This window comes from Mustela nivalis, assembly GCF_964662115.1.
Source record: "Mustela nivalis genome assembly, chromosome: 1".
NCBI classification, from domain to species: Eukaryota; Metazoa; Chordata; class Mammalia; order Carnivora; family Mustelidae; genus Mustela; species Mustela nivalis.
In genome coordinates this window covers 186,306,226-187,179,581 of record NC_139020.1, presented here as the reverse complement: position 1 = coordinate 187,179,581, position 873,356 = coordinate 186,306,226, and the positions used below count along the sequence as shown (strand labels likewise).

Below are 873,356 nucleotides of genomic sequence, written 5' to 3'. Positions count from 1 at the left end.
TTTAGTATTTTATTCTCTCCTTCATATATTCTTACCTGGATAAAACGACAAGGTGGAAAAACTCACTATAAAAAAAAAAAAAAAAAGAACAAGAGGCAGTACTGAAGGCTAAGGACCTAATCAATAAGGACATTGGTAATATGTTAGATCTATAGTTCAGAATGGTGATTCTCAAGTGCTAGCTGGGCTCAAAAAAGAAATGGAAGATATTAGAGAATCCCTTTCTGGAGAAATAAAAGCACTTTCCAGAGAAATAAAAGAATTAAGATCTAACCAAGCTGAAACTAAAAAATCTATGGAGGCTCTTACTGCTAGGATAAATGAGGCAGAAGAGAGAATTAGTGATATAGAAGACTAAATGAGAGAGAATAAAGAAGCTGAGCAAAAGAGAGACAAACAAGTACTGGACCACGAGGGGAGAATTTGAGAGATAAGTGATACCATAAGATGAAAACAATATTAGAATAATTAGGATTCCAGAAGAAGAAGAAAGAGAGAGGGGGGCAGAAGGTATATTGGAGTGAGTTAGATTGGAGTAGAGATTTTCTCTAATATGGCAAAGGGAACCCCCCTCAAAGTCAATAAAAATAGGTCCACACCGCATCATCTAAGAGTAAAACTTACAAGTCTTAGTGACAAAGAGAAAATCCTGAAAGCAGCTTGGGACAAGAGGTCTATAACATACTATGGTAAAAATATTAGATTGGCAGTAGACTTATCCACAGAGACCTGGCAGGACATAAAGAACTGGCATGATATATTCAGAGCACTAAATGACAAACACACAGCCAAAAATACTATATCCAGGTAAGCTGTCTCTGAAAATAGAAGTAGAGATAAAAAGCTTCCAGCAAAAACAAAAACTAAAATAATTTATAAACACCAAACCGGCCCTACAGGAAATGTTGAAAGGGGTCCTCTAAGCAAAGAGAGAGCTTAAAAGTAGAAGACCAGAAAAGAAAAGAGAAACTAAACGGCAACAGTCCCCTTACAGGCAATGCAATGGCACCAAATTCACAATGTTCAATAGTTACTCTAAATGTAAATGCGCTAAATGCCCCAATCAAAAGACATAGAGTATCTGAATGGACAAAAAAAAAACAAAACCCATCAAGATCCTCTCTACAAGGAACTCATTTTAGATCCAAAGACACCTCCTGATTTAAAGTGAGGGGGTGGAAAATAATTTACCATGCTAATGAACATCAAAAGAAAGCTGGCATGGCAATCCTTCTATCAGATAAATTCGATTTTAAGCCAAAGTCTATAAGAAGAGATGAGGAAGGACACTATATCATACTCAAAGGAGCTGTCCAACAAGAAGATCTAACAATTTTAAATATCTATGCCCCTAACATGGGAGCAGCCAACTATAAAACCAATTAATAACAAAATCAAAGAAACACATCAACAATAATACAATAATAGTAGGGGACTTTAACACTCCCCTCACTGAAATGGACAGATCTTCCAAGCTAAACATTAATAACGAAATAAAGGTTTGAAATGACACACTGGACGAGACTGACTTCACAGATACATTCAGAACATTCCATCCCAAAACAACAGAATACACATTCTTCTCTAGTGCACATGGAACATTCTCCAGAATAAATCACATCCTGGGTCACAAAGCAGGTCTCAACCAGTATCAAAAGACCAGGATCATTCCCTGCATATTTTCAGACCACAAGGCTCTGAAGCTAGAACTCAATCACAAGAGGAAAGTTGGAAAGAACTCAAATACATGGAGGCTAAAGAGCATCCTACTACAGAATGAATGGGTCAACACAAAATTAAAGAAGAATTGAAAAAAATTCATGAAAACACAACAGGCCAAAGTCTGTGGGACACTGCAAAGGCGGTCCTGAGAGGAAAATATAGCGATACAAGCCTTTCTCAACAAACAAGAGAGGTCTCAGTACACAACCTAACCCTACACCTGAAGGAGCTGGAGAAAGAACACCAAAGAAAGCCTAACGCTGGCAGGAGAAGAGAAATAATAAAGATCAGAGCAGAAATCAATGAAATAGAAGCCAAAAGAACAGTTCAGCACATCAATGAAACTAGGAGCTGGTTCTTTGAAAGAATTAATAAGATTGATAAACCCCAGGCCAGACTATCAAAAAGAAAAGAGAAATGACCCAAATAAATAAAATCATGAATGAAAGAGGAGAGACCAAAACCAACACCAAAGAAATGCAAACAATTATAAGAACATATTACGAGCAACCATATGCCAGCAAATTGGACAATCTGGAAGCAATGGGTGCATTCCTAGAGACATATAAACTATCCAAACTGAACCATAAGAAACAGGAAACCTTGGGGCACCTGGGTGGCTCAGTGGGTTAAGCCGCTGCCTTCGGCTCAGGTCATGATCTCAGGGTCCTGGGATCGAGTCCCGCATCGAGCTCCCTGCTCAGCAGGGAGCCTGCTTCCCTCTCTCTCTCTCTCTGCCTGCCTCTCTGTCTACTGTGATCTCTCTGTCACATAAATAAATAAAATCTTTAAAAAAAAAAAAAAAGAAAGAAAGAAACAGGAAACCTTAATAGACCCATATCCAGTAAGGAGATTGAAGCAGTCATCAAAAATCTCCCAACAAACAAGAGTCCAGGGACAGACGGCTTCCCAGGGGAATTCTACCAAACATTTAAAGAGACATTAATACCTACACTCCTGAAACTGTTCCAAAAAATAGAAATGGAAGGAAAACTTCCAAAGTCATTTTATGAGGCCAGCATTACCTTGATCCCAAAACCACACAAAGACACCATCAAAAAGGAGAATTACAGATCAATATCCTTGCTGAACACAGATGTGAAAATTCTCACCAAAATACTTGCCAGTAGGATCCAACAGTACATTAAAAGGATTATTCACCACAACCAAGTGGGATTTATTCCAGGCCTGCAAGGTTGGTTCAACATCTGCAGGTCAATCAACATGATACAATACATTAATAAAAGAAAGAACAAGAACAATATGATAATCTCAATAGATGCAGAAAAAGCATTTGACATAGTACAGCATCCTTGCTTGATCAAAACTCTTCAAAGTGTAGAGATAGAGGGATATTGATACCTCAATATCATCAAAGCCATCTATGAAAACCCACAGTGAATATCATTCTCACTGGGGAAAAACTGAGATCTTTTCCCCTAAGGTCAGGAACATGGCAGGGATGTCCATTATCACCGTTGCTATTCAACATAGTACTAGAAGGCCTAGTCTCGGCAATCAGACAACAAAAGAAATTAAAGGCATCTGAATCAGCAAAGAAGAAGTCAAACTCTCACTTTTTGCAAACGATACAATACTTTATGTCGAAAACCCAAAAGACTCCTCTCCAAAACTGATAGAAATAATACAGGAATTCAGTAAAGTGACAGGATATAAAATCCATGCACAGAAATCAGTTGCATTTCTATACACAAATAGTAAGACAGAAGAAAGAGAAATGAAGGAGTCATTGTAAAATAGCACCCAAAACCATAAGATACCTAGGAATAAACCTAACCAAAGAGGTAAAGAATCTGTACTCAGAAAACTATAAAGTACTGATGAAAGAAATTGAGGAAGACACAAAGAAATGAAAAAACATCCATGCTCATGAATTGAGAGAACAAATATTGTTTAAATGTATATGATGCCTACAGCAATCTACATGTTGAATACAATCCCTATCAAAATACCATCAGATTTTTTCTAAGAAGTGGAACAAACAATCCTAAAATGTATATGGAACCAGAATAGCCAGAGGAATGTAGAAAAAGAAAGCCATAGTTGGTGGCATCACAATTCCAGACTTCAAGCTCTATTACAAAGCTGTCATCATCAAGACAGTATGGTACTGGCACAAAAACCGACACATAGATCAATGGAACAGAATAGAAAGCCCAGAAATAGACCCTCAACTCTATGGTTAACTAATCTTTGACAAAGCAGGAAAGAATGTCCAATGGAAAAAAGACAGCCTCTTCAACAAACAGTGTTGGGAAAGTTGGACAGCCACATGCAGAAAAATGAAACTGGACCATTTCCTACACCACACACAAAAACAGACTCAAAATGGATGAAAGACTTCAACGTGAGACAGGACTCCACAAAATCCTTGAGGAGAACACAGGCGGCAAACTCTTCGACTTCAGCCACAGCAACTTCTTCCAAGACACATTGCCAAAGGCAAGGGAAGGAAGGGCAAAAATGAACTATTGGGACGTCATTAAGATCAAAACCTGCACAGCAAAGGAAATAGTCAACAAAACCAAAAGACAACTGAGGGAATGGGAGAAGATATTTGCAAATGACCTATCAGATAAAGGGCTAGTAGCCAAAATCTAGAAAGAACTTATCAAACTCAACACCCAAAGAACACATAATCCAATTAAGAAATGGCCAGAAGACATGAAAAGACATTTCTGCAAAGAAGACATACAGATGGCCAACAGACACATGAAAAAGTGCTCCACATCAATCGGCATCAGGGAAATACAAATCAAAACCACAATGTGATACCACGTCACACCAGTCAGAATGGCTAAAATTAACAAGTCAGTAAATGGCAGATGCTGTCGAGGATGCGGAGAAAGGGGAACCCTCCTACACTGTTGATGGGAATACAGCTGGTGCAACCACTCTGGAAAATAGTATGGAGGTTCCTCAAAAGGTTGAAAATAGAGCTACCCTATGACCCTCAATCATACTACTGGGTATTTACCATAAAGATCCAAATGTAGTGATCTGAAGCGGCACATGCACCTGAATGTTTATAGCAACAATGTACCCAGTAGCCAAACTATGGAAAGAAACAAGATGTCCATCAACAGATGAATGGATAAAGAAGATGTAATACACACAGACACACACACACACACACGCACGCACGCACACACAAAATGGAATACTATGCAACCATCAAAAGAAAATCTTGCCATTTGCAACGACATGGATCAAACTAGAGGGCATTATATTGAATGAAATAAGTCAAAGAAAGACAATTATCATATGATCTCCCTGATATGAGGAATTTGAGAGGCAGAGTGGAGGGCTTGGAGGGTAGGGAAGGAAAAAATGAAACAAGATGGGATTGGGAAGGAGACAAACCATAAGAGACTCTTAATCTCACAAAACAAACTGAGGGTTGCTGCGGGGAGGGGGTTTGGGAGAAGGGGGTGGGATTATGGACATTGGGGAGGGTATGTGCTTTGGTGAGTGCTGTGAAGTGTTTAAACCTGGTGATTCACAAACCTGTACCCCTGGGGATAAAAATATATGTTTATAAAAAATTAAAAATTAAAAAAAAATTTTTTTTAATCCTGATGATTTCAGGATGATATGAGCAAAACTACTAAAATATTAAGTAAGGTCTAAACAATAAAGTAACACTTTAAGCATTGAAAGAGGAGACCTTCACATCTAAATATCAGATAGACAAAAGCATTCACAGAAAGCTCTCCTATTATCCTAGTGTTACTAATGAACTTGAATACTAACAGATTCCATATTTTAGATTGATGTTAGTAATTTTTAAAGGCTTAAAACAAAGATCTTTGAGAAATAGGGGGAAAAAAACGTATAGTGGAGGAAATACGAACTGTCTGCATTTAAATGATACGGACTTACAATCAACTATGAAATATCCTGGATAACTTTTTCCCCTTTCCTCTTACTGAAAATAAAGCAATTCTTGTGTTTTTTTTTAAAAAAAATAGACAAAAATAAAAATAAAGTTGTTGAGATACAGACATGCCCTAAACTCAGTTTGCTGCTTTTGGTGATTTAAAAGTAAGTGCTATCATGGGACACGCGGGTGGCTCAGTCAGTTAAGCCTCCAACTCTGTGTTTCAGCTCAGGTTCTTATCTCAGTGTTGTGAGATCTTCTACCACATCCTCAGGCTCCATGGTGGGAAGTCTGCTTCTCTCCCTCCCCCTCCCTCTGCCCCTCCCCCGTTCACTCTCTCTCTGTCTCAAATAAATCAATAAGTAAATCTCAAAATAAATAAATTTTTTAAAAAAAGAAAAAGAAGTGCTATCAGGGTGCTTGACTGACTCAGCCATAGAGCATGCAAGTCTTGATTTTGGGGTTGTGAGTTTGAGTCCCACATTGGGTATACTTAAAAATAAATGAATAAATAAAAATAAGAGCTATCTGTACTCTTAATTGATCAAGGCCCTTGTCATTCATTTTGTCCCCAGATTATTTATTCTGGTTGGGGTGTTCGGGGGGTTTTTTGTCTGTTTGTTTTGGTTTTGTTTGTCAGAGAGAGAGATAGAGAAAGAGCACAAGCAGGGGAATAATCAGGCAGAGGGAGAAGCAGGTTCCTTGCTGAGCAAAGAGAGGGATAGAGAACTCTACCCTATGACTCTGGGATCATGACCTGAGTTGAAGAAGGACTCTTAACGACTGAGCCAACCAGTCATCCATATTTATTCTGTTCTAAGATGCAGATTACAATTGAGAAATAGAAATAATGATGTACCATGTGTTGCTTTAATAATATGAACTTTAAAGTCGGTAAAATATAATCTACTAGGCTTTCAAATTTAAATAAGAAATCATGACTAACATTCTGGAAATGAAGCAGAGTGGGTGTGGATATTTGGTTTGAGAAGGTGAATGACTTCTATAGGGATAAGCACAGGAGGGTATTGGTTAGAACTTGAGTTTTTAGCTTCAGATTCTTGGTTCAAATTTTAGCCTTTGATTTTAGACAAGTTATTAGATCTCTCTAAGGTTTTTATTTTTTAATTTGTAAAAGGGAGATAATAAAGTACACACTTCAACATGTTAGATAATGAGATCATATAAGTAAAGTCCTAGGCCTGTTGTCAGACTCGGGAAATGTCAGCCACTTGCCTTCCATACAGCCGCCTCCTGTTAGAGAAGTCAACCCACCTCATACGGATCTTCCTCACTCTTGAAATCCACAGGTTCCTTGTAGACCTCGATCCAGGCCAAAAGCTCCTTTCTTCAAAGGTAGTTTAACATCACCACGTGAGTATTTGTTAAATCCTTGAATAATTGCCATAATGGTCTTTGTACAGGTTTAAATCCTAGAATTCTGGCCATGACCTCCTCTTAGAAAGGGTAAATCACTTAAACTCTCAGCTTGTTTGCCTGGAGAAAAGAATAAAAAGTCACTTTCCCAACTGTGATATTAATTAGTAGAAGTAAAGTGTTTTGGAAGTGCAGAATACGATTAATTTTTAAAGGGTAAAATATAAATGTTAAGTGCAAGGAATTTTATCACACTGTAGAAGAAATGTAACTCCTTCAATGCTTTTTTTTTTTTTTTTTTTTTTTTTTGCAGAAAAACATTACATGGTGGTGATAATGCTTAGCTTTCAGAGGCGGAAGTTCATTTTGAGCAGAGCTAAGAAGAGCCGAGGGAGATGAGGGAAGTTTTTGAAACTGGAGGAAAAACAAAAAGCACTAGGAATTTTATAGGACTGCTTTCTCCATGAGATCCCTTTAGCGAAAATGAATTTGTTTCCAGTTTCCAAAGATTTCCACTACTGACTATCTCTAGCTTTAATGCGGGTATAATAGCACTAAAATTTTCTCTTTGCCACGAAAAGGTTCTCCGTTGAGTATTAAATTGCTCATTTCACTTGTGGAAGTGAGGGTCCTTGAGTCACTAAATCAACGTAATGGATTTTACGAGCTGGTTTAGATCAGTAAGGTGTTCTAGAATAACGACTTGCTTAAAGAACTATTTAGCTTTTCAAAATGGAGGTATTAGCCATTTGACCAATAAACTGCACATAGAAATCCCAAACGGGGGAATAGTTGTCATGGCCCACGTTGAATATAGTGTTGTTCATGAGCAAGGAAACTGGTGGGGTTTTTTTTTGTTTGTTTGTTTGTTTTGATGTTTTAAGGGTGCTGATTTTGTTTTTATCCCAGTCTTTAAAAATCCTCTGGCGGAGGTGGGGGGGGGGGTGCGGGTGGTGTCTGGCTGACTCAGTCCTTGGAGCATGTGATTCTTGGTCTTAGGGTTGAAAGTTTAAGCCCCACATTGCAGGTAGAGATTACTTAAAAAGAAAATGTTTAGATAAATAAAATAAAAATCCTCTGTAGGGGTAGAAGAGTAATATTATCTCCCATTGCCTGGAAGAAATTGGGGTGGTTGGACTTGGTGACTTTTTCTAAGTTTGTGACTTAAACTAATGAAAGCCAAAGTTAGAATCACTAACTTCCTGCACCCTCTCCTTGGTGAGGACACACTCCATCCCAGGTAAAAACTCTTCACTTCACTGTTTGCTGTTTGGTCTCCGAGGAGTTCAGCTCCTCCCTATTCTTTTTTCCTTTGTCTGATCTTCCAAAGACAGGAACATTAATATAGTCCTCTCTCAAAATGACCTGCCTGGCACCTGCCATTTTCAGACTTACCATAAAGAACAGGCTGGCGACACCCTAACACTTAGTGGATTCCTTTGAAGGGGACAGCATGCCTCCGGAAAGAGGGCTGATGGTAATGGGAAGAGCCCGGAAATGGGTCCTAGGAGACATGGTTGGAATTAGATGAGAATTGGGAAACAATCTCAAAAAGGCCTGGAAGGGAAAGTATTAAGGGAAGAAGACCAATAGTAATTGGTGTTCTGCGGTGATTGAGAAAAGAACCAGAAATCAAAGGATATAAACTGCAAGAAGGTTGTTAAACGAAAAATTTTCTGTCTCCTGGTTCTGCACAGAAAGGTGGGTAACTTGAAGATGGTGGTGATGTACTTAGAGAATCTGAGTGCAGTGTCATCTGGAGCAAGGGAATGAACTCATGAGTTTGTTGGGTCTCTTTGAGCCATAGGTTTGCAGACAGTGGGAAAAACTCAAGAACTGACAGCCTGGGGGCTCCTGGGTGGCACAGTCCTTAAGTGTCTGCCTTCGGCTCATGTCATGATCCCAGCATCTTGGGATTGAGCCACACATTGGACTCCCTGCTCAGGGGAGAGCCTGCTTCTCCCTCTCCCTCTGCCTGCTGCTCCCCCTGCATGTGCTCTCTCCGTCAAATAAATAAAACCCTTAAAAGAAAAAGAAATGAAATGACAGCCTGATGGACAGGCAGGGACTGAAGGATCTTGGTCAATTACAGCTTCCAACTGATCCTAGATGGGGCTCAAGTCTACATTTCTTTTTTTTTTTCCTTCTTTTTAAGATTTTTTTATTGATTCATTTTATAGAGAGAGTGCATATGAGCAGGTAAGGACAGAAGGTGAGAGAGAGAGAATCTCAAGCGGACGGCACTGAGTGCAGAGCCTGACTCAGGGCTCAATCCCACCACCTTGAGATCCTGACCTGAGCCAAAACCAAGAGTTAGATGCTCAAATGACTTAGTCACCCACACAGCCATCAAGTCTACATTTCTAACAAGCTCCCAGAGGACACTGTTGTTGCTGGTTGGTCAGTGGACCACATTTTAAGTACCAAAGCCCTAGGGATAGGCTGTTAAATAGAAATATTAGAAATATAATATGAGCCACAAATGTAATTTAACACTGTCTTGGAACCATCTTACAAAAAAAGAAACAGAAATTAATTCTAATAGATATTCTTAAACACTATATATCTAAAATATTTTACCATATAATCAATACAAAAAGCATTCATGAGCTATTTTACTTTTTTTCCCCTATATATAAGTCTTTGAAATCTGCTACGTATTTTACATTCCACAGAAGAAGTGCTTTCTATACTGGGCTGTGCAGGTGTGAACAACCTCAACAAAAACTTACAAAGACCTAAATGCTCTCAGCAACCTGAGAAGATTTAGTACCAGAACCCACATGCGTGGGAACCAACAGAGCCTTGGGACATGATGAATTTCCTGCTACAGAGCAGGAGACCTCAAGGTTTAGTTATTCACCAGGATCCCTTGTGGACTGGGTTAAATGCAGATTTTTGGGATTAACCACCCAAGATTACAAAACAAAAACAAAAACAAAAGTCCACCTTATTATTATTTAAGAAATGTGAACTTCTGTTCCACAAAATAGAGAAAGCCAAATAGTGGATGTCTTCTCCATTTTTAAGGCCTTTGTTGTATTTGTTAGAGAAACTGGGTTGTCACTTCTTGATTTGGCTTATTGCTTCCCCATGGTGTTATTTCCCTTGTTCTTCTGTTCCTTATAGTTCTTGAGAACTGGCATTTAGTCCTCTGGAATGGATGAGATTCAGGTCTCAGAGATTCTAATGGGACCAGGAAGTTTCCACACTAGTCCCAAGGCAGAAACCCCTGAAAGCTTTAACAATTACAAAAGCCAAGTCCCCTCCCTCCCCCACAGCCCCAGCACAGTTTCTGGTTTGACAGGTATGGCAGATGGCCTGCACACCAGGAGTTTTAAAAGCTTCTGGTGTGTGTGGGGGGGGGAACTATCAGATTAGACAAACTCGGGTTTGTAAAAAGGCAAGTGAAGGCACTTCAGCCAATAGCACCAGGGTAAGAATTAGGGTCTCCCAAGGAGCTGAAAATATCAGTATCCAACTCTGCCCTCCAGAGAATCTGATGTAATCATCCTGGGTAGGCCTAGGTATCTTTGGGTTTAAAGTTTCTTCTCCTAGTGCTTGAGGTGTGTGGCAAGGACTGAGAAGGCAAGGACTAATGGTGCTTCTCAGATTTTCAAGAGCCTATAAATCCTCTGAAGATTTTGTTAAGATGCAGGTTCTGATTCTGGAGGTCCACATGGAGTCTCAGGTCTTTCATTCGTATGGAACCCCCAACTGATGCTGCTGCTGGATTCACCATCTGAGCAGCAAGTGCATAGATAAACAATATGCCTGTGGAGCCAGAAAGAACTGCCTTTGAATTATCTTTTTTGCAACGTACTAGCTGTGTGACTTTCAGCAAGTTGCTTCACCTCTCTGAGCCTTCCTCCTCACCCACACCTTGTCTGATCAACAAAGTGGGGTCGATAAAGCCTATCTTTACCCTATCCTGTGCCAGCGCTCCATAAATGGGGCCTCATTATTGACTGATGTGAATGGCCCAGGGGATCTAGGTGGATGTTGAGTCTCTTCAGAGAACTTAGGTTCTTTTCCCCTTGGATACCGGATCATTTCTGGGGATATTTGGCCATCAGGCCCATCCTTTGTTAAAAACTGACAAATCAGGGCACTTAAATAAGTATTCTGAGGTCAGCATCCATATTCCCCTGCTTGATGCCAGACTTTCTGCTTGGCAAAGCAGAATTTGAGGTTATCCATGACCTGTCTCCTCACTTCTAGCCCTCATTACCCCTGATCATTTCCCTCCCACTTTGCCTCCCCCAGTGCTCTGGATTAATTGTCTTTATGTCGTCGTAAATCACAGCCAGCACCACGTGTTTCTGTGACTATGTTGAAAAGAAATCACTCTTTTCTCACCATCTGCCTGGCTTGCCCCTACGTCTGAACCTCAGCGGGTTCTCCCTGCCGACTTTCAGCACTCAGAACACACGCCAAGAAGAACTGCATCCATCCTGAGTTTGAGAAAGAAACTCTCTTGTTAACATAACTTATGAACTACAAGTTCAGACCCTCTATTTTTAGCCATATGGAACAATTTGGAAGTCTATAAATCACATGATTCTGTAAACTAAACCAAAAGCACCTCTTTTTTGCATTTTTTAGAAAAGCTTATATTTATTCTGTTTTCCAAAGTTGACAGACAAAAACCAAAAAACAACAACAAAAATACTCAAAAACCAAAAAACCACCTGTTTGTTATGGCTTCCTGACTTCACAAATGTGCTTCCAGGTGCTTTCAGCATTGTTCTGAGTCTTAACAGTACACAGTGGAAACTGATTAACAGCATTAATACTTTTCCAGTTCAACAGCCCTCTCCTATCTGAATTATTTTCAATATTTGTCTGTTTCTTTCTCTGTACTCCATTCAAGCACCTAACTTCCTCTCAATTTCAAGTTCCCCTTATGTCTTTTGAGGGATCAAATAAATTAGAAGACTTTTTATTTGTTTCCCAATAGAGATGTTCTTGTGCTTTTTTTCAGTAAAGTAACTGAAAATGCATTTTCTATTCAAATTAAAGGGGGAAAAAGATATTCTCCATATCAGTATTTTAAAAGCAACTATTCACTGAATCAGTAAGCAATTATTGGGTGTTTGCTGTATTAAAAACACCATGCTGAGTGCTAGGGAGGGCCCCTACAGAGATGAAAATAATGAAAACATAAAGTCTCTGTCTTGAAGGACCTGAAAAATCTAGAAAGGGAGAGAAATTCACCTCTATGAGAATCTATCATATGAGTACAATGTGAAAGATGTTTTTCAAAGCCTTACCAGTTCCTTGTACCCTGGGCTCACAATGTAAATATTATCCATTGTCATATCATTTTAATTAGTAACCTACTGTCTGTCTCCTTGGCAAGGGCTATAAAGACTCTGGGTCTAAGCAAGGGGCTTGATGAATGAATGAAAGAGAAGAGGAGGGATACAGAGAGACAGAGACAGAATCGGGGAGCACTAACTTGGGAGTGACCTCAAGAGTCAGAAATGGTGCCTGTGTCACTGATATTCAAAGCCTGTAGAGGGAGGTGACATATAAGTCAGATCTTCAAGCCTGGTAAGAATAACTTTGGGTAAAAATGAGGCAGAAGAATGGATCTTAAAAAAAAAAAGAAGAAGAAGAAGAATGGATCTAGAGCGTGTGATGCTAAGTAGAATAAATCAGCCAGACAAAGACAAATACCATATTATTTCACTCATATGTGACATTTAAGAAACAAAACAAATGAACAAAGAAAAGAAGAGACAAATTTAAAACAACAACAACAACAAAACGGAATCTTAACTACAGAGAACAAATTGCTGGCTCCAGGGGCGGGGGTGAGATAAGGAGGGCTGGGGGTAAAGAATTCACTTACTGTGATGAGCACTGGAGTAATGATTCAGTAGAATCGCTGAAGCACTATAGTGTTCCCCTGAAATTAATATAAAACTGTATCTTCATTATACTGGAATCCAAATAATGAGGCAGAAGACGTTTAGACTTCAGAAATGCTATGAGGAGAGGGGCTGAGGTAGGAAAGGTAGGGCCAAGCTGAAGACTAGTTCTAGATTTTCCTGGTCCTACTAAGTCCAAGATAGAGACTCTGAGAAATTTTAAGAGGGAGAGTGAGAAGTAGAAACCCTCAGTAGTGGAAGTGCCAATGACATCTGGTAAAAGGCCTAGTGTCAAAGCCATCCCTCTTTTGTACATGAAGCCAACGTGTTTGATTATATGTATTGAGCCCTAGTTATATGCCCATTCCAGTCCACGTTCTGGGGACCCAGCTGTGAGAAATGCAGATAGGTGAGCTTGCTGTCTGTATGAGACTCACACGCCAATGGAGGGGAAGGCAACGAGGACTAAAACAACAGGACCATGCACACATGGGATGTGATCATTTTCCATGAAGGGGATAGTGTGTCGTGATAGGAAGTGACCAGTTGGATAGGGTGGTCAAGGAAAGCCTCTCTGAAGCTGAGTTCAGAGGGATGAAAACAGTTTGGCCACACCAAGAATTGAAAGAAGTAACTCCAGCAGAGGAGTGAGCTCAACTTGAGAAGTTTTTGTGCCCCACCTCCCCCAGGGGTTAATGGCAAGGTCTGGAGACAATTTTGGTGTTGCCATCTAGCGGGGTGGAGGAGAGCTACCAGCATCCGCTGGGTAGAGGCCAGCAATGCTGCTAACCATCCTACAACACACAGGACAGCTCCCACAGCAAGGAATTATCAGGACCTAAATGCCAATAGTGCCTAGGTTAGGAAACCTAAGCTACAAAGATGGGCAACTACAAAGACCCTGAAATGGGAATTCACTGCGTGAAGACAGCGTGGATGAGGGGCATCTGGGTGGCACAGTTGGCTAATCTTCCAGCTCTTGATTTCAGCTCAGGTCGTGATCTCAGGGTCATGGGATCGAGCCCTGAAATCAGGCTCCAGACCTTGGCAGGAAGTCAGCTTGAGAGTTTCTCTCCCTCTCTCAGCCCCTCCCTGAGGTGTTCTCTCTTTCTCAAATAAATAAATAAATCTATCTTAAAAAAAAAAAAAAAAAGACGGTGTGGATAGGACATTCTGAGGCCTGGGAGACTAGAAGGTGTCGAGGGAGATATGTGGGGTTGGGTTAGCTTTGGCAATGAGCACACCTAAGCGGTGATGCTTCAGAGCAATTAACTGGGACCCCACAGCTGCTACAAACCATGACTTTCGGTAAACAAAGTATCTCCTTTAGTAAGTTCAAAATAAACCAGTCATTGTTTTGGGTTGCTTTCTCTGGTTCACTGTTATTCCAATAACAGCAAAAAATGATTTCGGTACAATTTTCTTCTGAGAGTGGTAAAGAAAAAACTTCCAAACAATTGGCCCCTTCATTCTGTGGACCAACAAAATTCCTGAAGCAAAAAGGGACCCAGAAGATGGAATCTTGTTTAACCTTGTTTAATCCAATTCACCAGTCTTCTGTCATACATCTTTATGGCTCTTTCGCCCACCCAAATTGCTAATGTGGAAAGAAAGACACCTTCATTACTGAGAACTCAGACATGATGGATGATGATGTAATGATTGATTTGCCATTGCTGGAAAACTGAGCTGCACATGTTAAAACCTCTGCAGAGAGAAGTGAGATTGAACGGAAACACGGCTATTAATGTGGTTGCAGAAAAACATGAAATAATATAACTTTATAGGCTTTTGATGTATACATGAAGCATATAGCATACTCATATACACTTAGTTATCCCTTATTCTATCATTCATATGTGCTGTTAATACTATCGATCACCTATGATGGGGGAATAAATGTGAATGATGTTGGAAACTAAAAAAACTAAAAAAAAAAAAAGCCATCATTGTTTGCAAAGAATGTATGGTTTAGAGGTAAAATATCACATAGTCAACAGAGTATAACATAATTCAGAATTAAAGAAATACCAGGTAGGAGCCAGAGACATCCTTTGTTTCTGCCTGTCTGGCCTATATTTTTATTCTCGTAATAGCCACTTGATTTTTCTTAGAGCAACAACATCTACCATATTCTGTCCCTGTGGATTGGATCAGTTTGATCCGCAGGGAGGGTGGGCATATGACCCAGACAATCAGCATATTCTATTTCTCTGCTGTGATGGATGGCAGCCACCATGCCAGGATGGACATGTGACCCAAGTTGGTGCAAGGAGTCAGTCCCGTCAAAGTAAAGGCCAGGCTTGAAATAAATCTAGCTTACTGTACGAGACACAGAATTGGAGAGAGGCGAATATTTGCTGGTATTGATTAAGCACCTGATATCAGCTATTACTGAAGTCAGTGTCACCTGAACCAGCATTTTAAAACATTGTTTTTAAAATTTATGTACAATAAGGGTGCCTGGGTGGCTCAGCTGGTTGAGTGTCTGACTCCGGGTTTCGGTTCAAGATCTTGAGGCCATGAGATCGAGCCCCACACCAGGCTCTGCAGTCAGGAATCTGCTTCAAATTCCTTCTCCCACTCTCTCCTATTCTCTCGCTCTCTCTCTCAAATAAATAACTGAAATGTTTTTTAAAAAAAATGAAATAAAATAAAATTTACATACAATATGATTGACTTTACTTTTTGGTGCATAGTTCTGTGAGTTTTAACACATGCACATGAATATGTATAAGTAGCATCGCAATCAGGATACAAACAATTTCATGACCTCAAGCACTCACTCCCTCATGCTGCCCCTTTATAGTCAAACCTCTACGTTCCTCACCCCTGGCAATGACTATCTGTTCTCTATCCTTATAGTTTTATCTTTTCCAGAATGTTACATAAATGGAACCATACAAATGTAAATTTTGAGATGGGCTGCTTATACTTGGGATAATGCCTTTGAAATTCATCCAAGGTGGAGCATGTATTAATAGTTTATACCTTTATGTTGATGAGTTGTATTCTATTGTTTAGATGCCTCACAATTTTGCTCATTCATTCTCCCATTGAAGGCACTTGCGTTGTTTCCATGTTATGGTGATTATGAATGCAGCCTCTGAAAGCATTCATTCATAGCGTTTTGTACAAACATAAGTTGCATTTGACTTGGGTAAATACCTAAAGTGGAATCGCTAAGTACTATGGTAAGCATATGTTAAACTTTATAATATTTTCCATTTTATATCTCCACCAGCAATGGATGAGAGTTCTATATGCCTTGTATCCTATCTAGCACTTGGTATTTTTAGACTTCCTTAAAAAGCTATTCTAATGGGTATGCAGTGATAGCCTGTTAAAACTTAATTTTAATTTTCATAATAGGTTATGATGTTGAACAACTTTTCATGTTTTGTCATCCATTGAGCTTCATTGGTGCAGGGTCTGTTTATATCTTTTACCCGTTTTTGCTTGTTTTCTTTTTGCTGAATTTTGAGAGCTCTTTAAATATTTTAGATACAAGTCATTTGTTGGCTATGTGATTTGCAAATATTTTCTCTGAATCCGTAGTTTGTCTTTTCAGTCTCTTAACAGTATCTTTTTTAGAGCAAAATTATTTACTTTGCTGAAACCATATTTATTGATTCTTTTTTCTTTTACGGATTGTGCTTTTGGTATATCATTGGACACTTTGCCTAACCAAAGATCACAAAGATTTTCTCCTATGACTTCTACATTGTTAAATTGTTTTAAGTTTTAAATTTCGATATATGATCCATTTTGGGTTAATTTTTGGGTAAGATGTTAGGTGTAGACTCAGGATTATTGTTTTGCAATGAACGTCCAGCTGTTCCAATACCATTTGTTGGTATTAGATTAAATTGCCTTTGCACTTTTGTAAAAATCAATTGGCCATATTTGTGTGGGTCTATTTCTGAGTTCTCTTTTCTATTTTATTGTTTTGGGTCTGTACCTCCACCAATACCATATTGACTTAATGTAGCTTTATAGTATGTCTTACAATCATGTAATATGTAAGGTTTCCAAATTTATTCTTCTTTTTCATAACTGCTTGGTTGCCTTTTCTTTTCCACACATTTACAATCAGCTTGTCTGTATCTAGAAAAAGTCCTCCTAGGATTTTGACTAGAAATGCATTAAATCTATAGATTTATTGAAAGTTGACTTTGTAACTGTAATGAATGTCCCAATCCATGGACATGGTGTATTCCTCTTATATTGAGCTTTACTTTGATTTCTTTCAACAGCATTTTGGAGTTTTCAGTATAATGCTCCTACACGTGTTTTGTTAGATTTATACCTAAGTATTTCACTTTTGGGGATATACTATAAAAGAATTTTTTGATTTTCAGTTTCCCATTAATTACTGCCTGTATGTAGACATACAAGTTACTTTTGTAGGCCAAACTTGTATCCTAGAACCTTGCTAAACTCACTAATTAGTATTTAGAATTTGATAGGAATTACTTTGAATCTATAGCTTGTTTTAGATAGCTTGTATAGACATTTTAATAATATTATTAAATATTATATATTAAATACTATCTATTAAATATTATTAATATCTATTAAATATTATCTATTAAATAATACCTATAGCTTGTATAGACATTTTAATAATATTAATTCTTCTGATCTGTGAATATGGGCTATCTTTCCATTTATTTGTATCTTCTTCAATTTCTTTCAACAAAGTCTTGTAGTTTTCAGCGTACAGACCTTTCATCTCCTTGGTTAAATTCATTCCTAAGTACCTTATTGTTTTTTTATGCTATTGTGAGTGAGATTATTTTATTTCTCTTTCAGATATTTCATATTTAGTATATGAAATATACACTTGGCAATTAATTTCTGTATGTTGATTTTGAATTCTGCAACTTTACTGAACTTAGTTCCAATACTTTTTGGGTATAGTGCTTAGAATTTTCTATATATAAGATGTTATCTAAAAACACAATTTCTTTCTTTCATTTCTTTTCTTTTATTTTTATTTTTATTTTATTTTATTTTGCCTTTTATTTTTCTTTTTTCTTTTTTTTTTTTTTAAGATTTTACTTATTTATTTGACAGACAGAGATCACAAGTAGGCAAAGAGACAGGCAGAGAGAGAGGAGGAAGCAGGCTCCCTGCCGAGCAGAGAGCCCGATGTGGGGCTCGATCCCAGGACCCCGAGATTATGACCTGAGCCGAAGGCAGATGCTTAACCCACTGAGCCACCCAGGTGCCCTTGGATGCCTTTTATTTCTTTTTCTTTTTTCTTTTAAATTCCAGTATTTTTAACATACAGTGATATATTAGTTTCAGGTGTACAATATAATGATTCAACAATTCCATACATCGTCCAGTTCTCATCACCGTAAGTGCACTCCTTAATTCCCATCCCCTATTTCACTCCACTCCCTTACTCCCTTCCTCTCTGGTAACCATCAGTTTGTTCTCTATAGTTGAGTCTATTTCTTGGTCTCTCTCTTTTTTTCTTTGCTGATTTGTTTTGTTTCTGAAATGCCACATATGAGTAAATTCATATGGTACATGTCTTTTTTTAATTTCTTTCTCATGATTGCTCTGGCCAGGACTTCCAGATGTCCTATGTTGAATGGGAGGTGAGAATGGGAACACTTGTCTTATTCCTGATCTTAGAAGAAAAGCTTTCAGTCTTTCACTGTTGAATATGATGTTAACTATGGGCTTATCATACATGGCCTTTATCTCGAGGTTTATTCTTTCTATGCCCAATTTGTTGAGTGTTTCCATGTAAAGGGATGTTATATTTTTTTCAATGCTTTTTCTCCATCTATGGAGATGATCATATGATTTTATCTTTCAAGCTATTAATGTGGTTTATCACGCATATTGATTTGTATATATTGCCTATCATCATATTCCAGGGATAAACCTCATTTGATCTTGCAGTATAATAATCCTTTTTATGTATTCATTATTATTTTTTTGAATGTTTATGAATTTACATTCATCAGGGATATTGGCCTGTCCTCTTCTTTTCTTGTGGTGTCCTGATGTGACTTTGGTATCAGGGTAATGTTGGCTTTGTAAAATAAGTTTGGGAGTGTTCCCTCCTCTTCATTTTTTGGGAACTGTTTGAGAATTATTGGTGTTATTGCCTTTTTAAATGCTTCATAGAAATCGTCAGGAAAAATGTCTGGTCCTGGACTTTATTTTGTTGGGAGGTTTTTGGTTACTGATTGAATCTCCTTACTTATTATTGGTCTGTTCATATTTTCTATTTTTTTCATGATTCAATCTTGGTAGGTTGTATGCATCTAAGAACTTATCCATTTCTTCCACATTATTCAATTTGTTGTTGTACTACTCTTCATGGTGGCCTCTTATGATCCTCTGTATATCTGTAGTGTCAGTTGTATGTCTCTTTCTTTCTTTTTTTTTTTTTTAAAGATTTATTTCTTTATTTATTTGACAGAGAGAAATCACAAGTAGACAGAGAGGCAGCCAGAGAGAGAGAGAGGGAAGCAGGATCCCTGCTGAGCAGAGAGCCCGATGCGGGACTCGATCCCAGAACCCTGAGATCATGACCTGAGCCGAAGGCAGCGGCTTAATCCACTGAGCCACCCAGGCGCCCTGTATGTCTCTTTCATGTCTGATTTTACTTAAGTCTTCCCTCTTTTTCTTAGTTTAACTAAAGGTTTGTCAGTTTTGTTCACTTCTTCAAAAAAACCCAGCTCTTTCACTGATTGTTTCTTTTGTTTTTCTGGTTTCTATTTCATTTATTTCATCTATTTCTTTGCCATGAGTTATAAAGTTATATTGTTTATTTGAGATATTTCTTTTTAAAAAAAAGTTTTTACAGTTTATTACTGTAAATTTCCCTTTTGGTACTGTTTTTGTAACATCCTATAGGTTTTGGCATGTTTGTTTTTTCCTTCTTTTCCCCTCAAGATATTTTAAGCTTTCCCTTTTTCTTTCTTCTTGAACCCAATGGTTGTTCAGAAGTGTGCTGTTTAATTTCCATATATTTGTGGACTTCCTAGGTCTCCTCCTATTACTGATTTCTAGTTTCATACCATTGTAGTCATAAAATATATTTGGTATAATTTTAATCTTAAATTTGATAAGACTCATTTTGTGACCTATCATATGATCTATCTTGGGGGATGATCAAAGGCACACTTGAAAAGAATATGTATTCTTCTGCTGTTTAATGGAATATTCTATATATGTTTGCTGGCCCATTTGGTCTAAAGTATCATTGAAGTCCATTTTTTCCTTGATTTTCTGTGTAGGTGATCGCTCCATTGTGAAAAGCGGGATATTGAAGTCTCCTCCTATTCTTCATGTTCGTGTGATTACTGGAAGGTTATTGTGATCCTCAAGTTACCTTGATTTTTCATATTCCTTGAAGTTTTGCATTGGTGTATTTGCATTTTAAAGTAGCAGTTACCTCCTCTGGTCTTTACTTAATACCCTTTCTAATGCGTCTAAAACGCATCCCCCACCCCACCCCGAACTCTGGTGTAGTGTACTGGAACTTCTTTGGAAACCTGAACTTCCACAAAGGCCCTCTGGTTCACAAGTGATTGTTCAAGTCAATATTTTCCATGGGCTCTCAGACTGTGGACAAGAGAGGCTGGAGTCATTTTGCAGGCCACTGCCAGTATACAGCTGAGACTGAGGTCTGTCTGCCTATTGCCTGATGCATGGGTGGGCAACTTCTTCTGGGCCACTTCGTGAATGGTGCTGGATCCCCAACTCCCTCAAACACTTTTTTACATGGATGAATGTCAAGGTTTTGTTGTCGGGGAGGGCAGTAAAAACAAGGGATATCTATATCACCATGATGTTGATATCACCATAAATGATTTATTGTTGTTATTCTTTAAGAGAGGGAGCAGAGGAGGAGCAGAGGGAGAGGGAGAGAGAATCTTAAGCAGGCTCCATGCCCAGCATGGAGCCCAATGTGGAGCTTGATTTCACAACCCTGAAATCCTGACCTAAGCCAAGATCAAGAGTTGTATGCTCAACTGAATGAGCCCCGTCTCTTTTTAAAAAAAAGTTTATTATAGAAAAGTTTAAGTGTATGAGAAATATAAGGAAGAAAATAAAAATCACTAGTAATTTTATCATCCTAAGATAGTCATTTAAAATATTTTAGCATATTTTCTTCCAATATCATATATACTTATTTTTAATTTTTTTTTATTTTTTAAGAACGTATTTATTTATTTTAGAGAGACAGAGAGAGGGTGAGACAGAGATTGCAAGGATGAGTGGGGTGGGGGGAGGGGGTTGTCAGAGGGAGAAGCAGACTCCCTGCTGAGCAGAGAGCCCAATGCAAGGGTTCAGTTCCAGGACTCTGGGATCATGATCTGAGCCAAAGGCATAAAAAAAAAAAAAAAACAAGAAAAAGACATAAACTTAACCAACTAAGTCACACAGGGCACCTCTATATATTTATTTTCTATAAATTTAAGCTAAGATTACATATTTGTGTTCCCATTTTTACTTTACAAAGCAAGGTAAACATTTTCCCCATGTCCTCATAAACATCATTTAAATCCCTATGCAATAATATATTATATTGAGGATAGGTATTTCAATTGTTTTATGTATAATTTCCTGTTATAAATATTATCATAAGAACACCTTTACAAACATTTTTGAGAGATTTCCATTTCTGATTATTTCTTTTTCTCTTTTTATTTTATGTTATTTTAAAAAATTTATTTATTTTTGTTAACATATACTGTATTATTTGTTCCAGGGGTACGGGTCTGTGATTCATCAGTCTTACACAATTCACAGCACTCACCAAAGCATATATCTTCCCCAATGTCCATCACACAGTCGGACCATCCCTCCCACCTCCACTACAGCAAACCCCAGTTTGTTTCCTGAGATTAAGAGTCTGTTATGGTTTGTCTCCCTCCCTGTCTCCTCTCTCTGGTTTCATCCTGTTTTGTTTTTTCCTCTTGTCCCCTATGATATTCTGCTGCCTACTTCCTCAAATTCCACATATCAGTGAGATCAGATGATAATCATCTTTCTCTGACTGACTTATTTCACTTAGCATAATACCTTCTAGAACCACCCATGTCATTGCAAATGGCAAGATTTTGTTTTTTGATTGCTGCATAATATTCCATTGCATATACATACCCTATCTTTTTTATCCATTCATCTGTTGATGGACATCTAGGCTCTTTCCATAATTTGGCTATTGTGGACATTGCTGCTATAAACATTGGGGTGTGTGTGCCCCATTGGATCACTACATTTCTAATTTTGGGGTAAATACCCAGTAGTGCAATTGCTGGGTCATAGGGTAGCTCTATTTTCAACTTTTTGAAGAACTCCCATACTGTTTCCCAGAGTGGCTGCACCAGCTTGCATTCCCACCAAAAGTGTAGGAGGGTTCCCCTTTCTATCATCCTCACCAACATCTGACATTTCTTGACTTGTTAATTTTAGCCATTCTGACTGGTGTGAGGTGGTATCACATTGTGGTCTTAATTTGTATTTCCCTGATGCCGAGTGATGTGGAGCACTTTTTCATGTGTCTGTTGGCCATCTGGATGTCTTCTTTGCAGAAATGTCTTTTCATGTCTTCTGTCCATTTCTTGATTGTTAACATATACTGTATTATTTGATTATTTGTTCTTTGGTTGTTGAGTTTGATAAGTTCTGTCTAGATTTTTGATACTAGCCCTTTATCTGATAGGTCATTTGTGAATATTTTCTCCCATTCCCTCAGTTGTCTATTGGTTTTGTTGACTGTTTCCTTTGCTGTGCAGAAGGTTTTGATCTTGATGAAGTCCCAATAGTTCATTTTTGCCCTTGCTTCCCTTGTTTTTGGCAATGTTTCTAGGAAGAAGTTGCTGCGGCTGAGGTCAAAGAGGTTGCTGCCTATGTTCTTCTCAAGGATTTTGATGGATTCCTGTCTCACATTGAGGTCTTTCATCCATTTTGAGTCTATTTTTGTGTGTGGTTTAAGGAAACAGTCCAGTTTCTTTCCTCTGCATGTGGCTGTCCAATTTTCCCAACACCATTTGCTGAAGAAACTGTCTTTTTTCCATTAGATATTCTTTCCTGCTTTGTCACAGATTAGTTGACCATAGAGTTGAGAGTGTATTTCTGGGCTCTCTATTCTGTTCCATTGATCTATGTGTCTGTTTCTGTGCCAGTAGCATACTGTCTTGATAATGACAGCTTTGTAATAGAGCTTGAAGTCTGGAATTGTGATGCCACCAATTTTGGTTTTCTTTTTCAACATTTCTCTGGCTATCTGGGGTATTTTCTGGTTCCATATAAATTTTGGGGTTATTTGTTCTATTTCTTTGAAAAAAAGTTGATGGTATTTTGTAGAGTCTCAGTTTTTTAATTTCATCTCATTAACAGCCTTTTTTATTTCAACTTAGTGAGATTTTATTTCTCCAGAAAGGGATTCTCTAGTATCTTCTATGCTTTTTTCAAGCCCAGCTAGTATCTTTATAATCATCATTCTGAACTCTAGTCCCAACATCTTACTAATGTCCATGTTGATTAGGTCCTGGGCCATTGGTACTGCTCTTGTTTTTTTTTGTTTGTTTGTTTGTTTGTTTTGTTTTTTTGTTTGTTTTGTTTGTTTGAAATGAGTTTTTCCATTCTGTCATTTTGTCCAGAGAAGAATAGATGAATGAGAGAATAAAATGCTAAAAGGGTAACAATGACCCCAGAAAAACATACCCTAAACAAATCAGAAGAGACCCAAAACTGGCGGGTTGGGGAGGGGCTAGAATATGATCAGGCTGGTGAATTAAACAGAGCCCCACCCTAGATTTTGGATGTATTTTGTTCTGTTAGAAGAAACTGCCTCCCAAAATTTTAATGAAAGAAAAACTTACATATATATAAAAATAAGGGTAAATATAATGATGGGATGGACTATGACTATAAAAATGAAAATTGAAAAAATAATTATAAAAGGAATTGATAACAAGGTTGAAAAAGAAAAGAAGAAAAATTCAAAAGGAAGAAAAACAAATAGAAAAAGAAAAACTAAAGAAAACTTAAAACATTACCTTTTTCAGATTAAAAAATGGTGGGAAAAAAGCCATGAATTCTAGGTTGTGTATTCCCATAGCACTGGAGTACTGCAGTTCTCATTGATGGGTAAACTGGGTCTTGGCTGGATGTTCTTGCTTGTCTTCTAGGGGAGGGGCCTGTGGCAGTGATTCTCCAATGTCTTTGCCTGAGGTGGAATTGTGCTGCCCTTGCCAGGAGCCAGGCTAGGTAATCTGCTCGGGTTTGCTCTTGGGAGCTTTTTTCCCTGAACACTTTCAGGAGGAGGAGGATGAAGATGGCAACCTCCCAATCTCCTGCTCCAGAGGAGCTGAGAGCTCAGGTCCTCACTTCTGAGTGTGCCCTCAGAAAAAGGCAGTCAATCCCTCCTGTGTCTCTGGTCTCTGGCTGTGCTCTGCTCACCTGGCCTGTGACTGAGCATTTCTATCTCTGGTGCATGGCCCCGTTTGGAGTCTCCAAACCCCGCAGATTCCTGCATCACCCTTCGTGCTGCTCCTCCTAAAGGAGGAAGGAGGGATCTCCCCAGATCTGCCGCTTATAGGGTCCTTGCTCAAAGAGCAGTGGCCCCCACTGTGCCTCGGATCACGGTTTAAGGTAACCTGAGCTGAGAGCCCCCACCTCGGTCTGTCTCTGTAGTCAGTTTCCCCGCTCCAATACCTGGGAATTCTGCCACACTCAGACACCCCAAGTCTTTTTGTGTCCCTGCGGGTCCTGAGACCACAGTGTCCCTGCGAGGGTTCTACCCCCCTCTTCTTCCACCCCCGACCCCCGCTCAGCCACTGGAGAGATGTCCCTCAGCAGAGCAGACTTCTAAGAATTCTGATTTTGTGCTCTGTTGCTCTACCTCTCCCTTGGGCGCTGGCTGACCCAGGCTCCCCCGCACCCCCCCTCCCAACCACTCTCTATCTTCCTTAATACCGCCTCAGATTCACTTCACATGTCCTACCTTCAAGGAAGTGGTCACTTTTCAGTTCACAGAGTTGCTAGTATTCTTTTCTTTGCTCTTCTCTTGAGGTCATATGTGTTCAGAATAGTTTGATAACTACCTAGCTGAATTCCTGGGACCAGACAAAATTTAGATCTCATACTCCTCTGCCATCTTGCTAACCCGCTTCTGTCTCTCTTTTTAAATAACCTATTTTTCTCTAGCGATGGACAACACTTTCCCATAATTCTTCATGAATATGTCTCTATTATTTTATTATTTATTCATTAATTAGGTATTATATTTTATTTATTCTATTTTTTAATTCAAGTACAGTTGATACTGATTATCTCTGTTTTAAAAGTTTATTTGTTTATTTTCTAGGACTCTCTACACCCACTGTGGGGCACGAACTCACCACCCCCCAGATCAAGAGTCACACGCTCTTTCAGTGGAGCCAGCCAGGTGCTCCTGTTATCTATGTTTTAAGAGAGTACTGAAAGCTAAATTTCTGGGGCCAAGAGATGTAAATATTTTTGAAGTTCATGATACATATTGACTAATATTTTTTCAGGACATTTATAGCAAATTGAATTTCACTGTCGGCCTATCAGTACCCACTTCACTGCATTTTTGCCAGCATTTAGTATTATCAAGGATTATTTTGCAGGTAAATTTTCTTTCCTTCTTTCTTTTCTTCCTTCCTTCCTTCCTTTCTTTCTCCTTTTCTTCCTTTCTCTTTCTTTCCCTTCTCCTTCTTTTTTTCCTTTCTTCCTTCCTTCATTTTTTGTTGTTTGCATTTTTAGGGGGTTAGGTTGCCGAAACATTGTAGATGTGGAAAAAACAGCCCCTTCAGAAAAATGGAAGATCCTCCTTCACTAACAAAATCATAAACAGAAAACTTAAATCCATTGGTTTCATATATTTCATACTTATTTGAAGTTCCCTTATTTTCTGCAATTGTGGAAAATACTTTGTCTGTGAAAACAATTTTGTTTTTGTTTTTTTTTTAAAGCCATTTGTTTATTTATTTATTTTTTATAAACATATATTTTTATCCCCAGGGGTACAGGTCTGTGAATCACCAGGTTTACACACTTCACAGCACTCACCAAAGCACATACCCTCCCCAATGTCCATAATCCCACCCTCTTCTCCCAACCCCCCCCCCCCAGCAACCCTCAGTTTTTTTTGTGAGATTAAGAGTCACTTATGGTTTGTCTCCCTCCCAATTGCATCTTGTTTCATTGATTCTTCTTCTACCCACTTAAGCCCCCATGTTGCATCACCACTTCCTCATATTAGGGAGATCATATGATAGTTGTCTTTCTCTGCTTGACTTATTTCGCTAAGCATGATACGCTCTAGTTCCATCCATGTTGTCGCAAATGGCAAGATTTCATTTCTTTTGATGGCTGCATAGTATTCCATTGTGTATATATACCACATCTTCTTGATCCATTCATCTGTTGATGGACATCTAGGTTCTTTCCATAGTTTGGCTACACGTTCACTTTCAAAAGCATCATTTTATTTATTTATTTATTTAAAGATTTTATTTTATTTATTTGACACAGAGAGAGAGATCACAAGTAGTCAGAGAGGCAGGCGGGGGTGGGGTAGGGAGGGGAAGCAGGCTCCCTCCTGAGCAGAGAGCCCGACATGGGGCTTTTTCCCAGGACCCCAAGATCATGACCTGAGCCAAAGGCAGAGGCTTAATCCACTGAGCCACCCAGGTGCTCCCAAAAGCATCATTTTAAATAGAGTATAATATTCTACTAGATAGGTATATAATTATTTAATTGATCTCCTATAGTTGAAAATTCATGTTTTTTCTAATTTTTATCAGGAAATACTGTGATGAAGATTCTTGTTCATGAATTGTTATCACCATCTCTGATTACTCTGGGCCTACAATGTTTGTGAATCATGTTACTTTGGCTTTGAGTTTAGCATTTAGGTCCGGTAATTAGCCTTTAAGACTCACTTTCTGAGCCTAGGGTCCTCCAGTGACTGAACCCTGCCTTACTTTGCAGTCCTTGGTAGCCTCAGTTCAAATTATCCAATCTTTTGATGTCTTGGTTTTTACTTCTTTAAAATAGGAATTATAATAGTTCCCGCTTTAGAAGACTGTTACCATGGCTTAAATGAGATTATAGCTACTTTTTTGCTATCTATTCTTCTCCTATTCCTTATTCTTCTAATGTGTGAAAAATCAAAAGTAAGCCTTGCCTCTACCATCAGGTTTGTCAAGTCTATAACCCCAGTTTAGGCAGAGTATATATAGGGCCTAAGCAAGGGCAATCAAAATATATTTTGGGGAGTCAATCTGAGCATTGGGAAACATCTCTCTTTGAAACCAGGTATCACCGGGAGCCAGACAAGAAAGTCAAAGGAAAGGTGAATAGAGTCATCAGAGCTCTGGAGGGAATTTGGAGCCATCATTGGAGAACCTGGATACAGATTTACCCAAAGCCTTAAACTTCCCACCAGTGAAATAAAACAATAACTTCCTTTTTTTGGTTCCAGTTGGTTTGTTTGGTGCTTCTCTTACTTGTTACCAAAACACCTTTATCAGTCATTTTTGCCAGTAGTATTTAATCCTACTTTTATTTTTATTATTTTATAAGATTTTATTTAATTGTGAAAAAGAAACAGAGAAAGAATGAAGGGGCTTGGCAGAGGCTGAGGGAGAACAGACTCCCCACTGAGCAGAGAGCCTGATGTGGGGCTCAATTCCAGGACCCCGGGATCATGACCTGAGCCAAAGGCAGACACTTAACCCACTGAGCCACCCAGGCTTCACTTAATCCTACTTTTAAAGATTTTATTTATTTGACAGACAGAGATCACAAGCAGGCAGAGAAGCAGGCCCAGAGAGAGGAGGAAGCAGGCTCCCCGCTCAGCAGAAAGCCCGATTCGGGGCTCAATCCCAGGACCCTGGGGATCATGACCTGAGCCGAAGGCAAACACTTAACCCACTGAGTCACCCAGGCACCACTTAATCCTACTTTTAAATAGTCTGTTAAAATTGTGTCACTACTTGTTTATTCTCTTTGGTCTGCTAAATATAGGGCATTGTGTAATGACAAGTATCATTATTAGAGGTCTTTGAGATTTTTTTTTTACATTTTTTCCCGAATAAACATATTTTGCCGTCTTTATTTCTTTTACCCTAAAATAAACATTGCCCCCAAAGTTGAGGTCAGAATGACTAGAAGAGGTTTTCTGTTGTTATCGTTTTGCAAGGCTTCACTTGTGAGGTTGAACACATAGTCACAAGTATGGTTTGTCTACTCATGAAAACGATTGAAGGGGAAAAGGTTAATGGCCTCTGTGCAGTGTCCTAGAGCTGCTTTAACAAAGTACTATAAACTGGGGAGGTTAAAACGGCAGGTAATTATTGCTGCATGGTTCTGGATGCTAGAAGTCCAAAATCAAAGTATTGCCTGAGCCATGTTCCCCCTGAAACATGTAGGGAAAGTCATCCCTGCTTTTTCCCAGCTTCTGGTGTTTGTCATCAATCCTTGGCATTTCTTGGCTTATAAATGTGTCACTTTAGTCACATGCCCATCTAGTTCCCATATGTTTGCACATTGTGTTCTCTCTGTACTTGTCTCTGTGTCCGCATTTCTGCTTTTCATAAAGACACCGGTTTATTGGATTAGGGCCAACTCTAATGACCTCAGTTTCACTTACCTCTGTAGAGACCCTGTTTCCAAGTCCCGTCATACTCTGAGGTTCTATGAATTAGGTACTAAGGGTTAGGACTTCAACATTTCTTTTTGCAGGGCGGGGGGCAAGGGGGACACAATTCCACCTATATACATCATCTAGTTTTAAGAGTAGATAGATTGTTTGCAAAGACCACCATTCCTCTAATCCTTGTTTTCATACCCCATTTGCAAGGAGAGTTTGGTGCTCCTACCCGTAAGAACCAGAGTCTGTTTCTCCCTCTCCCTGAACTGGGACTTTTAGACTTGCTTTGACCAATAAAATGCAATGGAAATGATGTGATGCCACTGATGAGGGTAGATATCAAGACATTTTATAGCCTCCACTTTCATTCCTACTAGCCTGAGACCATTTTGTGAATAAGTCTGAGAACTGGCTGCTGGAATTGTCAGTGGATGAGTACCGAGGTGCCCCAGCCAACAGCACTAATTGCCCGGCAAGTGACTGAGGCCATCTTGGAGCAGGCAGGACCAGGCAGACCCAGTCGAGGTTCCTGCAGCTGGTGCTAGAGCTGCATGAAAGACCTCAGACATGACTAGAACAATATTGCCTGGCAGAGCACAGATTGTTGGCCTACAAAATCAAGAGTGGAAAAAAAAAAAATAAGGTGGTTGTTTCAAGTTACTACGTTTTCCAGTGATTTGTTACAGTGATTTGTAAATGATTGATACAATCTGAGCTGAGTCTTTTACTATTTCAATCACCTTGACTAAAAATATCACTTACTTCTAAGAGCTCCTGCTTCTTCTTCTTCTTCTTTTTTTTTTTTTTTAAAGTGTGGGTATTTTACTGATCTTTTGCGATCAGTTTCGGGTTTCAAGTTTTTAGTTTCATTTTAATAAAAATCCAACTCAAAGAGGCACAAGGAATAAAAGGAATTTACCAGCCCAAGTAACTGAAAAGTTTGGGGCTTTGGTCAGGCTTCCAGTAGGACTTAATTCAAGGACTCAAGTGGTTAAATCAGAGGTCTGTTGGACTCCCTCTCTCCACTCTGCTTTCCTCCGGGTATCAGGTTCATTCTCAAACAGACTTTTCCCAAGTAGAGCCCTGCTTTCTTGTTGAGGCTTAAGGTCATCCAACTTGGCAAACCCAGGAGGAAGTCTGACGTTCACTGGACCAAGCGGAAACATGTGGCTGTTACTAACCCAATCAGGCCAGGAGGCTGAGATGCTCCAAACGGTCAAGGCTGGGACATGTGTCAATGCTGAACCAGTGAGGTAGAAAGGTACAGGGTATCACTGGAGGAAGAAGGACCAAGACCATCCATAGAGATTAGTACAAAGGAAAACTGGAAGAAAAGACATGGAAGTTGAGCAGGCAGAAAGTAATATATTCACTGTCTCTTGCATCAGCTTCTTGAGCAGAGAACAGTAATAGCTTACATTTATTAAATGCTTATTAGGTGCTCTACACTGCTCCAAGTACTTCACTTTTTTTTTTTTTAAACTCCTTTTAATTTCCTCAGTTTAGAAGTAGGTGCAGTTATTACTCTCTCTTTATGAATGAGGAAACTGAGGCACGAAGTGGTTAAGTTGCCTGTGGTCAAAAAGATGTTAATCCCATCAGACTAGACTGGCTTGAGACGGATCACCTGTAACTATCAGTCTATTCTCAAAATAGACCACCGGCACTATGGTAGGCAGAGCCCTAAGATGGTCCCCAAGATTCCTACCTCCTGGTGTATAATCCCCACTTCTGAGAGTGGGTTAGACCACATGTGTGATGGGATAGTTACTCCCTTCATTAGGTTATATTTTATGCCCAAAGTGTTGGGTGGTCACTCCCAAAACTCTCACACAGCTCCCTCTAGGGAGATTCTCTGTTGGCAGAAGTGTGCAGCCATTTTGTGAGAGGGCTGCGTGGCCTGGACCTGAAGACCAGCTCTAGCTGAGATCTACCTCTGGACAACAACCAGAAAGACAATAAGGATCTCTGTCCTCCAAATACAAAGAACTGAGTTCTGTCAATAATCTGAAAGAGCTGTGAGAAGGACCCTGAGCTGCAGATGAAAATGACTTGACAGACACCTCGATTTCAATCTAGGAAGACCCTCAGCAGAAGACATGGTTACACCACACCCGGGCTTGGGACCTACAGAGCTGTGAGATAATAATCGTGTACTGTTTGAAGCTGCCACGTTTGGGGGGTAATTTATTACCCATACTGGCCCCTCTCTCTTTGCAGCCTTATCTTCTCATCAGGGTATCTCTTCCCTCCTTTGGCACTCCAGGATCCCTCACACCAACTCTCTTGGGGTGCTCACTATATTGTGCATCCCCTGCCATGTCTCCTGGCAGGGTGGTGGGTTGTAATCTTCCCGTGGGTACATTGTCAGGTTCACTGCCTGGTCGTTCTGTGCTGCCAACTCTTGATACAGTGTCTGGTATGTATGAGCTGTTCTGTAATTGATCGTAGAATGAATGAAAATGTATCCAGTTTGGTATTCATTTAAACTTCCTTTTATTAAGAGGCCTGGTAAGGCCTGGGTTGTGGGAGGTGCCTTCAAAAGCAGTTTGCAGAACTCCACCCTAGGGCCCCAGGACAGTCACCAGCCTAGATCTAATTCAATATTAATTTTTAGCATGGGGCATCCTATTAAGTAGTGGTAATTTACTCTCCAAACCCAGGTGAACCTTCCCCCACTCCTAAGCCACTTCTCACTCTCACATTTCAGTGTCTCCTCATTTCTTTGCCTTTGCAAAGCTGTGGAGGCAGACAGGTCTCAGAATCCCAGCTCTACTACTCGCAAGCTGGGGATCCATTATTTTACTCCTCAGAGCCTGTTTCTTTGTCGATAAAAGAGGAAAAATAATCCCGACCGCTGGCAGAACTCTTGTAAGGATTCTGTGAGAGACTGTATCCTCCACTACGGAAGGTAAGCTTCACAAAGGTCACAGGCCTTGCCTTTTTTCTTCATGGGTGTGTTCCTACTATGCCCTGCACAGTTCAGCGCTCAATGAATTTGCTGAATGAACACTTTGTGGAAATAATTCAGCACAGTGCCGGGTCAGTAGCAGGCGTTCCACAAATGGCAGTTTTTATTATGTACATTTTGCAAAGGAGGAAACTCACCTGGGGAGGTGTGCCCAGGTGTGTTCTGTTCTGATTCAAATTACACGGATTTTATCATTCACTCTTCAGGACGGTAGCCAGAGCCGCAGGGGTCATTTTAACCTCTCTCAGAGCGCCCACTGACAAAGGGATATCCCTTAAATACAACACTCCCAAGAAAACTGACTCTCAAACATTTATGGGGGAGTCAGGATTCCAACAAAACCAGGAAGGACCAAATTCCAAAGCAAACAAACTCATTACCCACACTGAGGGTGGGTGTTCACCCCTGTTCAGCTAAAGATAGAGCGCGGGCCCTCCCCAGGAACTTCCTGGCTTTTATTAGTTTGTAATCCCAAACTTAACTTTTCAAAGGCTTTTCTTTTGGAAGTGTGGGTGTGAAACTGCTTCCCTAATCACATCTTGCAGGAGGATCTCGGAACATCTGTACGTTATTTGAAAACCTAGCATCCGGTTGGGATGTTTGGGTGGGTGGGGGACCCTGCGTGGTGGGATGAAACAGCAGGGGCACGTTAAAAACATTTGTCAAAATGGCTTTTCAACAGAGGCAGAAAAATTAGGCAAAAATTACAAATGGCAAATTACCTTGGCTCAATTACATGTTTAATCAAAAGCCCGCCTCCCCGACTTTTAGCACCCGCGGAAGAAGAGAAAATAGGGCGCTTAGAAGTCTAAACGATAAAGATCTTCTCACCGAGAGCCAAGGGACAAAACTCATTACAGATAAGCCCAGTCCTCCCATTTCCCCCGGACGCCTCTCCCGGATTGCTAAAGAGGCAGCCGCTCCCCGGGTAACTGCCAGGAAATCGGTCCTGCCCCGCGGCGCTGCTTTCACCCAGCCAAGGGTGAGAGGCACACTTCCTGCGCTCTCCCCACCACCCAGCCGGAGCGCGGGAACCTTCCCCCCTCCCGCAGAGCAGCGAGTTGGGAAAACTCCGCCACCGATCCGTCTTAGCGAGGGGGAAAAAGGGTGTGGGGATCGGAAGGGCTGGATTTTGCAAGCCTAGGATCGATATCCCTCCCCACACGCCCCGTCCCCAGCCGCCGACTCGGCCAATGGAAGCCTCAAAGAAAAATAAATAAATAAATAAATAAAATCCCAACGCAGCCCGAGTGCACAGGCCTCTCGGCTTTGTTTCCTGGCGGGGGAATGTGCCGGATTGGGGGCGCGAGCGGGGACTGAGCAGGGCGCGCCCCGCTGCGGCTCTGCTGGAGCGCTGGAAACGAACAGGAAACCCCCTCATCCAAAAAAGGAAAGGAGCCGGCCGTTCCCCTCCTCTCCTTAGACCCGAAGCAAGCCCCCCTCCCCACACGCCCGGGATCTGCGAGCAACGCGGACGGAGGGGAGACCTCTTGTCAAGCCCGCGCAAAGCTCGGCGTCTTTAAGAGCTCGAAGATCTGGAATCTGGCAAACACTCGCCAGCTCAAAAAGGCAACCACCTTCCTTCCTCTCCCCGAGACCCGGCCGGAGCTGTCTCCATTCCCCAAACTGCCTCAGCCGAGCCCGCAGTGTCGCGGGCGGTGCGCGGGGAGAACCTGGCTTTGAGACCCCTCCGAGGCGAGAGGCGAGCACGGCTGCTTTAAGAGCGCGGTGGGCGCGCTCTCGTGGCCCGCAGCCCCGGCTGCGCGCCCCCGTACTCGCCGCGCGCCCCTGCTCGCGCGCCGCCTCGCGCGCCGCCGCGCGCCCCCTGCTCGCTCGCTCTCCGGCTTTAAAGTCTCTGCCAGGATCCATGCTCACATGTTACTTCCTGTATGGAGGCATGGCCAGTTTCCAGCCCCGCGCTCCTCGTTCCTCCCCAGCCTGCGCTGGAGCCACAACTTTCAGGAGCATGGACTGAAGGCGCCCTCGCCCCAGCGCCACTGTGAGATCCTTTGTGTTTTCCTGCGTTTCCTCTGGCCGTTTCTATTTTGGGGGGCTTTTCGCTCCCCCCGCCTCTCCCCTCCCCTTCCCCGCTCGCAAACATGCCTCCTTCCTTCCCCGGGCCCTGGAAGGAGCTGCCTGCCTGAAGCTCGGAGACGCCGCGCCGCGCTCAGCCCCGCCGCCGCCCGCCGGCTCTCGGGCTGCGCTGCGCCGCCGACTCAAGTTGGGGATCTTCGGCTGCTCGCCGCTGCCGCCTGCGGTCCCTGCCTGCCCCGGGCCCCGGGCATCGTCGCCGCCCGCCGATTACTCGCCCTGCTCGCTCGGCTTGCTCTTTTTTTGAACGGAAAGCAGCCCATCTCCACCGAGGATCGTCCCCAGCGTGGCTCCGCGTTCCCGGTCACTTTTTTGAGATTTTTCCGGGGGGCGCTCGGCGGCTTCCCGGATTCCAGGGGGACTCGGGCCGCGGAGCGCGGGGGGCCCGTAGAGCGGGCGAACAGGGAAAGAGCCAGGGCTTAGCGGAGGCTCACACGGAGACAAGAACTTATTCAACAAGTTTACCCCCCTGCCTTCCTCTTTTCGATGTGCGTTTTCGGACATGCGGAGGTTACTGGAACCGTGTTGGTGGATTTTGTTCCTGAAAATCACCAGTTCCGTGCTCCATTATGTCGTGTGCTTCCCCGGTGAGTGCCGGCCGCTGAGGGGACCCGGCCCTGGCCGGCGCGCGCGGGGGATGCGGAGTTGTCGCCGCGGCACGGAGCTCGGGCGCCCGTCCCGGGGACCCCAGAGAGGGTGAAGGGGGGCCGGGCACACGGGGAGGAGAGAGGGATCCGCTCCGCTGGTTCTGGCAGCGTTTAGGGAGGCTGATGGTTGGTGATGGTGGAAGGAGCTGGCGGGGAAAAGGGGACGGGGGCCGTAAGGGGTCTGCTCTCGCTCAGGTTTGGGGGGGGTCTGGGGGAGCCCGAGTAAGAAGAAAAGCTCGCTTTGCAGATCCGTCACTGTTGGAGAGAGCTAGACCTCTGGGGCCGTTGAGGGGACTGGGGCCTGGGGAGAATGCCTCTGTGGGTTTGGGGGGCCCAGGGTGCGCCCCACACCCCCGAGAAGATTTAAGGAGCTCCGAAGGAGAGGGACTTGCTTTGCTGCTTCCCGACCCTTTGGAGGGTGTTAGGAGGATGGAAGCTGGAGGCTAACCGTGGAGGACTGGGAATGTTGAGAGCAGCCTGCGTTCTTGTGTCCGGGGCGAGGGGCGACCCCAGCTCGGGGCTGGGACGTGGGCTGCCCTTCAGTGCTGGAGCGAGCCAGCCTTCACCCGCGCCGGGGCCCGGGAGCGGTGGGAGGGCTGGGAACAGGCGGTTTAGGGAGATCGTGGCTTCCCCAGCCCCGGCCCGCGGCCCCTTTACCCTGCAACTCTGCTCCGCGGGGTTGCTCCTGTAGGGGCGCGGGGGGGGGGGTGGTGGGGGTGGTCGGCTGTTGGGTTGCTGTTCGCGCCGGGGCGAATTTTTTCCTGTCTCGCGCGCCCTGCCTACCTTCATCTTTGCCTCTTTGCAGGCTGTTCGCGGCTGGCGGACCTAGACCCGCTCCTTTCTGGCCGGGTTAAGACGGGAACTGTATTGGCCATTGGTGACGATAATAAATCACCGCACGTAGCGGTGTGCGGCTCTGCGACCCTCCACTTCCAGCCCTCCACTGGCCGACCCTCTTTCCTCTCCCCTCCCGCAGGGCAGAGGCCAGCCACCTCCCTCGCCTCTCATGCAGGCGTCCCCCCCAGCCCCCCCCCCCCCCCGCTACAGCTGCACCCCGGAGCTCCTTTGAGTCTGTCCGGCCCCATCCTCGGGGGGTTGAGGCCACGTCCTCTGCCTTAGCCGGGGAACGGGTGGGAAGAAGGGGGGCGATTCGCTTTTTAATTTTTTAAAATCTCGTTGTCCTAAGGATAGAGACCTCCCATCCCTGTTTTCTCTGCCCTTTCATCCATTAGCTCTTGGTTACCTAGAGGTGGGTGTTATCTGAAGGAAGGGAAAAAGAAACGTGCCCCGATGTTTCTGGTCTCTCTGGTCACAGCCGCTTGTCCCCGAGCGGCCTGAGCGCAAGGTTTTGGTGCAGCGGGTCCTCCAGCTACATCGTGCGCCCTGCAACAGGGCTGCCCTGGGGGACTTGCTTGGGGAGTGGCAGCGAGTGTCCCTTTTGCAGGCAGGCACAGGGGTGGCCTCGAGGAGCAGAGAGGCAAAGCACAGTCTTTTCTACGGCACCCCCTTTCCTCTCTGCGCATCCTCCTGCCCCCGGAACCGCAGGGAGCTCCTGCCACTGCCCAGAAACCCAGCTCGGATGGCTAGCGAGGACGTGTGTCCACCCTAACCCCGAGGCCTGCGGTTTGCCTACTAGGGTCCTGCCTCCACGGGGCTGGGCGCGGTGCGGACATTTCCCCTTAAGAAATGCCCTCTCTCCCTTAAAAGACTGTTGCTCAGTATTTGTATTCTCCATCTGCTCCTTCTGGACTTTCTTTGCCGTGAGCTTGCCGGCTGAGTGGGCTCAGGTGCACAGTGGGGTCGAGCTTTGTAAGGGTCATGCTTTTTAATGGGGGCAGTGGGAGTCAGCAGGAGAGCAGCCTTGCGAAATAAGAGGAATTTCTAATTTCACGTCTGGCGTTCTCCTTAGCTCGGGTATGCAGCCAGTGGGTTGGCCGTGGTTTTCTTTTTCCTGATGTCTCAGGAAGCTTGAAATCCAAAATGGGACCTCCAGTGATGCCGCCTTCGTGGGTCTTGGACAGTTTTCATCTTCCACATTTTCTTTTCGTGCCCACGCTGCGAGGTAAATAGCACATACCCTCGCCTTGGAGCCTGAGGGTGTCGGAAAGGGAAGGGGCAATGGTGTGAGGCGCGGGGAAGAGGGGCTGTGGTTTGGAAAAGTGCCTCTGGAGAGAGTACAGCGAGCAGCCTTTGGAACCAGGCAAAGTTAAAATGTCAGAGCCGTGGGAGAGGGCGGCTTTCCGTTTTTTGAGGGTGCCGCGACGCCGATGGACCTCAGGGGGCGCCCCTGAGCCACCGGTGGGGCTCTTACCACCTCCACTGGTCCGGCTCTGCCTTCTGGGTGCGGTGGGGCCGCGGTGGGAGCGGGGGTGGGGGCGCACGCGGCCAGGTTCCGAGGCTCCGGGGCTGCGGGTGCGCCCTGGAGCGAGGAGGCGGCCTCCGCTGGGCGCTGCTGCTCCTGGCGGGTTCCGAACCCGGTGGGGGCCCGCGTTCGCTTTGGGGACCCCCCCCCTTCTTGCTCTCCGTAACCTTGGGAGCTTTTATCTGGTTGCCACAATGGACAAAGATGCCTGTGGTGTTGGATTAGGGTCCTCCTTGTGAGGCCTTATCCCAAATCCCTTGTTATTTTGTTTCCTCTCAGAATGACTAACTTTCCAGTTAGATTTGTTCTCTGCTCGTATTCAGGATACAGGGTAGCTGTAATTTGGAAGGGTTTGGGAAACAGCCCTGCCATGGATCTTTCCCCAGCTGGTCAGAAACAGTGGCTTTTGGTCTCCCAACAACAGTACAGTATATGGCAGGTGTGGGACCAGCATCTCCGTTAGTGTTTAAAGTGGTATTTCCACTTTTCAGAGCAGAAGTGCTATCAAATATATTTTAGTGCATAGTACATTCTTTTTCTACATCTTTTTAAAAAATACTGCTATAGAAAGATTTATGAAAATAGGAAAATATAATGGATCCCTACCCAGTTACCCCAATTAGGAACTCAGTCTTTTCTGTACCCACCACCCTCCCTAACACCTCATTATTTTAAAGCAAATCTTATGCATACTTCATTTAAGCATTTGGCATATATATGTATCTAATCATAGAGAGTCTAAGTGCCTTCACCAGGATACAAAATATGCTACTTGAGAGGGTTAACATTTTATGATTTTACATTTGTAAGCTATTCAGCAGAAACAGAAAAAAAATTTTTTTTATTGATTTCTTCTCTCTTTCCGCCCTCAGAGTGAAACCGTTCTCTTTGATTCTGATATGTTTGTACCATAATTACATTACATCTAGGAGGCTGACGTTGGAAACACTTCAGATGGATAAGCTCTGCTCTGTACTTTGGATGTGTCAGAATCGGAGGATCCGTGATTGATGTCTGGTGAATCTCTCTCCACTGTCTCTTGGCGCATTTGCATGTACATGCTTATTCCTGATGGACATCCTTTATGGCCTTCTTAGAAAAATGTGGAAGTAATGTTTGAAAGTCAGCAGCAGTCTTAGTCTTTAGGGATGTAGTGAGAAATCATGCATGGCCCCCGACTCCCTAATCCCGACTTGAGATGTCCTGTTCCAACATGAAGAATCTTTGTTTGTCGGGTCTTGAAACACAGGCCCTCTGACACAGTTGTGGAATAAATATAGTCTTTCATGTTTCTGTGTAAACAGCGTCCCTCTTACAGAGTTGATGGAGTTAGAACTGCAATACCAAATGGGCATATAGAGCTCTTTAGAAATGAGAAGTTGCTGTTGCTGGAGGGAGAAAGGTTAAGGAAATGTTGGCTGAAAGGAGAAAAAGAAGTCTCCAAAAGTGAGGCTTCTCTCCGTAAGTAAGGACTTGTTTTCACCAAGTAAAAATTATATCGTTTTCGTGAGGCAGTGCAGGGATAGCGAAACCAAACCAAACCCCTTTTACGTTCATTTTTGTGTTCTGAAAAACTCCCAAGTTAATGTAGTATAATCAGTAAAATACTGATGCACCAGTTGGAACGGACTTTCTTGCCATTCCTGTAAGATCATTATAAATGCCCCATAGCCGTTGTTACTGAGGACCCCCCTCCTACCACCGTACTCCCTTCCTTGTTTTTCTGGAAACTTCTTAACCAAAAGGACAGTCTGGACACTTAACATTAGCTTAACTTAGGTCAAGACAGCAAGTGTTGCTAATGCTTTGTTGCTTTACCTCTTTTCTTTTGTGGTAAAAATAATAAATAAATATATGTGTGTGTGTATATATATATATATATATATAAAATTTTTTTTCTTTTTTAAAGATTTTATTTTCTAAATAAATATATGTGTGTGTGTGTATATATATATATATATATATAATTTTTTTTCTTTTTTAAAGATTTTATTTATTTGACAGACGGAGATTACAAGGCAGAGAGGCAGGCGGGGGGATTGGGGGAGAGGGGTAAGCAGGCTCCCTGCTGAGCAGAGAGCTAGGATTCAGGACTCCATCCGGGATCATGACCTGAGCTGAAGGCAGAGGCTTTAACCCACTGAGCCACCCAGGCGCCCCTATATTGTTTTAATCTGAAATTCCATTCAACATTTTACTTGCATAGGACTCAGGACTATGCAGTGGTATTTCTAAGCAAGTAAAGATTTTAAGATGGGTGTGCATTCTGAATTGCAAGATTAAGAAAAATGATGATTGACATTTTCATCCTGGGGGACATCTTCCATGAAATTACCTTTCATAAAGCACAACTTCTGAAGTTATCTGAAGTTATCTCAGAAATTCTTGATTCTCTACCCACTTCCCTCCCCAATAAGCCCTTGATGTGCTCTGGTACAGGTTTGACCACACTCAGGCAATAAGTGGTAATCACTGAAACTACATTTTTGGCTGTATGTGTGGAGAATGAAAGGCCTGTGTATCTAATAATATGAAGGAGGCCAAGGAAGTGTGCCCAGCTCCCACCAGAGCTTATTGTAGGCAAAGCTAGTGAGTACTGTGTAGAGCTTCGTGGAAAGAAATAATTGCTTGAGAAGAGCCTGCCCCCCACAGGCAGTGGGAGTTGCTTGTGGAGTTTGTCCCAGAATGACGTTGCTTGGGCACCCATTAATTAGGGCCTCACTAAATATTTGCACATGATTAAAAGATCAGGTACTTTGGGCTCTCTGCCTGAGAAATGGGAGTGACCATCTTCCCTGTAAAGAACTAAACACAGGACTATGACAATGTTTTGTGCACTTAAAAGATCAGAGGCACATTTGTAAGGTAAACGGTTATCTGTATCTTTGTTTTGACTCTTGGGGGCCTGTGGGGCGAGGTTGTGTTTATAAGGAATCCTAACCAAACACAAACAAACAAACAAAAAAAAAAACAACCCCCCACAACAACAACACTCCAAAAAGGAAATGTGTTCTAAAAGTCCTTGTTTACCTCTTCCTGTTTTTCTTACAATTCCTCTGTCTCCAAGTTCCAATACCTCCGAGTTGTTAATGTCTCTTTAAAAAAAGCAAATCTGGAAGTAATGCAGGTGAATTTCATTTTGAGGAAAGTCTGGTGATTGAAATCTACAATAGATACTTTTGTGGCTTGCTCCCATTCTGAAGGGGTTGGGGAGGTTTATAAGAGATAGCTGTGTAAGATTGCCTGAAGTAGCTAGAGGGCTCCCTGTGCCATTGTCTGCTTCTGTAGAGACACCTGGGATTGGAGGGGCCCTTTTACCTGGTATTGTTTCTAGCAGAATCTCTGGTGTTTGACAGAAAAAAAAAAAATAGATAACCTATGTGAGATGGTTTGCCAGGACTCTGCGGGTTCAAAGATTTTATGAGTATAGTGCTTGATAGGCTTCTTTGCAAAAACAGTGTCAAAAGTGCTTTTAGGGCTCCATGGAGGAATGACAGCTGACCAGGCTGGGGATGTGCCTGGCTTCTTTTTTCGAAGGCCCTCTAGCTAAATTGGGTGATGGTCCTGCTGTACTGGGGGTGGGAGGCAGCTTTCACATTGAGGGAGAACTTTGGTTTTCTTAAGGGTCCATGTACTGGTGTGTGAGCATATAGCAGGGAGAAGTCTTGTTGGAGCCTGGAACTTAATATTTTCTGTTTCTGTTTTTAAACCGGGTGGCTGTGGAGAGTTGTACTGGGTATATTGAAGTATGTAAGAATGTGGTCTCGCAGCCAGCTTGCCTATTCCATTACTAGCTGTGCTGCCTTAGACAAGTTACTTAACCTCTCTGTGCCTGTCTTTTTTCTCTCTCTCTCTGTGAAATGGCACAGCAATAGGACCCTGACTCCTGAGGTCTTTGTGTGGCTTGAGCGAGAATGCGTGTGCTAAAGGACTGAGAACTTTGCATGGTAAACAGTAAGCGCTCAGTATATGAGCCATTTTTATTTTATGTGTACTAAAGAGATTGGAAGAGGAGTGTATGGGAAGAGGAGACTAGAACCGAAAATGACAACCGTATGTAAAAACAAAAACATTTAAAAAGTATTTACATAAATTTGACCATGGGTTTGGAACTGGCTTAGCTTTTTTTAGGACAAGAAGTTAGACTAGCAAGAGGATATCCCATGTAAAAATAGTGAAATGGTTAGATTTTGAGGTTTAAAAAAGTGAGAAAGCCTCAGTGAAGTCCGAGAGACCTTCTCACTCACATTCCAAAGGAGGGTCACCACGTCCCCAACTTTAAATGGGAAAAATGTTTTCCACAGGTTTAAAAGGTGCTGCGTGAATCTCCAGGAGCTGTGCGTGGTGCTATCCATTGTAGAAAGAGCTGCTTGGTCGTGCACCCTGGGATGCTGATTCTTCTCAGGCCTTCCTGACTGTGTTGTAACCCAGGAGGGTGCATCTGCCTGTTACTGTCATTTCTGGCTTTTAATTTCATGCTGCTGATGGGAAGCAAACCGTACCACTTGGGTATTATTTTGTACTTGTATGGCCCTTGGACACAGCCATGTCCCTGTCTCCAGCTCTCCGTGGCTTCAGACCTGCAGAGAGCTTGCAGGAGAGAGCCCCAACTGCGCCTCGCTTCTGCCCTCGAATCAATTTTTTGCAAACTGAAATCAGCATGATGGTTTCCTGGCCAGACAACAAAATGCGATTTTCAACCACTCGACTTAGCTATTTTGGGGCTGTGGCAAAGTGACACAGTTGGCTGCTAAAATCTAGCAACTAAAAAAGAAGAAATGAAAGCATAGTTCATGGAATATGTAACACTTCCATGTAAGAAAATAGGACGACTGGTCTTATTTTTGGGTCTACGATAGTATTTTTCTAACCAGGAGAGCAAAACAGGTTTGTCGATTGATATTGCATTGGGTGTACTTTTGAGGAATCCACACTGGTTGCATGAATCCAAGAGGTAGTTGAATTCTCACTCCACTGCAGCCTTGTAAACTCCACAGTACACTTCAATCAGATAAATGCATCAATTTGGAATAGTTTGGATAGAGGACACAGCCATAAACAATTTACCAAATACGAAAACATAGGCCACACTAGTGAGGAAATGTCATTTGACTTTTCCAAGAGTGAAGTTAGTTACGCATTTGTCAAAAGGATTTATTTACAAAGCAATTGTTATTTATAAATGATTTCTCTTCTTCTTCTTTTTTTTTTTTTAAATCACTTTTCCTGAAGTGTTTCCATTCCATGAGTGTAGAGGCTGAGAGCTAGCAGTGCTCTTCTTGGCTGTGGCACTGGGTAGTTGGGCTGCCTTGGGTGAATTACCCAACAACTTGTGGAAAGGGGGTTGAGTGGTATTGGTGGTCCCTGAGGCTGACATATATATACCTCTTCTTCAGGAACCGTTGTAGGACCCTAGAGGCCCAGGTTGAAATTCTTTGTTCTATTACAGCAGTGTTACCTTGGGCAAATGGGCCTCAGTGTTTTAATCTATATAATGGGAACAGTGGTTGTACTAGCTCACCTCACCAAGTGCTTGCCATTATCTAGGCACTGTGCCTAAGTGCGTGCGTGTGTGTGTGTGTGTGTGTGTTTTAAGATTGTATTTATTTCTTTATTTGGGAGAAAGAGGGAGAGGGAGAGAGCACGAGCAGGGGGATAGGCATAGGGAGAAGCAGACTCCCTACTGAGGGAGCCTGATGTGGGACTAGATCCTAGAACCCTGAAATCTTAACCTGAGCTGAAGGCAGACACTTAACGGACCTAGCAGTCCAGGTGTCCCTGTGCCTAAGCTTTTTATGTACGTTTGATCTACCTGGAAGTAGAAACTGAATATCTCTGCTTGTAGGATAGAGCTGAGTGAAGCTGTCGCTGGTCCAAGGTGTCACCCTGTAGTAAGTGGGGGATGGGTAATATAAATCTCACTAATCGTCTTTCAGGGTAATTTTGAATTTCAGACTGGTTGTTGTTTGTTTGAAAACTGTTTTTCCAAATTCCAGGGGAAGGCCAATGAGGAGCCAGACCCAGCCTGGTGTATTTCGCCCTCCTCCTTTCCTCATATAAGCGAGGACCATCTACACTGCAGTGAAGGTGTCTTCCTGTATTTGCCACACATAAATAAGGAAATGATGCAATTAGTATCGGACTTTATTTGGTTTCATTGAAGAGATGACCTTTCAGCAAATTACTTTAGCTTCTCAATAGGGTGATAATAGCTGTGGACAGAGTGAGTTTGTTGGCGGTAAGTTTTTTTTTTTGATTCCTCTTCGAGTGATCCAGTGTAGTCTGTCATTTGAGATCTTCTGTTTGGGGCATCAAAGAGGGTGATCTGCTAACATGGTGGTATTATTATTCACCCATATATCATTTAAGTGTGGGCTGCAGGCCCTGGAGCTCAGCTGACTGGCTGTGTCATTTTTTGACTGCCGGAAAAGGTCCGAGGGACTTGTACCTGGGGACAGGAGATGGTTTGGGTTCTGGATTTTTCTTCTGCAGTTTAGAACCAGCCTTGGCAGCCAGCCAGGCCAGCTGTGGGATCTAGGCAACACCCTCTGTTCCTTTGTTATTTTTTTTTTCTCCCTCACACGCTTAACTAAATGGTTTTTGAGATTCTTCTAGAATTTTAGGGATCGTCGATGCCGGGCTGCACAGTTTGGGAGGTTGAAACTTTTCCACAGTATGCGAGTCGGGTGCTCACTGCATATTACGTTATGGTGTCTGAGGTGTACTTCTCGTTAACTTTCCTCTGAGAGCTTGCTTCCTAAGGCTCTGTCCATGAACCCTTTGATTATGTTTCTGACCTTGCGACAGATTATCCCGAGGGAGTAGCAAACAAGGTGGTGAGTAGATCTTGGTTAATGGAATGCCTGTAAGCTATTTTTTGTTTTTAAACATTAAATCTCCAGGAGTCCAGGTTAAAAAAAAAAAATGGAGGCTTGTTCATGCCATTCAAGTTATGTAGGGCCTTTAAAATGAATGTGATTTGTGATTGGGGTGAGGGGTAGGGTTCTTTGTCTAAAAAGAGAATGGAAAGCTAGTTCTGGATCTTGCTCTGGAAAAGAGAAATGGAGACAGGACAGTCATTTGTGTTATCTGGAGTTCTGCAGGGGGCATCTGGCCATACCGGTTTGGCTGTGGTGTGTTGAAAATTTAAAAAATGAAATAGAAACTTGGGGCATTTTGCATTCCTGCCTTCAACAAGTGTATCCTGAAAACTTAAGTGTGCCAGGCACTGTTCTGGGCACTGGGGGGCGGGGACAGTGGTGACCACAGCTCCTCTCCTCATAGTGGCTTCCCATAGAAGTCTGGGTTACTCCTGAAGAATGGGAAGGTATTGCAGCCTAGGGCCTGTGCCCTTGCTTGGCAACAACAGTAAGCTTGCATTCAGTAGTGCCTGCCCCTTGAGATGGGACGCTCACCTGGCCTGTAGAGATTATTTACAATACTCGGCTGGTCCCTGGAGATGTTTGCCATGTGCATGTAGGAGACCTCTAAGTCTCTGCTCGAGGGAAGGTTTTTTTTTTGTTGCTGCTTGTTTGAGGTTTTGTATTCTCTGGATTGGTTGTATGTAAGTGTGGATGGGTTGTGTATGTGGTACTGCAAGGAAGACCATCCCTGGCTGATGGAGTGACTTTGTTCCTATCAGTCTGGCCCATGAAAGCTGGAGTGCAGCTCTGCTGGTTGTGTCCTTTTTATTTTTGCTCTATAAATGGCCTGCTACTTGGGTATTTTACAGCAATATGGTGACTTTTCTTGCTGATCGAAATTGCTGTTGGCTTAGTCAACTTAAAAAAAAGTTGTTTTGAAAAATGTATCATTTGATTTAAGAACTAACTCTCTTGGTCACTCTTGTTACCCAGCTGTACAGGAAGAGGATGATGGGGGTGGAAGGTAGAGGTGGTAAAAGAGGGTAGGGGCCAATGTAGAAAGATCTGAGTCCATTAATAGTGCAGTCAGTTTAGTGAGTTCCTTGTCAAATATCTTATTTTTTTCACATAACATCCCTGAGCCATAATTTTTTTTGCACATGATATGCATGCATAGATTAATATATGATAGAAATAGCCCATCTTCATTTTTTACAACCGTAGCATAGGAAAACCTGAACTTTGAATGAAGTAAAGTGGCCAGCTTTTGGCATAGACAGATGGAGGATTTAATTCCTTTGCTCTCCTTCTAGCACATTTCCTTAAGTGGCCATTCTGATATATGGTATATTCACATGTATTCCCCATGTAGGATTCAGAGCCTAAGTAGACTGTTCTGTCTTTGAGACCAGGATGTCATTCCTCCTTCCATCTGCTCTGCCTTCAGTATCTAGGTGGTGGTAGTCGTATTTGAACACTGGTAGAATGAATGCTCCCTAAAACACTTCAGAGCACGTTTTACAAGACGTTGATAGCATTGTGTGTGGTTTCTAGAAATGTCACATTGGTAGCTGGCATCCTCATTAGACATAGGCTATCTCTTCCTTAAGAGAATTCAGGGTGTATATACTGTCATGGTCTTTGAAGTCCCATCTTTTAAAGAGAGAGAAGCTGAATTTTCACTTTCTATTGCTGGCCACTGAGGTATCCTTTGCTGGAAACAATATATTCTAATTAGACTCAAATGTCTTAAGGGGCAGTAGGGTTATGTTTTGATGATTACAAACTTTTAAAAATTTTTTTCCTTCTCTGTGGAGTAACTTAGGCTGCATTCCATGAACTGGTGTTCATTTCCATCCGTAATACCCTGGGCTTAAAGGTTTGATTCCAGAGCAGTGGGCTTTCTCATTCCTGCTTTGGTTGTTCTAGTTATAGTGACATGAGGTATCTAGAGGGCAGCAGAGCTTGCTGGAACTGACCATAGCGCCTGAAGATGAATGTTGATCTGTTGCCTGGTAATGGCTTTGGGCAGGTTGGTCTAGGAAAAGGGCTTGCCTGAACCGACCATTTTTGCTCGCTTTACAAGCATGGGGTTGACCACCTTGCTGACTGGCCATGATGAGACACGTACTCACTGGTGCGTACTTGCTGGTATGGCATGGTGATTCCAAATGTGCTTAGACAGAACCTCAGCTTTCTAGAACACATTGCTGGTCGATGTCCACCTGTTTTTTTTCTTCTTCCCGCCATTCTAGCACATTCTTCTAAAACTAGTCATTTTCTCTGCTAACATGTGTGGAGAGGACTGGTGGAGGGTAAGGACGATCACCTGACAGTGTGAGGGATCAGCCCTTTGTTTTCTTGACTGGACAGCTGGTGCAGAAGCTGCTGTAATTATTTCGTGTGATAGAGGGTGGGTAACCTCTGGCATTAGAGTTCTTTCGGAACCCTGTTTTAGGATGTGCTTTTTAAAGGAGAAGCTTCCCAGTAACTGAAGGAAAGGGGGCTGCTGGTTCTTGAGTTTTCTGCCTTCACTCCAATGCCAAGTGGAGGTTTAACTTGATTTCTGGAGAATGTCGGGGGGAATGGTAAGCACTCTGACCACAGAAACAAAGGAGTCTGCAGAAATAGGTTTTTTTTTTTTTTTTTTTTTTTAAATTGATTTGAGAGAGAAAGAAAGCACAAGGAGGGGAGAGGCAGAGGGAGAAGCAGACTTCCCATCGGCCAGAAGCCTGACATGGGGCTCGATTCCAAAACCTGGAGATCATGACCCGAGCTGAAGGCAGATGCCTAACTATCTGAGCCACCAGGGTGCCCCTGCAGAGATAATGCTTAACGTGCCTCAGGATCTTTAACAATTTTGAGGAAATGAGTCTTGAGACAGGTGGATTCTGGTAAAATAGGCCACTGGCAAGCTCATGGTTTTCAAATTGCTCAGGTCTGTTCATCAACTTAAGTAACTGGCCCAACTTAGCAACTCCTAGCTTTACTTACCTGGGCCAGTGACTTCAATGAGTTTTCTTATCTGTAAAATAAGAGTTTCAACCTTCTAGAGTCCTTTTGATGATGCAGTGAGACTGTGAGTGTGAAGCACCAGGAAAGCATTAGGAACACAAGGCATTATACATGGTGCCCGGATGTTTTTATTTTATTTTTTATTTTTTTAAAGATTTTATTTTATTTTTTATTTATTTACTTTTTATTTATTTGACAGAGAGAGAGAGAGATCACAAGTAGGCAGAGAAGCAGGCAGAGAGAGAGGGGGAAGCAGGCTCCCCGCTGAGCAGAGCAGAGAGCCCGATGCGGAGCTTGATCCCAGGACCCTGAGATCACGACCTGAGGCGCCCCTGCCTAGCTGTTTTTAATAAAATGTATAAGAAACGCTTGCAGAGATAGGTTGTCAGTTAATGCCCTGCAGCCCCATGAAGAGGTGGGAGCGCTGGCACTCAGCGAGAGGGGAGATCCTACAGTTAATGAAACGGCCGAGTCCGATTGTGAACTTGGCTTTCTACACGGTGTCATGTTCCTTCGCTGCTAACAGAGTAGGTAGTGGATAAATTAAGGTGCCTGTGCTACTCAGGAACATTTTCTATTGACAGAGATTTACCAAAGATGGTTATTAGGTTTCCATTTGCCCTGTACCCCCCCCCCCCCACACACACACACTGCCGCCGACCCACAGCTTGAAGGAACAGGTTTACAGTTACCCTTGGTATCTCATTACTGAAATTATCTGTGTGGGTACGATGTACATGTATCCGTTACTGGGCCCGTCCTACCCCTTGGGTACACACAGAAGGAAATAGTCCATGAACGTTTGTAGCATGTGGATGTTCCTATGTGTTTTTCTCCCCACTTGCCCCAGTGTTATTTTGCAGTTTTCCTACACAGGGATTGGAGATTGGCATTTGAAGTGAATGCCCTAGCCTCATTGTCCTAGCCTTGACAGACACTGCTTATTGATCACAGAGCTCTTTCCTGCTAACACCAGAACTGGGTCTTGAAATTCTTTGTCAGGAGTTGGCCCGGGACAGGACTTTGGTGCCATCACTCTGCTATTCTGAGACATTTAGCCTGCCTTAGAAAATAGCACGAGGTGGGGCGCCTGGGTGGCTCAGTGGGTTAAGCCGCTGCCTTCGGCTCAGGTCATGATCTCAGGGTGCTGGGATCGAGTCCCGCATCGGGCTCTCTGCTCAGCAGGGAGGCTGCTTCCCTCTCTCTCTCTGCCTGCCTCTCCGTCTACTTGTGATTTCTCTCTGTCAAATAAATAAATAAATAAAATCTAAAAAAAAAAAAAAAAAAAAAGAAAATAGCACGAGGAAAAGCATTTACAAGGGGCATTTATATTCTTGCTGCTATAGGGGCAGTTTTTAAGCCATGGAGCTGTTTTGAAATTGACCTGAAAGAGCAGATATCAATATCAGGTATCATGTGCAAAGATTTCCTGATCCATGACATTGATTTTGGCTCATATTTGACTCACATTCATTTATTCAGGGGGAAAAAAATCCAGTCTCTTGATGGTGGTTAGTTACATCATATTCTAATTGGTAAGCTTTACTAATGCAGGTTTAGGAACTTGAAATTAGTTGCTTATTTTTCCTTTCTTCAAAGCCCAGAGGTTTTGCATCAGATTAAGGCTCCTGTAGGACTGTTTGTATTCTAAAGTGACACCTTTCTGAATTCTTAGCTATTTAAGTAAGTGTTAAGTATGGGCTTGGTGACAGCAGTCTTTAAAAGTGTGACTGACTAAATGGATTCTTTCCCCCTGTTGTTTATATCTGGTATAAAGTGTCTTGTGTTTACTCTGAATAAATTCATTGTTACCTTTAGGTAGCTTGTTTCTCAAAATTTGAGTGGTCCCCTGATCAGTGTTATTTTTGCTACCGAAATTGGAGAACCGGGATAAAAGGCGAAAGGAATTCTTCTGTGAAGCTGAAATCAGATAACTTTTTGGTATTTGGTAATACACCAAGTACTTGGATGACGTCAAGTAACCCCGTATTTGTTCCTTAAATGTGAATTTTTCCTCCTAAAGGCCCCTCTGTGTAGTGTAGTAGCCACTGGGCACATACAACTATTAAACACCCAAAATGGGGCTTATCTGAATTAAGATGTGCTTTTTTTTTTTTTTTTAAGATTTTATTTATTTGAGAGAGAGAGAGAGAGAGTGTGTGAGTGGACTAGTAAGGGGAGGGCCAGGAGAGGGAGAAGGAGAAGCAGACTCCTTGCTGAGCAGGGAGCCCGATGTGGGGCTCCATCTCAGGACTCTGCGATCATGACCTGAACTGAAGGCAGACGTTTAACCGACTGAGCCACCCAGTGCCCCTGAGATGTGCTTTAAGTATAAAATGCACACTGGGTTTCAGACAGATGGAAAGAGAATGTAAAATAGCTCATTAAAATTTTACATCGATTGTCTATTGAAATGATAATATTTTCAATATATTGGGTTAAGTGGAATATATTATTAAAATTTATATCGCCTGTTTCTTTTTACTGTTTCCTGCGATGTGACTACCATAAAACTTAAAATTACGTATGTGCCTCCCGTTCCTGGCTTGTATTTTCGTTTTATCTGGTAGCACGGGTCTAGAGTGCTCTTTCCAGCCTTATCTCACCTTCCGGAAGAGTATTTCCCAGCTGGCGCCCCATGCCACAATCACCTCTCTTCCTCTTCCGCATCTCTTGAACACACAGGGCCAGCAGACTTCTGTCACTGGGGAAAGGGCTTGCCTCCTGGAGGGCGCTGTCCCTAGCAGGCACTGGTCTGGGTATCAGGGTAGAGAGTTGAAGTCACTTAGCTGTGTGGGCTTGTCTGTCCATCTGTAAAATGGGCTAACAGTCCCTGCTCTGTGAGGTTGTTGGAGGACTAAATGAGGAAAGCCGTGCAGGGCAATTGACACAGGCCCCAGCAAATAGTAAGCATTTGAAAATCATGGCATTTATTGTTATTTTACTAGCTCCAGAGGGGACATTTGGCTGAGCTCCTGGCTTTGATTTCTCCCTCTTCTGGTTCCAATTGGTGATGTATTGTGGGATCTGTGGAGGGTTGCAAAGCCGACTTGCATGCTTTTAAAATGCCAGCCTCTGCTGCCTTGGACATCCGGGACAGTGTGGAAGACCATGAGCATTGTGAAGGAGCTCACGCTCAGCCATTTGAAAGGCAGAACGGGCCTCGGAGATCTTCTGACTTGCAAGCAGCTTGTGAATCTCATGGTCAAGAGTGCTCTAATTCTGGGTGCCTGGGTGGCTCAGTGGGTTAAAGCCTCTGCCTTCAGCTCAGGTCATGATCTCAGGGTCCTGGGACCAAGCCCTGTCACGGGCTCTCTGCTCAGTGGGGAACCTGCTTCCTCCTCTCTCTGCCTGCCTGGCTGCTTGCTTGTGATTGTCTGTCAAATAAATAAATAAAATCTTAAAGAGTGCTAATCCATGCCAGTACCTGTCCCCTCCTCTCTGGTGGGAGGAGGTGCTGTCACGCAGCACCGTGGGCCCTTGCTTTTTTTCTCCTTAGTATCTGGTTTTATTGAGGCCCAAGTTCCCCTCTCTAGTTAGTAGCCAAGATAATACTGATCCCAGGCGCTGGACTCCCAATTATCAGCATTGGTCCAGGCGTTAACACAGCTGTGGATTCGGTGAGATGGTGCGGGGCCATCTGTGGAGTGTCGAGTTGTCCATCCGTCTCTTAAGATGTTTGGTTTCTTCCTCCAACAGAATATGAAAATAGGAGGCCCTTCCAAGCAGAATAAATATTCTGAACTTGCCAACCTGCTGCTTGATTATGAAGTGGGAGATGGAGAAAATGGGAGACATGAACACGCTTTTGTTGGACAGCTCAGGTCCACCTAGAAGGGTTTCTAGGGTTTCTAGAAGGGTTTCTAGCGTTGACCCTGTGTGTTAGTGTGTTAGCGTGTGTAGGTTGAGAACTTGGGCAGGGGTGGCCGATGCTGGAAGGAAGTGGCTAGTTGGCTAGGACGACTCACCCTTATTTAATTGTTTTTCGGGTTCTGGTAGGGAATGCTGCCTTCTCAGGCAAGGCCTGACAGGGCGGGCACATGCCCTTTGTTTGGTGCAGGTGAGAAGAATCTGGCTTTTCCTTGTTTAAGTGCTTTTCTGAGGGAGACACAAGGATGTTGAGGACTTCCAAGTTAGGGTGTTGAAGGAACCCTGGTGGGTCGTCAGGCCCGGAACCTCAGGGGAGGGGTGGTGAGAGCAGCCGTGCGTGGCCACATGGGAAATGGAAGAAAAGGAGTTCTCCGAGGACTTTCTTGTTCTCTTCGGCAGAGCCAGATTTCAGAGTGACTCGTAAGGGAAAGTGCTCCTCTTGGCCTTTCTGGCCACACAGAAAGTTCAGTGTTTCTGTTGCCAAGTTAATCAGGCCACTTCCCTTTTTAGGTTTCCTGTGATCTCTTGTATGTGCTGCTAGTCCCTCTCCTCCCTCCTGGCCTTTGACTAGGTCTGGGGGTTTTATACTCCTGAGTAGTGTTTTCTGCTCTAAGCCCTGATTTCTAGGAAGAACACCTACCTCCCAAGCCTTTCCTGCAGGGGAGAGTGAGGGTATCCAGAAAGGTGGCTATTCCTCCTTGTCCAGGTGTTTTTATAGTGTGTCACGGCTAACATTAACCTTTCCGGCTTGAGCACCTGCTATGAGCAAATGGGCCATCCTTGCTGGGGGCCAGATACACTCTATTCGAAATCCTTGTATTTCCCAGGTATGCAAATAGAAATTTTGCTTTGTTAAGAAACTTGCCCAGCATCAGATACCTTCGAAGGTGGGGGTCCAAGTCTCTGACTCCACAGCCAGAAATCTTTTTCCTAACAACACAGGCTTCTATTAATAGATAATTGGCTTTGTACTTCTTGTGAATTGCACTCACAGGGTTGAACTCTGGGTTCATTCTGTAAAGGCAGAAGGCCAGGTGAGCGAGGATGGAAGGCTAACTTGGACAGATGTCTTCATTCTTCCGTACTTGGCCAATGTAGGAGCACATAATATAGGGTCAAGTCTTTGTGTTTTCTGACTTATGACTAACATTGATGGAATGCTAGAATGCATTTTAAGCTCAGTAAATGATACGTATGTTAATAAAAATAAGGAAGAAAGCCTTACTGGGTAAGTGTGTTTTATTCCTGTGGCCCCAAATAAAGTCAAAGAACTTAAAGATTATTATTTTCTTTTGGCTATAGAAACCTTTCAGGAGCTCTTGGTAAATTACCTTGGATAACAGGATATAATTATGCCTTTCATCAGCAGAAGGCATGTTTGCAAGGTACTGTGTGATTTGTACAGGTTTCTGGAGGTTTCTGAGTTGTTCAGAGAAGTAATGTCTTTGATGGAGGAAAAATATTTGTGTTTCCTTTCTTGCTATCTAGTCTCAGAGCATAACCAGCAGACGTTCTCCTTCTGACTTTTCTGAGGTTTTGGAGCTCAGTCCACTCAGGTATTTTTGTTAATAATTTTGGCATCATCTGTCACCAGAAAAGCATCCAGGTCATTGAGGATGCATTTTTAACTTTACTGACTTGGTGGTGGATACTTCTAAAGGCAGAATAGGTAGGTGGACACTCTCTGAATAATGAACCCAACTCATTCAGTTCTCTGTGTTCCTTCTTTCCTGGAGGAGCTGTTGCAAATCTAAAGCCATCAATTCCCTGGGAGAAAGTTGCCAAGGTTTGTTTTCTTCTTTCTTTCTTGCCACACCTGTTAATTAGTTCCAGGCACTAGCTAATCAGATGGCAAGCCTGAAAGCTCAAGGGTGAGAAGCAAGGTCAAATCCGATGTCTTTCTCCCTGTAACTGAAGCCTTTGTTTTAACAGGAAGGGTTTGTAGTATTGTTTTCCCTCTGTTCCCAAACTCTGTGTTTGAGCCATTGGGAGTGCAGCCTGCACATACATGGCTATGGGGCTTTTTTGTCGGCTCTGATGTTAGATTTGTGCTCACCAATTTGAGGGTGTGTGGCTGTGAGAACGTGAGAGGGGAGAGCAGTAGCCAAGAGGGGCAAGGAGTAAATGGAAGAACCTAGAGCGGCTGCTTCATCTTGGCAGTTGCTAGATCCTTAGTTTTTTTTTTTTTTTTTTGGCCAGGAATGCTAAATATATAAATAAATAGAGATGTGTTTATATAGTATATAAATGATACAGATTACAAGGATAGCAACACGAGTGGCCAAAGTGAAAAGTTGTTTTCAATACATTATTTCTTATCTTGGCATGGCTCTGCTTCCCGGAGCGGGGGGTGGGGGAGAACTTGGAGAGGACAAGAACTGGAACGGGTTAGCCAGGGTAGTTAACACAGCTAGAAGGCAGTGGAATTTGAACCCAGGGAGCCTTTGTCTACGTTCGACCAGAGTGGAAACAGTGCTGAATTTAACCATACTCTCTTGTGTCTCTTGAGATGCCTGGAAATGAAGGATGACCAGGTTCCCTGCTGGGTGAGGCTGTTGACTTCTGGACTTGACTATTTCCGATCTAGAGACCGAAATGAATGTCTGAGCTGTGCGGTGGGATGTCGTGGTTTTACCTACAAAGGGAGGGTATCCTCTTGTGCACTATGGCAAGGAAGGGGATGATTCCAATCAAATAGTAGTGGAAATGCCTGTGTGTGTAGCACTTTGCTTCATGTTTTGGGGGTTCTAAAAATGTGTGTGAATTGGGGAACTATGGTAAAGGCCCATAAAACAGTTTGCCTAGCTGTTTGGGGCTGAAGACGTGATAAAATGGTGAAATAGTGATTCAGTCTCTAAGTGTTCAGGAGCAATAGATAGATGAGAAGGATACCTTCCTGGGAAGAGGTTCTCTCTAAATCTGAGAAAGGCTGGCTGATATTTATATGTGCATGTGAAGGAGGGGGAGCTAGTGAGCAGGGACAGGAATGAATCCTGTTCAGGTGGGTTGACTCTGGGGTGAATGGGTGTATTCCAAGAGCAGAGTCATGCCATCCTGGGACATCCTGGGATCCTGCTTCCTCATGGCATAAAGCCACGAGTGACTGTCTGCTTGCAGATGGACCCTGCAGTGATTTGACAGGCCTGGGAGCCAACGTCGGACACATTGGCTGTCCCCTGACTGCCCGGCTGGGGCATTCGGTCTGTAAAAATTGTGCAGGGAGAGATTTTCTCACAGTGGCCTTGTACAGAGACTGTTGTGTTTTCTCAGTTTGTCATGGGCTATCTTGGTGTCCTTACTCCCCAGTTTCCTTATTCATAAGATGGGATAACGGACACCGTCACACAAAGTTGATGTTAGAGTTAAGTGAGAACGTAAGTAAGGCCCTTTCCCCTGCACGCACATGGCTGTGGTCATTATTATTAGAGCACTCTTGATTTTGCCTGCCCAGCGTCTCTTCACCCTTTTCTGCTCTTAGCATCCTTGCTACTCCTGGGGTATCGATCCCTCGGTACCTTAGGCTGCTCAGGGGGCTCTATCCATCCCTGTTTTAGGGTGGCACAAAACCCAGGTGAGGCTGGTCATGGTCATAAGTTTTCTTCCTGGAGTTGGAGGATTAAGTCAAGTGACACAAGAAGACTGACATCTCTCTTCCTTCCTGCTGTCTGAATTCCCAGAGCTACTCTGATCCTTGCCCTTTGAGAAGCTGGGCTGTTTGGCTGTTGATTGGATTCTTTGAGATGTCTCAAATGCTTTCAGTACATTCTTTTTTTTTGCCTATGTTAACCAAGGGTTGATTTTGGTCCTTTTCAATCAAAGGGCACCGGTATCAGCAGGAAATACATAAAGGGGTTGGTAACCAGGTGTATTGAGAAGGACAGGAATGCTCTCCCCTGCCTGCCTGCAATAGTCCTTTAATAATGGTTTCATTCCTCTGCTTGGTTTTTTGAGCTCATTCATTTTGAGCTTTTTATCTCCAAGAATTCGAGGTGTTTTATTTTGGTGCTAGGGACAGCTTCTCTTAAGGAGACATGCTGATAACACTGAGCCTTAACTGCTTCCCTTGATTTTATTTGTAAATGAGAATCCGAAGGATCTGTAAGGAAACGAGTAAAACTTAATTGAACAACATTTAGAGGCAGAATTAAAAAAAAAATAATAAAAAGAGTCCTTAATGGTAATAGGCCCTGGAGGCTGAGATGAGTGCGGAGCTGTGAGTCTGGATGTGTACTTGGCCCCACACCTCGCCCTGTCTGTCATGCTGTAACTACCGTGTAGACCAGAGGTCAGCAGAGTGGCTGATGGCCCCCAGAGCCCTCTCTTATCATATCTTGTCCCTGCTCACCGTCTTCTCTGCTGGCATTATTGGACAGCAAATGTCCCAACCTAAATTAAAATCAATAAGAAGCAATTTCATTTTATTTTTAACTATGAAGACACACGCTTCCAACAGAGCACCGTACCTTCAAGTAGAGTTCAGTTTTGTTTTGTTTTGTGTCACTTTCCTCTCCTGGCTGTGGCCCCAAATTGATTAATTTTTCACTGTAAGATGTTGCTGATGCTGCCCTGCTTTGATAGAGGTCTGCCTTGTTGTCATCCTCCTCTTTCTACAACTGGGATCGTTGGCATCTGAGTTGCCTTTTTGTTTCGTATATCCTTGGCCATCAAAGCACCACTGGGTTTGTCTAGCGATCCCAGGAGAGCTTGTTGGAAATGCAGGACCTCAGCCCTCTCCCAGACTGAGGGAGCAGGGATTTGCTCTGCAGCAAGACCCCCAGCTGATTTCCTGCACCACTGGAGTTTGGAGACTGCTCTTTGTGTTTGAAGGGGGGTGTTACTTTAATCTCCCTAATGTTTTCTATTGAAGTGTGACAAATGTTCATTGTAGAAAATAGGGGAATTCACAAAAGCACATAGAGGAGAATATCATCTGTAACCCCAACACCCAGTCATAACTAATGACTGATCATTAAGTTGTTGGTCTGTGGCCTTTTGGTGGGTTGTTGGAACTTTTTTTTTTAAAAGCAGTATTAGAATCATATCGTGAAAGATTAAAACTTTTTTTTTTTTTCATCGTAAAGGTTAATTCTCAGGAGAGGAAAGGTGATCCAAGATTTCCTTTGGTCAGTGATAGAAAACTCTTGGGAGGGACGCCTGGGTGGCTCAGTTGGTTAAGCAGCTGCCTTTGGCTCAGGTCATGATCCCGGCGTCCTGGGATTGAGTCCCACATCAGGCTCCTTGCTCAGCAGGGAGCCTGCTTCTCCCTCTGCCTCTGCCTGCCTCTCTGTCTGCCTATGCTCACTCTCTCTCCCTCTCTCTCTCTGATAAATAAATAAAATCTTGCGGCGCCTGGGTGGCTCAGTGGGTTGAGCCGCTGCTACGGCTCAGGTCATGATCTCAGGGTGCTGGGATCGAGTCCCGCATCGGGCTCTCTGCTCAGCAGGGAGCCTGCTTCCTCCTCTCTCTCTCTGCCTGCCTCTCTGCCTACTTGTGATCTCTCTCTGTCAAATAAATAAATAAAATCTTTAAAAAAAAAAAAAAAAAGAAAACTCTTGGGAGACCTTTTTTTCTCCCAAACCTGTGTCATTTGCTAGGGACCTACCAAGTGCCAGATACTGCTACCTGCTTGTAGGACCCTTAAATCCGTAATCACAGATAATGAGAATTGAGACCCTTCCTGGGCTTTTGATTCCTAGCATGCATTTTCTGGGTAGTTGAGACAAAGGAAAAATTATTAATATGGCTTGCTTTTTGCAGAATTTACTTCCTTTTTATTTATTTATTTATTTATTTATGTTATGCTTTGCTAATACGGATTTGGAATTAACTGCTTCTTTAATTACTTTCACTAGGTGCTAGATTCCTCTGAGTGAGCAGACCTCTCCATCTGAAAATACTTAGGATTTGAAACTTAAGGTCGGGGAGGACAGCTTCTTCATTGGTGGGGGAAGGAGGGTGGTTGTCTTGGCAGCAGAAGCTTGCTAATTACCCTGCCAGTTGTAATATCTATTTATGATGGGTGCACGGGGGACCCAATTAGCAGGTCATTTTCATGTCAGGGTTTTGGGATCGGACCGTGGTGTATAAAGATGGTATGGCAACCAGGGAGCACCTTCTCAGTGCTGGGGCATTGGGGATGGTTTTAGATCTTGTCACCTGCTATTGCCGCAGCTCATGGATAGGAAACTAATACTGCGCTGTTCTGTCTGTTCATATGATTCAACAGTTTTTTTTTTTTTAAGATTTTATTCATTTATTTGACAGACAGAGATCACAAGTAGGCAGAGAGAGAGAGGAGAAAGCAGGCTCCCTGCTGAGCAGAGAGCCCAATGCGGGGCTGGATCCCAGAACCCTGGGATCATGACCTGAGCTGAAGGCAGAGGCCTTAACCCACTGAGCCACCCAGGCGCCCCTGATTCAACAATTTTTAACATCATCTTGTCTGCAGGGCCAACAGCATTAAAAAGTGGCTACTTCTCAGAGAGGCTGGCTTCCCAGGAAGGAACTGGCCATGGTGATGAGGCCAGAATCAGCAAGCAGAGAACACTAGGATGGGAGAGGTTGTGAGATCATCTCGCTATCTCCATTTGACATTTGTCTTGGTGGAAGGTGGGGGACAGGGGTGGGGTATCTTCTTTTCCTGGATAAGATCTACTTGGATTCTTTCTCTAGTGTTGATATGAGAAGACAGGGCATCAAGGGAAGAATGGGCAACCTTTTTCTACTCCTGTTTAATCCTTATTTGTAGGGTTGAGTATCACTTTTGCAGGGTTGAGTATCAACCTTGCTAGGTCTCTGTCCAGGTATATGTGTACCCAGGTATGCCCTCCTGCTTCCAGTCCTGTGACCCTTGGTGTGTGCCAAGGGTAGAGGTTGCTTGTGACTAGGCCACTGAAAGGGTCGCTGCTAGGGGGAATGGGGAGTGTTTTGCTTCTTTTTTTCTTAACCCAGAGCAGAAATTCAGGTCCTGTGGTGACATCAGACACCATCTTGATTTTATATAGGCATGACACAACCATCAACAACAAAAAATTAACACAGAGACTGTTCTGTTATCTAATCTATTGACCTCACTCAAATTTAGTCCATTATCCCACTAATGTCCTTTATAGGCAAACAACATATTTTAAGGTTTTGGTGCCCCCTTCCCCCAAACTTTTTCCTGATTTTTCCTGATTCAGGATCCAGACACTTTATTTCCCATTGCTTGGGGTTATAGTCTTCTCAAATTTCAGACTTCCTTTGTGTTTCATGAGCTTGCCCTTTGAAGAGTATAGGCCACTTATTTTGTGAAATCTCCCTGAATTTGTGTGATGTTTACTCATGATTAGATTCTTTTTATGATTTGGTCTTTATTGCAGCTGGTACCCTGTTTCTGAGAAGAAAAATGTAGAACTTGCCTCAGCTCTTCTCTCCCCAACCCCCACTTCACGCCTCAGCATTTTTTGATCTGATACCCCTTACTGAGGGTAGAAAGTTTTGAACATTTACTCCTCATATACATATTTCTCTAAATTATAGATTATATTAGTCAGCTTGGGCTGCCTTAACAAAATGTCACAGACCATGGGGCTTAAACAACAGAAATTCATCCTCATAGTTCTAGAAGCTACGAAGTCCAAGATCAAGGTGTGCTTGGTGTTTTGGTTCTTGATGAGGATTCTCTTCCTGGCTGGCAGATGGCCATCTTCTTGCTCTGTGAACATGGCAGAGAAAGAGAGACAGCACACATGTGAGAGAGCTGTCTTTTGTTTCTTCTCATGAGGGCACTCATCCCATCATAGAGATTCACGTCCTAATTACGTCACCAAACGCTCCACCACCAAGTACTATCACATTGTGGCTCAGGCCTTTAATATATGAATTTTGGGGAACAGAATTCATTCCATAGCAAACAGGTACTATTATACTGATGTTATGTATCATAAAACATTCCCAAATACAAATTATGAGGGATAAATGGATATTTATGTACATATTCATATATATACACACACACGTTGTCATAAATGTACATGTATATGAATGCATAGATACTCTGTTGTTTTTCTTCAGATAGCCCAATGCTGGAAGCTCTTGCAAACAGCAGCTGCAGTGGGCTCTCCATAGGGCGAAAAATTTGTTGCATGTTAAGTTGGGATTCATTGGTTTCTGTAGGTTATAGGATTTCCTCTTGACACAGGGGTCTGCAAACCATAGCCTGGGACCAAATGTGACCCTACTGCCTGTTTCTGTATGGTCCGTGAGCTTACGAATGTTTGACATTGTGGGGCACCTGCGTGGCTCAGTCTATGAGGAGTTTTACTCTTGATTTCGGCTCAGGTCATGAGGTCGGGTTGTGAGATTGAGCCCTGTGTCGGGCTCTGTGCTGGGAGTGGAGCCTGTTGGACATGCTCTCTCTTTCCCTCTGCCCCTCCCCCGTTTGTGCGAGCGCACTCTCTTTCTCTCTCTAATAAATAAAATCATTTAAAAAAAAAAGAATGTTTTACCTTATGAAATTGTTAAAAAGCTTAAAGATTACCACTCACCACAGGTGAGAATCATGTCATTTGTATTTGAGGTCCACAAATAAAGTTTTATTGGAACACAGCTACACTCAGTTTTTTACCAACAGCAAAGCACTGTATGATCTCCGTGCCCATACTACATGGTCGCTTAAAGAAAAAGGTTGCCAACTTTCCCACTCTGACACCATGTTATTAATGAAACTACCACTTGCCAAGTGATACGTTCTGGGTCTTGAGCTTAGAGCTATGCGTGTATTAATCTATATCACAGCCCGATGAAGTAGGGGTCTGCTAACATAACTCTTTCTAAAATACTGTGTCCATCCTCAAATAAGAAACTGTAAAGCTCCCAGGGAGAAAAATTTGCCCCCAATTATAAAGCTGATAAGAGAAGGCGGTGGAGTTTGACAGCAGCTCTTCTGCATCTTGGCTTTTGCTAGTTCAAGGTCATTCTGGACTTGAGAAGTCAAGTGATTGCTGGGATGATTGGGGGAAGTGTGGGTCACCCAGGCCAGTAGAGAGGTCTGTGCGATTAGGTAGGCCTTGCCCATGGCCATGTGTTTAGCATGCTGGGAACTGCTGGCTGCTTAGTAAAGGGTTGAAGGATGGATAGATAGGTGGAGAGACAATGCCTAAACCCAGCCTAGAAAATGAAAGAAGAATATGGGAGGTGTGGTCAGGTTCAGTTATTGGATCAAAGTTATTGAAAATGGCCACTTCAGGCTGGGCTAGAGCAAGAGTCCTATGGCCTTAGGAATCTAGGCAAGACGTTGAGGAGTTAGGAATACGAGATGAGGCTAGAAGCCACAAATGTGTCAGACCAAAGGTGTCCCAGGGATCCTGGTGAGCGGGCCCTGTGGCTGGCACTGTGCTTTGGGAATGCCTAAACCTCGTCTTTGTGTTCCCTGGGCATGTGCCTTCTTAGAAGGATATCCTCTGTTTCTAATAGAGATGATGGGCCAGAAGCAAGGGGTCATTTACTACTGGGGTAGACTCCCCTAGCATTTTTTTTTTTTTCAGTGAAAAAAAACTGCATTTCATATATGAGTATATTTTTTTCTTAGAACATTGCAGCTAAAGCTTAAATCTGTTGACTGCTTCTCCTCATTCTGCCTCCCCAGAGTGTGAAGCTATTTTCATAGATTTACATATATATTTATACAAATACATACATTATTTTAACACAAACAATATACTGTATAATCTACTGCCTTTTTTCATTGCCATAGTCCTTTTGCCTGCAGTGTAGTATTCCTCTGCTCAGCCGCCCCGGCAGAGGGTGGGAGCTTCCCCAGGGGATGGTCATTAAGGTTACTTGGCAGAGAAAAACCTTTATATGCTCCTCCTGGTGCACGTTTGCTCATATTTATTTAGGATCAGTACAGACAATTAGAATCACAGAAACAGGAGTCTTAGCTAGCCTTGTGTCCCCTTCATGCCCTGGACACCTGAGGCTCTGATTCAGTTTTCCCTAGCTGGGTCACTGACCTTTGGTTTTTGTGTAAATTGCTTTTTCTTTTCTTCCTTTTTTTTTTTTCTTTTTCTTTTTTGGAGTTGAGAGGGCAGGAGGATGATGAGCTTGCCATGACCTTTGCAGGCCAGGCGTACACGAACTCTAGGATGTCCCACATACTGTGTCACAGGCTCCACAATGGGTTTTTCTTCCCTCGGTTTGTTGTGGAGTGACAGAAAGGTCAGTGTAGGCTAACTTAGCTGGGTAAGCCTAGAAACAAGATTCAAACCAAATCTGCCTACCCAGTTTCAAAGGCTATGCCCCCCACCAACTATATCATGGTCTTCTGCAAATATTTCAAAAATAGGAGCACATCACGTGATCACAGCCAAGTTCAGTGCCATTCTCCCAGGTTCTCCCTAGTTCCTCCTACTCTCCTGACTGCCCTCCTGTCTTGTCTCCTGGTAATTTTCACATACTACTGGCTCCTTCTGCTAAGACAGTTCAGCATTAAGGCAAGCATGCCGTGGAAAACGGAGTTAGCCTGCTCTGAACTGGGGTTTCGTGAGGATCCTTGAGAATCATTCCCCAAAGAGGAGATTCCCGAAGACAGTGGATATGAAGGGCCACCTGCAGTGCCTGACCCTTACTAGGTGCCAGTTAACTCTCTGCTTTATCCCAATTAACTGAGTTTGGTGCCAGGACTAGAAAGGAAAACTAAGATGTGGTCTCGCCTTGGGAGCCCTCACAGGCTAGAGACTGACATATAAATAAATGAGCATAAGGAAAATGTTGGATGAGCACGAAAGAGATAGGATAAACTGCTTGGAGTTTCCTCAGTAAGAGGCATTAAAAAAAACATAAATGAGGGGAAAAAAAAACCCTGTTGACTGAATCTGAAACTGTGCTAAAGCAAGTAGATATTGCAGCAGACCATTTTTTGCTTTGATAAAAGCTTATACCTGGGGTGCCCGGGTGGCTCAATTGGTTAAGCGCCCGTCTCTTGGTTTGGGCTCAGGTTGTGATCTCGAGGTCATGAGATCGAGCCCCAAGTCAGGCTCCATGCTCAATGCAGAGTCTGCTTGAGACACTCCCTCTGCCCCTTTGCCCCCAACTCACTCAGATAAATAAAATAAATCTTAGAAAAAATAAAAATAAGCTTATACCTAACTAAAATGATTTTAAATCAGGTTTTCGTTTTGTGGTAATTGTAAGAAATACCCATTTTGGGGGAGGGGCAGGGGCCAGAGGGTGGCTCTGCCTATCTGTGAACTTGATAAACTTCTTTGAAAATGACTTTCTCTTTGTCAGCTGTACCCTAAGAAAGCTGGGGAGGAAAGAAAGGGAAATCATCCTCCACCTCCCTGAAGTCTGGTTGGTTCTCTTCAGTCCCACAATGGGTAGATGGGCGTGCAAACACAACTCAGGTTCTGAATGGACCTGGAGCATTTGTTCTAGAATATTCTAGATCTTAGTATTCAAGGTGTCATCTGCTGACCAGCAACATCAGTATCACTTGGGAACTTGTTAGAAACGTGGGATTTTTAGAATCTCACCCCACGCTGGATCTATTCTTAATTAGATTCCCCAAGTGACTCCTATGTACATGAATATATGAGAAGCTACGGGCTGGGACAAATCAGGGCAACTTGGCCACATCCATACCTCCCCTCTTGGCCAGCTTTTTGCTCACATACACACCAGGCACCTCTGTTCCCCATCAGGACAGACACCTTTGGAAACCTAAAACGGTAAGGGCCCCCGCTGTGCTGAATTGCTTTTTGGGAGCCCTCTACATTCCCTTCTGCCCAGGAATCAGCATTTCCTTTGTTAACTAGGTAAAAATAATGGGATTAAGAAAGGAAGATGGTGATCCAAATTTTGCCCATAGTCAAAACAGCTGTGGTAGCACGGGTGGGAATTACTGCTTAAGATTTAAAGTCTGTTCCTTAAAAGTAAGCTGTTGTGTACAGTTCTCCTTTTCTTAGCGAAACAAAATGAACTGGGCTTTAAAAATTGGAGATGGATGAATGAGGTTTTTATAATAATCACTTGCATTTAGTCATCAGCTCTTGTTCTCTTCATTTCCTTTCAGATCGAGGCATTTTTAATGAGGGAAGGAATTAGAAAAGGGGCCAGGGAAACCAAAACACAGAAAGAAAAAATTCTGCTGAGCTCTGTAGCCCTTCTCAGTTCTTTAAAGTGCTTGAAAAGTAATATTTTGTTGCTACTAAATCTAATTAATAGCTAGCTGGTACTCATCAAGACCTCATTTCTTTCAACCTTGAAGGCAATTGGAAAGATACACAGATCTGTGTATTATCACAGCAAACAAATTCTTTATTTTCCCCCTTAATCATTTAGAGCTTTATCAGCAATGTAGGCAGCGGATGGACAGCTGTGTTTAAAAAAAATGAAATGCATCTCAGGGTGTTCACTGTGGCATGTAATGAATGTGTATTGATTGATAAAAATTACTTTTTAAAAAATACAATTTTGAAACCAGAGTCTGTAAACTATGTAGTAGGCATGGTTCTTTACTGAGTAGCCAGCCTGTTTCTGAGGACTGGGATCGAATCAACAAGTCTCTGGAAGCCTGTTTTCTCCCAGCATGGGCTCATCAGAATGCCCTGGACCAAAATGGATTTAAACACAAAGAGAGGATGAAAAATGCTCATCCGGGAGGAGGGGGAGGAGGGGACGGGGGATTACAGCGCGGAGCCCTGCATCTCTGCGCATGCAGAGCGTAGCTGTGGGCTGTGAGTGACATGGGCATTTCTTCCATTCGGAGAGGACCAAGTATGAATTGACTTGGTGGCTGACGTGCTGATAGGCTCAAGTAAAGTAGGTCAAGCCTTAATTGTAGCTCTCAGACATCGAGAGTCCAAGCAGAAAAGGGGCAGCAATTGCCAATGCAGCTTATTTGGAGGGTCTCTGCGCCCCTTCTGCGCGCTCCCCCCCCAACCGCGCCCCCTCCGCCGCAGTCCAAATCAATTATTTCTGTTGAAGCACACCCAAGACTTGATGATGTGTGTGTGTGTTAGGGACAGTGTTGCTCTGTTTGGCAAATATTTATTAAGTATCAACTTTGTACAGCGGTTGAAGCCTCCCGTCTACCATTTGGTTGGTGGTGCCCGTGGAGCCAGCCTCCAGAAGCCCTCGGTGCGTCCGTAACTTAGGCTCTGCTAACAATCTGGCAGCCCTGCTCTCAAGCCTGACTCTTATCAATAAACCATGACAGAAAAATCTGCACAGTGTGTTTGGGGAAATAGCTTACAGGAAGAAACACGATGTTACAACAAAATTGGCCTGATCTAAGCATAGCTAAGGTCTGAATCGACAGGGAATTGTTACAATTAGTGCATTTTTTTTTTCTTTTAACCATTCTTAATCTGTTGTGGGAAAATGAAGGAGTTTTTTCCTTAATCCAGATGAAAAGCGAGAAAGCCTGTCTGTTTGTTTACAGATGTTTGTCGTTTAGTGAAAACACAGATGACCGTGTGCGGTGTTTGGTTTCCATCTGGTCATGAGGCATGTGCCTGTGTACACAGAGCAGTGATAATCTCCTACCTCCCTGGACAGAACCGAGCAAGATGTGGGGTGTTTCCTTTGCACCCCGGGTGGAGGAGCTTTGCCATCTGTGTTTGCTGAGGAACCATTCATTTCCACCATAGCTGGATGGTCCCGTCCACACAGTCATATGCACATTACAATAAGTTTGTTAATTGTCCTTACAGCATTTACAGACAGGGAGGAAAGTCTGATTGTAGAAGGTGTCGGAAGTAGAACTACAGAAGTTCCTGGGGGTCTTTTCTGGAACAGCTGGGAGGGTGTCTGCCCAGTTGGCGTGCTCTGCGCCTTGTATGGACAACATTGCGGTTCTAGCAAAAGGATTAGATGTCAGAACTTGGGTAAAGGGGTATTTCTTTTTATAGATTTTTAAACATTAGTTAATTTATTCATAAGAGAGATGCAGAGGCAGAGGGAGAAGAGCCCAACTCGGGATCCGATCCCAGGACCCAGGATCACGACCCCAATGGAAGGCAGATGCTTAACTGACTAAGCCACCCAGGCACCCTAAAAGGGTATTTTTTATGCCCGCGTGAGGGAAGGTGTCAGGGAATTTCATTTAGGCCTGGACTCATCTACTAAATGAAATAATGTCATGTTCTTGAGGGAGTAGGTGGAGTACCATCTGTATACACGCAGCAGCTGGGAAGCTCTTGGTGGAACCGTGTCTCAAATGTCAGTTCCTGACTGGATCTGGGTCTTATACATTATCAGTTTTAGAGGTTTGGGTATAACTGGTTTACATAAAGGGCAAGTAATCTTGCTCATGTTCATATGAAGGTAAAGTGTTTGAAACTCATTTGTTGTATTTCCTTTTCTACTTCTGTTTCTTTAAATAAAAAAAGTTTGAGGCAGCTACAGCCTGAAGTGTTAGCACCGTTGTATTCTGTAGCAAAACTTGAAAAATTGAAAATAGTTTTGAAAAGAAACCTTCTTTCCCCATTTAATGTATACATAGGTCACTTAAAAAAAAAAAAAAGATTTTATTTGTTTGAGAGAGAGTATGAGCAGGGGAAGGAGCAGAGGGAGAGGGACAGGAGACCCCGTGCTGCGCATGGAGCCCCGTGGGGCCCTATCCCACGAGCCCGTGATCCCAAGAATGGGACTCTTAACTGACTGAGCCATCCACGTGCCCACGTTGTTCACTTTTAAGGTAAAGCCTGTTTAAGCAGGAGGAGAATTTGTTTTGGAAAAAAAAAAAATGTGAACATCTCGAATTTATTCGGTTTGTTTTCAGCAGGTGTAGAAGATGTATGCTTTTTAGATCACTTTTTTGCCAACTCTGGCCAAAAATCTATCATCAGACAGGGGCGCCTGGGTCGCTCAGTCAGTTGAGCATCAGACACTTGATTTCGGCTTAGGTCATGATCTCAGGGTTATGAGATCAAGCCCCTTGTCAGGTCCTCCTGAGTGTGGAGCCTGCTTAAGATTCTCTCCCTCTCCCTCTCCTTCTGTCCCCTTCTCACTCGCTCATACACTTTTACCCAAAAAAAGATATCTTCAGACAGAATTATTCTTCAGAAGTTGCTTATTTTGAAATGGTTAGGTTAAAGCCAAAATTTACCTGTGATTATCTTCTTAATCTTTTTTTTTTTTAATTTATTTGACAGAGAGAGATTACAAGTAGGCAGAGAGGCAGGCAGAGAGAGAGAGGAGGAAGCAGGCTCCCTGCTGAGCAGAGAGCCCGATGCGGGACTCGATCCCAGGACCCTGAGATCATGACCTGAGCCGAAGGCAGCGGCTTAACCCACTGAGCCACCCAGGCGCCCTTATCTTCTTAATCTTGAACCTCCTAAAATTGGTCTCAGTGCTGTTTTTCCTTTATATATGAAACCACTGGATATCTACACTTAGCTTAGAAATAAGTGGAATTTTACTTGAAGTTCATATTACTTGTGTGAGTGGGAAACAATATGCATAATTAGTTACAGGATTATTTTGGGAAAAATAAACCCAAACAAAACCCAAAAAACCCAAGTTTCAGATTTTGTTTTTTAAGCATAGAATCTGTTCTTCAAGTCTGATTTTTCTCATTGAAGCACAGAATGCCAAACACATAGAATGCCTTATGTATTTGACAAATAACTGTGGGGGGAGTGGTACACAACACTCTTCTTGCCACCTTAAGTTTTAGAATGAGGTATTTGTTTTTGATGGAGTCTAGCCCCCTGTCATTCCTGATAAGGATACTGAGGTCTGGGGGGTTCAGACCCATTCAGGGTCACAGGGATTTAGTAATGGAATGGGTTTGAAGTTGATGTCTCTGATGCTAGTTCCTGATTGTTCTCTTCTTTGAAAGAGAATGATGAGCAGACATGATAATTGTACACATGTGAATTTAGAGTCTGAACTGCTTTTCAGGATCAAATAATTTACTCAGGGTTTTCATTATTTTTAACCAAACCATTAGTAACTCTATATGGGATTGAAGAAAATGGTATGGGACATAACAGTATCAAATTTCACTTTCCTGATCTGTTAGGTATATAATACCGCCAACTGACCAAATTGTCTAAGGCCGCCAGGTCATTCAAGGGTTTGATTTAATCTTCTTACCATGTTGAGTTTGGTGTTAAGTCATTGTCCTAAATTTAACAAATTTGTTTTAATAGCCTGTGTATTATTTGCATCTAGCAAGTTTAACTTAATCAGTTATCATGGATACATATGCAAGGACATCGAAGATCCTGTATTTCTTTGACAGATTTCATGAGTCGTTGAATCATTTTATTTTGCCACATATTGATATTTATGTGAAAATGGAGAGACAGAGTAGTTTGTGTTCGTTGTAATTAGAGTCATTTTACTAATATGAAATTTATCCTCTTAAAGCATTTGGAACCATTATCTTGGAGTATAAAACAAAACAAAACATTATCCTAGCATGAAAAATCCACTTAAAGGGCACAGTTGTTGCTACAGTTCGCTTTTCTTTACCAACTAAGATGGGGCTTTGAAACCCAGGGGCATTGGCCATGGGAAGGAGCTATTGGCATGGCATGAATAGAAATTTTGCACATGCTTGTTTTGAAACTCGGCTACTTCTGTTCAGGGTTGACTGGTCTCAGTGGTAACAAGCTTAAAATGGAATAATGCCTTTTTGCCAGCACCATCTTGATTCTTCTTGTACGGACTGCTTGAGCCAATGTAACACATAATGTAGAGCAAAACAAGGAATCGATAAAGCCATTAAGTAGCTCACTGTCTGGCTAGGAATGTTGATGAATGGGTCCGCATTTCCCCTTGGGTGTTTTTATTCACCATGGGAAGAAAAGGAGTGGGCCAACAAAGTAGAGCAATTGAGAAGAACGGTTTTTCATGCCTGAGTGAGCCAGTTCAGCCGGTGTCTCTTTTTTTACCTTGAAGACTTCTTTTCTTATCTGTGAACCAGGACCTGCAGTTGGTCATCCAATGCTTTCCCCTCCCTGTCTCTTATTTTTGGGGTTTATTATTAGTTGATGATAGAAGCAAGAGATATCAGACATATTCATAAAACTCAGGCATCAGTGAAATTGTAACATCACTTAGAGTCATGAGACCAGTGCCCAAGAACATGGTGCAGGGGTGTATACTGGGGCCACAGGAGAACATGTGAGCTTGCATGTTGTATTAGTTCGCTAGGGCTGCCGGAACAAGCTACCACGGACTGGGTAGCTTAAACAGCAGAAATGCACTGTGTCATCATTCTGAGGCTACAAGTCCAAGATCAAGGTGGACAGGTTGGGTTCCTTCTGAGGGTTGTGAGGGAGAATCTCCCCCATGCCCCTCTCCCAGCATCGTGTGGTTTGCTGACAGTCTTTGGCGTTCATTGGCTCATAGAAACGTCACTTTATCTCTGCTTTTATGTTCACGTGGTGTTTTCCCTGGGTGTATGTCTGGGTGCAAATTTCCCCTTTATTATAAGAACACTAGTTGTATTGGATTAAGGTTCACCCTGATGACTGCATCTTAACTCATTACTTCTGTGACCCTGTTTCTAACTAAGGTCATGTTCCAAGGTACTGGAGGGTAGGTACTAGGGTTAGGATATATATGTGATTTGGGGGAACAGAATTCAATTTGTAACAGATGGATTTGATGGCTGATTTTGTGTGTTTCTAAAATTTCAGGAGTGGGGCGCCTGGATGGCTCAGTGGGTTAAGCCGCTGCCTTCGGCTCAGGTCATGATCTCAGGGTCCTGGGATCGAGTCCCGCATCGGGCTCTCTGCTCAGCAGGGGGCCTGCTTCCCTCTCTCTCTCTCTGCCTGCCTCTCCACCTACTTGTGATTTCTCTCTGTCAAATAAATAAAATCTTTAAAAAAATAAAATAAAATAAAATTTCAGGAGTGGTTTCAAGTCAGCAACCTATAGGTTCAAAATTAGTAAACACCTACTGCACTTTACAGTTTTTTTCTAGGTACTTTCACATACCTTGTATTCCTTCCCACAGCAAACAAATATATTTGTGTTTGTGCAGGTTGTTGAGATTCTGTAATAGAATAAAATAGAGCAGACTCTGTAGATGAGCAGGAACACCTTAGAATCTTCTGTTTTCATCTGGGTATGAAAAAGCATAATAAATCCCAGTCACCTGCATGAAGAGTTTAATTTACTTTAATCAAGCTCAGTGGGTAGCAACTGTTGGCATTACACAATACGTGTATTGTCTCATGACTTGAAACATACCCTGTACTTTTGGATTGATGCAAGGGATTTGTCAAGGGTAATTTGACTCCTGTTAAATAAAATCTTGTACACTGACTTTTTTTTTTAGGTTTTATTTATTTATTTGACAGACAAAGATCACAAGTAGGCCTGAGTGAGAGAGAGGAGGGAGCAGGCTCCTTGCTGAGCAGAGAGCCTGACGCGGGGCTCGATCCCAGGACCCTGGGATCATGACTTGAGCCGAAGGCAGAGGCTTTAACCCACTGAGCCACCCAGGTGCCCCTATACACTGACTTTTGAACTTAGCCTCTTCCCTACCTCAGAGGATAGTCTCTCAGATGAAAGTTAGGTCAGACGGGTTCCTGTTTGTTTGGCAAAAGAAAAAAATCTTGACACGAAGGTATTCTTTGTTTTTAAGGTTTTATTTATTTATCTGAGAGAGAAAGAGCAGGTGAGCTTGAGCTGTGGGAAGAGCAGAGGGAGAGAGAGAACCTCAAGATGACTCCACGCCAAGTGTGGAGCCTGAGTTAGGGCTCGATTCCAGACCCTGAAATCATGATCCTGAGATCATGACCCCAGAGATATCAAGAGTATGAGCTTTTTGGGGATTGTCGTTGTTACTGTTGTTTTTAAAAAAAATTTTTTAGAAGATTTATATTTTTAAGTCATCTCTGTACCCACTGTGAGGTTTGAACTTAGAACCCTAAGATCAAGAGTTGCCTGCTGTACCCACGGAGCCAGCCAGGCACCTCTGTTATTGTGGGTTTCTAGATTCTGCATTTGAGTATGTCAGTTATACGTCAAATCGGTGTTCACAATATGTTCTTTCATTCCTTTATTCAGCAAAAATGGAGAGTAATCTGGAGGATGTTGGAGATTCAACAATCTGTGAGATATAATCTCCTCTGTGTAAGAATTTTTAGTCTTTGTTCATTTACGCATCCAACCTTTCTTCATGCTTATTGAGTGGCTCCTGTGTGCTTGTGTCCCTTTTTCTGTGTTTGAAAAAGTGATGCGACAAATAATACCTGCCTTTGTGGGCTTGTGTTTCAGTGGGGGGAAAGAGATGAACATAGAAGAAGGGGATGAGCGTCAGGACAAAGGCAAAAAGATTAAGGGGAATTGGGCATTGTTGGAGGTGGGGAGTTAGGTAGGCACCACCTATTTTATTTATTGTGTTTTTTATTGTTTTTAAAGATATTTATTTATTTATTTAAGGTTTTTTTTCCCTTAAACTTAAGTTTTTTAGTTTTTTTTTAATTTTTAAATAATCTCTACACCCGACTTGGTCCTCCAGCCTCCAGCCCTGGGATCAAGAGTTGCACATTCCACCAACTGAGCCAGCCAGACCCCCATCGTGCCACCTCTTTTAAATAGGCCGATTGTAAAAAAAACTGACATTGAGTAAAGTTAAGCATATGGTGTCTGGGACGGAGGGGACAGACAACCTACTCTCTTGCAAAATCTCATTTGGACCCAACAGTCATTCTGTAAGAGCACGTGTTAGGATCCACATTAAGCTAAGGCTGAAGTTATTCAGGATCAAGTCCCTGGGAAATAGTTCTAGAATTCCAGCCTTTTGATGCAGCATGCAGCTGCCTAATTGGACAGACGTCTCTCTGTGACTTTGTTCATAGGAACCTTCTTGGGCTTCTTTCTCAGAGCCCTCCCCCCCGCCCCCAGCTTTTTTGCCAGCCTGTGTGTACTAGAAGGGCTATGGCTGTATCTGGCTTGCTCCCTTGGGTCTCCAGCTCCTAGCTGTTCTTTGAATAAGAAGGATAAAATACGGTTCCTGCTTCCTGTAGAGAGAGGATCAGACATCCAAGCCTGCAGATGGGAACACCGTTCCAAGGGGACTAAGACCAGCTTCTTCAGGGTGGACCAGCTCAGCATCTGGCTCTGGGTTGGAATTTGTGGAGTGCTCTGCAGCTGGGGCTCACGTGCATGGGCTTCTCATTTTTTCTGTGGCCTACACTAAATAGTCCATTGTTCATCAAGGAGAGGGGAAATTGATTTCAAATTACTCCTGTATTGGTTAAAAACCAAACTGCCACAAATGCTTTATGGGAGCAGGGAGAAGATAGGGCCAGGGTTTTAGCTGCACTAAAACCTGCTTAATTAACCGAACACTGTCTCTTACGATGTGACAGCAGGCGTGACCCCGCTTCTGCAGAGGGGCTTGGTTTTCATGGCCATACTCCCAGGGCCAGGGGTAGCTTAGTCCTGGGAGGATGGAGGATTTATGTGTCGTGTGCTTCTCTTCTATGGCGTGCAAGCTTTCTTGGGGTCAGGTGCTGTTTGTGCAGGCTCATGAGAATGGATTGTTACATTCCCAGGGATTTTGTGAGCTGCTTATGAAATTAAACATAATCTTTTTTAAGCATAAAATTATGTAAACTTACAATTAAATTTTATAAAGAGGTAATAAATACCCTGAGCTCCTCACTTCCTAATTATATTAATTCCTTTTACTGTTATCCATGGTCTTGAGCTTATGTCTGTTGTATCCGTGTGGTAGGAATGCTGGACGACGGTGTGCTTCGGTCACCCCTTTTCTGCTGCACATTTAGTGATGTCACAGTGCTAATTTGAAATGAGCTTAAACCACAGAAATCAGCAAATGGTGCATCCAACCCCCACCCCCAGACCAGGATGGCAGAATATTTACAAATACACCTCGGACTGGGGCCATCCTTCATATTACTTTGTCAGGGCTACCATAACAAAGTACTGCAAACTAGATGGTTTAAAACAGAAAATTATTGCCTCATCGTTCTGGAGACTAGGAAGTTCAAGGTCATGGTGTCAGCTGGGCTGGTGCCTTTTTGGCACTTCGCAGAGAGACTGTCCCTTGCCACATCCTGGTTTCCAGTCCTTGCCGACAGTCCTTGGCGTTCCTTGACTTGTGGGTTCATCACTCTGCTCTCTGCCTTCATCTTCATTCGCGTGGCCTTCTCCTCACATCTGGGTGTGTCCTCCCACAGTCATCTTCCTTCTGTGCCTCTTGTTCCTTATTATAAGGGCACCAGTCATATTGGATTAAGGAAGGGCCCATCCTATTCCAGTATGACCTCATCTCTGTTTACACCGGCAATGGCCCTATTTCCAAATAAGGTCACATTTTGAAGTGCTGGGATTGGGACTTTAACATCATGTTTTCCTGGGGACACAATTCAACCCCTAACAGCCTCCAGTGGTCTTCTAATTCTTATTGGGACACCTTGCATTTGCCAGCTTAGATAACAAAAATAAACATAAGCGCCCCACATATGTAATACCTTAGCGACATACTACATACCAAGTCCCCCCGACCCCCACCCCTCCGTGTGTTCTCAGTGAGTCCTCTCAGCCAGCCTGTCATGTAAGTAGCATTATTCCCATAGAACAGGTTAGGAATTTGGTTGTGGGCAAATTGGAACAGTTGTCCCAGATGGCATATTAGGTATCTGAATCCAAATACCACTGCCTTTAGTCAACTTACCTGTCATGAGTCTTGTTCCCCAGAGCTCTAGTAGCTGTGCCAAATCCACATGGAGGGTTAATTGCAGCAGAGTAGGCGAGAAGAAGGAAGAGCTCATGTTTTATAAACTCTTGGCAGAATCAGGGACTAAGCCTGGTGCCTTCATCTATGAATTACCTAATTTAATCCTGATGCCAAATTTCTGAGTTGTTATAGTCTATGTAGATGAGAAAATGAACTATAGGGCGATAAAGTGAATTTTGTTCACTGGCCGGGGGCACAGAGCTGCTAAAAGGGGATGGTTGAGATAGGAGCCCGGGTCTCTCTGGACCAGAGATCCTTCTTGTTCGTGTTGCCTTTCAGCAAAGCCCACATCCAACAGTTGCTATTCCTGATCCTTCTCGTGGGCTGAGGTATTAGACATGTGTGTATCTATTTTCTCATTCAGTCAGTAAGTACTGAGAGAGCCCTAATGATGTGCCAAGACTGTGCTAAGGGGTGGGTTATGACGTGTAAAGAGGGACTCACAGCTCAGCTCTCAGAACTAGAAGGTTTTAGATTCCTCCACGGCCAAGCTTCCTTAAAAGCTCACGAGGTCTTCTGTCTCTGCCATTTTCCGAGTTGCAGACAATTCTCAGCCTGTCTGGCATATTTTGTTTTCTGTTGTGGTGTAATAAATCCCCATAAACTCTGTGACTTCAAACAACACAAACTTCCTATCTCAAAGTAACCATGGAACATGAATTAGTTGGGTCCTTTGCTCAGGCTGAAATCAAGGACATGGGCCAGGGCTCTAGTCTCATCTGAGGCTCAGGGTCTTCTAACTTCCAAGCTTGCAGACGGTTGGTACAATTCAGTTCTTTGTACTTGTAGGGCTGAGGCCTTAGCTTCTAAAAGCTGCCTGCTGTGTCTATCTCCATGACAGAGAGTCTCCTATTGGCTTCCTCGAGGCCAATAGGAGAGTGACTCTGCTGCTTCTAGGCTCTCAAAATCTCACCTGATTAGGTCAGGCCCACACAGGATAAATTCCCCGTTCTTTTTTTTTTTTTTTTTTTTTTTAAGATTTATTTATTTATTTATTTGACAGAGAGAAATCACAAGTAGTCGGAGAGGCAGGCAGAGAGAGAGAGAGAGGGAAGCAGGCTCCCTGCTGAGCAGAGAGCCCGATGCGGGACTCGATCCCAGGACCCCGAGATCATGACCTGAGCCGAAGGCAGTGGCTTAACCCACTGAGCCACCCAGGCACCCAAATTCCCCGTTTTTTAAACTGAAGTCAACTGATAAGGGACATTAACCTACAAAGGCCCTTTTTCTTTATCATTTGTGATGGCTAGAAGAAAACCATAGTTTTCACTCCTACTCAAAGGAAGAGGATTACATAGGATGCAATACAAGGGTGTTGGTCACAGGCCGTCTTGGAATTCTTTTACCAGATACTGTGAAGGACATTTTTATCCTTTTGGAGCTGGACCCATGTTATTTGCATATATCCCGTCCCTTACCTGAGCTCAGTATGTCCACATAGTTCATGAGCAAGTCAGAGTTGAAGCTTACTGAGTATTTAGACTGTGACTGGCTTAGTATGATTAGCATCTGCTCCACCAATCTGTGATTAGTATAAAGCATGCAGATTCTTTGTATAGAGTCCTGGTTCTCTGGCTTCATCTCCAAACCTCTGTTTTCGATTATTAAAATATTCTTCTTCTTCTTTTTTTTTTGAAAGATTTATTTATTTGACAGAGAGAGATCACAAGTAGGCAGAGAGGCGGGCAGAGAGAGAGAGGAGGAAGCAGGCTCCCTGCCAAGCAGAGAGCCAGATGTGGGACTCGATCCCAGGACCCTGAGATCATGACAGGAGCCAAAGGCAGAGGCTTAACCCACTGAGCCACCCAGGCGCCCCTAAGATAGTCTTAATTTAAAAAAATTGCATTTTCACTTGGGAGGAAGAGAAAGCAATACAAAGTAGGTCAAGCATATAGAAATTGCCAGTGCTACAGTACAAGGGTGTAGCAATGATGGGTTCAGGCATGGCTGGATCCAGATTTTCAAACCATGTTATCAGGCCTCTCCCCTTTTTTAATAGCCTCATCTGCTAGCTCTTGTGATGTTGATAGATAGCCACCCTCACTCCCCTAACACCTATAGGTTTATATGATATAATCTTATTTCGGAGGAAAGAAACTTTTCCTAAGTCTAGGCATCTTCTTACTCTTTATTATCAAGACCTGGGTCACACTGGGTTAGACCAGTAACCAGACAAAGCTCAGATCATGTCCCTGCACCACTATGACTGAGGTAGGAGTAGAAGCCCCACATTAGGCTCTTGCAATAGCTTTCTTTTAGGAAAGAGGGGGCTTTGCCAAGGGAAGAGAGAGGGAGTGTTGTCAGGTGAGAATTACAAAGACCCAGTTTGAGGCCTGGAGTGATAGATACAACCTAATGAATCATCTTTGGTAGAATCGGTATTCCTTAATTCTCCTTCCTCAACACCATAGCTGGTGAAACAGAAGTGGTGTGGACAGCCATCTGTGAAGTAATTAAAGCTTTGGGGAAATGGCGGTCCCCGGTAGCTTTTCATTTTAGTGTAAATCCTCTGTCTTCTTGACATGGGTCTCCTTTAAAGACTTAGGGATGTTGTCCCGAGAAAATGACACATGAATTCAAGAAGTCAGATCAAACTGTGTTCTTTGGGATTCATTAAAGCCGAAATGCCTGGAGCCCAATGCTAGCCGATGATGCATCAAACGCACTAAAACTCAGACGTCTCTCATTTTATAGGGTATTTCTTTACCACTAAAAGGCAGCTTCGCAAACTCTTTCAATCTTTTTTTTTTTTTTTTTAAAAGATTTTATTTATTTATTTGACAGACAGAGATCACAAGTAGGCAGAGAGGCAGGCAGAGAGAGAGGAGGAAGCAGGCTCCCTGCCAAGCAGAGAGCCTGATGCGGGGCTCGATCCCAGGACCTTGGGATCATACCTGAGCAGAAGGCAGAGGCTTTAACCCCCTGAGCCACTCAGGCGCCCCAAACTCTTTCAATCTTATATGACCTTTTTTGGGGGGTGGGAGGGGGATCTAAGGATGTGGCTAGAAATTTTTTTTTTTTTAAAGATTTTATTTATTTATTTGAGAGAGAGAGACAGGGAGAGAGAGCATGAGTGAGGAGAAGGGCAGAGAGAGAAGCAGACTCCCTGTGGAGCTGGGAGCCCGATGCAGGACTCGATCCCGGGACTCCGAGATCATGACCTGAGCCAAAGGCAGTTGTCCAACCAACTGAGCCACCCAGGCGTCCCTAGAAATTTTTTATTACTAACCAGCCTTAACCCCCGGCTTCTCTTTGGAATTGAATTCTCTGTGAAGAGGCCTAGACGTGGACCTTCCTCTTGGTGGGTTTTATCAGTTTGAGGGCTTACTGTTTGGTTTCTGGGATGGCTGATGTTGAGGTTGCAAACTAAAATAAATACCCTCTGGGCTCTGGAAGCCCATAGAGGAGCGAGGAGAGCCAGAGGGCATGGCAGAACTCCGGAGAAGTAGACAACCTCGCTCTACTCAGTTTGATTGTTACCCCGAGGGGATTTGAGCCAGTGTTGGAACATTCCACTATTTCAAGAGAAACCAGAGATTTTAAATTTCACTGAATTACTTCTGATTTAAAATTTTTCTAATGACTTTAGTTTTTATTACACCATGAAGGCTGAAGTAATGATCTTTTGGCGAGGCTCATCCTCTGGGTGGTCAGTTTGGGGCCTCTGGTGTGCATCTCGCCCGGCTCACAGGGCCTACTGTGGATGCTGTTTGATGCCTTGCAGGTTCCATTTCCTTCTTCCTCACAGAGCCTCAGTTTTGAACAGGGCTCACCCTGCCCTGTGGACCCTTGTAGCTGGGGAAACCTAGGTCCAGGGTTGGGTTTCTTGGGTTTCTATCCCTTACTAGTGATTGGTTTGGCATTTTGGCGGTGTGACCTGACTCTGTCCAGTGGAAGGCAAAGATGTGCGTGCTGGGCCCTCCCATGGAAAGCTGCATTTTCCCTTGAAGCCAGGGGAGCTGTGGTCCCTACTTGCCCTCAGTGCTATCAGGTGGGCCACCCACAACTATTGCAGCGTCTTGCTGTTAGGCTGAGGATCAAGTCAAAGTTGAGGACCAACCTGGATGGGAAGAGGAGAACCCGGATTGTTGTTGACATCCTTGAGGGGCCGAATCAACCAGCCCTTCATGAAGACTGCCCTTCCACTGGACTTCTTTTGTCTGTGATAAAATAAAGTCTTAGTGAAGGTAGCCTGAGTGCCTGAGAAGCAGACTAGGGGAGACGCCAGTCCATTTGTGGACCCCATGAACCATTGATGGTAAAGGATGCCTTTCCCGATGCCAGGCTAGGCTGTTACTGCTTCAGGGCCAGATGATAGAAGGATTTCTTCTTAGGTCTTTACTCTGATCCCTTGCTGTTGCCCCCTTGGAATATTGTCTAGTATAATACTGCATCTTTCTGTTGAGAAGGACGGTCTCCACGGGGAAGAGAGACCTCATCAATTATATGTGTCACGGGTGCCCAGAGTGGTGAGCGGACCACGTGTTTGCCGTCAATGGTTTGTGGTCAGATTAACCTGAACATGAAACTGAGGCCTTTGATTTCTTTAAAGGGTTAGAGAAGGATTAATGATAACTAAACTATGACCTTTACCATTTAGGAAAATTGTTCTTCAGGTTGATAAAATTGTTCTTCAGGTTGATAGACTTCATTACCTTTAAGAAAAGGAAACGTGCTCAGCGGTGTTTTGTATAATCCACAGTGTTTCAGGCTTTTAGAACAGTACAGAACAGAAAGGGGTCCCTGCTTGACCTTTATTCTGAATGTAAATCAACTGGAAGCACCCTACTATCTCTAAATGTTTCAGATGTTATTTTTTCTTCTTCTCCTCCTCTTCCTTCTTCATTTAACAAGGAATAACATTAAGAGGTTTTCTTATTTCTGTTGGTTTATGCAGATTATTCTTCCCAACCTTTTTCCAGCTGTTAAAAATTAAAGACTACCTTTCTGCTATTAAAAGTACAGATAAACTTGCCCATGCACAGTTGATACATTTATTATGATGATGATGATTATTTGATCTAGCTTGGAGAGGCAGTGAGCAATGTGCTTGGTAAGCAGTGTGAACGCTGATGCCACACTGGGTTTGAATCCCAGCTCTGCCACCTACTGGCCTTGGGTCCTTGGCAAATGGCTGGATTTTTCTGTGCCTCAATTTCCTGATCTATAAAATAAAAATAATTGTAGTGCCAACCTTGTAAGGATGTTTGCATTAACAATTTAATGCATGGGCCATTTTTAAGAGCTTGGAACAGTGCCTGATACACTCTAAGTGCTCTGTGTGTGTTTGCTACTAGACAGCGTCACAATAATGGTAATAAGATCTCTGATACTACGACTGGCTGTAGCATCAGGCTTTGTTAAGAGATTTTGGAACACCCGAAACGTTTGATAGATGTAGTGCCAGTGTTTCTGAGATTACAAGTGATTTATTGCTGGATATAAAAAAAATTGCCCTATGGAGGTAAGCTTGGGGGAAGGAGACTCTGTGGGGCAAGGATGCTGGGCTGTAGCCAGCGGTCTTCATAGCAGATGGATAAAGAGATTATATAGCGTGTTTGCGTAGATGGATTTGGCTGTGCTCAGGGTGATGGTAAGTACAGGAACCGATTGTTACTTAAGAGCCCCACACTAAAGCACGCGGCATTTAATAAGACAAATATTTCTCTGTTAAATGACCATTCCTTTCAAAGATGGGTTGTTCTCTCCTTCCCTTAAATGTTATTTATCCTCTTACTATCTCGTTCTCTTTCCATATTGCAAAGGCAGTAAGAGTATTTGATCAGAAATCCTAATCATTTTGAAATCTTTAAAAGTATGGGGTTAAGAGCCAGTGAAACCTGGACCAGAGCTCTAAAGGCACCATGTACTACTGTGACCTTGTGAGGACCTCATGAGGGTGTTGGACAAGCTCTGTGGGGCTCAGTCTCTTCATCTGTGAAATGGGTGTAACTGTTCCTCGGAACGTGGGTCTGCGGATCAAAGGAATCATGTATGTAAAGTGGCTGACGGACCTCACGGTACGTTCATCTTTTTTTTTTTTTTTTTTTTTCCTTTTTCATCTTTTCCCTGCTTTGTTTCTAACTCCATCATCAAACTTTAAAGCCTTTTGGGGCACTTTTTGTACATATGTTGTGTTGTTTCTGCTGAGTTTTCTGAGAAGGGAGCCTATTTAGAAGGTAAAGAACCATTTTTCATTTATTAGTAACTATATGTGTTTTTCGTGGGCCTTCAGTTTATTTGGAATTGTTTTCCTAAAATTTGTGGCTGAATGACGGCAGGGATTGCCAGACTTTTTCAACAAAGAGCCAGACGGTAGACGTCTTTGACCTTGCACGCCATATATCTAGGTTGTTTTATAGCTCAGAAATAGATAGGCATGGCTGTGTTCCAATGAGACTTTATTTATGGACACTGAAATTTGAATTTCATATATTTTTCATGTGTCACAAAATATTCTTCTTTTGACTCACCCTAACCATTAAAAAGTATAAAAGCCATTTCTTTCTTTTGTTTTTTTTAATATAAAAACCATTCTTGGTTCGCAGACCATACAGAAAGAGGCCATGGACTGGAGTTTACCAACCCCGCCATGAAGGTTTTGCTAAAAGTATTTTATAATCCAAGCAGCAGAGGAGGGTGTCATTTACAAAACTTGTCTGGCCAGAGTCTTGGAATGGGAAGCATCTTCTGTAACATTGGTGGTGACTTTGCAATTTGATCGGATTCCTGTGCTGTGTTCTTGGATGGCCTTTGCCCAAAGTGAGGTATATCCGGTTCAGTGTAGCCCAGGGCCTGTTTCCAATTAGAAATGTTAATGCCTGGAGCCTTAGTAGCTGCTAGGCCTGAATGGCTTGATTGCCTCCCTGAAAAGCTGTTAACTTCTCCACTGCTTTTGAAAGGGACTTGAATTTTATACATTCTCTGGCCTATTTTGTTCCTTAGGTGTTTTTTTCCCCCCTCTGTCTTCTCTGCATTAAAGGTGCATTAGTGTATTCTCAGTGCAACACTTCAGAGTTCTTGGAATGGGCAGAGAGCAGTTATAACCCATAATAGCAGGATAATCAATGGAAAGAGACAGATTGCCAGGTTGTAAATCATGTGAGAGAATTTGATGATATCAGCTTGGGGGGGGGGAATGGATCCTATTACTCCTTCTGAATTCTCTGGTTCCTGGAATTAATTTTTTTTTTCTTTCTTTCTTTCTTTTTTTTTTTTTTTTTTGTACTTGTAATCGTTTGATGGAACAGACTTTGGCATGAACGAGAGGATGACAAAGAACAGGTCAGCTGTGTCCCCTCCATTCCTAGGATCCTGCTCACCCCTGTATAATTTCCGACCTGTGGCGTGCAATGCTGTTTCTATAGCCATAGTCCGCACTGCAGAGTGGGATACACTTAGACTGTCAAAGACTTGAAAGAGCATTTATTCCTCCATATTCAAAAGTGAAGAAAATCACAACCTTTAGACCAGGACACTCAAAAACCTAGCAGCATTCTATCAGATGCAATTACTGGCAGTAGAAAGCAAAGAGCTTGCTTTTTTTTTTTTTTCCTCATTTTTAAGAGACATAAACTGTACCTTTTACTTTCTGACTTAATGCAGAGAGATGAAAATATGCTAAAGACATGGATTTTCTTTCTTTCTTTCTTTCTTTTCTTTTTTTTTTTTTTTTTAAAGGCATAGACCAGAGGCATTTTGGAACCTTTCATCTAGCAAACCCAGCTTCCCTTTAAGCAGAGCATCAGGATCGCTTCAATATTTAGGTATTAATATTCCCTTGTGGCTCAATTAGCTCCTTGAGATGAATTTCTCGGCACTGCTGTCACAATGAAAGAAAGACATGCTGAAGTGTAAGAGAATTTGTGTGTTTCTTAGATTGGAAGGATGTGTTGAGTCAAATGAACATCCTCTCAAGGTTAAATTATCTATTTAAAACCTCCCAATTACAGTGCCAGGTACAATCTTTGATGAGATTCGGGGAGAACAAATGACTTAATCGGTGGGAGAGAAAGTCTCTTTGTATAGAGGAAAGCGATGAAATCAGAATGAACTGGACGTTGTTTATTTTCTGGGGAAACAGTTGCTTCAATTGAACATGATTTCATATCACTAAAACATGAAATGTTATTGGGTGACTAAAGGCCCTGGAATAGAAGAGGGTGAGGGTCAGTTCTTGCTCTCTGTGCTTTAAAAAAAAAAAAAAAAGAAAGGAAGAAAGGAAGGGGGGGATGGGGAGGGAAGGAAGGAAGGAAGGAAGAATTGTGAGTTGACTGGAACAGAAAACTACCAGCAATATACTGTGACCTCTCTGTGTGCCATCTCATCCATCCAAGGAACTTGGATGGTGAATATAGTTTTTTTTTTTTTTTTTAAGATTTTATTTATTTATTTGACAGATAGAGATCACAAGTAGGGAGAGAGGCAGGCAGAGAGAGAGACGGAGAAGCAGGCTCCCTGCCGAGCAGAGAGCCTGATGTGGGGCTCGATCCCAGGACCTTGGGATCATGACCCGGGCCAAAGGCAGAGGCTTTAACCCACTGAGCCACCCAGGTGCCCCTGAATATAGTTTTATTTAAAAGGTAGTCTCCTGGCCTTCTGGAACAATCACCCAGGTCCTGTTGCTTTTACTCCACATTTTACTTTTTTTTTTTTAAGAATTTATTTATTATTTGATAGAGACACAGCGAGAGAGGAAGCACAAGCAGGGGGAGTGAGAGAGGGAGAAGCAGACAGGGAGCCAGATGCGGGGCTCAGTCCCAGGACCCCGGAATCATGACCTGAGCCGAAGGCAGATGCTTAACGACAGAGCCATCAAGCTGCCCCTTTTACTCCACATTTTAAATGTTGACTCCCTCTAGCCAGTGTTCTCCGTCTCTTCTTTTCCTGACTTTGTCAAGGCCACTGTCCTGCCGGAGTTAAAACAATGACCAGCCCTTTTGAAGTGTCTCTCTGCTTTCAGCAATATCTTCCTGCTCATTACACATGGCAAAATCCAGACTCTCACCTACCGGTCCTGCCCTATGCAGTTACTCACTTGGGGTAATCCTGATGGTGTAGTAGCTGAGTCTAGACCCTGGAGCCAGACGGGTAGGTTCAAATCCTGGCTGTGTTACTAAGCAGCCTTGTGACCCAGATAAGTTACTGAAGCCTTTCTGTGCCTCAGTTTGCTCACCTTTAATGTGGGTGTAATAATAATTCTAGTTGATAATACTTAGTAATAATCCTAGGTAAAGTTGTGAGGAATAAGTGAGTGAAAATATGGAAAGAATTTAGACCATTGCTTTGCACTCAGTAAGCACTGTGTCAGAGTCCGATGATGGTACTGTTTTGTTCTAAAATTAGCATAGTGATTATTATCTCTTCCTATTGGAGTTTTGTGTTCTGGCTTCTTCTCTTGTATATCCCAACTTAAATGCCCTTTCTGAGTGACTGTCATCATCCAGCTTCTGAAAGGTCCCACCCTTTCCATCCATCACCACCTTGCACTCTACCCATTACAGGTTGGAAAAGCTTTTTTTAAATCATAGAAAAAAAAAAAAGCAACAACAAATATGACACCCCCCCCCCCCCCCCCACGAAACAGGTTGAATTCCTTGCCAGGCTGATGCCCTGTCTTCTCTGAACACTTTTATGTGTGTTTTCTGCATGCGTATCTCCTAAACAAGGACATTCTCCTATCATGTCACCATCCACCCATCAAAATCAGGAAATTACCTTTGATACCATACTCTCATCTAATCCTCAGGCCTCATTCGAATTTGCTGAGATTGTCCCAATGGAAAAAGGAGCCATTTGGAATCAAGGGCTAGTTGTTAGTCTCCTTGGTTTCTTTTTTCTTTTCTTTCTTTCTTTCTTTTTTTTTTTTAAGATTTTATTTATTTATTTGTCAGAGAGAGTGAACACAGGCAGACAGAGTGGCAGGCAGAGACAGAGGGAGAAGCAGGCTCCCTGCTGAGCAAGGTGCCTGATGTGGGACTTGATCCCGGGACACTGGGATCATGACCTGAGCCGAAAGCAGCCGCTTAACCAACTGAGCCACCCAGGCGTCCCCTCCTTGGTTTCTGGAACAGTTTCTCAGGCTTTCCTGGACTTTTATGACCTTGATAATTTTGGAGATAACAGGCCAGTTATTTTATATATTGTCTATCAATTTGGGTTTGTCTGACGCTTCCTTACAATTAGATTCAGGTTATGTGTCAGGGCGGGAATACCAACAGAAGTGAACCCTTCCATTGCATCCTGTCAGGTGGCCCATGATTTCCATAGGTCCGTTGCTGGAGATGTTCCCTTTGATCATTTATAAAGGCAGCATGTGCCAGACTTTATTGTAGAGTTACGCTTTTCTCTTTTGTAGTATTTTGTGGAATGATACTTTTAGACCCTTCCTAAACTTTCAACTTGTTTGTTTTATCATGCCAGTTTTGGACTCATGGATTTCTATTTATTTAGCAGGTTATCATCTTTTACCATTATTTTGATGCTCAGATTCTCCCCTTGTTTAGATAGCGGGAGTTCCTTCCAGCTGATTCCCCTGTCCTTTGACGTGTGTTGCCATCATTGTTCGTCCTTACTTTTTGGAACAAGAAGTTCCAGGTTCATCTTGTGCTTTTGCTGGTCCCAGGCCTGGATTTGGCTACGTTGCTGAGGAGTCAGGGAGCTGAGATTCCTTTTAGGGGAGAATGGTATTTAGAAACCAAGATCTGGGCATTAGGTGTGTTCATTGCTTGTGAGATGTTATGGCTTCCAGACCTGTTCAGTGGACACATCAAAGGATTATTTTATACACACACACACACACACACACATATGTATATATATGTGTACATTTGTATTTATTTCTCTATTTTTATGTATTAAAAATTGTAAATTCATTACCTCCAATTCCATTTCAACAACACATGGTTCAACTTTGTTTTCTCATTTCTGTATTCATAACTACTTTCTCTTGACAGTGAGTAAGCTGGTTTCCATTATCTTAAATATATTTCCTTATTCAATCATCCCACCCCATGCCAGGCCACTCTTTCATAAAGACACTCTGCTCAACTCGGAGATACCAACACTCCATGCCAAGCCCTTCTCCTCCTCAGGTATAGATGTCCTCTTCACCACACTTCTGGACAGATGGTACCTTTGTGCAAAGAAAATGGTACCTTCTCTCCCTGGCAGAGAACAGCCCCATGCCAGGGCATCTTGTGTGGCAAGTGGTGTATGTAGGCTACTTTTCACTTCTCTTCATTGACTTATGCTGTACATCAGGTACCCACATTTTATATGGCGGTGCTGATGACTTTATCCCTGACTATGCCGGATTGGTTGATGGTGGGCTCCTAACCTACCTGGGGACTTAAGGTGCTGTTGCTGCTCTCTCAGGGATGCTGCTGTGTTGAACCAAGGAGGTTTGAGAAAGGGTGCTACCGGTAGTTGACTTCCTGCCATTGGCACGGGAAGGCAGAGAAAGCTTGGTTCAGTAAGAGGGAATAAAGTAGATGGACAGAGGGGCTGGAGGCAGAGGACTGGTGGAGGCTTCATAGAGGGCTTGAGAGCCTGTTCCTAGTTTGTATCTGAGGCTAGATGTATCCCTGCTCTTGGAATTTGAGTGACAGTCTCATATTTTTGTAATAAATTTGCTCTTTAAAAAAAAAAAGATTATTTATTTATTTATTTGAGAGACAAGAGATCACAAGTAGGCAGAGAGGCAGGCAGAGAGAGAGAGAGAGGAAGGGAAGCAGGCTCTCTGCCTAACTGGTCGGTCCAGTTAGGGCGCCACCATGTAATCACTCTTCTGTTGCTTCTGGATAAAACTGGGGCTTGATCTGTGTGTGATTCTATCAGAGTATTAGAGACCACCTAAAAGGGCATTTCTCTCTCCTTGCTTTCTCTTGGCCTCTTGTACATAGGAAGTTTATTTTCAAGAAGATAGTGTTAATCAGATACAGAACTTCTTCCAGGAACCAGATGGCCTTCATTTCTTTCTTCCTGATTAGCTACATAAAGCTAATTGTCCAACTGAGAGAGGCTTAATTTTACAGGCTTTCATGGGAGGCACACTTACTGTTTACAGCTTTCCACCCCCTCTTGCCTTCTTCGCCAGAGGCTCTGCTCCAGCAGGGAAGCCGGAATCCAATGCTAACAAATTTTGGAAGAGGTTAGATTTTTACAAGGAGTCACCGTGTCGCGTGAGAACAACTTCTCTTTCATCCTGCAGGTTAAAGGTGTGCCTGTGTTGTTCTTAGGCCCTCCGTCCTCCGTCTTCTCTGTATTTATCTTATTTTAGAGGGTTTTGACTGACACTGGGAGTTTGTATGGCAGTGTTCAGATAATGTCGGCATTAATGTTCTGTAGGCAGGGAGAGGGCTGATTGTGCTGGAGACCATATTAAGGAATTGTAATCTAAAAATTACACTGAATTATAAATGTGTGGGGACACATTATTATAACTAATTATGAAACGTACAAAAAGGCCAAGTGGTACTTGGTAAATCTTGTTATTTCTTGTGGTGGAAAACTATTTTGCATCAGTGGAAGTATTACACGGAAGCGTGGTGCCTTTTATGCAGAGGAAAGATAATAGTGGCTGGGATACACCATCAGCCGTGTGCTGGGTGAAAGATGGCAGGCTTAAAAAATCCATTTGTCTTTCTGGCAAATTGTCTTAACATAATCCACATGCCTTTCTAATTTAAAATAGGAGAGTTAAACAAAGTTTATGCTGAAGTTACATCCATTAGGAAACTGGTGCAACTCACCAGTTTACAGTCTCCCAAGCCGAGACTCCCGCGTTAGAAACGTGCGTGCGTCTCCTTCTTGTATTGAATTGTGAATTCACATTGCATTCCCTTGCAAGGATGTGCCATTTTTAATTAAGACTAAAACATGGTGGGGTATTCTAAATTAGGCCTGATTATAATTGCAGATGGCAATTGAGCTTTTGGAAGCTGGTTTCTTTAACTGTTAAATAAAAATTGTCTTTTTTAGTGTTGGTTTGCAGAAGTTCCACGGTGGTTGTTTAGGGGGAAAAAAACCCCTCAAAGCCTTTTCATCTCTTTGTTGACGTTCAACTAAATATCAGAGCGTATTCATCCATCTTCTATTGGGGGGCTTGACTCTGAAGAAATTTTTCTTAAGGGTTTATTAACAATTGAGTAAATGAAAAATTTTGGCCCACAAAGCCGAACTTTCTGGAAGCTTTCTGCTGATGAATATGGAAAACCCATGACAAATATTTTTCAGGTGGTGTTCTCTGAATAGTTTTTGAGCCAATGCAATAATAGAGTGACAGGTTTGGTGTCTTTTTTTTTTTTTTTTTTTAAATAAAAAGGGTACTTTTGACTGATAGAAGACTTTTACTGGTCAAAATTAGTACCGTAGCATCCCTTCTGTTTGGTAGGCTAACTTGATTTTGTTCAGTGTCCCAGAAAGGTTTATGGACATGATAAGACCATTGCCTGGGTGTTCAGTGGATTTTTAGCATGCTGTTCCCAGCTTAGAGGAACCATGTATACACAATTTCTGCCTGTTGATGGCACATAGACCCAGTAGGCCAGTGGTTGGCAACCAGGGGTTCCTAATTTTGCCCCCTGTCTCCCTTCAGGGGATATTTTGGCAATGTCTGGAAGCATTTCTGATTGTCAGGACTGGGAGGTGGTGCCACTTGGTAGGAGAGGTCAGAGATGGTGCTAAACATCCTACTGGGCACAGGACAGTCTCCCACAGGAAAGAATTATCTGGTGCAAAATGTCAATAGTGAGGCTGTGGAGAGACCCAGCAACAAACAGTGAACTCATCACGCTTCTCTTTGTCTTCCACAGTAAAGATGGGCCCAGATTTGCCACGGATCTCCTTGTATTTCATCCTCCCATTATAGCACTGGTGGGTAGTATATGATATTAAACACGAGTTGATAAAAACAGTCGTGTTTTCTGGAAGAATTCAGTTGGGAAGTCAAAGGTGAGCGGTGTGTTAGGGAAGAGCAAGAACTCTGCGACAGGACCTGTAGGGGGTTTGCTTCCCGGGGTTGGGTGACAGTGCATTACTCTGTTCCATCCCGGAAGTCGGCCTCAGAGTGGATGGCACACTTTCCTGTTAGCTCTTGTAAGCAATGACTTCCTAACAAGCTGGTGATGAAAGTCACATCGTAAGCAACGTCCCGCCGTAACGTTCCGCCTCCACCCTGGTTTCTGCCTAATGAAGACTGGCTGTGTACAGACCCCACTGCTTAATTTTGTTGCATTTTGTGTACACACCTCAGAAAATAAAGAGACCAGGCAACTAGGATTGAGTAGAATAATAAAAAGGACTTTCTTGAATGGTGGCACTTCTGATGTTATTTTCCTGCCTTACGTGACTGGAGGAATAAGGGGAGAAGGACGTCATGGGGCTTATAAACAGCTGATAACAACAGGCTTCATTTACATTTTGTAGCTTGTATCCCTCCCCCCCTTTGAGCACATGTGTAGGGAATTGAAATTGCAGTTTGCCTATTATGTGTTGGCAGTAATCTTTCAAAAAAAATTTTATGTTTCAAAATCAGGCAGCCAACAGCAGTAGCCAGTGATATATAGGGCTATTGATGTGAATTGAATTTGCAGAGGGAAAATGGGATTTGGTTGCAGTATGAACTCATAATGAGGTGGCCCCATAGATTTGTAATGGTCAGCCATTGTTTGTGCCCAGAATCAGCTAGGCATCAAATACCTTTCAAAGAGAGACTAAAATGCAACTTGAGCTTTTGTTGCTGCTGCTTTTTTCCCCCCTCTAGTTAATGGAGTGGTTCCAGAGTTGTGTCATTTCCTTGGGCTCTTGTGAGGGTACTGGAAGGTATTGGGTTCTCCTTTTGGGATCAGTGATCTTCACTGATCATTTTAAAAAAAAAATTTTTTTTTTAAGATTTTACTTACTTATTTGACAGAGAGAGGAAGAGAGGGAATACAAGCAGGGGGAGTGGGAGAAGGAGAAGCAGGCTTCCCACAGAGCAAGGAGCCCTATGCGGGGCCCGATCCTAGGACTCTGGGATCATGACCTGAGCTGAAGGCAGACGCTTAACCAACTAAGCCACCCAGGCACCCCGATCTTCACTGATCTTATTCACTGTCTTATCAGGAAAAAAATTGGACCCATGGCCCCAGCGTACGTCTGTTTGTTGATATTGGATATGTGGTCTTATACCAAAATGTTATGTGAACTATAAAACATAAAGAAATGGGACCCATGAAGTAAAAAGTGTTATGATAGAAGATTAATTTTTTTTTTCCTCCCGTCCCTAAGGAACCTGGGTGTGTAGCCCTTGGGTTCTCACTGCTGGAAGTGACAGGTGCTAGCTAATGTTGCCTTAGGTGACATTTTCAGATCATGGAGAACTTTGGGCTGCCCTTCTTTCCATGGAAGTGTCTTAATCTTGAACCTTGACTATGATTGTGTGGTGAGAGATGCTGATGGGATTGGATTGATACTAGACATTCAGAAGTGGTTTTCCTCCCTGGATACAGAGTGTAGGCTGGACTAGAATTAAGTCTACGGAAGTGGACAGCTCAGGTTCTATCTGGATGTTCTGTCTTAGAAGTTTACTTTCTGATTTATCTCAGTTATTTTTTTTTTCTTGTTCTTTTTTTTTCTCCCCTCCCTCCCTCCACCCCTTCTTTTCTTTTTTTGTGCCAGGGGAAACTGGGACACATTCTTTTCCATATATAGATGTTTTCTTCTAAGGTCTTCTCTCTGTATGGGGGGTTGAAGTTAGAATAATTATAGTATTTGAATGAGTGAATGAAAGCATCAATAGATGTATCTTAGTCTGAGCTGTCCTGGTTAGGTGATCTTGGTGTGTTCCTCTGATTCTCTGTTTTCCTACGTGTGCAGTAAGGATCATAGCTGACCCATGTGGTTGTCTGTCGGGTTAAGGAGGGTGCATTTGAGCCTTCACAGAGCTTGACATCAGGTAAATGCCCATTTCATTATGATGTGATTATTCTCTCTCTCTACAGTCCCTGTCCTTGGAATTCTTTTCTTTTCTTTTTTTTTAGGATTTTATTTTATTTTTTTAGTTTTTTTAAAAAAAGATTTTAGTTCTTTATTTGGCAAAGAGAGAGAGTCAGAGAGCCTGAGCTGGAGGAGGGGGACAGGGAGAGGGAGAAGCAGATTCTCTGCTGAGCAGGGGGAGCTGGACAAGGAGCTCAATCCCAGGACCCTGAGAACATGACTTGAGCTGAAGGCAGATGCGTAGCCAGCTGAGCCACCTAGGCACCCCTTAAGATTTTATTTCTAAATAATCTCTACACACAGTGTGGGGCTTGAATTTACAACCCAAGATCAAGAGTCCCCAAGCATGGTCCACCAACTGAGCCAGACAAGTGCCCCCTTCTTCTAATTCTTGAAAGTACTTCTTTTTTTTATTAGTTTTAATCTTTCTTTATTTATTTAGAGAGGGGGAGGAGGAGAATGAGGGAGGAAAGGGAGAGAGAAAAAGAGGGAAGGAGAGAATCTTTTTTTAAAAAAAAGATTCTATTTATTTATTTGACAGATAGAGATCACAACCAGGCACGGGGGTGGGGGGCGTGCGGGCAGGCTCCCTGCTGAGCAGAGAGCCCGAGGCGGGGCTAGATCCCAGGACCCCGAGATCATGACCTGAGCCAAAGGCAGAGGCTTAACCCACTGAGCCACCCAGGTGCCCAGAAGGAGAGAAAATTAAGCAGGTTCCATTTCTGGCATGGAGCCTGACACAGGGCTCGATGTTAGGACCCTGAGATTATGACCTGGGCCAAAATCAAGAGTCAGATGCTTAACCAACTCAGCCACCCAGGTGCCTCAGTTCTTGAAAGTATTTCTTGGAAGTCTCCACTTAATCTGGCCAAGACTGATTTCCCTAACCTCGGGGCTCTTAGACACCACAATGATAATATTTGCCGGGCCCAGTTATGCGATCATTTACTTAGGTGTTCTTTTACTTAGGTTTTTTTTTTTTTTTTCTAAGCACATTTGGTTTCTGGAGGATGGAAACGAAGCCTTCAGTTTCTTTTGTGGTTGGTTGCCTTCTCTTGCCTCGCTGTCCTGCAACCATGCTGAGTGAGTAATCAAAGAACTAATTCTTAGTTGTCAGGTGAAAAGGCATTTTTGTGCTGAATCGAAAGACTTAGGTTTGGGTAGACTCTGAAGACTTTGGAATTAGAGAAGGTGGAGGAGGAAGGGGGAGTGGGAAGGATTTCAGAAATGAGATTTTGCTAATTGTAATTAGTGCCAAACAGAAGTTGGTACACTTCTGTAGTTTTGTGTTGTCAGTCACTTTGGATGATAATTTTTTTTTTTTTTTTTGCTATTATTTTTAAGTGACAGATTGCAGTACATATTTTAGGACCTGCCACCCATTTTGATTTGAAAGATTATGTTGTTGGAATTTCAGACACTGCAGGTAAAGATCTAATTTTACTAAACAACAGGGATTTAGGAATCTTGTAAATTACTTTGCTCCTGCAACTGAAAGTGGTTTTCTCCGATTTCTTATGCAAATAATTGTAAATCCTGTAACCAAGGAGAGTAAAACTTTTCATGTCTTTTAGAATCTGTTTTCTGGTTTTGCTCATTCTGTAACAGTCTTAACCTTAATAGGCAAGAAGTATAAATTGTGTGGATTACCGAGCAAAGATGAAAGGTAATATATTTTGGTTATTTTTTCAGTTAGCAGACTGCCTCTTAATGAATCCGATTAAGTGCCTCAGTCACTTCCTTTCCTACAAGTTGTCTTTAGGAAGGCACATTTGCATCCCAAATGCAATACAGGGAGATGGTTCTTTTGCTCCTTTTACTGAAAGTAATAATATCCTTATCTTCCTGTTCTAGAATTGCAGGCATGACTGCCTGAAGCTGAACGAAAGACTGATTTCCAGCTGTGTGTCTTAATATCAGGGAAATACCTCACACCCATATCACACTGATGCGAGAGGGGTTCTTTAAGTGCTAGCAGTGTGATGGATTCTCACTGACTTAAGATTTGGCTTTGGAGAGGTCCTCTAGGTTTATTGTCAGGATCAAGGCAAAAATGGGATAGCCAACTTGCAACAGGCAGTAATGAGAGCCAGCAGCCAACTGGTGTTCAAATGAGTTGGCCCCTACCGTGTCTTGTTTTTAGGGACGACACTTCATTCAATAACCAGATCCTTCCCTGGTGACATTCTGCTTTTCTTGGCTGGGGAGGACAGGGAACCTGCATGGAGAATTCGGGGGAAAATGTGGGAATCATAACCTAGAGGCGGTGGTAGAGGACATTGAGGGGCTCCGGATTTCTCCTGGAAGCCCTGATGGGTGTGCGATGTGGTTAGGGGCGCTATTCTGCGGTTGTTCAGGCTGGTTTTTGTCGCCTTTGCATCAGGCTGGAGAATTTGAGTCCCTAGTGATGCTATCCAACATTGAGAAAGAAAATCTCTTTCAATTAGCAGAGACAAAGTATTGACAATGAAGTGGAGCTGATGCCTATAAATATAGACGTTCTATAATTGGAAAGGAGCAATTAAAGATGACTTGAAGAAAACTTCCAGTTGCTGTTTGTAGAAGCCAACTAAATGACTACCTGTGAAAGCCTTCACCTGTTTGAGAATTATAAATATCACTTGCACAAACAAATACCCAAGGGGATGGTAGCTGGCCTTGTAAGTCTATTCTTAAATCTTACTGCCAAGCCCCAGATGCATCCTCTAGAATTTCCTCAGAAAATACTCTTTTGTAATACATCAGAGGCTCCGTTGGGCTGACTGCTTCCTTGGGTGCTCAGAGGTGCTCAGTTTACCTGTGGAAACCCAAGAGGAGAAGCCACTGAGCTCAGGATAAAGCAAACTAAAAAAAAACCATTTCCTATCTTCTGATGGTGCAAATAGGGATGGTTGATGAGTTACAAGTAGAAGTTGTTGTCTAAGGGCTTCCAGGAAGGGTTCTCTGAAGGGATTTAGTCCAGTGGAAAGTATGCTTTTCTTTAAAAAAATTTTTTTTGTTTTATTTTCACATTTTTGCATTTCAGATGTGGTATACAGATGCAATGGCTAGGAACTACAGCAGCCATTTTGAGGCCATGAGGAAATGGTCAGGGGACTTGCAGAGATGGGCCGTCTTTGAGTTGCTGAGTGTCTACCTGCCGCCACTTATCTCCAGATATCTTGTTAGATGAAAGAAATCAACCCGTATGTGTTTAAGCTCCTGTAATGGGTCTCTGATAGCAGCATCAGAATGCAATTCCTGATTCCAAACTTCAGATTCCCCATCTACAAAATGAGGATGCTAGTACTATGTGTTGTGGGGTCATTGTAAGGACTTAATTTCAACATGTGCAACAAAGTACTTACCATCATGATTGACGGCTGCTACTTTTCTTTTGAAGTGATTGTTAGCATTTTCGCTTAATACATACCACAATAGGTCCATACATTCCTTTCCTAGGATTCCTAGGTAACAAACTACCACCAACTGGGTGGTTCAAACAGCAGAAATTGATTGTTTTATAGCATTAGAGATCAGAAGTCCCAGTTCAAGGTGCCTGGCACAGTTGGTTCTTTCTGAGGGCCGTGAGGGGTGAGTCTGTTCCAGGCCTTTCTTCTTGCCTGTAGGTGGTTAACTTCTCTCTGTGTCTTCATATCATCTTCTCTTTATATGTGTTTGTCTATAGAAATGTTCCCTTTTCATATTCCCATTCATATTGGATTAGGGCCCACCTTAATGGCCTCTTTGTAACTTGATCACCTTTGTAAAGACCCTATTTCCAAAACAGATCGCATTCTGAGGTACTGGAGATTAGGACTGCAACATACCCTTTTTGGTTTAACCAGTCATGGTACATACATATGTAACCTACTGAATTTTTAGTCTTTCATTCTTTTTCTCATTATGGAAGTTCTTTACAAAAATATCAAATACTTCTCAATGAAAAATTGCACCCCCCCCCAAATGTCCTGTTTTGTAAATTTTAATTTATACTTCTAGATTCTAGAATTAGTAAGGGCTCGTGAAAGGGCCCTTTGTTATAATTTTAGGGCAGGGACTGTCAGCTCTTATGTCCCTCTTGGATGTGAGTATTCACTTAGGTAGCTTTCAAATCCATGCCTAAGACATCTAAGTCTGCTATTAGTTATTCCATATTCTATAGAATTATTTTTTAAGAACACTTATTTATTTTTATTTGACAGAGAGAGAGAGTGCACAAGTAGGCAGAACAGCAGGCAGTGGGAGACGGAGAAGTAGGCTCCCCACTGAGCAGAGAGCCTGATGTGTGGCTCGATCCTAGGACCCTGTGCTCATGCGAACCCAGATGCTTAACTGACTGACCCACCCAGGTGCCCCTTCACAATTCTTTAGAATGAAGTCTCAGTGTGGTCACAGTCATACATGTTATGGGTCACTGGGTGCTCTTGGTGATTGATGCAATGGTAAGGGCCTTGAGCGTCCTCCCACAGTGTCCCCAGGACATACCACGTCAGGCTATTGAAAATATCTGTACCGATGCTTCTAAACATCTCAGCCTCCAGTGCAAGTTCCGTGGGGTGGGACTTGTTTAAATCAAATTCTGGTTATAAACATTAAAAAAAAAAAAGTGCTAAAGTTTATACCATTGGAGACTTTTTTCAGCTGTTTAAATCTGGAAGAGAAAATGTTAATGCAGTGTTCTTGCAACCCCTTTCTCTTTCCAAGTATGTCAGGCATGGAGACTGTTACCTCCTGAGTGAAGCAGAGTGGCTTATGTATGAAATAAATAACTTTCCTGTCCCGGTAGGGTTTTGTTTTGTTTTGTTTTGTTTTGTTTTTTGAAGATCACTTTTAAGCAACATTATGTATTTGTAGGGGCTTGTCTTCAAATAAAAGGCATAATTGAAATACAGGAATCAAGAGTGTGATTCAAGTGTAAGGTAAAATTGATGACATCCCTTACTGCTTTATAGATGAATTACTTTATGGTGGCCTGTTTCCCGATAAAGCTTTTTTAAAAACTAAAAATGCATTTTTCTAGCCTCTAATCGTCCATACTGACAGCAGCAAAAAAGAAAGGCTGTTCCCCCCCCCTTCCCTTAGCAGTGATAGTAGAAATTGCTTATTGCTTGAAAATCTATATTTGCCTGCTGGTGTGCCATTAAAAAGGGATTTTGTAGCCTGAATTCCATTTTTTTTATGTAACACAAGACATAAGGGGTTGCATTTTCCATATTGGCAGATTGTGGAATAGGTGGGTGACTCGAAAGTGGTCTTTTTCGTTTGGAGTGTTCAAAACCTGCGTGTGCCAAAGAATGGGGAATGTTCCCATGTGAGATTGAACAAAGATGATATTGGAGTTAGTTTTCTCTGCATCCACCAAGTTATTCACCTTCTCGGAGTTAGGAGCTCAGCCCAGTCAGGAAGATGACTGCTCTTTTTTTTTTTTTTTAAAGATTTTATTTTTTTGGTAGATACATACCACAAGTAGGCAGAGAGGCAGGTGGGGAGAAAGGGGGTTGCAGGGGCGGGGGTGGGGAAGCAGGCTTCCTGCTGAGCAGAGAGCCTGATGGGGGGGGCTTAATCCCAGGACTCTCAGATCATGACTCAACCCAGTGAAACACCTGGGTGCCCCTCTTTTTTTTTTTTTTAAAACATTTTATTTATTTATTTGAGAGAGGGAGTGAGTGAGAGCACAAGAAGGAGGAAAGCGGAGGCAGAGGCGAGTGGAGAAGCAGACTCCCTGCTGAGCAGGGAGCCCAATTTGGGGGGCGGGGCTCCATCTCAGAGTTCTGGAATCCTGACCTAAACTGAAGGCAGATGCTTAATAACCCACTGAGCCACCCAGGCACCCCTGAAGATGATGAGCACTGTAACCGCTCCTGCTTGTATCCTGTCCTGGATGCCTACCTCCCAACGTGGTCAGCAGTAAATGCCTAGAGGAGAGGAAGTCTAGCTGGCAAATCATTAAATTATCCTCTGGTTTAATTTATGGGGCCTCTCTCACCACCTATGATGTTTTCTTGGAAGAAAGAGGAATAATTTGAATCAGATCAAGCCTCTTGATGGGATGCTGGGCATAGAGCACAATAGAAATGGACACACTTGGAATGCAATCAGCAGAACCCAGAACGAGAGGAAGTCTTTACGTCACATGACTCCATTTATTCAACAAATGGACTGGATGGTTTAAAGAGTCAGAAAAGAACCTTTAGATTAAAAAGGATTAGAGAGGCAAATGCACGGTGTGGACTTGGGATACTGATTTGATGAAATCAATGTTAATTTACTTATTTATTTTTTTGAGATGGGGAGATTTGAGGACTGATTATCTGACTCGTGACATTACTGTTACTTTTTGGGCATAGACAAGATGGCAGTTATGGAATTATATTTTAAAAAAGAGTCCTTATCTTTTAGTGATGGATACTGAGTTCGTTATGGAAAATCATGATGCTGGGACTTGCTTTAAAGTTAATCCAGCTTGAGTAGGGAGTCGGGGTGAAAATAAATAAGATTTTTCCTATCTGATGATTGTTGAAGGCCGGAGAGATAGTTTTGTGGGGATTCTAATGTTTATTTTTGGATGTCTGAAATTTTCAGTAGAAAATTAAAAGGTAATAATGACCTACCTGTTTTCTACTCTCCATGATGACTGCTGACTTTACCAGACCTACTTCTTTTTAAGTATTCTTAGGGCAATAAATAGTTTAGTATATAACCTTTCACCTCAGAGTAATCTAAATACAAATATAGTCACTGACTTGCAGGAACCAAGCCTTAAAGAATTGACAGCTTTTATTTAATGACCCATTTTCCTTTATTTGAACTTAGCCCTGTGGAATAAAGGGGATGTTTTATTCATCAGACTTCACTTTTTTTTATTTTAGAATGCCTTTGTAGGAATTAGCAGGTGTTTAATTATCAATGGGAGGATTCTGTATTTGCTGAACACAGTGGAAAGTCATTAAAAGAAGTTTAAAATATGAAAGCATCCAATGGGAGAACTTGGAAGAAATGAATAAATCTGTTCTCCTGTGTCCTGGGTTTATTAAGGTCAAATGAGGTGCGGTTTAATATTTTCCAGCTTCATTGTAAACTAAGCCAAAGGAAAATCTTTCTGCCCTTTGGTCAAACATTCCTGTGTGAAGAGAACACCAGCTACAGTGGAACACTGCCAAGGTGTTTTGGGGTCATACCTTAGCCCTCCAGTGTAGATAGTTGAGATAAGCCAGGATTTATGGATGGATTTATCACCCATCTCAGTGGTGGGGTGTGACTTCCACTTTTGCATTTTATTTTCGTGCTATGAATATTTTTCTGGAGTGCCTACTGAGGAACAGAGCTAACCAGAGTTTACATTTCTTGCTCTTTTGTCTCACTGGAGTGTAAACTGTCCCCTGCTCCTTTTCATCTGCTCCTCAACTTTCTCTTTTTCTAGCAACATTGCCCTATCAACTTCCAATGAGGCAAGGCCTATGGTTGGTGGTAAATTATCTGGATCTGGGGAAAAGGATGTGATTAAGTTGAACCAGTTTGGAGATTGGGGTGGGAGAGGGTCGGGGAATGGCTACCATCGATTCAGTACTGACCCTGTGCCAGGTACTGCGTGAGGAAATGTCTACTTTTTTTCATCCAAAATTTCTGCAAGGTAGGCATCACTCCTATTTTATTAGGAAGGAAGGAAGCTCAGGGAGCTTGGATAAATTGATCAAGGTCTCATGGTGCCCGAGCATCTTTGTTGGTTAACGCACTCAGGTCTGTGCAAAGTTGTGTTGGTAACCAACACACCATATGCATTCTCCAGGTTGTAGGTTGAGACAATGACGATCTAGTTTCACCATGATGCTGCTTCTTATGGACTCCATATGGCAAGTTGAGGGTCAGGAGGAGGGACACTGGGAGATGGGCATTTGTGCCCCTATGTAGTTCACCTTGGGCGCATGGATGGACTTAAGATTGTCTAAATTAGATCCGTAACTCACTTATTTTCTGGATAAAAAAGGGGCACAGTAAGGACAGACAGACACTGGTAATTTGGTTACTGTGAAATGGCTTCATTAGTTCTTTGTCTGTATTGCTATTTTGTTTTAACCTCAAAGATGGAAAGGTCTCCGTGATGGAATACAGAGAGATCTTTGTGAACAAAGCTGCTTATAAGCCTGCATCGACAGGAAAGCAGTATCTTAAGGCTTGCAACTGACATTACTTTTGTGGTCTCCAGTAAGAAGGAGCTAAAAGCGTAATGGTTTACTGTAGATTCTTTTGAAGGCACATGGAGTTTGTGAAGTAATGATAAACAGACCGCTTTTGATCTGGAGGCTCTCCAGGTTCCCAAGCGTCACGCGTGTCTTTGGCTCTGGGCTCCTCTTCCCTTCAGGAGCTGTTCCGTCAGGCTGCTGAGGGGCATTGGAAAACAGATAGACGGTGGATGGAGAACAGCAATTTCAAGCAATGGACAGTAAATCATAGGATTGGAGAAGTTACTCAGGCTGCGGTAATGTGCCCAAAGATGCTGAGTAGGGACTGGTGACTGAGACGTGCATTTAAGTGGTATTTCTTGGCCACAGGGCAGTGGGAATTGGTCAGCTAGATGTGTGCTTTAAATGGATGATCTTATTGGTGGGAAATAAAATGATGGGGAGAGAACTGTAGGCTTGCCTCCTGGACCTTATTCGGAACCTTTTTTTATGGAGCTGTTGGCTAGAGCAGATTTGGAGATGAGGAGGTTGGCATGATCTTCGTTCTGAAATAGTTTACTTGAACTAACTCATTTAATCTGAGCAAACTCTACGATTCTGGTTTTCTACCTTTCTATACATGAAGAGGAGAGCCTCATGGGAATAAAACACTTTTCTTAAATGTTTTAGGTACTAAACTATGAAATACCTGGTGAATAATACTTCAGCATTCCATGCTTTATTATGAATAGGGAGTTTTTTTCTTTTTCTTTTTTCTTTTTTTGCTCCCCGGGGAGCAGAGAGCCCCATGCGGGGCTCGATCCCAGGACCCTGGGACCATGACCTGAGCCGAAGGCAGAGCTTTAACCCACTGAGCCACCCAGGTGCCCCGGGAGTTTTTTCTAAGTCAGAGGTATTTTGTCGTGTTGTCTACCCCCAATCATAAAATAAAAATTAACTGTCTTTCTTTGGAGAGCTCTTTGGGGGATCTTTTTAAAGACTGGTTCAGCCAAAGGAATTTTCCAGTTCAGTTGACACGCTTTGCAGTGTTTGTGGTTTCACATGGTTCAAAATACTTATTATCTCAAGTTTCTTTGACAACAAGGGTAGAAAGAAGAATTCGTGTACTTTCCCCAAAGTAGTATGATAATTGTCAAATCCTTAGGAAATGTGTCTCAGTGAGAAAGGAGGACATCTTGCCATTTGCAACAACATGGAGGGAATTTGAGCACGTTGTGCTCAATGAGATACATCAGGGAAGAAACAAGAACTATATGATATCACTTATGTATGTATTTATTTAATAGAGTGAGAGGTTGAGTGGAGGGTGGGGAGTGACAGAGGGAGAGAAACAATGTTAGGCCCAGCACAGAACCCGGTGTCAGGGTTTGATCACACAACCCTGATCATGACCTGAGTGGAAATCAAGAATCCGATCCCTAACCAACTGAGCTACACAGGTGTCCCTAGAATATCACTTATGTGTGGAATCTAAAAATTCCCAAATTCTTTATCTCAGTTACTCATCCTGACAAATAATAGCCTTTATAGCGTGGGTACTATTAACCTCCCCTTATATACAGGAAAATTAAATCAGTATCTTGTCTGTGATTACAGAAATATTTATACATAAGTATTAAGAACAGAGTACCCCAAAATTAACATTTGTGCCAGTTCTTTCTCTGATTGAGACCTTTAATTACTATATTATACTGCTGTCTTATAGATTCTGGCTTTGCTGCCTTGTTTTTCTAAATATTTCCATTTATACTTGAGAGCCGGAGGGACTTAACCATGAAACTTTGCAAACCAGATCAAGAGCAAAGGGTTCTATAGAAGATGTAAAGTGTCAACCACCACAGAATCTGCCTGATTATGGTCTAATTCAAATCTTTCAATTCTAGTTCTTTCTATCTAGAATGCTCGTTGCACTTTTTTTTTTAATTCCTACTTCCTGATGTTTTAATTGAAGTGTAGCCTCCTCTGTGAAGCCTTTCCTGATCTCAAAAAAACATGTTTTTTCCCCTTTATGTGGCTCTTGTATCTTACATATGACTTCACTGAAACATAAATGTTTTCACTTATTTTCCTTAAAGTGTGTAAGTTCTGTGGAGAGGCTATTTTTAAATCTGCATAGCACAGTAGTTCTCAAACTTTGCACATCAGAATCATCCAGGACTCTTTATTTTTATTTAAGATTTTATTTATTTATTTAAGAGAGAGAGAGAGAGACAGAGGGGGCACAAGCAGGGGGAGGGGCTCTGTCCCAGGATCCTGAGATGGTGACCCGAGACAAGGGGGATGCTTAACTGACTGAGCCACCCAGGCACCCCCTTCCAGGACTCTTTAAAACACAGTCTGCTGAGCCCTATGCACCAGAGGTTCTGATTCAGTAGGTCTGAAAAAAGTCTGAAAAAATTCAAGGGTGGTGCCCTTGAATTTGCATTTCTAACAAGGTCACTGTTGATGATGCTGCTGGCCTGGACCACACTTTTGAGAACCGCTCATCTGTCAGAGGACATAAATACATGTTAAATGAGCAACTTCTTCTAGACTGTTGTTGATCCCTCTGAACAAGTTGCTGATAACGTTTTCAGCAAAAAGAGTGATAAACTAGTAATCGCAGGTATAAAACTCATTCCCACACAGCACAGAGGATCAGAAGAGCTTACAGAAACATACTGCAGGTTTTTGTCTTCCCCTTCATTCTCCCTAACCAGTTCTTTTGAATGGACAGGAGGAAATAGGCAGACTTTGAACTTTGAATGAGAAAAGGAACTCTGCTTTGAGTTTTTAGGTACTTTTATATGTTTATCACAAATAGAACACTAATTTTAATTTGCATTATTTTGGGAAAGAGGATAACACATGATAGGAATTAGACTTGGATTTTAGGCGTTTTAGGGGAACCATTCAATTTAAAATAATTGGGCTCCCATGTAATCAAATTAATTCACTGATGTACTTTGGTAAGATAATTTTGCATTTTGTAGTATAGAAAATTTTAAATAAGTAAGTCAAACTCATGAAAACAGAGTGAAATGGTGGCTACTAGAGCATGGGGCCAGGGTTGAGGGATAAGGCAGGTGAGTAGGTACAAACATCCACTGTGTAGTAAATAAGCCCTAGAGACCTAATGCACACTATTGTGAATATAGACGATGTATTGTAATTAACAAACTTGTTAAGAGACTGGAACTTAATTATTCCAATCACTGAAAGAAGAATAATTAAGTAATGTGGTAGAGGTGTTAATTATCTCTACAATGGCAATCATATTACAATCTATAAATGTAAAAAATTAACCAGTTTTACACCTTAAATTTATATGTTATTTGTCAATAAAAAAGGAAATGTATCTTGGAAGATTAATTTAAGTCAAACCTTGAGACTCTTTGGGGGCAAGAACTGTTATTGGGGTACAGAATCCAAACTAAGAGTTCTGATTTTACTGCCTTGAAATTGCTGTTAAAAAACCAAACAAACAAACAAAGTAAAAACGATTAACAACTTTTTGCTAGACATGAAGATCCTCCCAGGTTTGTTATGTGAGTGTATTATTTTCCAAAAATTACAGTTGTAATCTGCAAATACATGTTGCCAGTGTTTTGAAGCCCTTTGTTTTTGTAAATAGTTTGAATTCTGTAGGGGTGTTTATTTTACTCACATGAGGAGCCTTTTGAGCAGAGGGAAAAGGGAAATTGCAAACACATGAGAAGCTTCCCCATTTTCAGTGATGTAGGCACTGGAAACCTAACTATGAATAAGATATAGAACCTCTTTTCAGTAAAATGATGTAGATACTCTGATCATGGTCTGTAGTGGGGCAGTGGAAGCCAGTGTATAATAGGGAATGATCAGTACTTTAGAGGTGAGATTTGCCTCTCGTGTCTAGAAGAAGTGATAAGATACACCGCTAATGCATATGATACTGAATAGAAAGTGGTAAGTATTAAAGGAGGTAGACTGATAAAGTGCTCTTTGTTTCTAGAGAAAGAAATTACTTCTGTTTTAGGAGGTTAGGGAAGGGCTCAGGAAGGATGATGATCATTTTGCTGTACATTCAGCAGCAAGTTTCAATTTGCAAAGATCTTTCAAATTCATCCTCTGGGAGGCAGCTGAGCTATAATAGATACTGGGTCAGAGAGGTTGGGTGGCATACCCAGGGTCACACAGCTAGTGATTATGCAACTATGTGTTTGAGTTCAACGTTCTGACCGTTTATTCCACAGAGAAGCAGAGTGATCACCTCATATCACTTCCCTTCATTCCTCTTCCCTTCTCTGCCTAGTGGATTCCCAGCACAAATCAGGGAAAAGCTTTGCCTCTGGACCATCGCCTGCAAGGTCCCTGTCTTCCCCCGCAGGGAATGGCCTTGGACAGGCGCCCTTGCTTGCCCTGCACATGGGTTGGTTCAAGAACTTACCAAGCTTGTTTTCATCCTAGAGTTCTTACACATGCCTCTGCAGTTGTGTGGAGTCCACACAGAAACCGGGGCACTTGGCTGGCTCAGTCAGTAGAGCATACAATTCCTGATCTCAGGATTGTGAGTTCGAGTCCCACATTGGGTGTGGAGATCCTTTAATAAATAATTTGTTTGGGGGGAAAAAAAAACTACACAGAAACCAACACCCCACCCCACACCCCTTCTTGATTTGGTTCATTGTTAGAGAGACTTCCTTGACCTCTGCATCTGAAGCACATCCTGCCTTCCCTTCAGCCTCCATCTCTCTTCTCCGAGTTATGTCTGTTGCGATGGTTAGCACTATGGGAAGTTACAACTTTTTTTGTTTATCTGTTGTTTTGTATTCTCACTACAATGTGAGTTTCATGGAGAGAGGTGATAGGGAATTTTTGGTCACTGTTATTTTCCTAGTGCCTGGTATTGATACAGGAAGCACTTGATAAGAATATATTAAATGAACAAATGAGTCTTTAAGTGCTTAAGGTGTGATCAAGATAGTCTTCCAAGAGCCAAAAATGAACATCATTGGAGTGACTGTCATTTCCCACATGTGGATTGGAAATCTGGAATTTTGGGGGGATAAGGCTGATGAAACACAAATGTAAGTTGCATTTTTGGATTGTTTATTGCTAATGTATAGAAATATGATTGATTTTTTTATTTGATTTTTGTATATCTTGCAACTGTGTTGAATGATAAGCGCTGATAGGTTTGTTTGTTTGTTTGTTTGTTTTTTATTCCTTAGAGTTTTCTATCTACAAGATCAGGACATCTGCAAATAGAGATAGTTTTGCTTTTTCTTTTAAAAACTGCATGTGTTTTTGCTTTTTTTAAAAAAAGATTTTATTTATTTATTCGACAGAGAGAGGGGTCACAAGTTGGCAGAGAGGCAGACAGAAAGAAGGGGAAGCAGGCTCCCTGCTGAGCAGAGAGCCCAATGTGGGGCTCGTTCCCAGGACCCTGAGATCATGACCTGAGCTGAAGGCAGAGGCTTTAACCCACTGAGCCACTCAGGCACCCCAATCTGCATGTCTTTTATTTCTTTTTCTTGCTTAATTACCCTGGTTAGAACCACTAGAGTAAAAGTGAACAGGAGTGGTCCCCAGAAAAGAAGTGGTGAGAGCAGACACACTCATGCTTTTCTTGATTGTAGTGGGAAGCCATAGTCTTTAGCACTGATTGATAGCTTTGGGGTTTTTGTAGATGCCCTTAATCAGGTTGAGGAATTTCCTTTTTCTTCCTCGTTTGTTGAGTGTTTTAACTATGAAAGGATGTTGGGTTTTGTCAAATGATTTTTCTGCAGAAAACTGAACTTTTAGACTAGCATTTTCTTTTCTCTCTCTCTTTTGTAAAAGATTTTATTTATTTATTTGACAGAGATCACAAATAGGCAGAAAGACAGGCGGAGAGAGGGGAGGAAGCAGACTCCCCGCTGAGCAGAGAGTCCGACGCGGACCTCGATCCCAGGACCCTGAGACCATGACCTGAGCCAAAGGCAGAGTCTTTAACCCACTGAGCCACATAGGAGTCCCACATTTTCTTTTTCCTTTTCCTTTTTTTTTTTTTTTTAAATTTTATTTATTTATTTGAGAGGGTGTGAGCATGAGCAGGGGGGAGGGGCAAAGGGAAAGGAAGAAAGAGATTTTTCACTGAGCAGGTAGGCTGATGTGGGGCTGGATCCCAGGACCCTGGGATCATGACCTGGAAAGGCAGACAGATGCTTAACTGACTGAGCCACCGAGGCACCCTAGCGTCTTTGTTTTTAAAGCACTGATTGCGAGACAAAAGTCTTCTTCTTGACCCCCCGCGCAGCAGAGGTTTGGGAGTGTCCCCCTTTCCTCCCATGAGCTCCTGAACTGCTTGGGCAGTGCTGGTTGCAGGGTGAGCTATCTGAGAAGGATGCCTGTGGTGGTTCTCTGGGAACAGCTCTGCTGACAGGATGTCTCCCCGAAAGTCACAGGCGCAGAGTGCTGGCCGTGACATCATACCTGTCATGCACACTGTTGCCATGTTTGTTTTGCGGGTATAATACTGTCAAAGCAGTGTGGAATGAGCTGATTTCGAGCTGTTGATATAGTTCAGACCTTGGCAGTTCTCTAATCTCCTCGAAGCTTTAGTGTTTGATTGCATTCGTTTGCCCTGCAAATAGTCAACGGTGTAAGTGATCTTAAAGTGAGAATATATCTAAAGCCTGTATTTATAATAGACAAGGTTCGAAGGAGAGCTGAGACCTTGTAAAATACACATATGGACTTCCTGAGCGTGTAATAAAGACTTAACTTCTACTCGTTGGCGCCTGTCAAACAGCCATATTACAAGCGTGATTTGGTGGCATGGGACTTCTATTCTTGATGTTAAAATCACATCCAGCAAAGTGAGTTGGTGCAAAAACAAGCTGTCAGCTATGAGAATGAAGGGTGAGGTAGGATATCCATAAAATCATACTGTGTTCATTTGGCAAGTACAGTAGTTTGAACACATTAGTTCTTTGTTGGGAGAGTCTTACTGTCCAGTATTACCCTGTACCTTCAGTAAGTTATTAAAATAGCACTAATGTTTCTTAGAACTTCTGTATATTTATTGGAAAACAACTTATATGCTGGGATCTCTGTTTAGCAGAGAATCCTGACCCCCCTCCTGCCTTAAAGATTTTATTTGTTCATTTGACAGAGACACAGTGAGAAAGGGAACACAAGCAGGGGAGTGGAAGAGGGAGCAACAGGCTTCCTGCTGAGCAGGGATCCTGACGTGGGGCTTGATCCCAGGATCCTGGGATCATGACCTGAGCTGAAGGCAGATGCTTAACTGACGGAGCCACCCAGGTGCCCATGTGTGCCCTTTTTAATCAGTGAATGCTGTGGGATGGTATTTTAGTTTCAGTTGGAAGTTTTTGTATTATCATCTATTAGTGATACTAAAAATGCTGAGATGCTATGGCTTTGACTCATGTGGCTAAAAATTCAGTGAGATCCTATGCGAAGGGCCCCATCATTTTGCTGTTGAATTCTTACCAATTAGTATAAAGTATTAATTTATGTTATTATTATTAACTCTATTATAGAAAATAAAAGGCTGAATCTTGGTTGGGCTGATTGCTTCTCTCAGGCCATATTATGAAATGGTGGAGAATGGATTTGATTGCAGGCATTATACTGCCCCATTTTGTGTTCTCAAACATAATCCGAATTCAGTGATTAAGTTTTCAGTTACTTTGTGTCATCCATGACAAATATTAGAATTTTAGTATCTTAGAGATAGCTCCTTGGAGCTCTTGGCCTATAAATGAAATAAATCCCTTTGGTTTTATTCTTGACCAGAAAGTCTGGCGGTTTGTGCTTGAATGCTTCTAGCACTGAAGAGCTTACTACTTCATGTTGGCCAACGTTTTCATTATGCTTCCTTATTTTGAGCCAACCAATGGGTCATATTCTTTTCCTAGAATTATAGCATATACAGGGTTCTCCCACTAACCAAAAGTGTAGAGTGTTTCTTTTTTCTTTTTTTTTTTTTTTAAAAGATTTTATTTATTTATTTGAGGGAGAAGGAATGAGAGAGAGCATGAGAGAGGAGAAGGTCAGAGGGAGAAGCAGACTCTCCAGGGAGCTGGGAGCCCGATGCGGGACTCGATCCTGGAAGTCCGGGATCATGACCTGAGCTGAAGGCAGCCGCCCAACCAACTGAGCCACCCAGGCGCCCCTAGAGTGTTTCTTTCATAGGAACGTTTTGTAAGCCGAGATGGCATAAAGCCAGGAAGCAATTACCATTAATTTATGTGAAGAAAATTTTGAGCATTCCCAGACCCCCAAAATAACCTCTTTTAGGCTTTTCTGATATCTTAGGACAAACTTGCTAACGGATGCATGGAATAAATCAAGATAAAGCACAGATGCTCATAGACACCAGTTGCAAGCTCTGGTGGTGTGAGACTGAGATGCTGAATGTAGTTCAGGGAGGAGTTTGGTGGGGCCTCTCTAGCTGCTTGGGGCACATACTGCCTCTGGAAAGCTTGCTGCAAAACAGACAACGAACACAATTTTTGCTTTTCACCTTTTTCTGTAAAAGGAAAAATCCCCTTCAGATTTCTTTCAGTTAGTGAAAATAGGTAGGAATGTAGGTCTTTCTTGAAAGCAAAGTGGTGTAGGATTTCTGAAAAGCAGGTGCTATCTCTGTTAATTTTTTTGAAGTATTTATTTCTTTATTATTATTATTATTTTAAAGATTTTATTTATTTATTTGAGAGAGAGAGTGAGGGAGAGCATGAGAAGGGAAAAGGTAAGAGGGAGAAGCAGACTCTCCATGGAGCTGAGAGCCCGGTGCGGGACTTGATCCCAGGATTCCAGGACCATGACCATGCTGAAGGCAGAGGCTTTAACCCTCTGAGCCACTCAGGTTCCCCTATTTCTTTATTATTTTAAAGAGAGAGAGTGAGCCCGTGAGAATGTGCATTGGTTGGGGTAGAGAGCGAGAGAGAGAGAGAGAGCGAGAGAGAATGAATCTCAAGTAGACTCCCTGCTGAACACGGAGCCTGAATCAGGACTCGATCTCACCACCCTGAGATCATGATCTGAGCTGAAATCAGGAGTCAGATGCTCAACCAACTGAGTCACCCAGGCACCCCTCTATTCTCTTTTTTTAAACATACAGACAACTAAATGCTCCAGATGTTTTTTGTTGTTGCTTTGGGGAACAGCTTTATTGAGGTAAATTCATATACCATACAGTTCACCCATCTAATACTCACAGAGTTGTGCAGCCATTACAACAATCAGTTTTAGAACCTTTTTAACACCCTCCAAAGAAACCCCCATACTATTAACAGAAACCTCCCAATTTTCCCTCAACACCCCCTAGCCCTAGGCATTACTAATCTGCTTACTCTTTGTATCAATTTGCCCATTCTGGGCACTTCCTAGAAATGAAATCATACAACATGTGGCCTTTTGTGACTGGCTTCTTTCACTTAGCGTAATATTTCAAGGTTCATTCATCTTAAATGTATCAGAACTGCATTCCTTTTTATGGACAAATAGTAGCCCACTTATGAATATACCACATTATGTTTATTCATTCATCACTTGACGGACATTTGAGTAGTTTCCATTTTTTGGCTCTCATGAGTAATACTGGTATGAACGTTTGTTCCAAATTCTTTTTGACGGAACAGTCTGGTCTCTCCCTAATCCTGCATTGTATTTATTTGTTGGTTCATCTGAGTCTAATATTTTACCTGGTAAAATCTCACATTGTGGGTTTTAGTCCGGTTCCACCTTGTTGGATGTTTGAAATTTGGGTTCTTTGATCTGTTGTGTGATCTGTTCATTCTAACTTTGTGCACTGTGCCAGTTGATTAAATCTCCACTGTCTGTCTTCCCTGCAATCAGAGATCAAAATGCTGTTCAGTACAGAGTGGCTTCTTAGCCACATGACTTGTGACTGTGGAGGAGGCGGGTCGACCTCCTTCCAGCCTCTGGTCTGTTTACAGGTTGGGGACTAACATACTTTTATGTCAGTATGAAGTATGTTAAGTTACAAAAACATTTTTTTTTTTTTTTTTAATTTTCTGCCAGCACTAAAGCATTCTGATATTATAGGATTATCTTTGCCATTTTCTTATCTCTAGTTCGGTCAGTGAATTGTTTCATGTTCCAGCTCAGACTAGAATTTGAATTCTGGCCCTTGCAACCCTCCGTACCAGAATGATCTTGGGCAAGTTACGTGACGCTTGGTTAATGTTCTGTTCTGGAAAATGAGGAGCAGAGGAACGTGTGCTTCCTGAGGTTGTGGAGAGGGCCGAGTGAAGGAATCCATGCAGAGTACTGATTGTGTGCCAGGCACCCTGTTGAGGGCTGTATTTCAAGGAAGAAAATGGAAGCCAAAGAATTTTCTGTGACTTTCTCAATGCCAGAGCTAGAGCTACCACACATCATGTAGAAGGGCCTCCTGTTCCATCGGAGTCTTGTTCCCCTTTCAGTTTCTGAAGGAAATGAAGCTGTTGATCATACCGGAACACACACCTGTAGAACTTTAGATTCCTGAGGAGGTGACCAGGTTCTGCGCTGTCTCCTCCTCAGCATTTTCACATGCGAGTTTATCCTTGTTGGCCCCGTGCCACAAAGATGGCAGTCACATCTCCAAACGCCGCAGGTCACCATCCAGAGAAAACTGCCCGGGAACAGATCCCTGCCCTTGGAGGATCTGCCTACCTTATGATACGTGAGGGTGATAAGTGAGGGTAGACATCTTCTCATTCAAGGCTGTGAATTATCATTCGCTCAGACTGGAATAATCTTGTGAAGAGAACTGTGTGTGATTGCTGCGTGGTGATCGGATTTCACTTTATCACTTGGAGCTGTGACTCAGTCTTGTGGAATTCTAAGGACATCCATTAAAGAAAACATGTCTGCTTGCTTTTTAAAAAGGGTGTTCATTGGCCTTACAATTTGTCAGACCTTCCGCTGTTATTTTCTTTTTTCTTTCTTTCTTTCTTTCTTTCTTTATTTATTTTTAAGATTTATTTATTTATTTGACAGAGAGATCACAAGGAGACAGAGAGGCAGGCAGAGAGAGAGAGAAGCAGGCTCTCTGCTGAGCAGAGAGCCCGACATGGGACTCGATCCCAGGACCCCGAGATCATGACGACCTGAGCCGAAGGCAGCAGCCCAACCCACTGAGCCACCCACGCGCCCCTGTTATTTTCTTTTTTAAAAGGTTTTATTTGTGAGTAAGCTTTATGCTCAACATGGGGCTCGAACTTAAAAATTGAACTCAAACTCGCTCCACCTGCTGAGCCAGCCAGGTGCCCCCAGACACTGTTTTCAAGGTGTGCTACCAAGTTGTCATTGGCAGAATTCACATAGTCTCGCCCTTTGAGGTCTTAAAAATTGAACTCAAACTCGCTCCACCTGCTGAGCCAGCCAGGTGCCCCCAGACACTGTTTTCAAGGTGTGCTACCAAGTTGTCATTGGCAGAATTCACATAGTCTCGCCCTTTGAGGTCTTAGAAAAATGGGAAAGGCAGAGGGAAAAGGAGGGATCTTTATTGCTAATTCTCTTCAGATGCTGTTGTGAAACTGATAACTGATGTTTTTTTGTATTCAAGATGAAGGATATTTAAGTCAATATTTGTGTGTAGGTTTTTCTTTGTTATGTTGAGGAAAATATCAAGATTGTTCTATAGAGCAGTGGTTCTCGAATTTCTGTATAGACCTTATCAAAGGGAGAAACATCTTGCCAGAACTTTGTGAATTTGAGCCCCACAGATACAAAACAGTTAAGTTTTGTTGCATGAACGTGCCTTTTGACTTACCAGTTATTAGAGTTCTGGCCGTGTTTCGTGTTCATAAATGGGAATATGTTATTTTAGTTTATCCTAGAAATAAAGAAGAAGTCTTGAGATTGTGGACTTTCGAGAAGACTATAGTGTTCTTCCAGCTGTGTTTTGAGAAACGTGCTCCAATGTTGAGCCCACTGGGAGGAAGTGAGGGGCTCAGATGGTCTCCAGGAGGCTGTAGCTTGCAGATTCATGAAGTTCTCGATCAGACCGTATGATGCCATCTTCTGAGATTTTGTTTGCTTGCAGGTTTGCAGATAATTTTTAAAAAATTGCATATGTGTATGTGTATGTATATATAACTTAAATATATATTTGATTTATTAGTTTCAAATATTAGGCAGTTTTATTTCGAGCTGACATTCATGTTTTTCTTAAATACCTGATATTTGTGCTCTGCTGTCCTTGCATTCTTTTTTAAAAAATTTAATTAATTAATTTATTTGACAGACAGAGATCACAAGTGGGCAGAGAGGCAGGCAGAGAAAGAGGAGGAAGCAGGCTTCCTGCTGAGCAGAGAGCCTGGGATCATGACCTGAGCCAAAGGTAGAGGCTTACCCCACTGAGCCACCCAGGCACCCCTGTCCTTGCATTTTTGCCTTGCCCCAACTGCCTTGCACTGCACTCACTGTTGCCATGCCATTTTCTCACGTCTTCTTACCTGCCTGCTTCCATTTGTGGCTTTTGGACCCCTTCAGAAGGAGGAGATGATAACTCGAGTGTGTTACCTGGACGTGTGAGTGAGGAAATTATATTTGTTTTCTAGGGCTGCTGCAAGCAAAACTTAAAACCTAAAAGGAGAATCTATTTTTTACCTCCTCTTTTTTTTTTTTTTTAAAGATTTTATTTATTTATTTATTTGATAGGTAGAGATCACAAGTAGGCAGAGAGGCAGGCGCAGAGAGAGAGAGAGAGAGAGAGAGAGAGAGAAGCAGGCTCCCTGCTGAGCAGAGAACCCGATGCGGGACTCGATCCCAGGACCCCGAGATCATGACCTGAGCCGAAGGTAGAGGCTTAACCCACTGAGCCACCCAGGCGCCCCTATTTTTTTTACCTCCTCTTCCTTCCCGTGGCTGTCAGTATCCCTGGACTTGTGACTCCAGCTCTGTCTCTGTGGTCCAACTGTCTCCATCTCTTCCGCCTGTCAAGTCTCCCCTTGGGCTCTCTCTCCTGAAGACACTTCTCATTGGATTTAGGACTCACGTGGATCATCTGGGATCAGTATCTCCTGCTTAACTTAATCACACTCTTCGACTGTAGGAGGTAATATTCACAAGTTCTGGGCATGAAGACATAGACTTCTCTCTGTTGTGGGGTCAGGGGTCACTACTGCTGCAACCTAAAGTTCTAGATTTCCAGCTGACAAAAATGTAAATGCAGAATGTTGGATGTTCAGCGGTCTCAAGGGCTGTTTTCCAGGAATGAGGTGATGTCTTGGTCTTCTGTTGCATGCTTCTGTTTTTTGTTCAGTGAAAACTTGGCACGTACTAGGCACCGGGTAGGCGTGTTGGGGTATACCCATCGAAGCATTACAGCTGCTAGGTCTGTCTTTAATTGGGTTTGCATTCCCCTGGAGACTCTCAGTGTGTTCTGCTTTGAACTCTTAACCACCCGCTAGGCATACAGACGTTTCCCTCACTCTGTCCACTCTCTTCAGAGAGGCCTGCCCATCGTCCACGATTGACAGCCTCCTTTCTGGCTGAGTGCTCTATATGAACATGAAAATTCATAGCAGCCTTAGGGGAGGACGCGAAGCTGATGTGGTTGGTGGGCAAGGGCTAGCCATCACTGTCTTGTCATTTCCCCAAGATGAAAGCTCCCCTCTGGAGAACGCAGGGTAGACCCGTGGTAAATGGCATGCCTATGTCCAACACTACAATGGGCTCTCTCTCTGTTGTGGGCTATATGTTGATCAAAGTCAATGCCATTGTCACCATCGTCCTCATCGTCATAATTATCCTCCTCCTCATCTACGTCCTCATGAATACTTGTAGGACATACATGGAAGCTCAGACCCGTGCCGAGTACTTTCTGTACATTACCGTATTTAATTCCCATATGATTCCCCAAGGGAGCTACTATTATCATCCCATTTAACAGATGAGACAGATGAGTCTCCAAGGAGACCTTACCTGTTCATAATCCTCTGGCTAGCACATGTCTGAGTTAGTCGATCTAGAGCCTGGGTTTTACCCGTAACAGCCTGCCTCTCCATTCATCCTGTACTGTACAATGGGCTTTCAGGTTTTAAGGAAATGAAGTCTAACACAGACTATAGTTACTTTAAAAGCATTGCAGTGATTTATTCAGGGTTCACTTGCTTTTGGATATTGCGTGTCATCTGGTTTCTTTTTAGTTTTCAGAATATAATGGATGTGGAATAAACAGGGCCCCAGCCTTTGGAGTTTTTTTCCTTTACTGCTTTATTATTTATTTATTTATTTATTTATTTATTTATTTATTTATATTTGACAGATGGAGATCACAGAGAAGCAGGCAGAGAGAGAGGAGGGAGCAGGCTCCCCGCTGAGCAGAGAGCCCGATGTGGGGGATGATCCCAGGACCCTGGGATCATGACCTGAGTTGAAGGCAGAGTCTTTAACCCACTGAGCCACCCAGGAGCCCCTCCTTTACTGCTTTAAATGGGAAGGTCTTTGCAGATCAGAGGAGAGGTTGATGGATTGTGTGGTGCCCGTCAATGTTTGGGGGTTTCTCAAGAGATTAGCATGGAGAAGTGGGGCACTCAGGGGAGAGCTTTGCCAGCTTTGGCTGGAAGGGGTCCAAATGGGTTACTTCCTGAGTATATGCAATTAGAGGGATAGTCCCAGAGAAGAATCTGAAGCTTAGCTATTTGGTCATCTGCTTGTAGTATCCTGTTAGCTCTGACTTAACCTGTTCCTACTGAAGTGAATGGGATTCCTTTCTTCTTTTCTTTCTCCCTTTCCTCCTTCTTTCAATATGTATAGGACACCTATCATGAAGCATTGTTCTTGGTTTTGGGAGGATGTAGCAGTAAACAGAAACAGCTGAAAACCCTTGCCTCAATGGGTGCTTATTTAACTGGGACAGATTGGAAATCACCAGAGCCAGAAGCCACAGCACATGGTTATCCTGTGGACTACGGCTATACTATGAATAGTTTCTTAGGCAGTGATTGTTTTTATTAATCTGGGGGAGAGAAATTTTACGAATGCTTATTTCTCCTTGCTTTCTCTGTCAATGGATTTTTAAAGGAAAAACCACTTAGGTAGTTCTGACTCTCATTTAGGTAAGTGTTTCCAATTCATTTAAGGCTTATCAGCGTCTGTGTTTTGTCCCACTGCAGATGGGCTTGTGGTTCTGTGTAAAAGATGGGCCGTTAGAACGTATATAGAAACTTAATCCAGGTTTAGGAGTGTCCACAGATGCCTCATGAAATCTGACAGGGATTAAGAAACAAAAAGTAATTTTCTTTGTTTGGTTTGGAGAGGGGCGGGGCCCAAATCTAGAGGCATGGTCATGACTTGAAATTTTGATGCTTTGACTTTTAGAAAAATTAAAAGCTGGAAGTAAACCTTTCCTGCTGTAAAGATCTGAGATTTAGGATGGATGGGTCTAATTTTGTTTTGCATTTATATTTAATGGCCCAGGTCTCTTTCCTGTGGGCTGGTGCACATTTAGCTAATGAATGCCTTCCGAGGAGACCTTGCTGGCAGGAAGGAGGTCACGCCCAGCCTCCCCATCTGGAAACCCGGGAGGGAAATGTGGCGCGGTGACCAGCTGGGCCTTTGAAAGTTTTACCTGGGAACTTGTTTTCGTGTTCCCCGCTCACCTGGATTGTTAGTTTATAAAAATCAAAGGCCCGGGCAGAAGCCCAAGTGCCGACCGTGAGTTATTAAATCGGCTCTCCTGGCCGTTTTTCAGAGCCGCAGAGCTTCCCACCAGCCACAGACCCTGACCCCGTGCTGTGTTGTGTGCCTTTCTCCGCCTCGGGCCGTCAGCCTTCCAATTTGTAAGTCGTCGTTAAATTGAGTTCAGACTGTTGATTCCATTTTTCTCGTGCAGTTTGTCAGTTAGTTCTCTCTGCTTTAATGCTTCTTGTGACGACTCTCCTTGGCCAGCCTAGGGGGGATCTTTGGTTTGGTTCACTGATGCGTGCTTCCGGGCTGATGGTGCTGAGAATGCAACTGATGTTGCATTGTTGTTCCGATTCCGAAGTCTTGACCACCTGGGTGCGCGCAGAGAGGTGGCCCATCACCCCAGGACAGGCACACCTGTGCCAAGGGCACTACTGAGTTAAGGGAGGCCTGAGGTCTCTGCAGACCCCAGTGCAATGGCTTTGTTGCCCTTTGTACCAAGTGTGCCTCTCCTGACCTTGGGGGTACTCCTTGAGCTCTGGATCTGGCTGGACAATAAGGAGGCTTTTGCCGTGGCTTCTGGTTATTCTATATGTAGTGGAAGCTTAGGTCTGTAAGTATGTATGTATTTAAAAATTTTAAGAATAGCTTTTGATACTGAGTAACCAGGTAGTAGGAGGTTTTTCCTTGATGAAATATCTGCAGCTAACAATGAAGGCAGAGCGGTGGACAACTTTGGAGGATTGCCGTTTTGCAAGGAATTGCCAGATCTATACATGGGCATCAACATTTAGTCATCTCATAAAAAGTACAGCCAGATTTTATGAGCTTCTGGTAGTAGAACACATTACATCTTAAGAGGCTCTATCTTCCACTTCTGCCCTCCAAAAAAATCCCAACCCCCAGGTGAGTCTTTTCAAGTGTCCAAGTACCAGTTTAGAGGAATTGTGGAGGACTGAAAAACAAGGTAAATGACACCATAAGAATACAGAAGGCAGATTCCAGACTGACCAAAGATCTGCATTTAAAAAAAATAAGTAAAATCATTTAGTTAGTTTGGGGGATGGGATAGAGGGAGAGAGTCAAAGAATCTCAAGCAGATTCCTCCCAGAGCACAGAGCCCTATTTGGGGCTCAGTCTCAGGACCCTGAGATCACAACCTGAGCTGAAGCCAAGAATCAGGTGCTGAACTGACTGTGCCAAATAGGCAGCTCAGATCTAGATTTTTTTAATGAATGAATTGCAAGGGGGAAGTAAAGAGAGATGAAGAGGAAAACTTATAGATTCAAGATTTACTTTTTTCTTTTCTTTTTTTTTTTTTTTTTAATTTTAAGGTTTTATTTGTTTGAGGGGCACCTGGGTGGTTCATTGGGTAAAAGCCTCTGCCTTTGGCTCGGGTTGTGCTCTTGGGGTCCTGGGATGGAGCCCTGCATTGGGCACTCTGCTCAGCGGGGAGCCTGCTTCCTCCTCTCTCTCTGCCTGCCTCTCTGCCTACTTGTGATCTCTGTCTGTCAAATAAATAAATAAATAAGTTTTAAAAAAGGATTTTACTGAGAGAGAGACGATGAGAATTGGGGAGGGGCAGAGGGAGAAAGAGAAGGGGGGTTGGGAAGCAGATTCCCTGCAGAGCAGGAAGCCCAATGTGGGGCTTGATCCCAGGACCTGGAAATCATGATCTGAGCAGAAGGCCGATGCTTAACCAACTGTCACCCAGGCACCCCTAGATTAAAGATTTTAAAAGACATACTCGTCAAGTTCTGTATGAACCTTGTCTGGATCCTGATTCAAGTAAATTAACTAGTAAAAACAAGGCATTTGGGAATTATAACCCAGATGGGAAATGGTAGAGTATTAGGGAAGTATTTTTAAATTGTTTAAGCGTAATGATAATTTTATGGATTTTTTAAAAACTAGGCTCTATGCCTAGTGAAGAGCCCAAGTGAGACTTGAACTCAGAGCCCTAAGATCAAGGCCTGAGCTGAGGTCAAGAATTGGAGGCTTAACAGACTACCCAGGCATCCCAGTCTTATGGATTTTTTTAAAAAAAGCTTCTATTTTAAAAATATTTATGGGTTTGGGTCACATGCAAGGGGGGGAATGCAGGTGGGCATCATGGAACAATACTAGCCATGGTTCACAATCCCTTAAGGCTGGGCTCTGAATATGGGAGTGAGGCTTCTATTTATATTTGTGTTTGTTGGAAATTTTCCAGGGTTAGAAACAAAAAAAATGGAGATATGGTAAAGCTTTTTCCAAAAAAGCTTTTCCCTAATGTAAAAGCCACATGTGTTCCTTGTAATAAACACAGATAAAATAAATATGCCTTTGTGTTAGTTACTTTGAATGCCTTGGTGTATTTATGCATATACTTGTCTTAGATTTTTTTTTTTTTGATGAAAATTGTATTCTGTTGTGATCTGCCCTTTTCGTTGAACTGTTTATTTTGCATGTTCTAGGCCATTACTCTTCCAAAACCTTTAGAACTGACCATCGAGAAATATTTTGTTTAATTATACCATGATTTTATTTAACTATTTCCTTATTGTTAAATAAATGGTGCTTATAATTTTGGATATTATAATGAGCACTGTGATGAATATCCTTCTAATTAAATCCCAACACTTGGCCTATTTTCCTAAAATAAATTCCTCGGAAATCTAAAGCAGTATTTGTCCCTAGTGTTTTGGATAGCTTTTGCTTGCACACTTGCTTATGAAATGTTCTTAGCTTTCTCTTGGAATAGTAAGCCTAATATATTCAATATCCTTCCTGTTTCATAAACTTGTCAAGATGTCCATGAATGTTCACACAACTGCCTGTTGTTTCCCAGATCTTTGGAAGGCGCCATATTCTCATTGGAGCTTGGAAAGAAGATACCATCTTTATTACTTAGGTGGGGCCTTGTAACAACGGGTCAAATAAAATAAATATTCAGCAGTTCCTCAAGCTAAAAACAATGAGGCCCGCCCTATGCTTTGACATTTATTAGTCTGAAGGGGAAATTTCCTTGGTAAGCGGGGAGTACTGGAAATGAGGGAGCTCCCAGTTGGACTTTGCAGCGTTGGCAGTTGGGACAGATTTGGGAGAAGAACATAATACTGGCCTAACTTGTGTTTGGAAATGCTTTGGGTTGGGTAGCTTGGGTGTGGCCAGCCACTGGGGCTGTTCAGAGACCTCACAGAAGCATATTTTGTGATCAGAGGTCTGCTGTCATTTTTCTGTCCTATTTTTCTGTTTTACTCACCCTGGCAGTGGAAGACTGGACAATCCTTGAAATTCATTGTGTTTCCAAATTCCACACAGGAACTTATATGTTTCTTTTCTCTAGATGAGGGGACTTTGGTTAACTAAAGAGTGAGATGTTTGATTTTCGAGGTGGAGATATGGGGAGTGGTAGGAAAAGTCTTTTAGTGCCTTGAAAGAACAGAAATAAGAGTCTGATTTTAAAAACTAGAAGTGAAGTTACTCATCCAAGTTGACAGTGCTGGGCATGAAAACAAGAGTCCCACCTAGGCCTTCTGTGAAGGCAACTGAGTGAATGGAAGTGTTCAGGCCTCCCCTGCTTAGCCTTGGGTCGTCCCACGGATGGGGAGGTTTTCTCACACAGACCTTAGAGAAAAGTGATTAACTCTAGCTTTGTGGTTAAGAGCAAAGGCTCTGTAATCCAGACAGGACCAAGGTTGGGTCCTAGCCGGGCCACATGTGGTTTTGTGATCTTTTGCAGATGACGTGAACTTGGGCTTCCTGTTTCCGCATTTGTAAAATGGCGGATAGTCATTAAACTTAACTCGCAAGGGGGCTGTGAGGAATCAGTGAAATAAAAAATGAAGTAGTCTGTATGTTTACAGTGATTAGATCAGTGCCTGGTGTGTAATAATGGCTTTATAAATAGTAATACTGATATGCTAGCTTTTTCAGAAGTGTTTTGAGGTATCCGATCCAATACAGTGATTGCCTATAGTAAGCAGTCTGCTAATGCTTGTTACGTGGTCAGTTTGAGCATATACAGGGTTCATTTAACTCTTCCAGATCAACTGGGCTATTCTTTGGTTTGAGTTGACCATTTATACCCCACAGAAAAGAATAGGTGAGGCTTCCAGTTTTTTCCCCTCATTGGGCTCTGTGGAATTCAATCCATTATGTATTAACGGCACCTACCCTAACGGGCGATCATGATCACACTTAAATTATACTGCGCACCTACGGAGTTTCAGCAGATGTGTGAGTATTAAGTTATTAATAACTAATTGGGTGCTAATTACATGCCCTGGAGTTCTTGGAGCTGATAAAGAGGTGTCACCTACTATGTCAGACCACGCAGCCCTGGAAAATCATTTTTGGCAGATGTGCCGAAGTTAACTTTTGAGCTCTAGGTTTCAAACATCATCTCCCACAGGCCTTGGTTTTACTTTTGTCCCTCATGAAACCTTCCCGCGAAATTGATGTGAATTCCCATCAGTAGAAATTCTGTTTGCAAAGAGGGGAGAACCAATATCTAGCCATAGTTCCTCATCTTTGAATTGCTAGAACTAAGAGTCATCTCAGGGAAGAACTTAAAGGTGTGGAAGAGAATTCAGGGGTGATTCTAAAGCCCAGTGGGTTTTAGGTATATTTGGGGAGATGACTCTATTTTTGAAGGAACCTTCAACTTGGATCTTGCAAGATTTAACTTAAGCTCTAAGAGTGTGCATCTCCTATTGGCCTCCTCATAGCCCATCAGTATTTGATCAGTTGTTCCAACTCCATCCCAGTTGGTCATAGTTTGGCTTTTGTTAACTGGAAAAGAGCATTGAGTTAGAAATCCTGGCTGTGAGTCAGCGTGCTAGGAATATGTCTCATGATCTCACATTTATGGAACTATATAAAGTCAAGGAAGCTATTTTTAATGAGATAATCATTGAAAATATTACTCGATCTTCCTTTAATCTCTCATTACCTGTAAGTTTTAGATTGCCGGAACAGGCAAAATACTCATTTGTCTTAAAGTCAATATGATGAGAGAGGAAGGTGTTGCTTTATGATTGACAGAACCCATTTGCTGCTAGGGACTTGTTAGAATATTAGGGCTGCCTGGTTTGCTTTGTCTTTTAAAATTAGCTTCATCAATGCACACAATTGAAGAGACGCTGGAGCTTGGGTATTACCTTTCTTCCTACCCGACTGAGAACATTAAAAAAAAAAAAGTCATTTCTAGGCCAGGGATAAAAATACACTTTAAGTGATATAAGGGAAAACTGAAGATGGAAGTAAACAAATGAGAGCCTAGGTTTAGCAAATATTGACAAGGATTAACACCTCTTATTGGTCAAGTTGGCAGAAAACCCAGTGTTTGGGTTGAACCACAGGAAATAAAAACTACCCAGTTGGGTTGTGGTTGATGGCTTTGTCCACATTACACATAACCAGTTCCCTCCTGTGTGTTTGGCTGTCCGCTGTCACAAACCCCTTTCTGGGTTTGGGCCTCGTCTGCTCTGGGTCGTGGAGAAGGCTGTCTGATGGCCAGGTTTCCCGCTTCCCTTGCAGCTAATACGGGGAAGTGTGTCCTGGACGCCGCCAATTACATACGTCTGCCTGGGACTCTGGATCTCTTGCTGGCATTGCCAAGACACAGGGACAGAGGAAAAGGCATTTTGGCAGTGGCTACAACATCCCACTGACAGGCAGCGGTGGTCGTTGGGGGGGGGGGGCATCTTTGTCTTAACTGGCTTGGCTCCTGAGCTTGGCATGTGTTTTCTGATAGTAAATATTTCAGGCTCTGTGGGGGCATACAGGCTTTTTAAAACAATTCAACTCTGCTGTTGTAGTATGGAGGCAGCCATGGACAGTATATATGGATTTGGATATAGTTTGCCAAACCCTGATGGAGCCTACCCAGTGACCTTGGGAGCTAAGCTACCTCATATGTGCACAAATTCTTTTTCTTAGATTGGGGAGAATTGGTTTAATTTTCTTGTCTCCAGGGGATTATTCCTCCTTACAGACTCCTTAGTCCTAATTTACTGTGTGGAGAGGCTATGAAACCACACCTGCTTTATATATACAATTAGGGGCCATGCCTACCTCCACAGAGATGACAGCTCTTTTCCGGGTAAGATATGGCGCCCTCCTAATTCTCTGGAGTATTAATTCTTCACTGAACCTGTGTTCTTCATCTAAAACTCTTCCTGGAGTTGGACATCCAGAAATCCTTCCAGTTGAAATTCTGCCCCTCCCCAGTAGGGTTCCTGTTTAACCTCTACCCAGTCTCCCCTAATGGTACATTCTTTATGATTGTAGTGTGAAATTAAAACTAGGAGACTGACGTTGTCACATTTGCAGACTTTTGTTCCTATCTCACCAGTTTTGCACATACTCAGCTGTGTACGTGGTATGTCTGTGTGTGTATTTCTGTGCATTTTGATCACATGTGTAGATTCGTGTAACCACCACCATAGTCAAGATACAGGACGGTTCCATCACCACAGAGGTCCCACGTGCTACGCCTTATAGCCACGCTGAGCCCATCCCTAACTCTTGGCTATCATTAATTTGTTGTCATTTAACCTTATAACCTTTTGGGGTTGGCTTTCTTCACTCAGCATAATTCCCCGGACCTGTCCAAGCTATTGGTCCCTTTTTACTGTTAAGTAGTACTCCATGGGATGGATGTAATTTGGTTTGTTCAACAGCTTATCTGTTTAAGGACGTCTGGATTTTTACAGTTTGGGGATGTTATAAATAGAGTGCTACAAACACTCACACTCAGGTGTTTGACTGAACCTAAGTTGTCATTTCTCTGAGATAAATACCCAAGAGTGCAATTGTGGGGTTATGTGGTAAGCGCACATTTCGTTTTATAGGAAGCTGCCAAACTATTTTCTTTAGCTGGAGGCATGATAGCTTGTATTAGCGGTGTTGGAAGAGCTCTTCCTATCTTCTGTTTTATCCTCCTTCAAACCATTATCTGGGTTAATTTTAATGAAACAATAATTGCAACTCTCTTACCTGCCAAATATTTTACTAAGCACCATACACACAGTATGTAATTTCATCCTCATAACAACTCCTCAAGGAAGGCCAATACCATGGTTTTCTCTTGAGGGAAACTGAGTCACAGAGAGTGTAATTAACTTATTCAAGTTCTCCCATGACATGAAGAAGCAGATCCCGTGGTTCAAACTCTATCTTCGGAGCTACTACTGTTAACCACTTCTCTAGACTGCCTTTCTAAAGCACCACTGGATGTTGGATTTGCTCAACACCTTCCCATGTTTCCTTATAGTTCAATTCTGATAATGGCATTTTTTTTTTAAAGATTTATTTATTTATTTGAGAGAGAGAGAGATCACAAGCAGGCAGAGAGGCAGGCAGAGAGAGAGGAAGGGAAACAGGCTCCCTGCTGAGCGGAGAGCCCAATGCGGGGCTCGATCCCAGGACCCTGGGATCATGACCTGAGCTGAAGGCAGAGGTGCCTAACCCACTGAGCCACCCAGGCGCCCCTGATAATGGCATTTTTAAAGGCCATGACAGCCCCCCGCACCTACTGACACTTTCTTGCTTTGGATTGTATTTGCCCTCTTGGCTTTTGACATAAGCAGAAGTCCAAGGCTTTCCACAACTTCATATAAGTGGGGCTTAATGTTAGACTACATGGGATCCTGTGGCATGGTCACCTAAGAATATTCTAACAGTGCAAGTAGTAAAGGAAACTATCTTTGGATCTCGTGAACCACACTGGAGATGAAGACTTTTTGAGATTAAAATAACCCAACACATTCATGTAGCTGTAGATTTGTTACCCATGCAAATCTGTTTTGTGTCCAAGCCCCCATAACTGAATCTTAGCTGCACTAAACAGAACATAACCACTAAGGATTCCATGGCATTCCCAAGGAACCCTTCCTTTTCTTCCTTAAATGCCTTCATGTGTTTCAGGCACAGTCCCCGGCTCCAAGGATCCAGAGAGACACTTAGCCTGCCCCTGCATCAGGGTATACACATTCACTAAGAGGAATGGCAAAAAAGAGTATCCAAGGAAAGAATGAAGTACTCTTATATGTTCCCGTGGTAGAAATACCTAAATCCGTCTGTTTTGACACAAAATGCCTTTCATTTTGTGCCAGTGGCTAACTGCAGGATGTTTGATTGGGGTGGCATCAGGCAAACGTACTGAGGGAATGCCTGTACCCCTAGGCTTTCTGGTGCAGATCACACACTACTGTCGCACTCATTTGGCTGCCATCTGGAATACATGTCTTCCAAAGAGAGGGGGTAGAAGATATTCTATTTGGTTCTATTACCCTGTATTGGAAGAATAATGGTATATAGCTTGAATGTTTCCCAAGAGAATGTTTTCATGCGCTCCTTGTATATTTCAAACTTGATATAGGAGCAAGAGTAATGGTGGCAGTGGGTGGGTAGAGTAAGCATATCTCCACTTTAAAGACTCTGATCTTTGTTGAAACAATTCTTTAGTTCCATGAGAAAATAAAGGATGTCTTTTCCTTGAACTGTCTCCACAAGCCCACACGCTAAGAAATGCATACAGGTTCAACAGAGGATAGTGATGTCTAGGAGCAGTCACGTGTGAGTTTACTACCAAGGTGGAAAAAAGCTGAGTTGGAAACTTTGGGTTCGATCAGAATAATAAGTAGGTTATTGTGTTAAGTGTAGTGCGAGGTTCTGTGTTATCTTGACTGCTCTCAGATGTACGTGTTGTCCTGTTTCACACATATTGTAAGCAAACTGACAGTTTTTTACTCAAGACCACATGGCTGGGGACAGGGCTGGCAGAATCTGGTTTTGGGGTTTGGGCTCTGCTTTATTATTTCCCCGAGCCCATTATTTCAGCCAGCATGCTGTGTTCTTTCTTGCCAAGAGCAGACTGTAAAGAACACCCTTTACGAAGAGTAGCCAGGAGGTCCTAATAAACACAGCCCTGGGGTTTACTACTGACCCTAATAAGGGACATCTCTCTCGCGGTTTGTCTCTCTCTTTTTCAATTTTGCTTTGTCCTCTATTTTCTCTTCTTTTCTTCTAAAAAAGAAAAATGAAACTTATAAGCACCAGGGGTTATGATGCCTGGTAATTTTGGTTTTCCCTGTAGACGTGCAATGATAACACATTGAAAATATGAACAGCACCGCTCTATCCTGCTGTCGAGAGATGATCTTTTGATGCAAAGGAGTTACAAAACGGAATCAAGGAAGCCAAGGGTGGAGGCTACATATACCGTAATCCTGAAAACGTTGAATGCCAGCGAAGTATTACGGAATTGGCCACTGCCACGTTCCCGGGAACATTAGCGGGAATGTGTAATACAAGATTTTTGTGGAATGAGACTCATGTTCGAAGAGCAGAGTGGAGAGCTCTGCACAAAACTGCTGAGAAGCAGCCAGAAAAGAGCTCATGAATGATTGAGCCCTGGCCAGGAGAAAGGATATTTGGCACCTGACTTAATAGGAGGCACTGTTATCCAACCATTGGAGGCATCCACTGTTTTCACGAGGAGGACTGTGGGACCTCGCTCGGGGTGATGACTGAGGAAGGAAGTGTTGTGTTTGAGCCCATGTGTTTCTCACCAGCAGTGTTCTTTTCTGTGGAATGAATGTTTCTGAGCACTAGTGTGAACATTTAATCGGATTAAATAAACATTTCATCATCAGATGCAGTCAGGTTTTATTTTAAAATTTATTAATGCGATCATTCTCCGCAGCTTTGTGTTCTTTTACTCCTTGAATTGCGAATGAGCTCCTTTGTTAGATGTTTGCGTTTGCAGGGGGGCTTCCACCACTGTTTGGCTTTATGGCTTGCTTTTCTTGTTTACTTTATGTTATAAACGAGTTTTAACTACCAATAAAAGTTTTAAGAATCCTATTTACATCTGAACAATGATTCAGCAACTTGAACCTATATTTTTTGCTGTGCAGTTGTCTAGTAAAAAGTTTATATGATTCTACTGACTCTAATGGCTCAGATAAATTATACATTTATCTGTGTGTGTGTTTATATTTCTTTCTTCACTGCCTACACTTTTAGAAGCCTATTTATCAACCTCAATTACACCGGTGTATTTGGACACCTTCAGGTTTTTTTTTTTTTTTGTTAAAGGAAAAACGTAATTTCTGTATGCTACCAGATGGGTGTGTTGGCTATAAGATAAAAATCCCCAAATACTTAACAAACCATCTGTTGTCTTGGTAGGGTTGAGTTGATGAAGTTCTTGTGAATTGATTTCCAGTCTCATCAGAGGCAATCTTACCCCCATTGGATTTTTATTTGTAAAAAGTTGTCTCTATTTTGTCCTGTTGTTAATCTTTCTTTAGAACTTTCACAGAAGCTATTGGTGGTTGATGGTACCTGCCCTTTATGTGTGTGTATGTGCTCACGCAGTTACTGACTGACCAGCGATAGGGCGTCCTGATCCAACACGATGAAGTTGGAGGATTAGGCATAGTTCATGGCACACATTTTTCTCCAGGAGATAGTAACTGGTCCGTAGGAGAAATGCCCTTCCTTGGATTCACTGGCAATGAGCATGAGGCTTAGCAATTTCCATGCGTGTTTGTTGGAAGCTTCTTGGATATGTGCATTGTACTTAGCAGGTCACCTCATAATGCTGTGGCTCTTGTGTATCTTGGGCAGTGTTAAGAGCGACAGACACATTGTCCCGTGCAAGTCATACGAGTTAAATACATGGCACTATAACCCTCACTTTGCGGGTACACGATCTGTTAGCCATTGGCAGAGGCAATCTTGAAGTCTGTCTGCCTCTGCCTTTGCAGTTGGAATTTCCACGACGGTGCAGCTCTGTGTTCCCAAAAGATGGCACACTTGCTAAGCCCCCTTTCTGTGCCATGGACACTGCTAGGGTGAGGGGATCCTCAGAGGAACGAGTGTTCACCTATCTCTGTCTTTTTGGAAATTTGCTCCTCTGGTACAAAACTTTTTAAGTACTATTAATTTTTTTTCTCTTATTTGTGTTTTGGATAGGCATATGACTTTTATCCTAATACTTTATTTTTAAAGATTTAAAAAAAAATTTAATTGACAGAGAGACAGCTGGAGAGGGAACACAAGCAGGGGGAGTGGGAGAGGGAGAAGCAGGCTTCCCGCTGAGCCTGGAACCCGATGCAGGGCTCGATCCCAGAGCCCTGCGATCGTGACCTGAGCTGAACGCAGACAATTAACGACTGAGCCACTCAGGTGCCCTATCCTAATACTTTAAAGGAGGGCTTCTCAACCTCAGAACTGTTGATATTTGGAGGACGAATAATTCTGTGTTGTGGGGTTTGTCCTGTGCATTGTAGGATGTTTAGCAGTGTCCTTGGTCTCTGCCAAATGGTTGCTACTAGCCCTCCCGCGCCCAACCAAAAGTATCTTCAGACATCGCCGGAAGTCCTCTGGGCGAAAATTCCCCTTATTTGAGAACCACTCTTCTAAAGTAACTGCCAGCTATTTGTCATGGGTAAAAGGTCAGAAGCTATGCTGGCAGCTGCAGAATCTTCCTGTCAGAGGAGAGGAGATCTACAGCACAACCACCCATGTCATGAAGGTGGGAATTATGTCAAGCAACAAATTTGTATTTATTATAGAACATTTTATAAATACATGTAAGATGGGGAAAGGCAATTTTTTTTTTTTTAAGATTTTATTTATTTGACAGCAAACACAAGCGGGGGGAGCCGCAGGCAGAAGAAGAGGGAGATGCAGGCTTTCTGCTGAGCAGAGAGCCTGATGTGGGGCTCGATCCTAGGACCCTGAGATCGTGACCTGAGCTGAGGGCAGATGCTTAAATGACCCAGGTGTCCCCAGAAGGGCAATTTTTAAAAAGTACTTAAAAGCAAAAAAGGGAAGATTATTAAAAAAATTGTCTTGTAATCTAGAGATAATGCCAATTTGGTATTTTGTTCTTCATTCTTGTAGTTTTCGACATATATATCTTATGTGTAGGAAAGACATAGTATACATAGAGGGAGAGAGAGGTCTACTGCCCATGATGTTTTGCTTTTCCCCTTTATATTGTGAACGTTTCCCATTTTTTTCATTCCCCTTCTCCAGCATGATTCACAAGGGACAAAACCCCTCGTCTGCTATTCTCATCCTTTTTAGCAAGCTGCAGAGTAATCTTTAATTTGTGGAACAATATCCATTTTTCTGTAATTTTGATGTTAGACATTTAATTTTTTTCCTCCTGTTCCAAATAGTACTCTGATTTATTCCCCAAACACTTATTTATAATGTGCTATGTGCCAAGACTTCTTGTCTCAGGTACCCAGGGTAGAACAGAGGAGCCTCACAGAGCCCTACCCTAATGGTTCCTCCAGTTTCATGGCAATCTTACAGCGAAGTCATTGTAAATCTCTCTGCTTTGTCCCATCGAGATTCCCTGTGCCCTGCTGTTTTCTCTTATGTGTTGACTCCCCTGGTAGCTTCCTTTGCTCACCTGGACCACCTCTTCCCAGCGTTAAAGACTTAGTGTCTATGAACAGAAAACTCTAGAATCTGCTTGCCTGTGAGATTAGAATTAACCTTGGCTCAGGCTGCTTCCAGTTTTCTAGCAAAATCAGCATGAGCCAGAATATACTAGAAACAGCATGTGTGTGCTTTGTTAACTGGGGGAACTGTCAAGGAACATGTAACGCTAATTACGGAATTTAACATTACACAGAATGTTGACTGAATGGTGTCTTTCGTGTGCTGGTTTTCATGGCTGGCCTCGTGCGAAACCCAGTGTGGCACAGGAGAGGCATTAGGAGTGTGTGAGATTTCGTGCCTTTTCTGAGTATTTGACCTTGGTGAATTACTTAATCTCTTTGGGCCTCAGTTCACTCTGTGCCTCATAGAGTTGCTGACAGAAATGGATCTGCTGGGAGAGTGAGGAGAATGGAGGCTGCTCTCCTTCCTTCCCTGCCTTTAGACTGTCTTTTGAGTTACTTTCTAAGTACCTATCGTCTGGGTACCCTATAACCAGACGCTTGACATGCGTTCTCAAGTCTTAGTGGTCTGCTCAGGAGACAGCGGTAGGTGGAATTCTGTCAGACTTTCCTTCATGTGAGGCTCAAGTTTTAGGTGAATGTGCATTTCTAATGTCTTTCTGGCCTGTTGAACATTCTGTCCTGGGCACTTGCCCCTGGCCCAGGGTTTGAATGGTTTGAGCTTCCTACAGAGGAGGGTGTGTCCATGCTTTCTTACCAGCTTGCTGAGATGTGGGCCGGAAGGGACCCTAAGCGCCTGGTGCGGCATCCTACAGGCAGGGCGGGGGAGTCTCAGAGTCCCCTGCTGTGTCTGTCTAGAGTCCAGGGCTGCCTCTCAGGGACAGAAAATAGGTGTTCTCTCCTTCCCCTGCTTCTCCTTCTGTCACCGCTGATTGCTGTCTTTCCGGCAGTCAGACACATTGGCAAGTTGCACCTTTTCATTTGTTTGTTGGTCTGTATGTGACCTTCCTTTGCTCCGTAGATTAAGGTAAGACTGACCAGGGCTGTATCACTCTCATCCATTCTCTCACACGCGCACCTCAGTTTTATTGCTTGTTGCCTTCTTGCACTTTGCGGACACTGTGTTGTTCTACAAACTGATGGTTCATGGCCACCCTGCGTCCAGCACGTCTATGGTGGGTGCCGTGTTTCCAACAGCATCTGTTCACTTTGTGTCTCGGTCGCATTTTGGTAGTGTACAGTCTGGGTATCCGACAGGTCTGTATGTTATGCTCTGCTCACCACAAGCACAGCTCGTATGTGTAATCCGTGATCTTTGCTGTTAACTCTTATTTGGGGGGGGGGGGATCATGAACCCCGCCCATATAAGATGACGAATGTTTCAGGCTGTTCCCTGCTGTCTCTTTCCCTCTCTTCGGGCCTCCCTATTCCCAGTGCCACAGCAATATCGATATTGGGCCCTTAGCCCTACAGTTAATAACCAGATAATGGCCTCTAAGTGTTCGAGGGAAAGGAACATTTGCGTGTCTCTCCTTGTCTTAAAAAGATTTATTTATTTATTTATTTTGGGGGCGGAGGGGCAGGGGAGAGGGTGAGAGAGCCTTAAGCAGGCTCCACGGTGAGCGTGGTACCCAATGTGAGGAGTCAGAGGTTTAACTGATTGTGCCACCCAGGTGCCCCTGAATGTCTCATATTTTAAATCAAAAGCTAGAAATGGTTAAGCTTTGGAGGGCGGCATGTCAAAAGCCAAGAGAGGTCAAAAGCTAGGCTTCTTGTACCAAACAGCCAACTTGTGAATGCAAAGGGCAAGTTCTTGAAGGTAATTAAAGGTGCTGCTCCAGTGAACACGCAAATAATAACAGCCTTGCTGATACGGGGAAGGTTTTAGTGGTCTGCATAGAAGATCAAACCAGCCACAACATTCCCTTTAGCCAAAGCCTCATCCAGAGCAAGGCCCTAACTCTCCCTTCAGTTCTCTGAAGGCTGAGACAGGTGGGGAAGCTGCAGAGGAGAAGTTTGAAGCTCGCAGAGGTTGGTTCGTTTGGTTTAAGGAAAGAAGCTGTCTCTGTCTTGACAAAGTGCAAGGTGAAGCAGCAGGTGCTGATGGAGAAGAGGCAGCAAGTGACCCAGAAGATCGAGCTCAGATCATGAATACAGGTGTGGCCGCAACTGAGCCATCTTCTGTTGGAGGAAGATGCCATTTAGGAGTTTCATAGTGGGAGAGGAGAAGTCAGTGTCTGGCTTCAAAGCTTCAAAGAGCAGGCTGACTTCTTGTCGGGGTAATGCAGCTGCTGACTTGAAGTCGAAGTCAGTGCTCATTTACCATCCCAAAAGCCCTAGGGCCTTTAAGAATTAGGCTAAATCTACTCTGTCTGTGCTCTGTACATGAAACAACAAAGCCTGAATGACAGCACATTGGTTTATGACATACTTTATTAAATATTTTAAGCTCACTGTTGAGACCTGCTTAGAAAAAAAGATTCCTTTCAAAATATTACTGCTTATTGACAATACATGGGATCATCCAAGAGCTCTGATAGAGATGTATGGGAGATTAATGTGGTTTTCATACCTGTGAACACAGCATTCATTCCGCAGCCCATGGATCAGGGTGTAATTTTGGCTGAAAGTCTTAAACTTAAGAGATAGGGGGCACCTGGCTGGCTCCCAAGTGACTCAGTAGAGCAGGGCATTCTCGATCTTGAGGTCATGAGTTCAAGCCATATGTTGGGCATGGAGCCTACTTTATTTATTTATTTAAAAAAAAAAGATTTATTTATTTATTTGACAGACAGAGATCACACGTAGGCAGAGAGGCAGGTAGAGAGAGAGAGAGAGAGAGATAGGAAGAAGCAGGCTCCCCGCCGAGCAGAGAGCTCGATGCGGGACTGGATCTCAGGACCCTGAAATCATAATCTGAGCCGAAGGCAGAGGCTTAACCCACTGCACCACCCAGGCACCCCTAGAGCCTACTTTAGAAAGAAGGAAAGAAACAAACAAAGAAAGAAAAAAAATAGATTTCTAAGGCTCTAGGTGCCATAGACAGTGATTCCTCTGATCTCTCTGGGTGAAGTAAATTGAAAACCTTCTGGAAAAGAGTCACCATCTAGAGGCCATTAAGAACATTTGTGATTTAATGGAAAGAGGTCAAAATATCAACATGAACAGGAGTTTGAAAGACATTGATTCCAGCCCTCCTGGAGGACGTTGAGGGGTTCAAGACTTCAGTGACGGAAATAACTGCCGGTGGGGTGGAAACAGTAAGAGAGCCAGAGTGAGAAGTGTGGCCTGAAGATGGAAGTGAATTGCTGCGATCAGGTGATAAAACTTTAACAGATGAGAAGGTACTTCTTATGGATGAATGAATAAAGTGGTTTCTTGAGATGGAGTCTTCTACTGTTGAAGATGCTGTGATGATTGTTGAAATGACACAAAGGATTTAGAAGATTACATAAATTCAGTTGCTAAAGCAGTGGCAGGTTTGAGAGGATTGACTCTAATTTTGAAAGAAGTCCTACTGTGGATAAAATGTTTATCAAACAGCATCACGTGCTACAGAGAAATCTTTGGTGAAAGGAAGAGTCAATCTGTGCAGCCGTCTTTTTATTTTAAGCTTATTTTATCTTGTTATTTTAAGAAATTGGCCACAGTCACTCCAGCATTCAGCAGCTACCCCCTGATCAGTCAGCAGGCATCAAGGATGAGGCAAGCCCCTGCAGCAGCCAAAATATTAAAACTTGCTGCAAGTTCAGATTTTTTAGCAATAAAATATTTTCTAGCTAAGGTGTATATACATTGTTCCCTTAGACATATTGGTGTTGCCCACTTACAGCACTACAGTGTGAGTGTAAACATTATATATGTGCTGGGTAATCAAATAATTAATTTGGCTCACTTTGTTGGAGTTATGGGTTTATTGCGGTGGTCTGGAATGGAACCTACCATATGTCTGAGGCATGCCAGTATTACATGTTCCTAGAGCATGTGCTCAGCATATAGTAGGTCTTTAAAAATACAGAATGAATGGATATTATTACTGAAACATCTTAGTTTTAAGGGGCCTCTGGGTGGCTCAGTCAGTTAAGCATCTGCTTCTGCTCAGGTCATGATCTTCGGTTCCTGGGATTGAGCCCTGCCTCAGGCTCCCTGATGAGAGGGAATCTGCTTGTCTCTCTCCCTTTGCCCCTCCCCCCCACTCATAAGGATTCTCTCTCTCAAATAAATAAATAAAAATTCTTAAAAAAAAAAAAAAGGAAACCCCTTAGTCAAGAGGGAATGTCAGTTATAGTCAGTTTTTTTTTTTTTAAAGATTTATTTATTTATTTGTTTGACAGAGAGAGATCACAAGTAGACAGAGAGGCAGGCAGAGAGAGAGGGAGGGAAGCAGGCTCCCTGCTGAGCAGAGAGCCCGATGCGGGGCTCGATCCCAGGACCCTGAGATCATGACCTGAGCCGAAGGCAGCGGCTTAACCCACTGAGCCACCCAGGCGCCCCTATAGTCAGTTTTTCTTAAGGGTGTATTCAGGTTGATCTGTGGTTACACAGCTTGGCTATTTCACTCTTGAGTGTTGATGTCCTCTTTTTCATGAAAGGGTTTCCTTTCTTTTGAGTTTGTGTTATCTTGAACTTCCCTCACCGGATGCAAAAGACAAGGTGACACAGAATTGTCTAGTCTCAGTGATTAGCAAAGGTAGAATTGAAATGCTTCTACAGTGCCCAGGTTACGTGTGAATCAGTAACAGCTAACTGTTCCACAAGGTCAAGGATGGCTTAGCTGGGTCATGTTCAGAATTCTTAAATATGAAGACATTTTCTTTTATTTCTTGTTCTTTTCTTTCTGGTTTCATAGACTTTATTTTGTTTCTGCTTTTTTTTTGCTATTGTAAACAATGTTTTCCCCAGATATTATTTACAACCCACTGTATGCTTAGGTACCCACCCAGGACAGAACAAAGGGGCACCTGGGTGGCTCAGTTGGTTGGGCGTCTGCCTTTGGCTCAGGTCATCATCTCGGGCGGCCAGGGATCAAGTTCTGTGTTCGGCTCCCTGGGGGAGTCTGCTTCTCCCTCTGCCCCTCTCCTTGGCCGTGCTCTCATTCTCGTCTCTCTTTCTCCCTCTCTCAAATAGATAAATAAAATCTTAAAAAAAAAAAAAAAAAGCCTCCATCATGTCAATAAAGGAGGATTTATTATTTTTTTAAAAGATTTTATTTATTTATTTGACAGAGAGAGAGAGAGACAGTGAGAGAGGGAAGGCAAGCAGGGGGAATGAGAGAGGGAGAAGCAGGCTTCCCGCCGAGCAGGAAGTCTGACGCAGGGTTCCATCTCAGGAATCATGACCCAAGCCAAAGGCAGGTGCTTAAGGACTGAGCCACCCAGACATCCCAGAAGCATTTATTCTTAAAACAAACAAACAAACAAACAAAAAACAAACAGTGAATAAGATATCCCTGTCTTCAGGAAGCTTATTACATGCTTGCAGCTAAATCATTGCATGTATCTTTTTTTGTTTTTTGGAGGGGATTCCTTATGCCCTAGTGTTTTGTTTGTTTGTTTATTTGTTTTCAATTTGTTTGAGAGAGGAAGTACAAGTCACCCTGGGGGGAGGGGCAAAGGGAGAGGAAAGAGAGAATCCCAAGCAAACTCCCTTCCCTGCTGGGTGCAGAGGCCATTGCACATGACCCCTGAGAGCATGCCCTGAGCTGAAATCAAGAGACATTGGCTCAACCCCACTGAGCCACCGAGGCACCCCTGCCCTAGGGTTTTTTGAATGTTCTATTCTCTAGCCTTCCAACTCTTTTATTTTTATTTATTTTTTTAAAAGATTTTATTTATTAGAGAGAGAGAACACGCGTGGGAACACAGGCAGACAGAGTGGCAGGCAGAGGCAGGGGGAGAAGCAGTCTCCCTGCCAAGGAAGGAGGGAAGGACCCCAAGTCCCTCGATGTGGGACTTGATCCCAGAACCCTGGGATCATGGCCTGAGCGGAAGGCAGAGGCTTTAACCAACTGAGCCACCCAGGTGTCCCACCTTCCAACTCTTTTAGCTCAAAATGGAATCAATTGATTAAAAATGAAATGAATACAGGAGGCTTTAAAGTGGTTATTCACAGTGAGCAGTTGGATTTTCTGTGCTGTCCACGTGGCTGCTGAGCACTGTGCTGTCCTCCCTGTCCTTAGGTGGATCGATCGCAGGCATCAGCAGGGAGGAGGCCTGAGTTGTGTTTGTGGAGATGTGGGCGGCCAAGCAGCTGAGGTCCCCTCGGCCTGGCCTTGCTGCTGTTGGCGATGTAAGGGTGCACTTGAACTTGGTTACTGTGCTTTCTTGGGCACACATACTGGATATGCACCCTGTGGGCAGACAGCTCTGTGAAGATGACGTGTGGGAAGTGCAAGAGCTCCAGGCCCCAGGATGGGGGGTAAAGAGGACCTAATATCCAGGGATTGCAAATGCTGCCAGAATAGGAATGTTCTAGCCTTGACCAGGCAGGTACCAATGGCTGTAGGTTTCGGATGGGTCACACTGCACATGGACTTTGTGAATCCAGATATCCTGACAAGATGGTGTCCTAAGAGAGTGACTAGGTGAGGTCCTAGAAGTAGGCATAGGGGTACGGGAGGCAGTGTACTGTCATGACTAAGAGCTTAGATTGGCCCTGCAGCAAGGAAGCTAGCATTGCCATTAATTATTTTGTGTGCCCTCGGCAAAATTGGATGACAATATGAGCTCATTTCTCCATCTTCCGAATACAAGTCACATGCCGACCTTAGCCTGCTCCCCCACCCCCATTACACATGTGCTTTCACGTTTTTTCTTTTTTATCACTTATCACTTATCACTGAGGTAAGGTTTTCTGTTTTTAAAAGATTTTATTTATTTATTTGACAGAGAGAGAGATCACAAGTAGGCAGAAAGGCAGGCAGAGAGAGGGAAGCAGGCTCCCTGCTGAGCAGAGAGCCCAATGCGGGGCTCCGTCCCAGGACCCTGAGATCACGACCTGAGCCGAAAGCAGAAGCTTAACCCACTGAGCCACCCAGGCTCCCCAAGGGTTTGTTTTATTGTCTATTTCCCCAACTAAGTTGCTGATTCTTTGAGAGTCAGGGGTTTGATTCTTTCTTTTTTTTTCCACTGCTCTATTCCAGCAGCCAACACCTAAGCAATGAAATATCTTAAGAATGAAAAAGTGAGTTTCCTAGAGCCTCTGTACTAGAGTCTCATGGTCGTTATCTTGTGCTCTCTGGCCCGTATTTCTTTGCTGCAGCCTGGAAATGATCATCTCCAATTAAGAACTCAGTGTATGTTTTAGACATCATGAGGTCTGCCATCATGCCCTTGGCACCTGACTTTTGAGTCTGTTTTCAGACCAGGAATGAGACACTTGTTCCCATGGCTCGCTTTGGAGGATGTCTTTGGGAATTGCTGCTGACAGCCTTCTACTAGGGAGCCTGAGCTCTACTGTGCTTTCTCCTGCCCCTGCCCCTGTTCCTTGTTTCCCTTTCTTTGATGGTGCTCGAGACCTGGCAGGGGCATCCGGGGGGCTCCTGCAGCCATAAAGACTTGCTGATCCCTGCTTTTAAGGGTCCTGAGCCATGGCCTGATGAACATCAAAGAAAGGAGGCTGGTTGCTTTTATTTTTTTAGTTCACAGCCGTCAGTTTGATTAGATGTTCTCAGGGCTTCATAGAGGCATATAGAATGTACGTTTGCTTTCCTCAACAAAGGCTATGATTGTGCAAGTCCAAACAGCGCCGCTCAGTTCAGTATTTTCTAGTTCAATTTTTGGTAGCTCTTGACGGACTCTATTCTGCTTCATTGGAGAAGAAGATGGTTTGATGGTGCCGTGTATGTTCTTTAAGTGAAAAAGCCTTTGCAGATGGTTTCTCCAGGCAGTAGGATATAGCAGGAAAGATAGCTAAAAAATGGGAGTCTGAATTCTGATTTTGAGCATTCACTACCCAGTATAGCTTAGGCAGACTTTTTTTTTTTTTTTTAAAACCTTGAGTGTCAAGTTCTTCCTCTATCCACAGTAGATTATGGACAGTAGATGTGGTATGGACAGTAGATTTAATTTTGAGTGTCATGGGTGATGAGATTTCTTGGGCACACATAGATTGAGACTCTTTGGATCACTGTGTTGAGAAGGATTTGGAGTTCTGTAGGCTCATTGGTGAAGTGTCAGGATTGACTTAGGATTTCTGGTAGCCTATTGACCTAAACGGGGTGATACTGGTTTTCATTCCCGGATGGAATATCAAGTTTCCTTTAAAAGTAAGTTAGTTTAATTGAAAGAATTGAGTTGGTTTTTTAAAAAAGAGTAAATTTGTATATAGAAGGCATGGCTTGGATATGGCAGAAACCATGAAGGTACAATGAGAAAGAACGAAATTCTGGAAACATGAAGTAGATGAATATTAAGCTGTCTGACAGGATCGCTGTGGGGATTTTCATGGTGGTGGAAGTTCATTGCAGTGTAGAGGTACTGAGTTGTGTTTAGCTTCTTTTTTGACTGGGAGGTAGATCTGGACCCAAAGCCTGCCCACGCTGTCTTGGAAAGAGGCTTTTTGTGTAGGACGTGAGCGGCACTATAGAATTTAAAAGAGAGTAGAGATTGCCTAATGTTTACATAACCAGTGGGAGGAGCTTCAGTTCCTTGTCCTTAAAATTGGGGCAGTAACCTTACCTGCTTCCTGGGATTGGTAGCAGGATTTTAAATGGGTCCATTCAGGAGACCCTCTAGAGCAGCAAACGGTTTAGTAATGTTGATGGAAATCATAATTGTTGGACACCTGGAACCTTAAACACGTCATTAAACCTACTTGAATATTTTCCTCCTCATTTAAAAAAAATGTGGTAGCTGGCCTTGCTGATTGCTGAGACCACTCAAGTCTGAAGTCTTATTATTTTTATGAAGGCTTGCCCCACCCTCCTTAAAAAAAAAAAAAAAGGAAGGAAGTTATTTCTGGATGGAAGAGTAGCAAATCTTGACTTTGATGAATATCTTATTTCCCCCCTAGTTTCTATATGCTCTTTCTTGTGCTTGTGTATATCTTATTTATCTGGGTGCCCGAGGCAGCTTAGAATATGTAAGCATTTATGCAACTGAATATTTCTTAGAATTATGGCATCTTTGGTGAATGACTCTTTTCTAGGCTGAGACACTGTATCAGGCTATAAATATCAGAAACACTAGAAATTAAAGAATGAGTTTATTTCATTTTTGTTTATAAATCCAACCCCTTTTATTTTCAGTGGGTGAATACTTTGTTTTAAAACTACCTTTTCTTTCTTTCTTTTTTTTTTTTTTAACCCTGCAGCGTGAATAGGCATAGATACTCATTTGTGAATAGATATTAACATTTTTATGTAAAGACTGCAGCCCTAGACGCATAAAATCCCAGTACCTATGAGCTAGTTTTGAAATGGGATTGTGGAAAAGAGAATATTGATTTAAGAACACTGATCTATCAAAACAAAACAAAACAAAATACCAGTCCCTTACAGTTTCTTTCCAAATATTGATCATTTAAATGATCTATCAAAACAAAACAAAACAAAACAATACCAGTCCCTTACAGTTTCTTTCCAAATATTGATCATTTAAATTTTAATAAGCACCAGGCCCAACACCTCATCAAGTATGGTTTTCTTTTCTTGTTATTGTACACACATTGGTGTAGCTCACTTAGATCTGGTGAGCAGACCCATCGCTGTCCTCCGGTGAGGGGGGACCCTGAAGCGATCCCCTGGGGAAGGACCCTCCAGAAGAAGGGCAAGAGTTGCCCCAGGGGAAAGCTAGGCTCTCCTGGTACTGGCCCCTCCCTCACCAAATTCCCAAGGATTCAGCTACACTGCGGTGACAGGACCAATCCTGAGTGACTGTGAGGGGCTCACACAGGTTGGCCAAGTACCTGTGTCTGCCAAGTACCTGTTCTCTACCAAGTGGGTAGAGCTGTTCCAAGCCCAGGTGGGGCTTGTACCTTGTCCTTGGGGAGCTGGAGCACCAGAAGGATGAGGCCTTCGTGGGCGTGACTGAGTTGTGTGGAAGGAATGAATCCACCCTGGTTCAGACAAGCCCCTTGTGAACAAAGGATGTACGGGTGAGAGGGGATAGAGTTGCGTAGGAAATGGCCGTTCCTGGCGATGATCCCCTGAACCCTGCAACCTGCCTGTGGCCAAGCCCACTGGAGAGGCAGGAGCCTCTGCAGAGGAGGGTAGGACCTTCCCTGGAGTCATAGCCTTTGTCTGGAGCCTAGAAAAGAGGGGAGAAGTTGTTTACTTGGATTGTCCTAGTGAGACACCCTCCCACCAGGAGACTGTGGGAAGCCTGGGGCTCTGGGGGCTGTGCCTGATTGCCAGTATGGAGGGCTCTGGAAGGTCCTTGTGAATAAAGGCCCCAGTGGGTGAAACCTTGGGGGGAAAGAAAAAAAAAACCATCTAAACTTCCCTTCTATGTCTAGATTTGCGGTTAATAAACCTGAGCTCTCTTTTCCTCCTATCTTGAATGGGATTATAAGGTAACAGTCCTCTTAAAGTCTGCCCACAGATTCTTTGATTCTTCTTTCAGGAGCTGGAGCTGCTGATAGAATTCTTTTATGGAGCCTGGGCTGGACTCAGTGACTCATTTCTAATGGACAGTATAAGATCAAAGTGTGATAACAACTTAAGCAAGTAGATGTCTGAAGAGACTTCCTCCTTTGGTTCACTCATTCTGGCAGAAGCTACCTGCAATGGTGTAAGGATACTCAAGCAGCCCCCTGGGGAGGCACACATGGTGAGGAATGGGGGTGGGGGCATCTGCCGGAAGCCATGTGAGTGACCTAGGAATTGTATCTTCCATCCATCAGACCCTCAGATAACATCATCAGATAAACCATCAGATAACCCATCTGATAACATTAAGGGAAGCTTCATTCAGGAGGAAGGCTGTGCCTGAATTCTTGACTCAACTGCTCAGGGATTCCTGACCCACAGAAGCTATGAGATAATCAGTGTTTGTTTTTAGAAGCACCTATGTTATGGGATAATTTGTTACACAGTTGTAGGTAGCTAATAAATAGGAAGAGTTCATCAGTCACTGAATCCTGAAGCAAATTCCTCTGTTGGCATACCCTTTGAATCAGGACCAACAATGTGGACACCCTTGGAAAGGTCTTTCTAGGAGCTGAAAGGAGAATGTTGTGGGGTTAAAATTGGTACTTGCTTGTGTAAGGAAGATCTGTTGCAGTAGCAATTTTTCAAGACCTCCCAACTAACACGTCTTTTTTTTTTTTTTAATTTTTAAAATTTTTTAATAAACATAAAATGTATTATTAGCCCCAGGGGTGCAAGTCTGTGAATCACCAGGTTTACACACTTAACAGCACTCAACATAGCACATACCCTCCCCAATGTCCATAACCCCACCACCCTTTCCTACCCGCCTCCCCCTGGCAACCCTCAGTTTGTTTTGTGACATTAAGAGTCTCTTATGGTTTGTTTCCCTCCTGATCCCATCTTGTTTCATTTATTCTTTTCCTACCCGCCCTCCCCCCCACCCCCTGCCTTGCATCTCCACTTCCTCTTATCAGGGAGATCATATGATCCAACTAACACTTCTTTTATTTTATTTATTTATTTGACAGAGATCACAAGTAGGCAGAGAGGCAGGCAGAGAGAGAGGAGGAAGCAGGCTCCCCAGGGAGCAGAGAGCCTGATGCCGGGCTCGATCCCAGGACCCTGGGATCATGACCTGAGCCGAAGCAGAGGCTTAACCCACTGAGCCACCCAGGTGCCCCTTCTTCTTCTTTTTTTTTTTTTTTTTAAGATTTTTATTTATTTATTTGATAGAGAGAGATCACAGGTAGACAGAGAGGCAGGCAGAGAGAGAGGGGGAAGCAGGCTCCCCACTGAGCAGAGAGCCCGATGTGGGGCTCGATCCCAGGACCCTGAGATCATGACCTGAGCTGAAGGCAGAGGCTTAAACCACTGAGCCACAGGCTTCCCTCAACTAACACTTCTTGATGGTGACTTGGTTCCCATGACTGTTAATCTGCAGGAGTGCAGGTGGAAAAGGGAGGGCAAAGCAGGTGCTGCAGGTGCAGGATACAGAAATCGGCTTCTGATTGATCTCCAAGTCCGTTGGGATCATTTAATTAGTTTTCAAAACCATGGGAAAGAGCCAGGACGTGAAATCTGGCTTTGCCACTTAGAGGATTGTCATTTCCACTAAGGCCAGGATTGTCATTCCCTTCTGAAGGCGTTGTAGAACGTGGACGATGTTTCTTGAGTGAATGAATGAACATGATCATGTGATTTGTGAGCAGAGGAGAATCTTTTTTGAGTCTCAGTATCCTGTTCTGTATAATGGGGATGACTAATTCCTATCTTACAAGCTTACTATTGTAAGGGCTGAAGATTGTAAATGTCCTACATTGCCTGGCCTACAGGAGGTGGACATGTATTTTGTGAAATCCTTGAAGAGCAAATGTGAAGTCTGGTCATGCTCTTTCTGTTTTGGTGGAATTAGTCTGGGTAGTTCAATTTTCTCCGTTGTTGGTGATAAATTCAGAAAGTGAACTGTTGGAGTTTGCTTCAGATCTGGATCATAGTTAAGTGGAAAGCACCACGTGCTCTTTGTAATCTAGCTGATGTCACTCCCCTCTCCTTTCCAAGAATTTAATGTTGCAGCCATGAGTTGGAGTTATCCAGCAGGAAGCTCCATTCCTTGGACTCCCTGGGGTGGCCTTGAGTAGAGCTCTGGATACTGCTGGACCGTCATCACTCTCCTCATCTGTCTTCTTCTGTCTGAGAGCACCGCCACAGTATTTGTGTCAGTAAGACTGTTTCCTTTGTGTGGTTAAGAATACTTAGCAGTGATAGTTTGGGGGCTAAAAAAGGCATAATGGGGGGCACCTGGGTGGCTCAGTGGGTTAAGCCTCTACCTTCGGCTCAGGTCATGATCTCAGAGTCCTGGGATGGAGCCCCACATCGGGCTCCCCGCTCAGTGGAGAGCCTGCTTTCCCCCTCTCTCTGCCTGCCTCTTTGCCTACTTGTGATCCCTCTCTCTGTCAAATTTAAAAAAGAAAAGAAAAGGCATAATGGGAAGATAGTGAGTAGGGATTTTCTGTTTGAAGGGTTTATGAAGTTTAACCAATTGGGTGTACCCTATTTGTGTGTGTGTGTGTGTGTGTGTGTGTGTGTTTGGTACTTTTTTCAAATGGAGTTTTGTGAGAAATCCTAGTGCTACTATCAATATCACTCCTGTTTGAGTGGGTACTCTATGGGGGAAATTCGGATTTAACGTCCGTTTTTGTTCTGTTCCATATTGTTGCGCTGTGGTGGGTGAAATTGTGAAGAAAGGAAATCCTGTGTAGTCAGTGGGGGTCATAATCTTGATCGTGTGAGTTCCTACCTTTCTACCATTTGGGACTTGAGACCTAGAAGAGGTACAAAATGAGGATCCAAAAAACACATTGTCTGGCCTTCTGCAATACTTGCCTCTCTGTGTTTATGTATGTCAATGAAATATTTTATTTTTTAAAAAACACAGTGTGTGGGGTGCCAGGGTGGCTCAGTGGGTTAAACCTCTGCCAGGGTCCTGGGATCAAGCCCCACATCAGGCTGTGTGCTCAGCAGGGAGCCTGCTTCCCCTGCTCTGCCTGCCTCTCTGCCTACTTCTGCCTAACTTGTGATTTCTCTTTCTGTCAAATAAATAAATAATCTTAAAAACAAAACAAAACAAAACACGGTGTGCCAATGAAGCTCTTTCCGTGGAAAATTGATAGGTGAATTTGAGAAGTCCTGCAATTGGAAAGGACTAGGAGTCCGGCTCTTAGAGACTTACCTATCTTTTTGCCGTATGAAATGGCTAATTACACTGGGAACCAGAGACAGGTGGCTGTAGCATCTTACTTGGTAAATAAAGAATGATGTTAACCTCTCCAGAATGCTGGTGGCTATTGAATTTGGGCAGAAAATCCTATAAAGGAGAAAGAGCTGTAGAGTGTAATAAACTCCCAGGTGCTCAATAAAACCCCTGTTCCTCTTAATGTTGGCTGGTCAAGATCAAGGGCGCCGCTGCCAGAGCTGTGGAAAGCTTCTTACCAGTGGGAAGGTGATGAGATTTCTCCTCTCCTGCTATCCGTCTGAATTACTTCTGCGCCTGACGGAGACAGGGACTCGCTTTTGATAACAGTTCCAGACTTTGGATATCTTATATCCCTTAAGTTAAACCCACCAGTCTTTATTTGGCAAATAATTTCCACTTCTGGGGAGGGCATGTGGTCACTGTGACAAGCCTGTGTTCAGTTCTCTGCTGATACTTTGAGGCCATGGGAAGCCGGCCGCTCAGCGTTGGCGCTGTCTTTTCCTGGGTGAGCCAGTGGGCACAAGGAGGACCAGCTTTGCAGAGGTTGGGGAGCTGGAATCAAATGACACCCACAGTGTACCTGGCTGGTGGTTTTCCAGTTACTGGGTTTCTCTAGGTTTAAGGCGGTCAGTGCTCTCTCTTGTACACTGTGGGATGTTTAGCAGGATCTCTGATGCCACTAGCCTCCCCTGTACCCCCCGATTTGTGATTCCAAGGATGCCTCCAGACACATTTGCTCCCTGACCACTGATTAAAAAGGTACTTGAAGCCTAATGTTAAATTTTTCCTTTGATGAAAATGGTGTTGAATCGTACGTGGAATGGAGGAATGACTTCAATTTAATATTATCCCTGATACTTAATTAAAAAATTATATCATGATTTTGTCCCGCTCTACCTTTTTTTTTTTTTTTTAACTCATTCATTGATTGAGTGATTTAAAAGGTGAAGCCGTGGAGTGCCTGGGTGGCTCAGTCAGTTGAGTGGCCGACTCTTGATTTCAACTCAGGTGATGATTTTGGGATTGTGAGATCAAGCCCTATGTTGGGAAGATTCTTTCCCCCTGCTGTGTCTCTCTCAAAAAAATAGATCTTTAAAGAAAAATGTTAAGCCTAGCCCTTGGCTTAAACCAGCATTAATTGCTTTAGGATAGACATGAAAACAATAGAATGGTCTCCTGAGACCAACAATTGTAATAGAAGAACTCAGATCCTAAGAGAGTAACAAATGAGCTCAAAACTTAAATGTGTCCCCAGCAAGCTAAATTTGGATTGCACAAGTTACGTATTTGATTTATACTTTTAACCTCTGCAGACCTCTAAAAATGTCTATTTCTAAGGTGCATAAGCACTGACATAAGGTTGGGGAGGAAATATCTTTCTAACTTTTCCTGTAAAGTCTGGTATCTTTGACATAAGCATACTAGAAATGAAAATATAAATATTTGGGGCCTGGTTGTTGGATAATGATATTAGTCATATTAAAAATCATGCTCAAATCCAACTTATGGTACCTAGTATGTGCCAGCTACTGTTCTAAGTACGTTCCCTAGATTAATGTCACTTGCTTCACAGAACAATCCTATGAGCTCGGTAGGTCCTGTCATTACTATAGCGCTCTTTGCATTTTAGAAACAAGGAAACTGAAATAAAGAAGTTAACTAATAACTTGCCCAAAATTATCCAGCTAATAAGTGGCAACCTGGCTACTAGTTTTTAACCTCATTTTTGCTGATTCTAAGACTTGATCCATAAGACCAGGGAACATAGTCCAATAACAAAGCATCCAGCTCACTGTGTGTTTTTATAAATAAAGTTTTATTGGAATACAGCCATGTCTGCTACTATTTATGGCTGTTTTCTTGCTAAGATGGTAGAGTTTGGTGGTTGCCACCAATGTATGGTTGGCCAGCCCTAAAATGTTTACCGTCTGGCCCACCCCTTCTAAGACCATTTTCATCCACATGTGTAATACAGAAAGCTTGCGTAGGAAAATAAAAATAATCATAAATCCTGTAGAATTTCAAGTATGATTTAGTTAACATTCATCTCCTATGTTGAGAGCCCAAGTCCTTGGTGGTGTTCGTTCTCAGTCTAATAATGGATGTTAAGACATTTCTAGGACATTCCCTTCCTCAGGGTATTCTCAGATATTCTTTTGGAGAGGGGGAGAGGACCAGATAAAGCTAAACACATGAAAAATTGGAGATCGCATGGCAAAGTAGAGGGATATTTGTCAATGAGTATGCAGTTAAGGTGTGCAAAGATGGAAAAGGAATGTGGACAGTAATGCACTGCAAAGTGGGCTTTAACACCTTGCAAAATCTGAAAATAGCACTCTGAAAGTTTCCATTCTTCTTCCTGCTTTTCTGTTAACAGCTTCAGAATAGAAACTGACAGCACCCCCCTCCCCCTTTTTTTTAAATGGAGAAAGAGCATGCAAGTGAGCTGTGAGGGGTGGATTGGTGGGGAGGGACAGTGGGAGAGGCAGAGAGAGAATCCCAAGTAGGCTCCACGCCCAGCACAGAGCCTGATGGGGGTCTTGATCCCACGTTTCAAAGATTGTGACCTGAGCTGAAGTCAAGAATCAGACATTTGACCAACTGAGCCACCCAGGTGCCCCTGACAGGCCCATTTTTGGAGAAAGCAAATGGCACCATGTTGGGGAGTGGGGAGGGGATAGAAAACAAGAAATGAATTCTTTGTGTCAATTCAGAAATTTTACAGATTTTACAAAAAGTGTTAGAGGGAATGTATAGGACTTTAATGGGTTTTGTGGTTTTATCACTTTTTTCTTTTTGTGTTTTAAGGTTACTTTGTGAACATTACCCTCTGCTGAAAATTGTAGACCCTTCCTGAAGTTTAATGAGCTCTTGGAGTAAAATCATAACATATGTGACTTTCCAGCACTTTCAAGAGATGATATTATTTTAGATTGAAAGTATGTTACACTAGGCTGTCATTTCCTAGGAGGATTCACTCCATCACATAGACTCCTCTTTGTCTGAAATTACTCTGAGCCTCAACATAAAGCTTTTCGGGCACACCTAATTCACAGAGTACTGAGTGTATAGTAGATCAATGGTAGCCTAGTTTTTTAGACACACGTGAGTTTTTGAGGCCTGTGTTCTCCCCTGCCACACAAATCAGCCTTGCTGGAGACAGACAGACACAGATCGAGAAGGGATCGCGGCATGCCCTGGCATCTCTGACGGCTGGCTGGACGATATGAGGAGATGGCAGGTGGGACCCGGAGGGAGCTCTCCGTCAATGAAGGTAGACTTCAGTGTATGCAGTGTGGTGGGGCTGCTCCTTTTGGGGAAGAAGATGCTTGTAGAGAGGTTACAGCCTCAGTTCTGGAGTTCAGCCAACCTAGATTTCTGTCTAAACCCTGCCTCACTGGCCGTTTGATGTTGGACAACTTGATTCAACCTCTTTGAATATCAGTTTGTATTTTAATCCCCTGAGGCTGCTCTAACAAAAACCCCAGAACCTGGGTGGCCCATAAACAAATTAATTTCTCCTAGTTGCAGGGACCAGGCAGTGTCTGAGGAGGTCTCTGGACCACTTTCTGGTTCATAGTGTCTCACCGAGTTCTCACAGAGTGGAAGGGACAGGCCAGCGCTCTGGGGTCCCTTTTTAAGGGCAATAATCTCAGTCATGAGGGTTCTGCCCCCCCAGACCTCTACCTCCCTGCTGCCCCACCTCTTAATACATTGTCTCACCTTGGGGGTTAGGATTTCAGTCCAAAAATTTGGGAGAGGGGGATACACATATTCAGACCATTGCTGTCTCGCGTGTCTCTTTGATGGGACTAAATACCTATACATAAGGTCTTGGGAAGGTGGTGGAAAGCTCACCACTGGGCTTGGTATGCAGTAAATGCTCTGTAAGGGTTCGTGTTTCTTTGGTTGAATCTCAGTGGATTGAGTTGCTTTGGGACTCAGCATGTAGGTTAGTGGCTACTGTTGAGCACCTTGCCTGGTTTTGTGTTATGTTTGTTTAAACTATGTTCCAAAGCACTGTGGCCTTGTAATCAGTGTTCAAAATGGCATTATCTGCCGCCATATTGATCAGCTCCACATCTCTTACTTGCTTATCTCTGCTTTGCATATGGTGAAATTCCAAAGCTGGACCTAGAGGAGAGCCACTGAACTCATTAACCTCTCTGACATGAAATGCAAACCTTCCAGAAGGGAACTAGCTCTGGGAGGCAGAGTGTTTAAAGTCTCTTTCAGCAGAGTGTTTAAAGTCTCTTTCAGCCCCCACTGATTTTTTTCTGAGGCCTGGTCAGAGGTATTTGTATTAGTGCAAGTTTTCACAACATGGAGGGATTTGGCTTTTTTGCGCGTGTTTGTGTTGTGGTCATTGAAATCCCAGCCCTCTGCGAGCTTGTTCTAACTTGGGGGAAGATATGAAGTAGAAACTTCATAAAACTGGAAGAATCAGCCGGGTAAGGCGATGCTTACATTGGCATCGGTTTGATAACATGATTCAATTGAAAACATGATGGATTGTGGTTTAATTATTCTGCTTCAGGTCTTAGGAGTTCCCCCGACATAGGGTAAGGTGAATGCTTTGCAGAGAAACTGTTTCTTGCAGTTCCTCATATTTTGGAGGCTGAAAAGTTATGTTATTGCTATAAGTAAAACAAAGATTGTCCCTGCAGGTAAAGCCAGTGTTTTGTGCTTTCTGAAAGTAATTGAAATTTCTGTGGATTAACAGGTCGCCTAAGGTTTTTGCCAGACCTCTGGCTTACGGGTTTTTTTGTTTTGTTTTGTTTTGTTTTTTGTTTTTTTTTAGGTTAAATAACCAAGAACTTGAGTGGTCTCATGGGATAAAATACCAGATTGAGTCTTTACCAAGTTGGCCTCCCATTGTGATCTGTCAGTCTGCAGAGTGAGGGTACTTCATTATAGATGTTACTGTAATTCAGTGCTATGACTGAGTGCGAACTCAGCGTTAGGCATCAGACTAACTAAAAGAATATATCCCTGTGTGTTCTTCTATTTAAATATGTACTGTGAGCAACTCTTGATTGGATGGGAGAGTTGGAATAAGTAGTATGTAAATTTCCTAGGTAGGATGTAGTAGGAGTGGCACCTGGGTGGCTCAGTCCCTGAAGCTTTTGACTCTTGATTTCAGCTCAGGTCATGATCTCAGACTCCTGGGATCAAGCCCGGAGTCTGGATTCTGCTTGTCTCCCTCTCTTTCTGTTCTTCTCCCTCACTTGTGTACGTTCTCACAAATAAATAAATCTTTAAAAAAGGAAAAAAAAAGTAGTAGGAAAAAGAAACATGATTCTGTGCATGAGATAAATCCTGTTAAGCATCTCCGAGATAGACATGCAAATGTTGACTTCAGTAGAAAGAACTGGATACTGATCTTCTTTCCTTTCTCTCATTTTTGGGTTTTATTATTACCTAATGTATTTAAAGCCATATTGGAATCCCATACTGTATTTTTATTTTAAATATTGGGCATGGGGGTAGGAGGAGAAGATCTCATAATTCTCCAGAAAGTGTTATGTGCTTCTGGATTCTGCTTATTTAGCAAATGTTATCGAGCACCTGCTTGTGGTTAAAAATGAATTCAAAATAACTTTATCTTGACCTTTCGTTTTTGCAATTGTTATGGCACCTTATGAGGTAGCTGGAGAAGTCCTGGAATGTCTTTCAAACTCTGAATGGGAATTATGTTTAGAAGTCGTGAGCTAGTGTCACTAGGTGATAATTCCCCTCTGTGTGAATGTCATGGTTACAGTCTGCTTTTTTGCCTCTAAAAGAACAATTATATTCAAGAAATTTCCTAGTGCATTTAAAAACAGCTGGGTGAAAGTCATTTTAAATCCCCAAATCCAACACATTAGTTCTTTTATGCATTTAATTAAGCAGAAGTTAAAATAAATTAGAACAGAAGACATTCAGTGCTGATTGTTGAATCAACAAAGCAAGAAACAGCCTAGCATTACCCAACCACAGATGTCTGTCACTCAGCACTGTTGCCCTATAAATTTGCATCAACTCTTAACATTTTTTGAATAATGATTTCTTTTCTAGTAAAAATGGGCACGTGATGTATAGCAAGCAATGTTCTTTGTACAGACTTCTGCATGCGCGTGTGCATGTGTGTGTGTGTAAATTTTTCTTCTCATATTAACTTTACATAGCTGGCTTGGATCATATTTTGGGAGGGAGGAGACTAGCTTAGATTGGTAAAGTTTAGGAAAATATAGAAAACAGAAAAAAAATTGGCAGTAAATGTGGATATTAATGGAAGTGAATCTGGAGATTGTTTCATTTTTAGGACTAACATATTCTTTTTTTTTTTTATTAAGATTTTATTTATTTGACAGAGAGAGATCACAAGTAGGCAGAGAGGCAGGCAGAGAGAGAGAGAGAGAGAGGAGGAAGCAGGCTCCCCGCTGAGCAGAGAGCCCAATGCGGGACTCGATCCCAGGACCCTGAGATCATGACCTGAGCCGAAGGCAGCGGCTTAACCCACTGAGCCACCCAGGCGCCCAGGACTAACATATTCTTAAGGACAGAATGAATATGAGTTTAATTTGTCTTTATAATGTGAGTAATATGTGTCTGGTTCATTGCAGAAATAATTAATTAAAAGCACATCAGCCAGAAACTTAGCTATATATAGTCTGATCATCCATAGGTATTTCTATTATCATTGAAGTTTATGGATTTTTTCATGGTGTGTATATATTTTTGCTTTTTTAAAATAACAGTATTTTTAAAAAAGAGATATTATTTACTTTAGAGGGAGAGAGAGAGAGCACAAGCAGGAAGGAGGGGCAAGAGAGAAGCAGACTCCCTGCTGAGCAGGGAGCTGGACGTGGGGTTGGATCCCAGGACCCTGACATCATAACCTGAGCCGAAGGCAGGTGCTGAACCAACTGAGCCACCCAGGCGCCCCTATAGCAGTATGTTTTATAGGCAGTCTTACGTTGTCTTTTTCTTGTTTGATAGAATATCATGATTGATGTGGTGTCCAGGGTTGGCATCCAAATAATCCTGAGGACAAGTGAGGGTATGGCTGGAATTTCAACTGAAACAAAATTTCATCACACATTGTGGATACTTTTTATAGCTGGGTAACAGGTATATGAGGGTTGACTGTATTCTGGCTTTTGCATACTTTTTGAATTTCCCTTAATAAAAAATTTATGTCCGTATTTGTCATTTAGTCCTAAACATCTCCCCAGGTCTACAGATGAACATTGCTTTCATCATTTTTATGAGCCCCGTGTCATGCAATTGTAGCATGGACTGCTAACTGGGAGCATAGTCGTGATTTAACCATTACCTTCATGTTAGAGCTCAGTTTCTTAGACCATTCTTGCAAGTGGATTCAAACTTGTTTGATTATTTTTTTAAGGATTTCTTGGTTACGTTTTATTTGTTTTTCATTACTCAATAAAGAATCTTGAATTACTGAGGAGAGGAGAACCAGAAATCTGTATTTAGCAGTTAGTAAAGTTTGTGAAATCAGTACATTCTCTGAAAGCGTAGTTGTAAACAAACAGATGAATCTTATAATTTCTCTCTCCCCCCTCCCCCCCCCACACAGTAGTCCACAAAATAATTTTTAATGCCTGATGTATTGGTGCCTTGATACATTATAAGACACGATGCAATTTCCCTTGAATTTTTTTTTTAAGATTTTATTTATTTATTTATTTAAAGATTTTATTATTTGACAAACAGAGATCACAAGTAGGCAGAGAGCAGGCAGAGAGAGAGGGGGAAAGCAGGCTCCCCACTGAGCAGAGAGCCCGATGCGGGGCTCGATCATAACCTGAGCCAAAGGCAGAGGCTTTAACCCACTGAGCCACCCAGGCGCCCCTCCCTTGACGTTTTTGAAGACGTCTTTTGGATACATGGGAATTGCCTAATTCACATGTGGTCCATTCCCATTTCTCAGATGAGGGCTATTCTAGGTCTTCCCCTGGCCAGGGTGCTGAGGGGCCAGACAGAATAGAGATGGGGAAATATGGGATCATGGACCAGCAGTTTCTTTCTTACCTGATTCTCTAGTTAGTTAGATTGAGAGTCCTGAGTGAAGAGTATTAGCCTGTTCTGTGAGCCTCAAGTCAATTTGGGTAAGTTAATTTTGGGTTAATTTAATATCAATTGCTATCTCTCTTTTTTCTTTTTAAGATTTTATTTGACAAGGAGAGAGACAATGAGAGAGGGAAAACAAGGAGGGGGAGTGGAAGAGGGAGAAGCAGGCTTCCCGCGGAGCAGAGAGTGGGACGTGGGGCTCCATCTGAGGACCCTGGGACCATGACTTGAGCCAAGGGCAGTTGCTTAACAACTGAGCTCTCAAATCACTATCTCTTGTTTGAGCTTAAGTGTAGGGCAGGTTCTGTGTAATACTTGGTACTCAGTTTATGCAACTCTATCTTGAGAGCAGCAGGTGGAGGCAGTTTCTTTTATTCTCCCCCATTTTGCATGTGCGGAAAGGAGACCTTCAGAGAAGCGTGCTCAGAGAAGATCATACTTCTAGATAGTTTTGGACACTAGTCAACTGATTTAGGAGCTTGGCCCAAGATCCAAATGGATGTGGTGAATTTTTGGTAGATGTGTATTTACTTAATAATTATAACGTATGGCGATGGAAAGCCTTAGAATATAGGCCAGGAATTAAAATCTGCCCATTGGTTATGTGTCTTAAAGATTCTTTTCTAGGTGTGCCTCAGTGGCTTAATTTTACCGACTTTCCATTTTCAGCTCTCTTGCTTTGATTTGGAATAAAACAAATTGCTAACGTGTGGGGTCCCATAGTGGTAAAGTGGCTTGTTTATTTGATATATAGGCTTTTAAAGTTGGCAGTTCCTGAAAATTGGAAGCCCCCTTTGATGTGGAATACCTAGAGCATGAGTCACTTAGAAAGAGTGTCTTGATTTGTGGGCTGTGGCATGGGGGTGGGACAGGGAAGTGATTGGTAAGTGTTTTTGAAAGGTAGCTTCTGTACAGTGCTTTCTTGTGGATTACAATTTATGAAATCCTTTCGGGAAGTGCAGTACCCAGAGGTACAGGCATCTGGTTTGGAAACACAGCAGGTTGTGTGCAACCTGAGCAGAGTCTCGATGTGGAGTAGAGATTAGGATGCTTGATCATCATTAGTCCAAGGGTGCAGGCCAGCCAGTAAGGAGGGGGCTGTGGGAGCGGTGAGCACGCCCCACTCAGCAGTTTCCCATTGCAGCCTCATGAGCAAGCCAGAGGCATGGGTGCAGATGCCCTCCCCATGCCAAGGAAATGGATGATGAAGGTGAAATAGATTGTCTCTTTGAAAGACAATGGAAAACCAGCAGCTGCAGAAATGATTCAGAATACCTGAAGGGGTAGCCTGGTGAATTTTAAGAACTGAAGGAAAGGGATAGATAGTCATGTTTGGGCCAGGGAAGAAAGCCTTCCAACGTGTGTTTTAAAATGTCTGCATAGTGGTCTAGTCATTATAGATTAAGTTACCTGAATACATGAAGTGCGAGTTCAAGAATAGGGAGGACTCAGGTGGGATTGGAATTGGGATTGGAATTATCAGATATAACCTGATAGTTTTTTTTCTCATCTTGCCCCCCCCCCACCTTTTTAAAAAAGATTTTATTTATTTATTTGAGAAAGACGGAGATAGAGAAAGTATGAGAGGGAAGGAGAAGCAGGCTCTCTGTTGAGCAAGGACCCTCATTTGGGACTTGATCACAGGATCCTGGGATCATGACCTAAGCCAAGGGCAGATGCTTAATCAAGTGAGCTACCCAGGTGCCCCTCATATCCTTTAATGGGGGAGAAATTATTTATTTATATATTTGAGAGAGAGAGAGAGAGAGCGAGCGAGCGAGCTTGAGCCGGGGGTGGGGCCGAGGAAGAGAGAGAAAATCTCAAGTAGACTCCCCACTGAGTGTGGAGACCAACTGAGCGCTCTCCCAGGACCCCCAGATCATGACCTCAGCCGAAATTAAGAATTGGGTGGCTTAGCCACCCAGGCACCCGTTTATCTCCCTTTTTAATTGGAAAAAAGTGAATTCCATTGTAGCTTTTCCCTCTGTCTTCAAATCTTTGATCTCTCCATCTTGGAGCATCCCGGACAAGATGGCCGCCTCCATGATAAAATGTTGAGTGGTTGAGAGCCTAAAGTGAATTTCCATCCTGGCTTCCAGGTTTCTCAGCTTGGCATTCCACGTTTTTAGAACAGCATTATCTGAGTTATTTCACAATCCTGTTGTAACCATGTCCCATTTTGATAAGTATTAAAAACAACCCCCAAACTCGTCCACTTTCTGTTGGACTGAAAGCTTCTTTTTGTTCTCTAGAAGTAAATGCCCACTGTAACACCCAATATGTTCTTTTAGATTGGATTCCCACCCCTGAAATTTGGGATGCCTCTGAATGCCCACCGTTATGAAAGATCTCTGTGTTAGGTAATTTTTTTTTCTTCCTCATAAACTTCTCAGGGAGAATGTTATTTGTTTTTGTTTCCTTAAGTGAGACCGTTCATCCCTAAGTTAAGTTTGTATGCGTAGGAGAAGGAGGGAATATTCATGAAGACACCAGCTTGATGTGATAGGAAAGACAGATAGAAACACTGGAAGACCGTGCCACAGTCAAACCGGATAGTTTGGAAAACCTTGCAACCTCAGGGATGAATGTATATACATAGCCCCAAATGGTACATTAATTGATTTTGATTATATGACTCCAAAGCTTGAGGATTTCAAACTGTTTTCAAACTAATGGCCGTCACATTTGGCAAGGAGCCCAACTGTGTCTTGGGTTCATTATAAAAGGAGATCTTGACAGCTCATCAGGAGGACAGAATGCCTGCTAGGTTTTTGAGTAGTTGCTCAGTTTCAGAGGAACTTGTAGTTTTTCCTTAAATGGTGCTAGAAATTTAGGGCCCTTACCACCTGCCAGGCCAGAGTGACTCTGGTGAGCTCTCTCAGAACCTTAACAGTGTGATCTCAAAGTCTCATTAGATTCCAGCTACTAAAACCTCTGATGGTCAGAGGTTTGCACAGTTTAATGGAATTCGATGAGAAGTTAAGGATTTTCCCAGGAGAAGTAAAATCCGTGACATTTTGCCCCCTTCAACTTGTCCCACTTTTTCTCAACTGTCCCGCTCCTGGAATTTTTTCCCTTTCTCAATTTCAGTTGTCCCCTTAAGCAAATTACTAATTAGACATTAAAATTGTGCAGCCTCTCACTCCCAAAGCAAAACTGATGAACACAGCAAACCAAAGCATTTGGGGCAGAAAAGAACAAAGACAAACGTGCCGCAGAGATTTGAAGCTGGAGCCAACATCAGTAACCTGAACAGGGTGGCTGTATGTCCTGTTAACCCCAGCTTGTCCTAGTGTCATTGTTAGTAGTGCCCTCTTCATGCTCAGAAGTGTCCCATGTTAGACAGTTAATTCTGAGGTCACCTTGCCACATGGTGGTGAGTGGGGGTGAGTGAAGTGTAGTGGTGGGGGAGTTGTAGTGAGTGACAGGCCCTCATCTTGGGGGTGACTGGTACTCTGATCCACCAGCGGTACTTTGGGTGGATGTGTCCCCACTGTTGTCCCAACTGAGTCTCAGATCTCAAGCTGGAAATCTCCCCCCCCCCATTTTTTTTTTTTAAGATTTTATTTATTTTATTTGACAGAGATTACAAGTAGGCAGAGAGGCAGGCAGAGAGAGAGAGAGGAGGAAGCAGGCTCCCTGCTGAGCAGAGAGCCCGATGCGGGGCTCGATCCCAGAACCCTGGGATCATACCTGAGCAGAAGGCAGAGGCTTTAACCCACTGAGCTACCCAGGCACCCCTCAAGCTGGAAATCTTGACTGTTAGGTGACTGTCCCAGTTTTTAAACATTGGCAGTTATTCAGCTTTATAATAAACACTGTGGGACAAGCAAAATATGTGGTGAGTAATCCATTGGCCACTTTTCTTTCTTTCTTTCTTTCTTTCTTTCTTTTTTAAAGATTTTATTTATTTTTGAGCAAGAGAGGGAGGAGAGCATGAGCAGGGAGGAGGGGCAGAGAGAGGAGAGCTGAGCAGGGAACCCGACGTGGGGCTTGATCCCAGACCCTGAGATCATGACCTGAGCTGAAGACAGACACTTAACCGACTGAGCCACCCGGTGCCCCATGGGCCACCTTGAAGAAAGTTCTTCATTCTTTCCAAATAGGCAATTAAGGGGGAAAAAAGGGAAGATGTGGCAAGATACCAGACCCTTGTATGGGATATGTGGCTGAACAAACTTTTCCAGGGCTACTTCTCATCATAAAGTTCCAATGGAGGGTGCTGGGTGGGATGGCTGGGGACACAGAGTGCAGGATGGTGATTATGGGCACCCTGCTGGGGTTTGGTGTTTTCAGCATGATCTGTATCATGCTGGGTGATGGAAATCTGTACATGGCACATATCAAGTTGGGATGTATTTAATGAGAAACAAGAGTGGTATAGAAATCATGATTTTCAAACGTGGTCATGGCTGATAGGTCATGAATTTCTGTTCCTTTCCACAGCCAGTTTAGGTGAACGGCTTTGGGTTTGATTCAGGATGAGTTAATCTTCTATCTTTATGTCTTCTAGAGAAAAAAAATGTAATAATGTCCACGCTTCCCTGGAGCCATTTCTGTCTTTGTGAAATAGGCGATTTAAGGTCCATCCCATCCTAAAAGCTTTTAGCTTGTGAAAAGCTTCGTTTCTGGCATTTAAAACCTTCACTCTGTGTTTAGAATAAATGGCATTCCTGGATCTGTTAAATAGGCAGTTAATAATGCCATAGAAACTGCCCACTGCACAGCCAACCATAAAACTTGCTGAGGGGCAACACATGAATTGGAATATTCTCCAATGATCGGATGCTGAAACATTATAATCAGCTGTAACCCTGCAATGTGCATTCTTAATTACAGTCTTCATTTACAGTGGAGTATTGATCTTAGTTTGCTCTTAGTTTGTCCTGAAGGTTGACTGGATCCGAGTAATCTATTCATGTCAGAAGGCTTGTGGGACCAGCTTGAATTCAGCTCTTTGGAGGAACATTGTCTTAGGAAGCAGTTGGGTGGGTTTTGTTTCACCTTGACTTATTTTTCAGTGTGTGCTTTATTCTCGGGAGATGGTTTTTCCTTCCTCTTATAAGAAATGTGGATTATAAGGACTCATACGCCCCATGGAGTTTCTCTGAGGTTTAATTGAGACAATTCCTGGAAAATGCTTGCTAGGAGAACATAGGGAAGCACCAAATAAAGGATAGCCGTTATCATTTTTCTTACTCCAGATTTAAAATCTTTTCAATCTTGAATTTTGGGTTACTAATCTTTGTTATTGAGAAGAGTTGAAAAACGATGTTTGGCTTCATTTTCTTGATGATTGAAAAGCGGCCTATTAATGAAAACAAATGACATAAAAGAAATTAGTGGCGTAATTGGTGAAATTCGAATATGGACTGTAAATTAGATCATATTACAGCAGTGCTAAATTCTTTGAATTTGATTATTGTACTGTAGTTAGGTAAGAGAATGTCCTTTTTTTTAAGAAATTTGCTGAAGGGGGCGCCTGGGTGGCTCAGTGGGTTAAAGCCTCTGCCTTCAGCTCAGGTCATGATCCCAGGGTCCTGGGATCAAGCCCCACATTGAGCTCTCTGCTCTGCGGGGAGCCTGCTTCCTCCTCTCTCTCTGCCTGCCTCTCTGCCTACTTGTGATCTCTGTCTATCAAATAAATAAAATAAAATCTTAAAAAAAAAAAAGAAAGAAAGAAATTTGCTGAAGGAGGGGCAGGGGGCACCTGGCTGGCTCAGTCAGTGGAGGGTGGGACTTTGATTTTGGGGTTGTAAGTCGAGCCCCATCTTGGGTATAGAGATTACTTAAAAATAAAATCTTTCAAAAAGTTCACAGAAAAACATGGGAATGGATGGGGCATCGTGCTTGCTACTTGCTCACAAATAGCTGAGGAAAAAATTCTGTGAAAGAATTAGAAAGCAGATGTGCTAACTGTTGACATAGATGGGTATGGGTGAAGGATCTACAGGGCCTCATAGTCTTATTTAATCGCTTTGTTTGTTTGTTTGTTTGTTTGTTTTTAATGTGGGCTGGGGAGGAAACATGTAGCTGGTAAATGCGGCATATTTATCACCAGGCAAAACTACTGGTCAGTTTTCCTAGAGCTTCCTGTCAAATAAGTGATGGGTTTCTCCCACTTAGAGAGTTCCCCATCCAAGCGTCCTTTCCCACCCTCTAATTCTTGATTCCTGGGTATGGTTCTTTGAAAAGAGGAACTGCTTTGCCCGCCGTCAGTGCTCCTGCTGTTTCGTTTCTAACTCCAAGTCATAATCCTTTGTTCATGACATTATAATCATCACCACAAGTGGCTAATTGTGATGTCATGAACGGAGGATTATGACTCAAATGAGGAATAAACAGCAGGGGCGGATTAATTCCTAAGCAACGAATACATTCTGTTTGGTGCAAATGCCCCAGGGTAATAAAATTTTAAAACCACAAATAGGCAAGAGGAAGACAAAGCTGAACATATGTGACCTATTAGCCAAATTGTCTTTAAGTGGAAAGCCCCCCCCCCCCTTGCTCCCCTCCTTCCTTAATTTTCCATGTGGTATGAATAGCTCCTCTCTGGCAGATAAATGGATTTGTTTTTAAGGTCTAACAAAGCTCAAGGTGTCTTGCTGATTAATTACAGGGATGTCACACCTGGGCTGAAAAGGGAGTCATAGCAGAGCTGCCGAGGTGTTTTTATTTTCTGTCCCGTCAAATTGCTCCGTGCACTTAGCATTGCAAAAGTCAGGCCAGAAAGATCAGCACCGTGGCGGCAGACAGCTGGGCTGGTCATTGACCGCAACCCTGACCTGGAGACCCTGGGTCAGGCTACAGCGGAATGAGACCTGCATCAGTGGTGCAGGCTCGGGCCAGTTTTCTGAATGGGTTACATGTCAGTGAAGCGGTGGTAACAGCTGTTGCTATGGGTTGGGCTAGAATTAGTAGTCAATTCTCTGCGGAACTATAATTTTCAATTCCAAGTCAAGGATATATTTTTTTCCCTTTTAGGAAATGTGTGGTTCCCATACTATTTGGTTAACCAAATACCCAAATTCTCCTCTGCAAATGACACTTAACAGCTTCTTTATCCCTGGGGTTATTTGGCTGTCTCCCGGAGCTCTTTTGAATTTGTGGCCTTTTCTAAAAACCATGGTTTCTGTAGCCAAACTAAACTGGAAATCCCTTTGAATTGTTTTCCTCTTCACAGGACACAGTGTTCCTTTCTGCTGTCTGTTAAATTTAGTTCGTTCGCTTCATGCTGTTGGAGCCCTGTCTCGACTTACAACTTAACCCTCGCTTGAATTTTGGAAACCTTTTTGAAAAACATGGGCTACAGTTTGCCATTAGGCGTAGAGCGAATAAACTGACATTTAAAAGCATGGTAAATTTAGTTATAAAGGAGACTTCCCGTTGGAGTCTAGGCATTTAATAATAGCCTTTGTGCCCAAGTAGAAATTATGTGATTATTATCTCGAGGCTGTGATTAGAATGTGTTGTTCTATTGGTACCATTGAGAAATGTGTAACTTCATGCCTGGTTTAGATGGAGACGCGCCTTGGTACCAGCAAGCATGGTATGACGTGGTCTTGTAGATGTGCCCTGGTTTGAGGTTTCCTGGAGACGAAACAACTATGAGAAGGTCATGCCTCCATTTGTCACTGTTTTCTCCTTTGTTCCCTGAAATGACTGGAGATGTTTTCTGTGTTTTTTAAGAGTAGCTCAAACAGAAATGCTTTGGTAGTGGTGAGGCAATCACGTGTGTGTGTGTGGGGGGGGTGGTGGTGGTGGTGGTGGTGGTGGTAAGGGAAGGTATTTTTCCTTCTGTTTCCCCGCTGGGCCACTGTGACTAGCTCTCCTCCACAATCTGCTGTCTGGACGCAGGTATGTGACTGTGTGTGTCCTTTTGGGACTTTTCAAGGTGAACGTACGTTCAGTTTTTCCTCTGAGAATCTTGTTTGGAGCCTTTACAGCCCTTCAGAAATGCAGTCATTTTAGTGTGGGTTTTCTCTGAGCCAGTAATTGCCACAGTCCAGCGGTACTGGGAGAAACAAAAGGAACATGTCCAAGCCCAGAGGGGCTCTGTCAACGTGTGATGGGAGCTCCCAAACCTGGTGTGGTTGTTACTGTGGGAAGTCTCACACTGAGTGTTGTGAGAGACCCAGAAGTCGTAATACTGGGGGCTTCTGATCCGGGTGGTGTTTACAGCTTAGTTTGGGAGCCAAAACCAGACCATGTGAAACCGATTAGAGTGGTTTCAAAACCAAGAATCAACAAGTGTGGATTAATATAGATTAAAATTTGCCTGTATGATTCCAGGGGACTTGTGGATTTAAGTTTTATAGTTCACTGAAGAAGGCTTCCTGGAATAGTTGCATCTGGGAACCAGATTTTAAAAGAACCAATATGATGTGTGGTGAACATGATGGTGATCAGTGCCAACCGGGGCACCTGGGTGCGAGTTACTTTCCTGCCGTTGACTGACCTTGGGCCAAACTGTTTAACCTTAGTCTAGTCTCCTGGAAATGGATCTTCTCTCTGGCCTGCCCTTTGTCATTCTCTCTTAAATACAAGAGTACCTGCCTACCCCATCAGGATTAATTGGGACAGGGCCTGTGAGGAGTTGGGCAAAGTGCCTGGTGTTATTAAATTGAGAATTTGAAGTTATTGATGCAGGCAGAAAGTATGCAAGATGGGGGAAACTGCCAGGTGCAAATGAGCATTGATGGACACGGGTTCAGCCGAGAGCTTTATGGAGTACAGGGATGGCTTGGTTAGAAAGGAAGGTCTGATGACGGACATGAGGAAGGTTTGGTTAAGATCTGGACGCCTCGGGACGCCTGGGTGGCTCAGTGGGTTGGGCAGCTGCCTTCGGCTCAGGTCATGATCCCAGCGTCCTGGGATCAAGTCCCACATCGGGCTCCTTGCTCCGTGGGGAGCCTGCTTCTCTCTCTGACTCTGCCTTCCACTCTGTCTGCCTGTGCTCGCTCTCGCTCGCTCTCTCTCTGACAAATAAATAAATAAAATCTTAAAAAAAAAAAAAAAAAGATCTGGACGCCTCAACATGATCCCTACACGGGGGTCTATCTGCATGAGTTTAAGAGGGATGCAGACACGGAGTTAGGAATACAAGGGGCTTAGTGGGGCTTAATTCCTGTGATAGATAAAGAGTAGGGGGAGGCAGGATTGGATGGGGAGAACCTCCGATCGTGCTGCAGATCTGTCACGGTCTCAGCCAACCCCCTCGGAAGCTCTGAAGCAAAGGTTGCCCATTACAGGAGTTGGGCTTTGGGCAGAAATATCCAGCCCCCAGTATCTCTGAACCCTTTATAGCCTTTGCCTGGGAGATGCTTGGGAAGAGCATCGTCTTGGCCCCAGGCTGCTTGGGTTTTGAAGTTTCCTTGCAGCTGAGCAGCAAGTTCTTTCCTGAAAGGAGATCTGAGTTGTTCCCCCTGCCCCGCGTGTGGCCCTTCCCGGTATCACTGACTGCCAGCCGACCAGCCCGTATGGAAGAGGGGTTTTCCTGGCAGCCTGGCGCATGACAGGGTGAGGTCTCACATACCACGATCCCTCATTTGGCCTTGGAAAGCATGCTTACCTCTCCATGGATTATGAATTAGAATGTGGTCGTTGTGAAGCTGTGCTAAACAGTCCGGGGGTTATGTATTGTAGTTATCTCACTTAATCCTGCCTACGTTCTGGCACAGGGAGGAACTAGCTTCTCTTTGTCCACTTTATGGATGAGGAAACTCAGCTTTCGAGAACTTAGATATTCAGACTCCTCGGCTGGGGAGTTGGCGGAGATGGAACTTCAGCTCTTTCTGTCCAGCAAGCTCTGATCCCGACTGCTCTGCTACCACGGGACAAGGCAGAGTTGGGAGCTAGGGGAATGAATGCAAGGAGGATTTGGCCCACACCAGTGCCCTGAGACCTCTCATTGTTTGCTAATGGGCTTTATAATTGGCCTGAGCTGTAAATAGTTGGTAAGGCTGGGGAAACTTAGCTGCCACTTCTGGGGGCTTAAATTTGTCCCAGCTTCTATGAATGTATTAAGCTCTGTCCACCATAATTACATATGCATATAAACTGTGATCCAGTCACTCTGCCCCCAGGTGAGTATTCTGCAGATGTACTTCCACAAATGCCAAATGACTTATGTCAAGGTTATTCATTGCAGCAGCTTTTGGATTTGGAAGCAATTGGGAACAACCTGACAGCCCATTAATAGGGTCTGTTTTAATAAATTATGGCATGGTAGATCATGGTATATGTGCAGCTGTTACAATCAGTGAAACAACTCTATCTGAACTGATGCATATGTGTATCTATATATCTGTATTTCCCCAGTTATCTGGTTAATTGGGGGGAAGAGGCAAGGTGCCCGCCTACTTTGTTCTGGGGCATGTACAGGAGTTTCACTAGTTTCATGGTAAGGGGTGTTGCCTTGGGAAGTATGCGGAGGAGGTGAGGGAATAAGGTGTCGTTTCTTTCTTTCTTTCTTTCTTTCTTTTTTTTAAAAAGATTTTATTTATTTGACAGAGATCACAAGTAGGCAGAGAGTCAAGCAGAGAGTCAGGCAGAGAGAGAGGAGGAAGCAGGCTTCCTGCTGAGCAGAGTGCCTGATGTGGGGTTTGATCCCAGGACCCTGGGATCATGACCTGAGCCAAAGGCAGAGGCTTTAACCCACTGAGCCACCCAGGCGCCCCTAAGGTGTTGTTTCTAACGTGCATCTTTTTGTACCTTTGACTTGAACTCTTACAATATATGCATGTGTTATCAATTCAGAAAATTCAATAAGAAAATTGCCCCAAACCTATGAGCTAAAAATGAATTAGGCACTGGCCATTCAGACCAGGGGGAAGAGATCATAAAAAGTTTACCAGCTAGATAATATCTACATTGAAAAAAAAAAAAAAGAGAAATATCTGTTTATTTTCTGTTGAGAGGTAAAACCCCAAGGAGATTTTCACCAAGTTTGGAGAAGATGTTGGGAATAGTTCCACCTTGAAAATCTTATTTTCTGGCTTCTCTGGAGTTTGTTTCCGGGGTCCTTCAGTGGCACCTCGAGTTGGTACTTAGCCATTTGCCAGGTCACCCACGGACCCAGATTTGTGGCAGAGGACACATCTGCAGCTGCGTGAGCTGTGTTCAGAGTGACAGACAACATTCATTCATGTAACAACCATTACTAATTCTTATGGGCCAGCGAGGAGGAGTCCCCCATCCACGTGGATTTCTCAAGGCTGAGCATGGGGGGACCTGCTGGGGCTGGACATGAGGGGACCTGGTCTGACCTGACTAAAATCTGGCTCTGGGATCCTTTTGGAAGTTACTGGTTGACGTTCTTTTATCCCCTCCCAAACAAAATGATTTGCAATGAAAAGAAAATGTAGCTATTAACTTTCATATTGATACAAAAGTATGAAAAAGAATGCGAAGTTAGGAAAGCGTGAATTATTTCTTAAGTAGGACTCTGTAGCTTAATTGGTCATAGAAATCTTTTTATTAGTACCCTAGACAAATGCTTTAGAGGCCAATTTACGTTCACTTAAAGAAACATTTGTGGGGGTGGCGTACAATGTGCCGCAATATCTGCTCCTTTTTGGGGAATCAATTTGTTAAATAGCCCTCAAAATACGACAGCCTTATGGTAGGATTATGACTTTTTTTGTTTTCATGCCTGCTAAAGGGCTAACAGAATAAGACAGTTTAATCACATGCCATTATGTTGATAGGGGTGTGGGAAGCTCCAACGAGCTTCCCGAAGTGCATTTGGGTACCTGATTTTTGCAAGCTGCTTCTTGGCAGAAATCATGTAAGTACAATTCAGCGATAATCACACGGTTTTTGAGACATGCTTCCCGAGCCTCTTCTTCCAAGGGCGTCTGCCCTTCCCGACCCGCGGTTGACATCATCTTTTCCACCTTGGGCCCCATTGAGGTGGTTGTCAGGGAAGATGTGTTGCTAGGTAGGGATGTTGTCTCCAGAGAAAGAGAGGGAGGCCTCCCCTGGAATAATCCATGTTCCCAGCCAGATTTAGATTATTTACAGAGGATGTAGACCAGTGTTGCCCTGGAGAATGTTTGCTGACCTCAAGCCTAAAAAGGGCTGTGTGCTGACCAGCCGAGGGAGCAGCTCTCCAAGGGGCAGCCTATATTCAGTTTCTAGGCATTTGTTACCAGAGTGGGAGGAGGCAGAGCTAGATGAAGCCTGGGCTCCCCAGGAGCCCCCTGTCCTGGTCTGCCTCCATCTTTCAAGAGTGTCAGGGGCCACCAGCTGTGAAAGCAGGTCTTGAGCTTTGTTGGTGATGAGCTGTGCAGCTGGAAGGCTCTTTGCGCTTCCCTTGGTCCTAGAGCTCTTTGGTGGATTAGAGCAGTCTAATCTGGTTCGTCACTGAGTGGGATGCACTACAACTCAGTAAAAGAAAGTAGACAATGTCCCGTCGTCCTCCCCCTCCCCCAGCCCGGCCCCCCAACCTTGTGTTTTCCTTGCCAAAGGACTTAACACTTACGCTTGCAAAATTCAACTTCAATGCTCTTGTCAGCTGTTACTTTAAATTCTGTGTCCTTTTCTGTTTCTGGGTCACTGCCTAGTAAATGGCAAACACTGTCCTATCCCTGCTTTCCTTTTCTAGGTTATCTTGTGGCGTGAGGCTTGTCAGTGGCAGAACCTTAGATAGGGTGGCTTGACCTTGAGTGGCCTGCCAAGCTCGTGGACCATCCTACCTCATGGCTTAGTGCATCAAGGAAAGTATCCTGTCCTATCCTGTCTGCTAGAACCTTTCCCTGCAAGAGAGGGCAGCGATTAAGGTTTGGCCATGGATCTGTAGTTGCTGAAGGAGTTCAGTCAGGCTGGTGAACCAGACATGAACTCAGGCATCCTGGCTTCTGTTTGAGGACTCTGTTCACCAAAATAATCCAGCCCTCTGGGTTTTATGTACTAGGAATGGAAATTATATTTTACTCTTAGTTCAAGGAGAGCATTTTGCAGTTCACACTTGGAGCTGCTGTAACAAAGGTTCCTAATGCCAGCCGGAAGTGATTTGGTGATTGGAATGATCTGTGTGGGGAGAGAGGGGATGATTCATGCAACTGCTTCTCTATCATCATATGTAGTAAAGAGTTTAAACCCCTGATGGTTTAACTTAAGCTATTTCAGCTTTGCAGTGGTGCGAAGGCAAGACACATGCAGTAGAAACCAAGTTTGAATTTTGAGTTCGGATCTTTCCTTGGCTGGCGATACATGTAAGATCGTTTCTCTGATGCTGGGCAGCAGCAGCCCGGCTCCCAGGCAAACCCCCGTGATCACGAGGGTCAACAGCAGACACACAACCGTTCAGTACCTACACAACTACGCCATTTGTACACCTGCCCCATACAGTATTTGGTACATTACACAAGATGTTCATCACTTTGTTTATAAACTAGGCTTTGTGTTAGGTGACTAGACCTAAGGTAGGCTAGGCTGAGTTAGGACGTTTGGTAGGTTAGGGGTGTTCAGTACATTTTGACAAAAATATTTCAGCGTATGGTGGGTTTTTCAGGACGTAGCCCCATTGTAAGCCCAGGAGGACCTATAGGTACATTTACCCGTGTATGCACACACACACACACACGCACAACCGTTTGTTTACTTGGTCTTAACTCTAGAAGGATTTTCGAAAGACTTGATACATATTTTTGATGATTTGACTTAAAATGTGGCCCATGTAAAATTCATTCTGAAGTGGCCTAGGGAGACCACCGTAAAGACAGATTAAGTTCTGCCTGTCTTCTAGAGGAGCTGGAACTGAGTGAGGCACAGCGAGAGGTTGATGATGAGGCTACCTGGTTTGGAAGGCCTAATCTCCCTTATAGGATGGTAAGCATCCTGGGGTCCGTGGAAACTGAGGAGCCAGATCTGAAGTGGCAAGGGCAAAGTCAAATTGCAAGCATTCATTGGCATCAGATCTGCTTCTCTCAGAAGCAGTGTAGTGTAGAAATCAGAAATTCTAGCCTTTCTATTTATTGATGGTGAGTAAATTTTCTCAAGAAGTGGAGAACCTTCTAGCATGTAGTCATAATGATGATAGGAAGAAGTCTGTCTCACCATTTTTTAAAAAAAGATTTATTTATTTATTTATTTATTTATTTATTTGACAGACCGAGATCACAAGAAGGCAGAGAGGCAGGCAGAGAGAGAGAGAGAGAGAGAGAGGAAGGGAAGCAGGCTCCCTGCTGAGCAGAGAGCCCGATACAGGGCTTGATCCCAGGACCCTGGGACCAAGATCCGAGCCAAAAGCAGAGGTCTTAACCTACTGAGCCACCCAGGTGCCCCAGAAATCTGTCTTATTTTAGAATGTGCTTATCCCATCGTTGAAATTAGTTGATCAGAGAAATCAAGGATTTAGCCAGCTTCCTCCACTGGAAGGGTTTTGGGAATCTCAGTTTATGTTTTGAAAATTCTCCAGTTAGTAAGCTTTAGCACTTAGAAACCGTGCTCCTCTAAAGTGCTCTGTAAGGAAAGCACATCTGTGGAAAGACAGCCAGTGGGGCAAGAAGCATACCTTCTAGCAAGTCTCATTGTTCTTCCCACACAATTGTTTCCAATACTATTGTTCTTCTGTTCCTACCCAACCCCCTTCCTCTGTGCACAGGCCAAGCTGTTCCCTGGGTTTGGTGAGGGGGGAGCTTTGCCAGGCTTTGTTCTGGCATTAGCCCCGACCAGGCAGTGGACCCGACTTGTTGTGACAACTTCTCCAGCCCTCATTGTTTTTAGCAGATGGCTTGGGACACAAATGCTGTGGCTGGGGTGATTGCTTTCACTTCTTGGAGGATAGAGGCATCCTGGTTCTTTAAGGATCCCAACCCTGAGAATGGAGTGAGTGTGAAAGCACAGAGACTTACTAAGGGTCATGGTCGGATCCCTTTTTGAGTGTTTGTTCCTGATTCTCTCCAGGACAAAAGGTGAACGCTGAACTGTGCCTGTGCTTGACTGGGACATGTGTCATACACAGCAGGTGTTTCAGGATCCTGCCTGACTTGCTTTCCATCTCTTGGACATCTGATACACGCAAAGTGTACACATGAAGGAGGGACAGGTTGAACCAACATGCACACAAGCAGGGAGAGTCTGGGACCCTAGACACTTGGTGTGTTTTTGCCCTGCAGATCCAGGAAGGGACAAATTCATCCTCCCTCCCCATTAGCATACACGAAGGCCAGCATTGTGCCATTTATAGATTCCACGTCCTAAGAAAACGGTTCACTCAGGGATGCCTGAGTGGCTCAGTTGGTTGGACGACTGCCTTCGGCTCAGGTCATGATCCCGGAGTCCCAGGATCGAATCCCACATCGGGCTCCCAGCTCCATGGGGAGTCTGCTTCTCCCTCTGACCTTCTCTGCGCTCATGCTATCTCTCACTGTCTCTCTCTCTCAAATAAATAAATAAAATCTTTAAAAAAAAAAAAAACGGTTCACTCAAATGGTTCCTGGTAGTTGACTCCCGTTCTCTTTGAAATGCCCTTCTAAGTATTTGACCAGAAACAAAGCTCTTTGAATAACAGCTACTCTCTGTTGGCTTTGGAGCTTGTGTCAGGCTTTTGCTAGAGAGTGGTTTTGTTTTTGCTTTTTTTTTTCCCCCCAAGGAATTAATAGATGATACACTTAAAGCCTGGCAGTTTTAGATCTCAGCACTGTCTTCCTTGAAAGGCACATTAGTATTTCTTCACATCTCTCAGATGAAACTGCTTAGCAGTGATTGATTTTTGGAGGGAATTGCTATGTTTTTACATGGACAGAAGAAAATCGCATTATCTTTTGACAGAGGAATGGTTAAATAAATTTTAGCACAGTAGAAATATGGAATATTAGGCTCCCTCAAATGATGTAAGCCTGTGTATACAGACATGGATAAATGTTTAAGATGTTGTTGTGTGATAAAATCAGGTTGCGGGATAATATGTGGTAGAAGTATATTTCTGTTTTTTAAAGAAGTGGAAGAACCAGCCTAATATGTATGTGTATCTCTGTGTATGTATGTATAATGACTAAAAAGCTATAGACCAAACCGTGTGCCTTCAGGGTGTGTGGGGCAGCACTGGGTAGGACAAGACAAAGGGTGACCATTGTGCTTTGTTTGGGCCTATGTGTGTCCTAATGTCATAATGAGTATGTTTTTATACAATATGGGCATACAAATTTTGGAAAATATCCTAACGAGATTAATGCAGACAGTGCTTTGCCTGAGGTCACTATTTGGGTTTCCACCAAGAACAGATATAAGATCAAATATTTCAGTTAAATTTTAATACTCTGAAGGGCAAATGGGGCTTTCTTAAAGGCTGGTGGGTACAGTGGGGTTACAGTAAATAAAGAGGACTCACATTTGAACACTGACTCATAAGGAACTTAGTGAGGGGGGGCAGGAAAAGGGGTGTTACATCACATACAGGTTGAAGATAGTACACTTTAGGATGTGGAGAGTAACTAGGTAATTAGGATGAAGGATGAGCATTCTATGCTGTCTTTACTTAGATCCCTTGTGTATATTCCCCTGCTAAACTGTCATGTAGGATAAGTGATGAGTTTTTGGGTACCTCCGTGGTTCAGTTGGTTATGTCTGACTCTCGATTTTGACTTGGGTCATGATCTCAGGGTTGTGCATCCGAGCCCCACGTCAGCCTCTGCACTGAGCATGGAGCCTGCCTCGGATTCTCTCTCACTTTACCCTCCCCCCCACCGTGTGTATGTGCTCCCATGCTTTCTCTCTCTCTCTTTCTCTCTCAAAAATAAAAAGAGTTTTCTTATACTACCATATGATGTCCCCTCTTTAAGGATTCAGGTGTCCTTCAGTGTATGTGCTGCCAGTTAATAGTTTGCTGAAGAATTTTGTATTGCACATAAATTGGAAATAATTAAAATTTACAATAGTTGTTAGCAACTTTCACTTATTTATTTACTTTGGAGAGAGAGATCCAACAGACTGAGCCTCCGAGACACCCTGGATGTTGGCAACTTTCATGACACACGGAGTTGAGGTTTGGGTAGCGATAAAGAGCATGCTTCGAGAAATTGGACAAACCAGTATTCAGTCTCCATTGCACAACTTGGTGGGGGCACGTCCTGTGTTAAGCTTTCATATCATGGCATGCAGCTACAAAATATGAACAACAAAATTCTTGACTCCGCACAGTTGATGTATGAAGCGTGTGAAATAGTGTAGAGAACTGACCTCACTACAGTGTGTGGCATGTGTTGTTCGATGGCTGTTAACCTGCTATTACTCTGTATTATACTGTAGAAATGATCAGAACTGAAAAATTCATGGCAAAAGTTAGCCATTTATAGGTAAGTACATATAAAACATTTTAGTATGTTGTACATTTTATTCAACATCTTCCCAGTTCTTCTATGAGCGGTTGTTTTTATAGCAATTGGTTATGATATAAGAGTAAGAATTTTTATTAATTGGTTGCTATTCCTTGGAATAAAAATGAAAAAAAGATTAACAATGGAAGAATATTAAAAACGCAATTTGCCCATTCATTATCTCAGACAATTCAGTTTTATGGAGAGGTAGGCATCATATTAACATCCAACTATTTAGCAAGATGTATAAATGATTAATATGTGAGAAATTCTGAATTTAATACCTGTCCCAAATTTGTTAGAATAAATGATTTTTATGTTTCCATTAGGTTTTGTGATGGGAAATAATATATTTTATGTAAGGGAATATTCAAATGCTTCTACTTATTACCCATGAGATGTTCTTAAACTTGGCAGTGTATTCCTTTTTGCTAATGTATTCTGAACTCTTATGGTTGAATGCACTGGTAATGTGTTACAACTGAATGCACGTCCATATCAGTGTTGTCTGTCAGCCAGGATCCAGTAGATTCAGCAGACATTTGCTGCTCATTAGGTGGCTGGACTTAGTGCTAACGAGGACCCAAAGATGGTTGAGTCCTAGCCCTAGAAAGGTATGCTCAAACACTGTAAGAATAAAGGGACAAAAGATACAATCTGGCACAGAACAGAGATACTGAAAAGTGTGTGTGTTGGGGGATAGAGAGGGAGAAGACACAATGAAATCTGACTCTGGCCTCCTGTGTGGAGAAGAGATGAGAGAGCCAAGACTTTGAAAAGTAAGTGGTGTTTGAGTTGAGTAGGGGATGACCCACTTGGGCTTGAAGGTCAGCACAGACATTTTAGAGAGAAGGGAAGGAGCAACATTTTAGGGAGAGGGAAGAGTGTATGTTAAGACATGTGGGCATAAAAATGCCAACTCTTTAGGGAGTGGCTGAGGATATAACAGAGACAAAACTGGAATAAGAAGATAGGCAAGAGGCCAATTCTTGAGGGGCCTTGTGCATCTTTTAAAGGCATTAGGATTATAGCTAATAAGTGAGGAGATGTTGGTAAAAGGGTACACACTTTCAGCAGTAGTATGAATAAGGTGTGGGGATCTAATGTAAAGCATGGTGACCACAGTTAATAGCACTGTATTATATCATTGAAATTTGCTAAGAGAGTAGAACTTAAAGAGTAGAACTTAAATGTTTTCATACTCTCCCCAAAAAGGGAGAAAAATGTGAGGTGATGGCTGTGTCAGTCAACTAGATATGGGATATTTTTTTTTTTTTTTGCAATGTAAATGTCTATCAAATCACACTTTAAATTTCTTAGGTTTTTTTTTTTTTCTTCAAAAAGATTATTATTTATTTATTTGACAGAGATCCCAAGTAGGCAGAGAGGCAGGCAGAGAGAATGGGGAAGCAGGCTCCCCGCTGAGCAGAGAGCCAATGCAGGGCTCGATCCCAGGACCCTGAGATCACAACCCGAGCCAAAGGCAGAGGCTTAACCCACTGAGCCACTCAGGTACCCTTAAATATATGTCAGTTATACCTTAAGAAAACTTCAATGACCAATTAAAAAATAAAAAAAGAACTGCTTTGTATAGATAGCATTTTCCATGGCCCTTGCTCCAGCCCTCACTTTGCAGTTCCTTACTCCTACCAATATGGTAGGCTGGGTTTTCTTGCAGTTCCTCCTTCTCGAAACTAGTATTTAAAAGTAACAAGAAATTTTTTTGCCTTTCTATTAAAGTTGAATCCTAATGTACTGTCTAACTATTACCTTCTAACTTTGTATCAGCCCTGTCACATAAATAATGAGGTTAGTAATTACTATGAATACTCTTTAGAACATGGAAGAAGCTGGAGAGAATGGAATTAAGCAGTAAGAAGATGTGAAGCATTTATACTTTATCTCAAGCTAACAGCCAGTAAATACAGCATTTTATACACACACATACTAACACCCTCTGTACACACCTTACCTCCCTGTTTCTGATGACTGTTTACACTCATTTATTCCAACTCTTTTTCCCTCTGATTTCACTTTTTCTCCTCTTTCCTGATCCAGAATTAACCGATGGGTTAAGGACTCCAAGATATCATATGCACCAAGGATTTCTTTTCAAAGCAGTAAATATTACACTTTAATCAAAAGGGCCAAGACTGATTAACGTGATCTTTTTTACTCTCTAGGCCTTTCATAATAATAATTTAGAAAGGATTATAGCTAATAAGGAGCCATTATGGGAATAGGTTTCATAAAGCCCCTTACATATTAAAAACATAGTCAGATAACATTATTTATTTTATATTGATTGGCAGAGATTCATATGTTTGATAACGCATCAAATTAGTAAGGGTATGGATAAAAGTACTATCTACTACTGGCCTCTAGTTAGTGGGAATGAATGCTTGGTTCAGAAATCTTTGGAAGATAATCTTTACGTTTCCAAGGAAAAAATGCATACCTTTTCACTCCCATTCCTACTTATGGGAGTTTATACTGTGGAGAAACTTGCACATCTGTTCTAAGATTTAGGTATAGGGATAGTAAATGCAACAGTTAACGGTATAGCCAGAATCTTGAAACGATCTAAATATGCATGATTAGAATTCCTATTTGTGACATATTTGCATAGTGGTGCACTATGTAGGCTTTTGTAAGAAGAGAGTTTAAAAAAAAAAAAAGGAGCGGGGAGAAGCACCTGGATGGCTCATTCAACTGGATGATTGACTCTTGATTTGGATCAGGTGGTGAAATCGGGCTCACGTCGCGCTGCACTGGGAATGGCAGCTGCTTGAGACTCTCTCTCCCTCTCCCTCTGCATCTCCCCACACCCCTACCCATCTTGGGCCCCCATGCACACACACAGTTGCACTATATATATTAAGAATAATTTCTGATTTAGATACTGAGTGAAAAAAGGCTAAATGCAGAATTTGTGTGGTACTCTATGTGAGTATTTTCTCCAATGACAGGCGGTGAAAGGAACATTCTTGTTCTCTATTTGTCTATGGCTTAATCATTTGCACATGTGCACACAATTACCCCAATCAAAGGATGTGGAAGAGCTATTTCGAAGGTAACTTCTGAGAACTGGGGAGGGACCTCAACTTTTCACTTGTATACTCTTTTGAACTATTTGAAGTTTTGTTGTAGAGTACTCCCATGTCATCAACATTTAAAAATAAAAATTCCTATATTGGTCTGAGGCTCCCTGATGTCCTGAGAGCATTGGACTGGGTAGACCCAGTTCTATCAAAGGCTCCGCTACTTAATTTAGTTTCTAGATCTGTTTTCTTGTTTCGAATATAAGTTCTGACTAGAGGGTCTCTCTGTTCCCTTGCCATCTCTGACACTTAGTGCCTTGTAGGGGCCCTACGTACCCCTTTCATGTTAAGCATGACTTTCAGTTTTTGGAATTTGATTTGGTTTTGTCTTGTTTTGTTTTTTGACTTCTGAATATTGAGAGATTCTTTTAAAGTCTGACATTTTGGGGTGCCTGGGTGACTCAGTCAGTTGAGCATCTGCCTTTGGCTCCGGTTATGGTCTTAGGGTACTTGGATAGAGCCCCACACTGGACTTCCTGTTCAGAGGGGAGCCTGCTTCTCCTTCTGCCCCTCCCCTTCACACCATTCACGCTATCTCTTATGCTCCCTCTCTCTCTGTCTCTCAAGATGAGTAAATAAAATCTTTTAAAAAACTGAAGTCCAACATTTCTCTTAAAAGTATAATGAGTTCTATGGCCAGTATGACTTCTTCCAGGTAGCACTAGTATAATTCAGAAAGTACTTTTCTATTTGTTTTGTTTTAATAATAGTATTGTTTCTTTCAACTTAACATTAATCGTACTAATCAAAGATGTTATTGATTATATGATAGAGTCAATTTAGAGATTAATAAAATACTACTACATTGAATATACATTAATTTTTATTTTTAAAAAAATGTTTAATATTATAAGAAGATTTTATTTATTTATTTGACAGAGATCACAAGTAGGCAGAGAGGCAGGTAGAGAGAGAGCAGAGCAGAGGGCCTGATGCAGGGCTCCATCCCAGGATCATGACCCGAGCTGAAGGCAGAGGCTTAACCCACTGAGCCACCCAGGTGCCCCTATACATTAATTTTTAAACAAATACATGACTAATTCAAGAATATTAGAATGAGTGAATGAGTGTATTTCAGCAAGGGAGAGAGAGGTTGGTGTGATAGGGAGACTTAAGGAAAGGTTTTGAGAACTTTCTATGGCACCATCAATAGGAGATTGAACTGATTGAAATGTAAATACAGGTTCTTAAAACTAAGACTTTAAGGGAGTTGCCATGAGAACAAACCTCATCAGTGCTTCTTTCCACAGTGTAGTACCCACGAATTGCCTCTACTGCTTATGTGGTCATGTTAAGTATTTCTTGTTGTTGTTATTGTAAAGGGCCACAAGTTGACATCTTGAGTGCACAGCCATTTAAGAAACTCTAACCACAGGCTCATTTCTTCTTTCTTTTTCTTTTTTTCTTTTTGGCGGTAGATGGAACTTTTATTAACCTGATAAATAGTACCTACCAAAAACCTACCATCACCTTCATACTCAGTGGCTAATGTTGAAGCTTCTTCTGTGAGATCAGCGAGGATAAAAGGATTCCAATTATTATTACTACTTGTTCTTCTCTTCCTCCTTTTCCCCCTCCCGCCTACCCATCTTCCTCCTCCCCTTCTCCCATTATTCCCTTCACCTCCTCCTCCTTCCAGCTTTATTGAGATGCACTTGATATACAAAAAAACCCCACACCTTAATTTCTAATGTAACCCCATCTTTTGTTTTAGAAGACTTTTTACAGATGGGTTGCATGAAGACACCTCCTTGTATGTCTACACTAGCTAAGCACTTCAGTGTGAGTGTACAGGTGAGCAGGGAATTAACCTGGGGACCAGCTATTCATGGGAACAGCTGGAGTCCTGTGTTTTCAACTGAAAAATGCCTTTTCTGAGTTTGGCTAGAAGGTTTTTTGTTTTGTTTTGTTTTTCCTGGAGGTCTTTTGAAGAGTTAGTTACCATGTTTCTTTTTTTTTTTTTTTTTTTTTTTAATATTTTACTTATTTATCAGAGAGAGGGGGGGGGGGGAGAGCGAGCACAGGCAGACAGAATGGCAGGCAGAGGCAGAGGGAGAAGCGGGCTCCCTGCTCAGCAAGGAGCCCGATGTGGGACTCGATCCCAGGACGCTGGGATCATCACCTGAGCCGAAGGCAGCTGCTTAACCAACTGAGCCACCCAGGCGTCCCGTTACCATGTTTATTTTTCTTGCTTCTATCAGGTCATGGTTGATCCTTGAGTCATACCTGGGTTTGCATATTGCCTTCTCTGCTGAGAAAGCCTTGTGTTCAGAAAGTCCCTGAAACTTTGAGTTTTAAACTTTTCTTATGTACAATGGGGTCTGGTGGAGCTGCCCTCCTGGAGTTAACTGGGAAGACTGAATTGAGCCCCGTAAAGTGCTCCTAGGACATGTGTGAGATGGCCCGTTAAGACTGATCATTGTCGCCCTTGCTATCATCACCATCATCATCATCGTCATCATCATCATCTTTTTTGGGTAAAAGGCCAGATGGTGAATATTTGAGGCTTTGAGGGTCATACTGTCTCTGTGACAACGATTCAGCTCTGCCCTTATAGCAGGAAAGCAGCCATGGATGATATGGAAACAAGGGGGATATAACTGTGTTTCAGGACAATTTTAGTAAATAAAACCGTTTATTAAAAATAGGCTGGGGGCGCTTGGGTGGCTCAGTTGTTAAGCGTCTGCCTTCGGCTTGGGTCTTGATCCCAGGGTCCTGGGATCGAGCCCCACACCGGGCTCCCTGCTTTGTAGGGTTCCTGCTTCTCCCTGTCCCACTCCCCCTGCTAGTGTTCCCTCTCTTGCTGTCTTTCTCTGTCAAATAAACAACTAAAATCTTAAAAAAATACAAAAATGAAACCAGGCTGGATTTAGCACACATACATAGTCTATAAACAACATAGCTGTGTGCCAGTGAAACCTTACAAAACCAGGCAGGTTGGATTCGGCCCATGGGCTACAGTCCGATGATCCCATTTCTATACTAGTGGTTCTCAAACCTTCAAAAATCATAAACATTAGGGAGCACCCCTAATAGCTTTTGTTTATGTGGGTTTACTTCAATGGATATTTGCCCTATTAAAGTCTTAAACAGATACTAAAACATTATTAAATCGCTAAAAATAAAACTAATAAAACCATAGCACAGTAACATAAATAATATTTTTATGAAAAGTAACTGTTTTCCAAAACAGGAAATGTTAGTGGGAAGAATGGCACTGCTTTATCTCCTTTCCCCAAATCTCTTTAATGTCTGACTCAACAGAAAACAGCTAGATTTCCTAACTACATTTGCATTCAATCTGTTGAGGTGTTCCAAGTCATGGGGTCTCTGGGAGACTCCTACTTTATCCCCTGAAAGCATCTTGGGAGGGCCCCCAGGGGTCTCTGGACCACACTTTGAGAATCCCCTTTTGTAGACATCATCAAGGGAGACTGAATTAGGTGCTACCCTGTAAGTACTCACTGCTTCCACCTTCCATTTCCAAGTTCCTTTGTCATCTTATTCTGTGCTAAAAGTGAAGGTTGTGCTGTTCTTCCCTTCCCCCCACTGCAGGAGGCATATTTAGTCATGTGGTAAGAGTTTATGAAAGCAGATTGCTTTATTTTCTGAAATGATTGTCACCTTAGCTTAAATTGTCTGTGGCTGCATTGCAATAGAGTTTTACTACTGTAGAGAAACAAAAGCCAGGAGAGAGTGAATTCATTGGAGTAAAGGAGAACAAAAGAAGGGAGCTTCAGAACAGGAAAATGCTCCTGATGACAAAGAAGCCTAAAAGACTGATTTGCATAAAATTGAAACACTTGAAAAAGTCCTAGAAAATAAGGTTAAATGCAAAAAGAGATTCAACCCTAGAGTGGCTGCTTTTGAAATAACTGTAGGATTTTGAAGAACAAATGTCTTCTACTTTAGTATTGAGGACTCTTAAACTCTAGGGCAAAGGTACTTGGAGGTTTGGATTTTTTTGGGGGTAGAATGTGTCCCCGTGGTCCTCTTGGAATTGATCATTATTTAGTGAACAGGTGGCTCTGAATACCTTTGGATTTTTCATACCCAAGTGCCCTTATTCCTTTGTATGTAGTCCCTCCCCCCAAGGATTGCCATTGGCTGACAGAACTTGACTTTTCAACCAAGAAATAAGTTGACTCACGCATTCCTAAAACTGTACTGTGTGATCCCAATATAAACCCATCTATGTGTGATTTTCCTCTTAAAGAAAGGCAGAATTACTTTATCTAGATCTGTTTTGTTCATAGATACTGGCGAGCAAATATATCGGGGGATAAAACTGCAAATAAGCTGAGAATGTGCAATGTCAAGATTTTGTGTAGCCCCGACTAGATAGAAATGGATATTAAAGTAACTCAGCACAGTGCTAAAAGCTTGTACCTAATTGCCTTTTCTGTATATTTAGATTAACTTTAAGGGAAATTTATAACTAAATTGGGCTCAATGAATTCCCTGGTTGCCTACTTTTATTACACATGATAACATATTTTGGTTTAATTTACCTCTTAGCACAGTGATACTTGGCTGAGGAGATGAGTATGTATCTGAAGGTGGTGAAGTGAACTTGACTGCCTTTGGCAGGTGAACGAATGCTAGGGCTTCTCAAAAAAAAAAAAAAAAAAAAGGAAAGAAAGGAATGACAATGAAACAATCCTACTTTGTTCAAAGACACTCACATTTGCGTTTTCTGCATGGAAAAGGATAAATACCCCTAATTTGTCAGACTTCTGTGGGGCTCTGTTTCTTTCATTCTGTATCCACATTCTGTATCCCCCCCCCCCCCCCGCCCCATTTATGACATCTGTTACTTGGATCCCCCTGTGCCCCTTTGAATCTTAAATTGCACGCTTTTCTACTCTGCAGGATATACAAGTAAAACATTCACACAAGTCTGATGGACACAAATCTGCATCCCTATCTGGAATGCCATCCCTGTAGGCTTCGCCTCCATCCAAGGGCCAAAGGCCCTTCTCCCCTAGAGGGAACCCAGCCACTAGGAAAGGAGTGCACTCCGTGCAGGAGGGTAAGGTTCCTGGTTTTCTGGAAACATGTCCTGTGGGAGATTGAGTAGTTGCTCCTCTTCCCCTCCCCCACTACCCCCTTGTCTGGCCCTTTTGTCTGTTTACTGCTGGCTCCGTGTTTCTTCCTGTGTGTTCACCGAGCACTCCCCCATCGCGCCATATGGGCTTTTTCCTCTGGTGATTAATCAGGCTGCATGCTGGGCGCTCTGATTCTTTGGGGACCGTGCTTCCTCATCGTCTTGTCAGAACATGCAGAATAGCGGTGGGAGCCGTCTCACACTCGCACCCACTGCTAACAAGGTATGTGACAGGACGGCGGCAGGACGCGCAGGCAGGAGGCCAGGGATGCACCGTTTCATTTTCAGACTTCCGGTGGGGCTGAGGCTGAGGAGGCCCCAGGTCGCATTTTCTTTCCTCAGCTGCCTCTCTCGTTGCGCGCCATGTTGGGAAGAACGCGTATGTTCTCTTGGCGTGTGGTTTTGTGGGCCGAAAGGTGGGGTTAGAACCGGGCAGAGCCCACCCCGAGGGGCTGGTCCCCCCTTCTGTAACGTGCTGCTGAAGAGAAGCAAGCCCAGAAGCTGCTTGAAGAGTTAACCCTCCTGTGGGGGTGACGGAAATCCTAGCAGCCTGTGCGTTGTGAGGCATCCTGGGAAGATGGAGCCCGTCCTCACCCTGCTTACTACAGTTTTTACCCCAACTTGGTGAGAAGATGGGTTCTTCCTCTCATTTCTTTTCCAGGAGAGAAAATTGAGGCCCGGGAAGTTGAGTGTCTGACCTTTAGGACCTCAGCCAGGACATGGCTGAGTGGAAGTTCCGTCTTTTTACCTTTTCTGTAAATGATTTAAAGTGTTTTGGTAGTTTGAGTTAGAATCCAAGTTAATATAAGATAAGTTTACATATTAAGATGTAATTTAATTGGTCCTTTGTCCTCGGGGTATTGGTACTTTGCCCCTACCTTCAGGTGATGACGTTGTAGGTTTTTTTGGTGAAAGTTCACTGGAGTGGTACTTAGAGATGTGACAAGAAAAATCCGTTTCCTCCTCTACTCGGTGTGACTGCCACGCTCTCCCTCACAAATCTCAGACACCAGATGTGTGTTATTTTTTTCCACGGTGAGCGATTCTCAGTTCTTTGCAGACAGTAAGTGGGTGTGTTACAGTTTAATGCAGTGTACTTGGAGGTGGCCTCAGATCCCAGAGGTTAAAGGCTTGATACCACAGGATGGTGTGTTCTCGCCATTCCCCTCCTACACACAGGCACCTACACAGACACACACACACACTCTCTCTCTCTCTCTCTTCAGATGACAGTTGCATGATGGGTCCCCAGGTTACCCAGAACTTCTGTCCAACTTGGTTGCAAATCAGAGGTACCCACAATTCTTTCCTCAGATCCAGTCATTCGCTGAAATGACTCAGAGCTTGGGAAAGCTGTTTACTTACTAGATTACTGGTTTATTACAAAAGGTACCTGAAAGGATGTAAATGAACAGCCAGATGAAGAGATAAATAGGGCAAAGTCTGGAAGGGTCCCAAGCACAGAAGTGTCTGTCCCCATGAAGCTGGGGTGTGTCACCCTCCTGGCACGGGGATGTGCTTTGGTTCAAGCCTGAAAGCTCTCCCCACCCTATGCTTTGGGGATTTTTATTGTGGCCTTCTAAAAGTCACCTCATTAACATCAACTCACCTGTGGTTGAAAGGGACTTGTTCATCTTTATAGCTAGTAACACTTAGGAAATCCCAAGGGTTTCAGGAGCTCAGTCAGAAACTGGGGCAAAGACTGAGCATGCATTTCTTATTGTAGGTCACTGTATCACAAGATTTTCTTAGCAAACGTGTGTTTGCCTCATTTATACAGGCGCCAGGCCATGAAACTGTCCACCTTTTCAGTTTGTTTTCAGACATGCCTTTTTGTAAAAATGGATAGAGGATGCCAGAAGAATGCATCTTCTCTGGATTGATGGCCTGAAAGGTTATGAAGAAATTTTGGTTACAGTAATGTTAGATTCCCTAAGACTGGGATTGAGAGGAGCTATATTTAATGAGGCTGATATTTTTTTCTATTTTGGCTTTGTTTTTTTTAATACCAAGTCTGGGTAACAAAGGTTGAGAGATCCAAATTCAGAAATCAGAAATAGTGTTTCTGAAACATTCCACAGCTTGGGGAGAGTTGATATCACCATCATCATCATCATCATCATTATTATTATTTTCCCCTGGGCTCCCCTTGTGTTAATTGATTGTGTGACCTTAGGAAAGCCACTTAATCTCATACCTTCGTTTGTTCAGTTTTAAAATTTTAAAATGGGATATATAGGATTGCTTCAGCTTTTCTGAACCTTTTTTTGGCCTGCCTGATCCCTGTGATAACCTAAAGGGTGATTCTCTCCTTTAAGAAACAAATACAAATTTGTTTCAGATTTGATATGGGCTTCTTCATGCATATTTCCTCAGGATTCCTTGGTTATACCGGATAGTTCCAATTCTAATATTGGATGGAAGTTTACCTCTGCATTTTGGAAGAGAAATCTTTTATTGCATTAGGTTATTGTTTGGTTGCTGGTAGATAATGTCATATTCAAAATGAAAATGATCCTCCATGGTGACCCCATAACAAAAGTGAGCTGGATGCATAGTTGGTCATGTCTTTGTGGACTGCTTCTCTGGGGCAGTCTTGTGATCTGAGGATGGAAAAGTGAGTCAAACTCCAGCCCTGTCCTCCTAGGATTTGCCATCAGGAGGGACAGGAGGAGTAGGATGTGACATGGTAAAGAGGTGCTGGAGGGGAGAGGCAAAAATTGGTTGCCTATGAAGGCAGGTAGTATAATGGTGAGTAGTGTAGTTTCTGGAGGTAGGTTGACCAGATGGGAGTCTCTGATTTATTTATATGGGCTAGTTATTTAACTCTCTGTGTGTCTTGTTTGTCCTTCTGAGTAAAGAGTATACATAATTACTGTACCCATCTTTGAGGATTTTACAGGTTTTTTTTTTTTTTTTAAGATTGTATGTATTTAATTGACAGAGAGAGATACAGCGAGAGAGGGAACCCAAGCAGGGGATTGAGAGAGAGAAGCAGGCTTCCCACTGAGCAAGGAGCCCGATGGAAGACTTGATCCTAGGACCCTGGGATCATGACTTGAGCTGAAGGCAGACGCTTAACTGACTGAGCCACCCAGGTGTCCCTGGACCTCAAGCTTTCAACCTTCAGATCAACTTTGTCTTCAAGCAGTCAGCACTCTTCATGTGACAAAGATCTGTTCTTTTAGCGTTCCGACTGCCTTCCACAAAGCCCCAGAGAATTTTGGAGTTGTAAATCAGTCAAGGCAGTCACTCAGCCTTGGCTCTGTTTGATGCTTTGAACCAAGTCATTCAGTGTTTTGGGGGTGACGGTCCTGTGCATTTTAGGATAGTTAGTAGCCTCCTTGGACTCTACCCATAACAGCCAAAAATGTCTCTAGGTGTTGCCAAATGTCTTAGAGGAGGTAATGTCCTCTGCTGCCCTCGACCCCTTGAGAACCACTGGCCTTATGTTAAATTTGATTTTCTAAATGCTATGGAGAAAATCCTGGTGACTACTGCCTTAAAGAAAATCTTTTTTAGGGGCGCCTGGGTGGCTGTAGGTTAAGCGTCTGTCTTCGGCTCAGGTCATGGTCCCAGGGTGCTGGGATTGAGCCCTGTGTTGGGCTTCCTGCTCAGTGAGAAGTCTACTTCTCCCTCTCCCTCTGATGCTCCCCCTGCTTGTGCTCTCTTGCTCTCATGCTCTCTCTCTCAAGTAAATAAAATCTTAAAAAGAAATACTTTTGAATAAAGCCATAATTCTCTACCTGATGCCCCACTGGTGGAAACAAAAACAAGATACTAACAAAACCCAGGTAACAAAAGTCTGTTTCGTTCCCTGCTTACTGAATTATTGATGTGCTCTCTGAGATGAACTGCATTCATTCAGGTAGGATTAATGCCCACCTGCTTCTTGAAAAATCGTCGCTATCACCTGCCTCCTGCCTCTGGCTGCTGTGATGTGACAATTTCTGTTACCTGCCCATTTGCAGCCCAGCTTCCTGTGAACAGACTCTGTTCTCCTGGTCCTTGCTCAGAGCAGATCTGTTAAATGATGATGAGGCCAGGTCGCTCTGCCGAGAGCGCTGGCCTGCTGCGGGTGTGGGCGCAGGTGCCAGGCCGTGGGGACGATAAAAGACCCATGCAGGAAGGGCTTTGGGTGGCCAAGAAACAAGCCCTGGCTGTTCTCTTCTCACTGGTTAATGACCACACACCCCAGACATATCAACCAAAAAGTGATGTGTGGGGTCCCTTGGGCTGGGTGTTGTGTTGGCAAGTATGCCTAGGATGGCCCGAAGAATGGGTCACTGTGGCCCTGCTGGGAAAGTCCTTGGCCACCCGGGAGTGTGGTATCTGTCTGGTTTGTTTGCTTGGTGGGGGAGGGAGTTGGAGGTTGGAAAAGAGAGGGTAGGTGTATTCTGTTTCTTTATTCTCCCTCTCTTTGTTCTAGGATGTTGTTTGGTTTCCGGCTTTGGATTTTGTGGACCAGTTTCAAATAAAATTTGAGGCAGATGACCTTTACATTTGTCCACTGAGCTTGTGTAAAGAAAAGTTTAAAAAAAAAGAAAAAAAGGAGAGACCATTTACTGTTAGTATCATTGCATAAAAGAAAAGATGTTTTGTCCCCAAAGAAGTAGGAAGAATATGACCGTGGAATAAAGAGGAGTCATTTATGTGGAATGAATTTGGGGTTCTAGAAGGTGTAGCCAGCGGTCCTTCTTTTCCCTTCTTTCCCCAGGGCCAGGGGAAGAGGTCACTGAAGGCTGCTCCATTGTTTGACTGCATGTCGGAGAGACTGGGTGTATTGTGTTGAAGGAAGGCTGAATTAGTGAGCGGTGCTCTCATGCCTTTGCCCACCCTGACAGGGACTGGTGGTTGCGCAGAGGCTGTAGTGCTCCTGATAGCTGAGGTGCCTTCCTGAGGGCTTTTCTCTCATTTTCTCCTGCCCTCCTCTCCCTCCTCTTTCCCTCTGACCTTCCTCTAAATGGCTGGGAAGAGTGTCGCACTACCTACATAGTCCCACTCCCAAGATGTGGTCCCTTTCTTCTGCTTTCTGTTCCCTGTTGTTTCTGTGTGCCCTTATGTTGTAAGACTGTGAGTTCTCAGTGTGTCCCCCAGGTCTGGAGAGGCGTGGCTACTGAAAATACGGAATGTGATCCCTGTTAATACAGGCAAGATGAAATGCTTGCAGTTCACTGACATGCTGAAATGCTATGGGTGCTAAGGGAGCATTTGGAATTGGGGGCTACCTGTCATTAAATAAAAGAACAGCTCCGTTTAAAAAAAAAAACAACAGGAAAAAAAAAAAAGCTTGGGAAAATGCACAGGATCCAACTGCGAGTTGTCACATGGGGTAGGTGCCCAGTGTGAGCTACACTTCGATTTAAATGAAGGCCCTGATTTGTTTCTTTTACTAATAATTAGGCAACACAGTATCTGTAAAGCTATCAGTGAAGGGAGCTCCTCATTTCTGGCTTTGGAGAATGTGTGTTGAAAGTACGTTTTCTTGATTTCTTTCTTTGATTTTTATCTTATTCTACCAGTGTGTTAATATTTTTAGGTATTTTTAGTTAGAAAACAATATATGAACACATTGCTGTTTAAAAAATTGTAACAATACGGTAACACACTTGATGAGCCCCTCTTAATTCCAGACCCCTTTGAAAGATAAATGCAATGAATTTTGTGCCTTTACTGTGCTTTCACGTACAGAAAATATCTCATTTTCATGTCATGTGAATGATACACAATTGACCTCCTGAACAACGTGAGTTTGAATTGCACGGGTCCACTTACACGTCGATCTTCTGCAATGAATATGCCACAGGACTGTGAATGTGTTTTTTCTTCCATATGATTTTCTTCTTTTATTTATTGAAAGGCTTTACTTATTTACTTGACAGAGAGAGAGAGAGAGTGAGCACAAGCAGGGGGGAGCAGCAGGTAGAGGGAGAAGCAGGTTCCCCATTGAGCTGAGTGTCCTACATGGGGATCGATCTCTAGACGCCAGGATCATGACCTGAGCCGAAGGCAAATACTTAACCAACTAAGTCCCCTAGGTACCCACTTTTATTAATAACATTTTCTTCTCCCTTGCTTACGTTATGAAAAGAGTATAGTATATAATACATATAACCTACAAAATACATGGTAAGTGACTAGTTATGGGTAAGGCTTTTGGTCAGTAGTAGGCTATTAACAGTAAAGGTTCTAGGGAGTAAAAAGCTACAGGTGGATTTTTGACTATTTAGTGGGGGCGGGGTCAGGGCCCCTTGCCCCTGTGTTCAAGAGTCACCGTATGTGTATTATTAGACAGACGACTTCTTCTTCTTCTTCTTCTTCCATTTAATATATCTTGGAGATCTGCACAGGTCATTCCATAAAGTGCTCATCCTTGTTCATGACTGCATAGTGTTCCACGACAGAGCTATGCTGTAGTTTATAGAACTGTTCATGGTTGTATGCTACTACAGATAATGCTGCAGTGAAAACCCAAGGCTTAGTACCTGCATCTTCTTGGATATAGGCCTTTGTACCTATGGTTAAATACAGAGAACTTTAATTGGTATTAAGGGTATTTTTATTTTTAATTTTAGTGTATAATTTTTCCTCCTAAAAATGCTGTCATTTTGTGTTGCTACAATCCACAAAGAACCCAAAGACTGTACTCATTCTGTATATCTCAGCCAATTGCTGATCTAAGTCCATTAAAAAAATACTGAGTCACTACAGTGGGGTGACCTGAATATCGTCTGTCTTCTGTACCAACGAGGAGTACATTGTGGTTTGAAGTCCTCACTGGGGCAGAGTGACCTTTCTCCAGCAGCAGCTGTAGAAGCTAAGGGACACTTTAACCCCCCCACGGGTGGTTTCTTTAACTCACCAAAACCTTTGCTCATTAGATCTTTCCTCATGAGCTGGCTGTTACTTAAGTTGAATAGTGTGTAAAAATTTAATTCTGAATGGAGAACACCGGTCTGGGTTTCCTAAAATATGGTTTGGGAATGTGTTATTTTTCATCTGGCTATTTCCAAACCGCCTTTGAGGGGACTAGCCCCGAGAACACAAACCAAACAGGATAATTTTAGAAATTGTCACAAGGTCTGGCAAGTTTGGACTCCTAGGTCTGTCAGAAGGAAGTAAACACTCAGATTAAGACCGTACTTAAAACAAAGCAACCAGCAGCAGGTGGGTTACTTGAGGGCTATGTGTGCGTAGGCCTGAGTCCAAACTCTTGACTTGGGGTCTGCAAATATGACCCATCACCTGCTTCTGTACAGCCACTGGGTACGAACTGTTTTGACATTTTTAAATGGTTGCCTTTTAAGGGATTACATAAATACCTACATCACCTTGATTTTTGCCTCTTGACCCACAAAGCTTAAGATGTGTTTTATTTAGCCCTTTGTGGAAAAATTTCACAACCTCTGCTCTTGACTATTATGTCAACTACCTAAGACCAAAAAGGAACTTTTGCATGTAAATGGGAAAGGCAGGTAGGCTGGTGGTTCTCAGACATTAGCATGGGTCAGAATCCTTTGGAAACTTGTTCCAACCCTATGTCTACAGTGGGACTGGAGGAGTGGTGTTTCAGTTTCTCAGGGGGTCTGATACTATTGTTCCTGGGAACACACTAGAAGCCTTGACCAAGTGAGGAAAATGAGGAGGAGAAATGAGACCTGCAAGAAGGTTCTTACTCCAGTTGCTGACAGAACAGCCTCTTGAAGCCTGAGCCATAGGTTTATAGAATGACAAAATTGTGCCTTAAGTTAAAAAAAGCCTCTGTGTGGAGAATGAAGAAATTTAAAATATGGTGGCAAAAGCTGGATGAGAATAGATAGCTAATACTTAAGAACTTCACTTTTTCCTCTTATTTTCATTCTTCATATGATTGAATGTATATTTAAACCTGTTTCTTATTTAAAGGATAATAATTGGTATCAGTTATTGATATCTTACTGTATTCCAGTCTTTGTGCTAAACTCTTAAAGGAATCCTGTGGGGTTCGATAATAGTATCTCCATTTCAAAAGCAAATAAATGGAGAGCCAAGATGTTAAGAACTGTGAGAAGTAATTTCCCACCCAAGTCATTTGGCTAGTGAGTGGCCCCTGATCATTTAGACCCTTATTCATGATACAGTATCTCCATTACTTTCTTATCATCCCATCTTCACCTTCCTCCATGGCAACCGCGTGTGAATCCTGTCTTTCTCTTCGAACTTACAAATGTGTTACCCTGGGAAAAAAAGGCTCGTTAGGTAAATTGTTATGAATGTTATTTTCTTAGAAAAAGCTTTTGATTCTACTTTAACTGTCATAATTATTTTTTACAATTTGAATTATGGAAAAATTTTACATACAGAAAAGACACCAGACACTCACATTGAACAGATGCTAATATTTTGATCACATTGACTGCAGAGATTTTTTTTTTTTAAGTTTTTATTTATTTATTTGACAGACAAGAGATCACAAGTAGGCAGAGAGGCAGGCAGAGAGAGAGGTGGGGGAAGCAGGCTCCCTTTTGAGCAGAGAGCCCGATGTGGGACTCCATCCTAGGACCCTGAGATCATGACCTGAGCCGAAGGCAGAGGCTTAACCCACTGAGCCACCCAGGTGCCCCGAAATTTTTTTTTTTTAAAGGAAAAAAACCACCAGAGAATTGCTAAGCTCCTAAATATAGTCCTTGCTTTCCTACTCAGAGGAATGCCTTGTTTTACTTATGCATACTTATATATGTACATAAAGTACTGAAACATGCAGGGAAAGTCACATATGTCAGCTTCAGCATGTGATATCATTGAGAATGTGTTGACCGATCATTTCGTGATGAGATTAGATGAGATAGTGGTGTTCCTTGATGTTTTGGGGGATTTGTAGGCAGTAGAGGAATACCATTTACTACCTTCAGAAATTCGTAACATTTACGACCTTCAGAAATTCCCCTGCTTTCATCATTCAGGTATTTTGTTGTTTGTTGGTTCCGTTTAGATTCTCCAGTGTCTTGAAAATTCCTAGGCTACGTCTCTGGGTTTGGGTCTTTAAGTGCCTATCAGAGTTTTGACAGTCTTTGAAGCCCGTTCTTTTTGTTTTTTTTTGTTTGTTTTAAAGATTTTATATATTTATTTGACAGACAGAGATCACAAGTAGGCAGAGAGGCAGACAGGGAGAGAGGAGGAAGCAGGCTCCCTGCTGAGCAGAGAGGAGGATGCGGACTGGATCCCAGGATCCTGGGATCATAACCTGAGCCAAAGGCAGAGGCTTTATCCCACTGAGCCACCCAGGCACCCCTTGTTTGTTTTTTTAAAGTCCCTGTAGCGACCAGGTGTTTTGCTAGGCAGGAGGGAATAATAGAGAATGAGACAGGTTAAGGAGCCCATCCCCATGGAGCTTCTATTCAGGTTATGCCTGTTCTCATCCACACCTCCCCCAATGCATGGTATGATTTGTCTCAAAGTTAGTGCTACTCCTCATTAAGTGGAGCCCCAGCTTCTACATGCCGATCTTAGCATTCAGTAGTGGTTACTCCCATCCTGTGCATGTGGCAGGCAGTGTGCCCCAACTTTTGGTTCGTAGAAGGTGGTCACCTTATCTATTATGTGGCAATGAGGCATCCACGCTCTTATTAAATGGCCTGCAAAAGTTAGGTGTCCATTTCCATTTGTTATAGCCAGTGTGCTAATTGCATGGGTGATTTAAATGTTAAAAAGGCTTTAAAGCATTTGTTGTAATAATTAACAAAGGATTGGTAGGTTACAAATGAATGATAATTCCATATTTTAAAAATACAACGTTATAGATCTGTGCAAAGTGGTATATGTCATGAAACATTAATATTCAAATGAGAGATTTGAACTGAATGATCTCTAAAATCCTTTCTAGTAAGTTCTTTCTGGTTTTCTAAAGTACAAGCATTATTACTGTTAATATATTTTGTGAGACATCAACTGTGTCCGTTCCAAAGAACCTCAAGGAGAGGCCACAGCCTACCTTTTTTGTCATTTATCAGTGTATTAACTGACACTTGGATAGTGGACTAGGGATTGCTGATTATCTTCTCTTCCTTTGCAGCAGTAGGAGCTCAGTTTTTCTAGGCAGGCACAAAGCTGCATGGAATAAAGTCCAGCTTTTAGCCTCCATGGTTATGTGTGATTTAAATTTTGGCTGATGGGATATAAATAGAAATGGCATGTGATGTCCAGAAAGTTTCCTTAAAGGGAAAGAGGCATTCCTTATTTCTTCCTTCTTCTTAGCTGGAATGTGGACATAATGGCTGAATCTCGAGCAGTTACCTAGGCCCATGAGGTTGGTATTATGGACAGAAGATGTCAGAGCTGCAGGGTAGAAGCAGTCTGGATAGCATTATAAATATATGTATATATTTGTGTGCATATTATTTCTTGCATAAGGACCTCTGGGTGAGAGGTTGATTAAGGGACTAACATTCAGTACAGGCTCTGCTTCCCAAGATGTGTATGTGAAGAAATGTTGGGCCTTTTGCTTTCTACAAAAGGATCACGGGCTTACTAAGCTTTGTACCCACAGGGCTGCTTTTACCCTGAGGGGTTCCTTTTCCTAATTTATTCACAGGTGCCACCTGAGCCTTGTTACTGTAGAATGTCTCAGCATCCCCAGACCTCCCTAACTTTGAACTTGATTAATAGTAGAGAGAAGTCACCCTTATCTTGTTTTATCCATTGTTGTTTTGACATTTTCTATGACTGGTACTTTCATAGGCACCCTTAAACCTGAGTATATCACCTCTTTGCAAGGTTAGGTTGGACCTTTTATTTCCTTGCAAACAACAGAAACCAGATCTGGGCAAGTTAAGTCAACTAAGTTCTGTGGAAGGTTATTAGGAGCTCACATAATAGGCAAGGTCATAGTCAAGGAACAAAGAGAAGCCAGTAGGCTGGGGAGCGGGATAGTCTGGTCAGAGGTGCATCTCCTGCCGCAAGGGAACAGTAAACCCCCAGCCTTGCTTTTTCTCCTTAAGGAGCTCATTTGTGATTCAGCGGTGGCATGAGAGCAGGGTATCCAGTTGGCGAGGCATAGAGGCCCACGTCCTGACCTCTTGGCTTCCAGTTCCTGTAATGGGAGCTTACGCATCTGTGCTGACTGATTAATGACCTGCAGTCAAGGAAGCATGTTTTTCCAAAAAGGCATGGATGCTGCTGGGAGCACGTGGGATGGATGCTGAGCACCGAAAAAGAACTAAAAGAGAATTAAATAGAAGAAGAGGACAGAGGAGGCCCCTGGCTGGCTCAGTTGGTAAAGCATGAGACTCTTGATCTCGGGGTCATGAGTTCCAGCCCCACATTGGGTGTAGAGATTACTTAAGAATAAAATCTCTTAAAAAAGAAGAAGAAGAAGAAGAAGGCGGTGACAACATGTGATCATACCACTGGGTACTCTCAAAGAGAACTAGAATAGAGTGAATGCTGGTTTCCCACCAAAGGGCCCCCCCCCCACACTTGGGGTCTAATTCTGCACTGCAGAAGGGAGTGCTGCTTCTGTGTCGATAAGTCCCAGAGTGATCACCAGATCCTTACTGCCTGCCTGCGGTGTAGCAGGCAGTGTGCTAGAGACGAGAGGGACATCATGATGTAGTAGCTGGAGAGGGTCCTTACTGTGGTAGGGGAGCCCAGAGGCCTGGAGAGGCTTCAGACATGGCTCCGTCCACCTGCCATTCCTCTCCCCCTTGTAATTCTTCAGGGAATGCTTCATTTGTTTTTTCCCCAGAATTGGGGCTGATGTCTCAAGGCTGAGGGTCTCACATCATCTCAAACCCTGCGGAGGTCTGTTTCTGCCTCTGAAGTGCTGTTTTGTGGTAATTTTATGGTTTTGCTTTATGAATAATTTACCCGTACAGTCTTAATGTCTTTGTACGACGGTGAGTTTTGGTGTTCATCAAGGTTATGTCTCAACTAGAGGAGAGAAATCAATTTCTTACTATAAAGCAAAGCAAAACCATGAGATCATGTGCCCTATGGGAAAGCAGTATATTTTATAAGCGTTTTGGGTTATTATTATTGAAGTCAGGAACCCTTGGATATATAAACAAATTATTATTCCTTCTCATAAAGAAAATAGTATGCTCATTACTGTCCTTAGGCATGTCCTTACCACCTACTATTCTTACTGGGCTATAGAATGTTGTGTAGTCACAGCATTTTTTTTTTTTTTAAAGATTTTATTTATTTATTCATGAGAGACAGAGAGAGGCATAGGGAGCAGGCAGCCCAATGTGGGACTCAGTCCCAGGACCCCAGGATCATGACCTGAGAGAAGGCAGACACTTAACCAACCATCTGGGCCACCCAGGCACCCTAGTCACAGCATTTTAGGGGCTAAAAGGCAAACCTGTGCTTAAACCCTCTTGTAAAAATATTTGCCTTATTTTTGGTAAGAATTCCCAGAGACATTGACTTCTAACCTATTTTGGTGACTTATTTCTTTGTTAAACCCTTCTAGCCCTTATTGCAAGAGATATATTGGTGTTCTTGCCTACTTTTCATAAATATTTCTTGAGAATCACATGCTGTAAAAAGTTCCTGTGCCTCTTAAATTCAACAGTTCATACTACCTGCTTTTTTCTGTGCATCTTCTGATTAATCTCTGAGTACCCAAAGGAAAGAATAGTAAAAGTAGTAATGGTTACAAGTAAGTGCTTCCTAAATGCAGTGCACAATCCTGACCATGACTCTGGGAGGTACATACAGTTATTATTCCCATTTTACAGATGAAGAAAGCAAGGTCCAAATTCTCAGGGCTAAAGGCAAGAGAATCAGAGTTTGCCCCTGGGAAATGAAAATCACTGTTCTGTTTTCCCACAAAGCATAAATTGATAGATACTTTGTATTTATAGTAGGTGTTACTGTAAGGAATGGTTTGTGTTTTTTTTTTTTTAAAGATTTTATTAATTTATTTGACAGAGAGAAAGATCACAAGTAGGCGGAGAGTCAGGCAGAGAGAGAGGAGGAAGCAGGCTCCCGCTGAGCTAAGAGCCCGATGCGGGGCTCGATCCCAGGACACTGAGATCATGACCTGAGCCGAAGGCAGCGGCTTAATCCACTGAGCCACCCAGGCGCCCCTGGTTTGTGTTTTCTTTTTCTTTTTCAAGATTTATTTATTTATCAGAGAAAGAGGGAGAGGGAAGGGGAGAGAGAAACGCAAGCAGACTTTGCACTGAATGTTGAGCCTGATGCAGGGCTCCATCTTACAACCCTGAGATCATAGCAGACACACTTATGGTTTGTGTTTTCTTGTAGGGATTAGAATATATTAGCTCCTGTTTGGCCCAAACACAATTTATAAAAAGTGAGACTCAGAAAACTATAACATATTTAGAAACTTCAAGTTCCTCTCTTACTGTTGACCTGTTATATTCAGGAAAGAATTTAATGACATTGCTTATTATCCTTAATTGCTTTTTGCTCTCACCAGCTGTAATGGCACATAGAAGTGAAGTGAAAAATGCCAGGTAGATTTGTACTGCACGCTGAGGAAGGCCTGAATTCATGTGACATACCCACTTTCATGCATTTTTGATTTTAGCAAGTTAAAAGGGTCTGATGTTTGATGCTGTCTTTTAGTTTTAAAATCCAGGACTGTTTTATATTCATTATTGGGGTTGAGGGGAAAGCAGGAAGGTGGAAATTTTTCCAGCGTCTCCGTTGCTTTGAAATAAATCAGGGAAATTCGATGTGCCCTGAATAGCAGCTTGGGACCAAGCTTAGTGCTCCCTTGACTAAGGAGTTTTTTTATGGCCTTCTGGAAGCATAGAGCACTGAAGTGGCCCCAAGACTCAATAGGATAGCTTGATGAGCTCACCAAGGGAAGCCAGATTTTGCAACAAGGTTGTGATAACCTTTTTGGCTTGGTGCCCTGTTCCCTCACGTCCTTTCCCGTTTATCATAAAGCATGGATTTCAATGCTATTGGCTTTGAGCAGTCATTAAATTGTGATGCACATGGTGAGTTGGAAGTGTGGGATTTGAGTCGAAAGGGAGTAAACAATCAACAGTAAATGCCTACCTCGTTATAGCTCTGTTGGCTTCATAAACTGTCCCTAATGCTCCCTCATGAATGGTACAGGTACTGGCCATCACTTTTTTTCTAAAAGCCACAAACATCTCCAAACCTCATTTCAGGCAAGGATTCCCACTTTGGCTCTGGCAAAAGCTTTCTCAAACAGCAAGGATCCCATGTATGAGACATTGTATTGCTTTTCCTGCTACTGAACCATAAAATCCTACCAGGGAGAGAGAAAAGGGGCAATAGCGTATGAATCACAGAAATCTTTGGGAAGGATTCTGTCTGTTGACCAGTGTGTGTGAAGATGTATTGGAGGAGTGGTGTTGGGGTCCATGTCTTTCCTTAGAACAGAAGACTCCAATCTTCTTAGGCATTTACCAAGCACTGGCACCCTTGGGCCTTGACTCAAGGGTATGGTCCTGGCTAAGGTGCGTAGCCTTTTCCTACCTAAGCATCTGAGGAGTGGCATCGTCAGAGTTCGGGCCCTGCTATCGTTTGTAGGCTCTTCTGGGCCTCCATGCCTCTTGTCCTCCACCATCCAGCCTGCGGTAGTGTCTTTGCTGGCTCTCTCGGTCGTGGAAGGGAAAGGGCAGTGGCAGGAGGCAGAACAAAGCCGTCGGGTGGTCCGCCTGTCCTGTTTTGAGGTCTTCCTCCTTTTCCTCTTCTCAGTCTCTTATCCTGTTTCCTTCTTGTGGCAGTGAAGTGTTCCTTACCTCAGACCTGAAGTCTATAGTCTCTGAGTTGAGTCTGGATGCTTATCAGGCTTAGGAAGAATGGGGCTAGCTGTTGGGTTGAGTTTCTCTGATCATCGCTTTTCTGGTTCTTTACAGAATGGTACAGTTGGTCATGGGTCAGGAGATAAGCACGTTCTCTCTTTCCTTGCTTCTCTCCTCCCTGGTATTCCTTCCAGCACTACTAAAGGTCTGTGGTTTCCTCACTACTGTGGTGTTTCTCAACTGGTTGTGGTGGGGGAGGGGAGGGTGTTTTGCTACTAAGAGGAGATTTGGCCCTGTATCATTGTTGTCACATCTCTGGGGTAGGAGCTTGCTAATGGCACCTAGTTGGTAGAGGCCAGCAGTGCTGCTCTATACATCCTGTAGTGTATGGGACAGCCCCCAACCCCCATACCACCCCCCGCCCCTGCCCACTGCAGGTTATTGTCCTGTCCCCAGTGTCAGAATCCTGCTCTACAGAGACATCTCCCTGGCCACCATTGAGCCCGTCTTGCCTGGCACATGCATCACTTGTTGGTTTATCTGTTGAAATATATCAAACTGGTTTCCCAAACCTGTTTAGCCTTTTCTGTTTAATTTATATTGCAAACTCTTTTTCTAGACCAGGCCAGACTGTTCACTGCCTTGAAGGATCACAGGTTCCAAAGTAAGGGAATCAGAATTAGAGATTCTGTTCCTTGGAAGTAATACCAGTTATCAACCCTTTAGAGGAAAATGCTTGAGTCATCCACGGGGTTGCTCACCAGCGTTATATGGTCTCGGAAGAGTAGGGATTTTGAGGTTATGTGGTGGTCCAGCTAGTAACTGTCATCAGTTGGGCTAATCACTTACTTTGTGCGAAGCCATGTGCTGTGTTATTTCTCTGGTCTCTCTTACACCAGGCCATTTGTCTTTTGGGGCTCACCTTGGCTACCAGTTCTTCCAGGAAACCTTCCTTTATGCCTCAAGCTCAGCATCATATACCCCTTCCATGTCCTTGTTCCTCTAGCGAGGACTCTCAACTCCTTGAGTCAAGTGGCTTGTTGACTTGGAGGGCCAGCCCCTTCTGCCTTATTATTTGTTTCTGCTGAACACATAGTAGGACTTCTCTAAATACTTGTAGAATAATGCTATAGGGAAAACTAAAAGCCAGCACTTTGCTTAATTACAGAAGAAATTATAGTGGGGAAAAAAATAGAAACTCGGAGTCAGAGAACATGTGTTTTGCTGTTGGTTCTTTGACTCTCATTTATCAACTAAGTGGATAAGTAAGGGGCTTAATGAACTGCTTCTAAATGGGGAGGCTCTGGGTTTCTGGTAAGCACGCTAATGTGTACGGTGCTCTCACTATGAAAGTTGATCTGTACTTTCATTTTATTTATCTTTTTTCAGACAAAAGTCCCCTTGTATTTAATTTATGGTAATTGTTATCAGCACAAAAGGAAAAATATCAAGGTGACACTATTATGTATTTAGCAAATTCAAACAAACTACCTACATTGTGTCAAGACTATTCCTGGTCTTGCAAGTCTCATTGTGGCTCTTTTTTTTTTTTTTTTAACTTTAAAATTTTTAATTCCAGTACAGTTAATATGCAGTCTTATATTAATTTCAAGTATATAATATAGTGATTCAACAAATCTATACAACATTACTCAATGCTCATAAGTGTGCTCTAAATCCCTTTCACCTGTTTCACTCATACCACCAGGTGCCCTCTTTAAAAAAAAAAAAATTATTTATTTTTTGTGTGTGTTCCAAAATTCATTGTTTATGCACCATACCCTATGCTCCATGCAATACATGCCCTCCATAATATCCACCAACAGGCTCACCTCACCCCCAAACCTCAGTTTGTTTCTCAGAGTCCAGTCTCTCATGGTTTGTCTCCCCCTCTGATTTCCCCCAACTCACTTCTCCTCTCCATCTCCCAGTGTCCATGTTATTCCTTATGTTCCACAAGTAAGTGAAACCATATGATAATTGATTCTCTGTTGACTTATTTCACTCCGCATAATCCACTCCTGTCCAGTCCACGTTGATACAAAAGTTGGGTATTCATCCTTTCTGATAGAGTTGTAATACTCCACTGTATAAATGGACCATATCTTTATCCATTTATCTGTCGAGGAACATCTTGGTTCTTTCCACAGTTTGGCAACTGTGGCCATTATGAACATTGGGGTACAGATAGATGGCCCTTCTCTTCACTACATCTATATCTTTGGGGTAAATACCCAGTATTTTTTAAAAACAAAAGGATTTGTGTGTATCTGGGATCGGCGCAAGCAGAGTATTGTGAAACTGTTACCACGGTTCTCGCCCCTCCTGACTGCCAGCCCTTTCCTCAAGTAAGATACCTTTCGGGAGCACCCACCATCATTCCCTCCTCTTTGACCTCTTCCCCTTACTCACTCTGCTCCAGCTATGACTGGCCTTCTGGTTGTTTCTCACACTTCCCAAACACACACCTGGCCCAGTGTTTTGTAATTGCTTTTCTCTTTGCCTGCCATGTTCTTTTCTCAGAGGTTGCTGTGGCTTGTTCTTGACTGCCTGTGGGTTTCTGCTCAGAGGTCATGTTTCTCTAAGGCTGTCTCTGGGTCATTCTGTCTCAAATGAAGGCCCATTTCTGACTTGTCCTAGCTGTGTTTCCTGATTCTTTCTTTCACCTGAGCACATACTGTATGTTTTGGCATACTATATGTCTTGCTTTATTTTTTTTTTTTTAGAGATTTTATTTATTTACCTGACAAGAGATCACAAGTAGGCAGAGAGATAGGCAGAGAGAGAGAGAGGAGGAAGCCGGCTGCCTGCTGAGCAGAGAGCCCAATTCGGGGCTCGATCCCAGGACACTGAGATCACCACCTGAGCCAAAGGCAGACGCTTTAACCCACTTTAACCCACTGAGCCACCTGGTATGTCTTACTTTAATTTAGCTCCTTCATTTTTTTTTTTTTCTTTGCATCCCTACACCCTTTGGAATGTAAGATACCATGATGGCAGAAGGAGTTCTTGTTCATTGTGATGGAGTGGAAACACGCCTATGGAAAAGTGCAGACATTATAATGACTGGCTCAGTGAATGATGACAGTCTGAACACACCTTTGTGACTGGTTTCCAGATTAAAGAGCAGGATGTCACCAGCATTTCAGAAGGACCCCTCACATTGCCTTGTAGTCACTGTTTTTCAGTTCAAGGGCTAACACCACCCCAAGATCTGACGTCATAGCTGAGGTCTGGATGGTAGGGATTTTGTCAGTTGCTATATTCACAGCTCATGCATGAAAGCAAAAATCGAGTGAGTTAAAATATTGTTGGAAATGAAGCTTGCACAGCTGATGTAGCTAGGTGTTGAAAGCCAACCTGCTTTTGTGGATTCATCCCAGTCATTGGGAAATGCAGTTAGAGGCTCTTCAAGTATTCAGTTGCAACATACTGACCGCTGTAACTTAGCCAATTAGATTTGTCACTTGTTTCTGCTGCGTTGGCCTTGATTATTTAAGTATTTTACCTGTGATCTCTTTAAGTCCACTCTTCTTGCTCGTAATTTTAATTGATTGTCTATTCTGTTTGCTAGGCACTTAATCAGACATCTCTCTGGTGATTGTCTTACAGAATTATTTAACTTCTTCTTGCCTTTCAACTACATTGTAAATTCAGCCAAGCATAATAAATTTGCACTGAATTTTACCCTTCAGTCCCAATCCTTCCCTAGCTGGAATTATTGTACATTTCTGTTCCTGGTCACTGGCCACTATCTGGGACTCGAGGAGAATTGGTTACTGTTCTAGTTGGATGCCTCCATTAGAACTGCAGCCTGAGTGGTTTCAGTGCTTTAAGTAATAGAGGGTCGTCAGATTTGATTGTACTGCTAACTGTTTGAAATTTGATAATGAATTAAGGATGCAGTGGCTTCCATTTAATCAACTGGCTTGGAACTGCCCCCAGTTGTAGAGGTGTCTACAAACTCAAGGATGTGCCGTTCACTACAGAGACACTATGTAATTGATGAGGAAAGTTACTGGGCCTTTCTTTGTCTTGGCAGATGGCCAGAGAAGTGTCCAGAAGAGGTACCACTTTTAGCTCACACATCTCACCATTATTAGCTGATGCTGGGCTTGATTGTCAATATGATGGGATATTATGCAGTCATTAAAAATTAAGAAGATGAGCATCATATTTGAGGACAAATTTTGTGTTCTGTTTCTCATAGTGAACATGCCCTGTATATTTTCCTAAGTAAGGAAGTGCCTGGAGGGCTTGATTTTCTTTAAACCCACAGAGACCACATACTGAGTAGGACTGCCTTGTAAAGCAAGACCCTTGTATTACTTCTGATGCTCTCAGCTGCCAGTGAGGAGAGACCCAACTTTGAGGGAGGAGGAAAAAGAATTGTTATTGTCTATACTAGAGATCCGGAGGTAGTGGATTTCCAGGTATCAGTACTTCATTAAGAACTCAGGTTGTTTCCAACTTTCTGCTCTGTCATCAGTGCACTGGATTTGTCCTCAGAGTGGCTTTGCTCAGGGTGGCAAGATGGAACACACAAGGTATGGCATCTGGACCAGCAGAAGGCATTTAGGTTAGACCCATTTGGCTACTTGCCTGGTGCCATGAATTGAAGCAACTTCCTTGAGGCTCACAGCTGAGCAGTAGAGAGGGAGTCGGGACTGAATGTGGGATCTTATCTGGAGGAGGAAGTAGGGTGGTAGGTAAGGCTGGGGAACAGATACGGACCGGGTATCCGACCCATTTGCTGGAATTAGAATTGTGCCTTTGGAGCCCTGTTTGCAGAAGTTTCCTCTAAACATTTCAAATTCTAAGCAACTATTTGAAATATGATCAAATTCAAGTCCTGTTTCAAATTTCAAATTTCAAATTCAAGATCAAATTCATAGTCCCGTTTTCTCTTAAGTTATAATGATAACAGCTTCAAAGGGGAGCTGTTAGTATCATTGGGTAATTAATAATGGTGAGTACTTTAGCATGAATTCTGTTTATTTTGATGAAACCTTAAACAGATTGCTTTTTCTTTTTAAGATTTAGTATCCTGTCTGGTACACAGATGTTTAATCCATAGTTATTGAATCATGAGGATATGAATAAATGTTTTATTTTCTGCTCTTTAGAACTGTATAAAAGGTGCCAGCTCGCGTTTTTGGAGTTATGACAGCAACGTTTTAATTGGAATGGGTTGAGGGAGCAAATTGGAACTTAAAGAACTGTTTGGGGAAGAAGTTTGTGGGAGTGGGCAGATGTGGATGGTTACTTTAAAGGAGCTGGTTTTGTAATCTGTCTCTGGGTTAGAACTGTTTGGTATTCAACCTAGGCCAAATATTTAGGAATATGTTTTTGCTCTCTTTCTTTTCTTTTCAGGAAATGTCTTTGTTTTAGAAATGATATAATCTGTTCCCTAATTGGTACATTGTTCAAAGGCCTGGTAATGTGTGTTAACATACTCTTGTTTTATTTCTCAAGTATTTTATCAGATGATCAACAGGAAATTACAAATTTAAAATAATGGTGGCTTTTCCACTTTTCTCTGTCACATCATTAGTTTTCATGATCAGACTATCTGTGGGGATACCGTTCTAAGAAGTTGCCAGGCTTCATCTGCTGTGTTCGTCCCCCCACTCATCCTTGCCATATGACTATAGTAAATGGGACATGTGTGTAAATTCAGGGGAAAGCAAGACAAGGGAAAACTCTCATGGTCTTATTGTCTGGAAACACACATTTCTTCTGATATGATTTCCTTATTTCCATGTGAAGTCACTAAAATGGGTTGGCTGGAAAGCAAAAATTATGGCCCTTATTAGACTGTCTATTCTCTTTTTTTTCACTTTTAATTTTGAAATAATTTAGGTTGACAGAATGGTGCAAGTGTAGTATAGAGAGGTCCCATGTACTTTTTACCTGATTTCCTCCACAGGTTCCATCTTATGTGATTGTAGCACAGCATGAAAACCAGGAGCTTGACATGGTACAATGTGTGTGTATAGTTCTATGACATTTTGTCACGTGTGTAGATTAGGGTACCCATTACCAAAATCAGGATACAGAATGGTTCTTTATCATGGTGAGCATTGCCTATAGAACTGTCAAATCACTGTGTTGTACACTTGCAACTAACACGTAGATTGGTATACCCGTCACTGAAATCAAGATACAGAATAATTCCTGATTTTGGTGAGCATTGTGTATAGAATTGTTGAATCACTATGTTTTTGTTTTGGTTTGCTTTCGTTTTTTTGAGAGAGAGGGAGAGCCGCAAGCAGTGGGTGGGAAGGTATAGGAGGAGCAGAGGGAGAGAGAGAATCTTAAGCAGGTGCCATGTTTAGTGTAGAGCCCCAGTTGGGAGATCATGTCCTGAGCCCAAATCAAGAATTGGAGGCTTTATCCAAGTGAGCCACCCAGAGGCCCGTCGAATCACTATTTTTACACCTGAAACTAATATAACACTTTCTGTCAACAATATTTCAATAAATGTAAAAAAAAATTGATAGAGAATAAGTCTATCACCACAAAGATTTCCCTCATTCTGTTGCTTTACATTCATATGTCCTTCCTTCCTCCACCATCCCCAGTTCTTGGCATCTACTAGTCTTTGCTTTGTCTGCACAATTTTGTCATTTTGAAAATGTATAGACATGGGATCATTTATAGTATGTGACCTTTGGCATTAGCTTCCCCCCTTCATTAAAAACATAATTGACATACAATAATATATTAGTTTCAGTATACAACATAATGATTCCATTTTATATACATTATGAAATGGTCAATATGATAAGTCTAGTTACCATCTCTCACCATACAAAGTTGACTATATCCTGTATGCTGTACATCTCCATGTCTTACTTATCTTCTATCTAGAAGATTATACCTCTTAATCCTCTTTACCTGTTCTCATCCATCCTCCTCCCCCACCCTGAGTCTGTGTTTTATTCTGTTTTTTTAGATTCCATAGGTGTGAATTCTTATGTTATTTGTGTTTCTCTGTGTGACTTATTTCACCTAGCATAATACCCTCTAGGTCCATCTGTATTGTCACAAATGGCAAGATTTCGTTCTTTTTTATGTCCAAGTAATTTTCCATGTATATATATCACACCTTCTTCTTCCATTCATCTATCTGGGCTGCTTCCATATCTTGGCTATTGTAAATAATGTTGCAGTGTACAAAGGAGTGCATCATTCTTTTCACATCAGTGTTTTCTTATTTTTCAGGTGAATACCTAGAAGTAGAATTGCTGGATCATATGATAGTTCTGTTTTTAATTTTGAGGAGCCTCTATCCTGTTTTCCATTCCTACCAACAGTACACAAGGGTTCCCTCTGTTCCACCTCCTCAGCAACACTTGTTATTTCTTCTGGTTTTTGTTTTTGGTTTTTTGTTTGTTTGTTTGTTTGATAATAACCATTCCAGCAGAAGTGAAGCAATTTTGATTTGCATTTCCCTAATGATTAGGAGGTTAGTGATGTTGGCCTTTCTTTTCTCTGCATAATGTCCCTGACCTCCATCCAGGTTGTTGTTTTCGTAGTTATTCAGCCTTATTTTGGAGGTGGACACATCGCAGTTTCTATGACTATTTACCTTCTGAGGGAGGTTTCATTTTCTTCCCCTTTCTTCAAAACCAAGTCAATTATTAATATCTATGTAGAGTATCTTGAATGGACATTAGTTTTCATTTTTCTGGGATAAATACTGGGCAGTACAATTGCTAGGTCATATAATAATGCCTTTTCTTCCTTCCTTCCTTCCTTCCTTCCTTCCTTTCTTCCTTCCTTCCTTCCTTCCTTCTTTCCTCCCTTCTTTCCTTCCTTCCTTCCTTCCTTTCTTAAGAAACAGCCAAACAATTTTCCAAAATACCTGTACCATTCTGCCGGCCCACTCTCAGTGTATGAAGTGTATGAGAGATCTAGCTTTTCTGCATTCCCTCCAGATTTTGGAGGGTGTCCCTGTTTTTTGATTTAAGTATTCTGCTAGGTGTGCAGTGAGAGCTCATTGAGGTTGCAGTTTGCATTTCCCTAGTGACTAGTGGTGCTGAATATCCTTCCGTGTGCTTATTTGCCATCCTCTCTGCTGAAATGCCTCCTCTTGTCCCTTGCTCACTTTCTCATTGGATTGTTTGTTTTTTTACCGTTGAGTTTGGAGAGTTCTCCATGTAGTGTAGATAGTAGTTTCCTGTCGGTTATGTGGTCTGCAAATATTTTTCTCAGTCTGTAGCCTTTCCCCTCGTCTTCTCAGTGAGATCCTTAAGAACAGAACTTCTTGTTTTTGATGAAATGTAATTTACTCATTTCTTCCCCTCTGGGTCATGCTTTTGGTGTTATTTCCAAGAACTCTTCACTGAGCCTCAGTCCAGAAGATTTCTTCCTGTTCAGTCTCTTGAAAGTTTTATAGTTTTACATTTTACATTAAAATTTATGATCCATTTTGAGTTAATATTTGTAATAAGGTATCAGGCTTAGGTCAAGATTCTTTCTATTTTGCCTAAGGATATTCAGGTGCTCTGTGGAGCACCATTTGATTTAAAAAAGACTATCCTTCCATTGAATTGCTTTTTGCACTTTTGTCAAAAATCAGTTGTCTGTGTTGTGCAGGTCTCTTTCTTAGCTCTCTGTTCTGTTCTATTGATCTATATGCATCTGAATGTCTGCTAGTACCACACAGTCCTGATTACTATAGCTGTATAACCAGTTTTAAGATTGGGTAGAGTAATTCTGCACTCTCTATTTTTCTCTTTTGATGATATTCTCTTTTGAAGACTTGATTCTCTGCCCATCCCTTGCTTTGTTGTTGCTTTGAATGATCACTGTGTTCAATGTAAATGACCTCAGTGCCCTTCAAGAAGTTTGCACTTTCGGGGTACCTGGCTGGTTCTCAGTCACAAGAATATGTGACTCTTGATCTCGGGGCTGAGAGTTCAAGCCCCATGTTGGGTGTAGAGATTACTAAAAAATATAAATAAACTTTAAAAAAGAAGTCTGTGCTTTAATGGCACATTTTATTCTTAGGATCAATTCTAATGGATTGGTGATGACTCTATTTTAATGTGTTTTATTTTATTCTTTTTCTGGAATCCAGTTTTGAGCAGGACTGAGAAGACAGGAGAGTCTTATGAAATTTGAGTGATAGCTACCTTGGGTTTAGGATAGTCATATAGAAGCAAGAATGCTGGGTTTCTGCTTACTGGTACCAAATAAGGCACTGTTGAATTATTTTGGAGAAGAGCCAGAAGTTTATGACTCTAGCTGGGATAGCTGGGAGAGGATAAGCTTTGCCCACATACTTAACCTAACCTCTCCAGTTTAAATATTTTCAGTGAATCATGACCTTGTATGATAAATCTGAAGAGAGCTGCATTTCTGATTTGGTGGTTTCTCTCCCCCTCCCACCCCCATGGGTAGAGATATGCATGGATTAATGGTTGAAAGATAAAGGATTTGCTTGTTAGAATATATCCAGAAAAATTGGTTGAGTAATTTTTGGGGAACATATTATTAAAAGCTCAATTTTTGTAATGGAAATGTACTACCATTAAATGGAAAACACCAACATAGTGCTAAATATAACTGTAAGTAGACCTTTTCCTACTTAGGATATTGATGATGTCTACAAGACCATTTTTTAATCCATTAAAGACTGGTGGTCGAATTATATCTTCTTCAGTACCTGTCCTCTGAATCATCTGTTTTGATGCCTCAAGTTTCAGCATCTGGGTCATTATTATTGAATATTTGCATCTCCAGAAATCTTCTCAAATAGATTGTCTGTTCCCCTGAGTTTGTTGTAGGTTAAGCTATAGAATTTAATTTGATGTTTCGTGGCACATCTGAGTGTACTACTTTGGAAATGGAAGAGATGAGTGGGATAGGCTTGGGACCCAGATTGTTCAGGAAAGTGGTTTATATTACTGCATTGTCAAATCGTCATTTTCAGAAGTTAGAAACATGACAGTTACACAAATAGAATTAATACATATCAAATTCAAATCATTAATGAGACCAACAATAACATGGTAAAGCCAGTTGGAAGGGCAGTTGGAGGACCTGGGTATTTTTAGTTAGTGAAGAACGTCAGACTATGGTTGCTAGGTTAGCTCCAACAGTGGTTAATTTCCCACGGTGTTATGAAACCATAAAGTAATGCTTTTTCTTTTTTCTTTTTTTGAACTGCCTAGAAATCTCCAGGTTAATGTGTAACTTTACCAAGTCTGGTGTATACAGATAGTGAATAGCAAGTTAAAGAAGGGTATATTTCCCTAGTTAATTAAATTATTTTAGGTGGGTTTGTTCAATTCAGCTACAATGTGACATCGAAAGGGACTTTCTGCATTCTCTTTATTCAATGTTTTGGGTAATTTTTCTCATCAGCAGTTTGTGAAGCTTCAAAAGACTGACAATCCTTGGGTTTTATCTATTTTACAGTTTTGCTTTTGGCTAGTGTTGATGCCTGGTCTGCCTGGTAAATCACTTTCCAAGCTTGCCCTTCAACTCTGTGATATTTTCATGCTTTCCTCCTCCCTGTTAGCATTTCGCACTTCGTTCTCACCTCCATCCTCACTTCTTTCTTTCATCCTGGTAGAATGCATTTGTGTTTCTTCTATCTTCTGAGAGTGCTGGCAACAGAATGGGAGGATTCCGGAACAATTTAAATTACTTTGCTGTCCTCACCTTGGACAGAGCTCTGCCATGTCTTGCCTACGTGACCTTGAGCATGTTCCTTAGCCTCTAAGCCTTTCTTTTGGTCACCTAAAATGGGGTGAATGATGGTGCTTATTACTTCATAGCAATGCTGCGAAGATTATAGGATTAAAGGGGAAAAAATGATGGCTACAAACATAGATACGGGCATCTTTTTATTTTGCATACTAGATGTTCTCTAAAGGATTGCAAACTGACTTGCTTAAAAGGACCAGAGAGGTGCACCATAAATAACTGAAGAGTCTTACAAGATCAAGCGTAGGAGCAGGGACAACTGGCTAGTAATAACCAGCATCCCAGCTGGGGAGAGATTTGTGATTGGCAGGTACAGAGGCAAAGTTCACAGTAAGTGAAGATAGCAGCAACTATGCATCTCAAGCCAACTGTTGCCATATGGTTCAGTACAGCTTTCTATTCAAATCGTTTAAAGAGAAGGCTGAAGTCTGGATTGTCATATGTCATTTCCCTTTGTAAATGTTGGCAACTGATTGGCATAACGTACCATGTGTATGGGTTCTAAATAGCGGGACACCAGTTTGCCATGTTTGATTGATTTAGATTGTCCAATAAGAAAGGTAAAATTGTTTGCACGGGACCATGTTAGAACTCGAAGTTAGTCTCTACCCCAGTCTCCTGCTTTTATAGACAAAATAGTTGGTTAGGGCAAATTGGCAAGACCCATTTGTGGTTGTACTTACAATTTTTATGTACGTGGACTTGTCCATATTCTTCCCCTTTGGGAGTTATAATGCTTAACACTATTTTTTTTCTTTTCGTCGTTAAAGTATAATTGACATATAGTGTTATTAGCTTCAGGGGTACAACGTATTGATTTGACAATTCTGTACATTACTCAGTGATCATCATGATAAGTGCGGTCAACTTAAAACTTTATTATAATATTATTGACTGTATTTTTTTATCTTCCTGATGCATTTATTTTATAACTCGAAGTTTGTTCTTCTTAATCCCCTTCCTCTATTTCATCCATCCCCCCATATATACCTCCCCTCTGACAACCACCAGTTTGTTCTCTGTATTTATGAGTCTTTATTTTTTTGTGTGTGTTTATTTTGTTTTTTTGTATTCCACATATAGGTGCAATCATATGGTATTTGTCTTTGTCTGTCTGATTTATTTCACTTAGCATTATACTCTCAAGGTCCATCTATGCTGCCCTTAACATAGACTCATTTTTTTCTTTTTAACTGTCCTTAATAGTGACTCTTTCTTGAGGTTAGAAAATGATTGTATTGATTACTTAAATAGAAGATAGAAACAACCAAAATTTTTCTTTTAAAAGATTTTATTTATTTAATAGAGAGAGGCACAGCAAGAGAGGGAACACTAGCATGGGGAGTGGGAGAGGGAGAAGCAGGCTTCCTGCTGAGCAGGGAGCCCGATGTGGGGCTCGATCCCAAGATCATGACCTCAGCCGAAGGCAGACACTTAACGACTGAGCCACCCAGGCTCCCCACATACCAAAATTTTAATAGTGATTGTGGTCATTTTTATTCTCTTGTTTATGCATTTTATGTGCTGTCTTGTCTTTTTAATGTACTCTGCTCATTAATGTACTTCGCCTAGTGTGCTTATACAACGAATATTTATTGCTTTTCTAATCAGGAAAAGCGATAAATGCTATTAAAAACAGACTTAATTGTGCAAATGCCTAGATATGTGATAATCTGATTATTGATCAGTTTCATGGTTCCAAGATTTTTGCCAACAAAGTAATGGTTCATTATTTCATTTGCTTCAGGAAAATGATGGGGTGGTATGTCTTAGTGTGCTATTTAGATATGTTTAGATGGGTCTTCTTTAGGGCTGCAGTAATTGTTTTGATGAAATGGGTTTTCAACCACCATGGGGCAAATAAGTTGCTGGTTCTACTCTTGGGCAGCTTGCCTGCAAGGGATGCCGTCTGTTTTGGCAGAGCCGGGGGCTTGCCCTGCTGGGCTTGAGCCCACCGACTGTTGCTGCCACAGTGGCTCAGCTGTTGTGCTTTTATACTGACTGTTATTAGCCATGCAGACCTTTACGGTTCAAACCAGGCCACATCTGTTGTGAGTCTCATGACCTTCAAAACCCGGAGCAGAAAGAAATGCAAAACTCCAGGCTTTCTGTAGACAGCTCTGTTTAGAGGACTTCATTAAAAATAGTTTTCTCAAGTCATTTTGTAGAAAAGATTCTCATTTTCCTTGTTCTACATTAGCAGTGGGTTTACAGTGTTGAAAATCTGAGCAAATTAGTGTTGCTCAGAATGTGGTTTGTTGACAACCTGCATCTGATCCCAAAAGGAATTTGGTTAAAGATTTATTCTAGAGCCTTACTGTAGACCAAGAGGATCAGGTTCTTAAGGGTATATTCTTGCTGCAGTATTTAAACCAGTGATTTGGGCTTCAAGGGCAGAGTGCCCAAAGGGGCATCTGTTCTCTTTTAAAGGCGTGGCCACCGGGCGCCTGGGTGGCTCAGTCGGTTGAGCTGCTGCCTTCGGCTCAGGTCATGATCCCAGGGTCTTGGGAATTGAGCTCCTTGCTCAGTAGGGAGTCTGCTTCTCCTTCTGCCGCTGCTCCCCCTGCTTGTGCGTGCTCGCTCTCTCTCTCTCTCTCTCGGACAAATAAATGAATAAAATCATAAGGAAAAATAAAAGCAGTGGGTGCAGAGTTAGTTGACCCAAAGATCAGTGGTTATGTAAGGAATTGGGCGCTCCTAGGAATGCCTCGGAGTTTTAGGAAGTTTGCTTTTGGGAGTAAGATATTGGGAAAGGTCCTAAAATCGTGGTACCTGGAAAAGGTTCATGGTTGTTGTAAGAACGGAAACTGTATTTCCAGGTTGAATGTGGTGTGGTGATTCGTTTGGTTGTGTTTTCCAGAAAGAGTAGCATTTTAAATGAAATTGTTCTCTTTGTAGATGCTGTATGTCCTCAAAACTTAGTTCCTTCTGTGAACTAGAATGGCTGGCATGGCAGATACTGTGATGTTCCTGCAGTGTTCGGTGCCAAGCCGTTAGACCTCCTGATGCATTTATGACCTTATATCTTCATTGCAGAAGCAACGAAGAGACCATTGGATCATGTGTCTCTATGAAATACCTTTCCCTCACCCCTCCCCCAACAGAATTATTAGTCACTTCAATAGAAGAATGGAAAAAGAAGTTGAATTTTTCTATTTTGGGGGAATGAATTGAATAGAAGGAAGAAGGAGGGTTTTGCTACAGTATTCTAGGTCACATTTTGTCCTTGGTGCAGGAGCAAAAGGGACTAAAGCTGACTGTTACTGGGCTATTGAACTCTTTAAAGCAATCCATTTTAGACTTTTTAGATAGAGCAGGTTTATTTTATCCAAAATATCCAAAATGTCATTTGAACTTGTAATTAAAGTGAAAAATAATAACGAGATATTTTGCAATCATTTCTTCTTCCACAGTGTTGACAAGCTCCTGTATTTTATCCTTACGGCTCAGTTCATGGTAGCTCCGTCTGGTGGATACGGAATCGGAAATGCCTCTTCTCATCCCCTCCATCTCCATTAAAATGTGAACATATGCCTGCATGGAACATTCCTTTTTTTTTCTGTTTTAGAGAAAGTGAATTGTTTTCTCAGCAGTTCGTTGGTGTTAGCGTAATGCCTTCCTGTGTAGGCTGTAGTGTTAGAATTCTCTTTGCAAGCCTCATAATAATTTTGAGGAAATATCACTTTTATTATAGTATTTTTAGTTGTAACTAGAAAGTTTTTACAGTGGGAATTCTTTCCGTGTGAAATCTCTTAAAAGGCCAATTAAAAAAAAAGAGGCACATTGTTCCTTTTGAGATGCAGGGTTGGGGCATTGAACTAATGAAGCGGGGTCCTGGAGATGAGAGTATGTAAAATTAGATTTTAAGATTTGTCCAGGAGAGTACAGGGTTCAGAGGTCACTTTGTGTCAGTGCAAAAGGTTCTTTGTTAATGTTTTATGTTTGGGTCTTTGTTTTGTTTTCTTTAGAGAACGCATAACAGGGTGCCTGAGTGGCTCAGTGGGGTAAGCGTAGGGCCCTTGATTTCCTTGATTTCGGCTTGAGTCTTAGTCTCAGGGTTGTGACCTTGAGCCCCATGTGAGGCTGCACACTTAGTGCCAAATCTGCTTGAGATATACCCTCTCCCTTTGCCCTCTCCCCTGCTGGTGAGCACACTTGTACTCTCTCATTCTCTCCCTCCTTCCATCCATGGCCTTCCCTGAATAAATAAATAAATAAATACGACCTTAAAAGGAACCTAAATACGCACTATCCATTTCCATGTTGCAGGCCCCCAGACTTTATAGGGGCATCTCAGTTATTTTTCCTGTCCTGTGCATTCAGAAAGTCTGGGCTTGAATTCCTTTTGCATGGATGACGTAACGTGACTTGGGTGAAGTATGTTGCCATTCTGTGCCTCTGGAAAGGGGAATGCTGGGAGGATTGAACCTTCAAAGTTCTGGTGAAGATTAAATGAGATAATCCCGCTGAAGAGCTTGGCACAGTGCCTCGCTGTATATAGTAGGTGCTACAGAAATAATAGCTGTCTTTAGCATCCTCACTAATTATCTTAATTTTAGAAACGAAAGCAATACAAGGGAAATTTTAGGAATGAACGGCTTTGACACTGAGATGAGGTTTTAAAAAAAAAAAAAATCCTTCCTTCTTCCTGAAACATATGTTAAAAATCTTTGTTTCTGCCTTGATACCTTTAGCCTCATTTCCCCCATTCCATCCACTCTTCTGTCCTGGGATTGAGCATCTCTTCACTTTGGGGAGAAATATTTTAATAAGAACTGTGGTCAGAGCATCAGAAATATTTTAATAAGAACTGTGGTCAGAGCATCCCTCCACCCCCTGCCTCACAGTGTGAAAGGAAAAGTCCTGAATTCATTTCACAGAGTACCTTCTCTGTTTCTGAAACATTGATTCCCGAATAACCTCAGATATCATGTCTGATTTCTGAAACACCTAAAATCTGCAGCTTTTTTGGTTCCATTGTGTTAAATAACAAAGAATGGATTAACCTAAAGGTGGACCTGGCACAAAAGAGAAAACCTGATGTTTTTAGCAGCTTCTAACACCATCCTTTTCTCTCAGGACTCACTCCCTCACTGGTTATGCAGAGGTGATATTTAAGAGCAAATGTGTTTAATAAACCTTTGTAAGTGATATTGAAAGGAGTATTCGTTTTCCAGAATTCACTCAGGATCTGCAGTTCTGTGGTTTGGGTACATGTGTCATACCCATTTGTTCCAGAGTTTTCTATTGCTTATGCTACATCCTTCATATTTGTTGTCTGAAAAATCAGAGGAACAGTTTTGTTTCCTTCAGTTTTGTCTAATAGGAAAGTCTCCAAAGATACAAAATTTCCTTTTGACATCATTATATTTATTTATTTATTTAATATTAAAAAGGGAAACTGCCCTTCTCTTCTCCTTCCCAGCACCAGTTTGATTGGCTGTATTGCCGAATCATAAAATGATTTAAATTCAGAGTTGAAAAGTTTCCTTGCAATTGATTTCATTCAGCTCCTTGTATACGAATAGATATTGAGAGGGGGAAAAAAGCAATATTGAACTGAAACTTTCAATTTGAGAGTTGAGCTTTGTGAAGTCATAAAACTGGTTTTCCACTTGACTCTGCAAATGGATCTTGTGGTATAATTGGTCAGAGTCATAGAAGGCTTTAGGAAAAGCACAACCAAAAAAGAAAAAAGAAAACAAAGTGTACTTATTTAATAGTGGCCATTTCTTCAACAGAAAAGAGCTTTTGATAAATAGCTCCTTTTCCAAAAAAGGGAAAAAATTTCCCCCCATATAATTAGTTTAAGCAACTGCTTTTAAAGCTAGTTAAAGCAGACTTAGAAATGCTTTAGCCGTCTTGATGTGATCTGGTGACAATTTTTATGTGGTTAGAATTTTTAATTAAATCATTTTATTTAAGATTGTAATAGCCCTTTCAAATTATTTTCGTTGAGACTTGCATTGTGTTATTTCAAGTTAATAACTCTTCTTCAAGCAAGCAGAATGCAGGATATTTCTTCTGATGATTTCTTTGTGCAATTGAAGAGAACAAAGCAAACCTCATTCTTGCTGGAAAGGAAGCAAAACTAACACCTAATAAAAAGAGATAACAAAAATGAACTTGTAGCCCTGGGATATTCTGACCAGAAACATTAAATTCCTTGGATTATTTTTCACCTTAAATTTTTTTTTTCCTTTTTTTATTTCAGAGAGAGAATGAGAGAGACAGAATGAAGCAGGGAGGAGCAGAGGGAAGGGGAGAATCCTGAAGCAGACTCCTCTCTCATTGAGGAGCCTGATGTGGGGGCTCCATCCCAGGACCCTGAGATCATGACCTGAGTGAAATTAACAGTTGACCTCGTAACCAACTGAGCCACTCAAATGCCCTGTATTTTTTACTTTTAAAATTCAGGGTCCAGCCTAATTGATTAAATCAAATAATGCTGATGAGAGGCCTAATTCTCAGTGTTTTAGGAGGGAGAAGTCTTTCTATGGACTTTGAATAACAGAGGGCTATATATTTGGTAATCTATCTCCTGACCAGCCACAAAGCATACTTGTCCCTGAATACATTTTCATGATTTTAGACAATCCTGAACAGTTGCTGAGACAAAAATCTTTGCCATTGTGCTGAGGTGAATTACCACAGATTCAATTTATTAATTATCCTTTACTTGGGTCACTTTTCCAACTCTCACCCCTAGTTGGTGGGAGAGAGAGGTTTCTTTTAAGAATTGTTTGGGGAGGGTTGCCTGAGTGGCTCAGTGGGTTAAGTCTCTGCCTTTGGTTCAGGTCATGATCCCAGGGTCCTGGGATCAAGCCCCACATCAGGCTCTCTGCTCAGTGGGGAGTCTGCTTCCTCCTCTCTCTCTCTGTCTCCCTCTCCGCCTTGTGATCTTTCTGCCAGATAAATAAATAAAATCTTAAAAAAAAAAAAAGAATTGTTTGGGGAGACAGAGGAAAGTCAAATTGGGTTTAAAGCCGTGCATGGGTCCATGTTTAAGCAATAATAAAATTGTCCCTAAAAACAAACAAACAAACAAACAAACCCACCTTAGTTCCTTCTGAAATGTATATTAATAAGCAATGTACTTCTCTAAGTATCACATAGAGAGGTCGTTATTTTTCTTGTGTGAAATTGAGGGTATAATTTTAGGCAGTATATAGCTCCAAAAGAAAATAAAGTGGTAATGAGTATCTTGCTTTCTTTTCCTCATTTTGTTTGTAAATAGTTGTATCTGGCTTGCTTCTCATTAACTGTTACCTATTTTTATTGACATGTACTGCATAAGCAATTAATTGCTTGATCACTTTAGTGCAGATCCTAATTTAGATGAAAAAGGCAGAAGGAAGGTGTAGAAAATACTAGCAAGATAAAACTAAAAATGAGTTGAGTAGGTTTGGGGCCATGTTGCTGTAAATCTTAGGCCATGGTCTGCTCTTCAAAAATGTTACCTCCAGGAGCACAGCTTCCCTGCCTGAAGGTACAGCTACACAATTAACAAATGATTTGTATCTCTTCACCCTGGGGGTCTGGATGTTGAGGCACAGGTTTTTGTTCTTGCCTCCCTCCCTCCAATCTGTTCCCTGCATGTCGCAGTCACCTTTTCCAAGCGTACATTGATAAAACTGCCCTAAAATTAGAGTATGATAATAATTGCTCAACTCTGTAAATATACTAAAAACTACTACATTTTAATAAAAGTGCTTAAAAGAAAGCATATATCAGACCTAATTGGCTGAGCCTTTGGAGTCTTTGGTGCCTTCCCAAGCTCATTTCAAAGTCCATTTATGATCTTGTAGGATCCTGTCCTCCTTTATCCTCAGCCTCCTTTTTCTCCCCCAGCCAGCTCACCAGACTTTGGGCAGGTTGGACTTTTAGCCCCATACTCTTTTCTGCCTCAACTTCCTCATACTTGCTCTTCCTCTACCTTGGACTCTATCCTCCTGCCTTGCCAGTGCCTTCAGATAAATCTTCTTCCTTGACTACTTTCTCTAAGTACATTCCTTCTCTACTTGTATTTTCTGTGATTGTACCATGTATGTTTCATTTAATTTTCATATTTGTTTCACCATGTATATTAATTATAATTTATGTATTTGTTGGTTGCCACCCTCCCCAGTAGACTGGAAGCTCTAAGTGGGCAGGGACAATGTAGGGTACATACTGTTGAATGTCTTGATGTAGTAGCACCCTGCTGGAGGTAGGGACAGTACATGGAGGGAATACCAATACTTGGCTACATCTTTCCAGACTTCTGGGAAATTATCTTCTCAGCCAGAGGAGTGAAGAGCAGCTTAAGCAGATAGTAAGTGTGAAGATGGAGTAGGTACTTTGCTTACCAGAAGCACAAAGCTCTGGGCAATAGATAGCTACCAGCCACTGAGTATCCAGGCTGGCCATAATTCAAGCGGTATCTTTAACATGGCTCTAGAAGACACAGTTTTCTGGGTTTACTGAGCCAGTCAGATCTGTCTCCACCATGATTGGTATCTTAAGCAGAGGAGTGTCATGGTTGGAGTACCCTCTGTATTTCATCCTCAAGCCCAGGATTTAGGGCTTCTGCCTACTATGTGTTTTCTACAATCTCCCATGGTTGTGTATTATCTTGGGGAGTATTTTCATCATTGTGCGCATTTTGCTAGGGTTGGTAGATGTGGCATGGTTTGGAAATAGGCACCTAGTAATACTTGTCAGTTTTTTGTTTGTTTGTTTTTCCATTTCTTTTTGTTCTGTTAAAAAAACACCCATTTCCTTCAATGTTTTTCATTTTATATTTCAGAGGGACTGGGTGTGATTAATGATTCAACTATATCAAAGACTTAAGTTATGAAGCTTATCCTTTATTTCTCCAGTATAAACATTTATTAGACAGTCACAGTGACAGATTTTAGACAAAAGAAAATATGAGTGAAGAGAATTTAGTAATCTGTATCACTTTGTTTCCCTAACTCAAGTTGTAACTTAATATTTATTTCTGCTTTACTAGAAGTGACTTTTTTTTTATAGACAATGACCAATGTTTATATAATTGTAATTGAATATTCTCCACATCATGTTAGAGAAAAATCACTCTAGTTTTCTGTTTGTATTATTGGAACATGATTTTATCTTAGACATTCACCAGTAGTGGTGGTAAAAGTAGCCTAGACAACTTCCTTCTTTCGAAATTATTGTGTTTTTAGAGGCATCTAGTGGGCTCAGTCAGAAGAGCATGTTAGGTCTTGATCCTGAGGTTTTGAGTTCAGGCCCCACAGTGGGTGTAGAACTAACATTTAAAAAAATAATAAAAATTACTATGTTCTTAGGGATGCCTGGGTGGCTCAGTGGGTTAAGCTTCTGCCTTCGACTCAGGTCATGATCTTGGGGTCCTGGGATGGAGTCCCATGTCAGGCTCCTAGCTCTGTGGGGAGTCTGCTTCGCCCTCTGCCTGCCACTCCCCCTGCTTTTGGATGCTCCCTCTTTCTCTCTTTTTCAAATAAATAAATAAAATCTTTTAAAAAGACTTTATTATTATTTTTTAAAATATTTATTTATTTGACAGAGACACAGCGAGAGAGGGAACGCAAGCATGGGGAGTGGGAGAGGGAGAAGCAGTCTCCTTGCTGAGCAGGGAACCTGATATGGGGCTCTATCCCAGGACTCTGGGATAATGACCTGAGCCAAAGACAGATGCTTGATGACTGAGCTACCCTGGCATCCCCAAATAACTTTGCCTTTAAAAAATAATACTATAATTTTGGTTTTCTGAGGCCCATGTAGAAGAAGATTGGTTTTTTACTTTTGAATAGAGCTCAAAAGTAGGAGCTCTTAGTTCACAGATGTTTTTATGAGTCCTAAACTTGAATTTTGTGAAGAATAGTTGTAGTACTGTGTTAATTTTGTAGGTTTGAGAGTAATATCTGATTCAGGGCTTTGTGTTCTTGGGCAAGTTATATGCCTTTTCTGAGTGTAAGCCACAAGATTATTATTGGAGGAATTACGCAAGCCATTATATTGATGGTACTTTTAGTAGTGTCTGCCTCATAGGCAATAAGGGAGTTAGTGAAGAATTTCTCATTGGGTAAGGCCATGGGTGGCAAATTCAGAGGGCTCTAGGGACTCGATAGGAAGTATAAATGATAGAGTAGGACTGGGTGGGGTTATGAGTCTTCTTGAAAGAGCTACTTGCTATTCATCTAGTATTTTGGTACAATCAAAGTCCAGATCTCATTAAAAAAAAATACAGATATTGCGGTTCGCTCTACATTTTCTCATGCTGGCAACCACTTACACACAGACATGCGCACACACACAGACACATAGACACTCACCACACACACACCCATCCCATGCCATCCCATGCCATGCAATGTCATACTATATCATAGATTGAACAACGTATTTGGAGGGATCGAGAGATGGCTGTATTCAGCGTGGTGGCCACCAGGGTGAAATCTCCTATCTATATTTGCCAGTTTCGTTGGTCATTAAGGATTCAAAGTGATGGTGCAGCTATAAAATTGACATACAGATTTGTGGCTGTTGACATCTCCACAGCCCTATCTGTGACTAACCCTTGTTTTCTTGATAATCAAAGAATCCAAGGACTTGATTCTCGGAGAACCAAACAGAGTTGATTGATTTCTTTTAGTCCAGTGTTGTAGAATATTGTAGAAAACAATTCTGTTTTGGAAGGGTGGCTCTTTGGAAGAGTGAACTGTGGTATTTTTCAAATTTTTATGACAAATGTCTCATTAGCCCCTGTCTAAATCAGTTTTCTAAGTGTACCTCTTCTTGGACTTGTTGGGAAGCATCTATTTTTATTTCTGAAATTTTTAAGCTTGGATATAGTTAATAGCAGAAGGATTTCTTTAATTTTTTTGACTCTTTTAGTCTTGTCTGATTAGAAAAAAATAGATTTGGTCTTTTGTAATCAGTGTGATTTTAGAGTTAAATCACAAGGAGAAGTTCAGTCTTTTGCTTCTCTACCTGACTCAAGCAGTCATTTCTACCACCTTTTTTGTGTTCTTTTTTCCCCTAGGATACTACATTGCTATGTGATTTCTCTGCCTTGAATTACAATCTGTTTCACTTAAAAAAAAAAAAAAAAGTCATGGCTCTGTACTAGGTCTCTTTATCACTTTAGATGATGCAACCCCCCCAAAAACCCATATATATATATATATATATATATATATATATATATATATATATATATTCTTTTTTTTTTTTTGTAGTGGTACAATAGGTACATTTGAATATGATGAAATAGGTAATCTATTGTAATATACTCTATTGTGTTTGAGGTTAGCTCAGTATCACAAACAACTGGAGGGACCATTTGTAATGCAGTAGTTACAAAGGAATGTACTTCTTGATTCTACTTTTTTAGGACACTCACTAAGTACATTTTACTACGATTAATTGGAATACAGGCACAAAGGAGATGAGAGGCTGATCAGAATATTTAATTACCTTAACTATGATTTGATACTTTTGCCCATTGTAGGCACAAAAAAGATAAAGATTTATTCATTTTAGACTATTGTGTGGGATTTAATGTTCTTAAGTGCTCTTTAAAATTCAGAGAAAATTATGCTTGTTAGAGATTTTGCCATCCTTGAGGGATCTTTAATTTGTTTGTTGTATGAGCAGTTAAATAGATATAAACAGCCCGCTTAACTGCTTGCCTGCCATTCTGGAAATATGCATTCTGAATGTGAGTGCCTCTACTTATTTTTAGTGGGCTTATTTTTGGCAGTAACTCTGGCAGAGAACTAGGACTCTTAATATGAGAGCCAGTTCATCCATCATCTTAATTTGCATTCTGGCACTAGGAAACCGGAATGTCTTTGTTCTGATGTTTTCAGTTTTGGATGGAAGCTGACCAGTTCTTCTAGGCTTCTAAGTCCTTTCGAATGACCTAGAACTGGACATACAGTTGAGTGGAAATACCCTCAAGTGTTACTCTACTATTTTGCTTTGGGTACAGGATGTATGAGATCATGTTACAGATGGAACTCTGGGCTGTTCTCATCATATACTTACTCTGGTGTCACCTCTGCCATACAGCTACTTTCCCCCTATAGGGGATCCTTACATAGCTGGTATGAAATAGACATGGTTGGTTCCATGTGGTAAGGTAAAAACAGTAATGTGAGGGAGTGCTGTGGGTGTGTTGAAATGCGTAGTGACCGTGTGGTCTTTCTTTCTTGGTGGGCATCTTAGACTTCCACTCTTTTCCAGATATACAGATGCATATGTGAATATACCACTTTTGTCAAAAAAAAAAAAAAAAAAAAAAACAAGCCATTAGTTGTATTCTGTAGTTTTATTTCACACATTTGCAATTTTGGAAGAAGACTATTTTCCATTGTTACATAACTTAGTTTAGAGTTATCCCAGGTAGATTTATTTACCTTCCTCTCAGAGGAGCCTAAGAAAAGATGCTCTTTCGAGAATGTTATATAGTGTAGTGTTTAGAGGGGCTGGTCTCTCTGTAGGAAAAATGTTGAGCCTGCAGATTAACACAGTAGAGTTCAGACAGCTTGTCTGTCTTTATTTGCCCCAAGTCAAAATTTCTGTGAAACACTGAGAGTCAAGATTACACAGAATCTCCTGAAGATACAGTTAAGGCAGATGGGATACACATCTGCTTTTATATTCCCAGAATACAAACATTTATTGTTATAAACTATGTCCGGTGGCTCTGGGAAATTAAATCATGCACATAGGAAACAGTTTCGTTGATATCTTGTGGTAGGTAACTCTTAGGATATTTTTATAGCAATGGATTAGGCCTTTGGGTCTGGAAACATTTTTATCTTTTTTGCTTCAGGCTGGAAATGAGGTAGGCTCCAGAGAAGTTCTGAGACGTGGTAGACTTTATGAAATCTCCCTGATGAAAATACCTGTCACTCATTTCACTCTCTGCATAGCAACCAATGTGACTTAAGCTTCCTCCTGCTGAACGAGGCCTAAGCATCATTGGCTAGTTAATGCTATTGGTTTTGAAATCTTCACTTTCATCCTGTCAAAATTGAGAGGCTCCAATTCTCCTGGATGATGGGAGTAGCTGGGTGTTAACTTTCTAAACTCATTTTATTATTATACCCTTCAGAACAGGCTGCCCTGGTTTGATATTCCTCATGCCCAGGTGTGTTAGGGCTGTGTGTGTGTGTGTGTGTGTGTGTGTGTGTGTGTTGGCGTGTTGGTTAAAACCACACTGACTGGAGACTACCTCTTTTTGTGGGGGAATCTACAGCCCTGTGCACTCTTGGACGTCCTTTGTGTCTTCTACACTTGTTCCATCACTATGATCCTAGTTCCTTAAAGCATTATCACAACACTAAAAGCCCTCCTGAGCTTTCTGCTGACAGATGACTTCAGCTCCATTAACCATACTAGTCTTGGTGCTGTAGAACCTGATAGAATATATGTTTGCATAACACCAGCTCCTCCCTCTTGTTAGTCACACGATAACCATAGGCAGATTTATACTTACTGTCTATTCTGAAGAATGAAAATACATATTTTCATAAGCATGCTCCAATTTTAATTGTGTAATTAAGTTGCTGACATAAGCAAGTATGCAATTTCACATTAAGGTAAGGATCCGTAAAGGCATGCATTTGCATAATTTAATTTTCTGCACAGAAGATATTGAAAATCAATAGCATGATTCATAGCCTTACCATATCATTGCCATGCTGCTGTTGGTTGGCTGTTAAGAGTTTAGAAGAGAACAGAGAGTATTAAAATTGATTGAATTTGGTGTGCTGAGTCTGTATCTTTACGTGGGAACCACAGATTGTTTCATTTTGCAAATCTGTGCTCCTTGCCAATAAAATATTATGTTGCTTAATATACTCAATATACATTTTTTTGACTGCAGTTCAAATAATTTCTGAAAGTTGTTCTTAAAAAAATACCTTATTATATGCTTAAAATACATTTGATGAGGGGACTAAAAATTTTGTTTTGTTTCAAATGATGCAGGTTTCGTTTGTACATGATTATGTTCGTAGGGAAAAAGAAATCACACATTATTGCTCTGGATGGCGTAAAAGGGAAAACTAGATATAGTTATCTTTAACGAATAGTTTTGTGTCTCAAAGAAATCTGGTGCCAGGATGATAAAGTCCTTTGCTTCCCTGTTCATTTCTAAGTTGCCTCTCTAAACAGTGGTATATGAGGTGCTTGGGGATCATTCCTTCCAGCTTCATGTTTCAGATGTTTGCCGTTATGATGTGTGGCCGTGACTAGAAAGTGAGACAGTGGGGAGGAGGTTGTGGTTTTGCTTGTGGTTTATATATACAGACATGTATATGCGCACACTCTTAGACCAACACAGATACCGTCAGCCTTTATGTTGTTCATGTGTACGTGTGTTCATTCACTCATTCATCCATTCATTCACTGGTTACCTCCAAGGAGCTTAGAGCCTTTCATCGCTGTGCAGCATGTCCTTCAGAAGCAGAGTTTTTTGTCCATTTCTCACCTGCTGTGTGCAACCCACATCGTACCTCAGTACTTTGTTGGGGGGGCTGTGATGAAGAAAGGGATAGCCCACCTTCCTTGGGATGGCCCTGCTCTCTGTGTTACCTCTTGTCCATTGTTCTATGTCCACCCAAACTGCACTCTTCCTCTTGCCTAAATGAGCTTCTTTAGACAGTTCTGCCACTCCCTTGAGACCCTTTGTGTCCCAGTATGCTGCATATGGGATGGCTGGGAAGGTAACTGCTCTATGGGGTATGGATCCCATTACGTTGCTGTGTCAGAGGAGCTCTGATGTTTACCTCCCTTGTTTCTTGAATTGGATATATCTTTGTAGGTTTACTTTTTGTACTGAGTATTTAGGGAGCTTGGGAAGCTGGCAAGTGTGAGACCCCAAAACCATGGACTCTGTCAAGTCTAGTTAAAGACTGATGCAGTTCAGTTGTAATCTAAGGACTTAGAGGTTTTCACAGTTCCCTAATGTAGCCCTGGACTCTGTTGCTTTGCTTTTCCAGTGGGATGGGTAACACAGCTGCCCACAGGAAAGCCACTCCAGTGAGAGATGGTGCTGGCAGCCTTTGTCTTCTTTTGTTCCCTAGCCTGGTGTTCTCAAAGGTTCCAGAAAATGAAAAGCACCACCCTTTCAGGAAAGAAAGGGGGACTCATTGTGGAGATCTTGACTCTGGATAAAATCTTTTGTAAAAGGTATAAATGAATATCCTTGAGGATAACTCCATTCCTCCTTTATTTGGTTTTTGCGCTTTTTGGTTCAGCTCAGGACAGTCTGAGGTTGACGCCATATTGGTGTGATTTCTGCAGCAGCCAGTTCATCTCTGCCTGGCCAGACTTTTCCCAAGGTTCACTTAGCCTGTCAGGTTCCAGTCTGTGAGGGTGAATTGAGAATGTCAAAGTTGAATGGGACTGTGGGTTGAGCTCAGCAAGGAAGTTTGTGTTTTTTGTTTTTTTAAAGATTTTATTTATTTATTTGACAGGATCACAAGTAGGCAGAGAGGGAGGAAGGGAAGCAGGCTCCCTGCTGAGCAGGGAACCTGATGTGGGGCTCGATCACAGGACCCTGGAACCATGACCTGAGCTGAAGGCAGATGTTTTAACCCACTGAGCCACCCAGGCACCCCAAGTTTGTGGTTTTTTAAAAGTCTCTGGCTTCAAAATAGAATCACCCAGACAACCTTTTTTAAAAGTCCTGTATCCTATATCGTGGTCCCATCCCAGGTCATCCAATCTGAGTCTCTGATGGTAAGGTCCAGGGCATAGATTTTGTTTCTGTTTTTGTGTTTGTTCATTTTGCTTTTGTTTTGTTTTATTTTTAAAGCTTCCAGGTTTGAGTCAGAGCTCTAGTCTGATGATGGCCTTTTATGAAGAAATTGACAATCAGGTATAGCATAGACTCATTTGAAGGTCACCAGGGTCACCTTTAGGGGATCTTTTGCATACAAGGGACAAAAAGAGAGTTTTGGCAATCATTGGTTCATGTAAATATAAAGCGTCCCACAGGATCACTTTCAGATTACGTCTGTCATGGGCTTAAATTTTGCCAACAGAATTGATCTATAGATTTTGCTTCCCATGGTGTGGTTACATTTTTGAACTCCTCTGCCGATCTTCTACTTGACCCCCAGCCAGGCTCCTGAGGCTTCAGAATCCTGTCTTAACACTAGCAGAAAGAAAGAAGAATCTCTCTGATTGGCTGACGTCCCCATTGCCAATAAGGTCACTGGCCCCAGGGGTATGGTTTACAAGGATTGGCTGGCTTAAGCCAAACAAGGCCTACCGCTGGAGCTGGCAGGGATGGTGCTGACCTGACATGGCCATGCACTGCATGACTTGTAGGTAGGTGGGTTACTAAAACAGAGTCTCTGCAACAATTTTCTACTATGTTATTAGGCATTAAAAAAACAGTCCATGCCCACTACTGAGTTAGTTGCTTGGCTCACAATGTCTTGTTTTTATAACAATGCTGTGAGGTTGCTGCTACTTGTAGATCCATTTAAGAGGCAAGGAAACTGAGGCTCAGCCACGTACCATAATGGAAGTTACATTTCCTTGTTCAAGACAGTGCTTTACTCATGACTTTAGTAGAGGATGGATTATTTGGGGATAATTATTTAGAGTGAACTAGCTCTAAGAAAAGTATTAAACAGATACATAAAAAAGTTTAATGCACGCCCAGACAATAAATAAGCTGAACAATTACTTATGTAGCATGCTTTGGTGGAGGAAAAAATAGATTAGGAGTATAGGAGATGGAAAGTTTTATTTTTGATCCCTAGAAGCTTAGAATGGTCAGTTTCTTGGAACTCTGCCTGCTCATCTGAAGATCATACGATGGTCTGGATGGTGGGTACGTAAACCTTCATTGTAGTTAACAATGACCATGAGCAAACATAAAGATATTTGAATTTTACAAGATTCCTGTTTCCCTCTAAGGGGCTCATGTCTATGGAATATCTTTGTTCTTAGTTCAAGCATTTTTTTCCTTTTAAATCCAATCTTCGGAGTTGACATGCAAGTATAAAACACAGATCTTCTGCCACTTATGATTGGGTTATGTCCTGAGAAACTCATTATTAAGTTGAAAATATCTTATGGTGAAAATATATTTAATGCACCCAACCTCCTGAATGTCTTAGATTGGCCTAACCTGCCTTAACAGGCTCAAAATGTTTACATAAGCTTACGGTTAGGAAAGTCCTCTAACACAAAGCCTAGTTTATAATACAGTGTTGAGTATCTCATGTAATTCATGGAGTTTGTATGGAATGTGAAAAACACAATGGCTGTATGGGTGCTGATAGTTCTAAGTTGTGTTGGTGGTTGGCCCTCTTGATCTGGCGGTGGGGGGTTGGCGCTGACTGGGAGCTGTGGAGCCTCTGCTGCCTCGCGTCAGGAGAGAGGATCTTAGTCTACATATTGTCAGCTTAGGGAAAAGATCCAAATTCAAAGTTCAGTTTCCTCTGAATGTGTATCATTTTTTAAAAAAGATTTTATTTATTTATTTAGACAAGCATGCATGAGCAGTGGGGAGGAGCAAGGGAGGGAGGGAGAAGCAGACTCCCTGCTGAGTGGGGAGCCTGCTGCAGCAGTGCTGGATCCCAAGAGCCTGGAATCATCACCTGAGCAGAAGTGAGGTGCTTAACCGCTTGAACCACTCAGGCGCCCAGAATGCATATCATTTTTGTGCCACTGTAAAGTTGAAAAATTGCTAGGTTGTCCATCATAAGTTGAAGACTGTGTACTTGACACGTTTCTTAATTTCACATCAGGTGACATCATTATCGTTACTTGGACTAATTCAGAGTGGTGAATGTACTGTTTTCCTGGTGCCATCTTAATCTTAAATTGAATGTACAGTTCCCCTAACCATTTTCTCCTGCTTTTTAAAAGCACATTTGATTTTGTTTGGGTGCATTTAAATATTAACGTAGACAGCTGGGATGTATTGTGTAATTCCATTTCATTTTGGATTCTGGGCACCTGCAGTATTTGTCTTCTTACAAGTCAGTGCATTTGGGTGTGGGCTCATAAGAAATGAAATTTACATTCATGAATTTGATGGGAGGGGAGGACTTTGAACACTGTAGCAAACAGATGGAAGGTCTCTATAATGGTGGAGAAAATTGGATTCATTATGAGTTTTCAAAAAATACATCATTAGAGTTTCTTTTCTGAGCATCATTGGCCTTGTGGGTTTCAAGTCTTTAGGTGTAACCTTTAGGCCTAACAGGTGACTCTTTGGGCTTCAAAAGATGTGGAGGACTGGTACTCACCATGGGAAGTCTCCCAGGCCTTAGCCTGTGATGTGTTTGGATGGCAGCGGCCCTGGCTCTGATGTAGGCATGCTTATGTTTGGTTCCCTGATGTGCTTGCTGCATGCTTACCTGTGTTACCTGGGACCAGTTACTTAGTGTCTCTGAGGCCTAATTCCTCCATCTATAAAAGAAATAGAATGACCCCTTTCTCTCTGAGGATCAAGTAAGTCTCAGAGGCCTTTTGCAGATAAGACATAGTCTTATACATGTAGTTGGAACAAAGACCTCCGGTTCTATGTCTTCTACTACTTAGTTGTATGACCTTGCGCAAGTTAAAGTTACTTAAGTTCTTTAAGGTTCAGTGTGCTTATCAATAGAATGGTCTTGTTATTGGGACCACTGGGTCTATTGCTCGGTTGTGTTCTGTAGATTATGTAAGATACAATATATAAAGTTATTAATGCATCATGCTTGGTGGTCCAAAGGCTTGTTGTAAGCTCCTGTTAGTATTAATGTTAATCCTGGTTGTCTTGTTAGGTTATCTTAGAGCTGTTTTTCTGCAGGATCTCTTCTGTTAGCCCTGAGGTCTCTGCTGCTGGGAAGTCATCGGTGGTACGTTAGACACCCTTCCCCTGTCCAGTGGAGTGAAGACTTTGACTCATTGTGCTCTCCCTCTCTTCCAGCCTTGACGGAAGGCTACGTCGGGGCCCTGCACGAGAACAGACACGGCAGCTCAGCGCAGATCCGCCGGCGTAAGGCCTCAGGTGACCCATACTGGGCCTACTCAGGTGAGTGGATGGGGTCTGGCCAGGCTCACACTGGCCATTGACCACCCCATTGAGCTCCCTGGAAAGTACTCTTTAAATCGCGTTCACACCCAACCTGTTTGTTCAGACCTTTTGTAGTTCACTAAAAGTTGAAACACTCTACCATGATTTTCCTCAAGGTTATAAGTACCTTAATTTCTCTCTCCCACCTGTTTTCTCAACCTGCTTTCCCCCCTCAATTTGCATTTATTTCTGAACTTTACTTGTTAATGAGTGATTGTACCAAACTTGTAATTTCCCCCAAAGACACAGCCTTTTCTTTTCCGTCTTTTCAGTGGCTGTGATTTCAGAAAGCAGAAAATAGAGGGCTAGTCTTGAGCTGCTTAATGTCTGCTAAATATTACAAAGCGTCACATATCAAAATGATCTGTTATGCTTTAATCTAAAAAAATGCAACTTTATTTTCAAATCAGATCTTGTTAGTTGAATATATTTCAGCCCTCTCTGGTATTCTGCAGTTCTTTTCATTTTTTCTTTTAAACTTAAGCCTTCCAGGCACTGAAGACCGAGAGCATTGTAAAAGCTATGTTGAATATTACATTGCAAATAATTTTCTTACATTCCGAGGGGCGAGAAATGAACGCCTATAAGAATATATAGACGGTTCTGGATTATGTTCCCAACAACTACCAAAAATATGATAGGTGGCTTATTATTTCTAGAAGAGATTTTGATGCCCCAATATATATGGAAAATGTAGCTAGTTACAGAGGAATGGTTGAGGAAGATAGACTACTTTGGAAATTACTTTGGCACTAAATAATTCAAATAATTTGTATGAAAAGGCTTGAAGGCATGGGTATTAGTATTAATAATAAATCTGTGTTTATGCAGTGTCATTGCATATAGAATTGAGAGGCATTATTTTCATAATGATGCTCTGGTTTTAAATCTTGAATTTCCACCTGCAAATCTTGTTAAATTTATGTCAGTGTAAAATTTATAGGCTTGATCTTTAATTACACCTTATCTATTGGCTTTTTGCATCCTTTTGTCTATTGATAAATCTCCTGCCCCTATAGGGAGAATAGCCTATCTGTTTTGTTTTGCAAGGAACAGATAGTGATTCTGAAGTCTTCCATCACACCCAACTCCTTGTGATTAGAATTATCTAATTAGAGCCTTTTTGTCACTATTTCTGATAAATGAAGGGAACCGTGAGATGAAGGCCAAAATTACATATATATATAGCTTCTTGCCAAGAAAACTGAAGAAAATTTATCATTTTGTTCTCAGTGGCTCCGATATCAGTTAGGAAGAGGCGTAAAGTGGCCTGTTATTTATAGTTCATCAATTTAGAATAACAATGCTGTTAGTGAGGAAATTGGAAGTTATATCCCATCAGCATCTCCAGTTGCAAATGGCAGTGAAGAAATGAAAGTCCTAAAACTTTTCCCATTACTCAGTTAAGAATGGACATAAGTAGTAAGGTCTTTGGTATAGAGCAACTGTTGATATCCTTAACTCTGGTGGACATAATGAGTGTCTATTTCACATTTCTGGAATGGATTTGGGTACTGTCCCTACAGGTTTAAGGGCTAATAGTTCAGCCACAGGCTTTGGCACCCTTTTCTCTAAAAAGCCAGACAGTAAATATCTTAGTCTTCTCTGGGTGTGTGGTTTCTCTTACAACTACTCAACTTTGCCAGTATGTGCAAAGGCAGCCATGGATGATGCTAGATGAACTGCTGGGTTTCCATGAAAATGTATTTATGAACACTGAAATTGGAATTGTGTATAGTTTTCATGTGTCAGAAATATACTTCTTTTTGACTTCTTTTTCCTCAGTCATTTAAAAATACAAAAACCATTCTTCTTAGGCTATATTAAAACAGGTGACCTGTTAGATAGGGTCCACAGGCTATAGTTTGTCAACCTCTCTCCTAGTTGAATTTTTTTTTTTCTGGATGGGATGGAATAGTCACATGAGGAATCCCCCAGAAGGATATAGTCTGGTTTGGAAGAACCAGTGAAGTCCCTTGCTTGAGGGTGAAATGGAGAAAATGAAGCATAAAAGGAGAAGAAAAGAATGAGACAGGTATCAATTGATGCTACATGGTCCTAAAAATTCCACAGTATCAGTGGTTGCTTCACTCCAACATGGTGGAATAGTGATTCTCATGTCAACAAGACTTAGAGTCCGTCAAAGACCCTCCTGAAGACCAGGAAGGAAGGAGTTGTTATCTGTCACTTTTGACACTAAAGACCAAGGTCTTGAAATCACAACAGACCAGATTTGGCTCTTAGCTACAGGCACATATACCTCTAGGCCTAAATGGTGCCTGAAAAGTGGGGCTGCCAAAAGAAGGGCCCTTTGTTTGTAGAGGAAATTTTTTCTGAATTTTGCAGAAGTGAACCAGCCCATTTCTGAAAGATGGGTTTGATGGTCCACATTTTAATTTCATACCTCTAGTTCCCAGATTTACCTTAGTTCCTCCTAAGATAATACTGGTGTTTTGGGGGTATGGTATGTGAGAGTACAAATTTTGAAGTCATATGGGCTGTAGCTCAAACATAAGCTTTATCTCATAACATCTTTTGGACGTTGGGAGAACATTTAATTCCGTGGAGATTCAGTGTCTCCATCTTTGAGACGGGGTTGATTAACAGCACTTCCCTCATAGAGCTGTTTTGGGAATGAAATTAGATGATTTGTGTGAAAAAGGTAACAGAGTCTCTTGCATCAGGTATTTAATATTCCCGCTGTTTTAGATACTGTTATTACTTTTGCTGCTGTTTGTTGATGTTGTTATGAGGATTCTCGGTGGGTAACTGATGTACAATGGGTGGGCACTAGGTTATCCTATATTAAACAAACTATATTAAACCTAATTTTAAGCAACTTTATTAAACAAACTATCCTCAAGTTCAGAGCTTGGCAGGTGATACACACCAGTGCTGTTTTTGTGAATAAAGTTTTACTGAAACACAACCAGGCCCATTCCTTTGGGCATTGTCTATGGCTGCTTTTGTGCTGGGGTTGAGCAGTTGCTGCAGACATTGACCAAAAAAGCCTAGAATATTTTTATCTGGCTCTTAGGAGAAGAGGTTTACTAATTCTTGCTTACATTGAGATCACTTGGGTTTTCGAGCAGATGTTAGCCTGACTCATAAACCGAACTGTTCAGAGATTTGGAAAATGTCGTTTTTGTTTTTTGTTTGTTTGCTTGTTTTATCCCCCCCCCCCCCATCCTGCATTTTCTCTTGAGCTGGAAGAGGAGCACATCTCCTAGTTAGCATTCAGAGTGAGTTGGGTGATCCTGCTTTTGGAAAGGACTTGGGAAGAACAAAGATTGGAGTGGAGTGGGGTGTGCTTCAGGAGATGGAGCTGGGAGATGGGTGGGTGTTGGTGGTTCTGGGGCCCCCTGCCCCTCAGTGACTGTGTATTCTACTCATTAGGTTGCCTTTGTGTGGATGGGGTTTGGTGCCTGATGCTGACCTAGTTATCCCACTGGCCTCCCCCTCACCCCCCAGTCACTTGAGGAGAGTTGCAGAAGTTTTCAAGGTGTGGATAGCTTATATTTAGGATATTGTCACGACAGTAGTTCATCAGTATTAGTGTAACTTTTACATTAGGACTAACCATGTTATTTCAGTTTGTCTGTATCACTTCAGATAACGCAAACCCCCTCATTATATCTGAGATGGTAAAATCTTTACTTCTGTAGGCTTATTAGGCAATGCTGTCGTGAACACCTACAGCTCTGTCATAGAGGGCTGTTTGTTGAGGAGTGGAAATATGTGCTCTGGTTCCATTGGGATCACCTGAAGATTGGTATCTCTCTGGTTCTTCATTTTGTCTACTGTAAAAAAGGAGGTCGTGATATCTGAGTTCAATGTGAAAGTATCATGCATAAGACATTGAAGTGGAAATAAATGTAAGATATTATTATTGTTAACTGTTAATGATGGCTTTGTAATTTCGAGATTACTTTATGTCTTTGGGTTTATTTTCCTTATTCCAAGACAGGAAAGAGAGGGTAAAGACCTCTTTATATATTTCATACAGAATTATGCTGAAAAAAAGAAAAGCAATAGATGCAGAAGAGTTTCTCACTGGAAATATTAAAACAATTTTTCTATTACTTTTACTTGACTAAGACATAGGTATTTTTCTGTGTTATTTGAAGTGATGACAGCTCATGAATTTTGGAATTTGCCCAGAACTTCTGTAATTATTACACAAAAAGTAACAAATGCTAGGTAGGTCATTGTTGCCTGAAAGGGAAATGAGAAACAAATCTGGAGCAAGTTCAGGGGGATATTGGAGGCATTTCTATAAAGCTATCTGTTTCTTCTCCTCTCCCTCAGAGACTTGGAGAAAAAGCAGGTTGTGGTTTCTCCTCTCAATCTTTTTTTTTTTTTTTTTAAACTCCTCCGTTTGGTTTTCTGCATTTGAAATAATCACTATCTCATGTTCTTTCCTTATAGAAAGATTCTAGGAATTGGTACAAGGGGGGCTAGTTCTCCAACACTGAGACATGTAACGACCAGAATTCCCTGTAGGAAGTGTCTGGTGGTGTGCTGAGTAGAAGCCAAACAGGATTAATCTAAGAGGCGTTCCAGCTGTGGTCAGGACATTGTAGGAGGAGACCTCCAAGGTCCCTTTTAATTGTCCCGGGCTTGATGACTTGCTCAGCTGTAAAATGGCGATAAAAAGGCCATACCTTGCTGGATGGCTTTGAGGATTAGAGGAAACCTATGAAAGCACCTGGTGGAATTCTTGGCTTCCACTCTGGAGTGGGATACGTATTACCCATTTGGCTCTTAATTATATGCCAGCCCACTACATTATTCATATAAACATCTTATTTTATAATGTGTGTGCGTGTGTGTATGTGGTGCATGTAGGTGTATGTTTCATTTTCCCAGCTACATGTCCAATACTTGAAGACAAGGATTATAGTTTATAATTCGTTGGTTTTTTTTTTTCCTGCTCTGGGTCAGAGTGTCTTATTTTGTACATATTTAGTACATATTTTTTCAAATGGGTGAATGGATGTACGGATAAATGAACTCATGTTAGAGTCTTGGCTTGAGAACTCACTCAGGATCCTGCCATGAAATTCAGATAAAGCAGTGGGCGATTTACAAAAGGTTTCACCACTGGATCCTTTTAAGTAATCAGTCCCCCTTGTGAACTTAAGATATAATTAAATTCCTAAAATATCATTTCCATGCTTATTTTTAATTGTGTCTATAAAGGGTAAAGCAAAATACACATGCCTGCAGAAGTCTGCCTTTGTCCCAAGAACAATGGAAGCCATTGTAGAACCTCAGAGTTTGATATTAATATTGTATTATTTGCTCTTCTAATACCTTCTGTGAAGTTTCTTAAGGGAATCATTTCCCTAGAGACACTGCATTTGCAATAGCGAGCTTCTGCTCTGATGGAACCATACCACTGAGGAGGAATCAGTCTTGAGACTCATCTTCCCAAGTCCCAGCTCGAAGTTACCTCCACTTCGAGCCTAGTCTAATCCCTCCCTCCCTTTTCAGTCTCCCTTTTTTTAAGAAACAGTTAATTTCTCTTTTCTCTATAATTCCGTATTATTCTATTTACTGCTATAAGTTGAAGATACTAACTTATTCACTGAACACACTTATTGATTGCTTACTGCATGCAAGGTGTTGTACTATAATGGGAGGGATCAGAGAAGCTCCCAGAATTGCTGCTGCTAGATCCTAGACATTAAAGATGGGCAGGTGTTTGCCAGGATGTGCGGAGGCCTTGAGACCTTAAAATGATCTGGCAGTGACTGGGGAACTCAAAGGAGCTCAGTAAGTATAGAGCATATGGTAGGGCAAAGAAAGTTGAGGGAATAATGCAGCTTGTTGGACCATGAAGGGTCTTCACAGTATTCTGCTATTGACCTAGAACATCTACCTGAGGGTGATAGGGAGGCATTTCAGGGTTTCATGGTGGAAATTAACTAAGTGATTTTATATTTGAGTAAGACCTCTGATTGTAGGGTTAAGGATTGGTCAGCAGGGGAAGAAGGCAGGATGAAAAATGATGAAGTTGTGTCATCAGAAATTGGAGAGATTGAAGGAGAGAGTTCATGGGAATCATTACCGTTAGTATGTGGAAGGGAACACAAAATCATCTAGGATGATCCTGGGTTGATTGTAGATGGCCTTGCATTTAATTTAAATGAGTAAAGAGGATTGGTGGGTTGGTTGTGAAGGTAAACATTTTGGACTTGAACCTGTTAAGATGTGGTATAGTGTTTTTTCCATATTTCTTACACTTTTAAACTTTTTCCTTGAACAGAACCTTTGTCTGTAATTACTCTTGGTATTTCCCCGTTCTTTCTTAAATGTTTTGGAATAAGGAGGGCCTCAAGGTAGGAAACACATTGTAGCACAAACTGTTTCTTCCTATAGGTACTCTTTTTTTCTTTTACACATGATCTGTGATTACAGGGATAGATAGGGTGAGAAAAAAAACACATATGGTCACACACTAATCAGGACTTTATGTATAAAAGAGAAAAATGTGTTGCCATATGCTTAAGATACCTTGAGCATTTTTCAGTACTTGGCCAAGTTTGGCTTCCTCCGCCCCTACCCGTTGGAAAGAAACAGTTCTCATATCTTAGAGAGGCTGCCTTTTTCATTTTTCTTTTTCTTTTTAAAACTTTCTTCTAATCTTTGCCACCTTAGTTCTGAAGTTTTTCTGGCATCTTCTCTCTGGAGATGGTTTCACAAGTGTTTGTAAAAGTTAATGGATGCTATTGTATGCTATAAGAGGATATCAATAAATTCCTTAGGGTCTTCATGACCCTTGGAAAAGCATCTTAGGAAGATGAAGTACGTTCAGTGCAGTTGGCAACAAGTAATAGATATCAGTGATAACCATTTCAGTTGTTAACTATGATGGGACATTTCATATGCGGCTAACAGGAAGCCCGAGAGTTTGGGTTTTAAATGAACTCTGAAGATAGCAGGTTGGTGGGGTCTTTTTGGAGGGCTCTTTGGCAATATCTGTGAAATATTAAATATTGATAGTCTTTGATTCCAGCACTTCTGTTTCTGGGAATTTTTCTTTCTTTTTAAAGCTTTTTTTTTTTTTTTTAAAGATTTTATTTATTTATTTTATTTATTTATTTGACAGACAGAGATCACAAGTTGGCAGAGAGACAGGTGGGTTGGGGGGAGCAGGCTCCCCGCCGAGCAGAGAGCCCGATGCGGGGCTCGATCCCAGGACTCTGGGATCATGACCTGAGCCGAAGGCAGAGGCTTTAACCCGCTGAGCCACCCAGGTGTCTCTGGGAATTTGTCTTTAAGAAGCACTTGTACACTTCCCCAGTTACCGTAAGTAAGGACTTGGAATAATGGTAATTTAGTATATCCTTAAAATGAAATTCATACTAAACATCCACCAAAATGAGATAGGCTTAAGGTCTATTAAAATAATGTGGTTAATAGGGTCCTGTTAATGAATAGAGCTGAGAGGTCTGGAAACTCTACAAAGACGTTAATTGTGATTATTATTGAGAAATGAGGGATTCTGCTGCTTTTACATTTATATCTATAATATTTTACTATCTTACAGAATTGTAAGTAGAATATTTACATTACTAATACCAGTACATTCATAATATTTTCCTAAAGTAACTTTCTATTTTAGAATAGATGGCTGGATTGTATTAAATGTAGGCAGTTTTCTTTGAAACAGTTTTGAGGAGAGAGGAAGAAAGGAAAAACTAAGAAGGAAAGCCAGAAGGGAGGCAAAAGCCCTTTTGTCTTTTTATTTGGCTGTATCTGAATTTTTTAGGCGAAACATTTCACTGGCATTTCAAATTTTATAAAGTGCTGATATGAACCATACAGAAATTAATGAACTGATATTGACTCAATTTGAAAATGAACATCAAGATTTATTGAGCAAAGCAGTAAATATTGACCCAGGCAGAGAAAAGGTCAATATTTGCTTTGATACAACATAAATCTCAATATTCAATAATCTATAAATTTAGTGTCTAGAGAAGGCATACAGTGTTATCTCTAAGTACATATTTTTTATATCTGTGATGGATCAAAGTCAAGTGTCTTTTTTCCTGGTTTCAAATTTGAAAGGATGGTGTTCCCTCCTTTGAAATTAGCTTGTTGGGGGCAGGGGTGGGGGGAGTGTGGGTTAGTGGAAGGACATTATTATTTTAAAATTTCGAAGGGAAGATATACCTAGCCTCATCCATGCCTTAAAAAAATTGGAAAGCGATTATCTGAATGTGCTGTGTGATTTACTTAAAGGCTACTCATCTTTTTTCTACCCTGACACTAGGTACTCATTTATTATATCTGATTTGGTTCATAAAACCCACTACCCTGACTCTATAAAACAGGGAGATATTCTGTCTTTCCCTGTGGATATTGTTAAGCAATGTTACATAGAATTTTTTTGGCAAATAAAATGTCATTGATATATATCATGATGAGTAACACTTTACTGGCCTTCCCCGGGTTGAAATTATTAAGTTGAACTGCACTCCTATTCTTTATCCTGTTGTCTCTTCTCTTCCTGGGGTGGGCCTGGTGGCAATATAAAAGGGAGAGCTGTCTTATGGATTGTGAACTTTTATTACTGTCCATATATAGCTGGTTTGAGTGTCTAATATGTGCTTAAAGATTGGATTTTCTCCCTGTTTATTTAAATGCAGAAGGGAACTCTGCCCACAAGGTCAAGTATAATTACTCTTGTACCTATGCAGAAGTCTCACACCATCCAGTTGTGGTCAGTCCACCTGGAGTGTTCTTCCAGTCTGATGACAGTGTGAAGTGGTGATGTTAGCCCTCAGGGGTTTGTTAAGGGATCCTGAAACTAATCTCACCTCTACCTTTCAGCTGGTAATCTCTTGTGGCCCTACTTAAAATCATTAGCATTAAGGGTAGTGAATCTTCTTGGTTGTCTTTCTTGCTATTAAAATTTAGCCTATCTTCTTTTTCCTTTAGGGTAACCCCATTTTCTGTCATGTGACTAAGACTTTGTTTAGTGGTGATGTGTATAACATAGAACCTTGCCTTCTTGATAAATACTTTGTTAACATTAGGAATCCTTACTTTTCATTAAGAATACTGTGGTATATAATAAATAATCTTTTCTGTGAGTGGAGTATTGAATGTGATTTTATGTCCTATGAGAAATGACTTTACCTGCTATCTAAGAACCTGACTTTTAACATAATAAAGTCATTTCTTCTTGAGTTGTTTATCAGGGAGAAACTCACAGCCTGTAGCTAATAGGTCTTTAATACCTAAGTTACTTGTCAGTATCTCTTTTTAACAGAGACAGGTCTTGCCTAGAGCCTTTAGCTGGGAGAGTATTGTGGAATTTGATCTTATGGCTTTTATTATATTTTGGTACCCTTCTATCTGGAGGGCTATGCTAGTTTTCCATTCTGGATGGTTAAATTCCTAGTTAATTAGATATTTAAGATTTTATAAAAAGTGAGCCAGTTTTAAGAAAAATTTAAACATGGCATTTGTACTATTAGTTTTCCAATATGGCAAAATAAATCTTCTCTACGAGATAGTGTTACTATAATGGAAGAATCAAAAGCCTCTTATTACATGCTATACAATTAAACTATATCAGTGATGTGAAAAAAAATCACAGAGGGTCAAGAGTTTTCATGAAGTGGCTTAAAAATTAAGGACAGTATTTAGTGACCTAATTTATAAAGTATGGCTCACTCTATGTCCTGGTTCTGGTACCTCCATATAGATTATTAAAAATCTTAAAATACACAGTGGGTTAAACCCCCTGAATTTCCCCTCCCTCACTTCTTGGCCACTCGTCCCATTTTGAGACGGTCCCAGGATCGAACAGTGGACCGACCCAACCTCCACCATTGATTGTTACTGGTTATTGCCTTTGGTTTGTTAAATATTTTAAACAGATGGGATTTCAGAGTGAAAGGGTGGGGTGTAGCGGGGTATGTTTTATGCTCTTCAGCCCACTTAGGGAATTCACTTAACCTTGACATCTTCCCTGGGCTTGGGAAGCCATTTGATCCAGATATCCTGTTTATGTAGATCCACATTCCCCCAGTTGGAAGGCCTATTTTCTGGGAGGAAAACAAGCTCCTTCTAGAAGCTGCATGAAAATTTCCTACTCCCAAAGGTAACATTTAGTTGCTCTGCCCCAATTATTATTGTCCTCTTTCCCCCCTGGAACCCATTTTTCTCTGTCCCACCCTTACCCTGGTTCCAAGTGTTAGGACAATGTTCTCCCTTCTAGCAGGCGTGCATGCCATTAGTACATTTGGTATTGATTTATTGTTGAGAAATTTTAGCAGGAAAGTAAAATATGAGCTTCTTCCAGGCTGTTTGAGTAGTATCTGCAAAGATGAGAGGAGCCATTTATAGTGTGTTTCTGCTCCTGGGACTCACTGTGATAATGGAGGTATTTTCTCCTCACTGTTGTGAAGTATGCGGTCTACACTCTCCTCTTGGGGAATGATTTTGACACTTTTTGAAGGTCCTGTGGCTTTTACATTCTTACACCACCTCTTAATGAGCTATCTTGTAACATCCTTTTCATGTAAAGATTGCCCTTTCTCTCACCATCCACTAGAGTGGGAAAAGGAAGTTTCAACACTCATGGCCAATTGGACACATACCTGCTGTGCCAAAAAGAACTCGTCAGGATTTGCTTTCCTTTGTCTTATGAGTACTCCTGGCTGCTAGTAGTGTGACCAGGATTTTTCTCCCATATTCACACAGAATTCACTTCCAGGAGCATGTCTACATAAAAGGATTTGTTTTTGTATCCTCTACTGTGTTTTAGCCAATGGAAAAGTCCTCCGGCCTCTCTAGGCTTAATAATAAGAACAGTTTGTGATCTAACATAGCCCTCTAGAGGCAGGGTACCTCCAAAGAGTATCTTTGTACTCTGACATCTTTAATCCACTGAGCCACCCAGGCGTCCCTGTACTCTGCCATCTTTAAAGTATACTCCATGTTGGTTTACATTCCTGGGCTTGTTCCTTAGAGTCCCTTTACCTCGTATTTTTAATACAGCTTCAGCAGCCCCAGAAGTCACAAGCTGAAGTACTAAGTCTCAAGAAAGAAGAGAAAGTACCCCTGTCTTTTCTCTCTGTTTAGGGGCAAGTCAGATATTCCTCTAAGCACCCTACCCTTGGCCAGTCAACCCTTTTTTCTCATTGGTCAGAACTGGATCACATGTTCACGCTTAATCCAGTCACTGGCAAGAGACAAGGAATGAACAAAACTGACTGAGACCCATCAAGATTTACCCAAGGATAGTAGGGGAAATGGTTGTTGGATGAGTAGCCCGTGAAGCCTGCTACCTTTGTTATCTTTTCCAGATATCAATCAGAAGCTAAGCAACTATGTGGCGCCAAATAAGGGACGAAATTAAAGGAAAGAAGTGTCTTTACTTTTGAAGTGAAAATGTGATTGTAGAAGCCTGTCATGGTTGCATATAAGATAATAGAAGTTTCCTGAATTTCGGGTGCTTTACCAAATTGTGGGTTACATGCTACAGTTCTGTCACCATTGGCCGTGCGTGGCCATTTACACTTAAATTAATTTAAGTTAGATTAAAAATGACACTAGCCAGATTTCAGGTTCTTAGTAGACAAAAGTGGCTAATGACTACCCATTCATACAGCATAGATATAGAACTTTTCTGTTCTTGCAGAATGCTCTGTTGGAGAGTGCTGTTCAGAGGATTTAGCCACTATAGAGAAGCCAGCAGGTACATTTATTGAGTACAGGCTGTCTCAGGCACTGGGCATATTGCTCTGTCTTAATTGATGTTGAAACCAGCTCTCTGAGATGATGTCATTTTTCGAAGAAAGGCAAAACTTGGTTAGGAAGTAGCTTCTTAGGGAGAAAGCTGGAGACCTCTCCTGAGCAGTGACACCTGTCTGTCTATGCACCCTCTCCCTCTCACCTCCCCCTCCTAGCCACTGAGAGTAAGTTTAGAAGTGGGACAACCTGATATTTGTAAATATTCTCTTAAATGCAAAGCGTTAGGTGCAGATGTTGACTTCATTTTCCTGAAAAACTTGCAGGTACTCCAAGTGTCTAAGCGTCTCAAATCCAGAGAGGCCCCGGTAGGCCTCCCAGCTTTTTGGTGGTCTTGGGGGAACTGTCCTGTTTAGGACCTAAGCATTATTTTGCTGAGGCTCTATATATTTGGCTAAAGAAATCAGGGACTTTTCGGGAGTGAGGTATTTGTGTTTCTTCCTTCCTCTAGTCTTCAGTTCATTGAGTCATTCACTGAAAGAGTATTTCTCATGCACTGGCAAGCTGAGTTCTAGGCACTTGGGCTACAGCAAAGAACAAAATAAATGAAATGCCATTCCTACTTGGTGGATGTAGGCAGGAAAGCTTGTACAAAGTAGTATGTAATCTCATCAAATGATGCAATAAAAAAACAAAGCAAGGCCATTGAGAGTGATGAAGGGTGGAGAGATAGTATTTCAAAATGAGAGGCCTTGAGGGGATATTGGAGGAGAGACCTGCCTATAATGAGGGAATGACCACCTTGGATCTGTGGGGCAGGCATTCCAGGCGAGATAAGGAAAAGAGACAGTAGAACTCAAATAGGTTCAATTTTGGACCGAAAAGCACTCTGCTAATTTCAGCTGGACCTTGTTCTTGAATCTTGATCAGCCCACATTGCTCTAGAGTGTCTTACACTGCCCAGGACAAGCCTTCACAACAAAGAATGATCTGGCCCAAAATGTCAATAGTGTCAAGGTTGAGAAACCCTTCGCAAGGGGCTCGCCAGAGCTCATGGTTTTTACACAGTCTGCTGCTGTGATGTAATGCGAATTCCACCTTTGTAGTTAGTTATTGATCCACAGGCTCAAGTGTGGACAATTGTGCCAGGTTTCTATGGCGGGAATGCAACAGTTGAATCACAATGGCTGGCAAAGGCACTATAGAATATAGTGAGCAGACTGGTGTCCGATCCTCTGTGGCGACTGGAGAGGAGAAATGGAAAGCTTGGCAGGTTGACCATTCTGGGAGTCTATGTATGAAACCGTCAAGGGATGAATCACAACACTGGTCATGGTGAAAAGCTCACCGCTCATGTCACGTGAAGGCCATGAATGATGGCCATGCAGTAGTTCAGAGATGATGAGGTTGCTTTTATTATTATTTTGTTATTTTTGAGGTCCCTGGTGACTACTCCATGTGTCAACCCTTTGATCTAAGAGGCTGGTGTGAAATATATCTGTTTGAGGATTGCTAACCATGAACGATCCTCGAAAATTGCTGATCAAGCCATGGCAGCGCCTTGAGAAAATTTATCATTACCTCATGGGAAGCTTGACACGTCACTTCATAGCTGGGCACAGCATAGTGCTTGTTCTTAAGAGATCACTTTTAACAAAAGGAATGGAAAGGAAAATAGAGCTCTGAATGATGACTGGCAGGTCATCAAGATCTGGCATTTTGTCAAGTGTCAGCAGTTAAATATGAGATACGGGTTATAATAATGTTATAATGATGGCCATGGATTCCTCATCCTCTATGGGTGGATTAAACAGGAATCATATCATGTGGGGTCATGTCAATGTGGGTATATTTACCTAGACAATTTATGGTGCCCTAGACTTCCTACAGAGCAGATGGCTATTGTGTGCTTGCTTTGTCCCATGCCCTCTTGTACATGTTTAGATATAAAGACAGATTTATATGGCTGCTGACCCCGGGAGCTCAAAGTTTTTTCTCCTTTCCCTTTCAAAAATGAATGATTAATGTTAGTGACACTGAAGGTTAAGTATACAAAGATCTAATACATTTATCCTGATACTGCTATGGTAGATCTATGGAGAGTTTGAAAAGCTGTGGGATCACTCTGATGTCAGGCTCAGCCAGAAATATTTTTTCTTTATACATACATTTTTTTTTTTTTAAGATTTATTTATTTTAGAGAGAGCAAGCAATTGCCCATGTGCTTGGAGGGGAGGGAGGCAGAAAGGGAGACAAAATCTCAAGCAGATTGCCTACTGAGTTCAGAGCCCAATGCGAGGCCCATCTCATAGCCCTGAGATCATGACCTGAGCTGAAATCAGAAGTTCCATGCTTAACCGACTAAGCCACCCATGCACCCATAAATATTCTTTCTTTAAATTAGAATGATAACACCTTATTAAAGTATTGACACATCCACTCAGATTATGTTCAGACGTGTTATTCTACTTCACTTAGTCCCTACATCTGAAGCTCAAGTCCAGAAGCCTACTGATAATGAAGGTAATGTGAGATGCACTCTCTGCCCTAAGAAATGTTGGAATTATTTTAATTTCTTTCTCCCACCTTGGATTCTTTCTCACATCTCTAATTCCAAAGGATTATCCTCAGTCATTGATGTTGAGAAGAGACTTTATTTTTGGAGTATTTTTTTCTTTTAATTTTTATTCTCTTAGATTTTGAATCTGACATTTCTGATTTATGCTCCATTTTCTGGGTCTCCATCTGCATCTGAAAAGGAATGAATTTGGGATTTTAAATCTGGTGAAAATACCAACTGTGTTATGAAAAAAGTATGTTCCTATCACAGATTTATTATTTAACACCATTATTATATTAAAATGTAGTTTCCTAACTAAAAATTCTGGGTATAAAACAGTTACCCATTTTTAAAATATGTGACTTAGAGTAATTGCCTTGTTTTTTTCCACCCCACGCTCCATTTTTTTAATAAGTGTATTTTAGTGGTAAGAAAGCTAAAGTGTTCTTTTACTCTGTTTTCTCAGGGCTTATTCAAATACAGAATAATTTCACTGTAGTAAATAATTTCTCCTAATTTTCCTCAGGTAGACAACCCAAAATGTATAGATTCTCATTTAAGTAATTTGTCTAAAGGTTGCTTCACTGAGTGCTGCCCTTTGCAGAATGTATTTTAAAGGATATTAGGAGCCTTTAAAGTATTCTTTCATATTAATTGCTTGGCATTTAGGTGGTTTCAGTTACTTTAATAAATTAGGTTCAGCTATAATATAAAAAGTGGAAAATACAGACTCCCAGGGTTCAAAGACACTTCAGTGGGTTGTTGAATGCTTAAAATACAAGTTCAGATGAATATTTGATATTTGATTTTGAACTCCCATTACAGAACAGAACAGATTTATGCATTGGGAGGACAGGAAATATAATAATTAGACATATATTAATTGATTTCAGATTTTTGTCTATAAAATACTAGTCATAAATACGGTTATTAGAATCCATGTTTATGGTCTTGGAATTTGATTCAGAGAGTGGGTTATTCATCAAAAAAGACACTAGTCCTACCATTTATCACAACGAATCGTGAATTTATATCTCTGTAACTCACAGGTGTGATGTATGCCCTTTTTTGGTAGGGACGTTTACTACAGGAATTAATTTTAGTCATTGGGAGACTTTTATGGCCATTTTAACTGTTACTTAAAGATTTAAACAATTTTACTGATTTCTTGGCATAAGCCTCTGGGAGTAGAATTTCTGTGAGCAAAAAGAAGATTATCATTAAAACAGAGTTGTTGGAGCATCTCTGTGTTTACCTCAGTCCTGAGTCTCAGGGTAAGGAGTCCTCATCAAGGGGCTAATAAGTCAAGGTGGTTGCTCAGCATTGTTCCAAAGTCTGTGTCTGGAACATGAAATCAGTGTGCTGTTAGAGGACTTTTTACGGAAGGAAGGTCCTGTGGCCAAGGAAGATGAGGGAAACACCACAGTGTTGATTTCTTTATTGCAGGACTTACCAGAAACTTTAATATCCTAGTCTTAGGCACTTCACCTTCACTGTGCACTCAGAGGTCTGAGAGGGAAAGGGTGTGTGGGCACAGAGTGTTGGAAGGTAAGGTAGGAGATTGGTTCTTGGGAGCTGGATCCCTGTCTTCTGCCATCATTATTCCCTCAGATCTTTGAAAGGGCCATGCTGGTACTCTAGAGTATGGTTACAGGAAAATTCAGTTGAAAAGGATGAGTTTCACATGATTCCACTATGAAGTGCAGAGATCTATATGCTCAATTAGAAGAAAAAGCCATGCCCATGCACATCAGAAAGATTTTCCACTTTTCTCCTTACTTAGTGGAAATGGAACATTTGGGAAGAAGAGAATCCCTTGGAGCATAGAACGCCATTTAGTTGGGTGTGACAAAAATATGTATTCAAGTCAACATAAATGAAAATATTTACAAGAAATGACTTCATTTAAGTTTAAGGACAATGTGTTTTATATCATACCTTCTTTAAGAGGGTGATGATATATGGGATTGTGGGATGGTTTTATTTCATACTGAATTTGGGGATAATAGAATTGTCCCCAACAAATGGGTAGATGGAAGGAATAAAACCTATAAGAAGGGAATTTGCAATAAATGGAATTCAAGATTACCGTCAAACCAGACCACACGTGATTGGGTCTTACCAGTGAAGATGCTTGGGAAGATTAAGTTTGGATATGAAATTTTAAGAAGGAAGAAGGGAGGGGTAGAATGGAGAGAGGGAGAGAAAAGAAGTGGGAATGGAGAGTATGACGAGAAAGAAGGGTGCCATGATTCCCTCATTGTCCTTTTGTTTTTTACTGAGTGAAAACTAGCACTTGCCCCAATCAGGAACTTGAAACATGTTTCCAGACATTGCCACATGTCCCTGGGGCGGGGGCAGGGGGCGCTGGGACAGAGCAAAATTGCTCTTGGTTGCTATGGAGCATGGTAGACATGATAATAATGGGTAGTAATAGTGTGCAATAGTGTAGATTATTAGATGGTAAAGTTGGCCATGATGCTTGACCTGACAAATTTATTTAGGTAACTATTTAAGGTTCCTGATTGCAAGTGGGTGATTTTAAAAGCGTTTTTTTCCCATTTGTTATAATCAATGTGGTGGCATGGATTTTATTTCCTGTTGATTTGTGCTTTGTCAACCCTGGAGAGCATGGATGAACTTGATTGTAACTCAGATTAAAGATGAAGAACAGTAAGGAGTTGCTTTGTTAATGGAATATATGTTTGCCTCTGATTTGTACGATTTACTGTTTAAGATTAATATTTAGGGATGAATGATTGGGTGTGTTTTTAGACATTTCATCCTTAGCGGGATTATAGCTCCAGCACTTAATCCCACATTTGCTTGTCTGAGGAATTAAAGATGCTGCCTGAATTAAGTCAAAACAGTAGACAAGGTTGTAATGTTAATTAGGTGAATGATTCAGCCTGCAGAATATATATATATATACACATATAGACATACCATATTACCATATATGTCATGTCTGGGGGTGGGTACGACTAATTCTTTGAATGATTTTCTTAACTTTGCATACACTTCCCCCTACCCCAACATCTAATCTGGATTCATTCAGATCATCTCTAATTTCTGTGGAAATGGCTTCGTAAAGCATTTAAAATGAGCTGTGATTTGAGATCTTCTTTTAAAAAATGAAAATTGCATTTATCCAGGTTAGAATTTTATCTAGAATTATAGCTTAATAACTTGTAATATTATTTTCAAATTCATATTTTAATGCAATTAAAAGTTGACTTTTTAAATTTCAGAGCAGAAATCAGGCTTTTTAAACTTTCCTTTTTCCTGCCAAGGAATGTGTTTTCCTCCCTTGGCATGGATGGTGGTACCCTTTGTCACACCTTCTTTTACCTTCTACCCTGGTGTCCTGGGCTTTTAAATTCTGTTTGTTAGACTTTTCCCCCTCCCTCTTTACCTCCCCCTGGATCTAGAGAAATTACCCTGACCTCTCTCTCTAGTTTCTGTCTGGGACAGCTGCATCTCACATTGGCTGTGGCCTCTTTTATTTCTCCAACTTTTTGTGTTTCTTGTTTGGGGAGGCTGGTAAGGTCAAGGGAGTCAAGTTCAGTGAAAGAACTCTTATCTCTTTAACACTGTACAATGTCTTTTAAAAAATCAGAACAAAAAGAAAGTAGGATGCATTATGATGAAGCTTTGACACTTGATCATAATGAAGCTTTTAGTTCTCATGATGTTGAGTGGAGGGAGGCTGGACAATCTGCCAAGCTCTATGTTCAAGCTCAAGTTTGCTCTCACATCTGAGAGGGGAGAAAAAAGGGGTTATGGAAACTCAAGCACTTTATCCCTGCCCCCCTTTTTTAACTTTCTGCTTAAGTTCAAAGGCATATTAATTCCATATTCTGGCAGTTGTCTGAGTTTCCCTAGGACTGTACAAGCTGTCCTTTATGTGTGACTTCTGTGTGTTAACTCACATTTAAAGATCATTAGGATGCTGAGGGTTATTACTCTAATCCCTTGGCTTCTCGTGTAACTTATTTTGTTTAGCCATTTAATTACCATGAAGATGAGATATAAATCCAATACCAAATATAATTATTGGACCAACTCATTTTTCATACTTTGGCTTAATGTGCTCCTATTCCAGTGAACTTTGGGAATCAATGTTAAAATGATATTCCTTCTTCCTCCCTTTCCCTCTTTTTTTTTTTTTTTTTTTTTTTTAATTAAAAGAGAGAGCATGCATGCATGTCTGTGTTTGCTCAGGAGCAGGGAAGGGAGAGGGAGAGGGAATCTTAAGCAAACTCCACACTCAGAGGGAAGCCCACCTTGGGGCTCAGTCTCATGACCCTGAGTTCATGACCTGAGCCTAAATCAACAGTTGGTTGCTTACCTGACCGAGCCACCCAGGCACCCTTCTCCTGCTTTTTCCTTAGCTGAACCATAGTAGGGCTGGGCAGATATGAAAACCGTGGTAACTACTCTAATCCTTGTTCACACACACCCCACATTTTTCTTTTTTTAAACCATTTGCTTTTTTTTGCTAACATTATTCTCTTAACAATGTAGAGTGGATTTTCATCTGAGTCAATAGGTAAAGGTCCATGTTTTTTTTAATAACCACATTTCATTCCACAATATAGATACAGATGTACCATAAGTCACTCAAACATTTCCTTAATAATGGGCATTTGCATTGTGACCAGCTTTTTTGGACACTACTGAGGGGTTTCAGAGTTCATCCTTACATGCTTGTGCTTTTCTTTTTGTTAACGAGACCATCAAAAATAAGGGTGCAAGATCAAGGAATATGGCGTCACTTTTCCCCATGTTCTGCAGCACAGGGCTTTTCAGATCATTATTTCTCTATGACAAAGAATGGGAGAAACGCATGGAACAACTCCCATTATATACAGACTGAGAATAAGTGAATTAGTCAACCTTGAAGGAATTGCTTTTCTAGCCAAAGGCAACTTTTAAAACACCGGGTCTTGGTTTACTGAGCTTATACTTAAATACACAGTGCATGGCTTAATAAATATGTATATTGAGGGCTGGGGTAAGATAGGATATAATAGAGCTGTGTTTGGGTAAATTGAATCTATTCTGTAAAATCTTTGGAAGGATTTCTGGACAAATGTTATCCTGTGGAAAGTATTCTGAAAAAAAGTGACAAATACCATACTCTAACAATTACGTAAAATTAGAGACTTAGGAGCTTTACCAGAATTTACCATATCCGGTGGATTGCTTGCCCTGTTTTGTATTGTTTATAGCTTTGAGAACTATTGTTTGCTTGAGTTGAAGAAAAGGAGGGAGGAAGAGGACACACTGATACACACTGATGTTGACCAGAGGTTGCAAAGTAGTAAAGGTCTGCTGGGTGGTAGAAAGTTATAGGGACATTGTAGCTTGGGAGTTTGATACATATGGTCCAATTCAAACATTTTTGGGATGGATGATGGCTAGTGGATAAGTAATATTTTATTGAACATTTCCTTTGTAAAAAGGTATTTTCAAATGAATAATGTCTTTTAATTTCCCCCATCAATCCTAAGATGAGGGTGTGGTTATTAGTGTTATTTATAGGTGTACAAATCAAGGAACTTAGGCTCAAGTAACTTGCTTTCTGGTCACTTCTGTATCCTGAGATCCTCGAAAAAGCTTCTGCCTGCCTACTTGTCCATTCATTGAAGGCCTTAAGAGTATCTAAGAGATAGCAGTCCTCCCCAAATTTGACCCCACAGAACATAGCAAAGCATGACACTGAAGGAAGATTAAAAAAAAAACAAAACACAAAAAACTATAAAACACAACCTCATTAATTCTCTAGGGCAATGTCTACATGAGTGTGGTGACTGAGGGGTCTCCATGGTGAGAGGTCTTCATGTCTGGCTGGTAGCCTGGGAACGTGTGCCTGGCAGCAGACTATACATGGCTATTCATTTGTAGGCTTCAGCTAATCATTTTTGCAGAAGATAGTACAGATATAAATACCCCATTTGGAATTTATTTCCTGGCCCTTGAAGTTTGGCTTTTTATATAAGTAATGTGACAGTTGGTACCGGGGCTGTTGCATAAGGAGTCCTCAGCAGAGCAGTGCCAGCGGACATCAGGGCACGCGGATTCTGGCAGTCTCAGTTTGATGCAAATATCAAATCTGTTCCACTCTGGGGTTTTTTGCGTGTGTGTGTGTGTGTGTGTGTGTGTGACTAGATAGATATGTCTTGACCACCCTCTTTGGAGATTTTGGAGTTAAAACGGTTGTTTCATAATTAGCACCAATATCATCGGCTCAAGAACAATGTGGCAGGATTTGTGCACCAGGCAGTGGAGATGGAAGGGCACGTGTCCTCTGGGACCTGAGCCCTACTTTCTGGCCACATGTGGCTATTGATCAGCTTCAAGGATTACCATGAAAACACAACCCTAGAAAAGGTTAACGGTTAAAACGAGATTTAAATGGATGTATAAGTGACCCTGGGATTACTGGGTCTGTCCCCTTCCCTAAAACAGTAAATTTTTTCTTTCAGTATCTGCTCCATTCAGTTCCAGGTTGGCCCCCTCTCCTGTACTTTCTGTAGTTCTTAATTCCCCAGTAGGTGCCCTCTCCCGTCACTCCATAGCCCCAGGAATAATTTTAACCAGCTTGCAATTGAGTGTGACATTTTATCTTTTTTAAAAAAATGTTGAAAGATTTTACTTCTTTATCTGATAGAGAGAGAGTACACACAAGCAGGGGGAGCAGCAGAGAGAGAGAGAGAGAGAAGCAGGCTCTCCATTGAGCAGGGAGCCCAATGTGGGACTTAATCTCAGGAGTCTAAGATCATGACCCAAGCTGAAGGCAGATGCTTAACCAACTGAGCCACCCAGGCATCCTGACATTTTATCTTTTAAAAGAAAATTATTTCAGCATTTGAAACTTGCAAGGCTATAGCGATACTCACATAGTAGAAATCCCACTTAACACTTGATGGTTATGGAACATACCGGTACATGGCTGTTAATTATTTTCTCTTGATTGGACTAGTTCCTCAGCCTCAGAAAACTGGGGGAAACTCCCATCGGTAGTGAGCCTTCTACCCTTGGGCCTTGCTAGGGCGGCTCCACGTTTTCTACACAGGAACATCTTTCCTTTTAACTGGATGCTCCATTTTCTCCATGTTCTCTGGTTGCAATCATCCATAGCCTTCTACTTGCCACATTCTCTGTCTTAGACTTTCTACTGCAGTGCCAAGGACATTTGTCATTCTGGAACATTCTCTGAGTTTTCCTGCAGCTGAATCCTAGTTTACACAGATTTTCAATCTTGGGTGGCCTCTTGTTTTCTGTGAAAATCCTTCCCGTCCTTAAGACATATTTCAGAACTCACTTCTTTGCCTAAATGTTGCCAAATTTTTCACATTGCTCTATCCTCCAATTTGAATTAATTATTGTATGCTTCTGTGACTTCCTGATTTGTTATTTTTGCGCTGAATTTTAGCTAACCACTTACGGATGCTCTTTTGCCTTTTGAGATTCTTTTTTTTTTTTTTTTAAAGATTTTATTTCTTTATTTGACAGATAGAGATCACAAGTAGATAGAGAGGCAGGCAGAGAGAGAGGAGGAAGCAGGCTCCCCGCTGAGCAAGGGCCCGATGGGGCTCCATCCCAGGACCCTGAGATCATAACCCGAGCCGAAGGCAGAGGTTCTAACACACTGAGCCACCCAGGTGCCCCGCCTTTTGAGATTCTTGAGGGGCAAACTTGGTTTCATTCCTCTCTGAATCTCTGTTGGGCCTAACCTGGTATTGCACACAGAGACGTTCCTAAATAAATACTTGAAGTATTTTATTGAATTACTTGTCTCTGGAGAACACAGAAATAACATTTCTTCTAGTCAATAAATAATAGTGTTTACTTGATAGCTTTATTTTGTAAAGATCCATACCAGTGCCATCCAAGAAAGTTCTTTACGATGATGGAGTTGTTCTGTTCTATGCTTCCTAACTCGGTGACCAAAAACCAAATGTGGCCATTGAACATTTGAAATATGGCTAGTATGGCTGAGGGACAGAATTTAAATTTTATGTAATAGCCAGGTGTGGCCAGTGGCCACTGTATTGTGCACTGTAAGCAGAGAAAGTACTGTTGTAATCAGGATCTTTTCTTCTTTCATTTCAGCAATCTTTTTTTCTTTTTCTTTTTTTCTATTAACATACACTGTATTATTTGTTTCAGGGGTACATGTCTATGATTCATCAGTCTTACCCAATTCACAGTGCTCAACATAGCATATACCCACCCTGGTGTCCGTCACCCATCCCTCTCACGCCCCTCCACTCCTGCAACCTTCAGTTTGTTTCCTGAGACAAAAAGTCTTTTGTCTCCACAATCTTTTTAAGGCACCTGTTAGGTGACGAGACAATTTTTAGGCCCTGGTGATGCCAAGAGAGTTTGTTAATTCCAGGATTCAGGAATCTCTCAAGAGACCAGCAAGATGCCAGCACTCATTCAAGCAGGACAGTAAGTGTGCTAGTGTCAGGAGAAATAGAGAGTCGGGGACACATAGATGATGGTGGTCTAAGCCAAGGGTTGTTTGCAGCTGTGAGTGTGGAATTGGGGGCAGGACTAGGGGGCTTGAGTCCTTCATTCATTCTTTGACTCTAAGCCCTGACATTTACATTTCCAAGGTTTTCAGGTATCATTGAATCACCAGTGCCTACCACAATACCTTCCATGTGGAAGCCACCCAGGAAACTTACATTCATTTATTTGTTTGTATAGCAAATCCTCGATGCTTTGATGGAGACCAGGTACCATGGCTCCACTGGAGAGCGTGACCCTTTTGCCCCCTGGTTTCATGACACCCATCTTAGTGGGTCAGGTAGGGGAGAAATTGGTCAATATCAATCGATAAAGTGAGCCATTACAGCGGTGAAAGATATTAATGGGTCTGGGTTAGATAAAAGCCTTTGAGGTCTGTTTTAAGAACTTAGAACATGTGGTGGGAAAAAGTACTTGGCTTGTTCTAACATCTCATGAGAGATCATGGAGCTTGGAGGAGGGCAAGAAAGAGATGGAAGTCCTGTGAGATGAGGTCCCAGAGGGAGGGAGGAAGGGAATAAGGCAGGAGTCAGAGGCTACAGAATATTATGGGATGTAGAAAGAGCACGGAATCCTGGGGATCATGAGAAATCATTAAAGGTGAGCAACATTTACATTTATTTCAAGAAGAGTTACTAAGAGGCACGTACACTTGACACATTTTGAGGAACGGAAAGTTGTGGAATTTTAGCCCCTCCAAGAAGTTACTGAACACTTAGGCTCAGTTACAGTGCTATTTTGAGATACCCTCCTTTTGGTCATACATTAAAATCCATTAAGAAACTGCACAGGGTTCTGTATTCTCTTGGGAGTGCTTGAAGCAAATAAACTGGGGGAACATCTGATGAATCCTTGGAGAGACAAACATAGAGGACTTAATGCTGCACATGTAGGTTTCGACTGCAGGTCTCATTTTAAGAGTGAACCCCCCTCCGAGAGGCGGTAATTGGCCAGAAGAGTGTGATTGCTCCTAATTGTCTTCCTAATCGCACATACGGGTGTTGGGGACTGAAGGCCTGGTGCTTGGCACTCTACATCACAGACGACTTGTCCCCGAAGACACAAGACTGAAATATCTCTTAAGATGAACCTTTTTTTCGTAGCCCCCGTGGGCAGTGGAGATGGAGACAGGAGAGGTTAGGGATGTAGGTTAGTGAAGGGGCTTTTGTGGGCAAGTAAGGTGTGAGCCAGCTCAGAGAGCACACCTCCCACCAAACCTTTCAGCCCGAGGAACATTGATTTCTTAACTTCTTGTTTAAGCCCTTGCTCATTCTCCATAGTGTATGCCAAGAAGCTCAGATAGCATATAAACTGTTCATGTCCTGCCCCTCTTCCCTGTTTCCTTTTCTCCTACGTGCTGGCACCTGTAAGTTTTTTCTAGAGGACTCTCTGGAGCCGCAGGAACCTACTCAGGGCAGTTGGGAAGAGGCAGGGGAAATCCACACCCTTTGCCAACAGTATGCAGCCATTGGTTGGTGGGAGTTGGTTACTGCTTCCCTGTGTTCTTCCCCCTCCGCTGTTGTTCCTTGGGTCACCTTTCAAATGTAGTACTCGTACTCGAATCCTTGTCTCTGGATCTCATCCTGGGGAACCCCAAACTAAGATACTCTACACTAAGAAAAGTTGATTTAACAACTCCATGTCCACAAAGCTTCATTACCAGACAGGAAAGTCACAGAGGAAACCTAACTAAGTATGTCTCTGGGAATAAGACAAATTCAGAGTTATTATATAAAATGTAATCACGTGATGACAGTTTCCTTGGGATCAGTCAGATGACAATTGGATGTTGCTTTTGCTTTTTTTTTTTTTTTAAAGTTGGAAAGTCCGTGTTGTGAAGCTGAAAAATGTCAGAACATTGAGTTGGGGGGGGGGGGCAGACAAGACACTAAGGCCCTCAGTGAAAATTTTGGGAATGCTTGAGGAAATTATTGCAAATTTCCTTCGTGAGACTAAATCAGAGGGAAATTAGATTTGTCTCTGATTTGGTCAGCAAATATTTTATTTGTATGTCTTTGAATTAATGTCCAACTTTTAAACATAGGGGATTTTAATTAAAAAAGCCACTATTAATAGCTTCCTTAGATTAAACGCATAGTGCACATATTCTAAATGAAAGTGTAAAATCAGGCGGTCTGGCGATGCTGAGCCTGCATTCCTGTGTGACAGCCATGCTTCCTTCCAGTCAGTTTCTGCTGCTCTGTAATTTCTTGTGCTCTGCCATCTATATTATCTGCCTGGCCCCATGAGACAGTTGAATTTGCATCCATGATCTAAGAATTTGTTTTCCATTCATTAACTATTTGAAAACCTAATTCTTAGGCACTTTTGCCAATTAGCTTTAAATACGGAGGTGAAAGATCATGAAATTAAAACGTGTGCCTGTGTCCATCCTCTTTGTTTTAGAGGGTGATCTACTCGATAGTATGATATTATAAGTTAATGGGATTTGGTTAACAAAAAGATCGATTAGCTCAGAGTTCTCCCAGAACGTGCCTCAAGAGGGAAAGGGGAAGTATTTTTGTAATTATGTAGCTCGCAGAGTATCTGACTTGGGTCTCTTTAGTTATGTTAGCTAATTTCAGATGACTTCTGAGTGTCTGCCGAAAGGTTGAGGGGCGATAGAGATATTTAACAGGTTTGGGGAGGAATTTCTGCTCAATGATGTCCTCTGTAGGAGGAAGGATTCCCTGTCTTTGTATCTGTTGGGAAATTCATGATTGATTCCTTCCTCCCATCTACTATAAAAAGTTCATAAACCTTTAGGAGTAGAAGAGTCAGTGAAATGAAATTGCCAGTGTTTCATATAAAATAGGTTTATTTGTGTGTGCCTTTCAGTTAAAACACTGAAGGATGACTGGGTATATGCACATATAGGATCTGTTTTCCTAGGAATTAAATGGTAGAAGAAAACTGTGTGTCTTCAGTTTGATGATTGTCCTTTGATCACTAATTCAAATCAATTCTTTTTTTTTTTTTTTTTTTGAAACTCATGAGAAATACTTTGTGTTGTGTAGAACAGGGAATTTGGTTCATGTTATCTCTTCCCACATTCTGACCACTCTATGCAGAAAATCTTGTCTATGACCATGGTAGACTTTTTTCAGCATGCTACCACCATCCACTTCTAGATAGAGGCAAACAGTTGATTTTCAATTGGATTATTATGAAGATATCAATTATTTAAATTAGTGCCTTTATTAATTCATTAATAATTTGCCTCATTTTTCTTAATAAATGGGATTTAAATTGGTCAGAATTTGTGCTACTTCATTGAGTGAATATAATTCTGTCTGCGAGCAAAGACAACCGTAGGAAGTTATTTCGTGTTGGCTCTTTATAATGTTGGGAAACAATACCCAATAATATTGGGTACTTCGTGGTTCCATCTTCCTTTTGGCATTCATTAAAACTTAATTTAAATGAAAGAAATGTGCCTGTCTCATTTACCATCTCTTCAATGTCAGATGTTTATTTTCCAGGTATCATTAGGCTAATTTGATCAACCAATCTGTGCTAATTTAGTAATAGACGAGGACAGTGCTTTATTCATCAGTTGAGTCATATGTTAAATCCGTCAATAAATTGAGTGTGAACCATCAGCCTGGCTGATGAACCCTGCCTGTAGTTGGTATGAATAACAGACAGGAGACAAATAATTTTACCCATCATTGATTTAAAAGCATGATGTGTGCAAAGAAGTTTGGCGTGTGGCTGAAAGAGAGCATTGGGAGAGCCAGAAACCGAAGTTCTAAGGAGGGGAGTGGTGTTAACTGAGACAGGGCAGTCTAGAGAGACAAGGGCCCCAGAGATTGTTTAAGAGGAATGTGTAATCTAGTTGAACTGGGGCATCTTGGAGCCCTCTCTTGCCAATTGATATTAGAGCTGAAGGTTATATCTAGGATCTGCTCTTTCTTGCAATGTAATAATTACATGAGTGTGGTTGTTTATTTCATTTTGTAATTTACATTTTAAGGATTATTTATTGATTATCCACTTCATGTTCAGCATTGCCCTGGGAACTTAAGCATTTAAAGGGTGTTAATTGTAGTTAGAGTAGGGGAGCTACAGGTGACAATTCACTTAATACAACTGTGTGTTGACTGCAAAAATAGGCAGGCATATATATAGTTGTGGGATCTAGCTGTAATCTATCCTGAGGTGTGGTAAGGTGGACAGGGAAGGTTTTTTGGGAGTGGGGCCGCACTTGTGCTGAATCATAATCATTCAGTGGAGGCCATCTGGGTGAGGCTATCTGGGTGAGGTTGGTGTGTGGAGGATAGAGATTGAGATTGTTCGGGTTGGGGTAGGCCTGGTGGCAGCTGGTTGGATGCCATGTACAGGGTGTGAGCAAGATGTGTTGAGGAGACCACTCTTGCTGGTTGTTGGGTAGCCCTAGGCAGATCCTGAGCCCTGAAGGAACTTGAGGGCAGGGAGTGGGGGTCCATCAGCCTGGATGGCCGAACAAACACTTCATCATGGAGAGCCTTCATGCCACGTTTTAGAATTTGAAACGGAGAGCCATGAGAGGGATCCGTGCCAATGACTGAGTTGACCCGAGGATAACCAGAGGCTATCTTGCTGGAAAAGTCCCACAAGTCCCTGGCTGTTTGAGTCTGAAGATTAGGGTGGCATGAAGATTTGGAATATGCTGAGATTGGCTGAAAAAGAGTTTATAGACCAAAGCCCCCTGAAAAATGCCAATTTTTAAGGAACTGATAAGGGAAGAGGAACACCCATAAAGGAGGCTAGGGGTGGCATGCAATGTGAAATTAGAGTTTTGGGTTGAGCCAGAAACTGCTTGGGAAGTTATAAGGGTGCCTCACTCACAGGAGACTGTCCCCCTATTCTCAGAGGCCAACTTGAGCTGCACAGCTCCATGCTGTCCAGGATGGGCTGGTGCCGACTGGCCAAGAAGTGGCTGAAGAAGGATGTATGTATGTATGTATGTATGTATTTGAGAGCAAGAGAGAGCATGAGAGGGGAGAAGGTCAGAGGGAGAAGCAGACTTTCTATGGAGCTGGGAGCCCGATGCGGGACTCGATCCCGGGACTCCAGGATCATGTCCTGAGCCAAAGGCAGTTGCTTAACCAACTGAGCCACCTAGGCATCTAAAGATGTATTTTTAAACTCAGCAGTGTGTGTGTGTGTGTGTGTGTGTGTGTGTGAGAGAGAGAGAGAGAGAGAGCGCGAGTGTGTGTGTGTGTGTGTGTGTGTGTGTGTGAAAGGAATCCTCGAGTTCATTCCTGGGTGGGGTGCAGTGGATGGGGAAATTGAAGCTGTATTTGAAGTTAGACAACTGTCAGCTTCTGTGAGGCACCAGTTAGTAGAGCTAGTTGATCTTCGAGGTAATCTTTCTAAATTTCTTGTGCATGGGACTGGAAAACTAGGAGCTTGATAATTTCATTTAGTGATCACGATCTGTTTCTTGTGCCTTTCCCTTTTTACATGTAGAAGCAAATATCATTAACAACCAAAATGACCCGTATGCTCTCATTATGAGATACAATTCTTTTAAAGAATTTAGTATGCATATCCTTGACCTTTTTTGGAATTAAAAATTATCTTGAAAATTTACCTCTCCATCTGTAATTTCTGTGGTGTGCTCAAGAACAGCTTAATAGTCTGAAAACGGATGAATTTAAAATTAGAGAGTTGAAGGTCGTAACCCAGTAGTGATAACTCAGCTAATGAAATATTCATTTCCAACTACGAAGTGGCACTGTATATCAATATGTTGTCACTGTCTGTCATCGTTACGTAGAGCGCAGGTATATTTATGCATTTATAAATAGCTGAGGGAAAAAAAGAAGGCTAATTACATGCAGAAGCTCGACAGAAATTTTCATGGCTGTGCTTCTAACAGGCACCGGCTAACCATTTTTCCAAGCCATGTTTGTGAATTAAGTATAGGTTCTGCACATTAACCTCTGCCGTATTTGGTTTTCAGAACGTTGTAATTAGAGGGAGGACAATGCAGGAGATATACGTGCTTTTTTAGGTCATGTCCACAGCAGGGGTTTGTTTATACAAATGTAAAACGAAGTGCAGAATTTAGCACTTACCTAGAAAAATCAAACAAGAAGCCCTTTGGATTGAATAATCTAGAAAATTGTAGAAGAGATATATATTTATATAATTAGCTTTACCAATTAAGAATGAATTTACTTTAGCAAAAATCAATGTCATTATCCTGATAATTCAAGCTAATTAAAGTCCTTCCTAAATTCTTAGATTTTCATTAGCTGAATGTTTCTGGTTAAAGCAGTATTTTGGGTGTTAAATTAGCTTTATAATTTGTGTCGGTCTTGTTCTATTGTGTTGGTGGAGACCTGGCTTCAACTGATAGTGCACATTTGATAAACAGACGTCCTTCAGGGAGAAAATAAAATGGGGAATATAAAGTGTTACACATCAAGTTGAAAGCGTGCTGGCAACCCCTTGACAAATCTGCTTGGAATTCAGCATCTATATCCAGATATACATAGACAATAATAGAGATTTCATTAGAAGTCATGTGAACAGGTTGGAATGTATAAGTAGGGTTATGGTGATAATATCCTTGTGCACAGTCCATTGTGTACACACACGCATGTGTGCACGCATGTGCACATGCACACACACATGCACACACATACACCAGGGTTCAGTTTTCTGCAGCCCCTCTCCTTTCTTTGATTTCTGTACTTCCCCTTCTCCTGTAAAGAAACCTTCCTCCTGATTCTGGCCACCCATTAGCCTTTTCCTTTAGCCCTTCCCTACACTGAAAGAGACAACCGCTAATTAGATTTATAAATAAATGCCACCTTAAATGAACATTATCTGTAGGTTCCCCAAATCCCACGTGTATCTTGCTTCCCCCCACATTCACTGTGGAATTTTAAAAAAAAGCATATTTTCACTTGTTTTCTGAAGGAGGTGGTAGGTGGTATCAGATGGACCCGTCAGAGTAGTTGCTCAGAAATTAAAAGAGGAAGATTTGCCTCAGGCCAGTGGCACTTTATTTTAGCTTCTAAAAAATTCATTTTGTTCCTTTTCTCCTTCCTTGTTTGTTCCTAGCTTTTAATTTGAGAAAAGAGGACAGACTGTAGCTCATGCTAACCTCATGACCAGAAAGGCCCATGATACAACAATGCTTAGTTCACCCAGTATTTAGCTCTGGGTTGACCTGATGGCTGAGTCGTGGATGGCGTTATTTCATTATCATTTGGTCACTAGATGTAGTCCTTCATCTTTGGAAAGCTTTAAGACACATTTTGAAACAACTGGACTGGTTGTCCTCACTGTTGAAGGAATTCAAGAGCATTTGGGAGTTAAGGTAGGGAAAATCCAGAAAAGACGAAAGAAATCCATTTTAAAGATGGGTTTATATTGTTTGGTAGGGTCAGGAATAGGCCGAAATGGTATTTTTGGAGGAAATTCCTGCTTTTACCTTTGTGGTCCAATTATTATTATATTTTAAATATTTTAAACACTAGAAATGAGGTATATCTATCATGTTTTGAAACGAATATGTTTTAAAATGATGATTCTCGGGGCACCTGGATGGCTGTCGTTAAGCATCTGCCTTCACCTCTGGTCATGATGCCAGAGTCCTGGGATCAAGCCCTGCATCGGGCTCCCTGCTTGGCAGGAAGCCTGCTTCTCCCTCTCCCACTCCCTTTGCTTGTGTTCGCTCTCTTGCTGTGTCTCTCTCTGTCAAATAAATAAAAATCTTAAAAAAAATAAAAATTAAATGATGATTCTCTGTCTGATTGGATCATGTAGCTTTAGAATATCCTAAATCCGAGTAAAATTAGCGTGGTGTCTTTGAAATGTCTCCGAGGCACTAGAAGACGTACACACGGCAACTGTGCTTAAGTGACAGGGGGAAATTACAGATGTGTTCTGTACTCTTTCTGAACTACCACTCTCGTTTTCCATGTCTCGCTGCTGGTTTTCCTAAGCAAAGTACAGTTTCAGTTTTTAACATCTATCTCAAAAGGGAAAATAGTAGGTGATCTAATGTGCTTCTTCAAATGTGTTTTATAACATAGACTGAAAGAATTTCTGATTTTTTCCCAAGAGCTGGATGGTTTGTGTGGAAAAGGCGGAGAAAAAAAGAAAAAACTTCTTTAACCTAAGAATCAAGTAGCTTGTTGAGTTTGTGTTTGCTGAGGAGTAAATCCCAGTGATGGGTAATTCGTAGTGGCTTTTCAGTGTTCATTTGTATTTCCTATTGATGATTAAAGTCCAGGAAATTATTTAGGAAAGGACCCAGAAACACGAAAAACTCTCCACAAGGAATTATTTAAATTGGACGGTTAGTCTCTCTTCTGCCCTGTTATTGAGTGGATCTAAGGCAGCTTTGGTAGAAAAAACTCCTCTATGTTTGGTTTTGGTGGGTGGATTACCTCACTGGTGTTTGAAACCATGAAGGTTGGATTGGTTTGTTCTTTTTTCGATTCTCAGTAGTCTGTAAAGTAGAAGGCCCCTCCTCAACACAGGACTTTTTATTCACACAGTCAGTAACCAAATCGCCATGGTCTGCTTTATTAGGTCCTTCTGAAGAGCTCATAATTGCTTGATCACTGACCCAATGGACCATAAATGACTCCTTTTGCCTCTTCAGGACCTTAATGTTCATTCCTTATTAAAAGTCTTTAATTTTGGTGTGATGGACACAATTATATCACAATGGTTCCTATGGAGTTGTTAAAATCAATTTGTTCTTAGAAACTTCTTAAAAGGCCGATTTATTGACTTGATGGGCTGTAAAGCTATTTCCGTTTATTAGGAGAATTGCCTTTTTAGGTAGGCACTCGTGCCCACCATGGCTGTTGTAATACTGCTCGTTACCCAGTGGAGTCCTGTTCAAAGTACTAAAATTCGGCCATTGATTCCCCAAGGACACCATCTCCACTCTTGTACTTTCTTCTTGAAGATAGCGCCTGATGTGGGGGAAACTGCCAACACGTAGGTTTGAATGGAAAAAAAAAAAAAAAAGAAAAAAAGAAAGGTTCTGTAGCAATAGCCAGAATATCTAAAGATAGTAGCTCCGAGTTTGAGAGCCTCCTGCTGCTTACTTCTTCTGTCCTCAAAATTGGCCATGTTGGCCAACTTTTCTTTCCCAGTTTAATAGCAATGTATTCCCATGGTTCCGAGCACTATTTTCAGCATCTGGCTGTAGTGCATGGGATAGTCTAAGTAATAAGACAAAGACTCACCATTATTCCTGGGGCTTAGAAAGAAGTTCAGGTGCCTAGAATGACTGCATTTATAACCACTGTCTTAACTGCATGTATCCAAGTCCATGGGATCACAGAAGTAATTGTTGAGATAGTCACAAAAATATGAACATTTGTGACTTGGTCTTACATAACCGTTTTATTAGCACATTATATAACAAGATTCTAGTAGCGGTCTAACAACTCTCATCGTACTGAAGTTGTCATGAATGCCTGTGTTTTGAGATAACTGGCAGCAATTGTAAGGCGAGTGATTTCTGATGATGATAAATTCTCAACTACTACTCATTGTGGCTGTGGTTTTGCCGGAATACATAACTGGAAGGAAATACTACGAGCTAAATTCAGCAACCAGTTTGAGGTGGGTAAGAATAAAACTAGTTTATTTTTTTTCTTTCAAGTCTACAGATGACTGGAGTTCTAGCTCTAGGTTGGCTTGTGCTAGACCAGGGGTCACCCCCTTGATCTGTTAAGAGCCACATAAATACTTTTGGCTTCGGAGGCATGGAAGCCATGTTGTGTCTGTTCGGCTCTGCCTCCTGCAGGTACTTGTAAACAATACCTCAGTGAATGGTCAGGGCTGTGTTCCAGGAAGGCTTTATTTAGAAAAAGAGAGACCTGGTTTACTGATCCCTCATCTAGACGAAGGCTCTTGCTGAGATTCAACGCTCTGCCTTGGCTGACAGATTATCTCGCTTTGGGACGTAATGATCGATAACCATTCTTTGCTCATGATTAGGTGTTGTGTCTTATACTCCTTGCGTTATGTACAATTTAACAGGCATATGTCCTGAGCCCTGGTATGTCTGTCTTTTTACAGTGCAGAGATGATCAAGACATACTCCTTGTCCTGACTGAACCTCCTCCTGGTTAGGGAGACCGCAAATGGGTCACTCTAAGTACAGTGTTACCAGTGTTGCAATAGTTAAGCGTGAAATGGTACTGGAACCATGAGGAAGACAAAAATAATACCACCCTCCTCCCTCACAAGACCTCTTCATGCTTTTCATTTAAAATTTTATATGGATAATTTTCCTTCTTTTCATGACCCCACATATCTGGAAATCACCATGCCTTCATTTACATAAGTATTTTATTTGAAAAGGGCAGAGAGCTCTGAAATCCTAAATGTTTAGATTATGGTAATGTCAATTTGTTCACAGATGGAGATAACATATTACATTGGATATATTGTGTTCCATATGAGTTGGTTATTATTTTAGGCTTCTATTTTAAGTAAGGTGAGGTAAAGATAATGCTAGAAAAGTAGTTCTTTCATCTGGGGGAGTGAGTTTTGTGCATAAAGTGAGTTTTTTTGCAACTGGCATGTGCTGTCCTAGTTGGGATTTTATACAGCAGGTTATGTAAGTCTTCATTTTCCTGGTACCATCAAGGTCAGCATGGCTAGTGGGTTTTTCATTTGCTGCATTTACTCAGATGGATGGTGTCTACCCTGAGATTGTAGAGTTCACGGGCTGCACCTGTGTGTGTGTGTGTGTGTGTGTGTGTGTGTGTGTGTGTAGTGATCGGTGTGAGCACGTAGCCTTGGCCGTCACGGCCAGTGGAGGACGGGGGTTGCTGTCCTCTCCCCATCTCACCCCTGCACTGGGGGAACCTTAGGGATGATTGCTTTTCTACTAATTTAGAAAGTCCTCTTCTCCTATAGTGGCTTGTCCCCTCCCCACCTACCACCTTGTCTTCAGAGCTATCCTAAGAGCCTAATACGAACTTGGCATTTGAGCGAAAAAGTTTTTAGTCCAGTGGTTTAGATTAAAATCAAACTTTATGACAAATCGCAGACCAGAGGCTGTTTTACTGCAAACATCAATAGTGACTTGATTTGAACTTTGAGAGCTAGATAAGAATTATCTTATTGTGCTAAGATGAGGCGTGGATCATCAGTTTAAAACAACAGCAGTCCAATCAGTTATTGCCAGGTTGGTAAATTATTCATGAAAGAGGGAAGAAGTATGATGTAACTTTTATTATTTGACTTTATTTCTCTACATATATTTATATATAATTAATTCAGAGCTATTAGCCCTCAGGCCTTGAGGATAGTTTTGGGAAGCTATTTCTCAGTGGTCAGGACAAATAAGAACATTTACCAAGAATACTCACCTACTTAGAACGTCTTGTTTCTTAGGTTTGCAGTTCTGACTTGCTCCCACAGAGGCTGGGAAATTATTTCTTATTGTAAAGATCAGTTCCTTGAGACATAGCTTTGCAGACTTTGACTCAACATCATTAAGTGTCTTGAGGAACTGAAATGATCCTATTTTGTAGGTAATCTGCTTGTGACACAGATTGGGTAGTCCTAGATGCCCAGGAATGCTATATTTCTAATAAATTTATTTGTAATCTTCTTGGTGATTATTCCACACACTGCAAGTCTCTGTCCTAGTTGGCACATTGTTTAAGGTACTCTTTTGGGTTGGGAGAAATGATTTATTAATGAATTAATTTTTTAAAAGAATTTTTATTTATTTATTTGGGAGAGTGAGAGAACATGAGTAGAGAAAGGTCAGCAGGAGAAGCAGACTCCCTGGGACTCCAGGATCACGACCCAAGCAGAAGGCAGTTGCTTAACCAACTGAGCGCCCCAGGCACACTTAATGAATTAATTTTAATCTCCTCTCACTTTTTTGGTTTTGTGTTAATGGTTTGCATTGCTTTAAGAGAAGAAGGTAGAAAAGCACATATTGAATGCATCTTCATGAATAAGAAGCAGGATCTTGAGTTCTTTTTTTTTTTTTTTAAAGATTTTATTTATTTATTTGACAGAGAGAGATCACAGTAGGAGAGAGGAAGGGAAGAGATCACAGAGAGAGAGGAAGGAAAGCAGGCCCCCTGCTGAGCAGAGAGCCCAATGTGGGACTCGATCCCAGGACCCTGAGATCATGACCCGAGCCGAAGGCAGCAGCTTAACCCACTGAGCCACCCAGGCGCCCCAGGATCTTGAGTTCTAAAGGCTGGAGAACTTCACTTATTAAAGCTCATCTTTCTGGTTGGGTTTTTGTGAGCTCAGAGCGCAGACTGTTTCAGAGGGACAGGAGAGGTGGGAAGGTCTGTGGTCTTCCCATTAGTGCAGTGGAACCAAAGGAGGCTCGGCGAGTGTAGGAATGCCAGGCCCCTCCTCTTCCCCAGCACATGAGAGTTTACGGCTTTTTTTTTTTTTAAATAAGACTTTTTATTTATTTATTTGACAGAGAGAGAGAAAGAGAGATCACAAGTAGAGAGGAGCAGAGGGAGAGGGGGAGGCAGTCTCCCTGCTGAGCAGAGAGCCTGATGCAGGGCTCGATCCCAGGACCCTGAGATGATGACCTGAGCCGAAAGCAGAGACTTAACCCACTGGGCCACCCAGGTGCCCCGAGTTTACGGCTTTCGTTCACCCATGATGCTATCTTTAGAGGCCTCATGTTGGCACACATCGAATTTCTCTGTTCTGGGCCTCCTACCCCCGAAGAATTCAAGAATTTGTTTTCAAACCTCAGGTGTGCTTTTCACATGTTCCTTAATTCTTTTCCCCCATGGAACATTTTTCTCTCTCTTTTTTTTTTTCTCCCAGCCCACAGCTTACCATTCACTGGCTGAATGGAGGTGGTGAGAGCAACACAAGAAATATGGCACGTGGAGGAAACAGTCTCCAAGATAGGGCGGGTGTGAGAGTACTGATAGCCTCTCAAGAATAGTCCCTCTTGGTCCTCTCTGCACCCCCAGTCTACACAGTGCTTGGAGCATTGTCCATCCCAGGGATCAGAGCCGGAATAGTTACCTGCATTGGTGCCTTTCACATGGATGGGGATGTCACCCAGGCTTGTCAGTGTACTGAGCCATGGTGGTGATTTGAAGACTGGTTGTACGTCCCAGTCAAGCCTCATGAATTAGCCTTCCTTTAGTTTGCTAGGTAAGCCTCTTCTTGATTAAATAATTAATTAATTAATTAAAGTAGACTCTGTGCCCAACATGGTGCTTAAACTACCCATCCTCAGGTCAAGAGTCACATGCTCTACCAACTTACCAGTCAGGTCACCCAGAGAATTTATTTTCTTTTGGATGTGTCTCTCATCCAAAGGAGAGGGTGTTGCAGGTTTTGGCTTGTGATGACAACGTTTTGGTCTGACAGAGTGAGAATCAGAGCCATGAGGACACCTTTTGTCATCCCTGGAGCCAGCCATAACTGAAGCCTCATGCCTTCAGCTTTCCAATGATTTAGTCCCAAGTCATTTAATCTCATTTTTCTTTTCTTAAAAAAGGTCTAGATTTATGACTCTTTCAAGGTACAAGTTACCCAAGTAATACGCTGGGGAAGAGGGGCGCAAAAAGTCACTGATTCAATAACAACCAGAAGCTACTGTTCTTAGCATAGGGCCTGAACCTACAGATCAATAGAAGTTTCAGTACTGCTTTCTGATGCTGTCTCCTTGTCTCCTCTGTGGTCACAGTCCCCCACCCCCGACCCGCTTGCCGATTTTCTTTCAGCTGAAAGGACCAAAATTAATTCCTGATTTGGCTAGGTTGTAAAGAAGAAATTGTGCGAATCATCTGCTCTCTGTTTCTTCCTGCCATACAGAAATAAATAGCTTTTTGATCATTGAGTTAGAGCAAAACTGGTTTTTCTGTGGCATGTTGAAGATGTTCCCACCAGATAGCTTGTTGGACTCAACCGATCACTGTGGAGGAGGTGACATCCCCCAACGTGGATAATGACGTGGATTTTGGTGTATTTGCTTAATGCTGGAGGCTCTCTTTGCTTTTCATTTGTTTAAGTGCCTCCACACTGTATGAGCACAGAAGGTGATTTGGGTTAAATGCTTTTTATCTGCATCCTTTTAATTTTTTTTCTTCACTACTTTCCCCTTATACACCCCCACCCCCATTTTACTTTTAAAAAATCAGAATAAAATGTATTTTGCTTAATGATGATGGGCTTGTGTTTGGAATATCTTTCTTTTTTTTTTTAAGGATGTTAGATTTACTGTTTTTTAAAAATTCTCCTTGTCTTTATTTTCCTGTTGCCATCTGTTCGTTTAAATTTTCTCAGATTGTTTATGGTTTCAGTTTTTCCCTCCATACATTTTCTGGCATTTGGCTCCCCTTTTCTGACACAATAGGTCAGGCCTTCAAAAATCTGGCCCCTGTGTAATTTGACTTTTCCTACAGTCAACACACTGCCTATGCCTTCTGAAGTCTTTCGTCTCCTAGGTCTTTGAGCAGATGTTAACTGTTTAAATATTTTGTTGTTTGGGTGTAAAGAAAATTGAAATGTAAGACGTCAGTGATAGCATGCTTTGTTATACCAGAGCAGATTGCTGCCTGCAAGTTGAATATGAAAACGCCTTTCAGACATGGAGCCTGGTTCCCCTTATGCATTTTAACCATCATCTACAGGTTGTATACTTGGAGAAAGGAGTTTAAAGTCATCGGGTTATAAGAAAGGTTTTTGTTGTGTAGGGAGCATGTCTAAACACTGGTGTTTTTATTCTTTGGATTGGTTTACAACAGGTTTTCCCCTGGGGAGAAGGGCTCACCCTTCTCTTTGGGAATGAAAAAGCAATCAGGTGTGTTTTATACTCTGTAATTTCTTTTTCGTTTTGTATTAATGATGGTGTGTGGACTCATTGGGTTAGCCTATGAATGGCTAAAACAAATTAATAGTCAGTTAATGATATTGTAAAATCAAGAAGGAAAGCTGTGGGTTTGAGTAGCATCAGTGACCAACCTTCCTTATGTGCCTCATATATTCCTGACACCCTGCCAGAGGTCTCATTTAATCCTTCAACCAACTGTATACATCAGTCCCTATGATGGTCCCATTTTACAGACAAGGGAACTGAGGCTGAGAATAGTTTAACTGGCCTTTTTAGGTCATACAACTCATAAGTAGTGAACTGGGATTTTCAGTCTTGGTGGTCTGAGTCCAGTTGCTCATGGACTGAGCCTCTAAACTGCATTTCCTTGTGGTGTAGGCTTTAAGAGTACAGGCTGTGAAGGTTGTGAGTACTTGACATCCGTAAATCTTACCAGTTTTTCCATCTGGAAAAATGAGATGGAAACAGCATTACCTTCAAAGTGTTGAGAGGTAATTGGTAAGTATAGACGCATAGCTGATCAGTACTCAATAGCTACCAGCTATTACCATCATTATTATTAAGGCTATTGATTCCTGTTCTCTTGCAGAACTCTAACTTAGTGTCCTCCCCCATCCCAGAGGCCTCTGAATAGTAAATGTTCATTGTGGCTTTGTGTGTAATCATATTAGTAAAAAACAAAATTCAGCAGAGTAAATTGGAAGATCTAATTGGCTTTATTAAATGATTCATGAATTGGGCAGCATCCCCATATAGCAGGAGCTCCCTGGAGCTGTACAAAATGAAGGTTTTTATAGGCATGTGGAGGGTGGGACAAGGAGGTTATGAGACTGGATTATTTTAGGCTTGAAGTTACCTTTCTTTAGGGGAAGGCAGGGCATCTTATCAGACTGATTACCTCACAAGTGCTGACCAGGAAATTCCAGACTGATTGGTTTAAAGTTCCACCCCTTGGGAGAAGCTGAAACTGAATTAGCTTTGATATTAAGGCTTGATTTGCTGGTATGGGGTTTAGCACAGGTGGTTTCATTTTGGCTCTATTGTCTTTTTTTTTTTTTTTTTTAAACCGTACCTTTGGGTAGATAATGAGTCTCTATCTCTGTCTTAGGTGACATATTAAATAATTGAACAGCTGCAGATTTCTCCTTTACTTTATTCAGATTTTGTCCTTGGCCTATTCCCCACCAGTCAGATATGCAGAGAAATTTGTAGCTCAGGCCCTCAAGTTGAAAGTGGGCATTAATATTAGCAAATTCTCTTTAATAATCATCACATTAAATTTGATAACCAGAGGGGATGTCCTCATAGCTTATAACTGAAAGTAATGTCTCTGGGAGACAAGGGAGCGTTTCCCAAATGTTAACCATTGAGCAAGATTAAAGAGCGTGATGACCCGGGAGTCCCTTGGTCAGTATTATTAATCCTGTAGTCCACACCCAGGTAACTTGAATTTGGTTTCCAGAGCATCCCTGGCTCTTTAATCTTAGCTGCAGAAACAGAAAAAGAAGATTGTAGAAAACAGTCCCAAAGCAAAGATTGTTGATAGTTTTTCCTCCTAAATGACTCAAAACAAGAGGACTATAATAAATAATGGCTCTGGCCCTTGAGGTAATTGAGGATGAGTCATTCAGTCCAGCAGTGAGGAGAACCAAGAGCTTCGGGTCCTAGAGCCAGAAGAGGGAGAACTGGGTTCAGCAGGGAGAATGAAGCAGTGTAGTTGCTTGGAAAGAACTATACCTTTGGATCGTCTTGTACATTGTTCCCTCTGCTCTTTTTTTTTTTTTTTTTTTTCCTTCTTCTTGGCTGAATTCCCTCTTCTCCTAATCACAAGTTAAATGTCAGTTTTTAGTAGTCTTACCTTATTTGTGTTGTTGCTATTAACTTGTTGATTGTTTCTGTCTCTTGATACTAGAGCCCATCGGGAGGACTTTGTTCTCCCGCCCACCCCTGCTTGGGCTTCCCATCCGGCTAGGTGGCATGTAATGAACACGCTTACTCTGTCTCCATGTTGGTTTTTTTTTTTTTTTTAAATTTTAAAAATTTATTTGACAGAGATCACAAGTAGGCAGAGAGTCAGCCAGGTGGGCGGAGAGGTGAAGCAGGTACCCTTCTGAGCAGAGAGCCTGGCTTGGGGCTGGATCCCAGCACCCTGGGATCATGACCAGAGCTGAAGGCAGAGGCTCTAACCCACTGAGGCACCCAGGTGCCCCTCTGTCTCCATGTTTTAAGTGTTGTTCTCTCGCAGGTGAAGGGCTAATTTTCAGACCCATATTTGTATGCCTGGAAATAAGAAACCAAGTGAAGGACTGCAGGGGTGGAGAGAACAGGAGGGTGCTTTTCTATCAGGTTATTGAAGAACGGTGGATATCCTGTGAGTGTTCCTGTGGCTCCCAGCAGCTTTGACGTCCATCAGCAGCAGCTCTTTGCATCTAGTTTCCATTTCATCTAAAGACGGGGAGGATGCTTACCCTGTTAGGGGCTTCCCCTGAGCATTACAGGTTGTAGTAGATCTCACTGATGCAGAGATTTTCTTTTTCTTCTTCTTCTTCTTCTTCACATTTTAACATCTCTGAAATCAGAATGTAATTTTCATTTAGTGGTGTTTGAAAATGGTTATTGGATGTTGTTGTTGTTGTTGTTTTTTTTCTGCATTTGAACATCCCCTAAATTGGGATGAGTCTTATAATCAGTGGTGTCTTCACCTTCATGAAATAAGGTAATTAGGAGAGGTGTGTCTGTGTTAGGAGTATACTAAATGTTTAAGTCCTTATCTTTTCTCATCTATCACAGAGCGGAAGAAAACGTTGGCACCAATATCACTGTTGGAAAGAAAGGTAGCTTCTTATGGAAACAGAAACATAGGCCTGAGAACTGAGAGAGGCTGGATTCCTCCGGTTCTAGCCTTATCCTGAAATATAGTAGTCATCTTACCTCTCTCCGTCCTCCTTTGTAAATCGAGGTTTTGGTTTTCTGGATTGTCATATAGGTTTCCTGTCTGGTGCCATCGATGGCCAGTGCCTCCATGGAGCTCTGCACTCAGAGCTGGGAAGCCAGGCCTTGGGTGTGCGGGCAGATGTCACAATTGTTGCATGTTGTCCACCCTGGAGCAAGGCGTGGAGGAGGCATCTTACCAGTGCCCTGTATTACCAACCCTAGAGTCCCCAGGCTTCAGCTCCAGTTGTCAGTATCAGAAAGCAGGAGAGAGGGTGAGTGAGGGAAGGAAGGAAAGGAGGAAGATAAGAAGAGGGGAGGGGGGAAGAAGAAAGGGAAAACAGGAGAAGTGGAATTTCCTTCCTTGTATAAAATGAGTTGGACTTTGAGACTGTTTATTGAATTCAAACATAGAGTATTTCCTTTGGGACAGTCTGGCCATGTACTTTTTTCTTTCTTCTTAAAATACTTGTCTACATTTATAATCAGATAATTGCATGAATTACTTCTCAAAAGAATAAACTTTTCCACAAAGGCTCACCCTGCCCAGCATTGTCCAGGGCTTGCTCTTGAAAATTAATTAATTAATTAATTAATTGATAGAACATGAGTGGAGGGAGGGGCAGAGGGAGAGGGACAAGCAGATTCCCTGCTGAGCAGGGAGCCCAGTGCCAGGCTAGATCCCAGGACTCTGAGATAATGACCTGAGCAATGTCAGATGCTTAACTGTCTGAGCCACCCAGGTGCCCCTGTCCAGAATTTTTTTTTTAAAGAGTTTAGTAGCTGGGATCTAGGAAAGATGACTGTGGAAAGTAATGGATACAGCCGTAACTGTAAATTACAACTCAACAGTTTCAACTGCTACCCCAAACCCCATAAGTTCCCACCAAAATATGATAGGTAACCATAAAGGACCAAGAGCTCTTGATAGGTTAAGAAGGATTCTTTGGGTGTTGAAAATAGTACCAACGTAATAATCAGTGTAGTGCTGGTCAAAATCCTTTGTTACTTACTGTTATTCCTCTGAGGCTTCTGTACAAAACATTTCCCAGAAAAGAATAAACATTTTTTTCAGTCACATTGCTTTTTAAAAAGCCTGTTCTTCACCACCATCTGAAGGCATTCCAAGTGCTCTGGTAGTTGCCTTTTATTTATTTATTTTTTAATCTTTTTATGATTTTGAATCTTTTCCTTTTTACCTTTGCATTGGAATGGGCCCTTAATGAAGGTTTTTTTTGGTTTTGTTTTCTTGTTTTGTTTTGTTTGTTTGTAAATGTTTTCAGGTCTTTTTGATAACTGTTTTCAGTTAGTAGTTGGCTAAAAAATAGCCAACCTGATAGCTCAGATAGCTCAAGAGTGGGAATTAAATAATCTGCTTTTATGGTTGAGAAGCAACTAGAGAATGAAGCCATCCATGGAACAGACTAGAAGCATGACGACTTCTGGAGTGCCTGTTGATGAGGCAGAACTTTATAGGACTGGGGCCAGCCTTCTGTTCCTGAGCACAGTTCCCTTCGTTGCTAGAGCTGGAAACTGAGGGCTTCTTGTTCTTTCTCACATTTCCTCCAACTTGTTAGGGACAAAAACATTTTTTACAATAAACCATTGATATTACATAGTTGTAGATTTATGGAACAATTGCAGAGATAGTACAGAAAGTTCCTGTATTCCTTGTTAAAAAAGTTCCAATCTCCCTTGTTAATAGACCTCTTCCATTAGTTTGGTACGTTTGTCACAACCAATGAGCCAGAGTTGATTCATTGTTAGTAAAGTTCACATTTACTCAGATTTCCTTAGTTTTTGCCTAATGTTTTGTTCTGTTCCAGGATCTCATCCAGAATGCCATGTTAAATGTAGTTTTCACATCTCCTTCAGTTCATCTGGATTGTTCTGGTATCTCAGACATTGCTTGTTTTTTTCACAGTCTTAGGATAGTGACAATTAGGAGGAGTATTCCTTAGATACTTTGTAGCATAGCCTTCAGTTTGGCTTTGTCTGATTGTTTTTCTCATGAGGAGACCGGGGTTGTAGGTTTCTGGGTAGAAGGAAATAGAAGTAAAGTGGCATTTTCCCTGTACCCTATCCATATGTACATGCTGTTGACACAATTTATGCCTGTTGATGTTGACCGTGATCACCTAGCTTGCTGAGGTGGTTTTTTTAGGTTTCTTCCCTGGGAAGTAACAACGCCCTCACCCCCTACTCTTCCACATTGTACTCTTTGTAGGAAATTCACTATGGGCAGCCATATCTAAGGAGTAGGGAGTTACTCTCTCTCTTGCCTTGAGAGCGTGACATAACATTTCCTCTCCAGAACAATATGTGTTAGCAAGGAATTGAATTCCTAATTTGAGATAGTATGCTTCTCGACTTGGAAGATGGTTATGTACACTACCACTACACACATTTGAGTGTGGACACTGAAGTCAGAGCAGCCTGGATTGAATTCCAACCGTACTCCTTCCTAGCTGTGTGGCCTAGAGAAGTTACTTAAACCTGCTGTGCCTCAGTTTCCTCCTCCGTAGTAGGGGGCTCACTATGGGAATATAGTGAACATGAAATGAAGGAATCAATGCAACACTTAGCCCAATGCCGGGCAAACTGTAACCACTTAATAAATACTATTGAGATTGTATAGTAAACAAACGTGTGTGTGTGTGTGAGCCCCCGCAGAGGATAAAGATTTGTTATTAGAGAAGTTGTAGGTGTAGAGACTTGTGGACATCCTCAGGGTGGCATCTTGGCATCTTGGCCACTCTAGAGGTTGCTCCTTCTAGAGAGGAGGTCCCTGTTGCCTCTGAAGCTGGAGTTCCCAGTGAGGGTGTTGTGGTGCTTCCTCCTGCCTCTCAGGATCAGTGTTTCAAGCCAAATGAAGAACGTTAGTTTTCCTGAGGTGATGGGAGTGGGGAAAGGAAAGCGACCTGGGGTGTGGACATAACTCTGAACAGTTCGGCTGAGGAAGGAGCAAGGTGGGAAGCAGACATCTGTTAAAAGCTTTGTTTGCAGTATTTCTCAGGTGGAGACCTCCCCACCCATCCCCCACCCAGCCCCACCAGTTTCAGCGTCCCTGTGGGAAGTGACTTCCTGGTGAGGTAAAAACTGTGTAACCAGCTGCTTCCACAAAACAGATGCTCTGGCAGCTCAGGGGAGTGCTTGCGAGGTGGAAAATGGCTTCTGACTGCTTAATTTCGCTTCAAAAGCACACATATTTTCATGATTACTCCCCAGTGGTGTGTACCTGGAGGGTATCTGTGTGTTTGTGTGAGTGTGTGTATTTTTACCCTCATTCAGAAGAGAAGAGGGATGGGAGAGGGAAGGAAGAGGCGGGCACTCTGGGCAAAAGAAGGTGATGGTCATATGAATAACCTGCATCACATGCGGACAACAGAAACTCAACTCCAGTTGGTTTCAACAGTAAAGGATAGAGAATAAAGAAAAAAGTTTGTGTTGTACTCAGTTTTGGTTGGCTCGGGCAGCCTCAGACTGGGATCAGGGATGGGTTTATTTCAGTCTCTGGGCTCTGCCGGCCATAGCAGCAGCATTATCTGGATGCTGTCCACAGCCCAGGAGGTGGGAAGGGTGATGTGGGAGCAAGAACTTTCAGAGAACACCCGGTGGCTCAGTGTTCCAGACTGTGTCAGGTGCATCCTAGCTCCGTTATTTGTGCAGCTGGTCATTTTAAATGAATTGAGGTTCATGCTACAACTCTGAAGTCTGAGTGGAACCTTAAAAAATATTTTTAAACTATGGAAATTATCAATAATACACAAAGTAGAAGGAGTAGTGTAACATGCCCCCATGGATTCATTACCCAGCTTGGGTGGAACTTCTTATTAAAAATTTTTTTTTGCTTTTATTTGTTTCTAAAGATTTTTTTAGAGATATTTTTAGAGAGAGGGGGAGAGACAGACAGATAATGTGTGTGTGTGCTCATGCACATGAGTTGGGGAGGGCCAGAGGCGGGGGGAGAGAGAGAGAGAGAGAGAGAATGAATCTCAAGCAGACTCCCTGCTGACTGCAGAGCCTGCCTTGGGGCTCGATCTCACGACCCTGAGATCATGACCTGAGCTGAACCCAAGAGCTGGATGCTTAACTGAGCCACCCAGACACTCCTGGGTGGAACTTCTAAAAAATCATTGGTTCTTGATTTGGATAGGGAAGGCATGACTTCCTAGACTGAATCCAGGTTTGTTACCCAGAGGTGGTGAAATAAGAGCTTGAGAAGCTGACGAAACAGGTGAAGCCTGCTGCAGTGTCCATTGTACAGACAGTGAGGGAGGCCAGACCTATTAGATAGGTTCCGTGAGTGTGTTTAACAGTAACAAGGTGTGCTACAGAGGAAATGCACTGAGCATTCCCTTCTTGGTCTGTGTCTGCATTTTGCAGAAAGTTGACCAGTATTTTAGTTATAGGCGTAGCATCTTTGATCCATAATGTAACTGTATACAATCTGATGGATGCCTGTTATCCAGATATAATTACCAATTATGCCCATGTTCATTCTCAAAATTGATTTTGTTGGATGATAAGTTATATAGTCAACTGACCGATTGCTCCTGATAGAAGAGAGCCTCTTATCTGATTGGGTGAGTGTCCAGCTCTTTGTTATAACCCCAGCTTTACCTGGGGATTGCTGAACGCACCTGACTGCTGTGTGAAGGCCGGACTTGGGGAGAGTGATGGACGGGGGAAGGGAGCGTGGGAGCTGGAAACCTGTTGGGCCAGTTTAAAGGCATTCAAGTTCATATATGCTCAAAAACCATCCTGGTTGCACAAACATATTTGCAGGCTGACTTGGTACCACGGGACCCTGGTATATTCATCTTCCTCGTCATGGGGAATGGTTAATGATCGAGACCCCAGGTAGGCAAGCTGGAGCTCACAGGCCAAATTCTCATTTTTCTGCCTGTTCTGTAAAGAAAATGTTATTGGGACACATCCACACATATTTGTTTACATATTTTCCATGGCTTCTTTACGCTGAGACAGAGCCTGGAAATATTTTCTATCAGGTCGTTTAGAATGTTTACAGACTCCTATTCTAGAACAGAGCTCTCTGTTGGAAATGTAGGGGCTTGGTGGGTTAAGCCTGTGCCTTTGGCTTGGCTCAGGTCATGATCTCAGGGTCCAGGGCTCTCTGCTCAGCAGGGAGCCAATGTGGGGCTTGATCCCAGGATCGTGAGATCATAACCTGAGCCGAAGGCAGAGGCTTAACCCACTGAGCCACCCAGGTGCCCCTCACAATACCTTTTCAATTTACGTTCATGTATTATAGTATGCTCGATGAGACTTTGCTGAGAATTTTTCTTGTTGCTTCTCGAACGTTGCTGTTTTAGAAGAACTCAGTGCTGGAGTGTGAGTGGTGGTCCACCAGGCCCTCTCCCTGGATGATAAGCCACCATGCACCAGCTCTCAAGTTGTTCCTCCCTCAAGAGATTCAACAATGTCTACTTGCTATGGTTCTTCTGGGTCTGTCAGAATAATTGCCAGGTATTTGGAAAGTTAAAAGTTGCAGTTCTGGGTCTTTTGTACTACTCCTTCTAAGACATAACTGTCAGGTATGAAAAATCTGCAGTGGCTAGATCCATTTGTTGTATTAATCACTACCTTTCCCTGGGAGTTGATTTACGGTTCAGTGAGAAATTCTGAAAAATGCTTAGTGCAAACAAGACCATGTTCGTTCACGGAGAAAGATTGGAAGGTGGGTTTGAAGTAAAGAAAAATAATAGTTTCCAAGGCCTTTGGGCAAAAGTGTTTGGTCACTTCTCCTCCCATGAGTTTTCTGTGAGGAACATCAACCTGCTATTCGGTATATGGGTCTTAGAGCGTCTTACATAGGAGAGCAGGGGAGTGGTGTTAATTAACCCGGGGCAACTGACTATTAAAAGTATTTTTGGGTTAGTTTCAGATTCCCATTGTAGTTTGATGTTAGATGCATAAAGAATTAATGGCCCAGACTGCCTTTCTTTTTTTGTTAGGAAGATATGGACTTTGGGGGAGTGATCTGGGGTTAGTGGTTAGAACTAAGTTGGCACTCTCTCCACTGGGGCGTGAGCTCTGTCACCTTGAGTAACCCAATTTTGGGGGCAAGGAAGGTCATCTCAGGTTTTAGCTTTTAAGCTGCCAGACTTGGTTTGCTTTTAATTTTTCCTAAATGGTACTGGAATCTTCTTTATCCCAGTGGTACCTTGTGGTAGACCGAATTTGGCAACCTCTCTTACCAAGGGGTTAAAATAAATCTGTCTCATCAGTGTCTTTTTGTTTAAGAAGAGCTTAAAAGTGCTGATGGTTAGCTTTACTTCTTCATATGCTCATTTTTTATTTTTACTGTGGGAGTTACTTTTTCCCCCCTGTCTCTCCGCACCCCCCCCAAAAAATCCATTGATATGTCAAAAAGATGAAAAGATGTTATAAACATACTTTGACTTTTCTGTTTCTTTGCTTCCTTGCCCACTCCCCCCACCGCCCCGACTTTTAAAAATAGGTCTCATAGAATCAGGCATTTGCCAAAGCAGCAGTTTTGAAGCAGAAGGTTTTCCCCTTTCCTGATGTATCAGTGCTAACTCTTTTTCCTCCTTTGCAGACACAGACATTTTCCCTTTTGGGGTTGTAGTTTTATGATAGCACATTATGAAAGGTTTGAGGGGCTCTTTAGAATAAAGTTCTGTTGATAAATTTGCTGGTGATCTTGGCTCCCAGCTCCATTGGTGATGGGGAAACAGGTATTGGGAACTCACGGAGGCTGGACAGACCTGCATCATTCCTTGGCCAGCAATGCCAGGACTGATTGTCTTCATTGTAAAGGGACCATCTCTTGCTCTAAAGCGATGGTTTTCTACTGGGGGCAGTTTTATCTTCAGCCGGCCATTTGGCAATGTCCGGAGACTCTTTTGGTTGTTGCAAGAGGACTGGAGTGACCAGCATCTAATTAATAGAAGCCAGAAATGCTACTAAAACATCTTCTAATGCACAGGGCCGCCTCCTACCAACAACAAATTCTCGGCTCAAAATGCCAGTGGTGATGAAGTTGAGAAACCCAGGTATAAGGGATGCTTTCTAGGATGGAGCCGTGGCCTGTGTGTGCCTTTCTCTCTTGTTTTTGAAAACATGCCAACCAATGAAAAGCCACCAAATATATTCATAATAAATTGTCTCAAAGAAAATCCCAGGTCTATTTCTTCTGCAAAAAAGAAAGGGAAAAAAAACATCAAAGTGGCCCCATGGTATGAGTTGCCCACTGATGATATTCCCTCAGAGGACTGTTTTCTGGGTTAGGGTAATTAACAGAGCCCAGAAGGTTGTGAAGTCTAAGCTAAAGGGTGTCAGAGATTCATTCCCCAGATGGGCCACCCCGCTGGGAAGTATGACGGTATAAACTGCAATTAAATTTCATGTTGTATTTACTTTTTGATGAGAGGAAAAGAAAGGAATGCTCTTTAGTCATTCTTACCAGAGAGAAACTCATATTTTTCACTTTAATGTGATTTTTTATGAAGGGTAGATGCCGGATAGTGAAAAGAGGGGGAAGTGATTTTACAAATCTTGTGCTTTGCAAACTATGACGTGACCTTTTATATTTATATTGTGGATTGTGTTTTCTATTAAGCCGTCGATCATATTTTCTCTTTGCCATTTAAAAATGAAAATGCGGACCCTTTTGCCGATTTTAGGACATGGTGACAAAATTTGGTATGATGATGGCCAAGGTGCTGGGCCAGGCCTTTGGAGCTAATTTCTTTTGAATTGACAGGTATCAAGGGCACTACATACAGTTCTGTGTGCCCAGGTCTCTGCTGGAGATTGTGCACCGTTTTTAGCCTGAGCTTAATGGGATGGGGTCACTGAGATGATCCTCGAGCGTTAGCATTTTGGTCTTTCAGAGTGGAGGGTGGGAGCTAGAGAGGATCCAGTTCTATCAAGCATGCCGGGTTCAATACTCTTAGAATAGGCTTCATGGGCCCTACTGGTGTTGACAAGAAACAGAGTTGGGTTTCTGAATTCAGTGACACCACTCCTCTGTGGGTGTGAGTGCATCCAGGCAGTTTCTCTCTGGAATAATCTAAGGGTATTTGCAGTGGACGGGTTAAAAACCTTGCTTCACCCACCCACCTCATCGAAGTCCTAAATACATCTGCCCCATTCTCTCTGTGACTCATTTTAGATGCAACTAGTGGAAAATTGAATTTAATGATTAAGTCCTCTTGATTTCTGAGTCGTGGAAATTCTTGTGATTTTTGCACTTCTGGATTTGCAGTGCATCTTAATGAAAATCCTTCTTTCTTCCTAAATTAGAAATGTGATAGAGTTGTTGGCGGGGTTGTGCTGGTTAGGTCTGTGGGCAAACGAAGGAAAAGGAAGTGACAAAATAGGTTCTGAGAGGCTGAATCTCACAGAGTAGTAATTATTCTTTAAATACTAGAATAGAGTTTTACCTCTTAGAAGCCTCATAAAACCAGCGTCCACCATCTATCTGATTTCGCTGTTGATGTAATTTTAGGAAATCAAATGAACCGCGATGGAAATTAGGTTTCATCCTCAGTGGCTTGTGTACCCCTCTAAGTTCTATTAGATTTAATAGGAGTTTTGCAGGTGGAAACACAGCAGGACTAAAGCTTTTATCACTCCAGAGAGCAGGCCTTTCATAAACAGAGAATATAAAATCATGCCTTTTATCTTGCCGTTTAAAAATTCTTCATTTTCTGCACCCACGTTATTTATCACATGCATGGAGAGGACAATCCAGGATATTGTATTTTGAAAAAGGGAAAGAGAAGCCATTCAGATTCCTATTAAAATGAATCGCACGAGCTGTACATCACTTTCTAATTTCTGAGACTACTTGTAAATCATAGGGAGAGAGGGCATTGTACCATTGGTCAGGGGAAAAATGGGAAATTTAATAGTTTGTCAAAGATTAATAAGAAAGGATTACCACTTGGAGAGACCCTGATTTGTTGAGCAAGTAGGTTTTGAAGTTCATCAAGCTTGTAAGCAGATGGGGAGACTCTAATTAAAGTTACTTGTCATTGCTCAGGTTTGCTTCTGCTCTGTCCCTGGGACAGAAGAGTATGCAATGCCAGCGACATTGTCAAAAGTTAGATTTGACCTTGAGAGCTGTGTGTTGTTCTTTCATGCTCTCTCTATCCCCCTTTCATCATCTGGGTGCTGATGAATATCTTTTCATGTGGTCTGTTCTATGTCTCGATCAGTATAAATTCCAGGAGTCAATTTTATTTGATTCAGTTATGGTGCACTATTTTATGTTTTAATTAATTTTTTAGCTGACACAGAGTGAAGTTGAAATAGTCGAAGACTGACAGGAAAGAAAGAAGGGGCGTGTGTGTGCATACACATGCATGTGTGTGTAAATACCATATTGATAACAGAATTATGTGTGTTTGTGTATGTGTGCATTTATTTTTGAATGTTATCAGGATGATATTTACCCTTTCACACTCTGAGCTGCATAGGGAGACTATTTATGCATTCCTTCTGAGCAAAGCCCTTTCTTTCCTTTTTGTTCCGGCCAGAATCCCGGAGAATGACTTTATCTGGGAGGCCACATTTTTGATCTCATGTAGAGCTAGGAGCACTCTGACATATGGTTCAACAAAGGCACCGAGGCTCAGGCATCCAGCACGTGTGGTGCTCCTGTTAACACCTGTTTATCAGATTATTGGAAGGCAAGCTGCTTTCCTCTGAAGGTGCCTCCAACTTCCGGAGTATATGTAATCCTGCTTGGGTACAGTCCTGATAGCATCATATAAACCGAACTCTCAATAGACACTGCTCAATGGGTTCTTTTGGATCAGGGCTTTTGTGTGGATGTAACCAAATATGGAGGAGACTTAACATCCACAGTCTGGAGCTTTTCAAAATTGTAGTTGTTGGAGACGAAAGCCAGAAATGATGACAAAAATCCTTCTTTCTTTTATTTTTTTTGCATGGTTATATTTTAAACGGGTGAGTTACTGAAGTGTTAACAGTTGAGGTATGGAAAAGACTGGAATCCAAGGGTTCTCAAATCTTGCAGTTCATTGGAAACCCCAGGGACCTTAGTAAATGGCTCCCATCCCTATTCCATAACTGTGAAATCTGTTTATTTCAAGCACCCCAGGTAATTCTTATGCAAATGGTCCCTTAGTCCAGTTTGAGAATCCCTAAAATAGATTATCAACCTCATCATAACCTTCCCAGGCAGGAATTGATTTCTTTGGACATAAGTCATTTAAATTCTGTAAGGTGATTTTGGATCTTAAAGCAGATCTAATTATGTAAGATAGACCATCCTTTTTGTAAAGCACATACAGATTTTTAGTTAAGACCTAAAATCTTTGGGATGTATAGTCCACTGGGCACAGATCTGCTGCCCTAGATAATACTGAATTAAACTCCTCCCTCTCCTGCCCTCCCCCACAAAAATTGGCCAGGGTATCCCAGTGAAGGTTATTCTCAAAACCAAGCCTGTTGTTCAAATCTGGCAGTAAATAAGGCTTTTAAACTTGGGTCCACTTCTAATGGAGCCTTTTGATCCATATGCTTTAGAGTTAGACCTTTTGTATTTTAGCTGATGAAAACTGAGGTATAATATAACATTAAACATTTTTTTATTATTTCTTTCTGGACCTCTTGGATTTGAATCTCGTTTTGCTACCTATGAGGCATGTGACCTTATACAGGCGACTCCTTGTTGCTATACTTTGGTGTGTAACCTCTAAAGCGAGGGTACTAGAATTCATAAAGTTATCACAAGACAAACTGAAGGAGTGTGCAAAGTGTTGGCTCGCCATCTTCCACGTAGCAGAGGCTCAGTAACAGTTGTGTCTTATCGTTGTCATAGGGGTCGGGAACTTACAAAATGACTGAGTGGCAGCTCTTACCTTGGTCAAGCGCCTGCAGCCTCAAATTTGGTTTAAGGTGTAATTAAATTACCGTAGTACAAGCAGGGAAGGACTGAAGGCTATGAGGGAAGAAGGGAAAATGATTTGCAAGTTTTTCAGAGGAGAAGGTGATAGCTTAAGACTTTCTGCTGCATCTTGATAGGAAACATTGCATCCCTTGTGAAGTGGCTTTTTGAGCTGAGCCTGGGGGGGAGCTTAAAGGAATGGGGCCTAAAGAAGAGCCCACTGGAAGAGGAAGTGTTGTGGAGTAAAATAGTGCCTGACACACAAAGGGCACTCAAGAAATAATGGTTGAAAAGCCTGGGGTTTCATGGAGAGCAACTGACATGCGAATTCTGGTTCTGTTATCTTTTATAAAGTGGGCACATTGACATCGAGCACTCGAGGCTGCATGAAGTGGGTGGATGCTCTATGTAGTTTGCCTAACAGGATATTTGGCATGTTGCGAGCACCCAAATACCAGGGGCTAGTGTGTCATTCTTCCCTCCTGGTATGAAGAGGAATAGAAAGACATCAGCTGGCAATATAAATGTGCACCCGATGATGAAGACATTTCAGCACTGAGCTAAGGAGTTGGGATTTTATTCGCTTGACAGGTGGGAGCCATCGAAGCTTTTTGATCCAGGTGTGCAGACATTGAAGGTGTCTCCTCTCCTGATTTCAAAACAATGCCTCAGAAAATAGCAGAGAAAGAAGTTTCTCTCCATACTTCTCTGTGTCAGGGAGTTAGACCTTTTCCAGAAGCTCCATTACACACTTAACCTTGAGTCCCTTTGCTTGGCATTGGATCCCAGGCCCCTTCCATAGCGGTGTGTGTCTGGAAACGTGGTCAGCCTGTTGTGTCTCTGTAGCTGGAAGACTGCTGTCTGTGTGCATGGGAATGGCCCCTGGAGGGTAGGGCCAGGCAACCAGCAATGTCTGTCACTGGGAGTTTAATGGCATGTTGGAGCCCAGAGTGTACTCACTAGGGGGCACAGGAAATAATAAGAAAAATACCCCGCCACAGAAAGCGGAGGAAGAGGTAAAGGTGTGTGTAAAAAGCTGTTAAATTCAGTTGTAGACCTAACATGAGTTCCGGGTGCAAGTGATCACTTCCAAGAAGATGTGTGATCCACAGGCAAGAGAAATTTAGGATTAGACTCCAAGGATGGAAGTACTGACCTGGGAATCATTTGCTTGAAAGGTTGCAAAGGACCCCTGCGATTCCCTGTGAGCCAGTGCCAAGGGAGGCCTCATTTAACATGGTTACAACCTCCCCTCCAGCCTCCATCTCCTCTAAGGCATGTGACCTCCATAAAAACAGCCATGTGCTTGTTACACATGCCCAGCTGGAAGACCAGTTCCTGTGTGGCTGCCCACCCCCACCCCCACTCCCACCTGTTCTGGGCAAATTTCTCCTCTCAACTCTATCAGTATAGAAATTCCATCTCCACTGTGGCCACTCCACTGGCCAGTGACAGTCCTCGTTGGCCTGTTGCTTCCCTGTGATGGCGATTGGGAGACTCAGCAGCAGGGCAGGTGTGATATACGCTCCCCGGAATTGCCCTCAAGCCCCTTGGCTGTGAATCTCTGCTTTGCCTCCAGGTGGTGGACACCTTTCTGCCCCATTGACTTTGGGCTGGGCTCCGTGATTCTCTTTGGTTGGTAGAACGTGGTAGAAGTTCGTGAGGGGAGGGCTTGAACGTGCTCGCCTGGTTTTTACTTAGCCTTTCTGCTCCGCCACCTGCCTTGAGAACAGCATGTCCCAGGTTCCCTGGCAGCTTCTGGTCGCAGAATGAGGGCTGTGTGGGCAGCATCCTGGCCCCAGTCTGCAATTTCTGCTCAGTCATCCCGCACACCTGAGCCCTTATTGTTACCCACCACCAGAATGCTTTTACTCTTTTTTTTCCCCTTGGTCACAGAGTTTTTAGCAGAATCTGACCTATTCAGCTGCCACATGGACTTACATATCTGTTCTTTGTCCAGAAAAGTGAGGAGCTAGAGTGGTCAGCAGCGTGGGAAACAAATCCATGCCTCTCGGGGGCACGTCATCTCCATTTGACCAACGCTGAATTCCAGTGAAGTGCCCTGTTCCATCATGTCTGCTTTAGTGTTATAAAATGATACGCTTTTTCACAAAACACAACCTGGGCTTGCATATTCTGATTAATAAAGTCAGTAGGCATTATTAGACTTAATTTAAAGGTGTAATCAGCTGTGTCAGTCACATAAGGAAAAAACTGTACCATGGACCTTTTCCAAATTCCCGGAGGCTTAAAAAATAAAAACTCCCCGAAGAGTGCTGACAGCACACCTTGCCTACTATTAGAGCTCAGGCTTTGTTTTGTTCCCCTGTCGGTGCCAGAATATCATTAGGTTACAAATCAGATCTAACGGTTCAGATTATTGTTCATCTTGAGCTCTGTGCTTTTTCTCCATTAGTTGTGACATAACAGAAATAATTTAATTTATTTGTGGCCCCGTCTTCAAAAAAAGCTTTTATTTGTGCTTGGGATGTATTGGGGTAAAACTATGAGTTTATCCTCAGTGTTTCAGGAGGTAAAATTTTTGGATATAACAGGTTTTGAAATATATGTGCTTTTGCAGGGTAAAGAGTAGCTTGTACCATGATGCAGCACATCCTTGCTGCAAAGAACGGATTTTTCTGGCAGCTTCTTTTTGGTAGCTTTAGTTTTGTTTTTGTTTTTGTTTTTTTTTAAAGTGTGTCCTAACTGTAATTTTAGGTTTACCATCTCAAAGGTAAGTGAGCTGCAGTCCTGACATGTATTCATTCGTTCAACTTTGTCAATGCATCTGTCAGCCATTCAACAAATATTTGTTCTCCTCCTTCATTTGAGGGCATGATCAGTTTTCCTTTCATACGTGATCATCTTTCATACAAGGTTGGGGATTATTCAACATGGGTATGTACATTTGACAATACGGTGTAAACCCACCAGTATAAAGTCAGATTTATTTCAGATTTGTCAGGTTAAATATTCTAAGTTCCCACACAATGCCTTGGTTAGCTGCTTTTTCTACAGGAGGAACGGAGGATTATTCTAACCAAATGTGTATGCCTTTGTAAGTGCTATACTCTTAGGACCCCTTTGATACCCACCCACGGTAGACCTCAGTTGTCCTCTGCTTTGGGCCAGCCCTGAATTAAATCTGGTGTTGTGAATGGGAGTGTAGGAAGTATTTGAGGGCGTTTTGGCAGATTAAAAGAAACGCTGTGAACAACTGTTTTGCTGGTTTGATGAATATTTAATGTGCACCTACTGGTGGAGGCTGCTGTATTCATTTAAATGTGCATACCTGTCTTAGGGTCTTAAATGCCCCTTGCTTCATGGGAACATTTAAATTTTAAATCCTATAAGCAGTTCTCTTACTTGCAATGAATAATAGCCTAGATTACCTTAAATAGATTTCTATCCATTATTGTTTAGCAAAGACCAGGGTCCTGAGAAACTAGGACAGGTCAGTGAGATAGAACATAGTAAAAATCCAGCATGAGGAGGTATTGGGTGGGGGTTAGTGGCAGAGTATGGTGTCCAAGGCATTAAGCAGGGTGAGGAAAATAAGAACTCAAGTCTCTGTGTGTAATTGTAGTGGTTTGTTTATCAGCCATCAGGGTTTGAAGAGTTCTGGATGCCTTTAATGTAATAGTAATAGTTGAGTTGTAGTTGCAATATTAATCGTCATTTATTGAATGCAAAACGGATTCCTGGCCTAGAGCTGTCCTCTTTACATGGACACGGTCTTCCAGTGAAGGGGCTGTTAAATTCTCTTCTAACAAAAGAAGGAGAGTGGTTTCTTTATGTCCCAAGCATTTATGTAGTGTTTTAATATATGCCAAGCATTCTTCTAAGTGCCTTTCAGTTGTCACTTGAATCCTTACATAAATCTTATGAGAGATTATTTTTATAGATGAAGAAATTGAGGTTGAGAAAGTTAAGGGACTTGTCTGAAGTCCCAGTTAGTAAGTAGTGGAGTGGGATTTGAATTTGGGCCCCCTGGTTTTAGAGTGGGCTCCTTCACTGTTCCCAGTAATCACTGGCCCATCATAGTCACGGCCCTGGGATACACTCTGGAACCATTTTGCTTAGGAGCTTGTGTTTAGTAGCCATTACATTATTCTACTTCTTGTGTGAAAGAACAGATTCAAGGACAGGCTTTGTTTCTTGTTAACAGAGAGCAAATCTGAAATTGGCCAGGTAACTGTTTGGTGGTAACTTGCTTTTCTGCGGGTTGACTTGCTGTTTTTTGGCCTCAGTCTAATAGTCCCATATATGTTTTCCACTTGTTTATTTGTTTTATAATTTAAGATCTGCTTTTAAGGTCTTCTCATACCTCAGGGAACTACATGGAAGGCTGCTTAAAATTCCTTAACTTAGCATATAGCTACCTATGTCTAGTCTTTATGGATAAGCAAAAGGAGAAGGAACATATGTAAAAACTTAGGTGTCATTACAGGGTATCTCTTTTGTGTTCTACCTCCATCTCTGTCTCTCTCTCTCTCTCTCCTTTTTTTTTTTTTTTTTTCTTTTTAAAGTAGGCTTCAAGCCCAGCATGGAACCCAACACAGGGCTTGAACTCATGACCCCAAGATTAAGACCTGAGCTGAGATCAAGAGTTGGCCATTCAACCGACTGAGCCACCCAGGCACCCCTTCTCTTTTGTTTTTATTTTATGTAGGATGACTGTGAGGGGCTTGGGAAAATAGATTTCATTACATGACTGCTTTGTGCGGAGTATGTTGTTGCTAAGTGCTTTGCATATCTTATCTCATTTACTCTGGGCAGCAACTCTGTCAAGGAACTATAGCTTTTAGTTCTACTATATATATGAAAATGCCAAGCCTTAGGGTGGACAAAGGAGAAATGGAATTCAAACTCTTACCCTCCTAAATCCAATTCTGGTACTCTTTTTCCTCGGGAGGTTTGCCTCAGTTTCGGTTCTGTGTGACCTGCCTGCTAGTTTGGTCCTTAATGGCTGCTGGTTTCTCAGATTTAGTTTTGTTTATTATTAAAAGAAATCCCATTGTTTCATTTGGCTGGCTGTAATCTTGTTTCCAAAGCAGCCTAGAGGTAGCATACATTACAATGGGGATCACCATTTCCCAGTGTCATCTCTCATTTGAGCTAATAGAAGAACACGAGCTTATATTGGCAAGATTGTAGGGACCCAGATGATGGGGTTTCATTGTTTTACTGAGCAAAAATAGTTTATCCGTTCTCTATTGCCAGTGCTTATTGAGAACCATATTGCTCTATGGTGTCAGTCATTACCAGGCAAGATGAAAGATACCGTGACTGTTTATTAGGTTAAGGGAGATCCATGCATCCATCCAACAAATATTTATAAAGCTCGTATTACATGCTGGCACTCTTATAGGCACTGGGATACAACCGTGTGCAAAGCAGATCAGGTTCCTATTTTGGCTTAGAAAAGTAACTAGAGTTGGGGAATTCGAGAATGGACCTCTCATTATTTTAGTTTTATTTACTCAAAGGCTATTTTATTTCATAAAAGCACTGGTTATTAACTGTTTGAACCCCTGAAAACATCACTGCCACGGGAGATTTTTTAGTAGCAGAACTGAGGCCTTTGGTTTGCTGAGTGTTCCTTGCCCATTGAATAAGCTCTTTGAAGTTGGCTGTGAAATCTGAAGGATAACTTCAAGATCATCTAGTCAAGCTCCAGATATGGAAATTCAAATAGCAAAGCAACTTGGTTCTGAGTAGGAATTTTGCCTTGTTGTTCTTTGGTGTCTTGGCACTCCCGAACAGAATTCAGTGACCCACAACAAGTGGTAGACTGTTAATGCGTCCTATCTAACTACAAGACAGTTCCAGCTTTACTGGTGGTGACTGCATCCCACGTTACTGCTACACAGGTTAAAGTTCTACTGGTTCTTAAGGTTTTGGGGGCAAAAGGATCCCTTGGACACCCTCTTCCCAGAAAGCTACCCATGGCTACAGATAACCAAATTGCTCATACATTATTTAAAAATGGTTTGAGGAGGGGCATAGAAGACTGTTTTTGAGGTGGCCATTGGGAGACATGATGAAGATTGGCTGGGGATGATCTTGGGGGAGGTAGTAGTGAAGGAATTTGAAGGCTTTGGTGAGACACAGTTGACACTTTGCTGGGCTAATCAGTACCTTTCACTTGAAAATCCAAAGGAAAATAGAACCATTTGGGGGAGATAATTTTATTGATAAAATTCATTTAAGTGTAGTGCTAGGAAGCTTGTTAGTAAGTACATGAGGGTTTCATTAATCAGTTGTTTTTTTTTTTTATATATCTCTTGTGATATATTTACAAAGAACTAATGATAATTGAAGAAAAAAGTGTTGCTAAACCTTTTTCATTTAGATCTTTTAAATGATTTCATGAAAAACAAAAACAGCGCTTGTAAAATTTCACAGAAAATGTTGGTAGGTGGGACTATTTGATTTGAGGGGAGTTTGAAATATTTTTATGTACCTATTAATATTTATAAGTAATACAAGAAGTTTAACTGATGGTTTTGGTTTAGACTCATTATAACTTGGGTTTGCAGTGAATTCTGGGAGGAGGCCACCAGTGGTGATAGTTTTGAAATCTCAAATTTCTCCAAGGAAAAATAGAGCAATGGGAAAGCTGAATTACAAAAACCACAAATAGTATCTTCCATAAAACCAGGTTACAAGGTATCTCTCTCATTCTCAGAATATGTATGGATGAGACAAACCACTGGACAGCTCAAGACCTGGTTAGAAGTGACTTTAAAAGGAAGTGAGGGAAGACAAGAGCTCCTCAGATCAGCCACAGATTCCCATTGGAACGTAAAGTGGGCCTAGAGAGAATGGAACGTAAAGTGGGCCTAGATACCTGGTTCTTGGGTGAGGCCAAGCAGCCTACAATGTAGCAAGGTCCAGGCATTGAATGTCCCTTCAAAAGTAAAACTCAGCATCCGGAAGCAGATAATGGGAGTAAAACCCAAACTGAGCAAGACGGGGCAGGGAGGGTCAAGAGAAGAGAGACTCAGATAAATGTTGAAAAAAGACCTGTGAAGATAGGTCAGTTTTTGGAATTGCTTGATGGGAACAGTAAAAGCAGCAGAGCCAGACCTTTGAACAAGAGAATCTCAATTACCAACTCCCCTCCTCACAAAATTGGGTAATATGTATTTTATTTTATTTTAAGATTTTTATTTATTTATTTGACAGAAGCACAGTGAAAGAGGGAACATAAGCAGGGAGTGGGAGAGGGAGAAGCATGCTTCCTGCTGAGCAGGGAGCCCAGTACAGGGCTCAATCCCAGGGATTATGAACATAGCCAAAGGCAGAGGCTTAAACCTGAGTCACCCAGGCACCCCTGGAATAATTATTTTAAATAAGAAAGAGGCAGTAGGATCACTGTTAAACTCCATACACCTTTACTATCATTGAAGCAAAAATAAGGAAGAGTGCTCACAAGAGTAGACTACTATATACCTGACATTTTAAAATGAGACAAAAATATTAAGAACATGATGGGGGTATGAAAGAGCCTTCCTAATACCTCAGTATTAGAGAAAGTTAGAAATGAAAACTTGAAAGGGGTGATGGCAGAATTCAGGAAAGGAAATAAAACAATAATTTTGGAAATTAAGAGTAACAAGAAAAAATGAATAGTAAATGCTATTGCTAATGCTTAGACACAAGCAGAGAGGTGGGAGGTGGGACATTTTAATGAGCAAAAAGTATGGGAATGAAAAAGATTTCCAGGGAAGCTGTATAGAAGCTATCTGAAAATGACTAGATATGTATACGAGGAGTCCCATGCAAGGAAATTTAAGTTAAACAGCAAAAAAGAAAAAGAAGACTTTATTGAAAGAAGACTCTTTTTAGCTGACTGTTGAAAAGGCTACTTTGTTCCCCATAAAATCATCTTAGATCATTACTGAGATATATAGTTCAGAGAAAGTATGGTCCTTAATGAAAGAAAAAAATAAAAACCTTTGAACATCCTGTACAAACAGAACAAAAAACGTTGTTACTGTAAGGGAAAGAAAATTAGATTCTCATGAGACTCTTTTTGACAGCAATATTTTATGCCCTGAAAAGCCAGTGGAGTATCATATTTAAGATAATCATGTAAAAAAAAGGTGAGCCATGAAATTTATAACCAGTCAAACTGATCTTCAGATATTAACCAGGAGACAAATTACTGTGACTGTGCTAGAAATCAGGGACTGTTATTTCTGTGAGTTCTTCCTGGAGAATTTAGTAGAGAATAAGCTTCAGAGAAACTTAAAACATGAAGCATTGATTATATAAATCCAAGTGAGTAACTAAATGGTTGATGTAGGATCTCTTTCTTTATAGAAGTATTTCAGGTAATAAAGCCACAGTTCTCCTTTGAGATCATGATGATTTTAGTGTTCAGTGAGTTCAGAGAAGATTGCACCAGTGGTGATCTCGTTTGACCACCCTGAATCCATTTATGGATCCAGGCAATAATATATTGAGCACATTACAAATACGGAGACTCGAAGACACGACATACTTTCTTTATAGGTGTATGCAGCACTACCTATGAAGTTGTTTTGCAAAAGAGACATGGAGCTTTTGTTTGATCAAGCTTCTAGGTCTGTCTCTAAATTTACAGAAAATAAATAGGGTAACGTTAAATCACGCCACGGGGATGTAAAGAGCAAAACTGGCAAAATCCAGACTTTGGGAAACTTTGCAGTACAAAAAAGAGGAACTGATAGATTTGGGACTGCAATGATTTTTCTTAACATATGGACACTTTTTGGAGCCTGAATCAATCCAACACATTGTAAAATAGAAAAAATGGTAATATAATTGGGAAGATGTGAATATTGGATTCTTAGGAATTGGCAATTCATATTTTTTATTTTATGTTATTTTTATTTTTTACTTTAAAAAAGATTTATTTATTAAGGAGAGAGAGCATGAGCAGGGGGGAGGGGACAGTGGGAGGGGGAGGAGCAGACTCCCTGCCGAGTAGGGAGCTGGACTCTGGACTCTATCCAGGACCTTGGGATCATGACCTGAACTGAAGCAGACTCTTAACTGACTGAAGCCACCCCAGCACCCCTGATTTTTATTACTAATAAAGAAAATGGATAAATAAAAGGTTTGAGTGACCAGTTACTGAACATGGGATGCTGAAAACTCGAGATTTTAGTAGATGTTTTAGAGTTCTCCAGAGAACAGAACTGGTTGGATATAAATAAATCAAAATGGAACAAGCCAAGCAAATTGAAATAGAGATTTGCTCTATCGAATGGGCTCATGTGGTTATGGAGGCTGAAAAGTCCCATGAGACCCAGGAGAGCCAGTGGTCTAAGTTCCGTCTGAGTTAGAAGGCCTGAGACGACCAGTGTCAGGTTCATTAGTGAGGCCAAGCTGGAATGTTTATTTGTCAGCCTTGTTTTTCTAGTCAGACCCTCAACAGATCAACTGATGCTCACGTTGGGGAGGGCCCTCTGCTTTACTCAGTCCACTGATTTGTAATCTCACTTAGAAACACCCGTGTAGACACACCCAGAAATAATGTCCCACCAAATATGTGGACAGTCAGGTTGACACATAAAGTTAACCATCATCATAGTAAGCACCATTTTTATTTCTCAGTCTTGTGTCCCTTTTGTCCTCTGGGTGGTAGGTGATCAAACAGTAGTTACCTGTGTGGAATCATTGTGGTCATCAGAATGGAAGGAGTGTGTTTTGGGGTTGAGTAAATCAAGGCTCCCGGTCTCGGGGCATCATCTGAGCATACAGTATTCATCTTCAGGGGTTCCTTTTTCGCACCTCCTCTGTTAGGGTAGTGGGAAATCACACGCAAGTGAGATTTCCTAGTGTTCCTGGCCCCGTGAAGAACTTGACTTGTTACCTCTAACACCTTTATAAGTCATGGGGTGTTGTTGGTGTTTTGCTTTTTTTTTTTTTTTTTGATTCACTTTGAACTTTTATGGACTTATTTCTTTTATGTACGCCAAGCATTTCAAATGCTGCTTTCCTTAGAACTTTTAAAGGCTGTGTTTCTTACAGATTTTGTATTTTCTGTTACATTATTCATGTCAATACAGGTTTACTCCTGCCATTGACAGCTACTTCTCAGCCTTAAGAATCCTAACTTTTTCACTAATAGAAACAACAATAATAATAGTAACAAAATCATATTTGTTCTCATTCCATTCTCATTTTATATGCTCTCCTCTCCTCAGGTTGACAGAAAACCTGAGAAGTTTTGCACTGTTTCACATTACTGAATCCATGGTGCATTGAATTTCTTTCAATTTTGAATGCGAACCTTCAGTTTTGAAGGCTTACATGATAAGTGACTTGTTAAGGGTCAAAAGCCAAAGAGGGGAAGTTAGGAGGACCCTAAGTGTCCAAAAAACAGAGATGAGAAGAGGGAAGAGACAGAAAGGTTAAAGAGGTGTGGACAGTAGGGTATGGTGAGTGGTCAGCTATGTATATGAATCACAAGTAAGTGATGATGGTACTCCTGATGGTAAAGGTAGAGATTATTCTCCCCAGAAGCAGGGTAAGTGTCTTTGTAGTGTTATACCACAGGGTATCAGGGAACCTTTCTAAGGTAGCTACCACTATTTCCATTTTTTTTTTTTTAAGATTTTATTTGTTTATTTGAGAGAGAGGGAGAGAATGAGAGAGGGTGTGAGCATGAGAGGGGAGAGGGTCCGAGGGAGAAGCAGACTCCCTGCCTGATGCAGGACTTCAGGATCATGACCTGAGCCAAACACAGTCGCTTAACCAACTGAGCCACCCAGGCACCCCCACTATTTCCATTTTATAGATGAGTAGAAGGAAGCGTTGCACTGGGCTGGCCCAGTCTGTCAGTGTGGGACCGTGACCCCAGGATTTAACTGTGTCTCCACACATCATAGCAATGTGTGTCACTCCTTCTTCTTGGGATTAGGAAACTGTACCCCAGACAGGTTAAGTAACTTCCCTCAGCACTTACCGTTTCAATCAACAGCAGAGCCAAGAAAATAATCTGTTTACTGACTGGGAAACATTATGACTCTGCTCAGTGGGTTTGTTTTTGGAATAGCTTCTCTAAGGCAACATTCTTGTCTTTTCAGTACTGTTTCTATGACGTCCTTGCTGTTTCTTACTGCTCACCTCTTCGCTTTCCATGCACATTCTCAAGTACGAAGGAAGTAATGGCTGAGTTTCATGTGATAATCAGAAAAGATAAAAGGCAGCTTGAAAATAATCCTGGTCTGTTGGGTTTTTTGTCCCTGACTTTAGACTTAACTTTTTCGTAATGAGGTATAACGTGTTAATGTTGTCCCTGAACTTTATTTGCAGTAATTCACCAATGGAAGCACTCACAGCCAGCTCTGCTAATGAATGTAGAACAGTGACCTTCTGTAGAAGAGGAAAGAAAAAAATCTTTTCTGTTCTCCCAGGGTTCCTGCCTGTTTGGAAAAGCCAAATAGACAAGAAAAATAAATCAGGCACTTGAAGGAAAGGAGCTACATCCTTGAGAGTGCTATATTTATAAAAATTCTAATAGCCCAGAGATTTTCTTTCCAGTTTAAGCAGTGAGGAATTTTCCAATGTGAAAATGGCCATTAATAGGGTATTTTTGGTCCTAAAATAGTTGCTGGTCTGTGGTGTAGCAATCTTGACTCTTCCAGCCAGAGGAGAATTTCCTCTGACGGTGTTCTCAGACCTTCTTCCAAAAGGGACATGGGGAAAGCAGTATTGTTTTAGTTCCTTTACATGGTTGAGAGTGTTTGAGAACACCTTCCATGTGTTTCTCTTCACGGGAGAAAGAAGAACAAGGGAGTGTCTGTTCTCAAGGGTCAACATTCACGTGATATTCTTTGTGTTAAATTTCCCAGTCAGGAGTTCTTGAGGCATTTGATTCCCTCAGGTCAAATATCTTCCACCATCTACCTCATCCCATTTTTTGCTTTTTGCTCCTGAGAGTTTGGTTGCCTTAAGTGATTGATGGAGCTGGGGTTAATGAACCAGCTGCACAAGGGTTATTAATTAGCAAAATCATTATTTAATGCAAAGGAGTAAGTAGAACTTAACTGCTGTACATTTTTGATATATGAAATATGTGCAGTAAAAATGGGGTAGATTTTAACTTGCCGATTGATTTTATCTTGCAGAGTAGATGTTAAGGTGCTACAAAATAGAACCACTTCCCCCAAAACCCTTTTTTTCATGGAGATAAAAGTCACATGGATTCACAATGCAATTAGAAATTAATAAAGTAGGATAATAGAAAAATATCTTTAATTTTTGAATTTGTCTGATTTACTGATGATCTTTTTCAATGTTTTAAAAATTTTTATTTAAAATTTTATTTTAAAAATTGCTGCTTTATTGAAGTAGAATTAACATAAAATTGTAAGATGCTGAAAGTATACATTGTGGTGATTTGATATAAACATACACTTTTTTAATGGTTTTGAAAAATTAGTTGACATTGTGAGATTTGGGTCAAAGATCTGAAATAGTCTTAGAAACCAGACCAAAATCTTCCTGTTCAGTTATTTTGAAGTATTTAAAAGTCATATTTAGGTATTTTTAAGTATTTCTGGAATTTTCTGAAATTTCTGAAAGTACTTGTCATATGTATAGGTGAATGTGTGTGTTCATTCTGCCTGGAAAGCCAGGCTGAATTTTCATTTGTTTGCTTCCTTGGCTGGAAAGATTATACTTCCAAAGACAGCAAGCAGCTTTCACCCACAAAGCCCATAGAGCCTTCTATGACCAAGCTACTCAGGTTAGGGTAGTTATATAGAAGCAAACCAAAATTTCCATTGATGATGTCTTGCCTTGAAGCTGGGAAAATGTAGCTGCGGGTTCATTCCACTGTGAGAATTTTTAGCCTCACCAAGAAGCTTAAGTAAAATTGTGATTTCTCCACAGTCAAGAAAATTTTGCTCAAGATAAGCCAAAACACCTTAACTGTGCACAACTCATGTTCATAACCCATGCGAGATCCAATTGGCTTCCTTAGGTTTAACAGCCCACTTAAGATAGAGCCTTGGATGGTGGAGGAAATGGACTTGACATCTAGTTGCTTTCATGAGGTGTGGCCCAGAGAGGTAAAATGGCAAGGCTAAGGAAGACATTCTGGAGTAGAGAGAAGGAATTGCCTTCCAACCCTCTTCCTCCATCTGCTTGGAGCATGATTTGTGAGAAGGTTCAGAACACTGAAGATTGGTATTTACATGGTCTGTAGAGACTTTCTGGGTTATTTGGTAGAACTCGAATATATTACACACCAATGTGTCTCAACACTTTTTTAAGGGATTACCAGTTAGGAAAAACCCAGTGAGTGAGCATACTGTCTCCCAGGTTTTATTTTGAAGCCCAGTAAATTAAATATTTCGTGTAGAAGACCAGTCATATTGAACATGGAATCAGTAGAACAACTATGCAAAAATGTTAGCGAGTGCTGGAAGTAATTTAAGAGATGAGTTTGCTTCTGATTACGATCTATAGATATAGTGAAGACCAAAATATACCAAGGGGAAATGTGGATATTTTAATATTCCATATGTATTGATGGTGACATTTTAACATACATTACAGTTAAAAATGCTTTTTAAATAAAAGATATTATTTGGTAGCTAAATTTCACAAACCTGGGAGTGAGACCAGATTTGATGCTAGTGCTATTATTGCTAATTCCGTATCTTGTTAATAAAATGAAGGTAATAGTCACAGTTTTGTAAGATTCATGGAAGTAATTCATGTAAATTATTTAGCGATGTGCATGGTACAGAGAGTGCTCAAAATTTCTTGGCCATTATTCTCATTAAGAACTAGCTCTATCGTTTTGAGAGGACAAAACTCTTTTCTGGAAATGTTGTCTTTTTTTTTTTTTTTTTTTTAATTCGGTGAGTGTGGTTTTTGGATGGCGTGGCCTGCAGAAACCTCTTTGTTTCTCTCCTGGAGAGTTAGAGTCTGTAGGACTAAAAGCATTCATCCCTTTTCTGTCAGAGGGACCCCTCTCCCCTTTGGTGTGTTGCATGTGGCGAGTATCAACATTCAAATCAGGGAGGCGCCAGGAGACTGATGGGCAGTGATGCTAAGTAGATCTGACATGATAATGATGTGGAGGTTATTGGTGATTAATGCAGGTCACTGGGGATCATGGGAAATGCATGTGTCCTTTCACCTGACCCTCCCACCTGCACAAGTTTTTGACAGTCATCTTGGGGTCACTCAGTCCATTTCTCCACGTCTTTCAGAACTTATAAATCTGATGTCTATAGTTTTCCCCCTTTCTGCTTTTGGTGGCCACTAACTTATTAAAAATGTAAGAATGGGTGGATGTTAAAATGTTTGTTTTAATAGCAGCCTGGAGTTGAGTATGTTTTTTTATGGTGGTAAAAATACTTGCTTCTAACGTACCACTTGCTTATTCCATCACTCTGTATCTTTTTTTTGGAAGCAAAGATGAGCGACTCCTCTGTGCTCCATCTCTTAAGTACTCTTGGTCTAAAGTCCTTTAGACAAAAATGCTCAAATATAAAATTTTCTGAAAAGGCAGAGTTTCATTTTATTGTTTTTAATTGGTCCTAGGATGGCCAAACCTGTCCTGTCCTAAAATCATTTGGTGACAAGTAGTCATGATTATGCTTCAAAGAGTATTTTTTAACTCTATGCCTCTAGGTAGACGGTAGCATTACACCGCCTGCCAAGTTGAGGGTGGCCCTTAGACTTGGACCAGGCATCTGGGATGTGAGCGGGTGGAAGTAGTGTTTTTTTTTTAGGTGGAAGCCTGAAAAGTGAGCGCACGCTTCCCTGTGTGCCTTTTCTGGCTTCTGCAGTCCGGGAAATGTGAGGGTGGTGCTTCTCAGCCTGGCTGCCTGAGGGAGGAGGACGGACCTCATCTCCTAGACAGTACATTTGCACCATGAGCGAGAACACGTCTTGTTTGAAATTTCTGTTTTGGAGGGCTGTTTCTGGAGTATAACCTAGTTTACCCTGAGGAATGTGGGGTGAAAATACGACTTCTGTTTTTAGCCCCTCATGTAATTTAATGCTGTGATCCCACTGTGATCTTTTTATACTTGGTTCTTACTTGGGCTCCACTTTCTCCCTCCTCTCCCCAGCATTAACAGCCCACGTCTTAGGGGAGGAGGACAGAATCTGGAGGAATAAGGTGCTCTCATAGATGGAAGGGCAGACATCTTTTGTGTGCTGTCTAGCCACTGTAAACAGTCTTCCTATGGCTTCTTGGCACCCTGTGACATCCTCGATTTGCCCTTCAGTACATGGAAATGTCCCTGGCTGTAGGGGTAGTTTCTTGACAGATTTATGTGTAGATGTATGTGCTTATATATGTATGTACGTATGTGTGTATATATATATTTATATATATGCATATATCTATCTAGAAGGATTGATCTTCCTCTATCAATCATCTGTCTGTTCCCTAAAATTAGATTATGTAATCATCAAAGTGATATAAATATTAACATCAAATAGATAAAAAACAAGGTCTTATATTCCAGAATACAGGTTGTCACTAGTAGTCCTATCTTTATGTAGCTAGTTTTTAAAAAAAAGATTTTATTTATTTATTTGAGAGAGAGACAGCATAAGTTTGGGGAGAGGCAGAGGGAGAGGAAGAAGCAGGCTCCAGGGAGGCTGATGCAGGGCTCAATCCAAGGACCCTGGGATCATGACCTGAGCTGAAGGCAGATGCTTAACCCACTGAGCCACCCAGGTGCCCCTAGATAGCTAGTTTAGAGGCCTAAGGAGAGATATCTACTCTGTAGAATTATTTCAAGAGAGAATACATGCTGTGCTCATTATATAGTAACTTAAAAATATCTATATTGAGATAATGAGATGGCACATTACCTCATCTGTATTGCTTAAAAGAGAGATACTTAGTCTCCATATATTTGGAAATATTAGGTATTGTTTTTACCATTAGCATATATTTTTCCCTAAGTGTTTTCCTTAAATCAACTCATGACCCTTGCATCAAGTCAGTTATGCATTCTCTGCTTCTTTTCCCATGTGTAATAATTAGTTTTTGTTTTGTTATTTAGTACCGAGTCATTGCTACCTTTTTGTTGAGTGTGTGATTTTATTCTTCTACATGCCCTTTCTTCTTAGTATATCAAGCATGTCACGTGGATTTTATATTCCAAGCACTACTATGAAATAAAATAGTCGTCATTCACATTTTAAAAGTTTAAAATCCTGGGCTTGCGAAGAGATAAGTCATTTTGCTATATGCAGTAATCAAATCTGGGTGACACATCTGGAAAGATATTTAATCTCTGTCTATCCATCCGTCCTTCCTATGAGATAGCAACACATGTGTTGTACTGCTCCAATGTATTACACATAGCTAACAGCATCTGGAAATGTGCAAATGAAGAAGTCCTAAGTCCTTGCTACTCCATGAGGAGTTGCAACTGGACTAGAACAAGGCAGAGAAAGTCTGGTTTGTACGTGGCCTGACCCCTGCATGTGTGCAGTGCTGGCACGTGCTCAGTACCCATAGTGAGCGAGTGAAAGCAGAGACCTCTGGCTGATAATTGCCGTGCCTTCCACCAGGTGCTTCATCTAGTTTCTCAAGAGGCTACTGTGTGAACCCCGAGGAGGGAGTGACTAAGTGTGCATGGTTGAGTGGGATGTGTTGGAAAGGCTTCAGATAGCGTGGTATTGGACTTGAGCCAGAGGGAGTTGGCTTGGTGAAGACTTCCGGGTGTGTGTGGGCGAGAGTGACAAGTCTTGCCTACAGTGACAGCAGCTTGTGTGAAGGCACAGTGGTGAAGATGGTGTGAGAAGAGGTGAGCTGTGGTTTTCATTTCCCTGAGGACTCTCTTTATTTGGGCCAATATCTTTTATATTTCCTTCTTTTCCCCCCTTCTTGGTCATAGGTATAGTATAGTTACCTATGTGTCTGAGCCTCTACTCAGAAGAGGTCAAAGCCCAGATCATTTCTGCAATATTTACAGGATTCAATTTGGTTAGTATCTGCTTTCTTTGTTACAGGTACACAATCTTTGCACGTGGGGAGTCTGTGTGTGAGTGTGTGTGAGAGAGAGAGAAAGAGTGTCTATTTGCACGCATACATGTTTGAGAGAGGAGGAACAGACCTGGTATACTGCAGGAGAATAAAAGATATTTGGTATTTGTTCAGATACATGTATCCAACAAAGGAGAAGTAAATGTCTCTGTGGTATCCCACGTAAACATGAAGCACTAAATAATATTGAGAGCACCTCGCTGAGCCCTCCATGAATAGTACATTAATGTCAAGGAAGTGTTGAGGAATTCCCAGAGAGCATTGTAGTTCAATAATGACCATTATTTATCACAAACGTACACTCTGTTTGTTCACATTGGGTAATGAATGACCTTTCTGTTGCCGTGGCCAGGGCCAAACGGGCCTGTGTCGCCGCAGGTGCGGGCTGGGGGCTATTCGTCATGTTTCACTTAGCCGATCACTGCCTTAAACGACACCACCAGGGAAATACTCCGGCTTAAAGGATCATTCCAAAGGAAAGCCTTTGTGGGTTAACTACTTCAAAAGCAAATATTGTCTGACCCTCCGTGCTGCCTCTGTGTCTTTCTTCCTCCCCTACTCTCTCCATCTCTCTCTCAGATTTGACTCTACTAGACCTTGAATCAAGTCACTTGACATTGTTGTCAGGGAGAGGGTACTAATCCCAAAGAAAAGTGTATTTCCAAGACCGATGCCTCTGGCAAGGTTTTGCTGTTCTATTTCTGTATGGCAGACCTTCCTCTTTTTCTCCCATTGAAAGTTTCTACCATCCTTCAAGTGAGAGGCCTGTGGTTCAGAAAATCACTTAGTCAGTCAGCCTATCGTGCTTCTGACTGTGGACTAAAAGGTTGTCTTGCTCGTGTTGTGTTTGATTCTGTTGGTTTAGCATGTAGCTAGGGGAGCCCCTGTCATTTGATTTATTTTGGTTAATGCCTCAAGGTTCTCATAGCCTCCCTGTGGTACCTATCTTCCAGAAAAGCAGACAAAACCCTTTGCACAGGACAGTGGTAAGACGGCAGCGTGAAGCTGGTACTTGGCTGCACACGATGTTTGTCCTTAAAAGTTAGATTTGCACCAAAAGCTGGTTAGATTTGTTCACTTAAAAATATATTTAAAAGCCGGCTATGAGATATGCTGTGATGTCATCTGGCCTAACCCTGGGAATGCTGCCTGTTCTGGAAACCTGTGCAGCCAAGCAGAATTGCCATATTTTTGGAAACGTCACTGTGTGAATTTTGAGACTGCTATGCTTTGGAATTGTACGTTGTGAGCTGTTACTCTCTCATAATGCTATTGCCTTCCAGGTTGGTAATGTTTAATTTAGTTGCATGATTTTATTCCAACCATAAACTAGAAAAGAAAACATATGTTAATATTAAATGTGTGTGTGTGTGTTTCAAATGATGGAAAGTTGACTTAAGGGTCTCTAGGTTTGCTGATATAGGTTTGCACAATGACCGAACAGCACATCATGATCTGTGGAAGCCAAAGTGAAATTTGTTCTTCATTTTATATAGTGGCTTTCTTTCCATTTTAGGTCCTAAAGAGAATGAGTAGCAATCATTCTGGTTCAAGCCTTACCTCACATAGTCTAGTATTTTCAAGTTTTTGAGGCAAATCAGCAGCGTGATGGTGCTGAAATATAACTACAAATTATATTTCTTGTATTTCCTGTACTAAATTATATTTCATATACTAAAAGCTGAGGTAACACCACATGTATATCTATGATATTTCTGTGGAGGGTTCAATCTGCACATGGCTCACAATATTCCTAGCTAATAGTTGCCAACCTTTCCGTTGAAACACATTAATAATGAGTATAAACTTCTGTCTCACACACTTCATGAGAGAACAAATACCACTGATGCTGAAGAGAAAAAATAAGCTGCTAAAAAACAAAGCAGTTAAGTGAGCAATTGTAACTCCTATAGCTTGCTTTGGGACTGTTGGGATAATTCTTACCTATTATAAATATAGCGTGAACAGAAGGAGCCTTTTTAAATTTTATTTTAGGTGACTCTGGTTTTCTCCCCATATTACTCTCCTTGCTTGATGCTCAACTCCAGTGAGAGTGGAATTGGACCCAAACCATAGTTCTCTCCCATGGCTCCATCCATCTGTTATCTTTTACTATGCTAATCCGATTGCTCCCTGTGTAAGTGTTTCCCCCATTAATGACTTGGGAATTTCAGGAATGGATGAATTGGCATAATGCCTATGGTCATGGAAGCCAAAACAAAGGGCTACAAAATTTGGGGTATTTTTGACTTAACCTCTTTTATGGGAGATGATATTTTTGAGACCTTTTATTCCCTCATTGAGAAAAGGAGATTAATTTTCATAGGAATTGTTGGTTCCAGTATGTATATGTATATATACATACACCTGTGCATATGTATACATACATCTCCATGTCCAGTATTGATGGGGTGAAAGTCTTCTAAATGCTTAAGTTTTCTAAATGCTTCAGAAGAGCAAACCAAATGAATTACTTATTGAGAGAGAAAAGAGGCTACACTTCCATCTTAATTGTTTACAACTATTCTAGGTGGTGTATTTGTTTCCTAAAAAAAAAACATTCAGTATTTTTTTTTTTTACAAAGCATTTCCAGATGAAGAATTTCATTTATACCTTGACTTACGTATTTGTATCTTATCAGATATCCCAGAAAGAGTCAATCAAGAAATTATTTCTGGCAGAATTAAGTATAATCATGTTGTTTAGCCTAACAAGAAGGCGGTGTTTTGCATGCACAACTCCATGCAGATGCATTCACATTTCCACGTAGCTGTAGCAGGCATATTCTCTCCACAGCTGTGCTTTTAGTTTTGACATGGTGATAGAAACTCCACTTTCAAAATTATTGGACTTAGAAATAGGATTTGGAATATTGAATTTGCTGCTAAAGATAATGACTGTCTTTTTTTCCCCCCAAATGTTTTATGTGCCAGGCAGGCCCTGCTCAAAATCCTTTGCCTGTACTAACTCATTTGATTCTCCTAACAATCCTCTGAGGTAGGGTATTAGGATAATCTCATTTTTGGCAGGAGTCTTGAGGCATAGAGAGGTGAAGTGCTTGGCACAGTCTCATACAGCTGGTTGGAGACTGGCTGAACTTGAATCCAGGCTTCCTGGCACTCTTAACCACATGGTGTGCTGTCTTCAGGGTATCAGACCTTCCCTTCATCTTAGGTTGCCCCGTGCTCTTATAGCGGGGACAGAAGAGTATATTGTTACCTTCATTTCACAGCTAACAAAACACACTCAGATTAACTTCCTGAGACAAGAGCACTGGTATTCTTTTTTTTTTTTTTTTTTTTTTAATTTATTTATTTGACAGACAAGAGATCCCAAGTAGGCAGAGAGGCAGGCAGAGAGAGAGAGAGGAGGAAGCAGGCTCCCCACCCAGCAGAGAGCCCAACGCGGGGCTCAATCCCAGGACTCTGGGATCATGACCTGAGCCGAAGGCAGAGGCTTTAACCCACTGAGCCACCCAGGCGCCCCGGAGAACTGGTATTCTTATCTTTATTTTTATGCTTCTTTTTATTGGACCGATGGAGTGGAATTGGCTGAGATGTAGGTGGAATCATTTGATTGAAAGTTTTAAATAAATTCCACACAGGTCCCTAAATATTCTACAGGGCATATACTTTAATACCCATCATTTTCCGGGGCAGTTTGCCCCATCTATCAAAATTAAGTCTACATACTTTTAATAGATCAATTCTACTTAAAAACTTGCAAAAGAAACCACAAGAGATTGTTAGCAGCTTTTCCTGGTTTAGTCTAGTTTATTTCAGAAATTTAGATTTTACACTTGAGATGATATTGGCGGATATCCTGTACCTCATAGAGAAAGACCTTGCAAACTTGCACCGAACCTGTGTAACCAGTGTGTCCCTTTAACCCCTGCCTCTTTTCCCCAATTCCTCATTTTTTCAGTGTTGAGGTGTTTTCCATGGAAGCATATCTATAAAAGAAGAGCTCTGAGTGTTGTTATTATCCACAAGGTTATGGGTTTTATTTCTCATCTATATTACTACTTTAGTTAGATGCTGTGTAGTGGCTTCATATGCTAATGAAGGTCAGCTTTAGGACTTCTGAAAGCATTCTTTATTTTTTTGGTAAATAAACATTACAGATAGTTTATTCTTGTATTCTTTCTTTTAGCTTGTTTGTCAAAAAAAGACATTTGCCTTGAAAGGAAATTATTTGTTATAGACTCTGCTTTTGACATGTTTCTTCTCTCAAGTCATTTCTTAACCACCCCCCCCCCCAAATCTCCTGCAGTTATAATAGTTGGAATGAGCTTTGATAAAAATTGGTCTTGGAATCATCTGGAATATTTTTATTGTGAAGTTTGTTTATAAAGATTTCTTTTTAGCTTTACCATTTCTTTCTCACAAATAATTCTCCCTGGTAAGGGGGACAGTTTATAGTACAGAGCTTGCTTTACTATCGAGCTTAAATTATTTAAAAATCTAGTTCTGATGTGTGAAGCTGACTTTTGGTTTCTTATCCTGAAAGGTCTGCAGAATGGACTTCTCGGGAATCCAGGGCTCAGTGCTTAAACACTTGGATTTTATTTCAGATTGTAATTCCAGGCCAATGTTAAGGCTTAACTTTTAGGCTTATTATTTTTTTGTATTTTGGGCTTTGTTTTACATCAACATTCCTTTTGACTGTACTTTTCCGTCTTTAATCCAGTTAAATACAGAAATACATCTGAGGTCCAGTATCATAAATGTCAGATTACGACTGAAGGTGTAAAGTTTGTTTTTATTTTTTATTTATTTATTTTTAAAGATTTACTTATTTATTTGTCAGAGAGAGAGAGAGAAGGCACAATCAGGGGGAACAGCAAGCAGAGGGAGAGGGAGCAGCAGGCTCCCTGTGGAGGGAGCCCAATGCGGGGCTTGTTCCCAGGATCCCAGAATCGTGATCTGAGCTGAGGGTAGATGCTTAACCGACTGAGCCCCAGGAGCCCCTATTTTTTTTTTATTTTTAAAGATTTTATTTATTTATTTATTTGACAGTGAGAGAGACAGAGAGGGAACACAAACAGGGGAAGCAGCAGAAAGAGAGTCAGAAAAGCAGATTTCCCTGCTGATTGGGGCTTCTATGTGGGGCTTAATCCCAGGACCCTGGTATCATGACCTGAGCATAAAGCAGATGCCTAAAAGCAGATGCCTAACTGACTGAACTACCCAGGCATTCCAAGATTATTTACAGCTGTATTCAGAATTATGTTGTCAAGGCTGGTAGTTTTCAGGTTTCTCTTGATTTGGCAGAGAGAGGCAGCTGTTGTGCTAATGGGTGTTATATTCCTCTGACTCTACCTCAGGGTTCTCTTGGAAGAAAGGTTTTAAGTTAAAATATCAGATGCTGGTCAGGCCTTCCTGCCTCTAGTGTTCCACCATGGAGTCAATTGTCTTTCTCCGTTAGATCATGTCATTGCCACCATTCAAGTCTTTGGTAGTCTGACCTTTTGGCATCTTGAGGTCTCTAACAGTGGTTCGCAAACCTGGCCGTCTATCAGGATTCCTGTGGAGCATTTGATGAAAATACAGATACCCAGGCCCCACTGCCAGTTCATGGTTCTTTGGGTGTTTTCAGGCATTGTCCTTAGAGCTATGGCTGGGAACAATTTGTGAGTGAAATCTTCCCGGTCTCTTTACTTCTTTTCAAACTGTTTTTGTATATGCCTTTATTAAAGTATGTGCCTCTTGTCTGTTTCACCCTCTCTGGCATGGGCACCCCTCACTTTCTACCATGTTTTCTGAGTATCTAGCACATAGTAAGTGCTAGGATATAAACGGCTGAAGTGAATGTGGTTTGCGATTATAGTATTCTGGGGCCTGATGTTGGTATGCAAGGGTGGTAGGCTCAATTCTAGAACAGGCCACTATGTTTTCATCTCTCCTGCCTGCCAGCTTCATTTTGGGATAATGATACTAAGTATAGCAGCTGCTATTTACTATGCTCTTAATATCTTCCACACGCCTTACTTAATGTCTTTCCAGTTTTCAATGAGGAGATGCTTTCAGGGTTTGATTTTGAGGGATTATCAAAAATAGGTGAAGAAACTGCAGCCAGGTACATTAGCATGCTAGAGCTGTGAAATCCAGCTGGTTGGCTTTAACATCAGGTTTTATTTTCTCAGAGTTAAGGGGGCTGGATGTCTGAGATCAAGGGGAAGGCAGGTTTGGTTTCTCCTGAAGCTTCTCTCCTTGGCTTGCTGACTGCCATCAACTCTCTGTGTCCTCCTGTGTTCTTGCTTCTGTGTGTCAGTCTTCTTCTAGGGACATTAGTACTGCTGGATTAGGGCTCCACCCATATGACCTAATTCATTCTTAATTTCCTCTTTAAATCACGTGTCTCCAGATACCATCACTTCAGGAGTTAGGCCTTCAACATTAAAATTTTGGAGGGGGTACAGTTCAGTTCGCATCACCAGGGAAGGTTAAATGACTGGCCTGAAATTGCAGTTTTGGTAAACTGGGCCAAGAGGCCAGAAAGCCACACAACGGATGGTAAAGGTACTAAAACGGTTGTCTTCAACTTAGTATGTGAGAAGCAGTTATCTTGGAAAGCTTGTGCTGTTGGGTGGCCTACCTCAGATCAATTGAAGAAGACTTGTTCTTTGTATTAAATGATTAATTCTAGAGGCTCGGTCTGACTGTAAGCTGAGGCCACCAAGGTATATTTACTTTTTTTTCTTTCTTTGTTAGATCCCTTTTAGACCTAATGAGAAAATAACATTGCTAAATTTAACCTCTTAGTAAGTTTTAGCACACCCTTGAGTTTTCAATGTTCTTGATTCATTCAGTTCAACTGCTTTGTAGGCTTGGTCTACCATGAGACGGCGGAGTCTCTGGGATGTGTTATTCTGGCTCTCATGGCGATTGAAACCAGGCTTTTCCTTTAAAACTCTTCATAGCTGTTAAGGGACACACATATCCCTTAAGTAAAAATGATCCCTTAAGTAAGTGATGTACTTCACTTTACTGCTGTGGACTGAACCTTTTAGACCAAATACCAAGTTAGAAAAACTTTTTAAAAAATCATCAACTGGGTTTTATTTCAGTAACACCATAATCTTCATTATCAAATGACTGGTCAAAAGTGAGAAAAGGAGTTTATCCTAACCGTTCTCCCTGAGCTCCCTGCGTTCCCCCACCCCCACTTGCTTCCTCCTGGTAAAACTGTCATTTGGAATTAGTTCTTGTCTCATGTTTCTGTAAATAAAATTGATAGCATGTTATTAGTGTCTTTGTTTCCAGAATTCTGAGAGATTGCATTTAAAAAGGAGCTATGTAAAAATCTTAAGCTTTTCGTGCGTAATGGGCTGGTCTTGAAATGAACAATAGTGTGAAGTTAGAACATATTAATTAAAATGTCTGGGAACCCAGTGCTTTAGGAATTCTGCAAGGAATGAGAGAAGTATGTAGGTTTCTGATGTCTATGTCACTACCAGAGAATTTATAATGTTGTAAGCAAATCTAAACCTAACAAGGCAAATCTCCTCTAAGATAGTAAGTAACTTTCTTTGATGGGTTTAAAAAAGCTGAATTGTAGTAAGAAACATCACTGAGGAAAGGAATAAGGATGTTTGTTTCACAGGAAATTATCATTTTTATCGGTGGCAGAAAAAACTTATTTAATTCGTTAACACCTTCAAATATCTCTTGAGTTGATGACATCTGAAATGACTTCACTGTTGTATAGATCTGGAGTTTGGCCTCTGGAGAATGGAAATTATTTCAGGTGCACAGACAACAGTGGACATGAGAATGTTCTGTGTCTTTAAAAATATGTCTTCCAGCTCCTGGAAGACCCAGGTCAGCCAGGAAGATAAATGTAGAAATAAACTAACATATAACAGTAAATATTCTCCTGCTGCCAGAAGAGGGGAAGGTCGGGGATATACCAGCTCCAGGAGCTTCCGCCAGAGATGTTTGAAACCGAGCTTGAGAGACTTGAGGCTTAAAGGAAAAGATAGGAATTTGCCCAAAACAATTTTACCTAGCAACATGACTTTCTGGATTGAAAAAAGTGCTGTAAAAATATCTTTTGATGAAATTTATTTTTAAAATTATAGAGGCAGTTGTGTGCTCAATATAGAGAAGCTGGAAAATAAAGAAAAACTTAGAAGTAAAAACAATTAATTGCATTTAGGAAAAAGAATCGCTTTTGACATTTTGTGGGTTTTATTCCAATGCTGTTCTCTGGCTGGGTACTCTCTCAGCTCTCACCCTCATACCCCTACCTATACACAGCATTTTCTTCATAATAAAACTCACCCTTCTCACACATTTGGTTTATTTTGAAATCCTAATGCATCTTAGAGCTATGTGTATTTTATGTGGTGCTATTTCTTTTTCTTCCAAAAAAGCTGCTATTAAAATGACTGTGTATTTCAGAATTCATGGAGTCTTAGAATTTGGGGAATATAGTGCACATATATTTATATATACACTTAACAATTTATATGCATATATATATATATATATATATATATATAAGATGTGTGCCTCCATTTTTCCCTTGATATCATAAGCCTTCCACAGTAGTAGGAAGATCTTGATACTTATGATGGCTAACCCATGTGAATTTGTGAGATTGTGTCTTAATTGTTACGATTTTGTTGTAGTCATTTAGTTGCTTTTAATTTTTGACTAAATATAATTAACTTTCTTCAGAGCATTCTTTGTGGGGGCGCCTGGGTGGCTCAGTGGGTTAAAGCTTCTGCCTTCGGCTCAAGTCATGATCCCAGGGTCCTGGGATCGAGCCCCATATCTGGCTCTCTGCTCCTCAGGGAGCCTGCTTCCTCCTCTGTCTCTGCCTGCCTCTCTGTCTACTTGTGATCTCTGTCAAAAAAATAAAAAAGAACATTCTTTGTGAATTCTCCATCTAAATATCCAGAAACCATGTTGATCTGTATTCTTCTAGTTACTGAATCTTTGAATTTTGAGTGTTGACGGTTCTACACTCAAATTATCTAAAAATTGAACATCTTACATATTGAATTACAATTTGGGAGTATGTGTTATATTGTTCTAAGGCAACAAAAAATAGACTTTCATCTCTTAAAGTAAGTGATTTAATAAGTGGTTAAGTGTGTAATGAGCAATTTGGGGTTTATTATAAATGATGTCAAAGTGTGACTTGTGTTAACTATTTTTTTGCTTTGGTCATGTTGATTTAAGCATGGGATGCATATTCTTTTATTCATCAAAGAATCCTTGAGTGGCTAATCCTGGGGACCCACTTTTTGGGTATTGGTGAATGGGACAGAGAATGTGTTTTGTTTCATTGGAGGAGGAAGGATTAGTGTTGAGACAGACAATAATGTGACTTAACTAATATATAAGATACAGTTACTTTCAGATAGGTATCTCTGTTTTCGCATAATAACTTTTATCCATCCATTAGTTATTTTGCCAAGTACAATACAAATGGAAAAAATAAAAAGTACCAGTTATACATTGTGACTGTTATAGAAGTTAAACCAAAAAAATGTTAAATGTTTTATATGTAGTTAAGGTATTTACAGTGAGGGGGGAAATACTGCTTACTTGGCTTTCCAATTCAGATGGTTGTTGAAAAGACATGAATTAAAGTGAGGACTTTCATTGTACACTCAACTCCAGATGGAGGAATTGAGAACCTATTGCTTTCTTTATACTGATTTTAGTTTTGTGAGGGTTTTTTTTTTTTCCTTTTAAAAGAAGGAAAAAAAATCTTTGTCTTGTAGTTATAAAGTCATTACTCGGACTAATGGGGCATTGAACTAACCAGAGGTACAAGGTGGACTCTTTTTCATCCTTTTTATTGCATCCTTGGCTGTCAAGTCAAAGAAAGTGTGATTAAACTTAGTCTTCCTTCCCCACCCTGTTTCCCCTGAGAAATGTTTTTATGCTTAGGAAATGGCACCAAAAAAGAAGAATTAGGTACTGGCATATTATTAAGTGAAATTAACTAAAGGTAAAAGACAAAGAAAATACTGTGGATTGGTGAATTTGCTTGTTACGGGTAATTGGGTGAACAAAGGACCCTAAGTGGGTGTGCCACGTTGTCAATGCGGCTCACTGTGGTAGGACCTTGTAGTCCTGTTCAGTGCCTTAGCGGAAGACTTAGGTAGGTGGCATGATCTCCCTGGGAGGATACTCACAGGTGCATGAGGCAGAGAACCCAGAGCCTAAGGGAACTTCCTGAGGTGCAGTTGCGGGATGAATCAAGTGTTTTTGCTGGAACCAAGGACGGAGTGTGTGCTGCCACCTAAGTTAAAGGCAATGGCTGTGTAGATGGGGAGATGCAGGAGTTCTGTGGAAGGCTTGGACCCACAGTGAAAACTGAAAAGGAAGGGTCCAGCCTTCTGGAATGCCCAGAACTACACTTACTCTGTGCCAGCCTGGTGGTTTGTGAGCCCTGTCTAAATGCACACTATTGGGGGACGTGGGTGGCTCAGTCAGTTAAGTGACTGCCTTCAGCTCCGGTCATGATCCCAGGGTCCTAGGATTGAGCCCCATGTCGGGCTCCCTGCTCAGCAGAGCTCCTGCTTCTCCCTCTCCCTCTGCCCGCCTCTCTACCTACCTGTGCTCTCTCTCTATATATATATCTCTGTCGAATAAATCAATAGAATCTTTAAAAAAAGTAAATGCACACTATTAGGGTGAACAAGAGATATGAGATAGATGACAGGCTAGCTGGGAAACTACGCATTGGAATCTCTTATGATTATGGTAAGAAATTGATGTACAGATTCTAGGTAGGCTCAATCAAAATAACTACCATGTCTTTAGAGATTGGCAACCTGATTCTAAAATTTGTTGGCAGTACACAGGACATAGTTTAACATTATCTGAAAAAGAAGAGTTAGAGGACTGATACTAGCTGATTTCAAGATTTACTGTAAAGCTACAGAAATCAAAACAGTTGATGTCCACCAAAACCTTATACAATGAAAGAGAGACTACTCAAATGTCCATCAGCTGGTGAGTAGATCAATAATATGTGGAAATTCAACAATATATAGGAAATTCAACTCGGGAAAAAATACAGAGAGAAATGTATCATGAATACATGCAACAACATGGATGAAATCTCAGAGAAGCCAGATATAAAAGATGATGGCATGTATGATTCCAGCTCTACAAAATTCTAGAAGACAAGAAATTCTAATGATGAAAATCAGGTGTGCTGTCTACAGGTACCAGGGAGAAAAGTGACTACAAGGGCATGAGGATTCATGCTGGGGTTGTGGAAGTGTTCCGTAAATTGATTGTGGTGCTGGTTATATAATTATATTATTTTGTTAAATAGTCAAATTGTACACTTAGCAATGAGTGGATCTTATTTTATGTAAATTGTACATTATATAGGTTGATTTAGAATGAAAATGAGAGGTAGTTAGACCTCCTCCCTTCCTCTTTGAAGTTATGCCTGAAGGAAGGTTTGGAAAGATATTCCTTAGTAATTATAAATATAAATTCCTTAACTGATCTATGACATGAACATAAACCACAGTGTTATTTTACTTTGCCTGAGTTTTGCAGCATTCTAAGTGAATGGAAATGATAACTTGAGGAACTTAATTTTTTTAAAGAAACATTCAATTTTTTAAAGAGATTTTCTGCTGGAGTACCTTGGGTATCAGGTGTTGGCATCAGCTAATAACGTATTTCACTTTAGCAGTGTTAGGGAAGGATTTGAGCTAAGATTTTGAATTTTAAAGGAAAAATCTTTACTAGTCAATGGAATCCTGCCAATAAAGTAAATATTTTTGGTATGGGAATAAAAATGGGAGGAAGGTTGCCTCAGGGATGTGCCTCTTGGATTTGGGAAGGACTGAAGAATTTGGGAACTGGTAAAATTATTAAGATGCCTTACATATCAGTCCAGTCAGCATTTTAGCTTCTTCACCTAAACATTTTAGTTAATTTCCCCTGTGAGTTGTCTCCAGATTCTCTCTCTATATTCTGTATATCTCTCTTAATTTCCATTTGTACATGAGTCTGTTTTTAGGCCATTCATACATATTTTATTTAGCTTCATCTATTGTTTGGCAGTACCACAATGTGGAGTGTGCTTTTTCTCATCATGCAAATCCTTGATATTTATTTTCCTTCTCGCAAATTTTTTCTGGTGAGCCTTATTCCAGATGAACTGTAGATTTAACTTCTAAATAGTGGTGGTAGCATGAGTGATGAAAATTTAAATCTGACTTGTGTAGCAAAACTGGATTTTTTTTTTTTTTTTCAGAATGAGTCAATTTGAAACTGAAATAAAAGAGATTTTTTTCCTCCTCTAAAGTAGAGAAGTGTTATAATTCAGGCCGGAGTGACAGAATTATGGAGAGATTTCATGAAATATAGTTTGGATTTCTGTTTGCATTGCAAATATATTAATATTGCTGATGGTTATTTAATACGTTCTCAAATCTCCATGTTTCAATGGAATAAGAAAGTTTGCTTTTAACTCAGGTACAGTTAGGAATGCAGGTCCAGGTTGTCATTCACAGACCCAGGCTCCTTCTGTCTTGTAGCTCTGCATCCCCATCAAGCTTGAGGACATATTACAGGTTAGTCCTGGGAGTGATGCACTTGACTTCTGCCCACATTCCATTGAGTTACATGATTTCTTTTGTCCACTCCTATACTGCAGTGAGAGAGTTTCGGAAATTTACTGTATGTCTCATTAGGAAGAAAAGGAAACAATTGTCACTGTAGCAGAAGATGACTCTGCTGCAACGTATTAGGGCTCTGAACATGGTAAATATACATTGGGTCACTTAAGCGGGGGCCTCAGAATTTTCCTTTCAGGCTATGGAATACAAAGGCCTCATGTAGTAAAGGTAGTTGTGGATCATCCTGCCTTGGAGATATTTCTGGTGCAAAGGTCGAGATTGAAGATCTGAGCCCAGGAGTCCTGCTCACTAGGCTGGTGAGAGAATGTATGAGTGTGTTTATGTCTAGGTATGCACGTGCATGTTGGAGTTAATCCACTGCTTTTTAAGAGTATGGATTCTCTCCAGAAACAGTAAGAAATTGTACTGCTACTGAGTGATGGATGTACACAGTACTGATAGATGTTTGGAGGGACAGATTTCTAACCTTGACTTTTTTGGATTAAATATGGAGCAGGGTGTGATAGCGTACTCAAAGACAGACTTACTTATCTCTCCCCCAACTTCAACACTGCATTGTTTACTGTAACTGCACTTATCAAATAAAACCAGAAACTACAACCTCATAAACAAAATTTTAGTTAGGTCTTTCATTTTTTTTGCTTAGCCACAGGGTGCCATTCACAATTGTCATGTAATGTTTCACATGTCCGCACTCAAAGATGAGAAGTGCTACATGGTCATTTGCCTGAAGTTATTAACTATGAGAGCTCTGATGCAGAAATCTGTATTTCATATTTATTTTGTAACCTCATATTACTGGCCAAACAATATGTTAGGTTTGCCAGATGAAATATAGGACGTATTTTACACTAGAAATTATTTGTCCCTTATCTGAGGTTCAGATTTTAACTGGTCATCTTTATTTTATTTGCGAAATCTGGCAACCCTGGTTTCTGGAGCTATATTATTTGTGTAACTTAAAAAGGATATTAAATGGCTTGATAGTTTGGAGATAAAACTACAATAAATATGGTGATGTTGAAAGGTTTTTAAGTCTCTATAAACTAGGGTAAGGCTGTGTCTGACTTATTTGTTGCTCTGTTCCTAATCTTGTTATAGTGCTTGTCACATAGTAAGTGCTCAATATCCATTTCTTACATGATTGTTTAGGAATAAAGGGGAAATTGATCCATTCATTTTGGCATTCTGTTTCTTTTCTGTTTGTCACACATTCCCTGGCAACCCATTTTAAGCATCTTGTGGGTGGAGATCGTTTCATATTCTTTTTTTGTGTTTTCAAAGCAATAAAGATTTGAAAGGCACCTTGGAGGTAACTGGTAGGAGCTTCATGAATGAACAGTTACTGATCAAGGGGTTTTGGTGGGTGCAGAACGCGGAGAGAGGTCCATTATTTGGGAGCACAGCTTGTGGTTACCATGTTGAAATTTAACAGAAAGAATTTTAAGCTATAGATGAGGACAAAAAAACCTAACAGTGAGGACGATTAAACTGTGGGGTGGCCTCTTGAGGCAAACTGCAGAGACTGTTGCTTTAGTTAGTCAAAGGCAAATGCCTCCGCTGGGAAGTTGTCTATTGATCTTATTATCTGGGGACTTGAAATAACGTTTTCAATTTTCCCCTTGAAAAGCCATGATGTCGTTTTTTAAAATCGCATACTTCATCCTTAAACTCTCATGCAAAGCCATTACTTGAGCTAAACCTTCCTCACCAGAAATATCTTCAAGGAACAAACTCCCTATAAAGGGTGTGTAGTGTGTGTAGAAAAGAAAGTGTTTTGGTTCTCCGTGGCACGTGGCATGGGCTTTTTCCAAGGTGAACCCCTGTGGAGGTTGTGAAAAACTTACTATCCTATAGCATGGTATTTTCCATTGTATTATTGGCACATAAGCATATATGTTAATAAGTTATATAAAATCAAATGACGGAGTGGCTTAGGGAGGAAGAGTTTTAGAATCCTGAAAGATGTCAGTTGAGAACCATTCATTTGCTCTGTAACCTGAAGCCAGTCGCTGAACCTTTGAAAGCCTCAGTTTGCTCATCTATGAAATAGGGATAATAAGATTAATTAATGCCAGGATTAGGGGATATCTGTATAAAGCCCTCATTTCAGTGTGTAATATCTGATAAATGCTATAAAAATTTGAATTGCTATATTCTATTATTTACACATGTACTATTTAAGAGGTAATTATTGTTACATTGTTAAGACCTAAAGCTACAACAGCAAGTAATTAATCCCTATAATAGCAATTAATATCTGAGTGATGAATTGTCTTCCCAGAAGAGGCAGCTAGTGGAGTAGTCATCCATGTGACTGTTGAAAGTCCCAGGAGAGTTACAGAAGTTCAGTTGTAATGGAAACAGCTGTTGGATCAGCTCAAGGCATAGGGTTTGGAGTAAAAATATTCCACATCCTGATTCACCCTGACTTAGAGGCTTTTTGACCTTGAAAAAAGTACAAGTAATTAGCTTTTCTGAATTTAGAAAAAATATTTTGGGGCTATGTCATCCACTTGTGGCCATTTAAATTCAAATTAATTAGGATGAAATACGATTAAAAATAAGTTCCTCAGTTCTTTGGTTTAAACCACATTCTCTCAGAATTTTTATATTGAAGTCCTAAACCCCACTACCTGCGAATCCAAATTGGAAATAAGGTCATTGGAGGTATGATTAGTTAAGGTGAGAATGTGCTATAGCCAGATGAACCCCTAACCCAGGGTGACTAGGGTCCTTATGAAAAGGGCAAATTGGGACATAGATACACACACGGGGGAAATGCCGTGTGGGTGCGGATACAGAGACCCGGGTAATGCTTTTACAAGCCAAGGAAAGCCAGAGATGCCTGGCAAGCTACCAGACACTGGGAGAGAGAGGCATGGGACAGGTTCTTTTCACAGCCCTTAGAAGGAACCTGCCCTCCCCCACACCTTGATCTCTGGACTTGTAGTCTCCAGAATCCCGAGTCAGTACATTTCAGTTTCTTAGGTGGCCTCGTTTGTGACACTTTGTTACACAGTCCTAGCAGAGGACTGTACCAAGTCTCCCTAGCCATGTTTCAAAGGCAGAAATAGCCCCACATAGGGTGTGGCTCCTGTATTGGATGGTGAAGATAGGGAACATCACTGTGGTTGCAGAAAGTTCGGTTGGACAGTACTCCTCAGGAGATTCTAGACTGCTCACAGCCCTTTGAGTTTAAGCTTAAAACAAAGTACAAAAGGTTGAATGAGTTTTATGAAGTATGTTCTTTGTCCTGAAATCCGAGGCAAAACAATAAAGGATTTAAAAGGGGAGGGGAGGGGAAAGCTCTGCTTAAACTGTGCTGGTCCCACAGCCAAATATTCAGGAGGACTTCCTGTTCTGGCGCAGATGGAGAAAGAAGCCAAGACACCCTTGTCTCATGTGCAGGATGAATCTCTGCCTCTGCTTCCACCGTTACACTCTTACATAATTACATTCTATATATAGAGCTTCCCTTTGTATCCAGCCCCGTCTTTTCCCCTTGTTTTCTTCAACAGGCTCCATGAAAGTGTTTGCAAGGATTCCTTGCCCCCCCCCCCCCCAACACACACACACATCAAGCTGTAAATACACAGGCTGCTGAGGGCTTGCCGTTCTGGTTTTATAATTGCTTTGTGATGTGCAAGGGTCGCAGAGCCTTTCCGTTCCTGGTGGTGGCCGAGGACATGTGATGAAACTCTTGTGTACCCTTTCCTTTGGCTGGAGTGCGGAAGGGGAGAACCTGTCTAGGGAGCAGAAAGTTCGGTTGGACTTAGGTGACCCGGCTGGCAAGGGGAAGCCTCTCAGCCCTGGACTAGACCTTAAAACCTCCCTGGTGCGGAGGCCCCTCCTCCTGGACGGGGACAGCAGTTTGCTGACCCCAGGAGAGACCCCTGATGGGGCAAAGTCACCGTCCTCTCTGCACTCTTTGTTCTCTTTTCAAGAGGTTATACCTTGGATACTAGTCAGGCTCTTAGGGTCCTCGGTCAAGTGAAAACAGTTTGTTCACCTGATCTTGGAGTGGCCACTTTGGCAAAGGTGGCCTTGCATAAGTCAGCACTGAAAGGGAAATGCTGGAGGAATATTGGCTTTTTTTTTTTTTAACTTTTTTAAGTTAAGGGTGCTCTTTTAAGAGTGGGGTTGTACTTTAGAGTATCTTTAATATACCTTTTATAGCAACTAATATGATTTTGGAAAGCAGTCTTATCTTTTCATATTATAATTGTTATTTCAGACTATTTTTATTCATTTAGGGTTTTGTTAAGCTGAAGTCTTTGCAATAACGAGTATAGAACATAAAGAACTGTTCCTCCTTAAATAGCTCAGGGTAGTGTTTCTTGAGTTGTTTTATACTTAATCCTAATACTCTTTATGGAAAAACTATATTTACATGTATGTCATAAATATAAATATATTTACATGTATGTTATACATATATTTACATGCATGTAAATTACATGTATGTTATAAATCTAAAAACTATTACTGTGCCCCATTGTGTGCCAGGCATTCTACTAAGCACAGTGCATTCATTTTCATCCTTATGCTAAATCTTAGTAAAGAGCAGGTGTAATCCTCATTTTGTAACGAAGACAAGGAAACTGAGATTGAGGGAAATCTCCTAAGCAGATGACTGCTGGAGAGCAGTGGAAGCTTATCAGACATCACTGTACAGACCTTCTCCCAGAGAGGGTGTGGAAGAGTGATTTCATGAAACATTGTTAAAACCAAAATTGTGTTTGTTCTTGCAGTCTTGGGAGCACACGGGGCCTTTTGCAGTCAGGACAAGCCCATTTCCTTTCTCAGTGGGAAACACTCCAAGTATTCCTCTTGAAACAAAAACGCCAAGGATTATTTTTACAGACTTCTGTGGACTCGTTTTTGGACAACACCCTGGAACAGGAAACCACAGTTTCTCCTAAATTTGTACAGGATGGAAATAGATAACATTCTTTATAAAACCACTGCCACAATTAGTGCTTTCAAATCAGCATCACGGTGGATGGTTTCATTTACGCATTTTATACCTGAATAAATTACTGAAACCTGCTGCATGGGAAATTCATGAATAATTTTATAGGGCTTTATTTTATAAACTGGAAATGCATCAAAAAGATATGTGTCATTGAGGAAAAAGAGCACTATATGATTGAAGCTATTTGAAAGCTTTCTTGGAAAATGGATTTGAAGTCAAATAGGATACTGCACTGTTAAGTGATGAGGATAGGATTTCCTGTGGCTACCTGAAGCCTGCGTCCAGCTAATTGTGACAGGAACGAATGTAGCCAGCTTAATGAAATAGGGGATGATATGTGAGAAAAGTCTACCCAGTAATGAAAAAGGGATGTACTTAGACATTGTATTTTCCTTGTCAAAGAACAATAGTTGAAACTATTCATAGAACAAATCCAAGGTCTACCCATGGTGGATCCAAAAGGGTGAGGGTGTTCAACGAGTTTATTACCCCAGTCCTTGGGCACGGAGTCCTCCTTCTATAACCGTTGAAAGCCCTTTTATATTTTGGGTCTGTTTTTACTAAGTTCTGGTAGCTGAATTGACTCAAGCCAAATGGAGGTTTTTTAGGCCACTGTATTTTTATGGTGAATTTTAAATTATTATTAGCAACATGGTTACATTATCCGGGAAAAAAATGGAAATGTTTTGTGCGTCATTCTCTCATTTGTTCCCTAATACCAGATCCTTTTCTTTCTTCCTCTCAAATAAAAGATATTACTCGTTTTGTGAATATACTAACTTATTTAAAAAAAGATTTTATTTATTTATTTAACAGAGAGAGAAATCACAAGTAGGCAGAAAGGCAGGCAGAGAGAGCGGGAAGCAGACTTCCTGCTGAGCAGAGAGCCCAGTGTGGGGTTTGATCCCAGGACCCTGAGATCATGACCTGAGCTAAAGGTAGAGCCCTAACCCACTGAGCTACCCAGGTGCCCTATACTAACTACTTTTAATGTGTATATATATGGATCTTCATATCCCCTTTGGAAATATTTATGTCCTTGTTCTTTTTAAAATTTTAAGTATATTATGTAGTGTTTGTGTGTATATGTGTGTATAACTATATTGTTTTTAAGTATTTATTTGAGAGGGTGAGAAAGAGAGCATGAGCAGGGGGAGGGACAGAAGGAGAGAATCCTCAACCAGACTCCCCGCTAAGCATGGAGACCGATGAGGGACTCGATCCCAGGACCCCAAGATCATGACCTGAGGTGAAACCAAGATTTGGATACTCAACCAATGATCCATCCAGGTACCCCTAAATATTACACTTTTACACATCTCCTGCCCTGTTTTGCGGGAGTATCTTGCATATGTTGTACACAAAGTGTATATTTACTTGTGTTTCCATTACTAGATCTTTAGCTTGTTTATATTTTATTGACGTTGAAAATATGCTTGACTGAACATATGTCTACACACCTCTTTATACATTTGTGGTATTGTTTATGGTAGGCATATTAAAAATTTTAATAGTGCAAAAATGAAAACAGCATCGTAAAGCAAATTTTAGGGATGCTTTTTGCAAAGCAGAACATGCCTTTATGTGAAAAAGGATATATTTAAAGGTAGATCTCAGTTTTGCTTCCCTGTTTAATGTCTTACCTGCAGGGATCAGTTTTAAGACCCCCAGTAGATGCTTGAAACCATGGATAGTACTATCTTTTTTTTCCTATACTTACATACATACATACCTATGATAAAATGTTTCTATTTTAGGCATAGTAAGAGATTTAAAGAAACCACAATAATAAAATATAAAAGTTATAACAACGTCCTATAAAAAAAGTTACATGAATGTAGTCTCTCACAAAATATTGTAACATGCTCACCCTTCTTCTTGCATAGTAATAAGATGTTAAAATGCCTATGTGATGACATGAAGTGAAATGAATGATGTAAGCATTGTGACGTAGCTACTGTTGACCTTTTTTTTATTTTTAAAGATTTTATTTATTTATATGAGATAGTAAGAACAAGAGTGATGGGGGGTTGTGGCAGAGGGAGAGGGACGAGCAGATCCCCTGCTGAGCAGGGAGCCTGAGCAGGAATCGATCCTAGAACCCCAGGGTCATGACCTGAGGTGAAGGCAGACACCCAAATGACCGAGCCACTCAGGCACCCTGACCTTCTGATGTACATCAGAAGCAGGATCATATGCTTCTGACAGCACTTGACCTTGGGTAGCTAAAACTGTGGATAGGGGGGCAACTGTACTAAGTTTCTGAGAGCTTACTGCACCGACGAGCTTGTTGTCACGTTAGGTGGGCTTGCTTTGTCAAAATGCTAACAGTAACTGCCCCTCTTTCTGTCTGCTCACTGGTAGTAGAGCCGTGGTTGTATGATTCCAGCCCTGAATTCACAAATAATACAAAAAATAACTCGGGGTGTGTCAGTGTCACAAACAAGAAAAGGCTACTCTGGCTAAGCTCATGGAAAGATGGACTTCACTGCAGAAAGAGAGGGGTCCTGGGGAACACTCTGGGAAGACTGAAAATTCTGGGTCAGAAAGATTAGCTTTAGAGATGAAATTGCTCCATGGTTGCTTTCCCTATTGTGTCTAAAAGTCTCTTGGTTGTTTCATGGGGTACTCTAGGGTAAGGGGAATACCTTGCTTGAAAAGATCTAGTGGGGGAAAACACAGTAATGCGAAAGGAAATCCAGTTGCTTTTACCAGAAGGTGGAACACAGAGCTGGGCTATTAGAAGACACACAGTATCTGCTGCCATTGAGTAAATGTACCAATATATTTCATAGCCAATTTTACAAATACCCAGTATTTTCAAGGTTTGGGTTTCACATCTAGAACTTGTTTACTTCCATGGTGGGGGAACTGGTTTTTGAATTAAAGTATCCATTTTCAGGTGCCTGGGTGGCTTATTTGGTTAAGCCACTGCCTTTAGCTCAGTCATAATCCCAGGGTCCTGGGATCGATCCCAGTATTGGGCTCCCCCTGCTCTGTGGGGAGCCTGCTTCTCACTCTCCCTCTGCCTGCCTCTCTCCCTGCTGTGCTCGCTCACTCTCTGTCAAATAAATAAGTAAAATCTTTAAAAAAAAAAAAAGTATCCATTTTCAAAGAATAATTAGAAGAAGGTGAAGTATACATAAAACACATTTGAATTTTCAAATGCCTGAATTGGGAGGCTTGGGATTATTAGACTATTCTTGATGGGTTCATGGTTACTTATTTATAACAATAGAAAAATATCCTGATGGGGGTTCTCAAACGGCCAGCATAGTCAGTTCTTTTCTCTTTTACCTTCAATAGCATAATTTTGAATGTCAGAAAATGAGAAGGTATGGTGGAGAAGGAGTCATTTTAAATTGGAGCTACATCGTTTTCTAATGTTTTAGATTGTGATTTTTATAGATGGCTGACCTGTAGAAACTGGGATGTAATGAGTCAGTAGCTTCAAGTTACTAGATTTTGAGGTCATTTATTATGCAATAACTGATAACAAATGCAGTATCTATGAGTCACAGTTGGACCTGTAGTTTTGGTTGGTAGGGATATATTTCTGGTGATTTGGGGATTCGATTTTAGAGAATTGAACAGAACCACCTGTGCTTGCCCTCTTGCTAGGATGTTTAAGGACAATACTAGATCCTAGTTTTCTCTCTCCACCACCACCCTTCCCTAAACATTATCTTTGAAATGAAGGTACTTGGCTTGTTGTTCATTGTGCTTTTCCAAGAGGCCTGACTTTCTCTTTTTATGGTCAGTTCTGAATTTGTAGTGAGGATTCCACTCACCTTTCTTGAGAATCTATCATGGTGGGTTCTTTTTCCACATGTTGTATGGTGATTGTAAGATGGGCCTGGTGCCTAGGATAACAATTCAAAAACCAGAATCCAGTATTAAGTAGCAGGTCTTATACCTTATGTAAAGTTTCAGCTTTCTCTGACTTCTGCTTTAACTTTTTCTCCTTGGAATGCAATGCCTTTTAAAATATTGTGTTTGTTTACCTTACTCATGGCCCATATCCTACAGTAGAATGTAAGTCTAAAGAGGTTGGGAGTTTTAAAGGTTTGTTCACTGCTTTATCCCTTGTAAGACTGGGCCCCGAAAGGCTTTGTGGCTTCTGCCTTGGCCTCATGGTTTCCTTTGGAACAAGTTGACCATGATGTCATGAAGTGCTGGGAAGAAGTGGGTTTCCCGCTAACAACCAGCACCATTTTGCTGGCCATGTGACTTGGAAGAGGACTTCCAGTTGAAGTTAAGCATCAGGTGGACTGTAGGTCCAACTGACTTCTTGTCTGCTATCTCATTTAGAAATCCCAAGCCAGAAGCAGCCAGCTAAGCCCTTGCTAAATAGTGATGTGTAGAGACTGTGACAGGTCATGACCATTTATTGATGTTTCAAGCTACTGAATTTTGGGGGATTTTGCTATAGGGCACTTGGTAACAAATGTAGCATGTCAAGAGAGCCCATACCTAAAAGGGCTTTGGGGACAGGTGATGGGTTCTGGGGTGAGCTGTTTCCCTTCCCTGGGTTCTAGGCATGGCCATGGGACCCAGGCACGGGCATTCAGAATCTGATGATTGCTTTGACTGGATTAGAGATGGATGTGTGGCCAAAGCCCATCTAAGGAGACTCAGTTCTATACTTTTCTTCAAACTGCCATGACAAACAACCCTTTCTATGCTGATAGGAACATAAGCTTGGAGCTACAGGTGGCTTATCAGGAAAGGAAGGCCTGCTTAAGATCAAAACCAGTATTGGAAAGCAGAGCTAAAAGTGCAGGGAGAGGGGAAGGGAGTACTCTGTGATGAGGCACTTGGATACTGTGTTTAGTAGCACTATGTCTGTAGACGCAAGCTGTACCCCTAGACATTCCAGGTATGTGAACCAATTAACTCCTTTTCCCTTTGTTTTGTTTTCTTTAAGACACTTTGAGGTGGATTTGTTTCATCTTGGTTTTCCCATCTATAAAATGGATCTGATTTTTTGAAAAATAAATATGACTATTCATTTATTTATTTATTTATTAAAGATTTTATTTATTTATTTGACAGACAGAGATCACAAGCAGGCAGAGAGAAAGGGGGGAAGCAGGCTCCCTGCTGAGCAGAGAGCCTGACTTGGGACTCAATCCCAGGATCCTGGGATCATGACCCAAGCTGAAGGCAGAGGCTTTAACCCACTGAGCCACCCGGGCGCCCCAATATGAGCATTTATTTGGCACCTGAAGGCATTATACAATCCAGGCAGTGGGAGGGGAAAAGGTTTGATCACTCAAATACTTCCATAGGATTCTGACCCAAGAGCAGGACTCTGCCCTGGGTTACCAAACCCACCTTCTAGAGCAAGTATTTTTTGAGCACTGTGCGAGGCAGCAGGGGAGATGGTGGGAAGTTGTCTAACACAAGGCGTCTCACACATGAGCTAATAATACAGCAGGTAAAACAAAACACATGGAAAAATCTAGAGTGTAAATACTAAACTGTGTATATTGTTAAAGGGAAATTTTGTCCCAAAGTAAGATTCTAGCTAGGGTTGCTTCTTCCTTCCTTCCTTCCTTCACAAAAAATGGGTCTGATTTATCTTCTTCAGTCTGTCTGTCCTAAGACTTTAATAGAGGAAGGTAGGCAAAGACCTTCCTCTGTCTCTTCTGTTTAATTCCATTTCCCCTACCCCTATATACATTCCATTTCAAAACAAGGAGGGCTTTTTTTTTTTTTTTTCAATTAAGATCTGTGCCTCTGGAAAAACAAGAAAATGTGAACTATCTATCTTACCTGTACATATATATGTATATATGTGTATATGCACGCATACTTTTTTTTTCACCTTGCCTTATTGGGAAGACTCTGCTAGTGCACAATAATGTATGTATAGCTATAGGAATTTGCAGGCTTTTCGAGAGTTGTGCTAGTGGAGGGACATTGATAAGACTTGAACAGGTCTTTTTCTGACCTATGAGCCATCTGAGTGGGCAGTACTTAACTGAGGGTTAAACCAGTGTCAGCAATCTGTGACGTGAGGTGTGTAGAGAGAGTGTGTTGACTATGCTATACAGGGGGATACTTTATACTTCTGGTTTACCAGATAATGCTGCAGGTACATCTACATGTTTTACACTTCTAAACTTGAGATTCAAAACTCTTACCTGTTTTGGCTTCTCTCTCCTTTAACTCCCTGAGTCAAATATTTGCACTTTTTTCTAGGAAAGCTGGAAAACCGTTGGTTTATAGAGGTCGAAGCTGGCTGTGAATTAGATCTTTCTTATTGTCATTGCATTGGAAGAAGAGCACAATTATTGTACAATTTTCATGTTTGATGCCAAGCATTTCCTTGCCTGTTTTGTGCCCAGACTTGTGTTGAGGGCCCTTAAAAGATTACTAAGCTCTTAAACATGGCGGCTGTTGACCTGAAGGCATGATCAAGTAGGGGGTGACCGTCACAGTAGCATTTAAAGCTTCACAGCTGGGTGACTGTACTCTTCTTCTAGTTCATCTCTGCCCTTTTTAATTTCCTGTAGGAGTTTTTTCCCATGTGGTTCTCTGAAAACCATGGGTTTTATGATCTTCTCATTACAGTTTACAAGGTTAAGTCTTCCATAATTAATCCCCTCTATGCTTTCTTGGTCTAGATAGAGATGCTGTCATACCCCTTCTAAAAGAACAGGATCTTTGCCCAAGTCTGGTGGTTTTTCCAAGTATATTCTAGAATTCTCTGGCTTCTTGGAGTCTTAACAGAATTTTACTTACTATATTTTGGTCTTCTGGGTAAAACTTCAAAACTCAGTTTGAAAGAAGACTTGAAATAGCTTTAAAAAGTTTATGTTAAAGTAGACTTCATAATTCTGTAATGTTTTACTTAGGGATATAAAATACAATGGTAGGGTAGACCTTTTAAAGTAAAGCACATACATAATTATAATAATTCCTTTTATTACTCATGTTCTTAGCTTGAATAGTGCTTCAGGCTTCATAATAGGAAGCCTGCTGTGGTTGAGAGCCTTAGGTTGTATGAACAGATCTTGCTGGGGGTCCTGGAAAACCTTGGGGGGGGGGAGTTGATAGGCATTAAACCAAGAAAGCTTGGGGGAAACACCTGCTGGAGATCGGGGTGTTGTATAACCTGGGTTTGGGTATCCCATGAATTAGGGAGAAGCAAATTTCTAGAAACCCCTCTGGGCACACCTGGGTCTACCTCTTGCTACCCCTATAGGGACTTAAAAGTGTTCCTTTCCTTTCTTCCCACTGTTGCCTTTATTGCTCCAATCTACTGGTGGAGGTGTTAGTGATCGCCGTCAAGTGTGATGGTCTCAATATCTTCTACTCATATGGAACATTGAGACCAAGAATGATGTTGGGGTGCCTGGGTGGCTAAGTCAGGTGTCTGCCTTTGCTCAGATCATGATCCTGGGCTCCTGGGATGGAGTCCTATTGGACTCCCTGCTCAACAGGGAGACTGCTTCTCTTTTCCTTCTGCCCCCCAACTCCCACCCCACCCCCAATAAATAAATAAATAAATAAATAAATAAATAAATGGTTTTAAAGACCAAGAATGATGTTAATTGTAAAATATAGATAACATAAAATTCGCCGTTTTAACTGTCATAAATTGTACTGTGCAGTGACATTGAGTACATTCACAGTATAATGCAATCAGCACCATTACCAAGTTCCAGAACTTTTTCATCACCCCAAATGGAAACTCCATACCCATTAAGCAGTCATTCTCAACTTCCCACTTCCCAGTTTCTGGCAACCTCTAATCTACTTCCTCAGACCAAGGATTTTTGCAGGATATTAAAAATATGAGATTTAACTTTTCAAGCTATAGAAAGCATATGAACAAGCCAAAAGAATGAGTTCTGTTGAAGCACAGCCCACAGTCTAACCCACAATTTCATGCTTCTTTCTACCACTCCAGCCTCGGTGCTTAACATCTTTGGGTGTATCCTTCCCCATTATTTCTCATTGCATGCACACACATATTCACATATCTTTGATTCATTTTCTTATTCTTTATGAATATGAGGTTATACTGAACACATTCCTCTGCAACTGGCTGTTTTTGAACATACTTTATGGATATCTCCAGATTGGTGCAAACAGCTCTGACTGAGTTACTCTGTAGCTCGGTAGTATTTTGTAGTGTGGATAGTCCATAAATTACTCAGTCATGCTACTCTTGGGAGCCCTTTGAAGATGTAGTGATTAATCTAGAGGAAGTCCCGTGAGGAGGGCCAGGCAGGTAGAATGAGCCCCTTTTGTATATTAGGACACTGACCCTCAGAGAGAGGTTAGATCATTTATCTTAAGTCGGACACAGTATTGCTCTGCGATGCTCTTACTCACTTTGAGGTCTTAAGGATTTAATTCCAGTGGATTTTTTGTGCTATTGCATGCTGTTTCCTTATTTTTAAAGATAAAATGCCCTTTGTTTGTTGGCCCTTCCTTTTGTCTAGTCAATCCCTATTCTCCTATTCCCGTGTGTGCCTAGTAGCTCTACTTCATTCCCACCACAGAGCCTCAGACATTTAGCATTTGGCAGTTTCCAGTTGAGCTTTGAATACCTCGTTATCCCAAAATCTCCTATTGTGGCATGCTTAGAATTAGAATTAAAAGCGCCCTGTAAGATCCCCTAATGTGTGTCATATACCTGAAGGAAGCAGATAAACTCAGAGAGGTCAAGTGACTTGCTTAAGTTCATATAGCCCTCCAGTGGCCAAGGCAAGCCTTGAACCCACCCCTCCTGAAATCCTACTCTATCATGAATACCAGATAGACAACATCTCCGGGCCATTTCCATGCACTGAAACTTGGATTCATTCATGGGATCTGCCATGGGATCTGCCATGAATAGAGGAAGGCTGACTGGTGGCAGTCCCTTTGTCATGTCTTGCCTGTGTCCCAGAGTCCCATGCTGATGGTGTCAATTCTTGAGTTTAACTAGAGACTTAATACTTGAAGGGTTGTAAGAGTCAGCCTGGGGACCAGTCACAAACTCAGGTTCATTTCTTAATGTGTTACAAGCCTTTAAGATTAGTTAGCTAATATTTGCTTTAATTTTTTTTTAAATGGTTAAAGTATAAGTTGCTAATTGGTGCTGTCACTGGTGTCATTTTACTCATCTTGGCAAGACTGATGTCGTTCCTAACTTCATCCACTTTTAATTAGTATATTACTATTAAGTGATATGCTTGTGGAATTGGCTTATTTATTTTTTCCTGCAATCAAATAAGACTTTCTTTTTCCTTTAGAAGAAATGACACTGGTTGTAGTTAAACACAGCTGTCTCAACCTCAGTCTATGGACCCTGGGGCTGGATAAATCTTGGTCATGAGGGTTTGTCCTGTGCTTTGCAGGGTGTTTATTCCCGGTCTCTCTACTCTCTAGAAACCAGGGGTCTTCCCCCTCCCCCCACAACTACCCCTCCACACCTCAGTCTCTACCACTGAATTTCTCCAGGCATTGCCAGATACCTCAAGGGCAACATCACCGCTGTGGGAGATCCACTGGCTTAAACTCATGCATGCTTTAATTGGGTTGTAATAATTTTTTAAAAAGCTTATTTTCTCTGGTCCATTTGTATGTCAGGTGTTAGAAATGACAGGAAAACATGAAGAAAAATAAACTCATTATTTTGAGAAAGACAGTAGGACACTTGGCTTCACTGTAGAACTGGCTAGGAAAAAAACCACAAATAAAAAACTCATTTTGCAACAATAGGTGGCACACTACTACCAGAAGCTACGTCTGAATGTCGATGGAGGAAGCCCTTTCATGAATGAATGTATTTTAGTCCACTTTTATTAACAACATTGCCAACTTCTTTTATCTTACTTCTTTTGAAAGGATGTTCTACTGTCACAGTCCTTCTCCAGCCAATTTTATTCATAAAATCGAGGACAAATTTGCCACTTAGTATAAAAAAACAAACCTGTAATCGCTTTAGTGTTTATAATAGAAAGATCATATCATCATGGGAATAAATGAAATTAACTTTGATGTGTCAATTATTTTCTCAGTGCAGTACAGAAATAGTCATTTTTTATTTTTCCTAGGATATTAGTGTTCCATGTCTCTTTAATAGGTAAGTGAATTGTTAATGAATTTTTACTCTCTGTTAGTACATTAATGAAGATGCTTACTATTAGATATAGTTTCTGTTGAAAACAGATGCCAGCTGCAGGAAGCTGAAATTAAGGGAGCCCAATGCCTCCTTTACTAGTAAAATACCCTGAACTTTTCATGATGGTGTCTTTGTATATAATTGGAATAGACTATACATTGAATTTTAAAGATTATAACCATGGTTCTTATATTGAGCATGATAAACTAGTTCATTACAAGCTCTTTTTAATAAACTTGCACACTAATAAATTTAAAAATAAATACTGCTGCCCTTTTTCTGTTTTAGTAAACATTACTTCCAGTGTTTTGTGTCCAGGTTGTAATGAGGAAATTAGAATATGGAGATAAAATTCTCTGAATGAATATTTACATTTTTTTCAAGATTTTATTTATTTATTTGACAGATATCACAAGAAGGCAGAGAGGCAGACAGAGAGAGAGGAAGGGAAGTAGGCTTCCCACTGAGCAGAGAGTCTCATGTGGGGCTTGATCCCAGGACCCTGGGATCACAACCTGAGCTGAAGGCAGAGGCTTTAACCCACTGAGCCACCCAGGTGCCCTATTTACATTTTTTTAATGATTGTGTCCTTTGACTTGTTTTGTGGTTGGTTTTTAAAAACTTTAAATGGGATGAAGATGAATTTAGTGGAGACCTTCAAAAAGAGTGATACTCTTTTTTAAAATAATTCTATTTTGAATACATTTTACTATTAATGTTTTAAAATATTTAAAGATGCTTGGATCTTTTTTTTTTTAGTCATTAGAATACTTTTGATTATTTATTACATACCTGCTATGTGCTATGCATTGTCTAAGACCTCAGGGACATTTTCTTACTGTAGTCCATATAATAATTTTGTAGGAATGAGGAAGTTGACTCAGAGGGAGGATTATTAAGTAACTCATATCACAATGTTACTGAATCACAGAGCTGAGATTCAAACCCAGGTCTGATTTTAAATTACCCTTTATGTGAAAATCATAGAATGTCACAGCAAGGAAAAGAGAATCATCATGAAATTAAAAAATCACCATTTAAAAAAAAAATCACCATTTATTGACCCCGAAAGAAACAGTGGCTTTAAGTAGTTGTCAGTTTGTGTTTATAGCATTAGGTGAAAATTTTTTAGGGAACTTTTAAAATGAATGTGTGGATGATGGTAACACCAGTAAACCTATACATCAATCTTTAAAGACTCTTTTTTTATTATTTATTGAAGTATATTATATTGTAATATATATACTACAATATTACAATATATACTATAATATTATATTAGTTTCAGGTTATTACATAGTGATTTCACAATTAAATACATTATGATATGCTCACCATGGTAAGCGTAGTTATCACTTGTCACTATACTATGTTATTTTAATGTTATTGACTATATTCCTTATGCTATACTCTTCATCTTCATGTCTTATTTTATAACTGAAAGTTTGTACCTGTTTACACTCTCTGCCTGTTTAAGTCATCCTCCCGCCTACCTGCTCTATGACAACCTCATTTGGGGTTTTGTTTTTGTTCATCTGTTTTTTTGCCTTTTGGGGGGGGTGGGTGAGTATTTTTTTTTTTTTAATTTTTTGAATTTCATATGGTATTTGCCTTTCTCCACCTAACTTCTTTCACTTAGCAGAATATATTCTCTGTCCATCCATGCTTTTGCAAATGGTAAGAATAAAATCTTAATTCTTCCCACACCTCTGTCCCCAATTTCCTCCTTCCTTTAGGTGTGGAAACTCTGTTCAAGTAAAATCCTATGGAAGCGCTGTGTACAACAGACAAAAGGACAGCTTCTTGCTTGAGGCTGTGAAGGGTACTCCATATTTACAGTGGCCAGTCTCTGGGGAGCTTGATTTGTCACCCACAGAACTGGTCAAGACTTCTGTTTTGTGTTTTGTTTTGTTTTGTTTTTCATAAGCAAGAAGATTTTAAGACTGTTTAGACTGGTGAATGGCAAGTCTACTGAATAGAAGCAGAACTAATGACCTGAGCCAAATGATTTATCTTATCTTGTGTCTTCAATTCTGATGAATGGAACACATCATTTGTAATTAGCATTTCCCTTTAAGATTTAGTAAACTCTGGAAGGAACACTAAAGGATTTTGGTTTGTACATTGGCCTGTAAAATCGTGCATGATTGCTTTGTCATGTTACTAAAAATGTTGAAATACAGAGGAGAAAATACTCTGTGTACATTTCAGAATGAAACATTCTGCCTCAGAGCAGGAGGTGAAATTGAAACAGTTGCGTAGCTTGCTGCCTGAGAAGGAAATCCTTTCCCTAAATTTTATTTTTTTATTTTATTTTTTTAAAGATTTTATTTATTTATTTGATAGAGAGAGATCAGAAGTAGATGGAGAGGCAGGCAGAGAGAGAGAGAGAGAGAGGGAAGCAGGCTCCCTGCCGAACAGAGAGCCTGATGTGGGACTCGATCCCAGGACCCTGAGATCATGACCTGAGCCGAAGGCAGCGGCTTAACCCACTGAGCCACCCAGGCGCCCCTCCCTAAATTTTAATGTGTCCCCCAATTATCACAGCCTATCTTGTTGACAATTGGACTTATCCTTTCAGCTGTCACTGACTCTGATGATTCTTCTCTGAAATTAGTGGGAAAAATGGCTTTTCATCTTACGGCATTGAAGTATAGCTGATTTTTAAAAATAAAAATATTTCAAATAACTAATGCTTCACATGTAGTTGCAGCTGGGAAACTTTCCTCTAGTAGGTAACATTTTTGCACAACTGTAGGGTCCTGTCACAACCAGGCTATTTACATCAGTACAGTGTGCCTGTCTTACACAGGTTCAGATTTCTTGGAGTCATTTGTATGTGTTTGTGTGTGTCCATGTGCTTGTGTTCATGTTATGGATCTATACAGTGTTACCACCTGTGAAGGTTCATGTATCCATCTCCAAAGTGAGCAGGTCCCAAACCAGACGGATCACTTGTGTTGTCCTCATTTATCCATACCTACCCTCCCTCCATCTTACCACCCCTGCCCCTAACTAACCCCTGACCCCAGCAACCACTACATTTCTAGGATTCTTTCATTTCAAAATGCTGTATGAATTGGAATCATACAATCAGTGACATTTTGGGATTTGGCTTTTTTTCTACTGAGTCTGATGTTCTAGTGAATCCTCCAGATTGTTGAATGTATCAATAAGTGGCTTGTTTTTAATGCCAGTTTTAAAAAAAATATGGACTGTTTTAAGACAATCCGCTAGGAAGCAAGCTTTCATGATAGTAGCTTCAGTGACATAAGGTGTCAAAGGCAGGTTTTGTTTTTTTTTTTTTTTTTTTTTTTTTGCTATAAGTGTTGTTCTCCAGAGTGTCCACTGAGTGGCTTTTTTTTTTTTTTTTTTTTTTTTTTTTTAGTAGTTAAAAAAAAAAAAGGCACAGATGTCTCTTCTTGAAGCTTTTGTCAAACTGGGGGCCGAAAACAAAATCCCACAAAGACACCGATCAAAGATATCATTGTAGGAGAAAGTCCTTGAGGGCAGAAAATGCTGTCTTCCTTTTACTGGCTTGCCATTGTTGGCTGTTAGTAGAGTCCTGTCCTTTGTCTTCAAAGCTTTGGAGAAATGCTCCACATAAAAGAAAATGATGCAGGGGCCACCAAAGAGGCTTGTCTTTGTTGTTGTTTATGAGGGAAGGTATTGTTCTCTGCTATTGGCAAAGTAATTTTCAGCTCCAGGTGAGCTGAGATCAGTCACAGTGGTTTTCTGAAGCCTTATAGGAAGGCCTCATGTGGTGTTAATTAGCCCTGAATGGGAGAGGGAGGGCTTGTGTTGGCATATGGGATCAGGTTGGAGTTCTGGAGGCTGGGGCACGCCTCTGCTCTCATTGCCTCCAAGGGCAGTTAGTGCACATGGATGCCAGGGGCTTTTATTGTGTTATGTAACTTTTCTGCCATGTATCCTGATGGTAGGGTACACTGCTGTTGGAGACATGTGGTATGAGTTGCGAATTTAGATGGAAAGAATTTTATAGGGGCAGAATGAAGATAGGACACAAGCAGAGGCTGAAGGGGTAAATGTCCTTTAAAAGTGTATCATCGGGCGCCTGGGTGGCTCAGTGGGTTAAGCCGCTGCCTTCAGCTCAGGTCATGATCTCAGGGTCCTGGGATTGAGTCCCGCATCAGGCTCTCTGCTCGGCAGGGAGCTTGCTTCCTCCTCTCTCTCTGCCTGCCTCTCTGCCTACTTGTGATCTCTCTCTGTCAAATAAATAAATTAATTAATTAATTAAAAAAAAAAGTGTATCATCATGTAATAAATGCGCTGAAACATTTTAGTGTTGTCAAAAAAAAGGTAATGGTCTCCCTTGAACTTTTGCCAAGGAACCATAGCTTGTATTAGGGTCTAAGTAGAGTCTTACACTGATTACTGGAGTTATTGGGAATGTGGGTGTTTTCCAGGCTTTAAAGAGTGGCAGAATACAGTTATATTTTACTTATCTGGGCTGTATGTTCTGGGCCTGCTTGTACAAATCTATTTCCTCGGATTCCCTTCCTATTTCCTTAGTTTCTGCCTGTCCTCAACTCAGTTCGTATTTCTGCAAAGACTCAAGGTGGTTTACTGGAAAGTTCTAAGGTCTCTCCTAATATGTAACCACAAGCCTGGTATTGAACCTCTCAGGGTCTTAATTGTCTCCACTCTAAATTCAAAGGTTAGCTTTCACTTGATGACCCAAAAGTCCCCTCCAGTTTTAGCAGCCAACAAAATCTGTTGAGTATAAAGTACAAGACGTGCTGCCTTTATCTGATCCAAGATGGGTGAGTCAGTGGGTTACTTACAACTTCTTGCCTAGACGCAAGTGGTCTCATGGAATCACCTTCCTCCACCCTCTCCTTGAATGAGGACCGTTTCACCTGTCTCACCTGTAAGGCTTGCCTCGATGATGTCAATGCAAACATTTAGGTGGTGGGTGTGTGGGTGTTCACTAGAAAATTCTTCCGGTGTTGTTGAACCTTTTCATTGTAACATATAGGAAAAAGATCAAGGGGGAATTTCATTGCTTACACTTTGGTGGCAAATCAGAGTGTATGTTTAGCTGTTAGGTGCCTTCAGTATAGACTTAATTCCTGGTCTTTTCAGGTTCTGTTTCAGGGTATTCCTGTGGAGTGACAAGTGTTTACAGGGCAGGTATTTGTAATGGGTAAGGGATACCCCCCATCTTCATTTTACCTTCTCTGCTTGCTTGTTGAGTGAAGCATTTTATCCCAGTTTTTCATCTTGGAGGCTTGGACTCCCCGTGACATCTAGGGCAGCATGACGCCTGGTTCTGGGGACAGGGCTCTCCTCCCTCCTGCCCTCCTGTTCTCTGCAAGCCTTGCATGAATCTGTCATTCCCACCCCTCCCCACCCCCAGGTCATCATTCAGTTCTCAACATAACATTTAAATTAGTAAAAGGAAAGGCCAGGTTTGTGTGTTTAGTGAGTATACAATTCAGCTTTTCCCCACTTGCATTAAGAGAGAATTCAGAAGGTTAAGAGAATCAGTTAGAAGGAACCTCAGAGTTGCCTTGTGTACTTGGCAGAACTCATTTATCAGTGCCAACTCTGCACAAGCTGCCCAAGGTTGGGTTTATGCTGGTTAAGGAAGATAGCAGTGGAGCTGGAAAGCTCTGGGTTGGAATCTGAGATCTCACCCTCTCCTAAGTTAGGGAACTTTAGGGAAGTCATTTACTTTCTCTGAATCCCCAGTTCTTCTCGTTTGTAAAACGGGGGCTGTAAAATTACTTATCACATGGGATTTTTATGAAAACAAAATAATTAATCCCTATAATATCCATTTGAACCTACCCCTTGGGGTGGTAGAATTCTTGCCACCTAATTAAGGACCTATCCTGTCCTTTTACTCCTTTATTTTTTTATTTATCTAGAATTTCATTCAGTATCCCCAGGAGACAAAGGTGTTCTTCTCACAGACACATGGGGGCGTCGTCCTGCGACACTGATTTGTAAAGATGTCCATTTTGTCCGACATACTGGCAAGCGGATAGTGCTCCCCCGACCCCTGATTGCTGGGTATAGAGGGTCTCAGCCCAATTGTAAGCAGAAAGTGAAGCCGAGTACCTGAAGGATTCTGGCAGAATTAAGGCAAATCCCGAGAGCATTAGGAAACAAGAGTCATTTGCTTGTCACTTGATCTTTCTCTAATAAACTATCAAGCTCAGCTTTGCATGGTGAACAGAATTTGTTTCAGCTCTTAATTTTTCACCTTGTCGCCGTAATCCTCTGGCTGCCATTGACGTCTTTAAACTGGTTCACCAGCCACCCGGAGCATTTAATAACCTGGGCATTTTAAGGTTTCCTCTTCAACATCTGTGGTTTGGAAATTAAGAGGAGACTATCGTTTAGGAAATGACTCGGAAGGAAGCAGGGACAACCGCTGGATCCAGCTCCTTGTACTGTGTAGCGACTGCTTTCTTCTTTTTATCAGATCATTCCACTACTGTTCAGTGGTTCTGCGGAAGCTCTGTCCTGAGATTTCGATGTCTTTGAAGGGTCCTTCATGTCAGCATGCTGCTGTCAAAGTGGCGCATCCAGTTGTTCCCTTGTTCACCCATGCCGAGACCATTTTCTGTTCTGTTCCATGCTCTGCTTCATACTCAAAGCATTGGGTTCCATCAGGGTATCCAGAGACCAGGGGTCATTTTTGCTGATTGGGGGGATGATGGTGGAGGGAGATTGGAGAATTGCTTTATGTTTATGGTTGAAGTATTTGTGGGGGGTCAGATAGGATGCCAGTTTGAAAGTTGCCATTCAGTGTCTGTTCCCCACTCTATCCATGTCAACCATGTCCTTGCCCAACAGTAGTGATGATGACAATAAAAGTAACAGTAGCTACTAGTGAGAGAGCTCCGCTGTTGGATCATCTCATTTAATTCTCTAAAATTCCCATAGGAAAATACTATCCACACACCCCCCCCCTTTTCTAGCTGAGAAAATGGAGCGCTAGGGGTCTCCGTCCAAAGCACCTCTCTTGTAAGCGGTGAAGCCAGGATTCAAACCCAGGTTGTCTCTACCCTGTACTTGAGTTTGTAGTGACTGTGGGTCCTTCCTGACTCATTCTCAGTTGTGGAGCAGGCAGGGGTAGGAATGATGTCCTCATACAGATGGCCTCATACCTGAGCTAATAAAATCATCCTGTTTTGGACCTGGGCTCACCCCATGCTGACAGGGCAGGTGGCAGCAAGCTGCTCCCGCGACGTGAGCCTGATGAAGCCCGCCTGCCTTCTCAGTGATAGAGTCCTTTTTTCCTGCATGCACATGCCTCCGTCAGTGTAGCCAGATATCCAGGCCCACCACCCCAAGGATAAAATGCATTTCCTCTGAGGGCCGTATAACCACGGCAGCCACAGAAGGCCTGGGCTGTTGGAGCCGGGTTGTTTTCTGTGGCTTGATCTGGACTCTTCTGGGAAATGCCAAGATTCGGCAGTTGTTCAAAAGGCACTGATGTCTAATTATCATCCTGGAGGCTATTGCCATCACAAGGCTTCAGGGTTAGGTCAGCGCGGACACAGGCTTCCTTTGCCGGTCAGAGCCACTCTGGTTTGTTTATGGGCATAATCTTCTGCCTTTTTGAATGGGCCATCATAAGGTTAGTGCAGAGATTGGGTTGGTTATAGATGAAAGAGGAAAACTCCCCTCGTCCAGGTGATTCCTGCAAATGCCAGGTTCACTGCACCTGGAAATGGGCTGACTTTTATCTGTCCCCTCTTTAGGGACACTGCCTCTAATTGCGGAACACCTGTATTTCCCTTTCCCCAGCCTTTGATGCACCTGTAGAAATGCTCTTCCTTTTCCCCACGGTAACACACACTTCTGTTCACACTTCACTGTGATCATTACCCTTACCTCTGGCCTCACAGAGGAGCAGAAGATGACGTCGGTCAGGATCTGGAGGGCTTCCGACCCCCTGTCCAGGGTGGTGTGAGGTTGGGGTTATGACTGAGGACCTGATGGAGAAAGGGGGAGCATGTCCCCGTTTTAAACTGGGAGTTGGGGGAGAGAAGTGGGCATAGTTCCTTCTGTAAAAATGACATTTATTCAGAGTTTTCCCCTCTGGACAGGTTGCTCCTTTATCTTGGTGGACACCTGAGTTTATATGGAAGAGATACCACTGGCGAGCTAGCGCCGGCGACAGGAGAGTCAAGGTTTCTTACTGGCTGTGATGAGTATCAGCCTCTGAGCCAGCAGTAGTCCTTCCTCCAGTTGCCCAGGATTGGGAAGGAACCTCTACCAGATGGCCTCCTGGCCCCAGAAATTCCTTCTGGAGCTGAGCAGGGGTTTCTTGTCACTGTGATTCAGCAACAGCAGGCGTTGATGGCGCCCCCACCGGGCGCCTGGCATGGCCTCCTACCTCCTGCTTCCCACAGCCTGCAGCCTTCCTCCATGGCCAAAGACTGACTGCATGTGGAGGCAAAGCAGCGGCCCCTGTTGAGCTCTGTGGTTGCCTGAAGGGAGAATGGTTAAATGAGTAATTAATGGAAGCAAAAAGCCAAGGGAAGTGGGTCCCTGCTGGGTAGCTGGTTAGTTAAGGGGCCCTGTGTCTATAATGCTGCTGAATGAAGTTGGTAACCTTTCCAGACTTCTGGTCTTTCCCCTTCTCTTCTTTCTCCTCTTTGTGTTTTATAATAATAACTTTAGCAATTCATGGCTTTTGTATGAGCCATAACTGAGCTCTCTGCACCCGGTATTTGTTTGATCTTTTCATGACTCTTGAATTCATATTTTAAAATTGGGGACTTGAGGTCCAGTGAAGTAAAGTGACGTGTTCAAGTTCATGTGTCTTGGTAGGTGACAGAAGCTGGGCCTGTGAAGGCTCTCTGCAACTCCACACTGTGCTGCTTCTCTGTCTCTCTCTCTAGCTCTCTTTCCCTCCCTTTCTTGGGGATTCCTGAGTACCCATCTTGGGCCGGGTTGTAAGAGAGTTTCCGATGTCAAGGGCATAGGTCTTTCCTTGGGGAACTGAAAATGTAGTTGTTGGGGGACGAACAAACGCTTTTCACCTTTTGTAAGACGAGGGAAGCCCAGAGCTGTGCAGACCCTAGTGGTGAGCTCTCACCTTAGCCTGTGGCCTACAAAAATAGAAAGTTTGAGTACTGCAGAAAGTCTGAGGACTTGGGATGCCACTGGTCTGAGTACCTATCTCCAGGCAGCCCAGAACATGAGACAGTGGCGTGGTTCCCCTTCCTCTGTGGCTGTCCTGGAGATGTGGCTTAACAAGTAGGGTTAGTTAGGAATGCCCGTGTGCATCAGGTTTCCTGTTTCACTCCATTTTCCTCGCTCTGCCCTTCATGTCTACCTTCATGAAGTGAAGAAGTACAAAGAAGAGAAGAAAGGACATGTCTTGAGATCTGGGTTTGTGCCAGGCGCTGGACCGGGCATTTAAAGTGTTATGTCTTGGGGCACCTGGGTGGCTCAGTCAGATAAGCATCTACCTTTGGCTCAGGTCATGATTCTGGGGTCTGTTCTCTGCTTCCCTCTGTCCCCCCAACCCATACTCCTGCTTGTACACTCTCTCTTTCTCTCTCTCTCTCAGATAAATAAAGAATATCTTTAAATTTTTTTTTTTAAATGTTATGCCCTGTCATCCTCATAAAAACTCTGTGCACTGGATCCTGTTTTATCTTATCTTATGGTGAAAGAGTCCTGGGATCAGAGAGGGTGAGGCATCTTTTATGTCCCTTCTTTGTTCAAAATCCTCTTGTGGTTCCTTGCCTCTCAGAATAGGTTCCAGAATCCCTGAGTTTCAGAAGAAAGACCTTATGTAATCTTGCTTGTGGTTATTTGACTTCATTTCCTACCTCTCTTCCCCAGTGCTTTAGCCTCTCTGCTGTCCTTCGTGTGCTGTACCGTTACCCACCTGGCTTGGCTCTTGTGCCCTCTTTTGCCTCCCTCTGTCTTTCCTTGCTCATCTCCCCATTTCAGACTTCCCCCTCCTACTGTTAAATGTTTCTCGTGCGAGTTTGATGTTGAAGGTTCTGATGGGCAATGTGAACACATTTGGCTTATAGAATTGCCCTGAGGCTAATTTGTAACAGAACATTGTTTGTGAAAGGATGGATTTTTTGTTTGAGTAAGCACAAGTAAGGCAAACAACCCAGGGTCAATGTCAAATACTATTCCTTAAAGCTTTCGAACTTCTAGGGCCAGGCTGTCTAGTTTTCGAATGTGGTATTTTGGATTCCTTTGGGCATCACTCTTCGTACCTGAAATAGCCTCATAATTAATTCAACATACACATTTATAACAAGGTCTTATTTGATAACTCATTTAGGCTTTTTAATTTTTTTTTTTTTTTAATTTTTCAGCAGCGTCATGGGATCTCTGGGACTTTAGGTTGGTAACCAAGACCTGTCCAAGGTCTTTTCTTTGGTAGAACAAGTCTGGTCTCCTGTGTGGCCTCCTTGCTTTGCAGATAGATGGTGAAGAAGATGGGATTTCACTTGCTAGTTGCTATGGCCTCTCCTGCCCCAAATTTTAGTTTTGCTCTGAAGTATCTGTGCTTGGTCTGTTGTCCTAGCCTAACTGCCAGTTCCACATCCAGTGATGATGCTGTCCATGAGGGACTTGGTTTGGATGATGGATGGCACTCAGCTCCCTCTATGTACAGTTTTTGCACTGGGAAGCATCTGCATGGAATTCAGAGTTTATTTTCTATTTTGATGTAGGGGTGTCCTTGCACAAATCCCTGGGTGCAGTCTTACTGAGCAGACGGCACAGAACAAAATGAACATCTTGTGGTCAGTCTGTAGTAGGCAGATCTTGGTGAGAAATTAAATCATGTTTCAGTATTTCGGCTGCACTACTAAAAAAAAAAGTCAAAGCCGCGAACGAACATTTGCTTTTCAGTCAAGCGGCTGCGTGTTTTTCAGAGTGTGCCAGTAGATTCTTTAATGTGTTGACCTGCGAACGTTCCAGAGTTATCTGTGGTGTACTCCAGTGCTTGATTTTGTCACTTTAACGCCCTTGTGACACTCTTTTCCTTTTCTATCCCTCATGCCACCATGACCCTCATGGTCTTCCACCCCTCCTCCTTGTCATCACCCCTGCTTACTGAGCAGGGGTGAGTCAGCCTTCCCTGGAAAGGTCCAGATGGCAAATACAGGAGTCCCCCCTCCTCTCTGGTTTCAGATCATCTTATCCCGTAGGCATTTTGTCATCTCACATCCTCACAAGAAGGGTGAATACACTACACTAAGATCCTTTTTAGAGACAAAGAAAGAGACCACATTCACCTGTTATTATAGTGTATGATTATAATTGTTCTATTTTATCGTTATTGTTGTGAATCTCTTACTGTGCGTCATTTTAAAATTCAGCTATACCATAGGTTATGTATGTGTAGGATAAAGAAGTAGAGTACATACAGGGTTCGTATTGTCTGTGGTTTCAGGCGTTTGCGAGGTGATGGGAACATATCCCTGAGGGATAAGGCGGGGTGCATGGCCATATTTCAGGCTTCCTGGCCTCAGGAAGCTTCTCCACTGCTTCTATGGCACAAATGTAGCTATGGGACATACATAAGTGATGCCCTGTATTTGGCTTGCAGACTGTAGTTTGCTCACTTCTGGCTTGGAGGGATGAAGTCGTTTATCCAAGAATATATAGCTAGGAGTGCCGGGGGTAAGATTTGAACGCTGAGTATCCAAATTTTTTTTTTTTTTTTTGAGATTTCTTTTATTTATTTGACAGACAGAGATCACAAGTAGGCAGAGGAGCAGGCGGGTACGGGGTGGAGAAGCTGGCTTCCCACCGAGCAGAGAGCCCAATGCGAGGCTCCATCCCAGGACCCTGAGATCTTGAGCTGAGCCAAAGGCAGAGGCTTAACCCACTGAGCCACCTTGACTACCCAATTCTAAAGTCTCTTTGTTCAACCTCTGTGTACTTCACAAGAGATGTACCGGCCCGTTCATCAACTCATTTGAGCCTTCCTCTTTTCTCCTAAGAAGATGTGGCTGATAGCTTTTTTTTAAAGGGTTATTTCAAGAACCAAATAACAGTACAGTATAGGAAAGGCTCTATTATTCAAAAGAATAATGATATTACATAGGAACCAAAATAGGTCTTTGGTAGACGGATAGCTATCAAAAAAAATTTCAATCTGCCCTTTCTTTTGACTTGTAATTATTGAAATGCTGATTAGCAGATAGACTCTCACGTATTAATGTTAAGGAAGAAAACAGGGTTGTGCCTGTTTATTAGCCTTTGTATCCATCAAGGATGGATCCAAATAATTGTTTGATCCAATTTTGATCCAATAAATGTTTCCACCACTTAGAGATCTTTCTAGCTTTTCAGAGTGTGTTCTTTCACTGAGCTCAGACTTGTTACCCTGTCCTTTGTCCAAGGGATCCATCGGGTCATGTAAAAATAATACGCCACTTTCTGTGTGCTTCTGCCAATTACTTTTGTTACTTTTTTTTTTTAATAGCAGGGCAGCACATGTGTGGGTAGAGTGCACTCACCTTCACTGTTCAGCTCAATGAGACATATGCTGAAATGCATATAACCACTACCCACGTGGATGCCGAGAATATTTCTAGCACCTTATAACGATTCCCTTCCACATCTTCCTTATCTGTAAACTGCCCTCTCCAGAGGCATTTGCCGTTCTTACTTTCTGGGACCGCTGATGAATGCCGTCTATTCTCCCATCTTCCTATAAATGGAATTGTATGGTAGGTACTTCCACGCGCTTGAATTTTTCTGTCTGTCTGTGAGATTTGTCTGTGCTCTTACATGTGCTGGTGATTTGTTCCCTCATCTTGCCGTGTTCTGTGTCATGGTATGTTTGTATAACCATTTGTTTATCTCTTCTTCTGTGGATGGGCATTTGGATTGTTTCTGGTTTGAGGTTCTGGTGAATAAAACTGCTGTGAACTTAAGGGTCAATACTGTTTTTGTGGACATATATATTTTTATTTCTCTCCTATATGCAAGTGTTATTTATGAGGGGACATTGGAGGACACTGGAATGTTTACATTTGAGAGTGCCGAAGAGTCATCTCGAAGGACTTTTATTCCAGATATGTGTGTATTATGGCTTTAAAGATAAAAATACTTAAAGACATAATTCTGAAAATATTTTAAGTGTCTTTTTAAATGAGGGTGTAAACAGTGATGATGCATATTGTCTTAGTTAATTAAAATATAATGTAATGATTTAAAATCATCTGAGCAGAAATACATGTGAAACACAAAATGCCCTGTGTTACCGTTTCCATCATTTTAGAAAAGAGTTTATGCTATTGTATAAATATCATTGTTTTCTTGTCTTTTGATGGGAATACATATAAATAGTTTTTATCCACAATAGACTCTGCTAATGCTAAATTTTCCGTTGTAAAGTAAGAAAAAGGATTCTTACCTCCTTATTTTGAGTATCAGATGAATCATCTGATATCAAATCTGCAAAAGTGCTGTATAAATCACAATGTTCCATTGAAATGTTGGTTAGAATAGAGGCAGTCATAACAGTAATAACTAGGTTGTGTTAGGCTTCCATTTAGGAAGTAAATTAGAGCTCCACTAACGATTATGACTCTTAAATTTGTTTTTTTAAGAAAAAAGAAAAAACAAAACAAAAAACAAAACGGAGCATTGGAATATAGTTGCAAATGAAGTTGCAAATCAAGGTTTTTGGGGGAAAACTGAGGTTACTTCTTTTTTTCTTAGTTTGTTCAGATTGTGAGTCTCTCTGGGCTTCAGTTTCCTTGTTTCCAGAATGAAGGGGCAGTAAGTAGAGTATCTTGAAGGGTCCTTCCAACTCTCCACTTTACCCACATTCCCTTTTTTGTTGAAAAGCATCAAAATGCTGACTCTCCACTGGGTGATTCTAATAGAAAAAATTTCTCCTCTGGGGGCAGTTGGATCATGGGATGGATTGTTTGATGGAATCTGTAGTAACTTCCGTGAAAAGAAGAAAGATTTGTTGATGTGTTAAAAAATTTATTTTATCTCTTCTGCCAGGATCTGACTGTCATGTTCGGAGCCACTGGGTTTCAGGTTAGTTACCTTAAAAGTGACAAGTTGGCACAGGGGAACGGGAGAAAGACTTGTTTCTCACTGGCCTTCTATTTTAGAATTCATCTTGCGTCCCACTTTCCATTGATTCAGGGGGTAGTAGCTTTGGTAATCAGGGCAGCGGATTCTAGAAATCAGCCGAGGCCTTTTGGAATCCCAGCTCCCCAGCAACAGTGCCTGTTTGCCTTCTCTTTTGAAGGAGATAAATGGCTCTCTCTCTCTTTCTCTTTCTGTCCGCCTCTCAGCAAGGCTGTTTAACTTTAAAGGCCAGAGGCATTAAGGATCCAGGGATCTGTGTTTTAAAGCTGGGTGTTCTTGCCCAACATTTCAGAAGCCAAGCTCAAAGCTCTCAGCTGAAAATACCCGCTTCCTCGAGTCAGCCAACGTGGAGCTTTTCTCATAGACTCCCTTTACTGTATCAACTTCAGTAAAGGGAAACACTTTTAAAATGTCTTGTTATGGAGAGGATTGGGCCAAATAAATACATTTTCAGTGAAAGTAACATATACACTTAGAGTAAAGGGCAGTCTCTGTAGCATAGCTGCTATTCGAAATGCAAGAAGAATGTTGATCCTAGAGTTAGGGTGAGTTGCTTTTCCAGTATTGGGCTTCACAGCCAGGGAGCTTTGTGATCTTGGGTAAATTACTTACCTGAGCCTCCATCTGTAAAATGGGGATCACGCTTAGTTCTGGGGTGGCTTGATAATGCGGGCAGTGTTTGCTTTGTCTGGCCCTTAGTAAGGACTCACTGAGCATAAGCACAATTTCTTCCCCACCCTTGGCTCTCTGTGAAGTGTATCATCACACACAGAGAAAGCATCCCAGTAATTTCTCCTGGGGAGGCTTTCAAGTGGTTGCCTCAGTGAATGGTACCAGCGTGCTCTTGTGGAGAGGTTAGGTGAACAGTTTCTGGGCCAGTTTGTATGTGAGACCTCTATATGGCCAGGCTGTGTTTCCAGAAGAGGCCAGAAGTCACAGCAGGAGTATAATAACCCGGCAAAACAACGAGGTCCGGGATGCAAGACGCATTCCTTGAAACTCTCTTCCTTATTTGAGATCCATCTTTAGAAAATCTGGAGAGTTGGTATTGGTTCAGACTCTTATATTACTGGAATGATGAAGAGTCCAAAAATGAAATAATGGAGTTGCAAAATGTGATTGTCACCCCCTCTCCTTCCTTAGAAGACTCATTGGATGGGAGAAAATTGATGTGGCCATTTGGGGAGGCTGTTCAGTAAAGTGGAAGATGTATATGCTTTATGATCAGGTAATTCTGTTGGTCGTTTAAGAAAAAAACTCATGATACATGTAGCCCAGGCTACACGTACAAGAATCTTCATAACAGCGCAGTTTGTGATCGGGAAAAATGGGCTCAAACCTAACATGATTTTCACCAGGCAGTGAGTAAATATATGTGGTCTATTTATCCCTTGGGGGACCGTGTGGCTGCTAAAATGAATAAACAGGGACAGTTTATCAATGTGGACACATTTTAAGCCTTAGCCTGCAACATTTCCTATCTTTAATATTAAAGGAGATCTAAAGCAAGAAGGGCAAAGTGTTACATCTTGTTAAATAATGGTGCTGGCTCAGTGGCTGTCAGTCACATTGTTTCTGTATATTTGAAACATTTCTTAATTTTAGAAAGCTGGTAGAAAAAACCAGAATCGATGTCATAAGATGACTTATGGGTTGCTTTTGGCATTTATCTTTATGTTATAAAAGGAAGCCTGGTGGAAGATGACCTGAGGGGTTGAAAGCAGGGACATTCATGTTAGATAGACATGGATTTGAGTCCTGGCTCTGCTCTGACCCTTCATGGTAGGGGTCACTAGGCAAAGTTCTGGAAGGAAATGTGGTAATGTGTGGCACAAATTAAGCGTCTTGTGTGAATGTGGGTATTTTTCGTGTTGAGGGGTGTTGTTTTTTTTTTTTTATTTAAACCTCATTGTCTCCTCCCCATGAGGACATTTTTCCCCATGTTGACTCTTCAGTGTGAGAAAAAGTGAGTGGCCGTTGAGAAGGCAGCATCTATGAGGAGCTGAGTTAGCAGGTTGCTGAGTCAGCCCTCGGTGTCTGTCTTTGCTCCTGCTCCAAACAGTCATGGGGTATGAGGACACGGGCCAGCTTTCTGCCCGGCCGCCTCTCTATAAAACAAGGGTCGGAGGAGGTGTAGGTAGTGAATGGGGTTATTTCTGTTGATTCGAATGCTAGACAGTGTTTGAGAATGAATGTTCGCTGTTTTTATTATTACAGTTTGCTGTGGGAAAAGAACTCCACCATGTGGTGTCAGGGCCTTAGCAACAGAGGCTCTGCGTCAGGCTGTGTCACAGCCCTGTGAATCCAGAGCCCATAGCACCGATCTCACCACTTTGCCATGACTCGGCTTGTCTTTGCAGCCCCCGCTCACCAGGGGCACTCTAAGAAATGAGTGTCTGTCTGTTCCATGCCCTGGGATTTGGGGTTGGCCTGGCAGCCTTTGCCAGATTCCATCAGCTTTGATCATGGTTCATCAGATATGTTTCCTATCTAGCCTGTGCAGGTGTCTTTCAGTGTTGGTGACGCAACACATGTAGACATGCTCCCTGTAAGTTTGTAGGACTTGGTCTGCAGGAGTCCTTCACCAGGGGTGGTTGTGCCCCTAGTAGACATTTGGTAATGTCTGAAGACAATTTTTGAAAAAGATTTTATTTATTTTATTTTATTATTTTTATTTATTTTATTTATTTATAAATAAATAGAGTATGGGGGAGGGGAGGGACAGAGGGAGAAGGAGAAGCAAGTTCCCTGCTGAGCAGAAAGCCCAGTGTGGGTCTCCATTTCAGGATCCTGAGATCATGGCCTGAGCTGAAGGCAGACGCTTCACCCCCTGAGCCACCCAGGCGCCCCTTCTGAAGACAGTTCTGATTGTTATGACTTGAGGTGGGGGCAGGGGATGCTATTTGCATCTTGTGCACAGAGGCCACAGGTGCTGGCCCTGCTGTGTACCCTACATTGCACAGGACAGGCCCCACAACAAAGAATTCTCCAGCCCCAAATTCAGTTGTGCTGAGGTTGTAAAGCTCTGTCCTTGGCCCAGTGAGAGTTGTAAACTCTCCAAACTTTCCATAGTGGAAATTTTGGGCCTCATTGCATGAGTGTTGTTTCGGCATGGAATAAATGTGGCATCAAAGACTGATGGAGAGCCAAAGACAAAGCAGACCAAGGGAGGAGCAAACCTGTTAAGTACACCCCCTCATCAACAACTCCCCCCCAACCACCACCAGCTTTGGACTCCCAACAGGTGTCCAGGATAAGCCCGAATAGAGAATTGCTTCCTTTAGAAATCCTTCTCCCTCTTCTCTGGCAGCCATGTGCTCTTATCTGAAAAGGGAGATTCAGAGTGGATAATGATCTTGAGAAATCTGTTGCTCTGGCTTTTGATCCCTCTTCTCATTTTCTTCTCTTTTCAGAGGGTAGAAATCATATGTCAGGGCGCAGACCTGCTTAGAATATTGAGTGTTTACAGAGGCTGAAGCCTTCTTTGGGCTGCGTTCTGGCTTGACACTCGAAGAAGTACTTCCTATTGATACCATTTAGGAGCCTTTTCAGGAGGGCCCTGGAACTGTGGGGGGAGGTATCCACAGCACTTAAATCCCATCTGCAAGGCAGAAGGCTTTGGGGGGAAAGAGGATCCTCTTTTTAAAGGAATCATAATGTTTTTAATGTTAATTATACAGGCTACCTGATGAATCTGTAAACTCGTCTTTCTAGATAAGGGGAACTAGGAATTGTTCAAAGTGGAGGTTTCCTAGTAGCTTGAAAGACTTGTTTGCCCTTCTGTTTATATTTTGGGACTTGGATAGCGAGTGATTCAGACATCCATCAGATGGAGGGCTGTTGGCTTGGAGCCGTGCCTCCGCTGCGCACGCGCACATGGACACGGACACACACAGATGCAAGTTTATAGACTGGCTTCATGCCTTCGCTGAGGACCTTCTATTCTTACTTTGAAAAGTGCCATCGTTTCTCACAGCAATGTAACTGGAGGACAGACCTTGCTGAGATGGTTGAATTGGTTTTTACTTCTACCCTCTGCCTAGAATCAAGATGAAGGATAGGCCAGATTCTATTTCATTCTTGACCCACTTTGATAAGAACCTACAGTGAGAGACAAACTGGCAGTGGAGAAACCTTATAATTGAAATCCAATCCCTATTTTAAAAAGTCTTAATCGTGTTCAACTAAAAGCAGATTTTTTTAAATGAATAAAAAAGGGCATTTTAAGTAATGCTTGAATTTTTTCATTCTTTTTAAATTTATTTTATTTTATTTATTTATTTGAGAGAGAGTGAGAGAGTGCCTTTGGGTGCGGGGAGGAGCAGAGGGAGAAGGAGAAAGAGAATCTCTACCAGATTCCCTACTGAGCATAGAGCCTAGACATGGGACTTGATCTCACAACCCAGAGATCATGATCTGAGTCAAAACCGAGTCTGAATAACTCAGACTCAAGTGACTGAGCCACCCAGCCTCCCCCAAATTTTTCGTTTTTGTTAACCTTATGCCAATAAAAGATTTTTACAAATAAAATCAGTCATTTGGGGTGCCTGGGTGGCTCAGTGGGTTAAAGCCTCTGCCTTTGGCTCAGGTCATGATCCCAGGGTCCTGGGATCGAGTTCCGCATCTGGCTCTCTGCTCTGCGAGGAGCCTGCTTCCGCTCCCCCCCCCTTCCCCCCGCCTGACTCTGCCTACTTCTGATCTGTCAAAGAAATAAATAAATCTTAAAAAAAAAAAATCAGTCATTAAGAAGAACACGACATTACTTATTTGGTCTTCTTGCCAAAAGTGCATGATTTCATTCCAATCTTAGGATAACATCAGAAACCCCAAACCTTCTATAGTAACTAATGAAGGCATTTTTGTCAAGACCGGGAAGACTTACAAACTGTCACAGATGGGAGGAGGCTAAGGAGAAATTAGTTCAATATGGTATTGGGAACTAGAAGAAGATATTAAGGGAAAACCTGGTACAATTGAAATAATCTCTGTTATTGAGATAATAGTATTATAACAATATTAACTTCCTGGTTTTGATCATTGTATTATGGTTATGTAAGATGTTAGCATTTAGGGAAGCTGAGTGTGGGGTATATGGAAACTGTGCTATTTTTGGAACTTTTCTGTAATTCTGCAATTTTTTCAGTACAAATTTGTTTTTTAAAGAAGCAGTAATTAGTATGTGTGACCAAACTAAGTTAAACATTTTCTGTTGTTCCCTCATCGAGGTAGCAATTTAAATAGCACTTCCCATAAATAGTCCACAAGGGTATGTTATGAATCACAAAAACATGGAACTATCCATTGCAAATATTAAATGGAAAATTAATTAATTAATTAGTTTTTAAAAGATTTTATTTATTTATTTGACAGTGAGAGCGAAATCATAAGTAGGCAGAGAGGCAGGCAGAGAGAGAGGAAGAAGCAGTCTCCCCTCCAAGCAGAGAATCCGATGTGGGGCTTCATCCCAGGACTCTGAGATCATGACCTGAGCTGAAGGCAGAGGCCCAGCCCACTGAGCCACCCAGGCGCCCAGCAAATTTATTTTTTAAATTGAGAGGATACGTTAAACTTTTTCATGTTAATTCTTGGCATTATATAAAGCAGCGATGAGTATTCTTCTCCATTGCTTTCTCCACTTCCCCTGACATTATCTCTGTGCTACCTTCTATTTTTTTTTTTTAAAGATTTTATTTATTTATTTGACAGACAGAGATCACAAGTAGGCAGAGAGGCAGGCAGAGAGAGAAGAGGAAGCAGGCTCCCCGCTGAGCAGAGAGCCCGATGCGGGGCTCGATCCCAGGACCCTGGGATCATGACCCGAGCTGAAAGCAGAGGCTTTAACCCACTGAGCCACCCAGGCGCCCCTGTGCTACCTTCTATTGTGAAAAATTAGGTACAGACATTTCCAGGATTTCTAGTTCACCCAGTTCCTGAGATTGTGGAATATGTATTAAGCAGAATGGGATCCTGCTGTATGAGCCCTTTGATAATTGACACTTCCTCCCCCATCTAATAGTAACTCAGGCCTTTTTTCAGTACATGTATTCATGTATTTCTGCCTTATCTGCTATAAAATTTTATTATTTTGGATCCTCTATGATGTATTCATTCATCTACTTATTTATGGAAATTTCATCTGTTTTCCAGATTTCATTCATCAAGTGTTAACATCTCTCATTGCATTCCTTTTTTTTTTTTTTTAAAGTTATGTAGCTTTTAATTGAGGCCTATATTTTTGTACCAGAGAGAGGGTGTGGAGTCTTTTTGCCTTGTGCAATCGTTGCTTTCCTTTTTAATTATTTTGTATCTACAGTGTAACTTCCTAGACACCAAATGTCTGAGTCCAAATATAATAACGTTTTACATTTAATCTGCAAAGAAGCAAAGTCATGTTTAAATCTGTGGTTTCCAGCTTTTATTGAATTTTTAGACCAATGTGGACCTGCAGGGAACTTAGAAGTGTGACTTTGTGTTTGGATATTTATTTCTAAGTACTGAGAAGACCGAATGCTGTACAGCAGGAGAGAAGTGTATGCGAATGCTGGCCTGGCCTTCAGAAGTTAATTTTGTGTTTTTAAACTCTGCTATAATGCTTAGGCTCCCGGCAGGGGGTTAATAAGTAAACCACAGTGAAGCCACACAGGTGCCTAGATTTGGTTGTTCTGTAGTTTATCAGGAGACCAGAAAGGAGGAAACAGCTGAGTAAACAGTTCTCAAAAATTTTTCATATTTGAGTAGTTCATAAAAATACACTAAAGGAGGATAAACTTCAGGAGTTGTGTGCAGGCCTTGGTAGAAAAAGCAGTAGTGGTTTAGATTCACATCAGAAATGTGTGTGTGGGATGCTAATATGTTTACATATAGGCATTTCTGAGGCATTGGGACTGATATAATGAAAATGATGTCAAAAACAGGGAGAAGAGTTAAAGTGAATACCAGCTGGGTATGGAAAATATCTCTTTGATTCCCAAATATTTAAACTCCAAACAAGCTGTTGTGGAATTTATTGTGTTAGTGGTGACACCTTTCAGAATTAGGGAGAACAAGTTGTGTTCTCGAATATAGAAGGCTGGCATAATTACCGAGAGTACAGTAAATGTCCCTATCATTCTTTGGGTTTAATCTTAACATAATTAGCTCCTTGCACAATAGAGTATTTAATTTGAAATGCTGCCAAGGCTTATTAAGTGAGAGAAGTACTTCCTGAGATCTCTGTTGTTAAATTTGGGGCTTTGTGTAGGAGATAATTTTCACTAGAATTGTCAGGGTATCTGAATTGTTCCTCATATTTTGGCCTTTATCACCAAAACTCACTGAATCACTTAACATTTTCAGTTTTATTGATGGAGCCTTTTATGAATATTGGGGAATTTGCCCAATCACATGGAAAGAAATTAATTTCTGAAGGCCTGACAAGCCCATTTGCCCTGCAGAGCCTTCTTTGTTGAGTGAGTTGGGCATCAGTAGGATTTAATTTCTTCATCTTTGTTTTGGCTTTTTCTAATTGTTTATTGCTGAGTCATGGAAGGAAATATAAAATGTGAATACCAGTTTTCTTCCTTTGCATGCCCGTTTAATTTGTGACTTGACATTTCCCCATGTTTGTAAAACACAGTGGAGTTTTCGACAGCTTTGGGGTTGGAGAATGGGGTATCTTCGTGTGCTTATTCTTTTTGAAGTTGTTTTAACTGGAATCATTTCTTCAATTTTACCTTTGGATTGTTCATTGCTAGTATATAGAAAAACACGGAGTTCTATTTATTGATCTGTGTCTTGTAGTCCTGTAAGTTTGCTAAATTCTTTCATTAACTCTGTTTAGTTTTTGGTGGTTGTCGTTAGAATTTTTTATATATAAGATCATGTCATCTGGAATTGGAGATAGCTTTACTTATTCATTTCCAACCTGGGTGACTTTTCTTTTTCTTGCCTAATTGCTTTGGCTAGAACCTCCAGTACAGTGTTGAATGGAGCTAGTGAGAGTGGACATCCTTGGCCTCTTAATGTATTTTCAGGTGTATTTCTTCTTCTTGGACTGTGTATATAACCTTACTTGGTGCTTTGTAAGCCTTTATATTGTAATGAAACAAACTGAAATTCATTTTATAGTTGAGTATGGGGAAGACTAAACCAGTGATCATTTCTACTGCAACATACTACCCTTTTTCTTAATTTGGCTTGTTATGTGGTCACATGAAAACTCAGTGATGGTTCCAGTGGCAGATTGTTTTCTATGCCTCTTCCTTGCATCAGAGTGTAAAAAAGAACTCCACAGTCTTTGGCTCTATTAAATAGTCACATCAGGCAAGTGCGTAACTTAAATCACTTATTCACCAAGTATTTAATGAGTACTCACCGATACCAGGCATAATAGATGTTCTGGAGAAATAGCAGTTTGTAAGAAACTGAGAGTCTGGTTGCTTGCAGACAAATTAACAATCTAATTAACAAATTAGATGTAAAATTTGTTTAGACTGCTTATTTCCTCCCCACCACCTTTACTAGAATTCCTGTTTTCAGATGCATTCAGAGACTGGCATGTGGCATGGTGAGAAGGTCTGAAACCATGTAATGTGAGGAAGAGCTAGAAGAATCAGCTCTTAGCTGATGTCTTAGCCAAGAGTCTTGGTATATGAATGAAGAAAGAAGGAACATACATGTTAATGGTTGCTATTACTTGTCCTTTGGACACAGTGACGTGTTGGCTAGCATCCAGGCAGTGGCCAGAAGGTGAGAGTTGGAGTAAGAGTGATTTTCAGTCTCTTTATACCAAGAGATTTCCACTGGGTTGATGTTTCTTTCATGTTAACAGGTTAGACTGTGTAGCCATTGACTGCTTTTGACAAAGCATGCTATCTTTCTTTGCCACAGTCCCTACCACTCCCTCTTGTCTTCATTTGGCCTGTTTGATTCATTTGTTATCTTCTTGGCATCCTTATCGTATCATTTGTGTCCTTGTCATATCATTTTATAGTGGTATTTTTCTGGCTCTTTCGCAGAACAGGGAAGAAATCAATGATAGTAAAAGTGATAGCTCCTTTCTTCAAAGGAAAGTTCTAGTTATTTTTCTTAGAAATACAGAGTTGGCTGGATTTATTATTTTTCGGTACAGAACACTTCACTCAAATACTCTTTCATATCATGCCTCCTTATCCCCTACCTTCAGTATATAGACATGAAGTGATAATCTTAGTTTCACCCCTGTCCTTTTAGCTTGTTTTTCATTCCTTAAATAGGGCCACTTAAGGACCATGGGACACATGCAGAAAAACACTAGCTTTGATAGTCATTGGAAATCCACGTTCTTCTACAATAGTGTTTCTCAAATTTGGCACCATAACATTTTGGGCCACGTAATTCACTGATGTGTGTATGAAGCATCCTATATGGTTGTGGGATGTTGAGCAGCATTTCTGGTTTCTATCCAACAGATGCCATTGTCACTTCCCTCCTCATGTTGTGACAATCAAAAATGTTCCTAGACATTGCAGATGTCCAGGGGACTACGGGGGTGTCAAAATTGGCCATGGTCAAGAACCACTGACTCTACTTTAGTTTGGTTATATCTTTTTAGTATTCAGTACATATCTAGGAGTATTTACTAGGTTTTCATGATGATGCATCTACTTTAGGGAATTATGTATTTAACTCCTCCATGATTTATTTGTAAAATGGATTTTATTTATAACCTTTCTCACAGGAATCATGAGAGTAAATGCAGACCAAGTATGTAGCAGTATAGAGCTTAGAGACAGGGTATAACCATTACAATAGATTGGATTGTTTGTTAGTGTGTTTATTTCTGAAATTGTTTTGTACAGGCTATTTCTAAACATTCCTATAACTCCCTTGAAATACATGTTTATTTCAAAGTGTGAATCACCTTTCACGGTATGCTCTCTTGTGACCTCCTTCCTATGGCCTCCTGGCCCCACCCTCAATCACTGCACCTCTGAACACACACGTATACCAGACCTGTTGCTTTCCTCTTGAAGTCTCACGCAGAGGGTAAGAGGTTTTTGGTTTGGGCCTTTGTTACATCGCCTTAGGACTGGGAATGTCCTTCCTTCCTTCTCAGTAACGTACTTGCTAAATCTTCCATATCCTGAGGACATAAGGTGGGAACAGTTTTCCAAATGGAAAAATTATTTGGCATTTTGAAACGTAATTAAAGAGTATCTGAATAACTCAAGACATTGGGGTCAGTGAACTACATGGGCTGTGTACACAGTACTAGTGACTAGTTGGAAAGCTGTCTCCCCTGAACTGAATGGCTTGCTCAGATGGATTTACTTTCTGCATGACTGGGTTGTTAAAATAGGTTTATACCCTTTGGATAACTAGAATATCCTGGAAACTGTGCTGTTCTGATATGACATACTTTGAAGTTACATTAATGCACTTACTGGGGAGTTACTCCTAATTGCATTGGATAGATGGGTTGTTGCTCTTGGTCATGAGGATTTGGCTTGGTTCTATCTCGGTGACACAGTCAGTATGAGGTATTCTTAAGGAATTGTTCTTAAGGAGTGTGCAATTTCACTTACCTGTGAAGTTTGGAAGTTTGGAAGTCTCACATACTCCCATGAATGTCAAAATTCACAAGTCATAGATTTATGCTTCTAGGTATCTTCTGCCTCATGCTACTTGACGTCCTAATTTTTAGAGTGTTCCTCACTGGATTCAGAACGCTTGTTATACTGTGTTGCAATCACCTGTTCATTTCTCTGTCTTTTCTGCAGGATTGTGTACTCCTGAGCACCAGTTTTCGTACTTGCTTTTCTCCCCTCCCCATTTATTTATTTATTTATTTAAAGATTTCATTTATTTATTTTAGAGAGAGACAGAGAGAGATCATGAGCATGGGTAGGAGCGGAGGGAGAGGGAGAGATTCCCTGCTGAGTACATCTTTCGATCTCACAACCCTGAGATATGCCCTGAGCCAAAGATCAAGAGTTGTTTGATTAATTGACTGAGCCACCTCGGTGCTTTTTGTCTATTTTGTCTATTGCTTTTGTCTATTTCTGTGTCATGCATGTCCCTAAAGAAAGTAGACACACAGCAAATGTTTGCTGATTACATGAGTGGCCCGGTCTCCTGTGGTTCTTCCTCCATAGTCTCTCGGTATTTACCCTCCCTTTTGCATTTCCTCTGTTGCCCTCTTGAGGCTCTGCCATCTTGGCTGGGCGATTCTGGGACCTGCTTGATGGTCACCTTAATGCCAGTCTTCTTTTTAGAAGACAGAAATCACTTTATAACCTTCAACTCCAATGTTCTAAATTTCTCAAATTCAGTGTCTGTATGCTGGTGTCTGTAGGTGGTCACCTGTAGTTGAATGCTGTGGCAATTTATATGGATAGAGTTTGAGGCTGGGCCATGAAGTTATATATATCCTTCTTGGGGATTTAAAAATTTTTAAAAGATTCTCACTGTCAAGGTAATAAAACCTTGGGGAAGAAAAGGAAAATGTTATAAAATTGACACATTGAACTACATTCCTGTCTTCTAACCAAACAACCCTTCAGTTTCTGTGCTCATTCCTATATCAGGTTCTTTGTCTCTCTTATGTATTGGCAAGGGTCCTTTTGTTCCTGGTTCCTGTCGGCCCTTCCCTGTAGTTCTTCACCTGGGGCACTCCAGCCCATTCCACAAGGCATACAAAGTACAAAAGTCCAGTCATTTGGAAATCTTTTCCTGATTTCACTATGATGTCTCCTACTAGAGTGTCCTTTTACAATACTTCTAAAATGATATTTCTCAATTAGTAATTCAAAACTCCCAGTGTTCCAGAAAAAGAACCAAGGTAGCTCATGGGAAATGGAAGAGTTTCTAATATGTAATAAATCTATGGGGACAAAAACTAGTGTCTTCGAGGGTTAGGATCTAAAACATGGCCAGAGTGAGATTAATATAAAAATGAATGTCATAGAAAATGTCTATGCTACCTAAAGCAGTCTTCACATTTAATGCAATTCCTATCAAAGTACCATTCATCTTTTTCAAAGAAATGGAACAAATAATTCTAAAATTTATATGGAACCAGAAAAGACCTCGAATAGCCAAAGGGATATTGAAAAAGAAAGCCATCGTTGGTGGCATCAAAATTCCGGATTTCAAGCTCTATTACAAAGCTGTCATCATCAAGACAGCATGGTACTGGCACAAAAACAGACACATAGATCAATGGAACAGAATAGAGAGCCCAGAAATAGACGCTCAACTCTATGGTCAACTAATCTTCGACAAAGCAGGAAAGAATGTCCAATGGAAAAAAGACAGCCTCTTCAATAAATGGTGCTGGGAAAATTGGACAGCCACATGCAGAAAAATGAAATTGGACCATTTCCTTACACCACACACGAAAATAGACTCAAAATGGATGAAGGACCTCAATGTGCAAAAGGAATCCATCAAAATCCTTGAGGAGAACACAGGCAGCAACCTCTCTGACCTCAGCCGCAGCAACATCTTCCTAGGAACATCACCACAGGCAAGGGAAGCAAGGGCAAAAATGAACAATTGGGATTTCATCAAGATCAAAAGCTTTTGCACAGCAAAGGAAGCAGTTAACAAAATCAAAAGACAACTGACAGAATGGGAGAAGATATTTGCAAACGACATATCAGATAAAGGACTAGTGTCCAAAATCTATAAAGAACTTAGCAAACTCAACACCCAAAGAACAAATAATCCAATCAAGAAATGGGCAGAGGACATGAACAGACATTTCTGCAAAGAAGACATCCAGATGGCCAACAGACACATGAAAAAGTGCTCCATATCACTCGGCATCATGGAAATACAAATCAAAACCACAATGAGATATCACCTCACACCAGTCAGAATGGCTAAAATCAACAAGTCAGGAAATGACAGATGCTGGCAAGGATGCGGAGAAAGGGGAACCCTCCTACACTGTTGGTGGGAATGCAAGCTGGTGCAACCACTCTGGAAAACAGCATGGAGGATGCTCAAAATGTTGAAAATAGAACTGCCCTATGACCCAGCAATTGCACTACTGGATATTTACCCTAAAGATACAAACGTAGTGATCCAAAGGGGCACGTGCACCCAAATGTTTATAGGAGCAATGTCCACAATAGCCAAACTATGGAAAGAACCTAGATGTCCATCATCAGATGAATGGATCAAGAAGATGTGGTATATATACACAATGGAATACTATGCAGCCATCAAAAGAAATGAAATCTTGCCATTTGCGACAACATGGATGGAACTAGAGCGTATTATGCTTAGCGAAATAAGTCAAGCGGAGAAAGAACTATCATATGATCTCCCTGATATGAGGAAGTGGTGATGCAACATGGGGGCTTAAGTGGGTAGGAGAAGAATCAATGAAACAAGATGGGATTGGGAGGGAGACAAACCATAAGTGACTCTTAATCTCACAAAACAAACTGAGGGTTGCTGGGGGGAGGGGGGTTGGGAGAAGGAGGGTGGGGTTATGGACATTGGGGAGAGTATGTGCTTTGGTGAGTGCTGTGAAGTGTGCAAAAATGGCGATTCAGACCTGTATCCCTGGGGATAAAAATATATGTTTATAAAAAAAAAATTAAAAAAAAAGAATGTCATAAGTTTTAGAATAGTTTTTAATAGGTTGAAGTACTTCTCTTGTTATATTCTTTTCTTTTTTTTCTTTGTATTTTAGTATGCGTGTGTGTGTGTGTGTGTGTGTGTGTGTGTGTGTGTGTATAGTTTCCCAGTTTTATTGAGATAAAATTGACAAACAGCTCTAAGAGTAGGTTGTACAACATAATGATTTGTCTTACCCATACCATGCAGTGGTTACCACATAAGGTTTAGTTAATACCCATCATCTTATCCAGATCCCAAAACAACCATATAGAGATATATTATTTTCCTTGAACTTAGGATCTATTCTCTTAAGAGCTTCCCTGTATAGCACTCAGCAGTGTTGTACATGATGGCCCTAGGACTTATTTCTCCTATAACTGGAAATTTTTGCCTTTTGACCACGTTCTTCCACCTTAGTAATATTTCTTTTCTTTTCTTTTCTTTTCTTTTAAGATTTTATTTATTTATTTGACAGATAGAGCAAGTGAGAACGCACAAGCAGGGGGAGCAGCAGTGGGAGAGGAAGAAGCAGACGCCCTCTGAGCAGGGAGCCTGATGCAAGGCTCTGTCCCAGGACCCTGGGATCATGACCCGAGCCAAAGACAGACTCTTAACCAACTGATCTATCCAGGCGCCCCCTCCTTAGTTATATTCTTGTCTTCACTTATAAGTTTTTGGTGATTAAAATGGTGGAAGACAGAGATGCCTGAGTGGCTTAGTTGGTTAAGTGTCTGCCTTTGGCTCAGGTCATGATCCCAGGGGCCTGGGTTGGAGTCCAGCATCAGGCACCCTACTGAGTGGGGAGGCTACTTCTCCCTCTGCTCCTCCCCCTGCTAATGCTTCCTACCCCCAACCCCCGCTCAAATAAATAAATAAAGTCTTTTAAAAACTAAAGAATAAAAACAAAATGGTGGAAGACAACAAAAAAAGTGTGCTATCTTTGGGACATTTTAGCCTTTTCCATCCTGTCATCTCTAATACATTGTTTTGGAAGTTTCCCATTGTTTTTCCTCTTGACTTACCTTTAAAAGAAAAAATATATATATATATGTGTATATATATATATTAAAGATTTTATTTACTTATTTGACAGAGAGAGAGATCACAAGTAGGCAGAGAGGCAGGCAGAGGGAGAGGGAGAAGCAGGCTCCCCGATGAGCAGAGAGCCCGATGCGGGGCTCGATCCCAGGACCCTGGGATCATGACCTGAGCCAAAGGCAGAGGATTTAACCACTGAGCCAGCCAGGCGCCCCTTGACTTACCTTTTGAGACTTACCTGTATGGTCCTGAAACTGATATTTATGTTACTGCACTCGAATGCCATAGGAGACAGAATAGGGATTTATTAGTTGAGTTAAAGTAGGTTCTCATTCACTTTGTATGAAACACACAGTGTATCAGCGAGCTGTAATGAGTACTGAGTTTGTCCGAGATGTTGGGCTGCATTTCTGGAGCTTCGAGCCTAGTCTCGTGGGCAGTGTAGTCTGCAAAAGGTAAGAAACATATTCGTTCACTGGTTAGAAATTGTGTAAAGTTCTCTGGAGGAAAGAAAGTTGAGTCAGTTGCTCTGCTTGAGTTGAGGTTGCTGAAGTTCTTCTCAGGATTTCATTTAACCCGAACCACAAAAAGGTGTGAAGACTTGAGATTTTCTTGGTTGTTGAGATAGGGTGGTGTTGTTGGCAGAGAGAACAGTTTGCCCAAGCCTTTAGAACTAACAATACTTTGATAGGTTTGAAGAAGTGAGGAGTGCCCAATTATTATTAGAATAAAAATGAAAGAGTTTTTAATAGAAAATTGGAATTCTCTTTAAAGGCATAAACATTTTATCTTTGAAGATCCTCATCGCTTTTTGATTTAAAGAAGCAGGTCCCTATACAAGGCTACATGGGGCTTAAAGGTTTTCACATGCCACTTCTACTAAACTCTAGGGGAGTGATCTTCAAATTTGATTCTTGGCAGATTTAAAATGCCCCTAGCAAAAGAAAACCCCAGAGGAAGAATATGGTTAGAGTCAGGGAAAGTGGGATGCTTCAAGTTTAATCAGAATACCTGCTCCTATGCCCAGAACCGCATATAGATCTGTCCTGCATTTGTAGTCAGTAAATAATGTTGACATGTAGTGTTTGCTTTCATTGTTGGCTAGAGCAAAATGTCATTTATTTTACTCTGCCAATTTGAAAACCATGCTCTTTTATGAAAATACAAGTAGATGAGGTGTAGAGGTGGAGTTTTTGCTGTCTTTTCAACCAATTTGTGAATTTCATAGATCATCTAACAGGGTAAACTGTGACAGTTTTGCTTAGAATCAGACACTGGGCAAAATTTGTTCTGAGTTTTTCCTATAAATCTCAATTTTGCTGTACTGTTTCAAACCCTTCCACCCCCACCACCCAAAAAAACCCAAACCAAACCAAAACAAAAAACAACTCACAAAAACTCACCTGTGTGGATTTCTTTTGAATACTGTGGGATATTTGGAAAATATACTTAAGCCTACAGAAACAAAAATTATTACCCATTCTCCACCATCAAGAACTAGGTGTTATTGCTATGTTCTCTCCTAGTTTCTTTTTCTGTATGTGCATGTTCAAATTGTTTTATGCATAAGCTCTGGTGTATATGCGATTTTATTATCCTGCTTTGTTTGTCCCCCAGTGAATGTCCATTAATTGGGAGGGAAAAACCACGCGTCAGATCAAGCTATCCATTTCATCATTGGTAATGCTGAATTGTACAGCACTTATTAGATCTACAAGTGGACCATCTTTATTCTTTTTTTCTTGAGTCCAAGTCTTGGGACCTGTTCATGGGTAGATGGGGCATGCAAGGTAGATCAAAAGCAGTTAGATGGCTAGAAGACTACCCTGCAGGTGGAGCTTGCATACCAGTTAGAGAGAGAGAGAGAGGACTTGTTATAGACAAGCTATCACCAGAAAACCTGTTAAGATATATCACTCTACCTACTAGGTCCTCTTTTCAGTTGTTCGAAATCAGAAAGCCCATCTCCTTCCGTGGGAAAGAACTGGATGAATGAATTAAAATGGATTAATTATTACTCCCCTTTTATAAGGCATAGAGTATAGAACTATTTCCTTCCAGGCCATTTGAAGATACATATGATAGTAAGCATTACCGCTTTGAATTTCCAAATCTTAATGTTATGTTGAATGACTACCTAATAGTTCACTTATTTTTCTATATTCTTTATGCCTTGTTATGGGGAATGGTGTTTTTGCTTTGTTGAATATTTTTGATTTGAGATCACACAGAAACCATTGCAAAGATGGGAGAGTTGGAGTAATTAGGATAGTGTTCAAGGACATTGACAACTGGTGACATCTGGGGAAGGTAGAACACCTGAATCAGGTAATGGGGAAGTTGAAGGGAAGGGTTATTTAGCACAAGACATGTTCCTGGGGAAAATGCTTCCTAGTTAGTCATGACCCACAATCATTTGAGCTACCTTAAACTATCCTTCCATTTTACGTTTCTTTGCAGATTTGTGTTTTATAGATAATCTTCTTCCAAATAGACGGGTTTTATTTTCTGCTTAATTGAGTGTAAACAATTGATTACATGTTTGCTTCACAGACTCTGAGTGTTGTGGCATTTTTCTGCTTTTGGGGAATTGATTAGCAAGAGAACTGGACTTTTCTCTCTCTCTCTCTCTCTCTCTCTCTCTCTTTTTTTTTAAAGTGAAGTTTTGATTAGGAATGAAGTCAAACAGTGTTCAGTGTTCATGGACGATCAAGCAAAGCAATGAAGCATCTTGTGTGCTCTGCTAATAAGAGGAAAGACTCTCCAGTTCCAATTTTCTGATTGTCTTCCACTTAAACATTATCTGTAAATACTATTTTTAAGATATAAATAACCTTAGCATCATATTTTTAAGTGCCATCATTAAATACTCATTTCAGCCTGGTAAAACAAATTCAGTCCTTCCGAGAAGAGAAAGGAAAGTCGAAAACAAATCTATGGGATGAGCTTCTGCTGTGATTGCTAACCCCCCAGCAGTCATTTCTTCACCCTAAGCAACAGCCATTAAACCAATTTTAACAAGACCTCTAGACACAGTGAAAAAAACCATGCTAAGAAAAAAGAGTCCAGCAAAACTTTGAAGATTTTCTCACTTAGAGATTTCCCAGTGCACTAGTTACAATCATGTCCCCAGTGTTGAAGTGTTTTCAGATTTCTTAAGGCTAGGAAAAAATAAGCCCACACATGCCATAAGGGAAACTTATTTACCAAATTAATGAAATTCTTGGAACTTTGGATGTTAGTTGCTGTTTTAACAGTTTGTTTGCTGTGTGGTAGCTTTGGACAGTAATCACATTATATGGTTGGACTACTGTTGTGCAAATTCTAAACCATATATTACAAGCTTTAATCATGGATAATGACTTGCAGTAAGCTAAGAAAAAAAGTGGAGAAAAAAAGCTGACAGTTAAATCATCCATATTTATTTAGGGCCAAAAAGAGGACCTCAGAGTATCTTTGCATATATTCTTTACTCTTAACCAAGAATTAATAGAATACTTACCTGAATATTGCTGAAGTATCATTCCTGGAAATGCAAAGATATTAGAGGAACATTACTCAATCTAATTTGTCATAGAAACAATGTTATAGATTCACCCAGAGAGTTCTGGAGAATACCAAAGTGAATTAAGGTGATATCAAATAAGGGAGATACGTTTTAAAAAAACAAAAACAAAAGCAGAGCTTGAGATACAGATGATACTCAAATATGTGGTTTCATGACTGAGTTAAAGTATTCCTGTCTTTCTCTGTACCTTTGAGTTTTTTGGGTAACTCTCTATGTTCACTGTAACTAGTGCATTGGGAAATCTATTATATCATTTCAGACTTCAAAGATCAGATGGAAAAATAGTGCAAAACTGTGTCTTTAATCGAAACTCATCCATTTTTAAGTCATTTTTCTCTATATTTGCTTTATAAAGTTTCAAACATTATTCTCCATAACTTATAAATAAATATTTCACCATATCCTGAGAAAAAGGTTATTTTGGTATATAGCAGAAGTAAATTGTCTGAACCAGGAAATTCCATGTTGGTGTGATACTGTTGTCTAAATCCATACTCCATAGTCAGATTTCACCGTTTGTTTTTATTATGTCCTTTATGGCAGTTTTCTCTCCAATCCAGGATCATGCACTGAATTGGCTATAATGTTCTTTTAGTGTCCTTTAATCTGCAACAGTTCCTCAGTATGTCTTTGCATCTTGAGAACAGGCTGTTTTTTTTGCTTTTCTTTTGTTTTGTTTTGTTTTTTGCACACTGTTCTTCAAATTAGGTTTCTCTGATATTTCCTTATGGTTAGATTTAGGTCATGCATTTTCAGCTGGAAAAATCATAGGTGGTGTTGTGTTTTTTTCAGTGCATCAAAGTGGGAAACATTGGATGTCAAGGGATATATATATATATATATATATATATATATATTTTTTTTTTTTTTAAGATTTTATTTATTTGAGAGAGAGAGAGCGAGCATGAATGGGGTGGGGGTTGAGGAGCAGCGGGACAAGAAGACTCATGGTGAGCATAGAGCCAGACACAGGGCTTCATCCCAGGACCCTGAGACCATGACGAAGGGGGCCGAAGTCAGATGCATAACTGACTGAGCCACCCAGGCGTCCCCTCAAGTGAACTTTTTTTAAAACTGAAGATTAAATCTGGTATCCACCAGATTTCTCAACCATGAAACTCTTATATTCTCAGGTTATGGTTAATAAATGATTTGTTGGATGATACTGTGTATCTGGGTAAATTTGCTTTTTTTTTTCATCAGAACTTTACCCACTAGTTTTAACATGCATTGATGATTGTTGATGATACTGTGACAGTTAAGAAAAGGTGCTTTTCTAACTCTGTGATTCCTTTACAATGATTTCTCCACATTAGTTGGCATTCTATTGGAAGGAAGTACTTTCTTTCTTCCCCTGATTGTTTATTCACGTTTATCATGAGAACTCATCTGTCCTTGCTTTTGTTCAATGGCTAAGATCCTTATTTTGTTGTTAGATTGATTGTCCCAGATTTGGCTAGTGGGACCCCTTCAGGCTAATTCCTGTATCATTTGAACATGTCCCTATTATATCTACCTTGATTTGGAAAGTTAAATTTTAACACAACAGTGAAATATTTATATATCCCACTGTGTGTGAAAATTTTAACCATTGTAAGTTTTCTTGGTTCTACCAGTACTTTTACGTTGCTCACACAAAAGGCCATGGTTCTTATTTCTGGTGTGTATATTTGAATTGTTAGCTGATTTAGACATTACGGTCTACTTAAAGTTAATTAATATCATCTTAAAATGGAATTTTCCAATAAGTGGACGATTCTTAGGGGGATGGCATCACGCTCTGCCCCAGAAATCAGCCATGCCCAGCTAAACTATTTCCATAATGAACTGCAGATGTGATTTCATGTGTATTTCCTTCTTGTTATTTTAATATTTAGCTTATTTCCCTTGTCACTTCGGCAGCAGGCCCATATTCATAATCTAGATTTAATTAAAAATGGAGTCTTATAATACAGTGCCATACCTGCAAACAAAAATCCATGTCAGAGACACCGAGGATCAGGAGGCTTCTCTGTGAACCCCATGGAATTGATTTAGCAAGTGTTCTGCTAAGGGATGGCCAAATCTTGAGATTTTGCACATAAGTGTTCTCAAACTTATTGAGAAAAGATATTTTCAGTTTTTCCCACTTAAGCTTTTCTGCAGGGGATATGGGGACAGCTGTTGCATTCTTTTTAGTAGCAGAGTATGATTCATTTTGCAGTCTGAAGATCAAACTGAAAATCAGACTCCATTATTATTCTGAAGGTATTTATTTGGTGGAAGATAATCCATAGCTTGATATTTAAAGTGACCTGGATTGTCGGATTTAACTACAGGAACAATTTAGCAAACGATCTTGTCATTTCAGATTTTGGGTTCTCCTTATCTCCCATCTCAGTGAATACCTATGTTAGTCTTTTGTATTAACCAAGTCCTGCATTTTTGCACACAAGGTGATGGGTGATGAAAGTATTGGTAGGTATTTAAGTTTTTCTTTCTTCTTCCTTTCCTTCTCCTTCTCTCCTCCCCTCCCCCCTCCTTCTCTTTTTCTTCTTCTCCTTCTTCCCCCTCTTCTTGCCCTTTCATAGTCAGGTTTTGTCAATTTTCTTTCCAGGTCCTAACTCAATAACTCTAGTATTCGAGCTACGACATCTGGAAGCTTTAGCAGCAATGAAATTACAAGCGTTCCTTGAAGGCGATGTTACTACATTTCATCTCTCCTTGTTCTAAACATGCAGAGGGTTGAAACCAAGTCTCCTTCTCCAGCTTTCAAGTTTGAGAAGGGGTATTTGGTATACAAATTGGCTTTTGACAGAGTTTTTGACAGAAGACTTTGCTTATGTCAATATGAGAGAAAATGGGATCTGTCCCACAGTGTTTACCCTGTTACTTTTCACCAGTATCAAAAGATTGCTCTTTGTTTTAGAATTAGGAATGTACTTTTACAAACCCTGACCAGTTTAAAATCATTACACTGACTCTTGAAAATTCAGTGTTTTCATGGGTAGGAAGTGTTGGTTTCAGGTGTCTGCTTTATCTCTTTAAAAAATTTTTAACATCCTCCATCTCACCCTGTGTTTGTGGTTAGCAGGCTCAGATCTACTCTCTGAGAGACCTGTTTCTGAATCCTCTGAATGACAGGAGTCTCTATGGAGGTTATCAATGTGCAAACCATTTAATTGTTGTATACCAGTGGAAAAATACCTCGGCAGATTTTTAAAAATTCCTTCAATCAACCTTTTTTTTTTTTTGGTGAGTCAACCTGGTGTTCACCTAATAGTGGAAAAACAGATATATGATCCAGAGAATAAAATTCTCGGTCATAAAATACTCTTATGTAGACATTTGTTTTTTTTAAATATTTTATTTATTTATTTGACAGACAGATCACAAGTAGGCAGAGAGAGAGAGAGAAAGGAGGAAGCAGCCTCCCCATTCAGCCGAGAGCCCGATGTGGGGCTCGATCCCAGGATGCTGGGATCATGACCTGACCCAAAGACCCAGGCTTTAACCCACTGAGCCACCCAGGCGCCCCTCTTTTGTAGACATTTACCTTCTGGAAAGCACCTGGAGTCACTGAGAGCAGTAGAGATAACCTGAGGTTGTTTTTTTACTGTGGAAAAGGGTGTATCATATAAGTTCTTAAAGGGATGATTCTAGGAAGGTCAGTGTGATTTGTTATACATCAGGTACTTATTATAACTTACTTGACCTTTTAACTTATTATGGTCGTTATCTTGTTTTATAGACAATAGTTGATGTTAGATGTTCACCCCCACAAATGTCAGCCCTTCTGGAAGTTGGCACTTTTTGAAGAACAGTTGTATGCTTTTACTCAGTTGTTAACACAAACTGGTAATCCTTTTTCAGTGTGAATGGATTTAGCTGATTTTTAATATAATTTCATGGCTGTCCCTATGAAAGTAGTAATAGCTTCAGTTCTTCTGAGTGCCGACAATGTGCTAGGCATTGTGCTATTTTAAAAAATGATTTTCAGGGGCGCCTGGTGGCTCAGTGGTTTGAGCCTCTGACTTCAGCTCAGGTCACGACCTCAGGGTCCTGGGATTGAGCCCCGCATCGAGCTCTCTACTCGGTGGGTAGCCTGCTTCCCTCTCTCTCTCTGCCTGCCTACTTGTGATCTCTCTATCAGATAAATAAATAAAATCTTAAAAATAAAATGATTTTCAGTCAGTATTCTCCAGAGCTTTGTGATGTCATTAGTATTATTGTCAATCTCCATTTTATAGATGAGAAAGCATATCTCAGCTTGAGGGACACTCTCTAGTCCATCCAGCTGAAGTTCAAGTAGTAGAACCTAGGTTCCCAACCCAGGCGGTGTGACTATAACACTGAGGCAGGTATCTAGACTTCTCTAATGGGTTATCAATATCTACATGTATCAGTTACTGAAATAATGAACCAGACATTCTTTGTTCAGTTTTAAAAAGATGGCCTTAAGCTTCTAGGCTGGCTAACAAAGAAAGAGGAGGTGTAATACAAACTTGATGTAATACAAGTTTGTAATACAAACTTGATGTGCTCAAAGCCTCCATTCCCAGTTTCTCACAGGTTCTAACAGGGATGTAAGAGATGTGATTGCATTTGCACCGTTATCTTGATGGATGAAGGTCAGAGGACTGCTGCTGGGAGTCATGTACCATTGGGGAGGGAGCTCTAATTGGAGTGCTCTGAGTGTGGGAAATGTAAGACCTTGTCACAGTTTTTGGAGGTAGCATATTTGGAGAGAGTGAGTGAGTCTGCAGGCTTGATTCTTAAAGAATCAAGAACTATAAGACATGAGGTTGTAACCTTCAAATTCCTTTACTAGTGAGGATAATAATAGCACTATTAGCTGAGCACCAGGTCCTGTTGGACTGCATTGTATGTAATGACTAATTTAATCTTCGTGAGTACCCCACGAGGTAGATACTGTTTTATCTGTTATTAACGCTCTGAGCAGCTAAGACCCAAAGTGCTTCAGTTATATTGATGGTGAGTGTTTGGATTCTTGACTGCATTGTTCAGCTGCCTCTGTGATTTGATGCCCCCCTAGAAAGATTCATTTGCAGATTCAGTAATATTCCCTTAACAGAAAGCTTTTCCTTTATCTATTTATTTACCTATTGGAGTCTTTGGGTGCAAAAATTTTCTTCTAAACCTTAAAGGAGCCGTGTCCGTGAATTCACCATTATCTTTTTAGTACCCAACATAGCCAGGCTCTCAATGTGTGCAATAAATATTTGTTGCCTGGACTTAGGCTACTAAGCTGAGATATCTGGTTTGTGTGACTAGGGGCTCAGGGAAACATTTTGTTTATACAGACAACTCTTAACAGCATATATCTGCCATACATTTCTTTGGCGTCAGTCTTGTGAACTACTGCTTAGATCATGGGAAAGGTGGTTTCTGCATAGCTAAGTCTTACCTTTTTTGAGTATTTGTGGAATGAGAGAAGTGACCCATGACGATGCTGGGAGGTTATCCACAAAGAAAGCAACTGCCACCTAGTATACAGACTAATAAGAAATGCCCAGCTCTTATCTCATGCCACAGGGGAAGGGATCAGTTGCAAAATAGCCAAATTCATCCCCAGAAAGATGTAGAAGCAGAAGTGGTTCACTCCATTGGCAGTTGAGATATAATAGATGGGAGTGAGAGTGTGGGAGTGTGTGGGGTCTATGCTCAGACAGCTGCATTGTACAGATCTTCATTTTCCTAATAGCTTTTAGAGGGAAGGACAGTTAGGCACCCCCCCTTTACAGATAACAGACCGAGAATTGCCAAAGGTAACTACCTAGTTAAATGTCACCAAGATATTAAGTGGCAAAACTGGGATTCCAACCTCGACTGTGGCTCCTGGACTCTCTTAAAGCATAGTGACCACACACACACACAAAATCTTACTTGAGTTGAATCAGACTAAAGAGCACAAAGGGACTAAGATCATCCTTTGCCCTTGGAGAGATTCAGTTCCCCTTAAGAGTTCTAAGTTACTACTTTTATTCTCACATGTTTTTATAATATGTAGTATTCCTCTCACCCCACAACCCAAGTCTTCTCTATGTGAGTGACCTTCGACCTCAGCATGACTGATGTATTGGGCTGATTGGGCTGGATAATTCTGTGTTACAAGGCCTGTCCCGAGTATCGCAGGATTTTATCATGGTTTCTGAGTCTTTGGTGTATATAAGGTCACTTGATATTTTGTTTACAGTGGCTAGTTTTCTTTTCTTTTCTTTTCTTTTCTTTCTTTCTTTCTTTCTTTCTTTTTTTTTTTTTTAAGATTTTATTTATTTATTTGACAGAGAGAAATCACAAGTAGACTGAGAGGCAGGCAGAGAGAGAGAGAGAGGGAAGCAGACTCCCTGCTGAGCAGAGAGCCCAATCTGGGACTCAATCCCAGGACTCTGAGATCATGACCTGAACTGAAGGCAGTGGCTTAACCCACTGAGCCACCCAGGCGCCCCTTTTCTTTCTTTCTTTCTTTCTTTCTTTCTTTCTTTCTTTCTTTCTTTCTTATACTCTGTCTTAGTAGGTCTGGGTCTGAGCTGAGGAATCTGCAAAGCGATTGATGTGGGTTAGTTCTTGGAATATCCTTTAGAGGAAGTGGTAACAGAGAGAGGATACTAACATCCTTTTCTACAAGCCAGCCATGCTTCCTTCCTACTTAGCAACAGAGCTAAGGATATTTAAATGCTTTTCTCCCTGTCCTTTTAATCTTCCTTTGATCTGCTGGCCTATCTTGCCAGTGATTAAGTTTACAGTCCAGCTAATGATTTGCTTCAGGTTTTCCAGCTTGTAAAATCACATGCCGTGCATATAAATGTGTAGGATTTTGACCTTATAAACTGAGGAGCAGTTATCCACATATCTTAAGACAGGGTAGGCCACCTTTTGACTTTGAAAATATCACCAGCAAGTCATTTTATTTTAGGAAGTCAAGTTTTGTGTTCCCAAATACTGGTTTATTGGGCTTCATGGTAGCAATTTAAGGCAAAGTTTTATTATGAATAGGGGCTGAAACAATTGATAAAAATGAAGTTTGGGATTTAGTGATGTAATTTAGATTTTATGTGTTACTTATCTCTTGTTGCTGCAGATAAGCAGGAGTTGGTTTTCTAAGTGATTTCTATTGGTATTCTGTATTTATTCTGCATTTGGTGTATTCTATCAAACTCTCAGTTGGAAAGGCGATCCTTCACATAAAAAGCTGTCCTTCGCTTTTCAAAACTCTATTTTGGAAAAACAAAGCAGAATAAAAACCATCACTATTTTAGGCTTGCCTTTGATACATTTAAAAGTGATACCATTTACCTTTTAGGATCCCCACACTTAAGTAATATATCTGTCCTGGTCAGCAACCTATGTCTCCCCGCCCCCCCGTTAATTTAAATTTTGATTGAGATTTTAAATTCACATAACAGTTATACAAAATAATACAGAGAAATCTCTTATTCACTTTGCCCAGTTTGCAACATTTTATAAAACTCCAGTATTTTACAGTTCTATTAACATTGATACAATCCATTGATCTCATTCAGATGTTCAGAGGTTAATGTATACTTTCCTGTGTGTGTATTATGTATATGTGTGTATTATGTATATGATGAAATTGTATAAAACAATTTCATCAGCTGTGAGTATTCATGTATCCACCATCACAGTCCAGAGAACTGAGCAGCTCAGACACCAGAAAGATCTGTTAAGATTCCCTTTTATGACATACTCACCTCTTTCTGACTTCCATCCCTAACTCCTGGAAACGCCTAATCTGCCCTCTGTTTCTAAAAAAGATGGCCACTTCAAAAATGTTCTATAAATAGAATTTTATAGTATGTAATCTTTAGGGATTGGCTTTTTTCATTCAGTGTAAATTCAGGGGATTCATCTAAACTGTATGTGTCAGTGGGTTGTTTCTTCTTACTATAAAATAATATGTCCAAGTATGTATGTGCTAAAGTTTATCCTTTGACCTGTTGAAGGGTATCTGGGCTGATTCTGTTTAGGCTATTACAAATAAAACTGCTGTGAACATTCACATACAGCTTTTTTTGGGAACCTAATTTTCATTTCCCTGTCATAAATGTCCAAGAGTATAATTGCTGGGTTGTGTGTTGGTTACATATGTAGTTTTATAAGAAACTGGCAAATGGTTTTCCAGAGAGACCCCTATAGCATTTTTTATTGGCACTGCATTATATGAGTGATCTATTTTTTCTGTATTCTTGATAGTTTTTATATTGTCACTGTTTAAAAAATCTTTTTTATCTTACCCATTTTTGTAGGTATGTAGAGATAATTTCACTGTGGTTTTAATTTGCATTTTCCTGATGGTTAATGATGTCAATATCTTTTCATATGCTTATTTTCCATCTGTATACTCTCTTCAATACTGCATCTCTTCATGTCTGTTGGCCATTTTCTCTTCTAATTGGGCTTCTTTTCTTTTGACTTCTGAATTTTGAGAGTACTTTATGTATGCTAAATACTAGTCCTTTGTTGGATATTTGATTTGCAAATGTTATTCCTACTCTGTAACTTGTCTTTTTATCCTTTTCTTATGGGCTTTCACAGAGCAAAAGTTTTAAGTTTGGATTAGCTTCTATATATCAGCTTTCTCTATACAGATGATGATTTTTCATTTCGAGTCCAAAATCTCTATGCTTAGCCCTGGATCCCAAGGATTTTCTCCTGTGTTCCTCGCCACCCCCCCCCCCCCGAAAAGTCTTAAGTGTTTTGCATTTTACATTTAAGTCCATGATCCATTTTGAGTTAAGTTTGTATGAGGTTTAGGTCAAGGTTCATTTTTTTCCCCCTGTGGATATCTAGTCATTCTAGCACCGTCTGTTAAAAAGGCTACCCTATCTTTATTAATTTTAAACCTTCATTAAAAAGAGTTGAGCAGATTTCTGTGGGTCTACTTTTGGATTCTTCCCACTATTCCATTGATTTATGTGTTTATCCCTCCACACTGTCTTGATTTTTGTGACTAGTATAGTTAAGTCTTAATATCAAGCAGAGTGATTCTTCCCATTTATTCTTCTTTGTCAAGATTGTTTTAGCTATTGTAGGGCTTCTGCCTTTCCATATAAATTTTGTAATAAGGTATTTTATGTCTACAGAAAGTTTGCTGGGATTTTTATAGGAATTTCATTAACACTATAGATCAGTTTGTGGAGCACTGACATTTTTACTGTGTTGTGTCATACAGCCCATGAACAGTGTGTCTCTGTTTATTTAGGTCTTCTTTGATTTCTTTTAGCATCACAAAAGAAATTCCCTTGAAATTTTCAGCACACAGCTCATGTACGTGTTTTGTTTAGTATATTCCTAAGTATTTAATTTTCTTTGGAGAGATTTATAAATGGTATCATTTTCATTTATGTTTGTTCATTTTTATATATAGAAATGTGATCTTTTTTTTGTGCTCATCTTTTATTCTGTCACCTTGCTGAACTCACTTTTTAGTTCTAAGATCATTTCTTTGTAGATTCCTTGGGATTATCTCTGTAGACAATCATGACATCTGCAAAGACAAAAGTTCTATTTCTTTTTTATGTTTGTTTTCTGTATGCCTTTACTTCATTTTCATGCCTTATTTTAATGGCAAGAACTTCTAGTACTATGTTAAATAAGAATGATGAGATGCATTCTTAGTAGAATGCATTCAGACCTCAATCAATAAGTATGATGTAGGTTTTTGGTAGATGCTATTTCTTTTTTAAAAAATAAATTTTTTTTCTTTAATGGATTTTATTTATTTGAGAGAGAGAGAGAACATGCATGTGCATCACTGGAGAGGGTGGGTAGGAAGAGGGAGAAGCATACTCCCTGCTGAGCTGGGAGCCCAAGTATGGTCGAAATCCCAGGAGTTTGGGATCAGGATCTGAGCTGAAGGCAGAGACTTCACTGACTGAGCCACCTACATGCCCCAGTAGTTGCTTTTCTGTAGGTGCTTTTTTCACATTGGCTTAATTTTTTTCTATTTTGGAATTCCTGAGAATTTAGATCATGAATGAATATCGAATTTTGTCAAGTGCTTTTTCTATAGCAATTGATATGGTCATATGATTTTCCTTAAATAGCTTGTTCATATGGAGGATTATTTTCTTGTGTCTTTTTTTTTTTTTTTTTTAATTCTTCAGTTCCGCATTTTATTCTCATGACATTGGGTTTAGAAGGAGTCAGGAATCTTATATTTTTTTATGCATCACACAGGTACAGTTGCTTTATTGTGTGTTCTCACCTCCATTTTGTTTCTCTGTCTTCCTCTTGTTCTGACTTTATCTTTGTTTTTCTTGTTCTGTATAGGTCTACAAATTATGCTTCAGATAGTCTAGGCCAGAAAAGGTGGATTAGGGACTGTTCATACATTTGAATCATCTGAGTTCATATTTAAACATAGCTTTTCTGATTTGGCAATGGAAATAAATGTGACAAATCACATTGCATTGTTATTTGCAGGTATTGTCACTCCTCAGGATATGATTTTTTTAAAGGATTCTCTTTTGGATTGGCCAAAGCTTATGGGGAAGGACTTTATATGGTTTTGTGCTGCAAAATGATTAAATACAGGGAAATAGAGAGCCAAAAGAGGAACCTTGAAAAAAGATTGTGAAAATTAGAAAATGATTGTATTGATTCTGGGGTTAGATTAATCTAGCTTAAACCTAAGTTCTAGGAACTAGTAATGGTAGGTCCCTGGGTAATTTTTTAAGGTTTTTTTCAAATATTTTAAATGGGAACATCTCTCTCAGATGGATAAAATGAAATAATAATACAAGTCAACCACTGCTTAATCCCTAGGAAACTTTAAGTTCTTCATCAGTGGTGGCCCGTTCTGGTCATGGTGTTTTGGACATGGAATGTGTGGGTAATTCTAGCAGGGAAGAAAAATGAAAAGTAGAAGGTGGTTGTAGAATGAACGCTGAAATGGAATTGCTACTATTATCAGGTAAAAGGAACTGAAGGGGAGATTGTTTTTTGTTTTTTGGGTTTTTTCCAGGAAAGAGGCCAAAATGCCCGACACTGTTGCCTTTGAAAGTGAACATGATGAAAACCTGTGAATTGAAAGTGATCTCTAATGGGTTGTTAAACGCACCTCTCTGCAGGAGAGCTGGCATTTTCTGTTTTGGGGTGTACTAGTCCTACCTGCGGGGAGCTCTGGGGACAGGTCATGCTTCCAGAAGACCCACCAGTGGAAGATCCCAAACTGGATGGCCCTGCGGACTTATCTGGGGAGCACTGTCCCATGAACCTGTCCCAGGACCTGTTTTGTAGTTTCTGAGTCAGTAGCTTTGGAGGAGGGTGCAGGAATCTGTATGTATGTATTTGTATGTATCTAAACTTTTAGACAAAGTTCCCAGGAAATTCTGAAATGGAGCTGAAAGGGGAATGAGATCCGCCAGGATGGAGTCACCCCTTGAGGTGCAACAGCTGTAGTAGCTTTTCAGGTTCTGCTCTGAATTTTGTGGGCAACCCCCGGTAAAGCACTTAACCTTTTTGTACCTTCCTTGACTCAGCCGTTTGGAAGAGGGAGCATATGGGGCTCCATCAGCAAAGCAAGTGACTCTTGATCTCAGGGTCAGGAGGTTGAGCCCAGCTTTGGGCATAGAGCTTAATTTAAAAAAAAAAAAAAAAAAAAAAAGGAAAGAGGAGGCATAAGGGATAAAAAAAACTCTGACCCACTTTACATGGTTGTTGTTAAGAATGACTGGATAAAACATTGGGACGCCTGGGTGGCTCAGTTGGTTAAGCAGCTGCCTTAGGCTCAGGTCATGATCCCAGCGTCCTGGGATCGAGTCCCACATCAGGCTCCTTGCTGAGCAGGGAGCCTGCTTCTCCCTCTGCCTCTGTCTGCCATTCTGTCTGCCTGTGCTCGCTCTCTCCCTCTCTCTCTGATAAATAAATAAAATCTTTAAAAAAAAACAACAAACAACTGGAAAGCACTTAGCAAATAGGAATTGCTCTCTAAATGCTTTTTTAAAAGAAATATAATTTTCTAACACAGTTTTAAACACAAATCATCTTGTTGAGTGCATCAGCTCTGGTATCATGATGTTCAGAACCCAAAGATGGAGGCCATAAGGAAACAACACAAGGTTGTAATATCTTCTTTTTATCTGTGTCATCATTTAAAAATAATGCTGATGCTAACCTCTAAAATCCACATTTGTTTTGTGTTCTTAATAGGCTACTCCCACTACTTTGAGATTTTAATTAGGAAAATAAATGACTTTTACCATTGCTGCTGTGTTGTTCATCCTCCCTCCCCCAGTCTCTGGATTAGAGGCTTGCTCCTCCTGTCACAGACACATCTGTGGATCTGTTAGAAGTTCATGAATTGATGCACTCACCTGCAGAGTTGGCAAAGTCTCCTTAGTCCCGTCCCTGATACAAAGTGTGCTCTCTTGTTACTCAGGCATCCTTACAGGAGTTCTCGAGTCTGCTCTCATTCAGATCTGCCCCCATGGGATTGCCAAACCATCCTTTTTCCAGGGCTGAGACAAAAGTAGGACCCTTAATGCAGAGGCACATGATGTAGGTTTTGCATTTATGGATTATAAACTTGTTTTTCTTCCTCGGAAATCAGTGGCAGCATTGTTGAGATGGGAACAAAAATCAGGTTCAAGGGGAGAGTCCATGGGAATTCCGAGCATGTTAGTTTAGGCCATTGTTACCATATTCGTGTTTTGTAGTTTAAAAAAAAAAAAAATGTAGGTGGTCATATAGAATAATTGTTCTAGAGTTGGACTGGCCAAGTATAGGTCCTGGACCCACTATGGCCTTAGGCAAGGGACCTGGCCTCATTTAGCCTCTGTTACCTTGTCTTATTATTTAATTAATTTATTTATTTGAGAGAGAGAGAGCAGATAGGCATGAGTGTGGGGTGGATGGCGGGAGCAGAGGGAGGAAGAGAACCTCAAGCATTATCCATGTTGAGTGTGGAGCTCAAGGTGATGCTTGATCCCACAACCCTGAGATCCTGACCTGAGCTGAGATCATGAGTCAGCTGCTTTTCTGACTAAGGCACCCAGGCTCCCCTCCGTTACCTCTTCTTTAGTCTGAGGATGCTAATAGCAATTATCTCATAGGTTTGATGTAAAGTTCAGTGGAAGTCAGCATACTCTTAGTCTGGGTCCTGTCCCACGCAGTTGAGTTTCATATCTGCTGATAAAGGCAGTCGTGCCTTGTAGAAATAGAAGGCAAATGAGGTGATTGAATGTGGATCTCAGAGGTTAGAGTAGTCTGCATTTAAACATTGTTAAATCCGGAAACCAATAAATATATCTGTATGTATTGCTTACCTTTCCTGGGATTTTCTCTTAAATTTTATTTTGTGAGCATTCCAGTGAACATTTGTAGTTCTTGGTACCTAAAACCACACAGAATGATGATAGTATGTGTTCATTTACAATGTGTTTTTATAAGGTAATGGGAAACAAAGTTGAATTGGACTGCTGCCTCCATTTAAACTTTTTGTTTTGCAAAATGTTACTGGATGTCTGTATTGACTGCTGATGATAGGATCGTGTTGTCAGTTGCTCACTCTGGGTGATATACAATGAGATCAGGTCGAGTTGGGAATAAGATAAGAAAACCTTTGAATGTAGTGCTCTAGTCTCCGTGGATACTATAATTCACATCAGCACAATTTATATGCTCCCCAGTTTCAGCTGGAGTTCTTTCAACCTACAGAGAAGTGTTTTCCTTTTGCACTGTCCATTGAGACTAAAATAAGTGTTAATAGCATCCAGGAATCTGAGAGCCTTTTTATTTTTAGACTGTCTCAGAGATCAGCCAATTTTCCAGGTTCTCTCCTAGAGTGACCACCTCCTCCTGGGGAAAGAGCTATCCTATTCTAGACAAATTGAGGATTCAATTTTATTTTATTTTTTTAAAGAGAGGGAGGGGGAGAGACAAGCTTAAGCAGGCTCCACAGCTAGTGTGGAGCCTAAGATTATGACCTGAGCCAAAATCAAGAGTCAGATGCTTAACTGACTGAGCCACCCAGGTGTCCCCAAGGATTCCCTTTTTGTAGAATGCCTTTTTCTTTCAATTTTTGTAAACATTGATACCATTGCCAGATATTTGTGCTGTTAAAGAGCAAAAGGAATCTATTTAACAAAGCAGACATATTAAAATACTATTAACTCATAGTTATGATTGCCTGTTGCTACCCCCCTCCCTTTTTTTCTCGATGAAGATTTTTATTTTGTAAGGAAACATGGCAATAAAAAACAGATTGGTTGAGAAGGTATTTTCCTACCACTTCAGTATGAGGAGACTGAGAATGTTAAGTCTACACAGACTGATGGTTTATCACCCACTGTGTACTGACTTTATCTTACCTACCCTGTGATATACCCCATGTTGACTGGTTAGCTTGCTTTGTAGGCCTGCAGAGAGCAAGAGCCTTTGTCTTCTCTGTCTCCTACGTGGCTTGAGATGGAAGAGAGATGGCATGGCTGTCAGAGTGGCTTCAGGGAGTCTTTCTGCCAGTTTGTGGGGAAAAGATTTGTGGGGGAAGGATTAGGTAGGAGAACAGCCAGTGGGTGTGGTGTGGATGTTAGGACTGTCAAGCTGAGTGGGATCAGGCATAGGAGTGTGCTTAGACACAGGTACTTATAGGCCCAAGAGGACAAACTTAACTTCAAGGATCCCTAGGCTCCATTACCTATATCTTGAGATGACTAATACTTTTATTTTATCAAGCAGGTGATTAATGACACTTCTGTCTCACCATTGTATATGAAACTCACTACTCTTTTGGAATAAATCTCATTACTAATTTAACTGTGACATATTCCTAAAGAAGCCTTCAATTCTAGGATCTCTCCTGATTTTTGAGAGATGAAGATGTGAGCTGTAAAATTCGGAAGCAATCCAGCATACGTATGTGAGAACCATAGCAGTTAATACCTGTGATATGCGAATGGTGTCCGAACCCGTAGTGACCACTCAGGCAGTAATCATCAGCTCTCTTCCTTTTACTTTTAGTTTTTTACTTACTTTACTTTTACTTCCCTTCCTCTTACTCCTCCATTCCAGTGCTGTTTTCTTCCTTATCAATCGGCTAATCTCTTCTGAGCGCATGATCCATATTTGCCCTTGTGTTTTGGGTCTGGGACATATCTGTGAACAAGGAGACAGAAACCCTGGTGCTGGGAGGGCTTGTACTCTACCTTGTAGACATAATAAGGGACCTGCCACTTCAGTAACCAGCAGCATTGCCCCGAGCTCTCAGCTCTCTTTCCCACCAGCAAGACCCGCTTTTCTTGGCCATGTCGCTGGGTTGACTGGCTCAGCAGCACATACACATACACGGTCTGCCAGACTCCTTACTGTTTCATTACCCTCCAGCATTTGCTGTGTGCCTTGCGTGCTGGCTAAGCAGACAGCTTTTCTCCGATCTCTCAAACCTTACCATGCCTCACCTCCTGTGTCTCCCCATGCTGTTGGTTCTCTCCACCTGGTATCTCCCTCCCTCAGCCATGAACAGGCAGGTTGGAAGTTAACTCTTTCCCCATGCTTCTTCTAGTGCTTCTGTCTGAAAAAGAATTTATTTTCTTAGACCTTTCCCCGCAGTGCTCCTTGGTGTTCGCTTCCGTTGTGTTCTTTGGCCAAAGCGGCCATGTAGCCATGGGGATGGAGGCTCCTGAAGGAAGCCCAGTGAACAGGAACTGCAGGCCACAGACACATGCTTGTATGAATGCGTGTCAGCCTGCCAACTGAATTCCTCACGTGGGTATTCTCTATTTCAAATACATTAAGCCCAGGGCCTTCTAGCTGGGTCCCACAGCAGTCGTGTACTCACTCAATTATTTGTATATTTTTTGGTAACAGGAAGTGTGTCATGAAAATCGGAAGGCTCTCCCCACCTTTTTCCTTTGTATCTGTTCTACCTTCTCACGTTTCTGGACCCACTTAAACTTGTCAGCCAGAAAGATGGATGTCATTCAGGTATCGGCAGGAAGAGACACTTCTGTATAAATAGTTTTATTCACATCTGGGTGCTCGGTTTCTCCTGCTGGGGCTGAGAGAATCTGATGAGCTCTGGTTGCCGCCCCCCCCTCCCCCCCCCGGACAGATCCCGCCTGTGCTGCTCTGTGCCTCCGCTCTGGCAGAACGTCATTCTGTTCTCCCTCGTTCCAATACCCAAGTGCAGCTGTGGGGCCCTTCGTCTGCCTCAGACTTGCCGGTACCCACCACTTGAAACAGGGCCCTGCTGTGATGCTAAGTCTCCATCCAGAAGGAGCTGTTTTTTTTTTTTTTTTCCCTCCCTCCTTGGGACTCAAGAGACTGTGAAAGTCTCATGAAAAGGAAGAATTTGGTGCCAAGAGAAAGAAGTGCAAACACTCTCTGTTTCTCTGTCTCTAAAGCAAGGCCAGTGGTTTCTGCTGCTGGGATTTTTTTCCCCTTTTCTTTTCTTTTTTCTTTTTTTTTTTTTTTTTTTTAAATGTCATTTGACTAACCATCTCCCTACAGGCCCCACACAAATGTGGGTAGCGCTGACGCAGCCTCCCAGGATCCTTTGAGAGTTCCCGTGATACGGTATTTTACTGACTACCTCCTTTATAGGATGGAAAACTTTTCCTCTCTGATGCCCACAAGCTTCCGGCTCCTATCTACCTAGTTTTGTGGTCAGCTTTCTAACTCTTACATAATCCCTAAGCATACAGCTGGGTTTTTCCCTCCATTGAGAGTGTTACTCAGATTTTAATGTAGTCTTTTACAAAAGCTGCCTCCTAGGTGACTTACAAAAGGTATAAATCCAGTCTGTAAAAGCCATGAGATGCATCTATCTATGAGCAATTGTTGGCATTTAAATATGTGTATTGGCATTTCACACATACATTCTTTCTTCAGCTGACACAAATCAACCAAGTAATTTTATACTGGGTTTTCAAACCTGGAAAGTAAATTGTTAAATATGACTGAAATATAAAGTGATCTTTGATTTTAATCAGAAAGACTTTCTTTTTGATGCTCAAGAGCAAAGTTGAAAATGGATAGCAAATTGTACATTTGGCTCCTGCTGTCTGCCTTTTCCAGCACTTTGATGAAGGAAGGGCTTTTATCCGCACATAGAAGACCTCAAAGGAACTGCTTTTTTAAGGAACAGGCTCCTCCCTGCTCAAACGATTGCCACATTGTCGATAACTGAAAACCAGATGTAATAATTAGAAGGCTGTTCGGATCGTCCGGCTGTGCAGACCTGAGCAGTTGATATTACGCTCATGTATATGTTAGCGATTCCCATGAGAGCTAGGCAGGGCACCCAGGCTTCCATGTGAGTAAATGAGCTCTTGAGAGGTGTAGGAGGCCTGCTTCCGATCATAGAGCCAGGACGTGGTGAACCCAAGACTCCAAGCTTCATTTCCCCGTCCTTTTCCGTGGTCAGGCCACGCACTTCTCAGCAGTCACCTTAGAATCTGCGAAGACCATATGTGTGGCTGGTTAAGTCCTTGAGAATCACTTCCCTTACCATCTTTGACACTTTTCTTCAATCCAAAGAATTCTCCCCCCCCCCCTTTATTTGAGAGAGAGCAAGCACAAGCAGGGGAAGGCAGCAGGCAGAGGCAGAGAAAGAAGCAGGCTCCCCACCCAGCAGAGAGCCCGACATGGGTTTTGATCCCAGGATCCTGGGACCTCTGAACTAAAGGCAGCCGCTTCACCAACCAAGCCGTCAATCCTCAGAATTCTTTGCTCTCAGAACTTCATTTTCTTTCTTTCTTTTTTTTTTTTTTTAAAGATTTTATTTATGTATTTGACAGACAGAGATCACAAGCAGGCAGAGAGGCAGGCAGAGGGCAGGAGTGTGGGGAAGCAGGCTCCCTCCTGAGCACAGAGCTGGATGCAGGGCTCAGTCCCATTACCCTGAGATCATGACCTGAGCCGAAGGCAGAAGCTTAACCCACTGAGCCCCCCAGGCGCCCCAGAACTTCTTTTTCTGAATTGAACTTTCACCTCCTCAGGTGTAGCTGCTCTTTTAACCGTTAGCTGGTATAGTTTACTAGTCCATCCATTTCTTTGTTTGAACAGGAATCCCTGGGACTCGGAAAGTCTCTTAAATGCTTCTCTGAGAACATTTCACATTTGGGGCCTTGCATCTGAATGAAAGACCTACCTGTTCAAGACAGAGCTTCTGAAAGCAACCAGGCACATTCAGTTGCTTGTCCAGCTTTGTAGGACAAACAGAGGCCATGCTAGGAAACGTTCATCTGAAGTCATACAGGTTGAAATAAGAGCCCAAGTATTTCTTCACTCTTCATCTCTGTCCAGTTGACTTTCCAAATATTTCTCCTCTGGAAAAACATGAAGGGTATTTAATATTGTAGCGCTCACGTCAGATTCGTCGTGTCTTCAGGAGGAAGGTCCTTTGTATTTTGGCAAAAATAGGCTCTTCAGAAAGAATCATGTAAATACTAATTTTTTCATCAGCGTGTTTCATTTTAGAGAGCTGTGAACGTATTTAGCCTTATTTTTTATGCTTTCATTTAGTTCCACAATTGCATGTGTCCTCATTAAAGTTGGAAGGATTTTTCCTGCCGTGGAGAATGTGAAAACCTATTTGAGGAAAACATTTCAAGACCTGGTATTTAAAAATGATGGTTTTGTATTCCCGTTGTAGAACGCTAACATATTTGAATTAGGTTTTTAAAGTTCTGACTGCCATTGCTCCTGGCTAAAACATTAAGAAAAGCGTTCAGCTTTGTCTTTGGCAAAGAGCTCTATTTTTTTCTTCCTTAATAGAAAACAGAATTACTTGAACCAATAAATGAAATTATTGCAGTTTTGATTTGGACAACTTAAGCACATCAAGTTTGAAATTACAGAGCATTTCCTTGATCAGTTGTTTTTTGGGGCTAACATTGCTACCGTATGCTGGGGTCCTGCCTCCCTCTTGGTTTTCCCTCTCTTCTTTTTCACATTAATGATGTCTCCTAATAAATATTCATTATAGAGTATGCCTGGTTTGCACTATTACTACAGAAAGCTTAAGGGTGACTCTCAAACCTAAGACTAGTTTAAAACTCAGTGATTGGAAAACCTTCAGTCCGGGTCTCCAGGCACTTCATCTCTCACCGAGCTCGTGGAAGACATCGCCAACGGATCAGTCTTCCTCACAGAGCCCAATTACGTCCCCCTGGGTCTTTTTAGCACATCTCTGCAAGCCGCCTCTATCAGTCATGTCAACATGAAATCTGTTTGTCATTTTTGAATGAGAGTATCTATATTGAAGGTCTTTTTATGGGCAAACCACAGTGCTGAAGGGAGGTGCAGAATAATTCTTTAGTTCTAGGAGTATATATTTCTGATTGGGAGGTTTACTCCAACACCATAGCATCCTAGAACTGTAGCACCATAGTAGAGGATCTGCAAAATGCACATGGAAATTCCTGTAATTAAAAGTATACAAATGGTCACAGTCTGCTCAGGAAAATCCCGAGTTATTCTGGTTTTATCAGAGGTCAGACTGTCAGTGGAACCTGTTTCTCAATTGTGGTAAAGCTGAAGGACTTGTTTCCTTTGTAAATCTTGAAAAGAAACCCAGGTACGGTTTTGAACCAACTTTTTGAAATCAGTGTTGGAAGGGCTGCCTTGGACCCCCGTGACGCACGTAAACTTTGGAGGACATGGTTAGAGTTTTGAGTAATTTAGGATCCACAGTTCAATCCTGTATAATTTAGTGACTCAGCACAGTAATAAACCCTGGAACCTTCTGCTTCTGTTTCTTCTCTGCAGGAATTAAGGGCAGATAGGAAGAATGCAAACATGAATTAATTTGATTTTATGTGCTTAAGTAGACATAATGAGAATCTGTTGGTGTGGCAGAAGTTACCACCAATCTACATAAAAATGAATAATACTGACATTAAGAGAAAGAGCATTAATTATGTTGCTCTCAGTGCAGACTTAAATCATTTCAGGGGCTTCTCCTTACACATAAGGGTCTCAGGTCTCTGAATTTGTTGGGAGAAGCTGATGTAGGTCTGAAACATTGCCCTGCCTGTCCCAAGTACAGTTTCCTGGTGTTCCTTTCATTGACTTGCTCTTTCACTAAATAGTGCCACCTTTTCTCAGAAAGACTAAAAAGAATTTTGTGTTTTCTAAGAGTAGAAACAAAATGGGGTTTCCCTCCTCCTTTGATAACCAGGTGCTTTTAAATACCAAGGCTATTCTTGGCTTCGTTTCTTGGCCAATTTCATGATAATTTTTTGAGCACATGGGAGTCCACATTCTCCTCAGTAGAAAATTCAGAGATCAGTAACCCAGGATTCCAGATTTTCTGTTATCAGGGGTCAAGCAAATGATACAACCTGCTTCCAAGTATTTCTTGGAAGGTAGAGATGCTGGTCTCTTAGGCTAAGTGTGCCTTTTCCAGCCTGATAATATGAATCTCTGTTAATTCAGGTTTAAAAGGGAGGTAGCACAATCCTTAAAAGCAACAATAAATAACAACAGACAGTAACACAACTAGAATTGATAAGACGTATTAGAAAAATTAATTGCTAATATTGCTGTCGTGATATTCTTATATGATAAAATATCAAGTGAGGCTTTTATCACTGACAAAGATTACAGTTTATTTCAAAATCATTTAGAGGTTGGGGGGGCTGGGTAGCTGAGTGGGTTAAATCCTCTGCCTTCAGCTCAGGTCATGATCCTAGAGTCCTGGGATCGAGCCCCACATCAGGCTCTCTGCTCAGCAGGGAGCCTGCTTCCCTTCCTCTCCCTCTGCCTACCTCTCTGCCTACTTGTGATCTCTGTCAAATAAATAAAATCTTAAAAGAAAAAAATCATTTAGAGGGGCACCTTGGTGGCTCAGTGGGTTAAGCCTCTGCCTTCAGCTCAGGTCATGGTCCCCAGGCCCTGGGATTGAGCCCCACATCAGGCTCTCTGCTCAGTGGGGTCCTACTTCCCCCTCTCTCTGCTTGCCTCTCTGCCTACTTGTGATCTCTCTGTCAAATAAATAAGTAATATCTTTTTTTAAAAAAAGTAAAAAAATCAAAATCATTTAGAAATTTTATTTTTGAATAAAAAAATTAGAAATTTTAAAGTAAAATTTAGAAATTTTATTTTTTTATTTTTTATTTTTTATTATTATTTTTTTTAAGAATTTTTATTTATTTATTTGACAGACAGAGATCACAAGTAGGCAGAAAGGCAGGCAGAGAGAGGAAGGGAAGCAGGCTCCCCGCTGAGGAGAGAGCCCGATGCGGGGCTCAATCCCAGGACCCCAAGATCATGACCTGAGCTGAAGGCAGCGGCTTAACCCACTGAGCCACCCAGGTGCCCCTAGAAATTTTATTTTTATTTGGGCATAAAATTCAGAAGGTATCTAATTTACGGCATATTATCATCCTTGATGCTTTGTTTCATCTTCCTTATTATCCTCCTTCAGCCTGATTCCATTCTTTTTTTTCCCCACCCAAAGATTCTCACTAGTGGTGATTTTAACTCCTTTTGTGCTATGGAACTCATTCTATTATTGTAATTTTAATCAACACCATCTTTGAAAGTCCATCCACATTTTTTAATGTATATCTTGTTCATTAGTTTAGATTGCTGTGTAGTAATCCATGAAACCATCCATCCAGTTCAGCTTACCTATTCCCAGAAGGAAGGACACCTTGGTTGTCTATAACCTGTTGCTTTCACAACAGTGCTACTGTGAGCATATTCATGCCTGTTGCTTTGTGGATCTTGAAATATAAAGCTGTGTGTGTATGTGTGTATAAAGGTGATTCTGTATGTGTATATATGTATTCATCTCTCCATTCCTCCATCCAAAATGGGTTTCTTGAAGTTTACAAATATAGTGAGTTTGGTAATTACTGAATTTTCACCTAAGTCTGTTCCATCACCTCCTAGAATGACTGTTCCATTTTACATCACCAGAGTTTGCGTTTGGGTTTCACATGATCTTATCGATGACTCACATTGTCTGATATTCCAATCTTTGCCAATCCAGTGGGTATAAAATGGTAAATAACTCTTTTAATTTTTCTTTTGTTTCTTGCTTCTTAAGTTAAGCAGCATCTTATATATCTTACCATTTGATTTTTCCCCTCTGGAAATTGCCTATTCAAATCAATTTCCGGGTTTTTTGTTGTTGTTGTTGTTGTTGTTGTTGTTGTTTTATTTAATTGTATTTTTAAAATTTTGTTTTTAGGATTTTATTTATTTGAGAGAGAGAGAGAGTGAAAGAGCCTGAGCAGGGTGAGGGGTAGAAGGAGAAGCAGACTCTCTGGTAAGCAGGAAGCCCAGTGCATGGCTTGATCCCGGGACTCTGGGATCATGACTTGAGCCAAAGGCCGACACTTAACTGACTGAGCCACCCAGGTGCCCCTAGTTTCTGTTTTGAAAATTGCATTTCCCTTTCTTTTCTTGTGGTGGTCCCTGTGTTTTCTGAGCTATGTTGGGGAGTTTGCATGAAGTCATTCTGCTGTACTTGGAGCAGACTCCGAGATTATGAGATGCCATGTGAGGTTACTCCTTGCATTTCCTTTCACCTTTTAACAATCTCCAGACTTGCTTGTCCCTGTGCAATTGTTCCCTGCCTATTGTTTGCACTTGAGCTCCTACCTTCTTGTAATCTAATCCAGCAAACCTAGAGCAAACCGTTTCTGGTTATTGCTTTGCTTCAAATCTTCAGTGGCTTCCCTTGGCTTTAAGATCAAGGTTTGAATCTGCTGGGTGTCTAGGCCTGCCTTTGATTTCATCCTTCACTCTGGTCCTTCCTTGTGCTCTGTGTTCCAGCCACAGAAGACTTCTTCCTCACCTTTCCAGGGCCTGCTCTGCCTCAGCCCAGCTTGTTCCCCTCTGCTCCTGTGGCTGCCCTCTCTCTATCTGGAGCTTTCCATGACATCTTCAGGAAAGGCTCCCTGATCTTCCGTAAACTAGGTTAGGTCTCTTTATGGCCTCTATGGACACCTCTACTTTTTTCTTTGAAACTCTTGCTCTACTTACAGTATTTCATAATTTTTTTGTTTTAAAAGCGAAAGGGAGGGGCAGAAGCATTTCCCTTGGGAACTCCATGAAGTCAGTACCTACGTCTCTGTTTTTCTTTACTGTATTTCGAGCATCTAGGTTAGCACTGGAGATAGAGAAGCAGCATTAGTATTTATGGACAGAAGGGTAAAAGTGTATGTATGTTAAATGCTGATTCTATCCCTTTGGTTTTACGTCTCATTTTTGCTAAACATTTGGATTGATTAGTTGATCTGGACATACCTTTGATTCTACCTTTTACATTTAGTGCATAAATGGATTTAATTGCATGGTTCTTGGTGATTGAATAGATGTATTTAAATACACTTCTCTCTGTTAACATTGTCTACAGGTTTATTTTTAATAGAGTTGCGTGTGCATGTTATTAGCTTAAATATTATTATATACTGAGCTGCTATGTCATGGTTTGTATAATTGTTCCCTTATTTTGAAGCATTAGGTTGTTTTCAATTTCATTACTTTATAATGAAATATAATATTTCTTGGTATAAATTAATTTCTATTTTTCCCTGAGTAATTTCTTTGGAATTACTGGTTTTGAGCAGCTCTTATTAAAGGCTGCTAGATTGTTTAGAAGGATTGAAGTTGATTTCATTGCTAGGCAGTGTGTACCTGCTTATCTAGAGCTCCACCAAAATTGAATTTTACAATTTCATTGTATTTTAATAGCTCTGAAGTGTAACTTTAAAGTTGTTTCAATTTGCGTTTTTTTCTCTGTGAGTAAATATGTGCATTTTTCACCTTCCATTTTCTCTGCTTAAATTGTCAGAGTGCATCTTTCGATGTCCTCCTAGTGTCGTCACATCTTTTCTTTTTGTGAATGGCATACAGAGCAAGTAGTCAGGATCTTTCCTTCCTGCTTACTATTTTTGGGAGTAGTGTTTGAACCTTACAGGATTTGCTTCTAAGAAAATCCTGTTCTTTAATACTCTTAAGAAAATAAGTAACAAAATAGAGTCAGCTTTAGAATTACCCCTTCTTTATAAATAATTCCCATTTTAATGTTGTTTTGGCCCCTGAGCGCTACTAAAACCAAGGCAAAGCAGTAACACTTCTCTTCGCGTGGGTGGGAAATAGTCCACCAAAAAAAGAGGCGTGCATGGCATGGAGAGTGTGTTTTCTTGGTTCCCTTTTAAATTTAAAAGTTATTTATGGATTTATATTCCATGGTGACCCAGCATCATTTGGAATTAAGCTTTGCTTATTGAACTCAAACTACAAAACTTCACTTAAGCGTGACTCAATTACCCTTTAATGTACCCCCCCCCCAAAAGGCAAAGAAAAAAAATCCATCAGAATTTGTCATTATGATTGATTCTTGTGCACAGAAGACTGGCAAGCTTTTCCAAAACTTTCATGACTTCTTTTTTTTTTGATCCTTTGCCCTTTTGTTTGATATACTTGAATAATCTGCATAGTTTTGATATTTAATTCCCCTTATTCTTGTCAATTGGGAGCTCAGATTGGGAGGCTGGCATTTCTTTATTCTCTGTGCAGTTAGGGGTTTCTTCTAAAGCATTTAAATTATGCAGAGTCTAGAATTTCAAGAGTGGTTTGATAAGGGTAGTTTGGTTTATGGGGAGGAAAAAGACTGCATGGTCTCGAAGCAAGTCCTAGCTTGATGTTTAGATGGACTTTTTTTTCACTATTTAAAAATATTTCTTTTTGTTCCAATTTCTTTTCTCTTCACTGATTTTTTTCATGCTAAAAATAGCATGTATTTTTTCATGGGAAGGGCTGCAGTGGACAGCTGAGCAGGATGTTCACTGTGCCAGAGCGCTAGACAAGAGCACAGGGTGGCTGCATTCCAGAGCTAGGGTACCTTCTCCCGAATCGCAGCCACTCTCTATGAGCTGGTAGCCATCTCTGCTGGTACATTTGCATTTTTCACCATGATGGATGTGTGAGCTTGGTAGTTGCTAAGCGGTTTCTAGGTTTTGTATTTCTATGTGGGTTTCTTTTCTTTTGTTTCTTTATAATCTTGCTTTTTTTTATCTTTGTGAAGGGATATCCAGTATTGTGGGCATCTTCCCCCACCCCCACCCCGCATTTATAGCATGTTCCTCAATAAATCAGCACCCTTGGCTGGATCAGCGTTACTCTGTCCATTTAAGTTCAATGAGTATATGTCATTATGTTACTAACCTGAGGGAATACTCCCTAGTTTTTAGTTCTTTCTGGCGCTTTCTTCTCACCGGTGTGAATGTCTAGTTTTTCAAAGCCCTGTAAACTGAGAAGCATGCTCTTAGAGAAGAACTTGGCTCTCAGAGATTAGCAGAAGTTTACTAAAGAGTTTTCTTTTGTGTCTGTGCTATAACAGAAGAAGAACTTCCCCCTTTTTTCAGCCTAAATTGAGTTTATTTCTCCGTGAAATTACAAAGGATCCATTTTATTTCTCATCTGAATGGAAACTTTGGGTCATGGTGTGCTTTTCTTCTCCTTTAGAGCTCCCTTCTAGCACCTATCTTGAGTGGGAAAGGACTTTGGGCTGATGTTCCCATGATTGACTTCAGGATCACAAATAACATGAAGGTCATGATAAATATTCCATTGGCCTCTGGCTTTTTGAATTCTTTGACCCACTTTTCCTGTGTTGGAAAGGATTCATGTCATTTGACATACCATTTCTTCTTGTAATTTCATGTTGGTGTAAGATGTAAAGTTCATTGATGTTCTTGGAAGTGAGTCTTTATCTTTACGTTCCATTTTAAATCAGTGTCCTCTTGGGAGCTTTGAATTTCTGCTCTCTGCTCATTTTTAGAGAAAATTTTTAGAGACTCTCAGCCACAGGTGACAATTCCTTGGCATCTGGTAGTCATCACTGCCTATGTATCTTCCCCTGCTATGAAGACGGTGGTGTAGGAGGTTGGTATTTACCCATCCCCTTTTTTTCCTGTTCCACATTTAAGCATCTGAAAGTATTTTTCCTAAATAAGTCTGAACGGTCTTTGTCTTTGTGGATGAAGGTGGTGTTCTGAAATGACATTAGTTTTTCCTTTTTAGAGTGAAATCTCTGCCTGTTTCATTAGCTTAATCTGCTTCCTAACTTATTACCAAAGAAATAAAAGATCAATTCTACAGAGCAGGCCTGATTCCCTGGGTATATGCATTATAGAAAAAGAGCTGGCAAGGTATACATAAGCCTAAGACATCATTTCTGTGCACTCTGAAGAAGACGAGGACGTGGGTTGGGAAGGAGATAAGGGGTGCATTGTGCTTCACCAAACATGACTGTACTGTTTGAGTCTTTGACAATGAGAATCTGTTACTTACAAAATAATTTAAGTGGACAATGCTTTAAAAATTATTCAGTGTTTTTTGAATATTTCAAGACATCTCACTCTTCTCTGGTCTTGGCTTGAGTACGGCCATGGCGGGGATGTTGAGCTAAAATCCTGATTAATGTGGAAGTATCCGTGTTTCTTAACTGTTTTTAGCAAGAGGTGGCTTCCATTTGGAGGAAGGTGTTGTTGTTCTGTAAGTAGAGCTGTGAAATCTGTCTTACTTATCATCATCTTATTCTTCTTTGGCCTCTTGCTACACATCACTTAAAGTTTGTGGATCCTTCAGAAGTTATCTGTTGAGCCTTTGCTGAGTGAGGCTGTATAAGAACCTTTTTTGTTGTTTCTTAGTAGTTCAAGTAGTGGGGTGTTTTTTGTTTTTGTTTTTTTTCCAGATAGTCTATATAACTGGAAATTAATTTTTCAGCATAAGTGCTCCATTGGAAGGAGTATTACTGGAGTTTACAAAGCACCATGTTATCACTTGATTTAACATCAAATACCTGAACCTGAATCATAGAAGTAAGTCCAAATAGTGACACCGAATTTAAGACAGCTCAGGTAGCATTTATAACTCTTAGCTGAACAGAATGAATAATTCCAGCCAGATCTGGAATTAATATGTCCAGGCCTGTGTGACTTAGCACATAGGAGGGTAGAGTCAACAAGTAAACGGTTCAGCTCTTGTTAATTCTTATGAATAGGAAATATACTCAGCACCATTAACTCAGACATGAATATTACGACCCTTTAACCCTTCAGCCTAAATGGAGTCCATTGTATTTGACCTGGGACATGGAAGAAATTTTAATTTACCCTTTAGTCAGGAAGCTGAAGGAACATTCTCCTCTTGAGCCATTAAAAGTTGCTCTTTTTTTTCTTTGTTGGCATTTGTAAATTGAGTTTTCCACAGCATTCTAGACTTATTTTTGGCTGTATCTATAAAGCCATAGTATTTATTGAAAATATAGTTCAATTTAGAAATAGGGCACTATTAAAAATTATTTCAGTAACAAGATTATCATAGTCATAAATTAATTTTGAAAATCCTAATTTTAGTGCTAGATGGCACCCAAGAGACCAACTGTCTGACCTCCTGGGGTTTTTGTAAATGATTTCTAGAGGTGAAGCCATGGCAGAACAAATCTCACTTTCAAATAGGGCACTTTTTGTGTCTAATATGAGATAGTGACAATTAAGGTAAAAGATGGGGCTTCATAAATGCTTGTTTACTTGTTTCTCCTTAAATCTGTTCTGGGGGGGAAAAACGAATAAGTACACATTGTTTTTATTTTTAATCATTATATATTTTTAATTACTTAACTTGGGCTCCATACATGTTCAAAACTCCTATGTATATTTAATCCTCATACCAGTCATGTGACAATTAGGTTACTGTTATCATGCCCATTTTTATTTTATTTATTTTTTAAAAATTATTTTTATAAACATATAATGTATTATTTGCCCCAGGGGTACAGGTCTGTGCATCATCAGGCTTACACAGTTCACAGCACTCACCAAAGCACATACCCTCCCCAATGTCCATCACCCAGCCACCCTATCCCTACCCCCCACCTACCAGCAACTCTGTTTGTTTTGTGAGATTAAGAGTCTCTTATGGTTTGTCTCCCTCCAGATCCCATCTTGTTTCGTTTTATGCTTCCCTACCCCACACAACCCTGCCTCTCAAATTCCTCATATCAGAGAGATCATATACCATGCCCATTTTTAAAGTGAAGAAAGTAGGGTATAAGAACATTACATGACCTGCCTTGGAGTCATTTAACTGGTGGCATGTGGTAGGTCCATTTTCACTCCAGATCTCAAGCTTCTAATCATGTTTATAAAACTGTAGCCAGTGCCTTTATAAGTTTAAACATTACAACATTCTGAAAATGTGCAAATAATGGGACCACAGCAATGGTGTATTATACCCATTCTTGTGAATAATTTTTTCTTGTGTTCTGAGCTGTTCTATTACGCCTTCAACCTTTCTGCATCCCAGTGACGCCGGAGATGGGATCCTACAGAATCAGCTATACTGGCTGATGGCAGATGCATTTTGGGTCAAGGTGGCAGCCAATGCTTTTTGTGTCCCCCGCAGCTGTTGAGACAATATGAGTCTGTGCGGTGGAGGTCTGCCAAGTTCGACTCGCAGCTCCTTATTATGCTTAGGGAACTCACACTTTCCACAAACCTCCTGCCCTGCAGCGGCTCACATCAGTGCATTGCTATGTCAGGCTGAATAATTCGCAGCATTTAGCACTTAAATTGGCTCATTGCAGACAATCCAATTAGAATAAAGTCTATTATCGTTTTGGTACCTTGGAATGAAATGGAGTGTTTAAGCGATGAACATGCCACATTGCTGGCAGTTGCTCCGTGTCTAACTCATCGTCTTGCAGGTCCTTAACGTCTTGCTGACATGACGTCCTGCTTTGGTGTGAGCCATGGATGAAGTTCGGGAACACACCTGTCTCATGCAGGTTTTCCTTTGGGATGTCAGGATTTGGAGACTATGTAGAGCTCAATCCAGAGGTCTTTAAATCTTGGTTACGTGTCCTGCTAACAAGGGATGTGGAGTTAAGGTTGCTTTTCATATTGAAGCTAAGAACCAAACAGGCATTGAGGCAGGAGGTGGTAACATCCTGCAAGGAACAGACCACGCGCCGTTGAGATCAGTAAAATAGAACTTTGCAGTAGGAAGTGGTTTATGGAATTCTTGCAACCCCACCCCCCACCCCGCCACTCCCATAACTCAGCCAATGATAAGTGAGAAGAGGGGGGAAAAGGGGGCAAAGGCAACATGGTGGAGATATCCAAGAAAGATGCTGAACAAAATGTCCTTGCATTGAGTCCAGGATGAATGATGGTTTCTAGATGTGATGGGTTGGCTTTGTGAGCAGTAATTCTGATGTGAATATGAAAGTGGGACATTTTGGGGGGACTAACTTAGAAACAATGAGTTTCTTACTGATGTCATAAGGACACAGATACATATGGACAGGTCAGGTTTGTAAATTAGGGGGAAAAATCAATGATTGAATGCATATATATTTTTTGGAATTTATTTTTAATTACTCTGAGATGCCTCATGGTGCTCTGGAAATAGCACCGTGTTCCAGACTTGGATTTGACATTCAGCTGCATCATTTTCTAGTTGTGTGACACATCAACTAGAGATACACCAATTAATTTTTCCAAAGTTCATCTATAAATGAGTGTAATGTCATCCCCTATACAAATAGAGAGGATAGGAGGCGATAGTATGTAAATGCCCCTTGCATTTAGTATAATCCATAAATGTTGACTGTTTATTTCAGCTGTAAGTGCAGAAATGCGTGGACCAGCTTCCTCTGCCCCTTTAAGGTTTTGAAAGGACTGTATTTGAATTAGACACCCTGAATGGATTGAGGGCCTGGGGCAGGAAATGCCCTTGCTATGCATTGAATATGGTGGTGATTTAAACCCTCTCCCTCTACCTCTCCTTCCTTTTTGTCTAACATACGTTTTATATAGCTAGCCAACTGATCCTCATTGATTTCTTTTACACTGTGAGTCAAAAAGTCTACCTGATTTCCTGAGGAAAGCCTGGTTCTGTAAATATCCTTTTATCCATCTGTAAATGCTGTTAATGGCTTCTTGAGAATTCAGTGGTTGTAGGAATGGAACCAGGGAATCTCCGTAGTCTGCTCCCACAGGGTAGGAGGTGAGCTGGTGTTTAACTTGGTTCCCAGTGGTGAAAATGCTCCCAAAGGTCAGGGCATTGGTGCTTGTAAATTCTTGTGATTGCCTGCGTTTGAAGTCCTACATGTGATCTAGACTTAGCACTGTCCTCAGTCAGCACAGCTTTCCAGCTGCAAGGTGGGGGGGTGTTGCTTTTGCATGGAGCGTAGCCATCAGATAATTGCTTGTCTCCTGCACTGTTCCAAGTCCTATGTGGAGCGCTGGTGACGCAAATGCGGTTGATTGTGCTTGGTGGAACGGGGGAGTGTTTTGGGTCTCTCCAAAGTTAAGAGTGTGACAGAACATCTAGAGAATGGTCAAAGGGTTACTCTCTATTTATGTTGCAACAAATAGAAAGCAAATAAAAAGCCATTCATTTGTCGATGGACCTAGTTGTCCACTAACCTACTATTAAATTAATTAAACAAGGAGGCTGTTAGACTGAGGTGGCTTCTCTGTCATGGTGGCCTAAAGACCATATCTTTTTTTTTTTTTTTTAAGATTTTATTTATTTATTTGAGAGAGAGAGAGAGCATGAGAGGGGAGAGGTCAGAGGGAGAAGCAGACTCCCTGTCGAGCAGGGAGCCCGATGTGGGACTCAATCCCAGGACTCCAGGATCATGACTTAAGCTGAAGGTAGTTGATTAACCAGCTGAGCCACCCAGGTGCCCCTACAGACCATATCTTAAGCCTATAAATGCTTCAAGGTTATGAAATTGACGCCAAAGAACAACCAGTCACAAGCAGCCAATGAGGCTGTGAAGTATAGGCAATCAGTAATTTCCTTCCTTACTTCCTCCTCTTCTCTATAAAAGTCTCTCCCCAGGGGCACATGGGTGGCTCAGTGGATTAAGCCGTTGCCTTCAGCTCAGGTCATGATCTCAATATCCTGGGATCGAGCCCCGCATCGGGCTCTCTGCTCAGCAGGGAGCCTGCTTCCCTCTCTCTCTCTGCCTGCCTCTCTGGCTACTTGTGATCTCTCTCGCTGTCAAATAAAATAAATAAAATATTAAAAAAAAAAAAAAAGTCTCTCCCCAGCTCCTGTTAATGGATAGCTCATAACCACTTCTGGTTTGAATGGACTTCTGGCCAAATACACTTTTAACATTTGTAACATGCCTTAATTGGTATTTGCACACTAGCCATCCGCTTGGCATATAAAAGCCGCCTTTTTTAAACAAAAGTGCTTCAGACATTGGGTGAAGAGTTGTTAGCCCTTCTTCCCTTCACCCTTCCCTCTTCCCCTCTGCAGCCTGTCCTTAGCACAGAGGCACAGTTGTCTTCTCAGGCCTGCCTTAAGAGCAGTCTCCAGTAGTTGCTGTCTGTTAATCCCATAGTTACCCATGAGGAGTCACCTGGTGCTTCTGGCATCCCTGGCACCTGTTAGGAAATTCTCCTGATTCCCGCCTATAACAGGAGGCATGGTTAGTGTGCAACTCAGCTGTGTTCCAGCCGGAGTGTAGTCTCAGGAGGTGTGATGATCATTGTTATGAGAGAGGGAGATGTTCCCCTTGATGAAGAGTGGTTTCCCTCCATAAGGAGATGATGCATGTCTGGATATGCCCGTATACCTTAGTTCTAGAACAAACCACTTCTCTCATGTCAAATGTGCTTTCCAGAGTTTTTCCAACACTGTGCCTGTGGGAGGCATGTCTGGAAATGTTTACATCTTTCATCACATACTCCTGTTATGAGTGAGTGAGTGAGAGAGAGAGAGAGTGTGTGTGTGTGTGTGATTGTTGCAGGACCCAAGGATTGTCCTCCTTTGGAACAGACTCAGGGGCTTGCCCTTAAGTGTCTCATCTGGAACATGTTTCCCTCTCTTCCGTCCACCTCTGCTCCCACCACCAGTGCACATAACTTGATTCTTCACTCCATTCTGGTCTCTCTTCAAACTTCACCTTCCCAGGGAGACCTCGTACAAACCTCTGTAAAACACTTCTGTCACATTCTGTTCCTTTCTCCCACCTTCCTTTAATTTTCTTCAGAAAAATGATCCTGCCCGCCATTGTTGTCATATTCCTCCATAAGAACTTAACCCTTTGAACCCTGTTGTTTTGCTAGTGTGTAGAGCTTAGGAAGAACTAAATTTGTTAAGTTCATTAAAGCTTACATACCATGTCAGTGTTTTTCATGAATTTGACCCCTTTAAATTACTGTCTTTCTTCCCCAGTCATCACAAAACTAACCTCTGTTTTGTAGGTATATAGGTGGAGGCCCTCAGGCCCATAATGGCTTTGGAATAGTATTAAAAGTGGACTTTTGCTATTCTCCCCGATGAAAGAGTGAAGTCCTCACTGTTTTCCTGAAAGGGGAGGCCTCATATTGCAACTCTGTTTCTTACATTCATGTTTCCTTGAGGAATATTCAGACACAGCCTGCAATAGATTGGTAATGATCAGCTTGTATACTACTTGTAGTATCTTTTTCAGAAACAGGCAAATAATGCCAGATGGGGAAGTTCAAATATAGAGAACAAGGGGTGTGGTGTCCAAATAGTGTATAAGGAGCGGCGCCTCGCTGGCTCAGTAGGTAGAGCTTGTATGTGCCTCTCGATCTCTCGATCTCAGGGTCATGAGTTCAAACCCCATGGTGTGTGGGTACAGAGATTACTTTAAAAAAAAAAAAAAGTGTGTGGGGAAAGGCAGTTAAATTTTTAAAAGGGTGAAATTGTTAGGTGGTGTATTTGGATGATTATCTATATTTTTGCTTTTAAAAATGAAACTGCAATAAGAATATTTATCTATTTAAGTATTCACCTGACAAATGTGGAAGAGAGATATTAATATTATGCTAATTTTATGGATTAGAAGCTGAGGCTTAGAAAGGTAACATTAAGGGCATTCAGGTGGCTCAGCTGGTTGAGCATGCAATTCTTTTATATATATATTATATATATATATATATATACACATATTCATATATATATTTGTATATATATATATATGAAATCCTAAGAAAAACCATACATATGTATATGTATGTATGTATGTATATGTGTGGGTTTTTAAAGAAGATTTTATTTATTTATTTGCTGAAGAGAGAGAACATAATCAGGGGAAGTTGAAGATGGAGGCAGAGGGAGAAGCAGGCTCCCCAGTGATCAGGGAGCCTGATGTGGGGCTTGATCCTAGGACCCTGAGATCATGACCTGAGTGGAAGGAAGGCACTTAATTGATTGAGCCACCCAGGCGCCCTGAGTATCCAGTTCTTGATTTTGACTCAGGTCCTGAGTTCGAGCCCTGTGTCAGTCTCCATGCTTAAAGGGAAGTTTGCTTGAGATTCTTTTTTTTTGTTTCATCCTTGTGTTATGTTATGAAATAGCTTGGAGGGGATGTATGGACTACTAGTTTTATCAAGGAGACTCTTCGTCTTTGAAAATAACTAGTAAGCATTTATTTCCATCACACTATTTTGCTATGAAACCGTTCTATGAAATGTTTAGAGGTCTCTTTAAGATATCCTGTAGTAGGTCGTATGCAGTAGGAAGTTGGAGCTTTTATCATCTCCGGATTATCTTCTTTTTCCTTTACTTCCTTTATTCAAAATTTATGTTTCCTATTGGCTTTACAAAAGGCTGCCTGCCCCTGCATGTTCTCTCTGCTGTGAACTTAAGTTGTCTGGAAAATGGACTATCCACCACACATTTGCCCCGGGTCTGGGGGTCACACAGATTCTGACCTGGATTTCCAGGTCTTGGGGTCTCCTGCTTCTGGATAAGGCACATCCAGATTTGGAAACTCCATCCTGTCCTGCCTGTAACCAGTCTGAGAGGAAGGAAATGGAGCTTGTAAAGGACAAAGAACAGGTTATTGTTATTAATAGGAGGCTAAATGAAGAACTGTGATTTTTAGCATATCCTTAATGCCTTACATTGAAGAGTCAGAGAGGGGAAGGAAACTTGGAAACATCTTGATTAAAACTATGGGCTTAATTCCAATTTGCATCAGCTGTTGAGTGTCTTGTCTATGCTGGTACTGTGCTATGGAGTGGCATCTGCTAATAAGCAAGATGGCGAAGGAGTTGCCTTTCCGACAGGGAAGACAGCTATTGAAGCAGTAATTACTAGTTCTAGAAGTGCTGTCAAGGTGAAGTGAAGGATAAATAAAGCATAGGGATAGGTGCTTTGATGACCTAGGCTATGGGTCAGCAAAGTTCTGAGAAGGGCCAGAGAGTAAATAATTCAGGCTTTAGGAGTCAGGTATCTGCTTCAAATACTTACAAATACTCCTCCTTTTTTTTTTTTTTTTTTTTTTTAATTTTCAGTGTTCCAAAATATTCATCTTTGCCAAGGTAGCACAGAAGCAACCATAATCAGTCAGTGAACAAATGGATATGGTAGTGTCAGATATAACTCTATTTATGTAAACAGCAGTTTGGACTTGGCATATAGGTCATGGCTTCCTGACCACAGATCCTGGCTCTTTTTTTCTGCTTTCATTTTGTTGCTGTGTGTGGTCCTTCAGCCTTGTCTTTATTATTCTGTGATTTCAAGATGGCTTCCTCAGCCTCCTAGAGCCCAGCCCCCCATGGTAGCGGCCAAAGCAGGAATTCAGGGAGGACAGAAAACAACTTCTTCATCACAGGAAGTTTAACTGACATCCCATTGCAAATCATTGGCCTCTGTTGGATCATCTTCCCACCCCTATGCTGGGATCTAGCCGAGAGGGCTGGGATTCCCAGCACTGGCTGGCTTGAGCATGACCCGTCCCTGGGGTTGAGTGCATTGCTGTTCCAGTGAAATCAAGGTTCTTTAAGTGAGAAGAGAGGAGAAGGCTGATAGTGAGGTAGACCGCTGTGTTTCCATAGGAACCGAGATCCTGGCTACTCTCAGCTTGATCTCTGACCTGTGATACCGCATCACCTGGAAGCTTGTTAGAATTGCAGAACCTCACACCTTACGCAGAACCACTGAATCAGAACCAAATTGCATTTTAACAGGATCCTCCGATGATCTGTAGAGACATGAAAATTTGGGAGGTGCTGCTCTAAAAGGCCATTTGAAGAATGCTTAAACTGATACTGGAGAGTGTACTGAATGGTTGGTGGCACCACCTCGACTCCTTTTCATGCAATACCATTGTAACTCCAGTTTGTAATGATATTTCACATTTAAAATCTTAGTACATCTTGTGGCATTGAGTGTTCCAGGTAAACCGCAGTAATTTAGAGGTCCCATCTCATTCCTTTCTCCCCCAGCAAGTCCTAGCTGTGTTCATGGTGTTGGGAGATTGAAACAAAAGAAAACAAAACAGAACACAACAACGTCCTGGCAATAAAGCAGTCTATTAAACAGTGTTCTTTCAGGGCGCCTGAGTGGCTAGGTCAATTAGATGTCCAGCTCGTGATTTCAGCTCAGGTCATGATCACATGGGTCATGGGATTGAACCCCACCTCAGGCTCCCGCTCAACAGGGGCTTTGCTTGGGATTCTCTCCCTCTCCCTCCATAAGTCCCCCCCACTCACATGCACAAGCACTCTTTCTCTCAAATAAAGTAATAAATCTTTCAAAAACACAATATTCTTTCTTACCCATATTGGAGTGTATATAGGTGACTTCTTGTCTTTATTTGACCTATAATTCTCCATCATTCATTACGGGCCACTGCGGGAGCGCCCGTGACTGTCAAGTGTCTGGATTCTATTCTGGACTACATACAGGAAACTCCACAGTTAAGCAACCAAATTCCATTTCAGAATTCTGTTTCTATTTTTTGTTCTTGTTCATTTGATCTTTTCCATTGGTAGGCACATTAGCTTCCAAAGCATGAAGAATGTTTCTTCTTCCAGCTGTATTCTGCTCAGAGTACTGAGGGCTTCCCCAGGAAATAAAAGCCTGACTGACTGGAACTGTGGCTGGTCTCATGGTACATCTTTCGGCCCCCGCCAACAGGTCTTTGCCTGCGGTCATCTCTGTAAGACTTGAAGCACATTCTAAGGCAGGGCTCTTAACTGTCCCTTGGAATTTCATTAACTGGTGTGCTGTCGTGAGCTAAATATGGGGAGAGGCCTATTGAAGACTGTTCCTGCCAGCTGGGCAGGTCTCCCACTTGGCTGTTTGGAGGATAGTTATATCCTGTACTGTTGAAACAGGATGAACTTGTCCAGGAGTGTCGGCCAGAAGCCCTCTATCCCATTTATGCGGCCATGCTGGCTGGGTTCTGAGAAGTGCATGATTTCATTTGGGAACTCACTGTGGTTTGCTGCTAACCATCTGAGTCTGCAGAATGATGCCTTTTAAGCATGACCGGGACAAAATAACCCTGGGGCTCTATTTGGTGTGGTTTGTCTGAGCTTTAAAAGCTCACTATAGGATTTTCTTGCTTTATAAAATTGAGGCCTCCTTTAAAGTTGTGTCATTTCTGTGGTTTATAAATTGGATTATCTTTCTGTTGTAACGGTGGTAGCTTAATATTTAATAGAAACTAAAGATAAGATTCCTTTGTAAAGATTCCGTGTTTGTTAGGTAAAGTTGGACGTTTTCCCTCTCTCCAGGTGAAGTATACTTTTCTCAAAGAGGGAGAGGTGGGATGGGCCGGGGGTGTTGGGAAAGGGGTTGTCAGAAAGGCCTCTGTACCTGGGTGTTTTGTCAGTGTCGGCCACCCGTCTATCTGTGTGTGAAGGAGAGTTTTCCATGAAGTGTGGAGGAAGATAAATTAGCTGGATGGTAGATTACCCACCGTGTCATCCTTCTCCTGCTATAAGGAGTATGGAGTGAGAGGTTAAGTCACTGACACACAGTCACATCATTTGACAGTGGAGTTGGGGGGTGGTGGCGGGGACACAGCTTCCTGGCCTTTAGAGCGTGCTCTGATAGCTTACATCTAATTGTTTAAGTCATTCCCTGATGCTTCTTTTTTCCTCTACTCTGGACCTGGGAACACGCCCTGGACACCCTGAAAGTATGACAACACAGGAGACCCCTACTCTTGCCTCCTGAAGAACGCGGCCTCACCGCGAGATCTCACGAGACACTGAGACAACATGAATATGTTTGTCCGCCTTACACAGTGAAACCTTTTTCCATCTCAAGTGAATTAGGACCGAAACCCAATCACATTTTCCAAATCACACTTGTTGTTTTGCCTCCGTGTCCATTTTGTATCTTTTAATGTCTTTTGGGAAGATGAAATTACATGAATTTACCGAAAGAGACATAGGAATCATCCCGTAGAAGGAATTGACTTCTCTTTCGTGGATGGGATCAGTGTTTCCTAGAATAAGTTGAAGTTTATGAGACTTTACATGATAGAGTGTTTTTTGGGAGTCTCCATAAAAAGCTTTTCTACCCCTGTGACTATGTGACTTGGAGAAGACCAAGAGGTTTAGTGGTGGTTTAGTTTTTTTTTTCCTTCATTTTAGTTCTTCCTTCTATTTTGAAAGTTTTAGATTTATTTTTGAAATTGCAAAGATGTTGGTGATAAAGAGGTTGAAAATGTCTCTTTTCTGGCTTTGTTAGGTTTATGCAAAGGTATCAACTACACTGTGACAGTTTCTAGATAAAATAAAGTGGCATTTCTCTATCAAGCAGGGAGATTAGAGTTCAACAGTGGTGTCCAACTAAAGGTGATTTTTGTCCCACCTCCTGCCCCTCAATAGGGGGTGACATTTGGTGATGTGTGGAGACATTTGTGGTTGTCACAACAGGGAAGGATGTCGCTGCTGGCATCTAGTGGGTGAAGGCCAGAGATGCTGCCAACGATCCGACAATACATAGGACAGATCCCACATCAATGAATTATTTGGTGAAAAAAAATGTCAGTAGTGCTGCTGTTGAGAAACCTTAGAATAGCATAGCCAAAACCAAATGTTCTGCCCCCGAGCTTTTTGTTATTTAACGTGACATTTAAGACATCACCAAAAACATGTCAGAAATATATCAGCCATTTATCCCATGCAAAAAGCATTGTGTTTTAAAATAACAAGTGTGAGCCTTCCAAGCCAAATTGTTTCCTAGAGGTTTTTCTCTCTTTGGGAATGAAGACTGAAGTACTCGTTCACATTATAAAATTCTAGTTTTTTGAAGAATTACATTTATGTTTTTAAAAACTGTACTGCTTAACAAGACTGACTTTTTCTTTGGTGATTTTCTTTTTCAGTTCAGTGATTTTTGAATGATCCCATATTTAGTCCTGAGATTCCTTTCCTAGACTGGAACTCAACATTTAATTGTAAAATGAATGTGCCATTCTGGTTCCATATGCTTTTCATTGTGAACTTCCTTTGAGAAAAGCCCATTAATTGAGTCAAATGTCCTTGATGTAGGTTTTTCATTGTGGATCGGTGCCCAAAAGTTGATGAATGAAATTGTTAGATTCATTTAAGTTGTGACCTGAGATGAACAGAAATGCACTTGAAAAATGAAACACTGGGTTGTTTATTAGACACACTGAGCAGCACACCTCAGACCCAGGACAGACATTTAAGACCTGCTCTTCCCTTCAGCCTGCAGTGTTTGAGTAGAGAGAGTTCTGGGTGGATTCTTTGCAAAGTGACATCCTTTTGACCTTGAACTGCATTAAAAGTTTTTGTGTGTATAGTTTCCGCTTCTTGGTTTTTGTTTTCTTTGTGTGTATCCTATGAATACAGATTTGTGTATATTTGTGTATAATTTCTATTAAATAAAAGACACAGAATTGTCAGTAATGAAATATCAAGTTTTAATTAAAGTTATCACTAATGCCCTTTCGTGTGCTTGGAGCTTGGATATTGACATACTTAGTGATAGAATAACAGAGAATGTGATATTTCTTTGCTCCTGCAAGTTGCTTTTAATTCTTCATGATCAGGTCGACAATTGCCAGTGTAAGTATTTATAGAGAAAGATATGGAGCTACTACCTACACTGTATCTATAAATACAGCCATATATACAAAATGGGATTGTGACAGCCATCTTGACTGTAGCATATGTGTGTGTTTTTTGGGAAGATGTGAATATAAAAGACCTATATTTATAAAAATTGGTTTCTGTATCTTGTGCTGCTTTTTACTTTCAAGGGGCACCCAGAGACACCAGAGAGTCCCAACAAGTTTCATTTGGTGATTTTCTGAAGATTAGAGCTGTGCTCTCTCGCGTGGGCTTGCTCTCTCTCTCTTCAGGAATGTGCTAAAAAGTTCACAGCCCAAGGAGGATCATTGTATCAGTTCCCTTTGGGGTATGGGCCTGGAGTTTTCTTGGTACCTCTTTTTTTTTTTTTTTTTTTTACTATTAAGACCTGTTTTCCTCATGAGTTGGTTAGAGACAAAAGAGAAGCAGAAAAGGAGGGGGAATACTGAATATTATTTGACAAACAGAAGACCTCAACACTCTGAAAGTATAGTAGCCTGTGGGGTTTTGTTTTGTTTTGTTGTTCTGAGCCAGTTGTCTTCCTGAGCATCATCTCAGGGTGGCTCAGGATTAAATAATAAACAGTGCCAGTACACTGTTCAAGAGTAATGACCTTCTTGACATTTTTCAGAGTTCAATCCATGGGGGTTGTTGGATGGCATACTCTTATTTTTATGAACAAAATGGTGTCCCATTCTCCACTCCATAGTGAGCCTCTAGGGCCAAAAGTTTTTAAGATTACCCCTGAAACGCTGTTCTTCTTTTGCTGTCTTTTCTTTTCTTTTAAGATTTTATTTATTTGACAGACAGAGATCACAAGTAGGCAGAGAAGTAGGCAGAGAAGCAGGCAGAGGTTGGGGGCAGGGTAGAAGCAGGTTCCCCACTGAGCAGAGAGCCCAATGTGGGGCTTAATTCCAGGACCCTGAAATCATATGCCTGAGCCGAAGGCAGAGGCTTTAACCCACTGAGCCACCCAGGCACCCCTACTGTCTTCCTTTCTTATCACCCAACAAAACTATTTTGCCCCCAATTTATAATTATTCTTCATTTGTATATTTATTTTTTCACTTCCTTTTTATGATTTGAAACATATGGAAACATATGGAAAGTATTTCCCCCTCCAGAATGTATTTGCTTACTCTCCAGGTCAATTCAGTAGCTCCCACTGAAAGCATGTGATGTGAGGTCTACAGATGTGGGGTGGCTTGCCTCCTTCTTAAGCTGATAGTTTGCTAAAGATTTGTTGGCCTGGGAGCTGCATTCTTTGCATATCATTGGTTGGATATTGCATAAATTCTTGTTACACAGCACTGCATGGAATTATCCCAATGTGCACATTGGTGTTGAACACAGCAGACCATAAAATTCCATTTCATTTCTGTTGCATAAACATAGGATCACAAATAGTGTGATTATTTCTGGCAGCCTCAGGCATCTTAGCTAGGAGGAAGATGTGGGAAAATAAGAATCCTAAAATGTATTATGAGCTTCCCAGCATGAGCTGACCAAGTGCCTTTGGCATTAGACTTTAAAAGGGTCAAATACAAAAACATCTAATACCATCATTTGCTGAGTTCTTACCATGTGCAAGGTACTGTTTTCAATTGCCTCGTCACAGCCAGTCTTCAGCATTGGGTGTGTTACATTCTCATTCTACAGTTGAGGAGACCCAGAGAGGTCATGACACTTGGCAGAGTTGCACAGGAAGAGAAAGGGCTGGGTTTTGAACCCACATGCTTTGAACCCAAAACTTGAAACCACCACCACCGTGGAAATCTTGGTCATGTAGTTAAAAACAACTCACTTGTCTCACTTTTTCTTGGCTTTCCCTTGCAGATTTTTTGGGTATAACATGCCTCAATATCTCTTGAAATGCAGGCTGTCCCTGAGAGGCAAGCCATCCCTGAGAGCCACGAGTCACTCAGTTCAGAAGGGAGCTAGGGGAAAGCAATTACCTCCCCTCCACACACTTTGTACTTTACTTTTAGCTAAAGGAGTGAAAAGTCCAGAATGGTGATGCTGGCCGTCTGGAGAGGGGACTGCCAATTATGAAACCGATATGGCCAAGAATTTGTGGTCACAAAAGCAAAATTGTTTGAGCAGAGCCTCTGCTACTATTCTGTGCTTGGGGTCCCAAAAGCAAATATCTGCAGGAAGCCAGGCAGGGATTATTAATATGTAAAAGAAGGAAGGTATAAGAGAGTAGAGAATGATGGAGCCTGAATGGGTTTGGAAGGGTGCATTCTTTTTTCAAGTTAGAAGAGTAACAGTAATAAAATTTAAAAAACTTAATGGCTTTCTGAAATGTTGTTGGGATACAAGTTTGTGTTTTGTGAAGGCAGAGGCTTTTCCCCTCCCCCCTTTTATGTTCTTAGTAATTGTACAGGGAATCCTGTAGGCACTCATTGACTCTGTTGTGACTAATCTGTAGGCCTCAGTTCCCGCATTTGTAAAATGGCCATGATAACCAGTGGCTAGTTCACTGGGTTTTTGAGGAGCTCCAAAAGATTCTACACAAAGTGCACTTTGCATCATTATAAAATGATATAAGTGATAACTGAAATGTTGGTTGTTAACAATTGTTTCCATGTACTGATTTAGTTGATTCCTGCCACATCACTCCTTGCTTAACTTGGTAGCAATAGACTTTGGAAAAGATTTTCTGAGATTATCAAAGTATGATTCCCATTGACAGTAGTGACCTCTGCTGCTCTTTGAATCCTATTGTTTCTCTGCATTTCGTGGGTTTTTCAGACTCTGTATCTCTCCAGTAGCAAAAGGACATGATGAGATAATCCAGCAGATTTCCCCCTTGTCTCCTCAATGATGCCAGTCTTTTCTTTCTTGGGCATTCACATCAAACATGTAATCAGTAGATCAGCTAGTTTGAAAATAGTCTCCACTGCAGAAATTCACTCCATTAGATGTCTGTGCCATCAAGCCCAGGGAAAGCACATTTCCTCTCTGCAAGTGAACCACATGTGGCTTGGGCTGGGGCTTCATCTTTCATTCCTGCACCTGTGTTTTCATGCCTGAATATTTTATGGATGCAGTTATAATTACCTTGCTTTGTGAGAACATTTAGTTATTCTACTGGGTGTTTTGATTCTTAGTGGTGGGGGGGGGAAATATATCCAAGTTATGTATCTTAGTTAGAGTAAAAAGTAAGGTTTCAGTCTTAAACACAGCTCTCATCATACTAAGTTCTCTATAAGTATGTATGTAGATGTGTGGGTATGTACTTATGTATATTTATTTTTTAAAAGATTTTGTTTATTTCTTTGACAGAGATAGAGGTCACACAAACAGGGCAAGTGGGAGAGGGAGAAGTGGGCTTCCCGCTGAGCAGGGAGCCTCATGCATGGCTTGATTCCAGGATCCCAGGATCATGACCTAACGACTGAACCACCCAGGCGCCCCTATATTTAGGTATTTTTATGTGTGAATGAGAATTAGAATCACTGGCATTGCATATTCCGAAATATGTCAGAATGGCCCCTTGGAGGTGGATGCATAAGGGATCTAGAGTGGTTTATATTCTTGCATTTGCCCTACAATTGGAATTTTCCAATACAGTCTTCCTCTGCTTTCTGAAAGTAGGATGTTCCTATGAAAGCTTTCATAAGCCAAAATGGCACAAGATGAAGGAGTAATTGCCATTAATTGGAAAGATTGGGGGACATTCCCAGACCCCCAAAGTATCCTTTTAATCTTTTCTTTCTTTTTTACTTCTATGAACATATAATATATTATTTGTTTCAGGAGTGCAGGTCTGTGATTCATCAGTATTATACAATTCACAGTGCTCGCCATAGCAGGTACCTTCCCCAGCCACCCCAGTCCTCTTACCCCACTGCACTCCAGTGACCCTCAGTTTGTTTCCTGAGATTAAGAGTCTCTTATGGTTTGGTTCTCTCTATGGTTTCATCTTGTTTCATTTTTTTCTTCTCTTCCCCTATGATTCTCTGTCTTGTTTCTCAAATTCCTCATATCAGAGAGAGCGTATGATAATTGTCTTTCTCTGGTTGACTTATTTCACTCAGCATAGTACTCTCTAGTTCCATCCACATTGTTGCAAATGGCAAGGTTTCGGGGGTTTTTATGGCTGCGTAATATTCCATTTTATATATATGTATATATACCACATCTTTATCTGTTCATCTGTTGATGGACATTTAGGCTTTTCCCATAGTTTGGCTACTATGGACATTACTGCTATAAACATTCGGGTGCACATGCCTCTTCGGATCACTACTTTTGTATCTTTACAGTAAATACCCAGTAGTACGATTGCTGGGTCATAGGGTAGCTCTGTTTTCAACTTTTTGAGGAAACTCCATACTGTTTTCCAGAGTGACAGCACCAGCTTGCATTCCCACCAACAGTGTAGGAGGGTTCCCCTTTCTCCGCATCTTTGCCAACACCTGTCATTTCCTGACTTGTTAATTTTTGCTATTCTGACTGGTGTGATGTGATATCTTTGAGTCTTCTCAGATACCTTACGACACATCTTGTGAACAGATGCAAAGAATATATCAAATAAAGCACAAATGCACACTGACACAATTCAGAGCTGTGGCAGTTTGATGCTGAGAGTCTGGCTATATAGTTCAGGGAGAGCTTGGTGGGGCCACTCTGGCTGTGTGGGGTGTGTGCTGCCTTTATAATGGCTTGCTACAGCACAAACTTCAGATGCTATTTTCACTTTTCACCTTTTTTAGTAAAAAGGAAAATCTTCTAATGTTTATCATTTTGGAAAAGCAGGTACTAATGTAGATCTTTTGTAAATGTGACATGGTGGAACATGAACTTATGAAAAGCAGGAATACCTTTAGTAGTCTACCATTCACAAAGTCCAAGTATCTTTTCTGGGCATGTGTGTTTGTATTTTCTAGATATTGTATTGTCCTATTCGTCTGCTTTGACAGTGGCCCGTGTAACTGTGGCTTAACCAATACTATGAATCTGGTCCTCAGTGATAGTTTGCACTCGAGAAATTTAGTCCTGATATGATGACACTGTTAGGAACCCAGGCTGCTTCTTTCTTGTTACTCTGCTGTCCATAGTATGTCCGGTGATCTCAGGTGGGGACCCAGCTCTTGCCATCCTATCTGTCCTCTGGCCAGGAAGGTGTGAAAGGGAAGTGGAAGGTATGTCCTCTTCCTTTTAAGTACTTTGAACTGTCTGTTCTGCTCCTGTTCTATTCTTTTTGGTACAGTTTACTCCCATAGGCACATGTAGCTGCAAAGGAAAGCTGGGAAATGTAGTCTTCAGTGTGAGTGGCTACTTGTCTGCAAATACTTAGGGGTCCTATTACTAATTTCTTTCAATTGAGTTGACATGGCTATATATCTGTAATCTTCTCACTGTGAGGAACCTGTTTCTCCTGTTGAGTGCCATGTCCCTGGTGCTCAGATCAGTGGCTAACACGTCCCTGATGCATGACATGTGTTACTTGAATGAATGGACAGAGTAGAGCCCATTTCATCTTTGCAACCTGAGTGTGGAGTTCCCCATAAATCTTTTGTTGTTCTTTTTCCTATTCTAAGGGTTTACTGAACAACCCTATTCCTCATCCCATGTATGTGCCTTTAGTTGGTTTTAAGATAGCTGCCAAGTGTAGTTCTCCCTGTGTCCCCCCAACCTCTTTCCCACGCCCAGCACCCACATTTCTTTTTACTGTTGCACATTTTTGTAAGCTGAGGTCCTTCCCCCATACTTGTCTCTCACCTCCAAGCACATTCCAGTTTTGCTCATTTCTCATTTAAAAGTGTGATCTACAGAATGGAGCACAGCTTCTCAGTTTTGCAAGTAACAGATGGACAGAAAGCACTCTGCTTCATGTGCTTTTGATGGACACCGTCTCTTCTCCAAACTTTTGACTGCAGCTTCTTTCTTTGTGACATAGGAGTGCCCAAGACATGCGTGTGCATATATACCCTCCCACACATGCTGCCCCTCCAAAAATACACATTAAATACATTTCATAGCAAGTAGAAAGGATGAGCTTTTCTTATCCTTCTCTAGATGCTGGACTTCTGGGTAGCTGCTAATTTCATCCCCCCCCCCTTCTCAATGCCTTCACCTTTTGAAAAAATGTTACATCTTCTATATATTTGCAAGATGTCTCAAATCCAAGGAGGTGCTGTTTATATTAAATATGTATGTCTTAAAATCATATTAATATTTGCCACCCTCACCTAATCCTGGGTTGGACCGGAGCATTGTTCTAAGCACTTCATTTAAAATACTTAATAACCCTTTGGAGTAGGTACCCTTGCATCCTCCTCAAGACTGCTGAGACTGAGTGAGGCAAGTAACTTGCCCACTTTTCCTTTTCAGAGATGAGATTCAGCATTAGGAGGTCTGATTGCAGACCTCACGCTCTTGAGCGCAATCATTAAGCTCTACTGTATTCATTTGTGACCTTGATGGTTTCCCATGGCTGTCATCATAGTTTGGTATACATTAAGAAACTGATAAATGAAAGCCAGAAAACAGTCAAGAGACTTCCTTCACCCTCCCAATGTGCACACACGAGTGTGCACATACAAGCTTGCACACATATACACACCAGTCAAAACAGAACCGAGCCCCATCTGTTGGAGGTCCAGTGATGCCCGGAATGGAGAAGTGTGTGTTGGGAAGGACCGATTTCCATGGCAGCTCTGTGACTCAGAGCATGGTGTTCTGCTTTTCCTTTACATGTCTGCCGCAAAATGCGGGTAACCACATTTGAGTTCTTCGTAACACTGCGAGGGCTCAGAGTTATATCTCAGAGCCTTGAGTTCTGGACGTGGAGATAATGTGTTATTTATAGCTGACGTGTGAAGAGAATTTCCAGAAGTGATCATTGGGAGGGAATACCTTCCATGATTTTAATTCATAAAAAACCACAACCGTATAAGCACCCCCTGAAAAAAGCCACACTAAGGTATGTTTGATGTAGAAGCAAACCTTGATCCTTGAAGAAGTTCAGGAAAGTGAGGTATACCTAAGAAATCTGTGCTTTTAGCCTCACAGGTATCTTGTGAATCAAGTGGCCAGGCAGTCTAAGGCTTTCTTTTTAGATAATTCTCAGCGTGTTCTGAACTAAAATAGGAACCTTCTCTAAAGACAGTGCATTGTTGCCTCCTTTCGTTTAGATGAGATGTACAATTTTTTAAAAAAATGCACTCTGGATATTTTCAGTTGCAAAAGACTTTAATTGAAAGTCACAGGTTTTGGAGGACAACTGATCTGTGAAAGGAAGTGCATTCTTGGGAGTCAGCAAGTATGGGATTGACTGTGCCCACCAGATTTGCCTTCCCGCCAGTCCCTTTTGATGAAGAAGCCTGAGCCATTCCATTTTTAACCCTGGGCTCAGCATTGTTGCTTGCCGTCCTTTTGAATCCTGAGGGTGCAGACACAAGGCTTGCCTGCCACATTCTCACCTCACAGACATTCTATCTGTGAACCAAACCCAGAGTCCATGGCCGGATTCAGAGTCAGTAGAAGCCATTTGAAAAATACCCTTCTTGTCATGGAGGATTTTAAACGGGTTGTATTTCTATTATTCAGAGCAAATGCTTAAAAATGTAAAAGCAACTCTCAGCTGAAGAAATTTCCCTTTATGGGCTCTCTGTTCTCTTCTTTGAGGCCTGGAAACTTGGAAACATTTTCACAGCTTCCTGCTTATTTTAGGGCAAGAAACATGCAGTCAGAGTGATCACATTTTTAGATTTATACCAGGTGACGGTAAAAGGAGAACATTGTGCTCATCGAACTGCTGGTGCCACTTCCAAGTCCCAGCCTCTGTCTATTTATTAACATCTTCTTGAGTAAAGTCTTAAAATTATCTATTAAGCATAGTTTTTCACCCTTTCTGACAGATTACTGGTGCTGCCAAGAAGCTTTTAAGCTGTAAATGAAAAGGAAAAACAATCCTGCATTTGATCTTAGCCCTCCCCCCCTTCTGTGAATTTATCTTAGAAGATAATTTTGCCATGAGTACTTTTATTGGAATTTAAAACTATAGTACCACCTTTTCCTTCTGTCTGGACTTAAGGTTTCCCACTGTTCGAAGACTGCATTTGAAGTGATCTGTCTTATCCTAGGAAAGGTTTTAAAAATACTGTTCCTTTTAATCTAAATTTCTTTTCTCTGTAGTTAACCAAATCTGAATGATTCGTTTTAAAAAAGCTTTAATGTAGTGGGCTTTTTTTTTTTCTTTTTCCTTTTCTTTCCCCCGTCCTCCTGTGCAGCTTTTCCCTCCTCTCTTTTCCCTTTTCTCCTTTTTCTTTCTTTCTTTCTTAAGATTATTTATCTATTTGCTAGAGAGAGGAAGAGAGAGAGAGAGAGCACACAGTCGGGGTGAGGGGCAGCTCTCCAGTGAACAGGGAGCCTGATGTGGGGCTCAATCCCAGGATTCTGGGGTCATGACCTAAGCCAAAGGCAGAGGATCAACAGATGGAACAACCCAGGTGCGGTTCTTTCTTTTTTAAATTATTTTCCAGATTCACTTGAGTAACCATGTGATATGGGGTATAAACTTTTTTTGTGGTCATAAACTTTAAAATGTTTTAAGAGAGTATCTGCCTCATCTTATTCTGAAAATCAGAGACTTTCTAAAATGAAAAGGTATTTCAGAATGCCTCATACATTTCTCTGGACTTGTATGTAAATTGAAATTTATTATGAATTAAGTTCTATTTTTGGTGTTTTGGGGTTATCTGTAAATACCAGTAGAGAAGGAAAATCAATCCAGTCTTCGGCACTCTGTTATGAATATAATATGAAGTGTGTAAGCGTTCTACTTACATTAGTGACATGCCCCTTCAGAGGGGTCCCGAATGCTGTTACTAATTTGTCCTTTGGGGTGTGGTCAGATGAAATATGTGCTGTTCCTCTGTAATTTATACAAAATGGAGTTCCATATGTGGAATGACGATTTTTATTATCCTGGCCTATTTATCTTGAAGAAGAGAGCCAGGTAGATTTTCTGGAACGAAAAGAACTCTTAACATTGGTTCACATTTTGACCCAGCTGTTGGTGTCCAGATGATGGCTTTGGATGTGAAAACTTTTATAAGTGGCTTTTATTTCCCTGTTCTCTTTGTATGAATGAAAAGTAAACTCAGACATCAATGATGAGTACTTGAAAAGGCCCGCTGAAGTTGAGTGTAAATGTGTCCTTTTGGTTAGAACTTGGAGAGACTACTGACGCTGTTGGCACCCCAGAAGCTGGTACAGCTGCAGTGTTCACACCGGCCATTTTGGCCGGTGTTTGGATGCTGCGTAGGTTAGACCAAACTGGTCATCACACTTGCAGTGCATTTGGGAGTAATTTTTACACAAATTAAGGAAACTTTTAACAATAAAACACTGTTTTCTGATGCAAAGCAGCTCTATATTTACTCATGCTCCAATCACAAAGCTTAGTGGAATAACTTGCTATCAGGTGCTCTAAGCAGATGTCAAACAAGCTCCTTACCTCCAATCAGTTTACGAAGAGGTTGCTTACAGAGCAAAATTGAGTAAATATGTGCAGAGCTCATAAAAAGTCATAAGTGATTGAACCTAAAGAAAAAGCCAATGGTTAGTGAAATTGTAAGGTGAAGATATACTGCTTAATCTATCGTCATAGCAAAATGCCAAGCAGACACAGAGAAATGGCCTGAGAGTTTCTAGGAGTTTTTCTCTTGGAGGTGTAGGCATGTGAAAGGAGTAACGCACCACAAAATAATCCATATTCCCAGTTGTGAAGTCATGGACTTCTAGTTTTTATTAATAGACATGAAATCGTTTGAGAGGTATGTTTAAGTTTGTTTTCGTGGGGCTGGTAGCAGATCGCCTGGCCAGATGCTGAATGTTGACCTCGCTTTGCAACCTTGAGAGAGGTATGGTGAACTTCATTCAGGGGCCCAGATAACGCAGACTTTTTATTATTTAGGGAATAATAATTCTTGATTTTTGGAAAGCTAAGTACAAAACTCTAGCGCTTCTGCACCTGGATCCTGAGTGCAGTCTCTCTGAGCTGCTCCCTTGACCATAATGCATTTGCTGTGTGTCTACCCATGAGACATGGGGAGGTATAGCAAAAGAAAATGCTAGAGAGCTTTTGAATTAAATGAAAAGAAGTCTGGACTGGGTTCAAATCTTGTCTTCATCACCAAATTGTTTTTGAGGTGCTTATGTGACTTAATTCCTCTGTACCTCCTTTAAATTTTAAACAAGTCACTTGATAGGAAAATAGGGAGGAAATAATCATGCAGGCGATGGTTTATTAGAGCATGACTTGTAAATGACACGAATGCATGACTGAAATTTGATTAATGCTGGACTTCAGAACCCCTAATCTCAATACTCTGAGAGGAGTTTTGACACCTTTTCTAACTTGATCCGTTGCTGGTTTCAGTCCTGATTGTTTCTGCATCTGATTTGGCGTATGCTCATATGTATGTCGTGATTGTTTCCAGTTTTGTTATGTCAGTAGGATTTTGCATTCTCTTTTTGGGAAAAAAACAAATTTTATTTTGGTTTTACTGAGTCCTGTGGATTCCATAGATGCCCATGGTGTGGTGGTTAAACGATGTGGTGTGACGGACGCAGTTCTACTTGAGGTTGAACAGATTGACACTGGTGATCCTAACACCAGCTACTGGTACTTCTTCAGCAAGTTAATTGACAGCACTGTGCGTTCTAAAAATGGGAAAGAAAAGTTCTATCTCACAAACTTGGGCAGGTCGGAGATGACAATCAATGACGTCTCTATAGGAGCTGTTGTCCTGTGCTCTCCCACAGTGCTTCATTCTTATGTGACTCTCATCTTTAGGATTCTCTCGAGGGTTTTTCTCGGGGCAAAATGATCAAGATGCCCGTGACTTTGGGTACCATAGAATATGACTTAGTGGTGACTTGACCACTTAAATTTAGCCCGCAATATCTCCCCAGTTCTTGTTCTTTGTCCTTCTTTCTGTCTTTTTCAACAGTTTTTAAATTGCCCCATCTTGGGTGTATATGGTCCTTACTGTTAGCTTCTACTTTGTTGATTTACACTTTTGTTTTTAAAGAAATGTTTGATATGCTATCTAGCACATAAATCCATGAATTTTTTTTTTTCTGAAAAACTAAGAACATTTTGCATCATAGCAAAAATTAGCCATAACAAAGTTGGCATTGTTCTCTTTACCTGAATGTGTGCTCTGGAAATTATTCCTGGTCGCTGTCTACCCCTATTGCCATGTAATGCAGAGGCCAAATATTCATTGCTCTTTGTCGCCCCACCCATGTGCTATTGTTTTCCAGACAGAACTAAGAAGTGAAGTACCTGTTTCTTTCCTATACCTATTAAATAAGGGAAAACAAAAATTGGGCCAAGATCAGGCAGGATTTCCCTTGACCCTAGGGAATCAAATAAGTTTACTTGTTGCCCCCTTTGATCCTTTTCAGTTTATAGACTTTATCTATGGGCCAAAATTCAGCCTAACAAATATTTATTGCCTACTTTATGCTAAATACTGTGCTAGGTATATTCACATCTCATTATATCTTCCCAACCAATCTTTGAGATAGATAATGATTATTATCATTATTTCCCTTTTCTTTAATAGATGAAGAAATTGGGGCACCTGGATGGCTCAGTCATTGGGTGTCTGCCTTTGGCTCAGGTCATGATCCGAGGATCCTGGGACCGGCCCCATACTGGGCTCCCTGCTTGGCAGAAAGCCTGCTTCTCCCCCTGCTTGTGTTCCCTCTCTTACTGTCTCTCTGTCAAGTAAGTAAATAAAATCTTTAAAAAAGAGAGAGATGAAATTGAGACTCAGAGGGGTTTGTGAACTAGTCTCAACTAACACAGCTATTAATTAGAAGAGCTAGGCATCATACCCTCCTAGGCTGTTCTTGGTTATTTCTACCCATTTCACCAAATCTGCCCCAAATCTTGAAGCAAAGATATAGTCCATCTTTATTATCATTATGTTGAAAATAATCAAGAAAAAATTACTTCCGTTAAATATCCTTTTTAATACTGTCTCAGTGTATAGAAAAAGGTGACTTTTTTTTTTCAAAGATTTTGTTTATTTATTCAACAGAGAGATCACAAGTGGGCAGAGAGGCAGGCAGAGAGAGAAGGGGGAAGCAGGCTCCCCGCTGAGCAGAGAGCCCAGTGCAGGACTCCATCCCAGGACCCTGAGATCATGACCTGAGCTGAAGGCAGAGGCTTAACTCACTGAGTCACCTGGGTGCCCCGAAAAGGGTGACTTTTTTATAAGACTTGGAGTAAGCTTTCTTCCCAGGCATAAATGATCTAGGAAGTAACTGCAGTCTTTTTCAAGCAGACGCTTCAGACTTCCAGAATGTGTTTGCAGTAGTAAAAAGGGCAGTATCCACAATTGGGAATGTGAAAAGTGGTGTGCACAGACTTTTGTATGTGGCTGGTAGCGGATCTGTGGGCCAGTTGCAGAATGTTGACTTTGCTTTGCAATATTGAATATTCTAGCTACGCAGACATAACATTTCGAAGTTGCAGTGATTTGTGTGTAAGCAATTGTATTTTCATTTCAAGTTTTTTTCCTGATGTTGAGGCACCAGATGCTGAAAAATCTCCAGGTGAATGAAAGATATACTAAAAATGATTATTCATAGTGTGAAGAGCACTGAATTAGGGGACGGAGTTACAGGATTTTTGGCTTAACTCTGTCATAGTCTGGGACTTTGGCCATATCATCTTATTATTCTAAGTTTGCTTTTTAAAAATACAGAGATATAAATGCTAATAAAATACATATAATCGTTTTCCTTTCAGTTTACATTGCCTGTGCAATACTGAAGCACACAGAGCAATTAATAAATTTTTTTAATTTATTATTTTTAAGATTTTGTATTTATTTTGGGAGGGGAGGAAAAGAGGGAGAGGGAGACAAGCAGACTTCATGCTGAGTGGGGAGCCTGACACCGGCCTCATTCCAGGACCCCAAGATCATAACATGAGCTGAAATCAGGAGTTGTACACCTAACGGACTCACCCAGGTGCCCCAAGATTTTTTTGTAAGTAGGCTACACCCAACGTGGGCCTTGAGCTCACAACCCCAAGATCAAGCGTTGCATGTTGTACCAACAGAGCCAATCAAGTTTCCCACTAAATTTTTAACAAAGGGTAGTTTTTAATCATGTCTTTGACTTTCAATCATATTACCCTAAAACATTTCATTTCCTTACTGGGATACTTGGGAATTTTTCATACCAGTCGCTTGTAGTGAGTCCCTATAAACAAAGCATGAATGAAATGAGCAGACTTGTGCTCTCAGAAGATGGGATAGATGACAGTTAGCTGAAAGAGTAGAGATCATCACCAGTCCCAAGTGTGGACACAGAGAAAATCGAGAAGCAGGAATTTCAGGGGCAGTCTCAAATCTAGGGTTATTTCTTTATACTTCCTTGAGTTCCTTTATACTAAAAGTCATTTTATCTTTTAATTTAATGTATATTGAGCAAGTGCTATCTGCCAGGGAAACAGCAGCAAACCAAATAGCCATATTTCATCAGTAGTCTCAGGGTTTCTCAACCCAGTGCTAGTGACATTTGGTGGGTGCTGTCCTGTGTATTCTGTGAGGTTCAAAAGCATCCTTGACCTCTACCCTTGAGATGTCAGGAGCTTCGCCTCCCAGTAGTGACAATCAAATCTCTCTAGACGTGGTCCAGATGTCCTCTGGGAATCCAAACACCCTGGGTCAAGAGCCGCAGGGTTTATAATGCATGGTTTTTCTGTACTAGTGTCCCTGTCATGGGGATGCTTCTTACAACAGGTGACCTCCTGTAGTCGGGAGCTGCAGGAGTGAGTCTTCCTGGTGTGTGGGTGGCATTGGATTGTAGATGAACAGACGCTTCAGGCATAGTTCCCTCCAGCTCTCTTCTCAGCTCACAGCAGGCTGGCTGCAGTGCAAGTCTGGAGACCTGATTAAGGTAAATGTAAGTGCCTCCCAACTTGAAGAGCTCCGTGACATTAGGGAAGCCTCAGTCTTTTCGGAAGGACCAACTTCATTCTACACAATAATCAAATCATCTGATTTTGAGCCCTTTAAATTTATCAGGGAATGCTTGAGATAACTTGCCACAGTATAATCCTGGAAAAAATGTTTCAGTTTTAACCCACAGTCTTTTTCTCTGAGATGTACTGTTACCAACAATAGACTAGTTAATTGGTGTTTTTTTTTTAACTTACATGATTAATATTTGTCTCTATGATTTTACCTGCTGAATTTAAACCTTTTGGGACCAGACAAGATGGCATCAGTGGGAGTAGGAGTCCCCTTCACCCCATCCCTATGCCTTAATAGAAATTCCCTTTGGTGTTAAAGGTATTTTGTGAAGTGCTTCCTGAGATCTATCCTACTATAGACTGCACTAGTTGCTGAGAAAGAAAGGAATTATATTTAAGCTACAAGGTATGTCCTGAAGACTTCCACAAAGTGTATATGTTTCTCATCTTTTCTTCTCCTGGCTCTTCTGTGAAATGTGTCTTTAGTGGATAGCCGAGAGGCAAAGCTGAGTTTGAGTCCCAGCATAGAACAGAATATCCGTTCATATTTTAAGGTATACAGTCTTTGTCAACAATTGGGAATTTTTTTATACTTTGACAAATGTCTGTTGAAACATCGAATGCAGCTGACCCTGAAAACTCTAGAAAGCTCTAGAGAAAGCTCTAGAAGGAGTGACTACCTTCAGCTCAGGTCATGATCCTGGAGTCCTGGGATCAAGTTATGCATCAGGCTCCCTGCTCAGCAAGGGGTCTGCTTCTCACTCTGACCGACCCCCTCTCATCCCCCTCCCTTGCTCTCATATTCTCTTTCTCTCTCTCTCAAATGAATAAAATCTTTTTTAAAAAAGAGAGAGAGAGAAAGAAAATTCTAAAAGGAAAACTTTAAATTGAGGCAGATCTAGGAGATTCCATGAATTTACCTGAACCACTAAGGATTCATCTACAGATTTCTCAAGGAAGTGATTACCTCTTGCTGGAAACACATTTTTTGCTCTGTTCAAGTCATTTTGCTGAATTAATAAAGCTAACAGTGGCTACTATTCATCAAGCACTCAGTGCATACCTAGACACTGTCCAGAGAACCCTGAATGTAAAATCCGACAGTGACCATGAAGGAGGGCCCAGCAGTAGACGTGATTGCTATTCCTGTCTCATAGGCGGGAGAAATGAAGCATAGAGATGTGAAGTGGCTTGCCCAACCTGTGTGGTCATTAAATATAACTGCCAAAATAAGCTCTCCTCTGCCCCGCCAAGTTTTTTTGATTGATTGAATTCGTTCATTCATTGTATTTTCAGTATTGTCTTACCCCTTGTATCAAACTATAAACTATTACCTAGAATATAGGATGTGTGATTCAGTTTTGAATATTGAAACAGCACAACATTAAAAATCTGTTTTGCCGGAAGGTTCTTAAGGCAGGACTGGGGATGAGTATTATCTGTCTTCCTCATCCAAACTCAAATTCTGCTCCACCCTCATGAGCAGGAAATAAAAGCCTGACGGGATAAGAAGTTTCAAATTTGTCTATCAAACATGTGATCCAGGCTGTGCTCTGAGAATAACACCACAAGTAGCAGGAGCTAAAAACAAGATAAATTTTTTTTAAGATTTTATTTATTCATTTAAGAGTGAGAGGGGGGGAGAGAGAGAGAGAGCGCGCACAAGCAAGGGGAGAGGCAGTAGGAAGGGGGAGAAGCAGACTCCCTGCTGAGCATGGAGCCCCCACTCCCCAACTTGGGGCTCCATCCCTGGACCCCTGGGATCATGACCCAAGCCAAAGGCAGACACCCAAAGGACTGATCCACCCAGGCGCCCCAATGTACCTTTATTTTTAATGTTGATAAATAAAAATGTTAATTCCTGCCTTGCCTGAGAAGTTTGGAATGGGAACAGAGAAGGATTTTAATTTAGAGATGATTTCATGAAGACTTAGGTTATAATTAAGAAGAATGAAGTCCTACGCTTTTCTCTGGGACTGTTTGATAGTGGACCCCCTATCCCCTTCAGAACTGTTCTCTTTTCCCGCTTGAATTGTAGAGTGCATGTTTTATCTGGATGAATTGCTTATCCACAGGTAAGGCAAGTGCCGGTACATTTCACTGCCAGGGAATGGAATTAGCTCCATCTTGATTTTGTAAATGAGAGGCCAAAAATACCAGGGCTCAGTAATTAGTACCGCGTACTGCATCGATGTGCTATTTTGGCACTGTTCTTTTCTGTTGCAGAAATTTGAAGACATCTGTTTACTTTCAACTCTGAAAGACCTTTCCAAGCACGCTAAATTTGTAGGACATGAGCTTGTTCTTACAGTAGAGTTCCTTTCGGTATCTTATGTCTTCTAGAACATTTTTACTAAATTATTGAAAATTAGTGAAAACATTTGAACAAATTTAGACATGGTATGATGAGAAATGACAGCTCCTGATACAGGGAAAACGGTTCTGCTCAAATCCCTTCTTGGGGGATGTGTGCTCTGATTAAGTCAGGAAGGGTTTCAGAGGCTTCCCAAATAGATTTTAGCCCGTTGTAGAAAAGGCCCAGGTTTCTTTTAAAAATCACTAGTGTGGGGGCACCTGGGTGGCTCAGTGGGTTAAGCTGCTGCCTTCTGCTCAGGTCATGATCTCAGGGTCCCGGGATCGAGTCCCACATTGGGCTCTCTGCTCAGCAGGGAGCCTGCTTCCTCCTCTCTCTCTCTCTGCCTGCCTCTCTGCCTACTTGTGATCTCTCTCTGTCAAATAAATAAATAAAATCTTCAAAAAAAAAATCACTAGAGTGGACTTACCAGGCTGACATTGCTTTTATTAGTGATGATAATTAGTCCATCTTAATTATGTCAACATTTAGGCTTTTGATGCCATGCTAATTTGTGGGCCTGGAAAGGAGATAAACTTTTATGGACTAAGGTCAATTCTGTGCTTGGCCTGTGAAGTGAGCATCTCTTCAAAGTATGTAGAATGATTGTTTAAAAAATCCACTGCAATTAACAAAGCTACCTTACAATGGAACAGCCAGTCCTTGATTCATGCGTGAATATTACGTACGTGACACAGGGGTGGATTAACTTTTAGCAGCCGTGGTTTCAGACCCGTGGCTCAACAATGTGGGAAAGCCAGAAACAAACAGGGGAGGTATTCAAGGGATAAGTGCCAGTGATGTTTGGGGAATTTTCTTGCTGGGCCGGCTGCCTCGGTGAAGGTCAGGATGTGCACGGATCCATGAGGACTTGTTCAGGAACCTGTCGTAAACTCCAAGACAAATGGGACGGAAACCAAAGTGGGAATTTTTAGACAGAAGTATCTGAAGGGTCTGGTCCACATTCTGGGTTCCAGCTTGGCTGGGGGTCTATATGCCTCTGCCTGGGTTGGCTTCCTTTGCACGTGGATCCTTTCCTTGTAAAATGTCTCTAGCCTTCACAGGCTTAAAACATCGTATGGCTTGCAATACTGACGGAACAAGAATGCCTTTCCCTAACATTTCCTGCAAAGGTCTTATCCTGGGACCAGTCACTCTCTGCACCAGAGAGATAAATATTTCTAATGGCTAGTTCTGGATTTCTGCCAGCCTCTTTTTTCAAAGAAGGTCCTGACAGCTTGCTTGCCTTTTTCAGAAAGATGGAGTATAGATCAAGGAGCTAGTTCTCCCAAGGGAAATCTGAGTGTGTCATCAGGAGAGGAACTGATGCAGCCTATGCAGGAACAACACCTCTTCTACATGCAAACAGGAAGGACATTGTGGTCTGATTCTTCATTCATTCACTCATGTTTTCAACAAAGAGTTCTTGGGCACCCCTTATGGCCAGAGATGGTTCTAGGTGCTGAGAGTTCCAGCAGTGCACGAAACCTCCCCAAATCCCTTTCTTCTTGGAGCTTATTACATTTTCATGCTGTTTGTTGTTGGAGGGGTCAAGAATGGAGTATGTTCTCCAAATCTGGAGTGATGGTTGCTATAGATACACTGAAGAGCAGAAGGGTTGACTGGTTCTGGAATGGCACAAGTAATCAAGGGAACTGGAGATTGGGTGTATTAGAGAAAAGGAGAGAAAGGATGGAGAGAGGTTTGAATACCTCTTAAGAGGAGACTGAGGATACCTGGAGTATTTTATAAAGCACAGAGGGATTTAGCATATGTGTGTAAAGAGCCTTCTTGTTAATTGGAACTGAGAGTTAATGTATTTACCTTTGAGGATGCAGTCATGATACTGTGTTATTTTAGATGCTTTGCCTGCCCTCGAAGAAGCACTGAGTTGATGATCTAATAGCTCGTTACCACTGTTAATGTCTATGATTATCTTTGTCACAGTGGGAATATAGCTGTCACGGAACGAGAAAGGCATTTCTTCTTCACTTTCAGTAACAGAGCTCAACTTGCTAGCACTCCAAAGAAGAAGCAAAGGTACTTAATGAAAAATATAAGCAAAATAATGCCACAGGATTGTAACATGTGGTAGAGTTTTTGGGGTTTGGGATTTTTTTTTTTTAAGATTTTATTTATTGGAGTGGGAGAGAAAGACAGCATGCCTACACACACTAAAGGGGAGAGGTAGAGGAACTAGCAGACTCCCCTCTGAGAGGGGGAGCCCAGTGAGGGGCTCTAGCCCAGGACTCTGGGATCATGACCTGAGCTAAAGGCAGATCCTTAACCAACTGAGCCCCCCAGTTGTTCCTCATGTGAGCACTTGGCAATGCTCAGATAATCTCGCCAGTGCTTAATTTTTGTCCCCCAAAGATCTCTGTTGTTTAGAGCATGACCTGATAACTTTACAAACAATGACAATAGCAGGTGTGATACAGCTTTCTGTAATGGAGGGAAAAAATGGGATTAAGTGAACAAATGGAAAAATAAAAATAATATGGTTATTCTTATTGATGGAAACAGAATGAGGGTTCTAGCACTCTCTTTTTTGAGGGAGAATATAAAGGAGAGGATCTGGCACTGGCTGCCATGATTAAGGATAGTAGTGTCAGAAATCAGGTATGTGGAGGAGAACCAGGGTCTGAGTGTGATGGGGGAGAAACCCTGATTCAGGTGTGGCTTTGTGTAGCATTTACCATGCACCCCTCACCTCACACGGGCCTCGTATATCTTACCTTTTGCACAGATCACCCTTCCTGGGAAACAACTGTCCTAATTTTACACATGATGAATTTATGACAGAGAGAGTTTAAGGAGCCAAGTTTCCACAGCTGGTAAATGGCAGCTCAGGCAGTGAAACCAGGGACATTTCTAAGCCTTTGGTTTTTAACGACTGCCTTGAATATCTCAACTCATCTGGTTAAACTTTGCAAAGGTGGGCAGGACCCTGCCTCTAGGGATTCCCTGAATGGCCTTGCAAGGTCACTAAGATACAGTCTTCAGTTATATCTCATCGATTGCAAAGTTCTTTCTGGACCAGCTCCTGCAGATAGTTTCCATACCTACTCTGAATTGTTCTGTCCTTCCCAACATTTATTTTTCCCCACCTCTCTACCACCGCAGCTTCTGCCATCTTGTTACTTATTGTGCCCATGTGAGTTTGCTTATATCTCTATTATAGAAATCATGCCTCCCGTGGTGTTTTCCCATGCAGGAGCTTTGGGGAGTATCAGTCTTACAGAAATTGTATCTTGTTTCTTTTTGTCTTTGCATAGTAGATATTCAGTGAAGTTGATGCTCAAAAGAAGGGGGAATGGTCGGTTTGAGCGAATAAGTAATTCTTGGTGTTTCTTATCAGATTGAAGCCTCAAGAAGATCTTTAGGAGTAGCAATCATACCTTAAATGGTTTTTATTAATATTAAAGAAAAACCATTGAGGGGTGCCTGGGTGGCTCAGTTGGTTAAGTGATTTCGGCTCGGGTCATGAACTCAGGGTCCTGGGATCAGGCTCAGCCCGGAGTCTGCGTATCTCCTCCCTCTGCTCTTCCCTTACACTTCTTTCTCTCCTTTCCACCCACCCCCAAGAAATTAAAATCTTAAAAAAAAAAAAAATCATTGACTAAGTTTGTTTGCTATGGCTGTGTTTGGGAGAGGTTGAATTTGCTATCTTGTGCATCTGGTGGTTGGATGAGAAAGTCTTCATTTACCTAGGAAATCTTGTTGTACCCGAACTGGCTGATTCAGCCCTCATAATTTACCATTTTTGTGCTGCCCCATGAAATGTGAAATTGGGTATTTTTAGCACCGTAGGTTTAGATTATTAATATACGGACTCAAAATCAGAAAAAGAGCTCAGGTGCTAAATGGTATGCTACATTCAAAAACATTTTCAGGTTGAAAGGTAGAATGTCCTGGGATGAATCAGGTAGGTTTGCAATAATCCTTTGACCTGTGGTGTAAACAAATACACCTTGTGGAGATGAACCCAGGAGTCTCCCAGCCATGCCATCTTTCCCTTCTAGCTCACTGTCTGCGCAGAACTTGCATCACAGGAAGTTGGAACTGGGTAAAAAATCATTTTCTTTCGTAGCGCAAGAGACTGTGGATTGTTCCAGAGTTCTTGAAGGCAGTAATCGTTGTCAGATGTGATAATGCATACCACGTGGAATTTAGGAATGCTTCAGTCTTTTTCAGCCTGCTATGATCTTATCTTTTCTATTGGAAAAGAGTCTTCTCCCCTCCTCTTTAAGCTCTTTCCCCTGGTTACTAGAAACAGAAGTGACCATCGGTTCCAGTCTAGGCTGTCCAGTGTTTACTACAGGGCCTCGTCTCTAACAATTTAGGAAGTGTTCTTATTGGGGCAGGGGATCTCCTCCAGCTTTACCTTTACCTTGCTTCTTTACCTTTAGTGTTCTTGGTTTCCTAACAATTCTGTCTTTTCAAAATTTGCTTGCCATACGTGTTTCTTTAACCTATTTAGACTCCATCTCTGTGATATTTTGGAAATCTCTCTTCTCATTTAGTATTTTAGATATCACATCAAGATTCTGTGTTTTCTTCAGGCAGCCTTTTCAGAAACATTCTTCCATCTTTGTTTAGTGGTGGGAATTCTTCACATGCTTAGTCTGGATGATTCAGCGGAGGGATGCATCCCGATCGGCCCTCTTGGTCTTCCCAAGAGCAGAGAACTCACCAAATTTCCCTGTGCCTTTCGCATGCCCATTTCACTGACCAGCTCTGAGGCTGGCAACAGAAAGTGCTTGTGGAGGAATGAATGGGCAGGGTTATTTTCTAGCAACAGGTTACTAAGTCCTGGTTTTCACTCAGTGTGGAGAGCATGTGCTGTCCTGCTGAGAGAGTGGTGTTCATGAAGTCCTCCTTGTCTGATTGGTATTAAGGGATGAACTCAGACCAAAATAAAGTTGGTAGAATCAGAGTGCCATGGTTCCTTAGACCTCAGAAGGAGAGGCAGGTCAGTCTCAGCAGCCTTGGGAAGGACTGCAACCTCAGGGCCCCAGGAAACCACCATTGACCTCAGGGGGCCATCTTGGCATCTGGCTTGTCAGCCAAGATTGTCAAGTTTCTATGGGCAGTTTTGCTTTGAGCAATGAAGGGGAATTCTTCAGCAGTTTGTGATCTCAGAGTGACAAGCCATCATTTTAACCACATCAAGGCTCTAAATGATAAAAGGGTCGAATCATTGTCATTCATTAAATTCCTTTAACTGTTGGAATTTCTCTAAGGATCCAGATGGAGGCCCTTTCTCTTCTCACTCTGTGCTCTGTCTCCCCAGGCAAGCTTATAATGGCTTAAATTACCGTTTATTCCAAGAGCACTCTCAAATTGATATTTCTGGCTGAGATCTCCTCTTTGATCTTAAGGTCTGTATAGCCTACTTCTTCCTCAGGACACCTTAAAACCGAGCTTGGTATTTGCCCCTCTTTTGCTTCTTTACCTCCAGCCTGCTGCTTTCCAGTCCTTCCTGTCCTAAGGAATGGCGGAATCATAAATCCATTCGCATTAACCTCAAACCTGGGCTTCCTTTCTCCCTCTGTCTTCATTAAGCATTAGCTAATGTATGACAGTTTTAACCCCTGGATGTCTCTGGAATCGTTTTCCTCATTGATAGCACTCTATAATAGAATCTCTGGCCTGAATGACTGTAGAAGCCTTTGGACAACTCTCCAGGTTTGCTTTCTTGTAACCGCACTGTGTTTTGCACAGAAATCTGGAGCATCCTTTAAAATGGAAATGTGACCATATCACCTTCATGTTGACTGCCTTTTGATGGCTTTCCATTAGTCTGTGGATACCTTCTAGGATCCAGCAAGGCCTTTTCTTTCTGTTTTTGGTGTTTTTTTTTGTTTTTTCTTTTTTCTTTTTATGATTACTTATTTATGGGGGGTTGCTGTGTAGAGTCAGAGGAAGAGAGAGAATCCCAAGCAGACTCCCCACTGAGTGCAGAGCCTGACTCAGGGCTCAATTCAAGGATCCTAAGATTGTGACCTTAGCCAAAGAGTTAGATGCTCAACAAACTGAGCCACCCAGGCACCCCCAGCAAAGCTTTTCTTCATGATCTCTCCTTGCCTATGTCCTGTGGCCCACATCAAGTCCACAGTTAGCCTGCAGGCCTCACACCTACAGCTCAGTGTCCTTGAAACTCCTTCATCACTACCCCCATGTCCAGTTTTGCCTTTCACTGTCGCAGGTTAAACTCTAACTCCTGCATCAGGACTCAGCTAACATCACCACCCCCAGGTAGGTCAGAGCCTTACTCCTTCTTCCCACGCCCTGCACCACCTTCATTCTGACTGTTAAGGATTACTTGTGAGGGGTATGAGAGAGAGAAAAAAAAAGAGAGCGAGAAAGGAGGTGCTGGCATAGGCATGCCGGTGAAAGGAATGGTTAGAAAATGAATTGAGTGTACACCTTTCTGGTGTACCTTGTACAACTTGTGCTTTAGTATTTAAAACTCTGGCATGGTCTGAGAAGGGTACCTACTGTGTGATTCCATCTATGTGACATTCTGGAAAAGGCAAAATGATGGAGACAGTTAAAATTATAGTATAGCTCAGGGTGCCTGGGTGGATCAGTCTGTTAAGTGTCTAAATGTTGATTTTGGCTCAGGCCATGATCTCAGGGTCCTGGGATCAAGCCCCACATGGGGCTCCGTGCTGAGCGTAGAACCTGCTTAACATTCTTTGTATCCCTCTGCCCCTACCTGCTGTATGCTCTCTCTCTCTCTCTCTCTCTCAAGTAAATAAATAAATAAATCTTTACAAATATTATAGTATTGATCAGGGGTCGCCAGGGGCTGACAGGTGGAGGAAGGGGTGAATGACAGCGCACAGAGGATTTTTAGGGCAATGAAGATACTCTGTGTGATTCTACAGTGATGGGTACTTGCTATTATACCTCTGTCCAAACCCATTAACTCTTCGACACCAAGTGTGAACCCTCAGGTAAAGTATGGACTTCGGGGTGATAATGATGCGTCAGTGTAGGTTGGTGCATCACTTGTAACCAGTGTGCCCCTCTGGAACAGGATGTTGAGAAAGGGAGAGCCTGTACATGTGTGGGGACCAGGGATATATAGGAAATCTCTTTACCTTCCTCCTAGTTTTGCTGTGAACCTAAAATTGCTCTAAAACCCAAACCTACCGAAGAACCCATGTGTCCATTCTTCTGTAGGAAGGGGAACATTTCTGGATGCCAGGCAGCACTTTTGAAGGTTTACCTAAGGGCTCCCTAGTAAATTAATGTTGGACATTACAGTGGCAATTAAGCAGTGTAATAAATGTGATTGTTGTGGTGGTTCTGTCGGGGAGGGGAGATTCTGCTCACAGGCTGGGTGCCTTCCCTGCTGCTCTTCTAATTAACATAATTTTTAGCCCCAAGGCTCACTGCTGAACTTTCTCCTCCAATGTGGAAGGACTGTGGAGATGTACCTTATACTCTTCTAACTTAACAGTACTCAACCACACTGAGGGGGAGGGGAAAAGAAACAAAGACTCATGCATTTAAATACTTTGTGTAGTTCCTCTGGTCTCCTACATGCTGCAGCCTCTTCCTATGGTGACTTACTGCATATGATTCAGAAGTTTAAGATAGGTCTGCTTCCTGCCCAAGGTCAAGTTGTAAGCCAATTACTGTGTTGAGTGCTCCCCAGACAAAGAGAGATGGGTTGGAATGCTGGGTGGAGGACTGGCTGACTGGCCTTCCAGTTGTCTCCATAAAGGATTTTGGGGGGTAATTTTGATAGTATTCTACTTGGTTTCACTTTTTGTGCTGACTTTAGCACCTAAATCCCATCCATGCTAACTTCCCACCCCCCACCACATATTCTGGTCCACTGCCCAGATGTGAATGCATCTGTAGTTCCCTGATGAACTTCCCTTGTTTGAGGCTCATGGTATATGTTCTGTAATGATGATGTGTGGAGCAGAGCGTCAGTGGTCAGTGGTCACATGCTTGCTACAGTGTGGAGAGGCTGGTCAGGCAAGGGTGTTGAATTACAGGATCCCTGACTCTTAGGGCTGGTAAAAGCTATAAATACCATATGTTCCCATCACCTTGATGGACTGTATATGATAAAATGATAGATAAAGGCAAGGTTGGCTTGCAGAGCTTTTCTATTTAATGAAGTAAGCGATAGGGACCTTCAGAGATTCATGGGGGAGACGTTTCTTATAACCTGAAAAATGGCACATGTTGGGCAGGCAAGATTGGAGAGGAGAGACTGGACTCAAGAGAAGCAAGGGGGAGAATTTAAGATGATTTTTCAGATACTGACACTCATAAGATACTTGCCTTTATCCCTTACGAAATCCCAAACTACATCCATTATGTTTTCTTGAGCTAGGTGATAGCAGTGATTCACTGGAAATATTTTGCAGTGAAATTATGGGAATCTGCAGCATAAGGTAGAAAGATGAGGAGATGTACGGGGGACAACATCTTAATGAGATGTGGAGCAGAAGACTTAACAAATCAGGTAGGAGAGGGGATGCTCGAAGAGAAATCAATTCAGGTACAAGGGATGCAGGCAGCAGAGTTTGATTGAACAACACCAACATATCCTGAGAAACTTCCCTAATAATAGTCTAATCGAATCAGCTTGTGATACACTGTTAGAATTATAGTATTATTTCAGTCTAATGACCATGCATACTGCATCACTCAGCAATTAATCTAACATTAACCTCCATCTTAGTTCTTTGATATAAGCTGTGGTTTCGGCTGAAAACATGATGCATAAGAGTTACTGACTGTTCTGGGCCTGTCATATCGTTGAATTTTACTATTATTTTCCAACTTCAGTCTTTTTTCAGATCTTTCTCTGTGAGACCCAAGTCTTTATTGTTTGTGACCTGATAGATATTAGATGTTTTAAAACTGGGAGATATTAATGACCATTTTTTTTATGGGAAGTAAATGTTGTATAAATTGAATTTTAATGCTTTTATTGTCCCAGAGGAAGATAAAAACCATTAGCTAATGACGATGGTAATGTTCAGATTGTTTTTAATTTTAAAATAATATTTATAACCTGCAATACTAGGCTGTCTCACTTTGGACTTAGGAAAAATTTATGAACATCTACATAAATGTATGTGAATTAGGCAATAGGAATAAAATGGCTTAAAAGTACAACTATGGCTTAAGTCTATTTATATGTATTTTCAGAACTTGAGCGTATAGGTATCTGGCTAGAAATCTGCCTGCTGTGTTGTAACTGAATGTCGAATTCCACACAGTTAGTTACCCATTATTAAAAATATCCTTGTCTTAAATTTACTTTTGTAGGGAATGTACTTGGTGATTATCATATTGGGTTACTCTGGGAGTTAAAGATTTATATTATGTTTTAGTTCCGTTGAAATCCTAGCACTCGTAGGCCCATGCGTATCTATATGTATACACAAATGTACTTGAGAAGCTCTTTAACAATAGATGATTTTAATATTGTCTGAAATAAAATAAAAATGCTTGGTTTCATATCACTGTGGAGTGTCATGGGATCCTTATTTACTTCTTCAATCCCCAAATAGGTAACATAACATAATATGTTATGCTCATTAAAGAACAGAATTTCAATTTCAGAGATAGTTGCCATGTTCATTATTTCTGGAGAAAGAAATAGATAGTCACCCCTTTGTTTAACCTGGAGATGAAAGAACATGTGAACTAATGAAATGTATTTATTAAAAATGGAAGTTTCTGTCTTAGATCGTCTTGTATGTCTTTATTTTCAAATGACATGGGATTCGCATCCTCCAAACAGTGCCATGAGGAATTATTTTTAATTTTTGTCCCATAAATTATTTACATTGCATATATCACCATAACATTCAATGCGCGCGCGCACACACACACACACACACACAGACACACACACTTACTGCATACTCCCACATTTGTTCTATAGGGAAGGAGAGTAATAGAAGAAGGTACTGTTATTGATACTACTATTCCAGCTGTGTGCACAATCATCTCAGAGTCGTCTTACTGCGACTTTCTACGTATCATTGCCCCTCTGCCTTGCTCTTCATTGCAAAAATATTTAACGAGGATCGAGTAGGTCACAATCTGGTTAGTTTAGAGAAATCCGTAAAGACTCTTTACTTACCATTTCCTGTTTTAAAAATCATCTCAACATTCAACTCCATAGATGTACCAGACACTTGACTGTAGGGAACCTGAAAGCCAATAACCAAAGGGCAAAAAACCATTGTTACTGGTACATTCAAGTGAGAAATATACTAAAACTTCTATATCTGTATGGTGAGATTTTTACTGGTCAGCAGTGAGAGTATGGTGGCCTTTCTTTTCAGAACCATTGCAGTATGTAGAGACTTTTTAAAAAAGATTTTATCTATCTGTTGATCTATTGATCGATCTATTTATTTGAGAGAGAAGGAGAATGTGTGAGCTGGACGAGGGCAGAGGGAGACAGAGGATCTAAGGCAGACTCCCTTCTGAACTTGGAGCCCAACATGGGGCTCCATCCCACAACCCTGAGATCATGCCCTGAGCCAAAATCCTGAGTGGGACGTTTACCCAACAAGCACCTAGGCACGCCTCTTGTGACATTTCTGATTGGACTGGTTATGTGACACTCAGGAGGGATTTTTAGTCATTGATGATTTAACCATCTCTCTTTGTCCTGGAATCATACCTCAGTGTGCTTCTTACTCCGTTTAAAAATTAATGAAATTGCTCTGTATCCATACCCATCTCTCTGATTTGCTTCTTTTATTCTGTTGACTGGTTTAAGGTATATAGGAAGTTGGTTCAAAAACTTGTTAGCATTCCACATTAATATTAACTTGAACTCTCTCTCCCTCATGTCACTAAATCACTACAAATAAGAACTTGTACTCTGATGCATGTTGCTTGTCTATAAATATCACCTGAAACAGAACAAATAAAGCCGTGTATGTTTAACTGGGAAGAGTTGAGAATTAATGCTAAATTAAAATATTGTCACACAGATTAGTGTAGTCATACTCACAAACAGTCAGTCTCGGATGCCATCTCTTTACTGTGAACACTGAATAATAATTATTTTATGAAGGTAGTGCATTGTAAATATTTATAAACAGAAATGTAAAACAGTGAGACCACAGTGAATAAATTATTTTGAAATATTTTAAAATCCAGTTTTTATATGCTTTTTACTAAAAATTATTCATGGTGATCAATATTTCTTTCTCACTTGCCATCTGTTCTGCTTCTTTGGCTGTGCAGTTCTAGGTGAATGATGCGTTGTTCTGTATAATGCTCTCCACAGATTTATTGACTTGGATGCAGCATTTTTACCGAGAGTGTGCAAACATGTAATCACTGAACATAGGTCTTCTGGTATAGGTAATTGCTAATTCCTTCCTATCCCTGAGAACAGTTAGGTAATCTTTAGGCTTGCAACAGGATGCCTTGTGTTCTCTCTTCACATAGGTGTCAGTGGCTTCTCTGTGGGGAGATGGAAGAAGTTCACTCCATGGATTCCTGGAGTGACTGGTCAAAAGAATTTTATTTTGTCTTTTGAGAGCAGTTTTGTATTTTCTTTTTGCATCTGTGTGAATATCCCTATCTTCGTGCAGTTCCATTTTAATTGACTTCTCAGCAGTAAGTTTTGCACTATTGAGTCAGCCCACCTGCAAGCCTTAGATAGGGTCTTTGGGTTGAAACAATGGCACTTGGGTTGGTTTGGCCACCCCCCTCTCTTAATCTGAAAGCAGATGTCTGCAGCCAGTTAATAATCTGTGACTCTTGTACTTCCCTTTTTGCATCTGGCTTGGAGGATTTACCTTAATGAAGCTTATGGGTTTTGTTGGTTTGTTGGATACCCATTCCATTACCCCAAGCAAACCATTGTAGACCTAATTATTAATTAACTAGTTAATTAATTTCTGCATGTTGGTGGGCTGGTTTTAACTGTACAAGGAATTCTCTTGGTTCAGTTGAAATAATAGCAATTTAGTGATATTGCTTGCATTTGAGGACAGATGAGGGGCAAGGGTTGTTAATGCAGCCCCTCCTGTGAAGCCATCCTTGCTTCTCCTAGTTTAAATGGATCACCCTGTTTTGTATGCTTCTGTAATTACAGGTTTTTCCTTTGTTGTGTTCTTTATGAGTCTGCCTTGCTTAACTTCTTTATGATTGCCTCCATACTGGATGGCAAAGCCTTCTGAGACAGGAACAGAGTCTTACTCATTTTTGCTTCGCTTTGCGGAACACAGAATATGCACTTGATAATTACTTGTTAAACTGGAGATAGTCAGATTGTCTAGATTAACTAACTACCCTCTGAACCCTCCTTGTATTGGTCAAGGTTTATTGGGTGGGAAGAAGGGAAATCTGCATAAAGTTGCTTTAGGCAAAGGCAGGCATTTGTTAGAGACTGTAGTTGTGTTTCTTGGACCCAGGAGAAAGGTGTCCTTTTTCTCTTTCTGAGCCACTGGGGCCCAGAATGATCTTGCCTTTCATTATTGCTTTTAAAGAGTTATCCATTTTCTTCATTTCGCAGGTGCTTGGGCTGAGCCCTACCCTGCTCCCCAGCTTCCTGCATTCTCCTTGTCCTGGTCTTTTACACAGCAGGCTTCATTCCTACTGATCCCTGTGCCCAGACTGCCCTTCCCCCACCCTGTATGTATTCATCAGGGCTCAGCTAAAATGTCATCTGCTCCAGAGGACCTGTATTGCGAGGAGTCCCCTTAGAAGTTTTACTTCATGTTCACTTATTTCATAGTCTTTATCTTTGGTGCATTTGAGTATGTTAGTGCTTTTTTGCTTCTTTACTGCCCTTCTCACCCCCTGGAATGCTGCCTCTGCCTTGTGCACCCTGGATCCCAGTGCGTGGGGTATTCAGTAGGAGCCCCATAAATGCCTCTTTAACATGCAGTCATTGCACTGCCATAGATCTCCCTGAGACGCAACAGAGCCTCCTCTCCAACAACTAAAACCGAACCCCGCATGAGGCCATCTGTATCAGGGAGATAAATTTCCTGTTTGTTTAGTCAGCTGCCCTGCCATGAACAGAGCTCTCCATAATGTGCATAATATAATCATTTAGCTTTTGGGGTTGTTTTTCTGCATCATTTGATCAAGTCATAAACTTAAGTTATGAAGTCAACTCTCGAGACTGAGTCTAAGTAAGACAGATCAATGGGATCTGTCTCAGGAACCAGAAAGTTAATAGACTCTGCTTGACAGCCTTTGTTTTTGCTTCCCAGATACAGGACTAATTGTCCAGCTGTGACAGAGGTGTTTGCCTTTTGTTTCTGTTTCTTCTCCTCCCTTTTGGATTAGAGGGCAAGATGGGTTTTGACCTGCTAATTATGGTATTAAGAAATCACAGCTTCACCATGGAGCTTGGGAGGTATGGTCCATCCCTGTGTTGCAGCTAGTGTTTTCTCTGCTCAGGTACCCAGCTTCTAAAATTCCTGTGAGGAATTTAAAGGGCTGCCAGTGGTAGGGGTAAAACCTTGCACACCTGGAGGACTACACAGAAGCTCCTGCCCTTTTACTACTCAGCTGTGTGATCTTGGACAAGCTATGTGATCCATTAGCCTCTGTTTTTCATTTGTAAAATAGGGGTAATAGTATTATTGCTTGAGCAGGAATCCAAGAAGGATTCATTAAGGTGCTCTGTGTTCTCAGGGCGCCTGGCTGGTGCAGTAATCTCAAGGTTGTGAGTTCAAGCCCCACATTGTGTGTAGAGCCTACTTTAAAAAGAGGGGGGTGCCCCTAGGTGGCTCAGTCCTCAAGTGTCTGCCTTTGGCTCAGGTCATGATCCCAAGGTCCTGGGTCAAGCCCCACATCGGGCTCCTTGCTCAGCGGGGAGCCTGCCCCCCCCACTCCCCCTGCTTGTGTTCCCTCTCCCACTGTCTCTCTTTCTGTCAAATAAATATATAAAATCTAAAAAAAAAAAAAATGCTTTGTGTTCTCAACACAAAGACAGTAAAGTGTTTTATAAACGTTGTCATCACCATCCTCGTCTTCATGCCTCTGGGAGCCCTTTAAAATGGGGTGCCTGGGTGGCTCAGTGGGTTAATCTTCTGCCTTCAGCTCAGGTCATGATCTCAGGGTCCTGGGATCAAGCCCTGCATCAGAATCTCTGCTCAGCAGGGAGCCTGCTTCCCCCTCTCTCTCTGCCTGCCTCTGCCTACTTATGATCTCTCTCTCTCTCTCTCTCTCTCTGTCAAATAAATAAATAAAATCTTAAAATAAAATAAAGTAAAATGTGCTACAGATGTTACCTAGAGGGCGGCCAGGAAGGAGGAAATGTGGTACGTCTAGGCACAAACAGTATTTTGAGTGAGAGAAACATCCATAAACATGGATTCCTGTATTGTATGCTTTGTATTGAGCTTTCCTTATTGTTTCCAAATGACATCTTTAGGGGTCAAGTGTGGGGACAGGCATGTGTGTGGTTTTCCCCTCAGCAGTGGCAATACTTATGGCTAAGGTGCAAATGGCATGTTAAAATCCTGCAACTGGCCTGACAAGGCAAAGTACCAAAAGACCCCTTTACTTCACTTTGTTGCCCACCTCAGACTGTGTTCTGTTTTCTCAGGGAAAATACGGCTTAACACTTTGCTTCGGCCCCGAAATAATGAAGTTTAAGCACATTGTTCTTCAAGGGTTGGACATGCTCACCTTGAAGTCTTATTCTATTGTCTTGCTACTTTATTTATTTTTTTAAAGATCTTATTTATTTATTTGACAGAGATCACAAGTAAGCAGAGAGGCAGGCAGAGAGAGAGAGAGGAGGAAGCAAGCTCCCTGTCAAGTAGAGAGCCCGATGCGGGACTCGATCCCAGGACCCTGAGATCATGACCTGAGACGAAGGTAGAGGCTTAACCCACTGAGCCACCCAGGCGCCCTTGTCTTGCTACTTTAAAAATAAAAATGGAATGGGAAAAATCCAGCCTTGTTAAAAAATTCGTAAGGTTCCTCTGGATCTACATTCCTTAATTTCAACAATGGCGTCGAGAGTGAAGCTGCTCTCCTCAGACCAGTTGTTCTCACAAGGCTCTCAGCTCCTGGCCCTGCTGATGAGCTTCCCTCCGCCCTATAGACCAGCTGTTCAAAGAGTGGTCTCTGGACCAGCAGCATCAGCATCGCCTGGGATTGTCTAAGAAGCACGCACCCTACTCTGAAGTTTCCAAGTTAGAAACTGTAAGGTGGGTGCAGCGACATTTCTCAAGCCCTTTGGTGTTGCTTTCACCAAAAGGGTGAAACCCTTTTTCATGGAGTGTCTGAGAAGCTCTCTGTGAGCTTGTGCTTTGAAGTTCTCCACAATCCCCACCCTTCCTCATAAGCATGCACTGGGCTCGGCTCTCTGCATTAAACCACCTTCCCGGTACCTACAGGCATTTATGTCTGGGGATTGCTATGGATTTTAGAGTTGGTGTATATGTGTGTTGATTTAGGTTCTGACTCAAACAGATCTGACACCTTAAGCTTTTAAGTCCCCGAAGTGTCTCTAAATCTGAGGGAGAAATACACAGTGAGAGGGATATGTCTCGAAGAGTATGTTTACCATTGTGGAAGACTGTTGACAGCTGTGTTGACTCTCAAGACAAGATCAAGGATAACAGACTATCTGAAAGGAATGTATTAATTTTATTCTTTAGGACCTAAGGGAATCAACTCTTTCTATATACACCAGAAAACTGGAGTTTAGAATCCGGTTTACCTCGTTGTAGAATCTCAGCTTTGCTCCTGAAACTGTGTGGTTTTGAGTGAATATCTTCATCCTTTCTGAGCACAGCTTCCCTCATCTGTGAAATGGGTCTAATTCATCCCATCTCAGAGAGAAATGGTGAGGGTTAAGTGATATGTACACAGGAAATGTCTCCTTAGGTTTCAGGTACATTTGCAATCAAGTGCATCTGGCTTTTCTGAAGAATGAAAACACACTTTGAAAAGTATAGTCAAAACTGGTGAACTTATTTATTGATTAATCAATAAACCATATGTTTATTAATTCATACATTAATCTGTTATGTGCATAGCGTAAATCCAGTATGACTCACACTTTCAGTTTGTGGTTTTTGAGGGCTTAATATGTGTCAGGAACTCTTCTAGAGACTGGGACAACACAGAAGCATTCAGACTGTTCCTACTCTTATGGCACTCATCTTCTAATTTGGAGAGAAGAGAAGAGACAAGAAGCAAGCATATGAACAGATGGTTTTTGTGATTTTGCTTGTTCTTGCAAATGGCATCCTAGACAGTACTTTGGTCACAGTACAGTGGTTCCTTGAATGCATCTAGGGAATGCGTAAATAGCTGGAAAGCAAACTTTATTAGTATAAACGGAAATGCAACTATCACGTGGAATCTGCTTCAGGAGGTGTAGACCACAGCAGTTAACGTGTTATCTTTTCAGGAATATAAAACTAAGTTGATGGGACAGAGAGAACCATTTTATCCTATAATCGCTGAAGTGGTTTGGAGATTTTCCCAAAGATATTGGCAGGATGGCTTTATAACATGACTTCGAGACGATAAAATTAATCAGTAATCTTCACTGAGGTATAAAATGGTGAATGAGGTGGGAAGCATCATGGGGAAGATCCCTCTTGTACATTCCAGGAGTTTCTTGAGCTGTTCTCCCCACAGTGTCCATTCCTGGCCCGTATTATCATGTGTCTTTATTTATTTTGGGGTTACAAGTTGACCAGCCATCCGCACTGCCTCTGTCATACCAAAATGTTAGTTGGAGATCAAAACCCTGTATCCAGCGTTGTTCAGTTCCAAATTGCTAAACTGCCCTTCACTGCAAGGAAAGCAGTATGACCTGCTCTGTGTTTCTCCAGGCGCCTATAAAGCCAATAATTCTCCATTCATGTGAATCTCCTCTTGTCTTTATTGCCTCGGCCCCCATTCGCCAGTCTTTATTATAGTTCCTTTGTCCGTCCTTGTTGTGTCACAGCTTTACACACAAGACTCAGCCTGAGCCTGATGCTTTGTTCTCGCTGCTTTTTTAAAGCTTTTTGATGAGTCGCTGGGTAGTTCCAGCCCACGCTGTTGTCATCTGATCACCTACCATCTCACTGACCTAGAATTTTAGAAGAAAGTGTAGTCTGGATTAGGCATGTTTGAATTTTTCAGACTTAAAAAAAAAAAATCCAGCTAAAATTAAATAATGGCTTCTTTAATAAAGAATCCAGGATAACTAGGATGCTAAGTTAAAGCTTTTATGAGGGACCCATATTCCTGAATAAAAATGTACGAGTTGTTTGTAATTGGGTTCCCTGTAAGGAAAAAAAATAGAGATTTGAGTATGCTCAGTCATCTCATGGGCCTACCGTGTGTTCAGTGTGGTATAATAATAATGCCCATGGTATTAATAGCTGATAGTGAGTAGGTAGTATACTCGCTCTTTGCAAGACACCATTTTAAGCACTCTGCTTCCTTCTGGTGCTACGAGGTACATACTGTTATTATCCCATTTTACAAACAAGGAAAATGAAGTGCAGAGAGTTTAGGAGACTTGTCTAGGGTCACTTCTGCACCAAGTAGTAGTCTGGCTCTAAAATTCCTGGTCTTTATCACTAGCCTGTGCACATCTTCTTTCCTTATTGAACTTCTCATCTAGTGCAACTGGACCCATACAGTTGTATTTCAGGGCTCACAAAGCAAACCTTTCCCATAGCAAGAAGCTAGTCTTTATTCTAACTCTGTCTGCGTGACCATGGAATCTGAATTAATGGAGTTCAAAGGAATGAGATTTAACCCTAGGTACCGTGACTCCACACCTGTGGAGTGACTTGCGTGTCAACAAGGTCTTCTGTATTGACTGACACTTACATGTGATATTTGGTTATGGAGTTTAACTTGGGAAGCAGCTTGCATGCTTAACTACCTGCTGGTGAAATTTTCAATGCCATGGAATGTGTCAGAGCCAGTGGAGCATTGCAAGTTAATTACTTGTGTGCACAGCAGGCAGTGCTGCAAACAGGCGGCCCCCAGCAATAGGAGGATGAGGCATTACTTGAGACACCTGAAACTGGGCTGTTAATGAGTCATCTTGAGGAGTAGGGGATGGGGAATGTCAAGAGGGCGACGCATGGCCTTGTTCTGATGGCATGTCTATGCTGTGAGCCAAACCATTGTTTTAAGTAGGTGCACTGATGAGAGGTTGACTTCTCGTGGTACCAGTGGCGTTATAGGCCTGGGATTCAGCATTGATAAGTTCAATTTCATATGAACAATTTTTATGAAGGTGATTAGAGCCCCTGGGTTAATTCCCATTCGTTTGTTAGTTTGTTTTTCAGTTTTTCATTCAAGGAGGATTTCCTGGGTGCCTGTTGTGTGCCAGATACTTCTGCTGTTCTCAGTGGGAGCATCAGGGAGCAAAATGGACAGGTGGCTTTACAGTTTCTATATAAGATTCAGCCGCTACAGTGTGGGTGGAAGTTGGAACCAGCAGGATTTGCCTTGCAGCAACATTGGTATAGCAAGCACTTTGCCTTTCCTTAGCTTGTATGTTTATTTACATGATGATGGGGAGGTCCACAGCCAATGTTCTCTCCTAGCTATTTCTTGGCGATGCCATGAAACATTTTCTTGGCTCTGGTGGGAAATAGTCACAAATACCAGAGGCCCCAGATTTTCCCAAGTGAATGAGTGAAACTAAGATCAGTGGTACCAAAGGTAAACAATGTGGTTTCCCAAAGTTCTTACAAAGTCGACTGACCTAGAAGGGGGGACAAAGCAGGGATTCCTTGAATACGTAATTCAGACGTGATCCTAAGCCTAGGCCTGACCTGGGTCATTATTAAACTAGGCACAAGTCCTGTTGCAGGTATGACAGAGCTGACATGTATCCATATTCCTGGTAGGGAGATGGGCCTGTTATTGGGGGTGGGGTGAGGTTGATTGTCTCTCACATTGAACTCTAAAAGATCCTTTCTAACAAATGAGGCAGAATGGAGCGTTAAAAACCTCCATTAGAGGGGCGCCTGGGTGGCTCAGTGGGTTAAGCAGCTGCCTTCGGCTCAGGTCATGATCTCAGGGTCCTGGGATCGAGTCCCACATTGGGCTCTCTGCTTAGCAGGGAGCCTGCTTCCTCCTCTCTCTCTGCCTGCCTCTCTGCCTACTTGTGATCTCTCTCTGTCAAATAAATAAATAAAATCTTTAAAAAACAAAAAAAAAACAAAAAAAAAACCTCCATTAGAAAAATTGTATTATTTCTCATTTTATCACAAGACTTTTAATTCATCTCAGCTTTTCCAACTCCGTAATCTCTGCTCTACTTGTCAGAAGTAGTAAGAAATATTATTCCACCATAGGAATGGTCTCAAGCTTCATTTCAAATGTTAGTGATGCATCCAAACCCTCAGTGTTGTATTAGCTGCATTTTAGATTTCTAAATTCATTACCTTACTAAGAAGGAAAGGTATACAGTTAAAGGCACAAAAGAGCTAATGATGTAATATTTGATCATCATGGCCTGATTAGACCTGAGTGACATTCTTCCAGATTTCGTGCACATGACTGTCACCAAACACTGATTACAATTAGCTAATTTAAACAGATGCTTTCCATGTTATTTAAGACGCCTTGTGAAGGGGGTTGGTCAGTGGAGCATGGGACTCTTGCTGTTGGGGTCATGAGTTCAAGCTCCACACAGGGCGTAAAGCCTAATTACACACACACACATACACAAAAGGCTCCTGTATTCCTGGCTGTTGTTGTAGGAAAATATTCTTTGAAGTGGGATTTTTGAGTCAAAGTGAATAGGTGTTTTTAAAGATGTATGTATAAACTAAAGGTTGTATGCATTTTGTGAATACATATGTATTTGTGTATATACAAATGGCTTTTAGATGTTCTCTAGTAGACATGTAAATGAAGTAATTCCAGTAATAATACAAATGGTATGACTAACTTTAGATACAAGATCATGGTCTTCCATGGAGAACTAGGAGTGGGAAATACACATGTTAAAATATTTCAAGTCTGTTTTATTTTGTAAGTTGAGTTCAAACATGGAGAAATTCCCTTAACATCTTTTTCTTCCAGGAGGTAATTGCTTTTGACTTTGATCTAAGTGGCTGATACCATTTTGATCATAAGGAAGTACTATATTTTGCTATTAAATGATCTGAACCCTTAAAGGGAAGGAATTTTATTGTGTCAAACCTTTATGGTTGTAGCTGCTATTAGAATCCTAGTAGATATTTGACTTCATAACCTGCTCTTCCTCCTTGTCATAATGGTTTCCCTAGTCATCATCATTACCCCCGCTTCAGAGCTCTGTTATATTCAACCGGGTAAGGATGCTGGCTCATTTGGGGATAGGCAATTGGTTCTTCCTTTTTGTCATTACGAATAAGGATAGGAAGCATATGTACGCATCACTCTCTTTCTTTACTAAACTGGGTTTTCTTGAGTCCTTAGGTTCCCACATATAGACTCCGTGGGTTTCAGTTTGAAACTTGTTAAGACATTAATACATATTGTGAGAATTCTCCCCAAAATATTTGTGCTATACTGTAGTGCTGCCAGCATTGTCTGAGAGTACTTCTGCCCTTGTGGTGGTGGAAATCCCTAGTGGTTTCTTGTGTGGGAACATTTGTCTGATAGAAATTCTGAACATGGTGAAGTCAGGGTGCTGTTTTGCTGAGTTATCTTTGGGCTCTTCATGTAAACCCCCTTGACTTTACTTTTCTCACCTGTTAGGTAAAGGATGATGATTGTGGTGGGATGAATTGTGGTGGGATGGAGGATGCTCTTTCAGGGGAATTAGACAAAGAAAATAAATGGTAACACAGCTGGTCCACCTTGAAGAACGTTTGTAGGGTTGTTATGCTTACAGCTCACTTTGATGTAAGCTCTTACATTCTTCTGAGACACGGTGTCTGTTCTCTGCACATTTTATTCAAGGTTGATATCATGTATGATGACGATAAAAGAGTACAGATGCTTCTCAGATTCATCAGAATTTGTATTTCCATTCTGTGTGACTTAACTCCTTCATGCATCAGTTTTCACATCTGTGTAATGGGAATGTAATACCATATTGGACACAGGGAAGGATGAGGAGTGAGATGAAATATTACAGGCCCATTGCCTGGTTCAATGAGTGGTTCATGAATGGTAGGTAGCAACGACCTCAGCAAGACTGGTGGTTGTGTGTGCAGGAAATGTGTTCTCCGTTGTGGCACAGGATCTTACCCTCAACTGTGTTCCAAGTATACCCAGGACACAGAGCTTGGTTAACAGTGAGCCTCAGAGAAAACCCTGACTGAATATTTGCATCAGTGAGTGCAGAATAAGAGTAGAAATGGTTATTGATATGTGGTAAGTGAATTAATTCTTCTCCTTGGGGACTTTTAATTAAATACATGTAATAGAAAATAACAGTTGGGGACACAGTAGTCCAATACTGAATTGTGTAGGGCAAGTTCTCTTGCTCAGCAATAGTACTAAAGAAGATGAGGAAGGAGAGGGGTAGGACTTGGGCAAGGGGGTGAGTGGAATGTGATTAGTGCATAAAATGAGGAGGTAGAGTGGCTCTGGTCTCAGCACACCATGCTGTTTGGAATGATTTTTTTTTCCACAGATATCCTGCAGCCTGGGTGTCCTTCATTCCCTCCATCTTGCACGTGGTTTGTGGGGGAGGAAAGTTACACAATGTTTTTTCCCTTGGAAAGCTGCAATGGGGAGAAGTTTGGGATAATTTTGAGGTCAGCCTATCTTCGCCATATATTCCAATCATTTCTTTTCAGTGTGGATAATTGTTCATGGGACTCCAGTCATAAATATTTTTTTAAAAAAGATTTTGCTTATTTATTAGAGAGACAGAGAGAGAGCGCAGGAGCGGGGAGAGGGGGAGAGAGAGAAGCAGATGCCCCATTGAACATGGAGCCTATGCCAGCTTAGTCCCAGGACCCCAGGATCATGACCTGATCTAAAGGCAGACGCTTAACCTACTTAGCCACCCTGGGGCCCCTCCAGTCGTAAATATTCCTAAGCAAGTTAATGAAATGCCAGGTTTCTGAATCATGTGACCTGTATCTTCCAGTTGTTTGTGTTTATCATGTCAATTTAAGTTAATTTGATTCACCAGTTTGGGGGATCTGGGTGACTTTTGGGTGGTGCTAAGAAACTTCATTTCTTGTGAGGGAAAGGAAAGAATGATTTTAGGTCCTTTGTCATCTGCCAGCATTTTTGTATTAAGAAGACCATATTTAAGATGTTTTCTTCCGTATTTTTAAAAATTACCAACAAGGAAATGCAGAAAACAGAAATATATAGTGAGGTCAGTCTCCTTATTTTGAAATTTGTTGTCAAAGTTTGCTGCTTTTAATAGCTAACTTAACATCTGCTTTTGCAAATTAGGTAACACTTGAAAGGACAGACACACTGTTTTGCTTTGAAATTCTAGTTGTTAATATGTAACAAATGTTTTCATAAATATGCAAGGAGAAAAACACCTTCAGGATTGGAAGGGGTTGTTGGCTATAATCAATGGTAAGTATAGATTACTAGTGCTCTCTTAATAGTAATTTTTTTTAAAGATTTTATTTATTTATTTGTCAGAGAGTGAGCAAATGAGAGCGAGCACAGGCAGACAGAGTGGAAGGCAGAGGCAGAGGGAGAAGCAGGCTCCCCGCGGAGCAAGGAGCCCGATGTGGGACTCAATCCCAGGACGCTGGGATCATGACCTGAGCCGAAGGCAGCCGCTCAACCAACTGAGCCACCCAGGCGTCCCAATAATAATGTTTTAAGTTAGATATTCAGAAATTTATTTTGAACCCTCAACGAAAATCTTAGGATCTGAATCTGAATTTTAAAGTGATTTTTAAATCTTGGCTTTGAATTTGGTAGGTCTGCAATGGCAGGTTAGGGGGAGAAACCCCAATAAATGCATTTGACCCAAGTTAGCTCCTGTATGGGAAATTATACCTGCCACTTTCGCCAGAATTCCTAAAACCCTAGGGTAACTATATGTTGATTAACTTTTTATTTATTCTCTCTCCTGTGGTTAGTTTATTAATGTACTGGGATGGTTTGAATATTAGTGAGTGGTAGTTTCAAGGAACCCTTGGTTTCCAAAAGTGATGGTTGCTAATTGTCGGTTCACAATTTTGGAAGGACATACCAGGTTGTACTTGAATGAGAGCACATTGAGGAAGAACCTGGTCCCATTGGTACTGTATCAAGAGGAGAAAATCTTTTCCATATTTGGTAGAGACAATGCCAGGAACTCCATATTTGTAGATTGATTTCCTGCATATGTTACCCAGTATTTCTGGTAAAAGAACACAATTCAAATTCTACTCTTCTGTTATTTCCATTGATCTCACAGTGCTGGGTACTGTGTATAAACTTAAAAAAAAAAAAAAAAAAAAAAGCTTCCATCTTGAAACAAAAGGAAATCATAAAATAATGAGTAACAGCAGTCCATGACCAAATTACTTTTATTAAAAACTGTATTCCTACAAGTTTGATTGCCTTGTAACACAATGGAGGAGAGGTAATGTAGGTACTTTCCAGTTACAGATTTTTCTCTAAATCATTTGATGTAATGGAAGTGTTCTGAGATTGGAATGTGTTGATGGTTGTAAGACTCAATAAATTAACTAAAAATCTTTGAATTGTATGCTTGAAATGGTTGAATTTAAGCATACATCTTATAAGTCAGTAAAGTTGTGTAAGACCCTCTCTATTTTAAACTGAAGCCACATTATTGTTTACGTTTGCTAGACTATTTCCTGGTCTGTGTATATATACAGTGCAGGTAATAGGCAGACCCCTGTCCTTATAGAGTTTGCCTTCTGGTGGAGGGGCGGTGAGTCGACAGCAGGCAATGTACAATACAAGTATTTAAAATATTAGGAGCTGAAGGCTTTGGAGATAAAAATAAAAGGAAGAAAGCACCTTGAGCCGGGGTCATAATTTGAGTGGTGGAGCAGGTCTCCTTGAAACAGTGATAGGTGAGGAACAATCTCGGGAAGGAGAGGGGTTCCTTGTTACTCTGGATAGAGGACAGCAGGAAAATGCTGGACATGTTCAGGGATAGCAAGGAGACCCGTTTGGCTTCCATTGTGGGATCAATGCAGACAGAAGTAGGAACTGTGATCAGGGAGGTAATTGGGGTCAGGAAGCAGATGTGTCACACCTTGTACACAATTTTTCAGGTCTTTGGCTTTTTCCCTAAATGAAGAAGGATGCTATGGAGGTTTTTAAGTCGATGGATTTTTTTTAACAAGATCACTGGCTGCTGTTTTGATAACAGACTGTTTTGATAACAGGTGAGGATGGAGAGTCAGGGAGTTGGGTGGAGACAGGGGCAGTGATCCGTAGGAGAGATGATGGGAGCTTGGCCCAGAATGGGAGCAGGTGGAAGACTCCGGCTTCCAGATCTGCTGTGAAGGTACATCCTAGGATTTGCTCATGTATCTGAGGAATAACATAAAGAAGGTGTGAGGGTTGACACCAAGATTTTTGTCCTAAGTACTTGGAGGATGCCACTAAGATGGTGAAGGCCGCCCTGTATGAAGTTGAGGATGGAAGAAAGATCTGGAGCTTCAGGTTTGCATGTGAAATCTGAGATGCTCACTAATCACTAGTAAAGATGTGGAGTAGACAGATGAATTCAAGACTGGGGTTTTGGGATCTCATGTTCTTAGGGCTTATAGCTTCTGCCCAAGCCTGTCTTGTGGGGCCGGAATCAATACCTGCACTCACCACAGCTGCCTTCGAAGCTTGCAGAGAAGTGTGAGGCTGAAGGTATCGCTGATTCCTTTATCTACCCCTAGTCTCAGAAGGAGCATATGTGTCCTTGGGGGCTCGGGGTTTTGGGGGGAAATGAGGATTTCAGGCCAAAAACAATGTGGGTGTTAAGTTTTACTCACTCCTGATTTTGATGGAGTATGAGCCAGGGGAGTGGTTGGATTGATTTCTCTTGATATCCTACCAACTTGCTTCTCTTTAGAATCTTACCCAATGAGAGGGGGGCAGCCATCGTTTGACCTATTGTAAAGGAAATTCAGAGTTAAATATTAAGTATAGTACTTTTAAGTTTGCTCAGAATCACGGTGGTTTAGAGGTCCGTTTGTATGACCCAGTAAGCATGGTTAAGAATCTACTGCTTAAAGAAATGTCTGTTCCTAATCAAAACCTTTTCCCCTTTGTTTTTCTGAGTTAGGTGTTTCTGGAGCACTTTGGGGAGAATTTTTAATGCTAATAAATGAAAACAACCTCTCACCTCGACACCCAGAAGGTCTAAATTCCCCCGTAAAGAGTGGTCCTATGGTTGGACACTAAGGCTGCAAAGAGAAGGAAAGCTGATTAGAGTGTTTCCCCCTCTTGGCCCAGCATATTCTGAATATGATTATTTTATATTGAGGCTTTGTCTGCATTAGCAGTTTTATCTGCAAGGAAGGGACTTCTAATTTGCTAATTAGAGAGCTTGCTTTTCACAACTGGGATCCTACTGTTTTGGAAATCACTAAGCATTTTCTCTGGGATGTGAGTTCCTAAACTAAAACAATTCAGCTATGTTCATCGGCATGTACTTGCCTTGTGCAGGGCTATGGTTCTTGAACCCAGAGGGAAAATGTAGGGTCTGTCTCCTGCTAAGTCACAAGGGATGGGTGCTTCCTTCAGTTTCTTTTTATTCCTATTTCTGCACTTGCCAAATAAGATTTTTCATTGTATTTTCTAAACACTGCTTAGTTTCTTCTCTTTTCTTTGAAGAGTCCCAGATATAGGAGTCCCACCATGTAACTGTAAAATTGTGCTTTGTTCTCTTAATATCATACCTAGTCTATCTCATGGTATTGATACTTAATGAGCTAGTGGAATAATTACAGAACCAATACCACCTCAAGCCAAGCTTTTCTTTTCATCGAAATAAAGCTATTTACTGTGATACTTCACCACTGTTTTCTTTAAAGTGCGTTAATATTATTTTAAAATATAGTTAAATCTTTTGTTACCTTAAGTAGGGAAGACCTTCTCCATACGAAAGGATATATGATTTTAATTAGTTGTACATGTAATTTTTCCCATCAGTTTTGTCCTTCCATCTTAATTTTGCAATGTTTGTGGTATTCAGTATGGTAATTATGGGACCTTCTGTCCTGTGTGTGGCTGTCTGTAGATGACTAAAGCCCTTGCTTACTCACTTCATCTACCTTTATCTGCCTACTTTGTGCTCCAACTACAACCACATGGTGTTATTGAAAATGTTAATACTTTTAATGTTGACAAATATTTTATTTGCTGATTTTGAGGAACCAAGGTCAAAGCTACCAGTAGGCTATTCTTCCCAGTCAATGACCTTGACGGAGACATTCATTCCTTTTGTGGAGCAGCTTTCTGACTCTAGCCATACAACCCAAGCTGAAACTGACCTCCAGATTTGGTTTACAAAAGTCCCTACCCATTTAAATATTACTACAGCAGGATATTTAAAGGATGAGGGAAGCTTTGGGAGCCACAAGCCTGAGTTTGAATACAGGTTCTACTTTTTGCTTAGTGGTGTGATCTAAATACCAAACAAAGTAACCTCTCTAGGCATAGTATCTTTATCTGTAAGATGGGAATAGTATTGCCAGGAATGAATAAAATAATCCAGGGACTTTGGTCCTTTGTCAGTGACATGTAAATATTAAGCTCTATGTAAAGAATGGGCGTGAAGAGCTGCTTCCTAGGGAAGTGGTCTTGGACCACCGTGACCCTTGTGTGCATCACCTATATGATAAAGATAATAGTAAAGTTTACAGCTTGTGGTGGATTTGAGAATTAGGTGAGGTGATTCTTGTAAAGAACGTAGCACAATGTCTGGAAATAGTACTGAGTGTCATGTCTTAGGACTGCTCGGGGCTGTTTTCATTGTTCTCAAAACACATTTTCTTTGACCCCCACCTTGAAGGTGCTGCTATTGGAGCCTCAGGAGTGTGAATTCTATTTTTCTTGAACTTCTCTGGTTCATCAAACCCCACATTTGTCTTTGGTTCATCATTTGGGACCACTGTTTCCATCATCACCATGGCCATCAGTGGGCGGCCACATCTTGCCACTTAAATCCTGAGATGAAATTGTAGTTCACTTACAAATGAAATTGTTGGTATTTTTCTATAGGATTTTTTATTTTTTTATGGTGACCACAGTCTTTGCTGTCAGTATACTTAAGTCGCATCTATAACTCTCACAATTACATTTGTTCATTCTTCATCAACGATCAGTTTCATTCCTAAAATATAAGAGTGATTCTTAATGATTTATGAAATTCCCCATTAAACACTTTATTTTGATCACACATTTTTGACAGAATAAAAACAAGAGAGATGACCTTTTCTGTGTTTTTCCTGATTTGCTCTTTTTGATATTCCCCTTGTATACTCTTTTTATGTCACGCAATCCTTATTTATCCAGTGCCTGTCCTGCCAGATGTGGGTAACAAGGACAAGGAAATGCAAGTATGTCCTGCCCTCAGATGTTCTAATGTTCTGGAAGGGAGTTCCTTGTTACTCCCTGCTGTGTGTTGAAAATATTGCTAGATTTTTCAGGTACAACCAATAGGGGGGTTATCTGGATTTCAGAGAGAGTCTTGACAGAATATCTCTTGATATTCTCAGAGTTGAGATGGAGAAATAAGGATTCATAGTAGATTGAAAAACTCTTCCCAGGGAATTCTGGATAATGCACCACTGTAATGATGAAAAGTTCTATCTTTGGCTCTGGCCTTTTGAGTATTTTTATCAACAACTTGACAGAAGAAATGGATTTATTAAATTTGCGAGTGGAGAGAAGAGAAGCAACAGGTAGCGTGAAAATATGGAAAAATTGTAGACTATTGTTCAGATCACAACTTCAAGGCTTGCAATAGCCATTGCAAACAACAGTGAGGAACGAAATGACTTCTCAATAATATTGGCTCTTTTTATAGTTGCCTCGTTTTAAGGTTAAAATAGGATATCTGCTTTAATAAGGATCTGGCTTAACAATCATGTGAAAAAGGTGATGTGTATGTCCAAATTTTAAAAAATATATTTTTGTTGTTGTTGTCAATTACAGAAGTACTAAATGTATTCTCAAAATAAATATCTTCCTAGATCATGAAGGAGTAAGAAGTGAAAAATCTCCCATCCCTTTTTCTCTTCATTTACAAATGTTATTGTTTCTTAAATACGGTTCTGAAGGCATTTTATGTGCATACAATATGTATATGAACTTTTCATTTTTAAATAAATATCATAAAATGATTCTAATTTTTTTTTCCACTTAAAAAAAAGTCACTTGGAGGACACCTGGCTGGCCCAGTTGGTAAAACATGCAACTCCTGATCTCTGGGGTCCTGAGTTACTTGGGTATAGAGTTTATCTTAAAAAAAAAAAAAAAAAAAAAGTAACTTGGAAGTTTTACCATTTTAGCTTAAGGAGCTCTCTTTTTCTGCTTTGTTTTGTCCCATTGCACACTATTCATGACAGTCGATTTCCCTTAGTTTAGTTAACTAGCCCTTTGGTGATGGACGTTTAACTTGTTACCAGCAGTGCTGCCATGACTAACTTTAACCTTGTACCAATGCACATATATCTGTAGAAATAACACTAGGGTCAAAGGAGTGCACATTTGTTATTTTAATTGTTATTGCCAGATTTTCTTGGAGAAAAATTGTATCAATCTTTTAGTAGCCATAAATGAAAGTGCTTATTTGTATACATCCTTGCTAACAGTGTATAATCAAACATCTTGATGTTTACTAATTTAGTAGGTGAAAGAATGCATCTATAAAATTTTAATTTGTATTTCTCATTATTAATGAGGCACAGCAATTTTTCCTACATTAAGGATCCATTTACATTTCCCCTTTTTTGGTTCTATTGGTTCATAGCCTTTCCCATTTTTATATGGGTTTTGGGGCTATTGATTTTTAGAATCTCAGTATTCTAAAAAAGGATGTACTAAAGAATTTTCCCTTTTGTGGTATGAATTGCAGATGTTGATGATTATTCATCTTTTGATGTTTCATATGGTGCTTTCTGGAATGAGAAAATTAAATGTTTCTTTAACATATTTGACTTTATCAGTCTTTTCTGACTTTGGGTTTATACATGATATGTGGAAATGTTTTTGCTACTCCAGATTTCTCCACAACTAGTTCTTGTGCTTTTATGTCTTGAAGCATTTTAAACCTTGAATCCATTTGGAACTTATCCTAGAATAAGATTATCTGCTTTGCCTTATGTATTTATTGACCATCTTCTGTGTACCTTATGAACAAAGTAGACAAGTACCCGACATCATGGAGCTTATTTTCTCATGGGCTACATACAAGGAAGAGAAGTGACCAAAATTAGGGAAATAGGATGTGGATGGGAGTGCTATTTCAGGTGGCTCGGTTAGGGAAAGAGTCCTCAGATTAGGGGAAGTGGGGCTGTTGATATTCTTTTTGTCGCTGCCACTTCTTTTAAATCCCTCCAATTTTCCTTCTAGATCCCCTTCATTGGAAGTTACTTACACTATACATTTATTGAAATAGAGGAAAGTACAAGTTAAAGTGAACTGTTCATAGTGGGACAGAGACACATGATCTGTCGTGTTGTTTTGGCTTTACCTCATAAATGTGTCGCTTTGTCTAGACATTCTCCCAGATAGTGTTTAATAGTTAATACATTTAGAGCTTACATTCCTCCTTTTATAGTTGCCACAGGAAGCATGTTAATCATCCTGTCTGCACCCTCTGAAGTGCCTCCCGATCCCACACACCCCCTCCACACCAGGCCCCTCAGCTGTTGAGTGAGCACCTCACAAAACTGTTTTTAATTTCTTGTTCTTTTCCTCTCAGCCCTTATGTTGGTGGGTTGTTTCATAGACTGTTAGCCCGCCCAAACACCAAACTCTGGGAATTTTTCCCTCTTCCTACTCAAGACTGGGATTTTTCCTGAGCATGTGGAGCCGTGGTGCTGGCCTTAGACAGTTATGGTGAGAAAAAGGCCCTTTAGCCCAAGACAGGAAATCCCCACCTTGTCTGAGCCAGACTTCAGCTGTCAGTTTTGTCTCATTGGTGGGATGTGGCTGCGATCCTGGTGGGTCTTCCCTACCTAATGACGTGCACTTTGGTTTGTGTCTGAGGCAGAAGTCTTCGGTGAGAGGCAGCTATTCCAGTGAAGGCTTTCAGGGATTCTTACCCCTGACTCCTACCCTCTCCGTTACCAAGAGTAAGAATTTACAGCAAGGGACTTCGGAGCTTGTTCCCTTTCCTTTTGTCTAAATGAGATCTTTAAACCTTTACTCAAGTTTATCTTCTAGAGCATAGCTAGAGACACAGGAAGGAAGGGGAATCAGGAGATGTTATCCTCCTGTGTAGTCCATCCAGCATGTATTTCTGATTTTTATCTTGATAATTGGACATTTTCGTCTTAGTGATGAATGTAGAAAAAGCATTGAATAATTTAATTGTTGGTCTTTTTGAACAAATATTCTGATTATATCTAGTATTTTTTTGGTCCCAAATAGCAGAAAGCCTATTCAAGCTCTTGTAAACCCACAAAGATTTAAAAAGAAAAACCAAGAAGTCTAGAGGTGAAATCTAAATTTCAGGAATGGTTTGATCAGGCTTGTTTCCTTCCTCCTTCCCTTTTTTCCTCCCTTCCCTGCCTCCTTTCCCTTTGCCTCCCTTCCCCAACCCTCTCCTCACCTCCCTCTTGCTCCCTTTTTTGTTTTTCCTCTGGCGTTTTTACTTGTCAGCTTTGGCTTCTGGTTGATTCCTCTTTGGTTACAGTTCAATCCACTCCCTTCCTCTTGTTCATTCATATTCTGGGAGGAGGGTAGATTTTCCCCTCTGGCTCTGAGCAAAAATCTGGAGCCTTATTTTGAGTCACACTAACCTAAAACATTCTCTCCAGTTGGGGAAATCCCATATGCTAATTGGCTTAGTCCTGGGTTAACACCCTTTCCCAATCCAATTACTTGTTAAGGACGATGAAATTAGACCGATGGCCAGGTACCAACCAGACATTATTTCCAGAGCTTTAGAAATAGGGTCATGCTTTCCAGACTTTAGGGTTTGAATGTAATTTGCAGAAGAAAGTATACATAATCATGTTTATTGAACAGATACTATGTGCTAAGTCCTATGGGACATGCTCTATATGTAATGACTTATATAATACTCATCACATCCCTGTGATCACTTGTAGGAATGTAGTCAGTGAGAGTGAATTTTGGCTAGGCTATTAACAAGTACTTTACATGCCTAATTCATTCTTCTAGGTGTTACAAAAAGTGTTCTTGTGAATTTAGAACTCTTACATAAGTTTTAGCAATAATCCAATATAACCTTGTATTGTGTGTATAAAGAAACGGAATCATTATAAGACTTGATTGCAGCCACATCCAAGTCTACCTTACAGAGTTGAGACTAGAGTAATGAAAAGAACAATTTTGTGGCAGGGCTGTCACCACCTATCTCTCTCCTGGCAGGCATAGCTAACTGATTTGCTCTTCACTGATAGTCATTATACAATCATTTGGAGCTACGTGTGAATTAGAGCTTACTGCCCATCTTTGATCCAGAACTCAGATGGCTAGTCTCATTACCCAGCCCTCTTTCCACCGTGCCAGATGGTCATTTTTATTGTTGGATGGTTACATTAAGTTTTGTGGAAGGCAGTCAGAATTCTAAAAGAACAGGTCTTTGTCACTTCAAGAGTGTTGATTGCTTGAAAACCTACTTAATCTGAAGGTTGAAACCTTCAGCTCCAGGGACACCTGGGTGGCTCAGTCAGTTAAGCATCTGCCTTTGGCTCAGGTCATGATCCTGGGGTCCTAGGATTGAGCTCCACGTTGGTTTCCCTGCTCAGCCTGCTTCTCCCTCTTCTATTCCCCCTGCTTGTGTTCCCACTCTTGCTGTGTTTCTTTCTGTCAAATAAGTAAAGAAAAATCTTTAAGTAAAAAAACAAAAGAAAGAAAGAAAGCTTTAGGTCTGGAACAAACTTACTTATAGCTTGTAAACACTTGAGATGTTTGGACAGTAAGAATTATGACTTGTTGTTGTTGTTAATACCTCAGATGCTCTTTGTAACCCATTCCTTTTTGTATCTACAAGAAGTAAAAATTAAGTTGCCCCAACTTTAAAAAATATTTGTTTGATTTTGAGTGAATAAACTATCTCAATTATTATTAAGAATTTTGACTGCATGTTTAGATGAGGATAGATTCCATGTGAAAGATATAATTTTTTTATATCCCAGCTATGTCTAAACATTGTTACAGACTTTGTCTTCAAAGGATCAGAATCCTCTAGTCTGTGAATTGCATGCCTGCATAGTGCCTGCTTTACTGCTGCCATACCACATACTCATACAGACATCACTAATCAATCACCCAATCCTTCTGAGCCTCTACTCAGCAGGAGTTTTGTAGCTCAGAACTCCCGGGTTGTCATTACTGGCATCCTTACTCTATGCAATACCCTCTTTTTTTTTTTTTTTTTTTTAAAGATTTTATTTAGAGAGAGAGGGAGCACACAAGCAGAGGGAGCAGAAAAAGGAGAGAAGTTAACTACCAGCTGAGCAGGGATCCCAATGACAGCTCAATCCCAGGACCCTGGGATCTTACTTGAACTGAAGGCAGAGGCTTAACTGAGCCTCGCAGGGGCCCTGCAATACTCTCATTATTAAGGACAATATAATGGGCTTCAGAGAGATCTTAAGCATCAAGATTAGAATCAGGGATCTTCAGTTTATAGATTTGTGCTATTTTCTAGTTTTAACATCTAGTCCTAAGACAGAGATGCTGTGAAATAAAATGAGTAACAGTTGGTATTAAAAAAAGTATACAGGGGCGCCTGGGTGGCTCAGTGGATTAAAGCCTCTGCTTTAGGCTCAGGTCGTGATCCCAGGGTCCTAAGGTCGAGCCCTGCATCAGACTCTCTGCTCAGCAGGGAGCCTGCTTTCCCCCACCCCTTCCTGCCTCTCTGCCTACTTGTGATCTCTATCTGAAGAATAAATAAATAAAATCTTAAAAAAAAAAAAGTATACAGGCATTCCCATGTCTGGTGTTATTGTCTGATAGTATTTCTGGTGTTATGGTTAGCTGTCAATATTCCCTTAAAAACCCACCATTGATGTGAAATGGAGGAATGACATTTTTTTTTTTAAAGATTTTATTTATTTATTTGAGAGAGAAACAGTGAGAGAGAGCATGAGCAAGGAGAAGGTCAGAGAGCGAAGCAGACTCCCCATGGAGCTGGGAGCCTGATGCAGGACTCGATCCCGGGACTCCGGGATCATGACCTGAGCCGAAGGCAGTCGTCCAACCAACTGAGCCACCCAGGCGTCCCATGGAATGACATTTTTATACCTAAAATTTAAAAACAAAAATTTGCCGAACTATTCTATTACCTGGAAGGAAAATTTACATTTTCTTAACTGGTTTAAAAATTAGAATATTCCTATGAATAACATTGAACAATTTCATAATTATACATGCATAAAAGATGAAAACACTGGAGATTAGTAATATGAATGCTTTTTAGCACTTTTTCCTTTTTTCATATATATGGCAAGAAATGCACAAAAGGTAATTAAGTTCCCGATAGTGGAGAATGCAAAAGAATCACAAACTAAATCCCATAAAGCTTTTTAATTAAACAATGGAATAGTTTTAAGATGTGTTTTAGATTTGGGAGAAAAACCATTAATTATAATATTAGGTAAAAAAATGAATACTAATATTTTTGGATTGTTGCTGTTGGTTAAAAGTAGACAACAAGATGCAGGGTAATAAGCCTGGATTCAGGTAATACTTTTAATATAAGTTCCTTGAGGGAGGAATTAATAAGCATATTTGACTAGAAACAGCACATAACATGTATATTAGTTTTCTTTTTAATTAGATTTAGACAGAATTCATTATTTTTAATGGCTTTTCATTAGTGAACAGAAACCGTTATTTGGATATATTATGGTAAAATAAATTCAAGGTGTATGCTTATTTTCTGTGAAGAATCTCTTAGGTATTTAAAGAAATTATTGTTTGGGACGCAAATCCTAGATAGATATTTGAAATTCCTCACTTTTAGATAAAAGTATGATTTTATATGCTCTAAAACAGCAGTTTTATCTCTTTCTCAAGTCAGATCTTAATAATGAACTGTAATTAAATGAGATTGTTTACTTAAATTGCTGAAAAGTCTTACTGCTATATTTATATCTGTTCACATTGGACTTGTCAAATAATATTGCTGGAAGTAGAGGGTCAAAATTAGGTTTTTCTCTCAGATTTTATTTGAATTTTCTTTGAACACAATAACTTAGTTTTGGTACAAAATTTATGTATGTTGACCAAATTCTTGGATTAAATCTGCCTTAAAGAGATACTGAATTTAAAGTAGGTCTTACATGAGCCCAGAGTTACAGTATTTGCCATTATTTTCACGTGGGGAATTCTGTCTGTCTTAAACAGGCCAGTTGGTTAAACTCCAGTTGTGTGATTTATTCACATTACTGTAGAAATATGTCTTCCTGATGCTCGTCAGCTGAATTGTAGCATCTCAAAACAAGAAAAATACAGTGGCTTCTTAATGGTACACCAGGGAGGTAGAAGTGGTTATTTTAATGCACAAATGAGTCATAAATTAAGCTAATAATGTTCTTCCGTAACTACAGTTTTTAAAGGTGAGTTTCTCCAACTTTATAATGTTTTTATATAATGTTAAATAATGAAATATCATCCACATGCTTGCTTTGTTTTCTTCAAACAAATCTCTCTTACTTTGGTTTTGCTCAGTGGAAATTCATACAAAGAGCTGAGGACAGCAATCTCAGCATTATCTATAAACCAGTGCCCATCACCTTTATCTGTTAGGCCATAGACCTACTCCCAAATATATAACAGTAAATCCAATAAAATACGGATATTCACAAAACTTAGATTTTATTTGACTTCTGATCAGTTTCATAAATATTTCTTCTTCTCATCGGAGTAACCACAGGAAAATGACCCTATTGACAAAGAACAACCAGGAAACAGGCAAGGGTGTATTAACTGACTCAACTTCATTCAGAGCTAATGAATTTTCCCACTCATTTCCATGTTTGGTTTTGCTACTCAAGCTAGAATACCACCATGCAAATTTTTTGGGTGTGCGTGTGTGTTTTCTTTCCCTCTTTAGTCTTCTTTGTTCTGTGACAAATTTTCAGTCTTTCCTGGTTGTTCATGACCTTGACGTTTTTGAGGAGTATCAGCCAAGTGTTTCATAGAATGTTCTTCAGTTTGGGTTTGTTTGATGTGTTTTCCTCATGATTAGACAGAGGCTATAGATTTTTAGAAAGAACCTACAGAGGTGATATGCCCTTCTTACCACATCTGTCAAGATATGCATAATGGTGTGTAGCATCACAGGTGATGGTAACGTTCACTACCTGGTTAAGGTGGAATTACCAGGCTTCTCCACTGGGAAGCTTGCTTTTTCTGTTCTTTGAAAGCTAGGCACTAAGTCCAGCTGTCGATGGGCTTAAGCTCCACTTCCCAGAGCTTCAAGGGTACTTTTTGACTCGCATTCTCCAAAATGGGAAGCACCAGGGCCCAGTATACTTTTCAGCGTTTCAAGGAGTGACTCCCCTGAAATGTCACCTTTAAAGTCCTGCCCTTGGGGAGATGAGGGCCTCTCTTCTCTCTTTGTATATGGCAAGATGCTTGTATCGACCTGCCTTAGCCTTTGATTGGACTGCATGCTTGTTTTCTCCATTAGACAATCAAGTTCTTGAGGGCCTGGGACACATTTTTGTAATAATAGCAGTGGTAGTGTAGCCACTATTTACGGAGTTTTCGTTGTTGGGCTCTTCTTTCATTTGTGTATTTGAGAGAGAGAATAAAGGGAGAGGGAAAGGGAGAAGCAGACACCCCCCCCCCCCAACACACACACACACACACACTGAGCAGCAGCGAACCTGACATGGGCCTTGATCCCAGGACCCCAGGATCATGATCTGAGCTGAAGGCAGATGCTTAACCACTGGAACCACCCATATACCCCATTGTTGGGTACTTCGTAAAGTACTTTCCATTGCTTATCTCATTTAATCTTCAAAACTACCCTATGGCTTGGATACCATTAATTTTCCCCATTGTACAGATGAACAGACTGAGCCTCTGGCAGCTTCAGTTGTCCAGGGTAAGCCCAGGTGAACTGTGGCAGCTCCACCTGCTGGCATCCATTTTGTAGCACTGTGGCTGGTACAGAGCAGGTGTCAAGTCCATATTTAAATGTGTACAGTGATGAACTGATGAACAAAACTGGTTTTGGTCTTTAACTGACCTTCTTTCAATAGAGAACTCTGCTAAAGAACAGAAAAAATAAGAGAGCCTTAAAAATAATCATGCTTCAGTAAAGGCGTTGAAGGCAAAGTTCTGTCACATTCCTTTCTTTAAAAAAAGTGTAAGTGCCTTTAGTGGGCTAGTTAAATTTGCACATACCTTCCATCTTGGGCTTCATAAACTGCTTGTTGTACCTTCTCCCCATTCAGACTAATTTAACCTATTAGTGATGAAAGGAAGGAAGTTGACCTCCTGACTCTTGAAACCAAGGGAGTCAGGAAGAGTAGGAAGAAGTCAGCAGATAAAAGTATAAAATTAAAACTAAAATAGCACCATAGTGTCATTAGGAGACACAACTATGCAACTCTTTAATGTCATCTTCTAATTCATGTATTTGTGCGCAAAAATATGTATTAGCAACACTCTGTAGGTAGGGCTCTGCTTTACGTATGGCAATAATGGTAAACAACACAGAGAAGGAACCTCTTCTGAGAGTCACAAACTAATGAGGAAGACAGACATTAAATTAAGGAGTGGGCAACAAATTACATGAGTGATAGGCTGTCCCAAAGAACACAGGTGTCCATTGCCAAGTTGGTACATGGCCCTTGTGCATATGCCTCATGGAAACCACCAGCGTGTATTGACGATAACATTAAACCTTTGGGCAGGAGTTTTAAATGCATTCATGGAATTCACTAAAAAGAAAGTAGCTTTCATCACAGGTTGAGTGAGGTTTTACTGCCAATATAGATTCTCTGGCTGCAAATATGTTGGCAGTATGTCTTCATGAAGATTGCATTCCCACAAGACTCTCAACAGGCGAATGGCAAATTACTTTGGGCAGCCCAACCACCCTGTAGTTTCTATGCTTCCAGTCCAGCCCTTTTGGGAAGACAGCCTTGTCTAGTAGGTTGCTATGTCGGAGTTGGTGAGCAATTGAAAACGGGTCCAGTTGCCAACTGCACATGTCCTTCTCATTCTAAGAAAGAGTCAGTAAGGGGAAACTGAAGTGCAAATGACTTTTCCTTCTTATTTTAGATGGAAAATGTCATATCTGAGGGTGGAAGGCTTCTTGCTGATTGGTTTTCTCCCCAAAACTAGGTTTAAGTTAACCACGGTCTTTATTTAGTGTCATGTTTTTTACTTAAAAGCATTTATTCAAACTTCTGAAAAACAAAGCATTCAATACTCTGAGATTGTACAACTGCAAATGATTAATGATATAATTCTCAGCGCTTTATAAAGTGTCTTAACACTGGAGAGATTTATACAGTGTGGAATGGCGATGGTGCTTCGATGTGAGAATAGGTAATCAATACCCCCAAGCTTGGAAAAGCGTTCTATTTCCTCCACTAATGACATAGGGGTTTTTGCAAGGCAAGGGTGTCTGGAGCATGAAGCACTCCAAAGAAAAATTAATTTAAAATCTGAAGTGGAAGATCAGTTTCAATTAAAATTGCACTTGAATGTACATTGGGTAGAAGTGTGAAAGCAAGCATGTAGTCGGCTTAAATCTTGAGATTGTTACCAGTGAATAAATGAATCCCACTGGTACGAACCCTGATTATATTTTTACAGAGTGCTAAATTATATGTCACCCATGTCTAGAAGGTTTTGAGAAATAATATGAATGGAAAGTGTGCTTCTGAGAGTTTTTCTTTATTAGTAGGATAATTACGAGGTGTCTGTGTTTTTACTAAGGACAGCTTGCATTCTTATTTCTTTGGAGTCAAACATGTTTGGATTTGTTTTACTGTGCATTTTTTTCATTGAGTATAATTTTATCGTACTAGTGAGTTTCTAAATGTCATTACACACACACACACATACACGATATTAAAACTTTAGCTTCCAGGGATGCCGTGGTGGTGCAGTCAGTAAGCATCTGGCTTTGGCTCAGGTCGTGATCCCAGAATCCTGGGATCAAGCCCAGCCTTGGGTCTCTCTATTCAATGGGGAGCCTGCATCTCCTTTCCCCTCTGCCTGTAGCTCCCTCTGCTTGTGTGTGCCCTCCCTCCTTCCCCCCACTGTCAAATAAATAAAATCTTTTAAAAAAATAAAACATTAGTTTCCATCATTTGAACATATAGGCCCATGAGACACATCAACAATCACTTTATTCCTCTGGAAGAAAATTTAAAGAATGGACAGGAAATTGGAGCTATTCCTTATGTCCCTTTTCCCCTCCTTTTTTCCTTCAAATGTAATGATGCAGATGAAAATAAAGTTTGGCTAGAATATATGCAAATGCACACTCTGTTCCTTTATGACTCATCAGAGTCTTAGGGAATTTGTCCAAGAGGTGAAGAAACATGAGTGAAAAGCACTTGATGCTTCTTCTTTTAGTAAGGAGCCTTATAGTCAAGAACATGGTGATGTTAACTTTTTCTAGAAAGCCTTATAACACTTGTAAATGATTCTGAAAAGTGCCCTGAGTTGCTAAACCTTTGTGGAGCAGCTAGCATGTTCTTCCTGATAGTCTTTTCCATCTTCCTGTTTCGGATGAGAATTCGGGAAAATGACCCAGGTGTAGAAGGAAGCCAGGTTATTGGCCAGGTAGCAAGAATATGTATCATTTTTTTGGGGGGGGGGTCACATCGATTGCTCTTGCAGCCTTGACCATTACTGTGACTAAAAAGATGTTCTGTGGTTGTCTCTTTTTTCATGGGACCATTGTTTACATCAACTGTGAGCTGTATGGACTTAGGGGGTGGGGATATTGATGGCCTGTGTGAACATGGTAGTGGGTTGGGCACAAGTGTGTAGGCTTTTATTCAGCAGTAGGAAGACTTACAGTGTCTCTGTTTCTCCATTCCACGACGCTAGGTTTAGAGAGTAGTAGGAAAAGTACTGGTGGTTGGATGAGTTGGTCTCTTCAGATCACTTTGGCTATTCCATCCTCATCTGATATGTGAAGAAATTTAAAACTGAAACCTAGGTCTCTCTCTCTCTCTCTCTCTCATTCTCTCTCTCTCTCTATATATATATATGTATATATATACATATATATATATATATATATATGCACATTATCCTTTATTGTTTGGAAAACCTAAAAATTGTAACATTTAGATTTATTTCATATCCTATTCTTAAAAAGAGATGTAAATCTTTCTAGCAAAGGGTGTTTCCTTTCAAGGGGCCACTCCTGCTTTGTCATGTCAAAAAGGTTAAAGGCTGGGTGCAGAAAAAATCTCAGAGCCTGTTATCAACTTAATAGACATCACCCCCAGATTATTTCGTTTCCAAGTAGTGCAGACAGGTGGGTGCAGTATATTTTCTCTGCCCATGCCTTCTTGTTACCCACTAGGATTCTGCACTGTTGCATTTTCATTCCTGCTGCATGTATCCCCCCAAAAGCCTGCCTTTATGTAGTGCTGCATTCATTCTGAGTGCACCTTTATACCCCCATGTCCTGTGCCAGGGAGGGATTGAGGAGGAGAGGTGAGTGCCTGAATCCACTAATTTACAATTTCTGGCCAAACCGAAAAATCTTCCCCGATTAACCAAAAGATAATCCTGCCTCATTGCCCCACTCTTTGTCATCACTCTCATCCTGTGTTATGTGGCCTTTAATTTTTAATTTTTCCTTTTTCCAGTTCACAGACTCATAGGAGCTGTTGTGTTTGGTATACCGTTGATAATAGCAAAACATGCTGAACAGAAGAAGGTGGTTTCTTGTGAATAAATGCTTTGCTTATTTTAGAAGACTTACTTAGAATTTTTTAAAAATGGGAACAACTCTGACAGCCCTTCTGCTCAGCTCCCTTAATCTGATTACAGATAAAGTAGCAAATGTTTGATTACAAATCAAGAAGCAAAACCATCTTAAGGAACATGTCTTTTCTTTAATCTTATCGCCCTATCAAGCAAATGGCTTGGATCCATAGTTTTCAACAGACTGACATCTTTGGGTGGGAACATTGGCGGGGGTGGGGGGTGGGGGTGTGATGTACTTTCAGAGATACAGTGGTTGACTTTTTACATCCTGTTCATTTCACCCCTAACCCTTGAGTCATGAGGACTGAAGTGTGGTTCTCTTTTAACAGGTGCCTATGGTCCTGAGCACTGGGTCACATCTAGTGTCAGCTGCGGGGGCCGTCTCCAGTCTCCCATAGACATTGTAGACCAGCATGCACGGGTTGGCGAAGAGTACCAGGAGCTGCAGCTGGATGGCTTTGATAATGAGTCTTCTAACAAAACCTGGATGAAAAACACAGGGAAGACAGGTAGACTCCTGACTTTTTTACTAGTCAACAAATCAATGGGAAATGGTTTTCGATGGCTCTAATATTTACCTTATCCATGGTTTTTGCTCCTTCAGTAGTGCGTGTTGCTATAAGGAACATAGAGTGAGAGCTTTGGAATTAGCTCTTGGTTCGAGAACCAGCCACTTGCTCTACAAGCTGTGTTATTTGGGGCAAATTACTTAACCACTCTGTGCCTCGGGTTTTAGAAATACAATAAAGGTGCATAATAAAATATCAGCCTCATAAGGTTGTAAGGATTTAGTGAATCCATATAGGTAAAGTGTATATAAAATGGACTTTCAGAAATCTGCTTTAACCTTTATGGTGACCACCAGCCACATGTGGCTATTTAAATTTAACTATTAAGTCCATCAGTAAGTAAGGCTAAAGTTCACTCCCTCAGTGGTAATAGCCACATATTTTTTTTTTGTATATCCCCCCTGACTTTGTTAGGTTGTTTATGTGCAGTGTTTGAAAGCAGAGGATGCACATTAAAATCTTCATGGAGTTTTTTTTTGGGGGGGGGGGATCTGACTTTTATTTAACATGATATAACTTTAATATATATATAATGTGATGATTTGATACATGTTTATATTTTCAAGTAATTACCATACTTGGTTAGTTAATACTCTAATCACTTCACATCCTCCATTCCCTCCCCCCACCTTCCTTCCTCCCTTCCTTTGTTTCTTTTAGTGAGAACATTTAAGACATACTTTCTTAGCAGCTCTGAAGTATGCAGTAAGGCATTGTTGACTATAGTCCCCATGATTATACATCCCCAGAACTTACTTCTCTTAAAATGGATCTTTATAGCCTTTAATCACATCTTTCCATTTACTGCACATTCAGTCCCTGGCAACCACCATTCTACTCTCTGTTTCTATGATTTCAGCTTTTTTTTTTTAAAGGTTATTTATTTACTTATTTGACAGAGATCACAAGTAAGCAGAGAGGCAGGCAGAGAGAGAGGGAGAGGGAAACAGGCTCCCGGCTGAGCTGAGAGCCCAATGTGGGACTCAATCTCAGGACCCCGAGATCATGACCTGAGCCAAAGGCAGAGGTTTAACCCACTGAGCCACCCAGGTGCCCCGATTTCAGCTTTTTTAGATAACATATATAGGTGAGACCATAGTACATTTGTCTTTGTCTGACTTACTTCACTGAATATAATGCCCTTAAGGTCTACCCATGTTGTCACAAATGGCACGATTTCTTTCTTTTTTATGGAAGAGTAATACTCCAATGTATATTTTACTTGTCTGGTCATCAGTTGTGGATACTCATTGTTTCTATGTGTCGTCTCTTGTGAATAATGCTACAGCGAACATGGAGGGGGCAGATATCTCTTTGGGATAGTGATTTCATTTCCTGAAGTAGAATTTCCAGAAGTAGAATTGTTGGATCATATGGTAGTTGTATTTTTAGTGTTTTGAGGAACTGCCATATTCATTTCTGTAGCATCTGCACCAATTTCTGTTTCCACCAACAGTGTACAAGGGTTCTCTTTTCTCCACATCCTCACCAATACTTTCTATGTCTTGTCTTCTTGATAATAGCCATCCTTACAGGTGTGAGGAGCTATCTTATTGTGGGGTTTTTTGTTTTTTTTTTTTCTTTTTTGGAAGACTTTATTTATTTTTTACTAGAGAGAGAGAGAGAGAGAGAGAGAGAGAACAAATGAGATGGGAGAACGTCAGAGAGAGAAGCAGACTCCCTGAGGAGCTGGGAGCCTGATGTTGGACTTGATCCCCAGACTCCGGGATCATGACCTGAGCTGAGGGCAGTTGCTCAACCAACTGAGTCACCCAGGCGCCGTTATTGTGGTTTTGATTTACATTTTTCTGATGGTCATTGAGCACTTTTCGTGTACCTATTGGCCCTTGGTGTATCTTTGGGAACATGCCTAGGATCTTTTGCCAACTTTTAACCAGGGTTATTGAGTTGTTTTGGGTTTTTGTTTTTATTTTATAGTGGGTTTTTATTGGGGTTTTTTGCTACTAAGTTGCATGAGTTCTTTATGTATATTGGGTATTAAAATCTCTATCACATGTATAGTTTGCAAATTTTTTTTTCCTATTCAATAGATTGCCTTTTTATTTTTTTAAATTGTTTCTTTTGCTGTGGAGAAAGAAGCTTTTTAGTTCAATGTGGTCTCATTTGTTTGGTTTGTTTGTGTTGCTCGTGCTTTTTGTGGTATGTCCAGAAAATCATCACTAAAACCAATGTCTAGGCGCTTTTACCTGATGTTTTCTTCTAGGAGTTTTATGGCTTCAGGTCATACATTAGAGTCTTTAATTCATTTCAAGTTAATTATTGTAAATAATGTAAGGTAGGAGTCCAACTTCATTAACTTTTGCATGTGAATACTTAGTTTTTCCAACACCATTTATAGAAGAGACAGACTATCCTTTCCCCTGAGTGTTCTTGGCTCTCATGTCAAATATTAGTTGGTTATACATTGTATATGTGTGGGTTTGCTTCTGGACTCTAGATTCTGTTCATCAGTCTGTGTGTGTTGCTACACCAGTATCATACTCTTTTGGTTACTGTAGCTTTGTAGCATAGTTTGAAATGCCTCCAGCTTCATTTTTCTTTCTTAGAATTCCTTTGGCTCTCCAGGGTCTTTTATGGTTCTGTAGAAATTTTAGGTTTGTTTTTACTGTTTCTATGAAAAATACCCGTAGACTTTTGATAGCGATTGCACTGAATTTGTGGATCATGGGTAGTGTTAAACCAGCCTTATTTGAAATGCTTGGTAGCCATATATGGTCAGCAGTTACCGTAGGGAGGGAGGCAGCAAGATCAAGTCCATTCTGTCATTGCAAAAGGTCTGTTGGACAGCTCTGTGCCAAATGCACAAATGGAAGTAAAATTCTTACCTCTTTGGTTTTTTGCTTTTTTATTTTTTTAAAGATTTTTATTTATTTATTTATTTGACACAGAGAGAGAGGGAGGGAGAGAGCATACACAGGCACGGGAAATGGTAGGTAGGGGAGAAGCAGGCTTCCCGCTCAGCTTGGAGTCTGATGCCAGGGTCAATCCCAGGACCCTGAGATCATGACCTGAGCCAAAGGCAGCAGCTTAACTGACTGAGTCACCCAGGTACCCCAAGGTTTTGCTTTAATATTTCCTATTACATTAGAGGACAGAGGAACATGTTCTCCTGCGTTTATATATCAGGCCAGCAACTTGATGCTCCTGCCTTTAATTATCCCCATCGTCCTAATTTGTCTTTGGAAATTTATGAATACAGAACTTCATATTTTCACCATTGCTACTGCAAAGAGCTGCCTCCCTCTTAATCACTATTGTGCAATTATCAGTTTCAGATGGTCCATGGAATTAGAGAATGCCTTGCTGTGCTCCCACTGTGTGACCTGAAAATAAACACAGAGGTGTTATATTATGTCTCTGCTTAGTGCTACCTGGGTTTCTATTGGTACTAAGTATATTTTTTGTATCTTATTTTTTGACTCTTAAAACTCTAATCCATTAAAACAGGCTCACTGTCTTTCTCTCTTTTTTGAAATAATCCCTTTGTAACCAAGTGTGTCACTACAAACCATTCTTAGTAATCCCTTTCAACAGCCTTAGCTGGCCACAGCCCCCACACTGGGCTATAACAACTTCAGTGTCAGCCTTTTGGTTTCATTCTTACTGTGGGTCACAATCTTGCCTTTTTCTTTCTTTTTTTTTTCTTTCTTTCTTTCTCCTTCCTTCCATCCTTCCTTCTTTCCTTTCTGTTTAAAAATTTTATGTATTTCCTTTGGAATGTGATAGCCCCCAGAGTCCAGGGAGGAGAACACAGAGAGAGGAGAGAGAGAAACTCAAGGAGACTCCACTTGAGTGTGGAGCTGGACACGGGGCTCCATCTCACAACCCTGAGATTAGAACCAAGCTGACACCAAGGGTCGGTGTTCAACCAACTGTGCTCCCTCAGGTGCCCCAGAATTGCCTTTTCTTTTGACCTAAGTGGCTACATGGGCGACTTTGGGGGGATCCATTTTCCTTCTCCAAATCAACATTTGTCTGAGATTATTCATGGTTGATTGCTTTGGGTTGGCCTGGTGTGTTCATAGAATTGCTTCTCAAGTCAGCACCATGATTCCTGACTTCAGACTCTTCTTTGTAATGTTCTCATGATCCGTTCTCCTTGCCTTATCTCAGGCTACCCTCTCCTATACCTTAAGTCATCCATCTGGGTCTATCTGCTCAGGAAAAATGTGTGTGACTGATAAGGTTATCTGTACACACTTTTTCACCCCTCCCTCTCTTCCCAATGTAGATTGTATATTTATTGTTACAATTCAGAATTTCTCTACCAGTGGTCCTGCTTTATGTTTCCAATGTGAGCATCCTTTGGAGAACCAGGATGGGAATATTGACTCCCCCAACAATCTGAATGTGGTAGACTGTAGTGTTGCCCTACTGGGTATAATCAGACCTCAGAGCAGAGTGCCACCTCAGTGCCACATTCCAGAATCTGCCAAAGGCAATTTGCTGGGCTCTTTGATGTGGTTTTCTACTTGACTTTCAATGCTTGACAGCCTTCTGCAAAGATAACAGGTTTCAGTGACAGCTTTCAGCTTGGTATCTCCAATGACAGGTTTTAGATGAGTGGGGGGGTTCACTCAATGCAAGTTGATTCATGACCTTGGTCTTCCAGGAGCTGATTTTCAATCTCTGTCACCGTGCTGACTTCCTGGAGTGATCCACAACTTGTTGCATGTCTGTGTGTATGCCTGGTTTTCTAGCATAGCCATCCAAATATGAACACATCTATATCAGAATTTGAGAAGAAGCACACCTTTCTGAGAAGCAGAAATAAATCCCTTTACTTCTCAGACTGTACTTACTGTAAATTCATGACATCATCCTAGACAGACTATATCTCAAATAATCTATGATGATTCTCTAGGACTGTTTTATAAAACACGACAATCATGTATATGCAAGTTTGAACAAGAACCTGGAATTATTTTTCTGTTCTCTTAAGTTTCAACGTATGGTGGTGTAGAAACTTGAGTGCAAAAATCACACTGTGTTGTTCATTTTCTTTGTTTTTTTAAATCTTCTTCTTCTTCTTTTTTTTTTTTAATAAGCACAAACCTAGAAACTTCTTTCATCCTATAGTTCTTAAAATGCTAAAGGAGTTCGTGAATTTTCAAGTATTTTGGAGAAATGAAGATTCAGTTGCTTTGTCCATTATGCATGGATCATATAAATTCAACTGAAAAACAGTATACAGACAATGTAGGGTGCTGTGTCTAAATTAAGGGCGAGGATTGATAATATTCCCAGTGAGTAGTATTGATAGGTAACCTAGAAAGACACCCATTTATCTTCAGCCCTAACTGAAGTTGAGGTGGACCTACAGCTGGTGGTGTTCCAGAAAAGGAATCTGGACCTAGGAAGGAAGAGACCTCAGAATGTGAGGAGAAAGTAACCAGTAGAGGAAATGCACCAAGTGCTAGAGAAGTCCAAAGATGAATTCCCTCTGCTGCTACCAGTGGCATGCAAAAACGTGCCACAGGAAAGTCTCCAAAATTCAGCCCTGTCCTAATATAGCTCATGGGAAAAGAAAGGCCTTCCCGGGTTTGGGGACCCCAAATGCTGAAGAGCCCAAGACCCCAGGTAAAGGCCCAGGAAAGAAGTCAAGAATCAAAGAAGAAGCGGAGAAAGAATGAAATTCTTCATTGGGGAGAAAGACCCATGACAGACTCAGAGGATAAGTTCTTCACTATTTCTAGTAAATCTGCAAGGAAATCTTTCCATACCTCAGAAGCCTGGCCCAGAAATCTCAACATTCCCCAGTTGACCTAATCTTAGAGCGTCAAGCAGAAGGAAACCTCCAAACTCCCTAAAGAGCTTTTTAAAAATATCCAGGTCCTGCAGTGCCTGAGTGGCTCAGTGGGTTAAAGCCTCTGCCTTTGGCTCAGGTCATGATTTCAGGGTCCTGGGATCGAGCCCCGCATCGGGCTGTCTCCTTGGTGGGGAGCCTGCGTCCTCCTCCCTCTCTATCTGCCTACTTGTGATCTCTGTCTGTCAAATACATAATCAAAATCTTAAAAAAAAAAAAAAAAATCCAGGTCCTGACCACTGTTGTAGCCTTCCCCAAAAGTGAGCTCCGGACGTAAGTGCTTTTTGAAAAACCTTGGCAAGTATTACAGGTGTGTGTTTGTGGGTGTAAGAACCTGTCCTTTGAAGTAAATTCATTTTTAAAATTGCTCTTCTGTGTATTTGCTAACATAATAGAGGAAAAACACAATGCTTCAGTGTGGTTTGTTATTAAAGTGTAACATTTGCTTCTGAGTAAACTGTTGGCATTCCAAAAACATTTGCATTCCAAAAACATTTTTACAAAACGCGATATCATCGAACTAAGGTTTTGCAAGATGTTACCCTTTTGAGGAACTGGACAAAGGGGACATAAGACCACTGCATTATCTCTTACAACTGCAAGTGAATCTATAATTACCAGAAAAATTAAAAGGTTAATTAAAGAAGCCCCACAGAAGCCACATGGTCTTTCTTTGTTCTGGTTCTTCATTTTATATTTATCTTAGATACCTAGATGAAGAAAAAACTTCTTTTTCGTTCTCCATTAATTTTTAACCAACATGTGTTTTTTTTTTCTCCAAAAGTCCTTTTGTGAATTTTGTTCTTCCAGAAAATAAATTCAGTAGAGAGTATTTATTTTTTGTGATGGAAATTTACAGGTCACTTATCTGTAAAATAGACTGTCTTTTGGATATTAAAATATGAATATAGAAAGTTAATATTTAAAGCAGCCTATTACATACAGACAGTAACTTTCCCATAAAACAGTTTTAATGTTCATATCTGTCTTAACCCCCTGAGAGGGCTATATATCCAATCCAGGATAATCAATAGAGCAAGTTAGTTGTACGTAGCCCACTTCTCGAAAGTTGTCTAAAATATCTTTACAAGACTGATAGCATCTCTCTTTTTCTTCCTGAGAAGCCATAACTGTCTACTGTGCCACTTCTCATTTGATTTCATCTAAAGTTATTTCCCTTTTTTTCATTTTTGTAAAATGAAAAGATAATGCATTCATCAAGAACATTTCAAGATAATCTTGCTATTCCTAGCATTAGCTTCTAGCTAAATGATCAGAATTTAAGACTTAGACGGTGCTTCTGATGTATGTTAATAAGCCATGGGCTCCTGTGAATTTTAACTATTTGGAGAGCTTTTGGTGTTTGGTGTTCACTACTTTTTCTTTCCTCCCACACCAAGGACAGATAGTCAAGGCATTTGTCATCACGCATTCATTTACTTCCATTTTCCCATTTTATATTTGTCTACTCTGTGTTTTTTCCCTTGCCTACTTTCTTTCCTACTTATCTGCATTTGCCACAGTGCCTGACATCGATGGATTCAGGAAATCATTGTTAAATTAATTAAAGAAGATAGATTACAATAGAGAAAGTATGGAAGCAGCCCAAGTGTCCATCGATAGATGATCAGTTAAAGAAGAGATGCTATATAGATATACAATGGAATATTATTTAGCCGTAAAAAAGAATGAAATCTTACCATTTTAACCACGTGGATGGAGTTAGAGAGTATAATGCTAAATAAAATAAGTCAGAGAAAGACAGATACCATGTGGTCACTCATTTTTAGAATTTAAGAAACAAAAGAAATAAACAAGAAAGAGACAAATCAAGAAACGGACTCTCAACTATGGAGAACAAACTGCTGGTTACAGAGGGAGGGCGAGTGAAACAGATGATAGGCTTTAAGAACACACTTATGTTGAACAGTGAGTCCTGTATAGAATTGTTGAATCACATGAAATTAATAAACTGCTGTATGTTAACTAACTGAAATTAAGATAAAAACTTTAAAAAGTAAAACTTTTCCTGTTTCAGAGGTCTAAATTCTTGGGTTCTTTCCATTCGTCTTGTCTGAACTCTGGAATTCAAGTCAGAGCTGTTTCACTGGGTCTGTCTTTAGCTAGATATGCTACAAGCTCTGTTTCATGTCTGCTCAGCTCCATTTTTTTTCTCTGACTCCCACAGCCCCAGCCCTTGTGCCATGGTGGTAGAAAGAAGTTTTGGGGTAGATGGAAACGGATTACATGCCAATTACATAACCAGTAATAATGGGAAAACCAGTGCTGTTTTACACAGGGAGACTTAAGTAAATTTTGAATTTTGGGGGTCATGTCTGAGGCCTGTCTTTGTTTTTTAGAGCATAGTTCTCTCGGCTAGATTGATATCTGTCATACATTGTATGATTCAAGGGTCAACTTACCCACTTTATTCATCTTGCTCGGTTTAGCAGTGAGTTCACTGAGACTTGGGATAATCCCATGACTTGACAGCTCCTGGATGTCTGAGGCTGCTCCAACTTAACATGTCCAGTCTCTCCTTAGCAGATGACTACAGTGAAGTCTCAACTTTTGTTCCTACCAACTAGTGTTGCTTTCTTCCCATGCCTTCTTCATTTAGTAGCCAGAAAAATTTCATTTCCCAAATCTGATCATATCTGTCTTTCTGTCTCACCCTCTTTCATTCTTCTTCTTTCTTTCAGCCATATCAAGGTCTTTCCATTTCTCTTGGGGATGAAGATAGATTGATCTCTGTCCCTGCCTCATTCCCCAGCTTCTGTGTCACACCCTGCTGTCTGGGCACCAACCACCTGGCTTTGTCTTACTTGCTCTCACTACAGCAGGGCCTTTGCATCAGCTTCTTTTTTTCTGGGCAAGCTCCCCTCTTGTCAGTACTTCCCAAGGTTGCTCCTTTAACTATCAACTCATGTAATTTCATCAGTCCTTGAAGATACCCACTTCCCTTCCCCTGTCTGGGCTTGGACTCACCTCTTACCACTTGTCCCACTTGCTGAGCTGCTTCTGCTGTTGTTTAGTTGCTAGGACCTGTCTTTCCCCCAGCTGTACCCTCCCTGAAGCCAAGATCTATGCCTGATTCACTAACCTTTTCTTCTCTGGTCATAAGTTGGTAAATATTTGAAGAAATAAATGCCAATGTTAGATAAGCTCATGTTTCTTGACTGCCAGACCAGAATGTTACCCTTTTACCAAGAGCCCTAAGCATCCCCTAGTGGACATCTGCATTTTGGGTGGTCTGGGGGTGGGGGTAAAGGGTCCCACCATCAAGATCCAATCATAGTGGTCTTTTCTCATTTTGTAGTGTTAAAAATTGGTTGGGAATAGTGGAAGTAAATAGCAAGCAGCTAGTTTCCCTGCCATCCATTTTTATTTAACTTTTGGCACCTACTGCTGTTTACTCAGATTTTGGTATGAACATTTGCTTTAGCCCAGCATCATATAGACATGTTGAGTCTAATTTATAAACAGTGGGTGGATGTCCTGCAAACATTGCCATGAATGCCAGGTACTCAGTTATCCCTTCGAGCTCAGGAGAAAACCCAATTCCTTATCTGTCGTGTGACTCCCACCTTTTCCCTCCCGCTGCGCACAGCCTGGGGTATTATTACATTTGGGGGAGCCTCAGACACAGGAGAAGTCTGTAAAAGCTATGGCTTGTCTCCCTAGGATAATAACCTTTATAAACAACGCTTATGCAATTATACAGTGTCATCTTTATGCTGTAATGTCATACAGCAATGACTGTTGTAAGCATCCTCGTTTGTCAATCCTGTGATCTCCCAGCAGACCCGTGAAGCTACTGTTGTAACATTCCAGTTTTAAAGAATGGGAACTAGAGCACCAAGAAATGTAATGCCTTTCCTACAAGTGGAGTGTGACAGGTGGTAGTAGTCAAATTCAGACTCAACTGGCTCCAGAGTCTGTCTCTGTCTCTGTGCCTGTGCTCTGCATTTTACTTCCTGTCTCAGAAGGGTGTAGACCGAAAGCCCTTGGGTGGCTCCTGCTGTGGGCTATGAACTCTAGGTTCAGAAACTCCAGATTTGAAGCCTTCGCTCCTTCTGCTCCCTTTGTCGTTCTGCTGTGATTCCATCCCAGTCCACAGTAGTGGTTCAACAACCAGAGGGCCTGTTCTACACTCCCATGTACCTTTCCTGTTTACCCCTCCTTTCCTATCAGTCTCTGTCCGTTAGCTGTTATACCATCATGTCGCCTAATCCGATCCAACTTACTTCTGTTGTTTTAAAGTTGAAATTAAAATTCATTACTCCCAGCATGGAGCCCAACTCAGGGCTTGAATTCACAACCCTGAGACTAAGATGTGAGCTGAGATCAGAAGTCAGACACTCAACTGACTGAGCCACCCAGGTGCCCCTTTATTATTATCACAGTAGTATCTACTTACTGTTTTTCTTTCAACTGGCTGTCTTTATTTTAATTACAGAAATTGATTATAAAGGAAAACTTGGTACCAACACCTTAATGGGAAGACCTGTTCTATTTGACTTGGAGAGACTAATACAGGCATATATGCCTGTGACCTGTGATATAAATCAAATTACCAAAGTTACTAAATTGAGCATAATACTTACTTTTGGGTACAAGGGGGAAATGAGTGAGTATCAGGGAAGTGTGGAGAGCAGATCAGCACCACATTGATATTTTTTTCCCTTTGATGTAAACAAAGCATAGAAACAATCAAGAAGAGAAAATACGTTTTTTTACTCTGTGTTGTAATGAATTCAGAGCATCTATTCAGCACTTAAAATCTCTGTCAAGTCTTGCCGTGGTCCCTGTCCTAGGACACTTTATTTTGTGAGGAAGTCAGTATTGCTTTAAAATGGAACTTGAGGGGTGCCTGGGTGGCTCAGTCAGTTAAGCGTCTGCCTTCAGCTCGGATCATGATCTCAGGGTCCTGGGATAGAGCCCCAAGTCTGTTAGGTTTCCTACTTGGCGGGAATCTGCTCCTCCCTCTGTCCTCCCCCAACCCCTCCCCCTGCTTGTGCATGCTCTCTCTCTCTCAGATAAATAAATAAAACCCCCCCTTTTTTTTTTTTAATGGAACTTGATCTGAAAAAGGAGAGTCACACCTTTGTGGGCCCCTCTCTTTGTGGCACGTGAACTCTGTCCATACCTCCACAGAGGAGTCTGACAGGAATCTCTACTGAATGTGTACTTGTTGGCTTTCTGGCTGGTTGGTTAAGGCCTTTCCCTGTGTGATTTCCTTCAGGCATCAAAACAGCCTTGCCCCATTGACCCTTTTAGTGCCATGGGAACAGTGGTGGAGACTGAGGCACAAAGAAGCCAGGTAACTTGGCCCAAGGTCATCTGCTCTAAAGTAAACAGAACTGGATTCTGACCCAGGTCTGTCCATCTCCTGAGCTCTTAATATATTCTGTGTTCTGTAGGAAGTATCTTGATTTTGTTTTCAAACAGCTCTGTGTCCTCAGTGGTTATCAGAAAATGGTTACGTGATAGGGGAGAAAGTTCTCCCTTCGCAGTTTTATAGGTAAACAAAAATAGAAGTTGCATTGAGTGGGGGGAGTGGGAACATGGAGCGTGCTGTGTGCTCTAGTGAGGAAAACAGTAAAATGAAAAATGAGATTAATGTTTCAGATTGTACAGTTCCCTAATTATGCTTTTAATTATTCATATAAAACAAGTAAAATGACCCCTGACAGAGACATAAATGATTTAGGTAAAATCAAATATTTATAAGAGCTGCTGAGTCCCTGGGTATATTGTAACAGATGCACTCAAAATGCTTTGCCTTCATCCTTTGGATGCAAAATGTTACATATAGAATTTATAACAGGATGAGAGTAATCAAAAGTATCTAAGACACTACTGACCTAATTCATAGGTATTTTGGCTTTAGAACTAACGGCATGTGATTGGTTTACTGTGTTTTATCTTATAAAATAGCATACTGTGTTTTAGGGATCTCCAAATGACAACCCCTGCTTGTTTCTGCATTCTTAATGGTGGAAAAAAAAAAAAATCAAAGGAAGAATGAGATTCCATGACACATGAAAACTATATCCATATTTTAGTTTGGATAAAGTTTTATTGGAACAGTCATTTACATGTTGTGCTTGGCTGCCTCTGTGCTACAAGGACTAGGTTGGGTTGTTGCAACTGGGATCTCAGGGCCCTCAGAGACAATCTTGCCCTTGAGAACATTTGCCAACCCCTATTAAATGTGCCTAGCACACAGCACAGGTAAAACAGCCATCGCGTGTTTAATCTGCGCAAGAAACACTTGCTTTGACTTTATTTCATCTCTTAATTTGCTGTCCCACTAATTGAACATTCACTGTATATTTTTTCAGAAATTGGAGAAAAACTGTCTTTTGAATGCAATAAAAAGGGATTTATACGAGCAGGGTTCCTTTACTTGCTTTTAATGCTTCCTTTATATAGAGGAGTACTGAAACTAATTGCACTGTTTTAGAGATGGGTCATTAGCCTCGTCCCAATCTTTTACGGAGACCTAATTTTCATGCAGGATTTCTCGCTAAAGCTCGAACTGGGATCTCTTTAGGAAGAAGAAACAGTGATGATACAAAAGCTTTTCTGTGGTTTACAAATTTGGCTGTTGATCACAAACCATGAAGTATATTGGTTGACATCTTACCCATATTTAGCAGCCAGTGAGTGTTTGTTGAATGAATGCATGAATTCACTTTAGAAAACAAACAAACAAAGGGAGTGTCTCACTTCTAAAAGAAAATCTGTTTCTTAATGCATCTGGATACTACATTCCTTTTGGGAAAATAATTGTTATGCCAGTATAAATCCAAGATATTTATTCTCAATTTCTCTTTCCTGTGTTTTAGGAGGAGGATACTTTTGAGAGTTAGGGTTTAAATTGACGAAGGTTCCCTATGTTTTGGAATTCTCAGGTGTTCTTTTGGATGGGTTAAGTAAAATTTTCCTACATGTGAAATAATTTTTTTTTAAAAAAACATTACATTAAATCTAGTTATCTGCAGTTATTTGAATGATTTAATGTATAAAATTTTGCTAGCATTTTCCTGGGCACTGTTTTCAATACCATGTTTTCATGATATTCAATATTTCAAAATTTCAGGGTATTCAGTACCACTGTTTTCAAATACCATGAATGCAACCCCCACCTTTGCCATATGTCCACTGATACTGCCTTAAAATGGAAAGAACCTGCAAATTTTATTTCCTGATATCTTTGTCTAAGCTTTCTAATCAAAGAAACCTGCCTCTCACATCTGGCTTATCATATGTTTTTCCCACCTCATTCCAGAGAACCCAGGGGTAGCCCCAGGAGTCAGTGCTTACAAAAAGAAAAATTCTCCCTCTCCAGGGAGTTTTGGTCATTGAGCGGACTAAGGAGACCCTGATTCAGAGCATCTTACTCTGTGACTGTCTCCATTTTTTTTTTTCCTTCTTCTTCTTCCTTTTTTTCCCCCCATCTGTGAAATGGATAAGAAATTCTGAGATCATTCCCTGGGAGTTTTCATGATTTAGAGTGAACCAGAGCTTGAGAACATTCTACAGCTAGATTGTGCTAATTTATTCAAACTAGTGTTTTTGACTTGTTTTTCCAACAGGAACGTGAGGAAATAATTCACATCATATAATCTGAACTTTACTGGAAGCAGCGGAGGAAGTCATTCAAGTTTTTTTTTTTTGAGATTCACTTTGTTCCCCTTCCCTTCCATATTTTTGCAGTTGCCATCCTTCTGAAGGACGACTATTTTGTAAGTGGTGCTGGCCTGCCTGGCAGATTCAAAGCCGAGAAGGTGGAATTTCACTGGGGACACAGCAATGGCTCTGCGGGCTCAGAACACAGCATCAACGGGAGGCGCTTTCCTGTCGAGGTGAGAAGGCATCGAGATGTCAAGTGTAGCCTTACTTTGGGTCCTCATATTAGTCAGATGCTTTGTCTTTACCCCCAGTGACTTTGTGAATGAAACTTATAGTGTCCATACCTTTGTCTCTGGAAACTGTTTATATACAGTGTGACAGGTGTACATTCCTCCTCAAGCTTCTTACCTTTGTTTGACTGGAGAAGCGTGGGGAAGTCAGCAGCCTTGTGGTTTTGAGTGGACTCACCCCTGGCCAAGGATTTTCAGCCATTTGTTTCATCTGGCACAATTTCTTTACTCTGTTTTTCAGAAGTCCCACTTTTTAAAGGTGAAATTCTGAATGAAACTCAGGTTACTGTTTTCGCCCTTTAGAAAAGAGAAAAGTTAGTTGATACATGAAGAGGCATCTCAGAAGCTTCTCTCGGTGGGGAAGCTGTTGTAAGGTTTGTTTGCTCCCTGCAGCTGTCGAGAAAGAGGCTGTGGCCATTGGTGGTATGACTCTCAGTTAACATTGCTGGGATCAATGGTGACATTTTGCCTTTCCTGTGTCAGTTTTCTCAAATATCCTTGCTGCTAGACAGAAGAAAGGTGTGGGTACAAGAGACGGTTTGTATCTTTTTGGTGAGGTTGGGAGGGAGAGAGCAAGACTCCAGATTCCTTCATTAGTGTTGGTTGGGGCGGTGCACCTTTTCCATTGCTAACCTTTTTACCTTTTACCATCATCAGAATGGGGATATTCTTTGTTGGTGCACATGAATTTGTTAGGTTTGGTTCTTTTATGTGGTGAGCTTTACACATTTGAGGAAGAACTAAATGGATGTTCCTTCAAGTGTATGATTGGACTCAAATATGGAACAGCAACTCTTAGTGTGTTATAACTTCTAGTAAGTCATGACCTACTTTGATTATCTGAGGAATACTTGAGATCCCCTCCATATAGGGAAAATACACGGATGTACATACAGATTTGCACGTAGTTTATAGGGCTTCGTCATTCACCCTAGTTTCTCAAGCCTATTTTGGACCATTTAGGCATCCTTGAAGCATAAGTGAAAAATCCTCACAAGATGAGAAAATCAGTAGTATTTCTTTGTCTAGAGATGCCTTTACTCATGTATAAATTTGTTTCTTATTTGTGATTGATGGAGAAAGCTGAGATAACTATTCTGAGAAAATGCTTCACATTTTTTTCTCCTTCAACTGACATTTTCCCAGTATTAAGATTCTTCTGTCTGTGGGACTTCTTGTACTCGTTACACTAGTTAAAGGTCTCCTGAGAAGGGTTTTTGCTAATGGGCTCTCATCCTCCTTTTGTACTAAATGAATCACTTCTTAGAAATCTTAGCTTTATTGGTACTTAGAAAACTTGATTCCTAGAAGCAAAATTATATCATCTTTCTAAAAGTTTCAGGTTTCCCTCAGTTCTTTCTGACCAGTTCCCATTGGCAGTGCGAGTTGAAGGGACAGTTGGCGTCCAGCTAGTTTTTCTCAAAAGCCTCTTTATCTCAGAATCAGGCTGCTATTTGTTCATCTAGTGTTGTCCAAACAAAAGACCTGTGCTTTGAAAGATTGAAAACTTGTTTTGGCAGTTGCCTTGGTAAATACGAAGAGCTCTAGAGATGGGACCTGGGAACTTATGCATCATTCTTAATTATATCCCTTAATGTGGTGAAGGGCCTGTCTCCTTCTCTTATTCCATTCATATTTAGAAAAATGCATAGACTAGATGCATATTCTTTTAAAAAGTTACTACCTTAAGTGAATATTTCAGTTTTCTTTTACTCAAAGAGTGCCCTGAAATTCAGAAGCTATTTCAAAATGGCAGCTATAATGCACAGACTTATTGTTCTGCCAAGTTGTTTGAATTTATTTCTTTTAAGTAATGTCAGATGGTAAGGCTGCTTGTATTAATTGGATTCCTCATCGAGGCCCATCTGGTTTGTAACTTTTTTTTTTTTTTTTAATGTGATAAACATGTTAAATTACTTACTGGGTGTATTTGAGGAACTTGGAATTTCAGAGACCAAAGGTAACGGGATCAAATTTAACTTTAAAATATGCAAGGAAAAGTTGCTCACTTTTGCCCAAAACATGTCTGTAATATTTTGTGTTCACTTGCTTTATTGGAGCTCTTTATCAACAGGAACTCTCCCTGGTGGTCTTAGAGTTTGAACATCTCAGACTTGGTTTATTTCATTCTGTATAACTATGTTGCTTTCTAAGAAATTAAAATGAACGTAAAAAGGGTCGCCTGGGTGGTTCAGTCAATCGAACCTCTGACTCTTGATTTGGGCCCAGGTTATGATCTCAGGGTCATGGGATCGAGCCCTGAGTCAGGCTCCATGCTGAACACAGAGTCTGCTTGAGATTCTTTATCTGCCTTCTCCCACTACCCTCACGCTCACTATCTCTCAGTCTCTCTCTGTATAAAAAATAAAATAAACCTTTTTAAAGAATGAAAGTAAAAAAATTGTTATATATCATGGGGTCATTTATCAGCATTGGGGACACTTCTTTTCTGTCTTGTGTACAGAGTCAGAGAAGAGTCATGGTTGAAGATTGCACTGAGATTGGCAAAGCACAGCACTGGTTCTCAACTAGAGACCGTGTGCTCCACCCATAGGGACATGATTCATTTTCAGGGGCCATGTTTGGTTGTCACTCGTAGGGGGCAGTGGTATGCTCCTAGAATCTAGTGAGTAGAGATGCAGTTAAACCTCCAGGGATGTGAATAAACCTCCAGTTCATAAGGCAGCCCCCAGACAAAGAATTATCCTACCCAAAATGTCACTGCTGTGAGACTTTGGAGCAGAGAACATGTATGTTTCGTTGGAATCGAGCCTTCCTTTACCTGTGTGGCATGACTTTGAGGATGTTTGAATCCTTGGATCTCCCTGCTTGAGAGGTTGTCCCATCTTCTTATGGATTTCAGAGAGGAAATGTACCTGGCCTGATAGGTGAGAACATTGCTAGTCCTGGTTCCTTGAGCTTCCACTTGAGGTTAAGTCATGACCTTGGGTATGGTACGCCTCAGTGCTCCAGCTCTACAAGCTGAATTGTAAGCATAGCCCTGCAAGAATGTGGTCCTGCTCCCCAAGGGTCAGTGGCAACAAGCCCAACGTGGTCAGTTTTGCTGCTTCCTGGGAATTCCTCTGAGGTCACCTATAACAACTTCATACACATCCAGAGATTTGACCTCCCCACATTTTCCTGGCTGGGATCCTGGACTTGTTCTTAGAGTTTGTACACTTAAAAACATCCCATCTAATAGAAAAATAAGAGCCCTTCAAAAGTGGCTTTCTTTACAGCTCAATTTAAGTTAGGAAACACTCAGAATCGAATTGCAATGCCATGCCTAGGCATGTAGACCCAATTTGGATCCTCAGATGCCCTCCCGTCCTATCATGCGGCTTTAGTTCTAGCCGAGCAACAAATGTTTCTTAAATAACTACTGTCATGTAGGCTCTGGGTTATAAAAGTGAACCAGAAAGGCAGTACCTTTAAGGTATTTGCACTCTGGTAACGAAACAGAAATTGGGCAAGCAGTCACATACAGTTGTGTTATATCAGTTGTGATATGGTCTCTGAAGAAGGGTGTTTTGTCATGAGATGTGGAAGACTTATAAACAGGCATTTATTAAGCTGTATTTATTAAGTGATATTTATTAATATGGAAGACATGAGTTGGATCCTGCTCATAGAACAGGGGCATGCAAAGGCCCTGAGGCAGGAGATACTTGGTAAGTTGAAGGAGTGAAGGATCATTGGGGGTTTTGATAGGCAGGATAGTGGCCCTTCAAAATGTCCACTCACCCATCCCTGAATCCTGTGAATATATGTATTGCTTTACATGGCAAAAGGGGTTTTTTAGATATAATTAAGTAACCATAAAGTGAAAAGGTTCAGAACATGCCAGTGATTAAAACAGTGGTAGGTCCTGTTCCCGTTCTTCCATGGCCATTTGATTTTGTATTACCTCTATGACCACAGTTGTGTATGGCAGCTTCTACTGTATCCTAAGTTTTCTCTCTGCCCCTGCTCACTCCCTGTTCTGATTAGTAACCTAAACAAAGGTTTGTGTAACACTAATAGGATTGAATCATGCGGTGTTTTCACTACTAACTGAAGCTGGAGTTAATGCAAAGAGAAATCTCTGGATGAAACCTCTGATCGCTCCATTAAAGTGGAGGTTCATTGCATACTTGTTGTCTGAGGTAATTAAAATCCTGTTTATTACAATAAGAGATTGCAGGAGTTGTTGATTAGACTTATTGCTACTTTATGAGTTAAAGTCTTCAATAAGCTTAAATGATCCAAACTGATTGTGTGTGCCCTTTCCAGTGAAACTCACAGCTGGTTCATTTCAGCTCTGCTTAGAGCATCCTAGCAAGTGAAAAGGAGCAAAGGCATTTTTCCTAATAATACACCATGTACACATTACCATATGGTACAAGACTGCAGTACCTTAGCTGAAACTCATGAGGCCAGAAGTTTCAGAATTCAGTATTTTTTCTGGAAAGGTATTACAGTGCATATGCTGTACGTATTACTGCGGACACATAGTGGGGTCTGGCACTCTACTCCTTGGACGCATCAGTAATCCTGCAACACACAGATGAGTATTCATGCTAAGTGGGGAATCTTGGTATTCTAAATGGCTTCCCATCAGGTTTTGCCACCAAATTAGTTTTTGCCCTCAATTCATAAATAACAATAATAACAAATCACCTTTGGTCTTAGAAGCTTTTGAGATTTCATCATCACTGATGAAGAATTTATGGATCTGTGTTGTAAAAACTGGATCCGTAGCATGGCTCCCCTGATTTAGGTTCCTAAGAACATGGGATAGTTGCAACCGTGACACAAACACACTGGATTATTTGTCTCCCCAGTGGGTCCAGCAGGTGCAGGAACTATCCGGTGGTAAGTGTACGGCCTTCTTAGAGTTAATTTTTGTTCGGGGGAGGGTAAGCATATACTAGTTTTAGGCTGACCTTGGTCTGTGATTCTTCCTCATTTTAACATTCTGCTTAAGCCTGCAGTTGTCTTCAGTATTCACATCTTTGGGCCTGTTACTTTGACCGGCTCCTGTCCTCCCTCCTGTCCGCCTAGCTCCCATCTTTTTGCCTAGAGTCAGGCTAATGTTAACACCTTTCATTTTGTGAAATGGATCTTGGTTCTTTGAGTGTTTCTATTTATTACGCTCCGCTTAGACACGTATATTTCTACTGGGCCCCTAGATTATGTTCCCAGTGATTTGCATCTGCCTTGTCGCTCTCCACTCTTGTGCAAGCATGGAGGGCTATGACGCAACTCAGATGTGGGCCAGTCTACCAGAGGCTGAGCTCCCATAGCGACCCCTGACTTCCGTAGCCTGGTATTCTGGGGCACGGACTGAATGTTCAGGTTGGCTGGCACTCCTTTATGGAGTCATCCTTTTTTACTGGAAATAAATTTAGATACAAAACACCTTCCTGAAGGTGTATTTTATATAATGGCCAATTTTAAAGGCTTGTTTTCCATTAAGGAAATCTGTTTACCTTTATTTAACTCCGTTTTTTCCCAGACTGGTATAAGCCCAGTGTCCCACTCCCCTCTCAGTTTAAGTTGGCAGTATCGCTCTTTTGGAAAGGAGATTTATAACTTTCTGCTGTCCTCTATTCTGTCCATATTCCTTGTAAGAAATGGAGGGATGTCTGAGTGATGCAGTCAGTTAAGCTTTTGACTCTTGGTTCTGGCTCTGGTCATGATCTTGGGGTTGTGAGATCAAGCCCCACATGGGGCTCCATTCTTGGCACAAAGTCTGCTTAGCATTCTCTCTCCCTCTCCCTCTGCCCATCCTGTTCATTCTCTCTCTCTCTTTCTTTCTCTGTCTCTCTAAAATAATCTTAAAAAAAAAAAAAAAAAAGAATGATATCCCGTTCAAATAAATGTTTCCAGAAGACACCAGTGATGATTTTGATTTCACTTATCTTGAAAATTATAAAACTAACTCGCCTTGTTCACAAAGCAGTTGTCGTTATAAACTCAATAGTGTCTCGCTTTGTCTGTCATTAGAGAGAGCTGTCATTAAGGGAAGTTGAGGGGCACCTGGCTGGTTCAGTCAGCAGAACATCTGACTCTTGATCTCAGAGTTGTGAGTTTGAACCCCACATTGGGTGTAGAGATCATCTAAATAAATAAAACTACAAAAATAAAAAAAGGAAGATTGAGATGTTTTCTATTAAAAATAAGTTTTGCCACTCATGCTGTTTCTTTCACCCTGCCTTCTACTTGACTGAAATTCCTGGAATTATTGCAGTTTCTCTGAAAAATTGCTTTGTTCCTGGAGAGTCCTTTGTGGTTATGCTAAAGGTACTGCCTGTTTCCCTTGTCCTTGCTCCTAATGAACACAGGAAGTGTCAAGGACGCTGTCCCTGGTTATCTGGTGTTTGCTGCTTTGTGGTGGGGCCGGTCGTGTTTTTCTTTGTAGTGACTTCCATTAAATAGTGACGGAATTGTCTGAAATATAATCAATGACTTTACTGAAATAAAGATCCCATTTTAGAGCAGAATGTTTCATCCTTTGCTAGTGAAATACTTGTTTTCCATCTGGCTGATCTTTTATGTGTATGTCCTGGGTTAATTAAGGGGAACATATGAAGGGGCCCTAATACTTAGCGTAAGCTTAGTGGTGAAGTAATGCCTCATTGTACGAAGCCAGGGAACTGATTTGGCAAGGCAGAAACAGCCTTGGCCCCTGGCCGCCATAATGTCCCACAGCACCCATCACACAAAGTCTTCCTTAGATGTGAACTTGGCTCGGGGCTGTTTTGATGGTGTATTGCTGACATGTGGTGTGCTGATACTGGATTGGATTATACTGAGAATCACAGAAAAGCAGATGACGGTGTGAAAAGAAAACCCAGTTAAATTGGAGATTATTTTGGTCTAAAAACTTGATGACCCCAGGGGAACCCTCAGACAACCAAAAAGAAGGCAGAGAGGTGATGGTAACGGTGTTGAAGGTGGTGCTGGTGGTTGAGATTGTGATGATGATGCTGTAGACACCATTTAATAAGCATTGCCTGAGTCAGGAATGTTCTAGATGTTACCTCATTTAATTTTCTCACCTGCCTTATGAGAGTGGTACCCTAAGTATGGGACAGCTGAGCTTCTGGGAAGGTAAGTGGCTTGGCTGAGGTTCACGGTCAGGACTTCAGAATTTAGGCTTCAGTGTCTACCAGATCTTAACCAGCTTTCTTTTTAATTGGATAAGTCATTTCCTAGTTTTTCCTTGTCATTGCCTTAGGTTGTTTTTAGAATCACTGATGCAGTAGAAATAATTTTGCTGGAATTGTAACTGCTATTTATTGGATAACAGGGACGGTGGGAAAAGGATCAAAGGACTTCGTATGTTCAAAGTAGCTGAACCAGTAGTAAAACATACAGTGAGGAGAGGTGAGGGGAACTGGAAATGCTGTCAGCTCTTTGCCTAGAGATATGGTAGGAAACTCTACACATTTTGTCTGGATCTGCCACTTCTGTCTATTTTTAATCACGTAGAACAACACTGAGAGAAAATATAATCGAGCCATTCGTTGTACTTTTAAATTTTTGGCAGCCACATTAAAAGAGGTAAAAAGAGGGTGCGTGGGTGTCTCAGTTGGTTGGGTGTCCGCCTTTGGCTCAAGTCATGATCACAGGATCCTGGGATCGAGTCCCGTGTTGGGCTTCCTGCTCAGTGAGGAGTGGGCTTCTCCCTCTGTCCCCTGTCACACTCATGCACCTGTGTGTGCTCTCATTTTCTCTCTCTCTTGCTCTCTCATGCAGATATGTATGCAAAAATAAATAAATAATTAAAATCTTAAAAAAAAAAAGAGGTAAAAAGAAACAAGTGATTTTGCTTGAGTTGAATAATTCATTCTATTTTATACAATTTGTGGTATATAATTGTTACAAAATCAATTAAATTTCAGTTGATTTTAACAATCTATTTTTGTTGCCCTAATACATCAAAATATTACTGTTTCAACACATAATCAAATAAACAATTATTTCTGAGCTATTTTCATTCCTTTTTTTTTTTTTTTTTTAATTTTTTTGCACTCCTTCTTTTGTACTATCTTTGCAGTCTGGTGTGTGTTACACACTAACAGCACATCTTAATTTAGACTTGCCAATTTTCAAATGCTCAGTGCCACACACCATACCTGAAACATGCAGATGTGAGGGCTCCAGGCCACTCATGGACTTTAGATGATAAACTAGCCAAAGGACTGACAAAAATTCTCTAGGAGGACTTTTTATGCCGAATCTGTAGTAATTTTCACGTATGTTTTTCTTCCCCCAACCAAACAATAGATACTATTAGCTTTGCATTGTGATCTGACCTGGTTGGCGCAAGTCTTCACCTAGATGTGATGCCAGCATTTTTTTTCTGAGTAAGCTTTCAGTAGTTTCCCATTTATTTGCTTGTTTGTTTATTCATTCATTCATTCATTCATTCATTTATTTATTTAAAGACCATTTGTTCCCAGGACTTTGGACACTGTTTTTCTCAGAATCTATTTTCCAAGCTGAAGAACTCAAATAAAACCCACTCAGGGAGACCTTTGTGCACCAATGGTAGAGACCTCCGGCGGCTAGATCAGATAGATTGTAAATTCAGGGTCAGGAGGGTTTATGGACATAAGGCTCAGAGACACCCCTCCACACCCCCACCCCTGCACTTGTTTTGTTTTTCCCCTGTCCTATCAAAATTTGAGCAGGAAGGTTTCAAGCCATCTTAAATCTAAAGCCTTTATCAAGTTCTTTAATGCCACTGACACTCAGAAAGAACAGTGAGGAAGATTTATAAGGAACAGAAAGAAGACAGGATTGAAAGAAAGTCTATTTCCCCTTTGAATCCCCAGCATAGAATTTCATAGATTTCCCCGCCCAACCCCACCCTTTAATAGAAAGGAGAGGAAACTTCCTGAAGCTTCCCTTCCTGGTTGTAAGGCCTGGCACTGTGTTGAGCGGAGATATAGCTTTGGGTACATTTACTATGACATAGGGAGACCAGCTGGGCAAATTCACCAAAACCTTATTTTACTTAAAATTAAAAATTTCATCTCTTGAATGTTTGAGGATTTCTTAGAATACAGGGCTTTAAAACTCAGGCTTTAGAGATATTTGGGTTAATAGTGAAATGACTCCTAAATCCCACCTCTTACTAGGTAGAGCTTTGATTTCTGAATCTCCCTATTAAAACCTTTACTGCATTTATAAAGTTCAGTATTTCACGGAATCTTCTTACTGTATGCCTCGGTGTCCACTGGTCCCTGATCAAAGAAGGCCAGGGGTGAAAGAAAACTCATCCTGCTACTTCCTGCCACTTCTCAGCCTGTTTCTGCCTTTAAATTTGCTCAAGTCTCTGACTCTACCTCTGATCACTTTATTTATTCATATTTATTTATCAGCAGGGTAATTGTGGAGTAAACATCAGAACCATATAGCAGCCCTGGTACATTTTCAGGACTGCATTAGTTAGTCTAAATGCTCTGTACAAAAAGTATGTGTCAGATATATTTAGGAAATGCTGCCTACTATACCTTTCTCTTGGAGCTTGATCATGGGTTAGCATAGTAAAATTATTAACAAAAACTCCAGCAAGGGAACTTGTTCAATTTGCATGTAACAGGAATCTCCCAAACTCACTTGACCATGGAGTTTATTTTATTTTGTTTTATTTTAATTGTAATTTCCTGAGAGGCTATTGATAAGGAGAATTTCCTGCATCCACATAGTTCAGTGGGGAGCTCTTTTCCGTACCTTGATGTTATATATAATGTTTAAATTACATTCTTACACTCTTCATTCATTTCTAAATTATCAACAGCATTCATTCAGTTGATGAATAGAGCCTTCTCTGTGTAGGCCAAAGAATACCCTGGCCTCAGCAGCTTTTATTTCAGTAGGTGCTAAGGCCCTGAGGCAGAAGCATGCTCTGCAGGTTCAAACAACCAAAGGGTAGAGTGATAGTGCAGTCAGCAAAACAGTGGTCCGGATGATATGAGTCATGGGGGACCATGGACAGCTCTGTGACTTTTATTCCAAGTGAGGTGGAAAGCCCTTGGAATGTCCTTAGCAGATAGTGGACATTACCTGCCTTACGTTTTAGAAGGATCCTTCTGGCTGCACTTGACCATAGCAAACACCTGCAGACACTGAATTCAGAAGGTGATTATGATATTTCAAGAGGGGTGATGGTGGTCTGTGCTAGAGATGGATATATATGGAGAAGAGGTCAAATTCAGATTATTTTTAGGGAAGGACATGCTAAGCAAGAGAGATAAGACAGGGATGCTTTTCCCTAGTGATAAAGTTTGTATTTCCTGTTGAAAAAAAAAAAAAGGCAATTTTAGGATAAAAAAATCATGGAACGTTGACCAGTCTGTAATATTTTATAGCATTTCATTTCATTTTTAAAAAATTCTTTTAAATTGTTGGGACGCCTGGGTGGCTCAGTGGGTTAAGCCTCTGCCTTCGGCTCAAGTCATGATCTCAGGGTCATGGGATCGAGTCCTGCATCAGGCTCTGCTCAGCGGGGAGCCTGCTTCCCTTTCTCTCTGCCTGCTTCTCTGCCTACTTGAGATTTCTCTCTGTGTGTCAAATAAATAAATAATAAATAAATAAATAATAAAATAAAATCTTTTAAAAAATCTTTTTAAAAATTAAAAATAAAATAAAAACAGCTTTCTGCCTACTTGTGATCTCTCTCTCTCTCTCTCTGTCAAATAAATAAATAAAATCTTTAAAAAAAATCTTTTAAATTGTTGATTATGTAATAACCCAAATTTTTTAGTGTTGTGGATTATAGACCAGTTCTGATTACATGCTATCTCTTGTACACCAAAAAAGAATGTGAGGGCAGTTGGGTGACTCAGTGGGTTGAGAGTCTGATTCCTGGTTTTGGCTCAGGTCATGGTATCAGGGGTCCTGGGATGGAGCCCTGCATTGGGCTCCATGCTTAGGTGGGAGTATGCTTCAGGATTCTCTCCTTCTGCCCCTCCCCACCTCTAAAATAAATCAGTCTTTAAAAAAAAAGAAAAAAGAAGAAGAAGAAGAAGAATGTCCCATAGTGAACTGATGAAACACAAAGTAATAAAACAAAGCCCCTTTTTAAAGTCTTGCTTGGAGTTAATAGATGTAAGTGCTTCACGCAGGACTGGGCACAGGCTAAGAGCTCGCTCAGTCTTAACTGCTGGTATTGTGTCCACATCCTCTACTTAAATTGGGAAACACATCCTCAGTCCATCTATTTATTTTCTTTGCTACAGTTTTCACCCTGGTTCTTTGCTACAGTTTTCACCGTGTCCCCCTTTGACCATTGCTACAGATTCCAGAGAGCTCTCTCTTGGCCCCACCACCCAGTCCTTATCTAGTAACCAGCGTTCTTCAAAGCACTTGAATCGCATTATGTTTTTAAAAAATCTCCCAGTGGTTTCCAGTCACATGTTGAATAAATCCAAAGATCCCACTGTACCCTACAAGGCCTTACCAGATGTTGCTCCTACTCCTCCCACCCCTTTCTCCCGACCTCGTTTTCAGTGGGTCTAGAATGTTCTCTCCCCTATTATCTCTTCTTGTGGCTCATTCCTTTCTAAATCCTACCCATGGTGACATCCCATGCTCTCTCCTCTTAACTCAGTTGCTTTGTTTCCTATTACCCAGCTTCATTTTCTTCGTAGCACCCATCACTTTTTGAAATTACTTATTGATTTGTTTACTTGTTTATTAACTTGCCTCCCTCACCCCTACCCCCCCCCCCCGCATGGCATGTCAGCTCCTGGAGGGGAGGGGGCCCTGTCTGTCTTGTTCACTGCTGAGTCTTTGCTGTTGATGGATACAGTCTTATAAAAGAGTCAGCAGTGATACGTATTAAGGAACCAGCATTCTCGTAGTGTATCCTCATCTTGTCTCAGTGGCTTTAAAGGGTAAGGAGCTCTAAATCCCGTGAAGAAAAACCTGTAATTCATTCATGAAAAGGACATTTAAGGAAGCAAATCCTCCCCTAAAACTACCTCTCGTATTAAGGGCGTGAAAGACCCAAATAAATTAGTTACTCCCAAATAAACCCATTCATCCTGTTGCCTAATGCTGTGAGGCTGAGGGTTAGTCGTGCAGCTCACAAAAATGATCTTTTTAAGGTCTGTTCTTCCAGAGGGTAGCTCTTATATTAACAACCATTACATCTACATATCAAGACAGATTGTTCCAATTAGTCAATGAGGTCCAGGTTTTTGAGAGCTGTTAATATGTACATGAGCAATTACTGTAGCAGAGTTAAAAGGCGTGCCTTTGGGAATTTTAGATTGAGATTATCAGTTTCATTCATGAGCTAAGGCAGGAGCCCTGAGAGTTATGTGCTGCATTTCTCTGCAGATTCGTTCGCTAGAAGGTTCTCTAATGCCTATACATAAAATTTTATGAAGTTGCCAGTTTCCTGTCCTCTGCCCTGGTCTCACCCCATCCCAGACCAGTGCCTGCCTCTGTAATCCTTGAGAACCATGCATTTTGATAAGCACTCGGGAACTTCATAGTGAAGAAGACAAATAAGTCCTTGACTTCCTGACACCCAAGAGACCAGCAGAGTGGATCTTTTTTTTAAATGTATTATTTGCCCCAGGGGTACAGGCTTGTGAATCATCAGGCTTTCACAATTCACAGCACTCACCATAGTACATACCCTCCTCAATGTCCATCACCCAGCCACTCTATCCCTATCCCCCCACCCCCAGCAACCCTCAGTTTGTTTTGTGAGATTAAGAACCTCTTATGGTTTGTTTCCCTCCCAGTCCCATCTTGTTTCATTTTTTCCCTCTATACTTGCCACGACCCCCCACACTGCTTCTCAGATTCCTTCTATCGGAGAGATCATAGGATAGTTATCTTTCTCTGATTGACTTATTTCGCTCAGCATAGTACATTTTAGTTCCATCCAGGTCATTGCAAATGGCAAGATTTCATTTCTTTTGATGGCTGCATAGTATTCCATTGTCTATATACCCTGCATCTTCTTTGTCCATTCAACTGTTGGTGGACATCTAGGTTCTTTCCATAGTTTGGCTATTGTGGACATCACCAGGGTGGATCTTAACCAGAAGTTACTTCAAAATCGAGCAGGCATTTAAAGTTTTTTTCTAAAATCAAATTTATATAGTTCTCATTCATTCCTTATTACTGGTGGATGGAAACAAAACAAAACAAAAACACTCATTATCAGTCCACTTTTCCACATTCGGATAAAATGTTCTGTACTCCTCTCTTGAGCACCATACTCTCCACTGTGCTCAGAGTTGCAGCGTTTGCTAGAATCTGATGATTTATGCAAGAACTGGGTTTGGAGTCAAATAATAGATGATATGTAGTCTCTGGGAAGTGGCTCCCTCTTTCCTATAGACCAGTCTTTTTAAATGATTGAGGCTAAGTCAGTGTCAAATGTGCCTGAAGTTCCCACATTTGAATTAAGATATTGTTGCCTCTTCAAATGGTAACACAAGGGAAAGGACAAAATATGAGCATTTTATCTCTGTTGAACACATTAATAAAACTCATCAGATCCACTTCTCATTTGGGTGAGAAGTAGACTCTGAGGGGACACAGCAGGTTGGATGAGACACTAACCAGGGAAGAACGAGGCCCCAGATACCGTATAAATGAGGGTGTGGACTGTGGAGAGAAACCTTCAGATCTTGAAGACACATTGGATTGATCTATGCTCGTACTCGAGTCTGCCTCATCTGGAGAGTAGATGATTAACACCAATCGTGGTGTGTAGATAGAGTGTGATTGCGGGTCTCGAAATTTTGAAAGGGGTTCTTGTGGAAGAAGGAATCCCCTTAGTCTTTGGGGGTGCAAAGTGAAACCAGGACCTATAGAAACAGACTCTACTGAAGAAACTGGTTACAGCTGGGGGATAGCACTCTGGCCACATAATTCAGAAGAAATTTTCAAAATCATATTCCCCCAGTGCCTCGGGGAACCTCCTGCATTATGTGTGGAAAAGAAGATGTTCCCCCCTTTTTTTTTAATTAAAAAAAATTTTTTTTTGTTTTTAATTTATTTAACAGACAGAGATCACTAGTATGCAGAGAGGCAGGCCGAGAGAGGGGAGGAAGCAGGCTCCCTGCCAAGCAGAGAGCCTGATTCAGGGCTCAATCCCTGGACCCTGGGATCATGACCCGAGCCAAAGGCAGAGGCTTTAACCCACTGAGCCACCCAGGCGCCCCATGTTACCTCATTTTGATAGTTCTTCTATCAAAACGACTCCTGGGTAAATAAGGATAGGTAGCTCTTCAAAGGGTACCCACTGTGTCTACTTAGAGACTTCTGTAAACATGGCATCATTTAATCATCATATATTAGAAACATCTTTCCATAAAAACCGCAGTTAGGAATCAGAATCTCTTCTTCTCAGATAAGAAAATTGAGCTAAGAGAGTCATTGTGAATGAAATCTCAGAGCCTAACACTGCATTTTAAGGAGTTTTGTGGTCTGAGATTAGGTGCCATGTTCAAGTGACCACAGAATGATCCCTGTTAACCATGTTGAACTATTTTCTTTCAAGGTTTGGCAGAGGATGGAGGAGGTGGGAAATAAAGCTATAGTCACTATTGAAGTGAATCATAGCCTGTTCATCACTTCACATGTTATGAATGTTTTCCATATTTTGAAAGATTCTTCATTCCTTCAAAAACAGATTCTTCATTTGTTCAAAAACAAATTCTAATTTTCTTACTTGAACCTTGCTATAGTCTACAAATTTTTCAGAATTGACAGATTTTACTTGAAGATCAGGGAAGAAAATAACAAGACAGTGAGTAATTTAATGTCATTTCAGAGACCTCATTTTTTCTAAGCAGGAGCAGGTACAAAGGCAGAATATGAAAACATAAAAAATAATTTTTTCTCAAATTGCAAATAGTTTCATAGTCTTTTGATTATAGAAGTAATATATGCTCATTATAAAATAATTCAAACAACATAGGAGCTAAGAAGAAAGGACATGTTTCTCTCTCCCTTTTTTTTTTTTTAAAGATTTTATTTACTTATTTGACAGAGATCATAAGTAGGCAGAGAGGCAGGCAGAGAGAGAGGGGAAAGCAGGCTCCCTGCTGAGCAGAGATTTTTCCCCATGCTGGGGTTCAATCCCAGAACCCTGGGATCATGATCTGAGTAGAAGGCAGAGGCTTTAATCCACTGAGCCACCCAGGCGCCCCAGGGCATGTTTCTCTTGCAACTACATAATCCTCTTTAGAAATGCCAGTATGCAGGTAGTTTTGCAGGGTCATCCCCACTTACTAGATGATGGAGGTCTTCCACTGTCAATAAGTAGCTGTCTGCATCATGATATTTAAATGCTGCATCACTGAGGGTCTGAGCTGGTTGACCAGAGTTCGACTCTCATCACTGACACTTAAGAGCTGTGTGACTTTGGGCTTTAACCTGTTCCTTTATCTGTACACTGACATTTAATACTACCTTCTACTTCATGAGACTTTTTGGAGGACCTAAAAATATGATATTTATGAAGTGCGTAGTTGAGTATCACATAGTGGGTTGATAAATTTTTGCCTGTATGGTGTGGGTATCACATAATTTATTTTAGCAATGTCTCATTAGTGGACATTTGGGCTGCTTCCATTTTTCCCTATTTTAACTGTCACAGCTCTATAGACCATGCATTTGGGATAAACTGAGGTTCTCTGGGGATCAGTCATATGACATGAGGTGAAAGGTAGGAATTATCTAAAATGCTTTTTGGATTGTTGACCTTTGGGAATATAAACCAATATTAGTCAGAACTTCCAGCTTTTTTCCAAACAAGCTGGAAATCTCCATTTGTATTCATCTGTGTACTACATCCTTTATATAAAAAATAAATAAATCTTGGCTTTCACAATATACTGGTGGGCTAGAACTGGTGATCAATTAGAGTTTCATATCCAGGGCTAAAGTTTAATCTCAGAGCTAAAGTTTATTGTGTTACAGCTCACTGTGTCTGCCTTTTACCTTCATTATCATTCAGTAAGAATGTTAGAGATGCAAAGTGACTGGGTGGCTCAGTTGGTTATGCGTCTGACTCTTGATTTCAGCTCAGGTCCTGATCTCAGGGTCTTGAGATCCAACCCCACACTGGGTTCGCACTGAGCAGGAAGTCTGCTTAAGATTCTCTCTCCCTTCCCCTCTGCCCTTCCCCAACCCCTCCATCTAAAAAAAAAAAAAAAAAAAAAAAAAGTTCAACATGCTATACAAAGTCTGTATGGTATTATATGATAATATAATTTGTTGGCTTTCTATACTAATTTTGAAACTGTAATAATTACTTTCCCCACCAGGATGTAAGTTCCTAATATGGGCCTAATAAACTTCCTGAAGTTTAGGTGTCTTTTCCTTTCTTTCCTTTTCATTTTTCTTTTTTTTAGATCTAGGGCTTCATTTAGACTCTGGTATTGTATTCTGTGCTCCCCTGAATGCCTCTCCAAAATATTAAGAATCTGGAGAGAAAGGAACAGACTTTTAGTTCATATGGGACTAATTTGTCTTCTACTTTCTAATGTACAGAATATAAAAAGTTTACGTAAAATTTTATTCGTAACCTCATTACTAGTCTTATAAATTTTCTAGAGTCCTGAAGACTCACAGTGAAGGCTGTCGTGTCTATTCTACCAGCATCAATGGGCATCGACCATCACTGTCTTGTTAATTTCTATAACCTCACTGCCAGGCACAAAACCTTGTACTTTGCAGGTTACCTATTTTAGTTTCTTGTAAAATAAAGGAATGCATCCACAACTCTCTATCGTAGTTAACTGAGACACATAAGGAGCCTTCAGCTCAGGTTCCCAAGAACTAGCTCATAAAATGTTCTATCTTTTAGTGAGATCTGGTCCCAGGGCCAGCCCCTGGCATACCAGAATCAGTATTGATCGGCATTTTGTTTTGACATATTGACTAGCAGGCACAATGCTTGTCACCTTCTGTTGGCTCAGGAGAGGGTGGAAAGTTCAGAAGGTCTTACCCAACAGGCTTTGTTCAATTTAAGTAGCTTACAGTGTGAACGATGGAGGTGGAGATGAAAACTGGCAGGGAGCTGGGATTTGAATAGGACCTTCAATTTATTTGACGTGTCTAATGATCTTATGAATGGGGATGGAACCCTGGTTTTTGGTGATAGGTAGAAAGATTGGTTTGGGGAATGATAGAGTCTTGGGTGGATTAGTAAATCGATTTGCTAAGAGCTAAAATGATACACTTTTTGGGTCTGAAATTCACCCCAGCAACTGCTTAAGATAACAAACCTAGTGGCATTAGCGTTTCAAAGGCATTTCACACAGAAGCTGTAAGTGGCTTTTCTGTGGAACTAATATTTCTGCAGAAATAAAAGCTATTATTTTTGTTCATAAAAATAGGCAATTGATTGCTTGGTGATATATTGTTTATCTGAAGCCTCTTATTTTTCTTGGCTGTTCTTTTTTTTTTTTTTTAAAGACTGTTCTTCAGCCTTATTGTATGTTTATTAAAATAATATGATAAGTAAATTCAAAACAAAACAATCTCATTATTTGGGAAGATACTCCACTAATTAATTAAATTTGACCTCAAAAGACTGCAGCTTTACTTTGCTGCTACACATTTGTGGTTAAATTACCTTTTCTAAATAGTTTAATAGAACAGAAAATAACAATAACAATGCCTGTTTTCTATTTAGTAAATTATACCTCCATGTTATATTTACATACAACCCTGAGTCAGTCTCAGATAAGAATATATTAACAAGCAGGTGTTAAGGTTTTTGCCTTGATATTCCGTCTGGAAACCAGAACTTCCCTATACTAAAGATTGAATTGATCAGAGTCATTCACAATGACATTCACCTCAGCTGTCCATTAGTGCTACTAATATAAATGTACATTTTCCCAGTGTGCAGCCATTTGGAAATTTTAGCCAAAGACTCCCTCCTCCCCCACCCTGGTCTCTTCCAGTTCTCTTTATATCTTCTTGATGGAATTTCTCCAGCCATTTTTCTTTTTCTTCTTCTTTTTTTCTTTTAAACGTCATTTTTATTTTTTAGTAATCTCTACCTCCAATGTTGGGTTTGAATTCACTACTCCAAGATTAAGAGTCATATGCTTTTCCCACTGAGCCAGCCGGGTACCCCATATTCAGCCATTTTTCTTTAGTTATTAGTAAGGGCTCCATCTGGTTTGGAATGTTTCTGGTTGTGTTAATGCATTTCTGCAAGTATTGTTTTTGAATATATATTACTTTCTACTCTCTCCATCATCCTTGGATAAACACACAAAAAACACACAATCAATTAACAAAAAACAAATAATCATTTCTAGGCATGGTTACTAAAAAATAACTAAAATTTCTGAATTTTAGATGGCATGAAAATCTGCTCTTTTCAACTGATATGGAAACCCAGAGAGACTGACTGTTCTGAGATCCCAGGGCCAACTTTGGCAATACCAAGTCTTGCATATGAAGAAGTTAAAATCTTTTTTCTTGGTCTTTGGTAAACATTAAGGAAGGCACTGGTTAGTGTGTTTTAGAACATATTAGAACCTGAGTAAATGCAAGGTTTATTGGAAAATACAGACAAGTTTATAAGACAATGTGGGCTCCTGAGTGGCACAGTCAGTTAAGCATCTCACCCTTGGTTTTACCTTGGGTGGTGATCTCAGGGTTGTGAGACTGAGCACCATGTTGGGCTCCTCGCTTAGCTTGGAGTCTCCTTGAGAATTTTTTCTCCCTTTGCTCCTCCCCCATACAGACATGGGCTCTCTCTCTCTCTCAAATAAATAAATAAGTCTTTTTAAAAAGATTACAAACTGGGCAATGATTCTTTTTTTTTTTTTAAAGATTTTATTTATTTATTTGAGAGACAGAGATCACAAGTAGGCAGAGAGGCAGGCAGAGAGAGAGGAGGAAGCAGGCTCAGAGAGCCTGATGCGGGGCTCGATCCCAGGACCCCGGGATCATGACCTGAGCCGAAGGCAGAGGCTTTAACCCACTGAGCCACCCAGGCGCCCCTGGGCAATGATTCTTTAATGACAGTGTTATTAACTTCATTACTATTGGGGAATACTTGAATCCTCAATGTAAAACTTATCTTAGGACATATCATAATTGTCTTTTCAGACATGAAAAGGTTCAAAGAAGTCTAAGTGTGGTCATTATTGAAAAGACAAATGAAATAAGGTTCTTATAAGAGAGACTGATTAGTGGTACCCACCAACCCTTTCTAAGTATTAACTTTCACCATTTTCCAAATGCTTTGTACCTTAATTCAGTACTTTGGTTTAACAGAAACTAGTGGTAGTAATGAATGAATTTCTTTTTTTATCAAGACACTGTAACTGGGATGCCTGGGTGGCTCAGTTGGTTAAGCGTCTGCCTTCAGCTCAGGTCATGATCCCAGAGTTCTGGGATCAAGTCCTGCATGGAACTTCTTGCTCAACAGGGAGCCTGCTTCTCCTTCTGCTGCCCTTCCCCCTGCCTATACTCTCTTGTGCTCTCTCTGTAGCATATAAATAAAGTCTTTTAAAAAAAATGTTTTTAAGACACTGTTACCAATCCTCTGTGTCTCCATCTTTCCATGATGTAATTTGTTTTGGCAATAGCTATAATGTCCACTATTTTATCTTTATGGTGTGTTTGCTAGAAGAAAGTTATAGGACGTACACCTTTTGGAATGCCAGGAACTTCGAAAGAACATTCGGTTCTGTTACTGCCATAGTAACAGATTTCCCATTCCATCAGACTGAGGTAGCCTGCCCCACCTGCATTTCAGCAGATGGAATGGGACATGGACTCAAATCAGAGTTGAACTGACTTTCATTAGCTGTGTGTGAATTTTCCACTTTACCCTGTTCTCTGGAATCTTTAAACTCAGTGTGTCTGATAAATGATTTAGGCCTGAATTCTCATTACTGCACTTCGGATCGTGAGTTAGGCTTTGCTTTGTGGGTTTCTTTTTGTTTGTTTTTTTTGTTTGTTGTTTTTTGGATGGGTTGTTTTGGGTATTTTTCTGTTTTTTGTTTTTTGTTTTTGACAGGAGATTTTCCTATTTGCCAGTATCCATTACTTACCATGTTTTCAGTACTATCGGTCTTGAAGAGTGGATTCCTACCTTTGTCATGAAGACCTACTCTTAGAGCACTTTCTCGTTGTTTATTAGATCAAGTGTGATCTTCCTGGAGTGTGAAAGTCATGCTTGTGACCCCAGTTAGGAGGGAGATGTTTATGTAAGAAGCTGGGAGTTAGACCAGAAGGTTTTTGTATGTGGGCAGTGATGCCAGAGTTAGATGCTGTAACAGAGAGTGGGATGCAGCAGTAAAAATTTTTAATATGTGGTGTCTTAGCTGTCACTACCCACCTCTGCATTTAAGAGAAGAGTGTATTGTAAAAAAAAAAATAAAAAATTATAGGTCTGAATGCATATATATAGCAATACACATATACTGGATACAGATGCACTAACGTTATCATGGGGAACTCTGCTTCACGTTTTTGCTTAGGCCTTTGAGAGTTTAGTCGTGTGTCCCTGGCAGAGCATGGGGAAGTGGTCTCACTGTCGGGTGTGTATGTGTGCTCCTACCTGCAATTATTTTTTAGGACTTCTCAATTCAGTATGATGGAAAACCACTTTTTTCTAGTTCTTTTGAGGACATTTTTCCTATATTACAGTAACCAAATTTTCATCTATTATATTTGAATTGAGATGACCTGGTTTTAAATTACTAGGACTTCAAAAGGGAGCCCAGATTTTTGTTTTCCTGACAAATGTAAAATATAACCATTCAGGGGTAATTTCTTTCCCCTTTGAATTCTTTTCATAAGACCTCAATTATTCTAATGTTTTTTCCCTTTAGTATCTACCCATCCTTAAAAATGAAGTTTCAGAACAACCCTCTTTAGAACAATGTAAAAATTACCAGTGTTTTAGCATAGAGGCACAATAAAACCAATCTGATTGGAAAAAGAATAGTTGGATTAGGCTTTGTAGGATCTTTGGTGATAACCTAATTAATTTTTATCCGAGTTATAAGTGAAAACCTCAAGCATTCTCTTCCCTAAGTATTGGCTTTTAAAAGGCAAAACCGTTTTTATATTCGTTCTCATATTACTGATATATTTATAATCACAGGTTTTTCAGAAAGGTTAAAAGGAATTGCAATGCTGTATTGTCATGATCCTTAAATGATTTCTTTTTCAATAGGACATGTTATTAAAGAAAAAAATGATTTTGCAACCCATGCATTAAAGAATGCAATGCTATCTGTCTTAAGACTCAGTAATCAATGGTGTAAGTGAGGCCAGTTTATTTCTCATGGATTTACTAGCGTCGCTGCATAAATAGCCATAATGGAATTGATCCGTTAGGCTGAAGCAGCTTTTATCACATACAAGTGTTTGATGATGACTGTGTTAAACGTTGGCCTTTGATTAGCTGTAGTCCTTCTTGGATACGGAGGTTTTGGAAACCTCATACTTAAAAGATTGAAAACGTGTCATTTTTGACATACAATTTTTTTTTCACATTAACTGCTTACCCGTGCGTCTTACTTCCTAGGCAAGTCCTTATCTTGCAGGTATCTTTTCTGTCACTTGGTAGAGTTATGGTTTCCACTGGCACACCCTTTGCGCTCACCTCAGAGACACAAAGAACAATGTGAATAAACTCCAAAGATTTGAACTTGGACATGGACCTGGGTTGGAATGGCAGCCCCTAGGCTCCTGCCGGCATGATCTGGACACATAACTTGACTTCTGCAAGTCTCCTTTTTCTCATCTAAAAAATGGGAATGAAAGTACATAGAAGATTACTGTATAAAACAGAACAAGTATGTGGTGATGGTACTTGGCAGCATGCCCAACATACAGACAAATACATGATAATGACTGTTACTATTATCAGCTCTTCTTACTACTACCGAGTTGAAACAAGTCTTGTGCGCAGCCATCACTGAGAGTCAGCATGGGTATTGCATTCTCTTGGGGAAAATTTAAATTCTTTTTTTTTTTTTTCCCTATTATTGTAGTGTTTCCCCTCCCCCAGCCCAACAGCTATTTAATAGGGTAAATTGGGGGTGGTGCTCATTGTATTAATCCAAAGTGGGTTTTCTAAAAACAAAACAAAACAAAAACGAAAATGGTTTTTCTGCAAAAGATTTTAAACAATCACTAATTAATAGAGCAGAAAAGACCTGCCTTCTGGGCAGACCCAGCTCTGAAGAGCATTGTGAGGGTGAGGACATCTGTCTGTATCCCATCAGGGGCCCTGACTGTCCCCAGAGCCGTCTCTTAAGCTGGCTTTCACTGCCTATACTTTATTCTGATTCTGGTTGTAGAAGGTGGCTGACCTCACCTTAGAGCCACACTGTCCTGCAGCCAGCCACCTTCTTCCTCCCCTTTCCCCCCTCCTGACCCTAGCTCCTGGGAGAAGTGGTTTTCACCCAATGGGCTTGTGTCCGAGTAAATCAGCTCCCCAGACATCCATTCAACAGAGTCTTTAGATGTTCAGGATCCTTGCTGAAAGCAAATGCCTGCTTAAGACTAATTTGTTCCTTACCTTAAAAAGCCGCTCTACCGTGCTAAATCTAATGTCTCCAAATATTTTCAAGTGCCAATTCATATTTTAAGCCAAGCAACTGACAAAAATTTACCTGTAGGCTAGCTTAATCTGATTTTAACATAGTCAGAAACCTAGCCAAAGAAATAAAGTTTCTTCGTGAGCACAGATTGCCAAATCTGTCAAAAAAATGTGCCCCACAGCCAATGTCACATTTCTTTTATTTATTTATTTTTTAAAGATTTGCTAAATGAGTGCCCAGGGAATATGTGTGTGTGTGTCTATAGGACAAGACCAGGGGTTAGAAGAGAGGCACGTTTTTGTGTTTCAGTAAGTAATTTTCCTTGTTATAATAAAATATCACATCCCTTGTTGGAAATCTGGTTGGTGCCCAAATGCTCCGGGCAAGTGTTTGCAACTCGTGATTATTTATTCCCCAGATCTTTTTAGATGTGCTATGTGTGAATCAGCTCAGCCTGCATTTAAGACTTGAAAAATGTTCTTTAGGATTCCTTAGTATCAAAGCATCCATTAATTACTGAAAGGGTAAGTCAGTGGCTTACTGGAAGTCAGAATCTGCTTGGTTCTTTGTTCTAAAGGGGAGAAAAGGAGTCCTCCCTAGAAAGGAGAACTACTTTTAACGATACCCTTTTAATATCCTGTTGAAAGATAGGCTTTTTTTTTTGGATATAAGTTCTTTCAAAGTGGTCTTTTTCTGATGACATCCGCATTATACTGGAAAATATTCTTGTGTTTCTGGCAGTGATAACACTAATTACTGCCTATACATTTTTAATAGTTTAATCTGTCATATTCTGGGAGAGAAGTGATTCTGATTCCAAACAAAACTGAAATGCATGACCAACCACATTATGAAATATGTGGTTTCGTTAAATCCTGTTGTTAATTCAGTCAGAAGAAAATTATTTAGTTCAAACAGAGAACCAGGAGTGCTGAGGTATTATGATTGCATTTCCAAATATGCACAGACCTTACTGTTTGTAGTCAAACCTGCCGCCATATTATGTGATGTTGCCTGGTCACCGTCAAAAAAGAAAGTCATGTCCAAATTTGAAATCAGGACGTTGTCATATGCTGTGGCTTTGTTTGCATTCATGGGTCGCACAAAACAGAAATCCACTTGGGTCAGTGTAAACACAAAAGAACAGTTTATCATAAATTTATAGGCTGGTCTCATAGAATGCAAGAGTACCACTGTAGCATGAAAGAAGCTAGAAAGTAGACAGAATCCATTCATTCATTCATTTACTTATTTATTTTTCATACTCCGTTTCTGTTTGGCTTCCTGTTTTTTTCCTTTGTATCTTCTGATGTAAATAGATTCTCTCAATTATTGTGTTACATAATGGTTCCTGAGCCTTCTTGAGTCCGTGGATTATGGATTCATTCTGACAGTTCCTTGGGCCTAAGACCAAAGACCCAGGAAAGATAAACTGATTGGTCAAGTTGACTCCAGTGTACAGGATTGGTCCGGTTGGCTATGACCATGGAATAAGAACAAGATTGTAGGCCTGGACCTGTCCTGTCATTCTCCGTGTGGATGTTTCCAGAGAAAAGGGGCCTGCGGAGTCCCTAAAATGTCCCTTGTCTTGCACACTAAGGACTTTCTCATTTTTACCTCTGAAAGACTCTGTGCCTCCGGGCCAGCATCACATCTCAAGCAATGGTCTTGCAGGAACTGTCTGTGTATCATCTAGACACAGCCTAGCCAGTGTGACTGACACAGGTCTGAGTTAAAGTTTATCTGGGAACTCTACTTATTACTTCATTCCTCCATTTTCACTTGCTTCAAATTTGTCTCCTAGAACAGAAGAGAAAGGTGTCTATTGTTGAAAGTCTGGCTCATTATCAAAAGGTGACCAGGTGTGTCCTAGCTCCCATTCCCATTCCTAGCACACCCTTAAAAACTGCTAAAACACAGAGTATTATTTATGAACAAGCCAGAATAGCAGCATGTCCTCTGAAGGGAGGCCTGGGTTATTTATTTATTAATTTATCTATCTCCGTTGGAAAACTTACCATCTGGATGCTGTCCACATTTAAAAAACACATAAATTAAAATCCAAGGCAAGTTGACCATAATGTAGATGACCTTCAAACCGCCTCCTATCCCAGACAGCATTTCCTATTCTGATGGCACAGAAGGAGGGGAGAAAAAGGGAAAATGCATGCACACAGATATATCTGTTCTTGTTTGTTTGGTGAGATCAGGTCTTCCTTCATAAGACCTTGCATTTACTTTAAACTTTGTATTATAGGTGATGAGAAAATATGAGTTATGAATACCACGCAAGAGTCACGTTCCTAAAATAGCACGGTGCCTTTCCTCTTGCCGGGCCCCCTTCCACCTGTCACAAGGCATTGTCCAATCTGATCTTCCAACTTGCATTTTCTGGCTCTGCTTGAATGACTTCATAAATTGCTTTCAAGATTACCCTTACGTTCTCTTAGAGGATATGGGTTAGATGCGTAAATATATTGTTTACAATTTGCCCTTATCATTTGTGTATTCTGAGTTATTCAAGTTTTAAATTACTTGAGGCTTTTAGTGAAATCATGTGTGTCTGAACACAGGTTTAACTTGGGTGCAGAAACACGTGCTGTGTATGTATACACACAGTTCTAAAACAATGGAAACATTTTCCCTTCTTTAAAACTTAAGTCATCTTCTGCATTTCTTTTATCTAAATCTATTTTGGAACATTACCCCCTCCCCCCCAAAAAAGTTTAGTTTATTAAAAGTATGTTTTTGTTGATACTGACATTTATGTAGTGACCTGATATCAAACTGTCAAAATCCTCATAGATGAGTTGCTCATAAAAATAATCTAATTGAAAAAATAAAAAATAATAAAAAAATAATCTAATTGAAAGAGTGCTTTAGGGAATTCAAGGCAGGTAGGGAGACAAAATATACATAAGACTAATTAGTATTTTTTAATAGATGGGTACAACATTTCTATAAATTAAAACTTTCAGCCTAGGGATTTATTGTATGATTGTGGTAAGCAGGTATTAGTCAGCTTCAGCGTGTTTCGTACTTACGGGTAAAGGGAATCAGGCTTTTACTGGAATTGGCATCACTGATCCATCAGTGGACTTTCAAGTGAGTACTAAGGCATGAATCTGAGAGTGGTGGGGGTTTCATAAATCATAAAGTCCAGTTTGGGATGCAAGATGTGCTCGGGAGCAGCTAATGAACAGCAAACAGTATGAAATGAAACTGTTGAGTTGCAGACAAATCCAAGGATATGACGTGAGTGTCTCTAATGGGATTAGTGGTGCAACAACCTGAACGAGATAGAAACTTGTCATTAACTTCATTTGGGATGAAGGCTGACTCATCTCTGGACTAGGGTAGGAATTTAGTCTGACCCCCCCTGCCCCCCGCCACTGTAACAGTCAACAAAGGGTTATAGAGCGCTGATGATACCAGTCTCCGTGCTAGGTGAACAAAGTGGAACTAGTGCCCTAATTTCGGTCAAAGGACAACAGGTGACTTACAGGCTATGGGGAAAAAAGCAAGATGAGTGATTTATCTGGCTTCCTGAGAGGAGTTACAGACTCTCCGAAACCTGAAGAATGTGGAAGAATTGGATAGGGGAGCCTGGGGAACCGTGTGTTTCAGGCAAAGGGGACAACATGTCAGGACCCGGAGACTAGGGAGCAAATGGCACACTTGAGGAAAAAGGTCCAGGACAGCTAATAGACAGAGTGAAAGTGTAATAGAGGAGACTGGAGTTGGGGATAGTAGTGAGTTTGTATTCTATCCTAAGGGAAATGAGAATCCCTTGAAGTGGCCTGAAGAAGGAGAGCAAGGTGATCAGAGTTCTCTGTTAGATAGTGACTGGGACTGTGGTAAGGATGGGGATGGATTGAGGCAGCCTGCAGCCTGAGATCAACTTGGGAGGCTCCCTCACTAATACAGGCAAGTGATGATGGTTCCTTACCTAGATCTGACTGGAGGCAAGGGCCAGGGAAGGAATGAACCACTTTGAGGGATAGCTAGGAAATGAGACTAATAAGGCTTGGTGTGGGTTGTGGAGAGCAGACAGAGAGATGATGTGAAGGGTTTTGGTTTGCACAACTGGATCGAAGGTCGTGCTGCCCTGAGATAGTGTGCCCTGTGGAAGGCCCTAAGATTCATTCTGTTGTAGACAAACAAGGGCATATCCGGGCGGAGGTGGGGGGGTGGGGAGATGTCTCAGAAACCAATTGATGAGATGGATCTACCACTGGGGAGACAAGTCAGAACTGGAAATGAAGATTCAAGAAGTGTTCACTCACATGCCTGCACAAATTAATGCCTTAGTGTGAATGGAAGTGAGCAGGGCCAGTGCTGTTGAGTGAAAACGGGTGATCATGAACCGTGAGTGACATTGGCCTTTAGGAGACACCTGGGGGAAGAGGGTTCAAAGAGAAACCTGTGTTCCCAAGGGCAGGGACACACTTGTTTTGAGGAGGAGGAGATGAACCATGAGAGACTGTGGACTCTAAGAAATTCCGAGGGTTTTGGTGCGGGGGGTGAACCTGGTGGGGGGAATTAAGGAAGGCACATATTGCATGGAGCACTGGGTGTATATGTAAACAATGAATCTTGGATCACTACGTCAAAAACTAATGACGTACTGTATGGTGACTAACATAACACAATTAAAAACAAAAAAAAGAAGGAGGAGCCAAAGAGTGTCATGTGTTCCCTTCAGAGCCACATGGGGATAAGGGCTGCGATGGAATTCAACTACAAGAAAACTTCTTGGTGACCATTTCCGACGCGGTTGCCTTAGATTTAATCAAGATGGACTTAAGTAGAAATATTCAACACCCCATTTGCTGAACAAACCCGAATACTGAATACTCTGTTAGAGGAGATTCCGAAGTTTCCAGTGGCTAACCTAGCGGCGCCCATAGACCCTTTGTGGCCAGGAAGGAACGGAACAACTGAATTTTATTGAAAAGCATTCCAATTTTAGAGAAGTATTGAAGGAAGGAGGGAAGCAACAAATCTGATTTAGTGAAGACATTTTCCTTGACAGCAAGATTTACTCCCAGGTTATAAATTTGCCATGATCGAGACTAAAATGCAGTGAAAGTTAAATTTCACCTATATCTCATTCAACGCCTAACGTGATTTAAATGACAAGATTTCAGAAGTGACATGTAGCCTTGGATCTAAATATATTTTTTATGGCTGGAAATTTTAATTTCAGATCAGTGAAAAATCATGACGCCTCTTCATGTATAAGAGACTTAGAGTGGAGTGTGAGGCCGGTGCAGATGGTTTTGTCAGGCAGAACTATTAATGCTAAAGGGAATCAGATGGCAGAATTTGCACAGGCTTATCTATAAATTTGCTCCTGCAAGATAATATTGAAATGGTTGAATGACCGACCTAGTTCTAAGATAGAGATGCGATGAGTTCATCTTGTTTTAATCTCACATTGGATGTTCAATTTGCCTGTGACATGCTCACATAGACATCCTATAAAAGTATTACGTGTGCATGACCCCCACTCCTGCCTCCCACCCCCAGCCACCACTGGGAATACTCTTTCCCTTCCTTCTCCACTTGTTTCAGTGACCCTTTTCCTTTAAATGGCCTTGTCTTTCCTGCCCCAGGACTTTTGGACCTACTCTCTTGGCTTGTCCTACTTCTGAACAGACTTCTCTTTTTTTTTTTTTATTTTTTTTTTTTAAAGATTTTATTTATTTATTTGACAGAGAGAGATCACAAGTAGGCAGAGAGGCAGGCAGAGAGAGAGAGAGGAGGAAGCAGGCTCCCTGCTGAGCAGAGAGCCCGATGCGGGACTCGATCCCAGGACCCTGAGATCATGACCTGAGCCAAAGGCAGTGGCTTAACCCACTGAGCCACCCAGGCGCCCCAGACTTCTCTTTTTATATAGTTTCAGCGCACATGCTGAGGAAGGGAGGAAATCTTCCTTGCTGAGATCGAGGGTCCCTGCTCTGTAGTCTTATTGTCGTCTGTACTTTTTTGAGTGAATGCAAATTAGGGAGGGACAGAAGAAAGGAGAGAGTTTGGGAAAACCACCACTTTGACCACTCTTGAGATTTCCAGTGACCATTCTTGTTAATGGAGGATTCTCCGAGAGATAATGATGGCCCAAGCTAGTGTTTATTGAGGACTTGTTATGTGCCAGGCATGTGGATTGTTTGAATTCTCACAGGAACCTTCTGAGGTCAGCACTGTCTTCGTGCACATCACAAGAAGAAACTAAGATACAGAGAGGTTAAGTCACCAGCCCAGGTCCCCCAGCTAGTAAGTGCAGTGGGTGGTGTGGATGCAGTTCAGCCTCTGAACTGGCTGTCCAGTTGGACAACGTTCTCTGGGAGCTTCAGTGGTTGGATGTGGAGTCTTGAAAGGCAGCGGCTCAAAGCGGAGTGCTGAGTCTCCTGCTAGGATGTCTTTCAGACTTCTCTTGGCTGAACTTCCTAGTTTGTCAGTTACACATATTTTGTGTAGATATCCATTAAGCTTCTTAACAGCTTGTGTAGGTTTCTCTCTTCTGATAGTGACCAGGCTAGTCCAGGGATGCAGGGAAAGGCATTTTGGCAACAGCTAATCAGCACTCCCTCCCCACAAAGAAAGTTTAAAAGTATCTCCCCCAGCAGAAGAAAACAATGAATGATTTACAAATATGTAAAATCAACGCTGTGATTTTGCTGGGTTTTCCCAGTGATCTTCTGTGGTGGGCTTGGCCTCCACAGCATCCTATTGCTGGAAATGCTGTTTTGATAAATGTAATGGGAGCAATCTGACTCTATTACTTTTAAATTAACTTAGTCTGTGTGGCTGTCCTCATCCGTAGCTCCTTTTTGGGGACCAGGACTGCTTCGTGTTGATTCGGGTGATGGATGAGAATATTAAGCGTTCCAATACAGAGTGGAAACCCTATGTTGTGGGCTCCTCCCAGGCAGGCCCCCAGCCCCTGACTAAGTTAGTGCCACCAGATCAGAACAGCAAAAACCCAGGGGCAAATTGAAAGTTGAAATCTGAACATCAGAGTTCTGCTTAGAGCTTGAAAACGGCACTGCATTCAGACCTGCATTTTGTTTTTCTTTGTTTGTTTGTTTTTTGTTTTTGTTTTTTTTTTAAAGATTTTATTTATTTATTTGACAGACAGAGATCACAAGTAGGCAGAGAGGCAGGCAGAGAGAGAGAGAGAGAGGGAAGCAGGCTTCCTGCGGAGCAGAGAGCCCGATGCGGGGCTCCATCCCAGGACCCTGAGATCATGACCCGAGCCGAAGGCAGCAGCCCAAACCACTGAGCCACCCAGGCGCCCCCAGACCTGCATTTTAAAGACCGTTTTACTGACAAGTCAAAGCTAAAAGAGAGTGAAATGAATCCCTGGTCATCAGTCAAGATGATCTTTCCCCAAAAAGGAAAAAAAAAAAACAAAAAAACAAAAAACCTTTGCAGTACCTGGAAACAGGGAGGTAGTTCCCTGAAACATAAAAGCCAATCAAAAGGGTTGTAGTTTGACTTTCATGCCCTGACAGATAGACAGGGTGAGGTGAGAAGGTATATATTTCCTCCAGGACATTTCAGAGTAATTATAACAATAATGCATTAAAATGTCAGTCAGAGAATGATTAATTGAGTTTGTCCTCATTTTTCTCATATATTTGCTTTTGGTCCTGTCTTCACTATCCTCTGTTTAAAAAAAAAAAAAAAAAATGCAAGTATTTCTATGCTGCCTAGTCCCCGGCACTCTCTCTGAAGTCCTTTATTACTACAAAGTGACATATATGAAACCTTGCCACTGACATTCATAGACTTCTAATCCTACCCCTTCCATTGCTTTAATGCTCTGGCTTTCAGCATAAAAAGCCAGCATATTGAAAACCACAGAAAATTTCTGATTATGACAATGACATTTATCATTCTCTAATGGAGGAGCTATAAGCTTCTAGACAGAAAGTTGGCGGGCGCATCCCATGCAAATTCCTCATTCTAAATGCAGTGCTCACCAAGAGTAGCCGTTCTCTCCGGCACTGGAAACTGTGTCATCTCACATCATGATAGGTGCCTGTCTGACCATTGATGGGAACACCGTTAACTTTTAACTCTAGGTTTTAGGGATGAAGAATCGACGTTCGGTTAATTCAGTGCTATGTCCCACATGTTATGAAATGCTTTCTATGCGTCAGGTGCTCTCTATATACTTGGGATCTATCAGTGAGTAGACAAGAATTCTTATCATCAAGATACTTGCATTCTAACAAGGAGTAAGCAGACCAGAAAAACATGGTAAAGTATCATATGCTAGAAGGTTGAAAAGTGCTATGGGAAAAATAGTGTGCATTATCATTTGGGCCAGGGATTTATTGGGGATCAGGAGTGACAACTTCATAGGCCTCATGAAGAAAGTGACATTGAAGTAAAGCCTTTTTAAGGGGGTGAGCCTGACCTGGGGTATATCAGAGCTCTCCCAGGAAGGAGTTCCAGATTAGGTCAGGGGAAAAAAAATCCATGTTGGAGAATATTAAATCCTGGGTTGTTGGAACCTAAAAATCCTTCCCCTTTTGTCTAACCAATTTCTAAGTCCTGTTTCCTTCTATCTAAGCCCCCGGCAATATTTGAGGACAGTGGCCAACCCTCCTGTCACTTCTCACTTCAAGGGGAATTGGATGAAACTGGGAGACCTCAGAATGTGACATTTGTGTATGATGCTTCCATTGTGTCCTGAGATCCATTGTAGAGTTAAATAAATGGAGGGTGTTGGCTTCAGGCATGCTTTTGCCTCACTTTTATTGGCGTTCACTGTGATTCACTGACCTGATTCAGTTCTAATGGCTCACTTATATATGCAACTTCATAGGAAGGGAAAAGATAAAAATGTCCCCAGAGCAATTTTACTGAGATTTTAGTCCAAAAAGAAACAGTGTAAATAAACAGCAAGGAAAGCAGTAGCTAAGGCAGTGTGCTGCAGAGCAAGACAGAAGACAAATGCTGGGTAATTTGTACTATCCTCTGATTAAATGGCCATGAGCAAATCATCGGGGCCTCCGGGGCACTCTCCATTCCTCCTTGTTGTGGCCGTGGGACGGCGCGTGCATGGGCATAGCTGTGACCTCAGATAACTCAATGCTTAATTGCCACCCCTCCCTCCATAGAACCACACACGTAGCATTCCCTCATGTACAGACACCAGTAATGGTAATTATTTAATGATAATAATCTTTCTGGGCATTATCTAATCTCACAATAACCTTATTAGGGAAGTGCTTTTTTAGGTCCTCACTCTACAGATGTGGAAATGGAGGCCATGCGTCGCTAAATTAGCAATGCCTGTCAACCCACAGCCAGTTAAATGAAGGGTCAGGATGGGCACCCAGGCATTGTGTAGGTTTGGCTCTTGATATTGTAAAGGAGTATCTCGAAGACTCACGTCTTGACTTTAATATGCCTCTCCTTGCCCACATGCCCTCTGTACTTGGATTTCTTCTCACCTGGAGAGTTTATGCTTGTTGATAAAGTAGGTCACCCCTACCTCCCACTTCTTTGGTGCTTCTGGGAAATTCAGGAATATGAACACACCTGTAGAAGGACCAGTGTCTGGTTTTTATTACAGCCACTGGCCTGCTTGGCAGGGAAGGTGCTATGCTCTCTAAGTAATTTTGCCTTCATCCATATATTCAAGCAGCAGTATTTATTGAGGGCATAATATATCCCATAATACTCCAGAACAGGGATGCTCGAACTCAACACTACTCAAATTTTGGACCAAGTAACTCTGTGTTGTGGGGCTGTGCTGTGATTTGTAGGATGTTTAGGAGCATCTCTGACCTCTTTTCATTAGATGCCAGGAGTACCTCCTCCCACCTTTGGACAGATACTGCTAAATGTTTTTTGCGGGGCAAGATGGCCTCCATTTGAGAACCTCTGGTCTAGATGCTCAGATTACATAGACTTGTTCTCATGCGCTCAAATCAGACTCTTCATCTCTAGTCAAATTTCCAATCCATCTAGCATTTCCCAGCTGTGGCTGAATGATTTAGTTAGCCTGGGCTGCGTAACAGAATACCAGTGACTGAGTGGGTTCAACAACAGAAATTTATTTCTCAGCATTCCAGAGGCTGGAAGGCCAAGATTAAGGGGTGGGGAAGGTAGGTTCCATGTTGAGGCCTCTTCTCTTGCTCCCTTCTTTCTGCCCTAGGAGAGAGAGAGAGCTCTCTGCTGTTTTTGTGTAAGGGTGCTAATCCCATATGAGGGCCCCATACTCTTAATTATTTCCCAAAGGCTCCATCTCCAAAAACTGTCACAGCGGTAGTTATGGCTTCAACATAAGAATTTTTGAAGGGATACAGCCTTTCAGTCTATAACACTGAGCCTTGATGTGTTAGAACAATAGAGAGGGTTAAGTCAAAAGACAAAAGTTCCTCTCCTTCCAGCTTAACCTTTCTTAGCCTCTTTCTTGACTTGCTAAATAGAGATAAAACTCTGTGGGTTTGGTTTGGAGATTAAAAGAACCAATCTGTCCCCAGATGTGTAATTTTTAAAAGAAAAGAGATTTTTGTTCTTTCTTTTTCTCCACAAGTCTGTCTCACCACACATACCCTAGGTGGTGATACAGGACTGTCTTCAAAGGTGGAAAAACACACTGAAAGTGAAGTTTGTAGTAGGGTGGTGTAGTCTCTGTAGAGCAGTTGGTTAAATGTGTTATAATTTACCCAGCGAATAATTATGCTTTAATACTTTGTCACCGGAATTGTCACAGCTGAAATGAGGCAAAAGTACATGTATGGGGATACATTTATCTATAGGTAGATCTAGATCTAGATCTAGATCTAGATCTATATATATATATATATATATATATTTTTTTAAGAGTAGAGGTGTTTATGTGTACAACTTAAGTAAAACAAAATTTTATAAGCTAGTAAGAAACTTCTGGAAAGTTCCTTGCCATAAAGAATCAGTGTTTTTATGCAATAGAGGGGAAAAATTTCTTTTCCTTTAATGAAATCATGGAAACAAGATGAGTAATAGCCATGTGAAAGCATAGAAGTTTTTCCAAATACTTTGCTATTTGTCCCACGTTTTCCTTCTCTCAAGGCGAATCATAATCAGGTACACAGATTTGATCTTCAGATCAATTTTGGAGTAGATCTGAAGAGAGTCTATGCACGGAACTATTATTTACCATTCCAAGAAATTAATTTCAGGGATTCTAGAAACAAATGTGGCTATGTGTTAAATTGATGTCAGAATCTATTTGGGGTGATGGTCTTTGTGGGGACTTCTCCAGCTGGTGATCCTTAAATGCCCTTGATACAGAGTCCCCGTCTACTACCATCACAGCTGTAAACACTTGGTGCCTTTGCTTTGTAACAATTGTAGCACTTGCCTTTTCCCCCCAGTATTAGAGCAGTGCTAGTCATTAAGTATGTTTAATAAAAAATACCTTCTCAGACTCCGAGTGACTCTATGTGTTAAATATTTTAAAAAGTTATTCCACTCAGTGAGACACTCTTGACATTAAATAGATTTAATAAGAAATTGTTGGTTTCTGATGGTTTTCAGTGTTAAGTATTTTTTATAGGTAGTTACTTTTCCAGCTGACAACCAGCTCCAAGTGTTTAATATTTAAAAAGTTGCTTTTATAGCTGCTTGGTGCATCCGTGTATAAAACATAACATGAGGATTGCCTCTAAATTTTGAAAGACTCCTAATGAACATAAGAAGAAAGTGTTTTCATTTTCGAGCGTATTTATATTTCATACACCAAAGTGGATTCCAAGTTTCACAAATTAGAGACAATTTCCCCCCCAAATATCAGTTTTAATGGCTTGGAAGACACCAGACACAAAGGCACAATTGAAGAAATGTATTTATCTAGCATTGAGCACTGATGGGGAATGTGTTGTGGGTAATGATTAAGACATATAATTTTGTTTCCCATGGAAGCTCTCTGAGACGTTACAGATAAGTCAATTTGCCTTCTCTGAGTTTATGTGAAGTTGTACGTGGTTCCCATGAGTGGAGTTTTGAAGTGGAACACAGGGTAGCGAAGTTCAGGAATTCAGAGCTTGGGCAGCAACATTGGGTAGAAATGAGTCCACACCTCAATTTGTGTTGTGAAAGAGCTCCAGCTTGGGCCTCTGGAGTTTTTCTCTCCTAAAGCCACCGTGTGCCCTCAGCATGTGCAGTAGCTTTGATAATCTTGCCGACTCTGATCGTATGCCTTGCTCAGGCTAAGCTTTGGGGTTGACACGCTGCAGGGACAGATAGAGAGATTAGGCTGAGGTGATGATGATCAGCACCACTGTGATCTTTGAGGCCGGCCCTGCCCACTTGGCTTAGTCAGTCTGGGTCAAGATGCATAACCTTTCATTAGACCATTTTCTTCCTATATAAAACGTAGATAGTAATATCTGATTCTTGTGATTGTCTTGTGAATTAATGAGCTAATGTATATGGAAGTTTTCTGCTCAGCATCCACACTATATTTGGTATCCCTGAACTCTTTACTACTGCTCTGTGTGCACGCACACACACACACACACACACACACACACACACACATGCCAAGGAACAGCAGAGTTCCTTCTCTGCAGCATTGTTTCTCCAAGAATTGACTTGGAGACTTAGAAGCCTACTGGGATGCCAGATTTGATAAGTCCAGGACACAAAAGGTTGTTACTTCTCTTACAGTGTTTGACAAACACCAGCATATTTTCCCGGTGTGTGAGCTGTTGTGGTCAAAGTTGAGATGATACCATACATGAGTTCTAGAAACATAGGACTCTCAGTCTGATACTGACAAAGCGATAAGTTTGTCCTTGGATTCCTTCCCCTTTGTAATGCAAGGGGATTCTCCAAAATAAACCTTCAGATAAAACCTATGACCCCTTACTTGCAATATCCATATTTCTCCCACTGTGCTTAGAAATCACCTATTGGCCTTTCCTCCCAACATCTGCCATTCTAGGAGAATCTCCTGGATTAAAGTGGTGAACTAAAAAAAATTTCTCATTTCTGCCTGCAAATTCTTCCACTAGACCTTTTTGCCCAGATATGGTCATGGTGGTGATGGTGATGCTGCTGATTTTGGTGATAGAGATATTAGGTGTTCATAGTAGTGGTGGGAGTGGTGATGATGGAGGTGGTCCTAAGGATGACTTTGGTGATGATGGTAGCTCCCTTGTGTTTACTGTTAACCATGTGATAGCCTTCAGGGCTAAGTACTTTCCCTTCCTTACCTCATGTAACCCTCTTCTTAATTCCCTATTATCATCATCCCTCTTAAATGGGCAGATTTTAGTTGACCCAGGACTTTAGCCCAGGAAATGGCATGTGAATGCAGAGGTCAGAATTCAGACCTGCCTTAGCTGCTTTGAAGGTGGGATTCAAGTGACCTCATGCGTTCAGCACATGTCCCACGGTGGTTCACCGTCCATGCTTTAAAGACCTGTGATTTCTACAATACGGCCTTCTTGGGCTGAAACTCTTGCCGTATTTAAATGTTTTGATCATCTAACAGTTATTCCAGACCTCGTGCTCTCTTTCTAGATTCCTGGGCCCTAAGACTGATGTTTCTTTGCCTGAAATTTTCTTCCCCCTGCTCTCCCACCCCATGTGGCCAATCTTTGCTGTTAATTTTCCTCCACCTCTCAACTTAGTTGCTTTATTCTAGAAACCTTTAGACCTCCAGCTACCTTCTCAGGTGCCTCTTTGAGGTGTTCCGGGGTCACTCTCTTTCTTACATAGGCTCTGTCACAAGGTGCTTGTTTCCTCCTGGTCTTTCTCTTGAGACCCATGAGCTTCCTGGAGATGTTAACTCTTGTGGTCCCATTCATCCCTGTGTGTTCAGCATTTAGTGTTTGCCTTGGCACAAGGAAGGTGCTAGGTAAGTATTAGTCACCTTGAATGAATTCACGCCATGTTTGCATCTCTGAACCACATCAAGGAGCTTAGGATAAGGAGTTAACGTTGTGACATTTTATCATAGGCCCACAATGTAAAAGGGTCAAATTCTTTACTCAAGTACAGTTAACCAAGACGTAGTAAAAATAAATTTCCAGGATTCTTCAGGGTATACTTTTTTTGTCATTGAGTAACATGTGTCAAGGAGGTTATTAGGGTAATGGGGGTAATAAGTTCATCAGTTTGAAATTTTCATTTTTAGCAGACAGAAGGCATATGGAAAGGCAAAACTCATTTTCCTCCTCTGTTTAATTTGATCACATAAGATTATCTCGACAAATACAAGGAAGCCCACTATGTTTTTTCATTAGGCTTCTATATTTATTTTGTAGAATCAACGCTATAGGTACACCTTCAGCATTTTGCCTTCCAAAATGCAATATTGTTTATTTTCATATCCTATTTTCTCTCTCCAGCAGCACACATCAAGACTTTTTAAATCAACATTCAATTATCACCAAATGACTTTTCTGCCTATCCCAGAATGATTTTAATGTGGAGGTGTTTATTTTATTAAAGAATTTTCATATCTGCCTTGGGATAATGCAATTAGAATTCGTCCTCTTATGCAATCACTACAGAACCCTTTGCAGGAGAGAATAAAGAAACACAACAGGGAAGAAACATGGTTTTGTTTTACTTTCAAAGGACAGATAAGATTGTCCTGTGCTTTGAAAGGTCTTTTTCGGCCCTCTGTTGAAAATTCAGCAACTTGGGGAACTCTCATGTGTGTAGAATTTAGGGCATCTTGATTTCGGTGTAGAAAAACAAGCTTACGTCAGGGCTTAGTTTTATTTCTAAAGTTCTGCCAGTTTTATTATCAGAAACATGATAGCCTCTCGTAGTTTCCAAAAAAGTAAAAAAAAAAAAAAAAAAAGACCCAACTCCCATCCAAGGGGTGATATGATTTATTTAGAAAGTACATGAAAGAGAAAACAAAATTATCGGTGAAATGCAGTTTTGAAATCTCTGTCAGAGCCCATCAGAAAACAGGGCAGCCTTTCGAAAATCATAGTGGGCTAGTGTGCACATGGTTAATGTATACAAAGAGCTAAAAGCAACACTGAAGATTAAGGTGGGAAATTTTCACTTTTCTTGGGTAAGACATTTGCGGGGGCTAGTAATCCATTCCCAGGGGTAATGGGGCCAGCACCCTCTTACCCAAGCCATGAGTTCCTCTTTCTTTTCTTTGGTTCTCTCTTTGCAACCTGTGAGAGTGACTATCACATTTCAAATGCTGCTCCTTTTCAGAGGCGGGATGACCAGAATCTCATTATGAATGCAGATACTCACCTTTGCTGCTTAGTAGCTGTGCAGTTTAGGGAGCAAATCGCATAACCTCTGTGTGGTCAGTTTCTCCATCTTTAAAGTTAATAGTGATGCTGTCCTCTGGAGATGATTGTAGGATGAAGCGAGCTGTGACATTGCCAACAGTTAGTTCAGGGCCAGCCATACAGTAAATACTCCTGAAATCTTAACTGTGGCTATTCATAAAGAATAAAAATAATCAATAACATATATTATGCAGCCATATTGTTATTATTGTTAATATCCTTCTAATCTCAGATATGTGACTGTGCAGCCCAAATGCCAACTCTTCCATTAAGCTTTCCCTTGTCACTCATTGGAATTAATTACCCTTCTGTATTCTTATTTACTTTTTCCTGTATGTTTATTATAGCCCTTAATACTTAATGGATTTTATTATGTATGTCCTGGAAACTTGGGATCATTTCTTACCCATCCTTTTAATCAAGACTGAGCAAAGTAATTTATTTTAAATTAAACAGCATGGTGATAGAGGAGAGGATAAAAGAGTATGACCTGGATGAGTGTTTTAATTTGCTTTCATTGCAAGAATGGGGAGGGAGCGGTGTTGGGGGTGAGGGCAGCTGTTTCGTGAAACCCTCAAGAGTTGTCCCAGAACGCTACCTTGATTCTTAGCTGTGTGTTTGAATTTTAGCTTTCAAATGATGCAAACTCTGACTTAGGTTGAATATTCGTTATCCAATTCAGGAATGAGTTTCCCCAGATGGAAAGCCTTGAATTATTTATGCAGTGTTTATCTCTGAGTTTACTTCCCATCACAACCAATTAAGGCTATTTGGTTTCATTAAAAATAGCATTTTCTCATTTGGGAAAACATTTATCTGAAGGAAATTTAAATTTACCCACTTGGAGGCTCCAATGCTGGTGTCGGGTTAGCTGTACAGCCCTTAGCCAAGAAACAGAAAAGGAAACTGATACGTTTCTCTCCTCAGTGGAGTTTTTTATTCCTTTTAATTCTTCAAAAGACAAGAATTATGTAGTGTCCAACCTCGTTTTGTCCAGTTTTTAGATATGAATCTCTGCAAGTCAGAAAGCATATAAATGGCGCCTGAGGTAGATTGTGTGCCCCTGAAGGCTGCTGTTCTCTCTACCCTGTCAAGTGTCCTTAGTCATGAGTTGTAATACCTACATACATGGAGAGTGGGGGCAGTCACTCAAGCCTTAACCATTGTTCTCCAGTCCTTATCTTGAATAAAATATGTTAAGTCTTCTCTCAGTAGGTCATGACCTACATAACCCATGGTTCTGAGCTCCCTCCTACTCCCAAACCTGGTGGAATTCCACTGAAAATTGTACTTAAGCGTTACCTTTCACAGGGCAAGCTTTGCATTCATTCATAGATGCCAGTTTTAGAAGATTTACTTATTTATTTTAAAGAGAGAGGGAGCCAGGGGGCAGGGGTTGTGGGTAGAGGGACAGAAAGAGAGGCCAAATCTCAAGCAGATGCCCCCTGAGCACAGACATGGGGCTCAATCTCATGACCCTGGTATCATGACCTGAGCTGAATCAAGAGTCGGGCACTGACGAGCTACCCAGGTGCCCTGATGGATGTCATTTTTTTTTTAAGATTTTTATTTTTATTTATTCAAGAGAGAGCACAATTGAGAGAGAACGAGAGCACAGAGGTAGAGTGGGAGGGAGAAGCAGACTCCCCACCAAGTGGAGAGCCTGATGCAGGGCTTTAACCTAGGAGCTCAAGATCATGACCCAAGCCGAAGGCAGATGCCTAACTGACTGAGTCACCCAGGCACCCCTGATAGATACCATTTTTAAAAAAATTTTTATGTTACTTAAATTCAGTTAAGTAACAGAGTTAAATAACTCTATTATTAATTTCAGAGGTAGAGTTCAATAATTCATCAATTGCGTATTACACCCAGTGCTCATTACATCACATGCCCTCCCTAATGCCCATCACCCAGTTACCCCAGCCACCCACCTCCCTCCCCTCCAGAAATTCTCAGTTTGTTTGCTATAGTTCAGAGTCTCTTATGGCTTGTCTCCCTCTCAAATTTTGTCTCATTTTATTTTTTCCTCCCTTCCCATATGATCCTCTGTTTTGTTTCTTAGATTCTACATATGATGAAATCATATGATAACTGTCTTTCTCTGATTGACTTAGTTTCACTCAGCATAGTGCTCTCTAGCTCTGTCCACATCGTTGCCTATGATAAGATTTCAATTTTTTGTTGACTGAGTAATATTCCCTTGTATATATTTACCTCATCTTCTTTATCCGTTCATCTGTCAATAGATGTCTGGGCTCTTGCCATAATTTGGCTGTTGTGGGCATTATTGCTGTAAACACTAAGGTGCAGGTGCCCTTTCAGATCACTATGTTTGTATCCTTTGGGTAAGTACCTAGTCGTAGATATTATTTTTGAAATGAGACTTAGTTATATTTGGTTGGCTGAAGTGAGACAAAGGTATAGGGCCAAAGACTGAGTGACCGTTCAGTCAGAACATCTCAAGGACAGTGTTCTGTCTGTACCACCACAGTCTTGGGTTCTCCATTAGGTGGTTGACTCTGAGCAGTGCTCTGTTCCCTTACCTTCCCTACCTGAGATGGTAGTATAAAGCAGCCTTTGCTTCTCTCTGTTGTTATGGAAGGCCATAACTGTCATCTGTGGAATGCTCTGGTTACCTCACCAGAGCACCTACCGTGACAGACCTTCTGTAGAAGGTCAGTTATAACCTGTTAGGTAAGAATGGTATTGGAGCAGTACTTAAAATTGCATGATATTGCTCCTTACCCAAAAGATGTCCTTGTTCATTTGCATCTACTCTCCTCTATCTGTGCTTCGAAGGTACACGCGGGGGTGTACCCTGCAGGACTCCTTCTGTTTTTCTCTCTTCCATGGGACTGTCCACCTTCCACTGACCTTTTCTCTTTCATGAAGATAGCAGCTATATGTAGTGGGAGACTTAGTTGCACGTAATTAATTTTTTTTTAAACAGGATCTAGGAAAAGAATATCTCACTGTACCTCTTCTGTATCCTTCAACTAACTCAGTACCAAATGACTTAGTGCCTTATGTGTGGGTAGCTCCTGAGCCCATGCTAGACCTCACTACCTCATCATAGAATCCTTTCCCCTGAGTCTAATAGGATTTCCTAATCCTTCTGGAAGATTAGAGCCAAGCAGCCACCACCAATTAGTCAGTACTCACATGCTACATTAAACCTCTTTGCTATCTTTGATTCAAATTCAACTCTTTCTTCCTGATATTCAGCCTGGGGGAGATTTCTGTCTCTTCCCATTATGTGCTAATTTTTAAAAAAATCAAACTTTCAGAATTCATGTATCACCTTCAATCTGAACTAGTTACATTTCCTCACTAGTCACAGATTTCCCAAAAGTCTCTGTCTATGTCAACTTCACCCCAAAGGGGGGAAAAATCTTCTGTGTGATTTCATTCAGGGGAAGAATAAAAAAATATTTTGGGAAGATCATCTTTGAGTTTAGCAGGAGATATTTGTTGGTTGTGCGGATTGTTTTGATCCGTCCTCAAAGGATGTTGTAGACCTGCTGTATGCTTTGGGAAAACATGCTGATAATAACCACTACCCTTTATTCCGCACTTACTGGGTGCAGGATTGTGTTCTGAGCCAATTATGAACATTATGACATTTAATTCTCATAAATGTGCTAAGTAGGTAATATTAGCATCTAAGTAGATAAAATTAGCATTAGCATTATGGATGATCTAAGCGGGGCTTGAAGTGGATAATCTGACCATGCTTATATGTGCCAGAGCCCCAAATAGAGCCCAGAATTAAAACCCCTATCTGACGGATTTGCATCTTCATCTCGAATTTAAATCCTAGTCTTTCTGTTTAAAATACACTGTCTGACACAACCCCGCCGAATTCTGTCTCATTGCCTTGTGCTGAATGCAGGGATTTATTTGGATTTCTTGTTTCACAGGCACAACTTCCTGTATTTACATAGTATCCCTGAATGCCTTGCTCACAGTTTCAGACTTGCATGAAGTTCAAGTTTTTTCTACGCCATTCAGCTGTCACCATATTATAATATGCATTTCCCCTGTCTGTTTAATGCTGGATGTCGATGTTGACTTCCTTAGAGGCAGCACATGCCTCCGGATGGTAGGACCCCTTTGTCCCAGATAGAAATCATTCCAGCAGAAGCCTTTGAATTCATCAGTGCAGTAAGCTTGACTCTTCCTGCCCTTACCACTTTCTCCCCTGCCTTCTTAAAACAGATTTCAGGTTGTGACTTACATGAATGCAAAGAAAAAAGGGGGAGAGGGGGAGCCAGCACATTATTGAGCTCCAGTCTGCAGTTAAAACAGTGGGATGCATAGCTAATTTCACTCATATTTTTGTAAATGTGCATTAGTAACCTGACACTCCATTAATTACTATATTTCATATTGGGAAGCGAAACTTGGTTTTCCTAGAAGCCTGCTGAAAGTAAGACAATTACCTCTGCAAGCCGCCTCTGAGTGTTTCATATTTAATATAACATGTTAACATAATAATGTTGTTTTATGGAGAATGGAGGGTGAATTATATACTGATGTTAAAAAAGCCTGCTCTAAAAAAGAAAGAAAAGAAGGTGACAATGAATGTTGCTCTTTCCCAGGATTAGAGAAAACACACCCACATGAGGCAGTGTCTACACGTAAGCCAGAAAAAAACCCAAATCTTGTCAGGGGCAAGTGGGTAATGGGTGTTGTAACCTGCTCATTTGACAACCTATAAAGTTACTGCTACCTGCTTTTGACTCTTAGGGGAACAGAACAGTGTAGAATGTCCCTACATCTCCCAAGATGTTTATATTTTGACCACTAAGTGTAGACAGAATAGCTAGAAGTAAATCCCTCTGTCTGTTCAATGGAAAACTGTAGTAGTTTTTAATTGCCTCTTATAAAGTTGAGAGGTAGGAAAAGACTGTAATGTTTTCAACAGGAAGGACAACTTTTGTAAATGCATGTCTTCTTATCACCTTTTTAATTTACCACCTAGTTTCTCTGAGTCCCCGGAAACCCCTGGAGCACTTGCAGACTTAAATTGAAGAAAATGTTGTAGTCCTTTATTCTCCATCTCCAATCATGCAAGTTACCAGCATTACGGAATTGCTGTGTCATCACATTTTATTTGATCTGTAAAGGTGAACATGTTCTTTTCTCCCCTCCTGCAAGGAACAAAGCCAGAGAATATGTATAATTCAAAAACTGGTCCAGTGAAGGCACATAACTTTCATTTAATTAAAGTCTCTGAGTAAAGGAAGTTTGAGATAAGCTTGAACAAGTGGCCCACTGCCTGTTTTTCTCTCTCTCTCTCTGGCCTTTTCAGAAGGGATACAATGTAGAACTGAATTGTTATGAACTGAATGAGGAAATAGAGAAAAAGGAGAAATAACTTTGATATAAATTTGAAGTTGATAACCTTGAAAAACAGTGTGAAAAAGCAAAGATCCCAAAAAGTTGTTTTGGTTTTTTTTAAACGGATCTAGGAAAAGAAGAATATCTCACTGCACCTCTTCTATATCCTTCAACTAACTCAGTACCAAATGACTTCCTATCCATTGCAGGTTTATATAGAAAACTCCCCCCTTATTCCTGGAGGATACATTCCAAGACCCTCAGTGGATACCTGAGGACCCTCATGGATAGTACTAAACACTATATATACTGAGTTTTTTACTATATATATGTGCCTAGGTTAATTCATAAATTAGGGGCAGTGAAAGATTAACCACAACAATACAATGGAACAATTATAACAATATACTATAATAAAAGTTATGTGAATGTAGTTTCTCTCAAAATATCTAATGGTACTGTACTCTTTCTTCTTCGTGTCTTGATGTGAGATGATAAAATGCCTGTGGGATGAGATGAAGTAAGATGGATGATATATGCATGGTGACGTATCATTAGACTACTACTCGCCTTCTGATGATACGTCAGAACAAAGATCCTCTGCTGCGGACCGTGGTTGCCTGCAGACAACTGAAACCGTGGAAAGCAAAACCATGAATAAGGAGGGGAGACTGTTGTGTGAACAGCATGTTTACTTTTATAAGGTGATGCTCCAGATTATACGTGGCTTTTTTTTTTTTTTTTAAGATTTTATTTATTTATTTGACAGAGAGAAATCACAAGTAGTCAGAGAGGCAGGCAGAGAGAGAGAGAGGGAAGCAGGCTCCCTGCTGAGCAGAGAGCCCAATGCGGGGCTCGATCTCAGGACCCTGAGATCATGACCCGTTGGGAGAGAGCATGGGGGGGAGGGATGGGCGGAGGAAATGGGAGAGGGAAAGAGGGAAACTCCAGCCAACTCCACACTGAGTGTGGAGTCCGACCCACCTGATCTCACGACTCTGAGATCATGACCTGAGCTGAAGCCCAGAGCTGGACACCTATCCAACCGTGCCACCCAGGTGCCCCATGCATGATTTTTTTTTTTTTTTTTTTGCCTTGAAAGTGAATTTTAGTTTATAGAATTTCTCCATTTCCAAATAAATTAATGAGATGCTTAGTCATCTGATATACTGAGTAGAGAAGAGGTTGTTTAGAAGTAATTTTGAATGTCTCAATCTGGTAAAAATGTCTTTCCCATTTGAAATATTTACGTGGCAGTGCATGTTTAATGAGCTTACTTTGAAGATGCTCAATGCTTAACGTGATCAAATGCATCTTTACTCAGTAAATTTCTAAGTGATATGCTGGATTTTCCCTGTCTTGTGCCCATTAAAATCATCAACTGGATTTGTAGATTTTTGCTTATCTTTGCTAGATAAGTAGCAAAAGATGCCAGGAGGTAATTTGTTCTTGAACTTGCATGGGTTCGCAATACCATGACAGGTTGATGGGAAAACTTCTAGGGAAACTTACATGTAGAACACTTTATGAACTCTGCAGTACTCAGCTTGCATGGTAAGTCAAAAGGAATTCAAAGCAGAGAAGAAAAATATTCCTGAGCTGTTAAGATAAATTCTGAGGAAAGCTAAAATTTGTTGGCTGAAGTACAGTGGTGTTGGGAAATAATTTCCATGTGACTTTCTGTAGAATTTATCTTGGATGTTAAAAAAAATCAAGAATGGTGTTAAAGTAGGAAAACATTAGGGGCACCTGGGTGGCTCAGTGGGCTAGGCCTCTGCCTTCGGCTCGGGTCATGATCCCACGGTGCTGGGATCGAGCCCCGCGTAGGGCTCTCTGCTCAGCAGGGAGCCTGCTTCTTCCTCTCTCTCTGCCTGCCTCTCTGCCTACTTGTGATCTCTGTCTGTCAAATAAATAAATAAAATCTTAAAAAAAAAAAAAAGTAGGAAAACATTAGAAATAATTGAATGTGTGATTAAATTGACACCAAGAAGTTTTGTTTTTTTAAAGCTGTCAATGGACTGCAAAATTAAGTATGTTCCGTGTTTCAGTAGATATCAGTATTATCAGAAGAAGGATAATATCTAAATAGAGACATTGTTAAAAGAGGTACAACAGTTAAAACACAATAAATCTATTATATGAAGAAAAATATGATACAGTGATTCTTCTTTTTATTAAAGTTTTTATTTATTTATTTATCAGAGAGAGAGAGAGAGAAAGCACACAAGTAAGGGGAGCAGCAGGCAGAGGGAGAAGCAGGCTCCATGCTGAGCAGGGATCCCGATGTGGGACTCGATCCCAGGACTCTGGGATCATGACCTGAGCTGAAGGCAGCCACTTGGCTGACTGAGCCACCCAGGCATTTTGATACAGTGATTCTTAACTTGTTCAGAAAATAATAGAAATACAGTCTTGGAAGTTGCTTGAGAGACAACCCAATGGTTTTGATTTTTTTACAGAAGGAAATTAACGAACGAGGATGATAATAGCTGGCATAGTTGTGTTAGCATTGTTTTGATTGGGAATTTCAGAATCCTTAAGAAAAATCTGGGAATTTAGAGTCTTGCTTAAGTGCAAAGTCCAGGGTAGGGTCGGTTTATGACCATAAAGACACATTGTCAGGAACCTCTCTCTATGGCCTGGCTCCCCTTCTCAAACAGTCTTCTTGGGGTTGCCTACAGCAACTGCAGCTAATATCTTCCTAGGTTAAAATCCTGTGGAAAAGAAAATTCTTCCTTGAAAATGTCTAGGAGGGTGCCTGGGTGGCTCAGTGGGTTAAGCCGCTGCCTTCGGCTCAGGTCATGATCTCAGGGTCCTGGGATCGAGTCCCGCATCAGGCTCTCTGCTCAGCAGGGAGCCTGCTTCCTCCTCTCTCTCTGCCTGCCTCTCTGCCTACTTGTGATCTCTCTCTGTCAAATATTTTAAAGAATAAAATCTTTAAAAAAAAAAAAAGAATTCTTTCTTTAAGAAAATGTCTAGGGGCACGCCTGGGTGGCTCAGTTGGTTAGGCAGCTGCCTTTGGCTCAGGTCATGATCCCAGCGTCCTGGGATCTAGTCCCACATCGGGCTCCTTGCTCCGCAGGGAGCCTGCTTCTCCCTCTGACTCTGCCTTCCACTCTGTCTGCCTGTGCTCGCTCTCGCTCTCTCTCTGACAAATAAATAAATAAAATCTTAAAAAAAAAAAAAAGAAAAAGAAAAGAAAATGTCTAGGAAATTTTCCATTGAATTTTGTCTTCCTCTGAATGGATCACATTTCCATCAATCCAAAGCTTCATAGGAAGCTTTTCTTCTAAGAGTGGGGAAGGAATCGCTATCCAAAGAAAGTCACAACTTGGTTGTCAGAGATGGGGGTCATACCTCCAGGTGTCCCAGAGGCCCTACATAAGGCTACTTCTGGGCAGAACTCATGCTCACCTCTGGGTGTCCTGACTCTATGACATCAGACTGTCATTCTTTCCATCAGGACCATTAATCCTACAAACACTTAACTGCATGTCATCTATGAACAATGTATAGAAGGTAGCACGTTTCACTAACAAATTCATCCCAGTTTGGATTGGAAAGACACTAGGGTGCCCGTGTCCAAAGCTTGCTGCCATGGGAATCCTTTAGCACACCTTCCTCTGGAATTACTAGGTCAGAATTTCTAGCACAGGAGCCCAAAAATGTGCTCTTTCAACAGGCCTCCTGATGAGGAACTGATACTGTGCTAGAAAAGAGTGTTCTAAGTGCGGAAAAATGTCTGTTAGTCTTTTGCAGATTATTTTCTATCATATGTGCAAACCAAGTTGGAGTTTCTCAAAGCTAGGGGTGTAGAGCACTGATTTGGAATTAAACTCTTCACATTACAAGACCCCTAATGAAATTTCTGATTTCCGGCTTCGCAATCTATGTTTTCTTTAAGCTACTCAGGGGAATTCTGATACATGATAAAATTATTCTACAAAGTGAGCTGCATAACCTTGAACCACTGGGGCTCAGGGAAGAGTATTTGCTAGACTGGTTATTTTTTATGTTTTTTAAAAAGAAAGCTGCATTAATATTTGATATAGACATGGCAGCTGGCGCCCTCACGTGGTCTGTGTGCCAGGTGGTCATGTCTTCTGTGGCAGATATCCAGTGGAAAGAAAGGTGTGCCAAAATGCATGAGCATTCAATTGCTTTCAGCATATTGCAGTCAATTGCATTTTATGTATCCCTGTATAAGTGAATCTATGTGTTAATATTGTGTTTGTAACTAAACCACCATTCCCAAAATAGACAAGTGGCTTCATCAACATGCTCTATGTCAGCCATCTTCTGGGTAAAAATTAATTAGGCTCTAATTGGCTCAGACAAGGAAACCATGGGTTATCAAGATAATTTGATACGTGCTTTTATGTCCCTTGTCATTAACCATCATCAGTCTCACCTAAAATTACACTTTGTGAATTTACCAAACAGTAATATGAAGATCAGCATTATATTTTGAAATAGTGTTTATTTCAATCCTCCCGTATTCCTTTTTTTTAGTTTTACTTTTGTGTGTGTTTTAGAATGAATGTTCTGTATTATTTAGTACAGGAGTACAGGTGTATCATTATCAGTGAACAAAAAGAGTGGGAATGCACGTGCACAGAAAATTTGTACCAGTGGGGTAGGCACATGATCTTAAAAATATAGAGACCAGTGCTCTGTAAAAAAAAAAAAAATAAGAAGAATAATAATAAATGACGATCCTGATGACGCATTTGGCTAGCCTTTCACTTCCTTATAGGTTGACTCTAAAAAGACAGAAGAATAAAAAATAAACTGCCATTTAGTGTGAGATTTAAGCCATTAGGGAAAGGACCTCATCCGTATTTACATGTTAATAAATTGCCTTTGCTCTGTCAGATTCATTTGCATATTGCTTTGTTGATGGAAAAGAGGGAGATACCCAGAGTAGCCAGGGAGCTCAGCTCAGGCCACACATTAATTTTTAAACTGTTCTTCAGATCAGAGTCTCTTAAATCCATTTGCTTTTCCAGTTTCAATGCCGTTTGACAAAAGGATACGCTAGTGTGCATTCTCTGGCTTCAGAAAAAAAATTTTTTCCTAAGGGTACATCAAACTCTTGACAGATATTTGAGTGTCATTTTCTTGGTTTAATATAGACTGTATTCATATTTATAAATGTAATTACTCTCCAAAGGAAATCAGTAATTTGTAAGCGATTATCTGTATTTTGAACTTCACTGCCTTGCTTTTAATATGTTTGAAATTTCTCTAGCTGGTGCTTAATATTCTGAAGGCATGAATTTGTTTGCTGTAGGAAAGATAAGCGTGACATCTGGTTCCCACCTGTGGTGTTGGGGATGAAAAGTATGCAGTAAGTTATACTCAGGGCCCTCTGGGTCTTCAGGGAATGGTCTCTGTTCTGAGATTTCTTCTCATCGAAATGTAAACGAAAATATAGACACCTCTTTTCTCTATGATTCTTTATCCCTCCCAAGACTTTTTAAAAAGGGTCAGAAGGCTCAAACTGGTGGTTAGGGAATTTGGCTTCCTAGCTCTGCCAAGCCAGCTGTTCATTCATTGCTGAATTTTTGAAACTTTCTATTAAGTATAACATGCCTATAGTAAAGTTTTTAGGTGGCAAGTGTAAAGCTTGATGGATTTTACAGATGTGTACACCCATGTAACCCCCATCCAGATTAAGAAATGGAATATTTCTATCCCCCTTGATGTCCCCCTGAGGCCCCTTCTCATTCAGGAACCTCTCTTCACCCCAAAACTATCATTCTGCTGACTTGGGTCCTCTCCTGTCCCCTGTTGCCTCTCTATGGCCAAAGTTAATCACTGCTGATATCATAGTTCTTAGAATATTACAATATTATTCTTGGGGTACTTCTATGGCATCTAGAACTCTGAGTCAGGGGAAAATCCTATCAGAATTTGCAGTAGGTCTTCTGTAGTAATCAAGCATTTATTATTAGTTAGCTACTATTTTGGATTATAGTTTTATCCCTCCTTTGGTCTTCTTTCTCTCCTGTTGACTTTAATGTCCTGGTCACCTGTTTGTTAAGATGTTAGTATCTGCAGACCCATGGGTGAAGATCACTGGATCCCATTGGCTTGTAGGATGGCCCTCCCAGGAGGGAAACATGGGCCAGGTAATTTGATGAAAAGAATCAAGAAAGTCAGGGGTTCTTCTGAGTGTCCCTTGATCTCACTTGTCTGCTAGGCAAACCTGTATAGGGAGGAAGAGCCAACATTAACAGTGAAGGTTGGGGCAGCTGTCTAATCAAGGGTTTCTTTGGGATATTTGAACTCTTCCAAATTTATGAAAATGGAAACAAAAACGGGCATCTAGATTATGTAGGTACCTTTAAGAAATCATGTGATAGTCTTTTTTTTTTTTTTAAGATTTTATTTATTTGACACAGAGAGACACAGCAAGAGAGGGAATACAGGCACGGGGAGTGCGAGAGGGAGAAGCAGGCTTCCCACTGAGCAGGGAGCCCAATGTGGGGCTTGATCCCAGGACCCAAGTCGAAGGCAGACGCTTAATGACTGAGCCACCCAGGCACCCCATGATAGTCTTTTAAAAAAATATTTATTTTTAGAGAGAGAGAACAAGCAAGCACACGAGCAGGGAGAAGGGCAGAAGGAGAGAGAGGATCTCAATCAGACTCCCTGCTGAGCAGGAAATCCATTGGGGTTCCATCTCAGGACCCTGAGGTCATGACCCAAACTGAAATCAAGAGTCAGACGCTCAACTGACTACTCCATCCAGGCGCCCCCCAAAATCATACATCATAGTCTTCATAGAACTCTGTACTCCTTCATTTAGTAAGTATGTAGCAACTTGCAACACAGCATTCAGAGATGAAAAAGATGTGGTTTCTGTCTATATGACACTTACACAGGAGATGTATATATGTTGCCACAGGAGATGTATATATGCTGCCAAATAAGTTTATAGACAAGTTATAAAGGCCGAATGTTAGCCTATATATTGGGAGCAAAATCTGATCCCTGTCCCCGGAGTTCTTTGAGGAAACAGGGAGAAGAACGATGGCTCCCTGGTCAGGAAAAACCTCACTTCATCTGAATCTTGGGAGGTGATGAGTGGGAGTTTCGCAGGTGGAATTCTATGTCCGGCTTTCCTGTTTCTGGTTGTTCTGAATTGATACACTCCCATCACAGATGGCTGTTGTGGTTAATATTGTAATTAAGGCCCAGTTATGCTTCAAGTCTTAGTGGGATCAAGTCCGTGCTTTTACTGCATTACAAGACTTAAGACAGGAATTAATATAGGACTATGATGATAGCATTATGCTCCGTTTAAAAATGACACCATACTTAATTTTTAAATTTTGGATTAGAATGGCAAAATGTGGTTAAGAAAAAAAAGATGAAGTTGCAACAGAAGTAGAGCTAACATGGCTGGTGGCGTTGAGGCGAGCCAGGCTCACAGCAGGGATGCTGCTTCTTGTCCATCCAGTGTGGGGGCGGGGTGGGGCGGGGAGGCATGTCTCCCTGCTAGTTGCTACTTTGCTGGGTACACTTAACAGCTGTAGAAACCTGAGACCTGTGGAGTCCCCTGTGCTTGCTTCCTAGGGCTGCCCTAACAAGGTACTGTAAACAAGAGAGAGCTTAAAAACAACAGAAATTTCCTGTTGCTTAGCCCTGGAGGCAGAAAGGTCCAGATCAAGATGCTGGCCACACTGGTGTCTTCTTTTTTTTTTTTTTTTTTTTTTTTTTTAAGATTTTGTTTATTTATTTGACAGACAGAGATCACAAGTAGGCAGAGAGAGAGGAAGGGAAGCAGGCTCCCTGCTAGGCAGAGAGCCCAATATGGGGTTTGATCCCAGGACCCTGGGATCATGACCTGAGCCGAAGGCAGAGGCTTAACCCACTGAGCCACCCAGGCACCCCACGCTGGTGTCTTCTGACAGTTATGAAAGAGAGTTTGTTCCATGCTACCGTCTCTGCTTCGGGTGCTTTGCTGGCAATCTCTGGCATTCTTTGGCTTGTAGACACAGCATCTACCTTCGTTTACGTATGACATTCCCACTGTATGTGTCTTGTGCCCAAATTTCTCCTTTTTTATAAAGACATGGTCATATTGGATTCATCTTAAGTTCATTATTTGCAGAGACCCTAGTTCCAAATAGGGTCACCTTCCCCAGGTCCTGCCGGTTTGGACCTCAGCATCTTTTTCAGGGGACATGGTTCAAACCATAACATTGTGTAAGCTCACACAGCTAAAAGGCAGAAGAGATAGAATTCAAGTTCAAGTCCATGCGACTCCATAGCCCAAGGCTATAGCAACTGTGCCTCCTACCTTTGGGAAATGCATTTATATCCGAGTATATCGTGCACTTCTCAGTTCAGCAGTCAGTTAGCACACATCATGATATTGACATCTTGTCCATACAGGATTGACCTGGGAATGTGTCCTGGTAAGAAGTGTTAGTCCAGCTGTCATGAATGTGGAGGGCTTTACTCTCCACTCAGATACAAGTTATGTGCTTCATTTTGTGTGCAAAGAACAAATGAGTCACAGTGCCTTGTAGACTAAATAGAGCAGAGCATCTCAACCTTGGCAATGACATTTTGGGCCAGATAAGTCTCTTTTGTGTCCTGTGCATTGTGGGGTGTTTACAAGCATCCTAAGCCTCTACCTACATGCCATTGGCACCCCATCACAGTTGCAACACCCAAAAATATCTGCAGACATTGCCAAATGTTTCCTGGGGAGCAACATCACCTCCGTTGAGAATCACTGGGTTAGAGAGGGAGGAGTAGCATGTGGCCTGACACTTGCTCTGCTTTGCCTAGACTTCATGTTTATTTAGGTGGTTGCCAGTGGAGAGAGAGAGGAAGACAAGCCATCCTTGCTAAACTTACTTGAAGCCCGGTGGCATCTGTGGGCAGAAGGAGGACAACAGACGTAAAGAGAGTTAAAGACCCAAAGCACATTGTGTGCTCTCTGAACAATGATTTCTTTTCTTTCTTTTTCCTTTTTTTTTTTCAAAGCAAGATAGTGGTTTTAGAATACATGTGAGATAAAAGGAAAGATCTTTTTTTTTGAACATTAAGGGGTTATCCATGTTTCCAGAAATAAGCAAATGACTCTAGTGGCAGACCAGAAGTTAGTGTTTTTACTTGCGATTTGGGGAGATACTTGCCATTGAGATCAGGGTTTTAATAGGCCTTCTGTCTTAGGGAAAGGGAGTGGTTTACCCTGGCTATACCTGCGGGACATTCGTGAGGTCTTTTACCCTCATCTTTATGGGGAGAAGCCATGGTCATTCTCAGCTGAACACTGGAGCAGATCATCAGGAAATTCTGACTAAGGCTCACCCATATCCTTCAACCTCTGGCCCACACTGTTTTCTGCTTCTCAAGAAAAGGGAATATTGCTCTTCTTTTCAGAGAAATGCTTCCTTGTGGGTCACTTGGTTGGGACACCCACAGGATGCCATTTCCCAAGATGTGCTGGGCGTCATACCCAAAGGTGTTAGCTTGCCTCCACGTCAGCTGGTGCATTTTCTCTTGGCCCCAACCATTACCGTGGTTGTGTACCCTGGTAACAGCTCACAAGACTGGAAAATGAACTCAGAGCTCTCCTGCAAGGAATGCCAACTAACAGAGATAGCTCCGCCAAAGCGGTACCCGGACAGGTTTGCAGCTCCTAGAACTACTGTGTTGATGGCCTGGAAAAGCCCAGTAGAATGCTTTTGAAAAACGACAAAGAAACCCATCTGCTCTGTGGTTAATATTCCAGAAAGGTAATGCCTGAGAACTCCTGAGGGGTCCTAATGTGCTGTTTAAGACACAGAAAACTCAGAGAGCTCTATGTTTCACACCACCCCATGCTCCCAGACTAGGAATGAAAAGTGGGACCTCTCTGTGAACACAAATAGACAGTCACGTGGGGGGGATCCGTGAGAAGGAATTATTGAGCCAGCGTGTTAAAAATACTTGAGGTGTAGGCGTTTGAAGAAATAATAAAGCCCAATACTCCAACCTTTAGACCAGGACACGGGACTATATTAAGATGGGATGCAATACTTGGACTAAAAACATAACTGCTACCTGTGACCCCTTTGGAAAGCTGACAATGTGTGTCTCCTAGCATGCAGACTTTTTCTGTACCGTTCAGAAAGCAGCATGGAAAATTGTGCTTACCCAGCTTTCATTCTTCCCATTAGCTATGCATCTTTCTGTGCCCTGTGTAGAACAACTCCATTCCTGACCTCTACTTCAGTAACTTTGGAAGTGACCATAAGTTGCCTTGTGGTGGGGAGGGAGCTTGACCACACAGTGACGTTTGGGTGTTCAGTTTAATTGTGGCTGTTCTTTTATTCTAGAGCCTACCTCCCCCCCACATTTTCTTAGTATCCAAGTAAGAGCTCCTGTAGATTCTGCCCATCCTTGTTCTCATCCTGCATTTATGGCTCTGGGAAGTTTATGTGCTGAGTCTGTGTGCAGTGGGTCTTCCCTGGGCTGCAGTCCACGCCCAGGGACTGTTTGTGAGGGTGACCCTAGTAGGAGGTAGTCACCAGGTTGAATTCAGAGTCAGTAACAGTGTCTAGCAGACAGGAGAGAGTTTGAGTTTCAGCCCAAGCTGTTATTAAGACAAACTAGGTTCAGGGTCCTTAAAGAAAGCAAGCAGAATCCCAGTGATAGGACTCTCTGAAGGTGAGCTCTGATCTCAAGGCGAAAGTTCATCCCTGCTCCAAACTTCATTATGGCATCTGCTGGGTGCGTCTTGCCCTTTAGCCATGAGTGATCATCGCACCAAAGGGGCTCCACTCTTGATGGACCAAAGGAATAATCGTCCAGCATATAACATCTCAGAGTTACCTCTGAGAACTCTGCTAGCTCACCACCAAACTGCCAGCGTCTGTAAAACAGGCACTTTCCCTGATCTTAGAGCTGTCAGCCTTGTGAAAACAGATTTTGCCTGATCTGAGAGGATTCACTTTAAAGCATCATAGCATCTCAGGCATAGAATGTCCTTAAAAGGAAATTCAGGAAAATGACTGTCTGCCTTTGGAAGTCAGGAGGTGGTTATTCTTGGTTGAAGATGGTGACCCAATGGGAGTACACAGGGTTTCTGGAGGGCCAGGGTTTACATGGGTGTGCTTCCTCTGAAGCTTCATCAGGATCATCCACAAGTACACTTACGATGTGCCCTATTCTGCATGCACATCAGTACTTTGTCAAGTTTGATCAATCTTGTCATCCGTATGCTGTTTGGTTTCAGCTTTAGTCTTTCCTTGTGGTTGTTGTCTTTCACTTATTATTTCTACGGAAGAAATTCTCATTGGCAAATCTTTACATCTTATTGAACACACAGAGTCTAAATGGAAGCTGCTGTTTTGTACTTATCTTCATTTTCAGTTCTCAGAGGTAACTATAATTAAGTTTCTCATAAATTGTTCTAAGATTTTTTCTATCCATGTGTATGTTTTGGTGTTTTTTCCCTTTAGTCCAAAAATGAGATAATCAATGTACCGTAACTTGCCTGTTTAACTCAATAACATATCATGGGTGACCTTGCATATCAGATACAGATTTAACATCGTTCGTTTTAGCGCTGCGTAATATTCCACAGTATGGATGCATCCAAGTTCATTGAGTCATTCTCCTACTGATTTACAGTGAACTTATCTACAGTATTTTGATTTCATAAATAATGCTTCATGAACTCTGTGCATCTCCCTTGTAACATCTGTGATGTTGCTTTAAATCCCAGAGAAGGCAGTGACTTAAGCTGCTCTTGATTTAGAATACCTTCTTCATTAAGATTTTGGGCTAGGGTTTTTGTGAGGATGGCTCTGAAGGTAATGAACCTGGTTTCCTGGGTAGACTTCTGAGTGTGCTCACTGTTTCATTACATGTTACAACTTCAAGACAAGTAAAACAAGTGTTTGAGCACAGTTTTATTTAATGTATAGTCTGTCTAGATGTGTTCTAGTGTTAGCTAATCAGAGACATGAATGGAGCCAATCAATAACATGATTATTGGCTGACACTCTCTCCTGCAGATTCTTGGCTTCATAAAACCATGGCTTTGATATTGATATCCCCTCCCTTAAACTCTTTATTCCTAATTATTAACAGTTCCCTGCTGAGATGTAGCTATCAGAATCTCAAGATGTTGTCATTAATAGCATTATTAACCCCCTCGCAAACCAGCAAGGCATCCTCTGGCTTGGACCCAAAGCTTGGAATGTATTGCTTGGCTTTCTCTTCATGTTGAGGTTACAGTTCGACAATGGCTGACTGTTGGAGAATGATGATGGTTTTTTTCCTTGAAAACTCAGTACCTGACAGAATGGATGGGTAGAGGAAAGGACTTGATAAAGCGAGTGTATTAAAATGTTAATGGTAGAATCTAGGTGCTGATATATGGGTGTTAACAGCAGTATTCTTTTCAAACTCATCCAAAATTGTGGTCTGGGGAATTCATAGAAAGGAGGGTCACTCAGCCAAGAATATTTTGGTTTATAATCACAGTGATGTTGATGGCAGAGCTCTGTCCTCACCACTAAGGATGTCGATGTCTCCCAAAAATCATCCCCCACCCCATAAAAAAGCTCTCCCAAAATCATCCCTTCCAGGTTCTACCCTGTAAGTACATTGGCAAAGCTGCTGCTCTTCCTGGCTTGGGCAACCTTGTTTTGCTCCCTAATTTGCTGCTGTCTTTCTGACCATAGATATGGTCTGAGAGAATTAGTACTTTGTGTTTACCAAGGGTACACTATAATTTTAGGGCTAAGTAAAAAAAAAAGTGGGAAACTATTCATCTGCATAAATGTATTTTTCAAGAGAGTGACTAGTTGCATCGTCTTTGTGGATCACAAACAGGAGCTCCATTTTTCTTTTATTCCCCACCCCACCCCCTCTTTTGGAGTATTAGCTTAAAGGGTTGTATGTTTCATAGCAGGCAGAAATAAATGAGAAGTGAATTGTGGCAAAGTGATATCAGGGATAAAGTAGGATCATAGCCTGTGTGATATTGTGCTGTCTGTCACTAGGGGCTGATGGATTCATTCTTCTGGAGCACTTTGCTGATAAGGCTGGTTTTCTGAGTTCCATCCCCAAACAGATACATGAGCTTCACCTTCTTCCTCTGTAGCAGTGGTAGGGATTTTGGTTTTGTGCCTTTCCTTTTCGATTTTTCTTCTTTATCCTCTCTCTCTCATTTTAAAGAAGATTTTCCCCCTAGATGTGCAATGAGTTAGACCCACCAAGTGTTTTAAACAGTCGGGATGAAACAAACCACCTTTCTTGGCCCCAAACCAATCCGAGCCCCTTCCCTAGAGAAAACCACGGTTAGTTGTGCTGTTTTCCTGAGCCTTGCCCCTGACCTGCTTTCTTAGTTCTGTATCTTTGTGCAGATACATCCACAACAAATAAAGTATTTTGATTTATGGCATTTTTTAAGTTAAGTGTGTATTTATCATGCATCTTGACTTTCTCTCTATTGGCAATATATCTTTGAGAACGTTTAATGGCATCGCCTATTGGTCAACTTCTGATCTTCCCTCCATGGTTCATCTCACCACTTCTCCTATTTATTATGCATGTCTGGTTTTTCCCCTGATACCAGTAGTGGTGGGGAAAATACATTTGCCTTTGTATATGGAACACTTCTGGCAAAGTCATACTTTTCTTATTAAAAAGACCTCCTAAGTGATAAAAAAAAAAAAAAAGGAAAATCATTAGAAAAAAAGTGAGTAAAGATCGTTACTCTTATTGGTTGTTGGGAAAACTAAAAATAAGAACAGATATGTTCATCTACTGTATAAAAAATAAGGATTCATAAATCCACTGTTAGCAATGGTATAGGAAGATTGGTATTCTCAGACATTGTTGACTAGAATATAAAATGTGTACAATTTTCAGAGGATGGTTTGAACTGCTTCTAGGTATCTGTCTTAGGAAAAGGATTTTGTGCTCTTGGAGGGCATGTTCACTTTTTTTCCCCCTGTATTCCTGATTCTTAACCTTTCCGGCTTGCAGAGCCCTTGAAGATTTTGACAAAAGCCATGGACCATATGAGAGCAGGGCTGAAAATACATCTTGAAGAGTTATCAGCACATTGTAGTAGATGGAACCACAGGAGTTCATCTGATAGAAAATGAGAGACACTGTCCAGTGCACACATATCCATCTTTTGGCCGCATTTCAGGCAGCCCTTCTAGAGACCAAAGCCCTAGCTCCTAAATTTGTTTTCCCTACTCTGCCAGTTATCTTCCCAAAGGCGTTGGCTATTAGGGAGACAAGAATCAGAGAGGCTGTGAATGGAGCAGGGCAGTGCATTTTCTCCAGTGTCCCTTCTTTTATCCCACAGTCATTGCAGGAGTGCCTACTGTGTGCTTGGTCCTGGGACCAGCACCTCTCACGGGGAGAGGTCCCAGCATACTTTATCCAAAAGAGTCCATCAGAAGGGCATTTCCACCAGAATTAAACAGGTGACCCAAGGAACAGAGAGCTGTTCCATAAAACACGTGTTCTAGTTGGGTTGACCCAGCTAATCTAAAAAATCCTTCAGTGTGGGGGTTGTCCTGAAGACAGTAGAGGATTTGATTTTGATTTATAGAACTCAGAAGCACTGGGAAACATTCAGGTTGTCTTGCATGTGTGTTCTCTGAAATGTTTTGCATGAACATTTTTCTTACAGATACCCTGATCTGGCAGAAGTAGCTATGTAGGGCAAATTGCAGTTTTCTGGATAAAACAGCATAACTTTTATTTGTGCACAAGCTTTCTTGTGGGGTTCTGGCTAGGAGAGAGGGAGGAATACCACCAGCACTGTACCTGTGTTAATTTTATTTAGCTTAATTGCAAGTTCTTGGCTTCATCATTTTCCAAACACCTATTATGGGGTAGAAAATACAATATCAGAAGTGAGGAAAGAACTATAATGGGAAGTTTGGATGAGTAAGTAACAAATAAACTATATTTCAGGTTTCTTATATTTCAAAACGAGAGCCGTATTGCTGATTCCTAGTTGGTTTTGAATGATTTATAACCTTTTATTTGTGGTTGAGTGCTGCAGTCTATGTTGTCATGGAAATTCTATTGAATTTATAGGTCCATTTATCCAAAATGATTTTCCAGACTTCATTTCATGGTGAATCATGTGGCTGTTACTACCAAGTACAAAGCAATTTCTAAAAAGTTTCATATTACAAAGAGCACAAACACTGCGGTGGTTATTTTCGTGTTTTTGAAATACAAATGAGTTCCAGATGCACCTGCGGATCCCCTCCCCCTCCACTGTGTCCAAGGTGTTAAGCTCCACTGCATTTCAGAATCAACCTGATGTGTGATGTAGTTTTACAGGCAAGGAAAGTTTGTTTTAATAGAAAAGAAAGTTATTACAGTAACTCCAAGAATAAGTAAAAGTGGTTTGAACTTACTGGTTTATGCATAGGGGGAAAACTACTCTCCCAGTCCTTGGGCCCCATTATAATAAACTTGTTTTTCCCCCTTAGAGGTCAGTAGTAGTGGGAAGAGGGAAAGAAAAACAAAATGCTTGACCAAATCCCTTGGCTAGGTTTCATGTGACAGTGAGTATAGACAAGGTGTCTACACCTCAATACTATTGACATTTTGGGTTGGATAATTCTTTGCTTTTGGGGGCTGTCCTACACATTGTAGGGTGGTTAGCAGCATTCCTGGCCACTACCTGGTCTACTAAATGCCTGTAGACCCCTTCTAGTACTGAAACCCAGCATCACTCTAGACATGGCCAGGGTCCTCTAGAGTCCAAAGACACCCATAGTGGGGAACTACTACTCTGGAAACTTTGTGTGAGGATCCTGGAGATAACTAATAGGTATTTCTCATTGCTAGTGGGAATTCTGATCAGGATGTTTTATAGAGAGGATTTTAAATGTGTGGGTTCTGCAATCAAATGCCTGGGTTTGAATCCCAGCTTTGTTACTGCTCAGACAAGACCTAGTACCACAAAAAGTAGTGGTGAGGATGAAAGGAATTAATTCATATAAAGTATTATTAAGGATTGGATACATTTAAGCAGCTCTGTGGAATGTTTTATGGACACGCTATCTCTGAGCTTCCTTGGCCATGTTCACCTTGAGGGAAAAGGGGGGCGAGATGATGGTTGGTCCAGACAGTTGTTATTGGTCCGAGGCTGGCCTGATTCTACACACTTGAGGCACGGTCCCCTTAACTTGCTCTGTCAAGCAGATACGTTACCTCTAGCCTTACCCTCAGATTTGGAGTAGCTTCCATGAAATAGAATGGGTCACACATAAGGATACAAACTCTTCCCTGCTCTTATTGTTAGGTGGCATTATACTTTTGTTTATCCCAGTTTCAAAAGCATAGAATTTCGTGAATTGTATTTAATATTGAAAGTATTATATACAAAGAGGAAAATGAACACATAATAATAAAACAGGTTAATGAATTTTCATACTCTTGTAACCAGCCCTGAGATCAAGAAAGAGCACTTCTTAGCACCCCCAGAAACCGTTTTCCACTCACTGCTCCCACAGGTAACCTCTGTTTTGGCTTCTAAGTGCATAAGTTATTCCTGGGCTTTGTACTTCATTTCAATAGGATCACAGTGAACTTTTTTTTTTCTAATTTTAATTCTTTTTTTTCTTTTTTTCTTTTTTGGGTACCTGCCTTATTTGGCTCAGCATTGTTTGTCTGTATTATTACATGTGACTCTCACAATTTATCAGTTCCATTAATGATTAATGTTTGGTTTCCAGTTTGGAGTGACTGCAAATAATCCTTTCATTAACTTCTTCCTTTTTTTTTTTTTTTTCTGTTAACTAATTGTTAAAGACATGTGAATCATTTGGGGGCCTACAGTATGGCAGACATTGTGGGATGTGCTTTCCTTGACTTATTTTGTTTAATGCTCACTATGACCCAGTGGTGCATTTCTCATTTCTTTATTTTTTTTTTAATTTAAAGATATTATTTATTGATTTGACAGAGAGAGAGATCACAAGTAGGCGTGGGGGGGGGGTTGCAAGGCAGGCTCCCTGCAGAGCAAAGAGCCTGATGCGGGGCTCAATCCCAGGACCCTGAGATCATGACCTGAGCTGAAGGCAGCTTTTTTTTTTTTATTAACATATAATGTATTATTAGCCCCAGGGCTACAGGTCTGTGAATCGTCAGGCTTACACACTTCCCTGTACTCACCATAGCACATATCTTGCCCAATGTCCATAACCTAATCATCCTCTCCATGGCAACCCTCAGTTTGTTTTGTGAAATTAAGAGTCTCTTATAGTTTGTCTCCCTCCCGATCCCATCTTGTTTCATTTTGTCCTTCCCTCCCCCACAAGCCCCTCACTTTGCCTTTCAAATTCCTCATATCAGAGAGGTCATATGATAATTGTCTTTCTCTGATTGAATTATTTTGCTCAGCATAATACCCTCTAGTTCCATCCACGTCGTCGCAAATGGCAACATTTCATTTCTTTTGATGGCTGCATAGTATTCCAGTGTGTGTGTGTGTGTGTGTGTGTGTGTAATCTTCTTTATCCATTCATCTATTGATGGACATCTAGGCTCTTCCCATAGTTGGCTATTGTGGACATTGCTGCTATAAACATTCGGGTGCACGTGCCCCTTCAGATCACTACATTCATATCTTTAGGGTAAATACCCAATAGTGCAATTGCTGGATTGTAGGGTAGCTCTATTTTCAACTTTTTGAGGACCCTCCATGCTGTTTTCCAGAGTGGCTGCACCAGCTTGCATTCCCACCAGCAGTGTAGGAGGATTCTCCTTTCTCTGCATTTTCACTAGCATCTGTCATTTCCTGACTTGATAATTTTTAGCCATTCTGACTGGTGTGAGGTGATATCTCATTGTGGTTTTGATTTGTATTTCCCTGATGCCGAGTGATGTGGAGCACTTTTTCATGTGTCTTTTGGCCATCTGGATGTCTTCTTTGGAGAAATGTGTTCATGTCCTCCTGAAGGCATAAACTTTAACCTGCTGAGCCTTCCAGGCGCCCCCAGTGGTGCATTTCTTATCCTCCATTTACTCCTGGGGATGTTAAGACTCAGAGAGGGCAACTGATTTCAACTGGGTCACACAGCTAATTAATGGGAGACCTATAGCTTACCACTCCCTATTCTGAGGACATGAAAAGGGTAACTGGCCAATATACAGGTGGATGTTGAACCTACCTCCTTTGTGTCTGAACTTCTGCTGAACTCTTACAAATAACTCACGAATCAGGCATAGTAAATCCCTTAAAAAGTCTATTTGATACTGTAAGTAAGAGCCTGAATCATTCCTTACCGAGGGAAAAATACAAAGATTAAATATTTATGTGACTAATCAGATGCATCATCGAACCAGAAATTCCAAAAATCAGCTGATAAATAGACTTAGAAAGGCACAAACAAGTAACACACAGAGACTTTTTAAAGGGATCCCAGAAATCATCCCAGCACCTCACTGTGTATGAGTCATAGTCCTAGTGTGCACTTTGGAGTCTTCTCCTGCAGAAATTTGGATTCCTGCTGTAAAATAGTTGAAGATAATTCCATGTTACAGGGAAAGTAAAAAGAAAAAAAAAAGGGGGAAATAATTAAGGATTAGCATACTCCGTGATTAATGATATTGTATAAAGCAAATGTTTCAGAATGTTTATTTAAATGCTACCTTGCCTACAAAGGTACTGAGTCCCTGCTATTCTTTGGAGCACAGTCTTCTAAAAATAGTCTTCCAGTGAGGGCTGTGTGAAGCCTAAACACACGTTTCTTTGCTGAACTTTGTGGCATGACTCACTGGGTTGTTGGCTGGCCTGTGGAAACAATTCATCTTCACCTTAATTCATATCCTTTCTGGTCATACGGTATTAAAGATACATAATAATAAAACATGGGAGCTGCTTAATTTGTTCTTACTTTACCAAAGCATGTGCTTATTGGATATGATGACATTAAGTAGTACCCCTGTTGGACAGAAATGGACACTGAGCCTTGGAGCTCTCACCAAGGACACTTAAGCCTTGGTGTCTTAAGTATTTGAATCAGGTCTGACTTGCTAGCCCAAGCTCTTTGATCTCTGTTTATGTCACCCATGGTCATGTTGTCAGCCAACTTCATGGCCACCTTGCTGTAAGCCACAAGAGTGTGTGAACTGTGTTTTAACAGGGGCTCCATTCTCCAGGGAGAACCTTGTTAGAAAGAACTGAATGAAGGGGAGAGCTCAGAGCTCAAGGAAGCTCAAAAAGTAACTGGTTTGCAGAATGGTTTGGAATGTGATACACAGTCACTTGTACATATATCGTACATATATCATATATAGGTGCTTAAAATCAGTCCTAACTTTGGGGGTGTTTGTCTCATTCAGTTTGGGGGCAGTCAAGTCCAAAATATGCAGAGCAGCCTAGAAATCGCAACAAGAGTTTGTGTTGTAGTCTTAAGTTTGATGGCTGGAAACCCAGGCAGAATCTCTGTGTTGGAATCTGGAGAAACAATTCCTTCCACTTAGAAACACTTTACACTTTCACCTGATTGGATGAGACCCACCACATTATGGAGGGTAATCTGCTTGACTTAGAATCTACAGATTCAATTATTAATCACATCTAAAAAATACCTTTGTAATAACATCTACAATGTTTAACCTAACAGCTGGGCAGCACAGCCTAGACAATTGACATACAAAATAACTATCACAGGGTTAAAAATACAATAATGATCCTTTTAAAAAGTAACTTGAGGTAAAAACTGTTCACTGATATAAAACAAAATGCCCGAATAATGATTCTGAATTCAGAATGTTTGTGTCATCTATTTCTATATGCTATATATAGCATGTTTTTATCATGCTTTCCATAATTTGCATGACTAGGTTTTCTTTTGTTAGAGGATCAAAATTTCAGCCTACTTACTTAGGTAGAAAATGGTTTGAATATCTTACAGATCGAGGAGAAAATAATATAATCTACAGTGTTTAGCAGAACAGTACCTGGAGCCACTTCACATTTCCCCCATGATTTTGGCGTCTGCATGTTTCTGAGTGTTTTCTCCAGTGGTTTAAATCCATTCATTCTCTTAGTATTCTGATCCGTCCTTGCTATTCATTTAGTTATTTATTCCTATATATAGGAAGAAACTCATTACATTGTTTTTGGATTTATCAGTTGTCTGTCCTTGCTTCCTACCACACAGAGCCCCCAACCATGTTATTCACACCAAAAATAAGTTACTACTATTTACAAGGAACAGCCCTCTAAAAGACATAGCTTTGACTCGGCAGATGTACTTCCTGCCTGCATCGATCATCCTGGCTGATGGCAGTGGCAGAATTAAAGAAGTAGAACGTGCAGTGTTGGGTGTCTGTGATTTGGCTTCATAGCAGTTATGGTGCAGCACAGTCTACAAATCAAGTTAGACTAAGAAGTTATTGTGCAAAAATTTCAATTCTGACATCATCCTAGCCAAGTGATCCAGCGGGTGGAACCGGCTGATCATTAACCGTGCTTGGAATTGTGCTTTGCCTTTACTGCACATTTTTATACTTGGGCATGTGTTTCTAGCCCTCCACTATGTTCTCAGCTAGCTTGCTCCAGGTCGATGCCACGCATGATCAGAAAAGTGCATTTCACCTCTTCGGTTCTGCTATCTACTGCCTCCTGTATGGCTTTTAATGTTGCTGTTGCCTTTCTTGTTACTGTCTTTATCTTGTCCCATTTACATGTCATCTCTGTCCATTTTTCTCCTGTAGCTGTTCCTATGTGTATTCTTCTACTCCATTAAAGGTGCCCAACAGTATCTGGAAATGGCTAGGGAATCTTTCAATAGATTGCCTTTCCTCTGGACTGTCTGCATGTTCTTTCCTTACTTAATTTATCTTTTTTTTTTTTTTTTTTTTTTTGCTTGGACACATAGGTATGTGGGAAGCCTGTTGTAGAAATGCCAGTTGTTTGAAATTAAAATGTAGAGCTTTCTAAATCACTGGAGAAGTCAGTGTTGGATTTTTCCACCCATGTTGGGGTCATTGCCTCTTGCCTCCATTTTCATGGAGGTGTGAGAGCTGACTTACGCACACAGCTATAACGTTAGAAGGTAGAAAGTCCATCATAAAGGAAATGTCCCCTCTAACCCATCACCCGCATTATTTTAGTATTCATTTACTACATGCCTTACTTGTCCAAGAGCCGTTCATTGGCTTATGTTTTTTTGTGATACATTTACCTATGATTCTAACTTTGGCATTTAAAAAAAAAAAGATAACCTTCTTTCATTATTGATATTTCTTTTTTTTTTAACTTTATTTTATTTTTTCAATGTTCCAAGGGAAATTCAAATCAAAACCACATTGAGATACCACCTTACACCAGTTAGAATGGCCAAAATTAACGAGACAGTAAACAACATGTGTTGGAGAGGATGTGGAGAAAGGGGGACCCTCTTACACTGTTGGTGGGAATGCAAGTTGGTGCAGCCACTTTGGAAAACAGTGTGGAGAGTCTTAAGAAATTAAAAATAGAGCTACCCTATGACCCTGCAATTGCACTACTGGGTATTTACCCCAAAGATACAGATGTAATGAAAAGAAGGGCCATCTCTACCCCAATGTTCATAGCAGCAATGACCACAGTTGCCAAACTATGGGAAGAGCCAAGATGCCCTTCAACAGAGAAATGGATATTTCTTTTTTAAAAAAGATTTTATTTATTTATTTGAGAGAGACAAAGCATGAGCTGGGGGGGGGGGAGCAGGCAGAGAGAGAAGCAGACTCTCCACTGAGCAGGAAGCCTGATTCCACGTGGGGTTTGATCCCCTGGACTCCGGGATCAGGACCTGAGTGGAAGGCAAATGCTTAACCAACTGAGCCACCAAGACGCCCCTCATTATTAATATTTCAATCTTTCTAAGCACAAAATGGGTCTTCATCTGTCATAGTACCTTATACATAATGGGTAGTAAGCAAATACACTTGTCCCTCATAAGGAAGCCCTGTAATTAAGACCTGAACTCTAGGATTGGAAAGATTAAGTTCCTATGACAGTCCCTCTCCCTCTTCCTTAACTGCTTTGTAAATTTTGGAAATCCTTCGTTTCTTTGGCTGTAAAGTGAAAATCATGGTGGTATCTGCCTCAGTGAGTATTCATGAATGATAGCACAGTTCATGGCATACAGTAAGTACTCCCTAAATGTGTAGAACATAACAGAATTAATAAAAATATAGAAGGATCTAGTTTTCAGATTTGTTGCTTTGCATTCATTCAGCTTAACACAACTAGTGATGTTGGAAACCAGGCATAAAGATAGTTTTTATATCAAATTGCACCTAGAGTCATTTTAACTATGGCGGGGGGTGGCTCAAGGCAAGAGAAAGGGGAAGAAGCTAAGTGGGCATTTTGTTGTGACTCTCTATGCATCATGCTAGTACCCTTCAACAGTGGAGCATTGATCTTGGTCAAACTTATGCTCACACTATCCATTTCATCCCCCTCTCATTATTCAGAGGTGTTACTATTCATTCAGGCACTTTCCATACCTGTATTTTGGCATAAGCCTCCTGGTCACTGGTAGGGCTTTTCCTCTTTGTGAAATTTTGTTTTACAAATGTCAGGTCATACTATGTGATCCTCTGTTTTTTCTATCACCCGGACCTGGCCAGAGAAATATTTTTCCCGTCCAGCCATTCTACAAGGTAGAACCAAATGATCCATCCGGGTCTGTGAGGCTTGTTCAAGAATTTGAAGGATTTTTAAGAACTGGTCCCTTGACTGTGCACTGGTATATAGTCTACCAGTGGCTTTTCAGTTGATATATTTTTTTAAGATTTTATTTATTTATTTGACAATCACAAGTAGGCAGAGAGGCAGGCAGTGGGGGTGGGGGGGAAGCAGGCTCCCTGCTGAGCCAAGAGCCCTATGCAGGTTTCATTCGCAGGACCCTGAGATCATGACCTGAGCTGAAGGCAGAGGCTTTAACCCGCTGAGCCATCCAGGCGCCCCTTTTTAGTTGATCTTAATATGGTTTGTTTCTGGGACTAAGGAGACTTATGGGTCTCGTGACACTCTGCATGATAGAATGAACACCCATTTATATGAGTTGATCCAGCTCTCCTTCCCATGGAAGGAAGGTCCTGGTTGGAATAGAGTCACTGAGCCTTAAGCTATATAGTTTTCTTGAAGGACCAAATGTTCTTATTGCAAACATATTTGGAAAATACTGACGTAAGGGTATAATGCCTTTAAATACCATTCCTTGCTAAAAGGAACCAGAACTCACCCAAGTTATGGCCAATTTTAGTGTTGGAACAGGGAAAATACAAGATCAGTTTAGAACGTCTGTGTCAGTTAATAAGGAGATGCTAAAAAATATAAAATGTAAAAATATAAAATATAAATACACAAAAAATATAAAATATAAAAAATATAAAATGATGGGAACATAGCAGAAAGACAGGAGTCCATTTGGAAGGGTTCCTACTGTGCAAAAGATCTCCTATTGAGACAGTTTGTACATTAAAATAAATAATGGTAATGTATTATAACTCATTGAATAAAACAAAATAAGTGAGTTCATGTGGATTTAAATAAATGGATAAATGGATAAATAAACTGTGGAGAAGGGAAAGCTATTCCTTTCACTAGAATCCCATTCATGCATATAGAGGGGGTAGTACACTTGGAAAAGTCATCACTGAATGCTGAGACTAGCGGATGAATGTTCAATGACGAACAGTGTATTTATGTAATCTCAAGTAGCTCCCTAAAAACTGCTTTTAATTATAAAAGGAAAATTAATGACTTGATAGTGGAGAAGGCTGCCAGACATCAACTTAACTGTACAATGAGGTTAAACACCCCTCCTATTGGGAGAAATCCACAGGGTGTACTTCCCGATATGATGCATCATGAAGACAATGTCAGTCCTGTGGAAACTTGCCCCAAATGCATCACCTGAATTCAATCAGGAGAACCTATGAGACAGACCTTGATTGTACCTAACAACTGACCTGCACACTTCACACTGTTCAAATAAAGGAGGACTGAGTAACTGTCCCAGATGGGAGAGGGGGCAGGAGCAGTCAGTATAAAGAGATGTAACAACGAAATGCACAGTTTGATTCTAAATTGGATTCCTGAACTAAGAACCAGAATAATGATGTGTAATGGACTTTATTTGGGCATTTGCCAAAATTCAAAATGGATTGTGAATGAGATAATAGTATTGTATCAAGTGAAATTTGCTAATTTGAATAATTATACTGTGCTTATATAAGAGACTGTCCTAATTCTTAGAAATTATACACTTAAGTATTTAGCGGTAAAGGGGCATATTTTCTCCCACTTACTACCCGGTGATTCATAAAAAGAAATTGTGTATCTGTATGTGCAGACGAGAGAGAGAGAGAGAGATTGAATGCAAATGGGATAAAATATAAATAATCAGGGTTCCTGGTAAAGGCTCCATGGAAGAGTTCATAGACCATTCTGTTGCCAGACTTCCTCAGCCTTTTCCTTCAGTTGTTGTGTACCGTGATTTTTCAGGAGAAGGACTGATACGCTGATACAGATAAACATGACTTAGATTCGCTTTATTAGGAAGAACACTCTTGTGATGGGAGAGGACTCTGGGTATGGCTTTTGAGGTCAGGTACAGAAAGCCAGTGTGCTCCTGATGATATTTTATACCAACCCAACACCTTTCAGAGATGGTTTTGGGAAACAGGTTTGCAGCTTCTGCCCCCATTTATCTCATCTGCAATAACAACAAAGCGATTTTAAAGTCCAGTTCACTCAGCAAAACTCTATCCAGTCCTTACTCTTCATATTTAAGATAGCTTCAAAAGTTAACCTAATTCAGCAGGCTACCACTTGAGAGAAAAAGCAAGGAAAATTGATATTTCAGACTTCTGCTACTGTTCTCTTTATGAGACATTTTATTATTCTGCTGGGTGGAGCCATGACTCAAAGACATTTTCTGAAAATGAATTTCCTCACCCGGTCATAAATGAAAATGCCCTTGAAGAGGTCTTAAAGTATTTTGAATCACACACTATTCAGGTGATGCATTAAACAATGCCGCCGCTGCTTGTGGGCTGTAGAGTAAGAAAAACTTCTGTGAACTTACTTAATTTGAGGGCCTGAGTTTTAAAAGGAAACTGAGGTGTATTTTCTGAATATACTTGTGTAGCATTTCTTTCTTGCGTTTGCAGCATTGTACCCAAAGCAATTCACCTAAGTATTAAACTCTTTTAATCTGCACCTCATTGAAAGGTGTTTTCTCAGTGTAAATGCATGATGTCTAAAGCTGTCCAAACCTAAAGGCAACACATTTGTAAGAGGCTGCCAGAATTGGTGAGAATTCACAGTGTAAGAAAAATAATTCACTGTAAGAAGGAAAGTCCTTCAAAGGAATCTACCCATCTTTCTTTCATCCACTTGGATGCCTTACTTTTCCTAGAAAGTATCCTGATTGGACCACCTGATTTTAGCCTTCAGAAAAGAAGTGTCACTTTATTCTTAACAGTCTCAAGTAATTAAGCTCTGTTTAACCTTTGACCTATACTTGAGCTAGTTTTTCTGATTTAGCTTTCCCCTCTGGGAATTTAGCATTCAGTTTCCTATTAGCAAATTCCCTCTGGGGTGTGGTGGTTCAGTTTGTTGTGGAGAATAGCATCACGTCATTTGGAAAATAGGGACCACCTGATGAATGATAGAGGAGATTGGATTTTCTGTAAGGAGTAGGGTCATTCCAGAAGATTCTGGGGAATCACAGTCTTATGAGAAATTTTACAGTGTCTGCCAGATGTTAACCTTGAAATATGTTGATGATGATGATGGTGATGATGATGATGATAGTGATTTGCTGGCACAGATGAAGTGTAGGCATGATGCTTTTACATACTGTATACTACAGTGACTTGTTGGATCTCCACACCCATCCTACCAAGGGTAAATACTTGATTCTATACATGAGGAAGCTGATACTTTGAATTAGACTTGTTTGTGTGAGGTCTACAGGCAAGTAAATGAAGAAGCTAGAATAAAACCCAAAGCTGTTCTTCTTATTATGTATGTATTCTTTCGAGAACATTCCGTGGTCCATTTTTGCTCTCCGCAGTGTACTAAATAGTAGACTCTTCACACATTAAAATCATGTAATGATTTTAAGTTGATTTGTCTGTATTCTGCTTTTTGAGTAAGAAACTCTACCCAAATGTAAAAGAAAGTATTTAGGGTTCCAATGAGAGCACCTTGATTTTAAGGATGTTCAACCTTAGCCAAGTTAACATCAACTTTCTGAAGCACTGTGTTTTCATCTGATTTCTTCAAATCACTAAGGGTAGTCATTTCTGCCCTTTCTTTATACATGAATTAAGTAAAATAATCTATGGTACGGTTTTGCAAATTGGAAAATGTGAAATATTATTATTACCATGAAATTTCTTGTGGATTCACTGAAAGACTCCATTTGGGCTATTGACCCCTTCAAATTCCTCCAAAAGAGCATTGCTTATAAAGATGTGCCCATTTAAGTATCTATAATTTAAGCATGTGAACTGCATCTCATAGGCTTAGTTATTTTTTTTAACTTCAAGATGTTTTACTCCATTAAAATTTTGCTCCATAATACTATGGGAACTTTCACCGTGACACAAATATCAGGCAATCACGTGTCAGCGTTCTTTTGGGTAGCAGGAGGGCACTTCTGTGAGAAAATGTGTGATTGTGTGGTTTGTAAGGAGAAAATGATACAGTGTCTGGGGTTTGCTCTTAGATACTTTAGCAAAGGAAAAATATGGATAGGTGAATGTATTTAGCCAAATCTGAGGAAGTGAGCAATCTGGGTCCCTCTTACTATTCTATTTGTGTCTAGGCTTGAAATCTTCCTAATACATATTTTAATTGTTCTTTTACAGATGCAGATTTTCTTTTATAATCCAGATGACTTTGACAGCTTTCAAACCGCAATTTCAGAAAACAGAATAATCGGAGCCATGGCCATATTTTTTCAAGTAAGTTAATGGTGGCTCAAGTACTTCAACCAGAGAGTTCTCTGAGTCTTTTTTTTTTTTTTAATTCGCCGAATTGTTCTGTGTCTAATGAATGCATCTGTTTTCTAGTTCACACCTGTCTAAATGAAAGATATTTCATATTGTCTAATGTGTGATTTAAAATGTAAATAAGTATGTTGAGAAACATAATGAAAATTTTTGCATGAATTATTCTGATTTTATTGCTACTTGACTGGTGCACAGATTGAAGAACACATTTATCATCTAAGTTACATCACTGCTGAAGCATTTTGAACAGGTTCCTCCAGCATATTAAAAGGCTGATGCAAAAAAAAAAAAAAGTGATTTTCTTTGGAGCATCTTTAAAATTTGACATTACTTACAAGTAGATTAATAAATAGCATCAGTCACTTCTCTGAAGAGACCCCTTTTCTTTCCCTCCCAGAAATCCCCATGGTAACAAAAGTTTTCACTGAGACCATTTCCAAGCTAATACCTTTATGAACTTCCATACTTTCTTTCTCTTTTTTATTCTGTTCATAGTGAGTTTTTCTTCTGGCTCGTATGTTGGTTCTATAGCTTGAAGCCAAACATTGTATCCTTCCATTGGATAATACTGTCCAGGCTTTTTATGAAGTCAGATCAAATTGAAGTAGTGTCAACCATCAAGTGTCTTGAAACAGTAACTGAGAGGAGACCTGGTGCTTTTTTGGGTTGAAAGTAACCTGAGTAGTAGGTATGTGACTTGTCTTTCAGTCTTAAAATTTGCCTGAAGTCTACATACCAGTGTTTCTTTCATCAGTGAGTCGTTGTTGGACAATGATGTTTTTCTGACAACTCAAAGGAATATTTAAGACATCAGAACCTTTTCCACTATGGGTCTTTAACCTCTGCCTTTTGGAACAAGTTTATTTGTCTTTGAGATGGACCCATTCTTGTTTGGAGTACGTTAATTTCACCCCTCTTTTTAGCATATGACATATGATAGTTCTATCCAGTGCTCTCACTACCTTTTAACTACATTTCCCCCTTTCCTTTCATAGACAAAGGTTCAAATGGAAGATTATTTATGGAAAACTGAAAAACCCAATATTCTACCTACACCAGAAACAGAGTAGTGGTCATTAGTATTGATTATGGCACTGTTTTTCAAACTGTGGGTTCTGACCTACTAGTGGGCCATGAAATAATTTTAGTAATTCCTGCCAGTACTTTTAGAATAACGATGGAGCAGAAAAAATAATCAGAAAATATCAGAGTATATTACTCATAGTAAGGGTAATTTTTTTTTTTTTTTTTTTTTTGGTAGGACCTTTTTTTAGTTGCTTTTATATGGAGAGGCATAGTGGGTATGTAACTTGGTCATGTTCCAAAACATATTTCTTACTAAAGCTCATGGTCTGATATTTTGTAAGTTCTCTATTTATGTATTTGGTTGATCTCCCCATTGTTCTTCCACACATGTCTTTTCCCTGATTACTTTCATAAATCAGTTGAGCATCATGTTTTAAAAACTCATTCACTAGCATCAAAACTATGTGCTTTTGAGTCCCGTCTCTACATAATAGCTGCATAATGGTGATGGAGTTAATTTAAACTTTCCAGCCTCAGTATTCTTACCTGTGAAATGGGGATAGCAACTTCTGTCTACACCATTAAGATTGTAAGTAGTCATTAAATGAAGCCCCTAACGTGGGTTCTGGCACATAGTAGACATTTTTAATGCCAAATAAAGTCTGTATCCATATCCATGAAATTCTTTTTCAATGGGATGGAGGCCTGTCATATATGTGTCTTTGCATGAACAGAGGGCTGTTTTGGGCACTGCCCTGTGGGCAGGTTCTTTGGGTTCTATCTATATCCCTTCTGCATCTAAACCATGATCAGTTTGCCTTATGCAATACTGAGGTCACTTGAGCCATTCTTGAACCATACCCACTTCTGTGGTTAATCCCTTGTTTTCTGTGATTGTCCTCTTGGACAATATATTTTCTTGTAGCGATACCTCTACTATAGCTGCACCATCAAATCAACCCTCTCCTCCTCCTATCCTGCCCACCCATGCCTCCTCCTCCTATCCTGCCCATCCAACCAGGTCCTACTGTATAGGTCACCTTTCTTATAGGAAAACAAAGTTTAAAAATGTTTCTGTGAGTCCTGGAAGAACCAGTTCATAATATGTGCTATGCAGAACATTTCTGTGCTTTCCAGCTCTATAAACTGTTGTGAAATGTAAGACCAGTTAGGCAGGCAAAGCCCATTGGTGTACAAACCAGCAGAACACCTCAGTGTGAAATGCAGGTTTTAAATTCTTAAAGTATTTCTGGGGCATGATGAGTAGTTCACATGCAAAGATATATTTCATCTGATAAATCCTTCTACAAATTTTGGGTTGCTGCCCTGTGTACACAACACAGAAGGTAGATAACATAAAATAGAACAGTATTTTTTTTTAGATGCCAACAGTGTTGAGCAGCTTCTTTTGTTTTCCTCATAAGTCCACATATGCATTTATACATCTTTGTTCAAGCAATGGAGAGGAAGATAGTATTGCTGTTATTTTAACAGTCTAATAACATTCAATACTTCGAGATCTTTGTGGTTTGCTGTAAGAATGTTAAATTTCTTCCCCCAAGTAATCAGATAAATCTTCATATATATTTTAAAATTCAAACCTGATATTGAGGAGATATTTATCATCTACTCAGCACTGATTCAGTGCCAGGGAGGGCAGTAGTTGCTACATAAGTAAAATAAATGCAGGCAGTTCCTGCCCACTAGGACCTCACTGTCAGGGTCGCATGTGATAATGGCTAGCAAGAGGTGAGTGGAGAAAGCCTTATATTTGTAAAGAGGCTGTGTGCTGACTTAGTGCTTATAAACCCACATATTAATTATCCAGAGTGACGTGATGTGAATGACAGGTGCATGTCTAGGCAAGGCTGAGTTCCATGTAGATGTTATTGTCCTGATGTTAACTTACTCTGTACCCTAGAATGATGTTCTTACACCTTCAAACTTTTAGTATCTTTGTTTCTCTTTTCTTCCTCATTTTGTGCCCGTTATTTTGCATGATTTCAGCTCTCCCGCTGCCTTTGCTGTGATTGGATATTATAAAGTTCTTAATATTTCCAAAGCACTGAAACGAGCCCAGGCCTGGTGTGCACGTGGTTGACCAATGAATGAACTGTATGCTGGCCTCGCCTAGAACTACTGCAGGTGGTTCTCTTGTAGCTCACAGGCATGCTTGTTGAACCTACGTAGCATTTACTGTTCTCTTCTTCAGTTGAAGGTGGAAGATATTACATAAAATGTCCTGATGATGTAGCAGTGATCAAGATGCGAGTAGGGTCTGTCTGTGACTGCAGAGGGAGCCTACATTCTCATCGCAGCACTATCTTCATGCCTTCATGTCAGCATGATCTTAAGATCATGACTCCCAACCTGAGCAGCAGTAATTTAAATGGTGACTGATGTCTTTTTTTTTTTTTTTTTTTTTAAGAGAGAGCAAAAGAGAAAAAAACAAGTTGCAGGGGGACGGTGAGGGAGAGACAGGGGCTGAGCAAGGAATAGCGATAGGGGTAGAGGGAGAGGGAGAGAGAGAATCCTAAGCAGGTTCCACACCCATCATGGAGCTGATGCAAGGCTTGATCTCATGAGCCTGAGATCATAACCTGAGCTGAAATCAAAAGAGTAGGACGCTTAACCGACCAAGCCACCCAGGCATCCTTGACATCTTTGGATTACAGAGTTGAAAGTCATTCTCAATGCTGAAAGATGGTAAGCCAGGTCTCCCCCAAGTGCTTCATAGGAGCACCATTGCAGGAAGGAGGGACCACTTCCATGTAGGGAGGATAATGAATCACAGCAACCACATATGCTTGTGCACATTTGAGGCCACACAGTTCTAGAAGGTCTGCTCACTTTATAGGTGCTGGTGAGTAATGTGTCTAGAGGAAAGAACACCTTTATTCTAATTCACACACATCTTTGGATCAGAAACCCTCTAGAAGATCTAAAGGAATGCTAAGGAGGAAGGTTGATTTTAAAGGGGTTTTAAAACAAATAATTACAATAAGAATGGGCAAAGGCTGGAGATATCTTTTAAACCACTAAAGAGAATAAGTGCTGTGTAGCTAATTTATAGAAGTATAGAAATTAAAATTATTGTCTTCTGTTGTTAAAGTAGAATCTCTATTCTTCTTTGCTGTTAGTCTGATTTGAATTCCTGTAAAAATGTAAAATACCAAATGCCATTAAAACACTCTTGAAAAATATTCTGTTATTCTGATAACAATCTACCTAGCTTATCTGTTTAAAGAAAGAAATATGAAAAACTTAACGTTGACAGGACAGCTGAAATGACAGGCGAATGATTAGGTAATTTGTGGAAGGATGCTTTGCTTTGAAAACAACACACAAAAGAATTTGATTGGCTCTGGCTTAAGTTTATGACTAGAGAATACCAGGTTCTTAGAATGACCTTACTTAGGTAGCCTGGATGTTTTTAGACCAAGAAGTCTTCCATCATCTCCATTTGAATTGTTTTTTTTTTTTTTTCTTTTTTCTTTCACTGTTCCTTCACTATTCCTTCCTTGTTGAACACTTCCCTCCATTTTCCATCAGAATCGACGCGGCTTCAATCCGTGCAGACATCTTACTGGCTTTCCATCTGGTGCTCCTACAAAGTTGGTATCCCCAAACTTTTTGCAGTTGTGATCACTATGGGTTTATGGGTTTGATGATTGTATTTTTTTCAAGAAGCACATGATTATTGTTGAATTTATCATTTGAGGGGGGCATCTCCTTTGTTTTACTACCTAGTGGTAATTGTTAGAATGCCTTAAATTTTATTTATATTTCCTGATTCCTTTGGGCTATGGAATTATAAATGCATGATTTTTTTTTTTTTTTTTTTTTTTTTTTTTTTAAGCAGCTACAATTAGAAGCTTTTCTCATGTGCTGTTCTCACCAGCCTCCTTGGTAGACCTTTCTGGGTAGAGTCTCTTCAGAATCTTAGCATCAGACGCAAAGATAAAATTTTTATTATGTCTGCATCCAGCAGCCCAGTCAATGGCATCTGTCTTGTATATTGAAGAAATAAATTGGTTCCTGATTTATTTATAGATTGTCTTAAAGTGTTTCTTTTTGACAACTGATCTTCAATGAAGTTTCTTCATTTAATGTTTCAGTTTCACTTCTCCTGGCAACGTTGAGCCCCCTTGTTCCAGTTTTTTTGTTTTGTTTTTGTTTTTGTTTTTGTTTTTCCTATTCCTGTTTAAATTTCTGCCCAGAATATGACTGTGGTCACTTGGTTTTCCTCTAACGCCTCTGGTTCAGTGGTTGCTCCCCTTTTCATTTCTGACCTCCCTTCAGAGTTTAAACCAAACTTCAAAACTCAAATGTTTCACAAGTTGCTAACCCATCCTTTATATCATGTCGGTGGTACAGACTGCTTAATTATTTTTCTCCATCTGGAGAGGCTTAGTAATTAAATGAAATGGCAGCACCTGGGATTATTTATAGACCTTGAGAAGGCAGGAGGAGTTCTTGATGACTCATCTATCTAGGGCTGGCGAGGAAGGCTTTTTCTCCACTTCCCTGCATTTCGCCTCCCCCCCTTTCCCCACGCAGGTAGATGGGATTCGTCCTTCCTTTAACCCGCTGTTCTCTGAGCATTCCATTGTGCATTAAAGCTGTTACTTTACTTGCTTGCTTCTGCCTTTGTACTGCGAGATCGTTGAGGACTGGGAGTCTTCACTTACTCATCAGTGCATCTCTTGCAAGTGACTAACACTGTGGCTTGGTTGTGCTATTATTTAACTGAATTCAGGGGAGACAAACTTAGGCTCTGTCGTCTTGAATGGAGAGGAGCAACCTGATAGCCCGTCAGCTGGGGAGTATCAGGTGTTCTTCTTGGTGGTCTTCTTAGAGTGTGGTCTAGTAGATCCTTTGGCCCCAGGAGGTGAGGGACCTGAGACTAAAACAACAGAACCTCTTTGAGGTTGAGGTCCATGTCTTGTTCCTCTTCTGTTTGTACCCCACTGCCCACCTTTCCCTGCCTTCCTATCAGTGCTTGACCTCAGTTTCTATTCAGGAAATAGATATTGAGTAGGGCAAAGTTATCAGAAACCTCTCGGGGTCCTACCACAACATGAATCATCTGTGTTGTGAAAAGCATGCCTAATGGTTGTGTAAGCTTCACCTAAAAGGGACTGTGGTCATGCAGAAATTTAAGACCATCTCTTGATATGGTCAAGGACATGAACGTAAAGGCTATGAGTCTCAGGATTCACTGAAGATGGTAACCATCTGACAGTAGTAGCAGGACTCCATTGGGTCTGACATGCCAACAAAGGAATGTTTCTCCATTTATGCCTGTGGTTGTGAAAAGGCAACAGGGCTTTACAAGTCTTAAAGTAGCACATTCAGAGGCCTCAAAGGAGTGTTTCAGTGCCCAGAATACGAGGATATAAACATCAGAGAATGTTTTTTATGAAGTTTCTTACTAGAGCACCTGGGTGGCTCACTCAGTTGAGCGTCCTACTCGATTTCAGCCCAGGTCATGATATCAGGGTTGTGAGTTCACGCCCCATGTTGGACTCATGTTCCACATGGAGTCTGATTGAGATTCTCTCTCTCCCTCTGCCTCTCCCCCTGCGGGGCATGAGCACTCACTCTCTCTTTCTCTCTCTTTTTTTTTCCTCAAATAAAGAAGTAAATCTTTTAAAACATAATAAAAAATAAAGTCTTTTACCAGAATGCTTTTATCTCAGTAGGTGGTGGATGGAGAGGCTTTTGTGGATTATTTTTCTGTATTTTTTTTCTGGCTTGCCTCTGGTTGCTTCTTATTTGTATCCTTCTGCTCTCTATGTGATAGTTGATGGGTTAGTTTCTGTGTGTTTGAGGGCGCCTCTGTGTATATCTCTTTGCTTTTCCTTGTTCTTGCTATTCTTTACATGTTTGTGTTTTTCTTCCTCTGCCCCCCTTTTTTCTCCTTCAGATTCTCTAACTGAACAAAATGTAGTATTTCCTCATTTATTCATGCACTCATTTGCTAACTCATTTGTTCATTCTGCATTATTTATTAAGCACCTTCTCTGTGCCTTTCTCTATGAAAATTGTCAGTGTATCCTCAGAATACTAGCCTGCCTGCAAAGTAATGGGGAACTGGAGGTTTTGAAGAGAGTTGGCCTCTGAATCCTTTCTTCAATGGTAGCATCAGTTTGTTACTGGAATAAGAAAGGAAGATCAAGTAAGGGAGATGAAATTATCAAGGAAAAAATACAATTATATCTCGTGTACATTTTCAAAATGGTAAATTTTCATTTTAAAGTATGAAGTTCCTATTTGTGAATTTTAGAACTGGGCTCTCCTTTCTGCATTTTTTTTTCCTTCCTCCATCTTTCTTCAAAGCAAAACACCACTGTGGAAGTATAAATCATCCCTTTTATGCATGGTGACCTAAATCGATCTTTCTATTTTTTTTTTAACCATTCCCTAGGAATCTTTTCCCTTTTTAAATGAAGAATACATTTGCTATCAGTGTTGTGGTTAGTTCTAATTTTTTTTTTTAACTTTTGACCATTTCTGTTGCGAATGTGAAATAAGGGCCCCTACCACATAGAAAAAAAGGAAAGGAAGGAAGGAAGGAAGGACAAGAAGAGAGGGAGGGAAGGAAAGAACTAAAAGAGAAAAGGAATTACTAACTATACCTATCTACCAACACCCACCCCAAAAGCCAATAACTGTTCTGCAGTGGGAGAACTTGTGAGTTTGAGTTAGTGAGTGATGGTGAGTTGTAAAACTTCCTTCTGAGACTGCTTTTCAGGATAATTGCAGTACACTGATAGGATTCTTAATTTATTCCTTGCCGGTTGCTGCTGTTTGAATATCATCCTTCTCACATTTTCCACATCCTTGGTTTTATCCAGTTATAAGTTCACTTCTTTCACTACATTACCTAGAAGTGTAATTTCAGAATGTTTGGGGTTGAATAGCAAGACTTTTTTTTTTTTATACACACACACAAAATTAAAATACATATGTTCCAATTAAACTATTTTAACAGCTAATTGATTTCATGGGTCTTACCATTAAGTGAAGGCTGGAGTCATTTTTAATGTTCAAATGCAATTTTGGAGTAGATTTGTGGATGTACAACATTGAATTTATAGCCTATCAGGTGTTTTCAGTATATCTCTTGTCTGCAAATGGCCTGTAATTCAGATTTCCTCTTAACAGACATTACGGAGGACAATTTAATAATTGGCAAAGCATCACATAATTAAAAGACTTTGAAAAAGACCGTGTGAAAATCTTCCTTAATTAAATCATTGCACTTCAAGGATGGTTACCAAGTACTTTGCCTCTGTATCTCACTAAGTGAAAATAGTTTAGAATCTGTCATTTAATTTAGAATTTAGTTCTTTGGGCCATTTGTTCTAATAGAAGTCGTAGAATCTGATTGTCATAGTCTCAGAGAAAATGCAAGGAACTCCATGGTGACCCACCAAACAGGACAATTCAGAGACCTAGCTCTGAGGGGTTAAGAGGTTGACCATCATCCCCTTGCTCTTTGGCATCTACAAGACAAGGGAAGCCTAGTTTCCTGACTCCTGATCCAGTTCTCGTTTCCCCTAGCCTTATTCTTCTTAGAGTGTGATCTAGTAGATGATTTGGTGGACTACACTTTTGGGAGAACAGTTAAAGCACTTTGCATCCAAGGTAGAGAAGCAAGTGGCAGTTCTTTTTCTTCCTCCTCCCCTCCCCCAGACCTGGTTGAATCTGGCACTTGGGTGGCTCATGCATTTAAGTGCTAGACTCTTGGTTTTAGCTCAGGTCGTGATCTCAGGGTTGTAAGATTGAGCCTGTATCAGTCTCTGCACTCAGCAAGGAGTCTGCTTGACATTTTCTCTGTCTCCCTGCCCTTCCCCCTGCTTCCTGCATATGCATACCTCCACCCTCTCTCCAAATCTTTAAAATAAATAAATAGAATACAAATACTGCAAATAAAAGTATCTGTTATGGATTTAATTCATGGAAAATGCTAATAAAATAAAATGACTATATTCAATATTCTCTTATTTAACGTTTACTGGGACCCCTCAAGGAATTATTACACTCTTTTTACAGTTGCAGAAGCTTGAGGCATGGAGCTTCTTTTCAATGTCAATTTTGTAAGCCTACACAGGCCAATAGATGTTAAAGCCAGTATTTCAATAGCAACAGTTCATCTCCACGGTCTGTGGAATACCAAATTAGAGGAGTTACTATTCTGTTTGAAAGGGTAGAGAAAGAAGTAGATATCATTGGTTCTGATTATTATCACGTGGATAGAAGTTCTTCAGGGCCTATGTTAATTTTGCTGGTACCTGAAGAGCTATTATCTTGTGACTTAAAAACTGTGTTCTTATCCTTTCTGTGCAGAATGCAAACCTTTGATTCTCTTCTAAATTCTCTTAAGCTCTGTGCCTGTAATTATTTTATACATTTGATGACAGCCTTTATTATTATTTTTTTTTTGCTTCCTCTTTATAAAAGGTATAAAGAATATTGAATGAATGGTGTGGTTAGATTAAGAATAGTGTGAGTGGATGGGGTAAAGATTTAAACCGTCACTTATTAACTTTTTTAATGACAGTGGTTCTTATAGGGGAAGAGGGAGAGGACAGGGGATTTTGCCTTGTGGCTATATCTGGAGACACTTGATTGTCCTATTGGGGTGTTATTGCTACTGGCATGTGATGGATAAAGATAAGAAACACTTACCTAGTGCCCCACAATACGCAGGACAGCCCCTCCCAGCAGAAAAGTATCCGGCCCAAAATGTCAGTGTTGAGATTGAGAAATCCTGCTTCATGGCCCTCAAGTAAGTATTTGAGGACACATGAAGTGTTGATTTCAGAGGTTGTGGGAGCTGTTTGCATTATTCTGCTCATTGATGGCCATAGGAATAACTAAAAATTTTGTGCCTGAGAAGTCCCCAGTCCCTGGCCAAATAAGGTATAATCACCAGGGATTTAAAGACAAGGTATGAAGTTTTGCATGCCAAAATATTTAAATTGGCCCTGTTTTACACCAGCCCACATATTCCAGGCTCACCTATAACCCCTTTAAATTAGAGAGCCCACATGGGTATTTATATCCAGATACTACAGTGGTTTGTGAAAGGAGCACCAATTTGATAAAACATTCCTTCAGACACAGAAAAGTAAACAAGGGTAAGAGCATGTACAAATGCCTTTGAACTTGAAATCAGCAGGAGCCGGTTTGAAAACCTCAAAGATCAGTGGAACTCCCTTGTGGAGGTTATAGGAGGATCGGTCTCTGCAAATCATAGCACTACCCTGGTCCCATGGCTTCACAGAAGTAATTTCCCAGGGCAGGATTCTAAAACTATTAATGCTGGTTTTAGTTTAGAGGTTTGTTATTGTCTCTGAAAATCTTGTTATTCTCTGTGCATCTAGGCATTGTCCCAGAGGAATGATGAACTATCTTTAACTGTATGAATCCTGAGACTAATCCTGAGGCTCACCTGCAGTGCTGTAACACAGGCTTGCCTCTAGGAGAAGCAGCTTACAAATTCTTTTGTATTGAGGGGCTACATGGAAACATTTTGTTTTCTCTGTCTGTAGCATCTTGACATATATGGTATGTCTGTACCCATCTGAAGCCCAGAGCCTATTTCTGGAGGGTGCCTCTGACACATACTTTCAGAGCACATGTACCATTTCCATGGTGTTTCAAGACGGACCAGTTTGCATAGATCTTTCCTATTTAGTGGAAATCCATTCAGTTATTTTTACAAGAATGTGATAATAAACTAGTAGGAAACTGAGTTTCATCTTTTGGTGTGAGACTGTGTATGACTTGCCAGTAGCTCTCTTTCCTCTTCACCTTGATCTTGGCAAGACTGTTTGGCCAACTGTGGTGTTTTTTAGAAAAGCAGCTCCTTAGGTTTGTGAGGGATTAGGAGACAGAGACAATGGGGAGAACTTCCAAAACAGAAATATTTTATCCTTCCTGTGTTTTACTTGCAACAAGAGATTGAGTAAAAGACACAGTAGTGGGTACTTACCTCATTTCTTGGTCAAGACTGCAAATGTGTCTTTTGAGAAAATTATTCATATTGAATCCTCCTCCTGTTTGGGGCTTTCTTTGTGAGATCTGGGAGACCTACTTGTATCTTGACTTCATCTAGACATATCTGTACAACAGATTATGTTTCTTAGCCTTTTGTATTTTCTGGATATGTATGAAATTACATGATTTTGATATGCATGCAAATTACTAGGTAGCTGTATATAAAATAATACGATAGCACTAATTAATTTAGAGATTGCTTACCTGGAATTTGGGTTTTCCAAGGTTGAGGTAAGCCAAGACTGATGCTGACGAAGGTGTTAATTAAGCACATCAGCCCTATAGACAACATTGAATGAGAAGAATTGCTTAATCTGTGTATATCAATTGAGTATTATCAACCAATTTTTTGTAGTATTCATTTGATATCAGTCCTTCGGTTCTAATAGACAACTTTTATATATGATTTATTATAAATGGGTTTCGTGAGGACTATTCTTAAAAATCACACTACCAGGGGTGCCTGGGTGGCTCAGTGGGTTAAAGCCTCTGCCTTCAGCTCAGGTCATGATCCCTTCCTGGGATCGAGCCCCACATGGGGCTCTCTGCTCAGCAGGGAGCCTGCTTCCTCCTCTCTGTCTGCCTGCCTCTCTGCCTACTTGTGATCTCTGTCTGTCAAATAAATAAATAAAATCTTTTAAAAAAAATGTTTTTTTTAAATCTAGTTGTTTAAAAAAAAAAAAAAGAATCACACTACCAGAAATTGGTTTGCATCACATGAGATAAAATTATTTACTCTGAATACCCAGTTCTTACTCTTTGATAATTCAGTTCTTAGAACTTCTAGATTTCATTACTAAGGTCTTACTCGACTTTCTGCAGTGTTTTCCCTAGTATTTTGGCATTCTTGAGCACCATTCTAATGAGGTTTCAGTGAATTATTTCTATTTTTAGTCACTCTCCAAAGGTGGCTGCCAGGCACTGGTTCTTTTTTTTTTTTAAACAACCAATTACAGGGTTTAGTGCCAGATGTCTCAAAAATGGAAGCAGCTAACTAACACAAAGCCAATTCCTAAATCTTTCAGGAAAGGAAATGAATATTTAGGGCCACATCTGAACTTGGTAGGCTGACTAGCCCTCCCCTTTTTTTAATGGCAAACAGCCGAAAGCTTTGGTTCTTCTCTATATTACATTGTATAGAGGTCCTCATCCCACTAAAACACTTCCAACAGGTAAAATCACAAGTCTTCTAGAAAGAGATTTCCAGTTTCTGATTCTCTTCAAATATAAACAATGATTTTTTAAAACAGGTGATAGTTATGGACTCTGGTCCTGCATCAGGCCCTCTGCCAATTCTGTCAAGCATTCTACGTACATTATGCCACTCAGTTCTCCTAACAGCCCTCTGAGAAGGAGATTCCCATTCCAGAACCTTCCCCAAATGCTTCGATTCCCTTCGATGATGAAATCAGTGTCTAAGAAAACTGCTGAAGAGGTTTGGGGTTTGGGAGTGAAAAGCTTTATGCTGCAATTCCGACTTGCCACTCTCCGGCATGTTCCCCTGGACTATTTCTTCATTCCCTCGCTCTCTCAATTCCTTCTGTCCATCAGATGGAAATACTGATAACTGATGGGTTCGTTGTGAACTTCAGATGAGATCCTGTATCTGAGAGCACCAGGGTGCAGAACTTTGAAGCACTCCATACCGTGTGTTAAAATAGGGACGATGATGGTGGCAATTAGTAAGAACTAGAGATCAAAGGGAATAGTTTGAACCATTAGTCTTGGATGTCCCAAAGCCTGGCCCAGAACCGGTAACGTTCAAATAAGCATGTTGCTCTCGGGGAATCAGACGTGTGCCACCTACCATCGCACTTGTGTTTTGGTGAAGGGTGCTTCAGTTCTCCGACGGCCTTGGCTGGAAGACAGGATTCTGAATTCTCAGTGGTGGTTGTTGGTGCTGTCACTCACTAATTCAAGAGGAGGTAACCGAACTCAAATTTCCTGAAGGAGCATCGACACGTCTCTCTTACTACTTTCAAGAGGAGCTAAAGTAATTAGTTGTAACACCTTGGCTGGTGAAATAAATAGTTATTTAATTGGATCCGCCAGTCATCGGAGAGAGACAAGCAACATACGACATGGGCCTGGGTGCCCGCAGAAGGCGGGGAGGCCGTTTGGAAGTAAAAGAGCCTCATCAGATTTTCCACTGGCCCCCAGTGACTGCTTAATTCCTGGGAGTGAGTTTCTCTCCAGTGTCAAAGTTGTAAACCAGGCAGCCTTTATGTGGCCTTATCTGTGCTGGAAATATATCCTCGTTTATGCGATCCCTTATTAGTGTCTGCTTGCTTAGAGGCACTGCCAGCAATAATGATGTGATCGTTACAGATTTTTAAATACCACGGCATGTGAATTATTGCCTGTTGTGGCCATTCATTTCATTCATCCTTGCGTTTGATGCGCACTGAAGATTAGGGTTGTGAGTAGGAGGTGTGTTCCCTTCTGGGTTTTGGCAAGTGTGGCTGTGTCCCCCCTCATCGAAGGGGAATGAGATAATCCCGAACACATATCCTTCTTGGCTTCTTTCTTGTGGCCCTTTTCTTGCTCCGTTGTTGATTCCCATTGCAAAGTCATGGAGTCATGACGGTGTCCTGCATACAGCAGTCCGCGCAGTGTCCGGAGGACTGAATAAAGCATCCCTGTTGTTGAGGACATTACTCCATGCTCTCTCCCCTTCAACACACACACACACAGACGTACACATGTGTGTGCACACAGACACGTGCACATACCCACACACCTTGAGGCTCCTTAAGACAAGGACCACTGCTTGTTTGGTGTTAATCGTCTCAGTGCTGACTGTAAAGATACTGAGTGAAAGCAAGAGACAACACTTTAGAGTCTGCTTGATAAACGAAATGGACTCTGAGGTCCAGATGCTTGATTAAATCCCAGTTCTGCCCATAAGTAACGGTAAACTTTAGTCAGAGTCACTTAGCCTTCTTGTCCCTCAGTTTTCTCATCTGGAGAATGGAGTCAATAATAAGAGACCTATCCTGAAGGATTGTCTCAAGGATTGTAGTAGTTCACAGAAGTGGAATGACTGTATGCCCAGTGCATAGGAGGTCCTCCATCTGTTAAGCTTTCATGATCATTGTAGCAATAGCACATGCTGTTGTTTATGCAGTGGTAAAAATTAGCCATCCAGCATAACAGGAACGTAGACGGTGGAGTGGTTGGCTAACAATGTGTAGGAGAGGCAAGGTGTGCTCCCCTGAACAGGGTTTGTGACATGTTATCTACGTTTTTTTTTTTTCTTCTCTCTCTCTCTCCAGACCTGGTGGACTAAAAGGGTGTAGACAGCTGTCCTTCACAGTGGCTGTGCAGTGGGATCTCTGAGCAAGCGTTAAGTAACGCTTATGCTTGGGTCCCTCTCATGGGACTTCTACGTCATTGGTCTGGGTGGTGGCCTGAGCATCAGTATCTGTAACAGCTTGTCATGTGATTCCAAAGTGCGGCGCAGGCTGTGAGAACTACAGCCTCTCGGGGCTCTCCACCCCCCACTCCTGCCCAGCCGGCGCTCTGCTTAGCAGGTGATGATTCCTTTAGGCCCTCCTTGGTGGGGGTCTCATTTTCTTGAGAGACTGCTGAGGCCCCGATGAGCTTCCCTCGCTCGGCTTCTCAGAGGAACATCAGTCCCTGGTGGAATGTGTTCTCACATTTCAGGAAGTGCTGTCCTCTGTTGGTGACCCTACCTTGTTGTGTTTATCTGAAGCCATAACATTCTCAGAGGTGTAGAGGAGCCTGTTTATTTGTGCCTCCTCCTAGTCTGGGCCAGAAGAAGCTCAAGTGTAGGAGCTGTTTGATGATGAGGTAGATTGAGCGATACGATAGGGACTGGAGCTCCCGTAAGTCTTCCTGCTTCTGCTCCTGGAGACGTAAGCAAAGTAAGGCCAACCTGGGTCACAGCCTGAGAACCAGAGGTGAGGACTGGGGTCTTGTCTTGGCCGGCTAGGTTTGCTTCATGCTGGAGGCTAGAAACAAGGGTAACCCCTTTGGCTTGGGGATCACTGGAGAATTGGAAGGACCGCTCCCGGGGAAGAGAGCTGTGCTTGCTTTTCTTGGAGTGGCCCAGCATTGGGGAGGAAGGACTGCCCTTCACTTGGGGAGGAGGTTATGGAGGGTAGGAATCTGGTAGGAAAGGAGAGAGCTTCCCCAGCACTTGTGAATCAATGCAGATTTCCACCTCTGGTGAGCCCTGGAGGGAATGTGGGAGAGAGAGAGTAACATTTTTTTATGTTTCTATCTTTGTTCTGTTCCTTCTGTGACAAATAATATTGAGGAGGAGAGTTTTATGTTCCTGTTGGCCAGTCTCTACCTATTACCTGCTTTGATGCCTCAAGTTTGTGAAGTAGGAACATCTGTGCCTACCTGACAATGAGGCAACCAAGAAACAGCCATATTTAATGATTGACCCAAAGTCACAGGACTGGAAAATGGTGGAGTTTGAACTCCTGGCTTCCTTACTCTAGAGGCTCTTCCTCTCTTCTCAATCTCAAGAGCGTGCTGCTTCCCACCATCCTGTAAACTCCAGAGCCCCCCTCTGCTCCCCAGGAGTGTAGGCTTGGGACAGATGCCTAGTGGCAGATGCCCAGGTTCTTAGGACCTGACCCAGTTAGGACTTTCAGGATAGGTCTTCCTTGGGGAAACCTGTATTTTTGAACCACTTCTCCTGCCAGCAGCTCTTATAAAATTTGGATGGTGCTAAGGTGCTGAGAGCTTTGTGTTTTCCACTAGCCTGCTTCCAAAGGACAGGATTTTAATTAGCTACCTATGGAACCTAGTTTCAAGCCCATCGAAATTGGATTTTTATGGTGGGAGCCATGCAGCTCCCTCAGTCCCATTGCTTCTGTGAAAGGTTTTGGATCTGGGAAGTTCCACGTTCCAGCAGCCCCAGGTAGACATCTCAGTACCAGAGCTAGTCCTCTCACAGCCCCGTGTCCCTGGTGAGGCCATCCAGGGCCAACGTCGAGCCTCACTAACACATGGGGCCAGGAGGCAAACATCTTGGTCTCATGAGCCTGAGGAAGCTTTGGGGGATGGGGGGAGGTTCTCCGTTGGCTGATGAGCCTCTCCACTGCTGCTGAAACTTTTCAGAAGCCCAGAAGCATCTTAGCTGTGTTCTGCCAACACCAGGTGTTTTTTGAAGCTTATGGATCAGGAAGGTTGTGACCCACCGCAGGGGAGCACTTCTGTCCACAAGCTGACTTTGCCGGTCCAGATGAGAATCTGCCATCCATGCCTTTATCTGCCTGCGCCCCAGCGTAATAATCTCCTCCCCTCTCACTTTATAAACGATGAAATGTGGCCGTGTTGTTCTATCAGGCAAATGTGTAAAATCAGCCCGGATACCCAGCAAAGCACTGTGCGTTCAATTACCTCCTTGTTGTAAAATCTTCATTTAAAAATTCCTGGGCCATAAAGCAAAATGAAAGTGGTATTTACCATCACAAGTTGTGAAGCAGAGACGGTCTTGGTGTCAGAGGAGCCTCTGTTAGTCAGTGATGCTACTGGTCATTGAAATGCCAAAGCTAGGGACGCCTGGGTGGCTCAGCTGGTTAAGCAGCTACCTTCGGCTCAGGTCATGATCCCAGCGTCCTGGGATCGAGTCCCGCATCGGGCTCCTTGCTCAGCCAGGAGCCTGCTTCTCCCTCTGCCTCTGCCTACCACTCTGCCTGCTTGTGCTCACTCTCGCCCCTCTCTCTCTCTGACAAATAAATAAATAAAATCTTAAAAAAAAAAAAAAAAAAAGAAAGAAAGAAATGCCAAAGCTACATCATGCGCCCTGTGGCCTTCAGTGAGTCAGAGAAGGATGTCCAAAAAGGTTTTCACGATTTGGTTTGGATCACACCTAACTGAGGACTTCCAAGACTCTTCTGCTTACAAATGACAATAGTGGACTCTATACCATGAGTACAGCAGATCATGGACCAGTCTTCATCCTTCACGAAAGAACCCTGTTAATATCTAGGTCCTTGCAGTGTCTGTGTACAGAATTAACTGTCTTCTTTCAGTGTTCCTTCCCCCAAAGATTTCTTGCAGCCTCTCTGATAGGCACTGGGGCTACCCTGGTAAAGACATAACCATGGGGTCTTTGTCCTTGTAGAAATCATAGTCTGTTGGAGGGATAGATACTCATCACAGAAATGTGCCAGTGGATGCATAATTCAGCCTGGGTTAAGTCCAGCAAAGGAAAGAGGTAGTCAGAGCTTTGAGAGCACATGATGGGGGTCGAGAAGTTTTCAACTCCGAGGGGAAAACATGCATGTTGACTCCAGTGTGGGAGGACAGCGTGCCTGTGGACATACAGGCAGGTGCCAGGGCTGGCGCCGGACGCCACGGAGCCGTGTAGGCCATCAGCTCTGGACTTGCATCTGGGAGCCATTGTAAAACTGGCCCAGGCAAGGGGACCGACTTGGTTAGCATTTTGGAGACGATCAGGAATGCGGTGGCGAGAGCTTCAAGCTGGAGAGAAGCCTGGGAGGCTACAGTGTCATCCGTTTGTCATAAAGAAAAGAGATGGTGCTAGCTGGAACCTGGGGAAAAATGATCTCTTTCTATTACCAAGATTGTAGGAATTTTATGTTCTTCTAGAGGAGGAAGAAAATTAGTTTCAGGCTCTGGGAGCATGCATTTGAAGCAACTTGGTGACTAATGAAAATAACACTTCTGGGGTAAGGAAGCAGGTCAGCAGGGTTTACAAATGCTGCTCACGATCGGGTTTGTAGAAACGTCCTCATTGTTGTCTTGATACTGGCAATTTCACTGCTTTTTGCATTTGATGTTTTCTCCTGTTGTGTTTATTTCCTTACTTGTTTTACGGGCATTGTACAAGTGTATTGAACGGGCCTTCTGTCTCCTTCGGCTTCCATGTTAACTTTGGAGAGCTGGACAGGGCTGTGATTATGATTATGAGTTCATTCGTGCATTTTGCCGGGTGTTGTCATCGCAAATTCAGCCCACTGCTTTCTGCTGTGCAAGTTAATTTTGCAGCCACGATGCAAAACCCAGAAACCCACAGACTGAACTTTTTAAAAGCAGGGGCATTCAGTCATGTGTTTTGCAAATAGTTCTCAGATATCTAACATAGAAAAATTCTACTCATCATTCATAGAACCAGATTCTCTCTCCACCCTCTGTGTTTCAGGACAGATTGATGACCGGGCTGAAACCTGATTGTAATTATCACAGTACAAGGCCAAATTAGGTGGATCGTCCCTCGCTGCAGGGACCTTTAATGCCAATCACGCCACACTCCGTTACAGTGTACAGTTTAAAAAACCTTCCATTTAGGTTTCTTTTATGGCACAGAAGGATTTTTAAACATACACCATTTACCAGCTTGTCTTCAAAACACAAAGCAAAAAGCCATCCATCGGAAAAGTGAAATTATGGGGCTGAGCTGGCTGAAGATGACACCATTAGGAGCCACTGTCAGAAGCACAAAGAAGCCCCTAGCCAGTCGTTACTATTAGCGTACATTTAAGCAAAGGGCAAACTCAGATTCTCTTTGTAACTGATTGCTCGTGTTCCACTTAGTCCTATAAAGGAGATATTGGTTGTAAAACCTAATGATATAAAATAGACCTAGTAAAGGATGGCCTTCCCAGTTCCTTTAGATCTTGCTCATGTAATCTTCCTGCTGCAAAGTGAGAGTATGACTCCTATTAAATGGGGTTCCGGATGTTCTGCCAAAGGCGATATTACTCCAGACCTGTGATTGTTCCAGCAAATGAAAACCTAAATAAACCCCACAACAGCACCTAGTGTTCCTGGTCTGAGCAAGCATTTCCACATAAATAAATTAACACTCCCAGAAGTAATGGTGCATTTTGGACCGTGCTCGTGTTACTGGTATAGGAATGTGAGTTTAGGGGCACACCTCTTTTAGGGGCTTGAGAGGAGTCCTCTATATAGTCTTCCCCCAAATTAGAAAATCCCATAGCATAGAAGGGATCTGTTCAGAAAACAGAGTTCTAGATGGTATCCCTTGTATGAAATAAACTTCACTCAGACCTTTGAACCCTCTGTATCCAGAATGCTCAGAAAATAGACTTTTCAAGAAGCCCCCCATAGTCCAAAAGTTAAATTCATTGTTTTGTGTATTAAAGAATAAGGAAAATGATACAGAATTTTGTATTTAATAAAGAATAAGTATGAACTAATATGGTCAGAAAATACTTCAAAACTAGATATTTGTTTTCTTAAGAATCTCTTTCATGGAATTTTCTATCCTGCTATATATACTCTATTTTGAAACATGGGTTAAATTAAATTATGTATTTTTAATACAGAGAAATGGTGTTGATTTTCCTCCTCAGTCCTCTTCCGATTTTCTATTATTTTATAAAGAACACAAAGTATATGATTTATGTTCTTAGAAATATTGTTAAGTAGAATGACAGGCGTGGCTAAACATTATTATCTCAGAGAGCCCTCTCTGGAAAAGGAGGCATTTGGTGTTCTCAAAAGTACCTTCGGTTAAAAAAAAAACTTTAAAGTGAAGTATAATGCTAGGAAATTAACTTTAATCATCAAAGCAGGCAATAAATATCTCAGAGTAATAATTACCACCAGCATACTTTACCGGGTTTGAACGGTTGCTGTCTTAGAGATCTACTAATCTTAATTAGACATTATATGCTTTATGGGTCCTAAACTTTTGAGAGATTATATAACTAATTAGTAAAAGAACCAGAACAAATATTTTAATGTCATTTTACCTTTCTACAGGGCTTGACAGTTCATCAACTGCCTTTATTTACTTTTTTGATCCTAAGACAAGTAGGCAAATAAGGCATTTTGGGTTTCATCCCACCTCCCATCCTGGCTGCCCTCCCTTCTTTTCTGGTGATTTTTCCTGACAGACTCAGAGAAAGAAAAATCAGAGGCTAAGTGACTTTCCCTAGATCACAAAGCTGGCACAAAAACTGGCACTGGCTGGCTGGCACTAGCTATTATGCTTGAATTCTTTACTTCCTTCCGGGAAAGCTGATGTTTCTATAACTGTTGGCCTTCTCTAAAATTTCATGGGTGGACAGGTTCAGTGGATATTTTGAAAGGCATGCTAAGTAATTTTTCATGTAGGCTCAGGAAGGCAGCAAGGTCTCGTGGTTTCTAAACTTCCATTTCCTTGACCTCACCATTCATTAGCAGGTCGTAGGACTGAGGAATCCATGCACTGAAAAGATTTTAGCCACAGTGTGTATTCTTACTGTAGGGAGGAGACACTGAACACACAGAATGTCTTAGAAACAAAAGTGCATATCCACTGTCACTGGAAAAATTCTGAGACGAAGATCTTGTATTCAAATTCAGAACTTAGTGTTGTTTGAGACAGGAAGTGCTTCTGACAGCCATCTACCATTTAGTTGCGTTTTCTGAGGTACTCCTGAAATACCCACATTTTAAAATTCTCACTGTTGGTACTAGAGTTGGGATTCCTGTCTGGGATGTGACTATCGAAGAGGAGTTGCTTTTACTTAGGACTCGGAGCAAAGCGCTAGAATCCACAGTTGGATTCGTGTAGGGTTTTCAAAACCATTTCTGCTTTCACCACAGCTTTGGGTTGAAACAAACCATCAGTGTGGAGTCTGTTTGTTTGGAGGTTTTTTTTCTTTGTTTTTGTTTCTTTTTTTTTATTCTTTATCTCCCATCCATACTTACATTAGTCTTCCAAAAAGGTATTTTAGGCCTGAAACATAATCCTGAGTAAGGCATTCCAAGGGTAGAAAAGATTGGGACACAAAAGCACTCATTACACTATCATTTATGGTAGTTAAAATTATTTATAATAGTAAGGAAGTCGATATGCCCAGTATTTCAGGAATGATGATAAATCAGGCCCATCCTGAAGTTGGAATATTATGTAGCCTTTGAGTGACATAAGTGACAAAGTCACTTATTATTATTATTAAATAATACTATTATTGATAAAATATCATTACTGTGACTACACCAAGCAATTAAGAAGAGCAAACACACATCTGGGATATATTATGAGGAGCTCATCTAAGCACTTGACCCATCACATCACATTAAGGTCAGTATTCCTGGCATTTAGGAAGGAAGAGCTGTTGGTAAGTTCATTTTTTAGGTGAGGAAACTGGAGTCCAGATGTTGGGTCACACAGCTAATAAGTGGAGGATTGGGGATTTGAATCTCTGAACTCAGCCACTCTAGTTCTTTTTCCCAGTGTAATGTCACAAATGATCTCCTCCATATTGCCGCATGTGTGTATGGAAAATTTGGAAAGGCATGCATGGTGGAAATTTGGATTGGTTACCCATGCTGTAGAGTTTTTCTGTGTCTTCTAAAGAACGTGTGCTGTTTTTGTTATTAGGACATAATGCAATTTTAAATAAATGAATACAGGGGAGCCTTCTTTACACTTTCCCGAATTTCCTGTCACTGAGTGAAAACCCACCCCTACACTGTCATTTCTGTGCCATCTAGTTTGGTAGCCAGGCTTCCTCCACCATGATTTGGCATTACTTGAGTAGGTTTGGACACATTCCAAATTCGCCTAGACATTTTTCTGCTTTCCAATCAGATGCAAAAATCCAGGAGGCATGGGAGAATATATGATCTGAGTTCTGGATCCCTCAGATCCCATCTTGTAATTTTTAGTTGATTTGGCTAAATGCTTGGGCCATTTAGCCATGGAACAAATACTAGTAAAGACTTTATGGAATAAATAATGGGAAGCATTTTCAAATGGTGCACTGTTTCCCTTGAACTATGGATAGAAGTGATTATGCTATTTCAGATACAGCTCCCTTTTTTTGTTGTTCTTTTGCTGGCAAAAAATAGAATCAGTATTCTTTTGGTTTTTTTCCCTTGACTTTCTTCTAAACCTATTTATTTATTTATGAGAGAACAAATATGCAGGTACGTGAGCTAGAGGGGAGGGGCAGAGGTAGAGAGAGAGAATCCCAAACAGACTCCATGCTCCTACAGAGCCCCACATGGAGCTCAGTCCCACAACCCTAAGATTTCTGCCTGAGCAGAAATCAAGAGTCGGTTGCTTAACAAAGACTGAGCCACCCAGGCACCTCTCTGCTAAACCATTTTTCAGTGTTTTGCCTTTATAAACTATAATTTGCAATGATCAAGTCATACCCCAAATGCTAAAGAGATCTCTTGAAAGACATTTGAAAGAGTCCCTTTCTTTTAAAAATACGTATGAAGGTGGTTATCAGCAGAACATTAGTCAAGATTTGCTTCAGCATGACTGAAGGAATGTAAGGATATAGATGAAAGAAGATTGGTCATGAGGTGGAGTGATGGTTCCACCATGAGGTGGACCTCAGAGTTCATTACTCTCTCCACTTTTGTTCGTGTCGAAACATTGTTGTCATCAAGAACATGAATCAGACACCTGACTGCTCTCCTGGTTGTCCCATTGCATCATGAGATGCAACAAATGTCATTTGAAAGGGAAATTTTCAGAGAATTTACATAGAACTTTAGTCTATAAAATGCCAAAACAAGCAGTTGAAATGTGAAAAATTCTGACAGTCTTATCACATTGTTTGCATACAAGGTTTAACCATGCCAAAGAATAATTTGACTGTTTTTTTTTCAACTCAGCTAATCTTATAGTAATCATATTAATCGGTTTTGATGTGGCTAAGTCTGGCTTTTGAGCTGTGAGCCTTTTAGAAGCCCTTACTCTCTCACCCTTGAACTTTAATGCAAGTATCTGAAGTGTTCCCTTGGATTTCGGATTCTCAGCCCTCCGAGCCATCCTACCTGTTCCGTGGAAACTGGTAGCACTTTTCCTTCATCATGATCTGTGCCTGGAACTTGACAATAGACCTCTGGTTACTCTTGTGTAAACTCTGTGTTAGTCTCGCTGAAACCTACCCTGTAGATTGATTTCTTTGACTACAGACCGTTTCCTAGAAATGGAACGATATGGTCAAGAGAATGAGCTTTTTGAAATCTCTTGATACTCATTTTCAGATCGTCGTCTAAACGAGTTGTGCCACTGTGTGCTCCTACCAATGATGTAACCGTGCCCATTTCACCATATACAAAGAAGCAGTGGACGTTATTATTTTTCAGAATCTCTCCTGATATGGGGAAGGGGGCAATTCTTTTTCTTTATTTATTTTTTTAAAAAAGATTTATTTTTTTATTTTAGAGTGAGAGCACATTCAGCAGGGCAGGGGATGAGGAGCAGAGAGGGAGGGAGAGAGAGGCAAAGTCGCATGCTTCACCAACTGAGCCAGCCAGGCACATCACTTTATGTTATTTCTTGCTAGCCCATCTTCTGTCGTTTCCTGCTCCCCTTCTTTCCCTCATGATTTTTGGTTCTAGAAAATCCCTTTTCACAGAGATTTTCTCATAAATCTTGTTTTTCAGCTATTTCTCATCAAATTTCTTTACTTTGTATTTCTAGCTTCTGAGCACTGAACCCAAAGAGTCAGATCTTCCCGTGGCATGCCTGGACTCTTTTAAAACCTGAGGAAACCAATCTTTTAGGTTCTGACTACTCTTGGTAGATGTCCAGTACGTCACAGCCTTAATGATATTTTGTGTCACTCAGTCCTCACCAGGTCACCTCCACTTAGAGAGCTAAGTAGAGTTTTGCTTTCTCTTCCCATGTTGTGTGCATGTAATTCCTCTGAAGTAAGTCATACATTTCAAATACCTCAGATCCCAGTCCTATTGTTTTAAAAAGCATCTTCCCTGTTCTCACAGTCTGAGATGTACCTAGCAAGGCCAACTGTAAAAAGGCATATTTGATAACCTCCCTGTCCTCCCCACCCGCCAATGCCCCCTGTTTGATCCATCCCCTCAGTTCCTCGTTCCACCAAAGCCTGTGATACTTTCTCCTTCTTTTCATTCTGGTGTCATTTGGTGACAGATGGTGAATAAAAGCAGCAATCCCAGGCCAGGTGGCAGAATATCTGTGTCTGCATTGTGACGACACCTGTCACCGGAGAATCTAGGCATACAGACTGAGATAGTACCCAGGGACAAGGCAGAGGAAGTGGACAACCTGGAGGCCCCACCAGCTAACAAGTGTACTCATGAGCTTATGCAGTTCTCGTTTGATTTTGTAGTTGGACCCTAATTTTTCTAACTGGCATTCCATAGGAGTTGTTGATAACTTGACTTGTGTTTTCTCTTGCTTGACTTTCCCACCATGCGGTGCAGATTCTATGCAATAAAAGTATCAATGAAATAAAAGCACAGTCAACATTGTACCACCCCTGTGATTAATCAAGGTTGTTAGTTCAGGTTCTAGAATATTAGATAGATTTTTTATTCTCCAGTGTAACTGCTTTAGAACTATGCTTTGGTAAAGAGAGTAAGCTGGAAGCGTTTCCCTAGGTGACTTGTTATCCAATCTGCATGTCATTTTCAAGTCAGCTTAAAGCGATCCACTGGCAGAGATCTACCCCCAACTTCTTGCCAAGCTGACATTCTGGTGGGGACTGCAGAAATGGAAGAACTGATCGTTTTGACCTCACGACACGATAGGCTTTTTTGACGCAGGCCAAAAGAGGAGGAATATGCTTACATTTTCTCTGTGATCAGCTGTCTTCCTGTTGGCCTCCTAATAGTTTATGCTCTGACATATGGAGAGATAGGGAAGAGAGAGAGAAATGCATGGATATACGTGTCTGTATCTGCATATAAGCTTTGCTGCTTACTGTCTCTAGAATGTCACCATCAGTTCATTCTGAGATTCCCACATTAGAGCAGAGCTTTCCAACTCTTAACTGCTAACAATGATTCATCAGGGCTGGTATCCTCTGGCCAAATCATCAGAGAATGAGCCCTGCCTGGTTTTGAAATGAAGCTTTGTGGCTTGTCTCCCTCAAGTTACCATTTGTCTGATATCTTCCACTTCAGGTCACATACTGTGTGACAGCCCACACTTTCTACCATGTGGGAGGGAGCCCTACTTGCTTTACTTTCTGTACAAACACAAAATGTACTTTATGGCAACACTAGTGTGCAACCTTCCAGGGATTTTTTTTTTTTTTAAACAAATGGAAGAAAGACATAGGACATGATGCTGGTGCTGTTCCACCCAGCATATCGACTCAGGAACAATATTGTGGTAAAATGATAATATATGGGCATTGTTTGATGTATATTCTGTACTGCTTCTGTGACATGCAATTATTGTCTTACTTTATTTTGTGAGCCAAAATGAACTTTAGGGATGAAATCCTATGGCTTTGTATATTCCAGAATCCCTCTCTGATAGCCAAAATTAAGTAGCAGCTCTAAATGATTACCTAGACGTTCAACCTTCAAGCTTTCAGTTCCTCATTTTTGTTATCTGGAAATTGTCCTTCTCTTGGCAATGATTTTGGCTTTATTCACTTGTACAGTCACTCGTTCGCTCGGTAAATGAGGATGAAGTATCTGGTGTGCCCGAAACACTATTAAATTATCTCCTAGCCATTTCAGTGCCCAGGGGAGAAATGTGTCCGGTGTTTGTGTTTCTGGTATTAAAGACCATATAAAATAGTGGACTTGAGCATAATTTCTGTTTCCTCATTAGGTTGCTTTAGGTGGGGAACAGAATCCACTTAAACACTTCATCGGGGAAAGGCCCTCCCCTGCTCTGTAGGAGTGAAATCGAGAACTGTGTGCAGTGCCGTATCTGACCATGAGTCCAAAATTGTAGTTTTCCCGGGTTTCTACAACCTGACAATTCTACTTCTAGAAGTTTATAAAAGGAGCTTAACATGCATATGTACATCACTGTCAAGATGTTCATTCGAGGGCGCCTGGGTGGCTCAGTGGGTTAAGCCGCTGCCTTCGGCTCGGGTCATGATCTCAGGGTCCTGGGATCGAGTCCCACAACGGGCTCTCTGCTCAGCAGGGAGTCCGCTACCTCCTCTCTCTCTCTCTGCCTGCCTTTCTGCCTACTTGTGATCTCTGTCTGTCAAATGAACAAATAAAATCTTAAAAAAAAAAAAAAAAAGATGTTCTTTCGAACTTTAAAAAAGATAGTGAAAAGTTGAATATAATTTCTCTCCAATGGTGAGATGCATTACATACATTGTGGTTCTGCAGTGGAATCAAAAACAGACACTAAAAGAGATGTTGGGGCACCTTGGGGGCTCAGTCAGTTGAACATCTGACTCTCAGTTTCAGCTCAGGTCATGATCCCAGGGTGCTAAGATCAGACCTCATGTTGGACTTTGTTCCTCCTGGAGTGTACTTGAAATTCTTTCCCCCTCCCTTCTTCCCTCCCCCTCTGCTCCTCCCTCTGCTTGTGCACACATACACTCTCCTTCGCTTTCTCAAAAAAAAAGTGATGTTGAAGAATATTTAATAATCAGAAAAAATGAAGCTATTTTTTTACATGTACTTTTCACACATTTGAGAAACAGGAAAATGTTGGGGGTACCTGAGAATCCGCCTTCAGTTTATCCATCACATAGGGTTGTTGTGAAAATCAGTGGACTCATTCACACAAACTCCTTAGCCTAATATTTGGCACATGATAAATGTGACCTATAATAATGTCAGTGATAGCAATGATTGGAGATTGCATTGAATAAAGACTAGAAGTCTACACACCGAAATATTAACATTGTTTACATCTGCACAATAGAATGAACTTTGATTGCGATTGTTCTTTTTTTTTCCCAGTGTGCCTGAGTATTTTTTAAATTTCTGCAATAACAGTGGAAAACATCTCAGTGCAACAAGTGTAGTCACTTTGGCATTACAAGCACCAGTATTTTTTATTAATAGATGTAGGGACTTCATTGTTCCAGTGGAATTGGTGGGGGAAGAAACAATTGCCCACAGATATTTATGGCTGAAGTTTCACCAAGACAAATAGCATGCTCTAACCATTGTCAGTGGGAAAATTCATTGTATTTGTAGGGCATCTGTATTAGCAGTGGTGGCCAAATAGCTTTATTAATGTTCTGGGGTGTGATTTGGGTTAATTACTGTCATAGTTTTATTAGACTTTGACATGACTTTTTTTCCCAGGAAGTAAAATTCGAGGATATTCAAGATTGGCATTAACTGTCTTGTTGCTGATGCATTTCTAATATGGACAACTAAAATCAACAGCTATAAAACTGCTGTGTCACAGGAGAGCAAGGATTTCCTAATACAGACACAGATTTCCCAATACAGAAAGCCTCCGTTGGGCAAAAAAAAAAAAAAAAAAAGCATCCTTTGTTTTTTTTGTTTCGTTTTGTTTAAGATTTTATTTATTTATTTGACAGAGAGAGAGATCATAAGTAGGCAGAGAGAGAGAAGCAGGCTCCCAGCTGAGCAGAAAGCCTGATGCAGGATACTATCCCAGGACCCTGAGATCATGACCTGAGCTGAAGGCAGCAGCTTAACCCACTGAGCCACCCAGGCGTCCTTTGTTTTTGTTTTTTAAGATTTTATTTATTTGTTCGTTTATATTAAAGAGAGAGATGAAGGGAAAGAGGGAGAATCCCAAGTAGACTCCATGCTGGGTGCAGAGCCCAACGTGGGGCTCGATCCCACCACCAGAGCCAAAACCAGGAGTCAGACTGGGCCACCTGGGTGCCCCTAGAAAGCCTCCTGTGATTTGACTTGCCTTTGGACATGTGTTCATTTACTTGCCTAGAGAAGCATTTAAGGCCAGAAGGTTCTAGAGAAGGGATGGTTTGCATTTGCTTCTCCTATTACTGTTAGAACCTTTTTTTCTTTTTTTTTTTTCTTTTTCTTTTTTAAAGCTTTTTGGTAGTAAGCCACTTTGACTCATTAGCCATTCTTTGTGTTAAGTTTTCCCTGTTCAAATTACTGATGAGGCTCCTGTCTCCTAACTGGACCCTGACCAAAGAGAAGGGACAAGAGAAAAGCCACCTGTGAAACAAATTAATTGCCACTGAACTGCCAACTCATGACCAACACTCTGTATTCTTCAACATGCTTAATAACTGATTTTATTTTAGTATGGATTACATCAGACAGCCCATAATCAGGTTCTGGCTATGCCCATCAGCATTACTGCACTGAGTACGAAATAAGTAAATACCCTTTATGCCTCCATAACATGAAGGCATTTATCCACTCAGCAAGAGATTTATCCGGCAGTGTCGGCGTGCTTGGCACTGGAGGAGATGCTAAAAAAGGAATGGGCCTCCAGCCTGGCCTTGCAGGCTTGTCAGGGAGACGGGCCCGGGGTGTGTGTGAGAAGTTAACCAACAATGCAATAAGTTTGCAAGGCAGCATACAGTCCCATTAGCATTTGTATTGCTTCATATTTCCAGACTAAGTAATGTTGCAGAACACCAGTATTCTGTTCTGTATCACCCGCTCACATTTCTAAGCGCATGGGCGTTCATTTGTCTTTTCAATTGTTTTCCATTTTCCCTACATACTCAATACTTGCTGGTAAGAATTTCAAAGGCTGCAAATTGGTAGGTCCTCTGTAATCAATGAAAATAGTTTATGACACCAGATCTTTGAAATGGTGTCTGAATATGCACACTTTGGGACTTGAGGCGCTATCTCTTTTACTGTATAAATTACTGGAAGCCAGCTGTGCAGGATGAAGCAGGAGTGCTTTGTGGAATGTCAATGGTTTGGAGATTGTGGGGCTCCATGGGAGGTGGTTCAAGTTTTGGAATCTCCATGTAGGCAAGACTCATGGAGCCAGATCGAGAGTCTGGTGTCTCTTTATACATGTGCCCTGTACAGAATAGTCCTGAAGATGTTCTCGTCTCAGCATTGTTCTAGGGAGTCCCTCGGGTGGAACCGTGTGCCATTCTCTGGGGGATTCATGCAAAGACGTTAGATCCCATTTAGAAGCAATACCTTGGTGTCTGGAGCTCTGAAGCTGGTGAAGGTAGTGCTCTGGAATGTGCTAGCCCAGCCTTTGCTAGCACATACTTTGAGGAGCAGTGATCCTGGAAATGGGCTGACCTCGGTCAAGTCCTGGGAAATGCTCTGTAGTCTAGATATCCTGCTCTTAGACACTGACAGTACCGGTTAGCATAACAAAGGCTTGCTGACAAGTCCTAAAATAAAAGGAACCTGTCATTTTCTAACAAGGTATTCTGAAATTTTGTCTACGGTCGATCCTTTCTTCCTTTAAATATGGATTGTCCCACCAAAATACTGATTTCTCTATACTAATTAGGGAATCTGGCTGTTGTATTTGAATAGCTGTCATCAAAGCCTTTACCCACCTGTGTGTGTGTGTGTGTGTGTGTGAGAGAGAGAGAGAGAGAACACCTGTATGGCTTTTTTAAAAAGTTTGTTGGTGTCTCCTGCCATCCCTAAGAATTTAGAAGGTCTGGATAAAGGGTCATGGGGCCTGGAAGGGGAACCATGCATTTGAAGTATAGGAATTATGATTCAGGCAGTGGCTTAGATTGTGCCAGAAAGCCCATGGCCTTCAGTTGGAGCCCTACCATTTGCTAGCTCTAACTTTGACAAACCACTTGTCTTAAAGCCTTAGTTGCCAAATGTGTTACAGGAGCATGATTACTTGTTCTTACCTCGTGGGTTTGCTGTGGGCAAAGTGAAAAAATGAACATCAAGTGCGCGGTATAGTACATGCACATTTTCCCCTCACTGTTATTAATTTGAGAGCGCATAGGTGGTGGCCAGCCTGTGGGTTGGTCCTCTGCAGAGCGTGCCTGACTGTGCTAGAGGCACAGGAAATTTTGAACAAGGTTTGCAGAGGTGCTGCTGGCCAAGTGGAAGAGACCCTGCCTGATACCAGGTTAAGCCAGAAGCATTGCCATGCCCCTTGTGTGTGTGCATTCATGTCTGCAAGGAGGGGTCCTTGAGGAATGCAAACAAAACCCAGCCACTCACACAGAGGCTGCTGGAGGAGCTGGGCATCACGTGTCTGCTTTCTCACCCCTGTGCTGTGGTGTTCCTCCAGCTTCACTCAGTGCAAAGCACCTGCCCTTCAGTGCAGAGCAAGTCCCTTGGAATCCGATCCCGGTGTAGAGAATCACGAGCCTCACAATTCACAGGATAAAAACCGTAATTCTTATCTTTGAGTGAATTCCAGTCTGCACCTGTTTGGGAAAAGAGCTGCCTAGGCTTAGCTTAGCAAAACACTTATTTGTTTTCCTAGTGCAGGTCAGGGTGAGGCGGGGCTTGTGAGGGTCCCTGGAGATGTGCATTTAGTGGCATTTTCTGTCCTCATCCAGGTCCCCATGGGAGGAAGAGGGGATTCAAGAAAAATGGTATAGGAATGAGGCCTCTGGTTTTACAGCCTCTCAACAGTGTGTGAGAAAGACAGGAACCCATTGGAAGCTGTTGGCGTCATTGGCCCTGTGTTGTCTTTGCTAAAAGATAGGCGTATATGAATTAATTTATCATGTGAATTGATACAGATAGATCAGTCTTTGAATGCAGTATTTTCTCAAAAGGCAAATAAATTTTTTTCTGGTTCTAAAAATTACCCTGTTGTCTAAATTTCAAACAGCACAAGGGCAGGGCCCATTAAGGAGAAAGGAAAACTGGAATGCCCTTGATCCCACCCTCCGAAGAGAACTACCAATGTTTGTTCTGTCTGCAGTCAGGAGTTTTAACTTTTTTTTTTTTTAATGATTTATTTATTTATTTGAGAGAGATAGTGAGCTAGAGAGAGACCACAAGTTGGGAGGAGAGGCAGAGGGAGAAGCAGACTCCCCACTGAGCAGAGAGCCCAACTCTAGGCTCAATCCAAGGACCCTGAGCTAAAGGCAGATGTTTAACTGACTGAGCCACCCAGGTGTCCCAGCAGTCAGGAGTTTTAAAAGCATTTATAAATATGTGTCGAAACTCTACTATACGGTGGTTTTGACCCTAGTAGTGTCTCATAGCCATGTCTTGATATTGGTAAATACAGATTTTCCTTGTCCTGTTTTAACCACTTTATATTGTTATACTGAACGGTGATGTCATAATTTAACTGTGAGCTATTAATAGATTTTTTTTTAAGTTTCCAATTTTCCCTATAATAAGCAATATCAAAGTGTTACAGTCACTTGTCTGTGCCCTTACCCACCTGTACAAGTTTTTTTCCTTATATAAATTCTTAGAAGTCAATTTGCTAGGTCGATAAGTATGCCCAACTATTAATTTTGGAAGGCTGTCACAGAGGATAACTACTCGAAACAAGTATGCCAGTACCTACTTGACAACTTTCTCAACAACCTGGGGGCATTTTTGATGTGGACATCATTATTTTAACATACAAATCTTTTGTGCTATTATTTAATCTCATTCCTCCTTCTATCTGTAGTAGCCTCACGACTTCACCCACTTCAACTGTTGAAAGCATTTAAGAAAGTCAGTAGGAAACAACAGAAAAAATGTTGACCTCTAAATATTGTTTGGAAGCTATTTTTAAAAAGTAACCAATTTTTTAATCCAAAATAAATACAGCAATTTATACTCTTGGGCTCGTAGTAGTAGCTATAGCCTTGCTAAAATGGGATCCAGCTAAAAGCTTTAGCTGTACAGAGGCACAGTCAAAGCTAATAGATTTTCAAGCCATCAGGAAAATATAGATTCCCAGGCCACAAACATGTTTGTCTCTTCTCTTATCATTCTGCCTCCCGCCTTTTCTGTACCCCAGTGGCCTGACTTTCAACCAGACAGAATTTTAATCTCCTGTTGGTTTCATGGGAGGTGGAATACAGAGGATCTCAAATTCATAAACTTCCTATAGGTTTATCTTCCCAACACTAATGCAAATGACTAAAAATCACAAATGAAAATTTTTTCCTCTCCCTCAGGAGATAAAAAAGGATGTTTATTGCTGACACAGACTTCCAACTAAAATGGTATTCCTTAGTTATACCAACAGATTTTCTGGGGGGTTGGGTGTATAAGCAGGTGGGTTACTGCTCTGTGAAAAATGATTGATCATGGAGGAAAGACTCGGAAACTCATGTTTGCTCTTCACTGACAGCTAAGCCTGGAGAAGAGAATTCATATGTCCCTTACATATGTGCTTGAAGTATTATTAATTTCTCTTTATTATGGAAGAATTTCAACTTAGATTATAGAGTGTGACTGTACCAAGCACCATACTGATTGTTCCAAGTCACATTCTCATAGTGGGAGAGAATGTTAAGTAGAAGGGTTATTACAAAAATCAGTTTATTACTATAATGTTTGTAATTAGCCAAAGTTGGTGTATATTGTAAGCAACTTTTCCAAATGTATTTTATCTCTTCTATACGGTGGTACAGTGATGATAGTATTTGAGAGTGCTTGTTCCATAAGCGGATTTAGAGCATCAGTTCTCATGACAGCCATAAGAGGTTATAAAAGCTGTGTTTACTTTGAGGTTGAGAGAGTGGAATTACATTGAGGTTAAATGACTTGCCCAAAGTCAGCCTGATAGCCAGAACTGAAACATGAGGATTTACCCAACTCTCAGACACCTTGCACTTGACCATGATGCTCCGCTGACTCCCCTGGTCCTGGGACAGGGAGTTAGTCTGTCATAGTATTGGCCATGCCTTTTGGTGCCATTTGAATACAGTTCAAATTCAGTGTCTTAGCTGTGCTGCCTGCTTCCCCAAGACGTTGTTCCCCACCCTTAGCTGCTTTATTGGCTGAAAACCTTCCCATAAACTCCATCAAATTGGTCATGGTTTATATGACAGAAGGAGACATCATTTTCCACTAAAATAGTAAATGTTGGATAAATAAATCACGATGTATTCATATGGTCGTATTCTCTATAGTAATAAAAAAGAACTAAACTATTGCTACATGGGACATGGATGAATCCCACTGATATTGCAATGAGTAAAAGCAGGTGAAACAAAAGATGAAAATGGGAGGTTGCCAGCTGGTGGGGGGGATCATAAGGGAGTGTGCTGGGATGATGGAAATGTTTGTCTTCATCTGCACTGAGATGCCATGGGTGTATACATCTGTGGAAAGTCCTGCAGCTATACACCTAAGATGTGTATACTTTATTGTTTTATGTTGTATCTCAATTTAAAATCCAGATAAAAAGTAAATTACAGCAAACATTTCATCTGGGGCCTCAGTGTCCATGAGAGGGCCATTTTAATCTAAGGACATTTGCATCTTAGAATTAATGCTTCATGAAACCTCTTATTAAAGCATGCCATACATTTTACAAAGGTTTTATCCAGAATTATATGGAAGTCTGAGAACTAAAAGGGCACGCTCCCCATCAGCTGACAAACCACTTTATGTAGCTCATCCGCTATAATCTTCAACCAGCAGATAGTTCTGTGCCTCGTAGAGCGAGCAGTGTTGGACTGCACAGATTTACCATTGCAAAGGAACTCTCACATTTCCTGGTGCACTGTTAGCCTTTTTGAATTACTTTTGCAGTGATACTCGGGTCTGAATAGCACAACACCTGCCAAAAGCTGTTCCTAGATTATAGGAGATTTTCCTGTGACGTTTATAGATGGACACGGTTCATTTCCTGTGCGCTAAAACGTGGGCAGATTTTGTGCCATTATTGGAAACCTCCCCGCTCTATAGTTGGGACTCTTCGTAGCAACCATCAATCGGTCAGCCATTCCCCAAAGATTTTTTTGAAGTCTTAAGGTGGGTGAGGCACTGGCTTCCTGTTACACCCCTTCAAACAAAATAAAGCTCAAAGTCTGGTTGACACAGTACTAATACTGAAATACTCATGTCACTGTTGCATAGCTCATAGGCTTTGAGAACATTATAGACAGAGAAACGTCATAGTCTTAGGTTTCATTTGCTTTTGTTCATCTAATAGATATGTGTGTAGCCCCATTGATCCTACTCCAATTGTTGGCCCTTGTTTGGAGTTTTGTGAATATTTGCTGATTTGATTTTATTTGTTTTAAGTAGGCTCTGCACCCAACATGAGGCTTGAACTCATGACCCTGAGATCAACATTCACAGCCTCTACTGACTGAGCCAGGCAGATGCCCCAATATTTGTTGATTTTTATATATTTGTTGATTTTATAATTAATGAACAGGCAGGTGGTTGGTTGATTGGCTAGCCAGTTGAGCACTGATAATTTAACAAAAATATTTACTATTCAAAACTCATCAAATACTTCATATATATGCCTGGCACTGTGCTAAGTATTTTATGTGGATTATATAATTTTACTTTTTTAACAGCCCTTTGAGGGGGATATATGTATGGTTAGTATCTCCACTGCATAGAATGAGGACCCTGAGGCTTAGGGAAGTGAGGTAATATATTTACCCGAATCCAGGAATGGGCAAACTTTCTCTAGAAAGTTAGATAGTAAGTATTTTTGGCTTTGCCAGTCAATTCTTACTGTAGCCAGAAAGTAACCACAGACAATATGTAAACCAATGGGCTTAGATGTGTTCCAGTAAAACTTTATTTACCAAAACAGTTAGTGGGTACAATCTTCTCAAGACCATAGTTTGCTGACCCCTGTCACGCCTCATCAGTGATGGAACTTTGACTTGAACCAAGGCAACATGACTTTAAAGACCATGTATTTAACCAATTAGGAACTAACCAATTGGGGGGGGGGGCTTATTTTAGCAGTCTTCATTAATAATTATTTTATTCTATTTACTTGTTTGTTTGCATTGCTTTTTTCTTTCCTTCCAAAGTCTTCCTTTATCAACCGTACTACTTTTCAGTTGTGAGTTTGGGAGGAAATAAAACGAAAGCTCCCCTCATGGTAATTGTCTCCTGGTCTGTATGCTGTGGAATGTGATGGCTGTTGTCATTCACATCCTTCCGTTCTCCATCTGCAGGCCCGCCCCTGGAGGTGGGAATCATTGTCCCCTTGCCAAGAGGCATGAAATCATGGACCTCAGGTCACACACCCAATGCACAGCCAGGACTGGCATCAGATTCTTTGGACATAAATCCCAGATTTCATGGCTAAAATTTTCTCTTATCTTTTTCCCCCCCTCTCCTTTTTCTTTTCCCCTTTTGCCTCTTTTATAGCTACCTGTTGTTCTTTCTGGAAAGCAAACATTTCTTAGTTTTTGCTCTTTGCCAACATTCAGTTGGATGGAGCTGGGAATAGAAAATCAAATTAAATAAAGGATCCCTGCCTTCAGGAAGCTGTCAGCCCATTGGGGAGATAGGTATTTAAGCAGGTCGTGCTGTCACAGAGGATGCCTTACAGGTGGCACTTGGTGATACTGGAGCAGATGAAGACCTGTGACTTGGTTAAACTTTGAGGACCTCCCCCCACCCCAACCCACCCAGTCTGGATTTCCTCAGTGGACCAACCAACTGGCCTGCCCTCTGAGCTCTGGGTAGTGACAGGCAGAGACTGGTGCTAGGGAGGAGCAAGAGATGGATATTTGGGATGGGTCAGTTTGGTTGGGGTGGTGGAGGAGAGACTCTTGCAGCTGAGATCTGAAGAGGGAGAATCCACCCTGCTAGGATCAGATGGAGGAACATTCTAGACAGAGGGGTCAGGACTCCGGCCAAAGTGAAAGGACCCAAGAGTATCTGAGGAAGAAGAAGGAGGGAAGCCGGCAGAGCTGGACTGTAGTGAACCATGGGAATCATGGCAGTGCGAATCTGCAGAGGGCCTTGGCCCATATCCTGGAGAACCGTTAAGCAGGCATGTGTTGTGATTAGATTTAGCTTTTGAAGGATCATGCAAAGCCAGGGGTTCTCACTGTCAGAGTCACCAAGGGAACTCTCAAACATCCAGATGCCCAGATCCCATCTCCGGTTGATCAGAACTTTATTTCGTCATTGCTATTGTTTGTTTTTCTTGTTCTTTTAAAGCTGATTAAAGGTGATTTCCAGTGCTTGGAGGGTACAATAGAGAAAACAGGGAAGCCAGTTAAGTGCTGGAGGTTGTTTATGCTCAGTAATGGTGGACTGGGCAGCAGAATGGAGGAGCTGAAGAGAACAGGTGTATGAATTCGGATTTGAGGTTTGCTTAGGAGGGAGAATCTTCTGGACTCTCTCATATAATCATACATGGGTATGGAAAGAAAATAATCCCTGGGTTGGATGGAAATTGATTCCTGGTCTACTAAGTGGAAAGATGTTACCATGTTACTGAAATGAAAGGTGGGGTGGGGGTGGGGAGCTTGTGCCTGCCTGGGTTGAGCTTGGAACCCTGATACTAGTGGTCTGTCTGTAACCAGAAGTAATTGTACTTGTGTCTTTATGTGTGTCTGTGTATGCCTGGCTGGGTACCAGAAGGGCATGCCTGCCTCTTTGGGGAAAGAGTGGCTATGCCTAGTTTTATAGAATCCTGGGTGTTTTGGGCACTGTGCTGACCATTCATTTAATCCTCTTGAACAACACTGTGGAGTTAGGGGGCAATAATCACTTTTGCACAGATGAGGAAACTGAGGCATAGTGAGATTGTAGTTAACTTTCACACAATCACCAGCTGTCAAGTGGAAGAGCAGGATTTTGAACCTTGTTCTATGAACCTGATTTTAAAAATTCCACTTAGCCCCTATGCTCGTCTTATATAGGCAAGTTTCCAAGGAGTTCATCACAGGAGATGCATGCTCATTGTTTTCTAAGAAGTGACTTATGCTCAGGTCATTATCAATGACAGTTTTCACAAGATAAGCCTCTTCCTGGTTAAATATTACCTGTATCTACCCTACTGGGGCCATTTTTTTCAAGTGAGCTTCTGGAGGAATTGGAAGATCCTGAGCACTGTTGCCTAAATAAGTAGACTACATGCTCTATGAAGAAATCATATTGTTTTCTCAAAGGAGAGAAAGTTGGCCCAGTGAGACAATGATTGCTGGGAACAAACTTTCTGGTTTTCCATTTTGTTCTGCTACAAATAACACGTTCTATCAATCAAGGCCTGCTGGGAAAGATTTTGTCTTTCCTCATTGCAATTTAATTTTATCCTCTGTTGAACTCAGGTGCATTTCAGTACAAAGCTGAAGTGCTCGGTTAGCATTAATCTGTGTCCTCCTGGAGATGGGGCTGGCCCTCCTGTAAACTATCATGTACTTGAAAGGAATTCTCCTAATTTGTAGGTTTGAAAACATTTGTACACGTAAATAATTTTTTGTACCCCCCCAAAACACTGCTTAAGTAAGGCTCTTAAATCAGATACTCCAACTTTAATGATAGTATTCTGAAAACAATTTTCACAGGTTTGTTGGTAAGATGACATGGGATGTTTAGATGAGTTAATGGACTGATTTCCAAGGGCAGAGATGGCATAAAGTCCCACTTACCATATCGGGCACCAAACCCTTCATATAAATGTGTGGTTTGGAATAGGCAATGCCCTGTGAGTTGTTAGTTGGAAAAAGTGGATTGATACTTAATCAATCCTCAGAGACTACATTATGGGAGTAGTTATCAGGGCTCTAAAGGAGGCACAGAGTAGAAATGCCCCTTCGAAAGCAAAAGGAAAGGTGTGGAGTGTATAATTAGTCTACACTTAGCTTCGTTGTTGTGAATCAGAAACAGTAGCTGCTTACACCAGTGCATTTTGCTGTGCCCCTTGCCCGGGGCATCTTTCTTTGAGAAAGCTTTGGGTTTGCTGCTGCAATTTATTTGTTTCCTGTGTTTGTTCAAACATAAAAGCAACTGAAAACGCTTTGTCCCGGAATTGATTATGGATGGCTGTTTGCTCAATTTGGGGTTTGCTCGCCATTTTTGCCAAATTTTCCAGGTTGGAACTTGGATTTTAAACATACTGCTTCCCCTCAAACTCTAAAAGCTATGATGTAACATAGTATTCAGGTCTGTGAGAAGCAAGAGCCCGTTTGGAGGGGCGGGGGCTACCTTGAAGAGCTGATGCAGCCATGGAAGGAAAATGGTAACTTGTGGATTTTTTTAGGGAGGCCAATGCCCTCGTCTTCCTGTGGGAATGAGCACTAGACTGGCAGATCTGTGAGGAGGAGGTCTGTGATTTGTTTAGTGTCATATCCCAGCCCCCAGTTCTTGGCATGGGGTTATACTGCTGTGTAATGGATGACCATGAGCTTAGCAGCTGAAACCACACACGTTTACCGTCTCATAGTTTCTGTGGGCCCCCTGCTTCATGGTTTCTCACCAGGCCGCAATCAAATTATCAGCCAATGTTGAGGTCTCTTCTGAAAGTTCAGCTGGGGAAGGATTCACTTCTTCAATGGCTATTTGACTGAGGGCCTCAGTGTCCCTCTGGCTGTTGGCTAGGGACCACCTTCAGTCTCTCACCATATGGGCTTCTTAGCATGGCGGTTTACTTCACCAAAGTGTGCAAGCCAAGTAAACAATAGTGAAAATCTGCTAGCAAGATGGAGATTAGAATCTCTTCTAACCTAATCATCGAAGGGGTGTCTCTTTGGCTTGGCTACATTCTACCTGTTAAAAGGAAGCCTCAAGGATGCGTAGAAAAGGGAACCCTCCTACACTGTGGGCAAGAATGCAAGCTGGTGCAGCCACTCTGGAAAAGAGCATGGAGGGTCCTCAAAAAGTTGAAAATAGAGCTACCCTACGACCCAGCAATTGCATACTGGGTGTTTATCCTAAAGATAGAAATGTAGTGCTCCAAAGGGGCACATGCCCGAAAGTTTATATCAGCAATGTCCACAATAGCGAAACTATGGAAGAGCCTAGATGTCCATCTTATGGATGAATGGATAAAGACGATGTGGTGTATATATACAAAATACTATGGAGCCGTCAAAAGATACGAAATCCTGCCATTTGCAATAACGTGGATGGAACTAGAGGGTATTATGCTAAGTGAAATATGTCAATCAGAGAAAGACAATTATCATATGATCTCTCTGATATGAGGAGTTTCAGAGGCAGGGTGGAGGTTATGGGGGGTAGGGAGGGAAAAAAATGAAACAAGACGGTATTGGGAGGGAGACAAACCATAAGACACTCTTAATCTCAGGAAACAAACTGTGGGTTGCTAGGGGGTAGGGGTAGGGATAGGGTAGCTGGGTGATGGACACTGGAGTGGGTATGTACTAAGGTGAGCATTGTGAAGTGTGTAAGACTGATGACTCACAGACCTGTACCCCTGAAGCAAATAATACATTATATGTTATAAATAATAAAAAAATAAAAGGAAGCCACTAGATCCAGCTTGCCTCAAAGGGAGGAGATTACTCAGGGGCCTAAAAACCTGGAGTTGGGGGCCATCTTAGTGACCACCCACCACAGCAGGCAGTTGGCACACGGAACATAGTTATTGAATGAATGAGTATAAGACCTGGGTTCTTTCCATTTAGGCCAAGGGCATCCTTCCATTTTCCCCATCACATCTTTATAGAACTATAAGATGAGCAAGGTCATTTTAATATTTTATATGTAATACCTACATGATATTTACAGAGTCTTCCCCCATCCCTCATACTGCTCTCTGGATGTTTCATTTATTTCCAATGTAGATGACCCTACCTACCTCTAAGGAAGAATGTTTTCAAGAAAAGAATCCATCTGGTGACCCCTTTGATCCAATATGCCTCATCTTTCATATTTTTCTTGCTGCACACATGGTAGGGATTTAAAGCAGTCACCACACAGTGCTTTCTGGATGCAGAGTCTTGTAAGTGGAGCACCCTGAGCAGCTTTCTGCTTCTGGGGAATAAGAAAGCAAGGGTGAGAGTTCACATGTAATGTGTTTTGGTTGAAGCCATTTGCTCCCTGTGGAAGCAGTCCGCTCAAGACTTTGATATTTTGGGGGTTTTTCAGTGCATGGCAGGATTATCAACAAGAGAAAGGCCAAGTTGTCCCGCACTGCCGCACTGAATTGAGAGAAACTTGCGTGCAAGTCACTGAACCTGAAATAAGCTTCTCTTGCCCCAGGCTTCCCCAGATTGCGTGCTTTTTTTTTTTTTCTTTAAATTCAAAAATCATAACAATATCTGTGTGAAATGGTTTGCACTCTAGCCTAAGACTCCCAGTCCTACTTTGCTAGGTTGGTATTTCTTTTTTGCCTCTTCCCAGTTCAAGAGCAATCTTTACTTTGAGAAGTCTGGCAGGGGTGGGACAGGCAGGTTCTGGGTCTCTGTCTGTAAGTATTGTAAAGGCTTCCCCACTACCTTCTTGGCTCTGAAACACAATGCATTAAAAAGACAAAGAAGGACAAAAATCACCATGTGGAAGTTCATTTGTCAGGTGCCCCAGCCTGCCCGTTTTCTTTCTCTCTCTCTCCTGCCTTGACTTTGAAATTGAGTTTTTCAGTGAGTCCAAAGCCAGAGGAGATGGCATTGTCTACTCAGTCCAGGACAGTTTGATCCTCATGAAAAGGAGAAATTGCCTGTATTGACAATAGGCAAGGCTTCTGGCTGGCAAGATCCGCGGTAGTGCAGATTTGCTACTGGGCCTCGCTGTCCCCCTGCTGGGTTGGTTTTCCCAGTAATAGATTTCCTCCGAGCCAAGTCTGACAATTAAGTGGTAAATACTCTGGTGGGTAGGAGTGGTGGGGGCAGAGGGATAGAGAAGGTCAGTTTAAGAAGACCAAGAGCATTACATTCATTTCCTCCATGGCCTTCTCTGGCCATGCATCTCAGTTCACCAGAGATGAATAACTCGAGAATGGACTGGTTTCCACTAATATTATGAATTAACAGTAAGTAAGCTGTGTCAATGCTCCAGCTCAATTGGGAAGAGGGGGAGAGTGAAGTCTATTAACATTTATAATTGTGTTGCCTTTTCATATTAATCCCTTCCCATGGCTGAGGAATTAGGATTTTTCTCATCTGTTGATGGAAACCCGTCCCAAGAGGGTTTCCCGTTAAGTACCAGAAGATTGATGATGATACGGGGCCATACCCTTTCTCCCTACCCCCGCACCCTCCAACACACGCAAGAGCTCTTGCCTCTCTTGTGAGATGCATCTATGATATTCTATATATCTATGAGATTAGATATGCTTTAAGTAGGATTCTGGAAACCTATTATTCAAGTTGAACCAAGCCCCCTGGCCAGGAGTCCACCCTTGGTGACTTGCGTTTAGCTGACTGGAGAGACTAAAATCCCTCCTTCCATGAAAGGCCCTATAGCTTCACAGAGCTCCTTTTTCCTCTGCCATGCCCCATTCTGGATTAGGTGTTTGATTTCTCTCTGACTTTATTCCATGTACTTAGAGGTACCAAATGCACCAAGACCTTTTGTAATCCCATGAGAGCGTCAGGAAACAACAGAAAACATCAGTAGGATGTCAGAAGAGAAAAAAAGAAATTTCTCCCATTGGAAATGGAGGCTGTAGGCTGTACAAGAAGAAAAGCAGTGTTTGTGAGTATGGACTTTCCTTACGGGAACTCAGGAGAAGAACGATGTTCTCATTGTGGATCAGGTGTTAGTTAGTGGTGTGAAGCTATGCTTGTCTCCTTGAACATAGACACATTTCCTAAATTACTGGTCAGTGTTTAATTTATTAAGAAAGAAATCTGGTCTGTGTTCTGTCTCTGGGTCACGCCTAGTCGAAATGCAGTTTGTGACCGTAGCCAAGTTATGAATGGTTTGAGCCAGGAAGCTCTTGATGGCATCTTGAACCAAAATGTGGTGAGTGGAGGTCAGAATGAAAGAAGGTGAGGCATCCTTGCTACATGGCTCTTTAGGTAGGTAGGAGCCGTGGGAAGAAGAGGAGAATCAGATCTGAAATCAGATCTCCTGAGAAGTGCCTGCCCTTGTCCTGATCAGAGGACACAGTTACCCACTAAGCTTCAGAGGGGATGGATCATCGCCTCTGCAGTTCAGGAAGGCCATGTGGGGACTCTGGTCCTGCTGTTCATCACTTTCCTTCACAGGCATGGTTTAATGGTGTAGCCATTCACTCCCAGCAGGCATAAATCCTTTTTCCCACAAGAGGATATTGGCTGGATGTTACGTTTATAGGACTAAAGAAGCAGCTGGCGATGTCGGATTCAAGGCAAGTAGGTTGTCTTGGCCATCCTAGTTAGCAGATGGCCAGGACTTGATAGATGGAAGATTATCAGGATCCAAGTCAAGGGCCAAATGGCACGGTGGACTGGAAAAGTAGATGGAGGCAGATATCTGAATGCAGGCGCATACAGTCTGCCGGGGCCTCTCTGCTTCCATTTCATCTTGCATCTGGCAGGAGAGACCACAGGTCCTCCTAAGGGCCTAGATTCCAGACACAGCTCTAGACATGATGGATAATGCAGTTATGAAACTGATAGTTGGTTCAGTCCTTAACATGGTCTATTTTTTGGGAAGAGAATGTTATGAAGATTAGATTTCATCAGGCATTCCTATGAATCTGGCCTTTTGCCCAAAGCTACGTGTCACAGTTTCCTGTATTGCTAATGTCTCTGTGTAGTTTGTTATATCTAAAGACAACTTAAAGGCTTTAATTCAGAGCCCTCTGTCACGGGCATGCTGTCCTTTTGAAGATGACTAATGCCAGGAAAGCTGCTCTGAAATGAAAGGGCCAGGAGCTAAGTTTTGCTGTGATAGCACAGACCGCGGGGGGAAGGGAGGGGGTTCCCATTTCTTCGAGGCCATTTTAAGCTCATTTGTGCAATTGCCACCTTCTCAGTATTACTGTGTAACTCCTTTGATCTCAAAGTGGAAGGTGGCAAATTTCAAGAGCCAGGAAAGCTCCTCGTGTGGGTTTAAAAGGAGCAGCATATTATGAAATTGAGTGGATGTCAAATAATAAAACATAAATTTGGATCTTTTGAAATGTGAGCTCAAGTAGGTATTACGTTTAGAGCCGAGTACATTGAGAAGTTCAGGGATGAAATTGCTGTTGTTTGACATTCATTGAAATGTGACTGTTTGGGTCAGGTTGTTGCCCAGTCACCTCCATCCCTCTTGAGTGCTGCATTTGGATTCAGCAGGACACTCCAACTTTGCACATGTTATCCTCAGGATGGCATTGCGAAATCATGTTCCCATTTTACAGGTGAGGACACTGAAGCTGTAAGGTGCATCCCTGACTCAGAATTTCATTTTTCCCCCACCCTTTGGCCCTCTCTACTCTGGATGAAGACCAGAATGTAAATACGGGTTGTGCTCAAACAGCCTTCTTCACTGTTGGCATATTTCAAAGGTGTCCAAATTGCTTAGCTTATGTTTGTGATTTTTTTTTTTTTTAAGTGGCAAATTGATTGAAACAGTAAATGGAAGGGATTTATCAGTGAGGGTTGTGCCTTTACTGGAACAAACCCACTTATTAGCATGCTATTTGGATTCCCACCCTGAGTTTTGGAACCAAGACACAGACTGGAGAGTAAGCTCAGTATTATTAGTGAGTTACTTGGACCAGCCAATAATCTCTGTTATTTTCTTCCCTTCTCCTGATACATCTTCTCAATCCCGGCAATGGAAACTAGCCATAGGGGTTGTGGAGGTGAATGGGCTTTGTAGAAGGTGTTTTCATGTATGGACTTGCTTAGAGTCTGGGGTCAGGCCCTTAAGCTTTAATGAGACTGGACCTGAGGAATTAGACATGGAGATACTGTAGCCAGAGGTGGTCAGAAAGTAAACCTGGATTAGTTTGCCTGGTTGTTTTCCTCTCACATGTTATTGGTGGGCATAAGTCATGGGAGGTTAGGAACATTTTCTTTGAGTTTTCTCATCATTAAATAAGATTGAATACATTAAAGGGTCCCCCTGATTAGAAAACATCCACAATTGGGATTGGAAATTAAAGTATCTGTGAAATACTTCCATGGTAGAGGAGGAGTAACATGGTTTTTGCAAAACACATTATTAATTGGGTTGATGGCAAATGCTGTGTCTTGGTATGTGGACTCTCACTGAGAAACTGTTATGACAAATCATAAGCAAAAATCATTGGCATCATAATCTGTCCCCAGTCTTCCACTTCTACACATTCTAGAAACTCTACAGGTAAACTTTATGCTGTAACAAATGATCCAAATTAGTTAACACAACAATTATTGCTTTATGACTGTAGGTTCGATGGCCAGTTCTTCTGATTGGGACCAGTTTGGGTGGTCTCTGCAAACTTGGGGTAGTTCTTCTGAGGCGGGTGAGTCTGGAATGACCTCAGCTCCCCCTCCATGAGGCTCGCCTGGGATTCTCAGGGTGGTCTCAGAATTTCAAAGAGTAGCAAGAGAGGATAAACCTCTGCTAGGCAGGCCTTTGTAAGTTGCTCCCTACATCGTGTTTGCTAATGTCCGACTGGCCAAAGCAAGTCATGTGGTCAAACCCAGTTTTAAAGAGGGGAGCCACTGATCTACATTCTTGATGGGAAGAGTGGCTGAGTCAAATCGAAGAGGTACGTGTGATGGGGAGGGCGGGAGTTTGTGGCCCTTTTGCCATTTCCCACAGATGTGAGAGTAACCACAGGTGGTTGAACTGGCCTAAACTTCTCTGCCTGACTGAATCTGGAGAAGGAAGACCACGTTTTTATCTCTGACTTCAGTGTGATATGGGATATTTCTCTCAGCTCTTACTTTATTCTTTCACTTTGGAAACTTGGCCACATTGACTGGTAGACTCACTTATCTTGCATTCTTAAATTGTGATTCCATTTTTTACCATGTTTATAAAATGTTGGCAATTTACCAATATGAATGTTTCATTTTGGTGTATTTTTTGTGATTATTTGCCTTTGAGGAATGTTTAGTGCTCCTCCAGTACATTAAAGCCCTGCCTAGGACTTTCTGTCAGGCAATTTGGAGGTACGCCAAGGCCAGCTCCCAGAATTCCACCTTGGCTATCTGACACATACACAGTTCCTAGTCACTTACCCTTTTTAAAGTACCTGTGGTGTTCACGACGTAGTACCAAATTCCACCTCACTTTATTAGTCTGTAAACCTAACACCATACATAATGTGTCTATGTTTATTTATTCAAACCTGTGTTGGAATTTAGTCATAACTCAGGGCTCCAGACATTAGTAGGTAATCGCTGTGATCTCATAGAACACGTAACCCGAATTTCTCAACCTCAACTTCTGCCCCATTGACACCTTGGGCCAGATAATTTCTTGCCATGGGGGGCTATTCTGAACATTATGAAATTTTTAGCAGCAGCCCTGCCTCTATCCTTGTGATGCTAGTAGCCCCTCCCCCTTCAACCCTACTTATGACAGCCAACAATGTCTACAGTCATGCATGGCCTGATGTCCTGTGGGTGGAGGTGGAGAGTGGGAGATAGGTAAAATCCATCTGCAGTTGAGAACCACTACTCTGACTTGGAGATGCTGAAGCAAAAAAGAGAAAGAAATGCATGAAGTGTGGGTATTGTCAGAGAACAAACTAGGAGCAGAACCCAATGGACCATTTGTACGGGGCAGAAGGAATATGGAAAATTTTTAGTTACCTTCAAATTTTCACCTAAGATGGCCTAAATTAACTAGGAGATATCAAGTTGGGTCTTGCTATGTGCTAAAAGGTTCACCTATATCTCAACTTCATTATGTTAAAAATGGATTAAGTAGAAATACTACTCCTGAAAAAAAAAAAAAAAGTCAGGAGATCTGCTGACCACAGAGAATGGATTTTGCGAAACTATTTGGGAAGAGTCAGTCATCCACAAAAGTAGAGAAAATTATATCAAGACCCACTCGATACGCATCATTTAAGGTCATAAATGATGGAATGAGTGTCAGTCTCCCTGCATCTATGCCTTGCTTGCTTCCTGTATGGCTCTCCATTCCTGGATTATTTTGGACTAAAATCTAGATATCATTCCATTTCATTTGTAAATATTTCAATAATGTGTCTGAAAGAAAGTACCTCAATACCAAAATTACAATATGCTGGTGGAACTGTAGCCTTATGGAAGGGTCACGGATGAGAATTTGTGCTGAGTAATATTAGCAAATTAGGGAAAGAATAGGTAAGAGGCTTGACTTCTGGGGGAATTAAAAACCCCAGGGAGAAATGATGTTGGGAGACACTGTCTCTTCAGGCTCCCCTCCTGTCGTGTCCTCCCCTCTCTTGCTTTGACTCTTAGAGATTTCTCTTTTAGTATGAGGTAAAGCACAGGAGACTGGGAGCCTTAGAAAGAAGAGGAGGCTGGCAGGGCACAGATCCATTTTCTAAGAAGGAGAGGAAAAAAAACACATCACAAGAAGGTATTGAAATATTCAGTCAATGATGGATTACTCTTTGATGACTTTCAATGACTTTTTAGCAGATCCGGGTGTACTTTTAATAAAACAAAAGCAAAAGAAAAGTCTTACAGTTGCTTTTTAAGATTTTACTAGGACTGTGGTATTTCTCTCCCGTTCTGATATATTCTGAGAAGTTTCTTTCTTTTGATTTAGACTTCCTCCCTTGATTTCATGATGTCATAAATCTTTTGTGTTTGGTGAGAGCCGTGGTCTATGTAAGACCTACACAGCCCGCTAGATAACATCTATTTCCACCCCCCCTTCTCTTTGCAAGATTAAACTGAGGCTGTTGTGTCTGATGCCAGAACAGATTTAACCAATCATGTTTCCTTTACATGTAGGTCAGTCCAAGGGACAATTCCGCACTGGATCCTATTATCCATGGGTTGAAGGGCGTCGTACATCATGGTAAGTAAGCCACGTACGCTTCTTTTTACTGGGATGTGAACAGCTAAGGTCTTTACCTAAAGGAATGGGGTTATCTTGTAGAGGACAGAGGGTGACACCCATTCTTCACCCACTGATGTTGAAGGGCATGAGAGCCATTATTTGATGGGTAAAGAGCACGCCCATTTATTACCTGCAAAGGGATCTGGGTTAACAGTAAGCAATTTGTTTCTCTTCAGGTACCACTTTGAATGCATATGTTATTAATCAAAGCACCCAAAGAGCCACCATTGGTATGCGCCGAACCTGCCACTGTCTCATGTCTCCCTTAAAAATATTCTTCTTTCGTGTATCTTTGCATTAATAAATTTCTTGATTTGCCTCTCAGATTTCAGGGGGAAAAAATTTAAGTAGCTGCGACAAGTCATTAAACTTGGCTGCATGTGAGCTAGCATCACCAGCTCCTAGCATGGGAAAAGCTAGGCCGTGTTCTGTGTAGCAGGCATCGTATCCCCAGGCATAAAACTGGAAGATAAAGTAAGATAAATGGGTTCTGTCTTTCCCAACTGGTTTTTATTGGAGGAATTTCCCTGCTACTTTATTATTGGTGATGCTTCATTACCTATGACATCAGGATCCTCTGATTTCAAAAGTACCCTTGTCGCAGGGATGTGTGGAGTCTTAGAGGTAATGTAATGATTTGCGAAGTTTTAATCATCTAATTAGAATTCCAAAGACATTGACAGAAATAGCATTAGTAACCATAATAAATCTCCCCTTCATCTCCACAGCTGTGATAAAACATCTTCACACCTTTCTGGGAGGATTGTCTTTCCACATTAGCCGATTCGGCAGAGCTTCCCAGACCTCTTCTTCCCCCATTTCTCTCAGGGAAGCTAAAAGCAGTTGTCAGCGTGCAGTGGAAGTGAGTAGGATTTGGGATGTAATTGTCCCGCTCTTAGAACCATTCAGTCGTGCAGCAGGTAACAGTAATACAGTGAGTAAAAGTAGGAAGGTGGTGTGGCCAAAGACACCCACCTAGAGCTTTTCATGGGTGGCAAGTTTCCACGGCTTCCTCTCAGTTTCAGTTTGTGTCTCGAAGCGAAGGCCTCACGCAGAGCTGGATTTGGCTGTGTGGCCAGAGAACAGGGCACCTTTACCCAAACTGTTTCTGCCTGAACATTTGTGCTTTGCTGTTGGTAACAGCGGGGGTGGTTTTGGACAGTAAGCATATTCGCTTTGTACTCTGGGCAGCCTCGAAAGTGCAAAGCAAGGTGGTATGGGGGCAACGCATTGTGCATTCTGAGCTCCTTTCCCAGAAGATCCCCTTGGGTACCGAGTCGGTCAAACTCCTTCCAGAAATTCGTAGTGTAGACTGAGTTTGGGGGCTTGAAATGTAGTAAATGATGAATAGATCTTCTTCCCCATGAACTTTTAGTCCTGTTTAAAAACAAACACCGTGGCACCTAGGTGGCTCAGTTGGTTAAGCCACTGCCTTCAGCTTGGGTCGTGATCCTAGGGTCCTTGGATCAAGTCCCACATCGGGCTCCTTGCTCAGCGGGGAGCCTGCTTCCCCCGTCCCTCTGCCTGCCTCTCTGCCTGCTTGCTCTCTCTCTTTCTGACAAATGAATAAAATCTTCATAAAATATAATAAAAAGAGGGGTGCCTGGGTGGCTCAGTGGGTTAAGCCTTTGCCTTCGGCTCAGGTCATGATCTCAGAATCATGGGATAGAGCCACACATCGGGCTCACTGCTCAGCAGGGAGACTGCTTCCCCCTGTCTCTCTGCCTGCTACTCTGCCTACTTGTGATCTGTCTTTCAAATAAATAAATAAAATCTTAAAAAAAAAATATATATATATATATAATAAAAACACACACACCATGGAGAGTTCTAGAATCTTCGAAATAGGTACCAATTCTTTGGTCTGCGAGGAAACATTTCACCAGCTATGGCATTTAAGTAGATCTGTGTGTTCTTATCTCCACAATTATAATTTGAAGGAAATCCCATATGTTAAAAGTAAGCAGAAGCTTCTACCTAGCTCCCAGATCCCAAAATCTCTATAAACTCACTGGGTAGTCATCATTTAGTTCATGTGCTCTGTGCTAGCATAATCGTGTTATCCTTGCTCATTATTCACAGAACAAGGCTGTTCTGTGTACGCTTTTCTATGTTTACTGGCCCAGGGAGGGTGGCAGAGATGTCCTGGGATGTGGTTTCAACACTACTTCCTAGTGGAGAAGTCAGAGGAGACCTATCAGAAATAATTCCCTGCAAAAGGGAGTTCACTTACTTAGACAGCAAAAAAGAGTGACAGGCCCCCTGTGTGTGATTGAGAGACGCAGGGAGGTGTCTGGAAGGGAGGTGAGGTGAGGGGAGGGGCCACCTCTATTTTCCTCCAGCCTGCCTAGAGTGCTGTCACTCCCAGCTTTTGCATTTGCTGTTTCTGCGGCTTCTGTCCAGAAGGTTCTTGCCTCAGCTCATCACAAGGATGTCTCCCTTTATCATTTTAGGTCTCAGTTCAGATTTGAGCCTCCTCAGACAGTTCTTTCTTTATTATCCTGTCAAATGCCCCACCCGCTCCCCACTCCCGTGGTTCCCTGTCACGTCATCCTAAGTTACTTTCTTCAAACCCCTGAAAAGTATCTGAAATAACTGTGTGCTTTATTTACTCATATGTTACCTACTAAACCATCAGCTTCGTGAGGGCAAGACCTCCTGCATGTGTGGCCAATGACAGATGCTCAGTAAATGTTAGCCAAGTCAATGAGTCAGATAAATCTACAAATAAGTGAAAATACAAAACTGGGAGAAGAGAAGGAGAAACCAAAGGCCACTTGAGTTTTGCTTTGACTGGGAAGAGAAGGGAATATGAGAACATCTTGGAAACCTGACTTTGTCCCCGCCCCCAGTTTTGGGGCTGTTGCTGACTTCCATTGTGGTAACTGTCCTCTCTTTCGTCGTTCTTCCAACAGAGAGTGAACATTTCAAATGGCTAAAACAACTTTTGTTGGAACTAGAAGCATCTGTAAGTTGAAGGTCCTGCGAGGAAATTGAATGATCTGTTAATTTGATGGGACATAAATAATCGTGCCGTTCACAGACTCTCTGGCTTGGAAATGATGATAGAAATGTGTAAAAAGGAAAAATCAATATAGATTTCTGTTACAGTTCAGAATTGGTTTTATTTCGTCAGCTCTGGGAGCCATATCTTAGAATGTTAATTCCTCATTAAGCAAAAGTGTTTTTTTTTTTTTTTTTTTTAATAGGAAAAAGCTTGCACATTCTTTCAGCTGAAATGACAATGAGAAATCTGGTCACTCCTGCAGTCGTACTTGGCATATGGTCTTCAGGGGCCTCTGTCAGTCAGACAGCAAGGTGGGGTTTTCAGTGCAGGTGAATTTGTTGGCAAAGAGGGCTAAAGAGGAGAGGAAAGAAGCAGGGCCGCGTGGGGACAGGGTCAGCACCGCAGTACAGATCTGATATCTCTGAATGGGGAAGGAATCTGGGAGGACTGCCTGAAGGCAGCTCTCAGAATGTCCTAGGCAGGTCCCTGATCCACCCCAGGGCCAAGACGGCCTGTGAGAAGTGTCCTGTGTTGGGTTCTCTTGCCATGTGGAGTCACCGGCGAGAGCATCCCATCAAGACCAGACGACATGAGAACTCCGTGTTCAGCCTTGAAGGGGCAGAAGCTGTCGGCTGCCTGCTAACCTGGCTCCTCGTGACAGCTTGTCTCTGGAAGGAAGATCTTGGGCATGTACCTCCCTTGGCTGGCATGGATGTTCCTATCTTCCTTCCTAATCCCATTTCCAAAGAGGTTTTTATTGGGTCCCCTCACTCTTAAAATGCTCACAGATTCTTAGAAGCAGTACGTGGTCCTCTCATGCATATTTAGTAAGTGCCTCATCAAGGCGGACCATGAAGCTAGGCAGACGGAGCACACAACAGACCTAGAGCTGCCCTCCTCGCATTGATAAAGTCTCTGGGGACACACATGGTTAATCATTGCCATTGTGATGAAGAGTGGGGAACAGCAGGTTTAACTCAGACTGGGGTGGGGGGTGGAGGCGGCACCTCAGGTAAAGTGACCACTGAGACCTCCAGAGTGTGTAGAGACCATGCAGGAGAAGTGAGAGGTCAAGCTTTCAGGCAGCGCCATAGTCGATGGAGGTCTCTGGTGCTAGAAGTGCATGGAGCTTGTTTGAGGCTCTGCTCTGCGCTCAGCAACATGGTGTCTGCTGCTGGCGAGAGAGATCTAGAAACCTCTTGGCAAACATGAAGTGTTGTTTCTTATGTGTTCCTGTTCCCATGTAAATTGTGATTTTTACAAACTTGAGAGCCATGAAGAAATATAAATAGAATGCGAGATGTGATTTGCCATTGATTCTGGTCCCATCTATCCATTGAATGTAGATGGAAGCATTCAAATGTGTGTTGTCAGCTGTTTTGCTTACACCCTCCCAAGACCCACCATGGAGGAAAGATCTAGGGAGAAACTGTGAATCCTAGTCATAGCATGGACTTGGTCATTTACAGTGCTTTTTGTATTCAGCAACCAGCACTTAGTAGAAGTCACACCTAATAGAAATACTGGTTCCAAAAAACAGTCTAGTTCTTTTTTTTTTTTTATCCCATTAAAGGGGAAAAAAGGGAAAAAACCCAACTTGTATGTACATTGGTATAGAAACACAACCATCCCTGACAGCTGGTTTTACCTAATTGACCGATGCTCAGAAATGTACATTATATCCTATGTCAATTAAAAAGTTTTGATTTTTTTTTCTTACTTTCACATTTTTGGATTACCTGCTTTTCCTTTCTTTTTTTTTTATAATATCCACCCAAAGAAAATCTAGCAGGCTGTTTGTGTATGTATTCTAGAGTATCGTGAAAATGAATCAAAACCTGAACCACTCCTTCTTATCCATCATCTAAGAGAGACCTTTTTTTTTTAAAGACCCATTTTTTTTTTAAAGATTTTATTTATTTATTTGACAGAGAGAGAGATCTCAAGTAGGCAGAGAGACAGGCAGAGAGAGGGGGAAGCAGGCTCCCTTCCAGGCAGAGAGCCCGATGTGGGCCTCGATCCCAGGACCCTGAGATCATGACCTGAGCCAAAGGCAGAGGCTTAACCCACTGAGCCACCTAGGCGCCCCAGCCATTTTTGTATTTTTGCAAGGAAACTTGCTAGTAGCAACTGCTTGGATGTTGAGCTTTGACTCCCTGACTGTGTTTTCCCATCCCCCCACCATCATCTTCCTTAGTGAGCAGGAACAGTGCCTTTCTCCTTCAGAGGAAATGTGAGGGGGGCAGATAGAAATTGCCTCAGACCCTGGCCAGAGCCAGACGGCTCATCCCCTTGTCCTCCCTCCCCAGGTTCTTCCGAGAAGGCTGTCAGTGAAAGTACAAGTAAATAAATGATCACCTGAGAACACCCTGCAATTAAAGAAAGGCACAAGCTTTACAGTGATGGAAGTTGGGGCTGTGTCAGGATCAAAACTCTCTTTGCAGAATAGCTTCCCCGACTGACTCTTTATTCACTTGGATTCATTTTGGGGGTGTTCATACCTATTTTCTCCCCTGCCCTGGGACCCTGGGATACTCATCCACTCACCAAATCTGCAGACAAGGTCATGGAATAGCTAGAGTTCAATCCAGGCATATGACAGAAAGGGGAGAAATAAAGGAAACTTGGGAACGTACGTGACCACCTGGCCAAGCTTTTCCACATGGCGGTAGGAGTTGATGCAGCTGGATCTGCTCTTTTTTTTCCATATTCCGCTTGCTAGGATTAAGGTTCCTATAATCAAGAATAATCTGGAAGAGAATCCAGACCTGGAGTGGTCTGAATTTCTTCTAAAACAGTGGCTAGGCTTTCTTTTACACAGCAGCTGATACATCACTCACCACAGACACTAATTAAAAAGAAGACAGGCCAGGACATGGTACCATTGGGACCTCAGGGCAACTGTGGAGGAGATGCAGATGGCCCAGCCTCTCGGAAAGCAACATGGCCATTTCTGCCCATGTCGCACCTCTGCCTTATCCTCTGAGGTGGCAAGTCCACATGTAGGTATGTACCCAAGAGAAATGTCCACAGAAAGATTTGTCCATGGGGGCTTTGTTTATAATGGCCCCAGAGTGGAACCAGCCCAGATGTCCACCTACATATGCAAGTTGTAGAATAAGCAGGCCATGAAATATTATACAGCAATGAAAAACAATGCACTCTTTCATTTACATGAAAACAGGAGAGCACATACCGCCTACTTCCCTTTCTGTCAAGTTCAAGAACAGACAAAACTCACCTTTGGTGATAAAAGCCAGAATACTGAGGCAGAGGGGTATAGTAAAGGAGAAGAAACATAAGGGAATTTCCTTGGATGATAAAAATATTACATATCTTGACCAGGAGGATGATGACATAGGTAATAATATACAAATTTACCCTACTGTCCCTTTATACATTCAGTTGTTTGTAAATGAAAGAGTAGCCCATGTATATTGCACAGTGATTTCTCCTAGATAATACATGCACGGAGCTCAAACAGAATCTGGTGGCATGCACCACATAGTTAAATGTTAAAAATCCTGAGAGTGTCCAGTGTAAGCAAGGCTGGGAATGCTGGGAACTCTCACACTTTTCTGGAAGCAGTTTGGTGGTATTTAGCCACACTGATTCAGTACTCCAGCTCCCAAGCATGTCCCCCAAAAAACGCAGATAAAAGTGTACCGTGAGATGAGTACAAAAATGTTTGTGGCATTGTTTTTCCTAGAAATGCCTCACAGGCCTGTCTTCAGCAAGCTAGATAAACCCAATGCAGGCCTGCAAGAGAACATTTCACCCTGATGGAAAGGGTTGGAATCTTATGCCTCTCCCCAAACCGGGGCACATCTGAGAACCACAAAGTGAAGCAAGAGGCTGAAGAGTGCATAGGGTAAAACACTAAAGGAAAGGCAAAGTCATGATTACTTTCCAAAAGAAGATGGTGATTACTTCTAGAGGCAGGTTCGGAAAGTGATGAGGCACCTGCCCAGGGAGGGTGACAGGGGCTTCTTCTGTTCTGGTCACTCCAGGGCTCACTTTAGTATATTTACGTTATCTATTTATGTTTTAGGCATCTTGCTGAAGGTGTGTTAAATTTTATAATCAAAGACAGTCACTAGTTTTAGAAAGTAAGAGATACTGGCAGCACCTGGGTGGCTCAGTAGGTTAAAACCTATGCCTTCAGCTCAGGTCATGATCCCAGGGTCCTGGGATCGAGCCCCGAATCAGGCTCTCTGCTCAACAGGGAGCCTGCTTCCTTTCCTCTCTCTATGCCTGCCTCTCTGCCTACTTGTGATCTCTGTCAAATAAATAAAATCTTAAAAAAAAAAAAAAAAAAGGAAAGTAAGAGACTCTGACAGTGCTTTCCTCTGGGATACATGAGGTACTAGGGTGCTTTGCAGCAAGCAAAGAGGAGGATCGACAGCACTTTTTAAAAAACTTTTCACTCAGGGCTCAGTGGGTTAAAGCCTCTGCCTTCGGCTCAGGTCATGATCCCAGGGTCCTGGGATCGAGCCCCACATCGGGCTCTCTGCTCCGCGGGGAGCCTGCTTCCCCCTCTCTCTCTCTGCCTGCCTCTCTGCCTACTTGTGATCTGTCTGTCAAATAAATAAATAAAATCTTTAAAAAACAAAACAACAACAACAAAAAAAACTTTTCACTGTAAGCACCCTGACAGGCTGTTTGTTTATCTACAAGTTGATAGCAAGCCAAAGAAAGAAGTGCGGCTGCCTTGGGATTCTATCATTAAGAGATGACTTTGAGAGCCAATAACTTCTTTGGGAATTGAGAAGAAGGAAATCAGAAACAAGGGGGATGGAGACTCGGGTCTCAGGTCTAAAAACAAAGGCTCCCCATGCTGCTGTGTGGGTACACGCTGGCTCCATACCAGGCAAGGGTCTCATTGGCCTGACAGGCACCGCTGAATCCCCAAGAAAGCCTCTGAGACACAGCTCTCATGCCCCCCATTATACAGAAGGGCGTGCAAAGCAAGCCTTGGCTGAGTGACTTGAAGTAAGGTCTTCATGACTTGAGAGTGGCTCTCATGACTCCTAGACCATCTCCCCTTCTCTTCTCTGCCAAGGTCACACCACCTGCCTCTGATTGGGGTTCATCGTGTAGACTGTGGAAGGGGCAAATGAAGAAATACTTAACAGGACCAGAGTCTGTCATCACTCTGGCACTATTGAGATTATCCCCAGGGTCTGAGATCTGGACATAAACTCTCTGTTTGAGGCTAAATGGCTCAAGTTCCTGAAAAGTATCTTGCATGAACTTTGGAAGAAAAGGACAAATCCCAGAACAAGGGACTTTTGGGGAAAATTAAACTATTTAGGCGGAAATAGTCTGTGTCATGACAAACTGGCAGCAAGAAGATGGCCCAGAGATGTACTGATAAGGCTTGAGAGGTTCTTGCCTGTTTTGTATATGTGAACTTGAAGCTTCTTTAATCAGTCTAACCATTGTCCCATCTATGGAGGGCCTAAGAAGTGATATGTAAGGTGTTGAGTAAGATGAACAAGCTTTTCCTTGCCTTTAGGAAAATTTTAATATCATAAGAATCCTTTTTTTTTTTTTTTCTTCTGTCCTTCCCATTCTTGTTGCTGAAGATTAAAAACACTAATATTCTTCACCTGCAAAGTAATCTCATGTGTTCACATGAATAAGCAATTAGAACTTTGGAATGAGTTTTTTGAAAAGTCTGTGTTAAGGAATATTTCTAAAGAATTGGAATTTGTTATTTCTCACCTATATTGTGATTCTTAGGAACATTGGTTTCTGCAAAGATTCTGAACAGTGCTTCAGAGAGTTCCAGCTGTCCTGGTTTTGAATCCTGCACAAATTGCTGCATCTCTCCGTCCCTTTGGGGTTCTACCTTGTAAAATGAGGGTAAGGAAAGAATCTGCCCTATAGGTATTAATGCTAAATGTATTAGAATAGGGAAAGAACCAAGAAGGAAGGACACCTGGCATGTGTCCACTGTCCTGTACATCAGCAGCCAGCGAGTATAATCAGTGATCCAAATCTGGCCTGCTGCCCACTGTTGTAAATAAAGTTTTATTGAAACACAGTCACACGCACCTGTTGACCTATTGCCTATGACTCTTTCTGTACCACAATAGCAGAGTTGAGCAGCCATAACAGAGATGCTCTCTGGCCTGCAAAGCCTTAAACACTTAATCTCTGGCCCTTTACAGAAAAGGTTTGTCCACCCCGCCTTACCTAAGCAGTAGCAATTACAGTAGCTCTGCTAATAGAGTTGCCTTCTCCCGGTGGCCTGTTCACGTGGGGACATTGTAAATACCTATTCGGGCCATTACTTCTTACCATTTGGTAGACTTTACAGAGATGAGTTTCACTTTTTTTTTTTTTTTTTTTTTTTTTTTAGGATTTTATTTATTTCACAGGGAGAGAGAGAGAGGAGAGAGAGGAAGCACAAGTAGGGGGAGTGGCAGAGCGAGAGGGAGTTGATCCCAGGACCCAGGGATCATGACCTGAACCAAAGACAGACGCTTAACCAACCGAGCTACCCGGGAGCCCCTAGAGGAGCTTCACTTTTGATCTTGCCAGAATCACCAGTCAATCTGAATGTGTTTCACCTGAATTAATGAGGGGTGTGTTTTAATGTTTACCTCAGAGAAAGAAATCAAATAATTTTCTCCCTTTTGAATGGTGGAAGATGTTTCAAAATAGAAATAAAGTCCATACCTCTGCTTTATTACTGAGCAGCCCACTGACAGTTTTGAATGTCTTAACACGTGACAAAATTTCCCCTTTGAAGTTTATGTTCCCAGCGTCGAATTATGTGGAACTTTCCTGAAGTGTGCTATGAATATGTAGTACCCTGGTCTTGGCTAATTGGCTCCCATCTGCTAGGGATCCAGGAAGGGCGGATGCTTATCTGAACACTTTTGATCTCAAAATCTTGGAGAAACAGTCACACTGAAGCCACTTCCACAGTTTCCTGGACTTCGGTGTGTCAGAACCACCACCATAGATGTGAGCCATTTGTGTCTCTTCTCTTAGCCAAAGCCAGGAAATGGGATGCTGGGCGGCCTCTATTTTATAACCCATAGTGTTGTGAACAATAATGTTAAGACAGAAAAAGACTTCAAAAGTGATTCCCTTCAGATCGTCTTTGAGTTTGAGGCCAATTGTCATTTGGCCAGCCTTCTTTGTCACTATTTGATCGTTTGAACAGGATCATGGGAGCCTAAGGAAATGCTTCTCCTGGTCATTTCCATGGGATGTGGAGAGCCATGAGAGAGATTAAACCATGTCTCCTGTCCTCTCCTGCAAGGTGCTCGTTAAAGTGCCTGGGGCTACTTTGTGGGATTTTCTCACCTTGCTGTATCCATTCCACCTTGGTCGTGGTCAAGGGCGAGGGCGCAGGCTCTGGGGGTGAATACCGGTTCTGCTTTGGACTAGTCGTACAGCCTGCACAAATCACTTAGTTTCTTCACTGTATACAGAGGTAATAATAATGCCAGCGTTACTGGTTTATCCCAAGGAGGTAGTGACTTCTCGCACCAAATTGTGCTTCGCACACAGTCCCTCATCGTCAGCCGCTGTCGTTGCCACTTTCACCGCCACCCTCCCCATTACTGTTGTTACTCGTTGACGTGCATCTGGGGAAGGCCGCGTGGTGACAGGAAGTGATTGTGGACCCCTGAGCATTGCTGCCATCACTACCTGACTAGAATGTGTGTTGCTTGAGTTAGTTGAGTCACATAAAATAAAATGAAATGAGGAAGACCATGGTCACCAAGGATTTGGAGTAGCCATTCTCTTTGAGATCAGGGAAAAGGGTGAGGGGCAAGGAATCAGAAAGTGTGGGAAAGGAAGAAGCAGTAGCTTCTCCTCCATTGGGCTGTGGACCCAGCTCTGCCTGCATGTTCTGTGTGTATAATCTTAATTAATCCTAGCCAGTAGCACAGATAGGTAGAAATTCTTAATCCTGTGTTAAAGAAGGGTAAACTGAGGTTCAGAGAGATTGGCTAACTGTCCCAGCTCGTGGAGTGGGACAATAATTTGAACCCAATTGTATTAGATTCTGAATCCATTCTCTTACTAGCTCTGCTGGGCCAGGTTCTGTTTCCAGCATTGATTAACATCCTAATTATTATCAAAACCATCTCATTCTTATGAACCTCAGTTTTTCTTTTGTGAGTTAGGTCATTGATCAAGCATCAGAAGGAGGCTAAAAGACTGCGTACCCTGTCAGTCATGGCCACCCTGTAAGGAGAAGAGGCAGCAGTGCAACTGTTTGGTGACAACACTGAGTTTTTTCACTATGTGTCCGTATAATGTGTCATGTTCATTTCCTTAATTATTGACAAGACCCTGCTCTTTGTATTTCTTTGGAAGTATTAATGACAATGCAGTTTTATTCAGATGTCAATCCTTAAATTAAAATGCCACATTTGACCAATTGAAGAGACCTGTAAACTCAAGGAGCTTAAATGTCCTTGAACCAGGGTGTAGTGGCTGTTTGATGACCTTGGAGCGCCTCTGTGGGTGCTTGAGTTCAAGAATGTTTAATCAGGGGGCGCCTGGGTGGCTCAGTGGGTTAAGCCTCTGCCTTCGGCTCAGGTCATGATCCCAGGGTCCTGGGATGGAGCCCCCTGCTCAGCAGGGAGCCTGCTTGCCCCCCCCCCTCTGCCTGCCACTCTGCCTGCTTGTGATCTCTCTGTCAAATACATAAATTTTAAAAATCTTAAAAAAATAAAAAAAGAATGTTTAATCAGGTAGGCTGTCACCTAATCAAGCTGCTCTTGCTCAGAACCTGGAATAATACTAACTGTTCATATCATAATATGGGCTTGTAGGATTTTCTCCGGACTATGCCTGTCATAAAAGCCAAAGGGTAGGAATTTAATTCTCTGCCCACTGGTAGAAAATATTTCAAAGTAGAAATAAGGTCCATACCTCTGCATCCCCATGTAATTTGCCCCATTCATTCTCAAATGGGATGCTTGTTACCATCCCTTTTAAATGTCCTATTTCTATAGGAACAGGGGTCAGCAAGCTTTCTCTATAAAGGGATCGATAGCAAATATTTTAGGCATTGCTCCCATATGTACTCCGTTGTAGCAACTCAAGCAGGTATAGCTCATTTGTATACAAATAGCCGTGGGTGTGTTCCAGTAAAGCTTCATTTAGAAAAATAGCTACTAGGCTATATTTGGCCTCTGGGCCACTTTTGACGTAGAATTACTTAGTGACTTAGTTCGGTCCATGTTTTTCAGCCATGTATGAAGGACCTACCCTTTAAGGCCCTGTGTTGTGTCCTGGGGGTATAGTCAGGAGCTACGGTCTTGCTGTCATGGAGCCTCTAGCCTTCTAGAGAGGAGATCACTATCCCCCAATTACACGGTCTGTAATGAGACTGAGGTCTGCACAGCCATGACCATGAGCAAGGTATCAGCCCTCATCAGGATGTTGATACCCACTCCACAAAGTTGTGAGGCCTTGTTTCGAGAAAACCAGCCATATCCGACCCTGAGCTCACATACCATAAACGTGCACTGGTCAAAAGAGGTGAACCTCAGTCATGTCAATATCCTAATGTCCTCAATTCTGTGACTCTCATTTCTTCATGTGCTTTTTGTCATGTGTTTATGCCATGACATTACATTAGTTTCAGGGATACAACATAATGGTATGGTATGATATTTATATATATTGTGAGATGATCACATCCCTCGTCACACATAGTTGAATTTTTTTTTCATTTCTTTGTAGTTTAACAACTCTAAAGTCGGGGTGCATCTTACACTGATATCATGTCATTATCTAATTAGTAATGTGCCACCTTTAGTAGTGGCATTTGAAATAATGATACATCTTATTTATAGTCGTTAGTGACTTAGATATGAAAGAAATACAGTATCTTGGATTTATTGGTTATTTAAAATACCCCAACTACCATGCTTGTTTGTTCCTTCATTCTCTTTTCACATAACTATTGGCAGTTATGTTCCAGGCAGTGTTTTAGTTGCTGTGTGTTTGGGGTGAATGAGAAAGGCAAGGTTTTTGCCCTTGTGCGAAATCAGGCTCTTGAGGGAGACAGACAGTGAGTAAACACACCCTGGGAAGGAAATGAACTGGGTGTGATGGAGTTATTAACTCCACGAACGTATAAGATGGTGTGTTCAGGATGGAGTCTCAGGAGATGGCATTTGCGCTGAGTCTCCTGGGATGAAAAGGAATCCCCATATGGAGTGGCGATGGAGAGAAGCATTCTAAGCAGAGGGAACAGCAAGGTGAGGAGACAGGTTGGTGGTCAGCAGGGGTGAGAGCAGAAGCAGAGAGCTGCAGAGGTAGACAGATCATGCAGGGCCCCATGGCCGTGGTGGGAGTTTGGATTTTATTTTGAATGAAGTGAGAAGCCACCAGAAGGTTGGAGCTGGGCAGTGTCAGCGCTAGATTTATGCTTGTAAAAGCTGGAAGAGTTCTCAGTCTTCTGTGAAATTTTCTCACCACCTCGTGTTTACGTTGTCGGGACTCAGAGCCCTCGGCCTGAGAATGGGCTGATAGAAAGAGCCCAGTGCTGGCCGAGACCCAGATTTACTCCCACCTCACTGTGTGATCCTGACCCAGTCACTTTTCCCCTTTGGACTTCGTTTTCCTTGTTTGTAAAATGAAGTGGAACTAACATCCTCTGTAACTCTTTGGAACCCTGCAGTGCTTTGTGATTCTTGGGGGACTTTTCCCAGGATCCCCTCATTGTAACCTTAGGCTTTTTCCTTAAAATCATCTATCATGAAGCCTTGTAAGTAGCTACACCTTGAAAATGGTCCAGGCCCTTCCGCTTGGTCCATCTTTCCCTGATAGCCAGCATCCAGTTATATAAAGCAGGTGTCACTGCTTGTGTGTTTGTATGTATGTATTTTTAGAGAGTGAGAGAGAGTGTGAGAAAGAGGGTGGGGATGAGGGATAGAGGGAGAGGAAGGGAAGAGAGAATCTTAAGCAGGTCCATGTCTGGTGCAGAGGCTGATGTAGAGCTCGACCTCACAACCCTGAGATCATGATCAGAGCCAAAATCAAGAGTCCGACGCTAAACTGACTGAGCCACCCAGGTGCCCCTCACTGCTTGTATTTAGATCATAAAATTAATTCCTTGGCTCCTTCTGGGAGGCTTCTCTAACTGTCTTCCTTTTAAACTAATGCTTTCTGACCTCTATGACAGCTCCTAGAATCCACACTCCTAAATTCCCTGGATTCTGACCCTCAGGCTCTCTATTTCCACCGTGACTTCCATTTTCTGTTTCTGTGGCCAGCAGGCCCTTGAATCATGAGCTCATCACACCAGAGCTCCTCCCGGATCATGCAGCAGACTCGTGGCCCATCTGGACTTAACCCTGCTGCTGAATCTGTGTTCTAGTGTTTTGGCATCTTTATAATTTTTAACCAAATTCCAGATTGTACTTTAACCAGCAGCTGATCTTTTTTTTTTTTTTTTTTTTTTCCTTCTAGAGCCCATTAGATTTTGGGCTGTTGAACTTCTCCTTCTATCTTCCCTCTTGCTCACTTCACCCCAGCCACACACCAGGCAGAATCCCTTTGCACTAGCTTTTCACTCTGCTGGGAATATCCTCTCAAGGTTGCTGCATGGCTCACTTCTGCCTTTGGGTTTTTCATCAGATGCTTCCTTCTCAATGAGCCTGCTTTTAAACTTGCCATTTTCAAAATAGTCAGGGGAGACTTCATTGAGAAATGTGTCATTCAAATATGACTAACTTGTTAGCAGCTGAAAGGCATGTGATCTAAAACCAGCCATGAATAGAGAGCAGTGAAGAAAGAAGAGCCAGTGCAAAGGCCCTGGGGTCATGTGATCACAGGACAGCAAAGAGACCAGGATGGCTATACCTGAGAGTCAGAAAGTAGCAGTGGATGAGGCTGCAGACAGTGTGGGGGCCCGTTTATACAATACTCACAGAAACTGGCTACTCTAATATGCTCAGCATTATTAAAAATGCAGACTCTTGGGATCAGAATCTACATTTTAACAAGTTCCCCAGGTGATGTGCGTGAACATTAACTTTGAGAAGTACTGTTAGGAATCTTCTTCCTCCATTTGGAGTGACCTATGACCCAGTTTTTTCCAATGTTACTCTCTCCCTACCCTCCCCAACACAAAGCATACCAGTGCTTTGAAGTGGTTAAGGAAATCGTAATAGCTTTTCCTTATAAAGTTTTGGGAAATCCTGAAGGAACTAAACAATCACTGGGCTGAAAACAGAAGCTTGGGCTTTCTTATATTTGTTTATCTTACCTACTATTCTAAAATTGGTTGACTGCTTTTTGAGGGCTGGCACATTCTTCCCTATATATCTTCCAATGTAATACTTTGTTCATTGGGGTATGTGTGCTTGTGTGTGTTTTCAGTATAATTCCATGATTCCTGGTTACTGACTGCATAGGTCTCATCGATTTTTTGATTGTTCATCATATCTTATAAAGGGCTTTCTCTCTTCCTATATAACCAAAGCATTGAAAATATGAGGTTATTAACACACTGAAAAATGCAATCAATCAGATGATTATCATCTAATGTTTTAATGATCACATTTTTAATCCAATTATGCATGTTTGAATCTTTCAAATTTTCTTTAATTAAAGATTGCCTCCTGGCACTGCTATCAGAAATAAGGAATTGAACAGAATTGAGCCAGATATAATTTAATGTTGAAAGGAAACTGCAAGGATAACTGGGCCACTCTGGGTTTAATGGTGACCATGACTTTACAGCCCTCATACAAAATTTCCTAATTGATAAGAAAAATTTAATCATCTTCGGATATATTCCGTTTGCATTCAAATAAGGTATTTCTTTTTCTAAATAAACCTCCCCTAACTGATTATTCATATTGTACGTGCAAAATGCTTAAAAATGAAAGACAGAGTTGGGTGAAATGTAGACTACTTAATACAGTGTGTATTTAATATAAAAGTCATACATTATTCATTTTTGCAATTTGAATAACTTTGAATTTAGCATCCCTGTTCTTCATCTTTTTCTTTGATGAACAATTAATTATTAAAATATAATATTGTCTGCATACAGCACTGGGATCCTTGAAAGTGGAATATGAGATTCATTCCCTTTCAATTCTTTTATCTGGTAATGCACAGAACCTGCTTATTATGGTTTAATGGAATGAATGATGGTATAAATAGAGTGTTTCAAATATTTTTCTCAACTAGGTAAGTGGCTGGGATAGGAATGTTTTGAATTCAAATTACTAATTTGGTTAAAAGTTGGAGGCACCATGCCCTGATTGGGGATGGGTTTGGAGTCAAACTGCCCTTTTCTAACAAGAGCCATTTAACGAGCACTTACATGTACTTATCCTGTGCCAGACATTCTCCTAAGCCCTTAACTCACGTTAACTCACTTAATACTCATTTATTCATTGAACTTGCTTAGGGAGCTTGACACTATTATAATCCCATTTTGCAGACAAGGATACAGTTACAGGAGAGGTTCAACAGCTTATCTCAGGTGAGACCTTTAAGTAAACCAGTTAGGATTCAAATCCCAGGGCCCTGGCTCTAGCACGTTTCTCCGCTTTATAATACCTACATTTATTTTTAAAGATTTTATTTATTTATTAGACAGAGAGAGATCACAAGTAGGCAGAGAGGCAGGCAGAGAGAGAGAGAGAGGAGGAAGCAGGCTCCCTGCTAAGCAGAGAGCCCGATGTGGGACTCGATCCCAGGACCCTGAGATCATGACCTGAGCCAAAGGCAGCGGCTTAACCCACTGAGCCACCCAGGCGCCCAATACCTACATTTTTTAAGACTTTCTTTGTGGAAGAGTTTATGCTCTCACCAGGAAAGTGCATTCCTCTTTCCTTCTTCAGTGGCTGTCCTCAGGAAAGTCCCCGTCGTGGGTCCAGCGTGTGGCTTATGTGGTCTCTGTTGCCAGTGCTAGAAGTAAAGGGCTACCATCTCTAAAATGATTTCTCATTTACACTTAAGCATTGTGAGCACCCCATTTGTCAGGGGGGCACTGCCTATGGGCCTGAGCAGGAAATGGAATTTTCAGAAAGATGAGTAGAAATTGATGTTCATTTTGAACTAGAAAACTCAAGGAGGAATGAAAACAGCTCAAGAGTTAATTCTGTAATGTATGTTCACAACAGGAATGATCATCAGTAGTGGAGGCATCAGAACATGTAAAGTTACCCCCACACATACCCCAGTTCTAGCTCTGGCTATCATGCTGACTCTCTTTTTTTGTTCCCAAGGATTTTTTTATTTATTTGTTTGAGAGAGAGAGAGAGAGAAAGCACACACCAGTGCGAAAGCAAAGGGAAGCTGCAGAGGGAGAGGGAGAAGCAGGCTTCGTGCTGCTAGCAGGAAGACTAACTCTGAGCTTGATCCCAGGATCCCAGGATCATTATCTGAGCTGAAGGCAGACATTAAACCAATTGAGTCACGCAGGCACCCCCACGTTATTTTTTAAGATTTTATTTATTTATTTGTCAGAGAGAACACACACACACAAGTAGGGGGAGCGGCAGAGGGCAGAGGGAGAGGAAAAAGCAGGTTCCCCGCTGAGTAGGGAGCCCAACACAAGGGCTCTATCCCAGGACCCTGAGATCATGACCTGAGCCAAAGGCAGATGCTTAACCGGCTGAGCCACCCAGGCACCCCTCATGGTGACTTTCCAACACCAGTACACACCCCCTACAGACACACACAGCAACACACAGACAGTTGCTCTTAAAAAACAGCAGGGAGGGACGCCTGGGTGGCTCAGTTGGTTGGACGACTGCCTTCGGCTCAGGTCATGATCCCGGAATCCCAGGATCGAGTCCCGCATCAGGCGCCCAGCTCCATGGGGAGTCTGCTTCTCCCTCTGACTTTCTCCTCACTCATGCTCTTTCTCACTGTCTCTCTCTCAAATAAATAAAGTTTTTAAAAAAGATTAAAAAAAAAAAAACAGCAGGGAAGGGGCATCTGGGTGGCTCAGTTAGTTAAGTGGCCGACTCTTGATTTCAGCTCAGGTAATAATCTCAGGGTCCTGGGATAGAGCCCAGCTCAGCGGGGTCTGCTTCAAGATTCTTTCTCTGCCTCACCCAACCCTCTGCTTGCTCATGCTCTCTTTCTAAAAAAAGCAAATAAATCTTAAAAAAAAAAAAAAAAAGGACAGGGGAAAATGGCTAAATCCATTTCACTGGCTCTTGTTGTATGACCCTTGACCTAAGAATGATTTTTACATTCAAACCCTAATTAAGTGAAATGTTACCCCCCCCCCAAAAGAATTCTGTTCTTCTCATAGCAGATGTATATATTTTAAGTTGTCCTCCATTGTTATTAGCGTTTTGAATATTGTTAATAAGGTGGTGGGAATGTGTTTGTTAATATAAGTATTCCTATAACATCTTTGATTTTGCCTCTTGGCCTGCAAAACCTAAAATATTTACTATCTGGCACTTTACAGAAAACATTTGCCAATCCCTGGCTTAAAACACAAAATGAGCTGGTCTGCTCTCAGCCAAGTGCTTGCCTTGATAAATCAGGGCTCCCAAGGCACTCTGCTAAGCCCTTTACGTTTATGAGCTTGCTTAATTTTCACAGCCTTCCTGAGGGGTAAATACCCTCTGAATTCCCATTTTACAGATAAGGGAAGTAGCCCAGAGAGCTTAAGACCTTTCCCTAAAGTCACACAGCTGTTAAATATCAGTTGGTTCCAAAGCTCTTACTAGAACCTTGGCAAAGAAAATTCTAACCTGTGTTGCTCAGGTTCGTGGAGAATTTGTCAGACATGAGGCACTTTTAAGGCACTAGTAATCAAGGTTTAAATAAAAAAAAGACACCTGTGCCAGCATTAGAGGAAGTGTATAGCTCTGTAAAGTGTAGGTGGCTAGGCCATGGTTGTTCAGAAAAGTAATAATAATGATAATAATATAAGTAATAAGAATTAGAATAAGAATAATATTTATTGGGCATCTGGGTAGCTCATTCGTTAAGCATCTGACTTCTGCTCAGGTCATGATCCCAGGGTCCGGGGATCGAGCCCCGTATCCGGCTCCCTGCTCAGTGGGGAGCCTGCTTCTCCCTCTCCCACTCCCCCTACTTGTGTTCTCCCTCTTGCTCTCTCTCTCTCTGTCTAATAAATAAATAAAATCTTTTTTAAAAAAAGTCTGTCATTTATGAGATGCTTACTCTATTTTAAACTCTCAGCTGAGGAAGCTTCAGTAACGGAGATCACAGAGCTTACAGGTGGAGGAGTTGGGATTCGGACCCTGGTGGCTGAGAATCTGCTCTCTTCCCCAGCTTCTGTAGGGATGGAGAAATGAGGTGCTGATGAAAGTAGTGGTTGGACTGCAGTCTTCAGCTCCTGGTGCTAGCTGACACTTCTGGTCCTAGGCTTACCATTCCAGATCCTAAGTGGCTTCCTTGAAGAAGGGATCCCATCTGAGTTTCTGTGTTCTCAAGTTTTTTACCTCCCGTCTGTCTTCCATTTTCCCCGCAGTAAAATTTCAGAATTGGACTAAGTTCGTGGTTTCCAAAGTGTCCCTAGGTTCCCAGCTCAGCTTTAACCATGGTGGCTGCATTTTAGCTGTTTCAGTTGGCTGCCTCCTGTGTAAGATTTTTTTGAATAAAGGGTTCCTTGACTCCCAAAGCCACTGATTGAGGGTGGTCTAAGCCCCTTCCAGGTCTCAGAATCCTGACCCAACAGCAGTGACTGTGGCGGGATCAACAAGAAGCAAAGCCTCCTTCTTGGTCCCCCTCACCATGTCCACTCTTCCTGCTTCCCATCTGATTGCACCTGCTGATCATTTAAAGCCAGAACCTGCCCCTGAAGCCCTTAGGTTGGTCAAGGACAAAAAAAGCTCTTCTGCCTTTGTAGCAATGGTCATGCCTGCAGTTTCCATCAGTCCCTGCCGAATTCAGAAGCCCGTACAAGAACTTAAGACAGGAGACTCCTGATCCTACTAAAACCACGTGCCCTTGGTGAGATCCAGTCATCTCAGATGGGGTGGGGGAGGGCAGGTGTTCCTGCTTTATCTTTTTATATTCCTTAAAGCCTCGGCCTCTTCCTCCAGTGGATGCTCTAGGTGGGGGCTTTGCCGCTGCCGGCTTGTGAGCACTGTCTTGTCACTAGCAGTCTGCCTACAGCATGCTAAACTGCAGTCCCAATATTGGATCAGGCTCCTAGGGGAAAACTCTCCAGGTTTTCTGGCCATTCAGCCTGGAGCCCTTGATCCTAAGGCCGATTCATGTGCTGCGGTGCGACACCAAGTTCACCTACAACGTGAGGGAAAAATGAAGATGATGATTTTGTGGTTTGTGATGCCAGGCCCTATGCTCCCTCTGTTGCTTGGGGCCTTGCCTTGTCTGTTTACGTAGCTCGGGAAGTGCAGGAGCAGCAAGCAAAGGCCAGCATTTGTCCTGCTCCTAGCCAACCCCGTCTCAGCCAAGCACGCTGGCAGAGATTTACCCTGTCATTGGGTTGCCGGTCACCAGGTTTAAATTAAAACCCACACTTGCCAGTGGGCGGAAGGGCAGTTTGGTGATTTCCGGCCTTTTGTCCAAACAGAACCCGCTTTTGTCATTTTGGTTATAGAACTTTCTAATTTGGACACTTTGGCATTTATGACTTAATATTTAATTTTTCCTTAAAAACATAGACTTGAAAACCTGTATGAGAATCAGCCAAGGTTTTGGAGTCTCATGAATAATGGCTTCTCTTTCCCCATTCCCTAGTGATCTTGGGCTTAGTCATTTAACTTCTCTGTGCCTTCATTTCCACATCTGTGAAATTTGAGTTAAGTATTGTAAATTGAAAGCATATAGTGATGGTTTAAGAATAATGAAAGCCTGGATTCTTAACTCACCTACCTGTTGTACATCCGAGCCCTGTAAATTAGTGATAATAATAGGGCAACTTCATGGGGCTCTTTTAAGAAAGAAAGAAATTAATCTTTATCAAACTCTAAAAACAAGGGCTGGCACATCCAGTAACTACTGCTTAACCCTCAGAATGGTGTCTGGCATATGGTAATAAAATTAAAAAAGTGTTAAGTTTTAGTCAATTAATCTCTCCCCCCCAAAAATTGCCATTTTGCTTATTCTTAAAGAGTTGATTTCTGTTGAGGTTTTTGCATAACCCCTAGTCACAGAGCTCTTTCAAGTCCATGGATGCACATTTGCACAAAGACCTGTATTGCTCGTTCTGCATTGAAGAAAAGGAAGGAGGGGTGTGAACCTGGAAGGACTACTCCTGTAGGCACAGATGTGTCCAGGAGGTAACCTGGAGCCCTAAGGTCCTTGCAAGAATATCCTTGAGCCCATAGGGGAGGCCACTAGGGAGCCAATCACTAGCAGGATTAGAATAGCCTTATTACATTCCAAGAAGGGCTAAGAAAGAAATCCCAGACTTTTTAAATTCAGGGCTAGACCTTTATAGACCTAGAGAGAGAATAGAGCCTTCTCTGATTTGGGAAGGAAGCTGGATGATCTACTGAGCCGGATTGGGAGAGCTATAATACAGTGCCCTAAACACTGTTGCACTGTTTCTCCCTGCCTCAGGACCTTTGAACATGCTATTCCCGCAGCCCCAAATGCCCTTTCCTCTTTTGCCCCTATCCTTCAATATTCACTGAAGTTGCTTCAGCTTCTTTGTTAGCTGAGTCAGAGCTGTGCACACTCTGGTGTCGAGTGCCTGGGTTCATATGCCAGCTTTGAAGTTTAGGAGCTGTGTGACCTTGGGCAGGCATTAACCCCCTTCAACCTTGTTTTTCTCATAGAGTTATTGTCAGGTATCATTTTTCAGTCTTGGTTGAAATATTCCTCCCACATAAGGAAAGACCACTCTGCTTTTGTAAAAAGAAGAAGCCTGTTGTCTGGGCCCCCATTTTATAAGCTCAGGGCTGTAGGTTGGTTAGATTTCACTTTGATTTGGAGAGGTGCTGGGTGAAACCACAATCGAATGTAACCAGCTTCGGAATTGAACTTTACCGTTGGCTGACAGTTTTCTTTTTACACCAAATCTCTCGTGGGTGGTCCAGCGTTTATGCCACTGATTGTTAGTTCCTAAGTATTGGATGGGGAAGGGTTCAATGGCAAAGCAAGATTGGGAAGGGATGGGTTACATGAAATCAAGTCCATTTCTTTTCTGCAGGACTTCTCAGGGACTTGATTGTGCTAGTGTTTTGTTTGTTCCCTGGGGTGGGGAGAAGAAAGGACCGCAGGTTGCCCAGCAGCACTCGTCATGGAACCTGTTTTTTGTGAAATACAGTGCACCGTGGAGCCTCAGAACACATCCTGGGAAACGCTGTTTTGTTTGCTGTGGCCCTCCCACCACCAAATGCTAGTGCTTCTCGGGATGTAAACAAACAGAAGGCTTGTGATGTGGCACCAGCATGCCGAGGGTTTCGACTGTATGTCTGCAGCATAATATGACTTACATCATTGTGCCTTTCTTTTCCTTCTTCCTCCACACAGAGAAGGAGACCTTTCTGGATCCTTTCGTCCTCCGGGACCTCCTGCCTGCGTCCCTGGGGAGCTATTACCGGTACACGGGTTCTCTGACCACCCCACCGTGTAGCGAAATAGTGGAGTGGATCGTCTTCCGGAGGCCTGTCCCCATCTCTTACCATCAGGTAGGTATTCAGCCCCACATGGGACCTCGGTGTTCACTTGTTTTGCGTTGACGTAACCATTTAACGTGGCTACAAAACACCAGTATTTTTATCCTCTCCCCTGCCCCGATTCCTTCTGTCTTTCTAACAGCCGTGTTTCTGAACCCAAGAATTGTCAAATATAAAACACAGTTTCTCAGCCACTGGTTGAGGAGAATTGAGGGTATAAAACCAGGTATTAGGTAAGTATTCCATCTTGAGGCGGGAACAGCTGTCCAGCTTGTGCCAGAAACTCTTCCGAGCTCTTTATATGTGCTCACCTATTTAATCCTCACAAACGGTAGTCCTCTTTGCCCCACCCCACCCTTTTATAGAGAAGAGATACAGAAGGCCACCCAACCAGTTACTAAGCCAGAGTGTCCGATCCCAAAAGTCATGCTCTGAGCCACTAAGCCTACCCGAAGTTCAGAAGAGGGAGAGATTTGTGTACATGACAAAATGAAGGAAAGATACCATTGATTGAGCTCTTTCTGTGCGCTAAGCACTTTACACATGGCCAGTTTCGTAGCCAAACAGCGTGGAGAGATGGCTGTTGTTCAAGGATGGTGCACGTAAAGGTATCGTGGCCTGGAGAGATTGGAATACGTAGCCAGGAATTCATGGGTAATGACTGTTGAAGCCGGAAACTGAGCCCAGGTTTGTCTGATTCTAAAACCCCTGTGGCTGACCATTACACTGAACTGCTTCTCTCTGAGTAATTTCCTAGAAAGGTGGATGTGGAAATTGGATGAAATGGAGATGGGTTTGAGGGCTGTGTCAGAGGAAGAGGAGCCACAGGGCGGGTGGGAGTAGGAATGGGTGGGGAGGCTTGAAATCACCTCATGAGGCATAATAGATGGAAGGAGAAAATTCCTAGAGGGGATGTATTAGTCATCGTAATGCAGCATGCGCTGAAGTAGAAGGGTATTTTCTTCTCCATAGTTTCAGAAAATAGAGCCAGCAACATTGGGTAGGATTGTGAGAAACGGGATTTGAGCCATTAAGCAGGACTGTCTAAAAATGGAAGGTTCTTATCAGAGCTGCTCATAGAGATGCCTTTTTAGAGTGTGACAGGTAGGAATATGGAATGTTGTAGTAGGCCAGGGGAAGTTCTAGAATTATGTGACAGCACCCATGATATAAGTAAAGATATGGGCAACAAAATTGTGGATTTGGCCGCAGTGGGGAAGAGTCCAAAGATTTTCCTAATAAAGGCAGAGAATTTGGAATAAGGGGTGGGGGAAATAGGGTTAGAGGGTGTCCTGGTTGGGTGTGTTTTGGAGTTAAGAATCAGCAACCCACATAAGGTAGCTCAGGTAAGGGAGTATTTTAAGGAAACAGTGGTGGAGGTACCCTGAGATGAAGCCGTCATATCCAGGACTGTGGCTGGGAAGCAAAGCCCTCTCTCAGGGGCCACACAGGTTCTTAAATCTTGGAGTTTCTGCCACTGCTCTGTGATTCTGTGATTCTGTACTTCTGCAAAATTCTCATGCTTTTCTCACTCCCAGTTGGTTTTGTTTTGGTTACCTGGTCAAATACGGTTGCTCTCATACCAGTTCACCTTTCAACTCAAGGGCCAGCTACCAACTGACAATAGTGAGGGTCCTACTTCCAGTATTCAAGAAGGTAGATCTGAATAGATGTTGGTCAGCCAGCAGCTTGGCTGGCCTTGGTCATGTGTCCATCCTTAAATAAATCAGCAGACAGACCAGGTAGCTTCCTAAAACACCCAGTGTTGCCCCCCTGCCCTGGGGGATAAACAGAGCTTGTCATTTAGAAGGAGCTATGTGCCGGAGAGACATGTTGTCCCGATAACAAAGTAAGGCCAGACAGACTTGGCTTCACTGCTGTTGGCAGACATTTTACTTCAAGAAATTTCTTTTCCTTTAATTCTTCTCTGATGACAAAAGAAGTACTAGCAATTTGGTTGCTGAACAGGATCTGCCAGCTTTAAGAAGATAATGAAACAGGAAACGAGTTTTCTTCCTAATGGTGAAGCCAGCATTGTCTTACTAGAATAAAGTAAAATTGCAGTCCAAATATTTATATCCCCAGGGTTGGGGCAGGGGACTTTGAAAAAAGATGCTTTTTGTCCATTAAGATAGATGCTTTTGTCTTCAGAGATACAAAGGCTTGAGATAATGAGACTAAGAAATACGAGTCTGGCCCCTTTTTTCGTAGGACACTCTGTGGAGGGGAGAGGCAAAGAGTAATAATTGTGTAGTACTGTGTTATTCGAATTTCAAATATTTTGTGTGTCCAAACAAAAGATAGAAGAACTATAGGCTTGGATGTCTTGTCAAGTGTTTGTCAATTAGAAGCATTTTGACATTGGGTCACTGGGCATCTTAGGAAATGCTTAGGTTTTTTTGTTTTGTTTTTTAATTTTTTTTAAGATTTTTATTTTATTTATTTATTTGACAGAGAGAGATATCACAAGCAGGCAGAGAGGCAGGCAAAGAGAGAGGAGGAAGCAGGCTCCCCGCCGAGCAGAGAGTCCAATGCGAGGCTCAATCCCAGGACCCTGAGACCATGACCCGAGCCGAAGGCAGAGGCTTAACCCACTGAGCCACCCAGGCGCCCAGGAAATGCTTAGTTAACATCTGTGTACGCTTCACTCCTTGCTGCTCAAAGACTCAGAGAGAGGAAGTAGAAGAGTTTTTCTCTGTGACTTGGAATATATGACTTTGTCTGCAGGTAGTTCTGTTTCAAGGAAATAGTAAAGAGATCAATTAATCATACTGGCTTCCCAGTTTCTTTACTATAAACTATAAACTATCCTTAGACAGTACTTTCATCAGACACAGCTTCACTTTATCCCTCTTTCTCTCTCTTTCTCCCCCAAGGGAGGAAAAACAGCTCATTTTCCTGTGGCCAAACGGGATCCTTGCTGGCACACTTGCATGGAGGTCACAGTAGTGTCAGCGCTCAGAAGGGAAACCATTAACCATCCAAGTATTGTCCCTTCAGACCTTCCCTCCCTGACCCTGCCAACATTCTTTCGGAAGTTAGCACAGAACGTTCATTTCAGAAAGGCAGACAGCCAGTGTGGAAAACCAAGTAGACAGAATCCTATGTCTGCTGCTGTCAGGAAGAAAACATTCGAAGTTCCTCATTCTTCTCTTTCTCCAAAGACTGTTTCCTCTGTTCTGTTCCCCCTTACACCGTGTGGGTGTCTGTCAGCAACAAAAATGAGAATGTGTTCACCATATAATGCAGTGGGTAGCACTTGTATGGTGGCTTGTATGACGTGGATTTCTTTGAAGCCTTCCAGATAGGAACAACTCCTTATTTTGCCTCTTCTGTGAGTCTCCTTGGACACTGAAACCAGCCCCATAGCTGGTAAGCTCTGACTTTGGTCCCTGTGATAATCTGGATCTAATACAGTGTTGCTAATGAGATCACGTGTTGGCTTGCAGTCAGTGTGGCTTAGGTGGTTGGTTCCACTAAATGTCTCTGTAAATAGTAAGCAAACATTGTGTCGTGACTTTATCATCCCAACAAAATGGGATGGTTTACCAGGTCAAAGGAGCGAGGCTAGCATGTTGAGATGGTGCCTCTATTGTGTTCATGATCAATCAGAGAACATGATCATTTGAGTCCAGTAGACAGGGATGTGTTTTATTCTAGAATGATGGCTCTCATATGATGGCACATTGGCCATTGGAAACCATACCAGCCTTCCGTTTCCAGAACTGTCTGCTTCCTATACTTTAAAATATGATACTACCTATAATTTTTCCTCACATGAATTTTGTTTAAGTGCCTCTTGGAGGCTCAATCAAAAAAAAGCAATAAATAAATATAAAGATGTCTAGTTTGTTTGCTTCCGGATATTTAATTTTTCTAACAGTAAGCTGGAGTGGTTAGGAAAGGTTGATTTGCAATACTTTTTTTTTTTTAAACCAGTGTTACCTCTGTCGTAAAGAGCAGAGAAACTATTGAATTAAGACCATGTTCTGTTCAGAGACAAACTGCCTGGGTTTCATTCTTGGCTCCATTTTTCAGCCACATGAGTTGAGTTACTCCGCGGCTTACTTTGTGCCTCAGTTTTCTTCTGTAAAATGGGGGTGATAAGAATACAGCCACTTCATGGAGTCATTATAAAGATTAAATGTTAGAATGCATGTGGCATGCCTAAACTAGTGCCTAGCGCCACAGGGCGTGTGCAAGACATATTGGGTGGATTTTTTGTTGTTGTTGTTGCTGTTATTAAATCGTCACCAAGACTCTGGGGCAGCACTGTCCAGCACATACGTGATTTTCTAGTCACGACATTAAAAAAATGTAAAGAGAAACAGGTGAACCTCATTTAATATATTTGATTCAAACCAGTGTATTAAAATTATTATCGTTCCAGCAAAGGGAGCTCACCATATTTCTGGGGGAACAGCTCCTTTGGGCTCATGGCTATTGTAGCCTTCACATTTTATCTCAACACCTAAGGAATCACATAATTCAGAAAGTTCCTATTCCAAGACCACATAATGCACTGTGTATGTGAATAGAGAAGGTTTTTTAAATGGTGGGGTAAGGGGCGCCTGGGTGGCTCAGTGGGTTAAGCCTCTGCCTTCGGCTCAGTTCGTGATCCCAGGGTCCTGGGATCGAGCTCCACATCTGGCTCTCTGCTCAACAGATAGCTTTCTTTGGTGGCAATTATGGTTAAATCCGTTTCTTTCTGTGGAAGGCCTTTTTATAATTGTCTTCATGCAAAACTCTCTGTTGCTGCAGGAGGGACATGTCCTTGTAGTTAGCTAGCTATTCTTGGATTTTATTTTTGCAGCCATGGTTCAGTCAGTAAAACTTTGGACGCTCTGGGCTATTGGGAATTTAATATTCCATCACTTTTGTTTAATAATGAGGCAACACCCCAGGGCTTGCCCTGTCACCCCTCAAATGTGTGGTGAAGTTGAAGTGTCTCCGTGACCTTAGGTGTGACATTTCCATTCTTAATGCTTACCCCAGCGTTTATTATTATGTTTATAATGGACTGTGGTTTTGTGTAAAGGCTGTAATATGCCCATCCTCTAACATATTGTACACAGTGGCCTTTTAATGGTTCATAATTATATTGCTTTGGATTTTCTCTCCTTTTTCCCCTTCAGCCATGATGGCCCTTCCCCACATCTCGTGGACGAGAGCTCTTGCTGCACACGAATAGCGTGAATAGACTTCAACTTTCCTTTGATTTGAACTGACAGATTAAAAACTAATTATTCTCTGTAATATTTTTATAATAAAAACTAAGTTGAAATGATTTATATACACTTCCAGCCAACACATTTGCAATTCAAGGTTAAAATTGTTCTTGAAACAGCACCAGTTAAAATGCAATTACAACTCCCCAAGCAGGGATAAAAGAAAAGTGTTTTACGTGTTCGCTTCAAAAGTTAAAAAGTCAATTTTACATTATAGAAATAAAAACTTTCGTTTATTTTTACTAAATGATAAAGACTTCATTAGTTATGTTAAAGTAAAGATAAATCCAGTGTGTTTATTATTTGCCTCTGGAAAAGAATAGGTAAGTAAGTGTGGGCTTTTTGTGGTGCATAGCTTCTCCTCCTTGTGCCCGCCATCTTGTTCCTGGTTCCCAGTTCCTTCTTCATTGAGCCCTAAGTTGTTTCTGTCCAGAGTGCGGTAAAGTGCAAATAGTTTTATATTGCCAATGGTGGGTGCCCCGCATTAGTGGTCTTTCAGGATCAGCGAGGAGGAACTCTTTAGGGACTTCTGTTATCACATTCAGTAACTCCACTGCAATGTTACTCTTTCCATGAATAATGCTGCAGGCCTATTATGCATGTGACATGAAGTGGCTGAGAGTATGACAGTCAAACAGACCTAGGTTTCTAATACTCACTTCAAAGGGTGGGGGGAGAGTATGCGTGAGCAGGGGGAGGGGCAGAGGGAAAGGAAGAGAGACTCTGAGCTGGGCTTGGAGCCTGATGGAGGAGGGGCTTGATTCCACGACCTTACGATCACGACCCAAGCCGAAACCAAGAGTAGGACGCTCAACCAGTCACCCCGGTCACATCAACTCTTGTTTCCTCTTTGATCTTAGGCAGGCCATGTCAAGTCTCTAAGCTCAGTTTCCTCCTCAGTCACAAATAATGATATGATAATACCACCAACTTTATGAGACTTCTGTGAGGACGTAAGGAAGTAAAGCACCTAACACTCTTAACACAATGCCAGGAATAAACGCTCAGTAAATATTAGCTGTTGGTGTTAATGATATAATAATAGTGTTAACAGTGTTACTCTAATGTTATTATTTTAAACTAAAACAAGTGAGAAACCAAAGTAATGTTTGTGAATTCCATAACAAAGTACCTGTCACAGAATGCGTTTGATAAATACACTTTCCAAGGAGGGAGAAGCAGAGAGAGCATCTTAGAGTTGTTGGAAGTTTATAGTACAATCACAGTTACCACATTCCTCATAAAAGAAGAATAATAGTAATGCTAATAAAACTTAGTGAATATCTACTGTGTGCCAGACATTATTCCAAATGCATTATGTATAGTATCTCATTTAATAGTAGCAAAAACCACAATTGGTATTATTGCTATTGTACAAGTAAGAAAACCAAAGCACAGAAGCATCAAATACTTTGATTATGGTTACACACTTAGCAAGTGGGGATTGGAAACAGGGTTTTGAACCCAGGTAGCTAGAGTAAATGTTACGAGGTTGGGGAATTGGGCACAGGCTGGATCCTTAGGGCCCCACCAGTAGAATTGGAGGCCCTTGAAAGTTTTTGAACAGAGGCATGATGGCATCTCATGTACATTTTAAGAAAATAGCTGTGTGACTATTAAGCAGATCTAGAAGAGTTAACAGCTTGTCCTGTGGCTGCAGAGTTAGGCAGTACTGCTAGACCTGCACAACTCTAGGGGGCACCTTCTCACTGTAGTCTTTATAAATGCAATCCCTTGGAATCAAAAAGTAGAGATCTGGGTGGTGATCGGATTCACCTTTATCAAGTGTGGTTACAAGGAAAGGGTAAGGATCAAGGGAGAAAGGGGAGTAGCTATGTAATGATCCATCAGCGGCTCTCTCACCCAGAGTATCACTGTTCACCTGCCAGAGTGCAAACGTAGACTCCCTTGGCCAATCCAGGCATCATGGTGGTTTCTACCCAATGGCCAGACATGCAGGGCACCAGCAAGAGAGACCACTGGCAATTTTCATTCAACTGAGAGGAATGACAGGGTTTTAGTGAACACTGCCAACATACTGAAGGACATTTGATGAGTCTGCTAAGCTTGACCTCCTTTTCCTCTTTTGTATGACTGTCAAGCGAAGCTATGATCCAGTTGACAATATAATATCGTCCAGGTCATCAGTTCACTCTGAAAACCATCACATACTTCCTTGGAAATCTCTGGGCAAGTTGAGTTAATGACAAGGAAGCAGTCGAGCTTTTAAGCCATAGCATGTCATTAAGCTGTAAGAGCAATTTAAGCAAAAGCATTTTTGTGTTAAATTCAGAACCTGCCTCTTTTTACAGTTATATGACTAATTCTTTCCTGAGGCATCAGAAATGAAACTTTTTAGGAGAACTAAATGCTAGCTGTGAAAGAAGCAAGTCTTCTAGAGAATAAACAAACCTTAGAGTCGGATTACCGAGACAGTCTCCAAGGCCATCCTTTTCTGGCATCTCAGAAATTAAACTATTTCAGGACAGATGGCTGCTTTTCCAGAATATTTCCGTTCTAACTTGCTATGTATAGCAGCCTGGCCGTTTAAAAAAAAAAAAAAAATCACCCTGAAAGTTAAGGAATTTTTTCTATTCAACTCACGTCTCTAAGGCTTTAATTTAAACCAATTTCCTCTCTTTGGCCTTCTCTGGACATGGAGAAGAGCTGGTCAGCATGTTCCACATACAAGGGCCTTTAATCAAATTACTCCTAACCTGCCTTTTCTTCAAGCTAAATACTTCCCACTTCCCTTCACCTTTCCACACGGGATTTAGCCTTTGTCCCTGTAATCACTTTGGTTGGTCTTTTCCTAGACGGTCTCCAGAGTCTTTGTTAATTCCTTGCATGTAATCTTAAGAAGTTATTTTCTGTCAGGAAACTGAAACCTTCTCTCATGTGTGGATGTGTTCAGTTCCGAGTTGGAATGAGTACACATTGCCAGGTTAAGGAGACTGGATTTTCTTCAATACCTCCAATTATGTTCATCTGAGTGGGTCACATTTGGCATTGTAAACAGTCCAGTTTTCTTAATTTTTCTGCTCTTATGGCCATTCTCTCTTCACTATAAATAAAGAAGGGACATCACAAGGAAGAATGGGAAGAAAGACAATTTTGCATAGCCACCACAGGAGTTGTTAGAAGGTACGAGACTGTTGGAGAACTGGAGTAACACCACAGGACTAGACTACTTTTGCTTTTAGGCTGGGTTGAGAGATATTCTGGATCTGTTACCTTGATGAAAAAGCAGAAAAGGTTTCATGGTTTGTTATCACTTTACATTTGCAGGAGAATTGCAGGGGAGGTGAAATGATAGGTGAATCCAGGTAGTTAAATGATTTTTCTTGGCTGTGATCACTATGCACATTCATTGCTTTCTCATGCAAAGAGAGGGAGTTTCGGATCAAGCAAATCAATTTTTGTGACATTGTCTGAAGCTGTGTGAGAAACACTGGGGTTAGTTCCAGGCTTCAAGATGACCATCCAGAAACGCAGGTTGGGAGGCTCCTGATGGGCTCAGTTGGTGGCCATCCAATTCTTGATCTGAGGGTCCTGAGTTCAAGCTGCACGTTGAGTGTGGAGCCTACTTATAAAAAAGAAAGAAAGAGGGGCGCTTGGATAGCTCAGTGGGTTTAAGCCTCTGGTCATGATCCCAGGGTCCTGGGGCATCTGGCTCTCTGCTCAGCAGGGAGCCTGCTTCCTCCTCTCTCTCTGCCTGCTTCTCTGCCTACTTGTGATTTCAGTCTCTCAAATAAATAAATAAAATGTTTTAAAAAAAGAAAGAAAGAAACACTGTCGTAATGTTCCTGTATATTTAACACTGGTGTTGGCCATGGTCCCTGACAGCCTAGGGCGGCCACTCTGGCTGCTTGGGAAGCATTCTGATTGGGTGTTCAAGGAGCCAAATGGGCCATTCCATTTTCATCCCCCACTTCAAGGAAGTAGTGTGTTCCATGGCTGGTCATTTTAGATTAATTTTATTTCTTTGGTGACCAGGATAACTTTGTGGTCCACTGAGAACAGATCTCTGGCCCAGCCTCAGCTTCATTTCTCTTCTATCAAAGCATTATTGTGGTGTTCTGGTTTTGGGGTTTTTTTGTTGTGGTTTTGGTTTTGGTTTTGGTTTGTTTTGGTTTGGGTTTTTTTTAGGTTTGTTTTGTTGTTGTTGTTGTTGTTTTTTAATGAGCAGAAGATGGAGGGCCACAAAGAATCCTTTTTAATAATGGAAATATGATCCTGAAGTCCTGATTTTTTTTTTCTTTGCATCTCCATAAAAGTTGGGTCTGTAGTCTTCTGGAAAGTGTTTTTTAATAATATGAATAATAATGAGTGCAGCTAATCCTAACCATGGACTTAATGGCTGCTAAATGGTTTATATACATTTTAATTTTTTAAGATGAAAATAATCTTATTTTATAAGCTTTTTCCATGATCTTATAAGATAGTGGCTAGTATTATATCTGTCTTATATAATATATATATAAAATGTTGATATGTATTGAGTTACTGATGCTTGAATAGTTTGACTATGATTACTCATCTGGTAAGTGTTAAACTGAGTAGTTTACCTCACAAGCCATCAGCTTTCTGCCTTAGCAACTTTGCTGAACTGAATCCCTATTACATACGGAAGAAGACACTTAGTAAGAACTGAATCACTCGTCTTCACCGAGCCCTTCTGTGCCAGGGACTGTTTTAAGCACGGCACATGGATTATCTCATTGAGTACTGGCACAAACCCTACCGGGGTCGATGCTGCTGTTGTTAGCACCATTTTATTGAGGAACAGTTGAGGCTCAGAGCAGGGAAGCCACTTCCTAGAGCCCCGGAGCGGGTGAACTGTGGAGCTAGACTTTCCATCTATGTACTCCGGGCTCTGGAACCTGCCAGTTGCACCATCACCTTGTGCTCTTCCCAGAACATGAACAGTCTTGCCAGGGGGCAGAGCAGAAAGACTGGAACTCTTTTCTGAGAAACAGGCTCCAAGAGCTTTGTACAAGCCTCCTCCGGTGGAGTGTTCTCTGGGTTCGCTGACAGGACAGAAACCACAGCCAGATAAGCCCCTGGGCAGTGGTTCCATCAAGGAGCCTGCATCCTGCTGGGTTTGTCACACTCGGCTTGGGGCACATCCTACCATTTTGTGTCCTTGGCTCCCCCCACCCCACCCTATCCCCCACCCCCCCCACCCCCGCCCACATCACTTTTTTCATTCTTGGTCTCTTTCTCCCCCCTCTTCCCTCTCTGGTTCTCTGTTTAGCTCGAGGCTTTTTACTCCATCTTCACCACGGAGCAGCAAGACCACGTCAAGTCGGTGGAGTATCTGAGAAATAACTTCCGACCACAGCAAGAGCTGAACGGCAGGGTGGTGTCCAAGTCTGCGGTCCGAGACGCCTGGAACCACGACATGACAGACTTCTTAGAAAACCCACTGGGGACAGAAGCCTCTAAAGGTATAGTTGGATTAAGTGCCCTTGCCCGGGGGAAGATTCCTTATCATAAATTACTTTAAATTAAAAGGCGTTCCAAACCAGCCAAGAGTTGGAACTCCGTGTTAAGAGCATATGTTTCTCTGCTAAAAGAGACTTGTCTGGATGATAAATAGAAGCAGTTGTGGGAAAAATTTCAGTTAAATAGATATGTTCAGAGTTGCCCTTTTGACTAGTAATATATCAGTCATTCTGTTGGTATTTTTACCTTAGAACATCAACACTGACTAGTGAATGTCTGAGGGAAGTTTGTGGGTGTCTTACCTTGTCCCTGCCCCTCAACCCCCTTTGGTTGGGATCAGGACACCGTCTCTGACCTCAGGCACCAGCACCTTTGACTTGGCCCCCAGCACTCTACCTGCAGCCCACCCTTACCTCCTTACTGACGACCTCCGCACCAGTCAAGACCTCCCCCTCCTGCTCTCCATCCCTACCTGACACCATGTGGCCTTTTTTAAACCACTATGTAACGGTTTGATTCCCATATCCGATAAACTTGAGTTTATTCTTTTCAGGCCTCTCAGTCTTTTTCTATTTCTACATTCTTATGTGAATTGAACAGAAATTTCTCTTCCGGGAAACTAGAAAGTCGAATTCTATCCTCAAAGCTCTACTTCAGGCCCCAGGGTGTGTCCTCACTTAGAGAGTAAGGCTGATCAAAATTCCAGTACTTGGCGGGGGCACCTAGGTGGCTCAGTCAGTTAAGCATCTGTCTTTGGCTTAACTTAGTCTGTTCTGGGATTGAGTCCCGCATCAGGCTCCCTCTCTTTCTCATTCTCTCTCTCTCTCTCTCTCTCTCTCAAATAAATAAATAAAATATTACCAAAAAAATTCCAGTATTTGGAAGGGAGGAATGAATAAGAAGGAATTCTTTTTGGGTGTGAAGAGATGGTTCTTTTTTTTTTTTTTTTGAGGTAGTTCTTTTCTGAACCAGTGTGTTCTCTGAAATCGTGAGCTTGGGTCATATGGGAAGGGCTTGTGTCATTGATCAACACTGGACACAGACTGGTATTTTTAGTGGGGTAAGTTACATGGAGACATTTTAAGAGTGCCCCACCCCCCAATAAAAGGGACTAATTTACTGGCATATGACCTTTGTAAGAACAGGGGGGATGCGAGTGTATTCCACAAGTAACTGCGTTGATGTGCACTTTGGTAAGAATGAGCCCGTTTTCCAGGCTCGTATATCTGAAAAGAAGCTAATAGAAGAGGAAAAGGAACTTAAGAATGTGATCATTTCCTTCCTGTCTGTGATTTTGTTTGAGGACGGTGAGAGAAGCTAGTCTGGCCAGATGCCACCCAGAAACGCTTGAGATTCAAGTAATTTGGAGCCGACACTTTGTCAAGGGCGTCATTTGTCATCTGGGAACAATGGGTGGGTGAAGAAGCACGCCAGCCTGGGAAATGTCTTAGGTTGGCTGGCATAGCAAACCTCACTTGGGCTAATTTTGTTTTTCAACCAAGCTAAAAATAAAGAAAACGACCAAGCTCCAAAGCTTTCTCCCAAGAGAACTTGCTTGGGAGAAGAGGAATCTCTTAGGGATTGAGTATTGTGTGAGAGGTGAATGCAGAGGACGACGGGGGATGACGAGTTTATATCACAAGTGAACACAAGATCTGGTGGCTCAGAATTGCTAAGGTTATGACAGTTGCAAAGTTCCTCCCTAAAAAACGGGCCGAGAATACGATACATCAGCTGTGCAGAGGGAGTGCATAGCTCTTACTACCCGAAAAAAGTTAGAGAAGAAAATGGTTTCTGTAGCATTAAATTGTTAAAGGCGGGTAAGATCTTCTACTGGATGGGCTTTCTCTGAATTTGCGCTGAGCCGTGGACCCTTCCTTAAATAGAGGAGTTCTTTATGGTACAAGGTTTTGTTTATCGTGGTGTGTGTATTAATCCTAAATCTGAATCTGAATCCTAAAATGTGTGACTATTGAAATGTTTTGTGATCTTTTTTAGAAGCAGAGAAGGGTGTAGGTACAGTCCTATTTGTGTCTTAAGCATGTTACTGGAGTATAACATACGGGAAAGTGGACATGTACCCCCTGATGCGTCTCACCCCCCATAGATTTGAATAGCAAACTCCCAGGTCAAGAGACTAACCTCACCAGCTTCCCAGGAGCACCTCTAGCTCCTTCTTCCTAGGAACAGTCCATTCCCAAGGGTAACCGTGAGCATGAATTAGCTTTGTCTGTTGTTGAATTTCATAGAAATAGAATTATCCCCTCTGTCCTTTTTTGTGTCTTGCTTTTTTCACTCTACGCTGGTTCTGAGGGTCATCTATGCTGTTGCCTGTAGATGTGGTTTGTTCTTACTGATGAATGTCATCGTGAGGCTCCACCTGTGAATTTATTCATCCATTTTGCTATCCGTGAACATATGCATGGTTTCCACACTTTGGCGATGATGAGAATCCTTGACCGTGCTTTTCGATGAGCATCTGGACACATCTCTATTGGGTATGACGCCACGGGTCCAGTGGCGACAGCCTGGAGTGCACATTCATGTTCTGATTTGGTTGGAACTGCTCAGCAGTTCCCAAGAGGGACTGTATATACCGTGCTCTCCTTCTGCCAGCAGTCAGTCAGGGTTTCCTGGTTGTCTTATGGCAAAACGTACGTATCATAGAATACAACTATTATAAATATACACTTTAATCATTTTTAATAAATTTAGAGTTATAGTTCTGTTTATATAATCCTGTTTCAGAACATTTTCATCACCCCAGAAAGTTCCCTCAATTCTTTTTCCTCCTATTCTTAATAGCAGACAGTCTCTAATCTGCTTATATCTGCCACATGACGTTAGGATTTTAAGATTGATCCCTGTTGTAGCATCTGTCAGTAGCTCGTCCCTTTTTATCGTGCACTAGCATTCCTGTTTGTTGTTTTTTTAATAATGGCTTTATCGAGATTTCATTCATGTGCAGTAAAGTTCATTTTTTTTTTTAAAGTGTGCACTTCAGTGGAATTGACTCTTCACAAAGTTGTGCGTTCACAAACTTCCAGAATAGTTTTATCGCCCCCCAGGAGTCCACATCCATTAACAATCACTCACTTTTTCTTCCTCACTTTCTTTCTAAGATTTTATTTATTTGATAGAGACACAGTGAGAGAGGGAACACAAGCAGGGGGAGTGGGAGAGGGAGAAGCAGGCCTCCCCGCTGAGCATGGAGCCCGATGCAGGGCTCAATTCCAGGACCTGAGATCATGACCCGAGCCAAAGGCAGACATCTAACGACTGAGCCACCCAGCTGCCCCCAAATTATGCCTTTTGTCTCTGGCTTCTTCCAGTGTAATATTTTGGCATAATATTTTCAAGGTTTATCCATACTGGAATAGAGCTCAGGATTTTTCATTTGATGGCCAAGTAATATATGGATATACCACGTTTTGTTTTTCTGCTTTTCACAACTGATAGGTGTTTGAGTGTTTTCCACCTTGGGGCTGTTGTTAGTAATACTGCTGTGGACATTTGCGTTCGAGTTTCTGTGTGGACATCGGTTTTCAGTTGTCTCAGATGCACACCTCGGGGTAGAATTGCTGAGTCACCTGGTGATTCCAGCCCTCCGGTTTCAAAGAACTGCCCACCTGTTTGCCAGAGCCCTTGTACCAGTTTGCGTTCCCAGGAGCCGTGTGTGGGATTTCTCCATGTCCTCAGCAACTCTTGCTGTGTATCTTTTTTTAAGTAGCCATCCCAGTAGAAGCGAAGTAGTAGTGATTTCCATTTCCCTAATGACTGATGATGTCCCTGTTTGTTTTTAAGTGTACATTTCATGGAATCATGGTCTGTATGACCAAATGGTCCACCTTTTTTTTTTTCCTCCCTGCAAGAAGAGTCAGGTAGTTCTATGGCATGATGGGCCAAAAGCCAGTCGTAAATACCATCATGGAGGCAGGCAGCCTCGAGGGCATGGATGATTGACCTTAGACCTTAATGCAGTGGAGAGTCCCAACAGAAAGGAAGAGTTCCTTTCTCTTCTCTAGTCTTCTACAAAAAAGATTTGAGAGAGAAGGTGTCCTATAATCTTCCGGTAATTCAAACAAACGAAACCTGTCTGCTTGGCATTCTCTATCTGATCATTGTTGGAAACTTTCGGTGCCTAAGAGAGCTGCAGTGTTGATCATGGAACTGTGCATTTATTGTGCTATTGTTACAGAAGAAAGAAAAATAAATTAAATTACATAAGGCAAGAGTCCGTAAGCTTTCTTGGTTAAGGACCGGAGAGTGAGAACTTGCTTTCTCTCTCTCTCTCTCTCTCTCTCTCTCTTTTTTTTTTTTTTAAGATTGATTGATTGATTGATTGATTGATCAATTTGACAGAGACACAGCGAGAGAGGGAACACAAGCAGGGGGAGTTGTAGAGGGAAAAGCAGACTTCCTGCTGTGCAGGGATCCTGATGTGGGGCTCAATCCCAGAACCCTGGGATCATGACCCGAGCCAATGGCAGACGCTTAAGGACTGAGCCACCTAGGCGCGTTGGTACTTAGTCTTCTTTGGGAACTACTCACTCAGCTCGACCACTCTGGCATGAAGGCAGTCATGGACATATAATACACGAATGAATACATGTAGAAAACTATCTTCCAAAAACACCTTATTTACAAAAACAGGCAGCAGACCAGACTCTACTGGTGCTCTAGGGGATGGCTCATAGGTGGAGAAACTCCATCAAAGTCTCAGTTTAAGGTAAATTTTTTCTGTCGTAAAGATGGTGATGACCATGACCATGAAGCATCAGTTTCTTCTACTTCTCCATTCCACCTCAAGACCTTAGGACCAGTTAAATATTTATTAACTCAGTAACCAACCACTTACCAATTCACCTTAACCCCTGGTCATCTTTCACAGCAGACGTGTAAGGAGAGCCTCCCCAGACTGATTACAGCCCCACACCTCCCTTGTTCTCTTGGCCATGATCATTAACTGGTGTTCATTGAGCTGCACAGTGAGGAATGCCTGAGTTAATGTGCCCCCATCTTGCCCTTCTGTCAGGATGATTGGACATACTGGAATAGAGAAAACAGAATCCAGCCTTACAGTGCCAGCACCAGACGCATGGTCATGTACAACACCAAAGGAAAGGGGGGAAAAGTCATCTTAATACTGTATTGTTGCTACAGAAAGACTTATAATGGATGTCATCCATAAAAAATATAAAGCTTCAGTTCCAGTAAATGGAAACAATATTTAGGCTCAGTGGATTGTTCAAGGGACATCCAATTTGCCACTCTGCCCTTTGTCGGTAAATAACTTGGACAGACTTTAGGATTTAATGGGCTGTCATTTCAGTTATTCTGCAACACATCCCGGGCACATGGAAGAGCATTTGGCGATTAAGTACTAAATACTGTCTATTGTGAAGACTTTTGGAACAATGAATGAAGGAAAAATAACTTTCCTTCCAACAACATGAAACATATGGTTTATTAATTTAACGAAACCTGTTCAAATCACAGCGGAATCAAAAGCACTTGATCTGATAATTTGATTTGATGGCTTAATTAAAGTGGCACTGCATAATGTAATAAAAGCAATGGAAACCATGAGGACACTGGGTTGCCTGTGTGCCCCCTCCAGTCTCCTAAGTCATGCCATGTTTTTTGAAGGAGGGTCTTTGGTTCTGCTGATGGAGGGAATCACTTTTTTAGCTGCATTTTCAATGGTAAAGATTGCTTCCTGTTTTGTTAAAAGTGGTTTTTTAAGAACATATACCACTGTGTGAGAATGTCTAAGTAACTAGCCTGTTTTAAAGCACAGCACATTGAGAAAGAGCATCCCATTTCCCACCCAAATTAGCAAACAAAGAAGTAAATCCATGATTGCTTCTAAAAAGAGTTTGACACAAATAAAATTTTTTTAAAAAGAGTTTGACATTGAAATTCATGTTTTTTTGCTATTTGGGGAGAAAATATTAATATTGTTCTATTTTCAGTTTAATCATTTCTACTCACCAGATTAATGAGCTTGAATTACTTTATCTTATTAAAAGAAGCTCTGATTTGAGCACTTAATTCCTTTGTAGGCAGCTGTCCTCCCAGAAACTCTTCCAAAAACTTATCTTGTTGCTTTTAGAAACTTTAAGCACAGAAAAGTTTTAAGAAAAAGCACTTTTAACAGCCCCCGTGGAGTGATTTTAACCCCCTTCTTTTAAAAATAACTGTCATTAGCCATTACTTTTTAACCTTGCAAATGATTTTAAAAAAAGGCAAAAAAGTAGGGTTGTTTTTAGGATTCTCCAGCATCCTAGGTCCTCATTCTTTGGAAGGTCATGCCATTCTGTATCAAACATTTTTACCTGCTCAGGCATCCTATGATTACTGTAACTTTATGTGACTATGTTAAGAGTTGGTATAACTTGCCTTGGATTGGTTGACATGAAGTTGATATTTCGTAGACATTTAATGCAGCATTAAGTACTCCTGCTTCATGTTTTGTAGTCCGTGAATTTTGTTTCACCTGTTAGACGTCTTCAAATGCCACTGGGGAACTTGTGCACTCTAGAAGTTATGCCTAAAGTACCAGGGGGGACTTGGGGTGGAACTTGCAAGACCAGGACGTGGGGGATAGAAATAGTCCCTGCAGGGTGATAGTGGTTGCATGATGGTGATCCCAGTAGAGACAGAAGTGATCCACTAGGGATGGAGTTTGGAATAGAGCCTCTGAGATTGTACTTATCATTTGGATACAGGCTGGTTGGGGGTGAGCAAAAAGAGAAACATAGCATTACTGTTTCTCTTTAACAGATGGGAGGGGTCTGAGGCTCAGAGAGAGCAAGGGAACGTCCAGAGACTCTCAAGGAGGAAGTGGGAGAGCAGAGATGAGAACCAAAGCATTCTTATGTCCAAATGCGGCGTTCTTTTTATTTTCTAGCTTCCATATGGATCTACCAGCAGTGACCTCTTTGTTTTCAATGTCATTAGGTGGCTTGAACAACAGAGCATATTACTCCCTCTCTGCACAAAAGAGCTTCAAAAATAAACATACTTGCGGGGATTGGGTATTCTTCCTAAAGATCTGAGTTTATCATCTGAAAAGAAATCACTGGGCTCAGTCTTTATCTGCTTGGTTATCTTGGGTGCTCAAGGCACAGGCCACTGAGGCCTTGATCATGGGGTCATTCCCTGGGAGGGCCAGTGCACCCCTTGACCTGAATGCTGGGGCCTCCTCATGGGAGGGTCTTGTGCATCCTCGGATCAACAGCACCTGACATGACACCTAGGACATGGTGGGTATATAGTCATTGTTTGCTCATGAATGAATGAATGAATGAATGAATGATGAAACAGTAAAAAGTGATTGATAAAAATACAGATTTTGGAGTCCGGCAAACCTGAACTCAAATTCCAGACCAACCACTGACTTTGGTGCATCCTTGCTCAAGTTAATACCCAAGTCTTACTTCTTTATCTGTAAAATATGAATAATAAGGAAAAAAAAAAGTCCTTCCTTGGCTTTGGCCTTTAAAATGAAACAATGGTAGGGAACAAAGAGTACAGAGCCTGGGACATGGAAAGTTCTCTGCAAATAATTATACCTTCTGGTCTGTAGGTCCCCTGTGGCTTCTTTGTATGCTCAGGACAAACTGTTAACATGTGACATGATCACTGGAGAACATATTTCAGAATAAGGGGACCAGGCTCTCTTCCTGGTAGAAATGCAAACTGAGGCTTTTGGAATTTCTTAAAACCTTTCCAGTGAAATCCACGGTCCTTACATGGTGCCCACATCCAGGCATCCTGCACATCAGTTCACCTGCACCCCCAGTTCCAACAGGCTGTCTTTCACCTAGAAGGCCATTGCCTCATCTCTGTGCCTCATCCACCCCTCCTCAGCCATCATAGCTCCATTCTAGGGTATCTTCCCCACAGAAGTTTTCTGACTGCTTGGCGCAACTGCCTGTGTTGGGGTGTCAGGACCTTTCTCTGGTAACACTTCTCACAGCTGGAATTTTCTGTTCAGTTGTGTGTTTTCCCCCCTAATATCTAACTCTCCCACCACCCCATAAGCTCCATGAGGGGTGAGACTGTCTTTATATTTCTTTTTGGTGGGGAGAGGGTATAGTGCTCACTGTTGGCTCCTCAGTGAATATGGGTGGATGAATGGGAGGGTGGATGGATGAATGGTTGGATGGATGGATGGATGGATGGATGGATGGATGGATGGATGGATGAATGGGAGGAGGAGTGGGAGGTAGGTGGATGGATGGAGGGATAGGAAGATGGATGGATGAATGGGTGGGTGGGAAAGAGGGACAGGTGGTTGAATGGATTAAGCTAATCCATACAAGCCAGGTGGCCAGGAGTCAAAGGATTCTTGCTACCAGAATTGGCACAGTTGGGACATTTATGATCAAGGCCAGAACTAGGTCCTCTTTTGGGAGAATAGCTATAGACATTTGGCTCCCGGGCCCCGACATCAGAGCATCTCCTGAAATTTGGGAAGCCATCTTCTCCTTTGGCCATAAACTACTTATATGGAAATGTTCATCTCATAAAACCACGGACAGAGGGCTTTTCTCTCTGTCCCAAGGAACAACCACCCCACCACACCAAAAAGCAGAGAATGACCACTTAACATGGGATAGGCACTGGTGTCGGGATGCTTCTAGGCAGAGCTGTGTTATGGCTTGAGAGCTGTTGAGCTGACATCAGTAACAGACACTATGGGCCATCTATGGTTGTCATACTTTATAAATATTACCTAATTACTTAATTCTCACTGTCTCCAGGCAGATAGGCAGAGTTCGATCTTCAGGGCCAACTTAGCAACCCTCCTATGGCTTCAGCTTTTCTTTGCTCTCTAGAAAAACCTTCCCTGACATCGGATTTGTTTGTATAGACACTGTGGAGCTGGTGAACAGTAACCTGGAAATTAATAAAAGCCAACAGCATCCTTCCTCCCAGAGTGACAGACATCCCCTCTTCCTAGATAACCAGCATTCATGGCCCATGAAGCATGAGGCTTCGAGACGTTCATGCTCATCTCCGTGGAGCCACAGGAGGAATGTAGCTGGGAGACAAAACTATTTATCTTCCTGCTGATTATTCCACAAACAAACAGGCTTTAGTTGAGGCTGTTTTTCTTCAGGTGCAAGGAAGGTGTGCAGAACCCTTGGCTTTCTCAGGCCACAAGAAACCTCTAACCTCCCTAGGGTTAGGGTCTGATATCAGAGACCCCTCTGTAAAGGCACAGTCGTGGGAGCCTGTGTCGAGTCCTCTGGAAGCATCTTTTTCTCTTGCCTTCCTGGCACAACCAGCGGTCCTCCTGGCTGTGGGCTTCACTCCTGCACCCCGTCATACACGGTTTTGCAATTGCAAAGCAATGGTCTGAGCGCTTGAAATGAGCATCTTTGCTCTCCTATTTCAAATCTCTACCTGTGTTGGAAAGGTGCTGTCTACACGTCTGACACTAAATCATAATAGGTATCATGGAGTGTGAGGAGCCCTGCAGTTTCTGTGCTCATGGGCTGGCGACAGCCAAGCCTGCCCGGAAGAAAAGAGCCTTCTCAGTCAGGAACATCCTCACCACTTAAAACCGCTGGTTCCAGAAACCAGCTAGAAACCCATGTGGCTCCTCACTGCCTGTGGATCTACATGCCAGGTGCAGCTAGAGACCAAGGGGCCTTTGTCCTCCTGTGGGTTGAATAGATAATTGCCACTGGTGTCCACCAGGGGCGCTACCTGTTCATAGTCTGGTCTCCCTGCTCGCAGCTGACTTCTGTCCTCTGTTCTCCTCTTGGGTCCTCTTGATCAGCCCTAGGATTGGCTGTTCAAGGCCATTCCCCAGATACAGGAGACCCTGGAACCATCCCATCGAGGGCCATCCTAACCAAATGGCCAGTTGGTACAGATGCCACATCTGGGGGTCGAAACAAGCTTGAAATCCGAGCAGTGGAGCTCATGCCCTGAGCCACAACTGAGAACAAGTAAGAGGAAAATGCCAAGGGAGAGTCAGAAATTTAATTTTTTTTTAAAGATTTTATTTATTTGAGAGAGTGAGAGAGAGAGAACACAAGCAGGGAAGAGGGAGAGAGAGAAGCAGACCTCCTGCTGAGTAGGAACTCCCCTCGCCCCTCAACCCCGGGGCTCAATCCCAGGACCCTGGAATCATGACCTGAACCCAGGCACCCAAGAGGCAGAGATTTAAAGCTGACAAGTGACCATTGTGCAGGAGCAAGGACACCCCTTTCAAACCTAATAGATACCCAGCCTTGGAGATACCTCTTTGTAAGAGAAAAGTTATCGTAAGAACCAAATTGAAACAGATATGGGCAGCTTGACCTAATGAATCATAATCATCTAGAATCAATGGCTAAACCTATCAGTGTGGGTCATTAGTTGATCTCTTGACATGGCTGTTGTACTCACTTATAGAGGCAGCTCATGGGAGCTTAGATCTTGGGTGGTGTTTCGACAAAAGTCTCACATTGCTGAGGGCAGCTATAGAACTCTAGGTGACCCGGGCATTTCTTGGTAATCCCTGAGGCCATAACGTCATTTCAGTGGTGGGGATAGGAGACTTAGCCGGAGAAAACCCAGCTCCAGCACGGGGACACTGGGCCTCTGTTCACCCTAGGCCTGCACCCTGGTGTCTAGTACACTCCCTTTGGATCCCGTACCCAGAGCAAGGCAGAGGGAGAAGGTAGACTGGACTGTCTGGAGAGGATGCTGTGCCCACTTAGAGTGGGATGGGTCCACTTTGCCCTTTTGGCAGGAAGTCACAGCGCCTTCAGCTTGAAAGGGAGAGAAGGCGGCCCTGCAGTCCGGGGAGTCCCGTCTCCCACCCAATGTCCGAGAAGCAGCTGTTGTCAAGTGGGGCTGGGAATATGCCTCATTCTGAACTTCGCCACCTCCCTGAGCGCCAGGCTGAACAATGCTGCTTCCTGCACAGGACATGGACACCTCCCATGGCCTTTAGTTCTCAAAGGAAGAAGGCTCTCACGAAAAAAAAAAAGACTCCAAGTAGGGAGATCAGGAAGAGCATAATGTGGGAAAGTCAGAACCACATGCTTGGAAGACTGGAGAATAGAATTTCTGCTTCAGCCTTCCTGGACGCTGGCTGCCGCCGCTGCCACCACTGCTGCTGTATTCTGAGCGTGGGGCTCTGTTACATACACAGCAGAGACAGCCGATGGGATAAGAATTTGCTGTCTTCTGTGGTAATGGCCACACAGAGCCTCTAACCCTCAGTTATTGGCCGGGAAACTGCACACCATCTCTTGTTCATGGGAATGGAGGGGTTGCCATTGGGTGGTTAGAAAAAAAAATCTGCAGATGGGTTAGAGAAACTTACAGTTCTCCTCCTGCGTAGGGAAAGCCCCAGTTCTCCACCTCCTGTGCGTGTGTCCCTTACTTTTACACTGAAAACTCACTTTAGGCACTTCTGGTTACCAAATTGGTGGGGAAGAGCTCCCAGTAAGCAGTACTCTGCCACCAGCTGGGTGTCCTACAGACTGAACTCAGTTTGGATACTATCTCCCTGGAGATAGAGCATCAGATCCCACAGATTAAGGGCTCAGTCCCCAAAGACTTTGCCCACCCCACTTCAGATGGCAGTCAGAGGTGGTAGGTCCCCAGGTTACCAAAAACCTCTGTCCAACTTGGCTACAAATCACAAGCTCCCACAACCCCCGCTTCAGGTTTGACTAATCTGCTAGAGAGCCGCACATGGAGAAACACATAATTATGCTCACCAGTCCACGAGAGCAAATGATAAAGGACGCAGGTGAAGAAGTACGTAGGTCAAGGTCTGGGAGGGTCCCCAGTGTAGGAGTTTCCTCTGTCCCTGTGGAGTTAGGAGCATGTTATCACATAGAGATTTACAAGAGTGGCAGGAGCCCTCTGCCGGGGATGGGGTCAGAAACAAACAGTAGAACAGGAGATTCCCCTAGTGCTCTTAGCACTCAGACAATTGCAAGGCTTTTAGGAGCTCTATGCCAGGAACCAGGGCAGGAATGAACATTTATGTTTTCTGTTGTCCCATAACCGGATGCCATTTGCATTACTGAAAACACCATAGATTTAAAACCTAAAAACAGTTGTCCTTGTGCTTGGTACAATGTGGGGCACCAGAGTCTGTCCCGTCACGAGAAAGTGACTGTCAGCAAAGGCTGGACTTGAGTAAGACCCACCTGGGTGGACTCTGGCTCCAACACCTACTGACTTCGAGACCTGGCCTTAGACCCTTTCTCTTCATTCTGTGCTGTCTGCCATTCTAGACTTTTTTCCAGGTTTCCAGCTGCAGGGCCTTCGTATAAGCTGGGTGTTTTTTGGTTTTTGGTTTTTGGTTGTTTTTTTGTTTGTTTGTTTTTTTCTGTCAGACATATCTAAGCCTCCTTCCTTCCTGTTCACTGGATAAAACTTATTCTTGTTCAGATGTCAGTTCAGACGTCATTCTGGTCAGTAAATCTTTCCTAACCAACCCCCCAAACCTGGGTCAAGGTCCCTCATTAATCCTTTGTACAAGGGCGCCTGGGTGGCTCAGTCAGTTAAGTGCCTGTCTTCAGCTCGGGTCGTGATCTCAGGTGCTGGGATAAACCCCCACGTTGGGCTCAGCAGAGAGTCTGCTTTTTCCCCCTGCCCCTTCCCCACCACTTGTGCTCTCTTCCTCTCTCTCTCATACACTTTTTCAAATAAATAAAATCTTTAAAAACAAAAACAAAAAACCTTTGTACAGAATAAATGTAATATTTTTATAATTATATAATCCTTAGGGCTGGGAGTATTTAAACATTTTGGATGCCACAAGCCCTAGGAGCTGTCTGGTGAATCCCACAGACTTCATTTTGGTGGTTTTTTAGATGCATAAAATAAAGTAAAATAGATTACCAAGGAAGCCAATTATCCCTAGATATTATCCAAAAAAATTTAATTGGAATACAGTAATTTATCCACTTCTTGATGAAGGCATTAAATTATAAAATCTAACAGCAGGTCTAATAACCGTTGTAATTTTGAAATAATAATGAACATGAAGGAAAATTTGAGATCTTGGCAACAACTGTAATCTAACAGGAATATATCTGTGATTTCCTTTGGTGATGTCTCATAGGTCCTGCTAATTACTGCTACTGCACTTTGTTGCCGGCATTTGAAATGTAAGGCAATGCTCAATTTTAGGGAGAGATCCGTGAAAACAAAAGTGTATTTTTTTACCCATCCGTGTTCACAGATGTCTGTGGATTCATTCTAGAGCCCCTAAGAAGCCCTGAATTAAGAACTCTGTTTTAGGAGGATTAAGTGGTTGGTGTGTTTCTCTCTCTGGGCTGTAATCTCTAGGAGGTCCCAGACCAGGTCAGTTTGTATTCCCCTTTATCCCTAGTTCCCAGTCCACATCCTGGTACCTAGTAGGTGCTCAATAAATACTTAACCATAGCAACTCTCAACAGCACGCTTCCTGTATGTCAGTCAGAATGTGCTTGTGCCTTTCATTCATTTACCCTGAAAGTTTTACCCCAAAATTTCTGGTGTGTCCAGAACCAAAGCAGCTTGTCTGCTCCAAAGTGAGAAGGTGAATGGATGACCCTCTTGGATCTCTGACTCCGAAACCAGGGTAAGAATGGAGCCGGGAGCCTCAGAGAATGACAGAGAGGATTTCATGCCCCGGTTTTTGAAGTGCACTAACTCGGCCCAGGGCCAGGCTCACCAAATAGGACTCGTTACTGTTGCAGCGTCAGCATGGAACAGCAGGGAGTAAAGGCATTGGGAGGGGCACCCTGCACTACCCCTTGTAATTCCAGCATCCCTGTGATGGATTGGGGGACCAAAAGCTTAGACTGCATTTCTGAGAGGGAGAGTAGTGATAGAGCTCCATCCATCCAGGGCCTTGAAGGAGTGGGAGGCTGCTGTGGAAACTGTCTAGACACCTTACACTCTCCTCTGTCATTGAGAACAGAGCAGATGGGGACGGCTGAGGGGAGAAGGAGGCTGTGTAGTGATGCATAGTACCTGTGTGGGGCCAGTTTCACCTTTGAAACCTCGGAATAACACTCCTGACATTTTTATTGCCATCTTGCAGATAGCGAACCGACGTGGGAGGCATATGTGAACAGAAAGCCCATGACCTTCCCACGGCTCACCCGCCACCCGCTCCGGTTTTAAGTGCAACAGACGGGGTTCTAGTTTAGAACCCTCCTCCCTCTCTGTCACTGGCCCAGTGCCGTGACTTGGGCTCCCTGAATCCCAGATCCTCGTCATCTTTAATGGGGAGAATTGAACCCACCACTCAGATTTAGTTGTGTGTGCATGGATTATTTGAGATGAGGGCCTGGAGCCTGGCCCTCAGCATGCTTGGCAGCTCCAAACGGACATTATTGGGATGTCATAAAAACCCAACATGCCAGAGCTGCCTGGCTTTGATGTCCTCCTTCCCGGTTCTGGCTCAGTCCCTGTGCGGCTTCCTTTTTGTGAGCTCACTTAGGGTGGGCGAGGTGACAACTCAGAGCACCGGGATTCCAGGTTTAAAGTCCTACGTGGTCCGCTTTGGGGATTTCGTGTTTACCTAGGCCTCTTTGATTCAGCCCGTCAAAAAGAAAAATCCTTCCCTGAGGCCATTTCTTTGGAAATTTCCCCTACAGGACTCCATGTTCAAGTGTTCTTAAGCTGAGCCGGATGATAAAGAAGTGACAGGCATTTAAGCTGTCTGAGGCAAGGCTCTTTGGCTCTGGGTCACTTGAGTGCATCCCTTCCGCTCTGAGAGGAGATAGAGTACCTTACTGTCCCCTCTCCCTGTCTGCCTCGGACATGACGCTGTGTGGTAGATGATGTCACAGATGCCCCCTTCCCCAGACCCCTGGCCCAGGCACAGTGGGATTTCTGTTGAAAGAGTTGTGAAATCACGACTCTGTGTCAAGTTGCTATGTTTGAACTGTGCTGGCCCCTTGAGTCTGGATCAGGAATCAGCCTGTTTCCTCCCCCGTGGCACTCGGGTGGCAGGTGCAGGGAGGGAGACCCGCCAGTAGTGGAAGGCGAGTTACCACAGACTTTGAAACGGAGCCTGTCCCATCAGTTTATCTACCACCCAGAAGGAAGAGGGGTAGGGGCGGGGCTGGAGGGGGAACGACCCTTTTCTAAGAACCATTGAGAAAATATCCTTGACATTGATTTAGAATCAGAGGACCTTGGGTGCGCTGCTAGAAGCCTCTTCATTATTTAACGAAGTCTGGGCTCCTAATTAAAGGTGGTTCAGAAGGAAGGCAGAAATTCTCAGAGCTGGCACCGAGCATCATCTGAGATGCCTGTGTAAAGCAATCAGACGCCAGTGAGAACGTAATCAGGCCCCCGAGAAGGGGAAGGCTGATGGCAGGAACACCTCACAGGGGAAGATTTGTTTAGAGAGCCAGCTGTGGCACTCCCGCGTGGTTAAAAGGCTTTGGGTTTGTGTAAAAGATGACTGGCACTCTCCCTGGGCTCGGTGCAGCTGCAGAGGTCATTTTCAAGGGTACTGGGCACCTGTTGGGTGCCTAGGACAGTGCTCCTGGTGCTCATTTTAGACCAGCAGAAAAGTCAGCTGGCCTTGGGAGCCAGGCAGCTGTGAGTGACTTGGGCTGGGCAGAGGCAATGGGGAGTGGTGAGAACTGTGGCAAAAGTGAGCACCACCCTTCCCCCCCCCCCCCCCGCTCTGAAGGGAAAGCTGCTCTGCCGCTAATTTAAAAATCCAGCTGTACGTGTAAAATATGCCAGTTTCTTAAAAACACTGTGTGTGCGCGGTGGCTTCTCCCTGTATTTGCCACTGGGCCTGAGCCTCCCAGACTCTTGTCCAGCCCCACTCTTGTTTATAATCTTTGCCCCAACCCTGGGAGGAGGATTTTGCCAGATATCAGCCACCCGTTGTACAGATGAGAACACAAGGCTGTGTAAGAGTCTGGCTCCAAAGCTCATGCTTTATCAGACCAGCTTTTCCAGACTGTTCCATAAAATCCCTTAATGCTGTGTTTTATATGTTGCATTTTAAAGGGAGGTTTGTGGGAAAGAGTTTCCATCACAGTGATGGAAACTTTTTCCCAGAAAGCAAGCAGAACTTGGAAATACAGAGCATAGGGCTGTGCTGTAGGCTCATGTGCCTGTTGTTTGAAGGGCATCTGGTCACTTCACCTCCCCCAGCCGCTGAGCGTACCGGCAGTTCTGTCCCCTCGTAGACCCAACATTTTTTTTCTGATTGGCAGACATCGCCTTGACAGAGATGAGAGTTAAAGCCTGGGGGACAGGATCTTCACACAAACTTGAGGCTTCTGAAGGTGACCCCAGGGATGGACTGTGTGGCACTAAAATTCTGTAGACAGGAACTTTATCAGGGGTCCTGACCGAGGCGCTAAATACCTTCCCTCATTCCGTGAATGAAATTTGAGGCCCTGCCGAGGGCCCGAGTGATGACGAGTGTGGTCTCTGCCCAGGAGGCGCCTCCAGCCTGATCACAGAGACGGAGAGGTGGGCTGCTAACGGGGACACGCATGACGACACACGTGACAGGCAGGTTGAAGTGGGGAGCTCCGGGAGCCCAGAGACATCAGAGGGGAAGTGTGAGGCTGAATCCAGTCCTTCAAGGAGGCTGGGTCAGGGTAGGGTGGGGGTGCTGGCCAGAGAGGGGTTGGAAGGGGTGCTGGCACACAGGACCCGTGCACCAGGGGAATCAAGCAAGCGATTAGTCCATCCACTCCCCGTACCATTCCTTCAGCCACTCTTTACTGAGGGCCCGCTCTGTTGTAAGCACGGGGATAATGTGGCCGGCGAGATAGCGCAGCAGCCTCATGGATCTCCATGCGAGTGGGCACGTAGATTATTATTACCGGTAATCAGTGAAGTCAGGTATATAATTCCACACTGGTAGGTGCTAGGAAAGGTCTCAGCTTTGGAGGAGTGAGTCTCTCGGGCTGTACGGAAGGGCAGCATCCAGTGCTAAGAACACAAATGTAGGTGGTGAACACGCTTCAGACAGACCTTTGGCCTCCCTTTATCTTCCATCAGGGATCCACGGACCACTGACCCATGGGCCAACTTGAGCACAACATTTTGTACCTTTATGAGCCAGGAATAATGGTTTTATTCTAAGAAGGTGAAAAAAAAAAAATCAAAAGATTTCCTAACACATGAAAATCCATGTGGGAACTATTTTTTTAAGTTTAAATAAATTGAATAAAAAATGACTAATATAGAGGACTTGGTATCTAAATAGCGAGTAAACATAAAAAAGAAAATCATAATAAACTGGAACATAGTGTCCATGAATAAAGTTTGACAGGTGTGCGTCCATGCTAATTCCTCTACATATTGCCTGAGCTGGTTTTGTACTCCAAGACTGAGTACGTAGTCTGGGACAGACATGGTCCTTGGGACCCCCCTCAGTTACTGAATTTCTGTCAGAGTAGATGGTCTCCTTAGAGGCCAGACCTGCCTCTTTTGTGAGCTTCTCTCAGTGTTTTCTAGTACATTGTTATATACCTGAAACAATGTAACATGGTTTTTCAATTCTCAAATAAAAATAAAACTTTTTTTATTTTTTTTTTACAAAGGTCCTATGGGACAGAGATTCTCCCTAGTTATCATGTGATCCACAGAGTCTCCAAAATGATAATTTCAACGTTTAAAAAGTTGTGCTAGTTTCAGATATATATTTTTTCTAGTTCATTGAGACAGTGGAATTCTGTACCTGCATACCTTCATTCAAAATAGTGATGCCAGGCTCTCTTTACTGACAAGGAAATATTTTCACCATTTACTGCGTAAAACACAACAACAATGTAACAACTATAATATAAAACCATATCCCATTTACATCAAATTGTATGTGTGTGCTTTTCCTTGTGTATGAAGAGATGCCTGAATATGAGATCGCCAGAAAGTGAACAATGGTTATCTCTAGATTCTGGGATTGGGAGTAATTTTTTTTTTTCTTTTAAGCTCACTTCTTTTTTTGTATCACTTGGGTTTCTTTTTAAAAACATTAACATGAATCATCTTAATCAAAAGGAAAACCGAGCTATTTTAATTTCAAAGAATAAATAAAAAGAATGGTTGCATCCGCATGTGGGTGATAGAATTATTTATGTGGTGATGATCTAACTGTTGGAGATAGATGCATCCCCATACCCGCTCAACACTAATTGGAGCAGAGGAGTGATGTCTTCAGAATAAAGGAGATCAAATAAGAACATGGTAGGAGGTGAGAAGAGAGGTAGAAATCAGGAAATCTGACACTGACACGGTCATCAGTGAGAGATGGAAGCTTTCCAATACTTGATCTCCTTGGTTCATTATTGGCGCCTAGAAGGACGGATGTAGATCTTTTCCTGATTCTTGTCTCCCCCACGTCCTCCGTGTCCCCCCCCACCGCCCATGCTGAGTCTTGAGAAACTACAGCCACTTAGTAAGTTGGGCTATTTAAAAGCGGTGTATTAGCACCACCTAGTGTCCTTATCTTGTCACTGCATCCCCAGCGTCTCACTGGAAGCCTCCCTTCGGATTCTTGTTTGATGTCCCTGTGCTGGTGGCATTTGCGAGGCAGGCGGCACAATGCCTCCCGGGGTTCTGCGGGGCAGTGGGAATGCCTCATTAATTTATCCCTTCCTTCCTGTCTCAGTCACACAAAGTGAATCTCTCCAGCTGAAGCGTCATTTGGCAGTTGAAGAGCAAAAGGATGCCTCCCTGTCAAAATCAATCTCTGCTTGTCTCCAGCAGCCAGGTCTTTAAAGCTGGGCCCGTGCTTCTCTGGCAGGAAAGCCATCATGTTATTCTGGGCAGCCTTGGGCTTGGGGTTCTTGGTTAGAAAATGCAGGAGTCTGGCTTGCAGTGGGCTGCTTACGATGTAGTTGATCTTCTAGGAGACGCCAGAACCCAGCCATGGTCCCCTGACCCACGTGCTCCAGTGTGGCTCACCTCCTACACCCCAGACCTGAGTGTGGTCCTCACTACCCCCCTCTCCCTCACATCCTTCCTATCCAGTACATCACCCGGCCTCAGTTTTCCTCTAAGTGTTTGCTCTAGAACTCGCTGTTCTCATACCCTCTCTCTGGTCTGCAAGGCCGACCCCCTGCAGTATCTCTTCCCCACCTCTCTCCTTCACTCCTGGCTCCTCCACATTCTTCCACCTGAAGGTAGAAGTTCAAGGGATCTTGAAAAGTGCAGACCTGCTTGCTTTGTTCTCTGGTTCATATCTTTCTAGTGGCTTCTCAGTGCTCAGAGGGTAAAGACCAGACTTTGCATCTGGTGTGAGGCCTCTCACTCCAGCTGCACTCTTTGCCTCTTACATCCTTCTCTGGGCCCGGATCCAGCCCTCCTGGCTTCCTTCTGGCCTCTCAGGTCTTCTCCCTGCTGTGGTCCCTTGACCTGCCCTCTCGTCCTCCCCTAACTCCCACGGCTTGCATCTCCACTCACCTGTCGGCTCTCAGGCAGATGTGCCTTCCTCAGGGGAGTTGTTGGCAAAGCCTGCGTCAGATCCTCCCCTGGTGTGCTTGGAAAACACCGCGTGCCTCTCCTCATGCCCATCCATTCCATCCAGGTGTGTCATACCAGCTGCACCTGTCATTCTTTGCTGAATCCTCATCTCCCCCTTTAGACCAGTGGTTTTCAGCTGGGGGCAACTGGTCTTCCAGGAGACATCTGGCATTATCCAGGGACCTTTTGCATTGTCATAACTTGGGCAGGGAGCGTTCCTTGCATCTATTTGGTATAGAGCAGGGAGTCTGCCAAACATCCCACGGGCAGAGGAGCACCACCCCATCCCCACCCCCAAGAACGGAGACTTGTCTGGCCCAGGGTCAGTAATGCTGAGACTCAGAAACCCTGCTGTAGCCCGTAAGTCCCCTGGAAGCAGGTTGATGGCCACTCGGAAGGAACACATCTGAGGGCCTAAATGTCACACTTTTAAAGGCCAGCTTGATAGTGTTGACCCTTGACTGGTCTTGTCTGTAAAGCGACGGAGAACCACCTGTCCTTTCAAACCTGCCAGCCGCAGGAGTGAGGAGAATTTGCCTGGCTTTCCTCATGCCCTCCAGCAGGGCAATCACATGAGGTGCTGCTCGTCCAGAGGACAATCATCCACATTTGTGTCTTTGCTTTGAAATTCCCTAAAGTCTCTTTTTAAATTATATGTGTTTATACTCTGAACTATTTACAGCAAAATTTTTTTAAGATTTTATTTATTTATTTGACACAGAGAGAGGGAACACAAGCAGGGAGAGTGGGAGAGAGAGACGCAGGCTTTCCGCTGAGCAAGGAGCCCAGTGTGGGGCTCGATCCCAGGACCCCAAGATCATTACCTGAGCCAAAGGCAAACGCTTAATGGATTGAGCTACCCAAGCGCCCCTACAGCAAAATTTCATCTATAATTTTAGTTTGTTGGAATACTCCACAGCCAAACGGCCTGGCTTCAAACAAGTCACCAAGGAAAAAAGCTAGGGACTCTAATAGATTTGAAGAGTCTAGGTGTTATGACAACTAAATACAGCATGACATTGGGGGGAAATGTCTAGAAATAATCATTGCACACCATCAGGGACATTTGAATATGACCTAGGTATATTTTCTTAAAGATTTATTTATTTACTTGAGAGAAAGAGCAGGAGCAGGAGGGGCGGAGGAAGAGGGAGAGAAATCTCCATCAGATTCCCCACTGAGCAGGGAGCACAACGCCCGGGTTTGAGCTCATAACCCTGAGATCATGACCTGAACCAAAACCGAGAGTCCGAGTCTTAAGCTACTGGGCCGCCTAGGTGCCCCTCTGATCATGTTATTGAATTAATGTTTATTTTCTTAGGTATGATAATGTTATTATGGTTATTGTCTTAGCTCAGGCTGCTGCAACAAACTGCGGTAGCTTGGGTGGTTTGTAAACAACAAATCTTTTTCTTCCTGGTCCCGGAGGCCAGCAAGTGCAAGATAAGGCACGGGCTGATTTTCTGTCTGGTGAGAGCCGGCTTCCTGGTTCATAGATGGCTGTGTGCTCGCGGTGTGAAGGGGTGGCATGGTTCTCTGGGGTCTCTTTTATGAGAACATGAATCCCGTTCATCAGGAGGGCTCCACCTTCCTGACTCAGTTTCCTCCCCAAGGCCCCACCTTCAAATACCATGAGGTTAGAGGTGAGGCTTCAGCATAGGGATTTGGGGAAGAGGGTGCAAGTGTGCAGGGCAGTGCAGTTAGAGGAGAGAATGCCCCAAGTATGAGGGAGTGACGTGTCAGCAGGTTTGCGAGCTGTGTCCCGTGATTTTGCAGGAAAACAACTGTGTGTGTGTGTGAGAGAGGAGGGGGGGAGCATGGGAGAACACAGGTGCAGACTGTTAGCAGCAGGTGAATCTGGGCGGAGGGAGGACGGCTGTGTCCTGTACCCCGCTGGTGCCCTGGTTAGGAACTGCGGGGCGGAGGACGGACGCGTGCGCTGGGCGGGGAGGCCCTGAGCGCGCGCCTGTGCTTGTCTTCAGTTTGCAGCTCTCCGCCAGTCCACATGAAGGTGCAGCCTCTGAACCAGACTGCACTGCAGGTGTCCTGGAGCCAGCCCGAGACCATCTACCACCCGCCCATCATGAACTATATGATCTCCTACAGCTGGACCAAGAACGAGGATGAGAAGGAGAAGACGTTCACGAAGGACAGCGACAAGGACTTGGTAAAAGCTCCCTGTTGTGCGCAGATGTTCAGAACTGACTTGCAGTTTGAAGAGACCTCCCCGGCCCCCCCCCCGCCGCCCCCCTGCGTGTCTGTCAGGGGTGGGGGTGGGGATGGGGTGGGTACCTTCTCTGTGTCAGCGCAGCTCCCTCCACCCGCGGAGGGCGCCCCCAGCCGGGGCTGTGCTCTGTGATGCAGCAGCTGCCGGCGGGGGCGGGGCCTGATCCTCCCAGGGGCTCTGTCCACCATGCCCCCGCTGCCTAACTACACCGCAAGGAAAACCGAGGTCTTTCCTGGAATCAGGCTCTTCTAAACAGATTGCTTGTTCTTTCATTGGAAAAACCACCAACCACAACACAGAACTTCCGTGAAGCACTTTTTAGTGGTTATGGTTATTGTAAATATTAAATGAGCTATGCAAACGCACGGCAGGTCCTAGCACATAGTAAGTGCTCAATAAAGGCAGGCTATTATTCCCAGAATTCTTCCTTCTCTTTCCCCGCCCCCCCGCCCCCCACCTGCTGCTCTTACAGCTGCCTTGACCAGGCAGCTGTCCACTCTCCCCTCCACTCCTTCTGTGTTCAATCAGCCTTACACATGACCATTCCACGGAGGATCCCTGGGACCATGTGATTTTTAATCACTGTTCTCAGGATCTCAGACCCTAGACAATCTGACCTCACTTTGAGCTGTTCATGCCCAGTTCTGCTTCTCATGTGAACATTCCCATCAGTGTTTAGTGCCCAACACCCAGCGGGGCCCTTGAGAACAGATGTTTGCAGATGCTGTCCTCTCGGCTGGAAAAGCAAATGCTTCCAACAAGCAGGAGGCTCGAAGTCTTTGTCTGGAAACTCAAAGTGACACATTTGGGTTTGAAAGACTTGCACTTATTGTTGATCCAAAAAAAGGCTGTGGCATAATGAAAGCGTAATTGTATGTGCGCACAAAAAATGTAGGAACACCAAGTGGGGTTCTTAATGATGGTTATCACTTTTTTTTTCTTCCCAATACAGAGTCCCCAGGGCCCATTCAATCAGTTATGGGATAATACTTTTCATATTCTTTTAGATGAAGATTCCTTTAGTTCATTTCCATTTATATTTTCAATTTCCCCACTAGACATTGTTATCTGGATCACATTAGGGAATGACGAGCTTCATGAAATCAGAGAGAAACCTATTGAAAGGTTCCCAAGGTTATGATATGTTTTAACCTTTCTCTTGTCACCGCTGGAAGTCCATAAGGAATTTTCCTTTCAGGAGGAAAGATGACTTGCATTCATCAGCAGAAACTGTCCAGGTGCTTATGCGGTTTCCTGTTCTAGGTGGAAAATAAACATACAAAGATAAATAGATACGGGCTGGTAGTGAATTCTAATAAACCCTTGCGTAAACGGAGCAAAGATTTGGCTCTGAATGAAGACTGAACAGGGGTCAGAGGTTTCGAGAATGAGGCAGAAATTAGTTTCAGAGAAAGGGAGAGATGGCGAGAAAAACATGCTTTGACAGCAGGTTCTTTTTTACAGAATTTTCTAAGGGTGGATGTTTTCTTTGGGGACACACAAAACAAATTTCTTAACTCCTCAAGAAGTCAAGAGTGCTGAGGTAGTGGCAACAAAGCTGTTCTCTAACTTACGGTGGCAGTGGCTCTGAAACCTAAAAGCCCGAGTCCTTGTTTCATGGCCTTGCTGCTTGTGGGGCAGGTGTTACTACCTGCCTTTTCCAAAATAAAGAAATGAGTCTTCGAGTGAAATAACTTGACCCTAACCTAGTGCCGTCCCCAGGAAGCCATTCGCAAGGCCACAGCAGCAGGTGATGTGAGTCGTACTGGCACACCTGCTCAGAGCATTTCACTCACCACTCAGCAGTTAAGCTCTGAGAACTGCTTTCCGTATTTGGCCCAGAATGTACGTTTCAGTGACAGGACACTTCATCCATTAGGAAGTCTTTAAGAATCCGTTTCTTTCATTGTGTGTTATTTGAGGAAGCAAGGGCTGCCTGCTTTTCAGGAATTTTCCGTTTTCTCCTTTTCAGAGGCTCTTGGAATAAAGCTTTGGAAGAGTGGGAATTTGGATTTGGCTGGTGATGCCTGACCAGGAGTTGGCAAACTATTTCCTAGAAGGAGCCAGATAGCAAAATTTGGGGGCTTTCAAGGTCATAAGGTCTTCATGGCAGCTACTCAACTCTGCCATTGTGGGGTGCAAGCTGCCACAGACAACATGTAAATGAATGGATCTGGCTGTGTGCTAATAAAACTTTATTTATAAAAATAGATAGTGGGCCAGATTCGTCCTGTGGCTGTAGCTTGCTGACCTCTGTGTTAGACCAGGGGTGTTTTTTGTTGTGTGGTGTGGGATACCTGTGAACAAGCTTTGCATGGTCTATGTTATGGAGCACTCACAAGAACTCTGGGAGGGTGCCACTACTCTTTCCATGTAACAGTTGAAGCTGGCAGAGAACAAAAGAACACTGAGCAACTGACTTGGAATCACGCCGATAGTGAGTGATGTGACAAAGGTAGATCTCGTGACATCTGGCTTCTAGTCAGGTGATCTCTCCTGGCATCGTGCCCTACATTATCCCTCAGTCAAGGTACAGCAAGGCCTTTGAACTGCAAAGAAACCTACACACCAAGATTTTGTCACTGATACCAAGATCTCTGCATGGTTCTGAAAAGTCAGTCTACTTGATAATTCTAGAGGCTGTTTAGGGTCAATAAGGATAATCTGTAACTACACAAAAGGTATGGTCGTTACGGAAGAAGCCCAAGTTTAGTGAGTGGAAAGAAGGCTGGGGACGTGTTCCAAACAACAGTTAAGAACAAGTCAAGATGGATTTTGTTACATCTGTCACCCTGTACATGTCAGTGTTGAAAACAGACTCCCAGCCAGTTATTTTTGAACTTCCTTCCCTTTCAAAGTGACCCTATGGTCCATAGGGAAGCATCATGGCTCTCAGGCTTGGTCAGGGGACCCAGTAATTTAAAAGGACTACGTTTCCTGATTTTAGGTTCTGCTCTAGAAGGTAAAGTGTGTAGCAGCCTTCAAAACCAACTCACTACCTTTCCTTTCTTCCCCTGCAGAAAGCCACCATTAGCCATGTGTCCCCTGATAGCCTTTACCTGTTCCGGGTCCAGGCGGTGTGTCGGAATGACATGCGCAGTGACTTCAGCCAGACGATGCTCTTCCAAGGTAAGGCTTATTCCCATCCTTCTGGGCCCCAGTGGCCCTGCGCCCTTCCTACTTTATGCTGCCTTAGCCTTTCTAATAAGGGACCTGGACAAAAGAAAATAAACCTGGCCTAAGAATCAGGGTGGGGTTTTAAATCTGCCTCTTAGGTTAGGGGTTTCATAGGCCAGAAGACGGGGGAAAAGAGCAAAATGTTGATTATTTTTTTTACTACTGCTATTTTCCAGCTGTGGGGAACCAAGTATTTGTCTAACACTGTCATTGTGAAATCACCTCCTGGTCATGTGTTTGGGTTTCTATCCTGAATCAGTTAGTTGTTCTCTTAGGAACTAGAGCACAAGTATCTGGCCCACTCTTTGGGCTTGCAAGCCACACAAATGAGCCACTACTTACAGGATCCCAGGGGCTTGTACCTGCTGATACAGGGTCTTGTAGAAATTTCCAGGGCCAGGACTAACGTGAGGCAATAGAGGCATTAACCTTGGTGCAAAATTTAAAAGAGCACCAAAAAACTCAGTCATCAGATACATTATATTTTTCAGTTAAAAAAAGAAAAAGTTTGTGGACAAAATGCCCAAATTCTTTTTTTTCTTTTTTTTTTTTTTTAGTTAAGATTGTACTTACTTATTTGATAGAGAGTAAGCACAAGCAGAGGGAGCAGCAGGCAGAGGGAGAGGCAGGCTCCCCACTGAGCAAGGAGCCCGATTCAGGGCTCAATCCCAGGACCCCAAGATTATGACCTGAGCTAAAGGCAGACACTTAACCAACTGAGCCGCCTAGGCACCCCCAAAATACCCAAATTTTAAATAAAAATAGGATCCACTCTGTCTCACTTGTCCCAACCTAATCCCAGCCCCGGTTCCACTGAAACTTTATTGACAAGTATAGGCAGCTGGGCTGTGGGCCATAGTCTGCTGATTTGGTTTGGTGACATATATCAAGACCAGCATGGAGGGAACGCTAGAGTTTTGCCTCCTGCTCTGCCAGCCCAAGGTCCTCTCTGATAGGGTCCTTTCCTTCCGGGATCTCCAGTTTCAGAGAAACCTCCATGCCAAACCAGTGGGTCTTAATCTTTTGGAGTCACATATCTGATGAGGGCGTTGGACCTTGTATGTAGAAAATGCCAGAATTTTGCATCCAGCTTCAGGGGCCCCGTGAAGCCCATCGTCTGTGGACCAGCAGCACCAGCATCATCTGGGAGTCTCCGAGAAATGCACGCATCTGAACGCCTCCCAGAGCAATTGCATCAGAATCTGAGGGTGAGGCCAGGAATCTGAGTTCTAGCCAGATGGCCCAGGTTACTGGCCTGCCCAGTGAAGACTGACGTGCTGGTCCCCCAATGGGGGCCCCAGGTTTGAGTCTGGCTACTGCTCAGCATTGGTGGGACTCAGAGAACATTGATAAGTTTCTCAGAGCTACAGTGTCACAGTCTGAAAAGGGGTAATAGTGACAGTACCCCTGTCACAGGGGCCTCGTAGAATGATGTGTGGTGAAGCTCGTTACATAGTTAGCAGAGTGCCTGGCACCAACTGTAGATGTCCCTTCAGTATTCAGTTTGGTCTAAAAAAGTAAGAAATGATGAACCCTGGGCAGGAAGCCCTTCCAGCCTTTGATTCCCTCTAAGGAGCCCTCCTAGCTTTACAGTTCGGCCTTTAACTGTTTGCTCAGGTTTGTGTTACGTCTTGCTTCCATTTAAAATAATTGAAATGAGCAAGGCTGGAGTTTTTGCCCACATAAATCACGCTCACCATGGCCACCTGTGCCGAGTGTCTTGGAGGCTCTGCCCACGGTCCAGGAGGAGGGTCCAGGAGGCTGAAGCTGGGCCTGTGCCAGCCTAAGGGAGAGAGAAGGGGAGGCCACAGTGGGAACTTGCTGAGGCCAGGGCCCTGGAACTCGGGACACATAAATCATGATTAAGCCTCCTGTGTGTTCTGAGAACCCGGGCTCTGCAGAATGCTTTTCCTGATTAATAGGCCCCGAGCTTGCTGGTTTCTTCATGGACTTTGAAAAATTAAATGTTTATAATGTAAGGTAATGCAAAAAGGCCTTGTCAGCTCTAAGTTTCAAGCATGGTGTGTTTAAAATGTTTAATCACAGAGACTTGTTGGCAATGGCCAGTGTCCCCTTTGTGCACGGACTCAGTCTGTTTAGAGGTGGATGTGAGTTGATGCGTGTTATATATTGGTGCTTGTCCCTATGTGTAGACAGAGGGCCCTGGTCCTCCACTCCTCCCCGAGATGGGTTTCACGTCTTCCCTACAGCAGCCAGAAGGCAGTGTACCAACTAGACCTTTGGGTAGGCTAACACACCTCTTGTTGGGAGCCATGTACGAATTTTTTTTTTTTAAGATTTTATTTATTTATTTAGACACAGATTACAAGTAGGCAGAGAGGCAGACAGAGAGAGAGAGAGGAGAAAGCAGGCTCCCTGCTGAGCAGAAAGCCCGATGCGGGGCTCGATCCCAGGACCCGGGGATCATGACCTGAGCTGAAGGTAGAGGATTTTACCACTGAGCCACCCAGGCGCCCCCCATGTATGCATTTTTAAAAGATTTTATTTATTTTTGTGAGAGAGAGAGTTCACGAGCAGCAGGGAGAGGCAGAGGGAGAAGCAGGCTCTCCACTGAGCAAGGAGCTCGACGTGGGGCTTAATCCCAGGACCCTGGGATTATGACCTGAGCCGAAGGCAGATGCTTAACCAACTGAGCGACCCAGGTGCCCCCAAAGATGCATTTTTGAGAAGAAGGGCCCCATACAGAACACTGCACAATGAGTAGGACTTAAGTCTTGAAAGGGAAAGGGGAGGGGCACCTGGGTGGCTCAGTGGGTTAACCCTCTGCCTTCAGCTCAGGTCATGATCTCCAGGTCCTGGGATCGAGCTCCAAATTCAGGCTCCCTGCTAAGCAGGGAGCCTGCTTCCCCACCCCCCACCCCCCACCCCCCACCTGCCTCTCTACCTACTTGTTATCTCTGTCAAATAAATAAATAAAATCTTAAAAAAAAAAAAAAGAAAGAAAGAAAGGGAAAGGGGAAAAGCATTGAGAATTTCACAGAAGCCTTGCTCAGAATTATTGGGTTTCCCAGTGATGAAATTTACAACTGGTTTGAGAGCATGAGGTAACCAGGTGTACTCTTTACATTATGGTAAATATCACACTATTTATGTTCTGTATAGCATAATAAATGTTACCTATTTGCCTTAGTGGGGTAAATATAGTAACAGCAGTATAGCAAGTGGTATCCACAGAATGGTTCACGGTTACAGAACATTTTCCCATTAGTTACACCATCTGACCCGTGGCAGCTTGTAACGTGCGTGTTATTTTACAGATGGAGAAATGATTTCCTAGGCAGTGAACTAACTTGCAAAAGAAATCACTTGGCTACTAAGCGGGGTCTGAATTTCTTATTCCAAAACCCAGTCATTTAAACACAGCAACAGACCACCCCAAAGAGTAAATATTACCCTGTACCCCCAGTAACTCACCAAACAGATGGAAAGATTGATTGTGTATTCAGAGCCTGTCTGCAGTTCTCAACAGTCATGGAAAATCATGGTTCTGTAGCTTTCTCTCCAAACCATGGACCCATCAGGCAACCTGAAGCCAATGGATTCTCTCTCAGCATGGCTTAAAATAAATAAGCAAAATACATAGAAAAGACAACCAATTATATCCAAGTACCAAGTATAGTTGTCAAAATATTTTAAACAAATTTGGAATGTAGTCATAGATGCTTTTATTATTTTTTTTTATTTTTATTAAAACTTTGAATGACAATCAGTAGGGTCTGTTAGCTGCTGTGATTTCTGAGTAGTGATGAACATAAATGATATTCCAAACTAGCTATGATAAATATATAAGGCAATATAAAAACATCTGACTTTAGGTCAGAGACAAAGTCTGTGGTCCCACTAGGGTGGCTGAGAATTGTTGCCTGCTTTTCATGGTGGAAGGAAGCCTTACATGTCAGTGAGAGCTTAATGGGAAGTCAGACGCCTTTTATCCCCTGTCCTTGCATCCCATGGGCACCAAGTTCAACATTTCAGACCTGAATGGTCCTGAAGAAACATCCTAGTCACCCTGGCTTAAACCAGTTAGTTATTCTTAGGTAAGAGCTATTTGCTTCCAAGGCTGCTGTGTTTGACCTAGTTGTCCTGAATTCTAGATAGGTCTCTTCTCCACGTCTGTCTCTTCTCACTGGATTTCACAACTATGCACAGGGAATATATGGTTAGGTCGGGGGTTACAGACCCACATACCCCTGAGGCTGCACGGGAGCCTGTACAGAGGAGGGGAGGATTATCCATGGGAAGTCAGAGATCCTACATCCACCCAAAGGAAGTGAGGGACACTCAGCTCCTGCAGGAAGGAGACTTCAGTTTTACCGAATATTGTGACTTTTCAGAAAAGCGGGAAATTGGGAATTTTTTAGGTTGAAGGCTATTGCAACAAATACCTTTTTGAAAAGCTTGCAGACCAAATGAAAAACTATGTCAGTCATTTGCCACTTCTGGCTTAGGTAAAAACTTAAAACGGGTACACATATTATTTATTTTGGCATTTTTTCGGGGGGCTGGTTTTTTTAGTACCATGTATATATAGGAAGTAAACTTTTAGTTTATATAACAGTACTGTTTTTTTGAGATTTATCATGAAGAGTCCTTTTTTTTTTAATTATACTGTTCCCATTACTCACAACAGCAAAGCAACCCAAATGTCTACCAACAATGAATAGATAAATAAAATGTGGTATGTGCATACAGTGGAATATTATTCAGCCTTGAAAAGGGGGCAAATTCTGACACACAGTCCAGCATTGTATGAACCTTAAAGACATTATGCAAAATGAAATAAGCCAGTCACAAAAAGACAAATATATATGATTCCACTTACATGAAGTAGCTAGTGAAACATATAGAAAGGGTTGGGGAAAGGGAAAAATGGGCATTGTTTAATGGATACAGAGTTTCTGTTTCGAAAGATGCACAAATTCTGGAGATTAGTTGCACAACAATGAAAATATACTTAACACTACTGAACTACAACTTAAAAGTAGTTAAGATGGTAAGCTTTATGTTATGTGTGTTTTATACAATTAAACTTTTTCAGTTCTCCTGTTTATAATACTAACTTATGGTCAAAGAAAACTACAAGGAGTGAACACCAGTATGAATATTGTGTAGATCATATAAGAATTTGACCACTAAATGTAATAATGGCAATATCTTACTGGGTTTCAAAACTTAAGTAGAAAAAAATACTTGACTATACACAAAAGGTGAGGCAGGCAAATAGAATTAAATTATTGTACAGTTCTTATGTTTTTAGCAAGTGGTAAAATACTAATTTAAGGTATACTATAGTAAATTCAGGATTCATATTATAATGACTGAACGGATAGTAAAAGACATTATAATCAAAAAATAATGGGGGGTGGCTCAGTCAGAAGAGCATGGGACTCTTGTTCTCAGGGTGGTGAGTTCAAGCCCCATGTTGGGTGTAGAGATTACTAAAAATAATAATAATAATAATAAATTTTAAAGATAGATAAGAGGAAGGAACAGTAATAATATGATTCCACTTCTGTGAAGATCTAAAATAGACCAAACTCTGACAGAAGTCAGAACTGCGGTTACCTTTTGGAAAGGTGGGGACGTACACACACCTGCTGGGTCCTGGAGAACATCTATGTCTCAGTACAGGTGGTAGTCACAGAGGTGTTTACAAAGAAAATTAGACTATAGGGGAACCTGGGTGGCTCAGTGGATTAAGCCTCTGCCTTCGGTTTGTGTCGTGATCTCAGGGTCCTGGGACCGAGCCCGGCATCGGGCTCTCTGCTCAGCAGGGAGCCTGCTTCTCCCATTCTCTCTGCCTGTCTCTCTGCCTACTTGTGGTCTCTCTCTGCCAAATAAATAAAGTCTTTAAAAGAAGAAAAGAAAAGAAAATTAGACTATACACTTAAGATTTATTTGTTTACTTATGTAAGCTATACTTTAAAACAGAAAGCAATTAAAAAACTCAAAAAACTGAAACTAATAGCTTAAACTTAAGAGCCAGGAAACTGTATAGCATTCTAAAAGTTTTTAAATGATTCATAAGCTAAGAAGGGTTTTACATTTTTAAATAGTTGGGAGAAAGTCTGCAGAAATAGTGTCTAGTGACATGTGGCAATTGTATGTAAAGCTTAAGTAAAGATTTGTTGGAACAACAAAAAAGTTGTATTATTCACAATGTAATTTCTTTGTTTCAGCTAATACTACTCGAATATTCCAAGGGACCAGAATTGTTAAAACAGGAGTGGTAAGTAGCAGATGGTAATTGCTTTGTCTGTTTTTTCATTCACATGCAGTAAAAACTTTCACCACGAGGTGGCAGTATGATGTTGTTAAACTGCTCACAAGGCAGTGAAAATACAGAAACCCTTACATTTCTCACTGTTCATAATTCAGTGTGTTATGAAAAAAAGCTTTGCGACAGAGTTAAAGCAGTTGTGTTATACTGTATATTTATTACCAAGATAAAAACTGTCTCGATTTTAAATTATCATCTGTGAGATCATACAATGTAGGAGTACTCAAAAAGGAGTGAAAAGGTCTCTTCCATGCTCTTCACTGACATATGCTAAAGTTCAGAGGCTCTCACTTCCCAGCGTTACGTGGATTTGCAGATTTCTGGAGCTTCAATTAATATCTAAGCTTTGCCATTTCTAGTGTGAAGAACAATCATGGTATTAATGATAGTGTTGGTGGTGACAGTAGTAGTCTAAAATTTGCTGGTGTTTCCTGGGTTTTAGACACAGATTATTTTATTATTTTATTTACTCCTGGCTGCATCCCATGAGATTGGTATTACTACTGTTCCCATTTTACGGATGAGGCAATTGAGGCTCAATGAGTTAAAAGTAATATATTCAGCATCCCCCAGACAGGGGCTTGTCAACTCAAGCCCAAACCATCTGACTTCTCTGTCTTGGGCACCTTATCTTACGTGGCATTTGGAATTTCATTAACCAACTTTAGAACCTAACATTTGCTAACTCGGCCATCCTTAAACTACAAAGTTTCCCAGCTACAATATGGTGATAATGGTATGAAATCCAAGTTGTTCTGACTGTGTTGTTTTCAACTATAGAAGTGATGGGATGGAAATCTGGGTTCTGTACACCAGGTTATAAAAACTAAAATTAAACGGATAACTTAGAGCAACATTTCTTGTTTTCCTTGAGGTACCATATGTGGCTCCCACACGTAAGCCCCAGTTTGGTGTGGTAGGAAGAATGAGCTGAGGCTCACACACAGGCAGCCCTCCCTCCAGCCCTCAGCATCTCTGTGCCTCGGTTTCCTGACCTATAAAATGGGGTGATGAACCTGCTTGCCTCCAGGGTAGGGTGTGAAGGCCTGGCACACAGTGGGTTCTTGTTAAATGGAATTTCTCTTGTTGCCATATATGTGGACATAGACCATGTAGACCCAGAGATTTTGGAAGTTCCGGCAGCCGTGCAGGGCCCATCCCAAAGGCACACGGCTGTCAGCCAGTTCCCAAAGTGGGCAGTGTGGAGTGTGGCTTCTTCTTCCAACCCTGCTGCTGCTGACTCGGGTGGCCACTCCAGAGGGCTTTTCTGGACCTAATTGCTGTGTGCTCTCCGCAAGGGCCTCTGGTGTATGAAAAGGCAAGGGCACCTATGTCTTCCAGGGTCACCCCGGGATCACTCAAACATCTGACGTGGCCAGTTTATTACTTAGTTGTTCTTTTTTTTCCACCAACTTTAATAGTACTTACTCTTCTTTTGATACCTGGCTTCCTCCTAAGCCATAGCAGTGAAATTTGGGTGTGATAGGCTAGTTAAGTTCTTTAATGCACTGCAAGTAATTGTGTAACCATTAAGACCAGAGATGGTTGTTCACGGATTGCCTCGTGTCATCTTTGGCACTGCTCTTTGAGAAACCCTGTGAGGAGAATCAAAGATGAGTAAACCTCATTAAGCGCCATAACCAGGGCCTCTTTCCCTATCCTGATGACTCACGCCACTCTGCTCTCTCTTCTCTCCCCTCTCCTGCCCTCCCCGCGCGACCCCTTGAAGCCCACAGCGTCTCCTGCCTCGTCAGCCGACATGGCCCCCATCAGCTCGGGCTCTTCCACCTGGACATCCTCCGGCATCCCCTTCTCATTTGTCTCCATGGCGACTGGGATGGGCCCGTCCTCTAGTGGCAGCCAGGCGACCGTGGCCTCGGTGGTCACCAGCACGCTCCTGGCCGGCCTGGGCTTCAGCGGCGGTGGCATCCCCTCCTTCCCCAGCACGGTGTGGCCCACACGCCTGCCCACGGCTGCCTCTGCCAGCAAGCAGGCCGTCAGGCCCGTCCTGGCCACCACGGAGGCCTTGGCTTCCCCAGGCCCCGACGGCGACTCGGCACCGAGCAAGGACAGCGAGGGCACAGAAGAAGGGGAGAAGGATGAGAAAAGTGAGAGCGAGGACGGGGAGCGGGAGCACGAGGACGAGGGGGAGAAGGACCCTGAGAAGAAGAAGAGCGGGGTGACCCACGCTGCCCAGGAGCCAAGGCAGGACGAGCCCACCCCCACACCATCGTCCGCCAACAGGACGGCCGAGGAGGGGGGGCATCAGACTCTGCCCGGGCCCAGGCAGGACCGCACTGCCGTCCCCACAGACCAGCCCGATGACGTGCGGGATGCCCGCCCCGGCCTGGACTCTGGCTCGGTCACCTCCACCCAAGTGCCCCCCACAGTCACAGAGGAGCATTTCCAAGGGAGCGATTCCAGGAGGCCCCAGATGCCATCGAAAAAGCCCATGTCCCGAGGGGACCGATTTTCTGAGGACAGCAAATTTATCACTGTTAATCCAGGTAAGTGGCCTGTCCTCAACTGAGCATGAGATGGGAGACGAAGCTCCAGAAAGTGCTTAGTCTTCCTGAGATCGTGTATGTCCCTGGCGTAAGAGATGTTTGTGTGTGTATCTATCTGTCTGTCTGTATTTTTTATTATAATAAGAATAACTTCCTCTCTCATTGTGGCTGGAATAAGTCTCACTGTGATATTTGTTCCCTTAACACATCTACTTACTGCAGAATAACTCTGAGGATTTAAACTACACAGTGAGGGGCGCCTGAGTGGCTCAGTCGGTTAAGCATCTGCCTTCAGTTCAGGTCATGATTCCAGGGTCCTGGGATCGAGCACATGTCAGGCTCCCTGCTCAGTGGGGAGCCCACAGTCCTCGCCCAAGCAGTGGGGCTCTCTCTGCCAGAATCCCGTTTGCCGTATGCAGTACCCAGCTGATGGTGAGACCGGGCCGTGGCTGCTCTGGCCCCCGCCCTGAGCTGGCGATCCCCGGTCACCCCGACCCGTAGTGCTCCTTTGCTCTATCCTGTGCTCAGATCCTAACAAACCATCCTGATAGTCTGCGAGGCAGCCGTGTGCATGAGGGGTTGTGATTGTTGTGAGGGGTTTTCTTAATAAGAAATTCTTCTTTTTGCCAGACTACAAGATGTTTAGCAACAATTTTTTTTGCATCTAAGCTGTTGTGGAGTTATAAGAGTGCAAAAAAAAAAAAAAGCAACTGGTAAATATTTATTTGCTTTTGCACTTGTAAACATTAAAATTCATCTAAAGCTGAGATCTCGTATGTTAAGATACAACTTAGAATAAATTTTCATGTTTTGAATTACGTTCCTCCTTAAAGCTGGTATGGACTCGTTTTTTGAAGTTTGGGTTTCCTGTGGGTGTTGCTCAGTTTGTCCCAGTTTTGGGGAAAGGTATAGAGTAGCCTTCTGTAGAGTTGAGGGATGGAAATAGCAGGCCACTTACAAAGCCGTTTGAAGCCATTCCTACACGAATGGTGACATTTCCTCTAGGAATTACTGTGAGACAGTAGAATTTCTTATGTTTGAAGATATTAAAGAAATATTTACGGAGTCGTCTCTGTGTACTGGGCACCGCATGAAGCACTGGGAATGGGACCCAGATCAAGGCAGGCCTCTGTTCTCCAGGGTTTTCTGTTCTAGTGGGGAAGCTTGAGGATATTTCAATACATGAGCGTGTAAATCAGATAGTGGCAAGTGCTAGGGTCGGGGCGGGGGGCAGGGGGGCATCAAGAGGTCGAGGAATTACATTTGAGTGGAGACCCAATGGTGACGAGGTAGCCATGCAGAGAGCTGGAGGAATACAGGTCCAGAGACCCAAAGTCGCGATGAATTTGGAGTGGTGGAGATGCGATCCCAGGGCCAGTGCGTGTGGACCCTGGAGAGTCAGGAGGAGGGAGAAGGGATGAGTTCACAGACTGGTGGAGCTCAGACCAGGAGGGGCCTCATGGTCCATGCTGAGGACTTGATTCTAATTGAAATGGAAAACCAGTGGTGGATTTCAGCAGGAGACGGGCTCGTCTGATTAACATTTTTGAAAGACCCCTGTGGCCTCTTTGTGGAGGTTATACAGGGGAGGCAGGAAGAGACACAAGAAACCCAGTTAGGCGGTGAGGGCAGTGGTGGCTTGGACTAGTGGGGTTTCTCCATAGACTAGTGGTAGACCTTGTCGAGACCAGATTTTCAATCCTGAGTGACTCTGCCTTTGGGCTCAGGGGTCTGGCAAGGTCATCTTCTCCGCCTGTTCTCTTAAACACTGTTTGGCCCATACTTCCGACAAAGATGGCTGTTGAGAACTTAGGTACTTTGTGAGACTAGAGAGCAGCGGGGGACCTGTGTCTGTTCCGGGGGGAGGCAATGAGTCATTGGGGTTGGTGTCTAATTCCAGGGAAAGGGAAAGACTCAGTGAACCCTGGGGATCTGGAGCCCCGGGGCTGGGGCGTGTGGGTCTCCAGCTTCCGCCATGAAGCATCACCATGTGCCATCTCGGCAGAGTTCCTTCTGGAGTCGGGTCACCCCTCTGCCCCGGACTCATGCCTACTTCTCAGGCAGTCTCTATGCTCGGTGTTCTCGTCTGTAAAATGGGTATAACAAGAGCTCTCAGTGCAAATAAATGGAGTCTCCCTTGGGGTCCATCACAAGTAAGGAGGTGCTGTTGCAACCCACAGGCCACGAAATCACAATGGCAACCATAAGGAGGCTCCTCGTGGGTCTTTCTTTTGTCACCCTCCTTGGACAGTAAGGAGCATGCCAAGACTTGTCCCCAGTTAGCTGCCATTCGGAATGACCTCCAGGAACTGTGCTCTTTCCGCAGGCTGGTAAATCAGAGCCACTCCCTCAACATGTACATCTAGGGGGAAGGTTCACATCTCAAAGCCTTGTGGGCCATAGGTCTCTGTCGAAACTTGTCAGCCCCTCCAGGTGGCACAAAAGCAGCCAGAATAATATGTAAGTGAGCAGATATGCTTGAGTTCCAACAAAACACCGTGTACAGAACCAGACAGTGGGCCTGGTTTGACCTGCACAGCCACATTTTCCGACCCCTGGTTTAAGCAGAAATACGTGTGTGCTTGTTGGTTGACGAAGGGTATGAGTGACCCAAGGGTAAAACCCGCAACCTCACATCAGTCCATGATCCCACCACCTCACTTCCCTTCCAGCCGTCCTACTCTTTCTCTGTCTGCCTCCTCCCGCTCGGCATTTACTTCTTAAATAAAGCCTCTCACCTGCATATTTGTGGCGACTTAAAGACTTTGTATGTACATTTCTTTAAATCTCACTTAGTTTTTCTTCATGGTAGGTAAACACAATTATTTTCATCAATAATTAGCCTTCTTCTTTTTTTTTTTTTTTTTTTTTCTTGAGAGAGAGTGCGAGCAGGATGGAGGGTGTGGAGGGGCAGAGGGGAGAGAGAGGACCTCACACAAACTCCCTGCTGAGCGCAGAGCCCGACACAGGGCTCAATCCCAAGACTCCCAAGACCATGACCTGAGCCAAAATCAAGCATCGGATGCTTAACCGATGGAGTCACCCAGGTCCCCTACATTTAGCCTCTTTGAAACAAGCATTAATTCTTTAAAGTTACAAACTGTGTTCTATTTTGACCAGCATCTCCAGAAGCCTTGTTTTAAATTCCGATGATGTCTGATAACATCTTTGTAAGTCCTGTGAGTAGTGGCTTTGGTATGAATTCACAAGGAAGGAGAAGAGGAGTCCTTCTGTGGGAGAAGCAGCAAACTCAGACAATGACAGAAGGCAGACAGGTGGGGTCAGTGAGAGAAGCAGATATTAGGGAGGGGGGAGGACCACAGCAAATCAGAGTGCACGTGTGTTTTCTAAAGAGGACAGCCTCACTCAGTTCCTCTGATTACAGCCGCTGAAGATCCCTCGCAAGCCAGAAATCCAAATCTTTGTGCAGTATCTCTCAATTTTTAAATGAGTTCCAATTTTTAAGACATTTTCCCTTTTTCTTCCCTTTCATTTTTCGTTTTCACATACGCCAACTAAACACATCTCTGGACTGGGGAGGTAGGAACTGCTGGTCGTCGGCCTTGGTGTAGAGCTGATAGCTCCGTTTCCAGCTGCCCTGCAGGCCGACGGGAAGGATTAGAGGCTTCCGCGCAGCTGCCGTGTCTCTGTGCCGGCCTCGGCTAGTGGGAAATCCTCGACGGGGCCTGTGCCGCGTGGAAATCTGCTGCAGCCCCTCTCTTGTGAGCCACAGGCAGCACGTGGTGCAGGCACCCCCAGTAGCCAGATCATACCATAAGATGTTCTTGGGGTGGTGTGCAGGACAGCAGGCCCTGGCAGAAGCATTTCAGGGTGGGCGTGGTCTATAAAACAATCCTTGAGTGCTAGGGCTTTCCGTCTTCGTTTCCTCAAATCAGGGAAAGTCCTTTCTCAGACTGAATCCTGCTCAGAACCCCAGTAGAGAAATGTTCATTCCCTGAAATCTTGCACCCGCCCCTCTCTGGGTCAGTCCTGAGCCAGGTACTTAAAGGACAGTACAGTTCTGGGGTCAGCCTACCAGTCTCCTGGCCTCCTTCTGTCTGAAACATGAGCTGAGAATGGTCAGAGTCAGTTCGTTGGGCCTCTTGCTTCTTTTTTTCTTTTTTCTTTTTTCTTTTTTTTTTAAGATTTATTTATTTTAGAGGGAGAGAGAGAGAGAATGAGAGAGAGCAAGGGGGAGGGACAAGAGGAGAGAGAGGGGGAGTCACAAGCGGACTCTGAGCTCAACGCAGAGCCGGACACAGGACTCGATCCCATGACCCAAACTTATACCTGGAGTCGGTTGTTTAACGGACTGACCAAGCCACTCATGACCTCCTGCTGTTCTGCTTTGAACCACAGGGGTGGGTGCCAAGCTCCAGACACCCCACTCCTTTGGGCAAACCCTGAGGTACCCCTTTGGAACCCTCAAGCTCTGAGGAACCCACCTTGAAAACCTCTGATTCTAGAAACAGTAACAGTACTGGGTGACATTTGTTTTTTGCTGCTGTTGCCTGTGCTAAAAGCCCGACTGTGTTTGTGGTCCTATCGCACCCCTGGGGGGGCGGTGCTGTCCTTGTTGCCCTTGGCCAGTGAGGGAACTAAGGCACAGAAGGCTAAGGAACATGTCCAGGCAACACAGAGCTCCAGCACAGGCCAGGGAAGTGCCCCTCACATAGCACTGCTTTCCCTCTGGCTTTGGGCTCCTTCCCTGAGTGGGCAACACGAGATGATTTCAGTTGGCATGTTAATTATTAAGTGACTATTTGAATGTGTGCTTTAGAGAAAAATAGCAGTTTTCCATATATGGCAGAGGTTCTCAGCCAGAGAGGATTCTGTTCCTACACTCCCCAAAGGCGTTTGGCAACATCTGGAAACGTGTCTGGTTGTTGTACCTGGGGAGGGGGCTGCCCATGGCATCTAGTTGGGGAGAAACCAGGGATGCTGTTGAGAACCCTAACCCTGCACAGACCAGCCACCCACAACGAAGACCTCCCTGGTCCCAAGCGCCAACACTGCTGTGCTCAAGAAACTCTGATTTTTCATGTTAATATGCAGTGTCCTTCTCAAAGTTCATTTGAGGAAAGAAATCGTTAAGGACAGAAGTAGGGGCTAGGACAAGTTCGTGCAGACAGGGCAGGAATCATGGATGTAGTGCTCAGCCTGACTGTGTGGACATGGAGGGAACTGTCGGAGACTTTATCTAAAATAAATTAAGCAGGCTGTTGTAGGGACTTTCCAAAGCACTTGGCAGCCAGGGCTAGTTTCGTGGGTCAGGTCCTCTTTTTGAAGATGTTTTTTAGATTATCCTGCCTGTCCCTGTTCTCGGCTGTCATCTTCCCAGGAGGGCCAGCATGCAGCGGCTGGGAGCAGCCTGAAGGAATTGCTCAGTGCCGACATGGTTTTGTGTCCTCCCAGAAAGCCTCTGGCCCCTTGGAAGTTTCTGTCCTGTGCGAACTAATCTTTGAACTAAGACAGAGTCTATATCTCTTGGTTGTGGGGAACCAGACCCCACTGAGAACAAGCAGGACATTCCATGAAGGCCGGGGTCAGGAATTCAGGTTGTCGTATGTATTTGATCCAAGATCGTGGATGAGCAATTTCCCAACTGATGTCCGGGACCCATGATGTTGCCACCAAGGGTCTGTGGTGGCAGTTTGGTAGGTCAGGACCAGAGTACTTATAGGACTTAGAGTGTAATTGGGATTATCAAAGACCTCTAGTTTTCCAATGCCTGACTGAAGGAGATATGACAGACTATTGTTTGATTGCGTGTGTTGAAGGGAGCTCTCCGTGAAGGGGCAAGGAGTGCTTATTCACAGGGACTCCGGGTGGTAGCGTGCGTGTGCGTGCGTGTGTTTGGTTATATAACCGTGTGTGTGTGTGTGTGTGTGTGTGTGTGTGTGTGTGTGTGTGTATTAAGTATTTTATTTATTTATTTGATGGAGAGAGAGAGATCACAAGTAGGCAGAGAGGCAGGCAGAGAGAGGAGGAAGCAGGCTCCCTGCTGAGCAGAGAGCCCAATGCGGGAGCTCAATCCCAGCACCCTGAGATCATGACCTGAGCCGAAGGCAAAGGCTTAAACCACTGAGCCCTGCAGGCGCCCCTCGGGTGGTAATACAGATGGAATCACACGATGCTCTAATCCAGCTCCTGCACAGTAATGGGAGTCCAGAGCCCGGGCCCCTTGCAGGAGGATACGTGTGTTTGTAACTGACAGTCGTGTCTCTGCTGCTGTGGTTTAGACAATGCCAGGGCTCCAGAAAAATAAAGACGCGTTTTGTGGCCCTGGAAAAAACCAGCCACCTTCTCACTTCACACCTGCTTGGGGGGCTACTGTGCAAACAACAAAACCAAACAGAAAATAACAAACGTTGGCGAACATGGAGGGAATTTGGAACGCTTGTGCGCTGTTGGTGGGAATGTAAAACGGTCCAGCCGCTGTAGAGAACAATATGGTGGTTCCTTAAAAAATTAAAAATAGAACTGCCATATGAACCAGCCATCCCACTGCTGGGTAGCTCCCCAAAGGAACTGAAAGCGCAGGGTCTTGACGAGATCCCTGTGTATCCATGTTCACAGTGGTATTGTTTACAGTCGCCGAGGGAGGCACATTTGGGTTGTTACCCAAACAGATGCATGGATGAATTAAATGTGGTCTCCACATACAATGGAATGGTATTCAGCCTCAGAAAGGAAGAACATTCTGGTACACGCTGCAGCACGAGTGAACCTTGAGGACAGGATGCCGGGGAAATAAGCCAGTGGCACAAAGACGAGTCTGTGACTCCATGAGTGTGAGGTGCCTAGGGTCGTCAGAGTCATAGGGGCAGAGGGAGAAGGTAGCTGGCAGAGGCTGGGGGTGGGGGGGCTAGGGTTTAACGGGTACAAGGTTTCCGTTTCGCTGAGGAAAGACAGATTCTGGAGATGGGTTGCCCAACAGTGTGAATACACTGGACACGGCTGAAACGCACTCTTAGAAATGGTTAAGATGGTAAGTTTTATGTGTGTTTTTAACCACAGTTTTTTGGCGTGTGTGTGTGTGTGTGTTTTAAAGCAGCCATCTTAATTCGTGGATGTGGGTGGTTTTTAATGAGCGGTGTTACTCAGAACAAATATAGTCAAGTTGCCCACCGTTAAACCAGGCTGTATTATGAGTGTGGAGTGTGTCCTTCTCTTGCTCTTTGCTGAAAAGGGAAAGAATCCCGCTTTCGCCTACTCCTGAGAGTGGTCTCTCGGATCCAAGCTCATTTTAGCCTTGACGGCGTAGGGGTGGTTGTCCCGCCGCCGAAGCTGAGCCCTGACCATGGGGTAGGCGCGTTCCACATGCGTCCATCTGATGCATCGCTGCCTGTAGCATTTATAGTACAATGTACTCCGTTTTTATTTGCTTCTACTGGGATGAGAGCCAAGCCAGTAAAAGGCAAACAGCATTAATTCAGTGATGACATATGCCACTGAAAACTGTTTTTCTTTTCTTTTTTTTTTTTTTTTTTTTTTTAAGCAGAATGGAGGCACTTTACTCAGATTCTGTTGGATGCTGAAATAAAAGCTGGGAGGCAGAGGGGATGTGGGGAAGGTCATTCATCCTTGCCTCCTCCTGCGAATGCTCAGAGCAGGTTAGGTAGCATCTTGCTCCAAGTTTTATCTGGAAGACATTTTAGGAGACTCATTCTTCTGAATCCCAGCTCCGGCTGGCCTCCCTCTTCTTACCTTCCCTGCATCCCTTTATCACAGCCACAGGCGTGGAGGGAGAGGGGGGTGGAGGTTGTTACCCCCATCCCATTTCATCCTGGTGCACGCAGACCAGCAAGGTGCAGCTCTGGAAAGAGTAAGAGAAAGGTCCCACCAAGTTCATTGAGGGGAATGGCCCCCATGGTATGGTTGGAGCAAGAGCCTGGTTAATTTCTAATTGATTGAAAAATAAAATCCCGGGCGCCTGGGTGGCTCAGTGGGTTAAGCCGCTGCCTTCGGCTCAGGTCATGATCTCAGGGTCCTGGGATCGAGTCCCGCATCGGGCTCTCTGCTCGGCAGGGAGCCTGCTTCCCTCTCTCTCTCTCTCTGCCTGCCTCTCAGTCTACTTGTGATTTCTCTCTGTTAAATAAATAAATAAATAAATAATCTAAAAAAAAAAAAAAAAGAAAGAAAAATAAAATCCCTTTGGTGAAGTTAGTTATTCAATTAAGAAAGGTGCCTTGTCCAGAAGCAGTGCCTTCTCTTGAGCCAGGTTAGTGATTTCAGCATCACTTGGGTCAGAGCGCCCCCAGCAGACTGGAATTAGAGGGCCTAGAGTGAGCTGCCATCAGGGCCAGGGGTGAGGATGCAGGTCTGGTGTGTGACATTAGGGAGCAGCGAGGACTGTGGCAAATTAGGGAGACACGCCCTGTCCGAAGAGAATGTGCTGCCAGTTTCCAGCTGATGTTTGCCATTCCTGATGGAATTCAAGCCTGTGTTGCCAACCTCAAACACTGCTGGTAGGCGATTCCATTGTTGGTTTATGTGAACTCTGTTGCCTGTTAATGTTGGCAGCTACCTCACAATCTAATAATAATTAGTGGGGGAGGGGTGCCAAGCCAGGCACACGTGTGGGCTGCCAGTTCACACAACCCACAGCAGGCAGGAATCGAAGGCTAGTTCTGCTGGGAAAACCAGACCATCTGGATAAATCAGAAATGGAGATGAGGGGAGGAAAAGCTCTGTTAACTCAAAGGTCCTGCACTTATCCTGGTGTCAGGATTTGGGCATTGGGGAGGGGAGCACACCCTCCAGGAACTAGGCAGCCAAGTTCTTTCAGGAGGCAGCTGGGTTACAAATGAGGCTCTGAATGAAAGTGAGCTGCTCCCAACAATTGGGAGTGTCTCATTTTACCCCATTGGTGGCCCTGTTGCCTGATTCCATGGGAAAGAAGAGAAGAATGAACTCTCTGGGTGCCTCCTCAGTATCAGGCCCTGTGCTCCATGCCTGCCTGGTCAAGCCAGCTTCAGGAGCATGGGCTCTGTGCTCAGAAGGCCCTTTGCTGGCCTCACGCTCAGCTGTCCCCATCTTGAAACTCTTTAATAACTTACAACAGGCCCCTTGATATCATTTTTCACCTGGCTCTGTAAATTACATGGCCATCATTTGCACAATCTTCTTCACATTGGATGATCTTGTTTACTTCTTATAAGTCCTCTGAGAGGTGAGCGTCATCATGTCTCCCTTTGAAAGAGGAGGGACCAGGGGCTCAGAGATGGGCGGTCACTCACCCAAAGTCACACAGCTAGAAGGGCCTGAGCCAGAATTTGTCATTGGGTCTACCTGACTTTGAAGTGCACGATGTTGGTTGTATGGAATAGTGTATAGTTTGTTCCAGTGTCTGGGGGCCTTCGCATGGGGAAGACCGTTGGAGGACAAGTCCAGGAGCAGGAGAGTACATACCCAGCCCAGGCAGCATGTCACGTGTGCCTAGTAGTTTCTGGCGGTTCAGCATTTTATTACACCTGCTCCTCTGAGGGCCTGTTGGGCCAAAGTGGAAACAGGTGTTCCTGCTGAAGGACAGCAAGACGAGTGGTTGCGAGCTGGTCTCCGGGCCAACTGGGAGGTTCGGCCTGCACCTACAGAATGCTAATGCCCAGCTCATTGGAGCTCCTGTGTGATCGCCACTTAATGCTCTCAGATACCACAGGGCAGTCGCCTCAGCATCTGCCTTGTGCTGCTGGGGTGTTGCGGAGGGAGAATGTGGGGGCTGGTGATGGTGATCTTCCCCTCTGAGAACTTGAACCAGCTGCCAAATGGCTACTCAGCAGCGTTCTATGCGGTTTCTGTGTACTTGTTCATTGAAGCCGCACACCCCACAGGGTGGTGGGCAGTACGATCGTCTTCATTTACAGAGGAGGAAACGAAGGCACAGAGAGGTTAAGAAACTTGCCCAGAGCTGCAGAGCTCATAGGAGACAGGGCTTCACTACTGTTCTTCCATGTACAGTTGGGAGTCAGCCCTCCCTTGGGGGAACGCTGGTAATGAATAGGAGAGCAGTTATAATTGCGTATGACGTGTATGGTAAGGGAAGTATGTGGTGAGGGTGTTGACAAGGACGAGAAGAAGTGCATAGCATTGCTCCACGCCAGGCACATCTTCCCCTTGAATTTTGCCACCCCTCCTGTGGAGCGGGTTTTTTACAGAGGGAGAACTTCAGGCCCAAACTGATACAATTTATTAGTTGAAAGTCACATAGAATGGCAGAGCCTGGATTTGAACCTGTGATCTGAACTCTACTCGGCCCTCCAGAGATCACACGGCCTGAAGGCTTGGGGAGGCCTCATGGAGGAGGTAGCACCTGAGCCAGGATTGGATGATCGATGGGGCCTTCTGGGGGCAAGGTGGAAAAGGCATTCCTGGAAGTGGGATGACAGGGACGAAGGCAGAGAGGGGGGACCGCCCCCCACGCCCCTGTGGCCCAGCAAGATCACTGGTTGCATAGGTGTTCTTGGAACACAATAGGGGGTGGACGAGGAGCAGCAGGAGATAATGAAGGGCAGGGGGTAGGGGATTGGGGGAAGGGCTTGCTGTCCCTGAGGGCAGCAAGGAATTCGTCAACAGAGGGACAGGAGCAGAGTTCACGTGGTTGTGTACAGATGTGATGAAAATATCAGGCTCCTGGTACCATGACGGCAAAGCAGGACAGTGAATATGATGATGAAATCGCCTTTGGCCCCACATGGACATCCAGTAGTGCTCGTGTTTTTGCGTGGCCTCTAGGATTAAGGCCCTGGGCACATGGAGCTGCTGGCAGAACAGAATTTTCTTAGGTCTGGCACGCTGCCAGGTGCTGCTGAATGAGGGTCGTTCCTCCACCTCCTTGAAAACAAAATTCGCACACGAGCTCTGTGAAATGTTAGAACAGTGACTCAGTCGTGCAGCTGGAGGCTAGCTGTGCTTTCCGGACCCCCTGCTCTGCAGACCGTGCTCTCCTCTGGCAAGTCTTTCCTGAGGCCTAAGGCTCCCCCGAGAAGCTGATTAGAACCTGCACCCTCGCTTGTGGAGGACGAGAGGGGGACAGACGTAACGGCTGGCACATGGGACCGTGGACTATGCCCTTGACGCTCACATCTAGAGCATGACTCATAAGGCCCAGAAATCCTGCAGTGGCTACTGTTTACTGGGTTAAGGATGGCAGAGAGAGTCTGGACCTGGTGTTTCCAGTGACTGTTTAGAGAGATGGGTGTGAGGGCCTCTTCCGGCCAACGGTCCTTTTCAGTGCTTGATGGGGAGTAAGACCTGGTGTTGGCATGCAGCCTCCCTCCCTTCCTATCTATGTGTTGGTAGCCCAGGCAAGAATCCTTTTCTGTCAAGGGACCAGCAGAGAAAAAAGACATCAGGAGTTCCCCCAGTATGCCAGGGCCTCCCAGGGTGGATGCTGAATTCACTGGACATGTGACCTATAATGTCAGTCCTCCTGCCATAGTTTCCTTTAACAGGACCTTCCCGTCTTTAAGATGCTTCTGACCATCAGCCAGATAGTTACCTGGCTGGGCTGCCCCTGCTGGAGCCCAGCACAATTATTCTCGTTCCTAACTGGTTCTTCTGGCCAATCACCAGAGCTTTGCTATTCAAACATCAGGCCAAGGGAGAGATTGCACACCTGATCTTGTAAGCCTCAGCTTACAACCCTGCAGTAGCTTCCAATGCTCTTGGATGGAACTAGAACATCTCCTGAATTCAGCCTATAGGGCCCTGGCGGATGTGGCCTCTACTGCTCCATCTTGATCCTCTTCATTCTCATTCTCTCTGTCCAGAACACTCTTCTTCCCCTGCACTCAGCCTGGCGAACTCCCCTTCACCCTCCAGGTATCCATGTCCCAAGCCCCCTCCAGAACCTTTAGGACCCTTAGGCTAGGATAGTTCTTCCCACTGTGCATAGCCCTTGGGCTCTCCCTGGTGTCCCATTCATCTTATCCTAATTCCGTGTTCTTGCATCTGCCTCTCCCCCTTTCGGTGACTCCCACCCTGCAGCACAGGGCTGTTCCTGCCTGCTGTCCCGCAGCAACCCCATCCCCTAGCACCGTGTTGGGTACAGACTGGAGACTCCGCAAATAGCTACCTAATGAGAAATCGTGGAACAAGGGGACAAGAGCGATGGGCTGGCACAGTTATAAAATGTGAAGTGCCGTGTTACGGTGTGTCATCAGAGCGTGCCTGCCTCTGTCTCCTTCCCTGTGAACCCGCCTCCGTCTGGCCCCATGTGATGCACATGGCTGTGCTTGAAACAAAGGAGGTGATCAAAGGAAGCTAGAAGAAGCCGGTGAAAAGCTCTGTAACACACTTCTTCATTAAATCAGGAGCCTTGCCTCTTTATAAATCTGCTTTCGGGGCCAATTATTTCTTTCCTGGGCAGCCCACCTTTTCTGACTTGGAAACCCAGACTGATTAGCCCCGTACCACAGCCACCCTGCAGAGGGACACTCTGGGCTGGCTGAACGCTGGCCTCATTTTTGCAGAGCAGGAGGATCCTGGCTGAGCACAAGTCAGCCTGCAGCCAGCTGCAGATTTTTCCCCGGGGCTTCTCCCCCTGCTCACACTGAACTTTGCTTTCTTATCACCTGCCTCCCATGATTAGCCGTGAGCCCCCCTGCCCTTCCCAGCTCCGCACAGCAGCCATCGGAGCCTCATTTGCGCCACCTGGAGCTTTCCGGGCAGCTTCCCGACAGTATAAAGGAGAGTAGGTTCCTTCCGGAGGCTCCTGGGGACTTGGGAAGATCCTCGGGGCCTGTGAGAACCAGAGGGAAGAGCTGCTTGGGTAAGAGTCATCTGCGGACAAGAGAGAATCCCAGATCATTTCAGCCTGTGAACCTCTAGACGGGAGCAGAGCGGGCTTCCTGTCTCCAGTTGTCTATGAACTTTGAGAAGCGTGGGGGTGGGGAGTAATGGGAGGGGAGGGAAAGCTGGAGACTCAGGCTGTCCAGGGGTCTGAGGGTGGGGACTGCTGGGCAGAAGCGTCTTCGGTGCCCCCTGTGGACTGTGCTATAATTGAGTCTATAAGTGGCTGGCTGGGACCCCAGGGGGAGAGCGGCAGGCAGCCCTACCTCGAGTCCCGTGCCGCCCGCCACCCCTGCCCTTGCCCGGAAGCCTGGGAGCCCCAGGCTTGGAGGATTGTCCCACTACAACTTTATCTTTTAGGGAGAGGTGCTTTCCCCAAACAGAAGTGGGGGCAGGTACTAGAGGAAGGGCCAAGGGGTGCAAAGCAGGCAAAGAATAGAACCATTGTGGTTACAGCCAGTTATCTTAGCAAAACCCGTCCTGCCTTTCCTCCGGCCTTGGCGCTAGGGAACCTGAGAGGCTCCCAGCCACCTCCCACCACCACTCCAGCCCCTTTCCTGAGGGAAGTGTGATGCTGCGTTCAGGACAGAGCACATTTCTTCAGTGTATCCAGAAGCCGCTCTGGGTCGTAATGTTCTTGGAGTGGAGCTGGATGTCTCTCTCCTATGCAACTCTCTGCGAGAACATCTTGGCCTCCATCTGCGAGTCCTTCCCATTGGCCATTAGAGAAAAAGCCCGGCTTGGTCTGGGACTTGGTAGGAAACGGTGCCTGCTGCAGATTGCCCCTCTTGTCCTGGGACAGCCCAAACAGGCAGCGCCGTCCCCTGGAAGCCACCCCAAAGTGGAACAGAGCTCTGTGTCTTACTCTGGCTCCCCGTTCCCCCTTGCCCCTGTCCTCTGACTGCCATGGTTTCTCTTTGCAGCAGAAAAGAACACCTCTGGAATGATAAGTCGTCCTTCTCCAGGGAGGATGGAGTGGATCATCCCGCTGATTGTGGTATCAGCCTTGACCTTCGTGTGCCTCATCCTTCTCATCGCTGTGCTAGTGTACTGGAGGTGAGTAAGCCAGGCTGTACCTACAGAGGGGATGTGGCGGGGCTAGGTTCTGCTATAAGCACGTTGCCCTGGGTGGGGCCGGCTATGGGGCGGGGAAGCCCAGGGCCTCTCATTCAGTAAGGCAAGGCAGCTGGAGTGTGTCTAGGGTCACCACCTGGGGGGTCTGCTTTATCTGGAAGCTGCTGGTGGGCTAGAGCCACGATGGAGATCAAGGCCCTTAGGCAGAGCTGCTGTGACTGAAAGCCAAAGGATATTTTGCCTGGGAATCAGGGACCTCCACATTCAGACCCTAGCCTTGATACTTGGTGGATTCAAACCCCATTTCCATTCCACCTTAAGCTTTAGTTCCTGAACTTGGAAAATGAGTTAAGTTTCTTAGCATTTCCAGGTTCTCCAGGGCCATGTTTCACTTTGCTGTATCTGCATAATGACCCTTCTTGACTTTAAGATGTTTGTGAAAGCCATTTGCTGGAAATCAGGTGATAGGGAAACATTGAGCACATTATGTGGCATTTATTACCCACAGTATAAAAACAGCTGATTTTTAAGTCCTTCCTGAGTTATCACTGTCCTTGAACTGGTTCTCACTGTTCCCCTGGGAAGGCTGCTTGCAGCTTCTCTTTAAAAGTTCTGTGTTTTCCAGCTACATTCTCTGAGGCAGCTTAACTGAGTGAGGCAGGCTGGCCCACTTGGTTGGGCCTCACCTCTCTGACTGCTGTAGGAAACTTCTGCCCTTGAACGAGCGTCCTCTGTGACGAACAGGTGTCCTGTTTCCATCCTTTTTTTCCCCTCTTGCCATTCACTGTGTTAATTTTGAGCTCCTATTATGTGCCAGACAGTCCTCCAGGACAGACCTCCTGGAGCTTACTGGAGATCGGCAATAAGCAAAGTACATAAGATATGTGATACTTAGTGATAGTAAGTGTATAATGGAGAAAACTAAATCTGGAAAGGGGAGGGGACTTCTGGGACTTGGGTTGAGTATTCCAAGTAGTTAAGATAGCCCTAAATGGCAAGTGATATTTAAGCAAAGACCTAAAGTGAGAGGGAGTCAGATGGGCTCCACTGGAGGCAGGTAACAAGCAAAAGAAACCGCATGTTCAAAGGCCCTGAGGCAGGAGTGTACCCGGCGCATTTCAGGAAGAGCAAAGAGAGATCAGTGTGGCTGGAGCAGGTGAGCATGGGGGAGAGCGGTAGGAGAGAGGGTCAGGAAGAGACTGGGTAGAAGGGAGTCATGTCATGTACAGCCTTGTGGGCCATTGTGAATACACTGCCTTTCACCCTGAGATAAGTAGGGTTTGCAATAGAATTGTGTTGTGATCTGACTTCTGGATTACCTAGCTGCTGTGTTGCAAAAAGCCTGAAGAGGATCAGGGGCAGCAGCAGGACGACCAGCTGGGAGATGAAACAAGTCCAGAAGGAGGTGATGAGGGGGTAGCAGTGCAGGTGGTAGGAAACAGTTGGATTTAGACCTCTTTTGAAGGTGGGATCGACAGAATCTGCTGGCAGAAGGGCTGTGGGTCCCTGGGCCTATTCTCCCTTCAGTAGAACCAGGGGATAAGGAAGGGTTCATCCCCAGCTTCCCCAGGTGTCTGATGGCAGCTGTAGCACTATAAATACAACAGACCAGCAAGATCATGAATTTCCTGGTGTTTGGGGTTGAGCCTGGGAACACTAGACTCCCCTCCCTATTGTGCCTTCTCTAGAACAAGGTGGTTTGCAAACCGACATTGGTCTGGAGCCCACTGGTAAATGGGAAGCTGCCTGACATGGATTTAACTGAGCACATGGAAGTAAGAAAAGGTCTGCATGCTCCTCTCTTTGCTCTGCTCCGTACCGTTACGTGGTTTTAATCATAGACCCTCTACACAGCAGAGCAGAGAGTATGCACAGCTGCCCCCAGGCTGGGCACTATCTATCGCTCAGCAGACCTGACATGAACAAGTTCCTGCCCTGAGCAGCTGTAGCAAAAACCTCAGGACTGTTTCTGACAGGCCCACCTCAGTCCTGTGCCCACTCAGGAACAGATCCCTGTGAACAGCGGCTATGTGACCGAGCATCCATGGAGACCAGGCCAGCCAAAACACACACGCTGACACTACAAGCTGCATTAGGGGCCTGTGTAATACAGTAACGAGAACTTTGAGACCCTTCTATTCAAGAGGCGTTTTCCCATTAGAAAATGACAACTGCCTATACTTTCAAAAAATTCGGTTTAAACAGATAATATTTTGAATAATACTGGTTGTATAAAATGGATGATTTCCAGCCTCCATTTTACCAGTTTGGATATATCCCCAGCTTGATTTTTAGTAACCAGAAGTTTCAACATCAGTGGACTCTGCACACGAGTGTTCATAGACTCTTCCTGCCAGTCCACAAAAGGGAATATGAAGGAGAATGTTCTTATGGTTGGAAGTGAAATTGAATGAGTAGTAGGATGCAGAAGTTGGCCAAGCACGGGAACAGCCGAGAGGAGACAAGGACCTATTTTTTGTTCAACTTTTTTGTTTCTCATTAATGCGCAAGCAGGGGGCATTGGGGAGCTCACACAGAAAACTGGTTAAGTGCATTTCCCATTGGCAACACAGGTGTGAAGCTAGGACCGTGGTGCCCTTCCCCTGCCTTCTGAAGCACAGTGAGAGTGGAGGATTGCCAGACAGAGGTGACCTAAGTAGGGCATTGAGGCTGATGAAAGCCTTCTGGGTTGTGTCCTCGGTGGCAGGTGTGCACCCGGGGTTGCAAACCAGCTCGCTGTGGTGGCCGTTTCTACAGCCAAGGGCTGACCCTTTGCAACTATGCTCGTTCCTGAGTGTGTTGGAGTCCTTGATGCTGCAATCGAATGAGCTCATGAGACAGTAGCAATGAAACCTGAGCTCTCTGATTTCTTTTTCTCTACCAGTGTGCCCTTGTCCTATGGTGTTCATGCTTGCTAATGTTTCCCAGGTCCCTTTTTACATGGCAGGCATCATGCCCAGTGCTCAGATGGTACCATTTCCTGTGATTCTTCAAGGAAACCTTAGGGCAGGGACTACTATGATCCCCATTTAAGAATGAGGAGCTGAGAGCTCCTGGAGGTCCTGTAGGAAGTGGTGGAGCCTGGTTTTGACCATAGGTCCTCTTCACTAGAATTCATAACCTTACTGAAGCATCAGGGTGCTGGTCTCCAACCTAAATACTGTGAAAGCTGAGCATGGCCGACATTCAGCAAAGACAACTGGAGGTGGGATTAGTGGGCCTGCTGTGCCACCACCTTTCTGTGAGCCTCCCCTGCCAGCTTTGACTAGGGAAGGTAAAGGAACTAAGGTTTGTGGAAGGCCCACTATGGGCTAAGCAGTGTGAGTATTCCCATCTACCGTGTTGGGATTTACAAAAATCTATTTCACAGTGCCTTAAGCACAGGGAGAAAAAAATCCATTGATTCATGGAATGCAACAGTTTGGAGCATCAGGCCCACCTAGACAGATGAGATGGAATGAGGATAGAAGGGCTTGGCTTGGGTTGTATTCCTGTGTTTGTCACTCCCTTTGTCTCGAGTGTCTGCTCTCCCTGTGTTGGCTTTTCTCTGTGGCCCTCTGTTTCCACATGGTGGCCTCTGGCCCATGTCAGACCTACATCCTCCCATGCCGGTAGAAAGGGAGTTTCTCTTCCCTAACCGTTCCGCTTAAATCCCCAGATGGTGTCTCTTGGCAGACTCAGGTTATTTTCACCCCTAGAACCTTCTGGAGCAGAGGGAATAAAGACTTTGGTCAGACCTGGCTCTGAGATGAACTCTGGAGCCCAGAAGTGAGGTCTTTGCCATCGTAAACCACATGTACCGAGAGTGCACAAGGGAGGTTTTCCCCAAGGACCCTCAAAGCCCAGAAAGGGGACCGGATGCAGGTGTCAGGCAGACAGAAGCAGCCCGTGTCCACACTGGGAGATTGGAATGAGGAGGGGAGGGATTTCCGCTGAGAAAAAAGGATTCAGACTTGGAAGGCAGAGAATGACGCAGTCAAGTAGGAGGAAAGGAATAAGGTAGGCACGGGAGCTCAGCCTGGTCAGCCTCAGAGTCTCCAGGAGAACTGCGATGCCATGAATGCATGGGCCATGGAGAGGAAAAACAGGCCACTTCCAGTCCCATCTCAGCTGTAGGATTTCTAGAGCCGGCAGACAGCAGTTGAGAAGTATCATGTTGTCGAAGAAAGGAGAAAGTGGTTTCTAAGATTGCATGGGCACGGGATCCCGGTGCACCTTCTCTGTTCATGCCGTGTTTCTGCCATGCCTGCTGCCCATCATGCTAGGCCTGGGGATCGGGGGATGAACTCTTCCCCCCAAGAGTTGGGGGAAACAGACGAGTCCATAAAATGGAGTATAGAGAATGTTTGGAGGCTGGAATCCAGGGTGCTGTGCTGGCACAAAGGTAGGACTTTATCCAGGCCTAGAGAGGTGGTGGCAGTTTCAGAGAAAGCTCCCTGGAGGGCTGATGTCCACCCTGGGTCTTGGAGAGCAAGCAGCTGGAAGCTAGCAAGAGGGTGTACAGGTCTGGAGAGAAGCCGGCCAGTCGTAAGCGTGTCCCCGTGTCCAGCATCACTGGAGCAGAGTATGGGGATGGCAAGAGCCAGACCCTGAAGGTTCTGGGTACTACCTGAAGGGATACGTACCTTATCTGAAGCAGGTTGGAAAGGCATGCGGGAACCACGTGACAGGAAGGCAACAGGAGAAAGCAGCCATGCTATGTAGGGCTGAGGGGGCAGCACAGGCCCGGAGGCACCCAGGCTGGATTTGGAGCCGGCTCCGGCATTCACTACGCTTGGCCTCCGAATAGGTGTCACTAGCAGGGGTATAGTTATTCCCAAAGGGGTGAAAATGGGTATTTAGGAGGTTCAAAACAAATAATTTATATATATATATTTAGAGAGAGAGAGAGAGAGAGCTCAGGTATATAGTGCCCAGATATACAGCAGGTTCCTGGTGTATATCCTGGTGTATTCCAGTGGAGGGCAGTGATGAGGAAGCAGTCTGCTTCAGGATGTGCCCATGTCGGGAGGAGCACAGGCTGGTGTGTGGAGGTGTTGAATCTTCGCACGGTCCACCTGAAACGGATAGAACACTATTCTGCTAATTCACTGGAATTAAAATAAGAGCTTTGAAAAGGGCCCCCTAGGAGAGGGGCCAAGGGGGGACAGAGGACAGAGGAGCTGGGTCTTTGACAAAACGATTCTACCACCTTCAGCTTCTCCATCTGCAAAACAATTAAGAAATGTGTCCCTTGGGCTCACTGTGGGAGAGGGTGACCCCAGCACCTGGCAGGTGGCAAGTAAGCCACAGTGGCTCTGTTACCCCCGACTTCGGAGAGAAATTAGATCGTAATTTTGGGTCCTGGTGTGCCTAAAAAGTTGTTCTCTGATAGCCTCAGATTGACAGATCTCAACAAAAGCTGTCCCCTAAGTGTAACCCGTGTGTAGTCCACTTTCTGATAGTGGGTCCTTGCTCAAAGCATTGCTTGAAAATAGCTTTTGGAAGTTCCTTCTAGAGTTCATTCTTTTGAATACCAGTAGTGCCAAGTATTTATCCTAAAAATAGCTAAAAGTCATGTGTCTGGAGCTAAATATAGTATAAATGTAGGTGAACCAACTGAGGAGAACCACTTTGGGCCAAAAAAGGAAAGCTTAATGAGATAGGTTCCTTTGACACTCCCAATGGGCCTAGAGGCCATTCTGGAGGAGCCCGTCCCTAAGTGACTAGGTTAGAGGCATGACTGACCCACCACCCGCCCTCTCTGAAGCCCCATGGTCAGCCTACTTCACTCGGGATTGGTTTCATGAGCCTCCGTAGATGTAACCTAACACCCTCGTGGTCTCACCACTCAAAGTTTCCTTGTCACCTATGTGTAGTCTCATGGAGCTGCACAGCCCTCTTCCACCTGTAGCTCTCTTCCTGGGACATGTGTTTCCCAAATGGCTGCCACAAGGTAGAAAAATCAAGGAGGCACTTTGTTTTCAACCGCATGACCCAGAACTGGAATCCCACAGTTCCATTTGCTCACCATGGGCCAGAGAGGGTCACCCAGCCCCAAGGACACAGGCTAAGGTGGCGAGCACATGGATGTTGCTTGAGTGGCCGGAAGTATCCTTCATAATTCAGACCCACTAGCATCATTTAGCAAAGGAACAACTTTGAAGGAACAACTTTGGAGGTCAATCATTAGGTGAGTCTCATTACTCCACCTTTGGCCCAAACTAGAAAATATGGTAGGGACCTGTTTCCTGTACCACCTCCCCAACTAGAAGATTCATAGAGGCCCCCTGGGGACTATTTGAGCAGTGTCTTTACAGGTAGCAACATGGGTCTGGGGAAGAACCTAATTTCTGAGCATTCGTTAGCTCAGATGTCACAGGTAGGGTGTCACAGTTCTTAAGTGCTCCTTACGAGGATCTGCATTGAATTTCGGTAGGGACCAAAATCCCTAACCATGCAGAAGTGGCTGTGAGGCTAGCAAGAAATGCATGCAAAATGTTTTGGAGCAAAGGCTGGGGTTGTAGGGCAGCTGATAAAGATAAAATCAATAGTCACGGTTTGTGTCCTTTTGCAAATGGTGCCGGGAGTGTGCCTTTTAAATATTGTAATCCACAACCGTGCAATGGTTCAGAGCTGTAAGAATGTATAGGAATGAGGAAGAAGCCCTAAATCGAGTAGTTTTTGAAGTCTGCCATCTCGGCCTTACTACTCAGGATGAAAACAAAAGGCACCTTTTGAGTTTCTAACAGTCAGAAACTCATTCCAAGAGCTCCAGATCCCCTGTCTTACCAAGACAAGCTGTTTACATGGCACCAGTGTGCTGACATTCCTGAAAAGACAGGGAGACGCACAGCTGCTGCCACTCAGGAAGGAGAGGAACGTTTTTGGAAGGTTTCTTTCTGATTTGCATAACTTGAGGTAGAGGCTGGGCGAAGAGCTCTGTGCAGACGGCCCAGACACTGTGCCTGGGGTACAGCTTGTTCATTACCCTGCTTTGTAGCATCACTTAGCTACCGTGGGCAAGCCCTTAGTGTCCACGGAGAACTGGGAGTATGGACAAGTCATTTGGAATTTTGTTTTTCTTGTGACCTTGAGGAAAATTGCTCTGAAGGTAGCTTTTTTCTCTTTAAGCAGAATTGCACACCTAAAATGAGTTCATATCTCTTAAGGCCTTATAGCCAAGAATCTTTTCTCGAATCTTCACCATATTGTGTGTGTGCTTAGCGGATGACGTTGCCACCTGATCAGCATTCAAATCCTAGGAATTCCTGCATTTTGCAGCTCAGAAAACCAAGAACTGGTGAAATCAGGTGATATGCCCAAGTCAGTGTTAATTTTTGGTGGATCCTGGATTTCAGCCCAGCCACTTTCTTAATCATGAGCTTATTTTGCCTAAATGAGTAGCATGTCCAAAGGCATTTTCTTCTTTCCACAGCCTGTTTTGATAGCACGTTTGTTTAAAAAAAAAAAAATCTGTGGTTTACATTTGCCAAGTCATGTGGAAGAAAACTTTACAGGACCAACTATAATTTCAAGGGTTTGAAAAACGGAGTAAGTTGGGATATTGAATCAGATAACCTGTGTGTTTTTTCTTATACCAGCTGATCAGTGCTATATTACTTTCATGTCAAGTTTGGGCATCTCATTGACCATAATTCTAGCTTGAAAAACTTTCCAGAAATGTAGAGCAGCTTTATTTATTTATTTATTTATTTATTAAGATTTTTAATTTATCTGACAGAAAGCAATAAGCAGGGGGAGCAGCAGAGGGAGAGGGAGAAGCAGACTCCCCACTGAGCAGGAAGCCCAATGCAGGACTCAACCCCAGGACCCTGGGTTTGTGACCTGAACCGAAAGCAGACGCTTAACCAACTAAGCCACCCAAACATCCCCATAGGGCAGCTTTAATTCTCTGATTGAAATAGGACTTAGTTAACCATATGGACTCTGGAGCCGAAAACTGGAAACTCTTAAGTGATTATTGTAGCATCCAACCCAGGTTTGTTAGGGGGTATTAGGAAGGTTTCATGATCTGATCTGAGAAATGTTTGTCCCCCTTCAGCACATGACTGAGCCATCTGTAAATTCTGTGGTAGATCAGTCAACACCAGTTTCACCTCACAGGCAGAGGGGAAAAGGTCTCTTTTACTCCCACCTTTACACTGGGAGAAATTTTGCCATGTGCTGATGCCTCCTCATTGAGAATGTCATTCACGAAAACAAGTGAGTTTTGTTTATGTTGCAATTTTTTTTTTTTCTTCCCTGGATGTTCAGTGGGAGACAGCATACTAAATCAGAGGGGATGCAGACCCCAAATTGTGGCGGGGGGTGGTCATGCTGGTATAATGGAGGCTCCAGAAAACAGATGCATGTGAATGTTGAGTGGAGGCAGGTGGTGATACCCCTCTCCTGATCACGGAGAGACAGCACACGTGCCCCTGTGGAGCAGGGATCCCTCCTGGATTCCCACGGAGCAGCCTTGAGCCCAGGTCCAGGCTCTCCACACATCTGCTCTAACAGCCAGCACTTCCAGCTTTACCCCAATGACTGCACTCGGTCTAAGCATTTGTCCCCCTCCAACCCAGGGAAGTCACAAAGGAGACAGATGCCATTAAGAGTGCTGTCTCCCGGGACTCCTGGGTGGCTCAGTTGGTTAAGCGGCTGCCTTCGGCTTAGGTCATGATCCCAGCGTCCTGGGATCGAGTCCCACATCGGGCTCCTTGCTTGGCGGGGAGCCTGCTTCTCCCTCTGCCTCTGCCTGCCACTCTGTCTGCCTGTACTTGCTCTCGCTTCTCTCTCTATGACAAATGAATAAATAAAATCTTTAAAAAAAAAAAAAAAAGTGCTGTCTCCCATGCATGTGACCGTGACCATGAATACCTATCACGGTAACCAGTAATTGTGGAATCGTTACAAAGTAAACGTTCTATTTCATCCTCCTAGTAGACCTGGGTGGGTGCTAAGGGGTCTGGACTGCATCATCTTCTTCCCAAAGGTGGAAACTGAGTCCAGAAGGGGAATGACTTGCCCAGGATCACAGAGCTGGTGTGTTTTAGAAGTATTTAAATCTAGGGTTTTGTTTTGTTGACGTGAGACCCTTTATGGCTGGCCCACTTATTCCTTCCTTAGTTGCTTGTTCATTCAAAGATGTTTTTTAAAGCATGTGGTTTGTGCCAGGCACAGGCGATTCAGCAAGAAGACCAAGTTCCTGTCTTCAGGCAGCTTGTAGGCTAATGGGGGCGATGAGCAGGTAAAGAAAGTAATCTGAAATGCAGGTCCAAGGCCTGTTTTATTTAGCTGATCCATGGTTTTCAAAAATATGAATTGTTTAGAAAATTGGACGATGTTACTTAAAACTTCAGCTGTCTGGGTTCTCCTGATAAATTGGGTGAGGTGGCAATGTTGTCACCTTCTCCTGTGGCATTAGTGGGCTGGATAGAGCTAACCATGGGGATCTCTTTTGGGGGAGAAGGGCACCCGCTGGCCAGCCTGTCAGTCTCTACCCTCCCCTGCGTTTGGGTTCCCCTGAGTTGCAGTTGTGACTTAGGGAGAATGGGATGGGCTCTGACCACTGCGAGGGCAGGGTGGGAATGAGACCAAGCCAGGGAAGGCTCCTTGGAGGAGAGGATGTTGAGCTGTGATTTTCACAGAACAGAGAGCAGCCACAAGTGCTCTGGCAGAGCTCTGTGTCAGAGCTGACAGCGAGGCAGTTGGTCCTTGCAAGATCCGTATTGCCAGAGGGGAGATACGGTCACACGGCCCCTTGTCCATGCAAAATAAAGTCTGCTTTTTTTTTTTTTTAAGATTTATTTATTTGACAGAGAAATCACAAGTAGGGAGAGAGGGAAGCAGACTCCCTGCTGAGCAGAGAGCCCAATGTGGGGCTCAATCCCAGGACCCTGAGATCATGACCTGAGCTGAAGGCAGAGGCTTTAACCCACTGAACCACCCAGGCGCCCCATAAAGTCTCCTTTTGTGCGTAGAATCAGATGCTTTGCTAGGGGATTCAGCCTGTGCAAAGGCACTGGGTTAGTCCACTGTGCTCTTAGGTGGCTTGTGTGTGGAAGGGAACGGGAACGAAGAGTAGGTTTATATGTTTTAACCAAGTCTAGAGAAATCCAGGTTTCCAGCTCACACTTTATGGCGGCTTTGTGCAATCACCTTTATCTCTTCTGCAAACAGACTGCTCAAGGTACCCCTGGTATTCCAGGCATCACTTTTTCTTTAAAAACTGGTGACTGCCCATGTCCCTCACCCCCTCCTGGAACCTGTATCTGTGGCCAGAGTTCAGGAATTTTTTTTTTAATCAGGAATAATTTTTTATGATTCAACCCATCAAATCCTGACAATGTGTCAAGCCAGTGGGGAGAGCTAAAGCGCTTTGCATGATCGCAAAGCATGGCTTGCCTTGGAGGGCTCGGGTTGATGACATGGCGATGCTAAGCTGTCTTTGCTCTGAGACGCTAAAAGGCATGGGGGTGGGGAGCCATCTGAGGTCCCCAGCTGTTCCTTGAGGTGGGCACTGCTTTTCCTTTGCCCCTGTAGCTGCGTGCCGGGGATCTGGGTCACGTGTCAGCTAATGCTGCCGATCCCAGGCAACTTTCTGCTCCATAACTGTTTCCCAAATGGCTACTCGGGGGCCTTTCAGAATTCACAAGAACTGTCAGTTGTTATAGTAACCGGCCCCCTGCTGTCGAGTTGGCCCTGAGATGCCAGTCGAAGCTCTTGGAACAGACTAACACGTAGTCATTAGACAAAAGCAGGGAGAGATTCACTGCTGAAGGTTGCCATTTAAACATACTCCATGACACTGAAAAGAAGGGATTGGTTCTGTTAAGGAGGAAATGGATGGATACGTTTTTTAAAAGCAAACTGACTTTTCAGGAAAGGGAAGCTCCTGTGTTGAGTCTCTTGCTACATAACCAATACCTGTCTTTGGGTTTCTCACAACGAAGTGTCCTCTCTCGCAGGACCGTTTGTGTCTGGCCTGTGGGCTTGCTCTGGTGGCCCCCGCAATTATTCCAGATATTAGTTATTGGTTTTGTGGCATTTGCTTCTCAGCGACGTGTTGTCAGTTTACGGGTGGTAGTTTTAAGCGCCTGTGATTGTGTGTGAGGAAAAGCTGCGGAGATAGCCGGCTCAGCTCCAAAATTCCCGAAAGAGTGAATCTGGCAGAATTCAGAGTAAGGCTAAGGGTTGAGAAGAAGTCTAAATATTTTAGGAAGCTGCAAATTTCAAGTTTCTATGAAGATTTGCAAAAACACTCCAACACGCTCGTGATTTCTTCAGATTAATGTTCATCGCTGCACCAAGTACGTTCGTGATGTTTGGAGGACAGTTGTAGTTCCGGAATGTTCTCAACAGAGGGAGACAGGGAGTTCTGAATTACTGCGGGCTCCCTGACCCACACAGGCTTTTTACATCCTATTCCCAGCTTTCAGCTTCTCCAAATTTTGGTTCCTGTGCCAAGCACTTTTACCCAATATAGAGGCTAATGATTATCAAAATAATTGAAAGGTAGTATTAAAAGATAAGAGAAATCTAACCTTGAGAATTCAAGGATGTTCATCCCAGAGTAAAAAGTACCAGGTGAATCAAAAGCTCTCCAGTGTTCTTGGGAATCACACCTGAATTCAGAGTTGTGAGTCGGGCTCAACAGAACTCCAATGAAAGAGAACTTTGTAGCAAGTCTGCCTTTGCTGTTCTATCAACAGAGTTTGGAAAGAATAGGAATCATGCCAGTGTGAAACCCTATAGTCTAGGTTATTAGGGAAGTAAATATAATTGAGCAAACACCTTCCAGTGTTACTATGGAACAAAAAATTTATCTTGCAAGAGCTAAAAACAAGACTCAGATGCTGTCGTTATTAAGTTTTACAGGGAAACAGAACGTCAGACCAGGTACATAGATGTAACTCGATGACGGCTTCCCTCCAATTCCCCGTCTGGGTTGTGAATCTGGGAAGTGTCCTGAGAGGAGAGGCATGCCTGGAGAGAAGACAAGACCTGGATTGGTCTAAAGACACCACATTCACGTACATTTGCCACAGACAGAGGGGAGGTTCAGATGATCCCCAGGACATTCTTGCTGAGTTCTATTGACTTTAATGGTGTTTTAAATGATGGCATTTGCCAAAGGATCTTTCCAAAGGTGGAAGGTTAAAAGTATGAATGGGAAAATCCAGTCATGATTGGATTTGCGATAGCATTACCTACCATCAACACCAGGAGCCCTACAGGTTTCCAACCTGTAACCACCACTTTCAAGAGCAAAGTTCCCATTTTCCTATTCCTTAAGGAACCGCAAAAAAATCTTGATAAACCCAGTCCCCTTTATGTGTAAGCCTTCTCTTTTGAAAATGCCCCAGATTCGGACCGATGGTGGGTATGTTTGTGTTAGGTGGGAGGGAGGGCATTCATGTGGAACTCTTGGTGGTCGATTGAAAGTACTGTCTTCTATACCTGTTCTCTTTTGTTTTTTGTCTGTTTAGAGGGTGTAACAAAGTAAAGTCCAAGGGCTTTCCCAGACGTTTCCGTGAAGTGCCTTCTTCTGGGGAGAGAGGAGAGAAGGGGAGCAGGTGAGGGGCGGTCAAGCTTAAGCGGGGGATGCCTCTTTGGCTGGGACTGGCTTGCTGGATTTTTGTTTTGTTGCTCTGGGGATGAAAGTCCTGTAGACAGCACAGAACTGCAACTTACCTGTCTTACTCCAACTCCCAAAAGTAAGAATTACAAATACCAACATGGCTTGCGGGTAGCTGGTAGCAATGAAAGTATGTCCCGCGTGTGCTTGCTGTGCTTTATTTGGCGGTTTCGGGGTGGGGGGTGTTTATTTCTAGAAGGGGACATACTGGAATGTTCTATGTTGGTGTGTCTGTATGTCAGTTGCATCCATTATCTTTCCAAAATTTCAGATGTTTGCATGTTTCAGAGCTGTAAAAAAATGCATGCATTTAGCCTTACAAGTGAAAAATATCTTTTAGAAATCTAAATGTATACATAAGCTAAGGAAGAAGAGTAGGAAAGGAAGAGAGAAGTGAGCTAATGGAGATAAAGGACGTGTTTTTCCGTAAGAGTGAAATTTTTTAAAAATAAAAGCACACACGTTCTAGGTGGCTCGAATACTGGGGAAAATTGTTGTCCTGGAATGATTTATAGCAAACCTTTAGAAATCCTGATCATGTGATCTTAATCACCCTTTATAAGGCTTATCTATACAAACTCTACTTAATATGGTAATTAATATTTTAATATTGCCAATTACAATAATTCCCTAATACTGTGTTGTGAGTCGTTTTCTTATTACTTTCAGTGAACAAATTTATAGTATTTACCTCAGAGTTTTTACATGGAATGATTCATCTGCCTTGGTTGAGGATAAGTCAGATCATTGAGATAAAATTTTAGATACCCATCGACTCTAATCAGGTATACTTAGGAGATGTGAGACGGTAGAGTACAAGAACTATGGAAGATGAATGAGAAATTCTATGATCTATTCTCTTTGAAGCTACATGGTATGGTTTTGACCTTATAGGGAAAAGGGGTAACTGTAGACACTGGTAATATAATTATTCTTTCTAAGATCTTTCTACTTTTTATTTCAGTGTTCTAATCTGTTTCCAAAACTCCAGTGGTAAAAAGTGAAACAGGAAACCCCTCTGCATAGCTTTAGCTCAATCCCAAGTTCTTGTCGTAGAAAGTACCTTCAACATCATGTAAATGCCTAGTATTCGTGCCCAGTCTGTCATAACGTGTTTCTGACTGTAACACAGTACAGAGTGGCTCAGCTCGCAGGCCCCACAGAGATAACGCCCATCTAATTCTAGGTTCTCTTCAGACACAATGCCACAGCTAGGTGGCCTGTGGTTAACTCTGATTTATGTTCCTAGCCCCAGATGCGGGAATGGCTTATTACAGATGTATTTTAGTTCCTAGGAGGGTGTATTTTGTCCCACACTGCCCACTCTCTCTGGTTTCTTCTCCACTTCTGAGTGCCAGAAGCTTGGGGAGAGCACGATGACTTTCATTTAGACCTAGAAGTTAAGTACTGTCCTGGAAAGCTCTAAGTGTTTGTACAATCCACTGATTATGAATCCCATGTTTTACTTTACCTTGTTGATCATGTAGTAGCAAAGACCGACAGACCTTGGCTCAGCGAGAGACAGGTTCTCACCGTGGCTCTACCTCTTCCCAGCTGTGGGACCTTAAGCAACTGAACAAAGCCCTCTGAGCCTTGTTGTCATCATCTAAGGGTAGGTGCAGTGATAGTTCCTTTTCATGGGGTTGTTGCAGAGAGGAAATGATGGAGTACATGTGAAGTGCTTAGTGCCTGTAATATATTTCCCCACCCAGAGATGGGACGACAGAGACTCTGAGAAGTTACTTGTCTGGGCTCCGTAGCTGTGGTGGCTGAGGTGGGACAGCCCCGTGGTAGTCTGAGTCCTGAGCGGCGCCTCTTCTCCTCACTGCTGGATGGGCTTTTCTAATCAATCCATAATGAAGAGTGGGCCAGGGAGAGACCCTGTCCTCCAGGGGCTCAGATCACCCCCATTCCTTAGGCGGTTGCCCTGCCATTGTCCATTCCTCCGGAGCCTACAGTTCCTTGTTCCTCTTGACGGCTGTGTGTGCTGAAGACCACCAGCTCACTCTCCCCTCTCCTCCCTCCTTCTTTATCCCAGGAGCCTTAGCAGCAGCCTCCTGACCCAGTTCTATCCTCTGCTGCTCTATAAAAAGCCTCCCAGAGAACAAGGGCCCCGCCCTCCTCTACCAGGCTGCAGGTGCTTCCGGGAAACAGGGCCATCAGCCTCTCATCTCCTGCCATGGCCTCTTTTTATCCACTCTCATTTCCTGTCCTGGTCTGCATCCTGTCCAAAATGTGGCAGGAATCAGGAGAAGAGCCCCAAAGCTGCCTGAATAGCAACCCTCCAGACACTTAACAGTAGCTGTTGCGAAGTCTATGCACATAAACCGCAGGGTAATAGCCATATGCCCGTTTGGTCTGATCTCACTTGCCTTGAATGATCCCCGCCCACAGTGGACAGAGCCCGTGAAGGCCAGACACTGGCTGCAAGAAGTGATAGCCGATTATCCCCCGCCAGAACGGAGAAGGAAAAAAATAAATAAAAATCAGACCCAGGGATGCCTGGATGGCTCAGTGGGTTAAGCTTCTGCCTTCAGCTCAGGTCATGATCTCATGGTCCTGGGATCGAGCCCTGCATCGGGCTTTCTGCTCAGCAGGGAGCCTGCTCCCCCCCCCCTGCCCCCCGCCTGCCTCTGTGCTTACTTGTGATCTCTGTCTGTCAAATAAATAAAATCTTTAAAAAAAAAATCATGGGGTGCCTGGGTGGCTCAGTGGGTTGAAGCCTCTGCCTTCAGCTCAGGTCATGATCCCAGAGTCCTGGGATCGAACCCCGCATTGGGCTCTCTGCTCAGAGGGAGCCTGCTTCCTTCTCTCTTTCTGCCTGCTTCTCTGCCTATTTGTGATCTCTGTCAAATAAATAAATAAAATCTTTAAAAAAAAAATCAGACCCAAGTATTTAATTTTTCAATAACACAGTGATTGACTTAAATTATGCATAGGTCATACTTGATGCACTTGAAAATGAAAGAGCTTAATATTCTATATACCCCCCCCCATCTCCGTCTGGTCACCCACCTCAGCTGACTCCCGCAAATAGGTAACCTCGACTGCTGGTTTGTCATCCTTCTTCCGGACATTGGGGGCAGGCTGTGTGAGCAAATAGGAACCTCTATCCGCAGACCTTTCACATGATAGAACGCTGGTACACCTTGCTTCTTTGACTTAATGCACTTTTCTCTAGGTGTCTATGGTTTCCTCGTTCTTTCTCATGGAACCACACTATTCCTCTCTACAGTTGTCCTGATTTATTTCAGCAATCCCGTATGGCCATCATTTGGGTTGTTCCCAGTCTTTTGTTATTACAAGCAGTCAAGGTGAATAACTTGATGTCCTTGTGCAAGTGGAGGGTCTGTGTGTAGGATAGAGCCAGGAAATGGGCTGTGTCAGGAGCGATCGGCATTTGTAATTTAGATGGATGGCGCCAAATTGCCCTTCTTGGTGCCACACGCAGGGCAGCTTCTCTCAGCAACACACAGGAGTCCCTGTTTCCCTACACCTTACCCAGCACCGTGTGTTGTCAAACGGGCGGTGATTTTTTCCAACCTCATGGGTGTGGGGGAAATGGTGCGTTAGTATAGTTGGACAGTTTTTTCTCTTCTCATGAGTGAGGCAGAGTACCTTCCGTGTTGGTGTCCTTTGTGTTTCTTTTGCCCTAAACTGTAGGTCTTTTGCTCATTTTTCCTTTGCATTATTGGTCTTTTTCTAATCGAGAGCGATGACTGTCAGCAATCAGGGTTGCAGATATTTTTTTCCTCATCTGTGGTTTGTCTCTGAACTATATTCATGCTGTTTCCTTGACACCATATACTCAAATTTCCCCATAACTTCTTTGTTGGTTTCCAGATTTTGTGTCTGCATTAGAAAGTCGTCCCCATTCTGAGATGACTTATTTTAGTACTCTTATGGCTTCAAAGTTTAATGTTGAATTCTTAAATCATTTGGAATTTGACCTGGTTGATAGTGTGATGTCTGGATCAACTTTTCTCTTTCCCAGATGGTCCCAAGTATTTAGAAAGTACTAAATAGGACTGTTTAGTGAAAAGACATGTCATACCTCGCTAAATCCTGAAAATAACACTCTTCCTGGTGAAGTATGACTGACTTAACATGTTCATGAGATAGTTGCCAATAAGTGTTTACTGGAACACTGTATGTTACAGATGTTGAATCATGTGCAGGCAATAAAATGTGAGTTTTCATTTCCCACCTCCTGCCCAAAAGGAGTCAGACCATCCTGTCCCCATTAAGCGCCTCCATCCGTGCTGGATTGTGTCCCTGCCTTCAAACAGTGGCAAGGGGAGGCGGAGAGTCCCTTAAGCCTCAGTCCAAAAATTGAGAACATTCCAGGACAGTTACCTCAAAGCTCCCGACTTGAAGCCTTCTTCTGGGTAAGAGCTCAGAGGACTGGGCAGTGCTGTTAGAGCTCCCTTGCTGAAAGCCAGTCACGACATAAAAACTGCTCTGTTCATGTTCTCGGTCTGGTCAAAATGTGGTTTATGAAATGACCTCTGCTGTCTTATCTCCTGGAAAGCATTAGCACAATTTCAGTCATTCCTAGGACTCTCTGAGGATTGCTTGGCAAACTTAATATTGAGCATGAAAGTGTATTGTGCTGAGACCACTTAGGTGCATATAATTTAATTTCCTCTCACATTCCTCAGTCAGTAATTGCAAGCACTTTGTATCCTCCAGTGAAATTCTTGCTGCAGAAATCAGATTTTTGTCACTTGCAGCTATAATAAGAGTTGAATGGGCCACCTCTCCTGACCATGTGAGGTCTAAAATATTTTGAAACCTCTTCTCGTTTGATACACATATCCTCTCTCACACCTCATCCATCTTCATAGTTTTTGGTTCACTTTTCCTCTTTCCTTCTTCCCTTCATCTCCTCCTCACATCTGACAGGCTGTACTTATCTAAGGTATGACAACCATATGTCCCAGGATTTCCAGAATTGCCTCAATGTGAAGTATGTCATTTGATGATTCCCAAAAGTACTTTGATATTTGTCAGATCACATGTGCCTTTTACGTTTTGGAGACTATGAAAATGAGCAGTGCAATTCCGAATTCTTCGTTGTAGAAGATTCCATCCTGGGAAGATAATACAGAGATAAACGGAGTTATACAAACAGAATCCTTTCACATACAGTAAAGGGAACTGAAAGGCAAGTGAGTGGTGGCAGCCGGGAAAAAAATGTCAGCTCCGAACTTAAAGTGGGCTCTTTTCCAAGCGGGACCCGGGAGTTACTGCAAGCAGACTCTCCCCTTTGAGGAAAAGCCCAGCAACGCCCACAGGCTTTTCCTTCTATTGTTGTCTTTGTCACTTCAATTTCCAGAAACATTTTGCCCTAATAAATCAATCCCCATCTTTTTAACACAGCCCGCAATCATCTTCCTTGAAGGCATGTGAATGTTCTCAACTTTCTATTTATAAGTGGCTCTTATTCATACATGGTTTACAATAACAGATCCATTCACAAAAGTAAATATTAATGTGCTTTCTGTAGTCAACAGCATGAAAATAAATGGGATTATTAGCAGGCATGGCACTGTAAATTTAAATGAGGGCAGTATATAAATCAGTTAAGATTGCTTAATTAATATGCAGCTGCAGCTCAGCCAACTGCCTGTTCTAGTCTGCCATTAGCATTTTGAGCTGCACGCTGCATGACAGAGTCCTTGTCACCCTGATATGATGATAAAGCCGTGGAGCTTAATTGGAAGACAGTGACTGGGCTTCTGACCCCTACACATCGTTCCATTATTTTTTCATCCCAGGTTTGTGGAAGATTCTAGGAATGGTCTTGTGGTCTTCTCTTGCTTGGGCCCCCGCGGCAGCGAGGTGGAGGGCAGTGTGGTAATAAGCCGGGGACCCAGAATGAGAACAATGGGACCTCTCATCGCTTGTCAAAGGGATGTGCGCTTTGACCCAGATGTCTGTACATCTCAGAAACTGCTGGTCCTGTAAGCAAGGCTGGACATGCTGCCTTTTCAGGCCCCTTTTCAATACACGGTGGTGCTAAGTGGAATTCCAGTGTTTCCAATATTCAGCCTTCCCAGACCCAAGATCAGCAGCTTACTCTCAAAAAGTCTCTGTCACCTATTTCCCAGATTCTTGTCAGCAGGGCAGGAAGGGTTTTCAATTAAGAATGAAGGTAGCAAAGTTATCGATGTGAGTATCTGGGGGGAAAAAACTGAAGCAACAGAAATGAGTCTTTCCGTTGAACTTTGGTCACTCTGGGGGTTCTGGGTTAAGGGTGTGTCAGATTCCTGGAAGGAGATGGGGAGGGAGAAGGGCAGGTCCAGGTCTAGAGATTTCTTCCTCCTCTTCCTCGTTGGCTGCATTTTAGTCTCTGTAACTTGAGTAATTACTGATGCTGATAAAATGCTGTCAGAGCAGCTGCAGTGGGGGAGCATTTGTCTATCTGTCTGTCTGTCTCTCTCTCACCCAGAGAAGCAGTTAAGCACCCCGGGCCTGTCCCGTGCTGGCAGTGTGCTTGCACACTCTAGTGGGGAGCTCGGAGAGCCGACACTGAGGGCTTGTGGATTCTGGTGGATGTCTACTGTATTTATTGCTTTCTCTCCAGCACAGATTCCTTGGTGTTTGAAAAAATCTCTCTTCAAAATCTCTCCCTTAACTGAAGGGAAATTTTAGTTCAGGACCAAATGGTCATGACTTCATGAGTACCCGCTTAATGTGTCCGTGGGCTGTACGCAAGTTTGACTGATCCATCCGTGCACGAGACCTCAGGCACCACACGGGCCTGGACCACGGATCATGGGGTTGGGCTTGAGACCAAGGGACTGCTGGCCAGAATCCGTATTAGTTTGATGAGCTGCTAGAGAAGGTATCCCACGTTATCCTCTTGACTTCCAGTCAAGCCTTTCCTAGAAGTCTTAAAATTTAAGAGCCCACATTCGTTTTCTAAAAATGGATGAATGGAGAGTGATACAGCAAGTGTGTTTGCATTTTGCTCCTTAGAACTTTTCATGAGATGCACTTATATCTAATAGGTTGGCCATCTTCGGTCAAGCACCAGAAACCCTTGGCTTGGATTTAGGATCTGTGTTATATGAAAAATGTATCCGTTAAAAAATGTATACATTTAAATACATAGACTGGCATTCAATACTGAGAGGCAGGTTTTCGAAGAGAGGCATGTAAGGAGTGCACCAACTCAGAGACCAATAAATGCGCATCTCCCTTTTTGTTTGCCTTCTGGTTCCCACAACTCTTGAGTTGGAACTGAGGAAAATGACCTTGTGCCCACCGGGGTGTCTTTATTGTTCCTATTTAGAAGCATTCAGTGAATGTTTGCTGTAACTCTATGTTGATACTTCTTCACGGGGATGAGTTTGAGAGAGCCATCTAACTCCGTGTTTTTCAGTTCCATTCATGTGGTGGGACACTTGGAATAAGGACATCAGAACATCCATGAGTTACTTAATAAGTAAATACAAGTTCAATTCCATGATAGAAACTAAAATTTAATTGGTCGGTAAGCAGAACTATCCACGAAGGTGACTAAAAGAGTTGCTTTGGGAAGAAAAACTTTCACTTGCGAAGTCTGTGATCTGAGGAGATAGTTCTCCAGTATGGGTGGCAGAAGATGATGCTTCAACTTCAGGAAATGCCATCCTCTTTCTGAGAACTTAGGTTCCAACAGAAACAGAGGAGAAGACCTTTCAAATTCTTATTTAAGTATATGAGATGCAGTTTATTTTTTACTGAATTTTAGAGGATTACATTAACATCCTTGAATTCTCAACTACGGTTTTTTATCCCATCTGGGACCCTATAAATTCTGGATGCTTAATTTTATGGTCACTTTCATGGTACGTGCCATCTGAGACTGTTTTGTTTCTTCGGTGGCTTTCCATTTCCCCTGTATCACTGCGCTTCTTAACCAGGGACAGCACACACCATTGTCCTTGGGGGAGTCTTTCCAGATGACACAGGCCTGTTCCCCAACCATGGAGCTGCTCAGCTAGAATCACTAGGGGTGGGGTTCATCTAGCATGGGCATTTTAAAAGCTCCCCAGACCAAAGAGATAGATATGTAGCTCACTGATAACCACCACTTGACTGAAATCTTACTGACTTGTGTGCTTATGTGTGAGGGAGAGAGAGAGAGAGAGAGAGAGAGAGAGAGAGACTGACTGACTTCAGGACCCTCCAATATGAAGGTGTACCTAATTTAGGAAACTCAGTATCAGCAGAATCTGTTGCAAAGGTAGATTAAGGGAAGCAGAAGTAACCTAATTTGGATCATTACTAAGCTGGTCAGAATCATTGGAAAAAATTGAACTGTTCTCAGTTCCCAAGGGAGACATATCGGTGGTCAGCAGAGGGACAATAAGGAAGGGATGAAAGAAAGGGGGAAAAGGAAGAACATAAAACGTATGGGGGGCATCCAACAGACTGTAGTTGGTCATTTAACTTGTAAATGTGTTTTTCATTCCAAACATGGTGCACTTCATTGTTTTCTTTCCTTTTTTGAAGGTATTTGCTAAGTAAATGTTCATTGTAAAGAAGTGATAATTTTAGAAAAATGGCCCTTTATAATCCAGAATCTGTTTCATTCAAGGGGCATTTTTAGAATAAGTTGAAAGCGAATCGGACCCGGGCAGAAATTTGAAATTGTATGCACAGTGACCCCCTTGAACATTTTCAGAAATCCTGTCCTCATTCTCCTGAGCTCAAAATGAGAGACAATACTGCCTCTTCAAACACATCACAGTGGAAGCATTTAGAGGCATGAAAACTTGTGTTTTCTTTTCCCTCATTTTCAAAATCCCTGCCTTTACTTGTTTATCCCTGAATACTGCTGAAGGCCAAAAACAATCTCTCGTGGGACTACTCTGAAAGGAGTGAGTTCAGACTCAGGGTCATGTTGGACCCTTGGACCAGCTGCTTTTCTTGGGTATTAAACCCACAGGGTCTAATTTGCACACAAAAGAGTTCACCTCAGTGTGGTCGGTGATAGTGAAAAGTTGACACCAAACCAGCATCTGGATCAGCCTCTCAGTCAAAGCAGACCACCAGGGGCGCCTGGGTCTTTCAGTCGAGTAAGCCTCTGCCTTCTGCTCAGGTCATGATCCCAGAGTCCTGGGATCGAGTCCCGTGTCAGGCTCCCTGCTCCGCAGGGCGTCTGCTTCTCCCTCTCCTGCTCACCCTGCTTGTGTGCTCACTCTTTTTTTTTTCTTTCTCTCCACTCTCTCAAATGAATAAATAAAATCTTAAAAAAAAAAAAAAAAAGCAGACCTCTGGTAATTAATGATTAAAGGGCTAAATATCTGACTATGTGAAACAGCCATAAAATGGGGGAGAAAGCCAGCATTAATGACTGTGTCAGTTCCTATTTGTTGTAAGGGAGTTAGTACAGTATGGTTTAATTTTGTTACAAACACAACAGAGAAGAGACTGTGCGTGTGTCTCCGTGTGGGTGAGATGGTGACAGGAGCCCCCAATGCATGTCCTCACTCCATTTTTGCTGTCCTGTCCTCCCCGCTCGTCCCATAGCAGCCAAAATGAGCGTTTGGAAGGAGACGAGTCTGACTGTGCCCCCCACTGACTGAAGCCATTGGTCAGCTTTCCATTTCCCGCAGATACCAGCGACACTTGTGGCTTTGGAGCTGCCATGATCCGGCTCTTGGCCGCCCCTCCCCCCCTGCCTCCTGCCGCCCTTCCCTGCTTTACCTCTGGCGACCTTTCAGTTCCTGCAACGCGCAAGCTCACTCTGCTCTCGAACGAGCTCTTTGACCTGCCGGGATCTGTCCTCCCTGACACTTGCCCTTGGCTAATCCTCTTCAGTCGGGACTCCGCTGTGGTGACAGGCTCAGCCTGTCTTACTCTCTTCATGCCCCTTGACTACGTGAAATCAGTTGTTGACTTGTTGATGGCAGATCTTGACCAAGAGAAGCGCCTTGTCTGTCTTCTTGGTCACACTGCACTGGTCCCTCGTCGCAGATGTTGAGGGACAGTAATAAAAGAGGAAGAGCGTGGAAGGATATACTCCTCAAATGCCGATAGTGTTGGTCACTAGGTAGACGATTTGGAGTAACTAATTGATTGCTTTTCCTTTTCGTGCTTTTGTATTCCCTAATTTTTCTGCTGACATCATGTATTATGTATGCAATTTGAATGCTTGGCCGGGTTTAAGGAAGAGGCTTTAAAGCTTCTAGGCAGTTGCTGGGAGAAGGATTGCCTGCCTGCTCCGTGCCGAGCGGGGGGGTGCTGGATTGATGTTTGCTGAGTCCCCCGAAACCTTTATTCTGAGGGAAGGTGTTTCCCCAAAGTTCTGTAGGTCATTATCCACTTGAGTCCTTGTGTGGGAGGAAAGTAGGTTTGACCTGCACCAAGGTGCCGATGTGGAAAGCTGTGTCTCCCAAATTTCTGACCTTCATCTGCGGCAGTGCACTTTTCTCTGACAATCACAGGGTTATTTTGCTCCAGGGAAAATCCATTATACACAGCAGCACATGGCGCACTGGGGTGTAATGTGCTTCGGAACACGCTGCCCTTTTTCTTTTTCCCCAAAGAGAATGCAAAGCTGCTAGCTCCCCACATAAGGGGAGCCTGCCTTCTTCCAGAAAAAGAATCGATGATACAGTTTATCCTTTCAAGAGTCACCTGACTTGAGCACTACCTTGACCAATAGCAGTTCTATGTACTAATAGCTTTATATATTAGAAATTTAACAGGTGTAGGAGTTATGTCTTAAAATAGGAGACTTATTTGCGTGTGTGTGTGTGTGTGTGTGTGTGTGTGTTTTCAGCTAGTTCAAGTCTGACCTGATGAATTGCATGTCATATGTTTCCGTGTTGGAGAGCACTTCTTTGGGCTACGAAGTTCCTGAGTGGTCCAGTATCTCAACAAAGGCAGGTCATCTCTAGCTACGACACTGGGCGGTTAAGGTTGTACCTCACTTGTGGAGTTCGTCACCTGTGTTTTTATTTGAATGCTACTTTCTGGAAATCCATGCAAATTTGAGGGAGAGAGGAATCCGAGATTAGAAAACTTGAGGACTGATTTAGAAACAGAAAGAAGCTATTCCCTCAGACAAAATCATGTGTGTGTGTATGGGGGGGGGGGTTCCACATGGATTTCCATCATTTTCACATTCAGTAGAAGATCTGGTTATTATCAGAGCCCTAAAACATTTTGTGCATTTCATATCCATGTAGCTTAAGTCAGACTGACTGACGTTCTTTCCAAATTTAGGTAAAGACAGCTAACGATGAGTGATGAAAACTTGTTTTATTATTTATATTATGAATGCCAGGCAATTCATGGGGGAGGGGGAGCATCATTTTCAGCCCTTTGCAAGAGCAGTCCTGCAAGACATGTGCCGAGTAGGAATGACTTATGTTCAGAACCCCCTAATGGCATGGAGCAGCAGTCCAGATTGCTTCTAGAACAGTGCCCAAATGTACAATCGGTTAGAGCTGCTTTCCGTCTGGAAACAGGCGCTGCTGAAAGAAAAGTGCCGTGCCCAGCGGAATCATTGCAGGATACTTTGGATTAAATGAGCAAAGACAGCTCTGAAGAAAAGTTGACTTACTCTAGTGGTTGGAATGCAGCCCCCGGGAACAGCAGAGCTGGAGTGTGTCATCGGGGCTTGGTGTGGGGCGCCCCAGGAGCGGGCTGGGTCCCAGGGACACCGAGCAGCAGAAGGATGCCGCCTGCTTGGCTAAAAGCCCCAGCAGCAGGGGCAGCTACTGTGAAGCCCCTCGGCCAGATGAACAGGGACCCTTCTCTGGTCACAATAGCCATTCACGCTGAGCAGCCTCATTAAATATTCAGCCTGTGCTTCCGGCAGCTCATTAGGGCCGCAATGAGCAGTGACGTGGATGCTGGAAAGCCGAGGGCCAGCCGGCATCAGTAGGCAGAGGCTGAGTGAGCTGCTGATGGCTTTTCTGTGCACTGCGTGTCCTGTGATGACCAGTGTTTGCTCCCTGCTTTGCCTGAAGTCCAGGTAAAATAACACAGACAACAGGCAGGGGACACCTGTGAGCTCCAGGTTCTTCTCCCCATTGTTGTCTAGCCAGGGCCCCGGATTCTGAGGGCTTGCCCCCTCCGAGCCCTCCGACCCTCTTAGAGAGCTGTGTGTAGCTTTGGGGGCCTTCCTAGCACTGACAATGTGCTGCTATTGTGTACTTAGAGCTGTTTGATGACTGCATTTGGGAGGGTTTGAGGTGTGGTTTTGAACTTGGGGCTGGAGGTGTGGGAAAACCAAATGACTCTTCTTAATGGGTCAAATTTAGAACTATTGTGGGGTCATCCTAACAGTGTGTGGAGCCAATTTTGCTCTGTGGATGCCAAGTTTTGGTGGATTAGAGCAGTTCACTAGTAAGCTTTCTCCTTTTAACTCTCAGGAGAGATATGGTATAATAAAATATATAATACATATATACATATGTATATATATATATATTTATATTCTTCAGCTATTGGGGATTCTTCCAATAGATGGAATATTGTCCTTCTTAAATCTTGTTACTTTTCCATGGGCTTGCACTCAGTGCTGTGTGGTATTTAAAGCTGGTAAAATCTGTGAAGGAAGAATGGGAAAAAATGAACTCCAAGTGTATTTCTCTGGTCTCACTGTTTGCATGTTTTTCTCTTTGCTGCACAGGAAATGTTTTCAGACAGCTCATTTCTATGTGGAAGATAGCAGTTCACCTCGGGTCGTCCCCAATGAAAGTATCCCTATTATCCCTATTCCGGGTAAGTAAGACACACTCTTCTTTCCAGCGGGCTAATCATTTTCCTCTTTTGTTGGTACTTTTGTGTGACACCCATGACAAAATATTATTTTCCTAGCCTTTGAAAGCTTGCCCTAAGAGATCCTTCCCTAAGGGGGATTTAATGAAATCTTTTCTTCTTTACATAACTGCACTGTGATGGAGTCCTCTTTTTTAAGAGGAACAAATAGCTATGAGTTGATACAGGAGAGACTCACGGACAGGGAGGGGAAGTACCAGCAGACAAAGGGAAAGCAAAGATCATTTGCAGTCTTCTTGGACCGGGTTTCATTTTGATAGGCAACTTGCGCTTACTTTTCTTTTTTTTTTTTTTTTTTTTTTAATCACAATTTGTGATAAGGTTTTCTCGAGGTTTCTCTTGAGATTCCTTCCTCTGCAAATACTTTATCTTAGCATTGGAAGTTTTGCTTCTTAGCAACTTGTGGGGAAGTCTAGGGATACACTCTTGGTCCAGGACTCATTTCATGGGTCCTTGGGTAAAAAAGGTGAAACACTCAGCTGGTGTTGGGGGTCAGGACTGGTTGGAATACGATGTAGTGTGTCCCGGCAGGTGCCGCTGAGAAGTTCGGCAGCTGGTTCGTTGTGGTAGATGGGATGTGGGAGCTGAAGATGGCTCCCAGCTTGTTCGTTTGGCGTCCCTGCCTTTTTTTTGCCAAATCTGAACTTTCTTCCTGTGGGTTTCTTTATGTGCTGGTAAATATCTATCTCTCAATATGTCCGACATCCACCCTCCTGACATTATTTTTTTGGTAACCAGAAGCACTGCTTTTCCCCTAGGGCTGCGTCCCACCCACCCGCAGCTTCCCTCATTCTCCAGAAGGGTCTTCCCCGTCCGATATGCCATGTATTGTAGCTGTTGGTTTATTGTCCTCTCCTCCTACAACAAGAGCTTCATAAAGGCCAGTGGGTGTCTCCTTGGTGCTAGTTAGTCCCCGGCACATAGTAAGCATTCTTTAATTCTCTGAATAAATGAATTCATGTCAGCAAAGCATTATTCGGGTTCCCCAAAGGCTGTATCTATGAAGCTCAGAAGTATAGTCGTTCTCTTCGTGCCACAGAATGTTTCTGTTGTTGAAAAACCTTCATGAGGGGCACCTGGGTGGCTCAGTGGGTTAAGCGTCTGCCTTCGGCTCAGGTCAGGATCTCAGGGTCCTGGGATAGAGCCCTGCATCGGGCTCCCTGCTCAGTGGGGAGTCTGCTCCTACCTGTCCCTCTGCCTGTCGCTCCCCTTGCTTGTGAGCATGCCCTCTCTCTCTGTCAAATAAATAAAATCTTTTTTTAAAGATTTTATTTATTTGACAGAGAGAGATCACAAGTAGGCAGAGAGGCAGGCAGAGAGAGAGGAGGAAGCAGGCTCCCTGCTGAGCAGAGAGCCCGATGCGGGACTCGATCTCAGGACCCTGAGATCATGACCCGAGCCGAAGGCAGCGGCTTAACCCACTGAGCCACCCAGGTGCCCCTCAAATAAATAAATATTAAAAAAAAACAAACCTTCGCTAGGTGCGGTTACGGTTGGGAAGTTAATTGGACCTTTATGTGTCAGTATATGTGAAGTCATTGGGTATTGGTGGAATTGGCCATGTTTTCTCCAATCTGGTCACCTTCTCTCATCAAAGCTTGTCACACAGAAACAAGAGGGGTAGCAGAAAAGCCTCTGGGTGAGTTCTTACTGGATCACTTCATGGCTGCTAATCCTTCCCCAGACAGATGGGGTAGGTTTTATGCTCCCCTTCATTCTTCTTCGCTGAGCCTTACCCTTGAGTCTTGGTGGAGGAAATCCCACTCCTGCTTTTGAAAGGTGAGGAAGCAGACAGGGATCCTCAGTCTTGCACTTACACGGAATAAGTAGTTTTGTCCAAGCTCAGGAGTCACGCACCAGCACGTGTGTGTAATCATTTTCCTCTTGCGACACCCAGAGTATGTGTTGGCCTCTGGAAAACGCCCGGGGGCTTCTCTTTCCTCTGCCCTGAGTCATCTGACAGATACAGCTGGTGGGTACCTGTGCAGTTGAAATACATTTTAAAAGGTTAGATGGTGAGATACTTCTTGGGCTGTCTTTCCATTTTTCTTTTCTTTTCCCCCTGGATGGGGAATCAGAAAACCTAGGATCTCACCCTGCCTCTGCTGTGAAAGCTTTGGCCACTGCCTTGACCCCTCTGAGCCTTAGTTTCCAGAATCTGTAAAGGAAACAGGATGCTTGATCTACCCACACTTGAGGCAGTATTAAAACTCAGGTAAGGTGTTATGTGTAAAAGCATTTGGGAAACCAGAACCCAGAAATGTCCGTTGTTGAAGTTTCCTTCCCAAATCACAGTATGGTTCATCCCAGTAGCTGTGGAGAATGAGCATTTGCCTGATACTCAGGTTAGGATCGTCCCAAACACTGAACCAAATTTAGTTGGTGTGGCCCACCACGCCTTGCTCTGTGCCTTGAACTTGAAGATTTTCAGTTCACTAGAATCCTCATAAACTGCCAATCCATTGTGCCTGCTGTGCCACACCGCTGGATAGGTGTCTCTAGTGTTTTCTGCCTCATTTCCCATCTACCTGTTCAATCACCACCATAAATACAGTAGTTCTCCCCACCCACCCCCCTTTTTCCATGAGGCATATGTTCCATCACCCCCAGTGGATTCCTGGAACTTGCAGGTCTTACCAAACCCTGTGTATACTGTTTTCTCCTCTACATACATACTTCTGAGGAAGTTGAATTTATGTATCAGGCTCAGTAAGAGATTCACAATAATAACTAGTAATTAAAAGAGAAGAATTATAACCATATATTGTAATAAAAGGTACGTGTGTGTCTCTCTCAGAATATCTCATTGGACTGTCCTCACCATTCTTGTCATGGTGTGAGATGATAAAATGCCTATGGGACGAGACACAGTGAGGGGAATGACATAGGCATTGTGACGTGGCACTGGGCTCCTGTGGTCCTTCTGACCATACATGGGGAGGAGGGGCAGGGTCGCCTGCGTCTGGACTACAGGTGCAGGTAACTAAAGCCCCAGATGAGGGGGAACTACTGTACCCACAACCCAAAGGCATTTCTAGAAATGTGAGTTTTTCCTAATTCCATACTCACTGGTAGTGTAAGTGTATGGAGAGAAAACTGCTCCGGACTCTCCACTGACTGAGAAATCCGTGGTGTTCAGCTGTGCCTCACTGGACATGGTGCAGCCTCGAGGAGCTCTAAGCAGCTGTGGAAATGAAGGAGTTGGAATCCCTTATGCAGTGTGAGGGTCAAGAACTAGAGGACCAAGATGAGGCCAATCTTCCTCTGTTTTCCCAGGTGGCACAGCCTTCACTGGGGGGAACATGCCAAGACAAATCAACTCATTTCACCCTTAACTGGGAAGAAGTTACTCTCCATGACCTTTCTTTAAAGATTTTTCAGTTTTGGGGCGCCTGGGTGGCTCAGTTGGTTAAAGCTTCTGCCTTCAGCTCAGGTCATGGTCTCAGGGTCCTGGGATTGAGCCCCATGTCGGGCTCTCTGCTTAGCAGGGAGCCTGCTTCTCCCTCTCTCTCTCTCTCTCTCTCTCTCTGCCTGCCTCTCTGCCTACTTGTGATCTCTGTCAAATAAATAAAATCTTTTTTAAAAAAAAATTTTTTTCCAGTTTAATCCCATTCTCTCCCTTTTTCGGAAACAAACCCCCACTGACCTGGGTAATAGTCCCATTTGTAAAATATTTTGTCATTTATGATGCACTCTAACCATCCAGTGCTCTCTTTATTCTTATGGCTTCTTCTGGTTATTAGCATCCAACTGTGTCATGCAGAAGAAATTCAGTACAAGAAAAACACACTTTTTAATAAATTCATGGGCTTTTTTCACTCTGGTAAAGTTTTCAACCCTTTTCCTTAGTGGAGACCTCCTTGGGATTCTTCTGAATGATTTACCCTAGGAATTATCTCATTGTTCTTATTTCCAAAAATACGATATTTACAGACTTCATAGGGAGTATTTGTTCTACCTGCTAGAGCTCCGTTATCATTTTTTAAGATTTTTATTTATTTATGAGAGAGAGAGCAAGTGGGATCATGACCTGAGCCTGCGGCAGATGCTTTACCGACTGAGCCACCCAGGTGCCCAACCTCAGTTATTTTATCCTTTTTCAAAACCTAATAACGGGACTACTGGGCCTGCGATTTAACAACTTTTATCACTTGAACTCCTTTCCTATAACTGATCGTTTAAAAAAAAAGAGAGACTTCCAGACCACTGCTCTAGTGAACTCGGAACCATTATACCGGTTAAGAAAGTTACAGATGCAACAGGGCAAGTTTGAGAATTCAGGCACCAAACTGCTACAAAACAGAGCTTCTGGGTCATCCCTGGACTATGCAATAAGCTCTGTTCCGAGAACTTCCTTTACATTTAACCTTGTTTTTAGGAAACATCATCCTACAATAGATACTGAGCGTTTACTGACGCCATGGATTATTTTCACTACAGTCAGTCCTACAGAGACAGGTGCAGGGGATAGCCTCATCTTACAGCCGCAGAAACTGAGGTTCCGAGACCCTATTAATTCACCCAAGCTGATGGGAAGGGTGGAACTAACATTGAAATTCCTCTGTATGGCTTCAAAGCACAGATGCCTGGGAAATGGCTCTACTACCCCTTGGTCGGCTCTTCCAAAGGTTCTGCTATCTCAAGCCTTCAAGCCCCTCATTTGGATATTGATTCATTAAACCTGGATATTAATTCATTAAACCAAGGCTTTTCAAATACATGTGAGCATGCCCTGTAGATTTTCCCCCTGAGTTCTTCCACCAGCCCTGACCTTTTGCCTCTCGGCTGAATTCTCTTACAGCCCTCTGAATAGTTTCATTATTCTTTTGTTAAAGTTTCCTCCTTACCAAAAACTCCTCTCTACCTCTGTTACCTAGTCCTTTTTGTTCTCTTACTTTCTAAGAAAAAGGCTCTCCACCCACCTATACTTTCCTTCCCTGTGCAAAAATAGGCACATTTCAATATGTGATTGAAATGACATGGGGAGAAATTTATAAATACGTTGAAACTTTTGGGTGATTCTGCTGTGGTTTAAGTGCAGAAACAGCTCTGGTCTTCAAATTCCAAAGCACAAGTAGAATCAGTAAGTTACGCTAACTTTTTCAAAAGTATTATCATATAGGCAAATGATTAAAGAGAGCTTTGCTAATTGATCACTCGGCCTTTGGAGATAGCCATTCATAGGAATTCTTGAGGAATTCTGAGTTATTAATTTTCCTGAATTGAATTGCACTTCAGGAGTTTAGAATCTTCAGTATGTTCTCCTGATTTAACATAGCAAAGACGGTCTTGTCAGAATGAGGACATTTTTTTTCCTGATCTCACCTACACTTACGTAAAATGCAGAAGTGCTAGAGAATGTGAATGTGATGGCTAAGGCCGGGTAGCCACAGTAGAAAGAACTCTTTTTCGGATGCAAGAGTATTTATCCAACATGAAAGAAATTAAAGAAGTGCTTTTGAAGTTAGGTTCCAGTCACCATAGAAGTGACATCAATTCTGTCATCAGGACAATTTGGAGTTACAGTGCCTGCTGCATATATGGGAACAGTGGTTAGTTGGTTGGTTAGTTTTCCAGATAAGTTGAACTCTGACTTGTGCAGGAGAATGAAAGGGGCTTTGACTCTTAATCTTTCACTAACAATTTTTCAGAATCCAATGTTCCATGGTTATAGATTCTCCATTGTTCCCCGGGAAGGTAAAGCATAATTGAATGCAATAACTTAGTGGGTCAGTCCCCTCATAATGCTAAGTAATACTTAATTCTGTGACATTTTTAAGATACTGAAGTGGTAAAACTGTTCCTTTAAGATCCACATTATTCTTAACATCTGCAAGTACTTTTAAAAATTTAGACTTTTCAGGGCACCTGAGCAGCTCAGTTAGTTAGGCGTCTGTCTTCACCTCATTCGTGATCCCGTGGTCCTGGGATCAAGCACACACCCGGCTCCCTGCTCATCAGCAAGCCTGCTTCTCCCTCTCCCAATTCCACTGCTTGTGTCCCCTCTCTCGTTGTGTCTCTGTCAAATAAAATCTTGGAAAAAAAAATCTAGACTTTTCGATCAGGAGATACCCATTTTAAAGGACAAACTTCAATAATACAATCATTGCAGTTACCGAAGTGTTACATACGTATATCATTTACAAATCGGTTTCACTGCATTATAGTATTCTTTCAGACTTTCACTATATTACAGTTTTTTAAAATCAAAACTTAGCTCATGAAATTAACCTGATTAATGAGTATGTTGTATGGGTTTTTCCAAATGTGCATATTGTCAGATGCAGATGTCCTTAGAAATGCTTTTTTTGTGGAAATCAGAGAATCTAACTTGCTAATAAAAGCATTACAAAACAAAATGTTGCTGCTAACCAGTAGCTTGGAAATCCAGAAATGATTCATGCCTTTCCAGCAGTTAAAATACATCTTAATAATTTGAAGGTCACTGGCTTCAGCAGGAGGCCAGCATATAAAGGCGTTTTAAACATGCAGTTTAAAACCCTTGGGATTAAACCAACCTTGTTGGCATATTTTATTTATACAGAGATTATCTCCAAAGGAGATTCATTGGTCTTTTGACTATAATGAAACCTTTTCTTTATTGACTTCATTGTGTCATAAATGAAAAGAGATTTCTATTTATGGCAGGAAATAAAATGTTCCAATCTCCACAACACTTCCTGCATCCAGAGAGTCTGATTTAGACAAAACTCTGCTTGTCATGCCCTAACGTGGAAACTAAAATCCCAATAATGTTCTTTAATTTCATGTTTGCTTTATCTTCCTAAGTGGACACAGAGGTATTACCAAATGCAGAAAGAGGCCTGAACTTAGCCTCTGGGAGCTGAGCAGGCAGGCAAGAAGGGACTGAGTTCCTGAAATCCAGGTCTGTCCACTAGAGGGGTGGTAAAGAGCCCAGTTGTGGGATGTGGGGGTGCAGGGGGGTAAGGTCTGAGCAGGAGGGACTTGACCCAGGGACTGTGTTGAGAGTTAAAGGATCCCTCTGCTGAGAGACAGAATTGGCATAGGGTTGCAGGAACTACTGTGGGTTAAAGGAACTTCACAGAGCTGGGTGGCAGAGAGGGTGGGTGATGGAAGGCCCTCTGGAATGGTAATGGTAATTATATATGTACCCGTACTTGCTGGTATGGGTATTATATTAAACAGATATGAAGCCAGTCATTCCCAGCATTAAGCATCTTGGCAGGAGGGTAAACACTTTAACACTTCATTTTACCTGGCATCATCAATGTGATCAGAATACCAGTGTGAATTTTCCAGGTTGACTGAAACTTACAGTTAAAGCCAAAGTGTATCATTTCATTCCTTTTAAGTCAGGAAGTTTCTTTAAAAACCGTGATTGAGGGCACCTGTGTGGCTCAGTTGGCTAAGTGTCTTCAGCTCAAGTCATGATCTTAGGGTCCTGTGATCGAACCCCACATTAGGCCTCTCTGCTCAATGCAGAGTCTGCTTCTCCCTTTCCCTCGGTGCGCGCTCTCTCTCTCTCTCTCAAATAAATAAATAATGCTTTTTTTTTTTTTAAGATTTATTATGGTTTTCTGCCCTCTCTAACCACATATATTTAAATTAAGCTCTAGAGAGAGGTCAAATAAGGTAGAAGACACAAGGCTTTGGAGTCAGCCCGGCCCCACCACCTGATAAAGACAGTGGACCTTGGCCAAGCTCTTGGATCTCTTTTAGCCAGTTTCCCCATCTATAAAATGGGTAATCACAGCCCCAAATCATAGGGCCACACGGGTAAAGCAATTAGCACCCAACAATAAATCCTAGTTATCAAGCATTTACAAAATGCTAAGCACTCTTAAAAGTACTTTGGTCATCTGTTGACTCTTTGTAACTCTCTGTGAAAAGTCGTTATTATTCCCATTTTACAGATGAGGAAAGGTAATTACAGAGAGGTGAAGTCACACCACCAGGCCGTCTGGCTCTGGCTTCTCCACGTACACCATTGCCCCTAGGTGCCCGGCACAGAGGGTTCTTTCCACCATTGATAACAAAAATGACAGCTAGGGAGTGGGGGGAATGACACGTAGACAGCCTTACTGAGTGACGGGCTGAAGACGCGGCCACGGAGCTCTACAACGGGCTGAGCCCTCGGCGGCACCTCCCTGGGATTGATGTTCAAGAACAGCCTCAGCTGCTGAGTTTATTTGTTGTTGTTGTTGTTGTTTCTTTCTAACAGCCCCCCAAAAAACCAATAAAGTGAAGTTTTGCCCTTTCTGTTTATGTTATTCCTGAAAAGGAAGAGAAAGCAAAGTGAGCATGTGCAAGGAGGTTAGAACCCTAGACCAATATAGTGGGGATTTCCTTCTACCTGGCTCCAGATTGCAAGTACAATGGGGACGTAGCCAGATTCGGGAAACACTTTTCTCTGTTTTCTATTATATTTCTTGTATTGTATTTTACTTGTATTGTATTTCTATGTTCTATTCAGTGTTTTCTTTTTTTTTTTTTTTAAGATTTTTATTTATTTATTTGAAAGACGGAGATCACAAGTAGGCAGAGAGGCAGGCAGAGAGAGAGAGAGAGGGAAGCAGGCTTCCTGCGGAGCAGGGAGCCCGATGCGGGGCTCGATCCCAGGACCCTGAGATCATGACCCGAGCCAAAGGCAGCAGCCCAAACCACTGAGCCACCCAGGCGCCCCTATTCAGTGTTTTCTATTTCTCTATTTTCAGTGCATCATTCTTTATTTTGTACAGTGCTTTATTTAACGTTCATCATCTTGAGCTCTTTTTTACCGTCATGGAATCTGTCACCATTGGTGCTTCTCAGTAGATGGTCACCCTCTGTGAATGCGCCTCTTGTGGTGCGTACAAACCAAAGACTGATTTCAGACTCCATCAGAAGTGGTACATAAGGATGGTTGACTAAAATAAAAGGCCTCTTATAGGTGAGGTTTAATTCTAACCACCAAAGGCTGAAATCTTGGACAAAGTGTAACTAAAAATGTCAGATAACAATTTCACTCTGAAAGGTGCTGATTCTCCATGGACTTACCCAAACATCTTATACTGGGGTGATTTAAGGATAGCAGCAGGACTCTGATTTGTGCCTAATTCAAATCTTTGATATCTGAAAATTCTGTAACTAAAAATATTGGCACAAAAGGACACAGGAATGTTTTATCCAAGACACTCTGTTTAGTTAACCGAGATCCTCCATTTCATTCCTTGTTCTTCCTGGAAGTTGTGCTTGGAGAATGAAGACAAATTGGGTGTCCCAGTGTGGGGGGGCACAAGCTTCATGTTCAGTACCCCAGGAGTCAGATGCCAGCTCTGCTTGCTGAGTTTTTGGTCACTTTGGACATGTTGCTTCCAATTCCTTGTGTGTAACGTGAGGAGAACAGTGTCCCTTACGCCTAGTTCTGGTGATGCTAAATGTAGGGAAAGCCTTTAGCACAGGTGATTCTCATTCTACTGAGTCTCTCCTGAGACCACTTCATTATATATCCTCACCCTCTCCCATCCAACCTGTAGTTAGTGAAAACCTCTTCCTCTGATGCAAGCTCCTATTTTTTTCCTCCATCACCACTACGTTGGTAACGTTTGTTCTCACCTGAGTCCTCCGATCCATCCTTTTCGTGACCGGTGGAATCTGCACCGGGTGATTCTTGCTCACTCCTGCTGATGTCCATCGCTTCTCCAACACAAATGTGCCCTGGGGCAGAGACCACAGCCATTCTCCCTTGACCTTGGGTGGCCAGCTTCCGCCATAGTCCAGATTTCAGTTAATGTTTCTGAGCTTATTTTCTCAACTGTGAGATGAGTAAGGAAATAGTACTTATCCCCCAGGGTTATTGGGAGGATTGGAGTACACGCTAATCCATCTAAAGGGCATAGAAAGTGCCTGGCCCATGGTTAGTGGCTGCTAATAGTCTCTGTATGATAGAAAGATGATAGCATCTTTCAGATGGATGTCCTCTAACACCACAGGGTCTTTCCAGACAAAAACTGAGATCAGGTCCACAACACTGTCCTAATTGCTTGGCCGTCTGCTAGTTACGGTAATTTTATAATTAAATGGCTCATTTTGTGAGTAATTTAATAGAACTATGTAAGAGTATAACTATGAGGACTTCTCATTAGTCATAGCCTTATATTCATCTTAATATTGAAAAAAAAGATGTGTGACCCTTCAGCTTCATTTATCTTGATTGAAAGTCTGTGCGTTAACTGGGTAGCCTGTGGTGGTCAGTACCGCATGCATGTGTGTGTGTGCGCGCACGTGCACACGTGTGTGTGTCTGTCTGGTAGTTTTAAGATGTTACTATGGTGCCTGGAAACCCAGAGGGGTGTGGTTAGACTTCCTTGGGTAAAGAAGCTAATTGGAGAGACTAGTGAGTCATGTATTTCCATGATTATCGTGCTGAGCTCTGCTGGGTTTTTCCTGCATCTAGCCAGGAGAAGAGCAGGCAGACAGATTTCTGGACATGGATGGCATTACCTTGGATATTAGACTTGAGTGCTTGGCAGGAAAAAATAAGTTGTTACTCTGAAAACAATTTTTAGTGACCAGAGGTGGGCTTTGACTTTTAAAATGCCGTGTTTTTGGCTTTGCAGAGCAAAGTACCTCTGAAGCTGATAGGTGTTTGCTTATTCTGAACTAGAGTCATGTGCACCATAAATTTATTGGAATTTACAATTTCTAAGTTAATCATGGGATAAATGCTGCTCTTGGCCTATTGCGCTGTAACAATATCCCCCTCGGAAACAGTGTCATCTTTGGTTCTAAATGTGTTGGGAGGAAACACCACCGTCTATATGCTTAAGTGATCGCAGGACTAGGTTGTGTCCCATCTCTCTCACTCAGTTTGCCTGTTGTCCAAAGAGGGGTTTCTTTGGGTTAAATCTTTTCAGGACTCCAATTTTGTACATATTAATCCTTCTCTCAACCTCAGATCGTTTCTTTGCCACTTGATCCGTACTGTAGCATTTGCTTACTTCTAAACATTTTAGGCGAAGTTGATCAGATAATTTCGGAAATTTTTCTTGAACTGTGCATTCTGCTCAATATTCTGGGGAAACGTTTTGGCTCCGCTCGCTTTGTTAATGCTGGTTACATCATTATGGGAGCTATAGAATTCTTGGGCGTGCAAAATGATTGCATATTCATGAACCTCTCCAATCCTGAAATATTTGTAAATAACTTGGCAATTTTTTTTCATAAGGTGGCCTATTAAAATGATTAGGTCTTTAATTGGTCACACGGAAAGAATGGGTGCTTATGGAGTACCATCTATTTGATAAGTAACATTTTTGCGCTAAGCAGTTTGGATTATGAACATATAAGTCACCTTCCTTAAACAAAGTATAAGAGATGCTATTTTCCGCTTAAGAATGATTCAAGTTTGAAAATGTCAATAGATGCAAAAAGCCACCCTAGAGCTTTGCTCTCTCGAAAGAAAGTAGAGAAGGAATGACATAGTCAATGTTAGCTGTCACCAGATGAAGAGAAATCAGATTGTCAGGCCTGGATCTATAACATTCTTGCCAAAGTAGGACCTCATTTACACATACAGATCTTCATACCCTTTGCTAAGAAAAGCATCTGTGGCAGTTTAGATGTTTGTGCGTTTGCCAAAGATCTTTCACTCTGAATAAAGTAAATGTCATGTCTGTTGTTTATCTCAAATTCAGCGGAGTATTTTTAAAGAAATATTTGCGGGGGAGGGTGGAGGGAAGGAGGTTGGGGAGCTCCGGTTAGTGGGGTGTGGCAGTTTTGTGGCCAGTCCTCCAATATCAGGTCAGATCCGGGGAAAATGCGCTCAAGATGGATACTTTGCTCTCATGAACTGCAAATGTCCTCTTGAAGTGACAACACAAAAAATTGGAATGGGGAGTCTTCCTGAATCTATACCTAGTCTGTCAACACCCAAAAAATCCAGTTAATTCAGTCAAACTGATTATTTGGCATCGCGTAGACACAGCTGTCTTGAACTAAAATTTTGAACACTTAAACATAGATGGCATTGTACCCGAAGCCAGCTGGTACAATGGCATCTCTCTGTAATTGTGTATAAAGATTGCTGCGACTTCAGAGACCGGAAATGGAACTTCATCGCTCCAAGTTCAAGCTGGACCCCACTGAAGAGCAATTTAAAAATAAAAATCTTAGGCTCTGATAAAATTTCTTGACAAATAGGTACCCTTAGGAAGTTCAGACTTTCAGTTAAGAGTATGATGTGGCAATTTAACGATGTAAATTGCCTTGAATATTTAAAAAAAAAAAATGTACTTTACCTAGCTTCTAGGCATTCCAAATCCTAGTAAGATGGAAAACTAAAATACATTCTGTGACTTCTTGAGGACATCTGCTTCGGGTGATGCAATTCTGTCTACTCCTCACACAAATCAAATGTTTGTCTTTAATAATCCCTTATCGGTGTTACGTGTTCTATCGAAGAAGTTTATTCTGTGTGACTCTGAATATCATTTTATCCCCACAGATGACATGGAAGCCATTCCTGTCAAACAGTTTGTTAAACACATTGGTGAGCTCTATTCTAATAACCAGCATGGGTTCTCCGAGGATTTTGAGGTATGTTTCAAAACTGAAAAGTAGTTTTCTAGAAACCTGACTTTTATTCTATAAAGATTTTTATAAACTTGAAATGAATCCACTCGGGCATAACAAAAACAATACCAGAAAAAGTTGGGAGATGGTTTTTTCTTTTTTTCTTCATACTTCTCCTTCTGACAGGCATTCTTTTACCCCAAAAAGACGAGGCAGGAAGGAGTTGGTTGCCCAGGTCCTACACGTGCACTTCCAGAAAAGAACAGACTTAGTGGGAGAAATGAGGCAAGTCCCCAAGTTTTGTCTTCCTGGTAACCCTCCCTGGGACAGCAGCCCTCATGGCAAGGGTAGGCCTCGTCTCCCTGGGCTGCATGAGGTATGGAGGAGGCAGAACGTTTGCTGTCTGAGGACGGGGAGCTGGCTCCCTAGGAGCAGTGTGCTTCCTTACCCCCAGACCCGTCACCGCCTCCCCGATGGCTCGGCTTCCTTGCTTTTAAAAATGGAGCCCACGTCCCTGACATCCCGAAGTTGGGGGAACGTGAATGATGCCCGTCTTTGAGGGTGCCGGGTGACCTGTTCAGCCCCTGCAGAGGTGGATGGTGGCGGGCTTGGCGGCTATTAATCCGTGGAGGGAAGACGTGGGCGAACACAGCCCTGCGATTTTAAGAACTGTCGTACAGGAAACAAGGTAGAGCGCGGCACGCACGGCCCTGCCAGCTCCGGGTTCCGTGCCAGTTCAGCAGTGACAGGGTGTCAATGAGGAGCTATTAAACAGACTGCCCTTTTCTTCACTGAGGCGCTTAACTAAGGCACATCTCTGGCAGCAAGAGTTCTGCCGAGGAGGCCAAGTTTTCATGGCAGCTCAGCTGTCTTCTAGCTTTGCGGGTGAGTCGGTTCCTTTCTCTCGTTCAGTCTTCCTTTAAAATGGATCCTTTAAAATGGAAATGACATGACGGGGATGTTGCTAAACTGCCCACCTCTTTTCACAAACCGGGTTTCGGGGATTAAGTGATGTCATGGAAAGGCGGCACAAGGAGAAATGAACACGGGACCGCAAGCCTCCGTCTCTGTAAATTTGGAGTCCCCAGAGGCCATCGTAAAGGCAATTATATTGACAGCCGGTTTTAAAGGAAGACTTTCCCTTGGTTTTTTGTTTGTTTCCCTGAGCAAAACCGAAGCCAAAGGTGGGAGAGCAAAAGGGACCCACTGATGTGTTTGCCAAAGTCCTGTGCATCATGGGACAGACACAAGCATGTCAAGTATTTAATGTGGCTGTTAGATGCTTACTAAAAAGGTGCCTATTCAAGTACAGAGAACATGGTTTAAAGTCAAACATTTTGTATTCATGAGGACAGCAAATGTGTGTGCTGTTGAAGTGATTTAGTTCAATTGACTGTTGGCTGGATGACTGAGCAAGAATATTGAGGCATTTAACAATGTTGATGGTATTCAGGACAAACATTTATCCTCTGGAGAACAGAATTTGATCAGGATGACCAAATGCAACTCCAGTTTCTCAATTATTTATGATTTGAGACCCCAGTGCTATTCATCACAGCTGGTTTTGACACCATTTAATTATTCAAAATAATCAGCTATACCTCTATAAACTCAATCTGACTTGAAATGGGCTTTGCTGCATCTAAACCAAGCCTGTTAACAAATTCTGGGCATCTGCACCCTATTTCTATCCTTAAAAAAAAAAATAATAACACTGTGGCTAGGAGCTTTTGTCTCCTATATTGAACTTTATAGCTGAAGTCTTATTAGCGGTTGGTGAAGGGAGGGGCGCGGGAGGGCTGGGACAAGGCAGGCCTTGTGCTGCCACTGTTGTCGTCTGACAGTTCCTCCTGGTCTGAAGGTGGAAAATCAGAGCTATTCGGAATGGAAGACTATCCTTTCTTCTGAAAAGAGCAATAAGGCAGCAACATAAAGGGAGGCATGAGACAGAACGAGTCCTTAATAGACTGGCCTCTTCTCTTTGAGGGAGATTTTGAAATATTTGATGACAGTAGTGGTATCTGTTTTTGGCAGCTCTGCTGAAAAGGACAATGGGTAGCAGGCTATTTAAGAAATTATGAAGGCTCTTTTATAAACGAGATAGTAATAGGCTATAAAAAGAGCTCAGGAAAAGAGATTTTTGTCTGACTGAAATAAAAACAAAACTGAGGCACCTGGGCGCTCAGTCGGTGGAGTGTGTGACTTTTGATCTTGGGGGTTGTAGGTTTGAGTCCCACAATGGGTATAGAGATCACTTAAAAATAATTGAAAATCTTAAAAAAGTAGAAAAACAGAACATTCGTTATAGCAGTAGAATAGTGAAGTCAATCCCAGATTTCCAGATCTGTTTAAGTGGAAGAACGGTGGCCAGCATTTCCTCAGTCCTGCACGTGGATTGTTTCATTTGTTCCTCAGAACTACCTCAGAACAGGGTCCTGTTCTATGGTGCCCGTTTTACAGAGGAGGAAACTTCCTCTGTGGGAAAACTGAGGCTTTGGGTGGCTCAGTTTTAAAATGGCAGAAGTTAGGTGTTAAGCCCAGGTTCTCAGACTCAAGCCCCCATGTGTGACCTCGAGGCCCTCAGACTTTCATTAAAGTAGTGTCCTGTAGTGACCCGGATACAGGAAGAGGGAAAAACCTGAGATGACCAGTGATTGTCTAAAACTGATCATGCAGCTGACAAGCCAGAGGTGGGGAGAGGGGGAGGGCAGGAGAGGAAATAAGGAAAAAAAATAAGGAGCCTCCCCACCCCACTAAAAATATTGGGAGCCCATTACATGATCTTTACAGCCTAGAGCCTTCCAGAGAGTTGAGAATCTGACTTACAAAAATCTTACACAACATCTGCATACAGGCCTCAAGTTAGGCAAAGTTAATCACTTCACCTTAAACTTAAAAATACTGTTTAACAATCGATGTGTGGCCATTAAGAGGAGAGAAAGGCAATTCAACTGACAGTCACCAAGTACCTGCTATTCTGTGGACATAATACAAAGTACAGAGTTGAATTTGAGACCTTGCCCTCGAGGACTTCAGTTGGGTCAGGGTGGAGACCAGAGTGGGCGAAGCAAAGTACACACTAAATATGGATAGAAAGTTCCGGAGGAGGTCAAAGAAGAAGAATTTCTATTTGCCCCCATCTTGTTTTAAAATCTTGGATGGAAGTAGAAAAAAAAAAAAAATGGTGAATAGCTGTCCTATTTTCAGAACTTTGATGCTTGGAGGAGAATGAGAAAAACGATTCACTGGTAATTTTGAGTTTTTGTCTAGAGGTGAGGCAGCAAGTGTTCTGTCCTTGTCAGATAAATGTTGGAGACTGTTAAGAGCTGGCAACATTATACCTCTAGCAGATTTTGCAGTCACTGGAAATAACATCAATCCTTGTCTTGGGATGGCGTTCGATGACTGTTCCCTTGGCTACCTGGGCTGACTCGAACCTCACTCTTCCCTGGCCTCCACAGCCCTCGTGCAGGAGTTTCCAAACAGTGCTAGCACTATCTTTCGAAAGGAGAGAGCTCCGAGGCCGTGTGGGTCGACAGAATTAACAGGCGGCAGTCAGGAGCATCACAAGTTGGAAGGCTGAGAACAGAGACGAGGCCAGAGGTCCAGTACCCCTTGACGAGATCCTTTGGGGGAATCGCCTGGCTTATAATTAACTCTAGCTGAGCTAAATTTGGGCCAGTTGTTCATATTAAATCAGGAGAACAAAGCTTTGTCCACCTGAGCCCATGCGCTCGAGGGATCAGTGGTCCCAATCACATTATGTAAGATCCAATGTTCCAAGTTGCTGGTGACACATAATAGGATGTTGCCGGAAGGGGGGGGGGCACGGGTTGTGCTGCATGAGACTGCAGCCTGCAAGATGGCAGAAAGGGACTCTAGTCTCTGTAACAAGATGCCAGTTAGGGTCTGAAATGTCTTAAAATTTTTAAACCCTTAGCCTGAAGAAAACCATAGTTGAGGTTTCTATGAAAAGTGAAGAGAGAGACAGAGCCAAAATTCCTACAAATAGTGTGCAAAAAGTAATTGTATTTTATAGACCCGCTGCAGGAAATCCTACGGTCTTTTCAGAGAGCATGGAGGTAAAACTGTCTGGGAGTGGGAAAGGAGCTGACGGAAGGTAGGATGGACCTTGAAAGCCTGGCTAAGGAATCGAGTTCCATCCAGAGGTTTCTGGAGTCAAAGCAGCAGCATTTGAAGACGTGGGATGTGGCCGCAGTTCGTAGCCTGAGGAGAAGCAGGAAGATGGCCTGTCCCAGGTACCCAGCAAGGCCAGCTCTGTGTCAGTCACAAGGCAAACAGCAGGCCATGGTCATCACCTAAAGAGATCACCTTCAGTAGCACACACTGAGAATGTTGTCAATACTCAGTCTAACACGTGGTCGGTCACCTGGTCCCCAGAGTATGTTCTTCTCAACATCCTTGGGGAAACTGAGTAACCTGAAAGGTTTCCAGGTGTGTTTTGTTCCATTATGATTGCACATCGAGCCACACAAGGGTAGGACAGTGGGTCTCCAGGGGCCTTTTCCATAGCTTCTCACCTCATTGACCCCAGGCAGCAGGCGATTTCCCCCACTCGCTGTCCTAGGAATTGTGATTCTATCAACTTGCAGTGTTTTCGTTCAAGTTTTACTTTATTTTTACACCTCTTGTTTTCATTTGGCTTGTGTGTGTGTGTGTGTGTGTGTGTGTGTGTGTGGTTTTTTGCCTGTTGATACTCATTTTGAGAACTCCAACTCTGTCATATGGACAGTAAAATACAAAGAAGCTTAAATCTTGAACTGTTGGTCAGACTGCCAACTAGGTAACTTTGCTATCCACACTCCATCAGTCGGTGTCACTTCAGAGGGTTTTAACACCTATTAAAATCACATTAACTTTGAAATGCCAGTTTCTGATGGAGAAAAGCCACTCCAGGATCAGATGATATTATCAGCATCTAAATGAGCCAAACAGTTCTGCAAGGAATTACAGATGACATTATTATCCACAAGACAAAATCAGGAGGCCATAGGCAAACCCCTCGGGTTCTCATAAAATCAGATTTAACATTATTTATGACTATTCTTTGTTTTCTGTCATTCACATAATTGGAAAAGTGAAATAGAGGCCACGGATCAGACCCAGGGTCTTAGATAACGAAGAGTCTGATTGGCCATATTGAATGACTGTCCTAAACAGTGCAGACAGCTGCTCCCGAGCAGTCCTGGTCAATTGCATTATATTAGAATAAAGGCCTGAGCTCAGTCCATAGCTAGGGTGGTCAGATCCAGACAATGGGGGAAAAAAAATCAATAAACCAAGTGAATCTCAAACCAGAGGACGAAAAGCTATCATCTCTTAACACAAGATGCTTTAGCAACCCAGCCCATGCCAAAAGCCTGACCTTCAAAATCCAGAAACAAAAGGATGTCATCAATTTCGGGAATTTATGTATAGATTGAATCAATGTCTTCCAGAAAACAAATCTATTTTCAAAAGTTCTCTGCCCCCTGAAACTACTGAAAAGAGTATGCCTCAGGCATTCAAGGCGATTCTAAAAGGCCAGTACCCCCAAGTACTTTTGAGTAGAGGTAGCATTGCTTATGTTTTGGAGAGGTCAAGGTATCAGACTCCTCACTTTCTGTCTACCCTTTATCTCATTCTAGACAAAAAAAGAACCAAAGGCAGCCTGAGGCCCCTTTAAACCAACATTTGTGAAACCATAGGTCATAAACCATTTTAGAAGAGAAAAGAGCAGAGATTATCACATTTAGGAAACGTAACGAAAGAGTAAGAATTGTTGTGAAACATACATTTTCCCCAAGAGTGGTGTTGAATTAATACCTGTGAACTTTTTTTTTTTTTTAAATGAACAACTTGGGAAGGTCTGCAACTCTGAAAAATTGATCATACTGCTTCCAAGAATCAGGAGTTCATGAGTGTGTTCTCTTTGCATGGGTGGTGACCCTTTGTTTTTAGACTTTAGATTATTTGATGACAGGGAGTTCATTTCTCCGTGGAGAGAAGAGAGAGACCCCTCACTGGGAAGTGCTTTGTGAATATAAAAGACCGCCAGTTCCTTGTTTTCATTATGCCTGATGTAAAGACATCCACACTTGCTGTGCATCTCCTTTGTGGAGAGGGAAATAAAAGTCTGCATGCACCTAGACTCTGTTACATCTGTTATGTGTAAAATATTTCTCCTGATGATTTTCTGTCGCTTGCTCCTGCTCTTCGTAGCAGCTGTGTTCTGCTGATGACTTCCCTTATCGGTTAATGCCGATACTTGGGTTTGAACAAGACACTGTGGAAAAATTTGACTTCACAGCAACCTTGTATTACGCTAATGGGTGATGTTTACAGTCATGCCAAAGGTCAGCTGAAGAGTTGCCAACTAAAGAAGGAGAATTTAAATGAAACAGGAGTGCACAAGTAACTCACCAAATCTGTATATATTTGAGCCACACAGGACAGGTCACTGGGCTAATACAGTAGCATCACTTCAGGACGGAGGGTAGTCCATTTGTGCTCTGATAGTTATAAAAGGAGGTATATGGTCTACACTCATACTGCAAATGCTGGTGGAGATTCTACCGCTGCCTGGAAAATTCTTGTTCATCCTTGAAGACTCAGGAATGATCTGCCTGAAGCCTTCCTCTGTGCTCCCACCATCGTTTCTTGAGGCCTCCTTTCTATTAATCACATTGGACTGGCATTATCTTGTGGCATGTTTTCCTACCTCATCAGGCTATGACATAGTCAAAGAGAGATAGGATATTTAGTAATCCCCATGCCTAGGTCACAATCTGGAATGAAGTAGATGATTGATGAATTAGTAAAAAAGGAAATCCTTTTATCTTCTTCACATCTTTTATACATTTGTTAAGAATTTGTCAGTTATTTCTGAAGTTGAGTGTGGGGAAGTAATAGTGGCCGCAGCTAGGGAAAATTCATGTTTTTGGATCTGTAGTTCCTTTTTTCCTACATTCTTGTGAGACACCAAAAGTGTGTCTAAAATCTTTGAAATCTTGATTTTTTTTTTTTCACCAGGAAGTCCAGCGCTGTACGGCTGATATGAACATCACTGCAGAACATTCCAATCATCCAGATAACAAGCACAAAAACAGATACATCAACATTTTAGCATGTAAGTAATAAACTTTAAACTATCTTCAACTGTGAGGAAATTAAATCTTCATGCTGGGGATAAGCCGAAAGCCAAGCAATCAGAATCAGGAATGCCAAGAATGATGTATACTCGACAGCTAACCTCTCATTAGCCCATCTTCAACAGGGGATAGGAAGAAGTGGGGACATTTACAGCCCCCTGAGTCTTTCATTAAGCTGTCGGATCTCCGCTTAAGAATGAGGTAATTGAAAGAAACATTCTGAGCTTTATGGTTCTCTCATGAAGTGATTTCATACCAGATGTTGGGAACCAAAGTCTGAATGTCCTGTGGCTCTCTAGACATTGTTTTTAGGTGGGGAGAGCCAAGTTTTCAAATAAAGTAAGGACTGCTGAAAATGGAATCAATAAGCTGAATTTCTGAGACCAGGTACAATGCCTTCAGTGGTCTATACCTTAAGGGATGGAACCACCAGTCCTTGGGGCCCATGCATTTCATCCTTCCTGCCATATTTTGTGGTTAGGAATGCAAATAGATAAGCATTCTTCTTATAGGTCCTTAAGGGAATAGCCTAGGAAACAGGCTACTTCTATGGCTACCATACTACTTCTCATAGACATTGGGGGTTTGGGTCACTGGGTGATATTAGATGCCTTTACACTAAAGGCAGGAGCACACATGTTTATGGTTAACAAACACTGTGGTAAGGAACACATTCCATAGGATTTTATAGTGCATTAAATTGAACCATTTAAAATTGAACACTACTATAGATAAAGCTTTTTATAATGCTTTACTGAGTTAAAAAATCACATACCATATGAAATTCACCCATTTCAAGTTAATTTATATTTATATGGGGATTTAAATATAAACTGAATTTCAGTGGTTTTTAGTATATTCACAGTTGTATGACCATCACGACTATCTAATTTTAGAACATTTTCAGCACCCCAACAAGAAACCCCATACCCATTAGTAGTTGTTCCCAATACCTCCTTTTCCCTAACCCCTAGAAGCCACTTACCTACTTTCTATTTCTATGTATTTGCCAATTCTGGACATTTCATATAAATGGAATCATAGAATATGTGGCCTTTTTGTCTGGGTCTGTTCCAGTTAGTGGGATGTTTTCAGAATTCATCCATGTTGTCGCTTAGATTGGTACTTTGTTCCTTTTTATGGCTGAAAAATACTCCACAATGTGGATATGCCACATTGTGTTTATTCATTCATTTGATGGACATTTGGGTTGTTTCTACTTTTTGGCTATTATGAATAATGCTGCTATGAACATTTGTGCAGACATATATTTTCAATTCTCTTGGATATGTACTTAGGAGTAGAATAGCTAGGTCATATGGTAACTCTATGTTTAACATTTTGAAGATCTGCCATACTGTTTTCTAAAGTGGCTGTACCATTTTACATTGCCCCCAGCAATATGAGAGTCCCAGTGTCCATATTCTCATCAACACTTGTTGCTTTTACATATCTGTATCTATAGATATATCTATACACCTATATCTATGGATACACAAAATAACTATACTAACGGGTGTGAAGTGGTATCTCACTGTCATTTTAATTTGCATTTCCCTAATGATTAGTAATGTTGAGTATCTTTTCATGTATTTATTGGCTGTTCATAGATCATCTTTGGGGAAATATCTATTCAAATCCTTTGCCCTTTGTTGCTGAGTTGTAGGAGTTCTGTATACATTCTGGATATGAATCCCCTATATAGATAAATAGTTGGCAAATATTTTCTTCCATTCTGTGCATTGTCTTCTCACTTTCTTGATAGTGTCCTTAGAAGCACAAATTATTTTAATTTGGGTGAAACTTAATTTTTCTTTTGCTGCCTGTGCTTTTGGTGTTATATCCAAGAAACCACTTCCTAGTCCAAAATCATGAAGATTTCACATTAGTTTTTGTCTGAGTTTTATGGTTTTAGCTCTTACATTTAGGTCTTTTATCCAAATAACTCTTATGTATATGAGGTAGGGTCCAAGTTTATTCTTTTGCTGTTGATAGCCAGTTGTCCTAGCACTATTTGTAGAAAAGACTCTTCTCTCCCCCCACGGAATTGTCTTAGTGCCCTTATTTAAAATCAGCTGTCTATAAATGTAAGAGTTTATTTCTAGACTCTTAGTTCTCTTCCACTGATCTACATGTCTATCCTTAGGCCAGTACCACTTCGTCTTGATCACAGACTATAGCTTTGTAGTATATTTTGAACTCGAAAACTGTGACTGCTCCAAGTTTGTTCTTCTTTTTCAAGATTGTTTTGGTTATTCTGGTCCTTTGTGTTTCCATATCAGTTTTAGGATCAACTTTTCTATTACTGCAAAAGATGTAGCTGGGATTTTGATAGGCATTGCATTGAATCTGTGGATTAATTTTTACAGTACTGTCTTCCATCCATGAAGATGTGATGTCTTTCCATTTATTGAGGTCATCTTTTATTTCTTTCGATGATGTTTTATAGTTTGCATTGTGTTATACTTCTTTTATTGAATTTAAGTATTCTTTTTGACACTATGGTCAATGGAATTGTTTACCTAATTTTGAGATCTTTCATTGTGTACAGAAATACAATTGCTGTTGTTTAACATTAATCACATATCCTACAACCTTGGCTGAACTCATTTATTCTAGTAGTGATTTTTTGTGGATTCCTTCGAATTTTTATGTATAAGATAATGTCATTTACTAATAGAGTTTTAGTTCTTACTCTACGTAAAGTCTTAAAAGAACCACAAGTCATTTTGGAATAAGAGTAATCGTTCCACTTATGTGAGAGAATGAGGAGGTAACAAAGAGAACAAGAAAGAGTCAAACTTTGCTTTTCTTTCCAGCCTTTGAATGGATGGAATCTGACTGTATTTGTTGGCCAACCTAGTCAAGGCTTAGCTTGCTAAGTTTATGATTTGTCCATCTATATACCTCATTTCTAACCATGGATTTCAGGCAGGGATACATACACATGTGTGCCTTGAGTATATCCACATACCATTCTTTCTACCATGGCAGTCCTTACTTCTGATAAGCATGTGGCAAAATAGAGGGAGGAAATCAAAGCAGTGTCTGTGTGATACACCCAAGGGTCCTGGTATTGCCTGGAAAGTGTACCATCTGTGGTTTGATATGGTTGTACTCTCACCAGTTCATTTATGGTTTTACTTTCACAAATTCAGATTAGATGCAGTTTTCTTTTCCCAAGTTCAGAAAGTTGGACTCTGGTGTTCACGATGCCTGGTCAGATCCTGGGCACATCACCTGTCATCTTGGTCTACCCCTAGATTAAGGGCTTAGTATAGCAGAAGCCAGGATGGAAGGGTCATGAAACGACTTACTGTGCAAGAAACAAAATGTGTGAAAAGGCTTCTCTCAGAGCCATTACACCTTTCCAAGTATATGTGGATGATCCCGTACCACCTCCTGTATTGACCTATTTAGAGAGCTTGTTCTCTTTTAGATTAAATATGAATCTTGCAACTTGAAGAATATGTATTCTTAGTTGTCAGTCTGAAAAATAATATGCAATATCATGCTACTGAGCTAAGGCACAGTGGTTTGTATTCAGATAATTTGGGGGGTAGATTGTCATTTGGAGTCTATTTCTGGTAGGCAGCCCTTCTGCATGGCAAGTGTAGTCTGAGCGTTTGTCAGAAAAACAAATGCAATTCACAGTCACAAGAATGAAGAGGGCTTTCAAAAAGTGCCCGATAAATAGTCTGAGGTTATTAATGTCTAGGCTAAACCACTTATTGGACTTCTTCTTGAACTGGACTTTTATAATTATAACCAGAAATGTTAATTTACTTTTGCCCATCCTGTTCCTAGCTAGAGAAAATGAAATCATGGCCTTGACTTCTTATTTTATTTGCTCTCCTAAAAATTCAAGCTCACTTTACTGGGCAACAAGAGGCATATATCCCACTCCCCACTTTTATGTTCATAAGCTGAGGTTAAGGGAATCTTAAATTCTGATCATTGACCAGATTGCTGCAATGAGATTACTCTCAGGACAGCCCTGGTTTCCTCAGTTACTTAGGTTCTATTGGGGTAGGGGGGAATATAACTAGATTTTTAGCAAATGAGTCTCCTGAAAATAGATGCTCAACAAATAGATTTTGTTTTGGTCTTAATATCACAATCAGTTTTGCACATACGTGTTAAAGGAAAAGGGACATGGCCATGAGTAATCCAAGGCCTTGGTTCTAAAATCCAGGACAAGGATACTTTGGAGGGTTGAGACTTGAAGTCATTTTACCTGAACTAACAAGGACTTTGGTTTGCCTTTCTTTTTTTTTTTTTTTAAAGATTTTACTTATTTATCTGATAGAGACAGACACAGCAAGAGAGGGAACATGAGCAGGGGGAGTGGGAGAGGGAGAAGCAGGCTTCCTGCCGAGCAGGGAGCCCGATGTGAGGCTGGATCCCAGGACTCTGGGATCATGACCGGAGCAGAAGGCAGACAATTAACGACTGAGCCACCCAGGCACACACACACCCCCCCCGGCCCCCGGTTTGCATTTCTTGGGTACTCACAGGTCAGAACATGATGGAGAAATGCCCTGTGCTTTTAAGATGGGTTTCAATGCTATATCTTTAAATTTTTAGCTATTTCTCTGCCAAAAGTTTTCTTGGGGTGCTCTAAGAGACGCCACATTGCCTATTTGCCTTGTTTTCTGCTTTAGAATGCTGGTAGTTTGTGAATTACACATGTTGTTTTTGCTTTTTTTTTTTTTTTTTTTTTTTTATCCTCTATAGATGATCACAGTAGGGTGAAGTTAAGACCTTTACCAGGAAAAGACTCTAAGCACAGCGACTACATTAATGCAAACTATGTCGATGTAAGTCAGAAATGTTTTATAAACCTGTTTCTCATAATTGAAGAGTGCCACAGAGACTGTTGAATGTGTTTTAATACTGCACAGAGCTTTTCCTAAAACCACAGCCTATTCAATATGGAAGGCATTGAATTATTAACTGGTCTGTGATACTGCTTTCATCTTACTTTGTGTTGTGTCATCTTTGAAGGGTTACAACAAAGCGAAAGCCTATATCGCCACCCAGGGACCTTTAAAGTCTACATTTGAAGATTTCTGGAGGATGATTTGGGAACAAAACACTGGAATCATTATCATGATTACAAACCTTGTGGAAAAAGGAAGGGTAAGAGCCTCTTGGTTTAATGTCTTAATCATGTGCCTTCATTCAAAACCTCCTTATGGAGCCCTTGCTGTAGGACAGGAACTTGACCAGGTATAAAGAGTTAAGGAGATGAAAAGCATCTTCTCTTGCCCCTAACTTGCTTGTGGTCTGGTGAGAAAGAGCTGAATGCTTACAAGAGGGTACTAAACATGGCAGGAGGGATGAACAGAGTGTTAGAATGGGGATGCTATAGAAGATGGATACATCCTCTAGAACTGAGATTTCATAAAGGAGCTAGTACGTGAGGTGAGCTGTGAACAATGAGGGAGGAGGGAAGTTGGACGAAACATAGTACAGTGGGAGAACTACTGAGAGTTTGGAGGAGCGTGAGGGGAAACCCTGTTGAAACACCTTGACCATCATTAAGAGACCTTTTTATAAGACAGTTAATATTTTAGAGTTAGTAGATTAAGAGTTTACATGGTGCTGATTTAGGCTGGAATAAAGGCTAAGCCTCAAATTCTGTTACTCAGGATTGTTACTTCTTCACCTTGACTGTGGAGACCCCATTTCACTTTTGGTAACCCAGTTGGTAAAATCAAGATTTTCACTGTTACAAGACTCTTTTGCAACTTGGAAGGCAGCCCAGCATCCTAACATAGCCAGCTGTATTTCTTATAGGCCAAGCACAGGTTTCTTTCTGAGGCCCTCTTTAAAGTACACTGACTGTTAAAAGATGTTCATGAATATATGAGACCCATTTCACAAATTATCTTACCCAAAGTTGTCCCAAGGTTAAACTCTTCAGAGGTATGTCTACCTCTAAGCCATTGGACCCATATGTTCCTTTTTCGGGTCAACTACATGGTGATATTACCTGTTTTCAAGACACTGGAGATCACATTACCAACAGAACAAATGGGGCATCAATTGCAGTTGGAACTGACAACTTTTTCCTTTTTGCAGCGAAAATGTGATCAGTATTGGCCAACAGAGAATAGTGAGGAGTATGGAAACATTATTGTCACACTGAAGAGCACAAAAGTACATGCCTGCTACACTGTTCGTCGTTTTTCAGTCAGAAATACAAAAGTGAAAAAGGTATTGAAGGAATATGGGTGGGCTGCCAGGGCATCGCTCTTGCAACTTGTATGAAAATTACTGTACAACCAAGGCCAATTCGCAGAACCAACTTGGCTTTAAAAAAGTATTTTTAAAAAACATTTTTTCACAACTCCTTTGATTGACATCAATGTATGCTGTGAAAGATACTGGCAGAGCACATAATAGAATTTAACTGGCCTGATTAAATTCTTTAATCTCCTCTTGAGAGCTTCATTTAAAAAAAAAAAAAAAATGAACTTCTAGGTCTCAGTGACCAGCAACTAGAGCAGCATCTGTTTGTGGATTTAGCTTTTCAGTAGCAACCTTCTGAGAGTTTTCAAGCATTATTTTCCCAAACTGTGTTCCAAGGAATGCTTACCCTGCAAGATGTTTGCAAAAAGGAGACGGTGCTATTTAATAAATATGGAAAATGAATGCTACATACTATGCATTCCCCTTTAGAAATACATACAATGCACACAAGTGGCCAGAGCACTAGTTAAGAAACCTCTTTAACTTTTTTTTGCCTAGTATTTCCTAAGGCAACTCAGCATAACCCTTCCCAATATAACTGTTGACATCCAAGTTCCACACTGTGTGGAAAATGCTGCTTTCAAGTTATCTCAATTTCTTTTGTTCAAAATCTGCTGTTCCATCAAGGTTCATGGACAATGACTCCATTACTAGGAACTCTAGATGGATGTTTATTAAGAAAATGTAAAGTAGGGCACCTGGGTGGCTCAGTGGGTTAAGCCACTGCCTTCAGCTCAGGTCATGATCTCAGGGTCCTGGGATCGCGTCCCACATCGGGCTCTCTGCTCAGCAGGGAGCCTGCTTCCCCCTCCCTCTCTCTCTTTGCCTGCCTCTCTGCCTACTTGTAATCTCTGTCTGTCAAATAAATAAATAAAATCTTTAAAAAATAAAAAAGAAAGAAAATGTAAAGTAATTGCTGTAGAAAGACTTAGGAATGGCACGTATTTGTAGCAATGGGTGTGATTTTTTTTTTTTTTTTAAGTCTTGGCCATCTTTGAGAATGTGCTCAAACTACAGCCCCCTGCCCCAGAAGAATTCACATTTATTCAAATTTTTATATATAATTTCATTGGCTCCAAAATCCATCTGTGATCCAAGGTTAACAGCCTTTTTTCTATGTTTAGTTTTTTTTTTTTCCTAGAATGGCAGAAGTATATAAAAGTCAAGTAGCACTATATTTATCTGTGTTCTAATAGAGCTGTTAGCTGGCTTCAACTAACCAACCAATAACCACCTTACATTTCCAAAGCCCATTACTCATGGAAACCCTTCAGGTATTTAAACATTGCCCCCTTATTTTAAAACCACTCAGGTCAGAGGACAGAAGTCAAATAGGAACCTTGGGTGTTTTGTGCAAGAGGAAAAAGGAGAAAGAAAGATAGGAAAATGAGGGTTAACAAGATTTCAGAAATCAAAGCCATCGGGCTTCTGTAGCCCAGGGCCAAAGACCTTGAGTCCTCAAAAAAAATTGGAAATTTTCAGGCATTTATCCAGTTATTGGCTGTAAGAAAAACCTACAGCAGCAAGTTACCTGTTTGGGGAAATTTTTCATCCAAAGTAGTTAAAATGTAAAAAGTTCAGCCACTTAAAGGAAAACGGCTCTGAAAAATTCATTTATGAAAGCGAAAGGTAAATTTATTATTGACTCTGGAGACTGAGAATCACTTTCCGGAGGACATACAGCAGCAGCCAGCACTCAGAACCCTGATGGTCCAAGCCAGACCGCAGAGAAAGGACGGGAGTCATGGCAGGAAGTTAACATGGAGGCTGTGTAAGCAAATTACAGATGCTGCAGATGGTTCCACATCCAGAAAACTGGTATTCAGTGTTCCTTCCTGGTGTAGTCTTCCCCCGTTTTCTCTCCCAGGAGACGTGTGCTACTTCACACCCAGCTAGGTAGCATCTCTGTTCCTGGCCCGAGACAGCTGCCGAGGGGAAAGTACCTAGCTAGGAACAGTACTTAGGGCACATGAAATGCAATGTCCTGTTTCCGACATCCTTTCATCATTATTATTTTTTTAATCCAGAATGCCACCTGTCTGCTTACAGACCTCTCTTTTCACCTTTCTCCTAGGGTCAGAAGGGAAATCCTAAGGGTCGTCAGAATGAACGGGTCGTGATTCAGTATCACTACACTCAGTGGCCTGACATGGGCGTTCCTGAGTATGCGCTCCCAGTCCTGACCTTCGTGAGGAGATCCTCGGCTGCCCGGACACCAGAAATGGGCCCTGTGTTGGTGCACTGCAGGTGGGGCCAACACCTTTCTCCTTCTTGCGCCTGGGTTTCAACATCTGAAGTGGGCAGGGTAGGAAGATGGGGACCACTGGGGCCCGGTGTTTTTAGAAACGGGAGTCTTCCTCTGTAAACTGGGACCGGCACAGCCTGTCAGGGTCTGTAAAATCCCTGTATTCTCAAAATATCCAGAAGTCACCTGCTACTTCTGGGGCCAAAACAAAATCTGCTCTTAGAGAATGCATTTCCAGTTTTTATAACCTCCATTATTAATAAAATCCCCATTGTTTATAGGGAATCTTGAAACTGCTCCTATTACATAGAAATCTGACCTTAAACACAAGTTCAGGGCTTCCTACACTAGGGAGTTTGAGATTTTGTAAGCGGCTTCTCTGTAGGTTTCCTCTAAATAATAAAAGGTATTGTAGGAGTGAAAAGATTTTTAATTTTTTAGTTGATACATGCTCTAAAAAAGACCTTTTTGAAAGCACCGAGAAGGCCTTTTTTCCCTTAACTACCTTAAACAACTTTAGTAGGTAGTTTAAAAATACTTTTATTATCTTTCATTTGTGATTGCATTATTATCTTTCATTTGTGATTGCATTCTTGGAATTCTTTTTTTTTTTTTTTTTAACTTTGGTATTCAAATAGATGCTGCCTCTTCTGTGAGCTATGTTGCAGAGAGGCATGGCGTTTTCTGAGCATTTCTTCTGGGCTGCTGTTCGTAACATGCGATCACAAAGCAAGTCCTTGGCATATGTTGGAACCCATCTCCTCTTTAAAGCCTCATGAAAAGTACATTTTTTTTTTTGCTAACCCATTGAGGAGTCGCTAAAAGAGACATGGAAGTGTCGAAGAGCTGGGGTATCAATGGGGTGGTCGTGGGAGGCGGGGAGCCTGCTGGGGGACTCTGACAAAAGCAGCCCGTTAATCAGTACGGTGGAACTCCCATCTTCCTGAGTGGTGGTGTTTCTTTAACAATGAGGAACTATGGATAAAAGAGGCCAGAGTTTGCAGGCATGCCGTTCTGATTCCATACCGGGCTGACTAAAGGAAGGCGGCACCCTTTAGATGGGAACTTTCTAGTACTGAACAGACTAGGAAGGTGTGCAGAAGGGGCACTTATTGAGAGGATAATGGGTGCTCCAGAACCAGGCACAAGCTTGGGCGTCAGGGACACAAACTCCTTACCTGGGTCCTCAGCAGACAGGGTTCTGGTGGGGGGATAGCTCTGCCAGGAAGGGCTGCTTTCCATCCCTTGCATCACCGATTTACATCCTTGGCTTGAGCAGCGAGCAAGGCTGAGAAAGCAAATAAACGTGCATCATTTCACTGCAGCTTCTGTGGTCTTTATAAAAGACTTTCTCTGCCCCGCATCAAGACTCGTGGGAAATGTCCTCATGAAGTTGTTGGATGCTGTCCACTGTGAATAATCTGTCAACTCTCTACTAGGTTATCTAAACAAGGTTATTTCTAAGCTCATTTGATGCTTAGACAGTAATTTTTTCAGTCTGCAGTTAATGCATGACACGGTAGAGCAAAAGGTAGCCACTGAGTGTCTTCCTTTCTTCCAGCGCTGGTGTGGGCAGGACAGGCACCTATATCGTAATAGACAGCATGCTGCAGCAGATCAAAGACAAAAGCACAGTTAACGTCCTGGGATTCCTGAAGCATATCAGGACACAGCGTAACTACCTCGTCCAGACTGAGGTGAGGAGCGGCTGCAGGGGCTCTCGAGAGATTCTAGCATGTGCTTTAAAGCAAAGTGGCATGGTTCTGAGGAGAAGATTCATTCTGGTAGGGTCTGAAAGAATGCACGGGTTTGTAGCAGAAGCTATGCAGACCATGATACTATTCTTTGACTCCCTGTTTATCCCTTTCTGTGAGGATCTTCTGTGTGATTTCTCAGTCACTACACCAACACTGGGTGGCTCAGTGGGTTAAGCCTCTGCCTTCAGCTCAGGTCATGATCTTGGGGTCCTGGGATCGGGCCCCGCATCGGGCTCTCTGCTCAACAGGGAGCCTGCTTCTCCCTCCCCCTCTCTCTCTGCCTGCCTCTCTGTCTGCTTGTGATCTCTCTCTGGCCAATAAATAAAATCTTAAAAGAAAAAGGCAGACACAGCTGTATCTAGTGCTGTGTTCAATGTGATGGGGAATTAAACATGTTGTCCGGCCTGAAAAGTAGAACGGTTCTAAAGGCCTTCGTGACACTCATTTCTCCATGGCTTGCTGCTGCATTGGGCATGGTATGGAAAAACAGAGTCTTGACCCAAAAATAAGTTATGAGGGATAAACCAGGGGATATTGGAGCAAGGCGCCTAGCTGTAAATGCCTGAAGGAGTTCACGGGGCAGTCCCTGGGAGCAGAGTTGATGTGAGGTCGGTTTCATGACTTGGATAGAGGTGGCTACCCCTGACCAGCTCTCCTCATTCTGTCCCTTTTAGGAGCAGTACATTTTCATCCATGATGCCTTGTTGGAAGCCATTCTAGGAAAGGAGACCGAAGTATCTTCGAATCAGCTGCACAGCTATGTTAACAGCATCCTCATACCGGGAGTAGGAGGAAAGACACGGCTGGAGAAACAATTCAAGGTAGCGTTCTGAAAGAAGTAAAGAAATGGCTTGAGTTTGGGGAGGGTCATAGCTTTTTGGCATGAATGTGTAGACTGAAAGGCATTACCGTTGGTATTCTTTAAATGTAGCAGGAACAGAATAATGTTTCCACCTGTGGGTGAACGATTGGGATCCAAGCAGATGACGCAGTGCGGTATTCCCTTCTGAGCCACTTGGCGTTTCATCTGAACATAAACAGCAGCAGCCCCCTGTCACAGTGACCTCATAGTTGGAGTCGGTCACTCTAGTCCGAAAACGAGTCGCTGTATTTTTTCTGAACTAATTTATCTTACCCTTAAGAAGGTTTTATTTTTAGGACAGTATGTCAACAAATAATCTATTTGAAAGACTATCAGATAGTTTAGAAACTGAAAAGAAGTTACCAAGGAATACCCAAGAGAGGTTAACTTTCCCCAAAGGATTCTTCTTTCACTTGGATAAGGGCATGGAGAAGTTTAAAGGCAGTTGAGGTTTATATGGAAGTAACCGAGGGAAAAGTTAAAACAAACACACAAAAAAACAATACTATAAGGACATTAATTAGGAGCTCAGTCCTTTATTCTAACCTTCCAACACTGCCCCTCAAATTACTAAGTACTTTCTTATTTATTAGTCTCTCATAGTCTTTTAAATTTTTTTGGCATTATTCCAGATGTAATTTCTCATTCTGTATCAAGGTGGAAAAAATGGAGTGAATCTCTGCAGTCGTACTTTCCATAGATTCTGAAACCATCATTTGAATCAGTGATACTGCCACGGAAATTAATGAGCGAACTTAATCTATTTTTCATTCCATAGCAACTTAAATTTCTAGCTCTCCTTTTATAACATCCTAACTATTTGAAAAACCATTTGAGGTAATTAATGACATTATATCCCATTTTAAATGTTTAAAATTAATTCCTAAAAAAAAAAATTAAGGACCAATATTTCTTAAGTTCTATTTCTGCAATATTTATTTCCACATATTTTGATGAATTTTTTAAAAGAAATCTCTTCATTCCATTGAAGACCAAGTACTTGGTTCTTCAGTAGGAACTAACCACTTTAGAACTTAAGTAGAAGGGGAAAAACAAGAGTGAGAAACTTGAAAACTACCCCCAGGCCCCGGACAGTAGTATAAAAATGTTTGGAGGAGGTTGTTCCCTCATGTTACGATGGACTCCCTCCCCGCTAAAAAAAAACAAAACAGAGGATTGACATAGTGTTCAACCAAGTTATAGAAGAACAAGAAGAATAACCAAACTACTGGTATAGTGGCCTTAGAACAATGTTAGTTTAGTTTGACAGAAATGTACCGAGAACCTAGTTAGTTACGTTCAAGAAACATGATTCGCTCCTATGACCACAAAGCAGTCTTTCCTAGCATAGACCCACCTGAATCTCATGTGCCTAGGAGAAATGACAGAAGACAAATGCCAAAAAGCGTGACATTTTCAACAGAAAAGTCCAGATCAATGCAATAATATCTACTGCCCATCTTGAACCTGTTATTAGAAGCCTGTGGCCTGACAGTAGAAAAAGACAAACATAGCCACGGTAATGGGACAGAAGTAACCACTAGTGATAGAAAAATGGTCTTTGGGATAGAAAAATGTTTTGGCTCCTCAGTAATCTAATTGCTGACTGGCCTTTGTCCGCCAGATCATCGAGCAAATGCTATCAACTGTAACTGTGTTTTGTTGTTTCCCAGCTTTACTGAAATGTGACTGATACATGGCACTGTACAAGGTGTAGAAAGTAATGACCTGAGGCTTGCGTGTATTATAAAATGATTATCACAATAAGGTTGGTTAATGAATGAAAACTAAAATGTTGCCTTTCTTTCAGCTGGTTACACAATGTAATGCCAAGTATGTGGAATGCTTTAGTGCTCAGAAAGAGTGTAACAAAGAAAAGAACCGAAACTCTTCAGTCGTGCCATGTAAGATCTTAAAATCAGCTTGACTTGGTTGAGTGTGTTAGTATTTTTTCTTTGAATTTTATGTATTATGTAAAGAAGCCGTGACTACCGAGGGGAATTGTTATGCCAGGAAAATTGAGGCAGTGTGATCAAACTGGGAGGGGTAGCTGTTCGGGCCAGCAAACTGCTTCTTCAGTGTGACATGATGTCTAGCTTCCGTTGACCTCACAACTCAAGAATTACGGTACTTCTCCAATTTAACTTAAAAAAAAAAAATAGGCAAAGCCATGATCACGGTAGCATTGATGCTCCTAGAAATCTTAAGAACCTCTGATTAATCTGTACAATTGGGATGCATCAATACGTGATTCTGGCTACTGAGATCGAGGCACGGTGGGTAGATGCGGACCTTTGTATGAATAACTCAGGACCCAGCAGAGGATACTGTGTGTGCTGTAGACACAAGCATGGGTGATCACTAGGCAGATTCTCTCTACCGACAAAGGCCCTGGTTTTCTCAGTGCATTTTGGGGAGAAAAATATGGGTAAGGGAATTGCAAAAGAGCAAAAAGTACAATGTGTTGGTGTAACTGTAGGAATATCAAACCAGGGCCAAAAAATTATCTGACATCCTCTGTCATGTCTGCACAGAGTGTTCTCTTCATGATGTGCTGTGAAAACCTCTCTCACAGGAAGATTCTATTCCTCTAAAGCCTCTTCCCTTCTGGGAATGTACTGCAGAATTCCATTTCCATTCTGCCTTAGCTGACACTTTCGCTTAGTTAAAAATATAGGTGAGTTTTAAAATGAAAGGAGAGCCAGGGAAATAGATTACTCACCAAGTGAATCTCAGAAAGCATTATTGGTTCTGTGTGTGTAACAAGGCAAATGTGGTGTTTTGTTTTGTTTTGTTTTCCATACAATAGCTGAGCGTGCCCGAGTGGGTCTTGCACCGTTGCCTGGAATGAAAGGAACAGATTACATTAATGCTTCTTATATCATGGTGAGAGTCAACAGTTAATTATAAATAAATTCAATTAAACTAAAAGGTGGGAAAGAGCAGATACCACCTATGTGGCTGATTTCATTTTTCAAATAATTTCTCGATGTGTAATAAAAACTAGAGAGATTTCTGTATCTTGCGACCTCTAACAAAAGACTGCTAATCAGCGGGGATACAGAAATACTTTAAGAAAAGTGTTTGTTAAGGAATTAATTTTCTTGTTAATTTCACCCATCTAGTGTTTGAATAAATGCTGAAATTACTGTTAAGTAAAAACAGCAGGGGTACTAGAAGGGAATTGTACGTGGAGAGAAAATGATCTACACGTGTTAGCATATACATCTAAAAATTAGTCACATCTATGGACTGCCTTTTTCAGTTGTTCAAGTGAGGTCAGAACAATGCTGTATTTTACTAGCACAACATCAGAATAAAATGTTTGTAACTGCTGATTTTCTGTCTCCCTAACTGAAGGGCTATTATAGGAGCAATGAATTTATTATAACCCAGCATCCTCTGCCACATACTACGAAAGATTTCTGGCGAATGATTTGGGATCATAATGCACAGATCATTGTCATGCTGCCAGACAACCAGAGCTTGGTAAGCAAAGCACATCTGCTATATATTAATGAGCCTGTGAGGCCATAAGCATAAATCATTTTGATACCTTACCACAGGGCTCACTGTGCGCGTGTACTAGGGAGAGCATCTAGACTTCTCTCGTCTTTAAGTCTGATCAGATTCCTTTTGTATTGTCACAGTTACTGTCCCTATGCACTCCATAACTTGATTCTCTCATGCTGTACTTGGCAGGGCAGTAGAAGGTTTTGGAAAAGGGCCTTTGAGTAACCTCATTTAACATATGACCTTAACCTGACTTCTCAGTTGCTGTATGTCACTTGTGAAAAACAAAATAACAACTAACATTTGAGTGTGTGACTGTGCTTACATGTATTAGCTTGCTGAATCTCAATCCTCTACCTCTTTAGGACATAGGTACTATTATTTCATTTAGCAGCTTAGAGAATGGAGGGAAGTAACTTGCCTAAGGGCATATACACAAATGTCTGGAGGAAGGATTTGAACCTGAGTCACCTGTCTTTTAATCCTTTTGCTCTGTTCGTCCCACCCCCACCCCGCATTAGAGGAAGGTTTCCCAGCCCTCCCCCAGTAAACTTCTATCAGTAGTATTAATTATCATCATTTCTCCCCCCATTCAACAGGCAGAGCAGATGCATTACAGGGAAGGAGATACACAAAGGCTATTTTGTTCCAATTTAAAGGGCTTTTAAGACCTTGACTGAGCCATAGCCCCTTTCTCTCCTCCCTTGAGTCCTTCTCGGCTGTGCTTCGGGATTATATAAAAGAAGGGCAAACAAAATTTATCAAGATGAGCTTAACTCTCAGAATTAGTTGGGTGTTCAGAAGTTATTATGAGGACATGTAAGCCCACAAAACAAAAACAAAAACAAAAAAACAATGAGGAGCTGCTTCCATGAGGATCAGATTAGTGAATTTTTTAATCAAGAAAGAACAGCCTGTGATTGAACCCCTAGTCTTGCTGACATGCATTTGACTGTGTGCCCAGGCAGTAGGAACTTCTTCACTTTGTCGCATTTTGCTCCAGCTTCAGAATACCAAGACTGCTTCTGTATGATAGAATGGCAGCAAAATTGAGAATCTTAAGCTAAAAACTGGAGTGTAAATTTTCAAATTAGCTGGCAATAGGGGTCTATTCTGTTTGGCATGTGGAAATTGGAGGCACTTAGGGTTGTTAAAACGTTCATTTGTTGGATGAGTCAGTATTTTGTTATTGTCACTTACCAGAGGACGGTCACCAAAAGCATCGATCACACAGGCTCATTTGTTGTGGGGAGGCTCGACCACCTGAGTCCCCACCTGCTCTGCAGACAGTGAGGACCCTGACCTGCCCCAGAACAGGTCATCGCAGTGTCTCAGGCTGAGGGAGGCCTGGCTAGAATCCTGCATGTCTGCATTCTCAGCTCTGGGGATGAAAGTCAGATTTATTAGTGCACATTTTTCCTAAATATGTAGATTCTCTTTGTTGGCTTCATTATTTATCACTGCTATAACTTGACATGACCTTGATACTGTGAGTACCTGAAGTCCCTAGTTCCTAGCTCAGAAAGCACTGTTAAAAATACAGGGATCTTTGATCTACAAATATATTTGTAAGCAAAATAACCATGAGCCCGGAGTTGCTGAATTAAGAAGCAGCATGTATTTTTCATAGTCTTTGAAGATAATCAGTTATTCCCTCGTTCACTATGTGTATTCAGAAGGGTTTGGGGGGTTTGTTTTTATTTTTGTTTTTTGCCTTTCTTCTACCATTAATAAAATCCCTTTGGCAGTCACTAGGCCAGTTTGATAATTTATGATCCGTGTTAACTTCTTGGAGGTACATAATGTTGTTATTCCCACTTTTCAGATATGGAAATTAAGGCCCAGATTAATTTATTCAGGATCACATCCAATCCTAAATTCTGTGCTTAGTCTGTGCATATCGATTAAATGTATAGGCCCTGTCCATTATTACCTTACATCTTTAATATCTGTTAAAAGGGTCTTACTTCCATTTCCTTGGACAAAATGTATTAAACCCCCTGACAGTTACAGACTTCTTTTGTATAGACTAAACCCAATTCCTAATCTGTTTCCCCTTATGCTGAGCTTTAAAAATAAAAATGTACTTGGCAATAAGCTATATTGAAACTTGAAAGGGTGATAAGTCTTATTGGACTGTTGGCTCATTTCTGATGCAACAGTGTAAGATTAAACAAAACCTTCTTTGTTTTGAACATTATTCAGAATTATTTCTGACTTTACTAGTAGTATCTAAGCATTTTCAGGAAAATGCCCATCGAAATACAGATATGCCAGGCAAAGTAGAGTTTGCCATTTGAACTGGTGAGAGAAGGAGACATGGCAGTGGGAGGCAGGGGTCTTATCCTTATCACTGTATTTCTCACAAAATCTCCAACCTGTGCACCCCGTAACTTTTTCTTAGGCCTCCACAGTTTTCAGGGATGGAATTCAAATACCACGCCTGAATATTTCTTTTTAATCCTAAAATAGATGAACATTTAAAGCTTGCCTGATTCAAGGCTGAAAGACTTTTTCTATGTTAATCTCCAGTTGAAGCCTAACATGGATAGATTAACTTGTCTCTGAAAGAGCACTTTGTACTCCATGCCAACATAAGCTTATTGATGCATAACCTCTCCGCAGACAGGTTCTGTTGCTTACCATGTAGCAGTAGTGTGATTTCAGACAACGTATGGGCTTCCCTGAGTCTTGATGTCCTCCTCTGTAAAGACAGATAATAAAAATCCTTTACTTCTCTAATATGTTGCAAAAATTAACTAATATAATATTGATGAAATTCCTGGGCAAAATGCTCATCACCTGTAGATCTGTTTTCATAATCCATAGGAAGTAAAAACTAGGATGTCTTAGTTACTTAAGCAACTGAAATAATATACTAACTCCAGGTGAGTTAGTTCTATAATGTATCATAGTGGAAAAAAATAATAAAAACAGGATCTAGGTCAATTAATTTTAATATATCACCTCTACAGGGAGCATTTTTGGTTGTTACAGTGACCTCGGTGGGAACTGCTAGGAAATGGTTATTACTGAGGATATTTTACAATCACCACTGGACTTGGTGAAGCGGGCATGATTAAATGGTGACTCGGGAGGTACGGGAGATGGCAAACATTATGTATCAATTTGCAAGAATAATTAAAAAACAAATGTTTGACAGCACTGCAGAGGAATTTTTTCTTTGGGGGGGGGTTCATAGGCAGAAGATGAATTTGTATACTGGCCAAGTCGAGAAGAATCCATGAACTGTGAGGCCTTTACCGTCACCCTTATCAGCAAAGACAGACTGTGCCTCTCGAATGAAGAACAAATTATCATCCATGACTTTATCCTTGAAGCTACACAGGTAACTTAAACCCCCATTTCTCAGTAACAGTCATATCTGGGCCCAGCATCATCTTTCTAAGTAGTAATAAAGTCACTTGCCACCCTCGAGACAGGCCCAGGCATTTGAGTATGACTTAATTTTAAATATGTACACTTCACTTTTTTCCTTCCTTCAAATATTTGCTTTTTGCAGCTGGGTAGATGAAATGTAACTGTTCCTCTGATTGAGCATGCATACAAATAGGTCTGTTGACCCAATTATGAAAACAGTATACTAGAGCTCAACATTCTCTTTGCCACCAGAAATGTAAACCTTGCAATGTGTTACAAGTGATAATAGTAAGACTTTTTTTTTTTAAGTAGTAAATGACATTTTGATATGTAATAACTTATTATGGGGTGGAAAAGACAGGCGCTCTCTGATATTAATAACTTAAATGATGATGTCTTTTCTTCCTATAAATGTATAGATAAATAGGTTATGTAAAATCTCTTATAATTTATGGTCACTTAAAATTTTATTATCCTCTCAACAAAAATAAGATTCTGCTATCATGACCTGGTCCTTTTTTAAGGGCAGGCAGTCAGACCTCCCTACTATTTGGCACTCGTCAGTTATCTCTAATACGTACTTTCTCAGGAACAAGTTCTAGTCCGCACGTTAACAGGTGTCAGGAAATAAAGGATGGGCTATGACTTGTTGTATTGGTTACAGGATGACTACGTCCTAGAGGTTCGGCACTTCCAGTGTCCCAAATGGCCTAACCCAGATGCCCCCATCAGCAGTACTTTCGAACTTATCAATGTCATCAAGGAAGAGGCCTTAACAAGGGATGGCCCTACCATTGTTCATGATGAGTATGTATCTATTTCTTAACTTCAAAATTCAAACATTTTTCTTGTTGACTTGCTTTAGGAGTGGAAAGGGAAGATCCTGACCCTTCTTTCTGTGTTACCAGTGTGTGCAGGTGCCTGTTGTAGATCTGTTTGCATTTTAAGGTGTCAGGCCCTTCCCAGGCTTCAGATATTCCTGGTCTGTATGTTCTAGAAGGTCAAAGCACTATACCTATAAAAATAGACTTGCAAGCTTTCTGAGGTTTTATGTTTCAAACACCTAATTAAATAGATAAGTGTAACTAATTAAGTTATTAAATATTTACATTATTTTTATACCCTTACAGTGAACTTCAGCACTTATTAGAGAAGAAAGCTTTTTAAATACGATTTAGTTGATTAGGAGTGAGAATGTTACTATTAATCATAAATTTAGGGGCGCCTGGGTGGCTCAGTGGGTTAAGCCTCTGCCTTCAGCTCAGGTCGTGATCTCAGGGTCCTGGGATCAAGCCCCCCATCAGGATCTCTGCTCAGTGGGAAGCCTGTTTCCCCCTCTCTCTCTGCCTGCCTCTCTGCCTACTTGTGATCTCTCTATCAAATAAATAAACAATCTTTTAAAAAAATCATAAGTTTAGAGCTTACAATGTGTTTTGAATTTTCAAGAATATGACTCTCAAAGAGAACAAATAATTTGTTCCTGGTGTCAGAGCTTCTAGGCACCCATGTGGTATCCAAACTCCAACATTTTCCTCTTTATTCAGAGAGAAAGGATCATAGATGAAACTTGTGATTTGTGAATATTTGGAGTCAAACTTCATGGCTGGGATGGACGTGTACATCAGTTGTGTCATCCCAGATTGTTTAGAAGCTCACAACATTTTTGCTAATATGACACCAATTATAGATCCTCGTTTCTTGAAAAGAAAAAAAATGATTTATTTTAGGGGAGGATGAGCAGGGCAGAGCAGAGGGAGAGAAGCAGACTCCTGCTGAACATGGAGTCCAAGTAGGGCTCGATTCTGAGACCATGAGACCATGATCTCAGCCAAAACCAAGAGTCGGCCACTCAACCAATTGAGCCAGCCCGGCGCCCCTATATCCTTATTTCTGTTCGCCCCTATATCCTCATTTCTGTTTTACTTCCAAGGTAGCTCCTTTGGAAATTCTCAGCAAATTCTCAGTGTATCCATTAAATTAGCAGCTACTCTGCTAACCTTTCAATTTGAAAGTAAGACTAAAGTTTTCATTTTTTTTCTAAACAAATGTTGTAACATGAAGTGAACAGACTTTCAGCGTAGGTTAACACCTGTACCTCAAATCATGGTTCCCTCGTATTTGAAGATGGCCATAGTATTGGCTGCTTCCAAAGACTTTTAAGGTCTTTTTTTTTTTTTTAAAGGAAATAATGACTATTTCAAAATGTTGGCCTGTTAATTAGATTAAGATGAGGGGGTTGGGGAAAGAGGGAAATGTAGTCGAGCTTTAAATATACTGAGATGTCTACAAACATGACAACAGCCAGCAATGTTTAAATAGTGAAGCCAGGGTCGCCTGGGTGGCTCAGTGGGCTAACGCCTCTGCCTTCGGCTCAGGTCATGATCCCAGGGTGCTGGGATCGAGCCCCGCAACGGACTCTGCTCAGCCAGAAGCCTGCTTCCTTCACTCTCTCTCTGCCTGCTTGTGATCTCTGTCAAATAAATAAATAAAATCTTAAAAAAAAAAAAATAGTGAAGCCAGCATCAAAATAACTGGGCAGCTGTTACTGGTCTATGAAAATTGGGGTATGTAAAATTAGGCCTGCTTCTGTAGCTTTTTTTCCCCCACTAATTTGTATTAGCTTTTCAAATACCTCTGGGTTTTGCCAACTTCTTCCCATTCAGACTGAATTCTAATGCTGCTGCCCAATTCTGTGACTGATTTTGCTGTTATTTTGTGCTCAATTCAGTAAAGCAGCTAAACTTCTATTTCACAGTAAGGGATGAGGGAAGGAAAAAACTAGCAATTGGTTAAACAATTTAAAAAGCTATTTAATTTATTTGTCTATATTCAATTTGGGGGGTATATTGTCTTATTCAGTGATTTTTATTGTATGCCACGTGCTAAAAATGTCACCCCTGAAATTAATCAAATGCAGCTTGTTCTTAGGCCTACATAAGAAAAGAGCAAATGAGTTCTGAACTAGATCAGCACAAAGCATGTAAGTGAGCTCCATTAAAAGCCACCTGAAGAAACATGTTCTTTCTATTATATCCACTCTTTGGGAGATCAACAATTCCACAGAAGTGACTTTTCCACGTTACCCAAGCAAATTTGAAATTTTTAAACAGCTGCTACTGATAGTGCACTGTTCTGAACACCAGTTAGCTTTCCGTTTCCATCCTATCTACTTTTTCTGCCTCTAAATACTCCTTTTCCTGGTGGCCTCCAACCCTCTCAAATGTCGCCTATCTAAAACCAAACTCTGCTTCCCCAGCCATGGAGTTGGGCAAACCAGAAACCTACCAGAGTCCTTCTGGTGTGCCCCCCATATCTTTCTGGCCACGAGTCTTCTTGATGTCCCCCATTCTTGCAGTACACTTGCCACATTCCTTTACGGTCTGGGTGAAACAGTCCTCTACTGAATTCCCGCAGGCCCCCTTGCCCCTGCAAATACTATTTCCTTTGAGGGCCCTTTCAGTCAGCGGATGGAGGATGTCAAAGTCACTCTCTTTGAAGAGGTAATCATTTAACAGCACTAACGACACCCCGTTCTTGCCAGTTCTGTTCTTGGGTACCGCTTCCTACTGCAACTACTTGTTCACAGGACTGTCACCCCCACCCCACGGAGACCAGCAGAGGTAACTCATTTGTCCCAGTCTCCACTGCGTGAAGCCCAATGCCTAGCACATAGTGGGTACTGGGCTTCAAACTGACCTTCCAAATAAGGATATGGACCGTATCCTTAATAGGAACTTTCCCCAGAGAGCCTTGTGCCTTGCATTTTGTTTATCATTATTTTCCCTCCTTACAAATGTTTGAACTCTATCAAAAGGAGAGGTGAGAAGGCCTGGCCACTTGCACTTAAGTCAAAGAGTTGAACTTCTGAGCGGACAGACTTAATATTTATTAGGTCTTCACAGACATCTCTTAATACCAACTCTCGGGGTTCTCAGCTGTGTGCCAGATGGATGAAACTTCTAGATAAATGATCTAAGGATAAAATTCCACACCCCAAAGTAAACTGATTCTATTTGAAGACAAGCACAGCTTAAAGGCAAACTGCTTTATTCACAGCATCCTGTAGTCAAGACCGTTCTGTTCAGAGACTCCTCTATCAGCATTACTATCAGATTTTTTAAAGTAGAGCCTACATTCCTACAGAAGAAGTTTGGAACATGAGCACAGTTTTTATAGTCTCATGAGACTACAGATTAGACATTGACTCACAGATCAGTTTCTTGTGCAAATATTTAATGTTATATCTATCACCCTGTTAGAGCTCCTAGAAGACTAATTCCATTAACAATTCTCAAAGTATGTCCTGAGGACTACAGGTTGGGAAGGAGGCCATTCCAGGAGATTCAAAAGTTCAAAACTATTTTCATAATAATGCAAAGATACCATTTGCCTTGTTCCTTTTTACTCTGATGGCTACCATAATGCGTGCTTGCGTGGTTTTGTGTCTAACGTTTTCTCAGTTCCAATTTTTGATAGAGTAAATATTGGTAGATAAAGCCCAAATAAACAAAAGCTCTTTGAGGATCACCAATAACCTTTTATTTTCATTTGATCCTGAGAGAAGCAGTAGGAGATGTAGAACTATCTGGACTGCTTTCTCTGTCAACTGCTGCAAAGATACCCACAAATAATAACTGTTTTCCTTTTCTATTTAGATCCCCTCTTCTCACAGGAGACAATAAGCCAGTGTGAAGCTAATAGGGCCTCTATACACAAATAGTAAGTGTCAGCAAGGACCAGCTAATATCATTTCTGGAGTCCCGTGTAAAATGGAAATGCAGGAACTCTTGTTCAAAAATTAAGATTTTCCAGATGAAGAGTTCAAAGTAATAGTCATAAAGATACTCACCAGACTGGAGAGAAGAATGGATGAACTCAGAACCTCAACAAAGAAATAGAAAATACAAAAAAGAACCAATAACTGAAAATGAAAAATACACTAAAGGGAATATATACTAACATTCCATTGCAGGGGTCCCAGATGGAGAAGAGAGAGAGAAAGGGACAGAAAACTTCCCTAACCTGAGGAAGGAAACAAACATCCCAAACAAGACGAGCCAAGGGCGGTCCACAGCAAGACACATAATAGTTACAAATATAAAAAGTCTTAAAAGCATCAACAGAGGATGAAGCCCTAGATGGAGCCCTGTGTTGGGCTCCCTGCTCAGCAAGGAGTCTCCTTCTCCCTCTGCCTGCTGTTCCCTCTGCTTGTATTCTCTCTCTCTCTCTCAAATAAAATGTTAAAAGATAAAAAGGATCAATACAATAAGAGGATATACACTTTTAAGTATCTATGCACCCAATGTAGGAGCACCTAAATATATAACAATATTAACAGACATAAAGGGGGAAACTGACAGTAATAAAATAGGTCATCCAGACAGAAAATTAGTAAAGAAACATTGGCTTTGAACAATACATTAGACCAGGTGGATTTAACAGATACATACGCAACATTCCATCTGGAACAGCAGAATACATATTTCTCCAGGATAGATCACATACTAGGCATAAAACAAGTCTCCAAAAATCTAAAGAATGAAATCACATCAAACATTTTTTCTGACCACAGCAGTATGAAACTAAATTATAAGAAAAAAACTGGAAATAAAAACAAACATATGGAGGATGAGTTAAGAAATCAAAAAGGAAGTCAAAAAATACCTGGAGAAAAATTAAAATGGGAGCACAAAATCTTTCAGGTTCAAAATATTTTGAGATGCAGCAAAAGCAGTTTTAAGAAGAAAATTTATAGCAATACAGGCCTACCTCAAGGAACACAAAAAATAAACAATCTATCCTTAGTAACCTGAAGGAACTAGAAAAAGAACAAAGCCAAAAATTATTAGAAGGAAGGAAATAAAGATGAGAGTAGAAATAAATGGAGACTTAAGAAACTATAGAAAAGATCAGTTAAACAAAGACCTGGTTCTTTGAAAAGATAAGCAAGACTGATAAATTTTTAACCAGACTCTTCAAGGAAGAAAGCAGACTCTAATAACATTAGAAATGAAAGAAGTAACAACCAACACCAAAGAAATAGAAAAGATTATAGTAGACTACTACTAAAAATTAGAAGCTAGCAAATGAGACAAACCTAGAAGACATAGAAAAATTCTTAGAAAAAACTTCCAAGGCTGAATTAGATGTAGAGAATCTGAGCAAACCCAATTACTAGTGACAAAATTGAATCTGTAATGTAAACTTCCTAACAAACAAAAGTCCAGGACCAGATGGCTGCACAGAGGAACTCTACCAAAGATATTTTTTAAGATTTTATTTATTTCTTAGAGAGAAAGAGCGAGTTGGGGGAGGAACAGAGGGAGAGAGACAAGCAGATTCCACACTGAGCATGAAGCCCAACAATGGACTTGATCCTACGACCCTGAAATCATGACCTGATCCAAATCAAGAGTCGGATGCTTAACTGACTGAGCCACCTAGGTATCCCTCTACCAAACATTTAAAATAGAATTAATACATATCCTTCTCAAAACTATTTAAAAAAAAAAAAAAGCCAGAAGAAGAAGGAATTTATTCTAAGAAGCCACCATTACCCTGCTACCAAAAGCAAAGATACTACCAAAAAAGAGAAAATTACAGGCAATATCTCTGGCAAACATGGATGGAAAAATCTTTTACAGAATATTAGTAAACTAAATTCAGTTCTGATTTCCAAGATCAGATGGGATTTATTTGAGGATGGCAAGGATGGTTTGATATCTACAAACTAATCACATGATATACTACCTTAACCAAATGAATGATAAAAATTATGATTATGGCAATAGATTCTGAAAAAGCATTTGACAAAATTCAAAGTCTACTCTTGATAAAATCTCTCAACAGAGGGGGTTTACAGGGAACATATCTAAACATAACAAAGGCTATATATGACAGCTAATATTCTCAACATAGGTAATAAGATCAGGAATAAGAAAAGGATGTCCACTGTCCCCATTTTTATTCAACAAAGTACTAGAAGTCTTAACCACAATAATCAGACAAGAAAATGCAAAAAAAAAGGCATAAAAATTGGTAATATACAAAAGAGAAAAGACCATCTTTTCATAAGTGGTGCTGAGAAAACTAGATAGTTAAATGAAAAAAAAAAAAAAGAAAGAAAACTGGATGACTTTCTTACACCATACACAAAAATAAACTCAAAATGGATTAAAGACCTCGATGTGAGACGAGAAACCATAAAAGCCCTAAAAGAAAACGCTGGCAGTGATCTCTTGCACATCAGCCCTTAGCGTTATTTTTCTGGATCTGTGTCCACAGTAAAGGAAACAAAAGCACAAATAAACAGTTGAGACTTTATTAAACGACAGACCTTTTGCATAGTGAAGGAAGCCAACAGAGCACAGGACAGCTTCCCGAATGGGAGAAGACATTGGCAAATAATATATCTGATATGAAGCTAATACCCAAAATATATGAAGAACTCATAAAACTTAAAAACTGATAATAACCTGATTAAAAATGGGCAGAAGACCTGAATCAACCTTTGTCCAAAGAAAATATCCAAAGATGACCGACAGACACATGAAAAGGTGCTCAATACCACTAATCATCAGGGAGAAGCAAGTCAAAACCATAGTGATATGTCACCCTGCACCAGTCGGAATGGCTACTATAAAAAGGGGAAGTAACTAGCATTGGTGAGGATGTAAAGAAAAGGGAACCCTTGAGCACTGTGTGTGGGAATATAAATCGGTGAAGCTACTGTATCAAAGTGTAGAGCAGTTCCTCAGAAAAGTAAAAATAGAAATACCATGTGATCTAGTAATTCCACTTCTGGGCATTTACCAAAAGAGCACAAAAGTACAGACTGAAAAAGATGCACGCATCCCTAGGTTCATTGCAGCATTATTTACAATAGCCACAATATGGAAGAAACCTTAAATTTCCATAAACAGATGAGTGGATAAAGATGTGGTGTGTACATACAGTGGAATATTACTTAGCCATAAAAAAGGAGGAACTCACCATTTACAACAACATGGGTGGAATTAGAGGGTATTAGGGTAAGTGAAATAAGTCCTAGAAGACAAATACCACATAATTTCACATCTGTATGGAATCTAAAAAACAAAAACAGAAACAGACTCAAATACAGAGCAAACTTGTGTTTGTCAGAGGGCAGTAGGAGATGGGCAAAACTGGTGAAAGGAATTAGTAAGTACGAACTTCCAGTTGTAGGTAAATCATAGGGATGAAAAGTACAGCATAGGGAAAATAGTTCATACTGTAATAACTTTGGTCACTACGCTTATCTTGGTGAATATTTCAAAATATGTATGCTTGTCAAATCACTAGGTTATCCACGTGAAACTAATAAATTGTTTGTCAACTATACCTCAGTAAAAAAATAACTTACAGATGGCAACAGCACAGCATTAAACTAAGAGGAGATGAGGAGATGCATCCAAGTGCAGAACTCTCCACAAGCACACAGACTGAAGCCAGGAATATGGCCCTGGGTGCAGTCGGTCCAGAGCTGTCATTGAATTCTGCTTCACACTGCCTCCCACTGGTTGTCACAGGAAGTACTCCTGCACTCACCTCATTGCTTCAGACTACCTTTTTTTCCTACTTTATTTTCTCATTCACATCCAAGGTTTTAATTTCTTAAAGTCCTGTGGAGGGCTTTTGTGTTGCCTTTATTCCCCCAGACTGATGGATACTCCGGCTTTAATTCTGTGTTCCTTCCTGCCATAATGATTTCTAAGGGAAGCTTCACTTTCTCCTAGTAAAAGGGTTATAACTCTAAATGTCGTTCTTTTTTTTTTTTTTTAAGATTTTATTTATTTGACAGAGAGAGATCACAAGCAGGCAGAGAGGCAGGCAGAGGGGGAGGGGGAAGCAGGCTCCCCACTGAGCAGAGAGCCTGACGTGGAGCTCGATCCCAGGACCCTGAGATCATGACCTGAGCCAGAGGCTTAACCCACTGAGCCACCCAGGTGCCCTAAATTTCATTCTTGTTTATGATTTTTAAAACGTTTTAAAAGCAAAGGTAGGATAATTAAATAATTATATGGAACAGTAAAAAGTATCATTAAATGCGCAGAGGTGTATACACTGATGATACAAGGAACCCCAGTGTATTTTAAAATTAACAGAGAACATTTAAAAACATTACTTACATCAGGAACTTCCAGTATTTTTATTTCCTTGAGGCATAGGCAAGAAAAGATGAAAATACATTTGGCTCTTTTCTTAACTGTGAAATATAAATAAATTTTGCTCTCATTGGGCCCTTTGAGAAAGGCAAACAAACTACCAAAACCAATGTATTTATACTTGTTTTATGTAGGTTATAAACTACTTGTATTACTTTTTCACCAAGTCCTTATAGTTAGAAGTGCAGATCCATAAAACTCGACAAACATCCTTTAATCCTTCTTAATTTCTCTAAACTTCTGAGAATGGCCTTCAGTTTTTCAGGCTTTATCCTTTCATTATAATGCTTGGTATGCAGAAGATACTTAAATTATCTGTATATTTGACTAATATTAGTTAGTTTCTAGTCTTGAAATCTTACTATGTATGTACTTTTAATTTAGGTACTTTTTTTAAAAGTGGCAAAATCTATCAAAGGCAATCTAAGGAAAGGCCAGAGTACTCCCACAGGGAGTACACACTGCATAATAAAATAATGAAATATGTAATACCTGACTTTCCTATCTGAATGGCTATGAATAGCTCTAAGAAAAAGATTAAATGGGGGGAACGGTCCTGAGTCTTAACAGTTTCACGAGAACAGAGTAAGCAAAAGTTAGATTTTATCCTACTGAGAAAAAAAAGTACAGATGATTTAAATTATGAGGATAACCAACATGGATCTAACAGAAGACTATGGCATTAATCAGAAACACGTTATTAAAAAAAAAACACGTTATTAAGCAAATGAGAGTCTAAGAAATGGGAAAAACAAGAGATGGTCTAGCAGTAGAGTAGACAGAAGTGAAATCAAACTCCATTACAGAAGCTAGGTACGTTCTAATATATGTCTGAGAGGTGATCCATGTTGAGAAGAGACTAAAGAAGAAGAAATAATGGCTGAGATTTTCTAAGACATGAATAAAGGATGAGTAAAGTCTCATAAAACTTAATATTTTGGAGAACAATGAAGAAAACAATTAAGGAAGTTATAAAATTACACTGGGAAGGAAAAATATACCATTGATTAAATATTAATATATAAGAAATTTTTAAAAATATTTCATAACTGTTAATTTGCTTAGACTTGACCATGTTTAACATATTGTTAAAAATCCTAATTATTGGGGCGCCTGGGTGGCTCAGTGGTTAAGCCTCTGCCTTTGGCTTGGGTCATGATCCCAGGGTCCTGGGATCGAGCCCCGCATCGGGCTCTCTGCTCAGCAGGAAGCCTGCTTCCTCCTCTTTCTCTGCCTCTCTGCCTACTTGTGATCTCCGCCTATCAAGTAAATATTTTTAAAATCTTTAAAAATATATATTTTTAAAAAATCCTAATTCTTTTCTTTTTTTAAGATTTTATTTATTTGACAGAGAGAGATCACAAGTAGGCAGAGAGGCAGGCAGAGAGAGGGGGGCGGGAAGCAGGCTCCCTGCTAAGCAGAGAGCCCCAGGCAGGGCTCCCAGGACCCTGAGATCATGACCTGAGCCTAAGGCAGATAGAGGCTTAATCCACTGAGCCACCCAGGCGCCCCCAAATCCTAATTCTTACATGAAAATAACTAATGAATAAAATGTTTGGGATATGCTTCAAAGTATATGGGAAAGGAAATAGATGTGAAACAAGTTTGGCCATGAGCCCTTGACCACTGGAACTGAGTTATTGCTATGTGAAGGTGACTGAGCTTGTGCATGTGTTTGATGTTTTCTAATAATAAAAGGTTAAAAATAGAAATATTTTAAAGGAAATAAACACTTGAAATTCTTTATACTAATAAATGTTGAAGAGCTGAATAACAGGTGAGTTCCCAAACTGCTAAGATCCACCAAGTGCTCACCAAGCTACCCTTGAACAGTAACAAGAGGAAATTTAATATAACCATGATTAAAAAAAAAAAAAAAAAAGGGAGGGGGGGGCTAGCACCAGAATGGAAAAGTATAGGCCAGTCTTACTTATTTGATTATGGCTGTAAAAATCTAAGTAAAATACTGTCAAATAAAATTCAGTGTGTTGAGTTAAAAGAATTTTGTATGATGAAAAAGTAAGATTTACCCTAGGGCTTATAGAGGTGGTTAAATGTTACCACTGTTCTCTCAAGTGAATGCAGGACATAATCAAAGGAATTTCTTAAAAAAAGTCAATAGATGTTAGAAAGTACAGAATAAAATCATTCATTCATAATCTCCCTCCCCAAAAGAAAACACTCTTAGCAAACTGAAAGTCAAAAGCCTTTTCTTTAACTTGATAACTATTATTTATTGGAAGCCTAAGCAAACATCATTATTCAATACTAAAAACTTAGAAGCTTTACCATTAAAGAAAACAATATGATACCACCTCGCAAATACTGGTTAGAATGCAGAACTATAGGATTCTAGCCAGTACAATAAAAGCAAAAGATGAAAGAAATAGAAAAGTTGAAAAGAAACAAACCTGATATTATTGGTAGATAAAGATGTTGCTGGCTTCCCAGAGAATCCACAAATTACTAGGAACTTAACTGCATGGCTGGATACAAGTTCACCATGTGAAAATCAGTAACTGTCCTGTATTTTCCAAGAAAAATGTAATCAAGAGAGGCCATTCTTAGCAGTAACAAACACTAACATTGAGAAATTACCCTAAAATGAAAGTGCCAAAGACAATAAAGAAAACTATAAAATATAATTGAAAACTACAAAAGACATGAACAAAGACATGTTCATGAACAGAAAAACTCAAAAAAGATGTTAATTTCCTCAAATGTGTATGTGTGTGTGTGTTCGGGTGTTCGGCACAAGCTAACCAAAATACCAATAAAACTTGTATTTCTTGACAATCCAGTTTTACATGAAACAGGATGGGGAGGGATAGAGGTGTTTGGAAATGAGAATAAAAACGAAAATGGAAGTATGTTTGAAGCACAAAAGAAAAATGAAAATGAACGTAGAGGTGACCAGGTCTAGTGTAGATACTTGCTTTTTCAGATTCCGAGACTTATCAAACCTTATGGGAATTAAAACATATACAAGGAAATACAAAAAACATATTAAAGGGCCAGAGAGTTCAGAAATAGGCCTGTATATATAAGGATTTAGTATATGATATAAAGGAAACTCAAGTCAATGAGAAAAGATGAGACTATCCAATTAAAAAAAGTAGTTATCCATGGGAAAAATAACTAAAATCAGACCTTTACCTTCCATCTAAATGAGATTCAGATGAATTAAACAATGAAATGTAAAAAATAAAAATAGAAAAATGTCAGAGAATGTTATCAAAATGCTGGGTTAGAAAAAGCATTCTCAAGATTCCAGTTAAGCCAAAAATAAAAGACTGATCAATTTTATTATGGGTAAACTATACTTCAGTTTAACAAAAACGCCTACAAACAATGTTAAGAGAAATCAGAGACTGGAAAAAATATTTCCAACCTATCCAACAAATAAAAAAGACAAAGCTAAGAAAAATGGCCAAAGTATATTATTAAACAATTTCAGAGGAGGAACTATAGATGGACCATAAACCCAGAAGATTCTCCACCTCCCTGATAATAGAGAAAATACAAATTAATTTTTGTATTCTACAGATAGAATTTTTCACCCATCAAATTAGCAGAAGCATGTCAACTTTAAAATGATGAAGAGAGGGGCACCTGGGTGGCTCAGTCCATTGAGCGTCTGCCTTCAGCTCAGATCATGATCTCAAGGTCCCAGAACTGAGCCCTGCGTCAGGCTCCCGGCCTAGTGAAGCATCTGCTTCTCCCTCTACCCTCTGCCTCTCTCTCTCTCAAATAAATAAATCTTTAAAAAAAAAATTAAAACGATGAAGCACGTATTCTCCTGGGAAAGGTATGAACAGGTAACAACCACTATGAGAGAAATACCACAGCATCTTTAAAACTAAAGATGGGCGTGCCTGTGACCTAGTTCTACTCGCGGTACTTCTGCTGTTGCGCACGAGATACGAACAACGGGTATGGCCATCTGCAGGGAAAAGAGGATGTCCAGTTCGCACACAGCACATGAAGTCACGAGCTGGGCTGAAATGTACTGATACACCAAACCCTGGGCGGCTGGACCTAAATGTGTAACATGTTTTACCTCAAGATAGGTTACCTCTTACGCTGGGGACTCTGGTCTTTTTGTATTAAAGATGTGCAACATCTGTAATGGCCTAATTGTATCTGACAATAATAAGCTCAAAACTGCACACCTAATAGTTTTTAACCAAATAGTGAACACGGGGTATAAAACTCTAGTTTCATTTCGACCAGCATCACCACCTGGAACAATTCATTTAATCCTCTGCTTTCTTATCACTGAGAAGCCACCACAGGTTCCTGGAAAAAATGGGGCTGCCAGTCCAGCCCGATGGGAAGGCCACCCTTCTAAGTGTGTGTGTAAGAAAGAGTGTGTGCCATGTTTTCCTGAGACTTTTTTCGAGAGTACTCTAATGACAAATTCCACTTCAGTGCCAAAAATAATTACCTAATATGAAATTCATTTTGAAAAATTTTGGACTGCACTTTGAGCCATATAGTTCCATTTCAAGTCACATTCTGGAAGTTCAATTTAACCATTTGGGATGGTTAAAAAAAAAATTTATTTTTCCAGATCCTTTCAGCACCTCTACTCGTCCAAAGCCTGTAGCTGGGTTCCTCATATTCTTTTTCCTATTATGCCCCCCACCTCATTCCCAACATCATGTCTTCGATAGCCATCCCCAGTCTGTTGTTGACCCTCTCATTTCATCTGGGATATTAAGCTGAGTACCTGATAAGCCAGTTTGGGAGATCTCACATTCGTGAACAAACGTCGCCTTGATGCTAGCTTCTTACCTCTCCCCCCGGGCCAGCATTTCATTCATTACAAAGAGATGTCAATGCAGTCTACTTAGCTTCTATGCAAAAATATGATATTAATTTCCTTCGAAAAACTCAATCCCTTAGAAAATCTGAAATAGCTTCTTTTTTTTTTTTCTCCTCTCCAAGGTATGGAGCAGTTTCAGCAGGAATGTTGTGTGCCCTTACCACCCTGTCCCAGCAACTGGAGAATGAAAATGCTGTGGATGTTTTCCAGGTTGCAAAAATGATTAATCTTATGAGGCCTGGAGTATTCACAGACATTGTAAGTACTTTGTTTCTTTGTGAAACCTGTTCTGTCATCAGGTGAAACTCAGGCTCACACTTGAATTAGAACACTGGTGGTCACCCGGGGATGGTTTTGCCCCCTCACCCCGGGGGTGTCCAGCAATGTCCAGACACTTTTTCATTGTCACAGCTGGGGATGGAGGAACGTGCTCATTGGAACCCACCCAGAGATGCTGCTAAACATCTTGCAATGCAGCAGACAGATCTCTCCGACAAAGAATTACCTGCCTCGAAACGTCAGTAGTGCTGAGGTGGAGAAACTCGGTTTTCTAGAGTATGCTGCTCTCCAGTTACAACAGAAAGACATGTTATAATCTTAACTCACTGTCAACAGAATTTAGTTCCAAACCTGCAACAATCAGAATGACACGCAGAATGCATAGGCCTTGATTATAAAAAGTTCCAAGTCCTTTTTTTGAAGTTTCTTGACATAAATGTATATTCTCGTTTTTTACAATTAGATTTTTAATTGGTCTTGCTACCTTCGATGAAATGATTCAGCTGTTCTCTGTCTCAAACGGTCTTCCTCTTGTTTTTCAGGAACAATACCAGTTTGTCTACAAAGCGATGCTCAGCCTGGTCAGCACTAAAGAAAACGGAAACGGTCCCATGACAGCGGACAAAAATGGTGCTGTTCTCATTGCGGATGAATCAGACCCTGCCGAGAGCATGGAATCTCTAGTGTGATTGGAATCCCGGAAGGGCACTGAATTTGTAAAACTTCTGAAGACTGAGAACTTTTTTGAGGCCTTTTTTGCCAGACTCTAGGTTATACAATAACCCAGTTACTTTTTTACACTGATAAAAGTTTTGATATTTATTTTTTGCCATTTTATGTCTTAATGGTATCCTACTGAGCATTTGCACCTCTGTTCATTTCACACAGTGAAACGCAGTTTTCCCCAGTTTGCACTATACGATCAGTGTTACTGCCTATAATCTAATACTAAAGCCCTGATGTGACATTCCATGACAACATACATGCTACTTTTTAGTTCAGTACAGTGAAGGTCTTTGTTATGACAGTGAATCTTGGTTTATGTTTATTATTATTATTATTATTTTTGTTATTGCTAAAGCAGTTGCATCCTCCTAGCAGGCAATGCTGAACTTTTCCTCAGTCCTCTCCTATTTTTTTCAGGCACTGTTCCGTACTGTCTGCCTTCTGTATTTTAATGGAGTGAATGGGCATTGTTTTCTTTTAAGGAATAGCAGGTTCCTGGGAGCTACTAAGACAGTCTATCAACCTCATGGCCTTGAAACAGTTCTACTTATGATGGTGAAGGTATCCATTAAGAAATTAGAAGGCTTTAAGAGCTTTATGTGAACATCACTTATTAGTTAAAGTTATATTCATAGCCTAAAAAAATGCCCAACTGTGTCAAAATAAAGGATATCTCTGTATTACAATTTTCACAGTAGCTATGTGGACAGTGTGTGTTATTTCCATCTTGACCCTCTGAAATAGCTATACCCTACAATGAGGGCTACCTTTTACAATAGAGATATGGCAATATTTTGCACATCTCACCTATCCCTTTAGTAACTCTCCATTCACGCTTCTTGGTTTCTAATATCACACCTCATGGCAGGTAATATAATGAAAATTTCTGCAGGTGAATAATTTTGAAATTAGTCCTCTAAAGTATCCCTATTACTCACAGCTATCTAATAAAAACTACCTATATAGTGAACATTCTTTTCTTTCCTTCTTTGCCAAATGTTTCCTAATAAATCCCATAATTACATACATTCTTCTACTTATGATGAAAGTGAAAATACTGTATTAGCTAGTCTGGGATAGATTCCCAAGTCTTACATAGATTCCCACACATCGATAAGTCCGATTCAGAGAGAGAAATCAGAATCTTAAACAGAAGGAGAGATCAACATTCTCAAGTAGATTTCAAAAGAAGGAGATGTGTCTTTGTGTGCTTTTGTGTTGTGGATCCTCAAGAACAGACACACTTCACAAGAGGCTGATAATCATTACACAGAACCCAAGAAAGTTACGAGATCTAGCCTCTGGAGCCATATTTACCCTGCAGTAACTACATAATTGGGAAATTAGAAGCATTAATAAGAAATTTCAGTTCAGTTAGAAAAATAAGCTACTACTGAGATCTGTTCTTGTATTTTGTATTTGCATTTGAGGAATAACTTCTGTTAGAAGTGAAATCATCACCACAAAGAAAAGGCCTGTCACAAAGAAAAAAGGATTTTGGTTAATTTTTATGTCAATAAACTTTGACCAAAAAAAAAAAAAATCCATACTGGCTACTATCATACTATGTGAATAGGCTCTATAACATTAATGATAATCTGTGCTGAGGTTCTATGAACCTTAGGTTGGTTGTCTGTGAAGTTTGTCAGAGTGGTGCTGTGGAGTCAAAGCTGCTAAGGAGACGCTACAGGCCCAAGTTTGGGAGTTCCAATGCACCGGCTAGGGTGGTAGATTTTTCATGAACTATGTACCTGCCAGGGGTAATCTCATGTTTTCATCACAGAAATTCTGCAACGTGGAAAACAGTCCACTGTTGATGAACCGTGTAGGTGAGGCTTAAGAAAAGGTATACAGCGGAGCAGTTTGCTAAATGGTATGTGTTAGAGGAAAGCAACACCTTTGCAGCCCCTCTGCTCCCGTCTACAGGCAAAATACCAGGAAGTTCTACCCAACACCTAAGGAAGCAAGCTTGAACATAGGAACACCACCACTGCCAGAGGCTGAGAGGAATCCGGAAGGGCAAGGTTTCAGATCATGGCAAGAGCTCGTTTCAGTCAATTAAGCAGGTTACACTTCATTTCTATAATGACGGGAGTGAACTTTTTTTAGTAGTTGGCACATACTGGATTTTTGGAAGTGATGTTCAAGTTGGGGCTCACAGTCCCCTGGTAATTTTTTCTTGTACAAGTGAACAGTGGTTAGAAAGCAGGGAGTGTTTCCTTCTGTGCTATTTACAGAGGGCTCGAGTCATGCAAAGGCCTAAGTTCCAACACAATCCTGTGACTGTTTCTTACACAGGTATCATAGTCGAAAGAAAGATAGCTAGTAAATAGAAACATTTCAAAGGGTGGTTTGAAGTTCTCTGAGAAAATATGTGACCATAGTGGGCCTGAACCTGTCCACAAATCCAGACACTGAAATCTGAGCAACTGCTGTTTGCCCATCTTGCCAAAGTGGTCCAAACACACTTCAGTAAGGACAGTTCTACTCAGCAGTTCCTCACTTTCCCCAGAGAGTGTATCCTGAATATTAGTCTTTGTTTGTTATCGATGTTAATGTTCTTGCATCTTTCCAGAGGCAGGGAGTTTTTCAAAGACGGTATTCTCTTTGAGACATGAACACACTGCTTAACTCCATAACAAGGTTATTATCACCTGCACTCAGGGGGAAAGGAAATAGCTATTGCAGACTGACATGTGCTAGCTCATAAAATAAGCTTACTGCGTATGAATTGAGCTCTAGGTGAACAGAAGGCACACATCCTAAGATACTGAGTTGTACTGATCAGACCAAGTGGCCATGCTGGGCATCAGAGAAGACCCACATTGCCATCAGGAGAACTCTCGCATCCAAAAGCCACATCATCTTTTATACGTGTGTGTGTGTGTGTATGTTAAAAAAAGTTACTTCTGAATCTCAAGAATAAGATTAATTGAACTGGTTTTCCTAAATTTGTATGCCTTGGAGCTTTTAGAGTCTATTTCGAGTTGAAGAGTCCAGCATGGTCAGAGAAGGTTACGGTGTTCAAGGTCTGGCTGTTGGAAATTTTAGCCCAGAGTGACATACTGAAATCAACAAATAACCTTAATTATTTTATAATGACACAGCACAACTGCCTTGTTATGAATTTTTTCTTAAATACATATATACTATATTTAAAAATTAAGATATAGATACCAATTTACCAAAGATACATATTACTAATTCTAAGCAAAAAATAAACCCAAACTCATCACAATTTAAGAAGTAATAATCAAAATGTAGTTTGTCTTAAGAATTTAGCAGTTATACTGGAAAATGCATTTTCAACTCCTGTGTTCTGAAGTTTATGTTCAAATGGTGCCAGTGAATTTTTATATGAAGGGAAAATGCCTGCTTTTTTTTTTTTTTTAAAGAGCTGTAATTTCACTTACCCCTTTGCGCTTTCCCTTAGTTGTCATTAACATGCAATATTGGCTTTACTTATCTCTAGAAAGAAGGCATGCTAAAAATAGGAAGGAATTGTTATAGTATTTGGCCTCTACTTTGTCTTAGCTGTTAAACTGTTTTTAGTATTTTTGTTAAATATTTGCAAAGGGAAGCATTTTCTACAGAGGATAATTAATTTCAAGAAAAATATCTTGAGTTTTAAGAAATAAACATCTCCAGAAAAGGAGACAGCCGATTTTATAAAATGTTGCAACTCTCCAACATTTGGGGTAGTGACTCCTTTTTTGTTAGGACATTTGAAACTAGCAAGCAGCCATTGTTTCTAAAAAAGAAAAAAGAAAAAAAAACCTCAGCCTTCATGTTAATTCATGTTTCTTTCACTTCATTTTGAAATGGCTAAAATCATTAAAACTGTAAATATTTTGTTGCTTGGATAAGCATCTTCTGGGAACTTTGTATCTATGGTATATAATCATAGAATTTTATATTTTCATATAAAGCTAATTTTTTTCTAGTTTCACTTCCGTCATAGTTTTTTGTTTTGTTTTGTTTTGTTTGCGGGGGGAGGTTATTTTGGGGGGTTTTTTGTGGTGGATATGTGAATTCAACTTTCTGTGTATTGAAGTAGCAAGAACCATCTTTGCATTCCAAAAGATCCAACATGTGTTATTTCTTTGAGGCAGTGATTGTGAAGATTGGGTTTTCTTTCTTAATTCCATTGACCATTTGTGCAATAGGAATTAGACATAATTAGTCACTGAATACATTCGTTGCATTGACCCATTTGGAAAAAGTGGTTGGTTTTGTTTTGGGGTGTTTGGTTTTTTTTTTCTAATTTGTTCAGGGGGGAAGGGATTTTGTAACCTGAAATTTTTCCCTTTTTTCTTCTTCTGTTTAAAAATATATCAAATCATTCTATTATAGTGTTATTTAATATGTAAATTGTATTGCTATACATAAAATAAAGTATGGTTTTTGATGTATTCATTGGTGCTGAGCATTTCTTTGAAAATATGGCCAAAAAAATTAAGTTACTAGTCTCCCTTAACAGATCACATTTATACCTGCCAACCCTTTATCTTAGTTTTCATGGTAATAAGATAAATGTTAAGAGTATCTTTACATAAGCAACAAACCAAAAAGAAATGTCTTTTCTGAGTTCTTCCATCTTTAAAGAATGAAGAATGACAGCTTTACCTACATATGGAATCAAACCTTACTTGGATTTTGAACCTGCTAAGTTATAGGCAGAATTACTATTTTTCAGCAGTCTATCTAGATTTATAGCAACTTCTCCCTCTTAATTATTTACTATGTTGGATAAAGGATGTATCCTGCCAAGACTATTGGAAAATCTATGAGATATATGTAGAATCACTAAAATTGCTTCTACTTATAAGTAGTTTTGATGTTTCCGAACAGGGAGGAGTGCACAGGTCTCAAACTTGGCATCTTGGGCCCATCGTTCTGTGTGAACTTGCAGTGGGGCCAGGAGCTCAATTCTTATTACCAGGGCCCCAATTTTCTTCCCACGGGGGTGAAGAGCTTACATTTCATTCTTCCTAAATAACTGGGAATTTAAGAAACAATATTAATCTCATCTAGTCTACTGCTATCTCTAAGGCCAATTACAGCAAAAAGAAATAATGAGGCTCTCTGATAATAAGCCCTAGTCTTCCCCAAATTACACCCACAGTGACTTAATACTCTGTATCACGGAGCACGGCACAAACTGATGTCCCATAAATCATATTCATCCACAGATGTATGTTATTTGGCCTGTAATCTTAACTATTTTTAAATTTTATTTGTTTGTTTAAATAGACTCTATGCCCAACGTGGAACTCACACTTATAACCCTGGGATCAAGAGTTGGATGCTCTACCAACTGAGCGAGCCAGGGGCTCCATGGCCCGTAATCTTAAAAATTCACACTAGCTACCTACCCACATCTTAAGAAATGGAAACTTTCACATGAAGATTCAGATTTCAAACTCCTTTCAAAAATGGGGGCAGTGTTAAATTAGCAGATTCACATTCTCACATGGAACTAACAAGCTGGAGAGGGAGTCATAGTTGCCCCTTTTGATGCTGCTACTATCCAGTTCACCCGAGTCTCCCCAACCTCTCCCATAACCTATGCCTGCCCCCTGTCAGCCATTTAAATAACCTGCCTGGATTCTATAAGCAGTTGCACAAGAATTTTGAGATCATCTTCCATCACTAAAATCCTAAGAAGTCAGCATGAGGAAAGGGAGCTTCCACATTCCTAATTACCTCTAAGTCCACCCAAGACGGCTCTGTACAGAAGCAGTTATAACTGCTCAAAATAATTAATTCTCTACTGCCTGATTTTTACTGTTCAGAATAGAACTATATACAAGGAAGCCTCATTTCTACTACCAAGAATGGGGCAAAGAAACGAGTGCAAAAAGCTCCTGCAAAAACTCCCATTTCTGACAGGTAACATTCAGATTGTTAAGAACTACAAGATTTAGCAACAAGTTGCTAGGAACTATGCCTAGATTCAGAGACAGAATTAAGGACATTGGCTTTAATATTTATGACTGTGTTGGTAAGAGAGCATAAAGGCACTAGCAAATAACTAGAAGCTGGGAACTGGCAAGGGAAAAATGGCTTTTGTGATCATGAAGTCTGGCAAGAAAAATAATCAGAAAAGAAAGATAATTAGACCAGCAGTTTATCTGAATCTAACAATAACATGATGTTGCTCACAAATTGAAAAATAGGAAATTAACTTTATCTGATTTATGGTAATTTGAAAACCATTCGACTTCAACAGTTAACTGGCCTATAAACTAATTATCTTCCATCCCTTCCCCACATTCTGCTTATGCAGGGCATAAAGTCAGGCTTTGTGGCAAGCACCAGCGGGCCTTGCAAAGCTTAGGCGAACATTCTAAATTATAGATAAATTTAGCATTCTGTTAGAATTCGTCCCAAAAGCATTTGCTTAATGTCTATCATAGGGCACATGTTAGTTACACCCTGTGCAGAATGTAAAGTTGTTGGCAGAGGCATTTCAAGTCAGATGAGGCAAAAGTTACAACTTAATCCTAAAAGCTCATTCTTCAGTTCACTCAAAAATTCTTATTTAGCTCTGTCTTAGAGATGGAGGACAAAAGACAGTTGTGCAACACTGTTAGCAAAGAAGTAAAATCTGAAACCATAGGCTCCCTAACTTCTACACTGCTCACACAACTCTATTTTTTAAAAGATTTTATTTATTTATTTATTTGACAGACAAAAATCACAAGTAGGCAGAGAGAGAGAAGAGGAAGCAGGCTCCCTGCTGAGCAGAGAGCCCAATGCAGGGATCGATCCCAGGACCCTGGGATCATGACCTGAGCTGAAGGCAGAGACTTTAACCCACTGAGCCACCCAGGTGCCCCCACACAACTCGATTTTATATTAAATTTGCCTCTGGAACTTAGAAAGCATTATCCCACAGAGGGAAAAAAAATGTTAAAGAACAAGGACTACAAAAAAAAAAAAAAAAGAGTAAGGACTACAGGGCGCCTGGATAGCTCAGGCGGCTAAATATCTGCCTTTGGCTCAGGTCATAATCCCAGAGTCCTGGAATCAGGATTCAGTCCCTGCATCAGACTTCCTGCTCATCAAGGCATCTGCTTCTCCCTCTCTCTCTGCCTGCTGCTCCCCCTGTTTGTGTGCTCTATGTCAAATGAATAAATTGAATTTTAAAAAAAGAGTAAGGACTACAATCCAAACAGCCAAGGGTCCAGTCAAGTTTGCCACTAACTGACAGTCATTTGGGGCAAGTTGCTTGACTTCTCTAAATGCCATTTTCCTCAATTGTAAAACAGAGAAATCAAGGTTTACCTCCCAGGGACTGCTGTTAAGGAGTGAATGAGATGCTTGCAAAAGCTCTTGGGACAGTAAACTAATATTAACCATTATAACGATCCTATCACCTAGCTTTATTTTTCTTAATTGCTCAGCTGACCTTTTGTCAATCATGAAACAAAAAGTCAACAATGTGAGCTTACCCATTTAGATACTAACACTGAAAACTTCCTTCACTGATGAGGAAGCTCGCCTTATCAAAGTGGATGCAAGGGAGGTAAGATGGAACGAAGGTGAGCAATGGAAGTAGCCCATGTCTCCTACAACCCAAAAACAAAAATGCCAGAAGCTGGGAATGAATGCATATACACAGTGTCCCGTATGTTGACTATTTCTCTATTCGTGGTTTAAATCTCCCAGTGCATTCTAAGAACTTGTTTTTAGAAAAAGCTCCATAGTTTGAGAAAAGTCAAACATATTTGTTAATGTCAAACCCCAAGTGCAGAATACTACATAGCATTGTGATAAATTACAAACATTTCTACACTAGCAACAATGCTCTATCTCAACTCCCAAACCCTATAAACCAATATGAATGGTGATCATTCCTTTTCCTCAGCCAATTTTTGTCTTTTATAGCTCTCACTACTTTCAATATATCACCTCTCGTTATCAACCACCATCTTCCCTCACCCTAGGCCAGAGTTGGCCTCTTTAGCCACTCAATAGTCTACTGTGAAGAATTGGCCATAAATTAGAGACTTTTCCTGGTTTTGTAACAGATTTTTAAAGCCTATCAAGTATTATTTCAGAATATCACCCTAAATAAATAAGATCATTTATTTCCTCTGCCAAAACTTTGTCAATTATTGAGGGAAGAAACAATCAGGATGAATTATGACTATTTAATATTACAAATTTTGGTACCTTAACAATACATTAAAATATATATTCTGATCAGTGCACATGGTTGGTGCGTAGGTTAAGCAACCAACTCTCGGTTTCCTCTGGGGTCATGATCTCAGAGTTGTGAAATCAAGCCCCACGTTGGGTATGAAACATGTTTTATGGAAAGCTACATAGTAATCATGTCACAGAACTTTAAGCTCAACTTACTGATACTCACTATTTATTAAGACACCTCCTGTTGAGAGTAAATTCACATTGCTTAAGAATATTCCAACTGGGGCACCTGGGTAACTTAGTTTGTAAAGAATACAGCTCTTAATCTTGGGGTTGTAAGTTTGAACCCCACATTGGTAATCAAGAGATTACTTGAAAAATAAATATCTTAAAAAAAAAGAAGAGGGGTGTCTGGGTAGCTCAGTCAGTTGAGCCTCCAATTCTTGGTTTCAGCTTGGGTTGTGATCTCAGGGTCTTGAGATTGAGCCCTGTGTAGGGCTCTAGGCTGAGCATGGAGCCTGCTTAGGAACCTCTCTCCCTCTCTCTATCATCCCCTGCTCCCCATTCATGCTCTCTAAAATAAAATTATAAAAAGAAAGAACATTTGAACCAGATTTTTTTGCCAGAATACCTGAACAGGTGGTCCGGGATTCTTTATTTTTAAGCTTTCATGATAGCAATAATCAAATATTCTCCACTAGAAAAAAGAAAACCCAATTTGCCTCCTTGCCTTTATTTTTTAAATATCTCATGCAGGTGTATGCATGTGAGCATCCAGGCCATAGTTCCAAAACCATCCCTTGGATTTTAAAAATTATCTCACGGTTTTTAAAAAATGGAGAATTTTGCTATTTTCAAAAGTGATTTGGGCCTAATTATCCCCTAAAATTCTAAGAAGTAGTTAAGAAAACATAAAATACTAAAGCCTCTGACCCCATCACCTTCTCCCTCAAGAGCTCCCCTTTTGATAGATGTAAAATTTCTCTGGGTTAGATTCACAGGTAATCCATATCTCTAAAGAGATATCATATTCTCTATTTATAAAATATCCCTATCATATTCTCTATTTATAAAACATGAACACTGTGGAAAGCATGGTTTTGTTTATTACAAGGACAGTCCAAATAAAAATACAGTCTCTAGAACTTTATGGTATACTATAACACCTTCACTGATAACCGTGTTTACAATTTAAAAAAAAAAAAAAAAAAACCTTAAAGGACTTAGGGATGCCTTATCCCAATAATTTAGGCAAAAGTAAACTAAAATCTTATCAATGTCCCTAGATCTGTAACTCATGATCTTTAACTTGACCTCCCTCCTGTTACAGAAGAAAAGGTGTCCTTGCTCCTATCTAAGACAGCCCTTCCATCTTCCATTACTTGTAAATGGCCCATCCTTGTCCTCTCAAGGACTTCATTTCTGCATTAGCTTTCCTATCAACTTGGGTCATGTGATACCTTGCGTTCTCTACTGAATCATTCATATTGGCATACAAATACACTGTATTATCACCACCTTAGAAAAACCTTTCTTGATGCAAAGAATCCTTTGACTAGCGTCTCATTTGGTATTTCTCTCTGATTATAGAACTCCTTGAGAGTTGTCTGTAGTGACAAGATCCATTCCTTTCTTCCATTCTCTCAACCTGTATAAACTGGGATTCCAGCAGAAGCATCCCACAACTCTAAATTCTCCAAATACTCCAAATACCTTGTTCTTTCTCCTCAACACCACTAATTTTTTAGCAACCGACCACACCACTTTCTTCTTTCAGCACTCAACAAATATTTACATAGCACTCACTATGCATCAGGAGAGTAAGAATTACAGCAGACTTATCAAAAACCATTCAAGCCATAAAACAATGGAGTGACATATTTAAAGTCATGAAAGAAAAAAAATTGTCGACTCCAAATTCTGTATCTAGTAAATAAGTTATTCTTTTGAAGAGAGCAAGATGGCAGAGGAGTAGGAAACTGAAATAAGATCAGGTCCCAGGAGATCAGCTAGCTAATTATCAAACCATTCTAGACACCTACAAACTCAACAGGAGATAGAAGAGGGAAAGAACAGCAACTCTAGGAACAGAAAATTGACCACTTTCTGGAAGGTAGGATGTGCAGAGAAGTGAATCCAAAGGATGGGAAGATAGACAGCAGGGAAAGGGGCCAGCTCCCACCAAGTGGTGGAGCAGCAGAGCACAAAAACAGAACTTCTGGAAGTTTGCACCACTAGGAACGTCGCTCCAGAGGCTAAGCAGGGGTGGAGCCTGCATGGGGACAGTATGGTGTCAGGATCCACAGGATCACAGAAAGATGGGGTGTGTCTATGTGGCAGAGCTCCCAGGTATCGGAGTGGGGAAGCCGGCTGCAGAGACAGAGCCGAGGCGGAGGCTCTCAGCTTGGGGTTACTTTAAACCATGATCCAAGGCACAGTTGGACCACACTCTTCAAACAGGGACCCCATGAGTGGCAGATCTGGAGAGACCCCCTCTTTCTTCTTCTGGAGGAATGGCATGGGTGAGCGCAACAGGAATCTGCTGGGTTTGGAGACTCCAAACAGGGCTGTGCACCAGAGATAGAAATGCTCAGTCACAGGAAGGGTGAGCGTGGAGTGCAGCTGGAGACCACAGAGATGAGAGGGACTGACTGCTTTAGTCTGAGGTTGCACAGAGTAGTGGGGTCCCAAGCTCTCTCTCCTCCAACCAGAGATTGGGAGGCTGCCATCTTCATTCCCGTCCTCCAAAGCTCTACAGAAAGCGTTCAGGAATACAAAAGCTACTGAGAGCGAACCTGAGCACATTACTTAACCTGGCCCTGGCAAGGGCAGTGCAATTCCACCTTGAGCAAAGACTTTTGAGAATCACTGAAATGGGCCGCTCCCCCAGATCAGGAAGAATATCCAGCCAAGACCAAGTTCACCAATCAATGAGAACTGTAGATCTCCAGGGCTAGGGGAAAGCAGCACAAAGAATTCATGACTTTCTCCCCATGATCCTTTAGTTGTGCAAAGTTAAAGTTTTTAAATTTTTTTTTCCTTATTGTATTTTTTTAACTTTTCCTCTTTCCTCTTTTAACGTTAATTTTTATCTTATCAATAACTTTAAAAAAATATATTTCTAGGAGCGCCTGGGTGACTCAATGGGTTAAGCCTCTGCCTTCGGCTCAGGTCATGATCTCAGGGTCCTGGCATCGAGCCCGGCATCGGGCTCTGCTCAGCAGGGAGCCTGCTTCCCCACCTCCCCACCTGCCTCTCTGCCTACTTGTGATTTCTGTCAAATAAATAAAATCTTAAAAAAAAAACTTTCTAAATTTTCATCATTATATTCAAATTTTATGCCTTCATTGTATTTAACCTTATTTTTTGTATACATATAGGTTTTTTCTTTAAAATTTAGAATATAGGGGTACCTGGGTGGCTCAGTGTGTTAAGCCTCTGCCTTTGGCTCAGGTCATGGTCTCAGGGTCCTGGGATCGAGCCCCACATCGGGCTCTCTGCTTAGCAGAGAGCCTGCTTCCCTCTCTCTCTCTCTGCCCGCCTCTATGCCTACTTATGATATCTCTCTCTCTCTCTCTGTGTCAAATAAATAAAATCTTTATAAAAAATAAAATTTTGGGATACAATTTCTTCTAATAGATTAAAATATACCCTAAATCTAGCTCCAGCCTGATCACATTCTCTCTCCTTTTTTTTCTTTTTCAACCAACTTATTTTATCAATTCCTTTTCTTAGAATCTATTTTATTTGTCATCTTTACAGTCATACTTCATCTCTTCACCATGTTTACTCTTATTTTTGCATATGTAAGTTTTTCTTTCTTTAAAATTTGGGAAGCAGTTTCTTCCAAGATCAAAATCAAGAGTGTGGCTCTGCTCTATTCACCAGTCTAATACATATATATATATATTTTTCTTTTTTTCCTCCTTTCTTCTCCCCCTGGTTTTGGGTCTCATCTAATTTGGTTAGTGTATATTTTTCTGGGGCTGTTGCTACCCTTTTAGTATTTTGTTCTCTCATTCATCTATTCTGACCTGGATAAAATGACAAGGCAGAAAAACTCACCACAAAAGAAATAACAAGAAGCAGTACTGATGGCTAGGGACCTAATCAATACAGACATTGGTAATATGTCAGAACTAGAGTTCAGAATGACTATTATCAAGGTGCTAGCTGGGCTTGAAAAAAGCATTTGAAGATGTTAGAGAATCCCTTTCTGGAGAAATAAAAGAACTAAAATCTAACCAAGGTGAAATAAAAAATCTATTAATGGGGTGAAATCAAAAATGGAGGATCTTACGGCTAGGATAAATGAAGCAAAAGAGAGAATTAGTGATATAGAAGACCAAATGATGGAGAATAAAGAAGCTGAGCAAAAGAGAGACAAACAACTACTGGACCACAAGGGGAGAATGAGAGATAAGTGATACCATAAGATGAAGCAATATTAGCATAATTGGGATCCCACAAGAAGAAGAAAGAGAGGGGCAGAAGGTATATTGGAACAAATTATAATGGAGAATTTCCATAATTCGGCAAAGGGAACAAGCATCAAAATCCAGGAGGCACAGAGAAACCCTCTCAAAACCAATAAAAATAGGTCAACACCCTGTCATCTAATAGTAAAACTTACAGTTCTTAGTGACAAAGAGAAAATCCTGAAAGCAGCTCAGGACAAGAGGTCTATAACATACAATGGTATAAATATTAGATTGGCAACAGACCTATCCACAGAGACCTGGCAGGCCAGAAAGTACTGGCATGATATATTCAGAGCACTAAAACATAACAAGGAAATAAAGGCTTTAAATGACACACTGGACCAGAAGGACATCACAGATATATTTAGAACATTCCATCCCAAAACAACAGAGTACACATTCTTCTCTAGTGCACATGGAACATTCTCCAGAATAGAACATATCCTGGGTCACAAAACAGGTCTCAACTGGTACCAAAAGACTCGGATCATTCCCTTCATATTTTCAGACCACAGTGCTCTAAAGCTAGAACTCAATCACAAGAGGAAAGTTGGAAAGAACCCAAATACATGGAGGCTAAAGAGCATCCTACTAAAGAGTGAATGGGTCAACCAGGAGATTAAAGAAGAATTGAAAAAATTCATTGAGACAAATGAAAACACAACTGTTCAAAATCTTTGGGACACAGCAAAGGTTGTCCTGAGAGGAAAGTATATAGTGATACAAGACTTTCTCAAGAAACAAGAAAGGTCTCAAGTACACAGCCTAATCCTACACCTAAAGGAGCTGGAAAAAGAACAGCAAAGAAAGCCTAAACCCAGCAGAAGAGAAATCATAAAGATTGGAGCAGAAATCAATGAAAAAGAAACCAAAAGAACAGTGCAACAACTCAATAAAACTAGGAGCTGGTTCATCATAAGAATTAATAAGATTGATAAACCCCCAGCCAGACTTATCAAAAAGGAAAGAGAAAGAACCCAAATTAATAAAATCATGAATAAAAGAGAGATCACAACAAACACCAAAGAAATACACACAATTATAAGAACATATTATGAGCAACTATACACCAGCAAATTTGACAATCTGAGAGAAATTGATACATTCCTAGAGACAGAGACATATAAACTACCAAAATTGAACCAGGAAGAAATAGAAAACCTGAACAGACCCATAACTAGTAAGGAGATTGAAGCTGTCATCAAAAATCTCCCAACCAACAAGAGCCCAGGGCCAGAAGGCTTCCCAGGGGAATTCTACCAAATATTTGAAGAAGAATTGATACCTACTCTCCTGAAACTGCTCCAAAAACCAGAAATGGAAGGAAAACTTCCTAACTCATTTTATGAGGACAACATTACATTGATCCCCAAACCAGACAAAGACCCCATCAAAAAGAAGAATTACAGACCAATATCCTTGATGAACACGGATGTAAAAATTCTCACCAAAATACTAACCAATAGGATCCAACAGTACATTAAAAGGATTATTTACCATGACCAAGTGGGATTTATTTCTGGGGTTCAAGGATGATTCAACATCTGCAAATCAATCAATGTGATACAATACATTAATAAAAGAAAGAACAAGAACCATAGAATACTCTCAAGAGATGCTGAAAAGGCATTTGACAAAGTACAGCATTCTTTCTTGATCAAAGCTCTTCACAGTGTAGGGATAGAGGGTACACACCTCAACATCATAAAACCCATTTATGAAAAACCCACAGCGAATATAATTCTCAATGAGAAAAACTGACAGTTTTTCCCCTAAGATCAAGAATATGGCAGAGATGTCCACTATCACCACTGCTATTCAACATAGTACTAGAAGTCCTAGCCTCAACAATCAGACAACAGAAAGAAATAAAAGGCATCCGAAAGAGCAAAGAAGTCAAACTCTCACTCTTTGCAGATTATATGATACTTTATGTGGAAAATCCAAAGGACTCCACTCCAAAACTGATAGAACTCATACAGGAATTCAGTTAAGTGTCAGGATATAAAATCAATGCTCAGAAATCGGTTGCATTTCTATACACCAACAGCAAGACAGAAGAAAGAGAAATTAAGGAGTTGATCTCATTTACAATTGCACCCAAAAACCATAACATACCTAGGAATAAACCTAACCAAAGAGAGAAAGAATCTGTACTCAAAAACTATAAAGTACTCATGAAAGAGACTGAGGAAGACACAAAGAAATGGGAAAATGTTCCATGCTCATGGATTGGAAGAAGAAATATTGTAAAAATGTCTATTCTACCTAAAACAATCTACACATTTAATGCAATCCCTACCAAAACACCATCAGTTTTTTTTTCAAATAAATGGAACAAATAATCCTAAAATTTATATGGAAGTAGAAAAGACCTTGAATAGCCAGAGGTATGTTGAAAAAGAAAACCAAAGTTGGCAGCATCACAATTCCAGACTTCAAGCTCTATTACAAAGCAGTAATTATCAAGACAGCATGGTACTGGCACAAAAACAGACACATAGATCAATGGAACAGAATAGAGCGCCCAAAAATAGACCCTTAACTCTATGGTTAACTAATCTTCGACAATACAGGAAAGAATGTCCAATAGAAAAAAGACAGTCTCTTCAACAAATGGTGTTGGGAAAATAGAACATCCCCATGCAGAAGAATGAAACTGGGCAATTTCCTTACACCACACACAGAAATAAACTCAAAATTGATGAAAGACCTCAGTGTGAGACAGGAATGTATCAAAATCCTTGAGAAGAACACAGGCAGCAACCTCTTCAACCTCACCCACAGCAACTTCTTCCTAGAAACTTCGCCAAAGGCAATGAAGGGCAAAAATGAGTAAAAAATGAGTGGGCATCAGTGAAATACAAATCAAAAGGACCATGAGATACCAACTTATACCAGTCAGAATGGCTAAAATTAACAAGTTAGGAAACCACAGATGTAGGTGAGGATGTGGAGAAATGGGAACCCTCCTACACTGTTGGTGAATGCAAGCTGGTGCAGCTGCTCTGGAAAACAGTATGGAGGTTTCTCAAAAAGTTGAAAATATAACTACTCTATGACCCAGCAATCACACTATTGGGTATTTACCCTAAAGATACAAATGTAGTGATCTGAAGGGGCACGTGCACCCGAATGTTTGTAGCAGCAATGTCCACAGTAGCAAAACTATGGAAAGAACCTAGATGTCCATCAACAGATGAATGGATAAAGAAGATATGGTATATATATACACTGGAATACTATGCAGCCATAAAAAATTAAATCTTGCCATTTACAATGACATGGAAGGAACAAAAAGGTATTATGCTAAGTGAAATAACTCAATCAGAGAAAGACAATTATCATATGATCTCTCTGATATGAGGAATTTGAGAGGCAGGGCGGGGGGTTGTGGGGGAAAGGGAGGGAAGAAATGACACAGATGGAACTGGGGAGGGAAACAAACCATAAGAGACTCTTAATCTCAGGGAACAAACTGAGAATTGCTGGGGGGTGGGGGAGGCGGGGTAGTGTGGCTGGGATGTGGACACTGGGGAGGGTATGTGCTATGGTGAGTGCTGCGAATTGTATAAGACTGATGATTCATAGGCCTGTGCCCCTGAAGCAAATAATACATTATATGTTAATTTTTTTAAAAAGGTGGTCTACTTACAATGAGGATGGAAATTCTATATGGATGTATTTATGTATAGCAAAGTGTGTAGAGAAATAAATATACAAAATAAATACAAAAATACATACAAAATAAATATAAAATAAATAAATATACAAAATAAAGAGAATTTTCCCCCACAAGACTTTCCATGAAATCACATAAGTACTCTCAACAGAGTATATTTAAATGATAAATGAAAACAAAAATGGTGGTCTTAAAAGGAATTTGAAAGCATTCATAGCTGTTAGAAATTCATTTGAGCCATAAAATTATATAGCTTTGGAAAATAAGTAAAATTGGGACACAGAACATAAATGAATGTTCCACTACTAATGTCCCAAATAATCTGTTTTAGGAAACTTGTCTCATACAATCATACAAATAGATTAAAAGTTCATGTGCAAAACAAAATTATAACAAAAACTACTCAAGAAAATCTTGATTTGGGGGCACCTGGCTGGCTCAGTGAGTTAAAGCCTTTGCCTTTGGCTTGAGGCATGGTCTCAGGGTCCTGGGATGGAGCCCCACATCGGGCTCTCTGCTCAGCGGGGAGCCTACTCCCTCCTCTATCTCTCTCTGCCTGCCTCTCTGACTACTTGTAATCTCTGTCTTTCAAATAAATAAATAAATAAAAGAAAATCTTGATTTCAACAGTGCCAAAATACTTCCAAATTTAACACATTTTCTATTGTGTCTGTGTTGAATTACCTCTCTATCAAGAGCTCCTACATGCTAAGTAGATATCATGCAAAGAAAAATACCATGTAAGTAATTACTTAATATTATTTCTCTGAGTCCTAAGTTCTCTGACAGCAATTTGAGATATCACAAAACACATCCGCAGGATTTTATTGTGACCCTCAAATGCAAACATTACAGTGTAGATTCAGAAAGGATAACTTTCTACTAGATTTTGTATTCATATAGTAATCCACATACAAAAAAATCATGCCATGATTTAGTAAGTCATACATGAAATGTACTTCTACAAAGCATTCTTAGCATACCATTTTTAAATTCTATCACACAATATAGAAAGTCAAATTTCTAAAACTAAAAAAAAGCTACTGAGGCCACGGGTTACAATGATGGACATATAACATTACAAGTACAGCACATGAGGTTCCTGAGTCATAACGCAGTGTCTTCCTAGCTTTGCCCCTGGACCCCTTTCCAAACTTCACATTTCTCTTTTACTACTCAGTACTACTGTGGCTGTCTAGATTTTTTTTTTTTTTTTATACAATCCTATTAAACAGAATAGGAGGGGATGCTCTTCTAGGTACTGAAGGTACAGCAGTCAGTAAGATGAACTGGGTTCCTGCCCTCATGAAATTTATATTCTAGTTGGAGTGGAAGACAACAAACATGTAAGCAAATTGACCAGACACACACACACACACACACACACACACATTTGTATCAGGTAGAGGTAAGAACTATTAAAAAAATAAATAAATAAAAAGAGGGGCGCCTGGGTGGTTCAGTGGGTTAAAGCCTCTGCCTTCTGCTCAGGTCATGATCTCAGGGTCTTGGGATCGAGCCCTGTATCATGTTCTCTGCTCAGCGGGGAGCCTGCTTCCCCTCTCTCTCTGCCTGCTGCTCCGCCGACTTGTGATCTCTCTTTGTCAAATAAATAAATAAAATATTTTTAAAAAAATAAAATAAAAGACAAGGTAAGATGACAGAGAATGATGGCAAAAGGGGGATTATTTTTGACAAAGTGGGCAAAAAAAGGACTCTTTTGGTGAGTGACACTCACAGCACCTATAAAGCTCTGTGTAAGATGTTCCAGGTAGAATGAACACATCTTGACACAGGGCTGAGCTTGGTGTGCAAAAGCAAGAACAAATCAAATGAGGGGGAACCTGGAAAGAAGGAAGTCAGAGAGGTAGGCAATGCCTGATCAAGCAGAAACTTGAAGTGTATGCAAAGAAGTGTGGATTTTACTCTAAGGGCAATGGAAAGGCACTACAGGATTTAAGGAAGGGAGTTACAAGTTCTCATTAATGTTTTGGGGAAAAAAAATCAGACTGTAGAGAAGACTGTAGAAAGGGAAAATGTAGAAAAAGTAAAACTAATGAAGAGGCACTCATACATTTCTTCAGTACTTGCATTTTTGGACCCAAAACAGGCAGCACATGGTAACTATAGCAAAGCACTCCCAAAACTTAAGGTTACTCTTCGAGAATGAACTTAAGGAGGATCAAAATGCCAAGAATGGGAACAGTTATCCATAGATAATACTCAAAAGTCTGATGGTGGACATGAAATTGAAGATTTCCAGAAAGATCCCAAAATGTATTTAAGATAACTTAGTATAACCTCAAACAAGTGTGATTGGACTGTACCATAACTAAAATACTTAAGCCAATCAATCTTGTATGTTATGGAAAACAAACAAACAAACAAAACAACAAATGAGGAGCAACTGAGTGGCTCAGTCAATTAAGCATCTCCCTTTGGCTCAGGTCATGATCTCAGGGTCCTGAGATAGGAGCCCCGTGTCAGGCTCCCTGCTCAGTGGGGAGTCTACTTCTCCCTCTCCCCCTGCCCCTCCCCCTGCTCATGCAAGCTCTCTCTCTCCCCCTCTCAAATCAGTAAATAAAATTTCTTAAAATTAGCTAAAAAATTAGGGTGGTATACATTGAAGGTTGTAAACCATCGGTCTGCTGTTGTATTTTTTGGTTGTTTTTTATATGAAATAGTTGCTAAGACTGAAAAATCAGAAGATTTCACATGAAATCTAAATGTCTATCTTCCCTTGAAAAATTAGAAGCTCTGGCAACTCTGTATCCTTGCAAGACGATAATGTGCAGCAACTACATTAATTGTTATAAAATTTTAGTAGAAGCTTCCCTAAAATAAATAGATAAATTCTTTTCCATCTGCTTTTTAGTAACTTGGGACTTTTTAATGTTGCTTTAAAAAAAAAAAATGTCCCTGGGGCACCTGGGTGGCTCAATCTGTTAGACAGCTGCCTTTGGCTCAGGTCATGATCCTAGGGTCCTGAAATCGAGCCCCACTCAGTGGGGAGTCTGCTTTTCTCTCTCCCTCTTCTGCTACCCCCCCCCACTTGTGCTTTCCCTCTCTCCCTCTCTCAGATAAATATTTTTTAAAATAAAATAAAAATAATTTTTAAAAATTATCCTTGCCAACTTCAATATATTTGACAAGCATTTATCAAAGCCCTACTAGGAACCAATACCTGCTAATAGGAGTTTGGAGTCTAGGAAAAAACTCCAAGGGCGTAAGTACTCTTTACAGTGAGATCATCTCTCTTGAAGAGCCTACTAAACATTAATTCTACTAACTCAAAAAGCAAATGCTAATCCCAAGATGTGAGGTTTTTCAAAGTCCAGCTTCTCCCAGTAAGGCTGCCCTGAACCTCCACACTGTTGTGGCTGAGAGACACTTCCCCCTGCCTCCCTGAGTGCACGGCTACCAAGGTTTTGGAAGTATATCAGCAGCCACCTATGTCATAACCCACTATTTGAAAATAGACTCAAGTCATATCACTAAATACAAGAAACAAAAGTCAATCAAATAAGTCCCCTCAAAAGAATTTGTTACTTCATATAAACCTGCAATATAACATTTAAAAAAAAAACATATTTTTTCCTTTTCTAAGCAACCTGACAAGACAGATGAGACTAATTAGGTCTACTTTAAGTCCTTTTTACTCTTTTCACCAGTCACCATATCAACATAATCATATGCCAGAGATAGTTGTGCTCCACAAATTTATAGAACATACCATCTATTCAAAGAGCTGAGACCATGAGAAGAGAACAAAGTATGATCTGCCAAGCCTTTCCTTTCTCTTATAACTACTATAAGAAACATAATTTAGTACCCCCACAAGCAACAAGCTAATGTGAATTAAATACTTATATGTAAAAATAGGTACAGTAAAATAAAATGCAATCTCAAATGTACATGCAGGGATATCTATGCCAGCTTTTGGAATGGACTAATATAGAACACATTTCCTCATGAAAATAGGCTTTACTTATATTTTAACATTTCAAGACATTAAATATGTAATAGTTTTCCCAATGGCATATGGTTTGAATTGATATTGGTAAATAATTGTACATAAAATAAAACTGCATTGCATTAAATGTTGGTAAAAATGACAAAATAAAACACAGGCAATATAAGCCATTGCACAGGTGTACGCCATATTACCAGTTGAAAAAAAAAATCTTGCAATTACAAGCCTACACTATTTATTTCACTTGGGTGTAATTACATCTTATACATGTTTGTTTAGTAGTATCAATCCAAGACATCATTTTGAGAATATAATTAACTGGATGGTAGAACAGAATGTGTGTGTGTTTTACTATTTTTGTGTTTCTGTATTTCAAACAAGTTGGTCTTTGTTAGCTGTGTTTAACTGCCATCTAGAGTTAAAATGAATCCATTTCTTTTCCCTTCTACTTTTCTTCAAAATTTTAGGCATATAAGCCAACACATTTAATCTATTTCATATCAAACAAGTACTCTTCAGACAACAAAGTTGTAAAGAACTTTATAAAATTTTTCAAAGTACCACTAATATTTCCACCAGCTGCAAATATTTTAGGTTGACTAAAACTTGAAGCTCACATTTAATTTAATTAAAACATTTCTTGAATGTATAACCTAGGAATTAACCCAATACACATTTGGACTTAGGGAACTACACTAAAAACTTGAAGAAAATTAATCTACTATCTTTATCTGTGGCTTCCTACTTGTATTTCTTTCAGAGCCCAAGGAAAGCAGACCCATATGTAAGGATATTCAGGAATTTTTTCATGTTGTTAACCTCTGAAAAATATGATTATAAAAATCAGCCAAATCCCAAGTGTATATTTAACTAAGGTTTTCAAAATTCTTAAGTTAAAAGTAACATTCATATTCAAATTTGAGGTTTGTAAGAACAATCAATATAATCAACTCAGCTTTCAATTTAATAAAGTCTGAAAAGCCATACCAAAGGGATACTTAAGAGGAAAAAAAACCAGTTTTCAAAGTAAGATCTGATGTCTAGCAAAAGAAGAAAGGTATTCATATGAAATGTTAAAAAAAAAAAACTAGATAAAACATTGTTTCATGCTGTTTTCAAATAGATGAAGGATATGGGCAATTTTTTTTTAATTATCTGTCCCAAATGCATTAATCCAGAATGGACTTTTCTAACAATATCTTCACATACCATTAGATCTTGAAGCAAAGAAGTTGCAATGTGGAAAATCTCCAACCCTTGTTCTTTCAAAAGATAGGTTTTCAAGTGGATGCATACAGCAAACAGTAAGGATGGAAAAACAGACTGGCGCAAAGAGCCTCCAAATTTTTTAGTAAATGCAGTTGGCAGAGTATCACAGAAAGATGGGAATTGCAGAATACGATGTTCTAAGTAGTCAAGTATGCACTAAGAAGTTATTAATTGGGGCGCCTGGGTGGCTCAGTGGGTCAAGCCTCTGCCTTCAGCTCAGGTCATGATCTCAGAGTCCTGGGACAGAGCCCCGCATCAGGCTCTCTGCTCAGTAGGGAGCCTGCTTTCCCCACCCACCCACCCACCCCCATCTGTCTCTCTACCTACTTGTGATCTCTAAGAAATAATAAAATCTTTTTTTAAAAAAGTTCTTAATTACTTACTCAAGAGTCGACTGATAAAGTTGTGAAAGGATCCTAGGAGCAAAGAGGGGTGATAATATGGAGAAAATAAACAGGCAGCAGGTCTATGAAACAGAAAATCCTTACTTTAAGAAAAGCCTGAGCTAAATAAAGAGTTAGAGAGAGACTAATTTGTAAATTGAAAGCTGGTGGGAAATCCAGGAACCAGGATTTAAAAAAAAAAAAAAAGAAAAGATAAAAAGCCTTTTACATTATACACAACTAGAAGGGTATCAGTTTAAGACAAAAGGATTGTGTGAGCTTTAAATTACTGAAATTTAGAAAGGAGGAAATATATATATATATATATTTGCTATGTATACAACATACAAATGACTTACTAAGAATTATCATTTTTGCTCCCAATTTTTAAAGTTCTAATGCGTTCTCAAGTGAATTTTAGAACTAGTGATGTTTTTAATTTGCTCTCCCAAGAAAGAAAAAGCTTATGCAAATTCTTACTGGAAATCTCATGGAATAAGCATAGTTTTATCAGCAGTCTTGTTCTCTCAGCTAAGAATATCTATAACGCAGGCACCAGCTGTGATAATGATTTCTCTATTGCTGAGTTTTATCTGATTGGACCTAGACTGATAGCTGATTCATTGGCAAAAGATCCCAAAGAAGTATCTGGTTGTAAATTCTCTTTGGTCAAAACCCATCCAGGGCCAATTTAAAGCATTTTAGAGATATTATGAGTAGAGAATATTTTTCCATAGTGATATGGACAATCTGTAACTATAGAAAAAGATAAAAGTCTAAAGACTATTTCAAAGTGAGGAAAAGCAGAAATACACGCAATTGCACCCACTTTGCCACATTTCATCTGGGATATCCTGAAACGAGGAGGAAAAACAAAAAACAAAAAACAAAAAACAACTCCATTTCAGCCATGAGTTCTTCATTTTCTTATTATTTGTCTACCCAGAGTATACCTAAACGAAGTCTAAAAAGAAGACCTCTGTATAACCCGTAACAGAGTTGACTGTTAGTAGTCTGAAGTCTTTGATATTGTCAAAGATCCTGGGATTCTTTTGTTTCTTACTCTTTAAAGCTTGTCCTTCCTTTTTTACCCTCAAGCCTTTCTACTCTTTACCTACCAGTCTCACCTTCTCCATACCTCCTTCATATTATTACTGCCAAACTTTTGATTTCTGAGTCTCTGACACCAGAAATGAAATCTTCAAAATTGGGGGAAATAATGAGAAAACATTCTTCTCGATGCTTCCTCTCCACTGGCCCTCACTCCAGACATACCTTCATGCACACACTTCTGCACAGACACACACCTCCTTCACTTAGAAGACTTCATGGTCTGTCTTGCCACCTGATACACCCAATTAGAAAAGTTGACCTCCAAATTCCACCCAGTTTTCCAAATTCACCTCAGCCTTCCAAATGTCACCTAAACTATTTCAGCTCTTGGTACCCTCTCCTTTCTTCTCTAGCACCCTCATAATCTGCAGGACACTGTTTAGTCACAAGTTCTTAATATACTCTATATAATTACATAAAATACTAACATCAAACAAGCCAAGGCTCATTTACTTACAGTGTGATCCTAAATCATGTCTCTAAGCCTCAGTTTTCTCAGCTACAAAAATGGGGACAGTACGTAAACTAGCAAGCAATGTTGTCTTACGGGGTTGTTAGGATTAGCTGAGGTAAATCAAATACAGCGCTTAGCACGGAATGAGTACTTCATGAATATTAGTCATTTTTATGTTGTCAGCCAAAATCCTCTAGCTTTTTTTAATTCTTTTTTAAAATTTTATTTATGTATTCGGCACAGAGAGAGATCACAAGTAGGCAGAGAGGCAGGCAGAGAGAGGGGGGAAGCAGACTCCCTGCCGAACAGAGAGCCCGATGTGGTGCTCGATCCCAGGACCCTGAGATTGTGACCTGAGCTGAAAGCAGAGGCTTAACCCACTGAGCAACCCAGGCCGTCCTCTAGCTTTTTTTTTTTTTTAATAATTTTTTTAAATTTATTTGACAGACAGAGATCACAAGTAGGCAGAGAGGCAGGCAGAGAGAGAGAGGTGGGGGAATTAGGCTCCCTGCTGAGCAGAGAGTCTGATGTGGGGCTTGATCCCAGGACCCTGGGATCATGACCTGAGCCGAAGGCAGAGGCTTTAACCCACTGAGCTACCCAGGCGCCCCTCCTTTAGCTTTTTGTATATACCTTAAGAGCCTTCTAGACTCCTGGGGGTAGGGGCTACACCTTAGAAATATTTAATAAGTATATCTTTAAAGAATTTATGACAAAAGAGCACAAGGCTTTCTAGATAATGAGGCTTAGGGGACAATTTTAGCATGCTGGTGGACAGAACTATACCAGGGTTAGGAAATATTAACTTCACTGCACACTTACAGAACCCCCCATTATGAGCCAGGCATTACTCAGTAGGTTCTAATAATCTGCATGGTAGACCACCAATACCTCACTCCAGGAAGTACCCAAACTTACCTAATAAATAGAGAAGCCGTATATTGACAGACTGCGCAATTGCCAGAGACGCTTCTTCTCCAGTCAAGTGTCTCAAGGATCAGATGGGGGCTGTCATGAAGACGGGAGCTATGACGGCAGATTTTTAAGTAGAAAGTACTTTTGGGGATGCTACAAGATATATTATCACCCTCTGTCTAGACAACCTCTAAGTGTCTGTGACGTATTCCTGATTACCATTCTCCTAAAAATTGCAAGAAAATTCCAAGGTATTCCTTCAATCACTCCTAGGGCAGACAATGAGAAAAGACAGATTCAAAGCTTAAAGGGCTGGTTTGTCCCAAAAGTGTCACTATTCAAACTTACATAAGGCAGGGAGGGGAACAAAGTTTGTTTTAAATAACATACACATACTAACGTGCAGCTTCTTTGTTCTCTATTTCAAGCAACCCATTACCAATTTAACAAAAATCCTTTTTTGTAAATGTACATAAAAGGTAAGAATGCCTTGTAACCATGCAAAAGTTCGATTTCGTTCCTAGAACACAAGGCTATTCAAAGGTCTGTTTTTCATCTTTACTAAGTAAGGCTGTGAAACAGCTAAATCAAACGTTCTATCAGCTGAAGACAGAACCTCTCAAATTATGGTATTTCCATCTGGGATTATCTCAAGGCCATTTTAGTTCCTGAGGATACAGCAGCAAGTAATCAAAAATACTTGTTCTTAGGATGTCCAAATTCTAGTAGGAGTGCACCGATAAACACATAAACAAGTGATTGTAAAATGTGGGGAACACTGTGTTCTGGAGAAAAAACAAGAAGGAGGATAGAGATAAAAAGATGGGAGTTGCTATCTTATACTGAAGGTCCAGGGAACGCTGCTTCTTCAAGAAAGGAGACTTGAAAGATGAGGCACTAAGTCTATGTGGGTTTCTGGACTTTTCCAAGCAAAGGAACCATGAAGTGCCTGTAGTCCCTAAGCAGGAGAGGGGTTTCATGTAGATATTCTGGGAGTTAAGAAATAAAAGACACCTGGATTGGAGTCCTAGCCAATCAGGTGAAGAAAGCCCTTTACCAACTCAGGTGAAGAAAGCAACTTGACCTCTGCTGAATCTCAGTTTCCACCTCTGAAATTTAGGATAGTGCTTCGTGTCTCACCAAGTTATTTCAAAGGGAAAAAAGGCTTAAGAACACGCTTGACAGCACTAAGAGATTATTCCCAAGTGTGTAACCTGAGGGCTGTGGGAAATGTCCTCAAGGCTCTACTGACTGCAAGCTCCAACCTGAATAAACAGTCAACCTCATTTATTCCTCTGTCGAATGAGGACGATGGTACCTACATCACCAGGCGTTGTAGGGTAAGAGCTAAGAAAATTCACCTAAACACGGCGACCCGCACACAAACCCCTCAAAACATCCACGATCAGTATTACTGTCCCTCGTGCAGACAGGGGCTCCACTCCTCTGCTGTACACCTGACGAACAGGGGGAAGCTCTCTGAAGCAAAGACCTTTTTTTACTGACTCTGCAGACCATTCAAAACACGCTGGAGTATTCTGAAGGATTTTCCCCCATTTCCCTACTCTGTGACATTCTAGCTTCCCTCTCTAAAACATATTCAGGTTTCATCTTAAAAAGCCTAAAAACGTTTGAGCTACCATCAAACGTTTTCGAAAGGCTCATAAGGACCGCTTCGGTAATCTCTTCCCTGAAGGCAGCGCCGTCACCTTTCGCGCCAGAGGCCCGCCTTTTATAGCAACGTGATCACGTCACCTCGTCGCGCGTGCGCAAAGACGGTGGCGTGACCACGCCCAGGCCTGAGACCCAGCGTCTGCACGGTAGCGGACGCCTTTATAGAAAAGGGCCGAGTGGGACTAGGTGAGTGAAGTCCCACAGCGTTACGGGCAGCCAGTGGGTGCCCTGACTGTCCGAGAACAGCGCAGGTGCTCGTAGGGCCGGTGGGGAGCATCTCCTTAAAGGGGGAAGAGCTGGGAGGAGGAGGAAAGGTCGTGAGTCCTCTGAGTATAAGCAGGAAGTTGGAGTGGTTGCCGGGTTAAGAACTCAGAGCCCGCGGATCTTCGGTTCGAAAGGCAGAATTTATCTTGGGGTTTGTCTGGAGTGCTGATGGCGGGCATTACGGAAAAGAAGTTACCGTGGACTAACTTTCCGAGATTTCCTTGACGCTGCATTCGAAAGGGGGAGGAAGGCGGCGACGATTGGTCGGTAGTGATCTTAGAGGATACGTGTCTGTAACTCGATCCTTGTGGCTGGCGGGCGAGTGCTGTCCTCGGTGCTGAACGCAAGACATTGGTTTCTTTAGAAGGAAACCCGTTGAAGGCAGGCAGTGTTTCCTTGCCCTTGGCTGGGATCACTGCTATATGCTTCCATGTATGTGCACTGAAGGAGCAGCTCAGTCTATCCATGCTGGACACTCAGAGATTAGCGACAGTGTGTAAATCATAAAATTTAGCAAACCCAGTGCTTCGCTCCAGGAAAAGAATATCATTCCTGTTTTTTCTCCCTTAGGACAGTCACCTTCAGCTATTGCACGCAACCAGATGATTCGCCTTTGTGCTCTGAGCCTTTAAAGTGCTTCACTTGATCTTTATCTGTATTGGTCCAGGCCCTTCAGTCAAGGTGAGCTTGCTCATGTACCATTAAAATGGGCTTTCCTAAACTCCCCAAATGGGAGTCCTGAGCACCCAGGGTAAGGTGAAGAGACCAGTTGGGCTTTTCCCCGCAGTTATACATGAAAAAATACTTTCTTATTTGGAAAAGAGATGGTAGAACTGGGCAGTCTTCCAATAAAGGAAAGACCATGAGTTTCCAGTTGGTTCTTTTAACTTGTTTGCCTTTCTATGTGTGTGTGCACATGCATAAGGGATGGTATTCCTGTGTTGAATTTTACAGAGTGGATTTTTTTTTTCTTTCTGTTGATTCAATAAAATGTTTACTAGTCTTAGTACCAGCTGCTTGTTTGTTTTCAATTCAGATTAAGGTTAAAGTGTGAGGAAGTAAGAGGAGGAAATGTAAAATCTGTTGAGTTTACCTGATTCATGGTGATTTTGGATGCGTCTGGCATATAAAAAACTGTGCATCGTAAATAAAAATGGTTTTAAATGCATTCTTTCATTTTGTACATCATTATATCTCAATTTTTATTTTTCTCTTCTGAGAGAACCAATGGGTTGAGGTAATAAAACAATCAGCTGCTATGAAGCTGAGGACATTAAAGTAACTTTAAATATTTTTATTATTTAGCAGAAAGCTTATAAGGCAGCTTTGATTAAACATGACCTCCTTGTTTGCTCAAGAAATTCGCCTTTCTAAGAGACATGAAGAAATGTAAGTTTTTTTTAAAGGCTTATCTAAATTAATAAATTATACTGGCTTTGTTAGTGGAAATACTGTGTGCAGAAGACTTAGGAAGTCTGAAGGTATCATTTAAATTTTATGACACTTGAGAGATTTTGGTGTTAGGGAATGTCACTGTCTCTTAAGAATAACAAAGATTACAAGGTATAATTATGTTCTCTTCTTACAACTCTTACTATTATCTGGTTAAATTCACACTTCTCACCTTTCTAGTTTCCTTACTGATATATATAATGGACTTCTGTACACCTCTTACCAAGGGCAGGCTTCATGAGTATGTGACCTGTGTACTCACAGTACCTGTACTTGGTTTAATGCTCTACTGTTGCTGTCTTGAAATTCCTAATAGTTTTTTTTTTTTTTAAGATTTTATTTGTTGATTTGACAGACAGAGATCACAAGCAGACAGAGAGGCAGGCAGAGAGAGAGAGAGGGAAGCAGGCTCCCTGCTGAGCAGAGAGCCCGATGCGGAACTCGATCCCAGGACCCTGAGATCATGACCTGAGCCGAAGGCAGCGGCTTAACCCACTGAGCCACCCAGGCGCCCCTCCTAATAGTTTTTTAAAGGAGCCCCATATTTTCAGTTTGCATTAGGCCTTGCAAATTATATAAGCGGTCCTGCACTTATACTTGATAATAACCTTCTCTGCCTCTTTCTGTGGGCTCTCATGTTTTCCTTTAATTAATTACCAGGCCCTCTTCCTTGGCTAAGATCTTTCCCTTATCAAAATGTTGAAATAACTCAATTTTAATGCTACCCTCAAGAACAGCCCTCTGAAACACAGCATTTCTTAATAACCTCCATAACTATCTGGAGAGTAGTTAGACTGTTATATATATACACACCACATGTATTTTTTATCGTCTGACATTTTTTTAATCAATCATTTAAGAGGACCAAAACACTTGTAAAATGAGCATTTGACCAATGAGAAATTTTTAAAATATATGTAACAAAGTAGCTTGAAAATTTACTTACAACTTTCTACATCTTTCTTCAATTACTGTTTCACCTTGTTGTGAGTATGCATACATACACACAGCCTCTCATTCATATATGGAACCATCATCTTTCTCTTGGAAAAAGAGGAAAAAAAATATTTTTATTGCTTCTTCAAACATATGGAAGTTTAGCGCAATTCTAAATGTGTAACATGAGATTCAGGGGTATTGAAGTGTTAAGCAGAAGGTTTCGTATAGCAAGTTATATCAATGTATGTGTGTGGGGAGGTATATATAAGTATGTGTACAAAGGGATATGTATTACAGTTTGCATTTTCACCAAAAATTAAAACATGTTTTTAACACTCTAAAATAATTGCAAAGACCATAGAGGCTTAAAAAACAGAAGCATGTAGTTACGACAGATATGTTGATGAAAATAAGAATGATTTTACCCAGATTTAAGACTGACTGGACTATCTAAGTTTTCCAGTGCCTTATTAATTGACATAGTAATTGGTTTTCAAAATAGCATGAACTTGAAGTGAGATATAATTAAATAAATGTTTTATGTTTGTCAAGCAAAAAAATGTACCCTTTAAAAAAAACTTTATATAATTTTTATTTTTTTCTAGAGTATCACAAAGATTAATGTTACTTCAACAAATGGACAATAAATTTATAGATGAAAACAAGGCAAAGGCATCTCAGATGCAAGCAGCTGAGACTGCTTTTAAAAGGAACCTCAGTCTTTTAATGGTAAGTTTCCATGACTTGAGTATAGAGACTTTTTCCCCACCTTTGCAAAAAAAAAGATTTTAAGTGAATTTCATAATTTTGATGTATATGCTTTGTTTTAAGTAATAAATTAATGAAGCACTATCTAGTTTTTAAACCCATGTTAGTTGGATACATTGCATATGGATTCCTTTTTAAATGGAAAAAAAAAGGAAGTTTGTTTAACCTAAGTGTTTTTAATCAACCAGAGGAACCAATGACCATAGAAGAAATTTAGAGGTCACCTTTGTGCAAGAAGTAATAAATACAAGATGTAGCTTTCCATCTTCCATCTTCTTTTATTTATAGGGAGATCCTAAAACCCCATGAACTACCTATAAGGTTTTTAGACCCAACTCAAAACTATTCAACATCATCAAAATAAGAAAAATTTGATTTTGCCCTACTAGGGCCACAGTCAGCACGTAGAATTCATATCTAAAGTAACAGATTTCCCAGATCTCTCTTGATAGTGATGGAGGAGGTGGTCAAAGTATGTGATTGCGCAGGGCCCCACCATTTGGCCAATGTGCCCATTTGGAGTAAAATCATATGTGTAACATTTTTGGCTGCTTGCTATACTTTGCTTCCAGAATTGTATGGCTTCATCCATAATTAAAACCCTAAAGTTTGCTTCCATTCAAGCTTCCAAGAGATCCTATGACTAAAACATTTGGGAGTAAGGCTATATTATTTAAGTTATAAAGCAGTGTTTTCAGTTTTTTATTGTTAAATATTTTCATCGATAGGCATGATATAGTTATCTTATGTAGTCACTAGAGGATAAAGGAAGAGGAAAATTCAGTTATCTTCTCAGCTTCTGGCAGTTTGATCCACAGTAATTTAAGTCACAGCCATAGTGCTACCAAAGCATTCTATGTTGCCATATGTCTTACTTGCCCAATGGTGTTTGCAATATTTATTTTTAAATGGAAATATATAGGATAATCTGGAATTTGCTGTGAAAAGTCAGAAAAACTAAATTAGAAGGCTTGATGGCTTGATCAGTATTTACCTGCAACAAGTACAGGTACTATTTGGATTTTTTCAAGTAGCTTCCTTTTAGTGAGCAAGTATTTGGTGAATGCCCAGAAGGGCCTTACTACTGAGCTAGTTCTGAGCAGAGAGTGGAGTTAACAAAATAATTCAGAGTTCTTTACATCAACTAGCTAACAGGCTTAACTGATGGCATATGGTTATCACACACAACTTAAGAGACCTTAGTTAATTGAACATTAAGTTATAGGGGATCCTTAGCACTTTAGGAGTACGTATATAAAAAAAATCATCAAAAGCTAGAATATTCTAACAAGTCTAAGAGGGGAAACTAAGCTGGAGCTGTGTTTGAATAGGAAGAATGCAAGATATTCCATTGCATTCTTACAGAAGAACCATGACCAGAAGAATGAGTGGCTGTGTTAGGTCCGTGGGACCCTGAGCTGACTAGCTTGTGAAGTCATGGGAAACAAGGTTGGATATGTTTTGTGAGACTAACTGAAGAAGCTGAGAACTGATATGTAGGGATAATACAGTACTAAAAGTGTTTGAACAAATGAAAAATAGGGACTTATATAAGAAGCATATGGGTATTTAAGAAAGATTCATTTCCTATTTAGATGGAATGTGATTTGCAGAATGGAGAGATTAGATTTAAGGAGAATAGCTAAGAAATCATTGCCGTATCTGGAAGGAAGATAATGAACCTAGTTTCATTGTCATTAGAAGGAAGTTTAGATGGTGTTTTAGCCCCCGATTATAAAAGTAATATATTCTTTTTAATTTTTTTTTAATTTATTTGACAGACAGAGATCACAAGTAAGCAGAGAGCCTGATGTGGGGCTCGATCTTAAGACCCTGGGATCATGACCTGAGCCGAAGGCAGAGGCTTTACCCCACTGAGCCACCCAGTCGCCCCTAAAAGTAAAATATTCTTGCTGTAAAAAACTGTAAAGAGCCAAGAAGATGAAATGGCATACTTTCCAAATCATCCCACCCAGCTTGAAATTAATGTTTTTATACATTTCCCTTTAGTGTTTTAATAAGCATTTAACTGAGCTCTTATATTCCAGATACAGTGCTTGCTGTTAGACATGCAGTCTCTTCCCTGACTTTTTTTAAAAAATATTTTTGAATACTTGTATATGTAATTTTTTTTATCCTGCTTTCCCTCTTATTATTTTGTTTTAAACTCTGGAAATAATTTTTTTTAATATTTTATTTATTTATTTGAGAGAGAGAGCATGAGAGGAGAGAAGGTCAGAGGGAGAAGCAGACTCCCCGTGGAGCTGGGAGCCCGATGTAGGACTCCATCCTGAGACTCCGGGATCATGACCTGAGCCAAAGGCAGCCACTTAACCAACTGAGCCACCTAGGTGCCCTAACTCTGGAAATAATTTTAAGGGCTCTACCATACAGGTTATCATGAAAGTGACCTAAATAGGACTTAATCACAGAATTTTCAGGTGGGAGAAACTGTAAAAAGCACAAGATTATATTTTCACTTAAGGCTTTAATTTTTTTTTTTTTTTTTTTTTTTTTTTTAGCATAGAAACTATTTTTTTCAAAGATTTAGAAAGGGTAAAAGTGGACCTGCTTTGGCCAAAGGCCCATCCTTGCCTGCTCTACTGTGGCTCTAAGGAATAGTGAAAACCACTGACCTGCGCTGATCTCCTAATTTAGAGAGGAAGAACATGAAATAACTACTCCGAATACCCACTCCCTGTCAAGAACAGGTTCAGTTACATCAGGATATATACTTCAAGGGTGCCTGGGTAGTTCAGTGGGTTAAGCCTCTGCCTTTGGCACAGGTCATGATCTCAGGATCCTGGGATGGAGCCCTGCATCAGGCTCTCTGCTCAGTCGGGAGTCTGCTTCTCCCTCTCTCTCTGCCTGCTTTTCTGCCTACTTGTGATCTCTCTGACAAATAAGTAAATAAAATCTTAAAAAAAAAAAAAGGATATGTACTTCAGTACAGAATACATTTGAAAAGTGGTTCCACTGATACTTGAAAACATTCCTCTAAAGATACTAACAAAATAAGGATAAGCTCTATTACCATCCATTATTTGACCTTATTTAGATGCTCTGACCAAAAAGAAACGTTAACATAGAGTGAGCTTTAATTTTTGGAAAGTAAGATATAACCCTAGTATTTTTAATTGATAAAGCTATGTATTTAGAAAAGCCAAAGCTGTTTAAAAACTAGTGTATTGTGAGTTGAGTAAAATTAACAGATACAACATAACCATTCAATCCTATATATACAAATGGAAAATATGAAATGACATTTATATTACAATGAAATTATAAAAACACTTGGGAATACTTTTAACAAGGGATATGCATGATTGGTATAAAAATAATTCTTACATTTCAATGGGAGATTTAAAATTTAAATGGAGACATAGGCCTTAATCCTGATGGGGAAACAATTTTTTTTTTTTAAAATCAGGAGTCATAGTGTTATTTTTAGATTTAAAAATAAACCCACCAAAATCTGCATCGAACCCAACAAAATTTCTCTAAATGTATTTGGAAAAAATAAAAGAATGATTTAAAAATGGGAACAATAACAAAAAGACTAATCCCAAAGGTCCAAGCATAATAGTAAAACAATGGACATGAATTTAAGTAGTGAAGAAATTCACATTGAGGGTTTAGTCAATGAAATATCACAGATGATAATGGATTGTTAGTTTCTGCTAGTTTCCCTCTTATGAGTAAAATAAGTTGTGTCTGCCTTTTAAAAACAAACATGATTGGTACAGATTTGGAAGAGAAAGATAATTTTGTTTCTATAAATACTTCCATTATGTAAACAGTCATCTCTTCGACCTCTTTCCCCACCCCACCCCACCCTCCACCAACAAAATTCAGTTTAACCCAAAAGGGCAATTTTGAGGTAGCGAGCATCACCTCATGGAGGTTGGACCAACATTCCAGGGTGAGAAAGAATGGGAGCAGCAGATTAGACATACGACGAGTGCTTCCCTTAAGGCAGGTCCTAGAGGTCTTCTTGGGGCAGCTGGCAGTTACAGCCTTCAACAAACTGCACTCCCCCCCTCCACGGCCAGTGACTTAGAGGACACAGTCTCTCCTCCTTCCTCCTCACACTTCTCTTCTCCAATTCAATGAAGAGCAAGTTTGACAAATGTTTAAGTGTTCCTTGTACCAATGACCCTGTATCTCGTGCTTTAGGATCTTTTTTCAATCCTAGAAATTGCCCCTTCAGCTAATTAAAAGATTAAACCCAGTCTAGCTTTGGCTGGCTTCACTATATATACTTATAGGAAGATAGATATTAGGGTTAGGAGGAAAGGACAGGTGTAGACAAGAGGAAAGAAAGAAATCTCAGTAAATGAGTTTGTGCTCATAGTTGATCTTTCCTAATCACAAGTCAACTCCTTTACAGAGGCTGCTGAATCCTGTCATGGCGTAATATTTATACCACCATCCATACCAGAAACTTGTTTTTTAATTGTTACATAATATTTCAAACCTATGTATAAAAGGGAATAGAAGATTATATTTTCAAAACACAGCCAATTTTGTTTCATCTACACTCGTCACCTTCATGTCCTACCCCTCAAATTATGTTGAAGCTAATAATCTTCAGACATCATATTGTTTCATTTGTAAATATCACATCTTTTTCATCAGTAATTATCACTCAAAGATAAGGGCTATTTTAAGTACAATTACAATACCATGATCCATCTAAGAAATTAACAACAATTCCTCAAATATTCAGTCAGGATTCAGATGTCCCTGATTAAAGTATTTTTACATTTGTTTGAATCTGGATCCAAATAAAGTCTAGTACGTAATTGATTGATAGGTCTCTCAAATCTCTAAAAGTTCCCTCTGCCTTTATTTTTTTTAACCCACTTTTATTTGTTGAAGGAATTGGCTCATTTCTCCTATAATTTCCCAAATTCTGCATACTGCTAATTATATTGCTGAGGTATCACTTAGTAAGTTCCTCTGTTCCCTGTAATTCCCATAAACTGATAGAAGTTATGTTATGCTACAGGAAGATAATGCAAATAATTTTAAATTTTCTAATAATGACTTTTTAAGCTTTTATCTATTTAAGTAATCTCTACACCCAAAACGGACTCAAACTCATAACCCTAAGATCAAGCATCCCCTGCTCTTCCCCACTGAGCCAACCAGGCACCACTCTAGTAACCACTTTTAATAAAGTTAAAAGGCACAGATTAAAGGAAATGTATTAATTTCATATTTCAAATGTAACTGATATTGGAAGTTAGTAAATATTTTATGGGGTTTTTTTTTCCTCATTGAGCCTTCAAAATTTAGTGTGTAGTTTCCATTTACAATGCTTCTTAATTCGGGCTTGTCACATTTCAAGTGCTCAGCAGCCACTAAGCCTAATGGATTAAAAGAGCAGATCTAGAGGCCTGATCAGATTCAGGGTCAATGTTTTGGGGAAGAACACTTCATAATGCCTGGCTATCTCTCTTTCTGAAATGTTAGCAGTCACCGATGATCATGATCTGTTCACTAAGGGTTGCAAAGTGATACTCAAATTCAAAGATAAATGTCCCCTCATCAATTATTGGGTTATACTGAAGTACACTTCATATAGGAAAAAGTATATATGTTCTTGTTTCTTTCTCTGTACTTAGTTTTCAAAAATAGATTGGTTCTCTAATATCCTCCAAAAGTGACCAATTAGATGTTGATGCTCTTAAATACCTCTGTGATTTGAAAGGTCTGGACCCTCTTCAATTTGTATTCCCAGTGATGCTCAAATTATCCCATTTTTACCAAGGGAGAACCTCCAAGTTATCTCCTGAATGCCTTTGACGTGATCTTAACAGTCTTTGATAGTTTTCTTTCTTTCTACTCTGGCATCTTCCAGGCCATCATTTGCCGCTTAGACCTGGAACTGACCATTGCTCCAAGGAGCCCTGGATCCTTTTGATGAGAATACATGTTTAGAGCCCTTCATCTGGGCTCTAGGGATGTTTATTATAACTTTTTTTAAAAGATAAAATTCATGGGTGCCTGGGTGGCTCAGTGGGTTAAGCCGCTGCCTTCAGCTCAGGTCATGATCTCGGGGTCCTGGGATCGAGTCCCGCATCGGGCTCTCTGCTCAGCAGGGAGCCTGCTTCCCTCTCTCTCTCTCTGCCTGCCTCTCCATCTACTTGTGATTTCTCTCTGTCAAATAAATAAATAAAATCTTTAAAAAAAAAAAAGATAAAATTCAACAAGAGCTCATTCCAATAATTCCATTTTGATTACATGATTGTAAGACTTTTAACTTAAAATCCATCTTTTGGGGCGCCTGGGTGGCTCAGTGGGTTAAGCTGCTGCCTTCGGCTCAGGTCATGATCTCAGGGTCCTGGGATCGAGTCCCGCATCGGGCTCTCTGCTCAGCAGGGAGCCTGCTTCCTCCCCTCTCTCTGCCTGCCTCTCTGCCTACTTGTAATCTCTCTGTCAAATAAATAAATAAAATCTTTAAAAAAAAAAAAAAAAAAAAATCCATCTTTTACCTCTAACTTTTTTCCCCCTCAAACCAAAAACCTCAGTTCCTAAATAATTTTCCAGTACCAGCATAACTACTCATTTACTTTAACCCATAATGTAGACAGCATTACCAGCAACAATATGATTACTGAGTACAGTTTTCAGTCAGACACTTTTCACTATCCTTTTTGTTCATGGGGCATATCTCATTCCAGATGCTCAGTCAAAATACTGTGTTCTAAGACTACCTGAGGTACTTTTTCTTAATGTGGTTATGCCACCAACTAGATGACAGATTCTTTCTTTCCTTTTGTTTTCAATTTTTAGGGACTGGCTTTTTCATTTGTTCTATAATTGTATATGTTTTTAAATGATCTAGTGGCAGATCTATAAGGCAAGATACCAAGGTCTGGACAGGTGAGTCTAGCCTCTCTTCATCTGCTTTTTTTTTTTTTTTTTTTTTTTTTTTTTTGCTTTTCTCCCCCTATCCCCTTGGGTACTTTTTTTTTTAAGTTTTTTATTTATGCACAGGAGACTGTTGATACCTTAGTCATTTATTTACATAATGAATATTTAAGTGTTTAGTACATACCCTGCACTTTGTTAGATTCTCGGATGCTGAAAGGTTGAATGAGGCACAGTCCGTACCTTCTGGCAGCATATAGTCAAACAGAAGGTTCTTAATTGGAAGTAATGGGCTATAACTTGCTACAGAAGGCAGAGATTTTTCTATCAGGCTAAGGAATTCATACTTTATCCTCTGTGTAGTGGGTCTCTATTTTTTTTTTAATCTGTGTAAAGACATATTTAAAGTAGTAATTTTAGCAAAACTAATCAATTCCATATGTGGTTAAAGTAAAATGAGAGACGGTCCAAATACATATTTGTTGAACAAGTAAGTGTGATAATAAGATCACAGCACTGAAAATGGCATGGACAGGCTAGGGGAGACATCCTACAGGAGTCATCTATGGACCTTTGAATTTTTAAATGTCAGGGAATAAGAACAGTCAAAGGTAGAAGATACAGCATAGGTATCTGCAGGAGTAGAACTCCCACTATAGTACATTCAGTACACTAAGTAGGATTAAGGGGAGTTTGGTTTCATCAGGTTGAGAAATAAGGGCTGGGAAGAAAAGTTATCCATCCCTCTATATTAATAGTTGAAGCTAGATAAGAGACAGTCTTGGAGAGAGAAAAAGTAAAAAGAGGAGGACAGATGTCACAAATCTTAGAAAGCCCACACTTAGGATTAAGAAGAGAAAAAGGCGCCAACTTAGGAGAAAGAGAAGTAGGAGTCAGAGAGGTAAGCAAAACATCTAAGAAAGTAAAAATCTCACTTACAAAAGAAGTTCTCTGGAGAGGTGATAATCCCTTGTCGACAGGCTGCAGAGATGACACTGAAGTTACTAACCATAGGCCTGTTTTACCAGGTCACAGATCCCTGCTCATATCTACTCTTCCACTGCAGATCTGCTCTTCTAGGAGAGCCAATATCCTTATTTCCTGGTCTTTAAGAGAAGTGTTTATCATCTTGTCTACAGGTGCTAGTGGCACCTAAGTCTACCACCAACCATAAATTTACAATTGTTCTTATAATGGGGCCAGTGGAGTTGTGAGTCTATTGTTTGTTTGATTTATGAAAGTAAAAAATAATTTTCCCAGGACGTTGTAAAAATCTCCCTGCAATCACAGAAGAGTTAATCTTTGGTGTCAGTTGTAATGTTGGCATCAGAAGCACTTTAGTGTGCGTCTTGGCCCTGAACTTCTGGTAGGGAAGAGACGTGGCTAATAAGATGGGCTTTTTATCCCTAAATTGATGGTTTTCCCCTTCAAATCACCTTCTTCGAGACAGCAGGTGCATTAATGGTTGTGCAACTTTGGGGAGTCCCTTTAGGGAATTTCCTGTTTTTCCCTTTTACATTTCACACCCATTCCTTGCTCCCGCCACTGCCATCTGCTCGCTCTTTTCTCCTGTTCAGCATTGGATTCTTCACACCCCACTCCCACGTCCTTTTCCATCTCTCTCCGTCTGTCCAACAGCCCTGTACTTAGATTGCTCCAATGCTTGTACATGGATCAGAGAACTTTCTCTTTTCGATCAACTCACTGATCTCACAGAAGAGACAAAATTGACACGGCCTACAGCCAAGGCCTCTGTGAACTTGACAAACATAAGCAAGCACAAGACAACACAGGTGCCAATTTGGGGAGCATGAAATAGAGCTCAGTGTTTCACTGACAACGTGGGAGAGTCCTACATTTCTGGGCCTGTACTTCATCCACATATCAAGGTTACATCTTCACCCGGGTCTACGTTAAATGTAATTGCCCCTGCGCTTCTGCAACCGCAAGAGAAAACGCACACACCCACATGTCACACGGCAGATTAAAGCACAGGGCTTACATGTCATCAGCTGAATGATGTACGACACAGCCATAAAGCTGGCCAATGAGAATGCCCCAGAAATCGAGTCCTAAGTACCCAGAAGCTTCTGAAAAGACTCTTGTTGCAAAGTACTGAGGTACCTCATTGACTTTCTTTCGAATACGTGGAGGATTTGCATAAGTATAAAATTAAAAAACAGAATACTGAACAGATGAAATGTGTGACCTTACTATACCATTTGCATGATCTGGACTAAAACTCTTCACTTGAAAGGTTAGCTCAGTGTGGGTCTGACTCTCTGACTGTTTTTGGTACCTGAATATTGGACCGTTTTATCCATCTGGCTGTTTTTAATGGTTTTAGAGCTATGTTAGTGTCCTGAGCAGTTTTGGAAGAAAGTCCTTTTTGCCAGAATTACTGGCATTTACTATTTTAAATGAAAAGGAAGACCTTGAAAGTCCCACCCCCGACACTTCTTATTTTAAAACAAGAAACGCTGCTTTTTCTATTTGAAACTGGTTGATTAAGTAATGATCAGTCCTCCTACTGCAGTGACCTTCCTTCAGTTCAGACGGTTTATCCAGAGAAGAGTTGACATTTGGGGTACAGACATTGCTATTACAGGTGCCATTTGTATGTGTTACATAAATACATTTTGTTTCTAAAACACTGACACCTATTATAGGATATAGAAGCCGCAGAAAAGTCTCTGCAGACCCGGATTCACCCAATTCCATCACCAGAGGTGGTTTCTCTTGAGGTGAGAATCTTAAAGAACAAAAGTATAGAAAGAGACCCCATTCTGTTAGTAGTGCATTATAAATTAACTGGGGTTAGATGTGTGCATTTCCCAGATTTATTTATTCCGTAAAATAAGATGTGTCTGATTGCTCCTTACATGTCCACAGTGCTGTGCTTTGTACACAGTAAGGAACTGATAAGTATTTTGATTTTTAAAGATTTATCAAGTGACAATTTTATAAAGATCCTATATCTTTTCATCTAGAAACACCTATCCTGTTAAACCGTAACAGACAGTAGACAGCATGCACTAAATCCTAAGATGACAGCATGCCTAACCAAAGTGCTTTTCCTGTTGGCTAATGTTAGCAGTTCAGTCCTTTCACCAAATTTCAACCAAAGCTATTTAAATGCATATTATCATGCAGTATAGTGTGGCTTTTGTCTGTTTTATTTTGCTCAGTTCAAGAACAGATTGGGAAGACTGTTGGCAAAAATAAACCCTATTTGGTATATGAATATATCTGTGATGAAAGGAAATTTACTACATATAGAATAGTTTAATTTTATATTCCTAATGACCTTTTTCAAATACAGTTTTGCTTGCTGCCTAAGCAGGGAACTGAATAGACTCAAAATTAAAGGCTGAGAATTTGCCCTTCAATTTTCTGTGTCATCTAGAGTAATAAGAAAAGGCAGTGATCAAGAACAGAAAGAGCTGTGGTACAAAGTGGTGCCTTGGGCATGTCTTTTCCGTTGTTGAATTCTCCAATACCTTACTCTGGCCTATACGGGGCCCCCACAATAGGGGTTCATCCAGCCATGAATGGTGGAGAAACTCCCGACCACAGGCCCTGGTTGGTATTTTCCTTAGCTAGTCTTGCACAACAGGACGACCTCCATTTTAAGTGTGTCTGGCTATTTCTCAGACCACATGCACAGAGGGGTGGATATGCAAAACTGCTCATAATTTCAACTTTCAGAACTCCTATGCCTTGTTAATGTGCAGAGTGAATCATTATGTGTTCTTAATGCTAAGTAATTCTTCGGCTTAATTCCCCAAAATAAGATTGATAGTGATGATCCCATCCAAAATGCCCTCCCATGATACAGAGCTTTTGGCAGTATACTTTTCTTTGGCCCCCTCAGGGCAGTCACCCAATAACCATCAAAGCTTGTAGATATTATATGGTGATCTTGCCTGAGCTTTCATAGCTTATAGACTTGCTATATTCAGGCCAATAATATAGTGTCTCAACTTCCAAGTTACTGGAATTAAAAATGGTTACATGATATTGGTATTATTTTTCTCAGGATACAAAAAGAAAAAGAAAGGAAGGAAGGAAGAAACTGGGAAGAAATTACAGTTTACCATATCGAGTACTCTTCTTAAAGATACAGTGGATGAATATTTTAAGTGTTTTCCCCCATACAATTAAGGAGTCAATTCACCTGAGTCCTGTGCTATAACACACTAGTTATGTTTTAGCTCCTGATCTCACCCCAGGTGAAATCTTTTTATATTAGTTATAAAGCAGTTGTTCATGTCTAGTAATTTCATTGTAATATTTTTAGTATGGGTAATCATTTGGTATGGGATTTGGAAGAGTGAACAAAAACATTTAATGATTGTAGCCATAAATTATACCACTGGTAATAATCACACGGTTGGCCACAAGAGGGCGTGTAAAATCACAATAAAATCCCCAAACCTGTAATTCTGCCAGGCTCTGGTTTTACTGAGAAATTTGAAAATTAACACTAGTAAGTAGCCAGATTTCTTTCTAAAATTAACATAAAATATTCTCTAGAGGAAGTGCATTCTACGTATATGTGTGTATGTGTGTGTGTGTACACGCACACACACACTTCAGTGAATAAACATTTAGACTATTATGAAGAGCCAAGTTCAATTGCTTGATATGCTTTTTTACTTTTGGATGTTGTTTTTTTTCCAGACTCTTTACTGGGCATCAGTAGAAGAATATATTCCCAAATGGGAACAGTTTCTTTTAGGAAGAGCACCATATCCTATCGGTGTTGAAAATGAAAATGAAGCAGAAAATACCATTCAGAATGAGGCACAGTGATAACTTCTTCACATACTCTTTTCAAAAAAAAAAAAAAAAAAAAAACCTTTTTAGTACAGCTGAGTATTAAAGAATACGCAGGTCATTTCGGGTGCCTTAGGAATCGAATATGTTCATATTGTCCCGTTACCTCCTCGATGACATGAAGATAAGAGAATCAGCTGACAAATCTCAGGTTCTATCACTTTGAGACCTACTCTTACTTCAGAGTCATGAATTTGCTTTCTGCCAAACCCATGGAAGTGTTAAGAGCTAATACTGAAAGCTGGACTGTTTATTAAGTAAGTTGCTAAGTAAGTGTTACATGTGTCCTTCTTTAAAAAAAAAAAAATCATTTACAATCATTCTCATCTAAACAATGAATACTTGTTCTGACTTTACATTTTCTAGAATCATTTTGGCTTTTTTATTATGGGGATTGGGTTCAGCACAGAATCCAAGTGGCTGTTGGCCATTACAGTTTCCTTTAACAAATGGAAAAAATAGAGGCACTGAACTGCTTCAATATAGTATGTTAGACAATGGATTTATAGGATTTTGTCCCTTATAGATAATCAAACCTCTGAAGGTTCTGGAGGAAAGAACTAAACTACAAAGCATTTGAGAAGTAGCCAGTTTCAGCGGGGCTCAGACTTGGTTCAGAAAAAGGTCACCTATTAGAGCTGGAAATGGTATTGGATTTTGACTTAGTTAGTTAAGGACTACCAACTCTGTGAATGCAAGTAACTCCCCTCATCTTTTCATCGTTAAACTTGCCCTTCCCTCTCCTTTGTTTTCTTTATTTCCTAAACAACTGTCAGAAAGCTTTGCGGCTCCCCAGTCCTCCACTGCTAGAGTGCTCGAAAATTTTTTTAATTTTTCTGACTATAGACGCAGCTCCTGCTAGTAAGGGGAGTCTATGCTCATTACAATTCAAGAGTATAAAAATTTCAAACTGGTGTGTGTTTTTACATGAAGACAGTAGGACAAGCTTTAAACAAACAAACAAACAAAACCTATATTGAAACGTCCATTGTGCTGATCAGTTCCTTTAAACTACCATCTTGGAAATATCCTGTTGAGTGGGTGTTGGTGTGGGTAACAATAATGTTGTTTTCATAATATGCGCTGGCAGATTAGCACACTTCTCTACAGTGTTAACAGTTGTAATTAAGGAATAAACAGCACAGAGTGTCAGTCCGATGACAATTTCATCTATAGTGTCACAATACAAAATGTCACAAAATATTAGAACTGTTATATAACTATAAAAAGTATCGGCTTAAAAGCTGAAAGCCTTTAAAAAAGAGAGAGAGAGAGAAAGGAAGAAAAAAGAAAACTGGCATAGAGACCAGAACAATTTATACCTTCTCAAGAATGTTCTGACATGAAAATAAATTGATAATTTTTTTTTTTCCTGTTACATCACAGTTTGGTTTCTAGCCATCCAGTTGATTTAGCAGGAGAATACAGGGCTTTTTAGCAGCTTTGAATTGGTAAACAGATTTAGATGTAGTAGAAAGGAACATGAGGAATTTTTTTTTTTTTAACATCCAATCTTTCCCAGCATATGCACATAAGAAGGTGAATGAAGCGATGTGAAACTTATTTCTCTTTAGTCAAGTGAAAAAAAGGCTAAACATTTGTTGAGATGGTAAAATATTGTGTCAAGCAAGTAGGCACATTCCAAAATTAAACAGTGGTTGATACGTTAACATCCTCAAATATTTGAGTGCACACTTCCTTTGAGTTCTGTAAATTAAATCACCAGTAGATTAGATTAAAATACAAAATGAATAGCAATTTAACCATCTCAGAAAAGGTGGGTTTTTTTCCTCCCCTAAATTGACTAACTTGCTAAATAGTTTCTAAAAAAGAGCATACATTTAATATACCCTGGGTTACGACTTAGGGCAGAAGCGATGTTACTTCTAGGTTTTAGCTGTACTGTTTCCCTGTTACTAGTGAATACCTCAAAAACTCCCACATGTGACTTTATTCCTGGCCCCCACATAGCTTCCCCCCCCTTCCCTCCTTGTAGACTGTAACAGATTGCACCACATGGTGTATGTTTAAAAAAAAATTTCCATAGGGACCTAGATACCCCATTAAAGGGCTTTATATTCTTTGAGGCAAATTAGCTTTACATAGGAATTTCCAACTATTGTTTTCTGTAAGGAGGGAAGAAATACCATAGATCATGTATATTTTGTATGGCTCTTAGTAGAAATCAGACAAGGAAAAAGAAAGGTCATCTACTCATACTACCTCCCTGTCCCCCACTCCACCCCACCCATTCAGTACCTTTACCATATGCTACATTGTACCTCCTAGTCATGAAAACTATGAATTTGTTTTTGCTTGTTTTTTTTTTTTTAATAATAACAAGATTTTCAAAATAAAGTTCATTTCAAGATTTTCTTTAAACAGCCTTCCTTGGATTATTGCAAATGTGTAAATATTCAGAGCTCATTTTATGCTGGAATACTTTTAGTACATGAAATTATTAAACTATAAAATATTGAGGTCAGAAGGAGCTGCCGTTTTTCTCCAAACTTCAAAAAATAAATTTTACTAGGAAAAAGCCCAATACTCTAGAAACCAGACATCTGGTCTTTCCTGGGTGTTGGGAGCAGTGTGAATGAAAATGAGGTCAAATGGACAGTTTTTCCTTTGCATTACATACAAGGTGTTTTCACTTGTCAACTGAAGACCGAGAGGGCTGTAATAATCTTTACCTTTCTTCACAATTTGGTCTTCTCTGCCTCATCCCCCTTTTCCATCAAAAAAAAAAAAAAAAAAAAAAGAGCGAGAAAGAGAGAGATGGGTATGTGGCTGTATTTTTGAATCAAAATTAAGCTTACCTGGGATTATTCTGTCACTTCTAAAATAACCTGAGACAAGCCTCGGGGTGGAGGTGGGGGGTTTGAAAAACCAGGGTTAGCGATCACAAGAAGAAGGCCCTGTCAGGTTTTAGAGTATAAAATTTAGTGCACAAGGCCATGAGTTTGGTTAATCCACAAAATATATACTTTTCTTTCCTTATTCTATTAGTCTTTATTACTCTAAACCAATGCACATTTTATATTTAAAATAGACTTTGAAAAAAGTCTTAAATCTTTCTGATGAGTTTCTACCCTCCCTGTTTCAAGAACTGCCCAACCATAATAGCTACATGGCTTGAAAACACTTTTCATTTCAACAGTCTGGCTGACCTCTTTCACTTTAATTAGGATTCTAAGATTTTTTTTTTTTTAAGTGTTTCTGACTAAAACTTTACTCTTCAGAGAAGGTACTAACTAGATAGTGAGTTCCAATGCAAGAAAAAGAGGAAAAGCAAGCAAGCAAGCTGCAGAAAATATGGAGAAGGGAAAAAGAAATTACTTTGAGAAAGCTTTAAGTTGAAGCAGGAAGTGCCCTCCCCACCTTCTCGTGGTGTTTTTATTTGTTTCTCTTATAATTTAGAAGTTAATTTGTCTACATAGGAAATTTAATTCCCTACTGCTAATAAAAGAACGTTTTCAGTTTTCTGGGACAAACACAGGGACGTGTCAAACTTCAGCAATTAAGGAGAGGATTGATATGTGGATTTGACACCTGGCATTGTGATCTCCTTTTTCTAACTAGAACTGACATTATATCCTTACCTAAATCCAAGACAAGGAAAAGGACGCCAACAAAGACAGAGGCTAAAAAATACTTCCGGACATCACCTTACCTCTCAAGAGTCAAGTTTCCTTGCTTAACAAGAGAAAAAGGACGGGGTTCCCTACTTACAGTAATGTTGCAAAGTTCCTGCTATTTTAAAACCTCTAATTTGTATCTCAGAGACAGAGCCTGAGACTGCAAAAGCAGTATCTCTACTGACTAGCACGAATCAATAAATAGTTGCTCGGAACAGAAACGGCGGCGTGTTCTCATTTAAGAAAGGGATGATTTGGGGCGCCTGGGTGGCTCAGTGGGTTAAGCCTCTGCCTTCGGCTCAGGTCATGGTCCCAGGGTCCTGGGATCGAGCCCCACATCGGGCTCTCTGCTGAGCAGGGATCCTGCTTCCCCACCCCCCTCTCTCTGCTTGCCTCTCCGCCTACTTGTGATCTCGCTCTGTTAAATAAATTTAAAAAAAAAAAATTAAAAAAAAAAAGAAAGGGATGATTTAGTTTGTTTCTATGTTTTTGATGATAGATCATTTAACCTTCACTGTTAGGGTCAAATGATTTTTTGTTATTCCTTCGTAAGTCGGGGTTATCATTGTACAAGGGTCTCTGATGTTCTGCATGTTATCACTTTGGGGACACTATAGTCAAATTAGAGGGGGATAAAATTCGATGTATATAATTTCTCTAATCCATCTCTATCTTCTTTCCTTTCCCAATACAACATAATCCTTCTCCGTACCTTGTTTCCAACCATTTATAAGGTCTATATAACACAGACATTTTGTACTAGAATGCTCTACCCCAGGAAAACCAGTAACACTGATATGTTCAAAAGAAGCTAAATGTAGAACCTTTTAAAATGCTATCCAGGAAAACATAAAGCTGGGTAACATGTAAGCACCATTCATTCATGCCTTCAACAGATCTTACTGATTGCCCACTGTGTAGCATTCACAGTTCTAAACACCAGAAGTATAGCAGGACACAAAATTGCCCCTCAAATCCATGTCCTCCTGGAATTTACACTGCGGAGAGGGTGGAACGTGGAGAGGTTTTTTTGGTTTTTTTTTTTTTAAGATTTTATTTATTTATTTGACAGACAGAGATCACAAGTAGGCAGAGAGGCAGGCAGAGAGAGAGAGAGAGAGAGAGAGGGAAGCAGGCTTCCTGCGGAGCAGGGAGCCTGATGCGGGGCTCGATCCCAGGACCCTGAGATCATGACCCGAGCCAAAGGCAGCAGCCCAAACCACTGAGCCACCCAGGCGCCCCATGGAGAGGTTTGAAGTTGGATTAAAACAAACAAGTAATACATAATATATTAGATGGTAATAAGATCTAATATAGTATGAACATATAAAATATCTTCTCAAAGCAAGAAAACACAGCAGATTTCATAGTTTCTTCAAAAATATAACCAGAATGGGACACCTGGGTGACTCAGTGGGTTAAAGCCTCTGCCTTCAGCTCAGGTCATGGTCTCAGCGTCCTGGGATTGAGCCCCGCATGGGGCTTTCTGCTCAGCAGGAAACCTGCTTCCCACCCCCGCCTGCCTGTCTGCCTACTTGTGATCGCTCTCTGTCAAATAAATAAAATCTTTAAAAAGAAAAGAAAATATGACCAGAAGACATTTTCCCCCCATACAAAGATCTCAAGTTGGGGTTTTCCAATGAAGAAACTTTTTCACTGCTACTGATTTCGACACTGTCTAAATTTAATGGATAGACTTGTAATAAAGAATGAAACCCTCACTATTAAAGAAGATAATTTTTTACATGAATGTTCACAACAACAAAATGTTCTTTTGTTTACAAAAGAAAGTGGAGGTAGATATTCTTTCATCAGTCAAAATAGATGACACCAAAAATAGTACCAAGAGACAAAAAGGTCATTATATAATAAAGGGATCAATTCATCAAAAAAATACATCATATAAATATATATGTACCCAACATCACAGCGCCTACCTATGTTAAGCACACAATAACTGATCTGAAGAGCAAAACAGACAACAATACAATAAGAAGAACTTCAACACTCCACTTTGACTAACAGATCATCCAGGCAGAAAATTAGCAAGGAAACCTTGCACTTGAATCGTATATTAGACCATACAGATCTAACAGACATTTATAGAACATTCTAGCAAACTGCAGCAGAATACACATTCTTCTGAAGTGCACACTGAACATTCTCCAGGATAGATCACAGGATAGGCCATAAAACAAGTCTTAAAAAATTTAAGAAGACTGAAAATCATATCAAGCATCTTTCCTGACCACAATGGGACAAAACTAGAAATCAGTAAGAAAAAGCTAGACAATTTACAGTCACATGGAAACTGAACAACACACTCCTGGCCAGTCGGTGTGCCAAAGAAGAGGTCAAAGGGCAAATTTAAAAAGATCTCAAAAAAATGAAAACAAATACAACAGAGCCAAACCTATGTGATACAGCATCAGCAGTTCTTAAGAGGGTATTTATAGTGATGAGTGTATCTATTAGTAGAAAGATCTCAAGTAAACAATCTAACCTCAAGAATTAGAAGGAAAACAAACTAAGTTCAAAGACAGCAGAAGGAAGGAAATAACAAAGATTAGAACAGAAATAAATTAGAGATGAGAAAAAAATAGAAAAGATCAATGAAAATAAGTGTTTTTTTTTTAACAGATAAATGAAATAGACAAAACTTTGGCTAGACAAACACAAAAGAGAGAAGACTCAAAATCAGAAATTAAAGAGGAGACATTATAACTGATAACTACAGAAATATATAAGAGATTACCATGAATAATTACATGTCAATAAATTAAATAAACTAGAAGAAATGGATAAATTCCTAGAAACATAATAACCTACCAAGACTGAATCACAAAGAAATAGAAAATCTTAATCAGTAATCACTAAGGAAATTAAATCATTATTCTAAAAATCTTTTCACTGGTAAATTCTACCACACGTTAAAAAATAATTAACATCAATCCTCCTCCAACTCCTCTCAAAAATCTAAGAGAAGGGAACTCTCCCAAATTTATCTTATAAGTCCAGAATTACCCTGATATCAAAGCCAGATGAAGATACAGACCACTATCCCTGATGAATACAGATATAAAAATTCTCAACAAAATATCAGAAAACCAACACATTAAAGTGTACTAAGGGTAGATAAATAAATACACTTATGTACTAAGGGTACATAAATGTGTACAACACATTAAAGTTATCATACATCATGAAAAAAAAATGAAACTTTTCCGTGGCCGGAAAGTACGGTTCAATACACATGAATCAATAAATGTGATACACCACATTAACAGAATGAAAGACAAACCATATTATCATCTCACTAAATGCAGAGAAGGCATTTTACAAAATAAAACATCCTTTCATGATAAAAACACTCAACAAACTGGGTACAGAAGAACATACTCAGCATAATAAAGGCCATATAGGACAAACCCACAACTAACATCATAGATTGAAAGCTTTTCCTCTAAGAACACAAATAAGACAAGGATATTCACTCTTAGAAATCCTAGCTAGAGCAAGTAGGGAAGAGAAAGAAACAAAAGGTATCGAAATCAGAAAAGAAGAGGTGAAAATGTCATTTGTAGATGACATGACCTTACATGGAGAAAATCCTAAAGACTCAGCCAAAAAAAAACCCAAAAAACTAAATCAATTCAGTGAAGCTGCTGGATATTAAATCAAAATACAGAAATCAGTTGCACTTCTACACAGTAACGATGACATGTCTAAAAAATAAAAAATTAGGGGCGCCTGGGTGGCTCAGTGGGTTGAGCCGCTGCCTTCGGCTCAGGTCATGATCTCAGAGTCCTGGGATCGAGTCCCGCATCGGGCTCTCTGCTCAGCGGAGAGCCTGCTTTCCTCTCTCTCTCTGCCTGCCTCTCCATCTACTTGTGATTTCTCTCTGTCAAATAAATAAATAAAATCTTTAAAAAAAAAAAAATTATCCTATTCACAAAAGCATCAAAAATAATCAAACAGGAATAAACTTAACCAAAGAAATGAAAGATTTGAACAATAAAAACTGCAAGATGCTGATGGAAGAAATTGAAGTCACAGGGGTGCCTGGGTGGCTCAGTGGGTTAAGCCTCTGCCTTCAGCTCAGGTCATGGTCTCAGGGTCCTGGGATCGAGCCCCATGTCCGGCTCCCTGCTCAGTGGGGAGCCTGCTTCCCCCCTCTCTCTGCCTGCCTCTCTGCCTGCTTGTGATCTCTGTCTGTCAAATAAATAAATAAAATCTTTAAAAAAAAAAAAAAAGAAATTGAAGTCACAAAAAATAGAAAGATATTCCATTTTCATGGTTTTGAAGAACTAATATTGTTACAAAGTCCAAAGTACCCCAAGCCATCTACAGATTCAAAGTAATCTCTTTCAAAATTCCAATGTCATTTTTCTGAGAACTAGAATAAACAATCCTAAAATTTAAATGAAACCACAAAGTCCATGAATAGCTGACGCAATCCTAAGAACAAAGCCAAAGAGGTATCATACTTCCTGATTTCAGACTATACTACAAACCTATAGTAATTAAAACAGTATGGTATTGGTATAAAACAGACATATTGACCAATAGGACAGAATTGACAGCCTAGCAATAAACCCCCAAATTTATGGTCAGCTAATATTTGACAATGGAACCAAGAAGACTCACTAAGGAAAGGCTAGTCTCTTCAACAAATGGTGCTGGGAAAACTGAACAACCATATGCAGAAAAACGAAATTGGACCTCGCTCGTACACCCCTCAGAAAAATTTACTCAAAATGGAGTACGCCTTTAAAGTGTTAAATTTAAGACTGCACATGGTAAAAGTAGAATAAAACAGAGAGAAAAAGCTCACATCTTGGCAACAATTTTTTTAGATAGAACACCAAAAGCAAAACAAACAAAAGCAAAAATCAACATGTAGGGCCACATCAAACTAAAAAGCTTCTGCACAGCAACAGAAATGATCAACAACATGAAAAGGCAACACACAAAATGGAAGAAAATATTTGCAAACCATGTACTGGTTAAGGGGTTAATCTCCACAATATATAAGGAATTCATACAGCTGAATAACAGTAACAACAGCAACAACACAGCAATCTGACTTAAGAATGGGCAGAGGAATTGAATAGACGTTTTCCCAAAGAAGACATCCATATGGCCAACAGGTGCGTGAAAAAGTGCTTAACATCACTGATCAAAAAGGAAAATGCAAATCTAACCTGCAGTGAGGTATTACCTCACCCCTGTTAGGCTATCATTAAGAAGACAAGCAATAACAAGCATTGGGGAGGGTGTGGAGAAAAGGTAGCCCTTGTATAAACACTGTTCCTGGGAATGTAAGGTGGTTCAGCCACTACAGAAAACAGTAAGGAATTCCCATCCAGCAATCTGAAAATAATAGAAAAAGATTACCAAAAGATTTCTGCACTCCCATTGTTCACTGCAGCATTGTTCACAATAGCCAAGACATTCAAACAACCCGTGTCCATCAACAGATGAATGCATCAAGAAAAAGTATATATATACATACACACATACACGTGTATACATAAGTACATATGTATATATGTGAATACATTCGTAAATACAATTAAATATTATTCAGCCCTAAGAAAGAAGGAAATCCTTTCATTTGCGACAACATAGATGAGCTTTGAGGGCATTATGCTCAGTGAGGTAAGTGAAAGACAAATATTGTATGATATCATGTCTAAAAAAGGCAAGCTCCTAAAAATAATAGGGGTGCAGGAGGTGGGGAGTGGGAGATATTGTTAAAGACTACAAACTTCAACTGAAAGATAAGCTCCAGGATCTAACACACACCATGATGACTGTAGTCAACAATACTGTGTTTACTATGTGTAAACACAAAACTGCGTTTACAATACCTATGCTGGCTCAGTCGGTTGGTTAAGCATCTACCTTCAGCTCAGGTCATGATCTCAGGGTCCCTGCTCATCAGGGAGCCTGCTTCTCCCTCTGCCTGCCACTCCCACTTGTGCATTCTCTCTCTCTCTGACAAATTTTAAAAATCTTAAAAACCGCTAAGAGGGGCGCCTGGGTGGCTCAGTGGGTTGGGCCGCTGCCTTTGGCTCGGGTCACGATCTCAGGGTCCTGGGATCGAGTCCCGCATCGGGCTCACTGCTCAGCGGGGAGCCTGCTTCCTCCTCTCTCTCTCTGCCTACTTGTGATCTCTCTCTCTGTCGAATAAATAAATAAAATAAAAAAAAAAAAACCGCTAAGAGACTACATCTTAAATGTTCTCACAGGAAAGAGAAATGATACTTATGTAATGTGATAGAGGTATGAAAGCTATGATGGTAATCCTATTATATATACTACATAAATTTATCAGAGCAACAGATTATACACATTAAACTTAAAGTTATATGGGGTATATACAAACAATGAAATCTTTTTTTTTTTTAAAGATTTTATTTATTTTACAGAGATCACAAGTAGGCAGAGAGGCGGTGGGGGGGGGGGGGAAGCAGGCTCCCCGCTGAGCAGAGAGCCTGACGTGAAGCTTGATCCCAGGACCCTGAGATCATGACCTGAGCTGAAGGCAGAGGCTTTAACCCACTGAGCCACCCAGGTGCCCCCAAACAATGAAATCTTATCCAGCCTTAAAAAAGAAACTGATACATACTACAACATGGATGAACCTTGAAGATATTATGCGAACTGAATTAAGGCAGGCAGGAAAGAATAAGTATTTATGATTCCACTTACAGGAGGCACCTGGAGTAATCAAATTCATGGAGACATACAGTAGAAAGGTGGCTGCCAGGGGCTATGGAGTTAAGAGTTTAACGAGCAGAGTTTTAGTTTCGGAAGATGAGCAAGTTCCAGAGATGGCTGGTGATGATGGGTTTCACGGCCATATGGATGTGCTTAATGCCGCTGAAATGTACACTTAAAGGCTGAAATGGTATATTTTATTTATATGTTGCCACAATTTACAAATTCCTCACTAAACATAACCTGAATAATTCCATAATGTAATCTCTTTGATTTCAGTCTCATTACGTATGACCATCAAGCATATGTAAGCAGGTTCATTCCTCCTGGAAAACTTCTTCATCAACAGTTAATGCATTATACTCCAAGCATTCCAATTCATTTGACCACCTGTCTTTGGAAAGTTTGGTATTCCAGATCATCTAATACCTATGAAACTCCTTACAAACAAGGGTCTAGTTCCAGGTCTGCTACTAACTGCCACTCCAGTGGGTTGAAGGAGATCTATGTTTTTCTGATGGTGGAAATGTTCTTAATCCACACTGCCTAAATATGGCAGCTACTAGCCTATGTGGCTACAGAGCACTTAAAATGGAGCTGGCTTAACTGAGAAACTTAATTTTTATCTAATTTCAATTGCTGGAAAAAGTTTTAAGTATGTTTGGAACAAGCTGGGTATGTGAATGTACTCTTAGAACTAAGTTTTATGAAATCTAAATAGAGATCAAGTATTTCCATATCTTCCAAATGGAGATATGCTACAGGGTAAAATATACATTGGATTTTAAAGACAGTAGGAACAAAAGAAGGTAGCTCCTTAATTTCTCTACTGATCATATATTGAAATGATATTTTCAATATACTTAATTAAATTTTTTTAACGTTTTAAGGATTTTATTTATTTGACAGAAGGAGAGTGAGAGAGATCATGAGTAGCTGAAGAGGCAGATGGAGAGGGAGAGGCAGACTTCCTGTTAAGCAGGGAGCCTGATGCAGGGCTCAATCCAAGGTCCCTGGGACCACAACCTCAGCTGAAAAAAGATGCTTAACCAAATGAGCCACCCAAGCACCCCAGGTAAATTTCTATTTTTATTTATTTCTTTTTTATTTCTTTTCAGTGTTCCAGAAAAATTAAATATATTATTAAAATTAATTTCACTTGTTTCTACTTTTTTTTAAAGTAGCTACTGGAAAATTCTAATTGCATATGAAACTTGCTCTATTTTACTGAGCAGCTTTAAACCAGACATTTCCAAGAACATTAGCACCTCCCTGAATCAGAAACTTTATAAGCAATTTTTTAGATTATTTGAGAGTCTACATACATGGCGGGGGGCAGAGAGACAAGCAGACTCCTCACTCAATCCCAGGACCCTGAGATCTTGACCTGAGCCAAAGTCAGATCTTAACCAACTGAGCCATCCAGGCACCCCTAAAAGCATTTTTTAAAAATCTATTCTCATATTTAATAACAAAGACTATAATTTACTGAATTGGAGGGAAATTTTTAAGGTTAAATAGTTAATTGACATTTTCATACTTCACTCCCAACAGAACACTTCAGAAGTTAAATGAAAGTTTACAAGAGCCAAGTAGAGGGCACCTGGGTGGCTCAGTTGGTTAAGCAACTGCCTTTGGCTCAGGTCATGATCCCATCCTGGGATCGACTCCCACATTGGGCTCCCTGCTCATCAGGGAGTCTGCTTCTCCTTCTAACCTCTCCACTCTAATGCTCACGCTCTCTCTCTCATTATTTCTCTCTCTCTCAAATAAATAAATAAAGTCTTTAAAAAAATACAAGAGCCAAATAGAATATTGTTTTGTCTTCAGAACTGTATTAAGATGTATATTCATTTAAAACTCCCAAGTCCAAGCACAATGGCTAGGAGATATTAGATGCTCAATAAATAGTTTTCAATGAATATTAAAATGAAGCCTTGCATTTTGACCAGACTCTTAATTAAAGCACATTTGATGAGAACATTAATTAAAGATGAAACAGCATCAGGCTGCTAGCCAGATGAAATAATTTGGCATTGGTTTTCTTACAGTACAAGATAAAAAGAAGTGGGATACTGAAATCAAAGGTCGGTTTTTCCTCAGAGGACCCTGCTAATCATCGGAGGCCATGTTACTACTTGGTGATAACAAAGCATGTTTTATGGGAAAAGTACATTACAGACAAATACTATTAATCATCAAATTATAGATGGCGAAATGGAAGCAGTGTGACATTAGTGACTGTCAAAGTCCCATCAGGGGATCCACTCCTACACCTGGGCACTCAGCAGTCACAGTTTTTGCTTCTCCCCTGCTTCCAGGGCCACGCCAACAGGTTCTCCAGAGGAACCAGAGAGAAGCAATTACCAGTTAAAATTAGGTTGAGACGAAACACTGCTTTCACAAAGCATGTATTTTTACTTCATAAACTTAATAGCCTGGGTCCAAAATGGAATTAACATCATTGTCACTCACTGGTAGAGGCTCCGAGCAGACCTTTGTGTCAACCTTCTTTCAAAACTAACTTAACACACACACACACACACACACACACACACACAGGTCCTTGAAGTGCTCTGCTCTGCTCTCACTGGCAATACCCATGTCATGAGAAATAGTGCTATTTCTGCATAAATTAGTTTTCTCATTTAGTAGAATTCATTTTCTTCATTTACACTCCTACGTGTACATCAAATTCAGGCTCCCCTCTAACTATGGCAAAGCTTCCTTCTCCCTTAGCTCCCTTGTAGAATTGAATTGGAAGTCAGGTACGATTCAACAAATATTTATTCCCAGAAGGGACCAGGGATTAGGAGCTAAAGGATGTGGCTGCTTCTGAAAGGCTCTTGTATTTGGGTCTTCAGCCATACATACAAAGTAAAATGTAGAAAGAAGAAGGGAGGGCATCTCTCACAGCCTGGGACAGGGGAGGGACAGCATGGAAAGGTAAGGAGGTTCGGAGAGAGAAAGAAACCAGGACTACATTTTAAGTCTCTCTAATAGAGGAGTAGAAATTAGCCAAGAGACTTCCAACTTCAAGATCCCAGAGAGGCGAGACCAACAGTTCTCTGGCTGTAGCAGTATGTGAGTGTACGCCCCTCGTGGACACAAATCCCTTCCTCACCTCCAATTCTCTAGCTCCCTCCACAGTGGACTACTCCAGTTGAGGTTACCAACGCTTCTATCGTACTACATCCAATGCTTGCTCTAAGCATGCATCTTCCTCCATCTTTTGGTAGCATCTGACACAATGAGACACGCCCTTTTTTTTTTTTTTTTTTTAAGATTTTACTTATTTACTTGACAGAGAGAGAGAGAAGGAGAGCACATGCTGGGGGAGCAGAAGAAGCAGAAGCAGCCCCCGCCCCCCACAGTGAGTAGGGGAGCCCAATGTGAGGCTCGATCCCAGGACCCTGGAATCATGACCTAAGCTGAAGGTAGTCCCTTAGACTGAGCCACCCAGGCACCCCTCCCTCACTCTTCAAACGGTTCTTCACTTGGTTTCCAGAGCTCTGACAATTCCTGCCTATATCCTCTTCCTAGGTCCCTGACTCAACACTGGGTGGCCCTTGGTTCAGTCTTTGACCCTATTCCTCTCTCCAGCTCTTCCCTCATTAATATCAAGCAGTCCATGGTATTAAGTATGATCCCTGAAGGTGACAGCTCCCAAACATATATCATCAGCTCTGACTTTTCCCTTGAGCTGAATGCCCACTCAAAACTTGGATATCTAATCAACACCTCAAATTTAACATGTCCAAAATGGAACTCTGAATTTCCTTCTTCAAGCGTACTCCACCCAGTCTCCTCCATCTTTACAAAGGCCATGACTACCCCTCTAGAAGTGCAGGTCAAAATCTTGGCATCACCCAACTCTTCCCTCAACCAACAAGTCATTCTGGCTCCACCTTCCAAATATACCCCACACCTATTCCTCACCACTTCAATCAACCTGATCCTGGATACCCTTGCCTGGACTATGGCAGTAACCACTTGACACATGTCCTTCTTTTCATTTGAGATCAACTAGAATAATCTAAATAATTCTCTCCTGCCCACAAACCTTCAAAGCTTTCCATTAACCTGGAAATATAATCATCTTTATCATGGCCACCAAAGTCCTTTGCGATCTGGATCTTGGCTGCCTTTTCAACATCAGTTCCTAACACTCTGCCCCTTGACCTCTGAGCTCCAGCCACACCAATTTTCTTCCCATTCCTCCCTCTTACCTCTATGCTTTCGCACTTGCTAAGGCATCTCCTTGGAAGTCTCTTCTCACCCTCATTTCATGCAGGCCTATGGCTCATGTGACTTCCCTGATCACCTTCTCTAAAATAACACACCCTCTTCCTTATGCCTCTTAAGTTCTACCCCATCTTACTTGAGTTGTCTTCATAGTATATGGCATTGTACTATGTAACCATTTATTGCTATGTTGTCTATTTCTCCCACTGAAATACAAGCTCCATGATGGCAGAGTCTGTCTTGTCATCACCACACCATTGGCCCCTATCATGGTAGCTGGCCCCCACCAGGCACTTGAAGAATACATTTTGAATATATTAAAAGAGAAAGAAGTTAGTATCTATACAGTCCTGCTCAAAAAACAGGAAGAAGATAAGCTTAGGGACACCTGGGTGGCTCAGTGGGTTAAGCCTCTGCTTTCAGCTTAGGTCATGATCCCAGGGTCCTGGGATGGAGCCCTGCATGGGGCTCCCTGCTCAGCAGGAAGCCTGCTTCCCCCTCTCTCTCTGCCTGCCTTTCTGCCTACTTGTGATTTCTCTTTCTGTCAAATAAATAAAAATCTATTTAAAAAAAAAAAAAAAACAGGAGGAAAACCCAACAAAGAGTCCCCAGACGTGAACACAGAGGAGCCAAAGCAGTGAACCAGGACCCAAACAAGAAGCCCCAGGGAGGGCCTCGAGAAGCAAGACAGTCACAGAAAAGGAAATGACAAGAGTCACTCAAGGTAAGAAACAATGTTAAATCTCAAAAACAGCGAAATCGGGTAGAAATACTCAGGAAATAATAACAAGGATCAGGAAATCAGGAAGAAAAAAATTAACAAAGTTTAATATGATTAAGGGCTGGTAAAGAGAAGGGGGAAATGTCCTGTTATATGCTGCTGGGAGGAGCATAGTTGGGGCAACTACGTTGCAGGGCAATTTCACAGTATCATTTTTTTTTTTTTAAAGATTTTATTTATTTATTTGACAGAGATCACAAGCAGGCAGAGAGGCAGGCAGAGAGTGGGGGGGGGTTCCCCGCTGAGCAGAGAGCCCGACGTGGGGCTCGATCCCTGGACCCCAGGACCATGACCCGAGCTGAAGGCAGAGGCTTAACCCACTGTGCCACCCAGGTGCCCCCACAGTATCTATTAATCCCCCCAATTCACACATCCTATGGCCCAACATTTCCATTTATATTCTAGAGAAACATTCACACAGCTGGACAATGAGGCAAAGAGAAGAATGCTTGCTGAAGCCTGGTTAATAACATTAAAAGAATTAACAACAATGTGCATATCCTTGTAGAGAAATGGATAAAAACCCCGCTATCTATTCATACAATAATACACACTATTTAACCAGCATGAGATAAATCGACATATAATAGTACATACTCCTCTCAGAGACACATTAAGTGAAACAGGCAAAATGCAGAATTATTCAATATATCATTTCTATTAAAAATAGGAGCATCCAGGAGTGCCTGGGTGGCTTAGTCGGTTAAGTGTCTGCCTTCAGCTCAGGTCATGATCCCAGGGTCCTGGGATTAAGCACGGAGTTGGGCTCCCTGCTGGGTAAGGGGCCTGCCTCTCTCTCCCTCTGTACCTTCCCCCTGCTGGAGCTTTCTCTTCCTCTCCCACTCTCTTAATTAAAAAAAAAAAAAAAAAAAAAAAAAAAATATATATATATATATATATATATATATATATATGTAATTGTATATACTACATATATACTACAAATAGTCAAATCAATAGCCTCTTTAGAAGGAAAGGCTGGTATTCATAAAGTAAGAAAACTCATACTTCAGCTAGGGAAAAAAGCAAAAACAGAGCACTTCCGTAGCTCTGCTTAGAGCAAAGAAGCAACTGCTTGCTGAAATTTTTACCTTACAGGATCTTTAAGCATCTAAAGAAACTTCCTTCTACAAGAAGAAAAGTTTGTTCCTGAGTCTCCAACAAAAACTTGTCAATGTCGTCAGCAATGACTTCCCAGAGTATTTTTAATTATAACCTACATTAAGAAATCACCATTATTTTAAGAAATAAAATTAAGAAATCATTTAATTTCACCACAGATATACAGACACAAAGACAAAAGTTTCAAGTTTTAAATAAACTATAAAAAGACTTATTTTTTAAAAAATTTAAAAGAGTCCTTCAGATTAAGTAGAATATTCTGATATTCTGAAGACTGGATATTATATAATATTAAATATTTAATATATTAAATATATTATATAATATTAAATAATTGCTATATAATATTATATAATTTTATAATATTATATTATATAATATTAAATAATTGTTAATTTTTATTAAGATTAATGACAATTACATTGTGATAATGTAAGAAGAGGTCTGCAATTTTTTTTAAAGTACATCTTAAAATATATGGGAGTGACATGAAATAATGCCCTGGGATTTACTTTAAAATATATCAGGAAAAAAAAAAGATGATAGGGGCGCCTGGGTGGCTCAGTGGGTTAAGCCGCTGCCTTCGGCTCAGGTCATGATCTCAGAGTCCTGGGATCGAGTCCCGCATCGGGCTCTCTCCTCAGCAGAGAGCCTGCTTCCCTCTCTCTCTCTCTCTGCCTGCCTCTCCATCTACTTGTGATTTCTCTCTGTCAAATAAATAAATAAAATATTTGAAAAGAAAGAGAAAAAAAAAAAAAGATGATATGGCACAAATCTTAATAATTGTTGGATCTGAGTGATGGGTATATGTGGGTTTATTCTACTATATTTTCTTCATGTGTTTGAAATTGTTCATAATAAAAACATTAGGTTCAAATGAAATGAACCCACCCCACTCTTTCCCCTACTGTGCACAATGCTGTTTGATACTTTCTGTTCATTTCTAAATTAAACCATAGACAGGGGGAAATGCTAGTAATGACCCCTCTACTGATTTCATGATATACTAAAAGGTGAGGGAGGCACGGCCTGAGACTGTCGGCCACCTTGGTCTTTGCTCTGGGCATATGAATCATTCTCACACAGAAGACACTTTTTGGTCACTTGAATGCAAATTAAAAACAAAAAGCCTAATTCTCCTCAATGTTTCCAACTTCTAAAAATGTAATGCTTCTTGACATTTCCATAGTTGTCTATTTAAGTTCAATGTAAATAGCTGCTGCTACTTTGGGAGTGCCTGATAATGTCTATCACAGTACAAGGATGTATGTCTCTCTGGTGACATCTAAATGTTGATCTTGTAAATTCTACAGCAACACATAATGTAGTACAAAGATATGCCAAGCAGCATCAAAAACATTTTTTTTCCAAATCTGGGTTTAATATAAATGTCAAATCAAATGGAGAGGAAAACAAATTATAAAAGTATTTCAGATGACTTCAGCTAATTAATTATCTCCATTGCTGATATTTTGAACTTCGGACATGGAGGTTATTCAGTGCTTTCCGTTGTTAATTATAGTTGCTAATTTACAAAACAAATGAATTGTATAAGCTCATTTTTTTTTAAAGAGACTAATTCTACTTCTATACTAAGTGGGAATTTCCAACATTAAGTATGTCTATCTATACCCAGTGTTTTCATTGTGCTAAAGGATAGATTAAAAAAAAAACCCCTATGATCCAAAGATAGATAGATAGATAGATAGATAGATAGATAGATCACACACCTTCCTCTGCTAACCCGAGGAAGTTACCCGTGGCTTCTATAGTGCCTCTCTGGCTCTGTAAAGCTCTTTCTTACCTTCTTTCCCAAAGCTTGGTGTAGTGGGTATTGTTGGCGGGCTTTCTAGCATCCTATCACTACTTCCTATACCCCCTCATTTTCTTTTTTTTTTTTTAAGTTTTATTTATTTATTTGACAGAGAGAGAAATCACAAGTAGGCAGAGAGGCAGGCAGAGAGCCCAATGCAGGGCTCGATCCCAGGACCCTGAGACCATGACCTGAGCCAAAGGCAGAGGCTCAACTGACTGAGCCACCCACATGCCCCCTTATTTTCATTTTTTAAAAAATATGTATTTATTTGAGAGACAGAAAGGGCGAGTGGGGAGACAGAGAGAGAGCGAGAGAGTGAATGCAAGGGGAGGGGCAGAGGGAGAAGGAGACAAGCAGACTTCCCCCTGGGCAAGGAGCCTGACCTGGGCTCAATCCCAGGACCCTGAGAGCATGACCTGAACCAAAACTAAGAGTCAGACCCTTAACGGACTAAGCCAGCCAGGTGCCCCGACCCCCTTTCCTCCTTTTTGACTGCAACTTAGTTGTGATTTTTTTTTTTTAAGATTTTATTTATTTGACAGACAGCGATGAGAAGCACGCTGAGAGGGAAGCAGAGAGGGAGGGGGAAGCAGGCTCCCCGCTGCCAAGCAGAGAGGCCAATGTGGGGCTCGATCCCATGACCCTGGGATCATGACCTGAGCTGAAGGCAGAGGCTTTAACCCACTGAGCCACCCAGGCGCCCCTGTAACTTCGTTTTATTCAGAGATCTCATCTCTCCAAGGTGACACACTTCAGGGAAGGTGTCCCATCCCAACAGGTAGTTTCAGGGGATACACTCCAATTAAACTAAGCCAGTTATGCTAATCCTTGCCTTCTTCTTGTCATTGACTGGTTTAGGAATGAACTCTGTGATAAAATTCTGACCAATGAGACAGGACAGCAAGTCAGCCAGGAGGGCTTCTGGGAAATATTCTCCTGCTCCTAAGAGGCGGAAGATGGTTTATTTGGACATCATCTGGCCTTTCCGTGGGGCTGGGACTCCTGCAGCATCTTTCCATCAGCCTCCAAGACTTCACACAGGGGAGGGCCAATCTAAGAGAATCACACAGCAACAGACCAGAGGCTCCTACTCCTGACTTTCTTACAGTATGAAATGATCGATTCCTTGTCAGTTAAGCCGCCAGCATGTAACTTGCAGGTAAGAGCTCTAAATGATACATTAGCTTTTTAAAATTCCAGAAAAAAACATCGGATCCGTCCTTAGTTAAGCAGACTGTGAACTTCAACTAATAGCAGACCTGCGGGACTCCCAAACAGCCGGTCTCTTCACCTCAAAAAACAACAACAAAAAAGTAAGTATACGAGTTGGTATGGTACCAAGAAAAAACCCCAACGGCACAACTCTCTAAGTCTAGGGGTATTCTAGCAAATGGGGTAAAGTCAAATAAAGCAAAAAAAAAAAAAAAAAAAAAAGTAGATAAGAGAACTGATGCCTCGGTTAACCCTATTAGAACTAGGGAAAAAAAGAACTCTCACACTTCTGACTTTCACACATCATTATCCCTAATACGTTTGGAGGCAGGACTCTAGGTGTCAGCTGCTAGAGAAGGATCTTAGAATTCTGGCTAATTAGAGACAAGCTGCACACTTAAAAAGATGTCCAAACGACTAAAGTTCTGAGCAGACACAAGACGGGCTGACCTATTTCATTACGTTATACTGATGCAGAAGGTATAGAAGCAGGTGATGGCTGAGGTCAAGTTTCAGCAGAAGGAGAGATGCTGATCTCATCTTGCTGAAGGAGGGATGGGGGCAAAGGAAGATCGACTGAATATTGACAACATCCTTTTGTGGGGAGAGGGAGGCTAGGCCACCCTCATTCTGCAATTGAGGAGAGATTACTGGGCAAGGGAACGATCTCTCCTTTCCATTTTTAATTTTTAGAGAGGCATGCCTGGTGCAAGAAAAGGTAGGTCGCACTTGGTTTCCACGAACTGTAGGAGGGTAACATGAAGATAGTGGTTTTAACTCTAAAAAGAAAAAAAAAATAAAATAAAAAACTTGGGCTCCTTGAAAGAAAGGAACTATGTAATCTTAAAATAAGAATAATTATGTATTTTATGTAAAAGAGTTATATGCTTGGCTTATGGTATTTAAAGCAAAATGATCGCAGCATATGTTTGTTTTATATTATTTGAAAAGTGGCATTCGAATTTAGAACATTGCCTAGCACGTAGTAGGCACACAGAACCCGGCTGAAGTACCATTCGTTGACTAATTACTAGAAAAGAGTTTGAAAGGATGAAAGCATATTGTTTATTCGTCTGAATAGAAGGGGAAAACCTTTTTTTAAGTTTTAAAACTTTTAAATAAGCTTAACGTCTTTTTTGTATGATATACCTTTAGAATAAACTATTCCTATTATTAGCTTTGGTTTTTTTTTAAGCTGACAATTTTTTAAACTAGCAAATATATTTTTAAACAGTTTCTAAAACTAAATGAAGCTTGATAATTAGGTGTAAATTGAGATGTGAGTGGCAATTCTATTTAAACTCTTTCAAATCCATTCTATACTTGTTAGTATTCTTAATATAACATTTGAATTTTAGAAGAATTTGAATGGGGATAATATATAGTCATATCTGCTTGCTCTGGAGGCTTCCATGGATTTATTTCAAACAGGTTTTTGGTTTATTTTTTAAAATTCCATAAGCCTAGTCTAGTACCTTAACAAGATTTTCACTGATAGGGGCAGGACATTATGAACCCCATCTCAAACACGTACAAAGTACATTTAATTTTAATGTGACCCACACATGTACTATTTCTTAGAAGCTTATCAAATCTAAGCCTTTGAAAATGCATACACTGTAACAGATTTTTCAAAAACATGATGGAAAATATATACCACCCAGCTAAACACTCTCTTGATTTAGAATCGAGGCCTATATGTTTCTATTTCCATAGTGACTATTGCTGTGGAATCGACATGTTTTAATTTAGATTTGAGATTATAAACATCATTTGGAGACAGAATTTATTTTCTCTCCTACAACTTCTGAAAATTGATCAGTCTAAGTGCGACAGAACAGAAGCAAATTCTGGAGCAGGATTTAGAAATTATCTGGCTTAAGAGGCATTGTATCTAACAAAAGGTGAGTATTGACAGAAATTCGTGGCTTTTTAATCCTTAAATTTTTTTCTTTTAGCTTTATACTTTATACAATAAGCTAAAGAAGGGATTTCTTAATCAGGCCTCCTTCTAAGACTGTAATTGTTTAAAAAACAAAACATTAAACAAGAACACAGGGTGACTAGGTGAGTACAGATTCTGCAAAGATTTGGGTCTAAATTTCCTGAAAAATTGAAATGAGACATTTTTATCTTTACCAATTATCTAGGAAGAGTAACTCCAGTGTGGTTCACATTTGGGTCAAATGAAAGTTAGCAAACCGAATTGCTCATGGAAGGGAAAGGGAAAGCAAATTATACTCATTCATTAGTTTTTTCAATGAACTTTTTTGGAACCCCTACTATCCATGTGCCCAGGAAGCTTGTGGGCAGGAGGAGGAGACTAGCAAGTGAGGCAGAGGCTGGTACCTGCTGTTGCAGAGAGCTAGTAGGTGCTAGCAGAGCAGAAACAAAGCCCTGGGGCAGGGGGCAGGGGGCAGGGGGGTGGGGGGGAGTGTTGGGGGGTCATGCCGGGGGGGGGGGGGGGGGGGGCACAAAGTGCCCTGCAATCTCTGCAAAACAAAAAGTTTCAATAAACTCAAAGGAGGGGCACCTGGGAGGCTCAGTGGGTTAAAGCCTCTGCTTTCGGCTCAGGTCATGGTCCCAGGGTCCTGGGATTGAGCCCCCATTGGGCTCTCTGCTCAGCAGGGAGCCTGCTTCCCTCTCTCTTCCCTGCTTATTTGTGATCTCTGTCAAATAAATAAAATCTTAAAAAAAAAAAAAGCCTCAAAGGAGGGGCTGCTTCTTAAAACAAAAACAAAAACAAAAACTCAGACTACTCTGTCTAATATGGCGGAATCACACAGCCCAGCTGGCAAAAAGCAGGCACCATCCCACACCTTGGGACCTGCCATTCTTAAGAAGCCACACTAATTAAGGTAACGCTTGTATAGCAACATTCAGCTTTGGATGAATAGGGTTGAAAAATGCATCATAAATCCATTATCTTCAGCTCCTTCTGATTGCTTTTTTGTTTCCACTCTTTTTTTTTTTTTTTTTTTTTTTTTTATTTATTTATTTGTCAGAGAGAGAGTGAGAGCGAGCACAGGCAGACAGAGTGGAAGGCAGAGTCAGAGGGAGAAGCAGGCTCCCCGCGGAGCAAGGAGCCCGATGTGGGACTCGATCCCAGGACGCTGGGATCATGACCTGAGCCACCCAGGCGTCCCTTGTTTCCACTCTTAAGAGTAGAGAGAAACCTAGAGGTCTAGATACACACCCCAAGGACTACTAGAACTGCCCCACCCTTAAAGACAACTCCTTAGAGAGAGGGTCCACCATGAAAAGAAATGGGAGTCTGCAGAGGGGAAGCTGTGAGAAACACCAGCAGTGACAGGGGACAAAAGATGGCAATACAGCCACTCATTAATCATTTCATTAATAGTTTCATTAATAATTAGGCAGACTCACCAAGGACAGCAGAAAGCAAAAAGCTAAGGCTTTGCAGTGTTACTGCAGTACTATTTCTCTTGAAAGTCTTGCAAGCGCTCGTCTGGTACACTGTAGAAGGGACCATATTTAGCATCTAAGTGACAGTCATTCATTCTTTGAAGGGAGACTCAATGAAGGTTGTTGCTTCTCCAAGGGCAATGAACAATAGGTCTGATCAGGCGAGGCAAGATAGCCATTCATTTCACATTTACTGAGCACCTACTATGTGTTGGGGTCTAGTCTGAGATCCAGGGATGCGTCAGTGAATATAAAGATCCCATCCTAATGGGAGTTTAACTATAGTTGAGGGGAGGGGCAGGGGAGATGGACAATAAATACAGCATAAAAGGGGCAGGAGGAATGTGCGACAGTAAGTGTGTCTGTGGGCATCTAAGGGAAAGTTTCACATTCCAAAGAGATTGGTAGAGGAAGGTCTCCTTCAGAAAGCAAGCTCTGAGCAAAGATCTGAAAAAAGAGAAGGATGATCCATAGCGAAGAGGGTTCCAAAGGAAGGCACAGCCAATGCAAGGGTCCTGAGGCAGAAGCTTGCTTGGCATGTATGAGAAACAATTAGGAGGTGTACAGAAAGTGAGGGGAAGAAGGCAGAGGAGCCCAGAGACATCAACTCAAGGGGATATGGGGAGGAGATTTGTAGGTCACCGTAAGGCTTTTCTTACTCTGAGTAAGAAGTGGCAAACCCTTGGGGCGCCTGGGTGGCTCAGTGGGTTAAGGCCTCTGCCTTCAGCTCAGGTCATGATCCCAGGGTTCTGGGATTGAGTCCCGCATCAGGCTCTCTGCTCGGCAGGGAGCCTGCTTCCTCCCCCTCTCTCTCTGCCTGCCTCTCTGCCTACTTGTGATCTCTCTCTCTCTGTCAAATAAATAAAAAATCTTAAAAAAAAAAAAAAAAAAAGAAGTGGCAAACCCTTAGAGAACTTGGAGCAGAAAAGTGACATGGTCCAGTGTTTTTCAGCAAATATTCCACTGAGCACCTACTGTGAGCCAAGCACGGTGTTAGGCCATTTACTTGGGTGCTGGGCATATACTGATGCACAGGACAGACAGAGTCCTCACCCTCATGAAGCTTATATCGGAGTTAGAAATAAAGAAAAGCAAGTCAGCTGCCTTGCAGAAATCACAGCCAGTTGCAATAATGCTGAAAACCACATCAAGGACCTTACATACAGATAGATAGGTGAGGGGAGTGCACTGTGATGCTTCTTTTCAGTATGAGCATCAAGGAAGACTTATTGGAGGTGGCAATATTGGAGGAGAGTCTTAGGGGAGGCAGAGGAGATAGCTAAATAGAACCGTGAAGGAAAGAATGACAGGAGAGGGAACCACACATTCATGGGTCCAAGAAATGAAAAAGTTGTGACCCGCTGCAAAGACAGAAAGAAACCAGTACAGCAAGCCTCCAAAGCACAAGGAGAGTTACTCAAGAGCAAGTATAGGCATAGGCTGGAACCAGACCAGGCTGGAGGAGGAAGTCCAGGCAAAGTGGTCTGAACTAGAACCTGGTGACTTTAGCTATAGATAAAAAGCTGTGAGAGTTTAAGAAAGACAACTCACATGGGGTATTTGGAAGAAGGAAGTAGTGTTGAGCCAAACCTTCAGGATACACAGAATTTAGCCCCTTCCAGGCAGGGAGGAGAGCTCCTTGGAAGGGGCAAAGCTGGAGGTGGCTTCTAATGCTTACTCAACCAGTAAAAGCGGGGCCAAACTGGAGCCTTCCAGAACCTCCTTTCCCCCAAGTGATAGGACATGTGCCTTGCAGGTTAGAAAGAAATATAAATAATGCTGATAAAATTCCCTGTACACAGAAGATGCCAAATAAATGCAAGTTCTCATGGTGGAATATAAATGCTGTTGGATTTCTGCTCCCCACTCCAAGTGAGAGCATACAAGCAGAGACGACCACAATCCAAACTTTGTACATCATTCTCCACATGATGTTTTCAAGGGTGAGGTCTGTAACTTCTTCACCTGAGACGTGATTGGTGCCTACAACATGCTAGGCATAGAGCCAGGCCCTGGACATGTAGCAACACGACAACATGACCGTGGTCCTTCCAGTGTACTTGGGAGCCAACGAGAAAGGAATAAGTAAATATAGGATTTGCGCAACTCCTAAGAAGGGAGGAAATAGGCAGTGCATGAGCAGAGGAAGAACATCTAAGTTAAGGAGGGGAACAAGGGAAGGGTACCTGGGTGGCTCAGTGGGTTAAAGCCTCGGCCTTTGGCTCAGGTCATGATCCCAGGGTCCTGAGATCGAGCCCCGCATCAGGCTCTCTGCTCAGCAGTGAGCCTGCTTACCCCCTCTCTCTGCCTGCCTCTCTGCCTACTTGTGATCTCTGCCTGTCAAATAAATAAATAAAATCTTAAAAAAAAAAAATGAGGGGAAAGGGGGAGACATAGGTTCTTTCCCAGGGTAGGGCTCATTTGTAGGCCAAACCCGCCCCTACCATTAGTACCTGGTCAATGTCATTGAATGCTGTCCTTTCCAAGAAAGACCTTTCTGAAATAAGCTATACTAGGAGGATGAGAAGGAACTGGCCACAAGAAGAGAGAGGTCGAGGACGGTGAAGGAGGCCACTCCATGAGCTGACTACAGGGAACAGCGGATGCAGAATACCAGAAGTGGGGAAGCTCAAATGAGCCACTATTTTTAAATAAATAAATAAATAAATAAATCTCATGGGGAAATGAAAATCTCCCAAATCCCTCCTCTCTAACAGGACTTTGGCATTTATTTTCCCAGAGGGTGGAATGTGTAACACTGCCTTGCAAGGCTCTTGACTTCCCACGATCTCCCCAGAAGTGATATGATGAGTACTTTAAGCTTAGAGGAACCACTCATGTGTCCTACAAAGCAGCCCTCGGGGGAGGCAATTGCAAACATCAGTACATTCTTTTTCCAACACAATATTCCTTTGCAGCAGATAGTCAATGGTCGTATGTCAATTTTATAGACCTGAGAGAAAACCGCAGAGACCCTGTGCATCGTCTTCAAATTAATCTTAGTTCTACAGTCAAATCCCACATTTACTCTGGCTTGCTCTACACATCCAACTGTGCTCTGCCCTCCTCCCCAGAGAAAACGTGCAAGTTTTACGATCGATGTCTAACATAGGAGAAATTTATAGGAGAGAAAAAGTCTGGCCGAGAGGACACTTTCACTAGAAGCCATGCATTTTCATGAACCAGCCACACTAGTCAGAGGGCTTTGGCTCCCTGCATTTCTTTTTCCATGAACTCTGTGCCATGATTGAAGTTGGCTGGCGCCTTCCAGTCACAACCCAAGCGATGCTAACCTCTAACGACTTGATCAGTATGTGGGTTTGTGAGGGCAGACTTCACAAGATTCGAGACTGAAGGGGTGATTCAAAAGGAAAGTCTCTGAGAAAATCTGGTCAAGGAAGCTGTTCTATTTGTTTTCTGGTGTTCCTTGAAGACGGCAGCGGCATAAAACCCACTGTCGTTCCCTTTTTGCCTCAGCTTCCAGAAGACTCAGCGTCTGTCCAAGCCAGTCTGCTCTCTAACCCTTAGAGGCCCCACACTTTTCTATTTGTTACCTTGATTTTCCATTTATATTGACCACCTTCTTCAATACATGGGGATTGGAATAAAATCATGTTAATTCATTTTTGGAAAAAGACAAATAATAATGCTTCTTGCCCCAGAGGTGCGCTACGTTTTAGGAGTTGTGTTCTTCTAGGCTCAGAGCCCCGAAATGAAAGCCAGCCTTCCTCCCGGCTGACTACTTGACCTCAGACCACCTTCTTTCTAAAGTCTATATGTTGAGACATCCTTTTTTTCTGTGTACTACACTCAACAAATTGTTCCTACATTACGGGAATGCTGGAAAAAAAGAACCCGATCATATCCTGAGTGTTCTTCCTTCCTTTTTGGGGGGTGGGGGGGAGATGGTGGTGGTGTTTTTTATTTCCCCAGCTTTACTGAGATATAATTGACATGTAACTTTGCATACAAGGTGTCGGTTTGCTACACTTCCATTTTGCTATAGGATTACCACCACAGTCTTAGCTAACACCCCCATCCAGTCACGTTTAAGAACCACTGTGTGTGTGTTTGTGTGTGTGTGTGTGTGTGTGTGTGTGTGTGTGGTGGGAAGGGTGAGAACATTTAAAAATCGATTTTCTTAGCAACTTTCAAGTATAACATACACTATTATTAACTACATTCACAATGCTGTGTATTAGATTCCCAGAGCTTATTCATCTAAGTGGAAGCTTATACCTTTTGACAACCATCTCCCCTTCCCCTCCACTCTCCCCCCACCTACCACAAGAGGTCTTTCTATGCAAAATAACCCTCCATCTCACCTCAGATGTGCTGTATTTTTTAACTTCTTTCTTCCTTGAACTGCTTAAAGCAACCTCAGCCCCACCTCACCCTGAACACTCGGGTTTTATTCTGAATATGAAATATGGGGTGTAGGTAGGGTTGTAGGGTCTTCTTCCTCCAGAAGTGTTTCATGTAGTAAAGTAAGCCCTATCTACTTGGAAGATTCCTGAAACTCGAGGATGAAATTCAGGCAGACGATAAAAATGCTGGACAAGAAGATCTCATCTTTAACTTTAGATGGTCTGTTTCTAAGGGCTAGAAGAAGGTGAATCATGGGTGGGGAGATTACTAGTCAGCGTCTTTGGTTGTAAGCCACAGAAAACAACTGTAGCCAATTTATGCAGAAAATTAACCCATTGGAATGTTATGTGGGACCTAATAAAACAGAGCTGTAATGCCAGGTTTGGAAGGGCAGGGATAAGGGCAACTCAAGATGTGTATGAGGAGTAGGCTGATCCACAGTCTCCTTGGAATGGAGGTCCATCAGGGACCTGTAATCTTATCCCTCTATTCAAGGGTCAGATTCTAAAGACATCATCTCTGTGACCTGGTTTCTGCCCCATGTCTGTCCCTTGGCCAGTGGATGTGACATGGGAAGCCTTCTTCACAGTCACAACGGTCTGTGCTTAGTGGATGAGGAAAGCTCCCTTAAAGCAAAACCAGAATGCTGATAACTAGAGAAGGGAAAGGGGAGGCCGGTCAGGCGGAAACAAACAAATGAACCATCTTTATGCTTATGAGCTGTTCAGTAGTGGCAGTGATTGGCACCAAGGCATCCTATAAACCTCATCATCCCATGAGCTGCCTCACACTTCACTCTAGCGTTCCCTCTCCTGACACTACAGCTAGGTCTCTGACTCCTGTGACTTCAGGAAGTGTGAGAGAAAGAGTGGTATCCTGGAAAGCTCTCACCCAAAAGTCTGTTAAGAGTCTCAAGTTCCTAAGACAAGAAACTACCTCCTTGTGGAAAAATATGGCCTACCCAATATAACTGTTAAACAGTCACATTTAAGTCAAGGATGTGTTGCTTCGGTGATTCCATCTGGAGACTTGGCTGGGAAACACAGGCTTTAAAAACATGGCAGCAGTATCTCTTTCTATAAATTTTTTTACTTTGATCAATTACCATGCCATTCAGTAGGAAAAATTGTATGTGGGTCAATGGCCTATAGCGTGCACTGCCCAGGGATGCTTTTTGTTTTCTGCAGCATACCCTGGAAAACCCTTTTTTGGAATCCCAAGCAGATTTGAGCTGGACCAACCAATGTACCTGTAGGAAAGAGGCTTTTTTTTTTTTTTTTTTTTTTTTTTTTTTGGTACAAATAGATTAATTCTAGGGTCTACCTTGAGTTTTGTGGATGCTTCTCGTAGCTGCTGGGTATGAGAGGTGTGCCCACACGGCTGCTGGTGCCGACCACCTATGTCAAGCTGATTTCTCCCATGTTAAGGACTTTAATGTCCCATTCTTAGTTCCTTCCTGGTGTTTACATAATCTGAAATTATTTCCCGACTCTTGGCTTATCCTTCATCTGTCTTCTACCGCTGGATGAAGATCTACTGGGGTGAACTTTGTCTTGTTTACAGGTCTTTCCCCAGCACAATACCTGGCACACAGCCTTCAATAAATATTTGTTTTACAACTGAATCAGAATGCAATGGAGTGCAAGTGTCTGCCTAGACTGAGCAGGGAACTTTCTATCCTGTGGGGAGGAGAAAGAAATGATAACCACCTTTTAATTTTGTACACCTACTATGTGCCAAGCTTTGTGCGCACAGCGGTGAACAAAGCAGACAGTCCTTGCCTTTTTAGCACATGCGGCACTTTACTGTTAAATACTGCAGTCCTGGATGCGCACTGGGTGATGTATGGAACTGCTGAAACACTCTACTGTACACCTGAAACTAATACAACACCGTATGTTAACTCTACTGGAATTAAAATAAAGATACTGCGGTCCTACTTGCTTTTCAGACCAAGGATCTCAAAATTACTTCAACGATGATTCTAATAGTAGTCATTCCTAGTACGAGTAAATAGCTATAATTGATCGAACAGCTACAAAGTGCCTGGCACTTTACACATAGTATCTCATTTAAATCCTTCTAACAACCAAGTTAACGTTTAAGATGAGGCAGCTCAGTCTACCAGCGTTAAGCTGAAACACCCACAGTCACACACAGTTGGTGAGCGTGGCGGCTGATCTAGGGGACTCCAAAGCCTCCAATACAGCATGTACCTAACCTGCTTCACTCAGAAACAGAAAGGCTTCAGCAGCAGTACTGGGGTAGAAATCCCTGCCCCAAGAGAGCTCTAGCTCCGATAGACCCCTCCACTGAACCATGCAGCAATTCCAAATGCCAACCAGTCACTCCCTCTTCAAGTGCCTCCACTTCCCGTGATAACTGCTGCCATTCCCGACTGCCTGCAACAGAATCAGGTGTTTGACTGGCCCCAAGGCATTGCCTCCTAACAGTCCGGCTTTGCAGAGAAGAAAGCGGAGGCCTGGAGAGGGCCAGCCTCCAGCCCAGAGTGCCACAGCTGCTCAGAACCAGAACTGGGTTTCAAAGTCACACCCGGCGACATTAAACCACACCGTATCTCCAAACCCCATACCAAACACCACCTACTTGCGTCAAGTCGCGGTTCTTTAACTTCTGGGCTTTCGCTTAGGCAGCCTGAGAGAGCTCTTCCTCCGGCCCTCCATCGCGAGCACCTCCTGGTCTTCGAAGACTCAAATCAGGCACCACTTCCCCTACAGGGGCATCTCAGACTTCCCTTTCTTCTGCCCGGTATCAGTCAGAAGTCTTAGGGAGAGAGTAGAGGCTCTGGAGTAGAGCAAAGAACCACGAAGTCCAGGTGTGCATCGGGATTTGGTCACACCAGGGTTCCAAGGGGTCTTTAGGGCGGGCTCTTAATTCCTCTCCCTCCTCGCTTTACCACTCTCAGTACCCGACGGGCTCTGCTAACCTTGTAGCAAATACGCCTACACCACACCTCCAAACTAGCAACCACCCTTCTAAGAAGCCCAGAGGAAAGGCTTCCGGTTTGGCAAAAGTCCTGAGTGGGACTTTTATTGGCCCTATTTGGGTCAGGTGCCCAGTCCTGAGCCACTCACTGCGGCCAGGGAGATGCTGTGCTCTGATTGGCCGGGCCTAGGTCACATGCCCACCGTGGGGGGACGGACTAGCCCCCACCTTAACCATATGGACTGAGAATGGGGGAGGGGCGGCGTCTCCAAAGGAAATGTTGGATGTTGTTACCAGACGGGGAAATGATGATCAGCAGGCAAAAATAACAGATGTCCACTACACACCCAAACCCAGGCTGCATTGAATGCCCAATTTCATCTTCATAACCAAGTTTCATAAGGGGATTTTTGTTGTCTGTGATTTTTCTCCTTTAATAAACCATAAACTCTGGGACAGTGTCTCTGCCCTTCCTAGTAACTCCAGCATCCAGCGCATAGACTTGGACACATCGAAGGTGTTCAGGTCACATTCGTGGAATGAATGATCAGATGTACTCATTAATTTATGAACAGCTGATGGTGTTATTTCTTCTATCAAAGAGCATCATGGTGAGGTGGGAAGAACCCAGAGGCTAAACAGTGTTTCTTAAAATGTAGTCCGGGAAACCCACTGCCTCAGGTTAAAATACAGAATCCTGGGCCCAGAGCACATCTATTGACTCAGCATCTTAGTAAATGGGGTTCAGGTGCATTTTCAGCAAAAACTTGTTGTGGGGCACCTGGGTGGCTCAGTGGGTTAGGGCCTCTGCCTTCGGCTGGGGTTGTTAAATCGAGTCCCACCTTGGGTTCTCTGGTCCACGGAGAGTGTGCTTTCCCCTGTCTCTCTGCCTGCCTCTCTGCTTGCTTGTGATCTCTCTCTGTCTGTCAAATAAATAAAATCTTAAAAAAAACTTGTGATTCTCATGCACCGTCCTGTTGCAACTGTAACATCATAGAATCACCTCAGTGAGTCCCCAGGCCACCGTGGCCTACTGTGTGAACGAAGGGGAGCCATACCTTCTCAGCAACTTCCTTTACTCCTCTTTAAGATGGGACTAAGAAGGGGCGCCTGGGTGGCTCAGTGGGTTAAGCTGCTGCCTTCAGCTCAGGTCATGATCTCAGGGTCCTGGGATCGAGTCCTGCATCGGGCTTTCTGCTCGGCGGGGAGCCTGCTTCCTCCTCTCTCTCTCTCTCTCTCTCTCTCTCTGCCTGCCTCTCTGCCTACTTGTGATCTCTCTCTGTCAAATAAAATAAAATCTTTAAGATGGGACTAAGAAAACCTACCTGATGCATATGTAATGAATCAACAAGGTAACATGGGCAAAGTTCCTGTGTAAGGTGCTGAATTCCAGTCTCACGACTTGGGTTTCTATAATCAGAAACACTAACTTCTGGAATATTTACCATGTATGTGTCAGGTGCTAATCTAAGTTCTAGTTACACATGTTAACTGATATTAGCCTCACGTCTACCCTGGGAGGTAGGTTCTCGCTCTCTTTCTCTTGCTCTCTCTCCCTCTTTTTGGAGGTATAATTGACATCCGATGTTATATTTGTTTTGGATGTGATAGGTTCCCCTATTATTCCTATTTTGCAGATGAGTAAACAAAGACAGAGTCATTTTTCCTGATCAATGGCTAAGCTAGCTGGGATTTGAACTCGGGTGGCTTCAATGCCAGACCCCGCTGACTCCCACTTTCTGCTTATAGACAATACATTATCATTCTCTGGGCATGCACCACCACCACCGACTTTCGGGGTGGGGGTGGGGAGCAAAATGAGGACAATGAAACTCTTGGAGGAAACGGAGCTCCAAATATAGGCTTGGGATGAAAAACACTGAAGAGAGAAGACAAACAATGACAATGGTGTGTCAGGTCATGCCTTGGTGAAAAACGAATTATTTCAGTCTCTGCTTCATCTGCAACAGAAGTCTCCTTTCCTCCCCTTGCCTGAAATGCACCTCTCTCGATTTTATAACACCTCTGTGCTTTGAAAGCCAGAAGTAGTCTTTAATCTTAGATGACTGTTTTTATTTTTATTTTGAATTGGTATACTTCTTCTTCTTCATTCTTTACTTCTAGACACCAATATATTTTTTCCATGAAGCATGAGCAAAGCCTGAAGTGCAAGCCAAGCCCTCAGAAATGTGATAGCTGTTACCAAGGATTTGAGAGTAAGAATACAAAACCTAGAATCAAGATTTAAATGCTGCACTCTAGTATCTGAGATGGCACTGGTCCCACGTCAAAGATGGAATAAATAAGGCATTAAAAAAAAAAAACCACCCACAAAATTTGTTCTGTGCTCCTTAGCTGGTGGACTGAACTGAAAACCCCGTCTCACTGCTAGATTCTGTTTACCTGGCTCTGGACACTGCGTGTAAAGGAACATCCGAACACTTGTGCTGTTAGGAAGTCTGGACGCCTCTGTTGAATTAAGATGTAATCTATGTCTCATATAGACACATACCATTGACCTACTTTGTTCAAAAAAGGAAACATTAAAATGGTTTCTTAAAGCCAGATGAACCACTATGAGAAACAGTTTTAAAACTTCCTAACCAGTGCCATAGAGCCCTGGGGGATCAGTGTCTTCCTCTCTTGGCCACCTTTGCCCTTGGCAAAACTAGGACAGCCGTCACCTGGTGGGGAGGGTTTCGAATGGTCCGCAGGAGGGAGCCCGGAAGCACTGAATGTGAGCGGGAGCCATGTGGTGCTCCTGGGGGGCCGATGACTGTAGAAGGGAGCGGAGTAGTTTGGTGAATGCCAGGGACTAATTACCAGATTACCAGAACTTTTAGGGGACCCTTTAAGGCCAGCCTGATACATTTTTCACTCACGAAAGAAACATCCAGGGGGCGGGGAGGGGGGGGTGTGGGGGGGTGTGGGGGTGGGCACGGAGAACTTCGGATCAGCATCTTCAAAGCCTGGGGCCGGGGGGGCTGGAGTTTCCTCTGCGATGGAGAGCCCACTTTTCAGCCTATTTCCTAGCTCTCGGGGCCCCGTTGAGTTCTGTGTCCGGTGTCCAACAAGGGGCCTGGCCACAGCTCCCTTTTCTAGGGCTATGTACTTTCCACCAGTTTTGAGCAGCCCCATTTCAGATTGGCCTTTTTATGTTTGATATAAAGAATAGTTGTTGGCCAATTTCATCTTTTCATCGCTGTTCTCTAGGCCTGAATCCAAGCAGTTTGTCAGATGCTCATTAACTCCCCCTTTGGCTCTTTCTAGTGTGTCTCCTAAGCTCATTGTGCCAAGAACTAACGCTTTCTTTTACACGATTCTCTTTCTCTGCTCCATCAGGGAGACAAATTACTTTCCAAAAGGGATCGCCAGGGATGGTTTAATGAGAATTTCTTTGGGGCTAGGCATGGAACGCAATGTAGTTAACATTCGGTGGACTTAATTGGACTTTTCTTTTCTGCCTCTTTTTAAAAAAATCTGAAGCTATCCTGTTAATCTCTCATTTGTAATCAATTGTGTTGACTAAACAAAAGTCTAGGTCGTCTTTTCTTCCTGTCCCAGACAATCCTTTGTTGCCTCTAAATGCCTCATTCTTGAGTGATCCTGGTCGTAGATGGGCCCGATTGTTGACAGTTCATTATTGCGCTTTTGTCCATTTAATCTTTCTTGCTGTGTTTTGCATGTGCATGCCTTAATGAGCTCCGTTGGCAATTAACATGTTTCTAGGAGCAAACTGGTTGCTCAGACGTTTGAGAGGGAAGTGCAGGGAAAAGGGCAACGCAGCTGCCTTGAGGTTGTTTATTTCCCAGCGTTTTCTCAAGATTCCTGTCCGCTCTTGAGCACCCCTCTCTCCTTCCCCCCTCCTCCTCCGCCCCCAGCCCCTTCACCTCCAGCACACCTGGATGCCTTGCTGCTGTAACTCTCCCTCGCGTGGAGCTCAGGCAGCCTCCTATCCTCTTGTGAGCCAAACAGCAAAATGGGGACCACATAGATCCACTTCTGCAACCAAGGCAAGAACGAGTACAGTACCCCCCAAAATATGTCTGGATGCTGGCAACTTCTCTGTGTCACTCTTTGCAGAGAGGAACCTCTAACCCGCCTAAGGCAATAGGACTGTACAATCTGTTATGTACAAGGCTGTGGCTTTGGAAGAAGGAGGGTTTTTTTTTTTTTTTTTTTTTTGAGTCTTGCTGGCAAGATTGCTGAAGTGTGAGCAGTCATGGACAGAACAAACATCTTGAAGGGGAAAAGATAATTGGAGTCTTTTTTGTGTCTGTGACAGGATTCCCCTCCCCCGCAATTTGATTTTTTTAAAATATTTTTTAAGGGCGGCCTCTTTCATTTAATCAAGGTTAGAAGATTAATATGCAGCTGATGGCTACCTTGTTTAAGTCATTTATTAATATTACAAACTACAAGTCACTCAAACAGCTTAATATGAATAGGGGGGAAAATCAGAAAACAGAGCCTTTCACCCATCAATTCCGATGCATGGTGAATAGCTAAGAAGGATCCTAGTTGAGATGGTTACTGAAAGGCTTAATGTTGGTTGGCTTCAGAACCTTCACTGGCTGTGAAAGGTGTTTAGTCGCTCAGGCAGAAGGTTCCTTTTCTCTTGGTCCTCCTTGGCAGGTGAAGGAATCCTTTCCTGAATCCCACACCTGAGGCAGATATCATAAACCAGGAGGAGTGACTCCAAACCTGTGGAAAGCAGAGCTAAGCCCTATCTATACAGGAGAACTCTCTGTTTATCTGCAATTACCACCAGATGTGAAATAACACCTCCTCAGGTGAGAGCGATTGACAGGAACTGGTGTGAAGGTTAAGTAACAATCAGGTTATGCGGAAACAACCTCACGGAGGCTGGAGCATGCCAGACACTGCTCAGGTGAGCCTCAGAGTCACAGTTACCGCAGAGATAAGCAGTCCAGGAGACAAAATGCGTCCTACTCCACCCATTTCTCGGATTTCATTTGCTGTCTTGTTTGCAAGCACGCCATCTTCAGAACTGTCACCTGGAAACAAAATGTCTCCGGTTTTATGAGATGGGTGACCCTTTTTGGGTTTTCTCCTGTGAAAACTAAGCACAGAAGAACTTCTCAAAGTTTTCTCCCTTGGAGGTTAGAAAGTGGTTTCCCTGGATGGGGGTGCCCCATCTAATTTTTTTTTCTTTTAAATCTTTTCTTCTTAAAGGGGAAGAAGATAACTTGATCACGATTTCCACACGCAGGCCAACTTTTTAACCCAATTCTCTAAGTGGATGATTTGCACCAACTTTTGTGGTGTCCGCCCCTTGCCCAAAGTTCTCGAACTATTTAAAAAGAAGGTGGGCTTGTCCTGGCCATTATCTGGTCTCCAAGAAGTGAATCTGCCAAGGGTCCTTTCAGGAATGAAGGAAGAGAAAGATTTTGGTTAAGAGGATGGTCACAGGGCTTCGGATGTCCCAGAAATGGGGGAGGGAGGGAGTGTGAGTGTGTGTGTGCATGCATGTGTGTGTGTGTGTGTGTGTGTGTGTGTCTGTGTATAAGGAGGGTCTAATAAAACCTGGTATGAGCACGGAGGTGGGGAGGAGGAAGCTGACTCCTCAAACCAGCCCGCAATCCCCCTGGGGATAGATGTCTGGGAAAAAGCAAGGCGATATTTCCATATTCTTAGCCGCCAAGTCCTCCTCGCCCATCCTGGGGTTTCCTGGGGTTTGTGGCATCCATGGAGATTTCGGAGTTAAATCTGCATATCCCTCTGGGTCCCAATCTCCCCTCAGCGAACTGCAGCCAGAACAAGCTAACATTTAAATTCCTCCTCGCTTCCTCGTTCCCCCTCCCCTCACTGCGTCTTCCCAGACTTGGGGGGTGGGGGATTACAAAAACGAGGACGCTCTCCTTTCAGGAAATGGAATTCTAATGTACACGTTCCTATTTCTGAATCGGAGGTACTAAAAATACTCCCGCGACAGCCTGAGGAAGCTGTCGCCGTCCTCTGTGCAAACAAAATCGACAATTCTCCTTCCCTGCGCAATGGGTCTGCAAATGGGGCGGGGGTCGGGACCCAACCCTTGGCTGTAACCAGGACAGAGCTTCCACGCAGAAGCCGAACGTCTTTCTGCGGGTCCCAACCTACAGATTCATCCCCCACCCACGAGAACTGAAGGCAGTTTGGGTTCCCGAAAAGCCTCCCGGATTTCGAATCCCAGCCTTACCCAGTTCTGTGACCTTAGGCGTGTGGTTTATCTCTGCCTCAATTTCTTTGTCCGTCCGTAAATCATCCCCAGCTTGAGGGTTGCTGTGAACATTCGAAAGCACGTGTGTCGAGAGCCCGGAATGGAGCAAGCCCTGGGGAAAATGTGAGCTTTTATGATCGTCGAAGCCCCCTGGCGCGAGGAGCGCTGAGCTCCTACTGTATACTGGGTGTTGGGATAACCCACACTCAAGTCACTTTCAAAGTTACGAGAGAGTTTCCTTTTGCATTAACTATCTTTCCCTCCAAATAACCTCCACTTGCCGTGGAAATCCGCGTGGGATGGGCGCCCAGCTGCCGCCGCCCTAGCCCTTGCCACCGCAAGGCTGCGTGGAGCGCGCTCCCCGGCCCGGCGCCGCATTTCCTCCCCACGCCGGGGAACAGCGTTCCAGAAGACGTGGGCTGAATCTCGGCGCGAATATTAAGAGTGTGTGTGTGGAGTGGGGGGAGGTCCGGCGCGCCGAGCCAGTAATCTGAGCTCTTGATTATCCAGATTCGGATCAAACGGGGCGGCGGCGGCCGACCCCCTCCTGGGAATGATTAGATGATTAATGTAATGCTGTTTGAAGGGTCTCTGTTTTCTCTCTTAATTTGGGTCATTACTTAGGAAGCAAGCGTGAGATCATTTCATCAGCATGCTCGGCGGCGGAGATAGCTATTCAGAAAATGGGCTAACTGCGCGGTAATCAGGGCGCGGGAGGCGGCGGCTGCGAGCTCCCGGAGTCCGGGGGCGCCCTCCCGCGGCAGGGCGCACAGCACCCGGAGGATCATCAGCACCGGCCAGGGAGCCTCGGAGTTCCGGCTGGGCTGGGGACCCTTGGCCACCAGCTCCTGTCTCCAGGGAAAACTGGGAGGAAGAGTCTCCCCGCCCCCGCCCGGAGGTCGCCCAGAAAAGGGAACATGCCCAGAAGCTCCCAGGCAGGGCACTGCCCCGGCCGTTTGCCCTCTCGAGGAAAGGCGATTTGCTGAAAGATAGATGCACCTAACCCAGCTCTCCCACACCCATCCACTTTTAACCCCTCCTTTTTTTTTTTTTTTTTTAAATTTTCTCACCCAAATAAGGCAACACCCAGAATCCCAAGCGTCGGAAGAGTCACCAGAGAAAAACTTGGCACCACGTGTAGGCCGATGTAGACCTTTGCTCCCTCGCTCCCGGTGTGTAGGGGCGGGGTGGGGGGAGGTTGGCGGTGTGGGGGGTGTGTGGTGGTGGCTCTTAACATGCAAGCGCCGCAGTAACACGGGTTTGGCTTCACCCTGGTCCCAGCACCCCAAAGGAAGTCGCATTTGGGCAGGGAAATGCTATAAACGCCTGTTTCCTTCTCCTTCTCTGGGGTTGCTGAGCTGACCTGGCGGCGAGGGGAGGCGGGGGGGAAAGAAAACGAGCACTAGTGATTCTGTTTATTGTGTTAGACATGTATATATTCCGAGTTCGCTTGTAACAGGAGGATTTACATGGCTGTATAAAGATGGCTGGGGGCGCCGCGCTCTTCCGGGGCGTTCACGTGACAGGCTGGGGTGAAAACCCGCCGCCCGAGGAGAAGCGGAGGCCTGGGAGGAAATGCGTTTCAGCGCACTGGGTTTAAATAAGTTTCCCGAATACACAAAGGTGGGAGCCACGCGTTTGCTGCCAGTCATCGAGGAAACGTTTAGCTTTCCAAAAAATATGCTGGTTTCGATAAATAGATTTTAGCCTCTCTGCTATAGTTTTTTTTTTTTTAATTTTCTTTTAATTTTAGAAATAAGTTTATACGTGTGATCTGTTTGGGGGCTGGACGGGGCTGGAAGAGAGGGCGAGGCAGTAGCTCTCAGCTCTGCACTGTCCGAGTCAGGTCCTTTGTGGAGGGGGCAGCAGGCCCCACGCTGTCATGGAGTTTGCGCACGTGTTTCTTTAAGTCAAAGTTTCTGCAAAACCCTTTGCCGCAAGTGGCGCACGTGAAAGGCTTCTTGTCGTTGTGGGTGTGCATGTGGAAGGTCAGGTTGTAGACCTGGTGGAAGGCCTTGTTGCAGATGGTGCATTTGTACTGCTTCTCGCCGCTGTGGGTCAGCTTGTGGTTCTTGTAATTCCCTACGGGAGACCAAAAACAAAAAAAGGAGGGGGGGGGATGAAGTAGGATTGGGGTGGGGGTGGCCCGCGAGCGTCCCGGGGTTGGCTCAGTTGCCCGCGCAAAGACGGCGACGCTTGGCTAGGCGGGCGCGACCTCTCCGAGTGAAGAAGTTGTCAAACTTCGTCTGCATCAAGCAGAAGGCTCTCACGACAGGATGGAGGGCCGAGTCCGGCATAGCCGCCCAGCGCCCCTGCCCCGCCCGGGGCACAGGCCCGCGCAGCGTCCCTCCCGCTGTGCTCGGCTGGCCAGCAAACTTTTGCATAGCCCAGAGACGCACCGGGTCCTTCTCCCGGCTGCTGCCTCGCTGGAAGAAATTCGCACGAACCCGGGCTTCGTCCCTCATTTTCTGTTTATCTTCTCATTTTAAAAGTTACTCCCTCTGTTCCCCCCAGCTACCACCTGGAGATCCAAAAGTGCGTTGGAAAACCGAAGCCGGGCGCCGGGCCTGGAGGTCTTGGGGACAATAATGGTTTCCCCCAGTCTTGTTATTCCCAGGAGGTGGAGTTTGCCTCGATTTTTTTTTTTTTTTCATCTGAAAGGGGTGTCCCGGCTACAAAGGCAAGCTTTTTCTATAGGGCAATATCCTCTCTTTCTCCTACTTCCCTTCCCTCGGCCCCCTTCTTCCTTCCCACTTCCCAAATTCGGAGTCTCCCCATGCAACCAGCCTGACTCCAGCGAGGTCTACTAACCCGGCCCGGAGAGCCTCCACCCAAACCGGTCACAACCCGATTCCAAAGAAATGCTGCGCCCGAGCTGGCAGCTCTCACGCTCCCTCTCTGCGGATCCTTCTTTGCCTTCCCGCTCGGAGTGACCCGCCGAGTCCCGAGGTGAGAGGTGAAGAGAGGGCCTCGCCCTGCACATTACCTTTTTGGTGAAAGCCTTTGCCGCAAAATTCGCAGACGAAGGGCTTGTAGCCCGCGTGGATGCGGATGTGCGTGTTGAGCGTGGAACTGCGGTTGAAGGCTTTGCCGCACTGGTTGCATTTATGCGGCTTTTCCTGCGGAAAGGGGCGCGCGCACAGTGAGGCCAAGGCCCCGGCTAGGAGAAGCCACCTCAGGGGCACCTTGCAGGGGCACCTTGAAGGGATACGGGGCCCCCGGGAGGGGTAAGGGGAACCCTTGCCATCCTCTCCCCAACACCGTCGCTCAGGCGCGGGGTGTTGCGCGCGGGCCGAAGTGGACCCGGGGGCCACGTACCTGGGTGTGGATAATTTTGTGTCTGCAGAGCGTGCTGGCCTGGCGGAAGCCTTTGCCGCAGACTTTGCACACGAACGGTCTGGCTCCGGTGTGGACCGGCATGTGGCGGGTGAGGTTATAGTGAGCATTAAACACCTATGGAAGGACACGAGGGGGCCTTGTGGTGTGTCGGTCCGAGAGCGTAGAATCAAACTGGAGAGGCCATAGCCTACATCCCCCAACCAACACTCCCTTCAGAAACCAGAGCCCTTTTCATTTCGCAAACCGCTTCCCGACACACTGCACCCACACCAGTCCCGTGTAGCCGCTGACAACGACATCCCCATTTTACAGAGAAGGAAACTGAGGCCCAACTAGGCCCCCAATGTGAGTAGTAGGTAACTACTGGGAAGCTCCTGAACTTGAGAAAGGGGCGGTCCAGGCTCCCTCAGGAAAGCAGCTGTCCCTGCTCATCCCTCCCAGCCCCCACGGACCCGGGGCCTCACCTTGCCGCACACCTCGCAGGTGAAGTTTTTGGGCTTGCCGTCCGCAGAGCCCCCGGGCAGCTTGCTGTGGCCCTTCACGCCGCCGCGCTCTGCGGTCAGAGCCGAGTTCTCCTTCAGCACCTGCTCCAGCGGCGCGGGCAAGCGCTCCTTATGGGTATAGGGGGACGGATGGGGGAACTTGTCCGCGGCCAGGCCGGCCAACTTGGCGTTCTCCAGCAAAAAGAGCTTGGGGTGCGCAGCTAGGGCAGCGGGGGCCTGTGCGTTGAGGAGGCCGGATGGGAAGAGGTGGCCTCCGAGGAGCTCAGACGGCGGGTACGCGGCAGAGTCCAGGTAGTTGAAGTAGTAGAGCGAGCCGCTGGCCGGCAGCCCCACCGCCTGGTTGATGACCTGCGGCTTGATGACCCTGCCCGCCGGCAGCGCAGACGGCGCCAGGCCCAGATCGGCCTTGCAGCACACGCCACAGTTGGTTTTGCACAAGCCGCTGGCGCCGCACACCGGGGCCCCCCCGCCACCGCCGCCTCCTCCTCCTCCTCCTCCTCCTCCACCGCCGCCCGCCCGGAGGCTGCTTTTCCAGAGCTCCGAGTAACTGAGCAGCGTCTTGGACGGCACCTCGTAGCCTAGGGGCTGGAGGGGGATCATACAGGGCAGCGGCGAGCAGAGGTTGAGCAATTTCTTGCCCTGGCCACCGTCTGCCTCCAGCGTCCCCGGCCGGGGCTCAAAGGGCGCACGGGGCTCCGACGTCTTAGCCATGATGCGCTCGATGGAGAAGGCCAGCGTCTTGGAAGTGGCCGGCGACGCTCCAGCGCGCGGGCAGGCCGGGGGCACCATGGTCTCCAGGGAAGCCGAGCTGGCCATGGCGCGCCGAGGCGAGCCTTGCCGTGCTGGACTGGGCCGGGGCGCAGCCTCTCTTCTCTAAGTCTGCATTCCGGAAAAGGCAGGGAGGGAAACCGCAATTTAATAAGCACCTTGTCGGGTCCAGGTCACCCATTTGCATTCAAATGAACAGGGGCAGAACAAAGTGCACCCAAGGGTACCAAATTACCGCCCATTAACCCGGCGCGCAAAGGAACCCACCAGCCCCTGCCCTGAGACTTTGAAAGGGGGAAGAAGGGGGAGGGTTTACAAAGGAAAAGGAGAGAGAGAAAAAAAAAAAAAAGAAAGAAAGAAAAGAGCCTCAAATTAACCCCCCCTGAGCCGTTCCTTGGACCCTGGCCTCCGCCACGCGTGCGGGGAGCTGGACAGTGAAGGGGCAAAGTTAAAGAGGACCAGGAGAGCCACCTCGCATTTACCTCTTTCCCCCACCGCCAAGGAGATGCGTTCCGAGCCATGCAGCGTGTCTCCTCTGTCACATTTTGATGGCAAACATCTTCCCCTCCGCGTGAGATCACTGTCTTTTACATTCAGCTGACATCACATGAAGTCACTTGAAGTGGAATGACATGGGCGGCGGCGCGGCTCCCGTAGCGGCCCCTGTGTTCCCCCGCGCCTGCCGGCCGCCGCCGCCACCGCCCCTCAAACTTTAAAAGGAGGCAACTGGCGCCCGCGCTCCCCTCGGGAAAGTGCGAGCGGTTTGCGAATCGGGAAGGAGGGAAGAGACGGGAGGGGGAGGGGGAGGAATCGTGATGGTTTTGCCGGTGGAAAGAAGGTGGGGGGAGCCCAAACCCAGGCAGAGTTCTGTGCGTGATTCACAACTTTGGGGGCCTATAGGTTTGAGGGACGCGGGGAGGGCAGAGGGTCCTGCACGCGCCGCCCCAAAGGGCCCCTGGGTGTCCGTCTAGTCGCTGAACTATCCCTTAGCCCTCTGCAGCCGAGCTGGGCATCGTGCTAATAAACTGCCATTTACCCACGGAGCCGGCGCCAGCCCCGAACACGCGCAAATGATAATTACCTCATTAGGATGTGGCGCATGGACGCGGGCGCCGCGTTTGGAGGGGGGAACTTGTTAATGGGGAAATATTAATTTATGCAAAAACAACGAGCTCGCCTTGGCTGGCGTCGGAGGTCGGGAGAGAGCTCCCGCCGCCTAAGGACGACCCCGTAGCGTCCGGAAGAGCAAGGCCGCGCGCCCAGATCCCGGGGGGCCTCAGCTCCCTGCGGGTGCGCCTCCCCCTCTCTGGCCGACTCCCCGCCTGCGGCTGGGGGAGACTACACAGCAAGCTGGAGTACTGTTTGAGATCCTAATCGATCAGAATCGCTGATTTGTGATCGGGTTTCTGAGGCAAAGCCCGGCTCCAAGGCTGGTTTAGGGCTGTGTGCGGGGAGGATTCGGAGGGCAGCTCTCCCTGCTGATGGGTACTTACTGTTTGTATAATTGAGAAGGTCCAATCTCCACCTGTTTAAGGAGCAGATTGAAACAGCAGAACCTCCCCTGGATCCTATTAAAACGTTTTTCCTCCTAAGGCCATTCAGTCGAACCAATTTTCCGAAGTGATTCATAGAGCTGAATTCTGCCAAGGCAGCTCTTTCACTTTTAGCCACTAAAGCACCGCGTGGAACCGGGTTTTGTGTTTTTCTAAAATAAAGAGAAGGATTATCAGAGGGGAGAGGGAGGGGGCTTGAAGGGGGGCGGGCAGAGACTTAGTGTGGCCAGAGGTACAAGCAGAGGGAAGAAAAGGCCCTTTTCTAGACAGGCCCCAAGTAAGTTCGGAGGAATTCAGCGTTTTGTGCCGGGCGCACAAAAGCAGCGCGCTCCACGCTCGGTTTGGAGGGGCTGAATTCATCTGTTTGCAGACCATTCCACCTGCGTATCACAACAAACTGCTCAAAGACGCTCCAGCACTTTCAACAGGCCGGGTGCTCTTGGCGACAACAAAAGTGGTCGAGGCTGAGGGTTCTTATGGGGGTGGGGAGGACGGCTAGCATGAGAGAGAGCGAGAGAATTAGGTTTGGGGAGGAGGAGGAGGAGGTGCAGGGGTTTTTTAAAACTTTTGGACGGTTTTGTTTGCGGGACAATTATATCTTGCCAGCCGGCTTTTGCAAGACCACGAGCTTTGTAGCCGCAACCACAGTTTAAGAGGATTACGGTGGGTATAATATGAGCAAACAGGGTTGAGGGTTTGATAGTGAATTTTATCTCCAAAGATACACGATCTTGTGGAGCCCCAGAAAATGCTACTGGAAGCAAACCCTTTCCTTTTTCACTCAGGAACAGGTCTTGAGAAACTGAGTATCCTGCCCCGAGGCCTCTCAGCTGCAAAACATCCCAGAAAACCATCAAGGAAAGGATGGGAAAGGTCTAGTTGTAACTGAAGGCAAAGCGCTCCTTTTCCCCTTCAGAACTTCTCTCTAGTACCCGCTCTCCCTCTGTCGTGCAATTTCAGACCCGATATTGACCTGGCAGGTGAGGGAAAGGAAAAGTGTACTTGGAAAGCAAGGGGAGGGAACAAAGAGATGTCTCCGAGGGAAAGTGGCCTGGAGGGTGACATCAGTGGGTTGATTTTCTCACCCTGCCAAGCTGGGAAACTGCCTCTACTGCCTCTAAATTCAGCAGGCACAAGTCTGTCCCCCTAAAACCCTTCTCCCCAAACTTCGAGATTTCAAAGCTAGAAAGAAGCTTGCTCGTCTGAAAAAATATTTCCATATACAGCTCACTGAATTTAGATGTTCAGAGAGGCGGAATTCCAGACCCAGTGTACCCCCATCCCTAAGTTAATGTGAAAACAACACAGCAGAACTCCCCCCCAACACACACACACACACACACACACACACCCCACCCCCACCAAACATGAAACAAACCGACAACTCACCCCGACATTGAAATAATATCAATACACCCGCAGGGGCTGAAAACCCGAATTTCTATCCCGACTTTCCTGCGTGTCTCAGTCACCGGCACTACACCCCAACCCCCTTTCCAAATTGGGTAATTGTTGATCTCGGCAGCACGAAAGATCTGCTGGTTTGAAAGCTCCATCAGGCTGAAAGGCTTCCAGAGGCTTTCCGTGAACCTGCCTGGCCATCCCTAGCGCTTTTTGTAACTGCATAAGCCATCCTGCTCTCCCCGGCATCACAAAGGAGTGCTACCTCCACAGAAAGAAAACATTTGGGTAAAAACAAGTTGCCCCTAATGTGCCTCTCTTTCCAAATGTTGGGTGAATACACTGGCTTTTATAAAAGTATTTAATTAGCTTCCACAAACTTCTTCCCTTGCCCGCAGATTATATTGAAGTGGAGGGTTGGAGACTATTTTACACCTTGCCACTCACATGTTAATTAATCTCTATCTAACCCTAATTGCAGTTTATTCAAGCACCGCTCAACAGCTCACCCACACAATAAACACTGATCCTACTTTTATACATATTACTTCACGTTAACACATTGAGTAATTAACTCCAGTACCAACTAATAGTGCAAACAAATATTTTCTGTAAACGAGATGATTTCAGGCAGAATAAAAGAGGACTCGGGAAACATAGCGCTTGGTGGAGAGAGTGCTGAGATTTCCTTTCGCTGCCCCTCAATCCTTCAAATTCATTCTCATTTGCAGCATTTTTTTTTTTTAAGGCTGAAATGTTAAAACAAAGAGGGACAACCTTGGGAATGAAAATTTGACCATTTTATGAAGTTGGTGGCAGAGTTCTGTGAGATGACGGGTCGCTGTTTTTCTACCGACACATTTTTAGTGACTGGGGAGAGGGGATCCAAAATAACTCCACCTGAAGGGCAATAGGAGGCTCCAGGGATACGCAGATGTTTCTGGGATGGGAATCCTTCTACGGAAAAGTTTTCCAAAGCGTCTCACCCTAAAGACGATCTGTCCTTCAAAGCAATGGTTAAAAGTGGGCTAAGACTGTGGTGATAGAGGTTCCATCTGTCTCCCCAGTCCAGACTGGTACAAAATCTCCACTTTGGAGGTCAGGTGCTTTCGTGGGCAACTGGACCAAGCAAGCCACCTCTCCTGGAGGCACTTGGGTCTTGGCCCAGGCGAGGCCCACTAGGCCTTGAGTGCTCTGCCCCAGGGGCCACATTTGGAGCTGCCCTCCTACGCTTAGGCCCGCCGAAGCCAGCCTCACTTGGATGGTGCGGACCACGGCCCACTACTCCTGGCCTGCCAGGCCTGGCCCCACCGTGGGGTCTTCCTCTGCCCCGAGGCCTCTCAGCCCCAGGTCCCTCTCATTCCCGCATCTCAGCTGAAAGCCAGACGCTTTTGCCTCTGCCCATCTGGCCCACGCTTGGTCCTCAACACCTCGACCTCGGTGGGGGAACACCGCCAGAGTTGAGCCTGACGCCCCTGGGCGGCCTGTGCTCTTCCCACGCTGCAGAGCAGGGTGCCAAGGCCGGGCGCTTCTGCGGCTCGGCTGGGCCTGACCCACGCCGCGACCTCGGGGATCTGCGGCTGTGGGACGCCACACCCGTGCCAAGCCACTCGCACACCACTGACTGGGGATCCAGGCTCAACCCCAAGGACTGGAGCGCAATGTTTTAATTGAAATCGCAGGTTTAAGCACAGCTGGCGGCTGTCTATTGATTCTGCAAGGGCTTCTCTTGTGGGAAGCATATTAAATATGACTGGCGCGGCTAGAGCCTCCCCTCTCCTCCTGCCCCTCCCTCTGGCCTTTTTATGGTCACTAACCCGAACACTGCAATGATGACTTTTGTTTCAATTTTTTTGTTGTTTAATGCCAGGAATCGCCCTCACTTGAGGACAAATTACTTAGCAGACGCCTTCCCGGGGTGTAGACAGCCTCAGAGGAAAATCTCTTCCTTGAGCAAAAGCTCACACTTTACACCACTGCCGGCATCACCGAGGGGAAAGGCAAGCATTTCTACCATAGAAAAGGTGTTGCAGTTCCAGCTCTGGGCGCTCGTATCTGTCTGTTGGTTCTAGATGGCAAGAGGCACTATTATTTTAAATAGTATTATTATTTTCTCACCTGAGTCTTAGGTTGCAATACTTAATACATCCTCCTGCTATCTCCCCAAGGAGCTGAGCAGCTTGGGGGCAGACGGCGTGCTCCAGGCTGCCGGGCTTGGGGAAACACCCACCGGGCGGATTCGATGTTTTCTCCCCGCTCCGCCGTAACTTGTTTGGAAAACAAAACAAAAACCCCAAATCAAACTTCATGGTTGAAGCACTCTCCCCACCTCCCTTCCTCCCTTTCTTACTTCTTCCTAAAGGGATATTTAGGATCTGATTTACATGGTGCCACGCTTAACCGCTGAAAATAGATTAACTTCTGCAGAAAAAATTTTCTGCGATCTTTTCTTTTTCCCCCCAACCCCCCACCCCCCCACCCCAGGAAGCATTTTATTGAAAACATTCGGACCGGCTTGCCAGGAGTGGGCTTGTCCAAGGCTCAGGGGCCTCCGCCTTCGGTGCGCGGTTTGCAGGATTAGTGCGGCCAAGAGACAAAGAGCCCCAGATACCCCGGCCAGACGAGGCCGGGCGCGCCCGGAGAGCTCCCGGGTTCCGGATCCCCGCACAGAGCGCTCGAGCACAGTCTCGGGCCCGGGCCTCCAGGGACAGATGGGCCAGAGCTGACTGCATCTGCCCGAGTCCTCAGGGAGGCTGCGGCGCCCACAGCCAGGGTGGCCGAGTGCCCGTCCCACTGCACCCGGCGGCGGTTTTGCAGCACCCGTTGCATTTGGGGACTAGTTTGCAAATCTCAGTGCACCCACAGACTGGTTTTCACCCTTGAACGCGAGAGGCGCCTATAAGCCAAGGGCGGCCGGCTTTGCAGCCAAGAGGAGAATCAGGCGGTGGTGCAAACCCATCATGATTTCCTGAATCCTCCCAACCCCCTCTGCAATCACATCAGAGGACATTAGCTACGTATCTGGAAACCTGGAAATTCGCACTCCTAGGCCAGGGGGATTCTCCCCCAAGAGCAGATCTGCAGTCTCTACCCATTCCAGTTTAGTGCGCTCTACTCTCTGACTACTGGATGCATATATAATCACAAATTAAATACACGTTTAAATATGTATGTAATTAAGTGTACATATTTAAATATATATTATATATGCGTTATGTATGCTCATTGTGTATATACGTATGTGTATATGTATATATATTCACTGCTATCGACAACCCTTCGCTTAGAAATGCCATTTAATTAGGAATCTGATCCAATACCCTCACGCAGCAGTTTGTCAGCGGACGTGTCATTTTGTGAGGCGCAGTGGGGAAAACAGGCACCTCATGCAAAAGTGTTTTCCTCTTGCGATGCGGTTTTGGTGTGCAACCCAGAGGAAACAATCATTTATGAAGAAGGATATATTACACACCCATATGCATATATACATACATATATGGGTGTGTGATATATACATATTGTGTGTGCATATATACACACATACACAGGAAATGAAAAGGAGTTTTGGTAAGTAACTGGCCTTGCCTAATTCAAGTACTGAAGATTTCTGACTTCCTGGGAAGACGGCTTAGGATCCTCCGCGTTATTTAACTTGGCAGCTAGTTAAACTCCCCGGTGGAGCCTGCCCAAAGGTATTAGCGTTAAGTGCTGAGAGCTGGAGTTAAGCCGGCAGGGAAAAGGAAGGACTGGAAGGGTGGAAGGGGCAAAGGGGTGAGAGGAACTGATTTCAGATTTGTCCAAACTTCTGGAAACTTGCTGGGCAGCATAGGTCTGCATTGGCTGGCCCACTGGAGAAGAACCTGAAATGCTAGGATCACTTCTGAAGCCAGTCTGTCCATTCTCTCCTTTGGTGGGTGGTTTGGTTTGGCGTGGCTTGGCTTTGACAGGCATTTCCCCAGTGTGAGGGCAAAAAGTTCTTTCCAGCCTGGTTTCTTGAGTTCTACCCTATTCAGCTGAATCCCATCTTCTCCACTCCTGGGTCAAGATTTCCGTTTAAGTGCTCCCCACTGGTGGTTTGTAGATTAACTTTGGTAAAGACAAAATGGCAATGGCGAGGACACTGAGTAGAGTTCCAGCAAGAATGAATCAGCCTCTTGTTGCTTCCCTTGAGGTCTCCCTCACACACAGACCCTCTCTTTTTGGGGAATGAAGCTAGGGAAGCAATCATTAGATGATGACTTATTACTGAGGGCCCATGCTATGCCAGACACGGTACTAAGCTAATGCCCACTCTACTCAGTTCTCACTTTTCCTATGAAGCATATAGTCATATGTCTATTAGACAGACTTGAAAAAATTGATGCTCTTGGAGACTAGATAACATGTCCAAGGTCACATGACCAGAAAGAGTTTGTTTTCAGAACCGGTTTGTTCCTAACCACCATACTAAAAATCCAGAGCTAAACAACGAGCCTGAACGACTAGCCGAGTGTAAATTGGGACACTTTGAAAACCTGGTTGGCAGTAGCTACTAAAGTTGAATATTTGCATTCCTTAGGATCCAGCAATTTCACTCCTAAATATATACTCAACAGCAGTGTGTTCCTATGTTCACTCAAAGACGTGGACTAGAATGTTCATAGCTGTGCTATTGGTAATAGTCCTAAACTGGAAATTGAATAACCATCAAGCGTGGAACTCATAAATAAATAAATAAAGGTATGTTCACGAAATGAAATGCTACATTCATCAATAAAAATCAACAAAACACTGCTATACTAAATAGCACCAATGAATATCATAAACAATATTGAACAAAAACAGATCCAAAAGACTACATATTGCATGATTCCATTTTTAAAAGTTCAAAAATAGGCAAAATTGGGGGATACAAAGCAGTAGGCAGTTCTGAGGTGCTAGTAAGGGTTCTGATTTGTGGATATTTATCAAGATGTATACACTTATTTGAATATCTTTATGTATTTGTTCTACTCCTATATAATTGATAAATATACTTATTTGGTCACTTTTCTATATATCTATTATAATATCTCTATTAGCTGTTAAAGAAGTTAATAGCATTAAGTTGTCTGACTTGCTTCCCTTCCCCAGATCCCGAAAGAGACAATGCTCACCTGCCTTTTGAGGAATTCTCCTTGACCTTCTTCCTCTAGACCAGACAATTCCATTAGTTAACTGGCCTCACATACAGACTTCTAAAAGCAAGCTGCTACCAAATTCCTAACACAGTTGTCTTTGGAGCCTGGACCATTGATCCAACTTCCCAGGGAACCTGCAATGGGCTCAGAAATGCTTGGCTCAATGAGAGGATTTCATTTGAAGCATTTTTCACACCCAAGACCTCAGAGGAAGGATGGCAGCTGTGACCTTGGACCCGTGCCCTTTGCCAGGGCACCAGGTGAAAAATGTTAGGCCAGGAACTGCCTCAAACTTCCCAGAGACACAATTTGGCAAGTGGCCTTGGGAAGTGGAGGGTCTGGTTGAAGGCAGGAGCGTGGGGGTATGGGCTGATGGTAGGAACTGGCATTAATAGAAAGTCTTGGCAAATCTTTAGAGCTCAACTCACTGGGTCTTGGCCCTAGACAAGACCAGGAGAAAAAAAAGACAGAATCTTGGCTCTCTGGCAAGTGACCCAGTTAGCAGAACTAGCGGTTTTGCTCTGGGAGAGGGTGGCAAAGTTTATTTTAGCAGGAAAAAGCCTTGGGATACAGAAACCAAACCAAATACTTAACAATCCCTTTGTGTAAATCTCTGGTGAATTCTGCCAGTGGGACTGGTTACAAATCTGATCTCAGCACTTTAAGAAAGATACCCAGAGCCTACAACTAAAGCAATTCAGGGAGGAGTGAGGAGGTAAGAACTGGAGCTCTAATTTAGATAGACTAAAAATAATTCTCTGGTCCTGAAAGAGTGAGAAGATATAAGACCCAAGGTGATATAATTAATTCATTAGTTAGCCAGCACACCTATCTTGAGATTTTTCTATATTGAGCACCATATCTAGATGCCACAGATACAGTGCTTACTGACATAGACATGATCCCTGCCCAGAAGCAGCTTACATTCCTTCATTCAGCCGATAGACATGGGTCACTACCTTCTGCAAACCAGGCTTTGTGTCTGGAAATGGAGAATGGCTAATCGGTGTGGCTAGGCTTGTCCAAGATACTCAAAGAGAGCAGTTCGAGGGAAAAAGCAAAAAACAAACCAAAAGAACTCCCTGGCAGGGAAGTTAGAAAGTTTAAGAAACTTCCCATTCCAACAGAGGTGGCATGCTGAACTAATAAAGAACAGGTTTCTGGAGGCATCTGGGATGGGTCGGTGAATTCCTCCTTTGGCAGCTTGCTGCCTGGTGATTTTTCTAGAGATAGGATTCTGGTCTGGATGGACTTGGGTCCCCCTGGAACACGCTACTATGGCATAATATAGAATTCCATCCTGGGTTTTGTAGGGCTGTCTTTGTGGCACTGTGGGTTCTAGAATCAGTTCGAACACTGGCTTATCAGTCAGCTGTGTATCCACAGGCAGGTTGGAAAAACTCTCTGCAAGCTGGAGTTGCCCAGCTTTGACAGGAGATGGACATCTTCTTGGGCACCTGGTGGCGAGGACTAAATGAGAACTAAATGAATATGGAGCTCAAGCACTCGTTTCTGGCCAAGGAAAGCACTTCATGTGTGTTTGCTATTGTTATCCATACCATGGTCCTTCAGTCTGCCTGGAGGAGGAGGAAGAGGGCAAAAAAGTTACTTTCTTTTTCAAGATTTTATTTTTTAAGTAATCTCTACACCCGCGATGGGGCTCGAACTCACAACCCCAAGATCAAGAGTTGCATGTTCCAACAACTGAGCCAGCCAGGCGCTCTCCCCAAAATTACTTTCTTGTTTTTGTACATAAAAACTTTGTGGGGTTTTTTTCTGATTTAAAAAGTAATCAATGAAGAAATTTTGGGAAAAGCAGAGGACTACAAAGAATATTAAAAGTGTGCATAATCCTATTATGGAGAAATCACAGGTGCATTAGTGTATATTCTATGAATTGACAGGGTTGATATCATAGATATGTACTTTTTTAAAAAAGATTTTATTTATTTATTTGACAAACAGAGATTACAAGTAGGCAAGAGAGGCAGGCAAGGAGGGAGAGGAGGAAGCCGGCTCTCTGCGGAGAGAGCCCAATGTGGGGCTCGATCCCAGGACCCTGGGATCATGACCTGAGCTGAAAGCAGAGGCTTTAGTCCACTGAGCCACCCAGGCGCCCCATATATGTACTGTTTTATAATCTGCTTTGCCACTTGATATAGCATGACTTTTTTCCCATTTTATTTTATTTTTTTTTTAAGATTTTATTTATTAATTTGACAGAGAGAAATCACAAGTAGACGGAGAGGCAGCCAGAGAGAGAGGGAAGCAGGCTCTCTGCTTGGCAGAGAGCCCGATGCGGGACTCGATCCCAGGACTCTGAGATCATGACCTGAGCCGAAGGCAGCAGCTTAACCCACTGAGCCACCCAGGCGCCCCTTTTTTTCCCATTTTAAATATGCTGCTAAGACATAATTTTAATGTCTCTGTACTACTCCATGAAATGGCTTTAATTCAGTTAAACGGTCCTTTATCATTGGATGTTTAAGTCGTTCACATTTTTTTGCAATAGCTCCCATCAGGAACATTCCCATACATACATTTTGTGCATAGCAAATTCCCATAGGACAAATTCCCAGAAGCAGAATTATTATGGCAAATGATATGCACATTTTAAAAGATTTAAATATCAACTGACAAATTGCCTTTCAGAAGGAGATACAATGCCTTCTTCCAGCACCTTAACTAATGCTGGGCATTATCATTGAGGAAAAATCCTTACAAATCGGATAGATCCCAAATGGTCTCTCATTTCTACTTCTGCCCATATGTTCTCGTCCAGGACCGACTCAGGTACCAAGCTATGGAGAACTTGGAATATAAAAATGATGGTACAGACCTGGGTGACAGTAGAGATGAAGAAATATAGGAAAGGCTATCTCAGAGAGAGAACCCTCCAGAGAAAGGGGAGATGAGTGTCAAACATTTTGTGGCATCTAAATGGTTCCAGATTGCTTTAGGTTTTGAACTTTTCCTTGAGAACCCTTGCTCTTCAGAAATCCCCAGTCAGAAAGCAAGCTGCTGGCCCCTTCATGTCTTCTAGGCCCTCTATCCTTTCTTGGGTGAGCTTGCCCTTTAGGTCCCGCATGTGGGTGCTGACCTGTAGCTGGAGATGTAGCACCCCTACATCTACATGAGTGGGAGCCTCGGGCTAATGAAGCCAAGGTGGTCTGCAGCTCTTACAAAAGTCACCCAAAGGATTGCGCCCTGGCCTTAGACAGATGTTTGTAAAAGGAAGGTAGCTGGCCAGGAGGGGGGACACTCCTGAGAACAGGTGGAATGGTGCAAATCTCTCACCATGCCTAGAGAAAGAATCAGAGGTGCCAGAGGAAGGAAGTTCTAGAAAATGAGAAGAGTGGTCTAGTCCATATCATACAAATACGAGAGAAGGCACATACTGGAAGGGTATTTACTCACAAGAGCAAGATTTTCATGTCCAGTTTGAGCTTCTCCCTAGCCAGCAAACTGCATCACCTTTGTGATTTCTGTTAAATCTTCCCTGCTAAATAAAAAAACAGCCTTAGTATGAGGGGTTTTCAATGGGAGCACAGAATATTTAACAAACCCATATACCCAACCCCAATAAAGTCAGTCCAAGACCAAACCTGATTCCTCTATATTCCCATCTACTCTGCCTTCCTATTATTATTATTTTTTAAAATTTTTAAATTGTTTAAAAAGATTTCATTTATTGGGGCGCCTGGGTGGCTCAGGAGGTTAAGCCACTGCTTTCAGCTCAGGTCATGAACTCAGGGTTCTGGGATGGAGCCCCACATAGGGCTCTCTGTTCAGCGGGGAGCCTGCTTCCTCCTCTCTCTCTCTTTCCGCCTGCTGCTCTGCCTACTTGTGATCTCTCTCTCTCTCTCTATCAAATAAATAAATAATTAAAATCTTAAAAAAAAAAAAAAGGATTTCATTTATTTATTTGACAGAGATCACAAACAGGCAGGGGCTGGGGGGCGGGAACCAGGTTCTCTTCTGAGCAGAGAGCCCGATGTGGGGCTCGATCCCAGGACCCTGAGATCATGACCTGAGCAGAAGGCAGAGGCTTTAACCCACTGAGCCACCCAGGCGCTCCTGCCTTCCTATTATTCTAAAGCAAGTCCCAGGCATAATATTTGGTCGCCCATAAGTAATTTAACTACCATCACCTAAAATATCAACAGTAATTCCCTAACACCATCAAATACCCGGTGTTCTGATTTCCAGTTTTCTTGTAAATGTCATAATTTTAAGTAATCCTTTGTTTACATTTTTTGTGTTTTTAGTTTTGGTTTGTTTTTTTGTCCTGTAGTTTTCATAGTCTGAATTTTGCTGACAGCATCCCTGTGGTGTTGGCAATTTAAAAAACTCATTTCTTAAGATGCTGCCCTTCTTTCTGCCACTCCTTCTTGATCATTCTTTTGAGAGAACATTTTTGCTGTTGAAACCTCCTGGCCTGTGACCTCCTGGTAGGCAGGGGCCTCTCTTGTTTGGCTTTCGTCTCGGCCTCACAGCTACCAGTGGACAGCAGGTACCCTTGGTTTGTTGGATGAAACAAATGACTGGAAGAATTACGCTCTTTCCTTTATGTCTCTGCCATGTACACCCTTGAACTCACCTTGCAGCATTGCATTTTGTACTACATGTATGTCTTTCTTTATTTTGGGGGGAAGATTTTATTTATTTATTTGACAGAGAGTGAATGAGCACAAGTAGGGGGAGCAGCAGTCAGAGAGAGGGGGAGAAGCAGGCTCCCGACCGACCAGGGAGCCCGATATGGGGCTCGATCCCAGGACCCTGAGATCATGACCTAAGCCAAAAGCAGAGGCTTACCGCACTGAACCACCCAGGTGCCCCATATATATTTCTTTTCCACATGTGGTTAGTGTTTAAGGATAAGATCAGCCTCATGTTGGTTTACAAAGACAGACGTTCTCCCCACTGTCCTGTAATGAGGCTCAGCTCAGATCAAGATTCTGCGTTCCTGACGAGTTCAGAGGCAGCCTGACTTTTCATCCTTTGTGGTTCTGGAATGTATGGTGGTGATTTTTAGTCTCCTTACTCATGTTTTTAAAAATGTCTAGTTTTTAACGAAAGGAAGCCTTCCCAGACTTTTCCTTGGGTATTGGGAAGATATTTATTTTAATTCCAGAATAAAGATTTCCTTTAGATCATTCTCTCTCCCGCCCACACCTCCATAGTTTCCTTGGGGGTAGGAGTGGAGGTGGTACAAATTTATGTACGGGAGAAACTTAACATTCTATAAATAAGAGCTTGCTTGGGGAATGAAAGAAGAGCCCTAGCAAGTAAATCTCTATCCCTCTTGTTAAATTAAATTGGAGCATATGCTTATTTCACATAGTTCAGCATGGGAAGTATTATCTTTTCACGTGTTTGCAGGTTAGATCAAGTTTTCACCTAGAGAACCTAAAGGAGTAAATAAATTAATATTGATCGCCTAGGAGGTTATTAGTGAGCTGAATTTAATGTTTACTGACCTGATGACTTTTTGGATACAATAGTAACAGTTGTGACCACTTACTGAGTTGCAACAACATAATATAGTACACTATCTACAATATAGTGGAAATCAAGTCTCCCTTTGGCCAAATCTAGTCTTTTTCCCCAGAGGGCAACTACGGTTCCTGATATCTGACTATGTGCCAGGTGCTGTGAACCTGGCAGTTATTAGCAATTGTTATCATTTTATCACCAGTCTGAGCCTGTAAAAAAAGGCTACTGGTTATCCCTATCTTGTAAAGTAAACCAGGCTTGGTGGGTATCAGTGATTAGTCTAAGGCTCCGTGTTTAGTTGAGTGGCAGAATCAAAACCCCTGGCTAGCCAGAGTGGGACCCCAGATTTCTTGCCCTTAGCCATGATCTCACTTTATGTAGAAGCACAAAAATATGACATATTAATCTCCTCAAGCAGTAAACTGTAGACTACCATTTGCTGAATTGTTTGGGCCAGTTTGGTGGTCTGACTTTCTTTCAAGAAATTAAAATTATATCGCTTACATGGTTTGTATGAAAAAGGGTAGGATATTGTTAACATTTTATAGGTAAGAGAATTAAGAAAAGAGACAATGGGGGGGGGGCGTCTGGCTGGCTCAATTAGTAGAATGTGTGACTCTTAATCTCAGAGTGCTGAATTTGAGTCCCACCTTGGGGGTAGAGTTTACTGAAAAAAATAGATAAGTAAAACCTTAGTCTCTGTAACCAATTTAAAAGAAAAAAGAAGAGGGGCACCTGGGTGGCTTAGTAGGTTAAGCCTCTGCCTTCAGCTCAGGTCATGATCTCAGGGTCCTGGGATCAAGCCCAGCATCTGGCTCTCTGCTTAGCAAGGAGCCTGCTTCCTCCTCTCTCTCTCTCTGTCTGCCTCTCTGCCTACTTGTGTTCTCTGTCAAATAAATAAATAAAATCTTTAAAAAATAAAAATAAAATGAAAAAATAGAAAGTATGATATAGTGATATATATGCTTTTTTTTTCTTAATGCATTAAATAAGATCAGTGGCAGGTATAATACCTAAGGTAATTTAGAAGTACAGATGAGTATAAGTGATATCTTGAGATATCGTAATAAGTAGAATGTGATATGAAAATTTCTAAGTTTTCTGCTGGTGAAATATTCATGGATACTACAGAGACTACTGTGGTTTACTGCCTCCTCCCTCCCCCCCATTCAAGTTCACAGACCTTCTGAGTTCTAGATGAACACTCCAGGTTAAGATTTTCTCCCTGGGGACGCCTGGGTGGCTCAGTTGGTTAAGTGGCTGCCTTCGGCTTGGGTCATGATCCCAGCGTCCTGGGATCGAGTCCCACATCGGGCTCCTTGCTCCGCGGGGAGCCTGCTTCTCCCTCTGACTCTGCCTGCCACTCTGTCTGCCTGTGCTCACTCTCTCTCTCTCTCTCTCTGACTAAATAAATAAAATCTTAAAAAAAAAAAAAAAAAAAAAAAAAGATTCTTTCCCTGGCAAGAGGACCTGAGCAGAAGAAAGAGGGTACTGGTTAACCTTTTATCCTGTGCCTGCTACTAACAGTTTTTTCTTGTCCAGATGCTACTCTGTGGGAACACTTTAAAAAGTAAATTTATTAAAAACAAAACAAAACATTCATTTAAAGTATTTTAGGGGTGCCTGGGTGGCTCAGTCAGTTAACTGTCCAACTCTTGAGTTTTGCTCAGGTCACAGTCTCAAGATTGTGAGATCAAGCCCTGCATCGGGCTCTGCACTGAGTGTGGAGCCTACTTAAGATTCTCTCTCCCCTCCCCCTCCCTAAAATAAATAAATAAAAATTTTAAAATAACATATTTTTAATTTGAGGAGCACCTGGCTGGCTTAGTCAGGAGAGTATGTGACTCTTGATCTCAGGGTCATGCATTTGAACCCATGACGGAGAAAGAGATTACTTTGAAAAAATAAAGTAAATAAATACACATGGTTAAAATAATCAAACAAAATAAAACACTGTGTGCTGAAAAATGTCTCCTTTCCGTCCGAAATCGGCTGTCCCCTTCCCCAGTGGCAACCACTCTTCCCAGTTTCTTCTGAAGCCCTCCTGTTTCCACCAGTGGTCACCACCAGCAGAAACTGATGTCAGAAGAAGAGCTGATGAATTACTAAGAGAGGGCTGGGGACGGGCTCAGTGAGGAACCATGGGACACATGAGGTGAGGCACAGTCAGAAGAGTCACAGGGACAGCTCTGTGTGGGCTGCACTTGCTTCTGGATCCAGGGTCCCATTATCAGGCACCTGGAACTATCCTGCAGCCAGACTGGGAGTCTTCTGGTGCTGATGTGCTTTTGGGCCCCCCTTAATTGTCAAAGTTCTGAGCTAAAGCATCGTTAGCCACATACCAACAGCCATGGTCATGCAGAGGGAACATTCTATCCCCTCCAACTTCTTGGATTTTTGGATTTGGAGTCTGGGAGGTCAAAATGACAAATATCCATTTACTCTCTTGAAAATATGTGTTTATAAATACACATACACACATATGGATAAATCTGCTTATTACCTTTTAAGTCTTTCGGTTTTATTTTTTAAAAAGATTTATCTATTTGAAAAAAAAAAGATTTATCTATTTGAGGATTTTTTTTTTTAAGATTTTATTTATTTATTTGACAGAGAGAGATCACAAGTAGGCAGAGAGGCAGGCAGAGAGAGAGAGAGAGAGAGGAGGAAGCAGGCTCTCTGCTGAGCAGAGAGCCCAATGCGGGACTCGATCCCAGGACCCTGAGATCATGACCTGAGCTGAAAGCAGCGGCTTAACCCACTGAGCCACCCAGGCACCCAGATTTATCTATTTGAGAGAGAGAGAGCATGGTGGGGGAGGAACAGTAGGAAAGGGGGAAAAAGAATCTTAAGCAGACTCTGTGCTGAGCATGGAGCCTGAGGGAGGGCTCAATCTCATGCCCCTAAGATCATGACCTGAGGTGAAAGCAGGAATTGGATGCTTAACGACTGCACCAGGTGTCCTGACTTTTTAGTTCTTTTAAGTGCTGGTCTGCCCGTGGATTTTTTTTTTTTTTGAAAGACCAAACGAGAGGCTCCTGGGTGGCTCAGTGGGTTAAAGCCTCTGCCTTCAGCTCAGGTCACGATCCCAGAGTCTTGGGATTGAGCCCTGCATCGGGCTCTCTACTCAGCAAGAAACCTGCTTCCCCTTCTCTCTGTCTCTGCCTGTCCCTCTGCCTACTTGTGATCTCTGTCTGTCAAATAAATAAATAAAATCTTAAAAAAAAAAAAAAAAGAAGAAGAAACAAAGACCAAACTATATATCTTGGGCATTCTGCAGTATCAGCACATATACCCATACTTTTTTCTACCCATAAATACAAAGAACAAACCGACAGATGCCAGAGGAGGGGGGTGGGGAATGGGCAACATGGGGGCAGGGGAGCGGGAGATACTGGCATCAGGTTTTGGAGTTCAGAATTCACGGGGATAAAAGGTACAGCCTAGAGAATACAGCCAGTGGTTGTGCAATAACATTGTACAGGGACAGATGGCAGCTACACTGTGGCGAGCACAGCATAAGGTAGAGAGAAGTCCAATCAGTATGTTGTACACCTAAAACTAATGTAACACTGTGTGTCAACTCTACGCAAGGAAAACAAAAGTAAACAAACCTCTGCAACAATAGTGACTATTATATGAAAAACAAACAAAGCCTACTTTATTCTTTTTCCTGGTTCCATTGTATTCCATCATAGTGAAGGCAAGAATTTATTTCTCTGCTCACGAGAGGCTTCCAAGTCTAGCCTGGTGAGGCTGTGTTCCTGGCACGAGAAATGTGGTTTCTGTCTCGTTGTCCTCAGGCCAACACTGACTACAGTCTCTGGCCTGGGGTGCAGAAGGCTGATTCTGTAGCAGACTATGTTGGTGTCCTGCCCACTCCCGCTAGTCTTTAGCACTTCCTCCCAACCAGGCCTGATTTCCCACTGCCTTTCTTGCATTTGTTTGCCGGAGGGCTTTCTGGGATAACCAGGGTCGTCTTTGTCCGCCCGCCCTGCCTGTCTGAAGGGCTGGAGAAATACCTTCCCTTCCTCATCTCCCAGCTGCCCTGGGCCAAGGGCAAGAAGGACCAGAGCTGTCAGCCCTCAGCCAGCTCTCACACACCTCAGGGGGTAACTCTCACGCATCTGTTCGGAGGGGGCTCCTGGACTTCTCCAGGCCGATCAAACTCCAGCTCCCCTCAGTGGCTGACACCTCCCAGTCTCCCATCCCCATCCCGGCGAGTAGCGTTTCCTGGGATCACCTCGGAACAAACCATTGCACTTGAATCCTTATCTCAGGGTCTGTTTCTAGGGAAACCCAAATGAAAGCAGTGGTGATGGAGAAGGAGAGACAGGGAGAGAAATTCATTGGCTCATTAATTAATTCCTTCAATCATTATTGACTGAGGTCCACACTCAGAGGGAAGTGGAGAATGCAAATGTAGACAGGAGGGACAGATTCTTCCTTTCCAAGACACAGAAGCAAATGCTAAGACAAGTGGGCAGTAAGCATACCTTGTTCGAGGCACTGCTGTCCAATCCCCAGCTGGTCGGGAGGGGTTCCGTTAGGAAGAGCGCGCACGGAACAGGGAGGTACGGAACCCAGCATCTCGACTTCACTGACCTGGCCATACCTGTCATCTGTGGAGAGCCTGAAACATGCAGCAAGCTCTTAAGAGCTGAAGAAATGAACAGTAAAATCTTAGCTAACATTTATTTTTTTTTTAAGATTTTTTTATTTATTTGACAGAGATCTCAAGTAGGCAGAGAGTCAGGCAGAGAGAGAGGGGGAAGCAGGCTTCCCGCTGAGCAGAGAGCCCGATGCGCGGCTCCATCCCAGGACCCTGGGATCATGACCTGAGCCGAAGGCAGAGGCTTAACACACTGAGCCACCCAGGTGTCCCTTAGCTAACATTTATTGAGCACTTAGCATGTATGCTTGGCTTTTAGTACTTTGCATGTATTAACATATTGAATCTTGATGGTAACCCAGTGAGCTTAAAACCATAGGTAATGCTTAGGGGATTTTTCTGGTTATTTCTATTTTACTGATGAGAAAATTGCGACCCAGTAATTTGCTCAAGGTCACATGGCTTAGTGATTACCACCAAGCGCCTGAAATCTGGACCACATTCAGCCTGACTCTAGAACCTCTCTCTCTTTTTTCCCTTGACTATATTTTATTATTTCCTTGCTCTTGAGGTTATTTACATCTATGGCATCAAATCAGTCTGTGGCACCTCTTTTGGAAAGCTCAAGGGGCCGCTGGTCATCCTCCCTGACCGCAGGCATTCGTTATACAGAGCCCATGCCTGTCTGCTCCTGGGGGGCCTTTCACTTTCACACTGAATGTTCCGCCAACAAGCAGCTTCCCACTGATGGGGGAAAGGGGTCTCCTCAGAGACCACAGTGAAGGGGGACACCGGGTGGGGTCTGCCTTCTCTGGGTGTGAGGGAAGAGGGGGTGCCCCAGTCTCTCTCAGAGGCTTGGCCAGCCTCGGCCACCCTACCTGGAAACCTGGGACCAGAACCCTGTGCTCTTGACTCCACCTCCTATTCTGTCCGGCTATTTCTGCGGCCCCAGCTTTCACCTTTAACATTTAACGGTGGAGGTGGGCGCTGAGCTCATATCCTCTGTCCCAATCGAAACTTTGTCCCTCCCCATCTCAGGATTACCTTTCTTTTATGTTTTGGGGAGAAGTGGACACTTCTTACGTATCCACTCCTGCCTGAGTCAGTCCCTGGTTCTGCCCCTGCCCTCAGTTCACCGTGTGGATGTCTCTTCTTTGGGACAGGTACTCCCTATTCCTTGTATTCTCCACAGGAATATTACCCCAATACTGTGTGCCTAGCAGCCTCACTGCAGGGGCAGATGGTGGTGACAGAGAGTAGGTTCAATGTGAGTTTGTTTACTTACAGTGGAAGAATGAAATCCAATTTCAGACGATGTTAAAAGTGAAAAAAACTGGGGCTCCTGGGTGGCTCAGTGGGTTAAAAGCCTCTGCCTTCAGCTCAAGTCATGATCCCAGGGTCCTGGGATCGAGCCCCGCATCAGGCTCTCTGCTCAGCAGGGAGCCTGCTTCTCCCTCTCTCTCTGCCTGCTTCTCTGCCTCCTTGTGATCTCTGTCTGTCAAATTAATAAATGAAATCTTTAAAAAAAAAAAAGTGAAAAAAACTTAGTCTGAGACTCCCTAAAATATGATAACAGAATGGCAGACCGAGAGGGGAATAAGAAATGGACCAGAGATGGTTTTACTTGCTGTAACTGCAGAAGGAAACCCATTCTCTTGATTTGGAAAAACCCTCATCATCTACATTAATCTGTCCAGAATCATTTTTATCATAACTATTCTCTGAGTTTTGGAGACAAAGAGTTCTCTTCATCCTGCCAAAAATCATGTCACAGGAGTTCAGCATAGAGATTGGCATTTCATTAAAGTGACTTCGGCAAAGCTCAACTTTCCAAATACATTGTGACGTCAATTCGCTCCATAGAATTTTGGAGTCAAAATTCTTTATGTTTGACTCTTTTGCGGGGTACTCTGTGCTCAGAACGAAAATAATAGCACCGAGGAATGCCGTGGAGGAAACTGTTGTGTTCACAGGTCTGAGCTGGGAGCGGGGTGAGGGCTGGGGTACGGTTCAGCCATCCGGTTTATCATAATGTAGTGAGAGGAAAATTTGAAACCTCATCCCAGCTTCCACGTAAGCTGTAGCTGTCTTTGCATCAAATACCACCCCTATTTGCCTTCTCATGTTGCCTCTGATTTCCTGCTAAGTACATCCCCACATTTCCAGCACTTTCTCTGAAATCCGTACTCTCTTCCATTACGTTTCCTACTTGATATTTCAGCAAAGCCTTGTTTATTATTTGCAATTGTATTCACCACCCAGGAAACAAGCCAACTTGTCTCTGATGGACAGAGGGACATGTGCCAACTTAACCATCTTTACAATTGCTTTGTGCCATTGCACCAGCGATTCTTAGGAAAGAAAAACATTTATCTGCGTACTTTTGGCTTATTGTTTTCTTTGCATTCTAGTTATTGTGTGGTTGTTGTAGTAACTGTGATGACTTTATCCCTCTGTTCGCCTGTGGCTGGGATGAATTTGTTGTGCAGTGTTTTTCTCTGACCCGAGCTGTGCCGTCCTCGGGGAAGAGGGCTGGCTGGCAGATTGTACCATCCCAGCCCTTTCCTTGTGTTTTGCTTACTTACAACAAATGCAGATTTACAACTTTAGATGATATGCATGGTTTCAGAAGGAGGAAAACAGACGATAATTTCCGTATTTCGATGAAGAAGCAAAACAACCTTGAATAAAAGATGAATCCTAGTTTTTAAAAAAATTTGTTTACCAAGAATTGCCCAATCGTGCATAATTTGATTTATTTCAGATTGGTTAATCATGTACTGATAAAAACTGGCCACAAGGAACATGCTTGTTTTGGATTTTAAAATTTAAATAAAATGAATATATTAACATTTGTGCAGAAACAATAATAATAACCGCCCTTGTTGGTTGATTTCCTGGAATTCCTACGGAAGCTCAAATTCGTGACATCAGGACTTCATGCCCGTGCTGGAAGCTCAGGTCACATTAGTGGGGAGGTAGATGGCTTTCCTAAAGCCACTGAGATTCTTTGTCTTATTCATTCTTCCTTTATAGACAGAGTATGTTGCAGTCCCTTTAGTTCATGCTTTCTTGGTCAGGGTCATACTCAGGTGTGCCTCTCTGATGCCCACCCATTCAATTCAGCCAACATTTACTGAATGCCTATTGTATCCCAGGCACCAGAACAGCACACACAAATGGATATAGTCCCTGACTTCAAGAAGTTGGCAGTCTAGCAGAGAGACAGACACATCAACAGATCATTATAATATAGTTCATTTCGATGGGGATTCGATTTGGGGTGTTTCAGAAATTCTTCAGTCACTTTTTTTCAAACAGTCTCTTGGGTCACTTCCACAGATGGCTCATTTCCTCCATTATGTCTTGTCCATCCTCATTTTACCCTGGATTTTTGTTCTGCCGAAGTTTGCTCTCGATTCTCCTTTGACCAGACAACCTCTTTAAAGATAGCGCAACCATTAAAAGTAATACAGAAAATCTCGACGTGCAGAGATAAAAATGATCCTACACTGATAAATGAAAAATATGATTTGCCTTAGTATGCTCAGGATGAATCCCACTTGTGAAAATATATTTTAAAAATATATAAATATATAAAATATATAAATATATCCAATTGGATATTGGATATGATTTGAACATATTTGGAAGAATATATGCCCATCTGTTAGCAATGGCTACTTTGAGGAAATGGGTTGGGGAAGGAAGAGGCTTCAACTTTTTGTTTCATAGAATTCTACTTTATTTGATTTTTTTTTAACTTAAAAAACTTCTTTAAATATTTTGAAAAAAAAAAAAAAATACTGCTTCGCCCTCTGTTATTTAGCCCAACAAACCCAAACTAAACTAAAGTACATGTCCTTTTTTGAAACCTTAATCCACTCTTCCCATCTTAATCCCTCTCCAGGAAGCCGGGCTCCTCTAACACTCTGAGCGTATCCATTAATATCTCACATCAACATGTATTTGTTGAGGGTTTACTATGTGCACTGAGAATTTATCAGAGAAGAAAAGAGCTTCGGCCAAGAGGCGCATTCCCCTTGCCTCCCTCTGCTTTGGTCCATGTCCTATCCTGTCCTCCCTTTCTTCTCCCTCCTCTGCGTCTGTATACAGTCTATATGAAGCTTTCCAAGATTCGTATCACCTAGATTAAAGGTTCTAAGAGAATGACCACCAGATCATCTACATTTCTGTATGTTCGGTCTATTTATTTCATCATATATTTAGTGAATACTGTAAGGACAGAGTAGGGAAGCTGGCATAGACCGCAGCCTCCTGAAGTGGAGAGAAGCTGCACGAAATAGGTACTGATGGAAAGAACCCCTTCATGAGGAGTGCGGTGAATCCTACAAAAGGGCAGTAGAGGGTGTTAGGAGAATATATACCAGGGACATGAACGCTGAACCAAGGGTGGGGTTAGAAAGGGCTTCTCCAGGAAGCCACATTTAGCTGGGGTTTGAAGGATGAGATGAGGTGCTTGGAGGGGGGGGGGCCCAAGAGGGCAGAACCGTGGTGTACAAGAGGAAGTGAAAGTTGGCAGGGATAGCTGAAACTCAGGGAGCCAGAGGAGCAGACTGAACAGAGGAGGCTGGAGGGGCAGGTCAGAGTCAGATCGTGTGTGGTCATGCATGCCACCTTCGTGAATCTGGGGGCTTCTTTCTGTGATCAAGGGAAGCCATCGGATGCTTTTAATTAGAGGAAGGACAAAACTGCACTTGCCTTTTAGAAAAGTCCCCCTGGCTGATGAAGGGAGATGCATAGAGAGAGCCTGGGTGTTTCTATCAACGCCTGACCAGTATGTACTCAACGATTTGTGGGCTGATAATACAGGGAGTGCTTTTCCATCAGGTTCACATTTCTCTCTACATTTCCATGTCTCACCATCCATCTGGTACTTTTTCCTATGGCCTCTTCCCTACCAGTCCTTCAAAGAACTCTGGAATTTTCCTCTTCAAAAAAAGAAAAAAGGCTTAAACCTGCACTTCCCAAGAAAGGCTAACCAAACTGCCAGTACACATGTTTAGAGGCAACCAACTCTATTTTTATAATCAGTGAGCTACAGTTATAAACCACAGCACCATTTACCAGAATGAGGGAAACTAAAAAGAGTAACAATACCTGGTGCATTAAGGGACTCTGATACTCTGCTGGTAAGAGCTGTATTTGGTGAACCCTCTGGGCAAAACTGGCAGTATTTCCGAAACAATGAACACACCTTTACCCTAGGACACGGAAACTGCACTGAAAGAGAGGCACAAAGAAACTCACGGCAGCATTACTCACAATAGCCCTAAACTAAATACAACGTGTGAACATGGATAAATCGTGACATGTTCATCCTATAGAGCACTGGAAAGAAATGAATTATAGTTCCACTAACAACATAATGTAGAGCAAAAAGAAACCAGACTTGAAAGAATACATACTGTGATTCTAATTACATAAGAATTTAAATTCGGGATGGTGGTTAACCTTTGTTGAGGGAGGGAGGGGGTGAAGACTGGGAAGGGCGGGGGGTGGGGTGGGGCGTGGGTATGTCCAGAGGTGTTCCTTGTGTTCTATTTCTTGACCTGGCAGTCGTTTCAAGAGTGTGTTCACTCTGCTCAGGCCCAATCACTGACCCACTCGCTTAGGGTTTCTGCACTCTTCTGTATGTATATTTCATTTCACAAAAATTAATTAATTAATTAATCAAACGAGAAAACAAGATTCTGTCTGACAGAAGTGGAAAAAAAAAAAAAAAGCTCAAGATACCACAATAGTCTCCTTCTTGGCTTTAAGTTTGTTGCAAGGATAACTTCAGACTTAAAAACTTGGTGAGATCCTTCTCTCTGATCTTGTCTGCTATCATTGCCTTCTGCCCAGCCCTTCCTCCAGGAATGCCAGCTGGGGGATGCTGTTCACCAGGACCCTCCGTGCTGGGCTGTGCTGATTTCTCCTTTTGAAGGACTCTTCCCACCCCCTGCCTGCCCCCAAACCCCTCCCCCAGGTTTGGGAGGCACAGTATTTTCAGACTTGCTTCTCTTCATGTCTTTTGGATCATGCCCTAGGGTTAGTTCTCTAACTCACTTACTTAGCTCTCCTCAAGGCTCCTGGGCATTTTCTTCCTCCTTCCAACTATACCATACACTGGGCAGACACTCTTTTAGTTGCACATTTTTGAATTGTTCACAATTGTGGATAAAACTATTAGCTTTGCAACTAAAAAATGTAATACAAATATAGTTTAAAAATTCTGGCTCTGGGGGCACCTGGGTGGCTCAGTGGGTTAAAGCCTCTGCCTTCGGCTTGGGTCGTGTTCCCAGGGTCCTGGGATCAAGCCCCACATGGGGCTCTTTGCTCAGCAGGGAGCCTGCTTCCTCTTCTCTCTCTCTCTCTGCCTACTTGTGATCTCTGTCAAATGAATAAATAAAATTCTGGCTCTGCCACACTGACTTATGTATCACCAATTATGTGCTAGTGTCTCTGGATTAAGGTTTCCGCATGGAGTTGTGTACCACAGAGCAAGTAACCTTAACCTTCCTGACCTGTTTGTTTGTTTATAATGAGGATTATAACAGTCCTCTTCCCTTGTGGTGGTTGTGAGATTTGAATGAGGTATTACATACAGAATGCCTGGTACAGAATAGTTGCTCAGTAAATGGGAGTTATCCTTGTCATCCTACTAAGGGCAGGAAGTACTGTTGATTTGTACCTGCAGACCTCAAGGATTAAAGAGAGTAGAATGTACTCTTCAGAGGGGTTGACTGGTAAAAAACAGCTGGTCGACCTGGTCCTACTGATCAATTTGTCATGTCTCTAAAACCTCAGTCAGGCCCAAGGAAAGGTCAGCTTGGTTTAGTGACAGATGCAAGTAAAACAGGTAAGTGTGCAAAACATTTGAGTTGTTTCACATGGGGGTGATTATTTTGCCGACAAGAAATGGGGAGCAAGAAGAGTGCTCCATATCTTAGCGAATCTTGAAAGATGCTTTAACAAATATATAAGAATCATATATAATTGGCACACGCTTTGTTTGAATGCAAACACTGCTGTTAAAGTAGTGCTTAAAAACAGTTTGTTGGCCTTCTTTTCGTACAGGAGAACATTTCTCTCGTTTACACTACTCTCTTGCTTAGCAGACCCTTATTTATCCTATAATGCAAGCGTAATCTGCCCAACATGTCCAAATGCCCACCGTTCTGAATTAATGAAGTCTGAATTAGAGGGACTTCTGGCTGCCTCTTGTGGAGACAAACATTTGAAAACCACCCCTCCATCAGTTTCAAGGACACGACCTCTTCCCTGCTCTTGGTCTTCTCTTACCCACTTTGTGTGTGTTTCAGTTCTGGCTTTCAAAAGAGACAGAGGAAGAAAGACTCAGAAGTGTATTCTTAGGACATTTGAGTAGTTATTTATTGAGAAGCCACAGTTTTCCACACCTTCATAACTGTAGGCTTTATATAAGGCAAAAGCAAGATGGATCCACTACCTTACACAGAAAGAAAGAGCTCTGCAGAGGACCCCGGGGTCATGCAGTTACAGATCAAAATGCAATGTACATGACAGATATAAAAAACAGTGTGGAACAAAATAATTTAAGTTATGGTTACAGTCTACTCAAGGAAATACCCATATCTTATTATAAACACATTTATAGTCTAGGGTTGTAATTTAAATATTCAGGTTTTTACATACATAGTTATTGAAACATAAAAGCAAAACGTCACGTTTATTAGGATCAACTTTGACAGAAGACGGTTGTTCTGAACTGTGCTTGGTGTTAACTCATGATAGGATTGCGCTTGCCGTGGCAAATGAGAGCATCAATCCATTGGTGTGTAGCCGTCCCTTTCTGGCTAACTATACGGATCAATGAGAGGATGAGTTAACAAGGAAACCAGGGGTTCATGTTTTCATTTCAGGCGAACACAAAGAACCAAAAGTTGGTTGCCGGAGACTTGCCTTTTGTTTTCCAAAACACAAAGCACATCTATGTGTCTTGATTAAATTAATCCATTGTACTCACTGAAATAACTCTCATCCACGTAACGTGAAACAAGGAAGTACAATACTTGGTACACTCGCCCTCACATCCATTTACCGTCAATGCATACACAGTACATTAATGAAGCATCATTTAACTTCGCTGAGAACAGGAACACACCTAGCAGTTGGACTACGTATTTTCCATGAACAGTATTTAAAGAATGGTGCTCCATATTGCTTGTAAACATATAGACATGGGATCAGGAAATCAGTGGGGTCAAAGGTCATTTGCTAATCTTGGTACGACATAGCTAAAATGGCAATTGTATTGGTAAACATCTCATGGGCATGGTAGTTGACAGAAAATTCCCTAATGGGGTTAACTAACAGACTAAGGACATGCATTGATTACAGGACTCCGTCCTAAAGGACTCCGTCCTAAAGGACTCCAGGCCCTGGCATTCTAGTCGTCTTCCTCGTCTTCTTCATCGCTGTCCTTCATGCTGATCCCCTGCAGGCCCCCACCCTCGCTCACTGAGGCCGTGGCTTCCTCCACAGTGAGCCGGTTCCGGATGGTTTCGTACGTCTTGCTGTTTAAGGTCGAGTCCAGGACCCCTTGCAATCGGAAATCTCTATAGGTTTTCTAAGGAAGGAAAAGATCAGTGATAAAAGAGGTCTCATCTCCATGAAGAGAGGGCAAGGACACAAAGCACTTATGGGTGTGAGAACACTGACCTTTGGCTAAGTGTCTCACTTTATGCATTGTCAAATGAAAAGCCACCATGCTCAGATTTCACTCGTACTGAACACTGAGATTCACCGAATGACAGAAAATGAGAAATTGTAGCAGGATAAACTGTATTAGCTGAGACAAAGCATAGAACATAAGCTTGTGTTTATTCAATTCCATAAACGGAAATGTTCCATGATTGTTTTGGTTCTCTCTCTCTCTCTCTTTTTCTTTCTTTCTTTCTTTTTTTTTGGTCTGGTTCTTTCTCTTAGGTTAGTATATTATAAGATGATAGACTGTGTAAAGGGCCATAACACATAAATAATGGATCGACGATGGTATTTTGCGATTTCCTTTGCAGTCTGGTCTTTAATAGTTTTGAGGCTCTAACTGCATATCCCTCTGTCTCATTCAGAAGATAGACATATGTATGTTGGTATATGAAACCTAGTATGGGCAGCAACAACTATGGGGAAGATGGAGTGCTAATGCTTCATCAATATGTCACAGACATGTGATTCATTTCTTATCTCCCCGGGAAAGAAATGTATCTATTCCGTTCACAACTTCATGGTCTTGGGGAAGAAATTTGGCTCATTTTCAAGAACAATGGCTTGGTATTACTGTACCACAAATTCTTTGTTCCTTCAGGCGATTTCTCTCGGATTTCCTGAGTTATCCCAGGGACTGTTTTTTTGTTTTTTTCTAGAAATCGCTTAGCGTTAATTGAACATGACCAGAAGCATCTGGCTGTTGTCTACTTCTTAACATTTTTTTGGAAAAAGGTCTCCCTCTAACAACTTTTCTCATCACACTGCATATCATTTCAGCTACTGATTCTGCTGTGTGTTTTTTATATTGATATGGGACACTTGCTAAAGGGGCATGGGAAGGAATGTTAAATACTTCAGTGCATTCCCATTGTGACTTCTGTTTCTTGTCGTCCATCTAATGCAACCACAGTATCAACAATCACAATGTCAACCCCTCTTGAAGGTCCCATGTCATAATGACTGCAGAGTTAACTAGTGAATGCAGTTCAGCTCAGTAAAGTCCAATAATATCAAATTATGGATATGATGATCGCGTGTCCCCTTTACACCTATTGTCTCCGCATGATTAATCACGGCACCTTCTTTCCTTTGTAAAAGCAATCTGATTTTGGCACTAAGTTAACAGGTCCTCTTAATTATGGATCAAACTGCAAGGCTCTCCTAGGTAGCTAGATAGCTACCTGACTTGTCTTCACCTTGATGGGAAAGGGTAGGAGGCTGAGTAAATTCTGGGCATGGTACAGACCAGATATCCAGAAGATTAACTTGATTTTTTTGTACTTTTCAATCAGTTGTTCTGTTTCCACTTAAGATAATATAACTGGTGCCAGAGTGTGATGGGGAAAAGAAAGGTAGAAATCACTTGAGGGTTCTCCTCTTCATTCAAATTCCAGAGCAGTAGTCCCTAACTCAACTCTAACTGCCTGCAGACAGGGACCATATCTAGTCATTTAAAAATTTTCCATCTTGAAATATACGGCGAGGGGCTCAACTAGTATTTATCCAGTGTTGGACAAGTGAGTAAATGCTTGCTGAAGGAAGGGAGGGAGGGAAAGAATGGAGGAATGAAGAGAATGGAAGTGGAGGCAGGAAAGCAAACCAACTGTCTTTGGACGTTTGCCTCGAGGAAGGAGACCTCTGGCTAATGGGCTTAGTGAAGAGTGGCACACTCTGCTTCATACCTGTGTGTTGTGACACTAGTTAGACTGAGCCCATCCTGGCAAAAGTGAAGGGAGCTCTTTTGCCAGTGACATTTCTGTCCCTTCTCTGTAGTTCATGTCTGTGGTTTTTTTTGGCAGAAGGCTAAGAATAAACCTCTCTCAGACTTACATTTTTTCCTTAATGAAATATTGCTAGTTCCAATATTCCCAACATAGATCTAGAAATAGCAGTAATGGGAAGATATAGATTTTAAAATCATAAAATTAACGTCTTCTTTTCATGTCCACCCAGTAAGTGTCAAACAAACAAATCCCGCCTCCCTCAAAAGAAGAGTGTTTATTCCCAGGACATGGAATTGAAGTGCTCAGGCAATGGCTGATGAGCTTGCTTTAGGAACTGTAATTTTAAAAATACGAAAATTAGGCTGGGTCTACGGTCCGAGTGCATACATTTCTTTTTTAAGATCTGCAATACACGGCTGTCTGTAACCTTCCCTGCGCAGATGCTTTGTGAGATCAAATGCAGATGATAATAATTCTCTTTAATTACACTCAACAGAACAGTAATTGGTTTTAAGTCAGCACTGGGGTAGAGGAGCACCTTCAATGAAATGGTGCTAATCCTAAAGAGACTAAGAAATGGGTTGGGGGCGGGGGGCTGGGGGGAGAGAGGGGGTAGGGGGTAGAGACAGGGTGGAGGGGGGGACTTCTGGCAAACCGTTAAGACATAGAAATTCAGCTACGTTTTGTTGTTAAAATGTTTTTAAAGACACTTTCTGCTTTGAAGGAGATTTTTGCATCACGAATGTTTTAAAACCCTCTATGGTAAAGCATCAAATGGAAACTGAAATGATCAAAAACGTATTTACCCCCTTCTGTGATCTTATTATTTCATGTAAACCACTGAGATTTCACGCTGAAATAATTATCATTAGTCCAAGGCACACACACAAGAACAGGGAAAAAAGCTACTTTCAGGGTATGTTATCTCACCTTTGTGATCCTTTCCATTTGATTGTATACACGCATTGTAAGAGAAACTACTTCAATTAACTATGAGAACAATATTGATTTGCATCCTGATAATGATCACAGGACATATTTAGAAATAGCTGGAGGTAAATATTTCTATTACATTAATTGTGGCAAAATTTTATTTAATTAAACCATAAATGAAATTGGTAATTATGTGATTAGCATTATGGTACCCAAACCAGTTTTTGAAAGTCTAATGCACAGGGCATGAAGGCCCCTGCAGTATTTTTGCATGACAGATACGTAAAGTATTTTTCTGGCCTGGATAAAATATCAAATTCCTTTTTGTTAATTTTTCCTTTGATGTCTGAGTAATGAATTAACCACGCATCCCGAAGTGATTTCATAGGTTTTTCTTGCACGGGATGCTGCTTTAGAAATCATCTTGTTTTATATGTAAGCCAATATCTTTTGTGTTAAGCAACTTCTGCAGCTGGACAATGAAAGGTATTTCAGTGAGTTGTTTGCAAAGAAGAATAATTATTTTTTCTTTTACCTTTACCATCCTAATTAGTGTTTTCAACTGATAAATGTGAAGCTGTAAGTCCATCCGGTCCGTCAACCAGGTGCAGATCACGTTCATGGAGCTGTTGTACCATTGCTGAAAAAAGAGACAAAAGTTCTCCAGCCAACACATCACGAAGCGTTTGCAGAGGAGAGAGGAAGCAGACCATGTTTGAGCACCTGTTCTGTTCCGAGGAGAGACTAAATGGTTAAAGGGAATTTGAGAGCAGAGATAAATTGTGAACATTAGTTGACACAAAAATGCCATGGTACCCGATTAGCCTAAAAAGAGATGGGTTTGGACTTTGAATCTAAGAACTCTTCCACAATCAACATCTCTTACACAATCAATACATCTAGACCATTTTGGCTCTTCTGATTCTCCTTTTTGTTGGTTAGTTTTACTCTATTGAGAGTCAAGTCACTGCTTATTTCCTAAATCCGCTGTTTTAGATGCCCAGGGGGATGGGGCTTTCTCCGCGGGACAAACTGATGTTACCTGCTACTTACCTTTTGAAAAATCCAGACCCTGTCTGCAGAGGACAATGCTGGGAATTGGGCTGAGAGCCTTATGAATTGAGGGTGAAGTGTACCTTCCTTTACCCTCCTGGGGGAACTGGGATAGAGACAAGGAATCAGGTTTTTCTTTAAGGGCCAAATCATACTCTGGGCAGCTTCTGTGCCCTTACGTCGGCTGTGCAATCTGTTTTAATCTTAACACCAAAAAATTATGGAAGATGGAAGAAAAAAACCATCTACAAATGAGCTCATTTCAAGCTGTTGAAATCATACTTCCCCTTAAGGGGGTTAAATTTTGCTTCTTGTCTGTGAAAAATGCTTGAAGCTGTGTCACTTTAGACTGCCACCCCTGTGGTGCAGGAAGTCTCTGGTGCGGTATGATTTTGCAGTACTGCTCATATATTCATAAATCTCACTCGGAGACATATGAACAGTGTTAGGAAGTGTCAGTATGAAAAAAAAAATCTAATCTTTTAAACTTCACCAGGTTTCATTACGCATTGCCGCTTATACCAAACAATTTACAAATAAAATGAAAAGGTGTGGATGGACCTATATATTTATTTATGGGGCATCTATATGAACCGTGCACAGAAGAGATGCAAGAAAAAAAGAGTGGTTAGAGAATCGAGATGATGCCTCCTCTCGTGCTAACCAGCACGGACGCACACGTGCACGCGCGCACACGCACACGCACACACATTGCACACCAGTGGGGATTTGAAAAGCATAAATAAAAACATGTTTCTGATGGTAACTCCACCCTTTCTCACCTAAAGATCATCCAAAATCAGTTTATGCCTAACACTCACAGTTTTTCTGAAGCCTTGTTTCTGACTTAATTTCTTTAAAAAAAATTAATTTGGGTTTTTACTTGCAAGGTAGAACTGCCAAGTTTCACCTTGTAAGAAACGACACAGTCTCAGCCATGGCGTTCAGAAGCCCTCTTTGCAATCTTTCATTTCTAGGCTCCTTCCTCATCAGAGCCAATTGTGGCTCTCCTTGGAGCCCAGCCGCAAACAGAGACCACACTACCCCAATCAAGGCGGCATTGCAGCCTCACAGCCAACTTCTGCTCTTTTAAAGATCATGGAGGCGAAACTGTCAGTTTTAGGAACCTTCTGTCCCTCCCCAGGGAGCAGGCAGGGTGTGGGGTGGGGAATTTTTTCCCCTGAAATTCACAGTTCACTCCATGTAGGAGGGGGTTTGCCCGGGTCAAGCTGCTTCAGGCATGGACAGGTTTTCCCCTCTAGGAGTGAGAACATTTTACTGAAACTTTTTTGGGGTGGGGTGAGGTGGGGGAGTGATTATTGGGGAGTGTTTTTGGCACCTCCTGCCTTGGGATTCTGGAGCCTTTGCTGTCACTACATCTGGGTTTATTAAGATGGTGTCTGGGGACAGGAATACCACGGGTCACCAGCGTTCCTGCAGCGCTCCCTTACTCTTAGCAACTGGGGGCTCTCTTATGTTCACCCCAGCACTCAAATCCTGTTTGCTGGGCTTTTTCTAACATGCAGTAACATATTTCGAGACTCACAAGCATCAGTACCCCCTCGACCCTACCTCCTGGAGTTGGAGGATGACATGTCAAAGAACATGGGGGCCTCCTGGCCAAACCTACACACCCAGGGCCACACGACAGGTGCATCTTGGGGACACAAAAGAGGAATGTGGCACTCTGGCTTCTAGGCAGAGGTGGCATTTTGCTTTGGCTGTGACAACAGGCAAACCGGCGCTGGCTGATATCACTGCCAGCAAGCCTCGTGCAACATGCCTTTTTCTCTTTGCTGAGAGACGTGCCACCTTTCAGGGGAAAAAAAAAATAACGACCCCCCCCCCTTACTTTGTATAAGTAATTCCTATTCTTGCAAATGGCTTCTAGAGAGTAAAAAATAAAAACAAAAATAAAAAGGTAGGATACTCTGAATCTCTCTCTGCTGCGGAAAGGGTAGGGAGGTAGCAAATACATACAGCAATGGATTAGTGTATCACGCTTGTCGATTCCCACCCCAGGAGAATAAGAGAGCCCTGGAACATCCATGCCTTTCCTCCTGGATCTCACATCTAGCAAAAGAAGTGTAAAAAATGTATGATGCCCCATTGGCTACGCATTTCAAGAGGCAAAAGGGAGTAAGTCACTCCTTTCCAAACCTTATGCTCAGTAGATGAAATTGGAGGCACACAGCGCTAACTTGGATGCGGCACAGCGCTAACTTGGTTTTCCAGAAAGGCGCTTAAAGGCATTTGGGTGTCGGAGGAAGCAAGAGTCACTGCCTTCTAGAACTTTAAAATGTTAGAGGTGAAAAAGATCTTCCCTGTTAGTAGAGGAGGAAACAAAGGCCCAGAGAGGTGATGTGACTTGCCCAAGGTCACGCAGCTAGTGAGTCTAGGGGTGGGTTTTTTTTTTAGAATTAGGCACTGGATCGAGAGAGCTGATCATGGAATTACTCCTCCCAAGGAGGGGCGAAAGAATATGCTGGTCGGGAGAGCTGAGCGTGTGCACCTCTTTCCAACTGCATGCTCAGGATCTCGCATCGACAGCTAGAAATAGGCCTTAGTGGGAGTTTTTACACCATGGAAATTGGCAAACACCAAAAACCACGGCATTCTCCCTCCCAGAAAGCCAGTTGTTAAACATTTACCAGCACATTACTGGGTATCTGGGTTGTTCCTGCTTGTTCTCATTTGGGGCTTATTATTCAGGTTTGCTTTATTTGAGGCGGATGCTAACAAGGCAGATTTGTTAGGATTCTTCAAAACAGGAAATGAAACATTTTAAGGTCTCCCCATTTTGTTTTGTCTTGGGTGCAGATATGCCTTTTCCAGAAATATCCTAATACTTGGACACTAAAACTTTGATAAAATGCTCTCTAAACCCTAGGAAAAAAAAATTGTGGGCTCTCAACCTGGACTAAGTGTTTAAGTATAATCATGACTCCTTTGCTGGCCTCCCTTTTGTTCAGGAATATTAATTGGAAACTTCCTAAATAAGGTTCCTTTAATCTTAAAAAAGCACTGGAGAAATAAAATCCCCAATACCTGGGGCTCCTTTAAAATATTCTCTGGGGAGAGTTTGGTGAGGGTTCTGGAGCTGGAACCCAAAAGGATGCCCATCCAGAGGAAGTCCCTTGGAAAGCTGGGGACTTCTCTAGTAGTTGCAACCAGATCTGAAAGCTCTATTGAGGAGAAGCTGGAAGGCTGCTCTGAGACTCTGTCATTTAATCTTTCTTTCTTCCTCTCTACGGTGTAGTCCTTAAGAGCAGAGGCCTCACCTGTCTTTCCCCTAGCTTTGTTATCTTCAGCAAATTATTTACATTCTCAAAGATGCAGTTTTCTGATCAGAAAATGGGGATTAATCAGGCTTTTTCAGAGGCTTTCTGATGACCCAAGGAAGTTATGCTAGCAAGGCTCTCAGCCTCATACTGGGGCTGAGAAATGTGAGTTGCTGCCACCACCACCACCATTAACCACCGTCACCACTCACATCTTCATCACCATCACCATCACCTCTCTATTCTTTTTCTTGCTCTCTCTCTCTCACACACCAAGAAATGCCATAAAGGTGGGGGAGGAAGATGAGTAAGTGACCAGAGAAAGGCATGTGGCTGTGGAGAAAATGGCTCCTGTCAGAATACCTCTGGAATTGCATGCATGAGTCTTACAGGGCATGGACTAACTCTTAGCAATTCCATTGTAAAGTGTTTTGTGGTAGATCACCACCCAAACCTAGACAACCAGCTTGGGTGCATAAAGCACATTTTAAACTACATTAGACCTAGATTTAATACTGGATAAAAAGAATTCAGACAAATAATGAGTGATTTTTTCAAACTTCCTGTGCACAAGTTACAGCTTAACTTGGGTTGGCTACTTACTAGCTGGATAACCTTCAAACAAGATACTTAACTCTCTGACTCTCAGTCTCCTCTTGGGGGTTAATACCAGTACCTGCTTCATAGGATTACTGCGAGTATTAAAAAAGATAATTATGTATAGTGCCCAGCAGAGTTACTTTCACATACTAAGCACTCAATAAAATTTAGCAATGGGGCGCCTCGGTGGGGGAGTTGGTTAAGCGTCCAATTCTTAGTTTAGGCTTAGGTCATAGTCTATCTTGAGATAGAGCTCCGAGTGGCTCTCAGTGAGTCTGCTCATCCTTCTCCCTCCCCCTCTGCCCCTCCCCCCCACTCACGTTTGGTGCATGTACCCTCTCTCAAATAAAAATCTTAAAAAAAAAAAATTAAATTAGTGACTATTATAATTATCCCCAGAAACATAAAGAGAGCCTTTTCAATATACAATGCAAAGGAATTTTCATGATTCATTTCTAGTAGGAGCTTTGACAGTTAATATGCAGATCTACTCAGGTAACACCTTGCACCTTGTAAACACACTGACTTCATGCAGAGAAACCCTTATACATAACTCTCTCTTCCATAATATTGGGGTTCACCATACCAGGATTAGGGTGAGGCTAGTGAGGCAGGAACTTGCAAATACAGGATTAGATATTGTCTTTTTTTTTTTTTTTAAAGGTTTTACTTATTTATTTGACAGAGTGAGATCACAAGTAGGCGGGGGAGGGGGGGGCGGGGCACATAGAGGAAGCAGGCTCCCCGCTGAGCAAAGACCCAGATGCAGGACTTGATTCCAGGATCCGGGATCATGACCTGAACTGAAGGCAGAGGCTTAACACACTGAGCCATCCAGGCACCCCAGGATCAGATATTGTCTTTAATTAATATTCTGATATTTTGTTCATCCTGGATTATTTGCTTCCATTTTGATTTTTTAAGGTGGTATTAAAAGATTATTGATCTTAATCACCATATTTTTTTGGTTTCCCCTTAATTTTTATAACTGATAAGGGACTCCTTCACCTCTTCCTAATCCCAGCCCCAGGGCTCCCTGTTCCCCTGGAAACTTGATCACTGGGAAGTGCTGCAGGATTGAGAGATAGGATGATGAATACTTCACACTTCACTAGACAATAGAGGGTTCACAGCAACTGGACTTCCACTTGGATTTGGAGACACCCTAATCAGCCAGTAAGACGGTGACTACAGGATGGCTGCTGCCCTCATGTCTTCTGCCACCAGAGCCACCTAGATGCATCTGAATTCCTCCATAGAGGAGGATCTGAGTTCTATTGTTAGTTCCTCTCTAAATATGTATTTCCTTTGAAACCCGCATTCCCTATCTTGATGTTAATTTGATGTCCTAAAGAGACCTGACTGTTAATGACTCATTTGTCTTCAGAGCAAACCGTCTATCACACATGAGCGGCAATGACAGCAAGGAGTAGAGGGCGAGCGCCTCCATCCTCACCGATCATGAGAGTAACATATGCCCTAGATGTAAGCAACCCCCTATTGGGTATGACCACGTATCTGGCACTAGAGTCTGCTGTTTTAAACGCAGAACTGTTGTGTACTGGATAGGCCATACACACAGCTAATGAAAGTACAGGTATCCCCCACTTTTCTAAAGTTTACCTTGTGCCACTTCGCTTTTACGAAGGACCTACATTAGTCCCCGTTTTCGCTAACTGAAAGAAATTGGAAGAGGATTTTTGCTTTAATGAAAAAAGGCAGAAAGCAAGAACAGCAGTCAGCGTTTCTGTTGCAGTACCGAGAGTGGCCCCAACAAACTCCTTCCCTGGGAACTATACTCAGCATCTCAGCCTCAGGCCACCAGAGCTTTAACGGGTGTCTACGAGCATCTGCGCTTTATCTCCATTTATTCTGTGCATCCATTAGCCAGATGTGTCCTAAGGTATCAGAAAACCCTAAGAGAGGTTATTTTGGGAGCTTGGGGAAGTTCAAAAATTTTTCCATATAAATTAATGGTAATTGCTGCTTCACTTTATACCATTCTGGCTTAAGAAGGTTTTCAGAGGAATGCTCTATTTTGGAATAGCAGGAGGAATCTGTAGTTAGCTATTTGTTGAACACCTAGCCCTTTCAATATTCAAGTGCTCTGCACACTATTCTGCAAACATTTTATAATTCAGTCATTGAGTTGGACTTCTAGGAGGTTGACACTATTAACAGCTTCATTTAGTAGATGAGGAAAAAGGGCATAGGTAAATTAAGTTAGTAGCCTGGGGTCACACAACTAGTAAGTGGTCCTATAGGCTTCAAGTTGGTTATTTAGCACTAACATGTGTATAAGTTGTCCCATTCAATGCAAATGTTAAAAAGTAATGGCCTATTTACAGAGAGACAATTCCAGTTCTGTGTGGTTCCTCAGCAAAGTCATTCAGCTCTGGAATTCTCAAAGGAGAAGTGTGTGAGTAGGATAATGCTGTGGAACCTGTTTCCCTCAGAACCCAAGCTTGGCTTGGAGTTGAAGATTCTACTTTTTATGACTTAGAAACTGGCTAAGCAGAGTGTCTCAACAGCCTTAAAGAACTAATGGCTGGGAGACAATCATTGCTGAGTCTTAATGGAAATGATTAGAAAAAACTGGATGGGAATGAGGGCATGTAGTTTCTAAGCTAGAATCAGTGTAGTTTTTCTTCTTCTCTGTAGCCCTTCCTGATCTCTTCTTATTTGCTTTTAGGTTGGTAACTTAGCAAATGCTACTGGTAGAAAGTTCTCACTGGGGGCAGGTTGAGTTTTTGAAGAGAAACACAACTAGAAAAGTTGCCTTTATCACAATGGACTAAATTTTCCTGAGAATTTTAGAAATACAAAAGCTATAACACTGATTAAAATTCCAGTTCTGGGGCGCCTGGGTGGCTCAGTTGTTTATGCGACTGCCTTTGGCTCAGGTCATGATCCTGCATGATCCTGGAGTCCTGGGATCAAGTCCCACTTCAGGCTCCCAGCTCTGTGGGAAGTCTGCTTCTCCCTCTGACCTTCTCTCTATCTCAAACAAATACATAAAATCTTAAAATTTCAGTTCTGAAAAACTACACATCATAAGCTTTAAAATTTTCAGTATAATAGGGACAGTAACATAGTAAGACCTTGGGGAAATTTGGTTTCATGTGAAATTAAAGAACAGAAAGCACCATAAAAGAAATAATTTTAGGCAGAGAAACAAATCCAATGAAAATAGCCTAGTGCAAAACCCAGGTCTTTCTCTGTTGCTGTCTCTTTAAAAAGACTCTTTTTTTTTCTCTTTAAAAAAAAAAGTTCTATTGAAGTAGAACACACATACTGTAGTGTCTTGCTTTAAGCAAAATACATTCTCATATATATACACACATATCGAACAAGACATGTTGCCCCATGCCTATAATTAAGGGTAATATTTTGCTCAATATTGTAAAAATGAGCTCTTTTTTGAAAGTACGGCATTTGGCCTAAGGGCCAATAACCACCACAAACCAACTTCACACACTTTCTTGGATGAAAAATTTGTGACTTCGTCCACTATATCATAGGCATAAATGATAGCTGAAATCCACAAGGATCTGAGTTCTATTGTTAGATCATTTCTAAATATGTATTTCCTTTGAAACCGGCATGGTGAAGCCTATATGCCAGGCAGACACACCACTAAATGCCTGGGCAGCTTGTGGCTAAATTCTCACAACCTGAGTCTCTGTTAGCAGGTAAGGAATCCGAGACTCAGAGAAGTGGCCTGGCCACTAGCAAGAGATGGAGCTAAAGAGGCTGAGAGGCAGGGCAGCCTGTGGCCAAGAGAAAGGATGTGACCCGGGCCTCTCCTGTGTTTGAATCTTGGTAAGTCTCCTTACCTCTCACCTCTCTAAGCCTCAGTTTCCTCATCTGCTAAATGGGGATTATAATGAAAACTACTTATGGTTGGGGGGGGCAGGTTAAATGAGTTAATGTGTGAGGAGTTAATATGTGGGGAGTGCTTACCACAGAGCCAGGCACATGTTAGCTGTTAAAACCCTAGCCACGCTATCCTGCCCCACCTTACAAACAGGGAATCCTACCTCTCTAAGTGCAGCTTTTAGGGTTTGCACGAAGCTTTCTGAGAAAGCCTCCATTCTTTCAAACAGGCAATGTATAACCTCTTGGTAACCAATTTGTACTTCTGAACTGAAGAAACCCAGTGAGTGCTGGAGGATGGTAATCTTTTCTTTGGAAAGTACCCTTTCTCCAACTCAACACAGCCATGCATCAGAGAAATTGGCTCAGTACCTTGCCTAGAGCGTCTAATGAAAGCAAGGGCATTCTGTTTGTTGGCAAGGAGTCAAAGAGGAAGAGAATACTTTGACCACACCCCTATGACTAAGTTATTCACTTTGCTTTTGTGACAAAAGTGGGTTATTATTAGTTGAGGGGAATTAACCCACAACCTATTTAAATTGCTGTTATTGAAATACCTTAATGAAATCTTTTACATTTGCACCTTTCAATGCGTATTTCTTCCTTACAATATGGGTAATTTAAGAACATTTGAAAAGCATCATCCAGAGTTTCTTGACACTTCTACCAAGGTTCCCATAGCTTCATGAACCCAAGCCACAATTCCACAGCCCAATGAGTCTCTCAGGTCTAAGGATTGCCAGGGATCTGGTTGTATTCAGTGTTCTATTCCAGATTCAGATAGGGTCTGACAAAGAAACCTTGGCGTGTTCAAGCCAACTATGCCAAATAGGCAAAGCAGTAAACAACCACATGCAAATTTCAGGATTTGTCAAAGTTCCCCAAGGGCTGAAGCAACACTTTCTGAAAGGGCAGATCATCTGAGTGCTTTTAAACGTGGGCACACAGTTGAAAAATGCAATCTTCTGTTTTCCTCCAGTGTTACTGTAATTCAGGACTTGGTTCCCCCAAACAATTGAACCTAGAAATGGGTATTTCCCCATCACAGCTTCAGGACGCTCCGCTCAAAGCACAAAGACACCAAAAGGTAAACAAACAGCAAAGGCAGAGGATGAAGGTAATCAGAATGAGCTTCCGAGCTATCTCAAAAGTCCTTTATAGTGGAGGTGTTGTTTTGTTTTGTTTTTTAACTATGTAATTTTTTGGATGCCTAAAACAGCTGTTTCATTGAGGTCTTTGCAAAGATATCTTACTGCTGTGGTTCTGCAAGGTACTAAACTCTGGATCACACCCCGCAAAGTCTGATGCGATCCAGACCAATGGGGAACTCAGAGGCACCAGAGACCATCCTCACCTACAACCTGGAGCTGAGAGCTACTCTTTTGCCTTTAGTGTCTTCGCATAAGAAAGACAGAGCAAATGGAACTATTTTTTTTTTTTTTAACTTAAGTTGTTACTGCTTAAGACTGATGATTTTTCTATAGGAAGATGAACAGAATTTAGCATTTGGGAGAAATACCATTTTAACCTCCTCTGAAAGGGCCTAATTAATACCTTAGTATATTTTTATTAAAATAAGCAGTTATCTATTCAAGACCAAATTTGAACTCTAACCCTGAAATGTGCAGAAGCATCCAACAACAAAAGTCTTTACAAGGCACTTACATTTCAAATGAATGTTTGAAATGATCAAACCGTACTTGGATCCTGAATGCATTGCCCCCTTCTTATCCAAGTCAGGCCTGTCACTATTACTTGCTGAAGGGGAAATACAAGGGAAGTTAGAGTCCTGAAGGATCCCTTCTGAAAGCAAATCAAGCAGGAGAGTTTAATCCAAAGCTAAGCTTACATGGACTATCCAGGGGTCTTCCTCTGCAAGACATTTTTTTTTCCTTTTTTTTTTTTCTTTCATGGTTTGATTAACTTGTTGGCAATCTCTGTAAACTATCCAAGCTACCCAAAGGCAGACTGGAAAGGCGTTGGTCGCTTCTGAAAGAATCGGATTGTATGAAACCCCATGAATCCTGTCCAATCCCACATCTCAGTACGGCAGGTGGCTATCTGCAGGCAGATATGATGGTCTCTGAAAGGTTTTCTTTCCTGATACTTGGAAGATATTTCTGGAAACAGTTTACCCTCCCTGAATGAGAGAAGGAAGCCAAAGACCAACCCATAGATATCTACCGAATGATAGGAAGGCATACGATGGGAAAGCAGAGGCACTAATGTGAATTTTCAATTGTGACCACTATCTCAACTCAAATGCAAACACCCCTATTCTACCAGTTCCACAACTCGAGGAAGCGCTATCAGGAAAGGATCTAACAATTTCACTTTTCAATACAGATGCCAAAAGACCGAAAGCAGGATCTTGAAGAGTTATTTGCATGCCCATGTTCATATCAGCAATATTCATAACAATTCTAAGCCAAGAGATGGAAGCAATACAAGGGTCCACAGACAGAACGGATAAATAGAAGGTGACACACACGCACTGTGGAAAATTATTCAGCCTTCAAAAGAAAGGAAACACTGTCATATACTACAACATGGAGGAATCTTGAGGCCACTATGTGAAGTAAAAGAAGCCAGTGGAAAAAGGACAAATATTGTATGATTCCATTTATATGAGGAATCAAGAATAGTCAAATTTGCGCAAACAGAAAACAGAATGGTGGTTTCCAGGGGCAGGGGAGGGGTAAGTGAGGAGTTAGCATTTAATGGGTACAGAGTTTCAGTTTTGAAAGATGAAAAGAGTTCTGGAGACTGGTTACACCAACAATGTGAATGTATTCAACACGACTTAACTGTACACTTTGAAATAGTTAACATGGCAAATTTTATGTTATGATTATTTTACCACAATTAAAACAAAAACATGGGAAATGAAAACAAAATCACTTCCTATACTGAAAATGAAACTTTCCTTAAGAAAGCTCAGATATGTAACAATATACAAATTCTAATCCAGACACCCAACCATGTTTGACAAAAAGCCAAAAAATTCTTTGTAAGATGAACATGGGTATTTCATTTAATAACAGGACTGAGACAGTTTCTCGAGGCCGAGTTTTGAGACAGCAAAGAACAAAGAACAAATCTGGTAGCATTTGCTCAGTCATTTATTTGGTTTATTTAAAACATGCCACGGGGCCAACATTTCTAAATCTGTGAAATAGAATTAAATGAAGCCCAGAGACAAGAACTAAGAATCCTCATAGAGGCTTGGGTCCAAACAACAAAAAAGAATGCATTTTTCGCACTGTGCGACACGTCACCTCCTAGGTTTTCACAGAGACTCCCCCGGCCCCTGATAGAACCCCCGCCCCTGATTTTCCAAGCGTAGATTTGATCAAGCAGCAATCAGCCCTGAGATCCCAGTTCCCCTGCCCAAAAGGGCAGCAGCTGCCCCATCCAGAATCACTCCCAGCATAACAGACTTATTAAGGTTTGGAATGTGTGTTCAGGAAGCCCTTATTTTAGGAAACAATTAAGTAGAATTAGGCTAATAATGCAAGGCAGGCAAAGCTTTTGCCCTTTGCTGAGAAATAACTCCTGCGTGGAACAGTTGTACTAATAAAAATCATGTATTTCTTAAATGCCTCAAAATGATCTTTGCACCAAGCTCGGCAATTAACCCGGCCCCACTGAGGAGCATTTATTCCCCGGGCTAAGGAGGATTAATCTCCATGTTTGCTCCACCAATGTTGTTCGTTGGTGAAAATATGGTCTGAGGCTTTGGGCTGGGAACAGAAATTTCTGAAAGTGGGAACTGGACAGGAGGGTAGCGAGGTGGACACAAGGGGCTGGATGCCCCCTGCCAGGCCCAGACGGAGGCTAGGGCCAAGCATCTACTCGGGCCTACACCTGTTCTTAACCTGGCGGGAGGAGGGAAGGCCTTTCTTCAGGTGGCCGGAACCTTATCTACTGAGGGGATTTTCTCCACCAGCCCCAACTCTACTCCCTTCCCCATAGTAGCTGTTAGTGGATCTTCTTCTGGGCCAGAAGCAATAGATTTCCCACCTCCAGGCCTAGGCAGGAAGTGACCGCTGGGCAAAAGGGGGACACAGAACCTCCTGTCCGATGCTTTGTCGCCTTGACAACACCCCAGCTGGTGGGCCTCAGAACAGACTTAATTTCTTTTCTTTCTGTGCCCACCCTCCCCACCCCGTACTTCTCTCCCTCTTTCTCTAGACGCAAACGTACGGCATCCAACATAAAGTTGCCGAAATAGCAATCTTGTCTCTGAATATATAAATTGCAAAAATTGATATGAATAAATCTGCAAGTAGCACACTGATTGTGGCACATTTTATCAAAAAACGGCGCTCAGTTGCTTGGTGGCTGGGGAGGGGGGCGGTGTCATTACACATACAGAAAAACATCTGCAAACTCCCGGTTTCTTTACTCAGAACTGAATGGAGGCATGACCTCCTGTTCCTTGCCATGAACCCTGAGTTCACACTCATATTTTACATGTTACAGGAAGCCACAGCTCGCCCCAGGGGTGCTGCAAACAGACACGCAGAAGCCAGATGTAGCCCCCCCCCCCCGCCCACCGCCCCACTCCTTAATGCACCTGAAGGAGCCAGCAACTCGACATTCAAAAGCTGACATGCACGTAGCTTAAGGTCACTTCAGATTTTGTGAAGAGGAGGACAAAACCAGGAATGCTTCTAGGGCTGGGCTGTCAGCGGGGAGGCGGAGGGATTACAAGGAACCTGTGACTCTGCCTCTTTCTGCCTTTGCTGGTAGTTTTTTTGTGTGTGAACAAGTGCCATACAACAGATTGAGCCTCGTATAAAGGCCTGAGACTGTGCAAGGGCCCCCCGCTGGGCCTCAGCTGTGCTTGCAATTAGCAATAGGCACAGAGTGATTATTGTTGCGGTAGCGGATGGCAATGCGAAGTGACAAGTTTTATGGGGGAAGTTGAGAGCGGGGATGCTCTGCAAGTTTCTCTTTCTTTCTTTTTTCTTTCTTTTTTTCTTGGTCTGCAAAACCCCTTCCTTGGGAGGTTGCAACCTCCCGTTGCAGTGAAAGCTGCACCCCCCCACCCCGCCCCCTCATTCAAAAGAGTCTTAACGAAAATTGTTGAAAGAATATTTTTCTCGCTGCTTCAGAACGCGGGCTTTCTAGGTCAGAGCTTCCTTGCTGCCCTATTTAATGTCAGAAATACCCATTTGCCTCAAATTAGCAGAGATCTTCGAGTTGAGGGCAGGAGATTAAGCATACAAAATTACTCAGCAGGTGATGGTGGGGTGGATTTGGGGGTTGAGAAGTCTTTAAAACTGACTACAAGACATTATATACTTCTGACAAAAGAACATAGTAATCCTACCTGCTTGCTTTAACCACTGTTGTTTGCCTATTATTATGTGCTTTAATGCTCATGAGAGCAAAAGTGTTCCTGATAGTGCTCAATTACCATAGTAACTCACACCAGTGACCTCTTATCGCAGGGCTCCCAGCCCAGCTCAACCAATCTGGAGAGTCTGTATCTTTTTATTTATTTCAACAGTGACATGTACTTGGACTGGAAAGCTCCAGATAGAGGCCACTTCTTTCTTTGTCCAGGACAAGAACTTGTTTTGAGATTTGGAGTAAGGGCCTGTCACCTTTGGAATCCAAGGAAATTCTGAAGTATATGGGTTTGAGGCTGTGGGATAGGCTCAAAAACATCATGAAGACACAGAACAATGCCCAATAACAAGAAAAGAACACGTGTGCACCAAAGGCCAGCAGCCTCCCAGCTGCAGCCAAAGTCGTGTGCCCCACTTGGGCCTCTAGCTATCAGCTCCAGAATTTGGGAGGAGGAGGACGAGAGACTCTTACTGGGGAATGTTTGCTGTTTGCTGTTTTATGCCAGTGGAGCTAACTCTAGACAAAAAAAGACTTGAGGGAGTCAACTGCAAAACATCAAAAGGAAATAAAAGAAATATTGGCATAAATGTTTCTGGGTGTGCAATTTTCACGGGCCTGTGAATGTGTCTGTGAAGACATATAAGCATGATCTAGCCTCTAAATGCTGTTGGCAATTCAGAGTCACAGGGTTGCATAACAAACTAAATGCTCAGGTAAGTCCTGCAGTAAAAAAACACATTTAACTCTTCCTCATATTTTTCAAACATATTTAACTAAAGAACCACTTTCCATGACCCACCTACTAATATCTTTCAGGTCACTTAGATTCTACTGAACCTATTTTGGAAAAAAGCTCTATAATGACATTAATATTAATACACAGCAATAACAACAATAATAACAGGAAATGTTTGGTGAACACACATGTGTCGGGCAATGTGAATTACTCATTTAATTCCCTCAACAACTTCAAGAAAGTTACTTTTAAAATCCCATTTTACATTTCCATAGCACAGAATATGAATTTATTCTCCATGAAAAAGAGAGAAAAGGAAATGTATTAAGCCATACATAATAAATTGCCTATTAATTTTCATTATATTTCTCTTGCTTCTGGCTCTCCAGAGATCCCATGGGCTCCCCAAGTAAATAATATTTTCTATAGCTCCATGCCCTGTTTAATATAAAGTAAACTGAGGAATGAGGCATACCTCAGAAATTCTTCCACTTTTGAACTTAAGGTACCCAAATGGCAAAATATACCTTTCCCCTCTCTTTTGATTAGCCTCCAAAGCCCTCCTGTCCTGAAAGACAGAATCCAATGTAAGTATCATAATTGGATCTGTGCTTGCCTGTACACAACATGACTTCTCAAACTGCTGGTCCTCTAAGTAATTGAGTAAAAATGTAACTAGTGGTCAAACCCAGAAGCAAAGATGGAACATGGGCCTGACAGCAGCTGTTCCAATACCCCCTGGCTGATCAGCAGGACCCATGACAGCAAATCAGGACAAACTTGAGTTTCCGACTTCCGTTAATAGACAAGTTTTCAGCAAATGTCAGTCAGGCTGATACCTAACTTCCAGCAAGCGAGTGGACTAGGGAACTGCTATATTTGAGAGAAAAAGAACAGCTCTCTGACGTACCTGGATTTTCTCAGTTCAGGGTCTTTCTTTCTCTGAAAGATGTAAATAATGAGCCGAATGTGATTGAGCTCCAGTCAGCTTCTAACCAGGCCTCGTCTGCCACCCGGGCCGCCCAGGGCAGGTGTGCAGTTTGGGCATTAACAAACTGACTATGGTTAACAATACCTTTTTCTGGGGCCTATTTTTCTGTGGATATGTTGAGGATTTATTCCTAGGCCTCCCTGTGCACTGAGAAAATGGACCCCCATGCCTTTAGCCTCTGTCCTCTCAAAGGAACCTACTGTTTTGAGAAAATGTATAGTTATAATCCAAATTCACACTTTCAAAGTCATTGCAATCCCTGAAAGCTCAATTATGTCGAAAACGAAATTCTAGTTTCGGTGGCACATCCTACCACCCATTATCCATGTGAGAATTGTGAATAATTTATTGGAAAACTATTCTCTGATATGTATACAAGGACTTCAGAAGTAGGAGAAGGATTCATCCTATGAACTGAATTCAGATTATTCACGAACAGCATCTGCCCACTCGTTGATTGCTTCTTAGGTACGGGAAGTGCATTTAGAGTTAAATTGCATTAATTTGCAAGCAGATTGACGTAAGCAACTGAATAAGAAATTTGCATACCATATAGAAATGATTATAGAAATCATACTCTAAAATAAGGATTGTAACTCATGTACAGAACGGAAAGATAAAGTGGAGTGCCAACTTTGTAATTTTAAAACGGTTGGTTAATCACATTAGGGGTAATTTCATAATTTGCACATATTAAACTTTCTAGAGTCATGAATCATGAGAGTTTTTGTGAGTCAAAGTTGAAGTTCTTGTGCAGGAAAATTTGCAGTGACTTTAGGGAGTTGTCTTCCTGGACTGAAGTTGTTTTAATCATTACTCTCAGTATGAAAGAATTTGTCTTAACATTCACATAATTTCCATGCTGTTACATGGGAAGCATTTCAGGTAAATAGGTAAATGGAATGCTGGAGGTCAAACCACACAGCTGCTTTCCAAGCAGATAAAAAGAAAACCACATTGATACAGCATCCAAGAGGCCCTGTCCAAAGCTCTGAGATTTCAAGACAACAAAAGCCAACAACTACAACTGGGTCCCGAACCCTTTTGCAAAGTCCTCTAAACAGTTAAAAAAATTAGACCCATGCCAACTTAGTGAACCCACACTCTATGGGAAATAATTTCTCATAAGGAAAGTCATCTAAGGGGCCAGAGTTGGCACTGAGCAGTTTCCAAAAAGCAGTCCCTGGGGACGCCTGGGTGGCTCAGGTCATGATCTCATGGTCTTAGGATCGAGCCCCACATTAGGCTCCCTGCTCAGTGGGGAGTCTGCTTCTCCCACTCCTCCCTGTTCATGCTCTCTCCCTCTCTCTCTCTCTGATAAATAAACAAAATCTTAAAAAGCAGTCACTGAAGAAAGCTCAGGAGCAGAGACAGGGCTGGGCCACTGGCCCCAGAAGCTAGAAGGGAGTGCTAGGTTTCACAGAAAGGGCAGGGTGGCCTGAAGGGCAGAGAAGAGAGGGCAAGAAAGCAGGTGGAGCATGGCGGCACAGGTGCACTGGCAAAGCCTCCTGAAGCTCCCAGCAGCAAACATTAGTGTGTGCAGAGCAACTGCCCATATAAAGGAGGCCAGAACGCAGGTTCTGATGCTGGGGCTCCGGGACGAGGAAGAGTAAGAAAAAGTGCTGCTTTTTAAAAGTTAACATGTGTTTTCCCCATGTGCAGCTGGGCTCTGCCTCCCAATGGCGCCCTTTCCTCTTGCTTTATTTTTAATCTCTGGAAACCATATTCCCCTCTTACTACTTCACACTGCGTGTGACTCTAATTTTTTTTTTTCTCTTTCTGGGAGGGAAAAAAACCCCCACATTTGCCAGATCACTTACCCAAACCTTATCCCGGGGAGCCTGCCACCCCATCTCTGGTAAAAGCATAAACCTCAGGCCACTGTCCTTACACAAGATGCACACTCGACCTCGCTGGCTGCCCTTGATATCTAGATAGTTTTGGGTCCACCAGCCAGGAGATAAGATGTCTGCGTCAGGCCTCCCAGTGAAATATTCAGATGGGTCCAGGGCCTGAGCACATAGAGTTAAACCCTAAATTAGCCATGAGTTAATGTGTGGGCCTGGATCACCCTGCCTTGTCATTAATGCTTCCCATCTCCAAGGTGCCCTCCCCCTCCTTTTCCACCTCCCCCCACCTTTTTGAGGCGACAGAATAAGAAATTAAACACTTGTGGGTTCATTCGAAAGAGTGAATGAAATTGAATAAGCTCTCAGTACTTGAGGCGTACAGCGAGCGCCTGAATGGGGCAAACCTCCTAAGTTGAATGGAGTGTCTTTTGGGACCAATTTGTCTCTTTTCACTCTTTATTCTTCCCTTTTTGCTGACAGATGTACAAAGGCGGAACTGCGCCGTGTAGCTTATCCGCATGCACCCACAGCAGCTGTCACTTTTGTCGAGCAAGTTAATCAAGCAAATGCCACCATATCCCACTTTCTATAAGGAACAACATGTTATAGACAGTAGTCTTGCTAGAAAGAGACTTTATTTTAACTTTGATTGGCTTGGTTCCCCCACCCCTCCCAACACTTCCCCCTTTTTCCCCAAAAAGGAGGGGGAAGGGGGGGGATTGTGCCCAAGCCAACGATTTGGCTATGATCACATCACGTTAGATTTAATAATAATATTGTGTGTGAGGCTGAAGACTCATTTGGAGTTCTTTCCTAAGGACTGAGGGGATGCCCCAGGTCTGGGTGGTTTTTTTTTCTCCCCTTCTTTGAGTGTGCTATTGTTTGTGCTGAACTGTTAGGCTGCATGTCTCAAGTTATAAAAAGAAAAGCTGAGGGCAGAAAATAGTATTATGCCACGGATGTCTTGGATTAATTTTGTTCTCTTTTCTTTTGTAAAGCAGGTTGTGTTATTTACATATTTCTTTTGATAAACCCCCTTGCCTGGCCAAGCTTACAAAGACTGTGCTAAATACATAATAGCATTTCTTTGTGCATCTTGCCGTTAGTGAGTTCTTTAAGCTGAATGCCCAAATTCATTTCTAATGTACACCAACAAATGCAAACAGGCCTCCACTTCTCTAATTCTGTGTAAGCCAAGTTGGGAGCCTTTAAAAGAATTCCCTCACATCCGCGTCCCTGTCCCCTGTGCCTCGGTCTCCACTATTTGGTGGTGTTCAGAAGCCACAGGCAGGAGCCAGCTTCATTAACCAGTGCACAGAGCTGACCTCGACCAATACCCCTGAGCCCCCACTCACTTGGAAACTGAATGCCAAAAGCAGACATATTTTGAATAAACAAACTCTTTAGAAACAATGCAGAGACCACTTTCCACTGGCCAAGGGATTTGCCACTTTCAAGGATTGGCTAACAGCTGACGATCTCTCTGGTAAGCTCTTTAAAGCTTCAAGATAAAAAAAAACATCTCTGGCTCCCTCTCTCCTTCCTTCCTTCCCTCCCCCTTTCCCTTCCTCCTTTCTCCCTTCCCCCTTCCCTTCCTCCTTCGTTCTCACCCTCCGTCCCTCCCTTCCTTCCTTCCTTCCATCCTTCCCTCTTCCTCCCTCCCTCCCTCCCTCTGTCATCACTTGTCACATTGTTTATTGTACGCTTTGGCTGGAAATAAATCAAGGAAGGACTTCCGTGATACCTGATCACAAATTTTCACATTGCTGACACTTGAGGCATTACTGGATAATAACCATGTAGTGATTTAGTTGCAACTGCATTTGTATTATGAACAGATTGTATAACCATGTTATTCTATAATTCTGGATTACTTTTCCCCTCCTGTAAGGCACTGCTGATCTGTAAAACCTCATAGTGCCATTGAAAACTTAGCTATATGGGTAGATTAAAAAAGAGTCAACAGGCTTTGCAGGAAAGTCTTGGGCATTGTTGTCTAATAATACCACTGTGTCAAGCTTTGCTTAAGGAACTTAAGCTGCTACCCTAAACCATTTATCAACTGTCTGGGATGTAATGGTATTGTGTTACCATCATTCCTTCTACCCCAAATATGCCACAAAACTTTATTCTTATGAGATGAAAGATCTTAAGACGAACACAGAGGGAGATATAGACTGAAAGTCGAAACCCAGCCCTCAGTTGGGCCTAGGTAGAAGGGGTTTTTGCAGCACATATGGTATGCAAGATTCCCCACAGTGCTGTGGTCCCTCTCTGCTGAGGATGGGGTTTTACCCTGAAGTGGGTACAGTAGCACTTCCTGGGATCTGTCACCTTTAGGTCTAGGTTCTGCTGGTGTTCACGGAAGTCAAGCTCTGTGACACTGTCCTCAAGTTCAGGAGGATGCCTGCCCTGGCAGAGTTGAATGTTTATTAGGGGGTCTGCTGATTAGCTATGCAATTCCCCTCATTGTGAGTGGACAAGCCATGACCAATAAGCCACCTTGTACCAGGAGTCAGGAAATTGTCTGCCTTAGTGCTGTGCAAGGAAATAGTGGTTTTCTTTCTTTCTTCCTTCCTTCCTTTTTTTTTTTTTAAGATTTTATTTATTTATTTGACAGACAGAGGTCACAAGTAGGCAGAGAGGCAGGCAGAGAGAGAGAGAAGAGAAAGCAGGCTCCCTGCTGATCAGACAGCCTGATGTGGGGCTCCATCCCAGGACCCTGGGATCATGACCTGAGCTGAAGACAGAGGCTTTAACCCACTGAGCCACCCAGGCGCCCCGGAAATAGTCGTTTTCTTATACTAACCCCTCAGAAGAGGAATTTGGGATGCAGAGCTCTCAGTGGAGTGGGACTTTGAGGGCAGAGAGTTGAGTCTGCAGGGTTTTTTTCTTTCTTTCTTTTTTTTTTACCCTAAGATATTACAGTTAGGAGTCTACTCTGCATTGGAAAGACAGGGATTTGATCTAGCATTGGTCACTTCCTGGGCTTCTGAAATAAGTGAAGTCAATTTACCTTTCACTGACCCAACTTCTTTATCTGTAAAAACCTACTTCCCAAGGAATTTATGAGAATTATGTGTATTATTATTACATTTGAGTATCTAGAATCCTGCCGGGCACATAGAGAGTACCCAATAAATACTGGTTCTCATCAGCCCCCAGAGCTTTAAGATGGGAAATGTACATAGAAGAAATTCTAAATAATTTATCACTGTTGTTATTAAACAGCCATTTATTGACACCTTCAACTAATTGGAATTGTTACCCTTGTTTGCATTTCCCTTTTAGGAGAAAGTTTCCCTTTTTCCTCCCCACAAAAGTCCTCTTTGGGATCAAATCAAGAAAGCAGCTTTCAGATGTGCTTTGGGCTAATAAACATTTCAGCTCCCTCTTCCTGAGGCATGGGGTATGGCAGAAAGAGCACTGTATTTAGAGTCTGGGAAGTTCTTAGTGATGCAAGCCTGGATAATTCACTCATTTTACATTTTCATGATTGGAGAGTGACCCTTGGGATTAAGTTGGGTAAAACAAGAACCCTGAAAGATCTTGACCAAGAGATTTATACTCTGTTAAAAAAAAAAAAAAAAAGCAGAAAATGAAACTAAGACATTTTACAAATTGTTTCAAAATTAGAAACAGAAATGGTGTTCCAATGAATCTTCAAATTAACCAAAAAAATCAAGTGGGTCCAAACAACTCATTCCTCATTAAATTAACCAGAACGTTATATCTTCAAAGCTCCTGGAAAAATTAGGTGAAAAGCATAAACATTCAGAGTAGATACTTAATCACCTTGATAAATATTTTTAGATTTGGAATTGGAAACAGAAAATGTCCCTGACAAGGGACAGAAGATAATACATGGGGACTGGGGATTCACCAATACCTATTTAGCAAAGAGCGTTGAGGGCCTACATATGCCACACACTGGGGATGCCATGGGGATTGAGAGAGACAATCTCACTGCTTGCAGAGGCTGGGGATGGAAAAGCCATTATTTCAGGAGTTGGGGCCCTTGGAGTCTTGAGGTCCTGGGCAAGTAGTTTCTGGACCTTAGGTTCTTGTTTTAAAAATGGATATCTCTGTGTACTGTTGCTATAGAAAAGTTTTTTTAAAAAAGGCTGTGAATTTGTTTTATAGGATATAAAATAAAAAAGGTATTGACAGAAATAATAGATATAAACACATATTTCAGTCTTTTATCTCCTACATCAGGATTCATTAACCTTACTACTATCCACATTTGGGGCCAGAAAATTCTTTGCAGTGGCGGGGCTGTCCTTACAGTGGAGAATGTTTACCATCTGTCCATTAGAGGTCAGTAACATCTGCCTCCCACCCAAGAAGTGATAGCCAAAAGCATCTTTAGCCATTTCTGAATGTACCCTGGGCGACAAAATCACCCACAGTGGAGAATCACTGCTTTAAATCAACGGTTCTTGATCAGATTAAATCCTTGGACTTAAAAAAACAAAACAAAACACCAAAAACAAAACAGATGCCTGAGCCCTATCTTTGATCTACTGACTCAGAATTTTTGGTATACAGTTGGGGTGAGTACATTTTAAAAATAAAAAAAAAAAAATACAGAATTCTGATGTAAATCCCAGGTTAAAAAGCATATATTTAAAAAACCAGAAAAACTCATATTAATATAAAAAGAATTTAGCTTTTAAGGGGATGGAATGGCCAATGCCTACAAAGCAAATATCTGGATACTGAGATTGGAGTCATTGCAAGCTGGGTGAAGCCAGCCTTTCTGTAAATTCTGAAATAACCTCTCCAAAAAGAAGCTCTAAGGCTAATGAAGACATTGTGTGGGTAAGTCAGGAAAGCTCCCAGAGGATGCATTAACATCATCCTCCTTGTGCCTGAGCATAGAATCCTCTCTCTTTCTCCTTCCCAAATCTTAGGCATGCAGACCCAGCTCAATGCTGCCTCCTCTGAGGCCCCATCCCATTGGGATCTTGCTCTACTTTAAAGTTCATTTTCTTTAGGGATCTGGCAGCTCAACTAGGGTCTTTGTGACTTGCCATCACATTCTCTGAGCTTTTCATCTCTCTCTCTCTTTTTTTTTTTTTAAGATTTTTATTTATTTATTTGACAGAGATCACAAGTAGGCAGAGAGGCAGGCAGAGAGAGAGAGAGAGAGAGAGAAGCAGGCTCCTTGCTTAGCAGAGAGCCCGATGCGGGGCTTGATCCCAGGACCCTGGGATCATGACCTGAGCTGAAGGCAGAGGCTTTAACCCACTGAGCCACGCAAGCGCCCCTCATCTCTGACTTTTAATAATCCTGTTGGCATGGAATGTATCACTACTTTTCTCTCTGCTACAAAGCCTACCTTAGCATTAGGCAAAGGTGTGCCTTGGTTTTTAGCACCACTAACTGATGGAGAGAACAACAAAAAGAGATGTTTATTGAGTAATTTCCATGTGCCAAGACTGGTTTATGCTTTGTAGGCATTGTCTCATTCAGTCCTCTTAATCCAAAGAGCCAGGTACTATTTTTATCTTCAGTTTTACAGAAGATGGAATTGAGGTTTGGTGAGGTTAAGTAAATTACCCCAAATCACACAACTAGTAAGTGGCAGACCCAGATACTGAGCTTGGGCACGTCTTAGCACAAAGCCTATGCTCTGAAAGTCTGCCTGATAGATGAGAGCCAGTCCCTTAAAAACTCAAGGGATACCTTCCAATAGAAAGAAGCTGTTGTGTTCACTGTAATTGACAAAATGGGAATTTTCACGAACGTACAGGAGCTCCCTAGGAACTATATATGGGTAAGTGTTAAGGTCAAGCTGAGAAAGGTAAATGTTTAGAATTTTTATTGTTTAGATCCTTGGTTGAATCTTGTGAAAGGATTTTTAAAATTGATTTACTTTTAGTAATCTCTACATCCAACGTGGGGGCTCTTACTCATGACCCCAGGTCGGGAGTAGTACATTCTTCTGACTAAGCCAGCCAGGCGCCCCATGAGAAGGACTTTTGAGTCTAGTTTCTGAGATATCTGCCAAGTATTTTTGAAAATGGCCCATGAGCCCATGGCTTATGATGTATAGCAAAATTTAAACTCACACAGCCCATGTCATTAAAATACAGAGGATCTGTGTGGGAGGCAGGTATCACCTAGGGCAGTATCTATTAACCTTCACATTACTGGCATTTTCAGTTGGATACTTCTGTGCTGTGTGGGGCTGTCCTGGGCATGGTAGGAGGTTTAGAAGCACCCCTCCCCTCTTCCCACTTGAGGCTAGTAGCACCTTCCCATCTGGGAGAGCAAAATATCTCCAGAAAATGCTGAATGTTCTCTGTGGGGCAAAATCACCTGTGAATGAGTGCCACTGCATTTTTCTCCCCAAAACTGGTTAGTCACCTAGTAACGGTTTTTTTCTTTTAATGGGAGAGTTTTCTAGACCAAATAATGAATTCTGTGAACAAAAAGGAGGGATGGTTACCTTTCTTCAAAAGTGATTTTCAGAATTTCATGCGAAAACTTATGAATTTAACTTATCTTACTTCACATTTTTTTTTTTAATTCTTCTTACACAAAAAATGAGAGGGGCTTTTATATCCTGGTTGGTAATTAATAGTATTCCCATCCTGGGCAGGACCTGGAGATTTGTTGGTTTGTATGGGTGGTTAGAGTAAAAAATTTTGCCAAAGGCAGTCAAGGGAACCCAATATGCCAAGTGATACTAGCACTGGAAGCCTTCTGATACGGGGATATTCATCTAGACTCTATTAACTGGATTTTTATTCACTTGGCAGGAGTTTAACAGAAGAACAAGAAGCTATTAACGGTTTTGTTCTCATTTGGGAATTTGGAATGAATGAAGTATTCAAGTTGAGCCTTCTTTTCAGGTTTTTGGACACACAAAAATAACTTGTAGCCACCTGGTGGAAGAAATGACTTAAAAAAAAAAAAAACAAACAAACCAAAAAACCAAGGTCTGGGTAGAATTATAAGAAGAAAAGAAAAGAAAAAGAAAAGCAATTAGGGAGGCCAAAGCGGGAATCAGTACTGCTGATCTAACACACTGCTCCAGATCCTTCCGCCAACTCTGAGTGGATTATTCTGGGGGAAACAGGGGGAGAGGTACAGAGTTGTGGATTAGTCAGAGCTTTTACTGTAGTTGCATGAAGCCCCCAAACGTAACCTATTTCTGAGACTGGCGCAGCTCCCAAACAAACTCTCTGGTTGACAAATGGACACTTTGTTGTTGCTGTTACTATAACATATTCACTGTGTGTGTGGTGGTGGTGGTGGAAGAGGGACATCTGACATGCAGAGAGGTAGGCTTCCCTGTACACGTCGGGCATTCATTTCTTCTGGTTCATCCAGATAAGTGGCTCTCAAACAGCGGTGATACCCCTCCTGCTCCCTAGCCTCCAACCCCCCTCCCCGAACATTTGGCCAAGTCTGGAGACATTTTTGGTCATTACAACCGAGAGGGGGGTGCTGTTGGCATCTAGTGGGCAGAAACATTCTTCAGTTCACAGATTAGCACCCCACAATGGAGAATTACTTGCCTGAAAATGTCACTAGTGCCAAGGGTGAGAAACTTGGTTCTAGGTGTGTTTTCAAAATTGAGGGTTGTGACCCTATTAGTGTGTGATAAAATAATTTTATTGGTTACCACCAAAAATTCTGAAAGATGTAATAGAAAATGTCAGACTGCATCACACAGCAGTAAATATTGTTTCAGAAACTACTGTTGTATATATGTATACATAACTGGGTTGTAGTATTTCTTACTGTGAATAGTGAACAAATAAGGTAGAAAGGCACGGATCTTCCCCAGGACTTCCCAGACTTTAACGTGCATTTGAATCCACAGAGGATCTTGCTAAAATGCAGATTCAGATTCCTTTGGGCTGGGGTTAGGGCTGCAATTCTGCACCACTTATAAACTCCCAGGTGAGGCTGATGCTGAAGGTCCATGCCTCAACCTTTGAAGAAAAAGAACCTAGATGACATTTTAAATTCATTCATTAAAGTATACTTTAATGAATATATATATATATATATATATATATATATATATAATATGTATGTATTATATATATATATACACACACATCCATATCTTATGATGCAATGTGGTAATATTTGTTCCACAAAATGTGCCTGGGCTACTCTGTGTGTTTGTGTGTATGTGTCCGCATGCGTGTACATGTGTGGTGTATGTAAGTCTGTTGCTTACTGCCTCCATGCCATAGTCTGCCATAGGGGGAAAAAAAAAACGTTTCTAAGACACACAAAAAAAACGTTTCTAAGACACAAAAGTATTGTGTGGGTCATGTTAGCAAGGCTACTGTGACCTTAATATAACAGAGCAATCAGCCTAGCTTCTTAGAATGATTCTTGGAACATTCTTCTCTGGAAAAGAAAACAAATTAAGTGTATTCACCAAATGTCTCCTGGAACAGAGAAAGCTGTTCTGATAAAGATACTTAGCAAAACTCTTCCCTGCACACAGGCTCCAGAGAAAATTCAAGACTGGTTTTATATAAGCATTGCCGAAAAGTCAATGAGACCTATTTCTATGAATGGCTTTAGGAAGCAGCTAGATTAGAAATGAACTACTTGAAGACATGTGACTGAAATATAAATCTGTAAGGGTAAGACTAACAAAAACATAAGCAATTACTTTTGGATAGTAATAATCCATTTGACACAATTAATCCAAATAATCAAAATCTATTAATGCCCCTTTTTTGCACTTGGGATTGCTGAAACCTCAAATCAGGCAAGGAGAGACACGTTCCCATGTCTGCATGGAAGAGAAATGTGTTTCTATATCTAAGACTCCAAGAAAAATAATGAATTGTTATCATTTGCTTGTTATTCTGAAGGCTATGGCAAGAGAAGATTCGTATCCGAATATAAGATTCATTGCAATAGGGCATCGGAGGCATCAAAACACTTCTGTCCACCCACTCCCACCTAATAGAGCTTGCTTTCTGTCTTATCAAAGATCAAAAACTTCTATTGTTAGCGCTTTATTTTTTTGGCTCAATATTTTGTTAAAATTGCAAATATCCCAACAAAGGCAGCACTAAGTCTTCTCCATCTTAACAGAGGAAGAAATAATAAATCTGCAGATTTAGATGGTGGGGGAAGTAGGAAAATCTAGAAGACATTGGGTCTTTGAGGGGCACTGGCGGAGCAAAGTCATGAGGATGAACTCGGATGGTCCTAGAATTCCCACTTGGAAAAGTCTTGGGTCTGAGGTTCACTTCCAAGAATTCAAACCCTAACTGTGTGTGTGTGTGCAAGTGCTGTGTATCTGGTAATGTAATAATGCTGCAAATCAAGGTGGGAGGGAGAGGCCCTCTACTTCTCATTTCCCTCTGACTCTGTGTCCAGTTTCCATAATCTTCTTGAGAAATGACACTCAACAGCTCTAATGCATGGCTGAGGACATGGCTTAATAGTCAGAATTTACTTTGGAGTTCAAAACTAGGTGGAAAAAAAATAAATGGTTTCTTCTTTCCTAACTGCTTTCCCTGGTACATTTCAGATTTATTTTCCATTCCAACATATATAATCACACAGACTCAAAAGGATGTCCTTATAGGCTGGAGTATATGTGCTTTAGCCTCGTAAATGAAGATGATAAGGACAAGGTCAGAGTTCAGTTAAAATTTGATCTGAAGAGTACTGAAAACTCAGCTTCTGACTGATTTGGAGGACTTAATTTCAGATTGATAACCTCAGGGAAAATCCTAGCAGAATTAACAAAGCAAACCTCCTAATGGTCTAGAGACACATACGTCAATTACTAGTTTAAGATTTCACCACAGAAGTCACAGAGACACAAGCACTGGACTGTGGACCCCAGATTTACCCATCCACACTCACCTATCTGTGCCTTAAAACATCAAATAAAATCCCTGTAGCTCTTCCCATAGCCAATGTGTACCCTAGCTTCCGTGGATTTTTTTTTTTTTTTTTAGTTTAGTTTAGTTTAACTGCTTTTGTTTTTGTTTTTTAGAGCCAGCTTCAAAAATTCTCTGTGCATACAAAGAATGCCTTAAAAAAATCCCTGGTTGAATTATGCTAAGATACTAATTATGTCTAAAAGAACTACTTGGTTGAATTCAGCTAGATTTTTTTTTTTCTCCTCAAATCAGTTCTATGTTTAGCTGGTAATAAACTCCTCCAGTCTCTAGAACAATTGGCACGGTGGTCCCTTTAACAACTCAGGATCATGAAGAAAGGGCCAGTGCTGGTAGAAAGAAGTTTAAAGAGTATCACCACCAGATGTGATACGTGGCCCTGGTTTGCACAAACCAGATGTCAAGAATATCTGGGGGACAACTGGAAGATTCTCAATATAGATACTGCATTAGATGAACATTTACTGACATAGAAAATGGAAATCATTAGCTTAAAAAAGCAATTTCTGCTTAATTTGTTAAAAAATACCTAATGTATATAAGCACATAAAAAGAGATCCCGCAGAATAAATACTCAAGTAATAATCTCTAGGTGCTGGGGACATAACATTTTCTTATTTTTGCTTTGTTGTGTTTTTTTTTTTTTTTTTAAAGAGAGAGAGTGCATGTGAGGGAGTGGGGGAGGGGCAGAGGAAGAGAGAGAGAGAGAGAGAATCTCAACATGATGCTCCATCTCACGACCCCGGGATGACCTGAACCGAAATCAAAGTCAGACGCTTAACCTACTGAGCCACCCAGGTACACCCACTTGGCTTTATTTTCTAAAATGTCTACAATGCCCATTTATTGCATCTGTAATAATAAAAGGTATTAGCCATTCCTGCATGCCCTAAAAAACTCCTCACATCCAGAAATGCAAATGTGATTAATGTGCCAAGGCACTATAGTTTTGTTTAAGGGGTAGGGCTGGGTCAGTGCAAAATCACTTATGGTAACAAATAATTCTACGAGGTGAGAATGTGGCTGACCAAATGCTTCTTGAATTGTTGACGACACCAGTCTACAGCCATTACAGTACTTAGTCCTCACAATTATGGTAAGAAGTCAGTTTATTTCAGCTGGGGAAACTGAGGTCCAGAGAGGCTAAATAATTCACCTGAGGTCAGCTCAGCAATGGCAAAACCAGGATTCCTACCCCCATCTGGCTCACTCCAAAGCCCCAGTCCTGACTGTTGTTATTCTGCCTGTTTCAGAGCTATGTTCTACCAAAAATAAAAAGGTACCAGTCTCCTATCAAACAATGCTCCGCAAGTCTGGGGTTAAGCATCTTAAAGTGACAGCGAGACTCTTACAGCACCTTAGACTAATATGAACTCTGTTCAACAAGAAAAGAGGAGGTGTGGGAAAAGCACGTCTGTTTCAGGGATGACGATGATAATGGCAGTGTGGTGATGATGATGGTGGCGGCGGCTAACACTTACCAAGCACTCGCCCGGAGCCTGATGCTTGCAGCTGTACGCAGCATTTCACCCTGTAACAACTCCACGAGGAGGTTCTGCTTATTATCATCTCTGTTACATAGATGAATCGGCTGAAGCTTTGAGAGATTAAATACCTTGTGGAAGGTCAATCAGCTTGTAAGGATCGGGGTGAAGTCTGAAGGCTCCGCAGCAAGGCCCGTGATCACTACACCATAGCTCCCATCTGGGGCACTCACACCTGCTTATTGCTTGTAGAGGAGAGAACTCACTATCTCAGTGGCCAGATGCCGTATGCCTTGATTTTCTTAAATCAGCCCCCCTGGAAACACAACCTGTTATACTGGTGAGTCTTGTGCACCTCTCCCCATATCATATTTTTGAAACTAGTTTCCTTTACCCGGACAGCTGGCGATACACCTTACAGACATAACAGAGGAACATAATGCTTCCTGGTAGCCTATTTAGCATTTACTTCCTCGAGCAGGGGGACTCCTGGTTGGATTGATACATGTTTGCATGCATCATGCTTTTGTAATTTAATAAGGTTATTGAAATAAGGTTATCTGTGGCTTCATATATAAATATAGCAAATACATTTTAGTAGGCAAAGGTTTCATTTTTCAAATTACCCCTTTAATGGGAAATATTCACACTCAATTATTGTGCTGACACATAAAGTGGACAAATACCCGATTTGATAATGGAACAGCAAATTAAAATCTTTGCAAGGCAAAGAACACAGAGCAGCAGCCCCATCCGAACCTGACTGCACTGCCTGATTAAGTGCTTATGGGGCGGGTTTGGTAAGGGCCTCTTTCCTGATCTGATAACTGCCACGGAGAAGCCAAAGGCAGAGTCAATCTGCAAATACTTAATCCTCCAGAAGGCAGATTAAGTGTATAATTGACCTATATAATCCATGTATCATCTCCAGTCAAATGTTCCCGGGGCCTGGTTCACAACGACTCAGGGCCTGAGGAACGCTCGTGCAGATCGGGCATTACCACCAACGTGGATTCCATCCAAGTTCGAGATGGTTTTTTAATCACTCATCTCCGAGCCTGTGAGGTTTAAGCAGATGAATTCACCCTAAGCACATCTCTTTTAATCCCGATTTTCTTCTCAGTCTGTGTCTTCAAGAAGTACAAGGAGTAAAGAAAATAAATTAATTTTTGTTTAGACCTTGAAATCTTAGGTGCTTCTCTTGATGATCTGATCTCTAATTTCAAAAAGCATGTTTTTGTTTTGGGGAAGATATTGAATTAATCACCAGAGAAGGGAGGAGGGGAAGCCATCTGCATGATTTATGGACACTCAAGCTTTAAATCACGGTCTTCAAGCTATTTCTTGGGTTTGTGCTTTCCTCCTCAGCACCTGCTTTAGGAACATGGAGATTATTTCATGTCTAGGTTTTGTGTTGTTTTTAAAAGTCAGCAATAACTTTCCAGGGGGCCAAGCCTCTACCTGAGTCTGACAGCAATCTGATTCGCCTTTAAAAATTCGGCATCTTTAATATAATTTTATATCAACATAATCATGGTTACTGTACATATTGCATTATTCCCTTGCTTGAAATCTCCAAACCTTTTGTTTTGAAATATCTTAAGTGGTTATTTTGCAGCAACTGAAACTAGTTCACAATGGTAGGTCATATTTTTAGAAAAAGATATACAAAAATGCAGATGAAATGTACAGCTGCACATTTCAAATACCAGGGTAGGCAGTTGGAGAATTCTTTTCCAATCAGCCCTTAATTTTGGACTGGTTAGCTGTATCTTAGATACATGACTAAAAAAGTTGATAGTATTTTACAGAGGGACAGTGTAAATCAATAATTAACACACAGGGAAACTTTCACTGCATCAGAAAGACCTGGTTAGGCAACCTTCTGTCTGACCGTCTTGTTTCAATAAACCTAGAGAATGCCTGTTTTAAAAAAAAAAAAAAAAGTGTTGGTGAAGATGAATTTGGAAAGCTGCTCTTAAGTTACATAATAAAATAGATAAAAATGCAGAACATTAAATATAGAGCCCCAAATGCTATGCCGATAATCTCCCACAAGCACCCAATTCCAGCCAAAAGTACAATGACAAGGCAGAGAGAAAGCTATATCAGAGGGAGCTGCAGGAGAGGGGCCTGGTAAGAATGGACAGTGCACTCATTAAATGACCAGCTATTAGTCCAAATATTCTCAGATACAAACACACGCTGATGCCATCCAGCCTTTTCTACAAAAGACACACACAAAAAA

The 873,356-nt window shown here is 41.9% G+C and overlaps 4 protein-coding genes across 35 annotated transcripts in view; 2 read left to right on the top strand and 2 right to left on the bottom strand.

Annotated features, from left to right (window-relative positions):
- Window positions 1–34,058: 34,058 nt before the first annotated feature.
- Window positions 34,059–734,399, top strand: PTPRG (protein tyrosine phosphatase receptor type G; the record flags this gene model as incomplete). Of its 7 annotated transcripts, none has more annotated exons than XM_082727348.1 (31): window positions 34,092–34,192; window positions 89,050–89,141; window positions 216,086–216,190; window positions 440,315–440,494; window positions 454,107–454,255; window positions 524,385–524,480; window positions 570,929–570,995; window positions 593,488–593,645; window positions 604,119–604,311; window positions 625,762–625,946; window positions 629,027–629,135; window positions 635,384–635,433; window positions 637,214–637,991; window positions 651,710–651,839; window positions 664,331–664,417; window positions 677,120–677,211; window positions 689,735–689,826; window positions 696,835–696,931; window positions 701,691–701,773; window positions 701,961–702,095; window positions 703,041–703,175; window positions 705,286–705,458; window positions 707,018–707,153; window positions 707,888–708,034; window positions 709,886–709,979; window positions 710,885–710,961; window positions 711,436–711,564; window positions 714,791–714,937; window positions 715,634–715,776; window positions 729,105–729,240; window positions 729,804–734,399. In XM_082727348.1, the coding sequence occupies 31 exons, from the start codon at window positions 34,092–34,094 to the stop codon at window positions 729,948–729,950; spliced, it is 4,443 nt and encodes a 1,480-aa protein (XP_082583474.1). In that variant the 3' UTR covers window positions 729,951–734,399. The 7 variants fall into 7 exon arrangements, with proteins under 7 accessions (XP_082583477.1, XP_082583476.1, XP_082583478.1 ...); XM_082727347.1 differs by having other exon boundaries at window positions 651,707–651,839; XM_082727351.1 differs by lacking the exon at window positions 89,050–89,141 and having other exon boundaries at window positions 34,059–34,192.
- A 21,786-nt stretch (window positions 734,400–756,185) lies between these two features.
- On the top strand, window positions 756,186–775,088 carry CEP15 (centrosomal protein 15). Of its 7 annotated transcripts, XR_014299974.1 has the most exons (7): window positions 756,186–756,274; window positions 756,923–757,033; window positions 757,658–757,741; window positions 759,349–759,472; window positions 769,060–769,134; window positions 771,074–771,486; window positions 774,812–775,088. XR_014299974.1 is itself a non-coding variant. In XM_082688483.1 (6 exons), exons 3-6 carry the CDS (start codon window positions 757,689–757,691, stop codon window positions 771,203–771,205), a joined length of 384 nt encoding a protein of 127 aa, XP_082544609.1. In that variant the 5' UTR covers window positions 756,186–756,274; window positions 756,923–757,033; window positions 757,661–757,688; the 3' UTR covers window positions 771,206–771,585. The 7 variants fall into 7 exon arrangements, 6 of the variants coding, with proteins under 6 accessions (XP_082544609.1, XP_082544608.1, XP_082544605.1 ...); XM_082688483.1 differs by lacking the exon at window positions 774,812–775,088 and having other exon boundaries at window positions 757,661–757,741; window positions 771,074–771,585; XM_082688482.1 differs by lacking the exon at window positions 774,812–775,088 and having other exon boundaries at window positions 771,074–771,585.
- A 34,029-nt stretch (window positions 775,089–809,117) lies between these two features.
- On the bottom strand, window positions 809,118–813,572 carry FEZF2 (FEZ family zinc finger 2). Its single transcript, XM_082719596.1, has 5 exons — window positions 812,822–813,572; window positions 811,533–812,450; window positions 811,048–811,182; window positions 810,716–810,848; window positions 809,118–809,811 (listed from the first exon to the last, which is right to left on the bottom strand). The coding sequence occupies exons 2-5, from the start codon at window positions 812,385–812,387 to the stop codon at window positions 809,552–809,554; spliced, it is 1,383 nt and encodes a 460-aa protein (XP_082575722.1). The 5' UTR covers window positions 812,388–812,450; window positions 812,822–813,572; the 3' UTR covers window positions 809,118–809,551.
- A 24,361-nt stretch (window positions 813,573–837,933) lies between these two features.
- The window catches only part of CADPS (calcium dependent secretion activator), a 469,696-nt gene continuing 434,273 nt past the window's right edge, over window positions 837,934–873,356 (bottom strand). For all 20 annotated transcript variants that reach the window (XM_082727404.1, XM_082727406.1, XM_082727407.1 and 17 more), the window contains 2 exons: window positions 842,507–842,611; window positions 837,934–839,174 (listed from right to left, as the gene is read on the bottom strand). In XM_082727404.1, the coding sequence (XP_082583530.1) occupies window positions 838,995–839,174; window positions 842,507–842,611 (285 nt within the window). In that variant the 3' untranslated portion in view covers window positions 837,934–838,994. The remainder of the gene's footprint in view (window positions 839,175–842,506; window positions 842,612–873,356) is intronic.

Bases quoted from the DNA above. Each gene is read 5' to 3' on its own strand.
- CEP15 (XM_082688479.1), top strand. From the start codon at position 757,689: ATGACCTCCTTGTTTGCTCAAGAAATTCGCCTTTCTAAGAGACATGAA. The intron at 759,473-769,059 runs GTAAGTTTCCAT...CACCTATTATAG, and splicing joins GGAACCTCAGTCTTTTAATG to GATATAGAAGCCGCAGAAAA. The intron at 769,135-770,429 runs GTGAGAATCTTA...TATTTTTCTCAG, and splicing joins CAGAGGTGGTTTCTCTTGAG to GATACAAAAAGAAAAAGAAA.
- FEZF2 (XM_082719596.1), bottom strand. From the start codon at position 812,387: ATGGCCAGCTCGGCTTCCCTGGAGACCATGGTGCCCCCGGCCTGCCCG. The intron at 811,183-811,532 runs GTGAGGCCCCGG...GTCCTTCCATAG, and splicing joins CCTGCGAGGTGTGCGGCAAG to GTGTTTAATGCTCACTATAA. The intron at 810,849-811,047 runs GTACGTGGCCCC...CCCTTTCCGCAG, and splicing joins ACAAAATTATCCACACCCAG to GAAAAGCCGCATAAATGCAA.